Here is a 1,139,574-nt window from a genome sequence, read left to right as displayed (position 1 = left end):
TTATGGGGAAGAATAGAGCCCTCTTGTGTATACATGTATAGAGAGATGTATATGAGATCTGGGTAGCACTTTGCTGAATGTGGAATTGCCCTTATGATGTAAAGTACATACATATGAATGCAGCAGATCTAAATCTATATATAAATACATGAAATGTACATACAATCTCATACACACAATATGTTGTGTGTGTGTGTGTGTGTGAGAGAGAGAGAGATGCAGATATGTATAATATCCACAAAATGCGTGTTTAACAATTAAGCAACTGTGACAAATGAAGTTGTTATAGTTCCAGTGAGGAATTTGGATGGCATAAATTGCTATGACTTCAGTGTTGTAACTATTGATCTTGTTACCTGAACCCTCAAAATGGAATTTCCTGGTACAATTTTGCTTATGTTTATACTATATTAATGTTTTGTGAGGCCTCTTCCAATACCCACCTCTTATGCTGCTCTACACCATTACCTTCATCCTAACTAATCTCCACCCCAGCATTTCAAAATCTAACTTCCATCAGCAGTCCGCTTTAGAGCCTGATCCAGCTCTCATTGTACTCAATAGAAAGATTTTGATTGACTGCAGTGACAGCTGAATCTGGCCCTGTGCACGCACACACTGTTCTCCTGATTTCAGTGTGACTGTGGTCATTTTGTTTTGCAGTGTGAACTGAAATACTTTTTGAAAACGATATTCAAAGCTGTTCAGTGTCCCAGAATGTTGAGTCAGATGCATGTTGAGTTAAAAATTCAGAGTTGTACAACAAAATAGTGAAAAATCAAGGCTTCCTTTTACTTTCCTGACAAAAGGAGAGTTCCATGTTCTGAATCCACAGATGCTTAAAGCAATGCTGAGGATGCAGCTTTGTGCTCTGGTCTAGGTATTGGTGATTTCATCAAATGTCTCGAGAAACGCAGATCTCTAAATTCAACCTTAAAAAGACTTTAAAAAATAAATCAGAGTTACCCTTCAGGATATTTGAATTGAAATCTTCTGTCTACTCTTGTATTAAATGATTTGGCTTTTTCAAAGTTTTTTGTATTTCTTGTTTTAAAACAGTATTTTAGTTCACCTTTTTAAGCGAAATCTGGATTCAATAACCTTTTAACAGAAAGTGACAGTTAAAACTCTGCTCCTGGCTAACTAGTATTTTAGTTTTTCCAATTCTGTTTTCAAGTCTTATTGCTTTCAATATTTTTAATATTTATGTTGTCACCATTCAGCTATGGAATTTTGTCTTCCAGGCAATTCTGTAGGAAAATGTAACCTTATGGTAATGTTCCATCTGTACTTTCACATGAAGACTTCTGTAATACATATGTTGGGTCGTGTGTATGGGTATATCTGTGTGCTGAGTGTGTGTGTGTGTCTATTTGTATACGCACACATATTACACACAGTATTTCAATTTACATAAACGTGGAGAACACATTCATAGGTTCCTGATATATACTCATGCATATGTGTATTAAACATGTATATAGAGTGTAGATATACTACATATACACATGTGTATATGTGTGAATTTTGGTTGGCAATTTTTTACATTTAGCAAAATGCTGTCCCTTTATGGAATAATTTCACTGAAACTGCATTTATATAAGATGAACGGAAAATAATCATCAAAATTTTATTTGAAAAGGAGACTCTCTTAATTATCCAAAGCCATTTGAATAGTCTTTTAACTAGAAGGAGGTTGTTATAAAAAACTGCTGTTCATCATAAAGGCATCAGAAAGAAATTAAGACACTAGTTTCTATGTTTTTTGTTCTTTTTGGTTTTTCTGAAGCTGAGGCATATGGTAATCAGGGTTTTTTCCTTTCTGTTCAACTAAACTGCTAAAGACTCACATTTTCCTTAAACTGTTCCTCCTCCAGACTTTCTCTACACAAATATTTTTGCATTGTTTGCCTCATACATTCAATAATATTGATTTCACTAAGGAGGCTTTAATATTCTCCCACCTTTGCAGGAAAAATGTCAATTCATTATTATATCTAGTGTCATAGCCATATTGGTCCCAGGATATTAGAGAGACGAGATAGGTGAGGTAATATCCTTTATTGGATCAACTTCTGTTGGTGAGAGAAACAACTTTTGAGTTTATGCAGATCTCTTCTTCAGATCTAGGACACTTACTCGGAGTGTCACAGTGTATCCGATGAAGTGAGCTGTAGCTCACGAAAGCTTATGCTCAAATAAATTTGTTTAGTCTCTAAGGTGCCACAAGTACTCCTTTTCTTTTTACAGCTGAATATAAGGTGGAACAGATTGTGAGGCATAAGTAGTTACATATTTCAAGGGACCATTCAAGGTGAAGTGGCCTATTTAAACCCCTCCAGTCATGGGGGGAAGGAGCGGGAGGTTAGTGGTTTATATATTGTTGTAATGAGCCACAAATCTAATGCTCTATTCAGTCCATGATTTTTATTGTCTAGCAAAGTTATGTATTTAAGCTCCCAGGCTCGTCATTTGAAGGTGTTGTACAGGTTTAATTGGAGGATGAAGACTGAGAGATCAGATATAGAGTGAGTGCTTTGTGAAAAGTGTTCGCCCACAAGTGATACGGTGTTTTTGTCTTTTATCAGTTTTGTGTGTGAGTTCATTCAAGAGCGGAGTGATTATCTTGTTTCATTTAATGCCCCAATAACATCTATGTAGGTGAAATGAGACAATCACTATGCTCTTGGATGAACTCACACAGAAAAATAAAGACAAAAACATGGTGTTACCTGTGGGTGAACACTTTTCACAAAGTGATCACTGCATATCTGACCTCTCAGTACTCATCCTCAAACGAAACCTGCACAAGATGAGCCTGGGAGTTTAAATTCATAACTGTGCTAGACACTAAAAATCATGGACTGAATAGAGACATTGGAGTTATGGCATTTATGGATTTACAATAACCTATAATCAACTAACACCGCCCCGCAGCTTTCTCCCTCTCCATGATTGGAGAGGTGTTAACAGGCGACTTCACCTTGAATGGTCCCTTAGAATATGTGTTATCTACTTATGCTAAACAACCTGTTCCACCTTTTATTTAGCTGTGATACTCTGAGTAAATTTCCCAGACCTGAAGAAGAACTGTATGTAATCTCAAAAGCTTGTCCTCTCTCACCAACAGAAGTTGGTCACCTCACCCACCTTGTCAGTTCATTATTATTCTGTTACTCTTTTCATTCCATGTAGAGGGTGAATTTCTCATAAAGATGCCTGGAGTCAAGCTTTTAATTTATTTAATATGAAAGGCCTTCAGCAGGAAGGAATTATGTTTTTCAAAGAATTTCTGCAACTGTTCACCATCATGTAATTTTTCCCCCCCATCTCCAAACAGTATGTCTGTGTACAGGTAGAGGAGAAATGAAGGACACAAGTAAAATACTGTTTGTTTGGACAATTATCAGTAAATATCTTTATCTAGATTTACTGGAAAAGAAGACAGCAAATGAACAATACGAAATGTTGAAATGCTTCTGACTGTCCTAAAGAAGTTGGTGTTTGTGTCATTTTAAAAGGTCGCTTGATTGCAGCTTGATATCAGAAACAGCCTTGTGACAAAGAGCCTCATAGCAATTGTTTGGTCACTAAAGTTTAAAATGTAAACAAGTTGCAGTGGGAAGGCAAAGACGAGGCAGTGCATTTTGAAGCCAGTGAATCACAGCTTGTAAACATAACTGATTTTGAAATAACTGCATGGTAGCAAGGACTAGCAGTCTCTACACCCCTCTGATTGTTCATGCCCCCAACACACAAATGTGTTTAACATGCCATACATTGGGGGGGAAAAAATAACCTACAAATAAATACATTAACTGCTTAAAGGGAACATACAAACTTGCACTGCTGTATCCTCTATCGTATTAGCTAGAAGACTAGCTAATATGCAAAAAAAGCCCAGTCCCGTTTGCTTCTGCAGATACATTGCTTTTAAAGAATGTGGTGGATGGGGATGCTTGAGAAGAATAGTCATTTCACATACAGTCCCCAGCATCAATAGAAACTTACACTAATGCTTTTAAGTGCTGGAGCACTTGAGGACGGCATTCCAGGGGTGGGTAGCCACGTTGGTGTTTGTACTTTCCCTTTAAATAGGAAGAGTTAGCTCACATGTTCCTCATTCTTCTCAATGAATGTACTGTATTACCATTTAAAAAAAAATCAATGAAATGATAATAGATTGGTCTCCTTTTGTTATCTGGTCCTTGTTTAATTTGTTTAAGGGTTTTTGTATACAAAAGTTTACATTTTTATGTATATTTTTCTTGTGTAAAAACTGATGTAATATGTGTATAAAACACTGTATGTATTATCTGTATATAGTGTGACAAAATGATTTTCTTTCTTTCTTTTGGATGTATTAATAAATCTTGCTGTGAAGTAGCCTTGTTTACTATAGCAAAATCGCCTCCCAAGGTATTACTGGTGAATTCATGGAGACTATTCGTACTATTTTATTTTGCAGAATACAAGGTGTATGAATATTGCCCGGGTCATAAAAATCTTAAGTATAGATCAGTTTCCTATAGATGAATGACTGTTTCTATGTATTCTGTGTAGGTAGAGATCTATTGATTGTGCTCTCACTAGTTTTATGCTGATTTGTAATTCCATTGGCTTCAGTGGAGTTACTCTGAGTTCAAAAATGAGAATTGGGACTTTAGGATTTACTCCAGATTCCAGTTTCAGGATTGTCCAACTGAGCAGTGATCCCAGAAAATGGATTTTTTTTTCAAGATTCTTCTAAGTGAACCATAATTTGAAGTACAATCTGAGGATGGATAGAATAGAGCTAGCAAACTACAGGGCCTTCCATTATATATAATTTTAAACTTTTTGTATTACAGGAGGCTTAACCACACAAACTGGTTACTCATGATCTGAGGTAATTCTTCAGAAGTGCCACTCATGAGAAGGCTACTCATGATAGGGTTACTTTTGATTTCTACGAATAGGCGCTCGACAAGGCCATGCAAAGGGGTTCGTATTGTAATTACTTGAATCACTAATATACACTAATTGTCATTTTCTGCCACACTTGATGTGGAGAGCTCTGCAGTAGGATGAGGGCTGCTGGGTCCCACATTGTTTCAGAGATAGGTTGTTGAGCAGCCATCAGATGGTGTGAAACATAGTGGTGGACTACAAACAGAAGCTGCCCCCTCCTTTGTGACTGCCTGGCCCCCACTAACTCCCTAGAGCAGAATTAGGCCTCCTGTGAGAGCTTTTGTCCCAGCATGCCCTTCTGGGGTTGATCCTGAAATTTGGCAGAGCGGAGCTGCTGCAGCTATACAGTGGCTATTTCACTGCTAGTTGCTGTATCTCCCTCTCTGCTATCTGGTAAGTATTTTTATTCCTGTACTGTCTTTTCCTAGTCTTCCCTTTCTTATTCCTGAGCATATAGTACATTCTTCCTGCTGATATCAGTTATTGCTGACTGACTGGACTTGAATTTGTGACTTGCAGGTGAAAAGCACTAATGCCCTAAACCCTCTCATCTCCCATCTTCCATAAACTTTTTTATAGTAATATAGCACTGATGATCAGAATAATAACAGTAGAAATTCATGTCAGTGCTTTGACTTTTTTTAGTACACTGTGCCTGAAGCATTCTACAAAGCATAATTACAGCTGCTGTTTTTGGTGTCTGATTGTAATGCAATCCAGGAGTTAGCTTGATAAGTGATGAGTGATACAGCTTGTATGTTAACACTTGTGCGCTGTATTGTCATATTGCATAGTTGAGGAGGATACTGGTTCACACTTCAACATCTTGCCTTCCTGGAAGAAGGAGTAAACTACATATTAGTGTGGTGTGCAAATACCAGTCAAGATAGTGGTACAAAGGGATCTAGAAAGATCAGGCATGAAGGTAAAAACAAAAGGAGATTTAATTTGAAAAAAATGCTAACTAATACAGCTGGGCAAAATCCAAAACAACAGCTCATGTTGAGGAACCTGCTCAGCTGTAAATTATGAGAGACCTAATGAGGGTGAAGGTGACAGTGGGGAGTTTTGCTATGTGCCAAGGCCAGTGGAGTTCTGGGCTGCACACACAGACATGACCTTTTGGAGCTAGGTGGAATGGCTCTGGAATATCATGTGCCAATGTGGACACCCCACTGCTAGAAAGATGAGACTCGCGAGTCCCTTCAGAGAAGAACAACAAAAATGGTGAGGGGTTGAATGGATTGATTTATAAGGAAAGAAATATGGCTAGCTATGCCTTAAACAGTGCCAGTATTTGAAGGGTGTAAAAGACCAAGAAAACCAAGGAGAAGTTCAATATGGGATTTGGTTAGGAGTGAGAAGGTGGGAAATAAAACAAAGACTTAGACTGCATATCAGGTACATGCTGCTGGTAAGATTGGGCTGGGAAAAGGGGGAAGATTTGGATTTCTAAAATAATGACAAAACGCTAGAAAACAGAGGGAACTCTATGTTGACCCAGGGGGATGGAGTGAATGATCTAGTACAGTGGTTCTCAACCAGGTGTACATGTACCCCCTGCAAGACTTCTGTGTACCCCAGGGGTACATCAGCTCATCTAGATATTTGCTTAGTTTTACAACAGGCTACATAAAAAGCACTAGTGAAGTCACTACAACCTAAAATTTCATACGACTTGTTTATATTGCTTTACTATACACTGAAATAGAAGTACAATATATTCCAATTGATTTATTTTATAATTGTATGGTAAAAATGAGACAGCCATTTTTCAGTACTAGCGGGCTGTGACACTTTCATATTTTTATGTCTGATTTTGTAAGCAAAGAGTTTTTAAGTGAAGTGAAACTTGGGGTACGCAAGACAAATCAGACCCCTGAAAGGGGGAAAGGTTGAGAGCCGCTGATCTAGTAGGCTTCTTCCATCTCTAACTTCTGTGACCATCAAAGCTGTTACACTGCTTTTTAAAATTAATGACACATTTTGAGTCTTCAAAACAACCTGCTTTGAACCTACCATCTCTCTAGCTCTGTGTTTCAAAGACCAAACAGAGGAATCTTGTTGTAACTTCTTAGCAAGGCAGCAGCCCCAGCAGACTGTGTTGCCTACTTGTATGTATTGTGATGCTCCTCAAGGAGCTTCAAATCTTTTTAATAGGTGGCAATGGTTTTTATAGAAAAGCTGATTTAATTCTTTACCTGAAAAGCAGATGACTCCCTTTATTACTGTAGGGATACAATGACTGATGTGTATATGCTGAAGCATAAGGAAGCAATGGAATGGATGGAGTTTAGCTGTCTTTATAAACCATTGAGTTACCCAGTTGTGCAGGCTCGAGTCAGCTGTTCTTTCAGCTAGATTACCACGTTCCATTAGGAATCCTATACCCCAGCAATAACTCAAAAAGTATGGCCTTGCAGTGAGGAATTTATAATGAAATTATCTTCACAATACAGCAGACCCTGCCACACATGGGGAGACAGCACTTTGCAAATGTCCCATCTGAATTAAATGTTGTGTGATTATTGTTCCTTTTAGAAAAATATTAACTTGTAACCATCCCATTTCCTGGCATGAGGGCCACCCTGGAGATGTCTGGCTTGTTTTTAATTATTGGTGAGCTTGTGGAAGGTGCCAGCCAGAAAGCCAGGAGGGGGGGTGTGGGGTTTCTGAATTCCTCGGTTTGCTACCCTCCCCTCTGTAGACAATGCAAGCTTCCCACCAGTATGCCTGACACCTCTCTGAGCAGTCAGAGGGCTGTGTGGACTCTGCACCCATTCATTCTTTGCTTCTTGTTTGAGACTGCCAAGGTGCTGGTTGACGTGGCAATGGTTTTCATTATGCAGCCTGGTGCTATTATGCTCACGACTACTGGAGCCCTCTCAATTCATTTATTATTTGCAGGGCTGTCAAGCAATTAAAAAAATTAATCATGATTAATTGTGCTGTTAATAATAGAATACCATTTATTTAAATATTTTGGATGTTTTTTACATTTTCAAATATATTGCTTTCAATTACAACCCAGAACACAAAATGTAGAATGCTCACTTTACATTTATTTTTATTACAAATATTTGCACTGTACAAAACAAAAGAAATAGTAGAGTAAAAGGATGGGATTCTGCTGAAGACTCCTCGGATGACCTTGGCTTTGAAGTTCATAGTATTCCTTTATTTTTGGACTTTAATACCCCGGAAGGGGTGGGACTCAGCCGGAGGGCTAAAGCAATGTGGCACCAGACCCTGTGAGAGGCGGTAAGCGATTGTCAGAGACCCCATGGCTGGGTGAGTAGTGCCTGGTTGGGCCACAAGGGGGCACCACCAACCTGGGCCCTATCACCATAGCTCACTGGTGAAGCTGGGTGTAGAACTCACCTCTCCTGGCTCCTACTCCATTTCACATGGTTTTGGCTATTCCTGCTACAGATTTTTTTTCTCTCGCATGCTGGAAATATTTGTCCATATTTTTGACTTAAAAACTTGAGTGAGTATGAATAAATCCTGGTTTGCCAACGATGTACGTTTTTCTGTTGGTACTCCCCTCCAATTCTTGTTTGGCCTGCTGGAGCCAGCTCTCAGCTGCTGTCTTAACAAAATGTGGAAAGTTACATTCCCATGAAATAGTCAGTGCTGTAGGAGTTATCTGACTTGTGTTTTCCTGTTCACTGTCCTTACTTGGTGTTTTTCCTTCTTTATACTTGGACTGCATTGGAGCATTTTCAGGCTGCATATTTCTTCCATGTGTGGCTTTGTCAGCATAGATGTACATCAGAAAGCGGTGGTATGTATTAATGTATGTTTGGAGACAAATCCCAGCTAATGCAGGGGAAGTGATGTAACCCTCCCAAAGATCTGAACTGCTGTGGCCCCAGCTGGTTTAAATATGTCGATTCCCACCCGCTGAGGATCTGGCTCATACTCTGCAGAGGTTTAGTCTTAGGTCAATGAGTCTGATTCGCCTCTCCTTTATACTGTTGTCACTTCAGTAGACTTAATCCTGATTTACACCAGTGATCAGGGGATCAGGGAATAAGGGGATCAGAATTGGGCCCAATATGTGCCTCTATTTGGCCTGAAATCAGCCCTATGTGTCCCCTCATGTGTGCCTTCTTACTAAATATTTGAATAATTTGTACAAACATACCATTGGTTGGTCCACACAACTACATATTGACACGCAGACCATGACAATCTTCCAACCTCTGTCACACTGATCAGCTGGATATGCTAGAATCCAGGTAGCCAGTTTCTCCTGTAGGCTACTGGGCTGTTCTAAGCAATTTTGGGCAGGCCTAATAATAATAATACCAAGTTCTTATATAGCACTTCTCATCAGTAGGTTCTTTACAGAGGTCAGGATCTTTAGCCCCATATGAACATAAGAACGGCCATACTGGGTCAGACCAAAGGTCCACCAGCCCAGTATCTTGTCTACCAACAGTGGCCAATGCCAGGTGCCCCAGAGGGAATGAACCTAACAGGTAATGATCAAGTGATCTCTTTCCTGCCATACATCTCCACCCTCTGACAAACAGAGGCTAGGGACATCGTTCCTTACCCATCCTGGCTAATAGCCATTAATGGACTTAGCCTACATGAATTTATCCTGTTCTCTTTTAAACCCTGTTATAGTTCTAGCCTTCACAACCTCCTCAGGCAAGGAGTTCCACAGGTTGACTGTGCTCTGTGTGAAGAACAACTTCCTTTTATTTGTTTTAAACCTGGTGCCCATTAATTTCATTTGGTGGTCCTTAGTTCTTATGTTATGGGAACAAGTAAATAACTTTTTCTTATTCACTTTCTCCATACCACTCATGATTTTATATACCTCTATCATATCCCCCCTTAGTCACCTCTTTTCCAAGATGAAAAGTCCTAGTCTCTTTAATCTCTCCTCATATGGGACCTGTTCCAAACCCCTAATCATTTTAGTTGCCCTTTTCTAATGCCAATATATCTTTTTTGAGATGAGGGGACCACATCTGTACGCAGTATTCAAGATGTGGGGGTACCATGGATTTATATAAGGGAAATAAGATATTCTCCGTCTTATTCTCTATTCCTTTTTTAATGATTCCTAACATCCCGTTCGCCCTTTTTTTTTTTTTTTTAATGGGGAAAGTGAGTCACAGAGGGTTAAAATGACTTTCCTGAAGTCACCCAGAAAGCCAGTAGCAGAGCTGGGACTAGGCCATCTGGGTTTCTCCCCTTCCAGTCTCTTGCTGCAGAAGTTCAGATCAGCTGTTTGAGTCAATAGAATAACACATATTAACATTAGCCGAGTATCTCTTCCCAAATGCTTAGTCTCCTATAATTTTTCTACTAGCAATTTGCATATATTTGACATGACTGCTTTAGCAAAGAGCATTTTCTGTCTGGCTGACTGCTTGGAGTCAGGAAAGCCACTTGACTTAAATCTGTGAGAGCACTTGCTTCTTCCAATTTCTTGTTTCTTGATGTAATTAAACTGCTTAGGTGCAATAGATTTTCCTGTAGAAACCACTAATGACTAAGGCTTTGTCTACACTAACGCTCTGACCAACACAAGTTTTGCTGACAAGGGGTGTGAAAAAAATGCCCCCCTGCCTCAGAGTTTCACCGACCAAAGCGCTGGTGTGGACAGTGCTATGTTGGTGGGAGAAGCTCTCCCGCTGACATAGCTCCCGCTGCTCGTTGAGGGTAGTTTAATTAGGCCGGCGGGAGAGCTCTCTCCCATGGGCCTAGAGCGGCTACAGGGGAGAGTTTACAGCGTCGCAGCTGCAGCGGTAGAGCTGTGTCACTGTAAGGTCCGTAGTGTAGATGTGGCCTAACGTTCTCTTAATGGAGTCAACCATTTAGCTTCTTTATTGCTCTTGTGTTCTCCTGCCCTCCCCCTTTAAAATCCCCTGTCTCCCCCCCCCCCCCCACCTCCATTGTAGCATTCTTCTTTCTTTTCATGGTTGTCATTAACATCACAGGGGGGCTGACAGGCAAAATTAGAAGTGAAGAGACAAAATAGTTTTCCTTCTCCTCTCCTTAAATGTCTTGGGTTTTAACTCCATCAAGCCTGATTCTTCTCTTGCTCACACCAGTATTTACGTGGGCGTGCCATTTACTTCTGAGTGGAGTGACTTCTGAGTTACACAAGTGTGCAAACACACCGAGGCCAGGGCTACACTACACGGTTACTTCAGTATCACTTCGTCACTCAGGGGTGTGAAAAATCCACGCCCCTCAGCGACAGAGTTCTACCAACCTTAACCCGCTGTGTAGACAGCACTATGTCAGCGGGAGAGCTTCTCCTGCCAGCAGAGCTACCCCTCTCATGGAGGTGGAGTTATTAAGCCAGTGGGCGAGCTCTCTCCCGTCCGCTCAGAAGGAGCGGTGCAGCTGCACCAGAGCAAATAGATCTGCCCCAAGTCTCGCATTCCAAGTTACATTTTGCCCAGGGATTCTGACAGATTCCTTAGACCAGGGGTGACCAATCTGAGCCTGAGAAGAAGTCAGAATTTACCAATGTACATTGCCAGAGAGCCACAGTAATACGTCAGCAGCCCCCCATCAACTCCCACCCGCCCCGCTCCCAGCACCTCCCACCCACCTGCAGCCCCGCCAATCAGCGCCTCCCCCTCCCTCCCTCCCCACACCACCCAATCAGCTGGTTCGTGGCATGCAGGAGGCTGGGGGGCGGGGGGGGAGGGGAGGAGTGAGGGCATGGCAGGCTCGGGGAGGGGGCGGGAAGGGGTGGAGCAGGGGAAGGGGTGGAGCGGGGGCAGGGCCTGTGGCAGAGCCAGGGGTTGAGCAGTGAGCACCTCCCGGCACGTTGGAAAGTTGGTGCCTGTCGCTCCAGCCCCAGCGTTGATGCCTAGACAAGGCGCGTATTAACTTCTGAAGAGCCGCACGTGGCTCCGGAGCCCCAGGTTGGCCACCCCTGCAATAGAAAGCAAGGGAAATGTTTGTGCACTGCAAGCCATGAGCCAAATTCTGCTCTCAGATATAAATCCAGCCTTCGCTGGTGGTCAGTGGAATTCCTCCTGATTGACACTGGCGTAACTGAGAGAAGAATTTGTCTTTAGAGCTGCAGAATTATTCCATGAAGCAGCTGTTTTATATATCAAAAAGGGAGAGCCAGAATGTATATTAAAGCAGATCACTTTGGATCAGTTAGAGGGGAAAAAATGTTTATCAACATTATTTTCAATCTCTTCCGGACCTCCAGAGTGAAACCTAAGCAAATCTTCTACGGCATTATGCATGCCTTGCAAATCTGGCTACTAGTAGCAATCATCTATCATATAGTCATAATCTTTTTAGCACTCTATCAGATACTGCTTCCCATAAGATATTTTAAAAAGACAGCAGTCTTGTTAGTTCCTATTGTTCTGTTGTCTTCTATTATGTTGGTAATTGTCCTTTAGGCCCTGGACTGAGATGAGCAACTTATCTCATGTGGCCCAAGGTTTCACTTTGTTGCTATCAGTGATCCAAATGACTATTCTTAAATGGTACTATCTGGTTCATCCTCCAGCCATTCAGCCAACCCCATCAGCCTTCAATTTGCCCTGCTCTTGCTGTGAAGCTGCTGACCCTCCAGTTATATCTATCCCCCCAGGTCTAGATTTTATGTTCTAAAGGAACACAGTCATGCTCTTTCAATGCCATTTCACATTAATATTACTTTATGGTCCCGCAATTAGAATATGACGTGTGTTGCATAATTCTTAAATCAAGCAAAACCCATAAAAAAAAAAACCCATCCTCTATATTTTGCATATGCTTACCTCTGTTTATAAATCCTTCAGTGCCATAAAAATAAATGTATTCTTTCACATCATTCATAATTTAGTCTAGTTTCCCCTCTGCCTCTTGCTTTTCCCATCAGCTATTCATGGCGTGATTTGCAGTGGAATGTATTATTTGATGTAAGGACTATACACACCAAAACAAGCTACATCGATCTTCTGTACTTGGAATATTATGTTTTATGTCTCGTCCAGGTCTAGAAAACCAACACATCCGATTTTATTTTTAGTTTTGGACATTTTTCTTGGATTATTTTTCTTGTCATCTTTATACAGAGAAAAATGTTTTCACAGGCTTCAGTTTACTATGGGGAAATTACTTAAAAGAGATATTATTGTGTGATGCTTGCATTGTAAATTTATGGTTTTATGCCTGCAATTTCTTGTGAAAGGTGTCAGTTTGCCAATAGCGGAGAATGAGGTTCTCTCTTTTATTCCCAGAATGGGTTATCCATAATCTAAGGATCACATGGTCCTCATGCCCATAGTCTCTGAGAACCTCGCACTCATTAATGGATCTGATCGTCACAACTGCTATGTGAGGTAGGGAAGTATTGTCCCCATTTTACAGATGGGGAACTAAAGTAGATCTGGTGGCTTGTCCAAGGTCACACAGCCAGGCTGCTATAGAGCTGGGAAATGAATCTATGTTCCCTGGGGCTCAGTACAATGCCCTTTCCACTAGACCAGTGGTTCTCAACCAAGGGTACATGTACCCCTGGCGGTACGCAGTGGTCTTCCAGGGGGTACTTCAACTCATCTAGATATTTGCCTAGTTTTACAACAGGCTACATAAAAAGCATTAGCAAAGTCAGTACAACTAAAGTTTCATACAGACAATGACTTGTTTATACTGCTTTATATACTATACATTGAAATGTAAGTACAATACTTATATTCCAATTGATTTATTTTATAATTATTTGGCAAAAATGAGACAGGCAGCAATTTTTCAGTACTAATGCGCTGTGACACCTTTGTATTTCTGTCTGATTTTGTTAGCAAGTAGTTTTAAATGAGGTGAAACTTGGGGGTACGCAAGACAAATCAGACTCCTGAAAAAGGGTTAGAGTAGTCTAGAAAGGTTGAGAGCCTCTGCACTAGACCAAGTTTCTCCGTAATGGATGTGTAACCTATACACACACTTGAGGGACCACTCTTGGGCATGCCCCTCAACTGTTGGCCTTTCTGGTGAGTCGGCCAGTGGTGCATTAGGAACTGGACTGCCAACTCATTTCACAGACACTACCAAATGGAAATTATTTTCACCACAGACCTGGCGTGGATTTGAACCAACAATTGAGAGGTGAAATAATCCGTATCCCTTCACTAGTCCCCTGAGCCAGCAAGTCCCTCCAGAATATATTTTCACCTTTTAATTGCTTTGTTTGGACTTACGTTTCTCATTTATTCGTTTCCCAATCAACTTCCTTCTTAAAGATGATAAAGGAAATGTCAGTAATAATAGTCATTAATAATCCTACAGGAGACAAATGCATCCCTATGCCACCTACTCCACACAAGAAATCTGGTGTAAATTGATGTTGTGCTATTGACTTCAATGGAGTTGTGATGATTTGCATCATCTGAGGATCTGGCCTCAGCCAATTCATGAAGCGTACTTTCAGGGGCGCAACCTAAAACTAAAAAGGTATGTGCATAGTGTGTGTGATCCTGGTGGCAGGAGACAGCCCTAGATGTAGATTCAAAAGCGGCAAGGGTCTACCAATGTCATACCTTCTTGCCTTAGGCATACGCCATTTGCTGCAAACCTGAACCAGGATCTAAGCAATATTTTTGAATCATTTTAACTTTCCAACTCTTATTTGACTTGAGGATTTCAGAGAGCACCTTGGTGTGACGGCCACCTATCAAACTCACTGTCTGTCTGGATCTGAAAGCTTCAAATTAAATGACTCAGACTTTTTTTTGACTCCACTGAAGCTTTCTGGAAGAGTAACAAGCCTCTTGTATGCTGCCTTGTTTGTTTGTTCTTGTTTGAACTAAAAATGAGTCCAAGCTCTGAAATTCAGACCCACATCTGAATTCCCCCACAAGTCCATGTGCTGTGGCCCAGGACATATGAAAGAACCTCCGTCAGAAGCACAGTCATCAGCAAGCAAGTGTAAAGTGCTGAATGTGGCATCAGTCCATATATGAAGAACTGACCTTTTGGATGGAAAAAACAAAGGGCACAGAGCCAGGTTGTCATGCAGCTTTCTTGACTACAATGGAGCTGCACCGACTTCTACCTGCAGGATATATAGACAGAGCTGTGAACATCTATCAGCTTTGATTTTACATATCTCCTTGACTTGCCACCCTAGTCCCATTGCAAACACGAGCAGGTGTTTTAGAATACAGAGTGATAAAACTCTACCAGTAAAATTTTCTGTTGGCCTGAAATCTCTCACTTGCACCAGCTTTACCCTAGTGTAATTCCACTGCTCCACGGGAGTTACTCCTGATTTACACCTGCAGTAACTGGGTCCAGATCCTCAGCTGGTGATTTAAACAGAGCTATGCTGCTTTCCACCAGCAGAGGAGCTGGCCCATACATTTAGTTCTCATGATCCTTTGGCCTTTTCAGAAATAAAAATGACTTTGTGCATATATTCTAATTCATACAGAACTGGTGGTGGCCAGACAGATGAGATAAGGGAAGAGGAGCAGGGAAGTGGGATATCTTTATTACTTTTTAAAGGGAAGATTCTTGTTCACTTCTCATTTCCTTTTGTGTTTCCTTTTCTATATTTGTGTTTTTATGTTGGGTTGATTCTTGCTCGATACTGTTCAAGTGAAGGCTTACATATTTCGTCAGAGTTGTCTGTTATGTTTTCTGGGCTGCAAGTCCCAAATAATACTAAGCATTCACATGCACACACCTTTCATCCTCCCTTTCATCATTCCCCTTTATTCTTATTCACCATCATCACTTCATATCCTAAGGAGGATGCAATGCCTGAGTGACGTACGTCAAAATGTCTCAGTAGGACTCCTCGCTATGTGATAATTCCATATATCCTGTTTCCAGAGCCGAGGAAATACATTTCCGTCTCTTTGGCTCATTACTCTTTAGGAAATTGCTTTTCTTCAATTATCCTGACAACTCAGATTTTTGACAGCTCCAGACTCGCTGCGTAAAGCTTCTTCTAGCAGCCCTGCAAACGTTTTTCTCAAGACTTCTGCCATCCGTCTTCCATATGTTTGGATCCGTTTCCAAACCTTATGGTTTTGTTTTTACTTACGTCAATGAAGTTTTGCTCTCAACGGGGCATAATGTGACACTTGAACTCCAGTTGATCAAAAATGCCATTTGACTGGCCTATCTCAGAACAACATACCAATTATTTTTGAGGCACAAAGATCATTGTGATTATTTTGTCTTAAGGTCTGCTTTTGAGTATAATTTTTATGGACAACTTTTATAGAAGCTGTCACTGGAGTTGTTTAAGACAGGAAACTAGACAAAGCCTTAGAAAGATATACTACAGGGCAGTGTTTCTCAATCTTTCTGATACCAGGGACCGGCTTGCTGCCTTGCTAAACTGTGCCAGGGAGATCTCAAGGACTGGCGCCGGTCCACAGACCAGTTGTTGAGAAGCACTGCTATAGGGAACAAGCCTGCATTGGAAGGGGATGGACTGTATAACTGATGGGTGTATTTTCAGCCAGGCCCTCAACTATATTTACTTGATGGTGCTATGCTGATTTACACCCATTCAGGAATTGGCCCTTCTTCTGTCATTTATACGATGCTCTGGAGTTGTCTTTAGAAGCTTCAAGTTCTGAGGCAGGATGGTCTAGTGGATAGGGAGCAAGCCCTGAGCTTGGGATCAATTCCCTGCTCTGCCAAAGACTCCCTTAGGCCAAGTCACCCAGTATCTTCGTCCCTCGATTCCCCAATTGCACTTCCCTACCTCACAGGGTGTTGCGAGGAGGAAGATTGTGAGGTGCTCAGATTTCATGGTAATGTGGGTGACAGAAGTACCACAGATAAGATCGTATAAATCTTTCGCCCTTATTTTATTCTATGTGACTTTCAGCCCCAGAGGACTGAAGTCACCTCTGCATATGTATGCGGTAGCCCCACCTATCTAAAAGGCTGTTTTGTCATTCAAGTCATCTAATCGCTCTAGAAATCTCATGTTTTCAAGCATAATGAGCCTTTCTCCGCTCTGCTCTTCTCATTTTTGGTTTTGAGCAACTTTTAAATGGCAGCATGAAACTAAGCCCCATGCTCGCTTTTATAATAGAAAGCCTCAGTTCCATTCAGTTTTTCTTTCATCACGCCTCTCTAAAAGTTCTTACATGTTTTGTGGCAAAGTTAAAAAGACCCTTATTAGATACGAGCCCCATCAGGGGAGACTTGGCAATGCCCGTTTGTATGCTTGAGCCCTCCAAACATCTGTTGATGGTACTACCTTGCTATCTTGTGTTCTGATCATATATCTCATTTTCAGGTGTAATGAACCTCTCTAAGCTTCCTCTCATCTCATTTTCAGCTTTGAACATTTTTTGGCATTTCAAATGACAGTCTGATGGAAAAGGAAGCATTGTTATATGAGTGTACTGTTTTCAGGGTTTTTTTTTTCCCTTTTGTCATCAGAAACTCTTATTCTGTATTCAACACCAGAGCTTATATTTAGGAGGGGGGAAAAAATTTTGTGGAGGAAAGTGGTAGGATTTTCAGCATAAAAGGTTCTTGCACGAGAGTGTCTGATTCTCCTTTTGCACCATTTTTATACCTGCAACTCTACAATTCCAGTGGAACTGAACCTGATTTAAACAAGCATTTGTGAGCTCAGAATCAAGCCCATTGTGTCTGTCACTTGGAGCTTTTGTATATTTCATTAGTTACCTTATTTTGGTCCTGATTTTTAGCTGGGTCTCAAACCAGCCCCCAGAACTGCAGGTGTTCTTTTATGTCAGCAAATGTTTTGCCTGAAGCTAAATGCAGGCACCAAATTGTGGGTACAATTAATTGCACCTCTGAATTTCGCACATTTCAGTATCTAGCTACTTCATTTGCAAGTTGAGTCAGGTAGTTTGGAATCTAAGGGATTCCAATCCTGCAAACTTTGATGCATGTACATAACTTTAAGCATGTAAATATTCCCAGTGAGTTTAATTGGGTTGCTCATGTGCTTAGGCACATGCGTAAGTATGCCCAACATAAGGGCCAAACAGGGTCCACTTGTGGGCACAAAATTATACCTCCACTATTGGAAGCTATTTTTGAAAATTTTGATCTTTGTATGTTCCTCTCCTGTGAATATGATAGAGATGTTTTATTATCATAGACGTGGGAAGTAGGGGTGAAGAGGGAGCTGCGGCATCCCCAGGTTTTATTTGGGACCACTAGCCCCACTCCTCAGCTGCTGACTCCGAGCAAAAACCTGGGGGTGCTTCTTGCGCCTATGCCCGTGCTCCGCTCCCCAACCCCTCACCTCACCTGAGGCTCAGGTTCCGGCCGCTGGCCCTGCTCCCCAGCTGCTAACCCCGTGCCTGGCCCCACATCCTGATCCCAGGCCTCCACTCCCAGGGCCTGCCCCACGCCCCTTACCTCGGACTCTGCTCCTGGGGCCCCAGCTGCTGGCCCTGCTCCCCAGCAGTGCACCTGGGCCCCCGCTCCCAGGCTCCACTCCTGGGGTCCCGCACCTGGCCCCAAGGCCGGGGCTCTGCTCTTGGGTCTGCACATGGCATCCTGGCTGCCGCCCCTTGCCTGGGGCTCCGCTTCTGGCCCCATCCATGCCCGCCCGCAGCTGTGGCCTTGGTCCGCTTACCCCTGTCTGGTTCCCCCCATCCCAGAGACACAGCCCTGCTCCCAGCTTCAGGGGTGTGTGTGTGGACAGGCATAAGGGGGCTGGCTTTCAGCACCCTGTGGCGTTATTGACATAATCTGGGGCCGTATAGATCATTGTTGCAACCAAGGTCCTGTAGTGGCACCAAATCTTGTATAAAAGAAGATGTCTAAGACAAGGTTATGGTCTGCTGGTTATGATTATGCTGTTTATATGTGTGTATCATTTTTGTAGTTAAAGTTATGAATATTAGCTCTATATTGTCTGTATTTCAAACTTATGCTATGCTTCTGGGTGACACCCCAGACAAGCTGGTGTCAGCTCTGCCTAGCCTGCTTGATGGCCCATTAAGGACCATCAGCTATACAACTGACCCACTGAGAGAAGGTAGATACGCCTTGTGACTCAGCAAAGTATGCAGGGACTTGCCCATGTGACTCCAAACTCCATTTTGCTGTAATTTTCCACAGTAAGAACAAAGAGGTGTTCTTACACCTGGAAAAGACTATAAAAGGCTGATGCCTCATCTCCATCTGGTCTTCAATCCTGGTTCATACCTCTGGAGGAACTTTGCCACACTGAAGCTTTGAACCAAGGACTGAAAGACCCATCCTAGCTGTGGATGTACTCTAGAGACTTGATTTGAACCTGTAATTTATTCCATCACTGCTGCAAGCCTGAACCAAGAACTTTGTCATTACTGTATACAATTGATTCCATTTAACCAATTCTTGCTCTCATCTATATCTTTTTCCTTTTATGAATAAACCTTTAGATTTTAGATTCTAAAGGACTGGCAACAGTGTGATTTGTGGGTAAGATCTGGTTTGTATATTGACCTGGGTCTGGGGCTTGGTCCTTTGGGATCGAGAGAACCTTTTTTCTTTTACTAGGGTACTGGTTTTCATAACCATCTGTCCCCATAACGAGTGGCACTGGTGGGGATACTGGGAAACTGGCGTGTCTAAGGGAATTGCTTGTCTGACTTGTGGTTAGCCAGTGGGGTAACACCAAAGTCTTCTCGGTCTGGCTGGTTTGGTTTGCCTTGGTGTGCATAGAAACCCCAGCCTTGGGCGGTAACTGCCCTGCTTTAAGCACTTTGTCCTGAATTGGTGCTCTCAGTTGGGTCCCACCAGAACCAGCTTCGTTACACACCCCTACTACTAAAAATGTTCCAGTGCCACTGTTTGCTATATACTCCTTGGACATGTTTTATTATCAATAAATAAGCAGCATGTTTTAGTGCTTGGGGCTTGATTCTGATTTCACTCCAGGTTGATGCTAATATAACTCAGTTGACTTCAGTGGAGTTACACCTGGTGTGAATGAGGTCAGAATCAAATCCTTTAATTTACCGTGGTGCATAGCTGAGCCTAGCACAGCCTCAACTGGCCTCAGTAGGAACTACACCCACTTACACAAGGGCTGTGTTTGGTCCTTCTTGTCTAGAAGAGATCATGACAACAATCTGTGCTGCCTAGACTTTCCAAGAGAGAAAAGTTCTTCAATAGAATAATAATCTCATAAAATGTCCTCCATCTGGGAATGGTGAGGATTGTCCTGGAGGCAATAATAGAATTGGAGCAGTCATAATTTAAACCAACAAAGAACATTCAACAACTCAGATTTTCATATCAAGGACCAGCATTCCAAGTGTACTATGAAATCAGCCACCAGTATTTATAGGGCAGGAGACTGGACAGAATACTGCTAATCCAAAAGTCTCAACAGAAATTAGACAGACTGGATCTGACCAATATCCAGTCTCAAAAGAAAGTAGCACCAGCTGCTTCAGAGGAAGGCAGAAATAAAAAGAGGTAAGCAGGTTTGGGGTAATTTGCCCATCGGGAAGTTTTTCTTCATGGCTGACTTATGCCTTCAAGCAGGAGGGTTTGTGCCCCTTCTTAAAAATAAATCAATCCTTACCATTGTAACTCTGAATGTTCTGGTTCTCCATATAAATGTGTGATTCTTCCTGGAATTCTGCTCAGCCCTTGGCTTCAGTCTCGTATGGCAATGAGTTCCACAGGCTCATTGTGCTTTTTGTGAAAAAGAATTCCCTTTGTTCAATCTGAAATGTGCTTAGTTTAAAAACAAAAACAAAACTGGCCAAGACAAGAAAAACTTGCTACTGGCCTAATTGTAGTCTTTCCCCAGCTGGATTCCATACAGAGAACCAAGAGCTACCTGCTGAGGACTTTTGGCAGAGACTATTTACTCTCCGTCTTAGTCACCACTCAATTTTTCCCCCAAATATTTTATGGAATAGGAAATAAGTCAATTTGCACCATCATCAGAAAACTGATTGTCAGCATAAGGCACCGTGAAAAGTGCTCTTGGGAGTAAGGGGTCATTGCACAGCTAAAAAACAGCTGACTCAAGAAACGCAGGATTGAGCTCGAGCTCTGAGCGTTGGCTAGACTGTGAGGAAGGATGTAAAGCTGGTCTTTCTCTGTACTGCACCTCTCAGCGTGTGTTAAGCCACCTAGAGTGACTCTGGGAGACTCTTTCCCCCATTGGTTAGTCCAAGATGGAGGATCTAGAGAGAGACTCTGTTTCCTCTCTGATGTCAGGATTTGATGTTTGTTCTTTGGAGACAAAGAAAGGCCTGATGGTTCAGGATCTGGAATGGGACTTAAGAGGTTGTGGGTTCTACATAAAAGAATAAATGGACACAAATCAGAGGTCAAGAATTATAACATTCAAAAAGCAGTCGGAGAACACTTCAATCTTTCTGGTCACTCGATTAGAGACCTAAAAGTGGCAATTCTTCAATAAAAAAACCTTCAAAAACAGACTCCAACGAGAGACTGCTGAATTGGAATTAATTTGCAAACTGGACATCATTTAAATTAGGCTTGAATAAAGACAGGGAATGGATGTGTCATTCCACAAAGTAAAACTATTTCCCCATGTTTATTTTCCCCCAGTACTGTTCCTCACACGTTCTTGTCAACTGCTGGAAATGGCCCACCTTGATTATCACTACAATAGGTTTTTTTTCCCTCTCCTGCTGGTAATAGCTCACCTTACCTGATCACTCTTGTTATGTATGGCAACACCCCTTGTTTCATGTTCTCTGTATATAAAATCTCCCCACTGTATTTTCCACTGCATGCATCTGATGAAGTGAGCTGTAGCTCTCAAAAACTTATGCTCAAATAAATTTATTAGCTTCTAAGGTGCCACAAGCACTCCTCTTCTTTTTTGCGGCTACAGACTAACAGGGCTGCTACTCTGAAACCTGTCAAAATTACTCAAGATAGTTAAGTCCAAAGCAGACGGCGAGGAGTCACAAAGGGATCTCACAAAACTGGGTGACTGGGCAACACAATAGCAGAAGAAATTCAGTGCTGATAAATGCAAAGTAATGCACTTAGCTAAATATATTCTCAACTATACATACAAAATGATGGGGTCTAAATTAGCTGAACCCGTCAATAAAGAGATCTTGGAGTCATTTGTGGACAGTCCTCTGAAAACATCTGCTCAATGTGCAGTGGCAATTAAAAAAGCTAACAGAATGTTGGGAATCATTAGAACAGGGATAGATAATAAGAGAAATATCTCATATTGCTTCTATATACACCCACGGTACACCAACATATTGAATACTGCCTGCAGATTTGGTCGCCCCATCTCAAAAAAGATATATTGGATTTGGAAAAGGTACAGAGAAGGGCAACAGAAATCATCAGGGGTATAGAACACCTTCTGTGTGAGGAGACATTAAAAATTCTGGGACTTTTCAGCTTAGAAAAGAGATGACTAAAGGGGGGATATGTTAGAGGTCTATAAAACCATGAATGGTGTGGAAAAATTGAATAAGGAAATGTTTTTTATTCCTTCACATAACATAAGAACTAGGGGTCACCAAATGAAATTAATAGGCAGCAGATTTAAAACAAACAAACAAAAAAGTATTTCTTCACAGTCGATATGTGGGACTCTTTTTGCCAGGGGATGGTGTGAAGGCCAAAACTGTAACAGGGTTCCAATAGATAAGTTCATGGAGGATAGGTCCAGCAATGGCTATTAGCCAGTGTGGGCAGGGATCCAACATCATGTTCTGCACATCCCTCTCCTCTGTTTGCCAGAAGCTGGGAGTGGGCAACAGGGCAACTTAATGATTACCTGTTCTGTTCATTCCCCCTGGGGCACCTGGCATTGGCCACTGTCGGAAGACAGGATACTGGGCTAGATGGACCATTGGTCTTACCCAGTATGGCCATTCTGATGTCCTTATATAAAACCCAGATGTATCTGCTCCCCACTGTAACCCACTAGACCCCGTTCTCCTCCCAGAGCTGGGATAGAACCAAGGAGTCCTGACGGTCTTTCTTTCTCTCCACAGAGTTAGTAATAAAGTAAGAATATACATTAAACCTAACTAGTGTCCCTTAAGTGACTTGCCTCAAAATGTCAGAACATGTTGTTGTTAGAGCTGAATGTGTCTAATATTTATTTAATTTTCTTTCTTTTATAAAGGAATTAGATACAGGGCTCCTGTCAGCTAATTGCTAGGTTATCTGCCAAACCTCATGAAATTCACCTCTCCCTCAATGTGGAGAGGAATATACACAGCGTTCTGCCCCAGGTTATGACTCCCTCACACGCTGGTTTTAGACAAAGCAAAAACAAGTTTATTAACTACAAAAGATAGATTTTAAATGATTATAAGGGCTAGCAAACAGATCAAATCAGATTACCTCCCCAAAAAAACCCCCACACAAACTAAGCTTAATATACTAAAGAGATTGGATGTGTGTAGGAAGCTCTCACCCTAACTGATGATTCAAGCAGGCTGCAGAGAATCTTAAGGGGCCAGCTGCACTTGTTTACCATTTAAAAACCCCAGGTATTCCTTTCACAGGCTCAAAATCCCTTCAGCCTGGGTCTAGCACTTCCCTGAAGTTCAGTCTCTGTTCCTCAGGTGTTTCCAGGAATCTCTTTGGTTGGGGGGTCAGTGAAGAGCCATGATGATGTCACTCCCTTGCATTAAATAGCTTTTGCATATGGCAGGAACCCTTTGTCTCAAAGCTGGGTTCCCATGCCCCGGTCAGTGGAAAAACACTGGTATTCCAAGATGGAGTCCAGTACCAGGTGACCTGGTAGTGTCATAGCAGTCATGAGTCAGTGGTTGTTTGTAGTGTCCTCAGGAACCACCCTCTCCCTCCCAGGTCCTCAATAAGCTTCTTCCAAGGCCTTTTGTTCTCCCTAATGGTTCATTAACTTGAATGAGCCCTTCCCAACAAGCCATCTATACTGACAGTCTTTTGCCTAGTGGGCATTCCCCAGGTGTAAACACTTTTGTAATAAAGATCTATAGTCAACATTCCTAACTTCAGATACAAAGATAATACATGTACACAAATAAGATAATCATATTCAGTAAATCATAACCTTTCCAATGCCATCTCACATGACCTAGCTTGCATAAGCTACATTATGATTGTCCTATTCATATAATAATATCTCTATGAAGAATATGGGGTGCAGTGTCACATGGGTGTCACAAGCACCAATAATAGCTGGCACCCCACTTGGGAGACAAGACTGAATCGGCCTGATTCTGAAGACTCAGATACCCTCACAGCTACAGGTGATCTGTCCAGGTTTGATTGGTGTCCTTAGAGAGCCATGGTGGTCAGTGCTAGAAATGCTTACGATAGATCTGTATTGTGTCCAACCTACTAGCCTGCCTCAGTTTCCCCATATGTAAAATGGAGGCACTGGGCTTGATTTTTGCAGGTGCTGGGTATCCACCACTCCAACTGACTTCACTGGGAGCCCTGCACAGGGGTGTAGTGGGGATTGAGTCACTGTTGTTTGCTCAGTATTTTGAACATGTAAAGCAATATGTGCCCGAGTCCTAAATATCACTAACAACAGTAACAATTACTTTCTTAACAAGTATATGATGGTGCCGTAGGTAGCGCCACTAGCCTTTCATCCCTGGAGACTTGAATTGAAATCGTGCCTGTGGTTTGTAGTGAAACAGGTTGGAGGTCTCATCCTAGCTCCTTTAGAGAGGCAGTATGGCCTAGGAGTTCATGGACTGGGACTCAGGAGACTGGTTACTATGCCTGGCTTTGCTACTGCTTTGCTGGCTGACCATGTGCAAGTCACTTCCCCTGTCTGGGCCTCAGTTGCCCCATCTGTTTAATGGTGATGATACTGACCTCCTTTGTAAAGCTCTTTGAGAGCTACTGAGGAAAATGCTATCCAAGAGGTAGGCATTATTATTAATTTATGTGCACATCACCAAATTATTGCATGGGCAGGCCCACTTGGTAACTATTAGTTGTGAAAGCTCAAGACAGGACTAGCCAGGATATTTGTGTTCGCAAAGCTGTGGAAAGAAACTTGCATGTTGTCTGCAGGCTCCAGCCAGTGCTGCTACTCAGATCCTCAGAAATACAAAGTTGGAGCCCTTTGATTGGTTCCACTGGGGACTGGAGAGGGCCCTCCAGACGGGATTCTGATCTGACTTACATTGATTTTAGTCCAATGTAACTTCAGTGGACTTGGTAAATGAGATGATGTGGGACCTAGACTGGTATGTCTGTGTTAGGAATCTGTCCTACTGCACCATTCAGGAGGCTGTTACAGCTGAAAGTCAGGGTCGGTGAAAGTAGCAGTTATGGAAACACTCTTAGAAGTGACTAGACAGAGAGATACTTGGGATGCACAATTAATTAAGCCTTTCCCAGCTTCTGAATTCATTCTTTTTTCCATTCTCTCCAGTGGCAGAAAGTATCTCTGGCTAAATTGCTGACAGGAGACTAGGCCAGGCATCTGGGAGTCCTTAGTCAAATTGGTGCAGTGAAATCTGGTTGGCTAGCTAAATAAATAGATAATTTGAAATCATTAGACACCTGAGTGAGCCCTGATCAAACAGAGTGGAATTACCTGTAACGGAAAAATCAAAGAGTCTCGGGGAAAGCGGGAACACAAAGGAGATAAAGAGCTCAACATTAGCCTTCTCTGGGGAAGAAGCGCTAAGATATTAATAACTGGCTTGAGCTTTTGATTTTTTTGTGACTGTCTGTGAAATGAATGATTTGTTCACTGCTGGAGGAATATTTTGTTGCTGGTGTGGGGAAGGGGACGAGGGCATCAGTCCTAGTTCATCAGCTCACCCCAGATAAGCAACTGTTTGATATTGTGCCATTTCTGCCCCTAGAACAGGGATCTATTGACAGGGATATTCTGGAGGTACTTTTCATTGATTTAGCTGTGTACAGGTTTTATTTGAGAGGAAAGAGCTACTTCAGACTCTCCAGAGAGACCAGAACCCTAATTCCTGCCAAGTTTAGCTGAATTTCACACAGTGACCAAGCTGGTAAATAGGCACATTTACTCTCAGCCTTTGGATCCCAGGCATCTGGAATGTAGATGTTTTAAAGTATGAAGCAGAAGAAATGAAAGTGAAGATTCCATGCAGTGACAATTTGCATTGAACTAGCAGGCAGCAGGGAATGGCTAATCAAGAAAAACACTTGAGAGCGCATCTGGGACATAGTCAGAATAGCTATGCTTTCCGTGCCTGTCATCCATTCACAGCTTTGGCAGCACGAGTTATGATAACAAAGGGGGTGGGAGGTGTAATTCTATCTGAAAGAGCAATGGCTTCTAATAACTACATGTAATGCCATACCCCTGGGTGGGTCATCTACCAACATGAGCCTCTGTTACCTAAGCTAAAAGACCCAAGTTCATCACCCTCTGTATCCCAGCTACCACTAGAGGGCAACAGAGCACCACAGTGAAGTTGGCGTGGGTTACCTAGACAAGACATATACACACTCAGATGCTCAGTTACATGGTGGTGCCCATGTTGACTTCAGAGGGACTGCTCAAATGTAACTGAGCAAATTGTACTCTAGTGGGCATATGTAATGTTTAAATTTGATAACATAGATGTGAAAGCCGATGGCGTTACACCAGGGATGAATTCGGTTAGGTGTGTGCACAGGCGTGTCAATGTAAATCTGCAGCATCTGGGAAGGTAGTATGACAATACTAGTAATAAACAACTGCCACTTCTCAAAAAGCAGCCTGTCACAGAAATGTTTCCTCCTCCTCCTCTCAAATATGGACTTTCCTTTCTAGATTGCACCTACCCAGGGCCAGAATGGGCAAAATTCAGTCCAAGGACAATGCTAGATTTTTCTTCACATAACAATGGTGTGACTTTAAAGTACAAAATCTTGTGACCCCACAGGGGTAGAAAGGGCAATTTTATGTTCTTGGAAAGGGGAGTTTCAGATTCCCAATAGAACTCACCACTTGCCTCTAACATTGAAAGATCTGAGATAAAGGCATGGCCGGCCCTAGAGCAAATGGTGCCCTAGGCGAGGAGCATCTTCGGCACCCCCACTCCATTTGTTAAGCTTTTGAATACCTTATATTTTATTGCATTTGTAGCCCATTTCACAACTTTGATGCATGATTTGCATGCATGATTTATCGCTGTCACATAAGATAATAAATTTGCACGCTAGGATCTGTAAGTCTGTATTTATTCATGCCATATATAAGCAAATAAAAAAAATGTGTTTCCTCTAAGCTTATGCCCTCACAAACTGAAGCACAGTGTCAGAGATATCCAAAGCTTTGAGCAGGGGGTTGGACTAGATGACTTCCTGAGGTCCCTTCCAACCCTGATATTCTATGATTCTATGAAAGGCTGGCCAATGGCATTTTCAAAATAGCGATGTCAGTCTCTCATCGGCCATCATTGATTGAAGATACGTTTTAATGAGCCTGAGCTTTGAAAAGCTGCACTCACCACTCGAGGCTGTGACCGGCAGTGTGAGCAGAATCCTCAAAGCTATCCACACATTAGGAAAAGTGTCCTTCAGCTCTGCATCATGAATGAACTGGAGAACTTGAAGTGGAGAATGCTTCCCATGTTGCAAAATGTGATGGATATTGTCCAGTTAAACACAGAAGACTTTATCATTGACATCTGAACATTCCACATGTGTCAGTGTCTGGCGAATTGTTCAAGAGTGTTTTCCTGTCCACCAGCAGCTTACTAAGCTCATGCAATCCCCCTCTATGTCTTTTTGTGATGCCTCATTTGTCCAAACCTTACTTCAACGGACACTCGAGCAGTGTCAATGAACGAGCAAAAAAGCTCAGTCTTGAATTTTTCTTCTGAACATCCCATCACCTCATCTTTGTCCTCTTGACCACACTGTCTCTTCTTTCAATGAATACAAGTTTCCTTGAAGACAGACTCAACTCCTAAGTTTTCCGCCATTTCTTTGGCAGCAGTGAAGGCATCTTCAAATCCGTTGTCTCTGTCGGCCACAACAAAATCAAGTCAGCTTCTTATCAAAGTAGGAGTGGTTGTGATGTCCACTGACTGAATTTATAATGCTTTGCTTACAATGTTTACTTAAGAACATAAGAACGACCATACTGGGTCAGACTGAAGGTCCATCTAGCCCAGGATCCTGTCTTCCGACAGTGGCCAATGCCAGGTGCCCCAGAGGGAATGAACAGGTAATCATCAAATCATCAAATCCATTCCCAGCTTCTGGCAAATAGAGGTTAGGGACACCATCCCTGCCCATCCTGGCTAATAGCCATTTATGGATCTATCGTCCATGAATTTATCTAGTTCTTTTTTGAGCCCTGTTATAGTCTTGGCCTTCACAGCATCCTTTAGCAAAGAGTTCCACAGGTTGACTGTGCATTGTGTGAAGAAATACTTCCTTTTGTTTGTTTTAACAACTGCTGTCTATTAATTTCATTTGGTGACCCCTAGTTCTCGTGTTATGAGGAGTAAATAACACTTCCTTATTTACTTTCTCTACGCCAGTCATGATTTTATAGACCTCAAGCATATCCTCCCTTAGTCGTCTCTTTTCCAAGCTGAAAAGTATCAGTCTTACTAATCTCTCCTCATACAGAAGCCGTTCCATACCCCTAATAATTTTTCTTGCCCTTTTAGGAACCTTTTCCAATTCCAATATATCTTTTTTGAGATGGCGTGACCACATCTGCATCCAGTATTCAATATGTGGGCATACCATGGATTTATATAGAGGCAATATGATATTTTCTGTCTTATTATCTATCTCTTTCTTAATGATTCCCAACATTCTGTTCGCTTTGTTGAATGTCATGGCACATTGAGTGGATGTTCTCAGAGAACTATCCACAGTGACTCCAAGATCTCTTTCTTGAGTGGTAACAGCTAATTTAGACTCCATCATTTTATATGTGTGGTTGGGATTATGTTTTCCAATGTGCATTACTTTGCATTTATCAACATTGAATTTCATCTGCCATTTTGTTGCCCAGTTTTGAGAGATCTTTTTGTAGCTCTTCGCAGTCTGCCTGGGACTTAATTATCTTGAGTAATTTTGTATCATCTGCAAATTTTGCCACCCCACTGTTAACCACTTTTTCCAGATCATTTATGAACATGTTAAATAGGACTGGTCCCAGTACAGACCCTAGGGGACACCACTATTTACCTCTCTCCTTTCTGAAAACTGGCCATTTATTCCTACCCTTTGTTTCCTATCTTTTAACCAGTTACCGATCCATGAGAGGACCTTCCCTCTTATCCCATGAGAGCTTACTTTGCTTAAGAGCCTTTGGTGAGGGACCTTGCCAAAGGATTTCTGAAAATCTAAGTACACTATATCCACTGGATCCCCCTTGTCCACATGCTTTTTGACCTCAAAGAATTCTAGCAGCTTGGTGAGGTATGATTTCCCTTTACAAAAACCGTGTTGAGTCTTCCCTAATAAATTATGTTCATCTATGTGTCTGACAATTTTGTTCTTGACTATAGTTTCAACCAGTTTGCCCAGTACTGAAGTCAGGCTTACTGACCTGTAATTGCCGGGATCACCTCTGAGGCCCTTTTTAAAAATTGGTGTCACATTAGCTATCCTCCAGTCATTTGGTACAGAAGCTGATTTAAATGATAGGTTACAGATGACAGTTAGTAGTTCTGCAATTTCACATTTGAGTACCTTCAGAACTCTTGGGTGAATACCATCAGGTCCTGGTGACTTATTACTGTTTAGTATATCAATTTGCTCCAAAACCTCCTCTAATGTCACCTCAATCTGGGACAATTCCTCAGATTCCTTTTTGTCACCTAAAAAAACTGGCTCAGGTTTGGGAATCTCCCTCACATCCTCAGCCGTGAAGACCGATGCAAAGAATTCACTTAGTTTCTCCGCAATGGCCTTATCGTCCTTGAATGCTCCTTGAGCATCTGGATCGTCCAGTGGCCCCATTGGTTGTTTAGCAAGCTTCCTGCTTCTGATGTATTTAAAATTTTTTTTGATATTACTTTTTGAGTCTTTGGCTAGGTGTTCTTCAAATTCTGTTTTGGCCTTCCTAATTATATTTTTGCACTTAATTTGCCAGAGTTTATGCTCCTTTCTATTTTCCTCACTAGGATTTAACTTCCACTTTTTAAAGAATGCCTTTTTGCCTCTCACTGCTTCTTTTACTTTGTTGTTTAGCCACGGTGGCTTTTTTTGGATCTCTTACTATGTTTTTTAATTTGGGGTATACATTTATGTTGGAACTTGATATTGTGCCAAACCACAATTGAGACCAGAAATTTTAAGTCAGTGATCTGGTTTGCCAGGCTTTGTGCCTCATGTTTGAGTCCAGCCTCATGTCTGACTCCGCCGGTTTCATCAGGGCATTGTAAACCTCGGTCACTTGGCACCTCACTGGCCTTATGCTGTCAATGCAGCTCTCCCAGCGAGTGTCACTTAGTGGCTTCATGATCAGATTTATAACATTGTCCATGAGGATCTTCCACCTGATAGCTGATGCCGAAAACAGGATGTGTATCCTTTGCAGTACTCCGAAGAGAGATATTGAATCTAAAGAAGATGACACTGCATCTGACACAACCAGGTTGAGTGAATGGCAGCCACAAGGCACAAAGAAAGCTGTTGGTTTCAGTGCAAGGATCCTTGACCCAGATGCCATTGTTTCTTCCCTTCATGTTCATGCCATTGTCGGAGCCGTGGCCGCAGCACTCCTGACACTTTATTTTCTTCTCATTCAAAACGTTCATGAACAGTTCTGCTCGGCCTTTTCCAGTAGAGTCCTCCACAGATCGGAAACAGAGAAAGTGTTCCTCTGTTTGGATACAGCCATCCTTGTCGTCAACAAACCTTACTGTAAATGGCATCTTTTCACTGTGACTAATGTTGGGAGTACAGTCCATTATTACAGTGTAGTACTTTGATTTGCCAAGTCGCGTCAATATGTTATCAAGCACCTTCCTTGCCATAAGGTCAATCAATTAGTTTTGAATTGTTTTGCTGCAGTAATGGTCCATAGCTTCTTTCGGAACTACTCGATATAGGTACTCATGCATGACACAGCTGTATTTCCCAAGCAGCTCTACCAAACTGAGGAAATTACCTTTATGTTCAGTGAACAATTTATCCAATGAGCCCTGGAAAACCAAATTATTCTTTGCAAGGAAAAGGGTAATTGAGATCAGACGTTCGATCCCGTTCCTTCAATGCTGGGTTTCTACGTTAATAATGCCCCAATTCCGTTTCTCACCATTATCGAGCACTCATCTGCAGTTTGAGAAGTGTCCCTTCTGCTCGTTTACTGGAAACGTCATATCCTTGATTTTGCCTGGCCCGATCAATATCGGCAGAGTTTAGGATCGCCAGCCATAAAGCAGGATCTGATGTATCAATTTGTGGTGTGCAATTTTTCTCACTGCTCTTTCTGCCATCATGCAAGGCTGATTCTTCTTTACCATTTCTCTCCTTTTCATGTGAGCCCTATTCTTCTTTATCATCACTCTCCTCTATGCCACCAGGAAAACTGGATGATTCTACATCACTTTTCTCACATTTCCATTCCTTATCTTCAGCTAAATCTGCTAATTCCTTGGTGTTAGGACTTTCATCATTTACGCTTTGCTCCTCAATTTCTTCTGCACTGGGACAATTGCTACGGCCTGAAGTCCAGGCTATGTTGTTCTGTTTCAGATATTTTCCCATCAAATTTGCCCTTGCTGCAAATTAGATTGCAACTGCGCTTTTCACTTCCTATATTGAGCACCTGAAGGCTTCTTCGGGGCTATCTTTTATTGTCTACAGGGGAAAACAGACCACATTAGGGAGAGCAAAAGTATGTTCCGCAATCTTAGAAAGTCATCAAACATTATGTATTAAACATGGCAGAAGAAGTCACTATTTCCTTTATATTGTTGCATAGACAGGGGTTTGATAGATATATCTGGCGTCTCACCAAACATGTCCTTTATTAGTCACTGCTTACTCTCTTCAAGTCTTAAAACACAAATATACTTTCACAATTACACAATAAAACAAGGTTCACAGTATCGCAGCTTGGCTCTTACTTCAATTCACTACATTCTTATAACTCACTGACTGACTGGTGACACCCTGTCCCTTATATATCCGTAAGGGCATGGCTGATAACATTCTAGGAGGTTTGAGGAAAATGTAGTTCTCAGAAAGTCTGGAAGGTTCCATGAGGTTCTACAAAGGTCCAGAACATTCTAGGAGGTTAGTGAAAAATGAATCCGCATATGGAACTCCTGAAATATGTTACTTCAAACATTGTATTTTCCCTTTTGTTGCTAACAACAAAAACGGCACCCGGAGCCCAGCGGCCCCTGGGCCCAGCACCCCAGGTGGTTGCCTGAGTCACCTGCCCCTAAATATGACCCTGGATAAAGGACTTCAAAGTTGTGACATATTTAGGTCTAGAGTAGCTGTTGTAGGTCATTTGGCTTCCTCAGAACCCTACTCAGTTGGATTCAGGAGCTAGGATTTTCAAAGGAGCTTAAAGAAGTTAGGTAGCCAAATCCCACTGAAATTCACTGGGAGTTAGAGACCTGATTCCCTTCAGCCCCTTTAGAAACCCTATCCATGGTAACTAATTTTCTGATCTAGCATCCATGAAAAACAATGGAAAGTTTCCTGTTGACTTCAGCAAAACTGGATCAAGCTCAAAATACCTGGGCACTATAGGTGGAAGCATACATAATATAGCACCAATAAAAAACGTACACTCACTAAAATATTATTAAAAGAGTTTGTCTGTGGATATACCAAGTGGTAGTGTGGCAAAAGGTTTTACAGATACTCATTGGGATAGCAGCATTACTCCTGGCATATACATATATGCTAGGTAAATATATGTAATCTGTCAGAAATAGCCAGAGGCAATTTAAACTGGTTTCACAAGTGGGAGGAGCAGGTGGGAGTTGGCTAGAATCCTGAAATGCATGTGTGAAGATGTGGTGTTGGGAAACCGAAATAGCAATTCCCTCCAGTTAGCTGAAATGTCAGCTACATTTGTTTCAGTTTCAGGGACAGACAGTGAGTTAGCCAATCAGCTCTAAAATACAAGTCACGTTGTAGCTGTACAGCCGTCGGGAATTGCTGGACAACGTAGACAACATTTTGAAATCAGTGCTCCCTCCCCGCAGAATCTGCTAACGTTTAGTTCCTTACAAATGGCTTTTTATCAGGCCTATTGGAGAAGAGCCAGTGATGGCAGATTTCATCATTATTTTATTATTTGTAGTATTGTCACACCTAGGAGCCCTAGTCATGGACCGGGACCATTGGTGCTGGACAAACACAGAACAGAAAGACAGGCCCTGCCCCAAAAGCTTAACAATCTAAGCATAAGACAACAGACAACAGGTGGATACAGACAGATGGGGGAGCACAAGGAAACAATGAGACAATATTGGTCAGTATGACAGGTTATGCTCTCAACACACCACAGACTAATCATTGACAAGTTTTTTGTAGACATCAGGGTAAAGGACCCTGGGCTCTTGAATGCAAACCTTGGACTCCAGCCCCTACTCCTGAATTGGGTTTATCTCTCAAAAAAACACAGCAACACTGTGTTCCTCAGGCAATGGACATTCCCCTAGGTAATTATTACCCCGGTTAACCACTCGATTCTGGTGGTAGGGACATGCCTTTGTAATTCCACACAGGGATTCAACTGCAGAACAAGAGCTGTGCACTTTCCAGGGATGAGCACTGTTCAAGGAACTGTACCTGCGTGGGCAGCAGATCATAAGTAACCTATAAACACATGAAAAGCAACCACCAAATAGTCCATCCATGTTTTATTGAGAGAAAATGTTGAGGGAGGTGGCATTAGGGGTAGGTGGAGGGGAAGAGGCAAAGTGCAATTTACAAGATCCATAGTATAAATCCAACAACAATGACACCTGCTAAAAGCATTGGGATTTAGAAAGGAGGGGAAATCCATTCATTTGTCACCCCTTGGTAGCTGCCCCAGCCCCGAGCTCTTACCTCATTCACCTAATGTAACTTACACATCTCTGACTGCACGAACCATCTTGGCTTGAGTGCTTTTCTGCACAATGTTCTTTTCCAGGGTGCATGCATTCTCATTTCAGCACTTGCTTCAGTTCTGTTCTATAAGGCCTCTTTGGGACACTTGGCACGAAAGATGCTGTGGAAGATACTGTTTTGTTTGTTGTCATCTCTGGTACATTTCAGAAGTGATTAAATTTGATGTGTAGGAACATTCCATCATTGCCAACTCAAGTGAATCTCCCCAATCAAGCTTTTTTTCATTTCACTTTGTGCTAGTCCATACTGCGAGATCTATTTTTATGGTGTCTTTTTAAAGAGGAAAACACAAACTCTTGGCCTGATTCTGATCTCATTCTGATTCGCTTCACACCACTCTAACTCATTGACTCCATGCCATTTCTATGATTTACACCTGTGTCAGGAAGATCTGGATCAGGTCCAGTTGCTTCTATTGCCAGAACCTTCTGGCATTACTACATGAGATGCTCATGCACATGCCTGGAGCAGATGGGAATTGTGGAGCTGAACTCCTTTCTAGCTTTGATTGTGTTTTCTGCAGACTGCTGATATACGGTATATCAGGACCCATTTGTCATGGCATCTCCAGCTTTGAGCAGAAATGTTTAGGGGTTGGCATTTGTAATAATCTGCAACACATGCTCTGTCATATCCATTTTCTTGCTAGAAATTCACAAAATATGTCAGTCTCGTTGAACAGGGTAGGAACCATGCCCCTGGAAAGTCTCTGAGTTTGGCTGAACATTTTAGGAAGAGTTTTGCCAGGACTCAGAAGCATCTCGCAAAAGGGAACGCATCAGGACGCAGCAACTTTAATCCAGCGCCTAACACTTAAGAATGAAAAAAATTAATATTCTTGTTGTTCTTCAAAGACTCCACTAGATGGAGCTCTGAGTTCATGAACATGTGAAGGCTGAGTCCACTGGCCAGCTGCTTCTCTTGTTTCCTTTGCCATTGAACTGAAGGGAAGCACAGCCTCCAAAGAGCAGGTGATGGTGCTTCCATCCCCTGACTGACTACTCCCCCAGTCATGCTCATGCCTTTTGATACACGCCGGGTGAGGGGGAACTGGTCGTCATTGTTTTTCACTATCAGCTAGTCCTGAGAGCCTGGAGTGAATGAGCACTGGCGGAAGCTGGAGTGAAGCGTTGCAGCAGGTGTTGGGGACCTGGAGAAATGCTGTATGTGACTCGAAAGCTGATCTCTTCTCTCACCCACAGAAGTTTGTCCAGTAAAAGATATTGCCTCCCCCACCGTGTCTCTTTAACAGGTATTAGTGTTAATTCCAAATCCCAGAGAAGCAGTGATCTCCTGATCACTTCATTAGGCAGGAGGTTTAACAGTGAACAAAGAACATTTCCCAGCAGCTTATTACGGCAGCTAATCTGCATCCAGAGGCCAGATCTCCCAATTGTCCCGCTTTCCACCCCCAAGACTCCTGTCCCACTTGAAGCAAAACATTTCCCACGTTCATGGCTGCCCAGAGGAGGGGAAAGGAAAAAGGGTAATTTCCCAGGGCATATGATAGGGACCCCAAATTGAGGGGCATTGCGACCTGGTGCACAGGGTTGCATAGCCACTCAGGTTTGGCCCATTTGCCCCATCTCCATTTACAGATGGGCAATCAGGCCAAATTTGATTAGCATTTGAGTGTGCGTTAGGTCATGATGCCAGTCAAACTTGGCCTGTCCCAGCTTCTGTCTACCGAGGGGTAGACAAGCCAAACTGGAGTGGGGCTGCTCCCCGCTTAGCCACTTGAAGTGTTGGGAAGTATGCAGAGATGATCATGTACCTAAAAGCCATAGGGCTTGTCTTTCCTGCAGTGTTAGCTCACGCATCAGAAATCTCTAGCTTGAGTTAAATAGTGATTTAAACGAAAGTTAGATGGCCTATCAGAGGTGTGCATGGGGCTATGTGTGTAACTCGTCTGCTGCTGCTGCTGCTTGAGCTAGCAATGGAGTGGGGATGCAGCAGCTTGAATTACTACAACAACTCATGCACGTGCTCATCCAGTCACGCTGTGCTGCTAATCGCTCTGTGCAGAGTCCTGTCTCGCAGAGAGGTCGCTCTCGCTCCAGCTAGCGGAGTTGGTACTAATTTGAGCCAACTCTTGCAGTGAAGAGAAGCCACAGTAAAGCTGTGACTAGCTGCAAAGGCAGGGCCTAACCGTTCCTCCCAGGTGGTTTGGCCAGGGTGAAAGAACTGTGCCACTGACCTCACTAGGCCTGTCTGCAGCAGGTAGGTTTTCACACAACATGCTCTCCTTCACCTTTTGGAGAAATGTCATGAATTTAAAGAGAAAAGGTGGGTGAGATAATAGATAATATTTTTTATTGAACCAACTGCATTTGGTGAAAGAGACCCTACCCCACCCCACGGGGTCCCAGAACTCGGGCTCCAGCCCAAACCTGAACGTCTACACTGCAATTTTACAGCTCTGCGAGCCTGCGTTAGCTGACATGGCCAGCCGCAGATGTTTAATTGCTGTGTAGCGTCACAACTAAATACAAGGTGGAACAGATTATTTAGCATAAGTAGTTCAAACATACTCTAAGGGAGTCATTCAAGGTGCAATTGTCCAGAAACTCTCCTTCAAGTTGGCCCATGAAGAGGTTGGTCTATTGAGGAGCCATCCTAGTACCCATGGCTATACCCATGGCTTGGACAAAGTGTTTGTTGTTGAATGTAAAAATGCTATGGGTGAGGATTAAATGGATGAGTTTGGCACTGTGTTTGGGGTGGATATCTGAGGACTGTCCATTATCTTGTAAATATTTGAGGCAGGCAGCAATGCTGTCATTGTGAGGGATGTTGGTGTACAGGGAAGTGACATCCAAGGTGGCAAGGATGGTGTTCCGAGGGAAGTTGTTAATGTTGTGGAGTTTATGGAGGAAGTCAGTTGTGTCCTGGAGGAAACAGGTCCTTTGTGTGGTGAGTGGTTTGAGGATGGTTTCTATGAGTCCTGATATTCCTTCAGTCAGAGTGTTGTGGCCAGATATGATGGGTCTCTGCCTGGGTTCCCTTGTTTGTGTATCTTGGGAAGCATGCAGAAGGTCCCTGGAGTGGGTTTGTGAGGGATCAGGTTGTAGAGTTTCTCTTGGAGTTTTTTGGGAAAGGATTTGATGATATCCTTAAATTCCTGCATAAATTATTCCTGCGAGGTCTTCTTTGAATTCTTTAAAACAGGTGGTATAGGAGAATTGTTGGTTGGCCTCATTGACATAGTCATCACAGGGTTGTTTTGGTCATATGATTGCAGAGGTGTTAACAGGCAACTTCACCTTGAATGGTCCCTTAGAATAAGTGTTATCGATGTAAGCAGAGTCAGGATGAGCTCAACCCTGACATATGGTGGTGAGTTGTGGCAAGTTGTGGAAAAGAACTTCAGGGGCTGATCTCATTTGCATAGGCACACCCACCCCGCCTAGCATGAGCCCATAGCTGCCCAAATGGTCACTTTGGCGGCTGTGGGATCCCCAGTTTTTCTGTTATTGGGGCAGGAAGAATAAATTGTAATTATCCTGATTATGTGATTCAAGGACAGTAGTACTGTACTTGGTCTTTTGTTATGATGGAGGGACTCGCCATCAACTAAGTAGCACTCGCTAGGCAAGGGACATGGGTTCCAAATCTCAGTGAATTGACAGAGGCTGGGGATAGGTATTGATACCTGGTGGTGTGGGGCCCCTTGTGTGGGCCTTCCATGCTAAATGCACTTCCTTCTCTTTCTACTGTGGAATATCAGAGCTAATTTTGATTCTATTAGGAGTCTAGTTACAGTCTGCTGAGATGAATTCATTTTGGGCCCATGGTGTACCAGCACTGAGGCTCCCCTACTACAGGCTGAAATCACTGAGTGTTCTGTTAAGTAGTGAGGAAGCCTGAAGATATGTTGTGGAGCAGTTTGTGGGACAGCTGGCAGAGCAGAGCGGCTCATGGGACGGCTGGAGCGGCTCGTGGGACGGCTAGAGCGGCTGGTGGAGCGGAGCAGTTTGTGGGATGGCTGGAGCAGCTCATGGGGCGCGGCTGGCAGAGAGGAGCGATTTGTGGGATGGCTGGTGGAGTGGAGCGGAGCCCCATGGAGAGGTGGGGCAATCGGCTTTGGACCACGTAAGATGCCCCTTAACCCCCATCTCCACCCAGGTTGGGAGGTAAAACTCTGCAGATAAACTTTCGAGCTCTGGTGCTGCACTGACTAGGGACAGAGACTTTTGGGTTGTTGAACTTTTGGGACTTCGGGTGATTTTGGGTTGCTGGACTCAAGAACCAAAGGGAAAGGACACGCCCCAATTTGCTTGGGGTGGGTTTTTTGCTCATGGGTTGTGTTATGAATCCTGTTAGTGGTGTTTCCCCAACATAATGCCACATTGTTTCTCTCTGTTATTAAAAGGCTTTTGGCTACACTCAGACTCTCTGCTTGCGAGAGGGGAAGTATTGCCTCTTGGAGGCGCCCAGCGGGGGTGGTATAGATTTGTCCCAGGTCACTGGGTGGGGGCTCGAGCCGGTTTTGCATCATGTATTGGAATGGAACCCCTAGATACTGAACCCGGCCCTAGTTGCTGCCAACTCTGACGGGCAGAAGGGTTACATCTACTCATGCTAAACAATCTGTTCCACTTAGTATTTCACGGTGACGCTCTGATCCCAGCCCGGAAGAAGAGCTCTGTATAGCTTGAGAGCTTGTCTCTCACCAGCAGAAGCTGGTCCAATAAAAGATGTTACCTCACCCACCTTGTCTCGCTAATATCCCGGGCCTGACATGGCTATGACAACACTACAAATGAGTTTAAAGGCTAAGATTATCTTCCTTGCCACCTTCCCCAGTTTCTGCAGACTGACTTGCCCATGGGGCATATTGACCAGCTTGTGTCAGCAGCCATGGAGCAGGATATGGTAATGCTGATAAAAAAATGCATTATCTGGTGCAAACTGTTGTCATGATGACATTTTTCCAAGGAGGAGATATAAAAATATAGGAATCTCTGGCTAAATGGGAGAAACTTTATTGTAAGTGACGTTTTCTGTCTACTTCTGCCTTCCTTATTTTGCCTTGTTCACAGTATCTAATATATGTATTACAGTAGGGCCAACAGGCAACACCCATTGTGCTAGGCACTGTACACACAAAAAGACAGTCTCCTTGCCCTGAAGAGCCCACAATCTAATAGACAACAGGTAGCTGCGAGAGATGACGCAGCACAAGGAAACCACGAGATGATATTAGTCAATATGAAAAACAGTGCGTCAGCTGCCTGACCAATGCTGCGTGCTTTGTAGTCACCGCAGAGGAGAGTGTGAAGGAGGACGGTGAGGTGCTTTGTGAATATTTATGGGAGCTCCTTCCATGCATAAGCGGAGGCATAGGAGAAAGCACAAAGATTTTTGCTGGAACCTTTTCTTCAAAGCAAGGATAAAGGGACTCTTATCTACTTTCTTTGGCCCCAAAAGTATTATCTAGTTGGCAACAGGAAATTTTTATTGAAATCCATCAGTTGGTTGCCAAGGAAGCAGTGAACAAACAAAACCGACATTCAGAATTTTGGTGAACCACATATAAAAACCGTCCATGAGCTCTCCCTGCTGTTAACTAACAGATATTAGTACTTGAGCTGTCAACCTGCTGTCAGGCATCCTTAGGGAGACGAGGGTGCTCAGGCAGAGAATAAGACCAAGATCAGCTGCTCATGCTGGTGCCTCCAGCATTAGAAATGCAATGTTTGTTAAGTAGAGAACGAATGACATTTCCTTTCCATTGCCCCTCTTTCAGATGGATCGCTTAGTACATCCAGGTTGGAAGCCAATATATTCTTGTAAATAGCTTTGGGGAAAGCCTGGGAACAGGATAAGAACATGTCCTTACTTGCCTACCAGATAATTATAGTCTCAACTTCCTGTTTAATCTCAACATCTTTGATACCATTATTACCACTTTATGGCATTAGTGAGACCATTACTGCAACGCTGGGTCCAGTTCCCAGGCCCACACTGTTCAAAGGATATTGACAAATTGAAAAGGGCTCAGAAAAGAGCTGGGTGAATGTTTTGAGGTTTTGAAAACCTGCCTTACGGCGAGGAAGCTAAAGTTAATTTTAGCAGAAGAAAGAGAAGCTGAAAAAGTGGCTTGATCACCTTCTCTGGGTATGTCTACACTGCAATAAAAAGCCCATGGCACTGAGTCTGAGACCCTGGGTCAGCTGACTTGGGCTTGGGCTGCAGGGCTAGATATTGCAGTGTAGATCATAGAATCATAGAATATCAAGGTTGGAAGGGACCTCAGGAGGTCATCTAGTCCAACCCCCTGCTCAAAAGCAGGACCCATCCCCAATTAAATCATCCCAGCCAGGGCTTTGTCAAGCTTGACCTTAAAAACTTCTAAGGAAGGAGAACCTCCCTAGGCAACGCATTCCAGTGTTTCACCACCCTCCTGGTGAAAAAGTTTTTCCTAATATCCAATCTAAACCTCCCCCACTGCAACTTGAGACCATTACTCCTTGTCCTGTCCTCTTCCACCACTGAGAATAGTCTAGAACCATTCTCTCTGGAACCACCTCTCAGGTAGTTGAAAGCAGCTATCAAATCCCCCCTCATTCTTCTCTTTCGCAGACTAAACAATCCCAGTTCCCTCAGTCTCTCCTCATAACTCATGTGTTCCAGACCCCTAATCATTTTTGTTGCCCTTCGCTGGACTCTTTCCAATTTATCCACATCCTTCTTGTAGTGTGGGGCCCAAAACTGGACACAGTACTCCAGATGAGGCCTCACCAATGCCGAATAGAGGGGGACGATCACGTCCCTCGATCTGCTCGCTATGCCCCTACTTATACATCCCAAAATGCCATTGGCCTTCTTGGCAACAAGGGCACACTGCTGACTCATATCCAGCTTCTCATCCACTATCACCCCTAGGTCCTTTTCCGCAGAACTGCTGCCTAGCCATTCGGTCCCTAGTCTGTAGCTGTGCAGATGTTTGGGTCCAGGCTCTGAGGCCCTCCCCACTTCACGGGGTCTCGAAGCCTGGGCTCCAGGCAGAGCCTGAACATCTGCACTGCAATTGTATAGTCCCGCAGCCCGACCCCTGTGAACCCAAGTCAGCTGACTCAGGCTGTGCTGTGGGTCTCTTATCTCAGTGTAGCTCGACCAGGGGTGGGCAAACTTTTTGGCCTGAGGCCACATCTCGGTATGGAAATTGTATGGAGGGCCAGCTGGGGGAGGGGATTGGGGCACATGTGGGGGGATGAGGGCTGCAGCTGGGATGCAGACTCTGGGGTGGGGCTGGGGATGAGGGGTTTGGGGTGCAGGAGGGTGCTTCGGGCTAGGATCAAAGGGTTTGGAGGGCGATCAGGGCTGGGGCAGGGGGTTGAGGCGCGGGGAGTGGGGGGCTTAGGGGTGAAGGATCTGGGAGGCACTTACCTGAAGTGGCTACTGGAAACAGCGGCCTGTCCAGAGGCAGGGCTACTGCAGGCACTGCCCCCGCAGCTCCCATTGGCCATAGTTCCTGGCCAACGGGAGCTGCAGAGATGGCGCTTGGGGCAGGGGCTGCGTGCGGAGCCCCCTGGCTGCTCCTGTTTCCGGGAGCCTTGCAGAGCTGAGCAAGGCAAGCCCCTGACCTTGCTCCCCGGCTAGAGCACCAGAGCAGGGAAAGCTCCCAACCCTGCTCCCCAGCAGAAGCTCAAGGGCCAGATTAAAAGGTCCGAGGGGCTGGATGCGGCCCGCAGGCTGTAGTTTGCCCACCCCTGAGCTAGACCCTAAAAGTAACTACCTGGCATGGGCAGTGGGTATAATAGGCCAGGGGAGGCTAAGCCTCTCTTAAGCCAAGCCTTGGCTCCACCTATTCTCTGCCCTCTCCCCCAGTCCGGTGCCCAAGCTGGCAGGAGCTCAGCTCCACTGCTGGCCAGAGACTAGCGGGCTGGCACTGGGGACCACCTAGTGCTGATACCGGCCGGTGGCCTGGTGCTGGAGGCCGGTGCTGAGGCCAGCCTGGCACTGGAGGCTGGTGCAATGGCAGTCCGCACTGAGGGCCGGTGCTGGGACAGCCCAATGGCCCAGTGCTGGTGCTGGCTGGGGGCACTGGACAGTTTGGCCGGGGCTCCTCTGGCCTTGGGTGGGGGTTGCTCAGGGCTTTGGTGAACGGTGGGGGGAGGGCGCTAGGGGCTCCAGCAGATGGGGGGGGGTAGGGTTGGGGCCTTGGGTGCAAGGAGCGGGGCCACTCTGAAGGTGCAGCTCACACGCCACCCATGATACCTGGGGAAGATATTTCTGATAGCAGAGGGCTCTTTAATCTAGCTGATAAAGGCATAACATGATCCAGTGGTTGGAAGCTGAAGCTAGACAAATTCAGACTAGAACTAAGGTACAAATTTTTAATCGTGAACAATAGAACAATTTATCTAGGAACACGATGGATTCTCCATTCCCTGAAGACTTGAAATCAAGATTGGACATCTTCCGAAAAGACATGCTCTGGGCTTGAGATGCTGTGGCCTGTTACACAGGCAGTCAGTGTAATAGTCCCTTCTGGACGTGACATCTATGCATCTCCTCTTGATTTATTCTTGGTAGTGAACTGTAGCTGCCGAACTGCTCAATTTGGCTGGCAGTTTCTGATGACGATAATCCCAGATTCTGTTTTTTCTCCCACAATTCTTTCTTTCTCTGGAAACCAATCCTGTATGTCATGTCATTTGTTACACTGTACACGGGTAGTTTCCATTTGAACCCTCATTTTTCAGTGGCTCATACTTTCACGGACAGATTCCTTTGTAGAAGAAATTCTCCATGTTTGTTTTTTACCCAGAGATGAATTTTTTGTATGTGAAAATTTTGAGTCATGGAGCTTGAACAGACCACATAGGTCATGAGGGATGCAGCTGTCATGGATCAGGACTGTTAATTAAATGTGTGCCAGAAGCTAAACAGGTCCTACAGTATGGCTTGAGTTAATGGTGCATTTAGGGCTGGTCAAAATTTTCCTTTCAAAACTTTTTTGTTAGAAAATTGGGGTTTAGATTAAATGACAATTTTCATGGCAAGTGTCTGCATTCCTAGAAAATGTTCAATCTTTGTGTCAGAAAGACAAAAAGATGCAGTTTTCCACTGAATTTTTTGGGGTGCGGGGGAGGGGGGAGGAATTTGGTTGATGAAGTACAAATTTGACTTTTGTTTCTCAGACTCAAAGTCCAAGTTTACGTGGCAAAATCTCCCCATTTTTGGATCTCCCCTAGGTGCACTGGAAACCCTCAACTTGCTGAGTCCTTGATTTCACAACCTTAATGGTGTATTAACACTCACTTTTTCATTTGAGATGCTTTCCTTGGATAACTCTGCTCAGTTATTTATGCTCGGGGCTAACTCCTCAGCTGCTGTAAATGGGGGTAGCTCATTGACGTTGTTTTCCATACAGACACAAAAGTCACCTTTGGACAGATGCCAAGCATGGACAATGTCTGCCACCAAAGGCATCTGTCTGGGTGAGAGAAATTTGGAGATGGATGTCAACGGAGCGCTGTTGGTTTACTCCAACTGAGATCTTGCCCTGTATGTTTAGCCTTTGCTTTCACTAGCTCTCCGGGGTTCCATTTGTCACATTCTGGAGTCCTAACTCCTGCACATTATAATGAGCTACATCCAGGAAGACAAATTCCCTGCCCCCAACGTGTTTTACGGCCCACAGGCCAGATGGTGATACCCTTACTCATCCTGAATAATGCCTTCCTGTGCAGGTGACCCAACTGACGTCAGTGGGACTGCTCAGGGCGAAAGATGCCATTTGGTGTTGGTAACTGTACCACATTGTGTCCCTAAGAAGACAAGCATAATACATGACCATCCAGCACACAGACTGCCAGCTAAATATAGGGTGAGGGAAGCCATCCATTTTTGTGGCGGGTTTGGGAGCTTTCATACTAAATAAATACACATCAGCTATACCCACCTGCCCCTCACCCTGTCCACTAGCAGTGATCAAGATGTAGGCATCACACAAGAAAGGAGAGAGAGCTACATAACCCGTCTTAACCGACACACCATATGCCAGATCTACAACTGGGCCTGGCAGGGGAACGTCCTGCTGTGGGAGGTGCAAAATGGTGCAAGCTGCCCCAAGCCTTGCTCCACTGCAACTGGCCCGTGGTACCCATCAGGTGGCTGGTAAGAAGTGTTGATTCAGTCCGTCTCCTGCACACTGTCCAGGGCCCCAGCTCCAGTTTGAGGATAATACTCAGTTCCTGAAGTCGTGATCCAGCTTTCAGTGAAATCACTGAGCGTTGGATCAGGCCCATGTAGCACTCTTTGTCCATAGATCTCAATGTGCTTGACAAAGGAAGATCAATATCAGTGTCCCTGTTTTACGGATGGCAAAACTGGGGAACAGAGGTGAAGTGACTTGCCCGCGGTTGCCCAGCAGGGCAGTGGTAGAGTGGGAACAGAACCTAATTTAAAGTTATCCTCTGTGTACCACTGCCGACCCCCCTCCCTGGAGGTGAATCCTTGCTTGGGTTCACTCACTGTCCCTGGTAGGAGTAGGGAGTGCAAAATTGCACCCCCATCCAGCCTGCAGCCCTGGGGTGAATCAAAATGAACGTATTACGATAGAGTTTTTGCGGTTTTTTAGTGATTTCTGCAGCCTGCACTGGTGTTTGTTTTACAAGGGTGACATCAGTTTTCTATCTAATAGCTTGGCTTTATACCATATTCGGTGACTCTGTCTATTATTAACTCTTAGTACGCTGGCCATTTTTAGCCTACCAGTGAAATTGAATATACATAGGCCAACAATTTCCAAATGATGAGAAACTTTCTCAAATGATTTTTGACATTCTAAGTTGTAACCACATCCACGGATGCCTTTAGCTCTAAAAGTAAGTGAAATGACCCTGGAGGCCATGGTGCACTTTCTAAATGGAACTCTGCTCCTGTACATCACACAGCTCCTAAAGGCAGAGATCAGTCACTAATGGGACTAGAGCTGAAATTTCTAGCACTAGTGCTCTGCTATTGAGCAAGAAGAGCAGTCTAAAAGCTACCAGACCGTTATCCTAAATCAACCGTGGGTTCTTTTTTACACATCTTCCAGCTGTGCTGATACATTATCAGGCTGACCTGTTAAGTAGATCTATAGTCCTGGTAAGTGTTTTTACTTACACACTACTCTTTTTCTATTAGTGCTTCCTAGGCTGCAATATCAATCCATCACTATTGCCCATCACAGTTTGCAGTGAGAGAAGTAAGAAATTTCTACGGAGAAAGAAAACAAAGGGGAAGAACACAGCTGGAACCTTCTTCTGTGCTTCTCTTATGAGATCAAGGGCCAGCTTCTCAGCTGTAAATTGGCAGAACGCCATTGACTTAAATGAGGTTACACTAATTTACACCAGCTGAGGATCACACCCCGTCATGTCTAGGAAAACCTGATTAGGTCCAGTGGATTGCTGACTTTCTCTTATGAAGAAGCTGTACAAAGTTCATTTTTTCTGCTAGTGTGTCTCTCCAGGGACTTGTTGGGAGAGAGAGTGGAATCTCTCAGCAATAATACATATGAAAGTTATGATGCCGGAAGAAAAGAAACACAAGGATTTGCACTCAGTAATTTTTTTTATGACAGGCCAGAACACTAAAAATAAAAATAACTGAACTTGTGCAAATCTCAAGGCACAATGAGTTTTCCGAGCCTGCTGAAATTTGGATGGCTGCAAATGGAGTCAACTGCTTGTTTTTTATCATGTGATGAATGATACTCTTTGATATCTAGAGATTAGGCTATAGTAGACAGACAAAAACCCTCTCCTCAATATAGCTATATATTTTACAATTTGCATTGGGAGGCAGTGTGGTCCAGAGCTAGAGACCTGACCTAGACATTCGTTCTAGTCCCATTTCTGCTACAGAGCTGGGCAAATAAATCACTCTCTTGTCGATTTAGACTCTTTGGGACAGGGATTATCTTTCAGTCTTTGCATGGTGCCTAGGATAATGGGGCCCTGATCTTGGTGTGTGTTACTGTAATAAACATAATAATACTAATAGTCTGATGCTGGAAATGGCTAAATTGCCATTTATACTGGTTTAATCCTCCAAACAAATGATTTGCTGCATTATGGGATATGCAGAGTGCTGCAATATTGGTGGTTAATGTGGTCCAAAGCAAAGGCACAGGAAGTGATAAAGATTTACTCAGGCTAATGTGCAAGGGATTGATGCAGTCTTTATCAGGCCAGTAGATTACACTCTGTTGATGGGCAGAAGGGTTTGCCATGGTGTGGCAGCCTCACCTAAGGGAAGAAATATTTACAAACAATTTTTTAATGAAGGGCTCACTGTATTTCCAATTACGGAAGAAAAGATTCTTTACTGGTGCGGCACTTCTTTGAAATCTGTGAGGTTCAAGGGGCTGATTTTATTGAACACCGCATCAGCCCTTGTTGAGTGCTTAATCAGTGTGGCAAAGCCTGGGACAGGCTGTGGGAATGTCCACTGCTATGAAAAAGCCTGTTAACCCCAAATCACCAGTAAAGGAAAGTTGAGCATATTAGTTTGCGATGCACCCTCAGGAGATGAGTGGAGATAGGTGGGACTAGCTGGCTGTTCTGGCTTAGCAAGACTTTCTTGGTGGCTTTTTGGTTTCGCAAAGGGTAGTCTGGATCCAAAATTGGTGAGGAGCTGGTGATCCATTGGTACTGATTGAGATCCCAACTTAAATGGTAATAGATGCTGGTTCTGTTATTGTATGGTACAACTGAGCTGGTCACAACTAGTTGAGAATGAAGTCACTTATAAATAAAGTGGTCTGGGAGGAAAATGTGGAGGGAGAAATTACATGAAAGAACGCTACATCTGGCTGATTACTGCTTTGCTGCTTGAGATGGGATTTCATTTAGTCACATTGCCAGTGACATTATGTACTGAATTCTGTCCATTGCATCTTCTTTTGCGCTAAGAGAGTTATTTCGATCTAATGAATAAACACAAGACGTTTCAACCACTTCCCATGAAGGTAAGTGCATGCTTATCAATTGTACTGCCAAATGAATTTAAATGAGTGAGATTTCTCTTTGTCTAACAACGACCATGGAATGTAGCTATAATTCTTTGTGTCTTTACATCAGGGTAGTTTTCTTTCCAAATCAGACCCTGTATCTGCTCCCAATTTTGAATTTTTCCTTACGGCAGAGGTCTGTGACTCGCTCTGATATCTACCTACTTTGCTTTTGACTGCAAACCTTGCTGAAATACCCTAATCTGCCTTATTTCACACGGAATACACTTGCAGACCATTAAAATCAAGTTAAGAGGTTGGTCACTGGCTTAGTCATAGCATTCAACAGTGCCATACAGAAGACCCGGGTTCTCTATTGCTCATTACTCCAGTCCTCAACTGGTGAAACTCCATTGATTTTAATGAAACAACAGCAGCATAGAACTGTCATAATGCAGTAGAGCATCTGACTTCTCCATCTCCAGCATCTTACTCCCCAGACAGAGGATAGGGGTAGGGGGCTCTGTGACTGCAACACAGTGACATTCTGTACCTTGGGAAAATGTGCTGTGACCCCCATATTCCTCATTTTCACATAATCGTGATCTTACATATAAAGCATGCCTTGTAAGGTATCCGGGGAAAGGTTATGATCTGCTGAAAGTCAGATTGTGTGTTATGGTTGCCACTAAAACATGCTGTAAGTTGGGGAAATCAGCCAGATATTAGCTCCCCAGAGGCAACGGCAAGAAAAGTAACCAACACCCGGGCAAGGTGTCAAGCAATGCATCAACAGCCATTGTCCAGCAAGGGAGCTACAGTGCAAGGACTCACCTGCATGGGGCCACAGTAGGGGAATTGCTCAACCTTGCTTGGAGAGACTCAGTAGTGCTCACCTGACTCTGAAGTGGGGGCAGGGGGAAGCCAAGGGGAAGGAAAGGACATGATAAAAGGAAGAGACATTTGCCATGATCGTCCTCTCTCTTCCACCTACACTTACAGACACCATGCCAAGCGACTGAAGTGCTGATCAAAGGGGAGAGCCTGGACACTGCAAGACGGCGGTTCCTTGGGTTGTGTCTGGAACCAGAGATTTTGGCTAGTGTCATTCGGTTGCAAGTAGCTGGGAGCAGCTTACATGCCAGAGGCTGTGCGTGAACAGCCCAGGAATGGGGGTTCTCACAGCAGAGCAGGGTAAGGCTGGCTCCCAGAGTCAAGGATTGGAGTGACCTAGCAGATCACTGGTCTGGACAACACCAGAGGGGAATGTCACAAACACCTACAGCAGTTAGCAAGCCAGCCACTCCCACAGCTGATTAAGAAGCAGGAGTGATGCCAAGGATATTAAGAAGACACTGTGCAACCATGCAAACACCAGCTTTCATCCAGTCAGAAGTAAACATGCCTGATGAGCCAAAGTCCATAAAACTGCAGACTCCACAAGCCACTGGCAGAAGATCAACACCCACTCTTTCCCACTGCACTCACCCAACTTATAAATCCAGGATAAGGAACACTTGGAAGAGGAACATTTCAGCAGGTAGTGGGTTTATAGCTCTCCTGGTTTTATGAGCTCTCTGTTCTATGGGCACATGTCCTTTCTGGGCTGCCAGGCAAATGAAAATCGACATTTCCAAATGGCCTAGCACTGCACAGTTGGTCTCCAAAGGGACCCTTGTCCACTTGTCCTCTGTTAGGAGGAAGGAAGTCATAGTGTTGGCTGGGCCTTGGTAGAGAGACTTTTAAAGTGGGGAAAATGGGATGATGAGTGATTTGGAGGGACCCTGGGGCAAACATACAGAAGCAATTAAAGGTCAAATGAACCCCAGTAATGGGTAAGAATGCCATTAGGTCTTCCACTTACTACATTTGCCCATGTACTGCAGATCTTGGAATACATCTTGTATGATCCCATCTCTAGGCACTAGAGCTAATTAAGAAAAAACTAAATTTGAAGAGCCAGATCCTCAGCTGATGTAAATTGGAGAGTCTCCTTTACACCATCTGACACTCTGGCCCCAAGAACAAAGGATCATTTCTTCCTTCTGTTGAAGTCAGTGACCAAAACTTCCCTTGATGTTGTTGGGATCTGGAGTTGGTCCACAGGGATCGATGCCGAAATGGCATTTGCTCTATGTAATATCAGACCATGCTGGGAAGAAGGAGGTGCCAAGGGGCTGGGAATGGATACTGTGTTACTGGAGGGTGATATTCCCAGCTGCTTAGAAAATGTTCCTAAGTGATAAAAGACAATATGAAGGGCCAGATCCTGAGCTGGTGGAAACTGGCATAACTCCATTGAGGTAAATGGAGGTACTCCATTTTACCCTGACAGAAAATCCACTCCACCATACCAAAGTGGCAAAGATGAGGTGATGGCCGCAGTCCAAAATGGCAGAAGGTAAATGACCAGGAAAGTGCTGACTCGGGAAGAGGGTAGAATTCTCACAGCATATATGGCTTCATTTAGTGTTGTGTGCAAACTGACTCCCTCAACTGCTCGCACGCAGACTGCGCCTCGCCATGACATGCAAATTAGATCAGCATGATACAAAATATTTACTATCACGAGCAAATGTTTTCGGATGGGGAGTTGGTGCTTTGCTTTCTCAGGCTGGAGAGATTTGTAAGAATGATGGTTTTTGAAAGAAAAGTAGATTGTCTTCCAAATAAACTGTGAAACTTCAACTTCAGATCACAGTCACCTTTAAATTAAATTGCTGATGAAGTGTAAGAAGTGCTGCTGAGAAAAAGTGGAAAAGCCTTTAACAGATCTGTTTGCTTAAAGGGATGCTTTTTTGAAAATCAGGGTTTTTTCCCCTAGTTAATTCCTTAGTCAATAGGAAAAGCACTTAAATTAGCAAAACCAGGCTTCTGCTTTGTTTGCTCTGAGCAGTGTTGTTTTATGAACAGCTATGTATAATTGCATGGATATCTATAAATGGGAAAAATTGCAAAGATCAGAAATTACAAGTGTCTTACTCTGAAAATGTAACAAAGTATTAATTAAATAGAACAGAAACTGGGCACATACACTCAGACATCAAAACCTGCGAGGAGAAATCCTGGCCCCATTGAAGGCAATGGCAAATTGAAGTCAATGGCAAAATCCCCATGGACTTTAAAGGGGCCAGGAGTTTGTCCTAGGTCTCTACCATTTGAGCTACAAAGATGTAGCAAGCTGTTACAATGATTTGAACCAGCTACTAGAGGGACACATGACCATACACGCTAAGCCCATGTATTACAGAAACATCTCTGTGAAATAAGAACTGAGGGATTGCCATAGTGGACCTGGTCAGTGATCCATCTTCTCTTCCAAACCAAAATGCTTTATGGTCCCAGTTTGGTGTAGAATTAAGCATGTGCTTAAATTCCATTGCAGTCAGTGGGATGTAAGTGGGTGCTTAATGGGGTGTTGAGTGATCCCACAGTGCTTAAGGGGTTTGCAAGTGACCTCCTTTATTTTGTGTCTGATTCCAGCTGCCTGTGCGGAGCAACAAGAGTTTCACAGTGCCCCACTCAGAGTCTCAGTCTGGAAAGTTTAGCCCTTAAATGCAGAGTCCCCAATACCACACTTACGTGCTTTGATGAATTAGGACTCAGAGGAGCCATATAACATACACCTAATGTTAAATGCCCACATCCACTATAACCAAACTGCAATTAGTGTTACTGCACATATTCTGTTATAATCAAATGCATACGCCAACCCAGGATTCGATAATGAAACAGAAGCCGAAAATCAACCTCTATAACTGTTAACATTAGTACTGATATTATTATGCATAATATGGCCCAAATTCTCCCCAGACTAAGGCTACTTTCTACCAGGATACAGGGATAAAATGCCCCTAAAGCTGGTATAGCTGACCATGGGAGACCTACCCCAGGGAAGGGGCACCGTCTCGTGGTGTAGAGCTGGCGTAATGGCTCCTATGCTATCCTTCCTCCCTGCAGCTACCGTAGGGGGTGTGGCCAGGTCTTCCCTATACCCCAGTAATTCCTGAATGTCCTTTGAGGCCATTGGCAGCCAGTACAATCTAGGGCAGCCTTCAGGCTGCTCTAAATGACATTGAGGGACTGGTTTGATGCACAGAAGACCCAGGTTTCAGGATAGCATCCCTCCTCCTGAACTTCTGCATCATGGTGCTTGTTATTTATTTATTTACTATTTGCACTGTGGCCGCATCTAGAAGCCCCAAACACGGACCAGGACCCCATTGTTCTGTGTGTTGGACAAACACAGAACAAAAAGACAAGTCCTTGCCCCAAAGAGCTTACAATAGTTTTCCTTCTGAGGTGCTTTGGAGCCTCTTTGGCTGCAGCTTGGGCTCCGGACCAGCAAGTTCCTAGACGTTCACAGCACTACTGTGATTTCTCTCACAGCCCATGTGCAGAATGGGCTAGCCAACTGCTTCAAAACGGCCAGTTTGAAAAGTTTGATCTCTTAGCTTGGCCTGCAGGCAGGTTCTCAGTGAGGCTTTGAGCCCATCAGGGTCACTTTGGCTGGTTTTGAGTTATACGTGAACACCAACAAAAAAATCGTAACCCTTTCCCAGCCCAAAAGAGCCCATATTATTCACTTCCCCACAACTCGGAAATAGATTTTCTCAAACATTAAAAAAACAACCACCATGTTTGGACTTGGAGCCAAGCAGGGAACATTTGTGCCAGAAGCAATTTTTCAGCAAGTTACGACCATGTGAAAAGAGGAAGTAATTGAAGTCTCACCAAGCCTTAACTATAGGTTTAGCTGCAAGGGAAAGTCCTAATAAACTTGGTTAACAACTCTGCTGCCCAATTTATTGCTAACACAACATAAAATAGATTGGAATGTGGATGGGATTACCAGGCAAAACGATCTGTACGTGAGCATCTTGCAGGAGAGAATTTCCACACTGTTGCTATGTTCTGTAATTCAGTGCAGAGAAAAGGCTTGTAAGGCCGAGTTAAACTCCTTGGACATCGCAGGCGATGGATATTCAGCATCAGCATGGATGATGAACAATAGTTGTTTTTCTCTGCCGCAAAATAACCTGGTTGTGGTGTGGGTCTAAGGGTACCTAGGTGGTTATGATTCATTACATGTATTTCAGAAGTGCTTGGATGCCCTAGTTGGGATCGGAGGCCCATTGTGCTGGGTGCTAAACAAAAGACAGTCCCTGCCTCGGAGAACTTGCGAGACCAGAGACAACAGGTGGGTGTAACAAACAACTGGGGGCAATGGGGGCGGGAAAGTGAGGGAAACAGTAATCAGAACATGTGTGTATGTAGGCCAGCTATGGGCTCACCCTGCTTGCTCACACACGGGAGTAAGGATTCCCTTATCCCCCTGTACGAGCTACTTCCATCCTCCAGCCCCTGCACAAGGAGAGGGTAGCTTCCATTCCCACTGGCTCCGCCCACCCGCTGGTCCAGTGCAGAGGGGGAAGTAACTTCTGCCAGCAATAGAAATGACTCTGCTTACTCCCCTCAAGGAGCAAGGGGGATGCAGAGGCTGAATCTGGAGTCTGGGGGTATGTCTACATTGCAGTTAGATACCCGCAGTTGGCCGGTGCCAGCTGACTCAGCTCGCAGGGTTTGGACTAAGGGGCTGTTTAACTGGGGCTTGGGGCTGTTTAACTGGGGCTTGGGCGGGAGCCTGAGCTCTGGGTCCCTCCCACCTCACAGGGTCTTAGAGCCCGGGCTCCAGACCAAGCCTGAGCATCTGCACTGCACTGCAATAATCCCTTAGCCCGAGCCCCGCCGACCCAAGTGAGCTGGTCCGGGCCGGCTGCAGGTTTTTAATTGCAGCATAGACATACCCTAAGCAACGTTCCCTCTAATTTTTGACAGGCCATGTGTGCAAAAAATCTCTTCTGTGCAAACTGTTGTGCTTCTGTGCAAATGTTTGTGCACGCGGTGTTTCGCCGTGTGTGCCGGGTCTAGGGTCTGTGTGCGCACGCACCCAGCTTAGAGGGAACAGTGACCCTAAGGGTCAGTCTGCGCTGCTGTCAGGGGTACGATGGTGGCACACGTAGACTTACTGGAGCTGGCTTTGATCTAGCAATAGCAATGAAGGTGCAGCAGCTGCTGGAGTGCACACCCAGGGTCCTGGGTGGGCCTGAGCTGCCATCCGTGCGGCCAAGGCTTCACTGCTATTGGTCACTGAGCTAGCCAGCTCCAAGCTAGCACGGCGTGGCTGCGTATGCTGCAGCCACCCCTCTGCTTGCAGAGCAGACACCCCCTAAGTCACAATCTGGCCCTTGCCAGGCTCCTTCGCCAGGACAGTGCCAGGCAGCCCCGTGCTCAGGCTGGAGTGCAAAGTGCCAAACACACCTCTGGGATTGTCCACATGGGTTTGAAGCCGTTACATTTTACTTTCAAAAAAAAAAACAACCCAATTTTTTTTCTTTATCAACGATGAGCTATAAGTAAACACATCCGAGAAACAGCAGAAGTGCTGCCTAGCCGCCTACCTTGTCATTACTTTTAGTTGGTGGCAGGGGTGGGTGCTGCAGAGGGATTTGATAGGGCAGTGAGAGAAATTCAATAGCCATTTAACCATTTGTAAACAAACCATAAAATCATATTGACAAAAGGCCTATGAAGCACTCTTCGGTTTGGAGCAACTGCTGGAAAATATATTTCCCAAGTGGAGGCTTCAGCTTTAAAGAATCTCTTATTGAAGTCATCAAAGAGCATGGCAAACATCCTATCCGTAAACATGATATGTCAGACTGGATCTAGTTAATATGCTTATTTAACCTCTTTTGACACCAGCAGCCAGAAGCTTCTGCAACTAAGCACTCAGGCATTTAACGTCGGGGCTTACTGTCCTGAAATCCCAAATCCCAACAGCAAGGGGGTAAATGGTAGTTCCTCTGAGAACGGTGACCCTCAACTGCTTGGAAAACAATATTTAGAGGCCTGGGAATAGGGTGAGAGACTGTCAGTTCCTGTGCTCTGCAGAAAGTGAATTCCTAGCCGAAGATGTATAGGAGTGTGCTGGAAGCAGCGTGTGGGAAATGTGGCACCAGTTGAGCTATGAGAAAAGGAGGATTTTTTCCTGTATCTGAAGTGGAGGATACTAGCCACTGCTAAAGGACAGGCTGGAGCGGTCATCTGGTCCAGTGCGATAACTCTGTTCAGGGGACCCAGACCTATTGTACTATGAGTAGAAGCAGACCTGGCTTCATTCAATAGATACCGATTCAGATTCATCACTGATGCAACACCATGAACTTCAGTAAGGGATGATGTTGGCCCTGGCTGGGAGTTTCGACAGAGCCTAAAGTGCATTGAAATTCTGGGGGAGGTGGGCGGCTACCTACCTCTGGCCCTTTGGAAAGCACCATTCCCAGTGTTCTGACCTTGGCCTCATTGCCAGAGAGCATTTTTTCTAGGATATTAAGCGTGTTCTCTACGAATGCAACTTTTATACTGAGATGAATTTAAGACCAAATGAAGTTTTAAAAATGTAAATAGCATCAAAGCCCATCTTTTTTTTAAAAAAGCTCACCTTACTAACCCCACCCCCCCGCTCCAGATCGTCACAATCATCAAGCTGCTGAGACTGTTATCTGAATATGTAGGAGATGCTGAGAACTTCATTCAATGAGGAATTTCAGAAGGTTAAAAAGGGAAGCAAGCAAAGGCTGCTATATTCAGAAAATCCTAGCACCAGGGGATAAAAGGCAGAAATGTACAACTTGGTAAAGTGCTTGGATTGGGTGAATAGATGTAAGGGCTGAGTGGAAATGACACTGGTATAAGGGCTTTACATGATAAACAATAAGTTGAAACCTATAAGATCCCTATCCATCATATAGGAAAAATACATTCACAGTGCCCTTCCAGTGCTGTACTGTATCATTCCGGCTTTGCACTGCCAAAGTACATTCCCTGAAATGCATTACGAGACATGCAGCGGGTGCTAATGACAAATGCAAATACCGCCCATCTGCATAGAGCAGTGCAAGTATTACAAGTTATTGTCTTGAGTGGCTAATACTTGAGAAACCCCAACTCTGAATTGAGCATGGTGCAAGGCTACTGTTACTGTCGCCAGAACCAGTAGTAAGAGTTTACAGCCAGGAAAGGGGACTGGGATGGATACCTGGGTTGGGGGCAATGTTCCCTCTAATTTTTGGCAGGCCGTGTGTGCAAAAAATTTCTTCTGTGCAAATTTTTGAAGCAGAGTTCAAATTTGTGCGCCATGAGGCAAATGCTCCTAAGAGAGTAAAATGCTTATATATTTAAAAAGTTTTAATTTGCAATTTTGTGTCAATTTATATGGGTTTTCATATAGAGACATCATAAGTAAAAAAAGAAAAACAAAAGTTTGTGTTTTAAATTTAAAATTTTCCTAAAAAATATGAATAAATGATTATCTGCCAAGAATAAGATATGTAATTACAAATGCATTTTAATTTCCTTATTGTTGAAATGTCAAAGACTGCTAAACTAACCCTACTGCTTTTCCCTGCGATCTTTTTCATTTGCCCATTCAGTATAAACTCTGTCCAGATCTATGAGTCCTCCATTCAGCTGGTAACTCTTAACACACATCAGCATGTCCAAATGATCTACTTGTAAACAATTCAGTAGTTTGTTTTTTAGAGTGTTCATTAAGCTAACGCCATGCTCACAGTCTGCACTTGATGCTAGGAATGTTCCTCCAATATCCATCAACTCTGCAAGATCCTGAAACTGTTCGTTCTGGTGAGCAAATGTCACCATATCCGGGAAACTTAAAAGCAATTGGCTTTTGATTCTTTCGGCTACTGCAAACTTGAAGTCATTGTACTGACTGACTATAACAATCTCTTCAGCAAGAAAGTCTTTGTATTTTGAACATAGGGATTTGACCTGATGAATTCCAAAATTGACGTCACACTTAACTATTGCTGCACAATCAAAAGCGGACCACTCCTGGACTTCATCCTCTGGAAACCTGTCTGCCAAATGTGCACACAAGATGTTTATGAAAGTTATTATGGAAATGGTATCAATTTCATTATTTTCTTGAGAGCTCATATCTAAGAGAGCCTTAACTTTGTCACTCCATAAGACTGAATCGCCAAGGTGCTGTCTTCTGATCTTGTTCAGTTTATCTCGGGCAAGGTGAAATGCTTCAAGAGGTGTAAGGCCCCATTTCTGGAGCAGCGTGGATAGTGAAGCCAGCTCCGACAAAACATCATTCAAAACTTCTAATGTTATTCGGTATTCCATGGTATTCAGCTTTTTGTGGCAGTATTTAGAAACTGGATCAGTATCTTTGTCTTGCTCAGAATATTCCAGAAGAGGATTATAGATGCGAATAATTGCTCTAACTGCAAAGTGCCTAGATAACCAGCGCACTTTATTGTGTGGCCTGAAAGCCGCTGACTCACATTCAGAAGCATCCACTATTTCCTGAAATTTGCATTTTCTCCTGGATGACCGAAAGAACACCATGTAGACAGTTCTCATTAAGGTTTTGATGTCTCTTATCAGCTTGACCTCTTTCCATGCATCTGAAATCCCCAAGTCTTCCCAGTGTGCAACACAATGTTGCTGGACTAAGTGTGGAATATCACATTTTAGCTGAGCCACCGTGCCATTGAGTTTGCCCAACATCATGGAAGCACCATCAGATGTGAACATCACCATTTTCATTAGATCAAGTTGGTGGTTTTTTATAAAACTCTTTGATTGCAGACACTATTGAAACAGCATTACATTCTTGCAATCGTAATAGTCCACCAAATGAAGTTTTATAGTCTGCAGAATTTATGGATCTATATTTAAAGTAGAGTATCAAGTATCTGTTAATGGATATGTCAGTGCTTTCATCAACAGCTAGAGTATGAAACGTTGCCGATGCTATTTCACGCATGAGGTCATTTTGGACAATGCAGTTGATAATTTCAAGAAATTCAAAAGCATAATTTTTATTTCTCCAGCTTGCTGGTATGCGCACATATTTTTCCATATGGTCATTAATATCCTGAACAGAAAGCATTGAGCTGTTCATTTTAATAGCCAACAACACATTGTCAATAAGTACCTTGATTTCTTCTGGGTTTGAGCACTTGCGTTCAAGATTAATTTGCCTACTCTGCTTTTCAGCTGGAATTTCAAGTATCATGCTAAGCAATCCGCTCCGTAAGGAAGGGTTTTTGTTTCTAAGTCTTGTTACACCATCTATATGAGACTTATTTGACAGATGACGCTTTAAGAAATCCAACTTCCATACATCGTTCCACATTCTTCCTGTTGAAAATTCTCCTGGAACTCTGGCATCTCAACAATATACACAAACCACTCCTTTGTCTTCATCATATGTGAATATGTGAATATTTCACAAAGTTTAACAGGTATTACACTATCTGACTTGGGTGTAACCTTCTCTATTGTCTCATCCAGCCATCCAGATTTAAATGAAGTCACTGTTCTTTTATGCTTTAGACTTCTAGACAGTGACAGTGGGATTGATTTTTTACCAGATTGGTTTATTTAAAATTAATACTTTTATTATATGGCTACTATTTCAATGTGCTTAACAGCATGACTCAACAAAAGGGCAAACGGGAGATCATTCAGATCAGGATACCGGAAGTTTGTGCATAGCTCCAATCATGTCCATGTATCTGAGGCAAAAAAACATGGGAAAATGGTAAAACATCAAGAGTAGATGTATGAAGTCCAAAGCCTTTGAAAGATTTCAATCACGAAAACAACACTTACCTTTGTTCATTTCTGAGAAATCTTTGCAGTTCCTTAGCAACTACGGCCAGGCATTTTGACTTATTCACACGTACTTGAGTTTGTACACAGCCAAATGAACAGACTACAAGGAGATGTGTGGGTCCCCCGCTCCCAACTGTCCCGATGTGATCAATGTTCCACGTTCGAAATGCTGGCGGGGAGGGGTATGATTAATTGCCCTCCTTTCCCTTTCCCCCTCTTGCCAGCTAGTAAAATCTGGCTGTGTTGATAGATGGCGGGTGAACAATGTCAAAAGTCACCCGTAAATAGGGTGACCAGATTGCAAGAGTGAAATATCAGGACACATTGGGCGAGTCGGGGGCGGGGTGGGCGGGAGAAGAGAGCCACAAAGCTCCCCTGGCCTGCAACCCCTGAACCCACTATGCCCAGAGCCCCCCCACGACTCCCTACATTTGAAACAAATGCACAGTGCTGTGCACACCGCCAACCCTGCCCAGCGCCCCCCCACCCACAGCCCCACCACAGCTGCCCAGCACCCCAAACAGAACCCCCGACTCGCTAGTTTCCCAATATGCACAGATTTCTCCTCCCTCCCTCCCTCCCAGTGCCCTTCCCCACAGCCCCACCGCCACAACTAAACAATGCCCCACACAGATCCCCACTGCCCAGTGCCCTGACACACACAGATCTCCCCCACTGCCCAGCACCCCCCAACAGGCCCCTGCTGCCTAGCACCCCAAAACACAGAAACCTCCCCCACTTCCCAGCAACCCCCCACACCTCCCAGACGCTTACTCCACCACACCTTGCCCCATTCTCTGGCTGCACTCTCCAGCCCTTCTGGGAGGTCTCTGGCCCCTAGGGTCAGAGCGGCGAGGGGGGGGGCACTTTCCATGTGCTGAGCCCACCACAAGCACGAGCTCCGTGGCTCCCATTGGCCGGGAAAAGCGCCAATGGGAGCTGCCGGAGCCGCGGAGTGGGGCTTGCAGGCGTGGGTGGCAGGCAGAGACCCTAAGAGCCAGCAGGTCCCCCTGGCTCTTAGGGTAGGATCTGGTTGGGTCAGGGGGAAGGGCGGGGGGCACCTGCAAGCCCCGGCCCTGCAGCTCTGATTGGGCAGGAGGGAGCCGCCCGCACTACAGGCTCCTGCCGGCGGGCAGGCACGCCACCGGGAGCTGCCCCGGGAAGGGCTGCCACACCAGCCCCAGGACTTTGGCGGTGATGGTGAGCGGGCATCCTGACGGATGTGCAGTCAGGACGCGAGACAAATGTGCGTGTGGTGTTTCCCCATGTGCGCCGGGTTTAGAATCTGTGTGCGTGTGCACATGTGCACAGCTTAGAGGGAACAGCGGTTGCGGGGACCTAGGAGAGAGGATCAGGAGGTCTGGGCAGGAGCAGGGGCCAGGAACAAGTGCTGGGAGGGGAAGGAGTTCAGGAGAAGGATGACTACACAGTTACAGAGGGAAAGAAATGTGTTGTCCATTGCTGCTGATCCCAAGTGTTCAAACATCAAGAGTCAGGTCTCCAAAAGTCATGAAATTGGCTTAAAAATCATGAGATTTTTTAAAAAATAATAAATTTTGGGTGTTTTTGTTTGTCTTCTAGTTTCTGAGCCCTGAGGGGGGGGGGTCCCATCTTTGAAGTTTTCTCTGCAGCCAGGAGGGCTAGAGACTTCCTTTAAAAAAATATATGAAAGCTGAGATTCTTACATAATCACCAGACTCCAGGAGCTGGGGCTTTAAGAAAAAACTCCAAATATCACAAGACTCTCAGTGAGGTTGCAAGAGACGGCAACACTGATTGTGTCTCCTCCACTCCCCCATTTCCATTTTCTTGTTGGCTCTCTCTCCCCACAACCTACGGTTACTCTCGTGAATCTCTCTCTCTTATACACACACACACACACACAGTATCCTTGCTCCCTCCTACCCCCCTTTTTCTATCCTGTCTCTCTGCATGGGTAAGAACCTACCTCTGCATCCAGGGCACCACTTAAATCCTATTTTAAGGGTTTAAATGGGATTTAATTGGTGGCCCCTTGAGCAGGTTCTTGCAGAGAAGAGAATTTCACCGCAGTTTAGCAGCAATGTCAGTGAAATTGAATATAGTCTCCTTTTTTCAAGTGTTCTGCTCTACCACTGACATGCTGCTGTTAGGGCCTGGTCCAGAGCCCATTGAAGTCTAGGGAAAGACTCCTCTTGATTTCAGTAGGGTTTGGATCAGGCCTAGCGCACGCAAGGTCGAGAAAGGAAATAGAAGAGAAGGATGATGCAGGGACACACATTTCATACATTTACTGTCACGGAGCTGTCCCTGGATCACTCTTTACTTATGCGATTCACATGAATCGAAAGCCCAGACTGACTCTCGGGGGGTTGGGAATCTTAACCCAGTACTCCCAACACTAGATGTTTTTCTAAAATGTTGACCCTTGTGTTCTGAGGCCTGAAGTCACTCAAGATGGAGAGATGTAACAGCTTCTTCCAAAAATCTTTAACAGAATTTTAAAGAGCGAAAACAGCCACACTCCCACAATGACGACGTCCAGATCGCCAGCACATTGTGACATGGCCAGACATTCGTGCTGACGTCTCATTTCCAGGAGACTGGTGTAGAAGGGATTTTTCATTAATCACAAAGTCAATGTGAGCCAGCTCCTGTTCCTACTGAAGTCAACGGGAGTACTGCAATACCTCCGAGGCCCATTGAAGTCAGTGGAAAGATTCCCATTGACTTCTTTGTGATTTGTATCAGTCCTTGGTTGGGAACAGGCCCTTAAAAGTGCTTTTTATGCCAGTAAACACAGGAAGGTCAGAGAAGATTAGCTCGGCATAACCTATCCTTGACCTCAGAAATGATCAAGTCAAAAGGTAAGGAAGGAACACCATTGTGGCTGTCAGCCTGTCAACAGTCCAAGCATTGACAACGATTGCAGGACATGGTAAAACTGTAAAATGTTGCTGGGCCCTGTGATATGGTCTCATGTGGTGATATCATGTAGCAATGAGGTGGCGACAATATATGCCTCATGATGTGGTGATGTATCGCATGATGTCGTAGTGCAAACAGCTAGTCATGACAGGAAGGTTTTGTCTCAGAGAAACGGGCTTTAAACGTTCTCTCTCCTAATTGCAACTGGGAAAAGAAAAAGATATACATATAAAAAAGCTTAGGTGCCTAAAGTAGTCTCTTGTTTGAGGTCATGCAACTACCTCTCCCCATTGCCAAGATGCCAGAAGGAGCCCCGAGGAAGTCCAGAAAAAGTGGGCTGTGGAAGTAGAAAAACCTGATGATATTCATAATCTACGATCGTCCAGGAGCCTGAGCTTCAACATTCTGAAGCTTTGTGACTGCCAGCGAGTGACGCTCGAAAAATATGGCACCAGGGATCTTCGTCACTTTTGTAGCCTTGGAAAATGCATCTGCTTTGGGAATCAAGCCCAAGACAGTTATTCTCCCCTGTGCAGAATGAAACTTCTGCTGGGAGCTTTTATGAAGGCAATCATTCTTCACAAATACCGGTCTTTTTATCACCTGGCTATAATGACTGTTCTTGGGAACATACCAAGATATCATAGGAATGAAACTGAGAGAAAGCAACCCGTGTAGGTCTGGCCCCTTTGGAAAAACAGTGTTTACAATTTTCTGCCAAAGTTGTTGTTACCATTGTCAGGATGGTCACTGCCCACATAATAAAAAAAATTGCCAGTGGAATGTGACCTCCGGGAGGTTTCTTTCAATTGTTGCTTAGCAGAACAGCATAGCTCCCAACTGAAATGTTTGCCAAGTGACCATTTATAATGCACCATTTGTCATTTCTGTAATTGATTCTCATGCAGGACAGATACCCAGTGGGTATTCGCAAGGGACTCAACGAACTCTCCCAACAAGAACGACATCATTGCATGTGAAATGGGCCTGCTGCAGCCCAATTCCTGATAGATGGCTGTCTGTAAAAATGCAAAACACAGCTACCCCGCACTGACAATGGGATTACAGTGAGGAAACACAGCCACCGTGTTCCCAGCTCTGCATTTCCCACATGCATTAGAAAGCTGTGCCCATGTGATAATTCAGAATTAAACTATATTGAAATCCATATCACTTGTGCCAGTGGGAAGACTGTTACAGTGCACATATATTAACTTTCAGTTTTGGTCAGCGTCAAGATTTATTGTCTCTCCAGATACATATTGAGCGAGGTGAAACCTCAGTCGATTAAGTTTGTCTCAGTCAATAAATCTAGGTGTTGACTCCAGCAGAATTCAGTGTCTGTTTATTATTCTGTGACCAGCATTCATTGACACTAGAAGTGGGGTGTTTGGATGAGCTGACACCATTTACAACTACAAAGAATATGTCAAGCTGTGTCAAATGGAGATCATACATCCCTACACCACAGAGGTGTTGGGAGGGTAAAGTCACTTCAGGATTTTGAGGTACTCAGATTCTGTGGTGATGGGGGACATAAAAGGACCTAGAGAGATTGTGAACTTCATCTGAAACTGTTCGAAAGCCTGCTGAAAACTGCGGTTTTGTATTTGGATCCTCAGGGTCCTCATGCTATGAGTACATGGTTTTGGCAAAATGTTGATCATGATTTCAAAAAGGGTGTCTTAAAAATGTCAGGACAAATGGGTCCATTTCAGACATGTAAACAACTAGGACATGCTGAAATGTTCATGAACTTTGTTTTCCGGTTTTATGGGCTGTTCTAGAGGTACATGAGGTGTCCATAGCTATGAAACTGTGATGTCTTGTGGGGGTTTTTCTGTGTGTACTCTAAGTGTCTAAAAACTTTCCTGGTGGTCAGAGTTCAGCAGCCATTTTGTCTTCACAGTTAGTGCAGCTTGTCAGAGAGGAGATGCTATGCTGCCTCACTGAGCCTTGACCTCCTTGTTGTTTAATGTAATCAAAACGAAACGTTATTTCGATGGAAAGTACCTATGTCCCCATTCACCTCCTCAGTCACAAGATCGTCTCTGTGTAAATTTTAGTGGGTGGAGTATCTTCCGCTATCTGAACCTAAAGATTAAAGCATATGGGTCAGACCCTCAAAAACCAGCACAACTCCTTCGACTTCCATGGGCCTAGGCCAATTAACACCAGCTGCGGATCTGTCCCAAAGAGAAGGGCAGACGCGATGATAGGAAACCCAGGTGTTCCTGATTATCTGGCAGGAGACGCTCAAGAAGAGGAAACCAGGGAACAGTGGGCAGTTTAAGGACCAAATGTGACGAAGAAGAGCATGTGCAAACTGATCTGCAGTGCTTAGCCGAAGTCCAACACTAAAATGGTTTAGCAGAGGGTTTTCAACACAGCATTTTGAGTGAGACTGATTTAATTAAATGCTTCCCTCACAATCCTGACTCTTGGCTTTCCTGATTAACCAGGCATCACTTCTCTGAAACCCCTCTGTTCTCTGACCCAGGGTCCCGGCCTAAAGCTAAAGACTGACCCTGATGTGAGTAGCAGGGCGGGGTTCTGATAAGTGAGGTGCAGAGAAACAGGGCTATACAACACTGAAGATGGACCATAAGGTTAATCTTGATGCCGGGTATTTTCCTAAGTCGGGTGCAGACTCTTCAGCTCTTGCCAACTCTTGCTTCATAGAATGACCCTGTTCCGTTGCTCAGGGGGTGAGGGTCTGTGCATTGGCTGGGGGTACTGTGGATTGTTTGCACATTTCATCTGGAGCATAGTGCTTGCTGGAGTGCACTCAGGTTACTATGGCGACAGAGGGACGATGCTCCTCAGTATTTGCTACATCATACTTCAGAAGGAGGATTTAGAGAGGCAGAACAAAGCGTCGTAGGGAAGCATCAAACCTAATAAGTCCCTGGACTGAAAGAAAGCCTGACTTCTGTTTAGACACCACGGTGTTCATTCGTTTTGGGTCTGGGAACTGTTCCAGGTCTGAGCTAGGCATGTTCGTTATACCTCCTGTGCGGCGTTCAAAGAGGCCTCTACATTCAAATGACACTGTTTTCTCACCTGGCTGGAAAGGGAACCCACTGAGTGGAGAACAAGGAGAGAAAGCAGAGGATTTTTCTCATTCAAACAACATTCCTTTGTACTTGGTTTATAAAACATGAAGAAAACAGCATGAATATTGAGCAAGTTGCCAAAATGAACCACACACTATCCCGTGGCGTTTCTATGGAGCTGTGTGAATAGCAGCCTTAGATATGGTCTTGTTCAGCAAAGCAACAAGTGTTCAAAGGGCTCTTAGTCAAAAGATGCTGTTCAAGGTATTTTTCATAATATTTAAGTAATGATTTACGCCCTGTCGCTGTTGTTTTAATCCTCCCCCCCCCCCCGGATGTTGGAAGCTGACATCTGTTTCTTTTCCTTTTTTTAAAGCAGCGTTTTCAAAAAGGAGGTCACGAAACATGTTTGCTGCCCAACAACAAAGAGCAAACCAGCCTCTGACACGGAGCCCAGCAAAACCTGGAACTGATCAATCTCCAAGAAGTGATTTGAACTGCCACCTTGGCAATATGCTCACCTCTCATGGCAAGGAGGTTAGGAAAGGGTGGGGAAATTCAGTAGCATTGCTCTCTGTACTACAGAAGAGCCCCATGGGTTGCTAGCTCTGCACCCTGCTACTCTGACACCACCCCGTGTGTGTGTGGGGGGGACTCTTGCTGTCAGCACAATCATGGCCCTGATGGGGTGGTGCTGGCACTTGTCAGGGTGAGGGTGAGTTCTCCCTCGTTGGGAAAGGAGCCTTGAAGATGGAGAGTAGGGTTGGAGGAGTGTCGAGGCGCCAGCCTGCCTGAAGAGGAGTGCTGATAAATTGCTCTTGTGTGAGTGGCCCCTGCATTGCCTCCCCAACCAGGGGCAGGGCCATGACACACAGCGGGGGGGGGGGGGGCTTCGGGGCCTGCTGGGGTGCATGACCTCGCCCTGCGCGATGGAGCTGATTGCTAAGAATCCCTGGCATGGTTATTCAGGCAGGCGTGCGACGGGCTGTGTGGTAGGCGACGTGGCGATAACACCAGCTGTATTTTTTTCCTTCAGACTGTCTCTATAATTGTTACCTTAGACTCTGCTATCTAAAGGGAATGCCAGACTTTACATTATCCCTGTGAAGTGCTCTGACAGGCTGACAAGGAGCTTTTGGGTTTTTTCCCCTCGCTCTTCTCTGTTAACTCTTTCAGTGCACTGTGCAATGGCACTTCCAGGAGAGAAGCGCGTTCGGACCAGACGATGGGGAATATTTGATTTTGAATGACAGACTTTGTGCCTGTCTGGAAGCAAATCTACGGGGCCCCCTTGTCCTAGTCAGGGAACATGGCTGTGAGCTGCTTTTTGGCGCCCACGCAGCTTTGGGTGTTGGTCGTGGCTTCTGCGGAGGGGGTAATAGATTGTCAGGGTGGAAAGGTAGAGGTGGGGGGTGGGGTGGGGACATGCCCACGAGGAAGATGATGATGCTGCCAGAGGGCAATAGTGCTCAGAACTGCTCTCCAGTATAAACATCAAAGACATGATTACAGAGATTGTAAGCTCTTTGGGGCAGGCACCGGCTCCTTGCTCTGCGTGTGCACAGTGCCTGGCACAATGGGCTCCTGGTCCCGCCCTGAGGCTCCTGGACACTATGGTAATCCAGATAATATTATGAGAACGGAAGCTGCCGGGCTACACACAGTGTCTCAGTAGCTGGAATGATTAGCTCAGTCCTGAGATGATGCTCCTCACCTCCCTTTCTTAGCATTGTCTCTGCCCTTCCCATCTAGGTATCAACCCACCTCTCGCCATGGTTTTATTTACACCATGAAAACAGGTGATGTTTGACTGTGGCTGAACTGGAGTATAACATGGTTTGGTCCAGCTGCGTGGTGTATGGTTGGCTTTGTTCACACTAGATTTTGGGGGGGAATCTCCCACGAGTGCAGCTCCACCAGTAACAACAGTGAAGGTGCTCATGTAGACAAGGCTCAGTAGGCCACTTGTGTTGTGACTATTGTGTCATCTACAGCTGCTCCAAGAAGGGTTAGAGGACAAGGGGGTGAAGGTAGCAGTACCTGTCTCCCCTAGCACTACATTGCCGTCGCTGGTGGGTCTGCACTGATGGGAGACTGCCCAAAAAAGACGAGTGTAGACGCAGCCAAAGTAGCCAAGCCAGGGAGACAGCCTGGTAGGGGACTTAGGCTTGCCCCATTCACGCTGACTGGGCAAACTGGTTTATAACCCAATTCAGCCACAATCCGGCTAAATAGCCATTGTCGAACTTGGTTGGTTTGGTGTGTGGAGGAGGAGCAGGCAGCGCTGGCTCTCATCTCCAGTTCTCCTAGCTGGAGCCTCTTCATTTTCTCATACCCTCTGCATCACCGGCCCACCTGCAGTCAGCAGGGGTGACAGGCTGCAGAATGCTTTGAGTGCCGTTCCCAGTTGCCCTGTACATGAACGGAAGCAAAATGTCTGCAGGGTGTTAACACTATGGCTGGTAACCTGCCAGAGGGCAGGACACAACCAGGTTCAGGGCATGTAGGGACAACAGTGGTACTGCAAGCTGGAAGGTGGCACTCGAAAACAGAGACTGTGGAATTGCAGGAATAATGAGCCAGGTCCTCAGCTGGTCTGAACTGGTGTCACTCCATTGGCTTCAATAGAGATTTGCCAATTCACAAAAGCTAATGGTAACACCCAGCTCTTATACACTGCCTTTCATCAGTAGATCTTGCAATGCTTTACAAAGGAGATCAGTATCATAATCCCCATGCCACAGATGGGGAAATCAAGGCACAAATTGGGGAAGTGATTAACCTATGGTCAACCAACAGGCCAGCTGTAGTTCCAGGAATAGAACGCAGGTCCCCTAAGTCTGAGTCCAATGTTCTATCTGCTAGGCCAGTGGTCACCAACCGGTAGATCGTGATCGACTGGTCGATTGTGGTACCTCTGCCAGTTGATTGCAGTCTCCAGCCGCTAAAAGTCTGGCGATGCAGTGGGGCTAAGGCAGGCTTCCTACTGCCCTGGCTCTGAGCCGCTCCTGGAAGCGGCCAGCAGCATGTCCCTACGGCCCTTGGGTGGGGAGGGTGGTAGGGGGTTTCCGTACCCTGCTCCTGCCTGCAGGTACCACCCCTGCAGCTCCCATTGGCCGGCAATGGGGAACTGTGGTCAATGGGAGCTGCAGGGGTGGTGCCTGCAGGGAGGGGTAGCACGTGGAACCATGTGCACCCTGCCCAGGGACCACAGTTATGTGCTGCTGGCTGCTTCTGGGAGCAGTGTGGGGCTGGGGCAGGCAGGGAACCTGCCTAAGCCCTGCTGTGCTGCTGACCAAGGTAAGTGCTGCCCAGCGGGAGCCTGCACCCCTCACCCCCACCCCACACCCCAACCCCTGCCCCAGCCATTAGCCCCCCCCCAGAGCCAGCACCCTGATCCCCCTCCTGCACCCCGATCCCCCTCTTGCACCCCAACCCCCTGCCCCAGCCCAGAGCCCCCTCCTGGAGCCAGCACCCCATGCCCCCTCCTGCACCCCAATCCCCCTCCTTCACCCCAACCCCCAGCCCTGAGCCCCTTCCTGGAGCCAGCACCCCGATCCCCCTCCTGCGCCCTGAACACCCTCCTGCACCCCAACCCCCTGCTCCACCCCATACCCCCTCCTGGACTCTGAACACTCTCCTGGACCCAAACTCCCTGCCAGAGCTTGCACCCTTAGCCCCCTCCCGCACCCCAAACCCTGCCCCAGCCTGGTGAAAGTGAGTGAGCGTGGGGGAGAGTGAGCGATGGAGGGAGGGGGGATAGAGGGAGTAGGGTGGGGCCTTAAGGTGGGGGCAGGGCCTCAGGGAAGGGGTGGAGTAGATCCTGGGTTGCACTTAAATTCAAAAAGTTATCTTGTGCTTAAAAAGTTATCACTGTGCTAGGCCATACTGCTGAGGCTCTGGCCCACTGTATTTAAGTGGTGCAATCTAGGCACAACACAAACTCTGAGTAGAGCCATCTGCTCTCTTTGCTACGCTACCAATGATGCCACTGGTGGTGAGAGAGATGTGAGTTGTCTCTCGTAGTCCATTGGAAAGCTGATTGGAGTTGTAGCCGAGCTATTGATTTTAATGGATTGTGGTAGAATTGTGAATGGGTGTTCTTGCTGTGTTTTGTGCTCTCAGTGAAGAGGTAGCCTGGGGAAATACGAACTGGAAAGAAAATAACCCCAGCTGGGTGACATATGCATGATCTTTTCAAGACTGCAGGGCTGTTTTGAGAAGGAACAACAAGGCAACAGTTAAAGGAAAATAGTAGGTAGAGCTGGTTGGAACCCAGAATTCTTGTTCTATAGGAAATTCTGATACTTTAATTTTCCCCCCCATTCTGACTCTAAATGAAAATTCAAAATTTCTTGCAGAATGAAAATTCCAAAATTGTTTCAGAAACATCAAAATGACATTTGGTTTTGACTCTACTTTTACATGATAATATCATTTATGATTTAAAAGTTGAAATATTTTGACTGTTCTACGATAAAATATAATGTGACATAAAAGTCAAAAAGACACTGTGGAAATGCAATGTTTCGATAGTCAAAATGAAATAGCTTTATTTAAACTCATCCTTTGGATCATTTTCCTTTGAAAAGGGTGAGAAAGTCAATACATTTCCATAGCTCTAATGGTAACCAAAGAATGCAAAGTAAAGATAGTAACCTGGTGGGCCACCAGTGCTCGGTATCTCTTGGTACTAGGAGAGAAATTAATACACCACAGTTATACTTGGAAGGGGCATAACCCCTACTCCTCCAATCATTGCTACTAGCAGAGAGGCTGGGACCCTACTGTTGCTCCTTCTGACCAGTTGGTCTATGAAATATATCTGCGCCCGCTGCCCCAAAATGGCTGCTGCTACAATTGCCCATTAATTAATAATTCTGCCACGTTTGCATTGTTACACAGCTCCCGAGAATGAAAGCTCACTTGCTCACGCAGCACGCAACAGTCACAGGTTCTACACTCACAAATGCCGTCGTGTGGCCCCTGGTACCTCCAACCATCGAAGGTGGTGGGGATAAATATTCGGGGATGGGTGTTCAGTCTTGCATGTAAAATCTGTTCCGCTGTATGGGAGCTTTCTCCTGGGTAATCTGAGGCTGGTACAACAGCTGTGTGGAGGCAAATCCAAAATTCAGCAAATAAGCGGAAAAAAGAATATATCAGCGTCTGGCCTCCTGCTCTGTCTTGAAACCCGTCACAGATACCTTGTAACCTCTGCTGCTAATTTTTAATAGCCATCTGTGGTGACTTCCAAATGAGCAGGCCTCGAGGCAGACTCTCTTCCTGACTCATTAACATGCCTGACAGTGTTCATTAGACACAGGAGCCAAAACACAACAAATAAGTCTGTATGGACCTTTTGGGGTCAGAAGCTGCACCCTGTGACTTTCTGAGTAAAATTGGTAGATGACATGGTGGCTTGCTTCTGGCTCTGTCCTTAGGGGCTGGGGAAGAAAACAACCGTGGCTAGGTGGTGTCACTTACTCTGTAGCTGATAGTTGGACCAGAACCAGTGCAAATCATGAACACACTCTCCTCCTCTGGAAGACTTTTAGCAGCTCAGAGCATGATACTAACAGCTGGGATGGCAGAGTGGCCAAGAGACACCGGCACTCAAAAGCGAGGAAGATGTGGAACATATATTTATGTTATCTCTGGGATGGGATGTGAACCTGCATCCAGCTCATGGAGTGGGGGTGTGGATGAGTGTTTTAGAACAAGGCTATCCCATCAGTAGGGCTGCTGTGCATGACAGTTTGTTACTTGCCATCCAAATAGCCCGGGCCGTGGTTCTCAACTTTTTCCATACCACAGTTCCATAATGCAAAGGAAGAAAGCTTTGGGGCCTGCCTCCCCGCTAACCATAAAGGATCGAGGGTCATTGCCCTTCCATTCCTCAAAACCTGTTTGCAAGCCCCAGATTGAGAATCCCTGCAATGAAGTGAAGCGGGGGTGAGGCGAGTGGGTGCTGCAGAATGATGAAGATGAACTGGCGTCTGGGGAGGACACTGGGTGTACACCCAGCATGCACTGGGAAGCACTGAGCAGTTGGTGGTGAGAAACAAGGCTTTGTGGCCACAGGTCCTGGTATGTCTTGGGACAATGAACCTGGCTGCTGCACCTGCCATTTGCACTTGTGGCCCTGTGCCCAGGATAGCCCTGTCCACACCTTGTCTCCTACCCCACATTTCTCACCCTCCATCCCAGCAAGCCACCCTCCTCTCTGCTAACTGGTGCATATGGAGCTGGAGCGTTGCGATGCACGCTGCACGTCTCAAAGCCATGTGTTCAGGGCTAGTGCTCTGCCTTGCCACCCCGCCTTCATCAGCCCTTGGCATCCCATGGGATCAAGCCCTGGGAGGGGACAGTGTATGATTTTAAACCTTGCCAGCTCAGGTCCCCAGGATCTGAATGTGCATGGGGAAGAGGAAGAGGTTGACACAGCAGTGTGGGCCAGCGTTTGCTGGTTGGCTGGAGGGGTTTGAAAGCGGCTACTCTCTGGAGCTCGGCAAGCTGTCCTGCTGCTTTTGCTATTTAAGGTCAACCCTGGCCATACTGCAAACAGACTAAACAATAGGGCCGAGTCGCCCAGTCCTTTATTCCCCATCAAGAGAATTACCTTCTACTGGAATCCTGAACTTTCCCAACCACTCGGCACCACATCACATTGTCACATGCTTCCGTATGAAATAAAAGGCATCGTTCCTCCCTCGGCCCTAGAAGAGAAGGCGAACTTGCTGGCAGTTCAGAAGATGCCCTATTGGGCTGCAAATTACCGATGTTGAGACAAAAGGACTGTGATCCTGAAACAAGGACCTGAAGGCAAGGAAAAGGATGGATGACTCGGGGAGGACAGCCCAAAGGACGGATCCCCCACAAAAGAACAACAAGAAAGACAGGACAAAATGTGATGCCTATAGTTAAGTTCCTATAACCACATTAAGGGAGGATTTTCAGAAGTGCTCAGTGTTGATCTAACTCTGCTCCCCAGGGACATTTTATCACTGCATTCAGTGGGAACAATTTGTAACGCTTACTAGTCAAAAAGGTCGCTTCTGAGCCCTCTTGAAAATTGGTCAGGGTGCCAAGATGCTATTCCTGGCTCTAACACTGACTTGCAGGGTGACTTCGGTCAAGTCACGTCACGTCAACTGTGTCTCAGTTCCCCCATCTATAAAATGGGCATAAGGATACTGACCTTCCTTTGGCAAGTGCTTTGAGATCTTTGGATGAAAGTGCTATGTAAGAACAAAATATTATATATTTATTTATTACTATTCATGATTTATTACATAAAATAGCCTGGTTTTCACAAGTATTTGTCACCTATAGCTCTCATTGGCTTCAACAGAATTTGTCTGTGCTCAGCACTTCTAAAAATGAGGCCACCGATATTTAGATACTAAATATGGATACAGGAGCCTAACTCTATGTACACAGGTTTGAAAATGTGGCGTGAGCTTCTGTGATGCAGGATCTGCAGCTCAGGGGAGAGGGTGGAGAAGGTGTCTTTTTAAGTCACCTTTGCACCCTCCCAATCCTGGGCTGCTTCAGAGGCTGGGAAGGCTCTGGGCATAACATAGACATCCCTAGGAGCCTAAATCACTGCAGCATCCCTGGCGCTGCCCTATGTCCACAACACCGTCCGCAATCTTCAGTAGCTATGTGCCATGACCCTGTCCTGACACACCCCCTTCCCTTCCCCACCCCCAGGAGATCAGTGGAAGACAGCGTATGCTTGTCTCTGCAGTGTCTGACCCAGGGAATCCTCCCCTGGCTGGAGGATGGGCTTTGACGCCATGCCGGCCCTTTTATGTGACCGTAAAGGGCTGGAGTAATGTTGAGGATCTCACTGTTGGGTCTTGGTTCCCATAATCTAGCTAGAGTCTATATCCTGTATTGGACAGTTCGAGCTCCGGAAATAGGCAATTAACAGTGAGTTTCTCTGTGTAGAGGATAATAGTCAAAACATCTTGAAAACGATTCGTAATGAGAGGTTTGAGAGCCGCCGTTGCTACACACACACAGACAGTGAATACTGTCATTAAGAACTCTTTGAATGACAGTCTCAGCTGTTCATTATCCTGGATCGCTGCTGCTGGTGGAAAAAAAGCGGTGTGTGGGATTTTTTAATAATACTCTTTCAAAAGTCATTTTAATGGTAAAGCGGAACAAAATAAGGGCAAGGTCCTACCTCCCCTAGTGCCAGCCAAGGACTGAGCGTGTGACTCTCCCATAAAGCAAGCACCCACTCACAGATAAAGGAGCCTAATGTGTCATGACACAGGAACCAGCAATGCAGACCAGACCTAGGCCCCATTCTCGGCCTTGACACCACCAGTTTTGTGGTAAGGTTCCTCTGGGAGCAGAAATTCTCGGATGCTGGAGATCTGACACAGCTGGCCTCTCTGTACTGTGGGGTAAGGGGTGTGCCAGGGATCGGAGCAGCTGGGAAAGAGCACATGGCATTTGACCCATTCCCCAACTGGTACAGCACTCCACTGCAATAGGTGCAATTTCAAGCAGCCCCTCAAATGCTTTAAATCTCCCTGAGGCTATTCTGGTCACCTGTCGGCGTAGGATCAGGGGAGCAGAAAGGTGGTTTAGAGTCACCATCCTCCTTCTCTCACCTCAGCTGCACTGAGTGTAAATTTGGCCCAGCTCAGGTTCTAGTCTATAAAAGCCACCAGTTGGGACCAATGCAATTCCAGAAAAGGTGGGAGTGAGATGCCTACATACCTTGGAAGATCTGGGCTCGCCCGCCAAGTGTTTTAAAGCTGGTCTCCATCTGTGCCAGCAAACTGGTTGCATGGAATTGTCCCAAAACCTGGTTTGCAAGTGCAGTCAAGTCCGCAGAAGTCCAAGGGATGGTAGCTGCCCGCAGAGAATTGTGATGTGAGTGGAAGACTGCACCCACAGTTACTTGTACCTCTCCGTTGTGTGGGAGCAGAAAGGAAGGCCTAATTTGGTGCTAAAAGGGTAACAACAGGCTGGGGCAGTGGCAAATGAGTGTGGCTGCAATGCAAACATGGAAGGGCTCTCCAAGGAAGTTGCACAAAAGCCCCTGGCTCCCCCAAAACAAGAACGTGATGGTGGAGTGAGAATGAGTTATATCTTTCGGGACACTACTCACACAGCTAGTGTGAGGGGATGTGTAGGGCCACACTGCACTTCCCTTCTGCTTTGGGAATGGTTAGGTCTGTTTTCTGGAGAAATTCTTCTATTTGAATGTTTTGCCTTAAAACAATGTGGCACACAGGCCCTTCCAGTCCACTAGCTCTGCTGCCTGCCAGGCCACAGAGGCTTGTGTGCTCCCGCTGGTCTCGTGGGGGTCACACACTCGCTGTTCTCGTGTGCGTGGCGCGTGGTAGATACGCAGTGTGTGAGCGGGGGGATGAATATGAAACTGAAATCTGCTCCCTTGCAAACAAAGCACAATGTGCCACACCGGTGGCTGCGTGCCCCTGCGGCTTCCCCGTCCACACACTGTTAGCTGCTGTTAGCAGGTGATCGTTTTTGCTGTAACCGCTGAGCACTGCTCAGGATGCACTTACTTTTTCTCCTTCGTAGCGGAGTGCTTTTAAAGGGCTGCGGTTTCGAACCCTATTGTGGCACATGCCCTGCCCTGCTCCACTCAGGCAGCACAAAGGGAGCGGAGGTGGAGATTCTCCAGGCGCTGGGGAATGCATGCATCAGGGGCTGGAGTGCAATGTGCTCTGACAATCTCCAGCCAGTGGCTGGTCCTTTACAAGTCATTGCCAACTGGTGCAGCTCCCATGGCTGCTCTAAACTGCACTCAGGACCAGGGGCCAGGCAGCAAACGAGGGCTGTAACTGGCCCCGTGACAGCCCCCCATCTCCACCCAGCATAAATTGGATGCACAGAGAATCTGGTCCTGCTTATCTAATCCAAGGTGTCCTGCTCCACCTATAACCCACAGCCTCCCTCTTTCTCCCGCTTCCTGCCTGCCTCAGACCATCCTCCCAACTTCTCTTCACCATTGCTTAGGTCATGCTGGGTCTGCAGTTGCACTCTACGAAGGGATCTATTCTCTCTTCTCATGGGCAATGACCCCCATTAATTACTTTTGTGACATTCTGAGAATGCACCTGAGAAGTAAGGAAGGGGTTAATGCAGGCACTAGGAATTAAGACGTACCCCAGCTGTGCTGCTTATAGCTTCTTTAAAGGCTGGTCCTGTAAAAGAGAGAGTAGACAAATGGGTTTGGGATGATTTTTCAAAGCCACCCAGGGCCAGATTTTTCAAGGTATTGAGGTGCTGAACTCCCATTGAAATCAGTGAGAGTCAGGTTCCTAAATATCTTTAAAAATCTGGCCCTCAACTCCTATTGAAAGTCTGCTTTGTGCCTTCAAAACTCTCCCCTTAGTGCGTCTGAAAATGGGGCCTCTTTAATTTAGGGCCTCTTTAGGATCCTAGTTTTGGGAACCCAGCTTTGAAAATATCAGCCCAAACCCAACAGACCTTGACTTCAAAGGAAGTTGAGTTGAGGAAGGATTGATGAAACCGTGAGTGTGGACCTCCAGATTTGGCCCCTTATAGCAGCATGGTTTCTGACCATCAGAGGAGTGAAGTTCTGGAACAGTCTTCCAAGGGGAGCAGTGGGGGGCAAACACCTGACTGGCTTGAAGTCTGAGCTTGCTAAGTTTATGGAGGGGATGGTCTGATGAGATTGCCTACCATGGTATATACCTGATCTGCGACTGCTAGCAGCTAATATCTCCAACGGCTGGTGATGGGACACTAGATGGGGAGGGCTCTGAGTTACTACAGAGAATTCTTTCCCAGATAGGGTGACCAGACGTCTCGATTTTATAGGGACAGTCCCAATATTTGGGGCTTTTTCTTACATAGATGCCAATTACCTCCCCACCCCCACCCTGATTTTTCACACTTATTATCTGGTCACCCTATTCCCAGATTTCTGGCTGGTGGGTCTTGCTCACATGCTCAGGGTCTAACTGATCAACACATTTGGGGTCAGGAAGATATTTTCCCCTGGGTCAGACTGGCAGAGACCCTGGGGTTTTTCACTTTCCTCTGCAGCATGGGGCCTGGGTCATTCACAGATTTAAATGAGTGTAAATGGTGGATTCTCTGTAACTTGAAGTCTTTAAATCATAATTTGAGGACTTCAGTAACTCAGCCAGAGGTTAGTAGGGTGACCAGATGTCCCAACATTATAGGGACAGTCCCGATTTTTGGGTCTTTTTCTTATATAGGCTCCTATTACCCCCTACCCCCTGTCCCAATTTTTCACACTTGCTGTCTGGTCACCCTAGAGGTTAGGGGTCTATTTCAGGAATGGGTGGGCGAGGTTCTGTGGCCTGCAATGTGCAGGAGGTGAGACTAGATGATCATGATGGTCCTTTCTGGCCTTAAAGTCTATGGTGTTAGTGCTGAGATTACTTGGGAAAGGTAACCGATGAGAATAGGACAAGAAGATTGTTGTCCTGTATCGCTGTCCAGCAGCGGGTTTTCAGTTTGGTAGCAGATGGGGTAGCAAAGTGAGCGTGACAAATCAAAAAGCACATTCCGTGACAAGTTTAAAAAAAAAGAACAAGAACAAGCAAAACCGCCAAATTCTGGATTGTGAATCCAGGATATTTTAAAAACGTGTCATGGACCGTGCCTCACGATTTGTCATGCCCCTTTGATTGACTGGCACAGCCTGCTGGCAGAGTGCAAGATACTCACCAAATGCAGCCCCTTGATTCATTATTCACTGGCACATCCCAGTTGGCTTGCACGGAACTCTGGCAGAGCCCAGAAATGTCACATCTGCTTCACAATTAGTCATGTTCGCCGTGCCTGGTACGCATGGGGCACTGGCAGCGTCCAGCCTTTCATACCCCGTCACAGAATGTGTTTCAGGATTTGTCATGCACGCTGCCACTGGTTGACGTGTTAACATGGTGGAGGGGCCCAGAGGTTTGCTCAGATCACGGGATGTGTTTTCCTGATGGGTTATGCATGTTCTGATTGGCTGGCGCTGCACAACCAGCAGGGTCCCGAATCCTTTTCAACACTTGCTGATGTGTTTTCATGATTCCCGAATGCGCATTCCAATTGGTTTGTGCAACAAACTGGCAGAGTCCCGGATTTTGCATAATGTGGCTGCGATGGCTCACACCCACTTTGATCGCTTTGCACAGGGTGCTGGCAGAGTCCTGGATTTTGTACAGTGTCACAGACTGTACATAACCGCTTGACATATGGCACCTGGGAAGAGGCCAGATTTTTTTGTTCAGGTCACAGAATGTGTTTTCATTATTAATTATGCAAAACCTCCCTGGTTAGAAAGAAGGCACAGCTGGCAGAATGCCACATGTTGCTTTACATACTGTACAAAGGGAGAGACTTTGGCATGGGTCCGTGGCTCACAACTCTTCTTGTACGAATGCTTTTCCTCTCAATGTCACCAAAAATGTCATCTCTTGATTATGCTAACAAATCCCTATGCAAAACTCTAGCTTAGTCTCCACTACAGAGTTCGGCTGGCATAGTCGCCAAGGAGCGTGAAGAAACCACGCCCGCTAGCAGACATAGCTAGGCTGGCAACACCCCCTCTGTAGCTGGAACTTTTAGCTAGTGTCATTCGAGCAGGTGGTTTTTAACTATGCCATTGGAGCTCTCCCTCCTGTCAGCTCCCGCTGCGTGTCTGCTAGAGGGCTCTGGCAGTGCAGCCATACGAGCAAAGCATTTCTAGCGCAGACAAGCCTTCCCATAGACTTCAATGGCAAGTTTGCCTGTGACGATGGCCCTTGTATAAAGCTTTTCACCTGCAGATCGCAAAGCATTTCGCAAAGGAAGGTAAATATCTCAATCTCCATTATGCTGTCATCAGGATGTGTCCCAATGGTAGTAAAGGCAACTTGTCTCAGAAGAGCATCAGCATCATGACTCATCCAGTTCCTATCCACTCTTGTATTGAATTTCATTAATTAATATATTTGTTTCCATGTATTTTTTATTCGTGGGTGTGTTTTCTTCTTCTAAGAAACATAAACAGGGATTTTGCTTTTAAAAGCTTTTAATAACTCTTATTATTTTGTTAAGCCTCCACATTGACTTCAATGGACATTGGATCAAGGCCCAGAAGCCATCTCCTCCCATTAAGGAAAGCAAGCGGTCAAGCCCTGTGCACGTTGCTCAGAAATAGAGCCGGTGACGAATTTTTTGACAAACTGTATTTTTTTTTTTTTGGCTGAAAAATGCCAACTTGTTGAAACGGAACCTGTTTGCAAAGCAGCGTTGGTTTCGATGACTCTCCGAATTCAAAAACACTTTTTTGGGGGCGGGGGGGGAGGGGAGTGTTGAAATTTGTTCGAACATTGAGGTTGGACATTTTTCTAAATGAACGCTTTTGGGTTTTCGAGTTGAAATGACTTTTTGTTTTGAAATTTTAGTAAATCTCTAGACCAACCCCCCGCCCCCTCCAAACCCCTGAAAAGGAAAGCTAGAAATGAAATGCTTTGATGGAGTGGGACCACTTTTTTTTTCAGTTGTCACTTCATGAAAATTTTTAGAATTTCAGCTTTCCATCCTGATTTGGGCAGGATTCCCCACCCCCCCATTTTATGAGATTTTTGTGAGATGGGAAAACTGCAGTTTCCTGCCCACCCCTAGTCACAAAGCCGTGGGGAACAGAGTGCCGGCTGGTGTTGGAAACCCGGCCTATCCACTGGGGACAATGAGCCCGTTCGAGGCGGTTCAGTTCTCGTGACGTACGTAACTAGATTTTGGTGGCCATTGTTTCCACGCTTCCACCCCTACGTTAGTGCCTTCAGGAACATTTTCTTAGTCACTGAAAGCGCAGACAAGAATTGCTTGCTGACTTCGAGCCAGTCCGGTCTTGTTCTCTCTCCTGGTGTGTGAGCGGGGAGAGGGTAGAAGGCGACTAACCTTTGGGCTCCCTCCTTCTCCCCAGGAATCGAGTAGCCCTCGTGCCCCGCACCTTGCTGCCCTAGAAGCCTCACTTTTGTGCCTTCACCCTCATCCCCCTGCTCCCCAGCAGCCTAATACTTGTGTGTGCCCTTCCCCACCTGGGAGCACAGCTTCAGTCCTTGAGCTCAGAACTACATCTCTGGCAGCACTAGCTTCTCCGTCACCCCTCCTCCAGTGGCGCGGACTCTCCGTGCGCAGAGGATCTTGTGTCGCACTCCCCTCGAGGGTGGTCCAACAGGAGTGATCCCCAGGGCCTCCTGGAAACTCTGTGCCTCCTGCCGGGCTGCCTGAGGCAGAGCTCCTCTTGGGGCTCTGGGGTGGGGCATACAAACCCCACACTGGAGGCTGTGGGGTTAATGAGGCGCTCTGGCCCCACCCAGGTGGTCCCGTCCAGCAGTGTCTGCGTACGCTGGAGCGGGAGCTGACCAAGGGAAGCAGATGCAGCTCAGAGGCAGACAGCCAGTGGAAGGGAGAAGATCTGTGCGCTTGGGAAGGAGGCGCGGTTGTTGCCTGAGACCTGGCAATACTGAAGCAAGCCTGTGAAGGAGGGACTGGTGATGACTTTTGAAGGTCAGAAACTTCATTTCATGTTCCGTGCTCTAATTTTCCCCATGGGAAAAAGGCGACTCTGCTAGGAAGTGATCCAGGAGGGCAGCTGCTTAGTGCCCCAAGGTGCAGGACTTAGTTGCCCACCATAGGGCCCTAGCTTGGCACCCGGTGGAGAAGGTGGGCCCAGGCTCCCCTACCAAACCTGAAAGAGGGGACAATGATAGGAGCCAGTTTCCTAAGCAGGGAACCTAGCTGGGGAAGGCTCTGAATACGCAAAGGTCCAGGCTCCAAGTCCCTGACCTAAGGAAGAAGCCCTTGCAGGCAGCTGAAGACTTTCCCATTACTGGACTTTTGCCTGTGTGTGTGTGTAGGTACCCCAAAAGGGGTGGACTGGAACATTTGACCTGGCCAGAGGGCTGAGTCACAAACAAGAGGACAGACCACCACAGGGCGGAGCTATAGTGAGGGATGCCCAGGAGGAAGGCCATCTGCAGTACCCCTAGGCAGGCTCCCACAAGGATGGTGTCTGGCTACACTCACTCCAGTGCTGGATTGTGGTGCCCTTTGTCTGGTTCCCAATATGCCTGGAAGCAAACCTGTCTGCAAATGGTCAGTATAAGCTCCTGCATGGTGGGCCAGATCCTCCCTCAGCTGGTGGACATCAGCTTAGCTCCACTGAAATCAGCCAATTTACACCAGCTGAAGATCTGCTCCAAAGTATCTTATTCTAGTTAGGGGTCCATTTTATTCCTTTTTGGGGTATTGGTTAGTATAGTTTGGTGCTGGCTAGCACATCACTACCGCCGTGTAGAAAACTTCTGATTCACAGCTGTCAAATGAGCCCTTCTCTCTGGCGCTAAATTCAGTTGAAAAGGCTTGAAGAGTTCAGTCTAAACAGCCGAGGGCTATTCTCGACTATGCTTTAAAGAAGCTTAAAATGGAAGCTAAAAAACCCTGCCGCCCTTTTGCACAGAGCTTTCCTCTCACAGATGTTGCTGTTAGTCTCTTTCTTCTGAGCTGGCTGTAGATCTTTTCAAGGATCAAACTCTGTTGCAGGCAACCTCTCCCAGCAGATCAGTCAGCCAGACTTGTGCGGGGCTCACGTTTAGAGACGAGCGAACAATTCACAGTGAATAATTTATCAAATGAATTTAGCATCTTTTCCTGCTCGCAGAATATCCATGACCAGATTGCAGTTCCCTCAGAGGTAGTCTGCATTGGAAATTAAGGCTCAGCCCACTTTAGACAAAGTGGTTGCACTGATGTAACGATAATGGTGCAGTGAAAACCCCTCACATAGATGTGCCCACATCAATGCCCGGCAGGGTTTATTCTGTGTGGTTTACTCCAGAAAGTTACTGGATTAAGCTGCATCAGTATAAACCCCATTTTAGCACCAGTCCAGCACATCAGCATTAGGGGTTTGCACTGGTGAAAGTATGTCAGTGCACTGGTTCCAATATTTCTGATTTGGAAAGGCCCCAATTGTCACATATTTTAAGCTGTCTAGATTGACCTTGAATTTATTTTGAGCTGTATTGGCTAGTGGTGATTGGCCAGGTCTGTTACATGGTATTGTTAGTGTTTCCTGACTAACTGAGTGCACAAGCACTCCTGAGTGTGAATGCTAATTATTATACAAAACAACAAAGACAAAAATAAAGAAGAAGTAAATTAAACAAAGATAAAATATGAATGTTTAGGTTTAACAATTTTGGCACTGATTCAGCAAAGCACCTACCTAAATGCTATGCTGAATTGGGGAGGAGGGTCCTTAATTTCCACTTGCACTAATTAGAATTTACTATCCTTGAAGGGAATACAGACTATTTAAGAATCAGGAAGACAGGGTAAGTATTTATGAAATAATTAACCCATTACATGCCAAGTTCCATACTCACACCTAGTGGGATATTTGAGACTGAGGGCCACATTTTAAAAGATATTTAGGTGCCAAATTAACACTGTGAATTAGTCTACCGTAGCTCTGGAGAGCTTGTCCCAACTTGGGATAGTTTTCATATTCACATGTACAGTAAAGCGTGGGAGAAACCTGGCTCTGAGTACTGATCTAGCCAAAGCTTGCGTGTTCTGAATAAGTGAAGCATATGCCAGCATATTTGCTGTGTTGCCCTTGTAGATAGTATGTATGCTTAAGATAATTAATTATTTCAGATTTCCAGTTGTCAAACACGGGTTTTGCTTTAGACATCTGCAGTTGAGATCAGCTATCAGTGAAAACGTGTTGATAACATCAGTTTCACGCTCACGGACATTGTCCTTGGTGCTGACACCCAACAAGTGCAGAGCTGGAGTACAGTGAAGGTGTCTCCTCTATGTCTGTTGCACGAAATACCAGTAATGAGCTGGATCCGCTCGGTTATACAGTCCCTTAATTGTACAGACATGGGAACTTGTTTGTTTCTATAGTGGGCTGAAGAAGGTCAGAATATATTCTGGCAGGGTGGAGGTGCAGGGAAGTCATTAATTTAGCGTGACAATAGTGCTTGGAATGTTGTTTTCATCTCCAGGCTGATAAGTCTTATAATAAGTGTGGTAGTCATCAAATGGTATTTTATATTTAGGAGCCTCTTCACTTTTTTTTTTTTTTTTTTTTTTTTTGGGCCAGGATACAATTCTAATAAGATTGTGTTTTAGCTGTATTAGGTCATTCTGATTTTCGAAAGGAGGCTAAAGAACTCATTCTAACAGAAGAAATCGTATCCTGTTGAATCATTTGATGCTAGATTTGAAGTGTTGCCAGTAGTCATGATGCATAGTTACAGGGGTTTCCAGTTCAGAAGGGTGAGAACCCCCTATTTCCTTGGATAATGGTCACTGACTAATGCTAATCCTTTGCTTCTATTTGATAGCTTGATCCAAGGGTGGTTATTATAACTGGATTTAGAGTACACAAAGTAGAAACTGTAAGGGTTAAAGGAGGCTCAGTGATTATGTTCATTAATTAAATGATCACGGGCCCATAATGGAAGCAGGACGTCACTTTGTCAGGTCAGCCTGTGTTTTGTGAGTCAAAGGTGGAATGTTTGCTTTAAAGAGACTGGGCCAGGTACGCAGCTGATGTAGTCAATGGAGTAACAACACTTTACAGTGGAGTGTTCCCAGTCACAACAGCTGAAGGTCTGGCCCAATCCCTTGAGTTAATTTAAAAGCAACTGGCTTCCAAAAGTAAGGAGTGTACTTCATACCTGAGGTCCAAGGTGTGGGGAGATGTTAAATATAGTGGGTCAGATCCTCAGCTGGTGTAAATCAGTGTCACTCCATTGCAGTCATTTATGCTGATTTTGTATCAGCTGAGGATCTAGCTCATTAGTAGGGAAAGCTGGAACACAGAGGTGAGGCCTGCATTGGGATCTGATAGGTCAATGGTCAGATCAGCCTCACAAGATAGCTTCACTACTGCACGCCAATCTCTGAGAAACCGCTCAGTTTCCAGCTCTCACAAGCCTGGTTCCTGGAGAATGCAGCTGTCATGGAAGGAACTAGGGCCATGCAGGTAACTTGCTTGCAGCCTATGCAGAGTGTTGGTGATTAGTCTGTCCTGCTCAATAATGTTAATTTCAAAGCCTAATTGGAAACGCTAGCACCTACCTGAAGTGAACAGGAAGGGAGAAGTTTCAGAGTAACAGCCGTGTTAGTCTGTATTCGCAAAAAGAAAAGGAGTACTTGTGGCACCTTAGAGACTAACCAATTTATTTGAGCATGAGCTTTGTAATTCACAGCTGTGCTGCTCTTTGTCCGGACGTAGTTTCGGGGCAGGCCTGGGTTTGACAGGGGGCAGGAGTGTCGTGGTTTACAGCATGAACTGTGTTGGTTATCTCTGAAAAGTGCTAGAAATGATAGTATTTATTACATGTATTACAGCCAGGCCTAGGGAACTTGGGCCCCACCGCGGCAGGTGTTGTACAGACACATAGTAAGGGATAAGATTATGATTAGCCCTTTCTACAGGGAGGGAACTGAGGCACAGAGATTAAATGACTTGGTGAAAATCGCACAGGGGGACAGTGGCAGAGCGAGAACTGAACCCACGTCTCCTGAGGCCCCATCCAGTGCCTTAACCTCGGATCACCCTCTGTCTCTATGAAGGATTGAATGCTGCAAAAAACTATCAAAGTCCCGAACAGGCCTTACAGTCAGGGAAACCCCAGTTTTCTCTTGTTCCTGTCCAGGTCAGAGCAGCCCTCACAGGGCTGTAGGCATCAGGAAAACATGGATGGAGGCTCGTTTAAGTGGGTTAAAATATTTTATAGGCTGCCAAGTGGCAGAGGCAGCTGCAGTTGAGTTACTGTTTTCACACTGCTCACTCCACGCCATGCATTTTATCAGCATTATCTGCACTTCGCCTGAGTATCTGGGGGAATCATCAGAACTTATTCCAGAGTCAGAATACTGAATCTGCTCAATTTCGGCAACATCAGTTTCTCCTTGTCATTATCCAGGAGATGATAACCTGAGGCAGAGTTGTTCATTTCTTAAGTCATTGAGCAATGTCCTGTTTATCGTACTGTGTACCTCCAAAAATACCCCACACACATTCCAAGCTTTTTCTCCCTTAGAACCATCCGCAGAACTCTCTGCCATTTGGGCAGCATTATTATCATATCTGTTGCTTTATATCCTTTCCACCACATGCTCCAGCATATGTAGAAGGCAGCATCCTTCATGCATTAGGGCTCGCTGTTTTAATGTTTTTAACACGGCACCCAAAAGCTTTAAGGCAGATCTTTGCTGGGTATGACATTGGCATGTTTTAATGAGCTTTGTAGATTAGATCAATGATGTGGAATTGGTTTTTTTTTAAAGCGGTCAGTGAGGCTAATTAATCTGTTGTGTGTACAGAGTGTGTTGGCTGTTTGGTGCCCCTGCTGGATTATCACTGATAGCACTTTTTGGCTAGAGCCAAGATTTGAAATGATGTTAGAGAAGCGGGACTCTTTCCCTGAAATGTGGCTCCTTCTATAATGGTGCTGCGGCAGCTTGAGATCTCAAAGTCCACACGGCCTAGCTTTTAAAAAGCTTGTTTATGAAACTATGTTAGAGGGGTTGGGAACCCATAGCGAGGGTCTGTAAAAATCCATTTTAGAACACAGGTAGCCCTTGGATGCACAGAGATGGGCAACAGTGTTTAAACATGGTTCTTTAGCTATGTGCTAACACAGTTTCAAATCTCAGGGTTTAATGGGCCTAAGATGGCAACTAATGCAACAAATGGTCTTCATTTCATTTTTCTTTCTCCGTATCTCTTGTTCCCTTTTGTATCCATCTAGGCGTTTCTTTCTGCAAAGCATGACAAATTAATACTCGAACTATGCCTGGCTGTGGTATAAATGGCGGAAAGTATGTGGCGTTATTAGCAGCCGTAACATGGTGGGGTCAGATCCTCAAAGGCATTTAGGCACCTAAAATGGGAATTCGGCAAGTCTGAATACCTGTGAAGAAGCTGAGCCGTACTGCCTTTTGGTCTCAGCTGAGATCAGGGCCCCTTGTGCGGCAGCGAGGTCTCGTGTGTGGCTCAGATAGATATTTGTCATGGCTTCTGAGCAAGCAGGAAAGCTGTGGATTCCAGGAGAGGGAAAAACATGGATGAAAGCTTATGCCCGGTCTACACTGGAATTAGATTGCCCTAGCCACGCCGTTCAGGGCTGTGAAAAATTTAGTGCCCCGAGTGCTGTAATTCCATACCCCTGGTGTTGATGCAGCTAGGTCAACAGAAGACTTCGCCTGTCGACCTGGTTACCGCCTCTTGGAAAGATGGATTAACTACGTTGATGGGAAAACCCCTTCCACTAATGTAGGAAGTGTCCACAACGGCATAGCTGCAGCATGGTAGCTGTGTTGCGGTAGCAGCTGTGGTGGAGACATACCCTTCAATCTCTATTTGCAGTGGGGACAGCACGAGGAACAGAAAGCTGGCAGCTTGCACCTTGCGTGCTCTGGGTTGCAGGGAGCTCGTTCAGCCTCTGCAACAGACTAGGGCAAGCCCCCCCCCGGTTCCTCCACTGTCCTGGCCCAGGACTGGCCCATCTTGCTGTGCAGTGGCCCCTGCTCTGGGGTTCCATAGCCTGATCGATACACAATGTTGTAATCATTTAACAATTGCTGTAGGGGTTTTTTTTGTAATGGTTTAGGGCTGGTCTAAACACTAGGGGTTGTTTTTGTGCCAGTTATATTACAACTGTTTAGAAATGGCTGTAGCTGACTCAGTGTAACTCTTTGTGTGGGGTCAAAGTGATTTACATTTAAACCGGTCGTTTTCTCATCTAGACAAGCCCCTTGTGTCTGTGCCCGCTCCGGCTCCTGCAGAAGGTCTCGGGCATCAGGGATATTCCCCCCGGGTGTCGTAACTGCAGCCCCTTTGAGCTGGACAGCACAGGGCTGGATTCTCCTGAATGGAGTCACTCCAGATTGATATTGGCGTGACTTGTAGGTGGTTCATTCCATTTTTAGTTCTTCAGCAAATCTGTCGCCGTGTCATTCTGCTCTTGCTGTTTTTATCATTCCAGTTCTCTTTACAACCCTGTTCTTGGAGACTCCGGATGAGTGGCTGAATACATCTCCCCTACCTAGGCACTTCTAAATAAAGATCCTGCCACTGCTAAGTGACTTACTCAAAGTCACACAGGCAGCCTGTGGGAGAGCCAGACTTCCCGGGTCCCAGTGCCTTAACCCCAAAACCTTCCCTCCTGTTGGGTAAAGGGTGCATAAAATAGTCTCCTTCTGATGGAGGTAAAAGGAATCACTGGCTGGCCTTCAGTGACAGAATGATCCCCTTTACTGCCTAACAATAATGATATAAAACCACAATATTTATTAAGTTCCTCACCCTCCTATGAAGATCCCAAGGTACATTAACATACAGACTGGTGCCATTTGCAGTTCGAGAAGGGTTAATAGAATAGTAGACCTTTTCCTCTCCTTCTCCTTTCTCTTTGGACTTTTAATCATTTTCTCTTTGGCTTGTTTACTCAGCTCTTTTTAGCATGTGTTGCTATGCAAAGTTGGAAGGAGCTGTTTGGACAGAGGAGGTGTTTGTATATTTGAAGTTCAGAAAAATGAAGGTTTGACTTGCCAGCATTTCCTTTGCAGGAGGCTCAGCTGTCAAGGGTTGGTTTCTTTAAAAGAATGTTTTCACTGTCAATCCCTGCTAGGGGATCAGAAATAAAGGTAGGAAAACCCGTTACGGTATAGAGTGACCTGGACAAGTGGTTTAAAAATGGCTGTGTTATTCTGAAAGTGATGAGTCTGTTGTACTACTTTAGAAGAGGTGTCGAATCCAGTGGTTTATTTCTGTGATAATGATTTTTATTCGTATGATAGTAGCACCTAAGAGATCCCAGTGCGAGGTGCTGTACAGACACATAGTAGGAGACAGTTCCTACCCTAACTTTCTCAGTAGAGAAGACAGAAAAAGGGTGTGGGATGGACAGAGGTGAAGTGATTTGCTCCAAGTCACACTGCAGCTCAGTGGCAGATTAAGGAATGGACCCCCAGGTCCTTGGGTGCCAGCTGAGTGCCCTATCCCCCAGACCGTGCTGCTACAGACTCTGTAGCTATTTTGCTTTTTCATCTGGTGGTTTCCAATGATGGGTGAGTTTCATGAAGCACATTTTACAGATGAGGAAACTGAGGCACAGGGCGGTCAGGTGACTTGCTCAACCTCACGCAATGAGTCTGTGGCAGAATCAGGACGAGTCCAGTTCTCCTTGTCTCTTAGTCCCCTACATGTGCTGCTTCCCTGCCTGAAAGAAATCCCCGCCAGATGAACGTCTACTGCCGTTAGCCATGGACCAGTTTGGCAGAAGCAGTTGCCCTGGAAATGGTGCTTCCTTGGGAGGAGAAAAGCGGGAGAGGAGGCAGAGATTTCAAGGCCAGAAGGGGACCATCATGATCATCTAGTCTGATCTCCTGTATAACACAGGCCATAGGTGAAGATATGCGAACAAGTGATTCCTCATCCCCTCTTCAGAAACTGCTAAGATTGCTGATAGGAAACCGCCCTAAAGTATTTCTGCATGTTGTAGGTCATTTAATCTCCCAACAACAACAAAAGTCACAGGGTGAAATGTCATGGCAAGGAACCAACTTCCACCGAGCAAATTCATTTGCAGTTCTCGTTAATTTGGGCTGACCTTTATTCAAATGTCTACCATAAATGTATTCACAACAATTCAGACATTTGACTTTGTTTTGGTCGACGCTACTCTAATGTGGCTTTTTCTGCATAGCTCTCTCTTTTATGGTAATCAGATGTACTGCCAACTCTTCCCTTGCTATGTACACCAGTGAAGGGAACCAGATGCTTCTTGTTTTCCTCTGAAATATATCTGAATGTTGTTTTTGTTTAGTGTTTCAGAGGGTTTGGCTAAAAGACAATGTTTCATAAATCTGGCCTGCCCTGCACCCTGTTTCCCAACTTACTAATAGTTTTGGCTGCAGTTCCCATCTTGATTTGAAATCTCTCCTCATCCTCATGTAAATGAGCCCCCTGCAAAAGCAGGCCCATTTAATTCCGCTCATGTGTCCAACTTTAGTTTTCATTCCGAATCAGTCATTCCATGTGAAAGGGTAAGGGCAGCAAGACAGAGCTGGCTTGACAGCTTCGTTCTCAGGCACTTCGGCCAGGCGTTGGCCAATGAGGAAACTTCCTTGAAAGTCATTAATTTTGTGTCTAGCACTGACAATGAGGGGAGAAAGCCATAAAATTACAGCAGGAGTTGGCGTGCACATTGAGCCTGGACTGCTGCAAAATCCTTGTATCCAGCAGAGCTAATAAGCTGTGCAATTAGCCGAATGGCCTTGTGAAATCTTTTGTAATGTACTAAGGGCCAATTTATTTTCAAAGCCTAATACAAAGATGAGGCAAAAGGCATGCATGCCCCTAGCATCTGAGTACCCACATTAAGTATTGCACTTTTGAGCACCATTTTGCACATTCAGTTACTAGATTTGCACATGTGGGTGCTAGTTTGCACAATACAGGTTTTGCCTTGGGCTCAGTGGAAGTTGAGGGTGCTCAGCGTGGTGCAGGATTCAGTTCAATTTTCCCATCAGTCCAATGGGGATAGTTTTTACCTATCTTTGTGAAGCACTTTGGGCTGGACTCTGACTCTAGGCATAGCCTTGAGCAAGGGGTTGTGTGTAAGTACAGTTACCCCAGGAACAGCCCCAGGAGGCATTCAGCCTACAGACATCCACATCCTTGTCACAATCCCTCCCCTTCTTTTGCCTTGTCCCCAGGAGGTGGTGTTTTACTGCTGGCCATCCCAGTAGATTGTTGTCTTCCTTGCTCTGGCTCACCCTGGCCTGTGAGCAGAAGGAGGGAACCAAGACTCTGGTTTCAGGGAGGGAGTAAGTGGGTAAGCTGCCCCACTTAACCCTATGTGTGCAGAACCAAGAGCCAGGTAGTTCATGGAAGGATATAAAGGGAGTTCTTATCCCTTCTTACTTGGGTGCATAGTCAGAGTCTAGCCCTTGGGATTTATCAATGGAAAGCACTATCTATGAATTATGTATTAGTGTATTTCCATGTGTCGGAATGCTGCTTCCCAAGGTGAAAACCCCAGTAAACTATGAGTATTCGGTGATTAACAAGGAATACTAGGTAGGTTTATTCTCTCTGTATTTGCTCCCTGCTGATTCTATTTGATTCTGGGTCTCTCTAAGACGTACAGTAGCCTCAGGGTTTTTTTTTTTTTCTCCCATCCCAGTAGCAAATTCAAGTTGTCCTCCTGCCACGTGATGGTCCTGTGGTTAAGCACAAGAGGAAAACGAAGTTCAATTCCCAGATCTGCCACAGTCGCTCTGTGTGACCTTGAACAAGTCACTTAATTTCTCATGCCTCATTTCCTCATCTGTAAAATGGAGTTAATATTTTAACTGACTGTCTGGTCTATTTAAATTGCAACCTCTTTGTGGCAGGGACTGTGTCTATCCAGTGCCTAATTCATTTGGGGCCTCTACGCACTAGTGTAACAAAAATAATAAATAAGACATGTTGGGAAAATTTGTGAAAAGTGCCTATGTAATAGGAGCCTAATTCTCATTGATTTCTAATGCGATTTAGGTGCTGAAAACATTTAGGCACTCTTGACAATTTTACACACACGCCTTCCATAGCTGCTCCTATTTTTATCTCATCTCTGCTTTCACCTCTCTAGCTTCTTTTGCTCTCTCTCATTTTCCCTCTTATTTCCCCCCCAATGCCTTAAATTCTTTTTATGACCCCCCTTCTGATTTGGGGTCTGATTGGGCTGTATTTCTTCTCCTGTGCCAGATTTATGAGTTGTCAAGATCTCCTGCCATATGTGTCTGACTGCTGACAGATCCCCCGCCCCCCCCCACAATCAGAGTCATTGCTGTTCTTCGGGTCCTTTAACATTGTCATGCTGAGATTATAGCTTTTATTTCCTTTCAGCTTTGGTCCTTCTGTAGAACTTTCAGGTATTTGATAATATTTCCCCCCAGCCCCAACATACACTGAGGTCTGCAGCTGTTCTCATAAACTGTTTTGCAGTGGATTTGTTCATTGCATATGACTGGGAGAGAAAGAGAGAGTGGGGGCGGGGCGGGGGGGAAGCAAAGCATTACTGATGAATTTAGTTTTCCATAGGTTCAGACAATTCTTCAAAACTTGACAGGGATTGACGTTTTCCCCTTCAAAGCCATGATTTGCTGTGGAATTGTTGTGTTTTTTATTAACATACTAGCAGTGAGTGCTTAAAATGGTTGGCGTTGCAGATCCCTAACTTCTTTCTTTAATAAATGCATTTTAGGCTTTTATTTCCACCCCCCCCACCCCGCCCCCTCTGATGTGTTAGCAGCAGGGGAACTCTTTTTCCACCTCCGATATACATCTGCTTAAATCATCCTGATTTCTCTCTGAGGTAGCAAGACTTTGGCTTTTAGAAACTTGCCACACCAGAAGTTAATAAAGCTTCCCCATTGAAAAGGATAGAAGTGACATTGTGCTTGGGATTTCGTGGAACAATGCTGGATTATTGCCAAGGTATAAAGGGCTCCCCAGCTCCATTAAGCACATTGGATGTCTTCCTAAAACATGGTTTTGAAATTCATTTGGCAATTGCTGTCCTTGAAGGGTCCTAAAGGGCTCAACACCTCTGTCCCTTATTGCTCAACGATTGCGGTGGGCCATCTCCTGAATGCTTTCCCGGAGTCTAGGGGAACAAGGAGATGGGACTGAAGTCAGAATAATGAGCCCCAGCATGGGTTGTCAGCCGGAACTGAACCTGGGTCCTGGAGTGCTGGCTGTTACCACTAGAGTTAAAGGAGTATCTCCAGCCATTGGGACAGTGGACAAAAGCACAGGCCACTGGCTCTAAACAAAGACCCCCCACTAACTGATCGTAGTAGTAAGCTCTTATCCTTTATTTGCTAGACACGAGGCGGGCAGGGGAGATGACAAACATAGCCAGCACGTGACGTGTTCCATGTGCTCTTGCAAGAACAGGACAAGTGTAACTTTTCTCAATCATCTATAGGACGGTTCCAAAACACTGTAACATCACTACTGTGAGTTGTAGTGGTCTGGATCATAAATGTAGTAATAAAGTTTCTTCCCTCAGTTACACTATTATAACACCACTGAAGTCTGTAAGCAGAATCTGTAAGTAAGAGTGCATGGTACAATGTACTTAAGTGGCACTCTTCATCTGTAGACACCACAGTGCTGTATAAAGTAGGTCTCTACCGATGGGGGACCTTAGGCACAGAGAAATCACGTGACTTGTTCCAAGTCACCCTTCGGGTAAGTGGTAGCACCAGGAATAGAACGCTTGTGTCCTAACCTATGAACATTTAACTGTTGTTTTCACTGGGAACAGGAGAATGCTTGGAGGCTGACACGGGATGACCTATCGGCAGAATGTAGTTCTCTGGCCCAAAGCCAACTCTACACTACAAACCTTTGCCAGCCTGCGGTGTGAAGAGATGTGATCTGTGACTGACACAGCTGTGCCCACAAAAGCCCCAAGTATAGATGCAGTTATACTGGCCAAAGTGCACTTTTACCAGCCCAGTTTATTTCACTTTGGGGTGGGGGTGGAGAGGCGGAGGAGGCTGGCTGTAATAAGCTACACCAGCAAAAAACACAAGTTTGGGCCAGTATAAGCTACATCCACACTCGGTGCACTTCGCTGGCAGAGTATCCCAGTAGAGTTATTCCAGCAAAGCTTTCCAAGTGTAGGCCTGGCCTGAGTGTCCTTAAGTGACAGCGGGGGAAATTCACCTTGGTGAAGAGGGACACTAGGCCTATGCACCACTTATATCCCACTTACACATCAAAATGGGGCTTAAGATGGACGGACGTGATGCACAGATCTCCTGCTGGCCCTCTGCACAGGGGTGAATTTCATCTCTGTGCCTATGCGGCGTTACCTAATGGGCTCAGTTCACCTCTGGAGGAAATGGTTGAGACCCGACCCCTTTTGCTGGTGGTGAATTTGGCCTGGCCAATTTACTGTCTGCATCATGATACCCACCTACAACCGGGTAAGTTAATAATGAAGCAACAGCTCAGAGTTTTCAGCAAAGCACTGTCAAGGTCAGACGCTCAGTATTTTTTATGATCTAGTTCCTTGGTATTTTTATGACATTATTAAAAATGAAATTGAGCTTCCCATGGAAGACCTACTGCTGTTTGAAATGCCCATACATCTGTGCACGCTACTGAACATTTAGTGAACGGCAGCAGGGGCTGCATGGCCACTTAGTGCGTGGCCGGCTAGCATGCTGCACTCACACCAGCACTAAGTGTCTGGGTAGACAAGCCCTGACAAGAGCTTGATGTGAACAGCTTGTGTCTTGCGATGGGTGTTCACCTTTTCCAGGAGCCTTTCACTTGCCGCAGGTTCCGGAGGAAAGAAAACAGAGGACAATATTTGTGTCTCAGCACATTAAGGCCGAAATGATGTAGGTGCCCAAATGTTAAGCACCTATGTAAGTGGCTTGTTTGTTTGGTTTGTTTTTTAAAGGCGAGGCATCACAACCACCAGTGAAATCAATGGGAACGGTTTGTTGCAGCACCCACGACGGGTTATTTAGGGGCTTAAATGTGGCTTTCAGTGGCAGTTTTAGGCAGCTAAATGTGAACCTTTTGGCTAAAATTCATTCTGCAGTGATGTTTAGATTTGGCCTAAGAAAACATATCTCCTGTGTATCTCCTCCTCTTTGAATGTCTGCTTCCTTTTTCGTTGCCGCTGCTGCTTGGCTGTACTAATTGTAGGGGCTAAAATGGTTATTACAGAGATCAAGGAAAATAGAAACAAAAAACCTGGCAGATCAAGGGATGGCTGCACCCAAATGGGCAGCCTATAAAGAAGCCAGAACATTGTGGGGGAGAGGAGTATCAATTACAGTGAGGAGTGATAGGACGAGAGGCTGCTGGGGGTAAAGGAGGCTGCATTGTTCTTGGATGTTGTACAAGGCTTGTTTTCTTACACAGCCTGTTAAGCAATCAACAAGATCAGAGACTTATCCCAACCAGGCAGCATAAAGAAGAAATCCCACTCCTTGACGCATATGGGAGTGATTAGCCAGGTGGTAAAAGAAAACGCCAAAGATAGACCTGAAAGCTTCAGCAAACCCAGGGATTCATGCCTGCTTAAAAAAAAAGTTAAAAAAAAAAAAAGTGGTTGAAATTCCTATTAAATATCATAGCAAGTCACTTGGTTTTGCTATGCCCTAAGGCCTGGTCTACAGGGCGGGAACAGTAAAACTTTCCTGGTAGCTACAACTGCTGCAGGGCAACTATGTTGGGTGTGCTAGTGTGAACAGGAGTCCCAGTCATCAACAGTAGTTATTAATCTCGTGGTAGCCTCTAAAGACCTTGCCCTCAGCAGGTCCAACTGGATCCGCTACCTATGGTTCTTCCCTTTGGAAGCTGTAACCAGTAATGAATTCAGAGTCCAAAACAGCCTTCTTAAAACAAAGTATTCCTTATTCTTAACAATAGGAACAAGGCAAAGCATAAGTGAAGAGCTTTGTTTAAAAAAAAAACAAAAAAAAACTGCATGTCTATCTTACTACCCGACCTTGGGGTCTGGGTGCTGCTAGTCTGCTTCTCAACCGTCTCTGCCTCAGTCTTCCCTCCTGTCCCTCAGGGACGCCCTTTTTAAACCAGCCAATGGTCTTGGTTCTCTCCTGTGCCTGGTGATACCAGTTGAGTGATCGAGATACACTCCAAAGCCGAGGGCTCTGCATTGTGTCTTATCTCTTGAAAAGTTTGCCAGGAAGGGATGTGAATATCGGGACCCATCCTCACTTTCTGGGCGCAAATCCTGGCACATCAGCTAGTGAATGAACACCCACTATGCATACGGAGATCACAGTAATCCGTTCAAGATACTGTAGTTCTAAATTGTTACAGACACGGTAACAGCAGAGCCAGGTGAAGGCATAAATTAGCAGTTACAGTGGTCCGAGTCACCATTTTGAGAAGGTTTCAGAGTAGCAGCCGTGTTAGTCTGTATTCGCAGAAAGAAAAGGAGTACTTGTGGCACCTTAGAGACTAACCAATTTATTTGAGCATAAGCTTTCGTGAGCTACAGCTCACTTCAAGGAGTCCTTCCCAAACACAGGGATGGCGTGAGAGCACAAGCTGTGAGTGTGTGGGATAGCTGGGAATCGTGGGCAGCAGAGTGAACAGGGTATTACTGTGGCTATAAGACCCGTGATCTCAAAGGTAGGCCATGGCTAATTGGTGAAGAGCCTTGGAGGTCTTCCAAGCCCTCTGTGACATTCTAACCCCCTTCTTACAAGAGTCTGTCTACACTTGAGTTTAACTCCAATTAATGGAGTGCCAGTTAACTCAAGCTCCACGTTTGTGGTTTACTAGAGCACAATGTAGGCAGCTAGCGGCTATTATCTGGGGCTTTGTCTAGGGTCAGCCACAGATGTATGTGCCCAAGAATAAACATTTGTGGGCTGTCCAGACTAACCCACATATTAGCTAACTCAGTTTATCAGCAATCACTTAACTGGAGTTAAGGAACTTGATTGCAGACAAACCCTTAGATTATAGTGGGGTAAAAAAAAGCTCCGCCCACCTCCTCTGGTGTTCCTGTTGTTGGTCTCATAGGCAGGACTGTGACTTCACCGGTGGTGTTAATGGTAGGTATTTTCTGGCATAAAAGCCAGTATAGCCATAATGTATTTGTTTAATTCATTTGAATATTTGATAGACGAAGTGCCCGGGTGACAAGAAACTAATTAAAAATCAGAAAGACAAGATCTTAGGGGAGAGAAAGTGAATAAGCAGGGGAGAGCCACAGGCTGTGCGACCTGCTCCTGCCAGTAATTAATTAATTCTCCATTCATTCGTTCAGACCTGGAGTTGGGTCCCCGTCTCCTCACTGTCCCCCTCATTCCTTGGAGAACGTCTTTTATTTAACAATTCCTCACTGAAACAAAACTCCATGCGTTTTTGTTTTTTAAAAAAGAAAAATGCTTGTTAGATTGCAATCAGCTCTTGCATACGTTCTGGAGTGGCTGGAGCCCAGTCTCTGAGCAATCTGAAAATGGGGAAATCTATTGCATTAGATTGTTAGGCCTGTGATAACTCTTGTATCACAATAAAAGCTCCCCCCCCCCCCGCCCTTTCCTGTCATTTGCAGCTGGTGTCAGGATCAGGCAGTGGCATATTATCTTTGTTCTCCGGAGCGCAAACGCAACAGAAAAGGGGCATCACCCGGTTTCAGATCTCCATGGGAAAAAACAAAACCGTAACAACAACTACAAAAGGCTGAGCCTAGCTCCTGGTGAAAATGAGAGGATTTTGGTTTTATGGAGTGGATGTTTAATGCTCCCTGGAGGTTTGGCAGAGCTGTATCCCCAGCTATTATACTTTACATGCAACTGCTTTGCCTTCCATTTTTCTCTTACCTGTTTTTTGCTCTCCACTTTAGCAGCGGAGCCTCTTGAACAGCAGTGATTTACAGGCTGTGTTATGGCAGGACAGGTCTGACACTGATGGAGTTGCTTATCTCCCGTCTGTGTCCCGCTAGATGACAGCCTCTCCCTCAGGTATCAATCAGCACATCAGTTCTTTATGCCAAGGTGAGGGAAGAGCTGTCAGGGTTGCATTCTGACTGTCATCTTCATCTAAACTGCCAGCTGCCCTTCATTGCTTAAAGAGTGTCTTTTTACACCCAAAGGGCCAATGCTTTGAACATGGCAAAAGTCGAAACTTCTGCAAAATTTCATTTGCTTTGGAGGTGGCTGGGCCTGATTGGCTTTAATTTGTGAGGCCATCCATAAGTAAACAGGAATTTTCCTCCCCCGCTCAGCCCTGCTTTTCCCTGTCATCGTAATAGGGCTTAGATTGCAGCCAACTCGGTCATTGACAGGCTGATGCAGCTGAAACAATTGTGATGTCGTTACTGCCGTGAGATGCTGAAGATAGGCTAGACATGCAAATGTCTTGGAACAAACAGAGCCAGCAAGACGATTTAAAATGCCAGTAGGCAGCGGCCAGGACGTTCTCCCACTGTAAAGGGAGGGGAAGGAAGAATCTGCTCTCTACATGAGCCTGGCTTTCAGCTCAGTCCCAACTGCAATGACGTTTTCCTTTCACTGTACTGATAAATGAACAAGCTGACACTAACCCTGGATGGGCTCTAGACAATCTGCATATTGAAGAAGCTTCCATAGCACTGAAAAGGCAGTGCAAGGCTCTGGGGCGTTATCCTTCAAGAGCTACAATCGCCTTCCCACCAAGGAAAATTGCATGATGGAATGCTCAGGTCCAGCACGGGCATTTTGCTAGGTGGTTTGATAGCACATCACTGGACTGTGTGTAAGAGCCAGTCTGGGCTGCAGTGTTTAGTTTTAGGGACCAGTGTAGTGACCAAACAAGAATATGATGTAGTATTATCCACACAGGTTAGACCAAGCCACGTCCTATCACATGCGGGCCCCTCCTGTATTATGTGGGTGTGATTAAAGCCCAAGACTGGGACACAGTCACTTTGGGATTCAATTTCTTGAGCTGCCACAGACTCTGGGGAAGCCAGGATCTCAGGGTCCACTCTAAAATGGGAAAGGAATAATTCCTTTGTCACTCCTGTCTATTTAGACTGTAAGTTCCTTGTGGCATGGGAATGCGTTTTGCCCAGCATCTGGTGAAAAAGGGGCCTGGATCCCTCGCTGTTAGTTGGACTTTGGTCATACTATAAGGCAAGTAGTTCTAGTAACCACTTCTGTTCAGCCCCACCTTAGGCTGAAGTCTGGAACAGGAAGAGTCTAGGGGCTGCTTTGCAAAGGCGAGAGACAGCATGGCGGTTAGCAGAATCAGCGACAAGTACCAAGACTCTTGGAGAATGTACCAGTAAAAGTTCATCTGTCTCATGCTCTGACAAAACAAAGGTTGCCTTTGCGTTTGACTTTGACACCAGGTTTAGCTGTCAGCCCATGTACACACGAATGACATTTAGGGAAGCAGAGAAGGGGAGAAATCCCTTTTAAGGAATGACTCTTGCTCTATCCAGCTGCGGATTGTTGACTGACTCTTTGGTGACCTTCCACATAAGGCAAATGAGCCTTTAATATGGGAAGCAATAGTCAGTGGGGAATATTAATGAGTGGAATCTAATATTTGTACTATTAACATAATGGGAGCTTTGACATTAAAAACTATGGCATAAACTTGCCAGATCTAGGCAGGTGCTCTGATAGGGTGTAAGCATGGGAGTAATGTGTTACATTGAGAGCTGGCGTAAACAGGTAACTCAAGATGTTCTGCCAGGTGTCCCCAGATGGTGCTGTTGTAGTCTTAGCATGCCAGCAAATTCTTAGTCTTGTAAAGAAGTGTTGTCTTGTTGTGGTGTTAAACAGAAATCCTTGAGAGATGCTGTGGCAGATAGTTTAATCTCCTCCTTCTTTATATTTGGCAGCACATTGGGGACAGGGAATGTCCTCGGAAGCAGGTATTGGCGTGTGGGCTGGTATTCCTGGAAGAGGGGACTGCCTGTGTCTGTGACGGCCTCTGCTTCAGAACTGGGGTGCATGTAAGTTACTTTGACTGTATGCAACTTTTACGTCACTAATTTCTCTGCTGCTGGGAAGCCAACCTGCAAGGGCCCTAGTGCCTACTACCACTTGGCAAAGGTACATTAGTGTCAGAAGAAGGGGCAACAATTAATTTTTTTAACCATAGCATGGTTGATTAGGTAGCTAAAAATCCTTCAGTGTGCTACATTGAAACTCCCCTCACCCCATCTATCCCAGGTGCAAATGTAGTCCAGACATCCATCTGACCAGTTTTTGCTTACACAGCAGTCTGCCCCATTGTGTAAGGAGGAGGGGCAGAAGCCTGGCCAGTCTTGGTCAGTTTGGGGGCAGGGCTGGGGGCTTGGCTGGGCCCCTCCAGGCAAGTGGGTCCTCAGGGAGCCTGGCTGGGACAGGCCCTGGGCTCGCTGATCGCGCCACTCCCGAGGGGCTGGAGCTGTTCCCCAGCCCGGGACGAGCCCTGGCTGCATTGCCACCTCAGCCTGGCAGACACAGTTGCCTCCCAGCAGGGCCGGTGAGTGTGGCTGGACGGCAGGGCATGGGGGCTTGGCAGGGGGTGCTGGGCTGTGAGGGGGCGGGGAAGAACTGTGTGTGTTGGGGTACCAGGGAGCAGCGGTTCTGTGTGGGGTTCTGGGCAGTTGTGGTGGGGCTCTGGGCAGGGGGGCGCTGGGCAGGGCGCTGTGCATTTGTGGCAGGGTCTTGTTGGGGGTGCTGGGCACAGCGGGTCTGGGAGGGCTCTGGCCAGAGAGAATTGGGGAGAGGGGTGTTCCAGTATTGAGCAAGGGAGGGCTGTGTGGCGCGGCATGGACCCACCCCCCGAGGGGAAGGGGCATGCTGGTAGCACAGGGCCAGGCGGGCCACTGTGCGTCTGGCAAGTGCCAGTTTGTAAATAGTGTCCTCGCACTGGGCTGGGCGGAGCAGGGCCTCCCCTGCCATGCCATGCCATGCCCCTGACCGACACCCCCCGTGCCATGATCCATTGCCCCCAGGGGGGCCCACAAATGTTTGGCGCCGGGTCCACAAAAGGTTAATCCGGCCCTGATCCCAATCCAAACCACAAAAAACGGGCTCAGGGAATAATTGCTCTGAGCAGAGGTGAGCATGGAGGAAGACTTGAGCTTACCCCCTTCAAGAGTGTTCTTCCTTCTGTGCTGATAAACAGAGTTTGTCTACCCTCTTTTGGGAGGGGGGGGGGGCGGCAGCTGTAAAATGGTCCTACAGTTTTTGTTTTGATCCATCTTTCAGCCACATCAAAGACCCACAGTGTATGTGGTTGGGGGAGGCGGAAGAGGATTTCTAATGAAAGGGGGGAGGGGGATTAGTGTAGGCCTCCCTGGCAAGGGGCTGGTTGTAACAACCTCTGTCAAACACACAGATGGGAACAGCATAGCTGAGCATTCCACCCCAAGAACTAGGCATTTGTTCTGGCACCAGCTGAGATAACTGCATGAAATATGTGGGAATGGAAAGGCAAAGTGTCACTTTGATCACTTCATCACCATCCCCGCCACCAGTGCCCAGACTGGCCCCAGAATCCAGCTGGACCATGTTTTGGCCTAATCATGTCTGCACTGGGTCCAGTTTCAGACCTCTGCCATTCCTGAAGCTGGCTCAGCCTTCCACGCTCCGCCTGTGTCAACATCTTCAGCAGGACGCAGATAAGAAGGAAATGTTCTCTGTAAACAATGGAGTGCGGCATGCCAGCAGGCATTCTTAAAATTCAGTGGAAATGTCAAAGATCCTGCCTCAAGGACACCGAGCTGCAAAGAAAAATGCAAGAATTGTAACGTGTTTTCTTCCTCTGAACCTTATTTTTGTCCTCAAGATTAGCAATTAGGCCAACGGTCAAACAGCTTCCAGGCATGTGGAATTGTGTAAAAGGTGACTGCAGGCTCACAGTGGCACAGGGCTTGTGTCTATAACAGGATCACTAAGGAAATCAGGCTTCGCAGGTCTATCCATGGAATGGGCAGTTATGGCAACTGCATTGGATGCTGTCCTACAATGCCTCCCCACCATTCCTCCTCCCTGAGCTAGAGGGCTGAGAAGGCAGTCAAACCCTCCTGGCCGTTCAGGACTGGGTGTGACAATTAGAGTGGGATTAGTGCCAGCTGTGAAGATCATTGGTGCCATCTACAGCTGTTAACTGAGCTCAACAGCTCACTTCACCAACAACAAATCACACCATACTAGGAAGTTTTGGTTACTACTGACCTGGGGCAAATTAAACTAGCAATATCGAGGCAGAAGAGCCAATTTCCAGTCTCCCTTTAGACAAGCGATTTACCACTCCAGCATGAGTCCTGCAGCTTTGCCTTTGTTTCCCTGCTGCTGACAGTTTGCCCCAGGCATGTAGGTCAATGGGAAACTTTGGATCCTCTGTTGAAGACCCAAGAAGTTCCACTCCCACCCCCCGCCTCTTTCCAGAGTTTAAAGGAGAGTCCAATGGAAACACAAGCTGGATGTTCAGCCCACCTCAGCCTGAGGAATGCTTCACTCTGGTGAACCGTCTCAGCCTTACAGAGCAGCTTCACCCTCCCCAGAGCACATTAGTAATGATCTGACTTCTGTGAACTCAATCAATAGTTGTTTGTCCTTACCAGGCCTAAAAGATTCCTGCAGGACTGGATTTGAGAGGGCAGGAAAGCAGGATGTTCTTCCTCCTTGGGAAGCCTCCTGCCTGTAAATGAATGCTAGTTCCATCAGTGGGCCTCTAGCCCAGCTGTACTGTACTGCCTCAGGACTTTTCCTTCAACCCCCTCCTTAAAAGTCTTTCTCCTTCCTGCTCTAAGGACCCTCCCAAGCCCCATGCCTCAGGCCAGGTATCTGGCCCTGATGGAGATCTTGGTCTTACTGCTACCCAGACTTCACTAGACTGATCCATAGCCTTGCCTTGTATACATTCCCGAAAGCATGTGATTTCCATCTGGGGTTACATCACCCCTCAGCCCTGCCTCAAAACTACATTTCTCTGGGTTCCTTTGCCTTAACAGGCCAAGCCACCAACAACTGGGGCCTCACAACACACCCACATAAAGGCCTCAGCACACTCCCCACCCCTTACTTTTAAATTTTCCTTTTACAAAACGAAGTGGAACAGCCTCTCTACTGTAATGTTTATTAAATAGGCATTTTAAAGGGTTTTTATACAAATCATATAAACACAGTTTGATTTGTCTTTTTACACTGAAGAATCACAGTTAAAGAGCTGAAGCTCCTATGTCCTGGCTCAGCCAGTGAATGGTTGACTACCTTGCACTGCAAACCTTGGCAAAGTTCAGCTTCTGCATACAGTTTCTTAAGGTTAATTCCCATGCTCACCTCCCTGCAAAATGAAATCAGCAACATGACAAACACGCCTGTTAGTAATGATTACTTGACACTGGGAGGGTGTGGAGGTAACACACTTCAGCAAAGGTATTATTAACACTGTGTTAGTAGTATAGTTTGGAAAGGGCATTGCTTGAGAACATGGATTAACGAATCGTTCGTATTTGCAGATTAGACTGCACCAATTTTATTTTCCCTGTTAAAGTTACAAGCAAACACAGTTATCTGTATTAGAACAGTAAAGCACACAGCAGCAGTAAGTGAGGTATCAGCTATGCAGCATTATTGGCCTGTTTCTGCTCAGCAAGTGTGCACATTCAGGTCCCTGTACCAACCCACATGGACTAGAAATGCAGGCCTCTTATGGGGTGTGCTTTTCCATTACGCACAGCTTGGCTAGGGCCAACCCAAATTAGTGTCACAATCAGCAGTACTCTCCTGCCCCAGACCAGAGCTACAGTAACACTATTCAGTCTCACGTAATCATTCACGTACACAATCCATACAGAGAATTCATGTGTGCGTAAACACACATCGAGCTGACTCTATGTATATACGATCTCTCCCCCTCTAGCTGCCTACTAGACACTGTAACATTACCATTACTATATATTAGTGACTATTGTTTCTATAAGTTGACTTTTATAGGTAGGTGGCTATTGTCATTTCCCATTCACTCTTCCCCTTTTGTGTGATTTAGAAGAGGGATAAAGTTGATGAGTAGCAGCAATCCATCTCTGAAATGGTCTGATACATTTCACTATCACTGTGTGAATAGTTGGTTTTTGTTTGTTTTTTTGGTAGAGTAACAGGTAGTTTGTGTGTGGAGAACGACTAAGTTAAGGTGACCAATTTTTCAAAATCAAAAAACCGGGATGGTTTTGTGCCAATGTGTTTTTTTGTTTGTTTGTTTGTTTTTTAAGGGACATGAAATAGTCACATACTAGATAAGACTGCACTTTTCAAAGTGTGTGTGTTAAGTGTCACGCCTGCCAGCTTCCAACTCAACAAGGGTCCATGCTTATTTTTCAGGAGGATTTTTCCAAGTGAGCTCTTCATGAAACTCTCAACAAGAGCCATTAACATTCATGCATGCTACTTCTTTTCTCTTCACTCCAAATGCTGCTCATCACACTGAGCACTTGTCCTAGTGGCTGGCTTGTTCCTAGTACACAGAGCAAACGCTACTCGATGTAGCGTTATGCCCAGAAAACTTTGAGATATTATATATATAAAATTTTGATATCTGAAATGAAAAGCGAAGCCATGTCAGGTGTCTCACAGGAAGATCCTGGAAGACTATATGAAAACAACAGGGTACATGGGCACTTTAAAATTGCTGGCGTGGTTATTGGGTTCTTGCTTTCACATGGATAATCCATGTGCAATACTATGGAAACATTCATATAGATAACCCAGCTGTATTAAAACTGAAATAACATCATTGATGTGAAACCAGGGATTTTAAACCTTTTCATTCACTACATTACGGTCATAACACATCTCTTGTGTGGCATGATCACACAGACACAGAGAGAAAATATAGCCAGACCACTTGCAAGTACAAAGTCAAGACTCTTCCACTAGGCTCTACCCAGTAGAGTGCCAATGAAGAATATATTACAGAGAGGAAGAAGAGGGGAAGGATGAATGCCTTATCTGTAGTTTGATACATCACTGATCTCTAGACATAGAAACAATATGTTTTTCTAAGGCACTTGATTAAAACAAAACAAAACACCACATAATTTTGTTGTTGGTGTTGGCAACAGGTCAGAAGCAGAGCAGCTTCGCTCTGAAGGGATGAGAAGATGACCGCAGTTTGGTTTAAACTGTTTACTTGATATCCAAACTGGAGTCTTGCAGCTCATACCTGACTCCAGGGAAAGCAGAAGGAATTACCATAACCCCAAGGAGAAAGAATGGTTACCGCCTTAGTAGGCAGTCAGTTAATCTAAGCGTGTTGGGTCTCACCCCACACTGCATCCCACTCCACGGGATGGTGCATGATAATAGTTAATTTTTTCCTTCTTATTCTGAGTGGCCATCATAGTAGGAAAGAATTTAAATATATAGCTATATATATAGCAAGCCATTCTCTCAAAAAAGCCATCTCCAGAATCTTGGGAACTTTACAATTGTGTGTCTTTTGTTTGCTGCAATTTTCTATATATATATATACTTTAAAAAAGGATAAAAGAAATAAAAAGAGCCCTTCTGAGGAAGGTCACTGCTGTTTCAATCCAAGTTCTGGATTTAATAAATGGCTCTTATTCATAAATCACTTTAAGGCTCTTCAGCTTCTCTCTGAGGGGTGCGTCTACATGTAAGGTTTCTTTTCTATTTTGCTTCTTAATCTCTTAAGAAAGCACGGCTGTTTCCCTTGGACCCTAAAATTGGTGTAATTCTTTCCACCCCCTACGCCACCTGGATATGGAAAGTTAAAGGCAACAACCTGCTTTCATTTTAGGCGTAGAAACTGTAGCTCGCCAGGTTTGTATAATGTGCACCAAGAACAAATCCCTTAACTCAAAAGAATATCTGAAGGGGGAGAGAAGCGGGATGGGCTTTTGTGTGTGTGTTATTTCTAAAGACAGAATGGCTGAGGAATTTTCAGCCTCGTATTCGAGAAAGGAAGTGGGAAATAATGATCAACATTTTATTTCTCACATCCAAAAGGTAAACCATCATTTCCTTGGACACGTCTCAATCATTCACATAAAGGGGCAAGGGAGCATCTGAGCTCCTTTCCTTGTTCCAGCACAGTTCTCATAATTACAATAATTATTCAGATACTGTAGTCCTTGCAGATTGTGATCCATTTACTGGAGTCTACGACTGTGGTTTACGACAGAGACCTCATGCCCATGCCCCCTTCTGTATTCCAGATTGGTTTGAGATTATGGCAATCCATTCCCATAGAAAACAAGTAATCTTCACCAGCTACTCTCGCTGGAATGAAATGTCACACGTGATTCCGGTGCAATCAGTCATGCCTCAGAACAGCACTTCTGGTGGTTCATTTTGACTTTGTGCTTGATGCCATCGTACAGCTCAAAGTTGTAGTTCTCCAGCGTAGTGGAGCTTCGAGAGGACAGACCAGTATAGGAGCATGTACAGTAGAGCAATAACCCAGCGCAAATGGCCCCTAGGAGAACTCCAAGCGAACTCATAGCTATGATGGTAACTAGGATTGGATCCAGAGTGTAGAGCCAGCTCTTGTCTTTGTCCAGCTTTGGGGTTACTGGAGAGTTAGTAGAGAACAGTGTGGTTTTGTTATCCAGACCAAAATAATCTGCAATATAATTGACAGTTATTAGCCGGAGATCTTTATTCACCTTAAACTTATTTGTAAATAACAACATTTGTGATGGTCAGAGTTAGATCCTCAGCTGGCGTAAATCAGCAGAGCTTTAAGTCAATGGAGCTATAACAATTTACACCAGCTGAGAATCTGACTTTTCAAGTGCAGTTGTAGTCAGAAATCAGGTTCTCTGGGAATCACCTCTCAGGGTCTCTGTGGCCTGTCAAAGCTCCCATACCTAATTTGCACCATTTACAGGTCAAGATGCAATGTGAGCACCAATTAATGTTTGAACGTTCAGTTCTGTTGACGCCACCACAAAAACAGTTTGTTGACTTTGCCATGCTGATAGCAGTAAAAAAAAAAAAAAAATTATATTTTTTAGGAACTTAGATGCAACTTGAATGGCACATATACAGTAATAGGACAGCATACATTTAGTTACAAGGGGCCTGTTTTTATATAACCACTTTTTTTTTAACCATACCACATATTAAGTCCTTGAGAAATAAACAGAGATGGTGTTAAGCAGCATCACTATAAACTTTCCCATATTAAGTACACCTGACTTGACTGAAAGGACTCTTCATCTATAGAAAGCACTCTTCCCACAGGGCCTTATCCTGCACCACTGGAGTCAACAGGAGCTTTATTATGTATGTCAGTGGGCACAGGATTAGGCCCATATGTCCTATGCAATGTCACTGTTGGGTTTCACTGGAGGCAAGACTGTCACTTGTAACGACAATTGCAGTACATTTCTATCAGTGACTGAGACAATAATACTTACAGAGCACTCTGTGTTCAAAACCCTGTATGGACACACATTTGTTAATTCACACAACATTCCCTGTGATGCCGGGGGATAGGTATTATTATCCCAAGGCTGCCCAGTGAGGCCTTCCAGACTTCAAACCCTATGCTCAGGTGAACTTTAGTCATAGGCTCCACAAAGCCGTAAGGGGCAGATTCTCAGGGGCCGTGAGCTGGCTTCAGTGGAACTACGCTGATTCACCGGTTGAAGATCTGGCCCGTTATTTTGATAATCTTCCATACATTATAAACTCTGGAAACAGGGGAGGGTGGACTGGTTTGGGGGGAAAATGTCCAAACCTCATCCCAAATCCTGAAATGAATCCCTAATAATTTTTGAAGATTTGTAAAGTTCAATTATATTTAAGACCGAGCTCTCCCTGCCTGAAGGGGGGCCTCCTTCCTTTGCTGAAATCCACCAACAACCTCTCAGCAATTCCGCCAGTGTCTCTTAAACTGGGCCGGCTGCTGTCTTAATTGTAATACTCTGCAGATCTCAAAGTATTTTACTAAGGAGAGAAGAATATTATTACCCCCTACTTTGGAGAGGGGGAAACCGAAACACAGAGAGATTGATGACTGGCCCAAGGCCACACAAAGAGCCAGTAGCAGAGTTGAACTAAAACTCAGCTCTCCTGATGCCCAGTCCTTTGCTGTGACCACTACACCACACCGCTTCTTCAAATTTTGTAAGCAATGTACACTGCTCCTAGTTCAGAGCAGAGGTAATGCATTCTAAACAAGCTGTGATCTGGGGGAAGAGCTTGAGGATGTGAGATTTTAACAGACCAGCCATTCAGAACCCACCGATATACCAGTGGCTCTCAATCTTTCCAGATGACTGTATCCCTTTCAGGAGTCTGATTTGTCTTGTGTACCCCCAAGTTTCACAAAAGCACACTATTACTGAAAAATTGCTTACTTTCTCATTTTTAACCATATAATTATAAAATAAATCAATTGGAATCTAAATATTATACTTACATTTCAGTGTATAGTATATAGAGCAGTAAAAACAAATCATTGTAATAAATTTTAGTTTGTACTGACTTCATTAATGCTTTTTATGTAGCCTGTTGTAAAACTAGGCAAATATCTAGATGAGTTGATGTACCCCCTGGAAGACCTCTGCATACCCCCAGGGGTACGTGCACCCTTGGTTGAGAATCACTGTGAGAGACAGTGTCACACCTGACAGTCTATCCTCCCAATGATGGTTTATTACCAAATATAGAGAGTCGGTTTGGGATTGGGGGAAGGGAGTTGAGGGGTAAGATGTTTTCTTAAGGGCTGTTAGGATCAGGAAGGGGGAGCTGAGATGAATGGGTCCCTTGGGGATTGGAAGACATAATAATTAGAGATAGGCATGAACTGGAATCCCAGATTCCAAACATTCCCTATCTCTGGGATCTTTAATTGAGTTTTGCAGCTTGCCCTTATCTCTGTAGAGGTCCAAAGTATTGGATTCAAATACTCCTGTACTTGAGGAAAGTTCAGCTCCACATGCAAAAATTGTGGATTGTACCCTTCTCTAGTAATAGTAAACTGTGATAATACAACATACGTTTCCCCCTAAATTGTCTGCATGACATTTTATACTCACCGTCTTCATTGTCATCTCCAATGTCTTGCCCGGGGATTGCAAAGCCATCCTCTAACCTTGGGAAGTCCACTAGAATGACAAGACACAGTTTTGGAGTATTGAAAACAGTCACTTTGTTATGAGACCTGCCAGGTTTGAACTATTGCAAAATTTTCCACAGCTATGGCCAAAGCCAGTGAATAATCTTGCGTATACAACAGAACAGGTGCTTCATGGTACATCACATCACATTTTTTCCCCACTAAATGACCAGCTTTTAAGAAAACGAAACAGAGGAAAAAGAAAGAAGCCAGATAATCTGAATACCATTGAAATATTGTCATTACTGTCTTCATAATGGCCATAACTCATTATTAACATGGTCATGGGTATTCTACTTATAATTTTCAATAATATCTTAGTGCCCATCATTAGTTGCCATTAATAGTAGATCCATTTAACACACTCTACATTTCATCATCCCACATACATCTTAGTGGACACAAAGCCCCAATGACCCACTTTCTCTTTGGTTTCAGATAAATTCGCAGTAATTTAAGGAAGTCATGTATCATCATTACAAGTTTTAATGTAAAAGCTGGTTGAGACAGAGTGAGACAGGGAGATTTGTAACTGGGTGTCCATATTCAGGCATTTATGTTAACATATTTCTGATCCAAACGCCTTTTAGTGGTGATATTTCTTTTTATTGTTCAGCATAGATCAAACCCTACTAACCAAATGTGCTTGCCACAGTTGGAGTAGAGCTAAGTTACTTTGCCGTGCAATCTTTCCAGTATTAGCTCTATTCCAGGATAAATGCCTTTGCATTTAAACTTGCCTACATTTTTCAAAACTAGCTCTGATTTTTGGATGCCCACCTGGAGACACTTAAAGAAGATCAAGCTTGCTGAGGGCCCAGCTTTCTGAAAATCAGACTCCTACAAAGTGTCTCAAGTTGCACACTCCAAAAAGAGACACTTTTGAGAATATAAGCTACTGTTGTGTATCTCACATGAGTTGCAAAAGAAGAAAGAGATCAATGTAATTTAAAAAAATCACCTAAGACGACAAAGCCAAAGAAGTGTAGTGTGCCTAAAAAGCAACGTCTCACAGTTCTAAGGGCCTTTCCAAAAATTGCAAGCTACTGATTAAACCTAAATTAATGTGTTTGCCATGAGACTGTTACACAGGTGCCTCTGTTCAGAAATTTGTATCGGGGTCTACTGGTTTCAAGAACTCCAGCTTAATGCTATTCATTTAGTGAGTTAGGGCAATTTATATCACAGCATGGCTAAGCTTGACAAGAAGGGGAAAAAGACATACACACATCCATTGAGTAGTTTGAACTGTTACCCCATCAACACTTATCAAGAGGGAAAGAACTTCAGTGCCTTAGAAAACACAATCAATAGTCTATCCATCACTGCCTCCATGTGCATTAGCCTAGAAGCCTGGGTGTATATCAGCAGCACTGTCCCCCTCAAGAGCTCCTCCTCTCTGTCCCAAACCGACCCCTAGATTCCCACCATGCCATCAAAGCCCCACCATCGTTCTGGTTAAGGAGAGACTGGGTGCAGTTCTCCTTCCGAACACATCAATGTTGCTCCTACAGGGCCAAATGAGTAAGTGTTGAGATGCACAAGGTTGGGGTGCCTTAAAGAAGCCAGAATTACTGAGCACTCACCCTATGTAAAACAGCTTCTTTAAAGGCAATATGAGAAAAGGGAGCTCATTGGGCCATTAAACAGCATGAGGCATGCCTTCCTTCAAGGGCCTGGTGGGCCAAATTCACTGCGGGTGTAAGTAGTTTGTTCCACTGTCTCTCCTCATAGTTCCTGGCCTCTTCAGGAAACATGAATCCAGAAATGGGAACTTAACAGTGGGTGTTGACATAGGACAGCACCACCACCATCACTAGGCCACTGTGGCAATCCTGCCAAGAATGTTCAGTACCACCATCATTATCGTCAGTGCAATGAGCTCCACATCGAAATGGTATCATTTATTGGGCACCATGGCTTTAAATAGAAAGCTCCTGCCTGGAGAGATCACAGAATGCAGAGAGAAGGAGTATTTGTGGCACCTTAGAGACTAACCAATTTATTTGAGCATGCCACAAGTACGCCTTTTCTTTTTGCGAATACAGACTAACACGGCTGTTACTCTGAAACCTGTCAGAATGCAGAGAGGCACTTCGAGACGGTAATTCAGACGCTCTGTTTGAATTGGGCATAAAGGGAGTTTGAGAGACCTGGATGGAACAGAAGTATCTATGTCCCCCAGCCTTTGGGCCTGATCCCAGAACCTACTAAAGTCAATGGGAGTTTTTCATTGACTTCACCGGGCTTTGGATCAGGCACCTTATTAGCAGCAAACAATAACACAGACACTTTGAAAAGCCTGTGAGTTTGGGATTTAAATTTCATAGCATAAGGATATAGAATGGAATGGTTCACCTATTTACAGGTCTCTCACTCCAGACCTAGAGATAAGCCCAATATAAAACCTCAGGTCCAAATCACCTAAACTTTGGAGGAGATCAGATCTAATGTTTTGCAGCTGGAGTTGATGCAGGTTTGAGCTCTATATGCTCAGACTAGGCTGAACTTAGATCTTTGAGGTGGTGGCTCAGCAGTACTTCAGCTCCCAAGGACAGATTGGAGACTGATTGCAGTGTCCTTAACACTGGTGTTAATGCTATTATTTTCCCACATAGTCATTAGCACAGCATTTCCCTTCACCCTCATTATTCAAGTAGTTAAAAATGTTTCTTTTAATTTTCAAGTGAAGATGGGAATACGAACACAGAAGGAACCGCTTGTGTCCCTCATAATGATCAGTGATGAATGTAGAGAGAGAGAGAGAGAGAGACCCAATTAATTGAGCTGAGGCCCTGCTATCAGTAACTTTTCAAAAAAGAAGGAGCAAGTTCACCTGATTTCTGAGCACTTCTGGGACTTGACCCACCATATGGAAACCTTTTAGGATCTGAAGAACTGCCTGAGGGCCTCGTGCAAGTATTTGGAATTGTTCATGTACAAAAATCACTCAGAAAGTACTTAAAGGTAATCATCAAGCAGGAGACAAGAGGTCAAATTCTGCTGTCAGTTTCACCCATGCAACCATTTTGAAAACATAGATAGCATGAGCATAAATTAAGCTAGCATTTGGCCCAGGGCCTGGAAAGGGAATCGCTGGACTCCACTGAGGCAGCAGAGTAGATGCCTGTCTCAGGCTCTTCCAAAGGCTATTCATTTTGTCCAAAAACGCATTAGAAACTCAACTCTGTTTTAGTTTCTTCTCAACTAGTTTTGGTGAGCAGGACGGAACTAAAAGTGTATCGGGTAATCAACACTTTTGAAAGAACATCAATTTTCCAAGCCTTAAAGGGAGAACTGAGCACTAGGGAAAACTTGAATAAAGAGAACGTTTATACAAAAAGCTATTTACTCTGCTAGCAATTGTCTCTATTCCCTTTGCTAATATTGCTGATATTTGTGTTTGAAGAGCTTTCTCCCACACAATCCATTTCCTCTTTCAGCATAGTCCTGTAGCAGAGCCAGGATCCTCTATTTATCACACAGCATTCTATTGCCATCAACTTGTTTGTGATGTCATGTATCTGCTCCAATGCACTGTCTATGGACGAAACCAAAAAAACCCTTCTTTTTTCCATACCAAGTAATTAGCAAAATCAGCCTTGGCTGTTTGGTGGCCCGTGGCAGCTGAGACCACTAGACTCACATCCAGTTCCTACTAGCTATGTGCTCCCATCGCAGAAAACAGCCCTGCATTTGGCATTAATTAGCACCTTTGTTGACAAGTCTCAGCACAGATGTGAAGACCTGGGTGGGCCATAAAAACTGACCCCTTGGACGTACTCCCTCTGTCAGGTTCAAGGCACGTTGTCAGAACCATGACCTGCCCAAGTGTTGTGCCACGCCCGTCATGTGCATGAACAGGATTTAATTCACCTCTCCTGTGCATAAACAGAAGGCTTTCATTCTTCAAGGGCTATCCATCTGCTAGCTTTCACATGTACTCAATTTACTTGAAAATTTTAAATGAAAAAATCATTAAGGAAAGTTATGCAAGAAAGTTAAGTGAAACTCTATTTAAATATGATGCATTTGAAAGCTTTGCCCGGTGTGAAAGGCCCTTTTTAAGAAAAATGTGTTAAATTATGGCTACGAACCTCCAGCTATTCACGCTGAAAAGCAGTAAAGATGAAGCCAACGTAAGTGATGGCTTTCGAAATGGCCGGATGCCTAGCAGAGACGGTTATCTATTGTATCTGAGATCACTGCCAGCAAGCTAAAAGGCTAATTTATGAATCCTGAAAAAGGAAGATGAGGAGGTTTTAATCAATGTGGTTGAAACATCTTAAATAGAATGAACATACCAGCTCAAGACGTGGGGCTAGCAGGACAGAGGTTGGTATTTTCAGAGACATTAGGAGGCTAAATGTACATTGCTTTAAAAAAGTGACTGACCATAATGATTGCAGGGGATGTGACATAGGAGGTAATGTGCTGACCTTTTTTGCTGCTTTTGCTCAGATTGGGCTTACGTTGTAAGTGAAAACAGTATAGAGATGTCAGTGTAGTCTGGAGCCGATATGCATGTGTATGTCTCAGTCAGTGTGCTGGGTAAATGGCTTTAAGCCCACCCAACCAGCCCCGCTTTGGTCTATGAAGTTCGGTTTCAGTGCAGTGGCACTGTTGAGGGAATGACACTTGTTCACAACACCTGACATCTCAAAACCAGCATGCCTACCTACAACATAGGCCACAACAGAACCACGCTCAGTAAATTTTGCATCACACCCATACATTTCTCTCTAGGGGGCCTGTTTCTATGTTTAGAAGGCCAGTTTTCCAGACCTCAGATCATTCTTGTAGCTATTTTCTGAACTCTTTCCAATTTGTCAATGTCCTTTTTGAAGTGTGGACGCCAGAACTGGACACAGTGTTCCAGTAATGGTCTCACTAATGCCCTATACAGAGTTAATATTACCTATCTCCTCCCATTTGATATCCCTCTGCTCATGGATCCAATGTTTGCATTTGCTTTCTTAGCTACAACATTGCCTTGGGAGCTCACAATCAGTTAGACCTCAACTTGACAGGCTGCTTTCCCTGTGGAACCCTACTGGTGCTCTGAAGATGGGTTCCCAGAACATGGGCTCACAATGTAGCAGTGTCATGATGCAAACACTACTATTTCGCAAGGCAGGAAAGCTTCCAGGTTCACTGACCTTTGCATGTCGTCAGAACCTGAGCTGCTTTGGGTTTGTCTGCTCCCAAATACTACAGCTGCCATGTACATGACACACTTTACTTAGAAGAAACTTGTAGGGATTTTGTAGCCATCAGACTGAGGTGAGCTGCCAGAGCTCTGTGACGGTGATTCATATATAACTCCAGTTTTTCATTGCATTTCACTCATCAGTGATGTATGCAAAGGTCTATTTCTTTTCTTTTTTTTTTTAGAAAGTATCTGAATTACTCTAGTTTATTTTGCATTCTTGGTGTACTTTGAAATCTGATCGAATCCCAAAGTGATCGCCTAAAATAACAGCACATGATTTGCTGACACAGTGCACTGGGAATTTCCCCAAAGAAAGAAATCCACCTACATACGCATCACGTCCACTTACACACTTATCACTACCCCATCCGCTGGAGAGACAACATGTTGAGTGGGCAGCAGAGCATGAGAGCAATTGTAAATGAGTGATTATAATGCAGTGTTGGTGACCTGAGAGACTGAGTACCACCATGTGACCAAACAATAATGCACAGTACAGCTTGATATTTTAAACTCGTACATGCATGGACACTCAGGGTTAAAGTTGTCCTGCCCACCTGGGAACTTTTATTGCCTCAGCCATTTAAAACAGAGCCATTTCTTTTAAAAATATTTAGAGGAATGATCTGAAGCCCTACAGTTTACAAGTGTTTTGGGCCAATACTCTCTTGCCTTAGTAGGAGTGTGGATCAGTATTTTAAAAAAGGGAGAACTGGGCAATATAATGTGGGGACCAGCCTTGTGCTAGCAGAAAAATGGACTATCATAGGCTACTGTAATATTGTCATAAAGGAAAGGCTGGAAATGTACTGCAGAGAATAATCCTTGCATTGGCAGGAAATGCACTAACTGACCTACAACAACTATCTTTGGAATGTCAGTTGCCTTTGTGTTTTTGGTGTTTGCTAGGTCTGCGTTACGTTTACTAAGGAGGTAGTGTTGCCTAGTGGATAGAGTAGTGGCTTGGAACTCAGGAGACCTCTGTCTTAATCCCAGCTCTGCCACCATCCTATGAGGGATGCAAGTCACCTCCCTCCCTGGAAATGGAGATAATGATACTGACTTCCTTTGTAAGCACCTTGGGGTCTATGGATGCCCAGTGCTATGTATAAGCTAGGCATTAGTAGTAGTGGTATCGATTAAGGGCCTGATTCAGGAAAAGCAGCCCAGGTCAGCAAAGCTTAAAGTTAAATACACCCTTATGTGTTTTGCTGACTAGAGTTGGGGTAGAATGTGTGCTTAAGTATCTTCCTGACTCAGAACCAGCAGGAGGGAAGCTAACATAGAAGCTTTTAAAGGTCATCACTATCAGCACTCTTCTATCTGTCATTTCCATGAACCCATAAGCTCAGCTCCACTGTATCTACGCATTGCAACACCCTTGGTCCTCTGCTATGAATGTCGCACATTACTGGGTGATATCATATAATCTCTATGGTTCTTTACACATAGAGTGCAATACTAGTACAAGGCACACAAGGAGACTACACTGCAGAAATATGTCCCCCAAAGGCCTGTAACGTTGTGTAATGTTGGGTGGTCTAGATTCCATATAAAGCAGGGCACCAGTATTTGCATGCCATATCAAAAATGCTGTCGAGAAAACTAGAACTTCTCTGTCCATGAGGAATAAGAGCTCAACTTTTAACATCCTTTTAACAAGCCTTTTACTTCTTTCAGTTGTTTATTTTTTTAAATAGCGGAATAACAACTCAAATGTATGTTGTTTTGTTTTGTCGTCGTGAAGCAGCCTACCTTGTCATTACTTCATTTTGCTTCCCCACGGCAGTGTTGTCTCTATAGATGTGATCACCAGATGGTTGTGAGGTGGATAGGTCCCAATGTGAGCGAATGGAAAAACACTTCACAAACACATGCACCGCATGAAGGGTTACTATCTTATATGCTTAGTAGCTGTTTTTCGAAATGATATATCCTCATCATTTCCAAACAATTTTCCCCCCAAACACTAAACACACTTAATTTACACACAGACTAAATCCCTGCCCAATTTTAAAGGAGAGCTGTGTTTTGGATAGAGCTTAACATAAAAGGAAAAAAGCCCCTAGTATCAGTTTGACCATCTTGCTTGGTATTGTAACTCCTGTACTTTGTATTTAAACCACCTCCCAGGAAGCCCTGGTTTGGGACTAAGCTCAGAGCTCAGAAAGGGATCATAGAATCATAGAATAACAGAGTTGGAAGGGACCTCTGGAGGCCATCTGGTCCAACCCCCTGCCCAGAGCAGGACCAATCCCAACTAAATCATCCCAGTCAGGGCTTTGTCAAGCCTGACCTTAAAAACTTCTAAGGAAGGAGATTCTACCACCTCCCTAGGTAACGCATTCCAGTGTTTCACCACCCTCCTAGTGAAAAAGTTTTTCCTAATATCCAACCTAAACCTCCCCCACTGCAACTTGAGACCATTACTCCTTGTCCTGTCATCTGCTATCACTGAGAATAGTCTAGATCCATCCTCTTTGGATCCACCTTTCAGGTAGTTAAAAGCAGCTATCAAATCCCCCCTCATTCTTCTCTTCCGTAGACTAAACAATCCCAGTTCCCTCGGCCTCTCCTCATAACTCATGTGTTCCAGTCCCCTAATCATTTTTGTTGCCCTTCGCTGGACTCTCTCCAATTTCTCCACATCCTTCTTGTAGTGTGGGGCCCAAAACTGGACACAGTACTCCAGATGAGGCCTCACCAATGTCGAATAGAGGGGAGCGATCACATCCCTCGATCTGCTGGCAATGCCCCTACCTATACAGCCCAAAATGCCATTGGCCTTCTTGGCAACAAGGGCACACTGCTGACTCATATCCAGCTTCTCGTCCACTGTCACCCCTAGGTCCTTCTCTGCAGAACTGCTGCCGAGCCATTCGGTCCCTAGTCTGTAGCGGTGCATTAGATTCTTCCGTCCTAAGTGCAGGACTCTGCACTTGTCCTTGTTGGATGGGGTGCATGACAGTGTATGTCACAATGGACACACCTATACAGCAGCTGGAGGAGTATTTCCCGGCTTGGCTAGACGTGCACGCACTAGCTCTGCTCCAGTTAGCATGTTAAAAATAGCCATGTGGCCATGGTGGCACAGGGGGGAGCTTGGGCTAGCTGCCCAAGTATGTACATAGGATGTCAGATGGGGTGGTACTTGGGTGGCTAGCCCTCCCCATCACCTGTGCTGCTGCAGCTACGCTGCTGTTGTTTGCATGGTAGCTCGAGCAGAGCTAGCTTCGGTATGTCACCCAAGCTGGGAATTACACCCGTCAGCTGCTGTGCAGATGGATCAAGAGGGACATTCTCCTGCTCTTGCTGTGTGCTACATTCTGAATCCGTGTGAACCTCAGGGTCAGTTTGCGTTTTCAGTTAAATATAGAAAGAGGGATTTTCGCTAAAAAAGAAAAACTAAAGAATGGTGATTCAGAAAGAAAGGTGCAAGGATAAACAGGAGGGGACAAGAGCATGGGGGAAGTAGAGTCATATCCCTCTTTCTTCAGAAAGCTTCCTCCCCTACGGCCTCAGCCTGCTCCCATTGAAGTTAATCTCAAGAGTCCCGACCATTTCAATGGTATGGGATCAGGCCTCTAGACAGGGGGTTGGTCATACATTTTCCCTAACAGATGGGCATGGGAAGCAATAAGAACAAAGTGGATGTGAGAGATTCAGCAATGATGTCATGCCAGGGCTGACTTTAGCAGGTATGTGGCAAATGAAGGGCGCCCCCTCCCCATCATTAGAGTCTTAAGTGGTTCCACATAGGCTCCTGGAAGGCTTCTGATTTTTGCATATCACCAATGAAAGCTGCGGTGAAATGATGCAGATTGCAGATGTGTCTAATGATGAGCAGACGTACCAACATCTGTGCTATGCTACCCAGTGTTGGAATATCGCTTGACTGTCTCCTGCCCTGGTGTGCACACGCACAAATAGTATAATCAGAAACTGCCTGGTCTCCTGAGGCGACACGACCAGATGGCTAACAGATATTTTGCTCTCACTCCTTCTAATGTACAGAGTAAGCAACAGACTATGCTGCTTTTGTGCCCCTGGTTCCGCTTTGCTTAGCTATCTAGGCAGCTGGCTGAGCGAAGTGATTCCTAATGGAGCCCTTCACGTGCAGGTCACTGGTTCAACGCCATCCCAGGGCGGTGATCGGGAAAATTGTTTCCAATCTGATGTCCGTTGTGCAGTTAGTTGCCCACGTGACAAAACACAACTCTTTAAGTTGGTGCTGCCGGTTGTCATTTCCAACCGAGAGGCCGAAAGTGGAATGTGCGTGGAGACCGACCTATCATCTCACACTGACAGGTGCTCCCTGCAGAACAGGGCTGAGCCGCATTGGCAGGGCAGTCTGAAGATAGCTCGGCCACGTTTGGTGGCTAGAGCTGCCAAGCCACCACCTTTCATGAACACTAAAAACGGTGAGGAGAAAAGAAACGAGCTGCTCTGCTTCCTCTTGATCTTTTTATCTCCCTCCTTGTTGCCGTTGTTTTGGATAATGGGTATTGACGCTATCCCTCAAACTGGCAGTCACTTCTGGGATTGCTATCAGCGTCACCGAAGCCACTGACGGAAATGCTGTGGCCAAGAGCCAGGATGCTGTCTAGCTTCTGGTCCCTGCCTGGAGTCTTTGAGCCTGATTCTGCTGCCACTTACTCTGGTGTAAATCAGGAAAAGCTGTGCTGAAGTCTTGTAAGTCTGGCAGTGCAAAACCAGTGTCAAGGAGAGCTCAGGAAAAGCACATGTATCCTATCACATGAGAAACAAAATCCAATTATTGATGCTATCTGCTATATGCACTCCTGGGGGAGCTGCCCAGAAATCAGTGGTGTTCTCCCAGCAAGACATTTGGCCCAGTGTGTGTCCAGTCATGTTGCTGACTGACTAATTATTGCACCTTCTGGATCTTGTGCAAGTCTTCATCTAAGTCACACCCTCAATGTGAAGGGGTAGCCCAAGAAGGAAGAGCCCAGAACTTTCAACAGCACAGCCCACGATTTTTTTCTTCTTTAATGCTGTGATTTGTTGCTGCTTCTTTTGTCCTGTCCTACAATGAGTGGAATATTCAGGCAGATGCACACTTACTATGCATGGTGTCTGTGCCTATTGTCCTTAGCACAATGGAGCTTCAGCCTACAGGTGCTTCCATAATACAAATACAATCCTCAAACGCCTTGGCTTCACTTTGGTGTCCAGAGTCACCCGTAAAGGCTGATTACTGTGAACATACTTTTCTGGCATAAATATGATCCTTCACAATTAATCACAGAGCAATCAAAAGCTATTGTCAGAATTGCCATACAATGGCACTCTCAGCAAAGAGGCGAAGCACAGAAAACACCTGTGCAGTGATTCATTGGTGGCTAAACAGGCCATTTCAGCCTCCAAGATAGTTAATCTGGTCTGTTGCACAGGCAACAAATGCACCAAAGAAACTCACCCACCTTGTCCCTACAAATGGAACTATTTTAAATTAGAGGAAAAACTAAGTAAGTACTTACATATTGTATACACAGAAAGAGTCCCACCAGTATACTAGCATTTAAATGAACCTTTCTGGCCATATTTTTGAGTGACGTGTACAGACACTGGTTCTGCTTCTGATCCACTTACACTTGTCAGCTCCACTTAGCTTAGATTTAGACCAACATGGAAGCCTAGCACTTCAAAATTCTAATTGTCCTGCAGGGTGAATTCCATTGAATAACCTTGAGTTCCTGTAAAAGCAAGCAAACCAAAAAAACCTCCCTCCTGTCCTGAAGGACCAGAGGGATTTTAAGGACCAGATCTTCAGCTGGTATAACTTGGCTTAGCCAACAACCAATCAGACCCTGGTCCCTAAGTTAACTACCTAGTTGTTTTGTAGATAAGATAGCTTTATGTATTGGAACTAAACCACTTGCCTTAAATCACCTGTGTTCTTCGGTGCTACAGAAGAGTGAGTTGCTTTTCCTCAAGCATATATATGGTGCCTTGTGTGACCATCTGCTATACTACACATACTCCAGGACTGATACTGACGCTGAGAACTGAACTCCATGAACCTATTGCAGTTATTCTCCTAAGGCCAGGTCTACACTAGAGAACTAGGTTGGTTTAACTATGCTGGTTGGAGTTTAAAAAAATCCACCCCCTTGAGTGGCGTATTTAAGTGGACAGCGCTAGGTTGATGGAAGAATTAGTCTGGTGACCTAGCTACCTCCTCTGGGGGAGGTGGATTATCTGCGCTGATGGGAGTCGCCCCTTGGCATAGGTAGTGTCTACACTGAAGCACTACTGTAGTGTTTAAAGTGTAGGCAAAGCCCTGCGTCACTAACACAAGCCCCTTAAGTCTTCCTTCAATCATGCAATGACTGACTGTATTTCGTTATCTGTCAGCACACTCAGGGTATGTCTCCAGGAGTACAGCTCAAGGTTACATCCACAAAGGTGTGGTTATGATGACAAAGATACTCACAATCACTTTGTGTATATAACTGCGGAGGCTGCCTCTGGGCCTTCTGCACAATAGACATGAGCTGCTTCCATTCTTTGCTCTAAAAGAAGGGAATGCTGCATATTGGAACGCTGATCCTTCACTGTTCAGCTGGCCCTTCCCAGGAAAGCTCTACCGCAGAGGTAGTCAATTATTTTTTGTCAAGGGCCAAATTTCTTGGTCAAGGTATGGGCAATGTCTAGATTCCAGAGAAAATAATTAAAAAACCCTCCAACAATAACGATAAGTAAATAAAAAGATTGCAGAGTCCATTCAAAAGCGTCTGGTGGTCTGGATTTGGCCCGCAGTTTGCCTATTGACCACCCCTGCACTACCCTTTTGAGATTGCTTTTTAGGGATGAACTCAGTGCTTCATATTTACTGCTGAAGAGAGTTTACTGGAATTGCACGTACGCTTTGTTTTTTGCAATCGTGCTAATTTTGGCTGTTTGTGCATGACACGCTCCCCATCCAGCCTGTATGTGCTCCTGTTTCAAGCTTGGTCAACTTGTGTGTGAAGTATATAAGGCGTAATTAACCCCCAAACTACCCCTCCCTTTTCATTTGCTTACTTAAAGATTTTTGCTCATAGTGAGACCATCAACATTTTCTCTCCCGCTCTCTTTTTTGTGCATGTTTGTTTTGCATTTTGCTTGGATGGTCACTGAAGTGTAAGAAATGCAAATTATGAGTGTTGGCGTGCCAGTGATCTGCACAATTAAAGCAAAAAAAAAAAAAAGAAAAGGTCTACAGCTCTTCAGCTATGCTTATATTTGTACAGCCACAGCAAGAGGACAAAATTTGAACTCTGAATTCTTTGATTTTGGCCTGAAATCCAAGTAAATCCAGGAAGTGCCATTGCAAAGCTACATGAATGTCAGCCTGAAGCTTAATGCCGAAGGAAAATAAATATATACATAAATGTTCTCTTTAGAAAAAAATAGAGCTGGCTTCAAAATAGATTTTAAATCAGAGGCCTAGCTGCTGGCTCTTCTGAGACAGTGTAAGATGCACAGGCCAACATAAAGGCCAGGGAAAGGAGAAATACTACACCAGAGTCATCTGTATTAATCCTCGGGCTTTCTACAGTGCAGCTGGGCCCCTGCTTCCCCATGTGGGTAGACAGACACGCGGTCGCTCTGCTGGAGCCAGAGCGCTAACAACAGCAGAGTGGCTGCAGTGGCTCAGGCTAGTCACCCACGTACGTACCAAGGGTCTCCAGGCTTGGGTAGCTAGCCCAAGCTGCCCCGGTCTCGCTGCTATTTTTTAGCTGCTAGCTTAATCAGAGCGAGAGTATCTACGTCTACCTGAGCTGGAAATTCCGCCTCCCAGCTGCGGCATGGATGTACCCTAAACCCAAGGGCTGCTGAGCGCCTCTTCTTTTGTACTGGGGTGGCTCTCCTGAGCCATCACCCTACTACGCCGGCAACATTGCTATTTTTAGCAAGCTAGCTCGAGCAGAGGTACATCTCTGTGAGCTGAGAATCACCCCCCACCTTCCTGGGGCTCCAGTCAGCTGCACTGAAGGCAACTGCGCTGTGTTGACTGACACTAGCTGAAGCTCTGGCCCTCACTACCTATTTTAGCTTTGGTTTAAAACCGTTACATGATGGAGTCCTTTAACTACAAAACATTACCCCTCAGGACCAGAGCAATCTCTACAGTAGCCATCAGCCTCTTTGGGTGCTTTTGAGCACAAAATGCAGAGGGGGGTGGGGGGTGGTCAAGGTCCTCGGCTGGTGTAAACCGGCGCAATTCAACGGGTGTTAATGAAGTGGTGCCCACAGACCCCAGCAAGGGTCTGGCCCACGCTGCCTTGACCATTTAATTCTAAACACTGTGCCAGTCCACGTAACAAACTCCTGGCAATGGTGAACAAACCACTGCCACTTTTCTGTACAGCTGACATTCAGAGGGGCAGAAAGGTTTTTTAAAAACCTGTTGTGATTTTCTTTTAATGGTATAGTGTGTGTATCTTGTGTAGGGACTAAGTGCACAATTTAGCCAGCTTCCCCTAGGGCACTATGAAATTATAGGTCCCAGGCTTATTTAGCACTTAAGTAACTTTAGCAAAATCCCCAAACAATCATGTGTTGGCTCAGCTGCCCCAAACTCCTAACTAGGAATGGTACAAGAGAGTCTAAAAGCCACTGTTAAGGACCTGATCCTGAGCATAGGGGGGGTCAGATTCTCAGCCGATTATAATCTTGGCACACCTACACTGACTTCATGTACACCAGCTGGGGAGCTTGCCATGAGGTTTTTGTTAGTGACTTGAATGGAAGCATAATCAAGCTTTTAGTTGCTAAAGGAAAGAGCCCTACCACTCGGAAGGGAACGTGTAATGACACGTCAGTTTACCCAATGTCGTTTTCATAAACAAACAAAGAAACCCTCCCCAGATGTTTGTATAAAAATATCATCCTTTTATTACATTCCACACAATACATCTTTAAAGAGTTTCAAATTTCCACAAGATATTTTCACACACAGGCAACTGCGCAATGCTGGGGATGTCACAGTTCTAGGAAGGGGAGTATTGGGAGTAAAAATCTTTAAGTGATTTTTGTCGTCATCATCTTTGGTGATTTTTATTTTTAACACTGGCCCTCAAATGCTCCTCTCAGATACACCAAAGCACCCTCCCTCACGGCAGGCTTGCCTTGGTGTAGCCAAGAGGAGAATTTTACACAGGGATGTCGTACCAACTTCAGAAATATTACTAGAGGCTTCCCTACCCTATTGAAAACTGTAGGTTTGATCTGAAAACGCAGCAACAGTCTTTCAATATTTTATGTCCATTGTTATCTATGATAACTTAGCGTTGGGGATATCATAGCAGAAGTGATATGTTCGATCCTGCCAGTGCTACATAATGAAGATGCTCACTAATAAATGGCTTCCATGCTGGAAGAAGCTCTCCTAGGGCTCACGTGGTACTGAACGCATCCTGAGAGGTGATGGATGCCCCTGAGTGCCTCCTGACTGCAATGGGAGTTGAAGGCACTTAGTCCCCTGGCCCCCAGGCTTGCAATCCCAGATGTGTGTTAACTCTGCACATCTCTCTCTTTCTAGATGCATCCACTACCACACATGCTCAATGCGGAGAATCAGTTTTAGACGTTGTGCACTTTAAAAACTATCTCCCTACCAAAGCAGCACTGTGTGATGTTACCAACTACGCGGGCATCTCCAAAATTGGCAGAGTAAACTGCCGCACGCACTGAAGCATGCTACTGACTAAGGCTGGGAAAGAGAGAACAAGAGTGACAATCCCAAGAACGTGCGCCATTGGGGATTGGCTAAGACTCAAGCAGCCCTGGTCTCTGTCATGATATGTGCCAACCCTGCGTGCGTAGGTCACACTTTCATGATCTGACAGAATGAGCAAGACTGCAGACAGTTAGCAGAACTGTTATCTTTGTTTCTGGGGGCAGAGAGCAGAAAGGGTGGCTGGATGTCTTAATGGGGGGAATCTGATCACTTGCCACAACTGAACATGAAAAAGCCTGAACTGTGTTCCATGGAGGCGCATTCTGCACAAATAGAGCAGACTTAATGATTCAAACCACCTTTGCGTGTCATCGCTTGGTAATTTATATAAGGCATTTTCACTGCATTACTTCAGAGCCAATCAATAGGTGGAGGCGTATCTTGGTTTCCATTATTTCTCCTAAGTTAAAGATGCAGCAATATCTGGATTTCACCAGGCCTGTCTGCTAGTGTTCTGTTTGCTAGATGTTACTGATGCTCTAAGAAGCAGAACATTAGCAAATGCAAAACTAATTGACATTCTAGAAAGTCAATTAGCCATTTTATGATCCAGCAGCTACGAACTTGGGCAGAGAAAACAGAAGGTAAATTAGACTCGTCTTTTGTAAATTTCTAGTAAAATGACAAGGAAGAGGATTCCCACTTCCCCTGCAAAAAGATAAACATAAAAACATCAGCATCCGGAGTGAGGTTCCTTAAAAAATAAATAAACCTCAGATTCAAGAAACTACAGTATTTAACATCCACCTTAGATCTGCTTTAAGTCTACACATTACTCCAAGGCTGGGTTTAACAGATATAAACTAAACATTCTTTATGAGCTTCTCTGTTATAAGGCAACTTGAAATAGATTCACTTCTGGACAGGGGTGGGGTGGGAGGTGGTTTCTGCTACCAAACAATGGCTGTGTTATGCTGGCTGAAGAAATAATAAGACAGGTCTTAATTTTGAATGGCGATGAACCTCTCTGGATCCTTCCCACCATCCAAGGGGGTCTTTTGGACTGTCCAGCATGGCCTGTTCTTTTCATTATGCACCCGCTGACGTTATGATATGAAATATAAACCCAGCCAAAGCTAGATAAGGCAACAAAAAGCATTGTTCTCTTCCCCAAGTAAACAAATCAGTATATTTATCGCAAATGGTATCCCAGGCCTTCCACAGGGGATAACACATTCCCTGTGTAAGCAGAAGCAATACAAGCAAGTTAAAAAGGGGCCTCTTTTAAATATACATTCAGTCAGTCAGCCTCACACACTCCCATGCACACTTACATACATATATTTATATAGACACACACATATGCACGCACGCACACCAGCTTCTTGACTTGCCATCAAGTTTCCTTGCAGGTTGCCTACTGGGAGAATCAGTCTTTGAAAATAATAAAGAGGAGCATTCCCTTTCAAAGTGACATGGGCGGGCTCTCTCTTCTGGCGATCCAAGCTGCAGCATTAGTTTAGAGGTTGTAAAAGAACAGGAAAGGCTGGGAAAGGTAGGGGACAGGGACAGAGATGTCTAGAGTTCACACAGACGCTAGGTGAGGAGAAAAGTGCAAAAATCGAGGCAACGTATTTGAAGTCTTAAATTTTGTTTTTGTTTGTTTTGTTCTTGCTCCTGTTCGGCTCTCAGCAGTGCGAGCTGTGGTCTTGCTCTAGTTTTATTGTTAAGGTGGGCTCCACTGCCAAAGGGGCCCCGTTGGTATAGTGGGAGGTTTTGTAGGTGATGGCGTGATCACTCTTCTTGGCCGCATAGCGGAACCGGTGGTAGTGGAGCACAAGGGCCAGCGCGACGGAGACCAGCACCAGAACAGCACCTCCGGCGGCCATAACGTAATACCAGTAGGCTGGGATGGGCTGCACTGACACCGTGTCCACTGTGGGCTCGCTCCCTGGCAGAAGGGTGCCCCCTGGTGGAGAGACATAGAAGAGTGTTGCTAGGTGGGATGCATGCAGACTAATAAAAAGAAACACACATGCTTTCAAGAGTACAGCGCAGCATTAAGTCAGGTTATGTGACCCAGCTCCAGATACGAAACTTCCTCTTTGGGAGAAACACAATTTGGGTGTTTGAGGAGCAGACATATTAAAGCGGCTTATTAATTAGCCAACCTGGATTTAAACACAAATTCCAGCTTTTTTTGATATCCAGGGGGTTTTTTTGGGTTTTTTTGGAGGGCGGCCTTCCCCAAATCAGGTAGGTCTTGTCTCCACATGACAATTTCTGTCAGGCGAAGACAAAACGTTACAGTTTTAACTGGAGGTAGAGTTTCATAGCAAAGCAATAAGGAAGTCGCAATAGAATGCTAGGAAAGAAATCAGAGGGAGAAATATTCTTCATTCTTAAGGGAAAAACAGTGAAAAAGATCTCTCACCCAGGGTGCCCTAGACATCTATACAGAGATGGGACCATTACAATCATCTAGTTCGACTTCCTGCATAGTACAGGCTGTGGACTGTCACCCAACCATTCCTGCACCAAGACCACGATCTTCAAACTTTTAGCAAGCCAGGGATGCACAATCCATGCTGCTGAAAACTAAACTACTGTCAGCCACCTGTGTTGCTGAATTCAGTCTGGGGCACTCACTGGTCCTCCATGTTTAAGCCTTTTGGTGCCTGCACATCTCTCACACAAAAAAAGGAAGGGGTGGGGGAGGCATGTATCGTTTTGTGGCCGAGCTATTTGTTTTAAAGGTCATGTCTGGATAATACAGCATACATATGAATTCTGTTTTATTGCCAGCCCACGCACACATGCACACATACGTCCTCCAAGAGACTCAGAAGATGCTAAGTGGTATGTTTAGGCTAAAACCCACATATCTCACTAAAGCAGGGCGGCACTAATGCTCACGCAACTCTTACTCAGACCGCTCAAATGTTGCTTTTGGAGACAAGTCATATCTAACTGGGGATGCACTTTTGGAATTTATTGATTGTCTGGTCCATGGGCGAGAGTCTCTGAGGAAACTTTCCAGCTCACTTGTTCTGTTGTTGAACAAAGACATTTTAGTATTTCTCTGGAGGCAGCCTGACGCTCGTCTCTTTTTGCTATCGTTTCTGCAATAGAGGGACTCTTCCCATACAGACGGAGCTGCCAGGAGCATCTTAAAGTGGATAGTTTGTGGGCTTCTGTGAATTGGTGTCAACTTATTATTCAGCTCACTGATAATAACTGCTGCTTGGCAACCAACTCTGTGTCTGTTTTCAGTGCATGCGCAGAAGATTCCAAGGGGAAAACGAAATACTGAAGGATGAGTCCTGCTATGCAGCAAGGATGTTTCCCATAACAGTCCCCCCTCCCCCCAGGTGTCCTACGAGACGGAGGTGGTGATCTATGTGGTAGGTCTGCAGAATTTTGTTCTGCTCTAGCCTACATAGGAGATCAGTTGCTGCTTAGTCACAAAAAGTGATGGGAGTGAAAAACAGGGATCAAAACTACATCCAGAGCGCTTGGTAAAGACTGATAGGGAACATCCTGCTTCTTTGGTGCAGGAGATTGGAAACGACCCACACGTTTGTAATTCCAGGCAAGAAAGAGTCTCCTTTCTCAGAAGAAATGTACGTTCCCCTCCTGATACACACACACTGTCACAACCATCATTAACTGAGCCTCTGTCTCAGCAGAGAGGCCATTTACTGTATGGTAAAACTCTCCTTTCACCCTCTCCTAGAGGCAGTCGCTCCAGAACAGAGTGGAGGGACATGGGCGGGGCAGCATGGGCGAAGCCTGTACTGTGGCTGCCCGTGGTGCACCTGTTCTGGGCATAAGCAGAGATGCCAAGAAGGTCTGACCTACGTGAAGTTGGGCAAGTCATTGAATCTCTCTGTGCCTCAGTTCCCCATCTGTACAATGGGGATAACAGCACGGACCTAGCTCCCAGGTGAGAATAAATACATCACAGATTGTGAGGTGCTCAGAGGCTATGGTAGTGGGGCCATGAAAGACAAGGAAAGAAAAGCACAACACGGCTAGGAGCTACAATAATACTCATGCTAAATAATAAACACCATTTGACTATCATCCTCCTGTCCACTCTCCCTGAGCCAGTTCCTGCGGGGCGAGGGGTGGTGTTGGTACCAGTCTTGACGCTCCAAGACTCTTGGATGGGGTTGGCCAATCTGCCCCCTCCTCCCCACATACCTGGACCTAAGGGGCCCTGGGCACTGTTGTCACCTCACACCACTGCAGTGGCTCCTTGCTCCTCCCTATAGTTGCTACCATGGGGGAGCCCGGTTTGCTCCCTATCAAATATTTGGAGGAGGAGTCCTAAAATCCCCCCCCCCCGTTTTTTTTCTTTAAATAGACCCATATTGGGATATTCCTGACACAAAAAGGTAGGAGCACAGATGCTCTGCACACAACGGTAGTTAGCACAGGTCTGCGCCCCATGCGGGCACATGTGGCTATCCAATGGCAACGGGCTGTCGTTGGTAGGCAGTGTGCGAAGTGTGAGGGGCAGGGTAGGGGGAGATTACTGACTACACGGAGCTAAAAGGAAGTGCACACTCGTGCCTATGGAAAAAAATTCCAAATGAGAATGTTTATTTAATGTTCTTGTGGAAAAACTGCCTCATTTCAAGCTGGCTGGTGCACTGAGAAAGAGAGTTTACAAAGTGGTCATAAAACAATACCCAAGTAATAAACTGCTGATCTCTTTGGGGTGGGTGTAAAAGTACAAACTGTCCTGCAAAATGACAAATGATGCAAATATCTCCACAAGATCTCTGCTTGCCACCCAGGCAGCACAGAAATGGAAACATACAGATGTTTTAATTATGGCTGTTTAGCGCTAACTGGCACTTTGAGGCCCAGATTCTCAGCTGGTGTATACCAGCATAGCACTATCGAAGTGGGAGGAGTGAGGCCTAAGGATCTGGCCCCAAATACCTTAAATTCATGCTGGAAAAGAGAGTAGTGGTCTCTTCTCCGTTCCCAAAGCCTTGCTGCTTCCTTCTCCTTAAAATCAAGGATTGCACTTTCTTTAGGTGAAGGATGCAGAAGCATGTGAAAGAAACTTGCCTTCCCTCTGGCAAATGGACCCAAGCAGTTGTTTAATTTTAAATGATGGGGGCTTTGCCAGAGCTCTGTGAGGGTGTATAATATACCAGCGAGTCTCACAGATAACCAGTCACTGTTTCCAAAAGCAAATCCACTTAGCTGAGTCCTAACAAATTTACATATGTCTAATCACCATCTTTGCTTGCTCAGAAACACCTACTCTTAATCTGACAGCTAGATGGGTCTTGAGAAGTCGCAACGTAGCAGCTGCCTCTCAGACACTGAAGGCTCAATTCTGGGTGCAAAGGCCAGTAGAACATATCCTGGATAACAATATGGTGTGCTTACATAACACTTTCCATTGAAGAGAGTGTTACAAACAATTAACTTCACCTCACATAGCTACTCTGAGCTATGACCCCAGGTACATAATGGAATTTAACACCGAATTTGCTCCTGGCCTCAGAAATCATGCCCAGAATCTCAACGTTCATTCAAAAAAAGGTTTTGTCCCTTTATGCTTGCAGACATAATCTTAAAATGCGAATAGTGTAAACCAAGACGGCAATGCCTGCCTGAGTCTGCAGAGAGTCTGAAACAACAGTGTTGAGAGGTGTGAACTGAACCATTCACCTCAGTCAGGGCCCAGTGGACTCTGCAATTCAGTATCTGTGGAATCTGGCATTTTCCTAAGATCCCTTGAAGTTCAGCATTTTTGCTGGAGAATTTGTCATTTTGTTGCAGCCAAGCACCTGATTTTGAGTCTCTCTCCCCACCCTTCTGGAACCTGCCTCTTGCTCTCCAGATTTCTCCACAAGAGGGCATTGATTGGAATTCATGCTCTGCACTGTACCATGTAACTGGGCAGCAGGTGGGAAGCCAGAGCTGGAGGCCAGCTTACAGCCAGGCAAAGGGGAACCAGAGGTGTAGGCTGGCAAGCCAGGCGGCCTGGAGAACAAACAGTACAGCCGCCAGGACCTTGGGAGCCAGGGTAATGAGCTGCTGAAGATAGGTATAAGCTCCCCCTTCCCTGGCACGCATGAGGGGAAAAGGAGGTTCTGAGCCCGGCTGCCTGAAGAACACCGTGGGAGCTAAACCTCTCAGGAAAGTACAGAGAAAGAACCTATCCTTGAAAACTACTGTCCATGAATTTCACATCCTTGAGCACCTTCAGGTCTGGGCCATCGCACGTGTGGGGATTGAGGAGAGGGGAACAGAAGGATGATCAGTTAATGTCACAGTGGATTTTAGGGGTTGTGGCTACAGAGTCTGGTCTCTTTGTGCCATGGAGTCCAGGAGGCCCTGACTACCAGACATGAATTCATTAGAGAAGCACACTGAGGCAGAGAGGTTAACACCCAGGGCTGTACATCAGGTGGGGCCAGAAATGTGAAGAGAAACTAGAAGTCCTAACCCCAGAAGATGGTATAGGGCCTGTGCAGTCAACTCTATACCACCCCTTCCCAGCCCCACTGGTGCAGGTGGCATGGCTGGGAGGAGAGAGAGTGGGACTAGAGCACCGTTGGACTCCAAAGATACCCAGCTCCTTTGAGGCTAAGCCCCAGTGCAACTTAGACCAACCCTTACGCTATTCTAACTTGCTCCAGAAACTGAGCCAGGCCATGGCCAGCTCAGAACTGGGAGGGCATAAAGATGGCTTCAAGCCACCTCTGCTCCACCCCACTCAGGTCCAGTACGGAGTGCAGCTCAGCCCAGAACCAAGGATCTAGACCCAGATCTCTTGCTTTAATTACTACATCACATTGGCCCAAAGTAGACTGAGGAGATAGCAAAGGCCTGGGAAGTCAATTTAGGAACTCAACTAGTTAAGGAATCCCACTCATTTGTCTCCAAGCGTTAACAAAACCAACTTGTAGCATTAACAGTAGTTCTTCCTTATGCTGTCGACTGCTAAAAATAGCTGCAAGTCATTCAGTACATGCATAGAGTACACTGATGTTATCAGCTCTGTTTTTATTGGCCCTTTGTTTTCTGAACGTTTATTTTATATATAGATAAATGCTCTGCTAAGATGAAAAAAACCCATCCTCTTAACTCATCATTTTTCTGGTCTCCCTTATGTTCTCCCACACATCCCACGCTCTCTCCTTTCTTTCATTCATTAGAGCCCTAGATCTAAAAAACCCCTGCATTTCTGTTTCTGTCAGGTTTGTGTGCACTTTCTTTTATGCATGACTTGGGATGCATATCATTGTAAGTCTGATTCAGACCACAGGCTCTGGGACGTTTTGTGTGTGTGCAGCATGTGCTGATGTTCACCCTTGTGCTGTCTACCCACTACCACCCCACCCTGCCAGCCACACAGCAATTACAGCATTTAACATTAAACCAAAGATTTAGTTAGGTAAGAATAAAAATCATAAAGGACAAAAGTAGAAAATAATATGTCTAGAACCCCTAAAATGTGGTCTGTGGCCCTGTGCCACAACCATGTCACAGATACACGGTCCACTTAGAAATCACTGAAAAATATGCCAATATGGACTATTAACATGGCAGGGTTTTTTGTAGATTCCAAGGCCAGAAAGGGCCATTATGACTATCTAGTCTGACTTCCTGTATAACACAGGCCATAGTATTTCAACCAAATGACTCCTGCACCAAGCCCATACCTGCTGGTTGAACTAGAGCTAGACAGACATCCATTTTTAATGATGTAGAATAACTACACCATCTAACACCATCAGGTGATGGAGAATCTACCACGTCCCCAGGAAAGTTGTGGTAATGGTTAAAAACTTGCTCCTGAATTTCTCTAGCTTCATTCAGCTTCTAGACACTGGATCTTGTAATGCCTTTTTTGTCAGGGTCAGATGTTCCATATCTCAAATGGGGTCATAGTTTATGCACACTTGACTGGTCTTATCAAAGCCTGACCCACTTGCTGAGATGTACATTAGACCTACCACAGCCCACGCACACACACCAGGTCATTGTTAAACCATCTGGGTTTTTTAATCTGCCCCTTGAGCAAGCAATTTTGCTGGATATTAAAAGGACATTAATCTAGGGGAGCATGAACTTTGTCCTGCCAGGAGCCAAAGGGATGCACCTAATTAGCATAAGGACAGGTTGATTCCAGCCATCCTCCTCCTTGAAATAGAGATGAGAGCCGTGGAGACCACAGGTCCTACCATGTAACACTCCATCTTGATCGGTGTGCCCAGTCTCTGTATTGAGATGGAGCAGTGCATGATGGGACCTGTAGCAGTACCTCAGCAGTAAAGGAGATGGTGGCCCAGAGCACGTATGGAGTAATAACAATCGTAGCAATAGAACTCTCTTGGCAGCCTTCAGATTAGAAAGTGCTCTTTAGACACCTCTGCTTTAGCCTGAGACTCAGCCTTCCTTGACCACTTTCGCCATCTAGAAACCAAACACTGGGATTTGCTGTTAAGTCACAGTGAACAAACCAGTGCACGTGAACACAGGGTGGTGGGAGGGGAGAACTGCTGGTATTTCTATCACCTCTGGGACACAACAATCAGCCAGAAAACGGCTACTCTCCTCCCTGCAACACAGAAAGCTCTTGTTCCCACTCCCTCCTACTGCCGGCCTGGCCCATCTGCCTCTCCTTTCCCCCTCACCAGCCAGGCCCTGGGAGAGCTCACAGGTTGGAGGTATTTAGCTGGTGATAACCTCCTCCCTGAGTTTCGGCTACTGGGAAGGCTGTTCGTGGATGAGGGTCTCCAGCCAGTGCCACCCGCCTCCTACTTGTGCCTGCACATGGGCTGGGGGTTGTGTATGTTGAATGAAATCGCAGCACTATTGAAGTCAATGGAAGTTTGGCCACTGATTTCAACAGGGCCAGGATTTCACTCATTATTTTTAGTTCATGTCCCAGTCTCTCTCTGAATGCTCTGCAGAGTTTCTCCGCAAAGGGAACAGAGAGCCCAGTGGTGCCTGGGTGCCCTGAAACGCTATGCCAGTATGACACAGTCTCAAAGGCAGTTTGTAATAGGAAAGAGCCCAAGAGCACAGGCTGGTTAGCGCCTTTAGGAAAAGAAAGTACATTATATAGCAGCATATAGGAATGGTCTGTGTAATGGTTACAAGGCTTTAGATCATCGGGCTAAAAGACTGTACCAGCTTCTCACCAAGGCTGTGGGTCTCAGTGGAAGGATCTATAAACAAGCCAAATACCTAGAACGCTTACATTAAGAATATTACCATAACTATAACATTAGCTCACTGTTAACTCTGAGTGTGCCTCTTCTAATGCTAATAACTTACAGGCTGGTCCAAACCCCACTGAAGTCAATGGGAGATTCTCTGGCAACGTCAGTGGGCTTTGGATAATTTTCATCTGGAACCATAGATCCCAAAGCACTTTGCAAACTATTGACAAAGGAACGGCTTCACCAATCACTGAAAAGCAGCTACTTCTGGAGTGAAACCCAACACTTTTTAACAGTTCAACGCAACAGTTTAGGAGAGATGGTCAGGAGGGATATTATAACCTGCTGAAAATAAAGGGGCCATTTCTAAATAGGCAGAACTTTTTAAAACTAAGGATTCCTGCTTTTCCTTTCTTGGAGTTTGACAACCTACGCATTCGCTCCCGGAGAGGTAGCCAGCATCAGACACTGGGAAAGAGATGAAAAACCTTCCCGAGAAGAGGACAGCTCACATTTTTTCAGGGTAGAAGACAGCATCCCCGCTGAACCAGAAACATGTTTAATGAGCAGGCACTCTCTCTGAATTCCTCTTCCTTTTGTTTTACTCTGTAGGTTTTATCAAAGAGAAGAATCCCATTTGCTATTCTTTAGACTAGCATTACGCTATTAAATGCACCATTTCACCTTGTTTCCCTTTTATTGAATGTCAACTTCCAAACTCCTGGTGGCAGTTGTTCTTCCAATTCTACCTCCTAATTTCCTTCTCCTTGCAGGCAGGTCCGCAGCCTCTGTACCTCACTAATAGCTTTGGCATCTGTCCGCTGGAAAGCACCCATCTTCATGCTTCAAATAAATCTCTGCCACCCCTTTTACTCTTAACTCACTACCAATCTTTCCGGTTAAATCTGTCGGTGGTTTCTCTTTGCTCCTGGGTCCTACATTTAAGCTTTATTGCGCCTCACTGGGCATTGCAAAGCAGAGCATTTTATCTGGTCTTATTTGTCTCCATTATGGGTTTCCGAACTTTAATTCGACATGAGGTAGCAAAGCCTGCTCTGCTACCCCCGCCCCTGCTTCCAGGAAGAGTGCATAGACTAGTGCCATGTGCTGTTAGGAAGGCACATTGCCCATTTACCGTTTCTCTTGTCTCGTAACAGTGCACATTATTTTCATATGCACGCACGCTGATTAAAAAAATAAAAACCAAAAATGAAATCATGCCATCAGAGAAGTTATTCTAATAAGTGCCGTTTTACCTGGAATGTAGAAGTTCTCACCTGGGAAAGCTGTGATGGGTTCTGCAAAGGGAAAAAAATGTTCTGGTTTTAGAGAGGAGAATGTTTAAAACAAACAGAAGATCACGTCGGATGTGTGCCTAGTTACTTATCAGTGACATCTCCTCAGGCCCGACATCAGCATCTGTGACCCCTAGGACTAAATGGGGAGCCTTAATCCAGTGGTTCCCAAACTTTTTAGTAAGGCGACCCACCTATTGTATATAAGTTCCTGGGTGGGGCCCAAAATCATACACCAGCGTCCTTCTCCTCCTCCACTGCATTCTCCTGGCCTTGTGAGGAGGCACTCACCACCTGCAACAACACCTTCTGCCCTGGCACTGCAATCCTAATCCTGGCCTGGGGTCGAGGAGAGGTTCAGGGTGGGGTGGAGGAGGAAGGTTTGGAGAGCAAGCCCGCCCTGCACCCACTGGCAGTAGCAGCTCTTGTCTCCTGGGGTCGGGCCCAGCTCCCCCTACTGGATGTTGTGACCTGGCCTGTTGGGCCGCAGTGCCACTCAGTTTTGGCCTGGCTGCTGGAGCAGGACAGGAGCTGATGCTGTGGGGTGAGTGCGGGGTGGGCTTGTTCTCCAAACCTGCTCACCGAGGCCCCCTCCACACTGGGCCCACAAGCCACTGTCTGGGAACAGGGTTACCACCTGGCCAGAATTTAATCCGACTGGACAGTTTTTTTAATGGATTTGCCAGTTGCCAGAAAAATAATGTAATCTGCCGGGGTTTCTTTAGTGTGGGTCTAAAGATTTGCATGATATCACAATACACTGCGATAGCTGATGTTAAAAGTTTCTGTGTCCAGCTAAAGATGCTGCAGTGTTCCCACTTCTGCAGTTTAAGCGATAACAGATCAAACTTGTTGAAAATACAGCAACTGTCTGCCCGTGTATACGAGTGGGGGTTTGAGTCACGCAAAAGTCAGGACATGTGCGAGGCATGAAATAATAGACGATCAGGGAAATGGTGCGAGTGATCGTACTACATGCCCGGAAAAAAAAAAGTTTGAATCAGAAACTGCACATTCAGTGACAATGGGCTAAACGAAACAGACTACAAAGACTGGCTTGCAAAATATGCTGATAAAACAAATGCCCATTTGTTATCAATGAAGTTATTAATCATTACCTCTCTAGATACTATAAGTGGCTGTTGAAGGGGCTGTTGTGGAGTTACCTTGTTGTTGGGGTTGTGGTAGGCTTGCCTTGGGGACCCGGGAGGGTGCTGTTTTTTTCGTTTGTTTTTTTAATTTAAAAGGTGGTAACCATATCTAGAATACACTGCTCACAGGAGCCCCTCAGTGGAAGCAGGGGTGTGGATTTCACAATATTGCAGAAGCCCCTCTTTCATAGACTTACAGACTTTAAGGTCAGAAGGGACTATCGTGATCATCTAGTCTGACCTCCTTCATGTTGCTGGCCACAGAACCTCAGCCACTCACTCCTGTAATGACCCCTCCCTTCTGGCTGAGTTACTGAAGTCCTCAAATCATGGTTTAAAGACTTCAAGTTACAGAGAATTCACCATTTACACTAGTTTAAACCAGCAAATGTCTCGTGCCTCATGCTGCAGAGGAAAGCAAAAAAACCCCCCAGGGTCTCTGACAATCTGACCTCGAGGAAAATTCCTTCCCAACCCCAAATATGGTGATCAATTAGACCCTGAGCATGTGGGCAAGACCTACAAGGCTGATACCTGGGAGAGAATTATCTGTAGTAACTCTCCATCTAGTGTCCCATCTCTAGCCGTTGGTAATATTTGCTACTGGCAGTTACCAATGGGCCACATGCCATCATAGGCAGTCTGAGATTGGTCTGAACTAAAAAGTTGGATTTAGATCCAGACTTCAGGGTACAATATGCCCCAAGTTCAAAAGTGTTTGAATTCAGGGATTCAGTCATCATAGAAATAGGAGCCTGCTACCAAATTCCAATCTGAATCAGTGTTCAGATTCCAAAACACCCTAAAAGGTGGTGTTTGGATCTGGGGTCTGGGTTCCAGCCCATCTCTAGTTTCAATTTTCACAGGCCATATCACTTCTGGCTAGCCATGCACCCCTCTGTCTTACAGTTCCAATAAACAAAGGAGCGTGATTTTTCAAGTTACTTTGAAGAAGTGATCTGTTACAAATTACTGGATCTGAAAAGCAATAATCAGTGCTTATTAGTGATTATTTGTTCTCAAAAGTAATAGACTTCTGAGTATTTTTAGATTACTTCTGCATTACGCCTGTGAGTCATACAACCAGGCTGTGGCTGTATAGAGCATTGTGAAATCATCGCTCAAGTTCAGAACACGAGTGACAGGTTTTCCAAAGGAAAAAATTATTGAGAGTTATTAGAGTTCTTTTCAGGCTGAAAAGGAATCAGATTACTTCCCAGGATTACATTTTAAAAACAGTAGCCTGTTACCCTTGTCAGTTACTTTTATGGTGCTGACAAAGAGGGAATGTGGTATGCGCATATTGTTTCATATTGCTATGGTGGCTTTGGAAGTGACCTTACAGCCGAGATAGCATTACATTTTTCAGTTAAAACCATTTAAAAATCCCTTTGTCAGGCATGATCAAAACCAAAATATCACCATTTACTATTAGGTTCATAGGTCCAGATTTAAGTTCCTGAAAAGATACAAGTAAATCTATGTAGCAGTTTGAAGCAATTTTTAGAGCTAGTCTAACATTTTTTGGACCTTTATGACTTACAGAGGGCTTTGTTTTAACACTTAAAGTTTTACTTACATGTAGATAAAAACAAAATATTGGCTAATCAAGCAAGTTTGAGTATTTTATAGAAGATAGAAAAGAAAAAAGTTATTAACATTATTCATCATTCATGTTTCTTTTTTATGCTATGGACGCCATGCCATGTTTGTCAAATGCCAACACAGAATTTTTCACATGCAAAATTAGCTCTTTGGGCACAAGGGCAAACGGTCAGTAGAGTTAAAAGCTTCAAAGAAACTGGGACTCAAGGAGCTCAGAACCACTCCAGGACAAGCCGTTGACCTCTATTCTATTCTATTCTATTCTATTCTATTCAGGTTCTTGTACTGCCCTTATCACCGCAGTATCTGAGCCTTCCCGTGGTGCATTAAGCAAGGTGACTAACAACTGTCATATGTGGTTCATTTTCTCGCTCATCCTAGTGACCTATCTTGCTGAATTTAGGAGGCCCCTCGCAACCTGTGCAGAGACGTCTTGCTGATGTGAACCTTTTTAAGTCCACCTTGGGCCATGGCCAGCTCCAATGGAAAGACTCTGATTTCAGGCCAGTTGGGTGTGGCCCCTTAGGAGGTGTGTAACAGCCACGCACTTCTCCTGCCGCTGTACAGAATGGGAGGCCCATGGACATCTGCCAAAGCAGACCCTATTAATTAGATATTTTACGTAGTCCAACTCCACCCACCACTCCTCTAGGGCCAGACCCTGCGTGACATTGAAATCAATGGAAATGAACATCATGTCAGACTCTATCCCAGGTTCATTATCTGGGGACTGCCATTATCTAAATACAAAAGAGGGATGGGTAGGCTAGATGGATGAACGGTTAAATTACCATTCCAGTGGTAAACCCCTAATAAACATTTTTAAAGCTTATGTAGCTTTCATGTTTAATGAACCTGTCTACCTGACTTTTGCCCTGGATTGGGAAATGATGAATTCTAGCACAACCTTCTCTTTCGTTATTGTGTTAACACTGCTGTAAAACCCCTCTGCTATTTATCTCTCATTAGAAAAGGCTCCTATTGAACCCATCAGCCCCTCCAAGCATGTAATGCTGACTGGCAGCTGGTTTCCTGTGTCTAGCACTTTCCTTTTAAATTTTGTGCATGTCTTTTTTATACAGCATATTCTTTAATAACCCCACCTATTGTTTCAGCCTTCCTCTGTAGACATATATATTTCCCTTGATGCCTTTGACACCAGTACCTATGTTCCCTAGGGACTTATTTTTCCTGATTTCCTTCAGACGCAGAGTAGCTTTATTGAAATCCAGAAAATCACTATAGCTCAGGCAGGAGAAGAGTTACGGTCCCTTGGCAGAATCCTAGAAACAAAGGCCCTCATGAACTGGACTACTTTTGCTGCATGCAACAGTGATTCCTTGTCTAATTTTGTGCAGCCGAGAGGATACCAGAATCACCGGGTGTAATTCCATGAGCTGCGTTATGCTGGAGGTCAGACTAAATGTCACGAAGATCCATTCTAGCCCTAAAAATCTATAAGTCCGCGAGACAGATGTTTACGTACCCATGCAATTCTCTAGGGAGATATCGGAGCCAATCCGGATGTCATCGATGGCAATTTCTCCCGAATGTCCTTTGCGTATAACACCCTCAAACACAATCTACAAGCAAATCAGAACAGAAACGTCACCGTTAGGCTTCCACTCCCAAGCAGTGCAAGCAGTCCTTGTTCCCCTGGGGGAAAAAGCCGAAAATGTGCTCCCCACTTTTCAGTCACACTTGAGAAGCTAATGGCAAGGGGCCAAATGCTGGTGTCCTTACCCAGTTTTACCAGTCCTCACTGTGGAAAAACTTCCACTGGCAGTGAGAGTTCTGTCTGAGTAGGGACTCAGTAAAAACTCAGGGAGTTCATCATTTGGCCCATCAATTGACAGCTGGATTCCCAACTCGCAGTTTGTTTGAATAAAATGCATTTTTCAGGGACTACAAACCAGGACAACTGACGTGGGGTTTCACTGGTTATCATGGGCTCAGCAGGAGTTAATCGGCATAGTTCCAGTGATGTCAACGGAGCAACATGGATTTATACCAGCTGAGGAGCTGCCCCATTGAGTGAATACTGGACACAGGACATGATAAAAAAGAGGTTTACTACCTGGAGTAAGTTTAAAGTGATAATAGTTAGCTGTGAAAAATGCTGAGTGAAAATACCTGCATTATTTAAGTAATATTCAGTTAGTTAGTTAATGGCTGTACATCACTTTTAACATGCAAAGTACTACCTAAACGCCAAGTACCCTTATCTGTAAGCACATTGTGTGCACTGGTATTTTATTAAAAAGCCAAACGAACGCACACATACCAGCAATACCTCTCCAGGGATACTGGTACAAAGACCTTTGCTTCATGTTTGTAGCCATCGCTTCCTTTCCACTGATAACTTGAAGCCCAATCCCGCAGTCCTCACACAAGGAAACCTCTCCCTGACCTCAACTGGGAGTTTTGCAGTAGTCGAGACTGCAGGGTCAGACCCTAAGTTCCACGGGGTGGGGAACCATGTTTTCCATTCTGTTTTGGACAGTGCTGAGCACAGTGACTCGCTAATAAGTAAGAATAGGCAGCACATGTTCCCTGGCTAGCTGGCTGAGTTTTGGCTTGCCTTACCAGCCAGTCGTAGCTGCTCTTTGGTTGGAGAAGAGATTGATACACTGTTCTGCAAACCCTTTCATTAACTTCACAATGGGGTGCTGGCGGCGTTGGAAAGGTTTTGCAGGACTGGGCACGTGGGTCGTGTCTATGTGGGCCCAATCCTCTTCCCACTGACACAATGGAGGCAGGATCGGGCCCTTAAGTCCATATTATCTGCTTGCCTTGAATGCCTTCTGGTCTCAAGGTGTCACACAGACCTGATTTCACCCTCCCCCATCCCCAACATCCAGACTTGGAGCCAAGGTAAGGAAAGTGGTGTTTGCTTTTTTTTTCATTCTCTCCTTCAAAGTGGGCTCCCTCTCTCCTACCTTCCCACCTTTCTGCTGGCAGGATTTGTTTGTGTTTGCTCCTTAGGGCTTTGTGTCTCTTAGATTACCTGATAATCATCCAAAAGAAAAGGGAGGAAAATATTTGTAAAAGGGGAGATTTCAGAAATATAAAAGGCAACAGGATGAACAAAGACCTAAGTCTGTTTATAAAGACAGCCACATTCTGAATAACAAATAGTGTTATTTAGTTACTATAGCAACATAAGAAATACATTGAAAACAGCTCTGCTCGAGGAGGTTCCCTAATGATGAATGGGCACAGCCCTTTGAAATATTGACATATGTATCACTAAAATCCACTCGAAGCTCAGAGCAAATGGCCCTTTATCATCTTACTTGATAGTCCATATCGTAGCTTGGCAGAATGATCCGTCCCTCTTTCCACTCATCCCCTTGGTCTTCTGAGATGATCCACAACAGCTTATTCTCCTGGCTTGCTTCCCGCCACACCTGCAGCATTATCCCATTCCTGCCAGATGCGTGGTACTGGAACACCATGCAGACAGCACTCCTGGGCAAGTAGATCATAGGGCTGATGAGCCGGGTGCGCTGGTCCGCTCTCCTCCCACTGCTCTGCAGCCGCAAGTAGCTTTTACTCTCTGTTCAAGGAGAAAAGAAGTAGAACCTGATCCAGTCACCTGTTAGCATTTGTAATGAATGTTACACCTTCCAGTTCTCAGCAGGAGATGCTAGCAAGCACAGCTGATAACACTTCATAGTTCTCATCCAAAGGCGAAGTTCTCCCATAGGAACCCAAAGTTGTCCCACAGGGTTGATTACATTTCCACCTGTTAATTGGACCAATTTTCAAACCCAGGTTGTTAAGTTAGAGCACTTGGATCTATACCTGGATGCTCAAATGGGAACAAGAGCCCTAAATGGGCCTTTGGGTGCCCATGTTGATTTGAGTACCCACGGGCAAAGTTGGGTGCTCTAACTTAGGTTTGAAAATGAAGCCCACAATATATTCTTTGTGTGATGCTTCATCTCTTGGTTCTTCTAAAGGACGTCAGCTCATATTTTGCTTCATGGGGTATGCTGGTCCTTAGAACTTACACTGTGGACATTAAGGGGCACCCTTTTTGAGTATCATAAGTGGTTGAAACTCACACACAATTGTTTAGTGAGTCGTTTGCTGTATACAGCCAGGTGAACTTCATGTTCAGCTTCGAACAGATCCCCAAACTGGGATTTCCTTTCTATTCGGAACATGAATACTGGGCTTAATTTCTACTGATACTGAATCAAAAAATGGGAAGAAAGAATGAGTGAGTCAGTTCTTGCTGTACATCCAGCATGAACTAGCCCAGAACATAGTCTCAGAGGATTCACAACGCGGATTCCACCAAAATACCACGAGTAGCGCAATCCTGAGATGTTTCTCATTTTAAAAACAAACAAAAACACTACTGCACATTCATTCAGCACCATCTGATGGCGGGGAGATACACAGGGTGGTAGCTGTTGGGAGGGAGAGATTGGAATAACAAATAAACTGAAAACTTTGTTCCTGCTGTTGGGAAAACTGAGACATATGTCTGTGAAGTGAAAACCAATAGTGACAGAAAAATTCTAGAGAAAAGAATTCTGTGAAAAGATCAGGATTTTACAGGGACTGAGACAAAACTAGCCCTGCCAAGAATGTCCACATCGCAAACAATGCAGATAAATCAAGAGCTACTACTGGGAGTTAGAAATGCTGTGCTGTATCAAGCGTAAACTCTGTACTTCTGTGGAGTTTAGTGTCTGGAAGAGAAATACCCACTGTATAAATACAAAGCCTGAGCAGTAAGGGAGATGTCTTTTTCACCAGCAGCCATAGTGTGGTAGGATACCAATAATGACACTGGAAAGCATAAGCCAAAGATTGACATAATTAGGATACGTTTCAGTGCAGTTATAGTCCGAAAAAATGACTCTACAAGAATGACATTGTGGGGGGGGGGGAGGGGGGGTTATATTTATTCTGCCTGAAATTTGCTTAGTTTACAAGCTTGAAGTTGATTTTTCTAACCGCCAGCATTGCAAACACATCCTACTATCTGGATATCAAGCTTATCAAGCTGTGTTCTTTGTGATTCTTTTCATCACCAGTGGTAAGTACTTTGCTATCAAAACTGAGCTGACAATTTTGTTGATGATACATGAGGCAGAATAAACCCAGCTCTCAGTTTTTCCATGCTGTAGCTGGATTGGCCCTGAAGTGCAAATAAGGGATCAAACTTGTTTTTGTAAGCAAAATAAGCAAATATGACTCAGACAGTATTAAACTCCAGGAGCAGGTGTGTTGAGTACAGTAATGCTTTTTTAAAACGCACAAGTCACTTTTCAGACTATAACCATATATCAGTCCCTAGGGAGGGGGAACAGATAGCGGTACGTATAAAGGCCAACCACATCTGATCACACAGGCGAAGTCCACAGATGTAACTGGACTCGGAAATGCATGTAGCAGCAAAAGGCCTTCAGCACAGCACTTGGCTGGGTTTATCTAGACTACTCGATATCTTTATCTAACCCATGGCATTAAAATAAATTCCACAAAATAAATTCCACTCTAAGCGCTTCTCCTGTAATAGAATATGTGGAAACCCTGGAATTCTGAAATACATTGAATTTAGAAGGAAAGTGCTACTGCTGATATTTATTGTACTTTATGTGCCAGTTCTTCTGCCTATCCAATACAAAAATGAACACAGCTACTCTATGGCTGGTTTCAGAGTAACAGCCGTGTTAGTCTGTATTCGCAAAAAGAAAAGGAGTACTTGTGGCACCTTAGAGACTAACCAATTTATTTGAGCATGAGCTTTCGTGAGCTACAGCTCACTTCAACAGCCCTTTTCTCTTTTCCTTCACTCTGACACAGATACCACGACTTAGAGATGTGTAGTTTCCTCTCCCTACTGCACTCCTGCAGTCTTAGCTCCTTTGACCTTGATGGGTGGGATTTTGAAAAGCTCTTAATTGGCCTAAGTCTGCTCCCATTGAAGTTTTACCACCAACATCAACAAAAGAATTAGCTCAACACTGAGCAATTTGAAAATCACGCCAAATGCATCTCCAGAACTTCAAACAGAGACCTGTAGATTGACTGAGCTCAGGTTTCAAAACACCAGAAGGCAGATCCCTTCCCTCCTCCCCTGCAAAAAAAAAACAAAAAACCCATACAATCAATTTTGTGCTGCTGCTGCATCAGCTAAATGAAGTTAAAGTCAAATTTTGTCTGAACAAAATACTAAACTTTTGTGTACTCCCTGTACATATGATCAAAAAGTAACGGAGACACGTTCTTTCCTTGAGAAATTCCACTGACTTCACATGAATTTGTCCACTTTGTCCACTTTAATGCAAACATCAGCAGAGAAAAGATCAAAGAGTGTTTGCCAAATCCCAGCTGAATGAATATCATTTGAAAAAGTACCATGCTGTTTTCTAGTGGAGGAGGGGTCTAGTGATTCACTACAGAGTGGTAGTGGAGGAGGAGAAGATGCAAGAGATAAACAAGTGGAGGAAGCAAAAAGAACAAGCTGTACTTCACGCATAAGCAGTGATAAGATATAATCAGTGGCCAAGGTCTCCTGAATTCAAATTCTCTTTCTATAATTCACCACCAGCCTTTTCAAAGGAAAAACAAAAACAATCAACCCAAAAAAAAATACCCTCAAAAGAAAAAAACAAACAGCAACAGTATAATTATCTTGAAGCTAAAACTGCTTCCAAGGCAAGTCACCCAGTCATGAATAAAAACACCACTTGGATTTCTGAGTTTTTAGCACTTTCTGAAAATGGAGTATATTTGACTGTATCCTCATCCTCCATGTGTTGCTTGTCTTCTTAGATTTTGTCCTGCCATGAGATCCTTGTGTCCCTAGAGAGACCCAGTCAAGTCAACGGGGCTCTGTCTGGTACCAGGGGGCTGTCTGACTGGATCCAGTTGCAGAACTGGTGCCTTGAACTGTAAGCTGTTCGGGGTAGGGATGTGTTTGTACAGCATCTAGCACATCCAGTGTGTTTGTACAGCATCTAGCACAATGGGGCCTCAATCCTAAATGTGGCCTCTGCATACCAAGCTTCCCAAAGCTAGAGTCAACCCTCATTTAGACATCTAAATAAAAGTGACCTCATCGAGTGAGGTGCTGAGCAACCCTAGCTCCCACTGAAGGTCTTGAAGATGGTCAAAGGCTCTGAAAAACCAGGAGGCTGCACAAATTACATAGCTGCACCTTGCTTTGTGCACATGCACACATTGATCTGGCTCTGCATCACGCCACCACTGGGCCAGGAAAACAGCCTGAGCTAAACAGCCTGGTGAGAATACGTTGACTTCAGTGGAGTTGTGTCTACTTATATAGCAGGGCTGATTTGACCTGTTAACTCTTCCCATTTCCATCAGTTTGTGTAATCAAAGAATCTTCTGAAATATTGCCAAAAACAATCCAATATCGCTTCAACACAACCTCTTTCAGAGGCGTAGTAGCCTGCTGAAACTCTGTGTTCCCTGTGTTTATAAGGACTTTCAGCTGGTCTCTTTTTGGAGTGATAAAGTGCTGTCTTGACCTATTTGAATAATACCAAGTAGTATGAGCCACAGGTGTGCTCATTCTTTGGGCAATTCCACCAACTGCTTCCCTGCAGCTGACAGCGGGTTTTGTGGGGATGTGGTTTTGTGCTTTATAAGGCAGTTTAGAGAGAGACTAGTTGAGCAAAGGCAGACATTACTTGCTATGCCATTTGAACATGAAGCTAGTGGGTCATTCTAATGGCTGGAGGGACCTTAATGAAAAGCCTTGTGAACATGCTGAGACCAACTAAACAAGGCCACCACCGAGCTAATTGCTGACTCAGCATGTCTGAGCCTCGCTGTTCCAGTCGTTGATATTTCTGACAGTTAATGGAAGTCTTGCAGCGCAGAGAAGACACCTGAAAGAAAATCTCTTGTGTGGCTAAAACATGTGAAGAAAGACTGTACAGGAGATCTGATCAATCCTTTCAGGATCAAAAAATGCATTTCAGCCACTTCCCTAGATCTTTGCTTCAAAGCATCTGTTCTTGCTAATGACACAGTCAATAAGGCTCCCACAGAACTGGCATCGGAGGTTCAAGAGGCCAGCTCACAGGACAAATACGTTCAGGCATCTTAGCCTGCTGCTGTTTCTGCAAATGGTGCTTCTGTCATTTTCCATGGAGATTTATGGATGCATCTGGATTTAGTAGAGCAAGAGCAGCGTGAACATGCAACCATCACCGACCAGACCACAGCATAATCAATTGTATGTGTACCTTAGTGAGCCCCAGATCAATCACAAGACTGATCCTCCAAACAAACCATCTGGAAATCCAAACAAACCATCTGCCCAACACGCACTTCTTTGGATTAGCACCTTTCCCTCCTACTAGCCAGCCATCTGAGAGAGTATTAGGTGCAGCAGGGGATGAAGTCTCACAGTCCAGGTCATGCTTAAATCATGAGTTGATACAGCAGCTTATCTCACAAGGTCAATCTATCTGTACTTGGTTCCTGAATACACAACAATTGGCTCCCAAGAAAAACAGTTACAATGACAGGTCACAGCAGCACATCTGGAGGTGTTCCAACAGAACACGTTGGGTCGGATACAGACAGTCAATTACCACAATTCTCAGTCAAAGGCCATAGAGTTTCCTCTTCACTGGACATTGTTGACTTACAGTTGCTACTCTTACGCAGGATCTTTGCATTCACCTAGACCTCTTTCACAAGTCACTGCACTGACCATTATTGCAAAGCCAATTCCTCTGGGACTTTCAGTGAAAGCACCACACCACACCACACCAACACCTGCCTCCTATTGGCTAAAGTGAATACATTCTCCCGCTCTTTCAGGTCATCATGTCCTGCTGCTACCTGCACAGCTTTGCTGTCTGTGATTTCCATCACTACGTCATATTCACAACTACCACTTCCATCTGTATCTACGCATCTCTATCTAGCTCCTGCTCTTCCAAGCTTGCGGTAAATGGTCCAGTGGAGGGGGGACTGATCTGAGGTTTAATTCCCAGCTAGGCTACTGACCTGCTGTGTGACCCTGTACCTACCTCTTCATTCCGCAGGGGTGTTGGTAAGCTAAAAATTCATACTGACTGTGGGGTTCTCCAATATGGTGATGAGGGCCATACGAATTCTGGTTGTGGATGCTCAGTGCTTCAGATGCTCAAGTAGTAGTTAGAGCCAGGTGTTTATGATAAATGTTCTGCTCAATATTTGCATGAGGACCACTTACAAACCAATGGAAATGGCGCACTTTTGTATGAATCGGATGTGTGTGTACCCAGGCTCCCACACACTGATCTGTGTGTCTCCACACTTTTATGCATGCACAACGAAAGACATCAGCCCACAAATAAAGGTGTTACATGCACAATCTGGGCATCAGTTTTTGTTTACACATGTTGGGCACACACACTTTTCAAAACCTGCCCCTGGGAGTCACCAGCCAGTGAGCCATTTTCATGAATCCATGGGACGAGCCAGTCCACTACCTAACATTTTAAAAGATGTGCTTTCCAAAGAATACTCCCGCCCAGTTTTACAGGCAACATGTGGGCGTTTGTACGTGGCGCCAAACACCAGCAAAGGAATGCAAACATCCATGTATAAGCCACGAAAGGAAGACTGGCCTCTGTGTATAAGGCTAGGGCCAAGTACTGCTTTCACTGAAGTTAATGGGAGTTTTGCCAGTCCTTCAGGGACAAATTGTGACCCTAGCTGTGCTGCAGTGCAGGAGGGTAAGAGACATAAGAACTCCCTTTCTCCCCAGCTCAGGCTACCGGCATCGCAGGGGGAAGGGAGGGGACGAAGAACACCCATTGCAGGGCTGCTGCTCTCCCTCTTGTGCATGGGCATGGGGAGTGGCTTGAGCGGCTTAGCTGGTGCACTAGGTGAAGGGATCAGCACCAGGCATAGGGCTGGGAGCAAGGGAAGAATCAGCAATCACACTGTAATTCACTATGAGGTTCGGGGTCTGTTCTTGGGGCAGTGCAGCTACTCGCCTCCCCCTTAGTTGGGGTGTTGGCAAAGCTCGCAAGGATCAGGGTCTATTCACGCAAGTTAGGACTGGACGACTAACTTGGCTGCAACTCAATCAATGGCAAAACTCCCACTGACTTCAAAGTGATTGGGCTTGGCCTCAAAGGGTCAAACTGTGTCACCCTTACGAACACTGAGCAGGACATAACACTGCAAATACTCCCCCAAACCTCACTGGGACCCGTCAAGGTATCAGGCTCTATTCAGCACAAATAAGGGTATTACAGTCTGGCCCTATTTGCAGGACTGGCCCAATTCTACTCCATGGAAATTAACAGCAAAGCTTTTATTGATTCAGTGGAGCAGGACTGAGGTCAGAGTGCCTAAATTCTCATGGACTGCAATAAAAATTTAGCCCTTAAAAACCCCAGGGGAATAACACAAGGAGGGTAGAAGGATCACTGGCAGCTTAACTATGGCCCAATATTTGTGGGTTTTTTTTTTACAAAATGAGCTCTTGCAAAACCTCAGAGCAATGCAAACGTTTCCCCATTGGAAACATTTTTAAACAAATAAACCTTCCCCTGCTGGGTCTGCAACCAAAATATGGCAGCACTTCTGCCCCCCCAAAGTGAAGCAGGCTACAGACCAAAAACCACAGTGAAATTCTCTCCATTGATTTTCATGGCTCAATCTCAGAGAAAGTACAACAATGGGGAAAAGATACATTGTAAAAATCCTACCCATTAGTTTTGTAGAGTCACAGGTGTGGTTAGCAATGGTGGATTCATACAGGTGCTTATTTCCCATACGTAGGTCTGAACAGCCTTTGCTCACTTGGATAGATAGGAGTGCACATATAAGGGAGGGACGATGGAGCCCTAGGATTTCTAAACTGACAGTGTTCTTGTAACATCTTCTAATCATTTCCTTAACAACCGTAAAAATGTCCAAACATCCGTGGTCCAGATTCTCAGCTGGTGTATTCCGCTGATGGCAATGGAACAAGACCGATTTATACGAGCTGGAAATATGATGCCCGGTATCTTTTAGACTCCTGGCAGTCAATGAAGATGATGACTTTGGCAGGGCTCGTCAGCACCTACCCGTCTCAAGACACCCAGCTTAACAACTGGAATAAGTGGGTTTATCTTCAGGTCCCTCAAGGCCTGGATCCTACCCCACTGACAACAATGGGAGTTTTGCCATTGACTTCCGGGGAGCAGGATCAGAACCTCATTGAAACCTGATCATGTTGCAAATTGTGGTAAATTCCATCAAGGCAGCTAACAGGGGAAATCTGGGAAGCATGTGAAAATCCATAGAGAAAAAACTGCAATCCCTTTTCGGGGCACGACAGTGGAAGAAACTGGGTTCCTTTGCCCCACAAAAAGGCAAATAGCAGCTGGAGTAAGAACGGGCTTCTGCTGAGTTGAGCAGCTTGGCTCCACTTTCGCCAATAGGGGTAGCTGAATTTGTCACGGGAGGTTTTAAGGGATGACACGGAGACCATCCATGTCGCTAAAAGCACTAGGAACATGGTCCTGATAAAAGAAACGCCAAGGTGCCTGCGAGAGTATCTTGGAAATAAAACTAGTGGAATGAAAGCAGAGGGTGTCTTGGCAGTCTCAAGGAGCCATTACCCATGCCAAAGAAGAGAAATAATTGTGAGCACACACACAAAATGCAATGGGAAGATATCTAAGGAATCTGAGCTCGTCTTTCGACAGACTTTTCTAATCAAATGCCTTTCAGATGATATTTCGGCACAGCCACTTCCTCCTTCCCATGCTCACTCAGCCAGGGCCCCTCCTTTTAATTTAATTTTTTTGTTTTGCCATCTGATGAAGAAATAGAAACACATTCCACATACCTCTTAAAGGCACAGTGCATTTCTTTCTCTCAAGAGTTCTAGGTTAGCACGTTAAAAATTTAAGGATCTCCAACAACTTTGAACCCCCCATTAGCATGTGCCCTGCCCCTAAACTAAGCACAGCTGCTCTCCTTCACCCAACTGCTCACCCTTTGTAGGAGCAGGGGTTCAGAAGGAAAGACCACCCTGAACAGAAAGGACTTTTTATCCTTTCTTGCCTGGTGTCTGACGATGAGTTTTATAAGTAGAAGCAAAATGCCGGAGGGGGTGACTAGAAAACCATCAGAGGAATGAAGGAGTGTGAACTAACAATATAGGTATTCTGCTCCCAGTCAGCAGGCTACAAGAGGCTCTTTTTAACATTACAGGTCTCTTTTTAAAGCTGGAAAAAGCAAATAGTTGTTTCCCTTTGTGTTGTGTTTTCCTTCCTAATTTTTTAAAGCGGGAACAAAGTTAGACCCAATGGTCCTTTTTTGTATAAATCCCTTTATATTTCTTCAATGCAGTGAAAAGCCAGACATGCTCACAGCCAGGTGGCTCATATATGATCGTGTCTGACATTCTTCTCAAAACAACAGGGTGTAACTGATCAACGTGGCAGGGCCAGCTGTGATTCTAAAGCCACTAGCTCTTCTCACGGTCTCAGCGCTTCAGGTGAGAGTGTGGGCAGAGGGAGGAGAAGGGGCCAGCACCACTTTAGGGAGCCAGCTCGCCTTTCAGTAGCCTTTGTTGTCATGAAGCATTCCAGGCTCAAAAAGAGACCTAGGCTCTATTCACAGTTCTGCCACTGATCTTCTGTGTGATCTTGGGCAAATCACTTTCTCCCTCGATGCCTCTGTTTCCTCTCTGTCTGTCCTGTCTGTTCAGACTGTAAGCTCTTCAGGACACGGACTCTCGTCCTATGTGTCTGTACAGGATCTAGTACAATGGGGACTCTAGGTACTACTAAAGAAACATCACCCACCTTGCCTCTCTAATATCCTGGGACCAACAGGGCTACAGCTACACTCTAGCTGCCATTGTAATGCAAACAACAACTACTTAGAGAAATCGCTCTGTGGTGGCCAGCTGCAAAGCTCACTAAATCAAGGGAAAGACTCCCACCGGCTCCAATGGGCTGGGGAACAGGCGCTAAGGGCTAAAGGGACCTGCAATTCAGAAGTAGCACAGAGAAGGGGAGGCAGGGTAAGAAACTGAAGGACAGAGGAAGAAAACTCCACTAATGTTGCAGACACACAGGGAAGGCCGTATCCTCTGCAGGAGCATCACTCATCCCAGATTGTCCCTAAACAAACACACACGAGTCTTTTAAGAAAAAAAGGTCAATTAATTGTAGGAAGACTCGTGGGAGAGGAAATGAAATGAAAAATTGAGTCTGAGTTATAAAAATAAGTAATTTTTTTTCCTACTTGCAGGAGGCTTATTACATTAATTAAACATTATTACAGCGAATGAGATGGGGAGGGTTATTAAGCTTGGGACTGGCAGTAAGTGTTCTCTCCTGTTGCCTGAGGCCCCAGTGATCTTCAGATATTAATCTTCTCAAGCACTCAAAAGCTGAAGAGATAAACACTCAAAATATGAAAATATGTTTCTCCGTTTTTCACACTGTGACCTGTGTCAAGCCAAAGAATCTGTCAGATGTCCAGAGAGCCTATGCTTAATACAGCACTGACGGGGGTTGCAAGAGATCTGGATGCCTCATCGGTCAATGGGAAGAAGTGTGTGTGTGTATAAGTAAGAGTGTGTGTGTACGCATATGTGTGTTTAAGAGGGAGGTGTGTGTAGAGATGTAGAGGACTCTCATCATTCAATGTATTTCATATATATATGCATTCCTCTTTGGCTTTGCCTGCCAGGTGCTCCCTATGCTGCCTTCCAATTGGCTGTTAGAACTGTCAGTCTGGCCAGTGCCTCTGTTATGTGGCTGACAGGTTGAATGCTTTGGTTTCAACACTCAAATCTATTGGTAAGAGCCAATGGGAGAGGTCAACCTGATCCATCAAATCCTCATGCTCTTTAAATACAGGCATTAAAGTCCTTGTGCCTCCATGTGGCATCTGGAACGGAGATAATGCTGGGTGAAATATTCATCTGTACCTCAAGTTGACTCAATGGGACCCTTGATTTTCCTGCACAAAACTCAGTCCATGCTCATCAAAATTAAGTGAACATAGGTTGAAGTTATTTGGAAGCTGGTGAACCTGCTTTGTACCCCCAACAACACTCCTCCAACGTCATCTCAGGTAAGAAGATGGCACAGGTCCCAGGGCTGGTTCCAAGGTACAGGGATAAGGAACTTCTGCCTCCAAGAAAACTTGCAGGGGTTGTCTCACTTCCTATCTCTGCAAACAAATCTTAGCAAAACCCTTCTTCAGCTAAGCCCTGCAAGGCTCACTCAGCCCTAGTTAGAACACCAAATCCTCTGTTCCCACAACACAGGCCTATGCCGGAACAGATAAAGAGTAAAACTTAAGCAGAATTTTTTGTATCCTTAGGTCCTGGTGAGTTCTATCCCAACAAATGATTTAAGTCTATCCCATGCAACCACAGGGTGCAGAATAGCTGAAGTCAAGCTCTGTCCAGCCATGGAATTATTACGATGTGTGTGCACATAGCAAGAGGGGACGCACACTGTGGGGAGTATTGATGGGCCCACGCGAGGAAATCTGGATCAGGATTTTGATGCAAGTCCAAACATCCCTATATTGGGCGGGCAGGGGGGGCGAGATTCAGCACCAGGCTGCTTGGTTCAAGCCCATCTCTAGTGGAGAGTTAGTGCAATTCAGTGACATGGTTATCGGACCTGTAAATAAGAAAAGAGCCAACAAAGCAGAATATCCAAAGAATTAACAAAGGAAAACATCCACTTCTGCAGAATCTCTGCCACTGTTAAGTAGCGTTGCAATAACCTTTTCCATGGAGAAAATGCCATAGCCATTCCCCCCTTCCCCTTATAATGTATGAATTGGCTTACCAGGTAAGGACCCAGTGCTTGGTCCTGAATTGCTGAACCAGGTGCTTCTAGAATGGAAAGACCACATATAATCTGTTGCAGGGTCATTAGACCAACCACAAAGGTCTTCAGGGAGGTCAAAGTTGCAATTGAATCCTACAGGAAGCTGGGCATCTTATAAAAGGAACATAACAAAATAAAACTTGATTAGAGAACAACCTGCAATAGAGGGATGCTATTTAAAAACTAAAATAGCTGGCAAGTCATAAATACTGAAGAAAGCATGAAATCTCTCTCTCACGGATGCTTTCAACCTATCTCATGTTTCGTCAGCTCTGAGGATCAGCCTTAAGTTCTGCATCATCAAAATGCTCACATCAAGTCCTTCAGCTAATCCACCAAACTAAGCAAATATAAATGCAGGCACCAAATGCTTCCAGGCTCTAATCAGCACCTTCTCTTCATCCCCTGGAGTGGCCAAATATTAAATTCCTTCTTAAATGTCAGAGACGAATGTTTCCCAAGTGCCCTTGTGGTGCAGTGTTGTTCCACCCTGGCTCCAAAAAAAGAAGAATCTCAAGTGCCTCAAAAGCCCAGCTATCGAGTGACAGATCTAAGCATTTGTGCCAGAAGAGAACAGGATGTCTGGAATTATGAATGGTCACCCCTGGGTCAGCATCCACTAATGAAAATGTTACTTATGCAGCTATGGGGCAGCAGTGGTCTAGTGGAATAATCCAAGGGATGAGAGTCAAGAGAGCTAGGTTCTATTCCCAGCTCCACCACTGACTCACTCTGTGACCTTGAGCAAGTCACTTAACCTCTCTGTATCTCAGTTTTCCCATCTATAAAATGAGGACAATGCTTGCCTACCTTTGCACAGTGCTTTGAAATCTCTGGACAGATTTCATTCTCAGCTCATAGCATCATTATATGAAGTGAACAGAGCCCTTGGTAGCAGAACTTTGGACAGGGATAGCTCTTGGGCCACAGGAGGCTTGAAGCTCAGGCCATGTCTATGCTGTGAATTACTGCGCGGCAAGCTAGTGTGTGAGTCTACCGCATGCCAGCTTGCTGTGCAGTAACATCCGTATGGACACTGCTACAGGGCAATGAAAGTCCCGGAGGAGGCTTAGTCTCAGCAAGAGGAGGCTGCAATGCCATCTGAGCAGGGAAGTCACTGCATGAAGGCTAGAGAAGGGACCTACTCTGAGGGTCTGGTTCTAAAGCAGCACTCTGAGAATGTCAGAGGATACACTCCTGACTGGGAAGCACTGGGGGAGGGGCCAAATATAACAAAGGCTTGTTTGTAGCTTTCCTGAACAAAGAGAAAGTTTTACATCACCACGCCCCCAAAGTTAATGCCAAGAGCTCCGTGACCCACGCAATAGCCATCAGGTGAGCACTACTGTACAGTGGAAAGAGCCCTTCCCTACCGAGTCCCAGCTCGGAATAAAGCAGTGTGGACATGGCTCCTTTTATTACAACCTAATCTAGCTCCCCAGGAAGACGGACTCTTTCTGTTAAAGCTCCTGAATCTGATGGTCCAGAGAAATATGCCTCATTGCTTGTGAAGTCGAAGAATGAAAATCACAGCTAAATATGAAGGGAACATCCTGGATACTGGCTCTACACATTAAAATGTATCACCAGGTAGAAAGTACGTCTCACGCTGCACTGCACGGCACTCCTGATTTCTGTGCCTTTAATGAAAAATGGCATCCTGAATTCCAAAGTTACTCCACTGACGTCAGGGGAGTTCAACAGGTGTAACACGGGTGCACCAAGGATCAGGCCCTTTGTGCTGTGTCTGTGACTCACATTTCTAGAACTGAAACATTATGAACGGTGTGAAAGAGTTAACTTGTTTTCAAGATCTCATTAGGTTCCCCTTTTATGTTTCCATCCAGGCCTTAAAGCTGATGGGACAAAACACTGACAGAAATCTCACCTGGAAGCCTCTTCTAATGCAATTTCTAGTCAAAGTTTACCGATTCATGAGGTCTGAATAAATGTCCATGCTGTTGGGTACTTATCCAAACCCTCAACTCTGAGGGTCAAACTCTGCTTCCAATTACAATGGAGTAAACCCACTGAATTCAGAGGAGTCAGTCCCCTACATATTTATGGTACTTATGTGGTCCCTTTAACGTAGTATATGAGCATCCCACAACCTTTAATGCTTTTATCCTCTCAACACGTGTTTGAGGTAGGGCAGGGCTACTATCTCCATGTTACAGATGGGAAACTGAGACATGGAGAGACCACAGGGAATCTGTGGTAGAGCAGGGAATTGAACCCAGGTCTCCCAAGTCCCAGGCTAGTTTTCTTACCACTGTATTGTCCTTCCTTTCTCCCTCACTGTACTATCCTTTCCTGGTATAACAGATCAGACTTTGACCCTGATTCTTACTAATACTATCATTCTACAGGTTTCCAGGACTCAGTCCCACTGAGTAGGAGCCAATGGAAAGACAAGAGTGTTCACTTAACTGTTAACCTATCATTTACTGTGCTAAGGATACCTGCGTCTGGTACGTACCATCACCTTCTCCACAGCCATCACCACACTCTGTCGTCTCCTCATCAGTAGGGTACGGAGAGGTGGTCTCCTCACTCTTCAAGGTGGGCTTCAGTGTCTCTGAAGTGGGCTTTACAGCTGCATAAAGAAAATGAAGGAGAACAGGTGATAATGAGCCTCATTCTCAGAGAGCCCAGCAGAGGAAACCACACAGAACTCTTTCTTTCTGAATCTTATAACGAGAGGGCAAGAAAGCAGTAATAATTTCCAGCATGCAACGAATGTCAGCATGGCTTGAATCACTTGTGAGCCTTCTTTTCCTCCAAAAGTGGAAATAGGGAGTTCTCTGAGCTGTGGACCCTGCAGGATAAGGATCTCCTTTAAATCGACAGGCTGTTTTTTATGTATGCATATACTAGCTAGCAGGTTTGTTGTTACGCTGGATAACAGAGATCCCAGACAGCACATTATTTTCTTTCATAAAAACATAAAAACATATTCCCACCAGTTGTGCCAGTCTTATAAAAACAAGTCACTCAACACCACAAATGATGTAACCACAAACGGACCCAGAGAATCCCTAGCACGCTCTGGCTCAAAGCAGAAAGTGTCTGGTTTCATGCTCCACCTTCCTGACAATTTAAAGTGGCTCTGTACCATTTCCTTCTCTTCCATATAGACTCTGGGAACCTAGCTAAAAGCAGGTGGCAAGGAAATTTAAGCAAGAAGATATTAAGATCAACAGTACATGACATTAAGCTCCATCTTCCTCTCCATTTACATGGGGAACAGAGCAGTCAGCAGAGTCCACTGTTCTTCCCAGTTTTAAAAAGGTTTCTTTCCTTTATTACCTGTGATTAGGATTCTTTATCGGCACCCTTCAGGATATTACTTAATAAAGCCAGAAGCTGAAGGAAATGGCTAAATACATCGAATATTTTCCATACACTGCTTCCCAGCTTCTGTGATTGAACATATTGCATATAAACTCTTGGGTTCCTTTTTTGCTTTCAGCTGCCTTTTATTCACAGTAAAATACTGAACAACCTCAAAGCCTCCTAATATTAAAGTCCAAATTTGTTACTACCCCATAAAACTCCAAATGTTACCGAGAAGCAAATTGCAAGCAGCAAGGCCCAAAAACAGTCATTAAAAAAAACCCTTAAAAAACATCAGCTGAAGGCAACACGTCAAAAGCCGCAAGTTACTTCCACTCGGTATGTGTTTTTGTTGTTGCTGTTCTTGGGCTTTGAGATTTATAGTAGAAATGTGACAACGGGAAAGGACCTTGAAAGGCAAAGTACCATATGCAGTCCAGATGCTCGGCTGGTGTAAATTCGTATCGTTCCACTGCCCAGCACAGCACGTAGCAATGACTATGCAAGCATGACAAGATGGTGAGACGAGATAACGAAAATCGCAGGGCCAAAGTGGGGTGTGACTGGAAAGTGAGAAGGAGAAGGTCTCTCTTCCACCCGGCAGTGTCCGTGCGGCGAGAGGTACCTGCTGATCATGCTGCAGAGTTGTTGGGCAATTGAAACCAGATGTGTGGAACTTCAAAGGAGAGAAGAGAAGTCACAAGCTAATGTTCATCAATCTTCAATCTTCAGAGGAAAAATGTTAGCAGGTCTTTGATATGAGCCAGCTGTTGACCGGTCACTTCAACTTTTTTCTAGCTACCTGCCAACAACCCGTTTTTGAGCCTAGTTGCTATTAGTTACCTGTTTGAATTGATAGTCACTGGCCATTGATAGAAACAGTGGCAGTTGGGCAGGGTCCACGTTACAACTTGTAACCCTATTTGAAAACATTTTAAATCGTCGTGTTTTAACCACGCTCCTGACCTTGTTCCCAAGCAAGTGCTACAGCCTTGGGCTTCACAGACAGCCTTAAGCACACTTTGGTAATATGTTTGGGTCTCGCCTACAGAACAGAGCCATGTCTTAAGCCTCGGCTACACAAATGAGTAGATTGCAGCACGCTGGGGGGTGAATCTACCCCACGCTACCTTGTTGCAGACTAACTATGTGCACCCTGCTGACAGCTGTTAGAGCCCTTTGATCTAGTCCTCTTTGAAACAGGACTAGCTCCAAGGATCAGCGGCATGCACATGGATAGCCAGACCGAGGCAGGGTAGCACAGGGTGGAGTCACACCCCAGCTTCTCACACTGTAATTGTTTGTGTAGACAAGCCTTTATTTACACCAAGGGATTGCTACATTGTAACCCATTGGGTTTTGTAGTTTACATGAAACCACAGGTACTCTCCGCTCCCCAGATTGCTTGTTAACACAGTTGTAACAAGATTTGCCCCCACACTTCCAGAATTACAAACCATGCTACCATTACAGGGATGAATTCTTGTAAATAAATTAAGTTAAGCACATTTATGGCCAGCAGGTTTTCCTTTTAAAAGTTGCAAACTACAAATGACTAGACAGTCATGTTGGATGATGGTCAAGGACACTACTTGGAAAAACTGTGCTTGACGATCCCTTTTTAACATGGTTGTTGCTAGCACAAGTTCAAAGCTCGCTGTGGACAGAGCCATACAGGTGAACTTACACAAAAAGCATAAAGGATTGAGACAGCTGCACTGTAGAGTATGGCCTGGATTCTTTGCTGCAACAGAGTAAGCTGTGGTGGGAGGCGGGAGAGACATCATGGAGTCAATTCTCTGCCTGGCTTAGCACAAGTAAGAGTAGCCTGGGGGCTGCTCTAAGCTACACCAGCTGGCAATGGTCCCCAAGGGACTGTCTGTCATCTGGGGATAGCAGAAAGCTGCAGAGGGAAGGAGGCATAGGAGCTTGCTCTACTGACTCTACACCCGTTGGTGACTCCTCCATGCCAGAGAAGGTCTCAAGGGGGATAGCACCAGTTCCTGTTCCCTTGGCATGGTCAGAGCAGCATACAAGTGATGGAGCAGAGGAGAAAATCTGGCCCAGAATGAGTAAATCTTCAGCTAGTCTAAGGCCTGTTCTCTCTTTTCTAGGTGTAAATTGTGGCTGTCTGAGCCTGCTATCTTGGCAGACACACTAGGGATTGTAGCAGGGATCTCCCTAGTTAAAAGCAAGAGTCTCTACAGCTTGCCTCAAAGAGCCAGGCTCTAGCTGGGTGCTATAACAGACTCACATCTACTGTGGATCAGGCAAAGAGGGGGACATGCAACACATGCTGACCTGGGGGTTACACCTAAAAAATTTGCACACACAAAATGCATCACCAGAGCACATCTGAGTATGTGGATGTCTAACTACATAACAGACAAAGACAGAAGTACTCAGATCTGCCTCCAAAATTCAACTGAGGGTGCAATTTACACCTGCCAAAAGGGAGGGCACTCTGCTGAAAACCTGCCCCAGGCTGTGAATCAATGTTTTCAAAATATCATAGCTCTTAAGGCCAGAAGAGACCATTATGATCATGTGGTTTGACCACTGCATATCACAGGCCATAAAACTTCAGCATGAGGTGTCTGCATCAAGCCTGGAATTTCAGTTTGTCCTATAACGTATCTTTTAGAAAGACATCCCATCTTTATTTAAAGTTAAATAATGTAGGGTGAGATCCTGGTCCCGCTGAACTCAATGGGAACTTTTGCCATTGATTTCTATGGAGGCAAGATTTCACCCTTACTATTTTTTGTTTTATAATTTGCTGGTAAATGATTGTAACATATTTTGCATACATAATAGAAGAAAGGAGTAGTAAAAACCCAGTGAAAGGCTAGCAGTGGGCTATACATAATTTAAGCTTCTTGGAGCAGGAATTCTTACAAGAAAATGCCTTATACAGATGTTGTTTTACATAGAAACCATACCTCTTTATCACTGACATCTGGAGACCAGATCCAGATTTAAATAGATCATTGTACTATTTAGAAAAACCCAAAAAACACAGGAATATTCCTCTAGGCCAAAGGGACAGCATCAAGCTGAATTCGTTTTTGTTTGTTTGTTTTGTTTTGTTTTGTTTTTTGTATATTCAGATACAAACCAAGATGGACCATTTCACACTGCGACTCAGAGGACCAAATTTAGCTCTGGTGTAAATGGGCACAACTCCCCATGACCTCAGTGAATTTGTTCTGCAGTTTTCATGGGTCATACCTCTGTATTCAAGGCAAGAGCAGCTGTTCCAGTTATGAAAACAAGGTGGACAAACTTTTGGTTCCCTGGTCCTAGAAGTTCTAGTACTGTCTCAAGACACATCAGCATCAGGATTTCTGTGGTACTCCACGGCAGAGAAAATATTCCTTAGCAGAGATCTAGCAGACAGGACGCTGGGCTGGGAATCAAGTCACCATGGTTCTATTCCTGCCTCTGGCAATGACCTGCTCTGTGACTTGTATAGTCACTTCTGCACCTTGCTGTGCCTCTAATTCCCCCTCCTACCCTTTATCTTGTCTCTTCAGGAGAGAGACTGTTTCTTTCTACATGTTTGTACAATGACTAGCACAAAGTCTTGATCTTGGTTAGGGCCTCTAAACACCTGTGTAGTATAATTAGTAATATTAAAAATGGGAAATGATCCCCCTTTAGATAGTAAATGAGAATCAGAGATGGACCTGCCCCTAAACCCCACATTGGAATCCTGCAGAACTTTGGGAAAGCTTGGATCTGGGTCCAAACTTTGCAGCGAGATCTGGTCTCAAGCAGAGCACCAAATCTGACCACATTTTAGTATGGAAAAGTTTGGATTTGGCTCATGCTCTAAACTGTAGCTTCATAGCTCAGGTTTACCTCTGCTGAGGTTGCAGAATTAGAACACCACCTCCTGTGGGAATGTAGGGAGAGAGAAATAACTATATCCCACCTACTTTACCATTTCAAGAAATATCACCATGTCTTACTGACCAAGTATAGAAATGAAAGCAAGGTTCATACCTGTCCAATCACAGCCCAACACCTCCAAACGCATCCCAATCCCTGCTGGAGACCACCGTTCTGGGTGAACCCGGATGTACTGTGCAGGAACAGGGTCAAACCTTCGGACTTCAGGGATGTCATAATGCATGTTTCCTTCAAAAAGCTGCAAAGAGAGAGAGGCTAATCTATGCATCATGTATATTATCCATCAACAAACCTGGAACATGAAGCATTCTGACAAACCAATTACTCGTTCATGTTCATTAGAACCTTGTGTTCCACAGTCCAAAATCACTGTCTATTGTCATAAAGCAAAAGAACTTGAAGTACAGTAGATACAACAACGTATCTTTAGCAGTAAGATACAGAAGCATGAGGAGGATTTCCAGACTTGGCACCATCCTACAGTCCATGCATGTACAACAGATAAGGGACAAAAGTGTGAAAATGGGGAAGGAAGTGCAGGAAAACAAGAGGCTACGCTGAAGCAAACTCGCATTGGAAGGCAGCTCAGGTGCAGCCTAGATAGCGCAGATCTGGCAATCTCCTGTAGTACCTGAAACAGACAGTTTTGCTGTACTACTCTTGGTCTTATTTCTGATTTGCAGCTCTGTGAGTGAACATATGTTGTCCCCAACTCAGTCTCATGAGCACCACAGAGTCCGTTTCTAACGAAACCATACAACATGCCTCGGCCCAAACTTTATATCGCCCATGCCAGATTCCCATCCAAGCTACACACTGGTGCAAGGCTGGCGTTACTCCACTGGCTTCCAGCACGTATGACATCACATTTTGTCCCTGGCTTTATAGAGAGGCTATTGTCTGGGATCATTTGAATTCTCATTTTTCCCCAGTGTCTAAGCAGTGGTTACTGGCCAAGCATTGCAGACATCTCCCCTTTTGGTTGCCTGTGTACTGGGAACAAATTTAAGTCTATTGTCGTAGCTAGTCCCTCAAAACTCATTTGTGGGATTGGGATTGTTACCATGTTGCAAAAAGTTCAACTCTTTCAAGCCTTCAGGAGGAGAAACATCCACACACATGTGCACAAAGTTCATTAGAATCCAATGACTTAATTCCTTAGAGCGGGGGGGAGGGGGTCACAATCATCCTGCCTGTCCTGTATGTGCTACATAAGGGGGCAGTGGGTGTCCCACATAGATGGGAAAGGGAGGTTCCAGGATTGTCCCCATAGGCAAAAAGAGGTTTGTGGTACAGAAAAGGTGGAGAACATCATGTGTCCTACATCACCCTCTTGTCTCAGGGAGTAAGTAACACTTAGAAGGCATCTTTCTTTAAAAGGTGTATTTCGCCTCTCTGCAGGGATACCACGCCCTTTCCGATGGGTTCCTTCATCCTCCAACTTGTAGGAGCTGGGAGGATTGCTGGGGTAATGGTCACGCCTCCTGGAGGGGAAGGTTCCTCCTGATGTACCAGCAACTCTGCCTGCTTCTACCAGGCACTGGATGGGAGCTCCAGTAAGAGCTCTCCAGTCTCAGTGGCTGGTGCAGGAAATGAAGGCAATCAGACCTCCCCCAGGCAGGGCAGGTATGGCGTGGAACAAGATGGGGATAAAGTCATGAAAGCCTGGGGCTGATGGCCCAATCCGCACACCACCACAGCCCCTACATGCTGTGCTCTCTCTGAAGACTAACCAACCCCACTGTGAAGAAAGACAGGCAAGCGGGGACAGTGAGTGGGGCACAGGCTGGATGCGGAGCTATCCAACCCAATATCATTGTCCTCAAAGGTCCTATTCCGATAGACAGGCCCTACCTTGGGTTGCATGGTTTTGGTGTCCTGTATATACTCCCAGTCCTTTCCATTCATGCTGTAGGCCACTTTAAACTTCTTCACGAAGGATCGAGCCTCTACCATGGTGATGCTGTCTCCTCCTCGGGCCCCTTGGATGACCACTCCTTTCACATTCTTAGGGACTCCCAGGTCCACCTGCAGCCACTCTTCCCCTGGCTGGGCTTGGGGGATTCGTGGGAACCATCCAGAGCGGCTGCTGACCAGGCGGGCCATACTAGGGGACCAGTCGTACCCTCTGATTGAGGAGGCAGAGATCTGGGAGTCTAAGATAAGGCCGGAAAGCATCCCCAGCATGTTGGAGCAGGGTGAATCTGCATGGAGAGAAAAGGAGCAGGGGAGAGAGGGAAACCATACAATAACATGTTGAAGCGTGTCAGCATTATGCTAACAGGGCAATGTCGCACTGCACTTAACTGCTAGGTACTGAAATGTCAAAACACTTACACCAGCTGTAATTCCCTTTATTGCAGCCCTCAAAGGCTGCAGGAACCTCTCAACCCGACGTTCAGAACATCCTCGTTCTGTGCAAATCATCCCCTAACTCCAGTTGCTGGTTTCTCACCCACATCCACTTCTGAGTCTGTTAAAAACATCTCTTTCATTGCAGAGTCCTGGCTGCTGATCATACGGTCACACCTTCCTTTACAAAAAGTATGTCCTGTCAAAAAGCCTGGATGTGTCCTCCCTCTGCAGGGTCACGCCATCTGCACTGCCAGCTGCTGAGGAGGCTAAGGCAGGCAGAATTAGGGGCAGGGTGTGTATGTGTGACCTGATCTTAAGGAGGACTTCAGAATTAATGTCCTTTGCTCCGCTGTACATAGGAGAGGCTCACACAGACCAAGAGGAACAGGAGTGGGGAGGAAGAAGGGAAAGAACTGGAAATCTCCTAACCTGTGATGCGGCAGCCATAGAGCTCAAGTCTGAGAGCAATCCCATTGTGCCAGACTTGGGGACGGATCCGGACAAACCGAGTCAGCACTGGGGTGTGGATCTTGTTCAGGACCACTTCGGTGACATCAGTGTTAGCTTGAAATACCTGCAATGGGGAGAAAATATCAGGATGTCCTTGGCTAAGCAAAATAATCACCCAAAGCAAAAGGACAGGCAGGGGCTTTCTAAGATGGGCTAGTGCCCTAGCAGCAGGAAGCACTGAGGAGCAGTGCACAGGGAGTTGGACTGGCTAGAGTGGGCAGGGTGCGCGGCCACTGATTCATTGTGTGACCGTGGGGAAGTCGCTTAGGCCAAAAATGGCCTCTGATTTTGGGTGCCCAGTTGGGCCTCATTTCCCACTGGCTTCATCTGGAACAGTGGATGTTTGGCCCTAAAAATCTGAATAAATAAAATAAAAGGCCAATTTTGACCTTAACTTTTCTGTGCCTGAGTTTCCTCATTTATAAAGTGGGGATAATAGCCCTTTCCCATCTTTGTGACGTGTATGGAGATCTACAGAGAACATCGGTGTGCAAGTTTGAAGCATCATTATTTAGGACCACCTTGTGGCTGCCTCTTTATAATCAATGACCGCCCGTGCCTCTCACATAAAAGAAAGCTTTCAGGGGCAGTTTGTGATCCAGCATGGTACAAACAAGCATCTGTCTTACCAGATGGCCATAATCAATAACTACCATGTGGAGTTTTTTCTCTTTTGCTTGCTCTTCTATTATACGGTATACTTGTGGTTCTTGTCTTAGTTTTCAGTGCCATCAGGGGGGAACAAGTGAAAAAGGAAACATCCACCTTGAGTGGAGTTTTAAATGGTTCTCTGTGCCGTACAACTGCCCACCCTGGGGCGCTGAAGTCATTACTGGATGCTCTCCTCTCTGAGTACGCCAGGCTTTCAGGGTTAGTGCATCACCTGTTGCAAGCCAGGAACTGCATAGACACTGCAACGTTGGTTATGCTTTATGCTCTCTCCTACCCTGCATATGCTTTGCTAAGCACAAGAGCTTCCATGAAGTTTATCTGAGAGTAAAACAGGAGGGTAGAGAAAGAAAATGCCTGGCACTGGCTCACCTCTGTCAGAGGCAAGAGTTAAATAATTCAACCATAGATTCCTGCGATTTGGAGAAAAGCAAGTGAGGCTGTAACCTGGCCCATTGCCTTGAACAGGAGCAAGGCTCCCACTGAGATTTTTTTTTAAAGCCTGCAGACAGGACACATTAATGCAGCTCTCCTGGAACCCAGCACATTGGGGCATGGAGATTGTTACAGCAGGGAGAGAGTAATTCAGCACCAAACCCGTGACGGCTGCTGTCAGTGTTCACAGCGCCACAACCTGAACTGTGCTCTCCAGGCAAAGTGCTGGGATTCTGCCCCTCGGACATTACGGGATTAGTTATGGGGTGGTGAGGAGAGGGGGGGCTGTGCAAGGCTCTGTCTGCAAATCTGGTTGATAATTGGGATTTGGAGTAGATTTGAACAGAAATGCTAATCCAGAGACTATAGATCATGCTGGTACTGTTTAGCAACACAGCATGGTTTATGGGTTTTTAATATCCTATTTGATTCCTGTCCGACCCCCACTTCCCATCCTTGCCTTGCTCAGCAGTCACCAAACACCCTTTTTCCAGCGGGAGGGCTAGACAAATGGTGGCTGCTGTGAGTGAGTGTGTGACAGAGGGAGAGAGGGAGAAGGCCCACACTCTGGGTGAGAGGATATATTTCCACCCTAGACCAAAGGCTCCAGCTTTATGTCACCTGAAAAGCTGATGTGCAGCAAATCACCTAAGAACATAAGATAGGAGAACAGGAAATGTTTATCCGGCTCTAATGTAACCACCTTTTATTTGGTTTAATATAATCCCAGTTTCCTGCTTTTTCACCCTGTGAATCAATCCCTTCCTTCTCTAAACACATGTCTACATCTCTCTTTTAGATGTATATATCCTCCTCGTTTCAAGCACCTTTCCTGATAATTTATTCCATATGAGGATTACCCCCATTCTGACCCGTTTGCTGATTACTCCCATTCTGGCTTGTTTCCTAGTTTATGTTACCTAATTTTTGAACTCCCTTTGCAGTATGAAAAACGTGGGCCTAATTCTGAATTGACTTCGGTATAGGGTGCCATTGACTTCAGCCGAGTGACTCTGGATTTACACCCGTGAAATAAATTCCAGGGTTGGGCCTTACAACTTTATCCATCTCTTTTGTAATGCTGAAAACATTTCTTAGGTTGCCTGAAATCCTCCTCCTGTTTCTAAGGAGATGAGTCCTTTGACCTTACATTTTGCTTCAGAACTTAGGACCACGTTCCTTCCCCAGATAGAACCTGATTCAGTAAAGCACTTCAGAATGTGCTTCCAGTTAGGCACGCACGTCAGAACTGTGCTGGATCTGGGCCTTGGTTATGAGTTATGTGCAACTCCCGTCAATAGGCGCGGCTGGTAAGGATGCGTAGGCCTGAAATGACCCCAATTTTTTAAGGCCAGCTGGCATCTTTGTTGCCTTTGCTGCATCCTCCCTTTGGTACTGCTCAGAGTTTAATACTAAACAGAACAGACAGGAGGAATCACTTGTGGTATGTCTTTTAAGTGCTTTAATCAATAACAATACCGCCTCTGATACACTATAGGACCGAGGCCTGGTCTACACTTAACATCGAGGTCAACATAGCTATGGCACTCGGGGGTGACCTACCCCTGGGTGTAGAGGCAGCTTGGTTAACCTCCCTCTCATTGCTTAGGGAGGTGGTGTCCCTACAATGATGGAAAAATCCCTTCTATCGGTGTAGGCTGAGTCTGTGTTAAGGGGTTATGCCGGCACAGCGACCGCACCAGAGCTATGCTGCTATAGTCTCTGTAGTGTAGACCTGGCCCAAGCAATTCCTGCGCCTTTATTCCTGCACCTCTGCTCTGCGTTGACAGGTTTAATGGTTTTTCCACAATAAGTCCCAAATCCTTGCCCTGATCAGATCCTTTAACTTTGGCTACTTGCTCCAAGATTACTTACTTTGCATTACTCCAGTAGATGTTTTTTGCCAGTCCCCTAAACACTCAACCCCTTTTGAAGCTCGTTGTATTGCTGCACATTACTTCTAATCTTCCTGTCATTGGCATTGACAGGATCAGCCTCAGACCTGCGCATGGCCTGCGCATGAAAAGCAATGACTGATTTGGGGTGGTTTGGCGTCCAGCATGGCACACCTTTTAAGGGGCCAGATTTTCTGAGCACTTTAAGAAAATCAGGCCCCTTAAGTTGTCTCAGGTTGAATGCCTCCCTCCCCAAAGTGAGACACCCACCATCCCTGATCACTTCTGGAAACCTTGGCCCCCTTCCTTCTTTAGAGATGCTGGATGCTGACCTGTTGGTGAGAGAAACCTATTGTTGGTCGAATTTGTTTTAACTAAAAGTCTGATCCAAAGCCCCTTGAGATCCAGGGAAAGATTCTCATTGATTTCGGGAGGCTTGGAATCATGCCCTGAGTTAACTTTCATAGCACAGCAAGAACCAGCAGGAGCACTTGTGAAACCCAGAGCCCCAATGAAGCAGTAATGTTTTGTTACACAATGAGAACATCACATTGTCTCCCTACATCTGTACATTGCAAGCCACTCAACACACATGATGCACCAGATCCATAGCTGGTGTATATCAAGGTAGATCCATTGACTTATATGGATCTGCAATGATTTACACAATCTGAGGATCTGGCTGTGATAGATGAAAATACACACACAAGGGTGGCAGAGTTGGAAGACAAATGTAAAAACCATTAACAAATTAAAAGCATCTTCTAAGCAGCGGCCAAGGCAACCCACTTTCACTGCAGCATCAAAGACCTGCCTGTCCCCTCCCTACACTTTTATTTTTACTTCCATTTTAGTCCAGCCAACAGGTCCACACGTAAAATTAAATTGATAATCAATGAGAGTTGACTCGCTTAATTAATTTGCTGCAGAAACACAGGGAAGGGGGAGGATGCCGGGGCTGGAGGATGCCAGGGTGGGTTTTTCCACCTCCTGCCTCCACTTGTAAATCATACCCAGGACACTCTTCACTTTAAAACTTCCCCTTGTCGGCTAGGGGATTTTTTAAAGCTGCATTAGTTCCACCGGGTGTGGGAATCCTATCAGCTGCCAAGTCAGAAGTGAAGCAAAGGCGAGAAAAGCACCATTAAATCCAAAAAGCAGTTTATGGTTGGGGACAGTCTCTTGCCTTATTTATTTTTAGTGCTGTTTTTGTCATCATGCAATTTCTTGGGACATTCCAGGGAGAGGTTTTGTGTTTTCTAGGGTGGGGGCGGGGATAGCAGCCGCTCCTCCCCCAGCTGTGTGTGTGTCTGTCTTTGCATGGACTAGATTTACTGCAGGATTAGGTTACCCCATGGAGACAGAGGCCTGGAACAGAGCGCGTTAACAGGATTAGGGTTTCAGGATTTGAGACAGAGAAGCATGAAGGAGAAAAGTCAGGGAGATTATTTTTCTTGCCAGACTTGAAATGGGGAGCAGGGCAGCTTGGTGGCGTGAGGATCCTGGAGAAGAGGAGATGGATAGTTCTGCATTTATTAAATCCAGGAATAGCAGACTGGGGGTGTAAAAGAGAAATGATCCTGCAGCCAGACAGAAAGCAGTGCACCTCAGCCTCTACACCTCACTCCCATTGCCTGCCCTGGGAGTATTTCCTGAGGAATGCATGCAAGACTGGGCCCTGTGTACACTGGGCAGAGAACCATCACTGGGGCGGAATCTCTGCATCTGAGAGTGCCCTTTACCGGATCAAAAGTTATTCCCATTAAAGATATAATATAGGATCCTATATACCTAGACAAATCCTAGATCAGGGAGTCAGCTGGTATCCAAGAGCAATGGGATCTACTGGTATGCTTCAAGGGATGAATTGGGCCCCATAAACATAGGATTGCAACTATGCTAGGAAAACTGGGACCTGTAGTTCTCCACAGGTGCAGCTCCAGGGGTGAATTTTAGGTCCTAATTTTCCAAATATGGACAAATCTGAAGTGATCCTCGTTTCATCTACACAAACAGTGAAAGCAAGTCAGGATTTGGGAGATGGGTTAAACATCTGCAGTGCGGTACCTTAGTGCAGAGGAGAGTGTGGGCTGAGGGCTAGATCTTCCCTGCAGCTCTTTAGATAAAGAAGCCACAGGACTGAGCTTTCACCCAGAGCATTGAACATAGATGTCCAAAGTGAGAGTTCAAGTACTTTTTGTTACAGCTTACAAAAATGCCTGACAAGGGACTGATATAAATGGGCACTATACTGTGCTTGGAAATATGACCCATTGGGTCCACTGATTCTCTGGTTTGTGGTGTAGTTATAAACAGTGTGTGTGCATGGCAGAGAGGAAGTCCCCAACTCTGCTCCTTATCTCTGTTACAGAGATAAACCATGTATTTGGGAGCGCTGGAAATTTGCATCCATATTTTGCACCCTGGGCCCATGTCTCATACGTGTGTGTGTGTACGAGAGAGAGAGACTAATGGACTAATGTATAACAGGCACGTCTGTTCAACATTCATGTAAATGAATGTGGATGTATTGCCTATGTGTACAATTTTCTAGGCTAAATCTGGAGAGAAGCATGCCTGCAATGCCCCAGACGAAGCTATAATCACTTTCCTCAGCACAGCATAGCCTCCCTCACCTGTTGACTGGGAGCAGCTGGGCTGAGGAGGCAGGTTGGTGGACAGGAGTGGAAACAGAAAGACTCTGATTAGTCCTGATCTCATTCAGGCAGCATGTTTGCAATTTGGCTACCCTCCCTTCCCTCTCCCCCAAATATATTAGCACTCTGCAAGACAACAACAGTCGTCCCCCGCTGCCTTGAGCTCTCATTAATCTTGTTTTCCTCCACTTTATTCTCCTTTTTCCTGTTCCCTTGCCTTTGGTACACTGTATCAACGCTGAGAGCAGCCAGGGAATTGAAGTCTAGCCTTCAAATTCTGCAGTAAACACCACATCTACCCACCCTTTCCTCTTCCTTGGCACCATAAGCACTGGAGGGGAGGTCATACCTGCCCTCCACTTTCTGGAGAGAATATTATCTGCCATCCACCCCTCCTATGCTCAGTCCTTCTCCTCTTTTGTATCTCTCTCTCTCTCTCTCTGATGAAGATGTAGATGTTAGCCGACTCGCGGGAAGCGCCAGTTAAGCTTGGCTCCCTGCCCACCTTACACAGGCAAGAGGGAGATGGGCTTATCCATCTATACGTGTATACGCAGGAATACTGAGTCCTCCGCCCCTCCCCACTCCTCGTGGCATCAAATCAAACTGCGGCAGACTTGACAAATCTGTTTGGCACGGTTCACTCAACTATTTCACTGTGAACCGTGCGGAGAGCTGCACTGACGCACCAGGAATAGTGTGGAATCTGCACATTAAATACAGACATCTGGGAGGTTTCCTAATGAAAGAACAGCAGTGATTAACGTTAAACGGGAAGCGCGGCCAGCTCGCTGGTGCTCCATGCGCTGAGCCGCGCTCCGGGGCTGAGGGATGTACAGTCGAATCAGAAGGTTCTGCACTCATTCTGCTGCTGCTCAGCTGCTGAAGGCTGAACATTTAAAGGGGAGGGGAACAAACCAGTCACCCTGATTTCAGGCTAGGCAGGTCACCAAAAAGCAATTACTTCTCCACCAGCCTCAGGAGGTGTCTGCTAAATTGAGTCCAGCAAAAGGGAGAGGGAGAGAGACTGGGATGAACATAAAGGAGTAAAGAGGGAGAGATTTATATTGAAGGAGGTTGTGTAGCTGAGCTGTCTTTCTACATACAAAGGGGCCAGATCCTCAGCTGGTGTCAAGGAGCACAGCTCCACTGACTGCTGAGCAGCTACACTGAGTGACACCAGCTGAGGATCTGGGCCGAAGGGTCTCACGCTTTGTGGACTAGATCTCCATCTGGTGTAGAACAACTTATCTCCATTGAAGTCAACCCAGTTGCCCTGACTAACACCAGCCAAGGATCTGGTTTCATGTCTACAGAGTCCCCTGGCAGGGAAGGATAAAGTCAGAGGTGATAAAAATCTGCATCACACTGAAACTGACACTGACTTGCAAATTTCCTGCAAAGGGCAATTTAAACACCAGCCTGACCAACTTGGTTTTTCAGAGCACATCTTTCTAACCCCAGTTTTGCCCATTCCCTGTATGCTTTGCAAAAATGGTCCTAATGAAACTTCAAACTCCCCTGATTATATGTTTTGTTGCAGTCTAGAAACTCAGCCAATGTTCATCAAGAGGTCTGCTAAGGCCTAGGAGCTTTCTGAGACAACCTGGGCCCAGCTGGGAGGCAGCCACAGACTCCAGATAGTTTTGTACTGGAATGATGTGACATTTTAGAGATGGGCCCTACCTGCCACATGCAGCTCCAGATCCAATCTGCCCAAAGGTGTTTGGATTTGGGAGTTTGGGTCAGGCCAATCTTCAGGAAATTTGGAGTTTCATGATTTGAGTGTAAATCCAAGGGGTGCTAGTTGATTTGCAGTAAGCTTTGATATGAAGCGTGGGTCAATGGTTAGGGCATTATCATAGGACTCAGGAGCCCTGCATTCAGTTGCCTGCTCTGCCACAGACTTTGTGTGTGACCTGGGCAAGTCACTTAGCCTCTCTCTGCCTCAGTTCCCCCTCCGTACCTCACCAGGGGTGTTCTGGGGATAAATAGGTCAGTGTGAGGTGCTCTAATACAATGGTAATGGGGACCAAATAGGCACCTTAGTTAGTCTGAACCTGAGACACATGCTGAAAGACACTTGTGGGGTAGGTGAAACCATGCGGACACAGAGGAAAGAAAACGTTTGGATGAATGGCTGTGAAGTTGAGCCAGAGGGTTTCATGCCCTTTGCCAGTGGAGGGCTGAGAGCCTCACTCAGGAAAATGAAAAATAAATAAATAAAGTCATAGCAAAATCACTTCACCTTCATCTCCGTTTTGTGCCCCAACCCTCAGCAGTTAATGTACAGAACAGATTGTGCGGATGAAATTCTTGTTTGGGGGACAACTGCTGCTGTTCCCCACACTGTACAGTGCCTATGTACACGATCCACTAGGGGACGTCAACACCGCAGCCAACCACAACAGAGCTCTCAGGGGCATTTCAGAAGTTCCTTTAATTAAAGGGCACCTGTACAGCCCAGGCGAATTACAGTGCCGCACCTACCTGAAACCACTTCTGTTTTATATACAGCTGCACTCTGTGCAGCCAGCTGTTCCCCTACCCACCCTCAAAACCACAGCGCCTCACGAGCGTTCCCTTCATTGTGCATTCAGGGTGCATCGGAGGCTCAAAGATCTCCAAGGGTCAAACATCCATATTACACACAACCCACCTCCCCACCCCACTACACACCTCCAGGAGCTGCGGCTACAGCAGGCCCAAGCAGCACTGCCAACTGTGATTGCTACTGCAGATCCTGTATGCCTGACAAACTGAATTGCTCCTCATTATTTATTGTTTGTTTTATTCTCCGGGACACAGCGATCCCCTCTTAGGATTTGTGCCCTTTCATTTCCAGGCCTCAATAACTCCTGAATTGCAGTTTCATGTGGTTTTGTGATTGTTAACCCAGCATGGGGATGGGGCTCCAGCCATAAATGCTCAATGAATCTTGTATGGCAAAATACGGGCTGTGAAAAGCATTTTCTCCTTCATTTGCAGTCAAAGAACATACTGCAGGCTCTCTCCACTGAGCAAGACGCAACAGCAGCCAGGTTTTCTAAGGAACAGTGATTGCTCTATCGATGAGAAAGATCATTTCTGGGGAAGGCCTCCCCACACAGCCTGTCAGCCCTGACCAGCAGCGTCAGCAAAACACGCCTTACAAAATAAATCCCTAAATCCATAAAATGTATTCTCGCCTTTCCCCTCCCACTCCTCCACCGCTGGCAAGGCTCCCACAGGTGCAGCTGTTAAGGGACAATGCATTTACCTTATGGTTTTTACCATGCCGGTACATCATCCAGTCCTCACCGTTGGTGCTGACTTCCAGCTTGTAGGAGCGGACATAGTAGCCATTCTGCGTTTCTTTGGAGATGGCACCCTGGGTAGCAATGGCGGTCAACATGGTCAGGAAACGAAGGTCCACCTGATCGGGGGGGTGGGGGGCAGTGAGGAGAGAAGGGAAAGGAGGATGAGGAAGAAAATGGTGATTACCATCAGTCCCACGGTGGACTGGACCATCCCCTCATTTTTAAAAACTAAAAGTCAACTGCTCAGAGGGTGCAAACCAGCATGGCTCCAGCTGGTGCAGCGCGACTAGAGCTTTGTGGATTTATACCAGCGGAGGATCTAATATCCCATTTGCTTTCATCAGAGCATGTAGACACAGCTGTGGCTTTTACCACTGCCATTGCTTGAGTGTTCTGTGCAACAAGGGTCACACTGGTTTGGAAACTCAGCAGTACTGTTCCAGGGCTGATTTTCAGACCACTTAACTGAACATGCCACAGAGAACAAATGTTTCATGCTCTGCCGTTTTCATGCAATTTTATACTTTCAGGGGAAAGAGAGGGGAAAGTACGTTGCGGGTGTCTCTGTCTCTGTTTAAGTATGAAGCAGGCTAAGTAACTGTGTACGAAAGTGTGATTGATCACAAGGGGCAAAATCTTGATGCCCTTTCTCAGTTTGTACTCAGTCTTTAAGGAAACTCCCATTGATTTCAATGGGAAAAAAGCAGGGTTTGACCTCAGCAGGAATTCAGCTAGGGTGAGGACTGGGTGAAACTGATTAAGGACTTTGAAGTTTGGCCGTAAATGAAAGTACAAAGTCTCCCCTCAGACCAGACAACAGGATTGTCACTAAAATTAAACACTTGCTTCCTTTTAAATGGGACAGAAGCCACGGGACAGAGCTTTTCCATGTAAAATAAAGTCATGATGGCCAATTAGCAAGAGCAGCAGTTTTCAATGTTTTTAATGTTTATTTTAGTTATGTGGGTTAAAAAAGGTCACACGATCTGGCTTGGTAGCACTGCCACGAATGAAGATTTAGGGCTTGTCTACACTACCCACCGGATCGACAGGCAGTGATCGATCCAGCGGGGGTCGATTTATCGCGTCTAGATAGATGTGATAAATCGACCACTGAGCACTCTCCCGTCAACTCCGGTACTCCACCAGAACGAGGAGCGCAAGCGGCGTCGACAGGAGAACGTCAGCTGCCAACTTACTGCAGTGAAGACACTGCAGTAAGTAGATCTCAGTACGTCGACTTCAGCTATGCTATTCCCGTAGCTGAAGTTGCGTATCTTAGATCGACCCCACGTGGTAGTGTAGACAAGCCCTTGGACATCTGCTTCAGGCAATGACATTTCAGTACCTTCAGTTCTTAATGCCCATTAGCACGCACCATCTCACAGCGATAGAGCCACTCAGAAACACTTTGTGGAGAGACAATGAGTTTCTAACGAAGGGCCTAAAGAAAGACTTTGCTCTGAAATCCCGACCTGAATTTCACACTGACCATGCTCACTACATCTCCAGCACAGTCAGTATTATTCTAGCTGCACATTCCCAACATTTAGTTAAGACTCTGGCCATCAGGGTGGCTGCAGAGTAAATGGTCCTTGTAAGTAGCTAGAGACTGCTCTCTCTCTCTCAGCTCTCTAGAAAGTCCATGGAGGTTCAGGGGGCATAAGGTCAAGTCAGGACTTGTGCAGGAATGTTAATGGGCCAGCAGCAGGGCTGGCTCCTTTCACAAAGGCAGAGTCGTCCTGACTTCCCTAAACAGTAGCTCACCCACCGTGGACTCTCTGCATGTCACAAAGGCAATAAAATATTCCACAAGCCTTATTATGTTCAAGGGTCAGTTTAACAGCAGGACAGTCAATGTGGCTCAAAGTGCGGGAGGGAGGAAAGCTGAAGTTTTGGAGTGCAATGGTGGGGCTTTGCCAACGCTGGCTTTGCGTCCAGCAGAGATGCTTTCTCACAGTGTCGCTCTGCCAGTGCTGGCTACCAGGCCCGCACAGCAGTGCCTGCCAATGCCAGCGTGCCCTTTCAGCACTTGCTCAGAGGACAATGCTGGCTTGGCCTCTAGCGGACCATGCTTTTGACAAAAGTGATCTAGAGGTCAGTTCAATATTGCACACTGCAGCAGCTGCCTGGCAACACAAAACTGTTGCTAAGCCCAGTATTATAGCTGCAATTCCCCATCTCTACAGCACATTAATCATAGAATCATAGACATGTAGGGCTGAAAGGGACCTTGAGAGGTCATCTAGTCCAGCCCCCCCATGACGCAGTAGGACCAGGTAAAACCAAGTAAACCTAGACCATCCCAGCAAGATGTTTGTCTAACCTGTTCTTAAAAACCTCCAAGGGTGGAGATTTTACAACCTCGTTTGGTAACCTATTCTGGTACTTAATGATCCTTAGAGGTAAAATGTTTTTCCTAATATCTAACCTAAATCTCACTTACTGCAGATTAAGCTGATTACTTCTTGTCCTACCTTCTGCAGACATGGAAAACTATTGATGACAATCCTCTTTATAGCAGCCCTTAACATATTTGAAGACTCTTATCAGGGTCTCCTCTCAGTCTTCTTTTCTGAAGACTAAACAAATCCATTTTTTTAAACCTTTCCTCATAGGTCGGGTTTTCTAAACCTTTTATCGTTTTTGTTGCTCTCCTCTGGACTCTCTCCAGTTTGTCCACATCTTTCTTAAAGTGTGGAGCCCAAAACTGGACATAGTACTGCAGCTGAGTCCTCACCAGTGCTGAGTGGAGCAGGACTATTACCTCCCATATCCTCCATACAACACTCCAGTTAATACGCCACAGAAAGATGATAGACTTTTTCACAACCGTATCACATTGTTGGCTCATATTCAATTTATGATCCACTATAAACCCCAGATCCTTTTAAGCAATACCACTGCCTATCTAGTTATTCCCCATTTTGTAGTTGTGCATTTGATTTCGCCTTCCTAAGTGTAGTACTTTGCACTTGTCTTTATCGAGTTTCAGATTTCAGACCAATTCTCCAATTTATCAGGTAGTTTTAAATTCTAATCCTGTCCTCCAAAACACTTGCTATCCCTCCCAGAAAATTTTATAAGCATACTCTCCACTCCATGATCCAAGTCATTAATGAAAATGTTGACTAGTTCCGGACGCAGGACAGACCCTTGTGCATCCCCAGTAGATACATCCTCCCAGTTGGAGAGCAAACCATTGATAATTACTCTTTGAATACAATTCTTCAAGCACTTGTGCCCACCTTACGGTATTTTCATTTAGTCCACATTTCCCTAGTTTGCTTATGGGACTGTGTCAAATGCCTTAATAAAATCAAGATTTAATATTCATCCTCGATAATTTAGCACTCTATTTCCTCTTCCTGTCACGGGGACCTGTACGAACCTGGAGGAACTCCTTGTTGGAATCCAGGTTGGGGGTCCATCCATTGTCATCACTGTTGAGCCGGCTCTGCTGTGGGGTCCACCTTCCGTCCGAGTAGGTGGAGGAGGCACTGATCTGTTCATTGGAGATTCTGCCAGATTCCATCCCCAAAGGCATGTTGCACTGGAAGTCTGGAGCAGACACGCGCACGCAGACACACACAGAGACAAGTTTACAAATTCTGTATCTTTCACTCCCAACTGGAAGTAAGCCATGAACTACTCCCCAGCATCCTAGATCAAACCCATATGTCTGTCACCATGATCGGATTTACACAGAAATATCTGCATACACATGCAATGCAAAAAACTATTCAGCATTAAGCACAGGACTGGCCTTAGGTTTGCAAGACCCTCTGTAAATTAACACATGTGGGGGGCTCAGTCCAGATCCTTTCCCCTCTATAATAAGGTTCTTCCACCTTTGCGCACCCACAACCCTCCCCCTGGCCATACCCTGTTTACAACTCCCCCAATCCCTTTTCAAGATGTGCCAAGCCCTCGCACCTGATTGTGAAGCTCCTTGGCAACTTATAACCTCTTGAAGCCAAGAGGTGAATTCTAGCCAAAGCTGGGAAAGGCAGGAAAGGAATCACTGAGGAATGCACTCTCTGCCATATCCCACAGTTGCCAGAAACAGATGGGAACATACATGAGTGATCAAGAATGGCACTCAGATTTGAAAGATGTCTATGTGTGGGTATGCATTGCCCTTTGGGAAAGTGTGGGTCCATAGGTGGCTGCATGAGGTAGACTGGCTTAAAAGGTCACTACCATTAACGCTGAGAAATCTAGAACTCAACTTTTTGAATTTCCTCACTTTTAAGGCTTTTAAATCCACATTAACTCAGCCATGTGTCACATCATGTATATTTTACGGCATATGTTTCCTAACAAACAGTAAGATACATTTCACAAAGAAAACATCAGTAGCAAATACTACATGGGCCAGACCCTAAGCTGGTGTAAACTGATATAGCTCTACTAACGTCCCATATGTTGAACACGGCTGAGTTAACACTGCACTAGAAATTGGGCCAAATTATGCTCTAAGCGGTGCCATTAAAGTCTCAGTTTACACCAGTGTGAGTGAGAGCAGGATTTGATGCAAACATTTTTCATTTTCTGACTTTAGTCCCCTTGATTTTTCAAACTTGACCATTAGCGTGTACATTTAATGTCCTTGTTTTTTAAAGAAGAGAATAAAAAGGGGACAAAAATGGGGGGGGATAAATTTGAAAAACTGAAGTGCCTTTAACTGAGGCATCCTTAACTCATGCAACCCTAGCTGAGGCATTCCCAACTGAGACATAGCGAATGCAAGACTACTGCACAGAGGCAGCCATAATGCAAATATCCTTAGTACGGCAGCCCCTGACTGTGCATGTCCAATATTCTAAACTGCTCTAGGCCATGGGTTTTCAACTTGGGGACAATAGCCACCCTCCCTTTCTTTCTTTCTTGGGAGGGGAAGGGGGGAAAGCTTGAAACTTCTGAGAGAGGTGTCCTAAAACTATCTTCTGTTGTAACATGGCATCACAGTACAGAAAGGTTTTGACCATCATCTTAGGTGAAGGATGTCACAAAGAAAAATAAAATAAAAATTTCTAACATGTATGTGTTAACTTGCTGAGTTTAAATGTTCATAATTTTGAAAGAACAGAACTTATTTTTATCAAACCAAATACTTTCGCCTTCCTTAGCAGGGGCTATCAAAACAAAATTAAGTTTGAACTTTCTAGCTTCAGGCATTTTTGAATTAGACAAGTGCAAAATTCCAATTGGCAATTTGGGAAAGTATATTTTGGGAAAACTGTAGTTTTTCCCACTCTATCAATAATATGGCTGCACCAATTTTGCCCAAATTTTCCAAAAATCCTTTGGATCAAGACCAGACATGGAGAGTTTCAGTACAGAAGGAATATGAGAACATTAGGAACAAGTGAAAAGGTGAGACTAAGATGGAAACTGCAATTCATGTGACGTTTCACTCCATATTCTTTATGAAAATATGCAGAGCTGACTTCAGTCTGTGTCTACAGTGTGGTGTGGCCCTACCTTTGTGTGTGTGCTGCAAGAGGCCGGAGAGCCTAATTCAGCAAAGCAGGGAGAGGGAACTAATTGAGCAGGGAAGGCTCAGTGAAATCCCAGTACATCAGGTGGCATCCCAGAAGGAAGGGTCCAACTCATCACAATCAGTAACTATAGTTTCCACGCAGAAGCTAAAATATACATAGTTTCATTTCTCTCTGTACAGCTGTCTGAAACACTCTTGAAAACACTCATCCTGGCTCACTCACCCAAATGCTTGCATACACAGACATACTGAATGACGGAAACACTCCCAGAAATTCAATAAAAAGCCCACATGACTGCATGAGTCCCACAAACAGGCCTGACGGTAAAATTTCCAACTTACTTTCCGGGATCTCCTGCTCGACCAAGTAGTAGCGGGCAGAGAAGCCATCTTTAGCCACTGCCAGATCAGTATGGAAGGTAAGCGAGAGAATACCAGTAGCTGAGCGGATCTCAGAAGGTGTCTTAGTGCCGCAGTACCTGCCTATCAAAGGGCCAACTGCAAAAGAAAGAGCAGCAAAGTAGCTCCAGCCTTTTGGTTGGACTCTTTAGTCTTTATCTAACCTGACAAGTCAGCACTACTTTGCAAGAATACACTGGTAGTGGATAGCGAGTAATAATCCACCCTACAGAACCAGTCAGGATGAAATGAAGGCATTTTTGATTGTTTCGTTTCTATCACTTATATTTTTTACGAGAACAGAGGTAGATCAAGTGTAGTATCAGTTTGTCCACCTCTCCGCATTTCTAGTGCACATCTGTGTGTCCATCTACCTGCATTTCTGATGCATGTACTATAGAACACATCTGATACAGCCTCTGTGGGACAGACGTTATTCTGTACTTGCAAGGAGATGGACTCAGTGATCAATAGATCTTTTTCATCTCTAATGCAAATGATCCAATGATACAATTAGAAAATTAAAGGTGTAGGTTCATCAGTAATATGAAGTCTACGCTGACACTCCATGAGGACAAACCCAGTATTGGGAACAGATAGAATTTGCAACATCACCATATTTAACAGCTGAGAAAAGGCCAACAATATTTTGCATTTGTTAGTGCTGCAGAATACCAACGAGTCATGCCCTCTATGGAATTTTTCAGACTCCCTATTACTGCTGGTTAATGGGAGAATAGCCGGGCATAGAGAAAAGCCTTGGTGATACGTCACCCCGGTGCTTACCTTGAGGAATGCCATCCCAGATGTCCAGCCAATCATACTTGCAATCTCCCTCTCCAACCTGCAAGGGGTCATGCTCTAGGTCAAAGGTCAGAAACTGAAGGATGATTTCCATCTTTGGCTTGGCCATGATGGTGAAAGTGCAGTCCAAGTTGTGGGGATACTTATCAGGGAATCCGGGGGACTCAATAGTGCCATTGGGGCTGGTGAAGTTTCTAGAACAGTCTTCAGAGCCTGCAGGGGTAGAACAAGCGGACGTAACTAACAACAACAACAACATGGCTGACATTGACAGCTCTCGCCTCCTTGCGTGCTTGGCAGTGTTCGCTCCGTATCCAGAGCGTTGTCAGGATTTTTGCTGGAAACTTCTTGGGGCACAAGAGCTTTGCAAATTTCATAAAGACAGAGGGTGAGATTGTGAAATAATTCCGACAGGCTTTGGACTGAACATCTCAAGTTCACTGTAGACGTGTGTCTAGACTGCTTTGAAAACCTCACCAAGAATCGATAGCTAATCCCGCTGCAAATACTCTGAAAATGGTATTAAGGGAATGGGAAAGCCCAAAAAGTTAGAAGCCCAAGCTGCACTGCAAAGCAACGTGCCAGCACCTATCACAACACAATGTCATAATGTCAGCATGCCAGCAGTACAGAGGTTATGCTCTGGGGCATGGCCAGCAGTAGTGAGTCAGGCATGAGGAAGAGTTTGCTGTTCTTTTTCACCCCATTCCTACAGTCTACAGATGGGCTCTTGGCACACAGGGTCTTCTTAGCTGGCATTGTGACATGAAGAGTCCAAGATGCACCCATTCTTGTGACATACCATCACCAACAACGGACCTGGACTCACCATGTTCAGGGTCAGCTCAGCAGACTGCAACTGGGCTAATGTAAATAATATACCGGTTCCCCCAACATATTGTGGGGAGGCGGGGGGAGAAATGGGCCTAAGGGGTAAAACACATATATGGCCAGACTAAAGACCTAGCTCTCTTGGGCTATATTTGGGGAACTAATTGAGGGAATCATGACCCACAGTCAGGGAGGGTGACTGACCTAAGTGGGGCAGAGAAAGGTATGGAATCTGGCAGGGTCAAGGAATTGTCTAATTTTTAAAAGAGATCTCCCTGACCTACTGATTTTGTGTCTGTCTGCCTGTCTATCTTAGAACTTAACACTAGCACCCATCACTGCAGCATCTGAACTAAAATTTCTTCTTGAGAGTCATGAGATCTGGGTTATTTTCCCAGCTGTGGCACAGACTTCCTGCAAGGTCCTGGGCAAGTCACACAACCTTTCTGTGCCTCAGTTTCCCCATCAGCAAAATAAGGATACTAATGCTTACCTAGAAACAATGCTGTTGTGAGGCTTACTTCAGTCCTGCATGTAAAGCATTTCAAAACCCTCCCATGGGCAATTGCTAGCAAAGTGTAAATTATCAATGATTCATTATTGCTATTATGTATTTTATTTTCCATCGGAGCGGCAATTAGTAGAGCAACCTCTCTGCAGCATCATCCAAAGCCTAACACCTTAGCTGTAGAGTGTGCAAATGGCTGGTCCAGCCTACGTCTCCAGACTGTGGCTGTTGAAAGATTTCGGGGACAGGGAGGACTGGTGTGTGTGTGAGAGATTCTGTTGACAGGAGGAACAGAGCGCTCTTTCTCTCTTATTCAGCTGTCTGCACCAGAAATGTTAGTTATTTCTATTCTCGAGGAAGATTTTCTGATTGCCAACAGGGCAGACAATGTTGCCACTTATTTATTCCTGACCTTGACGCTGGCCTCCCTTGTACCACAGCCAGCTCAAGGTGCCTCAGGGTGGTGGGGGAGAAGAGAAGGTTGTGTCCTATTCATACCATGGCTGCTTTAAAACCACTGCTTTTTAGAGGCTGGACAATTGACAATAGAAATCTCCAGCCTGTGGGCCATCGGAGGGGCAAAGAGGGTGTTACAGAGGCCTTTATCACCATGACTGTAACACAGGATTAACATTCACTAAGGGTTCGACTTTTGTTTTCTAGGGATGTTGCGCTTCTCCTCTATAAACTCACTGCTCTCACTCACCCAGTTCATGCAAGTCTTCTTGGGACTAATTGGAGCCTTGTTATTAAGATCTGCACTAGCCTACGCAAGTTAGGAGAGCAACTTGAGACAACAGCTGGACCACTGTTACTGTAGTACCCCTAGGTGGAGGAACATTGAGAGGAACTTCTTAACGGACTATAGGAGAGCGGCCAGCTTCTCTGGTGTGATAATACAGAGGGAAATACAAGAGGCCAAGCACAAATTGCAAGACAACACAAAGAACAAGAATAAGAATGTATTTACTCCTGATCAAATAAAAAGGCAGCCAGATTTATGAAGAGACTAATACACACTCCAAGCCGAGGAGGAAAGCACAGAAATATTCAATAAACCAGATGTTGACTGTCAGGAAATGTCCTCTAGGGACTGTACAGAAATGTAACTGTGATACTGTTAGATAGCAACGATTTCCTCATTTAGGTTGCTTGCAGCGGTTAGTATCTTTGTCAATAGCTTGACTATAACCAGCAAACAATGACTGGCTTTAAAGGTAACCTGCAAATAATAAATGGAAATCATGTTTACTTCAGCAATATGTGCTAAATGCTCCCACTCACCAGGCTGAGAGAACAATTCAGCACATAAACAACGAAAAGGCAACCACTTAGGGCTTGTCTACACTGGCACTTTGCAGCGCTGCAACTTTCTCGGTCTGGGGTGTGAAAAAACACACACTGGAGCGACAAAAGTTTTAGTGCTGAAAAGCGTCAGTATAGACAGCGCTTTATCGCCAGGAGCCGCGCTCCCGGTAATAAAGCTACCACCCCTCCTTTGGGGTGGTTGTTTTTTCAGAGCAGTGTGGACATACCCTTAAAAACAGTTTGAGTCAAACTGCTCTCACTGTCACGCCCCAGAGGCAGGGATGGCCGGGGCCATAAAGTTCAGATCTATCTCTCCCAAAGTATTTGGTGAGAGGGTGTTGGTTTGGACCCATCTCTCCTGGAAGGCATCAATATCATGGCTATACATGAACTCCTGCATAAAGGGGAGTGGGTCGTTTTTCTTTTCTTGGAATGGTTTTCAAAGTGTGCTTAATTTATTCTTCTTCCATTTTTAATAATAAAAAGGAGCTTTGAAAACTCTACCAGGTAGTAAACATGAGATATACCTGTCAGCAGAGTTTCCTTGGTATGAGGGGGTGTCATGGGGCCAAACTTTTCAAAAGCGTAATGATTCTGGGGCCAACCTTGAGACACCCTTAATGAGGCCTGATTTTCACAGGACAGGTCTGCTCAGTATTTTCTGAAATGCAGGCCCTGTTAAGCTGCATCGCTTGCGTTGCGTGCTCAAATTCATTAGGCATGTTTGAAAATTGTGATGTCATCTTTTGGGGTGCCGCAGCAAAACTGACCAATACAACACCAGGGGACTTAACCATTAGGAAGCAGCTGTTTATATGCCCAGTGCGTCTCTTAATTGTGTGTGTGTGTGTGTGTGTGTGTGTGTGTGTGTGTGTGTGTGTGTGTGTGTCACTGACATGGAGTATCTCAATTGGATGCCCTTTAAAGCCAGTGAAGCTTCACCGGATAAGCACCAGTTCTGACTGAACTGTAGCTCTGATCCATGCCCTATCTGTTTGTCTACAAACAAAAGGCAGGATTTGTTTACCCCGCAGATCTGAGGCCAGAGACCCTCCTACCCCTGAAGATGGTTTCAGGGGACACTGTTCTCTCTAGGTGGGCTGTGTGCACTCTGAGATTGCGTAAACAACTGGCTTCAGTGCCTCCCACTCTCCAGGAACTGAAACCTTGCTTATGTTTTGAATTTTGTCTAGAGTGGTTTCAAGCCAAGAGCCCTCTTCAGGGAGGACAGTGAGCATTTTAACAGCACTCAGTACCAACAAGGAGGCCTGTACTTGATGAAGTCCCAGCCCGAGGCCTTCTACCTGAAGGGAAGTATATTTGTCTAGGGAATCCAAGCTGAGGGACAGGAATGAGAAGACTCAGCTCCTGCCTTCCTCTTGCTCCTTCTGCCTCTCTGACGCAGCCCCTACTTCCTCTCCCTCGAATGGTCTTTTCCCATGATGTTAGCCCTTTCCTGGTTCGTACTCAATGGACAGAGCGCTTCTCACTCCCTGCCAGCGGCCTCTCGGCACAGCACTACTGCCTGGTTCTGTCAGCTCAGCCTCATCCTGGCCACTGCTGCATACTGGACTACTCCCGGTCCTACTGCTTCATGACATAAAAGTCAGGGCATGGGACTGACAGCAAGGGCAAGTGGGACAAGGCACACAGGAAGGACTGGGATAGGACCAAGGGTTACGAGTAGGAAGAGGCAAGACAGCCCCGTTTGAGTCAACTATCTTCCCTCCTGAACAAAGACTCATCCTGATCCCTGCCTCAGCGTCCACTATTCCCTCAGCAAATCCCATGAAAACAGCCAGTCCTGATGGGTTAACTAACCCCTTCAGGATTAGTCAATGTTCTAACCATTACGTGAAACAACAATGTCATGACCTGGCTGCTGTGTATGTGCACCACTGCCCTCCACTGGATGGAAAAAGAACTGCTCAACTGTGTGCCAGAGGCTTTACATGGCCACCACCTCATAACGATTCTCCATTTTAACAAGTCACCCCAGGAACAGATAGATACACTGACGGATCTTTTTAATCCACCCCCCCCTTCTAAATTAAAGTTAGGAAGTCCTGTTTCATTTGTATTCCCATCCCCAGTCAGCCAGTCATCAGCACCCGAGTCTGTATGTCTCTGTGTATTTACAAGCATCTGTCTCTAAATAATATATAACTGTGCTCAAAACCACTAAATACTTATGTGGTGGTATGAAGATTCTGGAAAAGACACAAACAAAGCTGCGCCTATTTTTGATTCTCCAGTATATTCATGTATTTGTTTCATATTCTGCCGATGACGTGACAGTTGTGTGTTTTCTTCCAGTACTCTAGCAATGGAATGTGGGCACAGGGCCTGGTCCTATGACAGATAGCTTCGGGTATCCTTGTGCAAAACATACTTATGCCCCTCATGTGCACACAAGCTCTCTCGCTCTCTCTCAAGGCTACTGTACACTAGAAGCGCTACAGCGGTGCAGCTGCACCAACGCTTTATGCCGATGGGAGAGCGCTCTCCCGTCGACGTAATAAAGCCATCTCCGTGAGAGGCGGTAGCTATGTCCATGGGAGAAGCTCTCCCGCCGACTTAGTGCTGTCCACACAGGCGCTTAGGTCAGTGTAACTTACATCGCTCAGGGGAAGGTGGGGGGGAGATGTTATTCACACTCCTGAGTGACATATGTTATACCGACATAAGAGGAAGTACGTACAACCCCTCAATCTCTCCTCTCTCTCACACACACACGCGTGCACACACACAAACACAGAGTTTCATATTTTCTTGAGACAACGTGTTCTCATGCATACAGTTCTGACAAATATTTAGACAGAGATGATATAAAAAGGCCTTTTGAGTAGCTTTTACTTTCTTCCAGAATAGTTTTGTATAAAGCAGAATTATGAATAGTTCCTGTTATACTGAACTCAACAGCCGCCGGTCTGACTCCCTTGCTGACACTGCAGGCAGCAGCCCCTTTAAACGAGCAGTCCACCCGTTACAAAAACCCTTGCCTTCCAGAAAGAGAAAACAGAGCCATTGATCAGTGCTTAAGTTGTATATCCACAGGAACTTTAGAGAGTTCTAAAGGAGGGACAATCTTCACCTTAGCCTTGACTTAACAAGCGCTTACATGCCATGAAGAAAAGATAGAGAGTTTGTAGTTCTGGAATGCAAGAGAATTTAATGAGGGAACCTGCTTTTCATGCCAAGATACGAATCAAAAAGCACTATAACGCACCACTAAAATCTTTACCTTCTTGGAAATATGATGAAACAGACTTGCCAAAAAAATAAAACCCTTTGTACTGAGCACATGCTAAAAACCCTACTGAAAATGTGGCCCACAGGATTTGCTCTGTGATGATCCCAATGTCAACTGCTGGGAAGATAGGTGCTGTAGGACTGCCAGTCCAAAGTCTGCCTTTGACACTGACCTGTCTTGTAGATCTCATAGCGCAAAGAAAAGCCAGCGCCTTGCCGTGCATAATCAGAGGTGAACTTAATGTAGAGAGAGGAGCCTGAGGAGATGATGGTTGGAGGAGCGATGTTCCCACAGTGTTTGCCCAGCAGGTCTGCCGACTCGCTGTCGCCGTCCCGTATCTCGATAAAGTCATATCTGTCCGAGGGAGTGGGAAGGGAGACAGAAGAGACACATGACAAACAGGTTGATGTTACAGAATGTATGGCACAAACACAATGAGTCCTTCTTCCCACCTTATACGTGCCTACATTCTTCACAGAAGCATCTGCCTGGCTGTTTGCTTTGACCATGTCACATCTTGTTTGCATCTCTCCATTTCCACTGCAGTAAGCTCAAGCTACTTGTCTTCACCTTTCAGACCCTTTATGGCTTACACCTGTCCTACCTAGGATCTCTAATCCACTAGACAGATATAAACTCTCACCTCCACTCTGCCTACGTCACCCTTGATTGCCCATTTGCCAAATTTTCAGACAAGCGATCATCATGCAGTCTCCCATGCTACCACCTATGCAAAGGAGAAGCTCCCTATAAAAATCTTCCAGGACACTATCCTCCTTTACATCTCTTCTTAAAAGGCACTGTCCCACAATGCCTAAAAAACATTTGACAGTTCTTAGACAGCTGGTGTGCTGTGATCACTGCTTATTCCACTGTTCATAATGGCCTCACTGCTTCCTTGTGCTCTCCCATCAGTTTGCGGTATCCACTTGTTGTCTTTCATCTTAAATGTTGGGGCATGGGTCATCTCTTTGTTATAGTCTGTACAGCCCCCGGCACAATGGGGCTGGGGCCTCTAGGTGCTACCCACAATACAAATAATAAACAATATTAATTGTAACAAACACCTCCCTCTACTGAAACTTTGCTCCTAGACCTACCTCCCATTCCATAACTAGCTTGTGTGTTTCCTTTCCCTCAGTTCCTTCCCTTGATCTCTCTGGTAAGTTGTATTATTTGTTATTTATATTCAGCTCTCAGATATTGCTCTCTGTCCAAAGGATCATTCACTCTCCAAGCACTCCTGCACAATAGGTACGATACTATCATTATCCCCATTTCACACTTGCCAAAGAGGTAAAGATTGGATTTTCAAATGCACCTAAGTGATTTAGAAGCACAAATCCCGAGGGATTTAACAATCCCTCCCTAGATGACTTGCCCAAGGGCACACAGGAGGGCAGTGGCAGAGACGGGAATAAAACACTCTTAACCCCCCAGACCCATGCTCATTCCTCTAGACTACTTGGTAAGAGTTTCCATTCTAACACTCTCTATACACAGTTTTCCATACCTCTCACTTCGATTGACTTAAGTGGATTATCTCATTATCCATATGATCATCAAGTAGGGGTGGAGGTATCATATCTTGTGCCTAACCCTGAAGTCTTAACACACATCCCCTATTGGCTTCCAAGGAAGTTCATGTAACAATTTAAGGATTAGTTAACACACACACACCCCACCAGCTCAGTCCATGGAAGGCAGAGATGGACCCAAGACAAAACTCCAGATCCAAACACCCTCAGAACTTGGGCAATTCAGGTCCATTTCCGGAAGCAGATCCTCAACTGATGTCAACAGATCTATGTCCGTTTACACCAGCTTAGGATCTGACCCCCTAAATTTAGTAGTCGAAGGCCATCTATAACAACATAGATAACAATGGCTGAACAACACATCTTGTCATTGTATTCATCTTGTATCATCAGAAGGGACTTCCTGGTGCTCTCTCTTTGATTTCATTCAGAATGTTTACCTCCCTGTATTAATTAAACAGAATGTCCCAAGGCCACTGATTGAATAATATGCTACCTCTTTAAATTGATCCAAATAAAGGGTGGAATTTGGGTTATTTTTACCAGAGATTATTTCTTTCTTTAGGTTTTGATCAAATTAAATAGAAGCTCTAATTAACCAGTGATTGATTGAAGTAACTGGAAGGAAATATATATATATATGTATATGTTGATTTATTACTCACCCATCAAATAGCATGTGGCTGTGCATGTAGAAAAGGTAGACAAGCAGTAAATGCTCAAACAACATGGCCGTGTAACCAGTTAGTTCAACATATATATCATACCAAATGTGACATTATAACAAATAGAGGCAGGATGGCCTAGTGAACAGAGCTCTGCCCTAGAACTCGGGTTCTATTCATGGCTCTGCCTCTGGCCTGCCAGGTGATGTCACTGCCCTTTGCCTCAGTTTCCCCATCTGTAAATCCAGGATAATTATCTATCTTTGTAAAGCGCTTTGAGAACTATGGATGAAAAGTGCTAGATAAGGGCTGGGTATTTTTATTATTACTCTACCAACTCCTCCTAAAGCACTGGGTGAAACCCAAAATGCAAATACTGGGGAACCAATTGCAATTTTATGCCTAAATTAAGCACCTGCAGCCTATATTTTGGTGCTGTTTGGCTACAGATGCCCAAATTCCATTTGACATGCCTAACTGGACATTTGTAATCCCAGATGAGGCATTTGGACGCTCACTGTGGGTGCCAAAGTTTGGAAACCGCACTCTGTAATTCACATAATCATTATCAGGAGCACACACTGCTGAGAGAAGTGACATAAAAGTGACTGCTGATAACAAGGTCTAATTAATCACATACAGAACCTTGCTGTGATCAGCACTTGGGCAGACACCATGCAAAGTATCTCTCTCTATATATATAGAGAGAGAGAGAGAGAGAAATGAAACCCCCAAAGCTATTAGAGATGGGCCCAAGTCACAGAATTCAGATCTACCGACACATTTCAAATCATCCGAAGCTTAATGGTGTTGGATCCTTACCAGTGTGCCAAGACCACTCTGTCTATTATGCTGACCAATATAATCTTATTGTTTCTTTGCATTCCCCTGTCTGTATCCACCTGTCTTTCCTGTCTTACACTTACATTGTAAGCTTTTGGGGGCAAGGACTGTATCTCTGTTCAGTGTTTGTACAGAGCCTGGCACAATGGAGTCCTAGCCCATGACTAGGGCTCTTAGGCACTACAAATAAATAATAATTCTGGTTTTAGTTTGTCCCATTAGAGAGATAAAAGCCCACTGTGAAATTCCGATCTGAATCTAAAACTCCCAGTGAACCCTTTGGCGTGTTCATCTTGCCGCATGTCTAGTGGCAGGATAGTACTGGTATCTCTGTGTGGCAGATAAATAGTTTTTACATGAACATCATGCAATCTTTACACACTTTCTCTCTCCTTTCTGTGTTTAGTCTCTGACCAGCCTACCGTTATTTACAGAAAACTACCCATCTTTCTTTCTCTGTTTATTTGCTTAGCATCAACCTGTTAAAACAACATGCTAGGCATCTCCTCCTCCAAGGGGACAGGAAAGTGCAGAAATGTTACACACTGCCACGCTTCTTACTTTCCACTTCGTCACAAGATCCTCTATTTGGAAACTGAGAGTTGAAAGAAGTAGCTTGTTGGACACAGAAGGATTCTCATGTGACTCATTCCTGTCCTGCAAGACACACATACATCATTAAGCCACAACCCCAGAACTAAATGTGCTGCTCAGAAAGGAAGGCAGTCCGAATAGGCCAGGTCTCACTCCTTTCAAGGAGTTAATCAGGCTGGACTCCAACTGAAAAATGCCTGAAGCTAAAGTGCTATCTATACTGGGCCAGGCACTGAGTTAGCAGTAACTAGCCAGCCTATAATTTGGTGACAAACACAATTTGGCTGCCCAGCATGAAAGAAACCAAGTCACATTTAAAGCCTCCTTTTAAAAGAGTGATCTACCAAAGGAAGAGCATTCATGGGGCTAGATCCTCAGCTGGTGTATGGAGCTACGCTGATTTACACCAGCTGAGGATCTGGCCTCACATGGGATATCTAAAGCAGCCTCCATTAGTGCATTAAGCAACATGATTAAAATCTGTCACATGCGGTTTGTTCTCTCTCGCATCCTCTCCTCTGGGGAAAAATTGTGTGGGCAGAGCAGTGCTTTGTTTTGGTAGGGTTTTGTTTCTCTGTTTGTTTCACCCAGAGTTCAGCAAACAGAGGAGACCCTTTTTTTTTCTAGTGAATATCTACTCGAATTCAAAAGACTTTTTTTTTTCTAAAAAGAAAAGGAGTACTTGTGGCTCCTTAGAGACTAACCAATTTATTTGAGCATAAGCTTTCGTGAGCTACAGCTCACTTCTAAGGTGCCACAAGTACTCCTTTTCTTTTTGCGAATACAGACTAACACGGCTGTTACTCTGAAACCTTTTTTTTCTAACCACCTTTGCAGCCCTTTCACATTCAGTGAACATCCGTGTGCTCCCGAGTTAACGAGCATGAATTCTTGAATATTCATAAAAAGTGGATTTCAAATTGTACATTTGATTGTAAAATTTGCCATTGGTGCTGAATAGTTTAGTTTACATACCCGAAAGTCAAATCGCATTGTTTCCGTTCTCTTGTTTACATAACTCAACAGCACAGCAGGGATTTTGAGTTCATGCTGTCTCCATGACATAAATCAACCAATCAGTATCCAGAAGAAAAGATACATGACTTACAAAATCAACCAACACATTATGAAATGACAAGATCTATAACATCCTGTAGCCCAAGAATTAGTGAATAATTTCAAAAAACAAATAAAACTTGTGAATTTTGCAATCTGCTCAAAGACAATTTGCAAATAGGAAAAAAAGGCTAAATTCATCTAACGTGTTATTCATTGGGAAATAATTGCTCCTCTCTACATTAAAACATTTGGCCTCATCCAAGCACCTAAAGAGGAGTTTTCTCCTCATGAAACTAATCCTTAATAAATCAAATCTTACAACCAACTAAATAAGTCTGCAGGAGGTCGAGAGATCGTTTTTGCCAAATGTGGAATTAATATAAACACATAAGGGATTTTTGTTGTTGTTGTTAAAAATCTTGGCCCAAACCCTGCAGTCCTTACTCAGGCAAAATTCTCATTATGTTTTTACAGTACTGATAAACAGATCTGCAAAGTGGGACAGTATTCACACCAGGATATTACTTCTGCCAGAATGCACTATAAGAGCATTTGCTTTCTTTACTAGTTAAACTTCATGCTTGATTCCTTAAAAGTAAAAGAGCAAATATGTTCATTCCAAGAATTCACATCCTAAACTGAGACTCCAGGCTAACTTCCGCAGTGGAGACTGCTCATTTTCTTTCACACTTAGGTTCTGCCCACTCACTCGCCCAAGCTCAAGCTTGTTGTTAAATGTAGTTCTGTTATGGTGGGGTCACTGGCCAAACCATGTTAAAATCTGGTTTTGCTAGAACTTTGTTTATGTTGAGTTTAAACACAATTTCCAGACTTGGTTCCTTTTCCAGTGTGTTGGGGGCGGGGGCGGGGGGAACCCTTTGGATGTTTTCTGCACTTACAGTTTCATTTCCAGACGGTTATGGAACAGCTCATTGTTGGGTGGAGCAGCAAAATGGCATGATGGCATCTGAACTATCTCAGCCAATCACAAGTCAGCTGGTTTTCATTCATAGGCAATACTATAATTCCATTGGTTAAGTAAACATAGCCCAACACAAGGCACAGTTTTACTGGTTAGCTGAACTCCTAAGTCATATCTGAACAGAGGACACTACTGTCAAATACCATAGCCAATTCCTATTCCAAGCCCCAACAAGACAGCGATGCAAACGGTTGGCCCAGCAGTCAACACCCATTACAATAAAACGTGGTCAAGGGATTACATATGTTTTCTTACATGGATGCAGACCACAGTCTACACCAATGGAACAAATACTGGCAACAGCAGTTTCAGGAGGAAGGGGGGTTATTGGACTTGAAACAGTTTCAAACACAGGGTTGTGTTTATTCTCAGCATTGTACACACATCACTGGGTGTTTTGTGAAGCAGGGAGTGAAAGTCGAAGTGCTTCTGCCTACGTAGGCAATGGTGGGAGAGAGCAGAGAGAGGGGGGAATACACGCTTAGCTACTCTTCTTGAAATTGTTTAACAAAGTGAGCCAGAAAACATCTATCACTTATGGTGCTGCAATTTATTAAAGATTCTTTCTTAACAGAAAGTGACCTTGCTTTACCAGTGTTAAGAGAGTTTTTATAATTCAGTATGAGGCCTTTTAATGTCTCTACTACTCACTCTCCTTCTTTCTTTTTTCCTATTGCCAGCCCTGTCTATTGCTCAATATCTTGCTACTCTGTGTTTTCTCCAGTTTGCAAGCAGCTTTGGTGTTAGCCCTTAGAATGCTGAAGGCCCGGTTTGGTTTTGCAGGCATTAGTATTGTAGTATTGTAAGGTTACACTGGCAACCTTATACATCATACGTTGGAGTGAATCCAGCTTGCCTCACTCACAAGAGTAGTCTCAGTGGAATCAGTGTGTGACTATCACAAACCAACCAAGGTCCTGCTGCCGCAGTTTGCACCTCAGTTCTTTCTTGCAGCTTGGCCCCCAAATGGCACCCAGACAGGCGAAGAGCTATGCTTCTCCTCGGGACGTAGCTAAACCAGTGCTTCCTCCTCACAGTCGATCTGAGCCAACATATACCTCCACCCTTGCCTGGTCCCAGGAAGATACAAAGTCCAGAAACATCAATATACACCTAGCAAGAATGTAACCGGATACCTCTGGGCTCTCCAGCAGACTCACTCTGCAGCTACCCTGCTGAGCAACACACCCAAAAGTGCAGAGCCCAGATTCATTTTGCTCAGTGCAAGATCAGGGATCAACAAACCTACTGTTAACCACATCCTCCTAGCTGCGGAGGCCAGCCGTCATCCAAACCGTGATAAAATAACACTGCAGGGACATGTAAGCAAGTGGTAGCAGGAGGAGGAGGAGGGGATGCAGTCGGTGGGAATGGAAGGCAAAGCTTAAAGCAGGACAGAGAAAAACCTTCACGACTTTCCAGCAAAACCCCAGTGCCTACCATGAAAACCTGAAAATTAGCTAGTTTCCCAACTGCAATGGTCACATGCAAAACTTTAGCTCGGATGGTATTTTCCCTACATTTTTTCCTTTCACCTTTTTAAAAAGGAGAGATATTAGATAAAACCGACCCTATTTGCAGTCTATCTCATGAAGCCACGTTTGTGATCTAGAGATGGGAACTAGCTGTGCAGTTATAATCTCAACTTTCCTCACATTTTATTATTAGTTTTATTTATAGTAGAAGCATTTCCATGGTGCTCGTGACTGCAATATCTCAACACCTGGCAAACATTAATGAATGTATCCTCAGAAGACCCTGGGAGGTAGGAAAGTTGAGAGGATTGGTGACTTGCCCAAGGTCACACAGGAAGTTTGCAGTGGAGCCAGGAATAGGATCCAGACTTGATTAAACAGATTATATTATATTAGACTAGTCTAGGATACACAGACAGACCAACAGAAAGACAGACAAATAGATACTTAGATTAAATCCAAACATTCCCAAATTTGGGAATGGTCAATGCTGATTTGGGCCTCCCGACCCAGCACTCACTCCTTTGTCCTGTTTAGCACAGCATGTCCTACTGTAACTGCTCATAATAGGAAGAAATTGGAGGGGGTGTCTGTGTGAATCACTATTATATTGCAAATTCTCACCTGAAAGGGCTAATATACTGCCAGCTAGTGCAGGTATATTGGAAGACTGTTTAGCCAGAACTTTTGCCAACCAATCTAATTGGCTCTTTCACAATATCCCTTTTATAAAATCCTCCGAAAGTTGTGGGTGGTTTTTAAAGGTGCTTTAAGAATATCCTATTTCATGGTGATGATGTCACAGCTGAGAATCAATAGTTTTATTAAAGATGATTACGGAACAGCTCAGCATTAGGTGGGGAAAGAGGTAAGTGAACCACCAACTCAGTCTAACACTGATGTTTTGCGGCAGACACAATTAATGTCAACTGCATGCTCTGTCAGTTGCTCTGATTGTACTTTTCCATAAACCTCCTTCAAATCAAAAAGAGCATTTTGGAAGCGTGAGCAAAGTCCCCAGTGACTTTTATAGAATCTTAAGCAATAGTAGCATACAAATAACACAAGTCAAACTGTTGCAAAAGGTGCAGGAGATTTTTAAATGGCATATTTTATGGTCATAATGTCAGAGGCATGAAAGCAATCTTTCTGATGGCATCATAGCAAAGAACTTATATTTGCTGCCGGTGGGATTTTATCTGTAGCCATTAATTATAAATAGGGCAGATGGATTTGGCTTACATTGGTTTTACACGGGTGTAATTCATCAATTTATGTGGAGTCACTCCTAATTTACATGGGTCTGAGAGCAGAACCAGGCCTGATGTGTATTGGTATTTGTATCTATAAATGGGTGTGTAGACATAAAAGGTGTAATTCTAGTCTGCGGCTTGTATACTCATTCATGCAGTGCAAAATGGGCACAGAATGCTACTAATTCAGAATGGTAGTGTTTTGTGCCCACTTTGCTCTCATTGCAGGGCAGCGGAGTAGCAAAGCCCAAAGGGCCAGATCCTCATCTCATGTGCAAATCAGAAGTGACTTCACTGGAGTCAGTGAAGTTACAGTGGTTTAACACTGGTGTAAGTAAGAGGAGAATCAGGCCTCGCGTTGTGTGGCATGTATGTGGTCTTATGGGGCTTTATGAACAAACAATTCTTCCACTCTGTTTTGGGTTATTCTTTCAGCTCTTCCTAACCTACATGACCAGAACTTCTGAGAAGAGAGAAAAACTAGCCATCCAGTTCAGGCAGTAGGAAGAGAAAGAATAACCCAAAACAGATTGGAAGACTGCTTCCAAAATCCCTCAAAGACATAAATAAATAAACAAATAAATAAATGGAAGCCACAAATAACATCTATTTATCATCTTTGTCTTTTTCGCTGCCATGATAGCAGTGCCAATGTAGAGATTCTTCCAGCAGTTACTGTACATTACGTGAAAACCAACCAAATATATCTTGCAGAAAGGAGAATCAAAGATTTTTAAAACTGCTTCTTTGGCAAGTTTAGCCTCAGATGAGAATTTAGTTCCTGCCTCCCATTCACTGCCCCTCGCCAAAATGAACTCTGACTACTTCCCCCACATTTGTTACCATCCCTTCTTCAGGCTACATTCCTGTGGCAGATCTCAGCCGAGAGAAGTATTGGAGGAGAGAAGAGCTCGCATCTGGGACATATCTGGAAAACTGTTCATTATAGAAGAAAATAAGATGTGCTAATGTGCACGTTAGGGGTTTTCTGCAGGCTGTTATTCAGGAGTTACACGTGGCTGTTTAATTTTATTTCTGTCTCTAAAGCCATCTCTATAAATTCCTCACCTTGCTATCTTTAGCTTCGGGGCTCTTTTTGTTGCAAGAAGTCTTTAGTATTCCAAAAAAAAAAAAAGAAAATCAGAATGAAAACAGGAATAAAACAGATTAAATACTTCAAGGATCACCCCCAGCTTCCACACTGTTCTACTTTGTTAATACTGTAATAGAATTGAAACAACTCAAAGCCCATCCTGTCACACAGACACTTGAGAAACTCCATTTGCACCTCCCTGCTTCTGCTATAATCCATTTGTGGAGAAAATTGGACTTTGTTTTCTATTTCATTTTACTGTCACCACTCACTGGCGCTTGCTCACTAGCAGAAGAAATATAATAAATAAGAGATAATAGTAAGTAGCAGAAGGTTCACCGAAGAAAAGTACAAGGCAGAAACTCAGTGACAGACCAAGTTGGCGTCATATCACATCCACAGACCTGGGCCGGATTCCTCACCTAGGACCGATGGAATCGTTCACAGTCAGAGTCAGGTGGGAAGTTTGTAGCTCAGGCCCACTACTACCTAGAACCCATTCACACTTTGCTGCTTACTGCATGGGCTTTTGTTTGTTTCACTCTTGGAATAAATATAGCACCAGCCACATTAACCTAAAACTATGGGAACCCAAAAATGATCAGCCCACCCTAATCCTCCTAGCAGTTTGTTTCCCACCTTCCCCGTAATAGTCCTGTCCTTAATGATGGTATGGGAAGGTCTTCCAAAGGCTGATCTGCTAACCCAACTTCTTTTGCTCAGCAGTTTCTCACTCTTCTCTAGTTTACATTCTGGCTCCTTTTCTGTCAGATGAATTATGAAGACATTGCTCAGTTTAAAGGCAACCCTGTCACAGTAAGATCTATTCTTTCTTCCTCCTTCTTAGGGGCTGGACCGGTTGTGCAATTGACCATGTCTATACATTAGGAAAGCCACTTACTGTATTCCACCATACCCTAAAGCACCATCATGTATTTGATAATTTGCATATAAACCTGAACATCCCAGCCACTTAGGTACAGTGCAATGCAGGGACGGATCAAGCCAGGGTGACTCGGATGCTAAAAGCATCCTGACTTGTCTGGTAAATAGCCTGCAGTTTGGCCTGGCTAGAATACAATTTTCAAATGTTAATTCTGCACCCCAGCTAGAAATACAGGCCATTCACCAGAAAGCAGGTAAGAACACTGGGGATCTGTATCACTAGAGAAGAGGTTGGATGTGGATAGGATCGGCAGTGGGGAGAAAGCGTGTCCCTTCTCAAAAGTCCTACAGTAGAAAGTACATCTCCTGTGCCTGTTGAAATCCATCCTTAGCCGAGTGGCCGAAACTGCAGCTTCCTCAAAGGTTGTGTCTGCACTGGAAATGTTCTTGCCCATTCTTCCCAATGGTTATTGCTCCACAGACACTAGCACCAGGCCAAGAACGATGCAGACTAGAGAAAAGCATTTTTACTGCCGGGTCACATACCGCATGAGTACAGCATCTGCTGCTAGCATCGTGAAGCACGATGAGTGATAAAACAGTCTAATGGAAGCAAGGCCCGAGACTTGGGGAAAAGCAGAAGGAGCAGTGGGTGAGAATGTGAAGTGGATCGATATATTTCCTCTTATTGAGGGATGATTTGGAGGTAGGGTGATTATAATCTATCAATCCAGGCAACCAAAATCTCCCTGTTCCCCACACAAACAATGCCCTGCTACTTCTTTGTTCAGAGATATTTATTTCCTTTACTATTAAAACAATCCTTTGTTTCACTCTCTCACTCAGTCTCCCCCAGCATGTCTGTTTTGCCCTGACAACTCAGCCAGGGAGAGTTACACGCCTTTCTCACCCTCCAAGGCTTTCGTTCAGCTCCATTGACACTAAAGGCAAGAGAATTCTCTGTGTGTGTGTGAGGAATCAATTACTTCCTCTGACACTCTATTATGATAGCGCTCACATCTACAGATTCCAGATGAAAAGGGAGAAGAAGGAGGGGGCATCGCAGGTCCCGGGTATCCCAAGCTGCCATACTTAAGAGACAGAAAGATGTCTCACTCCTTGACTACCTGCCCGAAACCAGAAGGCGCATGGCAGGAAAATCAGAGAAAACAATGATCACAAAGGAAATCTTAAGAAATCAAATGGAGCAAAATAACTTTAAGCAAGCTACAGCAAACACAGGATACTGGTGGGTTCTTGTCCCTGTAATAATCATGTGACACAGAGGCGTGCTGATAAGGGACCAGTATTTATTTCCTGCTGATAGCCACCTGCCACAGGTCAAGATTACCAAAGATTAACACCCTTGTCAAATCTCAGGGCCAGTATCCCAACTCCTGGGGCTACTGTTATATCTTCCCCTTTTATTTTACTAAAAATGGAAATAAAACATTGCATTAGCATGCACAAATCAAACAGCAGTCCTAGGAAAGAAGTCAGGGCAGATGCCCTGAACTCCCTGACATTTTAGCTCTCATTGGATGTCTGTCAATAACTACTTGCTCTGAATCCCACTGAATTTCTGGTGCATTGGCCACTTCTTGTTCTCATGGAAGTTCCTTCTACAATGTCCTGTGTGAGCACTAAGGACGGTCTGTGAACGACCATCTGTGTTTGCTGCGGGTGGTGTTTCTCACTATCGATGCCTGTGCTCCTTGTGTTAGCAAAGGAGAATTCTGAATGTCCTCAAGAAAGAGTCACTCTCTTCCTTGGTTTTATTTTGGGATCTTCTGTTCCTCCTGTAGGACTGACCCTCAGTGGCAACTGTAGCATGTAATCCTGTCCCATTTGCAAGAGGGGTCACTCTCTGACATCCTTGATACAGGATCTTGTTCTGACACTACTTCAGGATTAATTGGCTTTGGCTCAAGAAGCTTATTAGATACTGGCAACCTTCATCTCTGAATTGTTTTTTCTATTAAAAAATAAAAGATCCGAGTTGCAATAGTCTAACAAAGCTCTGTGTGGATCCCATGAACCTCCCAGGGCTTCCCTCTTTAAAGAAAAAAAAATCAAGTTCTTTGCTATTTGTAATGATTTTTCTCCTAACCAGCATAGTGAGGGTCTGACACAGTGTGCTCGCACTGATATGTCAGTGTGGCTAAAATGAGCTAGTCATGAACTGTAGGCCATACCTGTTATTAGCCCATCTGAAATTGCATAGCAAACAAGCTGATTTACACTCAGTGTGTTATTACATTGCTACTTGATGTGTTGTGCAACAGCTGCATTTCAAATAAATTTTGAGTGCTAGTCTCCTAGTAAGAGATAATCTCTCTCATTTAATTCAAATAGATCAGTGCCAACCTTGGAGAATAAAAAAATCTCCTGTAGTTCCAATGACGCTTTTGCATTCTGCTGCCTCTGTTTATTGCAGATTTCACACTTGATGGTGAAACTCCTGTCTGGTCAGAAGAGGACTTCTTGGCCTCTGTTCTTAGATGAGCAGTGTGCCTGGTGCTTAGCATTCTGACCTGATGCTGTGTGTTATTATGACATGGTATCCTTTGTACAGAATTCCCTCATCTGCAGGAATTCCACCTCTCCTTATGCTTGGAGCAGGCTATGAGTTAAATATTGTCTCCTATTTTACAGGTGAGGAAACTGAAGCACCCTACATAATTTGCCCCAGGTCACACAGTAAGCCAAAGATGGAGGCAGCAGGCAGGAATAGAATCCAGATCTCCTAACTCCCAGTTCTGGATGTTAACTGCAGGCCCCTCCTTTCTCCCATACATAAATAAATGTCTGGATAACATGAATTAAGAAACTACATGCAGCAAAGGTAGTTGGAATCTCATTAAAGGACAGATCCAATGCCCCTAAAAGTCAGTGGAAAGGCTTATACTGATAGCTGGAGGCTTTGTATCAGGCCCTTAAAGAATAAATTTTTAAACAAATGGCACCTTTCATACAGCCTCAAAGTTCTCTACAAGTAATAATTCACTAATCCTCATAACAATCCTCTGACACGTGTAAGCATTATTATCCCCATTTTGTAAAAGGAGAAACTGATACAAAAAGAAGAGACAAGTGATATTCTCAAGGCTACACGGCAAGTCTGGAGCATTGCCATCAACAGAACCCAGGCACGCTGACTCACAGTCACTAGTATTTCACTTCTTGTGGTTATTGTCCATTTGTTTTAATGAGATTGCTTCATTACTTTTAAATTGGATTTTCATTAAGTGTGGTCAATACAGGATACAAGAGGAAATACAGAAGAAATACCGTCGGGCTAGAGCTAGTGTGACTTGAAGCACATGCCTGGGTCGGGCAGCAGGAATCCCCCTTATCGCTCCATTGGGCTGTCTGGATCTTGGGTCCAGGAGTAAGCAGGGCTATTCATTTGCCTACTCCCTCTCTGCAATAGGTGAACAGGGCCTTGGTTCTGTCCCCTTCCTCTGAGCCAGTGCAGGGTGAGTAGTAATTTATTGAGGAGATAGGCTAGCAGTAAATCACTACCCCCAGGTGCCAGGATGACACAGGAGAAGAGCGGTGACTCAGAAGTATGGCTGTGAGGCCCATAGGGGCAGTGTCTAAAGCCACAATCTGGCCCTTAATTTCTAACAATTCCAACAGGGATACAACATACAGAACCAAATCCTGACCTTTCTGTGCCCAGCAGGCTGGGTAAAACAGTGTGGTGGGATAAACCATAGCAACACTTCTTCTGCCTCATCAGTGTCTGAAGAATTCAAACTACCCTTTAAGAACACAAGCACAAACAGATTCAGAGCTGGCTGCATGCTTCTGTAGACAGTCAACAGGCCACAATAACTCAAAGAGTCAGGTTCCATTCAATTCAGTGGGTGTTAACTCTGAAGACTAATGCAATGTTTAGATGTCAACATGGTTGACTCATTTGCTGTTGATTGTTCTGGCAAATGCACCCACCTATCCAAGGATTATGACTGGGGATTGGGATGGTGACAGAGTTAGGTTACAGTATGCCCCAGTTTAACCACAGATTCCATTGCAGACAGTGCTGATGTCTGAACAGCTCCAGCTCAAAACACTGTTTCTGCCTGTCCAGCCCATAAACCTACAAGCAACCAAATGCCTTCACGAATGTTTCCTCTATGATTTCCCTTCCCTTCATGGTTAAAGTTGAACCCTTCTCATTGTTTCATTCACAGAAGATCCAGTGTGGTCGCTTACTACGTCCCCTCAAAACACATCTCTCTCTAACATTATTCATATATTTCTATTTTCTAGGATTTTCCCAATTCAGAAAGAAATGGCATTGTTTCTAAAATGTTTACTAATGAGATAATTTTGCTTATTTTTCAAAACATTTACTAATTAGTCACCTATAATTGCTGTCTTGTCTGCTCTTTAACCCCTGCTGATGGAAGGAAGCCTTCCTGCAGTGTTATATTCTTGTGTGAAGGGATCTGGTCAAGGGTGCTGAGCCTAAAATTATAGTTGCCAGCTGTGGTTTGGTATGTGGGCACTTACACCCACTTTGCATTGACTCTCTGCCCTGCTCTCTTCTTGTTAGTATGCAGGATATTAAAATCTACAGGACTCAGACTACTTGCTAAGAAAGCAGAATATTTGTGTTTGCTTATTTCAGTGCCCAGCTTGAGAGAGGCTCATGCAACCACAACAAGACCTTGCAGGCTAACTAGACTCTGGCTTGATGTGTCTAATGGGATCCCATCCCACATCATAACACCCATGGCTTCAATGGAACACACGGCAGCATGGTTGTTATCCCTAGTGTCTAGTAGCAAGGGAGATGTGTTTTGGTTGATCTAGGAGTCGTGAGCCCTGGGTTGTACTCTTGGCTCCCTGACTGACGAACTATATGACCCTGGGCAAGACACTTCACCCCTCTTTCCCCTCCCACCCTTTGTGTGTCTTGTCTATTTACAGCATCCACTCTTTGGGGGCGGGACTGTTTCCTCTTCTGTGTTGGCACAGTCTAGCACAATCGTGTCCCGATCTTGGTTGGGAACACTAGGTGCTACTGTAACACAAATAATTAATCAGCAGCAGAGAATTTGGCTATCAGTCAATGCTGCTTACCCTCCTTTGGGGAAACTGATATTTTCCAAGACCAGCAGAGCAGCTTTAAAACAAAATATGAGACGTGTAAGGTGAGTTAAATTATGGGCAGGTCAGCTCCAGACTGGGAGCACTGTCCCTTTAAGTTCTGTTCTCATATTAGGGTAAATGTGCATGAATTCCCCATAGTACTTTCTACCGTACCCTTCTTCTGAAACCAGTTTTCATTTGAGATGAGGCCACTCCTTTGGATCCAAATTCTGGGGAAGGTCCAAACTCGGTGGCTCAGGCTCATCTTTGGTTTTCATTCTGCCAGCTCTCTGAACAGCCACCTCTCTCACAAGGACCAAACTCTCTTGTCTTGTTTGTCATGATACCACCAGAGGGGGCTACAAGTACTCTTGTTGAAGCCAATACTGTATGTGAAATCATCACAGTCAGAGACAGCATGTCCACTGGGTTATTCATAATTCAACTGCATTTCATGTTCAGAAAAAGTCGACAGAAAAAACACGCCGGGCTGTTTTTTATGTATGTATATTTTTAGATAATGCTTTCCTGGTTAAGCCATCATGACTCAAATGAGAGGTTCTTTTGTCTGTCTTGGGAGCAAGACTGTTCCACTAGGATGTGAAATGAGTCTGCTTCCACCCTGTTTATACAGAAAAGACTTGGAATTCAAAGGCAGCTCTGCCCAGTCTAATCCTTCAGCACCATTAGTTCAGCAGAGCAGCTGATGGTAGATTTCAGGAGAGAATCTCTGGAAGGGGCTTTTAACAGTCCAGAGAGAAACGTAGCTGGGGAAGGGACTCGTGACTGGAAAAGGTGGCTATAGAATGCAGTGATTCACGCAACACTGAAGCTTCTGAGTTGGATTTTCCAAGCAAACAGCACAGACTGAACAGAGAAATGGCAATTACGAAGGATTGGGTAGAACAGCCACGTGACTGGGAATAATCTTCATTTCTCATCTACAGGAGGCTGGTTCAAGTCTCTCCTGAGATCAAAAATAAAACTTGGCATGTGCACGCAATGCAATGTGACAGAATGGCAACCTTTCACCAAAGCAGCCTGCTCTTTTCAAACTGGACACCGCTTCCCGGTTCAGATAGCAGATACCCAATCCCACTGCATGGGACTGAAACAGGAGGAAAACGGCAGCTGCACTCGCAGTGCTGAGAGGAAGAAATGGGGAGCAGACGGGCTATTACAATTATTTCCGAATAGTTTGGCCGGTCTTAACCAGAGCTTCTCTGTTTCTCTTTCTCCTTTTGCTCCCGGCTTTACTGCTGCATTATTGCGTCGGAAGGGCAGCACAGACAATGGCCTGTTTTTCCCAGGCTTTATTTTAGAAAGCGCCCACCCTACAAGCATTAAGATCCTGGCTGTGACTAACACACAGGAGAAGAAAATAACAGAAGACGGCCAATTTTCCTTGTTTTGAAGTGCTTTCCAAACTAAGGAGCTTCTTTGGAGCAGGGATGAAGCAGAGAAAGAGAAAGGCCTTCGAGGGCTTCAATTACACCAAATTATTCCTTTCATGATGGGGGAGGGAGAAGGCCCAGTTACTTCCTAATGTGGCTGGACACAGCTTAAAAAAAGAAAAAGAAATATGGGACTGAACAGATGTTGCCTCCAAAAAAAAAAAAAAAAAAGGGGCAAAAGAGAAAACAATTAAAATAATCAGCACTGTGGGAGAAACTTCTTTGCAGTGATCTCAGAAAGCTCACTGACTGAGCCTTACCCAGGAATTAACACGTATTTAGTGCCCATTCTGACACCAGCCTTGCACTCCTGTGGAACAGGAGCAGGCATCCAGGCCCTTGCAGCTCAGAGAAGGAGGAGGAGGAATCAGTGGCGTGGATATATTCCAAAAGTGTAATTTACATTATTTACACGCATGCACCAGTCCTAAAACAGAGATGCAGGCAATCCCCAACTTCAGCACTCTCAGCCCAGCACTGATACCTAGTTCCTAGGGAGCAACTCTGCCTCAAGAATTGTTTCTAACTAGAGACCACTGCAGAGAGCGAATTCTCGTGCTGCTCACAGAGCTCCCTCCACCTAGAGCCTTATGCAACCAAAAGTACCAACACCAACCTTTCTTCTAAGACTACAAAATTGCTCACACACTAAGAAAAAGAACTTGGAAAACTAGCTGTAATAGTGACAGCTGGTGGCGCTTGCCACAACTGCATTCTTATCCCCATTTTATAGATGGGAAAACAGGCAAAATGTGGGGCAACAGTTTCGGGGTCAGATTTTCAAGTGCTTAACACCTGCAGCTGGGGACAGCTTTTCAAAAAGAACTCAGCTCCCACATATACTGCTAAAGGGCCAGATCTCCAAAAGCATTCAGCTTCCAACATGCTCAGTTCTTCTGAAAGCTGGGGCTGCCTGTGGGTGTTAAGCACTTTAGAAATGCTGGCCCTGACTTGGCTAAGGCAACAGAACGAGTCAGTGTCAGGACCAGGACTCTTAACTCCTACTGCCATATCACACTCCCCTCTATATACTAAAAGCTAATATTACCAAGCTCTTAATAGGGTTTTCATCAGTAGATCTCAAAGTGCTTTGCAAGGGAGATCAGTACCCATTTTACAAAAGGGCAAACTGTCACCCAGAGAGGGGAAATGACTTGCCCAAGGTCACCCAATAGGCCAGTTGCTGAGGCAGAAATAGAATCCGAGTCTCCTGGGTCACAGTCCAGTGGAACTGTAACATTTTTATTACCATGGGTTTTGAGTGACTGCATTTAGCCACCAGTAAGTTATGCAGCTCTGCCGAAACGCACAACAATAAAACCATGATCACGTCCCTCACTATTTTGCTTAGATCACCTGTGTTCATTTATGTCCATGGTCAGAGTTCCTGCTCCCCCCTGCCTGCTACGGTACATGGCACTGATCCTGCAAAGTACTGAACTCCTTCAACACTCACCGACTTCAGCACTGGTTGGATCAGGGCCTATGTGATTAGAATGGGCCACATCCTCAACTGTGTAAAGCAATGTGCTTCCATTGAAACCAATGAAGCTATGCTGATTTACACCTGCTGAGGATCTGGCACCATAATTTTCAATCTTCAAAAAATTCACCTAAGATTGTGCTGATTGTTTTGTGTCAGTGGGCCTGATCCTAGAGTCTGATATGTGGATGCTATCATAAATCAAAGGGAACACTGTGTGTGGAAAGACTGCAGAATCAGCCCCATTTTAGGAGACTCTAAACTTTTCCACATTTCAGACATCCCAATAGTTGGTCACAGACTCCGGAGGGTACATACTGGATTATAAATCCACAGAGACCACATCATTAATTCAGCCTTTAATGGTGCCTATTGATGCTGTTAATTATTTACTAGCTGCTAATTGATTTTCCTGGGTAACCCGCTTCCTGGTCTCCCCTTCAAAATCAGAATTCACCAAGTGTAGCAGAATCAGCACCAGTGCAGGGAACAGAACCAACACCTCCTACGTGCCAAGGATCACTACCCGAGGCTGGGATTCAGACCCTTTCCCTTTGGGTGCGATGGAGTCACACGACAGCCTGCTACAAGGTAAGCCAGACTCTGAAGGAGGGTGACATAGCGAGGGATGCTCTGGAGACTGGGGCCACCACCCAGTTTCCTGTTTCTGGGAGTGCTTGGTCCTCGCCTTTCTAGTTAAGAGTGGAAGAGGAGGAGGAGCAGATTATCTCGTAAAGAAGAAGAGGAAGGCTCTTACTTGCAGTCATGTTTCTCAATTTCAAAATGAGGGTTGAAGTTGAGGATAATCTTCTGATTTGCTTCCGGGGCGTAAATGAGCCACTCGCAGTTCTGGTGGGAAGGGTAGTCCTGTGGGTATCCAGGTGAAGTGATGTAACCAGCATCCTTTGAATTCAAACGACCCCCACACGACTGAACTGCAAAAATAACCAAGAGAACAAGTGGCTGAAACTGGCTTATGAACTTCAAAACATTAACATTTATGCCTTTGGTTGTCTGATAAAGAATGTTTAACGGGCCTTTATGGCAGCGCGGTCTACAACTATCAAGCTAATCACTGGATGCTTACAGTGAAGGTGATTATTATATACCGCAATCCCCCGCTCCCTTCTACACACACACATATCACATTTTAGGCAGACCAGAAAAGGCCATAAGCGCTCCTGCCTATGCAATTATAGATGTATTAAAGAAGAGGCAGTGAGATATCAGATCATTTGGAGCTGCCTTTATTTTCTCCCCTGTACTGGCTCTTTTACAAGCTTTCTATGGCACTCTTCCATAGAAACCACAAAGGTCCTGTACAAACATTCCTGGATGAAAATGCACAATATATCCCTGCAACTTAGGGAAGTAGCATCATCCTGATGTTGCAGGTAAGGAAACTGAGGCACAGAGGGTTAAGTGACTTGTCCAAGTTCATACAGAAAGTATGTGACAGAGCCAGGAACAGATCCCCACTTGCCTGGTTCCCTGTCCCGTGCTTTAAACCACAAGACAGTCTTTCCACTCCCTTCTTCCTGCCCCTCTTCTAAGTACCTCTCCTCTCAGTTTTGTCTCTCTCCTCTTGAAACACTTCAAGCCAGCAGAGCAGTTAGAATTACAGACTCTGAGAATCAACAATGGTGGTTTTGTGGCCCAGAAATGGCCTGGTAACAATTACAAGTTGAGCAAAGGAAGCACTTTCAGCTTTGGGTTATAACAGGCCCTAGAGGGCGATTTCATCTTCAAAAAAACATTTAATCTTATGAACACCACAAATCTGATTTATTATTTCATTACTCGCTGGGAGGAAAATCTGCATCATAGAGTCAATTGATAACATACTAAGATTCCGAACAAGGTCTCTTTCTCCAATAGGCATCTATATTTTACATTCCTTGATTCCCCCAATCCCAACAGAGCAGCCATCCCTGCCACCACTGCGTGTCACAGCTGGCTCCATTCAGGCGATGGTGCTGCTCCATAGCAATCCAATGGGGGCTGCCAACCAGATGATGCTAAGCCAACAGGTCTCCCATGTTTAAGAAGGATGAATTCAAATTGGAACAGGTACAGAGAAGGGCTACTAGGATGATCCGAGGAATGGAAAACTTGTCTTATGAAAGGAGACTCAAGGAGCTTGGCTTGTTTAGCCTAACTAAAAGACGGTTGAGGAGAGATATGATTGCTCTCTCTAAATATATCAGAGGGATAAATACCGGAGAGGGAGAGGAATTATTTAAGCTCAGTACTAATGTGGACACAAGAACAAATGGATATAAACTGGTCATTGGGAAGTTTAGACTTGAAATTAGACGAAGGTTTCTAACCATCAGAGGAGTGAACTTTTGGAATAGCCTTCCAACGGAAGCAGTGGGGGCAAAAGATCTATCTGGCTTTAAGATTAAACTCGGTAAGTTTATGGAGGAGATGGTATGATGGGATAACATGATTTTGGCAATTAATTGATCTTTAAATATTCATGGTAAATAGGCCCAATGGCCTGTGATGGGATGTTAAATGGGGTGGGATCTGAGTTACTACAGAGAATTGTTTCCTGGGTATCTGGCTGATGAATCTTGCCCATATGCTCAGGGTTTAGCTGATCGCCATATTTGGGGTTGGGAAGGAATTTTCCTCCAGGGCAGATTGGAAGAGGCCCTGGAGGTTTTTCGCCTTCCTCTGTAGCATGGGGCACGGGTCACTTGCTGGAGGATTCTCTGCTCCTTGAAGTCTTTAAACCACGATTTGAGGACTTCAATAGCGCAGACATAGGTGAGAAGTTTTTCGCAGGAGTGGTGGGTGAAATTCTGTGGCCTGCGTTGTGCAGGAGGTCAGACTAGATGATCATAATGGTCCCTTCTGACCTAAATAGCTATAAGCTATGAAACAGCATCAAGTGGCTACGGAAAGTGCTTGTGTCACCTTCCCAGATGCGGACACTATTCAGACAACAAAGAGTTAAGTCACTCCTGTAGCCTGACCCCTGGTTCAAAGACAGGCTTCCTCCTCCCTACCACACCCAGCCCAGACTAGAACAATGAAATAGACACAGTGGAAGCAAGTGCATGTGTGTATCCACTCATTCCCAAGCTATAAACCAGCCCAAGTCCACTCTTGTTAAGGGACTGAGTGACCTCAATTGTCACTGAAGCCATATTTGGGAAGTGTACCACCCGCCACTGAAAATGTGGGATGTTTGTGAGTAAAGGCTGAAATTCCTCAGCACCAGGAGCACTTAGCCTTGGGAAGGTTTTAATTTAAGAGCCACAGCAAACCAGGAGGAAAGAATAAGACGGGGGGGGGGGCAGGAGGGGGGAGGAAATGCCTCTGAGATTTTGCGCTGCTGGCATCAGTCATGCTTCAATATCACCATCTGCATGAAGCAGCAAGGCCTTGTGAATTATAGATTACCTCTCAGCAGCCACCCAACAGGACTGGATCTTCTTCACTACAGGTGCAGTTCAGCCATTCCCCAGCCTGGCAATATTATTGTCTGCGCCATTTCCACCTTAGACAAACGAACAGCTTGTCAAGAGTGCAAATGCAGAGGGGAAAGAAAGGGCACACGTGTAGCACTGCAATAAAGCCGGACAGTGAGGCTTTAAAGCCAGGCTGCCTCCACTTGTTCCAGCTCTGATGTGCTAATCTGCATTAGATCACAAAACAGAGCCAGGCCGTTTCCTTTAAGGGGGATGCACAATCTTGTACTCACTGACAAAGCACAGGAGGGAGCGTGATCTCTAGCACAGATGAACAATTACACCAGGTCTGACACAAAGGCAGAGATAATTAGCCCATCACAAATGAGCCCACTTCTGAAAGTTACTCCTGTGCCTTTTTAAGCACACTAAATGACATTCCCTCTGGGTGCTCTGTGTACTGCATACACCGCAGGACAGCACTCAGACAGGGTTTGTAACAGCTTGCGACTGGAAATTTAGGCTTATCCTCTGGGAAGATTTAAGGCCAAGATCCTTAGCTGGTGCCAACCAGCCTAACTCCACTGATGCCAGGGAGTTAGATTGAGGGAGGGATAGCTTAGTGGGTTGAGCATTGGCCTGCTAAACCCAGGGTTTTGAGTTCAATCCTTGAGGGGGCCATTCTGTGTGACAGTTGTTTTTGGGGGGAGGGATAGCTCAGTGGTTTGAGCTTTGGCCTGCTAAACCCAGGGTTGTGAGTTCAATCCTTGAGGGGGCCATTTAGGGATATGGGGCAAAAATTGGATATTGGTCCTGCTTTGAGCAGGGGGTTGGACTAGATGAGCTCCTGAGGTCCCTTCCAACCCTGAGATTCTATGATTCTATGAACTACTCTGACATACGCCAGCTGAGGATCTGGCCTTAAAGGTGTCTGAATGTAGAGCAGCAGCTGCCCTATAGGCTGCAGAGGGTGTAATTTTCCAGTTTTTTTCCAGCTCTTGGCAGGAAAACCACAGCCCGGCAATCAACTTGCCCCGTGCCAGTCTTTCTGCAATGAGAACCGTGCACCCAGGTGGGACGGTTCTTAAGACATCACTTCAACTTAACCTGCTGCTTCCTCCCTGCAAATTCCCTGGAAAAAGAAAGGGCACGTGCTGCATACGGACCCAGCGGTGAACAATAGCGATAGGAAGCCTCCTCAAAGGAGGAGAGGTGCTCTGTCCTCCCCACAAGGGAGTAATCTCTTCCTTTGCCACAAAACAGGACTATTTTTATCCCCTCCTACTTGTTGATGTTCTAAACCATATTCCTCCTTAAAAATAGCTTTCTCCTCGGACCTCCAAGGGCATTGCTGCGACTTTCCCTTTCCCCAAATAAAATAAAATCCTAAAAAAAGCACGAGAAAACAGATAAGAGCTGAGGACTCATAAAAACATCTGGTTTTGTTCCACTGAGAGCTTGCTCAACACAAAAATATTTACAAATGCACATTCTTGCGCAGATCTCTTTCCCTCTCTTCTGAAGCACATGCACCTACATGTGGCTACGTGGATTTTAGACAGATAGGCAGACACATCGGCGTGCGCGCACACAACTGAGAGAATTCACCTATCTGTTGACACCGAGATATTTATGTGTGATTCACACTTCACTCATGTACACACTTCCACACCCTCCCATAAAAATCCGCACTTCATTTGCACACACGTACACCCTTCTAACGAAGATAAATATCAAGCTGCAGACTGTTTTTCTTGGAAAGGGTGAAGTCTTGAAGCAATGACAACAAATTCAATCCTTCCACTCCTCATCATCCTCTCTCCAGCTTTTTCAACATGCTTAGCCACTAGACTGGTGCCACCAACTAGTCACAGGATTCTAGCACCCTTACTCACGCTGAATAACAGAATGAATATTCCAGAGGAAGTCCCAATAAAGTCAATAAGACGACTCATGCATTAAGGAGATCCACCATGTGAACATGGGTATCAGAATCTGACCTTTCGTCTTTCATTGTTGGCTGATAAAATGAGGTGCAGAAATCTCCTACTTTCACCCCAAATCTTGGGTTCACACATTGCTGTGTAAACCCATACCAGGTAGACAGGGCAGGACTGACCGATCCCATGGGCTTGCTTCTTATCTTCCACAAGTTTAAACCCTGAGTATTTTCACTGACTTCAGTGGAGATACTCCTGATTTATACCGGGTAGGTGAGATCAGAATCAGGCCCGACTGTTTTATACCCAAATTCCATTTATGAATACAGTCTAAAAGACAAAATGTAATTGAACTGAATGAAACAAACAAACAGATGGGGCTGCATTTCTCACCTACATAGATACTAGGGAGATCGACAACTGTGTTTCTCTTTGTTCCTGTTAGAACACCACATCTGCAGGAACATGGCACCTGCTACTCTAACGGGGCCAGAGGCTGCCGTGGCATTCCTCCCTTAGCAGCCCCGTTGAAATAAACAGGGTTGCAAAGGGTATCCACCACAGCAGCAGCTGGTCCGTAATCAGCACTTAGATACTATGACGGTGGATATTACATCAGCTAGATGAGGCCTCATAAAGCAACCCTGCCTGACCAAATGATCTAATGGCTCCTTGGGGGCGGCTAGACAACTTGGCACTGGTGCCAGTCCAGCTCCCAGTGGACAAATGCCCTCACTACAAAAATGCACCATCAGAATGGTCACCCCTTGTTGGCAGCCCCAGCGGAGAGGCCAAGCACGGATGTGTGTGAAAACTGAAGGCTAGTTTACATACTGCATTGAAACAATGGTGTCATTTTAAGCCAGTTCAGCTTAACTGGTGCAAAAGGCTGTTCGCATTTCAGCAAAAATCAAGCTTGTTTCAATTTAGCTTAAGTCAGTTAAGTTGCCTGATCTTTAGATTATGTATTAATTATATTGATTACTTAAGAATCCCCAGCTATCACTTTGAGGGTTGACAGGTTCTTGCCCCAAGATCAGGCCCAGTATTATTCAAATGATTTTATAGTTGGGAACCCTGATGTGCACAGTTGCAACACTCACAGTATAGGAACTCTTTTATATTTACAAATATAGTTTATTAATACATTTAGCACAGTCACAAACACCCCAACTCAGTAAGGTAGATAGAGATACTACACAATGTACATCTGCACACCCATATACTCACATCATCCCTTGTAGAACAACCTGAAGTGTTAGCCATCATCTTCCTCATCATCATCACCTTCCCCCTCATCACCAATGGCCATCATTCTGGCACCTCCCAAGGACTACATCTCCTCCTTCTACTGCCCCTAGGCTGCGATGCCACTTTTATAGTATGTTACACTGCCGTTATGTTTGATGCATATTCAGTAGGGGATTTTCCCCCTTTTCCTTATTTGTATTTCCTCACCTCACTAATGGTGCAGTGTCTTTTTCCTAGAAGTTAGCATAGCAATGATCTCAACTTATTACCATACATGTCAATTCATTACCATGGCCCTTTTGTGAGTAGGTATCACATTTTTTATTTCTGTCCTAACTGTTTTTTTCGGTTCTTTCCAAGTTCCAGGCTGTGATGCACCATGAACTTAGGAAGCCCCCTGTGCATAGGCACCAACTCCATGGGTGCTCCAGGGCTGGGGCACCCACAGAGAAAAATTAGCCGGTGCATAGCACCCATTGGCAGCCAGCTCCCCTCTCTCCCTCCCACTCTCACCCACCAGTGGCCCCTGCCGATCAGCTCCTCTCCCTCTCTCCCAGCACCTCCTGAACGCTGCAGATCAGCCGTTTTGCAGCATGCAAGAGGCACTGGGAGGGAGGGGGAGGAGCAGGGTGCGCTTGGGGGAGGATACAGAAAGAGGCGGTGAAGAGGTGGGGCGGGGCTGGAGCGGGGGTGGGAAGAAGCAGAATATAATATAAACCTATAATAAAACAAACAATCAAACCCATAAGAAAATAAGAAACTTATAAGAAAAGATATATAGGCAAGCAAGCAGGCTAACCTTAGATGTATCTCTCTCATGTACCTGTTATGTACATCAGTTCATTGCCAGGAAACTTCTGTGGTTGACCTGGGGTCAGAACTTCCCCTTAAACCCTATTTTCAGCTCCCCAAATATTTTGGGTTTTCTGTTGGGCCGTTTATGTGTGCAAAATTTATCTGTTCAACGTTCAGAGGCCTCAAGACTTATGCTAACTTGCTGAAGCTAATGTCTTACAGGATACAGGCCTGTAGTTTTCTTATATTACTGCTGAATATAATGCAAAGCAATGAATATAATAAAGGCAAGCTAGCCCACTGGGCTAGACAGGCTTAAGCTAAACAGAAATAAGACACGCTTAAACCGAAATCACAGAATCCACTCAAGCTGGTTTAACTAAACGGGTGCAAATTTGTGTGTGGACAAGACCTGAGCCACCCTTCCAGCCCAGGTCAGGACTTGAGGCACGTAGGCTGGGCAGGGTGAAGGAAGCGGGCACTGCTGCCGTGCAAGCTGTGTGTGTTGTGTGGATTAAACAGAAGACGTCAGTCTTCAGCGTGCCCTGGCAGCTTTCACCAGCCTTAAATTCACTTAATAAAATTAAAATGAAATGTTAAATATTAGCCAGGTCTGCTAAGGGCCCAGTATGTTCCGCCACTCAATAGCTAAATGCGCTGTTTGGAAACCGCTCTCCCCTGCTCCCTCCCAGGCTTGCTGGAGGAGGGGAGCTAGATCTAGGGTTGTGGGTAAGCAGTGGAAGCAGCAGATCTCTGGCTTGCTCCTCCCCTGCCCTCAATCACAGGGAAACTTCTCTAAACCAACTCTACAGTGCTGCCATGGCTCTGGTAGGGGCAGGGACAGCTGCTCTCTTGGGCATCATCCTCCCTCAGGTCATTCCCCATGACCTTACACTGCTTCCCCTGCCACACTGGGAATGACCCCGTTGATGGGAAGGCCATGGTAATACAGCTCCCTGAGTACTGTGCAATGTAATGGTGGGGAACCAAAGGCCTGAGGCATCACATAAAGACATTGGAGACAGCACAAAGGCTCCAGCCCTCCAAAGGTGTCCTGAGAACTGCAAGGTTTCCCCACACAGCTGGGTTTGGAGAGCTGAGATCCTTGCCCACTCCGTGGTGCAGAACATATTTCCCCTCATCTACCCATGGGAAAATTAGGAGAAACCTCTCCTTGCTGAAATTCACTGGCCAAAATCAGCCCCTCACATGCACATGCACACTACTCCCTTTGAAGTTGGCATGGCAAGCATTACACATGTGGATCAAAGCAGATGGTTGGGCCCAGGGATCTGCCTAAGAGATTATATGAGAGCGCCCTGACGCCTTCGAATGCTATGAAATCTTGAGCGAGAGGGTGTTCTCCCACTGAGTGAGTTTTCTGCCAATTAAATCCCACCAGAGTTTGCTGACATCAGAAGAGCAGGGTTCAGTGCATCCTCTGATCTTGGATGCAAAAAGCAAAGGCCAACTCCATGTGTAACTTAAACTTACCCTAGCCAAAGAGGTGCATTTCAAAATAAACACATATGCTGCAGCCACTCAGAGTTGGTGGCTTCCAACAAGAAACCACCAATAAATCTTTTTGATTCACTAGGGTCATATTTGGTTACGATGCTGTTATAAATATAAAGGGAAGGGGTTAAGAAGCTTTGATACAGTACTATAGAATCATAAAAGCTGTTTAGGGCAAATTATGGCTTCTAACATCACTCTTGTTAAAGCAGATCTAGTCAAAGAGGAAGATTACTTCCCAAATCAGAGTGTGAATGTTGTAGTCCTCTATGAGTTTACTGTAAGAGTGCCTTTAGCCAGAATTCACCTTGAATGGAATGGTACTGAGCATGAAGTTATAGCTGGTATAAGGAAGTTATTGCCTGAGGATCTAAGGATTGGGGAAGATGTTAAAGCTTTGTTCAGTCCAGGTAACCAGTCACAGGAAAGAAATGGTCTTAAACCTGTGTCTATTATGGGCAATGATTTGTCTGTGGAGGGTTTCTCCAAATGTTTGTCTGTGCAAAAAAGCAGTTTGTCTGTGAATCAAGTTTCTGAATGTCTGTCTAATGTCTCAGAAGTGAATCTGGAATTAGATAAAGAGCAAAAAGAACTCATTGGTCAGGACAATGTTTCTCAGGAGCAGATCAAAGTGGCTGATGCACTCTCCTGTGAAAGTTTCCCAAAATCAACTGGTTAAAATCGTCCTTGAAATATAAAAAATATTGTTAGTCTTTATACAGTTAGTAGTATATCTACAGATGCATGTGTCTTAGTAATTCTGTTTTTTCCTAGAGCTCCAGGAAGAAATCAAGCCAGTGTTTCACACTATCTGTGATTTGGGGGGCATGTCATAAATATAAAGGGAAGGGGTTAAGAAGCTCTGATACAGTACTATTAAATCCTCTTACCTGTAAAGGGTTAAGAAGCTCAAGTAACCTGGCTGGCACCTGACCAAAATGACCAATAAGGGGACAAGATACTTTAAAATCTGGGGTTGGGGGAAGGCTTTGTCTGTCTGTGTGATGCCTCTGCCTAGGGACAGATCAAGAAAGCAAGCAATCTAATTCCTATAGAGTTAGTAAGTAGTCTAGCAAGAAAATGCATAAGATTTTCTTTCGTTTCTGGCTTGTGAAATTCGTTGTGCTGGAATGTGTATTCCTGTTTTTGTGTTTTTTTTGTAACTTAAGGTTTTGCCTAGAGGGATTCTCTATGTTTTGAATCTGACTGCCTGTGAGATTATCTTCCATTCTAATTTCACAGAGGTGCTTTTTTTACCTTTTTTCTTTCTAATAAAGTTCTGTTTCTTTTAAAAGCCTGACTGATTTCTCTATGATCCTAAGACCCAGGGGTTTGGGTCTGTGATCACTTTGTAACCAATTGGTTAGGATATTATTCTCAAGCCTCCCCAGGAAAGGGGGTGTAAGGCTTGGGGGAATATTTTGGGGGAATAGGAACTCCAAGTGGTCCTTTCCCTGATTCCTTGTTAAATCACTTGGTGGTGGTAGCGTACCCTCCAAGGGCAAAAAGTTTGTGCCTTGGGGAAGTTTTACCCTAAACTGGTAGAAATAAGCTTAGGGGGTCTTTCATGCGGGTCCCCACATCTGTACCCTAGAGTTCAGAGTGGGGAAGGAAGCCTGACAGATGCATTCATGCAAAAATAGCACATGACATAGGAGCAGCTCCTGCTCTTATACCCATTCAAGGAAGGTGACAGAGCTGAGACATTCCAGCACCAGGTAGTCAGGGGAGTTCTGCCTGCACGAAGAGTGAGGATCAGGCTAGGTAACATATTGTGGAGAGTCACAACCAGGACTTTAGAACCACCAAAGAGGAGGCTTCTGCCCAGAGAAGCCTTTGGCTGAGCCCAGTGCATGCTGGGACAGGACTTTGGGGGCATAACCAGAGCCATGTGAACACACACATACTGAGCAGACATGAATGATCTATGAAGTTTATGTACTTCCCTACCAAGTCCCAGTGCCTTGATTTAAGGAGCTCCCAATAGCTGGGCGACATGCAGGCCCTTTGAGTCTGTTTGTTGTATGCCAGAGTCCTAGGAGAGTGAGAGTCAAAGCTCCTTGCTGCCAAACTGGGAGCATCTGCAAAACAGCAGGGTTACCCAGGCACGGAGCCGTAGGCTCAGTTTCCGTGCTGCCCGTCCCTACAAACTGTGCCTGTCATCTGGCCCACAGAAAACAAATAAGCTTTATCTGGGTCAGGGCTATCGCTCAAGTACATCAGAGTTAGGAATAAATGAGACCAAAGAGCCAGTGTTCCCCGAAACCACAGCCAGGGAGAAAGAAGGATGCAAGAAGTGAGCTGTGAGATCTCTGTCTGAGGGCAAAGAGACAGGAGGGGAGGACGAGCGGTTGTTGCTTATTGGCGGTCAGGGCTCCATCCCCTCAAGCTGCATTCTTTATGTACTTTTTTTTAAATGCCATAAACACTGCCCGTGCTCCACTCCCTCCTCTCTCACAGGCCCAAAGATCTCTGCTCCTCGGAATTCAGCACAAAGGAGAGATGCCCTAAAGCAGTGTTTCTCAAATGCGTCCACCATGCAGCCACGACAGCCTCCTGGATGCTGACCGGGGACCCGTCCCTCCCTTCCTATTGCTCCTGGATGCACTGCCCTGCACCACCTCTGGAGACATGTGGGGCACAACGCTGCTGGAGCAAGGTGAATTCTCGACCCACCTTGGTGGCGCTCAGTGGTTAAGCGGCAGGCTCCAGCTGTGGGACTTTGGGAGCCTGGCTGCAGGGCTTTTCTGGCCATGTGGCCTCAGCTTAGGGCTCCAGCCCCTGGCTCTGGACGCTGGCTCCTGGCTCAGGTCCCAGGCTCCAGCCGTGTGGCAGCAGGAGTCAGCCCTGGGTGCTGACCCCTCTCTCCAGCCACGAGGCAGCAGGCTCCAACCCCCAGCTTCAACTGTGTGGACCCTGGCTCTGACCATGCAGCGGCAAGTGCTGACCCCAGCTCCAGCCATGCAGGCTCCCCACTATTGCCCCAGGCCCACGCTGCCTCCCCAGCCCCCCCATCCATTCCCCATTACCGTGGACCTCCGCTGCCTTCCTGGCCCCACAGCCATTCCCCCATCGCCCCTGGTCCCTGCTGCCTCCCCCTCAAACCCCCGATTTAGGGCTTAATTTGTCCTGGGGCTTGTTGAGAAAAAGTGTGCTGTGAAAAGTGACATTAATGAACATACAAATATCACTTCACAGAATTATTTTTATTATTGAGGCTACAACAAACCCCATATAAATAAATTACAATGATTTAGATGTGTATCCGTGTATATTTATTTGTTTTTCCTAAAGTTAATTATGTATTTTAGGAAAAAATGTCAGTGTGGCAACAAAAAACTTTGTTGTGAGAACCCCTGCCCTAAAGACTCCTTTTCATGACAGCACGTATCCACTTATAGCTCAGTAACAAAGGGATCCTGCAACTGAGCGCCCTCAGCTCCCAGTGACGTGAATGAGAGTTGAGGGTGCTCAGTGCCTCCCAGGATCAGACTCTGAGCACCAATTCAGCAAACCACCCCCAATCAGTAAAGCACTTAAGCACGTGCTTAAGTCCTTTGCCTAGGTAGGAAAAACTAGTGTTCCAACACCTTGGTGGATTCATTATTATTAACACCATCCACAGTGCTTTAGAAGTATCTGTACAGGTTTGTATGGGGTTCCACATCACAGTGCTATCTGAGCCCCTACCATATGATAAGATCCTTGTCCCAGGGAGCTTCCAATCTAGGAACACGAACAGGGATCAAACACCACAAATGTGATATCTCTGATTTAAACATTGCTTAATGATCTGTCAAGGAAAGACACGCAGCACAGGGGAAAGCTAATAAGGTTAGCTATTTTAGCCCAAAAGTGGAGGTCATATTTAACTGAGGTGTCACATTGGTTTGATTTCTGTTGTGGGATAAAGTTTCAAAGGCTTCCTGAACAACTTAATAGATACAGATATACACACACATGGAAATGCACTTATTTAGCTATACAGCGCCTTCTGTAAGATGATCACAAAGTAATTAAGCACACACACAAACTGTTCAGGACTTTATAAAACAGGAAGTTCCCCAGATGCCACCCCATCTCATCTGGGTCCCTACAAGCTGCACTCAGAGTTTAACTAAATTTCATGCTAGAGCCATAGCTAAGCCGATTGTAAGGGCACATCCGTGATCTGAACTAGGATTTTGTTTTATTCAGAGTGACTTCAGCCTGTCACGAGACAGTCTCATAAAAACTCTGTCTGGGCTTAAGCAAAAAAGAAACGAGCCAATCCATCAGGCTAGGAATGCAGCCGTTTGACCACTTCCTAAGGCAACTGGGAAGGGATACAAAATATTTACTTCCTAGCACTGGACAGCAGTGAACGGTGACCACCTGGTAACGGATCAAATGGAACTGTTCCCTGTGAACTTTTACAAGGAAAAATCATAGTAATTTTTTTAAAAAGTGACAAATTAAAAGATTTCCAATCTTTGTACCCTTCTTTGCTACCTTAATCCAGGGAGGAACTTGAAATAGAAACCTAATGCTGGGACAACTAGAAACTCTTCCCTGAAAATCACAGGGCCAGAACCTCAGCTGGTGTAAATCAAAGCAGCTAGATTGATTTACAGTAGCTGAGGATCTGACCCCTAGCCTTTAAAAACTCTCATTTCATTTTAAAAAAATGTTACTTTGATGAGATTTCACATCATAGCCATTTCACATAATGCCACCTGCACTAACCTCATTATTTGTCATCTGATATCATAAACAAATGCAATTCCAATAGGGCAACTGATCTAATAGTGTTAGTTTATATTTATGTCCACTCTTCTGCAGGCCTTACTGCAAATGCAATTCTGGAACCATTGGTGATAGGTCTGGAATTACAATTCATGGCTACTCCAATAGTCATTGGAGTGGAGGAACAAACCACATTAAAACTTTCAGGTCAACAAGGAACAGCGTCTGTTTCCACTTGCTTTTGTATTATAATTCCGAGCAACTGAAATTGCATAAAAGACTACTACTGTTTCATAGCGATATCTAGGGCCTGCAGAGTGCTTTTCATCTGTAGATCTCAAAGCACTTTGCACACGAGGTATCATAACCTCTGTTTTACAGATGGGGAAACTGAGGCACAGAGTAGTGAAATGACTTGCCCATGGTCACACCGCAGCACTGGGAGTAGAACTGGGCCACAGAACATAATAAGCAAAATACTGTGATCATCTTCCCCCTGCAAAAAGGCTGGTGTGGGGATGGTGGAAGAAGATTAAGAGGCAATTGACTTCCATGAATTAAAGAAGGGACCATGCATTCACCTAGGATACACGTGTAAAGAGCTTTGATCTCTTCTGATGACAGGTGTTATATAAAGCTGAAATTAATATTATTGTTATTACTACAATGCCAAGAAGGAGATTCTGCACCTTATCCCTCCACCACCACCCCCACCCCCACCTCCATAACACCTTCCAGGATCATGTCTTATTTCCTTCTGTATCCAACGCCTATTGTTGCAATCCCCATCCAGTCAACTACCATTCCCTTCCTCCCCTTCACGGGGCCAGGCTCTCCAAGGAGAAGGATCCTTATCAGAGGTCCTGTTGAAACTACTGAGCAAGTTAAACGGCTTTACACTGAGCATTCGGCACTATGCTGTCCAACATGTGTGTCAGTAGCATGCTAATATGCACTGGACACAATCCCCCCGCTGTCACCTTCCCCCATTCTTCTGGATTAGATAATAGTTCTTTTATGGAGACACAGGAGGAGATGGTATTATTTAAGTGCCTTGCTGGGCAAAAGCTATTTTGTCTTTTTGATGGCTCTCTCAAATGCAGCTACTGCTAAACCTTAATACCAGAGCAGAAGTTATTACACATTCTGGGAAATGCCTTAAATACATTGTTTCCTGCTGAGCAAACATTCAGTGGTCACGGAGGAAAGGAAGGGTGGGTGTGGCTTGCAAATGAACATGTTTCTTTACAGCTCTCTCTCCCTCTCCCCACTCTGGAAGAGAGAATTCCAGGGCAGGGCTAGGTTCTGAGGGATCCCTCTAAGAAACACAAGCGAAGTGAAAATGAATGTTATTGGCATGGAAGCCTATTGGCTTATTAGCCCTATCATTTGGAGGTGGCCAGAGAAGGCCCGGTTTTCAAAACCCAAACCAAGTGTGGTTCAGAGCCAGGTTCTGAATCACCAGAGCTCAGAGTGTCTGTATACAAGCTAAAAGAAAAGGAGGACTTGTGGCACCTTAGAGACTAACCAATTTATTTGAGCATAAGCTTTCGTGAGCTACAGCTCACTTCATCGGAGCTGTAGCTCACGAAAGCTTATGCTCAAATAAATTGGTTAGTCTCTAAGGTGCCACAAGTCCTCCTTTTCTTTCTGCGGATACAGACTAACACGGCTGCTACTCTGAAACCTGTATACAAGCTATCACTTTTGTCTTACCTAATACATAACATAATGGGCAAATCAGAAAAGACCCAAAACAGGGGTGGTTCAAGCTTTGGGTCCTATTTTTCTTGAATCATCAAGTCCGGAGGGAAAAGGGGTAATTCAGATAAAAGGTTCCAGTGCTGTCCACCCTCTTCTATTAATATGTGAGTTCACTTTGCATGCCAGCTAATGCAATCTTCATCATGATCCCTCCTCACGACACTTGGATCACTTCCTCTACATCCCTCTAAGGAAAAGGAACCACTCTAAGAGACCTTTTAAAAAAAACCTAAAGGCACAAAAGAAAATCCTTTCCCCCAAACAAAATTTGTAGATGAAGTCAAAATGACAGCAGGTCACCTGCAAATTTTTTTTTAAACACCAAGTCTTTGTTTAACAACCAGGATTGGGGCTCAGTCCTACAAGCCCTTAAGTAAGCAGTCCCATTGAATTCAGCTGGACTACTTGTGTGAATAAAGGCTTACTGGGATGAGTCCTTGTTTTGAGGGGAGACGAACAGGCTGAACAATCTGGACCAATTCCTGAAGTCCTCCTTCAGACAAATCTCCCACTGAAGTCAGTTCTTGTGTCTATCACTGCACAGGCATAAAGTATGGAGAACAACTTGGCCCTTTGAGACTTTGATGTGACCTTGACTTCTGGGAGATGACCCTTTGATTCTGACTGTGATTAAAACCATGCCACTGTAGCCCAAACCACTGCAAAACTGTGCTAGCAACAACCCTGATCTGTGTGGATGCCGCTACCACAGTTTCAGCAGAGTGTGTGAAGAAGGATTTTGAAAATAACCTAGTTATCCCTTTGCTACAATTAGAAATGGGTCAAAGGGCTCTTGTATGATGAGAGTAAAACTAGAGCTGTTCACGCCTCCCTCTCACTCCCCAGTGTGTACATTCTGTCATCTTTCCCTGCTTTCTGGATTAGAGACCCCAAGCGGGAGATCCCAAGATGTGAGACTTGCCTCTGCGACTTCACATCACAATGGAAGAGAGTTTAGCAGCTTGCAGTTTTCTCTCACACTGCTGCAAATGGCCCCCACCATCCCTGCTAAATGCTTGCTCCAATATTTCAACTTCAGATTGGATCACGGTGTTCAGATATATACGATGTATTTATACAGCACAGCTGGTCTGTCAGAGGTCACATAATTTGGCAGCCATCCCAGCGCTTAAAAATTAATTTTTCCTTATTAATACAACTGGGGGTCCCACAGGATAGGATCCCAGCCTTATCTGAACCTGACAGCTTCCTAAACCCTGTGAAGGATGCTTTCTCCTCTAAGGCTATCCGTGATACAAGGCCACTGTGTCCTGGAACCCAACTGCACTAGATCCGGTTAGGAAGCCAATCCAATGGCCCGTGCAAAGTGACATATTGTTGAAGTGGGGGAAAGCCACCTTCTTCAGCACAGCTTCCCAGAACGGAACTAGTTTGCTTTCTGATCTCAGCCCCTTTAGCCTGGCACAATGTACCTAAAGCATAGAGTAAATAATCGGAGGAGGGAAAGCCGGGAGATGGAGATGGAAAGTGTCTTCTAGAGCCCTCTGGGGAAAAGCATGTCTGCCTGCTACAGCAGACGCCACAAACAATGATAATTCTGTGCCAGAAAAAAGTTAGAAAAACAAATACTCCCTTGACATGGGTTATAGTCCCTCACTGAGCACATACTCATATGTTTTAATGAAGCTCCTGGCAATTGCCGGATTCCTAGTCTAAAAATCCTTTCTCTCCCAGTAAGTTTTCTGTTAACAGCATAACAGGATTTTAAAAGGCAAAGCAATGAGTGTTTGTGTGCCGCCCACGTATGTGTGCATGCAAGTGGGTTGTTGGTTCTGCTAGATTACAGAAGTCATTTCTAAAAATACCAGCTTTTAGGAAAATATTTGAAAGTCTTTACAAGTGAGCATTGCTCAGAGTTGCATAAACATCATCTGAATCACTCTGTTCTTGGGTCACTCAAAACCTTTACTTTCTTATTTGATTGCTTTTGTAACTAGCTGAGGGGAGATGAAAAACACAGACATCCAACCATTAGATTTATCTTTCCAGGGTCTCCAACCCACTCCCTACATAGTTATCTTAGTCTTTGCTTTACTACAAACAAATTGGCAGCTGCACTGTTTATCTCTTACAGTAAAAATGACTGCAAGAGGTTTTTTTCTGTGTGGATTATCATATTATTGTCTATTAAAAAATCTCTCCCCTCTCTATTTACATCCCTTGGGGGAGCTTAAAGAGGGACTTTCATAATGGGGGTAAGCTTTCAAATACACCAGACTTCCAATATAAATCCATCCACCTCTGACATGTTTTTCTTACCATGTTTGCTAATTACTAAAACTACTTGTATATAAATCAGCGTGTGTGCCCTGTCACAGTTTATTTTCTCTTATTGGATTACACAATGATGTCATATTCCAGTATTTGTGATATCACAACCATTTCCTTGACAACAAAAAGTCTGATGTCAAACAGGATGAGAACTTCATTGCAAATGCAAACAGCACCGGAGGCTGGATTGCGGGGAGGAGGAAGGCACTCACCCAAATATTTTTATTGAACTGCATGGCACTAGGGAATGGTAATGGGATACAGAGCCCTTCACCTCTAGGAACCTGATTCTGTATCTACTCAAGGACATGAGGGCACACAGCACCTAACAGAATCAGAGTTGTGTGTGTTGCCAATTCAGCTGTTTTCCAACGTCCCTGTAAATTCAAACACCCCTCTGATTTCAATTGTTTCATCGAACAAAGGCGTCCCCCACAACGTCCCCTTTCAGACTTTGACAAAACCCTTTTCCCACAGGTGCCTGCGCTGGCATGGGAGAGTAAAGTAGGTGTAGTTCCAGTAACATCGACTGAATCTCCCAGAGAGCAAAGCCTTCCCATTTTGTAATTTGAAGTGCAAGGCTTGTGGGGCAGAGGGTGGGATGAAGCAGGAGAACTTACAGGCTTGTATCTATGTGTCTCTGTGGCACAATGGGTCAGGGCGTTCAACTGATAAGCTCCCAGGGTGGGAGGGATAGCTCAGTGGTTTGAGTATTGGCCTGCTAAATCCAGGATTGTGAGTTCAATACTTGAGGGGGGCCCTTTAGGGATCTGGGGCAAAAATTGGGGATTGGTCCTGCTTTGAGCAGGGGGTTGGACTAGATGACTTCCTGAGGTCCCTTCCAACCCTGGTATTCTATGATCCTAACTTGCAGGAGAGGCCTGTGGATTTCTTCACAAGACCTTTTTTAAGAAAAACAACTGTCTTTTAGTGCCATCTGGTCCATAACAAAGGCAATAAATGTCTTCTTTAGGAGCATTGTTATGAAACTCCAGGGATAAATCTGCTCTGACAGAGATGTCCAGGAAAGGGATGAACTCAGTTAGGGGCAGACCTCTAAAATCCCCACCAGGGCATCATTTGAGCTTCTTTGTGGCATATATGGTATGAGTTAAATTGAGATTCTCAAACTGTGGGCTGGGACCCAATTTTAATGGGGTCACCAGGGTTGCCTTAGACTTGCTGGGGCCAGGAGCTAAAGCCCAAGCCCAAACACCTGGGACCGAAGCCCAAGTCCCGGGCCGTGGGGCTCAGGCTGCAGGCCCTCTGCTTGAGGCTGAAGCCTTCTGTCTTTGGTTTTGACCCCACCACCAGGGAAAGTGGGGCTCAAGCTTTGGCTTTGGACCCCCCCCCCCCACCTGGGGTGGTGGGTTTGGGTGGGCTCAGGCTTCAGTCCCCTCCCCTGCACCCACTTCCCCCCCGGGGTCATGTAGTAATTTTTGTTGTCAGAAGGGGGTCGCGATGCAATGAAGTTTGAGAACCCCGAGTGAGTTAGATGGTCCTATAGCTGGAGGAAGGGGGGCCCTCTAATAGGGAGGGTGTAAGTGTACATTTGCCCTCTAGTAGAGGCTGGGTGTGGTTTTTCCCTCTAACGGCTTGTCCTGAGACGGGGGGAAAAGAACCCACTACTTATAATCAGCTACGGCTTCCTTTCAGCGGACAAGCCTGTCGTTTTGGAGCTGAAGGGCAGTTTTCCGGCGCCACCGCTGCAAGTGTGCATGTCAGTACTTCTGCCCGCTCCCTGAGCCACATACACTCTTGACACTCAGCCTAGTTCCTCAGTGGACAGCTGCCCACGTCATCGCCCCGCTAAGGGGCAGGCCCTTCAGAAAGGCCAAGGGCTGTGAACTCCCACACACCAGTGTTCCGTCTGGCTCAGGCCCGGGCAGTGAAGGCCGGTGCCTACCTTTCAGGAGCACTAAATTCACGGGAAAAAAAAGATTCTTAAATAATAGCAAAACAAACCCCAACGGGACTGTTCTCGTCCAATCCCTTGGGGATAAATGATCTAGTTTCCTCTGCCAGGGCACTTCCCCTTAAGGGAGCAAGGCCTAGTGCACCCGCAGACCAGCCACGGCTCTGCTGCCCCCAAACCAGGCTCTGGCTCTTTGGTGCCGGTGCAGAACCGCAGTTCAGCCCAGCTCCGGCCAACGGGGGCTTTACTCACAGCTCTGATGTCCCCTATTACCTGACGCTGGTTTTAGGGAGGAATCCGGCCCCTGAAATGAAGCATTAGCCAGAATTTCCTCCTCACCTGGGAAAAGCAACAACCTCCCCAGGCTCATCTGCAACTAAAATCACCTGCGGCGGAGCGAATTCTCACTCTCTGACACCGGGGGGGGGGGGGGAGACATATGCAACCCCCCCCGATGCAGGCAGCCCCTCCAGAGAGCCCGGACCAGAACCGGCCGGTGGCAGGGCGCGGCGGAAGCCGGCAGAGACTCCCTCCAGTCAATGGGCGTCTCTGGCTGCGCGGTCTCGCCTCCGGCTTGGACTGGCACGGCCGGCCCCGCCTTTCTCTCTGCTCCCCCGGCCCAGGCAGATCGGTGCCGAGGCTGCCCGTGCACACGAGAGCAGCGGCGGCAGCGGCAGGGGGAGGGAGACGCTAGCACCAGGGACCAGAAAGTCCTGCCCCGCTGGAGGAATGGGGACGGGGGGTGCTGCTCCGTTGCTAAGCCGTCCCCCCTCCACTCCAACACTTGTCAGTCCCTATAGCCCCCCCCCCCCCCCCGCGCTCTGCACAACCGAGGCGGCATTGGAGAGGCTGGGGGGGGGGGGGGGGACGCGCTTTAGCCGGATCCCCCACCCCTCGGAGCTGGTTTGAGTGTAAACCCCATTACAAGGGTTTCACGTGAAAGTTTCTCCCCTGCTGCCTAGCGCGCTGGGTCTGTTCCTGCCACGCCGCTGGGCCCGGAGCCGGCAGGGAGAGGTGAAGGAGGAACATGGCAGCAGGCGGACCCTGGGCGCAGGAGGTGTCACCACCAACAGGTCTACAGGAGGCAGGCGCCCTCCGCTGCGGCCCCGATCCTGCTTCGCGGTGGATTGGCTGGCAGCAGGATCCGGCCCCAGCCGAGGGAGAGGCCCCCGGGCCCGCCCGGCTTTCGGTGCGCGGCCCCCCGGCCGGGGGAAGGCGCAGAAGGGTCTCCGAGCTGCCCTCGGTGCGTTTGTGTGACGTGCACCGCCCAGGGCACATTGCACGCTGCATTTCTGCCCGGCTGAGCTCCCTGACAGCCCAGGGGCAGGGCGGAGCGCTTCGGGGCACCCCGCCGCCCCCCAGCATGCAGCCCGAGCCCGGCTGCAATTCCACATCCAAACCCCTGGCACCATTTTTACCTTAGCCGGACTTTGGCACCCCCACAGAAGGTGCCAGGGTGTTTCCGGGCTTCCCAACGCCAGGCACTTGTTCTGAATGACAATCCCCCGGGGGGATCCGCAGTGACAGGACCCGCAGACTGGGGTGGCACGAATGAAATAATGATGTTCACTGACATATAGCGGGGAGGGGGGGGGTGATGCTAGCTTAGCCTCGGCTCACCCCGCCTCCCGGCTGTTAGCTAGTGGCTTCCAGGAGTTGCACATATTTTAATAACCACGATAAACAGTAGGCCATGTGAGGTTTGTGTATTTATTTTTGCGGTGGTTCCTCCCCTCCCTCCCGGCCTGATCTGTCTTATCAGGGTTTCACTCCCAGCCCAGCGGTTAATGAGCTGGAAAGGGCTCTGTCAGATCTCCGGCGGAGTCATGAAGCCGAGCGGGTTTAGTGTGCCCTTCACCAGGGAGGAGGGATTTCGCCAGCCACACTCCAGTCTCTCCAAGGCTGTTTTGCGCAACCCAAAATGTATTTACCGATTGTCAGAATTAAACAGTGGCTTGGAATTTGATCGGAGTCTCTTCGTTTCCCTTATCTCAACACAGTTTGTCCTCAACCCTCCACTCCTCTCCCCCCCCCCAATTGTTTTTCTCTTTTGGCAACTGCTTAGGACCGAATTCCATCAAGAAAAGTTTCTGACCACTTCAGAGGGCTCCTTAGACCCCTGAGGTCTGCACTGTTTGTTTTCTTAATAAAAATGTATATGGACTAGCTCCTCTTTCTCTGGAAACACAGACACTGAAAGGGGGTGGGGGGGAGAGAAACATCCCCAGTTGCTCCAGAGCGGGACATTTTATTAGACAGTAGGCACAAAATGACCTGCTAACAGCCATGTGGGTGGGGTTGTTGTTTTTTTTTGAAACCGCCACCCCGGCTTAAGAACACACAAACTTGGCTTTCCTGCCTTGCCCATTCAAACCTAATTTAATTAGACTTGGTAAATGTATCTCCAACCGAGTGGCTATAAATTATTTATGCCTTTCTAGCCGGGCTGGGGGGGGGGGAAGAGGGAACAAAAACCACCAGGGAGATATGTTCTGCTTCAAACCATTTTTTTAAAAAAAAATCTCTCCCGAAAACTGTAATGCAAAGGCTTTGTCGTGTTTGTTTGTTTGTTTTTTAAAAAAAACCTTTTGATTTATTCCATCTGTGACATCTGAACACAGCCAAAGCCTGTCTCCGTGTGAGTGTGTTTCAAAACATAGACACCCAGACCTCACCACACTGCATCCCGGGAGGGGAAAGTTGTGTTTCCCGCAAGGGGAGAGAGTCCTGGCTCTCGCGAAGCAAACCTGCCGTTGAATTGTGTACCAAGGGGAAGACCTCGCCGGCAGGCTTTCCAAGGCAAATGAGTAACGCGCGCAGCTGAGGAAATTAACTTTCGTGCGTCTTACCTGCTTCGCCCAGCACTCCGGATCCAGCCAAGCACAGAGCTAAAAATCCCCAAACGAGAGGCAATGTATCCATTTTTAGCGGGGTGGGTGGTGGTGGTGGTGGTGGTGGGAGGGGGGTGTTTCTCCCCCGCTGGCTTTGCTAGGGGCTTTCCTCGGGAACTGGAAGTCCCGCTGGTCTTCACCCCGCACCTTAGAATTCCCTCGGCAAATGTCTCGGGTTGTCTTTCGCTTCTCCTCCTCCTCCTCCTCCTCCTCCGTGCCTTGGCGTCCTGCCTTGCCCCCGCTCCGCTGCCGTGCACAGCCCCACTCGCAGGAGCAGAAGCCCGGGAACTCCTTCAGTGCCGGCGCGAGGGACGCCGGCCGCTGCTTCCCCTCCGCCCCCCAAAATCCAGTCTACCAACCGCGCGTGCCTGCAGCGCGCGTGTGGGGGTGCGCGCGTGTTTGCGCTCCACAGCCCCTCAGCGTGTCATTCCCGTGAAGGTACCATCGCCCCCCACGCTTCCCGAGAGCCGGCGGCAGGAACGACTCGCCCGGGGCATCGCCCCGCCCCGCCCCGGGGCTGGCGGCTCCCGCCGCGGCGTGGCGGTGGCCGGGGCGCCGGGCAGGGGCAGAGGCTGGCGGACACGCCGGACCGGGTGGTTCACGCGCGGCTGGCCGGGCCGCCGCGAGTCGTGGGCGCGCGTGTCCTCCTCCCCCCGTGCACACGCGCGCACACACACGGGGACACACACACACACACACACGCGCGCACCCCCCCTCCGCGTCTCTCCCTGGAGAGGTTGCGGCGCGCGGCGCGGGGAGCCTGCCTGTGCCTCCCGCCCGGCTCCTCGCAGCCTTTTCAGGCCGCCGCGCCCGCATGTCAGAGCCGGGAGGCAGAGCTATCCGATCACACGCTCGCCCAGGGCCCGCCCCTTCTGGGTGCCCCCCCCCGGAAAGCGGCCACCCGGCTGGCACCCAGCTCCCAGCCCGGCTCCAGCCGCCCCGCCCCAGGGCCACGCCAGCCGGGTCCCCCCTCTCGGCCCCCACGCCCCACTCAAGCAGGGGGTGCGCGTGTGTTGCCGACAGCTAACCAGGACCTGGCCCCTAGTGGACATCACAGCTTCCTCCAAACACCTAATCCAACCCCCTGGGCTCCCCGTGCGCCCCTCCCGCCCACGGGCAGCACCAGGCTGGGGCCATACTCGCTAGAAGATAAGAGCCCTGGCTCAGACCAAAGGTCCATCCAGCCCAGCATCCTGGCTCCCGCCAGTGGCCAGTGCCAGGTGCTTCAGAGGGAAGGACTCCAACAGGGCAGTTATCAAGCGATCCACCCCTGCCCTCCAGTCCCAGCCCCTGGCCCTCAGAGGCTTCGGGACAGCCAGAGCATGGGGTTGCATCCCTGACCATCAGGGCTAATAGCCATTGATGGACCTGTCCGCCACTCTTCAACCTTGCCAGCAAAATCAATACCTACAGAACCTCCAGGCTGAGACCGAGCTTGGCACATTTTAGCCCCCCAAAGGAGAATTCTTCACAAAGATGTGGGCAGATGTAGTGGCTGCTTTGATGTAACCTCAGCTATACCCAAGGTTAGCAGGCACCAATACAATCCTGCCGCAGATGACCAGGTCAACGTCCAAAGAAAGGAACTGTCAGCAGCCTTGAATTCATCGGACATTCTGATTCAAATCAAGCCAAAACACTCAGAAGTTCATTATACTTTTCCTTATGCCATGAAAGAAAAAAAAACGTTGCGTTGGCTGCTAAATAATCACAAAATTAAAATACTTATTTTTCATAATGATCAGGAAAGCATTAATTGATGGTTAGATTTTTTTAATAACTATGCATGCTGATGTGTAAATGTTATTTTGGAATTAAACATTTTTGTGGGAGTTTAGCTAGGTATAAAATGGTACTGTTCCTGCAAGGGGAAACAAAAACAAAAAACCAGAAAGAAGCCAGTTGGAAAAGAGGACAAACAAAGACCTGAAGAAACTTTTATCCTGATGATAGCAGAGTCACACATGTTCCAAGAAGCAGACAATTTATGCCAACTAACTATTTTTAAAGCAAGATGCAAAAAAAAAAAAAAAAAAAAAAAAATGTTTAAACAGAGCCCCCAGCTAATGGTTTTTGAAACACTTCAGCTGCACCTTTGTATTTTAGGATGAGCTTGTGGGTTCCAAGTTGTCTTACTTCAATAAACATTCATTATTGCATTATCACAAAGGCTGTAAATAGCCAAAATGAATAAAATAATGACACAACACCGGGGATAGCCTTGCTTTTGGTGTGACTCCATGCAAAAGTAGGACACAGAAAAAATGTCAGATGGGGAAGCATCAGGACAAGAATTTCTTATGCCCCTGGGCAATTCTGAGGGCAAATTGCTTCCTCTCTACATCTGCTGCTGGAGGGGGAAATCCAGTGCTTCCATAACATAAGAAACCAAGTGACTGCTTCCTTTGCCTATGCTTAAGGCCAGCCATACATAATACAAATTAAATAACACTGAGAAAATACAAACTCTCTTCCTCATCCCATATACATTATATCACATAGGTGGCAATGATAGCTACATGAAGAATCCCATTCATTCTACAGGTTTCAGAGCAGCAGCCACGTTAGTCTGTATTCTACAGTTGTTCAATTGCTGTTATTTCACACCTTTGACTGCTTCACCTGCATTCTGCTCCCTGATCTCCAGCAGGACTTTAATATTCCAAACTTCAGAGCAACTTTTAAAGTCATCTTTAGAAAAGAAAAAAAAAAAAAAAAAAAAGGATGCCACAAAAGTCAATTTCACTTCTGCCTCTTGAGGAGGTGGGGTACCTCCGCCTACAGAAGCAGCTCTGCTGTTGGCATAGGTAGTGTCTTCATTAAGTGCTACAGTGGCACAGCTGTACGGGTGCCCTTGCAATGCTGAAAGTGTAGACAAGCCCTGAGAGCTGGAATTTCAGGCTAAGAGTACAAAGTTAGAGTGAACCCAAAAGTCATGACCCCTGATATGCAGAAAAGCTATTTGTAGAGTCGTTTAAACAGTCTAGGCTATATTTGCTAACACTCAGAGGTTTGTATATGGTAATTTAAGGTAACCTCAGTTTACCTGAGGCAGATGGACTGAAAAATAGCAAAACGCTCCAATTATAAAAAAAGTTGGTCACTAAAAGGCAATAGAAACAAATACACAATGGAGGGGGGGTGGGTATAAAAGTTTCATCGGAATTTGTTTGGGGTGATGGGCATAATTTACTTGAGTTCCACCACTTAAAATTTATGTGTAATTTTATCAATTCATGCCAATAGAATCTTTACAACACAATGTGCACACACATACACAAATAGGGACTGGTTCCATTATCATGGAAATCAATGAGGCCCTGATCCTTAACGCCAGGTGCCTAACTCTCAGGTTTAGGCACCAAAGTCCCACTTATAGGCTCCATTGCCATGCACAAGACTCCTGCCAAACCCTATACATACCTAAACTGACTCAGTGCCTATGTTCCTGCAGTGAAAGTTCTCTCAGAGCCCAAGTTTCTGTTTCTGGGTTTGTGCACTGCTGCCTCTCGCTAGATGTTTGGACACCTATCTGCCACCTAAGCCCCAGAGCGATTCACAAACCCAGGGAAGACAGGTGTTCACTCACCTATCTTGTGGGGCCCAATCTGGGAGACATGCTCAAAGACCACCCACTCAGGGCTGGTCTACACTACTGCTTAAGTTGATGCAACTTTTGGCGCTCAGGGGTGTGAAAAAGACCCCCTGAGCGACATAAGTTACATTGGCTTAAGTGCTGTCCACACCGGCACTATGTTGACAGGAGATGCTCTCCCACAGCGGTGCAGTTGCACCAATGTAGCACTGTAGTGTAGACTTGCCCTCCGTCGGGTCCTCTTGGAAATCCAGCCAGAGGAGGAGCTGCTGTCACCACCCAGTGGGATGTAGGAGACTCACATTCAATGCCCCCCCTCTGCCTGTTCGGGAGAAGCAATTTGAATAGGGGCTCTCCCACCTCTCAGGAGGCTGCTCTAACCAATGAGCTAGAGGATAGTCTGATATGGGGCTCCCTCAATTGCTCCTGTTGAAGCTGTTCCACTGTGGATAAATAATGGAAAAGTAATTGAAGCAGGGGGACTAGACTTACAGTCTCCTACCTCCTGGAGGGGTGCCCTAACCACAGGCCTATATTGCCATTCTCTTGCTTTCTCTCTGGCCCAATGACTGCTCCTCTTTGGATAAATATTTAAATAGTTATTGGGCCTGAGAGAGATACCTAAGTCCCTTTGTGGGTCTAGGCATGAGAGTCTTTCCATTGACACCAATGGGTGCTGGACTGGGTCCACTTGGTACAGCATCTGTAATGAGTGTTATTCAGTGCTTGTTTCTTCTGTGTGTTTTGATGCCTCATTTTGAGTCTTCATCTGAGGCCTGATCAAATTCCCATTGAAGCCAATGAAAAGATTCCCATTTACTTTAGCGGGAGCAGAACTAGTTCCCATCCTTTTTGTATTTCCAGTTTGAAAATATGTGACTATTATTTACTACTTGCTAATGGTTAGATGACTAGCAAACTAGCAAAGTGTGATTTTAGTATATAAATAGTTCTCACAAACCACAACAAAGATATCAGAGTGTTACAAATATCCACAGAATGAATCATTCCTCTCTTGAGATGTGTATCAAAAGAGCATAGAAAAAGGAAAGGTTACCAAGCCTTCATCAGAGAGAAAGCTGACTTTGCTTTGGCCCTGATCTTGCAGAGTTACAGTATGTGAGCAAAATTCCCATTGATTTCATTGGGTGTTTTATCTGGCTAGGGTTTGTTGTCTGATTGGGTTCTTTACAGTCTAAGGGAAAGCTACATTTGTAAATGAGTTTTCGCTGTAGTAGCACTCTTCTGCCACTGAGTAAGAGAAGATGATAAACGTAAGTAAGAAAACATCAATCATCAAATCTGAAGTTACCTGCTGCTCCCTAGAGATTTCTCCCAACCACTTTTCAGTACCTCTACATGGACACTACACACCAGTGTCAAGGGTTTAATATCATCCCTGGAAGTATCCTCTCCAGAATGTGCTATTTCCACTAAAGGCAGAATTAGAATACCAATCAGCATTGTCCAATGTAGTAATTCCTTTAAACTCCACTTTCCGCTATGTGGAATACTGCGTGCAGATGTGGTTGCCTCATCTCAAAAAATTGGAATTGGAAAAGGTTCAGAAAAAGACAACAAAAATGATTAGGGGTAAGGAACGGCTTCCAGATGAGGAGAGATGAATAAGATGGGGGCTTTTCAGCTTAGAAAAAAGATGACTATGCTAAAGGTCTATAAAATCATGACTGGTGTGGAGAAAGTAAATAAGGAAGTGTTGTTTACTCCTTCTCAAAATACAAGAACTAGGGGGGTCACCAAATGAAATTAATAGGTAGCAGGTTTAAAACAAACAAAAGGAAGTATTTTTTCACACAATGCACAGTCAACCTGTGGAACTCCTTGCCAGAGGATGTTGTGAAGGCCAAGACTATAACAAGGTTCAAAAAAGAACTAGATAAATTCATGGATGATAGGTCTATCAATGGCTATTAGCCAGGTTGGGCAGGGATGGTGTCCCCAGCCTCTGTTTGCCAGAAGCTGGGAATGGGCAACAGGGGATGGATCACTTGATGATTACCTGTTCTGTTCATTCCCTCTGAGGCACCTGGCATCGGCCACTGTCTGAAGACAGGATACTGGGCTGGATGGACCTTTTGTCTGACCCAGTGTGGCCATTCTTATGTTCTTATGTGACTTCAGGAGATGAAGACAACCAAGTTGGTGGCATCTACCAGTTTGGAGTTAGGGCAGGGGTGGGTCAAATATTAGCTTTGGATCAAAACCACTGGGAGCTTTGCCATTGATTCCTGCACAATACGGGACCAGGCCCTTTGAAGGTACCTACTTTGAGATGAAGCTGTATAGTCCTAACATGGATTTAAAGATTAGAAGGGACCACAGACCATCTAGTCTGCCCTCCTGTGTATCACTTGCCAATAGTTATTCACAACAATGAGCATGACTCCGTGGAAGATTTAGGGCTGGATTTTGCAAGCTCTCCAACATGTAGAACCCCCTTTACTTCAACGGCAGCTCTGCTCATAGAAGGCTCTTAGCATCAGGCTCATTATGCCATTTCCCTGGAGTTTTAAGGCTCAGCAAGTATTCACCAGACGCAGTGGGCATAGCAACATTTTTCCCATATTTGTCCATAAGAAACATCCACAAAACCTCACTGAAAATGAGACAATATGTAATTTAATTGTACTTTAATATATCATTTATTGTACCATCTGCATTAGATTTGGTTGAAAGAATTTCACAGACGAAGTGTTGGTTACAGTTTAGATGTAATGGAATTCTCTCCCTCCCACTCCTCTGCAGCTGAGAACATTGGCTTCCTCAAATATTGACTCTTCCTCATTTTTTCTGCTCCTGGCCTACGGGCTAATATAGGCAGGATTTCCCTGGCACTCGTTAGCTTTGCCCTTTCCCCTAATTAGCCCATCTTTTCAAAGCAGCCATCCAATCACTTTTTTCTTTTTTTTGATTGGTGCCGCAGCTTTCTCCTTGACTGATGCCATGTCACTCCATGAACCGGCCAACAGGAGGTAAGATAGGAAATTTTCAGCCTTACCTTAACACTTCTCTTCACATTTATTAAAAAAATTAGTCGAAGGTGTGTCATGTATTTTTATACCACTCTCAGGGCCTCAGAGCAGTGGGACAAAACAGATTCTTTCCACTGTTCTACCAGGACGTATTTCCATCAGACACTTGACAATATTGCAACGCAAACAAACAAAATGGCAGGGCTGAAACACTGTTAGAATTGAGAATAAAGACTGATACCTGGGCCTGCATGAGAATATAAACAGAGATTGCGCCAATAGCAAGAGAGAGACGATTCAAAGGTTCTGGGGCCACATAGCCTAGCAGTTAGAGCACATGACGAGGTCAGGAGGCCTGCGTTCTCTTGCTGACTCACTGTGACGTTAGGCCTGGAACTTAAGCTGTCTGTGCCTCAATTCTCTCTCTCGAAAATAACGCTTCCCTACCTTTGTAAAGCACTTTGAGGTCCACAGATGAAAAGCGCTATACAAGTGCAAAATATTAAGTACTACTGTTAGTCTATCCGATCTATGACTATGTCTCAATTTATGGCCACAAATAATAATTAACCAAGTGACCTATGAGTATGAACTTAAATAGGGTCAAAATCTCATTTGGGACGTTGTACTCCTAGATATATAGAGACCAACTCCAATACAATTTGGGAACTAGTTTTTCTAAGTTAGCAATCTGGTTATTGTTTCATTGCCAGCGCAATTCGCTGCTAATTTGAGTCTGAAAATAGTGATTGAAAGGGTAGGGCTGGGGACGTTGACCTTTTGCTACTGAAGATGCTTCAGGGGGGGGTCAACTCGCACGCACTTTAGTCATTAGTTCTCAGTCTTCCTTCCAATATTTACTCCTACACAGTTTACTAAGATGCCAGTCAAACTTCAGACTTTGTGGCTGGGGTTGAGCCTCCTCCTCCCCTGCTCACTTTGTAATTAACAAAGTTACTTGTCTGGAGAGGATAGTCTTACTTTTTGCTTCCCTGCCTTTATTGTGTTTAAACTAAAATCGAATGCATGCATTTCCCACCCCTATTCACATTCATCATCATTACCCATATTAGGCATTGCTCTGTTTTTCCTTCTAGCATTGAGCTGTAATGTACCTGGGAACCATCAGGGGGCAGCTGTGACCAAAAAAGAACACAGCCAGAGAAAACAAAGGGGAAAGGAAAAGAAGAGACTAAGGAGGAAATTAAGGAAATACTGAGGCAAATCAGGAAAGACATGAAAGAGGAAAATAAGGAAAGAAAATATAAGGAGAGCAAAAAATGAAGAAAGCAGAAAAGGGAGCTGAAAAAAAAGAGAAACCCCAACAAGGGAATGGGAAAATGAACCAATAAAAAGAAATGTGAAAGAGAATAAAGAAAACGCACTAATAGAGTTAAAATACATAATCGGATTAGCAGAGGAAATGATTCATCCTTGCTCTAGGAGATGTATCTCTCTCTCTGAGAGAACTTTAAACCCCGAGGTTCTACTCTGAGCCCGGCTGTTCAAAGCCTGCTCTGAACTGGTGTGCATGGCAAGGGTTTGTGATACTAGAGGAAAAAAGCTGCATCTTCAGAGTTAATAAAAAAGCTTTCAGACTTCGGCAAGCTGACTACATTAGGCTGTGAATAGAAAGGTGCCATATTATTTCTCAATACGGCAGCACTGTGAAAGGAGGGAATGGATTTCTTTTGAAGCAGCTACAGTATAATCCAGGGCTTTCGGGTGTACTTCAGCCAAATGCACTCTCCTGGTTTCAGCAGGTTAACTTCATTAAAGGCTCCATCCACTGCTTTCTTGTTTGATGGGGTCCCCACTGGGTGGGTGCATTAGGCAGCAACAACCCCCAGTGGGATGATTGTAAGTTGATGGTTTGCAGGGGAAGTGGAATGAAGAGGGAACGCAGATGTAGGGGCTGGCTCCTCCGCTACCGTAATAGCGAGCAAGGACCTGGCGCTACACTGATGGTTAGAGCGGTCACGGAACCAAAACCCCAAAGGGAAGTTTGGGGCTGGATCTGAACTTTCCTGCTGCCCCCAATCTCTTTGTGATGAACAGTCAAAGTGGTTACAGCCTTTCTTTAGTTCCCCTTTCTCTGTATAGCAGCTGGTGCCAGGAAGCGATGTTTATCCCCCGGTGACTTTTTTCTGCAGATAATGGGACTGGGGTTTCCCTTCTGGATTCTGAATTCCCCAATTCCCTTAAAGAGGGGACATCTGAGTTTTCCCAACCAAGGGCTGCAGAGGCATCTTGCCAGGAGCCCAAGGACCACATTAAGGGCCTAATCCAAAGCCTACTGAGGTCAATGGCAAGGCTCCCAATAATGTCACCAGACTTTGGATTGGGCCCTTATTTGCAGGAAATGATGTATGTAGCAGAGATTTTCCTCAGTAATGGGGAAGGGTGACTTGCAGAGACTCGACTACTGATTCGACTCTGACTCACACCCAAGTAGTTCCATTGCCCGGTGTTGGTGGCCTTGACGTGGCCTTGACTTTCTTCCACCACTGTAACTCAGGTGTAGCTAACTAACTCCCTTGAAATCAGAATTACCCCAGCATGACAGAGGAGAATTGGGACCCACATATCCAGCCTTTAAGTGGATCCAAGATGGCGCATTGCCTGCATCTCCACAGACAGCACCTCTGTTTTAACAATGAGTAAGGTCACGACATACAACCTGCCTCAGAAAAATCCACCGTATGTTTTGGCCCAGAACAATCTCAAACCAAGATCTATTGACACAGTGCATCCAAGAGGATCTGAACACCGTCATTACCAGGAGGTGCTGGAGATGGATTGGTCATGTGCTTTGGATGGAAATTGATTCCATCACCAGAATAGCAATAAGATGGACACCTGAAGGCAAGGGAAAATGAGGCCGCCCGAAAACAACATGGCGAAGAGATGTGGAAGCCGAGCTGAAAAACCTGGGGCACAGCTGGGGAAACCATTGAAAGACTTGCCAGAAACAGACAGGAGTGGAGGAGCTTTGTCACTGCCCTAAACACCAGAGGCATCATGGGAACATGACGAAGTTCACTAGCCATGTTGCAGTGTTTGATGGGCCTCACCTTATCCCCTCCTGCCTGTGAACAACCAGAGACTGACTCTGCTCCTAGTAGTGTCAATGGCAAAACTTCCACATAGTGAATTGAACAGGAGCCAGATTGGGCACTCAGTCAGCTACAGTCACAAACTAAGGGCCTGATCCAAAGCCCATTGAAGTCAAGGGGGGTGGGGGGGGTGCCATCCATTGATGTCATTGAGATTTGGGGCAGACTCAAAGGGGTCAGACCTGCAAACACTACGAAGCATAGAGCTGGTCACTGTAAGCAAAGCTACCTCTTTAATCACCTCCAAATCCCTCCTCAAAACTCTCCCTTGCTCTGATGCCTACTCAAAACTTGATAATAGTTCAGCTGCTGGTGTGCCGAGCCCAGTGCTATCATGCTGACCAATATTGTCTCATTGTTCCTTGTGTTCCCTCATCTGCCTGGCTCCATCTGTCATCTCTTGTCTTGTACTTAGACTGTAAATCTCTTGGGGCTGGGACTGTCTTTTTGTTCCTTGTTTGTATAGAGCCTAGCACAATGGGGTCTGGGTCCATGACTGGGGCCTCTAGGTGCTACAATAATAGAAATAATAAATAAATCCTAATTATAAGCCACGCCATTGATTTCAGCGGGGCCGTTCACGGGTATAAGCACCATACATGGGTAGTAAGTGCTGGTGCAGAACTGGTCCCTAACTGTACAGTGTTACAGGGGGGCTTGCTAGCAATCCCATTCTCACACCTCTTTAAAACACATGCATTCCTAAACCACATTATCACAGGGTCACTTCAACTCCCTCCTGCCTGAAACTTGGCAAACAAATTCTCAGCCAGAAGCAATTTCTTCTTTCTTATAAACAAAATGTCATTACCATTATTTTGGCACTTGGTTTGATAGATCCTGGCAAGAAAATGCATGTGTATATTTAAAGATGTTTTTTTTTTCTTATCATGTTTTAGCTTTTGACCTCTCCTCTCCTCTAATATTCATGCCCATTCTGCAGTGTATTCTCTTTGAGATGCAGTCACATAGCTCTCACAGCCACAAATGGGATTATATACACCCCTCTAGAAGATAATGCCCTCTTCTGGACCATTAGGATAAGGGATCTTTTAGCTTTGGGTTTCTTTATATGATTTTTGAAAAAATATTTCATTTGCTCCCTATATTATTATTTGTATGACAGTAGCGCCTCAATAAAGGTTGGGATTGTGCTAGGCACTGTACCAACACCAAATAAAAGACAATCCCAAAGAGTTTACCATCTAAATAGACCAGATAGAAACTAATAGCCAGCCAAAACATATGTGACACGTATACTTATACTTGCAACGTTTACGTAGATTGCAAACTCCTGGGGCAGGGGCTGTCTTTCTGTTATGTGTGTGCAGTGCCGAGCACATATGGGGCCTTAATCTCAGCTGAGGCCACAATACAAACAACAAGAACAACAGGGGAAATGTATAGAATGTTATTTATTTATTGTGTCACAGGGTACGGCTACACAGGGGATAAAAAACCTGGGGCTGGCCTGGGTCAGCTGACTCGGGCTCGCAGAGGTCAGGCTCCAGGGCTGAAAAAAATTGCTGTGTAGAGAAGTCCGAGCCTGAACCTCTACACAGAAATTTTGCCGCGCCGGAACCTGAGCCCTGCAGCGCGAGTCAGCTGATCCGGGCCCAATGCATCTATGCTGTGGGTCTTTTATCCCTGTGTAGACGTACTAGGCACTTTCCAGCTACTCAAGGAGGGATGGCCCATGCCCTGAGAACCTCACAATCTAAGAACCGGTTAGTTTAGAGTCACAGGATGATCAGATTACCTAATCTGACCTCCTGTATATTCCAGGCCACTAAACACCCCCCAGCCACCCCCAGAGCAAACCCAACAACCAGAGTCAGAGCCAAGCATTACTGCCCTCAGTAGAGTCAGCTACTGTGTGCCACAGGCAGAGAACAGGAGGCCCCAAGGTGCAAACGGATTTGCTTTCCTTCCAGCCATGTTTTTTAATTTCTCTAAACTAACCCTTTCCCCTCTGTCTACATGCCGCATCCAGCCTGCAAATATCAGATTTAAGAGCTTTCCATCCACTGGACTGAATGCTGTGCTGTTTGGAGACAAGTTTTCATCCTTAGTGCTGCCACAGGTGGAAAAGGTACAAGGAAAGCAGTGACTCCCAAAGGAAGCTGTCCATATGCCAGCTGACATAAACCAGCAAACCAAAGCCCTGGTCTACACTAGGACTTTAGGTCGAATTTAGCAGCATTAAATTGATGTAAACCTGCACCCGTCCACATGATGAAGCCCTTTATTTCGACTTAAAGGGCTCTTAAAATCCATTTCCTTACTCCACCCCTGACAAGTGGATTAGCGCTTAAATCGGCCTTGCTGGCTCGAATTTGGGGTACTGTGGACACAATTCGACGGTATTGGCCTCCGGGAGATATCCCAGAGTGCTCCATTGTGACCGCTCTGGACAACACTCTCAACTCAGATGCACGATTGTTTGCCATTGCTCTGACGCAGGGAGGGGCGACTGAGGACACGGCTTACAGGGTTGGCTTCAGGGAGCTAAAATCAACAAAGGGGGTGGCTTTACATCAAGGAGTATTTCAGGCAGGACTTCACGGAGGGTTCCAATAAGAAATGGTGCACCTAAGTTATTGTTCTTATTGGAACAAGGAGGTTAGCCTGGCCTCTGATTGATACATGGCTAGATTTACCTCGCTGCACCTTCTCTGTGAGTGACTGCAGTGTGACCTAGAGGAATGAGTCCCCTAGACAGGGGAGGGGGGGAAAGCAAATGAGTACAAAACAAGTCTGGTCTATTTCTTGTTTTGATCCACTCCGTCTATCTTTTACATCTTTGGCTGGCAGCAGACGGTGCAGAAGGACTGCATGCCATCCACATCTCATGGCTGCTCGGCAGAAGATGGTACAGTACGACTGCTAGCAATCCGTATCGCCTGCCTGCTCACCATAAGATGGTTCAATAGGACTGACTGCAGGACTAAAGAGAATGACCTGGTCAAGTCACTCCAAATTTAGTCCCTGCGCCCATGTCTGCCCAGGCGCTCCCAGCCGACGTGGCCAGGAGCACCTCATACACGACGAGGACGGCTACCAGTCGTATTACACCATCTGCTGCCAGAAGGCAATGGGTTGCTGCTACTGTCTAGCAATGCCGTACCGCGTCTGCCCGCACCCAGGAGACATAGGATGACGGTTACCTGAGCGGGCTCCATGCTTGCCGTGGTATGGGGTCTGCACAGGTAATTCAGGAAAAAAGGCGCAAAACGATTGTCTGCCCTTCCTTTCACGGAGAGATGGAGGGAGGGAAGGGGAGCCTGACGATATGTACCCAGAACCACCCGCGGCAATGTTTTAGCCCCATCAGGCATTGGGATCTCAACCCAGAATTCCAATGGGCAGCGGAGACTGCGGGAACTGTGGGATAGCCACCCACAGTGCAATGCTCCGGAAGTCGACGCTTGCCTCGGTACTGTGGAAGCACTCCGCCGAGTTAATGCACTTAATGCACTTAGAGCATTTTCTGTGGGGACACACACACTCGAATATATAAAACCGATTTCTAAAAAAAACGACTTCTATAAATTCGACCTTATTCCGTAGTGTAGACAGACCCAAAGAAAGGCCCTTCACACCATTGGTAAAGGAGGGGTGGTGATGGGGAAGAGGGCAAATCAGCCAGGTTTCAAGTTATAGCTAGCATGGGCCTGAACCAAAACCTGAGCTCCAACCTTCTTCCTTCCCCCCAGCAGGTGTTGGGAAAGTTTGGTCCTACATTTGGGGCTGACCTCAGCAGCCTGAACCTGCATATTACACCGGTAATTGCATGTTACATCAACTCCATGCTGTGGTCTGACATGAGACAGCTCTGATGTATCACAGTAAAGGTTGCCCTCGTAAGAGTTTCTCTGACAAGTGCAAGCCCCTTCAATCAGGCCCCAAATATTATGCCCCACCCACACAAAGAGACTTCATCCCTGACCAGCCCCACATTTTGCCTGCTTTCCTGCTCCCCATCTCGGAGGCCCTGAGACCTCACCCCCCTTTGGTCAAGGTGGACGTTATGTGGCTCCCAGTCACTGCTGCTCTTTAATCACTGCTGAGTGGTTCCTTCACCCCCAGAAGTGAATGTGCACCGTCTCTTAACATGCCGAACCCTGGCCCATGTTATGCCATTGATTTTTCTGCAGAACTTCTCATTGAGGTTAATGGTGAAGCCTGTTTAACTCTCAATGGTGTGATATGGCTCCCAGGCACCAAGAGCTATGTCATACTGGACTTAATGCACAGTTCCCTGGGGCACTGGGATTGGGAACCACACCTGTCTATCTTTATAGCACAGAACAAGCAGGCTGCCCCTTGAATGTTATTTTATCATAGGCCCAATATTTTCCAACCCAAGTGCCTAAAGCTGACTCCAATGGGAACTGCAGGCATTCGGCCCATCTGAAATTCAGGCCACTTAAATAAGTGTCTTAATGTGGATTTAGGGGCCCAGTTTTTGGAACCTATGCTTTAAAATGTTGCCCGTGAGTGCTTGGAACTTGTAAACAAAAATAAAATAAAATTACAACTAAGGGAGAAAGGGCACATTGAGAGGAAGGAAGCTAAAGCACTGGGCTGGGAACCAGGAGAGCTGTGTTTAATGGCCAAGACTCCATGAGTGACTTGGGCATGTCACCGGGGGCCCAGCCCAATTGAAATCAATCAGCTTTGGATTGGTCCCTTAGTCTCTCAGTTCCCCATCTGTACACTAGGGGTAATAATACTTTCTCTCTCACCTGTTGTCTGTCTTTATTAGACGGGCAGCTCCTAATGTCAGGGACTGTCTCTTATTCTATTGCCTGTACAGCGCCTAGCTCAGGTGCTACCATAAGACAGATAATAGCAATTGTAGTGTCTTCTTCGTGCCTCATCTCTCCCTCTGAGATGTTCCATGAGTCAGCCACAGCTGTAATGCATTCAGAACTCGGTCGCTCTGACCGCATCTGGAGGGGGCGGTTCTGTGAACCTCGCTATCAAGGAGATACCGAGCAAAGTTAGTATGAAACTCAGTGTCTTGTGAGTGTGTGCAAGTTTGATGGTAACCGTGGGGATCATTATCATCAGAGAGACTGAGGAATGGCAGCTTTTAGTTAAACAAATGAAAAGTGGTATTTGGTCTCTTTTGCCACATTGCAATAGCAGTGAATAAAGGCTTTTAAATGTTTTTTACAACGGCCATTTCGTAGGTTTTCTGCCTCACAATAGTCTCTGCAGTTCTGACTGGGAAGTTGTTGCAAAAGCTCTTTGTTTTTAACTCTCCTATTGAAATAATGCACTTTAATTGCTTCATTCCTGACGTTTTTGTTGTGGTGGAAAATTTAGGAAGTGTGTTGAGGGGTGGATTGTAAAGCAGCAGCAGCTGGGAGGGACACCGGGGAGGGGGGTGTAGCGAGAGAAGAGCAGGGTGTCGTGGGTGAATAATGAAAGAGGGGACTTAGACGACACATTAGTTAACCAGTCAGGCGCAAGGGGAAGGAGGTATAGCAGGGAGCTGCAGCACAAGCGTTACGGCCGGAGTGGGCAGCCTGAGTAGCAGGGCAGAGGTTGGGAGGCCGGAGCAGGAAGAGCAAGGAGAGGAAGGCGGGGAGGGGGCGGGACGAAGGAGCTCCAGTGGAAAGGAGCTGACTGGGAGTACTGGCTCTGAGGAGGAAAAGTGGCTAAGGGTGGGGGAGGGGGACCTTCACCCTGGGGCAAACAAAAACCAATAACAGTACAAGGACATTAATTAATGATAGTGAGAAGGTCCATTGCACCTTTCATCTGCAGGGCTCAGAGTGGTTTAGGAGGGTGGGCCAGTCATAGTAATACTGCCATTTTAGAGATGGGGAAACTGAGGCACGGAATCCTTGTATGCACCATGCAGACAGTTATTAGCACTGTCTGGTCAGAACATAGGTCTCCTGACCTCCCTTTAGTAGACCACACTAATCCCTTTTCAAGTTAAAAGCATTTTTTTTCATGTGGTCCCTTTGAGTTTGAACGAGGGGCTTTCTCCCTTCAGAGGTCTTTGGCATTCTCAGGAGGAAGGCATCGCGTAAAGATGCCACGTTCTTATTTATTCTCCTCTGCTTGGTTCCACTATGCAGCCCCCGTTCCTCATCTGTGATACAATAGTGCTGTCACACCTATAGCCCGATGGCTGCACTGTGGAGTTAAACAGGAGGGGAGCGGTGAGAAGCCCCATATTGTAAGCACATGAAAGGTGAACAGACTGGAGTTCAAGCCTAGGACTGAAATATATCTGTGGACTGAATGCTTCCCACAGCAACAAAGTTCCAGTTTAAAATAAGTCCAAAAAATGACTTAAAACCCCAGCCTGCTTCCACTGAAGTCAATGGCAAAATCCCCACTGGCTTCAGTGGGAGCAGAACCAGCCCCTTGTGGATTGATTTATGACTAGCACATGCTGTACCACTTGAAAGCGTATGTGTTTCTTTTTATTTCCATGGATGTTTTAACAATAAAGCAAATGCCTATAGATTTGTGCCTATGAATTATTGTGCTCCTAATGAGAGGAAGAATTACCTGAGCAATGTTTAGATGGTCCTCTGTTGCCAGCACAAATGCAATTGCTTGGTCATTGACTGGCTGAATATTACTGTTTACCCCATTGGTATTTCCATTAAAAATATTGCTAAATGTAACTCAGCTTCTTTGGGGAAGGGGAACACAATCTGTTTCTGCAATTACAGTTGCTAAGGAATGGGAATTGAAGTCATCGTCATATTACTGTAACTCATTACAGCTACTAATTGGACACTCATCTGACAAGCACCTTATTGCTTAACTGGGGGAAAAAGACAATTAGGGACAAAGGAAAATTAAACAACTCTTTATGGCTACAGGTACCAGTGCATAATGTTTTGCATTGTTACCTACTTGGATATTATGAGGCATCAGCTAAGCCTAGCCTTGGGCATTAGCATCTACAGCTCGACTGTATGAGGGAGCTTGCAGAACAAACCCAGGACGAATTTTCAGAGGTCCTGTGGATTCCCAGCAATCACTGACTTCGTTGGGAGCCACTGGATCTCAGCCCCTCTGCAAGACAGGTCCCAGATTGTTTGTGGCTATTGAAAATGCTGTTACCCCTGCCCTCCCTGCCCCAGTAGGGGAGAAACAATCTGCTGTTTTTCTGTAATTGATCAAGCACGAATATCCAACTCTACAGTTTTACAACTAATCACTCTACTTCTAGGGCACGTGTTCTGAGCTGTGCGAGGCACAAGCAGCTGTCATTCCAATGGATATTAATTTATATTGTCTCTCATTCTAGTTCTCTGTACACCGATACACAAAGGGAATGGGATGCCAGCGGGAGCTTTGCATGAAGACATCTGGTTGAAAGGCAGACAGTATCCACACTGGAGAGATTGCACCTGGACTTTCACTTTAAAATCAGTGTAACCAGTTGCTTCCTGTATCTCTGCTTTGTTACATGTATATTTTAGATGCCTCCTCTATCAGTCATTTTGAAATGAGATTCCAGGAAGGAGGAACTTCTGTGCAACATGTAAATAGAAGTCAGAATTTCAGGGTATTGTGTATTTGATCCAAATCGGGGTACAGGGAGTGAGAGGGGGAAGGTGGGGGGAGTGGAGCTAGGAGAGGAGACAGAGGAGTCTGTTATTTGGAATCCAGTAGGGTCCAGAAAAGAAAAATGGCTCCTCAAAGGCATAGAAATGCTTCAGTATGCCTAGCTGCTGACTCATGACTCCAGAGAACTTTTGAGATAATAGAATCTTTTAAATGTAGGGCTGGAAGAGACTGCAAAAGATCATCTACAGAAAGGATGTGGACAAGTTGGCGAGAGTCCAGCGGAGGGCAATGAAAATGATCAGGGGGTTGGGGCACGTGACTTATGAGGAGAGGCTGAGGGAACTGGGCTTGTTTAGTCTGCAGAAGAGAAGAGTGAGGGGGGATTTGATAGCAGCCTTCAATTACCTGAAGGGGGGTTCCAAAGAGGATGGAGCTCGGCTGTTCTCAGTGGTGGCAGATGACAGAACAAGGAGCAATGGTCTCAAGTTGCAGTGGCAGAGGTCTATGTTGGATATTAGGAAACACTTTCACCAGGAGTGTGGCGAAGCACTGGAATGGGTTACCTAGGAAGGTGGTGGAATGTCCATTCTTATAGGTTTTTAACGCCCGGCTTGACAAAGCCCTGGCTGGGATGATTTAGTTGGTGTTGGTCCTGCTTTGAGCAGGGGGTTGGACTAGATGACCTTCTGAGGTCTCTTCAAATCCTAATCTTCTATGAGTCTATGATTCTATGATCTAGTCCAGTGGTTCTCAGACTTTTTTTTCCGTGGACCCTTTGAAAATTGCTAAGGGTCTTGGCGGACCACTTAATGACCTTTCCAAATGTTTTTTGTACGTTAGCTAACTATTGTAAAGCACTTTGGATAAAAGGGCTATATAAAAAAAAATAAATAATAATCAATATGTTTTTGCTCTACAAATAAAAGCACACAACTCATATTTTAATATCAGTAGTCTCTCCCCCACCATGGCAGCCACCGAGCTGGGCTGGGAAGGAGTGTGTTCTCTCCCCAGCAGCCGCAGCCCTGGAGAAAGTCGCCTCTTTCTCTGGCCGCCGCAGCCCTGGAGGAAGTCGCCTCTTTCTCTGGCCGCCGCAGCCCTGGAGGAAGTCGCCTCTTTCTCTGGCCACCGCAGCCCTGGAGAAAGTTGCCTCTTTCTCTGGCTGCCGCAGCCCTGGAGAAAGTTGCCTCTTTCTCTGGCTGCCGCAGCCCTGAATGTCCCAAATTCCCCCTACCCCCTCTTATCACCCCACTGCCCCCCCCACCTACTTCCTATTTCCCCCACCTCACTGCCCCCTCCCACCTATCCCCTATTCCCCATAGACCACCACCTCACCTTACATGTCCATCTTCTCCAGGGTCCAGGCACCTAATTAGTGGAGCCATGCCTGTGCAGCGTAAAAGGAACTATCTACGGACCACCTGAATGGAGCTCGTGGACCACTGGTGGTCTGCAGACCACAGTTTGAGAACCTCTGATCTAGTCCATCTGCCCATGCTGAGGCAGGACCAAATAAACCTAGACCATCCCTATTTGTCTAACTTGTATGTAAACACCTCCAAGGATGGAGTTTCTACAACCTCCCTTGGTAACCTCTTCTGGTACTTAACTATCCTTAGACATAAAACGTTTTTCTTAATATCTAACCTAAATCTCCCTTACTGCAGATTAAGCTGATTACTTCTTGTCCTACCTTCTGCAGACATGGAAAACTATTGATGACGATCCTCTTTATAGCAGCCCTTAACATATTTGAAGACTCCTATCAGGTCCCCCCTCAGTCTTCTTTTCTCAAAACTAAACATGCCCAGTTTTTTAACCTCTTCTCGTTGGTCGGGTTTTCTAAACCTTTTATCATTCTTGTTGCTCTCCTCTGGACTCTCTGCAGTTTGTCATCTGTTGTAAAGTAGGGCACCCAGAACTGACACAATACTTCAGCTGAGGCCTCCCCAGTGTTTAGTAGCTCAGGTCAATTACCTTCTGCAATTTAGGTACGACACCCCTGTTAAACACATCCTAGGATGATATTAGCCTTTTTAGCAACTACAGCACATCATTGACTCATGTTCAATTTGTGATCCACTATAACCTTCAGCTCCTTTTCGACAATACTAGAACCTAGCCAGTTATTCCCCATTTTATAGTTGTATTTGATTTTTCTTCCTAAGTGTAGTATTTTGCACTTGTCTTTATTGAATTTCATCTTGTTGATTTCAGACCAACTCTCCAGTTTGTCCAGGTTGTTTTGAATTCTAGTCCTCCTAAATGCTTGTCACCCCTCACAGCAAATTTTATAAACATGTTCTCCACTCCATGACCCAAGTCATTAACGAAAATGGTGGCTAGTATTGGACCCGGGACTGCTGCTGACTGACTGCTGAGGGACCCCACTAGGTATACCCTCACATTTTGACAGCAAACCATTGATAACTACTCTTTGAGTACGGTCTTTTAACCAGTTGTGCATCCACCTTTTAGTAATTTCATCTAGACTCTATTTCCCTAGTTTGCTCATGAGAATGCCATGTGGAACTGTGTCAAAAGTCTTAATAAAATCAAGATATATCACGTCTATTGCTTCCCCCCATCCACTAGGCCAGTAACCCTGCTAAAGAAAGAAATTAGGTTGGTCTGGTATGATTTGTTCTTGACAAATCCATATTGGCTATTACTTATCACCCTATTATCCTCTAGGTGCTTTCAGATTTAATCATTTGTTCCTGTATCTTTCCAGGTATTGAAGTTAGGCTGACAGGTCTATAATTCCACAGGTATTCTTTGTTCCCCTTTTTAAAGGCAAAGTACTACATATGCCCTTCTCCAGTCCTCTGGGACCTCACCCATCCTCCATGAGTTCTCAAAGATAATCACTAATGGTTCTGAGATTGCTTCAGCTAGTTCCTTAAGTACCCTAGGGTGAGTTTTGTCAGGCCCTGCCAACTTGAATACATCAACTTATCTAAATATTATTTAACCTGTTCCTTCCCTACTCTGGCTTGTGTTCCTTTCCCCTTGTTGTTTATATTAATTGTGTTAAGCATTTAGTCACAGTTTCTCTTTTCAGTGAAGACTGAAGCAAAATTTGCATTAAAAACCACTTCTGTTATTATCATAGAATCATAGAATATCAGGGTTGGAAGGGACCTCAGGAGGTCATCTAGTCCAACCCCCTGCTCAAAGCAGGACCAATCCCCAATTAAATCATCCCAGCCAGGGCTTTGTCAAGCCTGACCTTAAAAACTTCTAAGGAAGGAGATTCTACCACCTCCCTAGGTAACGCATTCCAGTGTTTCACCACCCTCCTAGTGAAAAAGTTTTTCCTAATATCCAACCTAAACCTCCCCCACTGCAACTTGAGACCATTACTCCTTGTCCTGTCCTCTTCTACCACTGAGAATAGTCTAGAACCATCCTCTCTGGAACCACCTCTCAGGTAGTTGAAAGCAGCTATCAAATCCCCTCTCATTCTTCTCTTCTGCAGACTAAACAATCCCAGTTCCCTCAGCCTCTCCTCATAAGTCATGTGTTCCAGACCCCTAATAATTTTTGTTGCCCTTCGCTGGACTCTCTCCAATTTATCCACATCCTTCTTGTAGTGTGGGGACCAAAACTGGACACAGTACTCCAGATGAGGCCTCACCAATGTCGAATAGAGGGGGACGATCATGTCCCTCGATCTGCTAGCTATGCCCCTACTTATACATCCCAAAATGCCATTGGCCGCCTTGGCAACAAGGGCACACTGCTGACTCATATCCAGCTTCTCGTCCACTGTCACCCCTAGGTCCTTTTCCGCAGAACTCCTGCCTAGCCATTCGGTCCCTAGTCTGTAGCTGTGCATTGGGTTCTTCCGTCCTAAGTGCAGGATCCTGCACTTATCTTTATTGAACCTCATCAGATTTCTTTTGGCCCAATCCTCCAATTTGTCTAGGTCCCTCTGTATCCTATCCCTGCCCTCCAGCGTATCTACCACTCCTCCCAGTTTAGTATCATCCGCAAATTTGCTGAGAGTGCAATCCACACCATCCTCCAGATCATTTATGAAGATATTGAACAAAACCGGCCCCAGGACCGACCCCTGGGGCACTCCACTTGACACCGGCTGCCAACTAGACATGGAGCCATTGATCACTACCCGTTGAGCCCGACAATCTAGCCAACTTTCTACCCACCTTATAGTGCATTCATCCAGCCCATACTTCTTTAACTTGCTGACAAGAATACTGTGGGAGACCATGTCAAAAGCTTTGCTAAAGTCAAGAAACAATACATCCACTGCTTTCCCTTCATCCACAGAACCAGTAATCTCATCATAGAAGGCGATTAGATTAGTCTCTTCTTCCCCACCAAGTAATTAACAGACACACTTTCCATCATCTTTCTTTAGCTCCTAATGTATTTATACAACCCCTTCTTACTGCCTTTTAACTAATTCGGTGCCTTATTCTTTCTTATTTTGTCCTATATGCTTGTGCTTGTCTTTTGTACTCCTCCATATTTCCCCTTTTTGTAGGATTCTTTTTTGGTTTTCAGATCATTAAAGAACTCCTGATACATCCATACTGGCCTTTACTATTCTTCCTCTCTTTCCTTCACATCTGAATAATTTACAGATGTGCCTTAAATATTGTCTCCGTGAGAAACTGCCAGCTCTCCTGAGCTCCATTATCCCTTAGATATTCTTCCCATGGGATCCTACCTACCACTTTTCTGAGTTGGTTCAAGTCTTTGCTTTTTTTTGAAGTCCTTATTCTGCTCCTCTCATGCCTTCCTCTCTATAGAATCGTGAGTCCTGGAACTAACTGCATACAAATCCATCCATTGCAATTTCCAGAGAGAAAAAGGAGAAGGAAAGACTCGTCCGTTGTCACTCTGTGAATTCCATGTCCACATCCCCCTACTCTGAGGAAAGGAACAGCCAAAGGCACAAGCTTGTGAGTCACTGATATCTTTTGCTTGTTATTCAACAAAAACAACATGAAGACCCAACACAGAAACAGCAGGTTCCCAAATAACCATGTTTACAAAATATGTACAAACATACAAGGCCTACCTACATACAGCTGGGACCAGTTTCTGGTGGCTTCTAAAACCTAGAACACAATGAGTGCCACTAGATGGCTCACAAATTATTTAAAGAGACATTAACTTTGTCCCATACTCTGTGGCCAGATTGCCTCTGTGTGACTTTAAGCAAGCCTCTCAGCTTTCCTTAGCTGGAAAAAAGGGGATAATGCTTATGCCCCTCACGGGGTGTTGTACTGAATGAATGCATTATGTTAGGGAGCTCTTGCTACTGAAAGTGTCATCTGTCCAATGAGACACACAATTAAGCTCCTGACTATTTGTGGTTCTAGTGTGTTCCCAGGGCACTTTTCATAAGAGCAGAGATGTTAGTTCCAGTGTGCTAGCCATATTCCAGCTTGGGTCATGTTACATTCTGTCTACCAGTTTTAAGTGGACTCTTTGCTTTTTCACTTCTTGTCATGAACTGTTGTATTGCGTTGCTGTGCACTGTTAAATATCTGCCATGTTTCATCCCAGAGGCCGCTGCACCTTATTATCATTTATTATTTGTACTGTGGAAGTACCTGGGCGTTCCAATCCAGGCTCAGAGCCCTAGTGTGCTAGGCACTGTATAAACATCTAACAAAGAGACAGTCCATGCCCCCGAAGATCTTACAATTTAAGTAAAGCAATGGAGTAAGCAATCCTTCGGTAGAGTTTTGTTAGTGTTGTTAAGTACTTTGAGATGAAATGCACTGACTGTATAAATGTAAGATGCTGCTATTCTGATTTTGCTGCCACAATTTTTCAGGACTCAAATTGGGGATACATTTTGCTGCTTTGAGACACAAACTTCTTACAATATCTGAGCTATCAGAGTTTCCTTTGCCAAATCTAAATCCCCTTCCTGCTTCCACATTATTTGCCTGGCTCCCCACTGCCTTGTATCGAGCGAAATCAGTTGGACTGTGCCAAGTGGATGTAAAGTGCTACTGCTGGGGGGAGTGGAGAATTTGGATGTGGTGGGTGTTTTTTTTGCTTGCTTTGCACTCATAGAAATGATAGCAGAGATGCAGGGCAGATGGGAGTTGGGCCCTCTACTCCTGGGGATCAACAACCATTCATTCTGTATTTCCTCTTTTCAGAGCTTACAGTTGCTTAGGAGGCGACAGAACACTCTCTTTCTTTTTAACTCCCTCTTCAATTTTTTCTGGTTCTTGGAGAATTCAGAGTGCAGATTTCCCAGGGCTGGTTGTTGGAGTTACACTATTATAAACAGTAAACAACCAACACAGGCCGCACAAGGGCCACGTGAAGTGGAAGCAATTCCCCCCCGATCTATTAGAAATATTGTAATTGGGGCATAAACCATGGTCTTAGTGCCTGGTCTGCCTCTGTGCAGCAGTCACTGCTGAGAATGGTTAAGGATTAATGGCTTCTGATGTTGCTGTTGCTAGACAATTCTGACTGACTAACCCTACTGAAAGTATATAATTCCTTGCATGTAACCTAGGAAAGCAATGCAGTGGGCTGGTCTAGGCCAAATGGGCATTGCTCTAGGCTTCCCCCACCACTTTTTTATGTACAGAGATGACGTTGAGCAGGGACAGGCTGTACCTAGAAGTCTTCTCTCTCTTTTTCCTTTTTGTGGCTAGATGCAGCTCCCCAGCTGGGAGTTCCTCCGGGATTGTCCACGGTTCAGAGTATCCTCTAACTAGGATCAGGCTAGAGAAATGATTTTCAGTCACACTATTAACCACAGACCTTTAGATCTCTGTCTGATTTAACAGCTCAAAGCCTAGACAGGAGAGCACCAAATCCCTCTGTTCCCCTATCATTAGGGCCCTACCAGATTCACAGCCATGAAGAATGCATCACGGACCGTGAAATCTGGTGTCCCACCATGAAATCTGGTCTTTTGTGTGCTTTTACCCTATACTATAATAAATTTCATGGGGGAGACCAGTGTTTCTCAAATTGGGGGTCCTGACCCAAAAGAGAGTTGCAGGGGGGTCACAAGGTTACTTTAGGGGGGTTACAGTATTGACACCCTTACTTTTGCTCTGCCTTCAGAGCTGTGTGGCTGGAGAGTGGTGGCTCTTGGCCAGCAGCACCCTGCCAGCAGCAGCGCCGACGTAAAGGGTGGCGATACCATACCATGCTGTCCTTGCTTCTGCATTGCTGCTGGCGACCGCTCTGCCTTCAGAGCTGGGCTCCCGGCCAGCAGCCGCCGCTCTCCAGCTGCCCAGCTCTGAAGGCAGAGCCGCCGCCCAGCAGCAGTGCAGATGTAAGGGAGCAGCACCACAACCCCCCCCTACAATAACCTTGTGAACTCCCTTCAACTCCTTTTTTGGGGTCAGGACCCCTACGATTACCCCACCGTGACATTTCAGATTTAAATAGATGAAATCATGAAATTTGCAATTTTTCAAATCCTATGACCGTGAAATTGACCAAAATGGACCATGAATTTGGTAGGGCCCTACCTATCATTCAATCTTTACCCAGGAAACCTGTTTTCACCAGGTCCCCTGTTCCATCACCTACCTCCTGGGGTACCCTCTCCCTCGGTTAAGAAATATCTTGAAAAGTCACGAGACCAAAGAGAATTTTAGGGTGTGAAGTCCTTGGGGCAGGGACACTCTTTATGCACTGCACAGTGCCAAGTACCGTATGAGTTATGAGCACCAGAGTTACAAACTGAGCAGTAAACCACAGACCACATCTGGAACCGGCAGTACGTAACCAGGCAGCAGCAGACACAACAACAACAAACAAATACAGCACAGGACTGTGTTAAACGTAAACTACTAAAAAAATAAAGGGAAAGCAGCATTTTTCTTCTGCACAGTAAAGTTTCAAAGCTGTATTACGTCAATGCTCAGTTGTAAACATTTGAAAGAACCACCATAATGTCTTGTTCAGAGTTACGAACATTTCAGAGTTATGAACAATCTCCATTCCTGAGGTGTGCGTAACTGAGGGTCTGCTGTACTCTGAAAACGGCCGCTAGGGCTTGGTCTACACTAGAAAATTAGGTCAGCTTAACTATGTCACTCAGGGGCATGAAAAATTCACCTCCCTGAATGACATAGTTAAGCCAACCTAAGTCTCTGTGTAGACAGTGCTAGGTTGATGGAAGTTTTCTTCCACTGACCTTGCTACCACCTCTTGGGGAGGTGGATTACCTACCTACCTGATGTGAGGCTCTGTTGTCCATTTGTCAGCACATGCAGCATCATCATTCCCCAGCACCTGAACGGTTCAGATTATTTCTGGCAGCCGGACAGGAGACCGAATACATCTACCTGTTCTCTTCCCTGCATGTGCGTCAGCAGGATAGCGCAAGTAGCAATGGCTGCAAATATTTACCGGCTCCTGTGCTCCTACCAGAGACTGGGAAATGAAACTGACAAAAAAACAATTGCAAACAAAAATGACATTGTAATGGCTTATTCTGCATCTCATCCAAGCCAAGAGCAAAAAGCTGCATTTTGGTTAACTTGTAGCTACTGCATCTGTTCTGCAATTTATCCTAGCTGAGAAAGCAAACACCCAGAATAGGAAGTGAAGACTGGAGTTGATTTTTAATGTATGTTTTCAGATTTAGTTATCTGAACTGTTAGACATAACCTAGACAAGACCTTCAGGTTTGTCTACATGGGAAAATTTACTGGCATTACTAGCTCAGTATAATTATACCACTATAACTCCCCATGTGAACCCTCTTATTCAGAAGAACAGTGACTTTTTTTGGTTTAGCTGACTTTGCCTTGGAGCGTCAGTGCATTTTTCCATGTCGTTTGCCCACTTGTATTCCACTTGCACTAATGTTTACTTGTCGTACAAGACTGTGAGAGGTTTAATTCATTAATTTACATTTGTAAAGTGCTTTGAGATCCTCAGATGAGCAGCACTTTAAGTGTCAAGCATTGTTATTACCTTCATATACTATGATGCCATGGGCCAAATACAGTTACATGAAGGGTCGCCTTTGCAGTTTATTGTAGTGCAGTCCAATGGAATAGATATGTGAGCCCTTATCCTGCAAACCTTTACGCACACGAGTAATCCCTTGGCACAAGATGGGACTACTCCCATGTGTAAAGTTACTCATGCATAGGTGTTACAGCAGGAAGGCTTTGGTTGTTAGCTGCTGCAGACCATTGAAAGATGCAAAATGCTATCAACAACAGCCAAATGATATCCTTTCCCAGTGAAGTGCTCACGCATGATAATTATTACCCTTCTATAAATGGAGAGGAGGGTGATACTAATCCATCAAAATGCAGGCACTGCAGCAGAGGCCTCTCCATAACTATTGGCAAGTCCGCCATGTGAGGTGAAGGAGCCGTTCAAAATGTCCCACTAAATAAATGATTCTCACCAGACTGAGCCGATATTATAGCCCTGCGGGGACCCCTTCTCTGGGACTCTTGTTTTTCTAATAGACACAATAACAGAGAGATCCAAAAAAGAAGGAAAACACCAGACTGCCTGTCACTGTGAACAGACGACTGAAGCGCCACAAGAGGTGGAATTGGAAGATGCTCTCATTACTTGCCCTTTGCCGCCTTTGCTCATCCGCAATCTGTTACCAAATTAGAATCAAACTTCGCCAGGCACTATGAAGTCTCTCTGTTTGACGGTCTGGTCTAAGGATAATGAGCGGATGAAAGGGCCTCTTTTGCTCGGGCTTGTTTGCAGGGAGACCCAGATGAGTACACTTCAGAAACACAAGGCACTCTGTGATGCCTTGTGCGTGCGGGGGGTGGGGGGGGAGAGGCAAAGAACAGAGTCCCACCCTGATGGCGTTTGCCTGCAGCAGCAGATTAGAAGGGAGACTGGCAAGGGGGCTGGAAGGAAGGAACTTCGCAGGGAAGCTGAATGGCCAGCTGCTGGAACCCCATGCCGGTGGCAGTGAGGGATTTCAAAGAAGCAGAGCGGAGAGGCTGGTAGGTGGGAGAGAGACACATTCCAACTCTCCCCAGTGGGACTCTTGTTGTTGCCATCAGTTTTCGGAGCCTGCATAATTAAGAGTGGCTGATCAAAGTTTCTAAGAGACAGTGCACTTCTCTTTCCTGCTCTGTCACAGCGGCCACTTCCCATTCAGAGGGCGCAGGAGCGAGTCTCCCTTTGTGTGCAAGGCCCTGCTCAAAGACCATGTTTTCCTGGTAATCAGATGTGTTTATTGTTGTGGAAATCTTGCTCTCCCTGAACTGGCTGAGTGGAATCAGCTTCCTGGCTTTGTCTGGGTTCAGCTGACTGGAACCCACCACTCCTTCAGCTGTACCTCCCATACATACCCGGACCTCCCCACCACCACACTGGCTTTTTGTACCTCTAGACAAGATCGGGGAACCTGGCATCAGTCATTCTCGATCAGCAGACGTGCTTTGCTTTAGCACATGCAGGGAGGATTTCACTGGGGATCAAGACTGGTTGAAAGAAGGGTCATCAGTAACAAGGTCCATATATCACCATCTTCCATGAGAAGGACAAACTGCAGAGTCCAAGCAGTGTTTAGTATTAGGTGGAGGTGATGTGCCTCTGGAATTGATACCAGATGAAGGAAAAGGACAAACTCACGCAAAAGAGTCCCTAGCATTGTCAGTTCTCCAGCAACTCCCATTCAACAGAAGCCCGACTGATGATCCACAAACCTGTCCAGCGACAGACTGGTGGTGGCTGCAGCTCAGGTGTTTGGTAATAAGCCGAGGGTTTGGGGGCATGATTCCCCAAAGTGCCACACTGGTGAGACTCCAATGCAACCCAGCAGGGAGGAATCAGACACTTGGGGTTTATCCAGAGCTCACTCATACTACCTTAGCCTCTTCGCAAAATCAATACTGGGCTGGAACCTCCCTGGGAACCGAGTCCCAGGGCTCCTTCCTTCCAACCAGGGCAGAAATACCATGAGTTTGGCTTCTCTCCCCCTCTGCCAGCACGGCCTCTCTGTAGGTCCATTCAGTATTCATAACCCAGTGGCAGGGTGCGAGGCTCTTCCTGCCACCACTTGCTCATCTCCCTCTGGAGGGCAGGATGTTTGTTGAGTTCCAGTCCTCAGAACCCACCACTCCTTCAGCTGTGTCTCCCATACATACCTGGACCTCCCCCACTACACTGGCTTTTTGTACCTCTTGTACCTTGCCAGAACAAGGAAGGCATGGTTTCCCATTGCCAGCTACTGGCTCTGATTTTAATAAACACCCTTTCTGCAAACTCTTCCTTGTTTTCCCTTATCCTACCTGCTGGGATTTAACAGGTCACTGGAGTGAGGGATGGGATAGTTTTTTCTTTTGGGCTGGGACAATCTGAGATTACGGACAAGGACCCACTCTACACTGGCAAACTTGCAGAAGTCTTCTCCCACCATCACCTGGTGCAGCTCTGCGAGGGATAGCAATGGTGAGAGCGCTGGCCAGGCTGTTGACATACTCACTGTGTCAGCTAACATGGTGCGGTAAGAACCCATCACCACAAGTAGCTGTGCACAATCAGTGCTGCCCCATAGTGGCTCTGAGTGCCAACAGCCTGGGCGAGGATGGGAGATTGTCAGAAACCTTAGACATGCATCGCTGTTTAGCCCCAGAAATGTTTACTTATCTGGGTTGGGTCAGCCACAGACCTACAGCTGCAAGGATCTGATGCCTCATGGTCTAGTTTCATTTCTCGGAACTCCAGTTTTCTGGAGTTTTATTTTCCAGCTAACCTTTCAAAAAAAAAAAAAAATCACAGAACAAGCACATATATTTTCTTGAGATCCCGTATCCTGCTTGGAAGAGAAATATCCTGGCTGCACAACACCAGCCTGAAATTTTGTGGGTGTCTTTTTGTCTTGTTCTTTTCATGTGTTTACACTCTCGCCGTGCAACATTAGTAATCCGATGATGAGGACAAGCTGAAACATCTTCCTTGGCGAGCGCTCCCTGAAGGGGTAGATGTGAACAGAGCTCACACCCGGCATGGCCATCAGATAGCACCGTCCTCTCAAATCCAGTCACAAACGTGCATGACACAAAACATGTGCAAGACTCACGTGCACTGAGACAAAGGCACACCCACTTTACATATGCTTGACTCACTCCATACGTACCCCCTCAGGATCAGAATCGCCAGCCAGGAAAATGCAGGAGGGCCTTAGCGCACAGACGGTTTTACACTCAGTAGAGGATTTAACATTTGGTAGCCTGTAGCTTAATTAACGTGTCAGGAATCTGTCTGCCTCCAAACGGATCCTAAAAATGTGACCGTCTGTGCTTGGCTTATACTGGGGCTATGTCACGTTTTCACCCGGCAATGCTTTCCATTTTGTGAGCCCAGACCTTGTAGCACTTGGCAATGGGAGATGCAGGGGAAGGGTGAGCTATAGGTCAAGCAAAGCACTGCTCGTGGGTGAGGTTGCTTTGGATGTATTTTTAAACAAAAGGGTTAAGAAATTAACGTGGCCAAGTAGGTTCCTTGGCAGCGAGAGGATTAACCTGAATGTCCTGGTTACACAAAGTGTTTCCAACTGTGGAATAATATCCAACAGGACTTGGAGAGTCCCCTACTCACATCCTCAGCCCCTGCCTCCCTCCCCCATCTCTCTGCAAAGCCCACATCCGTCCCTGTCAGAGCAGTGTCATTACGAGTCAGGGATAAACACCCCAGCCAAATACAGCAGGATTTCCCATTCTCTCCCTGCCGCCGGCTCAGCGCAGGGCACATTGTTGGCACGAAATTAATACTAACAATTAAAGGTCCGCAACGCTGCTGCATGACATAGGTTGGTCTCCTTTAAATAGACGTGCTTGATTTTTAATAGACGTGGCTCTGTTCTGAGGCAGAAGCCGGGATCCTCGTGGCCTCACACCAAAGGGATCCTCAGCTCTATTGTTGGCTTTGCCACTGACCAGGCTTGGTGCCGACGGGCAAGTCCCTCCAGCTTTCAAAGGGAGTCTCTGATGCTGAGTGCTCAGCCTGAGACACTCCGGGCCTGGTTTTGCAGCAGTGCTGAGTACCCACAACTCTGGCTGAAGTCTGCAGGGGCTCAGCACCTCTGATAAAACAGGCCCAAGTTGTTTCAGAGTAGGGCCCCCAGAATGGAGGCACTCCATATCAGAGTCCACTTTGGGAAATCTTGGTATTAATCTCTCAGCACCACCAATTTCCCTGTCTGTAAACTGGACACGGCATTTCCCTTCTCAAAGGGGTGTTCTGAGGCTTAAAAGCTTGATCCCCATTGAGGTGATGGCTGCCATTTTGGCAGACACCAGGAATTTCTAGAGCTAAACACGAGTTTCTACGGAAGCTGGGGCATCCCTGGGGACCGGGCACAGAGTGGGGCCATCGTGTAACACACTGGCCAGCGAGTCACACAAAGCCCACTGGAGTCAGTGGAAAGACTCCTATTGTCTTCCATGGGCTTTGGATCAGGGCCTAATTCATCAGCACTGTAAAGCCACTCAGATCCCAGAACTAAAGGTGCAGTGAAAACGCAAATCCTTCATTTTCTATTTGGACTTAGCAGGTCTGATTTACAAACAACAACAGAGAAGTACAGGAGCACTGTGAACAAAAGGCAGGTTTATTAACCAAGGAGCTTGGCACCTTGCAATCATTCCTCCTTGGAAGGCATAGGGCTGGATACTCCATTGCCCTGCACCTTGCATTGTCATTTATTCCAGTGCCGCTGGGTGTAAAATGGTACCAAATCAGAGTGGTGGAATTTCACACCCACTGTGCATGGACGTCAGTGACAGCATGAGATGCACAGCAAGGGGGATTGTGGCCCATGAGTTACGGGTATAGACAGGAGTCAACCTGAAAAGCACACAGGTTAACTGGCCTGTAGGATCTGGCTCCATGTCAAGCTGTCCATTATTCAGAGGCCTTCCTAATTATACTAATTAAAAATACAGCATGTCTATCAAGCCGGCCAGCTCAAAGCAGTAACAGTTTGGGGGCCCTATTACCCAGCCAAATGCCAGGTCTTCATTGAACAAGAAAATTGCGGCATCACTAGGCTACCATGGATTAATTAAAAAAAAATCACGTCACCACAGAAATTTACACAAATCCTTTAGCAAAGCCTACTCTATGAGTCTGGGATAGAACTAGAGATAAAATCAGTTCTTTTCCCTTGCCAATGTCACCCATTGCAAATACTCCAGCTCTTACTCCAAACTGCAAACCAGAGAGCTTCAAAAATTGGGAGAGCCATGCAATACACACAGTTGGCCAGCTATTCTCAAAAGAAACTTTTCTAGCTGACTTTAACTGGCCCACTCTCCCCTGGTACAAGTACATTCAAGTTAGACATTATGTTTCTCGACTTTCTAGAAAACCTGTTTTATACAGAAACCTAACTGAATAGAAGCAACGGCGTTTGGTCAATTAGAAAAAAAAAACAATTATAACTAATTTCTATCAATCTTTGCAGACAGCTTTTCTACCAAAAAAATGACCATCTATGACACGCCGGATAAACAATTTACCTCAGAGGAATGGGATTTGATCTGGAAAAGAGGACCAGCAACCTCAGTTTGTAGCATAATAAAAAAAAAATTTCTTTTAGATACTGTTTAATGGTACCTCACAACTGCCAGGTTGAAAAATATAGAGCGATTGAATGGGTATAAACGTTGCAAAAATCGTGTGAAAGAAACGTGCACGTATGGTGGACATGTCCAGTCATTCAAGAGTTTAGGGATAGAAATTGTAACCAAATATCACAAATTGTTGGATCTTTATTACCAAATGAGCCTTTAGTAATCGTCCTGGCACTTCCTAGTGGAAATGATCACACAAAAGGGAATGAAGAATTCATCTCTCATCTGCTAGTAGCCACTTGACTTTTGGTAGCCTCCCAGTGGAAAAAAGAAAAATAGCCCAACCATTGAGGAATGGTTCACAGAAATAGGGGAGGTTGTGGTTATGGAAAAATTAACACACCCATTATATACCCAGCAAAACTGATAGAGGACAGATAAATACTTAGATATTTGGTTACCTTTTATTCAGTACTCACACAAAGTATATTCACCTGCAAGAAAGCCAGCCCACCTGTCCAATTGTTTTGAATATTAATATTTGATAGACATACCTGGTCTGTTAAGCATGTGCCTACAGAGATTTCAATTTAATAAAATCACTAGAAACGACATATTATAGGTGTTGTAATGATGCTCACTCTGTAATATGGTGACACCCTGTTAAGCAGAAAGATCCGCTGACTGTATTCTTGTGTAATGTCTCTTTAAACAAAAGCTCACTGTTGTAATGATTGTTTTGTTTCTGATATTTACGTGGGAAGGATTTGTAAACTTGCTAAAACTTCCTAAATAACTAGTTAAAAAAAATGCAGCAGGTGACTGACTTCCCCCTCATCATCTTGTGTAATCAAATCGGCTGTGATCTCAGCGATTACGGCTTCATCTTCAGATCTAGCAGTGACCGCAGAGCGAGAGCGCACAAGCGCACAGCAACCGGCAGAACGAGAGGGCGCAAGCTCACAGCGACCCATTCTCTAATATTCTGCACCTTAGATACAAAACGGCAGCTGGATTAGCATGGAGTGAGGTCATGGTGATCTGTGCCTCCATTTAAAGGCCTGACACAGGTATAAAGCACCTTTATATGCCCTATCCAGGGCAGGCAGGGAACTGTTTAGCCCCCCCTGCTGTATAGTAGAGCAGCCTCAGGGCTGCACTGACTATAATAGCCCCACAGGGGCTATCTGCCAGGTGAGACTAGCTGGAGTGCACTGCCGTCCAGCCTTGCTCTCCTCCTCCTCATCCACGCTGCGCCTGGCAAGAGAGGCAAGCACAGAGCCATACTGGCAGTTGCCCTATGCTACCTGGGCAAGGTCCCCGAGCAGGGATGGTGATGAGATCTGTTGCCTGTGAGGCCCATTGACGTGACTCAAGCAGTGTACACGAGCCACCCCACAAGAGAGAATCAGCACGGGGAAAGTCTGGGACATGGGACGTGCGTGTCCCTTACCTCCATTTGGTGCTCAGTGGGAGTGCAGGGGACCGCACAGCACGGGGAAAGTCTGCTTCATCTTTACATCTTCCGGTTGGCTTTTGCTGCTAACCCCACCTCCCCCACCATGCACTGGGTGTGTAATCACACTCATTTGCACACCGCTCGATACCAAATCTGTGCACTGTGCACCATTTTGCCAGATCCCCAGACATGCATCTTACATCCCTGAACTGGGGTCATTGTGTCTTGGAGAAAATCACTGGGACAAGAAACTAGATTTGCGGGCAAATATGCAGAGAAACATATTTCCCCTTTTATTTTCAAGCCACCTTTTCAAACCTGCTGTTCTTTTGTCTGCACAGAAAAACACGGGCATACCCAGTCTCTTAAAACATGAGCTTGCTGGTTTTAAAATATAGGCTGCAATTTAGAGCAGTGTTTTGAGGGGTATTTTGTATGTTTTGTTTTACCCTGGATGCAAGGATGTGATGCATGAAAACCTTCAATTTAGCAGAGCCTCTCTTAGATTAAATCACACGACGTAGGTAAGGTTTGGCAGACTAGAAGACAGCTCATACTAATAGGACCAAGACTTCAGAGAAGAATGGGGTAGATTTTAATGTAAGTTTACGTTTCTTCTAATGAATTTTAATGGCAGCTTTCACTACTGCTTCTATTATTCATAAGAGAAAATTAAAATCCTACCTTGAAACTTATATGACAATGCAGTTAACATCTTGCAGTTTCTGGCATTATCTCTGAGAACCTTTCAGTCCCATTTCTATGGCGCATTGTTTTCCTCACAAAACATATTTTAAATATAAAACATTGACTGTTCATTGCTTCTTTAGAGCATTTTTATTCATTACCTGCTGGAGGCAAAGGGCATGGGTTTTATATAGAATTCTCAATTGAATGTCTTATTTTGCAGTTTTACTCCTCTGTACATGGTTCCCAAGATATTATTTTATTTTCCCAAGACGCAGATGTTCTTCTGGAAAAGTGATGCAAGGCAATTTCCACTTAGAGCCCCTCTGGGCTAGGTTTTCTGCTGTGAGCACTGCCAGCATTGACTTTTTGGGTGGATGGCTTGTCAAGTACCTTTTCAGGCCCATTCAAAAGTTGTTTCCCTCTTAAACACTGTGATCACATCATTGCTCCCAGGAGCTGCTTGGGGATATTTAGACAGGTCGGAGATGATGAAGCTTTGTCTTACCTTAAATCATATGGACTCATCTGTAAGAGAGAAGGATCTTATGAGATACCAATCAGCCGCTTGGTTCCAATTTGACCCACAACCAGCTGATACAAGTTATAATCAGCATTGTCTCTGTCTACAGTGACTACTAAAAAGAAAAGAAGGACTTGTGGCACCTTAGAGATGAACAAATTTATTTGAGCATAAGCTTTCGTGAGCTACAGCCCACTTCACAAAAGCTTATGCTCAAATAAATTTGCTCATCTCTAAGGTGCCACAAATCCTCCTTTTCTTTTTGCGGATACAGACTAACACGGCTCCTACTCTGAAAAGTGACTACTAAGTGACTGTCCAGGTTGTGTTAGTTAATACCATTCCTCGAGCGTATCCTGACTCAGCATAATTATGTGGTGAAGAGAAGCACTTAGTTTTGGTAGGAGGAACTATCCCTCCCAGCCAAATTCCTTTATGACCAATTGCTTAGCGCTAACTGGTAGTTAGCTTGGCTCTGCCACTCCATTTTATTCCCCTCTCCACCTTTTAAAGTGCCAATGGTTATTTTCAAAAAGAAAAGGAGGACTTGTGGCACCATAGAGACTAACAAATTTATCTGAGTATAAGCTTTCGTGAGCTACAGCTCACTTCATCGGATGCATTCAGTGGAAAATACAGTGGGGGGATTTTTTTATATACAGAGAACATGAAACAATGGGTGTTACCATACACACTGTAACGAGAGTGATCAGGTAAGGTGAGCAATTACCAGCAGGAGAGGAAAAAAACCCCTTTTGTAGTGATAATCAAGGGGGGCCATTTCCAGCAGTTGACAAGAATGTGTGAGGAACAGTAGGGGGGAAAAATAAACATGCGGAAATAGTTTTACTTCGTGTAATGACACATCCACTCCCAATCTTTATTCAAGCCTAATTTAATGGTGTCCAGTTTGCAAATTAATTCCAATTCAGCAGTCTCTCGTTGGAGTCTGTTTTTGAAGTTTTTTTGTTGTAATATTGCCACTTTTAGGTCTGTAATCAAGTGACCAGAGAGATTGACATGTTCTCCAATTGGTTTTTAACGTTATAATTCTTGACGTCTGATTTCGTCCATTTATTCTTTTACGTAGAGACTGTCTGGTTTGGCCAATGTACATGGCAGAGGGGCATTGCTGGCACATGATGGCATATATCACATTGGTAGATGTGCAGGTGAATGAGCCTCTGATAGTGTGGCTGATGTGAGTAGGCCCTATGATGGTGTCCCCTGAATAGATATGTGGACACAGTTGGCAACGGGCTTTGTTGCAAGGGTTATTTTGTACTTTGAAAAGGTACCTAACCTGAATGGCTCCAGGGGGCACTAGGCAACTTCTGAGGCAAAAGCAACAATTACCTGGGCAGCGCCATCAGATTACCCAGGAGCCCCCACCTTACTTCTTGTCTTTCCACAAGCAATTTGTGTTCAGATAAATCCATTCCACCACATTTGCCCTCTCTAGCAACTTTCCCCTCCCCCCAGCACTGTCCAATACATTCTTCCTGCCGCAGAATTCTCTCTTCTGTTATATCACAGCATTGCAAAGGAGCGTAAAGCACGTGCAACCTCAGTGCGAGGGCTCTGGAGCTGCTGCCTGTTGGATGAGACAGAAAGGAGAACTCCTGGCCATTTGTAATCATTCATGGTATCAACCCCAGGGTCCCTCGGTAAATTCCAGCTTAGCCAATTACACTTTGCTTCCTGAAAGTCTCCCAAGTTTCAGCTGAAGTTGTCCTTCCTATGCTGAACTATGTAATGCAGTGTTGCACCACACTGTTAGCCTGTTGTCACATTCCACCCTGGAGGTGACTGCATTTCAGTGCTGTGTGAGTAGTCCCCATGTCATCTTACACACACACACACACACACACCACCTTGAGATCCTCTACACTGAAAGGCATGACAGAAAATAATGTTATTAGGAATAGAATAAAGATCTATGCTAGGTTCTAGCTGCATGGCTTATTAAAATGGATGGGACTCACCTGGCTAAAACACCACCTAGCTCTTAATGCAAAGGGCAGCAGTGACTGGAAGACAGACACTCGGCTTGACACACCCTGGGAGCACAGTTCCCAGGTGATGAGAGTGCTGCAGTTGGGAAGCCTTGGAAAACAATTAGCTAGGGAAGCCAGATAACTATTTTGAAATCATGATTCCTGAGTTTTCGGCTCTTACTATGCCTTCTAACTATCTCTAGCTAGCTCTCTGGTTATCATCAGCAAAGGAGGAATTAAGACATCAAAACTTTATCTCCCCGTCCAGCTTTAGTGAAAGGTCCTGCTTCTTTGGCCGGATCCCTTTCAAAACTGGTGTCTGCATGGATTAGAATTGAACATGTGCTAAAACTGACTCAGTGTGACTTGAAGACTATGCTGGTGTAAAGGGGTTCACTCACCACAGGAACGTCTCCTTGTGCCCAGGTGAGGCATAGCAGCTCTCTCCCACTGCTGATGGTCACTCTGGTGCTGTGGTGGTCTGTGTCTCTTCCTGAAACTCGGCCCTCTTGCCAGCTCACAATTTAGTCAGTCACTTCCAGGATAACAGAAAGTCCAATATAAAACAGTCCAATGTCTTTACAAGAGGGTCTTTGGCTCCAAATCCAGGCCCCTGGTCCTCAAACTCCGGCCTCAGGGCTTTCCAATGTCCTTGTTCCCTTATCCGGACTCACGCCATCTTGCCACAGAGGAAGAGGAACCCAGGCCCTCCCACTATACTGGCTTCAAACCCAGGGATCCTATAACCAGCAGCCAAGGTCTGCGCACTCCCATTCCTTGCTGCTGTTTCCCTGGGCTCCTTCCTACTCAGCCTTGTCAGATCCCCTTATTCTGTCCCTCCACAGAACACCTCCCAGGACTCTGTCTCCCAAGCAGTCCAAATTATGCCCTTCTTTCAGGGCTCACCACCAGGGCCTGCTCCATCTCAGGGGCTTCTTTACACCTTCTCAGCTGTTTGTGAGTTAGGCTAGGATCCCAGGGCTTATTCTCCCCCTGCGCTTCCCTCTCACCACATCTATATCACCAGAGGGTGACTGCAGACACTGTCCTTGCAGCACCCGTCCTGCTACAAGCCTCCTCACTTTTCACTAGCCTGCTCCTGCCCAGCTGGGCTTCAGGATGGCTAAGCCTGACGCTCTCTCCAGGTGCAGCCAGATGACATAACTGGCCCCTCTGGCTTGTATTAACCCATTCAGGGCCTGAGTAGGGTGTTTACTCCATCCACTTGGATATACATGACAACATCTGCATTTATTTGTACTGAATTTTTCTTGAGCGTTGCACGTTTTTAATAAACAGTCACGACTTTTATTTTGTAAGCCCTTCGTTTCCCTTCTGTCTCATTGTCCTCTTTCTCCATTTACTATGCTTCTTAGAAGCAACACAGAGAACATTATTCATAGAAGTGCTACATCTTTAGTGGCTCCATGGCCTAGTGACTTTCTTCCAAACACTGAACAGCTTTATATTCGGTTTTGAGAATTTCATAATTACATCTGAACAGGTGCCAATGTACTATACGAATTATGGCCCTGATGCTGCCACGTTTGCATAAGTCTGAGCATGTAAGTAGTTTGCCATTGACTTTAATCGGACGACTCTCATACTTCAAGTTAAGTACCTGCATCAGAGTTTCAAGGGTTCTGAAATGCACGTAAAGGAAGCACTGCACCCATCTCATTGAAATGCAACCTCAGCTGGGGTGGAATGGGGTGGCTGTTACATAACACACAGCAACACTACGCTTCAGGTGAGAACAGGAAATGATGAATTCTGCTTTGAATTGAAATTGTGGAGGGAATTTAGGTTGGCCAAATTTTGCTGCTGGAATTTGGTCACAGCTATTACAGAGTTGACCACCTCTTATGAGCCCCCTTGTGGCCAGGGGACCCTGTAGACCCCTGCCTCAGTTTCCCTTCTTCAGGGCCCTTAAGAACTCCACACAGACTTTTTTATGGCTGACATCATCCCTGCTTGGGGCTGGCTGCCTCACAGGAACAGTTCAAAAACAAGACTCAAGGTTCCAAAACACAGTCTGTCTCCACACCTGTAAAGTTCATTCTCTGCTCTGGAGTCTTCTACCACATCCAGAGCTCTTGTCCTGTCCCAGCCATGTTCATGAAGCCACTCCTAGCCTTTCCTAGCTGGAGCTCAGCTTTCTAGGTCTGGCTTCCAGCCTCAAAACCCTTCCTCCAGTCAAGGGTCTCCTGCAGGCACCTCCTGGTTGCTGCAATTCTTCCACAGCCTCTGCTACAGCTTCCTTTACAAGGCTCAGGTGCCTTCTCTTAAGCCCAACCAGGCAGCAGGTAATCAGTCACGGGTGCACCGGACGCTGTTCCCTCTGAAAGGGGTCAGTCAGCAGGTGACAGAAGCTAACATCTCTCTGAAAAGTGCCATGGTTTTACAACTCATCTGGAACATGGAACACCCAATAGCAGAGCATCCCCTACCACAATGCTGGGGCACTGATTCAAAGCTGGCTCTGAGGGACTCAAAGTTAAGTGTAATGAGTTATTATCACCATTTTCTGCAGCAATGCAGGGTTTCCCTTGAAGTTCTCCCACTAATTCTGACCACGCCAGATCACAACCCAAGAAGACGATGCCTTCAGAAGTGCAAAGAAGTGATAGAATCAATATACAAATAGATGGTAGTCTGTAGTCTTAAAGCCTTTATTTTAATGCAAAATAAAACAGGTAAAATGTATATAGTTATATATAACAAAAAAATGCAAAATCATTTGTGGTACCAAAATTTTTTCTCAAATTTGGTGTTGAATCCTCCCCCCATGATGATTTCACTGTATTTTTTATTCAACACACACAACCATAGTCAGGTATCATAAAAAAGCCAAGAAATAATAGAAAAGTGACTTATAAACAAAACATCCTGGTTTATTATATATTGATAGCAACCGGCACTCTCCAGGGTGTGCACGTAAGGTTAGAATACTCTCGCAAACAACGGCAATCAAGACTGCCGGGTAGCGCCTCATCCTGGGAGGAGGCGAACAACTTCAATTCAGTGGGAAGCCTCAGGATCAGGCCCCAGAAGAGTAATGAGATGGGATTCACTCAGAACTCTCTCTCTGAAAATCAGATCTTTGATGATGCTTAGGAGGAGGAGGAGGAGGAGGAGGAGGTAGCACTTTCACTCTGTACAAAAATTAGGCAGCATATGAAGCTATTTCTAGTTTAGGACGTTTGTGTGAGCTGGTGTCCACGGCTACAGGCATTATTTAGGGATGGGTTTGCTTTTATTCTTGGGTCCCCTCCCTTTGTCACAAAAACATCTTTGCAGGAGTGCCCACAGAGCCTCCTTAGAATAGTAGTTATCACAGTGGTAATGTTTCCTCACAGGACAATGTCAGTGGATCACGAGTGCTTGGTCACTCAGCAAGTCACCGGTTTCTATTTGTGTCTCTAAATCCTTCACAGTCCAACTGCCCCTTTACATGAAACAGAAACCAGTGCTGCAACTCAGTGGCTTGGGGAGTCACAGCAGCCCTCCTGGCATGCAAGCAGGTTGCTCTTGTTTAATCTTGACTCATGCCACTGTGCAAACGTACAGTGTTCTGGCTCCTGCAGCAACCTGGGCTATCGTTGCAAACCCAGATCACGGCAGGAAGGTTTTTGCTGGATTGGCACATTTTTGATGAAGGAGTGTGAGGCAACTATGTGTCAAGAGCATTTCAGACACGTAACACTCCAAAACATATGGACATATGGGGAAAAGAGCAACCTGTTACTGAACGGCTCTTTTGGATTTTGCAAGTGGTGTATTTTCAACTGTCAGTTGTAGCACCTCGTGAAATTTGCACGGTACATATTTTCCACAATATGGTGCTAAAATCATACATTGCACAGAAGCAGACTATATATACAGTAGTTATATACCATGCTTTGCAAATACCGTACCTCTACAAGATATTCAACCAGCAAAATGCTGTTTTCTCCTGGACCAGCACCACAGATTACCGAGATGGTCTGTGATACCTTTTGCTCCTGTCCCCCAGCAAGGTCAGAAGTTTTCTCCTTCATAGCTTCCAGTCGTGTACGATGTGTCCATAGATTATACTAGTATTGCCTACATTTTTTTTTTTTTTAAAAGTCTCCTCTGTGTAACCTGTTGGGTAAGATTAACAACTCCGAAGGTGCTCGTTTGATCTGTCTGCCCTAACCAAGAGGTGCCATTGCAGTCAATGTGAGCTTTCACAGGAGGTTTCAGGTTATAGAGAGACAATTGAGCAAGCCCTTCAAAAGCCATAAATAACCCAGAAGCTGTTTCCATCCTGTTTTTATTTGGCCCTGGCTCATGAAACACTGGAAATGAGTTCTGTAAGCTGTGCTGCAGAGCATTTGAAGGGTTAGTAGGTAATGAATGATAAGGCAGTAGCTTATATTCAGAGCTGTTCTTAATTGTGGTCTGGCTTGATCAAGCCACTGTCACAAACATATTAGTTTCTTTACAGCTGGATCAAATGTATCTGGGGCTGTATTTCAAAAAAGGAAAGGAAAGTATTTTAATTTGTTTTCACTTCGCTTTAGGTGGATGTTCACGTCACTAGCAGCTACCCTGTGGCTACCAAATCTTTATTAACCGAGTATACCACCCAGTACAGAAAGCTCGTTCAAAGAAGTACAGGCTGTGTGTGGCATGTACCCTACACAGTGTTTACAGTGGAATGGGAATGCATCTAATGGTTGGAAGAGCCCCTTGGAATGCAGCTGTGCAAATCTGTGTGAGACTCAGATACACCCTGCCCCAGTCTCTAGAGATCGAATGAATCCTTACCAGTCCTGATAAAGGGATACGCACCAGATGAATGGACCCTTCGTGTGATCTATAACTGGGAGGTGACCTGTGCAATGAATCCTGACGCATTTGTTGAGGAGAGGGGCCCAAACTCCTTACAGGAGAGGGGCCCAAACTAGCTTCTGTTACTTCCAAAGGCAGAGCTTGAAGAATTACGGACACTCAGTAGCTACTTAAAATGTGTTCATAGTTACAGGCTCTGTGGTTCCCTAAGCAATGCTTAGCATGACAAATCATTGAGCAAAGCATCCAAGCATCTGAAGCCTGGTTAGATTGCGTAGCAAATGTCTGTGGAGTTGAGAAGTCGCATGGCTGGGAGGCACATTTCAAACTGCCGCAGAGCATCTTTTACCTCCTTAAGGCCACCCCCCAGTCCTGGAGACTGCAGAGCAGCCCTGAGCTAATGTCTGCAGCGAGCTCGGGGAATGAAGCTAGGTCCTTCTCCTACCTTCTCTCCCTCCCTCCCCACATGTCCTTCCCCTCGTCTTCTCTTTCTCCATCAACCTCAGCTTCTCTCCTCTCCTCACCTAATTGTTTCAAAAAGCCTTAATCGTTTAAGCCATTCTCCTGGTTCTTTTTCTCTTTGCCCCCAACGTTTCTAAAGCAATCTCTCCTCTGCTATCCTCATTCTCTTCCCCATCCCCTGTTGCTTTTAAAAGCCTCAAGCCTCCTTCCCCCTCCCCTTTTCCAGTTGCCTTGTGGAGCACTGCTGGGCGAATTGGCATTGTTTGGCACTTCACACAGAACCGGCACTGCCAGAGCCTGACCTTCCTTGCAATGATCAGCAGCGGGCCCTGCATTAACAGGTGACAATTTGAACGGCAGGAGCCATGCACAGTGACAGCAGAAGGATAGGATAGAAGCTTACAACTGCAGGCTCAGAATTCATTAACTGATATGCCAGCAGATGCCTTTATGCAAACCTGACTAGCGTGGGGCTAGCGTGGGGGCAAGTACGGGCTCTGCCCTCCCTGATCCATCTGAATACCTGATGAAGTAACAACTTTAATAGCACTTACTGTACTTCACGCCTAGGGCCAGATCCTCAGCAGGTATAAATAGGATTAGCTCCACTGAAGTCAAGGAAGCTACACTCATTGACAGCTGATGAGCATCTGGCCTCCAGGCGTTACATTTAAGAGCTGTGCTCTGCATAATATACATACACATGGGGACAGACAGACAGACAGACATTCTTCAGATGGTTGCCTTGTCCCCTAATGATCCTGTAGGACAGTTCTATGAATACTGTCCAAACTGCTCAAGTATGGCTGAGGAAGTTTAGTTCATTTTAGTCCAACTGTATTATTTGCAATATGAAAAGAGGATAAACTTGATGCAGAACTACAAAAAAGGGGGGCTACCGGATGCATGCTCCAGCAAAGAAGCAGAAAGAGGAAGATATAGGCAAGATTAAAAATCAATGACTACGGCATTCTCAAAATATAAAACTGCTGGTTCGAGTGGGAGTGGAACAGGACGGAAGTCAATTGTGAACTCACCACTGCACGTGCCACTAGATTACACAAGACTCTCTGCTCCCACGAAGAGCCTTGTAGCAAGGGATCACTGCACTGAATACATGTGTCAGGTCACTAGAAGGCTTCTGTGATATAATACTCCTGTGGTGTGGATCCAAAATGGACTCTTGTGACGCGCTGTGTGTCTGTGTGTGTGTGTAACCGGATGTGGTAAATAGCCCTGAGCTGTACTAACAGTTACACTTACTTTTCAGCCATCACTTTCTATTTTTAACTAGCGTTAAAAACATTTGAATGCCTGGTAACGCACGTACCTAAAAGACACTATCTTAATTTGATATGGCCCAAGATTCCTAGGAAAACGAACCAATCCTGAGGCAGGCTCAGTAAGAATGATTCCAGTTAAGGTGCCATTCCTACATGCAGTTAAGCTTGTTAGGACCAACTGTAAAAAAGGGAATGTCAGGAATCCTTCATCCCAGCCCATGTTGACAAAGTCCAGTTTCAGGCTATACAGCTGCAGTCATGGGATTCTTCTGCCTGGAATCCTGATGTCTATATTGGTATTGATCCGGGCTGCTCCCACGCTGTCCTGTTCGGCTCATTTCATTATAAGCTGGCACTCTGTGTGGTTGGGGAGGCGAAGGCGGGACATCCTGGCGGAGGGGTCCCTTATGCTGGGTGGTTAGTTGTTGGGCTGGGTAATACTGGGGGTACCGCAATTCTGCTGCCCTCATGTCTTGTGCACGAGAGTAGTTTCCTTTAGAGGAGTGGACAGCAGGCTGCCCTCCTTGGTAGTATGGAAGATCTCTCTCTTTGTATAGTACTCGTGGCCCTGTTAAATACTCCATTGGTTCTGCTGGTCCACACCTGGGAAGGAAGAAAATACATCTAGATAAATAAAGCAGTATTCCAAGCCAGCAACACACTGTAGTTAAAGTTCTACATGTAATGTGGGACAGGAAATGCCATCTCAGCAGTAACTCGACCTGGTGAGTCATAACAGAACTTGGTGCAATATTTCTAATACGCAGGACACTGGGCGCAAGGGTCCTGCGCACGTCACAGCCCACTGACAAAGGAAGAAGAGCTCTGCAGCACACAAAGCCAGCCTCCCTTGATCCATTTGCCATAATGGAAACAAAGATCCTTCAAACAATGGGTGTTTGACTGTGTCTTATCTAGCCTGAGGATAAACAGATGAGTTTGGGCTACAGCTTTGCAAATCCCATAAGCCTTATGTGCACAAATAATCACACCTCCCAGCCTTGGCCCACTTTTTTCTTCTAATATGTCAGACTGTAAAACTCCCAAAACACCATAGTTGGAAATCTTGGAACTCCTGGAAGAAACAAAAGGGATGTTAGGATACAGTGTCTGTGTTTAATGGGCTAGCCGCCAGCGAGGTTTCAAACCCCCCCCCCCCCCCCCCCCCCGGTGAGCTGGAGAGCCTGATGTTAGGTCTGTTCTGTAACTTGTCTGTATCCATAAGGGCTTGGCAAGCTCTGGTGCATGTGAAAAGCAACATGTGAACATGTAATCCCAGAGGATGGGCTATAAAGTCCCCTCTGTACCTTTCTGTGTCTTAAATTCCACGATTTACACTAATGAGGGATTGATATTTCTCCCTAGAATAGTTTAACATGTGATACTTCTAAATGGCAAAAATAATTGCTCTGCATAGATCCGCCACTGCAGCACCCACAACAGTTCAGCACGTTTCAGAGTTTTACTGTTGGGAGTGCAAATGTCCTTCTACTTCACTCGGGCAAAACCTCCCCTTGACTTCAGAGGAGTTTTTTGCCTGAAGACAAGCTGAAGGAACTGCAGGATTTTGACCCAAAGAAGACGGAAAATGTAAATTAGATACACCTGCCCTAAGGGCACAGGACTAAACTCATCAGCTATTGTTGAAATAAATGTTTGTGGATTTATTAAAAAAATCTCTATTGTAAAAGGTATCAGGTGTCAAATTTGCTGATGACTTTCACTTCCTCCACCAAACTCTCTCTTTTGTTCACACAGGGATTTTATAAGCATGCTTCTCATTTCTTAACCCGGGCTCCCCTCCCAGATGCCATCGAAAATTGTTTTGCATGAAGTGAAACACAACATGTGGTTTTCTGCTGCACTCGTTTAAGCCCATGGGGTAAATCACAGACATAGGCAATGAACAAACATTATCTGCCTTGAAATGAACCTACAACACTCCCCCTGGAATCGCTTAGTGCAAATGTTTCCTGTTTAAAATGGAAAGAGAGAAAGGAAGAATTCCAGGCCTTGGACTTTTAGGACCCTACGGTCCCCAGAGACGTTTTGCTTTAAAAACAGAACATTATAAAAGACAGGCCCTCCTGTTTTTTTCATGAGACAGTCCAGGCAAAGTGCTGAAGGGGTTGAAGCCACCCTCTGAGACACTAAAAGGACTCTTAACCCCCCATGTGTTCAGACAACTGGTATCTCTACCCTCACACGTAGGCCTTGCAACAAAGTCTAACTTCCGCAGCAAACCAAAGGGTTGCTCCGTGTGTTTCTACCAGAGGTGGTAGGAATGATGACAAGACTGGTTGATGAGCCATCCACACCATATCTTGCAACTGGAAGCTTGTGTTTATGTGCAAGAGAAATTAAAAGCGGAAGAAGTTGTGTGTCAAGAAATAAAAAAAAGGGAACAAATGTTAGTGTGTCATACTTGGCATTAGTTTCCTTTTTCAAGACTCAAGAGACAGACGAGCAATGCTTAAAAGGATCTTTGTCAAGATAATGGTCATATGTTTTCATGTAATTTTTCTTAGCTGTTATCATTAGACAGAACTTTTGCTAATCGTGTTTTTAAAAAAATCAAAATAATGCAAACATGCTTAGGACAGATGCAAAGCCCAGTGGGAGTCTGGGCAGCTTTGAATTGGGCCCTTAATGCAAAGCTGAATTTATGGTTTTAAAGTATTTCAAATGTAATTGGTGGAAAACAGATTCTGTTAAAGCTGCAATTAGAGTTGCTGTTGGAACAAGCTGCCATGCATCACCAGTTGCACCCTCAACACACCTTCACTCTTCAAGGGTCTGGGTGTGGCAAAGAAGGAGCATTACGTGTCCACACAGCTTGGAGGAGGGGCAGCTGTAGAGCATGGGTGCTGACTTCCTCTGTTTCCAGGGGGTGCTCTGCCCCCACTCCACCCCTTCCCCCAAGCCCCTGCCTCTGCTCAACCCCCGCCTCGTTCCACCCTTGCCCCTACTCCTCCTCCCCCCGCCCAGTGCCTCCTGCACCCCGCTGAATAGCTGATCAAGGCGGGCAGGAGGCACTGGGAGGGAGGGGTAGCAGCTGATTGGCAGGGCTGCTGGTGGGTGCTCCAGTTCCGGAGCACCCACGGAGTCGGCGCCTATGCTGTAGCGTACAGGGAATGGCTTCTTTTCAGGAGAGTTGAGTGTGCCGGGGGCGTAGAACCCTCCAGAGCAGAGGTGGGCAAACTACAGCCTGCGGGACCGTCCTGCCCGGCCCCTGAGCTCCCAGCCGGGGAGGCTCGCCCCCGGCCCCTCCTCGGCAGCCATTCTGCCACACAAGCAGCGTGGCTTGCACCTGCCCACCTCCCAGGCTTTCCAACAAGCCTGTCCTGCCGCTCAGAGCAGCATGGTAAGGGGGTGGGGGGAGGGAGGGGCAGGAGGTCCCAGGGGGCAGTCAGGGGACAGGGGGAGGTCGGATGGGGTGGAGGTTTGGGGAGGGGGGTGGTCAGGAGACAGGGAGCAGGGGGGCGGGAAGGTGGACAGGGGTCAGGGCAGCCAGAGGACGGGGGAGTAGGATAGGGGGTTGGGTCCTGGGGGAGCGGTTAAGGGTGCAGGGTCTACGGAGGGGGCAGTCAGGGGACAAGGCGCAGGGGGGCTTAGATAGGGGGTGGAGTCCCTGGGTGGTCGGGAACAAGGAGCAGGGGGGGTTGGATGGGTCGGGGGGGCAGTCAGGGGACAGGAGGGTTGGATAGGCATGGGAGTCCTGGGGGGCCTGTTGGGGGTCGGGGAGGTGGATAGGGGTTGGGGCAGTCAAGGGACGGGGGGGAGGGGGAGGATGGGGGTGGGGTCCCGGGGGAGCGGTTAAGGGTGCGGGGTCCAGGGATGGGGCGGTCAGGGGACAAGGAGTGGGTGTGTTGGATGGGGGGGGAGTTCTGAGGGGGGCAGTCAGGGGGTAGGAAGTGGGAGGGGGTGGCTAGGGGGTAGGGGCCAGGCTTTTTGGGGAGGCACAGCCTTCTCTACCCGGCCCTCAATACTATTTCGCAACCCCGATGTGGCCCTCGGGCCAAAAAGCTTGCTCTCCCGCGGTCCAGAGTAACATTGGGAAAGGAAGAAACCAGATTCCACGGTCAGAGTATTGGAATTAGGTTTGATGGCCAATTTTACCCATGCAGGGTGTTCCCTCTCCAGGCCCCTCTTCTGGGGGTGGAGTACAAATGGCTCAGCTATGCCTGTGGGGTCAGGCTTGGCAGCTGGAGGATGGTCAGGCTGGGGAAGGCGTGGGTAGAGCCAGGCACATGGGTCCACTTCACACAGACGCTTTGGAAAAGCCAGTGTGTTAATACTTCTGCACCCTTCGGATAAAAAGCCATGATCCGAACACTTCAACGGAGTCTCTGTGGGCAGGGAAGGCTGGGGGAGCCCTGGCAATTCTGCTCCGGCGACCCCAGGAGGGGAACGATCTGAGGACAACTCAACAAAGGGTCCTTGTGTATGTGTCAGCCCCCTTTACCCAGCTCACTTCCCCAGGGTATTTCTGAAAGGAGGGGAGGGAATGACCCAGGCCATTGTTCCCATTTATAATAAGCCCTGAATGTTGAAACTGAACTATTCCCTGGTGATTCATTCTAGATCATCTCATGATCCCTTCTGGCCTTAAGCTCTATGTTCCTATTACTCGCTCCCCTCCCCTCCCCCGCCTTCATGCTTGTTGGTTTAGTATGGGTGATTTCCTCCCAGCTCCAGGCCTGCTGGCATTAGTGACTTTAAAAGGGAGTCAGAGAACGGCTCGAAGCACTTTTTGGAGCCCCCACTCCCTACATCACATTAACCAGCAGCTAAGAATTTGTAAGACTAAGAAAAGGAGAGAGAGCTGGCGCCTGACCAACCCTGAATGTCCATTTTATTATTTTTTAAAGTGGACAGAAAGTCAGTATTTTTAAGGCATTTCCCCCCCCCCCCCCGACACAGATGCCAACCTGCAGCAGCAGAAATGTCGTCCCCAGGAAAAGCTGCACTCACACGAATAAAGGGAGATTCGGGGGCAATTTCTAATAATGGTGATTCCAGAGAGCTACTTTGAAGCACCTTCATTTTCATCTGACCTCATGCAGCCTGCTTGTGTATGTTATTACTTTCCTTTAAAAAACAAACAAACCCATAAGCCAAACCAAACACCTTTTCAATTGCAGCCCCTTGGACACAGTGTTCACTTCTGAGTAGAAGAAAACAACTCTGCATTTTCTCTCGGCAGAGGCCCTAATGAAATTCTCTCCCCCTCCCGCTCTGTTTTTGTTAGCTCCTGGTGGGTTCAGAGTTCAGAAGGCTGGTTCACACCTCCCCAGTGACCCACAGTTTGTGGGTCAGACCAACAACTAGAAGTGGAAAATCACTGACCCCTGGGACCCATCCAAACCCCACAAATTGGGTCAAACAGGTCCAGCCACTCCAAAGGGCTTGATAGGAGTGTGCCCTTTAAGAGGACTTGCTGAGCATGAGCTGCTCTGACCCTCAGCTGTTTGCTTTCTGGTCAGTTGTTTGACCTAGAGGGCCAGTGGGCTTAATGGCTGGCTGCAGATGGGGAACTTACACACAGGGATGTGCTGATCTTGTAGCTCAGCCTTTTACTGACTGGCTCACTTGGGCCTTTTCCAGTGAAGGAGTTGGGAGCAGAAGATGCAGGACCAGCTACGTTAATACACTTCTTGTTAAGGAAGGTCTGGGAAGAGAGAAGGCAGGAGCACTGACTTCAAGGAAGGAATCAAAGCCATTAGAGCCGCATGAAAACTCTCTCCCCTAACAGTGACATGATGTAGGCAAAGTGCCTTTCAAAAGCCTGTTTATTGAATTGTGATGATGGGAAATACGATTCCCCACCCCCACAGAGAAGGTATGGCACAGACAGAAGTAATGCAAACTTCCCCACGCTTCCTGCCAACTTGTTTCAACCTTAACCTACTGGTTCAGAGCTGTGCTGGTTGATCTTCAAATCACTGATCAGTTAGGAACTCTGATCCATTTCTGTAATTAGGAGCCCAATATAACCCTTGTTTTAAAGGTGACCTGCAAAGGAGGATTAAAATATTGTGCTTGTGCCCTTTTTTAGTTCTTGCTGATGGATAAAGAAGCCTTGAAAATTTTTTCTTTTCCTGCTTGTTTTTACCTTAGAAATATCAAGAATGTCAAGTCTGATATTCCCTGGTTTTGCTATGAATCTCAGAGAGCTTTCAGGGTTGTTTACAACCTAACTGAAAGGAGCAAATTCTTTAAGGAAGATCTTCCTCTTTCCAAAATGTTAATTAGTGATTGACGTTAAATGGCTGCCAATAAAAAAAGTTTCAAATGGACTACAAATCATTTCCCCTCCCCCCCTCCCGCTTGCTCAACTTCTGCTCTCTTGGATTCTTGTGATCCCCATTTCAGTAATTCTCATTTCAGTAATGAGAATTACTGAAAAAAAATTCTCCTACTCTGGCGGGAAGTACTAATTGAGATATACCTCAAGAAGTCACATACTTTGTACCCAACGGAAACCCATACTTGGCTGCAGCCTCTTTTGCATCTTCTTCCATGACTGTTTAGTCCGTGCAAGACTTAGAGAGATCCTGGGTGATGGCATGAGGCACCAAAGGTGGTGATTAGAGTGCCAAAGAGAACAGAGTCCTGTCTGTGTCCCAGGATGTCAGCAAAGCACTCTCTATATATGCATCACAATGGAATGCTGCCTGTTCTCTGTGATAAGGGCCCCAACTACATATAAAGGCTTAAAGAAGAAGACAAAAACCAAGAACAGATCTAGGAACTAAATGAGGCAAACAAACAAACATATGAAGTGTTTCTTCTGAGAGCGGACCTTATAAAACAGTTTCCGACTTATATTTTTAAAAATCCTGGCTCAATGGCTATGTAGTTTCGCTCTCTGATATTTAAAGTCATGACACATAACAGAGAAAGCAGTGCTGGTTCAATCTGAGCACCAAGAACTTCAGTAGCTTAATAGTCAGTGTGCAATACCTAAAAAGTCAATGCAGGTTTTAAAAAAAGTCACTGAAGTCTCTCATTTGCAGGCTGGTTACTCCTAAAACAAATTTTCTGTGTCATTTCAAACCAACATTTATCAATTAAGATCTTGTTTTTTGCATTTAAATGAATGAAACCAAATTTTGTATCCTAGCACGAGGAGGAAATTGCAGCACAAGGCATTGCTCTGTTGCTGCTGACAGTGAGATGGCTGTACCTCTCAGCAGAAGGCAGATGTCTAGCAATGTCATACTAACCTCAAACACACCACACACAGATTATTTATGGGCTGAGCTGGCGGAGGTGCTTTCTCCTCCTGTTCTTTTATCAACAATGCACGACTAAAAATCAGATAATGTAAACTAATACAATCCTAGTGTCTCATGTAGCACATGCCATGCAGAGAGAGCTGTTTTTAGTTGGAGGACTGTTGTTTGGAATTCCTTCAGTGTCAGGTTTCCAGTTACCAGACCCCTCATCGCTGGTGAAGGCACGAATGCGGTTGGACAGGATTAGCAGAACACTTTGCAATGCATAGCTTTGATTGATGCATATTACATAGCTTTGATTTCTATAGGCTTTGCAGACCCATAAAAATAATGATCATTTCATGACCTATATTAATGGGGGGGTGGGGGGGATGGAAAAACATCGACTTTTGCTACTTGCGTTTGCTTTGGATTGCAAGGAGGAGAGGTCCCTCACAGTTTGCTGGGAATTCAGGCAGGGATAAATTGCAGACACAAAGCAGATACCTAGGGCCTGATCCTCCGTTCACAGCAGTTTTACACTGTTGAAACTCCTCTAACTTCAACAGGTACCCCGACTGACCCTAGTGTAAGAGCTTGTCTGCACCGGTTTTGTGCTGCTGTAACAACAGAGCTAAAGTTTTGAATATAGTTTAGAAACCAGTATAAAGTAGTAAATTCCCACATATGTTTGCAGTTAGACCATATAAGGGTGCTTATATTGGTATAGTTATAGCAGGACAAAAACTGTGTGTAGACCAGCCTTAAGTGATTGGAAAATCAGGCCTTTTTCTATTTGAAAGCATATCATGGATAGCCTCTAACCAATAAAAAGTATTGGAGATGACTGGAACTCCAACAAATGCTAGTCAGAGATCTTATGAAAATATAGCTTATGTTTGCAGGGCACATTTTAAGGGGTTCAGCGGGTGATGCTTGTTTATGGGAACTGGAAAGGAAGCTTGATGGCAGAAGAACATAAGGCAGAAAAATAAGGTCTTGGATGGACAATGTGGTATCCTGGGTGGATTAAAAGGAGTATTCGTCCATAAAGAGATGAGCAGAGGACCACAGGGAATGGACTGCCCTGGTTGCAAACTTTCTGTAATGGTGATGCCACAGAAGCAGCAGCATCGGGACTCATTTCGAGAGGTGCTGGGCACCCAGAGCTCCCACTGAACTTATTAGGGGTTGAAGATATTTATCAGGTTCTCAGTGCCTCTCAAAAGTGGGACCAAAACAGAGAATTTAGCTACTGATGACAATTCTCCACATAGGCCAAAAGAGGTACAGGAATAATAATTAAAAAAAAAAAAAAAAGCAATTTAGTAACCTGAAAGAATGTTTTAAACTTCTACCACGAGATTACAACAACACATGATCTGAGGCTTTCCCTAGGGAGCTAATGATTCCTTTTGTACCTATGAGCACCACCATAACGGCAACTTACCGAGCCTCTTCTAGAAAATAGAAATAAACTGTGCTCTACTCTGGCCAGAATCAGAATTTAGGGAGGGATTTTCACAAAACACTCAGCACTGACTAAACTCTGCTCCTACTGAAAGTAAGTGTGAAACTCCAATTTATTTCAGTGGAAGGAATTAGGCCAACTTTTGAAAATCCCACCCTCTGTGCAAAATCCCACCCATAAAACCCAGCCTACAAATACCAGGAGCCATGATAATTAAGTAATTAGTTTAAAAACTAAAAAAAACCTCCAAGCACAGTGGTTGGTATTTTATAAGTACCTGATACGGATACAAGACAACTGCTCTGGTAATCTTCCCTAGGTCACTCCCTCTCATTTTGTTCATCTGCTCTCAAGCGTGGTACATCTCCTCTGGTGGGGTATATGGAATAAACAATTGGCTATTGAGCAAGACATTTCTGTTCTGTGATCTTTTCAAGCTCACAGGGGTCTTAAAGAGATCGGTAACTTAAGTGGTGAGCCGTTACCACATATGTCATTTCGAATGTTACTCATTATTAGACACTGCATAATGCCTTGTGAGTCATTAACCTCTTGGCATCAGCAACCCAGACTCAATACTAGGCAGTCATGTCTCTTGCACTAAGAACCTCCATGTGCTATCATGTGAAAGGCCTGGATTAGATTTTCACGTCCCCTTGGCCTTTTGTTTCCTAGATCAGCAAGCGCTGAAAGCTCACTATAGAGACAAAAGTTCTCAGCCTTTTGCAAGACTGTCTTGCATCATACTGCAATAAATTCTCTGACCAATCAAGGGAGTTATACACTAATGGGAATCCTATCCCACTTGTCTTGACTATTGTAACTCGGGGGTCTTACGACCTGTGGGCAGGTGTGAACCAAGGGAGATTTTGTGCCTGGCGTGGGGGTGAGGGGGAATCAAGTTACATTCTGAGTGTAGAAAAATCTATTAAATCAATGTTTACATGGGGAATCTTGTATTTTCAAACCTTAAACAAATGAAGCCTATGTAAGAGGGTTATTTTCAGTATTATCAGCTCAATACACTAAATGTCACTCAGTATTTAGAAGAAAAAATATCAACCTCACACATCTGAAGCTGGCAAAAGAAAAGAAAGCTCAGGACCCCACTGAATACTCCATTTAGATTTAGACTCATACCCAAGGATGACAAATACTGAACAGGTGCAACAGTGCCACTACTGTGAGCCAGGTTACACCGAAGTCTCTCTGGATGTTATTTGTATTACATGAGCCCCTAAAGGCTTCCAGTTAATATTGGGACCCCATTGTACTAGACACTGTAAGAGAGAGTCCCTGCCCCCAAAAGATTACAGTCTAACTAGACAAATCAGGCAAAGAGTAACAGGGAAAGAGAAGCAGAGAGGGGGTAAGGTGACTTGACCAAGGTCACCCAGCAAGTCAGTGGAAGAACCAAGAGTAGAACGCAGGTTAGTCCAGTGTCCTACCTAGTACTGCTGCTTTTCTGGGTGCTGCCACGGTGGAAATTAAAGGTCCCATGGTGTTTTTAAAAAGGTAATCCCAGTGCCCCATCCAAAATTTCTTCTCTTAAAAAAAGCACAGGTTGTATGTAATGTCCAGGGCCGCATGAGAGCTATTGCTGAACATATAACAGTTCCTCCTTTTGCCTGTACACTCGCTGAACTACCAGTATCCAACTCATTTCGCACAGCGCTTTGAAAGACACTAAAACCAAATCCAATTCCATTCGTCACATGAAATGAATTTAAAGCACAGTGATTATTTAGCTGTGTTGTTAAAATGATTTTCAACAAATAATCGAAGTCATTAAAAGAGTCTTTTGAAGTAACAACCCCCCAAGCTGAGGTCTTCACTATTCAGCCATTGGGATCTGAACAAACTGTCTGATCTTCAGCAGGCTAGTAAAAACCTGTACGAATGGGTTATTAATGTTATTACCAAGCTTTTTTTATTTTTTTAAATCATCCTTCATCTAAATTAAAGCATTTCTAGCAGTTTTCCCCCCACTGCCATGATGGAGCACGGCTGTCAGCTATACCTCCCATGGTACAAACTGGGTGGTAAAATCATGCTTCAATACATAAAGGAGATATACAGCTAGAATTAATGGTAGCTGGTTATTTTCCCCTTCATTTCTTTTTGTTTCTGGATCCAGTTAAACTCACTGAGACGTCCTGTTTTGTTTTTTCTTCCTCGCAGCAAAACCAAAGCTAAAAGTCCTAAGGAAGCTGACAGTTGCTTTTGCATAAAAGCTTTTGTTGTCTTTCTTTAGATGCTATTTCAACCCACATTGTTGATTTATTGATTTGTTCCTAAACAACTCAAAGAAACTGTAAATTCATCCTTTATTCCCTATTTGTATTTTGTTTGAATCTAGACATTTACTTCTACCAGCATATGTAAATGTGTATAGATAAGCGGTTCTCAATCTTCCTTGCGTCATGACCCTCTTCTGATAATAAAAATTTCTACACGACCCCAGAAGGGAGGACCAAAGCCTGCGCCCACTTGAGCCCCACTGCCCTGGGTGGCGTGGCCAAAGCCGAAGCCCAAGGGCTTCAGCTCCAGGCAGGGATCCTGTAGCCTGAGCCCCGCCATCCGGGCTGAAGCCCTTGGGTTTCGGACCCGGGCAGTGGAGCTCAGGCTTTAGCCTTGGACCCCAGCAAGTCTAACGCCAGCCCTGGTGACCCCAATATAACAAGGTAGCCACCCACTTTGGGGTCCTGACCCACAGTTTGAGAACTGCTGGTGTAGACTATAGATTTCTCAACATACTGCGCTCCATTAACACTTGACTAACTACCCCCTCTTCAGCCAGTCAGGAAACATCAGCTGCAATAATTTACATCTAAAGGTTTACAACAGGATAAGTGACTGAACATATAATTTTACAGCTGCAGTTAAGGAACTTACAAGGTGTGTAAATCTCCATATTTTTGAAGGCAAATCAGGTAATTATACCTGACAACTACTCAATTTGCAGCCACAAGCAAGGTTACAAACTTTGTGAGGCTCCTCAAGTTTGGCCCTAAATAACAGGGGCCAAATCCTGGAACCAGTGCACACCTGTGAACTGGGAATCTCCCAGGCAAAGAGGACAGGAATCCTCCGCACAATGCATACAGTAGCTGTAGTGTTTATGCCGGTTTTATTCTTAAGATCTCCCACTGTTACACTAGCATAAGTGCAGCTGAATCTGGGAAACAACTGTAGATTAGACACACTATTTAAAGGTTTTACACTGCCTACAGAATTACCATTTTTTATATTGCTGCCCAACACCGTAGTATCTGAGCATCTTCCACGTAAAGTCAATAGCAAAGTCCCCAGTGGACCTCAGGGAGTCTCTGCCATTTGTTCCTTTTCTGGCTCAAAACTGAGGCATGGGGGTTTTACCACCATTTTGCCTAATACAGATCAGACCAGGTGTAGCCCACTTTTTACACTAGAGACAGTGCAGTATGCAAGATGAGTTAAAGAAAAATTACAGTGTAAACACCACCACATTCTGTGGAAGGGAAATGGACAGTGGATCTGCCTCGTCATGGATCAATCCAAGCTCTTCCACATCTCAACCCTTCCCCATGCCTTTAGGGAAACAGGAAGCCTCCACAGAGCAGAGCTAGGAAGATCACTGAGGATGTAGACTACTTGAGCAGTCTCCCCAGTCCTGCCCCATTCCTTTCCACAGCACGACTGCAGTTGAAAGAAGAACAGGAGTACTTGTGGCACCTTAGAGACTAACAAATTTAGTAGAGCATAACCTTTTGTGGGCTACAGCCCACTTCATCGGATGCATAGAATGGAACATATAGCAAGAAGATATATATCTACATACAGAGAAGCTGGAAGTTGCCATACAAACTGTAAGAGGCTAATTAATTAAGATGAGCTATTATCAGCAGGAATAAAAAAACTTTTGTAGTGATAATCAAGATGGCCCATTTAGACAGTTAACAAGAATGTGTGAGTATACTTAACATAGGGAAACAGATTCAATATGTGTAATGGCTGACTGAGAACAACGCTTCCTTAGCTCTCATCCCCTAACGCCCGCTACATTGATGACACCATCATCTGGACCTATGGAAAAGAAGCCCTTGAGGAATTCCACCATGATTTCAACAATTTCCATCCCACCATCAACCTCAGTCTAGACCAATCCACACAAGCGGTCCATTTCCTGGACACTACTGTGCTAATAAGTGATGGTCACATAAACACCACCCTATACCAGAAACCTATGGACAGCTATACTCACCTACATGCCTCCAGCTTCCATCCAGGACACACCACACGATCCATTGTCTACAGCCAAGCTCTAAGATACAACCACATTTGCTCCAATCCCTCAGACAGAGACAAACACCTACAAGATCTCTATCAAGCATTCCTAAAACTACAATACCCACCTGCTGAAGTGAAAAAACAGATTGACAGAGCCAGAAGAGAAGTCACTACTTCAGGACAGGCCCAACAATGAAAATAACAGAACGCCACTAGCTGTCACCTTCAGCCCCCAACTAAAACCTCTCCAGTGCATCATCAAAGATTTACAATCTATCCTGAAAAATGATCCCTCACTCTCACAGATCTTGGGAGATAGACCAGTCCTCACTTACAGCCCCCCAACCTGAAGCAAATACTCTCCAGCAACCACACAACAAAAACACTAACCCAGGAACCTATCCTTGCAACAAAGCCCAATGCCAACTCTGTCCACATATTTATTCAAGTGACACCATCATAGGACCTAATCACATTAGCCACTCCATCAGGGGCTTGTTCACCTGCACATCTACCAATGTGATATGCCATCATGTGCCAGCAATGCCCCTCTGCCATGTACATTGGCCAAACCGGACCGTCTCTATGCAAAAGAATAAATGGACACAAATCTGACATCAGGAATCATAACATTCAAAAACCGGTAGGAGAACACTTCGACCTCTCTGGCCACTCAGTAAAAGATTTAAGGGTGGCAATTTTGCAACAGAAAAGCTTCAAAAACAGACTCCAACGAGAAACTGCTGAGCTTGAATTAATATGTAAACTAGATACCATTAACTTGGGTTTGAATAGAGACTGGGAGTGGCTGGGTCATTACACATATTGAATCTATTTCCACATGTTAAGTATCCTCACACCTTCTTGTCAACTGTCTAAATGGGCCATCTTGATTATCACTACAAACGTTTTTTTCTCCCGCTAATAGCAGCTCATCTTAATTAATTAGCCTCTTACAGTTTGTATGGCAACTTCCAGCTTCTCTGTATGTATATCTATCTTCTTACTATATGTTCCATTCTATGCATCCGATGAAGTGGGCTGTAGCCCACGAAAGCTTTTGCTCTAATAAATTTGTTAGTCTCTAAGGTGCCACAAGTATTCCTGTTCTTTTCGCGGATACAGACTAACATGGCTGCTACTCTGAAAACTGCAGTTTTCAGATATGGCCGCAGGCATTGTAAAATGTTAGCTAAGAGTAAATGTGTAATATGGACAGGATTCAGAACTAGAAGGCTGTAATCCTGTTTTAGTGATTATATGGCTACTAAGAGGTTAACCCATGGATCTGTGCAATGAGTGTTTGTGTCCCATCTCTGACTGAATTCTGGTCTCTTGCATGCATTTTATAGATACTGTATGTAATTAACTGTTATCAGGTTGTTATGCAGTGTGATGAAGTGTGAACTTACCATTCAATTGTTTTCCTTGTTTTCATTGTTTACAAAGTCCTTGCTATTCTCCAAAATGGCAGCCTGGGATGGTCTGCTTATTTGATTAGATTAAGAACATTTAATGAACCTAATTCTAGTACCAGAAAGCATACTGTAATGAAAAGTGAGAAATAGCTGTGAATCCATTTAATTCTTCAAATGCCACTTCAACACATACAATGTAATAGGGTGGGTGGGTGGGTGTGTGTGTGTGAGAGAGAGAGAAAGAGAGAGAGAAACATCAATGCAATGTTAGAGACTTTAACTGCACAAAATTCAGGAAATGCAAGATATAGTTCCCACAAGCAACTGTAACTCAGCCCTTTGTGCATATGTAGCATTTTTATTACTATACATGGTATTAACTTTAATACTTTTAGATATATATGAGCAATGTGGCCTGTTCACAGATGTGGAAACCATAATTGCTGACTTTTATGTGCTTAAAAATCTCCACATTAATGTTCTGGAAGTATTTTTTTCATTTTGTTGCATTTAATTTCCTTGTTTAAAAGAGTCAGATGCACACAAACAATTTAGTGCATGTTCCTAGGTATTAGGCTGCGTGCAGGGGATTTTCACAGGGTGGGTGTGTATGTGTGTGTGTCGGGGAATCTTCCCCTACAGAATGCAGAGCACCATGTCCACATAGTGCAATAGACAGTGAATATGTGTAGAAGTGAATGCACTGGTCCCAGACACATCCTCCAGTCCTTGCCCACCTTGGATAGCCTCACAGATCTATATTTCATGTATAAGATGTGCACCCCCTGAACCACTGCATAAGGGAACCTCCATGCCAAGAGGAGTGGTAGGATTTGCCCAGAAGTGAGGGAAATAGAAGAAACAGCACCTCCTTAGTGCAGCCTGTTAAGAATCTGGAAGATATTTCAGAGTGGTTTAAAGAAGGAATCTCTCAATTTGGCCAACTGCTATGTAAAGAATTAAATTCTAACACTGAAACAAATATTTTACATAATGAATCAATCAAAGAATTATCCTTGCTCCAGTGTATTTAAATCAAGGAAATCATCACTGACAATAAAGACCTATTAAAATAGCTCATTGAAAGCCACAGTTCCCCAGGCTGCTGATTCACTAATGAATAACAAAGGTCACTTCGATACAACACAGTGCAATGTATTTTTAGACCATATAGTGCAATGTATCTTTGTGCAGGATGTTCGTAAAAAGCATCAGGATGCTTCCCAGAGGGAGGTAGAGTAGAAAGAATGCTTTGCCATGGCTGAATACAACAGAGGCCGGAGGGAGAATAATGCAATGAAATGTGGAACATGGTGGCATAAAGTAATTGCAGTTTGATCCAAAGACTTCAATACATTTTGGATTAGGGCTTTATAAAGGGAAATTATATTAAGAATAGAAGAACCAAATAAATTCATGAAATAGCTGTATCCAGGAAGTCCCCAGCAAGTACTGTAGTTAAGGTTCAAAATCAACGACCTAATGGAGAAAGTGAATCCCCTGAAGTACTAGATTTGGATTGCTAAGAAAACCCCTTCTACACATTGAGAAGTTCTGTTACATTATTTTCTTTTAAGAAAAGAAAGACTGGAGTAAAATGATTTTCATACTTTCAAATAAATGTTCATTGTCCAGAGAGAACTCTGAATTCTGCATGGACTCATGAAAGAACAGGATATTGCACTGAATGGATCTTAACAATTACATTTTGTGGATGTTATCATCAGACCAGTGGGCTATCTATTTCAATATGTTATCTCTGACAGTGGCCAGAATCAAACCTTTCTGAGAAAGTTTCACAAAATTCCATTGTGGACAATTATGGCATAACCCACCAAATAAGGAAGCTTCTTCCCAGCCTCATCAGTTAGTTGTTGGCTTATGCCCCAAAGCATAAAGGAAATATTTTTAAAAACCCAAACAATTGTAAAAAATGAAACCACAGGTTCCAGGACACAATTCTGCAGTAAGAAGTAGCTCCAAAGCTGCAGAACAACAGAACACTTGGTGCCACGCCTCAACGGCAGAGTCTGTGCTATTGGAAGTTATCAAAACCCAGATTTTAAAGATTTTAAATGTAAGATCTTGAGATGAGCCAACAAGATACAGAGTAACAGCCGTGTTAGTCTGTATTCGCAAAAAGAAAAGGAGTACTTGTGGCACCTTAGAGACTAACCAAATCATGCTCAAATAAATTGGTTAGTCTCTAAGGTGCCACAAGTACTCCTTTTCTTTTTGCCAACAAGATAAAATTCAGATCTCGAATTGAGCATCCATCCCCGAAGTTCAAAGGTCTGAGTTTTGGGAACTGGCAAAGCTCATCACAGAAGTAAGTGCCAGCTGTGATGTTTACACCCAGGTCTGTACTTTTCCAAAGTTCAGGACTGTTCTGATCTGTGGTTTTGGCTCACACCCATCTATAGTACAAACATAGTAAGTGCTATTTCCAGTAGAAAAGTTTAAATGTTTGATGGTCCCTCTTTTTTTTTTTTTTTTTTGAGTTAAGCAAAGGATGAACACGTGGAGCATTCAACATAATATGAAACACTTGATAAACGCTTAAAAAGGATCTTCTTGCTGTTTTCTACATCGGAATGGTACAAGACAGCGTTCCTTTTCTAAGGATGCAAAATGGCTCTCTGCGTACCGAAGTAGGCGTCCTTTTAAACTTTTAACACTTCTGGTGCAAGCTGATGCAACTCAAATGAAATGTCTAAGAAGAAAAGATCAGGGTTAAGGGTTTTTTATTGATTCTCCCCCTCCCACCTCCACTTTGGGATTAAAGTGATTTCCATTGTGACCCAACACTAGATGTAATTATAATTTCCATTTATATTTGTAGACTGTGTACAAAGAAGTGTAATAACGGACAGTCGAACATTTTCCATTGTCCATTAAAAAAGAAGAAACATTTCTGATGAAATCTCTGTAAGACCAAGGAACCACTGGAGTAATCTCTCACTAACAGAGCTTTCCTTAGATGTTCGATAACAAAAGAGAAGGGAGAGCAGCCAGCTCGTCACACAAAAGAATTACGTTAAAATGACATTAGGGTTGATACTCACTCCAATAATATCAAAGAAATTCTGCGTTCAGAGTGCTAACAAGTGGCTGCAAAAAACAGTCGTAGAATTCAGCAAATAATTTGTTTCATTAGTATTTACAATGTTAAGTGGAAAATACTGCATTCATGCAATGTTAAGGATGCACAGTTCAAATTGCAAAAAAACTAGGAGATGCGAAAAATTAAGTTTCTGCAAGTAACATTGATTCAGCCACTTTGCACCTCCTGTGTGTTTTATAGTATGGACACAGGCCCTCCTTTTTTCAGTTTTTATTTTAACATTTCCTGGGAATGTATCAGTGTTTCTTACAAAAATTAAAAAATGGGCCAAAAAAAAAGGCAAAAAATTAACATCACAGTTGACTGTGTTAATATTGGGGGGGGGGTAGAAAAAAAAGCAACAAATAAAAAAAATAAGAGTATTGAAAGTAAAAGAAGTTCAGTACTGTGGTTTATTTCATGAACAGTACATTAACAATACATACAAATATGCATGTGTACACGTGTCTTCCTCTACGTTGCCTTACTTTAACAGATAGCCTCACATTTGCACTTAGACTAACTTATTATTAACATGAACACATCTACCTAATGTAATGTCTTGGATTTTCTTAACAAAATTAATATTTTCATGTATTTGAGTGTTCCAAATTTTGGGTGAAAATCAGTAAAAAGCAAATAATAGCGTTACAGAACCCAGGAATTTTTCAGTAAAAACTGAAAACGAAGGGCCTTAAGCGTGCATTTAGGCTGGGATTTTCAAAGGAGCCTAAGAGAGGTACGCACTCAGTTCCTATCAAATATCAAAGTTAAGCACATGCTTAATTACTTTGCTGGGCCTAAAAATCCTGGTTATTAGCCCTTGCTTAATTCCAATTGTAATTACATTCTACCTACTCAAAATTCCCTGTAGTTTCAATTGGATAAGCTCCACTGTTCTTCAGTTTCTGCCACAAACTGTTGGGTAGAATTAGTATGTACTGTTAAACTTTCACATTCCACTCCACAGGTGACTGCATTATAGCCACAGGTAAAGTGATCTCTGGATACAATTTTCAGAAATGCCTTAGTAATACAACTGATGATGGAGAGGGAAGGTGCGTTAAGTAATATCTTCTATTGGACCAACTTCTGTTGATGAAAGAGACAAGCTTTCGAGCTTACACAGAGCTCTTCTTCAGGTCTTGTCTCGCTAATATCTCGGACCAACACGGCTACCACAATACCACTAAGAAGCCATGCTGAACATTTTATTCTCTTTACATGCAGTTGTAAAGCGTGTTGACTGTTTTGGGATCGTTAGGTGAAAGGCACTGTGTAAATGTCAATTTTTCTTACATTAGAACGTTCTGGTGTTACTTTTGTACAGTTTTATTTTGGTTTTGCTGTAGCTGCAGTATGAATTATTACTTGCTGTTGGTTGTACAGCGCAACAGTACATTCGCTCCTGTGGGTTTTGTTTTTTTAACTGAGCCTCAGACCTGTAAAAGTGAGTGCACACACACCATTCTTTTTGTATATATTGCTTCTCTGTTTTTCAATACATGGAGTCAAAATTCACAATGAAAATGCCAAATCCGTCTCAACAACAGGGGTGAAATACTGTCATATGAACACAGTCTGCTGGTACCTTGGTCCATGCAAAAAGTCATTCTCATGCATTTTTAGATGTGAAATCCGGCTGAGACTGTTTTTGCTTGCCAGATTTTGTTGCGTCCTACAGTAGATTGCACTGCAAAGTACCTTTTTTGACCTCAACAACAAAGGCTATTTTTTTTCTTTAAATGAAAAAAAGCTTCTACTATTAAATATGTGAGGACCTCTCACTTTTTCACGGGGGCTTTTTACACAGGCTTGTGACTGCTAGTTCTTCTCTCTTCCACCAGGCATGGCTGCCAATTTCCAGAGCTCAGTTTGACAGAATCTAACACACATTCTCTTTGTCGAATTACATCTGAAGTGGAACCAAAATGGTTGGTAATTCACTTTCTATTAAAGTGTAACACCCGCCTTTCTCACTCCCTATGGCTGTTATGTAGTGGACATGTTTCCATGTTCTGCTTTGTTTTTTCAGCTGTTGCAAGAGTATGGGATATCAATTACTTTGTGCTCAGAGGATGCTGACCAGAGGAACAGCTCCTAGCTCACGTTACTTCTCACCTCTCTATCAATTGCTGTAACATCTAAATGAATGCCTATTGGAGTCTTCTTGAAGCAGAGCTCTCTCTCCCTTTTTCCATTAAATGGCTCATCAGAGTGGATCAACCCTTTAAAAAGTAATATTTACTAAAATGGGATACTTCCTGCTCAGCTTTTAAAAAACCAAAAAGGAGCACTATGCTAGCAAAGTGAGGCCCACATTAATATAGATTAAAATCAGCAGCAAGTATGAATTTTGTTAACACCTACTTAATCAGATACAGTTGTATTTTAAACCTTGCTCTGTGGCACATAAAGATGTTAAGTGCAACAAGATACTAACGCTGCTTAAAGACTCAGTTAAGCTTTTAATATCTTTACTGTTTCCAAAATGCAAAGTTATTTAAAATTCCAGTCTAATGGTATACGTATTATATATGCTCACATATATGCTCACATGGACACATGAATAAAGTTTTTATTGGCCTGGCCACATAACTTATTAATATTACTTGTGGTGCAGCCAGAAATGAGTTATGCAAATCCTCCCAAATTAGGGTCAATAAAACCTTTATGCCATTTTACACCATCTTGAATTTTATTTATCCCACATTTTGAAGAAAACCTACAGTAGAACATTTTGTACAGGCATCAAATGATAGAAGAATTAATCTGAATATATATATTGTTTCTTGAGTTTTTAATATATATATATATTTTAAAAACTAAAGAAACAATTTTTTTCCAGGGCTAGAAATGAATGTTGCATGTTACAGGTAATCAGGGATGTCAATTTTTCTAATGGTATAATGGGACACAACAGGTGTTACTGGCCCCTAGCTGCCAGGAGATACGGGACCTTAATATTAACCTTAACCAATACTGTTACTGCTCTGAAGATTACCAATCCTGGATAGGAGCTTGGACCACAATAATTTTCCAGTCCAGGTTTTACTTGATTCATATTTGGGGAGAAGATAGATAGAATGCTATGGAAGGTTCTTTTTTTTAAAAAAACAAAACAAAACAGTTGCTATCTGAAAGGTTGGAATGCTAGCAGTACTCCTGGGTTGGTGGGCAGAGAACAGATGACAAAACCAAATGTGTAAATCCTGTGTGTTACATGGCTCCAGAGTTTATCACATTGTTCTGGAATTTACCAGGTGGTTGAAGAAATGAAGGAATTTATTTCATGAGTTCCATGATTGCATTTAGGTCTGACCCAACACCTCCTGAAGTCAATGAGAATATTTCCAGTGATTTCAACTGCCATTGGTTCATGCCCACGTTGACTTGAATGTCACTTCTTGCTATTACTCAATGTGTGACAGAATCAGGTCCTTAGAAAATACCACACTTGGATACTACACTGATGGGTGCAATAAAAGACCCTTGGATGGATAAATGGAAGAAGAGAAAGATGGATGAAAAATTAAATTTAGAAAACTGTCTTGACATGTTTTTAGTAGGCCGATATCTAAACTGTTCAGAGAAATACACCCCTCACTCACGCAATGGAAGCAGTCTGGCTGCCACCTGCATGAGGTGTGTGGTAACAGCTGCACTACCAACTGCTTTTACTATTAACTTCTTTAGTGATCTCTCTCAATCCCAAATTAGGTACCTTTTAATCACTAATATTGTTAAACTCTCGCCCCACAAGGTGGCCAGGGCTTCACTGAGAACACTAGTGACCACTGACTTCAGTTTTGTTAAGAAGTCTGGCCCTTCTGCTTCTGTTTGGTTCAGTCTATCCCTCCTGGCATCCATTTTATTTTGCTTTCTTAGTGCATGGTATCATTTGTGCTTGTGGTATGTGTGCTGCATATTTGCTCATGAACCAGAACGATACTTCAGTTGCTGAGGTTTACATGGCCTGTAATTTTCGTAAGATGTCCAATTAAGATGGCCCACAAAAAAAGTACCTTTCTATTTTCTCATCATATTTTCTTCTTTCCTGTTCCATAATAGCATAGTTCCTAAGGGCGCTTTCTATGTTTGTTATGAGAGGCAGCATCTTGCTACTATGACAGCACAACTCTCTGATAACACCTTCTTTGCTGTAATTAAACCACCACATCTGTCCTGTAAAGATTGGATAAAAGGTAGGTGACGGGCTGAGGTTATAAAAACCAACAGCAGCCAGCCTTACTAGTGGACACCAATAGTACAATGGTTGAACAGCTATTCGTTTATTGGAGTCTAGCTGAATCTTGATAGACTGGGTGAGACTTTAATGGATTATGCTGTTAGAAGCTTGCTGAAGAATATTGATGGAGCAAGCTACGAAGTTGGACCTACTACGTTCTGTGTGTCCAAGGTATGTATTGATGGACTCTTTCCTTCCTCCTTTGCTGGTGGGATCTATCGGGTATTACTGCCACTTTTAATTGGCAAAGGCCTGTCTCTCAACCTCACCTCCAGGTCTATTTATCTAGAGAAAGTGAATCTCAAGAGCTTGGGCTGGAAGAGTTGTCTTTTCCTCAACTTATTTTAAGTGAACCTCAAGACAAAATAAAGTGCCATTTCCTCACTTTAAAAATCCAAGGTCTACACTTTTTCAGATTTAATTTATAATACATCTTAAGCAGCTATGTTTTCACCCTATATATAAAGAACTTCTATTTAGAAACCAGCCAGTTGAGTTTCCCGATCTGTTGGTCTCCTGGGCGATTTCAACAACAATGTTGATAATGCAGAGGATACATTTGCATTTCGTAGCACATCTCATTCCCCAGGTTTCACTCAGTATGTCACTCTGTTGATGTATTCTGTGGGACATACTCTTTGTTTTTTAATTTGAGCTCACTCTTTTTAATTTGCATTCACTTATCTTTTTTCCACAGATCCTTCATCTCAACCTAAAACGTTTTTACTGACACTTGTTTCTTTCATTAATGTTTTGTTGATGAAAATTTGTTTTGTTCTTGTACTCATTGGAGGGCTGGCTAATACTGCTTCTTTTTCTGTTAATGAGGCCACGTCTCCATAATTTCACAATGTGTAATGTAATATTAACTCAAATGCTTCTCTTTGGAGACAGCCTTTTCCTAGATCTCTAGTTTTATTTTTAAGCAGAATTTAGTACCTTTATATTTAGTGGCTTATGCCTTGACATACACTAAATTCTCTACAAGACTCATGCTTTTTGTACATGTGACACTTTAAAGAATATTTATTTATCCCAACTAATATCTACTTACAACCTAGGCCAGCTGTTTAGTTTCAAAAAATTAATTGACTTTTAAACCATTCCACATTGCATCAACTGGCTCTTCGCTGTGAGGAGTTGAGAGGCTTTATTAGAAAAACTGACAAAACCCACCTCTGTCAGCCCCCCTGTCCACTTCCAAAGTATTCTTCTGGGAGATCTGTTTTTTAGTTTTTGTTTTTTTGTAAGAAATATCCCTGCTGCTGTAGATATTTTCTTTGCTAAATTTTCTTTAGTTACTCCCATGGAAATTGCAGAGGTGGCCTGACAGCTGCACTTCGTGACTTGATGTCTTGACCCTTGACCTGCTTGACTTCTTAAAGAATGCCTTTCAGCATTAAAGACCTAATTTGGTTTAGATAGGAAGCATCTTGTTAATTTCAACTCATGTTCCACTCTATTTTTAAGGAAGCTGAAATTACTCCTAAAAACAAACCCTCTTCACTTTCAAATTCTACGATAAGATTTTTGTAACTATGATCCTGTTTGCAATCTTTAAAGCCTCCTTTTACACAAGAGTTTTGGAGAAGTCATGTTTGCTTAGCTGCAAGCCCATTTTGTGAGATATGTTTAAAATAAACACCAACCTTCCCACTTTGCTGCCTGCTTTTCTATGCCTGATTTGAAGACACTCATTATTTAAGATAATAAATACACTTGTTTATGATCTCTATGCACTTTTTGGGGATTGGAGTTTGACTCTGTGTTTCAAAATAAGACTGAAGCCATCAGTGTGATACTGGGTCATGATTTCACCATAAAATGCTGCATGTACCAATATGCAGAAATAAGAGAATCTCTACTTTTCTGCTTTGTATGGTTGGCCTGTATGGAACTATCACTGGTATGAGAAATTCCATTCAGGATTTAGACTCTGTCCTCCTCGAAGCATAATGACCTTCTTGATAGCTCTGGCTTTTAGGCAGTTTTTGTAGTAATCAGTTTTATTACTGGCAGTGGTAAGTACAGTAAGTCAGATAGTTAGACTCCACTGTGATTTTGGATTTAAGCTAATCTTTAAATGAGCACATCAGCTCAGTTCCCAAGCTAGTGCTCTATCAGGGAGGATCAATCTCTTTTTTCTCTGCATGTATTCCCTCTTGGCTGTTTTATGCAACTTTTTTCCTGGAGGTCCTTGAGTAGTCCAATATTCCCATTAAAACTGATTCAGAACGCACCTGTCAGGACTTTAAAACCAACTAAAACCCTACACATATTTCACTTATAATGAGATCATTGCAAGATATCAGATTTTAGGATTTTGCTGTATTTTCAATAGAAGGGCCACTGTTGAGATAAAAATCATATTTAAAATTATTACTCAAGTTACTAACATTACTTTAGATTATTAAAACTGAAAATAAACAAAATCAAATGGTCCATTATAAATGCTCCTTGTTTATTTCTGATATTTGATTTTGGTTGATTGATATTGGACAATTAAGTTAGGCTATTCACTTTTGTTTTTAGTTAGTCACCGTTACATTCAATTTCCGATGTTACACACTCTTGTGCTTGGGTTTGCAACACTGAAATTAAAACACGTAAAATAAAATTTCTATTCATAAGAAGTTTTGGAATCTCCTCCTCTCCATTCACCCCTTTTACACTTTATTTTTTTTAACAAGATCTAAATTCTGGGCCTAAATTAAGTTAACAGCGGGTCAGCATTGCACCTTACGGTCCTTGTTGCAGCCTTTGTTCTGCGGATGCTGGTTTGTTTTCTTTTCCTGGCTTTTCAAGACAATGGGTGGCTAAGTTTTGTAATTACCATGAACCACTAATCATTGGGCACTTTTTTTTTTTACCAAAGGCAGATTGACATTTTAAAATCTAAATTTAAGTGTTATTTTTGTAAACTCACATTTAATTAGCACAGTTAAGTATCCTTTCCTTGATTTGGAAAGCTTTTTAATTCTTACAAGAAGTTCCATCATCATCAGAATCTTTTTTTCCCTTTTGTATTGTAAAACAGCTATTTGATGCAGCAGAAAAGAAAAGTAACAGAGAAGGAGGTAGGCAGAATGGAGATCAGATAAGTATCACATTAGGATGACTTCATGAGCCCACCAAATAGAATACAAGCTCCCTGATTGAGAAACAATGGTGCCAAGATGAGGACAGAAGAGAGAAGTATGCAGAATGAGAGTGGCACATTGAGCAAAACATTTCAGCACAGTCAAGAAACTTAGCAGAACAATGATTCCCCCATCAAAAAGCAATAGGAGGCAGATGGAAGAGTGACAATAAAAAAGAAAAACATTGAGAGCTTGGAGAATAATATAAGAAATAAGGGAGATCTGCGGGACCAGTATAGGTTAATGTGGAGAGGGGACCAAGAAAGGGGCCAGAAGATCAAGGTTTACATGGTTTCAGTAGCTAGATTGCACACGTGGCATGGAGGAGCTGCAGCCCCACATCCTGGCCCCAACTGAGAATATTGGACTTGACCTTCTCAAACTGATTTCCCTGCGTGATTGTAGCATATACATCCCACAGCTTTGCCCAGTTATACCATTATTAGATCCCAGTGCACACTACAAACTTTAACCAAGTGTTGGACAATCATGTTGTAACCAGTCCTCTGACATTTCATAGAATATCAGGATTGGAAGGGACTCAGGAGGTCACCTAGTCCAACCCCCTGCTCAAAGCAGGACCAATTGCCAATTTTTGCCCCATATAACTAAATGGCCCCCTCACAGATTGAACTCACAACCCTGGGTTTAGTGGGCCAATGCTCAAACCACTGAGCTATCCCTTCCCCCAAAAGTCAGTGATATTCTCCCACACTGTTCTTTAGTAGATGGGAGTTACCCTATTGTAGAACAGGCTATGGGATTGTCCCACCATCTTAGAATCATAGCAGTTGGAAGGGACCTCAGGAGGTCAGCTAGTCCAACCCCCTGCTCAAAGCAGGACCAATCCCCAATTATTTGGCTCAGATCCCTAAATGGCCCCCTCAAGGATTGAACTCACAGCCCTGGGTTTAGCAGGCCAATGCACAAACCACTGAGCTATAGATGTTTCTGTAATGTAGGTAGTCCTTAGGAGTGAGGTGGAGTCAGAGATGTCATTCAGATAGGCAGGAGACACAATAGGGAGAGGCGCTTGGGACTATATTTTCTATCTGGGAAAACTGATTGAAAGGATGAGGGAGTTTAATCCTCCACTGTTCTTGAACTTCATTGATTTTTCAAGATTTGTCATGTGTGGAAGAAGAAGTTAAGATCTGAGGCAAGTTAACTAGTTTAGATACGTGTGTGACCACATAATCTGTGTGACAATCAACAGTTTACAGTGCAGTGACTTAAGGACAAGAATGGACATCAAAATACATTAGTACTATATCACTAAGCTAGATAAAGGATAGAGTGGTCAGTAATGGAAGAGGGAGTGGAAGAGGGAGGGATACAGATTAATTGTTGCTTATCCCAAGATGAGAAAGTTGCCTACCTCTCTACAGAATTTTGTGGGAAAAAATAAATGCAGCTAAAAAGGAGTTGTTTCAGCCTCCAGGTGAACATTTCAAATTCTATGATGACTGCAACAGGCAAGTATATTCTACTGAACATCAGAAGTTGACAGATTAGCTTTGTACAAATGCGTAAGATACACTCAGTAACACAGCCTCCATGACGGAACAGACCTTTGATAATTCTCAAGATCTGTCTGGACTTGGATTAATAAATTATTTCATTGCTAGTAAAAGTTTGGCGAGAGTGACACATTTATAAACATACAACATATGGGTTATTCTGTGCACTCTCCTTTGTCCCAGGTTATTGCTACTAAAGTTGCAGTGGCGCCCATGATCAGTACTGGCATTACTTGGAGTACACATCTGTTGAATGTAATATCATTGCCATCCTCTTGCACGTGCTAAAAACAATGCTGCAGTAAGCAAATGGAAATTCCAAGGCAGTGTATAATGCAGATATTAACTGAAGAGACAAACAAAGGAAAACAGAAGAGCAGATAAGTTTTAAGTGCTAGGAAAGGTGTCAGAAGATAACTAGGTAGAACATCACAGGAATGATATCATAGGAGACAGTGATGTTTTTTTGGTTAGCTGTGTACCAAAGGAGAGCAGTTTACAGTTTAAATGGGACATACAATACAAATCAAACAAACAATGCACTGGATGAGCCACATGGCCGTTCTAACCAAGAAGATAGCCATTTTTAATTAGCAGGTGACCTTTTTACTGAAGCAGCTTAATACTGATGCAGGTTTCAAAAAAGGAATTTTAAGGAATTATTCGCATGGAAAGAGGGTCGTTGCCTTGTACAATGGGAGTGAGAGGCAATTCCAGAAGATGAAGGCAGCCCAGAAGTGCAGATGAGATGAGAGTTGAAGGTTATGAAGGGAAAAGCGAGGTGGGGAGTTATTTGCAGTACCCAAGAGAAAAGCAATGGAGCTGTAAAATGAGAGCAGACTTGTCAGCAAAAACAGACTTCACCATCTTGAAATAATGGCAACTAGTGTGAACTTGATGAGGAAGCCAGTAGAGCTTGGTGAGGAACCTACGCTTCTTGTCTGTCTCTGTGAGGGCCTCCTTTATGAGGGCAGCTGTTACGGAAATTCTTCTTTTGCCCAGAATGGTGGGAAATGGCTTTTGCCTACATGACTGTCAATGCTGCCTCACAAACTGTCCTGCAGGGAAGGCTCCAACCCCTTTGGCGATGCTGTCTTCATGCCTTTAGTGAGAAATGGAAGCCGCTCAGCCTCTTTAATTTATCCACGAGAAGGTTAAAAGATGAGGTGATCACAGTGTACAAGCACCTACCTGAGCAGAGATTTCTGACAATAGGCAGCTCTTTAATCTAACCAAAAAAGGCACAAGATCCAATGACTGGAAGCTGAAGCTAGATAAATTTGGACTAGAAACAAGGTACAATTTTTTAATCCTGAGGGTGAATAACCTGTGTAACAACTTACCTAGAGAAGTGGTGGATTCTCCATCAGTGAAGTCTTAAAATCAAGACTAAATATCTTTGTATAAGACATTCCATAGCTCAGAGGCGGCCAAACTTACTGACCCTCTAAGCTGCATACGACAATCTTCAGAAGTTCCAGAGCTGGGGCACACCTGCCGGAGCTCGGGGGTTTAGCCCCACTCCTGCTGAAGCCCCAAGGCCTGGCTGGTGCGCTGTGGGGCTCAAGCCCCAAGGCCTCCTCCCCACTGGACAGAAGTGCCTACCCTACCACCCCACTGCAAGGCTGAAGTTCTGAACTCCCCCCACCCCAAGTCTGGTGGGTGGACAATGGGGTGGCTCAGCGAGCCGCACCATAACGGTAAAGAGCTGCACATGACTCATGATCCACAGTTTGGCCACCCATGCACAGCTCAAACAGAAGTTATGAGCTTGATGCAGAAACTACTGGGTAAGGCTCTAGGGGCCTGTGTTATTAAGCAGCTCAGACTAGATGATCACAATGGTCCTGTCTGCCCTTGGAATCTATGATACCCTTTTTATTTACTGACCTAGGAAGTGCGAGTTGCATAGCGGATCCTGAACATGAGTCTCCTGGCAAAGGCAATGCATTGCGCTGCCACTTCTTTAATTAATACATCAATAGATTTCCCATCTTTGGGGTACATATTATATTGAACATAAACACACTTGTGAAAGTGCCGTTCTGCTCAGCCCTCTTCTCCTTGGCCACGGAAATGATCAATACAATCTGAATTTATTTTTTAGTCTTTATGGTTATTTTTTAACGTTCTTTTTGCCTCAAATGCTTGTTCTTGAATCATATGAAGAACCTTGAGGAACTGAAACATTGACTTTTTGTGACATCAGCATTTCTTACTAGCAAGGGGGCTGAGATTTGTGGTATATATCACAGCATCACCAATCCCTGGGTCTGTTTTAGTGACTGACAGCTTAGTTACTAGTCAGAGCCTACTTCCGAATCCATTAGGAGAAAGGAATAACTCTTCATGCTTAGGACATAATATTTCTCCAATTGGGGCTGCCATGAGCAAAATTATAGCTTACATTATGACAGACCGCAATGAAATTGAAGTGCAAAAAAAACCCTGTGAGCAATTAAACCAGCTTCAAGTGCATATTTGTCCACTGGTTTAACCAAACAAATACTTCAAATGTGAAAGAGAGAGAGGTGGGTTACTGAAGACAAACAAACAAAAATATTTTTCTAGCTCCTCATACTATAACCATGCTCCTATTTCCCAAATAGTCCCCCGCGGAGCCGAAGAATCAAGTCCTTGAAGATTTAACATTGCTTAATAATACCATTCAGCACTACTCAGCCTTAGCCCTGGGGCATCGCATAGCTGCTGAGTGCCAAGAACTGTATCTTTCTTGCAAAGCTTTATGTTCTGCCTTTACCATTTTGCTTCCATCCGGAGATGTTATAGCACAGTGCAGTATGAGATGGGGACCTGCCACTAGCCTGCCATAGTAACACACCAATAACTCAGTAGATAACATTTGCGTCTCTCTAGATGTTTTCAAATAAAGCCTATAATCTGATACTAGCTTCGATAAAAACTTGACCACATAACTCAGTTGGCTACTGATTAAGCTAGCCACATATTAAAGCTTCTTTTAAGGCTGTTGCCTACTTTTCTTAACAGACAGAAGTATTTCAACTTTTAATTAAAAAATAACCTTACACACAACAGATCCTGCTCCCATCAAAGTCAGCAGGGTTTTTGTCACTGAGCTCAACAGGAAGAGGATTACCTCCATATATTTTAAATTCTTTGCTTCTTTTGTTGATAAGGCAAACACACTTACAGAACCGCATTTTCTCTAATTCTGCTCTAAAATAGAGGTCATGAGCCAGTGAAGCTACATTGATTTACACCAGCTAAGAATCTGATCCATTGTGCTTTGGTTAAACTTCTCAGCACCCAGAGGGAAGGGAGATGAAAACATAAGGCCACAGGGCAAAGTGCCACGGGTGTTTTAAAACTGGGATTTGAACTTTAATGAAAGATATAGCAGGAGAGCTTGGGTATGCTACCAATGACAATCATGCCTTCTTTGTAGGTAGCCTCGCACACCTTCAGAGTTGAATGGGTGCCCTGGGAACGTACGGCATATTTTTCAAAATAATGTGATGGTAACCCTAGTTCTCTCGTGTCCATTTCAGAGGGATGCCAAAGCTCTCTATTCATTCGTTCATTCCAATCTCTCATGCCCTCCAACATGGCTCCTGCTTGTTGCCAGGTAGCAGTAACAGTTTTATTGCAAGGGCATCTAATTATTCCAGCTATTGTGCTGATTTTTTTCCCAAGAGAAATCAGCCACAGCCCAAGCCCGGATGCTTTCCTTCCTCTTGCAGAAGTGTTCTCCCCTCTTCCCTGGAACTTTTGAAGCTTTACTTGTCTGCTTGGTGAATTTAGGTAAGTCCCACATGCTGGTGACAGAGACTTACTTTTATAAAACGATGTAAGATTAGAAATGTGCTTAATTTGTTAGGAAACGGTCTCTGCAACCCCATTCTGCCACCCCTTTCTAGCCCTAAAAGCCAGCTGTTTACACGCAATTACACCTTTTTTACACTGATTGGCTGATAAAAGGAAGGTGAGAAGGATTTTGATAATTTACTGTTAGATCAGACTGCCCACATTTTTTACAAATTTCCCAGAATGTTCAAGATGCCCAGTTTGATCACACTGCCCATGACAGGTTTCAAAGTAGCAGCCGTGTTAGTCTATATCCGCAAAAAGAAAAGGAGGACTTGTGGCACCTTAGAGACTAACCAATTTATTTGAGCATAAGCTTTCGTGAGCTACAGCTCACTTCATCGGATGCATTTTCCCATGACGAGCTTTGGGAAAACTCAAGACGATTGCATAATGCTAGGGACAGGCCAATCAGGCTGCAGTCAGTGATGGGCAGCTGAGCGAGAGCTCTAATAGAGAATAAGAACAGCACAGAATAAAATGCCAGCAGTGTGCAGATGACATTCAGCTATACATCACATCCAGATCAGACGGAAACAGCACCCTCCCACAGGTGTCCAATGGCTTGACTGAATTCAACACCTGGATGAGCAGCAGGTGAATAAAGCTGAGCCCTGGAAAAAAGGAGGGGATACTGGTGGGGAGAGGGAAATACATTGAAGAACATGCCACCTTGATAAGGACATCGATCTATCTTAAGGTTTTGTACTGCTGCCCATTCCTCCTCGTAGCTGAGTGCTTTCCATGTAAAATAGGTTATTAACGATCTGAAGGCAGATTTCCAGAGTTCTCGGCTTTGGTTTTCACCTGGACTCCTCTGTACTTCCGGATATTCAAACGGCCAGCTCTGCAAAATAATCCTCATTTCCATTAGTGGCTGCCAGAAAGACTGCAGCTTCTTCTGCTGGATTCAGACTTTGCCCAGTGACCCACTCATTTATGATCTCTGGCCTTGATTACTATGGTGTTTCAGAGAAGTAAACTTACAAGAGCTCTTTGCAATTGGTTCAGAACACAGCAGCCCGTCTGTTGAACAACACATGCAGTCGAGAGCACATCACTCCAATGCTCTGCTCTCTCCATGATGGAAGCATTATGGAGGCAAACTACTGATATTGCATGAACCCTGGCAGTGTGGGTGCTAAGACCATGAGGTACTGACACCCCTACTAAAATACAGTGTGACTCATGGTACAGCCTAATCTTCTTAGACAGGCACTGAGCAGAAGTGACCCCCTCTTTACACTGATCCCCAAAGGCCATAGAAAGTCTTGATAACTTCCTAAATTCCCCGTCCTATCCAGCTAAACCCTCAAACCCCTGTCGAGATTTAGGGTATGGAGTCCAGTTTCCACTAGCTAAAATTGAGGTTTTGAGAAGAACATGGGGAGATTAATGGGTTGAGTCAGATGGAAGTACTCAGGAAAAAACAATTGGGTGTCATTGTGAATAGCTCACAGGAATTGCCTACTAAGGATGTTGCTGCCCTCACAAAAGCAAACAAGACACAGGATGCAAAAAGAACAGGATGGAAAATAGCAGTGAAAACATTTAATGTCATATAAAAGAATGGTTTGCTCATATCTGGAACACTGTGATCAGTTCTGGTCATCCTAGCTCAAAAAAAGATAGAGCTGAAATAAGAGGGAATTCAGAGACAGGTAATTAAAGTGATTAGAGGCATAGGAAGACTACCATATTTACAGAGATTGAAAAGAATAGGATTGTTTAGTTTGGAGAGCAGATGAATAAGAGAGGACATGAAAGAGGAAGGCAAAACAATGAATGGGGCAGAGAAGGTATATTGGGCATTGCTGTTCAAGTTTTTCTTGTGATTCAAGAACAAGTGGCTGATCAATAAAATGAAAGGCAGTAAGATTTAAAACTGATAAAAAGGTGAATTTTTTTTAATACTCTACATATACTTAACCTGTGGAACTTGCTGCTAAAAGGTATAACTGAGGACAAGAACTTAGTAGGATTCAGAAAAAAGGGTTGGACATATATATGGATGAGAACAGAAAAAAATATAAAAACCATTGCTAAGAATCAAACAGCAGGCTATTAAGCAGTGTTGCTGCCACGGTGTTGGTCCCAGTATATGAGAGATAAGTGGGTGAGACTTCTATTAGAGCAGCTTCTGTTGACGAAAGAGAGACACTTTCAAGCTTCAGAGAACTTTTCTTCAGGTCCTTTGAGGCTTTGTGGAACTTGAAAGCATGTTCCTCCACCAACAGAAGTTGGTCCAATAAAAGATATTACCTCACCCACCTTATCTCGCTAATATCCCGGGACCAATGTCACTAGACCACCACTGCAAACAACCACCAACACAAATCAATAATAGGCAGTCATTGAACCACAGGTGCATTCTGTGGTTTAAACAACACAACACACATTAAAAAGTACTTACTTAAGTCCAACAATGCTGAAGTTTGTGAAACAGCTTTTCGAAAAGAGATCTAATTATTTTCAAGCATTGAGATATTCTCTATATTGTAGAGACTAACAAATTTACTTGAGCAAAAGCTTTCGTGAGCTACAGCTCACTTCATCGGATGCATTCGACGAAGTGAGCTGTAGCTCACAAAAGCTTATGCTCAAATAAATTGGTTAGTCTCTAAGGTGCCACAAGCACTCCTCTTCTTTTTGCGAATACAGACTAACACGGCTGCTACTCTGAAACCTCTATATTCTAGTTCATAGTGGTATGTCATATTACATTAAGCCTTTGCAACAACACATTTAGAAACAAACAGTCAAATGGAAAAAATAGAAGAAAAGATGTAGCTACAATGCACGCTCATTTATTTCCCACAGATACCAGCACTGATGTGCCATGCCCTTTGGGGTCCTCAGGAAACGTGGCACCAGTTGATTGTCTCACCCTCATTTAGGAAAACTTGCTCCTCCACATGTCCACTTAAGATCCACTTTCTTGCTTAGCATGCTTGGAGGGTAAATATTCTCTATTTTCATTTTCTCCCCACCGCTCTAACCTTTCTTCATTTCTTTTTCTAGCTTGCTAATTCTCACACTCTGCTATTAGAACTCTCACAGAACCTGGTTTGTAATCTTTGAAAGGTTTCCTCTTTGTCACGCCCTGCTGATTCCAGACTAAAGTTATTCATAAAAAGCCCCCAAAACCTCCAAGAATTCTCTCTCATTTCCAGTGGAGTTGAGTTACAGTATATAGTTACCATATTGGAACAGGATTGTTAGTCAAATTTTCCTTCCAGCAATGGTGGTGCTGTAGGAGCTGTCACGGCTGCAGTGCAGATGCCTCATAGCAATGCTCTGTCATTGCCAGTTATGATTTTAGCACTATAAACTTTGTCACAGTTATGCCCTGCTAAGACCTGCTATAACTCTAGCACACTAAGCTTCCTCATTGTCATGTTCTTTCCCTGTGGATCATGACTCTTGCTGACATGTTCAATGAGAACGACTTTATTTTTTTAAAAATCAACTGTCTAAATTATTAATACAGTTATAAAGATGGCACTAAATCATCAGCAGAAGGCAGCGAGACAAAACTGCAACATAATCTCTCATTTCAGAGCCAGACGGCTGTTCTATGCAGATAGAATCAGTGCACGAGGAAGCCTCAGTGATGTACCTGGGTAAGGATGCATATTGCCTTTCCATCCCTTCAAAGTGGAGATTGTGTGAACTCCCATCTGGACCTTTTCCAGACACCTGTGGAGAGAAGAGTAATTAGAGATGAAGATCAATTATACACACCAGTTACTGACAATGAATCTCAAAATGATAATCAGAGAACAAATGATGCTGCAGGGTGCCAAAATCAACAAAAGAAAGGCAAGGGCTCAGAGAATCCACAAATCCCATACTTAATCTTATCACTACTAACAAGAAAGGGTTCCATATCAAAGGACTGTTTAGAACAGGTCCTCAGTGCGGTTCCCTTGGCAGTAGGCCAGCAGGGATACTGTAAACTTTTTAGGTTAGTCTCCCACCTGTAATTCAGCAAAATCAGGAGATAAACCTGATTAAATAAAAGCATTTTAATATTGCCGAGTAATGCACACATTATTCAAAGGAAAGAATGAGTTTACATACTAGTTCCAGATCTGTTTATCATCTGTTGTCAATTTTTCTACAGTAAAAAATGCGATATAAACAACCTTTGCTTTCATTCATAACACAAATCCAGAAGCTTTCCCTAACACTGTTGTAAAGCTGAATATCCAACAGGGAGGTCAGTGCATTTATCATGTTCTAGTGTCGTTTCAGAAGTGAAGCATTAATGTGCTCAGGGAAAACATCAGCTCGCTACTTGGTTTGTTTTCAAGATGGCAGATGTGGTTGGCTGGATGTGAAATCCTATCAGGAAGACTCAAACTGAGGTAAGAATGCTGAACTTAGACGCTTTTAGCTTATAGGAGTTCTCTCAATTTCACTCTCTCAATGCCTGCTGATGGCCCAAGTGTTAAGAGCCTTGTTAAAATGGAGCTATTCGTCTTTTCCTCCATAAATGCAGAAGGCTCACTGACTGCACTCAGTGTTTCCTACATTAGTATGTAGTCCTATTCTGGCACTGCTAGAATCAGCAGTTTTATAAAGCAATATACCGTGAGGCCATTAAAAATCCCCTTCCCCCTTTACAGATTAATGGCAGAAGGGAAGATTTAATGCCTTTTCAAACACTTCTTAACAATTCATTAAGAAGAAAAGAATAAATCACACTCGGCTTTCTGTAAATGTCTGATTATAAAAAGAGGAAACACAAACTAAAAGTAACATGTTTTTCACATTCTACAGGTTAGAGAGCACCCTTCTGTCAATCTTGTCATTTATGCACAATACGTCAGTTTCACTAAAGAGATTTAAAACCTGTCGTGATGGAAAGTTTGTGCAGTGAGTTGTAATTAGGCTTATTCCCCTGTATATAATGTTTTCATGTACAATATCTCTTACAGAGATCCATAACAAAAAACAAGTCCAGTGTAAACAGATGTATTATCAGATTAAGTTGCTAGGCAGAGAGAGTTTCAGGAATTATTCTAGACTAGTAGCATTATGCTAAGTCTGCCTCCTAATATTCTGGAGCTAATATTAGTAATAATCCAGTCTTTTGCTAAGTGAACAACCTATTCTGGAGGGGCCCGTGGCTAATGCCTCTTGATTTGAATCAAAATGGTAAGGGGACCTTAAGGGGTTGATGAGTACCAGAAAATAATCATCTCTGATTTGAAATAAACCTACTTTAATAGTGCCTCACTTAGGGAAAAAAATATCACTGTCCTAGATTTCATAAGGAGAGTAGAAGGCCAAACAGATTATTTTGTTCATTTTTCCACCAGTAAAAGTGACACACGCTTTACACAGAAAGTAAGTACAAAAATTCACAGTCACTTCAGCTGTTCTCACACTTCTAATTTGAGCGTTTTGGTAATTTTCCTTAAATAGATGGGTACTCAGGTGATAGACAATCCCAGAACTTTTTGCTATTTTTTGCGGAAAAGCAAAGAAAAGAAAACAGATTTAAGCTTTTGTTTACTGAGCACAAAAATCATGTAAAACACGGTCTACCTGCGTGATGCATGATAGAGGATACAGGATAAATGATACACACAGGTAGTTAATTGCAAATTCTAAGCCAGAATGCAAATTTCCTGGTGATTACTTTTAAGCCTACTAAGGCCTGATCTACACTACGAGTTTATGTCAGATTTAGCAGTGTTAAATCGAATTAACCCTGCACCCGTCCACACAACGGAGCCATTTTTTCCGACATAAAGGGCTCTAAAAACTGATTTCTGTACTCCTCCGCAACGAGGGGATTAGCGCGGATATCAACATCGCCGTTTCGAATTAGGGTTAATGTGGACACAATTCGAAGGTATTGGCCTCCGGGAGCTATCCCACAGTGCACCACTGTGACCGCTCTGGACAGCCCTCTGAACTCGGATGCACTGGCCAGGTGTACAGGAAAAGCCCTGGGAACTTTTGAATCACATTGCCTGTTTGGCCAGCCGACCTCATCAGCACAGGTGACCATGCAGTCCCAGAATCGAAAAAGAGCTCCAACATGGACCGAACTGGAGGTACAGGATCTGATTGTTGTATGGGGAGAGGAATCCATGCTATCAGAACTACGTTCCAAAAGACGAAATGCCAAAACATTTCAAAAAATCTCCAAAGCCATGAGGGACAGAGGCTACATCAGGGACGCAACACAGTGCCGCATGAAACTTAAGGAGCTCAGACAAGCATACCAGAAAACCAAAGAATCAAACCGACGCTCCGGGACAGAGCCCCAGACATGCTGCTTCTACGCTGAGCTGCATGCAATTCTAGGGGGGGCTGCCACCACTACCACACTCCTGTCCGTGGACTCCGATGATGGGGTACTCTCCGCCGTGCCTGAGGATTTTGTGGACGGGGAAGATGAGGAGGAAGAGGACGAGCTTGAGAGCACACAGCACACCATTCTCCCCGACAGCCAGGATCGTTTTATCACCCTGACTGAAATACCCTCCCAATCCAATGAAGCCGCAGAAAGGACCCTTGGTGAGTGTACCTTTTTAAATACAATACATGTTATAAAAGCAAGCGTATTTTAATGATTAAGTAGCCCTGAGCACTTGGGATGCATTCGTGGCCAGTACAGCTACTGGAAAAGTCTGTAGCGGAAATCCTCCAGGGACATCTCCATGAAGCTCTCCTGGAGGTACTCGAAAAGCCTTTGCAGAAGGTTTCTGGGGAGAAAGCCTTATTCCGTCCTCCATGGTAGGACACTTTACCATGCCATGCTAGCAGCAAGTAATCTGGTATCATTGCATGACAAAACTGGCAGCGTATGGTTCTGGTGTTTGCTGGCATTCAAGCAACATCCGTTCTTTATCTCTCTGTGTTATTCTCAGGAGAGCGATATCGTTCGTGGTAACCTGGTTGAAATAGGGGAATTTAATTAAGGGGACATTCAGAGGTGGCCGTTCCTACTGGGCTGTTTGCCTGTGGCTGAAAAGAAATTCTCCCCGCAGTTAGCCACGCAGTGGGGTGTAGGGCGAGCAATGGCGCTGAGCTGTTCACATTTGGCTAGCAGGGATCTTCCCTGATACCAGCCATGTGGTGGGGGGAGGCGTAAAGTGATCATCCCAGAGAATTGGATGCGGGGGTGGTTAGTTTGGTTTCTGCTGCGGCACGTTAACAGGAAAACTGCAGCACTAAATGGCCAACTCAACGTGCTTTGCTTGGTATGGAAGAGAACAGCGCTGCTGTTATGAAGGTTGCAGAAGCTGAAAGACTATGGCAGAAGTGTCACACAGTACCCTGGCCAGTCATGAAACTGGTTTTCAAAGCTTCTCTGATGTGCAGTGCTTCCTGCTGTGCTCTTCTAACAGCCCTGGTGTCTGGCTGCACGTATTCAGCGGCCAGGCAATTTGCTTCATCCTCCCACCCCGCCATAAACATCCCCTTACAGAGACTGTGGAGCAAACAGCAAGCAGCAATAACAATGGGAATATTGGTTTCGCTGATGTCTGAGCGAGTCAGTAAAGTGCACCAGTGACCCTTTAAAGGTCCAAATGCACACTCTACCACCATTCTGCACTTGCTCAGCCTATAGTTGAACAGCTCCTTACTACTGTCCAGGGTGCCTGCGTAGGGCTTCATGAGCCAGGGCATTAAGGGGCAGGCTGGGTCCCCACGGATAACTATAGGCATTTCAACATCCCCAAGTTATTTTCTGATCTGGGAAGTAAATCCCTTCCTGCAGCCGTTTAAACACACCAGAGTTCCTGAAGACGTGAGCATCATGAACCTTTCCCAGCCATCCCACGTTGTTGTTGGTGAAACGTCCCTTGTGATCCACCAGTGCTTGCACCACCATTGAAAAGTACCCCTTGCGGTTTTAGAGAAATCTGTGTTCATGTCCTCATCACCGCACTTCCGTCGCCTCCTTGCCTGGTTTTTCAGGTGCTGGTTCTGCATAAACTGCATGATAATGCGTGAGGGGTTTACAATGGTCATAACTGCTGCGGTGAGCTGAATGGGCTCCAAGCTTGCTGTGCTATGGTGTCTGCTCGGGCAATCCAGGGAAAAGGGTGCAAAATGATTGTCTGCCATTGCTCTGATGGAGGGAGGGGCGACTGACAACACGGCTTACAGGGTTGGCTTACAGGGATTTTAAATCAACAAAGGGGGTGGCTTTGCATCAAGGAGAAAGAGAATGGCCCCCTCAAGGATAGAACTCAGAACCCTGGGTTTAGCACGCTGTTGATTTCACACAGGGAGGGAAGAAGGGAGGAGAAAATGAATACAAAACTAATGTGGTCTACTTCTTGTTTTGATCCACTTTATCTATCTTTATACATCTTGCTGGCAGCAGACGATGCAGTATGACTGCTGGCCATCATCATCTCCTGGGTGCTCGGCAGAAGACGGTGCAGTTGGACTGCCGGCAGGACTGAATCGCCATGAGACGAAACTTAAAAGGGAAATGACCTGGCTGAGTCACCCCCATGTTTGCCCAGGTGCCCCTGACCGACGTCACCGAGGTTGGCTAAAAGAGCACCCTGGTGTACGGTGACGATGGCTACCAGTAATACTGCACTGTCTGCTGCCAAAAGGCAATGAGCTGATGCCGTGTAGCAATGCAGTACCGCGTCTGCCAGCAACCACGAGACATACAGTGACGGTGAACTGAGCGGGCTCCATGCTCGCCATGGTATGGCATCTGCACGAGTAACCCAGGAAAAAAGGAATGAAACGATTGTCTGCCGTTGCTTTCATGGAGCGAGGGAGAGAAGGGGGGGGGCCTGATGATATGTACCCAGAACCACCCACGACAATGTTTTTGCCCCATCAGGCATTGGGATTTCTACCCAGAATTCAAATGGGCGGGCGGAGACTGTGGGAACTGTGGGATAGCTACCCACAGTGCAATGCTCCAGAAGTTGACGGCTGCACTGTGAGCATTTGTGTGGGGACACACAATCGACTGTATAAAAACGCTTTCTACAAAACCGACTTCTATAAATTCGATCTAATTTCGTAGTGTCGACATGGCCTTAGAGTGTAACAGCAGTCAATGTACAGCAAGAAGAAATGATGAAATTTACTGGGTGTTTACCAAGAAGAACTTATGTAGTCACTATCTAAGTAAGAAGTACTTACATGAGATGTGTGCATTGGAACAGCCTGAAACATCAATCTTCTGATTGTTTCTGAACAGAGAAAATGAAATCAGGTGCCTCCTGCCAGTTCTGTTTGTGTTTGTGCTCTGAGATACAGTTACCATAGAAACTAATTGTGGATATAATTTCACAAATTTGGCCCCACGTAGCGTATGAGTAGACCCCTGTGAAACCCTTTTTCATTTTATAGTTTTTCATTTCATTTGGGGGGAATTTTGTTTGACTTCGTTTTATCATGGGAGGCCCAGGTGGGGTGATCGGGAGGCCCTGCAGTTGCAGAATGAGCCTGCCTGACACTCACTGTGCAGTGGTGGCTCCTGTGCAGTGGTGCTGGGCCTGCCTCCCCGCTCTGGGCGGTGTGACCTGGTGCATGGGATCACTGTATTGTGCTCAGGTTTGGCCTGGCAACTCTTCCATCCTGGTGGGTGGCTGGCGCAACCCAGAGTGGCAGTGTGACCCCGTGTACCAGGTCACAACACCTGGAGCAGAGCCCAGCCCCACCACACAGGAGCTGCTGCTGTGAGGTTAGTTTTTTGTTTTATTTCATGTTCTTTCACATTTGTGAAAAACCTGGGGCTCTATGATGATTCTCTGCACCCCATGTAGAACTGTCCAATAAGCTCAAAGAGCAAACTCCGTGTCTTTAATTAAAGACTCAACCATCCCTTCTCATTTCCTTTTTCCCATTTGTCTACACATCAGTAAAGATGATATATTACTGAATCAAAAGTAAAACAGTTTCTGAAAGAAGATATTGACGTGATGAAAAGACAAAGGAAAAAGTTATTGCACTGGAAATGTCTGCCTCTTTAAATTGTTAGCTATGTTCTGGGAACAGTAACCATGGTTCTGTATCAGTCTCTATGCTCTTTGGGATTAGTTAGGCTAAAAATTTGTTTTAGAAGGACTAATTTATCAGATCAAGCACCAACTAGTAAGAACAAAGTTGATCTTCAAGTCCAAGCATTGGTACACAATAAGTTTTAAACACAGTATTTGTTTGCCTTAGTATTAACTATAAATAATTAACTGTATTAACTCAGAAAAAAGACCTAGCCATCACTGTGGAGAATTCACTATAGACCTCTGCTCAATTTATAAAAATGGTCAAAAAAAGCAAACAAAATATTAGAATGCAAAAGGAATAGGATAGAGAATTATGCAGAAACTTTTATAGTACAATTAAATAAATCAACGCTATGGCTTTAGCTGGAATACTGTGCTCACTTTCAATTATCCTATAGAATATAGTAGAAATGGTGAAAAATTACTGGAAGCATAGAATCATAGAAGATTAGGGTTGGAAGAGACCTCAGGAGGTCATCTAGTCCAACCCCCTGCTCAAAGCAGGACCAACACCAACTAAATCTTCCCAGTCAGGGCTTTGTCAAGCAGGGTCTTAAAAACCTCTAAGGATGGAGATTCCACCACATCCCTAGGTAACCCATTCCAGTGCTTCACCACCCTCCTAGTGAAATAGTGTTTTCTAATATCCAACCTAGACCTCTCCCACTGCAACTTGAGACCATTGCTTCTTGTTCTGTCATCTGCCACCACTGAGAACAGCTGAACTCCATCCTCTTTGGAACCCCCCTTCAGGTAGTTGAAGGTTGCTATCAAATCCCCCCTCACTCTTCTCTTCTGCAGACTAAACAAGCCCAGTTCCCTCAGCCTCTCCTCGTAAGTCATTTGCCCCAGCTGCCTAATCATTTTCGTTGCTCTCCACTGGACTCTCTCCAATTTGTCCACATCCCTCCTGTATTGGGGGGACCAAAACTGGACACAGTACTCCAGGTGTGGCCTCGCCAGTGCTGAATAGAGGGGAATAATCGCTTTCCTCAATCTGCTGGCAATGCTCCTATTAATACAGCCCAATATGTTGTTGGCCTTCTTGGCAACAAGGGAACACTGTTGACTCATATCCAGCTTCTTGGCCACTGTAATCCCCAGGTCCCTTTCTGCAGAACTGCTGCTTAGCCAGTCGGTCCCCAGCCTGTAGCAGTGCATGGGATTCTTCTGTCCTAAGTCCAGGACTCTGCACTTGTCCTTGTTGAACCTCATCAGATTTCTTTTGGCCCAATCCTCCAATTTGTCTAGGTCACTCGGGACTCTATCCCTACCCTCCAGTGTATCTACCCCTCCCTGCAGTTTAGTGTCATCTGCGAACTTGCTGAGGGTGCAATCCATCCCATCATCCAGATCATTAATGAAGATGTTGGAAAAAAAAGGCCCCGGGACCAACCCCTGGGGCACTCCACTTGATACCGGCTGCCAACTAGACCACAGTTGATCACTACCCGTTGAGCCCAACAATCTAGGCAGCTTTCTATCCACCTTATAGTCCATTCATCCAATCCCTACTTCTTTAATTTGCTGGCAAGACTACTGTGGGAGACCGTATCAAAAGCTTTGCTAAAGTCAAGATCGTCCACTGCTTTCCTCATATCCACAGAGCCAGTTATCTCATCATAGAAGGCAATCAGGTTAGTCAGGTATGACTTTCGCTTGGTGAATCCATGTTGCCTGTTCCTGATCACCTTCCTCTCCTCCAAGTGCTTCAAAATGGTTTCCTTGAGGACCTGCTCATGTTTTTCCCAGGGACTGAGGTGAGGCTGTAGTTCTCTGGGCTCTCCTCCTTCCCTTTTTTAAAGATGGGCACTATATTTGCCTTTTTCCAATCATCCAGGACCTCCCCTGATTGCCACGAGTTTTCAAAGATAATGGCCAGTGGCTCTGCAATCACATCAACCAATTCCCTCAGCACCCTCGGATGCATTAGATCTGGACCTATGGATTTGTGCATGTCCAGCTTTTTTAAATAGTCCTTAACCTGTTCTTTCACCACTGAGGGCTGCTCACCTCCTCCCCATACTGTGCTGCCCAGGACAGCAGCGTGGGAGCTGACCTTGTCTGTGAAGACTGAGGCAAAAAAAAGCATTGAGTACTTCAGCTTTTTACACATCATCTGTCACTAGGTTGCCTCCCCCATTCATTCAGGGTCCCACACTTTCCCTGACCACCTTCTTGTTGCTAACATACCTGTAGAAACCCTTCTTGTTACCCTTCACATCCCTTGCTAGCTGCAACTCCAATTGTGCTTTGGCCTTCCTGATTACACCCCTGCATGCTCGAGCAATATTTTTATACTCCTCCCTAGTCATCTGACCTAATTTCCACTGCTTGGAAGCTTCCTTTCTGTGTTTAAGCTCACTGAAGATTTCACTGTTAAGCCAAGCTGGTTGCCTGCCATATTTGCTAATCTTTCTGCACATTGGGATGGTTTGTTCCTGCGCCCTCAATAAGGCTTCTTTAAAATACAGCCTATGAAGAAGCCTATGAAGAAGAATTGAAAAGATCAAGACTGTTTAAATTTAGAGAGAAGATGAACATTTGAGAGGACAGGATAAACAATGAATTGTATACAGGGCTGTCAAGTGATTAAAAAATTAATCATGATTAATCACACTGTTAATAATAGAATACCATTTATTTAAATATTTTTGGATGTTTTCTACATTTTCAAATATATTGATTTCAGTTACAACACAGAATACAAAGTGTACTGTGCTCACCTTATATTTATTTTTTATTACAAGTATTTGCATTGTAAAAAAAACCAAAAGAAATTGTATTTTTCAATTCATCTAATACAAGTACTGTAGTGCAATCTCTTTATCATGAAAGTTGAACTTACAAATGTAGAATTATGTGCAAAAAACTACATTAAAAATAAAACAATGTAAAATTTTAGCGCCTGCATGTCCACTCAGTCCTATTTCTTATTCAGCCAATCACTCAGACAAACAAGTTTGTTTACATTTGAAGGCGATAATGCTGCCAGCTTCTTGTTTACAATGTCATCTGAAAGTGAGATCAGGCATTTGCATGGCATTGTTGTAGCTGGTGTTGCAAGATATTCACATGCCAGATGCGCTAAAGATTCATATGTCCCTTCATGCTTCAGCCACTATTCCAGGGGACGGGTGTCCATGCTGATGACGGGTTCTGCTCGATAACAATCCAAAGCAGTGTGGACCAACACACGTTCATTTTCATTATCTGAGTCAGATGCCACCAGCAGAAGGTTGATTTTCTTTTTTGGTGGTTCGGGTTCTGTAGTTTCTGCATCTGAGTGTCGCTCTTTTAAGACTTCTGAAAGCATGCTCCACACCTCGTCCCTCTCAGATTTTGGAAGGCACTTCAGATTCTTAAATCTTGGGTCAAGTGCTGTAGCTATCTTTAGAAATCTCACATTGGTACCTTCTTTGCGTTTGTCAAATCTGCGGTGAAAGTGTTGTTAAAATGAACAACATGTGCTGGGTCATCATCCGAGACTGCTATAACATGAACTATATGGCAGAATGAGGGTAAAACAGAGCAGGGGACATACAATTCTCCTCCAAAGGAGTTTAGTCACAAATTTAATGAATGCATTTTTTTTTTTTTTTAACACGAGCATCATCAGCATGGAAGCATATCCTCTGGAATGGTGGCTGAAGCATGAAGGGGCATACGAATGTTTAGCATATCTGGCACGTAAATACCTTGCAATGCCTGCTACAAAAGTGCCATGCAAATGCCCGTTCTCACTTTCTGGTGACATTCTAAATAAGAAGAGGGCAGCATTATCTCCTGTAAATGTAAACAAACTTGTTTCTCTTAGTGATTGGCTGAACAAAAAGTAGGACTGAGTGGACTTGTAGGCTCTGAAGTTTTACATTGTTTTGTTTTTGACCGCAGTTATGTAACAAAAAAATTTCTACATTTGTAAGTTACACTTTCACTACAAAGAGGTTGCACTACAGTACTTGTATGAAGTGAATTGAAAAAAACTACTTATTTTATCATTGTTACTGTGCAAATATTTATAATGAAAAATAATATACACTTTGATTTCAATTTCAATTTGATTACAACACAGAATACAATATATATGAAAATGTAGAAAAACATCCAAAATATTTAATACATTTCAATTGGTATTCTATTGTTTAACAGTGTAATTAAAACTGTGATTAATCGCTATTAATGTTTTTAATCACGATTAATATTTGAGTTAATTGCATAAGTTAACTGCGATTAATCGACAGCCCTAATTGTATACAATAGACAGATTAAGCATTTATTTATTCTCTCAAAATCCAAGAAGGGGCACTCAAGCACACTGACAGAGTAGCACATTTAAAACTGATACAAGGAAATACTTTTTTAAAACAATGAGCAATTAACCAGAGGTACTCATTGCCACAAAGGTTTAATTGAGGCCAATAATTTAGTAGATTTTTTTAAAAAAAGGATTGGAATTTGTATGGATAATGAAAACTTCTAGAGTTACAACAGTAAAGATAATAAAATCTCTAAAAGTCGGGAAAGGATATAAACCTTCATGCTTCCGGGCATCAGTCAATCTCTGAAGGGATTAGGAAGAAACCTCCCATATTAGTAGATTATACCATAATTTCTCACTTCAGAATTTCTTATACTTGTTTTTCTTAAGCATATGATAATTGCCACTGTTGGAGACAAGAAAACAGATTATATAGACCACTCCTCCGATCCTGTATAGCATCTCTACGTGTCTCTGCCATGTGCCAGGTAGACTTCTTTGCTGCATAATTAGTATTAATCTTGCTGTTCAAGCATTATTTCCCTCCATTAATAATTTCCAGTAGCAAACAGGGGTTTTGCTGTAAAAACAACTCAATTGCAGAAAAGGCATAGTGATTCCTCTGTACCTTTTAATATAAAAAAAAATGCCAACATACTAGAGGAAGAGATTAAAACACAAGATGGAGATACTTAGACTTTTTACGGTTTTAAATTCACAAACTTTAGCATGAGATGAATACAGATAGAATAAGATACTGCTTTAGTAGAGCACAGAATTTTCCTAATTTCCATGGGCAGGTGGAATCTGAATTTGATCTGATGAAGAAAACTGTGAAGAGATCCATATTACATGTGCTATAATTCAATCCACAATGAGGAAGTGAGTGTAATGAAAGAAAAAGATGTGTAAATGTAAGTGTGACCGAGGTCCTAGTGGGCAGCCAGCTGTGGTCACTCAATTAGGGTAAACTGTAAACAATGGGGCAGCCAAACCCCAAAAAGCTGGTGGCTATTCCAACACTTAGATTCACCAAGCCAGCATAAAACAGCTTCTTTATTACCTTGCTGGTTACTCAGAAGTCCAAACAACACAGTTCCCTTAAAGTGATCCTGCCTCAGGCCTCAATCCAGGTACCCACATCGAATATGATGAAAATTTCTGTAAATCTTATTTCATCATATAAAAGAAAAGGTTCTACCAATCCCAAAGGATCAGACACATTAACTCCCAGGTTAACGAATGGTTCAGATCTTACCCAAATACATGCAACAGCCAATTCTTATTAACTAAAATCTAAAGGTTTATTTATAGAAAGAAAAAGAAAAGTTAAAATTGGTTAAAGGAATCAATTACATATAGTAATGGCAAAGTTCTTGGCTCAGGCTTGTAGCAGTGATGGAATACTCTGGAGTACATCCACAGCTTGGATGGGTCATTCAGTCCATTGTTCACAGCTTCAGTATGTTGTAAAATTCCTCCAGAGGTAAGAAGCAGGACTGAAGACAAAATGGAAAAAATGCAGCTGCCTTTTATAGTCTCTTGCCATGCGGCCTGTGCTTCCTTTGTTTCAAACACAAACTGCCCAGCACATGGCTTGGAAGCCTTAGAGTTCTCTTCAGAGGCATTTCCCTGCATGCCTTGCTGAGTCATAAGGTGTATCTGCCTTCTCTCAATGGGTCAGTTGTGTAGCTGATGGTCCTTAATAGGCCATCAAACAGGTTAGGCTGTGCTGATGCCAAACTGTCTGGGGGTGTCACCCAGAAGCATGGCACAAGTTTGAAATATGGACATACATACATACATATCTATAACTCATAACACAAGGGTGATACAAACATATAAACAGATTATAATATCTGGCAAATTATGACATCTTTGCAGATATCTTACATGACATATCTGGTTCATTACTTCATGGGCGTTACCCCAGAAGCAAACATTTGAAATCCAGATATAAAGCCAATACGTATAACTTTAAATACAAAAATGATACATGCATACAGATAGCATAATCATAACCAGCAAATCATAATCTTTTCATAGACATCTTACTCTACAACCTTTGAACAATGTTTGCTGCAAATATATAACAGTGGTTGCAACAATGATCTATATGGTCATATTTTAATCAGATAACGTCACACCCCCAACGCAAAATTGGTGCAGGAAGTGGTGGTTCAGACACTGCTGAATGCATCACAGGAATTTCCCACTCTTGGTTCTGTATTGCCACAGCTTCTAACCCAATATTAGAAGTATCAGTATATAACCAAAATGGTGTATTAAAATCATGTTTAACTATATTGTTGAATCCCTTTACAAACCCAAGGTAAAACTTGGTTAGACCGATAGTGGATTGGATCTACTCATGAAGCATAATTCTTGTATGTTTCATGTGATCTTGCCAAGAGCTAAAGAAAACAGCTTATTTTTTTATACAAGCTTTGGCAAATGTTTGGAACCCAATTAGCAACAACTCAATGGAGGTATTAACATTCTTCATAGTGCAGGAATCTTGGTATTTAGCCATGAAAGCAATATGGTAGTGTGCCTCAGTTTCCCTTCTCATACAGCACATTAGGTTTGCAACATCTTTTCTTCTGCGTACAATTCCAGATTAATTACAGGCACTAACTGTAAAATATTAGTATCACAAGGTCTTTTAACATAAAGTGTGCTTTTATGTATTACTCTCAACATGTTCAAGGGTTTTTCCAAAAGATTAGGCACATTGTACATTTTTACAGTTCTTGGTATTAGCAACATATTAGTCAAAAAAGTTAATATTAGCATTAATATTAACATTAAATTAATTGCAGGGGTACATTTACATTTATTTTTGTCACGCCATGCCTTTGGCTCAATACCATTGTGGTTCTGGCATTTTAGGGTTAACCTGTGGCTTTCATTAGCATGATAAACTTTTTCCCTTTCTTCCTGTTCTGCAGCATCAAAATCTGAGCTCTTTTGCTTAACAGAATTCATTGGCCAGCTGGGTGTGTCCTTTTTGCTAACAGCTACAGGCAGGTCTTTCTCCCCTCAGTCAGTCAGGTTATTTGCATCAACACAGACACTAGTTTGGTTACTAGTTTTCAGATCCTTATCTGTTACCAATTCCAAGGCTGGACTCTGTCTTAAAGAGATACCATCCATTTTCACTAGCATGTTAGGCTCAAGGCTCTTTTGTCCTTCTATGACCAACCTCTGCTTCCACATGGAATCAGATGTCAAGTCCACAAAGAGACTACAAGACATATCCCAAGTGTCTAGAGATGAGAGTTTACTTGCTATCCCCTGTATTCTCGAGAGATTAACTGCACAACTGTCCTCCTGCTCTGCAGAGTCAGCTGTCCAGTCTTCCCTCTGAACCTGAGATACAGACTGTTTACTCAAGAATCAACATGGAGACAGTCCTGTTCCAACACCACTGTCTTCCCAACAAGCTGGTGAAGCTTACAGGGCTGTTTAAACTCCCTAACAATTTTTATTCCATCTGAAATCTCCTCAAAGCTATCCACACTGGGGGCTAGTCTACACTGGCAACGCTAAAGCGCTGCCGGGGCCTGTGTGGTCGCCGCGCAACAGAGGGAGAGAACTCTCCCAGCACTCTAAAAAAACCCACCTCCACAAGGGGCGTAGCTACCAGTGCTAGGGACTGTCTACATTGACGCTTTACAGCGCTGAAACTTGCTGCGCTCAGGGGTGTGTTTTTTCACACTCCTGAGTGAGAAAGTTGCAGTGCTGTAAATTGCCAGTGTAGACGAGCCCTGGGTCTTTCCAAAGCAAAGTCAGTGGATCTATACATCTCAGAAAGAGTCTGGCAGTTAGGAACTGAAACAAGCTTCTCAAACAAACTGTTGCTGTCTAAAACAAGAAAAGGAGGACTTGTGGCACCTTAGAGACTAACAAATTTGTTTGAGCATAAGCTTTCATGAGCCACAGCCCACTTCACTGGATGCATTCTAGTTTCTTTATACAGTACAGTGATTCACCCTGAGTTAATCAAATCACTTCCACACCCATCAGTTGCAGCAAACTGCTTGCAAAAACTACCCTGAAGATTTTTCTTTTCAGGAATCTTTCTAAGCAACAACCCATTTTTCACAGAAATTCAGCCCTTACCCTTTTCACCTAGGGCCTGCTCGAAAGGAACATTTTCCTGAGCAACAGCAGACACTTTCTGGGTTTTGCTTAAATCCAGAATCACCTCTGGCCCATCACGAAGCAAACTGATAGACTCACTGCACAAAAAGTCAGAAGCACTTTCTTTCCCTCTGCCACACACAAGCATAGGAATCGTTCCCTCCTTGTTACAAGTCTACACTGTTAGTAAATCACCTTCATGCTCTCCTTGTGCCCTGGCTATGATATCAACCTGGTTAAACACAGTTGTCATACCTTTACTCAGCAACACACTAGCAACAGGCAAAATAGAAGCACCAGAATTGCTTGGTCTCTGGGAGCTATTTATGACCTTAACTGGACGCAACCTAGTTACAATGTCACCATCCCTAGCAGACACAAATTTAGGAACACTTCCTTTCTGGGCTTAAGTTGTATCCAGGACTAGCTTTGGGTCAGCTGATAAATTTTCAACCATCATAGGCTGACAGGCTTCTTCTGTCTGCTCTGCAAACAGAAAAGAGCTGGAGAAACATTCCCCTTCAACAGACAAACAGCTTGGGATATCCTTTCCTTTCTCTCAGGACACAGGGCTGTTCACGGACAATTGCTCGGAGATTGGGTAGCTCCCCCCCCCCTTTTGTTTTTAAAGACTAAATAACTTTATTGCCTGGTCAAGCCTCCCCCACCTTACAGTCATTGTTAAACAGGGACAACGTGGGACCCGGGGGGCACACCCCAGCCAGAGCCACCCCTGGGAACAGGGGCTGCAGAGCCCCCCAGCTCTTCCCTCTCTCTTGTCCCTGATCCAGTATTAATAATAACTTAAAATAAATTACAGTGAGCAGCAGGTGCATGCAAGTCATTACCCCTAACAGACATAGGAACATTTCCTTCACTGTCACAATTCTCCACACTGGTAACAGATAAGGTATAGGGATACTCATGTTCCACTAACCTTGCCTTCCCAAACTGCTGATTAGACAAAGCCATCAGCTCAGAAGGCAGCCTAGGCTCATCTAAACGTTCTTTGCCTTCCCCTCCCTTACCAGATAAACTGCTGTTTTCCACAAATACTGTCTTATTACAAAAAGAAAAGGAGTACTTGTGGCACCTTAGAGACTAACCAATTTATATGCATCCGATGAAGTGAGCTGTAGCTCACGAAAGCTTATGCTCAAATAAATTGGTTAGTCTCTAAGGTGCCACAAGTACTCCTTTTCTTTTTGCGAATACAGACTAACACGGCTGCTACTCTGAAACCTGTCTTCTTACACTGAGCTACTTTAAGCACATCACTTTTACCTGGGTCAGGCTTACTTTCCCAAGCTTTACTAGCCAACAATGTATCACTCACCAAGAATGCACTCTTTCGTTCCTCAGTTAGGGCTTTAACCTGATCACAAATTTTAATTTGCTAGAGAAACATCTTCCTGAGCCTTATCTAATGCCAGATTCACTTCTGAGATACCAGACAGACACACAGAAATTTTTTCCACATACGCACTGCTTCTTTGCACGGACAAACAGTTATCTTCCTCAGACAAACATTTGGAGAAACCCTCCATAGGCAAATCCTTGCCCCTAATAGACACAGATTCAGGATTATTTCTTTCCTGTGACTGGTTTATGTCAACCTGACTGAACAAAGCTTTAATATCATCCCCAATCAAAAGATCCTTAGGCAATAACTTCCTTACACCAGCTATAACTTCATGTTTAACACCATTCCATTCAAGATGGATTATGGCTAAAAGTACACTTAAAGTAAACTCATAGAGGATTACAATATCCACACTCTGATTTGGTAAATAATCTTCTTCTTTGACAAGATCTGCTTTAACAAGAGTGATGTTAGAAGCTGTAATTTGCCCTAAACAGCTTTTACCATTGACTTTTACATTGTCTGCACATGTTATGGGGTTACCTTCACCTGAGCTCACAGTAAAAGCATTTACATAAAAGGTGGCAGTGTTGGGGTAAGTTTGGTTACACACAGACAACTGCTTAGAGTCAAACAACATACCAACATTGTTACAAACTGGATAGATTCTATCCCAATCTTTGTTGTTGAGAGAAACTGTTTTTTCAGTATGATACAGTTCCTGTTATTCCTTTATTCTCTTGAGTTGGAACTTAAGTCTGTTCACTTTTGCCTTAGTTTCTAGTTCCTGAAATCGAATATATGCCATTTTTGGTTCATGTTGAAAACACACGGGTTCTCTTTCAGCAGCTTCTCCTTCCATATCAGCAATTTTTTGCTTTTGTTCAAGTTCTAGGTGCTGGTCTCTACGGCAAGCATTTTTGATGGGTCTGCTTCCTTATCACTGGCAATTAACAGATTTTTCAGTTCCTGCTCTGGGGCCTTTTGCTTAAAATACAACTGTCTCTGTAAACACAATTCTTCCAGGCTTTTTCTGTCAGGATCTTGATCATGGGTCACTCACTGTAACTGATTTTTAACCCTTAAACCCTCCAATATCAAAATTAAATTTTGACAAGCATGTGGTTCTGATCCAAAAACCCAGTTAACCTGTGGTAATGTGTATCCTGCCGACTATGCCACTGTGACCGGGGTCCTAGTGGGGAGCCAGCTGTGGTCACTCAATTAGGGTAAACTGCAAAGAATGGGGCAGCCAAACCCCAAAAAGCTGGTGGATATTCCAATACTTAGATTCACCAAGCCAGCATAAAACAGCTTCTTTATTACCTTGCTGGTTATTCAGAAGTCCAAACAACACAGTTCCCTTAAAGTGATCCAGCCTCAGGCCTCCATCCAGGTACCCATGTTGAGTATAATGAAAATTTCTGTAAATCTTATTTCATCATATAAAAGAAAAGGTTCTACCAATCCCAAAGGATCGGACACATTACCTCCCAGGTTAACGAATGGTTCAGATTTTATTCAAATACACGCTACAGCCAATTCTTATTAACTAAAATCTAAAGGTTTATTTATAAAAAGAAAAGAAAAGAAAAGAAAAGAAAAGAAAAGAAAGAAGGAAAGGTGAGAGTTAAAATTGGCTAAAGGACTCAATTACATACAGAAATGGCAAAGTTCTTGGCTTAGTGATGGAATAAACTGCTGGCTTAGGTCAAGTCTCTAGAGTACATCCACAGCTTGGATGGGTCATTCAATCCATTGTTCACAGCTTCAGTTTGTAGCAAAGTTCCTCCAGAGGTAAGAAGCAGGATTGAAGACAAAATGGAGAAGATGCAGCTGCCGTTTATAGTCTCTTGCCATGCGGCCTGTGCTTCCTTTGTTTCAAACACAAACTGCCCAGCATATGGCTTGGAAGCCTTAGAGTTCTCTTCAGAGGCATTTCCCTGCATGCCTTGCTGAGTCATAAGGTGCATCTGCCTTCTCTCAATGGGTCAGTTGTATAGCTGATGGTCCTTAATAGGCCATCAAACAGGTTAGAGACTAGGGACCGAATGGCTCGGCAGCAGTTCTGCAGAAAAGGACCTAGGGGTTACAGTGGACGAGAAACTGGATATGAGTCAACAGTGTGCCCTTGTTGCCAAGGCGGCCAATGGCATTTTCGGATGTATACGTAGGTGCACTGCCAGCAGATCGAGGGACGTGATCGTTCCCCTCTATTCGACACTGGTGAGGCCTCATCTGGAGTACTGTGTCCAGTTTTGGGTCCCACACTACAAGGAGGATGAAAAATTGGAAAGAGTCCAACGGAGGGCAACAAAAATGATTAGGGGACTGGAACACATGAGTTATGAGGAGAGGCTGAGGGAACTGGGGATGTTTAGTCTGTGGAAGAGAAGAATGAGGGGGGATTTGATAGCTGCTTTCAACTACCTGAAAGGGGGTTCCAAAGAGGATGGCTCTAGACTGTTCTCAGTGGTAGCAGATGACAGAACAAGGAGTATGGTCTCAAGTTGCAGTGGGGGAGATTTAGGTTGGATATTAGGAAAAACTTTTTCACTAGGAGGGTGGTGAAACACTGGAATGCGTTACCTAGAGAGGTGGTGGAATCTCCTTCCTTAGAAGTTTTTAAGGTCAGGCTTGACAAAGCCCTGGCTGGGATGATTTAATTGGGGATTGGTCCTGCTTTGAGCAGGGGGTTGGACTAGATGACCTCCTGAGGTCTCTTCCAACCCTGGTATTCTAGGATTCTATGATTACTTCATGGGCGTTACCCCAGGAGCCAACATTTGAAATGCAGGTATAGAGCCAATACGTATAACTTTAAATACAAAGGTTTCAGAGTAGCAGCCGTGTTAGTCTGTATTCGCAGAAAGAAAAGGAGTACTTGTGGCACCTTAGAGACTAACCAATTTATTTGAGCATAAGCTTTCGTGAGCTACATGCATCCGATGAAGTGAGCTGCAGCTCACGAAAGCTTATGTTCAAATAAATTGGTTAGTCTCTAAATTGGTTAGTCTCTAATTGCCACTAGTACTCCTTTTCTTTTTACATACAAAAATGATACATGCATACAGATAGCATAACCATAACTAGCAAATCATAATCTTTTCATAGACATCTTACTCTACACCTTTGTACAATATTTGCTGCAAATATATAACAGTGGTTGCAACAATGATCTACATGGTCATATTTTAATCAGATAAAATCACAGTAAGCTATGGCTCTGTCAACTATGATAGCTGTATGGTACTTTACTGGAGACGTCTAAGAAGAAAAAATGATAGGCTGGTTGCAAATAATTTCCCAAACCTGCCAATTCTTCTGAAGAAAACTGCCCCCAAACCAAAAATTATGTGAATATGCACACATAGATTAAACCTGGTGAACAAATATCTTAGAACAGCAGAGGGTCTTGTGCTGGAATGACAAGGCCTGAGTTGTCACGTGCCAGCGAGTGTTGTCATGAACTGACTGTTAATTGGGTATTTGGAAATACTTTCTCGGATTTACCTACAAATAAGTGGTGGTACTAAAAAAGAGTATGGCCACAAGTAGACAAGTGGTTTCTTTCATGCTGAGAATGAGACTACTTTGCAAACGGTAGTCTCACTTCTTTTGCTCAGGAAGGGTTTCGTTTCATTCCTCCTTGTCCGCACTTGACTTGACTTACGGTCTGTTCTCTGAATCCAACATAAGTTTAGGGCTAAGAAATCTACTTAACCAGGAACTATTTGGGCTATGCCGTTCAATGTGGGGGGCAGCGAGCACTTCTGGCATTGGTTGGGTATTTTTTGTACACAAACCAACCTCTAAAAATCTATATATTGACATAGGGAATCCATTAAACTTCTCGGTGCAGGGACTGTCTATGTGTTTGTACATGGCCAAACATGAAGGGGTCCTGGGCTATGACTGGGGTCCCAAGGCCCTACCACAATATAAATAATAATAATTCTCTTCCCATAACTCCCATGGTCCTTTTTTGGGAGATCGCACTCTGGATGGCATTCTGCTTCTCTGTTGGGTTCTACCTTGCCTATTTGATAGGTCATGAATTCCCTGGTGAGCTACTGGAGCTCCCTGCTATGTCCTTTCAGCTTGTGGTTTGTTAGAATGGAGTTATAATCTAGTGTAACATAGCTTTGATGACGGAAAACTGCAGCTTCCACTGAACTACACCAGGGAGGGCAATGACACAAAGCCACTACCTGGGGTGGGGTAGGACAGGCACATGTAGGACACACAGGACAATAATAATAATTATACTCACCTCGCTCACAAGGGTGATGTGAGACTTAATGGGTGGGACCCAGTGCATGAGTCCTTAGACTTTCAATGAGACTTGTGATCCTAAGTCAGTTGGTGTTTTTTGAAAAGCCCACCCAATATCTACTCAGCACCCTGAGATCTCTGGACAGAAGGCTGAAAATAAGCATAGTGTGCTATATGCTTTGCTGCTTAGTACATTTCTTGTGATTATCTATTTAAGAGCTTGCTCCAGATGCTTGTCTGAGCTCCCTTCTCAAAGCTCTGCTTTTGTTTGTGAGCACTTCTAATCACATAGGGTTGCCATTTAGCATGCCAAAAGGAGCCAGGGTAAGAGGAATTTGCTCTTTGACCTGCAGGTCTCCCCTCTGCTGAGACACACTTGGTTTTTGTTTTCTATTAGATGAAAATTGAGAAAAACTGAAGGAGGTAAAAATGAATTTGTCCCCATCTCTCTTGATGTTTTGTGCACAGGTCAAAATTCAAAACTCACCACTTTTACCTTCAGCATTTTAACCATTCACACAGCTCTAGTGACTGGACATTTTGAAAAACAGCCATTTGACTTGATACATTTTTCTTTTCTAGTCAAAGTGGAAGAAAGGGTATTATACAGGGAGATGGATTTGCTGAACTCAGGGAGTTGGCCTGGTGGTCTAACAGGTCTTTTCCACCCCTGAATTCAATGATACCCTCATTATTATGTCTTTCAAGACCTTCATCCAGCTCTGTTTAATTTTTAAATCAAAAGGCAAACATTTAAATTTAAAAATTCTAACTGTGTCCCTAGTTCAAAAGAATATTTCTGATGTTTTCCTTACATACAGAAAAAGGGATGTATTTTGGTTTCCTGGTTTTGCAATGAAAGTTGAAACAGTGATTTTGCGTTATTATAACACTCATCATTTCTCCCTCTAATTTGGATGGTTTTTAATAAAGCTCCATTGATTTCACTGAAAGAAATCCCTCCTGGCAAAAGCAGAACACACACGCTGATTGCTAAATATGCGGCAATTATCATATTCAGCAGCACACTTTAATATCTTATTTATAGATGTATCTATCTATAATTTGCTTTAATTAAGTTGCATTGATTTTAATGACAGAAGCAGTCCTCAAAGAAGGGGTGAATGTTATATGATCCTATCAATACCGCTCTGCCATTGTTTGGACATAGGATAGCACCTTCAACACTTCTCCGTTGTATACTCTTTTCTTTTTCAAGTGGCTGTGACGACAAACCCAAATGACGTTCAATGGAAAACCTCAGAATTGCCTCTGTTTGACTGAGATCACTTTGACTTCCCTAGTATGTGCTAAACCTACATACAGGATCGATATGGAGAATGAAAAAGGAATCAATGTTTTCCATGTGCTCATGGAACCACACTATGGTTTCTGAAGAATTTCTTGCATTTGTTTCTATTTTAGATTAAATTTGGGGGGTGTAAGTTTATATTTGTGTCTTAAATTATTATATGATGCCCTAAATATCTTATGTTGTGTGGGGAGGCAACTAATTCTTATCCTTAGCATCTCCTTGAGAGCTCAGAATAATGAGCAAATATTTTAGGGACCTGATCCAACAAATGGCCGCATGTGTGCTGACCTCTGTGTCTGCACAGAGCCCCAGGTGCAGGGTCAAGGCCTCACTTATTTTTAAATTAATGCTCTGTGGACTCACGCTTATAAGGTGCTGAACATTCTGGACCTGATCCAGCAAAGTACTTAAGCACATGCTTAACTTTAAGCACATTTGTAGTCCCATTGATTTCAAGGGGACTACTCACATGCTTAAAGAATTAGGTGTGTGTTTCCATGCCGAATCCAGGCCAGAGTACTTAGCACTTTGCAGGATCAAAGACTACGAGCGGCTACTAAAAGCACAGTAATACCTTCTTTGCCTATTATTTTTTGACAATGTTTATCATAATTTTAATAGCATCAAATTCCCCTTGGCAGAATCCTGAGAACTGAGATACACCTGCAGCTCTCCTCAGGCTCACTTCCTTTTTTCAGTGAAAATATATAATTAAAGCAGGAACCATAGATGTTTTTGCACACACTTAACCACCGTTCTAACAGTGGAGAACCCTGTGTCCCTATGTCCAAATTAATTCACAGGGGCTATGCGGATTACCCCTGTTGATGATCTGTCTCAGACATTTTTAGGAAAGCCAGTAATATACTGGAATGTCTTTAAAACATTACCTCTCATGATCTTAATCTATCACCCACTCTTAGCGTGCATACATTTTTCACACAGAGTGAAAAATAAGCGCTAGTTTTCTAAATCACTGCATTTCAGAATACATCAACATTAAGTTTGTGAGCATGATCCATGGTAAAGAATTATCCATGTTAAAACGCAAGGGCATGATCTCAAAGGAAGAACTTCAAGGCAGCAACGCTAGCGCATTTTCAGTTTCTGGTCATCGTTTTTCATTCACTGATTACCGCTATAAGCGTTGATTAATAGTTGTGTTCATGCTGCTAGAATGCATTTCCCTTGGGTGAAGAAAACATTCTTGTCTAAAGAAGAAAAGATAATAATCACACCATCCTTCCTCTTTCCCACAAAAAAAAATGCACAGAGACAGGCACATCAGAGTTACTGATGATCTTGGTTTCCCTGGTTAGTGGTTTCGAACAGTTTTGCTTAAAAGATCAGCCAAAGTAGTCAGAATATTAATTTGACAATCAGCTTGCTAGACAATTAAGTGTTTCTTAATCTCATGAGCCTTCTTCTTTTGTAAAAACAAACAAACAAAAAGAGATAGAAACAATAGGGCTTAGATAGTAGTGTTGCTGATATACTATAATTTTGTTTGTCACTATCCCTCTTCCTTATCCCAAAACCATCAATGACAACTGTGCATCAAACTTGAAACTAGTAGGGCTGATTAACTTAGTATTTGTTTTTTCTCCTCAATAAGGCCCTAGCTCTTACTCATTGAGGTGAACTTGTGATTTAGATACAGAGAAAAATTCTTTATAAAGACAATAGACTGAGGGACTACAAATGCAGAGTGAACTTTAAAAGAGAAACAGGCTGATCCTATACGGTGGTTGTGTTTAAAAACATGGCAACTGCCGTAGCTAACTAGAAAACCTGATCTCACCATTTGCCATATCCCCTATAACTAAGTACAGAGAATTCAGCAAAAGGGGAGATGAAGTTATCTAAGGCAAAACTAAAAAAGGTTTTGAGCGTAGCCACTCTGAGTGGATATTCTGTTTTCCGAACCTCTGCTCAACGATCCCCTGGTCCCAGATCCTTAAGAGCTATCAGTTTCCTCTGCCCATGCTAAATTAGATCATTTCCTGGCCTGTGACTTTCTCCCTGGGTGGCTTTTCTTTCCATTAATCTTATAATGTGTTTTTGATAATTCCACCTCTTAATTGTCTTTAATGAACACCAGATTGGTGGCATCCTCACTCACAATACTTACTACTCACCGTTAAAACAGAGAAGCAGAGACCCTTCAACTAGTAACAGAAGAACTTTAACCCTTCCCTCCCTACCCCCAACCTCAGTAGAGAGGCGGATATCATATTCACATTGTTTCATCCCAAACCTCTGAGAAGGAGCAGCGATTTAACTTATGATTAACTTTTTTGTAGGGAGGATTGGGGGGAAGCAGCACAGGCCATCTCCCTTTTAAGTATGTTACAAAATGCTGTGAGCCAGTTCTTCCCATCTTTTCAAAAATCTACCTTAAATCCAACTCTTTGTGTTAGCCTAGGATTGAGTGGAAGCCCCTTTTGGCTCCTCCCCAGTCTCGCATTCTTTGCTTTTCCCCTCACTGTAATTAGTTTACAAGACTACTTATCCACATGATTACCGCTTTTAAATTACAGTCTTCTTTTCTTTTACTCCAGTTCATCATCTTACATCATTTTGACTGGCTATCTGTGTACCCAGTTCTATCAGGCATTTTCTCATTATGTTATCTCTTCATATAAAGCATTTTGAAATACAGTACTTTATATGAGACACACTGTATGGAGTAAATTAAATTGAATTTTTTTTTCTCAAAGTCAGGGGCTTGCAGCATCTTTCTTCAGCTAAGTCAGCAGAGTTCTCAGCACCCAATACCCGTATGCAATGGCTACTCTTTGCAGCACATGCTTTATGAGGGAAAATGGTACTGTAATGTCAGAACCTGGGGAGCAAACAGGAGAGCATCTCAAGATTTATATTCATTATGGTGATGGCAGGCTAAAGTCTCCAGTCCAGCTTTTGTAGTATTTAACGATCAGAATCTGACTCTGATATACTGCCATATCTGCCTGCATCTGGTGTTGATGCTGGGTGCGGGGGAGGTGTATGTGTGTTGGAGAGGGAGGGAAATAGCAGGGCATGGAACGAAATTGCAGAGCAAGTGGTGGAAATAGACAGCGAAAAGCTTCCTACAGTTAGGCAGACTCACAGGGGAGAGAAAGCCTTTCATTGTCTATAAAATCTTGCCTTGCTGGAGGTCCTCAAGAGTAGAAGGCGTAGCCTAGAGGCAGTAAATCTCTCACTTGTATTATTACATTCTAAACACTTAGCTACTATACCAACCAGTGCACTACCTCAGGGAAGAAAAAGGAGGTAGAGGGGGAAAAACAGAACAAAGAAAAAAAGCAAGCAAGCTAGCAGATAAAAGTGGAAAACAAACCCCCTCCACAATCCCGCCCCCCAAACAGCTCATGTTAAAGAAAACAGCAAACAGTTATCATCAAGTTGTTAAAATTTAACCCCAATTCCTTCTATTGTGATTTAACAGCACACTGGAACAACCTTCTTAGAATTTCAATGGTTAGTCTGCATCACCGGGTATTAAATCCACCTTAATCCTGTTAAACACCGATATGACTAAAGAGTCTCTCTCTCTTGCAATGGCATTATGACAAAAGCTCTCCACACTGCCAGTTCAATCTGTCTAAAAAAAAAAATCCCTGGATTAATACTGAGCAAACTGCATCAGCACGAGCAGGTTTCAAGAGCAGTTGCTTTCCATATGCTCTGGCATCAGGTTCTTTTGGATCCTGTGGTACCAGTCTGCAAATGCTACAGACATTGTTTCTCATGCTTGCAACTGCTGTTGGGTGGCGACCTTCCTTGCGTGCTGATACCAGCTGAGCAGTTGGTATAGTTTCTCTGTGATCTGGTACTGTCTGTTGTTTGCTGGTACCAGATGGATACCAGATGGGGTATTGTGGGCAATGCCTTCCCTGTGTTCCAGTCCCAAAATCACTGCCGAGAGGGTCAGTCTTGTCAGTTAGTGGACTCCTAAATGCCACTTCAAAGCAGAACTCTGAAAAATCTCAACATCTGTTCCTTACTCCTAATGACCTTAAAAAAATGTTATAGTCATACTTCCCTTTACCCAAGCAGTTACAATACATCTGCAGGAAAATACAACCTTCCAGCAGCTTGCAGACATCAAACTCACTCCTGGCTAATGGCAGCTCCAGAAGCTACCACCTCAAGTACTACGGTCAGGACTGAATGTGAAGTATAATCAATATATTCTTTTCCTGTGATAGTGCAGTTTCCACGGTATGCATCCGATGAAGTGAGCTGTAGCTCACGAAAGCTCATGCTCAAATAAATTGGTTAGTCTCTAAGGTGCCACAAGTACTCCTTCTCTTTTTGCCACAACACAGAAGTTCAGAGATACAGCAGGGCAGCTTTCAAACAGTATTTTTAGTGGCAAAATGGAACAACAAGAAAACAACAACTTTTAAGTGCCTCTGAACAGTATCAGGGATACCTTAATACTGAGCACAAAGCACGGAGAGAGAAGAAAAAAAAGAGAGAAAGCAGTGGAGGAGATCTGTTATAAGTATTAATTTTTGATTTGGGTCTTTCAAGATGTTGACCTGATTATCAAACTGGAGACAGAAGTAAAAAGGTCAGCTAGTGGTTCTGAATGCTGCATACCACAGTTACTTCCAATGCCATTTTGTAAGATTTTTTTCTAAGTTTACTTAAGAAAACACAGGCGCGCTTAGTTAAATTATCTATACACTCAGCACTAGAATGATGTCTGATGGAAAATATAGCATATCAGAAAATATAGAAAATCAGCACATCAAAGCATATTCCCCACCCCCCAATTTGCTTCATAGAGAAGTTATGATAAACAGGTTATGTGTTCCCTAAGGTTACCATGGAAACTCTTTCTTTTCAGGCCATCATTTACAAAGGTAAAATTTGCATTAAAATATGATGGAATTTGATTTTTTTTTGTTAGTCTCAAGTGGGGTCATGCTCCCATACAGTATAGCTATTATTTCAAACTTGGGAACATATGTTGAAGGGAGAGATCTATTAATCCCTGCAAGCACCTGGGTGACCAATTACAGTTTAATTGCTAACTTGACAGGTATCTCCCTGGCAAATTAACGGAAAATACTTTGAAAATTAGCTTCTAATGCAAATAGAAATGTTAATATGGATCTGCTAGTTGGTAGCCACCAAAAAGTACTTTATTAATTCCTGTGAAATCATTCCTCAGGAAAGGCGGAATTTAGATTGTCAAAATTTCTGTTTTGCTGACAGCAGGACAGAGACGTAGGGCACGGTCATGTACTTTGGATGATACATGTGTACGACTTTTTTTGGAAAATATGTTGTAAAATTACTGTGCATTAAATGTAATTCAAGTAGAGGTATACACATTGAATAGAAGCAATAGTGTCTGCAGGGGTCAGGCTCTGCTTAGCTTGTTTTTAATGACCTTGGGTGACATGGGACTTCTGACATTGACTTCACTGGGGTCAAGATTTCATCCTGATCTTCATCCGCTGCTGCTGTTCTTGGGAATAGCTTAATGTGTAAAACTTACTCACTCTGTTCTCAGATACCAAAGGCCTCCATGTCCCAAAGTAACTACGCTCACATTAATTGCAGATACTTTCAATAACCTACAAGGGGGTACATCTAATAGCCTGCTGAATATATGATTATATTGTTCACAATAATACGATGTATAATAATTATGACAATCACTACTTTTGGCACAGCAAATATAATGCTGAAACGTTTAAGAGTAGAACAAAGTTCTCATGATCAAAACTGGACTAAACAGAATGTCAGCAGAAATCCTGGAATATCCTCTCTTTCACACAGTCACACACACAACTAGCAGATACTGGTGGTATTAATACAGAATTTAATATGCTATTGGTAACACATTTGTGGTGACCTAGCACTTCAGGGTTAACAGATTATACACCACGATCACCTGGGCCTTAATGGAGGAGGTTATAGAACCCATAACCTTCTGCCCCAAAAAGCATTCAATCCTCTACCACTTGAGTTAAAGGAGAATTTCATTAGCTATTGCCAGTGTGGGACATAGGACATGAAATTCAGCAGCAATGTAGTGGCTGTGACACATATACACATTAGTTAGACCATTATTTACATCACAACAATAGAAAAAGGTAACAAAACATAAACTGCCGGCATTTGCCACACTAATTGCCCAATAAATAAATGGCTGATCAGCAAGTACCATAAACACACAAAAACCAGCTTAACATCAAAGTTGATCCCTCAGATCAGGTTACTTTGAACAAGTGTCTGTTATCATGACTCAGACAGAGTCCTTCTTTGTACTGGTAAATTCCTAAGCACAGAGACTTTACAAAAAAAAAATCCAATTTACTAAAGTATACATGCACATAAAAAAAAAAGATTTTAAAATTAGAAATGCAAACACAAAAAGAATTAACTAAGACTCTTTGCAGAGCTCCTTAACGCAGCACATTCACTAGATGAGGGAATGATTTTTAATTAGATGTTTGCAGTGTTGCGGTTGTTATGCTGGACTCAGGCTAGGAGAGACAAAGTGGGTCAGGTAATACCTTTTATTGGACTAACTTCTGCTGGTGAAAGAGACAAACTTTTGAGCTTCACAGAGCTCTGTGGAGCTTGAAAGTTTGTCCCTTTCATCAACAGAAGTTGGTCCAATAAAAGATCTTACTTCACCCACCTTCTCACTCTTTTCATTACATCACATTTTTAGCATTAAGGGGTCAGTGCTCCTTTTTCCAAGCTCCCATTGACAACTAGAGTTGGTCACAAACATGTGGACTGAAAATTGAAAAAGAGAATAGGTCTTGGACAAAAGAACCAAAGTCATGAAATGCATCAGCCTGACCTGGTAAATGGAGTTTTCTTCTCCCATTTTTTGTACTGTATTTCAATGCTGTCTTGTTATTAGATTAGCATCTGCACTTCAGACCTTACACTAGGAACTAATAAAGTTATCCACCCAATCTCTCGGTGTCTGAGTCACTGACTTTATTTTTCATTCTAAATAATTATAACAATGTCGCCTGTTTGTTGAGAAAAATCAAGCCTCTATATATTCATAGATAATTGCTTATACACAACATCCAGCGATACATTCTAATTACTTTTCACATCTTTGCTGTGAAGAAATCTTGAACTGTCTAGTGTTCTCAACTGCCTGACAACAACATACCCACGCTACTTTCAAAGCTCAGTGCTACTGGACTTGTGGCCATGATGTAATTTAACAAGCAGTTCTGCTAATGCATTTTGCAGTGAGCATTTCCTTCAGAGAAACTTTAAGGAAATACATCTTATAGCTTACACTGTAACATAACCCCCCCCCCCAAAATCCCAAACCACACCACAAAAACCAAAACAAAAAAACCCCACAACCTCCCAACTATATAGATGTATCATAAAAAGGTCAGTCCAAAAAATTAATGTTTTGAAAATATATTTTAAAATATCTTCAGTAGTCACATATTTAACTATAGCTATGTTATTTTACAAATGAGAGAGCTGTACTTTGGCACACTCTCAATGAAACTGTTGCTTTGCATGACCCATCTCATTTTTGGCCTCTGCTTTATTCCATGAGCTAGGCATAAACCACTGTGGGCTGCTGCACTTAAGTTATTCTGAAAGCTGCCTTCAATTACCTTAAATGGACAAAGTTTTGAAAGTCCTTACTCAAAACGCCTATTGATTTCAGGAAGTTTTCCTACGTAAGGACTGCAGGGATATGGAACAACATTTACCTTCTCATTCAAAGTAGCTAGGTAATTTTCTGGACCTTCTGTAAGATATTTTAGGGAACTTGACAGATCAGTATCACATAAAAATGAAGACATACAATATAGAGAGATTTGTATACAACACTGCAAGAGTTAGAAGCCAAAAATGTCAATTTATTTTTAAAATATAATAGATATTTAATATTAAAAGTGAAACCTTTTGCAACTCCCGACCATATGGGGATCTGACTGAGCCTTTATTTAGGTCTTTCAGACCCCAACCCAACAAAGTACCTGCATAGTCCCACTGATTTCAGGTGCTTAAAGTTAAGTGCTCTGCTGACCAAGTCCCCATTCCAGAAGTAAGAAAAAGTCCCTTAATAGTGGCCTGAGGAAGAGGGAGATCAGTTTTAAAAGGAAGTCTACTTTTTGTCCCCCTGTAGTCAGAGTTGTGAGCAGCTATATTTGATCCTATGGTATATGGGGCATTGACTTGCTGGAGGTCAGGAATTGAGCTGTCATCCAGGAATACATTTCTGCAAGGGAAAGGGAAGGTTCAAAGAAAGAAATGCTAGCTCTGACAACTTCTCATGAATGCTCAGTGTTAAAACCCTAATCCTCGTTCACTTTCCCTATGATTCACGCTCTCTCACATATGAGGCCAGCCTGAGAGCTGGCATATTTATGAGTGTGTGCACACACGTTCATGTGTGGAGTGATTCTTAAAAAAGCCAGCAGGTGGCTAGAAAGTTGGAAAAACTGGACTAGAGATGGTTTGCCAAAATAAAGGAAATAATTCTCAAAGAGCCAGCTACCTTACCACTCAGGTAAACCACATTGCCCCACTAGCAAATACAAACCCACAAATAAATACACGTAGGTTCAAGCTTTTAAAGGGCCTTTTTTGTATGCAGAAAACTATGCACCAAATTACATGCAAATACCTGTTTGAGCACACAACTGGCAGTAATTGCTCACACATCCCATGGCATAATCACTTATTCAGTAACTCCACTGATCATCTAAATCACCAATTAGATGTTTGTTTCTGATGTCCCTTAAACATTTCAGCTAAGTGGGTTAGTTTGTACTTAAAAATTATAAAATAAAACCTCTGGGTTTCTTTATAATACATCAACACATGCGGCAGCAGCTGTCATGTTTTTTGTGATACTGTGCTCAAATTCTCAGTTTGAGAGAGACGAGATGATCATTCACTAACTGCAAGAGACGTGACCACTGCAGCATGTGTTAATATATAAAGTTCTCCTGAGTGTGCTGGGAGCTCTTTAAAGATGACTTCATCCATATATACGAGAGGCACTGCTGATGTATCAAAGTAGTAGTCTTTTACAGCAGTAAGCAGAGGAAAGAAACAGGATATTATTTGCTTCTATTTAAATCATTTACTTGGCGACGTAACAGAGAAGCTTTAATATTTGCTCCCCTCAGACGCCAACTTCTACATTTAAATACTGTGAAAAGCAACATCTTGATTTTCAGAATAAGCGACACTACATATTATTGGAACTCAACATAATTTTTAAGGCATGTCGGCTACCCAGTGGAGTTGATTAAGATGCTATGTAAAAGTATTGCTTCCCTTGGTAAAGAGAACTTTGACAACGTTAGCTCAGAGACATCAGTATTTCAGATTCAGCTCTGGTTTAGATATTTTATGCCTAATTCAACCTTGGCATAACTAGGAGTGACTCCAAAGAAGTTTATGGAATCACTCACGCTTACCACTAATAACGGGTAGATTTGGGTCTCTTTGTGTGTCCTTTCAGGGGAACAGTTTATTTTTCACATGAGGTTTGGTTAAGATTTCACCACAACAATCCTCCCGCGTCCCCAGAAAATCAGAATCTCATTGCTTAGTCAGAGCAGATGACATTGTTTCAGAATTATCCCAATCCAAACTCTTCACAGGTCCGACAGAATAGAAGCATTGGCCAAAGGAGAGTTCTTGATTGGTAAAAACACATCTTAATAGGAGGTTTTAATCTTCATTAGTCATATGATGCTCTTGTAACAGCACAAATGTTTCTGAATGTTAGTTTTCAAAGTTGCTCTAGTCTAAATGAGTTTTCTTTTCCCTAAAAAGAATTAAATGTATTCAACTGAGTAGTAGTCAGCAACCTTTCAGAAAATCTGGAATTCATAGGAGCTCTCCTATGGTTTCCCATAGTACATAAAATTGTCATTTCTCCCATTGCACTAGAAGACAAGAATGTTATTATTCTAGAAGCTGGAATTTTGGTTTTTAACCATGATCCAACACAAACGTTTGTGGTTTTTGGGAACCTAACCTGCTCTAAACTCAACATCCTGAAGCTGGAATTAATTGCTCATTAAAACACAAAGAGCTCCCTTTTCACTCCAAAGTAAGTATAGAACCTTTTGACACATTATGGAAAAATAATGCAGTTCTCAACCTTCCTTCTCTGTTTGGTTTTTAGGTTTGGACCTTTGCCAGATGCACGATAAACTGCTTGGCCTTTAACACAAAAGGGTATGATTCTTCTTTTTGTTACCTTAATTGGGAACTGACAAAACTCACTACATTACAAATTTGCTTCAATCAAAACCTGTTGACAGATAATATATTAAGGCCTAGTGCACAGATCTGAGTGGAGATCAGATAGCTGAAGAAAGGATTTTTTTCCTTTCATTTTTGTCAACGTACAAATCTAATTTGCAAATGAGGAATAAAAAATTGTAAGATCTGCTGTATATAAGGTATCGTATAGGATATTGTCAGGCTGCTGCAGTTACCTACAGATGAAGAACCACGCTCAATTTGTAATGAATTATACGCAGTCCCTGGAAGAACATGAACAAAATAAGGCTGCAGGAAGAATTTAATGTCACAGTGAAGACAGGACTGAGGTTTTAAATAACAGGATTGGTATGAAATCTGTGAAACAATCCAAGTAAATCCACAAATAGGTTTTTTATTCTGAGTTTTTTAAACTCTCTCTCTCTCTCCCCCACACTCACTTCATTGCTTTGATTGAACATTCATTTCCCCCTCTCACATTTTTGTTTTTGTTTTCTTGTTTCAGTGAAGCAATGGGAAGGACAGCACCCATAAAATGTGCCTGCTGTAACTCCCTCCAATTCCTAAAGTGGCTGTCCTAAGTTCCTATGGCCCATCTCTATCAAAGTTTTCTTAGGATTTGATCAATAGCTCACTTTAAGTCAATGGGACTCTCTAATGGGCTTTGATCAGGCTCTTAAAGCAATATTTTCATGAAAACGTGCATTATTTAACTGGTGGGCTATTAAGACTTATACATACGTGCATGCACGCACTCACTGACAGGAGAGCCAGTCCATTCCAATTGTACATCCACACTGTTTCCAGTGGATTTCAGTTCTTTCAATGAAAATAAAACAGCCTCCATTTTTTTCTTGGAAAATATTTATACTTTATAGTCAACATCTCTCTTTCCTTAACTGGGCCTAGAGAAGCAAAGATGTTTCACTTTAAGCCATCTACCCCTTGTGAATCTGGCTTATCATTTTCCCCCCAGAATTATGAAGCTGGAGAGAGAGAGAGACACTAAAGAGTGCAAAACCAAACAACAACCCCAAAAAACAGAGTAACTGGAAATAATTTTGAAGTTTTATGCTAGATAGAACAAACCGTGCCATATAAATGTATCTCTTAGACATACTAAACTGAATTATTCACCTGTTCCTTAGAAAAAGAAAAATCAGTCTGAGAAAGAGGGAGAGCAGAAAAAAGAGCGAGGGAGCGACAGAGCAAAAATATATACAACAACAAATGAGAAGAACAGAGGAGAATTGAAAAAAACCTGGAGGTTGGGGGAGGAATGAAGAGAGACTAGCAAGCTTATTTAAAATGAATTTTTGACCTTATTTTTAAAACATTTATGGATCCCAATTGCCTGTCATGAGATTATGTTCCCTTACAATGCTGGCTTTTCAGCTGGCTCTGCACTTTAACTTGATTTATCCCATTTTTTAAAAAGTAGATTGTTAGAAATACCCTTTCCACCAGAAATTCTGTCCCATTATAGTGTCAGCTAAAGGCCACTTGTCAATGTCAGCTTTATAAGATAGAAATGTGTGGCGTGAGCTCTCAGACTTATTTTTTGGAGAACAAGCCCTGACGTCCATCTCTGAACCTCCTGCTTGGCTGTGGATAGTGTCTTCTTAAATTATCTTATGTTATTTTTCAATTTATCTGAATGTTTCATTAGATGGTGTACAGTGATTACAGCAGCTGCTGTACATTAGCAAGACATCTTAAAGGAAAGCTGGCTTAGGTATCATGCTGACTGACAAAAGCATAGTATTAAACTTATCTAGTATTAAAAATACATCAGGAGGCCTCTCCTCTTCTCCAGCTGTGAGAAGAAAAGCCCATAAAACCCATAACAGCAGGATTTCCTCCTGCTCAGCTGCCTGCTACCTCTTTAGGGGAGAGATCTGACAAAGTGGAGACTAAAGTAAGTTTTTATTTCTTTAAAGTGATGGAATTAGTCATCAGATTTCCTCAACCTCTGTTCACCAGTAAAGAGACAATCAGTTGTTGCTCAATCTGTGTTACCATAATGCTGCCAGGGGTCAGTGTTAAAACCAGCAGTGTAAGGGCCCTAAATCAGAGGGCTGCTCTTGAACTACCAACAAGTGTGAGGAGAAATGGCCACCATTTTTCCTGGACCAGAATATGGTGCAATACCAAACTGGGGATGGAGAGATTGTAGCAGGCAGGAGATTTCGCTCTCGTATCCTCCCAGTTGTTGGTACCTTTTAGAGAAGGTCAGGCACTCAAGGCCTTTGAAACTTTACAAGCGACTTCGACTGGTGGAACTATTTAGGTATTGCAACAAACTTCAGCCATGAAGGTAAAGTTAGAGTTTAGAGCAGACACTATATAGCAGGTCTTCCTCTCAACAAAAACAGTTAAAAATTCATGACTTAGAGAGAGGAACAGAAACTATCTTGATGCCTCTAATATTAATCAATCTAAGACCGAGAGCTTTAAAGCTCTCTTGGGTGCTTTGATTAAGGACATCTTGCCTCACAGGAAAAACGAAGCTTTGGAAAATCGGTAATCTTTGGGCATTACATTTAATAGAAAAGGCTTAAAAGGGATTACCTACAAGGGACCTTCGTGAATCTTTGGAAATTATATTGAACCATAAATCTGAACCTCTTCCGAGGGGTAATAAAGCCTTATCAGTTTCAGATAAGAAGTGGAAATCCTCAGTCTGCTTTAGGCGCATCATTGGCCAGGTCTGGAGTATCTGCCAAGACGCTGATTATTTCTTTAGCCTCTGTCTTGGATAGATAGATATATTTTATTTAGATTATAAATTTGTAAAAAGATTTTTTTAAAACCAAGAATGGAAATTTAACAGATTCCCAAATTTGGTTCACAACCTTCAAGCCCACAGAATAAAGTTAATTGCTCTAAGGGATATTGCTGGGGATGATATTTCTGAAATTAACTTAGAAAAATGATGGCTCTGTATAATTTCACGCATGCGTAATACACAATTGTGATTGCGATACAGCCATGTTTTGTTTTTTAGGAACACAAAGCACAGTAACTGAAGATTTCAATTTTTCATTCAAACTGATAGTCTGGCAAGTCTGGGGAATACTGGAGACATTGATGATGCTAGTACTTATAAAAATTCAGTTATACTTGGGTTTTAACAATTTTTAAATTGTTACGTTTGTTTTTTAAAATGAAGTTTGAGTTTAGTTTAAATTGCACCACGTAGTGCAGCATGCCAGAGATCTGCATGCCTGAACATTGATTGGCCTTATTTATTTTTAGAGACCGAGTGCAACCCTAAAATTCTTCTCCAGACAGAACTCGGAGAGCTGCAGGACCCCATAACGGTCTCCTATGATATTAAGACATTCTATATATTTAAGGCATCAGAGGAGTCAGGAGCATTGGAGTCTATTGCTGTCTCTGTCCCACACTGGCACGATATGCCCTTGGGACAGTCGCAGCACTTTGTTTCCCAGCATCCCTAGCTGTAATATGGGGACAACGGAATTTTCCTACTAGACAGTTGTGTTATAGACTGAATTTAATCCTATTGGTAAAGCACTTAGAGATCCGCTGAGTGAAGGCTCTATAAAAGGGAAAGATATTAATTTTTTCACTTAAAACATGAAACTAGGGGAGGCAGGGGAAGCGTTTGGCCCGGACTGTTAATGGCCCTGGCACGGCTGTGCAAGTGGAGGGTGTATGTAACCTTGCCCCCCCACACTTGCGTGTCCTCATTCCCATGCAGCAACCAGGCACAATTTGAGTCTGTGTTCTCCTAATCCCCTCGTCACCCCCAAAGAGAAACAGCAGGATGAGCAGAGGGACCATACTGCATCCTGCTAAGAGACCTAGTGTCACCTTGTGTGCCTGAATGTTTTGGGAGGAATCATGCTGGCTGGGACCACGTGCAGCGAGTTGCCCCGGGGATGGTGCAAATCTGGGCCGGTGCTTACGTCTAACAGTGGGTGGACATGACAGCATTGGAAATGACTCACTTTAGTAGAGTTTAAATTATATAAATTATTTGTTTGATGGGCTGGAAGTTACCCAAATATTCATGTTAAACTGATACAGAGACAAAGTATCTGGAAAACGAAAACAAAAACAAACCAGCCGGTGTCTTCTGCAAGCTTTTCCTTTGCTGGCTAGTATTTTGCTATGAACCTACCCAGTGCTGATCATAATCAGATGGCCATGTTCTCATCTCATCATCCTCGTAGAAAGGTAAACCGTCTCGCCTGGCTTGATGGTATTCCTTTCGTAACTTCTGGATACGGTCTGCATTCCCACCAGCTGGACAGCCACTGGAAAATAAAATTATAAATTACATATGTACAATCCCCACCCTCCGCATAATGCTGATACCAATGTGATAAACGTACCATGCAACTCTGACCCTCTGCACATTCATTCCTGTGAACAATGACAAATGGCTCCCATATTTAAACAAACAATAATAATAAAATAATAATCTGCCACAGAAATATTTACTTTTTACTCTAAATATGGAATTTCCCCTGAAATAGCATTTGCCTGAGGTAAGTAGCATTCAGACCTGGAGCAGTATAAGCTTTCTGGTCTGATATTTCATGAGCTATCAGGGCTAGGAACAAAAAAGTTCTATACCATAAAAAAGTCAGGAATCCACTCTCAATTACAAAAAGAACTAAGGTTCCAGCCTTGAGAAATGGGGGGATATGGGGAGACACGAGAGAGAGTCCAACTATAAAATGGTGATATTATTACATACAGAAGAGTAGCATCTGGTACTTTTAAATGTTTGTCAAATGTATTCGACCCTAATCCTGCAAAGACTTATACATGTGCTGAACTTTCTGTACTGAGAGTAGTCGCAATCAAGTCAATGGAGCGACTGACAACGCGTGAGTTCAGCACATGCACAAGTATTTGTAGGATTAGGGCTGAATACATTTGACAAACATTTAAAATGATCCGCTACTACTTTCCCATATATAATAATGTCACTATTTTATAGCTTGACTCCCCCCCCCCCCACTTCCCAGGGTTGGTACACTACAAGCACTGTCTACATACCTATTTTTAGAGCACTAGCACAAGCCCCACTAGTCCGAGTCTATGGAACTCTTCTAAAATAGTTTTTCTGTAACATTTTGTATATGGAAAATGCAGACTACATGGCAGAATAAAGGGTTTATTGGCATTTATTTGAGACATGTGCCTAATGGCTCTGCAGTATGGTGGACACCCCAAACTCCAGCTCATAGGAACAAAACCTTAATATTGAGGCACATAATCATACATTCTCTTATCCTGCAACCTTAACTCTTCCATTTTGTGTGTATGCAAAACAATACAGATGCTAATCACATAAGCACATGAACCAGGCATAGGTGTGCCAGGGCACGGTGCAGGGAATCTTCACCCCGATATATGTTAAAGACTGTATTTGGCACCTTCTCTTTAGCAAACCAAAGAGTCAACCCAAATTCACCTGCAGTTTGCAGCGATAAGATTCAACAGGCAAATATAAGCTAAAGATGCTTTAGAAAGAAAAGTTTCAGAGTAACAGCTGTGTTAGTCTGTATTCGCAAAAAGAAAAGGAGTACTTGTGGCACCTTAGAAACTAACCAATTTATCTGAGCATAAGGCTTATGCTCAAATAAATTGGTTAGTCTCTAAGGTGCCACAAGTACTCCTTTTTTAGAAAGAAAAGTTACTCATTTAATAAAGGCAGACCTCAGCAATGTGCCCTATTTTATCCATAACAAATAAACAATAAGCACAGCTTTTGAGGGGAAAAAATCCTGATTTTTCTATCAATACATTTAAAAAGATTCTTGCTTTTTAAGGCCCAAGTCCCCCCTTTATATTGGGAGAGAACTTAGAGCTGTGCTAGTGTAACATAAAACAGTCTCACTGACTCTGGAGTAATGTGAGATGAATATGATGCCTTCTCCAGTGCTCATGCAACAGTTCCGAATTTCAACTTGGCTCCTGACAATTATGTGAATATATGAACCACATTCAAACTCACCAGATGAATTCAATCAGTGCTGTGCAAATATCGCATACATAATCTATTAGTTTACCCCAAAGAAACTGAAGCATTGAATTCAGACAGAATGAAGTCATCAGTAATAAAAAAAAGAAACTGATAAGGCAATATTAAAAAAAATCCACAATTTTCCGACATTTGCGGGGAAGATCATATGTTGCCTGTAAACTATTCTCCCATCTGCCTATAAATACATAATTAAAAAATATGGGTTTGATCAGATAGCAGTTCTCAAGTAGGAGAACAGTGGAAGAATACCAATTCAAATGCTTAGGATGCATGTCTGCTTATGCTGAAAAGAAGCCTGACCTTACAGAAAAAATATAAAAACAATATCCCCATCAAAGTCAATTTATATTAAATAAACCCACTGGAACTGCTCATTTAGGCTTGTGAGTGAAGGAGACTGAACTATTGCAGGAGCCCAATCTACATTTTGATGGTCACCTCCTGAAAGAGCTAGAAATGACCACAGACTTCACCGCTTACACAGTTTAGTGCATAATTAATTTCATTCACTTAGCTTCTCACCCAATAAGCTCTTCACACTTAGAGTTATACAACACACCTGATCACACACATTCACACAAAAAATTTAAGAAGGCTGTGGAGCTGTCACCTGTCAAGAAAAGATTTCAAGTGAACTGCCTACTCCATACAAAGCCAGAAGACTTTGTAGCAGATTTCAGAATGATTTTCATTAATTTAGTGCAACTGAATCAGAAGTGGCTGAGGTTGGCGTGAATCACAGAATCACTGAAATGTAGGCCTAGAAGGAGTCCCCTACACTGAGGCAGAACCAACTAAGCTTAGGCCACCCCTGACAGGTGTTTGTCCAGCCTGTTCTTAAATACCTCCATTGATGGGGTTTCCACAACCTCTCTTGGAAGCTTATTCCAGACTTAACTGGTCCCATAGTTTGAAAGTTTTTCCTAATATCTAACCTAGATCTCCCTTGCCACAGATTAAGCCCATTACTTCTTGTCCTACTTTCAGTGGAAATGGAGAACAATTGATCTCCGTCCTCTTTATAACAGTTCTTAAAATTTTGAAGACTCCTATTAGCTCCCCCCCATAGTCTTCTGTTCTTAAGACTAAACATTCCCAGTTTAAACCTTTCCTCGTAGGTTAGGTTTTCTAAATCTTTGAACATTTGTACTGGTCTCCTCTGGACTCTCTCCAATTTGCCCACATCTTTTGTGAAGTATGATGCCCAAAATTGAATGCCCACGGTACTCCAGATGAAGCCTTCCCAGTGTTGAGGAGAGCAGGACAATCACCTCCAGTGTCTTACACACACATCCCAGGATGATATTAGCCTTTTTCACAACTGCATCACATTGCTGCCTCTCATTCAATTTCTGATCCACTCTAACCCCCAGATCCTTGTCCGCAGTACTACCACCTAGCCCGTTATTCCCCATCTTGTAGTTGTGCATTTGACTTTCCTCTCCTAGTACTTGGGTAACTTGGACTTTTGTTCCCCTGGAAGAGGACTGTGACAGTCACACAGCTGGAGGGTTGAGCCACATGACCCCCTGGGAGAGTCAGTAAACCCTGGCTGAAGCTCTTAAGGGAGGGTGCTAGACAGAGAATCTGCACCTCAAGAGTGTGTCTAGGGCACTTAAGAGATGGACAGTGCATGGACTCTGTTCAGATTCCAGAGGCCTAAGACACCTGGGGATTTAGTGGCTGGATCCCCTCACAGACGTCTGAGCGGCCAAGAGGGGGCGCTCCACTAGATTTGCGTCTCTGCACTTCTTTAAACACACTGCAAAATTACAAACAAATGTAGCATGTAAGGACTCCACTGAATCATTTAAAGACATATCCATATATTTCTGAAAGGCAATGAACATTTTGTTTCCAGTGGGTTTCCTAAATGCATTAATATTGCAAAGCTTTTCTTTTCAGCCACTTACCTCAGGATGTAATTTTACCCAGTTGACTGGCAGCTTATAAGCAACTTGTGGTTACATTTAAATTTTTTTTTCAACAATTATGAAAAATGAATACTTGCTGAAGCTTTCATTCACAAATGAATAAAATACAAAACTAATCTCATGTTGATTCAAAAGAATGGGCTGAATCTTCCATTCACTACCTATTATAACACAAAACTAATTATATCATAGCTACTGAAAAGAATTTACTGCCTTGAGCATACATATAGAATACAAAGAAACACAATACACCACACTGTAGATTAGTACTGTTCATCTATGGTACCTCTCATTTAAGAAGTCAAGACGAAAACATTTCAAAGGATACAATATGGTGCCAGCATTTATTTCCCTACGCTGAAATGTTAAGTTGTTTATCAAGGTGTTTTAGCAACCTCAATAAGAGGAGGGAAGAGAAAAAATGGTTGAAAAATGACAAAAAGAAAATCCATAGTCAGAACATAATTCTACAATATTTCAATGTCCATCTTTGTCAGCCAAGAGAAAGAGAGTTTAGGAAGCAACGAGCTTTTGTTATCAACATCTGCACTTGAGTAAATGAATGATATTCCAATAAAAAGCTTGTCAGAAAAATTCTCATTGACAATTCCAGAACCTGCAAGATAATAGAATATCTTCAAAGTTCATAGGGAGACAACTCAAGTTTTAGGAATATACGTCAGGCACTGACAACCAAATCTGGGAAATATAAATCTTTATGGAAATTCCATGAGCTTGATGGACTCGGCAGCACTTACTTTTCTGGTCTGAGCAGGAAGGTACCTTGTGTGTATGTACTTACAGACTTCACCAGTGGAAAAGCGGCCATGCAGGATGCTTCATTTGGCAACTGTGAAATGCTTGTCAGATCCTGGGAACAAAGTCTGTGATTCTGCCTAACCATTTGAATGGGGATATGTTAAGAGGTCTGTGTATAGACAGGTTGATAGACAAATAGCAGATAGATACAGGGAAGTACATATATCTCTCTATACCTAGAAACGTCCACAAATACATCTCAAGCTGCATGCATACACAGATAATTAGAGAAAAACCAAATTAGAGAGAACTTCATTTATAAAAAGAAAAGGAGGACTTGTGGCACCTTAGAGACTAACCAATTTATTTGAGCATAAGCTTTCGTGAGCTCACGAAAGCTTATGCTCAAATAAATTGGTTAGTCTCTAAGGTGCCACAAGTCCTCCTTTTCTTTTTGTGAATACAGACTAACACCGCTGCTACTCTGAAACCTTCATTTATAAGTTTAAGTCTACATACTAAAATTTCTGACGAGCATCCTTGAGTCATAATTTGCTCTACAATACCGAAAGAAAAAGTCATAAAAGTTCCTCAGCTGCACATACGTGGTCACCTTTCAACTCGGCAGGGTAACATAAAAGCACTACAACCACTTCTGTCCAAAAGGTCAAAGACTCCTCAAGCAGCACATGACCATCATTTGTCAGGATGTAAATTGAGCCCTGCTGACCTTATAACATTATTGCTGACCCTTTGACATTAGAAGCTTAGTGGATAGAAGGCAGATAATATTCTTAGGCTCCTGTGGATTAATTTTTTTTTTAAAGTTCTCTTTCTCTCCTATTCTTACCAGGGCAATTAGCTGTAGAATTAAGCTTTTCCTGCTCAAACCAGCTGACAATGTGTTCACAGGAACCTCGCAGAATTATTTGAAGACTAAGACTGATAGATAAGTTCTATCAAAACTGTTTATAAAATCTCTCTCTGTGACTGGACATGAAGCATCTATTTATTGTCCCCTCCTTTCTCGTGACATTCAGCACCTCTTCCTATTTGTGGTGGCTGATGGCCCAGCCACTCAGGCGAGGACCATCTCTTCATTCAGGGCCACATTTTGTCTCCATTCCTGTTCCTTTTACAACCTGTAGCTGGCTCTCACCGTGTCACATGAGAATGGGAAGTCAGCCTCCTTTTGCCTTAGAAAAACAAAGCTGGCATACCGTAGGGTTAACCTCATCATGGGCAGGTATAAATGAGAGAGACATATGTAATTCCAATTAAAACAGGTTATTTGTGATCAAATGGGAGGGAAAGACAATTTTTCAACATTTCTTGTGCATAACAAGCATGTATTCTTTGTGATGGAAAGTGATTGTTTTGTTCTGCTCAGCTGAATATGCCTGTTAGGGGAAAGCAATCACCAGATTTTAATTAATTAAAAAAAAAAAAAGGTGGCTTATAGCTCAGTCTAGCTAACGGTAATGCCTGAGTTTCTGGCATGTGAACAGTTTACTTCTGTCTTGTTGGTCTGAGATGTGAATGCGTCTCAGAAGGGTTAGGAAGAGCAGAAAGATTAGGGACTCGGGTGCTGACAACAACTGAACTCTCCATAAACAATACACAATGAAAATAATGAAAACCAGACTTTCCTGGTATTGTCAGTAGCCTCTAGACAATGCAAAAGTTTCTGGTTTCTTCAGTAAAGATGATATCAATTATGCGTTTTATCCATCATGATAAAGTCATGTGCTAGGCATAATTGAGGGCCTTCTCTCTGAGGTAATTTCTTTTGGATTTATAAGGCAAAGTACTTAAATTGCCTTTTTTGGCACTTTGTATTACAAGCTGGTTTTATTCTTTTATTTTACTGAAGAAAAGCAGCTGGCATATTTGCAATGTATAGGTCACACCAACACAGAGTGCACATTTTCAACCCTCCCACCCCATTTACAGCAGCTTTAACAATTCAACAAAGCAAATGCTGATTATTAAATCATTGCAAGGAAATACAGTTACATTTCTTAATGGTTATCACACCTGTACGGAACTGGAAACTAGTTTTTTTTTTTATTTGCACACTACTGCTTTTCTGCACTCGAGTTTATTAACCTTTTTTTAAAAAGGCAGAAAAATTCAATAAAACACCTTGAAGACTTCTAGGAAGAGGCCCCCTCGGAGGCCACTTACTACAAAAAACAAAAGCAGGAGGGACACTGGGTGACAATACACTGAAGCATTAATTTCTGAGCTCCCATGTGAAGTAAGAGATTGAGGATCAGAGAGCTCAAGCATAGTGAGCAATGCAATCCACACCCTAAAATATATTTTGATGAAAACAGCAAACTCAGGGCTGACTTTATCTATTATGTCAAAGAAAGCACCTCTCCAAGTTATTCACAAGGGACTACATTCTGCTCTGTTACACACATGCAAACCCATACCACTTGCAGAGTAGCAGGAACTAAGTCACTGTGTGGATTCTTTCTACAATACCTGGCCTAAGTAGAAAATATTGTACATTTAAAACGTCACCAGTGAAGTTCCCTAAATTTAAAATTACAATTCACTGAGTTTGTAACCCCGTCAAAGAAATAAGGTACTCCTCTCTTCTTTAAAAAAAAAAAAAAGTATTTATACCCTGCCCAAAATGTCGGGGGGCGGGGAGGGCTGAAGATAGATCATATGGTCAAAATGCATCATTATTATAAAGTGGGTTTTTTAATGGATGATCACTACTGGGATAACATTAATCTAGTATTAGGACTTTTACGGGAAAAAAAAATACAAATGTAATTCATCTCTTTAACTGTCAGCTGCATTTCTAGAGCTTTAAAGTCTGTAGCTTCCAGGGGCCTTTTGTCTTTCTGCCATAGCAGGAATATCTTGGACAGCTGTAAGAGCTTCGTAAGCTATCTTTCTCAAAATCCATTAGCTAATTCAAGGAACCTAATTAGAGCTGCCATTTTGATGGAGCATACTGAATGCTTAGTACAAACTAGTAACACCATCAATGTTTATTAAAAATCACAAGAACCAAAGCTCTCAGTTCCATATAAATATTATTAATGGACAAATACACAGTACTTATTAAAACACATATGGTGTTAAATATCTATACAAATATACCTACACTAAGACTACACACATGACCAGATGGAAAAAATATATTCATAAACACTGAAAAATGGAAGTAAAACCCAAGGATTATTTTATATAAAAACTGTTGAAAACTAAAGTTGCCTCCTTTGGTGACATCCGTATGTGCATTAAAGAAAGCAAAGCAGGCTAAGAATTATCTAGTTCTCATGTTTTTACTGAGCGGCATGCTGACAATTTGGAAGGAATTTTATGCTTCCCTCAAGAATGTTCTCCAGCTGGAGCCATTTTCTAGCTTCTCTTACATCAGCCACTCCAATTGCCATATTGTGCAGACATTTACACATATTCCAACACTGAACTGGTTAGGGCATCCAAAGATTTACAGGGAATTTGCACTGTTGAGCTGTAACTGAATTTTGCTGCTGACAGCAACAAAAATGGTCAAGGGAGCCAACAAATAAAGACATCTGCAGTAATGCTCTCCTACGCTTCACTGTATAACAAGCCCAATATAATGAAAGAACAAATCTGGACTATTGAGACAGTAGTGGATATACAGCCCATTCCTAAGAACATCAGAGATCTAACTAGGTTACGATGTACTCGGATATACCTGGCTGTGTAAATAAAGATGCTATTTGGAGAATTCATGGCCTTGTTTACAATTCAGAACCCTGACAATCTGAAATACAGAAGAGCTGATATTACTTGTTACTCTTTCCAATTTGATGTGCATCTTCACATACATCTAATTTTGTCTAGATTCTACTTTTCTGTACAACCAAACACATGTGAAAAGAGAAAACCACATTTTCTATAGAAAGACAATAAGCCACCAGCATGTGTAAGATGAAAAGTGCAAACCTTACAAGGAAGAATATAATATTCTAAGTACAAAACAAAGAGGAATAGTGTAAATAGCAAATGAAATAGCTTTTAATGTATTTCATTAGCTGTCAGTGCAATGTGTGGCAAGATAAAACCATACTATGTAGTATCCAAGCATGCTAGAACAGCCCTTATGAAACATGGGGCTTCTTATTGGAGATGCATATCATTTACGGGAAATCTTTGGAACATCCCAGGTCTAATATAATGATCCAAAATTCACTCATATTAAATAAATCACTGAAATGATACAAGAGGGTTTTAATATAGATGCAACATGGATGTTCAAAATTACACTTAATACGTAAGGTGGGCTTAAAAGAGTTACTTCCCTGGGGAAGCAGCAGTTCAAGGGACTAAAATCTCTATCGCACTACATTAGCTCTGCCATGGATGGTGCAGCAAGACAAATTCATTTTAGCTGTCAAAATGATACGGTCACATTTTCAAGCTATGGATCACATGTATGCATTTTCACAGGTGTGCACATGATAGACAAAGGGCTATGTCTGTAACTGAGGCACAAATAGATTTAAAACATGTAAGATCTAAACATTGTCTCTTGTGTGCCCAAAAGCTAGTCTGTAAAGTTGCACATGCACGTTTTCTAGAAGCATCTTAGTTCACATCAACAAGACTGACATATCTCAAGGTATAAAATGCACTTTATGGTAAATTTTGAAATTTAAAAAAAAGTTTGACTGGAACTGCATTTTGGCCAAATATTTCAAACCTGGAGGCCCTAATGTTTGACGTGCAAATCCATTATTAGGCAGCAAAATAAACAGCCTGACCTTCATGGGCACTGAAGGTTTGCAAATTTGGCTTCTACCCTTCCCCCTCATTTATGTAGAGGGCATGAACAAGGCTCTGCCATTCCTGGGCATTCCTGTCTGGGCTACTCTTTCCATTTCCTTTATGTTGTTAAGTCCCAAAAGTTTTCCCTCTCTCTAAGTACTGTTTGATGGAAGGAATCTTTCGGTTGGCCCCTTTTATGTGTTCCTCTACCTGCCCAATGGCACATCTGCCCTGGCATATGTTCTGGCTTCATTCTTATATATAGTTATTATGACAATGTTAAATTAAACCAGGCAGTCAAAAATGTGTAAACTACAACTGGACCCAAACACAGAGTTTGGCTCTGGATTCAGACCCCATTCCAAATTTCCCCAAAGTTAAAGGTGTTTGCATTGGTATAACCCACTGTAGAGAAAGGAACAAGCCAAACCTTTTGGCTTTGAGTTGGAACTTACTCCAAAGCAGTGGTGGGCAATCTGCGGCCCATTGGCTGCATGTGGCCCATCAGGGTAATCTGAATGCTGGCTGCGAGAAATTTTGTTTACATTGACCATCCACAGGCATGGCCCCCTGCAGCTCCCAGTCGCTGTGGTTTGCCGTTTCCAGCCAATGGGAGCTGTGGGAAGCGGCAGCCAGCACGTCCCTGTGGCCCGCTGCTTCCCGCAGCTCCCACTGGCTGAGAACGGCGAACCGCGGCCACGCCTGTGGTCGGTCAACATCAGTAAAATGTCTTGCAGCCCGCAATCAGATTACCCTGATGGGCTGCATGCGGCCTGTGGGCTGCAGGTTGCCCACCACTGCTCCAAAGGGTTGGATCCAGTGTTCTGCTTCAGGGCTATCTCTAATGAGTATCTTTCAATGGGTCTTCTTCCCCTCACCCACAGAGCTTTGTCCTTAACCCTCTCTCTTCTCCAGTTACATCTGATCACACTGTTTCAGCGACCATCCTTAGGGATATGACTTACAAATCTATCTTACCATACCTGACTTGTCTTTCTCCACTCCTTCTTGCACCTCTGCCTGTCTTTCTGACATCTCCTCCTGGATGCCTTGCAGGCTACGATGCCAGCCTCATCCACCCATTTTTTAGCTTCTCCCACCAACTCTTCTCCTTCCCCTAGGCTGGCCTTATGCATAAAGCCTTCTCTAGTGTGTGAAGTGACTACCTCTCTGCCTTCAAATCCACCCAGGAGACCCATCTCTCCAGAGATACTCATAAAGCAGTCAGTTGGTTAATAATGGCTAGATTGTGGGGCAGATGGGGATAGTAGACACATCCTTTATCTTTCTCAACAATTTTAAAATGCTAATGGCTATAGTGCATAGTTCAGTAACAACAACTTCATTAAAATATTAATACTGTCAAGTCAAACACTTAAAAGTTAGAAAAAGTTCTTCAAGATTTGAAGACGAGCTCTGTGTAAAGTTTCTCCCTTTCACCAACAAAAATTGGTCCAATAAAAGAGAAATTCTCCCCCTTCGCCCTTGTCTCTCTATCGAGTATGAGAGAACTGCAAACTTTCTAAGGTTTATAATTTGGCCAAACTGGGGTGGATTTTCCTGGGCAAAAGGCACATCACTGAGACTAGACTGACTTCCCTTCCAAATTCCAAGCCCCTATTCCAAAGCACAGAGGCACTACAGTTTACTCAATGAAACGAGATTTTTTTTTTTTTTAATATGGGAAAAACAATATATTTTCCCCTAATCTCCTTGTCAAAATAGTGACAAAAAGCTCAATCTGTTTAGTTTAACAAAGAGAAGGTTAAGGGGTGACTTGATTACAGTCTATAAGTATCTACATGGGAAACAAATATTTAATAATGGACTCTTCAATCTGGCAGATTCAATAGCTGGAAGTTGAAGCTAGACAAATTTAAACCGGAAATGAAATAGAAATTTTTGGTAGTAAGGGTAATTAACCATTGGAACAATTTACCAAGGATCGTGGTGGATTCTCCATCACTGACCATTTTTAAATCAAGATTGGATGCTTTTCTAAAAAGATACATTTTAGGAATTATTTTGGGGAACTTCTACGGCCTGTGTTATAAAGGAGGTCAGATTATATTATGAGCACGATGATTCCTTTTGGCCTTGGAATCAGCGAAAACAGATAAACTATTTTAGCTTTCCAAAAAAATTCAGCCTGAGGCAGACACCCAACACGGGAAAGTTTAATCTGAATGGTTAAAGTTCAGCGAAGTCATAAGCAAGTGAGAATAGGGGCTGATAATGGAAAGTGCCACAACCGGCTCTGCTTATAATAATAGTGGTATATATTTGACTGATACTTCTTCCACTCTTCACATGTGAGCTGTCTTTGGAGACTGTGAGGTTCTTGGACCAGAAACTCATCATACGTTTTCGTACAACATCTGGCACCGTGGAGACCCGATTCTGACCTTTGAGCACAACCACAATTTAAATATTACACAACAACAACAAACTGGAGGGCTGGCTAGGTGAGTAGACAGCATTGCTGCATGTGTTCCATTTGAAGCTGCAGTCAGCTTAATGAGATAGCTAATTGACGAGTGCTACTTCCTTCACGTGTCCATTAGGATAAGTACAGCACATGGATATCTCACCCATCAAAGACAAGAAAATGCATTAATTTTGGACTTCTTAGAGCTGCTAATAAATCTGACACTGTCTGGCAGTTTTCTTCATTTCCTACCATTTGACAGATACTGTGATCACAAGTTACAGAGAATGTATTTTCCTCTGTGAAATTATCGTTCCAGTAAAACTAGCCAGAAGGAAACATTATCAAGGTACAGAAGCAGGGTATCATTTTATTTTATTTTTAACTTTAGGAAGCTACTCTGCAAATGTCTGTTGGTGGGAGCACAATATAAATTCATAACCCTGCACTATGCTGTATATATGAATTTATTAGAACAAACAAACATACCAGGTGCTTGTTTCTGCAGCAAAGTTAGTATTCCTCTCACAAAGAGTCAGCCTGGGTTTAGACAGACCCCTTACTGTAAATCCCTGTGACTTTTTTTCTCTCTCTCTTAAACTGACATTTGTGTGGAATCAAGCAAAATCTTCCTCATAATTTTTCATTACTAATGGCTTCTTTTTGGTATGTGCATTTGAGAGGAGGGAAGGCAAAGGGCAGGAAAATCAGTTTTAAGTGCTCTGCAAATGATCTTCCTGAATCTGGGCCTCATAAATCCTATCAAATGTTATATTTCATCAATAGGCTGGAAAAGCTTTTTTCTCTGCAATGATGAAGCCCAGCTTTAAAATTTATGGTTTCATTTTAGAAATGGACTATAAAAAGAGGCTGAGTTAGCTGTCTATCAACTGAACGTGAGACTAGCAAGTAAGGTGTGGGCTTTCAAAGTGTTTATATATATAATTGTGTGTATATCTACTTATGTGTGTGTATGCATATATACACACCTTTTTAACAGAAACAGTTCTTAAAAATGCAAAAAGGTTTGATGGTGATGATGACAGATTGATGTTGTGTTGTCATAAGAATATCCATACTTGAGTTTAACATTCCTTTTTTCATTAACTGATAAGAGTATTATTCCTCCTAAAATCCTTCCATTCATAATACCGATAATACTGCTAAAGGAAATATCACATTAACAGTTTAACAAGCGATGGGTCACTGTGATTTGCTTTATGAATTTACATTTGGAGGGGTTCTCGCTATCTACATCCCAGCGTTGCTTGGTCAATCAGATACCACGATGATGGGGATGATATAAGAATCCAAGTGGAATAGAGAAAAAAAAAAAGTCTAGATTAATTCTTATGCAGGATTATCATCACACATTACCATGATCTTTGATGCTCAGCTCAACCTGAAATGTAAGTGTTGGTGGCAACACAAAGCCTATGAGTCTCATTGTTTATTATACCATGATGGAAATGTTAGCCTTTGGGAGCATAGCTGAAGCTGAATAGTGAATGTTAAAGAGGAGTTACAGTGTTGAAGTAACATTTATTCCAGGCAAAGAATCGGAAAACAAAGAAATCTCTTCTTCTCTTGTTGCTGAGCTGACATACATAAAATTAAATACTGATAACTAAATTTGGATAATGTTAAAGGTTATTGGGGACACGCACACCAAGGTAATTTCTGAAATAAGCACTTAAAACAAACAGCTGATATTATTCATTTATGAAAAAGCGGCAGAGAGTCCTATGGCACCTTATAGACTAACAGACATATTGGCGCATAAGCTTTCGTGGGTGAATACCCTCTTCGTCGGAGGCATGTAGAGGAAATTTCCAGAAGCAGGTATAGATATGCAAGCATTTATGGTCAGTAATGGGATATGCCACCAATGGCACTGGGCAATCACTTCTCCAGTGTTAGCAGGCAATGTAGCCTATACAGAGCCATATCATCCCCCAGCATTGTGAAGTCCCCTTATAGAGCCCTACCAAGTTCATGGTCCATTTTAGTCAATTTAACGGTCACAGGATTTTTAAAATTGTAAATTTCATGATTTCAGCTATTTAAATCTGAAATTTCACAGTGTTGTAATTGTAAGGGGTCCTGACCCCAAAAAAGAGTTGTGTGTGGGGGGAAAGGGGTGGTTATTGTAGGAGGGTTTGTGGTGCTGCTGGGCGGTGGCGCTGCCTTCAGAGCTGAGCAGCTGGAGAGCGGCGGCTGCTGCCCCGGAGCCCAGCTCTGAAGGCAGCGCCGCTGTCAGCAGCAGCGCAGGTAAGGACGGCCTGGTACGGGATCGCCACCCTGACTTCTGCGCTGCTGCCGGCAGAGCTGGGCCCTCAGTCAGCAGCCACCATTCTCTGACCACCCAGCTCTGAAGGCAGTGCAGAAGTAAGGGCGGCAATTCCACGACCTTCCTAAAATAACCTTGCAACTCCCCCAGCAACTCCCTTTTGGGTCAGGACCCCCAGTTTGAGAAATGCTGGTCTCCCCCATGGAATCGGTATAGTATAGGGTAAAAGCACACCCGGGGGCAGAGTGGGGAAGACCAGATTTCACGGTCCGTGACATGTTTTTCATGGCCGTGAATTTGGTAGGGCCCTACTTATAGAGCTTAATAAAGGGTTAAGGGCCAAATTGTGCCTCCATTTTATTGTGATGCAATTGACTGCAGTGGGGTTGCACGGAGTGTAGATCAGGGCAGAATGTAGTCCTTATACATTTAGACACACTTTGGGTTGGGTTAAGGATGCCATGCTGCCTTATTGTTGGGAATGTCCTTTATTTTATCATCGTATATGGACCTCAGCATGAAGTTTTGTATTTACATTTATATTTGTTTCAGTACTAAGTTTCTAGTGAAAGTAACTTGATATTGGGGAAAGGACTGTCTTTTCATTCTGTTTGTACAGCATCCAGCACAATGGGGTTCAGGTGTATGACTAGGGCTCCTGGGGTTACAGTGATACAAACAATAAATAATAATAATATGAAACACAGTATATTGAAATGCAATAGATGACACCATAACACAGGGGCAGGCAAACTTTTTGGCCTGAGGGCCGCATCAGGTTTCGGAAATTGTGTGGAGGGCCTGTTAGGGGAGACTGTGCCTCCCTAAACAGCCAGGCATGGCCCAGCTCCCGCCCCCTCCCCCGCTTTCTCGCCTCCTGACGCCCCCCCTCCCCGACTCCTGCCCCATCCAACCTGTTCCCTGATGGCCCCCCCGGGAACCCTGCCCCGTCCATCCCCCCTCGCTCCCTGTCCCCCGACTGCCCCCCGCTGCCCCATCCAACCCCCCTCCTCATTCCTGACTGCTCCCCCGGGACCCCTGCCCCATGCAACTACCCCTTCTCCCTGACCGCTCCCGGAACCCCTGCCCCTGACTGCCCCCCGGCATACCATCCAGCCCCCCCTGCTTCCTGACTGCCCCCCCCGGGACCCCTGCCTCATCCAACCACCCCTTCTACCTGTCCTCCCCCAGAACCCCTGCTCCATCCAACCCCCCTGCCGCCCCATCCAACCCCCCCTCCTTCCCGACTGCCCCCACTGGGCCCCCTACCCCCATTCAACCCCCCTGTTCCCCGCCTTGTGACCATCCCGACCCCTGTCCACTCCCCGCCCCCCCACGAACTTCCCTGCTCTCTAGCCAAACCCCCCCCCCCGCTCCCTGCCTCCTTACCGCGCTGCCTGGAGCACCAGTGGCTGGAGCCCAGCTGGAGCCAGCCAAGTACCACGCAGCACAGAGCACTGGGCCAGGCCGGGCTCTGCAGCTGCCCCAGGAGCTCACAGCCCAGCTGCCGAGAGCGTTGCACTGGCGGCGCAGTGAGCTGAGGCTGCGGGGAAGGGGGGACAGCAGGGGAGGGGCCGGGGGCTACCCTCCCCGGTCGGGAGCTCAGGGGCCGGGCAGGAGGGTCCTGTGGGCCGGATGTGGCCCATGGGCCATAGTTTGCCCACCTCTGCCCTAACATGTAGAAATGAATGATGCTGCAGCCGCTTCCATTTGAATGGGAGTTCTTGTTACTGGAAGACACCTTTAACAGGTGTTAACCAGAGGATTCTCACGGCATGTCTACTGAATGGTACATTTCTTACTGCAGTGACGGATATTGGCACTGTTCGATAAGCACAGAAGTTGCTGTGAAAATGCAGAGGCTGAAATATAATTATAACTTAAAAAAATATTTTCAGATGCCAACAGAGTGATCCAATTTAACATTAATATCCATGAACGTTTAAAAAACAATATTTAACCGTGTCTGAGGTAGCTACACTGTTATTAAAGGGCTCTGACAGGGAGGAGTAATAATTTTGGAAGTTCCAGAGATATACACCCACTTTCTCCCTCTTTCTCTCATAGTATTTTACCTTTGTTTCTGTTCCAAGATTTCACTTTAATCATGTAATTCAGGTCTCCCAGACTGCTCCTGCAATTTTCAATACCTGAATTAACTTTTCTTTAGGCTAAACTCCCTGTCTGTCAATGACAAGAAGTGCACCACACACATTTTCTCAATCATTTCATTCCTCTTTCTTCTCAATTTTTCTCCTGTTTTCTATCTTTGCTCCTGTTTTTCTACAATTTCTCTCAAACTTCACTGCCCCCTTCCATTCTCTTCCTCCCTTCCTTCACACCCATTCTCTCCAGCCCTAGCTTCTCTTTTCTCCTCCGGTTCTATTTGGTTTGATCAACTAAAACTAGCCCTTGTTTATGTTGGGAAATGTATAGTTCAAGGATAATAAGATATACATAACCTTTCCCCTCTTGGACACAAATCTGAATCTGGCTTTGATCAATTGTGACCAAAATTCATTACCATCAGGTGGTTTTTCAGTGTCATTTATGTGAAATGCATTGCTGGTCTTACTCCAGTTTCTAATGGATAGCATACTTGCCTAACCACAGGCTTTTGGAAATTTCTCTGGCCCATGAAGCCACTTACAAAATCTTAGGATTTTCAGTAGTACAAAACATAAAAGAGACTATTATTATTTGTATTGCAGTTGCGCCTAAGAGCACGAGTCATGGACAAAGCCCCATTGCAGCATGTGCCGTACAAACACAGAACAAAAAAGGCCATCCCTGCCCCAAAGAGTTTACAATCTAAGTATGACACAAGAAGCCTACAACAGCAGTTGCGGTTGCAGATGGATACAACAGGCAGATGGGGCGGGGTTGGTGCACAAGGTAGCAATGAATACTGGTGAGCAATGTGTGTGACAGTGATGCTGAATATATTAGAAGAGAAAGAGAGATGAGTCTTGCATAGGCAGGGCGCAAAGAAGACAGTTCATGAGCCTGAGACCCACTGTTGTCTGGATTCTCTTTAAAGTCTACCATATATTATTTTCCTGATTTTTTTTTTTAAAATAACTTGATATATTTTCTTGTCAAACTGGAAAAATCAACTTGGTGTAAGGGTCAGCCAACAGTAAAGTCTCAGGCATTTCAGTTTCCCAGGGTAGGTAGTAATGATGGACAGATGCCCATATCACAATTGGCAATTGCAGCAGAAAAATCAAGGACCAAATAAGCATACAAATAGATCAGAGCTTCCAACGCCAGAGAATCACCTATCAAGGATGTTCCTGCAGGATGCACTTTGGCAGATTGGATTGAGGGAATTTGCACTGCTGACCCGACTGTATCTACTCAGTGGACAGAGAATGTCATTATTTAGTACTGTCTATCCAGCATCCTTCACAACCACTAATTGTAGGGAAGAAATAAAGCTGGGTCATAAAAAACTGTACATCCAGACTGAAAAAAAACCCTGGATATCAAGTTTCCATCTGATGCATTTTGTAATGACCAGTGGTTTTAAGACCCAAAGGAGGTAGATTATTACTGTCTAAAGCACAATCACCTTAAAATTTCTCTTTTCCCTTGAAACCCATTTTTCGATAATCAAATGGATTTCTGATCTTATTAATATGCAAAATTACCCTTCCTTCTCTTTCCATCTGATACACTGCTCCCTATGGAATAGTCATTAAGGCTGTTCCATGAATTAGCTCCATTTACAGGCAAAAGCAAGAACAGAGATACATCCATACCATCTTACCCCTCTCCAATGGAGAGCCTGTGACATATTGAATATATGCTTCTTGAATATGCCCTGAATCTTCAGGCACTCAGTTTGGAAATCAATCTGATTTTGGTCCTGGATTTCCTGTTTAGCTGCAAAATGTGCTCTCCCTAATCCCTCAGGCTGCTCTGCACTGTCATTTTTGTTTTCTATTTCCAGATTTCTGCTGTATCTTTTCTATGGATATAGGAAACAAAACAAAACAACTGACATGAAGGAGACAGCCACAGAATTCACACCCATGAAGAAAACACAGGACCATATGTCCACATTTGCATTGCAATATTGTGACCACCTGTAAAATATTGACCTGATCCTGTGCCCACTAAAGACAATGGCAAAGGTTCCATTGACATCAGGCCCTATGAGATTTGTGCCAATTACAAGTTTACCACTCTGAACAGAACATTATGAATAGTTCAGTACTGCCTATGGTAGTCATGGAGACAATGATGAAGTGCCTATGGCTCACTCATCATGCTAACTAAATCCTCATCCCTAAATCCTAGGGCAGAATCAGCCAATTCTTTGTCCTGCAGAGAAAAATAAAGTAAAAGGTGCTATATTACTGCAGTTCAGCTGAGCATTCCAACAGCATATACTCATGTGGGTGCAATCTGGACCCGTGGGCAAATTTCCTTTAAGAAAACAGATCATATTCCAGTGCTTTGCAAGTGGTATAAAAATAGAATCCTCGCAGAATGGTATTTCAACTTTTCATTTAATTAAAAGGGAAATAATATCCCAAAGAATGTATTAGCTTACTCAGGTATTTCATAGCTGTGATGTTCCAGAGGATGGTGGTCTGCATCAGAATAGCAGTTTTGAAACTAGCTTCCTCGAGTTCTTATCTGCATCTCTTCATTGCTTCTTGGCTGGAATATATGCTTGGATGGTAGATTTTATAATTCAGATATGCGCTCAATGTGCTTTCTTAGGAATTCTTAAAAATCTGTAACAAGATTACTGGTCCTGTGGAAGTCAATGACAATGACAGAGTAGCTGAGCTCTAACAGCATTTCTAGCTTGAGCATCAGCAGCCCTTGAGCTTCAACCCCGACTCCCTGATGGGTCAGCTAGCTCGAGTTTAAAGCAACACTTGTGCGAGAGATTTTCATGCGTGTACAGGAGTCAGGTTAGGGGCAACACTTGAGATATACTTCAAGCTAACACTGCAGTGAAGACAAGCCCTAAGATTCACAATGAACTGTGTGTCTGGAATAGAACAAACCCAGTTCAACTCTTCCCTTGTTTCTTATGCTGTAGGTCATTTTCCAAAAGATCAGCAACAAGTTCTTGACTTGCAGGGAAGCTTACATAAAGAGATGAATTTCATAGCATGCTTAATATGCAGACTCATCCTGATCTCCAGTTGTGGGTACTTCCATAGCCAAGGAGGGCCTTTCGTCTAGAATGTTCTACTACCTGATTGGATAACTTGCTTGGAGACTGTCAGCTGCATAGTCTTGTTTAATCATAGCTGCCATGATGGGGCACACAGAGGGACAGAGGCAGACGGAAAAAGACACGCACACAGGTGGTCTCTGAGCAACATGGACCTAGCCCCTCAAGAGATTTAAAGATCAGGACTGACACTTTGAAAAAGATCCAGAAATGTATGGATAGCCAGTGTACGATACAGTGCATCAGTCAGATGTGCTTCCTTCACTTGGCTGTTGTCTAAAGCCCGTGATACACCATCACAATCCCTCAAATCCAGATTAATGCTGTGCACAGACCACACTCTTACTCCTATGAAACCGAGCATTTTCACCTAGAATATGAATTGCCTCAGAGATCAGTTTAGAGAAGGCAAAGCCCATGAATGATGGATTGGACCAGAAATCAGGAGACAGAAACATTATATTTACCTACCTCAAAAGCGAGTTGAGAGACTACTGTAACATTTGTTAATTGTGTTCAGATCCTAAAATGGCAGACTCTCTTTACAGAAGCACAAAGCACTATTCATTATTATTACATCTAATGAAAAGAAAACAATTGACAAAGAGGGATGCATACGAAATCAAACATACTCTGCTCAAGGAGGGTTTTGTTTGACTTTCTTATTTTTGATTAGTGCATTCCTCAAGCTGACATCCTCCAATGCATACTATACAATGTTCATACTGTAAATCACTGCCAAGGAAAAATATTTTAATGAATAAAGACCTACTAATCTATTCACACTTAACTAGATTTTCCTACTCTCCATCACTTTTGTAAAACACTTTGAAAAGCATTTGTCCCTAAAGAGTCGATGCGTGCGAGACCGGAGGATACTAGCATCTACAACAGTGAAGGAGAATCCAATACACACAGGTTTTTGTTTCACAGGACTGTGCAATCATTTCCCCTCTTACATGTAACTGTGCATATCAGTGTGTTAGTGATGCTTTTGCAAAGAGGGTTTGACAACAATAGAGAGTCCCCTGCCTGCTAAACAAGAAGTGACAACTCCATTTGAAAGCTGTCCCTGGATGTGTTTTATGTGCAGAAATTATCTGTGACAGTTCAGATCAAAATAGAGTTTTCATTTCACATAGGAGGTAAATGGACGATAGAACAGGTTACTTTAAATTCTGTAGTCTAGTCCAATTAATGTTGCAGACAATTTCTTATGAATTTTCTCTGCATTACTAGTTCTAAACTTTGAAAACAATGTAAAACTCATTTTCCCCCAATAGCATGACTTTAAAAGAACAGGTCAAAAGGTAAAAAAATACAGTTAACAAAAAACAGCCCTGCAGGAATATGGCAAAAAATGCTCAGGTTACAGTAATCTGGCTGTGAAACTAATGAGTATAAAATGGAAAAGAAAACATCACTTCATCATTCTTTACAGGGAGATCCCAGGGACTAGGGGTGAAAGCCTGATTCTTCCATCGTAATCAACAGGAGTTTTGTCATTTACTTCAATGAGGTCAGGATTATATTTTAGGATTCAGCCTTCATAACAGACAATATGAGTCCATAGGCAACAATTATTTTCATTTCAGGTTGCACAAAGGAAACCTACAACATCTGGATTAGATAAAAGTAACAAGGACATAATTTGCAATTTTTTCAAATGTCAGATCTAATGGATCATTTTTGCCTCTGATATTGGATACACATTTCTGTGTATTCTGGAAAATCATACCTGCTGATTTTCAAAGATACACATCCTTAAGCACCAGCATGCTATATTAGTCGAAATAAGAGAATAGAGAATGAAATCAATAATGATTTCACATGTTAGTGTATGCGGTTATGTAGTGTGGTAATTCCTTTTACCATACCTTATACCGCTGTGATTACATGTTTACTGTCTACAGTATTTATTAACTAAATTTATAAAGATGCCTACCTGCATTTTGACACTGGATTATCACATTTCTTCCCAGTATACATGTATTCATACATATTAAATTTAAATCAACAGGTTGATTTTCTGTCCATTTAAAAAAACTATTCTATTAAAGCAAATTATACCAGTCCAGATTCACAACTGCATTACTCCAGTTTTACACCAGTGCATATTGCTGAATCAGGCTCACTATTGTATTCTCACTTACCAGGCAGAGTTGGTGTGGGAATTAATGTTTTGTACATTGCTTTCAAGATGTGAAGTGCTACATAAACACTAAGTATTATTATCAAACAAGTGGTGAAACAATAAGTGAGTTAGGTCATCCCAAACAAGTGCCAAGAACCCTTATGTTATGTATTTTATGTCATGTCACACTTTACCGAAAATGTATTTGGAAATATTTTGAATAGAAGCATTTTTTCTTGGCATTATTTACATAATTTTGTATGTATAGCTGGGATTTTGTTTTCCAGTATTCTTTAGTTTGCATTTATCAATACTGAATTTCATCTGCCATTTTGTTGCCCACTCACCCAGTTTTGTGAGACCTCTGCAATTTTTTGCAGTCTGCTTTGGACTTAACTATCTTGACTAATTTTGTATTGTCTTCAAATTTTGCCACCTCACTGTTGATCCCTTTTTCGAGATCATTTATGAACATTATGAATGGCACTGGTCCCAGGACGGACCCCTAGGGGACACCACTATTTACCTCTTTCCACTCTGAAAACTGACCATTTATTCCTACCCTTTGTTTCCTATCTTTTAACCAGTCATTGATTCATGACCGCACCTTCCCTCTTATTTTGTTTAAGAGCCTTCCGTGAGGGATCTTGTCAAGAGCTCTCTGAAAGTCTAACACTATATCCTCTGGATCACCCTTATACACATGTTTGTTGACCTCCTCAAAGAATTCTAATAAATTGGTGAGGCATGGTTTCCCTTTACAAAAACCATGTTGACTGTTCCCCAACAAATCATGTTCATCTATGTGGGCACACCACAGATTTGTATAGTGCCATTATGATATTTTCTGTCTTATTTTCTATCCCTTTCCTAATAGCTGCTAATATTCGGTTAACCTTTTTGACTGCTGCTGTGCACTGAGCAGAATTTTTCAGAGAACTTAGTGATTCCCAGATCTCTTTCTTGGGTACTAACAAGCTTATTTAGAACCTATCATTGTATCTGGATAGTCAGGATTATTTTTTCCAGCGTGCATTACTTTGCACGTATCAATGTCGCATTTCATCTGCCATTTTGCTGCCTACTCACCCAAAAGCTGATTTCAGTGATAGGTTATATACTATAGGTTGCAGCTTTGCAATTTCATATTTGAGTTTCATCTGAACTCTTGGGTGAATACCATCTGCTTCTGGTGACTGATAACTGTTTAATTTATCAATTTGTTCTAAAACTTCTTCTACTGACACATCAATTTGGGACAGAACTTCAGATTTGTCACCCAAAAAGAATAGCTCTGATGGGGATATCTTCCCCACATCCTCTGCAGCGAAGACTAATGCAAAACAATTCATTTAGCTTCTCTACAATGACCACGTCTTCCTTGAGTGCTCCTTTAACACCTTTGTCGTCTAGTGGCCCCACTGTCTGATTGGCAGACTTCCTGCTTCTGATGTACTTAAAAAAAGTTATTGTTAGTTTTTGAGGCTTTGGCAAGCTGCTTCTCTGGGGGCTAATCTACACTGGCAACGCGGCAGTGCTTTAATGTGCCTTGTGTAGTCGCGGCTTTAAAAAACCCACCTCCACGAGGGGAACGGCTCCCAGCGCTGGGAGCTACAGCGCTGAAACTTGCTGCGCTGAGGGGGGTGTTTTTTCACATCCCTGAGCCAGAAAGTTGCAGCGCTGTGAATTGCCAGTGTAGACAAGCCCTAACTCTTTCTTTTCAATTTACTTGCCAGGTTTGCGCTCCTTCCTATTTTCCTCAATATTATCTGATTTCCAAATTTTAAAGGCTGCTTTTTTGCTTCTAATGACCTCCATTACTGTGCTGTTTAGCCACGGTGGTATTCGTTTGCTCCTCCTACTGTCTTTTTGATTTGGGGTATATATTTAGTCTGAGCCTCTATATTATAACTGAGACGATTTGTAGCAAGCAACATGACATAATAAATCTTTAGTACACAGGTGCGCAGAGGTTCAGACTAGAAACATCAGCGGCAGGGTGTTCACCGGGGTAATGGCATCAGCACATTCCCTTGAACTACCCAGGCACGCATAAAGGGGCTGCCTAGAAACCCTCTGTTTTCTCTTTATTGGTGCATGCACACTGGAATCCTTCCAGATTACACATCTATGTAAGCGCAGTAGTGAACATTTTCTTAAATGCCGTTCTCAATTTGGGTGCCCCAAAGATTTAGTAGGTGACATGCACTATGTAGGGAAAACTCAACAGACTGAGACAATTTTTTCCTGCGTAACATCAATAATTTGATCCCTAGCTCTGAGAAAAAAAATCCCCCAAACCCAACTCCAAATATTCTGAAAAATGGCTGTTTTTTCCATGGCATATATCTTTGCAACCTATACCTCAAATGACCCAAAATTTGGGTCACAAATCCTACTCTGCACTCTCCTGAGGTACACCAAATTTCAGAGTAATCCAACTAAGCATGTTGATTTGAGAGGACTTAGAAAGGTCAACCTTTAAACAGAACTTGACACAACTTTAACTACAGTGGTATTGCCATGTGCTATAATACATTATGGGAAAAAACAGGACTAGATTAAAATGCGTTGTCACTGCAAACACTCTCCAGTGGGAGAAAGAATTCAGAAGATATCCTCAATCCTTTCACTAGCCAAGAATTGAATACTGTTAGTCTGGATCCATGGGAGGGGATAGATTTTCACATCTAGGGAGAAAGGAAAATACATGTTTGTGTGAAGTTATTTTTTACAAAAATACAGCTGTTAGAAGCTGTACAGAGGTTTGCCATATAAGAAGTAGTCCTAGCAGAGATGAATTAGTGGGCAGAGTGCAGGTTAGATGATCAAAGACACAAAATAAATATTGCTTGTCACATGGACATGTGGGATAAATGGGAATATTTAGTCTTGATGAACTGGGTTTGGTGGCGATAGGTTGAGATACTGGGCGTCACTGGTAAAGAGCGGGCAAGGTGGCAGTGGGGCTCCGGAATGATCATTAGATGTCTGCCTGTTTAGCGGTGGAGTCAGAATGTGCCGGTAAGGCGCACAAGCCTTTTCAAGCTATGCAGCAAGGAGGTCAGAGCATCAGCATGGATATAGACAGTGGCATTTACAGAGAAAAGAAGGAAAAGATCAACCCACCCCCTTTATTCTCCCTTTTCTGAAGCAGCTGCATAAACACTGTATATAACATAAAGCAACTGTCTCTTGTATTTTTTCAAACCAGGGATAGCAGTAACTGAAAATTTCAAAGAAAGAAAACAACACTTTCTTCAGGTGAGGGACTGCAGACCATCTGCCTGTAATTTGTGTACTTAACAATCAATAACAATTAGGAACAGGCGCTTTGCTGATTTAATGCTGTTCCCCAAGCCTTCCTACACTAACCCATACCCCTGTCATATTATTAAGGAAGTAGCTGCTGATTTGTAAAGCAAGGACTTGCATTGCAACAAGCTTCCTCTATCATTACCTGAGAACAGAGCAGAAGCACTTCAGGTTCCCTGGTTTGCAGCACACTTACTGCATACAAGTGCTCAATTAAAGCAGCCCTTTCAGACTATTATTGAGCATTACAGCAACTCAGACATAGAAAATAGCCCTCAAAAATAGAATGTGCTTTCACCCCTCCATCAAAGCTGTACATTTTCTAGCTGGGCAATAACAAAGCTGCACGAGAATCACCAGGTTATTCTGTTTTCAAGATTTTCTTCAAACCCCTAAAGTTTATTTACACACTCACACTATACTTGTGTTCTAGACTAGTAAACTTCTAGACTGTCCTCAGACTCATTATTTGTTTTCCATGGATTTTATGTAGATACCATAATGATTATCCAAGGCTGATTCCCATTTATGAGGCAATAATGGGCTGAATACAACTCTAAGGCCCAAGGCAGACGTGTTTACGGTAGATAAACTCTGAGGCTGAAGGATGTACTTTAGTTAATACCACATTGATAGGAAACACCCTCAAGTTATGACGACACTGAACATTTTAATTTAAAATTGAAATTTTAAATGAACAAAGAACATCAACCATAAAAATGGGCTGTCAAATGAGTGTTTAAAAAGTTAAAACATTTGTTTGGCCCTTCCTTGCTTCCTTAGCCCTCCTCTCCTCATTATTCTCTTGCTCCCACTCCACACCTTCCCTACAAGTCAAGAAGAGACGTGCACCCTCCACACTGAACTGGGAGGGAAGAGCATGGATTCTTCCAATGCAAACAAACAACCGTGAACACAACGTCTGACTGCTATTCTGTGGAGAAGAGCTTGCCGGCCTGCGAGAAAAAGAAGAGATGATCAGGGAAGAGATGGGAGGTAAGAAGGAAATGAGCCAAAGACTGGATAAGCTTGTTTTTAAACAGTTGCATTCAAACCACTCCAGAAGTTTCTAAAGTTGGTTCGCTTTGCTTTTTTTTAAAAAAAATATTTTTTTCATATTAATTTGAGAGTTTTTCTCCTTTAGCTTGAAGGAGTGACAAACAGAGGCAGCCACCTGTTTTGTAGGTAACTGGACAGCACAAAATGTTTCATGTAAGTGTTCTCTGTTGGTCTCTAAAAATGGACTCCAGACATCTAGGATGTGTAGTGATATAAAGATACTTGCCACTGGGTAGCTGAAGGAATAGGACTTTCCCGTGTCCCTGGGTCCTCACAAGGGACCTTGCTTTCTTTGGGATACAATACAGAATATGGTTACAAACAAGTTATTTTTCTTTCTGTAGCAGTCCCAGTGTCAGTCTCTGTACAATGGTCAACATTCTATTGGACTACCAATGTCAACAACAAATCTGCTGCAGAATGTCACACCTGGTAGAGAATCTGTTAGTGAGTCGAGCCCCTCAGCAGCACTTACTTTGGTTGCCATATGGTGCCAGGCTTCCCTTTGTAGATGTAAGCAGTCAAACAGTTCAGTCTTTACCAGAGTAGCTGCTCATTTATCACTTCTAACAACAATAGTGTGCCTAAGCTGATGAAGAAATAAGAGAATGATACCACACTGCCTCTCAAAGTTTGCTGTGACCCTTTGGACCACTGGCTGTATAAATGACATCATGATCACTGGTAGAAAAATAACGTTTCTGAGTCGATCGTCAACTGCATGCACTGCACAACTGCCAGGCAGTATCACAATTTCTCTCTTTTTATAGTGAATCTTTCCTCTAACCAGTTCTTCCATATCTCTCCACTCATCCAAATATTTTTCTTAGTAACATATAGTAATGACTACATTTTTAAATCAAGATAGATTCTTGTTTTTTGTAATGACTACAGGATCCAATTTTTTGTTGCTGTCTGTATTTGCCATCAATACTACTGCAGTGTTACTCCGTCTTTGCTTGTCTTTCCATCAATGACATCTTGACACTATCAGGGTCCTGGACTCTGCTTAGGAATAATAAGGCTTTTCCATTGATCTCTCCTAATGTCACACACTTGACCCTGCATAAAGATGCAGTGTTATTTTTGTTGACTCACTCTGAGTTCTGATCAAGTGGATCCTATTAGTTCTAGCCCAAGATATAAAAGTATTTGACTGATTCTCTGAGACAGAGGAAACTCATTGGTCCTGCAGGGAAAATCCTAGAGAACAGCCAAGCTGGGGAGAAAACTTAGGCTGAAGTTTATGTTTTGCTATTATTTAAGTTAACAATAAATGCAAGCCCCAAGAAGGGGATAAGTTTTTACTACTGTAAATCCAGTATCTGTCTATTCTGCTCAGAATAGAGCAAGAACTCTACCTACTTATAGACACCTAGGGATATGCCTCCACTTCAGAGTTAACTCAGGTGATTGGCATTCAGGTCTGCACACCCAGGTTAGCGGCCACACTGCAAAGCCATCACTGTGTTCCACACTGGTGCTTTGCTCACTTGAATGTAGATTCCTTGGTTCTTCGTGCTGCAGTAAGGTGAGCTGCTCAATAATTCTTTCCCAATGAATCGTGGGAGAACTTGTCTGTTATTCTGGGCACACAGGGGGGAACTGTGGGAAAACATTGGAGCACTATCAACACTCGAGTTATTTAGCATGTGTCCTCACTACAAAGTGGGTGTCCTCACTCAAGTTTAAGCCTATACCCCCAGTCAAGCTAGCTAGCTCAGAATAAAAGCACCACTAAACATGGGTCAGAGATTTTGTGTGTGGACAGGAGAAGAGTTAGGAGTGAGACCCAAGTAAGAGTCTGAGTCAACTCTGAAAGTGAAAATATTATTGGCAGTCAATGTCCCATCCAGAACTGCATGGAGGTAAAACTTTTTTTTGTTTTTTTGTTTTGCTTTCAAGATGTAGTTTGATTATTGTGTTCTCTTTTCCTGGTACCTCAACTTTCTCTCATTCAAATCCATTCAATCCATGTCCACTGATGTCACTCTTCCTTGCCAAGTCTAGGAACCAGTTCTTCCTATTTATTGGCCTTGATCTTTGTGCTGTCTTAAACACAGCTAGAATTTTGGGGTGGGCCAGCAAAACAATTTTGTGTCTACTTCCCTTCTCCTCCACACCCCGAAAAAACGCATCAGGTAGCGAGAGTAACAGTTGTGGGCCCAGCCTTTAGAGGGAGCAGAGAGCCAGAGCTGCTTAGGCACATAACTGACTGGAGGGACAGATGTGGAAATTTTGTGTAAGGCATTCTCTACTGTGGTCAGGGAAACAGGACTTTGTGAGCAGTCTTTGTAAACAAACAGGATTGTACCAAAGAATATACATAACTTGTATCATCCATTTCTCTCCCTATTGGAAACAATCCTGTAAGTCCTGCAAATTGGCTAGCCCGCTGGGCCAATGAGGCAACAATTCCCATTGACTCCAAGAGGAGAAAAGGGGTGAGAATCCTTCCCAGTATTAGTTGAGAATAGAGATGACTGTGAATTTTCAATTCACTAAAATCAACATTTTTGCAGGAGTGCCTAAGTTTTGATTAAACTTTCATCAGAAAAGGTTTCTTAGGTTAAGGATGCAATTTCTGGACAAAACAAGAGTGAGAGAGAGAGAGAGACACCCCTCCTTCCCAGAACAGCCAACAGTCCAGTGGTTCAGGAACTCATATAATGTGGAAGAGCCAGGCTCAGCTCCCAACTGTGCCTGATTCAGACCAAGGATTTGAATCTTGATCTCCCACATCCCGAGAGAGTGCCCTACCCATCAGACTACTGACTGTTCTGGGTGGATAACATTCCTGTTGGAGTTTTTTAAAAAATAAATAATTAAATATACATTGGAACAGGGACTTAAATCTCAGTCTCCAACATCCCAGGTGAGTACGCAGACCACTGGGCTATAGAATCAGCCCCACTCTCTTTCTCTGGCCCAATGAATATTCAATTTTTTATACAAAGTGGAACAGCTCCAGCAAGAGAGAAACTGAAAGAGACCCATACTAGACTAGCCAATAGCCTGGTGGCTAAGGCACTCCCCTGGGCTGTAGGAAACCCCATTAAAGTTCTTGCTCCAAATCAGCCTGGAACTGAACCTTGGTCTTAAACATCCCAAGTGAGTGCCTGAACTATCGAGCTTGTATGGGGTGTATCTCATTTTCTCTTATTTTTCACAAAAAACTTCAAAAGGTCTCGATTTTGTCCTGATGTGGAACAGGAACATTTCTGAAATCTCTAACTGTCTTGTGGGACAGGAAAACCATTTTCCGCCCAGCTCTAGTTGAGAGCTACAGACCACTGGAAACTAGCTGGAAAATAAAATTACATGAGAGTTTTAATCATTTTCTCCACTTTTTAATTAGAATTAGATTTGGTATTTTTATTTAGGTTTACCAATATCCCAGAGATTATGCATTTCTCTGTTCATGTTCCCATTGTGCAGCTATTAATTATGAAAAAAAAAATGTAGAAAAAAAACTGTACTTCCTTGCTGCACATCTACTAAGGTAGATTTTCCTGTTCAAGAACTGTTTAGTTAAATAGCTAGCCTGCTAAATGGAAATACCACAGGCTATTAGAGGCTTGCACTTTCAATATGCAAGTGACTGGCCTATAAACAAGATTTTAACAGCTTCTCTTTTGAACAGCTCTGACTGTTTAATTAATCTTCAGCCATTAACCATTCATTTAAAATGCCACTTACGAAATCTTAATTTTGCACATTATCAGCTGGTTCACAAATAGCTATCCATAAGCAGTAGCGTAATGATCTCCCTCTCTCTTTCTTAGAGCCTACCAACCTTATAGTCAATTTTGGCTTCTTAATTAACCACATACATATTAGCATTTAAAATTAAATGGCAGTTTTTTTAAAGAGACTTAATGTGCAGAGAAAAGTTAATACTCAGATTATTCTGCTGCTTGTTAAAGGTAGAAAAAACAGCTTTTGGTCAAACAACCTCCTGTACAACACAGAAATTGGGGCCTTTTGCCCACAGCCAGAAAAATCAGCAATGGAAGAGAGACATGCAGGGCCATATAATACCATTCAAGCTGTATGGAAGTTCTCAAGTTTTGTTTTTATTTATACATTTAAGAAGCTGGAAACACCATCCTCCAATATAAGCGAGGGCAGATGCTCAGACACATACATGTGTTTTGCATGCGTGTCCAATGACTGCAACAAAAGGACGTGGGGTTAACAGTAAATAGGCAGAGTTATCACAGAATGATACCAGGCAGTATTATCACATAAGAAAGGGTGGATCTGGAGGAAAAAAATCTGATATACATGAATGCTCATCACATCTGCAATAACTGAGGCTCATCAGCATCTACAGCAGGGCAGTTCCTAGGGAGTTGCTGGATTACAGTATATAAGATTTTACACATCTGTCAATAAGTAAGATGATCCAAATGCAAACCTAGCACTCAGGATGTCCCTGGCCGGATTTGTGACCAGTCCCAGGAGATATTAGGTCTGCTAACCAGTAGGATGGCTTACAGTAAGAATTTATGTATTATTGTAAGCTCTTCCAGGCAGTGACCATCTTAGTACCTACCACAGAGGAACACTGGTTCTGACTATGGCTTTAGACTTTACTGCTATATAAATAAAATAGTTAATTTTAATCTGCAGCAGATGCAGCTTCAAAGTTATTCATGTTATGTAAAGGAAAACTGTACTCATTTTCCTCAGACTAGCACTTTGAAATTTCCAAAGATAAGTAGCATAAATAAAGAACTATATTTGGCAATGAATTTGGCATACTTTAAAATGCATACTGCTGGGCTGAGCAAACACATTGAGCGATTTGTTCTTCTTTAGCACCACTCCTGAGATACATCAAGTGTTTCATAAATCTTTTACATCACTATGTTTTAAAGGAAAAAGAGGAAATTGCTTTTTTAAAGTGTGAAATGGGGTTGCAGCATGCACCATGCATGTCATGTAAGGGATAGGAATGTCGTATATATCACTTTTTGACTATGGTGTGACACCTGATTAAAGTATGACCATGTATATCATTGTTGCTACCACTGTTATACAGTTGGAACAAAACTTGTACAAAGCGTGTTGTAAGGTGTCAATGGAAAAGTTATGGTTTGATGACTATTGTATGTGTATATCATTTTTGTATTTAAAGTTATGAATATTGATGATATACCTGTGTCTCAAATGTGTTTGTGCCTGTGGTAACACCCACAAGGTAGTTAGCTTACATCTAGTCTAGCCAGCACATTGTGATGGCCCATCAACAAACACAATGGGCCAAGGAAGAAGCTTATTCCCACTCGATGAGCCTTCCTGAATATGGGAATACTTCAGACAGAACATGTGTAATGGCTGCTCCCGACTCCTTGAAGCATGCAAGGACAGGTGACTTGCTCATGTGACCGTGAACTCCATCTTGTGCATGTACTTTTCCACAAACTAAGACTGAGAGTTTTCCCTCCACATGGGAGAAAGTACAGAAGGCCCTGGAAGCAACTCCATTTTGCCTCTTTCCAGCTCAGATCTCTGGATTATGGATTTACACTAACAGGAGTATTACAACCAATGGACTGAGTACCCATCTAATCTTTTGGATGTTACCTGAGACATTATAAGCCAGCAGTTTATTCCATCACTGCTACAAACCTGATCCAAGAACTTTGCCACGATTGTACGTATTTGATTCCTTTGACCATTTTAACTCTCTCCTCCTCCTTTTCTCTTTGGATATTAGATACTAAAGGATTGGCAACAGCGTGATTATTGAGTAAAATCTAAATTATATATTGACCTGGGTATGTGGATGATCCTTTGGGATCAGAAGAACCCTTTGGTTGATGAAATTGGTTTTAAATAACCACTCATCATTAAGTGTAGTGTCTGGACAGTGAAACAAAGGCTAGGATACCTAAGGATACTGACTTCTTGTTACCCAGTGTGGTGAGACAGAAGTTTACTTTTGTTACTGGTTTGGTATATCTTATGGAAGAATAACCACCAATTTACGGTGAGTCTACCCTATTTCTCAGCAGTTTGTCCTGAATCTGGAATCCTCACTGAGGCACAGTGACACCTAGGTTGTGCTGTGGAAGAAGTTAGCAATATTATGACATAGCCTAGATGACTAAGCACTGTAAAGAGATGTGTGACTCACTATTCCTTTCAGTAACATATGTACCACAAAATACTACAGCCACTATTGTATATTGAGACAATACGCATTTCTCTCAGGCACAGCCCCTCCTGAGTTCCCAAGCTGCACACGGTGGTGGAACAGGCTGCATCACCCTTTGCTATGATATAGCTTTCTCTTGGTAGGCTAAGGGTATTCCACAGGCTGGTAGGGTGATATGAGTGGCATGTGGACACAGTAAATGAGAAGACCTTGTGCTCCTCCCAATGCAATAAACATAACTGTGGCTGGTCCTTATATAGGGCATACCAGAGGGACTGAGGGAAGTTCTCTGCTCACTCTCCATGCCAACCTATACATGGTCCATACAAGCTATCCTATGGTATTGACAGGAAAGAGGCTTCCTTTCATTTTTGTATATACTGTTGACCCACATCTGTGATAAGTGGCATTTTTATCAGTACTGTCAGGGATAATCGATTGTTGACCTCTCTCTCAGAGTAGGTGTTGGGAACTTGGTCTATCAGAAGAAACATTTTGTTTTGTTATGGTGAAGACATGGATTTGAAGCAAAGAGAGTTTCTTCCTTTTCTTCAGAGAACTGCAGATCAGCTACATCACACATCATCAAACTTGGTTTAGGAGGAGGGGAACATGCGATGCTAGTTGCCTAGCTGTAGTGTACTTCTAAAAGTACAATGGGCAAAATTTTCTAAAATGCTTAAGTGACTTGGTCTTGACAGCCTAAGTCTCACTGAAAATCAGTGAGCGAGAGTGACCTGAGGCATCTCTGTACTCACACCCTATACACTACTGCAATGATATTTGTACAAAATATGCCTTGTGAGGTACATCTGAAAACTACCATCACAATGGTCAATAATATCATTGTGAAATGTGTGTGACAATGTTGTGTGTGGATTTATGGATACTCACTGATATTATGCTTCACAGTCTGTGACTAAAAATGTTTAAATTCCCCCTAGTATGTCAGGGGGTGTTGATAAACAGGCTCTCTCCAGACAAAGGAAAGAGGCTAACTCCTCTGAATTTAGCCATACCTGGTTAATGGGCTATTCATTTGTATCAGAAGTTGCAGAAAGAGATAATTTGTATTGTAAAAATTACCAACAGCAGAAAAGACAGCATGGAGTCTGTACCAGTGTGATGGGGTGTTCACCCCACACTTGCCTGGAAAGGGTTGATGTAGGCTAAGAAGGAGGCAATTAACCAGACAGGCCACAGCTGATAGGAATCAGGTGGCTTGAGTAATCCCTTGACTGAAGGAGGGAGCCCAGCTTAGGAAGAATGAGCTGTGCTGGATTTATAAAGCCAGGAAATTGGTTGTTGAAAGGGGCAGTAGGGAAGTATGCTGCAGTCACTCCCTGGCAGAAGAGAGGAGTGTTTGGAGGCTGCAGAGACATATAGCCTACAGCTACTCCCTGGGAGGAGGGAGTGGTGAATCCAGCAAACCCAGAGATGGCAGAGTGCCAGACGGTAAGGAAAGGGGCTCAGGGAAAGGACTAAAAGGAAATAGACCTTGACTGCTGTCTAGAGGCTGCCTGAGCTGGAACCCAGAGTAGAAGGTAGGCCCGGGTTCCCCTGCCAGCCACTGAGGGAATGGCACTGAGGCACTGAATGGGACAACTTCCTAGGACTGCTGAAGGGAGATTCTGATATCCCAGAAGAGGAAAACATGTATAGGGACCTGGCCGGAGGGCTGAGTCATGAAGAGGGAGCAGCCGCTCATGGAGAGAGAGCGGGGTTGCAGACCCAGAGAGAGAGAGGCAGAGAGACAGCATGCCACTGCGGAAAGGAGCATCGACCTCATGAGCTATTTTCCAGAGTGACCAGGAGGAGGTGCCAGCCTAGCGGTGAGTTGAGCACCCCATCACAACCAGACAGCATGGCATCCACACCCAGCAGGGAAAAGGAGCTTTATGTGGGGATACATTTCAGAAGAATACATTGCAAAGGTTTACTGGACTATAAGGAGGAGTGAACTTTCTAATGGCTAAAACATTTTCTCATCACGTAAAGGATAACTTAAGGGTTTGCCTCCTGGTCTCTGGTGATTTTTCCTATGGAGACAAACCCTTCAACACTTCTGAAAATTTTACACTACATGGTTGTGAATGGACTGTGTCCTCTGAAGAGACAACTATATGGCTTTTTGATACTGAGGTCCTACCCTCCTCTACCTTCTCACAGAAAGTTTGCACTATTAAAAGGCATAGCCCCGGATACATACAAGAGGTTGCATTACCGAAAATTGAGGGTGATTAGAAATAAACAGAAAAATGTTGATTGACAAAGAAATAAGTGTGATTTTTTTCAAGTTAATGTGTTCCTATTTTTAACTTATGTCAGTTCTTAGGATTCACACAGTACACTGATCATACTAATGCTTTGGCTACATTCATGAAGAAGAACCACTTAAATTTCTATAGCACCTCGTGTCCCAAAGATCTTGGCAAAATATGCATAGGATTACTTCACCTTCACTGCAATGCAGCCATCACTGAGAAGAAATGCACCAACTGTTTAACAGTGCACAGGAATGCTACCTCGCAGTTTAAAACAAGAAGAAAAGAAAACGATGCAAAACTGAAGTTACAGATGGAGTTTGAGGTAGAAGGGATGTAAGTATGCATGCTGGAATTTGGCCAGGACACAAGTGTTAACTTTTCAGTAAGTACAAGAGGAACCTGCCCTGGATGTGTGCATTTACATAGCAGGGGTTAATCATGTACTTCCTAATCACCTGAGTAATAATTTCAGCACATGTGTAGGGCACTGCTGGCTGCACTGTGCACTTTAGAGCAGTGGTTCCCAAACTTGGGAGGCTGCTTGTTCAGGGAAAGCCCCTGGCGGGCCGGGCCGGTTTGTTTACCTGCCGTGTCTGCAGGTTTGGCCGATCGCGGCTCCCACTGGCTGCGCTTTGCCGCTCCAGGCCAATGGGGGCTGTGGGAAGTGGCGGCTGGTACGTCCCTCGGCCGGCGGCCGGTATGTCCCTTGGCCCGCGCCGCTTCCCGCAGCCCCCATTGGCCTGCAGCAGCGAACTGAGGCCAGTGGGATCCGCGATCGGCCGAACCTGCGGACGTGCCAGGTAAACAAACTGGCCCGGCCTGGCCCACCAGGGGCTTTCCCTGCACAAGCGGCGTCTCAAGTTTGGGAAACACTGCTGTAGAGGGTTCCCAGGCTGGTATGGGACAACCCATGAGTGGGCCACTACAGTAAAAGAATAAATTGAGATCATGATGTGTTTTTTAGTGGGTGAAGGGAAAGGCGGTTAATTATATATCAGCTATTAGTAGCACTTATCTGGCCACAGAGATTCTCTCATTATAAGTGGCCTTATAATTTTATAAAAGTCATAAAAATGATAACACTTTTTTTTAAAAATCTGATTGCTTGATTCAACTGATGAGTTTTAATTCTCTCTGGCAATGACACATAACTGGAATTCCCAGACTAAAATGAGATCATCTATGCTCTGTTGAAACCAAAAAAGAAAGATTTTTTTTTAAACTCATTTACTTTAGTCACTACTCAAGCCCCCACACACTATATCATTAGCTGTGATTCAGAGGTGGGAGGGAAAAAACCCCACAGTATTCTGGAGAAAAATTAACAGCAAAAAATCATGACACACACACAGAGGGAAACCTAGCAAAACATGAACTATTCCATGACCAACCTGCTGATAAATGTTCACCCTCATAAAAGCAAAATAACTTTTGTTTGGCTAATAAGCATCCATTTTCCACTTCCCTATTGTTCTGAGGCAGACAAGGTTGTTTTCACACCTGACCTAAGATAGATTTGTTTGGTAATTAATGGAGATGTAGAAAGAAAAACTACATCTACTCTCAATAGCCCACACTGGCAGGATTTCCTTGCCTGCAGTTGTCAGAATTTTCAATAACTGTTGGTTTAGATGTCATAAGCCATTCTACAAATTCATATCCGTTTATTCACGTTTGGCACAACTCTAATGGTGAATACAAACTTTTGTCTTTGAGAGAGAGGAAAGATAGATTTAATACTGGCAAAGGCAGCCTAACAGGAATTCCAATTTCTCCAATATAGTCAAGCAGGCTCTAAAAACCCCAGAAATTCAACTAAGATTTTCCTGCTAGTAGGTTGGTAATGGACCAGCCCAGGGAGAACAGGCTCACCCAGAGCTACCTCTGCCTCATGCCTCATCTTACCATCAACTTCTTTTTTTTTAAGTTGGGGTTTTCCTGTTTAAGTTTTGGTTTTAGTTTTCCAGTAAATGTTGCTTGCGTGGCTCGGAATTAGACATGAGTTCATGCTAAAATCCCAGCTCCAAACACTGCAACCAGACCTGGATTTGGATCAGAGTTTGCAGCTCAATCTTATCACAATAGCAAACAAAGTCTCATTTAGTGGCAAGACACTCTCTCTCCAGCCAAATCCTAGATGTTCATGGGAGAGACCTGTACATTCCTTTTCACTTTCACAAAAAAGCAATACATACCACAACGTTCGTTTCAATGTGAATGGTACAAAATGGTCCTGTTAAAATGGAACTCTGTAACAGAACTTTAATCCTAATTAGGCCTAGTGCAGCTAGCACCACACCTAATAATGGGCCTAATCTAAGTACGTTTCAATGTGAGAAATTTCAGATTTGGATCTGGATTTCGAATCCTCTACATTTAGCATAGAGTTGACATAACTGGCTCCTATGCATGGGGTGTTGATGGTATGGAAGGGAAGATGTCAATTAGCTGTCTCTCCTTTGTATGGCAGCTATCTTCTTCTTGACTATCTGATTGAGAGCTTTCTCCAATACTGTATTCAGATGAATGAGAAAGAGAATTTGGCATATTCCCTGCTAAACACTTACATTTCTGTTCATGTCACAAGCTTCTGATGAGCTGTATCTCAATGACCTAAGACATATCCAAAGTATTGTATCTCTACAAACTCAAAACTCTCCCATGTCTGCGCTCACACAGCCTCTCACACACATCCAGCATAGAATGAGGCAATGAGGAACCACATTACAAGCCCCAGTACAAGATTCATTCACTAATATTTAAACTGCTTCCCCACCTCATATTCCCAATTCCGCTAATGGCCATTCACCCATCTTCCTTGCACAGTCACATACTGGACAGAAAAATCCCATGTACATTTATTAACACCATGACCACTAATGAAATCATATAGTTCTTATACCCCGAACTCCAGAAGTAACCAGCTTTAGAAACCTCACAGTGGTGGCTGCATCACAGGGTTTTCTTTTTAATTCAAAGAAAAACTTCACCATCTTTCTTTAATGCTATCAACCCGTAAGCTTGACAGTAAGGATTAAAGATTGCTCCTTCTTTCTCACTTGGTTATTGGAAAGGCTGTGAAAGGTAATCAGTCTTGTGAAGCTACACTTTACAGTCTGCATAAAATGCCATGATTCCCAGTTCTCTCCCCAACCTAATTGAAAGTGCATAATATTGCACAGCTGGGGAAATGTAAACTGTAAACATATGCAATATATCACACTATCACACAAAACCCTGTTACGAATGGGCACTGGGTGATCATCAGGACCAAAAGGGATCGAAAAACAGAGTTTTGCTGAAAAATAAGAACTTTTCCCATCTAAAAGAGAAAAACACACTTTCTCAGCAGCATAGGAATTGGATTGGAGGCGGTTCATTCATTCTGTTTGTGAAATATGTACCTTTCTATAATGATTTCTATTTGACTGCTGCTTTATCTAGACCCTTCAGGGGTACTGTTGGGGCAAAAGCTGTTCTTGGTTAAAATGATGGAAATCAAGAGTAAAACCATTTTTTTCTACTCAGTAAATACAAGTGCATGTGAAATTGAAAAATCAGGTGATCTGCAGCCATTGGGTAGTATTACCTGTCACCAGAAGTCTGTGGATGGTGCTGCTTGTTTATCTTTGCATACAGTCCTTCCAAACGCTCCCTCTCTCCTGGTATTGAAGGGATATCCCGTGGGTATCCAAAGGTTTCTGCTACAGGTGGAGACGATGGCCTGTAGACATTTGCTGCTGGGTAAGCCTCTCTGAAGTGATTCACTCTGGCATAATTTGGGTCCATCTCATCGTCGTCATCATCATCATCATCAGGTGGTGGACCTACAGGGCTAGTGGAGTAATCAGCAAGCCCTCTTGCCTGCTTTTGCCGTAACTCCTGATGTTTTGCACCGATCCTAATCGTTAGGAAGAAACAAAGAAACAAACAACACGTTTGGATTTACTCCGGCAATGACAGCAAACCAGTGATGCATCAAGCAAAATTTTAAAAACATCTCTCAGCTGTTATAAATGTAAACTAGCTGTATAATTCAGGACAGTAGAACTCCAATGCAAGCAGAAATCTCTAGGTTCTATTCCTTTGGCATGCAGCTTTGTAAACAAGGCATGTTGTCATTCTGCACTCTGACAACAGATTATTGCAGAGTAGGGTGCAATTTTTCACAAGTATTCCTGATAAGTGTTGTTTGTGTATGCGTGCACAAACACCGCTTTAATCATACACAGATCTAATATTTTAGAAATACATCTCTACCAAAGGTCTGTGTTAAAACCACAACGCAGGCTTAAATATCTAACCTAATCTTCAAACTTTTCATCTAAATTAGCCAAGAAAAATATTATTGCCTCTTTGGCCTCTTGACCCACACATATTCTTCTAAATAAATTAACTTGCGAAAAGCAGATTAAACGTGAAATAAATGCGAAGATGGCACAGTTGTTTGAAAAGCAGTAGCAAAAGTAATTTGCTTGAGATTTAAATAAATATATATGTATATATTTGTTCCATAAATGGAAGACCTCATGCCTCATTATATAGGGGCTAGGGACAGAGTAAAACAGGGAAGAAATTAATAGAAACCTGACAGAGATGGATTGGTACATATAAGTGAATTAAAGACTATTACTGGCAGTGCTCCACTGTGATAAAGCCTTAAGTGGTATTACAAAACGCTTCTGCTAATCAGTGCCATTATGTAATCTGTGGGGAATCAGAATGGTAAAACAGATTCAGGTAAATTTCAAACCCAAACTTCAATGATTCAACATTTACTCCTGAATCAAAAAATACAATAAAATTCCATGAATGTGCAACTTCTGTTAAATGTTCAGTTCCTCTTTAAGATGGCATAATTAAACACAAAGAGAAGAATGATAGCAGCATGCTGACCACAGTATGAAGAATACCATGGAGTAAATGGTACTGTACTTATGGAAGTGTGTGATGTAGGAAAAGATGCAAGGCAAAAGCATGCATCGCACCTGCACTGGCTGCCATTAAAAAGTCAACATTTGCCCACTGTCACTGTATCTGAAGTATAGTAGTATTTCCCCCTACTTGATAAATACAGTGACTCAGTCTATAGAAAGAACAGGAGGTAGGAAAATACTCAATGTGGTTAAACATTGGTGATGACTGTGGCCAAAAACACACAAACAGCGTGTGCAGGACAAATAGTCAAAAGCCTGGAGATGAGAAAAGAAGAGGTTTTGGAGAAAATTTGGAAAGGCCCTGAAAGATACGGAGCCCCGGAAATAAGTCGACTAAACCAAATTGGGATATTAATGCATTGCTGTACATCCAGGTGATCCATTCTTTCCAGATATGTGCCACCAACTGGAATATGTACCTGAGGATTTTTATTTCGAGTCATTAGAAAATATATCTCATTAGGAAAAACCAAGATGCATCTTGTCATGGGGTGGGATGATGCAGCAGACAGCTCTGATGGGTGTCAATGAGATACTGCGGTTTTGGCAGCTGGCAGGAGGGAGGGATGGAAAAGAGGAAAGTGTGTTCAATTTTTTCTCTCCCCCTTCCTTAGTCATGTAACACTCCTCTCCTAGGTCACCCTCCCTCTTTCAGAGTAAAACCTAACATGTACAGTCAGCAACAGGTGGATGAAAGAACAGTAGTTTTCTGTGTCCTCTCTACTGTTTTCTCCAAGTCCTCTAGCCCCGATCCATTTACTGCATTTTCTGTAATTTATCTGCAGATAAGTCTACATTTATTTATTTATTTTTTCTGACTCTTACCATATTTCATGTTTCCTTTTTTATTTCTTTGATCCTACTATGTTCCTCAAACCACTTGGGCTTTCTGTTCTGATACCTTCTATGGTTTGTTTTCTCTTTTGGCCTTCTCCTGTTTCTCTCCTCTATCCAGTCCTGTTCTCTCTGTACCCTTCAGCCTTCTCTGCTTTTCTACCCCCCTCATTCTCTCATTACACCACACACATTCTTTGCCTCTCATTCACATGCTGGCCCAGCCAGGTCAGTAGCCTTGTGTAGATGGTGGAGGTTGACCAGCCTGTAGGCTCACCACTCATAGCACTGCCAGGATTCAGAGTGAGTCTTTGATTCCCCACGGATCTGCTACTATGTGAATGGGAGATTTCACTGGGGGGTCTCATGGAGGGTATATCATGGTGTTGACATATAACAGAGCTGGTCAGTGAGGCACACATGCTCCCACCTAGTCTGTTGTCCATTTCATTGGCTCAGCTGGCTTACGGCTCCTTCAGAGGGTCAGAGTTTGATGGAGTTTACATAAAGTGGGGGAGAAGACTGTTTTTGTAAAACAGACAGGGACACTGGGACAGATATTGAGGAAAAGGAACATTGCTTTATTCAGGGACACATGGGTACTCTGGGGTGGAGAAAAAGGCAAGCATGGATATACAACTAAAGTCTGAAATTACTACAGATGAAAACAAACAATAATAAGCAGTGATTGGTGTTCCTTTCTATACTGTAGCGTCAAACCTCAGAACAGCCCTAGCATGAAGAATTAGTGAGTAGATGAAAATATGCAAAAGGCTTCATCCTCTGCGGGTTCCTGAATAACGATAAAAGAAAGACTGCACAGCAGGAGGGACCCAGCTTGCCCATGTCAGCGTCGCCAGAACAAACTCACCAAATTTTATGTTAAGTAATTTTGGAAAAAGTTCTACCCTGATCAATTCTTGCAACAAAACAATCTTTGCAGGGTGAGTGCAGTATGCATCCTATTGTCAGGGAGTGCTTACTGTACTATGATGACAGGGATGGATTTCCATTTGCAATACAGCTATGGACATCAATACAGCAGGGAATTTGTATCACTGGTTTCTGTCTTTTATCCATAAAGTGCCTTCACAAGAAATCATCTTGTAGAAAGATTAATATTTTACATGCCCCACATGGCGTTACGTTTAGAAATGTAAAGGTGAAAGGACTCTATTTGTTTACCCCCCGCCCCCAAAATACCTTATAGCTATTGGACCCAATACATTTATCAGTTCTATAGTCCCTGTCTCTGAAAGTTCTGCCTTTTGACCATTAAATGCTTTTATAGCAATTTAAGACTATTTCTGCCATTGGGCCAAACCCTGAGAGATGCTGAGCATTTGCAAATATATCCAGGAAACTGAAGACAGTAGACCAGATCCTCAACTGGTCGAAAATGACATAACTCCATTGACTTCAGTGGGGGTGCGCCTATTGACACCAGCTGAACATCTAGCCCAATACCTTTATGTTGCACATCAGGGAATTTCTACAGGTGGGATAACATACAGGTTTTCTACTAGTCTTAAGGATGGGATGTTGTATCTCCTTGGATGAGGGAGGGAGGGCAAAAGCAGCAGCACATAACATTCTCCAGAGGAGAAGACTTGGAGCAACTCATCGGAATTGAAATGGTGAACTGAAATGGACTCTGAACTGATACACACCATACCCCTTAGAGATCGCAGACTTGAAGGTAACAGAGTAGCATGACACAGTGGCATCATGTGTAACTTGCTTTCATGTTGGACAGTGAAAGTAATTTGTTCTGCCATCAATACTGGTACCTTCTGCACAACAAAAGCTGGAATTAGGTTAGCACAATTTTCTTTTGTTACTGTGAATAAGCCTAGCTTCTTCAAATTTTCCTTATGAATGCAGCCTACAATCACTTTCACTGCTATGATCTGTACCTGCTCAAGAACAATTACTCCCTTTCTATATTATGCTGACCAGTCAATGCCAGTTTATGTGAATTTCTTGCTGATCAATGTCTCATCTTTTCAAGACGGCTATTATAATTGTATTAATATTTCTTGTTTCTTTCTCACTCTTCCATGGAAATCTATAACTTCTGCTCAACGATCTCTCTTTTACTCTTTCTGTTTTTCATTTCAATCCAAGCTCTACCCGATGTGAGTATTGAACTACACGGCTGTACAATTTCAGTTTTGTATCTACCTATTTTACTAAACCTTCCTTTATTCCTCTTACCCTTGTCATTTCTATTTTCTAAAGTTTTTCCATTTTCCATTTTCTAAAGTTTTAAATATCCTGATTGCATAACATCACCATGTTCTGACCCAATCCTTAAGAACATTTGTTTTCTACAAAACATACCAAATGAGTGCCTAATAATCTTTTATCCTGCTTCACCCTATTACCTTCCTCTCCCATATCACATTCTGTCTTGCCTTCCAAACCTGCTGGCTGTTGCACATTTGTAGTGTTTCACCCTGTTCCCTTTCTCTTTGTTGCTTTTTCTTATAATTTAGACCAGTTCCATCTCTTACCCTCATCAAAAAATCTGTCCGATCAACAGAATTGTCACAGCAAACAGCCTTGAAACTACAATGAGAGTACTACAATTACAGAAGAGCCCAACATGTAACACAGGATGGGTCTGGTTAAACAAGTGGAAGCAAGAGATTACATGTCACTCACCACCCTGACACCAGCAGTGAAACTAAAGAGGAGAGGCACAGGTCACAATCTGAACAGTTTAGCCTAATACTAAGTTTATATAAACTTCCTGATGAGGGAATGGGAAATAAACCACATAGGATGGAAGGAAGCCAGTGACATTTCCCTTCTGTATCCCATATCAATTCTGCTCACTCTGTTCTGCCACCTGAAACCAAGCATCCAGTTAAATCACTGCCTGACAAATACATCAACTTCCGTTAGCTGTGCATCTGTGCAAACACAGCCCTCTCACCTAGGCAGCCAGAGCACAGGCATCTTAGAAATGCTGTAGCATGTCCTGCCCTCTTAACTTCCTGTGATCCCTCTCTCTTTTAATTGTCATCCAAAGCCAAACAGGTAGTTCCTGCCTAAAGATTTTCCGTAGCGTCCCATGGCCCAGAATCTATCATGCGTAACATTTCCTAGCCACAAATAAGCCAATAATTTTGGGCTGCAAAGGCCAAACGCTCACATTGCAGACCAAGGAAAAGAGAGTCCTTTCTTATATAACCCTGACAAGAATATGGTAAAGTTTTCAAAATAACTTAAGTACCATTTTCAAAAGTTGCTTAAGACACTGAAGGAGTCTAAATCTCATTGAAAGTCAATGGGCCTTAGGCTTCTAAATGCCTAGGTCAGTTCTGAAAAATGGAACGTACGTGCTTTTGAAACTTTTACCCCATATCTAAAGTACCGTGGGGCTGCTCAGCACAAGAATAATGATTTATGGTATACAAGTTCATTTATTCCTCAGACCTCCTTCCAACATGACTAGGGCCCTAGCAAATTCATGGTCCATTTTGGTCAATTTCATGGTCATAGGATTTTAAGAATCATAAATGTCAGTGATTTCAACGATTTAAATCTGAAATTTCAAAGTGTTGTAATTGTAGGGGTCCTGATCCAAAAGGGAGTTGCCAGAGGGGGCAAGGCTACTGTAGGGGGGTTGCAATACTGCTACCCTTACTTCTGCGCTGCCTTCAGAGCTGGGCAGCCGGAGAGCGGAGAGCTCCTGCCAGGAGCAGCAGCGCAGAAGTAAGGGTGGCAATATCATACCATGACATCCTTACTTCTGTGCTGCTGCCTTCAGATCTGGGCAGCTGGAGATTGCGGCTGCTGGCCAGGAGCCCACTTCTGAAGGCAGAGCCGCCGCCAGCAGCAGCGCATAAGTGAGGATGGCCTGGTATGGTATTGCCACTCTTACTTCTAGGCTGCTGCCTGCAGAGCTGGGCCCTCAGTCAGCAGCCACTACTCTCTAGCCGCCCAGCTCTGAAGGCAGCGCAGAAGTAAGGGTGGCAATATCGCGACACCCCTAAAATAACCTTGCAACCCCCTCCACCAACTCCCTTTTGGATCAGGACCCCCAATTTGAGAAATGCTGGTCTCACCCATGTAATCGGTTATAGTAGAGGGTAAAGGCACACAAAAGACTAGATTTCTCAGTGGGAGACCAGATTTCACTGTCTGTGACATGTTTTTAATGGCTGTGAATTTGGTAGGGCCCTAAATATGATCCATTAACACAAATTCCATAGCTGGCCCCTTTTTTGTGTACCACCAGTATGAACTCTCTAAGGAACTTCTATTCAATAATCACATCTTTTCTTAGTGGGAAGGAACAGAACATTCCAGCCTTCAAGTTCTTCTCTGCTGTGTATCTCAAGGGAGATGAACAACTGGTTAGCACAATGTGCAGCATGCAAACCAAATGTTGCCCGTTACCATCTGTAATGAAAACACGAACAAAAATTGCTAGCTACTGCAGAAAGGCTACAGTTAAAATTGTGGTTATGTAAACACAGCTCAAAGGCTCCTACTGACAGCACAGAAATTGCTTGAGGGATCCCAAAAGGCAGATAATGTACTATTTTCTTCTAGCCAGCATGAACAAACTTTCTGCTGAAAATGTACAACAAGTAGTACAACAATCTGTTTTATTATATGTCAAGTACAGATTGTGTGCCCAATGCTGTGTAAGGCACATGGAATGCCATGATCTACGCTCCAACGTGCCAAGCTAAGGAGACAATACAGTCAAACAGAAAATACACCTGGTGACCAAACAATGGTGGTGGGGAGGGGTTGTTTCATCTTTAATAGAGTACAGCAAAACATTTTGATACAAAGGATTAAAAATTGATAGGCTTTGCAGAAAATGTGTGTTTTAAGCAGCGATTTGACCAAGCATCAGTGCATAAGTGAAGGAAATTCCCAAAGGCAGAATAGGAGAAGGAACAATAACTAGCAAAGGTGAAGTATACAATAGGAATAGATAGGCAGGAGGCATAGGTCATTTACGATAATTAGTATTCGATTTGCAATTAATATAGTGAAAAGGGAGTGGCTGTGAAAGCGGCTTGAGATGTAGCTCCAATTTCACAAAAAGGCCCAATCCTGTGAGTCTTTTAACCAGGTTAATTGGTGTAATACACATTCTTCCATTCATTCGGTCTTTCCTTGTGTGCAGCCGAATAAAAGCCACTGCATTTTTCCACTCACGTGATGCTGCCTGAGATCTCCAAACTGCAATGATTACTTAATTTACATCTGATTTAGAGTCTTAATATCTCAGCTGTGATTTTACATAACATTTCTGCCTTTGTCTCTCATTTCCCTAATTCACACATAGATTGAGAAAAGTGTTGTCTAGGAGAAAATACCCTATTGCCCCAGGAGGTCAATAGGATTTCAGTTGGGTTTAAGGTTTTAATACTTTTTTCTATCTGGTAGCACAATATATTTCAGTGGTTAAAACATCATATTTTCATTCATCTACATAAAAGCGGACCAAAGAAATTCTGCCTTTAGACCTTCATATGCAACACTCACTAAAGTGAATTGAGTATTTCATGTGACTATCTGAGGGCAGCATCTGGCGAAATGCTTTAAACTTTTTATTTTATCATTATTAACATGCATGAACTTTTCATACAAGTATTAACAAATCTTATTAATAACTTGAATGTGTTACCCTTAAAAGTGTCATCTGCGTTTTGCCAATCTTTAATTCTCTGGTCAGCCCCAATATTTTAAAGTGGAAAGTTAAGTATTTCTCATAATTCAGTGCTTTAGTCTTCAACCCACCAAAAAGATGGGTAACTGAAGGTAACATCTGAAGGCAACTGGGTTGGACCAGTGTAAGTGTTCCTGCAGTATTGTTATTACTAGATATCAAGCATAAAAAGGAAAGAAACCAGCTTGACTACTAGGGCTTCTTTTCAATTGCCTTGCACAAGTGTAAAAGTCTACTATTCTAAGCTGGTATAGTACACCCAGGAGAAATTTAGGTAGGCAAAACATACTTACTAGAACATTTGCTACTTTTTGAACAGCAGTGTGAAGGCTATATAAGGTTTTCCATTAACGTAATTTCAGTTTTTTTCAGTGAATTTGTTTTGATCATGGTTTTATCCCATGTGTGTTTGTGTGTTTCTGTCAATTTAAAAGTGATCAACTTTTACTGGAGCAAACAGCCATAGAAAGAGAATTGCAAAAGGCAAGTATTTGCAGATGCAAATATTCTCTCCAAAGTCCTTGCAATTTAACCAATCAAGAAAAAGAAACAGAACAATCACAGCTCTACAACACAGCTCAAGGTTTGAATATCTATGATCTTTCCATAAAGTAAACATTTCATAAGTAAACAACCAGATAAGTTGAATGATGACTCAATGTGAGGAAACTGTAATATACTTGCACATTATTTGCTCAGCTCTAGTGAGTATCAGAGTTGGAATCTGGCAAAAACACTGAGGTTAATACCACTGTTCTAAAGAAAAATACCACGTGATCAGTACTGATCCCAGGATACAAAGATTTTGATTTTACACTGCATTCAAAAGACAGAGCCTGAAACTTCATGCTGCAACATTGGTTCAGGACCAACTCAGAGGGAAGACTGACATTTACTCAGTCACCAATACCATTTCCTGTAGCGCTAGGTGTTCTGGGAAAGTCTCCTGCCCAAACACTAACCTGTCACAACTTTTCTTAGGCTAGTGAGATCTTATGAGCTCACAGCACAAAGTACTGGAGTGCATATATTAGGTTATTTTTCTCCATCTGAAAGAAATTCTAAGAGTGGAAGATTCAAAACGATATTCCTGTGATATGATTTTCCCCTAAAAATGTCTTCATTATACATTATATTCAATTCATGTTTATAGACACATCTACAGAGTCTACCTACAAGAAAAAGAGACAAATTCACCTGAGTTTGGGAATGGAAGGTTGACTTTTTAATTAATAGTCCCTAATTTAAAACTAAGCTGAACACAGGACTTTTAAGTTTTCCAGTACTAAATCTGTTGTGGAGAACTAAACGTGTGCACTGCACACACAAACAAAAATTGCAACCATCTAGAAGATAATAAGGTGATAAGTAACAGTCAGCATGGATTTGTCAGGAACAAATCATGTTAAACCAACCTAATAGCTTTCTCTGACAGAGTAACATGCCTTGTGGATGGGGAGGAAGTGGCAGATGTGGTACAGCTTGACTTTAGTAAAGCTTTTGATACTGTCTTGCATGAACTTTTCAGAAATAAACTTGGGAAATACAACCTAGATGGAGCTACTGTAAGGTGGGTGCAAAACCGGTTGAAAAGCCGTTCCCAGAGAGTAGTTATCACTGGTTAACAGTCAAGCTGGAAAAGCATATCAAGTAGAGTCTCGCAGGTATCATTTCTGGATCTGGTTTTGTTCAGTATCTTCATCAATGATTTAGATAATGGCATAGAGGGTAAACTTATAAAGTTTGTGGATGATAACCAAGCTAGGAGAAGTCGCAAATGCTTTGGAAGATAGGATTAAAATTCAAAATGATCTGGACAAACCGGAGAAATGGTCTGAAGTAAATAGTTGAAATTTTACAAGGACAAATGCAAAGTACTCCACTTAGGAAGGAACTATCAGCTGGACACATACTCCCTAGGAAGGAGTACTGCAGAAAGGGATCTGGGGATCATAGTGGATCACAAGACTCAACAGTGTAACACTGTTGCAAAAAAAGCAAACATCATTCTGCGATGTATTAGCAGAAGCATTGTAAGCAAGACACAAGAAGTAATTCTTCCACTCTACTCTGTGCTAATTCAGCCTCAGCTGGAGTATTGTGTCTAGTTCTGGGTGCCACATTTCAGGAAAGATGTGGACATACTGAGAGAAAGTCCAGAGAACAACAACAAAAATGATGAAAGGTCTAGAAAACATGACCTATGAGGGAAGATTGAAAAAATTGGGTTTGTTTAGTCTGGAGAAGAGAAGACTGAGAGGGGACATGATAACAGTTTTCAAATACATAAAAGGTTGTTACAAGGAGGAGGGAGAAAAATTGTTCTCTTTATTCTCTGAGGATAGGACAAGAAGCAATGGGCTTAAATTGCAGCAAGGGCAGTTTAGGTTGGACATTACGAAAAACTTCCTGTCACGTTAAGCACTGGAATAAATTGCCCAGGGTGGTTGTGGAATCTGTTTCATTGGAGCTTTTTAAGAGCAGGTTAGACAGATACCTGTCAGGGATGGTCTAGAAAATACTGAGTCCTGCCGTGAATGCAGGGGACTGGACCAGACGACCACTCGAGTTCCCTTCCAGTTCAACGATCCTATGAAAAACTCCCTTGCTAACTGCCCATGCCTACAAACATGTGCCTTAGACTCTCTGGCAGAGAGGGGGAGAGAGACAAGGAAGTCTGTAGTTATGGTACTGCCCCAAGCACATGCTCACGCAAAGTGCTGATGTCATACAGATTTCTATCTACTGAGGGGGAAAGCAGGAGTGGGCTTTCCGAGCCATTTTTCTGCCTCCTCTGATCCTGGCATTGGCAAGAAGCCGAACGAGCTCTAATGGTAAATTAGAGCAGCCAGCAGACTCCTCTAGCTTACACCAGATGAAACAGTCTCCTAGGAACCATTCTGTGAGTCCAGAATCACTAGAAGAGTGACATGTGTGACACCCATCTTTGAATGTCCCGTGTGCAGCAGAATGTGTAGATCCAGCTTTACAGCACTTTACAGCTCTACTTCAAGACAGCTTGAAGTGCCCTTTGCATTGCTTGAGCAGTACCAAAGAGAATTACCCTTAGTGAAGGATCTCTCCCAATCTCTGTCTCTGCAACTAAGCTTTCCAGCAGCAATAACAAAACAACTTGATAGCTCTTAATAAATGTTACTTTTCCAAGTTCCATTTTAATTCCATGTTTCCTATGAAGTATTCCTTTGGCTTGTAAACAGTCAGTAATGCAATCAGTTATAATTCTCTTTTACAGCACCACTTTAAAGATGTATCTTCAATAAAAAAAAAAAAAAAAAGTGTCACAGCTTGGCATATTACTCCAGAGAGAGCCAGGCCATTACCAACAAAATGTTCTGACTCTTTAGGTGGCCAGAGAGCATAGTCCTTGAAGAAGAGCATCCGGATCATAGTGAAATTATTGTCTCAATGAAGGGGAAGCCAGTGAGACTATGCTACGGGAATGAAACACTGGGGTTCTTTAGAGGGCCAGGCTATGACGTATTGGAAAGTACCGACTGGACTGCGACATCTGGGAAAGAAACCTGGTGATTGGACAAAAGGACCATCTGTCAAATAATCCACACCATGCATCAGTCTGGCTCCCACGTCCAGTACAGTACTCAGCTCTAAGCCAGAACATTCTGGGTTCAACCCACAGACCAGTACTGTACTGGAGGTGTCCTTCTTTGTGGACTAGCAGTACGTAGCTTGCTGAGTCTGTCAGAGCAAATTCTGTTTTAGCAACAACATAAATTGGAAACAGAAGCTTAAAAACCACCACTTGGTTTAAATGCAATGTCATGCCCTACGAAAGGTGGGAGAGGATTCCTGACATCAATCAGTCATAGTCACATATCAGACCCTCACTGCTCAATGGTAGGCTTTTATTACACTTTCTGGTATGTATAGCAGCAGCAGATCTAAAATGAGAATCACTTAGAATCAATGGGATGGGATTCGTCTGTCCTCCTGTCCAGTGCAAGTGCTGCCACTGTAATAAACAGAAATCTGATAACTTCATACTGTCAGCACAAAATGAAGCGCTGACCTTGACCTGTGTAACTTCATCCAGTAATTTTTTCATAACTCCTACATACCATGCTACACTGCTATGATCTAATAAGAATCTACAAGTAATTAACTGGAATTTTTTTAAAACCGAAGCCTTAATCAAATATATATTCTTATCAGGGTTCCAAGGCAGCAATAAATTGGGACATTTAAAAAACTGGGATCTAATCCAATCTGTGATCTGATCAGGGTTCAATGGTTATAATAAATTGGGACTATTAAAACTGGGATCCCATCCAACACTTTATTTTGTCTAAACCACAGGACCTAGCTGTGCTGCAAAGTCAGGAATATTCAATGAACAGTAATGCCAGGTTGGATTAACCCTTAATAAATAGTGATGCAAAAAACATGGGAGTCCCAAACAGGTATGGTCTTCCCAGAATTGAGCTGTGATAGAAATAAATTACCAAGATTTTATCAGAGAATCAATATGACCATCTCCAGGTTTTTATTTTTATAATAATAATAATACTCCAAGACTTAGCAGACTACAGCACAAAAGCCACATGGGTTTGTTAGCTATCTGTGTGTGTAGGTTTTAAAATGTACTGGTTTTGAACACCACAAGCATGCACTTCTCATTCCAAACAATAGCTGGCCGTTTTATCAGATTGCAGCTCATGCGGCTATTCCGGTTTTCATTTTCATTTCCAGTAACACACAAATCCTCTGTAATTAAATAAAATGAAATAAATGCTGATAGAACAGGAATAGATTTTCACTCACTAGTATTCTCTCAAAATGTTTTCTCTCTGAATGTTTTTATTTCTGTAAGATGCATTTAGTTTCTAAAGGGATCGCGCAGCTGCAAAATTAAATTTCAGTTTGCCAAATATCAAAAACACATGTATTGATTTAAACTATGAGAATGGGCAACAAATGCAGCAGCCGATAAGACAAGGGAGAAGGTCGCACAGCTTTTGGAAGGAAAATTTAGAATCCTGAATGTAGAGATTGAATCCAATTAACTTTCTCCAAATTTGAGATTTGCTCTTACCTACCTTCAGTTCAGGCCAGTTTTTGAAAATAAGGGCCATTCCCTTTGCTTTTCTTCCTTTCTGCACAAAAACTTAAATGCTACTTTTTGAAATCTCCTCAATTAATTCCAGTGAGAAACACAAAACTAAGGTTTAATTAACAAAATAAAGTAGTGCCTCCCATAAGGAACCCAGTGCAGAGCATTGGTCTGTACCCAGTGTGTCTTTATACTCACTAAGTCATATGTTATTTATTAAAATCACCCCAGTGTCAATGAGGAGCTTCATTTAGGGAAATTTTATTCTAACGTCTGTAAGATGTTCGACTGCTGGAAAGGAGACTTTGGTCTCAGCAGGGATGCTCCAGTAAAATCATCCTAAACAAACAGGGAAAAATAGCTCTCTTTCAACTGATACTCACTTTATTTGCATTTGAAAAGAGAATAAATTACTACACGTAAAACTCAAGTACCTAATATATTTTTCTCGTTTGTTTTACAATAGTTTTCAAATGTTAAAAAATTAAAAGGCATCCAAACATGAGTTAGACAGGAAGGGAAGGGGAAAAGCCTGGGTTGAAAAAATTAAATAAATAAAATGACCACCTCTTCTGGTACTTGATAATTTACTAAAACAACAGCTTGTTTTTAAAATGTAAAAAATGACAATTTGGTAGTAACTGACTCTGAACACACTAAAAATATAAATTTGACTCAGATTAAAAAATAAATAAATCAGCCTTAGACATAGTATTTGCTTTTATTCCTTTTATGGACAAAGCCTCCGAAGCACGAACAAAATGATGAGTTTATTTAAAATAGGGCCTCAGTCCAATAAACCATTGACTTGCATTAGAAAGGCCAAACTACCAGCTCAGAGAATCAAATAGCCGGGTAAGGAAACCCCCCTAATACAATACAGCCATGAAGTTCTGACATTCTTCTGTGAGGCTTTAGTCATATGTGCTACTATGAGCAATGAAAGACTGAAGGAGAGTGGAAAAAAGGAATAAACTGTGAAATTTACAGGAGGTGCTGACTTCATATGCAATTAGATACAGCTATGGCTATTACTGAGAAAGTAAGACTCACATCCTAAATTCCCATGAACCATTTCAAGCCCATAGTAGCATCAATCATTGAATGTAATCCAGGTTTCAGAAAGAAAGGGTAGTAGTGGTTTTGGTTGGCGATAGATGGTGAATCAGGAAATGTGGGCGCAGATCCCAGCTCTGATAGAAACTTCCTTTTGTGAACCAGGACAAATTACTGAACTGGCATCTGTAAAATGAGAATAATGATGCTATTTTCTTTCTCGCACCCTTTGTCTTTTATATCTACCCTGTAAGCTCTTGGGGCAAGGTCTGAGACTTGGTATGTGTTTTTACAGCATCTAACACAACGAAGACCTGATCTTGGCTGGAACCTCTAATGACTACTTCTAATATAAACAATAAATAATTAGAGCTGGTCGAGTTTTTTTCAACGGAACATGACAATTTATCGAAACAAACTTTTTGCAGAAATTTATCATCTTCGTTGGGAAGGTTTTTCAGGTCCAGGAAGCAATTTCTAGCAAAAGCACAGAGAAACCCATCCCAAAATAGCCAATAGCCTGGTGGTTAGGGCTGGGCTATGGAAGATCCAGGTTTTAAGTCCCCGCTCAGCCTGAATTGGAGCAGGGACTTGAACCTGGAGCAGGGACTTGAACCTGGCTCCCCTACATTGCTGGTAAATGCCCCAACGACTAGGCTATGGAGTCAGCCTCTCTCTAGCCCAGTGAACATTTAATTAGTTCTCTCATGTTTTTTCATGAACAATTTTGAAAGCTCTTATTTTTGTTCTGATGTGGAATGAAAACAAATTTCAAAACCTCAAATTCTTTTTGCGGAATGGAATTCTTGCTTTCCAGCCAGCACTATAAATAATAACGATGTTTTACCTTCACATTTTAGCGTAGGTTGTGTTGGTGGTACAAAACTGGTACAGAGAAGCAAGGAAAGGAAACACAGAAAAGAAAGGACTAAAAAAGAAAGATGTGGAATGGAAATAAGATTTACATGAGTACAGCAACAACATTTCACCTTGTAAGTAAGGGTCATATGTGCAGCCTGATGCCCACTGGGTTTTATGAAATACCATGTTATTGGGTGGGGGGGATATTTGCACTTTGCAAAACTCCAAAAGAAATCCTACTCTTCCAAGTTGCGAATGCACTTCCTACTGGAAAACACACCCCACAGAGATCTTGTGCCTTTGGAGGCATGCCAAACGTGCAGTGCATGCAAAACCAACCTCCCAACATCATGCAAGGTCCACACAGCTGCTAGGATGCTGAAATGCCCTTGATCATTAATCCTACCCCACCCACCCCAAAAATCAACAACTCGGACGTCTGCCACTAACACCTGATATAGATAGCTCAGGGTCTTAAAAAAATGTGTCAGATCGATGTATACACACATGTGGTGAAGGGGTATTGGTTAGTGTGGCAGACCTTTGAAAAACCCAGGCAGTCAGCATTTAACTGACACACAACCTCAAGCAGCCAAACTAAGTTTGTTATTCTAGGGGATGGAATTGAGACTTCAGAATAAAAATTACTATGTAACTATTCATGGAAAGGTAAAATTAGATAGGTAATTAATATCACTTATGAAAGTCAAAATTAGAAAAGTAATTAATACTTTGCTCAAGGTTAGTTAGGAGATTGTTTTGTTTACAGTTCTGTAGTCTATCACGCTACAGTCAAGTACTTGTTAGTTTTGTCATAAATACATTTCACTCCAAACAAGAGTGCAGTTGAAAAGATGATGCCTACATTCTAGTAAATCTTTAGTGAAGCTTGGTTTGTTAAAGATGAGACAACGTATGCAGAATTGCAGTTAGTGAAGTCATAGTAGCAGTGAGATCTATGGTGTAGGCTCTCCACATGGTTTTCTTTGCCAATATGTGCATTAAAATCTTAGGCTTGAATTACATTATACATTATAGGATTACTGAATCTTGGGACACAGTTATAAAACTCATCTATACTGTCTTTATAAGCATAATCATTCGGTGAATAGTCAACAACAATATAAAGTACTCAATTTCATTTAAACTGGGTTACTTATCTTGAGGCTGATCTTAATCAACCCCTCATATCATTCTTGCACAGAAATGTGTTGTGAGAAAACCAGCTACAGTATGCACTTTTCCTTTATCATTGCTAAAATCTTTGCCACCCTGTGACTAGCAATACAAGACAGGGTTCAAGTCAACTAGTAGATAGTCTTGAACTACCAAACATAGAGAACTATGTTCTTGTTTTAGTTAGAGAAGCGTCATGACCTGCTTGTATATACAATATATGTTATACCACTTTTGGGATAATACGAGGAATTTTTTTATGTAAGCAGAATTACCTGAAGGAGAGAGGGTGATATTTCTATTCATTTGCAATGTGGAAGAAGAATCAAATAAGTGAGTTAAAAATATCAGCTAAGTTCATCAACTTCTCAACACACCTGCTGTTCTCCATTTCAGTTCAAACACTTCCAGGGCAGAAAGTTAAATCATTATTAGAGAAGAGAAAACAGAATGATGAAGACATTAGGCTGCTTGTTTCTAATACATCCTTACCAATTTACCGTCAGTCAGTGACTATGGATTTTTAAAAAGCAGTTAACACTTAAGAAATGTTAAGAACAATTATCTCATGTCCAATTGGAACATTAGCCCTTTAGACAGAAGGGCTCATTCCTTTCAGTCTGCCAACATTTTAGTAAATGACACTGGCCCTTTAACAGATGGGATACATACTTCTTTGCTTGCCAGTATCCTAATAAAAGACACTGGCTTCTTTAAAATGAAGGACAAATACCTCTCAAATTGCCAGCATCCAAATTGGGAATCAGCAGTTTAAAATAAAGGCGGCACTCCACTGCCTGGCAAAACCAGGGACATGCTACAGAAATTTTAAAGCAAATGGTATAAATCCTACCCTGATATTATTTAATTTAGATAAACTACCTATTAAAACATTGGGTAACTATATCCAATATCAGTACTGCAGTAACTGGATAGCCTTAGCAGACTCATTAACCTCTTACATGCACCATCTACTGGAGGGGAACAAAGACCCACCATGTGGGACTATGGTTGTACCCAGAAGGCTAGTCTTTACTGGGGAGGAGGAGGAGAAGAATTTGCTCACCTTCAGGGCAGCATTGCAATTTTTTCAGGCTTTTCAGGAGGGTGGGAGGCAGGAGAAGTAAAAGCTATTAGTTCTATTGGGCTGGAAAGGCAGCGAGGTTGTTGAGATTATGGATGGGACAGGCATATTTTATGAGAGAGGAAAAAAACCAACAGAAGTAAAATAAAACCCCCTTGGTTTACAATGGTTCTTCAGTCTCTCAGGACATTCCCTAACCTTTGGGTACTACTTTATTCCCATTGTCCTTAGGCATATTCAGCATTTGTGTACTTTATATTATTACAACATGAATCTAAGAGGTTAATTTCTTCTATAACCTTGAGTGAACAAAACACAAAAAAGGAGGAAACAACATAAAGATTAATATACCAAAGCTGCACTTAAAGCAGAAAACCTGTGGATTGGCACCATAGTCAGCAGAGGCCTGGAGTGCTGGAAACCACTATGAGGGTTGCAGGAAGAAAGGGAGCCTGGAGACCCATAAGAAGCTGCTCCTACTGCCTTATGGAGGAGAGGGGAAGCCCAGTGCACAGAGCTCCAGAAGTAGCAGCTCACATAGCATTGGGAGGGAGGGAGGGGAGAGAAATGAGGCGAGGCCTCAGGAGAAGGTCCTCTTACTGGCATTGGGTAGTGTGGGCCCTGAAGAGGAGCTGCTGCACCAGGCTGTGCAGAGAATGCATTAAGCACTATCATAGAAGTAAAGGAAGCAGAGTAGATGTTGTTATGCAGTAGCCCAGCATGGCAGCAGCCTCATGAAGGGAAAGCCAGAAGACTGGCCTAACAATGTTGCAGTGCAGAGACCGATAGGCGGAGGGCTGGGATGGCATATCACCGGTCCAGGCCTGGAACAACTGTCCTGGCTTTCCTTCCTACATAGGAGGTCCTTGCCTTCTGTTCTTCTAATCAGCATAGATGTTTACATGATTTACTCACCTTTCACGCTCATCTTTCATCTTTTCTAGTTCTTCTTCTCTCAGTGTGCCGTGTTTTGGATTTCCCTTCTGGTCAGCTTTCCCACCTTTCTCCTCTTTCCTCTTTCCAAATCTGATTAAGACATTAGGGAAGAGTCAGGGGAAGAGGAGAGAATTAGTAGAGGAAAAATGCAATATTTACTGAGTACACAACAAAGCTGGAGATTTACACAATCACAACGTAATGAGCGATTGCCTAGAGTAAGTGACCTATTGCAATAATAAAATAAATTACCAATAATTCTGACTAAGAACCATTTACACAGTATTTGATCACAATTGTATTTGAACCTTGAGTGCATTGTAGAAATTACCACCTCGCAAGACCTGAAACAAAAGCAGCTGCGATGCTAAGCTATTATTAGCATACATTTCGAAGTAGCTGAAGGTTCTTCTTACCAGAGAATAGGCTCTCTGAAAACAATCTTCAGAACAATCTTATGTGCCAACATACAGAGTTGGCCATATGTTCTACTCCTATTGGTAAAAATTGTCACTTGTTTGCATATGGCTTTAATTTAAAGGTATAGAGTTGATATTTGTTTTAAATCACAGGAAGGTGCAATCAGGATGAAAAATAAATCTTGCCCTATTGCAAGATGAGAGAGAGAGATACTTCACAAAAGTTCCCTCTTAAATGCTTTACTTTCTATCTAATAATATATTATTATTTAATATTTATATTATGAGAACGCTCCAGAGATCCCAGTCACTCCTGGGGTTCCATTGTATTAGGCACTGTACAAAGACATGCAAAATATATTCCTTTCTTCACAGCACTTGCAAGAGGTTATTAAGTGGCAGAGCTAGATTTCATTTCTCATTGAGTTAGATCTTGAGGTTGGATACACAAAGCATTATGGGCTAACCCCTCCCCCCACCCCCCAAATTTGAAATCCTGAAATTTATAGGTCACATATGATCAGTCATTTTTATCATATTGCAACCTTTCAAGTGCCTTTACATGCAAATTAAGGCTAACGATTTAGAAAAATTATTTCTTCACGGAGCTTGCTGTATTTTAACTTCATTAATATGCCTCACAACTTTTTGAATAGTTCTATGGAAGTCAGTAACATTTCCTTGGAGCTCTTTCCTTTATTCTTTTTTATTTTTCATTTCAGTCCAAACTGCCTTCAGTACGATAGCTGAAGTACACTACACAGACTTCAGTTGTAAATCACATAAGTCCTTTGATCAAAGCGGAATTACTGTGTCTGTCAGTCGGACGACGTCCACACTTGGAGCTAGAGGTGTGAGGCCCAGCTCAAGCAGACATGCTCACACTAGCTCTCATCGAGCTAGTGGACTAAAAACAGTAGCGTAGCCCTGGTGTCAGAGGCAGTCGGGAGTGGCGGCACAGACTAGCTACCCACAAGGTCCAGGGGGTTTGTACTTGGAGTGACTAGGATGTGCTGCTGCAGCTACATTGCTATTTTTGCCGCGATCACTTGATGAGAGTTAGTGTGAGTATGTCCGTGTGAGCTGGGAATCACACCCCTGGCTCCAAGTGTAAACGTACCTTCTGACTCCCAAAGTAATGATCCAGATTGCTCGTGAATTTAATCAATGGGCCTGAGCCTACAGAAAAATGAAGTCACTAGAAACTAAAGGACAAATCTTGCAGATAAAGACGGCATTTCCGTTATGACAGCAGCCATATTTACACAGGCTCGGGAAGTACGAGTGTGGGGGGTGATGCAGCACCCCCAGGTTTTATGTGGGACTGCTGGCCCTGTGCCCGGGACTCAACTCCCCAGGTTCAGGTCTTGGGGGCTGGCCCTGTGCCCCACTCCCCAATCTGTTGGCTCCATGGCCAGAACTCTGCTCCCTGCTTCCTTATGCCTGGGTTTCCACGCCCAGCCGAGCCCCGCCCCCCCCGCCCCGCTCCCAGGCCTCCATGCCTGGCCCCTTGCTCCCAGGGCTCCACTCCTGGCCCCATGGCTGGGGCTCTGCTCCTGGCCCCTCACGTGGGGTTCTGGCTGCCGGACCCTGCCTGGGGTTCCACTCCTGGCCCTACGCCTGCTCCCAGCTATGGCCACAGCCTCAGCCCCCTTACCCCTCTCCAGGTCCCCCCTCACAGCGACACAGCCCTGCTCCCAGCCTCAGCTCGGGGGAGGGGCATGGACAGGGGTCAGGGAGCTGGCTTTCAGCACCCCCCACTATTAAAAATGCTCCAGCACCACTGCATGTTGGTGGGTGAGTGAATGAGAGAAAAAGACACGGTGAGGGAGGAGGAGGAGGGGGGAAGCAGCAGAGGTGCCAGGCAAGAGGACTGGATCCTCCCTTGCACAGGGTACAGAAGAGCTCCAGGGTGGCTCTTTGCAATGGAATGAGGAGGGAGACTGGACATACTGGTGGTATGGTGGGTGTGTCTGTACAAACCTCATCTTACTCTTCCCCACATCTCTGCAGTAGCAGCCACAGCCCCAAGTCCTATTTAAAACAGTAATAGCCTGCTACTCCAGAAAATACATACCACTTTTTCAAACATACCAGCCATACTTGGTTCTCCTTCTGGAGTCCTATCTCACTACGGGGCCAGCGGAATCGTTACATTTCATAACTGCGCTCTTCAGGAGTGGAAAGTCTACACTCTGGCTCCATTATCAACTGTGGTCTCCAGAGACTGTGGAGCTGCACACAGTTGATGGGCAGTTTTCCACAATCTGAGGGGAGAATGTAGCAGCTAGGAAGAGACGGTTAAGGGTAGGCGTGTGGGTGTGTATATGTACAGGTGAGAGAGTGACAGAGAGCATGCGTGTGAGAAGGAGAAAGAGGGATGGACACAGAGACTGGTGAAAAGAAGAGCTAGATGGGACCTTGCAGATGTTTTTTCATATAGTAATGCAAGGAAAAACCAAACTAAACCCACGCACACACCTTAGTCCAACACCTGCAGGATGGATGGGAAAATAATCTGTTTTCCAGCACCTGCATATTCACTGAAGATCTTGCTTGGCAGTATCCTCAAGAGAGAATGTATTAGCTCTTGAGTCCTGGCCCTGATCTGACTCTGGCAGTTTGTTTATATTCTTCCTGCCTACAATTCCCCCATAGTATCAATTACGGCTTTGTGGAGTCTAGTATTTGTCTTGAGTATTTATAGATGTTGAAAACATTATTCTTGGGCATTTTGTGTTGCTGTAGGGAGGTAAAGTTAGATATGTAGCATACAAAAATGTTTTTTAAAAAAAATTGAACCCCTTTGAGTTTCAAGTCTGGGTATTATTTGTTGCTTACAAAAGGAAGTATTTTTTAAATAAAATGACAATTTTGTTTGTAATAAGTGCCAGTTTTAAATCTCTGCACAAACACTGCTGTTTGCTAGTATAGCGGCTGTTGCCACAAATTGGTAAGGTCAAATATAATTATAAACTAGCAATGGTGGATTGGTCTTGATGAAAACAAGTTTTTCTGCTATTTTTGACTTCACCCTAGAGCTGTGTGGGCTTACAATATTTACCTTCACACTAAATACACAGTATGTTGCCTAAGGCTGGGAAAATGTTCTGATTTTGGCCTCTTCTGTTCATTACTAAACTCTTAAAAATCTATTGCTTACTACTGTTTATTATTATCATGATGTTTTGCAGAACAGCAAAAATCCAGCATGGACATTAAGGGACAGAGAGAGAGAGAGAGAGAGAGAGAGAGACAGAGTGTGTGTGTGTGTGTAAAATATATATTTGCAAAAATCCAACACCAATTAAAAAAAACATATGTACTACATAAAACCACAAAATATCCAGCATCTTCTCTGACTGCATGAATACACCATGCCCTGAAATTTATGGTATTTGCAAAGGTCTGTGTTCTCTGATGTGTTCTAAATTACCACAGACATATGCTGATGAAATTAACTTCTACTTATTGTAATTTTGCATAATTTTGTGCATTCCAGGCTTAATATTTCTCTAGCGTTTAGGGGACAAAATTCTTTCCTTGCTAACCTCACATTGGGCCTGATTCTAAGCTCCCACTGAGCTTAATGTATGGGAACAAGGCTGTTGGAACAACTGAGTTATGGTATTAATCAAGTTAAGATGAAAATTTTGTGAAAAGTGAATGGCTTTTGGCCTCAAGGCTTACAAAATCTGCAGACAACAAATAACTGGATTACAGTAAAACCTGCCTTTTATATTAAAATGATTGATATAAGACTAAAACCATTAGTGAATAAATTTATTGCACACCAATCTTTAAAAGCTCTTTCTACTACACTGTATGTAGGGAAATTCTCTTAAGGTACTATCTGACACAATTGTTATTTATTCAAAAACTTACATAGCAAAGGGAGGAATATAATTAGAAGACCTGAAAAATGAACAGAGTGTGTGCATCTGCTTAGATTGTTTTGTGTGGAATGAAACCACTTAAAATAATAATAGAGGGGAAAAAAACATGTAGCAAAGTTATGCGTTTATGTGTCCTATGCAATATAGTGATTACCTGGTGTAATGCCTGTGAAGGAAGTTGTAGCCATAGAATCATTAGTATGCTTTTCACTATACAAGGACAATATTCCAAATGCTCTGAGCACACTACTCCTGCATGCAGAAGTAGAGAGGGATTTTCTTTATGTGATCTGCCCTCAGAACGATGAAAATGAGTGAGTCACCCTCATGTGAAAACCCATGTACTATTCTTGAAAACACGTTGTCCTACTCAGATGGATTTCCCTTTGCTAGTATTAGCTTTACCCATTGAAAGAAATCACCAACGTCCTGAGAATAATTAAGGTATTTTCCATTAGAAACACTGAGTGAATCAACTCCTTGAATACCAAATGTGTGATTTCTTACTGGAATATTTATGACTATATTATTGGTTCTGGTATATAAAGAGGGAATGTTTATATTTCTACAGTGAATGTCAAGAGATAGAGAAAAAAGGCTCCCGGACTGTTCATTCTGTCAATGTCTTCATCCCTTTTTACATTTCAAGATTTCAAGGACAAAAGCAAACCTCCTGTTCTACGGTCCTGCCCTGTTGTTCCGGGAAAAATGTCTTAAATGCAAGAACTAAAACTGTGGTCATGGCAACATTTCATTTCTGTGTTAAACAGTGAATTTCCAGATCTCAAATGTGTTGATATTTGCTTCATGGATTAACAAGCAGGGAAGTCTATAAAGTCCCCACACTTCTAAGCAGGAGAAACATCTGCTGGGTAGAGTCCCAAGCAGCTTGCTAGCTAAATTCAGCAATTGGGAATTCTTTAGTTAATTAGGTTCCCCCTATCGGTAGGTGTCACTGCAGCTAATAAAGAATGGAATTGCAAACATCTGTGGTGAAAGAAAAATAATTCAACTAGGCCAAGACATGAAAAAAACAAACATGCACATATCCCAACAATGCCATGGTATCTCCAGAAACGATTTGGGAAAAAACCTAGAGTGATTTGTAAAGTGTATATAACAGAAACACCCATTTCACAGCCAAAAACCCATGCTGAGATTATTAAAGCAGCTCCACTATGAAAGACTAGAAATATAAAAATAACCCTCAAAATTAAATCTGAATGCAAGTAAGATGGGTGAGCAAGAAAGATAAAGATACTAATAAGGTATGATTTTCAGGTCCACAGAGGGACTATAAAAAGCTTATTAACTGCCGCTACTGCCATGAGTTTTAAGTTATTTTATCACTCAGCTTTACAGCAGAAGAAATACTCTCTAGAAGCAATGCTGTGCTTTGATTAATTACTTTCATACATACACTTTTACAGGATATTAGACATTGCTGTAAAGATCTTTAGTGAGTCAGATTAACTGCTTGTGATTACTGCTCCAGACTCATTTTATGTTTATATTTTCTTAACAGCAATGTTAATTAAAAATTTGTTTTATATTTTTAGTGTTTTTCTAAATATCTAAAAGCAAGCCGTATAGTATTATTGGGAGAAAAGGTTTTACGGAAGCTCCTGTACTACAGAGAATATGTAGCAGGTCTCAGTAGAAGCAGCCCATGATTGGAGAACAAGTGCACACGACAACTATACAGTACAAGTCAGTCACAGTTTATAATAAAGCACTATAGAGAATAATTGCCCCTGTTCAGCAAACGCAGGTACCCGCCTTCCTTTTCTTTCATGACTGGCACCACCCTTTCCACAAACTAAGAAAAGGTTGCTATGAGGGAGCAATAGGATCTGTAAGCAGATTTGGTTTCTTTTGCCAGAAGGGAGTGGTTACATAGACATCTTGGGATTCTCACACCCATTTAACCTGCTTTGGATCACTTCAAAAGCTGCACTGAGCATAGAATTATTTGCAGATGGAAGTACTGTACTGTAGTTCTAAGCAATAAACACAATCGAACTCTGCATTCATAGGGCTGCTGAGACTATCTGTGGAAAGAGAAAACTGATCTGGCCACAGGCTAATGAATTTAGTCATGTGCGGTCCAGGTCAATTTATTAGATTTTCTGTAACTATAAATCTGAGGTGAATTTTTTAAATTAAGCTCTAAATTCAGCTACATTTTGGTACATCAAAGTATGCTCATGCTAACCATCTTCAAATCCATTTTGGAGAGAGTTCAATTGCAGCAATAAAACAATGGGGTTTAGCTGATAACAGGCAACAGGAAAAGGAAAGGTTTAGCAGAAAAAGTTGATATTCAGAAGATTTCTTTCTTTATTAAGGATGAAGCAGTCTCATTAAAGAAGCCTACATTATTAACACGAATATTGGTTGCTGCTTGTTTTTTATGCCAATTTTGAGAGAAACAAGGACATTTTTTATTATATTCAACTGTTGGGAACAAGACTAAAATGACTTTCAGCTTTCAGATTCAGTCTAATGGGAGTAAAACTTATCGTTTTAACAACTCTAATTAAAAACAAAAACCAAAAAAAACCCCACCCTCTACTTCTTTGATGCCCAAATTAGCATCTTTTCTCCAGCATGCTGAATTAATTAGTAGAGTGACAAAGGAATTAGTCCTGATAGGATCAAAGCTGAAACCATATTTACTGGAATTTAAAATTAAGAACATAGAGCATTAACCCTCCATATTCCATGTAACTTTCTACATCCCACACGACCCGCCTTCTGAATTCCCTGACAAAATAAACCAATAGTGAAATATTTTTCCTACTGAAGTTCTTCTAGAAAGAAAAAGACTCTTGCCTCAAAAGTTGCCACAGCAGAGAACTTTTCCATTAGAACATGCAAATCTTGAAGTGTTTATTTTTACATACTGCTCATTACGTAAATTCAGAGGCATCAACAGAATGAAACAAACAGAGTTCAGAGAGGATATTTAATAGCATTTATATAAATGCTTGGCTCCCAAAACTGTTACTACCTTTAAGGGTCAATCAAGAAACTCCTAGTATCAAATCTTCTAAGAAGTCTCTTTGCTGTTGTACTTGACAAATAAATATCTATATTAAACGCAGAGGATCAAATTCAGAAGCTAAATGCCAAATGCAAGACCTACATTACACAGTGAAGCTTAATACTGTAGCATCCATGTGAAAAACAATAAAAAATGGTCTTCTAGGATTAACTGTCTCCTGATTTTGGTGTTTTGGACACAATACAAGCTCCAATATCAGATAAACAAATATACCCCATCTAGTCTTCTGAGAGTCAGCTCTTTTCCATGGATGTTGCAGACTAAAGGTGGTCTAGACAGGTCCCTACAATTTTCTCTCCAGAATCATCATTATCCTTACCTCTATATGTCTCAAATCCCTCCTTTTAAATTTGAATTTGCCCTCAACTTAGACAGCAGCGAGCCCCATACCACATTCTGTGAATTGGCTGTAGGAAATGCGCATCTAGTAGGGCAGCTCTATCCCCCATCACCGAAAGGCGAGCAACACCTCTGCAATACAGTAGTTCCACCAGAGCCAGAAAGGAAGAGACATCTGAAAGCGCTCTCATACTCAGGTCTTCTGTGTTAGAAGAGGCCATCTGCAAAAGCACTGTGCCAATCTACTGAATCAGTTGCATGGAATAACTCTCATTAGCATCTCTAGCTATGTAATGCTAGGGACAAAGGGTGGTTATTAAGGATAACAACAGTTTAAGATATTTATTTTTCGAGCAACTGGCAAGTGATAATGAAGTCACATTGTATGGGGGTGGGGAGAGTGGGAATTGTGCCTTTACTAAGTGGTGTTTTCCTGTGATATTAACTAACTATAGGAAATCTGTGACATCAAATGGTGGCCTTGCTTCTATTTCCATGTTCAGCATACACTAGTGCTCAGATCTCTGAATTCAAGTTTTTTTCTCTTTCTTGCAAGGGGCACCCATTCCAAGCAGTGTATACCCCCACATCAAGCATATCAACAAGTAAAAGCCTACAGTACTGTGGCACAGCTATGATTTACAGCTTGACCAGAGGAATCAGAAATTGATTTATAGTCTGTCCAATCCACCAAGTTCTATTTGCTTGTCCACTAGACTGTGTAACTACCATTCTCCCATATATTCTTATATTTTCTTTTTTTCCCATACCAGTGCCTGATTTTTTCCCCCTTGGTTCAATAACACAGGCAAGTAAATACATCGAAAGTGAAAGCAAATACTGTTCTAGATATTAGCCTACATGGAGTTCGCAAATGTAATCCCTGTGGTAGCCCAGGAATACCATTTTCAAAGGCACCTAAGTCCCACAGTAAAAAATGACTTAGGAACTTAGGAGCCTAAGTTCCACTGATTTTCAATAACTCTTGGGCTCTTAAATGCCTAAAAGTCATTTTTGAAAAGGGATTTAGGCTCCTCAGTCACTTATGTTACTTTGAAAATGCTCCTTATTGTTTTTAAACTGTTTTGGTATTAAATTTAAGTGTCAGTTCCTAATAAGCATCATATAAAGAATCTGAAATCTGTGGTCAGAAAAACATATCAGCTGTGATACCTAGTACATTTTAGCAAGACTGTGGGCATGTTCATGGGGGTAGGCAGAGTCAGAATAGATACAGCTGACAACTAGGTTGCATAACAGGCATCATTAAAGCCCTCTACTTATTCACATCAGAAGGCCAACAGCAAGAGCTTCCTGAGAGATTTTGGTGCCAGGCCACTACAAAGCTAGGCAGATTTCACAGGAAGCCCTCCCTAATATTTTGGCGCTCTAGGAGCGCTTACCTTGCTGATGCCTAATATTGGGTCAGTGGCTGAGTGACAAAGTGAGTTAATATGCTGTTGTGTTTATTCCCCCCAGTCCCCCTTTTTGGACACCTAGGGTAAATCTGGATTAAGTCACAAACAGGAATGACGTTGGAGGTTTTAAATCTCACTGAACATTTACTTATACATCAACATTAACATAATCTGATACATTTAAACGCCACTGGTGACCTCTCCTCAGAACACTCAGAGATGGAATCACAAACTTCTTGTGGGTCAAGACTGAAACATGCCAGCAGAGTAAGAGGCATAAGGCTTGCAAAGCATCTGCTCATATGTACTTGGCCTCATTCAGTGCTGTCATTCCCTTATTTTTATGTGCACTAACATCCATCCCCCATAACAACTGTATTTATTTCTACTAAAATATTTATATCTAATTTTGCAGTAAAGTAATAGAACTTGAATTAATTTATTCTTAGTCAGTGGGATGGTCCAGTAAATGATGCTGCATATCAATGGTGGGCATCGAAGACCGGTGGAGGCTGTGCCTCCCCAAACAGCCCTGTGTGATCCTGCCCACACTCCACCCTCGAGGGCCTCTCCTGCTTCCCACTGGTGCTCTGCCGCTCTTCTGCCGTGGCCAGAGCCCAGGCTGGGGATAGGGTGGGCCTGTGGCCAGGGATTACAGGTGGCAGGAACCGGTGCTTGCTAGGGTGACCAGCTGTCCAGTTTTCGACCGGAACACCCATTCAAAAAGGGACCCTGGTGGCTCCAGTCAGCACTGCCCACTGGGCTGTTAAAAGTCCAGTTGGGGGTGCTGCAGGGCTAAAGCAGGCTAGTCCCTACCTGTCCTGGCACCTAACAGATCTAGCTTCTGGGGCTGGGAGAGGGGGTGAAAAGGGGCCATGGGGCTCTGCGCGCTGCCCCTGCCCCGAGCACCAGCTCTGCACTCCCATTGGCCGGGAACCCCACCCCAGAGCCCTCATCCCCTCCTGCACTCCAACCCCCTGCCTCAACCCACAGACCCTCTCCCACATTCCGAATCCCTCAGCCCCACCCCCCCACCTGGAGTCCCCTTCTGTACCCCAAACCCCTCATCCCCAGCCCCACCCCAGAGCCCAGACCCTAACCCAACTTCCTGCCCCAGCCTGGAGCCCCCTTCTATACCCTGAACCCCTCATTTCTGGCCCCACCCTGGAGCCTGCACCCCCCAGTTGGGGCCCTCACCCCTTCCTGCATTCAACCTCCTGCCCAGTGAAAGTGAGTGAGGGTGGGGGAGAGAAAGCCACAGAGGAAGGGGGAAGGCTCTTTCAAAGTACAGATGGTTAAGTTAGTTCTGATCAAAACAGAATAATAGCATTATAGAAATGTAGGGCTGGAAAGGACCTTGAGAGGTCTTAATCCAGCTCCCTGCACTGGGGCAGGACAAAGTAAACCTAACCATCCCTGACAGGTGTTTGTCCAACCTCTTCTTAAAAATTCTAATAATGGGGATTCCACAACCTCCACTGGAAGACAATTGCAGAACTTAACTATCCTTCTAGTTGGAAAGTTTTTCCTAAAATCTAAGCAAAATCTCCCCTGCTGCAGATTAAGTCCATTACTTCTTGTCCTGTCTTCAGTGGACAAGGAAAATAACTGATACCGTCCTCTTTATAAGAGCCCTTCACATATGTGAAGACTGTTATCAGGTCCCATAAAGAAAACTGTCTTTGGGTGAGCTCGAACCACTAATCTTTCAGTTAACAGCTAAATACACTAATGCACTGTGTCATAGAGGCAACTGCAAAACAGTAATAGCTCAGTTCACAAATTAAACAAGTTTTGGATTGAGTCCAATTTTAAACAGATCTTAGGAGTGGGGCCCAGCCCTTCCATTCTATTTGTACTGCACCCAGCACAATGGATTCCCAAGCCTGACAGGACGAGCTGGTAGCCAGGATGGCCTCCTACCTTTCTCCCTTCTGTGGAGTCTGGGGCCCTGTTTCATGAGGGGGCGGGGGAAAAAAATGAAGGTTCTGACTGGAGCCTGTCCTTCCTAGTGTTAGCTTTTGAGGGAGGCAAGGCTGAACCTAGAGGTAAACAGTGGGGAGGTGAACAGAGAGACTCACAGAGCAACCAATTGGTGCTTCAAGTTGAGGTGTCTCTCTGTCACTCCCCACTAAATCTGCTGCTCCCTCTGGGTGGGGCTGGGGATTCTGCTGAGTTGGTGTAACGCTTTGTAATCTTTATGTTGAAATGTTCCCAGTTAATATTAAGTTGTTAAAGATAAGGGTGCAATAAAACCCAACTTATTTTTCAGGTTCAAGCCTCTGGGTCAGTTACAGAAAATGTATTTAGTAGACGACCACTGGGTGACACTTTGAATGATAACACCAAACTTTACTCAGAAGAAAAATGATTAGTTAAGCAAACAAGTATGCAATCACCACTTACACAATAGTCCAATTACACTTACACTCAAAGATGAAATAGCTTATCAGTGGGAGATCAGTCCACTGACAACGGAGTGAAGCACAGCCTCATAGCCCTGGAACCTAACAGTACCATTCTGAGGTTAACGGGCACTCTCCCCAAATTAACAAAAACTACCCCTTTTATAATCCATTATAACACTAATTAACACTAAACCTCCCCATTACCATATTCACATTTCTGCTACCTCCTTACTGGCTCTTTAAATTACACGTTCTTTAAATTAACACCTGCACCAATGCCCTTCCAATACTATCAATATAGATACCATTTAAATACATTTCACAATTCTCCGAAGCACGCATTAAAAACCTTGCTCAAACTAGTTGTAACTGAAACTTTGCAGCAACATAACCTTGCTAACTTCCATTTTCCCCATTTTACTGTCTCCAACTTATCTCTAACTTCTACTCACACTAGAACTCAATTTTCCATACTTCTCTACTCTTAGGCTAATTTAGGACAAAGCCTAATTTCTACTTTACATAGGCTACACCAGGACACTGTTCCTTGATGTGCTCTGCTTCACGCCTCCACCCCCTAACAGTACAGGTCAGAGAAGTTTGGAGGGTGTGGAAAGGAAAAGAATCAGTTGTCATATGAAGGCTGCAATAAGACAGCCATTAGAGATCCAAACTATAAAACAATTAAAAAATCTACCACGTCTCCCTTGTTCCCCCCCCCCCCCCCTTCATTCCACTTCACTTTCTTTCTACTATTAGTAATGCTGCTCCTACTTAACATATGGGCTGACCAGAATTTCTAAGTAGAAAGCAGGGATACAGGTCACAGCAGGTACACTGTGGATAGTTTTGGTGGGAATCAGCGAGATGTACACAGGAGGGGATTTGCAGCTAAGGGAGACATTTCCTCTCCCAGTGTTGACAAGTCTCATGGTATTTCTTAAAGCTCCAGGTGCTAGAATCAAGAGACTGCACAAGAATCGCCACTCTGATTTGAAAGGAAAGTTAGTTTCTAGCCTTCATGGTTGTGGAGAACAGCCTGAAAATGTGAAGTGGGTGTACCTTAAAGGTTCAGAAACCAGACGACAAATTAAAAGACCCCAACATTTATTTTAAAAAATCTTAGTTTTAAAGCTAATCTCATCATTTTTTGAGGTTCCAGATTCACGATTTTTCCAATTCTTGGGGTTGGCAATACTGCCCTCCTCAGCCAAGGCATACGCTTCTCTCTCCTTCTCTGCCACCTTGTGGATTTGACTCGGGATGAGCCGGCTTGGGGGATTCTGTAGAATGGGGCTGCTCACTGGAAGCCCCCAGGGCCTGCTCACTGGAAGCCCCCAGGGCCTGCAGGGTTATAACAAAAACAGGACAAAACGGTGATTTTTTTTTTGTAAAAGTGACACGGATACTAAGGACATTCCCCTGTGTTCTCAGGGAGACACGTTCACCCTAATGTCCATAGCACTTCAAACCTTTCAAAAAGCTTCAGAAACAATCAATCCTCACAACATCCATTAGGCAGATTTTATTATACCCATTTTACAAATGAAGAAATTGAGATGGAGAGGTTAAGTGACTTGGCTAAGGTCACACAGAGATTTAATTGTATAGCCAGGAAAAGAATTGAAGAGATACTGGGCTCCCACTCCATGTTCCATCCAATAGATACGGCTATGTTTAGTTTGCATCGCTGCCTTCCTCATTTCTATCAGTTGAAGTGCCTCTTTCCCCTACTATTATTTTTTCCATTTTCTAAATCTCTTCTGCCTTTCATTTCCCCTTTCCCTCCTCTCTCTCTCCCCATGTTCCACTTCCTCCATTCCCCTTTCATGGTTAATTCTACAGTGCCCTGAAATGTGGCTGTGAAGGATGCTATTGAAATACAAGTTCTTGACATTTGGAAATTTCTGCTGGAGACACCACATAAAGGGATCATTCTTGGAAAGCAGGAAAAACAGAGCTCCTGGGTCTCCTTCCAGTGATTGGTCTGTAAGAGAGGGAAAGATAGATAGGAAGAGCAGGAAATGGAGGGAGTATAGGCAAAGAGAAGACGTTAGAAGATTCACAGTAGGATCCACAGTGAACTTTTATGGTTTAGCCATTACGAATTCCAACCCCACAGTCTCTTGTATATGTGACTTTTTAGTTGTAATGCAGAACAAAGCAAAAAACAACAACAAAAAAAGATTTGTTGTGTTATCATTTGAAAGATGTGTTTCAGTATAATAAATAATAGATGTTTTTGCATTTTTAACTGTCAAAATCAGGCTGCATGGTAAAAAAAATACCTTCCCTCCGTGGCCATAACCATGGAGCTATTGTACATTTCTAATTAGACATAGCAGAATGTGGTTAACATCATTTCCTAGAGATTTATTGTTCGTTTGTAGACTCTCTTCAGGAGAATTCTGTTAATGTTAAGGTCCACTGGAGGCCAATCACAAGAAGCCACTTGGAGGAGAAATCTATCTGCCTGTCAAAACAGTGGCTATCAATTATAACTATAAATACAATTCCTTTAAATATCTTGGTGGTAGTAGAGATTTCAAGTGATGCATGGGTCTGAGTGATTTTCTATTGAGCTAGAGGGGCCGTGGGAGAAACATCTGCCCACATGACACAAATGCACTATGATTTTTCAACCTAGAGTCCAGGAGAATCAGCGTCTAGTCTTCTCAAACTCCCTTTGAGATATTTTCCCCAGAAAGCCTTACACACAGCTTCCTGTTTTAAGGAGTTTAAATGGGACAACTTGACAAATATGGTTCTGGCTTATTTCTGTAGCTGACTTCTTAGCAAAACATTTAGACAGTTACAGTGTTACTAAGTAGGAGAGGAAATAATGGAATGGTTGAAAAATATAATACATAAAAAACAGCTAGCTGAAGGCTGCAATTACACTGTTCAATAGAAGAACCTAATTTAGGACAGAACTCTGGAGCAGAGTTAGCTATTTGCCCTTTGATCCAAGCACGTACATCTCATTAGTATTACTAAGAGTTATACAAACATATTGAGGAGAACATGCTCCCATGTACTGTATATTGCAGGAGATTAACTGCACCTCATTTTGGGGACTGAGGGAGGTACAGTCTGTCATTCTCAGGCAGCATCTCTGCTAGTTAATTAAACAAGAACCTCTATTGTCAATCTCAAGAGGGAGCTCTTGCCATGGTTGACACAAAGCCAATTGTCAAATGTCAAGAATGGTGAGAGCTCCCTGTTGAGAGGATGACATTAAGGGAAAAGCACAGCAGATAAATTTCAACGTCTCTTTGCCCTAACCCTTTGCTACTGAATTTATGTGGACTTTGAAAGTAGTTATTAGAAATCAAATTAGTTAGTTACAGCTGTTTAAGTTTTGGAAAGAATGACAAAGTGCCTTCAACGGAGGGACTCAGTTCATGGTAGCTTTGGATACTAGTTATTTCCTCTTGTGGATAATCTAAAACTGTGTGTATAAAAACAAGTCAGTACAACTTATAACCCTTTGGTCACTCTGCTGCTAATTTCATGACAGTAGAGTGACCAATCAATAAAGATAAAAGCTGAGGACTATACCATAATCACAAGACGTCTCTGGCATCTAAGTGATAGAGCTCAAGACACAGGAGGACTTGTCCATCTGTGATACACAATACATTCTCTCACCAAACTCTGAAGAAAGTAGGCCACACATACTAAACACTTTTCTTAGTGCCTGCTTTATGTACAAAAATAAATCTCAGAACAATGGGAAGCTGCAGTCACAGCTGAAAAGTTTATGACCACTGTTATATGAACTACCCAGTACTGCTATACAGTAGACACAATAATTTCACTATTATATTTCAGGTATTGCTTACCAAATACATATGGTTTCAATAAAACTTGATCATTTCTATTGCTTTAATATCAAAGAAGCCCTGCTTTTTGAGCTAACAGTCATATACATTCATTTTGATAGACAAGGGCATGGAGAATTTGTAGAACAGATCTTAAAAACATTAAGTACTTATGTATTGCCAACTACATACTAACAAGGTAGCTTAAAACAATATGAACATTCTAATTTTGGGTAGGCTTTGCTGGCTCCCAGAATCTCTTCTCTCCCTGCACTATCTTGTCCATCATGCTTTGGTTACTTGACACAGATCTGTTTTAACTCACTTTATTGCATTTATTAGCAAGTTTACAGTGACATCCTGCCATTATTTTCCATGAAACAATATACTAAAAACTCTAATTTCTCTCTGCTACTTTCTTATTTACGTATAGGGACATCATGCTTGCTACCAGGGTTTCCCTTTGATTTCTGTTCACAACTTTCCCCCTTGCATTATCTGAGATTTTATTCATTCATTCCATTTTATTCTCTGTGATACTCATACAGCGGTCAGAGAAGCATCCGTGAAGTGAGCCGTAGCTCACGAAAGCTTATGCTCTAATAAATTTGTTAGTCTCTAAGGTGCCACAAGTACTCCTTTTCTTCATACAGTGGTGTTAATCTTTATTTAGAGACCAGCCAGTATGAGCACATAAAAACCTCCCAACTATGCACACAATTACCCTCCACAAAAAAGTGGTGAGATCTCTAAAAACAGAGATTGCAACACACAGGACAGAGGAGTTCAGACAAATTTTTTACTGAGTTACATGGTATGTCAAAAACCATTATTACTGTAAGAATGACAAGGAAATTGTATTGATAACTACCAAAGCTGTGCAAACTATTTGTAAATAATGTAGTCAGTTCATTTAACAATTTTTTTGTCCCAAACTGTCCCAAATCAATCATGGTTCTCCTAAATTTGTTAGTTATCAGTGTTTGTTCATCAAATCATTTGTGCGAACACATTTTAGTTAACGGATTATCCATGAATTGCACATTAAGGTTATTCATCACACTGAACATTTTGGATGTTTGTTGTCTGTGATTGGTCACATAGTATTCTGCTCCCTGATTGGGTGATCTAATATTTAGAAACTATTACACTTCATTTCTTGATTGAATATATTTTGGTTATAGGCCCAAAATTTGCTGCATCAGAACAACTGTACGAACAAAGGTTCAACCATGCAAATGTTTGCGAACAGGCTTTTACACTATTTGACCAGCTGTAATGCATCCATTCACAGTTGATTAATTATATCTCACTGAAACTATCTGGGCTGGAGAATAAACTAGAGCCCTGATCCTGAAAAGACTTAAACACTTGCTTTCATTTTCGCTGGATGTCTCCTTGATTTTGTACTATGAAAAGGGTAAAAGCAGTTCCTGATTTACCTTCTCTATATCATTCATTCATTATTTGATCTCTCTCTATAATGTCCCCTCCTCTTTTTCTACTCTAAACTTAACAGTTCAGCCTTTTCAAACTTTCCTCATCTGGAAGTTTCCCCATTACTAATAATTTCCTTCATCCTATTGACCCCCTATATTTTTGCTATATCCTTTGAGTTAGTCTGTCCAGACATGAATTCCAGGTGAGGGGGTACTATTGATTTATACAATGGCATTATATAACTAAAGCACTCTGATCTCAATCTCCCCCTCCCCCCGCCCCCCTTGCTTGGGTCCAGGGGTTGGGAATGAAGTCACTGCTATTCTTTTCTCTCCAGTCACACAATTTCCTGTCACTTTCTGCTCCACTCTTTCAAAAGTAGCTGCTGAAGTGTACCACTGTGTCTCTTTCCCAGCTGCTTCTGGATGGGAGATTATCCTTAGAAACACATAGCCTAATAGTCTTTGGAGGAAAAGAGTAACAGCACACAGGAGTGTGAAGCAAAAAATCATGGTCAAATCCAAGGTCCTGAACTACAGTATCCGGAAAGTTGTATACCTGGAAAATAAAATCTGCTGAGTTCAGTTACAACAGCTGAATTCAACAAATGCCTCTTTTGTGCTGCCAGATATTCTTACAATAACAGATATCTTGCCTATTTCTCTAAAATAAAGATAATATTAAAATTGAATAACTTCTCCATCATTATTAGGGTTATTTCCAATCTTCAGCCAATTTCTAGAAATCTTTAGCCAAAGCCGATAACGAACACTTTATTTACCAGGTCAGTTGAAGCCTCTGTGAATTTTATGGAAAGACAGACTCACAGACTTTATGGCCAGAAGAGACCATCATAATCATCTAGTCTGACCTTTGGCTCATTGCAGGCCACAGAACCTTGCCCACCTACTAATAGACTCCAAACCTCTGGCTGAGTTACTGAAGTCCTCAAATCTTGATTTAAAGACTTCAAGTTACAGAGAATCCACCATTTATTCTCATTCAAAATAGCAAGTGGCCCATGCTGATTGCTGCAGAGGAATGCAAAAAACCTCAGGATCTCTACCAATCTGACCTGGGTGGAAATTCCTACCAGATCCCAAATATGGAGATCAGTTAGACCCTGAGCATGTGGGTGAGACCCACCAGTCAGGCACTTGGGAAAGAATTCTCTGTAGTAACTCAGAGTCCTACTCATCTAGTGTCCCATTTCTGGTCATTGGAGATATTTGCTAATAGCAGCTGTAGATGAACTATGTCCCAATGTAGGCAACCTCATCATACCATCCCCTCCATAAACTTATCAAGCCCAGTCTTGAAACAAGTTCGGTTTTTTGCCCCCACTGTTCTCCTGGGAAGGCTGTTCCACAACTCCACTCTTCTGATCATTAGAAACTTTAATCTAATTTCAAGCCTAAACCTGCTGATGGCCACTTTATATCCATTTGTTCTTGTCCCAACATTGGCCCTTATCTTAAATAACTCCTCTCCTCCTTTGTTGTTTATCTCTGTGATCTATCTATCAATCTATCTACAGAGCAGTCATGTCTCCCCTCACAGCCTTCATTTTGGTAGGCTAAACCAGTCCAACTCCTTAAGTTTCCTCCTTTAAGGTAGGTTCTCCATTTCTCTGATCATTCTAGTAGTCCTCCTCTGCACCTGTTCCAGTTTGAGTTTATCTTTCTTAAACAAAATTGCACACAGTATTCCAGAAGAGGTCTCACCAGTGTACAACGGTAATCACACTTCACTCTCTCTACTGGCAATACCTCACCTGATGCATTTTAGGATTGCATTAGCCTTTTTCACAGCCGCATCACATTGGTGACTCATAGTCATCCCGTCATCAATCAATACACCCCAGTCTTTCTCTTCATCTGTCATTTTCAACTGGTAAGTCCTCAGCTTATATCAAAAATTCTTGCTGTTAGTCCCTAAGTGCATGACCTTTCACTCTTCATTATTAAATTTTATCCCATTTCTATTACTCCAGTTCTCAAGGTTGTACAAATACTCTTGTATGGTATTCCAGTCCTCCTTCATGTGTGTCATCCACAAATCCACCCACTTTTGGTGCCAAGGTCACTAATGAAAATGTTAAATAAGATCGGTCCCAAGACCAATCCCTGAGGAACTCCACTAGTAACCGCCCTCCCGCTGGACAGTTCACCTTTCAGCACGACCTGTTGTAGCCTCTTCTTTAACCGGTTCTTTATCCACCTTTCAATTCTTGTATTAATCCCCATCTTCTCCATTTGCTAATAATTTCCCACGTGGAACTGTATCAAATGCTTTTCTGAAATCCAGGTAGACTAGATCTACTGCATTTCTTTTGTCTCAAAGAAAGAAATCAGGTTGGTATGGCAAGATCTACCTTTTGTAAAACCAGATTTTACTTTATCCCCATTATTGTTTACCTCTATATGTCCTTAACTACTCTCTCTTTCAAAATTTGTTCTAAGAACTTGCATACAATTGAGGTCAAACTAACGGGCCTGTACTTTCCCAGATCACTTCTTTCCCCTTTCTTAAATATAGGTACTGATTTTGCAATTCTCTAGTCAGAGGGCACCATCCCTGAGTTTAGGATTCATAAAAAATCCTTGCTATTGGGCTTGCAATTTCATGTACCAGTTCCTTTAATATTCTTGGGTGGAAATTATCTGGGCTGCCTGGTTTGGTCCCATTAAGCTGTTTGAGTTTGGCTTCCATCTTGGATGTGGTAATTTCTACTTCCATATCTTTGTTCCCAGTACCCACCCTGCCACTGTCTCCAAGCTCCTCATTACTCTCATTAAAAATTTAGGCAAAATATTCATTTAGCTGTTGGGCCATACCTAGATTATCTTTAAACACCACCCCATCCTTGGTGCTTCAGTGGTTCCACTTATTCTTTCCTTACTTTCTTTTTATTTATATGGCTAAAGAACCTTCCACAATTAGTTTAATTTCCTATGAAAAATCAGCTCTGCTTGACTTCTGGCAGATAAAACCTCACTTTAAGCATTGTACCTTCATATGAAATACATGACAATGAAAAATCATCCTTCGTGTAATATGATCAGTATTATTTAGAAACAGATTGACACTCAGAAGCCTCTGCAGTGGAGATAGTTGAATGCTCTTCTCTTCCTCAGAAATACCAAGGAGGCAGAATGGAAAGTTTGAGAGTTTAAATGCCTGGACAATTTAAGAAAGGAAGTAACCTAAGGATTTAACTGCATTGAAATGCAAAATATGCTTTTTGTCACCTGAACACAAAAGGACTCAGATGTAATTTCTAGGCTTAAACAATAACGGACAAAGAAAATAGTACACCATGGAGGAGCAAGTCTCTTATTTATGTCACTTCAATTTAAACAAAATACAAGAGGAGAAAATACTTAAATTGAACTATTCTCAAGGAAGCTGACACAGGAATCACCAACCCCTGACCCCCAGAATAGTGACTCTCAGAGTGAAGTCAGATTTATTTATATCTCACCATCAACTTTAAATTTTGTTATTTTCTAGGTAGTCTATATTAATTTATTTTTATCAATACAATTAAATAGAAAGAAATGAGTAATGAAGTCTGAACAATAAATTTGCTGGGAATTCCCTTCCCCATCCTCTAGTTCTAGTAGCTGCATTGTTTTGTGAGTGTGAGCATGCGCACATGTGTGTCTGTGTTAGCAAGTAGGCATTTAAGCCTTTTCCTGTCTATTTGGCTCCAGCCATGGTGTGTTCAGAGGAATTCCATTTCCCCGAGGCAGAGACAAATGACACAAAAAAGTCTCTCACTCTAGTGCATCTTTTTTCCCTAGTACAGCTAGAATTTACCATTTTACAAAACAGCTGCTCAGAACTAATTCAAATATTATGCTTGTCCTGCAGTTATCAAGTGATCATATCAGCAATACTCATTCTGTCTCTCCTGTCATCGAACTTAGATTTACCACACAGCCACATTACTTTCCCAGTATCTGACCAAGATAGGGATCTGGTTGAAAGAAACTGGCTGCAATTTAATCTCGACAAGTCAAAAGTGATGATTGTCTGCCAAGGAAAGTGTTGAGATGAATGGGGAAAGGCAGTGTTTGTTTCTCTGCAGTGGGGGGTTGTCTGCATTTTGTCAAGATGGTTCACAGCCTTATAGCACTAATGTATCCATTACTACTCTCTGATCGCCAAGGCACATTGGTGGCCCACAGTGCCATTGTACATTGTACTGAAATCTCTCCTCTCTAAGGCTATGTCTACACCATACACCTTTTAGCGACACAGCTCTGCTGCTACAGCTGTGCCGCTAAAAGGCGCGCAGTATAGCCACTCTTTGTCGGAAGGAGAGAGCTCTCCCGCCAACAAAACTAACCCACCCACAACAAGAGGCGGTAGCTTTGTCGGTGGGAGAACTGTCCTGCCAACAAAGTGCTGCTCGCACTAGTGCTTTTTGTTGGTAAAACCTTTGCTGTTCGGGTGTGTGCACGTTTTTTCAAGCCCCTGGACTACAAAAGTTTTACCGACAAAAGAGCAGCGTAGACAAAGCCTAATACAGGCCTCATAACTCATTCACACCTTTGTCATCTCCAGGCTAGTCTGCTTTAGGATCCTTGAAGAGGATAAGTTACGTCTACACTGCAATAAAAGACCCATGGCATGGCCGCACTTGACCTGAGTCAGCTGACTCGGGCTTGCAGGGCTATAAAATTCCAGTATAGACATTCAGGCTCCAGCTGACCCAGGCTTTGATGCTCTGTGCCACAGATTTTTTCATCTCAGTGTAGACGTACCCTAAGAAATCAGCTGGCATAGACTGCAGGGGTTTGGGTGGGGCCCGCTATGAGCACATAGCAAATCTGCTCCAGGCCCTGCAATGACTCACTGTTCGCTTCTGGGTGCCATTCAAGTGGTGTTAACAGTACTAGACAGATCAGGGCCATGGCTACCCAAGAAACTGCTTTTCACCTTAGATCTCACCACAGCAATTAAAACCAGATGGGCTGCTCTACTTTCGGTGCAGGGCTGGCTCCAGGCCCCAGCGTTCCAAGCAGGCGCTTGGGGCGGCAGTTCCTCCAGCCGCAGCGACAATTCGGCGGCAGCTTCTCCCCTTTGCATCCGCGGTGGCAAATCGGCCACAGCTTCTCCCCTTTTGCCATCCTTGGCTGCAGTTTTTTTCACTGCTTGGAGTGGCCAAAACTGTAGAGCCGGCCCTGTTTCTGAGACTGACTTTCTCGCTTGAGGACCCACATCTCTGGAATCTGCTGCTCTTTGCCAGGTCAAGAGTTAAGTGACCTTCAGAGCACAATATAAGGATGTCTTTCTTTTTTTAAAGGGAGGAGAGGGAAAAGCAAGAGAATGTGCCTTATCATTACAGTAGCAGTGCTTATGCTAATGATTATGGGCAGTTTTATATTTTATAGGTTTCTAATCTTTTATAAAAGCAAGTACATACCATAGTAAATGCTTTTAAGCATTACTAAATAAATAAGTGCAAGCAGCCTCCTCAGCTGCAGAGCCAGTCATCAAAGACTGACAGAGCGTGATGCAGACTGAACTTTTACTACAATGCCACCACTTTGAAAGTATTGCACCTATAGCTGCCATAAAATTCCCATCCTGGGAAAGAGCATGATCCCTCCACACACCATCTTGGGACTCTCATTTTCAATTCCTCTGAGTAAGACACTGTTTTTACTTTTCTTTACCTTTTACAGCTTTAAAGACTAAGTTAAACAAATTAAAAAATGAAACTTAAAAACTTTTTGCACATAGGCATGGAACATGCTCCACCCACCCAGCCCAATGCTAAATTTGGCTTTAATCATGTGATATTCAAAGGCCCAAAAAGGAGTTTGGTCTCCCTGAATTGGTGGAAGTTGAGGGTTCATTTCCTCTTTTTGCCATTGGAATTCATCCTCTTTAAGCTTTACAAACTGATGAGAGAATTTGCCCGTCCCGGGCAAAGGGTGACAAAATTTCATAGATCTCTTAGCATCCTAAAAAAGCCTGCACTTTGCCTCCTAAGGCAATGGCACTTTTGATTTGTTAGCATATATTAACCAATTCAGCTGCACTGAAGTAAAATTCACTAGTAAAGCCAAAGAGGAAAAGGAAGATGGATCCTAGATCCCCAAGGCACTTGCAAAATCTTTGCAATATCCTGTCCTAAACCTGGCAAACATGAACACATACTTGGCGTAATTTGAGTTGGTGAACTTCACCGCAAGCCTTTCACTTATTTACAAAATTTTACATACGATTTCAAGACACTATATACAGTTATTTAACAAGCTATCAGCTGTGCTGAATAACGTATTGAACAAGAAGCTGTACCAACAAGAATAAATATCAACTGGAACAATGGAAAACAAAATCAGAATAAAACTGGCTATTTTGTTCTGCCTTTAATTGTATAGTAGGGCTTCTGTTTCATACTGTGAGCAAATTGTGCATGCCAAGGTTGAAACCATGAAAATATTTAAATCTCCAACTACTGCTTTTACATTGCCAGCTACCTGTACGGTCATAAATCCTGGGGACTTTTCAGCTGAACTTTTCTATAAAATAATGCACACCGGACCCAGTCTATAGTTTAGCTGATTCCTGCAGATAGCAAGAGAGCTACCTGCAGATTTACTTAGATGCAACAGCACCACCTGTTGACTTCTACTGTCTCTCTCTTTGGTTTCCATGTTACCATGGTAGTTGCAATCAGGCATTGCTTAATGCTAGAATGACTGTCCTTGCACAAGAGCCTGACAGTCAGCCATGACAGCATGCTTGGACAATGGAGCTGGGCAAACATATCCAGAACACCCTCACATGCTTCCCTACTAATGGAACTATCACAGTGCTCTTCCTGCCCCTCCATGTTAAGTCTGTTGGAGGGGCAGAATTATCAGGTGCTCCATAGAACGAGCAGCAATCAGACAAATGTGAAGTAACAGTGGCCATTATTGGGAGTCCTTGCCCAAGCCCTGCCCTCAGGACTCAGTCATCTTTGTTGCCTTGGTTTCACAGAGCTTCCCAAGAACCACAATTCACAGGAGGGTCCCAGTGCTCAGATTCTCCTTTGCCACAATCCCCAACATCTCACATTTCATATCCTGGCAGTGGGACAACATCAACAGCTGGTTAAGTAACAGCAAGTGTGTGAAGTTTGCCTTAAGCAGAAACTGACATCCCAAATGACCTAGGCCGGCATGATGGAATGATTTTTATACAGGGGGTGCTGAGAGCCACTGAACCAAATTGTAAACCCTGTATATAATGGAAACCACTTCAAGCCAGGGGGTGCTGCAGCAGCCCTAGTTCCAGCACCTATGGATCTAGGTAAACCAGTTGAATGACAAATATTTAAATCTACTCCTGCAGAACTCCTGCTAATACAGAGCTAATGGAGGAGCAAGAGGAATACTGAAAGCACCAGTGCTTGTATTAAGATGCATACATTTGGGTAGGAAAAAAGGATTTTTTTTATTATTTAAATTAAATACATTTAAAAAAAAACTATTTGAAGTAGACAAGCAGGGCTAAGTACTAAACTTATTATAATATATTCAAATAATTTAAATTAAATACAAAAATACTATTAAGCAGTAAACATTTGCTGCCAAGTTTTAAAGAACTGGCTAAGCACCTGCAAGCAGAATTTGCTGAAGTGCCACATTGGCTTTTGACAGCAGTAGCCTCTTCTGCAGATGCAGAGAGAATATTTTCTTCATTTCAGTTTATTCAATTAGTTCAGTTCAATGACGAGTTCATTCAAAGTAAACAATTGGGAGTTGGAAAAGCAGGAAAGCTTGTTTTCCTCTTCCAATCCATAAATAAAAAGCAGGTTGAGAGGATGAGATCTACTAGTTTTAAATTTCTGAAGGATAGAGTGACCAAATAAATCGGTTCAATTCACTATTCAGATAATACTTCCTTTGTTTAATAAAGCAGTTAGTTTTAAATGCAAAACATGTTTTGATGTTTTTCTAATGTATCCTGCACATGTAAGGAACTTTTAGTTCATAAAAAATGCTCTTTCAGTGCATTTTTAATTGATTTTGAACTTCCATCCAAGTAGAGCTTGATACAAATCATAAGTAAAAATTTAATCATCAAGTAAGAAATGCATCACCGTTTTCTAAGATAGTAAAAAATGGAAAAGTTAAGAATCTGAACAAACATAAATAAAGCTACATAATTGCTTAAATAAATGTGTATAGATATAGCGTGTCCTCCTGGTTAGCAAAAAGAAGCACCAAATTAGCAAGTAGCATAGTACAAATGGAAAACACAATTCAAATTGGTGATTTAAATCAATCCACCCTCCAGGTGAGCTTATCGGAGGGCAAATAAGCATGTGTGCAGACTTGGTGAACTATTACCGCTAGTATTAGCAGTTGGTAGGGGATCAACCATGGAGCCTATGTAGGCATCCTAAGGCCAGTGATGAGCCTACAGTAGCTGTTGTGAATATAGTCACTTAAAAATAAATCTCCTTTCAGTTTTTTTTTTTTAAAAGTGTAAAAATGTGGTTTTCGGAAAATGTACAGAAAGTTGTAGCGTATATCATACAAAGAAGCAAACATAATGGGTACCTTTTAACTCATCTGCTTTATATCTCACGTACTTAGCCCTCCATACATTCAAGTACACAGTGGAAGAGGCTGGATTTATATATTAAAGAGTTATTCATTTCTGAATTCTTAATTGCCAGGTTCTGAGTCAGTTAGTGCCAACAGAAATTACAACCTCCAATGACAGTAGCAGATGCAGAAAACAACAGGCAGCAGAAGAAGCAGGTACTTGGAGATGAATAATGGCACTCTCCATGAGTGCAACTCACCCACTGGCTCTGAAAAGGCACAGAACACTTCTCCCCACCCACTTCAGGCAAGATTCCATTGCAGTGGTGGAGACAAGATACCACTTAGGACCATATCCCCCAGGCAGGGATGGAGGTGGCACACTGCTTGGGTATGTATGTAAATATTTGTTGTCTTCGCTATGAACATATTTGAATATACACATAATTATACTCATATGTACATAGCCACATTTTGCAATCCTCCCTTATTTAAATATGTGCATATTTAAATAGGAATCCCAAGCAGGAGACTAATTTCCCTCTCTCTAGCCTCAATACAGGCTTGATCCAGTTCTCACTGAAATGAGTAGACAGTTGCCCATTGACTTCAAAGGGTGTTAGATCGGGCCCTCTAAACCCACAATGCCACTCCCCGCCACTGCCAAAATCCTCCCAAAACTCAACTCTTCCTTCCTGGGTCACACATTACAAGACACAGTTTATGACACTTGGATTAGGATCGTAGGGACATTGAGGCCTTGTACAGCTGTGAAAAGGGAGATCTGGGGCTTAAAATGTGCATGTGTCTGTGGGGATCTCCCCCCCCCGTAAGCACACACATATTTCTAGATTAGATAAATACAAAAAACCATAACAATTCATTATGCAGTTGGTTAGTCTAGGTTACAGATGTATTTCTCCAGTGGTCCTAATTGTCAGCAATGGCTTCTAATTTTGGAGAGACAATTGGTAGCACTAATTAACTGTTTGGGCTGCTTATCAGCAGTTAGATGTTTAAGTGTTACCAATTAAGCCTACAAATTGCATGTATATTCTCAACCTATATATTCATCACCCAGTTCGCCATCTTAACATGATCAGAGATACCAATCACAGAATCATAGAAATGTATACCTGGAAGGGACCTTGCACTGAGGCAGGACAAAGTTAACCTAGACCATTTCCGACACATGTTTTTCCAACCTGTTCTTAAAACCCTGCAAGGATGGAGATTCCACAACAGTCCTTGGAAGTCTATTCCAGAACTTACTACCCTTATAGTTAGAAAATGTTTCCTAACATATAACCTGAATTCCCTTGCTGCAGATTTAGCCTATTACTTCTTGTCCTACCTTTACTGGACATGGAGAACAATTGATCACCATCTTCTTTAAATCAGCCCTAAACATATTTGAAGGCTCTTATCAGGTTCCCACTCAGTTTTCTTTGGTTAAGATTAAACATGCCTGTTTTTGTTAACCTTTCCTCAGAGGTCAGGTTTTCTAAATCTTTTATCATAGTTGTTGCTCTCTTCTGGACTCTCTCCAATTTATTCACATATTTCCTAAAGCGTGGTGTCCAGAATTGGACACAATATTTCAGCTGAAGCCTCACCAGTGCCAAGTAGAGTGGGACAATTACCTCTCATGTCTCACATACAACACTCCTGTTAATCCACCCCAGGATTATATTAGCCTTTTTCATAACTGCATCACACTGTTGACTGGTATTCAATTTGTAATCCACTATAACTCCCAGATCCTTTTCAGCAGTACTACTACCTAGCCAGTTATTCCCCATTTTGTTGTGCATTTGACTTTTCCCTCCTAATTGTAGTACTTTACATTTATCTTTATTGAATTTCATTTTGTTGATTTCAGACCAATTCTCTAATTTGTCAAGGTCATTTTGAATTCTAATCTTGTCCTCAAATGTACTTGAAATCCCTCCCAGTTTTGAGTCATAAACGAAAATATTGACTAGTACTGGAACCAGGAAAGACCCCTGTGTGTCTGCACTAAATGCGTGCTCCCAGTTTGATACCAAACCACCCATCTTACAGTAATTTTATCTAGACCACATTTCCCCAGTTTGCTTACAAGTATGTATTGTGGGACTGTGTCAAAAGTCTTACTAAAATCAGGATATATCACATCTACTGCTTCCCCCATCCACTAGGTCTGTCAAAGAAGGAAATTAGGTTGGTTTGGCATGAGTTGTTCTTGACAAATCCATGGAAGCTGTACCTTATAACCCAATTGCCCTCTCGGTGCTTGCAAATTGATTGTTTAACAATTTCTTCCAGTATCTTTACAGGAATCCAAGGTAGACTGACAGGTCTACAATTCTCTGGGTCCTCTCTGCTCCCCTTTTTAAAAATAGGTACTATGTTTGCCCATCTCCAATCCTTGGGGACCTCACTTATCCTTCATGATTTCTTGATGATAACTTAACGATTCTGAGATTGCATCAGCAAGTCTCTTAAGTATTCTAGGATAAATTTCATCAAGCCTTGAATTCATCTAACTTATCTAAATATTCTTTAACCTATTCTTTCCCAAGTTTGGCTTGCATTCCTTCTCCTTTGTTGTTAATATTAATTGCTTTGAATATCTGGTCACCATTAAACTTTTTAGTGAAGACCTGAAGCAAAACAGGCATTTAACACCTCAGCCTCCTTGATGTCATCAGTTACTAGCTCTCCATCCCCACTAGATACAGGTCCTACACTTTACTCTGTTTTTCTCTTGCTCCTAATGTATTTAATGAACCTCTTCTATGCCTTTTATGTACCTTGCTAGGTGTAACTCATTTTGTGCCTTACCTTTTCTGATTTTGTCCCGACATACTCGTGTTATTCTTTTGTACATCTCCTTAGAAATTCACCTGTTTCCACCTTTTGTAGGGTCCCTTTTTGGGTTTCAGGGCATTAAAGAAACTCCGGATGGAGCCATATTGGCCTCTTACTATTTTTCTGATCTTTCCTTTGCATTGGGATAGTTGGCAGTTGTGCCTTAAATACTGTCTCCTTGAGACACTACTAGCGTTGCTGAACTCCTTTATCCTTTCTTCTCATGAGACCTTGCCTACCAGTTCTCTGCATTTGTTAAAGTCTGGGGTGTTTTTTTTAAATCCACTATCCTTATTCTGCTGTTCTCACTCCTTCCTGTCCTTAAAATCATAAACATTATTGCTTCATGATCACTTTCACCCAAATTGCCTTCATCCTTCATATTAACCACCATTTCCTTCTTGTTAGTCAGTATCAAGTCTAAAATGGCTGTCCCCCTGGTTACTTGCTCCACTTCCTAAAACAAAAAGTTATCTCCAATTTATTCCAAGATGTCACTACCTTCCAACGCTCTCTGAACCAGGGGAAATGAGCTAGAGTCATATCAAAAGCTCATTTCAGAAAAGTATTGTAATACCTATGCATAAGGGGACAAAACTGTGTTTAGAGTATCAAGGGTTAGAAGGGTTTGCAGTCCATTTCTAGACAATTGATATGGATACGGAGTCTTATCGGTATCCAGCACATACTGGCACTTTCTTTATTCATTTGCTGATATTTTCATATTAAAAGTTAAAGTTTAGGATTTAAACTTTTTTTCTTAAGTACATAAATGTAACTTCTTATTATTACTACCAATTTTGCCCACTCATCCAAACATCTTTTCCCTTCTAATGTAATAACCTCTCTACACTGAATATTTTTTTAACCTAAGTGACACTGTTTAACTTCAAGTTCTTTTTTTCATCAGAGAAGGAGAAAAGAAATTAAGAGTCTTCATCCAAGAAAGAAGGATTTTTGCAAGTTCAGTGGCCCATGGAGATGCGAAAGGAGTTTCTAACTTCATGGAAGAGATTCAAGTTTCAAAGTGCATCCTTTTTAAAAAGCAGTAAGGGAACACTACTCACTTTCTTATGTAAGAATAACATCCATGTATCATATATCACTAGGGCTAAAATGGGTCTAACAACAATTGATGATTCATAGATTATAAACCAGAAGGGACCATTGTGATCATCTAATTCGAAGTCCTGTATAATACAGATCATCAGATTTTCCTGAATTACTTCCCATTTGAACTAGAGCATATTTTTTAGAAAAATATCTAATTTTAATTTAGAAAGTTTCATTGATGGAGAATGCATCACAAAAATTGTTCCAATAGTGAATTATCCTCACTGCTAAAAGTTTGTGCCTTATTTCCAGTCTGAATTTGTCTAGCTTCAACTTCCAGCCATTGGATCTTGGTGTACCTTTGCCTACTAGGCTGAAGAGCCCTTTATTATCAAATGTATGTTTCCCAAGTAGGTACTTATAGACTGATCAAGTCTCTCCTTACCCTTTTTTTTATGGAACTAAACAGACTGAGCTCCTTGCATCTCTTACTGTAAGGCAGGTTTTTCATTCCTTGAATCATTCTTGTAGCTCTTCTCTGAACTCTCTTCAATTTATCAACATCCTACTTGAATTGTGAACACCAATGTGGACACAGCATTCCAATAGTGGTTGCACCAGTGCCAAATACAAAAGTAATATAACATCCCTACTCCTACTGAATATTCCCGTTTTTACACTCCAGGCTAGCTTTAGCCCATTTGGTCACAACATTACACTATCCTTTACAGATTCACTGCTTCCCAGGATAGAGTCTCACAACCGGAGAGTATGGCCTATATTCTTTATTCCTAGAAGTATGGCTTTATATCTGACCATGTTAAAACACACATTTTTTGCCAGCATTCAGCTTACCAAACAATTCAGCTCACTCTGTATCAGTGGAGTATAATCATTATTTCCCACTCCCCCATTTTTGTATAATCTGCAAAATTTATTAGTAATAAATGTATGTTTTCTTTCAGATCATTGCTAAAATGTTAAAATAGCATAGGGCCAAGAACCAATCCCTTCAGGACACCATTAAAAAACACACCCCCATCAATGACAACTCCCCAATTACAATTACGTTTTGAGACCCATCAGTTAATTTTTAATCCATTTAATGTGTGCCATGTTGATTTTGTGTCCTTCTAATTTCTCAATCAAAATGTTGTGTGGCATCAAGTCAAATGTCTTACCAGAAGTATATTATATCAATGCTAATACCTTTAGTCAATATCTATATACACACACACATGCATAGCTTACTGCAATGGTGTTCCAAACTGCAAAATCTGGACTTTGCTCTTGCAAACTCAATCGAAAGAGAAATAAGGGCCATTTCACTCACACTATTTTCAGCTTCTGGATTGCCCTTCTAATAGTCAAATAATTTACACCAAAACCAGGGGAAAAGTATTCAAAAGAATCTATTTTATTTTAAGTTAAACTTTTAGGCCATTAACAAATGCTCAGATAAGTCATTCTCTGGGTAGAAAGGATCAAACTAAAACTATGAAAATAATTACCTTTAAAGAGAAACTTCTAGAGTCATGCATTAACCATATGAAACCTATTTACAGAACTCCCTGTAATCCAGGACACAAGAAACCACAAAGGTCTGCAATGAATTTCCAGCACAAAAGATAATCCATAACTGTACAATGCAAAGAAAAACTTTGCTGTGATTTTCTGTTACACACACAAAGTTTAAATATTCAGTCCTTGGTTTGTGCTTGCTGTTGCATTCTGCTATCATTATAAGGGAATCTATGATTTGCAGCCACTACAAAGTAGAGCTGGTCAGAAAATTTTTGATGAAACGCAGTTTCGTCTGAATTTGCTGATTTGGCAGCATGAAAACCTTTCCTGGAGATAGCCTGATTTTGCCAGTGTTCCAATGGAACTCAGACAGACGAAACACTGCCTGGTTTCTGGCCAGCTCACCGCCTCAGCAGCCTGCCTGGTCTGCAGTAGTCCACATGGGCTTTCAGGGGCAGCTCACCACGTGGACTGCCCTGGAGCTGTAGCTCTATTTCCTTTTGCCAACGATTTAAAACTGTGGAAGTTTGTTCCTAATCAGAACAAAACCAAATTCTGAAATATCAAAATCCTCTGCAAAATGGAATTATTTTTTTCCACCCAGCTCCACTACACAGAACACCGAGTTTAATTACAAATACCATCTTTTTATAACACACACACCAATCCAAGGATCTTAGGGATAACTTGGTAATGATAAACAGTGTTGCATGCAGCAGCTTTAAGACTTTTCACTGTAAATCTTTCTTCAGCTATTTCAGTGTTGTAGAAAGATATCTGCTGTATAAACAGTCTGTTTTCTCTCAGTTAACTACAGTTGTGCCTCCTGAACAACCACATACACATCTGGAATGCAGGCAGACTGACACAAAGCATTTGGAAATCTTTCCTACCTAGCTATGTATGCACAGTGGAAGCCATCACGAAATTCCCAAAACGAAGAACAAATTTAGAGCATGAGTAGGTTATTTTTTAGAAAGGGAAAAAAACAGGATTCAGAATGAAAAATATCTTGCAAGTTTAAATGTAAGGATGTGATCAGTGGCTCCATAGTACACACTAGTAAAATATCCGAGGAACATGTCTGAGAATAGAATCGTTATCTTCAGTTTCCAAGGTGAATGCCGGCACCTTTGACTAAAGGAGTAACAACTAACTTGGGTTAGCAGAAGCCTTGATTGAAACCATTATGTATCACTCACTCACTGTGGCTGATCATGCCTACGAGGACTTCCTTCGTTATACAGGAGTGTAGGAGATAAAAGGAATACAAATCTCCAGGACAGCCAGGTCAGAATACATGCACAGTAGTGACACATTTTCCTCTATGAAGACAGAAATTTCCAGACATGATAGCTGTGTTAAGTTCTCTTTTCAGGGGAAAAAAGTGCCGTTAGAGCTCTAGCTAACCTTTGTAGCAATTCTAAATTCACAGTACAAGTGTGGAATCTTGCCTGGGAAAAAGTTGATCTCTTGCCTTGAAGTTACTAGGTGCTTTAAGTATCATGATAAAACTTCTAAGAGGACAGAATGGATGAAACAACACAGAAGGAACTAAAGAAAATCAAATCAGAACAAAATATGGCAACACTTGTTTTGTTTTTTAAATCCAAACAAGTTTATAACACAGAACTATGTTGCTTCAGTGTAATCAAGTGCTTTAATAATGTGAAAAATCTTTCTTATGAGCAACAGAATACAGGAGAAGATTGCTTCTGAATGGCTATTCCAAAAAGTCTAATCAAAGACATTTGTCAGCCTTATCAAATGCAGATGCATAGACTTAGGGGCTGGAGAACATCTCTTGTAAAGAAAAAGATTGGCAATAAAATTAGGGTGGATTCAAGTACCTTAAAACCTAATTCAGCTTCTCATCATACAAAATCCTAAATATACCTGAGTGCTCTTAAAGTCCAGACACAGAATAATGTTCAACACATGTCTGTCTCTGATGTACTTTTAACTTAAACCCAAGTTTTTAATAAACCAAACCAGACCACTGCTCTCTACTACAACAGCAATGAGTACACAGTATTGAGAAGAGAAAAAACATTCAGAACCTGAAGAGGATCCAGCTGTATTCCACCTACACAGAAACAACCAACTTTCAGAGTTGACTGCTGGTACCTTGAGAATACTAGTTTTGTGTAATTACTCAGTATGTTTTAAAGGACTCAAAAGGCACCGTGTTTAACTCTTTATGAAGAAAAGCAGTCCTTTTACCTTTTCTTTTAAAAAGAAAAAAACCATGTTTTTTCCTGACTAAACCATATCGTAAGCAGCATTTAATTTGGAATTATTTGCAAAATGTCAGGCACAGCAATTTGGTGTACTTAATTTATCCAGAATTCTCATTGGGTAATTTAATCACATTTCTCCTTTTGTTTCCCTGAAAAAAAAAGAAAGAAAGATCCTAAATTAAAATCAAAATATTAATTTATCACACTGTAATGCACTCCCCATCAGTTGAAGGTATTTTGCAGCTGTTTTATATATATAATTTAAACGACACTGTCCCAAAGTAAAGGTTTTATTTAGAGCATTTTCTCAAAACTTATGAGAAACATATTTCTGAATGTTAAAATAAAATAAAAACTGTTTTTATAATTAGATCTAAACAGCCTTGCAGAGGCTTAGATATTGTGGCATTGTCCTAAAGCATAAGGAATAGGAAGTGAAATTGACTCATCTATTCTCAATGTCCCAGATGAGCGAAATGGAAAAAACGAAACACACGTCATAAAAGGTAAACAGCGGACAGGATTTTTAAAGTTCTTTCAGTGTTAATCTAAGGTATGTTTAGAAACCAAGATACATATATTTATTTTTTAAAACCTATTTTTTAAACATCAGTGCTACTTTTAAGAGATATGACAATAAAAAACTGTTTAACATTCTCCATCTAATTTCTGAAATTTGCTCATTATAACAGCACCATGACCACTGGATTAATATAATCTATGACTCAGCATATAGCCAGGAACTTTATGAGTTCTTAAATTGGTTGTGCTCTTAAGCCACTGCCTGAACTTTTGACAACTCACTTGACCTCTACTGGCCCTGCCTAACTTATTTATCAAACAGTGATAACAATAATTATTTACTGGTTGGGATCTTGTAATGATTAATTAATGCTTATAAAGCGCTATACAGTTGTAGTTTATTAATTTTTATTATTATTATAACAAGACCAAGATGGACAGGGTAAATCTTAGATCTGATTGAGAATTGATTTGAGAATTATTTGTTTTCTAGCCTGCTTTCAAATATCCACTAAGAGATCCATCTGCCCGATCCATAACACCCAAGTTCCCTAAATGAACACTTGGAGAAGCAAATGAAACAATGTAAAACAGCAGAGCTAAAGAGATTACCAATTTCTCTCTTATTTCCTACAGATCATTTCTCTGCTGAAAATTGCAGGCTTCATTATTAAAGATGGACAGAATACAAGTACATTCAGTAGAGGCCAGTTGTTCTGGAAATAACAATCATTTGGTAAATGGCATAATAAACACTTTAGGATCCTTGATGCAATGGGTAATGAGCCAGTGCAGTCACAAGAGTACAAAGTCAATGCCAATGTTAAGATTATACTATGTGTCACATTTTATATCTTTACATATATAGAGATATCCATAGTTATATAATATTTCTGCTATTACACTTACGTTCCTCTCGATAGCAATTTTTTACTCATTCCATGTATTCAACAAGTCCCTTTTAAAAATAACATCAACTAACATTTTAATTTTATTTTCCCCTAGTCCTCTTTCATTTTACCTCATCTACCTATATAAATTACATATCTTTGTTCATCAGTACAACTGACTGTACTATATTCTGAAGCATCAGAGATCCCAAAACTAAATGCAATTTCACAGCAAGTCATCAGAATGTATCTGGCTCATGTAGTGGAAGGCAATTTAAATCCCCAGTCTATTCTCCATGCCACCATGGAGAATAATGACAACCCATAACATATCCCATTCATACTACAGCTCAGGGGTAATGAATTACATAGACAATTCAGCTACTCAAGATTAAAAGATTACCCCAGTAAAAATGAAGGTTTTTGGAGGTAAATGATCATGTGTTGACATAATGTGAGCAATAAAGCTCATGGTATTACGGATATCCTGCTACATTATATGGGCTAGTTTGTGGCTAAATTCTCAGATTAACGTTTAAAGTTAGCTTGAATCACAATCCTATGTTATATTGTCTACTTCAAAAGCCACAAACATCCAGTTTTTACATGACTCACCAGACTTTCTTGCTCTTTTCTTTCTGAAAGCATAAGGCATTTATATCAGTATCCTAAAGGACAAAGATAGGTTCTGCTTCAGAACCTATGATTTTAAGCATCATTTCCCAGAAAAGCTATCTTCTGTTAAACCAGCGACAAACTTCCCCCTCATCAAAAGGACTAGGTTATGTTAAGAGAAACCTACACCATATTCTTTTAAGAATGAATGGGACTGAGCCTGTTCCTTATGCATTGTATGTAAATACACATTTCCACAAAAGACTACTCCATCTCCAGGCTCGGAGCACATCATCATCTAATATAAACAGACTTGTTAATATGGACCATCTGCAAACTCAGCACCATCTAAGTGTCTACCTAAGGTCAGTTAAAGAATACTTAAAAGTTGGATTCATATCCTTTCCCCTGCCCCACATATATTTCTGCTGTTCAGTGACAGGGATAGCAAGAAGGCCTGTAGGAAGAAATTAGACTGTCAAAAACCATCAATAGTCATAGAAAAAAATGAGTGTTAAGTAATGAAGGGCAATCACATTTTTAATGACTATTCTGTCCTTAATTTACCTAGAATTTTGTCTTCAATTATATTTATTTCACTTATTCATACGTATTATATTGGTGTTTTCTTCTAGACTTTTGTATTGACTAGCCATGGTTATGTTAAGAGGACTTTGCCATCCCCGCCCCTCCACCCCACAATGTATTATCTTGCCGTCCCTTATGTAAAGTGAAAAAGGCAGTGAAGATGACTTACACCTTTTCTCTAGCTAAACGTTTAAATATTTTTTAGAAGACTAACATGGGCACTTTACATTGGCTAACACAGCCAACTCTAAGCTTGTTTTCCCTTCATACAGTGAGGGATCAGTTATGCAAGTCCAATCTTGGGACTTGTGTCCATAACTGCATGGGAAGGAGGCAGCAAAAAGAAAGCAGATGCAAGGAGCTTTAATCCCCTTACACATGTGTGCAGGAACCAAGCCCACTGTGTTTGGTGCCATAGAGAAGGGGAATGGCAGAGCTCTGTGTCCTCCCTTCAGCAAAGCTCGCCCTATGCAGGGGGTTTGCTCATTGGACCTTCTCTAAGTGACAGAAAGATGAGACGTGTTACTGGGAAGCCCTCAAATCATCAGTTTATTTTCCTTTTCGGGAGGAAGGGGAAAAATAAGATCAAGATTACGCTCTTCCTGAATCAATCTTTTAATAAAGTGAGAGGAAGCAAAGAAGAAAAATAGATGAATCTGAGTTTCAAGCTTAGTAGTCTCTCCATACTCCGAGAACAGCTGTTATTCACCTTCCTTCACTTCCCCCCTGTATACTTTGTCTGCTCCCCCCACATCTTGCACACATTTTATTATTTTAAATCTTGGGTTCAACATTAAAACAGCTATTTTCCTAACATATTAATAATCCTCTGCTTTCCCAGCTAGTAAATTTTACTCTGAAAAGTAACACAAGAGTAGAGCTGGGTGGGCATTTTCAAATGAAATGTTTTTGATGGGAAATGTCAAGTCGTCAAAACAGAAACTGTTTGAGGGAAAAGTGTGGTTTCTAAGATGCTCCCAATTTGATTATTTTTTTATTCCCCTCTCCCCCCCCCCCAAAAAAAAATTATTGAAATGCCTTGTTTGGACATTTTCAAAACAAAAAGTTTCATTTTCAATTCAAAATGCCTTTTTGTTTTGAAATGTTACTTAACTTACCCTAAAAAAAGGGTAAAAAATTTTTAAAAGGTCAAAATGGAAAAAAAACATTCTGAATTATCAAAAACAAAATATTTAAATTTACCCAATCTGGAACCTTCCCGAGTACTGGTTTGTGAAAATTTTCGAGACTGACTTTTTGTCCCATTTCAAGATGGGAAAATTTTTGAAATCAATCTCAAACTCTTGTGGGGAGTGAAAACTGTTTCTTGCCCAGCTCTACAAAAGAGAAACGTTACCTTCTTACATAACCGACTGCTTCCCCCAAATTCAGTTATATCAGTTTACTTTAGAAATAAAACAAGTTTTTACTACTTTTTATTCGGTTAACCTAGCAGATCCAACACAGCTAAAAGAGGGAGAGCAGGATTTTATTCCCATATGTGAATTATCAACAGAATTGCAAACTCCATTCCAATTAACAGGCTAAATTCTGCTCTGAATTACACCTGTGAAATGCCACTAAAGAAAATGAGATTGCACAGATTTAACAAAGTGAATAACCATCTGGCCTCAAAAACCTTTGTATTTGGGTGATGATGACTGTGCAGGAAGAAATGTCTTGACTTTCACGTCCTAGGGAGAGTTTGCAGGGCTAGCAGTTAAAACTTACTTGTGAACTGAGAAAATCTGATATGGAGTTAATGAGAGAAACACAGAACTTGACTGTGCCACTTTTAGAGTCACTATTCAGGGAAGAAGTGCATGTAGAGAGTCCTCTATCTCAAGCTAAGCTCTTTCTAAGAAGTTTGAGAAAAGTTTCACTCTGAAGTCTTGGTAGAACTCCAAGTAAATTCCACTGTAACCTTGTAATCCAAAAGAAAATGCATTAGTCCTAAGCAACAGTTTTATATTGGTTCATTTGAATCACAAAGGCATAACCAATGGCAATGTTGGGGGCCTGATCCAATGCCCACTGAAGTGAACTGAGATACCCATTGACTTCAATGAGCTTTGAACCTGGCCCTTAATGATTTTGACACTATTTAAGGCAATGTCTTCTTGGTTTTATGGTTTCACACCAATACATATTAGCTTGACAAGTTTGCTAATTTCTTCTCTAACATCATCAGGATGCCCTCTGCTAGATTAGGGGTATTATTTAGCATCCAGCTTCCCAATGGCTTCCTTTAGCACCTTTTGCTTCATTCTGACCATTTTTCTCAGCTGCAGTTGACACTGCTGTTTTGGAGTTCTGTAGTCAAGCTGAATATGGGTATTTGTTCAGCTTAGCCCTATTCTTTCTATTTTTTCCCCCGACGCAATTAACTTATTTTATTGTCAGCCCCATCACTGGTGATATTAATTTGTTCCTTGTTTCTGGGATTTTTCCATCAGCATCTAACTGGGTATTGTTAGCCTCGGTTCTAAAGAAATCTAATATAAAACTGAATGTTGTCAGTAATTTTTGCCCAACTTCTTTGTTCTGTATCTCAAAATTGCACAAGTGTATTGACCAGAATCAAATTTTGCTGTTTCTTCAAAAGACCAACATGATTATTTAAAAACTGGATTTTAAGACTGAATAGATAGTGAACTGACACTGCCTTATTAAAGGTCTATAATGATCTTACTATTGCTCAGTTATGTGGATTGTCATCTGTGTTGATTCTATGCAACTTGTCTGCACCATTCAATACAATTGATCATAAGAGGTTTATACATTGTCATCTAAATTTGATATCCACTGGTTTTACACTCTTATGGTTTGAGTCCCTCCTCATGTAATGTCTTTTTCTGTGTAGTTTGTGGTAAATTTATTATTTTTCTTATCTTGCAGTTTTAAATTTCCTGTGGATATTCAGTGGGATTCTTTTCTGGGCCCACTGCTTTATTTGTAATAGCAATAGTCACTTGGTGCGGTTAATTAAATCTCATTGCTTCATTTATCTGTATGTAGATGATGTGTCAATTGACATTTCTTTCTAGGTGTTGGGTGTGTGTTTGTTTCATCCTGGGGGTCTTTTTCTGAAGGCTTCTACCTTAGAATGTTTCTCTCTTTAGCTGATCTTTGCAACTGAGTGCATGAGCTTCTTATTTGAGCAAGAATAAGAGGTAACGGAGTCTATACAAGTTTTCCAGTTTTCTACTTTTAGTCTTTTTGTTTTGAGAAAAACACTTCCTTCTGTTTAACTGGTTTGCAGTCTGTGACATTTGGGAGTATTTTTTAAAGTCTGACTTTTTAAACTCAAATTTCAAATAAATAATTGGAAACTTCAGATTGCATTCGCTAAATATTTCCAAAACTGGAGACTGACTGATAGATTCTGTTACTAAGCTCTTGAGTGTATCTCTGCTTTATCACAAGCATGATCTTCTTGCTAATCTTCACGAACATTCTTCTTTTGGTTTATAAATTGATATAACATTACACAGCCCATTGCATTTTCATTGTTCCCTTTTTCTTTTAAACTACTCATTTCAGGCACTGGTCGCTTCTAGATTTTAAAGATTAAGGTTTAGAATTCTCTCTGATATTTAAGGCACAGATCTCTGCTACACCTTTATATTTGCAAGGCTTGTTTTCTGCCTATATTCTGCCTCCCTACTTCATTAAGTTTAAACCTTTGAACTGTTTAAGTTATTTTCCCATTTAGTTTTACGGAAACTTATGAATGAAACTGATCTCAGCTCAACCAGAGATGACGGAATGTTTGCCCCTTCTAGGCATGGACCCACCTTTATAGAAGTGAGTGATCCAGTCTAAATCTGATCTGCAAAAAGAAGATAGAAAACTCCTCACAATGAATTTTTTTGACTGTTTCCAAATGATGAGAGCCCAAATTCACCAAGCTGCCCACCACCTGGAACAGCTGCACTGTATTTTAATTCCTGTATGCTTGGATACAACTATGGTAAGTGCTCTGCACGTGTCAAAAAACCCAAAACACTGCTGCCACAAAGAGCCTCACAGTGAGAGGACCATCATGAGTGATCTAATCTCTTCCTAATAAATTCTGACAGGTCATGCAGTCACCAAGGTGACTGATGAGATGACAATTTACAATAAATAAATATCTGAGAAGGACAATTAAGAATCACTGTAATAACAGCTACAATATCCCCCAAGGCCACTAATACAAAGATCCGCTAGCCATACAGCGTCTTCCCTTAGAGATGTCTTACAAGATTTGGGTCCATCAATTCCTGTGGGCAGACCAATGAAACACTTCACAATGAGTCTTCTCCACAAGATTATTCTTGGTTTCTTTATTCCTTAATTTTCTCTCTCTGTGATAGGCATTCTTCCCACACCAAAAAAACCCCACAAAAAATACTGACATCCCACAACTCAAATGTGCTATACTTGCTAACAAACGCTGATATGAAGGACGGCTGATAGTTAGGGCACTACCTAGGACTTGGGAGATCCTGGTTCAATTCCCTGCTCTTCCAAAGACTTTGTGTGGGATCTTGGGCAAGTCACTTAGCTTCTCTGTGCCTCAGTTACATATCTGTAAAATGGAGATAACAACATTTCCCTTTCTCACAAGGGTATGGTGAGAATAGACACATGAATGGTTGTTAGGCATTTTGAGATCAATTGATGCAAAGCATTATATAAGAGTTAAGAGACAGAATAATAATACCTAATTTTTCAGAAAAAGATGTGTAGTGTTCTTCTGAAAACTAAATTAATGACATTTCAGGTGACTCATATTGATCCACAAGGTCTCTGTGTGAATATAGCTAGGAATTTAAAACAATGTTATGGACCTTCACTATAAATTATACATTATATACTTACGCACATCTCAGAACAGGTGGGTAAATGCTCCAATTTTAGCTTTTACTATGTGTGTATGTACAGTGTTTTAATAAAAATCTAGACAAAAAAAGATAATGTATTGATAGTACAGTTGTATTTATTGCATATTCCGTTGCTCAGTGTTGGCCTGAGATATCTGTAAGTTAATAAACTGCAGAGGTAAGTCCTGAACGATTTAACTATCCAAACCTCACCCCACTGAGATTTTATTTTTTACTTTTGGTAGTTTAAAAAAAAAAAATCTTCCTCCAGTGAAAGATTAACTTGTCTGTGTACCCAACTGAAAATGGAGCAAGTGTGTGGACAGCAGTTTATGGTATGACATAAATTTTCCACAGTAGGCCCTAGTCTGTAGTGATTTTTTCCACTATGACAGATCATCCACTTACAATTTTTTTTTTAAACTCTGCGCTAAACCCAGAGAAGATTAAAACCCATTCCCTCCAGTTTGAGTACTTTCACAAGGTAAGAGGAAGCCAGTATTTCAACTAAAATAAATGTTAAGGATTATACAAACACACACACACACACACAGATCCATTGGAATATTTTTAGTGTATTTCAGACTGTCTAAAATGTTATGCACATCTAGCTGGGATGATAGATCACATATTACATCATAGCACGGCTTCCTCTCTCTCCCTGCCAAAAATCCAGAAAGGTCCTTCTAGAACACTGAAGTATGGGACTTTAGCAGGGACTAAAGCCAGTTATCCATTCAGAATTAAGAAGCGGCATGGCAAATCAGTTTTCACCAGTCACTGGGTACAACATACGTCACATGCAAATCAACAAATTAGGCAGTTTCACACAGAACCAGTCTGCAAGCATTACAATATTCGTAATGGGGAGATTTCACAAAACACCACAGGTGTTCATATTAAGGATGCCACGGATACAATTTCATCTATGGTTTGAAGGATTTTAAATGAATTCAGCCAATATTTACTATACAAGATGAAAGTGGTTAACACTAGTGCCTATAGACAGACACAGAGTACCATGCTTGAAAATTTCTCTTGTAACTTTTCAAACCATTTCCGTCCCAACCCTTTCTTAAGAAGCCTCAAGTGTTCCAGGTGAAGGGTGGCTTTATGAAGAGACAAATATCCACTAGGAAGCAGGAAAAGACTAAACAGGTAGACACAGAAAAATTGTGTCCAGGGGAGAAAGGCTAGTGAATTAATCTCTTGCTCTTAACTTTTTACGGGAAAGAAATAATTACTAATTTATTTTAGAGTAATTTAGGTCAAGCAGGTTACTTCCCGCCTCAAGGAAATATCACATTTCCTGGTTCTAGTAAAAATGATCTCCTTTTATGGAGCATGAATGATTGCTTTACAGAAATGCAATGGGAAGTACTGTACTGCAAAATCTCCACCTTTTGTCACAAAGCGCTCACATTTGGATGGTTATTTTATAGTGTCATCACATTAAAAAAATGAGTAGTGTTAACATGTATCACTAACAAGACTAAATACATTTTAACACAGTGAACTCTCACAGTCACCTTTTGTTGGTTGTCTGGGAGGCTGAGCGGCACTTTAAGGGACACACCCCTCCACAACAAGAGACTAAAGGAAAGTGGATTTCTTTGAATAGTTTACTTCATCAACCTAGTATTTAATTCAATGCAGAACATTAGTATGTCAGTTATATTAAACAACTCCAACAGCAAAAGCATCCAGGTTTCGAGACAAGGAAAAACAAAACAAAAAAACAACAAAACGTGGTTGTGGAGATGAAAGAATACAAAGTACAGCTTGCCTTTTACCTTGTTATTTTCTTACCAGAAAAAATACATCTCTATACAACTCTACCATCCACCTGTCACTAGAAAATAACTTTTACAACTCTATTTTCAATTTATTACCTATAAATCTGGTAATCCGGGGTTAGTGCAAGGCCAGGTGTCCACTACCTTCAAATACAGAACAATAAAGGGCACAAAACTACAGTATATTACTCAAACCTAACACTGAAGTTAAACAGTGAAGAGCTAGAGTACAGCCTCAGAACTTTGTATAGCAGATACTGTAGATAGACAGGCTACTATTCAACTTGTGAGTCAACTTTCAAGACTCAAAACACATTTTTTAAAGTTCCTACACAACTGCCAGTAGGCAGCAATATATATCTCACCACAAATTATACAGCAAGCTCATCATTTACCTAGAGTTCCACATAGCGATGGCTGCCAGATGTCTTATGTGACCTCGCCTTAATTTCTCTGTGCCTCAGTTTCCTCATTATAAATGCCTACTTACCTTCCTTACATTATCATGGCTAAATGAACATTTGTAAAGTGCTTTGGAGTGATGAGATTGAATGTGCTACCAAAGTGGAGGGCATTCCTATTACTTGTATGTTGTAGCAGATTAGTAAATGTTTATATTCGGAGAGTGCCCAGTATTGCAATCAATATTGCACTCCCATCGTGGTAGGTGCTCTACAATCATACATAGAGACAATCCCTGCCCAGTTTGCAATCTAAAAAGATACGAAAGAGATGAACAGGAGAGGGTGGGGATATAACAAATGAACACGGTGATGAACTGCACAGCTTTGTTAGTTACATATGCCAATTAAACATGTTGTTATTAATGAGGAGTAGAGACAGGAAGAAGGAATGGGGAAGTTGGGAGTGAAGGAATAACAGCTCGCAATCTGCCTAGCTATGATCAGCAGGCATAAGGGCTTTGGAAGAATAACAGCAGAGGTGAAGCTGAAGAAAAGGTGAGACTGAGGATAAAGGTAATAATGTGGTATCAAGCTGTTTTCCCCATGCATGCTGGGTTAGAAAGTGCAAAGCTGTTTAACAGACAAGACTGGGAATGCTGGTGGAGAAGAAAGTTAGTAGATTAGAATGGTGGGGCTAAATGGAGAAGGGCCTTAAAAGGTAAATGCAAGAAACTTGTATTTGAGGTGGAGGAAATTTATGAGGGGAAAGGGGCAGCAGAGGGATTCTTTGTAGTCAGAATGATGAGCCAAGACAATGATTTTAACAACAGATATTCAAATGGTCTTGAGGGGTGCTAGGCTGCAGAAGTCAAGGCCAGAAAGGAAAAGGTTGCAATAGTCAATATGTGAAATGATAAGATCTTGGACAAGAGTTTTAGCAGTGTGGTCAGAGAGGAAAGGCCAGGTCTTAGAGATGTTGTGTAGGAAGAATTGGCAAGATTTAAGCCACTACCTGAATGTGTCTGTCTATAAGAAGGGCTGAGTCAAAGATGATGCTCAGGTTATGGGCCTGAGTGAGTGAGAGGATGGTGCTGCTGTTCACAATGACAAACAAAGAGAGAGGGAGCTGGGAAGGCTTGTTGTTGGGGCAGATGAACAGCTAAATTTTGGCCATGTTGAGTTCTAGATGACAATTGAATGTCCATGAAAAGAAGTCAGAAAGCCAGGCTGCAATGTTGGATTGGTATAGAGGGAGCACTCATCAGCAGAGAGAGAGACTTGTGGGTACCACTGGCATAACAGTAATCAAATACATGCTTTTGCAGATCAGAGCATGTACAGATAGGGTGTAGAGGGAGAGGAAGGGACCACAAATGGAGCCTTGCTAGATACCCAGAGAAAGGGGAAAAAGTGAAGAGGACAATTAAGAAATAAGACTCTGCTGGAGCAATCAGAGCAATAGGAAAACCTGAGGGAAGAGAGAGTAGAAGCTAATGAAGAACAGAACTTAACAGTGCCAAAAGCTTCTGTCATGTCAAGGAGGATAAAAGAACACAGGCCCAGAGACTGGCTAAGAAGAAGTCATTAGAGACTCTGGCAAGAACATTTTCAGTGGACCGTAGAGGGTTGAAGCCAGATTAGGTAGGGTCAAGAAACTGCAAGAAAGGAGATTCAGACGATGGTTGTAGACAGTATGTTCAAGGAGGTGGAGACAAAGAGGAGGAGAAAGATAGGGTAATGGCTTGAGGGTGGGTCATTTTTTAAAATAGGGGAGTTGAAAGCATGCTAATACCTGGATAGAAAAGAACCTACTGAGAATGAGAAGTTGAGGAGAGAATTGAGAGGGGAGGTGAGAGTAGAGACGATGGAGGTAAAGAGATGAAAGCCTGGAAGAAAGCAGGCAGAAAGTCTCAGTGACAGGAGAAGAGGAGGAGAGTATACTAGGGAGCTGAAGGAAAAAGGGCTGGGAGCAGTCATGCCAGATCATTTTATATTTTTAAGAAAGAAAACGATCTTAAGTACTTATATGACATCTATTAATGTTATATCTGAGCACCTCACAATCTTTAATGTATTTATCCTCACAGCTACCTTGTGAGGTAGGGAAGTGATATTATCCCCACTGTACAAGTGGAGAACTGAGGCATCAAAATCAATGGGAGTTAGGTGTCTAAATACCTTTAAAAAAACTGGTCCTACGAGACTTTCCCAAGGTGCCACAGATAGTCAGGGAACTGAATCTAGGGTTCTCAAGTCCCATGCTAATATTGTATCCACTGGATTATTCTTCCTCTCTGGACTATCCTGTTCTAAAATCCTGCACTGAGAAAAAGGAGCAGGAGTGTGGGGAAGAGTGGCTCAAAGTGGTCTGGTATTCTTAAGCCACTGTAACTCCACATGCTCTAAAATTATGATTACCCAAAAGTCAGCTTTGCTCCCTTTTACATGTCAGCAAAACATAAGGTCAGCCTACTAAAATACTGGCAAGGCCTGACTTTCTTCTATTAACAGTGAGACATATCTTTTAAAGCAATAGTTAAATAAATGGCTGCATGTCTGTAATCATTGCGACTTAAAATGTCAATTGAATTTGAGATGCCATGTGCATTTAATCAAGGTCTCTGTATTATAAAATAAATATTAATTTAGTTTGACTGCTTTGTCTGGCATAAATCATAATTCCATGAGATAAGTACATTTCACTTTCTGTACAGATGGCTGTTAATGGCAATACCTGTTAAACTGGCACCTGCCAGAACTTTGTATTTAAGGAGTCTCATAGCATTCTCATTATATGTCCTTATTTCTATAAATTTGCTGTTAAGCATTTTTTCTTTATTTATGTAGCAAGAATGATTGAAGTACATGAGCCAAAGAAAAAATACTTGAATTTGTTCTTTAAAAGTAGAATTAATGTCTGGTACTTGTACCGTATTTATTTCTTGTTGATAAAGGTTGTTAAAATGAGTAATGGAAAAGTATATTGAATGAAGAATAAATACAACACTAAAGTGTACCCAATGAGGAAACACTTTCAAGGACTCATCTTGCAGTTTGTATTAGGCCACTTCCGCAGAGGAGTACTCTGGGAAACAAGGAGATTGGAACCTGAGGTCTGGTCTATATGGTGGGTTTATACGCTTCAAACCAGGGTGTAATGTGCAGCATACTAGCCTGCCATGCATTAACACAGTGGTCCCCAAACTGTGGGGCATGCCCAACAAGGGAAGCGTGGAGGATGGGGGGGAATGTGGTGGCATCTGGCCTAGCCCCCACGGGGAGTGGGGAGGGAGTGCCACCCAGCCCGGCTCTGTCCTCAGCCGCAACTCCACTACGCACCCTGCTCCGCCACCCATCCAGCTCCAGCCCTAGCCCCAGCTCCACTCTGCCCCCTGCTCCGCCCCCAGCCTAGCTCTGCCCTCATTCCCTCTTCACCCACAGGCCAGCTCCGTCTCTAGCCTCAGCTCCTTCCATCACCAGTTCAGCCCAAGCTTCTCTGCTGAGCCAACTGTGCAGTAATGGAGGGGGAACGCAGACAGATGCATTACTGTGAAGGGGATGGGCTTGACAGGAAGGTTTGGGCACCACTGCATTAACACATTGTGTGGACCTTGCTACTGCACACTAGTTCCATAACGAATGCAGCAGCAGGAGCAACACGGCGAGTTTGTGCACAGCAAGCTAGTGCCCTGTAGACTCAGTCATGCACTAACTCGAACATACAAGCCCAGAGAAGCCTGTGAGAAGCTTGTCATCCCCAGGAAAGTCTTGCTTGTTAAATTAGAGCACATATTTTAAGCAGCACTGGTGTTTCCATTTGTTTTAACACACACTACATACACAGACATGAAAATTAAGCCTTTGTGTGTGTATATTTAAGTAGATATCTCATGGAAATGAGTATGCAAATTGACCTTTAAAGATACAGCTCTCAATTGTATTCATTTAATTACAGCTTACATAATGGTATTTTAACTGAAGTAGAGATGCAGCTATTATATAGAAGTATACTTTGCTTCTCAAAATATAAGTTTATGATTTCTAGTCTTTAAAAGTAATCAAGCCGGACTTTGTGCTCTGATCTGTTAAGCAAATATCTCATTATCCAAGTGAAGTAATGAGAATAAGGGGTCTATTCTTCTTCAGTGCACTTGTATAAGTCTCATTAACATTAATGAGATTTATGCATGCATATTAAGAGGAGAACAGACCCCTAATTAAACAAATAAGTCTTTAGTAGGCAGTCTGCATGATCATTTTTAGTACAGAAAAATCCACTTGTCTCTGCTTTGGACAAACTATAAACATAACTAAGTAGTCATCAATAATATGGAGGAGGAGGAAGTACATGTCATACATCATTCAGGTTTTTTTTAAAAAATGATTTGACAAACCACAAATACATTTTTAAATTCATTAGCTGTAGCCACCCCCTCCTCCTTCTGTACACACTAAAACAAACAGTTTTATTTTACTGACATATTTGTACAGTAGATGTGCTTAACAGACGAAAGGAAATTAAGGTCACAGAATAGCTTAACGGCTTCCCAGAACACTGGCCACCTCAGCTGGTCCTCTCCACCAAATGCAAAAGGACACAATCTGTCTCCGATTTCTCTGTTAGTTGAGATACAAATGACTTTAAAATCACCTTAAATTAATCTGATTGTAATTTAATCTAGTTGTCTCTTTTTTGTTTACCCATGTCTACTTATTTATTTCCATCACTGTCTCCATACATATTAAATCTCTCTCTATGCAGCATATAGCTATTATTTGCCCTATCTGTCTACATTATATTGCTAACTTTTCTCACAAATGCTTAACTTTGCAGAGCAACACAGGCTAGAAAAAAATTATAAGATATCACACCACTACACTTAATGAAAGTCCATATCTAAATATTATGCAATCTACTCTGCAATACCATTACAGGATCAACACCACTGGTCATAAAAAGTATCATTCTGAGCACAAGGCCTTTTAATGGTAATAACGGGGGGAGGGAATAGAGGGAAGGAGGGTCATTTCTCTCTTCCAACTAAAATGAAAATTTAAAATCACCAGGGCACTTAGCTCAAAGGAAAATTGGCAAATTAAGAGTACAAAAAATAAAATATTCATGGCTCATATTGTGAAAAGGAAAGTAAATAATTTAAGATGAATTGTTGTGTGAGGAAAAGTAGCATTTCCAAAGAGGAAAAAAGTGACTGTAACTAATACTCTTTTCTATTTCTTGTTCTCAGCACTCAGAGATGGGCATGCACACAGAACCACTTATGTGAACGGCAGTGGCCGCTGATATGCAAATCTAGTGTTTTTTACTGATACCAATCCAGTAAAGCTAATCGTACAAATGGAGCTGTGTTACATTAAGACAAGAGTTCTTCTTTTCAGTGGGCTTCTGAACCCAGACTGAAAAGATAATGAGAAGCTTCTTCCCCGTGCGTGCCAGTTTGGCTGTCTTTTTGCTTCTGAATCATCATCAAGTACATAGTTGGTCTGGTACTACAGCAAAACATCATGACTGCAGCCTGTTGGCCTCTGCCTATAAGGAACTAGCTATTAAAATTTCACTGGCACGGCTGCAGTCCATTAGCTAACTTACCTTCTTACACATAAAGCTGAATGGCTACCCAGAAATTTTACAACCACTATGTGGAAAAGGTAATAACAGGGCCATAGACATGTTACATTTATTATATACTAGGCCCGTAGCAGCTGAGGTGGGATCAGGGTCAGAGTAGGACAGATGTCACATTCTCTTGGTGATTTAAAGGTTCAGTCTTTAACTTAATTTAAAAAATGAGTTAAAGCCCAGCTTTGTGGGGAAAATATATAATGACAGGCAGGACAATTAAATAACTATAGACCAAAAACTAAGAATCTAGAGTCCATCACCTAGCAAACTCTGGAAAAAGATATTTTCCTCAGATTAACTTCTCGGTTAGATCTGTCCAGAGCTCCCAATGCTAAGTGTTAATGCATTTTACATTAATGTTTAACATCAGGAAATTCCAATGCCCTGCACCAAGGGGTTAATTAACCCTTCAAAATAGCCAAAAGAGTAATTTAGAAAGGGCTCAGATGCAATTCTGAAACAATGAATGACACAATGGCCTTATTTAAAGCATAAAGTATGTCATTACAGCACACAGTTTCTCATGCAAATGAAGAATCCTTCAAGATGAAGAGAGTTGACTTGAGGAAGAGCACGCCTCCCAAACCTTGCCTTGGCCTGAAACAATGATTAGTGCAGGAAGAAAGGGCTGAACTGAGCACTTAATGGGATACTGTCTAGTCTCGCTGCTGTTACGGGTCTCTATGGAATATATAAAAGTTTAGAGTGTAACCGAACGAGAATATTTTGGTATAGTCAAAAAGAGTAACTGCTTAGTGCTAGACATTGGCTTTTCCTGATGTTATGGCATAAATTCAATCACAGCTCCATTAATGACAATATTTAATATACAGTAATTATTACCTGATATATAACATCGAATTACTTTCATTACGTTGTCCTATGTTGGGTTACTTTATAAGTCATTATGAGGCAATGTAACAGAGTATGGTAAAATACAAAATGATGCTATGTGAGCTAATGCTAAATGCAAACATTGTACTCAAATAGATTTCTGTTGTTCTTTGGATAGTACATATATGGGCTAATACCGAGGGAGGTCATAAATACATCACTACCCACAATACCTAGCCCTTACTACCAAGAGGTAGAACACCAAACATCGTACAATAAAGTGTCCTGCAACTAAACACTGTCAAACGTTATTACAGATTTTAAAAAACAGATAAACTGACAACCCGCTTCACCTATGTTTAAAAATCTCACACCTGGCCAAAAGGGGTAATCACAGAAAACGTGGAAGCTGACAATTCTTGTTTAACTGTGTAAAACACAACACTGAATTTTTAAACAGTGATTAGAACAATAAAAACATGCTTGCTTGATGGTCTCCCTGAATCATATCCACCTAAATAAAACTTCAATCCATGAGAAATTTAACAGGAAAGCAATTTTTTTTAATTAAAAAAAACTCTCACAATCCACAAGTAAATAGCAGCTGAGCAACAGATGAGGAACCAAATGAAATCTGTTAGCAACTGGTAACAGCTTTGATATTTTCTGTTGTTAAAGGGGGGGGGGGGGGGAGGGAGTGTTCAGCAGCGATTTCAGTATGTTCAGAAATCTCAGCTGAGAAAGGCTATAGCAGCAGTTACTTTTTTCGTACTAAAGACAAAGGTTAGGGGTGGTTTTAATACATTAAACTGCATTGCTAGTGACAAGAGAAACAAGCAAGCTCATATGGACATATTACAGATATGAAAAATATGCAATCGCTATATACAGCATAGTAAGTATACCTGTCGTGCATACAAATATCCTCCACAGTCTAGTGTAACTTTCCTAGTAGGTAGTGGATTAATTTGCGCCTTGAACAACTCTTCATTAACTCTCTCTTTGCAGTCTAGCTTCCTCCCATTCCACTGAAACTACTTGTGTCGTGGTTAACAATGATCTCTTCCTGACCAAATCTCAAGGCTGCTTCTCCATTGTTATTTTCCTAGATCTGGGATCTTCAATATGGCAGAACCTTCCTTCTTAAAGCCTATTCCTTCCTTGGTTTCAACAACTCTGCTTTGCCAGTTCTCTTATTACCTCTTCCAGTTGCTCCTTCAGTGTCTCCTCTGTTGGCGCTTCCTCCCTTCCTCTGTCAGTCTACCACAGGGTTATGTCCTTTGCCCTCACCCTCCTCTTACTCTACATTTTTTCTGGGCAACCTTGTAACTAGAACTAGAACAGACTCTCAGGTTTCCTTCTCCATCCAAACTTTCTCTCTTTCTTGTTTGCATTCATATTTCCGATAGCTCCTATGACATGTCCTGCTGCCAGCTGGAATTCAACATGTCAAAAACTGACTTCAACTTTCTTTATAAAAAAACAAACAAACTTCCCACCACTTCTTTCGCTATAAATATTAACTATTATCAGCCATCCTCCATGTAGCAGAGACTCACAACCTTTGTGTCATCGTCAGCTTCTCTCTCTCCCCCACAGATATTTTACCACTAAATCATGCCAGCTTCACCTCTGTAACGTCTTAAAAATCTGCCTCTTTCTTTACACTCCTGCTGCTAAAATCCTTGATCTTGTACCTTTATTACTTCAATCCCCTTCTTCTGACCCTCCTGATACTCTCCTCACTCTAATCAATCCAAACTCTGCTGTGAATATCACCTCTGATACCTAATGCGATCACAATACTCAATCTCTTTCTAAAATTCCTTCACTTGTGCCGCAAAGCTCCTTGTTCATGCTTCTAAGGCCATCCAAATTGGCTACCGTCCCCCCCGATACTAGTCTGCATTTGGCCTCCCCCATTTAGGTTTGATTTGAGAGTCAGTAAGACGTGTTCTGAGTCACTTAGGTTCTTTGCTAAGTCCTACTCTTATTTCCTCAAATGCCCTCTTTGCTCAGTCCAAATTGCTCATCTCCATTCCTTGTTTCATGCTCCCCTCTATGGCTGGGACACCCTTTCTGACCCCACCCATCATGCATCTACCTGCTCCTCCTCCAATTCCCTTCTCAAAATCCGCTCTTCAAGAAAGCTTTAAGTGATAGTCCCCTAACATTAAAACAGATATAAATTATAATCATGTTTTAAAAAACACAAAACAAAAGAAAAACAAAAAGAAAACCCTTAGTTACTCTTTAGAAGCATCTACAAACTTCCCAAGTGAGTACACAATTATACTGTCCTTGCCTGCAAACTTCCCTTCTTTTCCACCTAATCTTGTCTCCTCCATTTTCCATGTGTCTTAATTTAGACTGTAAACAATTTGGGGCAGGAATTCCATCTTTGTCCTGTCCTTCTGTGGTGCTTGATGGATAAATAATAATAACAGTAATAATGAAAAATATCAGTCAGTAAGACTCCCTATCAAAATTCAATCTAACTGTGGGAAAAGTTCAGATGAATAATATATGCATGTAGTCAAAATATGAAACATGCAGATTTCATGTTGTTTTCTCTCTCTAGAAAAACAGTATTTCTTTTGCTTGAAGTGAAGTTATACTCTAAAAAGTGAATCAGTAGTACTAGAGTCCTGTGGTTCCACGTTTCTTGTTAATCAATAACACTGCCAACTGAACAAACTCGATCTTGGATCTGAAATCAAGCATACATCTTCACCAGTAATAAAGATTTGGAATGTAGATCTTAGTCAATAGATTTGTTGGTGATGCATGAGCCAGAATAATTACAGTTTTGCCAAATTAGCGTGCAATCCAATTTCCATTCTCACAGCTTTATTAGCTCTACAGGGTTAACAAAAGCAGATATGAGACTAAAGATACACAAAAAGAAGAGCTATTGAAGAACTCACCATTCTAATTAATTTTAAAAAAAATGACAGCTTCATTATTTTAAGCCAGGTTTCTTTAAACTCGATGAACACAAATGTGTGTGCAAATTGCACACTTAGTATGTATAATTATACAAATAGTATGTATATCTGTGCATTTATGGACAGCTATCTTGTTCTCATTAACCATTGTGGTAATTGTATGTGCAAATTAAGCATACACTTGTGCACGTATAATTTGGACAATCATGCCCTGGCAGTCCGTAAACACCTGGAAAATGTCTAAATGGTGTGCACAGATTTAGTAGGTTTGTATTGACATTATGGGGAAGAAAAAGAGCTAAGTCCTTGCACATAACACTTCGGAAACAAACTCCTTATGCTGTGTGTCTAGGACATCAAGAGGAAACAAAAGCTCTAGTTTGAATGTCCAAATCTCTATATTATGAAAAGCATGATCTGTAGGGCATTTTTGTAGTAGAATTTCTGAGGTTACAGCAAAACACTTCTTCCATTTAAACTCTGCACCAAGGTTGTCTTCCATACTAGGTTGGCCTACAGGCCAGAATATACCAGTAGCCTCCAAAAGTTTAATGTAATACCTGGAAATAGCAACCATTGCCCCCAAATGCATTTTCCCTTGCATTTTCTTTATCCTCAAACCTCATACAGTTTTCCTGCCAAATGCACATGAATTTCAGGGGCCCAAATTTTTTTGCCTGCTAAAGTTCTTTTGCCTTAGCTAATGGTTTGGCATAAAAAAAAGATAGTGCTTTCTTTTTAACTGAAAAACATTTTTGGCTGACAAACATTTTTGGCTGCTTCATGAGATCATCAGTGATTTCACAGAATATTTTCATGAGCTTCTTCAGGAAAATCTGTGTGTGTGTCTGTATGCGCGTATGTTTTAAGCACAAGAACCATACCTCAACATGGCACCAAAACCCTTCTTCTTAGTTTTCTTCTCTGGATCTTCATTTTCTTCCTTCCTCTTCTTCTCTTTGACTTTAGCTTTGCTCTTTCCTTTTTTCTTCTCCTTCTCTTTATTTTTTTTGTCTTTCTTTGCCTTGGTTTCTACATCTTCTAGTTCAGGATTCCCTTGGGGGACTAATTCAAAGTTCTGAGTTTCTTGAGCAGAGAGAGAGCTCTTATCAGACAGACCATCTGCAGAGACAGAAAGAGAATCAGTAAAAAGAGTAAGGGGCCATTTATGATCAGGAAAATGCAAACGTGCAATATGGAATCAATGTAGAATAAAGTGCTGCAATAGTTCACAATGCACGTTCATTTAATCATATCATTTAAAAAGCAGACTAAACATATCTAGTTAATTCAAGCAGGGCTCTATTGTAAATTAAGCACAGAATTATTATCGCTACTTATTTTCTAGTTATTATTTCTGGAATGAAAATCTTGACATGTAGTAAAACATTCTTCTTTTTGAAGTCTGGCTTGTTAACCTCCATTAAGTCAAGAAAGCCCACAAGCTGGGACACAAACAGCGAGAGCTTATTTCAACAAGAGGTTCTAAGAACCTGCATATCCTAACTACTATACAAAACTAATGCAGTCACTCCTTGCTCTCAGGCTATTTCTGGTGTCTCTAAAAGGAACAGCAAGACAATTACTCTGACTGCTTAGGGGAGAGCGAGTGTAGTTTCACTTTAGGAACTCAAGAACTGAACGTAAAGATACAGTTCATGCTGTAAAGCAGGGGGTTCTCTGTCTGGGAATTGTGACCCCCATAGGTGTCATGAACAAGTGGGGTCAAGGTGTTGTGGCCGCTCTGTCCTTCCTGTATTGCTAAACAGGACTCCTGCTAGATGGAAGGGGGTTCCGATGTGGTCTCAGTATGGAAAAGGGAGCTGCAAAGGAAAAAGATGAGACTCTCTGCCATAAAACAAACAAAACAGCAGCAGAAGTTATTAAGTCCGATGCTACTTAAAACAAATTGAAAACAAAATAGTTCCACAAAACTTTGTGGATTCAAGGCGTGATCCACCCCACCACTGAAGTCAATCCAAGACTTCAGCGGAAGTTGGCTCAGGCCCTAGGACAGCATACAGAGTAATTTGGCCCTAATTCAGCAGAACATTTATGAACATGCTTAAATTCTAATGCCTTCAACTGGATTTCAGCACCTCCTTTAATGTTTTGCTTAATGGAGCCTTAGTCTGTACTAAGAGGTGGAAGTTTCACAAATAAGTACATGAAACAGCATACCCTGTTCTGCATCTTCAGGTCCATCATAAGATTTGTCAATGGCAGCTCTGAAGCTCTCGTTACAGCCCCGACCACGGACCATGTGAGGCCTGGGTCTGTGGAAAGGAAGCTCATTCTTCCTGACTTCAGCCACAGCCGTCTGTAAGCTCTCCAGGGAGCTGGACTTTTTTAAGCCTAGAGTGGGACCAAAATCTTTGCCAGGAGATTCTGGGGAAGGAAAAGTTAATGTTTACATTTAAAGTACATAGAGATAAAAATAATACAATTAGGGCTGTAAAGTTTTACACTGTTTTGCTTTTGAGTGCAGGTATATAACAGAAAAAAAATCTACATTTGTAAGTTACACTTTCGTTATAAAGAGATTGCACTACGGTATTTGTATGAGATAAATTGAAAAATACTATTTCTTTTGTCTATCATTTTTACAGTGCAAATATTTGTAATAAAAATAATAATATAAAGTGAGCACTGAACACTTTGTATTCTGTGCTGTAATTGAAGTCCATATATTTGAAAATGTAGAAAAACATCCAAAATATTTAATAAATTTCAATTGGGATTCTATTGTCTAATAGTGTGATTAAAACTACGATTAATCGTGATTAATTTTTTTGAGTGAATTGCGTGAGTTAACTGCAATTAATCGACAGCCCTAACAATGATATATGTTTAACTGTACATATCCATTACACTCAGTGGCTTTAAAATACAATGTAACCAATGTAATTAATTTTAACAACAACATCAAGATAAACAAAAACAGAGGGAGTACTTGTGGCACCTTAGAGACTAACAAATTTATTTGAGCATAAGCTTTCGTGAGCTACAGCTCACTTCATCAGATGCATTCAGTGGAAAATACAGTGGGGAGATTTATATACATAGAGAACATGAAACAATGGGTGTTACCATACACACTGTAACCAGAGTGATCACTTAAGGTGAGATATTACCAGCAGCTTATGTGCTCTAAGCCATACTAAAAAGCACAACAGATAAAACAGTGTCGATAGGTGATATATGCCATCATGTGCCAGCAATGCCCCTCTGCCATGTACATTGGTCAAACTGGACAGTCTCTACGTCAAAGAATAAATGGACACAAATCAGACATCAACAATTATAACGTTCAAAAACCAGTCAGAGAACACTTCAATCTCTTTGGTCACTCGATTACAGACCTAAAAGTTGCAATTCTTCAACAAAAAACCTTCAAAAACAGACTCCAACAAGAGACTGTTGAATTGGAATTAATTTGCAAACTGGATACAATTAACTTAGGCTTGAATAGAGACTGGGAGTGTATGGGTCATTACACAAAGTAAAACTATTTCCCCATGTTTATTCCACCCCCCACTGTTCCTCAGATGTTCTTGTCAACTGTTGGCAATGGCCCACCTTGATTATCACTACAAAAGGTCTCCCCCCCCCCCGCTGGTAATAGCTCACCTTAAGTGATCACTCTGCTTGCAGTGTGTATGGTAACACCCATTGTTTTATGTTCTCTATGTATATAAATCTCCCCACTGTATTTTCCACTGAATGCATCCGATGAAGTGAGCTGTAGCTCATGAAAGCTTATGCTCAAATAAATTTATTAGTCTCTAAGGTGCCACAAGTACTCCTTTTCTTTTTGCAAATACAGACTAACACGGCTGCTACTCTGAAACCTATCAAGATAAACAAAGTTCTATAGAGATTCCAGCTAAGATTTGGGGAAGAGACATTTTACCAGTGGTTTTCTGGAGCTCCCCTCTGACCAAACATAAGGTGAGGCTTGCAATGATTCCTGTACCTTTGACAGCAATCACCCCAACTCAGTACACTGCTGAAAGGTCCCTGTTAGAGATGACATATCCTTAGAGCTCACAAAAATACTTATGAAAAACAAATTTTTGGCTTTTGGAATGGCTCAGATTGCATGAACGGTAGATATTTGCAAACAAATTTCTTGTGAGAATATATCCCCAGATCTCCTACAAGGTCTTTATCCAAAGCCTTCACTTCAAGTCACGTAAGCTGAAGGCTATGCTATGCTATCAATTCACTCGGCATGTTTTTCAGGACCAAAGCATAAAAATTTCTAGCAAAACAAACAAAATACAAACTTATTTGCCCAGTGATGTGGCCTCTTTCCTTCTCAGGAGAAATCAACTAGATTCGTAGGAGACGTCTTCTGTCTATGAACACATCCAGCTCATGGCTGACAGAATTTTTTGGGGAGGTTACTGCTAATATAATAGCTGTGCCGCACTGCAATTTACCAAGATTTTTCACTTACAAAAACGGATTTCAAGAGGCGGGAAAGCTAAAAAGAAAGTGAGAGTTCCGAGATACACAAATCAGGAGGGCAACGTAGGAAATGCATAGATCTGACTCAATTTGAAATAGTATTTTGGTTTTCACTTAATTTGTATATGACAAGCCAGGAAATGGAACCAATAAAGGTAGAAAATAAAAGCAGCTTATGTGCTCTAAGCCATACTAAAAAGCACAACAGATAAAACAGTGTCGATAGGTGTTACCACCACAAGTAGCTGGATGACATCGGAACAAGAGACTTTCACCTACAATTTCACTGTCACTACTGAAGAGAGTCTAGGATCACGAGAAAAGCAGAAATACTGATATTATGCTGTTATTTCAGCAATTCTGGAATGAGTCTCCGTCATTTTAAATATCCATTTTTCTGTGTGAAAAGTAAGGGCTGAGAAATAAAAAAATAAATGAGTGAAATCTTAAAAGAAACGGGAAAAGCTAAGCATTGGCACCAAATGTCGAATCATCATAAGAGTCTACACAAAGCAATTTACACTGCCATTCCCTAGGGACTTTGACATGAGGTTAAAAAAAATGAAAAGACAGAAACCCAGTTTAAGGGAAACCTGGTTGCTAGGTCACGAAATGCAACCTTCTTTTGTTCATTAATTGCCATTCTGGAGACTGCCATTATTGCCAAATTAGTGAGTGCTAAAATGGATTTAGAGCATTGACTTGCATACATCATAAAGGTGCTTAAAATCACTCAAAACGTGTGCAACAGTAAAAGGCACTGTGGTGTCTGTCTCAGGCGGAGAGTGAGGAACAAGAGACAAGGGAAGCATAATCACTGCAAAAGAAAGGGCAAAGTGAAAACCTCTCTGATCAGCACAGAAAGAGCTTTTCAGTCAGAAAACAGCTCTGATTGCTAGGATTGGACAGGAAGCCACTACACAGCTCTCAATAACTTAGAGCATGGTACGCTGCATCAGCTAAACTAAATACAACTCTGGAACTGGACAAGGCCATGAAGCAGACCTAGAGTTAGGACTTCTGTTGGACAAATGTAGGCAAGATTATTACAGAGGTGATGCCTTTGATTTCCATGGGGAACAGCTACTGCCTGCATCACTGGCAAATAATTAATAGAACATCATTAACAGCGGGTTTGGAGAAGGTTACGCACAGAGTTCCCACCTCCACAAGGAAGAAGTAATACATAAAAAACTAGGTTTAAATACTCTTAAGAGGTTGTCTTAAACAGAAATAAGCAAGCAATTCAGGCTGGAAGACTTAACTGATCAGTGAAGTCCATATCAATCTCCAAATAAACAGGAAATTTTACACAGCATTTGCACTTATACTGAGGCACTGTGAGAGAGGTTAGAGAAAATGGAGAATTTAAAACTATATCACACTAAATATAACCATTCAGGGTGAATTTTCCTACATTGTGTGTCTGCCTCATGCTGGTTTTATTTTTGGAAAGTTTCAGCTAAAATGGTTCAGCTTTTTTTGAGAACAAGGTTAGGGAACCGTGGTTTTTTTGTCCATGTTAAAAATATTCTTACAGCTGTTTAGCTGAGATGCTCTAGTGCCTCCATGCTTTGGAGCAGGGACTTGAAATTTGGCAGGGGAACAGCTCTGCTGTCAGACTTGTGTTTTACCATGTTCATGAAAATTTGATCTAATTTGGTCAAGTTACAAGCCTCTGAAAAATCTTGGTTAGCCCATGCTCAATAAAGACTTGTTAAAGTCTGGCAGCTAAATTCTCTGAAGATTCCAATTGTATTGGGCATGTTCTAGCCTCTCACAACTCCTACATACTGAGTGGACGACACATATGCCATCTCCACAGGGCACGATACATCTCAGATCTTCAGAGATGAATCAGGATTTTTTCTGCAGTTGGTCCTCCCGTTACACAGGGCTGTCAGTGCTGGAACTGAGAGCAGAGTAACCATGTATCCTATGCTGTGAATGACCCCTATTGCTAGTGCCTGTTCTATTTCACTGATGGGCAGTCCCGTTTCAAGGTAAACTTTTTATTATGAATAGAACTACGTACACAAAGAGGCAAGAAACTTCCTAGTATTCTGTGTAGTTGCAGCCTTGTGCTGGTGTTCTTTGTTTCTGCCCCCAGCCGTGCAGTGTGTCTAAGAAAACAAAGACTGTATCTAGAGTGTACAGGAAGTGTGGCATCTGTACACTTTCTGGAAGATTTACTTCAAAACACTATCAAATTATTACAAATACAGTAACTCTGACTCAACTGTTCAGGTCACTTAAACACAACCCTAATATGTCTCATTCAATCTCTTAGGGCATTTCAGCAGTCTTCCCAATCTGCTGTATTGCAAACCCCCTTTTGTCAAATCCTTGTTTGTAACAGACTGGTCAGTCTCCTGGTCAATAACAGGGTCAGTTTATGAATTGCTTTAATCTTAAGTGAAGTGAGAGCAGACACACATCTGTGCCAAGTTGTCAGGTATCTTTGAGCAGACACTTGTGATTCCTTAGTAAGATTTTGCCTTCATCTGTGATCACTGAGTGATGGAAGAGTCACCTCACCCATACTTTAACTTTGACTGGCCAGTGCCCTTCTTGCCCATTTCTCACTGACTCTTTGTTTTCTTAACTGTGGAAGGTCTTGCTCTTTTATTGTAAAATTCTGTCTGTGCTTTCCCAGTCCTTTCCTCACTATCGACAGACTTCTTCAGCTATGGCTACACTAGAGAGCTCTCTAGTGGAACTGCTCTAAGCCAATGGGAGAGACCTCTGACGCTGACTTAATTCACCCCCAACGAGTGGCGAAATCAAGCTCTCCCGCTGATATCATCTGTCAACACCGGTGCTTAAACTGGCATAAGTTATATTGCTCGGGGGGGGGGGGTGACTAATTCATGCCCTGAGTGACATAACTTATGTCGACTTATGCTGTAACATAGCCATAGCCTTGGTCATCCTTTGTTTTTATCTGGCAACTGAGTATTTATACATCGGTTGTAGAGGAGTTCTGTACTTCTGACATGTTCCACAGCTGCTTGCCATCAATGTCACTATTCATCTGCGGCCAGAAAACAACTTCTCCAGCTCTCCTTTTTGATTTGGTTATTCCCAGGTATGCTTCCATGTATTCATTCCAATATTTTCCTTCTCATCCCTTGGAGAACCACGATCTGTGTTCCCTTCAAGAGCAATCCGGAGATCACTGAAACCTCCTTTTTACAGTAGGGGTATGCAGGAGGGAAGGGTTGATTTTTGACTCCTTTGGTTATTGCTTGTATCACTCCTTGCAGCATTTCATCTTTAACTGTTTCTGTATACAATTCATCCCATATACCTGCCACTTGTCACGTTCACGTGCGTGTTTACTGTCTATTCCAGGCTATGTATTGTCAGATGGAGCTTGTGCTCTTGGGAGAGTGTCTGGCTTTACTAATGTGGTATCCATAGGCGCCAACTCCGTGGGTGCTCCAGGGTTCCAGCACACATGGAAAATAATTAGTCGGTGCTTAGCACTCACTGGCAGCCAGCCCCTCCCCGCCCCCTCCTCAGCGCCTCCTGCCCACTGGTGGCCCCACTGATTAACTCCTTCCTCTCCCCACCCAGTGCCTCTCGCCCGCCACGATCAGATGTAGGAGGCACTAGCGGGGAAGGGGAGGAACGGGGGAGGGGGCGGAATTGGGCAGGAAAGGAAGAGGCAGGGCAGCATCTTGGGGGAAGGGGTGGAGCGCAGGTGGGGCCTGGGTCGGCGTCTAGGAGGAAGGGGTGGAGCGCAGGTGGGGCCTGGAGCTGAGCGGGGTCGGGCACCCGCAGGGAAAGGAAAAAGCTGACACCTGTGTTGGCAAACAACTGGCACTCCAGAGTTACGTCATACTTTTTCTTTTTCAAAAGCAGTTACTGTACCATTGGTGGTGCTTCTCCAAGCACCTTTCTGTGTAGTGCAGTCAGTGGCTTGTGAGAGCTTTTGCTTTGACACTCCGACTATAGGGAAAGTCATAAAAGTCATGTTCAGGTTTACTTGAATCTTTGATTGATCGGAAAGCTGCCCTCAGAAGTCAATCTCTCCCAAGTATGTAATTTCTGTTGTCTGAAATTGACATTTGGTCTTATTCAATTGGTTATTAGCTCTGACAATTTACTGTACTCTCCTCATTCCTGATGCTCAGTGACAGAACTGGCCCAAATTATTACATCATCACTGTACATTTTTATGCCTGCCAGACCCTCTAGCAAATGGCTCATTGTAGGGTGAAATACTTCTTGAGCCAAACATACGCCAACAAGCAGTCTTAGGAAGCAGTATCTGCCAAGTTCTGTTTTGAAAGTGCAGATCTTGGAGCTCTCAGTGTTCAAAAGATGATTTGCCAAAATCCCCTCGATACATCTAACTTGCTGAAGAATTTGGCTCCTGCCATTTCAGACAACAGTTCACATCCTTGTGGGCAACTGGGAGTATTCTCTTTTTATGTTTCTGTTCAGCTCCTTAGGGTCTCAACACAGCCATTTTTTCTCTACAATTATTAAAGAGCGAATCCAACCTGTTGACTCTTCTTTTCTCCAAATGATAGTATTTGATGTCATGTTTTGCAACTCCTCTTCTAGCCTCCCTTTTAAGGTTGGTGAGCTTTTCATGTAGCATGAACCACAGGTCCTGCATCTTCTCTTAACCGTATCTTGTATATTACTGGGAGACGTCCATTTCCTGGGAATACAGCTTTCTATAGCAATACTTGAATATCCAGTTCTATGTTTTCTTTCTGACTCTCTATAGTATACATCCTCTTAACAAGACCAAATATCTCTCATGTGTAGGCAAAAGTCTGGTTGCTTGTCTCTGTGCATTATCACAAACTCTTGTTTTATGTTTTCCCTTGTATTGAAGCATCAATCTGTACTAGCTCACGAAAGCTTATGCTCAAATAAATTTGGTAGTCTCTAAGGTGCCACAAGTACTCCTTTTCTCCCAGCACTGGAATTGTTCCTCCATTGTAGTCTTTCATGGACACTTTTCAAAATCCCATGTTCTTGTGCTCCTTGCATCTCAATTTCATTTTCTGTTATCACATTTACTTGTGCCCCAGTGAAGTGAGCTATAGCTCATGAAAGCTCATGCTCAAATAAATTGGTTAGTCTCTAAGGTGCCACAAGTACCCGTTTTCTTTTTGCAAATACAGACTAACACGGCTGCTACTCTGAAAAGTGTCTATCTTGTATCTCAGATTGGCTAATTAAAATGTGCACAAATGGTGCTAATCTTTTGAGTTTTCAGCCTCCTCCAATATTGGGCTTAAGAACAGCTTTCTCTCTTCACTTAAGGAATTCCTTTCTGCACCCAATACATGCACTTTCTCTGCACATTTTAGCACAATGGTTGGGTTTATTACAGTTTCTACATATTTGCCTGAATGCTGGGCATTTCCTATACATATGCTGGTTGCCTCATCGATGGCATTGCTTCTTGGTTTCCATGTGCCTGTCTTGGCCGATTTATTTTTTGTGAACTTTCCCTTGCTGGTTAAGTTCTGATACTCTCAGTTATGTGGTGTGTGTCTTTCTCCAGGCTTTGTTGTTGTTTGTTAAAATGCTTGGCATACACATATTGCTCTTCCTAGTGTCAAATCCATCTCCCTTAGTAACTGTTCATAGCCTTTGTTTTTGTTACACCCCAGAACAATGTGGTCTTTAAAGAGAGTCTTTTAATATTCCATATTCACAGGACTGACTTTTTAGTTTTAAGTCTGACAAACTCCTCTGTTGTCTCCCCTTCATTCTGTGGTCTCATCCTGGACATCTCTTTCATCAGTACATTTTTTCTACGAACAAAATGATGCTTAAACATTTTCATTTTTTCTGCCAAGCTTTTCTCTCCTTCCCCACCACCATCTGTATGGAACACAGTGTATACAGCTAAGGCTTCTGTGCCTGCCACTGTTAAGAGCAGATCAATCTTTTGCTCATCCTCCAGTTTATTTGCTCCAGTGGCTTTCATACACAGCTCATACTGCTGTTTGAATTGTTTCGAGGCATATTCAGCTTTTCTCATGGCTGGTGGAGGAGTCACTTGCAGCTGCACATGCTCTGTAATAGCCAGTTCATTGTTACCTCTCACTAGGTCTTCCAGCATGCTGTGCCCCATTCCCGGCACCACATTGTATCTCACTGCTGAGCAGAGTGGCATCAAGATACACTCTTTATTATGAACAGGAACTATGAACAGCAGAGAGGTAACAAACCCCTTACTGGTCTGTGTAGCTTCAACCTGCAACTGCTCCAACTTGGGCTGCCTAGTTTCTGCACCAGCAGGAAGTGTGCCAAGGAATCAAAGACTGCATGAAGAAGGTACAAGTGTGACATCTCTACACTCCCTGGAGGACTTACCCTACAGCACAGTGCCTAGGCACTAATGACGATGATAAGGAAACAGTCTGACTCAAATGCAGAGGGGTAAGGAATGGGATCTGGGAGGGGAAAAAGTAGAGGGTAGGATAACAGGCAGGAAATCGGTAGGGCAGTGTGTTAAAAAACAGGAGCAGATGGGGAACAGGAACAAGAGAAATGATAGAGGCAGAAGCTGGAGAAAGATAGGGTAGGAACCTGGAAGGAGGATAGGAACAAGAATAGGGCAAAGGGGATGCACAACAGAGGAGGGGAAAGAGGTAGGAAGGGCTGGGATGGAAGCAGAAGGGGACACAAGAAGATGACTCTGTAACCCCTTGAGAGCAATCCTTTACAGAATTTGGAATTGAACCCACTATTCTGGAGTCTCTACACTCCTTTACTGTGTAGCAAACAGCTGTGAAGCCAACCGGCAAAGTGTATGTCTCCATCCCTGTCCACACAGAAGGTAACAGCCTTCTACTGCTACCAGTTGCTCCATTAGCTCAAGTGATAGAAGACTGTTCTATGGATATAACATTGCAGCTCTACAGATGACCCATGTGGGGGGGGTGTCAATATAATTCCATATAAAGAAATGATGGTTATTTTTTAAATTTTAAGTTTTTTTTTTTTTTAAATGCAGTCACTTACGTAGAGAGAGAGCATTGTTCATGTTGCAAAGTCAAGCACTCAGAAGTTAGGAAATGCCAGAATTAAAGTTACTTGTACAACCATAATTTGTCCCGTCCCCAAACTTTTAACCCTGTCCCCTCATCTGCTTATGTTTCTATACCCCACCTTATGGAACTCCTGCCCATCACTCTACCCAATACCTCTTCCCCATCCCACCACCCCCCTCAGACAGTTTGTGTGCACATATTAAGATGCAGTCTTTCTTACATGATTCCATATTATCCAGTACAATCTGGGTTGTGAGAGAAGACTCTTTAATCTTCAACAATTGCATGGGAAACACAAAGTTATTGGCAAAGTATGCAACTTTTTGTATAAGCATTCTATATTTTGCCAGCTTGTCCTACCATGAAAGTCCCTCTGAGGAATTAATTTTAGCAATAACTAGGAACTTCCTGTTTTTTTTCCCAAGGAGAACACTTAGTCACTTTCATGTAATGATTTAGGTTTGCTGTTCAAAAAGAAAAAAAAGCCAGAACACTATTTATTTATCTAGTAAAGTCAGTCAAATGCTTCATTAAATAATTGAAATCGTTGCTAATATCCCTAAAATTAAAGCAAAAGTTCAATAGCTTTTGATCATTTCATGGCCTAATATTATAAAATATTGTGTTACCTTCAAAAGATGGGGTGAAATACTAAAGATTAACTACACTTCCCACTCACTAGAAATGAAAGTGAAATTTCATCTGTGAGCTCCCCATATTCTGTCATTTTAAAAGGTATCTTCATTTATTCAAAAGCTTATCAAGGTCCTTCTTGAACAGATTAATAGTTGAGCATTTAGTTGCCCTTTTCCTCAGGCTATAATCATTTTGTCTGAGATTTCAATGGCAACATTGGAACTTCCCACTCTAGCACTAAAATCTGCCAATGAAAGAATATCTGAATCCAGATGAACATTGATTAAATTTTTCATTATTGATGATGGTGCTATCAATTATTAAATTATTCCCTTATTAAAATGGGAACATTTAGTGAAGGTGTTTACTTTAAGAGAAGAGTTAGGTCTAACTCTCAGACAGTTTTACAGTTAACACCTTTTCCATTTCAGTTTTTATTTCCTTCATCTTTCTTCGTGAGGCTGTGACAATCATGCTAGTCAATCTACTTGTTAAGAGATGTAGGAACTGCCACAAATAGGCAGACCAATGACCCCTCTACTTTAGTATCCTTTCACAGAGAGTGGCCATTAGCAGATGCTTTAAGATGCACAAAAACCCATAATGAACAATTATGGAATAGACTGCTCTTTGTGGAAGTTTTCCCCTTACCCGCTCCCCCCCAGCAATTTATGATTGGCTTATATGCTGCAGCATGAGAATTTATATCCCTTGTACAAAATCCATCCTATGCAATAACTGTAGATATTCTTATTGTTCATGTAAATACCTATTTCTTTTCTGAGTAGCAGCCGTGTTAGTCTGTATTCGCAAAAAGAAAAGGAGGACTTGTGGCACCTTAGAGACTAACAAGTTTATTTGAGCATAAGCTTTCGTGAGCTACAGCTCACTTCATCGGATGCAGCATCCGATGAAGTGAGCTGTAGCTCACGAAAGCTTATGCTCAAATAAATTTGTTAGTCTCTAAGGTGCCACAAGTACTCCTTTTCTTATTTCTTTTCTGATTCCTATTAAGATTTGGGTCACAAATAGTGAAGCAATGAGTTCCACAGGTTAATTCACTGTGTACTAAATATTACCTATCATTAGTTTTAAATTTGTTGTGTTTTTATTTTATTGGATGTTCCCCTGTTCTGGTTGTATGATAAAGGGTAAATAGGAGCACCTGATTTACTTTCTGTAAACTGTTCATTATTTTATAATCCTTTACTTCTAAGATACATACATACATACATATTCCTAATTTTTAAAATCTCCTCTCCTTTGGACATATTTCCTTTCTTCTGAGAATTTTTGACCTTTCTCAGGTCCCCTTCTGTTGATGCCACAACCCTTTTGTGATAGACTGATCTGAACTTAACTGCAGTGTCCAAAAAGTGGGTGAACCCTTCTCTATTATCCTTTGTAGATCATCTTTACTCAGATTGTCATAGTCTATTATTAGATTTCTCTTACTGATGAATCGGTTCTCTTATATCCCTTGATAAATCTGTTTTGCTCCTAATACACTAAGTTTAAAAAACGTCTGTTAGTAGAGCTGTTTGAATATGGCATAAGCAGCATATGTGAAAAATCCTCTGAGTTATGAATGGCTGTTTGGTTTGACAATGTCCACGCTATTTATACAGTATTCATAAGCAGTTTTTTTTCCACAATGTTCTCTGGGTACTGGTTGTTCTTCTTATGAATACCTGAACTCACATGTAGGCCAGGATATTTGTGTTCAAACAAGTGGGTTCTTCATTCATTATTCTTCCAGAAACAATACCCTGGGACTTAGATGACCAATTAAACATCACAAACAGCAAATAATGAATGGTGTAGGTGAATCATTTGTGTAAAGTCGTAGGTCGAAAACTGCTAGTCTAGATGATGTAGTGAATACGTATGAACAAAATATATTAATAAAATCAGGAATAGCTTATAAACAGGACCAATTCAAAATGAATAATTCTGACAGTGTTTATGTGCAATATTCCAAGATCTAAATTTAGCTTAGGCTATACAGATCTTTCTTTCTTTCCATGATGGCTCGAATAATTACCTCCTAGGCTAACTTCCAAAGTATTAGAGGTCATGTGTTTCTGATCTCAGTGATTTCTTTCCTTGGAGACCAACATTTATTCTGGACCATATGTTAGATGGGCAATTTCCCTCTTACTGACCCTGGTCAAAGTGATTATCTTTAACAGGGAAATGGTGTCAGGTGTAGCTTTACTGTTTGCCTGATTCATTCTTTGACACCAATACCATTACTGACTGTTCTTCTTTGATATACAAGTAGATGACAAGTTTTCTTCCTGTTACTACCTTTCCATCTTTGTATGGGTCACACATTTCCATTCACATCCCATCTCTCTCTCTCCAACATGCAAACAAACCTACCCCTTAATCTCTTATGCTGGATGGGAACAGACCAGGTTCAAGCATGCTGCCCCTTGTCCAGCCACCTAAAAGACTGGTAAATAGGTAAATAATGCAACTATTATGGGGAGAAGTGGCCATCCAGAAAAGTGGGGGGAAGAGGGTTCAAGAAAGAGGGGGAATAGGAAGAGGTATCAACCTGTATTGGCCATGTTAATAAAAAAAGCCCCTAAAACACCCTGAACTTGTGTTTATCATTAATTTTATATAGTGATTCCTCATAATAACAAAAATGATAACAACATGCTTAAGAGAGAGTATTTAGAGCTATAATGTGGTTATGACCATTTTTGAGGAAAAACGGAAGGGAAAAGGGAATGGAGTAATTATTAAATACAATATTGTATTAGATTATGAATGGTCAGGAATTAGATTTACTGAAACCCTGAATATGTATTACTACTTTCTGCTGCATGGTGTATGGTGAGGATTTTTTTTTTTTTTATAGCTGAACAGGCAAAAAAGAATTTTTACCAAAGGAGAATGGATATCCTACCATTTACGCCTCTGGAAACTGGGACAATGTGAAAATTGTTAACAAAACCACTCCCAGCAGCTAGACTACTCAACTACAGAGTCATTGGGCAGAGAATAACCTGACCCAATCTTGACTTGCCATGACCTGACTTGGGCATATGACCTCGATCTTTTGTTTACATGCAAAGGAACTGATGGAATAGGTTGAATTTTGTATGACTGTGCTGCTGATACCCATGTGTGTGCTGATGTTAAACTAAAAATGTGTTTGGTCAACTGATTAATTTACACTAGTCAATAAGCAGACAATGCATTGCTATTCTTAACTTGACACAGCAGAGTTGAGGCTGGCAAACAGAAAGGAAAACAAAATTACAGAAGCACCGTAGCTCTCAGTCAAGGAGAGTAAGGCAGGCTTACAACTGTACAGAATCTTAAGGTATTGGTATCAAGCTCATAAAACAGTGCCTTCAGGCTTCCCAAAAATCACACAGAGAAGTATTCAAACTATAGTAAAGTATACAAGAACAACAGACTTGGTCAACTTAAGGTCAGGGGGAGGATTTCCAAAGGCAAAAGCGGAGGTAGGCAACCAGTGAAAATCCTCCTCTAAATAAACTGATGTATAAAAGAAAAAAAAGTATAAGTTTCCCTCTTAACAAGCACTAGGTCACAAGAAAAAGTAGTTGTCATTAACAACAACCTGGTGCGCTAGGCACCTCAGAAAGCAGAAAGATAGTCATGGTCCCTGCCCACAAGGGTCACATAAGATTATACAGTGACTCAGTTAATTCATGTTCACTTTTTTGCGAACAGTCTTAGTTTAATATGATTACATATATTTCTGGTAGGCATCACAATGTATACAGTTGAAAAGGACTTCTCTCTCTCTCTCTCTCTCTCTCTCTCTCTCAAACTTCCTGAAACGTCAACTGCTCAGACGCTCAGAATGATTTGGAAAGGAGGGATTTCAAAGTCATTGCACTGTTTAGTTTGTGCTTTTCAAGCGAGTAGCTATCAGAGGCTATTTCTGTAGAGAGACCTTAATGATGCTATGGCCCTTTCAACACTGGTTCATTTAGTAAGCATGGAAGACATTATGAAAGACTTGATAAAAGCAAGGAAAATGTGCTAAATTTCCTGCACTCACAAATAAGAGATAACATGCATCTTCTAGTTGGTTTATACTTCAAGCCAAGTATCCTAAATTAGAAGCAGAAATACCAAGTGCTGAATAATGTTACACCTGACAGATACATCTAAGAAAGAAAAATCAACACATCAGGGAATTTAACAAGTTCTCTGATCGAAAAAGTTTGCTACAGACTTAGATTTACTGACATTTCAATCTACTTTACTGTATATGATGATTGCAAATTAGTTCATACTTGTAAGATCTACAATTTCAACTATGAATAATGGCGGTTTACATCTTGAAGGCCAGGAAAGGATGCTGTTCATTAGCTGAGGAGGAAATGCACGGACTAATGAAGTCACTAGATATAAGTCAGAAATGCAGGACGATGCTGTGTTGGGAACGAACCCTGGTGTAGCCATTTTTGACAGTCTACCACTAACAGATACTGCAGTTGTGAGGCAATGTGTTAATATTTCAAGAAGAAAAACTGCCAGTCACTAAACATGAGTTTTTCTATACATCTCTGCAAAACGTTAATGAGCTTCACACAGTCACAGAAATAAGAGTATGAATTAAGAAGAAATTTAGTTTAAAGCAAAGACATGTTTAGCTTTGTGATGAACATTTTAGACAAAATACAAACTAAGTTAGTCTCGTCACAAAATTTGATGCCACCTATTAGAATAAGTAGCTTTCTTTATTTGATTGCACAGTTTAACCTCTGACACAACCTTTTACTTTATACCATAGCACTACAAGCGGCAAAATGTTTTCATAGGAATTTGAGTCTCTACCCCAAGATAACTTGTGTTTTTTTCCCATTTGGTGCAAATTGAGGGGCCTGTGGTCAGTGTGACTCTAGGAATAAATTAAGCTACTTTACCGTCTTCAAAACAGGAGATTTCTCCTAAGGATGATTTATGTCTATTAAATGCATTCTAGGATTTAGCTGTTACAACCTACGAGGGGAGAATGCATATGGGAAAGGCCGAACAGACTGGAAAATCTTCAGGTTTCAGAAAATATGATTCCGAGTTCAGGCTCTTTGTAAATTGATCAGTCCAAAACTGAAGAGAAGTAAGAATTCCAGTGTCCTGTTTACTTCAATTCTCCCCTCTCTGATAAAATCACAGATCTGTTCCACGCTACAGATGAGCAGGGAACGTGATGCTTTCGATAAATCGATCTAGATTACAAAGGCAGACATTTTAAAACAAGCTTTTTGATCCCAAACCAAAGCTGCACAACAAATGAGGGGCCCAATGCTAATATCCACGAAACTTCACTTCTGTAAGTATGTGAGAACATGGGGCTATCGAGAACGTTAAATTTTACTTCTGAGCACAGCAGGATGCTTCTTCATAGACTGTAGGAGGAAGGATGCTACAGGGGAAAATAAGGCAAATCAGTTAGATGACACATTTCTTTGAGAGAGACTTCTTTTTACTGAGAAATATGAAAAAAGTGGACATTTATACAAAATGCCATTTACTTTGCTAGTTTCAGTTTCCCTGTCTTTAGGTGCAAATATTTTCATTTGAGCCTTTTCACTCAGCTTCTGTTCTTGCTTGATACTGCAGTGAAGTAATAACCTTGTTTTTATTATATCAGTCTGTTGCTAAGGAAATGACAGATATCTCAAATCCACAATAATGACTTGTCTCAGAAACAAATTCAGACCCTGATTCTGCAATGCATTATGCACAGGAGGACCCCTGCATCTGCTTCAACATGGCTCCGTGTGGGCACAGGGAACTACCCATGTGAAACACAATAAGGGCTGATAGGCTAAGGAAGAAATCGCATGTTCAAACAATCATAGCTCTGATAATCAGCAAAATAGGCAGTTTTTCTTAAGAAAAGAAAAGAAAAATACAAGGTACATGGATTTGTTTTAAGACAGGCATATTTTCCCCAGTGTGACATTTCCTTGTTCCTTTAAATTTAGGCTATCTATACATTGGGGAACACTGCCCCTTTTGCAATGACTTCAATGTAAAAAGCTTGCCCTAATTTTCTGTATTAGATGTGGATTAATGCCAAAGAAAGAAAGAAAGTGGAACATCTTTTCAAAATGTTAATCATGGTAGAGCACAGTAGGTCCACAAATGGGGATATTTCAGTGTAGAACAAGACAGAGATCTGGTGAGTGACACAAAGCACGGTTGCCCCAGGGACTGGAAATATGGAGCCTGATATTATTTCATTAGAATCAAAGGTAAAAATCCCATTGACTTCAAGTCCATGGAAATTATACTTATAGCTTTGATTTGGTAAAGCACTCCAGCAAATGCTTAACTTTAGACACATATTTAAATCCATCTATATTTAGCCAAGTAATTAAGCATATGCTTTAAGTTAAGCCTATTCTTAAATTCCACTGACTTCAGTGGGATTTAAGCATGTATTTAAACTGTTTGTTGAATCAGGGCCAGAGTAACCACTTAAGCATCTTAGGCTACGATCTTGCAATCAGATTTTTTTAAAACATACCTTATAAAATATCTATATTGAAATTAAAAACAGAAAATAAAAAAAAATCTTATTATGAACTTCTAGCTTTTCAGTGTTTTCTAATTGAAGCTGTTTCTGAGTTATTTGCATGTGAATGCAAAAAAAATCCTTTTAAATTAGTCATCTTATTTACAATTGATTAAATTAAGAAGTGCCAAGCCAATTTTGTACAGTAAGTTTTAGTCTGGACACATTTTTAAAAACACACATACCGATATGGGGCTCTGCAGCTTAAAATTTTCAAGAATCGTTTTGGGGATTAATCAAGGGTATTATAGCAACATGGGAAGATTATTATTATTATAAAAGAAAAGCCAGGGTTAGGAGAGCGAAGAAAAACTTTACAATGTTACTGATGATTTAACCTGCAATTAAAAAAAAATCATTGCATAAAATAATCCCTTTTTCCCCCCTTCTTCTGCAGAAATTAGAAGACTAGCAGAAAACGAAATCTCTAACAAAATAAATGGGGGAAAGCCTTTGCTTATAAACTATTTCTTATGTACACCTGCCCGCTCCCTGATCAGTGAATCCCACACACTGAAGATGTTTATGAGTTCATTTTATTGCAGCTCCCCCCTTCTCCTGTAACTGCCCAACAGCCACTCTCATTTAAGAAGCTCTAAATATTGTTGCCATGGGTGACACAGGAACACGGAGCAAGGGAAAGCTCGGCTAATAAAAAGGCTTTCACAGCATTTCAGCCTTTGCTCAGAAGTAAAGTTAAAATTTATGGCTTTTAAAATACTGGATCTGGGAGAGGTCAGGTTAAATGGCTGCTAGTAATAAAAGGAATCAATATGCCACAGCATCTGAAGCAGCCAGCAAACTGAATAAACACTTAATCCAAATCCACTTGGACCTGAATTAAAAGAACATAAAATACTGTATTTCCTTTGTTTGTCCTCCATCAGTCAATAGTTTGCATTGCTGGGTCCCCTCGAATTCCACACAGGACAAAAAACAAACATTTGTTGGCCAAGTGGCAATTAAACCCTATGTCAAGACCCTGAGGAATTATGTGGGCATTAACCTTACCAGAAAACCACTTTTAGATTAGCAGACTACAAACACAAATGCACCTCCGTCTGTGAAGACCCTGCAACACTTATGCACAAAAGCTCCAGTGGACATTGAGATTTTCAGACTTAAGCGCTTACTCACAGTTGAACCTAGTACATTTCAGCCACCTACCCCCTTAACTGTAATCCCGGAGTGCAAACAAAATCACCGATAGCAATAATTAGTATGTCCAGTAGTACAGAAACTTCAACAGATTAATCTTCATTGCACTTTAAAACAAAACAGAATCAAAGAACAGAACTGATTTCAACTCCCTTAATCCTAAACCTAAATTCGGCTCAATTTGTGGCTAGATTTTCAAGAGTAATCATGCAAACCCATTTTTCTGTACTTATCTACATGTGTTTATGAGGAAATGTGCTGGTTAAGTTTCAGCCTGGGAAATTATCACACTTTTTGCCAGAAGATGCCTTTAAATTCCTGACATAAAAGATGCAGCTACATTTGAGGCCCATATACACAGGTTACGTCACAAAAACATTGATGCATTTGAAATTACAGTTTATAAGATTAAATAATTTTTTTCTTGGAAAAGTGTTAAAAAAGCCAGTGTACCTAAACTAAAGCAAAAATACAGCTCTCAAACTGGCAAATACAGAATTTTATCAGACCTATTATTAATCAAGAAAAGGGGCTCTCTGGTACTTCTCTCTCTCAAAAAGTCCAAAAGATTTGGGAAAGGATTATGTAGGTTTTCAACAAAAGTGCCCTCATCAAAAGAAGGTCCTTTTTATCCCCTTCTGTGTTCTAAAAAGATTATCTGAATTTTTAAAAAGTTTGATAAAAGCATTTTTATTATAGCTTTCTTAATACCTGGAGCTACAGCTGAAGTTACATTAGGACTTTCTTTATAATTCCTTTTTTTTTCTTTCTTTTTTTAAATGCTCAACAATTTCTTGAAATTATCCTGAAACTTTCCATGCATGGTCCCAGCCCAGAGATAAAGTCTTGTTGGTTTTTTTGTTTTGTTTTTGGTGGGGTTTTTTGGGGGGGGGAAATGGGAGGAAAAATAAATAAAACTCCCTTCAACGATATTTGAGTTACTGAGGAGTGGAAAAAAAAACATTTTTCCAGAAGCATAATACTCTTTCCCCGTTCACCAATAACCAGAAATGGCTGAAGAAAGTCTTCCAAACTTTGCATGTAAATAGCCTGAGAACTAGATTCCTTTCTAGGATTTGGGGAGAAGGGAAGTTTAATTTCCATGTCTGGTTTATTTCCTCTAACTTTATTTGGATCTGTGTAATTTTGGCAATAATCTTGTACCTATACAACATTTTCCACAGGCAAGAGAATATGCAGACATATTTCAGATTCATTGTTTGCAATACTTAGATGAGCAATTAACAAGCAATTATCTGTCCATCCGCCCACCCGCAGCTATAAAGGGATACTCTCAAATGCTCCTCAACCGACAAATTTGGTAAGATACAAGGGGTAAACTCTGGAAGGCAAAAGAGGTGTGGGGGAAAAATAAGTCAATTAAGAAAAACTTTAGTACTGAGCAGATTGATCTAATACGTCCTTAAAATATGAAAAACATTTTGTGGCTTTTTCCATGAAAGTGAATTGTTATAAAAACATGTCCAAATCAGGCAGAAAGTGAGCTGTAGCTCACGAAAGCTCATGCTCAAATAAATTCGTTAGTCTCTAAGGTGCCACAAGTACTCCTTTTCTTTCTGCGAATACAGACTAACACGGCTGTTACTCTGAAACCTGTCAAAAAAAAGAGAGAAGTTCTTCTAAGCAGCTACAACAGAAGGTCTTACAAAGTATTATACAATATGCAAAGACATGGACTAATATGACATTTGGCAGCTTTATTGGGATTATCTGGCATCCACAACTGGCTTACAAACCAAGCCTCAGCTAAAAATAAAACAAAAATACCTCCTTAGCTACCTTATTTTTATTAAGGTTGAGGCTTAATGCTATGATGTATTACTTTGTGTTTTACAGCTGTTTGGGTACATGGTACTATCCTTCTTAAGAGAGTTTTGTAGCTCCCCCATGGCATGTATTATGTCATGATGTGTTCCTTCAATAAAAAAGTTATTTTTAAAAAGAAATTGGCAAGAGAGAATGAGAGACCAAATAAAGCTAATTTCCTCAAATCTGTATTTTTGTAAAACCCACTCCACTCTGACACATTTACAAAATATGCTCTAACCCTAAATAATCATCTTGAAAGGCTAAGCCTTCCTAAATCTCTTCTTGTTAGTCTCCTCTGTCTCCATTACCATTACAGCCTTTTCCCAATATTATTATTCAGAGGATTTTTACGTTTGCCTTTTAAAACCGTTAAATAAGCCTTACCATACTAGTAATTACTTGTGTGTTTAAACAGTTGACAAATACATACACAGTTCTGTACTGCTAAGACTTGTTTTAACTGCAAATTATAACTATGTGGGTAGGACTGTTGCTCCAAAAGAGTGAATCTCCTTCTCCATCCCCTCCCTTTTTGCATAGTTCACACCTATGTACACGGTTTAAATACAGCGGGCAAGACTACTACTTCAAGCAAATGAATGTCTTCATGTAATATATGTAGTCACTTACCGTGATCTTCCACTGCACTTCACCTGTGCAAAGTTTAGAACATTTAGTTCTGTGTGTGTATGAGAGTGCTATGTTTCCATCCATCTGCCCAGTTAAAGGCCCCAAACTTAGGAAAGCATCCTCATTTGGTAAAACGTGCTTAAATACTGAAAAGGAATGGACTGAACCAGGCACTTAAAGTGTTTTCCTGACTCAGGGAAAAAGTTTGCAGGTGACACTAATATTGGTGGGATGATTAATAACCTTGAGGACAGGTCACAGTTACAACTAATCCAGGGATGTGATAAATTCTCCTTCAGTTGAAATTGTTAATTAAGGTTGGATATCTTTCTGAAAGGTATGCTATAGTTTAGCCACAAGTTGTTGGGATGCAAAAATGGGGGAATCACTGGATGCAATTTTAAGGTCAGTGCAATACAGAAAGCAAATCTAAATGATCATAATGATCCCTTCTGGTCTTAAAAAAAAAAAATCAGTTCACAGAAATGTTTGTTGCTCCCATTAAAGTGAGCTGATTCTTATGAAAGATAAATAGCAGAGAACACTGAAACGGTTGTTTAGTTCATGTACCTAAGGGTGGATGATGGCCGTTCTGCAAATATTATCCTAATAGACCTTCACCCAGACCATCAGGGACCATATTTAGGGCTGGAGACCAAGGGCCAGATCCTCAGTTGGTGTAAATCATCAGATATCCACATCCTGCAATGAAGTGACACCAATTTACACCAGCTGAGAATCTTACCCTAGTCTCTCTGCTTACATTTGGAATACAGGCACCAAATTTTGGTGTTACTTTTTGTCAGGAGACACCTGCCCACGAGAAGTCAGACAGAGTATAAAGCATTTCCCATTTCATATAAATTAGAGCACAAAGGTCAGATGTTAACAACTATAGCCTGCGTTGAATTCATATGAGTGACTTATGGTAGAACCTGAGAGTTATGAACACCTCGGGAATGGCGGTTGTTCATAACTCTGAAATGTTCATAACTCTGAACAAATGTTATGGTTGTTCTTTCAAAAGTTTACAAATGAACATTGACTTAATACAGCTTTGAAACTTTACTATGCAGAAGAAAAATGCTGCTTTTAACCGTCTGAATTTAAATGAAACAAGCACAGAAACAGTTTCCTTACCTTGCCAAATCTTTTTTTTAACCTTTCCATTTATATTTTTAGTAGTTTATGTTTAACAGTACTGTACTGTATTTGCTCCCCTGCCCCGCTGCTGCCTGATTGCGTATCTCCAGTACCAAATCAGGTGTATGGTTGACTGTCAGTTAGTAAGTCTGGTATTCGTAACTCTGAGGTTCTACTGTATATGTGAAAAGCTTTTCATTGCTTTAACAATCCACTAAGCCATCTATATTAGTTCCCCAGAAAAAATATTTTTAGTCAAGCTATGGTAATCCCCATAACCATGAAATCAAGGCTTTTCTTTTTCCAGTACCACAAAAATATTTTTACTGTTCTGTAAATTCTGTTTTCATTTATTCAAGAAATTCACACCATGAGGAAAGAAATAAGAACATAAAGATTTTTAAAAACTGTATAAAATTACCCCTTCTCAGATTATCAGTGGTTCATGAAATATTATTATCCTATACCTCAAAGTACATAACCACGTGCAACCATCATCTGTGAGAGCACTCCTGCAAACTACACTCCATGAGAGTAAGCTTGATTACTGCTTCCTCTATTCTCGTGAGGTCTAGCTATCTGACTTTGCCAAACTACTCATTTCTTTGAGTCTATTTGCAGCAAGTTCTTCTCTGCATATTCATTTCTTCTTCTAGTTTTCATTTTCTTTTAGCTATAAAGATATTTCCAATATGTATAAAAACAACAGTCATTTTGAATTTTTTTTAAAATGACTATTTTGGGGAAATATGTTTTTGATAAGAGCACCTTTTAAACAGCATATATGGGGTTCCCTACTCTTCAGCTGATGTCCAGATGGCTTTTTTTGGCCTGATAACATCTTCAACGTATTTTGGGTCACCCATTCTCAGTGCAAATGCCTATTTGTAGCCTCTTCAGTTTCCCTGCTGCTGTTCCCAGTGACCACCCTCTTGCTGAGCCTGAGGAAAAGTTGTGGACATGATCTCTCACCACAACACTTTTATGGGAGCAAAGTTATTGTTCTAATACTGATGGCAGGAATTAAGGGAGGACAAAAAATTTTCTCCTATCTCTTTCTGTTCTGGTAATTTTCGGTGTTAGTAAATATAAAATTTTGAGATACAAGTGTGATATTTTAGTTTACAATGTCCTTTATAAGATCCTCAAGCATTCTGAGAAATAAATGCTCCCCCTTCCAGTAATCTCTCTTTGTTACATTCTGGTTACTTAGTGCTCGCATGACAGCACAACATTCTCTATCAGTTAGCTTCCAGGTCTGACTCTAACTGCTGCCCTCCCACTCACCCACCCTCTCTACACATATGCACACATAATGTGTGAGAAGGTGGTCAATATTTTGTTTTTTCTTCGTTCAATTTGTGACCCACGGCCTTATTTAGTGCACACTGTTCAAACCCTGTTTTCAAGACAGAATAATTTCCTCCTGAGCTTTTCTATGGTGCTCATCACTATAGTATCCCAGTGGATTACAAACAATTAATTTATCTTCATAACATCCTTGAAATGAGAAGGTGATATTATCACTATTTTACAGGTGGGGAGCTGAGGCAGAGAGAGATAGATTAAGGCAGGGACTGGCAACCTTTGATACGCGGCCCGCCAGGATAAGCCCCTGGCAGGTCGGGCTGGTTCGTTTACCTGCCGCATCTGCAGGTTTGGCCGATCGCAGCTCCACTGGCTGCAGGGAGAAGTGGCGTGGGTTGGGCTTAGGATGGAGATTCCACCACCTCCCTAGGTAACCCATTCCAGTGCTTCACCACCCTCCTAGTGAAATAGTGTTTCCTAATATCCAACCTAGACCTCCCCCACTGCAACTTGAGACCATTGCTTCTTGTTCTGTCATTTATCACCACTGAGAACAGCCTAGCTTCAGCCTCTTTGGAACCCCCCTTCAGATAGTTGAAGGCTGCTATCAAATCCCCCATCTCTCTTCTCTTCTGCAGACTAAATAACCCCAGTTCCCTCAGCTTCTCCTCGTAAGTCATGTGCCCCAGCCCCCTAATCATTTTCGTTGCCCTCCGCTGGATTCTCTGTAGTGGGGGGACCGAAACTGGACGCAATACTCCAGGTGTGGCCTCACCAGTGCTGAATAGAGGGGAATAATCACTTCCCTTGATCTGCTGGCAATGCTCCTATGAATACAGCCCAATATTCCATTGGCATTCTTGGCAACAAGGGCACACTGCAGACTCATATCCAGCTTCTTGTCCACTGTCCTTTTCTGCAGGTCCTTTTCTGCAGAAATGCTGCTTAGCCAGCCGGTCCCCAGCCTGTAGCAGTGCATGGGATTCTTCCTTCCTAAGTGCAGGACTCTGCGTTTGTCCTTTTTAAACCTCATCAGATTTCTTTTGGCCCAATCCTTCAATTTGTGCAGGTCACTCTGGACCCTACTCCAATCCTCCAGTGTATCTACCTCTTCCCCAAGTTTAGTGTCATCTGCAAACTTGCTGAGGGTGCAACCCCATCATCCAGATCATTGATAAAGATGTTGAACAAAACCAGCCCCAGGACCGATCCCCTGTGGCACTCCGCTTGATACTGGCTGACAACTAGACATTGAGATGTTGATCACTACCCGTTGAGCTCGACAACCTAGCCAGCTTTCTATCCACCTTATAGTCCATTCATCCACTCCATACTACTTTAACTTGCTGGCAAGACTACTGTGGGAGACTATATCAAAAGCTTTGCTAAAGTCAGGATATATCACATCCACTGCTTTCCCCATATCTTCAAGCTCCTCAACATGTTCCTTTCCCCTGATAAAGCCTTTCCTTTCCAAACTCTTAACAGGCCTTTGCTAAAATATTTTCTGTTTTGTTTATCTGAATTATCTCCATCGTCACTTTTATTTACAACCTAAAAGTACAAACTTTCACTTCTTGTGGTAATATGCTGCCTCTTGGATGCATCAATTTTATTTCTAAATGTTAGAAGAGTCTGAAATACACATTAGATATCATTACTTGTGTTACTAGCTCTTTAACAGAGTCTTAAGACTAAATAATGACAATATCGCTAACATACCAGAGATTATAGCTTCTGCTTCCACTAAAGTTAACACCTCCCTCATAACCATTAAGAACAACGTACATTAGCATTTTGAACAATTGCAAAGATATTAAACAGCTCTGCTACACTTCTTTTCCAATGTCAGAACATCTTATTGTACCTTTTGTTACTGTGACTACTGCTACAATTTAAATTGCACTTTAAGTTGACCAAATGTGGAGGAAAATAGCTTCTCTAGAGCGTTCCCATGATCAGCTTAATCAAACCTTTTTGTAACCCATACAATTATATCAACTCTTATTTTATGCCTTTGTTTCTTCTGTAAGTATCTGAAGACTGAATACCTGAACCTGTATTCCATTATTTGGCGTGCATCCTATTTTTTTTTCTTTACCTGCCATCTCTCTCTATAGACCAATAAAATATATCATTTGCACTAGAAATAAGAGGATTCTTTTTTGCTAATCTATAGAAGTCATTCTATTCTAATTCTTTGGAAAGGTAATGAATAGCAACCTGGACTATGATTGGGGACTAACTCATGATCAATTACTTCAATATTTACAAAGTTTCCAAAACTTTATGATGGCATGGCTAACTGCTATTAATCAATAGCTTTTTCTCCTTATGCTTAACAAATTATTATTATGAACTACTGTGATTGTTTTGAATGAATGTGGTGAACACGAATTTTGTATGGCTTGGTATGTCTCCATTTGCTAGAGGATTCTGGGAGCAGGATTCTCTTAGCATCAGACAGGTGGTGTGGAAATTTACTAAGAGTGCTGAATTGTACTTAATGGTTAATTGAGGCTCTATCTGTGCATGTTTCAACATGAGACTTTGAAACATGTCAGCTGATTGACCAGCTCACAAAGAAAAGAAAACGCAAAAACACGTGATCAGTGGGCTTGGTACAGGTTGACCAAGGTCAAAATAACCACTTTTGGGTGACACTGCACGAGGAGCTCAAGTGAATGATTGATGAGAGGGTAAACGTCAACTGATCTTTGGTCTCTGTTTTGCAGTCTCTTTTAAAATATTAGAAAAACCAGTAATGAAATGCCCACAGGGCACATTTCTGGGACATGTGACTCCTTTGAGAACAAGAGGTATAAATGCTAAGCAGAGTAAGTTAGTTAGTAGTTCCCCAATTAACATCTGAAGAGGTCTGTGATGCTGTAAGACAGAGAGCCTCAGGGTAACCAAGACCCTGCTTTGGGGGACACTTGACAGACCAAGTACTTGAGAGGGGAAGAGAAGAGAAGAAAAGAAGTCCTCATCTAGGACTGGTAGCTATACCTGCTTTGTTTGCCCATCAGGATGCTGTGTAAGGCCAACATAGTTACTGAGGGTCTATGCTTGGGGAACTGAAGCTTATTAGGGAGACGTCTTATATAACCTTTTTATATAACACTGCTTGTGTGATTCTCTCTCAAATAAATTGCTGTGCACTGAGCAAATTGAATCCAAATTTCATTGGCACCGGTAACAATCTGCCCCACTGTGGGCCGTTAAAGATCCGTTTCAACAAGTATTCCGGTAACTCACAACTGATATGTATGCATATTAAGGAGTTTACCTCAGACCAGGAAGCTAAACTCAAATATTTGGAACATAAAGATTAATTGTGTGTGACACCACCAGTAGAACAACTGTACTATAGCACGCAGAATCATATCCCTGTCAAGAAAGCATGTGTGCATGCATGGTGGACATGGGATAAGAGGCAGGGCATGTCTCTCTAAAATAAAATAAAAGAACTTAATAGGCAAGACAAAAGTAGTCTCTCTTCCAAGTTACATGCCCATTGATCCATCACAAATGGGATGTGAAACATAACTGAGGCAAGTTAAAAATACTGGCACAAGAAGATTACAGAGATACCAAAGCATAAAGAAGCCAAATGATGCATTGGCTGAAGTTTGGAGATCCGGTATATAATTGTATATGAATGTGTGTAAGACGGACCAGGTTCACAGATTTCTTCGAATGATGAACAGGACTTCTCTGTCCAATAAGTCCCAAAGGATTTGGTTGAGTAAGCTCTAAGCCCCTTCAAAGCTACCATCCCATTAGCTCTCTAGGCTTATTTAATGTAGTTATAGATCAGGGTAGAGCTGAAGTCTTTATGCACATGGATCTTGACAGGAAAGCACCAGGCCACACCTAGACTCACTTTCTTCAAATTGAGGAGTTCCAGGTCAGCCTCAGGTGCCTGTGAGCAAGTGGAGACAGTTGGAACTATGTCTGGATAGTTTTCCATGCTGGGAAAAACAGAAAATCTCTTGGAAATCTACCGTCTTTAACATGCTGGCTGCCCAAGTTCCCCAAAGTCTGTGCTGTAGGGGAGAGCAAGTGAAAAAAAAATATGAAGCAATAGTTCAGATAATAAAGCAGCAGAAAGTCAGTCACTGAGGTCTTCCTGCAGGTTGGTAAGATGAGCGAATTGGAGCCACTACAGTTGGCTGCAGCTTCGCAGAGACAAAGACTTTTGACTGGAAGTTGGTTGTAGGGAACCCTTAATTCACTCACTTTGAGAGCTCTAGTTTCCTGCATCTCTAAAGTAAGGAGATGCAACCCAAATATGATGGAACAGTGGACATTCCACTCAGTAGTAACACTGAATATTTTTGCTCCAATTGTAGGGCCTGATATTTTCCCCTAGAAGTGCTGGCACAGTAAATCCAGTATTGCCTGGATAATTCCCGCTTGAAATAGAAATTTCAGTGAATAACCCAATTTCCCAGTGGGAGAGATTCTATAGAACAGACTGATTTCTCAATAAGGGGGTAAACCAGCAATCAAGGATATTCGTAAAAATAACCAATTATTCATTAATTTTTTCTCAACCTCGTTGCCTTCTATTATGATTTTATTGCTTCTTGGCTTGATGGAATAGTTTCTTGCTTTAACGTCTTCTGTGAAATTTCTGACTAAAATCAACCAGCAAAGGGGGCTGCTGTTTCTAACATCCCTTCACACTTTTCATTCGATTATATTATTATTATTTGTATTGCAGTAACGCCTTGGGCTAGGTGCTGTGAAAACACAGAACAAAAAAGGCGGTACTTCCCCAAAGCATTTACAGCCTAGAGTGTTTCATTGCCCTTTTGCAGCCCTGGCTAATTTCAATGCACAGTATTCCTTTTGAGTGGCTAGGCTGTAGACTCCTTGTCTTTGCAGTGTTATACTTTCCTTGCAGATGCTTGTTCAGCATTGTATGAGCTGCAAAAGTGTAGTATACAGTACCTTCCTCCTCTTTATGAGCATGTCACCTCTACATGCCCCTGTGTCTCTCTCTCTCCAGCCCACTCAGATATTTTCCACTTTAAGGTGAAAATAAGCAACTATTTTGATGTAAAATTAATTCTCTCAGATTTATGTTGAGATTGAACCTGAATTGTTGTTAAGTATAGTATTTCAGATGAATGTTGTGAGTGTCAGCCTGTAATTGAGTCAGTGTCAACTTCACAAGTGGTTCATCTCTTCTGAAAAATAATACAATCAACTTGGCTCCTGAAGTCAAGCACAGAATTTTCTGCTGTTGGTATGTAAACTGTTTTGGAGGTTTATATATTTAATATAATTTTGGAGAATCAATTATTCTGAGTCAGTGTTAATAGCTCTGCCCTTCCACTTTTACAAAAATGGGTAAATTTCCTAATACTGTACATTCTAATCAAAAGCCTGTAATCTACTTTAGCACTGACAGCCTAGTCATCAGTAGCTCACATTTTGGCACAGCATTAATACATTCGTATAGTTAACTATATAACTCTTCAATGTCAGCATTCTTGCCTGCTGTAGTAGGTTTGAATGATGTTCAAATTCAGTGGAGCGCACTGAAGAAATTGGAAGGATAGTATTTCGGCAGTTTAATCGAAAACAGCTAGTTTGATTAATAACCAACATTGATGTTGCTATATAATGTATGACTGCTGCATTTCAATCACTAGATTTTCTTATTCTGGTTTAGAAATTAAACTGGTTATCTTGAAAACTTCAGGCTATTCATTTATATAAAGACACTGAGAAATTCTATTTGAAATTAAAAATAATTCCCTATCAAAGAGAACACACACTTGGGACACACATTCAAAATTGTTAAAGCACATCTCAACATTAGTGATTCTAGTAATGTTCCTAATTTCAATGTTTACTGATTCTATCTACTCAAGAATCCACTCATGGTTTCCATTTTCTAAAAAACTCACAAAATGGGAGTGTCTTTCCTACTTATGTGAATTAGAGTGTAAGTGGAGTCACTCTGTATATTGTAAGTGTAAAGGGAAATCCTGCTTCTACATATCTGGCAATTTTACCACTGATGTTAGATACTAGGAGTTCCTTATTCCCCTAGTGAAAATAAGATATTAAACGTGTGAAAGGATGTCAGAATCTGGCTTTATCTTGAAATTCCAGTCAGAAGAAGGTATTAATCTTTTGGGAGTCTGCATACATGCTACTAGGAAGGTTGTTTCATAACTCTGAAGAATAGGAGTCACTTAAGAGTTCTTTTATTATTTTGTTTGGGCACTGAGCTCTGAAATGTGTGGGTAAATGCACTGGGCCTATCTAAATTTCCTCCGTTCCACAGGTGCCTTTGGAAAAATAGAGGCATAAAACAAAGTAGTATTTTCCTCTGGTGTGTTTAACTTCTTCAGTAGATAAATGCCCCGGTCAGGATTTTTAAAAGTGGCTCATGATTTTGGGTGCTTTAATTTGTTGGGTGCCCAACTTTAAACCCCTTAAATGGACAGGATTTTCAGAGTGCTCAATAGATGTGTGAAGAGGATGGAAGTTCTGTTTCACAGAGGACTTGAAATTTTGAAATTGCTTCATTCTGAACTGGAATAAAACTGAAAAATACTCCGACTGAAAATCCCCATTTTTGTTTTGTTCGGGTTGATCAATAAGTTTCATTTAGATTTTGACTACTTTGTATTACATTACACATTAAAATTTTAACAAATTCTAAAAAAAAAAAAAGTCATTTCAAAATAAAAATCAAAATGTTTTATTCCAAAAATGTCATAACAGGATTCTTCGACATTGGCAGAACTTTTTTCTCCAGTTTTCTTCCAAAACAAAATTCTGTGAAAATCAACCCAATTTCGATGGAACCACATATACCAATGGAATATGGTTCTGTCAAAATTTCTCCAATCTTGGTTGGAGAAACTGACATGAGATTGTAACCAAGAAAGTAAACCCAGCTGGAATTGTTTGAAGGATGGGAAACCTACTAGGGTCTCCATGTGGAAGACGGGTTGCTTAGGTAAGCTTAGCATGCATGTAGACTGTTTCTTTATAGCATTTTTATCCTAAAATCAATGTATGGCACTTTGTGAGAGGGTCACTGGTAACCCTGTCGTCATACCTGAGAAAAAGCAGAACCACAGGTACTGGACTAAGGTCAGACCTGCTGGGATAGTCACAGTGAATTGCAGGGAGACTGCAAACCTAAATCCCCGGTCTGAAGGGAGAGGAACATGGGTCCCCATCATAGAGAGGTGACAGCTGGAGGTCTGAGACCTAAAGGAGAACCCTTGAGGAGATCACAGAGAGAGCAGAAGTGCAGTTAACTGTGATACTGCCCTTTCAAAAACATGCACTTTAATGTGTCAAGTTGTACATCAAAAATCACTAGTCACGTCTGAAAACCATGGCCCTTGATTTTGTAATGATCTCACAAATTTATTTCAATGGCAAGAGGTACTCTACAATTATCTTCTGTTGCTCTACACTGTTCAAAAGCTGATGCATTTACCCTCATTGTTAGCTACCGTTCATTTCAGGAGCAGTGAATATTTTTTTAAACTAGATATTGTTTATAGACTGCACTAGGATCTTTCTACATTCTAATTTGTTTACCAACCTTGTAATACAGTATCTACCACATAAAAAATAAAATGTATTTGTATTTTCTCACTCATTTGCTAAAAGGGCTCATGAAATTTTAATGAGTAGTTAAAAAGAATTCACTAATATGTATATTAGACACCCTGTACTAATACTTTTTTTTAAGTTATGATAGGTTTGAGAACAGCGATTAACTAATATTTAATAAATTTAGTAGTTTGTCTTTATTGTCTAAAGGGTAGACAGAAAGACAAGAAATACTCTAATAAATAGCCTTATGCGTGATCTATTATTGGTATAGTCAATATTTAATGTAATTTGAAGGATTAGTCAAATGTAATTTGACTACTATTTGCATTTATTTTTATTGTGTTGTAGGTTTCAAAAATAAGCAGCAAGTTATTTTATATAATAAATGAAAACACCTAGCTCTACATGTAATTTTTTACTATTTTCTGTATTTGTACAACAAATAGGAAGTGTTTTGTTTTAAAATAATGTATCAGTTCCAGAGGGCTTCAGTCAAACAATTTTGCTATTTTGTTTTCAGAATTTAAACATTTGAGCAGATAATAAAGCAATGAAAATAGAGGCATCTGAATAGCCATATTTTACTTAATTTCTCTTTTATCTAAAACTAAAAAATAAGCCTTTTGTGAAATAGGAATCATGCCAATTGCACACAGGTAACAAATACTAAATTTTTTCTTTATCCTCCTGCACCATATATTCAGCATCCACCAGTTTCCACCATTTACTTCAGTCATGTCTGTTCAGGCTTCTGAGTGTCACATTAGAATCATAGAATCACAGAACTGGAAGGGACCTCGAGAGGTCACCTAGTCCAGTCCCCTGCACTCAAAGCAGGACTAAGTATTATCTAGACCATCCTTGACCGGTGTTTATCCAACCTGCTCTTAAAAATCGCCAATGATGAAAATTCCACAGCCTCCTTAGGCAATTTATTCCAGTGCTTAATCACTCTGACAGTTAGGAAGTTTTTCCTAATGTCCAGCCTAAACTGTCCTCGTTGTAATTTAAGTTCATTGCTTCTTGTCCTATCCTCAGAGGTGAAGAACAACAATTTTTCTCCCTCCTCCTTGTAACAACCTTTTATGTACCTGAAAACTGGTATCATGTACCCTCTCAGTCATCTCTCCTCCAGACTAAACAAACCCAATTTTTTCAATCTTCCCTCATAGGTCATATTTTCTACACCTTTAATAATTTTTGTTGCTTTTCTCTGGACTTTCTCCAATTTGTCCACATCTTTCCTAAAATGTGGTTCCCAGAACTGGACACAATACTCCAGTTGAGTCCTAATCAGCTCGGAGTAGAGCGGAAGAATTACTTCTTGCGTCTTGCTTACAATACTCCTGCTAATACATCCCACAATGATTTTTGCTCTTCTTGCAACAGGGTTACACTGTTGACTCATATTTAGCTTGTGATGCATGATGACCCCCAGATCCCTTTCCGCAGTACTCCTTCCTAGGCAGTCATTTCCCATTTTGTGTGTGCAGCTGACGGTTCCTTCTTAAGTGGAGTACACTGCATTTGTCTGTATTGAATTTCATCCTATTTACGTCAGACCGTTTCTCCAGTTTATCCAGATTATTTTGAATTTTAATCCTATCCTCCAAAGCATTTGCAACCCCTCCCAGCTTGGTATCATCTGCAAACTTTATAAATGTACTCTCTCTGTCATTATCTAAATCATTGATGAAGATATTGAACAGAACCGGACCCAGAACAGATCCCTGCGGGACCCCACTTGTTATGCTCTTCCAGCATGACTGTGAACCACTGACAACTACTCTCTGCGAACGATTTTCCAACCAGTTATGCACCCACCTTATTAGTAGCTCCATCTAGGCTGTACTTCCCTAGTCTGTTTATGAGAAGGTTATGTGAGACAGTATCAGAAGTCTTACTAAAGTCAAGATATACCACATCTACCACTTCCCCCCATGTATAAGGCTTGTTAGCCTGTTAAAGAAAGTTATCAGGTTGGTTTGACATGATTTGTTCTTGACAAATCCATGCTGACTGTTATTTATCACCTTATTATCTTCTAGGTGTTTGCAAATTGATTGCTTAATTATTTGCTCCATTATCTTTCTGGGTACAGAAGTTAAGCTGACTGGTCTGTAATTCCCTGGCATGTCCTTATTTTCCTTTTTATAGATGGGCACTATATTTGTCCTTTTCCAGTCTTCTGGAATGTCTCCCATCTTCCAGGACTTTTCAAAGATAATTGCTAACGGATCAGTCAGCTCCTTGAGTATTCTAGGATGCATTTGATCAGGCCCTGGTGAAGACATCTAACTTGTCTAAGTAATTTTTGACTTGTTCTTTCCCTATTTTAGACTCTGATCCTACCTCATTCTCACTGGCATTCACTATGTTAGAGGTCCAATCGCCACCAACCTTCTTGTTGAAAACCGAAACAAAGAAGTCCTTAAGCACCTCTGCCATTTTCTGTTATTGTCTCCCCCCCCACATTGAGTAATGGGCCTACTCTGTCCTTAGTCTTCCTCTTGCTTCTAATGTATTTGTAGAATGTTTTCTTGTTTCCTTTTATGTCCCTAGCTAGTTTGATCTCATTTTGTGCCTTGGCTTTTTTAATTTTGTCCCGACATATTTGTGTTATTTGTTTATATTCATCCTTTGTAATTTGACCAAGTTTCCATTTTTTGTAGGACTTTTTTTTTTGAGTTTTAGGTCACTGAAGATCTCCTGGTTAAGCCAGGGTGGTCCTTGGCCATACTGCCTATCTTTCCTACGCAGTGGCATAGTTTGCTCTTCTGCCCTTAATAATGTCTCTCTGAAAAAACTGCCAACTGTCTTCAATTATTTTTCCACTTAGACTTGCTTCCCATGGGATTTTACCTATCAACTCCCTGAGTTTGCTAAAGTCTGCCTTTTTGAAATCCATTGTCTTTATTGTGCTGTTCACCCTCCTACCATTCCTTAGAATCATGAGCTCTACCATTTCATGATCACATTGATGGATTCTTTCTCTATTGTTCTGTACATTGCATCTCTAGGACATCCTCTTTTTCTCTTTCCAGGTGGGGTCTATATACTTGCCGTAGAACTTGTGTTGGTGGCTCCTTAAAGTATGTCCTAAACATGTCCATTATTGTATTCTTATCCCTATTTGACACTTTAGATTGGTTTGCTTTACTTAGAATTTCTGAAGTTGCAAGAAACTCTTTCCAATGGACTCAGAAGATCTGCAGGCATTTATTTTGGAATGAATTGATCTTATCAATTTCTTGTGTAGGTTTCCTTGACTCTGCTCCAGAAAGGAGGACAGACATGATGACGGTATTAAAGATTCATGTTTTTTGTCAGTGCCAAACGTGCCACCTTTTCCAAATCTTTTTTATCTTCTTTTGATATTTGTTGCTTGATATCTAGCATATAATCACATATAATTACAAATACTGTAATTACATCAAAATCCAAAACAAATCCATGCTAGATGTTCAGTTCCTTTTCTGGCCCCTATGCACTACTCCCACAGTGCAAAGGAGCAGGAAAACTGCCCTAGCAGGTTACCTGGGGGTTTCCTTTTGCAATCCTCACTTGTGTAATGGCCCCTAAAGGGTTGCTATAAGAGTGTAGCCTGGCTGAAATGAAGGAACTGGCCCTCATGAAGGAAACCTTCATTGTGGCATCACAATTTTGGCCTTGTGCCTACAAGACATTGAGCAACCTCAACCCCCATGAAGTCAGTGGGTGATGAGGAAATTCAGTACTTTGCAGGATTAGGTTCTATGTCTCTGTAATAACTTCTCCTCTCAAGGTGCTTTGTCCCTAATGAGCCCTTCAAAAATGAACACAATATATCTCCCTCATATTCTCTGTCGAGTTTTCAAACTTAAAGTAACACACTTTATGCCTTTAGTACGAACGAGAACGCATGAGATCATGCACAGGAAGTCAATACAGTATTAATAGTGTCAATGAGAATTCTCTGCAAGCATCAGACCATAGTCAATAATCCCTGGGCCTAGCTGATGGCCCCTTGGGGCTGTGGGCAGCCTATACAGGAGCTGCATTGAAGTAGCATCAGGGAGTGGACTAGTACTAGAATGGCTACAGGGTGGCTAAATGCAAACCAAAGGTGGCTTAAAGCTGCCTTTTCACCCCTCATCCTTTAGGCCCAACCAAAGAATCTGGTTCCAATGATCTATTTTACAATTATGCATGCATTACCGTATGATGTTTTTATCTGTATACATACAGACATATGCACACAGACTCATTGTAACAGGGCACTGGGCCTGTTACATCCTAATACACCTTTTATAGCCCTTTAAAACTGAGCGTTGTCATTGTAGGTCACTTGCTTGCACTTAGTAAGGTGCCCTAAGGAAGGCTTCCTGCTCTGAGACATAAGAGCAGGTAGGGGGATATCCAGGTCAGGGAAAGACTAGAGAGAGGTTGATTCCACATCTGTAAGGCAAAGGCCATAAAAAGGAGATACTTGCAGGGAACGGGCACTGGCTATTGGGTAGGGCTGGGAAGCCCTGTAGATGTGAGCAAAGGTAAGACCCTGCAGGGCTGTGAGGCTGCTTTGGGATGCGAGGCTGCTTTGGGATGCATGGGTTTGTTTTGAACCTTGTGTTAATCATGAAAAACCCTGAAAAGAGAATTGGAGCTGTGCCTTCAGAGTGTGATTTCACCTTCCCTGGCTGGTGTTTTCTAATTTGTTTCTAGCCTATTTCTTGGTCTCTAACAGAATCAGATATCATCAAAACAACCTACAACTGGCTTTCTCCTTAACAGCATATTGCATGCACACACAGACTGTTCACTATTATAGTGAAACCAGAATTGATTGTTAACTGCAGTAACTGCTATTGGCTTCATCTTCAATTCTTCTGGTTAACTAACAACTGAACTGCTGGTGATAACTAAATTTAAGGGATTACTGCTTAATCCAGTCAGTGCCGCTCTTCATAATTAACGGTAAAGATCAAACAAATGCAAAGCAGAAACAGGAATACAGTTAAGACTGACTGTCCTTTGCATGCTGTCTATAGACAGTAAAAAGTATTTTAGTAACCTTTTGGAAGCGATTAGTATGAAAAATGCTAGGTATTATTATTATTATTGCAAGAACTGCTAAAAATGATTGATGCTGTTCCATGAGCAACTACACAATTCTTTCTTCAAAGTTTTTTTCCCCTGCATAATATTACTGTATACAGTTTTTACTATGCAAAGACACATATTAATAGTACTGGCAACCTATTTCTTACAATAAAACCTTATTTAAAATGTTATGAAAAGTAAATACTACATAAGACAACGTTTGAGAAATGAGCTGGAGTTGGAATATCAATTACCCGCTGCTACCCTTAAAAACCTCCATCTTAGCAAAGAAAGATGAGAGGATTTAAATAATAATAATAAAACATTCTCAACTCTGCTGGGGATTATAGATCCCTCCTCCCCCACAGACCCAAACCCCAGAAAGTAGAGCAAGATGCATACGGTAAGCAATGGAGTTAGAGCAGAAAAAAACAGGTAAATCTATGAGTTATTTCATTTTGTATTTTCCAGCGAGTCACCAATAACCCATTCTTGCTTCCCCCCAAGTTTGTTGCATAGCTAGAAAAAGGGGGTATACAGTTGTTCACTAATCCTCCTTCACTGCCTCATCCGCTGAACTGTAAATTAGAGGGGCAGATGTATCATCTGGGAAGTTTTCCAAATTCATTAACTCCTTGGCGCCAGTGATTTCAGTATGCCCATTGCCAGTACTGGCGGTTATGCCCATAAAAACCTAACTCCTGGAGGGAAAGGATTAAGAAATGAGGCACTCAACAGTGGCTGCAGGTTTCTTCAGTCACAATGAACGACTAAAAGAACGATAGTAAATACCAATGCTTTTCAGTCCCTAATACACTCAAGAGTTTTCCCAAACATCTGCAGACCGTTGTCATGAACAGGGCTTGAGAAATGTACACACACTAGCTGGGGGACTAAACATAGCAGTGAGAGGCAGATAAGAAAGACTGGTGATGAGGGTACACAGTAAGATCTGATAGGTTTCAGAGAAGTGAGCTGTAGCTCACGAAAGCTTATGCTCAAATAAATTGGTTAGTCTCTAAGGTGCCACAAGTACTCCTTTTCTTTTTGTAAGATCTGAATTTGTACATTTGTAAATATATAGCCCAATGGTTTTTAGAATCCCGTGAACAGTTTCTTCTCACTAATGGCTGGCACAGGCTCTCAAGCCACTCCCTGTGCTTTCCGCAATGGACTCCCTCTGCCTGCTATAATCAGTCACCACATCTGATCAACATCACTTCTTGAAGAGCCCTTTGCTTAGAAGGCCCTATAAATGCATGGAAACTGCCTGACCCATTTGCAGGATTCAACAGTTTTCTTTAGATCAGAGGATTTCCATGTAGAAACTGAAGTTTTATCAGCCAAATACAGGTCCTTGGAGCATTTTGCTTATGCTCAGATGAAACGATGCAACGAGCAGTTAAGCGATCCTTGATTTAGAGATTAACATAACGTCAAAATCCCCAAGATTCTAAATGTTAAATTCGCCTTATTGACTGCTCCCAAGGTGACGCTTAACTTTAAAGGGTCCTGAGCATCCACAGTTCCAACAGAAGTGAATGGGAGCTGGAAGACCTCAATACTTCTAAATATCAGGCCTTTTCTTCTGGCTACAGCTAATGCAGGCTCAGTTATATTTAAGATTTTACCATCACTGCTCATTCAGAAAAACTCTAGGTACTATTTTTTAATCTTATTGTGACAGGTTGCCCCCCTTAGGATGCCACCCGATGTGCTGAGATACCACTGAGCCTGACTGTTATGCCAGTTTGGGCAACCTTTTTACCTGTCTTGCTGAGCTAGGCTATTAAGCCTCTTCCAACACACACACAGGCAGGGCCACACCCAACTGCAGAACAAAACAGACACTGAGATCAGTTCTGGGAAGGCTCAGCTTAAGGGACTTGCCCCAGCACACAGGTGTCCACCTCCCTTGGAGTGCAGACCCACAGATATGTTATGAAATCTGCCTCCTCCCTCAACGTGAAGGGGTAGCAAATAGAACAAAGCAGATTACTAAGCAAATGAAACCAAACATGGAAACTAAGCTAGTTTCACTAAAGAAATTGGTTACAAATAGTATTTGTCACCCTAGATATTGTTGCAAGCAGATTACAGAAAGTCTTGAAAGGCAGTTAGCTGCACTGGTCTCCCTCTTGAGGCCTCAGGTATTATTACTCACAAGCTCGATGCCCTTCCAGCTTGGGCTCAACCCTTCTCCCCTCAGTTCAGTTTTTTGCTTCCAGGTGTTTTTCAGTGTCTCTTTGGATGGGGAGGCAGAGGAGAACCATGATGATGTCACTCCTCTGCCTTATATAGCTCTTGTGTAAGGCGGGAACTCTTTGTCTTCTCCTGGAAGATTACTGGCATTCCGAAAGAGGGTAAAGGGTATCCAGTACCAGGTGACTCGGATTCATGTCTCTGCATGGCTGTGGCAGCCATTGCTCGTAAGCTGTCTCCAGTGTTCACAGGAAGACTAAACCCTTTCACAGTCCATTGTCTCTGCTAATGGCCCATTAGTCCTGTCTGACTTTTCCATTGTTGTACCTGAAGGGCTGGTTGTGGGTGACACCCAAAGTAACACATTTGAAATACAGATATATAGTTAATATTCCTAACTTCATATACAGAAATGATACAGGCATACAAACTGGATAATCACATTCATTAAATCATAACCTTTCCAATGGTATCTCACATGAGCCATCTTGCATAAAGTATATGTCAGTTATGTCATATTCACATCATATATTTTCAGAAAGAATATGGAGTAAACGTCACACATTCACTCATAGCATTGCTGCTAGGAGTAGAGATTGAGTGGTTTGGAGTATCATAAAGAGCTGTATTAAGTACTTATGTATTCTATGCTGACTTAGATCCCATTATATCCCCTTTCTCGTGTGATTGCACCAGGCTTAAATCATTTTAGAATTTGGTTGCGTCTGTGTGTGTGTGTATTCCTGTAACTGTGCGTGCAATGTCAGCAATCTAATCTATATTTATTTTCATTTCATGTAGTTCCAACCAATGCCTTAGTTGCACATACTATGCACATGAAAACATATCAGTTTATGACTTATATTCAACAAACTGAGTCCTGAGTGTGCTCAAAACCTAATTCACAGCATGTGGGACACTGTCTCTGGCAGGCTATGGGGGCCATAAAGTATTAATTTCTGCAGAAGTTAAAAGTTTAATTTAAAAATAATTGTTTCTAGTCGTAATGGTTGCTACTAGGAACCTCTAGGGCAGAGGTGAAACTGACAAGAATCAAGCAGCAGCTTGATAAAGCTAGGGGTAGCAGCAAGTGGTGGGCCTGGAGATATTCACGGAGAAGGAAGATCCCAAAATTGAGGTGTTCTCTCTCTCCTCTCCCCTATTAACCAGTAGGCTCTAGTGAGGTGTGTATGGGTGGCATAGTAGTGCAGACCTCCCCACAGCTTTCACAGCATTCAGGAAGCTTTGAAGGCAGATCAGAAAGTTCCTTGTCCCTTTCACTTTGCAGAGGTAGGTGGAATATTACATCCCCAAGACAGTTTCGATGAACAGCTCTCTCTGAGAAATCTCTGACCTCTTCACATTGCCAGCAGACTGGGTGGCAGGCAGGTCAGACTCGGTTCTCATATATGTCAGTGCAAAGTGGGTATAAATGCGACCAAATCAGAATGGCAGCATTTTGCATCCACATGGCACAAGTATAAATTGCAACAACAAGGTGCAAGACAAATAAGGGAGAATCAGAGACACAGTGTTTAAGAGTTGTCCTGCCCTCAAGCCTGAACATGATAGACGAGCACTTGCAGCAGAAAGCTTGGACTCAAAGCAGAACTCTGCAGTGGGGACATGAAATGTGGCAGGCTAGGAACAAGTGCAGGTAGGCAATAAGAAAAAGGGCTGTGATTTTCAGCGGGAACATGCAAGCGGTGAGCACCCTACAATCACTCATACTGACATTGCACCATTCCCAGGATGAGTATTTCAGCCTGCAACAGACTGAGACCTTTATGTGTGTGCCTCCTTTTAGTCCACTGTAATCTGACAGCCAACACATTCAGTCTCAAAAGAGGGGGGTGTTCATTTTAAACACTAACAGACCATATGTGAAACAGAAATATTAATTACAGCTCTTAAAAATCTGAATGGTTTTATTGAATGTTACACTAATAAAACATTTTTCTGTTTTAATGCTCCTGTGGTATTTTGCCACTCCCCAATTGGATTGGCTTCACTGAATTACATACAGAACAACATCTAGTAATGCCTGGGAACAGGAAGAAATTCCAGCAACATAAAATATGGTTAGCAAAGTTTATGTAATGGGAAGATAAAAGAAAAACACTGCGATGAACCGGGGCTACGTCTGTACAACTTATGAATTGTGATTGATATTGTGAACTTGTATTATGAAACACTGCTGTATTATCAGTGCCTACACATGCGTGGATCCACCACCGCTGACAAGCCCTGTAGAAAGTGCACATCAGACAGATACAACCGAAAATGCAAACATCTGGAAAAGTGGGTGAGCTGCCTCCTTAGAAAACCACTTTAGCTGATTCCTCAACCAGGGAAAATAGGAACAATGGAAACTTACCAGGAGTAGAACAAGACACACCAGGTGAGCAGAAGGGGTTTAAATAAAGAAAAACACAGGAATAGAGGGGGCCAAACAGGAAGAGAAAGCATGGGGCAGGAGACAGCAAGGTCTTCAGCTGCTTTTTCTGCTCCAGGAACACATGGAAGCTATAAAGTTGGATTAACAGACTGGTGGAGGATTCCCTGAGTAGTGTAATACTGCTCTAGTGGCTCCAACACCTCTTACAAGCCCCCAGAATAGGGATGTATCTGGAGAAAGGGGACATTGCCCCAGTAATCCTTGGATGCCAGAACAACCCCTTTGCAGATTTATATAAATTGGAGCAGACCTGAAGCTTCTCCAATCTACATCAGAGACTAATCTGTAGAAGGAAGAAAGGTAAATAAAGGTGTTGTAAAGCTCCCTTTGTCTCCATTCTCTAGTTATGCTGAGCACAGTTCAAACACAGCCCAAGATCAGGGTTTATTCTGCTGAGGCTGGACTATCCTTATTGTCCTGCAATGCTCCCTATACCAGTTGATTCATAGGGGCAGGAGAAGAGCACTGTTAGTGGGACTCTTGACACACAAAAATCTTTTCAGGCACCTTGCTCTAGCAAACCAAAAAATGAGGAAACATATCTTTCTTGCTGAGGCTTGTCCACCATTTTGTCACCCCCTTTCCCTTCCTCTGGGAAGGTTGCTTACAGAGGGTGAAATACTGGCCCGTTGTGCTATTGACCTCAATGGGCAAACATTTCACGAAGAGTTCTCTCTCCATCTAAATGCCAAAACGTAAAAGGGGCTAAACTGATTACCATCTGGCAAGAAACAACTTTGCACTCTTGACAAGAAAAGCTAGAGGTGGGAAGGTGTTTTTAGGTTAAAAAAAAATGTCCTTCTAAGGATTGAACTGACTGCCTGTTCTCTTCCATGGTTGAAGATCACCCCGCCAAGCAACCCAGGAGTGCTGTGAACAGGGCAGGTCAATGGATCTCCTAGTAGCCTGAGTCCAGTCTCTGGCAGTGAGGCTCATCAGTGAAGCCTGCCAGCCATGCATTCAGAAAAGATTCTAAAGAAGTAGTTACTATTTACTCAAATTAAATGATACAGCAGATTTCGTTAACTCGAAGTTCTTGTCTAACAATTTGAGGCACAAGAACTAGTAAGTGTCTAGCCTGTCACCTCTTGAGTCAGTGAAAAATTTAAGTCAGCATGTAAGAGAATACACAGTTTAGTAGGGGGGAAATATTGCTGTATCAGTCCGAATTTTTGTATAGCATTATAATAATCAACATCTGGAATACCCAGTTCTGAGTTTCCCTTGCTAAATCAGGAAACATTAGAACTTGATAAGTTTAGTCCTTTTGTTTCCTAGCATCCTTCTATACACTTTCCTGGTCTCTAACAGAGCCAAACACCGTCCAAACAATATACAATCTGCTTACTCATTAACAGCTTATTGCATCAGTAAAATTTGAGTAGGAAGACATGTTTTTTCTATAACAAAAGTTTCAAACTTGATAGTCAGTACCTGTAGTACTAGGGCAAGTAAAGGATCATCTCATCCATATTCTTTCTTAAGACCTAATGAAAGTTAGAGGCCTCTCGAGCCTCCATTCTCTGATGAAATGTAACATTAGCCTGTATTAAGATACCATAAAGATTCTTACAGTTCAGCAGTTCAGTATTGCTCTGTTCCTGTCCCTTAGGCCTTGGTGTACACACAGTTTTTATACTAGTGTAACTATGTGGGTTAGGGGTGTGATTTTTTTTTTTTTTTGGTATCAGTGTAGTTATACTGTGAGGCAGGCAGAACAAGTCCCAGCTCATGCCAAGGCCCATAGGTCTCACTGAACACTGACAAATGCATAGATGGAAACCAGTCCGGCTCACCTGTGTGTTCGCATTGTTAACACAGATATTAGATTTATAAACATGTGTTGAGTGTTCAGATTTTATGCATTAATCTCATTTATAATGTCTGTATGCCATGCTATAGGGTAATATTTAAGTGTTTTCTTCGTGACTATAAAAGTGTTTTCTCTACTACTGTAAACCCTCATAGTCAGGAGAGAAGCATTACCAAGTGTGAAATACTAGTTTACCACAAGAGGTGTCATCTCCTCTCCAACAAAAGAAGGCCCATAGAGACCAGATAAGTCAATATGCAACATCAATGGACAAAAGACTTTGTTGATTGCTTCCCCCATAACCATGAAAAGGAGACTTGCACAAAGATTCATCCCAGCACAGCTCAAGCTCTGGGGGAAGGGACTCAAAATACCTGTCAAGAAGAAATTATCCCTATCCTCCAGATGTTAATTATCCTTCTAGTTAGAAAATTTTCCTAATATCTAAACTAAATCTCCCTTACTGCAGATTGAGCAGATTATTTCTCAACCTACCTATTGATTCTAATCCCACGGGAGACACAATCTACATGACTGGGAGGTAGAAAACCATAAAGCAAACTTCTGAAAGAGAGGCCTCACTCATGCCCTGCTACCCTTATTTCAGGTTTCCCAGTTGCATGTGATGGTGTGAATTTTCAGGTGACAACTTCTTCTTTGTGCCAATATGCCTAGAGAAGCCAACTTTAACAGAACTTAAAAAATGGATCAAAGAGGCAAATCTATCATGAGTAAAGCAAAAAATATCAAGATTATCTGCCAAAATCTGCACAATAATAAGTCATCCAACATTACACCACAGTCCAAAGATTCAAACCTTGAGAAAGCCAATCACACAAACAAGAATGAGACCCCCACCTGGACAACATCATCGAACGAACGAAAGAAAGAAAGCCCCCACAATTAAAAGAAAATGGCAGGACTTTATATTCTGCCCCCCTCCCGCCACATGGTGGTGAGGTCCTCTTTAGAGCAGGGCTTCCAATTGCAAGTGTCAAGTGGGTCAGCAGTGATAAAAACTATTTTCTTTGGCTGGCATTTTGGTATCTATCTCCCATTGAAATTCCATGGTAGCTGAGTGCCTAGTGCCCATAGGCCCCTTTGAAAATTCCAGCCACAATGATAACTGTGTCACAGATATCCCTTGCTTTGTAAAACACCAAGACCCTTTATGAGAAGACGACACTGCAGCTTCCCCATCCACCCATTCAACCTGATCTTTTGAGCTAGACTATTGAAAGTAAAACATAGATCATAAACTTGCTAACAAGTAGCTTTACCCTTTCACTCACTGGTGCTTTTATGGTGCCTTTCTGTTTTACATCTATACAGACGAGTGTTTTGGAAAATGAGACATTAAAACAGAAATAGGAAAGCTTTTTTAGCCCATTTTACTAATTAATATGTCAAAGCTCATAAAGAAGAACTCATCAGCTTTTCTCCAGTACTGCATCATCTTAAAGAGCTGTGTCAGCAAGGACTTCAGCAGACAGTCAATACATATTAAAAGAATTTCAAGCAGTAAATCAAAATAGAAAAAGAAAGTGGGGAAAAAAGGAAAATAAAATACAAATAGCTGTAAGCTACCAGTACATAATTTGGGTCTTTTTATAAAATCAAGGAAGGGCAGTATTTTTTCTACATCAACAGGATCTTGTAAATAATATCTTCCTCCTCCTCCTGTTATTGTTCTTCTAGTGAAAGAAAATGAAAAAGACAAGTTTAAGGAAGAGCTCATACAAAACTGAATTAATATTCTCTGGATTTTGACCTTTTGGATATTTTTGGGTCTTTCACATTTTTAAAGAGGCACTGCTTGTGTCGCTCTCCCTCTCAACTTTGTTATCACTGAGATTTAGAGAAGGAAAAAGTTTACTATGCTAAGCACAAGGGGAGGTGGAGATAAGGAAACACTCCTGCCTTCCTGAAGGAACTTTGAGGACACCCCAATGCACACACTTTGCAGATCCAGGTTCTTTCCAGGGCAAACTAAATGGGACATGTCAACACACTAGTTCAGGGATTCTTCTCTTTCCACTGCAACGAGCAGAAGTTTCTGCAGAAAACATCTGCAATTCTAAGAACTTAGATAGGTTTTGGAGTAGCTTCATTCTCAGACAGGCCAACGCGCACAGCGAAGGTGCACAATGCCACAATAACCAGAATGTATAGTCATACTCTTCTTGTTTGTGGAGCATGTGAGTGAAATAGAGGCACCTGCAGGGACATATCTTCCGATAGGAATGCTTCAGTCCTGGGGAAATCCAGGCATGTATCTAAAAGTACGTATTTTCATGAGAGAATTAAAAAAAGGCTATTCTTTGTGGGTGAAATATACCAGGAAATAGAAATAGGAGGCTATAGCCACACATGCTTCTAATGCCTTGCCTTGGGACGTAGCTCTGAGAAACCAGTTGCCTAGACGGAGGTAGACCTAGGAAACCAAAATGTGCTATCACTTCTACCCAGTAACGAGTAAATACCGTCCATATTGTAACTAGACCAAAGGGCAAGACTAAAGGATGGAAGCGTTTTCCATCCACTAGATACCAGAAGGCTTTTTCCTTCGAGAGAGTTATTGAACCACACATCTCATAGAACTAGTCATGCTGAAAAAGAGAAGGGATAATTGCATTGATTGTCAGTATGTGATAATTAATTCACTAGAGAAATATGTTTAATTTCCTGAAGTCTAGGATGACGTGGAATCTCTGCTTTTCGCAATCAGAAAATAACAGGCTGTTTGCTCCCTGCAGCAGAAATGGCTACAATTTCTTAACAGTTCCTCATAAAAGGGAAACCTAGGAAGGGTATGTGATGGAAGATGAAACAGGAAAGTATAGCCCTGGTCTTTCAACCTTTAAAACCCAATAGTCTGAAGTGACAGAATGTGTCAGGCAAACAGAAACAGTATGAAAATAACTCCATGATCTTGAGCAAATTTCAAATATGACTATTTGCATGGGACAATGCAGGAAGGTGCTTAAAAATCTGAAAGGAGGAGTTTGGTGCTTTTTGATTGGTTGGTTTTTTGAAGAGTGGTTTAGGCAATACTAGACGCTGGTATCCATGGGAAAAAGTGCTTTTCAATCCTCTGCTGACAGAGTTGCTTTCCATGTTGATGTCAGATAAATCCAAAGGATAGCAGTTGCTCTTGTCTCCCTAAAATTGGCCAAAATGTCTAAGACTCCCTCCTCCCCCGCAAACAATAAAAGATTTGGGACTGCTGCATCTTTCATTAGGTCATCTATAGAGAATCTGGAGAAGGGTGTGTAAAGAAAATTGGAAGTGCTGCTTAGGAACCTGATATTCTAGGTTATTAGCACCTTTTAGCAACTGATTGCCAACAAGTTATGATCTCAACAGGCTCCGTTCCAGTGTTCGGTGATAGGAAGACCCTCTGTTTATCCTTGGCAAACTGACTGATGTTGCAATATTTGTGAACCTTCTCCTGACTGGAGAAAAGGTTCACACCCAAAGACCTTTCAATCCGATGAGTCATTTTTAGAAGCTTTTTCATACACAAAAAAGAAGCAGCTGAAAGAAAATGTTCCCCCCTCAGCTGTAGGAACATGACATATGAGCTGATCCTCCAGTTTCAGAAAGAATATTTGAGGTACACAGACGAGAGGAGGAAGCCAAAGAATTTAAAGGGAGCTTACCCTAAATTAAGGAAATGGTCTTTAAGTATGGAATGCCTAAATCAGAGAGCTGTATAACAACAAAACTACAGCAGACATGTAAGACTGTATAGGCCAGGTACACCATAAACATGCAGAAATCTCATTATTAACTGGCCTTTAAATCCATTTTTTGGAGACAAACGTGGCTGTAAGGAAAGCTGCACAGTAACTCTTTGAGCACTGAATCAGGACATCAGTGGATGTTCCAGACAGAGAAAAGCATCTCATGAGAAAACCAGAAGACCTAAACAGAGAGAACAACTATCAGAAAGCAAAGCTGGAGCTCTCCACACATGTGAGAAGATACAGAACACGGGCACAGACATTTCTTGTGCCAGACCAGAGAGAGACAATCAGTGATAAACCAGGCTCATGACTCCATAGGGATTGTCACTGTACCTAATAAGTAGAGCAAATGCTGGTCTGTGATGGACATTTCATAAAAACATTCCCCCCCACCCCACCAAGCCTTGAATTTTCATTTGCTACTTTTCTCAGAGTTAGACGTTGAAAGAATTTTATTGACACTGAAGAAATTCTGATTAAAAAAAATTATTTTTTTTTTTTTTACTAGAACCACTGCTCTAATGGTCAAAAAATGATTAGATATACACTTGCACTAGGAAAACAACAGTCTTATGAAAAATTAAACTTCGTCAAATTAAGTAAAAAGGTGAACTTGTTTCAGATCTGACAAACTGATGTAAAAATATAGCATCAAAACATGTAATAAGGAACAGCACTGAATTTCTTGAGAGGTCTTCTAGCGCAGTCCCCTGCACTCATGGAAGGACTAAGTATTATCCTTTCTATACCATCCCTGACAGGTGTTTGTCCAACCTGCTCTTAAAAATCCCCAATGATGGAAATTCCACAGCCTCCTTAGGCAATTTATTCCAGTGCTAAATCACTCTGACAGTTAGGAAGTTTTTCCTAATGTCCAACCTAAGCTGCCCTTGCTGCAATTTAAGCCCATTGCTTCTTGTCCTATCCTCAAAGGTGAAAAACAATTTTTCTCCCTCTTCTTTGTAACAACATTTTATGTACTTGAAAACTGTTATCATGTCTCCTCTCAGTCTTCTCTTCTCCAGACTAAACAAACCCAATTTTTTCAATCTTTCCTCACAGATCATGTTTTCTAGGCCTTTACTCATTTTTGTTGTTCTTCTCTGGACTTTCTCCAATTTGTTCACATCTTTTCTGAAATGTGGCACCCAGAACGAGACACAATACTCCAGTTGAGGCCTAATCAGCACAGAGTAGAGCGGAAGATTTACTTCTTGTGTCTTGCTTACTACGTTCCTGTTAATACACCCCAGAATGTTTGCTTTTTTTGCAACAGAGTTACACTGTTGACTCATATTTAGCTTGTGATTCACTATGACCCCTCAGATCCCTTTCCGCAGTACTCCTTACAAGGCAGTCATTTCCCATTTTGTGTGTGCAGCTGACGGTTCCTTCTTAAGTGGAGTACACTGCATTTGTCCGTATTTAATGTCATCTATTTACTTCAGACTGTTTTTCCAGTTTGTCCAGATCATTCTGAATTTTAATCCTATACTACAAAGCACTTGCAACCCCTCCCAGCTTGGTATCATCCGCAAACTTTATAAGTGTACTCTCTATGCCATTATCTAAATCACTGATGAAGATACTGAAGAGAACTGGACCCAGAACTGATCCCTGTGGGGCCCCACTTGATATGCCCTTTCAGCTTGACTAGGAACCACTGATAACTACTCTCTGAGAATGGTTTTCCAACCAGTGTTGCACCCACCTTATAATAGTTCCATCTAGGTTGCATTTCCCTAGTTTGTTTATGAGAAGGTCATGCGAGACAGTACTAAAGTCAAGATATACCACGTCTACTGCTTCCCCCCTATCCACAAGGCTTGTTACTGTAATAAAGCAACTGCATCTTGTACAGTATTGCAACTTGTTTCACAGAATTGTTATTACAAGACTTTGTGGTAACACTGCTGGATATAAACCTTCATTGCTAACGAATATAGATCTTAAGCAGTTTAAGAAAAAGTGGATCCTTTCATTAGTATAGTCATACTGAAAGAACAACTTCTGTAGATGAATAAATGGGAATGAAAAAACAATAGTCAAAGCTTCAGTAGGGCTGTCTATCTTCAATATTTCAGACTGTGAGAGTGGAAAACTGAAATTCTTCCAGGAGGACAAAGAGAATGAGACATTTATATTGTTCACAATTTACACTGTTTAAGTGCCTACATTGGCACGTGAAAAGACTACAGGTTTTGTCCTTTACTTATTTTAACTTACACTGTACTCAGTGTTCAATAGATATATTTTTAAAGAAACCGTTATTACTTTTCCTGCAAGTGATCGCAGCCTATGTATGCAACTACATATACTGCCAAGCAATAAGTAAGCCTTAATTTATCACTGTGGAAGTGAAGTTATGCATTAATTTGCAAACCTTTCAGCCACCACAGTTGCTATAAGCAAGATCCATCTGTTGCTCAAAAATTGGCTGTTTTTTCAGGGAAGGGCAGGTGAAGTAAGGTGCAAGAAAGTTCTTACCTTGTTTGTGTCCAGCCAATGAACTAACCTGGCTTTCATCTGCCACTGGAGGAGACAAAGAGAGAGAGACACAGACAGAGATCAGAAATTCCTTTAAAACCAGTAGCCTTTGAAATAATTTCAAATAATTTCACACACATGATATACTAATTTTTGAGTTTGTAATGGTTTGCATAAAGGCTTTTTTTCTCTGATCCACCTGGGATACCTCAGAGACCTAGCACCTGATCCAAAGCCTGTTGAATTCAATGGAATGACTGCTTCGGGGTTTAGTGAGCCCTGGATCAGGCCCATAGCATTTCTACATTCGAAGTTCAGTTGTGGGCAGGGCAACTGATTTTGTAAATACCATATTTTGCCAGAAAAATCATAGGACTTTAGAGAATTGTAACATTTTCAGGTCAGAGGCTTAAATCCTGGAAAAGAATCCACAAGTGGGGATTCTCATATCTGCAGGAAGTCCCACTGAAGTCAATGGACTCTGTGCAGGCATCAGGTCTCCTGGAAGCAGATCCCTTTGTAGGATCTGTGCTTTTTTATGTTATGAAAAAAAACTGGTTTATAATTCATATCTTTACAGTCTACATCATCTTGCAAAGAATGGATCTATATAGTCATGTCAGTCTGCATACAGAATAAATAGCGGAGAACTATATCTAAACTTAACAAAAACTGTAATTTTGCATAGTAAGTATACTTCAGTTTATTATTCTATATCTCATGAAACTAATTAAAACATTCTCCCAGAAGCTTGTGTGGAAAAACCAATCACCTTTTCTTAAAAATAATTTTATGCAAAAGAACAAGTGCTAATGTAATGTTAAGGCTCTTGAATCAAGCAGAGAAATGAGCATTAAGGCTGACAGCTTATCCTTAATTCTACCTGCCTATCCACCTCTTTGGACTTATGCCTGGTCTCCCTTTACAGCATAAAAGATTGTCAAGTCATACAAAATATAATACAAACTGGTAGTTATTATACAACCTTCCCTGTTGCGACCACCATTAAAAACTCAGTGTTTACCCACAGTTGCAGGAAAGACCACAGTAAGACCTGTAATACAAAAGCAACTTCCTATTCTCTCTATGAAGAACAACTGTAGCATCTTAGACACCACTGTGTGGTAAATGACTAAACTGAATAGCAACTACTGTGCAATAAGTTGTAGTATTGTATGTAGCCGTCAGACCCGGATTGACGTTTAAGTCTCAATGGAGATCTAAAAGGAAGGTAAATATCATCCCAGTTTTATAAATGGGAAACAGAGGAACAGACTGGTAAAGTGTCTTGCCCAAAGTCAACCTGAAAGTCAGCGTCAGATTCAGCATTAGAATCCAGGTCGCCTGATGCACAGGGCCATGATCAAGTCACTAGACCACTATGTCCCCCACTCTCTCAACACACACCGCCCGCATTCCTCATCAGTAAAACAACAATTTAATTTGGACTACTTTCTGGGGAGAGACTCTAGTGTAGATATACTCCCAGTCATTTTTCACAACAGAGCTTACAGCGGCACATCTGTACCAATGCAGCTGTAAGATCGCTCATGATGTAACCCCTTTATGTGGACAGGCGAGAGCTCTCCCGTCGACATAATTTAACCACCCCAATGAGCAGCACTAGCCATGTCAGCGGGACAAGCTCTCCCACCAACAAAGTGCTGTACGCACCAGCGCTTTTGTCGGTATAACTTAGGTTGCTCAAGGGTGTGTTTTTTCACACCCCTGAGTGAGCAACATAAGTTTTGCTGAAATAAGTGGTAGTGTAGCCAGGGCCAAGTAATCTTTGTAAATTTCTGTGTAAGTGCAAAGTATTGTTGAGGCCAGGCCGAAGTGGGAATGGAACACAAAAAGAGGTCTGGGTTCCAGGGCCTATGCTCATTCTTTTAGGGCACATGGTCTCTGGAGGAGATGAGAGTCAGACACACATTTCATTACCCAGTTAAACAGCCCTCAGAACTCAAGAAGACTGGAAATGAGTTTCCTGCATGATATTTCAAACTTTGCCCCCCAAAATATCTACCTTCAAGCTGAAAGTAAGCATGGAAAACTTCAGTCCCAAAGGTTAATGTTTTGACAAGTTATGATTGTGTGAAAACAAGGGATTATAATGGAAACTGATTTGCAACCTTAATTATAGCAGTCACTAATGGCAACCGCTATAATATATGGTAATTACCTGAAGCAGGCTGTATTACAGTACATGGTAACTATAAAAAAAACCCAAGATACCAAGATTCATAGATTTTTTTAAAACTCTGTTGATGATTGGATTTGCTGGAGACAGGTTTATATTATTAAAAGGCACAAACCCATATAACTGAAGCATACCTTACGTACTGGCTTCACACATAAAAATTAGATTTTAATATTGGAGGGGAAAAGGAAGAGTGAAATGATTATAAACTGAAAAATCTTACAAAAATATACAATCAGCTTGCCCTTTGTCTTTGAGAAACTGGTTTAAACATTCTCCAGACTTAACTGGGAAACACACTTCAGTCATAATTTCAGCTTTTGTTCAGACCTTTACATATAATGTTGTAAACAAGCACTTTACCATGATATTACTAATCAGCAAGTTATGACTTTTCAAATGTCGTCTCACAAGGCACAGATTGTATAAAGATTATTACAATAGTGTGCAGGGTGTGAATAAAGGGGTGTATTCCATCATAATGCCTCACACCTAAGTAATATAAAAAAACATTAATCCACAGAGTATTGTACAATAATGGCAACATTCATTTTTCACTTTTGTTCTTTTTTCCTCAGCCAGGCCTAGCCACATAGAAAGTTTTATTTCTAAGCTTCAGCCACTGTTGGAATATCTCTGCAGAAAGGCATCCGATTTTTTTTTTAAAAGTTGGGGGAGGGAAACCCCTCTCTCCACATCACTACTAACTTAATAACGGCTGGATTATTTTTGAAGAAACATTTAGAGAAGAAATTACCTCTGAAATCATAACAAAGGCTAACCATGGAAAGTTTCAGCCCAAGAGGAAAATGCTTGAGAACGTTCTGAGCATCTCAAGACAGCAGTGAATACAGAAAACGTCACACAGTACAAAAATTCAACTATAATGTTCCCTAATGAGAATGCTATATAGACATATGTATGTTTTTAATGTAAGAAAGTTAAATGAACTACAAAAAATCTATTTATCTCTGGGACCAGGAAGTAAGGAATGGGGAGCAAACAAACAAATGGAAATGAGCAGTATAAAGATGTATTACTTCTGGGGGAATTCTGCACCACTGCGCAATGCAGAATTTTGCAGAAATTAACGTTGTGTGTGTGCAGAATTTCCTTTTCCCTACCAAAATGGGCTGCAGTTCTGCTGGCAGCCACTAGGGGCCTCTGGACCTGGGAGAGCCCAGCTCGCACTTGGAAGACACTGCCAGAGGGAGGGAGAGGGAAGTAGAGGGTTCCTGGCAGCTGCAGTTCCAAGTACTGCCCTGAGGGAAGGAGATGGGAGCGCACTGGAAACTCCACACAAGCCGGGGACCCAGAATCAGGCTTTTTCTCCCTCTAGATCCGTGGGCTCTGGGTGGGGAAGTGGGGGCAGGTGTCTGGGCTGGGGGGGGCGGGGATGTGGGTATCTGGGCAAGGGGGGTGCCGCGTCTGGGCTCTGAGGGGTAGGGGGTTTGGGTGTATTGACTGGGGCTGGGAGGGACCATAGCTGGACTCTTTGGGGGGAGGGATTCTGGGTGTCTGCCCCACCCCCCCAGCTGGGCTCTGGGGGGCAGGGAGGGGAGCAGAGAAACAGGGACTGGGTTGTCATAGGATTTTTTTTGTGTGTGTGTGTCTGTATTGTTACAGACATATTTGCTGACACGTATTTTGAAATAAATTATCAAATAATTGAAACTGGTGTGATTATGCAGTGTTATTTTGACCTTTAAAATTTGCAGAATTTTAAAATATTGTGAGCAGAGTTTTTATTTTTTGGTGCAGAATCCAGGAGTAAATGTATGCACATTAAAGATGATACTTTGTGTTGCTGAATTAAAAAAAAAAAAAAAAAAAAAGAGACAGACATTTGGATCACTGTAGGATACATCTATATAATGTAATGATTATTTTCATAATATGCTTTATTTGTTTGACAGTTATTTGCACAGCTCAAGAAATACATTATAACTAAGGCTAAGATTTTGTCACACATATTTTTAGTAAAAGTCACAGACAGGTCACGGAAAATAAAGAAAAATTTACAGAAGCCCATGATGCATGACGACCTGGGAAGCTACGGGGTCCCCACACCATTCCAGGGCCCCAGCTTGGAGCTGCAGGATCTCCCCACTGCCTGTGATTTCAAGCTCTGGGGCACCCCAGCTGCCCTTGAGCTCTGAGGCACTCCTGCCGCCTGGAGCGGATGGGAGCTGCCAGGGTCCCTTCTGCCGATGGGGGCTGGGAGCTCCCAGGGAACCCCCACCACCCGCAGCAGCTGGGAACTGCAGGGCACCCTGGCCACCTGCGGCTGCTCCAAGCTCCAGGGCACCCGTGCCGCCTGCGGTGGCTGGGAGCTCGGGGCCCCCACAGTTCCCAGCCACCATGGGTGGTGGGGGAACCCTGCAGCTTCCAGGCACTATGGGCTCAAGCCACAGAGGTCTCTGGAAGTCATGGATTCTGTGAAAAAATCGTAGCCCTAATTATAGTTGGTGAAACCAGCCACTTGTTTGCAGCCAGCACCTGCAATGCTCATTGAAATGTAAGTGACGAGTAAGGACTACAACCACTTAATAAAAATGTACAGATTTGGGGAGTTAGCAAGACCCACATGATCATCCTCTGATGACAGAAGATGGCATATTGCTAATAAGCAGAAATCTCTCCAGTTAAACACTCACAGCTCGCATTACTCTTTTTACAATGCCAACACTGTGTCAAGAGGTGGAAAAACTCTATAACATGAATATGCAATTATGGTATGATTTCCAATATTTCATGTTGAAATGCTTGAAGTAAAGCAGCACTCTAGAATATGATGTAATGCTTAGTATCAGTAGAAGTAGCCATGATGGTAAAAATGTTTGTGTACTGCCTTCTACTCAGCCTTTGACTGGCATCTCCATGCCATGCTCAAGGCAACCAAGTTATGTGTTTTACATCAATTTCTTTCTTTTCAATGGAGTAGCATGTAGTGCATATTCTAAATAGGGTCATAAGAGTTTTGCTTCTCTGGATACAATAACACTTTCCTTAATGGTCAGTAAATTAATTTCAAATAGTTATTTAGAAAATCAAAATCAATGCATCTGCCAATAGTGATAATCAATGTTCCTCCTTTTTTGCAGATCAGTTTCAGCACCATACCTTTCTTTTCTCAAACTAATATAAATCTGTTCTGTACAAAAAAATCAAGTTGCTCTTCTTTACCAAAGGCAGGGTATTACTATTTTAACTTACAGTGCTTCTTTAATTTACATCATGGTTTTTGCATACTGACCGATATCTATTTAAAAAAAACTTTCAAAATGTGTGAAGGCTATACTACCATACTTCTTGTGAACAAAATTACACGTGCTTTTGAAGACCAGTTCTGCATTTCTGATTACAAAAATAAAAAAAGGAAACCTAAACCAATAAAACATCAAGGAATTTCCTGGAAAACTAATTCCTCAAACAACGTTCTCTGTTTGAGAAAGCCTAACATAAAACTTTTTATAATAAGCAAATTCATTAGCATGGACCTTACTCCCTAGCTACATACACTAACACTGCTTACAAGCTTTTTAGAATCTAAATAAATCACTTTTTCTGATCTAAACATATTACAGTAAAACAAGGCAACAAATCGGTCACTGACTTTCCAGATGGATGTTATCCTTACACAGCCCTTTCAGCATAATAAAGACATAGCACTATCAATTAATTTTAGTCAATGATAGTGCCAATGACATGACTCTCTTGCAGCTTTTATTTTTTTGGTGCAGTGGCTCCCAATCTAGACGTGAGGGTAAATTACTCACAGGGATTGTGTCAAATTTTGGCTCCCAACCATCCCTTTGAATGTTTTGCTAGCTGTTCCATTTATTTGGAATCTCCCTACTACATTTTAGAAGTGCTGTGGACTTTCATCCCCTCTGTACTGGGGAGGATGGTTTACTGTTACATGGTAGGATACAAGCTGAAAACTCAGATCAGTTCCCTAATTGGTCGTATTTCATACCTCTTTTCCTCTAGAATTTACAGTTTCTAGTGATGCTCTAAAGCAGGCAAGGGCCATATTACATTTTAATTGTGATCATGGGCCAGGTCTACAAAGTGAGAGACATAAATTATCCACAGTTCATAACCACTTTCCCCTACTGATAACAGTGGCCTGATCCTGAGAGATGCTGAGCACTGGCTAGCTCTGCTCACTTTAATGGGAGTTACAGATACCCAACACCCCTCAGCATGAAGAATAATGAAAGGTTTGCACAAAGACTCAGGATAAAGTACGGCCTTTAAGTAATAACAAAGGGCAACATTTGCCAAAGTGCCTTAATATTTGGGTGCCCAACCTGAGCTACTTAGAGCCTGAAGCATCAAGGATCTGAAAGACTTCTCAGATTCTTTTTCACAGCTGTACTGCTTTGCTCTAAACTGTTCTTTTAAGAAAGACTGTAATTAATTTGACAGCTTAATTCAGTTATGTTCCAAGAGCTTCCCTTACATTGTAGATGCAATACATCCTATACTTTGGCACAAGCCTCTGCTTGCACCAACCATTACTACTAAAGAACCAACTATATACACTCAAGTGCTGAACAGTACACAAGGATCACATTTCTATTTTTAAATGAAAGCTTTTTATTTGGCAACATCATTGTACGATCACAGTCGCCAAATTCTTCCCTTTCTTTTAGTGGCACATCAACCCTTCATTCTTCAGTGTTACACTGCCAGTTGAACACTTCAATCTCTCTGGTCACTCAATTTCTGATCTCAAAGTGATTATCCTTCAACAAAAAAACTTTGAAAACAGACTCCAACGAGAGACTGCTGAATTGGAATTAATTTGCAAATTGGATACGATTAACTTAGGCTTGAATAGAGACTGGGAATGGTTGATTTATTATAAAAAGTAACCTATTTTCCCCTTGTTTATTCCTTCCCCCCCTCCCACTGTTCCTCAGACGTTCTTGTTAAATCCTGAATTTGTGCTGGAAATGGCCCACCTTGATTATCATACACATTGTAAGGAGAGTGATCACTTTAGATAAGCTATTACCAACAGGAGAGTGGGTTTGTGGGGAGTGGGGGCGTGGGGAGAAAACCTGGATTTGTGCTGGAAATGGCCCACCTTGATTATCATACACATTGTAAGGAGAGTGATCACTTTAGATAAGCTACTACCAGCAGGAGAGTAGGGTGGGGGGGGAGAGAAAACCTTTTGTAGTGCTAAACACCCATTTTTTCATGGTTTGTGTGTATAAAAACATCTTCTGTATTTTCCACAGTATGCACCCGATGAAGTGAGCTGTAGCTCACGAAAGCTTATGCTCAAATAAATTGGTTAGTCTTTAAGGTGCCACAAGTACTCCTTTCCTTTTTGTGAATACAGACTAAGGGTATGTCTACACTACGAAATTAGGTCGAATTTATAGAAGTCGGTTTTTTAGAAATCAGTTTTATATATTCGAGTGTGTGTGTCCCCACAGAAAATGCTCTAAGTGCATTAACTCGGCGGAGCGCTTCCACAGTACCGAGGCAAGCGTCGACTTCCGGAGCATTGCACTGTGGGTAGCTATCCCACAGTTCCCGCAGTCTCCGCTGCCCATTGGAATTCTGGGTTGAGATCCCAATGCCTGATGGGGCTAAAACGTTGTCGCGGGTGGTTCTGGGTACATATTGTCAGGCCCCCCTTCCCTCCCTCCCTCCGTGAAAGCAAGGGCAGACAATCGTTTCGCGCCTTTTTTCCTGAGTTACCTGTGCAGATGCCATACCATGGCAAGCATGGAGCCCGCTCAGCTCACTGTTACCGTATGTCTCCTGGGTGCTGGCAGACGCGGTACTGCATTGCTACACAGCAGCAGCAACCCACTGCCTTGTGGCAGCAGACGGTGCAATAGGACTGGTACCCGTCATCATCATGTCCGAGGTGCTCCTGGTCGCCTCTGTGAGGTCAATCAGGAGCACCTGGGCAGACATGGGCACAGGGACTAAATTTGGAGTGACTTGATCAGGTCATTCTCTTTAGTCCTGCAGTCAGTCCTATTGAACCATCTTATGGTGAGCAGGCAGGTGATACAGATTGCTAGCAGTCCTATTGCATCATCTTCTGTCGGGCAGGCAAGAGATGAGGATCACTAGCAGTCCTATTGTACCATCTTCTGCCGAGCAGCCCTGAGATGTGGATGGCATGCAGTCCTTCTGCATCGTCTGCTGCCAGCCAAAGATGTAAAATATAGATGGAGAGTATCAAAACAAGAAATAGACCAGATTTGTTTTGTACTCATTTGCAACCCCCCCACCCCCGCCCCAGGGGACTCATTCCTCTAGGTCACACTGCAGTCACTCACAGAGAAGGTGCAGTGAGGTAAATCTAGCCATGTATCAATCAGAGGCCAGACTAACCTCCTTGTTCCAATAAGAACAATAACTTAGGTGCACCATTTCTTATTGGAACCCTCCGTGAAGTCCTGCCTGAAATAATCCTTGATGTAAAGCCACCCCCTTTGTTGATTTTAACTCCCTGTAAGCTGTGTCGTCAGTCGCCCCTCCCTGCATCAGAGCAACGGCAAACAATCGTGCATCTGAGTTAAGAGTGCTGTCCAGAGCGGTCACAATGGAGCACTCTGGGATAGCTCCCGGAGGCCAATACCATCGAATTGTGTCCACAGTACCCCAAATTTGACCTGGCAAGGTCGATTTAAGTGCTAATCCACTTGTCAGGGGTGGAGTAAGGAAATCGATTTTAAGAGCCCTTTAAGTCAAAATAAAGGGCTTCATCGTGTGGACGGGTGCAGGTTTACATTGATTTAACGCTGCTAAATTCGACCTAAAGTCCTAGTGTAGACCAGGGCTAACATGGTTGTTACTCTGAAAACTGCCAGTTGAGGCCATCCCTCTTATTTCACACCTTTGTTATGCAGCTAAATACCTTATATAATCATTTAATTGTTTTCTATTGTTGGGGTTAATTCATATGTAATCAATGTGAGAGGAACAGATTTATGTTGTAGGTAATAGTGTAGGAATATGTAGGATAATATTATAGGGATATAGGATTGATAAGCATATATTATTGGTAAGAGTGTGTTAGGTATACAAGTACGGTAAGACTGTAAAGTGAGATGTGTCAAATTTCAGCTTAGCCATATCAGGCCTTAGGCCTGAAACAAGTTGACATGATTAGCTGACCCAAGGGTAACCCTGTACCAGTAAAGTTGCAAGATTATCATAAAAGATGTGTTAATGGGTGATGTTCAGGAAAATATGCGACCACGTGCTGGTCATTACTACAAGCTGCGCGATAGTAACATCATGGAAAATTCTGCAGTGACTGCAAGTTACCATGGGAACTTATTGATGTAAATGTTAACGATGATACAGAGAACTCAGAATATAGGCTACGGAAAGTGGGGGCTCCCCAACATTTATGGGGTGTCAAAGTCCTGATAAGGGAAAGGGGGTTATAACGATCTTGCATCTGCATAATGATTATGGGTGTGAGTGTAACACAGAATAAAAGGGTTCCCTCAGCATCAATAGGGAGGAAAAATCCATCAGGAGACCTGCCACAGATGACCATCTGATGAGAGATCTACCCATCTCAGTGGTACCATTGGGGATGTGAGTCTGAAAACAATGATGCTGGACATTTTATGGTAATCCTCCATCTTCATTTATGTATATAAAACATTGATTATCTGTGTATTAGGGTTTTTAATAAAGGGAAGATTGATAACTTGTGAATGTTTTTGTGGTCACTGCTATTGCTCCCCGTGTGCTCCTACAGTCTCCAATCCTAATGATATTTCTATTACCGGTTGTCACCCGCAAATTCAGATATCGCAGCTCTTAGGGAGCTTAAACCTTTGGCACAGGCTACTACAGTTTGACATACCATTGGCAATATCAAACCATCAACATTATAAAGGCTACAGTTGCCTTTTCTAATTCTCTCTAACCTCTACCAAAGCAGATGAATCTCTTTCTCATGAAACACATTACAACATTAATACTGATCTAGCTTGACGATAAACCTACACTATGTCATTATCACTTCTCCTAGGCTCCCAGAGTTAATCCAAAAGTTCATAATCAGATCTGTCATTTATAAGTTAGAGCCACTGGGTGGGGAATAAGGTTTATAATGTAATTATCTTGAAACTGATCTAAAATTTAAACTTGATTACCACCAGTCCCTTCATGTTCACAACATCAATACATACTGTGACAGGGTTGGGCCAGATGGCTACAGGAGAGTAATAGAAGGCAAATATATTAGCCCCAGGTTAAGTAGGTCCCTTTTCCCTGGGTAAGGTAACAGGGAAGGTTCCAGAACAATGCTAAATTAGGTAAATATTTGCCTCCTTGCAGAACATGCCAGACCCTGTGTTTTAGCACATAATTTAATAATTGCCCCTAAATACATAAATGGAGTTGGCTGGTGTCTCTACTAATCGTGCCACAAGGTTAAGAAAAAGACAGTTACCTTTTCCGTAATTAGTGTTCTTCGAGATGCGTTACTCATGTCTGTTCAACAACAGGTGTGTGAGCCACGTGCACCGGTGCTGGAAGTTTTTCCCCTAGCAGTACCCGTAGGAGGGAGCGCCCTCCCGCGACCCCTGGAGTGGCGCCTGCCTGGTGCGGTATAAGGGGAGCTTCGCGCTCCCCCCACCCTTGGTTCCTTCTTGCAAGACAACTCTGACAGAGGGGAAGGAGGGCAGGATGTGGAATAGACATGAGCAACAGATCACGAAGAATACCACTTATGGAAAAGGTAACTATCTTATCTTCTTCGAGTAATTGCTCATGCGTATTCCACAATAGGTGATTCCAAGCTATACCTGTTGGAGATGGGTAGGAGTTCACAAGTTCCCAGGACGGAGTACGGCCCTGCCGAACCCGGCATCCCTGGTTTGGGGGATGATCACATAGTGCGAGGTGAACGTGTGAACTGAAGACCATGTGGCGGCCCTACAAATGTCCTGGATGGGGACGTGGGCCACTAAGACAGCCGACAAGGCCTGAGCCCAAGTCGAGTGTGCCCTCACAATGGGCGGTGGGGGGACACTCGCCAGCTCATAACAGGAACTGATGCACGAAGTGATCCAATTGGAAAGTTGCTGAGTGGAAATCGGCTGGCCCCTCACGCACTCAGCCAAGGCGACGAACTGTTGCGAGGACTTTCTGAATGGCTAGGTCCGCTCAAGGTAGAAAGCCAGAGCCCACCTCACATTGAGTGTGCGGAGACGGCGCTCCTCACTGGATGCGTGAGGTTTGGGGCAGAGGACCAGTAGAAAAATGTCCTGACTCATGTGGTAGACATGCAGGGTGTGGGCTGAACTGGACCTTGTCTTTATGAAAGACCGTGTACGGCGGCTCAGAGGTCAGGACCCTGAGCTCTGAGACTCGCCTGGCCGACGCGATTGCAACCAGGAAGGCCACCTTCCACGAGAGGTGAGACCAGAAGTACGTGGCCAGTGGTTCAAATGGGTGCCCCGTGAGATGAGCCAAAACCAGGTTTAGGTCCCACTGCAGGACCAGGGGTCCAGAATACGGAAAAAGACGGTCCAAACCCTTAAGGAACCGGCCAGTCATAGCATGGGAAAATACCATGTGCCCTTGCACCGGCGGATGGAAGGCCAATATGGCTGCCAGGTGCACCTTGACTGACGAGGGCGCCAGGCCCTGGGCCCTCAGGTGGAGAAGGTAACCAAGGATAAGCTGGATCAGGATGGTCACTGGGGAGACACCCTGGTCCACCGCCCACCTAGAAAACTGGGAACACTTCGCCAAATAAGTGGAGTGAGAGGAGGACCGTCTACTTTCGAGGAGGATGTGCTGAACCTGCTCTGAGCACATCCTTTCCTCTCCACCTAACCACTGAGCAGCCATGCCGCGAGGTGAAGAGCCACCAGTCTGGGATGGAGGAGGAGGCGGCCCTGGTCCTGAGAGAGCAGGTCTGGGCAGAGCAGCAATGGCCATGGCGGAGCTACCGCCAGGCCCGTGAGGGACCTGTACCAATGCTGCCTGTTCCACGCCAGAGCAGTCAGGAGGGCCCGGGCCTTGTCTGTCTTTCTCTTCTCCAGGACCCTGCTGATTAGAGGGAACGGGGGAAAAGCATAGAGAAGCTGGCCTGACCAGGACAGGAGAAAGGCATTGGAGATAGCACCCATCCCCAGGCCCCCCTGGAGCAGAACCGGGGACATCACCGGTTCTGCCGAGTCGTGAACAGGTCCACCTGGGGAGTTCCCAACCTTCAGAAGAACCAGTGGGCCACTTCCGGATGGAGGGACCACTCATGTTGCGAGGAAAAGTCCTTGCTCAAGTGATCCACCCTCTCGTTCCGGGCGCCCAGTACGTGGAAGGCCTTCAGGTGGATGTCATGGGCTATACAGAAGTCCACAGCCTGAGGGCTTTGCGGCAGAGGATCGGGCCCCTCCCTGCCTATTGATATAGAACATTGAGGTCGTGTTGTCTGTGAGGACCCTGACCACCTTGCCCTCCAGATGCAAGCGGAAGGCCATACAGGCCAGCCACACTGCTCTGAGCTCCTTGACGTTTATATGGAAGGTCAGGTCTTGAGCCTCCTTGGAGCATGTTGTTTGGGGTGGACCACCATCGTAGGGAGGTGATCACAGAGTCCGGCACGATGAGGACCTTGTCCATCCTGTCCATGGCCTGGGAGAACTTTGAGGCCAACCAGAGCTGGAGGGGCCCTATCTTGAGTCTGGCATAACAGACCATGTACATGCACACCGACATGTGACCCAAGAGTTGTAGGCAAACCCTGGCTGTTGTCACCGGGAACCTTGTGACCGAGTTGATGAGACCTTTTAGGGTCTCGAATCTGTTTGGTGGGAGAGAGGCCCTGGCTGACACTGCGTCCAGGAGCGCCCCGATAAACTCTGCGTTGGACCAGGACTAATGTAGACTTGGCGTTGTTTACCAACAGACCCAAGATGGTGCACCTGGACAGGAGGAGCACCATGTGATCCCTCACCTGCGACCAAAAGGTGCCCTTGACAAGCCAATCGTCCAGATAGGGAAATATCTGGACCCCTTGCCGTCTGAGGTAGGCCGCTACCACTAACATGCATTTTGTAAACACCCTGGGGGCAGTGGACAGACCAAACAGGAGGACCGTGAATTGGTAATGATTCTGTCCCACCACGAAATGGAGGAAGAGCCTGTGCCCCTCAAATATGTGGATGTGGAAGTACGCTTCCTGTAGATCAAGGGCAGCGTACCAGTCCCCAGGATCCAGGGAGATGATGATGGATGCCAGGGAGACCATGAGGAACTTGAGCTTCACCATGTACTGGTTCAGACCTCGGAGTCCAGGATGGGCCTGAGCCCCCCTTTGGCCTTCAGGATAAGGCAATGACTGGAGTAATACCCCTTGCCCATGAACTCCTCGGGCACCGCCGCTATCGCTCCTAGACCTAGGAGCCGCCCCACCTCCTGCTCGAGCAGAACTTCGTGCGAGGGGTCCCCCAAGGGGGGCGGGGGCATGGTTGGGTGAGGAGGAAGTAAACTGGAGGGTGTAACCCTAGGAGATGGTGTTGAGGACCATAGGTCCAAGGTTAGCCGTGACCATTCCGGGAGAAAAGCACACAACCAGTTGGAGAAGGGAAGCTTCATTGGGGGTGGATCCCTGATGAGGACTGGTGGGGTGCCCCCGAGCGTCCTGTCAAAAACGCCTTTTCCCCACCTGCTTGCCCTTGGAGGACCCAGGCTGGGAGGCAGGCCGAGACTGCCTCCAAGCGCGTCTCTTATAGTCCCGCTACTTCTTATGGGCGGCCTCGTACTTCATGAGGGTGGCCTGGGCAGGAGTCTGCTGTGGCTTGAACTTAGGTCTTGCCGGAGCTGGGACATAGAGGCCCAGAGTCTGGAGGGTCATGCGGGAGTCTTTCATGCCATGCAGCCTTGTATCTGTTTCCTCCCCAAACAGAGCTTTCCCGTCAAACGGGAGATCCTGCATGGAAGACTGCGCCTCACTGGACGCCTGTCTCATGGACACTGCGGAGGCCACTGATCATACAGCCATGTCCGCAGCATCCGAGGCTGCCTGCAGGGACGCCCTAGCGGCTGCTGCCCCTTCCTCCACTCGCGCCTTGAACACCTTCCTATCGCGCTCCTGGAGGGAGTCCTCAGACTTGGGCAGGGAGCCCCATAGATTGAATTTGTACCAGCCCAGGAGAGCCTGATGGTTTGCCACTTGTAACTGGAAGCTCAAAGATGAATAAACTTTTCTTCCAAAAGAGTCCAGTCTCCGAGAGTTTTTGTTCTCTGGGGTCAGGGCTGGTTGACCCTGCCGTTTCCTGTGGTTGACCGACTTGACCACCAGGGAGTTGGGCACCGGGTGGGTATACAAGTACTCCTGTCCCTTAGCGGGTACAAAGTACTTGCGTTCCGCCTTTTTAGAGATGGGGGCCAACGAGGCCGGTGTTTGCCACAGGGCATTTGAAATCTTAGCCACCCCTTCATGGAGAGGCAAGGCTACCCTACCATTGGGGACAACACATTAAACAGGGAGTCTGAGGGCTCCTCCATCTCCTCTGCCTGGAGGTGGAGGCTTACTGCCACCCTCTAACAGTTCTTGGTGGGCCCTGAAGTCTTCCTGCAGGACGGAGGGGGGCGGGGCCGCAATTGCCTCCTCCGGGTGGGGTGAAGAGGCCAGTGCGGTGCTCTGGGTGTCGGCCAGCACCAGAGGGTCCACCACCTGGTCGGACTCCGGGCACGATGCCGAGGACGCATGTCCCAGCGCCTCCTTTTTCGGGGGTCTGGAGAGGGAGGCCAACAGTGCCTCCAATGCTCCAGCCACCGCGCAAGCTCCCACTGGGGGCTGCGCCGGAGGCCATGCCCACTGGTACCATTCGGCTGGCCACGACGCTTGGTGCTACTGCACCTGCTGTGGCACCGGCAGGGCTGGCTGTTTGGTTGGCTGGCCTGGCCCACCGAAGGACGGCTACGAATGGAGACCGGGCTGGCATAAGATCTTCTGCTGTCTCTGGACTGGGAGGAGCGGAAGTGCCAGGATCTACGATGGGCACGGGATCGCGATCTCAACGTGGAGGACCGGTACCGGCGGTAACAGCTGCTCCACGAACAGCCTTGACGGGCGGACCCACGACGGCAAAATGCCGGCGATAGATGCCCGGGGCTGCAATGTCATGACTGAGACTTGGAGCAGGGGTCCAAGCGGGAAGTACAGTACCCTCTCCGAGATGAGACAGATGGCGACACCCGTCGCGGTCCCACCAATATTCACTCCTTGAGGATGAGCAGTGCCATGAGTCTCGGCTGGAAGGAACCCAGCCAGCCAGTCTGGTCGGCATTGAGGGTGATCCACCTGGACTCTGTCCTGAGCGATTGCTGGGCGGTGATTGGCGTTGGGAACATTCCCTCGACCGAGACAGGTACCGGGCCAGAGGCAACTGCAGAGATCCCAGTGGTGGCTTGCCCTGGAATGTGGGGCCGACTTCGGCGGTGCTCTGGGCACCTGCATGGACATAATGTCCCAGGCCGACTGGAGGGCTTCAGGTGTAGATGGCATCCGGACATTTGGAGAGGTCTTTCCCAAGGGGCCAGGCTACGCCGCTCAACGTGAGTCGGAGCCTGGGGCCCGGTGGGGATCAAGGACTGCCCAACATGGGCCTAGCCTCTGTCCCAGACTTCCCTCGGTGTTGCTGCGAAGAGGGAGTCTTCCTGGCCCTCTTGGTGTGCCCCATGGAAGGGGAGCGGTGCCGACTGGTCGATGGCACTGGAGGGTCGCCGCATACTGATGCCGCGGTGCCGGGTACTGGTTCGGAGTGGCATGCTGGGGTCGGGGTCAGCACCAGTGCCGACTGCAACAGGATGGCCCGGAGCCTAATGTCCCTTTCTCTTTTGGTCCGAGGCTTAAACGACTTGCAAAGCTTGCACCTTTCGCGGATATGGGTTTCTCCCAAGCAGTGCAAACAGTCTGCGTGCAGGTCACTTCTTGGCACAGAACGCCTACAAGAGCCGCACGACTTAAACCCCGGGGCATGCCCCGGCCCAGGCTCACTGACTAACTAAACTAACTAAAAAGCTAACTGACTACAGGTACTAACGCTGAACGAACGAACAGTTCTGGGGATGAGCTACAGCAAAGCGCAGTTCCGACGCACCTTCACTGGCGGCAAGAAGGAACCGAGGGTGGGGGGGAAGTGCGCAGCTCCCCTTATACCGCGCCAGGCAGGCGCCACTCCAGGGGTCGCAGGGGGCGCTCCCCCTATGGGTACTGCTAGGGGAAACACTTCTGGCACCGGTGCACGTGGCGAGCACGCACACCTATTGTGGAATTCACATGAGCTATCACTCGAAGAACTCTATGAGCATGCCTAATGATGTTATAACAGCTAATTCTTCACCCACATTTAAAAATGGGTGAAAAACCTCTCTGTTTTTCCAGGCCATGCAGCCTAACCAGCTGAGGTCTGTGGGTTGTTGCTTCTTGTAGAAAGGTGTTCTGAGCAGCACCATAGGATACCGGTCATGGGTGTTGCATTGCACATAAAAATGAGATCTTTAAATATCGAGGCTACAGAGTATTTTGCTTGAACTGATATACAACAAAATTACTATACACTAATATCCTTCAATTTCATGTGGCTGCAGGTTAAAGCAAGGAGCACTTTCGTGTTTTGCATACAGTTCCCATGGACGTAGTTTTTACAGTATATTTATGCAAAGCTTAAGTTATTCCTATGTATAACAATTTATGGAAATCAAAGGGGTTTATAAGCAAATAATAAACCACTCCTTTTTCTTTTAAAGCACACTAATTTTCACCCTCCAGGTCAACAACAGCAACAAAAAACTCCATGTTGCCATATATTATTACTTTTGGAAAAAAATACAGTTGAGGGGGGGAAAAGCTAGTGTAAATGGATGTTGTTGAGTTATTATGGTAGTTATCTTCTATACAACTGTGTGGGGAAAATGTGCATGTATAGGAGGTGGTTAAAGGAGAGGGAAAAATCATTCTTTCAATGACTTGCAAAGAAATTATTGATTGCCTCCTCTCCTTTCTCATCTGCCATTATCTTTTGAGATAAGTGTCTGACTTATTTGTGAAGTGGTAGATCCAACACATTTTCATTTCTGCAGTTCCGAATTTGTTGTGCTAGGGTTTATAAAGGTACATAATGCACAGGTCTAAATTTGGCCAGTAATCTAAATCTAATTGTGCAAGCTTCCTGATCGGATTTTGGCTGGCTTTGCAGCGGTGTCTGCAAGCAAGGTGTAAGGAGCCCTCCTCCTCTTTGCACAACAGAGCAAGGGGCATCACTCATACCAAATGTGTGTGTACCTGCAGCACAAGGAGTGGCAGACTCCACAAAGGGGGAAAGGTCACGCTGTTACCCTCCTCCTGTACCAGCTGTTGGACTCAAATCAGAGTGGGGAGGGAAGGAAACATATATCACACCTTTCAAATGGTAGTGCTGCTCTCGTGTGAGGTATTCTGGCTCCTTTACCACAGAATCAGGCAAAATGTCACTAGGATCTGCTGGTGGCTTAGAACCATTCTGCATCCTGCCGCTATAGTGGTGGCAATAAAAGGTTTGAGAGATCCCCTGACTTTTACCCGACAATAATGGAGGCTAGGGCCGTGAGCCAGACACATAGCAGAACAATCTAGAAGTATCCTGACACGTGGATGTTGTGTACCAACACAGAAAAGGTACGCTTTCACTCACCTCCCTGAAAAACAGTGTCAGCTCACTTGTTATGTAGATTTTTCTCAGACTTCCAAGGATGTAAAATTTAGTTAGTATTTCCAACAATAAACACTTCAATCACTGCTAGTGTATTCCAGTGAAAACTAGGTATCCTACAAGTAACTGGGGACTTCTCCAAATATAAAGTCTCCATAGATCCTCATTTTTGAAGTCAAATGCTATACCATATGCACCTCAGTGTCAGACTACATGATTCATCACATGTGCATTACAAAGACTGCATCTACAAAAACAGGTACCAGGGCTCAACCCCCTTAGTTCCTGCTCGTGTGTATAATCAGTGATGGAGACAGAAATTAGGAGACAGCACTACAGTAAAAGATGAGTAGCTACTGGTAAGTAATCTCTAGCTTTACCTTCATATCTGCAGCTCCCTCAACTGTACAGAGTAGATTGAAAATGACAAAGTGATGCTGTATATTAAGTCCCCTATATTATTTGATCACTCCCTCTTATTTCCCGCTATTAAGTGTCAGTCACTAAAGGTATTAGTAATGATTTAACTTAATTTGTATAGCCACAATTGGAAAACAGACTGGTCTTCCACAAAGATTTTCAGACCTACAAAAAGAAAGTAGAAGTGAAGGGAAAATAACAATAATTTTACACATGATTCTTCTTGGAAAAGTGAGTATATAACAGCAGCATATTCTTACTCAACAGAATTGCTCCTGGTGTATGTATCGGTTCATTTTAGAGACAAAAAGGTTTTTACTATTTCATAAACTTGTTAGCTCCACAGTGCAAACCAGATAAGAGGTAGTGAGCTAGGCTCTGCTCTTTCATGTGTCACCAATAGAACTGTTTACTAATTTCCGATTACAGGTCTAATCAGTGACACCTGGGCAACCACAGTGAAGACTGTGTAGCTGTAACGGGCGAGTGAACAAACAACAAAAAACAGCTGACGTAGACTATTGTTGATATCTGGAAGATGTCTCCCTTGTGCAACTGAGATGCAGGTTTCTACATATAGCCTATCTTCCAGAGATACTTCTGTGTATGCAATAAAAGCTAACGGTGGGTACACAACATACTTTAATACAATGACTGCACAGAAATCCAAACTATTATTACTGATTTTCACATTTTAGTAAGTGTATGTAACTTTCTGTGGATGACTAATGTCAGTGTCCCAGTTTCTTTGGTATTTCAATTAAGCAGTATCTGGCTTTTGCTGTAAGTAAACTGCACAAAGAGAGCACTGGTACATAACAAGGATAAGATAAAGCATCATTTAAAAGCATATTCTAGTAAACTTTTGAAAGCATCAGAACATTTGCATCTAAGATGTCCAGCCTTGATGACTAGCGAGGTGTAAACTCTCAAAGGGAGACAGAGAAATAAACTTAATGATATTCCACAAGCAAGCATTTGACCTAACTTCTGCAGCTAAACAGCAATGATGTGTAGAACTGCACAAAACTCCCAGTAGCTGTGCTATCGTAACATTGGCAAAATGAGTCTTGAGAGCTTTTGTTGCTGTAACATGAGTCTCTTCACAGGAGGTGTCAGTTTACACAGCCTTAGGACAGAAACAGATTTCACTTTGGACTATGCCCCATATCCAAGAGAGAGAGTGTGATTTACCAAGGTCTGATTTTCTTGGGACATAAAAACTGAGTACCCACTTCAACTCCAACTTGTGTAAAAGGCCGCCCTGGGAGGGTCATGATTTAATAAATGGTAAGACTCCTCTTCTATCATGGTGACAAACCTGAGGGTCTGTCCTACTAGACTGATGGAGCATATCGTATTCCAGTTGGCTTTGAAGAATGCTATTTTGCCGACAGACCACACTAGCCACTACTAAAATTTTATAATAACCATATGTCCTTGACTTTTGATATTGTGGATCCTAAATGACCATTTGTTGGATCCGTAGCCATAGGCCACTATGATTTATTAATGATCTGCAACAAATGAAATGAGTGAGAAGATGGCTAGAATACCAATGGTGGAAATCCCATGATGAGCCTGACTGATAGTGACAAAGCATTTTTGAAGTCTTTGTCACTGCTGTACAGGAGGCAAAGAAGATTGTCTTTGTCTCTACCCCCATAGCGTCTGCAGACTCTCAGATAACACATCTTTTTGAGTGATGATTAGCCTGCACAATATTCACTATCAGAGCTGAATATTTTTCACTGAAAAATTTTCATTATACTTTGCAAACAAAATTAGTCAGATCACAACTGAGCTGCCTGCCTCTATGGAGATGAGGCAGGTTTTTTTGAGATTACAAATAGTGTTTCCCCTGCAGTTTCAGTCAGGGTTGCTCACCTTGATTCTGGGAGGTGCTCCAGATTACAACCTGTAATTTGGACCCTCACCCATCTTGGTGGCAAAGGAAGGCAAGTAGGGAAGTACTGGGCTCAGTACTGGCTAAGATTGTTCCCTATGGGATGAGGAAACATGGAAGAGGCAGTAGGGTGTGACTTATTTTTAACGTAGTTCTTGTAAGACAGGGAATTCAGAAAACTAATTATTGACAGGGACAGTCTTGACAGCTATTCATCTGGATCTAATCTCCCTTTTTGGTGGGAAACTATGATCCTTTTTCAATCAGGTTTCCTTGACTTCAAGTCACACAAGTTTCAGGCCTGGGTACAAGACTGAACATGGCCTGGCTGATGATCTGCTAACAATGGATAAAGATGAAGTATTCATGACAATTCTTCTGTTTGTCAGCAGTTTTTGATACCTCTGATCATCAGATATGGGCTCATCTGTGGTCCCCAACAGGACAAGCAGAACTGTTATTGTCTTTGTGAGATATCCCAATGGATAGTTTTGGACAACTGGTCTTGTGCTCTAAGGCAGGAGTGGACAAACTTTTTGGCCCGAGGGCCACATCTACATATGGAAATTGTATGGCGGGCCATGAATGCTCACAAAATTGGGGGTTGGGGTGTGTGAGGGGGTGAGGGCTTCGGCTGGGGGTGCAGGTTCTGGGGTGGGGCTGGGGATGAGAGGTTGGGGGTGCAGGAGGGTGCTCCAGGGGGATCAGGGCTGGGTTGGGGGACAGGAGGCACAGGGTTGGGGCACAGGAGGGGGTCAGGGGTGCAGGCTCCAGGCAGCGTTTACCTCAAGCAGCTCCCAGAAGCAGCAACAAGTTCCCCCCTCTGGCTCCTATGCGGAGGCTCAGACAGGCAGCTCTGCATGCTGCCCCGTCCACAGGCGCTGCCCCTGCAGCTCCCATTGGCCGCAGTTGCCAGCCAATGGGAGCTGCAGAAGCAGTGTGTGGAGCCCCCTGGCTGCCCCTACGCGTAGGAGCCAGAAGAGGGACATGCTGCTGCTTTTGCGAGCCACGCAGAGCCCCGGCATGCACGGAGCGGGGCAAGCCCCCAACCCTGCTCCCTAGCTGGAGCTTGAGGGCCGGATTAAAGCATCTGAAGGGCCAGATGCAGCCCCAGACCGTAGTTTGCCCATCCCTGCTCTAAGGGCTCTGTCATGCAGGATACCTCAGAAATATATTTTGTCACCCTCCCCATCAACACGTATGCAAGTTAGTTGAGAGGGACAGTGAAGGGACATGGGCAGTGGTGTGTCTGAACGATGGCAACATCCAACTCACTGTTCTCCATGCTTGACCTGGCTTGTGCAATGAAGCAAATAACCCAGTCTCTTCAGATATACAATGTTGGTGGGAAGGGAGAAGCAACTAGAAGAAGTGTTGAGGATAGTATTGGGACCCCGGATTTTGGGAGTGTGTCAGACAAGTTCACAGTTTGGGGTTGCTCCTGGATGCCAGATGGCAGGCAGGATGTGCCCAACATAGTTATGTCCTCTGTGCTGGGTGATCTTTCTGATGCAGACCTTGCTGCAGTTGTGTGCGCCTTTGTCATCTTGAGATTAGGCTATTGTAACGTATTGTACATTTGGCTACACCTAGTGACTTTTCAAACTGTTTCACCAGTGCTCCATGTTCTGTACTGCTTGTATATGGAATTTAAATGTTGACAGTGAAAGCCTTAAATAGTTTTGGACCTTGCAACTTAAGAGACTGGTTATCTCTACCATGTGATACTGCAGCAATTATATCCGTGTAGGGACTCAAATTGGAGTCCCCTGGTTTAAAAGGGAAAAAGCTGCATACAAGGCATGTTTGTAAAGGTTCCTCACAGACTTCAGTATGTCTAATCTTACTCCACAGTTCTATAGGGGATGCCACCTTTCTAAATGCTGGTAACCAGACCCCCGAGGCTCTGCCCTGTGCCCCACCTCTTCCCCCAAAGGCCCCACCCCCGCTCTACTTCTTCCCCTCAGGGCCCCCCCTCTCCAAGGCTCTGCCCCCTTTGCTCACTTCCTGCCACTATGAAAATGCACATATTTTCTGGATAAAAAAAATCAGAACACAAAATACTAAGACAAATCTGCACTGTTAGAAGGAAATACAGTGCGACCACCATTTAAGAAGTTTTAATATGTTGGGTGTGCGTTTCTGTGTGTGTATAAATAAACCATTCATGATATATTTAAGGCCCTCATCCAGAAGAGCACCTAAGCACGTGCTTAGCGCCACACCAGTGGAACTACTCAAAGTTATTGGATCAGGACCTAAATATGAAATACCCAGAAAAAGAGTGAGGGGTGCCACACTGAAGAAATATAAAAGGTTTTACTTGGCTCCTGATTCTTTGAGTTTTAAAAGGCTTGGAGACTTTTCTTCTTGCTACTGCTAAAATACAACTCAGTTTTCCCCATAGAAAAGTATTTGAGTAAAAACAAACAAACAAAAAAACAACAAAACCCCTTGCACAAATGGTTTGCTAATATTGTGAAAACAATTTTCTCTCAGTTTCAACCACATTGCAAAGTTTTCTGCACAGCTCTGATGGGTAGTGGACCATAACCTTACTCCTTTTCAAGTATCTCTGAAAACCTACTGTGATGTTTTGATTGTTCAACTTTGTTATTGTCAATGATCTTGTCGTAAGAAAGTCAACTGTTGTCTAATGCAGTTTTGCAATCTTCTAAATTCTATCAGAAAATAATATGTTTGTTGTTTTGCTATAGACTTAGACATGCATGCATTTTTTAAAGACATAACTCTGGCAATTCTTCTAACTTATTTTCACAAAAGCTCTCTTTTCTTCAGCTGAGATTTCAAGACAATGCAGGACCACAAAATGCTATTTTGGGAGAAAATATCCTTAATTCAACTTCAGTAAAAATGGTAATTGTGATTAGATGTGATAGGAGTCCCTACCACAGTAGCTCTGCTGAAGAATATGCTCGCTGATGTATTTGTTTAAATAACAAAAGCAGAAAATAAGGAGATACTGCAGATGTGCTATGGCTAAAACGATGACCTGATGACCCCTTCCCCCCTCCATCTTACCAAGATCCATGCTTTTGGAGGCTTTCAGATTAATTGATTCAGGCTGCTTGGCTGGTGTCAAAGATCTGAAGTTGATGTTCTGATCTGTTAAATATGCTGCTGAATCCACTACAGAGCTATGGAAAAAGCCATGCAAAACATTTAGGCACTAATGCAAAACCAAGTGAAGTAATTAAAACTTTCACAATATAAATGTATTTTCCCCTCCAGTTGTTTGCAATCATGCATCTAAAATCAATCTCTGATTGTCACGTTTCTTTTGTGAGATTTCGCACCTCTACTCACATGTATTTAATTATATATATTTAAATACAGATTCTTTGTGAAGATAACTGCTGTTTTTACACGCTTAATATTTAAATATGATTTTATTTAACAGAACAGAAGGGGAAATATCCAGTGCCAACAGTCTTGTTTTCTCTTCTGCTGAGCTCTATTTAACTACCTCCTGTCTGAATTGTTTACCAAATAGGTTGCACAAAATGCAGCCCCTGCACCTGGTTCACTCTCCCTGACATGTCAACAATCTATGTGAATGATGGCACCACTACCCATCACCGTTTCACAGAAGCTCCCCATAAATAAACCTGCATGGAGGAGCAAAGTTCTGTTTCACAAAGGACTGAGATTTGAAATTTGGTTCAGTTTAGAATTGGAATGAAACCTGAAAATTTCAAAATTCTCTATGAAGGGAAAATCTCTCTCCCCATGCCCCCCACCCGCAAAGTAATTTTGGCTCAATGAAAACTTTTCGTTTTCATTTTGGTTTTTGATTTTATATTAAAACATATCATTCAAAATTTAAGATTATTTTAAACAAAAGTCATTTCAAAATGAAAGACTGGAAAATTTCATTCAAAAAGTGTTAAAAAAGGATGTTTCAAGAATTTGATTTCCCCCCCGGCCCATTTTTTCCCCAAAGGGAATTTCAGCAAGACAGACACAGTTTTGCAAAGCATTTCAATTCAGTTACAACTGCATTTTCTGACAGAAAATGGTTCCAAGTTTTTCTGACCAGCTCTACTCATAGCCTCAATCATTATGTCAGATAAGCATATCTCAAATATTTAAAAAGAGAATGGCAAACCGCGGCCACTGGGAGCTGCGGGCAGCCATGCCTGTGGACAGTCACTGTAAAGAAACGGTCTCACGGCCTGCCAGCATATTACCCTGACGGTCCAAGTGCGGCCCGCAGGATGTCTACCACTGGTTTAAGGTTATAGAAAAAATTGTATGATATACCATTTTCTTAGAAAACTAGTACATGATTATGAAAATAATTTATTTTTTAAAAATCTGTGTACCAATGAGGACAGTTCACATATCACCAGTGACAAATGTGCCATCATTTGAAAACTACTGAAATAGACAAGATATTAAATTGCAAAAATAACCAACCATGATTTATATTGCAGAAATGTCAACTTGACCATAGCTATTGTGGTGCAGATTCCACTTCTATTTACATACACAACAACAGTGCTTTTAATCAATGAGAAAATAACATCACAATGATCAGTGAGAACTGAGCCATTCTAGCCATAAATAACAAAAATAACTGCAATAAAAAGTACATCCGAACCTATGATTATAATCTTCAGAAAGCAGCTCCTCACTGGGGTGTGGGGGCAGAGGAGGTGGAACTTCAGTCTCAGCATGACCACGATCAGACATAGTCAGCTCTGAACCTAAAAAGGGTTAAACAAAAGTAGTAGCAGCGATTACATGACACCAGTTCACTGATCCATACCTGGACAGGGAGGCCTGACGTGATCCACAAATTATACAAATACCTAAACTAAACAAGAATTAAAATCATAACAAGCAGAAAGTACATGCCTTGGGAATTCCAAAAGAGTTGATTTGCTGTTTTAAAGATGCATAATTAGTGAAACTCTGCTGATAGTGAAGTGCAGTGCAAGTCCTGAATGCATTTGAATGGATATTGACTTCCCTCATATAGTTTTAACGTAACTAATAGTAAGTTCAACTGGTTTAATTTTTTTGGTTTGCAACATTTATTACCTCCCAGATAGGGAGTAAGGCACCTTAACCTGCAGACATCGCCTCCTTTCCCATTCTTAATAGGAGAAAAGAAAAGTTGCTGCTGTCCCATGACAGGAGGGCTAACCAAGAAGCCCTGGATCACAGTCTAAATTCCTCCTATCATGCCATTCAAGGCAATCAATTTACACCAGGATGAGTTTGGCCCCGAAACATGTGTCAAAGTAGTCATCATGCTTGAATGAACCATTATTACAACAAATACATATTTAATAGAATTGTTGTGGATGTTAGAGTACATGATAATTGAGGCTGAGTCAATGTCTCCTTCATTTAGGAAGAAGTACTGCACAGTATACTCAACAGCAGCAAAGAGTGGAAGCCAGAGTGGTACCTTCAGAGTCTAAGGTCAAATCGCGGTTTTTCTTCTCCCCTTTCTACTCTTCAGTGGGACATCACCTCTCTCAAACATACTGCCTTCTCCCAGTTGCCAGCAACTTCATTTCATTGTGTCAATGGAAATGGTACACCTCCACTTCACCCCTGCCATCTCAACATTCACACTTTCACAATTACTCACAAGTTTTGTTCTGGTTCTTTTCCTCTTTTCTATCACCACTTCCTCTCCATCTCACACACTCTTTGCTACTAACAAATATCCTCTTCTCATCTTCACCTCAGTGTCTTTATCTCTTCCTTCCATTCTTCACACTCTTCCTCCTATACGTTCTCCCTCACTCATCAAGCTCTAACCCTGCCAGCCAAAAACTCTCTCCATCTAAGTCCCCATCTTCTCTCCTTCTATTTCCTTCTAGTCTCCCCTCCATGTTTCATGCTTGCCGAGATCTGTGACTATCCCCCAGGCCCTTGCACCTCCTCACACACACTGAAACCTAGCTTTCTCCTTGCAGCTCACCATGTATTGCTGCATCTCCTCCTATTGTAGCCCCGATCTCATGACTGCAGTATGCTCCAACCTTTCACCCTCCACCTCTCAATTCCATCCCTTCAACTTTCTACCCCTTTGCCTCTTCTGAGGTCCTTTTCATCTCCCGCAGAGAGGCTCACTTTCTTCATCTGATATCAGCCTCCAACTACTCTCAGCTCTTCACTCTATATTCATACCATGTTTCTTCAGTTTCTACACTGCCAGCACCTCTAATTCTACTGTTTCTGGATTATCTCATTAACTTCCTCATTCTTTCCAAGCTTCAATTTGACCCAATATGACAGAGGAGGAAGATGCTCATACTATTTTATTAATACTGCATGTATATCTATGTGTTTGATTGTTATTGTGTTTTTTGCTATGTGGGTTAATTTGCATCTAGATAGAAAAGTGGGCAAACTTCTGATAATGACCTGTTTACTGATAATTATAGGACAACGAATTGCTTGGAAGTCTATCCCTGACCCACCCAAGTGCGCTGCATAAACTAGTTTGACCAGCTTCAAGAGATACAGGCAGCACAGACAAGGGGACTGATAAAATGTCTGCTCCTGAAGATGGAGGGAGAGACACAGGGATTGCTGGGGTGCTGACCAATTCTGCCCTTCTTCCCTGAGCTCCCCGAGGCTGGGGTCTTTGGCATAAGCCAGGCCTGTCTAGCTTTCAGGTTAGACAGATCAGATACATGTGCAGACTGTTTGCTGTGTTACAACCTCTCTGCTCTTTGTTCCTTGAGATTAAACAATACTTTGTTTGGAAAGGCTGTTCTATGCCAATTCACACACCAGTCACCTACCAAAGGCAAATCTTGCAGGTAGCCAAATTCAGTTCGATCTGTTGAGTAATCATGGTTGGTATACATGGTGCTACACCCTGGGGACCTGGTCTAAGAGTGGGATAATTCAGAGGGTTCTAACACAAAATAGTTGAAGGCAAGAGGACGGTCACCTGAAGGGGTGCACTCAGAGATTTGAGAGGGCTGAAAGGTGCAGCTTGTCCTGAACCATGAAACCCAACTCATAACTTCAGTCACCATCCTAACTTGTCAAAAAAACACTGTTCTTCCCTCTCTCCTAAAGTCCCTGTCTACGACCATGAAGATGGACAAGCTCCTCTTCACCATCATTTCTTCCTTGTGCTCTGTACTTTCCTATCACTTACTCCCTTTGTGATCACCAGTCTATGAACATCTCTGACTTTTCTTTCTCCTGGCCTTCACCTTTTCTCCTTGTCATCACTAACTGCCATCAGCATCATGATTGCCACTTTCAACTCTGTCCCTCCCCCCGTAATTCCTCATTCCCTCTCACGCCATTCTGAATGCTCCCGTAAACCCCATCCGTGACCTTCCTATTCTGTGCTCCCTCCATTCCGGTCTCACATGACTGAGCATCTCTGGAGAAAAACTAGTGACTATACTGACTTCTTCTACTGCATGTTCTCACTCCCTCATCCTTCCAACCTGTCCTTTTTCCTTCCTAGCTAATCCACAACTTTGGTTCCCTCCCTAAAGGCCCTGATCCTGTGAGTTACCAAGTGCATTTTGCAATATAGTGAGTGCCCTTCAATTCCCACTGACTTTACTCCACTGAAATTCAATGGGAATGGTGCGTACTCAGTACATCTAAGGGTTGGTGTGGCTGATGCTGAGCTGCCATGTAATAATCTATTAATACTGATATAATATTCATAAAATTGATACATTTGAACTGGTCAATGAGGTGAAGTTACAGTATATTGGGCTATTAGACTTTCCTGAATTAATGTATTCATCTATAGTCATTTTCTATATCAATTAATCTTTTCATGAGCACATGCTACACTTCTAAATGTAGATACTTGTACATCCATGGAGATTCAGCATGCCACGCTATTGTAGAGTAGATACTTTATCTTTACAATATTTCTTAACCAGAGAGATGACAGCAATTCCCTTACAGCCCTGATCATTTTTTGGATGTAAAAGAGCTTCTGATGAGGCAGATTCCAGTAATCTTTCAGCACCAGAAATGTGAAGTTGCTGGCACTGAAGTATTGCTTCTTGAAGAGGTTGTTCTAAAACTGCTATTTCTGCACAACAGCTTGGCAAGAAAAAAAAGCAGGAACCTGTGGGTGGCAAGCATTATTCATGCAAAAAATAGACTGAACATTGGCATTTCAATATTGGCTTAAAAACCCTCCTTTATTGAAATATCCACAGGCAAGACAAAATGTAATGTTTTGGCTATAACAGCTTTTCCCCAGACATTACATTTGGTCTTGCTCATGTATAATAAAAAAGATCCTTTTTAAAAAAATATAGTATTAATAAGCCAATTATTTTTTTCAATCTATTTTTGTTGGGCTTCTAGAACAGTCTTATGTGTAGAGCAGTGACTAGCCTTAGGACTAACTTATTGGAAAACACTAACTGAGAGTATGACATTTTATTAAACATAATTCAACTTCTGCCACTAATTTTTTGCATTGGGCACAGTATTGTACTGACATCTCTGCTGTCTTTTATTACTGTTTACATTATGGTAGCACCCAAAGCTTCAGATCAGGACTGGAATCCCAATGGGCAAGACACCATGAAAACATATATCAAGAGACAATCCCTGTATCTGATATAAGACTGTAATCCTGCAACTTGTTCATTGTGGGAAGACACATAAGCACTTTTGGGTTCACTGGGGCCCTGTGCGGGTGCATGGTTTCACGTGTGCAGATACCATTGTAGGATCGGAGTCTATTATAAAAGAAAATGCAAAAAGTGTAACAAATGATATGGGGGTGGGGGTGGAGAAAAGGGTAACGCTGATAGGAATGTGGGTTAAAATAGGTTAAATGTTCAGAACTAAACAAATATTTTTACAGCAAAATACATGCTACATGTATGTGCACTGTATTATTTTAGGGACATATTCTTTGCTCACATGTACCTGAACGATTTCAGCTTTGCTATACAGAGCCCTCTACTAGGTCTTTTGCTGGGCAAATACATGTCCCATTCTTCCGCCTGCCCCACACAGCTGGCATTCTATTTGATTTCACTAAATAAGTCTTTTTTTAAACATAAGTCACAATACAAAGATACTTCACTTAGTTTCTCAGTAAAATTTAAAAATGTTTTTCCTTAGCCCTTTGACTGACACCACCCATATCTCCCCAGGCCTTGGTTTTTGTCTCTCTCTTTTTTCCCTCATAAAGGGGTCTCTCTCTCTCTCTCTGCCCTACATCTGTGGTGTCTTCTCAACATCTAACATCCATTCACCCCTCACACTGTGGTGGGTTGTCTCCTTCCTTTTGCCCCTCAAAAATGTAAAACAAAGAACGAGCAAAACAAAAAGACATACACTAGCAGCCTCTGCTGCTAGGATCCCTCAGAAAGTATAGCTCTTCCAAACAGGCCTTATTCTGATTCTTATCTAAGTACTTTAAAAAGTGCCTGATTAGGAACATGAGCAGTCCCACTGAATGGGTGACAACACTTAATGAGACTTCTCAAATGCTTAAAATTAGGCATGTGCTTAAATACCTGGTGGAATCAGGGCCATACATAGCAGCCAGTGGGATTTTTCTGCTGGTAAGGGGAGGAGGTAGGAAGATAAAGTGTCAGTGTTAAAGCTGGGTGTTTAGTCAGCTATTTACAGACTAAGAATATTATAGTTACTAAAAAAGTTTCAAAGTCTGGAATGGGGAATGTAAATATGATGTCCTAATTCTATTTACACTAAGGGTCTGTTTCTAACCTTAAAACATTTTAAGTCTCAGTAAACTAAAACAGCAAATCTTACGAATATTAGGGTATAGTGTAAATTCCTACTGGATTATAAAACAGGACACAAACTAGACAATTTGCTTTTTAAAATAATTACTGTACCCATCAAGGATGTATAGAAAATAAACATTTTGACAATATATATTTTGCAACCATCATTTGTTTTTTATCCAAACTTACGTGTTGGGCAGTGAGCTAGAAACTGTTACTTAAACTGGAACGTGTGCCAGGAATTTAATTCACAACTTCTGAGTCAGCTCTCCCACCCTCCCTGGATCTTCAAGCTTCAAAGTAACAGAGCCTGCACTTACTCTAATTAACTGTTTTTCTAGTTGATGTGGATTTCTGACAACAAAAAGAGCACTTTTTGGGGGGGAGGGGGCATGAAGAAGGATGTACAGTACATACCTTTTAGTCTTTCCTGAGGACTGTAAGTTACAAATTGCTGCAGGATAGCATCATTGCGCCTGGAGATAGTGGTAAAGGTCTGACTGCCCTCAAGTGCTGATTTTTGAAAAAACCCATGATCTGAGCGTTCCTAAGAAGAAACAGAATCATGTTTTAATTGAGAAAATAAATGTCCAACAAAGCCAAGGAACAGTAATAGCTAAATCACACTGGGGTTTGTGCATTATTTGTCAGGCTTTTATTGCACATTATTAACTCTGCAATGAGAAACATGAAAGATGTCCTCAGACCACTGCTGACCATGAAACAAGAGAGTACCCTTACATTAGAAATGATCATTAAGGATGATAAACAGAGAAAAGGACTTCTTTTTTCTGACCCACAACTGGCTTCATGTTATTCCTCCATCTGTGAGGGCAGCTTGTGGCATTGTCAACATAAGGGCACAGGCAATGCCAGTGATATTTCTTTGCCAGCCAGCTGGTTCCCTTCGCTCAGAGACTGAGTGCGTATGCTCTGATGATCATACACTAAAGCAGACTTGTAACCTCTAAACCCAGGTCTTCTGGCTGGCAGCTGAACAAACTTTTGCCACACCTCTAGTCTGTTTTTCTTTTGAGATATTTTCCCCTCCCCCCATATCCATATTGCAGCTCCTAATTTATTCTCCTGACAGTTGCTGTTAAAAAATGCACAATTTATCAAACTGAGACAAACCCCAAAAGGCACGTCTGTCGTCGTTGTACAGGGGAAATTATTAATATAGACAGTAAAATGCTTTGGCTAATTATTAAAAGGTAGAATGATATTCTTAACATTGTAGTTTCTTTGAAAAGCCAATACATAACAAGAAAGAAGCCTCCACTTGGCCTCCATTTTACAAAGCTGGCTTCACCCGGGCCAGTGGATTTCATATTACAGGTGTAGCACTTATAAATTTTAGAACACGTATGTTAGAATCTTTTAGTGTCACTGTAAGTTTTTGTAAGAAGTGGATGGAATGCCAAGGCTATATTTCCCTATACCCTGTCCCTTTAAGGCAAGGAACTGTGCTGAAAAGGTCAAAGGGAGTAGGGTGTGGTGACAGAAGAGTCTAGCACTCCTGGAAGACTATTGCAGTGGACTTTTGCAAGCTCTGTGTTTGCCTGATTCTGATTACAGTTTTAATAAAATGTTTCCGTTTTAAACAGCATGTCTGGTCCTGAGTGTGTAACACAGGCACCAACACTTATGCATCCCTTTTTAGGTACTATCACTTGTGCACACAGATGATGTGTTTATAACTTTTATCTTCTATGCGCACAACTGATAGTACTGAAAATTGCATGCATGTGAGCATGCCTGCAAAGTTATGCTCAAAGCAATAGAGACTATTGCCTTTGAAACGTTTCATCATCATCATCATCATCATGGGTGAGGCCTTTGAAACGTTTCATCATCATCATCATCATGCTCCTATTACACCTCTGGTGTTTAGGGCAGTGATGAAGCTCTTCCACTCCTGTCTGTTGTTTTTGGGTGGCCTCGTTTTTGCTTGCCTTCAGGTGTCCATCTTATTGCTACTCTGGTGACGGAATCAGTTTCCACCCGAAGCACATGACCGATCCATTTCCAACACCTCCTGGCAATGATGGTGCTCAGATCCTCTTCGCTGCACTGCGCCAATAGATCTTGGTTTGAGATTGTTCTGGACCAAAAGATATGGAGGATTTTTCTGAGACAGGTTGTATGGAATGAAGACAGTTTGGACATGTCAGACTTCCTCATTCCCCAGCATTCTGCACTATAAAGCAGTGTTGAAAGTACACAGCTCTGATAAATCTTGAGTTTGGTTTTGGTGTTGTATTTTGATGATTTCCAGACTGTATTTAAGCTCCTGAAGATGTTCCTGACTTTATTGATTTTGTTCCAGATGTCCTGGCTTGTTCCATCTTCCTGGCTGATGGTGCTGCCCAAGTATGTGAATGTTTCGACGTTGGTGAGAACATAATCCTCTATCCATACTGGTGATGGTGAGGCAACATTAAAGGTCATGATATCTGTCTTATCGCAGTTGATTTTCAGTCCAATTTGCTGGCTGAAAGTATTGAGTCGAGTTGTTTTTTTCTTGTATATGGTGTTGGGTATGTGATAGGAGAGCAACATCATCTGCGAAGTCCAGGTCTTCAAGGGATGAGAAGAGTGTCCATTTAATGACTCTTGGCATATCTTCTGTTGTATGCCGCATTACCCAGTCAATGGGTAATGCTGAAGAGGATTGCAGACATGACACACCCCTGACATACTCCTGTTTTGACTTCAAAACTGAGCTCACCGTGATTAACACTGCATGTAAAGTTGAAATAGAAGCTTTTGGTAACATTTATTATACAGAAAGGAATTCCATATGCCTGCAGAATGTGCCATAGGCTGGTCCTGTGAATGCTATCAAAAGCCTTCACAAAGTCTATGAAATTTATGTAGAGTTGCCGTTCTAAGCACTGTTCTATTATGTTTCATATATTGAAGATCTGGTCTGTGCATCCATGCCCTTTCCGAAAACCAGCTTGCCCTTTTCTCAGAATGCAATCAATTGCCTCCGATATACGATGGACTAAGATCTTACACAATACTTTGCTTGGCACAGATAATACTAGTGTGATACTACACCAGTTATTACAATTACTGAGAGTTTCTTTCTTTGGTATCTTCACTATAACCCCATTCATCTGGGGCTTTTTCCCTTTCCCAGACTGATGTAAATAGAGGGGTCAGGATAGATGTTGCTAATTTAGGATTTACCTTGAACAATTCTGCATTCAAGTTATCCTTGCCAGGAAATTTCCCATTTTTTAAGGATTTGATAGCTTGAATAATTTCTTCTTTAGTTGGGGTGTCTGTGTTGATCTCAAGATCTTCTTCTGCCTCCTGGATGTTTGCTTCCTCTTTAGGTGGCTCCCTGTTCAACAATTATTTGAAGTGCTCTGTCCAGCGCATTTCTTGTTCTTTTTCGGTTGTTAGTAAGTGTCCTTGTTTGTTCCTGATGAGAGTGTTTGTTGGTGTCTGCCTTTTATCACTGATAAGCCGCATCATTTTGTAGACAGTTCCTTGTTCACCACAAGCAGCTGCATCCTCTGCTTGTGTTGCCAGATTATCAATATAATGCCATTTGTCCGCTCTCACAAGGCATTTGACCTCCCGGTGTGCCTTGCATTATGCTTGTGGTATTTGTCCTTTAGTTTCTGGGATTTTGTGTCTAAAACTTTCTTCTTCAGGACTGGTCTGGTTTCTATGGTATTCCATGTGCTGGGTGTAATCCACTCCCTTCCTTCTCTTCTGCCTGTGGCCTAGACAGGCTTTACTGCTCTGTTTATAAATTGTTGTTCCTTTGTCTGACTCCTTGTTCATCTCGTCATCTGCATTCCCCTCCTCTTCATCAAGGTCTGCAAGCGCTTGAAACCTGTTCTTTAACTGCAGAATGAAGGTGTTCTGTATTTCAAGGGACTTTAGCTTGTCAATATCATAATGCTTATGTCCCTTGTTTGGTGGACCCACACCTCTCAGTTTTAGCTTGATTGAGGCTGTCACAAGGTTGTGGTCGCTGCCAACATCTGCACCCCTTCTCACTTTCACATCTGTAAGTGAGCTTCGCCATTTGCCATTGATCATTATATGGTTCTTCTTTTGCCTTATAAGACTAGTGATTTCCCAGAGAAAGACAGGCTGGCCATAAGGCCAGATTAACTAAGACCACTTCATCAATGGTGAGAGTCTACTGGTGACAACACAGAGATAGCTACAGACCTAGTCTCATAAGCTTCTTCTTTTCTTTCAGTAGCCCCTGACCAAATAACATGTTGACTGTTTTCCACTCCTCCTCATTTCAATGCTCTATTCACAGCCAGTTAAATAGTACATTCAGAGGCTCTTTATTATGGGGAAGACCCATTGTTAACAATTATATGTGCCTCTGGTGTACCAGAATTCTTCAAGTTACATTGGGAAGATTTACCACTTATTCCTTATGCCACGTGATCCACATCTATTACCTTTTGGAAGTATATTGTCGGCTAAATCAAGCCCTGCACTGATACAAACTACTACTACTAAATTAAAGATGGGGACCCACTGGGAGAGGCAGCCTTAAATTAACAACAACCACCAAAAAAAAATCTGCTTTTCCAGCTCTTTGATAAATGACACAATCAATATCCCAACAACTGATCAGTAACCAGCTTAATTAGAGTATTCAGCTTGTAAAACAGAGCTGTCATGGAAGGCCTCCATTACTGTCCTGGCCAATAAAACAAATAATGGATTTTAAAACATATTCTGCTTATACCAAGCTGGAACGTAGCAGGTAGGAAACGGTTTTGGGGAAGGGAAAGAATGGGTCATGGCTCATTTTCCTATAGTCTCCAGCCTCAAATGGAATTACAATTGAACCTCGAGCACATTCTATAAAAATTAATTTCTGTTTAAAATGAATTTGATTCAATCAAGAGCTCATTATGTATTCTTCACAGGGCATGTGTCAGAATTGTTTGTGTGTTTCATACATCTGGATAATGTATAAAACTATATACTTTGACGATGAAAAGCAGCTTCTTGTATTTTTATTACATCAATAATTCAGTTGTAGTATTTTTGCCAAAGTTGACTTTTTAAAAATAGAAGCTAGCAATGATAAGCTTTCTTTCTAGTTTTCGCTGTAGGTGAGTTATCATTCATACCTCATCAGAGCACAGAATAAATATAAATGCGTAATACTAGTTTTACATAAGGTACAGACCATGAAAGATAACAGCAGTTGAATCAATTTGCTTTCTTAAATTTAAGAATAATAACCCTAGAACATGCTTTCAACCTGTCTAGAGTGGTATCACCATTGATTGTCTAATTGTGGTAATAAGACTATAAAGGGTCTGTCTCCTACAGGAAAAGATTTGAAAATGTTAGCCAATAATCTTAGAAAATGCCCCAGGGAAACTACACACTTGCTTTCCATGTCTCCCTCTCTGCTATGTCACAGTGTAAAGCCTTTGTGAAAAGCAACTTCCCAGTGCAGTTACAGTATAAAATTTAGCAAGTTTGGGTTTTTTGTTTTTTTTGTTTTTTTTATGTCAGTCCAGGTGGGAGGTAAAGCAAGTTTAAATATAACTAGTGAAGTGGAATCTACCATATAGAGTTAACTATCCACAGCTTAAGGGAAGACAGCTTCCCTTCCCCAGAACAACCATTCTCTCTCATCTTTTAAGTATAAATACACACAAAAAATATTATTCTCAAACATTCACCCAGAGTACTATCATGTGATTTCTAAAGGCCCTTTTTTCTTTTTATTCTTAATCACAGTTGTAGCTGTTTCTTGTGAGCAGTATACATATTGAAAATCCAGTAAAAAATAGTTATTTAAAAGTGAAAGTAAAAATTAGTGTGATGGGTGGATACGCACCTCCAGAAGCCAAGGGCAGACAGCACATTTCTTTACAAGCAAGTAGAGTCACACAGACAGATCGCTTAACTCATTTCCTAGAGCCGAGTTCAAAAAATTCAAGAACTCAAAACTGTAGTAAATTTTTTAAAAAGTGGCTTTGTTTAATGCAATACTGAATCAGTGCAGGGACGTGCCATATTTATGGAGTCAGAACTATAATTTTAATGAGTTTTTTTAAGTGTTAGTTAAAGCCATATGGTGAGTGAAATTGTAACCCCATTGAAATCAATTAAGGGTTTTGCCACTGACTGCAATGAGGCCAGGATTTCACCCAGTATCTTTAACACACACTTAGAAATAGGAAGATATTTTCAAAATGGTGGTTGGAGAATTGCCCCAATAACTATTCTTAATGGAACTGTGAATACAATTCTTTGCTTACCACAAGGAGGTCTAACTCATGAATAAGTTTTTTGCATTACCTGCATTTGTCTATCTAGTCTCCTGAGAACCACTAACTGAATCATCCCGCGAATGTTCCCTTCCATAGACATGGAACGCCTCAGTGTCTCCATGGCTTCATGGTTGGATTTCGCCAGAAGAGACTCTCCATTCACTGCAATCAGCTGGTCATTTATTCGCAGGCGGCCATCCTAGAAGGCAACCAAAAATATTAAAGTAATACCATGTAGGGGCAACATATATAGGAGAGCAAGATACAGTCATGTGTTTCTTTCTTAGAAGCTACATACAATCCAGTTGTAAATATCACCAAGTCTACATAAAAAGTCTAGATCGCTCAAGCTGGCCAATTCCCAGTATTTGAGAAATATGGTTCACAAGACATTTACAAAAACAGGCACCTCTTCGTCCACACTGTACTTTGTACGAGTCCTAAAGAGGAGAAAATGGGAATATGGACTCTGGGTTAGAGAACATCCACCACACCTGTCAAGATCCGTTGTACAACCAAGAATGAACATTGCAGCACATTTTAAAATTCTGTGCTTCTGTTGTCAGAATCTGCTAAGAAACGATACAGCTCCACAAATGACTCTGTCCTACAGTGCTCATCATGCCATAGTGAATATGCCACCATATAAGGAAGTGTTCTCATACAGAAAGGTCACTAAGACGAAAGCATCCATATCATAACGAAAAGCTCTTCATGTATTTTAACAGCTAACCCTGCTGCCAATAACAAAATTGAAGTTGTGCCATCTAGAGCGGTTTGTGTTTTTGAAGAAATCCATTCACTTTCATTGCCAGGGTTTGCTGACAGCTGTAGGCATAATAAACGTATGGACACTTATTTTCTGCCTTTAGTAGGCATATTGTTGTTTTTATTAATATCTGTGAATGATTTTTTCGTTTCTGTATGCAGAGAACACAGGGAAATAAAAACACAGAGAAATTCCTCTGATCAAGAATTGAAGGTTTCTGTTAGGCCTTGTCTACACTGTCACTTTAAAGCGCTGACATTTTCTCGCTCAGGGGGGTGAAAAACACCAGCGCTGGTAGCCGTGCTCCCAGTGCTGGTGGCTACTCCCCTCGCGGAGGTGGGTTCTTTTACAGCGCTGGGAGCTCTCTCCCAGCACTGGTCCCGCGACTACACAGCCACATTAAAGAGCTGCCACAGCAGCGCTTTAACATTGGTAGTGAAGACATACCCATAGAGTTCACAACTATCAAGTTGGTGTCAGAACTCTGAAAGAAGGAAGAGAAAGGGGCTGAGACTGAAGAAATCTAGCATGAATGGGAAGAAGGGCTGAAAGAATAGCAGGAAAGGACTTGGGATCAAAAAACATTAGCTGGCTTTACATGAATTCAGTTCATTCATGAGCTCATGTGTCCTTCATAATGTCCTCGTCAGAACTGTTTATACATCTCATAGCTGTGTAATCCAAAATGTATATACTTTTCTCTTTTTATTTTTCTATCACACTGTTGTTCAATTAACTCTTGTAGCATTGCTGCCAAGTCTAACTAAATGATTTTTGTGTGAGTGACAGTAGCCATGTTAAACCCAGTTTTCTTAAGTATTATTTTTGCTGGAACAGGGAATCAATCCCTGTTATCAGAGCAGGGTACAATTAGAAAGCAGTGACATAGTACTAAAAGGAACAACAGAGGCCAGAAAAGGAAAATAAACAGGGAGGGAAAAGGAGGAAGGAGAGGACTGGAAGATGAGTGAAACAATGAGGGAGGGTGAAAGGACAGAAGAAAATAAGGAGGATTATGACCTTCGTAGAGAGGGACCAGGAAAGGAGCACAGGAAGCAGTAGTGTCATTTGGGAGGAATATAGTGGAAAACACTCCATTGTTTGTGTTTTATGCCAACATAAATTTACATATAGCCCCACCCTTCCACCACATACAAAAAATGGTGCCCGAGAATATGTGAAGGTGAAGGGAAAGAAAAGAGTTAACACTTTGGGACAGGGCCATTTTGTTACTTGCACATCAGTTTTAATTCCTTTGTGCCCTAATAAAATTCACTAAAATGAATGATTCCATTGATTTCAACGGGAGCATGAGGGAAAAAAGCCTTCTATTTGTAAGTCGCTAATGATTTTGATTTTTTTTTAAAAAAAAAATAGATTCATATTCTTCTCACACAATCCCATAGTCTCTTTCCTGTTCTGTGGATATATCTCCAAATAAACCCTTTTGCTTAAAAATCTGTCGAAGATGCTTGTACAAATACGTACAAGTATACAACAGACATTTTCAAATTTTAGCCTACATACAGGAATATACCAATAAATTATTTTAAATTAATCAGTATAGTCTTAGAAATGCCAGTACTTTCTTGGTTTTGCTTTGAAATCCTTTCATGTGAGATTTAGTATTGCTGTAAATGTTGGCTGTCTTTTATAAACTCAGTTCTTAAAAGCTTTTTTGACCTCTTTAAATGAGGCTTAAATGCAAAGCTCATGACATATCTGATGAACTGAACAAAAGCAAAGTAGTCCTACATGCTTTACAACACAGTACATTTATAAATACAGAACCATCCCACCAAAGGCAAACAGTTGGAAAGCAGATGAATACTGTTTTTGCAGGGGATCAGGAGAAAGTTATTTAGCACAGAGACTTTCTGTGATTTTGAAGCGTGGGGAAAATGTTTGAACAACCCTCAAACTCAGATTTTCACATTACTGGTGTTATGGTCTACTGTTAGTACACTGTACCGCAAGATAATCCGCTTGGCTCAAGACAGGCTACATATCTGTACTTTTCCTTTTATCTCTAAAGGTTTCTTTCTGCCTTTTGATTAGGAAAACAACTTTTAGAGTATGAACAAATTTGGTATTTTTTCATTCTATCTTTGAACCTGCAAGTGGGCCACAATCATTAAGAATGAAATTATTGTCCCCTGGCATAGTCTGAGTAAATGTGATTTACGTGGGGAATCAAAGTAAAAGGTAAATTTATGGCCACCTCTATTTGTAGGCAGGCCACAGGACACTTAGCATTTTGACTGTAATAGTGGCTATGGCACTGTATTCTCCTACACGGAGTTTGCCCTCTCAAAATCACACTCTGGCCACTACCTGGGACCCCCTTTGACCTCCTTCCCTCTGAGGAAACTGCTTCCTGGCATTCAGTGCAGCCATTCTGTTCCCTGACCCACCCCATACAATTAACTACTAATATTTCCATTACGATTGTACCTAGAGCCTCCAAAGAGACTTGGACTCCATTGTGCTGGGTGTGGTACAAACATATAGGAAGAAACAATCTCTGCCCTGAAAAAGCTTACAGTAGTCGTTCTACTGCATTTTAGCTACAGAGGAGGATGTGTGTAGGAGGAGTGGGATTTCATCCCAAGTGCACTGCCAACATGCTACAAGACATGTGAAATTGAAAACAATACAATTAAAGAGTAAGAGGATGCATCTAAACACATTCATCCCAATGGGCACTTTAGCATCTTGTCCTCAGATGAAAGGTGCTATATAACTGCAAATGTCATGAATATTAGTAATACCTCACTTATAGCTATTGAAGCCAAAGAGTACATTCTTTGCAAAAATCACAAAAGGATGTTGATGTGGGTCTTCAAGGAGCAATCATCAAGTATAATAGTGGTTTAATCTTGTACAGTTCTTTAAATTCATTAGTATTCTTATTAGGATTCTTAAAAAATAAATAAATAGTGCAATGGAAAAATGTAAGCTATTAACTGCCGAAGGAGTTAAGTTATCCAATGATCACTACGTATTCTGCTGGTTTTTGTGGGTAAACTGGAGGAGTTGCAATTCTCTAAAATCTACAACATACACTTCAATTTTCTACATAAAAATTAGCCTAAAGATTTCAATTTCCCCCTACATTTTTCACAACTTCTTTACTGGGTTTCTTCACTGCCTGCTAAAACAAGTGAGTTAAATCACTGTGTTAAAATTTCAGAAGTCACTGAAAAATGTTGGCCTGTCTTCAGACCTTCTGTCCAGACTGATAAGAGATAATACTAACTAAGCAATTGTTTGCATTTTGTAAAATTGTTTGCATTTTGTACATAACCTAATACATTCTTTTCATTCTGGAAAAGAGACATCGGTGAAAGAAGTCTTTCAAACTCTGACACATTAAAGACATTTGGACAGCATAAAAAGGCACTTTCCGTGAATAAATATCCAATTTGTAGCACTACATCTATTGCAATGCTGAGACAAATTCGTTGGTCTCTTGCTGGTATATGTGATCTGTAAAAGGGTAAGAAATAATCTGATGACTTCAAGCTGATCTGCAAATCTTGTATTCATGCTCTTCTGAAGACAAATTGTGATTTTGTGGGAGGAGGTTGTTTTTCAAAACTGTAACATCTAACAATATAACAAAGACCAGATTCATTTTTCCATTCCAGCCACAAAAGTGAGATACTGTGAGATCATCCTCATGCCTAAAGGGTTATGAACTTCTTGATTTTTCAGTAGTCACGATATCACAAAAGAACCTAGGTTCACTGAAAAGAAATACATGTGCTTAAATCCAAGTGTTTTTGGTTCTAGAATCTAGTACAATAAACTGCAGGGGCAAATGCTCAGAATAAGTGCAAATAAAAGCTTTGAATTTAAAATTCCCAATACACAAGGCTTTTAACATAAATGTTAGAAGTCCTGATTTACACACACACACACTTTAAATTGATGCAAGGAATTTTATAGTTGTTCACAGTTGGGTGACAACTGTGCTGTGCAAGATAGCCAACCACAGGAATACAGAGAATTGGAAACCCAGAAAGAGTAGGCTTTATTTACATAACACAATTCAGATTGGTGTGGTGACTTGGCTGTATTGTACTGAGCTACTTCGAAGACGATCCAGACTTGGGAATGACTGTGGGACTTGCTATCTGTGCCAGTAGAAGGCTGTTTTCATAGTACCTAGAAAGTTCCCACAGTCTTTGCTTTACACAGGAAAGAGGAGCTGTCCCCTTGGTAGTCAGAGAGCTTGGATTGTATGTCCAGCAGCAGCGTGTGTGTGTGTGTGTCTGAGGAAGTCCCTAGGCTTTATAGGAAAACCTGGCTTCTTTGTTCCTTATATTAACAGCTCTATAAGTTCTGATATCCTTTACATTATCTTACCACGTTTGCTTTGTCAAACTCATCTATCATTCCATTCCAAGCAGGTGTGGACAATGAGCAACCTCTTTTTGGACTGCCCCTTTCCATTGCGGCATGTTATTCCTCCTTGTGAAAGGACATTTTGTATCTGGTCTGTTTTTAAGGGCTGTACTGGCCCTAACGTAGCAACTTGTGAAATGGAACTTTTGTTAACAAGTCATTTGGGTGGTTCACTCCTAGAGCAATGTAAGCAGATTTTTCTCAATAGTTAATAGTGCACGCATATATAAGTACAGTGAGAGGAAGGATGGTCCAGTGATTGGCCTAGGATTTGGGAAACCTGGATTCCCTACACTTTGTGATCGTGGCCAAGTTACTGTGTCTCTCAGTGACCCATTTATAAAATGAGGAAAATAGCACCATAGTCAGGCTGCACTATCATAGATTAAAATCTATGAAAAATTTTTAACATACAATTTAGTACCACCTCCATAGATACATTTCTGATATAGCTATCTATCCCAAAGTATTGCACTCGCAACTATACAGATGGAAAAAGAAAGAAACAGTGACCCTAGAAATTATATGTATTCTTTCCCTTTTGTTCTTTATAATTTCACCCTCTACAAAGGGAAATGTACTGTGATAAACAACAGCAATGGAAAGAGTTGGGGAGATGGTTGGAGGAATTTGGCAGACATGTTAATTGTTAATATTTGAGTTTAAATCTGTTATGTATGTTTCTAACTATACATGGATTCTCAGTACTACAATAAACAGTTTAAAACCCTCACACAATTCTAGAACTGGAGAATAGGGGAAAATGCTCATCCTATTGTTGGTAAAATGGGAGTAGGTCATGTGGGTAAAATTTTGATGCTTAAAACCCCAGCAAAGAATAAAACAACAGTGAAATAAACTTTGTTTCTTGGTTAACCAACTTTCTTGCTGTCACAAAAACAACTCCCTTCCTTTTTTAGAAAGGTAAATAAAGACAACTAAGTATTAAACAGTCATATAAAGGCTAAAGCCTTGATTGATGCCATCTGGCATTTAACACCATCTGTAAATATGTGGTTGTGTAGTTTTTAATGTTGTGAATTGTCTTACTCAGTATGTTAGCGTCAGTAGAGGAAATTACACAGACTGAATTAAAGGTGTTTCTACAGAAAACAGAATTGTTAGGATCTGCTGAGATAACACAAAAGAAAATATTACATTATAGATCCAAAACAGCTAAATGTATTACATGACAAGATGATTAAGACTCTTGTTTTTAATTTCACTAAAGCTATCTCTATTCAAATTTTATTTGGTGAACTTGCTGCCAATAAATTTCGTAAACATTAGCAAGTTATTCAAGTGCTTTTTAATCAAAAAAGTGAACAAGTGTCCTTACTTCCATGAGAGAGATGAACAAGTCATAATGTTGTGATTTATCAGTTTGTGTTCAGCTCAGACATCAGTTCTGTGCAACTGTTGTTAACCTCAACTAAGGCACGCTTTGTCCATAATACTAACAATATTTTGATTGGCAAGTAAAAAGAATATGACAAACTAGGTTTCCATTGACAGTTCAGATTGAATACATTATTCTCCATCTCACAGGCTTGCTGAATTTTTATTCTTGTAAACGCTAAATGACTTTGTAATTTCATTGTCTTTACACTGCTTTATGGGTCCAGCTGTGTCACCCTTGGAACTCTGGACAGACTAAAAGCAGCCCAGAGAGAATGCTACATGCAATAAACTGGGGGCTGAACTGGAAATGGGGGAGGAGCTGGGGCTCGAGGCGGAGATGGCCTGGCAGTGGACAGGGGCAGAGCGGGGCTTCGGGGCAGCGATCCCCACTTCCCATAGGGGCTGGCCTAGGCCTCACCACTCCCCCGCCCCCCCCAAAAAACATTCCTCCATGCCCCCCTAGTGGGTCATGCACCACAGTTTGGGCATCATTACCCTAATGGTTCAGTAGTTAAGGCTATTTTGAGTTCTCCACTTAAAGCAAGGTATGAATCCTTTAATTAAAACTGGAAAATTCACAGAAATCATTCTCAAAAATGGGCTTTTGCAAGAACTGTAATCTATGGCACTTCACACTTTTAAGTGCCTTTGTGGTACAGTTCAAGGTGGTTTAAAAAACGCTTTTTTCAGGTTTCACCGATTTTTTTTTCCAGGGTCACATAACATCACAAACTCAAGTTACAAATGTACAATTTCACAAGGGTTTCAACTTACATTAAAGCCCAGCATGGAGCTATTTGTGAGGAAAAATAAAAATAAAAATGTGATTTGGCTTTTCTGTTATAACTTTTGTTTTAGTTTGTTTTCTTGCACCATGGAGCCTGGCAGAGCACTGAATGTTCACAGCCAGCTTTGGTTGCTTCTCAGGTCACGAGGAAGGCCACCTCCCCATCTGACAATGCTATCCAGGTTCTTACACTGCACCACTGCACTGTGGAGTCTCAACACCTTCCAGAGTGGCATTCATTCTGACAGACCTTGCTAGGTATGAGAGTTCAGGGCTTTCTGTCACAAACTCTAGCAAGTCTACAGAAAACTAAGGGGAATGGGTGATTTAGAGGATGACAGATAACAAGGAAGCCTCAGCTTCAGAGGGTACAGAGGCCACCTGTAGGGGTCAGGGACAGACATGGAATGAAAAGAAGGCATAGGAGGCACAGAAACAGAGAAACACCTTTCTCCATGTTAGACATTTTAAGCATGTAAAGTTTAGCACTTTCAGCTTGGAAAAAAGGCTTGCCCTTATTATCTTCCTTCCTTCACATTCCACAAAACTATAAATCCCGCCCCAATACACACACTCCGTACATAAAAATCTACAAGCAGAAGAGTCCCACTGCAGTAATCACCATTGCTATGGTGTACCTCATGGCATCTACCAGAGCTTAGTTTTCCTCCTTCAGTCCTTACTCACCAAGCCTACTTAAAACTTTTGTTGTTAAAAAAACCCCCACCACCACACCAAGGAAATTCTCACACCAAAGATGCCATTAACGTACAGTTAAAGTTGCTCAAGTGTATTTCCTATCAGCACAAATTAAAAATCAAGGAAATCACCAGTTTAGGCAAACACTAACATCCAAACCAACCTCAATTCACATCTCTTACCCCCACCAAATATAATCACAGACTCCTCAACTCTAAGACATAGGGTAGACTTTTAAAAAATGCCTATGTGATGAAGGAGGCCTAAGTCCCCTTCACTTAGGCGTTTTTGGAAATTCTACCCAAAGCCTTTTTCACTCCAAAATACTCTAAACCACAAAGCTCAGAGTCAATTCTGCAAAAGTTCACTCAAATGTACAGCCTTAACTCTGACATCACTTTAAAAAAAAGGAAAAAAGTATACATTTTTTTCAGTACAAGTATGCATCTTTGTAAGATCTCTTTATAGAATAAAGAAACACTTGAGCAATCTTAACTATGAGGTAAATATTGGTGTGTGAGCTAAATATATATATTTATATATGTTAATGTACATAGGATATTATTATGTGATGTGCTGGAATTAGCACAGTTTAGAAGAGCATTCCAGTAATTTTCTGGAAGTGAGAAGACAAGAACTCTCTCACGAAAAACTCCTAGAAGAGCATGTAAACATCTGAATACTACCAGACAAGAGCTAATACAGTTCTTCCATACCTTAAAAGCTGCACCTCCATGGATAATGGATTTGATGAAAATCCCAAGGTCAGCCCCGGTCTCCCGAGATTTGTTGCCTTTCAAGCTAACACCAAGTCCAGCAGAACCTGAATCATTCAGAGGTATCTCAAAGGTCAGCTGTTCTGTGGTCTCCAGTGAAAGAATACTGCAGTTGGGCTCTCCTTTCTGTTGGAGAAATTGAAAGATGAAAACAGTGGAGGAAAAAAAGAGAATATTACACACACAGTACATTCTAGGTTTCCCAGATCTAATTCTTTGGACAGGTTCATGTAACTAAAAATAGTTTTGACCATATCTTTCCTTTATCTAGTCAACAGCTTTTAGGCTATTGCCTATGATTTGGTCACATGATTCTGTGACCGAATATATATTATTAAAATATTTATAAATATGATTACATGGAATATGGAAACACTTTAGCACAAGGTACTACAAGTCTGATACTACAGTTTAAGGTGAAGGACTCTGCATTTCAAACTTATACAAACAGCTACATTAAAAACGTACTCTCATAATTCATACTGCCTTTACATGTACGCTCACTGATTTTAATAGAGTTGTGTGGTTCAATTCCATACCATTCTAAGCTAAATCCTTAAAAAATTATTGCACCCTTAGTGGATGAATTGGTGCATGCTTTGGATCTCTTTTAAAGTTTGGAGCAGCAGTGTAAGAAACAAAATTAATAGAAAAATGGTATATGCAGAAAAATACCATTTTAAAAAGCAGAACGTGAAGTTAGCATTTCTCAAAGGTGCTGGACTGAAGTCCTCTGTTAATCCACAGAATGGGCACCACACAGGAAGTGGCAGTGGAAACTTCTCAACACTGTCCTGCCAACATTCCTCAAACCTAACTTGGAGGTATAGTGGAACCTCAGAGTTACAAACACCAAAATTAGGAACTGACCAATCAACCATTTGGAACCGGAAGTACACAATCGGGCAGCAGCAGAGACCAAAAAAACAAATACAGCACAGTACTAAAAAAATAAAGGGAAAGTTTAAAAAATATATTTGGCAAAGTAAGGAAACTGTTTCCATGCTTGTTTCATTTAAATTAAGATGGCATCAAAGCAGCATTTTTCTTCTGCACAGTACAGTTTCAAAGTTGTATTAAGTCAATGTTCAACTGTAAACTTTTGAATGAACAACCATAATGTTTTGTTCAGAGTTACAAACCATTCCCGAGGGGTTTGTAACTCTGAGGTTCTCCTATACCACGTCCATGGGTACAAGGAAGTTCACGCCCCACATCCTTGCCGTCTCTGCTGAGATTGTCCACACAGCATCAACGTGTGCCAGTTGTGGGGCTGGCTTCTGGATAATCATAATGGTTCCTTAATGACCTTAAAGTTTATTATTCTGTCCAACTGGCAGTGGACTGAGACCACTATACAATACATTTAACACCCTACATGGGCAGCAAGAGGTGTGATCAAAACCAATAAGGGTAAAAACTAAATGTAAGTGAATGTCAATCATTGAAATAGTGTCAATTGAATACATGATTCACTTACATTTATCTAAGACGCCACTATTGCTGATGGAAAGTAACTACTGTCTGAGGGAGGGGTCACACTATTCAGTGAGCTAGAAGTATAAACCTTGATTCTAATATGTACCAAATACAAATATTTATTAAAAATTAATTGCATGGAAGTCAATTCATTTCATTTAATTGGAAAACACAAAAATGGCACGGTGTTGACACTGATAATTACTGTCTTGATGTCATTAGCTTATCTCCACTACTTTTGCTCCATTTCTGTGCACTTGCTTTTTTTCACCTGAAGTACACAACTTTCTATGACATTTTTTCCTTACATAAGTAATTAACAAAATTATAACATGGAGGCAACAGTCCTGTAAAAGTTCCCAAAGCCAATGAATTAAAATAAATAAGGGAAACTGAGCTAGAGTGGTTAGAGAATACGGTTGGATGTCTGGATTTGTATTGTCGCCTGTGACAATGACTCATCATAGGAGTTCGGTCAAGTCACTTAATCACATGGCCCACGAGCAGCACCACAGCCTCCCCTCTAGCTGAAGTTCATTAGACTCGATCTTACTGATTAATGATTTGTAGTTATGAAATATATTACCACAATGGGGCTGCTAGGAATCTACTGCTAAGGTATGTATCCCACAACATGGCTCAAAAGAGGGAATCCTTCATCTAAGATGTATCTTACCTAGCCATAAGAAATCTTAGATATGGAATGAACTGCAGCCCAGATCTGACAATCGCAGGATCAGTGTGAGGGAGGATGAGTTTTAGCATAAATTCTCAGATATTATGGAGATAGGGGCACTAAATAAATAAATAAATAAATGAGGGAGGGGGAGGGGGAGAAGACAGAGATTACCAGATCTTCTATTGATAGCATTTGAAATGGGGGGTGGGAAGGAGGGAAGGGAGGAGTGGCACTAAATTTTGGACCCAAAATAAAATACCAACCAAAAAATATGACTTCTCACTGAAATATATACCCCAACCACAGCAAACTTCTTAACTATCTCCTAATGCAACGATAGCACCCCAAACGCCTTATATAAATGGGATCACCTACATTTCTGCCTGCTACTTGCTTGCTGCACCAAATAGGAGCTTTATTTTCAACTAACAGCATAGGAAATGGACAGGTAATATCCATACCACCTCATATAATCACATCATTTCACATCATGAATATTGGGTGCACTTGCTGACATCATTCACTTATATATTCTCTGGGATTTTCTGTCAGTATCCTTTTGGATCACAAAATAAATGGTTGCTGAAATACCACAAAACATAAAACAACTCCCTATAATCATACCAAGCCAGTACAACTGAAACCTTTTTGCCCCCTCAGCACAGTGCAAGAAAGTCTGGCTGTAAGACAGATCTTTATAGTGAAGAAGTTGGAAAATTGCTCATGTCCTCAAATGATGACAGGAGAGACAGCATGGATAAAACAGACTGTTCATTCCTGAACTGCTCTGTCAAGTGTTTTTTCTTTTTTTGCCATGTCCCTACAAATGATAAAATATTTTATAACAGAAGCTACAAAATGATGTTAATTCTAGTGGACAACAATAACTAGACAATTATTGTACATTTATATACTATAAATAATAACTACAAACACATGCTTTATATCATTGTTTCTAAATATAAGTGAGTTCAGTTTTACACTAGATTCCCATACAAGTAGACTGCTAAAAACATGTGAAAAGCTAACCAAACTCTTCAAGTTTTGTGTAACATTTTTACTTTGATTTAATAAACGTATTCTTTGCATTAGTGCTTTTCACCAATCCATTGGGTTATCATCTGAGTGCCTAGACATGCTATCTGTAACAAATGAGATCTTAAAAATATGTTCAGTGAGATATAAATACTAATTTTTTTCAGTATTAGGTTTCTTTCAGCTCTCCTTCAATACCCAGTTTGGAATCCTTATAGTTTTCACAACCCTTTCACTGCAGCACTCTAAGAATCGAGTAATTTTATTATAAGAAAACCACAGTAAATTAAAGTTCAATGAAAACAACAGCTGCTTGTACCTATTACTCAAGGAACTCTCCAGACAATCCCCCCTAATACCTTTCACAACTGCTCCTTATCCAGTAGAACTAAATTGGTTGAAAAACTGCCCCTTCTTGGGTGCATATTTACATTCAGCTTTACCCTAAGATCCAGCCAATGAATGTTGACAATCTGGCCCTTTTGGCTGATAGCTAAAAGGAAGTGTTAAATATGGTATCAGAGTGGGCATCTGTGTTTGAAGGTAGATGCAAAGCCAACTGAAGTTATGCAAGTAACAAAGGTGGACAAAGAGCTGTTGATAGGAGTTTCAGGAGAGAAGCTGAATCAGAAGAAAGAATTTTGTATTGGGAAATACACTTACTGCCATCGGAGAGAAATCTGGAGAATTGAAAAGAAGAACCCAGCATGCATGGGCAGCAGTGAAAAAGGTGGCAGGAGTACTGTGGGACCAGCAATTAAGTAACAAATTGAAAGGAAAAATGTACAATGCATGTGTTTGTCCCTGCCTGCTCTACGGTTTGGAAAGGGTGGATCTGATAGAAAGGGAAGAAAAAAAAAAAACATACAGGTAGTGGAAAACAACATACTGAGGAGAATGGAAGACAAGCAGAGGTTAGAGGGCACATGGAAGAAATCAGTGGGGAGATTAACTTGGAACTCTTCGGGTATGTCTACACTGCAAATAAAAAACCCACAGCTGGCCCATGTCAGCTGACTTGTACTACGGGGCTGTTTAATTGCGGTGTAGATGTTTGGGCTTGGGCTTGGGCTGGAGAGTGAGCTCTGGGACCTCACGAAGGGGGAAGGTCTAGAGCCCAAGTCCAAATGTCTACACCACAATCAAACAGCTCCTTAGCCCAAGCCCCACGAGTCCGAGTCAGTTGACACAGGCCAGCCAGCCAGACAGGGTATGTCTAATTGCAGTGTAGACATACCCTTAGTGATGGAAAGCCTGGGGAGCACATGTTTGAGGTGCGCGGCACATGTGATAATGACCAGGAAAGAAAGCATGAGAGGAAGAAGACAGCAAAAAAGGACATGGAAGTCCAAGGATACGGTGGAAAGACTCTTAAGAGAAGTTTGAAGAGAAAAGGAATTGAACTCCAAGACCTACGAACCCATGCCATGGACTGGAAGGAGTGGCAAAGAATTTTGGGTACCTCTGATCCACTGTAAATTGGAAAAGAAGTCAAAAAATGAAGTGATGTTTACACTAAGATCCAGCTAAATGTGACTTAAAACCAAACTAAGTCTGGTTTGTTTTAACTGTAATGTCACACACTAGCTAGCCATGAAGTGAAACCCCACTGACCAGAACTCTTTACAGGATAGGTGAAAGGAAAGCTGCTTCAGATGTAAAAGTCAATTCCACAGCTCAGCATGAAACTACGGTAGCCCTGTCCTTATCTCTTAACTTAAGACATATCATTCCTTACCTATTCCATGGAATCTAACCACAAATGCTTGGATGCTCAACATAGCAAGTAGCAATTAATTCATCACAGACAACTACAGCAATGAAAAACCTACTGAAAATTTCTGTTGGCAGAGGAAGAAATACAAATACATTTCCTAAAAGTTTGGTTTCCTTCAATATACCAAAAAGAAAAGGAGTACTAGTGGCACCTTAGAGACTAACCGATTTATTTGAGCATAAGCTTTCGTGAGCTACAGCTCACTTCATCGGATGCATCCAATGAAGTGAGCTGTAGCTCACGAAAGCTTATGCTCAAATAAATCGGTTAGTCTCTAAGGTGCCACAAGTCCTCCTTTTCTTTTTGCGAATACAGACTAATACGGCTGCTACTCTGAACCTTTCAATATACCAGTAACTTTAAATTCTCATCCTCATACTCCTTCTGTTCTTCATAATAGATGTCCCTTCACTGGTGACCATAAACAGCTGCAACCTTCCTAAAAGTAAGGGAATTTGTCCAGCTAACTGCCTTTTTTGGGAAACCAGTCTCATACATCATGACTATTCATTGTTACTAACAACTTTCCCAAATCCTAAATTTCCCGTACATTGCTAGAATGCTATCCCAGTGCATCAATATTTTACAGCAGAGCAGTAATCCTTGACTGAAAGACTTATGGTCTGGTAAAGCAACTCCACCCTGATGCACTAAGTCTTCAATTCTATTAGAAATACCTTTGCTCTCAGTTCTTTACTTCAAAATTGGTATCATCCTATAATCCTAGTTCACTTGAGGATGGTGTGAATGAAATGAGCTGCCACACTAACAAGTTTCTGTTCCAGAAAGAGTACAGTGAGTGTCAAAAATGATACAAATGTGAGTTTCTGCTGGATCACCTTAGGGTTTCTCTGAACACAACCAATATTTTAGAATTACTCCAGGCAGTAATTAAGGTGACATTTCCTCCACAATCTATATAATATACATCCACATCTCTTAAAGTGTAGTGTTGTGTTGAAGTTGCATTCCACCACAGAGCCACGTAAGCAATTCAGTGGCACGGGGGGTGTCAGTTCTATGTTTAACTGCACCTCTGCTCCCTCCACAGTATCCTCAAGGGTGCCCTTTAGGTCTTAGGCCTCACCTCTCTATGGGAAAGGACCTGCGTGTCTCCCTCCAGATCTGGGATTTAGGTGCAGTCCCCTGCGATTCACTGCGACTATCCCAGCAGGTTTGACATCAGTCCAACATCTGCAGATTGTTCTCTCAGAAACAATGCCTGAGTTACCAGTGGCCAGCCAGCTTTCTCAAAATACAGTCTATTTTAGGACAAAAGTATTACAAAGAAAAAACAGTCCATATGAATGCTAAGCTTAATAAGGGTCACTCATCTTCCACATGGAGACGCTGGTAGGTTTCCAGTCCCTCAAACCCTTCCAGCAGGGTTTTTCCTTCTTGGTTACAATCCCATGTCATTTTTGGATCAAAATGAGGGCCCTTCTCAGCCAGTTCAGTCTGGCCCTTTATACCACAAGCTCTTTGTCGGTGGACCTCTTGAACACAGTCTGAACCAGTAAATGTAAGTCACCTCAAGAGGTGGTACTTCTCTGGAGTTGTTTCGCAGTCCTAGGGTCTGCAGTAATTATCCCCCACTGATTTTACTTCTTGGGGGAACTCAGTAACCCTCCCCAATAGAGTTAGTATATAATCCTTAGTTCACAAGGATATATATAACATTTATAGATACAAAAATGTATTACTACTCCCAATGCCTACGGTATTTGGCACATTTCAATATAATAATCTTTTGAAGTTTTCATGCTCCCGACATCATGCATCTGTCACAAGATGATCCCTAGTAACCCTTTATATATATATTAAATTACAAGTATGGGGAATCAAAAGGTGTTGAATTTTAATTCTGCCTAGATATATTCATGAACCTAAAGGAAACAAACTTACTTCAGGGATGTGCTTGAGTAAAGAATGGTTACTTAGCCTACAGTAATTGTGGTTCTTCGAGATGTGTTGTCCATAGATTTTCCTCTTCTGGTGCACATGTGCTCCATGATTATGAAACTGGAATCTTTTCAATAGTAGTATCTGTGGGGCCCTCTAGCACCCTGTAGCTGAGGGTACAAAGGAAAGGGCAACCACAACCGCTCTCCAGTTTCTTAACTAAAACAGAATCCAGATTGTCAATGACTCCATAGTAGCAGAGAAGGAATGGAGATTATGGAATACACTCTGACATCTTGAAGACAAAGATACTGTACTGTAAATTAACCAGCCTTTCTTTGAATGATTGTCCCCATGTATTCCACTTCTGGTGGCTGAAGCAGTAACTCACGTCCTGGAGATGGGTACTTAGAACCTACTGAAACAATGACTGTAGGGCAGCTTTGGCAGAGCAGGCATTGGATATGGAGCCCTTTACCAAGGAGTAATGCTGAGTAAAGGTATGAGTTGAACTACAGGTAGATGCTATATAAATCTCTGAGATTGGGATAATTTATAGAGGCAAACTGAGCCCTGATGAAACAGGTCCTAAGCTACTGAGGTGGGTCCACCGCGCTACTGTATAACATGTTCTGATACAGTCCATTTCAACACTCTTTGGGTGAAGACTGGTTGACCCTTCATTTTGTTGGTGAACACTAGAAATGGTATGGCAGAATTACTGAGACAGATCTGATAACATCTAAGGTGTGAAGTTTGGCCTCCCCACCTCCGAGTGGTATGAGATTTGGGGGAGAAAAGTGGTAGGTCAATCAACTCAATAGAGGTGAGAGTGGACTCTGCTATCTTGACTTTGAGGCCAAGAGCAGCAAAAAGATCCAGGACTGCCTGGCTGAGCTGCTCATGTGATGATTGACCCTCTGTGAGCCAGTCATCACTATGGTACTTGATTCCATTGCCTTCTTGGATGTGCAGCCAAGACTGCTAGCACTTGGTGAAGTCTCTTAGGGCTGTGGAGATGCCAAAGGGAACCACTGTGAATTAGTAATGAGACTTTCCCACAAGAAACTAGAAGTAGTTCCTGTGAGTGATATGAATTACAATATGGAACTAGGCATCTTGCAAGTCAGGAGCTGTGAACAGTCTTCAGGATCTCAGGTAGGAATTTGAATTTATCATCCATGAATTTGAAACAATGGATGAATTTGTTGAGTTGTCAGAGATCCAAAATGTGATTTCAATTTCTTTTCTTATTTAGGGCTAGGAAATAATGAGAACAACCCCCCTGCCCAGGACTTTCATGGGCATTCCTTCCATGGCTCTGAGTTGCGGAAGGGAGTCCACTTTGTTTCTGAGCAATATCTTGTGAGGCAGTCCCAGAAGAGGAAAGAAAAAGAGTAGGGAGGGGTTGGAATTGGATAAACAACTTTTGTTCACTATTTCCAGGACTCACTGGTCTGAGCTCATCTGGTTAAAGACTTCCCAATAAGAAAAAAATTGGGGGTGTGGGGACATAAGCATCTGAAAAGAGGGCCGTATCATGGAAAAGAACAGACATCCTTAATGCATGTCTCTCCATCTATAAATTCATCAATTTTTAATTTTTGGGCCATGTAAACGAAGAACTGAAAAGTGTCCCTGGGATCTCCAGTAAGATCTGATTGCAGCATCCTTTTCAAAAGTTTTCCAGTGGGGGTAGGCATTCACTGATATTCATACATAGATTGTTACGACAGCTGGTATTACTTGGCAACTACAGGATTTGAAATAAGTGAAAACAGTAATTTTCCAAAAATTAAACACTTGCTGTAATCAAATCTCTTAAATCTTATCGCAGACCTCTGAAAATTCAATATATATTGGATATGGGCAATCTGCAGCAATTTTATAATTTGTCTGATATGACTGAACAATAGAATCAATAGTCTCAAAATACAAATGACTTCACTGTTATATCAATAAAACCAAGGCTCTTGTTTGAGAAGTTTTGCTCCCAAACCTGGGATTGAAGACTGGAATTTGATAACACAGCAAAACAAAAACACCCCAAAGCCCTCTCTCCTGCAAACTCTTACTTATTAGTCAAATTAGTCAGAAAATGGCCAGCAAAGTTCATAAAGGACTGCACTTCAAAAACAGATGAGAGGACTGTGTAAACTTGTTAGACATAATAGCAGAAAAACTTATAACTATAGCAAACCAATGGTCAATGCAGTAGACGGAAAATCTTCAATTGAGAGTTTCGGGAGACTTAGTTAGCTAGCAGTGTTCTCAAGTAAGTGTTACCATTGGTTTTTACTTAGCTTTAAAGAGTGCATCTGTGTTACAGATCTCTGCATTGTTAATTAAAAAGCTATATGTAATCCTTCAAACAGTGTAATATCTATTTATATACGTCTAATATCTTTCCACACCTACAGGACACAGTCAAAATGCATCTTCAGTCTTCTCCACTGTCTACACTAGAAACTGTCTTTTATCTACAACAGAAACAGAACAGGAAGGTTTTAAAAATAAGCACTGTTCATTCTGTTATTTCTTCTCAATATGGTCCATGGTATCTACTAAACATTATGCTCAATCCCCCATCTCCCGAGATACCACTTTCAATTAAACCTCTTATTTAATCTAAGAACGCCTGTTCTCATTGACCACTGCACTTTTTATCTATGGATTCATGATAATCTAATGCACATCTCCCTGACTGGAAGGGCTGCCTTATTTATCTCAATTGTTCTTTTGCCAAAAGAAGCTTCCAAAAAAAAAAACAAACCCTAGTTCTCACTGAAGCCAGGAAGGAAACAGCATTTGTTTAACACAACAAGAGGCCTTTCACTACCTGACTGATGCCCTTGACCAGCACACTATCATGGCCTCTCAATGTGCTGGCTGCCCCTTGCCTGGCTGCTCAGTTCTGATAAGAGATGCCAACTCCCTTGAGTGCCATTCAGAGCTCACAGTTAGAGGCAATGTACCCATGAGGATTATTTTAAAAGGCTTATGAAGGAAATAAGACATTTACATGCTTTCACTACTATTTTCTGCAAGAAACCTTATAGGTTAAAGAGCACTCTCTGAACACTGACTATTATTTGACAGAAAGGTTTGAAAAAAACATGCCGTATTGTTTACACCATTCTTTACCTTCCTTCCAATAAGAACTTAGATACAGTTTAAAAACACATACACACACTTTTGGTGGCTGATTATTTAGTGAGTTACCATAAAAACCAACACTATATGTTGTGGCAGATATACTGTAATGTTTCTGAAAACAATGCTGCAAGGTAATGGTCTGATGTAATGTCACAATGTGGTAAATAACTGAAGTCACTGTTGCATGTATCCCTTACCACACTTTTACAGAAGCTTTTTATCTGCATTTATCTACCTACCATATTGTGATAAAAATAGTCACTAATGGTACCTCCTGTTAAAAGGCCAGAGGTGAATGTTATATTGTGCTTGGATATTTTGCACATTAATGTAGTGCACTGCAAGTTCATGTCATGTTGGATAGAAAGGCTTTAGTTTGAAATACCTAGATGCCTTGGAACCACAGCTTTGAATACTGACCAAATCAGATTCAGCACTTCAATCCTCCAAGGATGATGAATTGCATTTCACATTTTACCATGTGAGACTCCGTCAGAGGAGACTTCAAAAACAAGATTCTTCAACCTCTTTTGTGTACTTATTCAAAACCTCACGGTAATTGTTATGAGAGAAAATGGTCTCCCTTTGTGAAAGAGTTTTGTCATAAGTAATAACTCAGTACCTAACTGCACTCTTAACACCTAACTATCCAGCCTCACTTCCTTTTGATGAGACTCTGGGAAGTAGACTGGGAGGCACATTAACTAGTTAAGACTAAAGCCCCATTTCAGCCAGGCATTTGATCATGCAAGTAATCCCACTAACATCTAACATACTTGAAGGCAAGCATGTGGTTGAAGACCTTGTTGAATCAGGGCCTAAATTTGCACACTACCTTCAAGAAGAGTTTAGCAAAATGCTGAGATATTATCCAGGCTCTATGGGAATACTGTTATTAGATGGTCAGCCACATACGAATCTCATTAATTTTTCTAACGGACTTAATAGCTATAGTTTTAAAGTAGGGATGGTGAAGAGATAGTTTTGTCTACCCACTTCAAATCCCAGAGAGGTTCACAATAAGAAGTCATATCCTAGAACAGTGTTTTTCAAACTGTTGGTCACAAGCCCGTACTGGGTCTTGGAATGTAAGGCAGTGGGCCACAGCGGCTCTGGTCAGCACTGCGGACCGGGCCATTAAAAGTCCCGTTGGCAGTGCTGCCCGGCTAAGGCAGGCTAGTTCCTACCTGTTCTGACACCGTGCTGCGCCCCGGAAGCGGCCAGCAGTAGGTCTGGCTCCTAGGCGGGGGAGCCACAGGACTCCACGTGCTGCCCCCACCCCGAGACCCGGCTCCACACTCCCATTTGCTAGGAACCGACCAATGGGAGCTCGTGGGGGCAGGGCAGTGCCTGTGGGCAAGAGCTGTGCAGAGCCGCATCCCTGAGCTTCAACCCCCTGCCCCAGCCCTGAGCCCCGCCCCACACCTCAACCCCCTGCCCCAGCCCAAAGACCCCCCCTCCCATACTCTGCACCCCTCATTCCTGGCCCCACACCCCAAATCCCTCATCCCCAGCTCCATTGGGTCACAGGCATCAATAAATTTCTTCACCTGGATCGCCAGAAAAAACGTTGGAAAACCGCTGTGCTAGAAGAACTTTTTCATAGATACGTTCACAGATCTTTGGGCCAGAAGGAATTATTATCATCATTTCTGATGGGTAGATGAATCAGATCTGATGATGCTTTCAGATGGTAACCTCCTATAGCTGCCAAGTGGATTTAAGTAATGGCAAAGCAAATCTTGATTTTACAGCAAATAAATATTGTAGCCCAGATAGCTGGGAGTTGAGGCACACAAAGACTAAGTTTCTGTTGAGAACCATATGTTATAGTGTCCCCACTCCTATTCTTAAGTCTTTCTGGTTTCTAATTTCATGGATTCAAGTGTGATGCCAACTAAGACTTCTGAGCTCTCCAGTGTATATGATGCCAAATACACTGATCTTATCTGCAGATCTTCAAGGGTTTTTTCCATAAGTGTTTGGAAACAGACAGACTATCCTGATTCAAAGTTCAAGAGAGCCACCCTAAATCATCTTTAAAGGATTTGGGTCCAAAGCAATGCCAGTTTCCAAATGAAGTCAGTTCCCCTGCAGCTCTCAACAGAGATATTGCTGACCCTCCTTGAGAAAGATTGGGAACGAACTGAAATTCTTTGTTTTCATGGGAGCTAGACTGATACACAACAGCATTGCCAAAACCTCACTCTGCTACTGCAAAATGGTGCAAAAAACCCACCCGCTTGACAAAAAAAAATGTGTTAACAAAAAAACTCAACAACTCAAACAAATTATCCTAAGCTAAGGAGGAAAACAAAACAAAACAGAGGCAGCAGAAATAAACAGGTAGATGATACCAAGACCTACTCTCCATACTTCATGCTGTGATCCCCTGCATAAAAACAGGATAGTCATTTTAGATAATGAACAAGATAACTACATAACTTTGCCTCAGTACAATATTTCTTGTACTCTAGCGGTTACCTATAGTAAGGATAGCTAATACTGCAAATACTGAGGTAAGTGTATAAATTTAGTTCATGTAAACTCTAGAGTTTAAAGGTTGACTACTATACCCTTGTGCAAAACGTTCTAATGTACAAAGATGCATGTGCATGGTCCCCTCTGTCAATACTTTTTAGATTGTTCCAGCCTAGGGGAGACTCTCTGCACAAGAAATTCTTGAGGGAGATGTGATTTTGGTATGTATATAGTTTATAAAGCACCTTGGAATGAAAAGTTCTATATACATTTAAGATTTTTCTTCCCTGTATTTATATAAGGTCCAAAAATGTTTGTAAAGAATTGTATTATATATTCTTTAAAAGCATTAAAATTTGATGTGTATCATGGGCCAGATTTTCAAAAGCTAAATTTCATTTTAGAGAGAGAACAGTTAATTGCTGAGGTGACTAATTTATTTGAACCATAATTTAGTATACTTGTATATGAGAGGAGTTCCTAATTTAATGTACTAATCAGGGATTTTAAACATAAATTATTGAAATTGTGAGTACAACCAATTGGAGATACAATAAAGGTTAAATTTCAGAGTAGCAGCCGTGTTAGTCTGTATTCGCACTCCTTTTCTTTTTGCGAATAATGGTTAAGTCTGCATTGAAATTTGGTGCTGTCGTTCCTGCAGATTAACAGGTAAGAAACAATAAAGAAATCAAACTTAGAATACCTAAATTAAAAAGGACAACATTTCAGACAAGCAAGAAATCTTCCTTTAGGTGAAGAATTCCAGGGTAGTGCAAAGAATTAATTAGGAAAAAGCTAAAACGTAAAAGTTAATCACAACAGAGCAAGAGGAAGAAAAGGCATAACTGAACTTGCCTCTAACTGTGTTTCCTTCCACACTGTGTAGTAAATATGTAAAAAGAGAGAATTCTAGATTTAAAGATCAACAGTTAAATTACACAGGTTCTTCTCCGATAGGATTTGTTATAAAAACACCAGTGCGACTGTTTTTGTTGTGCTTTGTTTTTCCCCCCAAGGGATGAAGTAATGTGTGCAGTAACAAGACAAATAATGATCACAACTAGACCTGATTGTTCAAAACCATCTTTAAAATGACAGAGATGCAAAGCTTACAGTAATGTGCCTGCCAAGGCTTAAAATACATAAAAATACATATTAACCTTTTCAATGCTTTATTATTTGTGACAAGTTTGGTGGAAGGGCACTTCTCCACCTCTGTGCACACACATCCTGTAGCTTGAACACTCATTAAAAGTAACAAGAACACTTGTAAAAGCCACTGTCCCGGGAATGAACAGCGCCATGCCATAGAAGGGTTAAGTTTTAGCTGATTCTAATTTAAGTGGCTTTGTATTTTACCAACTTGGAGAAAAAGGAAAACGATCTTTAAATCATTTAAAAAAAGAGAGTGCCACCTTAAGATCACACATTTTTTCCTGGGGAAAATGAGAGAAGAGAGAGAGACAGATAAATACATGATCAAAACTGTGGGTATATTTTCAGAATAGGATGGAACAGTAGCCTTCATTTGATGTATGTTTTATTTATTTTGATAATAGCTGGAAAATCCAACCCTGATCAGTGAGTCATTTTTTCTCTAACCTTTAAACATGCTTTAGAAAATGTACACACTACTGCATAGCTTAAATCCAAACTGCACCCGTAGTATGCACTAATCACCGGCTAGTCTGTAGTCGGGGGTAATTAAGCAATTCAAGTTCATCCTGAGTTTGTAACCAGCTCCTTACTCAGCTATTACATTGTTAACAACTGGCAGGAATTCCTAGTACCTTTTGGCTAACTGGACAGTCTGTGGTTGGTCCAAATTCTACTCTCCTCATCTGCTTCAATAAGAAAATCTCATAAAAGCCCCTTATTCTCTTTTTGAGTAATGACAATAACTCAAAGAGCTTGCTTTCGGTTTTATTTAATGTTTCCAACGTACAAACAGTGTAACCATGCAGCTCTCAGATGTTAACTTTGACAGGGTTAGTATAACTAAATTCCAATCCTCTGCAATCCAATAATATCCCCTTTTCACAACATCCCCTTACGTATACAAGCAGCAAGAGACACTCAGGATAAAGGTTTACTACTCTCAATATCTAACTTTTATATTTGATAGCAAATTATCAGCATAAGATCAGAATGGCAAAACCCTCGAACAGTGCTCCTGTGCAATCTAATTCAGTTGAAATGTTACTGAAGGCAAGCTTTCATAAAAAGAGGCTTTGTTTTACCCTCCCTATTACTTACCTTACCTTATAACAAACTCTCCTACTGTTAGGGTGCAGGCACTTAACAGAATGTCACCCTGTGTTATTTTACTCACTTCTATTGGGATTAGTGCTGAAGCAGCCGATATGTTTATTTAAACAATGGAATAATAAACAAAATAAAGGTGTTTTGCACCAGGCCTTGGAGACTGTGAAAGACAGTCTGCCACGAGGACACAGAGTGTTTGAATTGGACCTTTCAACAGCAAGGTTGCCAAACCCTTCAGATCTTTTGAGATCACCAACAACATCTTGAACTGAACTCATATATTCAGAGCACTGCTCAAACGAAGAACAGGTTTGCTGTAGCAGCATTTACCCTACCCTACTGTTAAAATCACAACCACAACAAACTTTTGGGTCATATTCTACATGCAGTACATAGGGCCTCAGCCTGTAGCTAACATCATCCTTAGAAAATATTGGATTAACCATCTACTTTCCTCCTAAAAACAAACATTCTAAGCTATTTTGTTGGTTTGTGTTTTCTTCTCCTTTATCAAATATGTATTGTTGGTGGCAGAGGATTACTCTAATTCAATCTTAAAATTAAAAACAACAACAAAGGCACATCAGCTAGTTTTTGATTCCTTTCAAATCTCTGCTGAGACTATTTTCAGATGCCACATGACTTCCATCAAACATCACATTAATCTGAACATCTGGTAGCCTGGCAGTATTGTAAGCCATATTTCTATAGCAAGTTACCAAGTAGATATTACTGAAAGGACATGTTCCTTAAAAGAACATGAAGGACATGTTCCTTAAAAGCATCCAACACAAATTTCAGCTACTAAAATATGTTATATGGCAGGTCAATGGGTTTACAAGGCCTACGCTACTGTATTAGAATTCACATGTCATCGCTATTGCTCTGAGGGCCATATGAGCATCACTCTTTCACAGAGAAAGCAATTTAAGTGAAGGCCAAACCAGAAGGATAAATGTGGCTACCTTCTAGGTCTCAATCTTGCCAGTCAGGAGTAACTCGTGAAATATAGCTAATCCTTGCTATAGGGTCTAGAATTGAATAGCAAGCAAGCTTGGCAGATAGAAATTATAAATACATTAAAAATTTGGACAGCTTCTTTTACCCAAAAACGGTTGCTGTAATTTCCAGGATAATCTGGCATAAAACAGCAAAGCAGAAAACATAACGCTAGGTGGGAAAGACATCGACACAGAAATGGTTTAAAAAAAAAAAGTATGGCACACTTAAAAAAAAAAACATACACTTCTCAAGCAATGGTACTTTCTAACTTACATAACAAAACTGTTTGCTTTTTTCCCCTTTATTGTTTAAAAAAATTGGGGAGAGGAAGGAGAATTACGTTTGAGTTCCGATCCTAAATATGATGGACAGGTTTGTACATTTATGTAGAAACTCTCCCCTTCATGCCCATACATACAGTGAATTTAGAGCTCAGGATCTTTCTAAATAGGGCCTCACCAAGGTCAGCATGGTTGGCAGCTCTGGGAACCACTAATTAGCAATGTTATTATATCTTTAATAAACCTGGGATGGGTTTGATAGCATTCCATCACTAATTTTTCCCCTTACATAATTGCTCAAGCAAAAAGGAAAATTAAAACAAAAATAGAGTAGCTCAGCACACTTCATTTTGGCTCTGGATCAGTAGTACATGTACAGGAAGCAGTGGCAGAAAGACAGAGGGTCATATCACAGCAACTAACCTATTCCAGGGCTTCCGATAGGAGTGCAGGCAACACACACACTTTGCTCAACAAGGACTAAGTGATAACAAGGAAACAAGAGGAAAAGTATGAGAAAACATACCAAAGTGGATTGCAGAAGGAGATGGTGCTAACAGGGGGTAAAGCAAAAGGAAAAGCGAAGTCCTGACAAAAGGGAGAAAGCTCATTCTTCAAGTAAGAAAACAAGAAAGGCCATTTGTTTTCTTTAAAGAAAATAGAATGAGACAAAGGCAGGAAGTGCTGTCCTTCCTTTATCGTGCAGAGCTCTCACTGAAAAGACAAATATATGCATCAGTCAAGATAAGGGAAAAGAGATGGTCTTCTTTGAGAGGAAACAAGTATGTATCTCTACATTAATGGACTCCTCCTATGTATATTTAGGGTGGGAAGGAATATGATTTCACATTCAAGGTTTCCCAAAGCACTGCTTTATTATTAAATGAATGTGAAATCTGTTAAACAGTTTAAGAACAGTTCACACATATTAGAACTTTTTCTGTTAAAATCAAAGAATGTTTGCCAAGAAAGCAAGGTTCTCCCCTATTAGCCCTGAGAACTACTATGGAATTTTCCCTTCAGCTCATATAACCTCCACATAATTTGCCAGAATTGGTATTCCCAGTTTAGGAGATGCCCAGTACTGAACAATGCCTGTTTTAGAGGCATTGTCAGAATTGTGTAGGGAAGCTTCAGAGCCTGTCAGCAACCAGTGTCATTAGTCCATTACTTTCACAAGCAATGAAATTCACCATGTACACTTAAAACAAAACCCTAAGCCTAAAAAAAGAGTACTTTATTTTCAGGCATTCTCAATCTCATCATTACATAATTAATTTACAGTATTCCCTTGCAAATTATGCCTATGATGTCACTTCTGGGATGAAAATCAAATGTCAAAGAATTGTATTAAATAATGGGTAAAATGAAATATAAATACTTCTCCAAGACCAGCTTTAAATAATTGCCCTTCACTGGTTTCTCATCTAGCAACAGTTTACTTGTATTTCTTAGGTCAATTTTTAAACAGAGAACTAGTCTGATTCGGCATAGCGGAAAAAACATTACCAGCTCTCGAGGCAGAAAGGCTTCCTCTTGCCGAGCCACGATCAGAGAGACAGTCTCCCCTTGCTTAGTGCTTCTCAACATAGCCACTAGTTCTTCTTGGGTCCTGCCAGTGACATCTCTGCCATTCACCTAATCGATGTAATTAGGAAACAAACAAAATAACTCTGACTAACAAGTGCTGTCTTTGATTTTCTAAACTGGGAGAGGTGTGGTTCAGAGGTCTGAGAACCAAGAAAGGTTGAGTTTTAAGGGCGGTCTACATGGTCCTGTAGCACAGACCACGGGACCGTGAATTACAGCACACACTGAAGTGTTAAGCTGTGACTGCCCGTGTAGACCCTACTAGCTGGAACCACAAAGTACCTAGCTTGCATTGACGTAGTCTTCTGGGACTACGTTACTACAAATTAGATACCTGCTAGTTCATGTTAGCAAGGTTTACATGGGGCAGTTACAGAGCAACACCTCAGTGTGTGTTGGAATTCACACCCCCATAATCTGTGCTGCAGAGCCATGTACCCAAGCCCTTAATTTGGTTGCTACAGTGAGTTTTCTCTCAGGCTTGCACAAATCACTTATCCTCTTTGCTACTTTTCACCATCTGTTAATGGGGGTTTATAACACCTACCTGGCAGGGGTTTTGTGAAGATTAATCAGTTTGTAAAGCACTTTGAAAGTGAAAACCACTAAACAAGAGTTAATATTGTTTACATTAGAGCTCTTTGAGGTTAGCAAGTAAAAATAGCCCCATAGATAATGAGTTCGTAAGTCAGACAAATATGAACATTTAAAACCGAGAAAATACAATGCAACTGATTTAAAATGTGCATTAGAAAAACATTCACAGTGAAAACACAGATCCATGGATATTATTTCAGAGACTGGTTTTTTTCAATTGATGTATCTACTTTCAAAATCGGGCAGCCATTTTATCAGCTCTCCCTTGTTTGAATGCCTTGCAAGACTGTTTTCACAGGCACCTGATTCTGAACTGTGTATTTAAGTCAACAAGCAGTATGAAAGCACTGTGTTTAAAAAAAACAAAACCCCAACAACCTACAATATGGGGTTTAAATTAGAAACATGCTATGCTATTTTGGTCACTAGTAATTTCAGAAAATACAAATAAATATAAAATATAAATTTGAAAAGTCGATAAACAATATTTAGTGGTGAGAAAGGACAGGATGTTTGATATTCCCAGTTCTGCTAACCTCCAGTATTCGGTCGCCTGATTGCAAACGACCATCTTTGACTGCTGCCCCCTTTGGCAAAATATTCTTCACAAAAATAGGACCAGGGCCATGAACCGAAGAGTCTCTGGTAACCACAGTGAAACCAAGTCCTTCAGGACCTAGAGTGCAGACAGAGAAGGTTTATTGTAAATTTCAACAAGAAAATGATATTAATTAAAATAATGGAACAGTAAAATTTAAAAACATAAGTATCAAGAGCAAGCATTTAGATTAGCTCTCAATGAGAGCTGCTTCAGCCATTGAGCATGATTTCATGGAGGACCAGAAGAGTAAGTATTATGACACTGTCAGAAGAGATAGGTTCAGACCCTGCTGTTAATATGCATGAACTAAAATAGTTTTGAATTACCCATGCTCCAATCAGAAACTAAATGGAGGGCTCACTCTAAATATAATGCCTCTTTCCCAGGTAGTTTTGGGACTTCTTTAGATATTAATCCTTTAGAGTCAAATCATCTCATAAAATATTTGCATATAGTGGTGTAAAGCAAAGAAAATTATGGTAAAAAAATTAGGCAAAGCAGCACAGATACAGGAAGGGGGACTGACTGACACCATATTGTGTGCCTATAATCAATGGCATGATTGTTACCCAAAATATGCTCAAAATTAAGTTAAAGGAAGAAATATGGTGACAGTGATGAAGAGCACAGAAACTTTATACCATTCAAAGCATACGGAAAACGCCACTTAAGTCTTAGTAATGTGGAATGACTCAATATTATCTTAAGCAGAAATCTATGCACACACAGGTTTTCATCTGTCTGGCAAGGGTCTGGGAGATTGAGGTTATCAAAGCCAGCCGTGCACATTGGCATTAAAGACATTGCTTCACATGATATCTCACAAGTTACAGACAACTTCAGAGAACTTGGAAGAGTGCTGAAGGAGCTATGTTCAAGTGACTTTTCTTGAGATCCTTTCTGCCCCAAAAGTGAAGGAAGACGGAAAGAAGGAGATTCTGGTAGAGAACTGCTGACTAAGTAGCGTAAGGTAGCAGGTTTTTATTGTGAGGAACATTAACCTACCTCTTATGGGGAGAATGGTTGTATAGATTGGATAACCTCCATTTTAGCAGAAGGGGAACCAAGCTTCTAGGGGACAGCAGGATGTTTAACAACAAAAGGAACGAGTGAAGCGAGGGGAGGATGTACAAGTGAGCATTTATTTAGCACAAAATCAAGATGCCATGAACCAAATTAATCAAGGCACCAAGAGAAGAAGATTTTTAATTGCCTGTACACCAGTCCTAAGAGTGTGGGTAATAAACGAGCAATCAGAATTGCTCATTTATGAGCATAAATTCAACCTTGTTGACATTACTGAAACATGGTGGAAAAATGTGCATGATTGGAATGTCAACATCACTGGTTATAACCTATTTAAGGAAGGATCAAGTGGGCAAAAGGGGATGAGGAGTAGCACTGTGTGTCATGATGGCATTGCCTATTTCCAAGTAACTGACAACGTTGGAAGCAAACAATCTTGAATGCTTATGGATCAATGTTTTAACAGCTAAAGCACAAGATAGCTGCTAATGCATGTCTGCTCTAGACCACCAAATCAAGAGAGAAGACGACAACTGTCTCCTTAAGCACCCATCTGTAATGTACAGCGAAAACTCACGAGCGATTTCAATTTGGGTGACATATACTAGAGTTCTCATGCTGCCAGTACAACAACATCCTTGTAATTTCTAAAAGCCATATATGACTATTTCCTAACACAAAAAGTGTGACAGCTATAACAGGGGAATTCTATATTGAACCTCAGCTTGACAGCTAAAGAAGAATATATCACAGAACTAAAAATTAGCAGTTGTTTAGTACAAGTGATCATGACTTTCTTACATTTGTTATGTGTAAACAGAATTTAAAAGAGTCAATATTTCAAAGCTGAAAACAATTATGAACCAAATCAGCTTGGAGAAAAAAATTAAATAAAAATATAAATGATAATTGGGAACTGTTTAAGAACATTTTACTCAATGCCCACAAAGCCACAAATTGAGAAAGCAGGCTATGATAGTTTAAAAACAAACAAAAAATAAACCTCAGCCTGGTTCAAAAGAGAAGCAAAAAAGCAGCAACATAAACAGAACAAAAACAACCCCATATATAATAAATGGAAAAAAGGGACACTAATAACAATAAATAGAAGTCAGATGCTAGGAATTGTGGAAAATTGATAAGGGACGCAAAAGAACACAAGCAGAAATATATGGCCAGCAGAGACCGCACAATAAAAAAAGGGTTTTGTGTTTTTTTGAAAACGTCCCAAATAAAAGAAACCTTAACAATGATGTCAAGTATCAGGGTCCTTTACTCGATGGAAATGGTAGAATTGTCAGTAATAACAACAAAAAGACATAAGTGTTCAACAGATATTTCTGTTCTGTATTTAGGGAAAAGTCAGATGATGTATTCCCATCACACAATGATGGAATTCTTTCCATTCCAACAATAACTACACAGAATGTTAAATAGCAGCTAAAGTCACACATCTTTAAATCAGCAGAGTTTTAAAAGAGCTGACTGAGGAACTCTCTTGAGCGTTAACTGCTTCTGTTCAGTAAGACTTGGAACACTGGGGATGTTCTAGAGGACCAGAAAAAGATAACTTTTTACCAATATTTAAAAAGAGTAAATAGGATGACCTGAGTAACTATAGGCCTGCCAGCCTGACAGTAATCCCAGGTAAAATAATAGAATTGCTGATGCGGGACTTAATTAATAAAGAATTAATGTTTTATAATGCCAATTAGCACAGGTTTATGGAAAATAAATCTTGTCAAACTAAGTTAGTATCATTTTTTGATGAGATAATAGGTTTGGTTCATAAATACACTTAGACTTCTGGAAGGCATTTGGCTTGGTATCACATGACATTTTGATTAAAAAACTAGAATACTACAAAAAATAACATGGCACATATTAAATGGATTAAAAACTAGAGTACTGATAGCAAAATATAATTGTAAATAGGGAACCATCATCAAAAGGGTGTGTTTCCAGCAAGGTCCTGCAGGGATTGGTTCTTGTCTCTAAGCTATTTACTATTTTTGTCAATGCTCTGGAAGAAAACATAAAATCACTACTGATGAAGTTTGCAGAGGATACAGAGATTGTGGGAGTGGTAAATAATGAAGGTGATAGACGTGGATTGCTTAGCAAGGAGAGTGCAGGCAGATTTCAATATAGCCGAATATAAGGTCATACCATCTAGGAACAAAGAACGGAGGCCATACTTACAGGATGTGGGACACTATCCTGCGAAGCAGTGAAACTGAAAAGGACTTAGGGGGTCATGATATATAAACCGAGGAATATCAAGCAGGAATAGGGAAGTAATATTATCTCTATATTGGGCATTAGTGCAACCACGACTGGAACACTCTGTCCAGTTCCGGTATTCACATTTCAAGAAGGATGTTACATTGGAGGAAATGCAGAGAAAAGTCAAAAGAATGATTAAGGGACTCGAAAACATGCCTTAAAGTGAGAGACGCAAGCTTATCAAAGAGAAAGTTAAGAGGTAACCTGATCACAGCCCATAAGTATCTGCACGGGGAGAATAAAGAATTATTCGGTTAAACAAAGGTATAACAAGAGCCAATGGTTGGGAGATGGAGCTAGACAAATTCAGACTAGAAATAAGGGGCTGACTGTAACAGTGAGAGTAATTAAACATTGAAACAATTTATCAAGGGTTGTGGGAGATTCTCGATCACCAGAAATTTTAAAATCTAGACCGGATGTTTTTATAAAAGATGTGCTCTTGATCCATGCATTCATAACAGGAACTCCTCTGGCCTGTGTTACATATCAAGAATCACTTCTCAAGTCAGACCAAATGATCATAATGGTCTTTTCTGGCTTCAAAATCCATGAATTACAGGGAAGTTCCTGAAAGCTCCACTCCAATTAATTTGTGGGGCTGCACTGCGCATTCTCAAATTTAATTGCTACATCCCATGTACTTGCTCTACTTTATCATTCTTTTAAACTATCCCCCTTGCACACTCTACACAGCTTCTTCTTCAGTTCAGATTAGGTTGCCTCTGGATCTTCTAACGACAAAGCCATGGAAATTTTGGATTTGTTTTTCCTGTTCTGCTCATTTTTCCTTAAGTGCAGAATGCAACAGCATCACTTCATATGAACTTCCTCCCACAATGATGTCACACCAACATGTAAAAACAAAACAGGGCAGGAAAAACTTGGCAATAGTCCCCAGTGACATATTCAGAACATTTTGTTTATCTTTTAGTAAAGTATCAATAACTAAGTTGTTTAAACACTCAGCTGGCCCCATGTCACCAGTTCAGTTAAAAGTTAAGGTACCAATACAGAGAACATGTAGTTGTTACAGTGCATCACTGCTGATTGTTGAACCTTTACCTTTCTTAAGGTCTATCTTTATTCTCTTTGCATTTTTCTTGTTGCTGAAGCCCATCACAGGAGACAGGGATGGTGAAGATGGTTTCTTACCCAACCTTGGGAGATTGGGGCTCTTAGCATGTTGTAGCGTTGCCTGCAGATCTGTCTCCAGGCTGTTCATTCCAGAGAGATCTACCGTTTTCACAGCTGGTTTCATAAGAACAGGAGGTGGAACCTTTGTTTTTGGAACTCCATCATCATTATCGAGCAAACAAAGGGGAGCAATGGCAGACTTTTCATATTGTTCACGATTATATGGAGGAACCACTTCCAAGAAGACAGTTGGAGATTTCATTGCCTGACGGAAGATATCCTGAGCCCTTTGAAGAAAAAGCATGAAAACAAATACATAAAAAACCAGAAAATCTACGTGTTATGGGGTTCAGGGTGCAATGCAGACCAGTAAGGGGTTGAGTCACAGCCTGCCTGCAAGCCTGAGTGCCTTACCATGCTTTGCTGCTGCAGCTTCCAGCCTGGGCCACTCACAGCTAGCCTACCAGCATGCAAGTCACACTTAGTTCTGCAGCTCTGACCTTAGCTGCTTGTCTGCAGCCCCACATCGACTTCTACCGGAATCAGTTACTACTTGCAGGGTGACCCCAACACACTCCCAGTACTGAATTTTCCCAAAACCATGTGTTCTGCAATGTCCAGCCCTCTCCAGGACAGTTCAGAGAAACAATAGGTTTGTTGTTCCTCTAAAGACAAAAGCACATTGCAGCTTATTAACTTAACTAGGGTAAATACACTCTTCTCTACAAACACAGAACTGAGCTGGTTTATAGTGAAAATGAAACAAATTTATTAACAATTGGACATAGGTTAAGTGATACCAATTTAAAGGAATAAAGCTAGACAGGGCTACATACAAACAAAACACAAAACTAAAAGTCTAAAACTTAATATAGCAAGGTATACATTTTGTTCTAGATGGTTTCCTTCATCAGTCTTCCTTCTTTCCAACCATGGTTGACTTTCTCTCAGTCAGGAACAGCCACAGAAGACAAGGCACTGGCTTCCCTTTTCTTCCTAAGTGTCTCAACTATATTCAGTTTCCAGAAACTTCAATCCTTCCATAGTTGAAGGACTCATATTTCTCAGCTTGCAAGAGCTCTGGCCTCCAGTGTCCATCCAGTGAGGGATGACAAAGATGGCTTCTATTTTTGCTTATATCTTCCAAAGTTCAGTGCCTTTATTTCAAGAGGCATGATGACCTCATTCTGTTTTTCCCTTCCTTTGGATTTCCCATCCCCCTGTACATTAATGGGGCTTCCACTGTTTTCATTTCACCATGCTTAATATATATAGGAGACAGGTAAATAGCTGCCTTCTCTCCTGTCTGAGAGGGAACCAGTTTCTCCCTGTTTGGCCACAGACTTTAAAGCATAATATCATTAATTATCCATATTTCCTCATATAGTGTTAATCCATACATTTCACAATAATATTAACCCCCAGTGTGTTATTTCAGAAAAGACCTCACTCTGTATACTTTTATAATACAATAGTATTGTATAAATCAGTTGATTCAGTTGCTTGTCACCTTATGTTCAGTCCCTCTTCCCCAGTCCTCACAGACCAATAAAACTTTAAAATGGGTTCTTCTAAATGTTACCTACAATGTAAAGTTTATTCAAGCTGTGAGTAAGGTGACATGGAGTCTGGTGGTGAAGGAAGCTCTATACTCTCTTCCCCCTATTTGTTATCTTAACTCGATTTACCTAATGTGTAAAAATTGATATTCATTGTCTTTGCCTGAAACACAGGCTGGTCAGAGAATCAAATATACATTCCTTTGTCTAAAGCAGACCTGTTTACCCAGTCCCACTGAAACAGATCATAGAATTGCAGGACTAGAAGAGGCCTCAAGAGGTCATTCTGGGATGACCATTCTTAGTTCAGTCCCCTGCACTCAAGGCAGGGCTAAGCATTATCTAGACCATCCCTGACAGGTGTTTGTCTAACCTGCTCTTAAGAATCTCCAATGATGCAGATTCCACAACCTCCCAAGGCAATTTATTCCAGTGCTTAACCACCCTGACAGTTAGGAAGTTTTTGCTAATGTCCAAACTCAATCACCCTTGCTGCAATTTAAGACCATTGCTTCTTGTCCTATCCTCAGAGGTTAAAGAGAATAATTTCTCTCCCGCCTCCTTGTAGCAACCTTTTATGTACGAGGAAACAGTTATGTCCCCTCTTAGTCTTCTCTTCTCCAGACTTAACAAACCCAAATTTTCCATCTTCCCTCATAGGTCATGTTTTCTAGACCTTTCATAATTTTTGTTGCTCATTGGTGAACTTTCTCCAATTTGTCCACATCTTTCCTGAAATGTAGCACCCAGAACAGGACACAGTACTCCAGTTGAGGCCTAATCAGCGCAGAGTAGAGCAGAAGAATTAATTCTTGTGTCTTGCTTACAACACTGCTAATACATCCCAGAATGATGTTTGCTTTTTTTGCAACAATGTTACACTGTTAACTCATGTTTAGCTTATGAACCACTATGACGTTCAGATCCCTTTCTGCAGTACTCCTTCCTACACACAGTCATTTCCCATTTTGTGTGTGCAACTGACTGTTCCTTCCTAAGTGGAATATATTGCATTTGTCTTTATTGAATTTCATCCTATTTACTTCAAACTATTTCTCCAGTTTGTCCAGGTCTTTTTGAATTTTAATTTTATCCTCCAAAGCATTTGCAACTTCTCCCAGCTTGGTATTATCCTCTATGCCATTATCTAAATCATTGATGAAGACATTGAACAGAACCGGAACCAGAACTGATCCCTGTGGGACCCCACTTGATATGCCCTTCCAGCTCAATTGTGAACCACTGATAACTACCCTCTAGGAAAGGTTTTCCAATCAGTTATGCATCCACCTTATAGTAGTTCCATCTAGGTTGTATTTCCCTAATTTGTTTATCAGACGGTCATATAAGAGAGTATCAAAAGTCTTACTAAAGTCAAGATATACCATGTCTACTGCTTCCCCCCATCCATGAGGTTTGTTACTCTGTCAAAGAAAGCTATTAGGGTGGTTTGACACAATTTGTTACTTATCACCTTATTATCTTCTACATTTCTGCAAACTGATTGCTTAATTATTTGCTCCATTATCTTTCCTGGTACTGAACTTAAACTGACTGGTCTGTAACTTCCCTGGTTGTCCTTATTCCACTTTTTACAGATTGGCACTATATTTGCCCTTTTCCAGTCCTCTGGAATCTCATCCATCTTCCATGACTTTTAGAAGATAATCACTAATGGTTCAGATATCTCCTCAGTCAGCAACTTGAATATTCTAGAATATATTTCATCAGGCACCAGTGACTTGAAAACATCTAACTTGTCTAAGTAATTTTTAACTTGTTCTTTCTTTATTTTAGTTTAGGATACTACCTCATTTTCACTGGCATTCATTAAGGTAGATGTCCAATTGCTAATAAACCTTTTGGTGAAAACTGACACAAAAATATCATTTAGCACTTCTGCCATTTCCACATTTTCTGTTATTGTTTCCACGCCTCCTCCCACCCCTTTCACTGAGTAATGGGCGTACCCTGTCCTTGGTCTTCCCTCTTGCTGCTAATGTATTTGTAGAATGTTTTCTTTTTACCTTTTATGTCTCTAGCTAGTTTAATCTTGTTTTGTGCCCTGGGCTTTCTAATTCTGTCCCTACATACTTGTGTTGCCCAGTTTAAACACACTTTAATTGCAGTGTATATTCAAAACTCTTAATACACACTACGTGCATACACCACACAAGAATATTAATGATCAGAGAGTTATTAGTTTTCAAATGGTACCTCATAAGTCATATTTTGTACAAAGATTACTACAATAGTGTTTAAGGTCTGAATACAGGGGTGCTTAGGGTCACACTGTGCAATATTTCTACACGTCTTGCTGCATACTTAGAAACTGTTTACAGCTATGAATTTATTCTACCTACAGAAATAACTATACATTTCAAAATAAAGTGACGCTCTTTCAAAAGTCAACAGTAAACATGCAATAAGATTTGCTACATCACAATATTTTCCTATGCTTTGAATAGGAACTGGGATTTGTGAAGCTGGCAAGATCTCTGGGCTGCTATGAATGATGCCCACTTGCAAACTCCTAAGTTTGAGTCAATGCAGGGAAGACAGTTAACATAAACATGGGTGAGGAGGAGTAGGAAGCAAGGCTCTAAAGGAGAACACTGACTAAAACAGTTATCTCACAACCGGAGAGGAACTGTAGTGGGAAAGATGGTGGGGCGTAGCATTTTTACCACAGGGTTCTCCAGAGGACTGGAAGAGGAAAGTGCATAGCTGCTTCCAAAACAAATATTGAAGAGCAGAACCCTGTAGCAGCAGCACAAATCAGGGCATGGGCATGCAAGAAAAACTCAAATGGGCCCTGAGTAAAAGAAATGTCCTACTCTTGCTAAATGTAAAAGCAAGAAAAGAAGAGCAGACTATCTCATTAACAAAAACCTACTACTCCAAGCCAATGCTTGCAATTAGATAACAATCCTAGTATGAGGAAAAACTAATGATAGACAGTTGCCGATTTTAAACAGCATGGCCACAATTAGAAACTTGTCAATTTACTTAGATAATCTTATTTCAGTATTGATAATATATCCTATAATAATAAGAAAATAAAAAAAAACACTAAAGTCAAGTTTCAGAGGGGTAGCCGTGTTAGTCTTGATCTGTAAAAGAGGCAAAGAGTCCTGTGGCACCTTATAGACTGTGAAAGGCTCGCCAACTACAAAAGCAGTTTCTCCTCCCATTGTGTTCACACCTCAACTGCTAGAAGAGGGCCTCGCCCTCTCTGATTGAACTAACCCCGTTATCCCTAGCCTGATTCTTGCTTGCATATTTATACCTGCCTCTGGAAAATTCCACTTCATGCATCTGAAGAAGTGAGTATTCACCCACGAAAGCTTATGCTCCACTATGTCTGTTAGTCTATAAGGTGCTATAGGACTCTCTGCTGCTTTTAAAGTCAAGTTATTTAAGGAAAATTTGGAAAGTTTTTTAAGCACAACCACTGTATACTTTACATATTCAGTGAGAAAAATCCCTTCACAATTTTTCAAAGACATGTTGAATTGGATCTCTGAACCAAATTCTCTCTAGATTAATCTGGGCAGAAGAGTTTAAAAGTGCCCCAAGTCTATTATACACACAAGATAAAGCTCAAAAATGCTTTAAGTACAGTAGTGAAAGAACTATGCCCCTCAGTCCATATTCTCCACAGACATCAGCGTTGTAGGTTATGTCTGCTTCTGTATCGTACATTGTTTATTTCAAAACACACTTCTTTCTCATCCCTAAACCACCAGCTAATAGATATTTAAGAATGTAAAATCCTCACTTAATTTATCTCAGATCACTCCCCATTCTCATATAATTGCAAGCAGCCACTTGACAATACACTATATGGCGGCTTAAAAGCTCATTCTTAGGAGATGCATATTTTAAACATATCAGAGAGATAGAAATAGGAGATCTCTCACAAACTAAAAATAACAGTGAGAACACCAGTAAATCTGTAGGAAACCTAAAAGCAGTACCTGAGGGGGAAATAACTGCCAGGACAATTTTTTTAATAAAAGAAAAATGTAACGGGCAGTGAAAGTCAAATTCTTTGAGCCCCCAAATGTACACTTAAAGAAATAAAAGACAAAGACTCAACCAAAAGAAGTGCTCCAATCTCCAAAACACAGCAGAATATAACTGAATTTATTAACACTAAATGAAAAAGGAAACTCACAGTAGAGATGTATAAAAGCATTATGAACATGAAACAACAACAAATTGCCTTCTAGTGTTCCAGCTGAGGAAAAGCAACCTTTCAGAGCAGTATTCAAAAACTTCCATCTAAAACAGACAAACTGAAAAAACATGTAATCACTACAGTCTTGCTAACTATTAAAGGACCCTTTGCAATCAGCAGGAGGAACCATGACCTTACCACTAATACAGTCAAACTGATTACTCTTTCTGTATCAGTAGCCATTGGAACATGTGGCTATAAACCCCTGTCATTTGACAGAGGCATCAAAATTTGTACCCCCGATTCATTTCAGGTGATGGGGCCAGGAAGTAAAGACTATTATCTTACTCTTGTAGGTTACAGTGTCAGAAGAAAATTAAATCGTTGGCAAAAACTGAGCAAGTGAACTCTCCTGAATCTCTCAGTTTAAAAGGGAAACTGACAGAGAACTGGCAGTTACTGCAGTGCTTCCAAGTATTCCAGAAAGCAAGCAGTATTGCAGAGAAATCAGAGGGTGAAATTCTCCACATTGCTACAGGCCCAGAGGCATTCAAAATCTACAGTATGTTCCAGAGGAGACAGGAAGGGGACTACAAACTTCTACACCGTCATTCAAAATTTCAAAAAATAATTTGATAATCACTTGAGAAAGATGTATTTTATTTTCTTAACAAAACACTAGCTGCTAGGTGAAACCATTGGCCTTTATGTTACAACCCCATAACTTAAAATTCATTTGACAAGGGATCAAATTATTTTGTGGTATAATTGATAACTAAATAAGTAAAAGGGATTGATTTTGCAAAAACTAATCTGCAACAAATACCTACGTTATTTATATATAAAAGCTTTACATCAATTACTTATTGACTTATTACTAGCGTATAACAATACTGCACCAAATCCCAATATGTTTACCTGTGTACAACAATGCTGGACCACATTTACATTCATACTGCTACACATCTGTATACTTGCATTCTTACCTGTTTAATACCACACCAAACATATCTACCTATGCAGTAGGCTAAAAATATCCATATGAAAATACAAACAATATAGGTTGATGGGGTTTTATGTTTAAACTTACACATCACATTTAAATCTATTGTTTTTCTTGCCTAAATTTCATGTTTCTCAAAATTTCACTTTTCTGGCATGGATTAGAAATGCAGAAGGCATTCAAATGTAGCATTAAAACCTTTTTCGGCATTTCAGTTTTATGAGACAATGCCTTGATTTAGCAGTCCATAGCCATTCAGCAAAGTGCTTAAGAAGGTCCTTAAAATTAAGCACATGCCAAATCCCACTAACTACAGTAGCACGTGAGTACATACTTCTAGCTAAGCATGTGCTTAAACATGTTGAATAAGGATTTTTCTTAAGCATACACTTTGCTGATGTGAAGCTGAAGTAACCAGGTTTTCCTAGCGTCATCTGTGAACATTTGGCAGGTGGCAGCAGGGGATGCATGGGGCGAGAGAACTCCCTAGTGATCTCTGTTATAACGTGGAAACTATTTTCCACTGCAGGGGAGAAAAGATTGATAAGTGTCAGAACCTAAACAATCACCAAAATGAAAATGAAACTTTTTACCATGGAATAGGTTTATCTTCAGATATTTTGAACATGTTCGAAGTACAGCCAGGGAAAAAGGGGGACCCCCCCCCAAACACCTTAACCACTAAAGCATAAGATCAGCACTATTTTCATCAAACTACAGTAACTCCTCACTTAAAGTCGTACCACTTAATGTTTTTTCATTGTTACACTGCTGATCAATTAGGAAACATGCTCGTTTAAAGTTACGCAATGCTCCCTTATAACGTTGTTTGGCAGCTGCCTGCTTTGTCCACTGCTTGCAGGAAGAGCAGCCCGTTGAAGCTAGCTGGTGGGGCCTTGGAACCAGGGTGGACTGGCAGCCGCCCTATCAGCTCCCTGTGCGGCAGCAGCCCAGCAGGCTATCAATTGCCAGCAGTTCAGCTGTCCCTCCCCCCACTGCCACGTGCAGCTCCTGCCCTCTGCCTTGGAGCTGCTCCCATGAGCCTCCTGCTTGCTGTGCAAGGAGTGGGGGGGGAGGGGGAAGAGGAATGTTAATGTCAGGGTGTCCCCGTCCCCCCCACGCTACTTTACCCCATTTCTCTAGAGCTGGGGGAGGACACAACAGGGCTCAGGATGGAGCTTGCTGGCAGCAGCTGCTGTCCCAGCTTACTGATCTACTTAAAAAGGCAATGTACTTGGAGTGCGGTCAGTGTACTTGAAGGGGCAATGTGCATCTCTCTCCACAGTATGTGTCTCTGTCTCTCTCTGCTATGCTGTCTCCCCTCCCTCCATTCATGCTGTCTTGTAGAGTGTGAGGCTACATTAACAACATGTTAACCCCTGAGGGCTCAGCTGAGTGCTAGTTCATCATTTAGCAGTAAGGCATTCCTTGGGAAATATCCCACCCTCTGACTTCACCACCTCAACCAAACTTCACAATCATCATTGCTGTGTACAGTATTAAATTGTTTAAAACTGTGTGTGTGTATAGTCTTTTGACTCACAAAAAAAAAAAAAATTCCCTGGAACCTAACCCCCCCTATTTACATTAATACTTATGGGGAAATTGGATTCACCTAACATCGTTTTGCTTAAAGAAGCATTTTTCAGGAACATAACTACAACGTTAAGTGCAGAGTTACTGTACTGTAGATCTGCACATATTCATATGTAACACTGAAATTTTGCATTGAGCATAAACACTGAGCATTTGGCTTCTGGTTTAAAATGTTAAGCATCAACTCCCCTGAGCCCTCAATAGATTTTACTGTCTGATGAATATCACTCATGTCTTTTAATACAGGGATTAAAAATAAAAATAAATTACTGTTTAATTTTTAAGCAAGTATTTGTGACTATTCATTCCAGCAACAAAGTCTTCTTGAATGCACAGATTAGCCAAAGTATTCTCTGTTACATAAGCCAATTAGGGATGAATAATAACTTCAACAGATTTTAAGTCAAAACTACAAAATCTATTACCTTATGCTTTTAACCCAAAGTTAGCCTTGCAACTTAGTTCAACTGCTTTACACTTTGTGTTAGAAAACATTAATTGTTAACCATTTTTAGACACCTGAAAAGTTGTAGCACAAGAGATTCTCTCTTTCTTCTTAACTATTTACAGAAACATCATACTCAGAAGTTGTGGGCACCACCAAAACTACTATATGTTCAGTTTTGGATACCTTAATACTAGAAATATCTCAAAAAATTGGAAGGAAATAAAGATGAGAAAAAAAGTAAGTGGGAGTAAAGGGACTGACTTATTTTTAAAAGTTAGGCAAACTAAATCTGCACAGTATTGTTTGGCTAAACAATTACTAGTAGGTAATAATGTAAAGCCAATAACTTTATGAAGTGTAAACGCAAAGGAGGGAGAGGATTTATTTAGGATGTTCCAAAGGCATGCAATAAGGAGTAATGAAATACAATAGCACTGATGCAAGGAAAAATTTCCTAACACTGAATAGTATCTCATAGGAAGTAGTGTTCCATTGTTGGAATTCTTTAAAACTGGAGTGGACAAAACAATTTAGAATATATTGTAGGAAGTTCTACTTCACTGGCAGGTGAAGGTTTTTCCAATATTATAATTTCTATGATTTGCGTCTACGGTGGGAACTATATTACTGCATTTGGAAGTTTCAGAAAGAGAATTAGGATTCTTTAGTTATATACATATTTTATGGTATTTTACTCGCAACATGCTACATTAATCACCTCAATAAGTACAATATTATATAAAATTCTGGTGGTTAACAGAATCAATTAAGTAATTAAGTAGCACTCACTGTGCAAAAGTTTTATCTACGAGGTCCACACTGTTAATTTTCACAATACACTCATTTTCATGGAGAAGACCATCACGCCTAGATCTGCTGTTCTCCTCAATACCACGGATAAAGAGTCCTAGAATCCTGAAAAGCAATAAAGCTGATGATTATTCTGTATTAGATTTGCAAACAAGACATTTATAATAATTACAAATAGATATTGGTCTCTACTAAGGAAGGAACAAAGTTCTTCTTATTGTCTACTAATCACACCATATTAAGTCATTAGTCTAAAGGAGAGATTTCCAAAATCTATTTTCCATTAATGAACAAGAACTCCAAAAAGAATATGAAACCAGCCAGTATAATTTTAGTCTGCTGACACTGTTGGTAACCCTTCCTAACACTTCAGAAAGTGCTAACCATATTAATCAGGGGTTGGAGAAAGGGAGTGGGAAACCAGCCCCATCCTTTCAGACAAAATGTTAGGATAGAATTTATGCAGGATTGGTACATGTTAACAAATAAGATGGAATCAATTACAAGGAAAAGGTTAAAGTTAAGTGCAAAACAGTGGTTCTATTTATACTAAATCAAAATACAGAGGCATTGCTACAAGAAATTGGAAGCCCATTTCTGCTGAGGAAAGGATGACGTGCGCAAGGAACAATCTCTTTATAGTCAAGTCCAAAGAAACCAAGAAATTAGGCTAATCTTGCTTCTATTGCGGCCTAGGATTCCTTGAACCTCTGCAAACCACAGTGATCCAGGTGGAGGGGCAGTGTGCATTTTTGAAATTTTGAAAAGCCCTAGTCAGGATCTGGGTTATATTCCTGTGGACTTCCTACATATCGTTTCTTGAGTTAATTAAATCCCCACTGACCCACAGTTTCCTCATTTCCCTGACAAATGAGATCAATATTAATTTCCTACCTCACAGGGGTATTGTGAGGTTTACTACATTAATATCTGTAAAGTGCTTTCAGAAGCTCAAACAGAAAGTGTTGTAGAAGTGCAAAGTAAATTATATAAAGAAGAGTCAGACTTCTGCCTTAGAGAAGCTGATGTCCTTCTCATAGCATGCTAAGCATTAAATCAGCAAATGGGAAGGATTTCAGATAGAAAACTGTACTTGCAAGAGACTGGATTAAAAACCTGGGGTGTCACCAAGACTAGTCTAACATTCCATGTAACTGAAGACTTTGTGTATACACAAACCCCTTATAATCCTGTTTTTATGCATTAACCTACACCTGCCATATAAGCATAAAACATAGATGACATTGAGGATATGTCTTCACTGCAATGTAAGATCAGGGTTCGAACCAGGCTCAAGCCTACCTTTGTCCTCCATCTACACACAAAACTGTGCTAATCCAGGGCCTGGACTCAGGTCATAGGACCCCACAGGGGTGGTGGGTCCAAACCTGAGTCAAGCCAGACCCAGGGTCCAAGCCCTATTGCTCTGTAGTATATACGCAGCCTTAGTAGACTTGTGCACTGGAGATCACTAAATGGATCCCACAATCCCATGGAACAACTTTCGCTTCCTTTTGACAATCAAGTTTGGTTTCACTCAGTAAAGCACCAATATGTAATTTTCAACTTCACGGTTCGGCAAAAAGATGTGAGTTTTGTTTATCTATAAACCTATTTTTTTTTAAAGGGTGCATTTTCCATTAATGAGCATTACTAGATTGGAATTTTGCATTGTAATAAATTTGTCATGTAGAAGATCCCCTTATAACATTGTATTGTGATAAAGAAAGCTTTTTATTTGGGGACAGGCAAAAATTGACAATTTCCATGAATACCAATAGAAAAAGCCAATTAGCTGCAGCCAAGGAGTTAAATGTTACAATTTAATTTCAAATAATTACATTAAGATTCAATCTAGTAAAAATAATGAAATTAAAGAAATTGAAAATTAAGTCTGTTGCTGTGATTTTAACTAATCCCACTGTGCCCAGACTCTGCAGCCGCATCGAACTATATGATCACCGACTGGCCTGATATTCCCCATATGTGCTGCATTATCTGGACACGTGGGTTGAGTTAAATATGGTGTGACAACCTAACCTCATTACTTTTATTAAATACAGCTCACGAAAGCTTATGCTCAAATAAATTTGTTAGTCTCTAAGGTGCCACAAGTACTCCTTTTCTTTTTGCGAATACAGACTAACATGGCTGCTACTCTGAAACCTGTCATTACTTTTATTGTATGCAGTCTCAACTTTAACATTACGTTAATGTGATTTTTAAATTTAATTTCCTTTCTTTTATGGTAAGTCTAAGTGCAAAGAAAATGAAAGAAATTATTTCTACTAGTTATTGTTGTTCACTTGTATACTAAAGCCTAAGCACCAAGCATTTTGCTTAAACTGTTTCTGAAAAAACAAACAGAACAGGATTACAGTGAAAATGCCTAAACGTTATTCACTCAAGATGTATACCTGTATTAGTGTAATATTAATACTATTCTTATTAGAAAATACCAGTTTTCTACAAACTGTTACAACAAAAATACCAGTCATGGTGGATGGCCAATATGCTTGATAAAACCTGCCCTGTCATTAACAGAAACGGAAAACGCTTCTTCTGTTCTTTCTTGTGTTTTGATGAATTATAAAATGTATGCACTAGTCTCTGTTTGATTAAATAACAGGAACAAGTGGTTAAACCATTCTGATATTTTATAAAGACACCAGTATAATTCTGCTAAGTGTCATTAGAATTTCTCGAGACAACTGGGTAAACACTCAGCCTGTCTGTCAAAAAATAGCTTGCTGTAAGCCATGCTCCACAGCATTTGTAAACAAGAATATTAACATGCACAGAAAGTAGGCCAAAGAGCTCTGCTGGTTATTCAGTGAATTCTTTTAAAAATGAACCCTAAGCCGTTAGAATCCATTATCACATGTATTGCAGCAATATTAAATTACTGATAATATTTTCAGAAAGAAAAGGAGTACTTGTGGCACCTTAGAGACTAACGAATTTATTTGAGCATGAGCTTTCGTGAGCTACAGCTCACTTCATCAGATGCATACCGTGGAAACTGCAGCAGACTCTATATATACACAGAGAATATGAAACAATACCTCCTCCCACCCCACTGTCCTGCTGGTAATAGCTTATCTAAAAGCCATTTCCAGCACAAATCCAGGTTTTCTCACCCTCCACCCCACCACACAAATTCACTCTCCTGCTGGTGATAGCCCATCCAAAGTGACAACTCTTTACACAATGTGCATGATAATGAAGTTAGGCCATTTCCTGCACAAATCCAGGTTCTCTCACTCCCTCACCCCCCTCCAAAAACCCACCCCCATACACACACAAACTCACTCTCCTGCTGGTAATAGCTCATCCAAACTGGCCACTCTCCAAGTTTAAATCCAAGTTAAACCAGAACATCGGGGGGGGGGGGGGTAGGAAAAAACAAGAGGAAATAGGCTACCTTGCATAATGACTTAGCCACTCCCAGTCTCTATTTAAGCCTAAATTAATAGTATCCAATTTGCAAATGAATTCCAATTCAGCAGTTTCTCGCTGGAGTCTGGATTTGAAGTTTTTTTGTTTTAAGATAGCGACCTTCATGTCTGTGATTGCGTGACCAGAGAGATTGAAGTGTTCTCCGACTGGTTTATGAATGTTATAATTCTTGACATCTGATTTGTGTCCATTTATTCTTTTACGTAGAGACTGTCCAGTTTGACCAATGTACATGGCAGAGGGGCATTGCTGGCACATGATGGCATAAATCACATTGGTGGATGTGCAGGTGAACGAGCCTCTGATAGTGTGGCTGATGTTATTAGGCCCTGTGATGGTGTCCCCTGAATAGATATGTGGGCACAATTGGCAACGGGCTTTGTTGCAAGGATAAGTTCCTGGGTTAGTGGTTCTGTTGTGTGGTATGTGGTTGTTGGTGAGTATTTGCTTCAGGTTGCGGGGCTGTCTGTAGGCAAGGACTGGCCTGTCTCCCAAGATTTGTGAGAGTGTTGGGTCATCCTTTAGGATAGGTTGTAGATCCTTAATAATGCGTTGGAGGGGTTTTAGTTGGGGGCTGAAGGTGACGGCTAGTGGCGTTCTGTTATTTTCTTTGTTAGGCCTGTCCTGTAGTAGGTAACTTCTGGGAACTCTTCTGGCTCTATCAATCTGTTTCTTTACTTCCGCAGGTGGGTATTGTAGTTGTAAGAAAGCTTGACAGAGATCTTGTAGGTGTTTGTCTCTGTCTGAGGGGTTGGAGCAAATGCGGTTGTATCGCAGAGCTTGGCTGTAGACGATGGATCGTGTGGTGTGGTCAGGGTGAAAGCTGGAGGCATGCAGGTAGGAATAGCGGTCAGTAGGTTTCCGGTATAGGGTGGTGTTTATGTGACCATTGTTTATTAGCACTGTAGTGTCCAGGAAGTGTATCTCTTGTGTGGACTGGACCAGGCTGAGGTTGGTGGTGGGATGGAAATTGTTGAAATCATGGTGGAATTCCTCAAGGGCTTCTTTTCCATGGGTCCAGATGATGAAGATGTCATCAATATAGCGCAAGTAGAGTAGGGGCTTTAGGGGACGAGAGCTGAGGAAGCGTTGTTCTAAATCAGCCATAAAAATGTTGGCATACTGTGGGGCCATGCGGGTACCCATAGCAGTGCCGCTGATCTGAAGGTATACATTGTCCCCAAATGTGAAATAGTTATGGGTAAGGACAAAGTCACAAAGTTCAGCCACCAGGTTAGCCGTGACATTATCGGGGATAGTGTTCCTGACGGCTTGTAGTCCATCTTTGTGTGGAATGTTGGTGTAGAGGGCTTCTACATCCATAGTGGCCAGGATGGTGTTATCAGGAAGATCACCGATGGATTGAAGTTTCCTCAGGAAGTCAGTGGTGTCTCGAAGGTAGCTGGGAGTGCTGGTAGCGTAGGGCCTGAGGAGGGAGTCTACATAGCCAGACAATCCTGCTGTCAGGGTGCCAATGCCTGAGATGATGGGGCGCCCAGGAGTTCCAGGTTTATGGATCTTGGGTAGTAGATAGAATATCCCAGGTCGGGGTTCCAGGGGTGTGTCTGTGCGGATTTGATCCTGTGCTTTTTCAGGAAGTTTCTTGAGCAAATGCTGTAGTTGCTTGTGGTAACTCTCAGTGGGATCAGAGGGTAATGGCTTGTAGAAACTCGTGTTGGAGAGCTGCCGAGCAGCCTCTTGTTCATATTCCGACCTATTCATGATGACAACAGCACCTCCTTTGTCAGCCTTTTTGATTATGATGTCAGAGTTGTTTCTGAGGCTGTGGATGGCATTGCGTTCCGCATGGCTGAGATTATGGGGCAAGTGATGCTGCTTTTCCACAATTTCAGCCCGTGCACGTCGGCGGAAGCACTCTATGTAGAAGTCCAGTCTGCTGTTTCGACCTTCAGGAGGAGTCCACCTAGAATCCTTCTTTCTGTAGTGTTGGTAGGGAGACCTCTGTGGATTAGTATGTTGTTCAGAGGTATTTTGGAAATATTCCTTGAGTCGGAGACGTCGAAAATAGGATTCTAGGTCACCACAGAACTGTATCATGTTCGTAGGGGTGGAGGGGCAGAAGGAGAGGCCCCGGGATAGAACAGCTGCTTCTGCTGGGCTGAGAGTATAGTTGGATAGGTTAACAATATTGCTAGGTGGGTTGAGGGAACCATTGCTGTGGCCCCTTGTAGCATGTAGTAGTTTAGAAAGTTTAGTGTCCTTTTTCTTTTGTAGAGAAGCAAAGTGTGCGTTGTAAATGGCTTGTCTAGTTTTAGTAAAATCCAGCCACGAGGAAGTTTGTGTGGAAGGTTGGTTTTTTATGAGAGTATCCATTTTTGAGAGCTCATTCTTAATCTGTCCCTGTTTGCTGTAGAGGATGTTGATCAGGTGATTCCGCAGTTTCTTTGAGAGCGTGTGGCACAAGCTGTCAGCATAGTCTGTGTGGTATGTAGATTGTAATGGATTTTTTACCTTCAGTCCTTTTGGTACGATGTCCATCTGTTTGCATTTGGAAAGGAAGATGATGTCTGTCTGTATCTGTGCAAGTTTTTTCATGCAGTTGATAGATTTCCACTCCATACGGCTAAATGCAGTGCCTTGCATAATGACAGGTTTCAGAGTAACAGCCGTGTTAGTCTGTATTCGCAGAAAGAAAAGGAGTACTTGTGGCACCTTAGAGACTAACGAATTTATTTGAGCATGAGCTTTCGTGAGCTACAGCTCACTTCATCAGATGCATACCGTGGAAACTGCAGCAGACTCTATATATACACAGAGAATATGAAACAATACCTCCTCCCACCCCACTGTCCTGCTGGTAATAGCTTATCTAAAAGCCATTTCGAGACACCACTGACTTCCTGAGGAAACTTCAATCCATCGGTGATCTTCCTGATAACACCATCCTGGCCACTATGGATGTAGAAGCCCTCTACACCAACATTCCACACAAAGATGGACTACAAGCCGTCAGGAACACTATCCCCGATAATGTCACGGCTAACCTGGTGGCTGAACTTTGTGACTTTGTCCTTACCCATAACTATTTCACATTTGGGGACAATGTATACCTTCAGATCAGCGGCACTGCTATGGGTACCCGCATGGCCCCACAGTATGCCAACATTTTTATGGCTGATTTAGAACAACGCTTCCTCAGCTCTCGTCCCCTAAAGCCCCTACTCTACTTGCGCTATATTGATGACATCTTCATCATCTGGACCCATGGAAAAGAAGCCCTTGAGGAATTCCACCATGATTTCAACAATTTCCATCCCACCACCAACCTCAGCCTGGTCCAGTCCACACAAGAGATACACTTCCTGGACACTACAGTGCTAATAAACAATGGTCACATAAACACCACCCTATACCGGAAACCTACTGACCGCTATTCCTACCTGCATGCCTCCAGCTTTCACCCTGACCACACCACACGATCCATCGTCTACAGCCAAGCTCTGCGATACAACCGCATTTGCTCCAACCCCTCAGACAGAGACAAACACCTACAAGATCTCTGTCAAGCTTTCTTACAACTACAATACCCACCTGCGGAAGTAAAGAAACAGATTGATAGAGCCAGAAGAGTTCCCAGAAGTTACCTACTACAGGACAGGCCTAACAAAGAAAATAACAGAACGCCACTAGCCGTCACCTTCAGCCCCCAACTAAAACCCCTCCAACGCATTATTAAGGATCTACAACCTATCCTAAAGGATGACCCAACACTCTCACAAATCTTGGGAGACAGGCCAGTCCTTGCCTACAGACAGCCCCGCAACCTGAAGCAAATACTCACCAACAACCACATACCACACAACAGAACCACTAACCCAGGAACTTATCCTTGCAACAAAGCCCGTTGCCAATTGTGCCCACATATCTATTCAGGGGACACCATCACAGGGCCTAATAACATCAGCCACACTATCAGAGGCTCGTTCACCTGCACATCCACCAATGTGATTTATGCCATCATGTGCCAGCAATGCCCCTCTGCCATGTACATTGGTCAAACTGGACAGTCTCTACGTAAAAGAATAAATGGACACAAATCAGATGTCAAGAATTATAACATTCATAAACCAGTCGGAGAACACTTCAATCTCTCTGGTCACGCAATCACAGACATGAAGGTCGCTATCTTAAAACAAAAAAACTTCAAATCCAGACTCCAGCGAGAAACTGCTGAATTGGAATTCATTTGCAAATTGGATACTATTAATTTAGGCTTAAATAGAGACTGGGAGTGGCTAAGTCATTATGCAAGGTAGCCTATTTCCTCTTGTTTTTTCCTACCCCCCCCCCCCCCGATGTTCTGGTTTAACTTGGATTTAAACTTGGAGAGTGGCCAGTTTGGATGAGCTATTACCAGCAGGAGAGTGAGTTTGTGTGTGTATGGGGGTGGGTTTTTGGAGGGGGGTGAGGGAGTGAGAGAACCTGGATTTGTGCAGGAAATGGCCTAACTTCATTATCATGCACATTGTGTAAAGAGTTGTCACTTTGGATGGGCTATCACCAGCAGGAGAGTGAATTTGTGTGGTGGGGTGGAGGGTGAGAAAACCTGGATTTGTGCTGGAAATGGCTTTTAGATAAGCTATTACCAGCAGGACAGTGGGGTGGGAGGAGGTATTGTTTCATATTCTCTGTGTATATATAGAGTCTGCTGCAGTTTCCACGGTATGCATCTGATGAAGTGAGCTGTAGCTCACGAAAGCTCATGCTCAAATAAATTCGTTAGTCTCTAAGGTGCCACAAGTACTCCTTTTCTTTCTGCGAATACAGACTAACACGGCTGTTACTCTGAAACCTGATAATATTTTGCAATTTTATGGTGCCTTCCACCTCAGGGTCTCAAAGTACTTAAGAAGAATTAGCACATTAAGACTCAAGATGCCCCTATAACATAAGGAAGTATTGCCTATATTTTAGAGATGGGGGAACAGAGTGGCTTGCCCAAGGTAAAACAGGAAGTCTGAGACAGAGCCAATGATGGAACTCAGAACTCCTGACTGCCAACCCTTGCTCCTGAAATAAGGTGATGGCATTTTTTCAAGCAGTAGCAGATGGTCAACCTGCTTTTTGATCTGGCAACTAAAATACCCCAGTTTAATTTGAGTCCATCTGAAGTCTCAGATCCCGCTGAGAAAACATTCGCAAACAATATACTACCTGAAAAGAAAAAGAAAAAAGAAAAAAACACAAAACACTTTTCCTCCTCACTTCAACAGTCTGAAAATTGGTAAGTTAAGAAACATTTCTCTTCATGATTAGACTGTGACCTTTTTTAAAGTTTGTAATTATAATTGGCCTTATACTAGAAGCAGCCATTTTACTATAAAGTGATGCCATTTATGACACTAGCAATTTTCCATCCCTGTCACAGGGCTCTTATACTGCCAGCACTACAAATTAGTTCTTTGGCAGAGACCTCATCTGTTAAATTTCAGTCTAGAGAAAATTTTTACATCCGAGTTACATAACTTGGAAAATAGGGAGTTATAATGAAAATGCTGACATATACTCGACTACAGTACATCAATATGAAATTTCCACTATGGTAGTCTTTTGTGATCTCAATAAACTGTGTTAAATAATTGACAATTAAAATAATCTTACCATGCAAAAGAAAAGTCCACGGTATAGTGCACATTTTATAAATGCTAAAGAACCTAATTTGAAAGGTGACTTGAAAAAAAAAATTAAGCAAGCAAGTCATTTTGACTTTTCTATGTCTACTCTGCTATTTGGCAATAAGGGGTAGGGGAGAAAAATCCATCTGGACAAAAAAAAAACACCTTTCAAGAAGTACAATAATCTTAACTAAAGACCATGTTACCATGTTTTCATTCAGAAAAAAATTCAGAGATCCTTGAAAGTACAAACATTATGAACATATAACAGAAATGGGTTTTGTTCTCTGAATATACACACACAACAACATAGATGTCAGTGAAGGGATACGGTATACTGAGCTTGGTTATCCGCTGTTAAAAAAACAGTTTTAGTTCCCCCTCATGTTTTCACGGTAGAGATATTTTAAGATAAACAAACACATCGATGCCTTTTTCATTAACATGCTTCTCTAAAATATGGAAAACATCTTACCTTCCACTCAGAGATGAAAAGAAGGGTACTACATGTATCCCCAGAGGGCCACCTTCCCCAGAAATCTCTACTGTTCTTGTCACATCACTAAGAAAGAGGGAGCAAAAACACACATGAACCTGTACTAAGGAATACATGAGGAATATCTATAAAAAACACATTAAGACAGACAAGAAAGGCAGTCAAAGGAATTTAAGTGGAGAACTCAATAATGTACATAAGAGATGTTGCAACTGGAAATGGCTGACATATCTTTGGATGAGAATTTATATGTTTTGAATGAGAAAGGAAGACATTACATTAGTAGTCATTTACCCAAGAGCTTGTCTACATGGGGAAACTGACTGGAGCAGCTATTGTAGAATGAGCTATGCCTCCCCGTGTGAACACTCTATTCTGGAATAAAAGTTGTTTTATTGCAGGATAATTTTTGTTTCAAAATAAAGTGACTTATTTCAGAACAGGATATCCACACAGGGAACTAGTGCGGAATAGCTTTGACTGCAATAGCTATTTCAATCAATTTCCCTATGCACACCATATTTTAAGGATATCAAACCAATATCAAAAACAGTCAACATATAATTACAACAAAGTGGTCCATACACTGTGCCACCAATTAGATGCATGCAACCCTACTGAGTTAGAAAGGCACAATGAGCACCTCTGAAGACACAATTTGACCCACTTAAATGGGAAATATTTCCTTCCTGAAAATTTTTGAGATCCTCTATGATGGTTCAGACGTGGAATATAGTACCTCCCTGCTAGCTGCTGGAGATGATGCTAATATTTTTTTGCTGCTTGCTGGCTCAATGAGGGTCATATGAAACCTGCTTACAGAATATCTTGAAACACATGGCTTCTCTGTAGGCATTAAAATGTAAACTATACATCAGCAGTTGCTAATCTGAAAAAAGAAGACATCTGGATTGACGTAAAAATCTCAAGAAAAATAATCAGGTAGAAAAAAATTCCCACTCTCTTTGCCAGTCTGATTTCCATTTCCTTATGTCATTTAGGGTGTTGGAACCTCCAGAAACAGTGTTGAAAAGAGCAGAAGGGAAGGCTCGCCATCTAACAAAAGTCTGCTGGATGTTTCTTCAGCCGTAAGCAGATCCAAATTTAATCACACTACAAGAAGTTACATAAACCAATGGATGTTAATCCACTGTTTAGAGAAAGTGTGAAGCTAAAACAAGGGGGCCACTTCACATATTGCCAAGAGTTAGTCATCCACCCTCTTTGACCAGGAAGAGGACAATGATTGCAAGTGACCGTTGACAGATTTAGGCATTTCTTTTCCCTTAATGAAGTAAATTTCCTGGTTAAGATTCTTTATTCAATTGCATAATGATGACTTGGAAGCAACTTGATTTAGAAATTAGGCTGGTTTGCTAAAGATAATGCGGAAATGAAAAGCTAATTAATGTAGCCTTGTAACAATCTTTTGCAACTTTGTTTTTCAATATAGCTACTGCTAAAATATTTCTGTTTTAAAAAATGTATACTCTCTAAAAATAGAATGGAGAGCACTTAAAACAATCAGTCCCAAAAATAAATGTCTTCTATGAACTACTTTTATCTTATGCGAAATTTTATTCCTATAGCAGTCGCAAGCAATACACTTTCAAAATATCTGCTTTATTTTGCTACATATTTTCTCTCTTTTTCTTTACCTCACCTTCAAGATTTAGAGGGGGAGGGGTGGACTGGTAAAGTATTAGTATAAATTCATGTAGATTTCTAGGTAATTAATAGACTGAATTTAACTGATTAAATTGTTCAGAAAAATTAAGGTCTGATCAGAACTATTGTCAAAAACTCAGATAAAAATCTTGTGTGTGAAAAAGTTTGGTTAATTTTTTTCAGTTCCATTCAGACTTTCCTCCAATTCCTGCTTTCAGATAGAAGTGGAAACACCAGAATACAAGACGACTACTTTTTCTGATATTCTAGACTTGTTCAGAACCAAAGAATACCAAGAAATTAAGCTGCTAACTCCTACAGACCCAAAAAAGACAACCACAAGAAGTGACTTTGGTGTTTGATTTGTAGAGGGAAAATTAGCAAGAATTACAGCTTTCTCCAAGTAACTCCTATTTTGTTTAAGTTCTGTGGGCTAGGAGTTGTCTTCCTGTTCCTTCTATGTATTATAGAGGAACGCTGTGAGGGTAATCATGATAAATAGGTTCTCTGTCACCTTAAATTAATATATTTACCATTAAAAACTTAGGCTCAAGGCCAATGAAAACATACAAGTTTATTTTTAAGTCGAACATAAAAACAAATTAACAGAAATACAAGGTTTTTAAAACAGGAGATGGACAATTAATATATTAATGTCACCATTCTGCAAACACTTAAGCATGTGCTTAACAGTTACCCATGTGCTGAGTATTTGCAATATTGAGGCCTAAACCAGGAAGAGCACATTTCATATATGCACTAGGAAAAAATACTTTAAACCTATTTTAATCCAAAAAATGATCACTAGTCCTTATCTAAATCAATTTTTACCCCCAGATATACAGTTTGGTTAAGAGAAAGTTAAAGAGGAGAAGATATTACCCTTTAGAACAACATTAATAGACTATTAGTACCAAATTCTACTTTTCATTCAACCTATGAAAATGCTACAGTGCAAGAACAGAAAATAGTTCTTTATAGGTTTAAAAATCCTGAAGAGCAGACACTCAAGAAATTTGTAGTTAAACTTCCAACATCTTCCCTATATAAGTGTGCATCCTGTACGCACAGTCTGGAGTAGCTAGCTGTCACTTTAGTCTGTCCCTTAGAGCAGTGTTTTTTAAACTATGGGTCGCGACCCAGTACTGGGTCGCGGCATGTAAGGCACTGGGTCGCCTTGCTCTGGTCAGCACCGCCGACCGGGACATTAGAAGTCCCATGGGCAGTGCTACCCAGCTAATGCAGGCTAGTGCCTACCCGTTCTGATACTGTGCTGCACCCTGGAAGCGGCCAGCAATGGATCAGACTTCTACACAGAGGGGCCACGGGGCTCCGTGCGCTGCCCCTGCCCCAAGCACTGGCCAGTGGGAGCTATGGGAGGGCGGAGGGGGGGCGGTGCCTGCGGGCAAGTGTCACGCGAAACCGCTTACACTTCTCTGCCTAGGAGCCGGCCCTGTTGCTGGCCGTTTCCGGGGCACAGCGCGGGCCATTTTGCCAGGAGAGGCAGGAAGCCTGGCTCTGCACCCCGTTGTGCTGCTGACCGGGAGCCACCAGACGTAAGTCTGCACCCAATCCCACACTCCAATCCCCTGTCCCAGCCCTGAGCCCCACCCCCCAAACCTGGAACCCCTTCCTTCACACCAAACCCCTCATCCCTAGCCCCACCCAGAGCCTGCACCGCCACCCCAGAGCCCTGACCCCCTCCCACAGCCCAGAGCCCCCTCCAACACCCTGAACCCCTCATTCCAGTCCCACCCTGCAGCCCTCACCCCAACACTCTGCCCCAGCCCTGAGCCCCTCCCATACCCCAAACCCCTCATCTCCAGCTCTGCTGGGTTGTAGGATCAACAATTTTCTTCAACAGGGTCCCCAGAAAAAAGATTTGAAAACCACTGCCTTAGAGTATATGAATTACAACAGTTTACTCTTCTACACGTCCAGTCAGCCCACATTGGATAGAAGGGATCTTTGGTTACTTTAAAGACGGGTGCTTACAGCCTTCACATTCAGGCCCTTGATTGAAAAGGGATCACAGTTTTGTCAACAAGCAGTACACAAGCTGATACTGAGGAGGGAAAAAAAAGATGAAATAGGTGTATCTCTGCCCCTGCAGATTATGTCATATCACTGGTGAATAACCTGAGGGAAGGTAGAAAGCAATAGTTAGAAATTTTGCTGAAATAGCTTTTGGAGCTTATGATCACATGAATAAGCCCCAAATTTCAGGCCTCAGAAATTAATGAATTCCACAGGCACAGTTACATATAGTAGACCGTGGGGCTCACAGCAATTACAAGCTCTGCTGACAATGTGCTCACAGGCCTTATAAATTCTTGACAGCTGAAGTTTAAAAATTCAGAGAGAAAAAGTTTTCCCACAAAACAAGAACCCAGGAGTGGGACCTACAGGAGAGGCTCTTTATAGACTCTGTGCCACCCAGTGTATACAGAAGGGTGAAGGCTCGGAAAACAGGTAAGCAAGCACTTCCATCTCAGTGGAGCCACAGGGAACACACCCTCACAAAATGTTTGTGATGTTTGATTGTTTTGCCTTAACCATGTTTTAAACCCATCCTACATATCTTGAGCATTTTAATATATTTGTAATTGAAAGAGCAGGTCTGGCCCAGTAAGTCAGAACAGCAAGACACTGAGTCTGCCTTCCAGCTACAGATGGGAACTTTGGAGCATTTAGTCCCTACACAAATGATGCATGGAAGGTTCTTTCTAGGTTCCATAGCACCAGTTAGGCCTATTACAGTCCTTATCAGACTTTCAAAATAATTTCTACACAAAAAAGGACAGATTATTTTGCATCGTATGAGAATTTAACAAGCACTTTTTTAGATGTTTATTTGAATCAAAGTTGCCAGCCTTCCAAGGTTTGCCCCTGACTATTAAAATCATATTTAGGATAATTTAAGAATGTGCTTGTGTGTCTCTAAGTCTATTGTGCTAAATCTACTACGGTGGTCTATATTAAAAAGAGAATATCTCCCTGATGCTACCATATTGTGGTAGCTGAGACCACAGTCTGACCGACCATGGACCAAAGGTGCTATTATCATTTACTATTTAAATTCTTCATTGCTCTATATTTATTGATCTCTGCCAGATCCTTTACAGTCTATCACAAGGATGGGCTTCCAGGCACGTTGTTAAAAGTGCTGATGAGTATTGTTTTAAAAAAAATGTAGTAGCATGCATGCCCAATAGTTCATTTGAAACACCGAGGGCAAAATTTTCAAAGTTAAGGCCTAATGTTAGGTGCCTAAGTACATAGCCTGATCTTCAGAGTTGCTGTGCACCTTCAGTGCCTTTGTAGCCAGATACCTGAACCTTTCCGTCCGCCCACCCCCACCCCCCAAAATACTATATTAGGAATTAATGTTTTGTGAAATTTAAAATGGGAAAATTAATTTGATGCGTTCTTAAGCTAAGGCATTCTACACAAACTTTTCAGAAGAACACAGAGAACTGATCTGGAATGCTGTATGGGATTTGTTCGGAGACAACTAATGAAGCCTGTTCTTTTTGACTTTCATAAAGTTAATGTGAGGAACCGTGCCGTGATAGAATTCCATTTCTCCTGGGGAGTATGATGGATTGGACCCATATTGGACTGTTTGCCTCAGGACATGCTGGGGAAGTATCCCCAATCTCAGCTGGAAGAAGCTCCCCTCCAGACTGAGGACAGTAGAAAACCTCTCATTCAACCATATCTGAGATTGCGTGTAACCCAACAAGCAGCAACAAACCGAATAAATAAGGTAAAAGTCAAATACCTACCATGCTATTTACTTATTCCTTCAGTTTGCGTACTGTTACAGCCTTGTCCAGGCTGTGTGCCAAGTAATCCTTAGCACAGGCCGAACTTGGTGAGGCAGCATTTCTTGGGCTGATAACTGTAAATTCCATGAAAATTTGTAAGAGGAAAAAAATGCAGATTATGAAATTGCTGCCTCTGGAATGGAATGCTCCAGAACAAGTAGGAAAGCAGAGCTGCAATCCTGAGCATACCCGGTGGGGTCTACAGTGACCATAGACAAATGAGAAGCAAAGGAAATGTTTACTCCTAAAGACAGGGAGGTTAAATGTACTTACGGAACTGTGCTTTTCATCCCTTGTTTGCATTACACAAGCATATCCAGCCATATCAGCTGCTGTAAGCATTCGATAAGGGAAAACATCCACAAGGTAAAGCACCCACAAACACTGGCTGTGCTGTTTGTTTGGCATGTGCTGGGTTGTGCTTTTTCACGGGCAAAAAAAAATGCTCTGTGCCCAATTACTAATGGGAATTTCAGAGGAAGCATAAATATTTTATCCATATAGGGAATGTACATGGTTCTGACCCAATATTTTATTTACATATTATACTAATGTATTTGCATATGCTAATTCAATTTCTACACCAATCCTGGAATTTTTAAAAGCTGCCAGCTGAGACTCACTGGGTGAGAGAGTAAACTGCCCCCAGGATGGTCAGCATCTGCTTCTAGTAGTGGTTCCAACAGACTCAGTCGGAAGACAAACTGATTTTTTTTTAAAGCAAGGATGGTCAGAATCAAACCAAAATGACGTAGGACCCAAAAGGAGAGACTGTAGATGGCGATGCTAGATGGGATGAGTGCTGTGGAAGGTAAAGGGAAAGATCTTAACAACAGTAGAAAGTAGTGGAGAATACACTGTCGTGAGATGAAGAAGGCAGCTGAACATTCAGAGGATGTTGTGGGAGTTGCAGCCAGAGAGAGGACCACAGACTCTCCCTACAAAAGAGGAGAGAAGTGCTCCAGTCACCCCACCCTACAAATTAATTGCCTCCAAAAAAAGGAAAAATAAATAGATTAAATGTGAAAGAATTTAAGAAACCTCCAAAATCAGTTTTAATACCCTGTGCTTTGATACCCTGTGGACCTTATCCTGTAGGGTTCTGAAACTTTTGAGAATTGAAAGTGTTCAGCACCTTGCAGGAGGAGAACCTGTATTCTATTACTAACACTTGCTAGTTTTTCTGTTTGTTTGGGTGGCAGTGGGGTGTTTGGTTTTTTTTAACTTACACTATGAAGGGTAGAGTTTGTTACAATTCACTGTAGGTCTATTTTTTAAAAATAGTTTTAAAAAGAACCCTTACCTTCCCCACCTCATTTATGTAACTTAAATGTATTTATCTAGGAGACACTCAAAATACTGAGCACCAAAATCAAGAATCTGTCCACTAAAAACCTGTTTTTTGCTTAATTCACATTAGATCAACTACCTAAAAATGCAGAAATATATCATACAGCTTGAAGGCACCAGGTTTTAACAATGCTCCACCTCTGCTTTCCAGGCTGTCAGGATACAGCAAGACAAAGAAGAACATAAGCAAAGTGAACAGAGGAGGAGAAGGAAGGTGCTACAGATATGCTTTATTTATATATTCACTGCGTTTAAATCAAGTGGGTCAAGGAACTGTGACCCTCGCCTCTGCTGAAAAGAAGTGGAAGGCCAGAGGGAACAAGTGTAATTAAACACTTAATGAATTATCCATGTATGAAATATTCTCTGAATTCCAAGTAATCCAATGTTAATAAACTAAATATCTACTTTCAAATAGATTAGGTTTATTTTTTGTTAACAGGGTTATTTTTACTGTGGAAAAACTTTTTTAAATGAGGTCTGCAAAAACAACACTTCTGTTTCCACATGGTGTGCCAAGCGGGTGGAATTTCAGGGCTGGCGATAAATTCCTGCTGAACTACTGTAGAGTCCAGAGATCCTACTGTTAGCTGTAAACCGCTTCACTCAAGTAGATCCAGCCAGGAAAGAGGAATGGTAGTGAGGAAAAATACCATATTTCTTCTGCACAAATGTATTATTGTTCTTGTATAACAATCAATAAAATTGTGATCTGCATTCTAAGTAGAAAAATATGGATTTGATTTTAATAAGTGTTTCTTTTATTTTATACATGTTTATATGAGCATTTATTACTGAACAATGCAATTTGTTCCTTCCCCTTTGACCATTATTTTCCCCACCTTGTATACAAACAAAACACCCCCTTCTTTCCCTGGTAGCAGATCCAAAATAAAAATGACACCTTCAAAAATTGCAAAAAAATAGACCTACAGTGAATTGTAACAAACTCTACCCTTCATAGTGTAAGTTAAAAAAAACCAAACACCCCACTGCCACCCAAACAAACAGAAAAACTAGCAAGTGTTAGTAATAGAATACAGGTTCTCCTCCTGCAAGGTGCCGAACACTTTCAATTCTCAAAAGTTTCAGAACCCTACAGGATAAGGTCCACAGGGTATCAAAGCACCTTTACAGGGCAAGTGCTTGGACAGTCTAGGCAGATAATGCCTCATCCTATATGGTTCTTAGCACCACCTGAACGTGCTCAGCACCTTCTATTTCTATTTTCATGAGATGCCACATAAATGTTCATAGCTTTCAGTAAACGAACAGCTTTCCCTCAAATGGAATAGTTTTTCCTACCTCAATGAAGAGTATAAAACAAGTTGTCTGAAGCTTTTAACCTGATTGAGTTACAAAGTCATAAAATTTCAATCATAACATATGCATAAAGACTTTTATTTATTTATTTTTACATTTGCATGACTCAAAATCACAAACAATTTTGCCACAGTTGGAAAAAAAAAAAAAGCCATTTGCGAATATGGTGAACAGCATTCAACAAGGTTTGGGTTCTAGTGGCTTTGGCAACTGTTTGTGGGGTTTGTTTTGAACATGTTATTTCCAGATACATCATTCTCATCTGACAGGAACAATTTAGAGTCTTGAACATTTAGAAAGTCCTCAAGAAAAACATGAGATACATTTAGACAAGAGAAAAAAAGAGAAGACAGCAAAACATAAAAAGAAATAATACTTGCATATACAGGAAAATAATTGTTCCAGAAATAACAGTAAAATGATCTAATTTGAAACTTAATAAAAGACAAAACTATTTTGCTAATTTCTGCAAGAACTGTTATTATTACAAATATTGCTAATATTTTTAATATATTCAGCCAGTCAATTTGAGGTGGACAGTTTATCTTCAGTACTCTTCTCACTATTTTCTTTAGAAGTCAGTTGTTTAGAGAGCAAAGACTTAATTTTTTCAGGTAGTCTTCCCCTTCTTTACTAAGGTAAAGCATGTATGAAAACAAAGGAAAGCCCTTGAAATTTAAGAACTGAAATTTTGCTCAGAGTTTTTAATAGATTATAACCCACATCTGGCTGAATTCCACAGAAATTGCAGGGCACCTTTGTTTTTTCAGAATTAAATCTTTGTCTTGAATTTACTTTAAATCCACTAAAACTCAGGAAATTACCCCAGTACATATTTCCAAACTATGGGGAGAAGAGTTTGAGACTCCTCATTTTAATATTTTGGGGAAGGGGGAAAGTATTGTTTTTAAATACATGAAATCTCTTGCATTTAAACAAGTTTAAAATTGTGATATGCAAGAACAAGGTATTTTCTGCCAGAAGATTAATTTACTGCAGCATTTTATCTGATTAGGATCCCTTTCCTACTCCCCGCTTTCAAATCTGGCCACCATGATCCTTGAATTCGTCAGTCCCAGACTGGATATGGTAGCTCACTGTATGTGTGACTGTAGGAAGAAGCAACACAGAAAGAGTTTGTTACAAACATATCATCCCTTTGTTCTGGCCCCTCCATTGGCTCCTAATCTGCTTCCCCTGCCTGTTCAAGCTTTGATTTCAATGTTCAAAGCCCTCAACGGATCAAGACCCAACTACATCTCATATTGCATCTCTCCATCCATGAACTGCCAGAGAGTTTACAAAACTCAAGATGCATCATATAAGATCTGGAGATCAGCTATTCTCATTCAATGGCTGTGAAATGAGCTTCCAGACAAAGTCAGACTAATTCAGAGTTTGACCAGTTTATGGGCATGCTATAAGACCCTGCTATGTGTGAAAGTCTTCACACCACAGCCAGAATGGGGTGCAGGATACAGAGATTAAATGAAAACAAACAATATAGCCTCCTTTACTTGGGGGAAAGAGAAGTGGAGAAGACTCCATGAACTAGAGACCTCACCTTGTAAGTCTAATTTACTCAGGAAGCACCTCAATAATACAAAAAGAAAAGTGATTGATAGCTGGAGATGCAGACAATTATGAAGAACCCTGAGTAGAGGCAGGGTCTTGGTTATCTTGATAAACAACATGTTGTCAAATAAGAACAATATGACTCAGGGAAGAAGTGACATTATCAAAAACACACTGGGTACAAGCATAAGGACAAGAATAATCATGAATATATCGTGAGCAGGGCTTGATTAATCCCAATTACAAATCAATGGGATCAAGAGACATTAAAGAAACAAATGAATGCACAGATTTGGCGATGCATAATAATTACAGCAGGTGAAACAGGCTGTAGCAGCCTTTCATTAAATTTTATAAAAAACATTGGCAACCAAGCTGACTAGGTTCAATACATGTTTGATGAACGCAAAACAGCAAGCATATAGCTTGGAGACCTGGCAGGTGCATAGCAAGCTGGAAAAAAACTTTGATACCGCTTCACAACAACGTTACCATTCTACAAATAGACTGATGTCAGAAAGGATTTAAAAAGAAACTGGAAATTGCCATACCATCCAGGTGATGACCAGGGCCCCAAAGTGGGTGGCTAAACAAACAAACAAAACAAATCAGACAGATGGGTTAAAGACCATGGCCTTCCCCAATGTTCCTTGAAGAGGAGAAAGCCAGACACAACATGAAATGACAAAGACAGAGAAGCATCTGTATTGATAGGGAAAAAGAAATTGGTGATGTGCCCTAAAAGGAAAGATGACCTGATAGCCTGGCGCTTGTGAGACCTGGGTTCAATTCCCTGCCAGGCAACAGACTTCCTGTGTGATCTGGGCAAGTCCTTACTGTGTGATCTGTCTCAGTTCCCCACCTGTAAAATGGGGATAATAGTGCTTCCCTACTTCACATGGGAGTTGTAAGAACAACACCTTAAACCCTGCAATAGGCTCAGGTACTAGAGTGATGGGGACCATCTAAGCATGACAGATAAATTAGATAAGAAATCTTCATGACAATGCTGATTACAGTAAGGCAAATTTCAAGAGCTCAGAAATCATGAGTCAGACTCTAAGAAATCATGAGAGATTGGTGGCTATCTTACTAGCTTCAGCCCCATTGACAGTCATAGAAGATGGTGACCATTCTGAATAAGAGAAAATTTGTGAATTGGCAGCCTTTCATCATGTTTTCATGAGACAGGTTAAACAATACCCCGAAATTGCTAGACATGATAAAAATCAGAGAAGTTGGCAATACTGTGATTAGAAAACAGATTTCAAAACAAAGACTACTCAATAAGGAGGAAAAAGTATTCCATAAACAGGCTGTCATATGTCCAGAAGAGTCCTAAAAAGAGTGTGAAACAGTGGTTAAATATCCCTGTGGCATCCTGTGTCATTTACATGAATATACATCTACTCTGTAAGGAGGATAGTGATGGGGAAATCTTTATTTAGATTTAGAGCACCATAAGATGGTACAGAAGATGGTACAAAACAAACGTGGAGAAAAACAAGTTTACTGCTTCTAATAGCTTATTATCCAACTCTGCTAAAGTGTGAAACACAGGACAACAATTTAGTCACAAGAAGTTGGAGACAATTTCAGAGTGAATCAGTGTAATAAGCTTACATGAAAGAAGTAGATTTTAAGGAGGTATTTAAAAGTAGAAAATGGAAGGTGCTTAGTACACAGAAATAGTAGGTGATTCCAAGCATAGGTGCAGACTGAAGGAAGGCAAAGATGAATGAGATGGCACGGAGTGGAATGAGCAAGAGAGAGAAGAACAAAATGAAAGCAAAAATATATGTGGGGATAGAGTTTTACACATACTGCTCAGGGCTTTTAGTTCATACAGTTTTGACAACTGACTAGAAAATGCAAAATTATAGTAAAGGATTATTTGCCTTCACCAAAATTGAGTTGTTAGTTTGACTATGATATCTTAGCAGTCATGTTTAGTTTTCCAAAGTACATCTTTTAGTTCACAGTTAGGCAATGTACTGTCATAACTAGTTTTCTACAACAAAGAATATTAATGGACACCAGATTATTTCACATTCTAAAAAGTGACTTCACAGTACTGTGATTTATACAAATAACTTCTCAACTTCTCATTAAGATTTAACCTGTCATAAGGACAGGTGAACACTAGCATGGAATCATTTTGCTCTGAACTCACTAGGCTAAGTCCTTAATGAAATTCAGCCTGCCATCAGTTATATTAGTGGATGATCTGACCCACCTTGAAACTTGATGACTTTGGTTCAGTGGGTTTACACAAAGGTTATTTTTTGTTTTGGTTCACATTCTGAGTTTTGCTTAGAATTTCAGATTGGAAGAAACCCAGAAACTCAAAGTGAAACACCACCTACTTTCCCCAAGTTTCATACCAAATCTTGCATGGTTTCCAACCCAAATTGTAAATCATCTTTATTTCACTCAAAACTTGGCCTAAGTTCACCCTTTCAGCAGTCTTTCCCAAGCAGTCAGAAAAACTAACAGACAACTTAGATCACAACAACCGTGTTAGACTTCAGCACCAGCTATCTCCTGCCTACTATAACTGAAGGAAAGAGGAGTTACTCATCTGATTGTCCTAGAAGAACAGGTCTCACAAAAGGTGCCTATGCAAATTTGCCTATCCTGCACAATGGATGATCTAGATATAGCATTTTACCGGTTATAAAAGTGCATCTACAAATATAATAAAAGTCTAAAAAGCAACTGAAGAAATAACCTTAATAATAAAAACAGAGATGACAGTTTAACCAAGAAAATTATTTACTTTTTGTGGGACATTAAGGATCAGAGGAGTGCTTATTTGTTTAGACACATGCACTCCACTTATCTTAGTCTTTAAGCTGCTTGTGAAATTGATTAAAAAAGCAAAACACAAACATATAAAAGAGCAGCATATTTCTTCCTTCCCCCATAACCCATCATCAGTCAGAACATACAATACAGGTCAAAGTCACTAACATTCATCATCCAAGGTAAAAGATACAGTGGAGTGAATTTTCAGGGTGGAAAGGAAAAAAGGAGGAAGTCACTATGACGATGGGCACATGTACTTAAAATAAAAATGACATAGTCTTCTTGTCCTGTATGCTGGGAAACATATTCATGAATCTATATTAAACAGAAGGTTTAATACTCATACCTGAAAGTGAACTTGGCCTTCTGAGATGTCAGCTGTTCAGTGTGCCCAGTGAGATCCATTTCTCCATCTTCAAAAGATAACTGTGTTGCACCCTATTGAGAGAGTCACATTTTGAAATAAAATATATTTTGATGGGTTTGAAACAATAGTTGTATGATATTTGAATCTCCGCTTGAAATGGAAAACAAGAACAAGCAGAAGTATCTCAGCATTCCAGTTGGCAGTGGAAATGAGAGGTTCTGTTCTATATATAGAACGTAAGGCACTCTGCTGTTTCTCTAAGCACTTTGTATCTGAGGTGCTTTCCTTATTGAACAGAGTCCTTCGCGCTTACAATGACTTTCTGGTTTAATACTCTGGGAAGTCCATCATTATTTGCTTTCAGAACTCAAATGCTAACATACTGTACAGTAATCAAGGCCACATGTATTCTACAGTACATTAGGTCTTTATTATATAGCAGCAATCTCCCCTGCCCAAACTTATTTGGCTTGTTGAGGGATTTGGTGAGGTGCCTCCCCTTTCATCTTGTGGTTGTGCCCTAATTCTTCATTTTCTTCCCCTTCCCTGAGTGGCTCATTTCCTCCCCAAATTTACATGGTCCATTGGTGACTCAGATATGCTCAGTGCCTGCCAAGTCAGAATGGAAGGGGATCAGAGAGGAGGAAAACTGATTCTGTTGGTGCCCAACTCACTTGGCCATCTTGCCCCACAAGTCTAGATCTCCTCTACCCTCATTAGTCGGACAGAGGCATAACATACTCATGTGGCCCCCACAGCGCTCTCCAAGTTAAAGAGATAGTGCAGAAGCTGCAGACTAGAGCTTGCATACCCAAAAAGCTCCTTGGGAACAGAAAAAGCCTTCTGGCTTCCCCAATGCTATTTGCCAGAGGATGAGGGGGAATGGCTGGAGGGAAAGGGTTGTGAAGAATCACCAAAACTCTGCAAGAAAGAAAGTACTTGAAGCTGAATTTTTCTGGTGCTTCTGAGCTCCACAGAGGTACAGATCTGGCCTGAAACTCTCACTTTTTCTGATCCAGAGCCACCTCCTCAGCTAATGATCAGCTGGCTGGCTTTGAAGAAACCCAGTAGCTTTGGCTCTTCAGTATCTGCTTTTGCAATAGTGCTACAGCAGGGAGAATATTTATGTGGTAAAAGCAGTTTTTTGCAACAACCTCACAGAAAAGAATGTTACGCAGCCATTTGACCAGATACAAAATATGTTGCACACAGGGACCTGGCATTAACGCCAAAGCACTTTGGAAACTATCATTTAACTTTCTGTTCCAGAACCTCATCTTCTTTGTGTTTGCTTTCTTCTTTATTGGGAAGGGGAAGAGGTACCAAAGAGATAAGACCACTGTCAGCTTGTGATGTATTAGCTTTAATGTACTGTACTTCACTGTGACCCTCATGGCAATAATGTAAACAGAGCAAAATCCATAACAAAGACCTTCCTTGGAGAGGTCACTTCTGCCAGCTCTTGTAACAGGAATATAGCTGGAAGATATAAATCTTCAGATGTCAGCACACAAAGAGAATTCAATTCATTGTTTGATCTTAACCAGATAAAAACTAAAGTTAATTTTTTTCACCAATGGAACACATTCGTCCAGTGTATATTCTTACTGTTACCAAGTTGTCTTCAGATAACCAGAGTGGCAAGGTTGTATGCCAAATCTAAAAACAATAGCAGCTGGACTGGTTATTCTATTTCCTCAATAATAAGAGCTTACGGCCTAAGAAGAAACTATGTTATAACTTTCCATTTCTCTCAGAAATATGATTTTGTAAGACTGGTATTGTTGAGGTCTATATATATATATATATATATATATATATATATATATTATAGTGTCTTGATGATTTCTATGACAAGTTGTTCAGTTTATAAGTAACAAGGGAAAAAAAGATGGATTTTTCTTGCAAGCTAAGCTTGGAATTGGTAGATCAAACTGGGTTTTATCTTGTTCATGAACTATTCTTTAAGTGGAATCTAACATAGTGACAGAATTATTGCCCAATCTGAATAGAAGTCAGCTCACTCCAATGTAGAATAGCAAAACCAATACAGCTAATAAGAATAAAAGCTATTTTTTTGTAATTAAAGTAAGTAAATAAGACTGAGTACACAGAGGAGGCAGATATTTTGCAGTCATTTTCATAGTGGAACCACTCTTCAAGGGACAATTCTCTGATAAACTCTGAGAATTCCCTACTCTGTATTCAGGTTTCAGAGTAACAGCCGTGTTAGTCTGTATTCGCAAAAAGAAAAGGAGTACTTGTGGCACCTTAGAGACTAACCAATTTATTTGAGCATGAGCTTTCGTGAGCTACAGCTCACTTCATCAGATGCATACCGTGGAAACTGCAGCAGACTTTATATATACACAGAGAATACAGCAGGACAGTGGGGTGGGAGGAGGTATTGTTTCATATTCTCTGTGTATATATAAAGTCTGCTGCAGTTTCCACGGTATGCATCTGATGAAGTGAGCTGTAGCTCACGAAAGCTCATGCTCAAATAAATTGGTTAGTCTCTAAGGTGCCACAAGTACTCCTTTTCTTTCTACTCTGTATTATCTCATAAATCAACAAAGCAATCTCAAACAAAGGGTAAGTGATGCAAATCTGACGCACAGTCTCCAAGCGATGACTTCTACTTCCTAGCAAATCCAGCCTTGACGGCAATAAGGTCCACAAGCACACAAACTTAATTAACAGGAATGTATGAGATCTAGCAACTCACTAGTAAAGCAAACCCTATAACAACATGGTAATACTGGTGCTGAAGACGCTCTTGCCTTTGTATAGGGTTGGCAATAGTAACACAAATAGAAATATCAGAATTTGATCTCATACTGCACCTTTTACTCACAAGTATTCCTAGATTTGAAGACATAAAGGACCTTTTGGATCACCTGATCTCCAGCATAACAAAGACCTTAGAACCTCACCCTGTAATTTCTACATCAAACCCAGTACTTCTGTTTAAGCTGTACTCTCAACTCAAAGACATAAGGCACTCAATCACAACAGTCATCATTAGGAGCTGAAAAATAGTACAAACGCAGCCTTACATATTAAAACCTCTTATTGACAGAGGGAAGGTGGACCAGAACACTGAGTTTACAATCTGAGAAGTGGCATGGAATCTCTTGTTTCAGGGCGATAATCATCAGAAATGGGCAGAAGGGAATTCCACATAATACCTCAGCTAACCTGTAGAACTGTACTAGGTTTAATCCCATCACCTTCTGGCCCAAATGAGAGAATGCTAGCGCATGAGCTTATGGCAACATGAGAACCATTAAAAAATAATAAATAATCCCACAATAATGCTTCCAGAGCTGACTTTAGATTTTTCAACAGCAGCAGAAGTAATAACTGTGTCACCATATAATTTACTCAGAGTCAACTGACAGCATAATACAAAAGCACTACAGGTTTTATTTTGCAAATAAGGAGTATAACATGCTAAATCACGTGGTGAAAGGAAAGTCACGAAACTGCACATATCTAAAAACAGGGAAAATATTTTTACTTTCAATTTAAGAAATTTAAAGAAAATGCTGTTAAAAACCATGTCTTTCAAATTAGAACCAGAAGGGAGAAAACAAGACTTTTGTAATATAGTCAACTTTGAAACCTATCCTCTTGGCCAGTCCTGTACAAACACATATAACCCAAGTGCTTGAAAATTTCTTGTATTCCTTTTGCTACAGCTCTCAAATTGTGCATGACTGCATGTGCCTGAGAGAGAGAGTGTGTGCGTGTAAACCATTGACTGAGATATATCAGAAACCCTTATCTTTCCTTCTCAACAAAAAATACCATGTTTAGATTTGTTGTACATTACACACAATACTGAAAAGATGTTAGAGATAACCAGGCAAACAGGTGTAAAAATGTTCCATTACAGCGTTAGCATGATAAAATGGCTACTTACCTTTTATTGTGATTCTTCAACAGCATTGTGTCTGCATAGTCACACCAGAGAGGAATGTGTCCCCAACCCAGCAATGGTCAACTTCAGAAATATTCAGAGCTCAGGTTATAAAAGGACCCCCAACTATCTCAATTCCTCCTGGTAAACCAATAATGCTGTAAGATTAGTAGTTACAGGCAATGGGGAAGATGGGCAGACAGTGTGAAAATGCTCATACATCACTCTTGAAAAGCTACAGTTATGACAAGTAGCCATAATTTTCTTCTTGTGTTCCAGCAATGGCAGAGACACAGCGTGGTTTCCTACCTCCACAGGAGTTCTGCCACCATTGTTTTCAATATTAGCATTGAGTGGGTGATGGATAAGCTCAAGGAGGCAGCTGCCGATGCTGCTGAGCTGAGCATTATTCTGTTTTGCGATCTTGAATAAGCCAATGACATTTCTTGTTGGCTCAGTTTGGTGAATTGCTGCACGGACAGGTCAATCTTGACGGGCAAGAAGCAGTACGCATAGGTCTGGTTATTTATCAGGATAAAACAAAGACCTTGACCATCACTATCATGCAGCCTCCAGCTCCAGATTATAACCAGCTCAGTATTAACCTGTCCGGACAGGACATCGGGAAAGTGGTAACTGTTGAGGACTTGGGCAGCATCATAGACAGTACTGGAGGATGCTCAAGAGATGTAGACACCTGTATAGCAGCAGCTGCCACCATATTTTTGGCCTTTCGGCAACCTCTGTGGCAATGACACAACATCAAAGCTTGCTACAAAGTTGCAGATCAATAGAACGTTGGTTATACCAACTTTGTTGCATAGCAGCAAAACATGGCACTGACGAAGTCTGAAGAGCATTGGATTGACATTTTCAATTCTTGTTGTGTTTGCCAACTGCTCCACATTAAGTGTCAGGACGAGATCAGAAATGAGGATGTTCTAAGCCAAACACAGCAATTGCCTCCATCATCAGCACTGGGTCGGCTTAGGCAGCTTTCTTGGTATGGATATGTTATTAGAATGGAAGTCCAACTAATTCTGAAGCGTCTTTACCAAAGAATGCCGCTACACAGCTGGAGATCAGGTGGTCACCAAAAGCTTCAGAGGTGCGATAAGATTTCCAGGGATGGACAAACTGAATATCCAGCCAGACTACCGTAAGAAGCTATCTAGAGATCAATCTGGGAGCTGCTCAGTCTGCTAGGCAGCCACATTCCGTTGGGATTTGCCATGATGATGATGGTTCCAAAACAAGTCTCAGAATCAGATGCTGAGTTGAGAGAGTAGTGCTGTATAAATGTCTGAAGAAAACCCCAGGTGGCAGCCCTGCAGCAGGAACACCTTGCACCTAAAGCATAAGGTGTGCATTTAACATTATCTTTTATCAATCTGAAGAATGCAAATGAATATATGCATCAACTAGGGAAGTTTATGTACATATAGACAAAGCCCAAAGTGAAATATCTTGATTTGGAACGTAATTTTAATTGAAAGAGTTAAAAATGAAAATAGTTATTTGAAGTTCAAGCTTACAGTGCTGCATCCCTTGAGGACACAGGCTTTTATTAACAAAGGAAACGCAGTACCAGAAAATCCTAATCCTAAAAGTAAAAGGTCACAAAGCAGCAGCAGCAGGTTATAGCTCTTTATTTCCTTATTTGGCCAATAACAGCCCTCCTTTCAAGAAAGTTCAGCAGGAGTTCAGATCTTACCAACCTAACAAACAGAAACATGCAAGGAAATTTGTGGGCTTAAAGGGATACTTAGTTTACAAATGCAGGAAATGTATCATCTGTTGCTCTCACAGACAAGTTTAATTACCACATTTAAAAAGTGAACATTTTTAGCAACACTTTCAGGATCAGGAGAGCATTTCTGACAGCCAGAATGAGTTTAAACACCGCAGCACTATTTTTAGCTTTAAAAATAAACACTTTCATAAATATTCCCAAACCAATTAGCAGCAGCTAGAAAGTAAAGGTGTTTACATTTAGTTAGGACTAGACCCAACAATTTACAGACTGCACATAAGAAACAAAAGAGCACAAGCCCAATCTACTATCAAGGGGTGACTACAAATTTACCCTGTTTAATTTTAAAATATGTTAACTTAACCTTAATGTAAATCAGTTGAACCACAGAGACACACGTGCCACTGAGAACTGTTCAAAGACACCTGTTGTACAGCTTTTAAGATTTTGATAGTATGATTCCACGTCTTAATGCATTTCCTCAGAAAAATGTAACATTTTTTCACCGTGTGTGTGTGTGTGTGTGTGTGTGTGTGTATAAAAATCAAAGGAAGCACTCCTTGTTGAATTACAATAACCAGTGTCTTTTATTATTACATTACTACTACAGGTATCAGATCCAAAAACCCTAGAAATATTGGAAAGGGTTCAGAATCCAAACCTTACCTGTGTTGTCCTGCTGCACATTTAGTGTCCCTAATTCTACAATGGGCCTAATCTAAACCTTGGATGCCAACACTTCTCAGTTTTAGGGTGGGAAAGATAATTGGGAGGAGGTATTCAAACTCAGGACTCCAATCTAAATAACTGATCTCAGGCTCATTTCTAACTACTGCAGCATTATTACTACAAAACTTCTACTGGTATTTTAGCTTTATAGGTCCAGCCCTAATCCAGTAGCATTTAGGTAAATAGTTTAACAACATAAAAGTCTGTATGAAGTAGCTTACAGTTAAATATTACCAGTTGCCTAACTCCGAGTAAATTTTAACTGGTTATTAAGAAAGCACCACAGGTAAAGCTAATATCTATGAACATTAAACAGACATTTACTTTAAATTAAATTAACCATTAGCTATTTCTTCTTCTACAGAGTAAGGATATTTTAAAGCTAGACAATATATTGACTGATGATGTATTTTACAAAATAAGCAGTCAGTTATCAGCAATCTGTTCTTTGCCATCTCTGTAGAAGAAAGGATGGATCAACTAAAAAAAGAAGACATTTTTAAACAGCAAAGAAAAAACACAAGCCTGCTGTGTATTAAATACTTTTGGCGGACTACACAAAAGATTAAACTCATTTAGGTACCAGAAACAAAAACTATTGAAGTCAAGATCAGCATTTCATCTGTTCAGCAAATCTTTCAACATTAGGCTATCACAACCCTGTCTGTCTCTACCCACACAGTAACAAATAAAAGGAGAAAAAAGCTGTCTGAAATAGATGTTTGCAAGCAGAATGTTTAGTACTACATATGTAGAGCTAAAAGAGGCTTCAAGAGAACTCTGGCTTCATTTTAACACCTTGCTATTTATTTCTTCCACTAAATTCAAACATGAAACTAGACTCTTGAAAAACAGACAGTCAGAGAAAAATGTATTTCTGAGCATGCTCTTAATTGCAAAGTCCATCTTAAAGAGGAAGATGTTGACTGATGGACATCTAATCTGCCATATTTTAACTAATATTTTTAGAACTGTAAATATATATTTTTAAAAGAATGAAACATTCCTAATTGTACAACATCCATTCGTCTAGGAGCTCCATATCATAACTACCATCAAAACATCAACCAGACTCTTTTTTAAATTAGTCAAACTAATGTACATGCCAGTCAATAAAATACTGCTAAACCGAAGGAAAAGATGGCAATATTTTCTACTGGACTCTTCCAATCTTTCCAGAAGTGTGCTTAATGTAGATGATTCTGCCACCATAAAACGTGATATGTATTTTTAAACAGCCCGCAATACTTCCATTTCACTTACTGATTAAACTATATCATCCTCTTAACCATTCAGAATAAAATTAATTTGAAATGGATAACTGATGGAATTGTGCAGTGTCTACAAATGCAATTAATCACTTGATGAAGATGATTTTAGGGCAGGCATAGGCAACAAATATGAAAACATGAATCTTAAAGCTTCTTTCACTTTTGTCAATTGAAATGTATTCCACTGGACTACTTGATATGATTTGGGAATGAGGCCAGTTGGTAGATTGATTAAACAAAGGGCTCATTTTAAAAAAGAAGAAAAAATGTACTTCTTCAGATGTTCTTAACAGAAGTGATCTGATGTTTAGTAACTATGTTTAGGCCATATATATTTTGACTTCCAGCAACACGTGGTAAGTCGAGAAATGGTGACAGCAACATTTCCCCCCCACGACTACACAGGGATTTCCTGAATGTCTGCATGTGCCACTAGAGGCTCCAATTCAATAAGATAGTTCCTAAGCATCTGCTTAGGTAATCAGTGGGACTACTCATGTGCTTAAAGTTAAGCATGTGCTTAAGTACCTTGTTGAATTGGTGCCAGGATAAGAATTGGGAAAGGGAAGGAAAGAGGTAATGGTTAGGAACACCTGTTATGGTACCATCATCAAAATAACACTGGAAAACTTGACAAAAGGGGGCAAGGGGAGAGGAAACAAAAATTCAAATGAAAAAAAAACTTACTGGATGCAAAAAAACCGGAAAAAAATCCTGCCCTTATTTATTTTAAAATATCTTAATCTGAGTTTAGTTATCAGTTATTAGTTTGGGTTTGCACACGTTCTTTGTGAGTTTTCTCTATTATGAGTATTAATCACTATGGTCAGTAATTTTTAAATTCTAAATTAATAAAATTACACATATTGTGACAGGACAAGGCCAGATGGCTATAGAAAAGTAGCAGGAGATAGATATATTATCTCCAGGCTAAACAAATCCCTGGTACCAGGATAAATTAAATGGCAGCTGCTCCAAGTCAATTAAGACACCTGGGGCCAATTAAGAACTTTCCAGAAGGCAGGGAGAAGGCTAGGTTGATTGGGACACCTGAAGCCAATCAGGGGCTGACTGAAACTAGTTAAAAGCCTCCCAGTTAGTAAGGTGGGTGTGGATGTCAGGAGCTGTGGGAGGAAGTTGTGCTGTTGGAGAGACTGAGCAGTACACGCTATATCAAGCACAAGGAAGGAAGCCCTGAGGTAAGGGTGAAGTGGAGCCTGAGGAAGGGGGGGCTGCTGTGGGGAAGTAGCCCAGGGAATTGTACATGTCATGTTTCTAAAAGGTCAGCTACCATAGCTGATACTATTGTAGGGTCCCTGGACTGGGGCCCAGAGTAGAGGGTGGGCCTGGGCTCCCCTGTTCCCTCCGCCCCCCCCCCCACACAATTAGTCATGGAGACTGGGAGACAACAGAGACTGTGCAAGGAAGGATAGCTTCTCTCACCTCCCTTGCTGGTTTATGATGAAAATGGCTCAGTAGACTATGACCCTTGTCTCTAGACAGAGAAGAGTTACATGGGGAGGGTCACAGCGAGCCTCTGAGGCTAGTGAAATCTGCCAGGACATGTGGGACCCATGGACACAAGGACAGAGCTTTGTCACAATATACAGTATGTTAGATATCTTTTAAAATTAAACCATGCTGTCATTGGAAAGTTTCTGCTACAGTAAAATATGTACACAGCTATACTGCACAAGGGCCAATGTAAATATTTGAAAATTCAGGCATTGCATCATGACACTTGCAGAAATAATCATAACATGAAAAGCTGGATAGAGGCTGCCTTATATCTCACCCTAAAATACTGAAGGCCAGAGAAATACTGTTCTGTGTACATTTGAATGTAGTATAACAATGTGTATTTTAAAGATCTTTGTACAGAACTATACAAAATCTGAGATGGTGTAGAAATAATAATATTTGAGCTCCTTCAAAGGAAAGGGATTATGATGCAAGTGAAGAGTAAATTATGCATTTAAACAGATTTAAGTAGAGCAGGGATCATTTCAGGCCTGGAGAATTGTAACTAGTACACACAGCATTGGTCTGCCATCAAACTGTATAAAAGCTGCCAGGGCAATGAAACACAAGGCCTCAGCACCAAAATCAAAGGCCTCTTAACACTTAAGGTAAAGGAAATTCTCCATTAGCTGTAATAGTATTAGGGTTCACACCTTTTTTAGTCAGTTGCTTTCTGAGGGAGGCTAGGAAGAACAGACAGAGCAAATCCTAGTGTAATTAAGCGCAGGGCTCAAAGGAAGAGAAAAATCAATACTAATATTCTTGAACATCTTCAGAAATGTCGTCACATCACTCCTCTGTACATAAAACATGTCATGACTTAAGTACAGGGCTTAAGACTTGAGAGCTTCCAGGGCTACACATGAGCAGTCTCCAGGGTGGTATAAAAGCTGCCTTTTATAAGCCTTGCAAAGGATACAAGATATTGGGATTTGAAGCCATTACTGGTTTAAGGCCAGGTCTACACTAGAAAATTAGGTCAGCATAATTTAGGGTTGCCAGGCTTCTGGTTTTTGACCAGAACGCCTGGTCGAAAAGAAACCCTGGTGGCTCCGGCTGGCACTGCCAACCGTACCATTAAATGTCCGGTTAGCAGCACAGCGGGGGCCTGGCGCTAAGACAGGCTCCCTGCCTGCCCTATCTCCGCATGGTGGCCGGAAGCGGCCGCCAGGTCCCTGCAGCCCCTAGATGCAGGCGTGAGGGCAGCTCGTGGCACCTCCCTGGCTGCCCATGCATCTAGGGGCTGCAGGGACCTGGCGGCCGCTTCCGGGTACTACAGTAAGCGCCTCCGGGACCCCACACCTGCTCCCAGCTTCAAGTCCCCCCCGCATCCAAACGTCCTCCCAGAGCCCACACTCCCACCCCAATACCCTGTCCTCTCCTGCACCCCAAATCCCTCATCCCCCGCCCCAGAGCCCTGACCCCCCCTGCACCCGAACCCCCTGCCCCATCCCGAAGCCCTCTCCCACACCCTGAACCTCTCATTTCTGGCCCCACCTGGAATCTGCACCCCCAGCCCAGAGCCCATACCTCCCCCACACACATCCCAACCCCCCCCCCCCCCCGGCCTGGGATGAAGAAAAGGAAACATTGGAAAGAAAAGGAAACATGGAAAGAAAGGGTGAAGAAAAGGAAACACGGAAAGAAAAAAACATAGCGGCTGTTTGAAGTTGCTCAGGGATTTGGAAGATAGAATGGGCCAGTCATGTGATTATATGAATCTAAGGGTATGTCTACACTATGAAATTAGGTCGAATTTATAGAAGTCGGTTTTTTAGAAATCGTTTTTATATATTCGAGTGTGTGTGTCCCTACAGAAAATGCTCTAAGTGCATTAAGTGCATTAACTTGGCGGAGCGCTTCCACAGTACCGAGGCAAGCGTCGACTTCCAGAGTGTTGCACTGTGGGTAGCTATCCCACAGTTCCCACAATCTCCAGAAATGAGATTCAAAAGTTTGTGGTTCTTTTCCTGTCTACCTGGCCAGTGCATCTGAGTTGAGAGTGCTGTCCAGAGCAGTCACAATGGAGCACTCTGGGATAGCTCCCGGAGGCCAATACCGTCGACTTGTGTCCACAGTACCCCAAATTCGACCCGGCAAGGCTGATTTAAGCGCTAATCCACTTGTCAGGGGTGGTGTAAGGAAATCGATTTTAAGAGCCCTTTAAGTCGAAAAAAGGGCTTCATCGTGTGGATGGGTGCAGGTTTACATCGATTTAACGCTGCTAAATTCGACCTAAAGTCCTAGTGTAGACAAGGGCTAATAAGCAGAGATGTGTAATTAGACCTACAGAATTTTTTTAAATAAGACTATCTTTCCACAGTTAGAAGCCTGCACTATATCATATACTAGATCAGCAAACTAACTGCAGAAAGAATTGTTTTGTTTTTTTTTAAATGGGATGCATGCTAACAGAGAAAGTAGAAGAAAAATTAAGTAATTATTCAAAATGTATAAATCTATAATCAATCACTTACCTTAAGTGCTTCAAGAAAGAATAAAAATAAGACTTAAGGCAGAAGTCTTATGGATAATAAAAACTGCTCTATCTTTGAGCAACATAGATTTTACTTTGTAGATTTTCGAGCTTGTGTAAATAAAGCACTGAAAACACTGCTAAGAGCCAGATATCACATGGGCAGGCACTGTGGATGGTTCCAGCTGTGCAAATGTACTTTTTTAATTTTAATACCTTATTTACCTTTTGGTCTTTTAATTAATTTGAAGTGGATTTAGTAGAAATGTGCTAGATTAACAGCCCTGCAAATCCATGACTTAATTTAATTTATGGAAAATATGTACCAACACTAAACAGTGCAAGACAGTGAAGAACCAGGTATTATGAGTTTAAATTTACCGTTCCCACTGCTTCCCGCTTTTGGACATGAGAGGTTTGTATTCAAGTATGGTGCATAACCCTTGGACATTTGAGTTCCCACCAGAGTCGTTTTGGAGCATTCACATGGGAACAAAGATCATTCCGAAACTACGTTGGCTCCAAAAACACTTACCTCTTTCCCAGCTGGATGGGAATTCCCTTGGGGCAATAAATAAGTGCAAAAATTAGCATTAAAACTCACATATATTTCTGCCAGGAAATCCACCAATTGGTCTCAGAGCAAATGAACAAAACTTAATGTCATCGCCTTCCAGCCTGACATGCCACCTCCAGCCCCTCAAAATCCAGAGCCCCAAACACTGTTTACATGAAGGACTTTCCCGCTGAGTGCATGTTGGAGAAGAAACAGGAAATTATTCTGTCATGTTGCCCACTCTGCGCTTGTATTAGTTTTGGGTACTTTGTGCTCATTTTCCTTTGCTCCCCACTGTAATATAAAGCAGTGTCTTTGAATTTAAAGGCATAGAATGGAGCACGTTATTTGAGAAAAAACATATGTATAATACATCTAGAGACATATCAGTTAGAGAGGGTGGATAGTCTATTTCCAGTTTGTGACATCTGTCCATTAAACAACAGAACTAAACTTGGTAGTTTTTATCCTCCACTTTTGTTTATTATTATTTGCATCTTGGCACTAAGACAACCTTAGTTCATTTTCAGCATTTGCACAAACTGCAAATAAATTTGCTTGTAAGACTTTAGCAATGAAAATTAGTGGAAGGGTGCTCAGAATATTCACACTAGAAATCTATATTTTATCTATCTAGTATATTTACAACTAGTATATTTGCAATTGAATGGTTTACATTAACAATATGTATGCATACAACATGACTTACCAAAAAATAATAAGTTTATTTTATTTCCTGCACTTCAGATATACAGTAACTCCTTGTGGTATTTATGTTCCTGAAAAATGCAACTTTAAGCAAAACGATGTTAAGCGAATCCAATTTCCCCATAAGAATTAAATGTAAATAAGGAGGGGCGGGGGAAAGGTTCCAGGGAAACTTTTTTCACTGGACAAGAGACTATATATGTGTGTGTGTGTGTGTATATACACACAGTAAGTTTTAAACAAACAATTTAATACTGGTACACAGTGATGATGATTGTGAAGCTTGGTTGAGGTGGTGGAGTCAGAGGGTGGGATATTTCCCAGGGGATGCCTTACTGCTAAATGATGAACTAGCACTGGGGTGAGCCCTCAAGGGTTAACCCATTGTTGTTAATGTAGCCTCACACTCTACAAGGCAGCACGAATGGAGGAAGGGGAGCCAGCATGGCAGACAGAGACCCACTCCATGTGTGAGAGAGAGATGCGCATTGCCCCTTTAAGTACACTAACCCCACTCTAAGTACATTGCCTTTTTAAGTAAATCAGCAAGTTGAGACAGAAGCTGCTGCCAGGAAGCTTCCTCTGTCCTGAGCCCTGTCCTGTCCCCATCTGCTCTATGGAAATGGGGTAAGTGGGGTGCAGAAGCAGGGGGGAGAGGGACACCCTGACATTAGCCTCCCTCTTCCTCCTCCTCTCCCCCCTGTCCTGCACAGCAAGCAGAAGGCTCCAGGGAGCAGCTCCAAGGCAGAGGGCAGGAGCAGCACATGGCAGTGGGAGGAAGGATAGCTGAATTGCCGGCAATTGATAGCCTGCTGGGCGGCTGCCACACAGGGAACTTAGGGAAATGGGGAGCTGACAGGGGGGCTGCCAGTCCACCCTGGTTCCAAGCCCCCACCAGCTAGCTGCAATGGGCTGCTCTTCCTGCAAGCAGTGGACAAAGCAGGCGGCTGCCAAACGACATTATAAGGGAGCATTCCACAACTTTAAACGAGCACGTTCCTTAACTGATCAGCAACGTAATAACAAAACAACATTAACCAGGACGGCTTTACGTGAGGAGTTATTGTACTTTTTTCTTTGTATTTCTGCCACAAGCAGCAGAAAACACCACTAAATGGCACTATTTGGGAATGGTACTTTTCTTTGGCTCTATAGGATTTGGAGGGTGGGGGAAAGTTGATTCCTGGGCTATGTCTACACTACTGCTTATGTCAGTATAATTTATGTCACTCAGGGATATGAGTTACGCCAATATAAGCACCGGTGTAGACAGTGTTATGTTGGCAGGAGAAGCTACAGCCACGCACAGAGGTGGTTTTATGATGTTAACAGGAGAGCTCTCTCCCGTCGGCATGGAACATCTTTACCATACACCGTGCAGCTGCGCCATTATGTATAGACAAGATTTGAAAACAAGTCTACAGTTTGGTTTCTTTGTCAGTTGTGCAAAGAGTAATAGATCACATCCTTTTTAAAAATAAAAGGAGGACTTGTGGCACCTTAGAGACTAACCAATTTATTTGAGCATGAGCTTTCGTGAGCTACAGCTCACTTCATCGGATGCATACCGTGGAAACTGCAGCAGACTTTATATACACACAGAGATCATAAAACAATACCTCCTCCCTCCCTTGATCATCATGCACATTGTGTAGAGAGTTGTCACTTTGGATGGGCTATTACCAGCAGGAGAGTGAGTTTGTGTGTGGGGGGGTGGAGGGTGAGAAAACCTGGATTTGTGCTGGAAATGGCCCAACTTGATGATCACTTTAGATAAGCTATTACCAGCAGGACAGTGGGGTGGGAGGAGGTATTGTTTTATGATCTCTGTATGTATATAAAGTCTGCTACAGTTTCCACGGTATGCATCCGATGAAGTGAGCTGTAGCTCACGAAAGCTCATGCTCAAATAAATTGGTTAGTCTCTAAGGTGCCACAAGTACTCCTTTTCTTTTTGCGAATACAGACTAACACGGCTGTTACTCTGAAACCTTTTAAAAATAATCACTAAAAGCACTATACAAATCAAATCAGGATTATTTCTTTATGAAAATTTTATTTAATCTAGTTAATGTTCTAAATTGCATCTGTGCAATCATGCATGCTATTGCACATCTCCAATCACTGAAAAATTGAGTCCAAATTTTAGTACCACCATATGAGACTAAAGAAGGAATATTTTCAAAATTACATACAGTTACATGGAAAAATCTTTACAAATTTAGTTAGTAGTAACAAATTAAAATCTAAACCCTTTAACAGCAACCAATGTGCATTCACTGCAATCTGAAATGCCTGAAAGTACACTTATATTCTGAAAACTGATTGTACAAATGACAGCTTAGCGTTATATCTTTCTTCCCTTCCGTTAACCTATTATCAAATTTAGCTGAATTTCACAGTCAAACAAACAAATTCCTTTTTTCCCTTTTTTTTTTTTTTAAAAATGACACACTCACAAGCTTATTCTGGTATCTGAAAATCAATAGTGATGGTGCTAAAAGCATTTATCTGAAACCACCCCCTCACCATAAACTGCAGTGAACTTGGTTTTCAAATGTCAAAATCCAAACCAGCACCAGTTTTGCCCATTATTAAAATTTCAAGGTATGTATTTTTTTTCTTTGCACTTCACACCAATTATTTCAATTCTAAAATCAGACACAGCTTAACGCTTGTGACGCACAAAATAGCGTGGACCGCTTTTCTACTGTTCTGTTAGTTCTGCATTGCTGAGAAGAAGAATATCTCGTCTTTCAGGCACATCATGTCTTCAACACCTAATATCCTATAGCGAAGGAGGGCAAAAGTTAGGCCCTGACTACATGAGAAAATTGTGCTGATTTAGCTAAATTGGTTTAGAAGCTACGTTAGGCCAGGGCTACACAGGGGATGGGGGTTGGGTCCCAAACGAAGATATGCAACTTCAGCTATGCTATTCGCGTAGCTGAAGTTGAAGTATCTTAGCTAGACTTACCTGGCCATCCGCACAGCGGAGAGTCAACTGTGGCGGCTTCCCCATTGACTCTGCTTACTCCTCCTGCCAAGGTGGAGTACCGGCATCGATTCGGGGATTGATTTATCGCGTCTAGATGAGATGCGATAAATCGATCCCCGATCCAGCAGGTAGTGAAGATGTATCCTTAGTTAAATCAGCACAATCCCCTGGTTGGGGATGCCTTTACTTTGTTTTAAAAGTCCCTTATATTGTTTTAGGTTCAGTTGGTAAGGAAGTGACGTGGCCAACTGTCAATAAACTCAGCAGATAAAACTTGGAAATGATAAGAAGCAGACAGCATGGCTCTGATCTTCCAGTATAGAGAGGCTATTTTACGTTATATCGCCAGCAGATTATGGTCCTATACCTGGCCATGGAAGGATAAACTCAGTGTATAGGTTTATCTAACTCTGATGCCATAGCTCCTATACCATCTGTTCTTCCCCGTCACTAATGTAGGAATTGTGGCCTAGGGAACAAGGCACAGCCAATGTGTCCCTGTACACCACTGACCCCTGGCTGCAGTATCAGCCTCTCGGGTTAAGGTTGAGAATGGCTTTCTATTTAAAGGTCAGGTTTTCTAAGTCTCTAAAATTTGCATGCTTACTTGGATTGTCTTGAAATTTCCTGTGCCTCCTGGGGGTACTTCGTAGTGTTAGTGAGGAAAATTTTGAGTCATTGGAGCAACGAAAATCAACAGGTTTTCATAACTTCTTTTCAGAACACTTGAGGCTCAAACCATCGGTCTGACTGTCCCCCAATTAATGTCAGTCACTCAACATTTCTCTGAGCTAGTGTATGGCACCCACTCTCACTTTAGGGAAGCAATATTGAAAACATTACTAAAGGAAGAGTTTTGTGGACCCGAGCCTAAGTGAATTGCTCAGTGCCACACAGGAAGTCTGTCATGGAGCAGGGAATTGAATCCAAGGTCCCAACCACTGGATCATCCTTCCTCTCATGCCTACCTCATAAGTATTCACTTTGGGGGGGGAAGGAGGTAAGACTGCAAACTTATTTGCTCTTCAGTAGATTCAGGCACTGAGTTAATGAAAGATTTATCAACTCACTTCAACTCAAGTAGCTTATTTGTAACACATTAAACATGATCCCCACAGACATTTACAGTTTAGCCCTTACCTCCCAATTATAGAAGAGGCTTCAGTCTCACAAGAAATTAGAAAACTAGAGCTAAAAAAGCCCCCCGAAGTTATATCTGGACATAAGGACAAAAAAAAGCTTCACAACATTTCCCAGTACAGTACACAAATCCCCAGGGTCCCAAGCTTTTCTTTATTCTGCACCAGGATATGGGAAATGTAAAGCCAGCCAATACCTCCGTTAACTTTGTGGATGTACATTGCTTGTTAAAAAAAAGTATTTCCTGTTAAACGCTAATATATTGAACACGTTCATATTTGCAGAATCTATCCTCAAAGACACGTGAATCCTCAAAAAAGAAATTCACCAAATGTGATCTTCCTAGCCTAGTGTGCACACGGGTAACTGGGTATTGAGCAAAACTTGCAGGAGAACAGGACATAAACATAGGGATAAATTTTTGAAGTGGAAGGACACAATTCACTTTTAGCCTTACTGGGGCTAAATAAAGAAAACAACCAATAAAACATTTATTTAAGTCCAGAGCAGTGTTAAATAGCCTCCATATCAAATCACAAATTCAAGGTTAGCCCTCGTCAACCTAACCCACAGCATTCTGCCCATTTTATGAGATGGAATGTGGGTACATCAGTCTGCGAAAACTTATGCTCTTCCTCCAGTCTAATAGTGTCCACCAGTTGATCTCCTGGGTCTCACATTTAGCGCTGGGAGGTTTGAGCCTCTCACCCACATAGGACCCCAGCTATAAGCCGTGTTTTAATTATTAACTCACTTACAAACTTACAACATTTAAATCCTGTTCTTACTCTTTATTAACCTAAATCTGGGCCTCCAAAATGTGGCGAGGAAGGCAAAAAAGTCCACTGGACGGACATCTTGCCAATCCTGCACTGAGAGAAAACTTCCTTCCTGATCCCAAAAGCTGGCAGTCAGATCCGCAGCACCAGCTCAAGCTACTCCTCCACCATAAAAGTGTGAGGGTGGGGCAGCAACAAGCAACCGCAGCAGAATGCATGCTGCACGCCTTATGGACTTCATGTACAGGAAAGGGAAAGGTATGGGAGACAATCAGCTACCCCCAGCCTAAACAATGGCAGTGGAGAGAGGTAGAGAATACTCACCGCTTACCACCACTTAGGCAAGATATCCATCTATAGCTACTCAGGGAGAGAGAGAGAAGCCCTAGAGTAGACAGTCATGCCCCTCTTTTCAAGACTCCTGTGGGTCTCTCCCCCCTGCAAGTCCAATCAAACATTCTCCTTGGTTAGAGTGGAGGAAGGAGGGGAGTTTAAGACAGCCAACACAATACAGGTATAATAAGGGTTAAATGAAAGCCTGAATCCCTTTGAAGAATTAAGGATTGCCATTTATACATAAGAAAACATACTGCCCTAGACAGAGCTCTTGATCTTGATCCTAATCCTCAATGGGAACGAAGGCAACTTTGTATCATTTTAATTCTGTACAATTCAATTTTAGCATTTTAATTTTGTACAATTCTGTATACAAACGTGCAATATTCTAAACCTCATTTTAAGATCTGAAATTGCAGCTGTGGTGTTACACTACATTTAGGAGTGGATATTTATAATAAATCCATAGGAGTTGACTCACATGACAAAGACATTAATACCACTGGCTTATCTTAAATCCACAAGGTAATTTAAAACACAAAGAGCAATCACCTGAGAGAAAATTTCTAACAAATCCTTTTGACTTCATGAAGGTATTTTCAACCTCTCTCAGGATTTAAAAATACACTAGAAAATAAAACCAAAGGTATTTTACAAAAGGTTATGTTAATTATTAACTGCTTTTTGAAGTAACAACCTGGGTGAGTAAATAATTTGACAGCATGGTGGTATAAATTGCAATGGAAAAAGCAAAATAATTATTTTATGAAAAAAATGATTGAGAGAAGCTAAGGTGCATTGAAATTTTTTAAGCAAAGACAGATCATCAGATGGAAATTCACTGGGAACAAACCAGCACAGCAATAATAAAGCCACATAGATTAATTAGGGTTGAAATACTATAACAAGCAGAGTCTTGCATAATATCTCCTACTGGTAAACATTATAAATACAAAGGGACCAATCACAAGTACTGCAAGACCTGGTACTAATGCGCCTGATTTCTAATTAATTTTGGGAAAATAACAACATGATCCCCATCGCTAACTTCATTTTTATATCATACAGGTATGTTTATTGACTGAAATCACTTCTTTGGGATTATAGAAGGGTTTAATTGCATTATAGCTCTAAACTAATAGAGCTGCATCCTTAATTGCAAGAGCAAGGGTCAGGGAGTAGATAGTGGCTGCTTAGGTAAGCATGACAAGTGACATGAGCAAATGAGTACTATTCGATATGAGAGACAATAGAACAGGTTATTAGATCTCCTATTTCTTAAGTACCTCCCTACACAAACATGCAAAGTTCTATGGCGCACTGGTCTCCCATTGGTCAGACAGGGAAATAAGAGAGCTGTCAGGATAGTTAGTAATAAAATGGGCTTCCAGCAGCAGTATCTGTTTTTTAAGTAAATGTTACCACTTATAGTGGTGGTTTCCTGTAAAGAAGATATCCCCAGAAGCATGTTTAGTACAGACGTCTGTGATACAAAGTGAAAGACAACATCTAATCTATCTCCGCTAGTGCCATTAACTCGTTCCATCATCTCCCCACGCCTCTGTAGGAGATCTTCAAGCTGGTTTCAATTTCAATGGAAACACATCCACTGTGACAGAGTAACCCTCTTTTCTTTGCTTCCTTCAAATAAGGGATAGTCATATCTCAGAGACGCAATAAACTTCATAGTACAGCCTCCATTACCAACATTCTGGCTCCATATAACATCATCAAACCAAATTCCTAATATGAGGTTAGTAGGTGTTGACTAAATTGTCATTCTATCAACTTGGTCTTTCCACACTTAAATCTCAGTCGAAACAAATCACTTCATGACAGTCAGTCAAATTCCATGTTAGGATCACCTTAACTAATGCACTGAATGTATAATAAAAAAAATCCTTATATCTGAGTAGCATATAAGACTGCTGCTCGTGTTAACATGTTTGTGATTTTCTGTTCAGGTTTCCATGAAGTGCTATGACATTTTTTTAACTAGATGCAGGTAGCTATATTTTGGTCAGCTTCTTAGGCCACATCTGAGAAATTCCACTGACTGCCCACTAAATGTACCTAAGACGTTGGGCTGTGTTCAGCATAACGAATGCTGTAGTCCAGTGTAGGGTTGCCAGGCATCTGGTTTTCGACCGCAACACACAGTCGAAAAGGGACCCTGGCGGCTCTGGTCACCACTGCTGACCGGGTTGTTAAAAGTCCAGTCAGTGGCACAGCGGGGCTAAGGCAAGCTCCCTGCCTGCCCTGGCTCTGCGCAGCTCCTGGAAGCAGCCAGCATGTCTGGCCCCTAGGCACAGGGGCAATCAGGTAAGCTCTGCACACTGCCCCCACCCCGAACACCACCTTCACAGCTCCCATTGCATGGGAACAGTGACCAATGGAAGCTACGGGCGCGGGCAGCATGCATCACACAGAGCTACCTGGTCCCTCCGCCTAGGGGCCAGCAATGCCGGCCGCTTTTGGGAGCAGCGCGGAGTCAGGACAGGCAGGAAGCCTGCCTCAGCCCGCTGCGCCACCGACTGGGAGACGCCTGAGGTAAGCACCACCCAACTGGAGCCTGCACCCCAAACACTCCCTGCCCCAGGTCAGAACCCGCCTCCTACACCCTGAACCCCTCATTTCTGGCCCCACCCCAGAGCCCACACCCCCAGTTGGAGCTTACACCCCCACTGCCTGCCCCAGCCAGTAAAAATGAGTGGAGGTGAGGGAGAACTAGTGACGGTGGGAGGGAGGCGGGCTGGAGTGAGCAGGGGTGAGGCCTCAGAGAAGGGGCGAAGCAGTGGGCGGGTCAAGGGTGTTCAGTTTCGTGCAATTAGAAAGTTGGCAACCCTAGTCCAGTGACAATTTCATTTCCCTGCTGCAGACGAAAATCAAAGTGTTACTGAAGTGAATGGAAGAAGAGTATGCAAACTAGTGGATATTAATGGCAAACTACCTTGGTCTGAGGTGGGTTTTTTTATACTGTTTGTCTGCTTGTTTATATTTTTAAAATCAGTTCATTCCTGGCAATAGCAGAAGAGAGAAGAAAGCATGGCAGCTTAAAGTTCAAAGTAGCTCCTAGAACCTAAGTATGGTCACTTAGTGCAGGTGTGCCAGGGAAACCAGGGAAAGGTAGGGTTGACTGAAAGATTTGTTTTGCACAGAGGAAGTAATGACATGATATAACGAGCACATCTTCATACAGAAGTTAAAATCCATCCAAAAAACCCCACACTCCTCACTTTCAACATGCAACCCAAATGTAGTGCACACCCTTCCAGTTCCTCAAAATCTTACTGCTAAACTTTTACTTCAGAAGCCTGTAATCTAGTACCACCTTAAAAAGTTTCACAGTCAGAGTTTAAGTTTTGCCTGTGACTGAGTTGGAGGAATATGATGGGTGGATGTTGGAAGTGACAAGGAGTCTGAGACTGGGTACTTATGATGCTTAGAATGTGGATTGAAGTTCATCTTAACTATTAAAGTTGCCATAACTGGTGATTTCCTTGATTTGTAATGACTATTTTGATAGGAAATTAACTTATATTTAAGGTTGCTTAAGTTAAAGTTTGTGTGTGTGTGAATTATTTAGGTTTTAAAACTTCAGATTAATAAGCTTATACACAGCACATAGTGCAGTTTTGTTTATCACTTGATTATTTCAAATATTATTACTTACAGATAAACCAAACATGAATTATCCAGGTCTGATTATAATTAGAAATACTTCACAGGCAGAACTGCTGAAAGAACAACATGTCTATGCACCTATTGGAAAACAAGAATATCTATGCTAAACTAATTGAAACAAACACCTGGTAAAAATAAATTAGCTAGTAGAATGTTTTGTGCACTGAGGTCACACATTAAAGCTTCCCCACTTTGCCTCATGGAATTGTACGGCATTTCCCACAGATCTTTTTAATAGTATGAACAATTGATTTCGGGCTATTGTACTTTGCTTGCAGTTTTGCTTATAGTGAACACTATAGTTTCTATTTATCTGCATAAATAATAGCCTACAAAAGTCACTGTAGTACGTGAATGCCTTCCATGTATTTAAAAACTGTAAGTAAAAATATTATCTCTCATGCTTTCTTCCCAGTGTGTAGGAGAAACAACTTAAATACTTCGTATGTGTGTATTTAACACACACACCCCTTATTTAACAAAAGCCAAGACAAAGGATTTTGTTTTGCATTTTTACTTCTGAATGGGGCAAGGGATAGTAGTCACTCACTCCACAGTCCAGGTCCCTAGTCAAAGTTCTCTCTCTCTCAATCAAGGTTCGAGAGTGCAGGAGTTTCATATTTCTAGGGCAACGTAACATCCAGTGGAAGTCACAGTCACGGAGGGAAAGGCACTAATCTCAAGTAGTTGGGTATAATCCCACTGAATGCTTTGAAATTCAGCACAGAAACCTAGTATGGGACTCTGTATTCAATAGGGAATAGCTAATACAGAGAATTAAGGCAATGTGATCATGCTGACCTGTGTGGCTAAAGTAGACAGACTGCTGCATTTTGTACCAACTGGATCTTTTTGAGGGTATGTGGTTTCACTCCTAGATATAAATTGCAATAAACAAGCCTGGAGGTCATGAACGCATGGCTATGTCTGAGCCCCATATCAAGGGGCACAATCTTCTAGCAAATCAGACTTAAGTGGATCTTTGTGTCATCATGGCTATTCACACATCAACAGCAACAAGCAGTCCAATAAGACACCAATACAGCGGACCAACTTAAAAGTCTGAACACAGATGCTGTTGAAAGTGAGGGATAATAAAGAGGCAGCCAAATTCTTTAAGTTCTTCTCTCTGCTTGTAGCAACACCTCAATCTTGCCTGATTTTGTCTTGATAATGAGATAGTTGGGAGATAATGTTGCTTACATTGGACATAAAGATGTTGACCTCTGTCTCACCTGCAACTTCAGCCCAATAACCCAAAGTGGCAGAGGTCCTTCCCATCAAACTGAACCTAGAGATGCATTATGGACAACTGTTCCTCCACTTCCAAAGGCCTCACCAGCCCTTCCATTGGCTTCATACAGATGATGAATAATATAAAGGAGGAAAGAACACAGCCTTATGGGACTCTGCAGGTGAGGGCTTTAGAGGTGGAGGAACAGTTGCCCATAATACACCTCTAGGTTCAGTCTGATGGGAAAGACCTGAGCCACTGCAAGTTATTTCCTGTTCACCTTCCCAACCACTTGAAGGCAGGGCAGGAGTATTTGATAATCAATGGTACCACATGCCAGAGAACACAATGAGCATGAATGTCCCTCCCTCCTCTGTAGACAGGAGGTGGTCATCCATAAGAACAACACGGACTGTATCTGTACCATAGTCTTGTTGGAAGCCTGATTAAACAGGAGTCTGTATATTGACTGCTGGTGTTGAGAAGCTAGCAAAAACCAGTCTGCAATTAGCTTGCTCCTAAAATGGAGGCTGGTAGCAAGTAGTAGTTTGGGAAGTAATTAGTGCCAAGCAATTAATACTTTTCAGTCTATTGCACATTTTAGGGTGGTGATAGATCACCTTTGCCAAAGGAAGCATTGATTCTCTCAGCTAGTAAGATTATTTGCTTTTGCTATCTAAGATAAACAGGTGTCAAAGTCATCAGTGGAGAACCCAAATGCCATCACTGCTTCAAGACTACTATTTGTGAGAGTGAGCTGAATTCTTTAAAGAAGGACATGGTGCTTCTTGTCCTATGTTCAGCTTGTTCTTGGGTGGCCCATGAAGCCATCCTGGATCTGACAGATCTAATCTGTGCAGAATAAAATAATTCTTCACTCTAAGAAATGTGGAGTTCAGGGGCTGAGTGGAGGCAGTCCAGAAATTCTACTGCTTGCTCATTCCTCTGCCTCTAGAATGGGCAAAGTTTTGTAATTTAGGAGTCCTAGAGCTTGTCTACACTGCACCACAGTGTAGACTACATGAGTGCGAATTGCAGAGCGCATTAAATTGCTGTGCTCAAACTGCCCTGCGTGAACACCACTGATGCGAAATAAAACAGGACTACATTAATGCAAGTTAGGTATCTTTTAGTTTGTGCCAGCAGTGCCAACATGGGGCAGTCAGAGCAACTCTGGTGCACTCTGCAATTCATACTCGCATAGTCTGTAGACATAGCCCAAGACGTTTCAGGGGAAGAACACGGTGGTGATTTCTTCTTGTCTTGCAATGGGAGGAATTTCTATTTCCACCTGAAGGAGGAATTGGTCTAATCCGAAAGGGGAGGGAGGGGGAGAAGGAGACACAATTCTTGAGTTTCTTATGAACACATACAGGCCAGGGTAGAGATGGCAATGCATGAAGTCTGAAGTTTACCTATGAGCAGCTAAGGTGGATAGTTTGGAGATTTTAGGTGGATAGCTCTCCCGGTGATAAAAAATAACCACCTCGAATGATAAGCCTCTCCCGGCAATAAAGCACAGTCTCTAGTGGCTCTTTTCAGCGCCAAAACTTTTGTCGCTCTGGGGGTGTTTTTTCACACCTTAGGTTCAGAGTAGCAGGAGACTTAGCCTATGTCCCATGGTGGTGCTGATTCTCGCCTGAGCAGGAGAAGGTGCTCTGCTGCCTGCTGTGAAGGAGAAGTGCGAATTACTAATTTTAATGACACTATCAGACCCGGGAAGTGAAATTAGTTCCTGGTAGCATGGAGGTGACCCACTCCACTGTTTCTGGGAGGTCTGTGATGCTCAGTCTGGTGAGTACTTCTCATTGCTGGAGAGAGGTTATATATGGATAGCTAAGATTTTCTAAGATGTCTAAGGGATTTGGATCCCTAAATCCCATTAAGCTGAAAAATTTGTGTTATACATACAAATATACATATGTATACAAATATACATAAGAGTTGATGCTCAGACACCATTTGCTTATGCTAAACATGTTCTTTCCTGTGTTGGTTGCTGTGGAGGATGGAGGAGAAAAGCAAACCTGCACAACTGGCATAGGTGATTTTTACCTTTTTCCAGGCTACAGTTGCTTAATGTTTCCAGATCCCAGGGGTGGAGGGGTGGTGGTGGGGGTGTTCTCTTCCCCTTGTTAGTATACCATGAAGGAAGGAGCAGAGAAATCCAGTTGTTTATAAAAATGAGACTTGGGAAGACCAGGGTCATGGCTTCATTTCAAACTTAGCTATAGAAAGACCTTCCTCTTATCTACAGATGTCGCACTTGCAGCTATGACTTTATAATGGTTTCCTGTCCTAATAGCTAGTATAGATCTAGCACATGCTCTGCCTCCACCCATCTCTGAAAATAAACAAAACTAATCAGGTCTAAAAACTAGTTTATGTTGCACTGTTCAAAGTAAATAGAAAGAGTCTGGCACAGATAAACTAATTTCCACCTGTTTCTGCTTACTGCATATACACTAACTCAATTTAGATTGATCCGATAACGTCTGCAGACTTACTACAGTGGCACAAGGCTACTACATCCATTCAGATTAATTCAAAAAGCACTAAGATGAAAAGTTGTTTGTGTTCCTTTTAATTTTATTTTAGCTCTTTGTTTATCTCCCCACTTCAAAGCACTTCCAGTAGGAGGAACAGTTTCAGTATCTGACATCTTTGTAAAATTAAAACAGAAAAAATGTGCCAGCTTCTATCTGCTTTAAATTGCAAGGCACAACAGCCTTGAGTAAGAAAAGACTATTTACGAGAGCACACACTATAATGAACCCAGGAGTGCCATTTGCAGTGGGAAAAACATATTAGAGTAGAAGCTAAACACTTTCAGTACCATTTGTCTTATTTTGCAGGAGTCTTCTGTTCTCCTATGCCAGTTATATGTAGAATACAGCAAGCTTTTCACACTCTCATTCTGGTTAGAATTACCAACAGGGAGAGCTCAAAAAAGTTTAGTCCCAAATTTTAGTCCCCCTTGTTTACTGGAATTAACTGAAAACCCACCACAAAAAATTATTAAGGTCTCAATTCAGCAAGGTATTTAAGCATGTGCCAGTTAGACCACTAACATGCTCAAAGTTAGGCATATGCAAAAATACCTCGCTGCATCAGGGCCAAAGTGATTCCACATCACAAAAAGCCTTTACAGTTTTTAAATGGTCTTTGATGGTGTCTGGGTGGAGTTCAAAGTGTTGACTAGAACATAAAAGTCCTATATGGCCTGGGACAGGTCTGCCTGAGGGATTGCCTCTCGCACCATGACACACCTGCAGGTCAGCAGGGACACCTGAGCTGGATCCTCCTCACTATAAGAGAGAGGGCGGCTGTTCAATTGATCTCTGTGAGGGCTCTGGGACCCTGGAATTTGTCCCCCCCACCCTTGTCCCCAAATAGCCCATGTTTGGTGATCTTCAGGCACACTGCAAATGGCCCCAGTTTGAAACAGTGTTTGGAGAGGGCTGAGGGAATGCTTCCTAGATGAAGAAGGGGTGGGAAAGAGTTTTGGTTAGTGTCTGGCTGTCTGATTTCCTGCTGGAATGATCATTTCAATGCTGCTAGAAAACAATTATATTTTATAACTAATGAAGGCACTGGGATGCCTACAGCGTTGGTTACCATCTTCTAATATTTTTAAATCTAAATATATACATTTAGTCCACTCTTGTCAAACAAAATATGAGATAAGAAAATAACTGAATTTACAATATATCTCGGTAATACAATGTATTAGGTGAATGCACACTTGATAGATACAAGTCACAGGACAGCACCGCTTAGAATTGTTTTCCAGTGATGTAGCATGTCTTCACCAATAAACAGAGCTCTTAGTGTCTTCTTTTAATTTTTATTAGACTCTGATTTGTTTCCAGAATCCAATAAGTGCTAGGACTTGTATTCCTGGTTAATCTATATTATACCACTTAAAAATGTTCCTCTTGCAAACAATGTTTGAGATAGTTAATACACACCAGCCAAAAGCCAAAACTATTTAATCTTATTCAAAATGCAAAATAAATCAACAGTGAACTGTACATATCAAAACAACAAATATAGTTTCTGAGGTTTAATTTTCACTTACTAACCATGTGTCTTTGGGTATTATCCCTACACTTCCTCCAAGTTGCAAACTAGCCCCAAACATGGAGCCTTCTGGCTGAGCTCATAGCAAGAACAATCAGATTCAAACTCAGTATGAATAATTAATACATTAAAGAAATAATCAAAAAGTGTTTCCATGGTCGGGGTATAATGATGCCACCAACAAGGTATTAATAAAACAAACCATTTACATATAAAACCCTGTGTGTGAAACTTATATTTGGGAAACTCATAAAAATAGGTAAATGAGACCACTTGCGGCAGTAAGCGCTATATAGAGTAATAAGTGTTAGCAGGCCAGAGACCTATAATTTGATATTTTGTATATTTACCATCTTATTTTTAAGTACATATTATAGTCAGAGTAAAAGCTCAAAAATTGGAGTAATCTATGTACATGGCACCTCAGTAAAAACCAAAGGGAGCATTAAGCAACAGCACAATGGTTTTTGCTTGCAAAGGTTTATTAGTATTAGAAATGTCTCTTACTTTACTTGTCAATAACAAATGCCTGTTTGGTTTATCTTGTGGAATACTGCAGTAATTTGTCTTTCAAACTACTGGTTTTTTAAATGGCGATTCTTGAGAAAGGACTATTCTCAATAAGTGCCCAATCAAGAAACACTTAATTGACAATGGACTTTGGGAGATGCCAATCCACATCTGAGCTTTCCTGGGAACGTTCAAACTAACATGTAAACAACGGTGTTGACCTGCAAAAAGCTGAATCATTCATAGATATGTGACTTGCCCAGGTGGCTACAAACTCCGTCTTATTGCTGTGACTTTGTACAGAAGAACAAAGGGGTTTCCACCCACAAGAGAGAAAATATAAAAGGCCCTGGAAGCCTCTCCATTTTGTCTTCAGCTGGCTTAAGAGGTCTCTGGGGGTGAGATTTCATCTGTAATCAGTTTCTTAATGTATCCTAATAATGTATCCTTAGACTTGCGTGTTTTTGTTTTATTTTGCTTGGTAACTTACTTTGTTCTGTCTTATTACTTGGAACCACTTAAATCCTACTTTTTATATTTAATAAAATCACTTTTACTTACTATTGAACCCAGAGTTAGTGACTAATACTGGAGGAGCAAACAGCTGTGTCTCTCTCTGTATCAGTGTTATAGAGGATGGACAATTTACGAGTTTACCCTGTGTAAGCTTTATACAGAGTAAAACAGGTTTATTTGGGGTTTGGATCCCATTGGGAGCTGGGTGTCTGGGTGCTGGAGACAGGAGTACTTCTTAAGCTGTTTTCAGTTAAGTCTGAAGCTTGTGGGGGATGTGGTTCAGAGCTGGGTCTGTGTTGCAGCAGGCTAGCATGTCTGGCTCAACAAGGCAGGGTACTGAAGTCCCAAGCTGGCAGGAAAACGGGCTCAGAGGTAGTCTCAGCACATCAGGTGGCAGTCCCAAGGGAGCCTCTGTGACCCAATCCGCCACAAAGGGGAATATGAATTTTTGACAGACCACTATAATTACATTTGTTACTAAGAATACTGGCTGTTTGGCATCTTTCTTGCTGGCACATTCAAGTTTTGGGTCGACTTTCAGACCAAGTAGAAGGGAATAACATCATTTCTTTTACTGGTAAATGGAAATATTTCTCCTTCATGATTTTAGAAACTACTTAATCTTTGTCTTGTTCTTTGACCTTCCTCTTCCCCCAATGTCCTTGCAACTTTTCTAAAAAAATGTTTCATAAAATCCCCCTTGGAATACGCCTCTCCTGGGTCAGAAGCAAATAATTAAATGTTGGCTCCTGTGGAAAATGTCAAAAGATGAGGAAGATGGAGAACAGCTGGCCCTTGCTCAGCATTGCTGATCACAGAACCGCACTCACCCAAAGGCAGCATTTTCCATTTGATGTCTGTTCTGCTGTCTGAAGAACAGCAGATCTTGCAGTCTTCCCCTCCAACCCCCAACTCCAAACTGGAAGAGCAGTCATCGTATTTCCTAGATTTACATTAGGCCAGCAGAAATGGAGGACCTACCTTTCTTTCAGAAAAACTAACATGTATGCTATTTTCATGCCATTTTTATTTAATTTTTTAGTAATATACTAAAAAGCAGCAGAAGAGGAAAGAAAAGAGCCCAATTTACCTCTAAGAGTATTAAATGTAGAACTAGGGTGATTGTGTCAAATATGGGGTTATTTAGCCTTCGATGAGCTGTAGCAGACCTACCTTGTGCAGAGGCTCTTTTATTGTAGGTTACAGGGTCATGTTACCCTGTCTCAGCCAATTGCTTAATAGACAACAGTTTGGATGCCAACAATTATTGACTAGCCGGAAGAGTAATATGGAACTATTTTAGGTCTCCCGAAACTCCTTCAAATTCCCTTATGTTTTGCAATTTATGCATTTAAAACATTACTCACAAATGATTGTATGATCAATGACTAATTCAAGTAGGAAAACGATCCTACATATCTGTATGTTTTACTAATAAAAATCAGAGATGGGGATCGAGGTGTTTGGATTCAGATCTAGATTAACAGATTAAGTTGAGGTTTATGGGCTGAGTCAACACAATGTTTGGTACCACCAACATCTCATAGTTATTCCCAGTTGATTTTTCAACCAAAGTTGCAGAAATCTCCTGATTATATCAGCTGTTATGGCAAGATTCTCCTATTTTGGGCCAAAATTTGTATTCTCCTGTGACATTTTAACTGCAGTTAAACTGGAATTGGAAAATAGGCCCCTCCTTGTTTTGGATCTGACATGCAAGCAAAGCCATACATTTGGCTTTAAATCCTGATTGTTGATTCTTTCTCACCACCTGCCTTCCAAATTTAAAGGTGTCTAAGATTATTAATTCCAGCTTTGGTATGTCACTAGTATAAATGCAAGTGACATCAAAAGTATAAACGGTATGTAAAAACTGGAATCTTCAGAGGAATATTCCAATTTCAGTTTTTACTAAATTGCTCTATGAACTTACAGTAAGTTATGACTGCCAAGAATCAGGATTTTTCCAGTGCTCATGTATGTGTTGAACAGTGGCAGGCCAACACGATAATTTCAAGAGATGTAACTACAGGCTAGGGGAGACATTGGGTACCCATGATGACTGAACCTCAGACTTGAAAAATCTCTAAGGACAGGTCATTATGAATCCATTCTCACTCTCCCAAACACACACAGCTAATTGAGCCAAATTAAACACTGAGTATCTGTACACTTGTCAATTAGAGACTGAAAAAAGCCACTGAAACCATTTGCAATGGCATACAGAAATGACATAGAATCTGAGAGATAAGCATCATATTTCAGTAAACTAAGTTATGTTATATTAAAACGTTTGAGCTGTTTTTCTTAAATTCCATTTATTTCTTAGAGGTTACCAATGCATCACTCAGTAAGACCTCTGCCACTACTCTCAGAGTGGACTAGCAGATGGACAAGTATACATTTTATTAGGTCAGACTCATGTAAGATTCCACTTTATTTTAACAAAATGTTTCTAGAGCTTGTAGGCGAGAGTACTGCATGAGACATGTTGACTGTTCTCCACTTCAGTTTTTAAATTTTACTGTCAAGCTTGTCAGTGAAGTAACTTACTAAAGTTTTACTTTAACATCTGTGCAATAAGCCAGTGATGGTGCAGTTTATGAAACTCACTATTAACTAAGCTGCCTATAAAAACCTTTCCTAGATGGAATAATATCTGGTAGGACCTCTAAGATGTGGGGAGAGATGGAATGTGTAAACAGCATCGAAAGCCAGTCATGCTTTTGGTCAGCCAGGTCTCACCTCCCTCATCTGCTTTTTTATTCTTTTCTCTCCAAAACATGCTCTCTTCTTTTTTGCACGGAGCCTGATTCTCCACTGTCTTCTATTTGTACAATCAAACAACTGCACAAGGTAGAAGGTGGTAATAAATCAGGTCCTAGGACTCGGAAGGAAGAGCGAAGATCCAATGAGTATTTTACAACAGGAAAAAAAAAAAAAAAAAAAAACTAACAATAAGTACAGCTCCAGCACCAAGCAAACATCTATCTTTGAAAGCTTTTATGTATTACATATTTTTGTTCATACATGTTCTTAAAAACCAACTACGTTTCTCGCATTGGGAACTCTCAAACTATGGAAAGTAGCATGTTCGTGATGGATAATGCCCGTTGCTTCTACTGGATGTATACATTTAAAGTGTGAGTAAACATACACATTGCTTTTTTAGTAAAATTATTAAAGTAACTGTTAATTACTAGCTTTTATTAAATGTCACAAAAAGGTCTAGCTGCCCATTCCAAATAGGAAACATATGTAAATGTATTTATTTTTGCCTTTTTATCTCCACTAATCCCTAGTTGGTACTCAAAAGCATAGAAAAAACAGTAAAATCTGATGTTCAAATAGTGCAAGCAATCACAAAGAACTAAAAGCATCGCTCCGCCTACCCCCCGTCCCTAGCACAGGACACTTTCACCTCCTTTTTCAATTAATCAATTTGTTGTACTGAAATCTTGTTGAATATTTGAATATAATTTTTAAAATCTCCTAGCCTTTCTTCTGAAGTACATATGGTTTCCTTTTAGTACATATAGCATAGCACACTGCACAATAAAGCTAGAAGGAAAACTAGTACAGGATTGAGAAACAAGAGAAAAATCAGGAAGAAAGAGCAGCTTTTGTTAACTTGACAGTCCTCAGCTAGTTGCATGCTATGCTTTATCAAAGATTCTTTTAAAAGTAGCATTTTTTGTGGTTTAAAACTGCCAGACAGCTTTGGCTTCTGCAGTGCCTCACGCCAACAACTTCAAAACTAACTCACTCCAGATGTCCCTATGATCATCTAATCAGACATCAAACACAGTACACTGACAAGCTCTCACACTGATTATAAGTATTCTATATATGTTTCCACAGCATAAACACACACACATGCACACACAGTGTTGCTACTTTAAAAATGGAATTCATCTAAATCAGAATTCTATTTTAAAACACATGAGCAGTTTAGAGAAGAAATTCTCTACCTTCTGAGTAACAGAAAAATCTTTTAAACCTCCCCAAAATATTCTGTACACTGCAATGGCAAATGTTTCAAGAGTAGCAGTTAAATAGGAGAACTTGATACTGAAATTTTTTCATGTCTTATAAACTTCTAATAACCTTGCCATTCTCTGTGGAGAGGACTGGGTGCTGCAGTACTTCAGTGTACCAGAATCTTGCCTCCTCTATACTCATACCAACCTTACTGTCCTGCCTAAGAAAGAGTTCTACCATGCTTCTTGGGTACCTCGGAGGGTTTCTCTTGGAGGATTACAATACAGCAGGGGTTCTCAAACTATGAGGCACGGGAATGCACCGGGAAGTTTCAGTAGCCTGTCTTTTGGCCAGGGACATAGTGATGCTGGAGCATAACCAGAGCTCCACTCAGCATGGGGTAGGGGCAGAGGGAATCAGAGCTCCTCCTGGGGCAAGGAGCTGGGCCTCACGTGGTTCCTGCCCAAGTGATGTGCTGCTTCCCCCATAGCATAATGTACAGCTGGAGTCTAAGTAGAGCAGCTGGTCCCAGCTGGGGGTGACCTTGCCTCGACCTGGCCTCCCCCCACCCTGGAGGAGGTTGCACAACATTGTCATCAACTTCCTGCTGCACCAGGCTGACACAGACCTCAAAGTGCTGGTGGACTCATGAGTGCCTCACTCTGAACCCCCTGGTCTGCCGCCTGCCTGGGGGCTCCGCCTGCACTAGAGAGGCCCTGCTCCCTTCCTGTGAACCCAGCACCCATGAGCCCTGTTCTCTTCATCCTGGAGCCCATGCGAATTGGGAAGAGCAGGAGGTGTCACACAATCAGTGGGTATTAGGATTTCCTAAAATGTTTGTGCAGTGTTATTTTAGCTGCTACAATTGGTACTTTTTTTAATAGACCTGTACGATAACGTGAAAGGGTGCTTTATGAAATGAAATTAGTATTTATGACACTAATGGATGCTCAAGCATGGGGTTGGAAACACTAGCTTGCAGACCCAGGTCACACAGATCCAGGCTTTGTGTGTCAGATTGTCCCAATTCAATTGTTCCACTTAGTTTTTTGTTTGTTGTTGTACCAGGGAGGTGGGATCTAAGAAATAAGAAATGTTCCTGGCTGCATTTCTTTCATACGTAAGTATAAGCACCCCACTAGATTTCCTGGCAGAAAACAGACTGGCATTCAAAACACAGTTTACACAAAAAAGATATCCCCCACTTTTGCTTACTTTCCATCTATGTCTCTAATACTGTCATATCTGATCAGAAGGCAGATTGCAGGTGAAAAAACTTAGTGATATGCTTTCAAACTCTGTCCATGCAATAGGCTCAGCCTACAGGAGATGCCACTTAAAGTAGAATTTGCAGCAGTTGAAAATACAATTACACATGGTCTCTGAACTCCTTGGGTTTGGCACTCAGTGGGGTCTCCTGGGCTGCCTGTGCTTGGCTTTCCCCCACTGAGGCTCATATGCCCCACTGTCCTTTTTAACCTTAGTTTCCCTATTGGGGGTGCAAGGCAAAGGGAACCTCAGATACCCCATTGGGCCCTTCTAGGCTCCTTCTTGACCCAGGGAAGAACAGGGAAGTGGAAGGCATTATGTCCTTGTCCCATTTGTAATCGTAAAGTGAGGTGTCACTCATAGTTGATTGCACAAATCCTCAAAATATGATCCTCCCTCTCCCTTCTTTCATGAAATAAATCAAGTGGACGACCCTGCCAGCGTTGCCAACTCTTGCAATTTTATTACAAGACTCATGATATTTAGTGTCTTTCCTAAAGCCACAGCTCCTGGAGTCGTGGAAGAATTTCAGCTTTAAATTCTATCATGTATAAAGACACCAGAAATTAAAACTGCCTGAACGGACCAGCATGAGTAAATGTTTGGCCCCGCTAAACATATTGGACAGAGGTTTCATCTTTTAAAAACAAAGCTATATGAAAAAGCCTCATTGCAATGCAGGCTCCTAGCTCTAGTCTTATCAGAATCCAGCTTGAACTGCTGCATTTACAAAGTCTACAGTATTATTAAAATCATTGCATCAAAAAGACCTTTCCTGTCCTGCAGTGCTTGTAAATAATGAGATTAAACAACATAGTATTTGCCCATTTTTTCTTACAATATTTATGTCTTTTTATTTTGGAAAAAACTATTGATAAATCTTTACCTCAAATAAAAGCTTTGAATTGCAGCATTAATTTACATCTGTGTTTGCACATCTATATAGAAGTATATGTAAAGGGAACAAACAATTGAGTTGGGCTGGTGCACACACACACACACACACACAGGCTTTATGCTAATCTTCAGACACTTGATCACAAGGGCTGATAAAATCACAGTTAACAGTGGAAGAACTGGAGGAGGTTTTGACCCTTTTTAACAAGGGCTTGAAACATGAAAAGGTTCCGATTAAATATGAACCTTATCCAAAATGGCAAATTACATGTCCACAATATATAAAATGAAACCAGTTTTGACATGTTTAGCAAAAAATTGAGACTAGGTTGAGCCACGGGAGCAGCTCTTAAATTGATCTGACTCCTTAAACTTTAAAATATGGATTAAATGCAATTTAAGCAGCCCATTGATTAACTCAGAGGTCAGCTAAACGTCTTCTCAGGGACCAAGACAACATAAAGGAAGTCATAATGTGCCCCCAGATCAGGCCAGAGAGTTCACTGTGGGTGGAATCCTGGTGTCACTGAAGTCAATGGAAAAACTCCCATTAATTTCATTGGGGACAGGATTTCTCAAAGTGAACCTTGTTTGTGGGTTTATCAAACTATGATATCTTATGCCAGATACCATGGGGTTATGATTTTGGATTCAGACTTTGGTTGGAACAGTTCATCCATCAATATTTTTAGAATGATTTCAGATTCAGATTAGCCAGAACAGCAAACCCTAGCCACTGGGAGCTGTGGGCAATTATGCAAATGTAAACAAACTGTCTGGCAGCCTGCCAGCAGATTACCCTGACAGGCTGTGTGTGGACCATGGGCCGCAGGTTGGCCACCACTGCTGTAAAGCCTACTGGCTACACCAAATGTAATCCATACCCACATTGAGGCATTCTATTGCAAACTCACACGTATTCAGTATTCCTTTACTACCACTTCCAACAATTTATATTAACATATCTGTTGGCATCTCTTTGAAAGTTATGACACTTAACATCATTATAGCAGTGATATTTATGTGATATCACATAGAAGCTTCTGACCTGCAGCTTGTGAATTTCAAGAAAAATATATTTTAGATTAAGTTGTTGTAACCTGTGTGATTACTTCTTGCTTAAACATTAGTTGTAATATTCTTTCAGTTATCACATATTGTGATTTACTCATTTCTATATATGTGTTACAAACAACCATGTAATACAAATACTTCCATTTAGGTCCTGCGGGCAATATAAACAGCAAACATGGAGCTTGTCATGTGATTTGTCACAAGAACTCCAAGATAGAACTTCCTTTTATTAAACTACGGAATGTGTGTTAGTTTTAGGGCTGTCTAGCGATTAAAAAAATTAATCGCGATTAATCACAATGTTCAACAATAATACTGTAAAATACCTGTAAACATTTTTGAATGATTTCTACATTTTCACATATATTGTTTTCAATTACAAAACACTATACAAAGTGTACAATGCTCACTTTATATTTATTTTTACTACAAATATTTGCACTACAAAAAACAAAAGAAATAGTATTTTTCAATTCACCTAATACAAGTCCTCTGGAATGGTGGCTGAAGCACGAAGGGGCATATGAATGTTTAGCATATCGGCAGGTATATACCTTGCAATGCCTGCTATAAAAGTGCCATGCAAATGCCTGTTCTCACTTTCTGATGACATTGTAAATAAGAAGCAGACAGCATTATCTCCTGTAAATGTAAACAAACTTGTTTGTCTTAGGGATTGGCTGAACAAGAAGTAGGACTGAGTGGACTAGTAGGCTCTAAAGTTTTACATTATTTTGTTTTTGAGTGCAGTACGTAACAAAAAAACCCCTACATTTGTAAGTTGCACGTTCACAATAGATTGCACTACAGTACTTGTATGAGGTGAATGGAAAAATACTAATTTTGTTTATCATTTTTACACTGCAAAGATTTGTAATAAAAATAATATAAAGTGAGCACTGTACACTTTGTATTCTGTATTGTAATTTAAATCAATATATTTGAAAGAGTACAAAAACATCCAAAATATTTAATAAATTCCAATTAGTATTCTATTGTTTAACTGTGATTAAAACTGCAATCACAAAACTGTGATTGTGATTAAAACTGCAATTAATCGCAATTAATTTTTTTGAGTTAATCTTGTGAGTTAACTGCGATTAATTGACAACCTTAGTTATTTTATTTTCTTTAATATCCTCTCATATCTGTTTGTATCCTTTGTAAGCCAAATCAGCATTCACTTCCATTGGGACTCAGATGATAATACACCTCTCAAGTTCTGGAAATATATTTGTATGCCAATATAACAGTACTAACAGACAGAATGTTGTGTTAGGAAATACATATCCATATAACAAATGAATACAATTTTTTGAACTATATATTCTACACTAACTTTTATTTCTCTCTACTCTTAGTCCAAATGTCAGCATAAACCAAGCTAATTATAAAAGTCAACCACAATTATAAATGTAAAGCTTTAAGGAAAGTCAACTGCGCCATGAACATGTATACTTATTTGCATTACACACAGGTGTTCTAATTTGGCATCATCTATCTGCTAGGGATAACCAGATGTAACTTACCTTTGACTCTGCATTCATGAAGGTAATTTAAATTAAATTAATGTTACATGGGGGGAGAGATTATTTGGATTTCCAACAGCAGAAGACAGAACAATGTAATTTTTGTTAAAATAATTTTAAGCATACATTTGAAAGATCTTATAGATGTTCAAAGTAAGTTTTTGACACTGCATTTTTTAGTTTGCCATAGATTGTTTTTTTTCTCCCTGTGTTCTAAAACAATCTTTAGCTAATAACGATTTTTAATTCAATAACTTTTTTGACAAAGCATCTTCCTGTGCATCAGCACTATTAACTATGCAAGTTCTAGGAATGGGGTTTGTTCGTGCTGCTGCAACAAAAAGAGGCTGCACTAAGTACTATACCAGAACATTTTTTATATCACAAAACAGTTACCTTTATCCTGTCTGTCTTCTTGACACCAGAAGAGATTTTAAGCAATAATTAGATGATATTCAAAAATCTGATGCCCTTCCCCACTATTCTTAGGTGTTTGGTTTTTCTCATTGCACAATGGGAGTGATTGTCCTGTGTTTGGGGCACAGAGGCATCTTGTGTGACCTGATTCAAGTCACTTTACCATTCTGCCTCTCCCATCCATAGAAAGTTGGGAAGTAGGAGTCCATGTATTCTTTAATGCCATGAAATTCACATTTGCTGCAAAGCTTTACCCCAGAATCTCATCTTTAAGTTTTTAAAAAATTAACTTTCTAGCCCTCATGGTTGCAAAGAAAACCCTGACAATATGAACGGACAGAGGTATGGCTACATTACAAGCGCCACAGCAGCACAGCTCCAGCTATACCATGGGGGGGGGGGGGGGGGGCTCTGTCACTCCAGTAAATTCACCGAGAAGCAGTAGCTAAGTCAACAGAAGAATACTTCCACCTAGCTACATCTACAGTGGGAGTTAGATCAACCTAAGTACATACCAGAGATTTTTCACACCCCTGAGCGATATAGCGAGGTATGGTAGAGTTAAACCCTTTCTGAGTCTACAGAATAGTTGAGGGGTGTGAGCTGCTCCATTCACCTCAACTGGGTGTTGAATCTTCAACCCAAAAGATGATAATTTGAATCCTAACATTTTCAAATATTTCATTGATGGTCATTTTAACAGAAATATTCAAAAATGTGCTTACCTCACAATCTAAAATGGTCTCCCACGGCTCCGCATGTGCCAAAAGCGATGACTGCCCCTACTCAGCTGCCAGAACTACCAGCTTGCCCCTGACAACTATCTATAGTGCGGATTGTACTATGTATCACTGTACCTATTTTGCAGGCCACTCAAGGACTCAAACAAAACCAGGTGTTTTAAAGCACTGAGAATTCTTGTGTCACCTAAAGTTGACCCTTTTTAGTTCATTGTTGTTGGCAATGGGCATCTGACAAGGAAAATCTAACTCTCAGCTTAAAAAGAACTGACAACTGAATTAGGACATGGACCTAGAGTGTTGAATGAGATGTTATACACATGAGGCTCTCTGGCACACACTAACCATACTACTTTGCAAATAATCAGCACAACAATTCTATAAACTAGGATGCATATGAGAAAATAGGATGTAAAAAGAGTGAGTCATGAACAGGATCGATGGACAGCTAAATAATATCCAGGAAAAGAGATAATACAGTGTTATTCTGCAGCATTTGCCAAATTAAGACTAGTATACATAGCATTACTACATCTGTATTCTGACTCTCTACTCCATCATTTCAGTTATATAATGCTGTAACTCATTAGTTACACCAGCATATAAAGAAAGTAAAGGAGTGCCGAATCAGGCGCATTGAGCTTTTTGAGCAAAAACCAAGCCCACACTCTCTCTCTCTCTCCTGCATGATATGTTTATATGACCCATCTGACATTCAAATTCTGCAGAATCTAGTCTTAGTTTTTTACCTTACATTTGCAAATAAAACCTTCCAAAGGTGACCCAACTGTAACTGAACTGTGGTGCTTTCATGAAACTGCACACAGCCTGAAACAATGGTCCTGTGAGGTATAAACTCCCTCGCCATCTTATTTGTATGTTAGCACTAATGCCTAATGAGAACAGCCATATCAACATTAAAGTGATCAGCAATTAAATAGTCTGTAAAATCAGGAAGTGGGTGGAAGTGAAGGCCTCAGAGAATGGTGACTGGATGCTGCAGGAGGAAAGAAAGCGCAGAAAGAAAGGAGGATGAAGAAAAATAAACAAAGGATACAAACAGCGGTGGTCCTAAAAAAGAGAATTTTGCCACTGAGTGACGCTGAATTGGACTATATGGTATTGAACAAATAATGAATGAGGATAATTACTAAAAGTTCAGGTACTGCACAAAAGTTATAGTCTAGTCACACTCTTTACTTAAATCTTCCACTAATAAGAGAAGAGATTCACTGTGAATTAAGGATATTATATAATCCAAAAATTATACTCTATCTAACAGAGCGTAAATAGAATTCAGCCCTCTCCACAGAATGAGCTGGACACCCCTTTTTCAAGGACAAATTAATTTAGTTCACAAAGCAAAGCTATACGTGTGTGTGTGTGTGTGTGTGTGTGTGTGTGTGTGTGTGTGCGCGCGCCAGTTAAAACAATTTCACGCTTCTTAAAAATATAAATGACATGATACTTACAGCCACAACGGATTTCAGACTATTGTCGGTGGGGTGTGCAGCACCTGGGTGGAAGCCAGCAGGTGGGCCCAGCGCTGGGTCACTGCTCCTCCTCACTAGCAGCGGTGTGCCTAAAAGACAAAATAAAAGGTCAAGAGTCAAAAGAGCTTCACGGTAAAGCTCTGTGCAATCTAATTCAAAAGACGTACAGATTACTTTTTCACACAATCTAATTTTTTCAATAGGTGCCTGTAAATTATTAGATCTGATAGCATTCTGTCATTTATTATCCACTGACATGTAGACATGACAAAAGCTGTAGACCCAACTGCACAATCCTCCACAATGGCAATGCTAAATTGACCAAACATATGCTAAAATAAAAAAATGCTGGAAAGCAGGGGTAAGTGACATTCTTTCAAAGCCAATAAAATAACCACTGCAGAGCTTTAAGGCCATATGTATAACCACATTCCAATATGCAAACCATATGCCCACTTTAAGGAATAATCCCGTAGGGTACAAAGACTCTGCTAGTTTTGTTAGTTTCTAGTGATAAATAGTGGTTAGGTGTCCAGGCTGACATTTTCAGATGTACCAACAGCCTTTCATGTCTCAGGCCAGCTTTTATTTTATTGTTTTACTACAGTCACTAGCTTAGTAAAATGGGATCTCAGGATCACATTCCAGTAGTTCTCTCCTCTCATCAAAGGTATCCCAAAGCAGTATGGGCAATTACTCATCTGTCTCAAGCCTTTTATGCAATGCTCTGAAAGAATATAGTCCCCTATTCAACATGCACGTGAGGCCATTTGGGCTGCAATGCCACAAGCAGAGAAATAATTTACTTTTCTAAGTCTCTTTTCCACAAGACGTAAATGGCACATCTTTCTGCTTTCCCAGTGCCTGACTCAGGAGGGGCCTGAGGCTCACACAGTCCAGACAAAACAGAGGTGGTGGTGTTAGGCAGAAGCAAGCATCTACATCTATTGTAGTAGTAGCAGTATCTGTTCCACATTACTGAGCATGCCTAGTCCCTCTGTCAACAAGTTTCACAGCCTTGGCCGTTCTTCTTGATCCCTGTCTTGTGCCTGGATTCTAAGGTAGCATCTGTGGCCAAATGCAGTTTATTTATCTATCTATGCACGCACTTGGCTCACCTATCGCAGCCACTTCTCTCTGATTTGGATCTCACCAAAGTTATTCACGCCTTTATGACTGCCAGTGCACTCTATCTGGGGTTACCCCGGAAGACCAAGATGATATCAGTACACATATTTTTGTGACATTAAATTCCATCCGAACTGATGTTTATTCCAAACATCCTGTTCACATCTGTCCTGTAACTTTACCACTTTTCTTTAACCTGTCATATCTCAAATATATTCATAGATACTAAGGTTAGAAGGGACCATTATGATCATCTAGTCCGACCTCCTGCACAATGCAGGCCACAGAATCTCACCCGCCCACTCCTGCGAAAAACCTCTCAGTCCTCAAATCGTGGTTTAAAGACTTCAAGGAGCAGAGAATCCTCCAGCAAGTGACCCATGCCCCATGCTACAGAGGAAGGTGAAAAACGTCCAGGGCCTCTTCCAATCTGGAGGAAAATTCCCTGGAGGAAAATTCCTTCCCGACCCCAAATATGGCGATCAGCTAAACCCTGAGCATATGGGCAAGATTCACCAGCCAGATACCTAGTGCTTGAGACAGTAGGCTTTCCTCCTCTCTCTAGACACCTTTGACAGTAACATTCTGGACCAATTTCAGGTCTAACAATAGCACAGAATCTGCTTGATTCCACAAAATTAGTCACACACCTTTCTGCTTATAAAAGTTACTTTTCCTTCCTCATCTAACCTTGACCTAAGCATAGTTACTGCAATTGGCCAATTCAGTCCTTTTGGACAGACTCCATGTTTGTTTCTTTCCTGTGAAGGTTTAATTCCTACCTACCTTCAATGACAAGTCCACGTATGTTTCAAGACCCCTCTTCTATTGCACTGCATAAATTTCAGAACACTGCTCTATTTTATCCATAGGCACATTTACCTTTTTGGTCATCTGTCTTTATTTTTCCCCTTAACTCATATTTTAATACCAACGATATTACGTTTACAAATTTTGACCCCCAACTCTAATCCATCCACTTTCTCTGCCTGCCTTCAAACTACAAACTACATCTTCTACAAACTAAATCAAACTACATTTTCATCTCAACTTCCTTTAGCTAGATATCTCAAAATAAAAGAGCTTGTAGTGGGCATAAGAAACATCCTCAATCTTACATAAAAACTCTCATCTCCCTTGATTTTAACCTTCCATTTAACTGCACAGTCCGTAACCCTGGCATCATCCTGGACTCTGATAGTCTCTCAATCTCCCACATCTCTCATGTCTTAATTTCCTCTCACTTCAACTACTGCAGTACCTTTTCTGTGGCCTCTCCAAATGACAGCTAACCTGTATCATGTGCCAAATGCAATTGCCTGCCTCCTCCCATGTGCAGAGAAGTATATATGTCCACATCCCTCCCATCCTCAAACAACTTCACTGCCAAGTCAAACTGGCCCTCTTTTTTCAAAAAGCCCTCCATAGATACACTTCAGCTTCTCTCATTGACCCAGTCTCTCTTCATACCCTTTCTTGGTGACCCAGCATTAACCTCTTTGTCCCTTCATTCAGTCTCACCATCGTGAGCATACCGCGCTCTCCTCAAAAGCCTTGGATGTCGGGACTAGCCTTACTATGTCACTTTGCCCCACTGACTCAATTTATTTCAAATCTCAGCTGAAATTATCTTCCTCCTTTGCCTATGTCTCATTTTCTCTCTTACTCTCTCTACAAGTATTATTTGGCTGTGTAGCGGTAACTTTGTTGTCAGGCTATTCAAAGTGAAACTATTGTTAGCAAGCCCTGCCAGTCAACATTCTGGAATCCTGCAGGACATAAGGTCACTTATCTAGTCACTCATTGGGGCATTAACTCTCACTCAGTAAAATAGCGGATCTGGATTCAAAAATATATTAAACCTCAAGAACCACAACAATAGTTAACTAGATAATCATCTGAATGATAAAAATATGGTGGTTGATCATTTGTATATTGATAGTTTGTTAGATGACAGTGAAATATTAAACCTGAAACTTGGGATTCATAATGGAAATGCCAGCTGAAACCTAACTGTAGATTAACTAACGGTCTTGATAAAATTATGTGTGAAACATTTATTTTATAGACAAGCCAACAGCTTCAAAGCACTCAGACTTGAACAAACAAGCCACTTCTTGATTGCTCAGATATGCTACCTATTCTTTAAAAGAAAATTTTGCCTTGTAGGAACAGGCAGTTTCGAAAGAGCTGTCTACAATTTCCTTTTTCTCTTCTCTTCCGTAATGATTTCAAAACAACTCTTGAGACACTAAAATTGAATCAGTTGGTGTCTTATAATTGCCCATTCCCTTTTCATGTAATGCAAACACCATAGAAGAAAGATCTATATCTCTAAACTACCAAGGCTAGTGTCAGATTGGTATTTTTGTTAGTATCTTCCAAAACTCAGTGATTCTTACTCTAACTCCACCCAAAACACTTTTTAAAAGGAAAGCTAAAAACACAATTATACTTTAAAGGCCACTATCCCAACTTCATGACTCCCTCCTCTCAGGGTCACAAATCAAGATTTGCAGGGAGGGAAGAATTTACCCAACACCTATTAGTAGGGGAGAAAAACATCAGTCCCAGCCCCCTAGGTCACGCCCCCTTCCAAAACCACACCTCCTGCAATTTAAAAACGTTTCCCTTTTTTGTATTGGTTTCTGTGACTGCTTCGTCTTTTCCTTGTCATCCCATCATCTTCTCATATCTTTTCCTATATTGTATGCGCTTTCCTACCCCCATATTTTAACTGGCTGTTTTCTGTTATTACTTCTGTCTCTCGCTTTTCTGTTGGATTTCAGCCATCCCCTCCCACTTATCTAATCACATACAAGCCTTAGAAAGTTTATCTGAAAATTAATAGCTAGATGACCTATCAGCCAAAAGACATGCACAAAAGATGGGCTGGCCTACTGTCCAAAAACAATGCACACATAAAGGAGCCAACACCACCCCCTTTAAACCTAAGTGCTCCAAAAGTAGAAGGTGCTAGTGTCCCTACCAAGTTGCTGTAGCTGGACCCCTGCTCAGGGGCTCCATCTTCCATATCAGTCTCTGGATAGTAACTTACATATTTGAAGTTTCTACTCTCCCAAGACTGCTGGGAGAAGGGGCATTCTCTCTTTCATCCAAGAGCTTCTTGGCTAATAGGATGAATCAATGTGTGTTTGTTATTCTACCTTTCCCTTAACTTTTCGGCTGCTGCCAGGTGGTCTCCCCTACTCTACTCAAGCCACAGCTTCTGTTTTTGAGACCTCTTCCCATTAAAATACTTCAGAAATCTCAGCTCAGACACCAGTGCTAGGTTCTCCAGGAACAGCTCTGCCCCCAAGAATTGGTGATATTAAGGCAGAAGGCAAACTTTCCTGCTGCTTGCAACAGCTACCCCCAAAAAGAAACCCCATCAACAAAACTAACAATACAAAGGATTCCTTCAAAAGGTTGAGTGGTGCTCTCACGTGCTCCCATCTTAAATGAAAATACTTTGTAACAGTGCCATCTGGCGCATGACTCATGTCATAACAGTCTAATAGGCCCATTGCTCAAGAACTGGGAGGGAAATGGTTTTCCCATTCTGCAAAAATTTTCAAGATTTCAAACATTTTTCCAGTCCTGAATTGGGACAGAGTCAAAAAAATCTCAAAATTTTTCACAAACTGAGAATCCAAAAAAAATTTGGATTGTGTGAATTAAAACATTTTTGTTTTGATAATTCTGAAACATTTCATTTAATTTTGATCTTTTAAAAATGTTTACCTTCCTTGGCATGAAATTCCAAAACAAAAAAAAGTGATTTTGAACCAAAAAACAACACTTGGCTTCGAAAACATCAAAACGGGACATTTAAATGATTTTTTTTTTATGTCAAATTGGGAGATTTGTTAAAGCCAACCATTTCCTGCAAATAGTTTCAGTTTGACGAATCAGCATTTTCCAACTCTAGAGTTTTTTGGCAGAACATTCCCACCCAGCTCTACGACTATTCCATTACTACTGCAGTTACTACTTTGTTTTCTTCCTTTCATACACTAAGCATATCACCAATTTGCATCAACTCAACATTTAGCTTATATTTCTACTTACTTGGGCAAATTTCCCACTGAACTCTCATCAACCAGTCCCAACATTATAAAGGTTGGTGAACATCATCAACCTCAAACTGAATCCAACAAAATGAGAAAGGAAACTTGCAACAGAGAAATAAACCCAGTCAATTCTGTGGTTCCCACTCTCTCAAACTGCATTTTCTCATGGTTCACAAACCATACTTAAACTAGAGGAAGATACATCATTTATACTTTTGCTGCCTCTATGGCCTGGATCATTTGGTCCAGTAATAAGAATAGCTCCCATAAAAGTTTTCAGTTTTAACCTTGATTATGAACCTAAGAAAAAACAGTCAAAAACTGATTGCTGTACTGGCTGTGTTCCATTTTCTTCTTCATTTCACGGAATAAAAGGTTAAAGATCAAGCAAAGCTACAGTACACGTAAGTGGTAAAGAATCTGAAGCGTGTGTGTGTGTGTGTGAGAGAGAGATAACTATAGTCCTAACAGTTCAGTGCCACACACTGTCCGTGCATCATATGCCAGTGGTCCCCAATCTTTTGAGGGTTGCACCTCTCCTTACCCTGTCCATGCCCCCGCACCCCTCTGGAGCAAGGGCTGGGAGGGGCTGCAGCTGCGGGTGGGCCCGGGGCTGGAAACTGGGCCCGGGGCCAGGTGTGGTCTGCTCCCAGCCCCACCCCCAGCCTTGGCCCTGGGCCAGGAACAAGCTGGGGGCAGGAACGAGCTGCACCGAGGCTGGGGATGGGGACAGAGGCAGGGCTGGGGACGTGGCTGGGGGCAGGGCCAGGCCAGAGCAGAGCTGGGGGCGGGTAGGGGCTGGGTGGTGCTCCCATCCCACCTCCCGTGGGGGCTGGCCCAGGCCCCACTGCACCCCCTGGACATTCCTCTGCACCTCCCGAGAGGAGTGCGCCCCACAGTTTGGGGACCTCGGTCATATGCTAGGATCAGTTGTATCTGAAAAACTATTTCCCAGCTAAGTAGCATGCAAACAAAGCCACAGAAAGTAATCAGAACCCAGTGAGTGGCATTTATTTAAGCTTATCTTATTGCAATAAACTAAGCCAAGGCCATTTGTTTTCTGCAATTAAATGGCTAGCCAGGGGAAAACCAGATACTATTTTGGTATGTCATTTACTGTTTCAGGTATTTCATAAAAATACTTTCCTACTAAGTCACTGGCTACTACCCTGTGAAAGAGAAAATAGTGTGGAAATCAAGGGTCTACTGTCACTTTACATGATATACCTAAAAAATCCATTTGAGAAAGCTAACAAGAATTAAAGAACTGTAATAAGGACGTACATAGGCTTGGAAGAATTCAATGTTTTTTTATAATTTTGATGGATAAGATCCATGTTTATTTTAAAGCTATTTTTAGATTTTCATCCATTTAAATTTTCACAGTTCCCCAAACTTATGGGGGAAAGGTTAGACAATTATTTAATGACGGTAAATGCTGAGATTCAAAAAGTTAAAGCTTTATTACTGTTACAACAAATTTTTAACATATACAAAGTAAATATCTTTACATAAAATTTTTATAAATTCTCAAGCAGCATTTTTCTTACTTTGCCTATCTGTAAATTTTGATTATTACTGATGGAAATATGTTTTCATAGGTAGGGGTGTGTGTGTGTGTGGTGAAATCGATGTTTACCAACAGTTACCAATAAAAACTGAATCCTTCCAAACCTAGCTCTACAGTACACATAGATAATGGTACCTTGATAATACATTCAGTAAAAGCATGGCATGTGCCCATTACACATACCTATCTTGAATGTATTCACTACTATCCCCCCTGAGAACACGGATAATACATACTGAGCACCATCATTCTTTTTCCATACAGTGCAGAACTAGTTTAGATAATTGGACACTTTTTTTTTTTTTTAAATAAAGACAGGCAGTTCTATCATCTTTTTCCTTACCTCAATTAGGGAACAAAGTGATCTTGTTGGTTTATTGAGTCTTATTTAAGGGGGTGGAGAGTTCCTCCTCCTTACTCTCCTTTTATACCTTATGTTTCTATATTATTCTACTTATGCTGTGGCATTGGCTTTGAATATTTATTATAATAATCCATGTAAGATCAGATACACAATGCAGTTCTTTCTTTGAATGCCAAAACACAACATCCTTTTCTGGGCAGGTCAAGTAATCAGATTATCTTGATACACTATTGTTTGCAGGTAAAGTATTTGGTGGTATTGTAAACCCCCCAAACTTATGTTCAAGAACTGAAAGTATTATCTCATCTTCTGTGAGATTCACAAATTCCAGATGACAAATTCAAATGTACCTCTAAAATTGCAAATGCCCCCTTGTGACCATATTTTATAACCTCAATTAATGCAGGGATTTTCCGCCTACTCTATAGTTTTAATGTAGAACCAAAAATTCAGCATCCTATTGGACATTAAATGCTGTAATGTACACTTGGCTGTGTCAACATTATTATTATATATTTAAACTTTGACAAAGCTGATAAGAAAACACCCTGCAATCTTTCTCCCTTAAAGTAAACTGTGTATTATCTAGTTTCAACTAATGTAGATCCACCATATTCAATTTATCTAGCACCACATTGCCAAAGGATTAGTATCTACAGAGATTCACTGTTAACAATACATTTTCCACTAACCCTTATGTTTTGGAAAGAATATTTTTTTAAACTGAAATAATAGTTGAAACAAGCATATGTTATAAACCACAGCCCTTTTTACACGTAGATTTTAAATTAATTACATTATGGAAAATAGAGGAGAGTAGTTCTGCTATTTGAGCCCAATTAATAACTGAAACATTTGGATAAATACAATGTCAGAGGAAACATCTCCATACAGAATACACTGAAGCACTACTTTATTTTTATTTCAGAAAAAAGTTCATAAATGTTTTTATGAGATATGAATGCATACACTAAACAGGTTACTTTCCCCTCTGCTCTAAGACACAATTCACATGCTCTGTGTAGGCTCAAACTCAACACTTTTCTTGGTGTCTGACTTTAGAGAACATAAGTGAGCAATAACACAACAGTCTATTCCAAGCCTTCTCCTTCAACATTGTTATACACAGGTGAGCCACATAAGGGCCAGGGCGGAAGCCACAGGCTTGGAGAAGACCCTCCCTTGATTCTCTGCTCACCCTCAGCAGCAAGATATCTTCCATAATGAACAGAGCCTGTGGAAGATGTGGGGACAGTAATGACTATAAAGCCCCCCCTACAATGCTGGCTTTCCCCAAGAGCCACGTGCCCAGTGTACAGCATAGTCCTGGAACACTGATTTCCCCTGCCCCTGCGGTTACTCACCATTTTGGGGGTCTTGTGGCTCATGTGTGTTTGCCTGGGGTCAGCCAGTTAGTGACATGTATGTGAATAGTGGCTGTGTTTCAAATCACTGAATCAGTGGTCTGTGTGTTACAAACAATACTGCTTCCGTAAAATGTTGCATTTTGACTTCCCAGATATGACCATGGGAGCCCAGCCTCCTGCTTTGTTATTGCTGGCTGAACAGCTGCACAGAATTAGAAAGCAGCCACGAAGAACTAGAGAGGCCTTTCTGCGTGAGATCATGATGCATTCCGTGGCCGAAAACCAAGAATTGAAGGAGTGGCGGGACAGCGAGAAGAGGGACCGAAAGGAGAACATGGCACCCCAGAACAAAGCCCTGGAGTGCCACTGGGCCTTTAAATGGCCAAAAGCACAAACAGTCATTCTGCACTTGCTCAGCCTGTTGTTGAGCTGCTCCTTGCTGCTGTCAAGTTGCCCCATGTATGGCTTCATAAGCCACGGCATTAATGGGTTGGCAGGGTCTTCCAGGATCACAATGCATTTTGAATTCCCCTACGGTGATCTTCTGGTCCAGGAAGAAAGTCCCTGCTTGAAGCTTCCTGACCAGGCCAGTGTTCAGAAAGATGCGTGCGTCATGCACCTTTCCGGACCAACCTGGGTTAATGTCCGTGAAACACCCATGGTGATCCACAAGCGCCTGGAGAACCATTGAGAAATGCCCTTCTGATTAATGTACTCAGTGGCTAGGTGGTCTGGTGCCAGAATTGGAATATGCGTGCCATCTATCACCCTCTGCAGTTAGGGAAGCCCATTTGTGCAAAGCGATCCACAATGTCACGTACGTTGCCCAGAGTCTCAGTCTTTCAGAGCAGGATGCAATTAAGGCCCTGCACACTTCTGTCAACACAAGTCCAGTGGTCGACTTTCCCACTCCAAACTGGTTAGCGACCAATTGGTAGCAGTCTGGAGTGGCCAGCTTCCACTGTGAAATCACCACGCGCTTCTCCAATGGCAGGGCGGCTCTCATTCTCGTGTCCTTGAGCTGCAGGGCTGGGGCGAGCTCATCGCACAGTCCCAGGAATGTGGCTTTCCTTATCCAAAAGTTCTGCAGCCACTGCTTGTCATCCCAGACGTGCATCACGATGTGATCCCACCACTCAGTGCTTGTTTCCTGAGCCCAAAAGTGGCATTCCATTGTGGTCAGCTCCTCCGTGAATGCCACAAGCAATCTTGTGTCGTAGCTACTATGCGTGGAGAGATTAATGTCGAACTCCTCTTGCCTTCATAGTTTAAGGAATAACCCCTCTGCCACTCGTGGCATGCTAGTGAGAGCGAGCAGCATACTGGTCACCAGTGCGGGATCCATTCCTGCAGCTCGAAGAGGCAGAGCGCGCAGTACACAAACCGTTGAAAGATGGCGCCAAATGTGGACGAAAGTACAGGGATTGCTGGGATACAAAGCAATGCATCATGGGGCATTGGGACAGGACCCAGGATGCCCCACGACCCCCTCCGTCTTCCCACAACTCTTAGCAGCAGAAGAGGAAGAGGTGCTCAGTGGGATAGCTGCCCAGAGTGCACCGCTCCGAACACCGCTGCAAGTGCCGCAAGTGTGAACATGCTGTTGCGCAGGCAGCTGTCAGTGTGAACACACAACAGCGGTTTCCCTTCAGCACTCTCTGAGCAGTGCGGTAACTCTGCCAGTGTAGACATACCCTTAGAGTTCTTTGCTCTCGACTACTCAGCAGAATGTCTAGTTTCTCTCTGCATCAACTCTGAAATCCGATTCCTCCCTTTTTATTTCCTCTAGGCTTGGTGTTGCAGGTAGGTGTTGTGGGGCCTTGTCCCCAGAAGAGATCATTAGCCAGTTCCTGTATTGGTCCACTGTGGCATTTGTCCACCTCCACCACATAAACACAGTGCTGGATAGGTGAATATCAAATCACATATGGTGAATTTGAAAGTGAGTTTTGTCGTTGTTGGTTATTGTGAATACAACCAAGTGGCTACGCCGCTAGTTTGGGATGAAACAGCCCAGAGAAGTAATGTTAAATGTACAAAATACTAATACTATGGTTAAATCATGTTAGCAGGTCTTAACTCTCTAAAACATTGTGTCTTGGTTCATAGGCACAGACTTATTTTTCCCAGTGGGTGCTCCACCCCCACTGCTCCCTTTCCCCCAGATCCGTCTTCCCCCCCGCCCAATATCCCTGCCCTTGTTCCGCCTCTTCCCATCCCGCTCTGCCCCCTGCCCTGAAGCGCGCCCCTTCTTAGCCCCCCGCTCCCGCACAGCTCTCCGCCCTCCCACAAGCAGCTGATCAGCAGCCCTGCCAAACAGCTGTGGCTGGTGAGTGCTGAGCACCCCCTACTTGTTTTTGGTGCTGGCTTGAGCCCCAGAGCACCCATGGACTCGGCGCCTATGCCTTGGTTTGTTCAAATAAAAAGGAAAAATGTCTATAGAAGTAAGCATACATGCTTGGATTGAGTACCATAAACTGGATGAAAGGAGATTTGTAATAAACCATCTACAAAATTAAAGTCATAATTTCAAATTTTGTTCCTGCACACTAAAAGGCTGACTGTGATGGGAAAAAGCTGCCCATCAAGTGTGTATACAATTGTCAATTGGAGAGGTCATTCCAATGACAACTACTCTTTTGACTGGCTCTGCATTACATATTCTCCAGCAGGCAACAAAAATTCTCTCTCACACACACCCCTAGAAATTTTACAACTGCCTTTGCTCAAATCTCAAAACTTTTATCCAGTGTTGAATGTACACAAAAATACAAAACACCGTATAAGTCTGAAATTGCAGTCTCAGTGTAGTTGGATAATTATTGGCTGAAAAATATCTGGCGTACTAAACAGACAATAACAACCATTCAAACCGGGGCTGACACTGGCTTTTTAAACTGGTTTTATAATTAATCAATCTAGCCACTAAACGAAGCAAGCATTACAAAATAACATTTTCTTTTAATCCAGGAAAGCACATTACTACAACTTATATAATATCCTAAGAACCCGAGATACAATTAGAACTCCAGTTTGATTGTCTGTGACATATTATACCGTTAGTAGCCAGTAAATAGGTCTATTTTCCTTAGTTTTCTACAGAAATTTCATGTTACAACCAAAGAGATACTCCAGCCAGTCAGTGCATTTTAAGACAGCACATATTAACTAGGATGGTTAAATTCACTCAGCCTTCAGTCTCATTACTTAATATCACCTGAGGCAATGTGCATTTGTCCTAACATGTACTTAAAATGTAACTCTCAGTAGGCAGTCCATGCTAGCCTCATTACAAAGCTATGCCACTTTCTCTTATGTAATGCGCCTCTTCTTTTTAGGTTAAAGCCAATTTTAATTACTCATAATAGCAGCTATCTATATAATTTAAGATGTTTGACTATCTGTCCTAGGTATTTTTAGAGTGCCTATCACAGTGATGTTTAAATTCTCATGGGTACAAGAATTAGATTAACAGACTGGAACTAGACAAACAAACAATCAGGCAATTGACTCAATCCAATCCTCCAAATGGAAGTAAATCCTTTTCTGTAGTATGAACCCTTTTGTATGCTCCAGTTTGGATTAATTCATAAAGCAACCCTACCCCCATCAAGTGAAATAGTGGGGGGGGGGTTCATATTAGGAAAAAGCAAGTGCAAGTAAAATCTTAAAGAGGCTTTAACAAATGCTGCCTTTTATTTATATATTGTTTTAAGGATGCCCAAAGAAGCTTCAACAGCATGATCTTTTCCTGTCGCATACATTATAAAACACCTACTTATTTTCATTTATTACATTTTTTAAAACACAGTAATTGCACCTATGCTTTATATGTCCACAGCCAAACTGCTTTGGGGTTCTCACTGTTTAGAGTGGCACATCATAGAACTATTAAGGGATTGAAAGTTTTAAAATATAGCATCTTGGGTTCACACATTTACCTACTAGTACAAGAATCTTGGATGTTAAATTTTCAGTAGTACAGTTAATCCAGACCCTTAAACTTCAGAACTGAAATATCAGCATGTAAAGAAGTTAATGCCTCCTTATCTTATGGCATTACACATTTACAGAAGAATTACCAATAACTGTGCTGCTTGTAGACATTTTTCTCCCTAATGTATCATGCTTAAAAGAGATCTTATCTTCAGGACCAAAATTTGGAGTTTGAATAGATTCTGGTTTAAATCACTACATTTGCCAGATGCAGATTGATATCAAGGCCTATGATCACCTCTGTCAAAGTGGAGCAGCTGTTTTTAATGCTCCTCCGAGGAAGTGTATAGATTGAATTGAATTCCAGGTGCCTCTGAGGGACAATTCTTCTTCATTGAATCACTGCTGATCATAGGCAGTTGTCTAAACTTGAAACTTCTTGTTTGGTGTATCCATGTTATGTCATGTGATCTGCAACACCTGTTGCACAAGCAATGCATACACATCACATCATTTCGCAAGTAAAATATATTTGTCTCATATGATTGCAGCCACAAAGCACAGCGATGGTTCAAAATCAACACTTAGCATTCTGGTCAGACATCCCATAGTGCATTGCTCTGTCATTGTGCTTCATAAATGCTGGGACTTTTCTCTCTGCGCATTGTGGTATTCCTCCCAGAAGGCAATGGAACTCAGTGGCTTCAGCTCAAACTAAATAATTCCCCTGATTACTCTCCTTTCCTCCCATCATCCATCCGGAGTTTGCGAGCCAGCACCATTTTTAAAGCACTGTCAGGCAGCCTGGAGGAAACACTGGCAAGAGCTGCAAGCTTCATGGTGATCAAATATCAACAGGCTGTTGCAAGCATATCTGAAGTTGTGCAATGACATCAGAACCAGGGCAATGAGGGCACCTGAGGAAGAGGCTGAAGTTGAGCAGATGACACTTTTCCTACATCTTTTCCTGAAGCGGTTTCACTTGATGGACTGCTGTTTTGGGGCTTGACTAGTGGGATGGGATAATGATGAAAGCCTGGGATGACCAGCAGTGATGGCAGTTCTGCAAGGTATCAAAAGACACTTTCCTGGAAATCTATGCAGCGTTTGTCCGGGAGCTGCGGCAGCAGAACACCTATGAGAGAACTCTCCTCAACACGGAGAAGCAAATGTCCATCGTCATCTGGAAGCTTGCCACAGCTGAACACTACCAGTCAGTAGCTAACCAGTTCAGTGTTAGCAGATCAACCATCAAGGCTGTTGTCCAGGAAGAGTGCACTCTTGTCTACAAGGTGCTGTCCCATAAAGGTCATAAGGCTGGACAATGCACAGGAGTTTATGAATAGGTTGGCATTGTTGGGGTCCCCAAGTTGCACTGGGGTCATTGAGGGGGGGACACATGGCTATTCTTTGCCTGCCCCGCCCCCCCACACCACGCCTCAGAGTTCAGAATCAGAAACAGCTATTTCTCCATGATGCAGCAAGACCTGGTTGATCACTGCAGAAGGTTCAGCACTATTAATGCATGGTGATCTGGAAAGATACAGGATACCAGGACCTTTAGAAACTCTGGACTGTTTGTTGTCATTACAAGTCGGACTTCTTCTCCCATAGTCTCTATAGACATTCATGGCATTGCCATTCCCCTAGTCATTCTAAGAGCACTACAAAAATATTATTACACATACATAATGTGCAAATTGAAAAAAACAAAACCTTAAGAAGTCATAAAGAGTAGCGTGAAAACAATTTTGCACTTCTGAGGTCACAAATGTGTGCACACAGGGCACTTAAAACTGCTCTCTGCATCCTGGAATGGCAATAGAAGAGCTTCTCTCTTGTAGGTGAGAACGTCCATTGTCTCCTGTTTTCCTTTGTTGTTCTGTGGTGTAGAATGCCTCCAAAAGGCCCTTTTCCCGGGCACTGTTGCAGTGAATGGTGTGTCCTAGAATACGGAGATTTCAGAAGTAGAAGGCTACATGGAATGCCTCAGCTGCGGTGCAGCCCTTGATCAGAAAACAGCCCAGAGGAGCGTCTGCCTCAATACCATCCTCAGCAGATGCGCCTGTGAGGATCTAGCCATTTTCCTGTCCTTTTCTCTTTGTCTTGTTCCAGGAACCCCTGCCTCCACTCCTCTGTCTTTCTATCCCTCCCCTGGGATGCACACAAGAGTTCATAAAAATCTCAACCCTTGAACTTCTTTTTTATATATATAAACTATATATAATTTACAGCTCTCCCTATCATTATCCTTCACATTCTTATAACCCAGACTGAGCTTCTTTCCCTTACTGAGTGACACATTACCCAGGGTACAATCTGGACTGTGAAACAGCTGTCCCCCCTCAATTCTCCAGCAGGGGCTGACTTTTTACACTGCTTCGCTGTGAGAGCAACCACTCCTGGTCTGCCCACACACAGCCTCCAGCATGTAAATTACTCACAGCTATACTGCATGAGTGCTATAACCAGCCACTCATTAATTACACTGCAGGGCAACACCAGAAAACTCCCAGCCCCAGACTTTCCCCCAGAAATGTACATCTTGTACTCGCCAGCACCCTCCTGGACAATACAAGCTCATATGAAGTCTGTCATTTTATAATTGGGAAATGATATGCACAAATCTTGTTATCACAAATGAAGTTTCCCAAACGCTTTAATCCAAGCACACTGGTTTTGATAAAACAATAAAACAATTTATTATCTACAGAAAGATAGATTTTAAGTGACTACAGAAAATGATGCATAAAAGTCAGAATTGGTTACAAGAAAATCAAAGGTAAACGCAATTAATATCTAATGTAACAAGCTAAATGAATTCAAAGCAAAAGGTCTCTCACCTCATATTCTAGCAGTGTTACTAGCTGAATCTTTCAGACAGGATCCCTCGCCAGTCCCATGATGCTTCCTTTGTCCTTCAAGTGTTGTCGATGCCAAGAGTAGAGATGAAGGGAGAGCTATTTTGGGGTGTCTGTTCCCCATTCTTATAGTTCGCTTTCTTTGAAAATCATCTCCACCTGAGGTCACTTGACCAGGTGATAATCTATTTGATCTTGTTGACACTTGGCTGAGGTGTCGGTTTGCCTTTTGTTTCTGGTTTGTTGCTATTTTTGCAGACTTATATCATCTCTCACTAATGTCATACAGTAGAATCTTATAACTTTACATACAATGTTGCCACACATATCGTACCAGGACAATAATGATCAGCGAATTAGGAGTTTTCAAATAATACCTCACAAGGCATATTTTGTTTCCAAATACACTACCATTTTGTTAAAAAAGGTGATGATAGGAATACAGGCTGTCACACTGAGCCACTGGTTTGGGTCCCAGTTATTCCCCCTTTCCTTCATTTACTCAGACAGCTGCTTTATAGTTGTGCATTCCAGTGGCTATAATTTAGATGGGCCTGTACATGCTCCTCTTGCAAAGGGCAATGAAGTCCAGGACCTCTGCATCAGACCATGATGAAGCATGAGGCATCCTGATCAATAAATAGGAGTATAACACAGGTATCTAAACTCTCCACTTTCTGGAATTGCAAAGGGCAACACCTGGCTACACATAAGCATTTAAACGGAGAGGTGACATCTGGTCAGGATGACCCTGGAACAGTATAGCCCACACAGGTAAACAGACAGGCCAACCCAGGTAGCCAGAAACACTGTGTGGAACAACAGTGGGAGGTCTTGGCAGATGTGCAACAGTTGTTCCGGGGTAGGGGTACATCCACCTCTACTCTGCTGCAGATAAACTCATCCCACATCTCATAACCCCACTTTAATAACCCATATTAAAAAGCCAGATGATTTGTAACAAAAAAATGTGGTTGTGGAAATAAGGCACTTAAACATTACATAATTCAAGTTATCCTGCAACAAATTTCATGTGTAGGCAAGCAGTTATAGAACACCGATGGTTAATGAAGTGGCAAGGAAAGAGGCTAGAGTGCTAGTTGTGAAAAACCTCACTCCGAGTGCTATCAGTTGGGTATAGAAAATTTACACATTTCTGTGTGAGAGAAATGTTGAGAGAACGGAAATAATTTTTTGTCTGCATTTATGTCACCAACAAGTTGCCTTAACTTTATTAGAATATCAAGCTTCTTACTATAAGAAATTTGCCATGGATTTTTCTGAAAACACAGATTGCATCCAAGATTATTTGGATGAAACCATGAATGTCAGATCAAACAAACTGTTGTCTCCAGATGGGTTTCATCCTGTTTTGCTCCACATAGCTTGAATGAGACCCTTGCCTCCTTGTGGCTAAGGAGGTTCTGGGCCCATTATTGACAAGAATAACCACTTCCCTTTGTGAAGGCAGGGTACCAGTTATCCTTAATCAGGTCAAACACCTGCCCGAACCAATCTCATTTTTAACCTCACCTGTTGCTACACTTTGTCTAATCTCCCATTTCTCAGGGAAGGTTAAATTGGTATTGGAGCTGCTCTAATCAATTCACAATCTCATAGGCATACTTGAACCTTATGGACTGGCTTTAGGCATGGATGTAGTATGGCAATGATAACAGACCCAATAGCTTCAGAACTCCTCCTGGCAATACCAGTGGGCTTTGTGAAGGAGTGTGTGGGAAGGGATTTATTACTCCCTTTCAAACAAGTCTCAAAGGGTAATAAGAGCGCTTATGCTTTCCATCCAAATATTCTGTGTGGTTTCATCTTGTCACCGATCTCATTAAGCATATGCAGAGAGCTCCTTGGCATGAAAGAGAGACATCTTTGCCTGCAGTTGCATTCTTCATTTGCTTAATGTCTACTGAAAACAGAGTTCTCGGTACTAGGGTAACAGAGTTATGAAGAAAACAAAATAAAGGTCAGCTCACAGTGCATCTAGGGGAAACCGTGGACTGAATCAAGGAAAAGGAAAACCAAGTACTCCAAAATAGAATAAATTAAATGATTCTTTCTCCAGTTCTGGGTAAGCCGCTAAATGTCTGTCCTGAAAACCAACAAGATACGAAGGGATGCTTCTTCCAAAGACAATGGCTAACAAAAATTAAACACGTGAGGGTCTGAAAGTGCTAAAGTTACAGTGGGTGATAGAAAGTGAGTAAGGATTATATGGCAGTGGGCAAACTGTCTGAATCCCTTAATTGTATTTTATTTTGGTCAAACTGTACAATGGGTATGTTGATGTCTATAGCAAACAGACATAAGTTAATACAAATTAAATATATACATGAAAATTTATGAATCTGGATTCAGATTTAAAAAAGAAAAAAAGGGGGTTGCTACCATGAGGCCAGGATTATATTTTTTTGGCCTTATTTAGGGGTTTTTATTTTGCTAAGACAGTCTTAATTTGACTAGAACAGCAGAAAAATTATTAATCAATATTAAAATTAAAATTATTAATCTAAAATATAGCTTTTCTTCGTATTTAAAAAAAACAGTTGTCAATTTTCATAGCAAGAGATGCAATAATACTCATTAAAAGAGAGAATCAAGAAACACAATCTGTGTGAGGTTAAAATCCGCACAGAAAACGTACGTTTAAAAGGAGCCTAATACCCAGAAAATGCATTGTAGTTTCCACAGAAAAATAATCATATCTTTAAAAAAACCCTATAAGATCTGAAACCTGGACATTTCAGATATGGCACCACTTTTGGATAGGAGATAGAAGTCAGGACAGAAAGTCATATACTCCTTACTTAATGTTCCAGAAGACATACACATTACTTGTTCCTATGTCTCTTTATAAAAGCACTGCAATACTACTCCAGTTCTATCGAGAGGGTAAACTTCACCTGTGCTAGTACAAACTTTAACTCCATGATTCACGCTCAACCTTAAGTCACAAACTCAAAGTACATCATGCCTACACAATGACTGAAAAGAGAACTTATCGTCAAACCTTCAGATCTCCAGAAACAGGCACCATTTGTTTTAAAAAGCACTAGTAGGCTTTAATTGATCATCACAATTATTTAAAACCAAATTAAACAATCCTGCAGAGCAGAAGAGCTATCAAGCATGCTGTCATCCACATAAATCCTCTAAACAAACAATGCACAGGAATGATACCACTACTAAGAAGCTTCCAGAGGCAGAGAAAGTGATCGAAGTAATATTTTCTTAAAGAAAGAGTAAACAATGTTTCATGCTTTTGTAATACATTTGTATTAAAACCAACTAGCTTCTAAGAAAAGATTTGCATGTGCACATTTCCTTGAATCAGAAGAGGAGTCATTACTAAGTGCATATAAGAGACAGTACTCAGGCAGCAAGTAAAAATTGCAGAAAAAGATTGTTCCAAAGTAAAAGGTGAATACAACAGTTTTCCCTACATGCAAGATATTTCTTAGTCTATCTGAAACAATGTTCAAGCTGTACAGTAAACTGGGCAATGTGAGGGGCTGAGAGCCAGATGAACCCTGGGCTCTCGGCTCCCCACTCCCAGCCGGGCTTTCCACCTCCCTGAGCGGGGAGTGAGGAGCCTGGTGGGTGAAGCCTGGCTGGGAGCGGGGAACCAGGGGCAGCTGGGCTCTAGCTGCTTGGCTTTCTTCTCAATTTTAGGGCTCCAGCATGAAGGCCTGAAATTGACAAGACAACCAATAGCCAATGTAAGTAACACAGTGTCTACAGGGACACAGCATCACCCTAACTACACTGACATAATGACTCCACCTCCACAAGAGGTGTAGGACTTATGTCGGTAAAGGAGGGCACTTGCATTGGTGGGACAAGGCTGTAGTGTGTCTACTGACATAATTAGGTCGACGTAAAATGCCTTACATCAATCTAGCTGTGTAGTGTAGAACAGGCCTAAGAGTAAAAGAGTGCAATCAGCAGTCTCACTATTTCCCCCATCTATCTCACATACAGAATTAGTTGACAAAACAAATCTCTGTAGGACCTCGCAGGAGAATGCACACTGGTACAAATAAGTCAACAAAACTTCATGGGATCAAGAGCTGCTGATGCCTCATAAAAGATTAGTGTGGCTGCTTCATAGTCTAGATAATACTTAGTCCTGCCATGAGTGCAGGGGACTGGACAAGATTACCTCTCGAGGTGCCTTCCTGTCCTATGATTCATCTTTGTCTGGACTCTATTTTGCCAAATACTAATATTACTTATAAATGCGTACATTTAACAATATACTAAGAACTTATTGTAAGAGAAAACCCAACTTTATTTGTTTTCCAGCAAATCAGATAGCATGCGATTAATTGATTGTGGTACCTGTTTGGGTTTGATTAGAAAAAAAAGGGAGGAAGAGGAAAGAAGAATGGGAAAGGCCCATTTGTAGAAATCTCATGATGGCACCTAAGCACACATTACTTTATCTTCCCACCTCAGAATGCAGGCATGTCAAGTATTAGCTAGTTCTCTCTCAATTTGGGCAAAATCATGATTCTTAATGCAAAGGAGAAGCAAAGTAGAAAGGAAACAACTACATTCGTGCACAGTGGACCATCATCTATTAGATAAAGCAAATGAGAAAACCCTGAGCAAATCACGAAGGCATGTCTCACTCAAAGTGACATATCCATAAGATGGATCTTCCATAAATAATTATATTAGCGCTCTCTTTTCTGCCCAACTGGACTGAAAGGGAAAATAACCAATTGACATCAGAAAAAAACAAAAAGCTAAACTTTTTAACTCACCTTTTCAGCTCCAATATTCACGCTGCAGAAGAAAATACTAGCTGAGAATACTTAAATAAAAACTACAAGAGGAAACTGGGAGGGTGCTCATGATGACTTCATTTGTGGGTACATGTCTAATTACAAGGCAAGGTTATGGGATCAGAATAAATTACAAATGTTAGATCCTCAGACATATATGATATTCCTCTGCTTAAGAGTGGCTACATTGAGAAATAGAAATGCTAAACCTTACTATACTCTAAGTAATACGTAACAATATTTAGAAAGCAGAGGACAATTGCAAATATAGTGAAATGTTAGGTGCTGAGGGGTTTCTGGTAACACTATCAGTTTCCTGTGAACAGCAGGAAGCTTCACCTGGTGGATGAAGCTGATGATCACACTGAAAGTATTCCCCATACTTATAGCTGAGTGTTTAGCAAGCATATTTTCACTAGATATTAGATTAGCAACAACATGCAATAGAGATTTAAAAAATTCACGAACACTCTGTACTATTATGAGCACAGTATTGTATGTGATTGGCCTTTCTTTTGGAAGAGATTTGTAGAGAGTGACTCAATATGGGTCCAATACTGGTAAGCAGCTCAAAGAAAAAAAGAGTTGACAATATTTTTGTGGTACTGGAATCAATTGATATATAAGACATTAGACCCCTCTTTACTAATGAAAGCACATCTTCCCCCTCCTGTGTCAGTGGTTCATTTTTTTAATAGTCCTGAGATTAAGTGCTTATCTACTTTAACATCTCAATCTATTAGCATAAAAAATACTCTGATAGTACTGTAGATTATTTATTTTTAGTATCTATTACATTTATACAACCCCTTTCATCTTGAGCTATAGAAAAGCATTTAAGTAATGGATGAAATGCATGTATATAGTTTGCTAAGGGAACCTACCTCTAAGGTGAAACATGACAATACTAAGTGTCTAATACCACTACAACAATAGCTTAGAACAAGGATTGAAGAGTACCAGTCAATTAAATCTACAAAAGAAATTTAGTTCCTTTTCTATAAAGTCTTTGGAAAACCACCACTAGCCAAAAAGAAGCATCACTAAATGGAAAACTGAAAAATCAAACACTAACTCAATAAATAGAAAAAAAATTATGTAAAAATTCAGAGAGCTGATAAAACTCATAACTAATTCCACATTTACAATGCTTTGTACAGGTTGTTTCTGATTCCCGCTGTGTTTATCAATTCTGAATGTTTGTTAGTATGTTGGATACCTGGGAAGGAAACACACACACACCCCATTATACCTAACTACTGTTATTTTTAATCAGCCAAATAGAAATTTGGCCAGGACACCAAAATGAATACCTGTTGCGGAAAATGAGGGTAATGTCTGTATTATGTTTTGTAAATATAATGTGTACCTCAGTTTACCTTTTAACATTAAAGGAGGCTGTGAGAGGGAAACCAACAGCAATGGCAAAGATGAGGTACTATTTTAGGGGCCGTGGGGAAACAACAGGGTAGCTCCAACTTGGCTCCAATTAATCTGGCAAGGTTTATTCTTCCCATGCAGAATTTAGGATCCAAGGGGATACAAAAAAAAGATCCTAGACTAAGCAGGAAGGAGGATGATCAGCCATCAACTTGAGGTTAGTCTCTGAGAGAAACAGCATTCTACAGCAGCAGTCTGCTTCTCTAAATCCAGAGATGGAGGTAACTGAGCTGAATGGAACTTACCAAAATTTGCAAGAAAAGATCAGGGATCAAGTACGGGAAATATGGTTTTTATTGTTTTAACCATTCCCTCTGAATGCTATATACCTGTGAGTGGAAAAATAAAGAATGTTTTGAAGAAGTTGCTTTTGAGTCACTTTAATCAGCTTGCTGGTCCCTGGAGTGAAAGGGCTTACAGTTGCCAGACACAGTTAGGCCTGTTGTGTTAACATGGTTAAGAAACCAGATCTAGTCCAACAGTAATTGGTTCATGGGGTTTTACCCTTTGAGAGAGGTTAAAGAAGCTAAGCCTGTTACCCGATGGATGCACTCGAGGGGGACTAAAAGGGGTCAAAGCACAGCTCGCCCTGTAACTGACACCCACATTACTGAAAAATGTGTCATTTCGTCTAAAAGTTGGAGACATATTGTGCACAAGTGCATACATTTATTATAAATATATTCTAGCTTCAGAACCAATCAACACATTTTTCCCCCTGTGACTGACTGGCAAAAAAAAAAAAAAAAAAAAAAACTTGGCTGAAGTATAAAATAATAACGTCACAGGTTTCAAACAATCTTTTTTTCTTTTAAATCTTTGTTGCCTTTGTATGATATTTTTCAAATTGTGCTTCTCCTGCACCTGGCTACATAGAGCTGTTATATGGTAGTAACTTCATTTTAAAAGGACTTCTTTAGACAAGCATTTTGAGAGTGCTTTACAAACTTTCAGCAGTCTTTAGTAAAGATCTGTGAGAAAATGTTCATCTCTGGGAAAAGTGGGGGGGGGGGGGGGGGAGGGAGTTTCACAGACATTTTGTAGTTCTGCATCAATATTTTTTTCTTAGTTTTGAAGAGAAAAATAGTTTCTACAGGAAATGAAGTGCCCTTTCAAAACGAAAATGGTACTAATTTTAGTGGAATAAATTTGTTAAACCTGTTGAATTTGTCCAGGGTTTTACCAGTATTATTTTGTTAAAGACATTCTGCATTCAATGAATGAAATAGCATAACCTTCTTATGAAATATGGTATATGGAAGGCAACCATGAATGCTCCCAATTTGCTCACCTTTCTGGCTGACATGATGGCAACTAGGAAGGCAACCTTCATGGACAGGTGGGAAATTGGCCAGTGGTTCAAAGCATGGGCTGGTAAATAGAGTACAAGAATGAGGTCCAATTGCAATGTTCATTTCATCATGGTGGAAAGGTCCAAAGATGACCTTTCAGGAATGTGACTGTTGTGGGGTATTTAAAAATAAAATAGTCTTCAACCAGAGGATGGAAGGCACTGACTGCGGCTAGATAGGCATACAGGAAGCAAATGGAAAGCCCTGATACCTTGAGGTTGACGAAGTAATCTAAAATAGCAGGAGTACCCACTGTTTCTGGGGATAACTGGTTCTATTGCGTCCAGGTAGACAAATGCCTCCATTTAATGAGACAGCATTTTCCAGTGGAGTATTCTCTGCTTTGATTGAAAATAGATTGAATGGTGTCTGATTCTGAATGTTCTAGGTCTCATGCCCCTCCAAATACTAGACTGTGAGGTGGTGAGGGTCTGGGTTGAGATGCTTGATCTTGTCAATCTCTGAAATTAATAGATACAGGAAGGGACGAATTTTGATTGGAGAACAGGTTGACATTCATAAAACGTGAAAAAACCAAAACTGTCTGGGCCAGCTGGTGCAATGAGAATGGCCTAAGCTTTGTTGTGATGAATAATTTTCAGGATCTGTGGTAGCAGTGTCATTGGAGAAAAGGTGTATCTCAAGTGCTCTGTCCAGGATAACAGAAGGGCATTGCCCCTGGAGCCCCAACCAAGTGCTGCTCTGTGGGCAGTATAAGCTGAACTTCTTGTTCATCTGGGAATTGAAAAGGTCCCAGGTGGTGTTTCCCACTGTGTGTGGGGAGGGGAGGGAGGGAGGGGCTGATTTTTGTTTACAGTGGATTTGTGTATCTCCCACTGGCCTGTGGGAAAGTGACTGCTGAGACTGTCTGCTAGAGAGCTATGAATACCTGGTAGCTAAGTGTGTTGTGGTTTCTGATGCACCAGTTCCATAAATTGACTGCCTCTATATATAGAGAGAGGAAGAAATTTTGCCCCACCATGTTTGTTTATATAGAAGACGGTTGCCATGTTGTCTGACATTATCTGGATGCGACAGGACTCTAAGTGGGAGGAATGCATTGCAGACTATGCAGACTGCCCGTAACTCTAGGAGATTGACAAGAGAACATGTGTCTTGCACAGCATGACTACCCCGTGTGCTCCCCAGACTACAAGGGATACACCTCTGATTATGGTTGTGTCAGGTGTGGGTGGAAAGAAAGGGACTCCTGCACGCACTTGTTCTGGGTTCATCCACCATACAAGAGAAGCCATTACCTTGGCAGGAGTTGTTACCTTGGTATTCATGTTGTCTCTACCTCTAGAGTAAACAGACTAGAGCCAGGCCTGTAAGCAATGGAGGTGAAGCCTGCTGAACAGTGTTATGCAGGTACACGAGGACACGTGACCTAAAATGGGAGAAGCAGATCTTGACTGTGGTTGGAGGTCAGAGGATTACTTGTTTTATTAGGCTGCTCATGGCCTGGAATCTGTTCATGGGGAGGTAGACTTTTGCTGAGGTTGAGTCTAGGGCTGCTTCTATACAGTCTACAGTATTTGTGGGAGTCAAAGGAGGCTTTTTTTTTCTGTTTACACAGATTCCCAATGATGCTGGAAGATGGATAAAGGATAATGTTGCTGACTGAACTTCTTGGTTGGATCTGCCCATTGGGAGACAATCATCCAAGTTATAGGAAGACAGTCTAGCCTTTTGTCTCATCTGGGCCACCGTCATGGAGAGAACCTTCGAGAAGACCCCAGGTGCTGTTGCCAGCTTGAACAAGAAGTACACTAGAAGTATACTAGTAGTGGTCTTGTCCCACTATGAATCTGATGAACATTCTGCAGGATGGATGAATATGCACATGAAAGTAAGTATCTTTCATGTCAAGAGTCACGAACCATCTGTCCTTCTCCAGGGAAGGAATTATTGATGCCCATGTTAGCAAGTGAAATTTAGATTTGCAAATAAAGATTCAACTGGTGTAGATGAAGAATGGGTCTCCACCCTCCTCTTCTCTTTGAAACTATGAAATATGGGGAGAAAAAACCCTTTTCCCTTGATGCTGAGGTTGCACTTGCTCTAGAGCAGTAGTCCCCAAATGTTTTGGGGTCACACACACCCCTTTACTCCTGTCCGCCGCCCCCCCTCAGCTGGAGCCGGGAGACATGGACAGGAGTAAGGGAGGCTGAGGCTGGGGCCACACCTGGGATGAAGGGCAGGGTGGACAGCTGGGGTCAGGTCCAGGAGTGGAGCTGGATGGCGCATCTTCCCCACCCCCAGGTGGGGCTGGACTGGGCAACAACTTCCCTCCCTCAAAATGTTCCTCTGTGCCCAACAGTTTGGGGACCTCTGCTCTATAGCCCTCACTAGAGGGAAGGGTCCACCTCCTGATGGAGGATTTCCTCATGACAGCGGTCCCTGAAGAGGGGTCAGGAAGTGGGTTTGTGCGGGGAGGGAGGAGGAAGAGGAGGAGATAAAATTCTTCACTCTCCCACTCTCACCTCCTGAATAATAACTGGAAAATGGGTATGAAACTTATTTCTGAAAGTCTGATTTAAATTTACTTAACTTTTGACATTACCTTTGCAATTAATATTTTCAATATGAGTTTTAAAAGGCAGGTTTTGTTTTAGGGCAACTCAGTGTAGCCAGTGATTCTCGGCAGCCCTGATATTCTTATGAAGTATATTTGAGTTATGAATTGAAGGGGCAAGCGCCCTGCAGTATACTGGAGTGCTTTCCATTTCACAAAACAAAGAGAGGCAAGAAACAGGGAGAATGAATTCAGTCCCACCACAATTTTCCTGTTACAGTCCTATCCCCGCCCAACAGAATGGAAATAACATTGCTACTCTTCTTGAAGAAACAAGGAAATTGGTCACATGAAAGTATGTCAGATCTTCATACATCTGTATATAGATATAGATACATATGTATCTGTACCTGAATGAAAGAAAAGTACAAAGTTGCCATAGCTAATTACTAGATCATTCCTCTACTGCATGGATAAGACATTAGACTAAGAAAAAGGCCTCGTCCTCAGTGTTAATTGTTTGGTAATCAGGCCTAAAAAGAAACCAGTAAGATTAAAGCCTAGGACCAAATTATGACTTACGGATCTAACTGAAGCAAATGACTCCAGTTCCCTCAGTAAATTTCAGTCCTGAATTCCAAAGACTTCAGCAAAGCCCTTCTAGCAATAAGAAACCATTACAAACTTACTTGCTTTGTAGTCTGAATTCAGACACTGTCAGCAGCAATACCAGATACCCTGCTTCAGTTCTGCTGTGCGTGTGGTGCAAGTATGTTTGTCTAGGATCAGATGCCAATAGTTAACCTCATATTTTGGGCATGTCAGATACTTAGACGCTGTGGCCTAATTAAAGGCATCACATTCCCCTTCATTTTCTTAAAGGCAACACCAGAAGAGAGGTTTAGCTTTTTATAACAGTGCATGCAAATACTTCCATGTGTTTCTCTATGCAATAATTTTGATTTAACAGAAAAAGTTATTAAATTTGACAATAATCAAGTTATATAATTATCTGTAAACTGCTGAAAAGAGATAAGTGCTTAAATATTATGAAAACAATTAGATAAAAACCAAGGTCCAAATACTATTTTAAATTTTTTTGTTAACGCACATATGGAAAGAATATAGGGGTTGAGGTACTTTTAGCTTTAAAGTTAAATATAGGGTTGTTTTTGAAATAAGTATTGGATCATTTTCAAAAGTTCAAGTGACTTGCTAACAGAAAACCAAGAATAACTAACTTGGTAACGGGAAAACTAAAATCGTAGTATTAGTAGGACTGGTTAATATCTGGAATGCATCAACCACAAAGGATATGAAATAAGTAATTCTAAGATAAAGAGGAAAAATAACAAAAGAGATATATCTTGTAACATATCTAGTATAAAGACTGATCAGCCAACACTTACGATATAGTTTCTTAAATTTTATATGGATTCCCTTATGTTTGTAAAAGAAATAATTTAGTATCTTCTGTTTATTCAGCCCCATATGCTAGGTATTCTTCTGGGGACATCACTAAAAACACATCCATCATATGGACAATATGGTGGACCCAGACTTCTAAAGTATAGATTCTTCAATGAATTTTTAAAGCACACAATAACTATATATTTTGTCCATTTGAACCACATAGATATAACCCCTATTTAAGTAAATTCAGAGATCTTTTGTACATTCAGAGACTCTTTCAAAGTCTGAGAACTCTGGCACATGCTTAAAGTACACTCCTACCCTGAAAAGTGACTTACTCCAGGAATTTGCTCACTATGTATATTCAGAGTCATATCTTTCTTCAGTGAAAACACTTTACTACTTTTTGTTGCTGGTAGCCAATGCAGAATCAAGAGGATGCACCATATTCTAACCTGGCTCATACATCAATAGTATCGATAACTATGTTTTGTTTGCATTTTTAATTGAATTTGTCTTTGGATTTGGATCTAGTGTAACGGAGGACAGAAAACAATAGACTAGCAGAGATGATAATAAGGGCAAAATTAGCTTTGCAGAATTTTTGTCATTAATGAGATACAATAGCCAGAAAGAAAACAGGTGGACTTTCAGAACTCATATTGAGTTTTTAGAGCAGACAGTTAGAAAACCCTTCATTTAAATGAAACCAATTTGAAATGCAATCATTGAGACAAACATGGAATCCCAACATCCTCATTTTTACATATTCCATTTTTAGAGGAGATATTCACTTTTATTTCCAGAGAAACATGTGTATAGATTGGAAATTAACTGGGACCATAATTGGATGATCTTTTTACACTATCTTCATTCTCCTTAATACTCCAGAACATCCTAGCATCATTTCCGTTATGAAAATGAAACTGTCTGGTGAATGACATAGTGGTGACCTCCAGCACTGCTAAAATTAAAGGTCTACTGGCATTGCCATTATGAACAAAAATTCAATTTAGTTGTTTTACATAAGTTTGCATAAGGCTAAAATATGAAATATAATTCCGTCCTTCTCCCAAGATGTGACTACAATATTGAGATAAGACGAGGCATGTTTACTAGTCCATTAAAATATGTATCATGGTGATTATCTAAATAGCATTTATTTTTCAAAACATGTTAAGATATCTTTTACATTTCATGCTAGATCTTGTGTGTGTAACATAGAATATTAACTCATTCAATTAGAGGTCCTTCAGACAGATGAATCCTTTCCATACATATCAAGAATACAGTTCATAACATTCTTAAATATATGGAAGTTATAGCAAGAACACATCATTTCCCAAGACTACAGGCCGGAAGAAATCCTGCAGAAGGTTGAAATTACAAACACTCTAAATGACCTATTATAATGTAAACCTTAGTCTGGAAGGTTTCATTGACTTCAGTAAAATTGAATGCTTTCCCCGACAGGCACAAACTAGAACACTAAGAGTTCTGTTCACAGCATTAACTTTCTTTTCACTAAAATGTTGGTGGAATGTTTATTTATCAGTCTTTTCCTTTTTTAAAAGCGAAATTAAACCAAAGCAAACAGAATGCAAAACATGCAATTTCAAAAGTCATAAGTGGTCTAACTTTAAACCAACAAAGGCACAAACATTTCAGATCCAAGACTTAAATTCCATCCTTAACCCACCCACTTGTGCTCAGGAATTTTAATCACACACTGTTCTGAGACCCCTACAATACATAGTCACATTAGGGTAAAGTAAGGCAGGGTAGTAGCCTTACTTCTTACATTTTGTGTTCTAAGCCTCATACTTGGTTTATTAAGGAGACCTCTCTATTCAGAATGTTACTAGTGATCTCTAGTAGAAAACAGGAAAACATCCCTTACTGTCATTAATTTTCTGGATACCTGTCAGGCAGTGCTGCTGCTTTGAGGGCTCACCGGAATGGGAGTCACCTGTTTCTGAAAGATTCTGTGTGGCCTCACCACAGCATCATCACCAGTGAAGACATGCAACAAACACACACCAACAGGAAGGATGAAAATAAAGAGGCAAGACACCAGCAACGTAGAGAGGCTATGGCACATATCCCCTCCTAGATGATGATCAGTAATCATTTTAAAAATTGGAAGATAATGCGCACATACCCAATTTCAGTGCAGTAGGAGTCACCTCAATCTCACCACCAATTGGCTGAAAGGCAGCCAGCTGGGCAGCCACCTCCATCTCAAAAGGGTCTGGGCTGTGTGTGTCTGTCAAACTGCCACTGGTGCTGTCAATCTTATTGTGTAATTCTTGTTCATCGTACACAGCAATCAGCTGTAAAACAAAAGATATTACAGTTTATACTTAAAATATGGCTGACACTGATTTCCAGTACAAATATTGCCTTGACGGTAGGATAAAAGTATCGAACAGATTTGAAAATGACAGATGATAGAGGCACAGATTCAGGAAACTACTTAAACATGTGCTTAAATAAACTGACTTCAATGGGACTTAAGCGGCGACCTGAAAAGAGATGCTTTTCTGAATCAGGACCACAATGTGGTGTCATCATTAGCTAGCACCTTAGTGTAGCGGAAAATTTCTCTTAGGATTTTCATTAAAAACCTCCACTTAGAGAAATCCCTATTTCAGCCATAAAAAATAACTCTTAACTGAAGCACTGCTTCCATGCTCTTCTAGGCTAACTTTCAGAGACTAAAATTAGGGGGAAAAAAATCCAGTTGGCCAAAATTAAACACTGAAAAAAAAAAAAAAAAAAAAAAAAAAAGGATCCCAGAGTACAACACAAGTACATATAAATGAGGTATACATGACTTTTTATTGTTTTCGGTTTATCTTCTGGTAAATAAAAAAGGACAATAGATGAATATTGTGTTCTTACAATAACATAAGGTATTTATAAGACAGCATGTTCAAGAATACAAAATATCATTGAATAACCTCTTTTGTTTTTCCAGTTTTAAAATCCCAGTGTCATTTACATCAGAGAACTTTTGGGGATTAAATTTAAGGCACATGTGTCTTTTGATCCATTCTCAGAGTATCCACTGGCATCAAGGGTAGAGGATGAGACTGCAACAGTATTAACAACTTCATAATCAGTGTATTTCATTGAGGCAATTATTTCATCCTATGCTTTAAACTGACATGTTATCCACTGAATATCATCTGAAATGGTTTCTGCAGTTTAGGGTATACGCATTTTTCCATTAATACTTAGGATTTATTAAGAGATTCATTTAGTCTATGAATAAATTTGAAAAGGGCACAAATCACTTTCTAGATCATTCCAAAAACCAAGCATTAAGGTTGGGGTTATTTTTTAATTTTTATAATTATTACATATATAGTGCGTGTGTGTGCGCGTGTACATAGATATACCTTGAAGATTTGTGTCAAAAAGATACAAAGAGATAAGTAAAATATTGAAGCAAAGAGACAAACATTTAAAGACACTCATTTGCCTAAGGGAATAAAGAAGTATACAAGATAAAGGAATGAGACACAAAATAAAGGAGGGAATAAGAGGAGAAAAAGCTGAAGTGCTTCTAAGGAAGAAACTGACATTTTTAGGTCTCCCACTCATTTATAATTTGGTTGCTAGAAATGTGTCAGTTCATGTTTACCAATACGTATTCCAGCAACACACAAAAAACCCTGAATAATTAGGAAGAAAACTTGCTTTCTTTTTTAGACAAAGACTGTTTTCTTTCCATAACTACGCATATATTCTTACTACACAATTTGTTTTGTATTTAACCTAAACTTATTAGAAAATATTATTCTAGTAACAGATGACTTTTTTTGCAATGTAAATCATAGTAAAGTACAAGGAAACTCACCATCATAGTATCTGTGCACCTTACCAAATAGATGAATCCAAATGGGGGAACTAAAGCGAAACATGCACATCAAGACCAAGAGTATGGTTGCTTTTCTTGTTTGTTAAATAACTATTAACATTAATGTCATGGGAAAGCTCTGACAAAAATGTGTCACATTTTTTCATGAATGTTGTAAAGACTATATCATCCAAGTTCAAGAAAATTCACGGTTGTGAATTAGCTTCCCAGAAGGAAAAGGAGTACTTGTGGCACCTTAGAGACTAACCAATTTGAAGTGAGCTGTAGCTCACGAAAGCTCATACTCAAATAAATTGGTTAGTCTCTAAGGTGCCACAAGTACTCCTTTTCTTTTTGCGAATACAGACTAACACGGCTGTTACTCTGAAACTTCCCAGAAGGCTTAGTCTTCAGCTCTTACAAGTCTCACCTTTCCCATGATAACTTTCCTTCATTCCTGAGGATTGCAGCTGTTACTGAGGGAGAAGGAGAGCAAGACAGCACAGGTCCAACTCACTGAAAGCTTTGAAGATCAACACCAGGATTTGAAACTCATTTTGGTATTTGATAGGTAAATAGTGAAGTGAATGGAGCATGAGTGTGATGTGATGATCAACAGGCACACTGTTCTGTGTTGCATCAGGTGGAGTTTCTCTGTGGTTTCATTCCCTGGTGCATGACAATAGTATAATATATTTCAATACAACAGCACACATATTACCATAGATTTTTATACTACTACTACTATGTAATGGTATAGCACTTTTCATCTGTAGATTTTGAAGCATTTTACAGGAGGTGAGTAAAGCATTATCATCCCCAGCTTACACATCCGTAAAGTGAGAGACAAATTAAATGAAACATTAGCTGTAATCATAATAGTGTATTATTGCAATGTACTGAGAAATAAAACCACAGGTAGTGAAGAAATTCCACATGTATAACATGCAATACGTCACCCGCTGACCAATACAGGGTGACAAAACACATCGCTCCCAGGCTCCATTCACCTCACTGGCTACCCAACAATTATCAAATCATTTAAAGATACTAATCTTGATTGTTGAAGTTATCTACAAGCCAGGCCCTGGATGTCTTTAAAATGGCCTCTTCCCAGATACAGTCACACCGTTAGGCCTGGTCTACACTACGAGTTTGTGTCGGATTTAGCAGCGTTAAATCAAATTAACCCTGCACCCGTCCACACAACAAAGCCATTTTTTCGACATAAAGGGCTCGTAAAACCAATTTCTGTACTCCTCCCCAAAGAGGGGATTAGTGCTGAAATCGACATAGCTGTTTCGAATTAGGGTTACTGTGGTTGCAGAAGCCGAAAGACTAGGGCTTACCATGGCCGCCTGCAAGCTGAATTCTGCTGCCCGGCCCGGCGTGTGCGATCTCTCACACCAAAGCCGCAGGCACTCAATATAAGATTCAAAATGTGACCTTGTACCAAAAATCACATGTGCTATGTAAGGTGAATAGTGGTGTTCACCGTGAAAGAGTATAGCCATTGTTCTGTAAAATGTATCTCTTAAAATACTTCACTCCCTTTTATTTCCTCCAGCAGCTGCAAACATTTCAAGCCTCCCTCCTCCGTCCCAAAGGCTATCTCAGATAAGGCGGCGAAAAAAATGCACAAGCAATGAAATGTTCTCTGAGCTCATGCAGTCGTCCGGCACTGACAGAGCTCAGCAGAATGTGTGGAGGGACACAACAGCAGAGTACAGGACAGTGGCCAATGAACGTGAGGAGAGGTGGTGGCAGGAAGATCAGAGGAGGCATGAGGCAACACTGGGGCTACTGTGGGATCAAACGGACATGCTCCGGCGTCTGGTGGAGGTTCACGAACGGCAGAGGATCACAGACTGCCATGGCAGCCCCTGTTTAACTGTCCTCCCTCCTCCCCAAGTTCCACAGCCTCCTCACCCAGATGCCCAAGAACGCCGGGGGGCTCCAGGCACCCAACCACTCCACCCCAGTGGACAGCCCAAGCAACAGAAGGCTGTCATTCAACAAGTTTTGAAGTGGCCTTTTCCTTCCCTCCTACCCGTCATCAGGGCTACCTTGTGAGTTCTCCCTATTTTTATAATCAACTAATAAAGAATACATGTTTTTTAAACGATAGTGACTATTTCCTTTGCAAACAAGCTGTGATCAAAGGAGGGAGGGCTTACAGGGAATTTAGAGGCTACCGAGGGGGCAGGTTTTCATCAAGGAGAAACAAACAGAAGTGTCACACAGTACCCTGGCCAGTCATGACACTGGTTTTCAAAGCTTCTCTGATGCGCAGCGCTTCCTGCTGTGCTCTTCTAACAGCCCTGGTGTCTGGCTACGCGTATCCAGCGGCCAGGCCATTTGCCTCAACCTCCCACCCCGCCATAAACGTCTCCCCCTTACTCTCACAGAGATTGTGGAGCACACAGCAAGCAGCAATAACAATGGGAATATTGGTTTCGCTGAGGTCTGAGCGAGTCAGTAAACTTCGCCAGCAACCCTTTAAACATCCAAATGCACACTCTACAACTATTCTGCACTTGCTCAGCCTATAGTTGAACAGCTCCTTACTACTGTCCAGGGTGCCTGTGTACGGCTTCATGAGCCAGGGCATTAAGGGGTAGGCTGGGTCCCCAAGGATAACTATAGGCATTTCAACATACGCAACAGTTATTTTCTGGTCTGGGAAGTAAATCCCTTCCTGCAGCTGCTCAAACAGACCAGAGTTCCTGAAGATGCAAGTGTCATGAACCTTTCCCGGCCATCCCACGTTGATGTTGGTGAAACATCCCTTGTGATCCACCAGTGCTTGTAGCACCATTGAAAAGTACCACTTGCAGTTTATGTACTGGCTGCCCTGGTGGTCCGGTCCCAAGATAGGGATATGCATTCCATCTATAGCCCCACCGCAGTTAGGGAATCCCATTGCAGCAAAGCCATCTAGTATGACCTGCACGTTTCCCAGAGTCACTACCTTTGATAGCAGCAGCTCAACGATTGCACTGGCTACTTGCATCACAGTAACCCCCACAGTAGATTTGCCCACTCCAAATTGATCACCGACTGACTGGTAGCTGTCTGGTGTTGCAGACTTCCACAGGGCTATTGCCACTTGCTTGTGAACTGTGAGGGCTGCTCTCACCTTGGTATTCTTGCACTTCAGGGCAGGGGAAAGCAAGTCACGAAGTTCCATGGAAGTAACCTTACGCATGCGAAAGTTTCGGAGCCACTGGGAATCATCCCAAACCTGCAACACTATGCGGTCCCACCACTCTGTGCTTGTTTCCTGGGCCCAGAATCAGCGTTCCACAGCAGGAGCCTGCCCCAATAACACCATGATCTCCAAATTGCCGGGGATCGCGGTTTTAGAAGAATCTGTGTTCATGACCTCATCACCGCGCTGCCGTCGCCTCCTCGCCTGGTTTTTCAGGTGCTGGTTCTGCATAAACTGCACGATAATGCGCGAGGTGTTTACAATGGTCATAACTGCTGCGGTGAGCTGAACGGGCTCCGTGCTTGCCGTGCTATGGCATCTGCTCGGGCAATCCAAAGAAAAGGGCACAAAATGATTTTCTGCTGTTGCTTTCATGGAGGGAGGGAGGGTTGACTGACAATATTTACCCATAACCACCCGTGACAAATTTTTGGCCCCAACAGGCATTGGGAGCTAAGCCCAGAATTCCAATGGGCAGCAGGGACTGCGGGAACTGTGGGATAGCTACCCACACTGCACCACTCGGAACGTCGACGTTTGCCACGATACCATGGACGCACACCGCCGCCGAATTAATGTGCTTCGTATGGACGCATGTACTCGACTTTATACAATCTGTTCCCAAAAATTGACTTCTGTAAAATCGGAGTACTTTCCTAGTATAGACATGGCCTTAGTCAATGGAAAAGCTGTAAGGGGGAGCCAGGTTTTAAACTCACTAATCAGATGTGGAGATTACAGATGAGCGGATAATTTTGACCAAATCTATATGCAAAAGTGGACTGTAGTCCCCTACCCAGCCCAAATTAGTAAAAGTATTTTCTACTGCTGTCATTATTTGAGAAACCAGTAACATGAAGAGTCTAGAAGTCCTCTTAGCTGCGCATCTTTTTGTCAGATTCTTGTTATATTACAGTAATTATTTATAGGCATTTGTATAACAGTCACCACCAATTAAGTTATTTGATCTAGACTTAAACTCCCACCTTTTACACCATGTAAAAGAGGTGATATTTCATGTACTGAGGATACTAATAGGTAAAAAATTTAAGATCTTCCTTCACCAATGAAATAAAAACTGATTTATTTATTAAAAACATTTATTCAGAAGAGCTACTCAGGACTCCATTTACAACAGCACCTCGCTTGTAATCATATTAACATTACAGATGCATTACTAATCAATCAAAACATTATAAATATCAACTTCAGCCTTTCAAAAAGGAATGAATACAATTAAGGATATGCAAATTAGCTATTCAAAAATAATTTTAGTAATTGACTGCTCATTTCCAGTAGGAAAATTCTTTAATTGGAGAAGACTACTATCCTCTCACATCAGGAAAGAAATGATGGTCTCCAAGCAAGATTAAAAAAAAAATCCTACATTAACATATATTACCAAATATCCTCATGTTTTCAATTGGTCACTCTGTGTCAAGTTGCTCTTTAAATAGTTCAGTATATTAAAAAAATAAGCCATTATGTGGATCAACATACTAATTCTTTTAAATACATCAGTGTATCAAAAGATTATTCCATCAATATGTACAAATAATCTGCGAAATGTGATCCCATTATTCTATTGATAAAAATTGTCCACTTGGTATATTCGTTAAAAATATTCCATTTTTAAAAAGTGACTTGAGGAAAAAATATAAAAGTATTTGTCATCACTGAGTAGCTTTAAAAGGCATTTTTGTATAATTAGGACTTCAACTCCACACATCATTGTAATCTGTTTAAATCTAGCACCTTTTAATAATCTATCAGTCACCAAGACAAATAATAAATTTTCGAACCTGTGGCACTTACTTGTTATTTTATACATAAAGGATTTTAAGTAGGCAAAAACTCACCATAAGGTAGCAACACTGAACAGTGATACTTTATTACCACTACAGTTGCCAGGAAGTGTGGCAAGCTTATTGTAAAGCAAATTAGTAAACTCAAATTTTGAATTTATAAGGGTGTCCTATGATAAAGGCGTAAGATAGAGGTACTAAAACTATCAACATTTTATAATTATTCCAATTACATGATTTACAGAAAAATACAAAATTTGAGTACAAGTTTAGAGAATATATACCAAAACACAGAGCTACAAACATACAGTCAACAAATACAGATATAATCTCATATACAAGAAGAAGGGTAAACAACAATAGAAGGAAAATAATGCTATTGAATGAGAAGGACTGAATACAAAGCCGCAAAGTGTTGCACCTAAGGGAATCAGTGGCCCACTAGGATGCAGAAAATTGATGGACTGTTTCATTTAAGAGTCATCCAAAGATAAAATGTTCCCTCATCCCTGCTCCCCATAAGAAATGGCATGTTTCCCAAGGGCTATCAGTCTTTCCAAAACTGGTTACGTTCTACCCTAATAACCTTCAGCAACTGCATGTTCCCCCCCACTTCCAGAGTGTGCTTGCGTATATAAACATATACATACATATACTGCTACACCTACAGTATGCAAATTCTTTAATCATATACACTGTATTTATTAGCATGCAACAATATAAAAAGTAGTAAACTACATAATATGTTCCAAAGAAAAATCTGATTAGTTACAAGTTTTAACCAAGCACAATTAAATCTAAATAATGCTGTGAAGTTTCACAATTTCACAAGGAGAGAAAAACAAATTATCACCTTTGAATGAATGGTGGAACATTGCAGACTTATTTGAAAACATTTGTCTATCTGTACCTCAACAGCAACTGGCTTTTTTGTATACTCTTTTAAACAAAGACTTCATCATGATTTCTCTTTTTAAAAAAATGCTTTTGACAACTTGATTAGTGTTGTTAATCTTTTTTTTTTTTTAATAAGAGTCTGCATGGTACAAGAACAGGCATAAACATATGACTTCACTAATTTCAACCAACATAAGTGGAACTAAAGAGATACTTCTATTTCCTCTCCAACCCAAAACATTCTTCATATACATAGTGCCACTTTGGTGTAAACCTCAAAGGAAAATAACAAAACTTGCATGCAATTAAATTCATCAGCTTTCAAGTACTGACAGGTTAAAAATAATTTAAAAAGTAAATGTTTTTACCTATGTTAATAGCACATTAGAAGATTAAAAAGGAAGGATTTTTTAAGAAGCAGGGGAATACTTTTCAAAGACACAAATAGGAGTTAGGTGCCCAACTTCCACTAACTTTCAGTTGGAGATCGGTGACTAACTGTCCTTTGTGCCTTTGATGATAACCTGATCTCCCTCCATTTAGTTTTCACCAGTCATAGTTTGGTTGGGGTTTTTTAAATGCCCTTCACTCAATCTGGACTATGAATGCATACTAGAGAGGGTCCTGCTTTGTTTACGATCAGTTTTGTTTCAGTTCTGATGATACATGCTTGTGACTGCAAACACTGCAGGGAAAAAAGTTTTAAAAAAACCCTCATTTTTAAACAAACTATAAATGTTCAAGTCCTGAAGGAGCACTGTCAAGCAGGAACACTATTTCTCAACATCTTAAGCCTGATAATAAACACATTTCCTAATTCACCAAAGAATTTTCAATCAAGAATCACTCATGTTTCAACAAAAAATTGTGGGTACATAGTAAATGAATGGTTCAATGGGCTTGCCATGGAACTCTGTGACCTACACAGAAATGATGGAAGTAAAAGCTGAGGTTCAGTACAGTCTCATACAACTTTGTCACTTTCCTACTTCACAAAAATAAATGAAGGTTACTTAACTGTAACCAGACTTCAAGATGATGCTCTGCATATTACTACTTGTGAGATCAGGGCGCCTGCACTGTGAGCTTCCAAACATTCTGAAAAGCAGTGTCCATTGGAGCCACTTGCCCCTCCCTCCCACTTACATCCCGAAGTATTCCAAGGATATAATGGGCGGGGGGGGGGGGAAAATGGGGGAAAGGGTCTGAAGCCCACGCCCTGCAGCGGGAGGGTGGGCATCCAGTGGCTCAGTGGCTGACTGCTCTGTGGCCCTCACTGCCCATGGTGCCTCGGAGCTCCAGGACCCACCACTGCCCGCAGCAGCTGAGAGCTCCAGACCTCCCCCACCACCCTTGGCAGCTGACGGCTGTGGGGTCCCCCCGCTGCGGCTCAGAGCTCCTGGTTCCCCCTGCCGCCCACAGCAGCTTGGAACTCTGGGGCCCTCCACCGACTGATAGTTTTTTCCCTGTGCTGAAGCAGAAAATGTCATGGAGGTCTCTGAAAGTCACAGATTCTGTGATCTCCGTGACACAATCTTATCCTTAGACATCATTAAAGATTGATGATTCTGTCATTCAATATCCTGGGTAAGAGATTAACTTCCATAAATTTTTGCTTTCCAAACTGCTGGGTCTCCTGCCTTTGAAATGATCACGGAGGCCTATTTCAGGGGCAGGAGACCCAACAGACTACATTTGGCATCTCAATTCCAGATTTCTGGGATTCTTGATTCTGAGTGTTATTCTGAGGTCTAAAAGAGCTTATTAAAAAGGAGGTATCTTTGATCAGTCAAACTTATTCTGTGAATTGAAACAGATTTTTCATCTATGCAGCATCTGAGTGAGTGGATCTAATAAGGTCCTCCTTGACTGTTCTAGATTATTATACTTCGGATAGTTTAAAAACAAACAAACAAACAAACAAACCCACCCAAAAGAGACCAAAAAACCTACTTTTTTGGATTTCTGCCAAGAGACATTTAGTTATTTTTCTGTTACAACCACTGGTGCAGATAGAAAATCTTTCCTCATTTTGAAATAACCTTATCTATGACAGAGTTTCTCAGTATATACCTAAAGCTGCTTGGGGTAGTACTTCGCTGTGAGAACTGCAGAAATGTGGACTAAACTTGGCATTGTTATTCTTGGGATGTATTGCAAATATTGAAGAATAGGTTCATTTGTCTCATCCTCAGGGTGTCGTCCCCTTCTAGCATAAACTCTGGTATTGTAATTTTATTGCTTATACAACTAATAGTCTTCCATTTAAACAGTGGTCAGATTGTTCTCTGTACTATATTTCTATAAAGCCACTCTTGACTTTTTAGAGCGAAATTGCAATACAAGTTGCATTCTTACTAAACAGGTGATCCTGCCTGCATCTCCTTCCTAACTATGTAAGATACCTGGTATCTCCATCTCTTTCAGACTACAACGTCTGTTTGTCCCTTAGCCTCATTTACATTTAAGAAGGCAGGTATCATATTTTTCATAGTCAGAGAACTTTGTTATAATTAAGGATACGATTATGTCATTGAGGTCATGGAAGTCATGGATTCTGTGACATGTGTGATATTTTCTGCTTCAGCCCTGGTGCAGCAGGGGGACCTGGAGCTGTCAGCCACCACAGATAGTAGTAGGCCTCAGAGCTCCAAGGCAGCGCAGGTGGCAGAGGCCATGGAGCCGTCAGCCACTGCGGTCAGCAGGGATGCTGGAGGTCTGAGGCACCGCAAGGACCCTGGAGCAGTCAGCCGCTGCAGATTGTGGAGGCCTGACTTCTGAGACCCTGGAACTGTGGCAGGGGTGCCAGAGCTCTGAGCTGCTGGGGCTGCAACGGGTGCTAGATGCCTCCCTCCCCCACAACAAGGCTCGGGCTCTTTCTCCTCACCACTCCACCCTCCCCGCATCCCCGGCAGGCCTCTGGCTTCATCAGCCCCCCCGTCAAACCCGTCCCCCCATTATTTTTAGTAAAATTTACAGACAGATCACGGGCTTCCATGAATTTTTGTTTATTGTCCGTGACCTGTCCACGACTTTTACTGAAAATAACGATGGCAAAATCTTAACTTGATCAGTGAGGATACTGAATTTATTAATAAGAAATTTCTCGACTCAGCTGGCTAGAATGAACCCCTTTGGTGGTCTGTGTAGTGCATTCCTTCACAATTTACACAGATTTGGATTTTATGAAGAGGAGAAAGCCTTGCTGGTTAGATAAATAGCTCTTAGCTCCAGTACTTTTACAGGGCAGCCACATCTCCTACCAAGATCACAAAACTGGGAATGGATGGAGAAGAATGCTTTCTACCTTCTAGAACTACTAGTGCAGATGGCAGGAAGATGAAAAGGAAACTCCCTAGAGGACATGTTCTTCCCCATCTTATGAAATAATGCATCTGGGAAGTACTGAGACATTGTGGCTCAGGTGTGCCTAATGTCAAGAAAAGGTGATAGAGTCATAAATGGCTCTGCTGAGACTTTAGACACAGCCTGAAAGTCAAGCTAACATGTAACTGCACCAGTAAGAAATCTGTCCACTGCAAGAAAGTTTGCAGATCTAGAATATATCATGGCTTCAGTGACCACACAACGTTTTTATTTAATTTTAAAGTTTTCTGGATTTTTAATGTCTTTCTTCAGAGTGAAGGTATTTTTCCCTAAGTTATTGACATGTATTTGAATGTTAAACCTTATTTAATGATGTTTTGTTTTGGAATTTCTTTAGCTTTTTGTGAAAGCCGCCTAGGAAAAATACAAAAATGCATGCCATATGGAAGCACTCAGTCACATCCAAATATGTAAGCAGATTTACACCCTCCTTTAGGTGAAAGCCATGTTAATCATCATAATTTCTTTGCCTTCTTGTTACAGCTGCACCAAAGTATTTTCCAAGGGGCACCTCAAAATTTCTTAAATTCTGAATTCCATGCAGAACGTCTGTATCAGACTCTAAAGGCCTCAAGAGTTCTGTAGCGATTAGGATGCTCCATGTAGTGAATTTATGGTTTCCAATGCCTGCTATACCTTTGTGAGGTATAGCAGTTCTGCTGAAGTCTGATATGCATTTGTTTGGCCAAGTTGCCAATCCATCAGATCCTTTGCAAGTTTGAACATAATGTAAGAATGGCCACACAGGGTCAGACAAATGGTCTATCTAATACAGCATCCTGTCTTTCAACAGTGGCCAATACCAGATACTTCAGAGGAAGTGAAGAGAACAGGGAGATTTATTGAGTGATCCATCACCTGTCATCCAGTTCCAGCTTCTGGCACTCAGAAGTTCAGGAACACAGGACTGCATCCCTGACCATTTTGACAAATAGGTAAGTTAATGGAGGATAGCTCCATCAATGGCTAATTCTATTTTTAACCCTGTTATACTTTTGGCCTTCATTACATCCTCTGGCAACAAGTTCCGCAGGTTGACTGTGCATTGTGTGAAGGACTTCTTTATGTTTATTTTAAACCTATTAATTTCATTTAGCGAGTCCTGATTCAGGTGTTATTTAAAGGGGTAAATAATATTTCCTTATTCATTTTTTCCATACCATTCATGATGTTCAAGATTTCTCCCATATCCTTCTTTTGTCGTCTCTTGTCCAAGCTGGACAGTCCCAGTTTTTTTAAATCTCTCCTCACGTGGAAGCTGTTCCATACCTCTAATTATTTTTGTTCGCCTTCTCTGTACTTTTTCCAGTTCTAATATATCTTTTTTGAGATGGGGCAACCAGAACTGCAACGCGGTATTCAAGATTTAAACTCAGTACCAATGTGGACACAAGAACAAATGGATATAAACTGGCCATCAGGAAGTTTAGACTTGAAATTAGACGAAGGTTTCTAACCATCAGAGGAGTGAAGGTTCAGCTGATCGCCATATTTGGGGTCAGGAAGGAATTTTCCTCCAGGGTAGATTGGCAGAGACCCTGGGGTTTTTTCCGCCTTCCTCTGCAGCGTGGGGCACGGGTCACTTGCTGGAGGATTCTCTGCACCTTGAAGTCTTTAAAACATGATTTGAGGACTTCAATAGCTCAGACATAGGTGAGAGGTTTATTACAGGAGTGGGTGGGTGAGATTCTGTGGCCTGCTTTGTGCAGGAGGTCAGACTAGATGATCATAATGGTCCCTTCTGACCTTAAAGTCTATGAGGGCGTACCATGGATGTATACAGTGGCATTATGATATTTTCTGTCTTATCACTTTCCTAATGATTCCCAACATTCTACTAGCTTTTTTGACTGTCGCTACACATTGAGCAGATGTTTTCAGAGAACTATTCACAATGACTTAAAGATCCCTTTCTCGAATAGTAACAGCTAATTTAGACCCCATCATTTTGTATATATAGTGTGGATTATTTTTTCCCACTTTGCATTCACCAAAACTGAATTTCATCTGTCATTTTGTTGCCCAGTCACCCAGTTTTGTGAAATTCCTTTACGACTCTTTGCTGTCTGCTTTGGATTTAAATATCTTGACTAATTTTGTATCATCAGCAAACTTTGCCACCTCAGTGTTTACCCCTCTTTCCAGATCATTTATGAATATGTTGAACAGCACCGGTCCCAGTACAAATCCTTGGGAGGACACCCCCCCACACACACACACACAATTTACCTCTACACTGTGAAAACCGATCTTTTATGGCTACACTTTGTTTCCTATATTTCAGTCAGTCACTGATCCATGAGAGGACCTTCTCTCTTATCCCACAACTGCCTACTTTGCTTAAGAGCCTTTGGTGAGGAATCTTGTCAATGCCTTTCTGAAAGTCAAATTACAGTATATCCACTGGGTCACCATTGTCCTCATGTTTGTTGACATTCTGGTTACATACAGATCTGTGAATCTTTGGTGGGCTTCATGTATTGACAGTGAACTCGGACATTTATAATTCACCCCATTAACTTCCTAAATACATTCCACCATTTTTTTGAAAATGGCAAAGACAGCGTGTTGCGGAATCTTCAAATCTTCTCAACAAACCAAATTAAAAAATGTGTCACAATGTGATAAAGTGTTAATTTGCAAAACAGACAAAATACTCAATATTTCTAATTCTCATCTCTCAAATCATCTGAGACACTGCCTTTCAAAACTGGCCAAAGTTGGCATCTTCTGACCCATTGTATTTATGTGCCAGGTGTGCATATCTAACTGATTGATGAGACTGCATTTATTCATTTCAGTCCAATTTTGGCTTTGGTTAGCATGGTTGACAGTAGATTGAGTAGTTAAAACTGAGATTTGGGGCAAAATTTAGCTGATGAACTCTTCAGCTGTGATTGAGTTATAATTTTCTTAAACCACTTAGCAAGTATTTTAATACAGTTACGCAGATCTATAGTAACAATACAGCCATTCCTTTAAGGCTGACTGTAGGCTGCTTTCCTGACATACATAAATGCTCATGCTAAAATGTCAAGGATTTATAATTATGATGGCAGATGCATAGAATACATAAAGCAAGACTTATTAGTGTTGATTGAAGTAAATATCCTAAAGAACCTTTCTCCTTTTTTGTGTAAGAAAATTCACATTCAGTATTATTTGTAGGCTGTCATACTCATTATGTTTTCATGTGATACTGCTTCTGAGTTTTGCTCGATAAGAAATGCCCTTTGTTTTCATTTTTCATCTGTCCCAGTAAAAACAAACAGAAGAAACACTATTAAATTCAAGATGGATTGTTTGCTTTCTGATTTACCTTCAAACTGATTACTGTCACCTACAAGGACTTTATAGAAGACTGGCTGGTTTTGGAGAACACCTTTGAAAGTCACACTGAGATACACCATAAAAATCAGACTGTAAGGACTATATTAGCTATAATACGTATGATTGTCAAATGGTTGCCATAAACATGCAATTTTTATTGCATTATGATGTCTGAGATACATCACTATATCTTTATTAGGATTGCCAACTCTCCAGGATTGTCCTGGAGTCTTCAAGATTTAAAGATTAGTCTTTAATTAAAAATTATGTCATGTGATTAAACCTCCAGGAATACGTCCAGCCAAAACTGGTAACCATGAAAACACAGAAAAGTACAGAGATATCCTCAAATGCTGTGGTCTGGGTTAACTGTTGGCAAACATTAACTTCTTAAAAGTAGGTCACCGTAGAGCCTTATCAATCTCACAGGATTGTTCTGATGCTAAATTAAATGCGAGTCCAGTGTGAGGAGATCCTCCAAAGGAATGCACTAAAGAATTTCAAAAGTATTAGAAACACAAAAGTGCACATTCTAAAGGAAGTGGACTGAATGGTATTTGGAGAGAGCATAATTCCATTTAATACATATGAGAGAGAGAGAATATGAACTGTATGTACCTTTTACAGTATGTGTTCTGATTTTTCAAACCACAGCAAGCTAAGTGTAAGCACCTGGTTGCTCTCACTTATAGTAAATCTGCATAACAAATCCAAATTTGGCCTTATGTACAGTGCTAATTATTTTTCTGTAACTGAAATACCTGTTTGTTCTGTTTTTCATTTACATATGACCCTCTCTCCGTTATGGACACAAAATTAAAGAAAGCAAAGCCTTGGAAATAAGGATTGTTCCAACTAAGACACGTGAGAATTTTTCATTAGTATACATTAAGCAAGAGCTATAATAAAAGGACACTATATAATTTTTCAGTTAGTATAAACTTCAGTTATTTGCCTCCTCCAAGCCTCTGCAGGTTTTGCAAAGCTATTTACTTGGCCTTCCTAATTAATAAAATATTTATTACATAAAACAGCAAAAAATTGTCATGCTTCTCTGTAAACTAATCAATTAAGCTTTTATAATTTTACTGTTTTGTTTTCTTTATAGATTTCAATCCCATTTTTGTAAAAATCATCAAATGATTTTGTTGGTTATCTTCATAAAACCAGAGCAAAAATCTCTTTAAATAGAAGCTAGATGCTATTAAAATAAAGAGGGACGGATGTGGCCTGGGGGAACTTCTAGCAGTCTATTCTCCCCCCACACACATATGAATCTTCAAGTATACACCAGGTGTGACAATATGGTCTGTCCTTAAGCCACATTTGTCATCCTTGGTATGTAAGATAGATGTTATTTCAATCAACCCTGAAAATAAAATTAAGATTTTGGTGGCGGTGTTTTTCTGTCAGCTGATGCCAGGGTTTAGTGGGGAGGGGGGAGGAGGGGAAATGGAGATAAGGAAGCTTGAGGGACAGAAGGAAAAGAAATGCAAAGAATACTTAAACTGGCCAAGCCTAGGAGAAAATATAAAATCATCTGTAAAGCACAACACGCATGACAACTTTCATTAGTACATGCAGACTTGATAAATCTTGGGATGCTGCCAACACATCACAGAGCTCCAACACTATCCCTGTCCATGCAGAAAAACATTTGTTATTTACAGCGGCCATGACTATTAGTCTTACTGATGTTTGGTTTAGCAAGTCATAGAATCATAGAATATCAGGGTTGGAAGGGACCTCAGGAGGTCATCTAGTCAACCCCCTACTCAAAGCAGGACCAATCCCCAATTTTTGCCACAGATCCCTAAATGGCCCCCTCAAGGATTGAACTCACAAGCCTGGATTTAGCAGGCCAGTGCTCAAACTCTTGAGCTATCCTTCCCCCCCCCTCCAAAGTCTGTACCATTTACCCAGCCTCTGACAGTTTATACAGAACTGAGACTCATTATGATGTGGACAAGGCTGTATCCAATAGTAAGATGATGCTAGAAATCTTTGAGGGCCCTCCAACACCAGAAGATATTCTGGGGGGCTCCTGGTCTATTCTAAAAACTATAAACACTTTTGAAACAAGAAAAACACTTCCTCTTGTCTTATGTGCACTGTGAGTGACCTAGTCTCACACCAGGAATAACCCTAAAGTCTTATCCCTTATGAGTGCACTAAAAGTGACCTTGTCTCAGGCAGGTATGACTCTAAAGAAACCATCTAATAATTCCTTGAATACATTCTTCATGAAAGATAACAGTCATAAGAGGAAAAAAGTGAACAGGAATTGCACAGAAATCTTCAGAACTGGTTTAAAAAATTGGCCTGTTCGTAAGGTTCATATTACCACATAAATTAGTAATTGACTGCATATTCAATTACAGACCCACATAGCTGACTTATGTTTATATATAATCTATTTTCTTTCTAAATGCAAAGATTTAAAAAAAAAAAAAAAAAGATATCCATATGTCTAGAATGGGCAAAAAAGAAAATTTCTGTCAAGCTATGCTCCTCTTAGGAGAAGATCAATAAAATGCAAAATCATGTGACATTTAGAAACTTTATTTAGAAGAATTGTGATCCTAAACACTATATTTTTAGAAATATTAATTCTCAAACAAACTATCAAAAGGAGGGACTTGAAAAACTATTCTGACTCAACATCTTAATGCAGCGTTACTGTGAAAACAATGAAACTAAAAGTAACATTTCCAGAGATAAAGTCACAGCTCTAGCAATAACCAAAAGAAAAAACCCAAAACAAAACAAAAAATACCCACCACAACCCTTCAGTGACAATTACTCACTTCAGCAATCAATTCGTAGCAGACATCCTACTGCTGCTTTGCTTATTATTGTCCTTAAAAGAATGGTCTACATGCTGCAAATTGCAGTCAGTTTTCTTCCCTGGCATTAGCTTCCTACAGTATAATTTCATAGTTAAATTTCACAATTTCTTAGTAAACAACTAGAAAGTCGACATCACATCCAAAACTCATAACAATATTAAATACGATATTTTAAACTGATGTAATTCACTGTGAATTCAGAATACTATTGCTGATGGAGTACTCTATGTAAAGTTAGAGAGAGGTGTGCGTGTGCATACATATTGTATGTGCATATGCATACATACATGCTGTTAGATATTTGTGAATGAGCAGGGCTTCGAGAATGCACCACTTCCTCTGTTTACTGCAAGTGATATAGCACTTGCATTTCATATTCAGAGCATGCACATCTCCTTTCCAAACAGAATACGTATGATGAATAATGAATATTCAGAAGACAGCGGTATTAGGAATACTTTTATCCCAAATGAAATGCAGGATTCAAAACATAACACTATAGAATTTCTTTCTTAAATTGTGCTGTAATTGCCCTTCTCCCCTAGATTCTTAATTGCTCCTAAATACAAGGCTGTTTCACATTACCTTTACTGCAGGTGTTTTGTTGAATTCTTCAGACTTGTACCCATTTTTTGTTTGACTTAGTTATAAAAAGTAGGGCATTGTAATACTGTATATCTCCAGTATGAACAATGGTTTAAACTATTCTTACTGTAAATCTACATAAAAAAGTTAGAGAACATCTTCCTCAGTTAAAACTAGGAAGGCAACAAAACAAAGGGAAACAATCCTGTTGGATGCACACTTTTACCAATGAACTCAACATACGGAACATCTGCTAATTAAATCAAGCTAAAATGCCTAATATTTAGGCAAGAACATTGTTCAAAAGTACACTTGGCAAAAAAACTGTAATCCAAATTCCAGATTATTATTTGATAAAATATCAGTCTCACTGATCAGTAAGACCTCATATCATTGTAACACTTTTGCATGTTTAGGAAATAGTTTACTTTTCATCAAATTAGCTCAAGTTCTCTGCAAAACAAGGACACACCTTGGGAACAATCGCATTTGGCTGGTCAGTGGACACATAATAAATTTAAAATGGAGTTTTCTTCAAAGGATAATTGCTGGCCATTTGTTTTAAGAACTTATTCATAAAACATGGACAGAACTTTTAGCACTCCCATGCACAAAAATGAATTATGAACTAGACTCCAATATTCTATGGTTCCAAAGTTAAGCAAACTCTACCATGTTCCTCAAGGGCGATAAACATTTTTGGCCAAAGAAGAATTTTCCGGTTCCTGAAATTATATGTATTTGATAATATTTTAAAGTGTCACTATAACTTAAGAGTAGTGCTCCCACTTTCTAGTCTGTCTATATTCTTCATGTTGAGAAGCATTTACGCATGTAAATAGCTCTACTGTAAACCATTCAAGTCAACAGGTCTTCTCACGTAAGTGCCACTCTGAGTAGTGGTTGCACAATCAGATCCCTAGTTACTTCAACATATTACAAAATCTATTTCATTTAAGACAACAGATATCATATTCCCAAAAATAAATATTAATAATAGACAAGACAGGAGATTTCAGTGGTTGCAGATGTATTCATTATAGTTAAGCTTGCGAGTGTTTCATGGAGGTCATGGAAGTCACAGATTCCATGACTTTCCGAGACCTCTGTGACTTCCACAGCTGCAGCAGCTGACCCCAGGGCTGCCTGAGCAGCTGGGGGCGGCCCTGGGGCCAGCTGCTGCTCTGGCAGCTCTGGGGCCAGCTGCACCAGCCACTGCTCGGGATGCCCCAGGCAACTGATCCTGGGCGCTGCCCCGGGCCACTCCCCACCGCCCAGAGCAGCAGTGTCTGCCTCCCCCAGCACCTAAGATTTAGTTAGGGGTATTTTTAGTAAAAGTCATGGACAGGTCACTGGCCATGACTTTTTGTTTATTGCCCGTGACCTCTCCATGACTTTTACTAAAAATACTTGTGACTAAATCGTAGCCTTAATTATAGTACAAGAGGGCACCAATAAAAACCGATCTGCTACTTCACAGTGCATGGTACTAAATTACCTCCTATTCTAAGCATAGGAAGTTACTGGAGATACCTAGAGTGGTACGTTCACCTACTATAGTTCTGTCGGCAATACAGCACTTCTAGTGGATCGAAATATTACAGTGGTAGAGATTCAGCAATAAAACTAATGACGTTTTTAAAGGATAAAAGAACATATCTTAAAAATGATATTCAAGCACTTTATGTAGAAAGGCTTCAAATTATGAAATATAGACTATGGTTAACAAAATAGTGTATTAAGGGCACGTCTACAATACAAACTTTGGACGACACAAGTTACATCAGCATAAAGTCACCACAGTTAGGCTCATGCATATGCATACTTGGTGTCTTGCATCAGCAATGTGCATATTCATCAGGAGCGCTTGTTCCCATGCACAGTATGATACACCATGGTAGGTATCCCAGTGTGCAACTCATCACCATCCAGGCACAGTGTCTTTTTTGGAAATTTTGGCAAGGCATGGTGGGGCAGAAAAAGTCACACAGAGGTGACTGGGAACAAGGGCTCAAATTCCCATCATGCAACTTTCTCCACCCCACAATGCCATCTCTATAATTTGTGTACCTATTTGGAAAATCCCATGAACCTGCACAGAACTTGTCACTATTTGCCATCTGTGACAGAAGCACGGACCCTGCACAATTCTGCACTGTCGTCAAAAGCATTGAAAGCACAGGACATATGATACTCCAGTATTTGCAGAGCCACAAGAAGAGCTGCGGGGAAAATCACGATTTTGTAGAGGACAGAATGCCATGGGACACAGTGAAAACCAATTCAAAGTTGTTGTTGTCATTTATGAAGCAGCTGCAACTGATGAAGCGCCTCTCCTGGGACTGAGAAATGAGCACCGACTGTTAAGATAGAATCATAATGTAGGTTTGGGATGATTAGCAGTACCTGCAGAACTTTCAGATGTGCTAGGTCACATTCCTGGATCAGTGTGACGAGTTCACTCCAGCCCTCCAGTGCGTGGACACCAAAACGAGGACTGCTCTGATGGCAGAGAAGCGAGTGGTGATCATATTGTGGAAACTTGCAAAGCCAGATTGCTACCGGTAAGAAGAAAATCATTCTGGAGCTTGAAATTCCACAGTGAGAGCCACTGTTGTGCAAGTGTGCAGGGCCTTCAATCGTCTCCTGAACCACAAGACTGTGGGTCTGTCTACACTATGAAATTAGGTCGAATTTATAGAAGTCGGTTTTTTAGAAATCTGTTTTATATATTCGAGTGTGTGTGTCCCACAGAAAATGCTCTAAGTGCATTAAGTGAATTAACTCGGCGGAGCGCTTCCACAGTACCGAGGCTAGAGTCGACTTCCGGAGCGTTGCACTGTGGGTAACTATCCCACAGTTCCCGCAGTCTCCGCTGCCCATTGGAATTCTGGGTTGAGATCCCAATGCCTGATGGGGCTAAAACATTGTCGCGGGTGGTTCTGGGTACATATCGTCAGGCCCCCCTTCCCTCCCTCCCTCCGTGAAAGCAAGGGCAGACAATCGTTTCGCGCCTTTTTTCCTGAGTTACCTGTGCAGACGCCATACCACGGCAAGCATGGAGCCCGCTCAGCTCACTGTCACCGTATGTCTCCTGGGTGCTGGCAAACACAGTACTGCATTGTTACACAGTAGCAGCAACCCATTGCCTTGTGGCAGCAGATGGTGCAAGAGGACTGGTAGCCGTCATCATCATGTCCGAGGTGCTCCTGGTCGCCTCTGTGAGGTCGATCAGGAGCGCCTGGGCAGACATCGGCGCAGGGACTAAATTTGGAGTGACTTGATCAGGTCATTCTCTTTAGTCCTGCAGTCAGTCCTATTGAACCATCTTATGGTGAGCAGGCAGGCGATACGGATTGCTAGCAGTCCTATTGCATCATCTTCTGCCAGGCAGGCAAGAGATGAGGATGGCTAGCAGTCCTACTGCACCGTCTGCTGCCAGCCAAAGATGTAAAAGATAGATTGAGTGTATCAAAACAAGAAATAGACCAGATTTGTTTTGTACTCATTTGCTTCCCCCCCCCACCCCGCCTAGGGGACTCATTCCTCTAGGTCACACTGTAGTCACTCACAGAGAAGGTGCAGCGAGGTAAATCTAGCCATGTATCAATCAGAGGCCAGACCAACCTGCTTGTTCCAATAAGAACAATTACTTAGGTGCACCATTTCTTATTGGAACCCTCTGTGAAGTCCTGCCTGAAATACTCCTTGATGTAAAGCCACCCCCTTTGTTCATTTTAATTTCGTAACATGTGGTGTACTTTGCTCTACCTGCTCCTGCACTTTGAGCGGGGGGAGGGGGGAGGAGGAGAGAAGTTAGGAGTTGGGTGGTGCACATCTACGAATAAAAGTGACAGTGCACCTATTCCTATTGTGGTGCTTCTTGTACACTTACAATTATTACACTGTGTTTGTCTCTGATCCTATGAGTTGTGTTAAAGTGTCACAATTAAGAGGATGCTCTCAATAACACCTGCCATTCTGCAGCATATGTTGGGAACTATTAAAAGGAATTATTTTCCAAACAACAGAGTATTACTGAGTAACAAAAACACTCCAAACATTCTGTCAAGTTAAAAGCAAATACTTTAAAACCTTAATAAATATATGGAACAGAGCTTAAAGAAGGGGAAGGAACATTCATGTGCATTTTAGCTACACCTACAGCAGCTATGGCTCTCACACGTCAGTGTATGTGAAGCTGCGGTGGAGCGTAGGGACACAGTCCCTGATGCCACTTGTCGGGGGGAGGGGCGTAGGGACGTGCTATACTGTAATTCTGCAGGGACTGCATAGGGAGGTGAGTGATTTTTGAACCTGTAGGTACACAAGTCTGCAGCATCTGTTTTTGCTGCCGCAGAAACCCCATTATGTCCTGGTACATCTTCTCCAACTCCTTGGCCTCTCTCCTGTCTGCCCTTTCCTTCTCCATAAAATCTGTAATTTTCATCCTCCAGGCCCTCTATTCACGTTCTGATGCCGCACAGGCTTGCAGGATCTCACTGAACATGTCATTCTGAGTCATCTCCATTCTCATTCTTATCTGGCTCAGGTGTTCCATTGGCGGGGGTGGGGGGGGGAAGGAAATGGGAGGGGAGGAGAAACCCCTCAAGGCCACAACAGCAGCAGCTACAGATAACGAACATACAGAGGTACCATTGTCAGGACAGTCACAACAGAAAGCGAAAGTTAAGACTCAGAACTCCCTTCTCTTGCTTCCCTGAAGTTTCACAGGTGACACGTTGACACTTCTGCTCCAGAGTGCTTGTGCACAAAGCCACTCATGGCTCCAGCCATGGTGAATATAGCCCACCAGGATGAGGAGGGAATTGCTCAGTTGCAATAAACTATGAGTAGAGAGCAATGGCAGTGAATGCTGGCACCATTTTCAACAGGTGGTGGTGATTTTAGATGATATCTCAATCCTGAGGGTAACAAAGGCAGAGAGAGCACAGCTGCTGCAGGAGTCCCTAAGGCATCCCAGGCCCGTACGCTGCTGTTACTGCAATGGTACCTGCCCAGGTTTTCACAAACTGGTGTAGGAAAGCATCCTCCCATGGAGGAAGAAATAAGGCTGCCATTCCTAGAAACCTTCAGGAGAGGATTGCAGAGTACCTCCATGAAAGTTTCACTGAGATCTCTCAGAAGGATTCAAGAGATATCCCTGTGTACATAAACTACTCTGCATGCCCTCCCCGCCTCACTGAACACAGGAATGAAAAACAGATAACTCTGCCTCTCTTTGTTGTACTGCTCTCTCTTCTACTAGGAGTAAATCAATGAAAAGTCGATAGCTGTGTCCTGCTACATTGTGGGTGCCACCACCGGAATGAGAAATTTATACACTCACCCGAGGTTCCTGTTCCTGAATCAAGTTTGCCCATGCTCGCCTGCCAAGACTGACTGGACTGCAGCAGAGTCTCAAATGGGTCCTGGCTCATCGCACTGCTGCACCCCCCTTCTGCCCGGTCACATGTTCCTCGTGCTTCCTCGCTGTTCACACCAGGGGTCAGTGACTTGGGCTTCTCCGAGGTATCCACGGTGGTGTATGGGGTGGTGGTGGCGACGTCCCCGCCAAGTATGGCATACATCTCTTTGTAAAAGCAGAGGTCTGTGGCTCGGCACTGGATAGACTACTGGACTCCCTGGCCTTTTGGTATGCCTGCCGCAGTTCCTTTGCTTTCACGCGGCAGTGCTGCTGATCCCTCTCATCTTCTCCTGCATCCTCCATGCAATCTGCTTGGAGATGTTCATGTTTCTACAGTCGGTCCATAGCTATGCTTGCACAGCCTCTTCTCCCTACAGGCCCAGGAGATACAATATCTCCTGTCTACTCCAAGCCGGAGCACGGAGGGAGTGTGTAGACACAATGGCCAGCTGGGCAGTTGTGCACAACATTGGAGATCTCATAGGTGTGCTTGCCAAGCGGGACAATTAGAATAAAGGCACTTCAAAAATTCTCAGGATATTAAAGGGTGGGGAGGCCTTCCAGTCGCCATAATTCCTGGGCAGTGGAGTTCACAACTGTGACCAGAGCAGTCAGTGTCGGGAATCGTGGGACAGCTGCTGGAAGGGCTGACATAGGTAACAGTGTCTACATTCCCACTGCATCAACCATGGCTCATTGTTGCTTATGGAGGTGGTATGACTATGTCGGCATACTGGAGTGCTTACATCAGTGGGAGACAAATTTAAGTGTAGACACATGCACAACTCAGTTGATGCAAAACTGCTTACATTGATCTAACTTTGTAGAGTAGACCAGGCCTAAGAACCTGACTGTGACGCATAGCCAGAAAGGGTTAAGCATCCTGCAGGATAAATGACTCATATTCAACCCTTAAAGACGTGGTAGATAATGTTTGTGTTTTTGTGTATTTACATATCTATTGGTAGAGGTCAACAATGTAATCAGACAGTCCCAGTCTATGCTGTATTCTGTTAATTCCGAGACCAAAGGGACATCTTAACATTTAAATGAACTGTAAACATAGGATATGGACATTAGCAGAGGCAGACACAGGTGTTACTCAGTGAGGAGGGCACAGAAATAAAGGCTACAGGAATGGTGGAGAAACAGATCACTTTTCTCTCCCCTCCTTAGAGACGAGGGAAATGCTAGAATGGGAACTCATCTGTTCCTGGAGCAGCAAAGAGGCAGAGGAAAGTGTAAGTTCAAATTTATCACACATCCTACTAGCCATTTACAAAAGCTGCTGTCACAAACCACGGTCCTAGGACAGAATCCTAACAAATCTTAGCACCTTCCATCTTTGCAGTAAATAAGAGCATCAGGTGTGTGTATGTGTGTGCATGCAAGGTGAGAACGGAGGGGACCTGGGCTTCTCACAAAACTGTGGATCACTGACGGGATACCCACACATTTAATCTAGACAGAACTTCTCAAATGCCATTAAAACTAAAAAATTCTTGCCAACCCTTTTAGAATGCAAGCAGAAAGGGGTGGATAAAGCATGCATAATAGCATTAACATTCAAAGCCATTCTTCAGGCCCATCATCAGACATTAATTCTAATATTAACTCGTGTTTGCAAAAAAATGAAGAAGATATTGCAGACACTATGGCTAAGCAAACAGGTGACCTTTGCCATTTTGATTATGCAGCTGTCTCAGAAAGTTTTCCCTTACAAAAGCACCAGCAAAAACAGGATGAACTCATTGTCATGAATGTGATACCCAAGAATTTGCTAATGAAGGCACCAACACATTTGTACAAACAGTTTCTTCAACATCCCTGTTTGTATTTTCCCTCCAAAGAGGCTTTCATGACCATACCTCTAGAAAGTTTTCTTTAAGTTCTTTTTAAACCTGATCATGATATTCTTCCAAAACATTGGGTTGTTATACCAAATATCCTTCAGCACAAAATGGACTTTCTAGTTTTCCTTTAAAAGACTAAACATGACATTCTAAAGACTTATCTTCCGTTGAAAAAAAGAGGCTAAATCAACCAGTTACCATCAAACAATTTCACCAGTACTCACAACATGGAAGATTCCATCTAAAATTCCACTCTTTAGAATGGACAAATAGGAAATTGTGGGGGAGAACTAAACTTTACTTTTAGAGGAAGGTTGAACTTTTAGTAGATGAGTGGCTCTTTTCTGGTATCTGAACCCCTTTCAGTATTCATTACTTGTTCTCTCTCACACACAATCCTGCAAGTCCAAGATTCCCTAATCAGCACCGCATACACTGAATTCACCTACCTTCACAGTTCATATATGTATGCCAGTCTCATATTCTCTCTCCAGGGTTCTAGAGAAACATCATTGCATCTTAGATCTGTAGAGATCATCTTGCTTAGTCTACAACATTCCTTAAAACTGGATTCCCTCAGATATTATTAAATGAAACTAAATATAAATTAGCATTTCCTGAAATGTATGCATATATATCTGAACAACAGTTTGTAGCACAGTACCCTGCTAATCACCCTTCTACTAATAATTTTCTGACATTAAATAACACAAATATACATTATCTTTGAGCAGCAGGACCACGAGTAGGGCCAGGGGTATAACTGGCTCATGAATTTGTTAGTAGCTAAGGAGCCTTACCTAAGTCACTTGTCCAAACCTGGTTCACATTAGCAAGGATGTGAACTCTCTTTGACTGGTGATCGCCAAAATGAAAAATTTGGGAGTCTTAGTCCAATTTCTCATGGACAAGTATCCACATTACAAAATGTACCACTACTACTGGGAGTCTCAGCAGAAAGAACAAGTACTGAATGGATACTGAAGCATATTTTTATCTCTAAAAAGGGTTCCCAAACAGAAGACTGGTCTACAGGGATGTCAATCTTACACTTTCAGGATTATTAAATATAATAAATTATCCAAATATATAAAATAAAAAATACCACATAGATATCAGGATTATGGTTACCTTAAACAATGAAGGGGACAGAGTGTTAGCACTCAAATTTTGTAGCTCTATGTATTGTCCTATAAATCTGAGCTCACCGTATTAAACTCTACAAAAAGTATTTTTGGTTCTAATAATGCAATTCACAATTGAGCTTAAGTCTTTCTACTACTGAAATATGAGTGTGTTTGTACCTAAGTATCTACACTACTGATAACAGTCTAAAAAAAATGTAAATATAAATCACAAATAAATAACTAAATATTAAATTAACAGAAACAAAAATATTCCCGATTTTCCACTGAATGTAGGTTTCTAGTAGAACAAATAGTGTAAATTTTTATACAAACTATAACAAAAATAGTCTACCCGCAAAGTCATCTATATACTTTACTTTTTTAAGCCTGCAAAGAGAAGACAATCTACAGAAATTCCTCAAATTTTTCCCTTAATGGATCACATGTTTAATAAACCCACACTTCATTAGTTAAACCTCCTCTATTTCCATTTACCAATATTTCAAAACACCTACATTCTAGTTCCTTTAATTTAAAACCGCTCCGATAACACAGGGTCCCATCAATTAAAATCCACTGTACATTAATTGCGGCTCATGTAACTATGCAATCCAGTACTTCACTCATCTGCACTAGTTTCTTTGTAGGTTTTATTTATCTACAGCTAGGGATAATTTTACCCAAAGCAGATATGTGCACAGAGCCCTGTGTTTTTTATTAATTCTAATGATGAGAACAGTTATTGTTACAAAATGATTGCAAGTACATTACTTACTGAAATTTCAAAGAAAGCGTGTCTTCACACCAGAAATGTAAGATTTGAGATGGAGAACTCTTAAAAAGCTCTTACTGCCTGGAGTGCTTTGACCTTCCTCCCACTGGAATTGGGGCTTCAGCTAATCTAATGATCCATGACATTTTGCAACTAATTTGTATTAGCAAAAAAGCAGGACTTAAGTGTTGCAAAGGGCAAATACGAAACAACACAATGACAATACTGCACATGAATGTGAACATTTTATCTTCCTGAAGCTGGACCGAGCTTTTCAACTGACCCACACTTCACCAATACACTTAACATTATGGGCACCAATTAGTCTTTCCACACCTCAGCTTTTGTCTACCTTATTCACCTAGATACCAACACTCCCTTTCAGATTTTACAGTCTCAGTTTGGAACACACTCCCATGCCAAAAACAAACAAAGGATTATACTAAGAAATACATAGTTTTAAAAGGGGTCTCTTACAAGTAGGCAGAAACAGACTTAGGCAGAAGTCACACAGGAGTGATATCCAGACACAAGTGCCCACTACAGAAAAGGCTTGCTCACCTGCCAATCTGAGACACAATAGTGTGCTTCCTAAAACTTGTGAGCTGCTGGGAATAGATATGCAGGTCTTAGACTTGTAGTAGATTAAAAACGTACAGCAGCTCATATTAAATATGTTAGCAACAAACTGCAATGGTCACGCACCCTCAGTGGCTAGACGTCAGCAAAGTGGATATAAACACTACTGCTACAGATCACGATCAGACATTTTAATCCACATTCTTTAATTGTAACTTTACTGGTCTAGGATCCAAGCATTTTTGTTCCAGGTTTTGAAGGATAATTTCTGCACAAACTGAAGAAACATCAAATGGGATTAATTGAATATTTTCAACTGGTGAACCACCAGTTTTCATGAATAATGCTCCTGAGTTGCTATGAGACTTTCAGGGAATTTTTGCATGGGACTGAACTGTTGTGGAACTTCTAGCTGTGTAATCCCCTTACCACTTCATTAAAATACTCGGAACTTGAGATTTAGTTCATATTACTCTTCATGGATGACTGGGTTGTTCTCCATCAGGCACTATTTCAGCCTGGAATTTCTGAGCAAGGAGTCAACATGCACAGGAGATTTAAATGTGATGAACTATACTGTTGTCTAGTGAAGTACTCACTTTGGCATCAGTATAGATCCTCAAAGAAATAAATCCTCTCACTGAAGCTCATCATAGGATGGAAGACGGAAACAGACCAAATGTTAGAGGAAAACTTCTTAAATAAGCAACTAACTGCACAGATGACAAGTGCAAAACATTCTAAAAATATACGTATCTTTAAAAAGTCAATTTAGGTGACAGAGACACAAGCACACCAAAAAATTCCTCTTTCTCCAATTTTACCATTAAGAATATAGTTTTAGAAAGAAGAGAATATCTTCAGTAACCACACAAAGCAGCTATAACCTTATTGAGTTGCCCCATCATTTGGGGTCATTGCTGTTAAAAGGAAATATCATATTAGGCACAGTATTTCAGGTAAATATGTAAAATTATGCTGAAACTAAAGAAATTGCATAATTAAAATAATTTTACACTTTCATTAGTAGTTACCTAAATTTTTATATACCCCACAGGGAACCAAGTTTCAAAGGATTCTATTGCTTCACATCCCATAGGAATGTCCATTTCCTTTTGAAGTGTTAAAGACATTAAAAAATTACCCATAGAGCAAAAATGTAAATAGTATGCTGGAGAAAATATATAAAACATAGCTTTGGCTACGTGCTGCAAACTAACTTTGACAGGAATTCAACAGACTAAGAGCACCCACAGTACCTACCTCCGCCACCAGCTATTGCATGCTACTAATATTTATAGGTTTCAGAGTAACAGCCGTGTTAGTCTGTATTCGCAAAAAGAAAAGGAGTACTTGTGGCACCTTAGAGACTAACGAATTTATTTGAGCATGAGCTTTCGTGAGCTACAGCTCACTTCATCAGATGCATACCGTGGAAACTGCAGCAGACTTTATATATACACAGAGAATATGAAACAATACCTCCTCCCACCCCACTGTCCTGCTGGTAATAGCTTATCTAAAAGCCATTTCCAGCACAAATCCAGGTTTTCTCACCCTCCACCCCCCCACACAAATTCACTCTCCTGCTGGTGATAGCCCATCCAAAGTGACAACTCTTTACACAATGTGCATGATAATGAAGTTAGGCCATTTTCTGCACAAATCCAGGTTCTCTCACTCCCTCACCCCCCTCCAAAAACCCACCCCCATACACACACAAACTCACTCTCCTGCTGGTAATAGCTCATCCAAACTGGCCACTCTCCAAGTTTAGATCCAAGTTAAACCAGAACATCGGGGGGGGGGTAGGAAAAAACAAGAGGAAATAGGCTACCTTGCATAATGACTTAGCCACTCCCAGTCTCTATTTAAGCCTAAATTAATAGTATCCAATTTGCAAATGAATTCCAATTCAGCAGTTTCTCGCTGGAGTCTGGATTTGAAGTCTTTTTGTTTTAAGATAGCGACCTTCATGTCTGTGATTGCGTGACCAGAGAGATTGAAGTGTTCTCCGACTGGTTTATGAATGTTATAATTCTTGACATCTGATTTGTGTCCATTTATTCTTTTACGTAGAGACTGTCCAGTTTGACCAATGTACATGGCAGAGGGGCATTGCTGGCACATGATGGCATAAATCACATTGGTGGATGTGCAGGTGAACGAGCCTCTGATAGTGTGGCTGATGTTATTAGGCCCTGTGATGGTGTCCCCTGAATAGATATGTGGGCACAATTGGCAACGGGCTTTGTTGCAAGGATAAGTTCCTGGGTTAGTGGTTCTGTTGTGTGGTATGTGGTTGTTGGTGAGTATTTGCTTCAGGTTGCGGGGCTGTCTGTAGGCAAGGACTGGCCTGTCTCCCAAGATTTGTGAGAGTGTTGGGTCATCCTTTAGGATAGGTTGTAGATCCTTAATAATGCGTTGGAGGGGTTTTAGTTGGGGGCTGAAGGTGACGGCTAGTGGCGTTCTGTTATTTTCTTTGTTAGGCCTGTCCTGTAGTAGGTAACTTCTGGGAACTCTTCTGGCTCTATCAATCTGTTTCTTTACTTCCGCAGGTGGGTATTGTAGTTGTAAGAAAGCTTGACAGAGATCTTGTAGGTGTTTGTCTCTGTCTGAGGGGTTGGAGCAAATGCGGTTGTATCGCAGAGCTTGGCTGTAGACGATGGATCGTGTGGTGTGGTCAGGGTGAAAGCTGGAGGCATGCAGGTAGGAATAGCGGTCAGTAGGTTTCCGGTATAGGGTGGTGTTTATGTGACCATTGTTTATTAGCACTGTAGTGTCCAGGAAGTGGATCTCTTGTGTGGACTGGACCAGGCTGAGGTTGATGGTGGGATGGAAATTGTTGAAATCATGGTGGAATTCCTCAAGGGCTTCTTTTCCATGGGTCCAGATGATGAAGATGTCATCAATATAGCGCAAGTAGAGTAGGGGCTTTAGGGGACGAGAGCTGAGGAAGCGTTGTTCTAAATCAGCCATAAAAATGTTGGCATACTGTGGGGCCATGCGGGTACCCATAGCAGTGCCGCTGATCTGAAGGTATACATTGTCCCCAAATGTGAAATAGTTATGGGTAAGGACAAAGTCACAAAGTTCAGCCACCAGGTTAGCCGTGACATTATCGGGGATAGTGTTCCTGACGGCTTGTAGTCCATCTTTGTGTAGAATGTTGGTGTAGAGGGCTTCTACATCCATAGTGGCCAGGATGGTGTTATCAGGAAGATCACCGATGGATTGAAGTTTCCTCAGGAAGTCAGTGGTGTCTCGAAGGTAGCTGGGAGTGCTGGTAGCGTAGGGCCTGAGGAGGGAGTCTACATAGCCAGACAATCCTGCTGTCAGGGTGCCAATGCCTGAGATGATGGGGCGCCCAGGAGTTCCAGGTTTATGGATCTTGGGTAGTAGATAGAATATCCCAGGTCGGGGTTCCAGGGGTGTGTCTGTGCGGATTTGATCTTGTGCTTTTTCAGGAAGTTTCTTGAGCAAATGCTGTAGTTGCTTTTGGTAACTCTCAGTGGGATCATAGGGTAATGGCTTGTAGAAACTCGTGTTGGAGAGCTGCCGAGCAGCCTCTTGTTCATATTCCGACCTATTCATGATGACAACAGCACCTCCTTTGTCAGCCTTTTTGATTATGATGTCAGAGTTGTTTCTGAGGCTGTGGATGGCATTGCGTTCCGCATGGCTGAGGTTATGGGGCAAGTGATGCTGCTTTTCCACAATTTCAGCCCGTGCACGTCGACGGAAGCACTCTATGTAGAAGTCCAGTCTGCTGTTTCGACCTTCAGGAGGAGTCCACCTAGAATCCTTCTTTCTGTAGTGTTGGTAGGGAGACCTCTGTGGATTAGTATGTTGTTCAGAGGTATTTTGGAAATATAAAACTTATAAAACTTATTTATACTTATTTAAAACTTATTTATAAAACTTAAATATTTAAAGTATAGCAGTCACTTAAATACAACAGCTGTGAAGAGAAAACTGTAAAAAATGAAAGAACTAAGCTTAAAACTTGAAAGAAATAATTTTAAATGCAGGATACTGAATTTTAAAGTCAAAATTCATTTTCAACCCCAAAAAGCAAATAGCTAGTAGTGACTAGTTAGCAATCTAAAACATTTTGCCCTACATTTTAAAAATTCTATAGCCTGCTTAAAGGGGGAGGAATAAAAATTAATTATTTCAGACATTGACCACACAGAAGAAAATCTGTTATAAATTTTGTGGCTCTATTGAACCAGTACTGATTAGAGTCTCCATTTTGCAGAAAGGTATTCAAAACTGATAAATAAAATGCAACAGAGCTTGGTGAAGATCACCAGTTTAGCCTCACTTATCTATTGCACATCTGCCATTCCACATTATCTTACTACTCAAGCATCATTTTGCATTTCAATGTAGCAGCTCTATCAGATTAATGCCCAAGACATTTCAGCTTTGTGGCAAGTAAGTAAGTGGACATACAGGAATATTATGCATGGCCTGTAGCATTGACACTAAGCAAAGGAAATGTGATTAGCGCCAAATTGCATCTGACAGGGGAATCAGAAAGCTGTCAAACACAATGACATGGATTCAGTATTTAGAAGGTAAAAGGGGGAATAAAGGAGCTTGCCAGCCTGGCATGGAGACAGCAATAAAACACAACAGCTATGATAAATTAATTCATTTACTTATGAAAAATTAGAGGCTTCCACACACAACTCTCATTTATAATCTTGTCAATCTGGCTGTGTAAATATAAAGCCTATACAATACGCACACTGGAAAAAAGCAAGCAAGCTCATAAGAGGAGAAAAAAGATTTTTGCATTTAATCAAATCAAATAATGTCTTGCTTTAAACCACACTGGATTGAGCCTTTAGTAGGAGTGGCTAATGTAAGGATGCATTATAACTGTTCTTGTGATCACTAGACACACTCTGTTTTAGTATTCGAGCAACATTAAGGTTGTGAGATGAAGAACTCAAAAGCCAAATAAAGAAAACAGTAGATGCTATTAAAATGTCTATCTAAGGGGTGCCAAAGGGAGTTATTGGAGAGGACAAGAATGGAACTGTGTCCATAGGATTAAATCCTGACACAAGAGCAGGATCTGCATCAAGGACATGCTGATGAAGTGGCTGTCCTAAGTGTGCCTGATAATGGACTTGAGCATGGAAATCCCCTTCTGGGAGGGGAAAGTTTTCCTGCATCCTCTGCCCAGAGATGTCAGTTTTTTAAGCTTCCAAAGAACTCTATTCTTGGCCACTAGGAGACCATGGCCTGGAACATCAGGATTTATGTGGCAACTGCACTGTTTGCTTCTCTACGTGATTCTGCCCAAATGACAGTGTTTGAGCATGGGATCACACAGACTCTGTTCTTTTAGAGGGATTCTGCAATGACTAACAAGTCTGGTAACTGTGTATGGGGGGCAAGGGATGAGGTCAAATCAAAGAAGAAGAACCTGTACTTGCTGAAAGATAAAATATAACCTGACACATACCTAAGAAATCTGATGGGACTACACAATCAGGATGCAGAGACACACAATGGAAGCAAAGAAGTTCTTTTGTGAAAGGCTGTAAAGATCAGAAAGACTTGGTTTTCAGGCTTTGGTATTTCATGTGGTTCAGTGACATCAAATCCACCATGGTCCTCCCTTCCTAGATATCTTGTGGGCCATAAACATTTGGTGTTCACTTCTTTCACATATGATTCAGAGACACTGGAAGAATGGTTCCCACACTTAAAATCTGGCAGAATATTGTGTCATTATTACTATTATTATTAGATATTTGTATTAGAGTAAGCCCTAGAAGCGCCAGCCAAGATTCGGGACCAACCGTGCTAGGTACTTTATAAACACAAACACATACTAAGAAACAGATGCTGACCCAAAGACCTTCCATAAAAACATAAGAACAGCTATACTGGGTCAGACCTCAGCTCCATCTAGCCCAGTATCCTGTCTTCCAACAGTGACCAATACCAGGTGCTGCAGAAGGAATGAACAGAACACGTAATCATCAAGTGATCCAACCCGTGTTGCTCATTCCCAGCTTCTGGAAAACAGAGGTTAGGGACACCGTCCCTGCCCATTCCATTTAAGTCTCACTGGACAGACAAAGGATGGAGAAAGGATTATTATTATCCCCATTATACAGAAAAGGAACTGAGGTACAAGCAGATTAAGTGACGTGCTCAAAGCTGTACAGGAAGTCTTTGGCAAAGCCAGTCACTAAACCAGAGGTCCTGAGTCTCAGCCAGTGCATTAACTACAAAACCATTCTTCTCCAGATCTAGACAGCTAGCAATGGTGAGTCTGCCAGCACTTTGAGCTAATTTAACAGTTGATACATCTGTGCACATGAAACCACTGTTCTTCACAAACAGACAACCATGAAAAAAGGCCAAAGTAGAAAAAATTGTTGTTAAAAAGTTGCCTAAAAAGTATTACTGCGCTCATCTTTACTCAGGATTCTTGATAATTACAATACCTTCTGCCTCCTCTAAAAGGAGAAAAGACAGTGAAACATTTGTTAGTATCTCACCTGACATATACAGTTTTGTACTTCTGTTGCAGGGCTACATTGTTTCAAGTCACCAACATTATCTAACATTAAAATATTATATACAATAGTGAACTTTAATATTCTATTAAATTAAATATTAAAATTTTCATTATCCTCCAATCCTAAAAAGATCAGCTTTCGTCTGAGAAAATCTTGAGAAACACCTACACTTTTAAAGAAAAAAAGAAAAAAGATAAAAAAATGGAAAAAATTAATTGGCTGTTATCTCTTTACACCTTAAAATTTCTAGCAGAACTGGACTACAAGAATGTCACTGTCAATTTAAAGCACCCTAAATACATTTAAAAATAAAAAAATAATGTGAAATGAATCTTCTTGATACAGATTAACTAAAAAAAGTAATTTATGCATGATGCTAAACATTTCACAAATAAAAACATACTAAGTTAAAATATAATATCTTTACATGGCTATATCTATATGCACACTTATAGGTGTGCAAAAATAATAAATGTTGGCCAAGTTAGTTAAACAACTATGGCTAACTTGGTCCAGTCTTACCAATTCACTGCTCCTAAATTAAAGTTCCGTGCAACTCCAGAAACAAAGTACCTTGGATTGTAACATTTATAGATGCTATTTATGCTACAATTCTGCAACTGATAGCATGGAGGTGCGCTGCAGTATGCATATGGAGACCCACTGAATACATCATGATTTGGGAGATAGACTTTACTAGGTTTCCATGTGGGCATGGTAAGGTGACTGCTTGTGTCACAATGCAGGATTGAGGCCATAAACCATGAACTCTCTTTTAATCCAGCCATTTTTATCCTGTCACATAGTTTAATTATTCGTTATCTAACCAGGCTATCAAATATATTGACAAATAAAAATAGGCCTTGACAAATCCACTTGCCCATGGAGAAAGGCTAGCAGGGGTTTTACCCAGGAGTTTCTGTAGAACCTAAATTTTCCATCTCCCCAGGTTAAGCTTCTAGCCCTTACAGTTATGAAGATAATCTTCCTAATATGAAAGAATAGATCCTGCAAACAGCTAGCTAGAAACCAAGGGAAGGGAACTGCCCAAGGTCCAAATCCTAGCCCAAGTACAGCACCAGCAGCCAGATATGTACTGTTTCCCTTTGAGGGAAACAGTAGAAATACTGGACGACCTCCTTCTCCCTTGCTTCCCAGTGGCAGTGTAGCCTAGGGACCAACTGGATGATTAGGATATGTTACAACTTGCCAAAATATACTGCACAGGTGACTTACTTTTCACGAATAACTGTGTATTTTGCTTCTTCTAAATACATACATTAATAAGCAAAAATCCTGAAATATTTCTATATAGAGGAGAATCCTTCTCCGACGGCATATGCTATACAGTCTGTATTAAATGTCTTCTTAATCTCTTTTGTTGGAGTGTAACAGGTCTGTCCAAAAGTACAAAGAATAAAGTGTTAGTGGTAGATATTACCTGGGCTGTATCCCAGATTGGCAATCAAGTCTGGACCGCTTTTCGTTTTTTGAACGCCATCTCACTGAATGTATCTCAATATTTTGTTTAACTTTTTTGGATAACGAGAAAAGGGCACATCTTCATATGACACTTTAATATCAACAGTGAATGACCAACAGAGGGAAGAAGTGATATCCTTGGAAAGCAACAATTCAGTCTACTGAAGAACATTTATGAACTGATTCTCAACCTTTAATCAGTCAAAATAACAATCATAAACTTAAAATGATTTTTTAATTGTTTCATATTGGATTTTTACAATGCTTTGAAATGGGCAATTATGAAAGGCACTTCATTTGTCTATGTTAATATGCATCAGTGACAACAAAATCACAGAATATATCAGAATCTTTAAAAGATGACATCTACCAAAAATCTTAACGGTTAGTACCAAATTTTATCTGACCACTCCCTTGCATGAATGCAATATTTGTGCACACAATCATTTATATGCACCAACTGGTATTTGTTCGTATGGAAACATACCACAAGCACAAAATAGAACTCACTGAAAATGTGGCCAGTAAGAGTTAGAGGCAAATTCTTAATGTCTTGGTACAGAGATTTAGCTATACAGTTACTACCAGCAATGTTAAAGTTAAAATGATATTATTCCTCACAACTGCACCATCAAAATTTGCTCTAGGATAAAACATGCTGTACAATATCTTAACAGCACAATTTTGGTTATATTTTTTTAACTACACATATTATTATGGTAGTAAAGAAAACAGAACATTGATCTGATAACTGCTATTGCAACTCATAAGTTTTATATATTGTGAATAAAATATATATTTACGAGGGTTGTGGTTACACTTTTGAAAAGGTTAATTATTATTATACAGATAGCCCAATTAGCATTTCACAATTGGTCTGGATACAAAAACATGACCAGTTGGTACTGGCTTATTTGAAGACGTGATACTCATTTAAAAATTCTATATTTTAAAACATTTTCATAATACCTTTTCATCTCCACTACTGCGTGAGAGAAAGTCCTGTAACGTTACAGCACAGGGCTGAGCTGAGGAGTAGATCATAGGCAATGTGGTAATGCTGGAGCAAGCACTTAACAGATAAGACAAGACTTGAATTAACCATTCTTTATTCCTTTAATCTTCTATTTAATTCCGGTAGGTTTCTTGTTAAAAAAAAAACTTTTTATTCTCTTAAATTTTCAAGAGTGGCACTGGTATACAGATCTGCTGCAAAACAAGTGTTGAAGCTCTGTTTGGGGAAGAGCCTGCTCATTTTCAGCATTGATTTCTACACTAAAACAGTTGCTACAGTAAGTGAGTCCAAACATTTAAAAATCAAAACACACTTCACTACAGGTGAAGTGTCACCGTAACAAGAAAAGGGTCAGCAAAAGTAGGTTAAGGCATAGGCACTGCATGTCTGTGGTTCGGGCCACAGCTCCTGGAATCATGTGGTTAGACCAGAATCTCAACTTTCATTTAAAAGAAAAATTAGTTCTAGGCATCATGGTTGTGAACAAAAGGTTGAAAACAGCGTGGGAGATGTCGGGATATCTGAAACAGCAAAGAGCATGAAAGAAAAATAGCGTGTGCATGTGTTTTCATTTTCCCCAACACCACCCCAGGAAAAGAGTCTGTGCATGGTAGCAAGCCTGGCCCATTCATTCAAACAGCTACACCACCTAACCTGCTAAAGCAAATACCAGGGGCCCCTTCTGCAATCACACATCTCTGTCTAGAAAGGAGACCAGAACCCTTTTGCTACTCCAGGAAGGAAAGGGGGGAGCATATGCCAATACTCTTGCACCTCTGCCACCAACACTCCCAAGTGGGGTCAGGGATATGGCACAGAGATGGAGTTAAGAGAGGAGCCACAGGTAGCCCCATTAATGCTCCTAAGGCTCTGGATTTCCTCAATATGGGCCTGCCTAACGAAAGATTTCCTTACTACCCTTCACTCAGGAAACAGTGGCAAGGTCACTTAATTCCCTACAGCTACAGGGACCTGTGGCAGCAACAGATGCGAGGATGCTATGGAAGCCCTTATCGTTAACTCACCCAAACAAACACACCCACTGCAAGACCAGATCAGCCTGTCTTCACCAATGGCTGAGAATAGCAGGATCAAGACCAGGAGTCAGGAATTCATGTGATAAATGCAACTTCTTTTCTATCTCTCTCCTCTTCTACTATAGCTGAAGATAAACAGAAGGTGACAATCACCTTCAAATGCAGCATTTAATGTAGGAACACCTTAAAAATGTGACAGTCTAAAAGAAAATAGTGCTATAGTGTTCTATATAGATGAGTGGTTCTCAACCTATTTACCATTGTGAGCCGCATAGGCAGCTCTCTCTGTGTTATGTGGCCTGCATCCATACAATATATATATATATATATATATATATACACACACACACACACACACATACTGCATCCATACAATATATATATATACATATATATATATATATATATACACATATATATACATATACACACACATACACACACACTACCTGTATGGCCCTGAGGATGTGATATGGGCTGCGGCTATGTGCTGATTGGGCCGCAAGTGGCCCTGCGGGCCGTAGGTTGAAAAACACTGATACACAGTAGATGGTATCTCACTGATTTTATATTAAAATTATGAAGTTTGCAAGAAATTATACTGACACGTATACAAATTTGCAAACTCTGCAATTTCAATATTATATCAGTGATATATATTTTGATAGACCTGCAAATTCATCCTGGGTTTTTTCCAGCCTCATGCACCACCAGTACAGCCTTAGGAAGCCATGGCAAAATAGGCCCTCATCTACACCTTTAACAACCCTGTTGTCTTCTGATCCTTCCTTCAATGATTCAAGGCCCAATGAAATTGAAAAGCTGTCAATGAGGGCCCAATTTTGTCTGCAGAACCTGCATTACTGGGGATGATGACTAGAGATTAAAAGAATCCAGCTTCAGTGTCCGAGAATAAGGCAAGTTTGCAGGATAGTAACCACTTATTTATTTTAAACCTGAGCCAATTTCACGTGGAATCAGTTGAATACAATGACTATGGAGCTGAATATAATTTTTACAAAGAGACTTTTCAGAGCAGAATCACTCTGACACCTATCTGGCATGTGATCGTCGCTGAATTCCATGGAAATTAGTACAGTGGGACCTGCTGCTTCTAATAAGAATAGCAAATGGAAACTTCATGAATCTGAAGGAGTGGCTCCTCCACAGTATAGCTCTCAGAGAAGGCAGTCTGCCTATGCTCCACATAGACAAAACTGAATTATGTGTAGAGAACAATCGCACAAGCATGGTCATCAATCCATCCTCCCTCCCCAGAAACACAGTCCATGACAGCTGAGGATCAAAGTAGACAGCACATCCACAGTACCATTGGGGTAAGGAGGCTGTTTTTCCTCAGCAGAGTGAGAGCAGAGAAGAATGACCAGATCCAATAATTTACAGAATGTCCCTAGAATCCAAGACAGAGCTGTAATTTACGGATGAAAGATGGGGTTTGAATGGGCTGAAGGCAAAGCTGCCCCATCCCAAATCACCTGAGCTTTTCCAAAGCTGTATTATACATATTTTTTCCACACAGCAGGCCCTATTCCTTCTACCTTCCCTCAAAACTACACCAGGATGACTGCAGTAAATCCTTTACAAGAAGAGAGGGACAGATAGGCTGTGCAGAAAGTTGGTCACTGAGGAGACAGAAAGCTGTTTTAAAATGAGCCCCTTGTCTCACCACCACCAATTACTTCTTTCCTGTTTGTTAACTTTGTTCATCCGCCACCACTGGGCTCGTTTTAAGGGTTTCCCCAGTATAAACAGTCAGTCAATTTGTCCCTTATTGAAAAGGCCCTTAACATCTACAGGGGAACAGAAAGCCCTTACTATTGTGACGGGTTCCCCCCAGGTGCCATCTGGAACTGGGGTACCACTGAGATGTCTGACTCACCAGCCTGGGCTCCCTCTCAGCACTGTGCTGCTTTGAAAAGCTGTAAACCACTCCCAGTTCTGCACTTCCTCCAGCATTCACACAGGCAGGGACACGCCCAGCTGCAGTTACATGCAGGCAGACCTGCCACTGCATGAAACAATAGAGAGGCTACAGCCAAAATAACCCCCAGTCCCATAGCCTAGGACCCCAGAGCTGTACCGTCCTGCCCTGATCGAAACCCCAACCAGTATGAATTTATTACTCAGTTTGCCTCTCCCTCAATGTGGAGAAGAATTTGCGCAATACGCTTGTGTTAAACCAAGCTGAGATTTTCCTCAGACACTTCAGTCAAGGGCACGCTGGTTTAGATTAAAACAAAAAGTTTAAAAACTACAAAAAGATAGATTAAGTGATAATAAACAGATCCAAGCAGATTACCTAGTTAATAAACAAAATCCCAAACTAAGCCTAAGGTACTAGAACGACTGGATATTAATTAGCAATTTCTCACCCTCGCTGATGATACAAGCAGGCTTGCAGATTCTCAAGGCACAAGCTGCACTTGCTTTGCAGCTTGGGATCCCCACCCCCGTTCCAAGTCCTTCTCTTTCAGAGAAGTTTCAGAGTAGCAGCCGTGTTAGTCTGTATTCGCAAAAAGAAAAGGCGTACTTGTGGCACCTTAGAGACTAACCAATTTATTTGAGCATAAGCTTTCATGAGCTACAGCTCACTTCATCGGATGCATGAGAAGGTGCTCAGTTGTGGGGAAATGAACAGATAATGTCATTCCCTGCCTTATATAGCTTTAGCATACGGAGGGATGGAGTTTGTGGAAAAATACAGGTACCCAAAATGGAGTCCAGAGACATGTGGTCCGGTCATATGCCCTTGCACAGTCATAGCAGCCGTTACTTACAGGTTGTCTGGAGCTTTCTCAGCAAGGCTAAGCTATTCCACACCCCATGGTCTTTGTTGATGAGCCATTAGCACTGTCTGGCTTCTTCATTGTTGTACCCAAAAGGCTGGTGATGGGTGTTTTCCAGATCAGCGGGCAGTGATCGATCCAACAGGGATCAATTTATCACATAAAATCATAGAATCATAGAATATCAGGGTTGGAAGGGACCCCTGAAGGTCATCTAGTCCAACCCCCTGCTCGAAGCAGGACCAATTCCCAGTTAAATCATCCCAGCCAGGGCTTTGTCAAGCCTGACCTTAAAAACTTCTAAGGAAGGAGATTCCACCACCTCCCTAGGCAACGCATTCCAGTGTTTCACCACCCTCTTAGTGAAAAAGTTTTTCCTAATATCCAATCTAAACCTCCCCCACTGCAACTTGAGGCCATTACTCCTCGTTCTGTCATCTGCTACCATTGAGAACAGTCTAGAGCCATCCTCTTTGGAACCCCCTTTCAGGTAGTTGAAAGCAGCTATCAAATCCCCCCTCATTCTTCTCTTCTGCAGGCTAAACAATCCCAGCTCCCTCAGCCTCTCCTCATAAGTCATGTGTTCTAGACCCCTAATCATTTTTGTTGCCCTTCGCTGGACTCTCTCCAATTTATCCACATCCTTCTTGTAGTGTGGGGCCCAAAACTGGACACAGTACTCCAGATGAGGCCTCACCAATGTCGAATAGAGGGGGACGATCACGTCCCTCGATCTGCTCGCTATGCCCCTACGTATACATCCCAAAATGCCATTGGCCTTCTTGGCAACAAGGGCACACTGCTGACTCATATCCAGCTTCTCGTCCACTGTCACCCCTAGGTCCTTTTCCGCAGAACTGCTGCCTAGCCATTCGGTCCCTAGTCTGTAGCGGTGCATTGGATTCTTCCGTCCTAAGTGCAGGACCCTGCACTTATCCTTATTGAACCTCATCAGATTTCTTTTGGCCCAATCCTCCAATTTGTCTAGGTCCTTCTGTATCCTATCCCTGCCCTCCAGCGTATCTACCACTCCTCCCAGTTTAGTATCGTCCGCAAATTTGCTGAGAGTGCAATCCACACCATCCTCCAGATCATTTATGAAGATACTGAACAAAACCGGCCCCAGGACCGACCCCTGGGGCACTCCACTTGACACCGGCTGCCAACTAGACATGGAGCCATTGATCACTACCCGTTGAGCCCGACAATCTAGCCAGCTTTCTACCCACCCTATAGTGCATTCATCCAGCCCATACTTCCTTAACTGGCTGACAAGAATACTGTGGGAGACCGTGTCAAAAGCTTTGCTAAAGTCAAGAAACAATACATCCACTGCTTTCCCTTCATCCACAGAACCAGTAATCTCATGATAAAAGGCGATTAGATTAGTCAGGCATGACCTTCCCTTGGTGAATCCATGCTGACTGTTCCTGATCACTTTCCTCTCATGCAAGTACTTCAAGATTGATTCTTTGAGGACCTGCTCCATGATTTTTCCAGGGACTGAGGTGAGGCTGACTGGCCTGTAGTTCCCAGGATCCTCCTTCTTCCCTTTTTTAAAGATTGGCACTACATTAGCCTTTTTCCAGTCATCCGGGACTTCCCCGGTTCGCCACGAGTTTTCAAAGATAATGGCCAATGGCTCTGCAATCACAGCCGCCAATTCCTTCAGCACTCTCGGATGCAACTCGTCCGGCCCCATGGACTTGTGCACGTCCAGCTTTTCTAAATAGTCCCTAACCACCTCTATCTCCACAGAGGGCTGGCCATCTCTTCCCCATTTTGTGATGCCCAGCGTAGCAGTCTGGGAGCTGACCTTGTTAGTGAAAACAGAGGCAAAAAAAGCATTGAGTACATTAGCTTTTTCCACATCCTCTGTCACTAGGTTGCCTCCCTCATTCAGTAAGGGTCCCACACTTTCCTTGGCTTTCTTCTTGTTGCCAACATACCTGAAGAAACCCTTCTTGTTACTCTTGACATCTCTCGCTAATGCATCCGATGAAGTGAGCTGTAGCTCACGAAAGCTCATGCTCAAATAAATTGGTTAGTCTCTAAGGTGCCACAAGTACTCCTTTTCTTTTTGCATCTTTATCTAGTTTGTAAACATTTTCTTAAATTCTAATCTTCTTAGACAATAAATGGTATTAAGTTGATCTGGTTTAATACAAAGACTCTCATAGTTTTAGGAGTTTTTTTTCATTGAAAGCTTTACAAACAAAAATTTTACTCAGGAATATTTAATGAAGATATGATGTAAACAGACAAAAGCAAGGAAATTCCAAGTTAAGGCTAACTGTCCCATTATTGGCACCATTCATGAGGTACTGCATGGAACTTCAAGCAAAAAATGATGTTGCTGTGTATCATATATGCTAGGAGTCTAGACAAAATGTGTTGAATTAAGAACCAAGTGTCAGCCATACCTTTTAATTTCCTTGCATCTGTCATGTTGTGTCAAAACCTCAATGTTACTTAAACATATTTTGTGTGTGTTAATTGGCTACGTTTGTGCTTTCCAATCTCATTATATCATGGGAGAGCACCTTCCCTTGGTTTCTTCATGAGTCAAGAAGAAAATTTCTGTCTCCTGAGAAGCAATTAAAAGGACTGAAAATAACATTCTTCAATAGAGGGGTGAAGGGAGCAATGTTAGTTAAACCATCCCCATTATTAAAAAGCTATACATTTTTAGTACTCCAAAATCAGCATTAAACAAACAATATTACCGTATTTTCCAGAAAACAAAAAACCAAAAAATAAACAATCCCAAAGTTTTAGAGAAAGCAGAACTAATCATTGTTTCAACATCTGCTTGGAGGAATTGAGCACATAGGAAGAGAGGAAAAAAGTGGACAAAGTGTGTATGCCTTTCCATAAATCATATCAATCTAATCTCAAGTATTTATTTACCAACAATTTCATCAGCATAAATAAAAAATATATTAATATTTTCCACAAAATATTCAGTTGATAAAACTCAACTTTTAAAAATGGCCACAGCACTGAACAGTACATATTTTTAAAAAGCACTTTATATAGATATCACATAACGCAGCATGAAATACTTAGCACCACATAATAGTAAATTCACAAGCAGGGGCAGTTGCACTAAAAATGCCTCTTTCCTTAATGCACAGAACCCACTCCCACCCCAAAAAAAATACCATTACTCAACAAAGAAGAAGAGGGATCAACAGTTACCTTGGCCAGTAGTAACCAGAGATATATTAATGAATGAGCTGGGACTGATTATGTGAATTCCTCCGGGGAATTTTTTGCAGCACAAGGTCCCAGACACGTAGATGTGGCTTTAATCTGCAATTGGTTGTACCCAGTTCTACAAAGACTTCCCTGTAACCATGAGAGGAGGAGCGGATGGTGGTTCAAACAGGGATCATAAGACATGAAGAAGCCCCAAGCTTGTCTTTTTCTTATTTTGTTCTCTCTGTCCTTTGCAGCTGCTGGTCTCTTCTCCAGGTTTGAAAAATACAAACACCTCCAACACCTTCTAATGCAGCGGTCCCCACACCTCTATGGGGGGAACAGAGGAACATTTGGAGGGGTGCAGCAGGAAATGGGCCAGCCCTCACAAGGGGGAGGAAGGAAGCACCACCCAGTCTTGCTCTTCCCCCAGCCCAGCAATGGCCCCAACCACAGCTCCACTCTACCCCAAGCCCAGCTCCAGCACCAGACACAGCTCCACTCCGCCTCCTGCTCCATCCTCAACCCAGCTCTGTTCTCATTCCCTCTCCACCCGCAGGCCAGTTCCAGCTCTAGTCCCAGCTCCTCCCCCAGTATAACTTCCTAGTCAGCTAATTAACCATCCCTCGAGTCAGTTCTCTTTCTTTTTGTAAAGTTCAAATCCGCATTCTTTAGCAGTCTACTGGATCTTAACGTTTGTAGGTGGATGTCTGAAATATAGTACTCTCAGAGTTCATTGGGGAACCCCAGAGGAAATGTGGAAGAGTTTTAACAATTCTGGATGCCGACTGCTGTTTTCACAGAAACAAATGTGGGATCTGCAAAAATGAGGCAAGAGTCCTTAAAACATTTACCCTTTCAGGTGATTATTTTAAGTTATTCATTCTGGTTCTGCCAATCTGAGGTCAGTTGCCATGAAATCACGACCAGAAAGAATGTGGCCACCAATAGCAAAACTGTTACAAGTTCTTGTAGGGTGCCACTTGAGTTTCCTAAGTAAAAAAGCAGGCTCCAAAAGACTATAGTGTTTCAAATGTTAAACTGATGATAAAATAGTATATATTTTCATTTTATTTTATGTCTCCTTACACTGAAGCATTTTTTTTTTTTAAAAATCAACAATTTTAAAATATAACAAATTTTATTTGAGTAACAATATCTTGGTGAACTATTATACTAGATACACATCCGTCCTAGATTTGTCAAAAAGAGCAATAACTGCAGCCCAATTTCCAGGTGTGATCCAATGAAGTGTTAATTGTTCTTAATTCCCAGTAATAGCAATGGGAGTTAACTGTGATCTGCACTTCACAGGAGGCTTCTTGGAAGATCACAATAGAACATGAATCACTTCTGATTACAAAGCAAAATTATAATGAATAAAATCCATCACAGCCTTATATTCCAAAATGTAAACTACAACAAGTCCGAGAAGGAAATTACGGAAAACAATCCACCCTCACACTTTCCCTGGTTAAGAGCTTATGTTTGTACAGCTCTTCATGAATCAGCATATGACCGAACACTAGAACTGTTAGCCCTGGTCTACACTAGGACTTTAGGTTGAATTTAGGAGCGTTAAATCTATGTAAACCTGCACCCGTCCACACGATGAAGCCCTTTATTTCGACTTAAAAGGCTCTTAAAATCGATTTCCTTACTTCACCCCTGACAAGTGGATTGGCGCTTAAATCAGACTTACCGGGTCGAATTTGGGGTACTATGGACACAATTTCACGGTATTGGCCTCCGGGAGCTATCCCAGAGTGCTCCATTGTGACTGCTCTGGACAGCACTCTCAACTCAGATGCACTGGCCAGGTAGACAGGAAAAGAACCGCGAACTTTTGAATCTCATTTCCTGTTTGGCCAGCCTGGCAAGCTGCAGGTGACCATGCAGAGCTCATCAGCAGAGGTGACCATGATGGAGTCCCAGAATCGCAAAAGAGCTCCAGCATGGACCGAACGGGAGGTACGGGATCTGATCGCTGTATGGGGAGAGGAATCCATGCTATCAGAACTCCGTTCCAGTTTTCAAAATGCCAAAACCTTTGTCAAAATCTCCCAGGGCATGAAGGACAGAGGCCATAACAGGGACCCGAAGCAGTGCCGTGTGAAACTTAAGGAGCTGAGACAAGTCTACCAGAAAACCAGAGAGGCGAACGGCCGCTCCGGGTCAGAGCCCCAAACATGCCGCTTCTATGATGAGCTGCATGCCATTTTAGGGGGTTCAGCCACCACTACCCCAGCCGTCTTGTTTGACTCCTTCAATGGAGATGGAGGCAACACGGAAGCAGGTTTTGGGGACGAAGAAGATGATGCTGAGGTTGTAGATAGCTCACAGCAAGCAAGCGGAGAAACCGGTTTTCCCGACAGCCAGGAACTGTTTCTCACCCTGGACCTGCAGCCAATACCCCCTGAACCCACCCAAGGCTGCCTCCTGGACCCGGCAGGCGGAGAAGGGACCTCTGGTGAGTGTACCTTTTAAAATACTATACATGCTTTAAAAGCAAGCATGTGAAAGGATTAATTTGCCCTGGCATTTGCGGCTCTTCTGGATGTACTCCCAAAGCCTTTGCAAAAGGTTTCTGGGGAGGGCAGCCTTATTGCGTCCTCCATGGTAGGACACTTTACCACTCCAGGCCAGTAATACGTACTCGGGAATCATTGTACAACAAAGCATTGCAGTGTATGTTTGCTGGCGTTCAGACAACATCTGTTCTTTATCTCTCTGTGTTATCCTCAAGAGAGTGAGGAATCATTCATGGTCACCTGGTTGAAATAGGGTACTTTTCTTCAGGGGACACTCAGAGGAGCCCGATCCTGCTGGGCTGTTTGCCTGTGGCTGAACAGAATGTTCCCCGCTGTTAGCCACGCGGTGGGGGGAGGGTTGAGGGGGTAGCCACGCGGTGGGGGGAGGAAAATGTGACCTTGTAACGAAAGCACATGTGCTATGTATGTAAATGTTAACAGCAAGGTTTACCCTGAAAGAGAGTGTAGCCACTGTTTTATAAAAAGTGTCTTTTTAAATACTGCTGTCCCTTTTTTTTTCTCCACCAGCTGCATGTGTTTCAATGATCACAGGATCTTCTCCTTCCCAGAGGCTAGTGAAGATTAGAAAGAAAAAAAAAACACTCGTAATGAAATGTTCTCTGAGCTCATGCTGTCCTCTCACACTGACAGAGCACAGACGAATGCATGGAGGCAATTAATGTCAGAGTGCAGGAAAGCACAAAATGACCGGGAGGAGAGGGCTGAAGCTCAAATGTGGTGGCAGCGTGATGAGAGGAGGCAGGATTCAATGCCGAGGCTGCTGGAGGATCAAACCGGTATGCTCCAGTGTATGGTTGAGCTGCAGCAAAGGCAGCTGAGGCACAGACTGCCACTACAGCCCCCATGTAACCAACTGCTCTCCTCCCCAAGTTCCATAGCCTCCACACCCAGACACCCAAGAATGCGGTGGGGAGGCCTCCGGCCAACCAGCCACTCCACCACAGAGGATTGACTAAGAACAGAAGGCAGGCATTCAATAAATTTTAAAGTTGTAAACTTTTAAAGTGATGTGTGGCATTTTCCTTCCCTCCTCCACCACCCCTCCTGGGCTACCTTGGTAGTCATCCCCCTATTTGTGTGATGAATGAATAAAGAATGCATGAATGTGAAGCAACAATGACTTTATTGCCTCTGCAAGCGGTGATCGAAGGGAGAAGGGGAGGGTGGTTAGCTTACAGGGAAGTAAGTGAACCAACGGCGGGGGGTTTCATCAAGGAGAAACAAAGAACTTTCACACCGTAGCCTGGCCAGTCATGAAACTGGTTTTCAAAGCTTCTCTGATGCATACCGCGCTCTCCTGTGCTCTTCTAACCATCCTGGTGTCTGGCTGCGCGTAACCAGCAGCCAGGCGATTTGCCTCAACCTCCCACCCCACCATAAACGTCTCCCCCTTACTCTCACAGAGATTGTGGAGCGCACAGCAAGCAGTAATAACAGTGGGAATATTGGATTCGCTGAGGTCTAAGTGAGTCAGTAAACTGCGCCAGTGCGCCTTTAAACGTCCAAATGCACATTCTACCACCATTCTGCACTTGCTCAGCCTGTAGTTGGGCAGCCTGGACAGTCAGGAGCTGTTGTGTACGGCTTCATGAGCCATGGCATTAAGGGGTAGGTCCCCAAGGATAACTATAGGCATTTCAACATCCCCAACAGTTATTTTGTGGTCTGGGAATAAAGTCCCTTCCTGCAGCTTTTGAAACAGACCAGAGTTCCTGAAGATACGAGCGTCATGTACCTTTCCCGGCCATCCCACGTTGATGTTGGTGAAACGTCCCTTGTGATCCACCAGAGCTTGCAGCACTATTGAAAAGTACCCCTTGCAGTTTATGTACTCGCCGGCTTGGTGCTCCGGTGCCAAGATAGGGATATGGGTTCCGTCTATGGCCCCACCACAGTTAGGGAATCCCATTGCAGCAAAGCCATCCACTATGACCTGCACATATCCCAGGGTCACTACCCTTGATATCAACAGATCTTTGATTGTGTGGGCTACTTGCATCACAGCAGCCCCCAAAGTAGATTTGCCCAATCCAAATTGATTCCCAACTGACCGGTAGCTGTCTGGTGTTGCAAGCTTCCACAGGGCTATCGCCACTCGCTTCTCAACTGTGAGGGCTGCTCTCACCGTGGTATTCATGCACTTCAGGGCAGGGAAAAGCAAGTCACAAAGTTCCATCTAAGTGCACTTACGCATACTAAAGTTTCAAAGCCACTGGGAATCGTCCCAGATCTGCAACGCTATGCTGTCCCACCAGTCTGTGCTTGTTTCCCGAGCCCAGAATCGGCATTCCACAGCATGAACCTGCGCCATTAGCACCGTGATGCATGCATTGGCAGGGCCCATGCTTTCAGAGAAATCTGTGTCCGTGTCCTGATCACTCACGTGACCGCGCTGACCTTGCCTCCTCACCCGGTATCGCTCTGCCAGGTTCTGGTGCTGCATATACTGCTGGATAATGCGTGTGGTGTTTAATGTGCTCCTAATTGCCAAAGTGAGCTGAGCGGCCTCCATGCTTGCCTTGGTATGGCGTCCGCACAGAAAAAAGGCGCGGAACGATTGTCTGCCGTTGCTCTGACGGAGGGAGGGGCGACTGACGACACGGCTTACAGGGTTGGCTTCAGGGAGCTAAAATCAACAAAGGGGGTGGCTTTACATCAATGAGTATTTCAGACAGGACTTCACAGAGGGTTCCAATAAGAAATGGTGCACCTAAATTATTGTTCTTATTGGAACAAGCAGGTTGGTCTGGCCTCTGATTGATACATGGCTAGATTTACCTCGCTGCACCTTCTCTGTGAGTGACTGCAGTGTGACCTTGAGGAATGAGTCCCCTAGATGGGGGGGGGGGGTTTGGTGGGGAGGAAGCAAATGAGCACAAAACAAATCTGGTCTATTTTTTGTTTTGATACACTCCATCTATCTTTTACATCTTTGGCTGGCAGCAGACGGTGCAGAAGGACTGTATGTCATCCACATTTGAGGGCTGCTCGGCAGAAGATGGTACAATAGGACTGCTAGCCATCCTCATCTCTTGCCTGCCCGGCAGAAGATGATGCAATAGGACTGCTAGCAATCCATATCGCCTGCCTGCTCACCATAAGATGGTTCAATAGGACTGACTGCAGGACTAAAGAGAATGACTTGATCAAGTCACTCCAAATTTAGTCCCTGCGCCCATGTCTGCCCAGGCGCTCCTGATCGACCTCACAGAGGCGACCAGGAGCACCTCGGACATGATGATGACAGGTACCAGTCCTATTGCACCGTCTGCTGCCACAAGGCAATGGGTTGATGCTGCTGTGTAATAATGCAGTACCGTGTTTGCCAGCACCCAGGAGACATACGGTAACAGTGAGCTGAGCGGGCTCCATGCTTGCCATGGTATGGCATCTGCACAGGTAACTCAGGAAAAAAGGCGTGAAATGATTGTTTGCCCTTGCTTTCACGGAGGGAGGGAGGGAAGGGGGGCCTGACGATATGTACCCAGAACCACCCGCGACAATGTTTTAGCTCCATCAGGCATTGGGATCTCAACCCAGAATTCCAATGGGCAGAGGAGACTGCGGGAACTGTGGGATAGCTACCCACAGTGCAATGCTCAGGAAGTCGACTCTAGCCTCGGTACTGTGGAAGCACTCCGCCGAGTTAATGCACTTAATGCACTTAGAGCATTTTCTGTGGGGGGACACACACTTGAATATATAAAACTGATTTCTAAAAAACCGACTTCTATAAATTCGACCTAATTTCGTAGAGTAGACATACCCTTAGGAGAGAATTCATTAAACAACATTCCATCACACACCAAACATGCCTGAATCTTAACCACCTCTATTTAAGGCAACCCATAAAATTTTAAAACAATTCATCTACTTTGAAATTTAATGTAATTTAATAACTTCTGCTTAATAGCCTAACCAGGCTAAAGTGGAGTCCCACTGTTTCAGAACCATACAATGTGTTGTACCCATTCTCCCAAGTGAGCATAGCATACAGACAGCATTTTAAATTTTTAATCAGGAAGTCTTTGCCACAGGTATATGCTTCAGTAAGAGACAAGAAGGAGATATGCAGAAAGCTGGTAATTACAGTCACGGAGGGGGAAGGGAAAATTATCCAGGTTTCCACTTTTGAAATCTGATATATCAGACACTGTTCTCCAACAGGCTGGGTCTAAATCACCCAATCAGTCAAGTATCAAGACAGACTGGAAGGGACATGGTCTCCATTGTGAGATCTGTAATCTGCACCAAATAATGAACTGTATTTAAACTTTGGTGTTTCTGACTATTTCTCTGAACAGGGTTAAAACGGCTGTGGTGCAAAGATTTGCCTTAATCTCTATAGCTGAAACACTGCACTGCAGGGGGACAAAGATGTGTCACCAAAATGCTCTTCTTCATTTAGAGGGAAATTTCACATACAAATATTTAATTAAAATTCAACCACATATAGCCAATTATTTCACCTTAAATAAACTTCCAGCCCCATGCAACATTATTAAAAATGATTAAAAATAAACCAAGAAATAGGGGACTCCGTCCTCCACAGTGCTGAGCACTCTGCCTCCATTCCAACATAGCACTTACATGCATGCTCAATTTTAAACACATGAACAATCCCACTGAAGTCAGTGAGTCTATGCATATTCTTGAAGTTAAGCACTTGCTTAAGTACTTTACTGTTCTGAGGACAGAATAGCAGCCCCATTGCAGGATGCAGCTTATAATGGGCCTGTTCTATGGACTTCAGTTGTTGTAGACAATCTTAAGAACTATTTCATTTTACCGGTCATGGGCACATTTAAACTTAAATTTAAGATCGCTGACAATTTTATGAAAAGATCATGCCTCACTAATATTGGAATTATTTGAGGACACTACTGCCAGAATAAATCAGAAAAATTCTAGATATAGATTTGCAACAAAATGGTTGACGGAATTCCACATTGGGGAGGGAATCTTGAAACAAGCCGATACCAAACATTACTGAGGTAAGGAAACAAAGGTTTAAACATATATGGAACCATCCCAACTTAGAAAATGATTACTAATAAAAAGAATTAATGATGGATCTCCACATTCAATTACTATGTATGAGAATTAGAGAAAGATATTGAGACTTTTGCTCTCATATGAACTTATGGAACACTCAGTGAAGACAATGAGGATTGTGTACATGCATCTCAGGGCAGAAGAGGGACTTTTCATGTTTGCAAATTAAGCAACTGAAAGGATTTGTGAGAACGGCGCAGTCAATAGGTATTTTCACTCTGAAAAGATGCAGCTAAATTTAGAAAAAGTTTTAAAAGAAAGAATAAACATGGAGAATACTGTTAAATGGAAAGAAGCAGCATGCTGAGAATGAAGTAGCTTTGGGAGTTACTGACCTGAAGTCATGAGCTGAATGGCAGGCAGTTATTTTTGATTCATAGAATTACCTTTTATTCACACTTCAGCCTTCCAACAATATATCTCCACAGTATATTTGCTTTCTTTACTGCAACTGCATTTTGAAATGAATTCTTTGGGAAAATGTTACCATAATGGGATTGATTTATGAAAAAACTGAAGATAGGTACTCTTCAATTGCATAATATTAATAACAATGACATTCCCAATCATTTTTCTACAGCTACATTTTAAACAAGAAGTTCCAATGTCAACTTTTAATTTTCTATACTTTGAGTAAAATGTAACACCATAAATACCAAATTGTGACATGATCCACTAAAGCACTTGTTTTCTATAAATATCTATTTCTATACAAAATAATTTTTGATAAATTTACTCATTAACAGTATCATCATTTAGCACATGATAAAAGTTCCTAGCAATGTTACTCAAGATGGGTGACCAGAGACATTTGAAGATAGGCGTGAAACACTGAGTTATAGGATATGATGCTGACCATTACTGTGCAGCCAATTTAGATCTGGCTAATTCATGTTCCGGATTGCATCAGCTATCTGCACCTGCCTGGGAATTGGAGGGATAAACTGTACTTCTGAAGTTGCTCCTGAATATATTAATCCTTCTGAAGACATGAAAGGCTGAAATGTGAGTCAGGAAGGTCTTTGTATCTATAACATTTTATCCTTGTTTAAAATAACTACTTAAAGTTATTGAAAATATGTACACCAGGAACAACCCACCATACTTAGCAGCAATGAGAGCCGAAGAGAACCTCTGTGAAGGAATTTGCATCATCACTCACTTCCCAGAACATACTGCCGACTCTCATGCACGTCTGGAAATGGGACAAGAGTGACTGCAGCAACAGAGCATATATACAGGTACTCCAGCAGCAGCTCTCCTTATTCTACTTCCTCTCCTTCTGGGTTCACCATCTTTACCAGTGTGAAATGCATCTCTAAAGCTTTCAAATCTGCCAGTACATGACTAGCGTTCTAAGTGTGTGAGAAAGGAGCAAAATGTGTGTATTAAAACATTTTCCCACACAACTGTTTGCGGATTAAACGGCATTTATCCTTGAGACTTAAAACACATGCAAGCATGCACTAACACATCGCGCGCACAGTGAAGACATTTCAGTTTGAGCCTAAATAAGGCTGGTCAATCTGCCAGAGCAGCAAGAATCATGGAGAAAGGAGTCAAAAATCAGGGTTTGAGGGTCAGCAGGCCACAGATGCATATGGATGAGGGACTCCTGTGCATGAGACCAACAGCCAAGTAAGCACCTGAGTCACAGTGAGTTTCCAACATTCCTTGTTTTTCAGAATAGGGGAGCAGAGGGGTTCCTTGGTGCATCCCTACCCCCATTAAGGGACACTAATCACCTGATCTCAAGGATTTCAGGTGGTGGAGAGAAATCATCTCCGATACATAAATTTTAAGTAAATGACTGCCATAGTATCGTCTAATCTTAACTTAAAATCGATGCTGAAAACACTTTGTTGTAGGAACTGCTGAAAATATCACCATCACTCTAATAAGGTGAAATCAAGATATTTAACAGTAATTTTTAACATTAAAAAATATTACTTCTAATTGTTCTTGTTCTAGCTAGCACTCGTGTTCGTTCTCTCTCTCTCTCTAATATTCTACATAAACAGAAAGAATATAATGTGAAAATGAGTCCTATAGATGTTTTGCAGGAAGGATACAAAGATGGTGAGGCACCCCACTAAAAAATTTGTAAAGTGACAATTTCTGAAGTCTTGTTATTCTTTGTGTATGAACCTGAACCACATGGGGGGGGAGGATAGCTCAGTGGTTTGAGCATTGGCCTGCTAAACCCAGGGTTGTGAGTTAAATCCTTGAGGGGGCCATTTAGGGATCTGGGGCAAAAATTGGGGATTGGTCCTGCTTTGAGCAGGGGGTTGGACTAGATGATCTCCTGAGGTCCCTTCCAACCCTGATATTCTATGATTCTATGAAAGCAACACAGAAAATTCAAATATAATGTACATTCTAATTTCTATGTTTTATTTATCACCTCTTTTAAAAAAGATTTAAAAATGAAGGCTTAAACTATCCCATTAAAATGAACACTGCCAAATGAATACTACCATGTCCTTAACTATAGCATTGCTACCCCTCCACCAAAATTAGTATTTAAAAGATTTACTGTGCACAGTTTCTACAAGTTGAAGAAGGGACCCAAAAATGTCATGCCAAGGATGGCTATAAGAACCTGAAGGGTACTCTTTTCCCCTCAAATATAGTGATATGTTTATCTTCCTTAAATGGCAAAGGTACAATATTGGAAGCTGAATCCAGTATTAGGAATTGTATCCAATAATTTTTTTTAAAAAATGTAACCAGTCAGACCCCAAAATGTCTTGGATTATATTATTCCTTTCATCTAGGAAAAAAGCCACTGGAAAACAGCTATTTAAAAGAATCGTTTTCCTAAACAAGTCTCTCCTACATTTTATAGACCAAAACTTTACATTAACACACATGGATTTACTCCCTTCTTAGCCACACAAGTATTTGTATTCCATCTATCCTTAAATTCCTTTTGCTAAGGAATTCACGAAAGCTCTACCCAAAAAATTGTCAGTTCCTATCAATGGCTGAAAACCTCAGTCACTATTTTTGTTTGTAATTATACAAATAGAAAACATACACTGATCTGCAGCTGTTTCCAAACAATTTTGTAGCTGAATACAGATTATGACATATATTCAATGATATTAAGGCAACTGGGTAAATCAACCTTCTTTTCCCCCCTCAACTGAATTTGTAACCAGATGGCTGGTTCAGATTAGGTATTATCTGATCCAAAAAATTTCATTTTTTTTTAAAGCAAAGTTAGCAAGAGAACAGTTCAGTTATATAAATAAGAAACAGCTATAAAAATAGACAGGTAAGAAAAAGGCTTTCCATTTAAAATGGTCAAGCTAAACATGGTAATATAGGATCTGCAAGCAACACCTTTGAAATGTAAGCATTTTTTCTTCCACTATTTGCACATTCTTTGTTTATTAAAAATAAGAGATTTTACAGGGGTTGAAGTAACTACCAGGCAGCACTGGCTATGGCCCTTGAATGTAAAAGGAACAATACTGATCATTAGTAAGAAAAAATATTAAACGTCAAACAATTTTACATAGATGTAGACCTTAATAAAAGTTGGACCTGAAGTGTTGTTTTCATTTCCACTTCCACCTCCCACACAACTTCCCATTTTACAAACCAATCCTTTTTCTGGAGTCTGCAGCTTGGGAACTGCTCCCTTCTCCCCTGCTAGCAGGAAGATTTGAACTGCAGTAACATTTTAAGAATAATATTTTCATCTGGATTTTCTAGTTTAGAGTTTTCAGGAACCATGCCAAGACACTGTCAGAACTAAGGGGAAAAACACCCCTTGCAATTCCTCTCGAAGACCCAGCTTGATAGAAAAAAATTAGAAATTTTCAAGTGCAGAAAATACAAATGGCAGCATGGATACGTTATTTGTGTGTCTTTCTGTCATATAATGGGGGTGGGGGAGGGCTGAACTACAAGAGGAAGATGGCTTTTTGGAGTATGTCAGTTGCAGCATGCTCACGGCTCAAATTGAGCCAGCTTGTGGCAGCTCTGTGGATTTTTTCTTTTTTCTTTTTTTTAAGGATGCCACTTTGAACTTCAGAATTTCATCTTTCATTTAAAACAGTTTGCAAGTCTCTAGCCCTAATGGTTACAAAGAAACCCAGCCCACACACACTTTCCCCACTCTGACTCATGAAGGAGACAAGCCAGAAGGGATTGGCACAGCACAGAAGGGCATCTGAGCCCACCAAAGCAGAGCCAAGATCAAGCATCCCAACAGAGACCAGCAGGGCACCTCCACTGAGCCAAGTCCAAGGACAGCATCTGAGTGATTCTCCACTAACACAGAATGAAGCCTGAGTAGCCCAGCTGGGCATATTAGCTCTCCTAAAAAGTGCAAACTTTGAGGAGCCCAGCGGGACATATATTAACATAATCTTTGAACCTGCATTGTGAGAGGCATCTCATACTGTGTCTCAGGTGGTTAGAGATTGGTGTGAGAGAGAAGCTTGGAAGAGTACCACTGATTTCCCCACCCCCTCACTTTGAACCATAAGAATTATAATGTGCTATTAGCGGATACCAGTACACAATAGTTAAGGATGCTGTTTCTGTAATGCATTTGGACTACTCTACATTACTTACATTGTATCTCAGGTTTCTTTTTTAAAAAAAGAAAAGGAGTACTTGGGGCATCTTAGAGACTAATGAATTTATTTGAGCATAAGCTTTCATGAGCTACAGGAAGTGAGCTGTAGCTCACGAAAGCTTATGCTCAAATAAATTCGTTAGTCTCTAAGGTGCCATAAGTACTCCTTTTCTTTTTGCGAATACAGACTAACACAGCGGCTACTCTGAAACCTATCTTTTAAAATAATTATTCCAATGAAGTACTCGTAACTAAACAGAATATTGAATTAATCCTCCTCCTCTTCAAAGTAAATAAATATATCTGCTTCATTCCATAATTTTACCATATAGTTCTATTTCCACACCTCGTTAATTTCTATTTATTCATTGAGATCATTGTAAAATAGGCTACCATATATATTTTGTACTATTATTGGACCTCATCCTATTTATCTACATCTTATCTTCAATATTTCATTTTCTTACTAGTTTTTTTTTCCCCCGGGGTGGGGGCAGGGAGAGGAACAGAATAAGAAGGTGGGGCGGGAGGGAGGCAAGAATGTTTCCCCTCATGTGAAAAATGTTCTACAGATCAAGATTTAGAAGTGGAAATAGGAAATGGAAATATAATATGAAGATAACAAATAATGAAAAAGGGTATTTGTTTTCATGTAAATCTGTGTGCAATATTGAATACGGTGTTGCGATAAACTGTTAATAATATAAATAAATTTAAGTAGTGAAGATTACTATCTGCATTGTGAAAGTGTGTGCATATTTTGAGAACCAATTAAAAACATTTAGTGCAAGCTCATCTGGCCACCATATCCAACATAGCTGAGTCACATACTATTCAAGACCTACTGCGGAGTTTGGCAGAAAAACATCTGGCTCAAAAATCTGCTGTGGTTGCTTCTTCATTATAGAGCCCTTTCGTGCAGCATATAAAACGTCTATAATATTGACAGCACCTGGGTGCCTGTGCTATTAAACATCCATACAATCTGTGTTTATATCATCTCCATACTAATCAGATCGATTACTTCTGATACATTGCCTTGTCAGGCCATCGTAATACTAATCAAACAAATGGAGCTGCAGGAAGATGAATCGGATATATAGGTATTTAATAGCATACTGTTCCCAAAAAAAAAAAAAAAGCCACGGTGCAGCTGTATCACAGGAATTAACATGAGCTGCCAGCAAGTCATGGATGTTACAAGTGGTGCTGCAGCAATTTTGTCAGCAGCCACCAAGTAGGAATATAATCCCATTTGGTGTGATAAGACAGACATGAAAAGGAAATGTGGTTATTCATTCTGCTTCACTTGCAAGAGGCAGTTAGAATATAGCACCTGAGAATATCCCAACGCAATTACAGGGGGACGGCTTGACCCTGGATAATACTTCCTGCAGTGACCCATTATTTTTTAAACTATGCATCAAAAGGATAAACAACATTGATAATTGCAAAGTTTTATGTAAACACTGAATATTCAAATTTGTATAGACCAGAGCTCCCCCCCACACACTCTTAATTATCTATTGTACCACTTCATTGTTAAGAAATTTAACATTAAGTAGTCACTATCTTTGTGTTTCCTCTGAGCTGTAGCAGCAACTAAACCATTTCAGGAGCTCTCAATCTCATATCTGCTGGTATATAATGAAAACAACAAAACATTTTAGTGTATGCATACAAAATAAAGCTTTTAAAATAATTCCCATGCATTTATAGCGCCATTTAAAAAATAGAAAATAAGCAAAAATGTATCTTGTCTTAATATAAGCTAACAAAACTATTAGGGCAATTTATTTTCAATAGTTCCAAAATGGCCTATTACAACACAGGAAAATGTAAAAATTAACAGATAGAATTGTTTTAAAACTACTTTTAGACAATTCATTTAGGTTCACGAAAAATCATGTGGTACATTTGTTAAAAGAATTAAGATTTTACGTTAATTATAGGATGAATTTATACTAACACTTTATTCTTACACAGCACATTTCATCTCAACATCGCAGAGTACTTCACAAAATATTACAGTGAAACCTTTTAATGGCCAAAAAGAACTGCTCTTTGCAAATCGTTCTCCCTGTTTATTTTTAAATGAAAGGGAAAAGCTAGAAAATGTTAATATTTATTAAAATTAGCATTTATGTCAGGGGTCTCAAACTCAGTTTACCTTAGGGCCAGTGCCAGTCCTCAAATCCTCCCAGTGGGCCAATAATGTCACTGAAGATGGTGTTCAGAAAAGGAAACATTTATATTGTATTTTTTATTTCGAATTTCTTAGAAATAATAAAACTGTCATACAACTTTATACAATTCTTCGCCTGCCAGAGGGTTTTTAGTGTCAGTTTGTTGATGTTTGGCCTCAGTGACTGAGCAGTTGAAACCTTCAGGATCGCAGCAAGGTGTGCATGAGATAGTTGTGTTTGGTATTTTATATTCATTTGTGGAAAAAAATGACACTGACTCTGCCCAGCAACTAGTGATGGTAGCTCTGTCCCTCTCCCCCAGCCAATGGGAGCTGCGGGGGGGTAGCGCCTGCAGCAGACAGAGCCGGCAGGGTGGCTGTATGCGTCTCTCCCCCACGGGCCGCAGTGGGGATGTTCCCAGGCCGCAGATGGCCTGGGGGCTGGGACTTTGACCCAACATAAATCAGGGTTCTCAATTACATTTAGAAGAAATTTACACTTCATTAAGATAAAAGAGATGACAAGGGGTTAGAGTTTACATTTTTGCTACTGTCATAGGGTCCAATCCTGCAAACCATTACTCACATGAGTAAGAGTCGAGAGGATCAAGTCCATAACTTGACTAAAGACAATTTACTGCAAGGCAATGTAACAAGGCAGCAGATCTGTTTACAGTCAGATAGCTGTTCCTTGAAATGAAAAAAATGTAGAAAAAAATGGAAGCACACTGGTAGAACATTCTAGAACACAGCAAAAAATATGACACTACTCTACAATTTCAAAAATAGACATAGGAAGTGATAAGTACTGAAAGTGTTTTGCAATCTTTTAACTATACTGTTCACTTCTGAAAAAATGGAAGAACATGAGCTTCTAAAAATATATATTGCTGCCATTCCAATACTATCACTGTAGCCTTCAGAGTATGTACCTTCTCCCCCATCCAAAAATCTACTTTCCAGAAAGCTCTCTAAGCAGAGCGCCATTAAACTCACCACCCCCACCTTTGCTATTTTCTGCTATTGCACACCTTAAAAATAATCATGGGAAAAGATTACGAAACTGCAGTAACTAATCTATGTTTCTTTTTAAAAGTTACCTGGAAGAAATAACAGATGGTACTCCAAACAATAATAAAAAATAAACAACATAAAAATAAAAAACCCTCCAAACTGTGGAAGCAGTAGAACACAGCGGGTACTAATCTGAACCAAAGGACTGCAAAAATCTGCACTGAACACTCCGGTCCTCAGAAAGTATTAACACCAGATACAGTTTGGAAAAGGGGAAGGAGAGGAAAATATGCATGTGTGAATTAATAAACAAATAGTTTTAGTAAAGAGCAATGAAGAAACATTTGCACACTATCAAACATCTTTGTCATGGGTGGACTGGACAATTCCTAAAAAAATTCACCATAAAATACAGAACCCTGCTTATCTATGCATCTGTGTTCTGCACAAACAACTAGGGATTTTTGTGTTAAGGGGAGGCAGAGGCAACAGATTTAGGCACTGTCAAGGCAGCTGTTTTGTTCACTATTAAAAACCCACTATTAAAGACCCACTTTTTACATGGAAATTCTATTTACAGACAATTTTGTTTACCTTGATCACATTTTGTGTAAATCCTTCCCTGACTTTTCACATCCAGCCCACCACCTTTTTTAAAACTATATGAGTTACATCTGCATAACAGGCTATTTGCTGCTCTGGAGTTCATCTGCTTCTGCTGCTTATTCCTCACCTAAAATCCTAGCCTACAAAGACATCACAGTTAGTTGCTGTGGAGATGGATCACACTGATCAGAAATGGAATTATAGCAAGGGGTTTTCCTGTGAACCCCTCAAGTTTCTTTTTTATTTTTGCCTGGTTTCCACTTTGAACTATGACTTGAACCATACTTGCTTCAAACTCCTTGAACTGGGCCTGAGTTTCAGGTTAGTGAGAAAAATCAGGGGAGTTTCATCTAGTTCCATTATGAAAGTTGAACACTGATCTGATTATGTTGTCAAACTGAGGACTGTGAACTCTCAATAAACAGAGACCCTGTTTTCATGCAAATGCTACTTGTAATGAAAAGATAGGAAAGAAAATGTCAGTAGAATTGTTCCTGTAAGCAAAATGTTTTTCAAATGCTTTCATAAGGTGTCAGCAGCTCTAATTAGAACTGGATTGTAGAGTGAAGCAATACAGTAGCAGGAAGTCTTCAGTCAGAGCTGTTATGCTTGAGATTTATACAGAGGTGAACAGAAGACTGCGGACAATAGCCAGGCACATATGTACAAAGGACTTCATGCCATGATTTATATAATTCAGGACTCTGAGATGTCACTTGTGTGTGGCTGGATTTTTACCACCAAAAATATATTGTTCAATATTGTTTTATTAGCAGAATTCTAGCAGCCTGTTTCTCAATTAATTACAGTGGCCAGAAAGGGACACTCCACTGTATACCTCAAGAGTTCCAGGACTCAATGAGGAGCAATATACTTATAAATATAGGCAAGAGCATCACGAAAACCAATAAAAGAGCATGAAAACAGGAAACAAAAATTTGAGTACATCAGAAGCAGGAAGCCTGCTAAACAATCAGTGGGGCCAGGCCACTGCACGGTTGAGGTGCTAAAAGAATATTCCGCCATTGCGGAGAAACTACACGAATTCTTTACATCAGTCTTCACTGCAGATTCCCACACCTGACCCATTCTTTTTAAGTGACAAATCTGAGGAATTCCCCTAGGTTGAGGCGTCATTAGAGAAGTTTTTGGAACAAATTGATACATTAAACAGTAAAAAGTCACCAGGACCAGATGGTATTCACCCAAGTGTTCTGAAGGAGCGCAAATATGAAATTGCAGAACTACTGACTACTAACTGTAACCTATCATTTAAATCAGCTTCTGTACCAAATGACTAGAGGATAGCTAATGTGATGCCAATTTTTTTAAAAGGCCCAGAAGCGATCCCAGCAATTACAAGCCTAACTTCAGTACCAGGCAAATTGGTTGAACCTATAGTAAAGAACAGAATTATCAAACACATAGATGAACATGATTTGTTGGGAAACAGTCAACATGGCTTTTGTAAACGGAAATACCTCAACCATCTATTAGAATGGGGGGGGGGGTGTCAACAAACATGTGGACATAGGTGATCCCATGGATAGAGTGTATTTAGATTTTCAGAAAGCCTTTGAAGAGGTCCCTCACCAAAGGCTCTTAAACCAAGCAAACAGTCATGGGATAAGAGAGAAGGTCCTCTGATGGATCAGTAAGTGATTAAAAGATAGGAAACAAAGGGTAGGAATTTATGGTCTGTTTTCAGAATGGAGAGAGGTAAATAGTGGTGTCCCCCAGGGGTCTGAACTAGGACCAGTGCTGTTCAACATATTCACAAATGATCTGGAAAAATGGATAAACAGCGAGGTGGCAAAATTTGCAGACGATACAAAATTACTCAAGATAGTTAAATCCAAAGCAAACTGCAAAGAGTTTCAAAGGGATCTCACAAAACGGGCTGAGTGGGCAACAAAATGACTGATAGCTTTAGAGTAGCAGCCGAGTTAGTCTGTACCGCAAAAAGAACAGGAGTACGACTGATTAATTTCAGTGTTGATAATTGCAAAGTAATGCACATTGGAAAACATAATCCCAACTATAGACCCCATCGTCTTGTATGTAAATTAGCTGTTACCACTCAAGAAAAAGATCTTCGAGTCATTGTGGATAGTTCTTTGGAAACACCAACTCAATATGCAGCAGCAGTCAAGAAAGCTAACAGAATGTTGGGAACCATTAGGACAGGGAAATATAATAAGACAGAAAATACCATAATGGCTCTATATAAATCCACAGTACGCCCACATCTTAAATAGTGTGTGCACATCTGGTCACCCCATCTCAAAAAAGATATTGGAACTGGAAAAGGTACAGAGAAGGGCAATAAAAATGATTAGTGGTATGGAACTGCTTCCATATGAGGAGACATTAAAAAGACTGCGACTTTTCAGCTTGGAAAAGAGACGACTAAGGGGGGATATAATAAAAGTCTATAAAATCTTGACTGATGCAGAGAATATGAATAAGGAAATGTTATTGACCCCTTCACAGAACACAAGTAGTCGGGGTCACCCAATGAAATTAATAGGCAACAGGTTAAACGAAACAAAAGACGCATTTGCATACTCACAGAATGCACAGTCAACATATGGAACTCCTTGCCAGGGGATTTTGTGAAGGCCAAAACTATAACAAGGTTCAAAAAAGTAGTAGATAACCTCCTGGAGGGTAGGTCCATCAATGGCTATTAACCAGGATGGGCAGGGATGCAAAACCATGCTCTGAGTGTCTCTATCCTCTGTTTGCCAGAAGCTGGCACTGGACAACAGGGGATGCATCAGTTGATGACTGCCTGTTCTGTTCATTCCCTCTGGGGCACCTGGCACTGGCCACTGTCAGAAGACACAATACTGGGCTAGATGGACCATTAGTCTGACCTGGTATAGCTGTTCTATGTTCTTAAAAGAGATAAGGAATACTTTTGGGATACCCACACGCAAGAGTATAAATGCCACTGAAAATCATAATAAAGATATCGGTTTCAGCAGTGTTCAGTTGATATTTTTCAAATAAAGAAAAGCTCAGGAAGGGGTGACTCGGCATCCATAAGACATCTAAACACAAACAAAACAATCATGATCTTTAAAACATTTTGCTTTCTTTTGGTAATCTGTTGGCTCTAACACAGAAAGACAACACTACAGAATCTGATGCTATGATAATACAACAATCACTTTGATTTTACCCAGTGTCAATAAAAAATTATCCTAATTTAACAGAAGAATTTTTCTTAAAAAAAATCTCCAAAAAAGCAGCTCATTAAGTCAAACCCAGCAAATCTGTAAATCTCAGGGCTGCTGGCCTACTGTATAAAATGGCAGGAAGAGAGGCATTTACCAACTGCACAGGGGTGTTGTGACTATTAATTAACGTTTGTGAAGTGCACTGAAGCTGAAAATTACCATATACCACACTAAATATTAATTACTACTACTACACAGTACTGAAGTTGTCAGCATACTCTCATTATAGACTCCTCTTTGTCTAACAAGTCAAAAAAGTTCTAAACAAATAATGAACACTTACTACATATAGACACACACACCATGACCTAACAAGCATCATCATCATGGGTTATCTGTAGTTGTATATATTCTCAGTGCATCTCTCTTGTATAGATATAGATAGATTATATAGATATAAACACATACACACGGAGAGAGATAGAGAGTTCTAGATTCCCTGCTGGGTACGGGCACAGGTAAGGTTTTTGCATGCTAAGGAGCTGGCTGTGGCTCCTGAGATCATTTCTACACTGACACTAGCCATGCCCTCTAGCTATAGACCTGAAGCGCCAGTATACCACCTAAAAATAGTTGGAACAGTAGTATTCCAATCACACCCCACCCACAGAATTGTGGGCTGCAAGAGGAGCTGGAGGTGCTGGCCCCACACCAGCTGGGGACTCCCCAGAATCAGGGGGAATCCCCACTTTGGAAAATGTAGTGGCCTTTCCAGCCACTTCATGAGAAAGTTGTGCAAAGGGACAAGAACACAGAGGAGAAACTAATTCTTTTATATATATTATATTAATACAGCATACAGTAAATTAGACAATATTATATACAGATGCAATACATCAGACAATAAATCCCACTCTTCGAAAAATGTAAATGGTGAATAAAAAACTTGTGCATTATCCTGCAAGGTTCAGAGCGTCTTCAACTCACAATGACTTCAAAAGGCATCCATAGGAATTTCTACCATATTAGTGGAAACTGGGGAAAACCCAGCATCGCAGAGTAAATGCTCAAGAGTTTGTAGGGTCAGACCCTAACCTTGAAACAGTCATGTGACACTACACCCCATATTCTTCATAGAGATATTGTTAGGGCATGAATATGGCATAACTAAAATGGGTTTTATGCAAGATGGGTCTTGTGAGATATCATGGAAAGGTTGTGATTTGCTGAGTATGATTATCTTATTTGTATGCATGTATCATTTCTGTATCTGAAGTTAGGAATATTGACTATGTATCAATTACAAGTGGGTTTATACCTGGGAAATGCCCAGCACACAGAATGTAGTCAGTCTGGATGGGTCATTAGGGAGAACAATAGGTCTTTGAAGATGTTAATCTCCCACCTTCCTGGGATTCAAGGAATGGCCCTTGACTTATGGCTGTTTTGACACTGCAGGGTCATGTGATCATGTCACCTGGTACTGGACTCCATGATAGAATACCAGTACTTTTCCAGTGGGGGTCAGGGAGCGGAGGAGAACCACACTAGAAAACAAAGGGTTCCCACCGTATGTAAAACCTATTCAAGGCCCAGCAGTGACTTAATCAAGGTTCACTCTTCACTGAATCGCCACCCAGGATGGCTGCTGGAAACATCTAAGAAACAAAAACAAAAGTGGGGGAGAAGAGCTGAGCCCCAGCTGAAAAGGGGTCTGGCCTATGGAAGAAATGCCTAAAACATTGAGGGTAAGAAATTCCTACTTGTAACCAGTTTCTTCAGTATATTAAGCTTAGTTTGTGTGTGTTTTATTTGTTCAGTAATCTCTGCTTTGATCTGTTTGCTATCCCTTATAATCACTTAAAATCTAACTCATTTTTGTTTTCTATAAAACTAGTTTGTGAAATTGACAACTGGGGCAAAAAGCTGAGCATATGTTCTGCCACATTGAGGTAGGGGGAGAATTTCATGAGCTTACGCTGTACAGTTCTCTGTGCAACGCAAGACCATGCAATTTTGGGTTTGCACCCCAGAGGGGGTGTGCACTTGAGTCCTGGGCAATTCTCTAGCTGAGTCTTCCCATGCAGAGCTGATTTTAGTGTCTGTGTCTTTCTGCAGCTGGGTGTGTCCCTACCTGTGTACGTGCTGGAAGAGGCTTGAAAGGCCTGGCTCAGTAGGACAGTGTAAGGGAGTCCAGGCTGGTGGAATAGGTGGGCTTAGTGGTACCCCAGTACATCATGTGGCACGCCAGAGTGGGGTGTAACCCATCACAATTCTAAGCAAAATTTCCATCCAGTTCTATTCTGTCCTCATTCACAGACCTGATAGAACCTGTTTGGTCTCAGCTCAGCACAGAAATGTATGTATCAAGTGTTTTAAATGATATATGGAGTAAAATTCATTTATGCAAAGATGTCTCAGATTTGGCTCAAAGAATCATTTCCCATCCTTGCTACATATGGTAACTGCCCACTTCACTCCCCAGTCTCTATCACTGGATATTTTCCTTAGGAAAGATTATAAAACATTGATTCAAGAAGTCAAGAGAAGTACATCAATAAACAGAAACACTGTAGCATATTTTCTCTAAAATAATTGCAGGATGCTGGCTCTGCTCCTAAGTAATTATTGCATTAGTTAGCCCCTGTTCCCTATAGGGTTATGCAAATTTAAAAAAAAAAAAAAAAACTAGTTATCCTGTCCATGGGAAAGTAATTTGTGTGCAGCTACACATCAGCTATAAGTTTCTGTGAGATAACGAGGCTTTTTACACACTCCCCAGTATTTTCAAAATGCTGCGTGGAACATTCAGGCAACTAGCCAAAGGAGATGGAGATATAGAGGAGCTGATGACTTTGAAGGCATACAGTTACATTAAATCTTTAGCTCCTCCTCTAGGCTCTTTCCTTCGGAATGTCACCACCAGCTTTCATTTACATGCTTTCAGTCTCCCGTACCCTGTATTAAATAGCAAGAAATATTAAAACCAGGCAAACTCTTGTCTAGAAATGAGTGATTCAGAGCAGAAAAAGCCAGTTAGCAGCTAGCGGTTTGGTAAAGAGAGGTAATGGTCCACACCCTCTCTCTTTCCAGGAATACAATTTATCTCCAGCTGGGAATTTCTGTTGTACATAAGAAATGAAACTCATCCAACAGCAATACGATCACAATATTTTTTTCCTTTTAAGGCTAAGAAAACATTCCACAATCTCACCAATTATTTCAAACACATAGGCACGATGTCTCTCTTCTCCAAACTAACATTCCTGAAAGACATCAGTACATGTCCAGTTAAGCCTCTATAGTGTCTGGCCCCTGGATATATAGTTGGCAAACTCCCATCCAAAATTAATCTGGTACTAGCAACAAGAGTTCCAGCAAGATGATCAGCAGTCTGAGTTCCAAAATCACAACATGCATAGCACTCTACTGGCAGAATCACCAGATACAAATTTCTATTTAATCTTTTTAAAACTGTACTGGTTAAACCTCAGATTGCTCGGAACTTCTTAGGCATACAAAGGTTAAAACATGTGAAGTCTACCTAAACCTTAAATAAATCTGGCACCAACACAGCACTGGCATTCGCATTCCCCATACAGATTCTCTCCTTCCTGTTCACAGATCCAGAATCCCCTTCCCTCCCACCTTTCTTCCCCCCACCCCATCTTTCTCTGCCCTTCCCCATGCCCATCTGCATTCTCTAACAAGACCTCTTGGAGGACAACCCACATCCTCACTCAAGCAGAAGGCATTTTCTGGAAATATTCTGGAAGAGACACCTCCCCAAAAACACACAGTACAATTAAAATATATTTAAATAAATCTAAAAGCTAGAGACAATAGTTAAATGTTCAAATAATTTGAATAAGCAGGTTATGACGGATTGAGGTGGAAAAAGTTTAGTCACATGCCAATTTAGAGAATAACCACAAATCTATTAAGAGGCATGTGGTGTCAAAGCACAGATACCTAAAGGGCTCACTGGATTCAGAAGACTATAGCAAAAGAAGCCATAGTATACTGAAGAGCTGTTGCCACCAAAGAATCCTTCTAGTGTGCACGCGCACACACGCAACAGCCCAAGATGCAGTTCATTCTGACAATTCTCAACATTTTAACACAAATCTCATGATATTTGATGCTTTCCTTAAAGTCCTAGATACTGGAGGCCACAGGTGCCGACTTTCCAAAGTGCTGGGGTGTGCTCGACCCCTGGCTCTGCCCCAGGCCCCGCGCACACTCCACCCTTTCCCCCAAGGCCCCACCCGCACCCCACCTCTTCTTGCCCTGTTCCGCCCCCTCCCCCGTGCACACTGTGTCCTCGCTCCTTCCCCCTCCCTCCCGAGCCTCCTGCCTGCATGCCGCAAAACAGCTGATTGTAGCGAGCAGGAGGTGAGGGGAGGAATGGGGAGGTACTGATCCACAGGGCCCGCTGGTGGGAGGGAGAGGGTGGAGGGGGTGGAGGTGGTGATGGGGGGCTGCCGGTGGGTGCTCAGCATCAACCATTTTTTCCCTGGGGGTACTCCAGCCCAGAAGCATCCATGGAAGCCGTGCCTATGCTGGAATTGTATGACGTGATGAAAAAAGTAAGATTCACAAGGGGGACTTAGTTGCCGAAGTTCAACATTTAGGTGCCACTAGCATTCAAAAACCTCTCCTCAGCCGCCACTATCCCTGTAGGTGCCTAAAGTCCCTACGCACTTAAGTTTCCACACTTAAAGTCCCTGAGGTGCCCAAATTCCAGGGGCAGGGCATGCACACAGCCACTTAAGTAGCAGCCCAGCAGCTCAGCTCTGAACACATCTACGCTCCAGCAGGACCCACAAACTAGGCATTTCCCTGCCTATAATGCCTTTGGGGTCTGATCCACAGGCATGCTGAGAGTACAGCTAAATCCACACACAGACCAGGGTTCAAATCTCCCTTCTGCCCGAGTTGGAACAGCAATTTTAATTTCAGAACATAAGAATGGCCATAGTGGGTCAGACCAATGGTCCATCTAGCCCAGTATCCTGTCTCTGACAGTAGCATTGCCAGATGCTTCTGGCAGTTGGAGGTTTAGGGACACACAGAGCATGTGGTTGAGTCCCTGACAGCCACTGAAGGACCTATCCTCCATGAATCTTGTGGGTGCTCCATGAATCCCCCATGAATCTTGTGGGTCCCACTTCCTGCTCAGAGCGGGAACTAAAGAAAAGTAATGGAGGAAAGAAGATCGGGGGAGAGAATGGCAAATTGCATCAATTTTATCAAACTGCCATTTTCCTTCCCCTGTCCTTTATATAAAAACCTTTAAACAATAAAAAGATTACAATTGTGATTCTAAGAAAAAAATTTTAAATGACCAGACAGACACCCACTCCCCCATTGAGCAATAAGCGTGTCACAACTTCTACACAGTAGTTTCATTGCTGCCAACTCTAATGAAAAACTCTAAAACTGAAGTATCCGTACTATACCTTACTTTCTTTTAATAACATAATGATCAGGCCATACAGAAATGTGCTAATTTTGCAGTTTTTTTAAATTGAAAGGCCATCATTTTATTAGGCTACCATATACCATTTGCTTACCGCTTTTCCTGGCAACTAACTGAAAATGAAATGTTCTGCAGCAATGAAAATTATAGGAGTAGAACATTTATAGCAGCACTCTTGTAGGCTGATGTAGATGTGGCACAAATAACAGAGGGCAGCTACAGCACCCAACAATTACAACCTCCAGGTTAGCTTAGAATGCAGAATCTTCTTTTAAAAGAGTTATTCTTGTAATCCTAAACAAGTACTGCAGATGTACTGTGCGTGTATTATTGGTATTGCTATAATTTTCACTTTTTTTTTTTTAAAGCAAAAGACTAATTAGTTCAGTTTGTCAAGGTCCCCCCCTCCTCCCCCGGAACAATCCTACAAACAGAACACCATTACATCATGTTATAGGACTCCACCCAAGAAGAAAGAAAACACGATGCAAGCTATCAATCAGTTGCCCTATTTAAGGGCAACAGTCAACATTTTCAAACCTGAGTGGCTAACGGTAGCTACTTAAGTGTGCATGTAAACACCTGTGCGAGAGACCTGATTTATCCCATGGAGATGCCCGAAAATGGGACCTGTGGATGCTTATCATCTTTGAAAAGTCAGGCTACTTATTTAGCTGCTTAAATATAGATTCAGGTGCCCAAATTCTAGGAAACCAGGTTTGAAAGTTTTGGCAAAGTACCTACTTTTGTAAAGTGGAGCCACTTTTCTGAGTACTTCAAAACCAAAAACCATTTAAAACATTGTGAGCTAAACTACACAGAAGCTAGATATTAACATGCCTTCAGTTATAAATAAAATGGGGTAACAAAACCAGAATTTTCCTGATAAATCATAGAATCACAGGACTGTAACGGACCTCAGGAGGTCATCTAGTCCAGTCCCCTGCACGCATGGCAGGATGAAGCATTATCTAGACCACCCCTGACAGGTGTTTGTCTAACCTACTCTTAAAAATCTCCAATGATGGAGATTCCACAACCTCCCAAGGCAATTTATTCCATGCTTAATCACTTAATCAATTTTTCCTAATGTCCAACCTAAACCGCCCTTGCTGCAATTTAACCCATTGCTTCTTGTCCTAGCCTCTAAGGTTTAGGAGAACAATTTTTCTCCCTTCTTCTTGTAACAGCCTTTTATGTAATTGAAAGCTGTTATAATGTCCCCTCTCAGTCTTCTCTTCTCCAGATCAAACAAACCCAATTTTGAAAAAAATCTTTCCTCATAGGTCATGTTTTCCAGACCTTTAATAATCATTGTTGTTGTTCTTCTCTAGACTTTCTCCAATTTGTCCACATCTTTCCTGAAATGTGGCACCCAGAACAGGACACAGTACTCCAGCTGAGGCCTAATCAGTGTGGAGTAGAGCGGAAGAATTCTCTCTCATATCTTGCCTACAACTCTCCTGCTAAAATGTGTGTTCAATCTTTTGTTCCTGTAAGAACCATTGTAAACGTATTCTGACAAATGTATAGTCTATAAATAAGAGAAAGCGGAATCAGTTCAAGGTAGGCATCACAGTAGTTTTGTCCAGCAACAGAATTATGACAAATACTTAAATGGAGATGCTTCAGCCAATTTTAGCTATGCCTGCATATTTAGTTATCACATAAATAGGATATTCCAAAACAAACACACTGTGTCACATTCAAATATTTTACAGCCAAATAGCCTTTATCATATATTAACATACTATCAAAAACCCAAAAAGGTTTTACATGTGTTTGTTGAAAATTTAGTGTATTTATTAATTTGTAGTTGGGTGGTGGACCAGTAACAAGTATTTATGAACTAATAAGCAAGAGGAGACTTAAATTTATGAAAATGTTACAGGATTACTGTGAGAAACAAGATGTGTGAGATAATCTCTTTTACTAGACCAATTTCTGCTGGTGAAAGAGACAAGCTTTCAAGCTACACAATGCTCTTCTTCACATCTATGTAGCTCAAAAGCTTTATAGAACTGAAGAAGAGCATTGTGTAGCTTGAAAGCTTGTCTCTTTCACCAATAGATACTGGTCCAACAGAAGATATTACCTCACCCACCTTGTCTGTCTCATATCCTAGAACCAAGAGGGCTACACCACCACTTAAAATACTGCAGTATTCTACTGCTGTCATAAATATAAAGGGAAGGGAAAACACCTTTAAAATCCCTCCTGACCAGAGGAAAAACCCTTTCACCTGTGAAGGGTTAAAAAGCTAGCATAATCTCGCTGGCACCTGACCAAAATGACCAATGAGGAGACAAGATACTTTCAAAAGCTGGGGGGAGGGAGAAACAAAGCTCTCTCTTTCTGTCTGTATGATGCTTTTGCCGGGGACAGAACAGGAATGGAGTCTTAGAACTTAGTAAGTAATCTAGCTAGATATGCGCTAGATTTTGATTCCTTTAAATGGCTGAGAAAATATGCTGTGCTGAATGTAATGGATATTCCTGTTTTTGTGTCTTTTTGTAACTTAAGGTTTTGCCTAGAGGGATTCTCTATGTTTTGAATCTAATTACTCTATATGGTATTTACCATCCTGATTTTACAGAAGTGATTCTTTTTACTTTTTCTTCTATTAAAATTCTTCTTTTAAGAACCTGATTGCTTTTTCATTGTTCTTAAGATCCAAGGGTTCGGGTCTGTGTTCACCTATGCAAATTGGTGAGGATTTTTTATCAAGTCTTCCCCAGGAAAGGGGGTGTAAGGGTTGGGAGGATTTTTGGGGGGAAGACGTTTCCAAACAGGCTCTTTCCCAATTATATACTTGTTAGACGTTTGGTGGTGACAGCGATAAAGTCCAAGGCCAAAAGGTAAAATAGTTTGTACCTTGGGGAAATTTTAACCTCAGCTGGTAAAAGTAAGCTTAAGAGGTTTTCATGCAGGTCCCCACATCTGTACCCTAGAGTTCAGAGTGGGGAAGGAACCTTGACAACTGCAATTAAAACAAAGTGAAGCAACAGTAACGTTCTGAGCACTATTCTGTTCCTATACTATGTAATACAGTAATATTTGGATAACAGTTACGCAAACAAGGGAATTAGATGGATCAGGAGATGGGTAATGGGATTTGAAATCTTTTTCTAGGTTATCAGTTCAAATACAGCCCGAAATCAGAGTGACCAAAACTTGTCACCATCTAATGGTCAGCTGATGGCCTATGCTATGAAAAATTATGAGTAGCACAGAAAGGTTCATTTAGGACCATAAAGCAAAAAAGGACAATCAATGAAATTAAACTGTTAAAATAAAAATGATCAAATAAAACATTTTTTAAAACACAATACATAATGACCCTATGAAATTCACTACCATAAAATACCGAAATCAACAGCTTAACAGAATTTTAAAAAAGGATTAGCTGTCTATATGGATAATGAGAACATCCACAGTAACATTAGAAAGGATCAAAATGGATAAAGATATAAACCCATATACTTCAAGGCACAAGCCAGTCACTAACTGCAGGCGATTAGAAAGAAATTTTAACCATGGGCAAGCTATTTCATATTTGTTATTATATGGATTTTATACCTTTCATAGTAGCCATAGTCAGAGACAGGCTATCAGACTAGTTGGACCACTGACCCATTGCTGAAAAAGGAGAATGCTCTTATGGTTAAGGCACGAGGCTGGAATTCAGGAAAGTTATGTTTTGTTCCAGTGTCTGTTACGGACTGTGTGTGTAATATTAAGCAAGTGCCCAAGTACCCCATCTGTAAAACATAAATAATACTTCCCTAGCTCATGGGGAGACTTGTGGGAACAAATCCACTTGAAACACATACGGTAATCACATACTAAGATTGTAAGTGCCATCAAAAACCCTATAAGCAAATTAAAAATACAAAAATAAAAAGGATCTGATCCACAGTGGCAATTATTTTCCTACATAAAGAGAAGCCTCAGTCAAATACCCAGTGGACATGTGTGCACATCAGAAAACTAACACCAATATTGAAACACTTGTTGGCAATCCAGCAGAGGATTGGAGACTGGACTACACACTTACACTCAGAAGTGGCCCTTCCAGGGTTGAGGCACAATGGCATCTCTTTTATCTAGGGAACTTTGCACAGTCACTGTATGTTCTGTACATAGAGGACTTTAGTCACCATGGCTATCAGCATAGCAACATCAGAATCAAGTACATTACAACATCCAAACCACCACAATAATATTTCTGTAAAAATTCTATGCCCTTTTCCCTGCTACCTTGCAAATAATCTATAGTGGGGTGGGCAAACTTTTTGGCCCAAGGGCCACATCTGGGTATGGAAATTGTATGGCAGGCCATGAATGCTCACAAAATTGGGGTTGGGATGTAAGACGGGTGAAGGTGCTGGCTGGGGGTGTGGACTCCAGGGTGGGGCCAGAAATGAGGTGTTCAGGATGCGGGACGAGGCTCCGAGCTAGGGCAGGGGTTGGGATGCCAGAGGGGGTGAGTGCTCCAGCTGGGGGTGCAGGCTCTGGGGTGAGGCTAGGGATGAGGGGTTTGGAGTGCAGGAGAGTGCTCCAAGCTGGGACCGAGGCGTTTGGACAGTGGGAGGGGATCAGGGCTGGGGCAGGGGCACAGAACGGGATCAGGGGTGCAGGCTACAGGCAGCACTTAACTCAAGCAGCTCCCGGAAGCAGCGGCACATCCCCCCTCTGGTTCCTACGTGGAGGCCTCACCAGGTGGCTCTACTGTGCACTGCCCCACCTGCAGGCGCCACCCCTGCAGCTCCTATTGGCCACGGTTCTCGACCAACGGGAGCTCTGGGGGTAGCACTTGGGGAGGGGCAGCTGAGCCCCCTGGCTGCCCCTAGATGTAGAAGCCAGATTGGGGACATGTTGCTACTTCCAGGAGCCACATGGAGCAGCCTCTGACCTTGCTGCCCAGCTGGAGCGAGGCAAGCCCCAGACCCTGCTTCCTAGCGGGTGCTCAAGGACTGGATTAAAACAGCTGGCGGGGCGGATGCGGCCCATGGGCCTTTGTTTGCCCACCCCTGATCTATAACCTGGTATTGTTCACCTGTATCAACATTTAAAGAGCTAAAGCACACAATAAGAGATAATTTATTCCAATAGTGCTTGAAAAATTAACAAATTGCAGTAACTCACTAGCATGACTATTCAAATACATAAATAGTGTAAGGACATAACTAATCCAGTTACAGCATCCACCACAGTAATTTGTTACAATTTATCAGAGGAAGAAGGTGACCTTTAATAAACTACCATCTTAACAAATACACAGGAATCCTATTTAAGTAATAAGACAAAGTCGGTGCATCATGCTAAATGCTCACATGCCTCAGGTGCTTTCCGAGGCACAAGGCAAAATTATGGCTCTCTCAATGTAGGGAAGAGGATGAGCCTGAAAGCACTTGTTTACTAGAACAGTTCTGACAAATGACATTCTGCTACTACTCATCATGCCCCTACACTTATGAAGAATGGAGCAGTTAATTATCTATACCAACCAAATGCTTTTAGAAAAGAAAAAGCTGTTTATCAGCTTCTCCAAGTTGTCTGCAATTCCAGCATCCTCCACTCTCATACTTTTCAGACAGGCCCTATATATGCTACCATCACATTCACTCTCCTGTCAGTTTCAATAATGTCTGCATTCCTCAATGGAGCACATTTTTCAGATTAAAAAAATGCGAGTTAGACAATCTCTCTTCAGTTAGAGAACCTTTATTGGCTAGTGCATGTTTTTACTTTTCAGAAGCTTCTCACAGACAAATGATCCATAATGAAATTCAGAATCATATTCCTACTTGAACGATGCACCTGCAACTCTCATGAATCACTTTCTGACACCCTTTTTAGGAGAAAGGTGGCACGAAACCTCTTAAAATGGGAATTTTGGTAGGTGATACAAAAGAACTTGAAGAAAAGTCCCTGGCCTTGTATCTATCCACAAAAGATCTTATAGCTCCATCTAGCTCTGTACAACGGAACTCAGTGCAATAACTAAATACAGAAGCAGGAAATTTCAGCATCATTTGCACATAATAATGTAATATAAATACTGACTGTATAACTGGCATAGGTGTGAATTTACTTTTTTTAAATGAAACAATTGGTTCTAACCATTTCTTTTATGTATATGACTATTCTCCATTCTGATCTTTTTCCATTTAGGTAGCAGTCTTGATATACAAAAATTCATCCTTCATTTGCCAAAACAAAGGGAGTGAATTAGGACTCTCCTGCTTTTAACTTATAAATGCTCTGCAATACCACACTTGGTTTCACATGCATTGTACCTACAAGAAAACAAAGCATCAAACCCTTTCCAAAGTTAATGCTCTGTGACCTAGCAGCATTAGATGCACTGAGCTACAGGATGAGCACTGCTCAACCTGTCAATTGAGGCCTCAGAGAAATATACAGCCTGCAAAACACTATGAAAAGACTCCAAGTTCTCTTAAATACATGAGTTAGTTTCCAGTTAAACATGTTATTTCAAGGACACATTTTCCAATATTTAGCACGCAAGTTTATCGTAAGGGTTAAACATCATCAGCTAAGATTAGACTCTGTCATTAGTTATTAATTTTTAAAATGAAACATCTATCTTACTAGATTAGCCATTTTGCTGCCAGACTCATCCACTACTTCTATGTTGTATCTGAAAGTGGAAGTGTCAGTAAAAATGTATGCAAAACTTAAGCAGTTAAAGAGAACATTTAAAAAATATTCTTTATCAGTATTTTCCTCAATTTCTATTTTTGATGATACTCATTTAATTAGAAGTGTAAGCTGGACTCGAGAGAGTTTTGTCCGATAGATTCTCCAGTTAGTCAAAATCATGCGTTTTTACATCATATTTTCTTACAAAAGAAATGATTGAACTGTTATAGATTCAGATTCCTAATATAATTTCAGATAAAATAGTGAGACAGGATGAGCTCACTATGAACAGAGAAGTATTTCACTGATTTGTATGTACAACTAGGAGATGCTTTGTCGGTTACAGACTTTTGCAAACTATCCAATAAGCAAACAAACAATATTAAAAACCCTAGGGTTTTGCACTGTAGTACAAAATTTACTACATTACTTTATTTTGACACTTGTCATTTACAGTATTTTTAAATCATAGCATGCTGTATATATTTTGCATAAGTCAGTTTTAGTAACATAAGATCTGACTGCACCAGTTAGAGGATAGAAACTATGCTCTTTCTGATAGTTACTGTGGTTATTTAGAGATTAGCAAAGTGAGAATTTGGGAGGCTCTGTGGTATATCTTTACAAACACAAATTCATGTATCTAACCATAGAAATGCCAAAAGAAAACCAAATCCACTGCAGTTTATATAAAGTTTTCTTCAGCATGATAAAAAAAATTAAGTAAATACATAAAAAACTCCATTCTCACTCCAGTGGAAATCCCTACAGTCAGTCAGTTGCAGGGGATCTAGAAAGTCAAGAGGGTGACTTATTCCAAGTTGAATTTACCAATCCCTATCAGGAATGGTATGGGTTGTCTATATGGAAATAGGTTTTTATTACTATGGATCACTCAGGTCAGGTAGTAGATACCTACCTGTCCAACTGGTCTAGTCTATGCCTTTATTGGATAAAAAGAGAATCTAATCTTTGGTTTACATCCTTTAATTCCTATTTGGACACTTTCAGACTGCCACCCTCCAACTAAATTATGATCTAATTACAAAGATCCGCCAACAAAAGGTAAATTTGTCTAGACAAACATATTCTTTATACATTTCTGGTGCCTATTTTTTTCTCTTAATAATCGTTCCATTTTTTCCACTTGTAATAAGAGATAAAAGATAGAACAATCCTGTCAGTTACTCTCTCACATTAGGAATCTGTGTATCTGCCTTTCTTCTAAACTTCCACTAATTCTTCAGTTAGTTGAGGGTTTTTCAAAATTGTCCACAAGTTCATGTTTTAATTTCCCTTAACTTTAGCTAGCATAAATTCAGTGTTTTTTGCCCTCACTTTTAACTTGCAAGCCTGAACTAACCTGATATTCCTGTTTCATTGTTTAACCCCTTTTTCAAATTTTAGTACACTAAAAAACACACACACACACACACACACACACACACACACACACACACCAACAACCACTGATACATATTAAAAAGCAATCCATTGAAGCCAGACTGGCCAGACTCCCCACCCCATCTCCCGCAACAAAGAATTGTTGTCTACTGGGCCCAATCTACTTTTGGGGTTCTCCAGTCTTCTTCAGCACTGATTATTTGAATACTTTCTCCCTATTACTCCACCTTATTCAATAGCTTTCTTAATTCCTCAAAATTTGTTTCCTTGAACTATAATAGCAAAGTACTATGAACTCATTCTTTAATATGCTGAATTCAAGAAACTCATGGTCACTGAGTCCTAAACTCCCTATCGGTAAGTAGATGATACAGAATGACTTCTTCCCTAGCTGGAATCTTTATTTTTCCAAATCAAACTTCCCTTCGTTGTAACTTAGAAACTTCTTTGATGAAAACCATCAGACTGTTTGCTCTCTACCACATGTCCAATTGTTGAAATTCCCAATAAAATGGTGCTCTGTAACTTAGAGTACATTGACTGTAGGTCTGAGAATTCTTCCCTTTTTTTTTTCCTCCTTTCTGTCCTGGTAGTCTGTAGCAGATGCTCAGTCACTTCCTTATTTTCATTCTTTAAATTTTTCCTGAAATAATTTACTCACTGGCAGATTGCAGCTCAATAGCACTGTACATAATATTGATATCCTTCCTTTTCATCACTTAATCTCTTCTTTATAGCTCAGATTACTTACTCTATAGTGACATACTTGTTATGAGAATCCTCCCAACCAAATTTCTATTATGTTCTCTAGATCCTTCATCATTTTGTGTCGCTTCACTTCCAATTCTTCTTGCTTGACCCCAATGCTCCTCGTGTTTGAGTAGAGAAATTGTGCTCTAATTCTTCCTGTTTTGTTTCAACACACCTTCTATCTTGTCTTGCTTTATATACTAGAAGTACAGAATAGATCAATTGATAGGCATAAAAAAGACCTTCCCCTAGTTCCTTTTGTTAAATTAGATCCACCCAGCAAAGCATTCAGTTGATACAAAACAGTTTTGAATTTGAATACTCATACAGATGTGTAGACATCACAATTACTCATAAATTAGTACTTAATGAAATCTTTAAGTCACCATATACTTTCAGTAAGTAAAAAGAATGTGATGTAAAGTATGTGCAGATGCACTCCTTACTGAAAAAGATTAAGGCTTTAGAAGGGTTAGAAGCAAATTTTTAAGTAACTAGTTATGACTACATGTTAGCCACTCACTATGAGGGAGAACAAAAAAACCAAGAACTAATGACTTGTGGAAAGATTTAAACCACAATAGCATGATTTACTGGTACTAGTATTTTTCTTATTCTTTATTTCACCAATACAAATAAAATACGCATTTCTGGATTTGGACTAGGATTTTCAAAGAAGCCTAAAGGAGTTAGGCACTCAACTGCCATTGACTTGTAATGGTACTGAACACCTAACTCCCCTGGACTCCTTTGATAATCCCAGCGAAAGAGAGAGTGCTTGTGAACTATCCCACTTGTATGTTTAACGGTTTTAATATAGTATCCCCAAGAAATTAGCTGCCCAATTCGTAGGTATCAAAGAAATGTTTGATGCACTTCCTGGTAAATTTTAAACAGTACTTTGAAACGTTCTGTGTAAATTATTAATTTACTATTAGAATCAAATACATTATGCTTTTAGAGTAAGTTACATATATTTTGATCTCCCTCTTTCATACTTAAAATCATTAAAGTGAAAATGCCAAACAATTTATCATAAATACATACTGCTTTATTTTTCTTTAAGAAACATCCTTTAAGTGAAGGTCAAATATTTCCCTTAAACCAAAAAGAATAAAACTTCAGGAACTGATCTGCATAATTTTAAAGGAGCAAGTATGCTTATAATTAATAAGACAGCTGGACATTAACAACATTGTTATGCTAACTTTATGCTGTACCATGTTGTTCGTCATGTTAATCTATTTAAAATACCTCACTTTAAAGCATGAACAGCAAGGGCTGCATAATAGTCTTAAAACAAGGTTAAACCTGAGGAGTTCCATTAATATCTTCCCTAAGGCTACTAGGAAATTCCTTAAAGCAAGAGAGTTTTAGGTTTTGCTGTGGATTATACCCCGGGGTATTTCTTTCTAGGTCTGTTACTACAATGAGTTTATCTAATGTCTACATCAGTAGGGATTGTTTCAGGGATTGTTTTCTGAGATGCTCATCAGAAGTCCCAGAACAACACAGCAACAGTAAAATCTGGAAAATTGCAAAGTTGGCTCTCCCTGTCACAAAAATAAAGTTTCAACTCATTATCAGGCTCATTTGTGAGAAATGATGCAGTTCTATATCTACCTTTCAGATACTGTATTTAGAAGCAGAACTCAAGCCTTTAAAACAAGCTATAGTCTATCATAATGATCCATAGTTTAGGATCCACAATTAAGATAATGACTCAGTTTCCCAATTGTCGGAAAGGGGGCAAAAGGTGGTTTTGTGGGGGTTTTGTTTTGTTTTTTAAAAAACCACAGCCTTTCCCCTTTGTACCCATAATCACTGAACTTTCTTTCCTTATTTCCCAAAATTTCTTTTATAGGGTCAAAGCTCTTTAAAGTTTGAGGTTAATCAAAAAAACAAGGGACTTGATTTGCAAAAAAAGTTTGTTTTTTAGAAAATGTTTATAAAAGCATAAATCCAAAGTGACTTGATCTAGAATCAAACCTGCTTCACAAACTAGTCCAAAGGGCTATTTTTATTAAGGCTAAGTAGATTTCATTGAATTGTTAGAGGTCACATTTTGAACTTCTGAAATTTACTGTAGAAGGTCACCATGGAAAATTACATCTTCCATTAGAGTTACTGGCGATGTTAGGAATAACTCAAGAAATGCCTGCGTAGCTTGAAAATAAGACAAATACCTACAAATCTTTGTTTAAGGAGTCATTTCAGCCAGCACTGGACTGTAGAGACATTGTAGTGGGCATTTTGATAGCTATTGCAAGTTTCAACTAATGGAGCAAAAGAGGAATGGTGATAAAGAATGCCCTGGCCTGGTGCTGCTCTCCAAAGAGAAAGTCTGTCTGGAAGCAGCTCAAATTAAAGAATGGCCATGGAAAATTCTAGAACAGTATGATGGAGGACATAAATTGGATGTTTAAAATTAAATTTCTTCACTACTACAGAATGATAGTCCTTAAAAAATCCGATGGAATGTTTTCTCTGCATCTAATGATGGCAGAAGACCGTTTTAATCTACTCGTTTAATGTGATGAACGGTTCAGTGCTTGTTGAATATTAGGATTTGTGGCTTCCCATGGAATAAAACAAGATGGGTCTGTGTGAATTATAACAGTAGGGCAAGTGACAGCACATTTATTAAGACTTCTGATACATTTTATTGTCTAAATTAATTATATGGATTAATCTGATGTGTCTTTTTATAAAGGCATTTTCAGCCTTTTTTTAGAAGTACAGTTACACTGGCACTCTAAACTGGATTTGGGGCAATTTTCCTTGTTCAAAAGAAGTAATAAAATCTTTAAAATATTTGAAGTATTAAATTTCTGTAAGGATTTATAAACCTTCCTGCTAATGACCTACGGCCCTGCACATTAACTTTTTGGAAGGTCCTATGCTGAATTGAGAACTTCCTCTACATCTACTACATCTGGTTCAAAACTGTACTTTTTGTTTTTCAGTAATTAATAGTATTTTGCTATTTGGTAACCTGTTATTTTTAGAAAAAAGAAAAGGAGTACTTGTGGCACCTTAGAGACTAACCAGTTTATTTGAGCATGAGCTTTCGTGAGCTACAGCTCACTTCATCAGATACATACTGTGGAAACTGCAGCAGACTTTATATATACACAGAGAATATGAAACAATACCTCCTCCCACCCCACTGTCCTGCTGGTAATAGCTTATCTAAAGTAATCGTCAGGTTAGGCCATTTCCAGCACAAATCCAGGTTTTCTGGAAATGGCCTAACCTGACGATTACTTTAGATAAGCTATTACCAGCAGGACAGTGGGGTGGGAGGAGGTATTGTTTCATATTCTCTGTGTATATATAAAGTCTGCTGCAGTTTCCACGGTATGTATCTGATGAAGTGAGCTGTAGCTCACGAAAGCTCATGCTCAAATAAACTGGTTAGTCTCTAAGGTGCCACAAGTACTCCTTTTCTTTTTGCGAATACAGACTAACACGGCTGTTACTCTGAAACCTGTTATTTTTAGGTTCAACTCTCCCCCGCCACACACGTCACGCAAATACACAGACAACCCACACCCATCTTGGTGTTGCAGTAAGAGGTTCCAAGAATGAATGAAAAAATTTGTAGTGCTTAATTTTTTTAAATCATTTTTTGTTTTCTTCCATTACAACTGTGGGTTAGACATTTGGGTCATTAACATAATATTAAACCATACAGTATTTCCAATCTCTTATGGGCCATGCAAGAGAGTTTAAAATTGTAACTGAATTTCTTTGCCTTGAGTTTTTCTTAGGAAGCAGCAATGTTAAGTTACAATTTCCTTTCCAAGATCAACTGCTCTAGTAAAAGGGGCGTTCTGATTCGCATCATATATAATTTTTATTCCTATAATGTATTTCCTTAAATCTCTCCACAAAACCTACAGAATGACTGTAATTTAGTAGATAGCCCAGCACACGGTAGTTCCAATTTTTGACTGAAGGCCAGAAGAGGGTGATCAGGAAAGATTTATTTCAAAATGGGGTCCCATCAAGTGTGGGTTGTAGTTGTTTAATAATACCCCATATGGGTTCCAGTGTGGAGTGGTAGGTAACAACTAGGAGTGTGCAGTCGCAGGGGTTTTCATTTCTAAACTGAAGCAGGTTCTTTCACAATATTCAGGTGGCCCGTTCCATGATGTGATCTACTTATTTGGTGGAGTGTCCTTGTTTGGTGAAAATGGTTTTAAGTGGGTTAACAAGTGTATCCTGTTCTTTCTACTCAGAGCATATTCTGTGGTACTGAGTGCCTGGCTGTAGATAACAGATTTCCTGGTGCATTTGGGGTGGTTACTGGATTGATGAAGGTAGGTGTGGTGATCCATGGATTTCCTGTATATAGCTGTCTCTAGGGTTCTATTGGTGAAACTGATCATGGTGCCCAGAAAGTTGATGCTAGCGTGGGAGTGTTCCAGAGAGAGTTTAATGGTGGTTGTTGAACTTGTGGCCGAAATCTATGAGGGAGTTTAACCCTCTCTTCAGAGGATAAAAATATCATTGATGTATCTCAAGTATATAATTGGTTTCATGGTGTGTTTGTCCCATTGGCCAGGAACGGGGAACAGCGGCCAATGGGAGTTCGGGGGAGGTACCCACAGGCAAGAGCAGCATGTGGAGCTCTCTTCCTAGTTTTGTTTCACATTGGATCTAGTTTTGTTTCAATTTAGACTTTGTATACATTAGTTGTATATTTTTATTATATTATTGTTTTTATAGTATTTTATTTCATGAATATACAATGCAATGTCAGTTTGTAAACAAAAAGTCATTTTGAAATGAAAAAATGGAAGTGTTCTGTTCCAATAAAGTGCCTACCAAAATGCATTGTTTTGATTTCCCCTCCCAAAAAGATTTAATATAGAACAAAGGTCTAGTTATTATAGCTCTACCAAATTCATGGTTTATTTTGGTAAATTTCACAGTCATAGCATTTTTAAAAACCTTGAAATTCATGGTTTCAGATATTTAACCCTTAAATTTCATGATGCTGTAACCGTGGTTGCCCCAACCCAAATGACGATACAGTGGTAAAGGGGTCACAAGGTTATTGCGGGGGGGGGTGCGGGGGCCTTGCCAGCAGCCACTGCTCTCCATCCACCCAACTCCGAAAGCAGTGCAGAAGTAAGGGTGGCAATACCACAGCCGCCCTACAATAGCCAGATTTCACGGGGGAGACCAGATTTCACAATCTGGGAGGAGTGAGGATGCAACACGCTTCGGGGGAGGAGACGGAACTGGGTGGGAAGAGCCTGGGTTGAGCAACCCCAGCACTTTGGAAAGTCGGCGCCTGTGGTGCAGAGATATTTTGATTTCTGAAAACTTACGATCATTAGCCACAGACAGAGCTAGAGGCACTGAGAAAGTGAGCAGACAAGAATATGCACCAATACTACCTTTCTTAAAATCAAAAAAGCATTCCATAGAGCTAGGGAAAGCTAGTTCTGTGATTGAAATGGTTAGGGAACCAAAAATTATGGACTTGAAATGACTGTCTTAAAATAATTCCGCTGAGAGCTCTCATGAATGCACACACTGCCTTGATGCTATGTTGCATTACACAATCTCAGGACATTGTTCTGAAGAATGAAAAACAATGGATACTTTCCAAGTGAGAAATCCTAGACCAGCATTGCAGAAACAATTAACTTGCATAGCAACAACAAAGCTTAATAAATTATTATTATTATTCTCTCTACCAGACAGACAGTTCTTTTTTTTCATGAAGCTGCACCCTCATGCAATAGAACATGATGGCCCAAAATCTCTGCCCTTATTATTTTTAATTGCCTTTCTGTTCATTGAGTTACTTAAGGGTAGATGGAGTAAACAAAATACCACGAGATCATCAGAAACGGTGGCTTATTTCTTAAAAAAATATAGCAATAAAATAATACAAAGTATATTATAAATGGAACCTTTTATTGGAGGATTTCAAACCGTTTTACAAACATTAGTTAATTAAGTATCCTGCCATCCTTTCTAAGGTTCTGTAGGTAAAGCATTGTAATTAAGTGGAATTCATACCCTGCTCCACAAAGAGTATGTACACACTAAAAATGTGCTGAACGTAGCACCTTTCCCGGGATTTGAATTTATTGTTAACAAAAAGCCATCCTCGGCAGAGGTTTTCTCCTCAGGTTGGCTGTTCCTAGGGTTTGCCTCATGGGATCCCTCTCTGTCTGTGCCCCTAGTTTCCCTCTACCTCGGAGAGGCTCTGTCATAAATATAAAGGGAAGGGTAAACACCTTTAAAATCCCTCCTGGCCAGAGGAAATATCCTTTCACCTGTAAAGGGTTAAGGAGCTAGGATAACCTTGCTGGCACCTGACCAAAATGACCAATGAGGAGACAAGATACTTTCAAAAGCTGTGAGGAGGGAGAAAAACAAAGGGTCTGTGTCTGTCTGTGTGATGCTTTTGCCGAGGACAGAACAGGAATGGAGTCTTAGAACTCAGTAAGTAATCTAGCTAGATATGCGTTAGATTATGATTTCTTTAAATGGCTGAGAAAATAAGCTGTGCTGAATAGAATGGATATTCCTGTCTGTGCGTCTTTTTTGTAACTTAAGGTTTTGCCTACAGGGATTCTCTATGTTTTGAATCTGATTACCCTGTAAGGTATTTACCATCCTGATTTTACAGAGGTGATTCTTTTTACTGTTTCTTCTATTAAAATGTTTCTTTTCAAGAACTGAATGCTTTTTTCATTGTTCTAAGATCCAAGGGTTTGGGTCTGTGTTCACCTATGCAAATTGGTGAGGATTTTTACCAAACCTTCCCCAGGAAGTGGGGTTCAAGGGATGGGAGGATTTTGGGGGGAAAGATGTTTCCAAACAACGTTTTCCCAATAAACCCAGACAAACATTTGGTGGTGGCAGTGGAAGTCCAAGGGCAAAGGGTAAAATAGTTTGTACCTTGGGAAAGTTTTAATCTAAGCTGGTAAAAGTAAGCTTAGGAGGTTTTCATGCAGGTCCCCACATCTGTACCCTAGAGTTTAGAGTGGGGGAGGAACCTTGACAGGCTCCAACTCCTCTTCTACTTCTTGGATTTGAGATAACAAATCTCACTATCTGACCTGACATTTAAAAGTGAGTCCTGGACCCTATGTAATTTCCTGGCAACCTGTTAGTGGCATAATCAGGTTCACTTCACCTGCCACCATAAACACAGCTACCACTAGAACAGAACACAAAGTAGCTTTAACTGCACACAGCAATACTACAGACGAAGAAATGAAGATAACATGTACAGTAACTCCTTGCTTAATATTGTAGTTATGTTCCTGAAAAATGCGACTTTAAGCAAAATGATGTTAAGCGAATCCAATCTACCCATAAGAATTAATGTAAATAGAGGGGGTTAGGTTCCAGGGAAATTATTTTCGCCAGACAAAAGACTACACACACACACACACACACACACACAATGTTTTAAACACACAATTTAATACTGGTACACAACGATGATTGTGAAGCTTGATTGAGGTGGTGAAGTCAGAGGGTGGGATATTCCCCAGGGAATGCCTTACTGCTAAATGATGAAGTAGCAATCAGCTGAGCCCTCAAGGGTTAACCCATTGTTGTTAATGTAGCCTCATACGCTATAAGACAGCACAAATGGAGGGAGGAGAGACAGCATGAGAGAGAGAGAGAGAGAGAGAGAGAGAGAGAGAGAGAGAATGTGCATTGCCCCTTTAAGTATGCTGACACCACTCTATGTACATTGCCTTTTTAAGTAGATCAGCAGGTTGAGACAGAAACTGCTGCCAGGAAGCTCCCTCCATTCTGAGCCCTGTCATGTCCCCCCATTACCCCCCCCCCGGGGTAAGCGGGGGCCAGGAGCAGCAGGGAGGGGGACACCCTGACATTAGCCCCATTCTTTCCTCCTCCCCCCAACCCCTGCACGGCAAGCAGGAGGCTCCGGGGAGCAGCTCCAAGGCAGAGGGCAGGAGCAGCACAAGGTAGTGGGGAGAGGGACAGCTGAACTGCCGGCAACTGATAGCCTGCTGGGCGGCTGCCAAGCCCCCACCAGCTAGCTCCAACGGGCTGCTCTTCCTGCAAGCAGTGGACAAAATAGGCGGCTGCCAAACAACATTATAAGAGACTTTAAACAAGAATGTTCTAATTGATCAGCAATGTAACAACGTTAACCAGGATGAATTTAAGTGAGGAGTTACTGTACCCACCTGACACTGCAACGAGAAGCTACTGAAGTTGATCATCAAAGTAGCAACCCTATTACAAAAACAGGCCTTTGACTCTTCAATCATCACAATCAGTAAAAATGATTATAGGTTTCATCTAAACTATGTCAACTCCAGCAGTGTAATGTCCCCAAACACCATGCTAGAGCATTGTTTTCAAAGGAAAAGTGCCTTCAATGGTCCCTTACAGTACATGCTAACTACTTATTCTAAGCAATCTGTTCCACCTTGCATTTTACTGTGACCCTGGGAATACCTTTCCCAGACCTGAAGAAGAGCTCTGTGTGAATCAAAAGCTTCTCTCTCTCTCTAGATATTACCTCATCTACCTTTCAAAGTGGTAGCCGTGTTAGTTTGTATCAGCAAAAACAAACAACAAGGAGCCCTTGTGGCACCTTTCCACATATCTATTCAAGGGACACCATCATGGGACCTAACCACATCATCCACACCATCAGGGGCTCGTTCACCTGCACATCCACCAATGTGATATATGCCATCATGTGCCAGCAAAGCCCTTCTGCCGTGTACATTGGCCAAACTGGGCAATCTCTATGCAAAAGAATAAATGGACACAAATCTGACATCAGGAATTATAACATTCAAAAACCAGTAGGAGAACACTTCAGTCTCCCTGGTCACTCAATAACAGACCTAAAAGTGGCAATTCTTCAATAAAAAAAAACTTCAAAAACAGACTCCAACGAGAAATTGCAGTATTGGAATTAATCTGCAAACTGGACATCATCAAATTAGGCCTGAATAAAGACTGGGAGTGGTTGGGTCATTACAAAACCTAAACCTAATTTCCTCCATACTAATTTCCCCCTACTGTTACTCACATGTTCTTGTGAACTGTTTGAAATGGGCCACTCTCATTACCATTACAAAAGTGATTTTTCCTCCCTTGGTATCCTACCGTTAATTGAATTGTCTCATTAGACCGACCTCCCACTTGGTAAGGCAACTCCCATCCTTTCATGTGCTGTGTATTTATACCTGCTACTGTATTTTCCACTCCATGCATCTGATGAAGTGGGTTCTAGCCCATGAAAGCTTATGCCCAAATAAAATGGTTAGTCTCTAAGGTGCCACAAGGACTTCTCGTTGTTTTGCTCATCTACCTTGTCTCTCCTGGAACTATCACAGATACAGCTATGCTGCATGCTTACTGATTCAACGTAACTGCTTCCTAATGCATGCATCTAGCTCTAGCAGTTCCTTGCAATTTTCCAGTCCTAAATAGAAGTTTGGTCAGACTCTGCTTAACTAGGGAGAGTTGGTGGCATAATAGAAACAAGTGGTACAGATTTTGATAATTTAAAAGTCTTAGATTCTCTAAATAATATCCTTAATACAATCAATGAGGGTTCCTTTCATTACATAAAGTACGACTACTACTTTCTAAAATACCTTTAAGTCTATTTTCTAGAATCATCTTTTGTGAGCCTCGTTTGATTTACCTGGACTCATACAGGATGTTCACATTCCAATTAAGTTACATGCAGAAATTTAAATAAGTCAGCACTTAGAGTGGAATAATTAGAACTCTTATACAATTAAGACATAAGACACTCTAGGGCACTGCATTTCTGCAGATTTACTACTTGTCTAGTCTGGTATATTAAGGCACAAGCCAAAGGCAAATTTACTTAGCCTCTTGGGAAATACAATAATCCACAGAAATGCTCTGCTTAGGTCAAGTCAACTGCCCTTATTCTTGAATCTCTTATGCTTGAAAAGTACTTTTTTGTTTAATTACACCTGCACATATGCTTCTGCCATCCTTGTATTAAAGCATCAGGGCACAGGGGGGAATGACAAGCTAATTCTCTCATATTTATACACACACACAAAAATGAACATGAAGCAAGTACTACAGAAATTTGCTACAGTACCAGCAATTTTATATTAAAAATGGTTAGTAGTATTTTCCATGGTATAGCAGGTGAACTGCTTGGAACCAAGAAATCAAATAATAAAATGTAATCACCCAATTTTAGTGAAATTTAAGAAGAGAGCAACTGTAGATACAAAACTTTAGCTGCAATGATGTTAACTGAAAGAAGCCATTTCAATTAAACACAGTTGAGTTCAAAAATCTGTAAAAGAGTTTTGCTGTTTTCTACTCTCTGGCCTTATTTACCATTAGGTATATTAGCTTCATAACCAGACTGCCCCATGAACGGACATCAAAGGGACCACATCTCAGGATAAGGAAAAATAATTCAGGCTTCATGTCTAAATTCGGTACGTCTCTCTGCCAGGGCTGTCCAATATAATAGAAGAGGAGAATCAACATGTAAATATTTGTATAAGTGCAAGTGAACTGAAATTACTAAACACATTTCATAAATACACACTGAATTCAAGATTAATTGATTCAAATTGTGCTTTAATTAAATTGTGCATTTTACTGTTTGGTCTTTTAGAAACACCATGACTTCAAATGACTTATTGGGTAATTGTGCTGTTTATAGGAACCATTTGTATTTGATCAGTGATTGACCTTAACTGGTATTAGTAAATATGTGGAGATTTTTTCTTCATGACCTGAAGCTTTTGCATAAATAAGGTTTTTCCATCCTCAAGGTAATAAATGGTTTTAACTGGCAGAAGAAACTTTTGAGTTGAAACAGCAGACATGTTTCAAGTTTTAAGTTGAAACAGCAGACATGTACATTTTATGTTAAGATAAATAAGGAGACTAAAATTTACTATTTAATATATTTGAGGGGGTGATTTGGTCACAGCTTTTCCTTTTGTAATTAAAAGAATTTTGAACAAAATAAAAGGAACACCGTGAATCCTAAAATAAAGGGCTTTTATAACTTCTTTAAAGTATTTTAACACCACTTACAAACAAAAATTTGACAAACGTTTTCAAATTTAAGGTTTCTTTCCTGTTTTCTAGTTATGTAGGTGTGAATTTACCTCATGTTAAAAACATATTTTAGTCTTGCATGGTGAATATACCATCTCTAAAAGACTAAAAGTACTTAAAGCTGATAGGAAAAATTCTAACAAAACACTTCTTCATTAAAAATGGCTGGATTTCTCAAAATCAAAGTTTCACGGAGATGGTTCAATTTTCTCCTTGAAACAGGATACCTTTCTCTGCCCAACTCTATAATTAATATTTAACAGATACCATTTCAGAAGGTGCCTAGGAATACAAGACTCTCCTTGTATTCCAAATTATTAATTTATTTTATATATATTTATATACATATATAAATAAATAAAATGTTAAGGAGACCAGTTAAATCTTAAAATACTGAGCAGATTCTGACTTGATTTTAAAATTCCATCAGAAGCAGGTTATTCCTACTTCTTGTCTTTGAGATTTGTCTGTCAAATTAAGTATGTTAACACTGACTTAACTTCCTAGGTATATGAGCATCAATTATATTGGTCTACGATCTGTTATAAAAAGACTTCTAGATAACCAGGCTTCATTTGATCATAAATTTAATCTGAAATATGAGTTTTACATGTATCAAATATATGCATTTCTTCACACTTACAATATGAAGGCATCAGTATATTTATACTGTTCTAAAAAGCAAGCCAAAATAGAAAGACAGCATTGTCTAGCAGCCTAAATACAGCAATGGAAGCCAGGAACAAATGGGCTCTAACTGCACTTCACCCTCTGTCTCCATTGTTTGGACTTAGGCACGTCATTCAACCTCCCGGCCTCATTTTCCCCACCTGTAAAACAACAGGCATAATATTTATTCACCACTATGAAGTGCTTTGAAAGCTTCAGATGAAAGGTGCTCTGTGTTTTAATTATTTTATTTTCTGACATTATGGTTGTCGGGATGTGTTTTTTCCTAACTCCAGAACTACTTAGGCTACGTTTAGTAGCTTATATTCTTTTTATAATTCTAAAATTGAACGACATACCCACTAAATTCAATACTAAACCAAGAGTGATTTATTTATTATACTCATAAATAATCTTTATAAATTCCACCATCATATGTTCACATCATCATCCAATACACAACAATAAAAACAGTTAAATACAGAAAATAATGATTTTAGGAACCTGATGAACAGAAGACAATTTAACATATTCCACTCCCCTACTCACCATAAGTATTTATTTTCCAAAACTTCTTTGGGTGTTTTTTTGTTCGCTGGGTTTTGGGTTTGCTTTTAAATTTTCCTCTATTGTTAATCCATAGTATGATTTACCACTCTCCACACAAAATGTGAGTAAACTACTCACATCTCTTATTTCATTCTGTACATTTGAGAGAAGATTTACTTTCTTTTTTTACAAACAAGTTAACAACCTGGTCTACTTTTAATTCCACAGCACATAAACCCAATAGGATCCTTCAGTCATCTTTTATCTTCTGACATTGCTAACAGATTTAAAATTTAGTACCCGCCTGGGTGTTCTATGCCTCCTACTTTATGACACCAGAGACTGGCTTGATTAAAAAGAACATGAGAAAAATAAATGCAATAATTTACATTTCTGAATTTTCATGATGCCAAAGAATCCCTTAGAAACCATGAAAACATAATATTTCAAGTTATTTTCAGTCTTCAACACTAAATTATTCTGATAGTAAATTGTCTATGAAGTTAAGACCACTGAAAAAATACCAATTTAAGTTTTATTACCTCGCTTATTTGAATTCCACATACACCATTATGCTTCATACATTATCCCTACAACTTTTTACAATGTTAGGAAATTAATTTCTAAGATTATCCAGTTGTATTATTAACAGTTCTCCACTGAAACCAAACACATTTAAGTGAAAAGAAGTTTCTTTCTGCAACATCCCAACTCAGTATTTTTAGGGTCACATTAAGTTTGGTCCTTTTAATACAAATAACATCATCGTAACTACTTGAAAGTAAGAATCAGTATCCGAGTGCTACTGGGCATGAGTTTGAGAGGCGAGTGCAGATAACATCTCTGCATGATTGCAATACAGCAGTCAGGGACTATTCTCCAAAGCAGTGGTTCTCAAACTATGGGTCAGGACCCCAAAGTGGGTCACAACCAGTGTTCCCTCTAATTTTTTACATCCATGTGCAGAATGAATTTTGTTATGTGCCGTGTGGTGGGGCCGAGGGGTTTGGGAGGCAGGCTCAAGGCTGGGGCAGAGGGTTGGGTGCAAGGAGTGAGGGCTCTGGCTAAGGCTAAAGGCTCTGGGGTGGGGTCAGGGTTGAGGGGATAGGGTGGAGGAGGGGGCTCAGGGCTGGGGTGCAGCGAGTGTCTGCTCTGGGGCCAGTGGGCACCTTTCCTGGCCGCTGCAGCAGGTCCACTGGGGGGTTGGCGGGGAGGGGCGCCTCTCCCGGCCACTGCAGCAGGTCTGCACTGGGGGAAAGGCATCTCTCCCCACTGCAGTCCTGAGACCCTGCGCAGAACTTACTGGGAGCTGCGCAGCCTGTTTTAATGGGGTCACCAGGGCTGGCATTAGACTTGCTGGGGTGTTGGGCCGAAGCTGAAATCCGAGATCCATCGCCCATGGCCGAAGCCTCACTGCCTGGGACCAAAGCTCAAGGGCTTCAGCCCCTGGCAGCGGCGCTCAGGCTTCTACTTCAGCCCTGGGCAGCAGGGTTCAAGTTACAGGCCCCCTACTTGGCGCTGAAGCCCTTGGGCTTTGACTTTGCGCCCTCCCCCTGGTGGAAAGGCTAAGGTGGGCTCAAGCTTCAGTCCCCACTCCTGGGGTCATGTAATAGTAATTTTTGTTGTCAGAAGGGGGTCACGGTGCAATCAAGTTTGAGAAACCCCTCTACAGACACTAGCAGTAGTGCTAGTGTAACACCAACAGACCCAGTCGTCAGCAGGTGGGATTGAACCTGGGACCTATGAAGCTTAATGCAGGAGCTTCTACTGCAGGAGCTAAAAGCCACATGACCCTTAGCTAAGGCTGTAGCAGACTCATTAATTTCTAAGTGGTCTCAGTGCCACTACACAGGACAGTGCACCACACCCAGGAGGTGTGTGGGTTACATACTTCCCCTAGCTGAAGAAGTGCGTCCCGAGCTTCAGAGACTTTCCAGTTAATATCCCAGATGAGCCCTCACTTGTAACCCCGACAGACCCTGGCCGTCGGCGGGAGAGATCGAACCTGGGACCTCAGAAGCTTAATGCATGAGCCTCTACTGCATGAACTAAAAGCCACATGGCTCTTAGCTACAGCTGTGGCAGACTCATTAATCTCTAAAGTGCTCTCAGTGCCACTAGAAGGGGACAGAGCACCACACCGAGGTGCTGCGTGGGTTACACTAGTATCCCAGCCTCTTTGTCCACATTAGCTACAATGAAACAGCACAATAATTAAGGGCCTGGTTTTCTGAAGTGCAGAACACTTGCAGATCTCATAAATATCAGCTAACATTGTGAGGGCTCAGTATCTCTGAACAGCAGACCTTAAATGCCCTGCAAGTATTCCATACATGTAAATATCACAGTTGGCCTCCTGTGATTAGAGGAAGAGCAAGAAATTCACACCCCTTGTGCACAAAGTTAGTTGGACATATGAGGTGCCTTGATGCATGATTTGAGCTGTAATCTTGGTATCTACAGCACTCTGGCTCTGCGTTACCAAAACTCAGAGCTGATACTACGGTTGAGCGTTCAGGCACATGTGCAGTTGAACCATGATAGTACTTTTAAATATTGTACTACCATAAGGGGTATAGTAATATGTAATCTTCTTCATTTTCTGGAAAATAGTAGTGACACCAACTTTCAGAGTTATCAATACTAAAAATATTTATTTTCTTCTCTAATACTACTTTTTCCAAGTAACAAAGGGCGAAGCGCTGTCAGCAACTGAAGTGTCAAAGGAGGAAATGATAGAAGAAGGTTATCAGATAAAGAGCCATCAGAATTTTGTCCTCAGTAGTCTCAATGAAGTCAGTGTGGCTACTCACATGCTTAGTTGATTTCACTTATGCAAGTGCTTTCCTGGTTCAGGCCTTAAGAATGAAGTGTCTGGAGTTGCTAACTTAGTTATAATCAATACAGGTTTCTTGCTCTTACCCTTAAAGAGGTTCACAATTTAGCTTTGCTCTGGTTTTTTTTTTAATAAGTATTTGATCTCTAGCTGCAGCATTCTGAATTAACCTAAAAAAGAACAATACTGCTGCAGTCAAGACTGAGAGGAGCAGGTTGCAGTACTCAAGGCACATTCTGAAAGGCTCCTACCATCAGGCAGCTCATATTGATTGAGAGAAATGGCTTTCTGCCTTTGTAATTCTTGTTTAATACACAATCACAACATTTTCAGTCTGGTTTTCTTTTCTTTTTTTTTCCCCCTCCCTAAACTTAACAGATGTGAAATGAGTTCTAACCAAATGATATCAAATACAATCGTCTGTTCTTTTTTATATTGCAAGAAAACTCAGTACTCTGTTCAGCTGATGAGCACAGCACAGACCTAAAGCAGGAATCAAACCAGTTTGTCTGTGATTAAATTTTATTTACTCCCTTCACATAACACTAAAGGACTTACCCCCTAGCACTCCAATCCAATTGCCTTAGTTATCTGCAGCGCCACTGTACTGCTTTCTAAATCAATTTCATCACTGATTGAGTCTTAGACTCATGCTTTTGCACTGAGGCAGTTAATTCAATGCAAGTGCTAACTCTGATCTAAAAGGAAAAAAGAAATAGTATCAGTGGTGAAATGTCAAAATTATTTATTATTAAAAATAACACATAGAGAAGCCATTTGTTTACAGTACCAGAGAAGGTTTACTAATATTCTGCAAAGGTGTTTTCATCAACATGCTGTTACACACACACCCACACCATGAACACTACAAACCAGACAGGTTTGTAGATAGATCTAGTTGAACTGCATAGCTTCCTTCAATACCAAATTGACTGTTACTTTACAATTTTTTTCCTTGTCAGGTTCATTTTTCAGTTAATCTTATAAAACCTATTTTTGAGTCAATGTCATCACGGGGAACTTCATCTGAGATGACAATATACAAAATATGCACAGTAGAGAAACTGTACTCAACAATTAATATCCAGGATAATTTTAATGCAGCACTGACTTAAAATCAAATATAAAATATGCTATCTGGAATTCTTGAAGAATTAGTTGTAGGATTTCTTGAGAGGAGCCTTTTAAAAAGACACTAATTCTTCATTTATTGAATAAATTTGTCAGACACACAAAATCTGGCAACTGTGTACACAGATACTGACATTAGAAAAGAATGAGCTTTGACTGCTGAGCCATACTGTTGGCAATAGATAACTCACTATCGGGTCTTCAAGTTTCGGAAAGTTGTTAGTGGAAAGTGTTAGTTTACTTTGGATGCTACCAGACACACATGACATTAAAGGTCAGGAGACAAGACATTCATAAATATAAAATGATATAATTATTAATCAAACATTTCTTGTTAACTTTCTTTTAATGACTTGTCAGTTTTAGGAAAGAAAAAACAATGCTTAACAGCTAATAAGCTAAAAATGATAATCCATTTGGAAGCAGGTGGACAGGTTGTTAGATGCATTTTCTAGCTATTGTTCTGGCAAATCTTGGCTAAATAAAAGAGCTCGTACTCTTGCTAAATCATAAATATCCATGTGATATCAACAAGTAAGGATCTTTAATGTTTCGATCTTCAGAAAACATAAATAAATCAACAGTAGTTGGAAACAGGGCAAATCCAGTTGCCTCAAACTTTATGAATTTTGAAATAAAAACCTATTAAAATATTTAAAATCTATTAATTTAAAAAAAGTGTCATCAACCCAGTGATACCTGAATTTGTGATTTCTTCGTTTGTGTCCTATTTCCAACAATGGCTAGCACAGCAAATGTTATGGCTGTACAGGTGATGCATATAGCTGTGATTGTGATATATTACCATTAAAATAATGAACAATTTAGTTCTGTAGCATATTCTCAACACGCAGCTATATATAAATCTAATATTGTTAAGTAGCCATCAACTGCATAAACCACAGGAGCTGTCAATCAGCTCTGAACTGACTACATTCTATTTTTAATACCAATGAGGAAAATATTCCAGGGTCAAGTGGTTGAGAACTCTTATGCCTGTAAGTCACTGTGTTTCAGGGAGGCTTGTCTCCTCGAGTTTCCAGGTGCTGAGGGGAATCATGGATAAATGGGCAAATCTGTTCACTAGTCAAAGGCAGAATGGGCGGTGATACCCTATGAGGATCATTACTGCCAACAGTAGGTCTAGTCCCGTGCAGTTCTTTCCTCCAGGTGGCCCCTGCATGAGGAGTACAAAGAGTGTAGACTTGTGACAATCAGGGTGCAGACAATGAAAGTATATTTACATATAACAAACAAATCAAGCAACCTAACAAATGGCAGCTTTGTGAGCACACCGAGAGATAGAGTTTGCACCCCAGAAATCATTCCTGGCTGTTGAGGCAGAGAAAATGAATTTTGGGTAAAGTAAGGGGCGCAAACAGACATTATAGTTATCTATCACTGAGGGGACAATAGAGTACAGCACTCTTTGCACCTATGAAAGCCAGAATTGTAGGTCTGAAAGCCAAGTGCTTCTGGAAACGTGATGTGAGAGACCTACTTAGATAAAGACTGTAAGTTGCTGAAATAAAGTTTTAGTCGTTAGAGGGCATATTTTGTTTTGCTTGTAATCATACCCACCTCTTTTATTCTTACTTAGCATCACGAATCTTTAGTCTTTGTTAATAAACTGATTCTCGTTTTATTACAAAGCCATCTCAGTGCTGTGCATTAAAAAGAAAGGTGAATTTTCAGCTAACCTAGCAGGCTGACGTGTACTATGTCTCTTTGGAGGCAGCAAACTTAATTTCTGAGTGGGCAACGATAGGGCCTGGACACTGCACGTAGACACCTCTGGGGAACTCAAGAACTTGGATTCAGTGACTGTTATCTGCAAGGCAAGATTTAGACTGGCAGAGCCTTGGCAAGGCCGGTAGACTGGTACATCAGGGAACTGACAACTTGGCAGCAGCAAAGCTCTCATTCTTGCTAAGGCAGAGTGATAACACAATGGCTCACAGTTCTGGGTGTGCAAGCACCACATCACAGGGCTCCTTGCACCCTCCTCCACTTTTCCCAAAGCCATAAGTGGTTCTGATTGTCCTTAAGTGGCAGTGTTATGCACTGTCCTATGGAAGATGCAGGTTGATGAGAAGTTTGAGGACTCTTCTGAAGCTGGTACAAATCTTAGTAATGCTCCTAGCTGCCAAAACAGCACCATCTTACAGCGTCCTTTCCCAAACAATCAGTTACATTTGCAGCCACATAGCAACACTCAGTGAAGATACCAAATCCTCCAGTCTCAAGGTGAATGCAAATTTGCATTGAATATCTGGAGCTGAAATTGTACCCATATGTAAAAATATTATAGAATTTAACAGGGATAAAGTCAGAAAATCTGTGGAAATGACTCTACAAACTAATACTATTGTTTGTATTACGTGACAGACTAGGAGCCTCATACAAGGATCAGGATCATGCTAGGCCAGAGGTGGCCAACCTGAGCCTGAGAAGGAGCCATAATTTACCAATGTACATTGCCAAAGAGCCACAGTAATATGTCAGCAGCCTCCCCATCAGTTCCCCCTGCACCCCGCTCCCAGCACCTCCCACCCACCGGCAGACCCACCAATCAGCACCTCCCCATAAGCTGTTTTGCGGCATGCAAGAGGCTCGGGAGGGGGGGGGGAGGAGTGAGGGCATAGCAGGCTCAGGGGAGGGGGCGGGAAGAGGTGGAGTAGGGGGCAGAGCTAGGGGTTGAGTGAGCACCCCCCAGCACACTGGAAAATTGGCACCTGTAGCTCCAGCCCTGGAGTCTGTCTCTATACAAGGAGCCCCATATTAACTTCTGAAGAGCCGCATGTGGCTCCAGAGCCACAGGTTGGCCACTATGCTAAGCAGTGCACAGGCATGTAAAGAAGATGGTCCCTGCCCAGAGAGCTTAAAGTCAATACTATTTAATAGCTAATGTTAATTACTACATTAAATAAATGGTAAAAATATCTTACCGAAAAGCTATGTGAAAAGTTCTATAAGACTTTTCCATAAGGATTGTTTATGTTAATGAAGGCTGAAATGAATAGTTACCACACCTTTGTATCTGAGAAACTAAGAGTTGGAAACTAAGGATTGGAAATAACTTATTTCAGATGTGGGGTAACTTGATTTTTTAATGGTGACCTCAGTAAAAAAAGAAAGCTGCACAAGAACAAACCATTTCTGTGAACTAAGATACTGTAAACGGTGTCTGTAAACCCAACTACCGACTGAGCCTATTATCAAGCATGCCTGCATTAGAGAGCCTATAGCATTTTCGACATGAGCCAGGTGAGCCTGATGACTGATAACACACAAAAGAAAATATTTTGAAAAGAGAGCTGCAAACAAAAGATTTTTAAAAACTGACTTGATATACTAATTCCCCAGAGAACAGAAGGGTCCCTTCATCCACAAAAGACAAGATATCTCTTAGATCTATCTTAATAGCTGTGCATGTTAAAATAATGAATCCAGTGTAGTGAGAAGCCATGGTAATGTAGACTTACGTACAAATTGGCAATCAACACAGTTCTTTAAAGTTCCCCTCTAAAGATGAGTGAAAACATAATTTAACAAACAAATCTCTGATGAACAGGAGCTTCAAGTATTCTTCTTCTTGCAATCCTATACCATTTTGGATTTTCCAGTTAAGTTGTAAGCTGGTTATCATTTCATTATCTCAAACGTAATGCACTTTTAAAATATTTATGTGCATTTAATTATTGCTCTGAGTTAATTAAAAAGGGCAAATGAGGATGTTTTCAATGATATATATAACTATATGTTATGTATGGTGTATATTAACGTACTGATGTGAAGCTATACTGCTTCAAGAATTAAAAATATATACATATTTGTCTTAATCTCTGCCTGTTTGAAGTATCCCATTAACAACTTCAGATGTCAATTTAGTAAATTCAAGCAAAGCAAGAATAAATACACTTTTAAAATGTCAACAAATAGCTGAACAACAGTGTTGCTCAACTCCTCTAAATTGTGTTTTTAGCTCTTTTATAGTAGTGTGGTATTTTACTTCCTTCCTCTCAGAAAGAAATATTGGTTTTAACAGACTTTACCTGCAGTGCTAGGTGGGAGCAAGATAGCAAGGTGGAGAAAGCAAAGGGGGAATCAGTTGCCTTTGAATTTGCCAGCATCAGAACTCTGTGATGTCCCCACAGACAATTTTTTTGGAACCTTCTTAAAAATGGCTGAGACACACTGACAATGTAAGTATTCGATTAAAAAGGAAATTTTTTAAAGACTTTACTGGAAATCCCAAGTTTTCAAAATATAGTGAGGAGGACCACCATGGAACATTTAGCAATTAAGTTTTATAAAACTTTTCATAAAAAAGGAAGTTCCTCCCCTTTAGGAAGGCACGTTTTTCCCCCTATATACCAAGTGTTACAGCACATGGAAATAGCTGCCAAGGAAGAACCTGAGAAATCATTAACGAGGACTCAAATTAGGAGGTTCCAACAAATCTTATAAGAAACCTTGAATTTTCTTTTTCTCTCATCCTGAATGCTTGTTAATTAGGGTTAGTTTTACAAAGTGACAAGTTGTTTTGTGGTTTAAAAAAATGTTAACACTCCCAGATTTCAGAATCAACTCAAACTAAGAAAGTCGTCCCCTTTGTTTAGCAAAGGTTCTCTAGATCTTGAGGACATCCACCCATCTCCTTGTAAATATTTAAAACTATATATGAACACATTATACAGAGTAACTGGCAACTTTAATAGAAAGGGAAACAGTATAATAGAAACAGTGTTCATCCACTCCTAGTAGAGTTGATTGACAAAAATATTACCAAAACTAGACTCAAGATGCTAGTTTTCAATCTCTCCTTGCATACCTGTTGTGATACAGCATGGCCAGAGAGCAGCAGGAGAGTGTTAGAAGGGAGCCTTATTCCCTGTAGAGGGAAGAAGGTTTGCTATACATTAATTAAAGCACCTGAAGCCAATTAAAGCACCTGAAGCCAGTCACATGATAAAAACCCCCTGCTTCTATCAGACAAGAGGAGGAGTTGAAGCAGAGTGGATTGGTGTTGGAGCAGAGAGCAGTTTGGAGGAGTTGAAACAGAGTGGATTGGTGTTGGAGCAGAGAGCAGTTTGGAGGGAAGCGAAGGAGAGTTTGGAGAAATGCTGCAGTGGGCTAAGACGACCAAGACCTAGGTGAAGGGACACCTGGTTTGTGCAGAGGGAGGGCAGGAAGCCCCACAAGCTGAAGGGCAGGAGAGGGAAGTAGCCCAGGGGAAGGAACCGCTAGTTCTAGTGGTTTACTGCTATCCCTAGGACCCCTGGGCTGGGACCCGGAGTAGAAGGCGGGCTCGGGTCCCTCCCTCTCCACTCCCCTCCTCTAGGACACTAGTGGGGCAGTTAATACCCCAGTTCAGGGGCAAGAAACAGTGCCCTGAACCCCCACCCAAGAAGAGAAAGCGCAAGACCCATCGTAGTAGTGCCGGCAATTTGCCACACTCTGTACAAAAATTTAAAAAAAAAATATTCAGAACAATATTCTAAATAGTCCTATTAACTGAACAGTTAAATGTATTGTAATTAAACTGACAAGTTCTTACCAAAGCACTGTTTCTTATACTTTAATAATACAATATTGGACGATTCATTACATGAATGATTATGGACTTAGCTCTTCAGTGGTTACAATGTTTTAGGGATTTTGGAATTTTTTTTTAGAAATAGTGACTCTTGTCTCTCGATATTGTGGAAGTAGTATAATCAATAGTTCTGAATATGCAGTTATATGAAACCTTATAAGCATTTCCAGTTTTCTTATTCCTCTTCACATTGGAGGTGTTGGCAAGCCATATGCAGGAGGTCCAGCACAAGCTCCATCACTTATGGGGAGATTTTGTTAGGCACCACTACCCACTGATTTTTTATTAGAGTTGGGCACCAACTGCCCCTTCTTACTTTTACAAACTTCCACTTTTAACCCTAAATAAACCCTGTTTTGGGTGTTTTAGTGGGACATGAATGCAAAGGTATTGTGCCAGCCATCTACATCAGTATGAATTTCACTCTGAAAGTTTACATTGAGAAAGTGGATTTTCTTACATGGTATAATGAGCATGACCCTGAACGTGTCTCATCTCAAGCAAAACTGTCACTGAAGTTGTATTATTAATGTATTATATTTATAGTCTTTATAACAAATGCTGGTTATTGCTATTTTACTTGCAAAATGTATAAAATTTAAGTGTTAAGGTCTATTTAATGCTTAGGAGAAACCTGAAATAAATTTAATATATACCCTTTGGATTGTATTTTTGGCTAGCTCCTCATTTTTTAGCCCCGTACTCAAAAAGCTCTGTCAATCTCAAAAACTCATCCCTTCCAACAAGAGAAGTTAATTCAACAACAGATATTGTCTCACTCACACACACACTCTCTCTCTCATATTATGGGTAGAAATCTACCAGAATTATGAAATGTGAAACCATTTTTTAAAAATAGCCCAGAAACAAATCACATATTCTCTCCATGTCAGAAGCAGAGGCTCAGATGAAAGGAACCCAGCTATATTTATGGCTCATCCTGAAATCCTTACTTAGGAAACTCCCCAACGATCAGAGTTTTGTCTAAGAAAATCTCAGTAAGAACTTCAGAAAAGCCCTAATTATGAACAGTCCAAGAGCTTGTCTACGCAGTGATGCAATGTGCACTAGAGGGGTGTGATTTCTAAAGCGCACCAGTGTGTTGCACACTAACTGGCCCATGGGGTCCCTGCTGGCATGCACTAAAAATTCCCTAGTGTTGTTTACAGGATTATGTTAACATGCACTAGGGAACTTTTAGTGCCCACCAGCAGGGTCCCCAAAGGCCAGTTAGTGCACAATACACTGGTGCACTTTACAAATCACACCTCTGTAGCGTGCACTGCTGAACCACATAGACAAGCCTTGATGCTGAAATTATTAGGTAAACAATAATGCAATATCTTTAAAATGTTGCAGGGTTTACATTCCTCTTAATAGGCTGACTAACACTTTCTGGGGTACCCAGAGTTTTGAGGGAGCACCTGATAACCACCTGCCCCTGATGCGAAGAAGTCTTGTCTGTACCTGCTGTGGATCAAAACAGCCCAGATATCTACTAATCAAGAGATTGGCATTACAGGTTTTGGTTACTTTGCAGTTAACAACTGTATTATTTTCTTTCAAATTCACTGAAGTGTGGTAGGGACGAATGTCAACATTGCATTTTTCTTACCCCTACTTTTAGATAATGGGTGAATAGACTTACAAGTGTTGTAAGAGATGAAGTCTCAGTGGTATATTAAGTGAGATTCAGTGAACAGTTACAACACAACCATAAAAATCAAGCCAGGCAATTAGAACATTGCATTAACAGTCAGGACCAAATCTGTTCACATACACTAGAGTTAATCTAGAATATTCCAGTTTATTCTTCTTCATCTGCATCACAACAAATACCAAAGGGACATAGCACCCTTGTAGACAGAATGCAACCTGGACTGAGCTCTAGTTAGGTTCTTGTATATCCAGTCCACCTTATTCAGTTTATATGTCATCACTGGCCATTTTATTGAACCATCAAAGCTTTTGACAACCATATGATCACCAGCGATGTAGCAGCATTCCTTAATAAACGTGCTTCATAATTCATTGGTCTTCAGTCCTAATCATAGTAGTATAATTCAGAGTAGCAGCCATGTTAATCCTAATCATATGTCTGTACCAAGAAAGCCACTGAAACCAAACAAGAGCTGATGGAGGCAGCTGCTGGTTTCGACTATGAATGTCCTCATTTCTGATCTTGTCCTTCATAGGGAGAGCTGACAAAGAAAATGATAACTGAAAGTGTCAATCTGCTGCTCTTCAGACTTCCTCAGTGCCCTCGTTTCACTAAGATACAATAAAGTTGATAAAACCCTGATTCTATAGATCCACCACTTCGTAGCAAGCTTCAAACCACGACATCTCTAAAGAGACCACTAAAAGGCCCGAAACATGATAGCAGCTCTGCCTTACAAACACCCAAATCTTTCAAGACTCCTCCAGTACTGTCTATGAGCTGCCCAGGTATTTGACAGTTGCCACCAGCTTTATGTCCCAACCAGACAGGTTAACATTGAGCTGGTTTCAATCTGGAGCTGGAGGCTACTTGACGGTAATGGCCAGAAGCAGAACAGTATTCATATCAACACCCTCCAGGGTCAGTACATTCACACAGTGTGGGAATTTATGCTGAAGATGACCACCTGTAACAATCTGATCAATTGTCCTTGTAGCTGAAACAGCCAAGAGTTTCTCAGCTGCTAAGGCTCAAATGATCAATGGAACAGCCGTTCCAGTATCCTGCATGTTGGCAGCAAATGTAAATACTCCAGAATCACACTTTTATAATGGAAAGCAGAATTTGGCTTTCAGTGTCCAAACTCATTTTATAATTTGAATTAAAGCATTAGACCTTACTTCTGAATCTTACTGCAATAATCTCAAAGATTTTTTTTCAGGGGGGGGGGGGAAGCTATACATTCTCAAATCAATGGCGCATTAACAGTTGCCAGAAATTCCAAGAAAACAAGTTCATAGTTCACTACTTATTGAATAAAACTGAAATCTATTTTGAACAAATGTCAAATTGTCTTGGGGTTTTATATTAACTCACCCTCCATTCTGATTAAACTTTGAGTTTCATTCTTCAGTTCCAAGAGGTATGACTGTATAATTAAGGTGTTTACCATTACAGTATGTAACTGCTATTAAAAGCAGCTCAGGGATACATATGGACTTCACAAGAGAGACATTAGTTGTAAAAAGAAAAGGAGTACTTGTGGCACCTTAGAGACTAACCAATTTATTTGAGCATGAGCATCCGATGAAGTGAGCTGTAGCTCACGAAAGCTCATGCTCAAATAAATTGGTTAGTCTCTAAGGTGCCACAAGTACTCCTTTTCTTTTTGCGAATACAGACTAACACGGCTGTTACTCTGAAACCTGTCATTAGTTGCAAAGCTTTACATTACGTAGGTAGGGTTGCCAACTTTCTAATCACACAAAACTGAACACCCTTGCCCCGCCCCCTTCCTTGGCCCTTCCACAACGCTCTGCCCCGAAGCCCTATCCCACCCACTCCATCCCCCGTTCCTCTGTCGCTCGATCTCCCCCACCCTCACTCGTTCATTTTCACGGGCTGGAGTTGGCGTGTAGGAGGGGGTGAGGGCTCTGGCTGGCAGGGTGGGCTCCGGAAATGAGAAGTTATGGGTGCAGGAGGGGGCCTCCAGGCTGAGCTAAAGGGCGAGGTGCGGGCACTCGGGTGGGGCCAGGGATGAGGGCCTTGGTGCAGGAGGGGGCTCCGGGTTGGGGGGTGGAGCCGAGGAGTATGGAGTGTGGGAAGGGGCTCCAGGCTGATAGCAGGGGGTTGGGGTGTGGGAGAGAGTACAGGTACTGGGCGGGGTGTACAAGCTCTCAGGTGGTGCCAGAAATGAGGGGTTCAGGGTGAAGGAGGGGGCTCCAGGAGAGTGTTTGGGCGTGGGAGAGGACTCAGGAGGGGGTGCAGGTTCTGGGACGGAGTTTGGGTGCGGGAGTGGGTGAGGGGCTGGGGCAGGGGGTAAGGGGTACAGGCTCCGAGTGGCCCTTACCTCGAGGGGCTCGCCAGAAGCAGCAACGTGTTCCTAGGCGGAGGCGCAGCCAGGTGGCTCTGTGCTGTGCATGCTGCCTCTGCCCACAGGCGCCGCCCTGGCAGCTCCCATTGGCTGCAGCTCCCGGCCAATGGGAGCTGTGTAGCCAGCGCTAGGGCAGGGGCACTACATGGAGCTCTCTTAGCCGCACCTCTGCCTAGGAGCTGAGGGACATGTCACTGCTTCTGGGGAGCTACGTGGAGCCAGATAGGGAGCCCCACCAACAAGACTTTTAACGGCCCGTCAGCAGTGCTGACCGGAGTCGCCGGGGTCCCTTTTCGACCAGGCATTCCGGTCGAAAACTGGACACCTGGCAACCCTATAACGTAGGGAATGGTTTGTTTCCCAAAAATTACAACTCAATAGTCAATTCTCCCCAGCTTGTTTATTCTATATGGAACTCTGTATACATTTTTGAACGGATTCTGAAAGCACTGGAATTAGAATTTCATTACCACAAATGAACAGGTCTTCACTACCATTCCTGTTTCCTGTGCAACAGAGGATACATTTAGTAAATTCCCCTAGAGTACTCTGGGGTTTTCTGCCTATTCAATCAATGTGACAAAATCTGAAAAAAATGCAGCAAGACACAGCTAATGTTGGATTGCTTACATTAGTTCTACACACAATAATATTTCAACAACAGTGAGTATGGATCATTGCTTTATTCAAATTTCTGTACAAAGTACCACAGATTTTTTTTGCTTGTGTTTATTCCTAGGAAACAAACAAACACTTATTTCCAGTTACTAGAAAAGTTAATGATCCACACAAATACAACAGGAAAAACTGAAAAGTATGGGAATTGAAGTTTCATCCAAGCAAAGTGAAAATGAAATTAATTCTGTTAATTTTTACAGAAGTATTTACATATTTTCCAAGTAGCACTTGAAAGACAAGGTTATTCTTTCCATTATTCCTGAAACTTTTTTTTCCATTTGAGTGATAGATGACAGTCTCCTTACTAATGTCTCACTCAGTGCATCTTCCATTTATGTAAGATTTTAAATCGTTTGGTGTTAGAAATTATATGTTAAGTTCATAAACTTATTCTTCACATCTGTATGCCTGTGTTACTCTCAAGTCAAATCAAATGAGTTTGAAGTTCTCAAATCTAGTCCCCAGTGAACACCTGTCTACATTATAAAGCTTCCATAAAACATGGCACAGTCTGACATCTGACAGTCCAGGGGTTCTCAAACTGGGGGTCGTGACCCATCAAGTGGTCACGAGGTCGTGAGCTGTTAGCCTCTGCCCCCAAACCCCTCTTTGCCTCCAACATTTATAGTAGAGTTAAATATAAAAAAATGTTTTTAATTTATAAGGGAGTCGCACTCAGAGGCTTGCTGTCTGAAAGGGGTCACTAATACAAAAGTTTGAGAACCACTGGTCTATGATGAGGAGGTGAAAGACTGCATTAGCAGTATATCAGAAGTCAGAACTGAGGTCCACGTACACCAACTCTTGGATCAATACTAGCAAACTGACAAAAATATACAAACACACCAACAGCAAATGCAAAATGTATAAAATTCAATGTACCTTACTTCCGAGAGTCAAGGTCTGTTTAATGTTTCAGAGGAACTTGAGATAAATTTCACACAGCTATCTATGGTAGTTTACAAGCAGTGGTTGTACAATTTGGTTGTAATGAAGGCGAGGCCTATAACTCAGTTCTGCCTAACCTGTTTCAAGCCATAGTGTTTTCCCCCTCAATATGGATCAGGAAGCCAACGTATTGCAGCTGCACTGGCTTAGTCCCATCCTCCAAACTCCACTACATAATGCAGTGCAATTGTATTTAGCAATTGCCAAAAGCCAGCACTCCTAATAATAATGGTAGGAATTATGGACTGTGTGTATCAGGAATGCAGGGATACAACCTCAGTTGCAACAGATGATGCACGAGGATTCACCAATTCTGTCAAAAGCACATCTGCTGTGCAAATGTACTAAACTGTTACTCAGATAAGGAAGACTTTTAACCATTTTGCAAAAGTATTGTCCCTGGAATAGTTTTCTTGTATAGCATAGAAACACTTAAATTAACTTGCCATGATGCCAGCTTCAAAAAAAATAAAAGCAAGAACTCCTCATAAAAGCAGCAGTCTAAATCACACAATAGCAGTAATGGTAGGAGACAGTGAATCGCTTTCCTTACACAATATGGCTACTATCCATTCAGTCTGACTTTGAACAAGCAGGGGTGCCAAACTAAGGTTGTAATATTCAACCTTCACTTGATATTTATCTCCAGGGCAGAAAATAATTGGATGTCGCACCTATTAACTCAATGTCATTCTGCTAATTATTCTTCAGTAATATTCTCATTTTTTCCCCTCAGCACTGTATTTTAAACAGGATTAACGTATGCACTGGTAAAATTATTTTCAAGAATATCACATAATACAGTAATTACTCTCGAACTTCTCTTTAAATAGTATGTAAAAACAAATCTCAAGAGACTGATTTTTATTGAACTTAAACACCCCCGCCATTTTCTACCTTTTTACTTTAAAATAAAATTAAATTTTTTTTTTTTTTAAATCATCACCTCCTTTACTTTTTAGGAGATAAATTCTGCCATCACTGCCAAAACCTAATCAATGATAAATTTCAAATATTAGCAGTAACCAGAAACATGAGCCCACTTCAACTACACAACTACCTCCCATTTCTGTATTGCATCCACACAAAAGCTACAGAAACCCCCAAATATACTATATATAAATATAAATTTATACTTAAATTTGGCTCTCCAAGATACTTTAACTTTAAACACCTTAATCAGTGGAATCTGCCTTATTTTGTACTCCTTTTGTTTCTATTTTGATTGAGGGGAAAATCAATTTGCAATTAAACGTTTTCATGTTCTACATTAAATATACCTTTGTTTCAATTTTGTTAGAAAGAGCAAGGACATTACCACTTCATATCAGTAAACTAGATGACTTACAGTGATATTTGAGCCTAGGATCTGGTCATATAATAAAAACATTACCCACATCTTAGAAAATATGTTTCTATGCAAGCCTTTTGAGTCTATGCAATATATAGACTTGCTAAAATTATTTTTTTCTAATTTTGATGGATAATATTGAAATAACTTCAAAGAAAAACTAACCTGTGAATGTGAAATGAAGCAAGCTTTACCAGACACACAGTCACTAAAAAAATAGGTGATCAGACAGCCAAAATTGCTCAATTTATAAAATATTTGGAAAGAGTGCTACAGAAAATTAGACACTAGGGTTAGAGCAATGACCAAATTTGACATACACAAAGAATCAGGAAAACAAATACCATTGTGAACTCCAGTGCAACCCTCAGCCCCAAAAATGGTAAAGGGAATAGTAACAACAAGAAACAAATTATTAGACGCTGCAAAATACAAGTCGGAAAATCTAAAGGAACTGAATATTTTCTGCCAAATTACCAAAAGGAATCATTTGTAAAAGAACAACAAAGTAGTTCTGAGTATAATTGAGAAATAGGATCCATCTCCCACAACTCTACCTGAACTGGAAGAAATCATCACGAATCTCTCCAATAAGAAAATCCCCTCCCCCCCATCCAAAAAAAACCTCCTAGAACACTGTCCAAACATACTAAAGTATCTGTAAAATACAACATGAGGAGACTAAGAAATTACCAGTTACAGATCTTTAGTATTTCTACATACCATTATTTGACTGCTGGCTAGCTGATTTTTTAGACTTGACAGGATTAGCTTTTTTATTGGTATATGCACAAACCGATGAAAAAATATTTCCATTGAGAATAATCAAAATTTACACAAAAGCAAAATTAAAAAAAAATGCTGCTTGAACACTTAAGAGTTTGATTTAAGGATATTTACTTTGTGTATTTTGACATGTGATGTTGACAGCTTGTGTTTTAATGTTCTAAAGCTTTAACTTTTTGCATCTGAACGTCTACTGTCATTAAATAATTGTCTGATTTCCTCACCATCACCACCCCATTTCTCATAACTGTGGACATTTAAATAGATAAAAAATGAAAAGATGCTTAAAAACAAACATCCATATTATCTATCAAAATAAAATAAAAATTGAATGCTGCCAAGTCTATTTATTTTATTACAGGTGTCCAGGCTGGGCCTCAGCTTTAGAAAACCTATGCAGTTTTAATAAGTGTTAAATTACCCACATCTTAGAAAATATATTCCTATGCAAGACATTTGAGTTTATGCAATATATAGACTTGCTAAAATTAATTTTTTCTAATTTTGATGGATAATATTGATTTTTTTCCCTTTAATTTTTTACAGTTGCAGGAAATTATGAAGGGTCACACAATTATGTAATGACTCAACATTGAGATTATAATCACAAAATTGTCAACATCACATCAAAATACATAACGTAAATATCCTTAAACCAAACTCTAATAAGTTATCAAAATGATTTTTGGGGTCAGTTTGTGTATGTACAGTGAAATTGTTTATCTAGGTTTACTGATAAAAATCTAATCCTTCCAAGCTAAATCACACAAACATATAAGGTCAGAGAATCTTAAATTTTATGTATGTCTGTGTGTAAGCACACATACTAAATACACATTGTATATAAAGGTTTTATCTGCATGCACTTGTCATGGTCTCATTCTTCATAAGCAGCAAAGCCATAAGTGATGAACATCATGCCAATAATATATTTTTGAATATTGCACATGTTGCACAGAAATTTTATAATCTGTATACCTCAACCTAAAAAGCCAACTGCATAGGGATAGCCATAAAAGCCTCTTAAGAATTACCTAATATGGCTTTTATGTATATAAACATCCTTTTTCATTTTCAAACCTAAAAATCAAAATACTAGTGGTACTAAAGGCAGGGGCTCGTTTTCATTTTTTTTAAAAAAGGGAAGATCTACTCCATTCCAAAGGCATAAAATCCAACATAAGGGTCACAAAATATCAGACCTTGAATTGTAATTAACTTGGACCGCAGGCAGGTATATTTATGAGGGGGAAGTAAGAAATGCTTCTCTGAAACGGTGCTTACAAAAAACTGGTGGCTATTTGACAATTCTCAGTTGTTTGGAATGCTGAAATAAATTCCAGGGAAGAAGGTGGATAGATTATTCTGGGGAAGACAAGTGACGCATTCAAAGGTGCATCAGAAATACACACACACCCACCTGGATAACACCTGCAAATACAGAATATGCACACACACAGGTTATATATTTTTAAATACATAATTATATTACATGCATACATACACACATTATTTTTGATTGGACACACAAGAATGAAGTTAGGTTCTCTCACCACTGGTGACAGAGGGCAAAAGAGTCATTATTAAACTAGCTGTTGGTTGTGAACTGTTCCTACCCTAGAGAAGTATTGTATGTTATTCAGAGAGACTTTTTCACCTAGAGAGATGTAATTTTTTATGTTAGAGGGCAGCTCCTCTTCTGTGAGCCAATGGCATTCTGCCAGAAAAGCTCCTGTTAACATAAGAACAGCCACACTGGGTCAGATCAAAGGTCAATCTAGCCCAGTATCCTGTCTTCCAACAGCGGCCAATGCCAGGGGCCCCAGAGGGAATGAACAGAGAAGGTAATCATCAAGCAATCCATTTCCCTGTGCATAGAACAGCCCATGCTATAATAATAAACTATACTGTTAGGAAAAATAGAAACAAACAAAACAAAATGAAAAGAAACAAAAGAAAACCGGCCCTCCCCTGCACAATAGTATAGACAACTGTTTCTCTCTGATGAACATGTAATGCAGTATAGTGCACTCCTACTTATGATCTACTTAATCAATGCTTCTCCCACGGCCAGACTGAGAACCCTTACTCACACAAATAGTGCCACTGACTTCAATGGAACTACATGCGTAACAGGTCTCCAGTGTGGCGAAAGGAGTCACAATCTGGCTCGAACTGATTGAGTCAAAGGGCTCAGAGTGATAATTAACTAGAAGAAGATATAAGTAGTTTTACTGGAACTTAAATATTTGGATGCATCTCAAACACATGCTGGTTCTATGAATTTGATCCTCTAACAGCATCTTTTAATCTCCATATTCCCCACCACAGTGATAGATGCTGACTGTCTATGAAACGTTGTACTCATGGCTGCTAGCTTGTTCCTTCCATGCCAATTATTCATGCTTGGCATCTTGCAACTAACCCTCAGACTCAGTAGGCAGCCAATTCGGTCCTATCCCACTGCAGATAATGTTCTCTCTCAACTCCACAGGTCTGTCCTGTAACAGGATTTCCCTTCAGAATAATGGTTTCTGTTAAATTAGATTCCATATATTGGTGCAAAAAGTCATCTCCTGGGGCACATCAATAAATAACAATATCTTGTTCTTACACAGCATTTTTCATCAGTAGATCTCAAAGTGCTTTACAAAGGAGGTCAACTATCATTATCTACTCCTGGGGGAGTTCTGCGCCTGCATTTTTCTGCTCCCTGAGCAGAAAAATGCATTAAAAAAAATCTGCCGGGGTGACACGTGCCTTTTCCCCAGCAGCTTAGGCAGCGTGTCTGTTCTAGCATGCCTGGAACAACCTCAGAGACAGGGGCTGGACATGCATGCCTTCATGATCACCGTAGGGGGGAACCTATCAAATCCTCACCCTGACAAGCCCTGCCCCCCTAAACCTGGACCCCTCCAACGAGTCTCCCACACACAGACCCCCACCCCACTGAGCCCCAACCAGCTGCACCTGGACCCTCACCCAAACAAGCCCCACTCCCCCAGCACCCGGACCCCTTAAGCCCCCACACCTCCCCACCAAGCCCCATCTCCCCACACCCAGACCCCCCCCACTGAGCCCATCCACCATCACCTGGATCCCCTGCAGAGTCTCATTGCCCCTGCACCTGGAACCCCCCCGAGCCTCATCTCAGGAATTAAACCTGATCTCAAAATATCCATAGTGACCAGATTAAAACTACTTAAAGAGCCAATATTCAAAATAATGTGTAATTCTTGTTCTCTGAAGAAAGCAGCTACAATATATTCCCATTTCCTAACCCACACCACTGTACACAAATCTGGGTTAGAATGACCCTAGTTTAAAGCTTTTAACTGCAATAGCATCATTCAGGAATTACCATACTGTATCAGAACTGTGATCCATCTAGTCCAGTATCTTGTCTCCAACAATGGTCAGTACCACATGCAACAGGGGGATAATGTTTGTCCCCCCACATTAAGGTTCCTCCTAATCCCTAAACAATTGGAGATTCATGTAAAACATGAAGTATGATGTTTAATATTTCTTCCAAAATCATTAATTATTGTAACTTGCTTTCCATATCAACATCCAATCCCCCTTTTTCCCCCCAATCGTGTTCAATTTTACCAACATCCTGTGGCAACGAGTTCCAACGTTTAATTATATATTTATAGGCCATGTCCAAATCCTGAAATATCTCCCTCTTTCCCCTATAAGGAAACCATTTTTAGGTAAAAGCTACTCCATTACCTGCATTACAGGTATGACAGTCATCATGTAGAGAAAAAAATGCTTTGATTATCCATCAATTCATCCATTAATTAAACTCATAAGTAATTTAGTGATCAGATAAAATGTTCTCAAGTTCATAAGCAATGTGTAAATTCACTGCTGCACTCACTTTAAAAGGGGGAATTTCATTGACCTCAATGGTGTTATATTAGGTTTATAACAACGTAAATGAAATTCAGAATAAGGCACAAAGAAAGTTACAGCTACAGCATGCTACACAACAAGATTGTCAGATAATTAGGCTGATCACCATTCCAGCATCACATTGCATTCTACAAATTAAAATTTGAACACAAGCACTGTGTATTTGTAATATTTGTGATTTAAGTGAATTTTAAAAAGTTACCATACATCTAGTTATCTTAAATATCACTTATTACTGAAGAATTAAAAGAATTACAAGTTACTGTATAATGTAATGAAAATAGTTATTGCATGTAAGTAACAAAAAGCCCCCCAAAAAACTTTTATTGCATAGTGTATAGATATTCCTAAAAATACCAGTTTCTGATGTCCACAATCACAAAAATTTTGACTTGTTAAACAAAAGCTTGATTTTAGAAAACAAATATACTCAGTGTTTTTAGCATGGTGACTAGTGAGTTTCAGTTCACAGACATTCCTCTTACCTAAGGAAATTACTTTTTTTTGTAAATGTACATTTACACACAGGAAATAACTTCATATAGAAACCTACTACTCAACATATTTGCATTGCTATTAGTACTGCAGAACTACACTAGATTTATTTATTTTTTATATTATTATTATTATTATTATTATTAAAGGGAGCAAATTTCCATTCTGCCTCAATCGAATTGTCAGTGGGATTCTGATTCCAGAATCTTTATGACTAGTGATGATGCAATAGGCAGAAAGGACATGGCTTAATATCAAAGCCTGGCATTGGCAGTTGGGAAAAAAAAAGTTTTGGTTACCATCTGAACAAAATGTTTATATATCAAGATCACTGGAAAAGAATAACTGTAATTTACAGACAATTCCACATTGTTATTTCCAATCATTTTGACTATAACAATACCTTAAAATAAAAATTACATCAGTTCTCTTTTCTTTATCGTACCCCTATAGTAAGTATGTTACTATGGTTTCATTACAAGCAATTGGAATTAAAAGCCATGGGACTAGAATTAACAGCCATCCATAATCTAGTATTATGCTGTTGCACCTAGAACATAGAAGAATGCTCCACTTCTCCTCACTTCATGTTTCACCTGAATGTAAACGGACTTGCAAAAGGAAAGAAAAAGTAAAGAAAATATTTGGCTTAAGTTGCACATCAAATATAACAGTTTCTGGCGTATAAAGAACTAGTGAGACTCAATTACTGCAAAAATAAATTCCTGAAACCCAACGCCACCACTCACTGCTGAGGGAACACCAATACTGAAGCACCTATTTTCAGAAACATTTATGCTCTATGTAAACTAAGGTTACTCTATAGCTCCTTTCTTCTTGCCCCTCACCTGTCGTGGACTAGGTTCTTCCTTAGAGCTTTTGTTGGCAAGCAGGCCTGCTAGTAAAGAAACTCTTCTCCAGAGAATCTGATGACAGTGCTTCATAGGGAGAAAACTGACAATTAGGCCCCCCAGTTCCTGTTCTCCTCTTCGGACAGATGCAGTTTCAAGAGGCCAGGCCAGCTTCTCCCACAGCTTCCGATTTATTCTGGCGAGACACCTTTATATTCACTAGGAGAAGACAGTTGCTTGCAGCTTTTTACAAGGTTCCAGCCACCGTATTTACTACATTTTTTATACATTTTTTTAAAAGGTATTCTTCCTCCTATCCTATAAGTTTTAGAAACTTATAAAAGACTTACAGTTACTATTTGGGTAATTCCAGAAACTGTGAATCTGCTGCTGAGCCTGAAGCTTGTGCTGTTTGGTACCCCGCAACAGTTCACTCAAGTACTTTGTAACTCCTCAGAAAGACAAGAAGGGGAGACCTTATAAAGCTAAATCTATAAACTACAACAGAAATGTATCTCTTGATAACTTCACTGTTTAAAAAAGAAATGAGTCAGAATTATATAGTTTTTAGAAAGCTTTTCTTTGTTATTTCAGACTTGCAAATTTTTAGCCACAGACACTCACAGGCTGAAATGCTTTTAAATTCCATAATTTTAGCTAATAACTACTGTTGCTTAGGTTTCTATAGTTACTTATGAAAGGGTCATGACTATCTGAAATGCATACAGTCTCGCTCATAATTAACCACATCATGATAGACTGACAACATTTAATGATTAATTGGGCAAAGACCTCAAATTCTTAGCAGGAGGTAAAGCACTGAATCCCCCACTGCACAGAACACTTGTTGGAGTGGCAGAGAACACAAATAGAGCTAAATTTTTAAGCACAAGTCCTCAAATAAGCTAGTCAAATACAAATATAAAAGTGTATCTTTGGGTTCTGGCAACACAGGGAATTGAAAGTCTCTGCTTATGCAGAAGCCAACTAGAGTACGCAGCCGGCAGCCCCAGTACATCCTTTTCCCCCCCAACACAGCCCAACTAATTACCATAATCCTGTTCTGGAAAGGCATCTCAGTCCTGTCCTCTGTCCCTTTGCACCACTCCCCCACCCTCAAAACATCGCGTACAAGGATGTTTTCATCTCTGTGCCAAGCCATCTCTTCAAGGAACTTCCAAACAGCAAATAGCAAATGTGCTGAACACACAGCACTTTCTAACCAAAACCACCTGACTAATGGAAAATATAAAATGTAAGATCAGCTATACCCCCGATGTGAACATGAATCAAAGATTTTGGGGGTAAATGATAGTGTTTTATCCACATAGGATATATTAATTTTTAGCACTGATTGTTTTCTTTACTGAGACTTTAAAAATGTTGCATTTTATACCACATACTATTTAATTCAATGTCTTATTATTTTTATAGTCTACATTCAATATTTTCAACAAAATACACTCCATTTTGCACACATGCATATAATGTCACAGAAGGAAGCACAACACTTGAAAATGATTAATATTACTACATTCCTACATCAGCTGTGCGAGATAGTCGCCAAGGAGGGGAAAAAAAACAGCAACACGTGAAGTGAAAAGTAAGCAATGAAGCACTGGCATAAAGGAAAAAAAAATGGGTTGGGATTCTTAAGAGTTGTGGAACACATTTCAGAAATATCCGACAGCCTTGATCTGCCCAAACACGTCTTACACAGGCACACGATCTGCACCTTCCTAGGGCCCCCCCAAATGCCTTAAATTACTCATAACCTTCCTACCCTAATGCTACAATCAAAGGTTCTGGGTTCAGCCAGCGGTTCTTACCAGCAAAGAGAGCTCTTTTCTGAGGCTATCAATGCACCTCTAGGTGGATGCTCAAAAGGGACAGAAGAGACATCTCTTTCTCAGGGAGTTCTAAAAGTGCTTCAGAATGCACACAGCCTCTGGAAGAAACTCTTCAAAGTCCATGACAAGTATGGGGGCGGGGAGAGGCAAACGGAAGGGGAAAATAAGACTTTCAGTGAAAAAATGTTTGGTTGAAAATGTATCATTTTCATTATATTTAAGTTACTTTGACTTCAGCACTTTTTTTCCACTTTTAAAAGTGAAACCCCCTACCCTGCCATTTACCCATAAGACAGGTGTAGCAAAGCAATCCACCCTTTGGCTTCCAGTCAGACACCCAAGTCAAGTATGATGGCTTCTGTGCAACCAGTAACTGTAGAAGCTGTTTTGTTGCTAGTTTGGCGATCTAAGTATTAGAATAACCACCAGCTTTGGGGATTGTCTGCCCAATTCTTCGCAGTTTTTCGTAATTGAGCAACCCCAGTGTGCCCTCTCCTCCTCCCCCGAAGCTTACCCAGCTGCTCACTAATGTGCCTCACCCTTAAGTGGGACAGTGGATTGGCCTGGATGCATGTCAGTCCACCCTTGCCTCCTCTACAAATTTACCAAAACCAAAAAAAACTTTACAAGAAAAAAATATGCCAAATATTTGTTGTATGGAACCCTGTCTACAAGGAATCTATTTCACACAATGGCACCAACAGACGTCAAATGGTCACTACAGACCAGGTTTGGATTTGAACTAACGACTTAGAGATGAAAGGTTTCACAGTAGTAGCCATGTTAGTCTGTATCCGCAAAAAGAAAAGGAGTACTTGTGGCACCTTAGAGACTAACCAGTTTATTTGAGCATAAGCTTTCGTGAGCTCACGAAATTATATTAACAGAAATCTGCCTTAAGACCATTTTATATATTAGAAAATTATATTTAAGTTATATTAAAAGCAAGACAGACAGACAGACCGACCGACCGACCGACCACTTAAAAACCTTGCACATTAGGTAATGCTGCTCTGATATCCATACAACATTAAATGATAAAAAGCAATAAAGGATAATAGCAAAATCCATCTCTGTGAACAGGTTTGGGTTTTTTTTTTAAAAGGCATCTTAAAATAGGTCTTAAAATCAAAACAGCAATTTTAAATGGTCCCATGACAAACTATAATTAACCATTAAACCACAGTACTGTACATTAGAATTATTACCAAGTCTTTTTGACAGTAAAGCTGACAAAACTACCTCTCCAATCTCCACAAAACATTATAGTTCTTTACATACCACACCTAATTCACAATGGGTATAGATAATTCAAAGGCTACCCAACTGCTACCACAAAAACAGGAAATCAAGACAAAGAATGAGAAAAAATGGAACTCATTTTAAATTGGGGGGAAAAAAATCTATAAATTACTGTAATTATTTTAATAGCCATTTCAGAAAGGACACTAACAAAGGCTTGGTTTTCTCATGCATGCACATACGTCTCTGGTGATCCTTAACAGGGCTAAGGGCTATTCTTATCTACAATTCCTACCTAACTCTTGCAATTTGCTGAACAATAAAGCTAATTTATATCATTTCAATTCTTTTTTTGATTGCACTTTTTTCTTCCCCCAACAAAAACATTACAATCTGTGACTTTTGTTATCAAATGCAGGGCTCATGCTGTTTGCCAAAATTGTACAGCCGATTTTTTTTTTTTTTAAAGGAACTGTTTTTAAAAATAGCCTTGTGCAGAAAGTGGAAAATCATTACTGATGCTTTTCAATAGCAGATTAAGTGTGTTAATAGGAGACAAAACCATCATACAGATTCATGTAATAAAGAGACACAAAAGCCACACCACACCTCAGCAGGAGCGCTGCTCAGCAGGAGCGCTGTAAAATTTTTTATTTTTTTTTTAAATACTGTGCTTTGCCACCACAAATTTACCTACCATTTTCTAAAATTCTGGGGCATCTTACTAGAAGTTACATTAATATTTTATGGATATTAAAACAAACTTCCCAACAGAAAAATGAAGAGTTGAATTTAAACTAGGTTTCAGAGAATTCATATTTTAAATTTAGCCACTAGTTTTTCTTTATATATAAGCTGCTCTTCCATGTATACATAAAGAGAGGCAGCCAACTGGGACATAGCTGTTGCAACCCCTCTCTGGATTTCCTCACTGTTTGCCTCTTTGGTCTTCTGTGGCTAGATCTGCAGAGTGCATTCTGGGCACAGCAGAGGGGCAGCTTTAGTTCAAACCCGAAACCAATCTCTCACCCAGATTTCTTCTTGCCCTTTATAAAAATAATCTGCACATGGAACAAATGTATGCCCACTGTGCAAAGCAATCACTCTGTATCTGACCTATCTGTCCTTATCCTCAAAGAAACTTGCACAACACTTTCAAAAGATGAGCATAGGAGCTTAAATTCATTACTCTGCTAGACACCAAAAATCATGGATTGAAGTAGTGATACTGGATTTACGGTTTATTATAAACAATCTGTAATGCACTAACCCGCTCTTTCTCTCTTCTGACAGCAGAGGTGTTAATGGGCCACTCTGTCCCTTCCAGTACGTACTAACAACTTGGGCTAAACAATCTGTTCCACCTTGCATTTTGCTGTGACACAGCTGAGAGTTCCTTTCCCAGACCTGAAAACAAGCTCTGTGTGGTTCGAAAACTTCTCTCTCTCACCAAGAGCTGTTACCTCACCCACCTTGCCCATATCAATGTTGGGTTTGTATCATTAACATATACCTAACAGCATCTCAAAGCCTGCGAAGGCTGGAATTTGGCCACAGAAATGTATCAGTACCATTAGTCTTTGTTAGTTTGCAAAGCAAAATAAGGCAATGACAATGAAGTATAAATTATGAAACATGAAACAGAGGCTCTGAATCCTAGACACTAAGACGACATTTTATTGTCTGATTATATTAAGAACACATTACACACACAGATCTAGATAGTACTCTGTTTCTAATGTTAAGTTGCTCATTTTGTAGATAAGCCTGCCTGTTCCTTTATTATTGTCTACAGAAATATATAAAGAAAATATTAAGTATTCAAATGCTGTTCAATATAGTATTTCTATTTTGCGAGTCTAGAAGATATAAAATCTACAATTACTACCTAAAGTGATATGGAAAAAATTCTAAGATTCCAGTAATGTTTATTCTCACCATCTTTGTCTCTCCAATCTTATATCTGAACTGTTGGTCTTTTAAATTTGTCCGGGCTATACTAAAAATCCTTCTGAACAGACACTTTAAATCCTGAAGCATTCTACAAAGCTCTAGGTATATCTACAATACAGTATTCTATACATTATGTACCTTTCTATTTTTTGTATTTTAGATACAAGTTCACAGGTATGCAAATAATCACATCTTCCTAATTCATCATTTGTTGCTGACACAAACTATAACTATAGTAGCACCGTTCAGTCATCTCTAAATTGTTTAAATTACCACTGATTTCATCGGTCTTGCAAAACAGATACCACAATGGCCTGGTGAAACATAGTCTAACTAAAATGCCTATTGTGCAGCCACAGAGAGGTATTCATCCTTGACCAGGTTTTTATAGAGACAGAGCTATGTCTTCCATTATTAGTTCACTGCCCAAGAATGACTGCCAACACTGTTCCTTCCACCTCCCACTCCCTCTTGGACAAGTAAATACTACACATTGTTTCTTCAGGGCTATTTCTTTTATTTTCAACAGCAATGGGAGGCAAAAAGGAAAAGATCAATTGTCACTGCTGTAATTTTGAAATTACCAGTGTTTTGCAGCCCAACAGCTCAGAGGAAGTGGGGAGAAGAGAAAAGATTGCTTGCAGCTTGGCCTCCTGACTTCTCACTGATAGAAAAGATTCACTTGAGATGGGGAACCAGGAGGAGGCAGATATAAAGTCTCCCCCTCCCCTATTTTTCCTTTGTACAGATATTGTTCTCCAACACCCTACTAAATATACAACACTAGCACAAGTTTTCCAAGTGAAAGTTGAAATATCACTGGACAAAAAAAAATACATCTATTTTCACTTTCCACATAACTGGGGAATAATTATATATTAATTATTCCCCAGTTATATGTAAAGTTTTAGGAGAGTGAGAGCAAGAGAGCGAGCGAGTATATATATACACCCACCCACACAAATCAGCCCACTGCACAGACTGCCAATGAACTCAGTCTAAATACATCACAGGGTTTGATGATATTTAGCTACAAGGCAAGCCTTTTTCCTGGTTTAAGAATTCCTAAAATTGGTGCAAATATGGAAAATATTTCCAGGCTTCAGAGCCAGGAAGCTTTGCTTCTTTGAGCAAGCTCAATGGATTTTTAAACCAAAAACAAAGCAATCTCATTAGAAGATGGAAGACATATACAATATTATGAATAGTGCTATAAAACTAAACAAATGAACCTATTGAAATAAAATATTTATAAACGCTGGTTATGGAAATTCATTCTAGTTAACAACACTGCAAGAGGATTGGTACGGAACAAGTTCATACTCTGTTTTTCCTTTAGAAGTAGATGTGACAGATGAGAATATCCTGCAATATACTGGACAAATCTTACGGAATTTAGTGACACCTTACTAAATTAAGTATTTTAGAAGTGGACTGTGTTAAAATTACAAATGGTTATGTACTCTTGTAGAATTGTATCTATTTTTTCAGGTGGAAGACAGGATTAATGCAATCTCTGTATTAGTATTAGGAACTTCAGCAGACCTTTGGGGACAATACATGTGAAGTGGATTTCCCTAGGAAATCACTGGTGAGGGAATGCAAATGACACCTCCAAATCCATCCTTTTGAAGATGCCCCTTGAGCAGAAAACCATTGTCTGGATGATTACCTATTCAAGGTCTCTTCAACAGACCAAATAGGACAAATGGCTTTCAGGCCATGTCTACACTATCAATTTGTGTCAACAACAGTGATGTGGACCCAAAAATCAACAGAATAAAAATCGCAATTTTGTGTTCACACTTGCTCCCTCTGTCAACAGATCACGTCCACAGTGGGGGCACCATCAACAACAGTGTGAGCAGTGCACTGTGAGTACCTATCCCAGTCAGTCAGTCACTAGGTATTGTGGTTTCAGAGTAGCAGCCATGTTAGTCTGTATTTGCAAAAAGAAAAGGAGTACTTGTGGCACCTTAGAGACTAACCAATTTATTTGAGCATAAGCTTTCGTGAGCTACAGCTCACTTCATCGGATGCATTCAGTGGAAAATACAGTGAGGAGATTTATATACACACAGAACATGAACAAATGGGTGTTCTCACACACTGTAAGGAGAGTGATCACTTAAGATGAGCTATTACCAGCAGGAGAGCGGGGGGGGGGGGGTAGAAAACCACGCACACTGCATAGGAGCATTGCTGGCACACGATGGCATATATCACATTGGTAGATGTGCAGGTGAACAAGCCTCTGATAGTGTGGCTGATGTGATGTGCAATGCCCCTCTGCCGTGTACATTGGTCAAACTGGACAGTCTCTACGTAAAAGAATAAATGGACACAAAATCAGATGTCAAGAATTATAACATTCATAAACCAGTCGGAGAACACTTCAGTCTCTCTGGTCACTCGATCTCAGACCTAAAGGTCGCAATATTAAAACAAAGACTTCAAAAACAGACTCCAAAGAGAGACTGCTGAATTGGAATTAATTTGCAAACTGGATACAATTAACTTAGGCTTGAATAGAGACTGGGAATGGATGTGTCATTACACAAAGTAAAACTATTTCCCCCCCGCAACCCGCCTTATCGGATGTTCCTGTTAATTGCTGAAAATGGCCCACCTTGATCATCACTACAAAAGGTTTTCTCCCCCTCTCCCCCCCCCCCCCCCGCTCTCCTGCTGGTAATAGCTCATCTTAAGTGATCACTCTCCTTACAGTGTGTATGATAACACCCATTTTTTCATGTTGTGTGTGTATATAAATCTCCTCACTGTATTTTCCATTGAATGCATCCAATGAAGTGAGCTGTAGCTCATGAAAGCTTATGCTCAAATAAATTGGTTAGTCTCTAAGGTGCCACTAGTACTCTTTTTTTTTTTTTTTTTTTTTTTTTTTTTTTAGGTATTGTGGGACGACGGAACGGATGGCAGCGCATCTTGGAAAAGTGCTAAATGTCCCGTGATGCATTGCTTTCTGTCCCAGCACTCCATAGGCTTCTGGCTTTCATTCACAGCATTTTTTCAATAGCCCTTCTTTGCTGTGCACCCCGGCATCTTTGTGAAAAGGGATGGGTCCCACACTCCTCTCCTGTGCTCTGTTAACGGTCATGAAGACATTGCAGCTGGCAGTGCAGTTAATCGTGAAATTCTTAACTGAGGAAGACTTGCAGGTGCCCAACATTCTGAGTGATATGGATAGGAGCAACTTTAGATTGCTTTTGGCATTCACAGAGCAGGTGCATAGGGTAGACTGTTGTTTTGGGGCTCGTGAAACAAGCACTGAATGGTGGGATCGTATCGTCATACAGGTGTGGGATGACAAGCAGTGGCTACAGAACTTTCGGAAAGCCACCTTCCTGGAATCGTGCGCGGATCACGCCCCAGACCTGCGGCTCAAGGACACCAGAATGAGAGCTGCCCTCTTGGTAAAGAAGCGTGTGGAAATTGCTGTATGGAAGTTGGCAACTCCAGACTGCTACCAGTTGGTCACGAATCAATTGGGAGTGGGGAAGTTGACCGTTGAGGCTGCATTAATTTAAGTGTGCAGGGCAATAAATTACATCCTGCTACAAAGGACAGTGACTCTGGGAAATGTGCATGAATTAGTGGACGGCTTTGCAGAAATGGGTTTCCCTAACTGTAGAGGGGCAATAGATGGCACACATATTCCAATTTTGGAACCAGAACACCTTGCGACAGAGTACATCAATAGGAAGGGGTACTTCTCCATGGTGTTGCAGGTACTTGTGGATCACCATGGGTGTTGCACCTTCCCAGACCACCCCGCGTTGATATCCATGAATGACCCACACATCTTCAGGAACCCCAGCCTGTTACAGAAAGCTGCAAGCAGGGACTTTCTTTCCTAACCAGAAGATAACAGTGGGGGGTGTTGAAATGCCCATAGTGATCCTGAGGGACCCTGCGTACCCTTTACAGCCACGGCTCATGAAACCTTACACAGAACACCTGGACAGCAGTAAGGAGCAGTTCAACCACAGGCTCAGTAGGTGCCAGATGACAGCTGACTATGCCTTTGGCAGATTAAAGGCGCACTGGTGATGCCTTTATGGCAGGCTGGACTTCACTGGGGATAATATTGCTATGGTCATAGTCACGTATTGTACATTACTTAATTTCTGTGAAGCTGTCAGAGAGCCCAGAGGGGAACTATTCGAATCAGGGAGGCTTTGAGGCAGCACTTTGACAGTGACCACCAGTAACACACATCTCTGTCTGTCTGCTTTAATTTTACATTACATGTACTTTTCCTAGGAGGCAATGGTGACACTTGTGGCCTTCTATTCCTGTAATAAAGTGATAAAAATGCCTCTGCATGTATTGGCAGTGCCTGAAATCTCACCCTGTAGAAAAAAATAAAGATGATTTACCATTACAAAAGTTTGCTTTTATTGCACAAGAAACAGCACACACGAACACACACATGCTTGGCGGGAAAGGAGGAACCAGGGAAGGGCAGACTTTCACAGCTGTGTGTAGGTCCAGCTATCATTGTGAAAGCTGTCCAAGGGGGTGGAGTGAAGGGGAAGCCAAGAAGTCCTGAAAAGTGGAAAGGAATGTGCAGGTGGAGTTGTGGAGGAGGGGCATGGAAAAGAAATTCTGAATGTGCTGCAGTGGAGGTCAAGCACTGATCTGCTCAGTCTGCAGCATTATTAAAGACGTCAGCATCTACGTTCGCTCCTCCATTACTTTAATCATGCACTGAGTAACATCCTTAAACATAAAAAGAAAAGGAGTCCTTGTGGCACCTTAGAGACTAACCAATTTATTTGAGCATGAGCTTTCGTGAGCTACAGCTCACTTCATCAGATGCATACCGTGGAAACTGCAGCAGACTTTATATATACACAGAGAATATGAAACAATACCTCCTCCCACCCCACTGTCCTGCTGGTAATAGCTTATCTAAAGTGAGCATCAGGTTAGGCCATTTCCAGCACAAATCCAGGTTCTCTCACTCCAGAACCTGGATTTGTGCAGGAAATGGCCTAACTTCATTATCATGCACATTGTGTAAAGAGTTGTCACTTTGGATGGGCTATCACCAGCAGGAGAGTGAATTTGTGTGGGGGGGTGGAGGGTGAGAAAACCTGGATTTGTGCTGGAAATGGCCTAACCTGATGCTCACTTTAGATAAGCTATTACCAGCAGGACAGTGGGGTGGGAGGAGGTATTGTTTCATATTCTCTGTGTATATATAAAGTCTGCTGCAGTTTCCACGGTATGCATCTGATGAAGTGAGCTGTAGCTCACGAAAGCTCATGCTCAAATAAATTGGTTAGTCTCTAAGGTGCCACAAGGACTCCTTTTCTTTTTGCGAATACAGACTAACACGGCTGTTACTCTGAAACCTATCCTTAAACATGAGATTCTCTTTTCTGTACTGCCATTCGGCTTCCCAGCACTCCTTTCCTTCCTTTTTTTCTGCACTGGAGCACTGCAGGACCTCCCGGAATATGTCTTCTTCGCTGCATCTTGGGCACCTTTTTATCTGATGGAGACACTTGGCGGGGTGCATGGGGTGTTCCTGAAGGCCACATCTGGTGAAGGGAAGAAGGAGGGAAGAAGGAGGATCCTGGGAACTACAGGCCAGTCAGCCTCACCTCAGTCCCTGGAAAAATCATGGAGCAGGTCCTCAAAGAATCAATCCTGAAGCACTTGCATGAGAGAAAAGTGATCAGGAACAGCCAGCATGGATTCACCAAGGGAAGGTCATGCCTGACTAATCTAATCGCCTTTTATGATGAGATTACTGGTTCTGTGGATGAAGGGAAAGCAGTGGATGTATTGTTTCTTGACTTTAGCAAAGCTTTTGACACGGTCTCCCACACTATTCTTGTCAGCAAGTTAAGGAAGTATGGGCTGGATGAATGCACTATAAGGTGGGTAGAAAGCTGGCTAGATTGTCGGGCTCAACGGGTAGTGATCAATGGCTCCATGTCTAGTTGGCAGCCGGTATCAAGTGGAGTGCCCCAAGGGTCGGTCCTGGGGCCGGTTTTGTTCAATATCTTCATAAATGATCTGGAGGATGGTGTGGATTGCACTCTCAGAAAATTTGCGGATGATACTAAACTGGGAGGAGTAGTAGATACGCTGGAGGGGAGGGATAGGATACAGAAGGACCTAGACAAATTGGAGGATTGGGCCAAAAGAAATCTGATGAGGTTCAATAAGGATAAGTGCAGGGTCCTGCACTTAGGACGGAAGAATCCAATGCACTGCTACAGACTAGGGACCGAATGGCTAGGCAGCAGTTCTGCGGAAAAGAACCTAGGGGTGACAGTGGACGAGAAGCTGGATATGAGTCAGCAGTGTGCCCTTGTTGCCAAGAAGGCCAATGGCATTTTGGGATGTATAAGTAGGGGCATAGCGAGCAGATCGAGGGACATGATCGTTCCCCTCTATTCGACATTGGTGAGGCCTCATCTGGAGTACTGTGTCCAGTTTTGGGCCCCACACTACAAGAAGGATGTGGATAAATTGGAGAGAGTCCAGCAAAGGGCAACAAAAATGATTAGGGGTCTAGAACACATGACTTATGAGGAGAGGCTGAGGGAACTGGGATTGTTTAGCCTGCAGAATAGAAGAATGAGGGGGGATTTGATAGCTGCTTTCAACTACCTGAAAGGGGGTTCCAAAGAGGATGGCTCTAGACTGTTCTCAATGGTAGCAGATGACAGAACGAGGAGTAATGGCCTCAAGTTGCAGTGGGGGAGGTTTAGATTGGATATTAGGAAAAACTTTTTCACTAAGAGGGTGGTGAAACACTGGAATGCGTTGCCTAGGGAGGTGGTGGAATCTCCTTCCTTGGAAGTTTTCAAGGTCAGGCTTGACAAAGCCCTGGCTGGGATGATTTAACTGGGAATTGGTCCTGCTTCGAGCAGGGGGTTGGACTAGATGACCTTCAGGGGTCCCTTCCAACCCTGATATTCTATGAAGTACAGGAGACAATGCACAGAAACAGGATTGCTAAATTCACCCACAGCATTGAAACATTTCAGTTAAATACACCTTTCGCAACATTGCCATCACTTTCTCACTGACCCTAGCCAGGCACACATCTCTGCGAACACCCAAAGCATGGTGAGTGTTTGTGTGGGGGAGGGGAGAGGGAAAAGAGTACACTCTTTGCAAAGGTAGTGGGGCAGCATTCTAGGGAACAAATTCTAAAATTCTCCCACACTTGTCCACAGGCAGGGGTAATTCTAGCAGACATCTCACTGCTAAGGGTAAGCAGGGAAACAAGGGTACATCTACTCCATGCTTGTGGCTTCCCCCCTCCTCCCTATGCAGCTCGTCTGTGTGCCGCTTTGGTCCCAGCACAAGTGATTGCAGAATGGCGCAGGAAAGTTTCTTACAATGGGGGGAGGAACAAAGCTGCTCTGCCACAGAGCCTTCTCCAGAGGATTGCTGAGTACTCCCAGGAAGCTTTCCTGGAGATCTCTCTGAAGGATTCCCCTGAGATCTCAGCGAGCATCAACACCCTGTTCCGCCATATTGATTAGCTGCACAAGGAAACGTCCAGCTCACAGAAACATAGCCAGCCTCCCACATTTCTTTGCCCTGAACCCACCTCCACACTACACAAGCCACAGTCACTTACCAGGAGTCTCAGATCTCTTGCTTTTTGCTCACCGGAGAGCAACTGCTGAGACTGGCTAGACACCTCTGGAGTGGAGAAAAGTTCCTGGCTGCCTGCCCCACCAGGTGACCTCGCTGGGAGCTGCACACCCTCATCTAACTCCATCTCTTCATCAATAAACTTTGTCCTCCAGGTTAGGTCCTCTTTCCACTGCCTCCATGCCCTCTGAAGTATCCACGGGGCTCCTGGCGATGGAGTCGCCACCAAGGATAGCATCCAGCTCCTTATAGAACCAGCAGATCTTAGGTGAAGCACCTGAGCGACGGTTTGCCTCCCTTCCCTTATGGTACGCCTGCCTCAGCTCCTTAATCTACACTCTGCACAGCAGTATGTCCCGATCATAGCCCTTTTCGCACAAGCCTCGAGAAATCTGCCCATAAGTATCCCAATTCCTATAGCTCAAGCACAGTTGGGACTGCACAGCTTCCTCTCCCCTTATACTGAGCAGATCCAACAACTCTGCAGTGGTCCAAGCGGGAGAGTGTTTGCTGCAATAACCCACCATGGTCACCTGGAAAGATGCGATGAGACCTCTCTGCACCCAGCAAATAGGAAATGGAATTTCAAAAATTCCCGAGGCTTTTAAAGGGGAGGAGTGGATGGTTGTTTAGCTGGCTGCAGGACAGTGGAGGTCAAACTGCTGAACAGAGCGGTCAGGATGGGCATTGTGGGAAACCGCCTGGAAGCCAATTAAAGCGACGAAATGAAGCATGGTTTCTACACTTGCCACTTTGTCGACAAAAACGTAGAGGAAAAAGACATAAATCTCTCATGGTGGATGTATTTTGTCACCAAATCTGGGGATTTTCCCCAACAAAAGTCACCTCGCAGTGTGTATGCACTCATTATTTGGGTCAACAAACAGCAGTTTTGGCGACAAAACCTGGTAGTGTAGACAAGTCCTCAGTCACTGGCGTTGTTCTTCTGAGCAAAGGGTGTTATGGACTTGAAACTATAGGAAAACCCTGGGAGGGGTTTTGAAGGACTGCTCTTCACCTGCCAGTGCCCATCTTGGAGTTGGAGAAATCTCTGGAAAACTTATTACATGTGTTTATGTTCTTTTATTGATTTTAATATTTTTTCTGCAATGCTTTTTCCTTGAGAATAAAATAGTCTTTCTTAGAATGATCCACGTGGTAACTTACACTTGGGGCAATTACACAGTGTGTTGTCTCTGAAGAGAAGGCAAAGAAGCCTGCATTTGCAGCCTGTCTTTTGCCGAGGATGCCACAGTATAGTCAAGGTACTGTGCAGCCTGGGAAGGGAGAGAAACATATGGGGCACACACAAAGAGCAATTCATAGGCCAACTACTTTAGGGAGAGAAGGAAAAAAAGAGGACTTTCCTAAAGATATATGAAAGAGACACTTCAAAGACAGCTAAAACACCAAAATAATTTTGCACAAAATGCTAAGACAGACTTGAGACCAGAAGAAGGTTTAATGAGAAAACAACAAAACAAGATTTTTCCAAATTCTTTCTGCTTTGCTATTTAAAACAGTACTCTCCTGAACTATTTGATATTCATTGTGGATTTTCTTAAGGTCACAAAAGTAAATACAGAATACTTACAAACTGCTTCTGTGAACTGTAAATCATTATAGTACAAACTGGTGATTTATAAACTTACTGTTCTTTATATTTTACTATTGACACATGAATCAAATTAAACTGTAAAAATAAAAAAGCAAAATGAAATAGGATCTCATCGAGCTTTTATCCATCATTGGGCAAAAATTGCTTTTGAGGTTGAAAGCTAATTTGTTTATAATATAATTCAATATATGCTAAATAAGCTAAAGTTTGTTCTTTTTTGACTTATGAGTGTCTCAGAAAGCATGTGTGTAGATACCATGTCTAGTACACCAGAGAACTTCTTGCCTCATGGGGAGACCTGTGCGGAAGAGAGAGGAGCACAGCAATTCATTCAATAAAAGTAATAGCGAGGCATAGTAGGTAGACAACACCACGCAAGACTAAGAACTCATAATTCCTTTAAAGAGCTACCCAGCTGTTTGATCCAAAGTATCTGAAGATGTGGTATTGACCTCTATCACAAATCTACAGATAAAATCAAATCTCTATTAGGAGCAGTAATTCACAGACCTTCTCTTTTCAATTGGTAACTTCTAAAGATTAGATGAATTGGCTGGAAGGATGAAATTAGTTATGTGCAGATCAAATGTTATCAGTTGGCATTTGCACAGTTGGAATTATCTGGCTTTAGGTTTTTATGAAATACCTTTGGCTCCACTGCAGAGGAGGGAAATAAATTTCAAGCAGCTTCCAGCATTTCAGCATAATTACATTTTGGGCCAAAATACCAACCAGGGTCAGGAATTTTCTCTGAGACTTGAGACTAGAAAAGGCACTTCTAGTTAGTCCCATATTACAAAAGTTAACCAGGAAAACTGTGCAAACTGTTTGTGGAAACACAACGAAGCTTCCTATTCTGTGCAACCCAGAATTTAAAAATGCAAGAAGTCTCTTACATTTACTGTTAGAGAAAAGTTGTTCCTATTGACTTACATAGGGAAATGCTTAGGGTTTCTGCCATAAACAAACGTGTGCACCACTTAAAGAACATGTTTCAGAGGGTAGCCATGTTATCCTGTATCAGTAAAAACAACGAGGACTCCTTGTGGAACCTTAGAGGCTAACAATTTTATTTTGGCATAAGCTTTCGTGGGATATAACCCACTTCATCAGATGCATGTAGTGGGAAATACAGTAAGCAGGTATATATACAGGACATGAAAAGATGGGAGTTGCCTTACCAAGTGGGGGGGGGGTCAGTGCTAACAAGGACAATCCAATCAAAGTGGATGTGGTTCATTCCTAGCAGCTGACAAGAAGGCGTGAGTATCAGAGGTTTGGTTCCTGGGTAAGCAGGTTTCTGGTATAGGGTGGTGTTTATGTGACCATCACTTACTTGAACTGTATTGTCCAGGAAGTTGATCTCGTGTGGACTGATCCAGGTTCATGTTGATGGTGGGATGGAAATTGTTGAAATCCAGGTGGAATTCCTCAAGGGCCTCCTTCCCATGGGTCCAGATAACGAAGATATCATCAATGTAGCGCAAGTAGAGTAGGTGCACTAGGGGACAAGAGCTGAGGAAGCGTTGTTCTAAGTCAGCCATAAAAATGTTGGTATACTGTGGGGCCATCACAGAAACCTACTGACCGCTCTACTTACCTACATGCCTCCAGCTTTCATCCAGACCACATCACACGATCCATTGTCTACAGCCAAGTTCTACGATACAACCACATTTGCTCCAATCCCTCAGACAGAGACAAACACCTACAGGATCTCTATCAAGCATTCTTAAAACTACAGTACTCACCTGCTGAAGTGAAGAAACAGATTGACAGAGCCAGAAGAGTACCCAGAAGTCACCTACTACAGGACAGGCCCAACAAAGAAAGTAACAGAACGCCACTAACCATCATCTACAGCCCCCAACTAAAACCTCTCCAGCCCATCATCAAGGATCTACAACCTATCCTGAAGGATGATCCCTCACTCTCACAGACCTTGGGAGACAGGCGAGTCCTCACTTACAGACAGCCTCACAACCTGAAGCAAATATTCACCAGCAACTACACACCACACAATAGAAACACTGACCCAGGAACAAACCCCTGCAACAAACCCTGTTGCAAACTCTGTCCGCATAGTGACACCATCAAAGGACCTAACCACATCAGCCACACCATCAAGGGCTCGTCCACCTGCACATCTACAATGTGATATATGCCATCGTGCCCCAGCAATGCCCCTCTGCCATGTACATTGGCCAAACCGGACAGTCTCTACGCAAAAAAATAAATGGACACAGATCAGGCATCAAGAATTGTAACATTCAAAAACCAGTAGGATAGCACTTCAATCTCCCTGGACACTCAACAACAGACTTAGAAGTCACCATTCTTCAACCAAAAAAACTTCAAAAACAGACTTCAACGAGAAACTGCAGAACTGGAATTAATTTGCAAACTGGACACCATCAAATTAGGCCTGAATAACGACTGGGAGTGGATGGGTCTCTACAAAAATAATTTTCACTCTGCTGATACTCACACCTTCTTGTCAACTGCTGGGAATGGGCCACATCCACTTTGAATTGGCGTAGTTAGCACCACAAAAAATAATTTACCCTCTGTTTCAGAGTGGTAGCCATGTGAGTCTGTATCAGCAAAAACAACGACGAGTCCTTGTGGCACCTTAGAGACTAACAAATTTGTTAGTCTCTAAGGTGCCACAAGGACTCCTCGTTGTTATTCCTTCTGTTGATATTCACCCCTTCCTGTCAACTGTTGGGAATGGGCCACTTCTACCCTAACTGAATTGGCCTCGTTAGCACTGACCCCGCACTTGGTAAGGCAACTCCCATCTTTTCATGTGCTGTATATTTATACTTGCTACTGTATTTTCCACTCCATGCATCTGATGAAGTGGGTTATATAGCACGAAAGCTTATGCCCAAATAAATTTGTTAATTTTTAACAAATTTAACAAGGACTCCTTGTTGTTCTTAAATAACATGGTAATCAGAAGAACTGATGATATAGTCTAAAGCAGGGCTTTTTTCTTTTTAACCTGCCCCCCCCCCCGCCACCAACATGTTATAAAAATTCCATAACAGCTGTTTTTCTGTATATAAAAGCCAGGGCCGGCATGCTTGATGGACTCCTTGAAACCTGCTCTGGGCCCCTCAGGGGGCGCCAGACCCATGGCTGAGACTCACTGGTCTAAAGATTTCAACCACTGGTTTCATTATACTGCAATAACTCAACTACAACAATATTGTGATACACTGATTATTTTGTATCTATTCCTAACATTAGACATGTTATAGTATGGTTTATCATGTAAGTGGGGCATTCGTTGGTTATATTTGTTAGAGACAGGTTAAAGGACTGAAAAGGCTGGGGTAATACTGCTATAGACTGCTCTTTGCTATGCAATCAAAAAAATAGCAAAAACTAACCAAATCCAATATAAATGTATCTAACAATGTGATGTAACTTTCTGAAGATATGGGAAGGAAAATCTACTGTGATTGACATGCTGATTACAGAACCTGAATTTTTCCCTTCATTCCTGAAATGATGCAGTATTTGATCCTCAAATGAGACATGTCTAAGTTTTTCACATGAATGAAAGCTACAGCAATCTGGAAATAACAGGTTTTTACTCAAACGTATTCAACAGTTATTAATACAAAAGCTACTGTTCCTGTTAACAGAGAAGTTTTTTCAAACCATAGCTAATAACACCTGTATGTATACAGTAGTTAAGCTACTCTTTGAAAAATAGTTCCCTATCAAAGTTTTTTTCCCTTTCACACATTTCAACCCAATTAGAGACAAGAAAGATTAGTGTGAAAAAGACAGTTAATTTTAGAAAATTTATGCATAAAACCCAAATGTGTTTAATTACTTCAATATTTCCCACGTGTAAAAGAATTATTTTTAACTTGGCTGTAAAACGGTGTTTAAAAAAGTGAAATCAGAGACAGCAGCAGTCCAGTGTAGAGCTATCAACTGGAAATCAAATTAAAAGTTCACTTCTAATCCACTTTTATTCCAATTTTCATCAGTTTGTAAAGGCAACTACAAAAATCACAGGATTCTCAACATTGTTAGTTCACGTGGGTTTATTTCACAAACATAATTAAGTCCTGAAGGGTCTCTTACTTATTTTTAGCCAAAAGAGTGTGTTGGGCACTGTATAAGACACAAAATAAAGAGTTTCCCCACCGCACAAAAAATTCAAAATGGAATAGATAGAGAAAATACAAGGTACGGGGAAAGAACATTAAGAACCACCAACAAAAAGAAAAAACTTCAAGTTATCAGCAGTTCACAGCTTGCTTGGAGTGGATAGAAGCTTCACATACCAGAATGGGGAAGGATGTTCCACTCCATTTCCATTCAGTTCTTTAGGCATGGAAGAAGGTGACAGAAGGAGCATGAAGGCAGGTGTGAAGGGTGGGGATAAGCCATAAAAAGGTGAAGGGGGGGCGGGGGGGAGAAGAGATTTTTAGGACTGGTCCCTCCTCCCACTCCAGCATATAAATCTAAGTGGGCATAAAACAAGCCAAGAAGTATCACATTGTTAAAATTTTCAGACTTTTTGTTTTAGTCTGCTTTTCTCTCTATAATCTTTTGATAGCATCCGACTTTAGGATGTACAGCTAATTCACATTTACAAAATATATGACAAAGTAGGTAAGGGACACTTACAGCAACCAATATAAGATACAAATAATCAATAATAAACGTATTACCACAGCACCTAGAAGCCCTCATCATGTACTGTGATCAGGTACAAAGCTCAATTTTTTTTTTTTTTTTTTTTTAAGAAAGAAAAGTTAATACAGAACAAAAAGCCTGAAAAAAAATTAACTCTTTAAAAAAAGTACAACCCTCCAGGCTATTAGGTTACTGTTTTAGAACAGAAGTCCAAATTTCTCAGAGGAGCCAAATTTGTGCATACAGTTACGGGCACTATCTGCACAATTAACCCTTTTTCATAAGCAACCAGATGCATGAACAATGTTTGTAGGCACAGTTTGGAAGGCTCTTTGAAATTGGTCCAGTAGAACGGTACTTATTTTCCAATTAAATAAAACAAAACTGTGAAACATTTGTTTCAAACTCCTAAATTTGATATATTAGCAGTACCACTAGTAAACACATTTTTGGATTTCTGCTAGTCAGCCATTCAAGGTCAAGATAGTTGAAAGCACATCATTCTTGTACCAATGCCTCCCAGGCCCTTCCCCCCCACCCCCCCACAAAAAAAACCACCACACTATTCAGTTATAAAACAAAAGATATCTATCATACTTTAAAAACAACAGATTTTGTACTATTTCTTTCAACAGCATTTTGGACGTCAGAGTACAATATCCATTTCTGATGGTTATACTAGTAGGTCTTAAGACTGAAAATGGTCTTTCAAAAATAGCTGTATCTAAAAAAAGGTCTGTGCAAAAAAACAAACCAAAAAAGTGTATACAATGCACACTGCACAGCTGAACTAATTCTTCAAAACTAAATAATCCAGAGATTGGTCAAGACTAGGTCTGGTAACGATGTCCTATATCAGGCAGTGTTTATGATGCAATGTTTTACACTGTTTAAAGGGTATCATGTCTAGGGACCAGAAGTTTTAATCCTTCTAAACACCCTCTTTTAAAAAGAAAGACAAATTAGAGTAAAGAGTATTTGAAGGAAAGTTTTTATTTCCATTTAAAATACTTTCAATGATCCATTTATTTGAAAATTTAAAACATCCCTTGCTGTTGTTTATTATTAGTTCCATTCATAGTAGTTGTAGAAAATATTTAAACTGGATACATTATTTTGGAAGATACAGTATGTGAACAGAATTGAATAAGAATTCTATTGTAATCCACCAGGAATTAAAGGTCTACTTTTAAATTGCTATCAAACTTTTCCACGTAGATAAGCAACGAAATAGAGTATCATTTATTACAGAATATTTTTCCAGAGCTGTACTACATTTTAAAAAAAAAAACAAAACCAAAAACACACATCATACAAGCACGCTCTATGTTATTTATTTGGACACTTATCTAAATTCTGTCTCTTTGAAACCGAGCAAGTGTAGCAATAAAAAGAAGCCAAAATAAGTACAAATTAAGAATTTGGAAGAGCAGATTAAAATCTAATTGTATAAAAACTGCTTTTTCTACTAAATTAAATGAAGGTGTCTCACAGACCAGTTGCAAATGCCTTGTTCTTCCCAAATTTCTCCTCTACACAAAAAGGTCTCAGCATAGGCAGAGACTCACTAACATGGGTTTATCAACACCAGTGTACATCAAATAAAAGCAGCTCTCACACATGCAAAAATTATGTTGTAAACTAACATAAAATTTATATTTGCAACATGAGAAAATAAACTTAGTGTATCCATTGCTTTATTGCTTCCCTTACTAATGCAAAATTCAAATTCCAGGTCTCTTTTGTCTGGAATGTTTTCCTTCAGCATGCCATTGAAAAATATAGTGCACTATTTCTTCTGATTATTACTAAGAGGCATTCATAAAGCAGGCTCCTTGGTACAGTGTACTAACTTCTGAAGTTAAAATTTGCTGTTGGTTATTTTCTGGTCAAACTGATACATTTTAAAGATAATTAACTGTCGGCCTTCTAAGATTAGAAACATAAAAGAACACTAACCAAGAAATCTAACAATAATTTTGGGGAACAGGAGCTGGCGAAGTCCACAACAAATGAGTGTTCTGCAGCAGCTGTCAAACACTCTAGAATCATGTTGACAAAATCAGCAGTGTCAGTGCACACTGAAGTGGTCACTATTTGTAGCAGTAAAACGTTCACTTAATAGACAGCCACAGCACTATTGCCACATTTGTGTAAGCACAGAGTTGAGGAGCCAACAAATCTGGTTCTAAACTCTCTGTGATGATGGAGCAGGGAAGGAGCAACACTAGAAATCAAGATCAGATTGAGAAGTGTGGAGTGAAGTTGGAGCAGAAGGTGACACAACTATGGCTCAGCCTCTGTTCTTAAAGACAAGGAAACTGTTGGCCACAATTATACAGTCATGGGGCTGAAAAAGCTGAACCTCAGGAATGCTGCAAAACTGGGAGCTGAAGGCAAGGGAGGGCACTGAAGGGAAGACGGAAGGCTGTGTCTACACTGCCACTTTCAACATTAAAACTTTTTTTCACATCCCTGAGTGACAAAAGTTTTAGCGCTGAAAAGCACCAGTATAGACAGTGCAAAGCTACCACCCCTCACGCGGGGTGGTTATTTTATTTTATTTTTTTTAAAATCGCTGGGAGACCTCTCCCTGGCGATAAAGCGTGACGACAGCAGCCACGCTGTAACGTGGGCAGTGTAGACATACCTGAAGAGAGGAGAGATTTTATGATAAAGAACTCAAGATAGACAAAAGGAGAATAGAGAGTGTGAGCAACACTGAAAAAGACATAGAACATTGAAGAAAACTGGAATAAGGAAAAGAAAGAAAAGTGAGGAAAAAAAGAAAAGAAGCCACCTTCCAAATATATTCTCCTTGCTCTAAGCATTGGACATTTTACCATTTTCAATCCTCAACTGCCTATGCTAGTTTGGTTGTGACATTTTCAAACATTGTCTACTCCTTGCAATTCACCACATATAGTCTACTGCATAAACAGCAATTGATGTGGTTTAGTAAATCCACAGTTGTATGTGAAGTGCCAAAACATCCAACATTTAAGATGCCCCAAGGCACCTTAGTAACTGGCTAAACTACCAGGATACATATGTCACCCTTAAAAATTTGTCAGTGTTTTGCATTAGATAAGTAGTTTGTTCATAGCATTTCCTTGAACATACGTTCTCACACCTCTTAGTTTGGACTATATTTTAGCAGAGAAGTAGTTTGGGATTTACTGCCCTGTAATTTCCTATACTTACTATAGAAAACACAAAAGGAATTTTGCTTTATTAATATGCAGCAAATACTGAGATAACATTATGTATTTTTCTCAAGCCCTGAGTTTAATGTGAAATCACTATACATGGACTTAGCATGTCAACTAGCTGTGATACTGGTCAGCCATGCATCAACTCTGTAAGGAGGGTGCACAGTGATGACAGGCAAAAACTGAAGTAAAATTTGCCCCTAACATCTCTAGCCCCTGGGTCCTAGATCTCAGTCTTTTGAAGACAGCAGAACCAGGATACACAAGCAAAAGGTTTGCTCTCTTGGATGTGGTGCTGTTCTCACGTTTTTCAACATATACAGAATATTTCAAACAAAAAACATTTATGTACACATTTTCAAATTTCTACAGAAACAAACTCCTATTGTGTGTGCGTATTACGTATGCATGTTGAAGACGGAGAAAGAGGCCACAGAGTGTTAAGTGACATGCATGAAAACAGTGCATTTCTTCACAGTTAGTTACATACAGGACTAAGTGACCGGGGTGCTAACCCCAGATCTGATGCTCACGTGTTGCACGGCCTTGGACAAGTCAACCTTGTTGAGACTCACTTCCCCACCCCATATGCAAATCAGGAGTGATAAAATTTGCTACCTCACAGAAAGGCTGGAAGTCAGTTACAACTTGGTAAAGCATTTTGTGATTATTTGATGAAAGTTAATACAGAAGTACAAAATACAATGGCCACCCAAGAAAGGCAAAGCCACGTACATAATTCAGTCCCTTTCTCTCTCTCCCACCAAGCTTTAAAAAAAAAAAATAAATAAATAATTTATACCATTCCTCACTAAGACCAACTAAATAAACAAATTACTAGTTACATGAGCCATCACTGACAGTTTTTCACATCTTTGTGGCAGATTAAGACATACAGCTCTCTGTAAAAGGATAGGTTTCAGAGTAGCAGCCGTGTTAGTCTGTATTCGCAAAAAGAAAAGGAGTACTTATGGCACCTTAGAGACTAACCAATTTATGTGAGCATAAGCTTTCGTGAGCTAAAGTGAGCTGTAGCTCACGAAACCTTATGCTTAAATAAACTGGTTGGTCTCTAAGGTGCCACAAGTACTCCTTTTCTTTTTGTAAAAGGATAGTTTCTTTGTACTGTGGGGGCAAACATATGAAGAGTTTAATTTTACAGAACTTCATTTAATCTTCCACTTATTTTCTCTCTCTCTCACACACACACACACCCACCCCTCGATCACCTAAAACATACTTTCCACTTCTTATTTCAAACAGCTGTTAGTCAGTTAATTAGCAGAGCAACACTGCAAACGCGAAAACTGCCATGTTTAAATTATGCTGTAATTTTCTTAAAGTTTAAAAAACTGAGTTATTCAAATTGATGTCTGTTTTAAAATGCAGCAAAATCACTAGTGTAACAGTTTGAAAAGTGTTCCAGTCTTTGTTTTCTTGACATTTCCCAGGTTTTACAAATAGATTATAATTCCCTGTATATATTTGCACACTAAGTACTTGTTAACTTAAAATCAAAAATAGTTATTGTCTCAGTACATGAATGGCACATTCACCTTCCTTAATTACACTCTCAAATTGCCAAGTTATAAAGGAGAAGAGTTAAATGTACCTCAGGCTTCGTATTAACTGTTGGTCAGTCATTACTGATTTGTTTATTAACAGATGTGAAAGATATTTTGTTTTCAGTGAGTCCACAGAAGTGGTGCTCCTGGACTAGGGTGGACAGACTCGTATATGTGGGCTGTGACATAATACATTACACATGTAAACAGTTTAATTACAATGTACCGTAATTAAACTGGCGATGGAAAGAGTTAGGTTAAGTGATAACTGTTTTAAAATGTATTGGATTGATGGAATCCTTAAAGTAAATATTATCAAACCGGACAAGTGTTAGGCCTTAAAATTAATACATTTAACATTTATTGAAATAAATACTAACAAGTACTCATACTACACTAGCTTGAGACATTCCCATAAGCCTCAATGTGACTAGACTTAGTTTATCAGAACTCCTAAAGAAAAGTTTACTGTTTTAAATATGTGCGTATAACCAGCGATGTGCTAGGCACTTAACTTAGTCCGTATCTCTGGCTATAAACATGGAAACTAACCAAAAAGGGAACAATAAATTCCATAAAAAACACATTTTTATAGGCACTATATTTTAATGTGCCAGTGGGAATGGATGACGAGTTTGGGATTGAGGCGACACCGATTAGCTAATACAGTTTTAAATATTTTTCAATTACTAAAACGGAATTCAGACATAGTTGTACACTGAAATAGGGTTTTTTACATTCACTTTCTTCTTTTTATTTTTCAAAGTTCTTAATCACCAGATACAATAACCAGTACAGATGCATCCACAAACACCAAGCATTTATATGACTTTTTGTGCATAATACAAATGCACACAATTATACTTTAACAATAATAAACTATTTGGGGGACTAATGTAATTTCAAAGATAACGTAATAGGCAACCAAAAAATTTTGAGTTTAGTAATTTAGTTGTTAAAAAGTTCTTCATTAGCACACCAGTATCTTGTAACTTTGTTTAAAGTGCTGCATTCACTCACCCTGAGGGAATGTTTAGGTTTTTTATATTATATATATATATTAAGAACCTACTGTTAACAACCGTAGTAAGGTGAAAAGATACTTTGGAATATTCTACAGCAAAGTCCAAAAAACCTGACTGCATCCATATTGTAATCTGTACATTGAGGATTAGTTAATGTTAATAGTGCTCTGAAGGTGTAAAAAGATATAAAAACTGCTAAGTATTATAATTGTGTGGGAAAGATCTTCTCTTGGGAAGATGGTTAGTGTTGGGGAAAAAATGGGCACATACCAAGAATATCTTAGTTAAAGTTAATGCACAAAAGAAAAGGCTTTGAAAGAATAATAAATGATGGTTAGGTTACATGGAATAGCGTGACACAAAAACCATGCCCTTCTGAAAATTAGTGGACCACTACAAGGAGGCATGCCTATGTCCCAAATAAAGATGGCAAAGGACTATTAGAGGCATTTGTTAGTTTTCCATAGTGAAATATTTTTATTTTACCCTCCTCCTCCTGAACATTCAAAACAGACTGGAAATCAATAGTTCATTATCTTTAATAAATATTTTCATTTTCTCTATAGTAGAATGTAGTAAACAATTCCTACATTCCAGAGAATGGATACTTATTTTACACTATTTGAAACTGTACTGTATAAGAGGTTTACCAAGTGACTATGACTTGGTAACTTTAACATAGCATTCTCCTAATACAATCAAGTCAGTGTTCAGAATTTCTTTACGGTTGTTTTTTTTTAAAAAAATTGAAGCAAGGAGCACACTGGGGAAAATTCCAAGTATTATAATTCACAGTAACACCGACTGTTTAAATTCCTAAGATTTGACTGTACTGCAAATAAAATTTCATATTCTATTTTTGTGATATTTTCAATAACGTTACCTTTTATAACTAGAACAGATGTAAAGTTTGTTTATATTCTCAGCCATCCTCCACTGAGCAGCCACTGTTACTAATCAAATGGCTTGTAAACCGGGAACAGTGGGAAGTGTTTATTCACGTGTTATACGGACAGTTGGGACAGTTAAAAAAAAACAAAAAACAAAAACTGAATTCCATTTGGGGAAAAAAAGTAGAAGAAAATAGAAGAAGGATTTGTTGAAATTTTCAAGAGATCTTTATCACAGCAGACATCTAGAGCCATAATATTGCACAAATATGGGAGCGGATGGGAGAAAGATACTGGTTTCAAACTCACATGAACTTTCCTCATTCTGGGATTCTCTTGCTTTTTAGATGCTCAGATATTAGTTGATCAAGCAGGCAAGATGATTTTCAGAATCTGATTGTTTTCTTTCCATCCAGATCCTATAGTCTCTACTCCCAGGTATCTCTTATATTTTTAATAGGTTTTACTTTGTAATATTGTGGAATCATTTCTACTCCCATCAGTTGTTTTCAAGTAAGAATGCCAGGGTTCTAGATGGTTTGACTTTAGGCGCAAATTTTCTGTACATGGCCAACTGTTCAACGTCCTAAACTCTGCAGTGGAATGGCTCATTAGTTTTCGGTGAGTCCTTTTATGCTATGCCAGACAAGAGTATAAAACTTTCTTCTTTCCAGCCGTAGAGACATGAACTTTTTTTGCAATATCACTGCCCCATGTAGAGAAGGGTTTGCTAGCTAACAGGTTCCACTTAGGGTTTTTATTGCTGCTTCACCTATCAGAAAATCTCATAGCAGACTGTAACAAACCTGACTAGAAAGTAGGCTGGTGGAATCCGGAAGTGGGGGGAGGGGGCGGGGATTAAGCCAACAATTGGTGCTCGGATACTATGGTGAGAGTCAGCAGTATAAAACCTTTAGGTAGATATCTGGTGTGGTGCAGAATGACTCACAGAAACCTCATTTACAAATAATAACTACTCTTCTCTACCATTTTCCTTGCCAGCTCTGACAGTGGGACTCCTAAAGCAATACAAAGAAAGAATTACAGGTGAGTTCACCACAAAGTGGCATCCTGGGATACCTGCCATCCAAACTGCAGCCAAGGACGCTGCCACATCCAATCTAACATCACACGAAGTTATTGATCAAGGCACACATTTCTACTTAGCAGTACCCTGACAGAATCTGCCCTAATCTCTAAAGGGGAATTCTGACCTCATTTAGCCACATTATCTTATTATTGTCTGATTCAATTATACTCTTGCTTGGGTCCCATGGGGAAAATGAGTAGGTGACCTAACTTCTTAGCAACTAAGCTGAATCAGAGATAGACATATCATGTCCACTTCCAAGACCACCTTTGAATCAGAACATAATAGGTTAAAGTGAAGGCCCCTCCTTTAGAGATTAAGGCAGATTCTATCAGCATATTTCTGTTAGATATTTGTGTTTCTAACCCCTAGTCAAGGTAATCTCCTCTCCTTGTCATTGTTCAAATACAGACATCCATAGATGTTAAGGGATAGGAGGAAAGGGGAGTGGTTAAGTAAAGCAATGAGCAGGGCATATATGACCAGCATTTGATGTCTCAGACAAGCTCCCTCAAGAGCAGAATTAAAAAAAAAAAAAAAAAAAAAAAAAAAGTAGGGCAGGAGGGGAACAATACACTTAATCTTGTTGTTTTCCATTCTACATCATATAATATGTAGAAGCTCAATTCCCCATTCCCACCCCTTTCAGGTCACCTTTTCAATAATAAAATATGTCTACTAAAACTGACATTAAAATATTTGAAATTAAGCTTTTACTCCTCTCGTCAGCAGTACTATAAAGAGAGGGCATTAATCCTGAAATAGAGGAAATGTCTACACTTAAAATGCCACAGCAGCTGTGAGGGGTCCCAAAGTGTAACCTAGACCGTGGGACCACAGAGCCCTCCAAAATCTACGAGCCTGGGGTATCCTCCACACTGATGTCAGACTAGAAGCCTCTGATAGGCACTGCACTTACACAGACATCCACAGGCAGGGACATGCCCAATTGTTACATGAATGATCTCCCAGCCACTCATGAACCATCAATGGGGAGGCTCCAGCGAATTCCTTGCACCCCAGAACTGTACCATCTTGCACTGGTCAGAAGCCTGGCCAGTGTAAGTTCATTAGCTAGCTCGCCACTCTGACAAAAGTGTATTGGACAGGCAACAGCTCTTGTTAACCTTAGCTGACATTTTCCAAGCACTTCAACCAAAACACATTGGTTTATTAACTACAGAAAGATAGATTTTAAGTGATTATAAGTAGCAAGCACAAAATATCAAAGTTGGTTAGTTAACAAATAAACATAAATTTAAACTGAGCAGGATTTGAATCAAGCAGTTTCTCACCCTGACAGATGGTACAAGTAGGTTACAGTTCCTCAATACACAGGCTGGGACTACTTTCCAGCCTGGTACCACCATTCCCTAGTTCAAAGTCTTTGTCCTCCAGATGTTCTTCCAGGTGCTGAGTTGGGGGATGATAGAGGCCAAGTGATGATGTCTCTCTCTCTCTCTCTCCAATATTTTCTTTCAGCTTGCTGAAAAGATATTTACTGTGATGTACGTTAGTCCACCTGCATGGTGAACATGCCTCTTCCGAGAAGTTTCAAGGATAGCGGACTGTGTGTTGATGAGCCATTAACACCATCTGTCTATTGATGGCTACTTCTTTGTCGGAACTGAAAGGCTGGTTGTGGGTGTAAACAAACTATTTCAGTAACACATATAGCAATACTTCATAATTTAAAATACGATAGTACATACAATCCAATAGATTATTAATGTTCAACAGATCAAGACTTAAAAAGATACCTCACAAGATACATATCATAATAATATAACCAGGGTGGATATGGGGGATCGAGGGTGCTACTTTGAGGTATATAATGTCACAGCAGAACAGCTGAAGTGATCCTGGTATGCTGTTGTAATGCTTCAATGTAGACAGTACCTACACTGACAGGACGGGTTATCCTTCTGTCTTATTTCAGTGTATCCCAAGTAAAGGTTTCACTAGATAGAGAGAGGATGGAAGTGATCTAGAAATTTAAAAAAAAATTAAAAAAAACCATCAAACCATGCTGCTACTGAACCAAAAATCGAAGGGCCAAATTCGGTCCTTAAACGCGAGCAACTCTAATAGATTCCAGTGGAAATGGCATGTGGATAATTGAAGACCAAAGTCTTCCCTTCTGTAATTATTGGCCAATATATTAGCAATATAGCAGACCAGATCCTCATTTGGTACACATTTGCACAGTTCTGCTAATGTCCACAGAGCAAGGCCGAACTACACCAGACAAGGACCTGGCCTAACTGGTAACAGACTCAAGGCCACCAGATATCATAGAAACAACTCCGATGTAGACTTTTGGCACTAAATATCTTGCTGCATCAGGATCAAGTATGTGCCGAATTTCAGGCATAAGAGTAATCCCATTTAAATCAATCAGTCTGCTTAAACTCCTTGCTGAATAGGGACTAAAAGTTCCCATTTGCAACAGGACTGTTTGCTTAAAAATTCTTTGGCCAACGTGTAATAGTGACACCTTCTTACATTATAAAAACTGGTCAAGTATTTGAAATTATCCACAAGTTATATTGCATGCTTCGGTGCTAACTCATTAAGAAAAAGTGAGATTGTTCCTGCTATTGTTAAGTAACATGGTACAAAGCTAACACATCAGATTTAAAATATTCCAAGTGGTACCTTTTAAGAACACAAAATATAAAGGAGAGAGAGGGCACCCATTTTAAGCCACTGTCTGAAGTAATAAATAATCCCTTTATAATGCTCACCTTTCTACTAGGGAAACCATGAGATTAATGGTGTTACCTTCAACCATAAGAAACCACCGTGAATACGACTATGTCAACTACAAGATATATTACTGGAGTAAAGCTCTCATTATGAAAGTATTGGTTTAAAAACATAAGAACGGCCATACTGGGTCAGACCAAAGGTCCATCTAACCCAGTATCCCATCTTCTGACAGTGGCCAATGCCAGGAGCCCCAGAAGGAATGAACAGAACAGATAATCATCAAGTGACCCATCCCATGTCACCCATTCTCAACTTCTGGCAAACAGAGGTTAGGGACGCCATCCCTGCCCATCCTGGCTAATAGCCATTGATGGATATATCCTCCAGGAATTTATCTAGCTCTTTTTTGAACCCTGCTATAACCTTGGCCTTCACAACATCCTTCGTCAAGGACTTCCACAGGTTGACTGTGCGTTGTGTGAAAAAATACTTCCTTTTGTTTTAAACCTGCTGCCTGTTAATTTCATTTGGTGGCCCCTAGTTCTGGTGTTTATGAGGAGTAACTAATACTTCCTTATTTACTTTCTCTACACCAGTCATGATTTATAAACCTCTATCATACCCCAGCGTAGTCGTCTCTTTTCCAAGCTGAAAAGCCCCAGTCTTATAAACCGCTTCTCATACAGAAGCCGTTCCATACCCCTAATCATTTTTGTTGCCCTTTTCTGAACCTTTTCCAATTCCAGTACATCTTTTTTGAGATGGTATGACCAAATCTGTAGGCAGTATTCTAGATGTGAGCGTACCGTGGATTTATATAGAAACAATATGATATTTTCTGTCTTATTATCTATTCCTTTTTTAAGGATTCCCAACATTGTTAGCTTTTTTGACTGCTGCTGCACATTGAGTGGATGTTTTCAGAGAACTATCCACAATGACTCCAAGATCTCTTTCTGAGTGGTAACAGCTAATTTAGACCCCCATCATTTTATATGTATAGTTGGGATTATGTTTTCCCATGTGCACTACTTTTCATTTATCAACACTGAATTTCATCTGCCACTTTGTTGACCAGTCACCCAGTTTTGTGAGATCCTTTTGTAGCTTTTTGCAGTCTGCTTGGGACTTAATTATCTTGAGTAGTTTTGTATTATCTACAAATTTTGCTATCTCACTGTTTACCCATCTTTCCAGATCATTTATGAATATGTTGAATAGGACTGGGCCCAGCACATATCCTGGGGGACACCACAATTAACCACTCTCCATTCTGAAAACTGACCATTTATTCCTACCCTTTGTTTTCTATCTTTTAACCAGTTACCAATCCACAAGAGGACCTTCCCTCTTATCCCATGACAGCTTTCTTTGCTTAAGAGCCTTTGGTGAGGGACTTTGCCAAAGGCTTTCTGAAAATTTAAGTACACTGTATCCACTGGATCCCCCTTGTCCACATGCTTGTTGACCACCTCAAAGAATTCTAGCAGATTGGTGAGGCATGATTTCCCTTTACAAAAGCCATGTTGACTCTTCCCCTACAAGTTATGTTCATCTATGTGTCTGACAATTTTGTTCTTTACTATAGTTTCAACCAGTTTGCCCAGTATGATCATCTTATATTACAAGAAAGACTTAAGTGTTAAGATTTTTCAAACAACGCAGGTTTGATATGTAAAGGCACTGGCTAATCTACTATACCATATGAAGAGAGACTCAACTGCTCTCCAGCACAATTTTTTAAAAGTACCAAAGATAAATACTTATGAAAATTAAAAGGAAATGTTTTATATTTTCCTCTGCTTACTGGTAAAACACAGTGGCATAAATGTGCTATACCAATAGGATAATTTGCATGATGTATGGCAGTTTGTCACTAGCATTGCTCACAATATGCTGCATTCAGTGATAAAACCAGTTTGAGTAGATCATACTGCAGAGATCAGGACCAGGACCAGGACCAGGACCAAACAATTTGATATTTTTGGACTGGAAAGCTCCCCTTGTTATCCCCCCCATAACATTCGTCAAGTCTTCAATAGTATAAGTTCTTCAACTAATAAATATCTGTTTAAAGAAAAACAAAACAAAAAACTTGGTCACAAGATAGCTCAACTTTGTACCATTGGTAAATACATAATACTACACAGCTGAGAAAAATAGTATTAAAGCTACAGTACGTTCCTGGGGCAGAGGTACGGGCAATGGTGGCAAAAGGTCTATACACTGTCTCCAAATAATAATCACTCTTACCAAAATAAAAATTATACGAAGATAGGTTTTCATCTTAGATCCCTTTAGCCGAGAAAGGTACCTTCTATATTACTTGTGTCAATCAAAACAAAACAGATTGAGAAATAAGTTGTAGGGTCTCTAGGACAAGAAAGGTAAAACAGAAGCATGGCACTCATCTAAAAAAAAGGATTGCTTAGATCTATTCACTACTATCGCAATGACTGTAGTCAGTTTTGAAAGACCGAACTACATAAATTTACATAAGGGTTACGAGTAAAATCAAAAGGCCATTTTAATTTCATATAGATCTGATATCTTGAAACTCAGTGCCCTATACATGGTGATCAAAACTGTTCACATACTGTATTTTCTACCTATTCCAACAGGTTAACTTAAATTTCATAAAAGGCACAGCAATATATCTTAAGACACCTGGTCCCTGCTGCCTCACTGTTTGTTGATCCAATCATCATAATGCTATTTTAGGCTACAGGGACTTCCTGGCCATACAAGCCTTTCCATACTTACAGTGGTTGCCATGGAATAATATTTGATATAAATGGAAATTCTGGAAACATTCTTTAAAGGCTGAATGTAAATTCAAAAAAAAAAAAAAAAAAAAAGATACCAATCTAAAGAACACTTTCAAAAAGTTTAATACAAAATACATTTGCATCAAACAAAAGACTCCATAGATTTTAACATGTAAAACACTGAGATCAGGAAAATCTCAGGACTGTGAAATACTGTTTTTTGATTCCTTGACAATCACTAATCACTGTGTAGTCCCAGGAGGCCAAGCATTCATAACTTTAAAGAAGGACTGTCTATGACCTACTAATCCCAGCAGTTTCTTAAGTTTGTTCAGCATTGTACACCGTTTCTGTAACATTCAACATTTATCAAGTTTATGCATCAAAATAAAAAGTTCCACTACCAGCCTTACTTTTTAATAAAGATCAATGTGTAAAATAAACCACTTTTCATTCCTTTAAAAAAAAAGGCGCCGGGGACCTCAAATCAGTAGCAAATGAGGACAATTGCTTCTGCAAAAGATGATCAAGTCTTCACCTTCTGTAATGAAGTGTCTTCCAAGAAAGGGAGTATCAACTGGATTGCACCAATGGTCTACCTGAAAGAGCTTTATTATCCACTTGCAAGTTATAACTTAGTGATGCAAGGTATAAATAATGTACTAGAAAAAAATAGTAATTAGTGTTTTAAAAGAAAAATAAGTAATGTAACCTATTGAAATAGTTTTATGTAGAGAAGAGCTTTAGTTCAGCAGGTAATTTCCTCTTTCATGTCCCTTTTTAAGAGGGCCATCTCCTTTTAGAATACTGATTTTTTTATTTTATCAACACAAGCAAAAACAAACTATTTTCTAACAAAGCAGCATGAAGTCAAGTAAGCAACAATAGGAAAAATTATTTGTGTTTGCAAAGTAATGCATGGAAGTTAGCTGGCTTTACTTCAGTACTCTATTGTAGAAGAAGAGATTGTATAAAATGACATCTTCCTTCTCAACTGAATCCATCTGTGCATTTACAAATCATATCTCTTGCCTCTGACTAAAATAAACTTTGCTATTTTGTCTTAAGTTCGACTATAAACTCTTTGGGGCAGTAACAGCACCAGCACAATGAAGCTTCAAAACCTAGTTGGGGCTTTTAGGCCCTACAATAATAAATGAAATATGTAATTTTAGTTTAGAAACTACTCTTTATTATAAATTCTCTAAAGCAGCATTTTTCTGTTCTTTGTTTTACCAACTTTGGGTTCCCTTAAACTAAAGGTAGACACCATTTGCTATGTACATCTTTACAATACAGACTTAAGCATGGATATGAAACAAATGTAAATTCCAATTGTATGAAGAAAAACTATATTCTACAAAACACCCATAAATGACAACTCCTAATAAAATGCTAGAAGATTTGACAATAAAACTTAGAACAACAGGAACTTGTAAAATTAGAACTTTAAAATTTAGTGAAAATTAATGCAGAGAAGTGTTATCAACAGCAACAACTTTACCATATACTTGAACTACTCTGCACTGCTTACAAGTTAAAGTCTTGTGAATGACTGTAAGAGGTTCATAGATTCACTGATTTTAGGATTACGGTGGTCCCTTCTGGCCTTAGCACAGCCATAGGACCATCCTGTATTAATTTCTGCTTCAAGTCCAACAAGCTGTGCCTGAACTCGCACATGTTGTGTGCAATGTAGTTGTAGCTATGTCAGCCCCAGGTTATTAGAGAGACATGGTGCGGGAGGTACTCTCTTTTACTCTCTGGAGACCCCAGACCTGAGGAAGAGCTCTGTGGGGCTCGAAAGCGTGTCTCTCACCCACATAAGCTGGTCCAATAAAAGACAGTACCTCCCGCACCTTGTCTCTCTGAACTAGCATGTCTTTTTAGAAAAATATCCACTCTTGATTAAAAACTTTCCAGTAATGGAGAATCCACCCCAGTCCTTGGTAGGTTGTTCCAATGATTAATTACCTTCATAGTTAAGTTTCAGAGTAGCAGCCGTGTTAGTCTGTATTCGCAAAAAGAAAAGGAGTACTAGTGGCACCTTGGAGACTAACCAATTTATTTCATAGTTAAAAATGTGTACCTTGTTTCTATTCTGAATTTGTCTAGCTTCAATTTTCAGACACTGGATCTTGTTGTCTTTGTCTGATAGATTGAATAGCCCTCTCTCAAATTTCTGTTCCCCACATAGATACTTTAATTGTTCATGTTGAATATGGTATATTTGTTACAAACAAGTATACATATATATAGTGATGTTATGTATTAGCTACCCAACTGCTGTAACAGAAGTTGATCGGCACACCATGTTGCATCTTCCTCCCTTTAGTCCACCACACACACACGATAACCAGAAAAGGCAGCCTACCCCACTGCCAAACTGCTAATACATGTGATGGAACAAATTTAGCAGTAACACGTTTAAAAAACATGCTTCTTGTCTGACACATGGAGCATGCTCCAATGAAGTCTCTTTTCCTCTCTCTGATCTTCCTAGAATGTCACTGTCTCCTACCTACACCTGTTATAAGAGACTTTTCATACTTTTTGCCCTAACTTTTCCCTTGGGACAGAAAATCAAAATTATGGGTGGTGAGGAAGGCATCCAGGTGTCTTCCAACTTGGGGCTGGTCTATCCTTACAACACTGCAGTGGTACAGCTGCCCTAGTTGTGCTGCACCGCTGTAGCACTTAGTGAAGATGCTACCTATGCCGACAGAAGTCCTCCTATCGACGTAGTGCTGTCTACACGGGAAGTTGGGTTGATATAACTGCATCGCCCAATGGTGAGGATTTTCCACACTCAAGTGATGTAGTTATACTGACATAAGTTTGTAGTTTAGACAAAGGTTCAACTGAACAACCTGGAGATAGTCTCCAAGCCTAGCACTCCTCCATATCGGATGGCAGCAACAGGATAGCAACTCAGAAATAGCGGTCATTTCCTTGCTCCAGCAACGGCCTACTACACAGCACCTGTGTGCAATCTGCCAGCTCACCTTTATCCACATTCCCTGCAGACTTTACTCAGACAGCAGTTCCATTTAGAATTCTGCTTTCAATGTACATTCTAATACTACCACCTCCCAAACCAAACAAGTAATTGAAAGGCTTCTGCTACCAGGAAAAAGTGCCCAGACCATCAATCCACCCAGACAGCTACTGTGGCAGGTTGTTTCTGTCCCTAGTACAGACCCCCACACCTTCCATTCAGGCCAAGGATTTTCCCCTCACCTAGCCCATGGCCTCTTCAGACCCTTCAACATTTCCCCTTCCTCTCTTCCCATGTGGCCTCAGGCCCTGTAGTCTCAACATTTAATCTCCCTCCTCCCATCCACACCTCCTTTTAAAATTTGAGAGAATTATATTTATCTATCTTTTCATCCGAGATGCAGAAAATAACTGCAATCAGGGTCCCCCGAGCCCTATTTGCCAGACACAGGCCCCATCCCAATCAAGGAAAACCCTCTACCTCCCCTCTTATGAATCAGCCTTCCCATCCCAACCCCCGCACCTTAGATAACAGCACTCAGTGCCACAGTGTCACCCATTCTGGCTGCCTGCTGAAAAGGGGCTCTAAAACATTCCTGGGAGGGTCACAAGCCATTGAGAACTACTTTGAAACAGTCCTCGGCCAAGTGAGGGAGGCTCCACATGAGTAGAGGGGCGTCTGCAGTGCCCCAGGTGCAGTTCAGCCCTGGACCAATGGGAGCACAGGGAAAGAGGCTAGAGCATGCTTGTGCTTTAGCTCCTGCCAGTGTTGCTTCCAGGCTGATCAAGGTGAGACTTCTGGCCTGGAATCAACCTTTCTGACATACGGCAACACTCAGGGAAAGTGAAACTTTGTACAGAGACACAGACATAAGTGTTGGTATTAGATTCCACAGAGAAAGACACAGGTGTGTGGTAACATGAAGCCACCTTACAGTGAGTAAATGAGAACATCCATAGTTACACAGTATATCAGTTAAAAAAACCTGATGGATTAAAAAAAACAACGTGATAAAATAGATTTTTTTTTAATAAATAAATAAATAAACCAACCACACACCTTCCTCTCAAGGATCAGGGACTGGGTGTTGTCAGAGACTGGATAACAGACTAAATCAATCAACCAGTGGTCTGATGCAACAATTCCTATGTTCCTATCACAGCTGTTCCACTCATCATCTTGTTTACATGGTCTATTATTTTGCCTTGGCTGCAACCCCTACCTTTTTGGATAGCCTCTTGATTATCTGAATTTCGTCTGAGAGGGGAATAATAACTTCCTCTAAACCAGATTCTAATTCAACTGTCTGAAGGGGATATCTTTTTTATTTAAAAAAAAATGAATCAGAGTGCTAGCTATATTACATTGAGATTACACCCCAAGTACAGAGCTACATCAGAGAAACAAAACAGAAAAGATAGGAACAGGCCTAATCAAGGTTTCTTGAATTGTAATGCATGTGTTATGCTATTATGATGCCATGGAGTTATGAATGTTTTAACCTTTTTGATTTTGTTTTGCAGCTGAAGTGTTTTACTCTTGGATAGCAGATTACTTGTATGAAGAGAGATAACATTTTAAACGTAATAGAGATTTTTACTTCACTTTTTATAGATAATTAGTTGAACTTTGACAAGAGAAAAGAAGCATTAAACACTGGTCCTCAAAACAGCAATTATGTTCATTTGTTTGTTAATGGGAAACTCTAGCCATATTGTGGAGCTACTGTTGCAGTTGTACAGCAAGTGGGGGGGAGCAGAAGGGAATCAAAATGGAGAAAGACCTGAATTTTCAAATTATCTCAAGTTAATTTTTTTTCCTAATGCCTTTTTAGCAGAAAGTTAAAAATTAAAACGCGAAATAAAGTGTTTATACTGTGAAGAAATCATGTGTTGAAAGTATAAGCTACACAACAAGAAAGTTTAGGGTACAAGCTTAGTCACTTAATTGATCAAGTGCTGTCAACAGTGGCAATACCAATATTTTTTGTTCCTCAACAGTGGCAAGGGTAAGAAAACAGCATCTGCTTCAGAAAACATGTGACGTGAAACACAGGTAAAATCAAGACTTCAGTACAACTTTCTAGAAATGGAGGATTGAAAGGAAAACCAGTCCAGCAACCTAAAACTTGTTTCAGTTCAAGAAAAAAAAAGTAATTTCCTTTTTAATATGCAGCAGAATTCGCACAAAGTTAACCACTTCAAACAAGGCAAAAGATTTATATTAAAATTAAGGCCCTGTCTTTTACAACAGAAAAGCAAGGAAAAAAGGCTGAGGCTTTCTAGCCATTTTTGACCCATCCACTGTGCCTGGATACTATAACTCAGTGTCTGGCACAAAGATCATACGACACAAAAACAATTTAAAAGTATAGGTTAACTATGAATTACCTTATTTTTGTGTACACCAGGCCCTTCAGCTTATTCTCATTCAGGCTACACTGTATATAAATCTTCTGCAATATACCATTATGGATTGTTAAGAATCTAATTTTCAACACATTTCAGCCATTAGAAGCAACACAATTTAAGTTGTCTTGCATATTTTGAAAAAAACAAAAAACAAACAAACAAGGCTCATAATTCAATTTAGGATTTGAAGAGTGAAACCAATGCAAAACTATGGTCTCAACAAGCTATAGCTGTTCAATCTCATAGTACACTGCAGGCCAAAAAAAATTATTTTTTTGCCATAGCGCAAGTTAATCAATCATTTAACAAATTTAATGGCATCAGAGAGCGACATGGTGCGAGGGGAGAGCCATGGTGGGAGGAGAGAGCAAGAGCTATAGACAACCACTTGCTTTCTTCTGTACATTTTGAATATGCAGACAGCATAAAATACTAGTAATATTCTAGTTAATAAACTATTTTGCTTCAATCAATAAGTTTAATATTGAATTTCTAATTTTATATTTCCATTTGCAACTCAAACTACTATGTGAAATAAATAAGACACTTTGAGGAATATCCCAGGCTTTACCTACATTGGTCTCTTAACCATTACTGAATACTAACATTGAAAGAGTTTGTTACAAGAGGGAACAAGAAAAAAACCTATTGCAGGAGACTGAAGTTAGAGGATGAGGAGAAATTACATCTCCCCTGCAGGAGAAAGGGTTTCTAACCTCACAATGGATAAGCATGGCTAGCATCACCTGCCTTTCCACAGCTCAAGAGGCAATAGTGTCCTAAGCTGTCCCTTCTGCACAGTGGCCAAGCCTTCTGCCTTGGCAGGAACCACACTGTCAACAGGTCTCTTGCCATGTCTCCACAACTTCCTATCTCTGTCCCATTCCCAAGAGGGCTATGGAACTTTCCTTATGGAATTCCACCAGGTTGGTAGGAATGTACATGGTGAGAGAACTGCTCACTCTGCTCCAAATGCTTTTCACTGGGCCTCTGTGGGACAATCGTCAGCTATTTAAGAGTAGAAATACTGCCCCCTCATTTGTATTCACCAATTTAAGTTGAAGGGAGCGATCTGTAAGAATCAGTGTCACATAAGATATGGGAGTTACTATGAAAAAGATTATGAAAATATTATGAGAGAGAAGCGATGCTGCCTTAATCTACTTCACAACTTGACACAGTTTAAGTCCATTATTCTTTAAGTTTAAGTAGTCTCAGCCTGAACTCAAGCACTGATGTTCTTTGCTTTCTCTCATGAAGCATCTGCCTTGTAATAATGCTTACACATGAGCCCATTCGTAGTATACTTCCATTAAAAGGAGGAAAGTCACAAAGCAAATGTCCTTAACTCTTCACGCCTGCCGCAGTGTAAAAGTGATTTGTATTCCCACTTCAAATGCCGCATAAGATTCATTAGCACCATATTTGCTTACTACAAAAAGGCCCGTGGAAATTAATAGAGCAAATGTTCTATACATTTTTAGCCATATGAATGTCAAAACTAATACAAAATAGTGTAGGCAGTGAAACAGCTGCCCAAATCACATAATTATGTTTTAATTGCTTAAAACACAGAATACCTCCCTATATCTAACTAAGAATACTGCAGCAGTTGCTATGCCAAAGTATATTAGTCTTGTTATATTAAGTACCATTGCAAACACTAAAGCACAGACATAACTTAACACATGAGTATTCCCACTTAGATCACCACTGAAATCCACTCCCCAAAAGAAATATACTGTAGTAGTACACATTATAAATATTCAAAATGCATATAAGAAAGAATTTATTATATATTTGCAAAAATGTGTGTTTTACTATTGAATTTATTTAAAAAGTGAGAATTTGAAATCTAATCTTTCAAAAGTCTTTTCCCTCAGAATGAATGTATATATTTTCACAAACCACACCCCTATTTAAATGTTTGGAAAATACTTACTATCAAATGTGTATATTGTTTGACTTTAAGCATAATGTTTACAAATGAAGTGTTACATACCCCACAAGCAAAATTTTAGGTTCTGTTTCTATGGTACATTACTTTTCAATTGATCCCACTACTGGGGCTCAACACTGTTGTGCTCATGATGCATTTTTCTCCTCCCTTCCCCTCCCCCCCTTTCCTCACCCACTTTAATACATAAATAGTTGAAAAAACATTAAAACTGGGAAATGCTAATAAACACTAATACATGAAGACTTTCTCAAGCTCTCTGCAGTTCTTGGTGTTCCTGTCTTTAGGCTGAGGATTTTATCATGTTTTGACATTTAGAATTTTTCCAAGAATGAAATGACTTGGCCCCACAACCTTCTCCCTACTAAAAAAATTAAAAAATAAAATAAATTAAAAAAAAATCTTTGAGTCATCTATCAGTACTTTTGTTTATTTGTTTTAAAAATAAACTTAGTAAAGCATTATTTGAGGAAAATATTTTTATCTTCTCAGAGTCCATTAAGGTTTGTGTGTAATTTTAAATGGAAAGGATGCTAGATGTAAAATCCTATTCTTCACATTTAAAACAGGCAATGAAACTCCAATTATGTTAACTAATAAAACAGGCTGATATTAGATGGTTAGTGACAGTCAAAGATCCATGGTAGTCACATTTTTACCAGACATATTTACTGATCAAAGTTTTTAATTGTACAAATTGCTATTTATGAGCTTTGAAATATTTGCTACTATTTATTCAAGATACACGTTTGATCCTTCCCAGTCTGAACTGATCCTTTAAAAAAAAAAATTCACAGAAAATTTGGGATAAAAGATTTTTATGGTACAAAAATATTACATTAACTTTAGAAAAAAATTAAAAATGTTGGCATTCATAAGTGTCCTTTCTATCACACTTGCTTCTGATAGTTTAGTTGAAAGAACCAATTATTCTTTGCACCATGGGCCAAGAATATCTATTTTAACAAAATACCATGTCACCTGAACTTACAGCATTAAACCTAAAGACGTTTAAAGCTTCAATGGATGAAGAAGAGGTTAATTTACTCAAACAGTAATTGTAATATGGCTTTAAAATTTATAAAAGTGATTTTTCTTTAACATGCTAAGCAGTAATATATGACCAGTTGTACAGTTAAGTGGCCACAAACACTATGAAGCACATTATGAAACTTGAAGTTGATCACAAGAGTGCCCCCAGTATCCAAGAAGTATATGATACTGTAATTGCATACCTTGGAATTTAATACTACACTTATTTTAATGATTAGGCTAATGAGTTCTGAACTTCCAGCCTATGTGGATACAGTTTCATAATTACACAGCTTGAAATCCTCATCAGCAAATCCAACTGCTCCTGAAATCCAAATCATTTTATAACCTTGAATAATGCATGGCACCTCTGCAGCAAGAAATTAAAACAAATTTCATAAAAATGCAGAAATTCATAATCTATATTCTGCACCAAACAATGAGCCACTGAGCAACATTTAGTCCAGTAAGTACTCAATGTCGCTGAATTTTTCCCCTCTAGCACCCATCGGTCAGATCCCATCTCAGGCGAACTGACTAACTACATTTGAAATATAGTTATGTTCATGGCACAACCCTTTCACAGAGAGGCTAAACTAGACATTCTGTTCTCTAAATGTGCAGAAATGACCCCATAGCATCACCTCTTCCCTCCTGCCCAGTTAAAAATGGTGTGGTTTGGTGGGGGGGGGGTTAAATATAAAACAGGAACTAGAAGAATTTTTCAAGGCATAGTGTTATATCATTTTAAAAAACAACAACCTTCTGTCTTAGTTCAACAAAAAGGTAACAAACCAGGACCTAATGATTTTTTCACAAAATCCATGCAGAATTCAGTTTTTACATGAAAAAAGAAAAGGAGTACTTGTGGCACCTTAGAGACTAACCAATTTATTTGAGCATAAGCTTTTGTGAGCTACAGCTCACTTCATCGGATGCATTCAGTGGTTTCAATATAAAATCCAGTGGAAAAAAATCACTAGTTTTAGCAGAGTTTTACTTTGTGTTTTTAAAACAAATCCAAAAACTTAGAGACAAACTCAGAACGTCTAATCCAACACAAATCAAGATGAGAGAAAAAAGGTCCTCAGAGTCCCCGCAAGCCAAGAGTGTGGAGATTCACACAGCTCTATTTTTTTTTCCCCCAAGAAGTCAGAATCTTTTTCCAGATCAAATTTAAAGTCACTGATGAAATATTGGAAAGAGCTATTAGAACAGCTCCTGCAAATGTATTTCTGCTTTAAAACAAGAGTAGTGAGGGTTAATTTTTTTATTTTAAAATTATTTTCTTCCTTCCAATTCTCTTCCTTCTAAGTGAAAGATATCCCCAAGTGGCAGCTACATAGTAACTACATACTGTATAATATTTATTCCTACTGAAGGATATTTTGAACATAACTGCTACTTTTTAAAATATGCAAATGATTCTGAAAAACATTTTTATTTTTACATTTTGATTGCTGAGAATTAGTTAAGAACATGTAAATACAATTTATCAACACTTTCCTAATATGGGTAAAAGATTTTCAACCCAAGAAATTTAAATACATGGCAAAACATGAGGGAGTATTTAAACTCATGGGCAAACAACATTACAATGTCATCTTACATATGTTACATTATTAATACATCTTACATTATTGGTGTTAACTTAAGTATATCCTCACATACATTATATAGATACAAAATGGAGAACCACAGACAAATATACTGAATGATAGCTTTTAGAAGCTACACTCATATTACTAGGAATAATCACACACACAGTTTTTTATGTAGACTTTTGATTTTAAAGAAAAGCTGAAAAAAATGACATTTTTAGTTACCAATCTCTGCTACACGTATGTAGGGGGGAAAAGTACATCCTAACATTCATAAGATCGTTACTGAAGCAACACAAAATAGGAGTGCAAACTCCGAAGAACTGAGCAGCAGGGTGTCATTTTGGCTGATATCTAAGCATATTTTGGCAGGGATATTAACTGTTGCCTCAAAATGACACTTAAAACTGGTTTGAAAAATTTTATGGGTTCTTTTTATATATCTATTACATTCCCCCTTTTCCATCCTGAAAATCCCTGACTTTAGAACTGGCAATCCCTGCATCATCTCTTTAGCAACAAGAAACTTAAAATAGAAGAGCTGACTGCCCTTGGAAGAATAGTTTTCTGAAACAAGGCATTCAAACTTTCAAGACTACAACTAGGATACTGGCAGAAGCCCAAAGTAAACTGAAAAAATTTGACGCACATATCAGTTTTCTATGCATGCCTGCAGCAACAGATTTAATGTCCAGGGAAAGCAGATATGTTAAAATAATGTTTTTGCTATGGTATTAATTAATTGTAAGTCATAATAAGAGATTGTGTGTCAAAAATTCAGTCCAGAACAGGATTCCACACCTTATAAGGAAAAGCACTCATTTTCTTTATAAAAAATTAAAAACAATTTTTAAAAGAGTCTTGTTTGGTGTAAGTTTCATTAAAGTCAAAAGTTTGTTTTACAATACACTGGCCTGTATTATCATACATAAATTTCACAGTAAAAGATTTAGACCCACTTTATCAGTTACTATAACGTTTTTTAAAAATTATTATTAATAATAATAGTAATAAAATTATTTTATCTGTGTTGTGATGCTGGCAGACCTGATGCCAGCTCAGGCCAACGCCCCTACATGTCAACTAAACACTGACCCATGAACAGCTGGAAACCAGTGTGGCTCAACCATGTGTTAGCAGTGTTAAAATAGAGGTTATAAACGTAAAAATGTGTTTAGACTTTATCAAATGCTTGTAGGATGCTGCATGCATTAATCTCACTTATAACATCTATAACTCAATGTTACAAAAAAAAAAAGGAGTACTTGTGGCACCTTAGAGACTAACAAATTTATTTAAGCGTAAGCTTTTGTGAGCTACAGCTCACTAGGTGCCACAAGTACTCCTTTTCTTTTTGCAAATACAGACTAACAGGGCTGCTACTCTGAAACCTGTCAATGTTACAAAGTTATGAATGTTTGCATTGTAAACCTCTGTAACTCAGTAACAGGACAGAAGAATTAACCAATGTAAAATGCTGGCTTCCTACAGAAAGTGGTAGGTCTTGCCCACCAAGAAGGCCCACTGAAAACAAATGAGCCATTGTGAAACATCAAAGAACAAAGACTTTGTTAACTGCATTTGTCCCCACCCCCCATGAAGAGGAGACCTGTGTGTGAACTCATCCCATCAGCCTGAACTCTGGGAAGACTGGAATAGAAATCCCCAACAGGAAGAAACTGGAGGCTGCTTGGACTTTGAGAGAGCACGATTTCCAAGAGTAAGCAACAGAGCCCTCCAGCTGCTTAGCCGTAAAGGGCATACAGAGCTTGCATATTACAGAAGCTTCTACCACCTTTTGGAACCTAAGGCTAACTCATTTCTGAGAGCATGCGTACACCTGCTTTAACATTGTAAATTAACTAATTTCTTTTTCTCAGCTAATAAATCTTTAGTTAGTTTACTGTAGCATTGGCTAGAAGCATTGACTTTGGTGTAAGATCTGAAGTGCAATTGACCTGAGGTGAGACTTACTAGTTCTTTGGGTAACATTAAAAGAAAAGGAGTACTTGTGGCACCTTACAGACTAACAAATTTATTTAAGCATAAGCTGCTCCAGGCCAATGGGGGCTGCGGGAAGGGCAGCCAGCATGTCCCTTGGCCCTCACTCCTTCCCGCAGCCCCCATGGGCCTAGAGTGGCGAACCGCGGACAGTGGGAGCCACGATTGGCTTAACCTGCGGACACAGCAGGTAAACAAACCGGTCCGGCCTGCCAGGGGCTTTCCCTGAACAAGCGGTGGACCGGCTTTGAGAACCACTGCTTTACACCATCCCATCAGCGCCTTTCAGAGAGAGAAAGAAAAATGTTGTACCTTCCAAAGGAAAGATTTGGGTAACTTGAAAAAAATCTGATAAAACAGAATAAATAGAAAGTCTAGTTTACACCTCCATTGTTGAAAAAAAATTCATAGAATCACAAAAAATCCCTAAATATCTAATTTTAATATTTTAATAGACCTTTCAAAATGCATATGATTAGCACAATATAACTAAATAAATAAATAAATTTCTACCTGACTTAGTTATTAGAAGGGTTTACAAGGAACCCAGCACACACCCACAAAAAACTAGACTTTAAATCCCAAGTGGAAAGGTTTTACACACTTGTATGTATTATATATGAGCATAAGGTTCATTTCAGGCAAAAATTTCTGCCAAGTATAAACTGTAACATCATTATGTTCAGTGAATGTCATTAAACGCTTACCTTCTTTAAATGGAAGTTTCCATTTGAGAAAGAGAGAAAGCCTGAACAGTCTAAATGTCTGTCTCCCCAAGTGAATCATTTGAGTAAAATTGTTCTAAAATAGCAAAGTTAATATTTCATTTCATATTAAGAAAAAAGTTTCCTCAATTTCATCATACCTGTCCCACACCATTTTTATTGTTCAGATTACTCTTCTCTATTTGTCTTGTTATACTGATAGTATTAAAGTAGATCCTTGCCACACTTCAACTAGTCCAACACTAACATGCAGATTATCTATTTCTTCACCATCCATGGCCTCAGAAAGCCTTTAGCTACATTCCCTCTCTCACAAGAAATATTTTGAGGTCGGGGAACATCACATATGAATGGCCATACTGGGTCAGACCAAAGGTCCATCCAGCCCAGTATCCTGTCTATCGATAGCAGCCAATGCCAGGTGCCCCAAAGGGAGTGAACCTAACTGGTAATGACCAAGTCATCTCTCCCCTGCCATCCATCTGCACCCTCTGACAAACAGAGGCTAGGGACACCATCCTTACCCATCCTGGTTAATATCCATTAACAGACTTAACCTCCATGAATTTATCCAGTTCTCTTTTAAACCCTGTTATAGTCCTAGCCTTTCACAACCTGCTCAGCCAAGGAGTTCCACAGGCTGACTGTGAGCTGAGTGAAGAACTCCTTTTCTTTGTTTTAAACCTGTTACCCATTAATTTCATTTGGTGGTCCTTAGTTCTTATATTATGGGAACAAGTAAATAACTTTTCCTTATTCACTTTCTCCACACAACTCACGATTTTATATACATCTATCATATCCCCCCTTAGTCTCCTCTTTTCCAAGATGAAAAGTCCTAGCCTCTTTAATCTCTCCTCAAATGGGACCCGTTCTAAACCCCTAGTCATTTTAGTTGTCCTTTTCAGAACCTTTTCTTATGCCAGTATATCTTTTTTGAGATGAGGGGACCACATCTGTACGCAGTATACAAGATGTGGGCGTACCATGGATTTATATAAGGGCAATAAGAGAGTCTGTCTTATTCTCTATTCCATTTTTAATGATTCCTACCATCCCGTTTGCTTTTTTGACTGCCGCTGCACACTGGGTGGACGTCTTCAGAGAAGTATCCACGAGGACTCCAAGATATTTCTCCTGATTAGTTGTAGCTAAATTAGCCCCATCGTACTGTATGTATAGTTGGGGTTATTTTTTCCAATGTGCGTTACTTTACATTTATCCACATTAAATTTCATTTGCCATTTTGTTGCCCAATCACTTAGTTTTGTGAGATCTTTTTGGAGTTCTTCACAGTCTGCTTTGGTCTTAACTATCTTGAGCAGTTTGGTATCATCTGCAAACTTTCCACCTCACTGTTTACCCCTTTCTCCAGATCATTTATGAGTAAGTTGAATAGGATTGGTCCGAGGACTGACCCTTAGGAAACACCACCAGTTACCCCTCTCCATTCTGAAAATTTATCATTTATTCCTACCCTTTGTTCCCTGTCTTTTAACCAGTTCTCAATCCATGAAAGGATCTTCTCTCTTATCCCACGGCAACTTAATTTATGTAAGAGCCTTTGGTGAGGGACCTTGTCAAAGGCTTTTTGGAAATCTAAGTACACTATGTCCACTGGATCCCCCTTATCCACATGTTTGTTGACCCCTTCACAGAACTCTAACAGATTAGTAAGACAAAATCTCCCTTTACAGAAACCATGTTGATCTTTGCACAACAATTTATGTTTTTATGTGCCTGACAATTTTATTCTTTACTGTTGTTTCAACTAATTTGCCTGGTACTGACAATAGACTTACCAGTCTGTAATTGCCAGGATCACCTCTAGAGCCCTTCTTAAATATTGGCGTTACATTAGCTATCTTCCACTCATTGGGTACAGTAGATGATTTAAAAGGACAGGTTATGAACCATAGTTAATGGTTCCGCAATTTCACATTTGAGTTTTCAGAACTCTTGCGTGAATGCCATCTGGTCCCAGTGTTACTGTTAAGTTTCTCAATTAATTCCAAAACCTCCTCTCATGACACATCAAATCTATGACAATTCCTCAGATTTGTCACCTACAAAAGACAGCTCAGGTTTGGGAATCTCCCTAACATCCTCACCTGTGAAGACTGAAGGAAAGAATTCATTTAGTTTCTCTGCAATGACTATCATCTTTAAGTGCTCCCTTTTGTATCTCGATCATCCAGGGGCCCCACCGGTTGTTTAGCAGGCTTCCTGCTTCTGATGTACTTAAACAACCTTTTGTTATTACCGTTTGAGTTTTTGGCTAGCTGTTCTTCAAACTCCTTTTTGGCTTTTCTGATTACATTTTTATATTTAATTTGGCAGTGTTTATACTCCTTACTATTTACCTCACTAGGATTTGACTTCCACTGTTTAAAAGATGCCTTTTTATCTCTCACTGCTTCTTTTACATCGTTGTTAAGCAACAGTGGCTCTTTTTTAGTTCTTTTACTGTGTTTTTTAATTTGGGGTATACATTTAAGTCGAGCCTCTATTATGGTGTCTTTGAAAAGTGTCCATGCAGCTTGCAGGGATTTCACTCTAGTCACTGTACCTTTTAATTTCTGTTTAACTAATCTCATTTTTACATAGTTCCCCTTTCTGAAATTAAATGCCAGAGTGTTGGGCTGTTGAGGTGTTCTTCCCACCACAGGAATGTTAAATATTATATTATGGTCACTATTTCCAAGCGATCCTGTTATAGTTACCTCTTGGACCAGATCCTGCGATCCACTCAGGACTAGATCGAGAGTTGCCTCTCCCCTTGTGGGTTCCTGTACCAGCTGCTCCAAGAAGCAGTCATTTAAAGTATTGAGAAATTTTGTCTCTGCATTTCATCCTGAGGTGACATGTACCCAGTCAATATGGGGATAATTGAAATCCCCCACTATTATTTGGTTTTTTATTTTGATAGCCTCTCTAATCTCCCTAATGCACAACTGAATACAAGGAAGAACAATGGGGAAAAACTGGGCATTATTAGACAGTCTATATTAATAAATGTGGCACTACAATGCACAGACAATTGTGCTTGTCACTTTTATCTATGGCAGGGGTGCTCAACTCAGAAGAGAAAAAAGCAAATAGAGCTGTAGAGAACCACTGTACAATACCAGCACAACATCTTCCCAATCATTCCCAATGACTACTCCTAACTGTGAGTAATGGAAAGATTAGGGCATCTGCTAAAATAATAGGCATGCCTCAAGGCTATTTGAAGAGAAATGTCCCTGTGATGAGTAAAGAGTCTAATCAGCTAAGCAGAATACACAGTTTTCAGCCTGAGCCATACTGGGCTAAGGGGCTATTCAAAGACAATGTATACTGGATAGCAAAGACCTTTTTTTAACAAAGAGCCAGACAACAGAGCTTCTTTTACTATTGGCTTGGTCCTCATAGTTCTCTAACTATTCAGAACTTCAGCTTTCTCTGCATCAGGAGTTGCAGATGGGACTAAAGAGAACCCTAGTCCGATTACCATACCCAGATTATGGTCCATCAACCTGAGTTTCTCAGAGGGCACCACGTCTTCGTTTATATTCCATGTCAGGGAGCCCGTGAAGCTATGTAGTTAATAGTTTTATCCTTCAAAGTGAGCAGTAAGATAAAAATGCTGCTGACCTTGTCTGTCTGTCAAACTGCACGTTTGACATGGACACAGGGGCTCAGCATCAGGTCAGATGCACTCAGTCTTTTATGGTGGGCTTTTCTCATTGCTGAGTTGGGCTGAATAGTGCTCTGCAACCTCTTAAAAAGACCCTTTTTCATTTGGGTTGTGAGAGATCTGAGCAATCTCATGAGAATAAGCTGCACAGCAGTAGTTGTGTGTTCTCCAGGTATAAGCCCATAGTACACTTAAAGGTTGATAAGAATGCAACACCTCAGATGGCACATACGGTTATTAAGGTTTTTATGTCACAGAGATCTCTTATGGCTTATCTTCACTTGAATGTAGACAACTTGAGTTAACACTGAACTTACTTTCTCTCACATTACCCTAGCTCAAGTTCAAGAGGTCATACCGTAAAACAAACGTGCACTCCAACTACGCAAGCGAATGGATCAGCAGCCCAAAGTAGTTGCACCCCTAACCAAGTTACTAGTTCAAAACTCAAGCTTCAACCCATACCCCTTGACGGGCCAGCTAACTTGAATTTTGAGCACCACTTAGGTGAGCTAGAGTTTTGTGTGGACAGGAATTGGATTAGGAGCAATACTGTGGTGTAGACAAGCCCTAAGAGTCGAAGGCTGCTTTAAGAATACAAGAACCTTACATCACCCTAATAGAGGTTTTGGGTTTTGCTGTTTCGTATATTTAATGATTAATATATAAGCAGTTAAAATATTCATCTATTTGACATCCTTTGTACCACGCCCTGTTTATTGCATTCATCTGATCTACTCAGAGTAACCATCTTAATAGCTACTGCTCTTATGAGATTCTTTAAGGGTAACTCTATAAATTGTATGCTGTGACTCAATTTGAAAACATGTTGCTATTAAAATTAGAACTTAAAAGTGAAATTTTAAGTCAAATGTCAACTTAAATGTAAACAAAATAAAAAGCTAAGAGAGTATTAAGATCTTGGTTCTTGTGAATCAGTATGGTGACAATTATAATCATGCACCCTTTTCTTTCTACTTCTTAAAGAACTACATGTAATGCAGTTGCACTGTTGGTATATCTTCAGCAAAGTGAATGTACAATCAAGTAATGTTATTAAATAGACATGAATATTGCTAAGATGTTGCAAATCTGTACGTTTACACTCTTTTCATTTCAACTCAACATGCTTAACTTCTTCCCCAACATTCTTCTTCTCATTCACAGGGGAAGACTGCACCCCTTCTGCAACTGCTTTCTCCCACTCCTCATCCTAGCAGCTACCAAAAATCCTTTGCCATCTATGGACAAATCCCAGTCGCCACCTTCCATGCCACCTCCTAAGGAGATCCTGTGAAAATCCAAATACTGTCTTGTCAAACTCACATACACTAACACTCCTTCACACCCCATAATATGGGAGCTTGCCCATGGCAGTTCTGCCTGGAGAGCTCATCAGCTAGTCATACTCCTTTTCTCACCTCCATAAAAACTGGGAGACTGTTACACCAACCTTCTTTCTCCAGTGCAAATATTACATGTGGCTAACAGGTATGTACATAATCTTTTATGAAGGCTTTGGCTCAAACTCACCCAAGACAATTTTAAAAAATTATTATACCTCTCACATGCAGAGATATGAGGACTACATTAAAAGGTAGGTGGATGAGGAGAGAGAAAAAAACATACATACATGTTAGGAGGCAAGTGGGAGTGAGAAACAAGCTCCATGATGACAGAAAAGTGTGGGGCAAAGTAAGTTATAGATATTGGCACTTTTTAAAAATGTTGGTCAAGTTCGATGGCAAAAATGTACATCATTACTGTATAAGAAGGGATGGGTATAATGCTTATAGAAAAATATTCTTAGGTGCTCAACACAATTATATTTAATTTAAAAAGCAGTTTCTGTTACAATTTGACAAGAATTTACACTAATGTTTGTTAATGTTAAATCATTAATACTATAAGCTTTTTCTCAAAGTGCAATTCTGCTCTGAAATAGACAAAAAATAGTACTGGGGATCTATATTAATTATGTTAAAACTTTAAGTTGAAATATGCTTAGTTTACAAGATAATTTTTCTAACTACCAGCCTGCAAGCCCACCTTGGAATCTTCAAGTCAAGCCAGGTTCTTTCTGACTTGTGCATTATCAGTAGTAATAACTACAACCCAAATTCTGTCCACCAGTTTCACCTGTGCACTCTTAACCATTCTAATTTGGTCATACCTGAAAATTAAAAACCAATTCTGCTCGTATACAAGACAAACCGTGATTTTGCTCACTCTCTCAATTGCATGAGACTGCAATGAAAATGGGAGATGACGGGGAGGATTAAAAAACCTCTCTTTGAGGCATGACGACACGGTTTTAAACAAACACAGAAACCAGATCTACTGAATAAGGAGATGCCAATTTTAAATTTTCAGTGACTGCAAAATCATCACTTGTAAGTGTATAAATTGAGATTATATTTATATTTTCTTATCAGGAAACCCTAATGTAATTTTTCATTTTAAATTACACACTCTACCCGCACAGAGGAAAACCAAGCCATGTATACAACAGAAACACTGTAAATAACATTCAGACACCAGGGGGAAGGGGGATATCTTCATAAGATTAAACAGGTTTAACAGGAAGTTAGAAACATTTAAAAGGTGGAAACTGCAACTAAAAAAAAAATAAAAAATAAATTTGTGCATGACAGTCATTTGCATTTTAAAAACTCGTCACTGCATCTTGAGTGCCAGTTGCTCATGGAAATGATCACTTTGTGGAGCCATCAGATGAATGCTCATTTTTCTGGTGCAGCCCTTTGTTCCAGCTTTGGAACTTTAGACTTCTAAATAAAGTGAATAATTAAATGTTCAAGTATTCAACAAAAAATAACCCTCAAAGAAAAACCCTATTAAATCGGAGACAGTTCATAGGGGGAATTAAATGTTTGTTCCTAGATTTGTGTGCGTGCGGGGCCATTTTTAAAATCTGCAAGCATTTAGGCAATTCTAAATTTACAAAACAGAACATCATGAAGATAGGCTCTTGTGTTCCTTATTCTTATTCCTGCAATGTTAACAAATAACGTAACTTCAAAATTCCAAATAGAATGATGACATATTATGGACATTAAATACCCATTCCTATTTCCATTTAAGTTAATATGAGTTTTGCAATTGAGATAAATGGGAGCAGGATTGTATCTTCAGTATTTACACAGATTTATATTTTTTTAAAACGTGATGGAAATCTGGACAGTACATGCAAATGTCTACACAGTCAAAATATACACAGCCCTATGGGGAAAAAACGCATTTTCCCCCAGGTTTTTACTGCAGACAAATTTTCTACCCTTGAATGTGGCCCTCAATAAAGAAACTAAGTTATTTTTAAGCTATTTCTCCACAAGTAAAAGGAGAAAACCAGTGACTTAAGTGAGATTTTGCAAAATTAGCATGTGATAGAGATATCAGAATATTTCCAAAGACAAAATAAAAACCTTTGTTATGGTCTATTAAAGTTATGTACAATTCAAAACCAGAAAGACCTTACCATTAAAACAGTCACACAAAACCCCATCAGATACTATATAAACTAGCTTGAGATTCCAATAGCTTTTAAACAATTGACTCCAGTCTTGACAACTGTCATAAATATAGAGAAGGGTAAACCCCTTTGAAATCCCTCCTGCCCAGGGGAAAGCTCCTCTCACCTGTAAAGGGTTAAGAAGCTAAAGGTAACCTCGCTGGACCTGACCAAAATGACCAATGAGGAGACAAGATACTTTCAAAAGCTGGGAGGAGGGAGAGAAACAAAGGGTCTGTGTGTCTGTCTATATGCTGGTTTTTCTGCCGGGGATAGACCAGGAATGGAGTCTTAGAACTTTTAGTAAGTAATCTAGCTAGGCATGTGTTAGATTATGATTTCTTTAAATGGCTGAGAAAAGAATTGTGCTGAATAGAATAACTATTTCTGTCTGTGTATCTTTTTGTAACTTAAGGTTTTGCCTAGAGGGGTTCTCTATGTTTTTTAATCTAATTACCCTGTAAGATGTCTACCATCCTGATTTTACAGGGGGGATTTCTTTATTTCTATTTACTTCTATTTTTATTAAAAAAGTCTTCTTGTAAGAAAACTGAATGCTTTTTCATTGTTCTCAGATCCAAGGGTTTGGGTCTGTGGTCACCTATGCAAATTGGTGAGGCTTTTTATCCAACATTTCCCAGGAAAGGGGGGGTGCAAGTGTTGGGAGGATTGTTCATTGTTCTTAAGATCCAAGGGTCTGGGTCTGTAGTCACTAGGCAAATTGGTGAGGCTTTTTACCAAACCTTGTCCAGGAAGTGGGGTGCAAGGTTTTGGGAAGTATTTTGGGGGGAAAGACGCGTCCAAACAGCTCTTCCACAGTAACCAGTATTAGTCTGGTGGTGGTAGCGGCCAATCCAAGGACAACGGGTCGAATATTTTGTACCTTGGTGAAGTTTTGACCTAAGCTGGTAAAGATAAGCTTAGGAGGTTTTTCATGCAGGTCCCCACATCTGTACCCTAGAGTTCAGAGTGGGGGAAGAACCTTGACAACAACAAATTCATCGCTACAGACACTGAGAACAGAAAAATTCACATTGAGAAAATGTTTCATTGAGCCATCCACATGTGCATCTGGTTAATTTAGGGTCTTGCAATGTATCTGAGTAGTTCAAGTTATCGCTTCCAATGTGAATAACCTAATAGTTGTCAAAAATTAATTTCCATCTTATATTGTGCTGCTCATTCATTCAGCTAGCTTTTTTACGTACCTCAACATCCCTATAGCATTCTACAATCTTAACACAACCCAAATAATTTTGTGTCACTTCATTACTCAAAGCATTCTTAAATATACTAACCACCACCATTATACGCATTAGGAGTCCCACAGTCAACAGTCTGCAATTCTGAAAATTGATCATTTAATCCCATCTCTAAACAAATTTCGTTTTGTTTTCTGTCTCTAAACCAATTTCTGATCTATGACAGTACTTCGCCTCTCACCTCCAAGAGTACTTTGTCTCCTTAATAATCTATTGTGGAGGACTTTGATAAAGGATTTTTGAAAGTCCAAATAAGTTATATCTGCTGATTCTCTTATTTGCTATTTTGTTCACACACTACAAGACTTAATAGGTCAGTGATCATGTTTTCTTTTTCAGAAGCTGTGCTCATTTATTGCTATCATACGATGATCTAGGGGCATTTATTTTTTTTAAAATCATCACTTCAACTAGGCTACCTGTACTGAAGCAAAATTTACTGGTTGGTAATTCCAAGAATAACCATAATGTCTTTTCTAAAAGACAATCTCTGATACTCTGTAAAAGGACTGGAGTGTAATGATTTTAATGAGACTGCATTATTTTGCTAGGAGCTAAGGGCCAGATTTTAAAAAGGTATTTACATACCTAACTGCCATTGATTTACAAATCTGTTCCCCAGCCACCGCATTCTTAAATTCTTCAGAACACTTAAATGAATACCATAAAGCTCTGGTGGTCCACCTGTTCTTTAAATCTGGCAATTTGTTCCAGCATCTCCTCATATTTGTAACCAGAAAAGATTAGATCTGGTGTAACTCCTGAGTCATGAAAGACCCCTGCATCATGACTCTCTGTTATGGGAATCTTCCTCAGACAAATCATGAACTTTGGACACTGCCTCCACAAAGTATTTGAGGCCTTCAGTTGCCAGTGTTCTGGCTAAGATGACCAGGTGCCCTGCCCCAAGCAGCAGCTCCGCACTCCTACTGGCTAGGAACCACGGCCAATAGGAGCTGCAGGGGAGGTGTCTGCTGGTGAGAGCAGGGCGCAGAGCCGCCTGCCATGCCTCTGCCTAGAAGCTGGACCTGCTGGCTGCTTCCGGGGTGCAGCACGGTGCACAGTGCCAGGACAGACAGGAAGCCTGCCTTGCGCCCCCCCCCCCCACCACGCCACTGACCGGGAGCCGCAAGAGATAAGACTGTGCCCCAACCCCAAGCCCCAAACCCCTGCCCCAGCTTGAGGCCCCCCCAACCTGGAGCCCCCTCCTGCACCCCAAACCCATCATCCCTGGCCCCACCCCAGAGCCTGCACACCTCACCCCTCTTCCCCAACCCATAGCTCCCTCCCACACCCTGAACCCCTCTGCCCCACCCTCCAGCCTAGAGCTCCCACCTGAACCCCAAACCCCTCATACTTGGCCCCACCCTAGAGCCCTCACCCTCTCCCACACCCCAACCCCTTGCCCCAACCTGCAGCCCCCTCCCACATCCTGAACCCCTTATTTCTGGCCCAACCCCAGAGCCCTCACCCCCTCCCGCACCCCAATCCCCTGACCCAGCCCAGTGAAAGTGAGTGAGGGTGGGGGAGAGCGAGTCACCAAGGAAGGGGGAATGTAGTGAGCAGGGGGGCAGGACCCCAGGGAAGGGGCGGGTCTAGGGTGTTCGGTTTTGTGGGATTAGAAAGTTGGCAACCCTACCTCTGGCTTGCTCTCCCACTGGGCGTGTGGGAGGGGGGACTTCCCTCTTGGAAGACACAGGAGGGAAGATAGGAATCAAGGAACCGAGACGAGACCACCATACCCTTTCCCTTGTGGGAAGGTCCCATCCTGACTGGGACTCATGCACAAGGCCAGAGTGAAAGAATGGGGCCTATTCTACTTGTAGAATACCTTCTGGAGGAAATATAATTGCACCTTGTAATTCTTACAGCTCAACCCCTCAGTCCTGTAAGAAGCAGACCTTCCCCTCCGCCTGTAAGGGCTCTAGAAGTGTAGACTTAAAAGATCAACCTAAGTAAATATTGGGGTCTTCCTGTCATCCTCATTGACTGTGCCTTTCTTAAGGTCTCTGTCTCAGCATCTTCCTCACCAGAACAACCACCTGCCCAACACCTAATCAGAGAAAGGGAATGTGCATGTCTATTCTAGTCTCTCCTGCATCACAGCGAATGGTGATGGTCCCAAACAGCAGGCTGAAAAGGTCCTCCAAAAAAAGACTGGGGAGGCCAGCTCCTGAAGCACCCACTAGGAAAGCAATGCTACCACCATTAAGTGATCCATTTCACCAGGAGCTCCTTAGACAGCCACTAGGTAGCTGGAGAGGGACTGAGCTGTGTAAAGCAAAGGCTGCATTAGGAGTAAATTACTTGGCAACAGGTGGGGACAGAGATACCTGAACCCAAACCAAGAGGAACAGCATCCCAGCTCCCATAAAAGGATGCTCCCCACAGAAAGTTTGAAAAGAGAGTATTAAAGCTCTCTTTACTGGGACAGCAATTTTTCAAGGAGCAGCTAGGATAGGCTCCTGACTTGATGGGTCTACCCACAGGCCAGAGCCCAGCTCCAGACTTCACTTAGCCCCCCCCTCTATGTTCCTATTTTCCCAAATCCATACTCCTCCCTCTACCTTTCCCTGTTAGCTGCCAAAGGCAGCTGAGTCTCCTCAATCTCTGGGCCCTATCCCAGATCCCTTGGTAGTTCATAGAGGAGGAGGGGACACTGAACCCAAACTCCTGGCAGTTCCAGAAGACTGTCAAGCACTTAACATTTGAAAGAAAGTGCTATCGCTTAGTAAGTAAAATTTCCAACCTTGGGAAATAAGAGCTTGTATTTGAGGATTCAGTCCATTTTGGTATAGATTGTTAGCAACTTCTGGTTTAAAAAAAAATGAAACAAGAATTATGATGTACGAGCATGCCCCCCAAAAAACCCTGTCTGAATCTTGAAGTTCAGCAATATCTTCTACTTGGAAATTTTTTTTCCAAGTTTTAAAAAGGGTTAATTTTTAGTGCTTGCTTTTTTAAAACTTTTATTCTACACTTTTAAAAACCCACAATAATTCTCCCTTATATTAAGTTTGAAAAATGTGAAATATGACTTGTTAACCAAATGATTGTTGTACGTTGAAGAGCTCCTGTATCGGGACTTTTAGGCATCTTTTAAATTGGTTAAAAGCCGATTTTCCTTTTTTTCAGGGGATACTATGAAAAAAGAGCTTCCTTTGCTTTGATTATTTAACATACCACAATAGAACTTGCTCACAAAAAAAAAATCTGTCTACATGCTTAATACATGTAAACATTCATTTTCGGATTCCAGTGCTATGTCTCCCTAGATTCTAATTAAATGAGTTTTAAACAGCCTAAAAATATTCTGCAGTAAGTAAAGAAACGTGTCAGAAAGCAAATGAATCCATGCTAAGCACAGTCTCCTTGTCTGTAAGCACGTCCATATGAATCCCATTAGAGGTACACAGAGTACGCTTTTTTGGTAAACATTCATTGTTGGTACACTGGGATAGAGAAGCCTTTTCTTTGCAACTAGAGTTTTAACTTTGTAAACCACTTTCCATTTAATAGCTATATTAAAATCACTCTGTGCTCTTCAGCATGGAAAACCCTGGCATTACTCCATGCAATATAGCAAATTTTCCTTTTTATAAAATTATTACCTGAATACATGATTTTGCTTGTAGACAGAAATTATTTGATCTGAATTTACATGTATAACCTACATTTAGGTCTTCGTTTTTGAACTAAAATACATTTTCTCTCCTATACAAGCACTTAATTATCAAGCTCAGTAAAGTAGTAACTGGGTGAAATTTTTTGGCCTCTGTTATACAGGAGGTCAGACTAGATCTAATGGTCCCTTCTGACCCTAAAGACCTATGACTCTTAGGAAGAGAGGTGAACAAATAAAAAACGAATACCACATAGCGCAAGACAGACTTCAAGAACATTTTAGAACTATGTTTCTTATCCAATTAAAAAAAGTGATTTATCCTCTCAGAAACACATTAGATAGCCAGCTATGACACTAGTAATTGCCAGACACTAAAACTGAATTAGACAAACCAAAAGTTCTGGGACATGCCTGCATACATGTACTGCCTATTACTGCAAATCACAATTATGGCTGGGAACCTGGGATCCAAAGGCAGCAGTTCTACCAGTGAGTTGATACTAAGAGAAGGGCTATGTTAAGTTTATCACAAAAGGATGTTGCTCTTACCATTCCTCACAGCTCAAATAAGTCAAACACCATTTGTTAGTTGATCATTAAGCTCATCCAGACAAATAATTTCTCATTCCCTACCTCAAAATAAATACATAAATAAAAAAGACAAGTGTAGTGGGTGAAGAATGACTACACAATTATAAAGAGGAAACTTTTTTTGGTCATTAACAGATCCCATAAACTGGTCTCTAGTATCAGTCTTTTTTTTTTATTCACACCTCTCACCAGAGAGTTGTCAGCAAAAATCACATGCATCAATCCTTGGGGTTTTTTTGTTTTGTTTTTTTTATCCTAAAGAGCCCTGAAGTTGTTCTCTGCTTATTTATTGTACTACTGTAGCTCCAAGGAGCTCCACTCATGGGCCAGGACCCCATTGTGCTACTGTCTAGCACAATGGGGTCGTGGCCCATGAGTGGAGCTCCTTGGAGCTACAGTAGTACAATAAATAAATAAATTTATAGTCTAGCCTAATTTACCAGTAGTGTCCCCACCCCCACCCTGCCCATCATTCTGCTGCACAACCAGCACCCTGATCACCTTTTGTGGCAGCATCCAGGAGGGAGGGGCGGAAACACATGCCAGCCGTTTTCCTTTGTCACAGGTCACATTCCTCTACACAGCATCACCAATTCGGACAGTTTTCCCTTTCTTTCTGATGGTTGCCTTTTATTGCATTTTTGATCATTGGTTGGGCTACTGAACTCACTTGGACTCTCTGCCAAGCCACAATTCTGTTAAAGTCAGCACTCCTACTATAGATATGAAGATTAATTAGCTGCACACACATTTTCCCCCTGCTCTTCCAACATGTAACATGCTGGTTTTCTTGATTGTTTTCTTGATTCAACATGCCTTCATTTTTTCCCCCACATATTCTCCCTTTTGAAGGTCTCAATCTGCTTTGTCTCTCGTGATAATTGTTCCCTTTGGTCTCTCTCTGGTTTGTTTGCAAGACTTCAATTACCATTCAAGCCCTCCATATTCTCCTCCAGCATAGAAGCCACCTTATATTTTGTATACATTTCACCACCATGGTTGTCTTACATACACAGGAACACTGTACTTAATTCACACCAGCTTTCCCTCTACTGATTATTATTTCATCCTTTAGTACAGATATTGCATCTTGTATTAGGAAATCTCTGTGGTGGTGGCTATATCTGAACTTCTCATTGGAGAGAGAGTTTCCTTACATACTTTTCTCAGATAAATATTTCTGATTTTCTATCATTGAGGACATTCCCTGCCCTAGATATTACTCAAGAAGGAGACTTGCTCATGCAACCACAAATCAGTGCCACTTGCTCCATATTCCTTCACTCTTCCTGCCGCCGTTCAGATCTTCACTTGCTGAACTTCTGAAGCACTGCACCCTGATCCCAAAACATGGACTTCCAAAGTTGAAATTACATCAACTACTAGAAAACTTAATAAACTAACAATTCATAGAATCATAGAATATCAGGGTTGGAAGGGACCTCAGGAGGTCATCTAGTCCAACCCCCTGCTCAAAGCAGGACCAATCCCCAATTAAATCATCCCAGCCAGGGCTTTGTCAAGCCTGACCTTAAAAATATCTAAGGAAGGAGATTCCACCACCTCCCTAGGTAACACATTCCAGTGTTTCACCACCGTCCTAGTGAAAAAGTTTTTCCTAATATCCAACCTAAACCTACCCCACTGCAACTTGAGATCATTACTCCTTGTTCTGTCATCTGCTACCACTGAGAACAGTCCAGATCCATCTTCTTTGGAACCCCCTTTCAGATAGTTGAAAGCAGCTATCAAATCCCCCCTCATTCTTCTCTTCCGCAGACAAAACAATCCCAGTTCCCTCAGCCTCTCCTCATAAGTCATGCGTTCCAGTCCCCTAATCATTTTTGTTGCCCTCCGCTGGACTCTTTCCAATTTTTCCACATCCTTCTTGTAGTGTGGGGCCCAAAACTGGACACAGTACTCCAGATGAGGCCTCACCAATGTCGAATAGAGGGGAACAATCACGTCCCTCGATCTACTGGCAATGCCCCTACGTATACATCCCAAAATGCCATTGGCCTTCTTGGCAACAACAGCACCCTGTTGACTCATATCCAGCTTCTCGTCCACTGTAACCCCTAGGTCCTTTTCTGCACAACTGCTGCCTAGCCATTCGGTCCCTACTCTGTAGTGGTGCTTTGGATTCTTCCGTCTTAAGTGCAGGACTCTGCACTTGTCCTTGCTGAACCTCATCAGATTTCTTTTGGTCCAGTCCTCCAATTTGTGTAGGTCCCTCTGTATCCTATCCCTATCCTCCAGCGTATCTACCTCTCCTCCCAGTTTAGTGTCATCTGCAAACTTGCTGAGGGTGCAATCCACACCATCCTCCAGATCATTTATGAAGATATTGAACAAAACCGGCCACAGGACCGACCCTTGGGGCGCTCCTCTTGATACCGGCTGCCAACTAGACATGGAGCCATTGATCACTACCCGTTGAGCCCGACAATCTAGCCAACTTGCTATCCACCGTATAGTCCATTCATCCAGCCCATACTACTTTAACTTGCTGGCAAGAATACTGTGGGAGACCGTGTCAAAAGCTTTGCTAAAGTCAAGGAACAACATAACATGTCCACCGCTTTCCCCTCATCCACAGAGCCAGTTATCTCGTCATAGAAGGCAATTAGATTAGTCAAGCATGACTTGCCCTTGGTGAATCCATGCTGACTGTTCCTGATCACTTTCCTCTCCTCTAAGTGCTTCAGAATTGATTCCTTGAGGACCTGTTCCATGATTTTTCCAGGGACTGAGGTGAGGCTGACTGACCTGTAGGTCCCAGGATCCTTCTTCTCTTTTTTAAAGATGGGCACTATATTAGCCTTTTTCCAGTCGTCCAGGACTTCCCCGGATCGCCATGAGTTTTCAAAGATAATGGCCAATGGCTCTGCGATCACATCCGCCAACTCCTTTAGCACTCTCGGATGCAGCGCATCCGGCCCCATGGACTTGTGCTCGTCCAGCTTTTCTAAATAGTCCCGAACCACTTCTTTCTCCACAGAGGGCTGGTCACCTCCTCCCCATGCTGTGCTGCCCAGTGCAGTAGTCTGGGAGCTGACCTTGTTCGTGAAGACAGAGGCAAAAAAAGCATTGAGTACATTAGCTTTTTCCACATCCTCTGTCACTAGGTTGCCCCCCTCATTCAGTAAGGGGCCCACACTTTCCTTGACTTTCTTCTTGTTGCTAACGTACCTGAAGAAACCCTTCTTGTTACTCTTAACATCTCTTGCTAGTTGCAACTCCAGGTGGGATTTGGCCTTCCTGATTTCATTCCTGCATCCCCGAGCAATATTTTTATACTCTTCCCTGGTCATTTGTCCAATCTTCCACTTCTTGTAAGTTTCTTTTTTGCGTTCAAGATCAGCAAAGATTTCACTGTTAAGCCAAGCTGGTCGCCTGCCATATTTACTATTCTTTCTACACATCGGGATGGTTTGTCCCTGTAACCTCAATAAAGATTCTTTAAAATACAGCCAGCTCTCCTGGACACCTTTCCCCCTCATGTTATTCTCCCAGGGGATCCTGCCCATCAGTTCCCTGAGGGAGTCAAAGTCTGCTTTTCTGAAGTCCAGGGTCCGTATTCTGCTGCTCGCCTTTCTTCCGTGTCAGGATCCTGAACTCGACCATCTCATGGTCACTGCCTCCCAGGTTCCCATCCACTTTTGCTTCCCCCTACTAATTCTTCCTGGTTTGTGAGGAGCAGGTCAAGAAGAGCTCTGCCCCTAGTTGGTTCCTCCAAGACTTGCACCAGGAAATTGTCCCCTACACTTTCCAAAAACTTCCTGGATTGTCTGTGCACCGCTGTATTGCTCTCCCAGCAGATATTAGGGTGATTGAATTCTCCCATGAGAACCAGGGCCTGCAATCTAGTAACTTCTGTGAGTTGCCAGAAGAAAGCCTCATCCACTTCATCCTCCTGGTCCGGTGGTCTATAGCAGACTCCCACCACGACATCACCCTTGTTGCTCACAATTCTAAACTTAATCCAGAGACTCAGGTTTTTCTGCAGTTTCATACCGGAGCTCTGAGCAGTCATACTGCTCCCTTACATACAGTGCAACTCCCCCACCTTCTCTGCCCTGCCTGTCCTTCCTGAACAGTTTATATCCATCCATGACAGTACTCCAGTCATGTGAGTCATCCCACCAAGTCTCTGTTATTCCAATCACATCATAATTCCTTGACTGTGCCAGGACTTCCAGTTCTCCCTGCTTGTTTCCCAGGCTTCTTGCATTTCTGTATAGGCACTTGAGATAACTCGCTGATCGTCCCGCTTTCTCAGTAGGAGGCAGGAGCCCTGCCCTCTTGCGCACTCCTGATTCCTCCCGCTATCCCACTTCCCCACTTACCTGAGGGCTTTGGTCTCCTACCCCCAGTGAACCTAGTTTAAAGCCCTCCTCACTAGGTTAGCCAGCCTGCTTGCGAAGATGCTCTTCCCGCTCTTCGTTAGGTGGAGCCCATCTCTGCTTAGCACTCCTCCTTCTTGGAACACCATCCCATGATCAAAGAATCCAAAGCCTTCTCTCCGACACCACCTGCGTAGCCATTCGTTAACTTCCACGATTCGATGGTCTCTACCCAGGCCTTTTCCTACCACAGGAAGGCCACTTGCGCCTCAAACTCCTTTATCCTTCTTCCCAGAGCCTCGTAGTCCACAGTGATCCGCTCAAGGTCATTCTTGGCAGCATCATTGGTGCCCACGTGGAGAAGCAGGAAGGGGTAGCGATCCGAGGGCTTGATGAGTCTCGGCAGTCTCTCCATCACATCGTGACTCCTAGCTCCTGGCAAGCAGCAGACTTCTCCGTTTTCCCGGTTGAGGTGGCAGATAGATGACTCAGTCCCCCTGAGGAGAGAGTCCCCGACCACCACCACCCGCCTCCTTCTCTTAGGAGCGGTGGTCGTGGAACCCCCAACCCTAGGACAGTGCATCTCATGCCTTCCAATCGGCGGAGTCTTCTTCTGTTCCCTTCCCTCAGATGGATCATCTAGTCCACTCTCCACATTAGTACCTGTGGAGAGAACATGAAAACAGTTCCTTACCCGTATCTACGTTGCTGGTATATGGACGCTCCCCTTTGTTCTTCTGGAGGTCACATGCTGCCAAATTTCTTCACCGTCCTCCTGTCCCCGCTGCACAGCCTGCTCTGCATCTTCAGAACATTGTGCCCGTAGAAGCATATCCTGACATCTGTCCAGGAAATCTTCAGTTTCTCTTATGCAACGCAGGGTCGATACCTGTTGCTCCAGACCTTGAACCTTCTCTTCCAATATGGAGACTAGCTTGCACTTTGTACAGACAAAGTCGCTTCTGTCCTCTGGAAGAAAGACAAACCTGGCAAATCCAGTGCAGGTCACAACAGCTGAACACCACCCATTCCATATTACCTTCCTTCTACAAGCTCACTCAGGAGTTGTAGTAACTACTCAGAGAAGCTGGCCAGATGTAAGCCTCAGCAGGCTCTCCCCAGGCGAGCTCCCAGGCAAACTCCCTCTGTTAGCCGCTTTGCTGGTTCGCAACTTTTACTTTACAGAGAGAGTCTTCCCAGATCAATGAATGCCCTTCATTTTGAGAAAGTACAGTCCAGGGAACTAGTTTTCTCCCTCTTGTACATTTGTCTGGATATTATAGATAGGAAGTAGCTTCCAAACAATTCCTAGAAAGGGAAAAAACTTCACAACCTAAGCCACAAAACCCCATAGGAAATATAAAAATGGAAATTAGAATTAATGCTAATTTCCTTCCTTCCTTAATTTAAATTGAGGGAAGATGGAATGGCCAAATGCTGCATAACCCAAGGATAGAATGTCATTACTGTACTATTTGGTGAAGTAATTGCAAACTTCCAGTTGTCAAATGGCAAGTCTCCTTGTACGAAGCTCTAGATTTCACAGCCCAAGCCTTTGAGGAGCACCTTCTGAAATGCACTTTGATGTATCCATAAGCCTTACTAGATGTTCTACATGCTTGATATATATGAATTAGTCCATTCAGAGAGACTGAGCCCTTCAAGCATTTAAGATCCCCATGAACAAACAAGAAGATATCCAATTCTCTCCACTCAAGTGTAGAAAGACATCACAAGCTGATTCCAAATCCAAAGTGTGAAACTGTATGTTGGTTGTGTACCAGTTAGAACCTGGAACAAACTTCCCAAGGAAAAACTCAATATACGCTTCCTTAACAGACAGAACTCCCAACACTCTCCCCTTGTGACATCATTTCTATAAGGAAGGGAAGGGAACAAAAATATGACAAAGCACCCTCTTGAAGATTACAGAGATATTTTGAAGATCTGCAGAATCAGGATAAAGTGCAGGAGTCCCACTGGAAGTCTCAACTATGTAATAGCTCTGAAAAAAAGATGTGGGAAGAGTACAAAAAAATCTTGAATAATAAACCAGAGGGTAGAAAAACTGAACCTTTAGATAAGAGGAAGTTACTGATCTGCAACTGATGATTCTTCGAGATGTGTAGTCCCTATTTGTATTCCACTGTGGGCTACATGCATGCGCACTATACACCCAGAGTTGGAAAATTTGGAAGTAGGATCAATTGGTCCCCTTTAGGGTATGGGGGGACTCATCCATCTTTTGGCTGAATTGTTGCAATTCACCAGAGGAGAGGACCTCAATGGTATTCTGGGTCTCCCTAGGGAACCCTGATGCATGGAGCCATGACTCCGTGCACATAACAACAGCAGTAACCATAGCTCTAGAGGAGGTAACAGAGTTGTCAACCGCAGACTGGAGCATGGTCTTGGTTATCCCTCTGCCTTGATCTATCAGAGCTTAGAAAGGAGCTGTGTCCTGTTGCAGATGCCGGTCAGTAATCTTAGCAAACTTGGCATAGTTCAGGAAGTTGTATTTAGCTATAGTGCCTGGTAATTGGCTACCCTGAACTGGAGGCTAAATGACAAAACTTTCTCCCCAACAGGTCCAGACATTTGCCCTCCTTATCCACAGGAGTAGACTGGGGATGTTGCTGTCCAGCCCTTTCAAAAGTGGCCTGAACCAGTAGTAGAGTTGGGAGCAGGTGAGAAAACAAAAATTCTACTGGTGGGCCTGTGAGAGTAGACACTCCCACACCAGAGTTCAACTTCGCAGCAAGAGGCATTCTCCTTGCTGAATCAGGCAGATGTAGAGAGAGGGTTCCCTGGCCTGGGTCTGATTGAGGCTTCATGGCCTTTTCCATGAGGTGTTTCCAGAGACAAAGTTCCCACTCTTTTCAGGTACAGCTGGAGAATGATCAGCAGATACTGCACCTCATCGCCATGTGGGCTTCCCCAAGCCAGTACAGGCAGCACTGGTGGTCATCGCTGACTAAGAAGGATTGTGGGCAAGAAGCACAGAGTTTGAAGCCTGGAGTCCTGGGCATAGTCAGGTACCTGAATGTGATACAAGGGGATGGGTGGAGGGTGTCTCCCAAAGAGACAATCCAAACGCTAAACCAGGGGTCAGCAACCTTTCAGAAGTGGTGTGCCGAGTCTTCATTTATTCACTCTAATTTAAGGTTTCGTGTGCCAGTAATACATTAACATTTTTAGAAGGTCTCTTTCTACAAGTCTATAATATATAACTAAACTATTGTTGTATGTAAAAGTAAATAAGGTTTTTAAAATGTTTAAGCAGCTTCATTTAATATTAAATTAAAATATAGAGCCCCCCAGACCAGTGGCCAGGACTCGGGCAGTGTGAGTGCCACTGAAAATCGGCTCGTATGCTGCCTTTGGCACGCGTGCCATAGGTTGCCTATCCCTGCACTAAACTACATAAGTTGTTAAAACTATTTACAAAGCAAAATCTAAACCTTATCTTGTAGGATGAAGACAAAGCTACCGACACTGAAGGTTCCAACCTAGAACATGCAGCAGTGAGAAGTAACTGGAGAAATTGTCAGTTCACCCTGCCCTTTATCCCTCCAGCCAAAAGTATGAGGACAGCCAGGGCAAAGGCGCAGACAAACAAACTCTACTTTCAAATTCTCTTGCTCTGGGCACACGCATAAACCCACAGTGGGATACAAAAGGAACCATTACTCAATGAAGAACTGAGGTTTAATCCCTTAGGCCTCACATAAGAAACTGAATCTATGACAGGCCTCAGTCTACGTACTAGGTGACAAAGACCCCCACCCCGCAAATCCTTGTATGCTACAACTGTAGGAAATCTCTGAGATTTTGAAATAGGATAGTTAGTTAACAGGAGCATCCATGTAACACTCAAATGTTATGACATTTAAGGTGAATAAGGGGGTACTGATAAAAAGCTAGCTTTTGAAAAACTGGATGCTTCCTGGTTTTGCAGTTTCCATCTTTAAGAGCCTAGTGAATATTAGTCTGTGAAGTCAATATGCTGTAATTAGAATTACACATACTTTAGTCTTTTTTTCCAAGTCATTTCAGAGAATGTATATACCAGCACATACATAAAAAAAGTGAAGATGGACATCTTCTATGTTCATGTATTCCATTAATTGAGAGCAAAATACTAGCCTGCTGTTTTAAGTTACAAATGAGTCTAGATGAGCAAGAAAGCCACAAAGAGACAAACGATCAAACGCGTCCTATTTTAGCTTGCCACTTCCCTGCTGGTAGCATATAAAAATTAAGCCATTTGACCTTGACTCTTGTTTTGCCTGGCATCCATGTAAGCTGTGGTAGAGAGGTTCTGTTTCTCTAAGTATAAAAGGATTCCAGTGGCCCTGTGCTTCAGATTATTGCTGTGTCCTTCCTTGGCAATTTATGTATGCCACCATCATCCAGTTGTTGTTCCTGTTTTGATACAAAAATGTTCCTGGGAATTTTGTGAAGCAGGGCTCAATAGCACTGCTGGTTGCTTCTGAGCAATATCAGATGTAAAAATAAGTTTCCAATGATTATTCACAAAGACAAACTGAAGGATTTAGATGCTGCATTGTTCTTTGGATTTGTGTGAGTATAAAACCAGGACAAGTATGATACGCAAATGCTTGGAAACAATTATTTTAGCATATAATACAATAATTCTCCTGTCATTCTTTGAAGTGTCTTAAAAAAATCCTGAAACATTTTCTGTTCTGAATCTTATTTCTACCACAGATACAGAAAGAACAAAGTGACAAAGGTGAAGGGTCTAAATTCCAAAACCATTTCTTGAGTTATCCAAACTCCCACCATTATATCAAAATGAAACACTTTTGAATGTGAGCTATTGTTTTTTTGTTTTGTTTTAAAACAAGGTTTCATGGTAAGATGGCCCATCATGATCTCAGTGGCAACCTCATTAGATCTCACAACAAGCACAATTCAAGGGAGACCACTGCTAAATTATCTAAATGTATTACAAATGTCAACTTTATAACAAAATGTCAACAGGGGAACTGTTTTCTTGCATTTGTTAATTTAGTGAAATACAGCTAATGTGACATGAAATACTTGAAAGACCTTGCTACTGCCACTCTGTATACACTGAGCTTTAAAATTATGTAGTTCTAGTCTTCCTATGTTAAAGTATGTTTTGTAGTGTTACAAAGCAACCTACTGTTTTGAAGTCAGAATTATTCCAAGCAGCAAGTCATCTGTAACCGTCAAGCAGTTTTCTTTCAATAAGCACTACTCTCTCTCTCTCTCACACACACACACACTATATAAATTATCTTAGCAATCTATGAATCAATCTGTCATTATTATTGGTGCTTCTGATGTCAGGGAAAAGATGACCCTATGAGAACACAAGTCCTATTATTGAAAAGGTTTTTTCTGCAGGATAGGAAAACAAAATTTCACATTTTCAAAAGTATGTAAACAGAAAAGAGTTTTTTGCTTTAATATTTTTTTCTTGGCATCAATACTCTTATGGTTTAGATTTTAATTCAAATACAATAACGAAATGTTAATCGGATCTGAACTACACTCTTCAGACTATATACGGCAAGTAATTTATTGATGAATTCACTTACACTACACTAGTCTGCCAGGGTAATTAAGCAGCAATACTAGGTATTTTTAGGTGAGCTATTTCTATGTACATATAGGATACCTTGGGTCAGGAATTCCCAAGCTGGACACCCATGGTCTTTGGGAATACATATAAAAACACACACTAGAGTGAACTGGAGTGGGTGTGGCCTGCCTAGACTTTCAGTTCTGTTCTGAAGCAAATTGATTCTATGTGATTTACAAGACAGAATTGCTGCAGTTCCTCACATTAATCCATGACCTATCATGAGTGGTTCTCAAACTTTCCTCTAGAGAGATTTTTAAAAAGTTAGAAATATTACTGGCATAAAATTCAATATCCCATCCAACTCCACATCCTCTCCTCATCAAAAACCACCCTCGTTTCATAAAACTACAAGAGAACCATAAAACGTCCTGAATTAAAGGATTAAATTGTAAATCAAATACTAATCTTATGTGAATATATCAGCTGTTTTGATCATACATTTTCCTTTTGCAGTAGCGCTGAATGAAGAACATAGCTGCAACATGTCTAGGCAGATGTGTTTGATTTAAGGTTACTGAATACTGCACCACACTCTTGGTACCCAAGTACCAGGCAAATGGTTATGGAAGGGACACAGGAAACGCAAGTACAATATTGTAATTCAAACTCTGCAACCACCACCACCACCTCTCCCTTTTTAATCTACCTTATCTTTGTCCTCAACAACATCTGCCAGCACATCATCTGGGTCCAGGATCCCCCCATCTGTGTACTCGAGGTGGTGAATGTTCACCCAGTAAGCAGGGTCCTGCGGAACAACAATAAAAAAAACAAGGTATTTTGTCAAACCAAACTTCAGCTTTTTAGCTCTATCAAGTCAATAAGATTTTTGTATTCCATTTTTACGTCTCTCTCCTTTAGTAAACATCTTTACTAAATATTCCATTTTACACAGACTAGTTCTGGTTGAAGAGTTCAAAGAAACATCTACTGATAAAAATTCACACTATTTGTATGTCAGATTACTACCAGTGGAATAACGTCCAATATGTATATCTGCATTAATTTACTGTACATTTTAATTCTTTACCAAATGTAAATGAGATTAGATAGATTTTATACATTACAAGAAAGAAATGTAAAGAAACCATGATATATCACTGTAAACCACTGTAATTTAAAGAAAATGTGCTGACAACTTGGGGAAAAATTTATATAGTTTTGCAAAACACACACTCGTACCGTACCCCATCTCACCTACACCATCCACCAAGAATTTTCTGCTTACAAAAGACTCTCCCTCAGAGACAACTACTAATGGGATTCACTGAGGCAAAATTCAGAAGACAAGGTCTGTGAATGAGCAAGCTTACTCATGTAATTTGACATGGTGCAACAGGAACCAAGTTTCAGCCCTCTGAAGACAGCACCTTCCCCTCCACATCTTTAACAGAACACTACACAATGCTTCCCCTGAAGCCAATGGCACAATTATCAACTTGGGGGGAGGGATAGCTTAGTGGTTTGAGCATTGGCCTGCTAAACCCAGGGTTGTGAGCTCAATCCTTGAGGGTGCCATTTAGGGATCTGGGGCAAAAATTGGTGATTGGTCCTGCTTTGGGCAGGGGGTTGGACTAGATGACCTCCTGAGGTCCCTTCCAACCCCGATATTCTATGAACTTCAATGGAAGAAGGTTTGGAATTGCTTACTAAAGAATTTCAAGTGTCATTTCTGAGGTTAAGCACTGAACCAGAATTAATCATCAATAATGTTGGCAGACGTAGTGCGGGCCTGGAACTCCTCTCTGTAGCAAGCTAAAAAAAGGACAAACCTGCTTAGTTAAATTATGCCATTCTACCCTTAAGTTACCCCACTGAATTTGAATAAAGTAGTTCATAATTAAATCCACATCTTAGAAGACTGGGCAATTTTAAATCCATGGGGAAGTTAAAAGCAAAAGCAGCTCCTTTAAGGATGGAACCAGCACTGAGAGCTACCGTCTATCAATAAGGTGCTAAACAGTAAAAATCACAGGCTGAGAAAGAAGCAGTCCAGCCAGGGCTTCCCTTGTACCTCTATAACCTCTTGGATGTTGGTAACGTCAGACTGAGGCCTGATCTACAGTGAAAATTTTGAAATATTGTGGGGGGAAATGCAAGCATGTGCAAGTGTCGTAGCAATACGAACCTAACTCCCAGTATAGCTGCCGACAGGTGGACAGAAGAATGCTTCTGTTGTCATGGTTACCATAGCTCAGGGAGGTAGTATCCCTACACTGAAGTAAAACCCCTTCTGGCTTATGCCAGCATAGCTACGGTGCTCTAACTATTGTGGTTTAGTTCCTATAGTGTAGACACGGCCTGACTTCCCAACTCTGGTCATCAGCTGATTGCTCCAACTTCCTCCCAGCCCCTCAGGACCTATGTGCCCAACCTGACTCTTCTTGCCTTTCACATGCATCACCATTCTTCCTACCTTCTCTACTCCTTTCATTTTCCCCTTCTTTTTTGCTTCTATTAATTCTTCCCCTCCAGCCTTCCCTCTCCATCCCATTTCCTATACTCTTTAAATCTACCCCCGCCCCCGGCACGCACACACACACAAATCACAAAACTGACAAAAGCTACAGGAGGGAAAAAAGAACCGCACTGAACTAACCAGAGGTTTGTCACCCACCATCCTGATTCTTCTGCAATGTAACCATTTCTCCCACCCTCTTGTCTCTATTATGTCTATTTAGATTTTAAGTTCTTTGAAGCAGGGAACATCTCTATAAGTTTGTATAATATCTAGCACAATGAAAACTCAATTTTGGTTGGGGTGCTCTTATGATACTAGCAACAAAATAACACCCTGAAAATTAAGACTGTCCCTCACCATATTTATATAAAGTGATATTTTGTCACAGTTTTCATAAAAACCTGCATATTCTGGCCACCTGAAGAAACCCTACAGCAGATGAGCAAGACACCTTAATGACAGGTTGGTTGACTATATATGGACATTATGGACCAATTTTGACTAGGCCTGTTTTTATCATCTGTACCAAAGCCAAGAAGTGCTAAATGCCTCAAAAAAAATCAGAAGGGGGGTGGGGCATCCGTCCATTACATACTACCACATTGTTTGCACTGCGAAGTTTCCAAGTGAGTCCGTATTCTCTCACGCAGCAAGCATCTCAATTCCCAAAACCCATCCTGCACACAGGATGTCATACCAAAATTATCACTGCAATATAATTTGCACATGGGGACCCAATTTAGTCTGAAATTTGCATGCCAAAAAATAAACTGGGTACAACATGACCCAATGCCCAAAAGGGGAGAAGAGGGAAAATTAAACCCGTAAGTTTCAAACAGTCATAAAAGTGAAAAGAGGTCCCAACCCTGACTCTCTCTCTCTCTCTCTCTCTCACACACACACACACACACACTTACTTCAGAGCTTTAGCAAATAATCCTCCACAGAAACTCTCTGATAAAACCCAAACATCTACTGGGAAGCCAGCCAATTCCACCCTGCCATAGGTAACGTTTAAACAAGTCATTTTTCCCTAGCAACCTTGTCTATCTTCTCTTTACCTACAAGTTGTACACTGAGCTAATTTTATACTAACAAAAGGAAGTTTACAAACCAGTAAAAAGGGTTTCCATAAGAACACTTAATAGGCAAGTTTACTTCCCATTATAGTCTCAATAGCTAATTATCTTTACTACCACATGCCATTTTAAATGAAATTGAGTATTTGGTACAGCTCTCAAAGAGAATTTTCACATATGTTAATATCCGATTGCCTGAGCAAAAATTCATTTCACCTTTTTTCTGTACTTAAACCTCAATCTATACAATTTTCACGTATATTTGGCCCAATCTTAGTTCCAGGTTAATGCAGTCAATCTCCCATCTTCAGTTGCAGGGTAATATGATACAATACATTAGCATGCTCACTACGGTCAAGGTATCCTCTCTCTCAGTCCAGTGACTCCCACATGTTGACCACTAGCCATATACTCAATATTATGTCTTGTTCTTCCTTGATTAGGTGTTTGTAAGGTGCAGTGTGGCTTAACAAGCTAATAATTCAGTAAAAATATCTTTATTTGCAAAACTCCTGTATATTCTGGGAATTTGGCAGAGTTTTCATCCTCCAGTGTTGCATTGAAACCACTCTCCAAAATTGTTCATCTTAAATATCAAAACGCTTGAATGACAAAAATCTACTAAAAAATATAAATACTGGTTTTGTCTTTGCATAATGATGAAATTCAGTCTATTAATTACCTTAGTCTGAATTTCAGACCACTATTACACCTCAAAACATTACTTTTTAAAGCCAAGAATTCAACTGTTTTGAGCATTTTCAATGTGCCTACCAGATTCTGAGATTTAAAAAAAAAAAAAAAAAAAAAAAAAAAAGTCAAAGCAGAAACGATTTAGGAAGAAAAGCTGTGTGGTCCTAAAGAATGCAACATGCTGCCCAAAATACAAGACCAAAAAGCCACCCCCACATGCCATAATGGAAAGAGGAAAGTGATCAGGAACAGCCAGCATGGATTCACCAAGGGAAGGTCATGCCTGACTAATCTAATTGCCTTTTATCATGAGATTACTGGTTCTGTGGATGAAGGGAAAGCAGTGGATGTATTGTTTCTTGACTTTAGCAAAGCTTTTGACACGGTCTCCCACAGTATTCTTGACAGCAAGTTAAGGAAGTATGGGCTGGATGAATGCACTATAGGGTGGGTAGAAAGCTGGCTAGATTGTCGGGCTCAACGGGTAGTGATCAATGGCTCCATGTCTAGTTGGCAGCCGGTGTCAAGTGGAGTGCCCCAGGGGTCAGTCCTGGGGCCAGTTTTGTTCAATATCTTCATAAATGATCTGGAGGATGGTGTGGATTGCACTCTCAGCAAATTTGCGGACGATACTAAACTGGGAGGAGTGGTAGATACGCTGTAGGGGAGGGATAGGATACAGAAGGACCTAGACAAATTGGAGGATTGGGCCAAAAGAAATCTGATGAGGTTCAATAAGGATAAGTGCAGGGTCCTGCACTTAGGACGGAAGAATCCAATGCACCGCTACAGACTAGGGACCGAATGGCTAGGCAGCAGTTCTGCGGAAAAGGACCTAGGGGTGACAGTGGACGAGAAGCTGGATATGAGTCAGCAGTGTGCCCTTGTTGCCAAGAAGGCCAATGGCATTTTGGGATGTATAAGTAGGGGCACAGCGAGCAGATCGAGGGAGGTGATCGTTCCCCTCTATTCGACATTGGTGAGGCCTCATCTGGAGTACTGTGTCCAGTTTTGGGCCCCACACTACAAGAAGGATGTGGATAAATTGGAGAGAGTCCAGCGAAGGGCAACAAAAATGATTAGGGGTCTAGAACACATGACTTATGAGGAGAGGCTGAGGGAGCTGGGATTGTTTAGCCTGCAGAAGAGAAGAATGAGGGGGGATTTGATAGCTGCTTTCAACTACCTGAAAGGGGGTTCCAAAGAGGATGGCTCTAGACTGTTCTCAATGGTAGCAGATGACAGAACGAGGAATAATGGCCTCAACTTGCAGTGGGGGAGGTTTAGATTGGATATTAGGAAAAACTTTTTCACTAAGAGGGTGGTGAAACACTGGAATGCGTTGCCTAGGGAGGTGGTGGAATCTCCTTCCTTGGAAGTTTTCAAGGTCAGGCTTGACAAAGCCCTGGCTGGGATGATTTAACTGGGAATTGGTCCTGCTTCGAGCAGGGGGTTGGACTAGATGACCTTCAGGGGTCCCTTCCAACCCTGATATTCTATGATTCTATGATAATAAAGTCTTAACTTTTCTGTAACCTGGGACCACAAAAAAGAACCCAGTAACAGAACGCTTGTGTGGGTGGCCATAAGTAAGAGAAAGCAAAATCCTGCACGAGTTTGATGCATCAGAGTTTAATTTTCCCCACAAGCATCCTAAGACAAAACACTGCCAATATAAAATTTAGCTTCTCATTCTCATAAACAAGATATAAAAAAAAAAAATAAAGACATTCAAGAGTCACTTTAACAGACTCTTCTGTATTCACATGTGTGAGCATAAGGAATTGTTAAGATTTACACGAAAATAAAAAGATGAGCAACTAAACAACATTAGCAGAAAAAATAATAATTTTTTGATTATTGGGCCAACAGGCCGAAAGCCAGTTCCCCGAAGGTTCACAACTAGGTCTCAGTGGTAAGGTCATTCTGAGTTGGCATGGAAGAAGAGGCACATGCTATGGAACCGGCAGATGCCCCTCCTCTGAAATTATTGTACACCTGCATGAAAACAGTTTTGGATTTTGTAAAGGGGTTGAGTAATGGCTCGTCTACACTGCCCTCCAGTCTGAACCAAGAGATTTGTACTAAACTGCTGCACTGTAACCCCCGTGTGAACACTGCAAGCACGAACTAAAAGATTCCTTGTTTGCATTAACATCATAGGTGCTGGAACTAACGGTGTGGAGGGTGCTGCAGCACCACCTGTCTTGAAGTGGTTTCCATTATATACAGGGTTTACAGTTTGATTCCATAAGCAACGAGTTATATGGGCCTGTGGTGCCTGTGCTCCAACAATATTTAGGAACGTGGGCCCAGCTCCACCACTGTTCGGGCTTACTACGCTTCGGGGAGCCCCACTCTTCAGGGGGACACGGGGTCCTGGATGTCCTGGGAGGTTAGTGGGGGGCCTGGTGCCAGCAGTAGCAACCCCAGCCCTCTCCTGCTCCACCCCCTCCCCAACCCTATTCCATCCCTTCCCCCAAGCCTCCACCCCGCCTCTTTCCAGTTTCCGGTCGCCGAGCAACACTGCTGCCAGCACCAGGCCCCCTGCTAACCTCCCAGGCCACCTTGGACCACATGTTGTTGGATCATATTAAAGTAGTTCTGTATTAAAATCACAAATGAGTTTGATTCCCCATAATTAGTAATACCCTGGAATTTAAACTAAGAGGTCTCTTGCTTTTTGGTACTGTTTCTCTCCCTCTATGTGTGAAACTTGCAAGCTGCTAATTGTGTTAGTACATTCTAAGACAGAGTCTCTTCTCAAAGCAATTCTTTGTAATAACAACTACTCACACAGAGAGAGACTCAAAGCAATACTCTGTAAGAACAGAAACAGCACCCAGAGACTCCCCGCCCTTTTGGTGTATTCATCTCGCTTTGTTAACAATTGTGATTAAAATAGAGATAGAGGATGTATGTGGATGGATGCTTGGTGTGAATAACAACTGAATGATAAGGGAGGCGCCAGCCTAAGAATCCAGTGTCCATCGGCTGAAGAAGGCGTCAAGTGGAAATAACCAGAGGACCCCCGGAGGGCAGACTGGAATCCACCCAACAGCCTCAAGAATGGGAGAACCATAGCCTTAATCATTAGAGCAAAGAGATTTAGGGTAGGTGTAGATACGAGACCTTTTCCCAGAGGTAATTGTAAACAGGAGTGAAATGCTGTAGCAGATATGTGAGGGACCTGGCAGGCCTTTACAAGTTGAGCAAGCCATAGTATGTGTGAATTCAGAGGTGACTACATTCATACGCAAGCAGGGAGGTTTGGTGATTACCCACCAAAAAATATTTGGTGCCCAAGTTTGCAGAGAAGATGGGGAACACTTCTTTCATCAGGGAGTGGATATATATGTTGGCTGATATCAGAAATGGAGTTAACTATTTGCAAACTCAGAAGGAGGTGAAGGGCAAGCAGACAAGATAATTGCTGACACCTTCTGTTGTCAGGTGTACAAGGCAGTGGGGCTCCAATTCCTTGGTAAACCAGAATTAGAAGCTGTCAGGGTTCCTTCCCCACTCTGAACTCTAGGGTACAGATGTGAAGACCTGCATGAAAGACCCCCTAAGCTTATTCTTACCAGCTTAGGTTAGAAACTGCCCCAAGGTACAAACTTTGCCTGGTCCTTGAAGAGTATGCTGCCAGCACCAAGCATTTTAAACAAAGAACAGGGAAAGACCACTTGGAGACATCTTCCCCCAAAATATCCCCCCAAGTCCTACACACCCCCTTTCCTGGGGATGCTTGAAAATAATATCCTAACCAACTGGTTACAAAAATCAAAGACCCAAACCCCTGGATCTTGGAACAATGGAAAAATCAGTCAGGTTCTTAAAAGAAGGATTTTATTTAAAAAAAAAAAATGGTAAAAATCATCTCTGTAAAATCAGGATGGAAAATACTTTACAGGGTATTCAGATTCAAACACAGAGGATCCCCCTCTGGGCAAAACCTTAAAGTTACAGAAAACAGGAATAAACCTCCCTCTTAACACAGGGAAAATTCACATAAAACAAAAGAAACTAATCCGCCTTGCCTGGCTTACCTATACTGGTTGCAATATTGGAGACTTGGATTAGGATGGGTTGGAGAAGAGTGATTTCTGTCAGGCCTCTCTCAGTCCCAAGAGAGAACAACCATGTAAACAGAGCACAAAACAAAAGCCTTCACCACTCCCCAGCAAGATTTGAAAGTATCTTTTCCCCTTATTGGTCCTTTGGGTCAGATGCTAGCCAGTTTAGCTGAGCTTCTTAACCCTTTACAGGTAACAGGATGTTGCCTCTGGCCAGGAAGGATTTTATAGCACTGTATACAGAAAGGTGGTTACCCTTCCCTTTATATTTATGACAGAAGCTGAATTAGGTGAAGCCATTCCCTAAAGAAGCTGGTGGATGGGGCTCAGGCTACAGCAAGGACACAGCCCCCTTTTCCCCAACCCTTTCACCCACACCACAATGGGCTGCTAAGCAGCCCTTCTACAAGGTTGAACAGGTCAGTAAATGAAACAGGACCTTTTCATTGTTTGAGTTACTGACAGATCGTTCCAAACAAGTCGATGCAGTTGTGGCCTAGTTAATCCACATCCCTTGCCTCTTGTATTTCTGGCTGCATGTCCAGCACAATTGCCTTGTTTGGTTTTTTGGCTTTTTTTTTTTTTAAATGTACTAAATTGGAGTTTACAGAAGAGGTTGTTGTTGTTTGAAAGTGAAACTTCACGTGGGGATCCAAAGGTTCTGAATATTACCATTTTTTATATGCATTGTTGTAGCTGCGTTGGTCTGAGGAGATGAGAGACCAGGTGGGTGAGGTAATATGTAAACAGACCTCTCAGAGTAGAGTTATTGTGTTATAATTCGAAATACAGCCGTGGGTCACCCCATTCCAAAACCACTCACTAAGATTTAGTAATGGTCTGTCCCAGTGGTGATATAATTTACTTGGCGGGGGGAGGGGTGGTAGAACAGAAGTTTCACCAGGATAAAAGGTCATTTAATGGTAGCCAAGATACAACAACTGGTGTCCAAAAAACCCACAAAAACAAAAAAAGATTTCATTTAAATTGGAACAAATGGAACTGGATTCCACCTGGATTCATTAAATTGACGAAGAATATATATAATAAAAATTTAGAATTCAAATACACACACACACACACACACACACACAATAACTTACTGAAGGGTACTTAAATATAACCCTCTAAATAAAGAAATATCTATACCTCTGTATGCACAGGCTATTATATTATAGATTATTATAATTGTATTCTCTTTTCCCCAGATATCTTGCTGGGTACTGTCAAATGCTCAAGGCAGTCTTTGAGCTTTACTTGCCTCTTGTGACTTCCTGAAGTCACGGACTCAGGGCTGGCTCTAGGCACCAGCAAACCAAGAATGTGCTTGGGGCGGCACTATGGCCCCCCTCCTTTTTTTTTGCTTCAGCAGCACTCTGGCTTTTTTTTTTTTTTTTTTGGTGCTTGGGGCAGCAAAAAAAAACCTAGAGCCGGCCCTGCATGGACTCTACTCCAGTGGTCCTCGCCTGAGGGGGAGGACATTAGACCAGACCCACAGGATATAAAGTACCTTTGGTTCTCCTGTTCCGCATCTCCAGGAACACATGGATCAATTACAGCAGACGACCAGAACCAATGATCAAGAACAAAGAACGGATTCCCCCGTATCTGTTTACTCACAGACTATTTCTCTCTCTCACACCACACCCACACTTAGAGCAGGTCTACACTTAAAATGGTGCACTGGTGCAGCTGCGCTGCTGTAGCACGTCACCTCTGTGAAGGGCAGTAGCTAAACGAAAAGAATAGCTCTCCTCTCAACATAGTGCTGTTTACACTGGGGGTTAGGTCAGTGTAGTTATGTCACTTAGGGGTGTGGATTTTTCACACCCCTAAGCAACACAATTATAATGTGAGTTTATACTGTAGACCTGGCCTTGGGCTCCCTCCTGGCTGCCTCAGTCCCTCAACCATCTTCCCCTTCTCCAACTGTCGCTTCCCCTCCATTTGGGTGGAAGGACCACCTCCTCTCCATAGGAAAATGACAGTGCATTCCCCCTGAACACACCGTAAATAATATATCCCCATGCCAGATCAAGTCCCTTTACCATATTTACAAATATCTTTTCTTGGACCAACTTTTGTTGGTGAGAGACAAGCTTTTGAACTTACACAGAGCTCTTCTTCAGGTCTGGGAAATGTACCAATCAGAGTGCCACAGCTAAACACAAGGTGGAACAGACTGTTTAGCGTAAGTAGCTAAACGTATTTTAAGGGACCATTCAAGGTGAAGTGGCCCGTTAACACCCCTCCTGTCAGTCCTGGGGAGGGGGATATTGATTGTTGTAATTATCCATAAATCCAGTGTCTGTTCAGTCCATGATTTTTAGTGTCTAGCAAAATTATGAATTTAAGCTTTGAGGCTCATCTTCTGAAGGGGTTGTACAGGTTTCCTTTGAGGATGAGGACAGAAAGCATATAGAGAGAGTGATTGTTTGTGAAAAGGTTATAGGAACAAGCCAGGACATCCGGAACAAAATCAATAAAGCCAGGAACACCTTCAGGAGCTTAAATACAGTCTGGAAATCATCAAAACACCACACCAAAGCCAAACTCAAGATTTATCTGAGCTGCATACTTTCAATCGCGTACAGGTTGTAATTGTTAAATGGTATGAGTTCCAGTATTCAGTGCACGTTCCAGTATTCAGTGCACATACCAGCATCACTTCAATGAGTTTCATTGAAAACAAGTCAAACGAGGTCAACTTGTTTATTGGATACTGAATCAACTATAATTATAAATTTGTTATGAATTTATCTAGATTGATAGAGCTAGTTGGAAAATTTCAACTGTTCTAACACTGACAAAAGGATAAAAGTTTTTCCACTAAGTTAAAATGGAGGAAAAAGTTACTTGACCACTGCTAAGGCTACTCAGAAACATAAGCCATGATGGGGGAGGGGGGGAAATGTGGAAGGTTTTTTGTTGTTGTTTACTTCTCACAGCTATCTAACTATCTAAGGAAGATCTACTGCTAGAATGATTCCTTCTAAACCCTCCTGACAAGAAGTCTGCAAGTCCAAATATAGTTTCCTTTTTAAGTGGAGCAAGAAAACGAGTATCCTGAAAACATAAAAAACATTAATAGCTACAGAGAAACTGTTTCCAAGGGCTGAAGAATGCATACAGTATGCTTGTGTCACTCAGTGCACTCTTGTGTTAATGGGGTCATTTAAGAAAAACATTTGTAGCCGCCTCTTCTGAATAGCTCCTGAAATCCTAATTACATGAATGGGGGTGTATATCCCCTGGAACACTATATGTGTTATACAGTCTATCTATACCTTTACTCACGGCATTATCCTAAATTTAAAGAAAAAAATATTGAGACATTACCTGGTCTAATTCACCTCAGCATTTCTCAAATACACATGCACATTAATACAACTGTTCAATATTCATTCTGCCTTAGGGCTGCAAGCCATGTTTATGTTTAACATCAAACAGCTGTTTATTGTCTATTCCTTTATGCGAGGGAGAGCATTTTAGGAATTACTATGCAAATATTTACCAAATGATAAATTAGAGCCAGGTCACATGAATGCACAAACAACAAGGAGGCACAGAAATATCCTTGGCTTGAGTATAAGACCTTGCTTCACTCAGCCAATAAATTTAGGCTTTTGCTAAAATTAAAATATTCCTATATGGCAACAGCCAACTTCAACAGCAAAGATGTTGCACATAATCTTGTACTAGATTGTTACATTTCATTTATTTTGGTCAAAAGCAAATGTTTAAAGTGCCTGCATGTAGCGTAAGAGTACATGGTTTGTCTTTTTAATTAAAGTTGCACTGTGTGTACCAAGTTAGTTTACTCATTCATTGTAGGAGTTCTACAGCTTGAAATGCCTGGGACCTATTCATATACACTGTTTTGAACCAAATAAAAAAAGAGAAAAATCATGCCACACCCCCCGATCCTCATTTCTTCCAAACTTGCATAATATATTCAGACAGAAGTAGCTTATCACGTTTTTTAAATACTTGGCTACACTGCCACCTATAACATCACCCAAAAGTGAGCTATGTAGTAAGGACTATTAAGTTTAACATTATGAGCAAGGAGAACCTTACTAAATGTTAAATAGGTTTCAGAAACCAGTCCTCTTATACAATATCATGACCCCTGGATCTTGCATTATGTGAAGGAGTAAATAACATTTCCTTATTCACCTTCTCCATGCCCTTCATGATTTTGTGGGCCTCTATCATATCCCGCCCCCCTCCCCTTAATTGTTTCTTTTCCAAGCTAAACAGTCCCAGCCTTCTTACTCTCTCCTCAATTCAGAAGCTATTCCATGCCCCTAATCATTTTTGTTGTCCTTTTAGAATTGGAGAAAGTACAGAATAGATCTTTTTTGACATGAGGTGACGAGAACTGCTTGCAGTATTCAAGATATGGGCATACCATGAATTTATATAATGGAATTATGATATTTTCTATCTATCTATCCCTGTCCTAACGGTTCCTAACATTGTTAGTTTTTTTGACTGTCACTGCACATTGAGCAGATGTTTCCAGCGAACTATCCATGATAACTCCAAGATCTCTTTCTTGAGTGGTAACAGCTAATTTAGACCCCATAATTTTGTATGCATAGTTGAGATTATGTTTTCCAGTGTGAATTACGGATTCCATGACTTCCTGCAACCTCAGTGCCCAGTGTGGCTGACCCTAGATACACAGGCGGCCCTGGGGACAGCGACATATATCGCTGCTTGAGCGGCTCTGCAGCCAGCCACATCAGCCGCTGCTCTGGCTCCCCTGCAGCTGATGCCGCAGGCTCCCCTTGTGCCCCTCTCCCCTCCCCCACCCCAACCACACACACAGCTAGGCCTGCAGGCTTCCCCCCACAGCTCAAGATTCAATCAGGGATATTTATGGTAAGTCATGAACAGGTCATGGGCCATGATTTTTTGTTTCTTGCCCATGACTTTTACTAAATATACCTAAATCGTAGCCTTAATAATCACTATTCCATCAAGTTTCTGTGATGCTTATTATATCAATATCCTCATTCAACACCAGACACTCAAGTTCACCCATCACCTATTGTTCTATTCACAGTGGTTAGTTTAATGGCATTAAAGAGAATTTGAATGAAAATCATACCTGGTCATATAATATCAAGTGAAAAAGGAAGTACATTTTAGAAGTAACATGCATACAGGCGATGTTCAAAGGATACATATATAGACAGCCTAAAGTAATGTGGAAGAAACCCTACACTCAAATAGTTGGAGAAAAAAAAAAACAGGGAGGTGAACTGTGAATAGAAGTAACAAAACAACTGCATTTTTTACACACACGAGATAGCATTTTGATTCAACCATTACATCGTCCACAAACTACAAGCCCATTGATCTCCAAAAAACAGAGGGAAGGAAAAATCCACCTGTGACATGAACCAGAAAGGGTTAAGCAACTTGCAAGCTAAATGACCCAAATTCTATCTTTAAAGACATATTAGAAAAGTATGTAAATGGTAATTAGGGCTATATATAGCAAAGCCATGTTAAATAGACTAGACCATTGAAATGTAGACTTGTATTGTTAAAGAATTGGAAGAAGATATTGATTGTAGTCCTCTGTGTTTACTTTTACCTTCTTAGATGTTAATCAGATAAACAAACGGAGGGTTCCTATCTGTTACTATATGTATTGATTCAGAGATCAAAAGGGAATACTAACATTTAGATGAAAATTGGGTGTAAAAATTTCACTGTCTATATTTCTCTTTGAAGTTTGTAGTAAACCATCTATGAATTGCTTAATGGATAATTTACCTTATGCTGATGAATTAAACTAGTTACCTGTGTATAAATAGGAAATAGGTGATTCTACTTCAAAGCCACAATGCTTCTGTCATAAATATAAAGGGAAGGGTAACAACCTTCCTGTATGCAGTACTATAAAATCCCTCCTGGCCAGAGGCACAATATCCTTTTACCTGTAAAGGGTTAAGAAGCTCAGGTAACCTGGCTGACACCTGACCAAAAGGACCAATAAGGGGACAAGATACTTTCAAAACAGGGGGGGGGGGGGGAGAAATGCACTAGAATTAGTAAGTACTAACAAGGAAATGCGTTAGTTTACTTTTGTTTTAGCTTGCGATTTTCTCTGTGCTGAGAGGAAAGTGTGGTCCTGGTTTTCTTCTTGTAACTTTAAAGTTTTGCCCCGAGGGAAATCCTCTGTGTTTTAAATCTGATTGCCCTGTGAGATTAGCTTCCCTTCTAATTTTACAGAAGTGCTTCTTTTACCTTTTCTTTCTTTCTAATAAAGTTCTGTTTCTTTTAAGAGCCTGACTGATTTCTCTATGGTCCTAAGACCCAGGGGTTTGGGTCTGTGATCACTTTGTAACCAATTGGTTAGGACATTATTCTCAAGCCTCTCCAGGAAAGGGGGTATAGGAACTCCAAGTGGTCCTTTCCCTGATTCTTTGTTAAAATCACTTGGTGGTGGCAGCGTACCCTCCAAGGGCAAAGAGTTTGTGCCTTGGGGAAGTTTTACCCTAAGCTAGTAAAAATAAGCTTAGGGGGTCTTTCATGCGGGTCCCCACATCTGTACCCTAGAGTTCAGAGTGGGGAGGGAACCTTAACAGCTTCACCCAAGGAGTGCATGCTATCAACAGACTGCCAGAGAACTATACAAAGAACTCTTGGGCCCTATTCTCAGATCTACTTATACTTTGTCAGGGGAGGTTTGAGTGGCAAGACTGAGATCTCCAGCACCAGTCTGGATCCTCCTGATATTGGACACTGGACTATAACCTACGGAACCTATTCTGAAAGAACTTTTTGCAACTCTAAAACTCACCATCTCTACTATGAAACTAACCTAAAACCTTTATTCATATCTCTATGTATAATGATCTTTTAACCAATGCTCTTTTTTAATAAATCTTAGTTTAGTTAACAAGAATTTGCTGTAAGCATGTATTTGGGTAAGATCTGAGCTGGTGGGTAATGTGTCCGATCCTTTTGGATTGGTAGACCTTCTATATGATTAACAAGATTTTCAGTAATCCTCATTGTATATGACTTGGCTGTCTGGGTGGGAGCCCAAGGCTGGATTGTTTTAAAGAAACTGTTTTTGGCTTCTGGGTAACCAGTAAGGTGTTGTAAAAGCTGTTATGTTGCTGGACTGGTGAATCCAATTATTAGAAAGAACCTCCAATTTTGGGGATCGTCTTCCCCATTTTTGGGGGTTTGCCCTCATTGGGCAATTTCAATGTGGCCCTGGAAACCCCGTCACACAGCCATTTTTGCTGGGGTGTTTGTAGCTACAAAGATTACACTGGAAAACGTGATCTGCTCATGCCTACAGTACATAAGCTAGGTCTGGAATCAAATCTAGGAAATACGCAAAGTCATGGGATAGAAGACCTCTCAAGATAATGTGTGTGTGCTACTTGGTTTGCTGCCGAAATATGGCTACTGATTGTTAGAGAAACAATTAAATGGCTTCATTCATTCAGCAAGATGACAATCAGAAGATAGAAATCCCCACAATATCTAGTAGAGAAACTACATAAACAAATATGATTTGAAGCGAAAGTAAAATGGTACAATGCAATAGAAGGACAAGCATCCGTTTTTTTCTACCATTTTAGAAGATTAGTTTTCATAATATACTTGAGACATTTGAAGCAAGCAAAATACGTCTGAAACCCAGTTTTTCTACACCATGTACTTCATATAAGCCAAACTTTTATAGAATCACAGGCTTTACCATGACTACAAAATTGTCATGAAAAATTATCACCCCAAAACATTCTACCCACCTGATTTTTACCATGATAAAAAGACACAGAGGAGAGGAAATGGAGGGAAAAAAATCCCTCATTTATCAAAAATAAATAAAGCAGGCCTGGGAGAGTAGAATTTTTACAAGGCCACTTTAACATAGCCATTGAGTTAACGCAGCAGAACTCATTCTCAAGCTCAACAGAACACAAACTAGCAATGGGCGCTCTAGGAATTCATACAAGATTGACCGCATTGATCTCTTAAGAATACCAGTGAGTCACACATTTTTATTGTTTTTTAAATACAAAAAGGCCTTTACACTACAGTTGTCAGCAAACTCAAAAGTCAAAATGAAGGAGTAAAAGGAATAGCAGTCCTCTTGAAAGTTCCAACCATAGAACACTCTTCCTAATGGATATGCCAAAATGAGTCTTCAAAGAAGACTAAGATGAATGAGCAGATTTTAAAAATATTATCAGTTTGCTGTGATTTAGGGTTGACAAACTTGGTTCCAACACACTGGGGCTCTAAAGCGCCTGAGCTCTGCACCTCCCTTTTGTCTTGTTAGCTGCAGGGGTCAAATCGGAAAGAGCAAAAGATGTCTGCAGAATCATAACCTACAGTTTGTCCAAGGTCACACAGGAAAATCATGGCTGACTATACTCACGTCTCCTGAGTCCCAGTGTAGACAAGCCCTTTTACAGCACTGCAACTTTCTCACTCAGGAGTGCGAAAAAACCCTCCCCTGAGCACTGCAAGTTTCAGCGCTGTAAAAATGCCAATGTAGACACCGCAGCTCCCAGCCCTGGTAGCTATTCCCCTTCTGGAGGTGGTGGTGGGCCGTTTTTGGTTTTTGTTTTGGGGTTTGGGGTTTTTTTTTTGGAGGGGGGCGTTGTTTGTTTCTTTGTTTTAAAAATAGCGCTGGGACAGCTCTTCCCCAGCACTATGCTGCGACTACACAGCGGCTTTAACGTTGCTAGTCAAGACATGCCCTTAACCGCAAGACCATATTTCTTCACTAATGCTTCCAGGTTTTCCCTCTGAAATCAATGGGACTACTTCGGTGAATAAAGTCAAGTACACACCTAAATGTTTGCTGGACCAGAGTCTTGTCTACACTAGAAACTTACACTGATGCAGCTGCGCTGCTGTAACCCTTATGGTGAAGATGCTCTAAACCCATCAGATTAATAACTCCACCTCTGCAAGAGGCGGTAGCTATGTTGGCAGGAGAAGCTCTCTCGCCGAGATAGCACTCTGTCAGTATAACTATGTCACTCTAGGGCATGAATTATTCATGCCCTGAACAACATAGTTATACTGAAGTAATTCTGTAGTGTAGACCAGGGCTGTATCTCCAGTTGCATTGGCTTATGTGTGAAAATGGGGATAGCACTATGTCCCAACCTCAAATAGATGTTCGAGGAAAAATTCATTCAATGATTGAGAGACAGATGATGAAGATGAAGAGCATATAAGTACCTAGACAGAAAGGCAGAATTGGCTACTGATGCACAGCAGGAGGAAAGTGAAATAAGTAATACACTATGCAGAGCATTGCTTAAAATTTCCTTACTTCTGTCAGGAGCATTAAAGATGGACTCAGTCAGTGAAAGGAGCTATGTCTGTGGTGCTTTCCAAGGGGTGTCAGAATGCTCCTATTTATGTAACTCATCCAGAGATTAAAGGGAAAAGTTTAATACTTTTACAATGTCAATCCAATTCAAATGATTAATTTTTAACCGGTTTAAAAGGAAGTGGAAGGACAGTCCTATCTTCTCAGGCTCTAGAAGAGATCAAGGAAATTGTACCTCTTGAGAAATCAGAGCAATTCTACAGTTGGTCAGCAGAGGAGGGACTAAGCAACACTCACCAATTAACAGGTCTGACCTGCTCTCAATGTCTGCAAAGAGAAGGGATAACCCCAACACCTTGCTAGATACTCTAAATGTATAAGGAAGTCGCTAGACACAAACCTGGAACAATTATCAGAGGGGTAGCCATGTTAGTCTGGATCTGTAAAAGCGGCAAAGAGTCCTGTGGCACCTTATAGACTAACAGACGTATTGGAACATAAGCTTTCGTGAATACCCAATTCACCCAGGAAAGCTTATTCTCCAATAAGTCTGTTAGTCTATAAGGTGCCACAGGACTCTTTGCCACTTTTACAAACCTGGAACACTACATCTCAATGTTCTCTTTGATAATCTCTGCACTTCAATAAACACAGCATAATATGGTTCATTCTAATCAGGCCTCATATCTAATGATTTCTTGACCATTTAACATACTTTGTATTTATACGTGGTCAGGCAGATCCGGCCAAGTTTTCCGCCCAGTGCCAAAAGCCATAACTCCATTTCCTTTAAAAGGAGATAGAGACAAGAAGGAAAAGACAGAAGCAGGACACATAGTAGCAGCATCAGAAGGAAATGAACAGGGCAAAACAACAGGGATTAATAATTATTCCTGCCTTTCCCCACACCATTGTATGATATCAACACCTTTGCTTAAAAGATCCCAAACAAAACAAAACAAAAACAAAATAAGACTACCTACACGGTATTTCAGCTGAGAACAATTATTTTTTTCCTCCCCTTTCTCCTTTGCTGTTCCTTACCTCTTACTATAAAGCCTTCTTATGTGTCTCCACTCAATACATGGGGAGCTCTTTGGAAAAGAGACAGTGTACTCCTTTGGCAAGCCCCATGTAAAAAGATTGAGTCACCGCAGACTGTGCTTGCCCAAGGAACTGACCACTTGGTTGGGGTTAAAAGAATTAGGTCGCCAGGTAACTCTCCAACACAGGGTTTTTAAAAAGAGGTAAGTGGCCAAACTATGGATTTGTGGATCAATACGAGCCGCTTGCAAGTTGCTATTCAATCTGCAGCTTTGAGATCTTTCAGAAAGAAAGACAGATGCTCTACTAAATCATACAATAAATAAGCATATATCATGACATTGAGGAATAAAATGTAATCCTCTGTAGAGGATAAGCAATGGAGAAACACACTTTCCTGAGAGTAACTGACAAACAGTATCCTACTCCAAGTAATCATATAGCCAGTCTTTCTGCTCTTTTCCAAACACATGAGGTTTTAAAATAAAATCAAATATTTGAGAGAGATTGGCTATTCAAACACAGGTTCAGATAGACGTGGGCATGCAATTCTCACCATGGGAACACCAACTCCCTTTTAACAGGTTTTTTAAAAGGTTGAGCTGCATACCAGTTTTTGGTATTCATTTTACAGAAAGATATTTACAAGATGCTAACAACAAAAAACCCCCACCTTGCCGTATTTCAGAAAAAAAAAAAATCAGACCAGATGACCAAAATACATATCTAGTATTTAAGCTGAACTACATTACTGTATCATTAACATAAAGGCAAATATTCCAAAGATACACACATCTTACGTAACTGGAAAAATAAACGTTAACGTAGTCACAACTCCAAGAAAACTCCTTCTGCACGTTTCCAAAACATTTCAAATATTTTGTTGCTTTTGCATTCTAAGATTTGTATGCCAAATGAGTTTGGGTTTTGTTTTTGTTTTTTATATTCACTAATGGTACTGTGAACACTAAATTGGCCAACTTGTGAAGCAGCTAAAAATACCTTGGAAAAAATGGTTATTTATTAGTGTTTACAAGAATAAAAAAAATTTAAATCAGGCAATTCTACTGAAAAAGAGTTAGGACATAGTTCCAAAATTCCAAGTTAATATAATGACAATATCATATGGGACTGTAAACTTGATCTGTTCCTTAAATCTGCCAATACTTCATCACTTCACAGTATAGTAATTAAGAAAGTTACCACTTCCCAAACTCTATTGGGAAGGTTTTGAGTCAGCTGAAATTAAATATGATCAGCAAGTGTACAGTAATATCACCAGCCAATTTTAAAAATACTGTGCACCCAGACCGTCTAATCCCACTACACTTAATTAGAATGGAGGGCTAGTATTATCTCAGCTGGAGTGAATCTGTACAGCTCTACTCAAGTTAATAAAGCCATGCTGATTTACAACAACTGAGATACTGAAAAAGAAAAAAGGACACAGGGCTTCAAGTTTACAGTTCTGAAACAAAGAAAAGTCATGTTCTCAACGCCTCACTCCTGTATTCAGAAGCAGTTTGAGGTTATCTAGTTTACGACTCTTTGGGCTTGCCTTCAATCAGCACAACTGGATTTTCAAATATGCAACTGCAGTAGCTGATTCCATCCTCCTTTAAGATACAATTCAGATGCCACTGGGCCAATTAAAAAAAAAAAAAAATCAAAACTGGGACAATCTAAAGCTCTTTGGGATAATGATACTTACCTTCATTTGAAAAGTGACTCAGTATGTATGGATAAAAAGCTTATATGGAATATTAGCTTCACTATTTTCCTTAATACAGCTATTGCGTGCAGAGAACTTCTTTCCAGTCCACTGTTGTCCATCAGGGCCCAACATGGTCAAGGTTCTCCACATATTTCTACTCTCTAATTATATGTTCCCTACCCCATGTACAACGCACCTACTAAAGCTCTTCGTTTTATGCCGCAGATTGTTATATCCTCTTCCTACCTGTTCTGAACATTTCAACAATCAAAAACAATGATGCACCATTTTTCCCTCACGGAGAACAAACATTTGTTCCAGTCTCCCAGCAGGTTCTCAGCAGAATGAGGAGTCCCAAAGCATTTTATTTATAATACTCAAAGTTATTGCCTTCACTTTGGCCAGATAAACTTGGAGGGGGTGAGGAGAGAGCAGGCTGCACTGCGTTCATTAAATGACATGCTGCTTTCAGCAAGACAAAAATATTGGGAACTCCCATTCACATGCACAGGATCTAGTGTCTGATCTAGTTCTAGCAATTATGGAATCCAGATCTCAACTGGATTCACAAAAGCCATGTGCAGGTCTTCCAACACTCAAGCAAGCCTTACATCATGTTTGCTTCACTGAGTCCTCTCAACATTCTGTTCTTTATCTGATGTACGATAATGTACGATAATGCCAGCAGTCATTTCTTGAGCAGCATAAATCATTCTCTCGTGAATCGCTCAAGAAATCCTGGGCATTTTTTTTTTTTTTTATATTTTAACCCTGAACTACGGTAATAATTTAGTCATCACTTTTGGAATTAGTATTTTACACCGCCAATACCCACATTCTCCATTGCTGTCAAGGGGAAATCAAAAGAGAACAACATCTACAGTCTGGACAAAGCCCTCTTTAGGCTTTTGGGGTTCTCCCCACCCTCTTTTATACATAACATAAAAATAAAGTTACAAAGTCAAGCACTCAAAGCTTAGGAAGGTCCAGAATTAAGGTTGACTATACCATAATCAGGTTTGGCAGAATTAGATCTTTTAATTTGATCATTTCAACAGATATCAATGCTTTTTAAGCATTTTTCATTTAAAAATGGATTTTTACTTTATAAATTTTCAGAGTTGTGCAAAATTATGGGGTTTTACAAGTTAAATTTTCACAGTTGCAGGAAGTTACAAGAAGGGCAAACAATTATTTAATAACAGTAGACACAGATTCAAAAAGTTAAAGCTTTATAATTGTTAAAACACAAATTGTCAATAGCACGCCAAAATGTACAACAAATATTAAAATAAATTAATTTCTCAAACAGCATTTTTCTTACTTTAAGTTTAGATTCTTATCTATGGAAATATTTTTTTATCACTTTGTGCCTGTTCATATGCATATGCATATTTTATTGTAGAGATCAGTAAACTTTGACTTCACCACTTGCATGCCTATATACACATACACACACCTGACATGGACCAATAAAAATCTAATCTTTCCAAACTTAACCATAAGACATACATACGAAGGGAATATTTTTATAAAATAAGATGATACTTGTTTTTTTCATATGGAATTATATCAGCTCTCACATGATTAATGAGCAGGACTGGAACCTTCAGATCCAGAGTACATAACTCCATGACTTCAGCTATCAGAGTGACTGATAGCAGTAGTAGATGGGCCCATCCACAATGTCAGTCAGTCACAAGAAGGAGGTGAGGACACCGTTTACAAGTGGGATTGACAGCAGAGACTCAGGAATTTTTTGATTTATTCCAGATTCTGAGGTGAGTGTATTCAGCACACACTGCAAATACCCGTGACTTGATGTAGCAAACGTAAAATTAGTGTCCCATTGGTACGCGTACTTTGCTGGCGCCCTTGATTACCTATAACCACAAAATTCTTCTCTGCAGTGGTTTAGCAGTGTGGCTGACTGGGTTCAGTACAGCCCAAAGGACTCACAAGTGGGAGAAGGTAGTAAATCCCGCCACAGAGGGAGGGCCTCTCAATCCCTATTGGTTGCTGGGTGGACTCTGAGTCTGCCTTGGCTCCCCCTCCCTACCAGGGACAGTGTGCCTCTCCCTGAGCTGCCAGCAGACGGAGTCCCAGGAACTTCTGTAATCTCCTTGGAGGTTACAGAAGTATTCCCCTATATGCTCAAGCCTATCCTAAACTAAACTATAGTAGTGAGACACATGTAACGTGAATGTCAAAGAAGATAAATAGCTTTCATCTCCATGCTGGACCTTTCCCCACTCACATTTGTAGAAGTCATCTCCAGTCTTCTACGTGTGATATTTTAATAGAAAACTTTAATTTTAACTTTAACTTATGCATTGCCTTTTATACCCCTCATCTGTATAAAGTAGTCTGACAGAAAAATAAGTCTGAAAATAAGTTAATATTTAATGTTTTACATTCCCAAAGAGAAGAAGAACAAAAATCCATGACAACCAAGAGCTGGATTTTTGCATTTAAATCTCTGGAGGTGGGGGTAAGGGGAGAGGTAGAGTATGGGTATATGGAGTAAAAAAGTTGTATGAAAACTGACAGCCTCCTAGTGACATTAAAAGTTTTGAAGAAGCCACCACTGAACCAGAGAACATTTATGAACTGGTTCATGAAATAAAGTGAAGTGTATTCTGACATGGATGTTTGTGTAAGCAGAGTCAGGGTAGAGCTCATCCTGACATCTGGTGGCGAGTCATGGTGGGTTGTGGAGAAGAACTTCAGGGGCTGATCTCATTTGCATAGGCACACCCACCCTGCCTAGATGGTCACTTTGGCTGCTGTAAGGAGACCCAGTTTCTCTGTTATTGGGGCAAGAATAAGCTGTTATAACCTGATTATATGAATCAAGGACAGTGGAACTGTACTTGGCCTTTTGTTATGATGGAGGGACTCACCATCAACTAAGCAGCACTAGCTAGGCAAGGATCATGGGTTCCAAAACCCAGTGAATGGAGAGAGGCTGGGGACAGGTATTAATACTTGGTGGCATAGGCCCCCTGGTGAGGGCCTTACATGCTAGTTGCACTTCCTCCTCTCTCCACTGTGGAATATCAGAGCTAATTTTGATTCCTTTAGGAGTCTAATTACCGGCTGCTGAGCTGAATTCACTTTGGGCTAATGGTGCACCAGCACTGAGGCTCCCCTACTACAAGCTGAAATCACAAAAGAGCTAAACTTCCTAAGAGCTGAAATCACTGAGTGTTGTGTTAAGTAGTGGGGGAGCCTGAAGATATATGGCGGAGCAGTTTGTGGGACGGCTGGCAGAGCGGAGCAGAGCGGCTCTTGGAGCACAGCAGTTTGCAGGACGGCTGGAGCAGCTCATTGGGGCGGCTGGCAGAGCAGAGCCCCATGGAGAGGTGGGGCAATCAGCTCTGGACCACATAAGGTGCCCCTTAACCACCCCCACCCGCCCCATCTCCACCCAGGTTGGATAAACTCTGCAGATAAACTTTCGAACTCTGGGGCTGCCCTGACCAGGGACAGAGACTTTTGGGTCGTTGGACTTTTGGGACTTTGGGTGATTTTGGGTTGCTGGACTCAAGAACCAAAGGGAAAGGACACGTCCCAATTTGCTTGGGGTGGGTTTTTTGCTCATGGGTTGTGTTATGAATCCTGTTGGTGGTGTTTCCCCAACATAATGTCACAGTGTTTCTCTCTGTTATTAAAAGGCTTTTTGCTACATTCCAACTCTGTGCTTGCGAGCGGGGAAGTATTACCTCTTGGAGGCGCCCAGCAGGGGTGGTATATATTTGTCCCAGGTCACTGGGTGGGGGCTCGAGCCGGTTTTGCATTGTGTATTGGAATGGAACTAGATACTGAACCCGGCCCTTGTTGCTGCCAACTCCCACGGGCAGAAGGGTTATATTTGCATGGCAGGATATAAAGATTCCTACTTCGGGAAAAACTGTGGACAACAACTTTAGGGACCTTTTAATACAGACATGCAGCTATTTTCATGTACTTTTTAAAAAACAAAAACAAAAAAACCAAACAGGAAATCAGGATTTCAAGATGACCCTCTGACAAAAGCTGCTATATGCTCAAAACACAAAATTCTACTTTCTGATCCTATGACGATGTTTGAAGGTCAAGATCTGGCCCTGAAAGTTTAATAAGAAAAATGAGAATCAATTATGGAAGAGGTAAGTGAAATATTTGCATTCACTGGCTTTTTCCATGGATAACCCTGTAATCATGTACATATAAAAGCCGAGCCAGAAGGGATCTCTCAACAGTAAGGTTATTGTTGAGCAATATTATACTAATAGCAAACAGAATCATCACTAACCTTTGGAAACACAATATTAACATCAGATACCAAGTATTTCAAATTAACCAAAAAGCTAACACTACTTTGGAGAACTAGGTTTTTAATTATTTTTTTAAGTATAAGATGGAGCAATAATAATCTAATTCACAAGTTGGGTTTCTATATTTGAACAAAATTTCCACCTAGGTTGCTGCTTCACTTCTTTAAGTCTACTTGGATAGGTTATAATTGGGACAGTCATTAAGACAACAAGTTTTTGACCACATAAACCTTTCCAAAACATACATACATATAAAAATACTAAGAACTCGTTACTACAGACAGAATACAAGATGAGAGGCAATCAATATTGTGATGACATTTATAGTGATGTAAAAAACGTCATCTGCATGAACACCCATATATATCAAATAATTTGTGCAAAAATGCGTGTAAAGTAAGTCTTAAGAAGCTTGTCTTTTAAGGTGACTGCTGCCTCAGATGAAATTCAGTTTCCTGGCAGAGCACTTCCCCTATGGCCCCGTCATTCTCCCCCTGACAGGTAAACTCCACAAACAGCTTTTCTTGTTTAAGCTAGTGGTTTGCACTGGTACAGCTACACTGATGACTGAAACAGAGGCCAACAAGTGTAGAGAAGGCCTTAGTTTGTCACCCTGTTTCACGTGGCTATACATGTTCCTTTGCTTTAATCTCCTTGCACTGATTTTACCAAGAGCACCACACTTGCTAGAGTAGTGGTTCTCATCCAAGGGTACAAGTGCCCCTGGTAGTACACAGTGGTCTTCTAGGGATTACATCAACTCATCTAGATATATGCCTAGTTTTACAACATACTATATAAAAAGTACTAGTGAAGTCAGTATAAACCTAAAGTTTCACACACACGCATAAAAGAATCTCAAGCTTCATTCTAACATCAAACTTTCTATACTCTCTTTTCCCACGCACTGTTAACTAGAATCAATCACATTTTCACCCAGACAGGGCACTAGTATAATTTGTTGTTAAGCATGAGTTAACAACATCATGACTGAATATGGCAAAATTTTACAGGATGGCAGTGACGCACTACAACAGACAGTTTAAGAAAAACAATGATACAAACCAATCTCATGTCTCCAATAGAACTAACTTCCCAAACCTGAGAAGAGAGCTCCTAAGTTTCCTCACGAACCCCAACCTCTCAGCTAGCAGAATATTCTTCTGCTACAAACAACATCTAGTTGCTTCCTATTGTTCTAGTTTCCCTATTGATCAGCCAAACAGTTAATCTCTTAATACACAATGCATAAAAGGTTTCATTTCAACCCAGAAAAATGGAAGACACTTATAATCACCACAGCATTCACATCTGAATGACAGCTAAACATAAAGGAGCATCAAGCATGCAGCCATCTGGAAACAAATGTATTCTTTCGCATTATCTGTTCTCAAACCTTTAAGACAAAGGGACAGAGGCTGGCCCAAGACTCGCATTTAGTAAGATGCTCAATTTCAAATCCATTGTCATTAATAAACATTGTCAAACCTGCAATAAAAAGGATAATAAGCTATCAGATTCTTCTACCTTCTTTGAATTCTAAGGGACTTGCTTGTTTTAACGGAGAAAAATATCAGTAAATGAGAGATCCCTGAAGTTGAAGGATGTTGTCCCAAAAATTACATAGGAGAAAAACTTTGAAGTGGATTGCAATCAAATAAGCCTTTTGCCAGCTTTGTGTACCTATTATGGAATAATTTCCCCTGTCTATCAATAGGATATTTCCAGCAGAGTTCAAATTCTTCTAGAGCTTACAAGCACAGGTTCTGCTCTCATCTCTTGTTGCCTATTTAGCAAAGTTAGTGTTGGACAGAGTGGACAGTCCTGATAAGAAAAGCCAATTTTAAGTCAAAACTGGGGATAAAATTTTCAAAAATGTGACTGATTTTATTTCTGGGATATTTATGCAAAGGTTGGTTTCTGTCTGTGTCTAACACAACTATTAGCCTGCGGACCACAGGTTGAAAACCACTGCTCTATGTCTAAGATTTCTAAAGGGGTCTGGCACCTCCATTTAAAATTTTTTTTTTTTTAGGAGTCAACAAATGAAAAAAGGTTGAAAACCATTGATGCAGATGAACATTCTGTATCTCAAAGTAGCACCCTGAAACCCCCATATTCACCACTGTCATATGATATGCTTTTTACAATCCATGCCTTGTGAGTTATTTCAAAAGTTGAACCTTAATAGCCTCTTGAATTCTATGCACTATCTTTGTATGTGAAGTTATGAATTCTTTTGCTATACGTGTTACTAAAATATGTTGTGAGACTGGGAGATGCCCACAGCCGGCCTTTCAATAGCGACAAAGGAGCAACTATCACTGGCCAGACAGGCTTTGATGGCCCATCAAGAAGAATCCAATATCTCAGAGACTCCTTGGAGAGGGCACGTACGCAATGAGAGCTGCTTAGGACCCCATGTCACAGCCAGAATCTTTCTAGCAGTTGGTAGAAAGTATAAAAGAGGGGCAGTGACATCGTCACTTGGCCTCTCTCCTCCTCCATCTCAATACCTGGAAGACAAATACTTTGAACTAGGGAGTTCAGTCCCAGGCTGGGAAGGGAATTCAGCTTGCGTACTGAAAACCGTGAGCTGCCTGTCACGTGTATTGATGGCTTGCGACTTTTCTATTCTAGTTTCATAAAGCCTGCAACTCTTAGGAAATTTTCCTTTTGTATGTCAGAGATTTGAGCACATTCTGAGCAACTTCTCCAGAAACTTATTAGGACCAAGAAAAAAAAAATTAAATTGGCAGCAACTTGGACTTCTCAAAAGGCCATAATTAAATGGGAGTTGCACATCTCTCTCCTTTAGGCTACTTCAAGAAATCCCAGCCATTCTTTCTACCTTCACACGAGATAGAAGGAGACCAACGGAAAGTAACCTTTCAGAAAGGGACCATTTCCTGAAAGTAGCTTATCTGGTTTCCGATTTTCTGTGTTTTGGGTAGGACAGTAGGGGTAAAAAATTATTTAGGCTGATATTTAAGAAAGTCGCCGAATGTTTTACAATAGTCAGTGATAAGGTCCTCTTGCTTTCAAGAGACAATTATTGAGGGGGAAAAAAATTAGAATACCAGATGGACATACGAAGTATCTGCCTTTTGAAAAACATGCTGATGAGCATGTCAACCAGATATCAGAATATTGCTATATCTATCCCAAAAAACTACCAAAATTACCACCACTTTTGTGGTCATGCTCAGTTGGGTGACTAACCTAAAAGAAAAGGTTACCACAGGTCATGAGTCCTCAAGGCAAAATGTAAAGTGTTATTTGGTGGGTCGAATTTAAAAAAAAATAAAAAAAAACATTTTTATTTAAAATACTTTTTTTAAAAATAAATGTTTGTCATAAATTTGAGAAGCACTGAGCTAGAGGAATTAAATTTGAAATGAACACCTAAACTTACTGTAATATTTAAAACTGTTTAGGTAAATAAAAAAAACTGGCTTCATCAATGAGTCCTCCTCAAATTTCAGTAAGTTAAAGGGTCCTAATCTTTTTTTTTTTTTTTTAAATTACAGACAGAATCAGGGAGAAAAACATCTAACTTCTGAGGTCAACTCAACCTTTACAAATATGCCACACTGGCACGTACTTCATTAAGTCATTATTTTCACTTTACAAATAGTGGACATTCTGAATTGGTCAGTACACCCACCACTCTGAAGAGTTCCATTAGTCAACACCTCACATAGAAAAACAAATGATTTATTTCCCTCCATAAACAGCAGTGGCATAGCTACTCAAAAACAAACAAAGTCCTTTAGGCTGCAATCCAACAGACTTGGAGCAAGTATTCCACCACTGAAGTTCTGACTCACCTGCAGACAACCACAATCAGCCATTTAAAATCATAATAACCTGCAAAGACAACCTTTCATAAAGGGGCAAAGGAAGGAGAAACCTAGGTGTGAGTCTGTTGTTGCTTGTAAATATGATTTGCAGTCAAGCAGATTGCATTTTTTGGTCTTAAAAATTTGATGACATTTTACTTTATTAATTAAAAATAAAGGTCTATTCAGCAACAGCTGCTACCATTATCCTTGGGAAGCCAAAGAACAACTGGTTTAGACTTCAAAGCACAGGAGTATCACAGGGTGCAATATTAAGTGAGGGTTTTGTACGGTAGTGCCACCGCATGAACAGACATCACTTCTAATGCAAGTACTGATGATGGTGCAGAAATGATAGTTTTATCTTAGATAAGAGCAAAGATGGATCATAAGATCAGACTTTGCAGTAGTTTACCTGTCTAAGGCACAATCACCAGAGGTATCTAAGGAAAAATTATATACATTTATGGAAAAAAAAAGGTCTTACTTTTTGGGGGAAGGGGGGGCCCTAAAGAAGGATGCATGATGCAGAAGTCCCTTCGAATCCAATCACTGGTTTTTACTATTGTAAATTCTCCTTTCCTCACAGTTAAAGTAACTTTGTATGAAAAGTTAGCCACCGGCCTAGGTGCTGGAACTAGGGGTGCTCCTGCACCCCCCCTGGCTTGACGTTGTTTCCATCATAGAGGGTTTACAGTTCAGTTCAATGGCTCTCAGCACACACCCCACATACAAACTGTGCCAGCACCAGTGGCAAAAGGTTCCACAGAGAGCAACCAGAAAAGTGTGCATGCCCAAGAAGAGGAAAGAATGATACACGGACATGATACCTGGATAAGTAGTACTGTACAGACTGACTTTCAAAGACTCGCTCCCTGAAGGAATTTCCTTTCTTTAGTGAATTTATGGATCTGAGTGTTCACTAGCATTCAAAAATTTGTTTCTCATCAAGATGTTCAAGTCTAACCGTACTTGATTTTAAAAAGCTGTCTTGAAATAGGAAAAGGTTATTGAGCCTTTCTATTTATAAAGGCAGGAGTGTAAGTATGAAAACAGCTGAAAACAGCTTTTGCATTGTATCGATTGCTATAGCCCTTTGGCACCATTATTTTAAGGGTAAAAGACAGACATTTTAATTGATACTGGAGGATATTTTAGATAAGACAGGTGTTTATACCAAAACCTGCAGTTCTTATGGCATCAGACTGATTAGGAAAGCCTGAAGAATGCTGTGCTCCATGTGGAAGGACGTCTGTTGGTTTAACAGCAGGATGCAAGGCCCAGCACAGTATGGTGCAATTCAATTGCTGCACCATACAGAACAAATATGGGGGAAAGCATATTTCATAGAAAGTACAAACTATTATTGGCAAGTAACTTTAGCCACTTTTTCAAGAGTTGTTTGGCATTTTATGCAATATCAATAGGACACATACTGCCTGTCACTGTCAACTGCTTGTTAGAAATCATGTTAAACTGATATTCTATACAAGCAAAAACATTCCCCCTTTGTGGGAAATAAGTGTTTCGATCAATTTATTTCAATTCCATTCTTTGCCAGAAGCTTTTTTGAAGATGATAAAGCAAGTAATCAGTGGAGAGTGTGTGCACATTGATTTGGAAGAAGTGAATGGATAATAGAAATTTTGCCCGCTAATTGTCTCTCTGTATCTTCTGTAAATCAATTGAGACTAGATTGGTTTCTACTGCTGTTTACCCAAATGAAGGGTGAATTGCAACCTATCAGCATGTACTACTTTATGAAGCCCTCTAATAGATATTGAAAATGGAGTTCTAGAAGGAAGCTTAGTATTCTAGTCGAGCTCTCAAACACTTCAGACAACTCTTAACACTTTGAATTTGATAAACAAGATTTAATGTATAGATCCTAGAATTATCATGTATGTAGCATACACATTTATAGTATTTCCAGGGTGGGTCACTCTGAATGGACATACTGCATTTTAATCAATTTCATCCATCTCTACTTATTTGATAGATTACCTGATGCCTGTATGTTTTAAGCAAGGCACTCAATATTAACTTAAGCCAATAACCTGTTCTCTCTGTTTACTGATCAAACCTGAAAAATGGCAAGATCTTTTATTTTTTAAGTTAAAGTAAAGAAAACCCTACAGAACAACATCTTGTATGTTGTATGACAAGTTTGATTTTCAGCACAAAGGCAGTTTTTCTAGCCAACTTATAAACACCTATGATAGGCAGGTAAGGAACAGGAAAAAAGCCTTAACCGTATATCAGCATTAATGGGAGTGACGAAGGGCATCAGGAACCATTATTGCTATTCCATAAACTATGTTGCACAGAAAAAATGTTTAAGTTTTAGCTATAACTTTGCAAATTGACAGTTATCAGACTAATCAAAATGAAGACTTTATGCAAAATTGAGGACAGAATACCTCTGACATTAAATGGCTAAAATGTCTCCTCTGCCTCCCCCCAGCCCCCAAAAAATTATGCACTGGAATGATGTCCTAGAGCAATTAGAAACAATAGTTCTGGTAACATCTTATCAAAGAGATAACAAATTAAATTATGAGGAAATTAAAGGAATACACTAGGATATGGAAACAATTTTAAAATTGTATAAAAAAATATACTGTTAGCCTAGATCAAAAGCATCTTTGTTCCTATGAAACCATCATCTAAAGAAATTCCCACACAAATGTGTTGTTTAAATACCAAAGCCAGTGTTTTTAAACAGCCAAGAAAGATTTACTATCTTAACTATGATGCTAGTCTAAATACAAAGCATTGAAGAAGTTCCAGCAATTGTGCTTATCAATGGGTTCGTCTTTACCAGCACTCAAACAAAAAAATGAAGAATAAAACCATTGGTCACAGAAAAAGCTAATGTCAACATGAAATAATCTTCCAAATGGCTAATTTGTGCCTCAGTTCAACCAATCCTACATGCGTGTTAAAAAGATTCAAAAAAGGAGGCCACAGAAGGTTATATTCCCCACTATTACTGGCAATAGCCATACCATTGTCAAGTTACCCCTGTATGAACTCCTGTTTAATACTGAGGTTAGTGAAATAATATGTTTTTTTCTCCCCTTAATTATCTGGAAGAGGACTTCTCATCCTATACTTGTCAAGCAGTCACCCATAATAACATGAGAAATCTAATATATCAAATTATACTCCAGTTTATTAGTGCGCTATCATAATGAGCAAACTTGAATGCTGAACAGCTTAATTATGATTTTCACATACAAAAATATATATCAAAGTCCCAAAGACAAATTAGAAACTTGATAATGAACTGCAGTTAATAAGAGGACAAGAGAACGTTAATATGGATATGGCGATGAAAAATTTAAAAACAAAATCTGAGTGTTTAAAACCAGAGCTTGGAAATATGTAAATTATTCCTGATGTAGAAAGCAGATTGTGGATAAGTACAAATGGCATTAAAATGTAAAAAGAATGAACAATTTTAGGGCACATAATCTACCTGGTCATGGAAGAGCCCACAAAAGCTAAAACCTACTTCTGGAAGTGGAAACAAGCAGTACAAATACTATCATTAATATTCTGTCTCTATTATACATGTCACATAACCGCCTTCTACTTTGCTCATAAATTAAAAACAACACTTGAACAAACAGAAGAGTGGGCAAAACACCGTTTATTTTCTACGTTTTGACATCTTCCTCAGTATCTGTGGAAACCTGGACTGTTTTTGCAAGTCAGATACTGACTTTTGGTTCAAAATATTTTTTTTAAAGCTTCTGTTTTTAAAGAAACTGCAAAAGAACATTTAGTACTCCTTCTGCTGGCTGCTTAGCAGCAGCCACATACCGTTATGTTATGGGGCAGGCATGAGAACATAGGTTTATGAAGTTACAACAGAGAGAAATATTTTATTAGCAAAAAATTGAAGGTGACTTAGATAGTCAGCCTATAACATTAACCCTCTAAATACCTTTGAGCACAATGCTGACGATACACAAATAATTTAATAAACACTATTTCCTGTCCAATCAGAGATGTATGACCATTGTATTGCCTTCATATAGTGTCACTGATATCCAGTTTGGTAGTCAAGGAGTTTACCACTACTACTGTGGAACAAATTAGTGTTTTCGGTATAGTTTCTAATCAGTGGGGACCTATATCACAAAACCATAACTGACACTCTAGTAGGCTTTCCAAGGACGGAAGCCACGTATTCAGTTGGCACAGCAATTTAGTCACCCTCTGAAGTGGTCCCGCCAAGTGAACCATCCAATGGTTAAAAACTGATCCCAGATTTGAGAAGCGGATTATGGACACAGTCCATCTTTGTTTTGATGACAGAACATAAATGTTTCTATCTTGGAGGACTGATATGCATTCAAACAGAATATGATCATATCTACATGCAAGGCTCTTCCCTTTTGCATACTTGCCTGTTCTTTTATGAAAGTGAGAAAGTTTAAAGGAATGCTGTAAATTTTGTTTCAAAGGGAGATAAAGTAAATGTCACTTTATCTAGAAGAAGGGCTGTTGTATATTGCATTCTCCAGGCTCACTGCTGTTCCTTTCTGCTGAACATCCATGAGAACAAAAACTCATCATTTTTTAAGTTTTCAAAATACCATTGAAAGTCTGACTTAAAGTTAACAAGACAAAAACAATTTATAGTTAAAGTTTCAATGTCCAGCCTTAACTAACGGATTGCCTTCACCGCAAAATTAACTCAAGTCATAATTCAAGCATTGCCCCTAACTTCAATTCCTTCCTTCCCTCTAATTCAAGTGCACTGGGTTTTTAACTCAAGTAGGCTGGCACCAAAGTGGGAATTGGCTAAAACTCAAGTGAGCATAGCGCATCAGCTGCTAACGCCAACACTCTGCAGTCCAGACACAGGCTAACAGAACTCAAATGTTTGGAGTGCTTACGGTACCTTCCTAGAATTCCCCCTGTTGCCCTGAAAAGATAGACAAATTCTCCCCCAATTCATTGGGAAAGAATTCAGAAACTGACTTGGGTTACTGTTAGAGGTAGGCAAATAACAGATTTTCCATTTGCTGGCAATTCGGGGGTGGGGCGGCGGGGAAGAGATAATCATTTAGGGTCAAACTAAACATTTCATTTAGATTTTGACCATTTTAAGTGTTAGAGTAATTTTATCTGAAACGTGAATATCCTGAAACAAAAAATTCACTTTGCATCAGAATTAAAAACATTTTAATTTTAAAAAAGTGTCAAAACACATTTAGATTTTTTTTAAGGTGCTGTTTTTTGTCTGGGGTTTTTTTTGTTTGTTTGTTTTTTGTTATAAAGTAAAACACTTCAGCAAATTTGTCACAAATTTGCAAAATGTTTCAGTCAGATACATGCTTTGGCATGAAAAAAAAGTCCAAAAGAATTTCACTCAGTTTTACTTACCATGATATTTACCCTTAGAAGTCTTAGCACTGCAAACAAGCGCAAACAGCACCAGCATGGACACAGCAACTCAAGCGTTATTTTGCAGTGTGGCCTCTCTCACTGAAGCTTTACTAACTCAAGAGAGGTAACTCAACTTAGCTGTGCAATGAAGACATATCCTAAGATCGTAGAAATATCTAAACAAAGAGTAGCTAAGTAAGAGATGGTATAAACGCAGCAAGAAAGATTATGTGGAGCTATTAGTCCTACTGCGTATAACTACACATAGGAAACCTTAATTTACACACTACAAAACAATAACAAAAGCAGATAATGACTTTTACTGAAGATTTGTTTACTTGAGAGGTAAATATTGAGTGAGATGAAGCAAAAATAGACATTGTCTTCTCAGAACAATAAATCTTGATTCTCAAGAAAACGAGTACTAGAATTCTTATTCTCTCCCCTCCTCCCCCCCCTCCCCCCAATCTCTCACACACACTTTTTTTCCAAAAATATCTGGAATTCTCTCCTTCATGAACATAACATTCCTAAGTATAATAGCCTTTTTTAACTGATATTTTCATGGAGAGAATTTACCTCTATGTTTTATGCAGAATTTAATGTCCAGAAAAGTTCTTTTTAACCTCTGATGAGTCAATCGGGATGTAGAGCAAGAGGTTTGACCATTTAAAATTGCACCGATTTATTGGGAATTTGGTCCCAATAGTTGACCTTCATGCACAACAATGAAAAATTGTCTTATTGCATGACTTTTCAGCTGATAAATAAAATAATTCCGACTTAACAGTAACTGTTAATGAGCCTTTATGGTCAAATCTTGCCATGAGTCTGCCATGTGATTAGTCCAAGTTTGTTATAAAATGCAGCAAGCTATAGCAAGTAAAGTGCCTCCAAGATTTTCAGCTATTTTATTTGTAAAATCATTTTGAAGTGGAATAGCTATCCATTTACTGTATAATTTTGGCCCTATCACAAATATTATAAAACCATAGTTTAACAAGGAGCTGAATTCTTGAGACCATTATGAATTTGACTAATATTATACAAAATAAAAAGAATACTCCTCCCACACCCTCAGCTTTATCAAAGGCTAGAATTCCATCAACTGAATATGGCAAGATAAGAAACAAATGCAAAGTTCAAGTTCTCTGTTTAGATCAGTAGAACCCCCAAGATGGAATTAAAACCTTATGTACATATTATGAGTATTGTAACTATGGCATCACAGTACATTTATATAAATAAAATAGAAATAAAAATTCTTCTCTAAGTCTGTCCTATCCAACTCTCTTCCTTCCCAAACTTCTGAAACTTTGGTACATTCCCTTCCTGGGTCCACTTTCCTCCTCCCCCATCCCATCACTACATCCGGCCCTTTTCTCATCCCAATTTCCCAACTTGACATTATACATTTTAAACTATTTACACCCAGTAATCATATAAAAAGCAGTTTTCAAGTATTATCACTATTATTCTATACTCTAACTTCAGTCCAAATAAAGTCATCTAAACATTCTAAATACGTATTTTTTAAACTTAAGTCAGTAAACATCTTTAATAACAAACCTATTAGAAATTCATATGTATAATATACCCATACTTTACAGCAGATTTCAGGTAGTGACTAGTGGTACAGAGTCCCAGTATATATCCAGTTTTTACTAATGTTAATATCTGTAAGTGTATTAATTACTTTTTTTAAATTGGGAACAAAGTGATAACAGGCCTAATCCACCCATGTTAGACAATGAACAAACAAAAGCACAGGGCCACTAGAATTGTTAGTGAATTCAAGATACTGTATAATTAAACAAGCCAAAATACAACAGTAATGATTCTTTAGAATTCTTCTAATAGTACAACCTCCAATGACAGTTAGCTAAATAAACTGAAGTTACCTAATATTTTGCATTAAGGTCTAAGATAGCCAATAAGATTTGCCAGAAACCAGCTATTCAAAGAAGTGCATAGAAATTTTACTGTGCAACTCAAGGTGAACTAGAAAAGGCACACACCAAAATCTCAGCCACTGAATTAGAGATTTAAATCCAAATCTGCTCAGTATTTACTGTTTGAGCCTCTTATGTTGTTTTCTTTTGATTTTTCCATTATGTGTATTAACTGTAGTTTCAAATTACCAACATTAAAACTCACCAGAGTTTTAAAATAAACTGGGCTTATGCCCTTTTTGGTTTCCTTATGATGTATAAAGAGAGCCTGAAAAGTTTGAGAAGAGATGAGAAGTGTGAGAACAGATTCTGCTTCGTTTTCTCTTAGAAATATCAAGAATGCAATGTCTGGTTTTCCCCAAGACTGGCTGAAGAACCTACTGGATGTTTCAGAGGTATATAGTGTCAGTTCTCACACCTTAATATAAGGGGGTAAAGGTGTTGAATCGTTAACAAAAAAATTCCTTTTCTTGAAACATTACTTAACTATATACAGTGTTGTTATAGCCATGCTGGTCCCAGGATACTAGAGAGATAGAGTTCTGTGTAAGCTTGAAAGCTTGTCTCTCTCACCCCAACAGAAGTTGGTCCAATAAAAGATATCACCTCATCCACCTTGTCTCACTGGATTAACTAGTTAGGTATTAACAAACAAAAACAATGTGACAGTCTGGCTAAAAATTCCTTTCCACTCAGTTGTTCAGCCTTCATTCTGAACACTTGTTCCACTCAGTTGTTCAGCCTTCATTAATTCTCCAGCCACGTCAGCAAGACTTCTAGACTAGCCAGGATATGCAGTTCTAGAATAAGGTTTTTTCCCCGCTTGTTTCTTTTGGTCCTTCTTTACACACCTGCAAAATTTGGCTTGTGCTCTCTCTGCGGTCACCTTAAAGCTTTCCTCATTAGTTGTTCAGATGGCTCAGCACTTTAGTCCAAACTTCACTGCCATAAGGAGAGAGCTGAATTCAATATATTTTTTTTTTTTTAAAAGTTTACCAAGGCCAAAAGTCCTTTTGCTTCTTAGAAAACCTCAGCAAAGTGTATGCATATTTGGACAGTTTGAAGCATCCTGATGGCCCACAGCCTAAATAATATTTGCTAATTTCCATAATACTATTATGATAATATTTAATCCTCAGCTGATTCAGTTTACAGTAGTGATATACACACACAGAGACAGTGTACCAGTATGGAGAGAAAGAATATAGTACTGTTTTATACAGTATCTCACTTAGGAAAGTATTTTACATGATAGGCAAAGCACTACAGGCGCTTGTGTAGGGAAACATGGAAGTCACTGTAACTACCACAGTTAATACAGATTTGTACAATAAGAAAGTTAGCACTTCAGCAGACGTTTTCATACATTAATATTCAAAACACTCTTGTGAAGGGATGGTAAATATTATAATCCCATTTTTACACATGAGAAAAACAAAGGCAGAGAAGTCATATGATTTGCCCAAAGTCACAGAATGAGTCAGCAACAGAGATAATCAAGTCTCATGGGTTGCCCTTTAGCACTCAGATCTCCTTCACTCTCTGAAGATCCAATCCTGCAAGCCCTTACTCAGGTGAGCAGTCTCAATGAAGTAACAAACTATTCATCTGAATAAGTGTTTGCAAAATCAGGTCTTTGAACAGAAACTATTGATCAGTACCATACTGAACTGATTCACTGGCCAGTCCTACTATTTTTAATTGCAACCAGACCCAGGTAAAAGAAGCCTTGATCAACTTTCATCTGAAAAGTGGCACCTCTATTCATGCGGTGTCCCTAGGATCATAAGGTCTGAACCAAAGTCCGACCATACTATGTCAACTTTATTGTAGATAAATAAGTTATGTTTGTGGCACAGCATACAACCTAAAATACAAGAAACTTTACACATTTCGAGGAAGCCACTGTAGCAAAAGGGAACACATTTTTAGCTTGTCTATATCAACTGTTCATGCAACTTTTTGGCAGTGTTGTGAACAACACTAGTCCACCAAGCTCTGACTTCTAGTCCTTATTTATTACAATAACTACTGAACCCCAACTTCTATTTCAAAACTGAGTAGTTCTGTTCTTCAGTGACTGTGCTGCATCTCATTCTGGACCTGCAGATTCAGCATCCCACTGGTATCCACCTACTATTTCAGCTGTGAAATCACCAACTGCAAAATTCACACCTTAAAAAAAAACAGCCTTATACTTGGGGTACTAATAAGATATATACATTACAGGTACATAGAGGCGCCTCTATAAACAGACCGTCTGGTTTAAAAGTGCCCTGTTCCTAAGCGATCTTGGTGTGAAGTGGATATGGTGAGTTTTTATCTTCCTTACCTTTTCTTTGGTTTTGAGGAATCTCTGAAGAGCCTGCTGGGTCAAGTCTCTGACACGGAGCCGCCCATCCTTACAGGGGACCACAATCCCCGTCTTCCCAAACGAAACAGTCACTTTCATCTCAGCCACTCACCCCAACCGCTCATTAACACAAGGGTGACAAAGAGCAGGCCGAGGAGCAGGAGGTGGGAACTGCGTCCCTGAAACCGTGGGGCAGGAAGTCACAACACACCTCCAGACAAACCCAGCCCCCCCGGGCAAGGGCGCGAGTCCCGCTGTCAGGAGCAGGTGCCTGGCCCAGGCTCTGGGGGGTGAGGGCCCCACGGCGGCCCCGGGGGCAGGGCGAGGAGAGGGCCACTAACCACACCCCCGGCCTCCCTGGGGCGCTCAGGACAAGGGCACAGCGGGCACCGGGGAACCCAGCCGGAGGCCCCAGGCGCGAACGGGGGCCGGCCCCAGGCGCTGAGTCTCTCGCCGGGGGCTGGGAAGGGCCCTGGCAGGCGGCTCTCTCCGCGGGGGCAGGGGAAGCGGCTGCGGCGCGGCCCCCGCTTGGCTCTCAAGGGAAGCCCGGGCCGAGCTCGGGGATGCGGCGGCCGCGGCTCTTCCGCATGCCGGGGCGGCTCCTACCTGCGGCCCCCGGCCCCCGCGGGCCCTGGCTGCCCCCGCGCGCGCTCGGTGCCGCCGCCGCCCGGGCCGCCGCGCCCCGGAGCCGTGAGGGGAAAACTTTGTGCCGGCTCCTGCGCTCGCAGCCGGGCCTGGCCTGCGCGCCCGGCTCCGGCTCTTAAAGGGGCCGCAGCGACTGGCTGCAGGGCCTGCGGCACCACGGCAACCGGGTCCCCGGCGCGGGTCAGACACAGCACACCTCACCCCCCCGCCGCCCCCCCCCGCACAGCTACACCTCACACCCCCCGCACAGATCACACACAGCTACACCTCACACACACCCCCCCGCACAGATCACACACAGCTACACCTCACACACACCCCCCCGCACAGATCACACACAGCTACACCTCACACACACCCCCCCGCACAGATCACACACAGCTACACCTCACACACACCCCCCCGCACAGATCACACACAGCTACACCTCACATACCCCCCCCGCACAGATCACACACAGCTACACCTCACATACCCCCCCCCGCACAGATCACACACAGCTACACCTCACACACACCCCCCCGCACAGATCACACACAGCTACACCTCACATACCCCCCCGCACAGATCACACACAGCTACACCTCACACACACCCACCCCCGCACAGATCACACACAGCTACACCTCACACACACACCCCCGCACAGATCACACACAGCTACACCTCACATACCCCCCCCCGCACAGATCACACACAGCTACACCTCACATACCCCCCCCGCACAGATCACACACAGCTACACCTCACACACACCCCCCCGCACAGATCATACACAGCTACACCTCACACACACACCCCCGCACAGATCACACACAGCTACACCTCACATACCCCCCCCCCGCACAGATCACACACAGCTACACCTCACACACCCACCCCCGCACAGATCACACACAGCTACACCTCACATACCCCCCCCGCACAGATCACACACAGCTACACCTCACATACCCCCCCCGCACAGATCACACACAGCTACACCTCACACACACCCCCCCGCACAGATCACACACAGCTACACCTCACACCCCCCGCACAGATCACACACAGCTACACCTCACACACACCCCCCCGCACAGATCACACACAGCTACACCTCACACACACCCCCCCGCACAGATCACACACAGCTACACCTCACATACCCCCCCGCACAGATCACACACAGCTACACCTCACATACCCCCCCCGCACAGATCACACACAGCTACACCTCACACACACCCCCCCGCACAGATCACACACAGCTACACCTCACACACCCACCCCCGCACAGATCACACACAGCTACACCTCACACACACACCCCCGCACAGATCACACACAGCTACACCTCACATACCCCCCCCGCACAGATCACACACAGCTACACCTCACATACCCCCGCACAGATCACACACAGCTACACCTCACATACCCCCCCGCACAGATCACACACAGCTACACCTCACATACCCCCCCGCACAGATCACACACAGCTACACTCACATACCCCCCCCGCACAGATCACACACAGCTACACCTCACACCCCCGCACAGATCACACACAGCTACACCTCACATACCCCCCCCGCACAGATCACACACAGCTACACCTCACACCCCCGCACAGATCACACACAGCTACACCTCACACACCCCCGCACAGATCACACACAGCTACACCTCACATACCCCCCCGCACAGATCACACACAGCTACACTCACATACCCCCCCCGCACAGATCACACACAGCTACACCTCACACCCCCGCACAGATCACACACAGCTACACCTCACACCCCCGCACAGATCACACACAGCTACACCTCACATACCCCCCCCGCACAGATCACACACAGCTACACCTCACATACCCCCCCCGCACAGATCACACACAGCTACACCTCACATACCCCCCCCGCACAGATCACACACAGCTACACCTCACATACCCCCCCCCGCACAGATCACACACAGCTACACCTCACACACACACCCCCGCACAGATCACACACAGCTACACCTCACATACCCCCCCCGCACAGATCACACACAGCTACACCTCACATACCCCCCCCGCACAGATCATACACAGCTACACCTCACACACCCACCCCCGCACAGATCACACACAGCTACACCTCACACACACACCCCCGCACAGATCACACACAGCTACACCTCACATACCCCCCCCGCACAGATCACACACAGCTACACCTCACATACCCCCCCCGCACAGATCACACACAGCTACACCTCACATACCCCCGCACAGATCACACACAGCTACACCTCACACACCCCCGCACAGATCACACACAGCTACACCTCACATACCCCCCCGCACAGATCACACACAGCTACACTCACATACCCCCCCCGCACAGATCACACACAGCTACACCTCACACACACACCCCCGCACAGATCACACACAGCTACACCTCACATACCCCCCCCCCGCACAGATCACACACAGCTACACCTCACATACCCCCCCCGCACAGATCACACACAGCTACACCTCACATACCCCCCCCGCACAGATCACACACAGCTACACCTCACACCCCCGCACAGATCACACACAGCTACACCTCACATACCCCCCCCGCACAGATCACACACAGCTACACCTCACATACCCCCCCCGCACAGATCACACACAGCTACACCTCACATACCCCCCCCGCACAGATCACACACAGCTACACCTCACACACACACCCCCGCACAGATCACACACAGCTACACCTCACATACCCCCCCCGCACAGATCACACACAGCTACACCTCACATACCCCCCCCGCACAGATCATACACAGCTACACCTCACACACCCACCCCCGCACAGATCACACACAGCTACACCTCACACACACACCCCCGCACAGATCACACACAGCTACACCTCACATACCCCCCCCGCACAGATCACACACAGCTACACCTCACATACCCCCCCCGCACAGATCACACACAGCTACACCTCACACACCCCCGCACAGATCACACACAGCTACACCTCACATACCCCCCCGCACAGATCACACACAGCTACACCTCACATACCCCCCCCGCACAGATCACACACAGCTACACCTCACATACCCCCCCCGCACAGATCACACACAGCTACACCTCACACACACACCCCCGCACAGATCACACACAGCTACACCTCACACACACACCCCCGCACAGATCACACGCAGCTACACCTCACACACCCCCGCACAGATCACACACAGCTACACCTCACATACCCCCCCCGCACAGATCACACACAGCTACACCTCACACACACCCACCCCCGCACAGATCACACACAGCTACACCTCACATACCCCCCCCGCACAGATCACACACAGCTACACCTCACATACCCCCCCCGCACAGATCACACACAGCTACACCTCACACACACCCCCCCGCACAGATCACACACAGCTACACCTCACATACCCCCCCCGCACAGATCACACACAGCTACACCTCACATACCCCCCCGCACAGATCACACACAGCTACACTCTGCACAGATCACACACAGCTACACCTCACACACCCCCACACAGATCACACACAGCTACACCTCACATACCCCCCGCACAGATCACACACAGCTACACCTCACACACCCCCGCACAGATCACACACAGCTACACCTCACACACCCCCACACAGATCACACACAGCTACACCTCACACACCCCCCCCCGCACAGATCACACACAGCTACACCTCACATACCCCCCCCGCACAGATCACACACAGCTACACCTCACACACCCACCCCCGCACAGATCACACACAGCTACACCTCACACACCCACCCCCGCACAGATCACACACAGCTACACCTCACACACACACCCCCGCACAGATCACACACAGCTACACCTCACATACCCCCCCCGCACAGATCACACACGGCTACACCTCACATACCCCCCCCGCACAGATCACACACAGCTACACCTCACATACCCCCGCACAGATCACACACAGCTACACCTCACACACCCCCGCACAGATCACACACAGCTACACCTCACATACCCCCCCGCACAGATCACACACAGCTACACTCACATACCCCCCCCGCACAGATCACACACAGCTACACCTCACATACCCCCCCCGCACAGATCACACACAGCTACACCTCACATACCCCCCCCCGCACAGATCACACACAGCTACACCTCACACACACACCCCCGCACAGATCACACACAGCTACACCTCACATACCCCCCCCGCACAGATCACACACAGCTACACCTCACATACCCCCCCCGCACAGATCATACACAGCTACACCTCACACACCCACCCCCGCACAGATCACACACAGCTACACCTCACACACACACCCCCGCACAGATCACACACAGCTACACCTCACATACCCCCCCCGCACAGATCACACACAGCTACACCTCACATACCCCCCCCGCACAGATCACACACAGCTACACCTCACACACCCCCGCACAGATCACACACAGCTACACCTCACATACCCCCCCGCACAGATCACACACAGCTACACCTCACATACCCCCCCCGCACAGATCACACACAGCTACACCTCACATACCCCCCCCGCACAGATCACACACAGCTACACCTCACACACACACCCCCGCACAGATCACACACAGCTACACCTCACACACACCCCCCCGCACAGATCACACACAGCCACACCTCACATACCCCCCGCACAGATCACACACAGCTACACCTCACACACCCCCGCACAGATCACACACAGCTACACCTCACATACTCCCCCGCACAGATCACACACAGCTACACCTCACATACCCCCCCCGCACAGATCACACACAGCTACACCTCACATACCCCCCCGCACAGATCACACACAGCTACACTCTGCACAGATCACACACAGCTACACCTCACATACCCCCCCACACAGATCACACACAGCTACACCTCACACACCCCCACACAGATCACACACAGCTACACCTCACATACCCCCCGCACAGATCACACACAGCTACACCTCACACACCCCCGCACAGATCACACACAGCTACACCTCACACACCCCCACACAGATCACACACAGCTACACCTCACATACCCCCCCGCACAGATCACACACAGCTACACTCTGCACAGATCACACACAGCTACACCTCACATACCCCCCCGCACAGATCACACACAGCTACACCTCACACCCCCCCGCACAGATCACACACAGCTACACCTCACACCCCCCCGCACAGATCACACACAGCTACACCTCACATACCCCCCCCCGCACAGATCACACACAGCTACACTCTGCACAGATCACACAAAGCTACACCTCACACCCCCCCGCACAGATCACACACAGCTACACCTCACATACCCCCCCACACAGATCACACACAGCTACACCTCATATACCCCCCCGCACAGATCACACACAGCTACACCCTGCACAGATCACACACAGCTACACCTCACACACCCCCGCACAGATCACACACAGCTACACCTCACACACACACACCCAGCACAGATCACACACAGCTACACCCTGCACAGATCACACAAAGCTACACCTCACACACCCCCGCACAGATCACACACAGCTACACCTCACACACACCCCTGCACAGATCACACACAGCTACACCTCACATACCCCCCCGCACAGATCACACACAGCTACACCTCACATACCCCGCACAGATCACACACAGATCACACATAGCTACACCTCACACACACACCCCTGCACAGATCACACACAGGTACACCTCACACACCCACACACAGATCACACACAGTACACCTCACACAGCCCCTCACAGCTACATCTCCCCGCCTCCCCGCACAGATCACACACAGATCACACACAGCTACACCTCACACACCCCGCACAGCTATACCTCACCCACCGCCCCCCCACACAGATCACACACAGGTTTCAGAGTAGCAGTGGTGTTAGTCTGTATTGGCAAAAAGAAAAGGAGTACTTGTGGCACCGTAGAGACTAACAAATTTATAAAAAGAAAAGGAGTACTTATGGCACCTTAGAGACTAACCAATTTATTTGAACATAAGCTTTCAAGAGCTACAGCTCACTTCATCGGATGCATGCAGTTTAAAATACAGTGGGGAGATTTATATACATAGAGAACATGAAACAATGGGTGTTACCATACACACTGTAACCAGAGTGATCACTTAAGGTGAGCTATTAACAGCAGGAGACGGCGGGGGGGGGCGGGATGGGAGGGGGAATAAACATGGGGAAATAGTTTTGTGTAATGACCCATCCAGTCCCAGTCTCTATTCAAGCCTAAGTTAATTGTATCCAGTTTGCAAATTAATTCCAATTCAGCAGTCTCTCGTTGGCATCTGGTTTTGAAGTTTTTTTTGTTGAAGAATTGCCACTTTTAGGTCTGTAATCGAGTGACCAGAGAGATTGAAGTGTTCTCCAACTGGTTTTTGAATGTTATAATTCTTGATGTCTGATTTGTGTCCATTTATTCTTTTACGTAGAGACTGTCCAGTTTGGCCAATGTACATGGCAGAGGGGCATTGCTGGCACATGAGAGCATATATCACATTGGTGGATGTGCAGGTGAACGAGCCTCTGATAGTGTGGCTGATGTGATGAGGCCCTATGATGGTGTCCCCTGAATAGATATGTGGACACAGTTGGCAACAGGCTTTGTTGCAAGGATAGGTTCCTGGGTTAGTGATTTTGTTGTGTGGTGTGTGGTTGCTGGTAAGTATTTGCTTCAGGTTGGGGGGCTGCCTGTAAGCAAGGACTGGCCTGTCTCCCAAGATTTGTGAGAGTGATGAATCGTTCTTCAGGATAGGTTGTAGATCCTTGATGATGCATTGGAGAGGTTTTAGTTGGGGGCTGAAGGTGATGGCTAGTGGCGTTCTGTTATTTTCTTTGTTGGGCCTGTCCTGTAGTAGGTAACTTCTGGGTACTCTTCTGGGTCTGTCAATCACACACAGTACATCTCACACACACCCCCGCACAGCTACACCTCACACCCTGCACAGATCACACACAGCTATACCTCACACAGATCACACACAGCTACACCCCGCACAGATCACACACAGTACACCTCACACTCCGCTGCACAGATACACCTCACACCCCGCACAGAGCACACACAGCTACACCTCACACCCCGCCACACAGATCACACACAGTACACCTCACACACCCCCGCACAGCTACACCTCACACACACCCCTGCACAGATCACACACAGCTACACCTCATACCCCACCACACAGATCACACACAGGTACACCTCACACCCCGCCACACAGCTACACCTCACACACCCCTGCACAGATCACACACAGTACACCTCACACACCCCTGCACAGCTACACACCCCACCGCACAGATCACACACAGCTACACCTCACACCCCACCACACAGATCACACACAGCACATCTCACACACCCCCTCACAGCTACACCTCCCACACCCCTGCAGAGATCACGCACAGCTACACCCCACACAGATCACACACAGCTACACCCTGTACAGATCACACACAGTACACCCCGCCACACAGCTACACCTCACACACACCCCGCACAGATCACACACAGCTACACCTCACATCCCACCGCACAGATCACACACAGCTACACCCTGCACAGATCACACACAGCTACACCTCACACATCCCTGCACAGATCACACACAGTACACCTCACACACCCCTGCATAGCTACACCTCACACACACTCCACACAGATCACACACAGCTACACCCTGTACAGATCACACACAGTACACCTCACACACCCCTGCACAGCTACACCTCACCCCCCCGCACAGATAACACACAGCTACACCTCACACCCCGCCACACAGCTACACCTCACACACCCCTGCACAGATCACACACAGTACACCTCACACACACTCTCACAACTACACCTCACATACAGCTACACCCCGCACAGATCACACACAGCTACCCCTCACTCCCCGCACAGCTACACTTCAGACCGCACACAGATCACACACAGCTCCACCTCACACCCCACACAGCTACACCCTGCTGCACAGATCACACACAGCTACACCTCACACCCCATCGCACAGCTGTACCCCGCCAAACAGTTCACACACAGCTCCACCTCACACCCCGCCAAACAGATCACACACAGCTACACCTCACACCTTGCACAGCTACACCCTGCTGCACAGATCACACACAGCTACACCTCACACCCCACATAGATCACACACAAGTACACCTCACCACACAGCTACATCCTACCAAACAGATCACGCACAGCTACACCTCACACCCCGCACAGCTACACCCCACCACACAGATCACACACAGCTACACCTCACACCCCGCACAGCTACACCCCACCGCACAGATCACACACGGCTACACATCAAACCTACACTTCACACCCCGCACAGCTGCACCCCACCACAAAGATCACACACAGCTATACTCCACACAGCTACACTGCACAGATCGCACACAGCTACAACCCACAGCACAGATCACACACAGCTACACCCCACAAGGCTACACCTCACAGCACAGATCCCACACACAGCACCACTGTACCCACCACACACCACACTGCTACACACCACACACCACAGTACTACACCCTACAGCATAGGTCACACATCCCACACAGCTACACATCACAGCATAGACCACATACACCGCAGCATCTCACACAACACATGCCACAGCATACAAAACACACAAATCAGAATCTCACGCTTTAGCGCACACACCATAGCATACTCCATATAGCATCTCACACCACATCTGCCACAGCATACACCACACGGCATCTCACCACACAACATAGTATACACCACACACAGAGTTCACCACAGCACAGAAGACACCATGCTATTCACCATAGCATATTGCACACACTACACTCCATTCCACACACACTATTCAGCAAAGAATGTATATACATACCATACCACAGTGTAACAAACCATATGCCGCATCTTACACACCATCACACATCATCCAGCAGCATATCACACACCATAATACACCACAAGCCACATACAACACATTTTGTCTCTGGCTTTCAGCCCCGCATGGTGCTCACAGCTGGAGCCCCCCTCCCCAGGGATGACAGCGGAGATGAAATGTGAAATAATAGCAACCATAAAACTGACAAGAATGTCAATTTCACTGCTGGTAGGCTCCCTGCTGTAAAACTGAGCCCCAGACCAGGCTCACAGTTCAGGCTGTCAGCCCCAGGGCAGGGGGGTGCTCCCACTGTGAGCCACGCGCCAGGATAACAGCTTGGGCTCTTGGTGCCGGGGGGCCTCCAGCTGTGAGCCCAGTGCCCATCTGACAGCCAGAGGTGATGTAAAGTATCAGAGGGGTAGCTGCGTTAGTCTGGATCTGTAAAAGTGACAAAGAGTCCTGTGGCACCTTATAGGCTAACAGACATATTGGAGCATAAGCTTTCGTGGGTGAATACCCACTTCTGCAAGGACACTGCATCGCACTAACTACATCGACCTAAACACTATGCCTCTCATAGAGGTGGAGTTACTTAGGATATGTCTACACTACGTAGCTTTTAGCAACAGGGCTGTGTTCCTACAGATCGCTAAAAGGCATGCAGTGTAGCTGCTGTTTTTCTGCTCTCCTACGGAGAAAAAACTTCCACCCCCGACAAGCGGCGTTAGCATTGTTGGCAGGGAAGCACTCCTGCCGACAAAGAGCTGTTCACACTGGTGCTTGCCCTTGGCAAAACTTTTGTCTTTCCAGGGGTGTGTTTTTGTAACACCTCTGAAAGACAAAAGTTTTGTCGTTCAGTTGTAGACATAGCTTAAGTCAAGAGAGTGGGTGACTTACATCGGCGGGAGCACCATTGCAGTGGAGAAACTGACAGAGTTAGGTTGACTTAAGGCAGCTTATGTTGACCTGACTGGGTAGTGTAGACCAGGCATTATTGTTTTAATGGTTATAAATATTTAACTTTTTGAATCTTAGTGTCTACTGTCAAAAAATAATGATCCAACTCCCCCCCCAACATTTTCATAACTAAGAAAATTTAGCTCTCTAAAAAAATTAAAATGTTTAAAACCCATAATGTTGCATAACTGTGAAAATGTAAAACAATAAATCCTTAAAAATAAACAGATATTCTCCACTGACATTTTTTGCAAAAATGAATTCTGCCCGTCTAACTACATAGCATACACCAGAAACATCATACTAATTACAGCATACCATAACACACCACATAGCTTAGCAAACCATAACAAAGATACCAGAAAACACCACAACACATATACCGTAACACATAAAACATTGTACATACCACAGCACCAAAATATGAATCATACACATTAAACACACAATACAACACAAGGGAACTATAAGCACAGCTATGCAAAATGAAACCCCAATCAACTCAAATTACAGTCTCAAAATGCAGTCCATGTTCTCAGATTGCTCAAAATTTGTTTCATCTATCCTGAACCAAATTACAGTATCAGATGGAAATCACAATGAAACCAGGCCAAAACTATTTGATTTTGAGGTTCAAAGAAACTCAAAGTGAAACTTGGGGATGAGGTGATGGTGGTAAAGCCACATGAACTCAGGCAACGGACACAGAGCAAGGAGAGACAAAGTGGGTGAGGTAATATCTTTTATTGGACCAGCTTTTGTCTCTTTTCACCAACAGAAGTTGGTCCAATAAAATAAAGTACCTCACTCACCTTGTCCCTCTAATATCCTGGGACCAACACGACTACAACACTGCATATAACAAAGAAAAGAGTCACACAAATTCCTTGTGAACTGAAACTACCGGGTTTTGCACAACTGTCTATTAAATCTGGAGTGTCTACCACAAGACAGGGGCATTTTAGAACTTGAAAACAAAGACAAATCATTTAAAACCACCACTGAAAAAATAGAAGTACTGCAAGCTTTGTAAATGTGTGCGTATGATCAATCAGGCCCAATATTTACAGGAATGATAATTGTTATAGGAATGATCAAAGTCCTCTCACTGGGGAAATTGATTCCCTGGAAAAAGTTATTCATCCAAGCTGCACTTAAGGATTCCAAAGCATCCAGCACCTATGGATGAGATACACATTTGACACCCACAGCTTAAAAATCTGTAGAAGGGGAGTGGGTGGTAATTATGGGACAGGGAGTCAGTGTTAACCTTTTGCCGTTTGTTTAGGTTTTTTAAAAAGCTGAACTAGATGAAGTTTTCATTTAGGGTATGTTTACACTGGCAGAGTTACCGCGCCGCTCAGAGAGCACTGAAGGGAAACCACTGTTGTGTGTTCACACTGTCAGCTGCCTGCGCAATAGCATGTTCACACTTGTGACACTTGCAGCAGTATTCAGAGTGGTGCACTCTGGGCAGCTAGCCCACCGAGCACCTCTTTCTCTTCTGCTGCTATGAGTTGTGGGAAGGCGGAGGGGGTCATGGAGCATTCTGAGTCCTGTCCCAATGCCCCATGAGGCATTGCTTCGCATCCCAGCAATCCCTGTACTTCCGTCCACATTTGACGCCATCTTTCAACATTTGTGTACTGCACGCTATGCCTCTTCGGGCTGCAGGAATGGATCCCGCACCGTTGACCATATTCTGCTCACTCTCACTAACACGTCACAAGTGGCAGTGGAGTTATTCCTTAAACTACAAAGGCAAGAGCAGTTGGACATTAATCTCGCCACGCGTAGTAGCTACGACACGAGATTGCTTGTGGCATTCACGGAGGTGCTGACCACAATGGAACGCTGCTTTTGGGCTCAGGAAACACGTACTGAGTGGTGGGATCACATCGTCTATGCACATCTGAGGACGAGCAGTGGCTGCAGAACTTTTGGATGAGGAAAGCCACATTCATGAGACTGTGTCATGAGCTCGCCCCAGCCCTGCGGCACAAGGACATGAGAATGAGAGCTGCCCTGTCACTGGAGAAGTGCGTGGTGATTGCACTGTGGAAGCTGGCTACTCCAGACTGCTACCAATCTGTCGCTATCCAGTTCGGAGTGGGAAAGTCGACCATTGGACTCGTGTTGACGGAAGTGTGCAGGTACATTATTCGCATCCTGGTCTGAAAGACCATGACTCTGGGCAATGTGTGTGATACCGTGGATGGCTTTGCACACATGGGCTTGTCTAACTGTGGAGGGGCAAAAGATGGCATACATATTCCAGTGCTGGCACCAGACCACCTAGCCACAGAGTACGTTAATCGGAAGGGGTACTTCTCAATGGTTCTCCAGGCACTTGTGGATCACCGTGGACATTTCACGGACATTAACACAGGCCAGTCCGGAAAGGTGCATGATGCACGCATCTTTCAAAACACTGGCCTGTTCAGGAAGCTGCAAACAGGGACCTTCTTCCTGGACCAGAAGATCACCGTAGGGGAAGTCAAAATGCCCATTGTGATCCTGGGAGACCCTGCTTACCCTTTAATGCCATGGCTGAAGAAGCCATACACAGGGAACCTTTTCCACTGACTGTGTTCGTTATGGAAGATATCTTGCTGCTGAGGGTGAGCAGAGAATCAAGGGAGGGTCTTCTCTAAGACTGTGGTTTCCACCCTGGCCTGTACGCGACTCACCTGTGTCAGCAATGGCTCCGCCCCACTCACCCGCATGACAGCAGAGTGGCACGGGAAAGTTACCCTTAATGGGGCAAGAAACAAAGATCTGCCAAAGAACCTGCGGCAGCGGATTGCCCAGTATCTCCATGAGCGTTTCACTGAGATCTTTGAGGCAGATTCTCGTGAAGTGAGGGAGTTCATCAACACCCTGTTCTGCCGCTCAGACTAGGCATGTGGTGGTACGCGCATCATACAGACACAAACCTGCTTTCTGCAACCCTCCTGCCCCCAACAACTTGCTTCAGCGATTCCCAAAATCAAAGCCACTTACCAGGGGCCTCCTCTCCTGTTTGTGCTTCACCAAGCTGCGACTGCTGTGACTGGCAAGCCTCCTCTGGGGTAGAGACGAACTCCCGGCAGCATGCATTTCTGACCTCCATGTCGTCCTCTGCCTCTGGGTCCCCCTCCATAGCCTCATCCAAGATTTCCTTTTCCTGGCTCGGTCAACCCTTGACTGGCACACGAGCCATTGAAGTATCCACAGTGGCCTTTGCAGTGGAGGTGGGGTCACCACTGAGTATCGCGTCCAGCTCTTTGTAGAACCGGCAGCACGTGGGCGCAGCACCGGAGTAGCAGTTTGCCTCCCGCGCCTTGTGGTAGGCGTTCTGCAGCTCCTTCACTTTGACCTTGCACTGCAGTGTGTCCCAGTCATGGCCCTTTTCTGTCATGCATTGTGAAATCTGTCCGTAGGTATCACAATTCCTACGGCTGGAGCGCAGCTGGGACTGGACAGTCTCCTCTCCCCAAATGCTGATGAGGTCCAGCAGCTCGGCATTGCTCCAAGTGGGGGATCGCCTGGTCCATGGAGCAGGCATGGCCACCTGGAAAGATGCGCTGACACCACTGCACGCATCGCCGAGCAAACAGGACGAGGACTTTCAAAACTCCCAAGGAATTTAAGGGGTGGGGCTCACGGTTGGTCAGCTGAGGGCAGGGCAGTAGAGTTCAAACCGATGACCAGAGAGGCGAGACCAGGCATTGTGGGACACCTCCCGGAGACCAATCCCAGCGCTGTAATCGACCAGGGTGTCCACACTGGCACCGCGTTGCTGTAGCCCCAGCGGAGAAAGCTGTACGCCTCTCCTCGATGTGGTTTTTTTACAGCGCTGCAACTGAGCAGTTTCTGCGCACTAAGTGGCTTGGCAGTGTGTGCACCTCGGGAGTTACACCGCAGAAAGCTGCTTTACTGTGCAGAAACTTGCCAGTGTAGACAAGGCCTAAGTCATTAGGCTGGAATGGTTTCTCTTAGCTTGGACGACAAAAGTCAATGAAGTCAGTTTCACTTGCAGGTTCCCAGTGCCGCAATGTTTGCATTTTAACAAATAAACATTCTTCTGTGGTGTTTTTTGTTTTTGCAAAAGTGTTTCAGAGGAATTCAAAAATAATTGGGGAAACATTTCTGTTGTTGCTACATTTTATAAGGCTAATGTTTTACAAAATTTAAACTTGGAACAAAGTGGACAGGGTCCCTTTAAAATAATAATTTGCTATGTACTGGCAAAAAGCAAGTTAATAGTTGTGATACAATCCTTATAACAGTCGGGACCAAATTCTCTGCTGATCTAATTCCACTGATGTCAAGGGAATTAGGCCAGTAGAGAATCTAGCCTTTTATATCTAGATAGTTCAAGAACCTGAAAAATGTCTGTAATTGAAACATATAGTACTATATGTGGCAATAGCAAAGTAGAATAGTCTGAGCCAGACTAAGGTAATTCAGGACCCCAGGCTCTATGTAACACAGGGCTCCTCCATGGCCCTACCTCCTGCTCCGGGATGGTAGTGGAAGGGGGCCCCTGTCCCACTTCAGTGAGACAAAAGCAAAGGAACAGAGTTCCTTCTTTTGCCTTCCCTCACCTATCAGAAGCAGCACCCCTTTCCCTCAAGGTGGCAGCCAGGTGGCCCCCAATATTTTCGCCAGCATCCAAGGTTTTTCTGCTTAGGTGAGTGGGCTAAGCTCACATCGCTCTTCTCCTGCCACACATGCTGGAGTTGTGTTGGCAGAGCCTCCCAAAGCAGTGAGTATTTGAGTTAACACCCAGTGAGGTGCATGAGGCAGTTCAGACTTCTCAGAGCTGTTATTTCAGGCTCTCTGCAGACTCAGGCAGATATCACTGCATCAGTTATATCCAAGTCCTTGAGTCACATTTGGAAGTTTTTCTCCCCCAGCCATTGGGCGGGGGGGGGGGGGTGTTTTGTTTTTGTTTCTTAAATAAACACTGAGATTCTATTATAATCACATGACCTCAGAACCTGGGCCCTTGGGCACAGGCGTATGTCTTAATTCAGCCCTTGTTATAGATTAAAATTTGCCCCATTTTTGTCTTTTTTTGTCAGTGTTTTAATCTTATTCAACACAGACATTCAAATGATAAGGAATAAAATATAAATTCCCAACATTTTGTAATAATGGCAGCTATGTGTCATCCCAGGGGATCTCTCTCATCTCCATGTAGTTCAAGTGGAGTGCCCCAAGGGTTGGTCCTCGGGCCGGTTTTGTTCATGCATGCATGGATTGCACCCTCACCAAGTTTGCAGATGACACTAAACTGGGAGGAGAGGTAGATAGGCTGGAGGGTAGGGATAGGATACAGAGGACCCTAGACAAATTAGAGGATTGGGCCAAAGAAATCTGATGAGGTTCAACAAGGACAAATGCAGAGTCCTGCACTTAGGACGGAAGAATCCCATGCACCGCTACAGACTAGGGACTGAATGGCTTGGCAGCAGTTCTGCAGAAAAGGACTTAGGGGTTACAGTGGATGAGAAGCTGGATATGAGTCCACAGTGTGCTGTTGTTGCCAAGAAGGCCAATGGCATTTTGGGATGTATAAATAGGGGCATTGCCAGCAGATCGAGGGATGTGATCGTTCCCCTCTATACGACATTGGTGAGGCCTCATCTGGAGTACTGTGTCCAGTTTTGGGCCCCACACTACAAGAAGGAAGTGGAAGGCAACAAAAATGATTAGGGGACTGGAACACATGACTTATGAGGAGAGGCTGAGGGAACTGGGATTGTTTAGTCTGCGGAAGAGAAGAATGAGGGGGGATTTGATAGCTGCTTTCAACTACCTGAAAGGGGGTTCCAAAGAGGATGGATCTAGACTGTTCTCAGTGGTAGTGGATGACAGAACGAGGAGTAATGGTCTCAAGTTGCAGTGGGGGAGGTTTAGGTGGATATTAGGAAAAACTTTTTCACTAGGAGGTTGGTGAAACACTGAAATGCATTACCTAGGGAGGTGGTGGAATCTCCTTCCTTAGAAGTTTTTAAGGTCAGGCTTGACAAAGCCCTGGCTGGGATGATTTAGTTGGGGATTGGTCCTGCTTTGAGCAGGGGGTTGGACTAGATGACTTCCTGAGGTCCCTTCCAACCCTGATATTCTATGATTCAGTGTAACAGAGGCCAGCAGGAGGGATTATTTCCAAACAAGGTACAGAGTAAACTGATGATATACACCAGTATATATGCTGTACTGCCAACAGCACAAATTCGATCTGTGCCCTGTTGGAACGTTTGGCCAAAAATGTCAGCAGGTTATGTTGAAAGTATCCTATTCTGAGCCCAGAAACCTTGTTTCAGAATAGGGATTGCCAGTGCTGCTCTTTTCCATTCCCATTTAGCGAGGAGCTTAATGAAGAGGTAGGGAGTCAGGTTAGGATCTATCTTGGTGTGTCTCTCATTTCCGTGCTTGATATTGAAAGGAATCTGTTGAATGTAGAGTTAAAAAGTCCATGCATGGAGGAGAAGGGTTTCAGCTGCAAAATTTCCACAGGGATGCCTCTATGTCACATGACAGCTTTGCAACAGTCATGAGGCTGGACAAATGTAATTCTCCCTCAGTAGGGCTCTCAGCAGAGCTTGCAGCTGGTGCAGAATAGAGCGGTATATTTGTTCACTGATGTGAGCAACTGCAATATCACACCCACCCTCTGCTCTTTACAGCCTGGGGCTATTGCTGTGGTGGTGCGATTTATGCATCTCCCTAACCCCCTTGCTCAAAGCTGTGCCTAAAAGCACACTCTGTCCTTTTAAATGAAGGAAAGTGCTAGTTTTTAAAAGGCCACCCCTGTATTGTGCCTACTGGCTATATGTCATTTCCAGATTATATTTACTCACTAACAGTTTTCTAACACTGTTTTCCTTTGTTATTTCATACATTACATGTTTCATTAATTGTTCAGTTTACAGACATATTTTTGGCTGGTACCATCAACACTTATATTTGCTGTAACTTGGCCAGTGTATATCCGTGTACTTGTTTAAATGAATAATATTTATTTTTAAAGTGAAAGAGATGCCAAACACCATCATTGAAGGTGCACTTTTTGAATAGGCTTTTTTTATTTAGTCTTATTTCTTTATAAATAATTGTTTATTTGCCTTTGTCCCTTTTTCTCGTGGCTATATGACACCGTCTGATGATAAAATCTAGAGATGATAAAACAGTTTCATGCAGATGCATTTCTCAAGGGGGAAGGATTTGTACGGAGTGTGGAAGAAACGTAGGCTCCAAAACTAATGTTAGTGCAGGGGCTAAAGAGAGAGGAGGTTCTAGTACTGAAGACACAGACCCACCCCTCATCTATCAGCATCGCCTGAATGCAAACTACTTCAGTCTCTGCAGGGAGTGGAAAGTGCACAGTAGAAATGAAAGTTGCTCCTGCTTTTTCAGATGGGAATACCATCAGTGTCTCAAAGGAGCAACGTGAAATATAGCAATGATTCCCATTCCCTGACCCACAGAATCCTGGCTATGAAGGGTTGGTTAAAGGGGGCTTCTGAAAGGAAAAGAGTTAGCATGCTGCATTGCCTCCACTCCCCTCTTTTTTATAGTGGTTTGCTCACCCCCATGCCTCCCAATGGAAAAGAGCATAAGGCCCCTGATTATTTGTTCATTTCGCTTGCTCTACCCTGTTGCTCAGCCATTCCCAAAGGTTGTCTAGCTCAGCTCTCTTTTGCCTTCCCTTAAAATGTTTTCTTGTGTTTCATTTGTATTGATTTTTCCCTCTAGAATTTCAGACAAACATTACACTGTCCTTTGCAGTTTAAGACAGAATCTGCTACAACTCTTACCCTGATAAATCTGGCCCAATCCAACTCCAGCCGTTTAAGAAACCAAACCCAATCAACTACACCTTTAAAAAATATAGTTAAATGGGGGGTTTAAATGCAGCCTCCAGGAAGGGAAGTTTTGTAACATCACACAAGTTCAGCTCATTCCAGAATTCATACATACACTAAAAATGAAATTCGGATTTAAAGCATTCTGAGGAGCAGCACTGCCTATTAACAAAGCCATCTGGGACAGGCCAGCTAAACATTCTGCCTTTCCTTCATCCTTTTACCAGGTACACTCCCAAGCATTATCCTTTTCCCATATGGTCTCCATTTCTTGTACATATCCAAAATATTCCAACTATAATCTCTTGACCACCTGTGACAAACAATCTAGACCTGTCCTGTAACCTGGGTTCCTTGCAATGCCTATTGTTGTAGCTCCCAACATGGACCTCTTACAAACAGTTTGCCATCATGCAGGTCACTCCCAGATGTGTCTGTGTGTAACTGCAGCCTGCCAGTCACACCTGACTCTCACCAACCTGGATTGCACTGCAGGGAGATCCCAACATACTCCCAGTCCTGGATTTCCCCCCAGAAATATATGTCTGGTACTGCCCAGCCCTCTCCTGGACAGTACAAATATATTAAGTCAGTTATTCTTGTAAAGGAATAATATATACTACAGTTTATTACCTTAAATAGAGCTACCCAGGCACTGTAATTTAAACACACTGGATTAAATCAAACAAGTTTATTAACTATAAAGAGACAGATTTTAAGTGACTACAAATAATGAGGCATAAAAATCAGAAATGGTTACAAGAAAAATAAAGATAAAATGCTCTCCAGTGCCTAACTTAATCTATATTAGATTCAAGCAAAGTTTCCCACCACATGCTTCCAGCAGCATTACTGACCAAACTCTTCAGGTCAGGACCTCTTCCTCAGAGTCCAATGGGTGTTGGTTTGTTTGTTTGTTTTTTTGTCTTCTCAGGTGCAGAGAATGAGATGGGCAGAGAGAGAGAAGGGTTTTCTTGGGGTGTTTGCCCCTCCTTTTTATAGGTTTTTAGTCCTTTAAAAAACATTTACAGCTGAGAACCAGGAGACATGCAGTCTGTTGGGGGAAGCACTATGCTGTTTCTTGCTAAAATGCTGATCCCTTTGTCCCTGTCCCTCTTCCTTGCCAAAGACTCCCCACTTGATAGGTGATGGTCTGTTAGCTTTGTTGATAACTGGCTGGGGCATCAGCTTGCCATTTGTTGTTGAGAAACTGGTTTAACCACTCCCCAGACTTATCTGGGAAAAGTCAGTCATGCTTTCAGATTATTTTCATAACTTTACATATAATGTTGCTATATGCACTTTATCATGATATTACCATTCAGCAATTTACGAGTTTTCAAAAGATACCTCACAAGTCATACCTTGCACAAAAATTATTACAATAGTATGCAGTGGCAGATTAGCCACTGGGCCACTGGGGCCTGTGTTCAGGGGGGTCCTGGAAGAATGGGCACTCCTGTGCCCCAACCTGCTCTACCCACCCACCCACCGTTCCTGCCGGGAAGGGGGATCAGGGCACAGGGGCTTGCCCCCCCTCCACCCGCCCGGTGCTCCTACCAGGGAGTGGGGCAAGCACCCATGCCCAGACCTCACTCCCTGGCAAGAGTGCCGTGGGGGGACTGCAGGTGGAAGGAGTGCGGAGGGGCCCCAATTGCTCTGGTCCAGGGACCCACAAAACCATAATCCACCGCCGATAGTGTGCATAACATAGTGCAGTGATTTTCAACCTTTTTTCATTTGCAGACCCCTACAAAATTTCAAATGGAGGTGCAGACCCCTTTGGAAATCTTAGAAGACACAGTCTGTGGACCCCAAGGGGTCCGTGGACCACAGGTTGAAAACCACTGACATATGTATACAGTACATATTGTTCTGTTTCCATGACATTCTCAGTATTTCCTAATAACATTTCAAAAGCTTCCTTCTTTTCCATATACTGCCATCAGAATCCAGGTTTGACACCTGTGCAGTACGCTGTACCTTGATAGCCAATGGTGTATCAGTCTGACTTTTAGAGTAACCAATGCACGCTTTTCCTTTGAAGAGATAGTCATTCGCACAAACACTGAACATTTTTCTGGAATAATCCACAAATTCATATAGTGTGGAACCTGAACAACAGAAATACATTGTCTCAGCAGTTTCATAACCAGTTTGTATTGGTGAAATCTATGACTTCTCATGAGCTCTGCACCTTTGCCTTTTTTATGTCCATATTGTTACTCCTTTTAACCAGAGTGATTATACAATTTTGGGGGGTCTTTCAGGTTGTTAGGAGAAACTGATTATAACGGTCAGGTATTTTTTCAATGCAAACCTGTTTATTTACAAAGAATGTACACAATATTCTGGTTCACTGAACATGGTAGGAATCAAACAGGGAAGTTTCTGTACTCAGAGTGTCAAGCCTCTTTCCAACCAGCACTCTACCCAAAAAGCTTTCTCTCTCTAAGCTTTTTCCTCAGGGTTACACTACAAGTCCTCCTTTAAATGCTGCTGGGCTTTCCCCCTGCCTTCACTGATTCTGTGGTATTTCTGCTGCTTCTCTCTCACACTCACACACAAACAGCTGCAATCAAATCAGTCCTCCACCCTTGTGTTTATTGTCAGACCCCCTGGTGTTGATTCATATTAAAGAAGTTCTGTATTAAAATCACAAATGAGTTTGATTCCCCATAGCTTAAATTCCAGGGTATTACTAATTAAGAGGTCTCTTGGTTTTTGGTACTGTTTCTCTCCCTCTATGTGTGCAACTTGCAAGCTGCTAATTGCGTTAGTACATTCTAAGACAGAGTCTGTTCTCAAAGCAATTCACACAGAGAGAGACTCAAAGCAATACTCTGTAACAACAGAAACAGTACCCAGAGACTCCCAGCCCTTTTGTTGTATTAACAATTGTGATTAAAATAGAGATAGAGGATGTATGTGGATGGATGCTTGGTGTGGATAATAACTGAATGATCAGGGAGGTGCCAGCCTAAGAATCCAGTGTCCATCGGCTGAAGAAGGCGTCAAGTGGCAATAACCAGAGGACCCCCGGAGGGCAGACTGGAATCCACCCAACAGCCTCAAGAATGGGAGAACCAAAGAACAAGATAACATCTGGCAGCACGGAGCCATCAGGAATGTGCTATCTGCTGATTGATTCAGTAACAGCATGATGAAGCAATTCCCATAGACTGGCATAGGAAGAAATTCCTATAAAAATGGACTCTAGAAAGTGAGAACTTTGGGGGGCGGTCTGATTCTACAAACCAACTTCCAGGAGCATCAGATGGGCATCTGACAAGGCCCTGCTCCCTCCTCATGTCCAGGCCACCTGGCCAGTGGCTTGGCATGAGCAACTCTAAGGCTGGTAACTATGATAACAACCTTGCAGAACCTCTGTGTGTGTGTGTGTGTGTGAATAAATATGAGATTGAATGGAATGTTATAACTATAACTAACTGCTTACTGTGATTCTTTCTGTATTCACAATAAATGTGGTATTTTGCCTTTTCCTCTTTAATAAGATCCTGTTGGTTTTTATTTTATTGGTATAACACTGGAAACTCCTTGGACTGCATGGCCAAGCCATTGCTCGGACTTGCATGAGGTCTAGTCCTCAAGCAGTGGTTTTCCATTTTTTCTGGGACACTAAACATCCGATCATTGAATTGTCCCTTCAGTCAGCCTGAATGGAAGGTGACGACAGCCTCAGTGAAGTGGTGTGATTGCCCCACCCTCAGCATAACAACATGAAACTCATATTCCACACCCCACTTCAGATCATGTCATTACTGCATATTGAAAATCTTGCTCAGATTCAATAACAAGGATATTAGTATAATGGATTCATGGAATTTGCTCTTGCCAATTCAAACGTCACCACTGTCACCAGCAGTGGCATGCATTACTGTTTCAGTACAGATTGAATTTCTGATGATGTACCAGTCTTTGAGCACAGTGAGAACACAACAGGGCCTCTTGGTATCACTGTGAAAAATACAATCATAGCGTAGAAATATTTGGTATTCTGAGTGCTGTTTCTAGACACAGTTGAAACAGTACAGTCATTTAACAAATATGCAGGAAAGCCCATTTCCAACAGAGATGTCCAGGGCTTTGAATGACAAATTAAGTCTTAGAAGGCAAAATCCTCATCCCATTAAAGACAATGATAAAGTTCCATTATCCTTACTGTGGCCATTATTTGGTCTAGGTCACATAAACATGAATTCTGGTTGCTGAATGATTGTCTTGCCATTTCTGTAATGACTGTGAGAAAAGGTATTTGACTTTGTTTTTACCTTGTGGCACCACATCTAATTCTCCTTTTTTCTTAATTCACTCAAAGGTGGCCAGTAGCAATACTTTACTAATAAGTGTGTAATTGTTTAGTTATTGCACTCTCTTGTGATTGGATTGTTAGTAATCTCACATTATTGCACGTGAGTTGCTAGTAATTGCACAGGCTTTCAGATCTTTTCTCTTTGGTAACCGAATGAATAGCATCTTGCATCAACAGACATCAAAACGTACAAGAGTTTTCTTTGTTTTAAGTGTCTTTTCTATTGCAGCCCTCAGGGATGGAGGTTCTTTTTTAACAATAGCTAAACGCTTCACATTTGCCCTGCAGTGAAAAAATACATCAGACCTTAATAGAGTTTTACTCCCTTTACCACCTTGGTTTATTTTCATGTACTTCTATCAGGATTTTACTCTGATTTTATATCTGATGATATTTATTCATGCCGGGTATCCCATCACACACCCTGAAATCTTTTGGAAGCTTTCTGACAACAATTAACAAGCTACAAGAGTTTTGCGGATATTGCTGTCACTCAGGCCCTCCCTTTCTTTACTTCAATGGGGTTTCACAGGTGCAAGTGAGAGGAGAATTTGGCTTGTTTCTCATTCACATGTGCTTTCTGGTCACACCTAACCAGCCTTTGGGCTATATATGTCTGCTCAGTCATTTTATCACATCCTTGCAACTTCGGCATCTCTCCGTGTTCCCTGTTAATGTGGGAGGAGAACTCACAGGATGGGAGAATAAAGGTGCAGAAGTGATGGGAAAGAGAGGGCAGAGGGTGGGAGTGAGGTTTTGAGTGTTTGCAATAATAAAAGGGAGAAACGGCAGCAATAACTGGAGGACGAGGAAGCTTATGGCCCTTTGCATGAGGCAGCCGGTGCTGCAGGGGCACAGCTGTACTGATACAGCCGTATCTGGTGACGACTGACAGGAGAGAGCTCGCCGATCAGCCTCAAAACCACCCTCACGACGGGCAGAAGCTATGTTGGTGGGAAAAGCTCTCCTGCCAATGGAGCACTGTGCTCGCTAGCGCTTTGGTCGGTGTGACTTGTCACTCCCACCCTCTGCCCTCTCTTTCCCATTACTTCTGCACCTTTATTCTCCCATCCTGGGAGCTCTCCTCCCACATTCATACAATGCTAACAGCTGGTATGGGCTTTCTTCACAGCAGATCGCTGTGCAGATGAGAGGCAGACTCTCTCTTCATTTATGTCGTCTCCTGACTCTTCCTGTCTCACAGTGAGACAGTCTCAAAAGCTGGTCCAACATGCGAAGAAATGCAAATAGCCAGGCTGCTCAGCAGCACCAAAAACAATTGCGGAATTCTTGAAGTGAGGTACATGAGAGATTGCAACGAAAATCAGGGATCTCCCCTTCTCAGTGGGATATTTAACAGGCCGTGTGCAACACTGGGCTCGATCCCGACATGCAGCCTGGATGCAGGGAAACTATTGACTGGTTTACAAAATATTGCATGTAAAAATGCAAAGTAAAAAGTTCTGACCTGCACAGGGGAACTCACTCCTTCAGCAATACACTGCTGCTGTGCAGCCACCAACTTGCTCCTGCTTAGTAATAGGAGTTTGGCTTAAAACCCTGCTTCAAAAAACCATCCGTATTTAGCGACTCAGCACAGCGCTTAGACATGTGCTTCAGTTCCATTGACTTAAATTAAAGCACGTGCTTAACTGCTTTGCTGAAAAAGGTGTGGACTGAATCATGTTCTTTTCTGAACTGAGGCCTCAGAGGAGACTGCATAGCTAAACACCCCAGCCAAAACATTTTGAAAAATCAGAGAATAAAATTCTGAAGCCGTATTTAGGCACCTAAATAAGGGGCCTGATTTTCAAAAGTGTTGAGCCAGCTCCCTAGGACCTCGGAGACTGACATCCGCCCCTGAACACTCCAGGGCCTCCTTGGACAATGAGAGCACCAGAACTAGCAAAGTACATCCTACGCAAACTACATACCCCACAGCTGTAAGTAATTCTGTCCAAAACACTGAGGGCCCTAAGCCTAGCGAGGGCTGAGTTTGGAGGCTCCCATGATGGGAAAGGGCAAAAAGGACAGGACAGGTCAGGCCCCATGAGAATTTCAACCCCCATGGGATTTTCAGGATGGGCTGGGGGTCTTGTTGGACTTGGCATGAGATTTGGAGCCATGATAAGAGCCCTGTGCTCATGGCCATTTCCTGTTTGCTGGTTTCCAGAAGTCAATGAAGACCAGAGCCCATGGATCATAGGCAGCAGTCTGGCAATGACCAAAGCCTACTTGATTATGTAGGGTAAGCGGTTGGCTGGCTGCAGGGGGGGCCCAGGATCTGGTGGGGCAGCAGGTTGGGGTAACAGATCTGTTGCAGCCACTTGATGAAAGAGGCCATGTGTTACCTATTCCAGACCAGAAGGCAACCAGAAAGGTAAGGAAGGAGAGAAAAGAGCAAGCAGCGAGCAAGGGAACTGTGTCCTAAGTCGCCAGGGATAGGGAACTTATAGAGATGTTGTGGTCCATTTCAGATTGGCCTGGAGCCCTGGAAAACATGTGTCAAGTGCAACAGGAGTCACCTCAGTCCCTACAGGGTGAGTTCAGAAACAGTCAGGGCCCAGGGCAGGACCCGGTAGTCCAGACTCCTCGGTAGGTGTAGCTGCGGTTCAGCACACTCCCGCTAGTGGGCTGCATGGTCTCAGGTGGGCAGCGATGGGTGGGGCTCTGGTCAGGGTCAGGCCTGCGGGGGAGCACAAGGGCAACATGAATAAGGGGGTCACAGAACACACCAAGTGTCTGCAGGTATGGGATAGGGGGGACGTCATTGTTATACATCTAGGAGGGGAATGACCTTGGAATGTGTTTTGGGCTCCAGCTGATTTGGAAGGCTGATTGGACTGCTGGTGAGCACATTTCCTGGCATGGGGATAGTATGGTTGGAGATACTAACCTGCAGGCTTTGATGGACTGCAGTCCACCCACAAAAGGTGGATAGGACCGAAGGAAGACCAATCAGCAAGTATTGAAATGGCTGGAGTCCCACAGTGACTTGGTTGTCCAACATGGCCACATAACCAAGGGCGACTGAGCTTTATTAAGAGGATGGATTGCACTACTCTGAAACAGGTGCTGATTTGTTCCTGAATGAGCTCATTGTTGGGTTGGTGTAATGTTTTTTGCTCGTGGGGAGCATTGCCTAGTGGTCAGGGGCTTAGGCCCTTCAACATGTAGAGAAGGGGTTTGGTAGGGCAACCCAGGCCTTCCCATTCCAGCGGCTTCCAGCCAGGGTCCTGTGAGGGTGACAAAAGGGCCTGATGCTCAGGAGCGCCTTAAGGCTGCCATCCCTGGGCCACTGCCTATCACTCCGTTATTGTCCACAGTTCTCAGTCTGTAACAGGAAAGTGTGAAGGGGGGTAGCTCACTGCTTGGCAGCCCTTCACAGCTAGGCCTGGCATAGCAGCTCTCTCCCTCCTGGGGCGGCAGCTGCCTCCTCTTGTGCCTTGGCCCTCTGGCCAAGTCAGTCCCAAGTCTCTCTCTCCTTCAGGGATAGTCCATAAACAAAACACAGAAAATCAACACAAATAAACTGGGTTAGTATGTGAGAGGGGGAAATGCCTCCCACTCAGGGTCTATCAGAAGCAGGTCCTCCCTTCCATCAGGGAGGGACCTTCAGGCAACTGTTGATGGGAGAGATGGGAGAGATCCTGCCTTTCCAAGATCCTGGTCCTGGCCACAAGTGAGCCGTTCTGCTCTCTTTTAACTCCTCCTCCAGTTGGTGCATCTCTTGCAGGTGTCGCAGGGAAGGGCTGGATGAACCCAGAGCAGCTCCTTAATCCCTTCTTGCCCAGTGTGGCGTTTGTATACCCCATCACAGTTCGCCAAACTCCTCGGTAGCCCGGCAGGGGTGGGTTGGAGGCAGCTGATGCTGACACCTCCTTGTGGTGGATGCCCAGTGCAGGAACTCACTGATTTAGGCTCCAGATCCAAAAAGATAACAATTGTGGGCATACAGAGGGCATCTCCTTATAAGACGGACAAAACACATCTAACCCCCGGGAGCAAATGCAAACCATGGGTCAGGATGCTACTCTGGCCAGACCATCCCACCAATAAACTTAATGGTGATCCCTTCTCATGTCAACCCCTGAAAGGGCAGGTGGAGGTGCTGGGATAATTGGTTCCCCGTGTGGTGGGAGCAACCCCAAAATTGGCAGAGTATCAGTGCGAGTGACTGCACCGGGCTGTCCCCTGATGGGAACCTTGGGTGTAAATTGACCAATAAAGTTGTAGGCTGGTTAAAGGACATCCCTCATGTCCTTGCTTTCTTCCGTGTGCAGTGAACACACCAAAGAGTTTCTGACAATAGCTTCCCTCACGTCTCAATCTGCTCCAATGGCCAGTTCCTTTTGCCTTCACTAGGGGCCTGAACCCTTTCCCAGTGAAGTCGTTGACAACACTAGGTTTTGAACAGGGCCCTAAGGGATGTCATAGACTCTTCCAAAATCTTCTCTTCAGACCGTTGTGACATTGCTGACTCACTGTCAGTCCCCCCTAGAGCAATTTAGCGTCAGTGCCCTTAGCTTCTAAAACCTATGGCCTTAGAACACTAGACAATTTAAGGGTCCTTCACACGATATTGAGAGGAGGGACAACTGGGAAAAAAACAAAAACAAAACACCCCTTCACCTTCACCCTCCGCAAAAAAACACTGGCTATTTTACTGGACATTAGGGTCAAGGCAAAGGTGAATGTAACATCTGATATCATTGAAACAGACAGGATGAGAAGGTGAAATCTAGAATTGGGGGGGGGAAGTATAGGTCATGCTTCTCTATAAGAAAAACTAAAGGGATTTGCATAAAATAAGTCAAGACTATCTGTATAAACAGAAATGTTAAGCAGTTGCTAGAGTACCAAGTGCAGTCTATTAAGAGCAAAAAGTGCACAGGGTCGTAACCTTTAGTTTGTAAGTAAGACCAAACGTGAATTCCACAATATACAATAGTAATATTTTGTAATTGTAGTTCAGAGTCTCTTATCCCAAGACGCTAAAACATACTGCAGCAATTAACAGAGTTAGTCTTACAACACCCCAAGGTGGTAAATCAGTATTATTCCCATTTTAGAAATTGGTAAATTAAGGCACACACAGGTTAAAGCCAACATTTTTAGAAGTTATCCACCAATATCAAGTGCCTTAATTTCTGGATGCTCAATGTCAGACATTAAGGGCCTGATTTTCAGAAGTGCTGAGCCCTAGCAACTCTAAATGAAGTTTTGGTGCTCAACACCTCTGAAAACCAGCCTACAGGTATCTAAAGTTAGCCTCTCCTAAAGGGAAGCACCCCAAATTGTTGTAGACTCTTGGAAATGTGGCCCAAAGTGATTTGTCCACAGTCATACAGCACATCAGAAATAAAGCCATGAACAGAACCCAGAAGTTCACATTTCCTGTCCTCTGCTCGAATCACTAGACTTATTTTGTATCACAAAAAGGAAGTTTTCATGTTGGTTGCAAGAACAGATTGCCAACCTGTCCAGAACCTGCATTAAATGGATTTTAGAATGCTCCTTTCTCTCTCCATCAGCCTTACAGAGTGAAAAGCACCTGCTGACTACATGAGAAAAAACATTTTTTTGACTTGTTTTGCGGTTGTTTCATGTCACTTTCCTTATTTTAAAATACAGAATTTGAGTCTGTCATGCTAATTTTGTTTTTATTTGGATTCATTATTAAATAACTTTGAGCATTAAATAACTATTTTTTAAAAATATTATGAAGTAATTGTATTGGTGTTTTAGATGCTTTTCAATTAATTTGATGAAGTGTGAAATTTGCCCTTTTTATGATAACTAACCCATGAAATCTCTCTCTCTTTCCCCATGATTTACACAGTATGGATTTTCCATTGTAAGGTTAATAATTAGTTTTTCATCTGTTTCCACACAAATTATTGTGGTGTTATGGAGTGCAGAAGGTATAATTTATAGACTGAACTGAAGTTAATCTTATGGTCACTTAAGGGTGCATTGCTGCATGGCAAGGAATGCTTTCTACAAGGTACTGAGCACCATCAATGCCTCCTGACTCAGTACTTTGCAGGAGGACCAGGCCTTCATGGGTGTTTAAAGTTTTTATACAATATGTGTGGACGTGTTTAGATCTATTTTATTCTAATCCTAAATAGAAGCAAAGTAGTGTCAACAGGAGACTACAGGGTTGGTTTTCATTAGAAACTGACATGCTTTTTGCACTCCTCTTCCCTACACCTCCACACTTTCTACAAACTTCTCTTGTTGTGGGAGTGCTTCTGACAAAAGGATGTACTTTGGAATTACATCTGCTTATTTTAGGGGCCAAAAGGCATTTTTGCTGCCATCTATTCCTGTTAGCCTGGCAGCTCCAACATAGCTACGATGAAGTGAGCTGGATTCTGTTTCTTCTTGTTTATCATTACGCGAATTGTGTGCTAAGTCAAATCAGGTGCATCTGTGCGAATCTCATTCATGGCTCTAAGATTGCACAGGTGTCCCTGAAGGCATAATTTGATGATAATGGGGCTACACTGTTGCATGCATGGCTTCCCCTCTTCCCACCTCCCAAGGCCCAGTGATAATAAGTGAGATGGAAAGAGCTCAGCTTGACTGTCAGCTCCTAGGCAGAGTCTGCAGGACTGGCAGCTGGAAACAATATCTTTTTGGCTTCAAAACTGATCACCTTAGGGTGTAAATCGCTGAGAGAGAATAAACATGAAATTCCTATGTTGCCATTTTCACAGACACTTGAAGCACCATTCAGTCAATCCACCACCTTCCAACAAGATGCTGTACAATAAATACAGTTTATCTGGGGGGCGGAGGGGAGGGGGGGTTTGCAGTCATGTTAATGCAACATTAAGAATGCGGTGTTAAGATTTTAAGAAACCATATTGGGCAAAAGTGTGTTTTTTTCTTTATTCACCCCTGAAGAACTTTAAAAAGGATGCTTGTACTTTCTGTATTAAATAACAAACTAAATAAAAATCACCTTTGGACAGAGCTGAAATATAGAAAACTTCAACTCAGTTGGTGATTTTATTTTTAAAGTTATGCCTGTTTGAAAACGGAAACAGTTTTGCAACTTTGATTATAGCAGTTGCTACCAGGCAACCAACATAAACACAAACAGATTGAGCCAATGAAGTGAGCTGTAGCTCACGAAAGCTCATGCTCAAATAAATTGGTTAGTCTCTAAGGTGCCACAAGTACTCCTTTTCTTTGAGCCAAGAATGTAGATAGTTTTTTAAGTAGTTTTGTGCTCCAATACCATAGTCTTGAGCATAGTATAAAAAGATAGATAGTAAAGAAGAGGCCAGAAATAGGAGGGAGTTGAAAAGACAGAGCAGAGTGAAAATGACAGTTAATGGTACCAGTGAAAAAGTGAATATAAAAGTGGGAGGGGCTAAGATGGGAGACAGAGAAGGCAGGAGCCAGGAAAGAATAGGGTAGCTGCTCAGATTTTCTCAGAATGTGCTACTGCAAACATGGTTCTAGCAGAGCGGGGTTACATTTAACGTTCAGAGAGAATACTGGAATGCTGGAATACTGTGTTCACTTCTGGTGTCAAGATTTCAAAAAGGATGTTGAAAGATTGTAAAGGGTTTAGAAACGAGCTACAAGAATTATGCCTAAAACATGCCTTATAGCAAGAGACTAAAGAAGTCTGATCTCTTTAGTTTATCCAAGAGAACGTTAACAGGTGACTTGATCGTGACCTATTAGTACCTACATGGGGACAAGATTTCTGAAGTAGACAGTTCCTTAGCAAAAAAAGGCATAACAAGATCTGTGGCTGGAAGCATTATGCAACATTACCCAGTATAATAAAATAATGATTTCTCTATTAAACTTCAGCTCTGCTAATGGAGTACATTACAGTTAAGTCAGTTTTGTGTGAGAGACCCCGAGGTGTTGTAATGGGAGGTGTCTCAGGCAGTGCACCACAGTAGGGAGTATACTTCAGAGCCTGATGACATTATTTAATTATGCTGATGTATCACAGTGTTCTCTGTATTACCTGAATAGGGTATTAATACTCTGCATAGGTAGTTATGCATGAGAAACTGAACAGTACAGAACAGGAGGGTCTATTGCAAACAGACATATTTAGCAAGATTATAAAGAAGAGTGTTGATGAGCAGTGATTAAACACACAAGTGGGGAAAATGTAGTGATTAGAGATTTAGAAATGCTATAAAAAAAACAAGTGATATTTTACATTTAGGGAGTTGGAAAATGCCAGAGATGAAAGTTCCTCTGTGGTATTTATTTTAGTTTTGAATGCTTGCTACAGAAAATGAAACACCTAGGGGCTTTTTTTCCTTTCATGTTTATTTTTTTTCCACTTTGAGATCATTTAATCTAGATCCCCCACCCCCGCCTTTTTTTGTCATTAAGGTTCTTGCAGTAATTATGATGCCTACAAAATATATCCAGTGGGATTCATTTTTGTTTACATATCAATCCTCAGTTAACCAATCTTTACGTTCCCATTGTGGGTTTGAGAGCATAATGCCAACTTTTGAAATATTTATTAAAACAAACTATTTATAGATTGTGAATTGGATTGGTCTTGTTTGTATAGTATTCCCAGTATGACAGCTGGAACACTTTAAGAGGGAAGAGCCTATTAACAAAGCCCCAAACTTTTCCCCTTGGAGAGCTCAGCGTCCAGGGAAAATGGGTGCAACTAAGAAGCTGCCTTGGAATACATGGGCTGAGATCAATTTGAAGCATGCAAAGCGGTCACTTGCACTTGGATAAGCTTTTGAAAATCAGGCATAAGTGCTCAGAGAGCCTCAGGAATACACATGCAAAATTATTATTATATTTTATTTCTTAAGGAGAACCATACCAGGATTCTAGTATCTATTAACATTAAACCATATCAAGAACAGTAACCTCATTTCAAACTTTGAGGAAAATTTCCATTCTGACACATCAATTTCCATATCTGGGAATTCAGTGCTGTAATCTTCTGCCATATCTCTGCTCCCATTAGGTCTATTACAGCATTAGAGTCTTGTCTTCTTTTATTACTTCTTGCATTTCTGGTAAAGTTAAAGCTTATAAAACTGCAGGGGTAGCTATGAAGATGAAGTATTGTTCTGCTACCAACAGCGTATATAGTGTTATTGCACTAATGGGTACCTTGAAATATAGTCTGTTGGGTTATTTTCTTTCCCTGGACCATACAATTTTATAATAATAACTTATAGCTATTGCAAATCCTACATTTCAGTATGCACCGCGCAGACTTGCCAGCGCTCACAATTTTATTGACAGTCTCGTGTATTTGGTGTGTTTTATTTAAAATTCCAGGTCTTGGAGCCAAGAGATTACAAGAAAATCGCAGCTTTCATTTTTTAAAAAAAAAGCAGTTTCTGGCCCTTAGACTTGCTGAGAAAAGCTTGAAATTGTGACACAAATGCATAAATGCTCAAAACCCAGAAGGCAATTTTAAGAAATATTACGATCTCTGCGGGCCTGACTCATGATTTTTAACATTTGGAGCTGGCAGTACATAAAATTGTCAGAGATGCCCGGCGATCTATACGATTGTAAATGGAGGTTCATAAATAGACGTGATATCATTTTCATGCCTAGATGGCTCCTGGGTTGCAAAGTACTTTGTTAGATCTGCTTCCAGTGTATACATCCCACCAATGTACTTTCACCTGGCTTTGCTACATCAATATTTGGGATCAGCATGCACCTTTGTTAGGTCTGATATGTCATAATTCTTTTCTGGCTCTTCAACTGGGTTCACTATATAGAAGTTGGTGTGAAGCTCATCAGTGAAATTCGATATTTCCTCCCCGTGGTGCACTCCCAGTTTGAAGAAGCTGATATGCAACATGCCTTTCCTACGTAATGCCAACAGACACCAGTTGTTGTCATCGGGGATCAAACCAGGAACTTCTTGAGCTAAATACGTTAGCCTCAACCGCCTGAGCTAAAAGACACCTTCCTCTTAGCCATGGCGGTAGCAGGCTTACCAATCTCTAGCTGGCCTAGCCACCACTAGAGGGGGACAGAGTACCACACTGAGCAGGCATGGGTTACACCTACAAAGAAACATACTATGTCTACACTATCCCGCATTTTGGGCGACAGGAGCATGAACAGCAGTGCCCACCCAAGTGCTGCACTGTAACTCCTCCTTGTGGATGCTGGGGGCACAAACTAAAAGGTTCCAAGTTTCCAAACTAGGAACCTTTTAGTTTTCACCCACAGTATCCACTCACAGGAGTTACAGCGCAGTATTTTGATGAGTACTTGCTACTCACATCCCTGTTGTCCAAACTGCAGGGCAGTGTAAACGAGTCCTTTAAGTAGTGTTGTCTGTTTGCTTGATTCTCTTTTTTCAGTCCATTATTATTTGTTTTACAGCAGTGCCTAGAGGCCCCAGCTGAGATTAGGGCCCCATTGTACTAGATACTGTACACACATGCACGGTAAGAGATTGCCCTGAAGAGGTTACAGTCTAAATACCCACGACATACAAAGGAAATATCAATATTAAGTCTGTGGCAGAGCCAGAAACAAACCCCAGCCTTAAAAATCACAGTCTAGTGCCTTAACCACAAGGCCAGACTTCCTCAGCGCACAGCCTGGTTTCCCTCTTCTGCGTGCAAAACATGGCCACAGAACGTAGGTGATGCTTTCCTGGGTTCCCATTCTAAGCTGCTAGATGCTCAGATTACTCTGAAAGGGTGACAATTGTACTTCCTGAATTTTGCCAGAGATTAGAATTTCGTCACTGTGGTTAAGTGTGTTGGGAACATGTCGAATTACTTTTTTGATATTATCTTGAAAATTTTCAACAGCTGAGAATATTCCATAAATTCATTTTTTGTGCTGTCTCGAGACAATGCGGGCAGAAAATGCTTTTTCAAATAAAATGTTGGTACAAATTCAGACGGTCACTTTAAAAAATAAAAATAAAATCTAGCTTGTCAGAGACAGTTAGTTTACCCACTGCTTCAATGGCACCCTTTACAATAGTGAGATGCATCTTACAGTCCTTTGTCTATACCCTATTAAAACTCCTGTTGCAGGCAATAGAATTTTTAACTGAGGACTCAGTCGTGGTATTGCCATGAGTTCTGAGCAATGTGCTTCCCGTGGAGCGGACAGGAAGGCAGATGATGATTTTGAGAGTCACAGGCTAGCCTCCACGTTCCCCTTACTCCAAGGGGGACATACCCTGGGCTATGCGTACAGAGTGCCTGGCAATGTTAGCTGGCTTGGTCCCTGCCCACTCTCCCAGGGGGAAGGGAACACAGCAGTTCCACTGAGGCTGCTCTCCCTAAGTGCTGCTACCCATGATCCAGGGAGCTGGTGCAAAAGAGTAAGGGAGTGTTTTTCACAGATTCATAGATACTAAGCTCAGAAGGGACCATTATGATAATCTAATCTGACCTCCTGCACAACGCAGGCCACCGAATCTCACCCACCCACTCCTGCGAAAAACCTCTCACCTATGTCTGAGCTATTGAAGTCCTCAAATCATGGTTTAAAGACTTCAAGGAGCAGAGAATCCTCCAGCAAGTGACCCGTGCCCCATGCTATAGAGGAAGGCGAAAAATCTCCAGGGCCTCTTCCAATCTGCCTGGAGGATAATTCCTTCCCGACCCCAAATACGGAGATCAGCTAAACACTGAGCATATGGGCAAGATTCACCAGCCAGATACTACAGAAAATTCTTTCCTGGGTAACTCAGATCCCACCCCATCTAACATCCCATCACAGGCCATTCGGCCTATTTACCACGAATATTTAAAGATCAATTAATTACCAAAACCATGTTATCCCATCATACCATCTCCTCCGTAAACTTATCGAGTTTAATCTTAAAGCCAGATAGATCTTTTGCCCTCACTGCTTTCCTTGGAAGGCTATTCCAAAACTTCACTCCTCTGATGGTTAGAAACCTTCGTCTAATTTCAAGTCTAAACTTCCTGGTGGCCAGTTTATATCCATTTGTTCTTGTGTCCACATGGGTACTGAGCTTAAATAATTCCTCTCCCTCTCCAGTATTTATCCCTCTGATATATTTATAGAGAGCAATCATATCTCCCCTCAACCTTCTTCTAGTTAGGCTAAACAAGCCAAGCTCCTTGAGTCTCCTTTCATAAGACAAGTTTTCCAATCCTCGGATCATCTTAGTAGCCCTTCTCTGTACCTGTTCCAGTTTGAATTCATCCTTCTTAAACATGGGAGACCAGAACTGCACACAGTATTCCAGGTGAGGTCTCACCAGTGCCTTGTATAACGGTACTAAAACCTCCTTATCCTTACTGGAAATACCTCTCCTGATGCATCCCAAGACCGCATTAGCTTTTTTCACAGCCATATCGCATTGGCGGCTCATAGTCATCCTATGATCAAGCAATACTCCAAGGTCCTTCTCCTCCTCCATTACTTCTAATTGATGCGTCCCCAGCTTATAACTAAAATTCTTGTTATTAATCCCTAAATGCATGACCTTACACTCTCACTATTCAATTTCATCCTATTACTATTACTCCAGTTTACAAGGTCATCCAGATCCTCCTGTATGATATCCCGGTCCTTCTCTAAATAGGCAATAACTCCCAGTTGTCACGGTGTCCCCGGGCAATGCTCTGGAACTACTCCATATGAGGCCAGGCAGGACTCTAGGGGAGCCTCCTCTCTCTGAGCAGACTGTTGCCAGGGCAAGAAGCTTACAGAGCTTTGACCTTCCTGGGCCTGACCTCGGAGTATTCAGCATCCCCTTCCACACATCCGATGAAGTGAGCTGAAGCTCACGAAAGCTTATGCTCAAATAAATTTGTTAGTCTCTAAGGTGCCACAAGTACTCCCTTTCTTTTTGCGAATACAGACTAACATGGCTGCTACTCTGAAACCCTTCCACACCGTGCGCTTCCCGCAGTGAGTCTGCCCAGAGGGCCCTGTGCCCCAGCTCCGCAGTCAGACGTGACTCTCAGCCAGCCGGTAAAACAGAAGGTTTATTATTCGACAGGAACACAGCATAGAACAGAATTTGATAGCACAGAAATCAGTGACTTTCTGCCAAGTCCATTTTGGGGAGCCCTGGGCCAGATGCCCTGGATTCTCCCTCTTCCAGTGCCCCCAAGCAGACTGCCAGCTCCCAGAGATTCAACCTCAGACACCCTGTTGCTCCTCCTCCTTGTCTTTGTCTCACTTCCTGGGCAAAGAGTCATCTGGTCATCACCTGGTTGCATCCTCCTCCTGGGTCTCAGGTTACGAAGATCACCAGTCATAGCATATGTGCAGGCAGCTGGAGCAGCCTCACCTGCCCCAGAGGTCTCACCCAAAGTCACACACTCCTATTCCCACCACTGTGCAGCACACAGGGAAACTGAGGCACACACTGTATTCATGCAAAACAGTAAAACTCACATAGACTGAACAGTAAGACTCACATACAACATAACAAGGGAAAATCCCCACTTCGTCACATCAGAGTGTCATAGAGCTTCTTCCACAACCATGCGAAGTGGAGCACAACTTGAATACAGGATTTTGGCCATCCTTATTCTTCAGAGTTCAGTGTTCGTCATCCCCTTGTTTTCTTAGGTGAAATTTCTCTTGTATGGCTGTGCAATGGGATACTTTAATTAGGCTACATGTTAACACATTTGAAGGTTCCAAACTACAGCACCTTTTTACATAGCAACTTTCACATGAACGATCATAAAAACGCTTGACCGAGAAAGGCAGAAGAGAGGAATAACTCTTTACAAAAAGCACCTGATAGGTAAGAGCAACAGGGATAGAAGCAGGGCATGTAGGGGCATAGATGCAATCACTGAGGAATAGAATGTTAAAGCACTTTCATAGAATCACAAAATAATCAGGGTTGGAGGGAACCTCAGGAGGTCATCTAGTCCAACCCCCTGCTCAAAGCAGGACCAGTCCCCACTAAATCTAAATCTTTCAATTTTTTTAAAATTTGGGTGGGGCCAGGGGCACAAACTAGAACCTCATATCCAAACTCCTTCACATTTCTCCTGTCAGTTTCGTATCCCTGGATCCAAATTCTTCTAGACTGTTACAATTCAGGATCCAAATGGGTTGACTTGAGACTTTGGCACAAAAATCTATTGAGAGCAGTTGGCCTGTGAAGAACTCTTGTGAAAGCAGCACTGTGGTGGCACTGGTTGGATAAAATCTCATGAGAATGTCTCATAAGATTTTGACAGCATCGGATTCATACCCTAGTGCAGTTTCATCCACTTATCCAAACTCTGAACCTAATCTTTATCCAGACATTGCCTCCTTGGTAATTCTCTAAAACCAGGTAATGTTTAGAATCAATCTTAGGCTAAAGTGAACAGGTAGCTTTCAAGATGATATTTGAAGCGAGGAGGGTGAACCAAGGGGAGAAGGGGCATGTCAGATAAATGGATAGCACTCGTGAAAGAATGACCCCCACCTGTGGAGCATCTATCTACTGCCTCTCACATGCCAGATTTCAGAGTAGCAGCCGTGTTAGTCTGTATCCACAAAAAGAAAAGGAGTACTTGTGGCACCTTAGAGATTAACAAATTTATTTGAGCATAAGCTTTCGTGAGCTACAGCTCACTTCATGCATGCATCCGATGAAGTGAGCTGTAGCTCACGAAAGTTTATGCTCAAATAAATTTGCTAGTCTCACATGCCAGAGTGAGCATTGCTGTAGGAGGTTTTCATTTCTCACATCCAATGTTTGTGTGTGTTAATGTTTTAGCAGCTGAGTGACCCAGCCTGCATCCTCCATTGCCTTCAATTACAAAGAAAGTTGCAGAGTGGTTTTTTTGTGTCTCCCTATTAAGGAGTCAGACTGTCCTGGACACCTGGCACTTTCAAGGGTGATGTGGAATCATTTGGGTAAATTCCACTTTTGATGTACCTTTGATTTCATGTTTTCTTTAATGTGACTAACATTCAGCGTGGGCTTTGCATCACCAGTATAATAAGAACATTGGTATTCAGCATACGTGTTTCAGTGGCTGAACTTTTGATCTCTGAAGCCTTGGTTTAACTGATGATAGCTCTCTTTACATGACGATTTTTTTCTAAATGCTTCAGCGCATCACATTCTTTTTCATCTGGCTTATTCAAGGAGAAAACATCTGAGTGAAATGAGTTAGCACAAAGAGCAGCACAAAGTGACTGGGTTGGACCACTTATATGATGGTTGCCCTATAAAAGGTCACCTATCTGTGTGAGGAAGACATGCCTAGCCATACTTGTATTAGCGCATTTCTCACAGTGGGCTTTTTCTCTTTCCTTGAAGGCTTCACAACGGAATACTTGGGCCAAGGTTTGTTTTTGTTTTTAAATGGGAACCTAAAGTTAGTAGCCTAAGTATGGATGTAGGTACCTACATAATTGGCCAGATTTTCAAAAGGACAGAACACTCAGCATCTTGGCTCATTATTTCGCATTCTAAATTTGGGCTCCTATATTTTAAAATGTTGCCTTCTGTGCCGTATTCGATAGCTCCAGTTCAACCCATTCCTGGAATGGACCGAGAATCAGTAAAACATCCCTAATCAGGATGCTGAAGTTTAAGCAGATGCTTAAGGCCCACTGAAGTCAAAGGGCCTTAAGCTCATACTTAAAGTTAAGTCTGGGCTTAAGTGCTTTCTAGAGTTATGGCCACATTTAAGAGCTACTTTTCTGAATGAGGACAAATGACATCATGAAAATCTAGGTTTTATTTTCTTTGCATTTATTAGGTATTTGTGCATGCCACATATTTTTGGTCAGCAAGTTGTGAGTGCATCTATGGATTTTTTTTGGTGACTGTTTAGCCATCTGAAATTTACATATTCAATGTTTTCTTTCAGATTAAAACTCTCAGCAAGAGCAGGCTGTCATCCTTCAGAATCTTCAGTCACATTCTCAGAGAATGTCACACGATTATCATGCACCTCAACACCTGCATAATGGAGTGACAGCATGTTTTCTCCTTTCATGCCTATGTACTCCTTACAGTCATGAAGTTCTCAGATCCATATATCCCTTTTCTGCAATCACAGCATAGTAAAGGGTTGTCTAAACTAAGCATCAGATACAAACAAGTGGAAAACCCAATATTAACCATGTCACTTACGATAAATGCAAAATCAAGTCTGTACATTTTGCATTCTATTTACTCTTTCAGCTAAATTGCTCTGATTCTTATTTTCTGCCTCTTATTTCTGACAGCCTTCAACTTTAGAAGGGTGCATTATATTATTCGTGATATCACTGGATTCTAATTCTTCCCCGTCTGATTACATCTCACTTACACTTCCTTTATGGCCCTGTGCCAATTGTCATGTTAGTATTTAAAGGCTTGATGCTGATCTTCAATAGATGTCCAAAAGTGAAACAATGTGTGTGTGTGTGATGCGAGCTATTAAGAGCAGCCTCAGTATCACAATGTTGCTGCAGTTGTTGCTCATCTTCCAAAAGGTGCTTCAAGAGAAATAATTGTATGTAAATCCAAATGATAGTTGAGAAAACGAGTGTATTTTGATTAAAAAGCAACATGTATTAGCCATGGGCAGGTTGGGATGAAAGAATTACATTTTGAACACATTTTCTGAGCACAGTGTAATCCACAGGCTGTCTCCAAAGGCTAAAATTTTCAAACAAGGATGTGCAAATTTAGGCACCTAAATAAGTGCCCTGATTTTCACCTTGGCTACAGAGTCACCGAGCACCGACAACATCTTCTAAAATTTTGGGTCACATATTTTGGTGCCTGAATATGGATTTAAGTGCTTAACTTCAGGAACTCACGTTTGAAAATGTTGACCTGTAGGAATAAGCCATGCACATACACAGCCTCTTTGGATACATATTCAACAGGAAGCCATTTTCCTATATGCTATTCAGCAAACAGAGATGCAAATGCAATATCCAGAACGTTGGAACTAATGTGAAGCCACAATCAGGCCTCGGGAAATTTTGAATCCATAATCCAATGAGTTCCTTTTATCCATATATGCAGGGCTATTAAAATCCTTACTGATGCTTCATTTAATTAATTGTTACAAAACATTTTTCCCCGGCCCCCATTAGCTAACTGGAGAAAATGGTGTACACAAAGACTGAGAGGGGTCTGTAGAATGTTGTGAAGGGTGATATTACAACTCTTACTGTATAAGAGGCTCTGAAACAATGTTATATTGTCAGGGCCAGGTGTAGTGCTTCGAGCAGGAGTCAAGCCAAGGGACGGACCTGGAGTCAGAGTCAGGAGTTGAGCCAAGGGTTGGAACTGGAGTTAGAGACCAGAGGCAAGGAACAGAAACAAGGCAGGAACCAGGAACAGCCAGGAAAGCAGGAGCAAGGCAGGGAAACAGAGTCCAAAGTAGCATAGAAGCAGAGCCCAGTTGTGCAGACTACTTCCTGTGCCTCTCTTTGGGTTTAAAAAGAAAGCCCTGACCAGAGTTCCAGGTGTCCCTCAGATCAGGACCCAGGGAAGCCCTCCCTGATGTAGCTTCAGGTTTCACAGTCTCGCCATTCCGTTGGTTAGCTGTTGGTTGGGAGGTGGGTGGTGCTGTCAGTGGGGAACTCTGTGGACCCAGGTTCAGGACACACCGGGTTATTACATACAGAGTTCTTGACTGCAGCAAGCATCAGTGTAGCTGACACAGTTCGAAACAGAAACTCGCAAACTTAACAATCGAGTTGCTCCTGAGCAGCTGTGCCTCTGAAATCAGACTAGTTACACCAGCAGGACACTAACGTAAGCATGTGGAGAATGAACCCACTGCATCATTGGTGTAGGATTAGAGGAAGATATACAGACTCCACTCTCCTGAGATTTGGAAAGAATGATTAATTTATGGGTTGGGAATATTTTAATAATATTACTGATATTATTCACTTTCAAAGAGAGTGTAGGTAAAACAAAGCAGTAGGATTTTTTAAAAAGCCGAGCCATTTTTCTATAACGTACACGTATTTTCTCATTTTATCAAGGAAATTTGCGTTAATATCATTCCCAAATTGTAACACATAAATCAGGCTCCATTCCTGAAATTAAAGATCTAAAAGACTTATTAGTCTCCTTCCACCTGGAGGCATTCTTCCTAGAGTTAATAACATAAAAGCTAATGACTGTGTGGCCACGAAGAAAGGAGTGAAACTTTATAGTACATAAAAAATAGAAGGAAACCCTTAAAGGTGGGGGTGGCTGAAAAGGGGAATGGTCCAAATGAAAAGCTAACACGGTGTTGTGACACTTCACAGCTGGACTAAGGAGTAACGAAACAGAAAATCGTATTTTGTATTTTTATAGCAGCTTTCATCTGAGGAAATCAAAGTGCTTTGGAGACAGTTAATTGGTCACACTGTGAGATTGGGAAGTGTTACTATCCACAGGAGGCACAGAGAGATGAGGAGACTTGGCCAAAGTCACACAGGGAGCCTGGGGCAGGGCCGGCAATAAAATTCAGCTCCCATCCTCTCAATCGAGTGCCTCAACTGCAAATGAACCTTCTTCTCTCCTGGTCAGCAGTTTTGTGAAATTTGTAAAATCCACATGTTCAATGAAAATAAAAAAGTTGGGGTTGGATATATTTGTGTCAATGGTTGGGCTTTTGGTGCCACAATTTTGGTTATTAATAATAGCAGTACCTAGCGCTAACATAAAGAAAAGGAGTATTTGTGGCACCTTAGAGACTAACAAATTTATTTGAGCATAAGCTTTCGTGAGCTACAGCTCACTTCATCGGATGCTGACATAGTGATTTTTACCAGTAGATCTCAAAGCACAGAGGTGAAATAATTTGCCCCAGGTCACCCAACAGGCTAGTAGCAGAACTGGGAATAGAACCTAGGTCTTCTGAGTCCCAGTACATTTCTCAATACACTAAGATGACAAAATTCCATTTAAGTTCTGCTTTTTCTCCATGCCTAAGCAGGTTTGTTCCACCCAAGACCTATCCTTTCTTTTCAGCCCATGACTTACATGACAAGCCAAAAGAAGCCACCAAAGCAACTATTACTGGCCTCTGAGTTCTAGAATGATACATTCATTCTACTTCATGCTTCAAACATAGGATTAACAAAAATCCATTATAGGAACCAGTTTTTAAATAGAATATAATAATACCATAAAGAATCTCTACTGCATTAAAAGTGTGATGGCATTGGAGAGGAGATGAAATGACTTGTACAACTATCAATTAACCAATCCATCAACTATTGATTTTCATTTGGGAGGGGAGGTGGAACAACTGGAGAGATCTCCTTTACTCCTCTTCCCTCACCTTTGAGGTATGGTTTGTGGCAACCCTTCCTCGAGTCAAGGCGGGCTGGTTGTATCTCTCTCTGAAGCCCAGCAACACAGTTCTTCATTAGAGCTGCCCGAGAAATTGTCAACAAAATGTTTTTTCATAAAACTTTATATGGGAAAAGTTTGGTTTCAAGGAAACTTTCATCAGGAAGATTCATCAGGTCCAGGATGGAATGTCTGTTCAAAACCAGCAGGGATTTGGGTGAAGTAGGAGTGTAGAAACATATCCCCTCCCCCTGACTGTGTGTGTGTGAGGGAGAGAGAGAGGGAGAGAGAAACACACACAAACACTCTCTTAAACCTGGGTCTTTAATATACAGGTGAATGCTCTAATCACTGGGCTATTGGCTATTCTGGGGTGGGGTCTCTCTCCACAAAAAATTTCTAAAGGCCCCAGTTTCATTCCACTGTGACATGAGAAAATGCTTGAAATCTTGAAAAATTTAATGGGCTGGGAAAATCATTTCCCCGCATGCCCTACTCTCAGTGCCAGCCAGAGAGGGTTTTTCTAGAGCAAGATAAGGCAGACCCAGCCTCTGCCTAGTATACAGCCTGCCTTCATGGTTCTCCGAGATGTCCCTTCCCACACTTTTCACAGAGAGTTTTCCTTTGGTGAGAACTAACGGAAGGTAGCATGTGCCCCTTTGTTTACAAATGCCATACTTTACCCCTGCCTCCATTTCATTGTTATTGCTTTTCCATTTACAAGTAATTATAGACTGCGCTGAATTGCTCCCTTTTCAACCCTATCTCCAGCCGAAGCATGCTCTGCAAGGTTGCAGGGGCGGGTATCCCTGGGTCCAGTACTGTCCTTCAACCCCTCCAGGCCCAATGTGGAGTTTGTGCAGCCCATCACACTCCTCTAGTCCTTAATGGGAGCGTTGCCTGACTAGGTGTGGACTAACAAGGACTGGAAGATTTGAGGGACCATTATTTTGATTATTCCAGGTTAATATTACAGTGTAAGATTTAATATCCAGTGCATTGTGCTGATAGCGCTAAAATGATTTACCACATATAATGTTTTAACTAGCAGTTATAATATAATAACAGTCACCCCCTCACTTGGGAAGTCGATGGGAGCTGCGATTGAAGGTCAGGTCACACGTTTAGGGCCATTTTTTAAAACCTTGGCCTCACTTCTTTCAGAACGTGGGGTTTGTTTCTGCCCTGAAACAATCCAGGAAGAGCTGTAAAAATAATGAAGGTAAAAGATGTAGGCATATTTTATAATTCATTGAGCCATGAATGAGCAGTTTAAATTAGAGCAAAATAAGGGAATATAGAATGTTTATTCAGCCAAACCAATGTTTTCTCTGGGATCTAAAAAATACTTAATAATAAATGACAACTCCCATCCCACAGCAAAGCAATAATTTAAAAACTAAATTTACATTGTAATTAGCCTTTCAGAAATGTGAAGAACTTCAATATAGACGTCCACTAATAACCTCACGGCTGCTGGAAAGCCTGTTCCACCCACACGTGCTATTTAATTAAACTCCGCGTTCCTCATTCATACACACAGACAGTTATGAAGAGCAGGTGGTTCCTACTTTGAAGCTAATGGATAGATGGATCTTGATATAACGCAGTGAGATTATCTTGCTTGTACCCTTGACTTTTGTTTTTTTTTTTGTAAAGCTAGCTTTGCTTTTCTCATAAGGGCTACAAAATTTAGCATTTCTACCACAGACTCTACTGGACATTAGTTTTACTTAATGTTGCAGATTATTTTCCACAATGAAAAACTATTAAAAACCACTAATTTAGAGCGCCTCATTGGCAAAGGTGGAAAGTATCGCATTGCTGGAGTGGCCTTGGGACTACTACTTACTCGCAGAGCTGGTAGCGAGAAAGTTTACAGTGAAGCATGGGGGAATCCTGCCATTCAGGCTGTGGGGGCCAGAACCATTCAGGTTCAAGTTCCCCTACAACTGTCCTTTCATACCGCATCTTCCTTCTCCGCCTTACCCATTTTCCCGGGGACCTCAGGAGAGAAGGAAATGTTGGAGGGAGGGAAAGAGAGGCTGGGCAGCAGGAAGGGAGATTTTCCAGCTCTCCTGTGGTGTGAATAACCTCCTTCCATGTAGACTGGGCTTTTATGGGTTCTTAAACTCCTCAAATCTAAGGTGAGTATGTGGGGACTTGATGTTCTGTGGGTATTGCACGCAGCTGTGGTGATGGGTGAGTGGCACTCAGAGAATCACCTGCTGGCCTGTTCACAGCTTGACAGTAGCCTCAAAGGAGACTGTATTGGATTATGAGAGCTGCAGTGGTGGGCTGCAGGGAACAGGATGAAGGAATCATGAAAGAACGGTGATGACCACAGAACTAAACGTTACATATTACCTATGCTTGCTTGTCCAATATATATTTTTGCTACGTCGGGCATATGTAGTGTATTGCACTACTCTCTGAAAGCAGGAAGTATTCTTATTATATACCATCAATATGTGTGTACTCATTAGTGAAATATAGTGAGCCTACTGTGTGCTCGTATAGCAGTGTTCACTAGAGATTTCAAAACACTTCACAGGGCATCATTATCCTCAAAGTACTGAGAGGGAAACAGGCAGTGAGAAGTGCTGTGCCCGCTGCCACATACTGGGCAAGGGCAGAGAGTTGGGTTCAGAACTCGTCTCCTTACTCTCGGTCCCTTGCTCGAATTGCTAGATCATGTTGTTTCAGCAGTAGCATTTTGTATTATTTGAGAGTTTGGGGCCAGCTTCGGATGCACTTGGAAGCTCAATCAGCATATCTGGGGAATAAAAAAAAGGAGGTATCATAAACACGTTGGGTGGGGTTCCCCCGTCATCTGCTAGAGAAGTTGGGGGGGAAATCAACTCAAAAACCTCCATTTGAGACATGCTTCACACCTGCAGGGTGACAAAGGGCCTCCAGGGCAGAGGTAGGTGGTGCTCCATTAGACACTAGGTCCTTATAACCAGGCTGAGGGAACTCAGTAAGAAAAAGACTATAAAGGAGGTAGGACTATCCTGCAGTGCAGAAGAAGCAGCCAAAGGGGATAATAGAGGTGCAGTGCTGCCTCTTGAGGCAAACAGGTGCTATGTCTAGAGACAGTTATGCATGTTTAGCGAATGTGGAAACTCAGTTATAGGCTGTAAAAAGGAGGACGAGAAAGGCTGATGGATATAACACCAGGGCTTCACCAAGAAAGATGTCCCACTTTGCATTGCCGCTGCACTAACTAATTCAAACGATGAAGTATTTAAAGTCTTAGAGACTACTTAATCTAGAATAAAATGGGTCTTTTATACCCAATTCTAACAGCCATTTAAAGAGAAAATATAATCATAGGATAATCAATGGAGTGAGTAATATTACTGGTTGAATGATGAATGGCTCCTGGAAGAAAGGATATTTTTATGTATGACTTCTGACAGCTAAGGTAGCTCTAAGCTTCAGCCTGAAATAAATAGACATCTTATCCGTAGCAAGCTGAATGCTTCAAATAGTGCAGGCAAAGACATGATAACTCCCAACTCTAACGTTTTGGATTTTTCTTTTTGTTGCATTGTGTTTTGCCTCCCACTGTTGCTGGGTCAACTTCCATTTTTCAGGAGAAATTCTTTAAAAGGTGTTCTTGTGTAAAGAAAAATTTCTCAGAGAGTTAAACTTGATTTTTAGACTACATCCCCTTGAGCAGGGCACTTACATCTATTCAGTGTACCACTCACACTAGTGTTTTCCTGCACTAACACCTCAAGCATAAGAAAGAATAAGGTCAAAATATAATAGCTTATCCTGGTACAACAGATGTTGACGATTCAATAAAACCAGTTGAACTGTTATACTGAAGGAAAGAAACTGCTCTTAACTCCTTTTTCTGAAACTGGCTGTATGCAAATCAGATGATCTCTTCTGTCCTTGACCCCTTTGCTCCTACTCTCAGGGCCCTTTCCACCTGAACACCCCGTCTTGGTTCTCCCCTCCATCCCCCAAGTCTTTCCTTCTGTTTCTGCAGCTGCTGAGCGGAGTACTTTGGAGAAAGTTCCATGCTGAATTCCTCCTCTTTTATAGGTTATTCTCTCTTCTCTGCCCTCAGTTCTTGGTAACAGTGTGTCACAATAGCCTGTATTCCTCTATCATATGAAGGCTAACTGTGCACCAGCCCACAGCCCTGTTCAGCTGTTTGTGGATCTGCGATAGGTAAAAACTACTACTGATCTTCCTTTTTATGATCTTGTGAGGCATTTCACCCCCCAAAAATACGGACTCCAGGGAAAGTTAGTCAGCATTGTTCCCCTGAATACCAACAGTCAAATCCAAATCAGAGATGAAATTAAACGAGACACCCCCTCCTTATTTAAGAGAGAAAAAAATAGATAAATACAAGAATTAAAGAAAAGCATTTCTTGTTTCTCATCTAGGCAAGGACTCCAAGTGTCACTAAGTAATCTTCCTTTCATGAAGAAAAGGAGTACTTGTGGCACCTTAGAGACTAACAAATTTATTTGAGCATAAGCTTTCATGAGCTACAGCTCACTTCATCGGCTTATGCTCAAATAAATTAGTCTCTAAGGTGCCACAAGTACTCCTTTTCTTTTTGCGGATACAGACTAACATGGCCGCTACTCTGAAACCTTCCTCTCATGGAGTTTTAGTCCAACCATGTTTAACCCCATCCTTGTATCACTTCATTGGGATATGTCTCTGATTCCAAGTTTAAAGTCTGGTCCCTTTCCTCTTGTTCTTTCCCTGTATGCCTACCAATCCTCTCCTCACTTTTTTTCTTCTTTACCCATACTCATCTTCACATCTTTTTCTATGCTTCTACCTACAATCTATGACCCTGATTCACCAAGTCCCATTGACTTCCATGGGTCTTAAACACATGCTTAATTGCTAATCTTAACAGGGATGCTTTCTTGAATCAGGACCCATGTTTGGAACAGTCTCCCAGCTCCAACAGGCATCTTCTCTCCACTTCAGCTCCCTTTTTCATAGGATGCTTGTTTCATAAAGCCTTCTGACATCAAAGAGCAGACTGCTGTCCTTTCTGCACCCAGTCCTACATTTCAAGTACTGCCCTCTTTTTACTTTTGTATGAGTTAGAGCGTAAGCTCTTCTGGGTAAGCTTGCTGCCTAATTCTGCATTCCTTTATGGCACTACATGATTATGTATACAAATACAACGACCGGGGAAGGTGCAAGAGGCAGCTTAAGGATGAACCAGCACCTCTGAAGATGCCCAGAGCTTGCCACACAATAGAGACAATCTGAGAACTATTTATTTTCGGATGGTCTTTAAGCTATTTGGGAACTGGGGGGCAGGGAATGAATCTGGAGTTTCCAGAGGAATGGAATTGGATAGTCAGATTTCCCATGGGGATATGACATCCAGGGGAGAATCTGTGTTCACGAGAAGCAAAGAAAGATATTTTCCTGCGCCCCAAATTCCTGCAGGACCAGTTGGAGAGACAGATATGCAGCTCTCACCTTGTATTGTCAGGCTTTTCAATTTATAACTTTTAGAAAGCACAATTAGATTTACTATTTCCATATCATTTTGAAAAATGCCCTATTATTGGTTGGATTTTTTTCTTTTTATAGACTGTCCAGAAAAGGGAATATAGAAATTAATGGCAGGCTGACATATTAGTTTGTTCACAAAACCTCTTTGTAGCTGTTATTGTATGGACCCCCTGGCTGTAGAATAGAGTGTCAGTTTCTTAGAAAGATGGAAGAATGTGCCAATACATTCTTCTATCAAATGTTTCATTTGTTATTGAGTCTGTATGGAGGCTAACATCTCTCTTCTCTGCCAGCACCACACTGATGTAATCTCTTCTTCTGTATTTTGTTCCCTAGCTAGCCTTGCACTATTTTTATTCTAGGAAGCGGGATAGGTACTTAGAGAATGAGTGTAATTAGCTTGAAGATGTGGTGGCAGTATACTTAATTGTTATGTAGGATTTGCTGTCAAAGGACTCCCACACCTGGGGCTGGTGATAAATAAGCCTGAAGCAAGGTGATTGTTGGTCTCTTAGAACATTTTTGTTTGAACTTCACCTTGGTGATGACAGGTTTCAGAGTAGCAGACATGTTAGTCTGTATCCATAAAAAGAAAAGGAGGACTTGTGGCACCTTAGAGACTAACAAATTTATTAGAGCATGAGCTTTCGTGAGCTACAGCTCACTTCATCGGATGCATAAAAGTGGAAAATATAGTGGGGAGATTTTATATACACAGAGAACATGAAACAATGGGTGTTACCATACACACTGTAACAAGAGTGATCAGGTAAGGTGAGCTATTACGAGCAGGAGAGCAGAGGGTGGGGGACCTTTATAGTGATAATCAAGGTGGGCCATTTCCAGCAGTTTACAAAAACAGTAGGAGGGGAAATAAATATGGGGAAATAGTTTTACTTTGTGTAATGACACATCTACTCCCAGTCTTTATTCAAGCCTAAACTAATGGTGTCCAGTTTGCAAATTAATTCCAATTCAGCAGTCTCTCATTGGAGTCTGTTTTTGAAGTCTTTTTGTTGTAATATTGTGATCTTTAGGTCTGTAATTGAGTGACCAGAGAGATTGAAGTGTTCTCTAACTGGTTTTTGAATGTTATAATTCTTGACGTCTGATTTGTGTCTATTTATTCTTTTACGTAGAGACTGTCCAGTGTGGCCAATGTACATGGCAGAGGGGCATTGCTGGCACATGATGACATATATCACATTGGTAGATGCGCAGGTGAACGAGCCTCTAATAGTGTGGCTGATGTGATGAGGCCCTATGATGGTGTCCCCGAATAGATATGTGGACACAGTTGGCAACAGGCTTTGTTGCAAGGATAGGTTCCTGGGTTAGTGGTTCTGTTGTGTGGTGTGTGGTTGCTGGTGAGTATTTGCTTCAGGTTGGGGGGCTGTCTGTAAGCAAAGACTGGCCTCTCTCCCAAGATCTGTGAGAGTGATGGTTCGTTCTTCAGGATAGGTTGTAGATCCTTGATGATGCGTTGGAGAGGTGTTCGTTGGGGGATGAAGGTGATGGCTAGTGGCGTTCTGTTATTTTCTTTGTTAGGCCTGTCCTGTAGTAGGTAACTTCTGGGTACTCTTCTGGCTCTGTCAATCTGTTTCTTCACTTCAGCAGGTGGGTATTGTACTTGTAAGAACGCTTGATAGAGATCTTGTAGGTGTTTGTCTCCGTCTGAGGGGTTGGAGCAAATGCGGTTGTATCGTAGAGCTTGGCTGTAGACAATGGATTGTGTGATGTAGTCTGGATGAAAGCTGGAGGCATGTAGGTAAGTATAGCTGTCAGTAGGTTTCCGGTATAGGGTGATGTTTATGTGACCATTGCTTATTAGCACCGTAGTGTCCAGGAAGTGGATCTCTTGTGTTGACTGGTCCAGGCTGAGGTTGATGGTGGGGTGGAAATTGTTGAAATCATGGTGGAATTCCTCAAGGGCTTCTTTTCCATGGGTCCAGATGATGAAGATCTCATCATCTGGGAGTGGATGTGTCATTACTCAAAGTACAACTATTTCCCCTTGTTTATTTCCCCTCCTACTGTTCTTGTAAACTGCTGTAAATGGCCCACCTTGATTATCACTATAAAAGGTCCCGTCCCCCCCATCCCCCGCTCTCCTGATGGTATGCTTATGCTCTAATAAATTTGTTAGTCTCTAAGGTGCCACAAGTACTCCTTTTCTTTTTTTGGTGATGACAGTATTTCCAGAAAAAAACATTGGCTAACCAGCCCCTAGCTGCAGAGTGAGCATCAGACTTAAAGACAGCTTAAAGGGATTTCCTCTAAAAGAGATGTATGCATAAAAATAAGCATTAGATATTTAAAACATAGGAATAGTCACTTTTTTGATGTATGTAAAGGTTAGAGATGGATTCAAATGAAGGATATGGACCTGAACACACCCAGTTTCTGAGGAGTTGGCTCCAGATCTTGTATTTAGTAGGTCAAGCTTTTCTCTGTTAAAACACAAATCAACATATTTATCTGGGTCGTTATGGCTTATTTTCGTAATAAAACGAGTTTTGGTACTGAAGAATCAGGGATTTCTAACACAGAGAAACTGAGTGACAATAACTATTCCACTATACCTATTCTAATATAACTCCCCAGTGTGGATTTCCTATTCTGGAATAAAAGTGACATTCTGCTTACAGCTATGTTGGTCAATGTCTCCATGTAGATAAGCCCTCAGTAAAGGTATGGAAAAATGAGCTGGATTCTTTTCCGAATCATGCATAGTCAACTAAGTTATGATTGCTAGATCTTTGTTACAAGTGATATTGTAATAAACATAAAGAATACAGCTTAGAGTTTGAGATCCCAGTATGAATTTGCAGTGTTGACAGTAGAAAAATTTACTCTTGATTTATCATCTTAGCAAATTTGATACAGAAGTCACTGAGAGACGATAAATGTGTCATTTTTAGAGCCACTTAGACTATAACCCTACTTTAATTGCAGAAAATACAAAATAAGTGCCAAATGGAAGTATGAACAGCAATTTTTTCTCTTTATTACTGACACAAAGAAGCCATGAGCTTAGTCTTTCTTTCAAACTCTATAAATTCATACTACTAGAAATGTACAGAGTATTATTTCCCCAGAAAAAGAAGTAAAGTCTATCTACGGATTGTTACAGTTCTGAAGCAACAGACGGGAAAGACAGTATTGATTTAAGTAAGCCTGATAGTTTTACACTAAACAATTTGAAATGAGAAAATAAGACTTACAGTTTAAAGATTTCCCTTCCAGTAGTAGCTTGAATATTCTTAATCAGTATGGCCATAGTCCAGATTTTTATCAGGACATTCCTCACATATTATGGTCCTTCTTTTGCCCTGGAATAGTCCTGCCACTATATTCAGGTGGCCAAATACTCTATGCAGAATTCAAGTAAACACGGCAGTCCAATCGTTTTCTTATCCCTTAGGATCAAATGCACTGAAAACAACCAGAGTTAAAGAATTGTCTTTGGGGAAAAAAAAGTCAACTCAGGAAATATCCCCCTTCAGTCGAGCTTAGCAAAAGCTACAGCTTCCTCCTTCTGTGAAAAGTTAAGCCTTAGATACTGTATCTCTGCCAATAAGCTTTACAAGCAGAGACTTCTCCAGTTTTAGACTCTTTTTGGATTTAGAAAATTGGAAGGACAGGCTCTATTAAGAACCAATTAAAGTGACATTCCAGCATGAGAGGAGCGCTCAGAACACTGCTATAATCAGTTAAAATGTAATGGAATTTCTAACTCTCCCTCCCCACTGCATGGAAGTCTCAAGGGGGAAAATCCTGGCCCAACTGGAGTTTTGCCCTTGACTTCAATAAGGCCAGGATTCCACCCAAGTGTTTTGAAACAATACCACACCAACCTATATCATCATCATATCTCACAAGCTAAGCAGGGGAGGGTCAGGCTTGTCCAGGACTTTATTAGCAGACCTCCAAGGAGAAAACCTCAGGCTGCATTAGCTATTCAGTGTAACACGCTGGAGGTGCTGCCTTTGAAATGAAATGGAAAACCGAGTTATGAATGAATCAAATCAAAGCTATTCTTGGTGGTTGTGGACAGCTGCTATATATGTATTCATTTATTTATAAAAGGAGAACACTTTTTCAAATGACTAGGAACCATGAAGTTGCACAGTACCAAATCTATATAACTACCTATATCTATTTATCTAACTACACTTACCTTTGTCCGCCTCCCACCCCTTCTCTTCTACTGCTGGTCTCACATGATTTGTCGAGTCTTTTCTTAAACTAAGCCCTGATCCTGCAAAAACTTATGCACAGGCTTAACTTTGTGCACTGTGGGTAGGTCTCATTGAATGGGATAACGCCTGGTACTTTAAAAATGAAGTGTTTGCAGCACTGGGGACTCAGATTGTAGACCGTGCGGGACAGGGATCATAGCTTCTTGTGTGTGGGTATAGTGCCAAGCACAATGTACAGTAATAATGGGACCACTCATGCTCACTAATGATCCCATGACACTATTTTTGCAGGAGGGCGTTGGCAGAGGTGCTCTGATCAAGTTCCACTTTAGGTGCTCATCTCATTCTTATTTACCTAAATTCCCCCTGGAGTTACAACCCCCTAGAGTACAATAGTGTAATTCACTTCCTAGCCTAATATGGCATGTAGGGTAACTGTGTGCTCTCAAACATCTGCTGTAGTCCTTCCCAGAGCTGCACTTCGGCGTTGGATGATATGACTTTGGTATCTGTAGCTGGTAATGTCACGGGGGGAGGAGTTTGAAAGGTACTCTATTCATATAAAGGGTTTTAAAAAGAAATGAAGTAAGACGATAGCTTTTAAAGTGTGCTCCATGCAGCACTTTGGGGTGGCTCACTGAGAGCTGGCAGGTCACATGGTGCAGGCTCTGCTCCTTGTCTCCAGCTGCTAAATTGTATTATGACACTGTTAAATATACGTTAAATAACTTCCTAATATTACTTTCCTAAGTAAATGGCTTTCATTGCCTCAGGGATGTTCTGCAATTGCAAGCAGGAGGGGGCTGATCAACAAGACTCTCTCTCTCCTAAGATGTGGTCTATTCTCTGAAAAAGCTTGAGAATCCTTGAAATAAGATGCTAAAGAGACAGAAAGACATTACACTTTCAGAACACTTCTAAATCTTGTCCAGCATTCCTGGTTAGATGAAGTGTCTCAAATAATAAGCCCTAATAAAGACACCAATCGCACTAGCTGAGCCAAGATTTTCAAAAGTAACCTTTTTTGGGGGTGGGGGAATACTTCAGCATTTGGATGCCCAAATCATCAGTCACTTTTGAAAATCTTAGAAATGTCTGTGGGACTTCATGCAGGTTAAAGGTTCATTTGTGAGGACTGCCTTGCTGGACTGGAGCCAAAAGGTACAACAATGTACAGTGGAGAAGCGGAGGTCTTAGAACATTGTTAACTTTACATTCTCTGTTTATTGCACAAATCCCAGAATTTCCAGGTGCCACTTCTTGGAAGCATCACTGCACATCCCCTAGAACGTGCAGTGACTCTCACAAAAACAAATATTTGACTCTGCAATGCATCCTTGAGTAGCATTGCCAGGAGATTAATGATAAAGTAGGTAAAAAAGCCTTATCTACAATATCTGACCAATACAAACGCACACATCATTTGCATTAAGAGTAAATGTGCCCAGAAAATAAAGGATGCCTGAAAGACCTACTGCTAATGCCTAGGATATCTGCAAACCAGTTATTTCCCTTGCATACTGTACTCCAAACAAACAAAACAACCCAACTCAAACCGGTACTGGTACTGACTTCCCAAGTGAAAGCATCACAGATAGAAGACTAATTCAAATTGTCCACTACTCAATTACACAACCACATGCACACACAGCTAAAATGAAAGTGCCATGCATACAATCCAGTGGTCATGATTATACATTCCTCCCAGGTTTTTTTAAAATAGCCATGTCACTACCCATTTGTCTATTTTAGAATGTGAACATATGATAACACGGCTGACCAGGCTGGTTTGGGATTGGTACCTTTCCGAATGACAGAGGATTGTGTCCCCATTACAGTAGAAGGAGCACAGATCACAATCTAAAATCTGTAACAAGGATGTGAGAAGCCTGTACACTTCCATTCTCATTACAGTGTTTGTCAAAAAGACAAATTAACGTTGTGCCATTTTCGACTCTCATTACAATCTTTGTCATCAGATTAAATATTAGACTTTTAATGTCTCTGTGAATTATAGCAACATGCTCTACTATGCTGACCTTTTCGATATTCAGTATTTTGATTGGCTGGCATTTCCACTCCTCCCCTACCTGGAACCACCACACTGAACCTGTTGGAAGGGCTGGATGGGCAGCCAAAGAGAATGCAGAATAGTGAAAAGGTCACTATGGTACAGTCCTTCCCATCTTTCACAGAATTTATTGCATCATTAAAATTCTTATGGCAAGGTATGAGAAGACTGAGAATAGGTACCATCTAAAACCCCTCTCATTACTATGCTACAGGTGAATTGCAAGGTTTTACTAAAACAGCAAAAATGAAGAGCCAAAAATCCAAACTATGTTCAAACTACAAAATATCTGCCTACACTTAATGCCTCCCCCACCTCCACCCCAGGTTTGTTAAATAAATTTTGAAGGCAGCTCTGCTTGCACTCCCCTTCCTAAGCTGGGTTTGTCTACATGGTGGGGCAATGTACAGAGACATGATTTCTAAAGGACACTCATGTGTTGTCACAAGGACACTAATGAGTTGCACGCTAATGTGTAGCCCCTGCTGGTAGCCCCTCATTGTGAGGGAACAAGGGTCTACATTACCTGTACTTAACAGGCACAATCTGGCCCTGTATATGCATTGGGTTACATTTTGAGGATCCTGAACAGCTGATTTATAGTAAGCCTTGTAGTGTATCTTTAAGTAAACATCCTGGTTGCACTAGTGTAGTCAAACTTGTTATACAGTGTCCTGGTATCCCAAGAACTTCTGGGATGCCAGAAACATTCCCCCTCACTTTTTTTTTTTAGTTTAATCAAAATCAGTCTAGACAGGGCAAAACTGCTCTGGCCATTGAAGTGGTGTGATAGAGGGAGTGGGTGCTGCTACCTTTGACCCTCACTTCCTTTTTCTGTAGGGGTACCAGAGCCATGTGGACTTTGTGTGTAAACCGTGCATGGTTCCATGGTGAGATTTCATAAAGATCTGAAACCATATGCAATAATGAATGAAAAAAAAAATCACACTGCATCTCAAATCTTGAATTACACAGCCCTAAAAATGTTGCCACAAAAACATCCTGGCTTTTGATACTGGAAAATAGTCACCTTACCTTGAAGTCTTCTGTCATGGTTTCTCAGCAGCCGCAATTGAGCTCCAGGACCAGGCTACTCACTCCCTGAATGAGTGGACACACAATACTGCGTGCCTGTTTTTTGTTCACTGGTTTTCTTTCTCTTCCCCAGGGAATGTGATAGTAAAAGCATCAGCCCAGTTCACATTGCCACAGGCCCAGCTCTGCTTTGAGAATTTTGGCTAAAGCTGCTGTACGTGAGCCACTTCAGCCAGCCATGGTCTGTACTTCTCTGAAGAACCTGTACTGTCTCCCCCAGACTATACGACTGAGTCTTTCTTTCAAATCTTCCGAAAGCACAGGAAGAATCCTTTGTGTTTACAATTCAAATCACCTTGATCATGTGGCCTAGCACCACCCAAAACCAACTCAGTTAAGGAATCCCTGGATCTGGCAAGAAAGAAAGCACCCGTTCTTAATGACAATAGCTTTCAAGGGCTGCTTGGGAACACCCTGAGGATCACTTGCTAATGATGCTGGGATAGGTGTGGCTGCAGTTGCTATCCCTTTCATGTCCCAACTCCATTTACTTAACGTCCCTGTAACTGTGGGAATTTCTTCCTGACCTTTGCCACAACACTACAATCCTCTAGCCCTCCAAATGTTGTGTACAGAGATGCATTTAAAGGTGATATATGATATATATAGATGATATATGCATATATATATAAAGATGATATATGCTGTTGATCCCTTATGAAACAGTCTATTGTTAAGGGCTCACAGCCTGGAACATATGCAGTGTTGTTGTCACTGTGTTGGTCCCAGAGAGCCAAGATGGGTGAAAATATATCTTTTATTGGACCATCTTCTGTTGGTGAGAGAGAGAGAAGCTTTTGAGCTTATACAGTGATCTTCTTTGGGTCATGGAATGTAGGCATTTTAATGGCTACTGTGGGGGAATGGGATCACAGCAGTAGAATCTCAGAACAATGCATACCTCTAACTACAAGGGTTAGATACATACAGGGAAAGTTCCTCAGGCAACCAGAGAAGGCCCATCCAGACTGGCAGCAACTCGAGCATTGTGTGTGAAGTCACTCCTGCCTGTGGAGAGAAGGAGGGGGGAATGTGTGACTTTTCTTTTGTTCTGGGAGAGGAGGAGTAGGGGGAGAGAGGTGACTGAGGAAAACTAGCTCAGTTAACTAAAGGTGCAAATTTAAAGGGTATTAGCTAAAGTACATTAAATCCCTGTGTAGATGGTCTCTTCAAAAGTAAAATGGCCTCAGTTTGGTTATCTTAATTAGCATTAGTGAATTCACTAAGTGACTCAATTAACTGGGGGCTTGTCTACTTAAGCAATTAGACCACAGCAAGGTGAAGGGTGAATCTACCACACGCTAGCCTGCCTTGGTCTAACTGCCTATGAGGACCCTGCTGACGTGTGTTAATAGTTTGTTACTGCACTTTGAGATAGTCCAGTTTCAAAAGGGACTAGACCAAGAGTGTTTTAACAAATGTAATACACATCAGCAAGGTCTATGCAGACAGTTAGACCAGGGCAGGCTAGTGTGGATAGATTCACCCCTCACCTTGGGGTGGTCTAATTGTTTATGTAGACAAACCTTAAGGCTCCTTTACTTCTCCATTGGAACTTCCAAACAGGGGTTTAATGAATTTAAATTAACACAACTTAATTTGGCTTAATTTCCAATTATAGACAAGCCCTTAATCTCATTTCCCATGTTTGTCTCCAGAAGTAGGCCTAAGAAACCTGAACTCTCACCTATCAAGAAGGAGGCAAGGGAGAGGAGACAAGGTAGTCAGATCAGAAAGGTAAGTGTCTCTTTGAACCAGCCTTAGATTGGAACAGCCTAAGCCAGAGAAGGGACTAAAAGTTAGCAGGGAAAAAATAAAAAGCTAGCAGGCTAATGGGCATAGATGGACCTTCTGGACAAGTATCATATTTGGGGCCAGAACTAGCCTCCTATCATATCCTGGGTGCTGGGTACATTTACAGTACTCTGGAATTATCTCTAATAATATCTTAATGGGCGAAGGTGTAGGAAGAAGTGGGGACTAGACCACATTCCAGTCTGCTGAGTAATTAAGTGTCAATTTAAGCAGGGAGAAGACTAGTGCAGTTAGGTTGCAAAGAGAATGGAGTTAAGTAGTGAAGAGAAATGAAAGAGAAAATAGGATTTTTAAACCAAGGATGAAAAGGGGCTGTCAAAGATTAAAGATGAGATGGCAGCGAGGTATGCACAGAAGTAGTTGTCTACCCCCTTGTGGGAGGCCACAGTTACAGAATTTGCATGTCTCTAAGTGTGAAATCTGTGTAGGGCTTGTGCCCCACTCGTGCTAAACTCTTCAAAAATGAAGGGGAGGAAGTGAGACCATAACCCACCCATCCAGTGGAGCTGGCCAGCTGGACTGATCATTCATACTGGACCCTCTTAAAGGGATGTGGTTTAAGTACATGGGGCTGTGGTTTAAGTACACAAAGTGGTTTAAATTGAGAAGAGAGGTATCCAGGATTCTGTGCCTCAAGGCTAGCAAAAAGAAACTATGGCATGTTTATAGAAGACACCATAATATAGATTTATATATGGAATATAAATATAATCTTGTCATCCTGAAAGTTTTCACTTTTTATGGACTCTCCTTACTCTTCTACACTTAAATGTAGCCATCTTTGGTGCAGAATTCAATAGCTATTCTGTACCGCCATTGCTGTAAATCAGGGAGGAGGAGACTAACTTATACCCAGATTTTCCCACAATGCACTAGCACATCTCTTTGACCTGAGATAAGGAAACCTTGGCTCTTAGTTTTGCTTTAAAACCCTGTTTATTATTCTGTAGTGAATGCCATGCCCATGCAGGGTTTTGTGCCCGTTTGTATTACCTGGTTCTGGCCTGTTCATCAGCCTCTGTTCAGGGTGACCAAAAAGCATTTTAAAAAAAGAAAAATATATATTTGTGTTTGAAACTTGTGAGGCTCATACAAACATAGAAAAATTCAATCAAGCAGGAAAGTTAAATGGGCTGGAAAATGTATCTCTTAATTCCTGGCTAAGAGTCGCAACACCAAGAAGGAGGTGGGAATGTCATAACTTGAAAATATCATGAGGACAGTCACATGTCAAAGGGGTGTGGATTGGACAGCTGCAGGAGGCACAGGTCACTTTGGTACCGGGTAGCCCATCAAGTGATTCTGGACAGCACCAGCAAAGAGGTGGGATGAACTGAATTCCAAGAACAAGTTCAGGACAACGATGACTTGTGGCCCAACCAAAATTAGACCTTTCCAGATCTGGGTCCCTGCAATCAGCTTCGCAGCCCTCTCCAGTAGTAAGGGTACCTCCAGGAGCATGAGCAGCATCAATCGGACAGAAGAGAATGGGTTCCTCTTTAGATAAACTGAATCCAAAGTTTGATACCTTCCCTGAAAGCCATGTCTCTGATATGGAGGCTGAGACATCCCCAGGGGTTGGGTCAATGACCATTTCATACTTAAAACTAAAACCCTAGGGGTAGATATTTTAAATATAGTCTCTTAAGGTGAAAGCTCATGCGGCCTCTTGCTGCCAGCGAGGGTGGGTAACTCTTCTAGGCAGCAAACAGGTGATGCTGCCATGACACTAGATTATCATTTGAACATCTCTGGAGTGCAATTCACCCACCTCTGAGGCTAAGTAAATAGGATTTATGCAGGGGAACTATGCAAGGACTGACAGTAAGAGATTCCTCTGCCTTCCCCCAGCTTTCAGAAAGAGCTCAGGGTAGGAGCTTAGCACCTTCACACCAGCAACTCCAGCCACAGGGCTGCAGTAGGGCCTGTTGCCCCCAGTATAGAGATTGGGAAGGCCACTGAGCCCTTGTAAGCCCCTCTGTTCATGGGGGAAGGTGAAACGTGCAGAGTACCTGTCTTGTCAGCCCCCTTGGTGGGCACCCTACATTCAGCAGCCCCATGCACTGGGGTCTATTCTCCACCAGGCCTCAGTTGCCTGCTCAGATTGGAAAGAGACAATAGTTGCTCCCTACTGCAGGCTCTAACCATTCCTTTGGGATGCATTTGGTAAACAGTAATTCTTGTGTTTGGCACTATGTGGACAGGAGGAGACTTTCACTGTATCCTAAACCCCAAGAATATTCTCTTGATTTACAACCCTTCTCCAGGCTAACTTCTTCCAATCACTCCTTTCCACTGTAACTTCCTTTCCTCTCCTCTCTCCTAACATGGCCCCCTCAAACTAATCCCAGAATACCGGAACTGATTAATCCTTTTAAAAAGTATTAATCAGTTATTTAAAGCAGCACTGTATAAAACAATGGACACACTTCATGGGGGATTTGAACTGTGTTCTGAACCTCAGACCTGCTCTACAAACAGGATTTGAGGGGATGATTTATTTTAAATACAATAGTTACACCAGTACAACCCCAAGCATGAACACAGGTTGTGTCCCTTTTCAGGTGCCTGATACTGGTGTAGCTTATTTCCCCATCCCACAACTTGGATGTATGGACAAGGCTTCAGAAGACTTAAATGTTTTTTAACAAGCGGAGCTGGCCTTTTTGAGACATCCTGTGTAGCAATTTCTCCTTCCCTCCCCCTGCCCCAGCATGTCACTGACTCCTGTCCACTGTAATGGCACTGATATGTAGAGGGCCAGACTGAGGATTTGACTCCTGCTACCTCAAAATTGTGTCTAGGGGATCGTCCAGGCCTCCCCTGAAGGAGTGGAGCCCTATGCTTATTCCTTTGAGCCTAGCAATCAGTTTGCATCTATTTCCCAGGCTAAAGAAAAGGGCTAGGGACTTCCATGTGTGTGTGTGTTTTTTTATCTGAAAGCTGAGATCCTCCCCCACCGGGCCCCAGGTTTCTCAGTGCTAACAAGGAGCTCTCTCACATGAGCCCTGCAAGGCCCCTCCAGCTCAACAGTGACAATTGTGTGTTTAGATTTTAAATACATCTTTGTTCAGCACTAGCTGTGAAATAATTCTTCCCCCTAAAGGAAGCTCCTTCAGTGTTTTCCCTGTTTTTGTAGTAACAGACCCTGAGCATATAAACAACTTCACTGCGCGCTCCAGTTGAGTAAGAGCCTCCCCTCAGAGAAGACACTACAGAAAGGAATACATCTAATTCCAAATACTTGTAAGTGCTAGAGATATTTAAAGCATTAATCAGCAATTAATACAAATAAGAAACTCAATCTCTCTCATCATTAATACTAATTATGCTTTACCGTTGTATTTTCCAAGTAAAATGACAAGCAACATGCATATGGAGGAGGCTGGCTGGCAGAGGTGCAGAAATGGGGAAGCAGCTAAAATGAAGGAGAAAGAAAAGTGATAAGGGAACTTGAAAAATAAGTAGGATCACTCAAGCAGTAAGGTGCAATGATAAGGGTATCAAAGCTGGTCCGTAGATATTTCAGGCATTTAGGTCAGTGTTTTATAAAGCTGGCTTCTGATTCAGGGTGGCTGAATTGTTGTGAGTCCAACTTGACTATACCTTCGTCCTAAGTTTCGTACCTTCGTCTAAGTACCCACAGCTTCCAATAATTTGGTTCTGGGAACTTGGCACCTACGAAAATCAGGTCCCTGGTGTCTCAAGTTGGGTAATATTGGTGACTTAGAGGAGTGTTTATACAGATATTGTCCCAGAGCCTTAATTTGCCTCCTTTTCTGTGAGGAATTTCCTGCCCTGCAAGGTGAATTCCTTTGACTAACACGGAATGCCTCCCTGTGATGTTCTGGGGACTACCCAAACCAGTCAGGAGCTCAGTCGCTGCCTGCCCTGTAACCTGGGGTTAATCTTATGCTACTATCGGATCCCTGACACCAGTAGCCACCCCACAAGCATAAAAGGCTCATCCTGGCTTCCACCAATGTGCATCCTAAGCTAGTGGCGAAATCTACAAGATGAAACTAAAAGCAGGGAGTGTCCTGATCATGAATAATGACAAAGGATGGGACTGGTATATCTTGGGGAAGGTGTGGGGGCAAGAAACATACTGAGTCTTTCACCTGAGGGGCAAGATGGCACTGAGTACTTGTCATGAAAGGAGGCTGTAAAGCGCTGCAAGGATTTAGGTGAGCCATGGTCTACAAGACCCAAGTGTCTTCTGAATGAAGTCTAAGCTCTAGAATGTATGTTATGATGAAGTTTTATATCTGACCATTTGTTTCCACTACTTCTATTTGCTACTACTTGAATCCCCACACTTTTTAAAATAAACGTATACTGAATTTCACTATAACCAGTGCTGCGTGAGGTGGAGTGGTGTCCTGAGGTGGAACTGGTAAGCTGGGATGTACCGTTTTCTGTGGAAGCAGCAAATCTGTGACTACTACAAGTGTCCAGTGTACCAGGGGTTGGCAGCTCCAGGGAGATTCTCATAGGGCTTGCAGGTTGGGGTGAGGCTATTGCTAACCTGTAGAGTGACAGGGGATCTGTGAGGTCTTGGGCAACACAAGCATCCCCATGGCCAGAGCAGCTCGGGAGCAGACCCACAGCAGGCACAGAAAAGGCTTCTTCCTGCTAAGGGCAGATGGTCGTGAGGTGCCTCTCAACCCTGGGTACCACTGGGAAGCATCACAACATGAAGAACAGTGGATTGGACAGAGTACAGTGCAATTCAGTGTTGCATTAACACATTGCGGTTTGGCTCATAAGTTCCTCCTGAGTAATAGCAAGAGAGGTCCAAGAAGGGAATTCCTAGCTAAGCACCTCATTGGCATATTGGAAATTGCATTTATACCCATGTCCCTTCAGACATGACTCTTCTTCACCTACGTTCTGCCCCCATTAACTCTGCCCTGCTGAGAGCAAGGGGAGTGGGTGTGCAGGAGGTTTAAGATTTAGTTCTGCTCAGTGTGGAGGCTTAGGCTTGGTCTACACTCTAAAATTAGATTGGCCTTTCTATGTTGCTTTGGGCTGTGAAAAATTTTGCACCCTGAGTGCTGTAGTTAAGTCAGCCTAATCCCAGCTGTAGATGCAGCGAGGGAGGCGGAAGAATACTTCTGTCACCCAGCTCCCACCTCGTGGAGAGATGGATTAACAGCGCTGATGGGGAAATACTCCTCCTGTCCATTGTTGGAAGCAGCTACACTATAGTGCTACAACAGCACACCCTTACACCTAGTGCTTAAACTTACTGGTAGCTTCCACTCACTTTTGCTCTAAACTGGAGCACCGTACCCTTGGGCTACCTGTATGTAAGGACTCGTGGGACTGGGCCCTAAATCAATTCGTTCTCTCACTCCCAAGCATGCACACTCGCACCCCTGAATATTAGCCAAGCACTTGAAAGGCATAGGGACCCTCTTTTTATAACAAGTGCTTTGTATCTGGACTTCCTCTTGCTTCACTTGGCCCAGCCACAAAAGTGCGGGTTGGCTTGCTATATATGGGCCTTAGCTGAAAAGCAAATGGAAGGTGGAAAGTTCGTAAGAATAGTTGTCTCTGCCTTTGTATGATCTTCCAGGGCTGCAGAAGCGTCAGTTTGTATTCAGTGGGAAGCCAGCTTAGAGCTGAATTAGTGACGGCATAACACCTTACAAAGGTGCTGGAAATATTGCTCTAAGCAAGCATATTTCATTCTCATATGTGGTCTCTAGCCTACCTACGCTTAAAGGAGCTACAGCCTGTGCATAATGAATAAGTATACAGTCATTAGACCAATGTTTACCAACCAACAACACTCAGGGACTACGGCTATTCTATCGTCCTTGGAGTCTAGAGCAAAAGGTATCTCTGTGTAGCAATTGGTGGCAAAGGCTGAGTGTTTAATTTAGATGACTCTAATGCTTCAAATAAGATCTGTTCTGTAGCAAGGCCCCCTTCTGTGTGAAGGCCAGTGTTGTTTACCTGTCTACACATCCTGCTCAATACTGGAACAAGAATATCTGAACAGCAAAAGGCCAAAGCTGGGGCATTCATAGAAGCTCTCACTGATTATACTGACAAATTTATTTGAGCATAAGCTTTCGTGAGCTACAGCTCACTTCATTGGATGCATTCCACTGAATGCATCCAATGAAGTGAGCTGTAGCTCACGAAAGCTTATGCTCAAATAAATTGGTTAGTCTCTAAGGTGCCACAAGTCCTCCTTTTCTTTTTGCGGATACAGATTAACACGGCTGCTACTCTGAAAACTGATTATACTGCAGCTCATACCTTCAAACTCCATGATGACCACTCCTGTGTGGTGTGTGTAACAGGAGTAGCTCCTGCAGGCATTCTATGTTAAAGCAACATCTCTGCAGCTAGTGGCTCTGAAAACATGTAAGATTTAAAAATAAAGCTTGTGCACTGGCGTTAGGCAGAGGACGCTAGATTGGAGAGACGTTAATTGTATGAGAGCATGTACAGCCTAGTTGAAAGGATGCTATATTGGAACTCAGAAAACCTGGGCTGTGCTCCTGGCTCTGACACTGACCTGCTGTGTGACTTAGGGCAAGTCACTTTCCCTCTCTGTGCCTCAGTTTCCCCCCCCCACCAGTCCTGTCTACTTAACCGCTTTAGGATTGGGACTGTCTCTCACCGTGTGTATGCACAGTGCCCAGCACAATGGAGCCCTGCTCTCAGCTGGGACTTCCAGGCACCCCTGTAATACAATTAATAGCGATCGCTTATGTGGACTACAATGCCGCTTTACATGGAGCTATGCCCAAAAGGATACATGGGAGACCACTTTGCTCAGTCCTTGAATATATCTGCATTGCACAGTAAACATGTGGCATTATAAGAAGGCTCACTTTCATAGGAATAACCATGGCATGAAGAAAAGAGAACAACCTGTGATGATTGCACCCTCACAAAGGCCTGCTGGTGGACGTTATTATTTATACTGTGACAGTGCCCAAAATGTGCAAGGTGATGTACAGACACATAGGATGATCTAGGTCCAGATCCTCCTCTGGTGTAACGAGGCTTAGAACCATTGACATCGCTGGATTTCACAATGATTTACAGTTCTCAAGTTCTGACCTTATATAGTCCCTGTGCTAAAGAGCTCACTGTCCTAAAAGAGAAGCTGATGGGGAAGAGATTCAACAACTAAAGTCATAGAATCATAGAATATTAGGGTTGGAAGAGACCTCAGGAGGTCATCTAGTCCGACCCCCTGCTTAAAGCAGGACCAACGCCAACTAAATTATCCCAGCCAAGGCTTTGTGAAGCTGGGCCTTAAAAACTTCTAAGGATGGAGATTCCACCACCTCCCTAGGTAACCCATGTGATGGGTTGGATCACTGAAACCCCCTTGGGAGCTGTCACCTGATGTGCCAAGACAACTTCTGCTCCTACTTTCCTGCCTTGTCAGCTTAGGACTTCAGTGCCCTGCCTGGTTTGAGCCAGACCTGCTAGCCTGCTGCAAACCCAGATCCAGGTCTGAACCACATCCCTAACAGCTGTAGGCTTAACTGAAAGCAGCTTACAGAAGTGTTCCAGTCTTCAACACTCAGATGCCCAACTGCCAGTGGGGTCCAAACCCTAAATAAATCCGTTTTACTCTGTATAAAGCTTATACAGGGTAAACTCATAAATTGTGCGCCCCCTATAACACTGATAGAGAGAGATGCTCAGCTGTTTGCCCCCTTCCCCTCCCCCAGTATTAATACATACTCTGGGTTAATTAATAAGTAAAAAGTGATTTTATTAAATACAGAAAGTAGGATTTAAGTAGTTCTAAGTAGTAACAGACAGAACAAAGTGAATTACCAAGCAAAGTAAAATAAAACCTGCAAGTCTATGTCTAATAAAACTGAATACAGACAAAACCTCACCAGTTCCAATAATGACAGGTTTCAGAGTAACAGCCGTGTTAGTCTGTATTTGCAAAAAGAAAAGGAGTACTTGTGGCACCTTAGAGACTAACCAACAAATAAATTTTCAGTTCCAATAAGCTTCCTTTTACAGACTAATCTCCTTTTAGTCCGGGTCCAGGTCTCCCTCTGTAGTTACTGTCTTTTGTTCCAGTTTCTTTCAAGTATTCTTGGGGGTGGAGAGGCTATCTCCTTAGCCAGCTGAAGACCAAATGGAGGGGTCTCCCATGTGCTTAAATAGACTTTCTCTTGTGGGTGGAGACCCCCTCCTCTCTCCCATGCGAAGTCCAGCTCTTAGATGAAGTTCTGGAGTCACCTGGGCAAGTCACATGTCCATGCATGACTCACAGTTTCTTACCAGGTAGCAGCCAGGGGTCACATGCTACCTTGAACGTCCTCAAGTAGACTTAAAAATCAAGCCAGTACACAGCCAATATTCATAACTTTAAATACAAAAATGATGCATACAAATAGGATTAATAGATTCAGTAGATCATAACCTTTACAGAGAGATGTTACACGGCATATGTAGCATAAAATATATTCTAGTTAAGTCATTTATACATTCATAAGCATATCTCCCTAAAGCCTTATGGGGGGCACCGTCACAACCCATTCCAGTGCTTCACCACCCTCCTAGTGAAATAGAGTTTCCTAATATCCAACCTAGACCTCCCCCACTGCAACTTGAGACCATTGCTCCTTGTTCTGTCATCTGCCACCACTGAGAACAGCCTAGCTCCAGCCTTTTTGGAATCCCCCTTCAGGTAGTTGAAGGCTGCTATCAAATCCCCCCTCACTCTTCTCTTCTGCAGATTAAATAACTCCAGTTCCCTCAGCCTCTCCCCGTAATTCATGTGCCCCAGCCCCCTAATAATTTTCATTGTCCTCCACTGGACTCTCTCCCATTTGTCCACATCCCTTCTGTAGTGGGGGGGGACCAAAACTGGATATGTTACTCCAGATGCGGCCTCACCAGTGCCGAATAGAGGGGAATAATCACTTCCCTTGATCTGCTGGCAATGCTCCTACTAATGCAACCCAGTATGCTGTTAGCCTGCTTGGCATCAAGGGCACACTGCTGACTCATATCCAGCTTCTCATCCCCTGTAATCCCCAGGTCCTTTTCTGCAGAACTGCTGCTTAGCCAGTTGGTCCCCAGCCTGTAGCAGTGCATGGGATTCTTCCGTCCTAAGTGCAGGACTCTGCATTTTTCCTTGTTGAACCTCATCAGATTTCTTTTGGCCCAATCCTCCAATTTGTCTAGGTCACTCTGGACCCTATCCCTACCCTCCAGGGTATCTACCTCTCCCTGCAGCTTAGTGTCATCCGCAAACTTGCTGAGGGTGCAATTCATCCCATCATCCAGATCATTGATAAAGATGTTGAACAAAACTGGTCATCTTGTTGACCAATGCCATTGGTCTTGTTGGTTCCATATTGCTTTTTTTAAAATTTTTTCTAGACACACCATGTCCGCATGCCTCTTCCCAGTCATTATTAAAACCAACATCACTTACATGTTTGTCTGTAATGTTAATTAGCCTCTCCCTGTCCTTCTCCACATGGCAGTATCCTATGTCCCCTGCCTAAACTGCTCATTTAGGGCCTGATCAAAGGTCCATTGAAGGATCTCACTGACTTAAATGGGGTTTGGACCAGGGAGGTCTATGATATCTGTATGGGATTATTCCCGGTCAGCAGTCCCCTGGGAAAGCAAAACTTCCTTCTCTATTGCTTTATGCCCTCATGCAGGCTGTCAATAAACTTGGTGTTTTGCTACAACTCATTTTAAAAAAAAGAGTCAACAGAAACCTTGTGCTATCATATAGCAAGATATTCTGCGATGTTACCATTTAGCAAGACACGCTGCTTCCTGTTGTTCGATTGGTGAAGTGGCTTTCTCTTTCTGCTCTGACAGCCTGTGTCTTTGCAGCACTAGTGCAAGACTAAGGAAGAGATCTCTGAATAAGGGAGTAGTTTTATTTTCCTGTAACAGAAAGATATGCAAGGCTTTTCAACAGGAGCATAAAATACTGCCCTGCTTTGAATTCCCCTTTGTTTTTTTTCCTCTAAGTTTTACAACCTTACTTATCTGTAAATAAAAGAGTTATATGCATTTTTTTTCATACCGTGCTGCATAAATACATCCTCATGCATCCAGGAACCTGACAGCTGCCCTCAGAGATACAGTGTGACAGCTTAAAATCCAAGAATCAATCACTGAGATATAGTGACTATACACAGTTTCCAGTAGGATGTATCACAGAATCCAGGAGCTAGCTATTTGAGATATGCCATCATCCTTCTGATAGATTAAAGCACCACAGCCAGGAAACAATTGTGTAAGGAAAAAAATGGTATCATAGATCTGCCAGGTTACAGCGCATATTCCAGGAGCCAACCAGGGGCCGGCAGTGCTGTATCTCTGTTTCCAGAAACCTACAGAGAAGCCTTATGACAGTTCTGTTCTCAGACAGCCCCATTATGACCTAATTAGCATACATGAATTGCAGATTTAAGGCATTAAAGTGATGTACAAATCATTAATTTTTTGTCAAATCCGTGTCAGCCTTGTGTATGTCTTCCTATTTTAATGTTGCATGACAGTGAAAAGAAGCCTAATCCTCCATATATAAAGAGGAGAGATTTGGGGTAGCTGATATAATGAGATCTATTTAAGCACTGTGTATTTTCCAGCTTTGAATATATCTGCTTGGAAAAATGCTACATTTGTTTCATTAGGGTTAATTGTGAAAGTATGTAAATGTATTCAAAACCCTAGAGGATATTCTGCATGTTATCTGTATGAAATAGATGTAAAGCTGACTTCATACGAAAACCTCTTTTTAATTTTGAGGTAAATAAAAAAGATATATTTATTACACATGCAGGATGGGCCTGATTTTAGAAGGGCTGAGTGCCTATATTGCCACTTGAAGTCAGTGAGAGTTCTTGGTTTGTAACATCTCTGGAAAAAAATCAAGCCATATATATGTAAGCACACGCTCTGTGCAAAAAATTGACCCCGTTAGTGTGATACCAAAATAAACATAGAAAGTCCATGTCTATTCTACTAACTTCCAAATCAAATTTAGCACATCTAGGTACACCAGAGGAAATGAGGACAGCTTTAAAGAAGAAGTTTATGCTGTAGCGTATGCAAGAGTCTTCAATATTATACACCGCCTAGGGTTAGTTGCTCTTCCAGTTGCCCCACATGTGATTGTGTTTGATGTTCTTTCTGCTATATGTCCTGGGAATGCAAACCCACCCATTTTGGCAGCCTTTGGGTCAGAGATTGACGGCTTGCTGTCGCCTTTCAGATTTCCCTTGTGCTTGCCCTCCTTGGAGTGGGCTTTGAAAGAGCTCTCATGTCTTACGTTAAAAACAAAATGATAAAAGCACTATACCGTCCGAAGAAAAAAGTTTCTATTACAGCCCTCCGACCACCCCATTAGAGTGTCATCCTGGTCCCATTTCATTCAACTGATTATTCCTACAGAATACTTTACTTTAAACCTGCAGAATGAAGCCAAACCGTTCCACAAAGCAAGATGTTTATTTTTTACCTAGTGATGTCCAGATGCAGGAAGCATAGGGTGTATTACTTATTGACTGTTGGGTGCTGTCTTTCACCCATCTTGATCCATGTGTTCATTGGCTTCAGTGGGGCTGGATGGAGTTTAGATGATGGGAGATTTAGCCTACAGGCTACACCTAAGCCTGTCAAGAACAGCAACAAATAAACTATTCAATTCTGACAAGTCACATAAGCACAGACGCCGGCTGGGCTTTACAAAGGGTCTAACAAAGTTAGGCACCCATTTCCCAGTCCAGTGGGTGTTGGACTCCTAACTTCCTTAACATCCTTTGAAATTCCCAGCCTCCCTTCCCCCAAGGTCATAATCCCATGAAACAGCAGTGTCTTTGAAAAGCCTCAGACTTCCCCATGATCCCGAAGCAGTAGTTTTGAGCAAGGGGCCTTTGTTTCAGTTCTGCCAGTTTCAACAGTCAACAGCACTTTTGGGTGGATTATTTCTCCCCCAGTTCCTTAGAATGACTTGCTGGGCAATGAATAATCCGCAGTATAACAAATCTTTTCTGACAGCAGATGAGTGCAGAGATGACTCTCCTCTGGCCAGTGAAATAGGATACAGAGGAATGGAAGTACCTTTCAGAAATGTGTTTGGAAAGAGACAGCCCAAGCTGTTTTTATGGCTCGAGAGATCCCTGGCTTATACCCCAAAGTGCCCTCATCATGCCAACCCAGTGGATTTTCCAATAACCATGTATATTTTGGGTAGTAGGCATCAGAGCGTTTTCATTGTCCTATAGCACACCCTATCATCTGGAGCAATAAGGAACCAAGGCTGTGAATTAAATCCCTCTGCAGCTTTATTGGTTAAAATTTTGATCATTCTTTTGAGAGAATGCCATTGCAAGAGTAACACACCAGTATCTGCATGTTAATAATAGTCACCTTGGGATAGCCCAATTCAACTCAGTGTAGGGTGAGTATCCTTTTTGATCAGCATGGCGGAGGTAAGGAGCTAATGACTTGTGTCTATGTGAGAAAGAAGCTGGCAGAGAGGAAGGATGGTCTTGTGGTTGAGGTGTTGGACTTGGACTCAGGATATCTTCATTACACTAGGACTGGGTCTTACTATTTCCACCCCTTTCACTCCTGCTGTTGTGGGACTCTACCCAGCTAGGATGGAAATGCTGTTGACTGTGGGAGCCAACGAGAAGTACGGGTGACAATTATAGCAGTGCCTCTGGTGGGGAAGTTTGTCTGCTATCTGTAGCTAAGGTATGCACCTTGTGCATCTTGCTATGTCCCCAGCTGCTTGTGGGTACCCAGGTAGCAACAGCAGCCAAGAGTGCTTCTAACCATTCACGCCGGGCAAAAAAGTTGGGTCTTTTCCTGTTGAATGTAGCCTTTCACCACATTTGTCTGTGTCTTTGTCACCTTCAGAGAGAATTACTGCAAGGCACTCTACATAGGGCTATGCTTTCAGACCACTTTACGCAGGACACAATGAGGCAGCCTGTTTATTAAATAAAGTTTTATGTAGAGAGCATTTTACACCTGTGCTCTGCACTGGCTACTCGTTTTAAACACAAGAACGGCCATACGTGGTCAGACCAAAGATCCATCTAGCTCTGTATGCTGTCATCCAGCAGTGGCTGGTCCCAGATGCTTTAGAGGGAATGAACAGAACAGGGCAATTTATTGGGTGATCCGCCCCTGTCATCCAGTCCCAGCTTCTGGCAGTCAGGGGTTTAGGGACACCCAGCGCATGGGGTTGTGTCCCTGACCATCTTGACTAATAGCCATTGAAGGAGCTATCCTCCATGAACTCATCTAATTCTTTTTTTAACCTAATTGTACTTTTGGCCTTCACAACTTCCCCTGGCGACCAGGGGGATTTATATAGTGGCATTATGATACTTTTTTCCTTATTAGCTATCTAGTTCCTAATGTTTCCTAACATTCTGTTAGGTTTATTTTTTTGACAGCTGCTGCTGCTGCTGCACATTGAAAAGATGTTTTCAGAGAACTATCCACAATGACTCCAATATCTCTTTCTTGATGGGTAACAGCTAATTTAGAACCCATCATTTTTATGTGGTAGGGAGCCTGCCAACCCTCTCTCCCCCCCACAGGAGCAGCAGGGGTCCTGGGCTGAATCCCCCCACCCCGGCACCCCTTCCCCAAGATTTAGACCTGGGGTATATAGTACAACTCATGGACAGATCGGGGGGAGGGATAGCTCAGTGGTTTGAGCATTGGCCTGCTAAACCCAGGGTTGTGAGTTCAATCCTTGAGGGGGCCATTTAGGGATTTGTGGCATAAATTGGGGATTGGTCCTGCTTTGAGCAGGGGGTTGGACTAGATGACCTTCTGAGGTCCCTTCCAATCCTGATATTCTAAAAAAAAAAAAAGATCATGGGCCATGAATTTTTGTTTACTGTCCATGATCCGTCCATGACTTTTACTAAAAATATCTGTGACTAAAACATAGCCTTAATTATGTTTCCCAATGTGTATTACTTTGCATTTATCAGCATTGAATTTCATCCATCATTTTGTTGCCCAGTTTTGTGAGATCCCTTTGTATCTTTTTGCAGTCAGCTTTGGCCTTTACTATCTTGACTAATTTTGTGTCTGCAAATGTTGGTACCTCACTGTTTACCCCTCTTTCCAGATCATTTATGAATATGTTGAACAGCACTGGTCCTACTACAGATCCTTGGAGGATACTCTATTTACCCCTCTCTGCTGTGAAAACTGACCATTTATTCCTACCCTTTGTTTCCTGTCTTTTTACCAGTTATTGATCCATGAGAGAACCTTTCCTCTTATCCCATGACAGCTTACTTTGCTTAAGAGCCTTTGGTGAGGGACCTTGTCAAAGGCTTTCTGAAAGTCCAAGTACCCCATATCCGCTGGATCACTCTTGTCCACATTTCACTGATTATTGTTAATATTATGGTAACACCTGGAGGACTGAACTGAGAACAGGGCCACATTGTTCTAGACCAATGGTCTCCAACCTTTTTACACACAAAATCACTTTTTGAATTTAAGTGCAACCCAGGATCTACCCTGCCCCTTCCCCAAGGCCCTACCCCTACCCCAAAGCCCCACATTGCTTGCTTCATCCCCCCCGCCCTCTCTCACTCGCTGTCCCCCACCCTCACTCACTCTCACCATGCTGGGGTTGGGGTTTGGGAGGGGATGTGGGCTCTGGGCTGGGGCCGAGGGGTTTGGAGTGTGGGAGGGGGCTCTGGGCTGAGCCTGGGGCAGGGAGTTGGGGTGCAGGAGGGGGTGAGGGGTGCTGGCTCTGGGAGAGGGCTCAGGGCTGGTGGTTGGGATGCAGGCTCTTCCAAGTGGCATATACCTCAGGCAGCACAGCAAGGCTAAGGCGGGCCTGCCTTTGCCCCACGCTGCTCCCAGAAGGGACCAATGTGCAGCGGCCCCTGTGGGGGTGGCATATGGCTCTGCGCGCTGCCCCTCTCCACAGACACCGCCCCCGCAGCTCCCATTGGCCACAGTTCCCCATTCCTGGCCAATGGGAGCTGCAGGGGTGGTGTTGCAGGCAGGAGCAGCGCACAGAGACCTCTGCTCCCCCTCTCCCCTGGGGCCGCGAGGCTGCACTGGACGCTTCTGGGAGTGGCGTGGGGCCGGGGCAGGCAGGGAAGGGAGCCTGCCTTCATGGCAGTCCCGCTACACTGCCAGACCTTTAGCGGCCCAAGATCGCCATCAACTGGGAGAGTCTCCAGGATCGACCGGTCGGTGACCACTGCTCTAGACACAGTGCACACACCTAGCAAGAGAGAGTCCTTGTCCTAAGAACCTTGCAATGTAAATAGACAATATAAAGGAAAGGTGGGAAGGGCAAAAAGGCATAAAGAGTGGCAGTGATGTCCCAAAGCAGGTGGCTGCTAATCCAGGGCCCTATCCACCTGGCAATATTGACTCTAAATTGACTCCAAGATGAAGTTTAAGGGATTGGTTTTTGTCCTGTAAAGTCCTAAATGGCTTGGCTCCTGACTGTTGGAGCGATGCCTCTGTCTCCATGCGTTACCATGGCGGTTTTGATGTGTCATTGGAAGCGTTGGAGCTATGCTTGCCGGTTAAATGGGAGGAGGCTGGTGGCAGGGTGTTCTTGGTAGTCCTTGACTTTGGAATTCATGCCTCCCGCCCCCTGTTGTGTTCCACTACTGCCTGGACTTGATGACTATGATTCTAAGATTGGAAACCTACATACATACCTGAATACAGAGACAACAGTGTGAACAGAACCCAGCTATGGGTGCAGGTATCGTTACGCAATAGGCATAGCCAAACACTGAAATGCAGTAAGTCTCCATATCCCTGTGCGCCCAGGGTGAAATACATCTCTTTACAAAGGGCCTGCACAACAAGGTGTGTCAAAATCACTGAAGTCCTGTGTCAGCCCTCAGGGACTCCAGTGGCAAGCAGACCTCTTGCTGGCCCTCTGCACAGGGTAAATTTCATTCCCCTCCTTTACAGGCAGGAACACCTGCTAATAAAGTAGGGTGTGAGTCAAAAATGCACACGTCTGAAGAGACACCAGCATGCAAGTGAGTTCCTTAGCTGTGTATTTTCATCTCTGGCTTTCCTCCCACTGCTAAGGAAGAGTTACTTGACATCTGCACAGCAGTGGTTTCCTTAGCACAGGAGCTTGGTTCCCTGCATTCCCTGCCCTGCTCATCACCTTATAATTTGGATTTATATACACAACACTGTGCAGGATCAAGTCTAGTATCCTGACTGATCAGCTGCAGTGGATTTTGGTCATAGAATTCTTGGCCTGACCCCTTCAGTACTTTTGCCAAAATGTTAATGTCCAGACCACTTCTTGGGACCCCCTTAGCTTTCTTATGGACTAAAAAATATGGAAACAAGATTCATGGCGCACAGCTCCTCTCTTGAGTTCAGAATCCCAGGGAACCACTGAAGCAGGATCAGAACAAAGCCCACTAATTAAGCAGCAAAATCCTGGAGTATGCCAGCTGGCTCTGGGGATAAGTTTAATTTCATTAATTTGATAGCTGCTGCATCATCTCCTGCAGTAATTGGTGTATTGAGCCTGTCCCTGCGCTCTGATATGAGCGAGGAGAGCACGAAAACTCCATTTCATCCAAAAGTTCAGACAGTCTAGACCCAAATTGCACTTTATTAGCTATCTTCAAACGGCATTATTTATCAAGTAGTTTTCTGGGAAATTGTTCAATCCATGCCCATTACCCATGCAATTTCCCCATGTTGTGTTGGTTAAGCTAGTTGTTGCTATCATAACTGGACGGACAGCAACCTGTGGGCTTGTCTTCACATTCCAGATCTGTTTTTCTTTTTATTTAGCATGACAGGGCTAGGATTAGTCAATCCAAGGGATTTTGCACAACTATGGATAAAAGTTAGCCTGGACATTTGGCCTTTATATAAGAACCTATGTCAGCTTTGCCATTAAAATTCAACTGAAAACACCGATGAGAACCCAGTATTTATATCCGAATGCCAAGAATATCTCTGTGTTTTTCCACAATACAACTAATCCAAATACATCTTAAAACCCGAGTTCAAATAAAATGAAACCACAAGAGGTACGATTATCAAAAGAAGTAAAAGCCTAAAATACTTGGTCATGTTCATAACCCGGTTCATTTGAGTCCATCAAATCCCAGGCCTGTTCCAGGATTCATCCCATTGTTCCCTCTACCTTCTGTTGTCACAGTCATCAAGTTTGGCAAGGAGGAGCTTCAGTTTGAGCTGAGGAGTCAAGATCATTGGTCGGATTGGGCATATTGTTGATAAAGATACTGCATATGCTAGTCATCGGAAGTAGGATTTGCCATGCCAGCCCAGCCCATCTTGACTGGTAACCTGGCTTCATCAGTGGTCAGTTTTTGATGATTCTGGCTTCCTGGTCCAGTTATCTGATAAGTTTTTTGGCACTTCCTTCATTGAATACATCAACCCATTTGAGGTGTTCCTCACTGTGTGTAGTCCAACCCCAGTTATTTTAACTATGCTGCCATACTTGCCCACTCTGAGGTTAGGTTTGGGAAAGACTGCATTTACATTCTTCATCTTCTATCCATCAAAGTCTGTTGAGCCAGAAAGATTCCAGCTCCTGTTGTATTTTCTTAATTATACCAGCCAATCCTGGGATGACAACAGGGAGAGGGATTTTATAACTAATGGCTGCTACCTTTCCTGTAGGGATTATTGCCTTAAATTCTTGTAACAAAACCTTCTGAGTGCTACCCCGCTAAATAAGTCAATTTCTTAAAATGTTGGTAAATATCATGACTCCTCAGAGAACATAGTACTAACTTTTCTTTTGATTTGGAACACTGTACAAATGCAGCTACCCTGTAATGCACTAAAAGAAGGGAGATGGACAAATAGCATTGGCTTGATCAAAACATCGGACAATGGTTCCCAAACTGTGGGTCAGGCCCCCAAATGGGGTCATGCCATCAGCAGATGGGATCACGGTGATCTCTCTTGTGTGGAGGACACCATTTCGCTCCTCACAGCCTGACCTCCTGTGCAGCATGACCTCACCTGTGTGGAGGATGCCATTTTGCTCTTCAATATGGTGTCTTCCAGGCTGTCTGGGGTCCCAGCAGGAAATACTTCATTAAAATGGGGTCATGCTGGCAAAAAAATTTGGGAGCCCCTGCCATAGGATAAGAAAGCACTGAGTTAAGCTTTGTTACAGAGCTCTACTTATTCATTGTAATATTCCTGATAGTTCACACATGGGTGTTTCCTGGAGAGGCAGCTGTGGAGAAGATTTGTTTTGTCGTTTGTGGAAAAATGCCCCCTAGAATCTAAGATGAGTTCTCCTTTGTTATCTACCCAGAGTTCCATCTCAGGTCACCAAGGGTGAAAGTCTGGGGTAGGAACGCTCTATAGCACTCTGCCCTTATAAGAATGTTTTTATTCAACTGCAGTGGGGTTGCAGTGTTTAGAAGACATGGTAGTGACGAACCCGATAGAAAACCTTAGATAAAAAGTGTGACAGACCCAGGCCAGTGGGGTGCAGGAGTCTGGTCGAAGGCAAATATACTGGCCACTGGATGAATAGTTTTCTGTTCCCTGCATGACCAGAGCAGGGGCTGCCCTAGAGCAATCAAGAACCTGCTAGAATCAATTATGGCAGGCAGACTAATCAAGACACCTGGTTTAAAAAGGACCTCCCATCAGTTAGTGGGGGGTGTGCAAGGAGCAGAGAGTGAGAGGGTGTGCTGCTGGAGGACTGAGGAGTGCAAGCGTGATCAGGCTTCAGGAGGAAGATCCTGTGGTGAGGATAAAGAAGGTGCTGGGAAGGCCATGGGGAAGTAGCCCAGGGAATAGTAGCTGTAGCTGTCATGCTGTCATGTCAAAAACAAAACAATGCAAAACTTTAGAGCCTACAAGTCCACTCCATCCTACTTCTTGTTCAGCCAATCGCTAAGAAAAACAAGTTTGTTTACATTTACAGAAGATACCGCTGCCCGCTTCTTATTTACAATGTCACCAGAAAGTGAGAACAGGCGTTCGCATGGCACCTTTGTAGCCAGCATTGCAAGGTATTTACGTGCCAGATATGCTAAACATTCATATGCCCCTTCATGCTTCAACCGCCATTCCAGAGGACATGCTTCCATGTTGATGACACTCATTTAAAAAAAAGAATGCATTAAATAAGTTTGTGAGAGAACTCTTGGGGGGAGAATTGTATGTCTCCTGCTCTGTTTTACCTGCATTCTGCCATATCTTTCATGTTATAGCAGTTTCGGATGATAACTCAGCACATGTTGTTCATTTTAGAACGCTTTTGCTGCAGATTTGATAAAACGCAAAGAAGATACTAATGTGAGATTTCTAAAGATAGCTACAGCACTCAACCCAAGGGTTAAGTATCTGAAGTGCCTTCCAAAATCTGAGAGGGATGAGGTGTGGAGCATGCTTTCAGAAGTCTTAAAAGAGCAACACTCTGCTGCAGAAACTACAGAACCTGAACCACCAATAAAGAAAATCAACCTTCTGCTGGTGGCATCTGACTCAGATAATGAAAATGAACATGCGTCGGTCCGCACTGCTTTGGATTGTTATCGAGCAGAACCTGTCATCAGCCTGGACACATGTCCTCTGGAACGGTGGATGAAGCATGAAGAGACATATGAATCTTTAGCGCATCTGGCATGTAAATATCTTGCGATGACGGCTGCAACAGTGCCATGTGAACACCTGTTCTCAGTTTCAGGTAACATTGTGAACAAGAAGCAGCATTATCGCTTTCAAATGTAAACAAACTTGTTTGTCTGAGTGATTGGTTGAACAAGAAATAAGACTGAGTGGACTTGTAGGCACTAAAATTTTACATTGTTTTATTTTTGAATGCAGGTTTCAGAGTAACAGCCGTGTTAGTCTGTATTTACAAAAAGAAAAGGAGGACTTGTGGCACCTTAGAGACTAACCAATTTATCTGAGCATAAGCTTTCGTGAGCTACAGCTCACTTCATCGAATGCATGAGCTGTAGCTCACGAAAGCTTATGCTCAAATAAAATTGGTTAGTCTCTAAGGTGCCACAAGTCCTCCTTTTCTTTTTTTTGAATGCAGTTATTTTTTGTACATAATTCTACATTTGTAACTTCAACTTTCATGATAAAGAGATTGCACTACAGTACTTGTAATGGGGGAATTGAAAAATACTATTTGTTTTGTTTTTTACTGTGCAAATATTTGTAATAAAAATAATATAAAGTGAGCACTGTGCACTTTGTATTCTGTGTTGTAATGGACATAAATATATTTGAAAATGTAGAAAACACCCCAAAAATGTAAATAAATGGTATTCTATTATTGTTTAACAGTGTGATTAATCACACGATTAATCGCGATTAATTTTTTTAATCATTTGACATCCGTAATTTAAACCCACTCTGCTGGGGTGGACATGAAGGAAATAAGATATTGTTAAAAAAATGGGCAAATCTTTATCTTACAGGTATTTTCATCAATAACTAAAATTATGCAGCTGTCTTCAAATAGCTCAAACTCAGTAACAGTGCAGCTGTCAGAAGACTTGATGAAAATATATTCATTTGAAAATATAATTTCTGTGTAGTTGCTGGATTTTTTTCACCCCCAGACTGTCTGAACCACTGGGAGAGGTTACTGAGCTCGGAATGATTTTTTTTTTGTTTCAAATTACATGGGAAGTAGTTGGGGAGCTAATATGTTATGTATTCAAATGAAAGGCTTTTCAAAAACAGAGTTGAAGTGAACAACAAATTCAAAACACAAGCGCCTTGTTCTGCCCTTTGGCCTACCTGTCTGTGTCCTTATGAACACAGAGTGAAGGACTTCCAGCGGAGATATGTCCGTGAAAATAATCTTACCATTACTCACCCTACTGCCATGAACACGCTGTGCTGAATTGCAGCAGTCCCTGTGTGGATGAATTGGGTTCTGGCGCCCCTTCCCTACTGCCTTAGCACAACCCCATAGGAGGCAACTGGAATGCCGCTGATCCTGAATGCAATGCAAAGGTGGTTGTCCCATGGGGTGCTAGTGTAAACATTATTAAGGGTTGTGGGTATGTTGGAGGCCACACTTGAGATGAGGGGGAAGCCAGAAGATAAACATGAAAGTAAGGAATGTGGGAAGCTAGAGAAAGAAGTGGGGAAGCCCTGGGCTGCTAACTTCAACCATCCAAAAATCATGAGTGAGGCCCCCCAAAATCTTGGCTTAAAAAACAGGAGACATAACAATAATAAACGTGGGGTTATTTTTATTCAGCTTCTGGTTTTTGAGCCTTTAAGTCTTGTGTTTTCAAGCTTTTTCTCCACCACCCATGGTGGCTGGAAGGCTGGAAACACATATAATGAAAGCTGAGATCCTCATCAAATTGCTCCACTCCCGGAGCTTGGGTTTAAGAAAAACACCAAATATCGCAAGGCTCTCAATAAAATCACAAGAGTTGGCAGCTCTGTTTTACAAGGAGAACAAGGCCAGGTAGGATGGAGGGCAAATTCAAGTAAGGAGCCAAGTAACTGGGTTGGAAAGAGAAGGAAAACCTGAGGGGGGAAATGAAAAGTGTGACAGGGAGAGGGAGCAAAGAATTCAAGGACTGGGTTACATTAATGAGTTCATGTATATGTACTGAACATGCAGATTAGGGCACTATTTCATTTGCATGAGTTCTCTAATTTTCTAAACCTTGAAAAGTATGATGTGGTAACTTTTTAATAAAATGTTGTGTGTCTGGCCCAGATAAGATAGTGCTCACAGACCTCCAGAAATAAGTCATTTTTATGGGACCCCTGGAAATTTGACATTGGAGAAGGAGTAATGCTTTTGTGTGTTGAAAAGGAATTTGGAATTACAAGTATGACCTTAATTTGATGTGTCTACAGAACATCTTTAGTAGTTTTTTAAGGAGTAAAATATAGTCTATTTTAAAGGCCATCACAAATTCTGCACCTACCATAAGTCAGTGTGTGAAACAGGGTGAACTTCGCTGGTCGATTTATTTGAGCTGCTTCGCGCCACTCTGGTGACACAAACAGACTCAAGGTTTATGGCTGCTTTGCATTACCGGAGCCGTTTGAACAGCCGGAGCACGTGAGTCTGGCCCACAGTGCATACAAAATAATTCTTGGAAAGATAGTTTTATGAATGATAAACTATGTAAAACGATCTTCTTCCTGGCATGATTCATATCGGTATAGTTATCAGACTGCAAATAAGTCTGAACCAAATGCAACAGCAACTTTACGGAAATAGAGAGCATATATCCGTGTACATTTTGTATAATTGGTGCCATTTGAAATGATGAAGTACTACGAGCCGATCTTTATTAAATAATACTTTGCATCTATATAATGCCTTCCATCTGAGGTCTCAGAACACTTTGCAAACATTACCGAATTAACCTTCTCAATGCCCCTACAAGGTAGTGAACTATTACTTTACCTATTATACAGATGTGAAAGTTGAGACACAGAACGATTAAAGCCAAATGCCAAAATTTTCCAAGTTGTGTACCTTAAAGTTAAGCACCTAAATCCACATTTAAACACCAAACTTTTTTTAATTTTATGGGAGCTGTGGGTTCTCAACATCTTTGAAAATCATGCACATTATTTTCATGCTATTATGAATGCAGACGCCTAACTGGGCTTAAATGACTTGTCCAAAGTCACGTAGGCAGAGTGTAACAGAGTTGGCAAAACTCTGAATCTTGTGCTTTAACCAAAAGACCACTCTACTGAGGCCCCAGTTTGTTAACTTGTTTGCATTTTTGTGATGATTTTTTCCTCCCGTAACAAATAAGAGCCTCCAATTTATCAAAAAAAAGGGCTGAATGCACTTTAGCAGATTAATTTGAACGAAGTACCTATTTCAGCCAGAAATGGGCAGGGATCCAGATGTCACCTGAGTGTGAGGAAATTCTGATCTGAAATTAGGACCCAGCTTTGGGCCATCTCTAGTTTTAACTGTATTGAAAAAGTACTGATTTTTAGAAATAAACGTGTTTGAAATAAAGAAAAGAAAAGAAAAAAAAAAAGCCGAGATAAACTGTGGGTCTCATCACATCCTATTGATTTGCTGTTGTTTTAATGATGGTGCCTATCATAAACGTAAAGGTTTGGCCATGACGGAGATCCAGACTAGACTGAACATTTTGTCACTTCCATGTCCCTCCTTAGGCCTTGATCGTGCAAAGAGCTCAGCATGGACTGATCCTTGTACTCGCATGGAACTCCACTGACTTTAGTAAAACACAGGGTCAGCCTGTGCTGAGCTCCTTGCAGGATCAGAATCTAAGAGAGGAACAGGGATGGGGATGGAGGTACCATCTGGTAACAGAGGAGGGAGCAGAGAAGCCTTGGGAGCAGAATCTCTTCTCATTTGCACCCATTTTACAGTGGTGGTATTCCGCTGACTTAAGTAGAATGATTGCTGGCTTATACCCGGCGGAAGAGAATGCAGCCCTTAGACCGTTCATGTTCTCTGGACAGGTCTTGAAGGCTGGCAGAGGGGGATGAAGGTGGAATAAATACTGATAAGGTCTGAGAGGGAAAGTGTCAGATGGATCACTTGGAGAACAACAGGTGCCACTAATTCACATTGTGGCATTGGTGTCAGCCTCTGAAAAGAACGATCACCTCCCCGCCAGGGTAAAGATAAATGGTGCCATTCAAGAGAGAGCGTGTGTATTTATGTAGGGAATCGAGGAATCAAAACAATGAGAGAAAGTGGATTATAAAAAATTGTAGAAGAGTAATAGTACTTGGCAAATTCATTTCCACCATGAAATAAATACACAGTTAGCTACTACGTTTTTCACAGGGCCTAATGTCATCTGCATTGATCTGTGTTTAGTGTCTGATCAGTAAGCTAAGTCTGTGATTTCTCTCCCTCTTTTTTTTTTTTTTCCTCCCTCGCTCTCTTTCAAGACAATGCATTCTTTCCCTGGTATCTCAATTAATGGTTTGAAAGAAATATTTACCGAGCAAATGTGGAATGCGTCAGAGTGCTTTGCAGAGCTGCCAAGAGGTCAAAGGTCGAGAATAAAAATGATGTTGAAACAATAATTAATTAGCTGACATTCCCAAAGCAAATTTTCTAAGAGAGCACCATTGTAAATCATTGAGCACCCTGCCAAACTGACAGGAAAATAAGTAATGAGGGAAAGGGGTAGAGGAAGAAAGGAGAAAAGAAAATGCTAAAGAGCAGAGTTGTTTTATTTACACTTGGAAAATTATCTGATCTTTTTCAGCAAATGTTCTTGCCCCCAAACAACATTCTTCTTCAGTAAATAATTTCAAGCTGCTTTCAATGACTAAGCCACAAAACCTTCCATCCTGAGTAAATGTTATTGACTGCATGGGAAACTGATCAAAGTACTTACAATACATTTATAGGACTTCTGGTCTGGAGAGGCCAGCTGTTTTGGGGAACTCCCAGAACATGCAGTATCACATACACAGCAGAATTTCTTTGTGTAGGAACAGCTTTGAGAGCTCCACCAGACCCTTCATGCAGCTGTAGTGATAGTTTTAAGAGTTGCTTGGGTGAAAAGGATGAAGGGAGTCAGAGAGCAAATCAGCTGCCTCTGTCTAAGGGCCCTTCTTTCCTTTTTCATTCAACAATGTTGGAGTGATGATAAGATGAAGACAGAGGATATTATAACTGGTTGTGGCCTCATCAGTGTTATGGCTAATCCTTCATAAAAGTGATTGTTTCTTTAGGTGCTTTGCACCGCTTTGCTTGTTTAAGGACCATGTGCTCCTGTCAACTTCTGTGGCACAGAAGGAAGGAGCTGTGAGTAACTTAGGTGTTAACCCTCCGGTGTTAGGCAAATCAGGTTGGTCCATGCCGCACAGCTGAATTAGCCAGGCTGGGTTCATTACCCTATGAGTAAGCAGTTCTCACTTCTTTTTTTCCCCAAAGGGGGTGTTGGAATTAAAACAAAATAAATGAAAAAATCAATTCAGCTTTTATAGGTATGAAGGATGAGATTTTCAAAACTGCTGCAGGAATGGGGACATCAAGCTACTCTTCAAATTTATAATAGAAGATCTCAACCAAAGTCTCCATTTATTTCGATTAAGAGGGTGATCCTGCATGTTTTACTCAAACAAAAAACTCCGACTGAAGGCAATGGGAATTTTCCACAAGTGAGGAGTGCAGAGCAGGGCTGTAGCTAAGCTAGTTTTAGCCATATGCTTGTAAGTTTCACCATCCTCTTCATGGAAATCATAGCTGCCTACTCATTGTTATTCCCACTAAAAGCCTGTTTTCGCACTAGTAAATATTCTACTCCTGTACTCATTTTGACACATGAATGTTCCATTTTGTGTTATAGGGAAGCTGTGGTAGCAGTTCTCTGGGGATGCTGCTGTAATAGATTCACAAGGTTGACTTGTTTAAGTGGGATTTCACTGTATTACACAGAGGATTTTTTCCTAAGGATGTGATTATTCCAGGGCTGATCCTACTGCTGTGTTATGACCACTCTTGGCATTGTGTGTGTGTGGCATGGGATTAGTCTGCTGGTATTGTATAAAGTGACTTAGACATGTTGTCTTATTATCATGTGGTATTGTAGATCACTTTACAGGGGCAACAGCTGCAGCCATCGCTTCTCCAGATATATCATAATTTGGTATGTCAGACACATCTATAGGATGCAGGCTGCAGGGCACTGATTCTTCTCACTTGTCAATACATTTATTTCTCTCTCCTCCTTTTTTTAGTAGTAAAACCATCCTACCTTCCAAGCAAGTGGCTACCCCGGTGACTGGCTATAAAACATATGGGACCTCTGTAACATCATCAGTACTGTAGCTTTCTTCTAGCGGTTATGATAAATAATTAGATATTTAGCATTCATTGAGTACATTTAGAGTCTGATTTTCAGAGGCTTTGAGCCTTTGAAAATCCCACTGGCTTGATCCAGTGTTGTGGTTGCTCTGCATATTTGAAAATCAGGCCCCGTGTATCCGCTGCATGGGAGCATTGCTGTAGCTGCATGTCCAGTGCTTAGGAGAGAATGCCGGGGGTTGCTCAGTATTGACCGTCCTTGACTGATTAACCAAGGAGTGTCCCGGCCAGACACACCTATCCAACACATAGGCAAAGCGTATTCAAATTGCCACCAGATGTGTGCACTGGCATTGCTGGGGAGGGGGGCATTTCAGACAAAGGCTGCTGCATTCGGAGACTCCTGCAGAACATAACAGAAAAGTGGTGAAAGAGAGATGTTGCTGAGTCTCAAAAGGAGTCTTATCTCAGCGTGAGGGAAGGCGTGTAGTTAAGAATCTGGAACACTGACAAACTTTATCCGCTGGCCTGCCCATGGTAAATCTATTCTGCCCCAAGGTAGCTGATCAGCAACACCCACAATCCTGGCACACCCAGGCGAGGCAAGGTCTCCTCTTGGGGCTGGGGTGGGGTGGGGAAGGAGAATATTATTTCATCAGCACTAATTCCTAGATCAGATTCAAGACAGCCTATTTGTCCGTCCCTGGGAGGAGAATAAGGCTGTCGGGGGGAGGGGAATGTCTGACACATCCGATCCTGCCTTTTAGCGACATTTGCTACAGCAGAACAACCAGCACTGACTTTCTGGTGGGGAAAGGGGGTGTTTGGCTTCAGAGATCTACCAGAAAGCACAGGAGGAAGCTATGCAAGCTGGCATTTTACAACAGCTTCCTCCTCTCCCTTCCCCTCGCTTGTATTTGTTTGCTTTCAAGGAAGAACCAAGGAAGGGAGGGGGGAATCCAGCTTAACTGGCAGCAGCTGACATTTTTATTGTGTTTTTTAATTAAATAACCCCCAGCCACTCGAGCACACACAACCCCCCTCTCCCCCCAGCCACCGCCTCCTCTTCCTCATGAAGAGAGGGGATCCCCATTAAACCGGGAATCCAGGGTTGGCCCTTCTACTTTCAGGCTGTTGCCTGCATTTCTTTGTATGGACCAAGGACAGCACAGCGTAATGCAATCTGGATCACACCGTCTTCTCATTCTGTGGTCAAAGGGCAGTAACAGAGAAATCTAATATGGATCTTCCTTTTTGCTGCATTCGCTAGGCAGGAGTGAAAGCTGCTGTTTGTTCTTTCCTTAGGATCGACACGTGCATCTCATAGCAGTTTATCCATTCAGACACCCAGCCTGATTTGCTTTTAGATTTGACGGCAGCCCTTGATACCATCAACCACAAGGATTTGTTGACACTACTGGGAACCATAACAGAGACGAATGGGATCACATTTATGTAACTTTATTCCTTCCTTTCTAAGAGGTCCCTACATTGGACAATGGCTCATCCACCCAGAATACTCTCTCCTGTGATGGGCTCCATCCACTCCACTGTTCTGTGCAGTCCAGTCTAGTGAGGCAGTGTTGGCTGTCGTGCCCTGGGCAAGTGAAGGACGTTTAGATCAGTGTGTCTCTTCTTCACCCTAGGGCATTGTGATGACCCCCTATTCCTAGGTATCTGGCTGTGATAAGGACTTGTCTGAGAATGACCTTTCTGAGGCTCAGTCCCAATAGGAGGCAAGCGATGCTGGAGGTAACACTGAGAGAATGGGGCAAGGAGGGTGTTGGCTCCCACAACTTGCCCATCCTTTGTGAGCCAGGTATGGAATTCAGGTAGGGCCTTGGGCCTTCAATGCCAGGTGGTACCAGTAGCTAACAGTGCCTTTCTGTATGTGGTTGGTGCACTGACTGTGTTTTTCTCTCATTTGTGGCTCTTGCCTTGATCACCCAAGCCACCGTGATGTTCGGATTGGGTTATTTTAATGCACCTACACCCTAGCTTCCTCCAAGGAGTATCTAGAAGCTTCAGCTGATGTGACCTGCTTGCTCAGCAGGGCTGGCTGCCAGGACTGTGCTGCCAGGACTGTATTCCTAGACCAGGGATCAGAATGATCTGGGCTGGGGAACATCATGAGGGGCTCCTTTCAGAGTTTCCCTTCTGCTGCAGGGAACTGCTGTAGGAGGGGCCGATCCCGGTCATTGTCTCACTGCTGGGATTCACTCTCCCCTTTCAGAGTAGCAGCCGTGTTAGTCTGTATTCACAAAAAGAAAAGGAGGACTTGTGGCACCTTAGAGACTAACCAATTTATTTGAGCATGAATGCATCTGATGAAGTGAGTTGTAGCTCACGAAAGCTTATGCTCAAATAAATTGGTTAGTCTCTAAGGTGCCACTAGTCCTCCTTTTCTTTTTACTCTCACCTTTGATAGTGCTAGAGACCTAGCGTGAACAGATTGGTCATTTGCGTCGTTCCTCCTTGCAGTTCTGATAGTCCATGATACCCCTGGTGTCTGACGGCCCCACTCCTTCCCAACTGATAAATAACCTCCTTTTTTATTTCAGCCACCAAGAAATCTCTCAAGTCTCTTATTCCACACGTGAGGAGTTTGAAAAATGTGTTCATGCAGCCATTTTGGGGTGTTCATTCCTGGCATCCCACTTATCATATTTTGATTGTCTCTCAAAGAACAACAACATATTTTAACTCTTTGCAAATGAGCTGGCATCCTGTTGTTATGGTAACTAAAGTTCTAAAAATAATGCAAAGAAAAGACCACTTTTAATTGATATCACGAGAAGTTGTTATGGTAACCAGAATTTTAAAAGTAACTAAGTTAAACTATACTTTTTATCCAGAGCTTTGCATAAACAAATTCTGATTAAAATATCAGGTTTAATTTAATCAGTTAATTAATGTCACTAAATGTCATTTATCTTATAACTCTCATTTATATTCAGTGCAATATTACCTAACTTACTGAGTTCCAACTATTTTGCCATCAATCTGGTATTTTGGAAAGGAATGACTACATTTATTTTTGGGCATGGAGTAGCGGAAATGTAATGTGTTGCATTTCTACCTTGGGGGCCCGGTTCTAATCTTGCTGACACTAGTATAAACCACAGGTAGCTCCACTGAAGATAACTTAGTTACATCGGTGTAGCTCAGAATCAGATCTCATGTTGCTATGGTTCTACTGTCGCTTGAACACAAATTACACTCGGATCACTCTGCAGGCCTGATCCATCCCTCTGTCTCTGGGTGTGCCGACACTTTGAGCTGCGGGTGTGATTCCCAGCTTGAGAGGAAATACCTGTACTAGCTCTGATCAAGGTAGCACCCTACAAGTAGAGCATAGCCATGGCTGCGTGAGCAGTGGGAGGGGCTAGCTGCCTCAGATATGTTCCTAGGGTATCAGACATGTTCATGCAGGTAGCTAGCTCATGCTGCCAATGGGTCCCATCTTCCATGCCAGGCTCTGCATGCTAGTTTGATCAGGGCTAGCAGGAGTATATCTCCCCGAGCTGGAAATCACACTGCCACCTTGAAGTGTAGACGTACCCTCTGTGCCATCTCTTCCTGGATATCCCAGCCCCAGGTCAAAATTAACATGGCAAGAACTTCCACTCTTCCTCCCTTCTTTGTCATCAGTGGCAATCCCGCTATCCTCACTGTCCCTTATACAGGTGGTGACGTGTCCTCATAATGGGGATGTATTTTTCTCTTCCAAGATCTGTACATTTCTCTCTGCTCCTACTGCAAAGAGCACTTGTACAGGCCTTGGTTATTCCTTTGCCTCAACCACAGCCTCCTCCTTCTTTCTGGACCTCCTCGACTCTCACCTTGTCCCCTTAAATCTGTCCCACATGCTGCAACAAAACCAGTGTCCCTTGCTCCATCCAGCTCCTCTTCAAATCCCTTTCACTAGCTTCCTCTCACCTTCCGCATCTAATTTCAGCATCTTGTCCTTGCTTTCCAAGCCCTGCTCTATCCAGCTTCTCTTTGTCTCACTTCTCTCTTCAGTTTTCACAGATTCGTAGAGTTTAAGGCCAGAAGGGACCACTTGGATCGTCTAGTCTGACCTCTGCATAAAACAGACCATAGAATTTCTCCCAGGAATTTCTGCATAAAGCCCATAACTTCTGTTTGAGCGGTAACATTTCTTTTACAAAGACATCCAGTCCTGATTTAAAGACGTCAAGTGACAGAGAATCTACCTTGACCCAACGGTTAATTACCTTCACTCTTAAAAAAAAAATTGCATCTTATTTCTATTCTGAATTTGCTTAGCTCCAGCTTCCAGCCTTTGGCCCTCACTATGCTTTTCTTTGCTAGATTAACAAGCTCCCTATCGTCAGAAATCTTCTCCCCACATCAGTACTTACATATCATGATCAACTCAACTTTCTTTTCGATAAGCTAAATGGACTGAGCTTTTTAAGTCTCTCACTGCAAGGTAGGTTTTCCAGAACCTGAATCATTCTTCGAGATTTTTTCTGAGTCCCTCAAAGTTTTCAGCGTCCCTTTTGAAGTCTGGATGCAGTATTCCAGTAAGAGTCTCACTAATACAGTATACAGAGGTAATATGCCCTCACTATTCCTACTATATTCCTCTTATACATCCAAGGATTGCATTAGCTTTGTTAGTCACAGCATCATGCTGGGTGCTCATGTTCAGTTGGTTATCCACCATGACCCTCCAAGTCCTTTTCATAATCATTGCCTTCTAGAATTCAGCCTCTGCCTGGAAAAGGTGACCATTCTTGGTTTGTAGATGTATTAAAAGCACATGTTTTTCAGAAGAACCCAGCTTCCCCAGCAATCCAGATCACTCCGCAGAATTGATCGGTCATTATTATTTACCACTCCATCAATTTGAGTCATCTGCAAACTTTATCAGGAATGTTCCCTCCTTCACCCGGTCATGATTTTCCTTTCTCTTTTGCCTCCAAATCTTCTTCCGTGACTTCCCCCACTTTCTCCTGGCCCCCTTCCTAGTTCATGCTTCAACTCTTTTGTCCTCAAGGTCAAACATTCATTTCTTTCCTAAGGCAGCTAGTTTGTCCTGCCGAGAAGCGGTAAGTCCCATGACTGAAAATCCGTGTTTTTTAAAAAAATTCTTGCTAGCAAGGTGCATGCAAAACTTCCCCATTCAGGCATACTGCTTCTCAATTTATGCCATTCCCCAGCCCTCATTTGTGCCTGGCTCTGTTAGACTGGAAGTTCTTTGGGGGAAGGTACCTTATCTGTAAAGCGTCCAGCAAACTGTTCATACAATAAACAAATTGATAATCATCCTTACAATGACAAATGCACATAGAGTGTGTGTGTGTGAATATATAAGCACAGTCATTCACAGATATAGATCAACGAATCTATTTTCCTCTCTAGAGATATTGTACTCGATCCATAAACCAATTGTGGAAGGGAGTGTTTTTTTGTTGTAATGAAATGGAGTCTTCTCTGAGCACAAGTGGTTCCACTTCAACCGCTGCTTCACAAATTAAGCTTTTAATTCAATCTCTGGCTTTTTTTTAAAAAAACGGAGTTGTCAGCCAGAGAGCAGCAGCTTTTCATTTAGTTTATATGTTGTTGTTTTTTTTTTAAAAAACTTCCCTTTAGATGCTTGTTTGTGTTTCACGATTTGAATTGTTGTAATTGTCCATTTTAGCTCTTCCACTCAAACCGATATTTCATTCGCTGCAGCACAGGAACAGATTTCCCAACTTTTGGCAACATTCTCCTCTCCCTGTGGCAGAACTTAGCTCCGGTATTTTGCTTTTCCTACTTGTGCAATACTCGGTTGAAGTTAATGGGAGGTTCCCTGCCTGTATGGAGAGCAGAATATTACAGTCAACTTGATGAGATCAGCTGTGTGGCTCTCAGAGGAGAATTTTGCCCTCCGTGCTGAACATTTACTTGCCAACCTATTATTTACTGTGGTCACGGAGCTTATGTAATAGCCACATCTCCCGTGCCGCTCTTTCAAAAATATCAACAGCAAAATCTTTCGTTATTGGAGTTGTGGGGAAAAACATGTATCAAACTAGGGAAAATAGCCACAGACCATTATTATACAGAACTGAAATCCGTGTATAGCCGCCCGGGAAGATGCACAGCACCAGATACATACCCCCACTTGCTGTTGTTGGAGGATGTTTGTTTGGAAATCTGCTGCCATGTTTTCACATTTCACCGTCGAGGGGCAAACAGTACAGCAACTGAGGAGAACTTGCAAGCCATTGTCTGTAGTCACTGTCTTTAGTTGATAGGGTATCCTACTCGGGGCTTTGGTCATTCAATATAGTCATTAAAACTAGTTGTAAAATGGGGTTCTTTTCCTGAAGAAACTAGTGCCAAAACCAACAACCACCTTCCTGTTTTTATCCGGATGTTTGAGTAAAACAAAATATTTCAATTCTGAAATGCTCCACAGGGCCTCATGGGACATACAGTTCAGGTTCCTCATGCTCCCATTCTTCTTTCTACCCTGGACTCCTTGGTTGGACTGCATAGCCTCTGATGCACCACAGTCTCCCTCCTTTGGAGAGGAGAGGCGATATGTCGTGATAGTCCCCTGGCCATAGTGCACCATGGAAGATGCCGTTTGGCTGGGAATCCTGGGCCTCAGAAGAGGACAGCGGTCTGAAACTCATAGACTCCAACACCTATATGTTTTGTTTTTTCATTCATTTTTTGATGAAGAATCAAAATTTGCCATGGAAAGCAGATGTGCTTCAAAAAAAAATATTGTTTAACCAAAACCCTGATTTCTGACAAAAACCAGCATGCATGGAAAAATTTTGACCAGCCCTACCAATCATCATATCAGGCAGGAGATCTTGACCAATTCTTTTAGACTCTGAGTTCTTCGAGCAGGGACCCTCTGCTGCACACTATATGTTTGTGCAATGCCTACCACAATGGGGTCCTGGCCTGGTTGAGACCCTTACGTGCTACCACAATATAAATCACCATAATAAACCAGAATTCTTGAGCTTTAGAGATTGGACTGGTAGTAAATTGATCTATTTTCTTCCCCCTGTGGAGCACTATCCATGGAAGCATATGATCCTGTACGTAGGGAATGGACATGCTCTCATCTAGTGTGGGACTTCAGTGCTTCAGGGCTTTGCTGAATTGGGGCCTATTTCTTTCCCAGCATATCATTTCTTTTTCTGTGTTTCCTTGCTAAGGGATCTTCTAATTACAGATTAGTAAGTGATTGATCATGGGTGGATGGACAGATCATTATCAGCCAGCCTGTCCAATCCATGTGAGTAGAAGTGCGAATTCCTGGACTAGCCGGAGATTATTACACCGGACAAGTACTTAGAAGTATTGATCTGATCTGACTAAATAGCAGCTAGGCTGAGACCATGCACAGCTGCCAAATTACAGTGGGACACAACAGCTGGAGACAGTCATAGGAAGCCAGGAATTACTCAGCTGCCGCCCCTCCAAACCATGTCTGACATGCTGTTTATCTTGTGCCTCTGAAAGTCTCTCCTTCCAAGTAAGTGAGGGCTGGTATGAGATAGCTCTGGGGGGTGTTCTATTTTCTGTTGAATAAATAAATTTTGAATGAGCAGAATCAGAGAGTCTAAAATGGTACAAAAGCAACCCCTGTACTAGTTAGAAAATGTGAGAAATTAAATTAGGTCTAGGAAGATGCCCTTAGCGCCAGGAGCAGTATCAGGGATTAACTTAAGTTGTCTCAGAGAGAAAGAACTCCCTTCCCATTCAGCCCCAGCACACACTTTCACTACAGGTTGGCACTTCCCTCACCAGAAGCAAAACGGAGCTTTCATATTAGACATCTGGGGGCCCACTGCCTGCCACCTTCCTCTCTGGAGTGACTCTGTGCGGCTGCCACACCCAGTGGTAGTGCTCTGGAATATCCTGCCCCATGGAGCATCATGAATGCGTGTTGCTGAATGCTCCTTACGCCAACCTTAGAGTGGAGCCATGTGCTCTTTTTCCAGAGCCAGCTGCTCAACAGGAATGCAGGGGGAGGGCTGGTCATGCTCTCCCCGCAGCTGGCTACGCTACATTTCCTCTTGCGCCTTGTGGTGCACTCACTCTATGGCACAATAGCCGGTCACCTGAGGTGATGTGAGGTGTGAATTGTACCTATCTCCTGAGCACGTGTGCTGGGAGAAGACATCTGAAGTTACACTGAGGCGGGAGGTAGCTCGGGGGAACTAAGAATTACATCCTATGTCTGGACAGTGCATAGCACCAAAAGGGCCTGGTTTCTAGAAGCGTCTGTAATACAGAATGATGATTCTTTGATTCCACCTTTTTTGCAGTTCACATTATTCTAGGCAGCCTTTGAGTATTAGAAATGTAGGCTGGGATATCAACAACGGGCCTTACTCGGCTTCCAAGTTTCAGCGGGAGCAGTTAGGCCACTGATGAGGACTTCTGGGCAGCCCAGCTAGCGTTGGCTGGAGCAGCTAATTCTGTTTCATGGAGGGTTTTAATATGGTGAAACTTGGTTTTGTTCTGCTTAGGAATGAAAACCAAACAGCTCAAAACTCTCCAGAAAAGGGAATGGTGTTCTGGAGCCACCAGCTTCAGAAGCCCTGGGCTCCCCAATTCTGAGGCAGTCCCACCTGGTGGACTACCTCGGGGCCACGGCTCCTGGAATTCTTGGGTTCCCATCTCCAGGGCAGTCCACATGGCTGGCTGCCCCAGAGTCACAGACCTCAGAAGCTGTGGACCCTGGATTCTGTTGCAACCTCAGCAACATTGAATTGTCTCCATGGAACACTTCAATTTTGCCAAATCAGCAAATGTTGACAAAACAATATTTTTGTCTGAATTTTTCTGACCGTCTCGAATCCCAGCATTACTGTCTATGATGCCCTAATGAAAAATCTCTCTGTACTTACAGGGTGTGTCCAGAAAGCATGAATGAGAGAACCATGAAGCATTTTCATTTCTTATGATGAACTATGAACAAGACAAGCTACCCAACAAAAAAGGTGCCCTTGTCTTAATTTGTTATAAAGCATGAAGTAAGGCAATTTAAGGGAACTTAGAATTAATATAAAACATTTGTCTCCAACCTATTAAACAATAACATGGAACAGTACAACAGTCAATAAATACAGTGCTGTGAGATGAATTTAAATTAGGCTTCATGTAATACCATGCAATCGCCCTTTTAAAAGAAGAGATTTGATATCAGATATTTACATATTTTCTTATCACAGCACAGTTGCTAGATACCTAGCTGATAAGGGGCCTTATAAAATTATAAGCTGAAAGGTAGACCAACCAATACAATCACTTGCTTTCATTTGTTATGATGATTCATTATTTGTATTACTGTAGTGCCTAGGAGTTCTAGTCATGGACCAGGACCCCGTTGTGCTGGGCGCTGTACAAACAGAACAAAAAGACAGTTCCCGCCCCCAAAGATCTTATAATCCAAGCTCTCTGTTTTTTCTTTTCCCATGTATTGTTCTGTTCTAAGGAATGAGATCTGGATGGGAAGTAATTTTCTCCTGTGAAAAAGTGTCATTAAATTTTTTTATTTTTGTCAGCATTTTTGCTTATTCACCCAAAACTCTCTGGGCAGTCACCAGAAGCTGGATTCTGACTCTAAGCACGGCCCACAAGCTGGAACAACTCCTAGTGTGTAAGTGTCACGGAGAGGCCTTGTGACTCACAGACACACCCCTCTGAGTTACAATTCTTTCCCCCTTGCTTTGGTTTGTGATTTTCTGCTGTCCTACAAAATGACAATCAACGCACAGTGGTTCAGATGCATTTGATGGAGAGTGGAAGATGATGGAGCTAAGACTCTGATCATTTCTCACCCTTCCCGGCCCACATGCTCTAGGAGGGGTGAGTAAGCCAACACACAGCATGTACCTGGACCCAAGGTCTGAATGCAGACGTGTGATGGGGCTTTTATTCCCATGCACCAGTGTTTTGTCCAAATCCCAATCAGTCCTGGCAGTATTGGGTGCAAGATTGGGTCCAGCACCATTGAATCGCAGTCCATAATGTCTTGACTCTCATATTTGCTTGTCGTTGCCCCCCTTCGTCTCCCCTTCTGCCATCCTTGCTCGGATTGAGGAGACTCCTCAAATAGTCAGTCAGCACTGAGTCAGTGCTAATGAGAGTGGCAATATCTGTTGCAGGGTTAGCAGGACAGTCAGGAAATGAATTACCTTGGGTGGGCTTTAATCCATTGTCTACGTTGTCAGAGAAATAGCTGGCTGCCTAGGTAGTGATTGTCACGGACAGCATGCCAACAATATTTATGTATGAAAGGACAGCTCTCTCCATAAATATTATTGTTCATGGTCAAGTGGGTAAACGTTGGAAATAAAAAGGACTCTTGAAAGGACGAGTCAACATCATGACGTTCCAGATGTTCCTGACTGAGCATCAGGAACCAAACTTCACTGAGTGCTGGAGGCAACACAGATGTGCCTCTCCTGGGCATAGCGAGACAACAGAAGATCGGTAAATTAACATATAGATTTCATTTGAGACTCGTAAACAGATGCCATCAACAATTTGAAATGACAAGTGGGACGTGAGATGGAGGATATGCTAAACCATGTCACCGTTCCAGCAAGTCCCTTGTTTCCTCTAGCAGAGCCAATACCTGATGCTTCAGAAGGTGCAGCTCCCTTATAGTGCACTGGGCAAGGCCCCTGATTCAGCATGCCCTAAAACAGGGCCCGCATAAATAAATAAAGATGCAAGGGCCTAATCCAACTCCCAGGTCCACAGGTGACTTTTCATCAACTTCAGTGAGAGTTGGAATAGGGCTTAAGTGGGAAGCATCCCTGCAACGATCACCCCATATTCCCACTCTGTGAAAATATTCCCATGGCTCCAGGTGAGGTAGCATGTGGCTCATTGTCAGCATTCCCTGTCTTTCTTCACGAGGGCCTGGCTGTGAAAGCCGCTCACCCTTAGGGAGTCTCAGGCAAAGCCGTTTCTGTTCCCACTGCAGTCAGCTCTGTCACTGGAGCACCTGCAGCCTGCCCCATGGAGCTGCCAGCAGAGGTGCCCCCCACCGAAGTAGCCAGAACAACAGGCAAGCTTCAGTGAGCGGCAGGTTGGAGAGGGAGTGTGGAGCTGGGTGAATAATTGATTTTTCAGGTTGGTGGCCAAACCTGTAATCTGAAGGAAAAAAATTGGTTTGTTTCAAACCCAAACTGATTTTTTTGCCTATTTTTCTTGCTGAAACAACTGAGACAATTGCATGTGGGGTCCAATTACATGTTTTGAGTGTCATTTTGAAGTGGTATTTCAAAATGAAACTGATCCGCTCGAAGCAAAATGTCAAAGCAGTTCACTTTTAATTGATGTTGAAATGAACTGTTTTGACTCTTTTCAATTCTCCCCTCCTTGTTTTTATTCACTCCAAACTATTCACCGAATTGCACTCAAAGTGGCAAAATTTCAGTCATCCCAAAACTGCACTTTTTGCCAGCATTTGCCCAGCTCCAAAGGAGAGCCCCTAGGGGAGGAGCAGCAATGAAACACGGGAAGAAACTAAAGGAGAGTGTTAAAGGATTGGGGCGTACCTTCTACCTCGTGCTGAGCCACCTCCCAGCCAGGGCAATTCTGCCTGGAGCCCTCTCACAGACCCCGGGGAATGCAGTTTCCAGCAGGATTAGTCACTGTGGGTTGTTCTCTTTTATTTCAAGCCTCCTTAACAAAGCCAGATCAAAAGTTTCACAGATTCTGCCCTCCGAGTTTGTACAAGTGACGTAGTCCCTTCCCCTAAATCCATCAACTGAGGCTTTCCCGGCTCTTACCTCAGAGCCTTAGTGATAATAGGACTTCCCACAGACTCCCTTCTGGCCATTTGTGGCTCTCTCTGGCTGGCATTGCGGGCCTCCCCACCATTTCCAACTACCTTCTTTAACGAGGATCAGCCAATTAAGTTGCAGGTCCTTTTGCCAGGTGCAGCAAGTGGGGCCACAGGTGCTGACTTTTATTTTTCCCTGTGGGGGCTCCACCCCTGCTGTGCCCTGAGGCCCCTCCCTCACTCCGCCCTTCGCCCGAGGCCCCTCCATGACTCTGCCTCTTCCCACCCCTGCTCCGCCCCCTCCCTCTGAGGCCCCCCACTGCTCACCGCTCTCCACCCTCCACCCAAACAGCTCAGCGGCAGCTCCGCCAAACAACTCCAAACACCCCCTATTTTTTTCCTGTGGGTGCTTGAGCCCTGGAGCACCCACGGAGTCGGCACCTATGGGTGGGGCTAATCACCAGCCAGCTAGTGGCAGGCCTCTCACCTCAGGGGAATAAACAGGGTCGAGGCAAGGGGGGAAATGGATGGCGATGCAGAGCATAGCACGGAAGACAGAGTGCAGGGGATGGTGTCCAAGGGCTAAATGTTCCCTAGGGTTGTGTGGCCAGCAATGGTTGGGAATGACTGGTTTACAGCTGGCCGCATGAGAGCTAGTTACCCTTTGCACAATAACGCTACCAAATCAGATAATGCCCAAGAATAAAAACAACAGGGAAAGGAAGGAGAGGGCCAGTGCACTTGAAAAATGATGGGCTAGTAACCAGCTCCTCAAAAGCAGGGGCTGTTCCTGAAAACCCTCGCTCCTGTGATTAATACTCATGCAAGTAGCCCCGATGACACAGGTACTCCCACAGATGGAAGCAACCCCGTTACAGTCAATGGGCTACTCGCATGAGTAAGGGTCAACAGGATCAGGTTCCCAGCCACTAGCTACTGAGGCAATGCTTCTCCTTTACACTGGGCTGGTAAATGACCCTTTGAGGCTCCTTTACACTGCCAGAATTGTGCAAAAGGGCTTTCGTGTCAATGAGAATAAGGCCAGGTGTACACTACAAAGCTATGTTGGCACAGCTATGTCGGTCGGAGTGTGAAAAAAAACCTCCCCCCCGCCCGCACCCCAGGGCTGACATAGCAACGCAGGCAAAAGCCCCAGTGTAGATGCAGCTGTGGCGACAGAAGAACCCTTTTGCAAGCCTAGCGAACCTCATTGGGAGACATGGTGTTCCTGCACCAGCAGGACATCTTGTGTCGGAGTACGCCGTGCCCACACCAGGGGGCTGTGCTGGGCTAGGTCTACTGGCAAAGGGTTCATAGCGTAGAAAGACAAAACCTAAGTGCTTGTCTACACATGGAGTTGAGTTAATCCGCTTTAAAGTCACACCCTACGGCCACATCTACACTACCCGCTGGATCGGCGGGGAGTGATTGATCTATCGGGGATCGATTTATCTCGTCTAGTGTAGAGGCGATAAATCAATCCCCGGTCACTCTGCCGTTGACTCCGGAACTCCACCACAGCGAGAGGCGGAAGCGGAGTCGACGGGGAAACGGCGGCCGTCGATCCCGCGCCGCGAGGACACGAAGTAGGTGATTCTAAGTTGATCTAAGATACGTTGACTTCAACTACGCTATTCTCATAGCTGAAGTTGTGTATCTTAGATCGATTCCCTTCCCCCCCCCGCCCAGCCAGTGTAGACCAGGCCTATGTTGTTCTGGAAGAACTTCCAGGTAGCAGGTCTAGGCCAGGCCTAAGGCCCTGAGGGCAGCACTTTTAAAAAAGAAATCTGTACATTTTTTACATCTCTGACCTTCCTTCCGGTCATGTGCATTAGTGACCATCTGTGTTTTCCTTTCAGTCCCCATCATGTACCCTTCGATCAATGGCAGTTCAGGACAACAAGGCAATATAGGAGATTTGGTTTCAGCAAGACTACTTGCCCCTATAACTGCCATTTATAGTGAGTAAGTCCTGGAGAATCAGGCCCTCCATTTATACGGAAGGAGCAACTACATGCAGTATAGGACCACAGTACATGGTACACTGAGACTATTCACTGACCTAGACCAAGTACTGGTTATGCTTCGGGCTAACATCTGAGTGGAGGGGGTCAGCAAAGTAAGAGCACTTTTTATAAGCTCCATTTTCTCTCTGTGCACAAGTGTCTGTCTCCCGCTGTTACTCCAGGGACCTACACCCCAGTTACCTCCCATGCTCACAGCAAGTACAGAACAATTCTACTTATTGTTTTATATAGTGTCCCCGATAAATCCTTGAGAGTGACACTCAGTGTGTGTGTGTGTGAGTACACATGAGTGTGTGTCGTCTATTGCTCACGAAACACAACATAGTCTGGCTCCCAGTTCCCAGCTGGAAACCACTATGTATGTTTTCAGTGTTCACCATGTGGATGAAGGGAATGTCTTTGTCACTGTATGCAATTGTAAGAGAATAAAAAAGGGCCGCATTGCTAGACTTGTGACAGGGTGTACAAACCACTCACTGGAGAGCAAAGGGTTAAAGAGCAGGTCTGGGTTGAGGAGGCCCACCTCTCTGCCCTTGCTGAGCATGCTCCAATTGGAGGTGTGGTTTAAAAGGGAGCCAGCTGGCTCAGTTGGGGGTGGACAGGACAAGGAGAAGGACTTAGCTGGATCTAGAGTGGGAGAAGGAAAGTCAGTGAGCAGCAGTCCTTGTGGGCCAGAGCCCGGTAGGCAGCCCGCGAGATAGCACTTACAGGGACAAACTGCAGCATGCTGTAGGAAAGGGGGGATAGGAAGTGACCAGGAAGGCTTACTTGAGATGCCTGGGTGGAAGATGCAGGATGGGCCCTGGGTTTGGAACTTGGTGGACCGGATGAGCCCTGGTTCCCCAACCCCTCCTACTGCACCCACTTGGCCCAGTGACCACCAAGAACTGCATAGAGATCATTCCTACAATTACTAAGTGGTGGACCGTGGACCCATTCCGCTGGGGTACCTGCCTAAAGGTCTACAGGCTCCTCGGAGGTTTTCTGTGCTACTGTCAGGTGTAGGAGATGAGAGAGGTCATTGATTACTCATGGGAGCGTACCCTCCGATATCCCTGCAGTCTAGAGCTGTGATGTTGCCACACGGGCAAAGCTATCCCCCAGAGCCTCTATCAGGTGCTGCTTCTCCAGCCCTCAGCCCCTTGTGCACTAGGTGGGTGGCTCCTTCCCATCTGCTATGGCCCAGGTTTACAGACAAACCAAGTAGGAACAAAAAGAATGAGGAGTACTTGTGGCACCTTAGAGACTAACAAATTTATTTGAGCATAAGCTTTCATGGGCTAAAACCCACTTCATTGGATGCATGCAGTGGAAAATACAGTAGGAAGATATATACACACAGAGAACAAGAAAAAATGGGTGTTGCCATACACACTATAACGAGAGTGATCAATTAAGGTGAGTTATTAAGGTGAGCAGTAGGGACAGTCCATTTTGTGATGGAGTACCCGTGCCTTCTTACCACTCACTCACCAATCTGCAAGGTTCCGTAATTCTCACTCTTTAGTATGAAATAGCTGGGTTCTACTCTAACAGCTTTCTAGTACCCTTCAATTTCCCTTCTCGTGACTTATAATTGTGAAGTGAATAATACTCACACAGCGGAGGGTGGTAGCAGAGAATTGGGTCTAATCAGCATCCCGACACACGTCTAGTTAGCCTAGTCTAATTCTACATCAGGTAATATTTCTGTTTTGAGCCATCTAATTTCAGGCATCTATTCAGAGGCTGGCATGTACAGCCGAAGTGGTTGGAAAAATCGAGCATAATGTACTGGCTTTTCCCCTCTGCCAAATTGACAGTGAAGACCTTTTAAAGGATGCTTCATTTAGGCACTTGTATTATCAGAAATATTCCACAGGCTAGAATCAGGCCCTCAGTGCAGTTGCACTGCTGAGAGGACTCCCACGGTTGGATCAATGACTGGCAGGGTTCCACTGCAAAGACGCTTATAGCAGCATTGCAGGCCACTACTGTTAGCTAGGCCACTGCTCGTCCTCACTAGTTCACTGTGTGAGCTCAACCGAAGGAACCACAGAGGGAGGGGAAGAAGGGGTAAGATGAAGGAGCATTTTTCCTGGCCTCCCCTCTTATAACACTACTTGTATTAAAAGACATTTCAAAATGTCGGGGAAGAGAAAAAGGAAATGAACTGGAATTACGATACTGCCTGTCTCCTTTTATTTTCCTGCGTATGTAAGTGGTGGGGGAAGGAGAAACTCTGGTTTGGGACATCATTCTGGATGTGGTTTGTAATACATTTTTTTTAAAGAGAGAGGTTTTAAAAGGAGAACGCTAAGCAGACGGAGAAGTGACATGCCATTTATCCAGGTTTTGTAAAGTAATGAGCTAGATCCCTCGGTGATCAATCTCTCCCCTTCAATTAACTGCAATACATTTCTCATAAAATATTCTAAACAGTGCTGGACTTTCCTCATGCCTTACATTATTTATGGGCCATGTTTATTATACTTGTCCTTAAAGCAACTTTATATATTGTGTCTTATTTCTCAGCCAGGAAAACAAGTTGCAGAGTTATCTCAACTGAATGTTAGCTCTGCTACCTTTCTTGTAACACACACGCATACTGCCCCTTAGAGGTGACATCCTGCCATGACCACTGGAAAAATCAAAGCTATTAAGATATACTTTGATTACAATGTGTTCATGCCATTTTGACCATCTGGGTGGTTTATTAAAATAGGGTCTATTCTGTACTTCAGAGGGTCCATATTCTGATCTCAGAAACACCAGTGTAAATATGAGGTAACACTATTGATTTCAACAGAGGTACACCATGTTTACAGTCATGTAGCTGATGTGAGAATCTTGCCTTAGGTTTGTGTCCTGAAAACGCTGTCATGTAAAGATTTAAGAATCACAGCTAGAACTGCAACAGATTTCCAGGTGCCGCTGGACATCACCACGGTTGGAATACAAGAACTCCCATGACGACTTGAGTCGAATTGACATGTTGCCATCCTCTGTAACAAATGAGTATGGAAATGATGAGAAAGGAAACAGCAGGCTAACGCTATTACTTCATCAACTGCTATAACAACCAACAAGCCCATTACTACTCTGCTTTGCTGCTCACTGGGGACTCTGCCTCTGCAAAACGATGGGCATCCTCACAGAATGTAAGACAATGACAGCCCAGCCAGACATCGGTCACCCCAAGGGAGGTGATCTCATGTCAAGCTAGTCTCTGTCTCTTGCCCCGATGGAATATAACCCCTCCTTCCCCGTCTCATTGTCTTCATCAGCCAGCTGTCTCAGACCTCACCAGCTAGAAGCAGTAACAGACAGACAGAGGGAGAGAGTAATCGAGGACAAGAAAAAACTTTCCCCTATATGTCTGTCTTATTTGACAATTTCCCTGGATAAGGCTTTACATTAAACAAACCAATGTGCACATTTCCAAGTGGGGAGTGAGCAGGAAGTGGTATGAGAGGCAAAGCCATCATGTAAACACATAGCGAACTGAGTCATTTAATTTAGAGAGAGAAGAGCTAGGAGCACAGAGGAGCGCCTGGATTTGAATGAATTGTGAGCTGCTCACCTGTCTAGAACTAGTGTAACATTAAGTCACATGATAGACTCTGAGATCCCAGCTTGGCCTTTTGCTCTCATGCCAGCAGAGACTGGGAGTGCTGTAGAATAAGTGGATCTGAGGCCATAATTTGCAGTGCTTAAATTATTCAAACCCCCCCCTCTTTTCTGGCCCCAGTTCTCTTGAATCTATTAGTCATCCCAAATTATTGGCCAAATAATTTCTGTGAATAATGTGAAAATGTGAATTAATAGTGCAGAAACATTTCCATGCATATCTGCCCAGCTCTGCTCTGGGAGTAAGTGTAGACAGAGGGGAAGGAGGGGGCTGTTCCCACTGCAGCCTCCCTCTTGCCAATTCAGGAGCAGTGCTGCAAACTCCTCATGCCAGAAGGTGGCATAGGGTGAAGCCAATGGGCAGAAGTAGCATGAAGAAAAATGGGAGATCTTGCTGCTGGGAAAGCAACGATACCAGCAAATCATAGCCTGAAAGATAGGATCTAACAGCTTAGGGGCTACTAAATAATGTTGGCCCAGATCCCCAGCTCTGGCTGAGGAGAGTACAGTGCAACTTGGGGAGGGGTGCTGAATTTGCAGCCAAGGAACAGCTAGGTGCCGAGAAGTCCTAGCCATCTAATCTGCCAGCTACTGGCCAGTGTCAGGGTCTGGGGGTAACAGGCCCTGGGAGAAGTTAATGAAACATGAGGGGTGTTTGTAAAAGAAAGAGGGAGACTTAGTTGTAAAATGCTACGTATCCCTCAGGGATCCCATTATTTATTAGTTATTAGCTAAGATTCTAATTAGCAATAGGTTGTGGGAGACTGTAGCTCTTCTTGCCATTAACCCTTGAGAGCCACCGAGGTCAGCCTAGAGATCATCCCCACAAGGGGCCTGCTCCACTGAGGAAGGAATTTATACCGTGCAGGGAGCAGACTGCGGCATCCAGTTTTGCTCAGGGTTTCCTGAGGCTGGAGCACTGCAGGTCAGCTTTTTCCAGAACGACGCCCTCTGGATTGGTAGTGAAAGTCTCTGACAGCTATTTTTTTCCCACTTCCTCTGCCTTTTTTTTTTACTTGCTTTCTTCCTGTGAAGGGATTAATTGATAGCATTAGGAACTGTCGTCCCCACCCCCAATCTCACACACACACTTGCACATCCTTGCAGCCAGGATTTGAGTCATCCGATGGAGGTAAGTAGACTGATGTCATGTGAAACACCCCAGGCTTCCGCATTTTGAGTCTGAGAAATCGTTCCTCAAACTGGGCAGAGCAGTGGGGATGCTTCCTGTTTTATGCCCCTAGCTGCGCCTATGAACAGCACAGATCTTTTGGCTGGAGAACGGGTTATTTGCATCCAAGTGACCTCTCATCAAAGAGAACACCAGGCTCTCATTTGACATTATGGTTTGTGCCTGCGTGTGTGAGCCCTCCAATAAATAGATTGTAAGGTCTTCTAACAGTACTTTTACCTCAAAGGAAAGAGTCCCAGAGTGTTTCCCTCTGGACACAGTGTGTGTACGGATGCATTAACCACATTCATCCTCCACTAGCTAGAGCATGATCAAAGTATTTTAATTGTGGATATCTTTTCAGTTGCTCAGTTGCTGTGTATGATGTCCCAGTTATCTCACAGGGCCGTGTCTTGATCCAATGCCCTTTCATAGTGTTTGGCTAGTATCTGACTATCGCACCCTGGTCTGGAAGTGCTCTATACTGGTTCCTTCTTATCATTCTTCCAGTGAAGTCAAGGGGAGTTTCCTCAGCAGGAGAAGAATCAAGTGCTATCCTGATTCAATAGCGTCTTTCTCCCATCTTCAAGGCTGTCATGATTGGGAAGAGAGACACATTAGTGCTGTAATAAAGAGGAATATCAATCTTAGAAATGGGCTTGACTCAGCTCCCATATCCAACCACCAGAAAACTATGGAGGGATCTAAATCTGAACATGGATCCCAAACTGTGCCGTCTGAACTCATCTCTTAATCTAGGTGTCTGTAATTTTTGAGATCCTTAAATTGGGCTGGTGGCTTTGCCTGTATTTTATTCTCAGGGGGGTGATCCAGAGTTTTCCCTTTAGATGTACTTTCAGACAAAAGATGTGGCTGCCCATCACATTCAGGACATCAGAGAGGCTACTGGATGCACTGGTTCGCTAATCTCCTGTGAACATGCTAATCTTTGCTTTGTGAAGACCGTTTAGCTGGGGAAGAGTTAACACGTTCACCACTCAGTGAACATATTGCTTCATTCAGGAGTGAAAAAAAAAAACCCTCCCAGAAAATTGGATGTCAGTGGATTATCCCTTCTGAGACCCATAGATTAGTGGGCTTGGAGAGAGCATCCAAGTGGAAAAAAATGTAATATCACCGTATGTGAGGGGAGAGACTGCTCCTTCACTCCAGCTCAATTACAGGGCTCTCTTATCATAGGCATCAGATGATGCCTATCCCACTGCCTTCTTCACTTAAGCCTATTGCTGTATTTTTATTAAATATTTGAGGGCCTTCTGGAATTGTGATGCTTCTTGCCATGGATGGAGTGTTGGCTAAATCACGTTATCTCCTCAATTCTCTCCCCCACCTCACCTCTCTTTATTCACCTGAATACTGCAGTAATACTGTATCTGAACCCTAATTTTGCAGAATGTGTATGATCTCAGTGGGAATGAGAAGTCTACCCTCCCTTTCCTCCCCCTCCTCCCCTTACAATTTGAGACCAGAATCTCTTCTCAGATCCCCCAGTGTAAGTCTAGAGTAACTGCAATTGAGTTAAATACCAGAACATCCAAGGAAGTAACTCTGGATTTCCTCTGGTATGATGGAGAGCTTGGAGTGCAGACTGGGAAGGAGATATACTAGGCCCCAAGGTATTTGGGATGCAGCTTCCCAGAAATCTCAGTAAGGTCTCCATGGAAGACTTAATGCAACCTAAGGCCATGTCAGCGGTGAAAACGCTCATGATGTTATCCCAAGTCTTGTGATATTCTGTTTTTTCTCAGATCCCCAGCCCTGGAGATGACGAGATCTCCGCTCACTTAAAAAGGCCAGGGGGAACAAGAGTACATGTCTATCTAGGCCTCATGGCTGCAGACAAAAGCTCGAAAATATGAATGGAGAAAACCCTAAAAATTAAAAGAACCCCCAAATTATTATTTTCTTAGAAAATCTTATTTATTTTAGCAATTTGTGATTTTTCTGGGACCTGATTCATGACTTTTAAAGGGTTGGGGTTGCCAGTACTGTGATGGGTTCTCTGGACCTACAGAATCTCCACCCCTTCCTCCTGATTGGGCACTGAGGCGCACCGAGAGTCCTCTGCAGGGCCTGGAGGGGTGTCTGAGACAGAACTGTTCCCTTCCTTCTGTACAGAGTGGAGGAAAGCCATGTGTGAGGCTGGAGGGGGCATGATCTGAGCTGAAGTTTAGCAAATTCAGGGTGAGGTTAATATATATACTACAATACACAAAGTGTGAATATTTCTCTTTCTCTGTTGTTGTTTTTTTTGACCATTTAAAGAGCCACTGATGTGTTTCCGAAAAATTAAGCTGGAGATAGACCAGAACTGCAGAGTGTTTTGGTTCTAGAACTGTGTGACGGGGCGCTGGGACTGAGAGGGTTAACCCTTCCCTTCTAGCAGAGAAAGCCACGCCCCTGAGGCTCTGCTGGGCATGCTCCAACCAGAAGTCAGGTATAAATGCCTGCAGAGCTGCCTTAGTCAGGGCTGGCGGCCGAGGAGGAAGGATGCTCAGTGGAGGCGCCAGCCCAGGATCAGTTACAACCCTTACCAGGGAGAGTTGAGGAACCAGGAACTGGGGCCACTGGCTCGCAGCTATTGGAAGCCCAGGGACTGTTGGGTGCTGAGGAACCTGGAGGCCCTGATGCCACAGGTATTACTGCTGTTGGAAAACTGGTGGGAAGTGACCCAGGGAAAGTAAGGGAGTGGTACCTCACACCACTGTGAGGTCAGCGTGTTTTGGTAGGTTTCCCCACTGACCCTGTGGCGGATCACCTCCTCACTGGCAGGGCCCTGGGTCGGAGCCTGGTGAAAGCGGGTGGGCCCCAGGCTCCCTCACCGAGGGTCACTACCCCCCCCCCCCGCTTTTTTGATGGCATAGTCACTCGACCCCTCTCTTATCCCAAAGGAGACTGAGGGACTCTGGCCATTGGGCCACACTGCTGTAGGTGCAGAGTATATGGACTCTGGCTGCTAGGCTGTGCTATCCCACTAGCGGAAGAGGAGGTATATGGACTCTGGCCATTAGGCCACACAGTACTGACTATCGGAGGGGTAGTAGAACCAGCGTAGATGCAGAGGGGTGGGGTTACCCCTCGCTCCCCCCAAATCAAAGGGGTTGATGAGGTACAAAACCCGCCACAAACTGGATCTGAATTTGTGAAAAGTTCGATGGACATTTGAATCGAGGAGTTTGGCTGAGGCTCATCTCTGTTTTAAACACTTTCCATTTGGAAAAAAAAAGTCTGCTGATAGAAATCAGTCTCTGTATTTTCTCTTCCTTTATTCTCTACTTCTAGTGAAGTTTGCAGCAAACAGAGCTTGTATAAGAATGTCCATAGCATACATATTAATCAATATCATAATAAATGCAAACGTTGCACAAAAACTAAAGCTGTCTTCCCCTGGCTTCTTGACAAACATGTCAGAGGACAAAAACAAACTAGACAAAGACACCATCCATCTCCCATTGCATATTCCAAACAAGTTTTGTTGAGAAAAGTGCATAAACAGGGTGGTCTTATGGTTAAACTACAAGACTGAGAATCAGGAGATCTGGGTGCAAATTATTTCATCCTTCTGGGAGGAATTCATGCTCCCCTGCACCATTCAAGTCCCAAGGGGTATAGGCGGTACAAAAAGCATTGCACACTACACTGAATTTCTGCCTTTGTATCAATGTCCTTAGCTGTGAAATGGGGTTAATAGTATTTTCCTGCCATACAGGATGTTGTAAGACTATATTCATTAAAGTTTGTAAAACTCTTTGAGATCCCTGAGTGGAAGTCCATCCATAAGTGCAATGTATTATTCTTATATTCAGAAAAGGGAGTAAGAAGAAATATTATCTCTTGTTATAGAAAACCCAGGTTCACATAAAATGTCTTAGAATTATTAAATCCCACGTAATTGTATTTGATCATTTCCCCCCCCCACAGTATTGCCAATCCCACATGTCCAAAAATCATGAGATTTAAAAAAATAATGTTGGGGTTCTATTTATTTGCCATCCAGTTTTTGAGCCATTAGGATTCATGTTTTCAAACTTTTCTGCACAACCGTGAAGTCTTGAAATTACCTTTTTTGAAAAACAAACTGAAAGTGGAGAAACTCACCTCATCGCATGACTCGAGAAATGGGAGTCTTCAGAACAAAACCATCAGCCATTGCAAGACTCGTGACAAAATCATGAGCATTGGTAATACTGTTAATTCAAAAAGAAGGGAATTCGATCCATTGTGCAGATATATGGGCTTACATTTTCAAATGTCACTACTGATTCTGAGTGCTTCAATACTAGAGTACTCAATTTGAAACACCTTTAGAGGGTTTGATTTTCAGGAAGTGCTGAGCACTTGCTCTCTGAAAATCAGGCCGGTTTAGGACTTCTCAAATTGGGTACCCCAAATCACTAGTCACTTTTGAAAATGCAGGGCCTGCTACATTAGAAGATCTGATCTAGAGCGTGGGATATTGTTCCTTAAGGGAACATGGTTGATGTAATTCAAGAGTGAGGACCAGATTAATTCATCATACTCAGATTGTTGTCCATAGAAAAACAAGCCAATGCCGTTGGGATTATTTCTTAAATCTTCTCTCCACCATACTAGGAAAGGACAACATTTGTCCTTCCAAACTAGTGCTATATTGCACTTTGTTCATAGCAGAGTTGTGCACTCAATCATACAAGCAAGCTGGTCCTGCCCTACGAAACTCACCATCTTCCTCACCATAAATCCTGCTCCTGTTTGAGACATTGCAGTTGGCTATTGTAGAAATGATTAGGCTGTCACATACAGAAAATTATGGCTTCAGATGGAGACAGATGAACTCTTAAGAAACAAAGATCAGGTAATGAGTCACCTTCTATCCATGTGGTTATATTTAGTTACATTGCAAGCTCCTCGGGGAAGGGACTGTTTCTCAGTGTGTGCATTGTGCCAAGGATACCTTTGTTGATCACTAAATAAATGCACAATTAGAATAATAAGCAGAATTGTTTCTTAATAAAATATTTTACAAAGCTTTCCAAGACATACCATCTGATCTCTAAGGTACAGTGCCTGATTCCACAAAGACTCGCACATGTGTTTAATTTTGCACCCCTAGGGGATGACTCAAGTGCACAAAGTTAAGCGTGTGTACGTATTTGCAGGACTGGGGCTCCTAAATTTGTAATTTCTCAGCTGCAATATTTATTGTTCAAGGAAGTGCAAGCATGCTCTTTCGTAACATGTGCCAAGCACAGACCCTCAGGGATCAGCAGCAAAGCATTGTGGGCAGCTCATGACAACTCTTATTTTAATGCCCAGTTTTAATGAGGCTGTTTTCTTAATCTCAGTTCGCTGTAGAAGATTGGCATACTACCAGCACCCTGGCAGCTGAGAGACAGCAGAACAAATCTCACTCCTGTTCAGAGCTGAAAGTGAAAATAAGGTGCGAGGAATCTAAGGGAAGTTGTAGCATGCATGGCAGATGTTGTTACATTTTGTCTAGTAATCCCCTCCTGTGTCAGTCACATGGCTGATGACATTCCCAAGGGAGGTTAATGGGCACGGACGTTACTTGTTGGGATTTTTTTTTGTCAAGCGAGTATGAAAATAATGTTACAAGTGTACCAATAACAGCAGGATGGAAAAAAAAAAATAAATCCATAAAAATGAAGGGAGGGCAATATGAGAGTTAGTGACATATCAGTGACACATAACACATTAACAGCTGAGCTGAAGAGATGTAAAGCCCAAAGCACCGTTTTATGCGGCGGGGAGTCAAAACTGGTGTCCTAAGACAACCCATGCGCTTCGTCTCCATTTCCTTTTCTGGGAATGAGCTTTGACTGGCACACAAGCTTGCTCTGATGAGCTTTGCATGAGGAAGTGATACACGTTGGTATGAATCATGGATTTCTAGGGTTTCATTTCTAATGTGAGTTATGACTGAGCATGTGACTGGATACGGGAGATGATTTGTGTGGTTTTCATGTAGCTATTGGACTTTAATTTTTCACCTGATTATCAATAAAAAAGAAGTGAAGAGCAGCATAGAACGTTAACATGTCTGCAAGGCACACACAGCTGCTTGCATAAAACAAATTCAGACGTAGGGAAAAACATTCCCATTCTCTCTGTGACAATTATAAGAACAAATTCACAAACAGAATTTGCACATTCCTTTTCTTCCCCTCACCCCTTTCACAAACAAAATCTGCCAACCTGTTAATCAACTCCCTGATGGCAGACAAATGTTTCAGAGAAACATGTGCCAACTATCCATTGGTATTGGCTGAAATTCAATAGGATGGAATGAATTGATGCTGGCATTCCATTTGGTGCAATGCAATATCTGATCAATAGCAAGTAATTGGACATCACTCTGTGAAAGAGAGTATACTGAAGCTGTTACATCACTATGAGTTATGGATGATATTAGTCACTGCCAGACCGTTTCATCAGTATAATTTCTTTTCATCAACATGCTGTGGCATTTGAAATGTTGGACATAAAAACCTCTATACTTTATTAACTTGAAATTAAAAGCTGTGCATCCCAATGAATTGTAACATTTGTTACCATGTGTGAACGGTGCTATCACATCATTGTGCAAAGTTACAGAATTCGCACTTTTAATGAACAGAAAAAAATACAGAAAAGAGTCAAATAACAAGAGCTCATCTTGGTGGGGGGATATGCACTCAAATACGCTTTCCTTTCAGTTCCTCCTTTTTAATTGTAATCAACGCGGAACCAGCAGGGAGAGAAATCCATGTTTCCCTCCAGCTTATGCTAGTTCCCAGGTGTTTGCAACTTATGAAAGTACTGAATACATATTAGGAGGGTGGCTTTTGAAAAGAGAGAGGTTTTGTTCACCTCACTCTTTGTTTGCAGAGGAGGGAATTGAACTCATGTCCACCCTGGCCAGCACCCTCACCACTTCCTGGAGCTATGAGAATCTCAGCTTTTCATTTAACAAAAAAAAAATTTCTGTCCCTAGAGATTGTGGAGAGAAGCTTGAAAACCTGAACCCAAAAGGCTCAAGAAACCCAGAAGGAAAATAAAAGGAACCTTAAATTTGTATTTTTGGCTTAAAAATCAAGATTTTTTTTTTTTTTGAAATCTCATTATTTGTTGTGGCCTGACTAATGATTTTTGAACGTTTGGGGTTGGTAATGCTGGTGATGTTTGTAGTTTGGGTTGAGCTAAGCTCTCAAAAAAACTTTTCAGTCTTCTTGTGTCTGAAGAATTAGATTGCAGCTGATATAAGAGTAAGCTTTCTTGTGAGACTTCCTAATGTTTCCTGCTTCCAGCTGGGCTAACGTACCAAGGACACAATTCAGGAAAGCACTTAAGAACAGGCTTTTAAGTCCATTCCTGTTCAGGGAAATACTTAAGCCCATGCCTAAAATACTTAAGCACATACTTTAATGTAAGCATGTTTGTAAGGACAATTGTGACATACGTACATGCTTGAAGTTAAGCACATGTTCTAGCAGTTTCCTGAATAGGGATGCTTTACTGGCTTATGGGCAACAAAAATGGTATAACTACCCTTCTGCTTTCTGCTTTTCTGGGAACAGAGAACGCAGGCCATGCTTACTGGATGGGGGACTCTGTACTGGGAAGCAGTGACTCTGAAAAAAATTTGGAGGTCATGGAAGATAATCATTTGAACATGAGTTCTCAGTGCAATGCTGTGGCCAAAATGGCTAATTTGCTCTTGAGATGCATAAACAGGGGACTCTCAAGTAGAAGTAGAGAGGTTATTTCATCTTTGTATTTGGCTCTGGTGCAACCGCTGCTGGAATACTGTGTCCAGTTCTGGGGTCCACGATTCAATAAGGATGTGGATAAATTGGAGAGGGTTCAGAGAAGAGCCCTGAGAATAATTAAAGGATTAGAAAACCTGCCTTGCAGCGATAGACTCCAGGAGCTTAACAAAGAGAAGGTTAAGGGGTAACTTGATTACAGTCTATAAGTCCCTATCTGGGGAACAAATATTTAATAATGGGCTCTTCAATCTAGCAGAGAAAGGTACAACACAATTCAATGGCTGGAAGTTGAAGTGAGACAAATACAGACTGGCAATAAAGCATACATTTTTATTGGTGATAGTAATTAACTATTGGAACAATTTACTGAGAGTCATGGTAGATTCTCCATCACTGGCAAATCTTGAGTCAAGGTTGGATGTTTTACTGAAAGATTTGCTCTAGGAATTATTTTGGGGAAGGTTTGTGGCCTGTGCTATGCAGGAGGTCAGACTAGATTACAATGATCCCTTCTGGCCTTAGACTCTATGAATCCGTGAATGCTGGATGGACTGTGAAAGGAGTCCAGAAATGAAAAGTATCAACCAGATTTTTTTAAACCCCAAAGAGGTTGCAGTATTTACCAGCGGTTCAGAGAATTTATTGTACTTGATTTTTTTTTTCTGAACTGGTTTGCTGATCTGTAGAAAATATATAGAATGTTAATTTGTTTTTTTGCTGAGGCTGCTGGGAATTGGTCACCAAATAAAACTACATAATCAAATCTGATAATGTGCTTACACATTAAATAAAATGAGAAGCTAAAAATAAATCAAGGAGATTGGTCAACCCCCAGTGGGCTTGGGGCTGAACAGGGGTGGGGATTGAGGAGCAAGATCTTCGTACTGTTTGACTATAACTTCTTTGATGGTTTATAGCCCAGTGAGTCCCTCTCTTCTAAAAGGAAGGAAGCCATGATTACTGGCACAAGAAAATAGTTTCTCATGGCATATGCATGGGGTCTGTCCTGGGGCTGGCTTTGTTCAACATCTTTATTAATGATCTGGATGATGGGATGAATTGGACCCTCAGCAAGTTCGCAGATGACACTAAGCTGGGGGGAGAGGTAGATATGCTGGAGGGTAGGGAGAGGGTTCAGAGTGACCTAGAGAAATTGGAGGATTGGGTCAAAAGAAATCTGATGAGGTTCAACAAAGACAAGTGCAGAGTCCTGCGCTTAGGACGGAAGAATCCAATGCACTGCTACAGGCTGGGGACCAACTGGCTAAGCAGCAGTTCTGCAGAAAAGAACCTGCAGAAAAGGACAGTGGATGAGAAGCTGGATATGAGTCAGCAGTGTGCCTTGTTGCCAAGAAGGCCACTGGCATATTGGGCTGTATTAGTAGGAGCATTGCCAGCAGATCGAGGAAAGTGATTATTCCCCTTTATTCAGCACTGGTGAGGCCACATCTGGAATATTGCATCCAGTTTTGGTCCCCCCACTACAGAAGGGATGTGGACAAATTGGAGAGAGTCCAGCGGAGGGCAACAAAAATGATTAGGGACTAGGGCACATGACTTAAGAGGAGAGGCTGAGGGAACTGGGCTTGTTTAGTCTGCAGAAGAGAAGAGTGAGGGGGGAGTTGATAGCAGCCTTTAACTACCTGAAGGGGGGTTCCAAAGAGGATGGAGCTCGGCTGTTCTCAGTGGTGGCAGATGATAGAACAAGAAGCAATGGTCTCAAGTTGCAGTGGGGGAGGTCTAGGTTGGATATTAGGAAACACTATTTCACGAGGAGGGTAGTGAAGCACTGGAATGGGTTACCTAGAGAGGTGGGGGAATCTCCATCCTTAGAGGTTTTTAAGGCCCAGCTTGAGAAACCCTGGCTAGGATGTTTTAGTTGGTGTTGGTCCTGCTTTGAGCAGGGGGTTGGACTGGATGACCACCTGAGGTCTCTTCCAACTCTAATATTCTCTGATTCTATGCAGCTATGTGACTGTAAGGTTATTTTCTCTGTACTGTACCTTTAAGGCTGAGGTGATCCCTGTAGCCTGTCTACAGGGGGTGCTCCCTGTGAGCTGAGTCCCAAGGTTGGTGCTGTCACAGAGCAAGTAATACACATGACTCCAGTTTTATGCTGGTATATTTCCATTGACAAATCTTGCTCTTCATGTCCCCAAACAGACAACACAATCCACATGCGAGGACCCCTGCCTGTAGCCCCAATGAAGTCAGTGGGGCTCTCTATGCATGTGCACCTTCTGAGATCTGGTTGTAGGATTAAAGCCTTTTTATAGTTAAGTTTCTCTGTTTCATTTAGTCTAAACTAAGCAACCTAGGCGGAGCGTACATTTGGTCTTTTACTATGGACCACACCCCCCGCCAGCCCCAATAACATCTGTATGCAAGCATCGCTCAAATCATCAGCCAAATACTGCCCTAAATGACAGCTCCATAAAATGCACCTATTTTGTAGAGCTGTGTTTTGCTCCTGCATTTATATTAAGTACTTATTTTAGCAACTAATTATCTAACAGCCATGCAGAGAGTGGGCCAAAAATGTAAAGCAGCTTTCACAAGGGGAACCAAGGCACAAGCTCTGTGTGAGCAGGAGAGTCTACAGCTAAATGCATCGGTGATCAGCCACCGGGGTAACTTGCCTGAGAAGATCAAAATGCAATTATGAGGGGTGTAATGATTCTACTGTATCCCTTATGTGTTCATGTCAGGGGGCCTCCGGATCAGTTATATCGAAGGTACTCTAGTAGTGGCTTAGACATATTAAAACAGATGAGCTAGCAGCACTGTGAAGACCATAACAATGGAAGCGAATATGTGGCTCTATATAACATAAGAATGATGCTCAGTTATTCAGAGGAAGCAGCAAAGTGTTCTGGTCATGGCCGAGTTATGTTCCTGACTCTGTAGCAGAGTTACTGAGCGGCCATGAGCTTGTCACGTCTCTGTGCCTCGGTTTCCCCATTTGTAAAAGCAATTGATTCTATTTTTCCACCTTTGTAAAGTGCTTTAAGCTCAATGGTGGCGGAGGTGTGTGGGTGGGTGGGTGGAACCTCTATATAACTGCAGGGTGTTGTTGGTACTGTGTTTTAGTATTGTCTTTCACTTTGAGGAGTGTCTGGGATGAAGAATTACAGGTGAATAAATGGACTACATCTGGTTGTCTAGGTATGTATATTGCATTCATTACCACGGTATCTGAGCATCTTACAAAATTAAATATTAAATATTCCAGACAATCTTACGTTTTCCCCTCTCCTAGGACAAAGGCATGTTTTTTTAACCTGTACAGGCTTTAGAGAGCTCATAAACTCCAGTAATTATCACCGCATGGCCTCTGTCACCTATTGGTCACATTCATGAGCACAATTTACTCCTCCCCCCCTTGTATATAATAGTATTAATGATTAAAAAATAATTCATACAAAAATAAAAAACATCTAACAAAAGGGACAATGACATACTTCATGTGGAGCCTGCTTTACATGCTCTGTGATGTTGTCTCCTATTATAAAGCTCCAGAGGATTTAATAGGAAATAATAACCTTTCTATATATTTTTTGAAACAACCTATAGAAATGAGAGAATTAAAATCTTCGCTGTAGAACAGAATCCTGTGGGATGGTTCAGAAAGACGATAGAAAGGATACTATTCTCTATTTAAATTCAAGTGCAATTTCTATAGAACTCGGTTACTTTGTATAGAACCTACCAGTTCCATCCCTATTAAATGCCATTAGACTTTCCCCATAAGAAGGGGCTGGATATGTGAAGAGAAAAGGGGTGGGGGGGTGGGGGCATGAGGAAAAAATCACATTAAAGAGGGAAAATCATTTCTGACCTGAATTTAGCCCCAACTGCAGTCCCCTTTTCTGAGAACCCTGAGTATAGTGAGACCACTGCAGCTCCATTATACAGGGGTGCAAGTGAGTGGGGGGGAGGTGCATCTATCAACATCAGTGCAGAAGAAGGTTGGCAGGGGGCAAAGACAGGGGTGGAGCAGGAGAGTGGCCAGGATATGCACCCTTACATGGTGCTCACTTAACAATACTCCTGAGGGCATTCTGTGCCCAAAAAAAAAAAATTCTGCACCAAAAAATTAAAAATTCTGCAAATTTTATTTGTCAAATAAATGTAGAGGCTCCAGCATGGCATTGGGGAGCACAGGCCACTGGCTGCACAGAGGTGGGAGATCACTGGGCAGCTCCCACCTGGGACACAGACTCAGCAGTGAGGCTGCACCCAACCCTGACATAGAGCAAGAACCGGGCCTGCCCCAGAAACACCCCAGGGCCCTTCCCCTCCATGCCAGGTGCACCAGGTGTGGGCAGGCAGGTTCAGCAAGGCAGGATCCAAGAGTGGAGGGGCTTAGTGTGGGGGGATCCAGGTGTAGGTTGAGAGGATTCTGTGTGGAGCAATCTGAGTGTGGGTGGCTCAGTGGAAGATCCAGGTGTGGGGGATCTGGGTGCACAGGGGCTTGTTGGGGGTTCTGGGTGTAACTGTGATGGGACTCTGCAGGGAGTTCCAGATGAAGGAGGTTGGGGCTCAGCGGGGGAGAGGGAGGGTCTCAGTGTCGGGGGGATAGAGATTGAGGCTTGGTGTGGGGGGCTCAGTGGGGAGAGGTCCAGGTGCAGCTGGTTGGAGCTTAGTGAGGTGGGGATTCGGATGCGAGTGGCTTGATGGGGTGGTCCAGGTGTGGGGGCAGGGGAGTGGAAATCATCAGGGGGGATTCTGAGTGCAGGGGGTGAGGCTCAGCGGGAGAGTCTGGGTAAGAGGGGGTCTGGATGCATGGGGACTGGGAAGATGGGGGAGCAGCTCCCTGCACAGGGATCCCTCCCCCTGCTGCTGAGGAATGATGGTTGCAGGAAGTGTGTATGTGGGAGTTTGCAGAGTTTCCTGCAGCTGGGGGAGAAATCTGGAGGATGATGTGCAGGGGAAGAGGAAGTCCTGTCCACCCCAGCCTAGCTGGGACTAGCAGCTGAGCCCGGTGCAGGATAGGAGCACCCAGCCAAGTCTTACCCAGTCCTGCCCCACAATGATTTACCTCTCTGCCGGCTCCCCATGGCACTCGAAACAGACTGCTGGAGAGGGTCGCATGACCACACTTTTGGCTTCCCTTTGCTTCCATATCAAAGTTATTTTTCTGCAGGGAAGCAAAGAAATATGCAGGGACATAAATTCTGCGCATGCGCAGTGGTGCAGAATTCCCCCAGCACTATAACAAGCTGTTTTCTCCTCACTGTTCAGTGTGTAGCTCCATGGCTTATTCACTGCATGCTATTCAAACTCTGCTCTGAAGACAGAATTATTAATTTCCTCATAGGCTTCCCTCTGGTGCTCATCACTATAGTATCTGAGTGGTTCACAAACATTAATTTATTTTCAGCCAGTGAGGTGAGGTGATGCTATTATCCCCATTTTACAGAGAGCACAGAGAGATTAAGGTAAGAAGAAACTCACTAATTTTGAGTGCCCAATTTGAAGCATCTGGGATCTGATTTTTCAGAATGTGTAGCACCTCATATGATCAAAGCAGAGCTCCACTGACTTCAGTTGCAGCTGAGAGTGCTCAGTGTTTCTGCAAATCTGACCCCAAGGCCTCAAGTCAGGCACCCAGAAAATGAGGAACACACAATCAGTGACCACCTCTGGTTTGGTGTAAACGACTTGCCACAGAAATGCTGTGACAGAGGCAGCGATAGAATCTAGTTCTCCAGGGCAGCATTCAACTGCCTGAACCAGAAGACTGTCCTTTCCCTTCCTGCAATCTCTAGCCTCATTCATTACCCACCTTCCAACTTTTGCAACAAATGAAAGAAGGGGTCCTAGAGACCACCACCTCTTTCACTACACAATCCTGGGTCATCCCAAAGAAATCCATCCTGTGCACTGAATGAGGCAGGGGCCCTGTGGAAAACAATATGTCATCAAGAAATTAAAGACTGTAGCATAATGCATATGTGTAATGTAATGCAATCTAGTTTTTGTGTGTACGTAATTTCCTAATTTTTAAAAAACTAAAATGAAAAATTGACCAAAAATCCCAAGAGGTGGCATCATATTGGCATCCGCATGGCTCATCTGCAGGGTTGGAATCTTTAGCTCCACCTCAGAGACCTCTGTCACTTGAGATAACAGAGTAAACGATGGCAGGAGGAGGTTGTACTCCTCTGCGGACCAGCCCCAGAGGGGGATTGGACACTTTGTCAGAACGTTTCACAGATATTTGCTGATACCTTGGCATGGTGAGACTAAGGAATTTTATATTCCATCCAGACTCTGGAGAGGAGTCCACTGTAGTGGACACAGGCCCTTCTGCCTGTTGTCCCTCAAGCTTGAGCCTTTCTGCTCCATCCCCTCCATTCTGTCCCCGTCCCAGTCCTGTCTGTTCCACCCATCTCTTCATCTCCACCTCATTCTTACCTTGCCAGTCCCTGTGTCCACTCTTCCAGTTTCTCATCTCAGTTCTAGTCCTTGCCCAGCAGCCAGTCCCAGTCCCCTGGTCCTGGCTCCTCATCTGATCTGCCCCCCCCGCCACCAGCCTCCACTCTTCGTCTTCCCCGCAGAGGCTCTGTAATGCCTTGTAACCCAGACCAGTAAGGGGTTGCGTCACCACCTCCACTGTAACCCCAGGTACTTCTGTGATGGGCAGCTTTGTCTCAGAGCCCTGCCACCAGCAGCCTGCTCACAGCACAATGGCCTGACCCTGGCTTCCACCAGCTTGGTTACTCCTTGCAGGGTGACGCCAACAGCTCTGAGTCTCCCCAAAACCATCTCCACTGCAGCATCCGCTCCCTCTCACTAGACCCTCACAGAAGTTATCAGGTTTGCTGCCCCCAAAGAGAGAGAACACACACCAGCCTGTTAGTTTGGCTGAAGATTTTACTGTCCTAACATGTAGTACTGAGATGGTTTGTAATCAAACAAGAATAAGTTTATTAACAAAGATCAGAGAGTGAAGGGATAATAAGTAAGAACAGAAGACACAGATATGGTTATGTGGAAAACAAAACACACTTTCTAATGAATAAAACTTAACCTCAGCAAGTTACAATCTTTGTCTAACCAGGTTTCTGACCTATGGTCAATTCCCAGAGACTTCAACCCCCTTTGTTGAAGGATCCAACTTTCTCTGAACACAAGAGCTCTAGCCTCTTGTACCCATTAAGTGATGGATGACAAAAATGGCTTTTTGCCTCTGTTTATATCTTCCCAAACTTCATTGACTCTGTTTCCAGAGGCAGAAAGTTTGCAGCCTCCCTCCCCTATTGAGATAGTTAAGTGGTCATTGTCCCCTGCTTGCTCACCTGATGGCTTTGACTACCTTATTTGTATACGTGCTTTTCATTGTCTTTGGTCTCACCTTGCTTTATTTACACTGGAGACACAAGTCAAGCCATGAAAACTACATTCCTTTGTCTACGACCGGCTGGGCTCAGACACTGCCTGCCAAACACATTCTAGGAATATATTTCCAGCACACACCTACAGTTTTACATACATCACCCATACATACACCATGCAATAATAGTAACAACCAGCGTGTTCCCGGTTTTCCTAGGACACCTAACACAACACCTTTTAGATACAGACTAGGACAACAGTGAGTTGGGGCAATGAGTGTGCAAGGCCTGATGAGCATTATGGTCTGGGGTACCCTCTGCCAGTTGGGTCACAGGCTTCTTTTCCCAGTCTACTACTCCTGGCACGCCAGGTCCAGCTCTTGTCCCCTCTGTATTTGATTCCAGTGGCTTCCTCCCCCATGGATCAAGCCAGGGGATGGGAAATTGAGAGCACAGGAGAGACACCCCCCTGCTTTCAGCACCGGTGCCAGGATTTGGACCCAGCATGGTCTGCAATTGCAGGGACGTCCTGCTCAACCCCTGGGCTGGAGAATGTCAACGTGGCTGGAATCTCTGGTGAATTAAGCTGCGTTCAACCAAGTCTCTACTAAGCATGTGCAAACTGCAATTTTTCAGAGGCTTATAACGTGGAAAAATATCAGCAGATTTTCACAGGGACAGAGAAAGGTGCATCCCACATACAGAGACTTTCCCGCCAAATTTCAAGTCCCTGCTTCAAAGCATGGGAGCACTAGGGCAGTTCAAAGCAAAGGTCAACATATTATTGTAACTCACACAATACAACCTATTTTTCTCTGTCCTTGTTCTTGGAAACAGCTGAACCATATTGGCTGAAATAATAATAATAATAATCAGCCCGAGGCAGACACCTAGCATGAAAAATTTAAGCCCAAATAGTTAACGGCTGGCAAAGTAATAAGCAACTGAAAACAGAGTCTTCGAATGAGAAGTGTCAGGTGACCTTAATGATAGGTTGTGCTACTAGTCCCTCCAATAATATGCTTTTGTGCCAAAATGCTCAAAAATATAGACACCTATGTTATTCATGTCTAACTCTTCTTAAAATCCCACTATCTTCCTTGACTCAATAGTATCTTGTGGCAGTGGATTCTACCAGTTAATAATGCCTTGTGTTGTTACACTAGGAACGTGTGGAGTGTTCGATCAGTCGTGGGCTGCATTATCCTATACATTTAAATCTGAAACCTCTCCATTTTATTGTGTGACCCTCTCGTTCCAGCATTATCAGTAGCATAATGAGTAGCAGCACCTCATGGACTTTCTCTATAGCAATTATTATTCCCGTATACTTCCATCATGTCCCTTGCCATTCAGCTCCTTGCTTTGCTAAATAGTCCTGTTTTTGCTTTAATCTCTTCTGATATCATTTGCTTTGCCCTTCTGGGGGACCTTTTCTGTTTCAGAAATATCCTTTGAGAGAGGAAAAAAAAGTTGTTTGTTAATTTTAAAACCCAACAGGTTTTAGCAACACCTGTCACTGCTTCCATCTCTCCAATCAGGGAGCGGTGCTTGGGTCTGTCTCAGTGGGAGCTGACAGTTTGATGATACTTCATCAGCATGGCTCTCCTGCTGAGAAGTAGATTGAGACAAAGGAAATGGCTCTCGCTAGTGGAAAGGATGGGAAATCAGATTTTCTAAGTTATTGTTAGGTAAGTTCTATTATGTTATCTTTTAATAAAAGATTGGGGGGGGGGCAGGTCGGTTAATTTAACAGTGGACTCTTGCTTGACACTGTCCAATTCCCTTGACTGCTCTTGTTTGACACTGTCCAGTTCCCTTCATTTTCTGCAGGCTTTTCTCACGATGACTACTTTAGACTACTTTAGTCTGCGCCGTTTCCCACAGCTCCCACTGGCCGGGAACGGCGAACTGCGGCCACTGGGAGCTGTGGGCGGCCGTGCCTGTGGACGGTCAATGTAAACAAACTGTCTTGTGGCCCGCAGGTGGATTACCCTGATGGGCTGCGTGCGGCCCGCGAGCCGCAGGTTGCCCACCATTGCTTTAAAGTGAACGGGGAAGTTTATAATGTTCTTGACACTGTTGCTTCACTCTTGCCTGGCTGGAGACTTAACAAGAGAGGCATGCAGTGGTTTGGGTTTTCAGTGCTGGCTTCGCTTACAGCTGTTAGACACTATTTTTTTAAAATAAAAACTCTAGATTATGCAAAATGCAGGCTCTATCTCTGTAGTGCCCAATGGACTTTTGCAGAATACAAGCCCAAAGAGCTGGATCAAGGGTGAAATCCTGGTCCCATTGAAATCAATGGGAGTTTTCCCATGGACTTCAATGGGGCCAGGATTTCACCCCAGATTAAGTCAATGGGAATTGTTCCACTGTTGTTAGATGGGGCTGGATTGGGTCCTAAGGCTGGAATGTCTTCTGGATTTCTGTTAGTGCAGAGGATTATAATCCCTGTATTCAGGAGTCCTGGTACAGAGTGCATTAGTAGTTTGGAACTAGGCATCTAAATTCAGACCATTTAAAACATCAGACAGAACAGCTTGGATTTGTCAGTGGAAAAACAGGAGAGTAACATCAGTATAGCTTACCCACATGTGGTCAGACTGCACCTGGCCCCTCTGGGGTATGTGTTCGAGATGGCATTGGAGGGAAAGTACAAGAAACTTTCCCTGCCTGTGTGCTTCCCTCTCCCTCTATGCAGTCCCTTCATTCACCTGCTTGCAGGGACTGCTCTCTGCTAGCATCCCCTGTGGTGCAAACAACACCCCAGTGAGCGTGGGGAGGAGATGCCGTGTGCGCTGGCCAGATTGTCGGCGAAGAACGTGCTGCGTGCAGGGGATCACCTAGAGACATTGTGTCTCCCGCAGTTCCCTGCCGGGTGGTGCCTCTCTGGACGGCCGCAAATGCAGGCAGTAGCCCAATCAGTGGGACAATCTGACTTCGGGTGTCCAACACACTGTTACTCCGGGAAACAGGCTGATTATTTGTTTAATTTAGTGACAGCCATGCCTCCCCTAGCTGTTTGAAAAGCAAATCCTTCGGCAGGCTCCAGCTTGTGCTTGCTGAGCTCCAGGGATCCCAGTGAAACGCTTCTGCAGTTGTGCAGAACCAACACAACTTTCTTAATGTCTGTTAGTGCAACTTGCTGGCTTCAGGAAACCCATTCACTGAGCCGTTAAACAACTCCTTCCTTTGATGGCGCTCTCCGGGGCACCCTTATAACAGTGTGAACAGTAGATCTCGAAATGGGGACGGGGAGGGAACAATATATCAGCGGCAGTACCTAGGAACACTGGACTTAATAATGGAGTGAGGAAGCCTGCAGTGGTTCCCTGCCAGAGTCACACCACACTTCTTCTTCATTACCGAAAGTGAAATAGCAAGAGGGCTGGCTGTCGTGCAATTGTTCGCGTCGTGCCGCTGTGTGAGAAACCCGTCAGTTCCCAGGCCCAATCTCTTGTTCTCCAGGCGAACAGGGGCAAGAAATCCCTTGCAGCAACCCCTGCGCCTGACCTACAGACTATGGGCCTGATCCTCAGCTGGTATGAATCGGCACGGCTCTATTGATGTCTATGCAGACTGAGGCCAGCTGAGGATCCGGCCCAGTGCAGATAGGCTTTGTATGGCCTGATTGTGTTAGAAATTAAGTCAGTGTTCCCATTGACTTAAGTGGAAGCAGAAGAAGGCCTTTAATGACCAAGGAAGGTTTCAGAGATGCAGGGCCACCATGGCTGGCTGAGGGTAGAGTCTTCCAGTGAGGACCAAGATGAAAGTCTGCCATGTAAGACCCCTCCTATTTACCCCCCCTAAAAAAGTTAGTTAGATAATGTTACCGGAAATGTATATATCTAATTACGGAATCCACATTTCCTTCTTCCAATTTTTCATACTTCTATTAATTCTTCCTCTTCTGCAATACCAGGAGACACCCTGGCTGTTGGCTGGTACTGTATATCAATTGTGCATATGTACTACCTCTACTTTGAGGTTTACTGGGCTTGCAATCTAGTTTCCCCTAGCTGGGCCACGCACATTTGAAATGACAGGGTTTATGGCTATATGGTCGCATGAGTAACTGAGCATATCCAGACTATAGTCAAACGGGGGCTTTTATTCTCAGGATCCAGGCTACCGGCTCATATCAGAGGTGGGCTGTGCATAAAATAATGTTAGTTGGAATACGATGACTTGTAGCCACTGTCTTAAAAAGCTAAAGTAATAAGATTTGCATGTTGGATCAACACCAAACAGCTTGGTATCCTGCTTCCAGGAATGTCCAATATCCAAGACAACTGAGAACCAGGTGGAGAAGATGCTGGTAATGCATCAACCTGGCCAGTTGTCTAGTGCTGTACATGAAGGAAAAATATTTCCTCTCACCCTTGTATGTAGTCATTTCATACCATGAACCATGGGCTGTGAAGACCTTTAACACTGTATTATCCTTTTACAATGGTGATACAATGATCCGTCCCTTTCCTTTTTTGGAACTGTTTATTTAGGAAGTATAAGCAAGCCACATATGCATCAAAAATGCAACACTAATAGTTACACAAAGAAACATGTTGCTTTTTTTGGGCAGTGAACTATTACACAGCGATAAACAGAGACAAGTTGCAATGGGGGAGGTTTAGGCTGGATATTAGGAAAAACTTTTTCACTAGGAGGGTGGTGAAACACTGGAATGCATTACCTAGGGAGGTGGTAGAATCTCCTTCCTTGGAAGTTTTTAAGGTCAGGCTTGACAAAGCCCTGTCTGGGATGATTTAATTGGGGATTGGTCCTGCTTTGAGCGGGGGGCTGGACTAGATGACCTCCTGAGGTCCCTTCCAACCCTGATATTCTATGATTCTATGACAACCCTCTGTCAGTCAAGACTATTTCCACAAAAAGGGCCTTGAAATAGGGCTTACAAACCTCTTACCGAGCCCAGGCAGAAGGGAGAAGAAAGCTGCTCTGGCTTAAAGGCAAACTGCTTGATCACACCCCCACACAGCTGCTAGAACTGCCAATCCTGGGGTATGTCTACACGGAGATGAAAGCCTGCAGCAAGGCCGCAGCTGGCTCAGGCTGTGGGGCTAAGCTGGAGCCCGAGCCCGAATGTCCACACAGCAACTTTTTAGCCCCAGAGCCTGAGCCCCAGTCAGCTGACCCAAGCCAGCGGCTGGGTTTTATGCCCGGGGCAGTGGGTTGTATGGGCCTGTGGTGCCCGGGCTCCAGCAAATTCAGGGCCCGGGGGGCCTGGCTCCACCAATGTTAGAGGCTGGGTCTCTCCCTCAGCCCCATCCGCCATCCCGTGCGCCTCCTGCGGAGCATCCCCGGCCCCGCTGCTGCCCCGCGCGCCTCCCCTGAGCGTCCCTGCCTGCCCTGGGCAGTGGGTGGCTGCCCCTGCAGCTCTGTGCGGCGCTCCCTCGCCGCCTGCTGCCGGCTACAAGGGAGCAGTGTTGGGGGCAGGCTGAGGCAGCTGCTGCGCTTGAGGAGGCACATGGCGGCCCCCCGACCCCGTCAGGCAACTCCGAGTCGACTCCAAGAGGGGTGGCGGCGGGGGCGGGATCCTGGCTGGACATCCTGAGCAGCAGCCTCGGGGGGGGGCGGGCTTGGGCCCCTCCTCACCTGGAGCTCGCTGCTGCCGATGGGGAGAGGGCTTGGGGGAGTCCTCTTCTCTGGCCCCCTGTCCCAGCCCCGAGGCAGCCTGCCTGTTGCACCCCAAACTCCTCATCCCCGGCCCAGCCCCACACCCCTCCTGCACCCCAACCCTCTGTCCCAGCCCAGAGCCTGCACCCAGCACCCAAATTCAGCCTGCACCCAGCACCCAACTCTGACCCAGAGCCTGCACCCAGCACCAAAATTCTCTCCCAGAGCCTGCACCCCAAACCCCCTCCTGCACCCAAACTCCTTCCCTGAGCCCGCACCCCCCCACGCACCCCAACCCTCTGTCGCAGCCCAGAGCCTGCACCCAAACCCTCTCCTGCATCCAGTACCCCAAACCCCCTCCTGCACCCTAACCCCCTGTCCCAGCCCAGAGCCCGCACCCAGCACCTAAACTCCGTCCCAAAGCCCGCAGCCCTCCCCTACCCAAATTCTCTCCCAGAGCTTGCACCCGAACCCCCTGTCCCAGCCCAGAGCCTGCACCCAGCACCCAAACTCAGTCCCAGAGCCCGCCCCCCTTCCACACCCAAACTTCCTCCCAGAGCCTGCACCCCAAACCCCCTCCCGCACCCAAACTCCCTCCCAGAGCCTTAGGCGGGGGTGGGGGTGGTACTTCGACCCACTCTGGGCACCACCACAAATTATACAAACCTGCCGACCCTGTTTATTCCCATGTAGACATGCCCATGGAGACAGCTGCCCACAGCTGTGACCAACAGAGAAAACAAGACCCCTTACAGAGGGGAGAGAACAGTGTGGGAGAGGAAAACAGAAAGGCCAAAGATAGTAAAGGGGCTACAGCCCCGTATGAGGCTGCCTCTAAGAAAGCAACCACGAGACAGAAGGGGATTGCAAGCCCTACAGTTGAAGGGCTGACCGACTCAATTTAAAGTGAGAAGCTATGATCTGATCTAACTGGCCCTCCTCCGTCCGTTTGCAATCAGGAGAAGCTGAGACCCCAGAAAGACCACACCAAAAGTTGATCACAGGACCTCCTTCCAGAGGTGGCCACAAGCTGCAAGATATTCCTTCTGTGTGGGTGCCAGGTAAGAAATCAGGAACCACTGTAGTTTCAGTACAGGAGAGCGCTACAGTTTTGGTCATTATTTGATGACTTGCTATGCCCCCAGGACATAAAGCCCATGACTAGTACCTTAAGATATACTATATGGAGGGTCTGAGAGTAAACCTTTCCCAAACTGGTTTCTCTTATAGCCAACTGCTGTACAGGGAAAATACTTTGTCTGCAGCTGCTATAGGAACCTGCAGAAACCTGGTGTCTGCTTGGAATCCTGGACAAGGATCACTGAAAGCCCCACACAAGAACAAAAGGCTACAAATTATCTCTATAGTATAGTAAAGTTAAGAAATGAGGCTCTTAAAAAATCTTTTCTCAATTAAAAAGAGCTGTCTTGGAGTTACTCCTTCCTTTAAAAATCATGATCTACCTAGTTCCATAAATCGATGAAGGAATTTTGACCGTTAAACTTAATTGATACTGAATTAAAAGAAATGAACTTAAATCATTTTGCCATTTTCTTTGAAAATTAGTTTTTGGCATTGCATTTCTCTCCATCACTGTGCAAGGCAAAGTCACATATACTTAGGAAGCAAGATTAATGTGTACAAAAGATAAAGCACTCTGAGAAGGCGACATCTGTGGCAATGCAAAAGATGTTTCAAGGAAGCGTAAACAGGCAAGAGTAAAAAAGAAAATAAAAACTGACTTTTAAGTAAAATCAGCAACAACTTGGATTTATATAGCACTCCATATGTTCTACATGAATAATACCCCCAGGCACGTTAGAGTGAAATAAGGTAAGAAGAACGCCCAAAGCAATAAACTAAAAAAAAATAATTAAATTTCTTCAAGATGTTTCCAGCTCTGACTAGGTGCAACTCTTCCCTTGACGAGACTGTTGGTAATGGTGTTGAGGTGCTGTTTTACATAATTGACTCTGGACTGACGCCATGATGCAGCGATAGAACAAAGACCGCCTGTAGTTGCCTTGCTTGTTGGTTTGGCTTTTTAAATGTAATGTTGTGGCACAAGTTTGAGTGCTTAGAAAAATTTAAGTAGTCAAGGTGATAATATTCATCGGTTGGGCACTACCATTGAGCTGATTATAGGAGAAAGTGGGCCTTGGGTGAGGGGCAATGCAAAACATTGGGGGATTTGGTAGTTTGTTTGTTTCATTTTAAGGAGGAAGAAATCAAGAAAGCTGTTCTTCAAAGGGCTGTCTGGGTGGATTTGCCCAGCTCTTGTGCTAGTGAGAAATAAAAAAACAAAAACTCAGCATAAGATTTACAGTAACAAGTGCAAATAATTCTAACATGAAACCTCCCTGTTGTCTAACACTGTAAACATGAATCATGCCTAGTCTAAGGCACTCTTCAGCCTCATTATAGAACAAAGAATGTGTGACAGGATCCCCGGGGTGCAACCTGGGACTACTGGACTGCTGTGCCCCCTTTACTCACTATTTTGGGTGGTTTCTCACAATGCCTTACCAGTGGCAAGCAGCAAACCCCTCCAGGTGCTGTTACCACTCTGTACAACCACACGTGGAGCCCCACACCCAGCTAGAGTGCATGAATGCTCCCAGAGCCACTCACGAATCACAGAGAATCACCAACCAAATTTCCCCCAGCTCCCAGCCTTGTACCCTAGGAATATACCGTCTTGCACTGCTCAAGACCCTTTCTTAATTGGTTCACCACTTTTTCAATGGAAAGTGGATATACACCAGCCATTGTAAACCTTAGCAGATTTACCAAGCACTTCAGGGAATCTCACTGGTAAAGATAAACAATTAAAACAAGTTTATTGATTATAAAAGTTTGTTTTAAGTGATTGGCAAAAGGTCAGACAGTTACCAAAGAAAACAAAATAAGAGCACAATCTAAATCTTAAATCTGTAAAATACTAGGCACAATTTTCTCACCCCACTGGATGCTGCAGTTCATAATACACAGGTTTCACCCTTGAAACCTGGGCAACTCTCCTCTGTTGGAGTCTTCTGAGCATCCTTGTTGCTTGCAGTGTAGGTGGGGGAGGAGAAAAGGCAAAGCATGGGGCCATGATGTTCTGTTTTATACCCATAATCCATGTGGTTGGAGAACATAAATCCAGGCATGTCTTGTGGGCATTGTTGAGTCACCAGGCAAGATTGAACAATTCCCCTGGTGTGGCTTTGTGCAAGTGAGTCATTGAATTGTAACTCCCTTGCTGGACAATGGCTGTTGATTGTTGTTTGACACCCACCCAGGCATTGGTTAGCTCCCTTGTCCTTGTGTAACCCACACACCGCCTGGGTGTGGTGCTCTGTACCACGTAGTGGCACCGAAACCACTTAGAGATTAATGAGTCTGTTATAATCTTAGCTAAGAGGCATGTGGCTTTTAGCTCATGGAGTAGAGGCTCATGTATTTAGCTCTAGAGGTCCCAGGTTTGATCCTGCCCACCAATGACTGGGGTCTGCTGGAGTTACACTTGTCTCTGGGGATCTAATATCTGGGCGATTCCCTAACTGACAGCATATTTTAGTGACAACCATACAACACAATCTCATAACTTCATATGCATTAATGCTATACATATTTAGATGGAACAGTGGGTTTCAGCAGGTCATAGCCAGCAACTTGTCAGCAAGTTAAAGAAGTATGGCCTGGATGAATGCACTATAAGGTGGGTAGAAAGTTGGCTAGATTGTCGGGCTCAACAGGTAGTGATCAATGGCTCCATGTCTAGTTGGCAGCCAGTGTCAAGTGGAGTGCCCCAGGGGTCGGTCCTGGGGCCGGTTTTGTTCAATAGCTTCATAAATGATCTGGAGGATGGTGTGGATTGCACTCTCAGCAAATTTGCGGATGATACTTAACTGGGAGGAGTGGTAGATACGCTGGAGGGCAGGGATAGGATACAGAGGGACCTAGACAAATTGGAGGATTGGGCCAAAAGAAATCTGATGAGGTTCAATAAGGATAAGTGCAGGGTCCTGCACTTAGGACGGAAGAACCCAATGCACAGCTACAGACTAGGGACCGAATGGCTAGGCAGCAGTTCTGCGGAAAAGGACCTAGGGGTGGCAGTGGACGAGAAGCTGGATATGAGTCAGCAGTGTGCCCTTGTTGCCAAGAAGGCCAATGGCATTTTGGGATGTATAAGTAGGGGCATAGCGAGCAGATCGAGGGACGTGATCGTCCCCCTCTATTCGACATTGGTGAGGCCTCATCTGGAGTACTGTGTCCAGTTTTGGGCGCCACACTACAAGAAGGATGTGGATAAATTGGAGAGAGTCCAGCGAAGGGCAACAAAAATGATTAGGGGTCTGGAATACATGACTTATGAGGAGAGGCTGAGGGAACTGGGATTGTTTAGTCTGCGGAAGAGAAGAATGAGGGGGGATTTGATAGCTGCTTTCAACTACCTGAAAGGGGGTTCCAGAGAGGATGGTTCTAGACTATTCTCAGTGGTAGAAGAGGACAGGACAAGGAGTAATGGTCTCAAGTTGCAGTGGGGGAGGTTTAGGTTGGATATTAGGAAAAACTTTTTCACTAGGAGAGTGGTGAAACACTGGAATGCGTTACCTTGGGAGGTGGTAGAATCTCCTTCCTTAGAAGTTTTTAAGGTCAGGCTTGACAAAGCCCTGGCTGGGATGATTTAATTGGGGATTGGTCCTGCTTTGAGCAGGGGGTTGGACTAGATGACCTCCTGAGGTCCCTTCCAACCCTGATATTCTATGATTCTATGATTCTATGATAGCCTTTCCCAGGATACCTCACATGGCCCACTTTATATGAATTATCAGAACTATATACAAATGATGACTATGGGGGTTACAGGTAGCTCCTCCAGGGTGTAGAGTATCACAGAGGGATATTCCAGTTACAGTACACAATGGAGTCTTTCCATTCTTTCCCTTCCATTCATCAAGCCCACATCAGGTTAAGGTTCAATGAACAGTGACCTGCACATCCTTTCCCCAAATCCAGCTCTCCTGATGATAAAAACCGTGAGTGGTTGAGTTGTTCTCCCTCTTCCACCCTCATTTTACAGCTGTCATATGACAGCAGCTCAGCAAGTCAGGTGTCTGTTTGCTGAAAAATTGCAGGTGCTGGCTGAACAATTTTTTTTTCAGGCCATTCCTAGTCAAAAGCGGTCAGTCCCTGCCATTGGTGTGAGAGCTCTCCATGCTTTAGGACCTAAAATCCACATTCATCAGATGCTGAACCTCTCAGCTAGATGCCAGTAGGGGCTGAATTTTCAAACCTAGGCCTCTTACCTGGAGATCTAAATGCTCTGTTTGGGTGATCAGATCACGTATTTACACACACGGTACATGCCGTTGTATGTATTTAGCTGCCAACATGAATGTCCAAGTGGAAGAGTTGTACTTCTTATTAAGGCAATCACAACAATTAATCATCTTAATTGATTCATTATTGATATTTTTCAGAGTAACAGCCGTGTTAGTCTGTATTCGCAAAAAGAAAAGGAGTACTTGTGGCACCTTCATCCGATGAAGTGAGCTGTAGCTCACGAAAGCTTATGCTCAAATAAATTGGTTAGTCTCTAAGGTGCCACAAGTACTCCTTTTATTATTGATATTGTTGTGGTGCCCACAGACCCCAGTTAGGATTCCCACTGTACTAAGCATTGTAGAAATAGAGAGAAGAGACAGACCAGGCCTCAAAGCGCTAACAATTTATGCTTGAAAACAGAGACCAGACGATCAAGCACCCTCTCCGTCCCAGTCGGTGATCACTGATGCATTCAGCTTTGGCGAGTCAGAGCGATGAAAATCCAGCTGATTCAAAAACACTTCCTTCCAAACCCAAACAGAGGAAGAAATATTGCCAATGGTTAAGAAAAGGATCCTCTTACTTTTTAATTCTTCACAGTTTAGATGACACAAGGATTAGCCTCAAAAAGGGAACTTACAGCATACGTACGCACTGATGAAAGTGTGCTACTAAAATGATCTAGGCAGGGATTTTCAAAGCTGCCTAAGGGCATTAGTGACTCAGTTCCCACTGGTTTGACTCCCTCAGACCTCTGAAAAATCTCAGCCCAAATGTCCACCGGTTTCCTGTAGCAGGACTGAAGAGATGATGCGGGTGAATGTTGACACTGACTTAATTTTTCATGAAAGCTGGTTCACCCCTAGGGCTAGAGCCTTATTTTGACTGGCTACCTGAAGGACCCCCTCTCCGCCCCCGCCCACCATGTAGGATACCAGAGAGCCTTGGTGTAAAGGGCATAGTCAGGGAAATGGGACATGACCAAAGAATGCTGCAGTCCAATGTGTCCCCAATGCTGCAACAACCCCCTAGGCTGCTATGATTTGCACCAGATGCTGAATTGACTCAGGATTGGGGACTCACTAATGTGACTCAGCTACTTTTTGTCTTTGCCTCATCCCTGGTCTTGAGCCACAGTGTAGCTTGGCTAAATGAGAGGATCCAGCTTGTAATGTCCGTGAAGAATCTTTTCACCACCAATGGCTATTGGTCACAGAGGCTGAGGATAGGGATGGGCCATTAGACTTCTTGAATTTTTATTTCTCTCACACAACTATCATCAACAGAAGAAGAGCCTCTCTTTCAAAATAGGACTAGTTTTAGGCCAAGGAGGCAGTGTTTTATATGGATTAAGTTAATCCCAAATTTGGGGTTTAGGTTCAAGGCTGATCAGGGCTAAGGTTTGGGTGCAGATTTGATGGTATTGAAATCTCACACTGTTTGCCCCAGGGTGGCAGACTCTTAATACTTGGCACAGGTAATGGGACATGGCCAAAGAATGCTGCATTCTAGTTCTTCTCCTAAGACTACTTAGTTTTAGGTGTGAAAATCCTCCATTAAGATTTAGAGAAATTGCTGCTGGATCATTAGTTCCAATCAGGATGTAAATAAAGGGGATGGGATTGTTTCTTTGGGCCAGAGAAAATTAGGACACATGTGGTTCTGGAGAGAAAGCCTAACATCACCCAAACTCAGCCAGGAAGCTAAGGCGGTGGTTCATGCTGTGTTATTGATTCTGCATCACCAACAAAACCATGTCTCAAGATGGAGCTGAGTTTTGGATGCTGATGTCCTGATCCAGCTCCTAATGACTTGAACTGGAGCAGGTCCTAAATCAGGACCCGTTTTGCTCTGTAAAGGATACAGTAGGGATTCAGCTTCCCACTCCTTATTGCCACAAGATTCCTCTCTGAAAATCAAAGTTAGGAAAATGGAAACCTCACCATATTAGCTGTTGCTCTGATATTTTCATTCTCTTGGGCCAAGAGAACAGCTGGTCCCAGGCAATTTAAGCCCCACTCAAATTCACAAACAAAAAATACGCCCCTTCTGGTTTTAGAGTTAACCTGGAACCAAAACACATGGGACGAGGTATCAATCTGAGGGTTAAAATGGACTCCACCCCCCCCCAGAAATTCAGCTTGCAGATCAAGTTCTGATGCATCTATTTTGACTGTGCTAGGCAGGGAAATTTCATGAAAGAATCAGGGAAGGATTACATGAATGTTTCTTTTGTTTTAAAAAGTACAAGACAGCCCATATACAAACACTGTTACTACCCAAGTTTGATAATTAGCAGTACATAGAAGCATTTTAACTCAACGCCTGTCCGCCCAAGCCCTATTTCTTGCCTCTTCCAATGTTGCCTCTAGCAGATCCTAAATCTCTACTAAGAGAAGCTTCCCCTCACAGTATATTGTATAAACATGTCTGATTCCCAGGTCTCACAGCACTTCACAAAGGTGGGTGGGGTATCTTTCTGCCCATTTTACAGATGGGGGAAAAGGAGGCAATAAGAGGCGAAGTAATTTGTCCAACACCACATTGTAAATTAGCAGTAGAGAGCTGGGAACTGAACCAAAATGCTCCAATTCCCAACCACTTGTCCACGGACCGCACAGGCTCTTATAGGGGCCTGTCAGTGTATACATCCTGCTCCTAACAGAACTATGCTCTTCTAGAGTCATCTGTCTGGGTTATGATTTATTAATGAAAAGGCACTTCTAAAACAACACCATGTGAAAACCCAGCCTGGGCTTCGCCAGGCTAGTCTGTCCCTGGAGTTCCTGTATCTCGGCCTAAAGTTGCTCCCCCAGTTTAGCTGAATTTTATCATCTCTCAGAACTGGGACTCTCTAAATCCCCACTCACTCTCTGTGTGAACACTGCTCCCCCTTCCCTTATAGCCAGGTGGGGTAATGAGCCAGCTATGCCAGTGAGTTAGCAAAACCTGTGTAATGCTTTCCAGATTAATTATAATCTGCTAACAAGGTGAGGTTTTCAGGAAAATCCTGCTACCAGTAAATTGCTTATGATTCCATCACTCAATTAATTAAAATCTTCCTATTGCTTTAAAAAAAAAACCCAAACCTTCCAGCTAAATCACGCATACTGTGAATAGACCAGCTAACTCATCACCACACACTCCAATAACAAAGAACCAATAGCAAAATCAGATCATTGAAATATAAGTAACAATGACCTGTTTTCACAAAACAAAATGGCCACACAGTTATTAAACTACATTTCCCAAGAGGCATAGGGTTCCAGTCAAGGGTCACAACAGCTTCCCAGGTATAAGAAGCCCAACCTGCCGACTGCACAAGTTGCACAGAGGAAAAGTAACAGTATCTTATTTCGCTAAGCAGATCAATGATTTATGTGAAGGCAACTTTTTAAATACATAAAACATTTTTTGGTTCTATGATTAGGCCCCACTTCTCTTTAGATCAGAGGTGGGCAAACTATGGCCCGCAGGACCCTCCGGCCCAGCCCCTGAGCTCCTGGCCCAGCAGGCTAGCCCCCGCCGCCCCTCGCAGCCTCAGTGCACCGTGCCATCGGTGTAATGCTCTGGGCGGCGGGGCTGTGAGCTCCTGGGGCAGCTGCAGAGCCCGGCCTGACCCGGTGCTCTGTGCTGCGCGGTGCGTGGCTGGCTCCAGTGGGCGGCACAGTTGTAGCGTTACCAGCCACCAGTGCTCCAGGCAGCATGGTAAGGGGGCAGGGAGTGGGGGGGGGTTGGATAGAAGGCAGGGAAGTTCGAGGTGGTGTTGATAGGGGTCGGGGCGGCCAGAGGGTGGGGAACAGGGGGGTTGGATGGGGGGCAGGAGTCCTGGGGGGCAGTCAGGAAGGGCGGGGGGTTGGATGGGGCAGTGGGGGGGAGCAGTCAGGGGCAGGGGTTCTGGGGGCAGTCAGGGAGAAGGGGTGGTTGGATGGGGCAGGGGTTCTGGGGGGGCAGTCAGGAAGTAGAGGAGGGGGTGGAAGTTCCAGGGGCAGTCAGGGGACAGAGAGCGGGGGAGGGGATGGATGGGGCAGGGGTCCTGGGGGGGCCATCAGGGAACGGGAGGGGGGTTGGATGGGGCAGGAGTCCCGGGGGGGGGCCATCGGGGGTGAGAAGCATGTGTGTGTTTGGGGCGGTGGGTTATAGGGCGGGAGCCAGCCCACGCCTGGCTGTTTGGGGAGGCACCAGCCTCCGCTAACCTGCCCTCCATACAATTTCTGAAACCCAATGCGGCCCTCAGGCCAAAAATTTTGCCCACCCCTGCTTTAAATTGAATGGTATGGCAGTTTTATTTTTTAAGGCTATGGAGCATTTTAAACATCCCTTATACCCATATATGTCCTCCCCCACAACACAGTGGTCACACTTTTTAAAATCTTCTAGTTTTGCCTTAGATCAGGTTACCTACGTGACTGCAGTACTTTCTCTATTTGGTATCTCTGTATACAAAGAGCACAGTTAAAAGGTTTCCTTCTCTTGGACAGTTTGCACTAGTTCAGAAGAAAGCTCTCTCCCCCACATACTGCCTCTCAAAATGGAAGCTCTGAAGGTCCACTCATGATTACATTGGTTAACCCTCATCAATAACTTCCACTGCTTCAGGTCTCCACTCCCCTCCCACACCTCACCCCCAGCAGGTTTGGCTCCCTTCTTGGGTCCTCTCCTCCTGTCACTGGGGCTGGCAGTAAGCTAGGGTTTCTGGGTGAGCAGCAGAGGAGGGTTTCCTTACCCTGGAGCTGCTGCAGCCCTTCCCTCTTGCCAGGATCCTGCAGGCTGGGTGACTGGCGGCTCTTGCATCTCCCCTCTTATTATTCAGAATTTATGTGACCAAAAGACTTGGGAGAGGAGAGAGGTGGGAAGACCCTGGCAAACAACCTTCTCCCGGCTCTGCCCCTGCCAGACACATGAGCAGCAGAGCAGTTCTCTCCTCTTCCCAAAGAGATGGGGAGAGGTGTTTCGGGGAGAGGTGTTCTGTTGAGAGCGCACCCTGCTAGCAGATGGGGGATGAGGAGAGAGTTTTGGCAAGTTTCTGAAATTAGTCACTGAAATTTTCTTTAACGTGGGGCTTGGTGATGGGTGACTTATTCTTTGAGTAAATAAATTTTTTAGTCTCTAAGGTGCCACAAGGACTCGTCGTTGTTTTTGCTGATACAGACTAACATGGCTACCACACTGAAACCTGTTGAATGCTTGTGTGTGTTACATCCAGGGGCAGGGAGCTGATGTCTCTGGTCCCTGCTGAAGGAACAAACACTGCATGGTGCTGAGGGCAGGAGTGAAGGTTAGGATTCCCTGGTGGTCTCAAATTTCCTCCCAGTCACCAAGAGGTGAGATAATGGATATTTTAAAAAATCTTTCATGATTTGCATAAAAAGCTAAAATGGTGAACAAAGGAAAACACACATGGTCAGATTTCGCACCGCCAGTAACTGCTTGGCATTTGCCAGTACTTAAAGGTCATGTCTGAATGTGGCATTAAAGTCCTTTCCCCTTTCCCAAGTTATTGGACATCATACTGATAGGTAAAATTGAATGTGTTCTGAACAGCTCTTTTATTGACTTATAGGGTTTATTGACTGCCCGTATTTAGAGCGGCCTACTTTTATGCACACACGTGTCATGCTGGAATAATTATACCGGCTGTTTGTATTCCTGAAGCAAGGTGTGGTACATTGGGAAACCCCCTGGTTCTTGGGGTTCTTTCTTTTTTATTTTTGCAAAACATAACAGCTGTGGAAATAAGTGTCTGAGGATTTAATAACTGTGGTACTGCTCTACAGAGATCACCCACAACAGTGATCTGAACATGTTTTGGGACAAGTCCCTTTGAAGTGAAAGTTAGACTGCACCAATGTTAGCCCTAAGTCTGCGGCTGTTTATCATGTTGATAGCCTGTGTCACGGGGAAGATCTCAATGGGAAAAGGTGAGACTCTACGATATGCAGATGACATGTAATAAGGGATTCTCAAAAGAAGACTCAGCGGTATGACCAGCCAAACTGGTCCACTATTAGTAATAACTTGACCATCTCAATATTTATGTAAGAGATTCCTCTTGGTGAGAGCAAGGTAGGTAAATAACTATCCCCCCGACTTTACAATATATTTGGAAGCCTCGCCAGCATTTTTCATTTTTTTCCATTGCTTTCTCTATTTGCATTTACTTAGGAGCTACTAGAGCTTATCCACTTTTGAAGTAAGCTTAAATAAACGCTGTTAGTTGATTATCAATCCTACACAAGTGCTTGCATAAGAAGATAAGTTTTCTCAAAGCTGTTTGCTTGGGGATAGGCGGCTGTTTTAATGGCAAGTTTATTGAACACTGTGCTGTTTATGTGCTGTAATTATTTGTCCTTCAGGGCTGGTGATATTATATTAGTCTTTCTGGTTTTCATTAACACCTGCATCTCTCTTTGCAATTAGCAAAATGATACACTGCATCTGTCATTCCACCCCTTGCCCCTGCTAAAGAAAAGACTCTGAACAGAAAATGTGATCTTAACAGCAGTAAAAAGGAATAATGGTGACCTGTACCTGCTTACAGCTTTAATGGGAAGGGCTGAATTAGTCAAACAGAATGCTTTCTATGCAAACAACCTTCCCTAACATTAAAAAATAATTCATATCATGTATATGGTGTCAGGCAACTCTATTAATGCACCAACCTGACAAATGTTGTGAGAGGGGCTGCAAATGGGACATATCATTCAACTGTGTTGACTAAGAGCGTAACAAGAATGGGAAAGAGGACAAATGTAACTTACTCTGGATACAGTCCCAGAACTGTAATCTCATTGTTCTTCATGGTGAATTATATAGAAGTGCTGAAGATGAGAATATGATTTTAGCTGTGTTATGTATTTTAATCATTTTCTTTTGCCACTAAACGAATAACTCATTGTGAAATACTTACAAATGGGGAATATTAGTTTTTGAACTTTGAAATAAATGGGCAGAATGAGGCTGGAATGTAAGAATGTTCTGCTAGTTGCACCAAAACGGGAAGAGATCTCTATCATGGGGAACCAAACTCAGCTCTGGTTTAAGCAGAAGAAATTCCTGTTGACTTGCTAGGGAGTTGGTGGCTGCAGCCAGAGCTGAATTTGGCTGTCTATCTCTAAGGCACCCTAGGAATACATGTGGTAGGCCTCTTTGTCTGGAGCTGAATGGCTTGGAGAGAATTCTGGAGCTGGAAATCACAAAAGAAAAGTGGGTAATTAGTTGGAAGTCTAGAGTTGGGAGCCACATTGAAAGGGTTGTGGTTGCTAAGACATCAAACCAGTCTCTGCTGGCAGGAGTGGTTGCAAATCCACAGAAGACCGTACAGCTGAGCTTCTTAGGCCAATAGCAAAATTGGCCCATTTGTGTGGTGGCTGGTAAGAAGAGACAAAATTTGAAGGCTCCTAAACAGCTTAATCCAAGGTTGGAGTCCTTGGCTGATCCTTTCCAGTGTCAGAAGACGTAAGAGTCTAGAAGATGGAAACCCTCTAAAGTGCACACAGCTTTCCAGAGGCTGTCTCCTGGGTGAAGTGTGCCTCAGGGAGAGGCTACCATCGAGAAGTGGAGTAGGTATCAGGAAGGACTGGCCGGAGATTATGAAAGTTATTTCTAAAGTAACTGTCTCTTCAAAATGTGTTTGATTGTGTAAAATTCCCTAGGTTTCTTCTCCATCCTTAGCCTGGAGTTCTATGTCAGACCAAAGACAAAGCTAGTTTGACTAACCCTTTCCCAGCTTTGTGTCGTCTGCTTGTAACTCTATGGAATGGTAGGTGGAGAGAAGTCCAACGTGACTGCCTGTGAAACAGGTTGCTATGACAACACAAAGATCAGGGAGACAAGCCTGTGTGTTGAATTTATACAAACCGATTTTCTGGGGTACAGGTGGTTTGGGGGGTCTGCAGACAAATGGTCACTCATAAAAGTAAGTGAGAACTTCAGTGTGCACCCTGGCGGGGTTGCAGTAGTGGTGTGCATGGGTCTGTGTGAAAGGAGGTTGTGGTCCCTGGGTCAGCAGGGTCTGGGAGAGCTGTGGAAATGTGGGAAACAGTAGAGTGACACACATCCTCAGAACAATCCTATCTGAGCAATCAAGGAAGGGGATTGATGCACTCTGAAATGGGTTCTATCCAGTCCTTCGAAAGGGGCGTGGATGTGATGAAAGGCTTCGATGGAGTAGGTGTAAAGTAGGGGAATCACCAAGTTGCCTTGTTAAAGCCCTGGGACATGAAAAGCAGCATTGTCTAGGAGTCACTTAAATTAATATAAATGAGTTTTACTAGAGTCCCTAAGTTAAACTTACAATATTTCAGCTCAGAGGACTCTTAGGAGCTGACAGTATTACTGTAGCAAGGAATGGGGGAGAGGACTATATATTTTTTTTTACTCAAGTCTTGTAATGAAGGGTTAGAAAGCAAGCTGGGACAATGAAATCTCTTGGGATTGTGAGGGACCTCTCATATGGGATTCTATTCTGTTACCCTTTTTATTCAAAGTGTATGTGAGGCCATAAGAGGAGAGAGAGGAAAGACTGTATTACATAAAACCCTTTCTACAAGAATAGCTGGAGGTCTCAGACAATACTGTATTATGTTCCAATTCTGAGCTTTGAAACACCAGTGTAAACGTAAGAGTAAATCCAATGAAGTCAGTGGAGTTATTTTGGATTTACTACGGTACAAGTAAGACCAAAATGTATTAGCCTAGGATTTGAAATTCCTTTGACACCTTCCTGGCCTCAGGGATTTCAGCTTCCCTTCTCAGAGGAAAGAAATAAAATCAACAAAAATGATCCAATAATGAAATATTTGATTTCCCTTATTTAAAAAACACCACCACACTCTATAGTAATGGCTCCAAATACACCTTACAAGAGCCAATCTAGGCCCCAGCTGTGGCATGTTGCACAGCTAGGGATGGCTAAGTTGATTCTGAGGAGGAATACACCATTTCCGTGAAGCAAAACAATAAAACTTAATGCAGAGTCCATCCCCCCTCTGTACCTCCACCCTGCCTGACTATCCTGCAGGGAAGCTGAGCTCTGGGAATGACATCGTGAGCATGCCCAGTACCTGCCGGCTATCCCAACATGGTGAGGCCTCACCTCCCTGGCTAAATCCCAGAAAAGGGAGAGTCTGAGTCAGCTGTGTGGCCTGAAGGCATCTCCCAGGTTACAGCGAGATATCCACACCCAGCCAGGATGGGGATGGCTTGGGAAAAGTTTGCTCCTAAGGATACATGTATGTAAAGGGCCCAGTCCTGCTTATTTGCTTCTACTGGAGCTGTGCTGGGGATTCTGCAGCTTCCCCGATGTCCCAGCAGGTGAATGTCTTCTCTGGATGAGGACAGGCTGAACAAGCGGCCTATGCTAAAAATGTCATCTGATTGACAGCTCTGAACCCTCCCCTATTGAACTGAAGAACCACCCCCTCCCAAGCAGTTTAATGCCACGAACCACCACTACCAGACAATGGAAAAAACACGGCACCCCCTCCTTTCACTTTGCACATTGGTCCAGATAGTGTTGGACACGGATGGCGGGTATCATAGGCTGGGGAAGGCCGTGCCTTCCCAAACAGCCAGGCTTGGGCATGCCGCTTCCTGCTCTGGCCCACTCTTCCCAGTTCCCCTGTGCAGTGGCCCCGGCTCATGCTCAGACTGGGGCTTGCACTGGGGCCGTGCATGCCGCCCGCCCTCCTGGCACTCCGGGGCTGGGGCTGCGTCACCTGCCTGCCTGGCACTCTGGGGTTGGGGCAGGTGCCGGTGGCCGCGGTGGGCGGGCTCTGGGCTGCGGCAGGGTGGGAGGGGCATGGAAGGGGTGGGGCTGGTGGCTAGCCTCCTTCAGCCGGCGGTCCACGCGCCACCCATGGTGTTGGGCCTGGTCACGCTGGCACAGAGCCAGTTTACATGGCCGCATGGAGTCCTGACCTTTGGTTAAGGTCAGGATTCTGGCTCACAGTATTTTGCACTTTCACTGTAGAATTTTATCCTTCGAAGAGCTGTGAAGATGGTTCAGCACAGCTAAACTGGCAAGGTGCAGTTCACACGCTGTCCTGATTCCCCCCAGAAGATTTGGCTGAGAATGAGATTATGATCCAGTGATCTCATTCTGGACTTGATTTTAGCTGGTCTCAGCAGCCCAGGTGTAGTTCTCTGCGTTCCCAACCTTGCTGAGCTCCAGAGAGTGGCCGCTCAGCACAAGGTTGGCAATGCTTTCAGCCTTCCTGTTCCTCCCAAAACAAGCATCCTCAACAGGCTGTGCCAGAGAGTCCATATCTCTGGTGAACAGCTTGCCAGCACTCTAGCTGCTTTTTCTCCTCCATCCTTGGGTCAGTGGTGGATAGATGGGTCACGGAAGTGAAACGTACGAACATAGAGAAAGGGAAATTACACAGTGGTCTCTCAAGCCAGGATCGCTGCACAAGACCAGAAGGAGAAGGATTTCTGCATTCTTTATTGGGAAATGTTGATTTTTGCCCCCTTAAGCCTTTTATCTGATATATTTGGAGCCTAAACCGCCTTAAAGGTCCTTCCCTCCCATTGCTTTCTGTTCCAGTCTGCTTTTGGTCACTTTCATTCATCTGTCCATGGCTGGCTGCCTGGATAAATTTTGGACTGAATACATTTCCTTGCATTACCAACATATGTGACAAATAAGTAATCTTGACTAATCAGAATGCATTAGAGTGCAATGTTCCAGCTACTGAAGGACACTTCGAATTCAGCAAGTTGCATCTGTCATCCCCCAAACACTATAAATATATAAGTATACACATAGAAACGAACGCAAACTGCAGAAATACAAACTCTTGCAGATCTGTGCTTGCTTTCTCTTTTGGATCAAATACATTAACGGTAACGAAAATGACTTACACACTTTTTGCGGATTTAATTTACATTTTTTTCAAAGGCCCATTAAACATTTCCTTGAGATATTATCTTGTCTTGAAAATATTTCCAAGTTTTAAAGTGTACCATGTACCTTTGAAGAATTTCTCAAAACACTTCAGATGGACTCTGCAAATTTAGCCTAAACCTCTCCCCCCCTTCTAAAGAAGTGTTCATTCATTAGGGATACTAACAGTATTTGAAAGGATGCTAAAAATATACTCCTTTATCACAAGTCATTTGCACAAGCCAGATGTCAGGTATATCTTTCAATTAAGGAGAAAAGCCTAATTTAGTGAGAATTAGATCTAAATGGGATGCCAATCAAATTGCTCTGGCGCTGATCACAAAGTGTGACCCCTGCTGCATGACAAATAATAGCGCTTTATTGGGTGCAATGAGCATTGTGCAAAAGATGCAGGAGCCTCTGCACTGGAACCAGAGAGCCCTATTCTGTGAGAGCAGAGGACACTCAGCATCTCTCAGGACTAGACACATGGTCTTTGGGATGGTCAGGTCTATACGGTGGTGGCCAAGTTGCAGGCTTTGTTGAGGATATGTGAGCAGAGGAGCTCTGCAGCCTCTGGAATCCATGAAGGCATTCTGGTGACCCAGCAATAGTGTCTCTGTGGGGTGCCTGGCACACCCTTTAACACAATGCAGTGTGCACCATGCCATGCATTATCCTCCCAAGCCAGCCCAACTCCAGTAGCTGATGTGGAATTGGGGTGGGGGCCTCTTCTCCCATCCCTTTGTGCCTCTGCACAGGGTCAGTCACGATCAGATTCTAACCTTTTTCCATTACAAAATTCCCCATACAGTAAGCAGTCAACATTTTCTGTGGCATAGAAGCCATAGAAGGGCTCAGATTTGGCTTCCCACCTAAACGAGGCATTCAGCAAGAAAAACAGAAGAGACACAAACCCAATTAGCTGAGGTTCATGAGGGTTTCCCATGGAGATCTGCTTATACTTCTCCTATTCTTTGTGGAACCTGATTCACTGGAGCAAAACTCCACTTCCATATGACTCTGGAAGCGACTTCGGGGTTTACAAAGCCCAGCTGGTGCATGTATGACGTAATTTCTGTAGATGGGCAAGCTGGAGCCAGGCTGTCGTTTCAACATTTTTGGACAGGGATCCCACGCATAACACTTAAACTTTATCCAGATATTGGTATTCCGGCATACCATCTTTCCTGCTAATCTGTTAGGGTGGTACTGTTCCCACTCATAATGTGGCACAGTATGTCAATTGCAACCCAGCATAGATGCCAACCTAAATTGGATTGAGAATAGCCGGCAGCAGAGCCTCCTGCTGGTGGACAAAGTGCCAGATTAGACCACATGCTCTCTTACTAGAGATTGGTGTGCCTAAAGCTTTTTACATGTCAAGTAAAAGGATTTAAGGGGAGAAATCACTCTTCTAAAGAGACAAGTTGGGTGAGGGAATATCTTTTATTGAACCAACTTCTGATGGGGAGAGAGATGAGTTTTCAAGCTACACAGAGCTCTTCTTCCGGTCTGGGAAAGGAACTCACACTGTTTCAGCTAAATACACGGGGGACCAAATTGTTTTCTGTTCACCCTTGTATTTAACTGTGATGCTCTGAGTACCTTTCCCAGACCTGAAGAAGAGCTCTATGTAGCTTGAAGGCTTGTACCTTTCACCAACAGAAACTGGTCTAATAAAAAGTACTCCCTCACCCCTCTGGTTACTCTGATATCCTGGGAACAACCTGGCTTCATCAACACTGCAAATAAGCCCTTCTAATGCAGGGTACCTGAGCTGAGAGGCTCCCCTTCAATTCTTCAGAACTTTGTGTGTCATGTCTATGGCATGGTTTTAGTCTATCTCTTTTTCAATCTTCTTCCATGCTTCCAAGGAAAAGGAAAAGTTAGGTCCACGCAGAATATCCCCACAACCATGTCTCTCCTTGCTTTTGAAGTTCTTCTCCCTCATTTCACAACCTTGCATCCCTGTCTCAGGTGAATATTGGTTGTCCTCCAAGTACAGACCCCTGCCCTCCAAACCGCCATGGTTATATTGTTCCTGAACATATGTCATCTCTATGATTTGGTCTTTCTGGAATTACCAACATTGTCCAACACTGCAGTGTCATTCCAGGCAATATAGCTGTCAGAGACCTTTCTTATGCACATGATGATGTCCTCTAGTTTAGATGAAGGCTCCGGAGCTAAAATATCATACCTACAGAGCCAAATTTAGTCTTGGTGTAAGCAGATATAACTCCATTGACTTCAGCATAACATAGATATAATAGACTTGTACTGGGACAGAATTGGGCCTGTAGCAGGGCAGTCTGCCCCTTTAAGGGCCTGTGGAGCCAGGGAGGAGCAAGCCCCAGCCCAAGGAGAAGCCCAGCAGGCAGGTGTTGGGAGCCAGCTGATCCAGCTGAACAGCTGGACTGGCTCTGAGCTACAGCTGGAAAACAGAATAGGCCCCAGCTCTGTGAGATAGGAGCTGTATAAAGACAAATGCTTCCCTCAGCCCTGTAATCCCACAGAGGGGGTGGGGAGAGCAAGCAAGTGTGCACTATGACCATGGAGGGTCAGGTCAGGACTATTACTTTTCCATATGTTTTGGTTTTTGTGCAGCAGAAAACTGAAAGAGCCTATGTAGAAGGCTCAAACTGAGTTCTGTATGGCTGACTGTTTCCCCCCAAGCTGGTGGATAGGATCTGGGGCCCACTGTATCTGTGGCCCTCTGATTGCACCTGTCTTTCCAGCATTAGCGTTCAATGAACTTGTTTGTTTTCTTTCAGAATACATGGGTTGTTTTTTGTAGTAGAGGATGAGGAAGGAATGGTGCTGCCATATGAAAGGGTTGCCTTTCTGTACTCTCTTTAGCACCTCTTTAATCAGCACTGTCAAGTAGGGTGAGATGTCTCACATGTGAGAGTTAAGTTATCTGCCAGAGACCTGCCTTATGATAACCCCATAGACTACATGCTTTCTCAAATATCCGAATAAAAATATAACCAGTTTTCCCCATGGACGTGTAAGACACATGAATGGCATCTTGAAAATTCATGAAAACTTTGTCAAGATTTTTCCTATTTTATTTTGTAAACTTTAAATTTTGCTGCAATTTTGAAACTTGAATGATTTCAACCAGCTCTCCTATGAGAAAATACTCCCAAAGAGTACAGACTAAATGCTGTACACAACATACTATAGACAAAGTAGAGCTGACTCATAGTGAAAAACTTCTGGCATAGTTGGGCCACCTAAATTCACAATTAAGCTGTTTTTTGTAGCTGTCTCATCTGGTGAATTACCCTTGCAGGGCTGCGCTACAGGTTGAAAGGAAAATGAGTGAGTACATGCTGGTTGAGTAAAGTATTAAGATACAGACGTTAGAGAGAAGAGAAGCTATTCTATAAAAAGTTGATAATGAAGAGAGACGGCATCTTTGACAGTGAAATTAAGCTAAACAAAAAAGAAAATATTACAGAAATGCTACACATATATCAAAGGGAATGAAAAAATTATGACACCTGTTAGATAGTAAGGCTAGTTTGAGTCCTTTGAAAATATGGAGTCTCCTCATCTACAGGGACTCCTCAGCAGCCCATCCATAGAGTGAGACAAGGAAGTAGCATTTGTATTTGGGTGTGGATCCATATTTTCTGTGGTGTGGGGTCAAAGCCAAATCAGGGCTATGGTGTGGGTTTGCATCTGACAGCACCAAAGTCACATGAAGATTTCATGGAAATTTCATGATCTGCTAATTTCATGAGACTTCTGCCATCCTGAATGGTGGAAATCTTTATCTGAAATCTCCCATGAAAGTCTGTTAAAAGATTCTGGCTCTCTGTGTTGGGAACAGAAAACTAGATCCATTCCAGTCGTGTATCCAACCCAGATCCAAAATTGTATTCATATCCAGGGGCTCAAATCCAAACACATTCCCATCCCCCCCCTTAATCTTTTCTCCCTTCGTGACATTTAAAGGGGTTGGGATTTGTGGCTGTGCTGTTGGCCTGTCTGGATTCTAGATGTATTAGGGACAGTGAACCTATGCTGCCATTCTCTTGAAGCTCTGGATTGCATTCAGGCACAGGGTAAAACCATCTAAAGTACACTGCATTCTTCCTCCCCTGCCATCATATATTTATTTTTCTTCTGCTACAACAAAAGCAGGTGTTGCTTTTGTGCTTACGCTCCAAGTGAGATGGGCCTGCTAGTCACATGAATTTCAGGGTACTGGACTGGCTGCAGCTGTGGAAGAGGAAATAGATAAGATGAGTGGAATCTAGATGCTCTCATTTCAGTTTTACATCATCCCTGGAATCCTAAGCACTCATCTCCTTTCCTTCCATTATTACTCACTGGATCTGCCCCTTCCTTCTCCATTATCCTGACTTCCCTTTTCTTTCCCTCCCCTGAAACTAGATATTGTTCAACAGACTCAGGAAGGATCCTGTTTTGTTTCTGTGGCTTATAGCACAATTGGCTGTGCTAATGTTTCCTGTATAAGTTGAGGTCGGGCAGCTCTCCAAGACCATACGTTGTGCAGTCATAATCTTGAATCTTTTTGCAAGTCCCTACCAGAATCCCTTTTGCTTCCTTTGTGACAGGTCATCTTTAAAGGGCCCTCACGTTTTAGACTGCTGATATCTTCAAAGGAAAGTAAATCTGTAGACTGCCTGGCGATATCAAGGGGAGGCATGGTTGTTTCTGGCATCAGGCAACAGGTATTCTTTACAGTTCTGTTTGAAAGTATAAATATGCCCTTATTCACACGGGGTGAAATAGACAGCCAGCTTTTTCTGGTTCCAAGACAAACAGACCCTGTGGACTGCACTGGTTGAAAAGAAGCTAATACTCCAGAAGTGGAAATCCACATGGCTCCTGAGAATACAAGGGTCTGAGCTTCCTCGCCGCCAGACTAAAAGATTCTGAAAACCATTTGGTGTTTGTCGGCATGTAATCAATTTATTCCTGATTTATACTGGTAGCAGAGATTAAATCTGGCCTATACACATCTGACTACTAAGGTCTCCCTCTTCTCTCTTTTCCATCTATTATTACTTAATGTTTATATGTGTTTATATATACTGAATAAAAACCATAATGTACTTGGTAGTGAATGTATGAAAGAGTTTCTTTCAGTGACATTAGCCCATAGCAGCTGCAGCATGTGCTGAAGGGTTGTACAAGGGAAATCAGTTAGAAGAAGATGTGGCTGGGATATGCTCTGAAGCGGATAATAATCTATCCTCTTTCTATATAAAATGACTATTTACATCAACACAGCATGGTTCTCAATATGACTGGTGGTGTCTCACTGGGTCCTTCTGCCCTCTTGTCTGTCTGTCGCTGTCCACCTGTTGTCTCTCGTCTTATAAAGCCAAGAGGGCAGGGATCAGGTCTTTGCTATGTTTGTACAGTCCCTAGCACCCTGGGATTCTGGTGGGTGTGCTAGCTGTGATACAAATAAGAAATAAAGGAACAGTGGGTGGTTTGATCAATTTTTGTGGTTCCCGGAGGAAACTTAGCAACTTAACAATGTAATAACTTAACTTAATAACAACTTAAAAGTAAGTGACAGAATCAGATGTTTGAGAGACCAGCCCACAGGAAAGTGACAGCTGAGGTTGCCAAGGGACCTGAAACTTACAGGCAGCCTGGAAGAAATATTGTGAGTTTTGAAACAGCGTGAAGGTAAGGCATGGAGCCATACAATTTGAGGCCAGAAGGGACCACCAGATCATGTAGTCTGACTTCCTGTATATCACAGCCCATCAACACCACGCAGCAGTGCACGCTAAACCCAGTAAATGAAATGAGATCAAGTTATTACAGCCCACAGGAGACTAGACTGTTACGTGCCACAGTCAGAGAATAGCAGGGACCAAGGTGCACCAGGGCCCAAGGTTCACACAATGGCAGATTTTCTTCTAACACAAGCACTAAAGCTCTGCATTGAGATGGCATGGTTACGTTCTAGGCCAAGGGACACTGATGAGGAAAAGCAGCCCTTGTGGAAATAGTGGCTCTGTAACAGGGTTGTATCGAGATCATCAGTCTGGTGGGCTCACTGGAGCACGTGTGAACTGCAGCAGTGCCTCCTGCTGCCCCATTTGAAGGGGAGCAATGACTGGTAGATCTTCTGGCTCTGCCTTGTCACCTGGTCTGTGTGGCAATGTGTGCAGAGACCCCTTCATGGTGGGCAGGAGAAAGCACGCCTCTCCTGTGCAGGAAACCATCCGGCACCTGCCTTAGTCGAGGACCACAGCACTCAGGCAGCTGGGACAGGATTTGCTCACTTGTGCGGAGCCAGCCTATAGTCTTCCATCAGGTCCCTCTTTTCCCTTGACAGCCCTGATTCTTTGCTCATCCCCGATGTGTTGACATGTCAGAGGGGAGATTTCATCCCCTGTATTCAAAGGATGATCTGGGTGCCTCTCCCTCTCTGATATAGTCTTGCAGTTGACAAAAATCTCTAGATGTGTTCTAGAGAAGCTTCCTGTCATGCAGTCTAGGGTGGCTCCTGACCATGAGTACCGATCTCAGGGCAGACTGTCGGAAACAAGGCGGACACCCCAAACTGGTATGTTCTATAACTGGATTTCACCAACTCAGTAGCAAATGTGAAGCCCTGAATCGTTATAACAGTCTTACCGTGGAGTTACACACAGTCCCCATAGACTCTCCAGTCTATCTTGGCTCCTAGGCAAGCTGGACTTTGATAAATGGTCACTTACACCAAAAATCACACAATCTTCAGGTTGCTTCCTTGTCACTTATCCCAGGCCAGTTGGTTCCCTAGATCTTACACCAGACAGAGAGCCTGCTGCCAACCCTGTAACCAACGATGACGCTGCTTTAACTAGAGGAAATAAATCAGAGTTATTTATATGTTCAAGCAAGCGTGCACATACAAATGAGCGACAATCTAAACCCTAAAAGTGATGGAGTTGTCACGATCTGGCCATTCAAAATGTCTTTCAGGGCAAACCTGGTTGACGCTGAGGATCTCTGCTTTAGTTTAGTGTTTCTTGCCCTGGGAGAGTTTAAACAGCAAACAGATGATAAATATTCATGTCCACTATTTTTATTTCCCTCTCTAGCATTCAAACCAATGGGATGAGGTCTTCTGCCTGTACTTATCCCTGGGTGGATGGGGCAATTAACAAAGCTTTTGCCTTATGATTGCCCACTTCATTTTTGATAGTCCTCCTGGATGGGCAAGGGGGAGACAATTCCCGTGTCTGGGTTCACAAGTTCAGAGCAAACATATTTTCAAAGTTATAAAGTAAAACTTATAAGGACATGTGTAGCACAGAATACAGACATTACAAGCGAGATTAATGCATGCATCAACTTACAAGCATTCCATAGAGTCTAAACACTACATACATTCTTACAAGACTTAGTTTTGTTCAAAATAGGTAACATGTATGTGAGCTGGTTTGGTTTACGCTATGAGTTTGTCAGTTCTTAGCTAATGCCTTCCACCTTGGCCAGAGCTGGCACTTGGTTTACCAGTGTCACACTTCTATTTAAGCGTTAGTTGCTTACTCCGTGTGCTACAGCTAAGGCTTTTCAAATGCCTCCAGATCTTAAACCATGCGGCTTCCTGGTATGCAGAGTCAGTACTGAGGGGTGTTAGTGCCCATGATGGCACAAACATACCAATGGCTGTGATTCCTACTTTGGGTTCTGCCACTCCAGGTTTGTGTTTTTTCATAATGTACAGAAGATAGGAGGCAGGGTTCTGAACACGACTCAGAACCCTAATTTTAAGGCTCAGATTGTGCAGAGTGGAATTACAGCAAGGCCTGTGAGTGAAAGATACAACGGCAGAAGGCAAAGCTGGGAGTAATGGGAGCAGGTGTCTGGCACCTCTCAGAGTTGGAGCTAGTTCCCTGACATTTAGAAGGCATAATGGCTGCATGTTTCCATGCCAAGTATTGGAGTATGGGATTTATCTAGCATGTGCCCACCTACTTTATGCTTGTGGACATTTGTTCTCCCACCCACCTAATTAGGAAAATAGAGTGTAGAAAATTAAGGGGTGGATTTGCTGTTTTGTTGTGGCTGTTTGAAGGCAAAGTTTGCTGCAGAACATGACAATCCATAGAGGCATAGCATTATCTCTAAATCCAGCATTAGAGCTGGCTTTCCCCAGGAAGACTTCCAAGAGGAAAAATTATGGCACAAAACACCACTGTGGTGGGGGGGAATAAGCATCAGAATTACTGGACTGACCTTTGCACCCCAAAAATGAATGCTTGTGACAGCATCATAGTTAGATGGGCAAAGTTAAACTGTTGAAACTGTTATCTTGCCTCTTATCCAGACACTTTAACACACACTTCTTCCCAAAGCCAGAGGATCACTGGGTGGGACATGCTGCCTCTAACAAACCCAGGCTGAGCCTGGTATAAAATTTCAAACAGAACTTCTTTGAGGGAGTAGCTTGTGTTCCTTAAGTTTCCTCCAGCCCACCCAATAGTTACTTCCTGTGGTGGGGCTGCTCTGGTCTGAGCTTTAAAGGGGGGCCACTCGGCTCTGCTTGCTGCTGCTTCTGGCTAGATAGTGCCCATCTCTGACACTTACACAGCTAGCCTCCAAAATCAGTCTTGAACTTCTCGTTTCATTCACGCTTGGCTTGCTGCAGAGTTTGCTGTGGGCTTCTGATAAAGGTTAAAATATTGAGAAAAAGTGCTCAGGAGTCTAAAGCTTGTGGCCTTCCCCACTCATTTTGGTGTCCAGAGTAGCCACTCCAATTCACTTTCCTTATAGGTAGCTTTCAGTGTCACATCTCTGTTGGCCCTGTTGTTGTATTTATAGGTTTTTCCCTCTACCTTGCTCTTGGCCCTAGAGAGCTGATGTGAGCAGTGTTAGTAGGGTAGGTAAGGGTGGGAGCAGATAATGGAGATGAGGAAAGTTCAGACCCCTGACCAAGGCATGTTTGTGTTTCAGCTCAGTCAGCGTGAGAATATTATGAGGAGCCGGGGATTTTTTGTTTTCCTCGCTCAGACAGCTGAGAACTGACAAGCAGAGGAGTCAGGATGGGCAGTTGTCAGTCAGCTTTTGAGAGTCTACATATATCCAGGAATATGCAGCTCAGATATTAGCACACCCCCTACCAGAGCTACCTTCCAGGCTTGAGCATGTGGGTGGGAAGTGTCTTCATAAGCCATAGCACTTCACGGTACAGAAAAAGATCTGACTGAGGAGCAAAAGGGAATTTAGTGTTTCTCACCAGCGGTTCCTAGCTTGGAGAATCCTGCAGACTTTAATGGCCAACTCCTGCAGCAATTCAGGGCTTATCTTTCACGGGGACTGAGAACTCACTAGTCATTGAAGTCAATGGGAGCTGCAGGTTCTCTGGCTCAGAAATAAAGCCCTAAATCTCTGCTAAATAGGGCCCTTTTAGACAGATGACCAGAAGGGAGCTTAGTGCACTGACACTCAGGGGCGCTGGAACAATTTTTATAGTGGGGGTGCTCAGAGGCATTGACCCAAACTGTAAACCCTGTACCTAATGGAAACCACTTCAAGCCAGGGGGTGCTGCAGCACCTCCAGCACCTATGCTGACACTGGGCCTTGCTTGTGGCTTTGTGGTTTCTTAGCTGTGGGTTGGAACAGCAAGAGGCTTTTCCCCTGTTCATTCTCCAGACCTTTATGAAGTACAGTGTGTAGAAACTTTATTGGCAACAACTCCCTACTTAACAATAATCAGACCATGTTGGGACAAAGTATTTAAAATATGTAGCAATGTGGGACTTTTTAAAACATAAGCTTTAAAATATGCAGTGCAAAGCTGCAGGAGTCACCCTCCTAGAAAACCAATGCACATCTTGGAGCTGAGCGAAACCGCTTTTCTTGCTTATTGATGAGCCCTATGCTGCATTGGGGGGGGGGGGTTGCCAAAATGTATAAGCTTCACATCTTTTGAAGTGATATAGTGACATTTGTAGCTGTTGCATTAAGAGAATCATTAATAAATTGGGCTACAAACGCCTGGGTGAATGCAACGGACTCCAGCTGAAAATGTGCTGAAGAAGCTGGATGTAATACTTGGGTAATTGGCAAACAGGCTACCTGTTGGTTTACTTGTCAGCACTGAGAGCTGGTGTTGTGGCTACCTAGGGTGTAATTCTATTTGAAGAGAAAATGGGGTTCTTTTAATTAAAACAATTGGTGCAACATCATTTCACTTAGTCATCCAGGGCTTTTTAAAGAAGATTGAAATCAGTCCAAGCAGGACTGTCGTTTGAGCTCTCCAGGTAGAATGAGAGAAGTATGGGGTTAGTGGGAGCACTAAGTGGGGGTGAGGGCCCGAAAGTTGCTTTTTGTAGGTATTTCTACTGGTCGCTGAAGTCAGTGGCTGGCCAGGGGTGAGATTGGCCAGTCTACTGTATCTCCTTTAGAGAGGGCGGTGGGTGGGTCTGCTGGAGTTTCCTAAACAATACCTCAAAACGACAACATCCCAATAGCAGAAACTCTCTTGTTGTTAAAAGTGTCATGGGCCATGACTGCAGAAGGTGTTGATAAGAACTAGATCTCCTAGCAAAAAGCATATCTGCTTTTTGAGCAGGGGGTTGGACTAGATGACCTCCTGAGGTCCCTTCCAACCCTGATATTCTATGATTCTATGATCTTTCACAGAGCTAAAACTAAAGCATTGCATTGAGTCCACCTTACTAAACATACATGGAATTTAGTTTGTCTGCTGGCAGCCTTAAGGAGACAAGAATGATGTCATAGGCTTGTAAATTGCTTTGGAATTAATGCTGCTATACAAATGGCCTAAACAAAGGACACCCAGCACTGGAATGGGTCACCTAGGGAGGTGGTGGAATCTCCGTCCTTAGAAGTTTTAAGGCCCAGCTTGACAAAACCTTGGCTGGGATGATTTAGTTGGGGTTGGTCCTGCTTTGAGCAGGGGGTTGGACTAGGTGACCGCCTGAGGTCTCTTCCAACCGTAATCTTCTATGATTGAAATGCAACCACCTCTGCAGGGCAATGCTGCAGTTTTCTGACATCAACACAATTTGACACAGGAAATGAAGAACATTGCAAGCGAAGGATATAAGTAATTAGGATGCAATGACCACCATTTCTAATCCTTCGTTGAACTCTGCCAACCTGAATTCAGTGACTACGCAGTAGATGAAAGACTGAGGAATTTGAATATTGGATTAGCAGGGGCCAAATATACAACTGAGGCGATACACTCAAGCACTAGGGGAAGTAGGTGGGGAAATGACGACTCATAAACCTTCTAGTGGGTTTGTCTAAAATGAGCATTTGAAAATGCTCGGTAAAATGTTTTAATACACGTTTTAGCATCATTTAGCATCTAGTCTAACCAAAGACAAGAATGTTTAAATTAGGGCTGTCGATTAATCGCAGTTAACTCACATGATTAACTCAAAAAATTAATCATGATTAATTGTGCTGTTAAACAATAGAATACCAATTGAAATTTATTAAATATTTTGGATGTTTTTCTACATTTTCAAATATATTGATTTCTATTACAACACAGAATACAAAGTGTTCAGTGCTCACTTAATATTATTTTTATTACAAATATTTGCACTGTAAAATGATAAACAGAAATACAGTTTTTTCAATTCACCTCATACAAGTACTGAAATGCAATTTCTTTATCATGAAAGTAACAAAACAGTGTAAAACTTTAGAGTCTACAAGTCCACTCAGTCCTACTTCTTGTTCAGCCAATCGTAAGACAAACAAGTTTGTTTACATTTACAGGAGATACTGCTGCCTGCTTCTTATTTACAATGTCACCTGAAAGTCAGAACAGGCATTCACATGGCATTTATGTAGCTGGCGTTGCAAGGTATTTATGTGCCAGATATGCTAAACATTCGTATGCCCCATCATGCTTCAGCCACCATTCCAGAGGACATGCTTCCATGATGATGCTCGTTTACAAAAAAATGCATTAATTAAATTTGTGACTGAACCCCTTGGGAGAGAATTGTATGTCTACTGTTCTGTTTTACCTGCATTCTGCCATATCTTTCATGTTATAGCAGTCTTGGATGATGACTCTGCACATCTTGTTCATTTTAAGACCACTTCCACAGCAGATTTGACAAAACGCAAAGAAGGTACCAGTGTGAGATTTCTAAAAATATCTACAGCACTCGACCCAAGGTTTAAGAATCTGAAGTGCTGTCCAAAATCTGAGGGGGACGAGGTGTGGAGCATGCTTTCAGAAGTCTTAAAAGAGCAACACTCAGATGCAGAAACTACAGAACCGGAACCACCAAAAAATAAAATCAACCTTCTGCTTGTGGTATCTGACTCAGATGATGAAAATGAACATGCGTCAGTCCGCTTTGCTTTGGATTATTATTGAGCAGAACCCATCATCAGCATGGAAGCATGTCCTCTGGAACGGTGGTTGAAGCATAAAGGGACATATGAATCTTTAGTGCATCTGGCACGTAAATATCTTGATTGTGACACTTGTTTGGGTGATTGACTGAAGTAGGACTGAGTGGACGTGTAGGCTCTAAAGTTTTACATTGTTTTGTTTTTGAATGCAGTTATTTTTTTGTACATCGTTCTACATTTGTAAGTTCAACTTTCATGATAAAGCGATTGCACTACAGTACTTGTATTAGGTGAATTGAAAAATCCTATTTCTCTTTTTACAGTGCAAATATTGGTAATAAATAAACATAAAGTGAGCACGGTACGCTTTGTATTCTGTGTTGTAATTGAAATCAGTATATTTGAAAATGTAGAAAACATCCAAAATATTTAAATAAATGGGATTCTATTATTGTTTAACAGTGTGATTAATCACAATTAATTTTTTTTAATCGCTTGACAGCACTAGTTTAAATCTGTGTTAGCTGGTTGTGGTTAATCCCAGCTGCTAGTTCCAGGGTGTTCCTAGTTTGGAAACTTCCATTCAGAGCGGCACAGAGTCCTAGAAGATTCTCTCCACCATGAGATTATTGTAACATACCTGTGGGAGTTGCATAGGGAAGAGAAGTTGGAACGTGTGGAGGAAAACTGTTGGCTTGTAATGAAAAGATGCAGGAGACTCTCCCACAGGGGGCCTGATAACACCCGTCTGCCTCAAGATGGAAATGATTTTCTTTACGTTCTTCCTCTTGCCCATGTCTGTGAAGCAGGCTCAAGAGAGTTCTGGCTCTGGAGCAAGAACAAGAAGAAAAACTCTTCCTTTTGAAAAATGACATGGTTCGGTAGCTATGACGAGGGGTGCAGGAGAAAGGGAAGGGAGTGAAAGAGTAAGTATGAAGACAAGGGGACTAGTGATTTTTGAGAGGCCAAAGGAGATTGGAGAAAGAACAGTTGGGGAGCAGGCAAATAGTAGGCACCCATAACTCTTCTAGAAAAAGGAAAAGAAAAACAAATCAAATCCTCCCTTCTGCTGCCCCTTGTAATTTTACAGAAATCATCTGTAATTCTCCCTGGAGTCCCTTATTGACAGCTGGCAGATGTAGAATGAGAGAGGGTCCCCAGAATGACTAATCACTAAGTCACAGCTGGAATCTCGATGAAGACATTGATGCAGTGAGGAAAGGAACTTTTGCTGCCACATGGTGGCAGAAAGGAGAACTTGCCAATTTTTATGTTCTCCCTTGTCGTCCTTGGCCAAAGAAATTGCCTTGGTTTTTGTGCTTTCCAATAAAAATGTGCTAATTTTGAAAAATTAAAGCCAGGGGAAAGACACCAAGCAATCAAGTGATATGGAATTCATTTAGTGCACAACTTCCTCCTTTATAATCCAGATAAAATGCTCACGTGCCACAGGCTTATCAACAAGTGTTTTTGAACAGGTGCTTAAAAGCCTGTGTCTCAGAAGCAGTGTGTGAATGGTACCTCTTATTGCTATGGTTGCTATAGCAAGCTCTTGTTCTTAATTGAATACCACAGTAAATAATACTTTATAAGCTTGGGGGGAAGGGGGGAAGGGCTAGAACACCAGCCAGAAGTGCCCTGAGCCACTTTAAATGACTATATTTTTTTTTTTGCCAGAATTGTACATTTTGTGCTGTTCGGCATAGAATGAGAACACCTGTTTATTTTGTTATGATGCTGCTTTGTCTCTAAAAATGCCACAAGACGTGTAATGTGCATCTGAGCTCTTTGGTAAACAAGTAAAAGAATGATTCATTTCATTTAAAAAAAACCCTTGTTTTCATTTTAAACCCTTTGTGGGTTTTTAAACCGTATTTAGCAGGAAAATAGGACACACTGGACTGAAATGACCTCTACTGTAACACCACTACTCACACCAGTTGGTGACACCTGGGAGAAACTTAATCTTCTTCTTCTTCTTCTTTTTTTTTTTTTAGTGTGAACAGCCCTTGTAGCTTTATAATTCATAAACATTCCAATTAGAGAGCTCACTCATGCACCCGGCACCCCCAGAGTAGCATACGGACAATGCTGTCCTGGAGAGAATCGCAGAATGTGGGCAGAGGAGGCAGGGGGTACTCTACCTGATAAACAGCTGAGAGCAGCAGGGATTTCTTATTATCTGGAGAGAGGGAAGGGAAGGGGAGGAAACTGCTGGCCTGATGACAAACAGCTGTGAAGCAGGAGATTCAAAGACTCCTGCAGGGAAACCGAAGGAACAGTAAGGTTAATAGAACCAGGAGATTCTACCTGTTGTGCTATAGTATAGGAGTGAGACATTAAATGATACATGAGAGGCTGGGTTCTGAGCCACTAGCATGGGCTGAAGAATAGCCTTGTGGTTGAGGCACTGGACTGGCAATCAGGGGATCTAGGTCAATTTCCCAGCTCTGCTACCAATTCCCTTGGGCAGGTCACTTCATCTGCCTGTGCCTCCATTTCCTATCTGTAAAATGGGACTAATACGTCCCTATTTCACAGGGGTCTTGTAAAGGCAAATTGACGAATGCTCAGATGTTGTAGCAGTGGGGGTCCTGGCTGTGAGCACATCTTTTGTAAGCCATCTATCTCAGGAAATAAAGGGCCCAATTACTCCTCACTAACTGTTTCTCATAGATGCTGCCTCCTCATTAACAGGCTACATCTGTTTCTTACTATAATTAGCTCACAGTTCAATAGATAGCTCCAGTTTCTTACACCTGTACTACAATCAATGTGGAAATTACAGAAGTGCATGCTTCTCCCCCTTGAAAGCGGCTTCAGTTACACACATTGTTAAGCACCTAATAGAAAACAACTGCATGTTAGAACCCTCAGACGCAGGAATTAAAATGCCTTTTTTTGATGGCTGCCAGTGCACATTTCCAAACCTGCAGGGCGTGCCCAGGCTCCTCTGGATTCAAGAGAAATGGGAATATCCTCACCAACCAGCCATGGGTGAGGCCAGAAAGCTTTATTTCCAGCCACCTGTGCAATGGGAAGGGGAAGTGAAGCGGGAGTGCCAGGGGGAAGGGTGCACCAGCTGGCCCTGCTGCTGCAGCACTATAACTGAATTCTTTGGGGGTGGAAGGGTGTGAGGTCTGGGGTCACTTCCTGCCAGGTTTGTTCCGAATGGGAGGGGATATGTAATTGTACTGTCTCACTGTACCATTAGTGTCAGGACTCATTAGGAAGCCAATCCACTCAGTGGCAGTAGGCACACAAAGAAAGAACCAGCCAAAGTCTGCAGCCTGCAGGAGCAGTCGTTAGACAGAGGAGTTGGGGAGGGGGGAGCAATTGTAAAATTCCCTGTCTGGGTAATTAGAGTCAGCGGGGAATTGGATCAGCTCCGGCAGGGCTTTCATTTCTCTCCTTGCCATTTTAGCAGGATTGGCAGGTGCTGCTTTATTCCAGGGGTGAAGCGATGTGCCTCTGTCATAATTCACAATGAGAAATGATCATCCCTTTGCTGCCATGCTCCTGCAGTGGGCTGAGCAGGCAGACTGTGATTACTATTGTTATTAGTACCTTGTTAGCACGGAGGAGGGAGAGGACTGCTGGTGGCTGTCTCCGAGAGAGGGTGGGGGGGGTTGTACAAAAACACATTGCGGGCTGATTGGCAAACGCCAATTTAGAAAGTTGGTAAGGAGGGAAGTTTAATGTTTCGCTCTTCCTCAGTTGGGATCCATTTGTAATCTGTAGAAAAGAGGGAGTGCCCTGGAAGGCTTATTCGGTGTGCAAAAAGTGACAGCATACTAGTTTCCTTTAAAGAAAAATTGCAGCAACACAAGTTAACTGAGTCAAATATGCAGTAAACAAATGTGAAGCTTCTGACATTCTGCGTTTTGCTTATTATTGTTAGTTAAGAGGTTTGCTTAGGATCGTGGAGCTGGAGAAAGACCTAATCCATCTCTGTGCAGGGATGATATTTAGGTCCTGATTCAAATCTATAGCAAGACCACCCCAGTGACTTTGCTCAGCTTTGGCTCAGGCCTTTAGTCCCCTGGTAGACCTACAGGATCAGATATTCAGCTGATACCACATTTGGTCACAGTTGGAAGGCCAAGGAGTGAGTGAGAAGCCAAGAAAGAATATCAGAAATGCTTCTGTAAACAGGACCCTTCTTACTCCATAGATGTTTCCCCCCATGATGACTTCTGTATCAGATTGGCTCTCTGTGCAAGTCGCAATCAGAGTTTGGCAATAGTGCTGCTTAGCTGAATCCAGTATCTGAAAATCAAACTGTTCTTTCTGCTACATCCATCAACAGCAAAAGGAAATATTTAGGAATTAAAACTTAGCTGACTGGCAAATTTGTTGACTATGCATGAGGTGGAATAAAATACAGCTCACTCTTCTGGGATGCTGGCTCTGTAGACTTAATCATAAACCCATGGCTCTCCTTCACCCCCTACCCCAGTATATCAAGCATTCACACCTCCTTTTTTTTTTTTTAGCATGTTGGATCAGTGGCAAACTAACAAACCACAATCATCCCATCATCTCCAGCTTCCTCAGTGGAATCCAGTTCTCAGCTCTGAAGTGCCGAGACTCTCTGAGTACTGAAGATTAAATGATGGAGACAGAAGCAGTAATAGCTGCTGATTATAGCTACAGAAATGGTTTTCTCATAAGGCAAAGGCTGACACTATATACAGATGTATATGTTGTTGCATATTATTCCCAAGTGTGCCATGAGAGAGATGGGCCACACATGGAAACAGGAAAAACTCTGAGTTCAACTGAGCCTGTCTTGTTGAGAAACAAAGGAATTGTATGCTTGAGCCTTCTTAATACCCCCAGCCCCCACACTGAATTGACAGCTACTTTAGTCAGAACAGTCCCAGTCCCCTCTGCCCTCATCCTCAGTGGGTCCTCTGTCTGGATTGCTTTAAATCTGATTTGGGATTTGAGCGTTATTTGGATTAACTCATTAGTGGAGCAGCGTTCTGGCAAACCTGCTAATCTGTGGCAGTGGTGCATAGCACTGTGACAGTGTTACCCTGCAAATGAGAAATCTAATGAAATTAGGATTTCATGCATTCAGACAGGCCTTAGAATGGTCTGCTGGCACTTGGTCTGAATTGCTGTGGGCTGGGAAGGGGATGAGGTGACCAGACTGCAGCACTGCACCTGGGCAAAGAAGGGCAGACTGCTCTGCTGTGCAGGAGTATTAGCAGACTCCGAGGAGAAGGACAGCCCCTTTCCCATCTGCCTCCTTTGTGTCACAAACATGTACACATAGGATGGAAAGACTAACTTTTTTCCTTGGGGACGGAGGATGGCTGGCTGGGGGGTGCTCTGCCCTTAGGGCTGTGGGCTGATCCCTAACGGGAGCTTTGCTGTTGTTTTTTCAAGGGTAGAAGGACTCCTAACTCCCCGGTTGTTTTTGTGTTGCGGTAGGGGGACTCTGCGCAAGATGTGCCTGCCAATGTGTGTGCATAACTGTCTGTTCTGTTCTAAAATTACACACAAGATTAGCTGCGTGGAAATAGTCCATTCAGACTTTTTTTGGTTTTACTTTAATTTTAACCTCCCCCCCACCCCCCCCAAAAAAAAAAAATTAAAAGTGACCTGGCACCTCTCCTGTGTGCTGCCGTGGACCAGACCATGCATAATTTTTTTTTTTTAATGTTCCCTTGAGGCTGCAAGGTGACACCCAATGGCATCTTTCAGCTTGCCCTTCTGCCCCACCAAATCAGAGGGAAAGTCTAAAGTTTCCATGGTATTTGCTTGCTAGTAAATGGACAATTGTGAGATGAGGCAGGAGCAAGTTAGGAGCCTGGGATGCAAGTCACTTCTTGAACTGTACTCTCCTGCCACCCAGTGATGGCTTTTGGCACTCGCAGGTGCTAGTATGATGTATTTTGGCAGCTACTACTTGGCAATGCTGAATTTCCTGGAGCTTGTTGCAGTATTCCTTCCCTAATTACGGGAAAAAGGATTCAGACCCTGCCCAAAGTAAACATGTTTTAAAATGGGGTGTACTGGGGAAGAATGTCTCACTCTTTCTTTGCTATTTCTTTCTTGTTGGGCACTTTGGACTCCAGCAGGAAACCAGCTATTGAGTAGTCAGTACTGAAAATTCTGCACTGGCTTCTAGTTTTTGCATATCCTGAGCAAGCAAGGAAAGCTATTACTACTTGTCTGGTCTTGCTGGGACACCCCAGCAACAATCACACCTTCCCCAGTCTCGCAGCTGGAGGAACTTAGCAATGGATTCAAATCAAGGACAGTCACAAAGTGCTACTGAAATTGGCCACAGTTCTCAAATGAAAGAACTAGAGGATCTGAATGTCCTCCAATGAGAGATGCTTCAGAGGCCAGGCAGGGATGATGATAAACCTCAGACAACATGTTTGGGAGAAAACATCAGTCTTCCCTAGGAGCAGGAAGATATCAATGGAGCGATTTCAGAGCTCTTCCCCTCCTCCCCCTTGTGGCTACCAGTTATCACAAATATGCTTGGATCCAAAAGCTGAGAGGCAAGTAGGAGCATTTTGCTTGGGAAAGCAACTTTTGGAGTAGCGTGCCTGTGGGTTTCAGACATCCCTGGGAGCAGCAGGAATGTTTCAATGGCTCAGATAATGACTTTTCTTCCCAGAACCCCAGAGCTTCCATTTCCACAAAACCACCTTCCCTGCGACAAGATTAAAAGTGCCAAAGAGAACTTTGGGTTTTTTCAAACACAACTTAACTGTCATCTAACCAAAGATAAAAAGGGCTAATTGAGCAGTTCAACAGACAAACTAGAAATCCAGTTGTAGATGATCATTTTAATTAGGCAAACTAGGAAAAATTAGCATGCTCTTGAAAATCACATTAAGTCCTGACTTAATAAGCAATGGTCACTAGTTGGTAGCAACTGCACATAGGCTAAAGCTGCTGCACAAGTGTCTTGTTGGCTGGAGAATTTAATAGACCCGTAGCCTTTGTTACTGAGAGGCTTGACATTCAGCCTTGACAATAGCACCTGGATTTATCTAGGCAATCAGATATACTGAACTGTGGATCTTTAACAAGTGGGTAGGGAAAGAGATGGCTGGTTATTTTTCTTCATGTTGTGGAATAGGTTTTGTTCTTGCCTTCCAAAGATGAAGGAAAGGGGGTGGGGGAAGGGAAATATCGTGATCAGATGGCCGCCTTTAAAGTGTGAGGTAGCACTTTCCTGCACTGTTCCCACGTGACCCATCTAGGGTGAGGGTAGCAGGAAAACAAAAACCTATTTGCTCAAAAGGGCGCTTAAGTTCCATTAATACGTTCTGCATATCTTTAAATGTTCTGCTAGTCAAGTATTGTGTTAAGTGGAGGAAGAAACACTGCAGCTGATTTGCATTTTGTTATTAATTCAGAGAAATGAGGGAAAAAAGGGAAAATTGTCAGCGAGGTGCCTCAGTGAATCTTTTATACAATAGCAACAATTTATGTATGGGAAGCAAATACTTTAAAAAAAAATCAGTAAAAGGAAATGTAATTCAGAGCAGCTCCTGTACTTTATCTTCATATAACGATATGGCAAAGCCTGTATTCCAGCACTCTGCAGTGAATTATGGGGCAGGATACTGCTTGTAGGACTGCAGCAGCTTTGTGCAGAAATAAAACACTATGGGCTATGATGTCCCATTAGGAAAAAGTGCTATAAGGAGTTCTGTGATAGTCTAGAAATGGCACGTTTCATTCAGTAGGTTATTTACCCGTGCTTTAGATTCATGGTCTGCTGAAGAATATGAAAGCATCTTTGAAATCCATTTGTGGGATCTCATTTAAACGTTTTGCTGAATGTGTCTTTGTCCCACTATTTCAGATTGGCAAAGGCAGCGCACTTTAGTGGACAGAGTACAGGACTAGGAGTCAGAAAACCTGGTTCTGCTGTGTGAGGTTGAGCAAGTCTTTCTTCCCCAACTCTTGTCTAAGTTCTTTGGGGCAGGGATTGTCTCTAACTATACACGTACAGAACCCGGAAAAATGGGATCCTGATCTTAGTGGTGGCCTGTAGATGCTACAGTAACACAACTGTCTCTAATGGAGTCATTTCCTGATCTCTCTGCATGTTGTTCAGTAGTTTGCAAACAAGACCTATCGGGCTGATGGTCCTAGGCATAAGCAGACAAAGCAATTGCTTATGGCCCCAAGAGGCTCGGGGGGGGCCCACTTTAGTAATACCTCCCAACTACTAACAACCATATTTAACATGGGCTTTTTAACAAGGGAATAAGTATGTGTTGTGTTGGTGTATGTTTTATTTGTGGAAATAATGCAAGTATTATTTTAGGGGATGGGTGAGGGGTACAGAAGGGGGGCCAAAATATCCCTGTAAAGAGTTACCAATAAGCTAGCACCACCTTTGCATACGGGCATGTTTACAACTATTTTGTGGGAGAAAATTACCCTGTGGCTGCTAATTCTCCTTATAAATCTGGCCCAAGCAAGTGGGGGAGTGAATCTGATGCAGTGCAAGAGAGAGAACTTTTTAAAAAAGATAGTTTAATGTGTAGCTTTCTTAACATTTGAGGAAGCTTCACAGCTTTAAAAAATTTCAGCTGAAAATGAAACTGACTGTATTTATATATATATATATATACATACACACAAATCACCCCAGAATAGACCTTGTAATTTCTGTTACTGTCTGGTGTATCTGTCTCCACTAACAGATATCTGCCAGTGCATCTCAATGTGTCTGTAAATATTCAAGGTTTGGCTTTAATGAAAAATACTGTATCTATAGAGAGGAAAGGTAATGGTTTATATGCAAATGTTACAGTGCTATCTTTTAGTATCTCAGGGAAAAAAAATCAAGCCACAGCCTTCAATCTTATTTAAATAAAAATAATAAAAAAAATCACTTTGCCTCAAGAGATCCAAAAACCAGAATATATTTTCCTAGCTGATTGATGCTTTTCCATTTATTTTTAAATGTAATTTTCCCCGGGTAAGGAATTGTTCTCTTGAATGTCAAGGAGGAAATATTTTCCAAATCATATTCTCTGATTGGCTGGTTTGAGCCTAATCAGATAGCTCAGTTGTGAAGAGGGGATGCGGGAAGTAAAGAAGGGAGCGATTTGTCACGCTGGTTTTCCAGCCACTGCTAAAGAGCTGCTTTGTAATGCCAGCCTGCCAAATCTCCTGGCCCCAATCAAATTACTCCCCTCCCTCCTCCCCATATGTACACGCATACACACGCCCTAGCCCTTCAGATCGATCACTGACAGAATAGTTATTAAACAAAAACTCAGCCCAGGGAATTATTAATCGCAAAGATTCATTTCTTTATCAAATGTTGTGGCCTGGAGGGAGAGCTCTATAAGCTTTCAGAAAGACCATAGCACATTAATCACTGATGGAGGGGGTGTGGGCTTGGCATTTTTAATATTTGTCAGATCAGAAGCAGGAGATGCAGAGATCAAAGGAGCTGCTTACTGTTGGGAGGTTGAAGACCTACATTTTCTTCCCCCCCCCACCCCAAGGTTGTGGGTTCTCCTTAGGGTTTTAGCCCAACAAGCTTCTACAACTCCTAGATCTGTGCTGGTCCTGCCAGCTGCGTGTCAGAGTGCTGGAAGGATAAGAATGGGCATTTGGGTAGAGCATACACTAGACACTGTGTGCCAAATACTTTCGCAGGCGGTCACTGATTTCTAGATGCCCAGCTTGAGCCAGACTTTCACAGGGGCCATGCACTTGAAACTGCAGCTGACGTCAATCAGAGCTGCAGAGGCTCATCTCCGGTAACAATCAGACCCAAGTCTGTTTAAATCAAGTTAAACTGAGGCACCCAAAATCAGATGCCACTTGTGAAAACTTTGGCTTTTCTGGAAGGTTAGCCTTTGGTTCACATATATATAATTGTTAATTACTGTCACAATAACTGTGAGCTGTATCTTTGGCCAATTAAGATGGTGTTGTACAGTGTCTGAGGCTGGAAGCACTTGCCCTGTGATTAGTTAAATTGTTAATTAACACTGACCTTGTTCACTTTAATACTGTGACCTCTAACCCCTTTGTAGGTGGGGAGTTGGTTGCTCTAGTGGAGTTGAGATGCTTTGTGAGGTCTATAATGTAAGCTGGTATTTAGTTGACCCTCTATGAAAGGGTGGTATATCATGTCAAGCAAGAAGCCTTTATCATTACAGCTCCAGCAATCCTGCGGCTGAATTACTGATTCTCACGCTATCACTTTAGATCTGCTACCAAGCAATTTTTCAGACTGGTGAGGTTGAGTGGTGGGTTTGCATGCACAAATTCATATCACTTGCATGCACTTATTCATATCAATCTCTTCCTTAGAGAAGAAGGATGATCTTATGGTTAAGGCCCTAGAATGGAATACAGGAAACCAGAGTTCAGTTCCCAGCCTTGTCTCCGTCGTCTAGGGTGACCTGGGGCAAATCCACTTAAGGATTGAATGCTTAAGAAGGGATAAATACGCAGAGTTTCAGCTGCAATCCTTCTGAACTTCGGTACTCAGACCCTCTGAAAACTTCCTTCCTCAGTTTTTCCATCTGTAAAGTGGAGCTAATGCTTCCCTATCTCACAGGAGTGCTGGAGGGGAAATTCATTATCTTGATAGCATGTGCAAGCAACTGCTGTCAGCAGCCTCAGGCCACTGGGGGCAAGGACTCTATCTGAACGTATGCTTGTACTGTACATGGCGCAGAAGGCCCCAGTCTCATCTGGGACCTCTGGGTTCTACTGCAATATAAATACTCTAAAAATAATAGTGTCTCTTGCAGGCAGCAAATGTCGCTGCTGTGCAGTGTAATGCTGGTTTACAGCTCATATTTGTCCAAGTAGCTGAGAAGAGAGGAGAAACATCCGCCCTCTCATTCCTTCTGGGAGAGAATGTGGTTTGTATCCGGTCAAATGGATCCTCAGCACCTTAAAGCAAGCAATACAATATTTGGGTTTTGGTGTTGCCTCAACGTGTGAGACTGTCTCTCTGGGAGTCTAGTTCCCTGATGAAGTAGCTCCTAGCTCTGCCAGGTTGAGGGCTGCTGCTTTTGAAGTGAATCTTTTTGTAAGCAGTGTCCAGTTTCCCAGGGTCTCATAGCCAGTCTGGGTGGATTAAGAACTAAAGTGTAACTTTCAAGGTCATAACTGACCTAGTTATCCTATATGGAAACTGCCCTCCTTCCATCGAGTAGGTCCTCATAGATCAAAGAGTATATTGCAGAGCCACTTTGAATAACCATAAGGTGGCCTCCATTATGAGCAAAATAGCAAAGTTGAGCGACAGGCTACATACTATATAAAATGTATCTGGTTTGTCCACCAGAGAAGCCCTGAAATCCATATACTCGGGGAGGGCTTTCACACTGCAAAAGCCATGTTTGTTTTTTATTGCATCCAGCAATCCAGGAGTTGCTTCACATCCCCAAGTGTGACACCTTTGGTGGGACATGAAGCAAAATCTTGTATTGTGGGGCAGTTTTGCCAGCTTGCAGTTTGTTGGGGGGAAAAAGAACATTCACACATCCTAATCCACTAACCCCTGAAACACACTGTGTAAGTAGTTTTATCTTTCTTGTTTGAGTATATTACAGCCAGCACCTCCAGACTCAGAATTAATGGGATTTTGTTAGGACTATGCAGTAAGACTTGAATTATTAGAACAGAATCTTTGCATGGGGGATTGCACACTTCCTTTGTTCCATTAAAGCTGTTTTCTCACCTTTCAGCAAGAAGCTATGGCTGGGTCCATAAGTGGGGACTGTAATCAGGATCTACAATCCTCTTATTAACAGTTCAGAGGTATAATGGATCTTAGAAAGCTTTTGAGCTTAGATGCTTTTTTTCATTAACAACTTTTCTGCTGCTTTTCATACTAGCCTGCTTGGCATAGCATCCATGCACATCAGAGGTATTGGTGGTGGATACAGGCTTAGTCTGGTGTTAGCAGTTTTGAGGGAGGTTTTTCCTCTGCTACAATATCCCTACTAGTTGAATGTCTCTCCTGATATTAACCAGCTACTGGGGGAACAGGGCCTTCATTAGTATTGGAGACATGGCTGTATCAAATAGGGTAGGAGTTCAGGAAAGTCTGGTTTCTAGGCTTTGGTTTGGGGTTATTGCTGATATCCAAGGACCAAACCATTAATTCTAGGCTCTCTCTGTCTGGTTCACTGATGCAACTTTTCCTCTAGTGTCTGGGCTTGGACATTTTGTGGGGCGACCCAGCTGAAAAACTAGCAATGAATGTTCCCTAAAGCACGAGCCACTTTGTGGTAGGGAAGGTATACAATGGCTTTATTGCTGTAGTTCAAAGACAGTGTAGCTCTTCCACTTTTAAATAAGAATTACTACACAAACACGAATGACTCCGTGGTGCCTATTCTGTTGGTATCTATGAATTCAGTGTTAATACTTTATATTATCTATGAATTGTGTTACAGTAGCACCTAGAGGGCCAAGCCAAGATTGAGGCCTTATTATGCTAGGCCCTGAAGAGTTTACAATTTAGACAGACAGATGGACAAAGGGTATGGGAGAAGGAAACAAGCACAGGGGAGGGAAGCGAGTGGCCTGAGGTCACCCAGTAGAGTCAGAAATAGAACTCACTGTCCTATCCACTGGCTCATGCAGCCCTTTGCTGTAGTTTTAGACTAACATTGGCTTTCTACAAGAATGTTTCCTTTCCCATCGCTTATTAAGCGTGTCTCCCCGTGATTAATGATTAGACACAGTGGACGTAGCTATATTAGGATTTTTTTCCCTTAACATTTCCCATAGTTGCTGCCACTGGCTTTGCTTCCGCAGTAGTCGAAGTCCTGGTGCAGACAGGTCTTCAGACAAGGAATGGCATTTTAAGCACTGTATCATCCAGATCTACTCTGAGCGCGGTTAGATGACACAGCATCTAAACCTCCTGGAGCCCTATCTACACTAGAGATATATCCCTGTGTCACGACCAGGACGTGGGCAGTCTGACCTAGTGTTCAGAGCAGGAGTTGGGAGTCCAACGGGGTCAGATATCGGGAGGTCAGAATCCAAGACAGGCTAAAAGGTAAACCGAGAGTCGGGAGGCAGGCAGGGTAAGGTTCCCAGGAGATCAGCGGCAGGCAGTAGGAGCAGGTATTGCAGGGGAAGCAGCCCTGAACAGGGAGAACCCTGTTGCATGGACAATTTCCTGTTCCTGTGCTTTTTTAAGTAGAGGCTGAGGACTAAGCAGGACCCCCAGGGCTCCACAGTCATATCCCAGGACTAGAGTCTTCTGTTAGAGTTCAGTTGCTAGTCTAACAGCTGTTATCACATCAGTGGTTGGCAGCTTGGGACTGCCTAGCTCTTAAGAGCCCTGTGGACCAGGGTACAAGCCCTGTGGTCCCTGATATACACTGCTGGGGAACTTTAGGAGAAAAAAACTAGTATGGAGACATCCAGTGAAGTCAAGAACTGCAACAACAACAGCAAAAAAACCGGACAAAAAAGATGGCAAGGGACTCAAAGGACCTCCCAAAGCAAACAAATTGGGCAACATGATGGCAGATGAAATTCAGTGTTGAGAAATGCACTTTGGAAGGAACAGCTTAAATGACTCTCAGACGCTGATGGGTTTTGATGGAGTTGTAACTTTCCTGGAAAAAAGTTTCCAATGAAGATGTCAGCTCAGTGTGAAGCACTGGTGTGTTTGTTTAAAAAAAAAAAAGGCAACTAAAATGTTAGTCTGTATTAAAGAGTGGGACAGAGAAGAATGTGGCATATATTAAAATGGGATTACATCAACTGATGTTACAGCTTAAGTACTGAGTTCATTTCTGATTGCTTCATTTCTAAATGACCATCGCAGAGAGAGATCCAGAGAGGAGCAAACAAAATTATTAAAAGCATAGAGGGAGGGGGGGAAGGGAGAGATTCCATACTGGATAGGATTCCAAGGACTAGAATGGCTTGGACTGAAAGCAGCAAACTAATAGGGAAGACAGGAGATAACGAATTTCATCCTGTCCTAAAGTGAAAAGTAGTTCTTGATGAAACAGGAAGGCACAGACTTAAACCAGGTCAAAGGAAATACTTATTTTTTTTTTAATGCAATATATAGGGCAAGATAGCCTGTTCTGGCCTTTGGGTGCCTGGTGCAGTTTTGCCCTCCTTCGATACTGGGGCTGTCATTGCTGGGCTGCTACCCCAACATATTGCAATGCAGCTTACAGGTCAGTTCTGCTGTCAGGGTGCATCAGGATCTACAGAGGTATGATGGTTTGAGTGCTAGCCTGGGAATTGGGAGACCTAGGTTCAATTCTCTATTCTGCTACAGACTCCTTGGTAAATCACTGTAGTCCCTCTGTGCCTTGCGTTCCCCCTCCGTAGTGTGGTACTTGATCTCTCAGGGGTGTGGTGAAGATAAATACATTAAGACTTTGAAGGGCTTTAGATAATAGTGGCTCTATAAGTGCCATATGTAGATTATTCAACAGGGCCTTATGTGCTTAAAACTAAGTACTTGCTGGATGAAGCCCGAGTGCTCAGTGTCCTGCAGGACTGACCCTTTAATGAACAGCCTGGCGCTGCTCGGTGTGTATAGTTTGCTATTACAGAAGCGCTTTGTTCTTGATTCATTTCTGCCTAAAGAAAATCCTGCTTGGGAACATTACCCCTCTTCAGGCTCTCAATGTGCTCTCCTCTCCTTATGCATCTAGTACTCTCCAGTGCATTCACGTTAGGACTTGCCAGTCTCAGATGAGTAACCAGGTCTTTCAGGAGGAGAGCTTTCCTGTGATGGTCTTTAGACATCGGGGCAAACAAGACCTTTTTTTCACCGTTGTTTTTTTGTCTGTAAGCAGAAATATTGCTGAGGGTCACAATATCTAGAGTATCTTGGGAGCACATTATCCATAAAGAATCAAAGGAAAGGGGGACAGGAAAATATTCAGTTGTATCACTTATGAATTAAACAAGTCTGCCACACTGATGATACATAAAATGTTACATCTGACTGTTCAGCCTTGATTTATTCTAACAGGGCCGTCACCCCCCAAATGCCTCCCCTCCTTACTGCTTGGCTCCACCTCTCCCCAATCACTGAGTTTGAGGGGCTCACGTAGGCTAAATGACAACAATGTCACAAAGTGGAGACTAAAGTGTGCTCTCTATTGAAGTGGTGTAAATCCAGTTACCCCATGGACTCCACTGGGCGCTCACCTTCTGGATTTACACTGTTGTAAGAATTTGCCTTTGATTTGAAGCATTCTTGCCGTCAGTGAACTTTGGCTGGCTGGCTGGTTGGGAGTGTATTTATATAGCTACCTGATTGGGCTCAGGTTGTTAGGACTTAGAAGGGTCCTTGCCTGGGCTTGCTTAATTAGGGCTCCTGCTTGAAGGAGATCTGTAAGCACTCCCACATACTCAAGTGTTGAAGGAAAGAAGATTAGCAAGGCATTAATTCCCTGAACGCTGGTTTTTGTGTGGGCCTCTGTGCCATGCCAGAATCCACTCATAAATATCTTAGTGGTGGGAGGTCGATTGAGGGCATTTGTCCGAACTGCCTGCTGACAGAAGCAGACCGAGGCTGATCATTGCCTGTTTACTGCGGAGGTCCCTTCCGGTGACTGGGCCACAGTTGTGAGATGCAGCCAAACTGTGGTACCAAAGGGTTCTGTCGCTGTATGTGCTGATGGCTGGGTGTGGGACCAGCATGAGAGCTCATCTGGCGGATTGAATGCCAGGTGCTCATGAAGCATCCCTCATGAGCCATCTGGACAAAATCTAATCCGTGCAGGGAGGAGCCTGCTCTTGTGATCCACACCAATGAGGTAAAGAAATTTGAGACATTGTGGAAGCTACATTTAAATGAATGTAGGAAGAAGTTTTTAGTGAAGGCTCTAGATTCTCTTCCTCACAGAGGCCTGTTAAGGAAACTACTGGGTTCCAATATATGGTTGAGAAAATGGAGCAGAGAGGTGGTGTTTAAATATTTTTGGCACTAAGGGCTTGTACACAGTAGCACTTACTTCATTATAACTTAAGTCGCTCAAGGATGTGGAAAAGCCCTCTTTCCCCCCCTCCCCTAGCGACATAAGTTACACCGGCCTAAGCGCCAGTCTGGACAGTGCTATATCTGCAGGAGAAGCTCTCCCACTGACAAATCTGCCACGGCTCGGGGAGCTGGAGCAGTTATGCTGACAGGAGACCTCTCTCCTGGCAGCATAGAGCGTCCACACTAGCAGCGCTACAGTGGTACAGCTGTGCCGCTGTAGTGAGTCTAGCATAGACTAGCCCTAAGAAACCTACTGGAGAACACCGCATATTCCAAAGGGATGGTGTCCTCCTTGACCAAAGTAGAACCTGACCACTGGTAAAGAAGAATTCTTTTTTTTGTGGTGGTGCGGAGGACTATTTTAAAATGGAAGGTAAAGAAAATTCAGCAGGGTCTGAGGAGCCATCTCCTGAGACAGTGATATCTGCTAGAAGTGTCAGTAACGTAGGGTGACCACACAGCAAGTGTGAAAAATCGGGACGGCAGTGGGGGGTAATAGGAGCCTATATAAGAAAAAGACCCAAAAATCGAGACTGTCCCTATAAAATTGGGACATCTGGTCACCCTACAGCAACAAGACAGAGCAAAATAACTGTTAGGGGAATTCTGCATTGGAGGAAAGACTGGCTAAGTCATCAAGGTTCAATCCAAAAAGTCAGCAAGATTTCAGATAATAGAGTAACTTCAAATAGGCACCCTGCCAATAATGAAAACTCTACATGTCTATATTGCAATAGCAGAATGCTTAAGAGCAAAAATAGGCTAGCTGATAGTGAAAGAGGCCTGAGGCCAAATCGGGGTTATTGAAATACAGTGGAATGCAAGTAATAAATGGGATATGGTAAACACTGGGTGTAAATTATACAAACACAAATTAGGTTGTAGGTCTGTACGTGGCCTGTACAGAGCACAAATACATTATGTATATTTTTATATATTACACCATATGTGGGCCTGGTGATTTACAGGCAAGTAGGACACTCCCTGCCCTACGTAATTTAAAATCTGGGTTGAAAAAGAACTCAGCACCAAAAGGAAGTGGCCAGATTTTCAAATGTGCATGGCACCCAGCAAATGTGCATGGCGCCCACTTTTGTTGCTAGGAGTTGCTGGCTGCTCATTGGTCAATCTAGTGAGAGAATCCTAACACTCTGAGGAGAGATGCAGTCAGAACACAGAGTCTCAAAGCCCTTTTTAATACATAGCCATTTACAGATGGGTTAGATGTCTGCCACCCAGTTACACAGCAAGTTGCAATGGCAGAGCCGGGATTGGGAGCAAACAATTAATACACTCCGCTCACCCCTAGATCAAGCTCCCTCTTCACCCTTCAGCAAAGTGCAGCCTTCATTAGAAAACCTCTTTAAACAAACAGATGAAGTGCACATAATATTTTTACTCCTCAAAATCTGGCATACTATATGCCATTTACATTGAGTCATTTGAAATTGCTCCAAATGAAACATTATACTGTGTTGTGCCAATGCTTTAAGTCTCTGTACTAAGGTTGTAACAAGCACACTCTCACACACAAAACCCCCAGTCAAGATTTAATGTAGAAGGAATATAAATCTACTGTGATACATCATGTCTGCGAGTAGCTTTCTGTGGGGGAATACGTGATGTAGTGTTCATGCATGTAAGCAGCATTGATGGCTGGAACCTGAAGTCCACAAAGTTCAAAATGGAAATCAGAGGCAATTTTTTAAGTGAGGGTAATAAACCATGGGAACTTATTACCAAGGCTACGTCCTGTGGGTGTGATTTCCCCTGCTTGCATTCGCATACTCATGCTAGCGCTCATCAAGCTAGCAGGAGTATTCATAACAGTGTAGCTGCAGTAGCATGGGTCGTGGCAGCGGGAGTGCAGCTGTGCTGATTAGAAACCCACGCTTGGCGTGGCTGAGCCATGCCTCCACTGCTGCGACTGCTGAATCCACACGGCTGCTTATAGTGAGGTAGTGTGACCCTAGGAGCCCTTATAGCCACACCCCACACATTACTGCAATAATATTGGCACAAAATATGCCTCATGGGAGGGTATATGAAAGCTAATAAAACACAGATTATTAATCATTGGCAAGTGCATGTGTTAACATGAGATGTGAAGTGAGGAACTCTTTCTCTGTCTAATGTCACTAGAACATCTTCAAGACAAAGACAGCCTAGCCTAGGTAAAGGTGATGAACAGGTCTGTGCTAGACAAGAGAATGTAGGTTTACCTCAATTTACGTATTAGCCATAAACAAAGCTATCAAGCTAAACCAGCTCAGGTTATCTTGAGCTTGAACTTGAGAGACAGTGAATTAACATGACTCCTGCACCTTAGAAAGGAGACTGAATCCTGGGAGACCTTCTGGACTTGTAAGACAAAGACATCCCTTTGGGGGATATGCAGAACAAAAAGACCCCATCTTGATCCTTTACCTTATGGAGACAAGGAAACCAAGTGATTTGATCTCTGTGATGGGTCCTGGCCGATAAAGACCTGGGAAAAAACTGGGGATGAAATGAACCGTCTTGAACAAAGACTGTATCTTGCTGGATTAAATTTTAGACTTCTGTGTGTGGTTTTTTTTTTTTTTCACTTTTATTTGCTTTTAACCATCACTGCCTTTATCACCTTTCCCTTGGTATCACTTAATCGAGGCTCTTTTGTTAATAAACTTGTTTTGTTTTTACTGTAAACTAACTCAGTTCTGTGTTTGATGGGAAGGGTGTATTTACCCCAGGTGCAGAAGATGTGATGTACTGACTCTCTAACAGAGCAGTGAACATAATATCTTCTGTAGATGCACTCTGGTAGAGGCTGTGCATTGCAGAGAAACCTCTCTGAGTAGCTTGGGGGCTGAAGTTCACATTAGGCAAGGTATGGATCAGGGGAACCTTGAGGAGTTTGCTGGTGTGGTAATGAGCTGATGCAGTCTAGTGGCCAGCAGAGCTCGCTCTTACTGAGGCAGAGAGGCAACAATGGCTAATAATTCTGGGTATTCCCGGCAGCGTGTTACAGCTAGCTTAATGAGAGTTAACAAGAATCTGTATAGACAAGCAAGGGAATCGCACCCCAGCTCATGGTGTAGATGTAGCCAAAGGGGTGTGGTAAACTCATCAGCTGGAGTCTTTAAATTAGGATTGGACGTCATTCTAAAAGACGAGCTCTAGCTCACTGTAACTTGTTGGAAGAGATGCAGGAATCACTGGATAAAATTCTATGACCCTTGTTATGCAGGAGGTCAGATTAGTGGTCATAATGGTCCCCTCTGACCTTAAAATCTATTCTGTTAGCTTGCAAAACTATAATTTAACAGAACAATTACAGCTCACCGTGTGATTGTAAAAGTTTTGAAATACTGTTTTACATGATGCACACTGTAATGACTGATTTAATATTACTTAAAAGTGTGTGTGTGTGTAAGAGGGAGGAGGTATTGATGTGCTTTGTTATTGGACTAGATGCCTGTGATACCACGATAAGGAGTGCATAATAGAATGCTATCTCAGTACTAGAAAATATTACACATCAAACAACCATTCAGAGAGAATATTGTCTGCACCATCCTTGCATCCTCTGTAGGGTGTGCTAAGAAAACTTTTTTGATCCTTCTTGTCTTTTCTTCTCTCTTCAGACCAGTGTGTGTGTGTGTCTGTGTGCACAAAGTGTTGTAAAAGAAATGGTCTTGCTTCTCACTTGGAACACAGTGAGATGTGTCCTCATTCTGATGTCTGATGATGGCGGGGGGTCCACAGCTGCTGAGCCATTGAGAGCTTACTCCTTCGCTTCAATAAGTCTTACTCTTGGACTGTCAAGTCCATGACTGCTATGGTCAGGGAAGATGATCAGCAAGACACAGGCTGCCCATGACATAGCCAGGGCCCAGAGTATAACTTTCCAATAGAAACGTCACCCCTTATTTTGGATGTGAAATTTTCTTTTGCTAGAGTCTCAAGACTTTTCTACTCCCCGTTGTTGTAGCAACAATGAGGCCCAGTATCTCTGGTATCCATACTGCTAGGCCCTAAATATTGTACATCCTGAGCATGCAAGATGTAAGTCAAATTGTGCTTGCGGCCTAACTTTCAGAGGTGCTGAGCACCTGCAGCTTCCATTCACTTCAGTGGGACTTGTTGGTCTCCAGAAGTGCAGAGCATCAACAGCGAGGTGATCAGAGGCTCAGAGTCTAACCTGGAAACTTCCTAAGTTAAAGTGGGAGGACAAGGTGACAGAGAAGAGAGAGGAGAGTGGGCCCTATTCACAGGTTATTGGATGGTGGAAAGGAAGGAGGGACATGCTAGGACTGCTCCATCACCTTCTTTCTGGGTGATGAGGCAATATCCTTAAAGGAACGTGGTTGAAACATCAACAAATTTCATTTTGGGATTGGGGCGAATTTGAGGACAGCCTCACTTTAATGAAACTAATCCATCTGGCCTCACCTAGGAACAGAGATGCATTTAAGAGTATGCTGCCCCATTCAGCTAACCAACTCAGGAGAACAGTTAATTAGTTGATTCCAAGACTAAAATATAGTGGAAGGTGTTTGATATGTGTTTGCATTCAATAAGCCTTTTGCCTGAAAAGTAGAGTTGGTGTGGATTTATTTTTTCCAGTATGGAAAGTTTGGCTCCCATGTGTTTTGAGTTCTGCTTTCTGAGATCCAACATGAATGCTGCATCATACGCTTATTTCTATGCAGTGTCCAAAACCACTGTATGCCTGTATGTCTCCCCCTTTGGGATCTGCCCCTCCCCCCCGAGTTCTTCAGCTATTCCATCTTCCAGTCCAACCCAGTAGATGTGTTACATCAGTGAATCCGGTTGTTCCAGCTAATGTTATCTGCTACACGAGTTTATGCCAAAGTGCCTTCCTGCAATGGCTCAGGCTAGGATAAAAGTTTGACTTTTTTTGTTTTGCCTAGAATTGTAGTTCCACCCACTCTCCAGTTTACACCTCTTTGACAAGGTACCAACCTGACTGTTCATACAGATGACACACTGTGAACACTCCCATATGCCTCAATGTGGTGTTAAGCAGGGGCTGGGCTGCTGGAGATGTAAGTCGTACAACACAAGTCCAGAAGTCCATTTATGGTCATTAAAAATCCTGTTGCACTTTTTGCAAGTAACCAGAGTTTGTTTGAGTAAATTTCCACTTTGGGAAATCTATATTCTGTGTCCCCAATTTCCCCGGCATGTTGGCTTGGTTACAATATTCTTCACTTCCTGTCTTACCCTAATGTGTAGCGTTGCTGTACACATCTATGCAGCTGATGAGTTCTACCTTCAAAACTGCATTTGCAATTCCAGGCAAATGGAGCATTTTGTAAAATGCTATGGGATCTTTGAGGATGAAAAGTGATCCCACAGAATTTTACAAAATGATAAATGCAGTATAGTTACAGGACGAGACTTTCGGACACGACTGGCCATTCTGAGTGCCTCAGTTTTTTGAATGCCCAACTTTTGAGACACTTAACAAGGGCCTGATTTTCAGAGGGCAGGTGCTCAGCACTTTCTGAAAATCAGGGCCCTTGAAGGCATGTCAAGTGGAGCACCCAAAAACTGGGGCATCTCAAAATGACTATGCGCCCTTGAAAATCTTGTCCTTCGTATATTAGCAGTGTTGTTCTGTGCATATCTTCATTCTGTGATAGCTGGAAAACAATCTTGCATGTCTGAAACCCAGTGTTTAGTCATCCATTGGACATGTAATATCTAGCCCATAATATTGCCTAAATTAAATCAATTTGTCCTCCTCCTTCCCTAATTCTGTTCCTCCATATCCATTTGAATTACATTCTCTTCATACATCTTCTCCTCTGCTCTTCCAGTTGATAGTCCCTTGGTTTCATAACCACAAACATACTCAGCCACTCCGTATAGAACCAAGACTAAAGCTATGTATATAAATCGGGCTCCAAAACTGTGTTTTTTCCTATTATTGGATTTTAAATGCATTTCCTTACTAATGACTGAACAACAATAATTCATCATTTTTACTTTTTAGATCCCCACAGATTTTTGAATCTCTCACATATACATACACAAAACAAACCCATAACCAATCCTTTTCTATTAATCATACTTAAAACCAGAAAGCTAGATAGTATCTGTCAACAAATTTAGCTGCTGCTTCCTTCCAATGCATGGGAAACACATTTACCTTTAATATTGTGGTATTAGCAATTCTATAATATATCACTTTGCCAACAAGCTAACTTCCCTCTTTTGTGGTCTCTTGCTTAGCTATATAATTAATCCAGACGGTCCAATGCTACTTATAACTTGTCACTTATTTTCTGGATCCCACACATACAGTTGTATTCTACTCCACTGTGAATCCTGCTGATCTGTACTGGTACCTGGATATTTTTAGTTATATTTTTATTCATGTGATGCATAAATGTGCCAATGGATGTCCACCCAAGTGCTCTGGTCACCCTTGGCATGACAAAAATACGCGTGCAAGAATGGATGAAAACCCACCACAAATCCCCATCCCTGTTGAATAAAATCCCATCTCTGCAATAACAATTTTCTCCCTACCATGTTTTCAAATATCTGAGGGGGAAAGGTTCTGCTGTGCAATAAGCCCAGACGGTAGAGCTGGCAAGAAACCAGAATTTCCATTAGGTAGGAATTCCCAACATTTCAAATCCAAACGAAAAGCCAAAATTTTGAAATAGCCACGAAATGGAAAGTCTGAAAAATTTATCTTTGGAATTATCAAACCATTTTGATCATATAAAATGGTATTTAATAATGTATGGTATTACTATTTATATAATTGATACAATGTTATTTTAATTTAGTTCTGACTTGTATATTAATCAAAATAAGCAAGTTTTATTTCAATAAAGTTGAAATGAAACATTTTGATACTGAAATGAGTCAAAATTATTTGGAGGGTTTTTTCCTGTTGACATCTATGCCCTATCGTGAAATGTGTCGGTTTTGACAAAACCGCATTTTTCCGATGGAAAACTAGTCTGTGGAAACAATTTTGACTAGCTGTACCCACAGGTCATTGAATTTGAGCTATTTCAGACTAAGGGAGAGGAGTGAATTCCAGTGCCATGGGGCCCTCCTAGAGAACACTCTGCCGGCCAGAATTCCCCTCTCATTTATGCCAGTGGGGCTCCAGCCTGAGCACCTCTGCTGACCTCAGACTCGGCCCTGGGGGAAAGATGGTCTGTCAGGTAGGCCCTAACATTTATAGGGCTTTAAAGGCCAATGCCAACACGTTAAACTTCACCTAGAAATCCCCAGGGAGCTTGTGCAGATTGTGGAGCGTTAGGTTAGTATGCTTGTGGCACTGACAAATTACCCACGTAAGATCTGATCCTCTTCTCTCTCCAGTCACTGGGGCTTTGCCATTGGCTGTAACTGATGCAGCATCTTGCCTTGGGTATGACCATGGGATAAAGGGATGGGATAGTCCATCCTCTATTGCTGGGCCATGCCCTTCCCAGGGTCTGCTGCCATACTCCTTCCCCATTTATAGTCCTGTTTTCTCAATATGTACCTTGGTTTCTTTGGATTTCTTCTTGCCCACACTCCCCCCAAATCCTGTCCTTTCTCTAGACTGCAACTTTCATCTCACTCACTGAATTCTTCAGTCCGCAAAGCTCTCTCATTACCTACTTCATCCCTAATACAATACTTTCCGCTTATTAAAAGGAGTCACTTTATCACTTGTCCCACTTTCAAATGTATTCCACTGCACTCTCAGCACTACTCCATTCTGTCTGTTTACTGCCGCTGGCAAGCTGGGTCACACCTGCACCTCACCCTCACCAGATGGTGAACACACGACCCACAGACACACTAGATTCTGAGCACACCATCGGTCAGTTCCATTATGCCCATCTTCGTTTATCTGCAATAGAATTAGACCCCCAGCAAGCTGTTCCAGCCTCATACTCTCCATTTCTCACCTCTTTTAATTCAATATTTAAAAAGAGAAAATTCTCAAAGTCACATATGAAGAGATGTTCATCTCCACTTCCTCTAGCCCCATTTGGATTAAGGTTCCTATGCACTTAAAGCCCTTTTGAAAATGAGATTGGGGCTCCTAAATCAGTTAGGTGTTACAATGCTGAGCACAACAATGCCTACATACCTTTTTAATATCCTGGCCCAACTGCTTTAGTTGCTGATCACTTAAAGGATGAAATGGCTGGGAATTGGGACCTGCTGCAAGGAAGGAAGTGCAGGGTGAAAAAGCCAATACAAAATGGGCAAGAGGGAAAGAAACCGAGAAAGGAGGATGGGGAGGGAGGAGAAGCCCAGGTCAGAACAGGGCCAGACCACAGGGCAGTGGTCCTAAAGGATTATTTTCCGAATGAGGGAGGTTGAATGCAACAATAAGATACTGACTTACTGATAAATAACAATGCTTGGTTTTTACAGCAAGGCCGGATTCTACTCTTGACTGTGGTGCAAACCTCCCTTTGACATCAGTGGGAGAGCCAGGGTGAGTTCTGGGGGAGTGGACAGTCTTGAATTTCTACGCCGACCCAGGGACCATAATTAGAAATGGAATTCAAGCCACTGCACAGAATGTGTCTTGCACTCCTTCCCCTAATGAAGCTCCTTCTCAGGATCCTCCTTGGACAGCCTTCCGCACTCTCTCCAGTGTAACCTTTTCTGCGGGGGTGGCCTGGCATAGTCACTACTTTGCACTCTCCTACCTTAATTCCTGGATGCTTATTGTAGCTGGGTTGTTTCTCAGAATACTGTTAAGTCTGTGGAACAAAATGTTCTAAGAACCCAGAAAATTCAAATCTGTCACTCAGTTAACTCATGCTTGGTGTTGTAGGGGTTTCAGGTCACTGAACACACATTCAGTTTTGCAGTAAGCTGGTAGAGAGAGATGAGTGCACAGGACAAAGCTCTGCTCAGTTACGCTTTTGTTAGCCCCGTTGACTTCACTTGGGGTATAAATGACAGTCGAATTTGGCCAAGTGTGTTTAATGTTTCTGAAGCCCAGGCCACCTGGTCTCCAGCGCTCCTTTCATGTTTTATGTGCTCTAAGGGATATATTGTCAGCAAGCCCAACTTCTCCCTAGTTGTGAGTGTATTGCACTAGCCAAAGGGAGGCCACCCTCTCGAAACCTGTCAAGCTGTAGCTGGTTTCATAGGACTGGATCCCCTAGTCCAGCCAAGCTGGGTTTGTGTAAGACTGGCGTCCTGCTGGGGGCCAAAGGTGGCTTTAAGCAAGCTTCATGCTTCCCTGATCTTTTGGCCAGCTGGGGACTGGCACAAAGCCTGCTGCAAGTTAGAGCAGATTGATGGCTACTCTAATTTACACCCTAGCTGGAATTCATTTACTACTCTATGAAATGTAGGCCAAGTTTCACCTCAGTCTCAAGGTGAGAATGAGAGAGGCAGATCCTATGAACCTTTACTCTAATAAGTAATTCTTATTCGCACAACTAGCCCTATTGAAATCATTGGCTCTGTTATGCAACTCTGGGTTTGAACATGTTATATTACAGCTAACTGACTCTCCATTATAATAAACACCATCTGAATCAGAACAGAAAAATTCACTGGCTGCTATGATGAGGTCTAGTACTCAGTTCAGAGGCCCTGCCAATGATCACTTGGTTAGAAAATCATTTCAGGTTTAAAGAAGGAAACTAGCACCACTCATTATAATGGCAGCTCTGAACAGTGGCCGCATGACCCAGTGGTTAGGCTGTTGAACTATGAGTCCAGATACCTGGCTTCTAGTCCCAGCTCTGCTGTGCCCTTGGGCAAGCCACATCTTCTCTGTGCTTCTGGTTCCACTTCCACCCTTTGCCTGTAGGGCATGACCTGTCTCCAACTAGGTGCATATGCAGTGCCAGCACCCTGGGGCCTCTAGTCACTGCTATAATACTAATTATAAGTAGTATGTTATCAATAAACATTTCTAGTGTTTGAACTGGGGTTGGGAATAGAATGGATGGGAATACAATACCTCCACTGTACTGTCAATTGGAAAAAAGTGAAATATTTTAGGTAGAAGGGCAGTATGTTCTAATGCAGAGAGAGAGGGTAGTCCATTAGTTATAGTTAGGGTGACCTTACGTCCCATTTTGGGCTGGGACAGTCCTTTTTTTCCTGTATGCCGGCCGTTCCAATTTTTTTTGTTTGGTTGGGGTTTTTTTGTTTTGTTTTGTTTTTTTTTTTTTTTTTTTTGGAAAAATCAGTAAATGGGACAAATGCCCACTTTTGGGGGGCAGGGAGTGAGTGGCAAGGGCAGCCTCATGCTGGGGGCAGGCAGGGCTTGGGTGAGTGGCTCAGGCCAGCCCCGGGCATGGGGAGCAGGGCTCGGGCTAGCCCCACTCAGTGTCTTGTTTTCGGATTGGGAAATATGGTCACCCTATATAGTGCTAGTCTGGGATTTAGGAGAGATGAGTTCAATTCCCTGCTCAGCCACAGACTTCCTGTATGAACTTGGTCAAATCGCTTAGTAATCTGTAAAATGCACTTCCTTATATCACAGGGGTGTTGAGAGGATAAGTACATGAGGTGCTCCGCTACTGTGGTAATTGGGGCGTACTTGTACCCAGGATAGATAGGTCCACAGTGAGAACTAATGTTCAGCTTTGTTAATGTAATTTTGTGTCAGTTTTTCTTGGAGTATAGAGCCAGTCACACACACACGCTCATATGCGTGTTATAAAAAAGATCAGTGTTTGCAACTGTGGTATATATGGGCATTCAAAACTCACCCAAGAGAATTCCCCTCCCCCCTGTTTATTAAAGGCTTGGTACACTTGTGTGAGGTGTGTGCAAATACTAGGGAAAAGTAAGGCCAGTTAGCTCCTATATGAAATATGGATCTAGGTTTCACCTCAGTCTCAAAGTAGTGCACCGAAATAGGAGCCCCTTGGGAGAACAACTTGAAATGAGCATCTCGCTTTGTGACCTCTGTTCGACCAGAACTTTGTGCATGGAATAGGCAAAGTAGTCACTGCAAGAATCTCCCCTTAGTCCCTCAGTGCTATCTGAATGTGGGCTTAGGAAGGCAGGGGGCAGTAAGGAGGCTGGGTTTGGAGTTGGGTTTTTACACTGAGATGCACACAACTTGAATGTTGTGGGGTTTGTTTCCAGTTTTTTAATAACTGGACCCTTATATACTTCCCCTCCCCCCTGCCTTGGCAAGACCCCAACCTGCCCTCTCCTCCTCTGGGAGTTCCGTAATCTATGTATCAGTGGCAATCCTATAATCCCATATAATTGTATTAGTCTCAATAGCAGATTAGTTTTAAGTGCCCCTGCAGACAGGGAGCTGTCAGCTCTGCTATTGTTTTCTACTTAATGTGATTGGAGGCAGCAAGAAGAAAAGCAGCTGAGAGCCCTCTGTCTCACATTACAGCCCACAGTTTCTAAACCAATTAAGGAAACGGGATTTACAGTCAACTGGATTAGGGGCTTTGTTTATATTATCCCATATTATAAAAAGAAATACCTTCCATTTTCTATCTATCCTTGTAATCAACTATTCTTTCCTCTGCCTTTTGAAATGCCCATCTTCTTACCTATCCATTTACCAATACATCTCACATGTCTGATTTCCGCCATCTGTCTGGCTAATTTTACAAGATTGTTTTATTACATATTTGTTTTCAACGCATGCGGTGTAGAAAACCCGTTGTGTAACGCTGAGACAAAATCCAATGGCTGAGCTCTGATAGATTTCAAACAGACCTCACCAATATATGAATGTCTGTGCACAGGGTCAGGCAAATATTCCAGTTCCGTCAGTAAATGTATCCTGCTGGAATGTTTATCTAAGAGCCAAGGGAGTGGGAATTTGGATAGCAAGAGTGTTCTCCATCACTATCAAGCAGGGAAATGGTGCCAATAAAACCCCATAATGTTCACACATGGTGAAGGAGGTGAAATGAGACTCCCGTGGTAATGTGGTAAATGAGATCAAATACCTCACAGGTATGGTCCCAGATTGGGCCAGCTAATTCGCAGCTCAAGGACAGACCCTGATACGCTGATGTAGTACCTTCCTCTGCAATTAGTCATTAGAAATTTCAATAGGTAAGGTTGCAGACTAAGATCCTGCTCCTGCTGGGACAAGTATCAGAATCTGACGCCGAGTGCTAAGTGGTGATTTAGTTCTGTGTTTCAACAACAACAACAAAAGCAACTCATCTGATACCTGATACGTGCCCATAGTAGACACACAGAACAAGTAGTTACCACAGTCCATAGGGCCTGCAATGACTCAGCTATTGCCCTACAGGAGAAATAGCCTTGAATTCCTAATTCAGAGCTACTCCCCGCTGTGGGGCATTAACACGTTCATGTGACCATGATTTTAATGTTTCCCCTGCTGGTGTTAAACTAGCAAATACCTTCCTTTATGGTTTGTTCCTAAGGCAAAATTTGTTTGGAGGAGCATTTTTACTTTGAATGGAGATTTTTTTTTCTATTGAATTCCATTTCCTAAAAGCATTTTTTCCCTCCAATCAGTTCAATATTTAAACAGGTTTAAATTTTAAATCTTCTCCACTGTACAAACCCACTTAGAGTTTTAAATTACAGTAATTCTTCACCAGCTTTCATTTTTAAAGCAATGCAATATGTATAATCCATTCCATGAATCTTAGATAAGTTTGGTATTCTGATACTGTGCAATTTGCTGCCTTGCAATGAAGCTTTGCAGTGCAGGTGAGCTCTTCCACTCCAGGGCAGTAGCTTTATTACAAATAGGTTTGAAAGATATAAGAATGAAAAATGATAGATAAACCCTGCAGCTTGCAGCAGAATTCAACTAAGTGTCTCTCTTAAAACTTCTTGTTCCTATAGTGCTCATGACATTTAAGAATGGCCATATTGGATGAAACCAATGGTCCATCTAACCCAGTAGTCTCTCTTCTGACAGTGGTCAATGCCAGATGCTTCGGAGAGAAATGAACAGAACATGGCGATTACTGAGTGATCCATCCCCTGTTGTCCAGTCTCAACACCTGGCAGTCAGAAGCTTAGGCACATCCAGAGCATGGGGCTAAAGCCATTGATGGACCTATCCTCCATCAACTTATCTAATTCTTTTTTGAACCCAGTTATACTGTTGGCCTTGGCAACATCCTGTGGCAACAAGTTTCACCAACAAGATTGACTGTGTGTTTTTGTGAAGAAGTACTTTCTCTTGTTTTTGTTTTTTAAACCTACAGCCTATTAATTTCATGGGGTGATCCTGGGTTATTGTGCTATGTGAAGAGGTAAATAATGCTTTCCTATTCACTTTCTCCACACCATTCATGATTCCATAGACCTCTATAATATCCCCCCTTAGTTGTGTCTTATTTTCTAGATGAACAGTCAGTTTTTTTAATCTCTCCTCATATGGAGGCTTTTCATATCCTTGATCATTTTTGTTACCCTTCTCTGTACCTTTTCAAATTCTAATATATCTTTGAGATGTGGTGACCAGAACTGCATGGAGTATTCAAGGTGTGAGAGTACCATGGATTTATACAGTGGCTTTATGATATTTACTGTCTTATTTTCTATCTCTTTCCTATGGTTCCTCACATTCTGTTAGCTGTTTTTGACTGCAGCTGCACACTGAGTAGATGTTTTCAGAGAACTATCCACAATGACTCCGAGATCTTCCTTGAGTGGTAACAGCTAAATTAAACCCCATTATTTTGTATGGATAGTTGGATTGTTTTCTAACATGGCATTACTTTGTATTTATCAACCAACCACAGGTGATCAATACAACGCAAAATAGCCCTCCTGCTCTTCCAGGGATCCATTTTTAGTGCTTAGGGTTCTGGTCTTATCACCTCAATGCCACAAGGCTAACAGCTTTGGGGAGAGCTCAGAAGAGAGGGACATGACTGGAGATGTGAAAGATTAACAAATTAGTCCAAGATTTTCAAAAGTGACTTTTTTTTACCCCAGTGTGTCTATTTTTGGGTTGCCAACCTGAGACCCCTTAAAAGGGCCTGATTTTTGAGATGGTGGCTGTTGTGAATTTTGCTCTTGTCATAACAAAAATAATATGAAGAAACAACACCAGTACAGTTGGGTCTGAAATAACTGTTTACTAACTATGTACAAACATGCAAGGCCTAGCTGCATACATACTAGCCAGAGCAGCAGTATCTAGTGCAGGGGTGGGCAAGCGTTTTGGCCCAAGGGCCGCATCGGAGTGCAAAAATGTATGGAGGGCGGGGTAGGGAAGGCTGTGCCTCCCCAAACAGCCTGGCTCCCACCCCCTATCCACCCCCTCCCACTCCCCGCCCCCTGACTGCCGCCCTCAGAACACCTGACCTATCCAACCCCCCCGCCCCCACTCCTTGTCCCCTGACCTCCCCTCCCTGAATGCCCTGCCCCTAATCACCTCCTGGGGACCCCACCCCCTATCCAACCCCCTCTCTCTCTGTCCCCTGACTGCCCCGACCCCTATCCACATCCCCCACCCCCTGACAGGCTCCTCAGGACTCCCACGCTATCCAACGTCCCCTGTTCCCCATGCCCTGATTGCCCCTCGCCCCCCGAAAAGCCCTGACCCATCCAACGCCCCCTGCTCCCCGTCCCCTGACTGTCCCCTGGGATACTGCCCCCTGGGACATCCTGCCCCTTAACCAACCCCTGTTCCCCACCACCTTACCATGCCACTCAGAGGACTGGCTTATTGGAAAGCCTGGGAGGTGGGCGGGTGCAAGCGGTGGTCCCTGCCCGGCAGCGTGGCTGCGGGGGAGGGGAGACAGCAGGGGAGGGGCCGGGGGCTAGCCTCCCTAGCTGGGAGCTCAAGGGCCGGGCAGGACGGTCCCACAGACCGGATGTGGCCCATGGGCCGTAGTTTGCCCACCTCTGATCTAGTGGCTTTGAAATTCTAGAATTCAGTGTGCACCCCTAGAGGGCTCCCAAACTCCTTAAAGAGATACTACCCTTTGCTTGTACGCTGTAGCAGGTGCTCAGTTGAAAAATCAGGCTGCTTAAAGGTTTCTCACGTTGGGCACCAGCTATTGCTCATCACTTTACTCTTATCCTAATTTTTTCCATCTAAGCTATTTTGTGCCTGTTGTCCAGCAGTGGTGTAGCCCCACCAGTGCTAAGAGTGGTGTTGGCATTCACATGGACTGGCTCAGGCATTTCCAGCACCTCATCAGGCTTTCAAAGGCCTGGGCTTGGTCTACACTAGCAAGCATGCATATAAATATTATACATAAAATATAAATGTTGCTATCCCTGGTGCAGCGATGCACAAGATTTACTCATGTTGACACACTGAGTTGTGAGTACAGCTCTTTAAAGCTTTCAGAGTGTAGCAGTCGGGCAAAACTGACATTGATGAACAGTACAGGATTTTGTAATTTGAAGATGCTGCTGCCATGGTATATTTTGGTCAGCTTGCCCAGAATCAAACCTCGCCTTGATAACCACTGAGGGTAGGAACTTCCCACTCATCACTGGGGGAGTCCACTACACACATTCTCAGTTGGAAGAGAAGGGACAGATACCGGGGAGAATGATAAAGGAATACTCATTCATCTATTTTAACGGTGACCTACAACAGCAGAAGTTGTAAACCTGCCCCTCCACTTTATGGTCTGTAAGGAATGCCTGGTTTTGTACAAGTTGTCATTCAGTTATGTACATTAGAAGCATCAGGTCTCTTGCTGGGAGGCTTGTCTAAATAATTACGGTAGTGGGACTGTGACATCACAACCGACCAGACTAAAACTTTAACCCACTGGGAAGGATGTTTAGTCAGACACTTGAAAGGAGCCCTACAGAGGATTTTAAAAAGACTGGCTTGAGTTCTTCTTTGATGTATAAAAAGGTCTGAAAGGTTGGTTGTGTTTTAAGAGCGGGATATTTTTCTACTTTTTTTTTTTTTTTTTAACCTTAGGAATATCAGGAAGGGCAGTCTGGTCTTCTCTGGTTTTGGTGATGGACTTATTGGGGGTCTTGGAGCATGTTTATAGCTAACTGAAGGTATAGTCAATTTTTGACCAAAGCCTCCCTTCTCCAATGTGTTAACTGATCACTAATGTTAAGCGTGTTAACAAAAACAAACCCCAATAGTTTCGAACAGCCTAACAATAAGTCCCATCCCCCGTCAATTGAAATTTCACCCTCTTGACTCTTGTGACAACACCATTTCACTAGTTCTCCCATTACATATTTTTTTCCAGGAAAGACAGGACCTGAAATTCTAATGTGAAAAAACCAAACACAAAACCAACGCTTCTTCAGGTCATGTTTATACATCCCAAGAGAAGGACAAATCCCCATTTTTTCCCTTTCTATGTTCTCTTGTCTTTAGAGGAGGGTCCTCCCCACAAAACCAAATATGACAAAGGTTGATGTGCCTGATATTACAGATAGCAGAACATCCAACCCTTTAACAAACAATAAGACACCCTCTTTCGGGAATTCTTTACACTCATATGAAGCAAAGACAAACACCCCACCCATCCCCTTCCTTTTCAGGTCACAATTCAGCTCTAGAGACACAGTAAGAAACTAAATCTGTTAACTGTTTGCTACTTTTGGCACAGCAATGTTTTAAGTATTTCAAAAGCATTTCTGGACAGCATGGAGCACTTTGTAGTGAAGTAGCTTTATCTAAGGCTGTCTCTACACTAACACTTTTGTCAGTCAGGGGTATAGAGCAAAAAACACCCCCCGAGCAAAGGGTTTCACTGACAAAAGTATCAGTGTGGACAGGGCGATGTTGGCAGGAGAGCGTCTCCTGCCAACATAATCCCCACCGCTCATTGGGGGTGGTTTAATTATGTCAGCAGGAGAGCTCTCTCCCATCCACATAGAGTGGCTATGCAGGAGACCTTACCGTGGTGCAGCTACAGCGGTACAGTCTGTGTAGATTTCGCCTAACAGTGAGAACAAAGTGATGAATGAAGCAAATGAATGACAAATGCAGAAAGCAAATCGCCCTAAACACAGTGCACAAAACAGTCCTAAGACACATGTCACATTTCACAGGTAGTGACTGATGATTGATACCCTGAGGCCTGTTTTATCATGTGCTTCCTTATAGTTGCTATGTGTTCCCTTGACTACAAAAGTTCCTCATGATAGCTTTTAAAGTTCTCAAACATATAAAAATTAAGTTCCATACCTTGTATCTAATAGTTACTATAAAATCTAGAGGCAATTTTTAAAAAAGTGGAACTTTTTACTCTGATTGGTCATGAAGGAAAATCATAACTTCATCACAGTCTTTTATTGGTTGTGAAGCCCAGAGATTATATGGCATAGGAAAGCACAATGGACAGCACACAGCAGCAATCAAACACACATCACCAGAAATAATTTTTGAGTTAAACTATTTCCCATTAGCTCATGAATTCAGCAAATATTCACCTTGAACACAAGTCTGAGTAGTTATTAAAAAGGACAGTGTCAAATCCGGAGTTCGGCGGCGAGTGGGATTCAAAGAACAAAAAAGAATGGGGGAAGGGAGAATTCAAATCCTAACATGAACAGAATATTTGCATGGTTTATTTTTAATATCAGTGAAGATGGTTCTTATTAAAATTTAAATATTCCCCAAAAATGGGGAAACTGAATGCAACATTGCTGTTAGTGAATGAGAACAGGAAAGTACAACTGACTTTTAGTTAATAATGAAAACTAGCTGAGATCATTTCATAGTCCAAGATGTGTGAAATTGACCTCCTCAGGTCCCTTCCAACCCTGATATTCTATGAACAGCACAAATAGTGAAAGTAAACTAGATGTTTACAATTCTTTCTTTTAGTAATCTTACTGTAAGGTATTTATAGCAGCAGGGCTATTTAAAAAAACAAAACAAAAACCAATAGGCCAATTCTGTCCTCCATTACATTGATGTAAATCCAAAGGAACTTGAAATTCAGTGAAATCAATGGAGTCTCTCCTGCTTTTTCACCAGGGTAACTAACAGCATAGACTTGTCTATAGCTTTCATCCTTTTAACTTTCTTTTCTCATGCAGCTCTTCAATATAATAAACATCAAGCTCTGAGGCCAGGGTGTGTGGGTGTGTGCACATATATGAACTTATTGCTTGATTTGCCTTTAATAGTTTATTAACTAAAGGGGAATAGTTTTTATGATAACTTAAGCACAATGTTCTTGCCAAATGCTGCTGGTCTTTAATATTACACATCGGTTTTATATTTTTAAAGTAATACACTGAAAAGATAATCAGTGTTTGGCTTGAGCTGGCAGACGCCAGGGACTTTCAGTTCTGCTATTGCAGGTGTCGCAGTCTGCCCTCTGTCTGCAACTCAGTCTAGTGGAATAAGGCGAAGACATAGGGTCCGCTCCTGCAAACGCTGCTTTGTATAGTGCTTACTACTGCAAGTAGCAATAACCATTCTTTAATGGGACTTCTCACAGCTCTACCTTAGTATTAGACATACTAAATCATGCCCCTCGCAGATCCATGCTGTAAGAGCTCCCTCTGCACTAGGAGCTCTCCACTCTTGCGTGGAAGATGGGCTCAGCTAACCTCTGTGGTATCGTGTCCTGTCTCCTGGACTTGGTAGAGGCCTCTCCTCCAGTTCAGAGATTGGGGCGGAGGTGAGGGCCAGGGAGAGATTGGCAGAAACACACTGTCCACCCCCCTGCATTCTCTGGAGATTGCCAAGAAAGGGTGATGCAGCCTGGCTGCAATATCTACCCTGCAGAATCCCCCGTATTGTAAATTCCACCCTCCAACATTAGCTGCCTCCCACTGCACAGGGTCCAGAGACTGGAGCCAGAACTTCTCTGCATACAAAGTTGCTGAATGGCCCTGGCCTCTCTCAACCCCCCTGCCATGGCAGATCAATGACTGAGGTAGCTATTATCATATCTGTCTGCTGTGTTCCGCCTATTACATGAAAAAGCAAAGGTAATCTCTCCAGTGCCCTGAGTGTAATGAGGAGGCATCAGGGCTTGCAACAACCTATGCCTGGACACAGACATGCCATTGCACCTGAAGCTATTCCTTATGTATTGGCGTAGCCCTAAGACTTTCTGTCCAGCTTCGAGTTTTCTGTGGAGCCCATTATTAGACATGTGGTGGGCAGGGGAAAGGTGGACACTTCTGCAATTGTATCAAGCTACATTTTTCCTTTTGCAGACAATAATGGTGGTGATCTTCATAACCCAGGAAGCTCTCCCTCCCAACTTCCAAGCCTCTACAGCCATTTCCCATAGGTATATCTTACACTATCAACGCTTCACACAGAAGTCCTCATGGGACCTGATTCCTCCTCCCAACAAATCTGCTTGTCTGTGTTATGTTCACAATATACACGAGTAGAAGTTGGATAAAAAACCTAAATAAAATACTTTCTGCAAAGTTGCAATGCAATGCTGCTTTCTTTCTTAGAATCTAGAACCCTAAAGCAAAGTGAGACAAAGCAGGTTGTTCCCTAAGTTCCCGAGGGGAACGCTCAACCCACCTTTCTCTAGGCTGGCTCTTTGCAGACTGACTGAAGATCCAGATCATACAAGTCCCTACAGATTCTCCTGGCCTGCAAGTGAGACTGGGGGATCGTTTTAATACCGCTTTTAATATGCCACCATCTATAATCTCTGCTGCCTTCTGTGGATCTTTTCTGTACAGATGCAGAGCCACTGCCAGTGTCTCCCAGTGCACCTCCTCATCCCTCTGGTCCCAGCTCATGAAAGTGGCATTCCTCTCACTGGTTTCAGAGTGGTAGCCATGTTAGCCTGTATCAGCAAAAACAACAAGAAGTCCTTGTGGACCTTATAGACTAACACATTTATTTGTTAGTCTATAAGGTGCCAGAAGTACTCATTGTTATTCCTCTCACTATCCAACATGCTAGTCACTGCTGCATTACCAGAAGTCTCCTTGTCATCCCACATCACACTTAGCTGCATGGATGGGTAAGGACTGATATTGAAGATTCAACTCAGCACGTTGTAGAATGGGCAAGTTTCCATCTTGAATCAGATCTACCTATTATCTCAGGCCTTGCTTCATAGGACCTTATGCCACTTTCTCTTCCTGACCCTGCTTACTGCTCCCACTGGTACCCCATGTCGCAGGGACACATGGTGATAAATAGCAATGTTCTTTATGATTCCTGTCAGCTGGCCTTGGACCCATAGACGTAGTTTGACACTTATATTTGTGGGGACAGCTCCAGTCAGGCCAATGGGGCTCTGTGTGAGGGGGGAGGGGGAAACAAATTATGCACCTGCCTGAGGCTTGCAGTTTGGGGGCAATGCCCCCTGACCTTCCCCCAAACTACACCCGTGCTTGGACCTCCTCATCTCCCCAGATGGCCACCGGTGTCTGTATGTTGGCCTCAGACCATCTGGCAGCATGCTCATAGGAAGGTCACCAGCCATAGGAAGACATTCTAGTGACTGATGCAGAATGTATTTGCTGCTAAAGAAGTTGATCACTGGGAAAACAGCATGTAAAATGAACTCCATGGGATGTACAGTGCTGTTTTTTACAGGCAAGTAGCCTCTGGCAACACTGAATGCAGAAAGGAGATTAGAAAGGCCAACTAAGCGGTGTCACGGTGACTGTTGCACTATGGAATAGCAGAGCATGGACTATATAAAGAAAAAGCTTCACTCTACAGGGCAGTCAGTCTGGCATCTTTCATGAGTCCTAAATTCACACACACACATTTTTGTTTTGAAGAGGGGGAGAAAGCTGGTTTAAAGAAATAACATCTTTTACATAAACTGTGTCAAGAGACGGGAGTGTCTTTTTGCTCATTGATTTTTCTGGGGATTCAGATGGAAGGCTCCCTTTTTAATGTTGTTGTAAATCCTTCAGAAATTGTTGAGAGAAGAGACCCATTAAGTGTTGGCGCTGTTGCAATTTACCTAAAATAGAATGTTCACTATATAGTAAATGAAAAAACTCGAGTGGATGGTGTGATATGAGAAGTACGTCTGAAGTTAGGGATGACGTTTCATAGCATGATTTATGAGAAGTGGGTAAATTATTGAAAGGAATCCATTTGTTTCACCAACTTAGCCCCATTTTCTTTTTGCGAACTGTCCTTGACCCTACATAGATTTTAACAAATATATTTGAAATTAGTCACTGACTAATTTAATCAGTCTATGGATTTCTCATTAATTATTAGCTGCTACTTTCTACTTTGAATATTCACTGCTTTAATTTTCTATTTGTGCTGTGATTGATCACCTGAGTCACATTGCTGAACCCTGAATGGATTAATTCCAAGATGGCAGCATGAACACTTCTACAAAAATACTCATGTGGCTCAATATTTGCATGAGTATTTGCAACTTTCTCTCTCATGCTAAAAATGAATTATGAGTATTTGCATAAAGTGACTGAAAGAGAGCAACCATCCACTATCAAAACAAATCCATTCTTAGAACAGAGGAACAGCCATACCGCATCAGGCCAATGGTCCGTCTAGCCCAATAGCCTGTCTTCCAGAAGTGGCCAATGTGCTTCAGAAGGAAATGAACAGGACAGGCAATCATTAAGTGATCCATCCTCTGTCGGCCGCTCCCAACTTGAAGCAAACAATGGCTAGGAACATTCAGAGCATGGGGTTGCATCCCTGACCATCTTAGTTAATTTCATGGGGTATAGGTCCATCAATGGCTATTATCTAGTTCTTTTATGAACCCTGTTATAGTTTTGGCCTTCAGAACATCCTCTGGCAACAAGTTCCACGGGTTGACTGCATTGTGTGGAAAAAGTATCTCCTTTGATTTGTTTTTAAAGCTGCAGCCTATTAATTTCATTGGGTGACCCCTAGTTCTTGTGTTATGGGAAGGAGTAAATAGCACTTCCTTATTCACTTTCTCCACACCAGTCAAAATTGTGTAGACCTCTATCATATCCCCTCTTAGTTATCTGTTTTCCAAGCTGAAAAGGCTTTCTGAAAGTCCAAGTACATTATATCCACTGGATCACCCTTGTCCACATGCTTGTTGACCCCCTCAAAGAATTCTAATAGATTGAGACATGATTTCCCTTTACAAAAGCAGAGTTGACTCTTCCCCAACATATCAACATACAAGAACAAATCTGCACAGACACACCCCTGGAACCCCAACCTGGGGTATTCTATCTGCTACCCAAGATCCATAAACCTGGAAATCCTGGACGTCCCATCGTCTCAGGCATTGGCATCCTGACAGCAGGATTGTCTGGCTATGTAGACTCCCTCCTCAGGCCCTACGCTACCAGCACTCCCAGCTATCTTTGAGACACCATTGACTTCCTGAGGAAACTACAATCCATCGGTGATCTTCCTGAAAACACCATCCTGGCCACTATGGATGTAGAAGCCCTCTACACCAACATTCCACACAAAGATGGACTACGAGCTGTCAGGAACACTATCCCCGATAATGTCACGGCAAACCTGGTGGCTGAACTTTGTGACTTTGTCCTCATCAACAACTATTTCAGATTTGGGGACAATGTATACCTTCAAATCAGCGGCACTGCTATGGGTACTCGCATGGCCCCACAGTGTGCCAACATTTTTATGGCTGACTTAGAACAGCGCTTCCTCAGCTCTCATCCCCTAGCACCCCTGCTCTACTTGCACTACATTGATGGCATCTTCATCATCTGGACCCATGGGAAGAAGGCACTTGAGGAATTCCACCATGATTTCAACAATTTCCATCCCACCATCAACCTCAGCCTGGACCAGTCCACACAAGAGATCCACTTCCTTGACACTATTTTGCTAATAAGCGATGGTCACATAAACACCACCCTATATCAGAAACCTACTGACCGCTATTCCTACCTACATGCCTCCAGCTTTCATCCAGACCACACCACACGATCCATTGTCTACAGCCAAGCTCTACGATACAACCGCATTTGCTCCAACCCCTCAGACAGAGACAAACACCAACAAGATCTCTATCAAGCATTCTTACAATACCCACCTGCTGAAGTGAAGAAACAGATTGACAGAGCCAGAAGAGTACCCAGAAGTCACCTACTACAGGACAGGCCCAACAAAGAAAATAACAGAACGCCACTAGCCATCACCTTCAGCCCCAAACTAAAACCTCTCCAACGCATCATCAAGGATCTACAACCTATCCTGAAGAACGAACCATCACTCTCACAGATCTTGGGAGACAGGCCAGTCCTTGCTTACAGACAGCCCCCCAACCTGAAGCAAATATCACCAGCAACCACACACCACACAACAAAAACACTAACCCAGAAAACTATCCTTGCAACAAAGCCCGTTGCCAACTGTGTCCACATATCTGTTCAGGGGACACCATCATAGGGCCTAATCATATCAGCCACACTATCAGAGGCTCGTTCATCTGCACATCTACCAATGTGATATATGCCATCATGTGCCAGCAATGCCCCTCTGCCATATACATTGGTCAGACTGGACAGTCTCTACGTAAAAGAATAAATGGACACAAATCAGAGGTCAAGAATTATAACATAACATTCAAAAACCAGTCGGAGAACACTTCAATCTCTTTGGTCACTCGATTAGAGACCTAAAAGTTGCAATTCTTCAACAAAAAAACTTCAAAAACAGACTTCAACGAGAGATTGCTGAATTGGAATTTAATTTGCAAACTGGATACAATTAATTTAGGCTTGAATAAAGACTGGGAGTGGATGTGTCATTACACAAAGTAAAACTATTTCCCCATGTTTATTCCCTCCCACCCCCACCCCTCACTGTTCCTTAGACATTCTTGCCAACTGCTGGAAATGGCTCACCTTGATTATCACTACAAAAGATTCCTCCCCACCCCCAGCTCTCCTGCTGGTAATAACTCACCTTAAGTGATCACTCTTGTTACAGTGTGTATGGTAACACCCATTGTTTCATGTTCTCTATGTATATAAATCTCCACACTGTATTTTCCACTGAATGCATCTGATGAAGTGAGCTGTAGCTCACGAAAACTTATGCTCAAATAAATTGGTTAGTCTCTAAGGTGCCACAAGTACTCCTTTTATTTTTGCGAATACAGACTAACACGGCTGCTACTCTGTTGCTACCCAACATACTGTGTTCATGTGTGTCCGATCATTCTGTTCTTTACTGTAGTTTTAATCAGTTTGCCTGGTACTGAAGTTAGGCTTACTGGCCTGTAATTGCCAGGATCACCTGTGGAGACTTGTCACATTTAGCTATCCTCCAGTCATCTGGTACAGAAGCTGATATAAATGGTAGGTTACATATCATAATTAGTAGGGTTGAAGAAACTTAAATATGAAATTGCACAACTCTTGGGTGAATATCATCTGGTCCTAGTGACTTATTACTATTCAATTTATCAATTTGTTTCAAAACCTCCTCTATTTACACATTAGTCTGGGACAGTTCCTCAGATTTGTCACCTAAAAAGAATGGCTTGTGTGGGAATCTCCCTCACATCCTTTGCAGTGAAGACTGATGCAAAGAATTCATGTAGTTTCTCCGTGATGGCCTTATCTTTCTTGAGTGCTCCTTTAGCACCTTGATTGTCTAGTGGTCCCACTGATTGTTTGGTAGGCTTCCTGCTTCTGATGTACTTAAAATTTTTTGTGGTTAGTTTGAGTGTTTTGGCTAGTTGCTCCTCAAATTTTGTTGGCGCAAATCTCTTTTCGTGGCCCAAATCTACTTATGAAGTACAGGGACACAGCATGCATAACTAAAGAGTATAAGACGTTGGAAATTCTGATACTTGCCAAATATGATGTTCATGTAGTTAAAGTAAATATTAAACCCGACACTCATAGCAAAAGCATTCTGCTGTCTGTCAGACTAGTTTTCGCTAAAGAATGCCATGTAGTGACAATCTGTAGTTGACGAAAGCCCTAAAATGAGCCCATGGGAGCTGCCTTTTGCACTGCAACCTGAAAGTTCTTAAGTCTGACCTATGACTAGATTTCTCCATCAGCTAAGTAAAAACCATTCAGTGCCCTTCTCTTAAGTATAGCTCCCAGGATACTGAGAGATTTTTTCATACCTGCTTCCTTTCCCAAACACACTTTCTTTCAAAATTAAAAGCATATGAATCCAAACTGTATCTCAGAGCAGCAGCCAAAACTCAGGTCACAGGCTGGCTCATGAAGCAGAGCTGTATTACTCCTGGGTTCTTTGGGTTTTTTTTTTAATTTAACAGAGAACAATCTCATTAAGTGGCTTTGTATTTTCTGACTTCAAACAATGCTATTAAAACAGAGCAAAATTCTTAAGATTCCTGAGCAAGGCAAGGTTGCATCTCTTTCCTTCCCTTTAACTTCCCTCTTCAAAGTCCTGGAGACTACCGGGTGTTTTGTTTTACTGGTTGCTGTATAACAAGAAAAGGGGTTGAGTTCTAGGGGTTAAATATCACTTAAGAACTTCAAAGCAGCTCCTTTGAGAAGAGGGTCTTTGACTTTGCATCTGGTTGGGGGAGACACATGGAAAAGGTTACCATGAGAAACTGCCTTTCCCAGCTGCTGCCTGTCTGAAATTACTGCTGCTGCTGCAGCAGCCCCAATCACTTGCACATGCCAAACATTAGTTTTTTGGCTTATTTCAGTCTGCTCAATTTCTTGCAGGAATTCCCCCAAGGGTGGAAGGGATTTCCAGCTTGTTGCAGGTTCTTTTAAGCAATTTGGGATGACTCAGGTAGTTTCTGAAGCTCAGGGCAGGGCTCAAACATGGAGTCGCTCAGAGTCAACAGCTGCCTTACATGTGAAAGAGCGCGTCTGCACGGCTGGCTCCACGCATCAAGCAAGTCTGCTCTTTTTGTGAGAAGAGAGCCACTTTGCTCCGCTCATTCCATGCATCCTGTCTCTTGCATGGGATGCCTAGTTGCATTAAATAACGTGCAGCCATTGTTCAATGCCATTTGTGGACAACTGCCAATTACTGGATTAATTTCACCTCCCCAAACTTGCTACTTTTAGCAGCTCCGGTCATGTTGGGTTTTTTCCCCTACCTGTCTCTGAAGAGCCTTGCAGTGAAAGTGTGCTTTAATTATGGTTTAGCTAACACACAAAAGGTTTAGTCACTCAAACGTAATAGGGTGTAATGGCTTCTCACCCCACAGAGCGCTCCACTAGCCATGCGTCACCTAATCAGATGCAGAATCAGGGGTGGGCAGAGTGGGAGGAAAGGTGGCTAGAATAGTACAGAGAATAATTGTTAGCAGCCCTGGGCATCTCAGGGCATCTTTAACTACAATTAGACATCCGTGGCTGGACTGTGCCAGCTGGCTTGGGCTAAGGGGCTGTCTAATTGTGGTGTAGATGTCTGGGCTTGGGGTGCAGCCAGAGTTCTGGGACCCTCCCATCACACAGGGTCCTAGCATTTGGGCTCCAGCCCGAGACCAAATGTCTACACTGCAAATAAACAGCTCCTTAGCCCGAGCCCTGTGAGCCTGAGTCAGCTGGCACGGGACAGACCTGGGTTTCTAATTGCAGTGTAGATGTACCCTTTGACTTAATTTCCTAGTGTATAAGCAGAGCCCTGCAAGCTTCTGAAAACAAGGGATTCCCACACCAAATAATCACACCAGCACCCTACCTAAAATCTTCATTGCATTAGATCTCAGGACATCCATGACTCCACTTGATTTTTGCCTGGATTGGTATATAATTATTCTGTAAATGATGGTTCTGGTATTTCAGCTGAGCATCTAGTTGAACAGGACGTTACCTAGTTGTGTCCAAGGGGACTAAGAAACAGCAGAAATTACTGTTGGAAGGTACGATGCTGGAATTGCTGGTTGAGGGTCCATGGTCTGTTATGCAGGAGGTTATACCAGAGGCTCATAATGGTCTCTTCTGGGCTTAAAATCCATGAAAATTGTTGGGGAGGTGGTGAAAATGGGTTAAAATTAATCCAAAAATAGTCCAATTTTATTTTTGGCTAAGTAAACTCTTTTTTGATTATAGCAAATGCCTTCTTAAGAGATCAGAAAGAATGATTTTAAAGTATGTTGCTTGCTCACAACATTCATTATGGTAATGCTCCATCATACTTAGCCAAGCTGCTCTCTTTGATCAGCTACTGCGGCCTTTTGTCTGTTCCTTCAGTTCATCTACATTTTGTTTGTGCCAGAGTTTTTGCGCTGTTCTGCCTCTGGTTTGTTATCTATGGTACTAGCCCTGTGGAATTACAGAATCTACCATACAGGCTGATTTTTAAATCAAGGCTTTAAAAAATTCCTCCTTTATGAAAAAATAAAGAGCAGTTGATAAATTATTGATTAGCTGATTCACTCCATTTCTTTTTGTAATTCACCACTGTTATCCGTTGAACATTATTTCCTGTAATACAGTGCACCGTTCCTCTTCTTCAGCTGGGATTTATTTGTGTACCTTTAAAAGGGCTTGGTTTATTTTGATGGGGGGGGGGGCGCGTGTGGTGGTGATAATTTGTTCTTGTCAAACAGTTTGGGTCATGTTATACGACACATTCCTAATGAGTCACGTTTGATGAAAGCACCCATCTTTAATATCTTCAAATTAGAGCTTTTCAGTGTCAGATTCCTTTTGTTCCAATATTTTTTGTGTGGCTTTAGTGCTCGTGAATGGCAGTCAGATTGACAGCCCTAGAAACTCCTACCTAGTAGGGGGAGAGGACCTTGGTATAATAGGCATTACTGAAACATGGTAGAATGACAAAAATCAATAAGATACTGTAATTCTTGGCTACAAACTATGCCCATAAGACAACTTAGGTCACAGAGGTGGGAAAGTAGCAATACACCTGTTAGACTCCATAGACTCTAAAAAGGTAAAATTTAAGTAGAGAGGCTCACACAACGAAGTCTCTGTATGGATACAAATCCTAAATCATAAATATATCAGCAGGATTATGGTAACAGCTTTCTGTTCAGAAAAAGGATACAGTATGCACATTAAGGGAGGTCACAGGGAACTACAGAAGAACCTCCGATATGAACACCTCGGGAATGGAGGTTGTTTCTAACTCTGGAATGTTCATAGCTCTGAACAAAATGTCATGGTTGTTCTTTCAGAAGTTCACAACTGAATATTGACTTAATGCAGCTTTGAAACTTTACTGTGCAGAAACAAATGCTGCTTCTCCCCCCCCTTTTTTTTTTAGTATTTTAACACAGTACTGTACTGCTGTTACCTGATTGTGTACTTTCGGTACCAAATGAGGTGGGAGGGGTGTTGGCGGGGGGGGGGGGGTGTTAACTGGTCAGTTTGTAACTCTGGTGTTCATAACTCTGAGGTTCTACTATAAGTCCAATAAAATAGTAATAATAATGGGGGATTTCAAGTATTGCAAAGGAACATGGTCTAGAGCAGCAATTTCTCAACACATTAAATAATGCTTCTTGGAACAGCTGGTTCTAGCAGAGGTGTGGGAACTAGCGGTGCAGGGGGTGCTGCAGCACCCCCAGGTTTTACGTGGGGTCCTGGCTGCTGGCCCAGGGCCCCAGCTGCTGGCCCCCCTTACCCCTGCTGAAGACATGGCCCTGCTCCTGGCCCCAGCTCTGGGGAGTGGGGTGAGACGCAGACAGGGGTAAGGGGACTGGCTTTCAGCAGCCCCACTATTAAAAGTGTTCCAGCTCCACTGGGTTCTGGAGCACCCAGGTGGTGAAGTAACTCAAATGAATCCTAAGGAGCTGCAACAGGAGTTGGTTCAAATATAATGATACTTAAGCCATTCTGTAATAGTATCTCAATATAATTTCCATTCAGGTCCCGGGGGTACCAAAAACTAGCACAGTGACATTACATTTTAGAAAGGAGGACTGCCATGAAATGAGAAAACTAGACAAAAAGACCCTAAAGAGTTAGGGAAGGGCTTCATGAGACGTCATACGTGTTTAAGGCAGGTAAAAGAACCGTATGATGGCAGATGAATGTCAGTGCTGTCAAACACAAGGGAAAGCTCATGGGAAGGTGTGTGTATGTCCCAGGACTGGAACCCTCTATTTATGTGATCTCTCTTTGCGGTGGGGTAGTGAGAAATGAACAGTGTTCTGAATGGGAACATGCCAGTGATTTACATGGTGACACTAACGTTTTCAATATTTTCTATCCTAGGCATCATCTATTAATTGTGTTTGCTTCTTTGACTAGATGTTTTCCAGTGAGATCTCCTCAAGGATGACTGTCTTTCCCTTGTCGGTTATAGTTAATCTAGCTGCCAAAACCCAAATGTGATGATCAAAATGTGTATGAGTAGTTCAAATGATTCCTCCCATTGTGTAATGAACTTATTAAAAATAAGATTAACTTGGCTGATCGGAGACCAGGGCTAAAGCCAGTTTATCTCCCCTGTTTGGGACCATGCAAAGGGAATTACTCCTCCAGCCCTAAGGTATTTGTAACTCCTGTGGGTTGCTTGACCCAAGAAAGGGAAATCGCCATCATGAAAAGTATGATGGGAGAAGCAGAGCAGATGGTGAGGCTCCTATAAATGAGTCCTTCTCTTTCCAGCAGCTCTTCTACTCCAATAGACAGAGGTTTGGATTTCTTGGCTATTCTGGTAGGCCATGCTTACACATGGATCTGTCAGCCTAGGTCAAGCAGGTGGCATCTGTTGCCTTTCAAGGCATGTGCATCTTTAGAAGCCTATCCATGTTTTCAGCTGAAATGGGCCTTCAGAAATACCGTTTTGGGTGTTCATAACAAACCAGACTTATTGAACACCCCCCTACCCCACCCCCCCCGTGAGGTGGAGCATCAGTGCAAAGCCAAAGGTGTGTGTTTGCCTCTGGCTTGCTCAGCTCAGTGGGGCTGTCAGTCCACTCCTGGCATCCAGGAGTCTGGAAACCCTGTGTTCTCAGGTCTGTCAGGGGGTTGATAGGGGAACCCAGGCCTGCCTGCCTCCTCCACAGGGTTCCAGTTCAGGGCCCTCAAGCTAGACAAGGAGAGTCGGGGTTTGTTGATTCTGACCTTGCCCTGAGTTCCACTTTAGGCTCTTCAGTCTGCTGGCCTGTTTGCCCCTTTCTGGGGTGTTGTCTCTGGGCAGCCCTCGAGCAGTCTGCTGACAGGACTTTCTGCGGCCTGCTCACTACTGTGTTAGCCATCCTGCCCTTCTGCTTCCCAGTCCTTCTATCCTCCCAGCTGGCAGTGTCTATATTAACCCTTGGGTTGTTGGGCTAGTGTGGGATATGTACATGCCATCACCATGGCTCCCCACCCCCCAGTAAAGTCAAGTAAAGAGAGCAGAGAGGTGATGGGGAATGAATGAGCGGGTACAAATACACGTTTCTGTTCTGAACTCAAGCTGACTTTTCCCCCTGTAGGGCTGGGTTGGAGTAAACCTTAGAAGAAGCAGTGCTCTTTGGGGGCTGGTAAGAAGATAACACGTCTAAAATTGTGTGATGTTTGCAAAAAACCTGGTTGCTGAGAACTTATTTACACTTGTGCTCATTTGCATGTTGATGATCCCCAGAATACCCTATCAGCTCCCAGTTAGTGCACAGATCTATGCCATTGTTGGAGCGTTGGCAGGATTCTGAAGGGTCTGCTGCGGGGGCTTGGGTTGCAGAGTGTGACATAAGCACGCGCAGGGGGTTATGTAAATGAGAACATTTTGCTGTGAAGTCTTCCCCCCTGGTTTTCAGTAGACTTGTGGGTGCTTGCAAAACTAACCAGGGATGTTTGGGGAGAAAAATAGAGATCCATCTTTTAACTCAATTGAAACACATGGGACTAGGAGAGTCTTTGGGACAGGAAATTGAATGGGAACATGGTAAATATACTACTAAAGAAAGAGGTGCGCTCTACACATAGGCTGGGGGTGAAGCTTCCCTTGGGGAGGCTAGTTCCCTGCCCCGCCTCTTCCAACTGAGGCCCCACATCCGCTCACTGCTCTCTGCCCCACTGTGGCCCTGGCCAGGGGGTGTGTGGGGGGGGGGGCAGGACAGACCTGAGAGCTCAGTTGGGGCCACGTAGGTGGAAGGGGGTTGAGAGCTTGGCCCCAGCCAGGAACACAGCAGACCTCTGGGCCCTGGCCGGAGTCCTTCACCCGTTCTGTTCCTCCAGCCCTGGGGCTGTGGCAGGAGGAGATTTTTCTAGGGGCCCCAAATTGGCCAGGACCCCTTGGCATGGGCCAGTAATCTGCCACTGTGCCCTGCCCACTGGTGGCATGACGTTAGGGGAGGCTTAGCCTCCCCCAGCGTCCATTACACACCTCCCATATCTCTACATAAATATATGTGTGGGTTTTTTTTTTAAAGTACCTTTCTTCTGATTTTCACCTATGGCAAAGGAGATCCACTGGGGATTTAAATGTTATGTAGGGTTCCTCCACTTAACAACACCTTGAATATCCGATTCTGGGTGCTGCTTAGTCTGGTTTCCCATCTCAAGTCTAACCAGCCAGAAGCTGCAGGAGTTTGTCTGCTATTTGGTTCTCTGGCAAACAGCTGACTGCAAATGTATTGCAGAGGGCTGCACTGCTTCAGCTCTCTACTAGAAGGTGGGGGGATGGGAAAATTAGCAGTTTCAGCATGCGCGCCGCTGTCTCTAGAATTAGGAGCTGACCCTCTTTAATGTTACCAGTAAAATTAAACTGATGCGCCAGTCATCCCTGGCAGGCTTCCAGCTCTCTGCTCTTATGGGGGATTACCCTGTCCTTAGAGATAAGGAGGGCTGGGTGCTTTCTAGGAGAGAAGGAAAACCCGCATCAAGCTGCCTGGGGCTACAGCTGAACCTGCTTGCCTCTCAAGGAAGATGTTTACTATCGATGAAACAGCAGAGACTGGAGAAATAAATCAAAGGTAATAAGGGGGGAACATCCTTTCCACATCAAATATATTATTTCATCATCTATGATTCACAATAAAATGGCACTTATGGGTCTGCCATGCTTACTAATGTAGCTGCTGGCTCGTTTTTGTTAGAGCAGCAGGCCTGGTGCTTTTTTTGCTACTGGAATTCCAATTTTGTTACCAAGCAATCCAGTGCAGGGAGCATCCCGCACTGGAATGAATCTGTCAGTAGGGACATATTGGTGTAACAAGGGAGACTTCTGCTGCACCCAAGTCATAGCGCAACTGGGAAAGATATGACATCAGCTGGCCTCTTAAGTTCTGAGTAACGGAGCTGATGGCATCTCGTTCCTTTCCCAGGTGAAAGTCTGATTTTTAAATTAGCTGCCAGTTTAGCCAGTCAGCCCTCAGACTGATTCTTCCAGTAATCTGTTGCCCATAAATAGACAGCCAATTCAAGAGTTCTGGTGACATCACGTTCTCTTCAGTACATTTCGAGGAAGGAATGCTGGTCGTGTGGTAAAGGAACAAGGCGGGAGACCGGGTTCTATTCTCACTTCTGTTCCAGACTTGCTGTGTGACTTCAGGCAAGCTCATTTAACTTTTGCCTGCCTACGTTTCCTGTCCCGTACAGTAGGAGCGAGGACACGTCTCTATCTCCAACGGGGCTGAAATTAACTCACTTTAAAGCACATGAATATTCTTGGCTCCTCAGTGTAAGTTATTGTATCATGGTAGTGCCCAAAAGCCTTAATAATGATTAATGATTGTGCTAGGCACTGCACAAATATACAGGAAGCCATGGCCCCGGCCCTGAACAGTTTATAGTCTAAGTGTTTTATTTTAACAGGAAAACAAATCCTGAGGAGACAGCAGGTGGAAACTTCCCTCTGAACCCCACACCCCCCACGCCATCCCTCACCTTCCAATACAAAAGACCCAGATAAACCTTTGTGCACGTGAAATATAAAAGACCTGCAGAAATAAAAGGCCGTCGCCAGGTTTTTATCCCTAAAACCTCCAAGTGAGGAGCTGTGGACAATGAATGTGAAACTGTATCTCTAGCCTCTGGCCTCACTCCTTGCCTCCTAGATGTCTTCCTGCCTAAACAATGAATGCACTCTTGAGCGTAAATTGCCTACCGTTTCAACATCTGCACTTGTCACCAAGGCTGGCCTCCTCTGGTCATGTTTGGTCTTGATCATTCAGTGCTTCCTAAAGAAAGGAATGAGAGCTTCGTAAAGAGCCTCCTTTTTAATGTTGAGTGGTTATGTGAAAAGCAAAGGCAAGAGAAAAGCAGTTTTTTCCAGTGTTAAGTGGTGCTTCTGTATTTATATAGCTTCTCAAATAAGGCAGTCACTGCTGCTTGGTCATTTCTGGTCACCAGCTCCTGCTGGGAACATCTCATGGCAATTTTCAGTGTGCTGGAAATCTGACATTATAATTGAGACTGGGCACAGATCAATTCCCATTCCACCTGCAATGGAATTTGGGTTCTGAAGAACTTTATTACAGGTATGACAAAGCTTCAATGGGCTGTGCACCAGTAAAGCACCACTCTCCAGCAGGAGAGTTTACCAGCTACCAGTAACCTCTAGCACGGTTTATCAGCAAGAGCTGGGATGTGATGTTAGAAGGGACAGTGCACAAAAGGAACACAGTACAGAGAGAACAGCTGAAATCACGCCAGCATTGGAACTCTTCTTCACTCCTTTAATGTGATCTACAGGGTCATGACAAAGGGGCTTTTCTTGTCTCTGATCATGCTAAATCAGTCCCAGCAGAGCTGTGGTATTATTACCACACATTTTTATTACGAACAGGCAAAATTTTCCTTCTTCCTCAGCGATTTCACACGTGACACTTGCGCCGGCGTGGTCAACTCGGAACGGTCAAAGGCTGGTCTTAGTCTCCCGTGCATGCCACCTTCTAGGAGAATGCATGGATGATGCAGTGTGTAGGGAACAATTCGTCCCTCCATCCTTCCCATCTTGCACATCCCTACCCAGTTCTATGCTAGCTATTAAACTAAGGAAGGATGAGTCCAATGCTAGCCAATCTTGGGTACATCTGCATACAGTTGGGAGTGTAATTTCCTGTTCATATAGAGGTATACCTCCTAGCTCTACGAGAGTTCATGTATAACGTAAACGTAGCAGTATAGCCGCACCAGCGTGGACTAATCATCGAAGGACACTCCCGTCCAAGGCCCTAGGTAAGTACTCAGGTGACTAGACCACACCACACTGCTATTTTTAGCATGCTAGCTCAATCAAAACTAGCATTTGTCTGCCTGAGCTGGAAAGTACACCTCCCAGCTGCATTGTAAATGTATGTGGTGTTTGTTTTAGGGCAGTGTTTCCCTAATGTTTGAAAGTTGACCCTCACATCACAAAAATGAAAACATCCTGACCTCCCCTCCAGCCCCAGCATGTGATGTTAGTGGCTTACCCAAAATAAGTGGTGATTTAGAGTAGATTGTGTATATCTTCACAATATGATGCTTCCTCTCCTTTCTTACAAATTTTGAGCAGTGAACTGCTTTAAATGTTAACATTAACTGCACTATTGTGTCTCACAGAAAAATGATAAAGACCAAAACACCCTGTCATCTGTGGGCAAACACTTTTCATGAAGCGAACACCCCCATAGCTGACCTCTCAGTCCTCATCCTCAAAGGAAACCTGCACAAGACCTTCCAAAGACTAGACTGGGAAGTATCAGAGGGGTAGCCGTGTTACTCTGTATCCACAAAAACAATGAGGAGTCCGGTGGCACCTTAAAGACTAACAGATTTATTGGGGCATAAACTTTCGTGGGTTAAAAAAAACCCGCTTCTTCAGATGCAGGGGGTGAAAATTACAGATGAAGGCATAAATATACTGGCACATGAAGAGACGGGAGTTACCTTACAAGCAGAGAACCAGTGTTGACAGGGCCAATTCAGTCAGGGTGGATGTGGTCCACTCCCAATAATTGATGAGGAGGTTTCAATACCAAGAGAGGGAAAATTACTTTTTTAGTGAGCCAGCCTCTCCCAGTCCCTAGTCAAGTCCAAATTAATGGTGTTAAGTTTGCAAATGAATTGTAGCTCTGCAGTTTCTCTTTGAAGTCTGGTTTTGAAGTTTTTTTGTTGAAGGATGGCTACTTTTAAATCTGTTGTTGAATGTCCAGGGAGATTGACGTGTTATCCTACTGGCTTTTGTATGTTACCATTCCATGTCTGACTTGTGTCCATTTATTCTTTTGTGTAGAGACGGTCCGGTTTGGCCAATGTACATGGCAGAGGGGCATTGCTGGCACATGATGGCATATATCACATTAGTAGCTGTGCAGATGAATGAGCCCCTGATGGTGTGGGTAGTGGGAACTTAAATTCATACATTTGCTGGTCTTAATAAAGAAATTGTTTTTTGTCACTCATTGCAACAATCTATAACCGGCTAATCCTCCCCTCCCACTCCCCCTTTTTGGTCCTAGGACTGGAGAGGTGTTGATGAGACACTTCACCTTGAATGGTGTCTTGGGATATGTGTTAACTACTTATGCTAAACAATGGGTTCCACCTTGCATTTAGTTGTGCCACTCTGAGTACCTTTCCCAGCCCTGAAAAAGAGCAGTGGGCATCTTGAAAGCTTGTAACTATCATCACTGGCAGCTGAGTTAGCACCTATTGAAATGAATGGATAGTTCACATCTCTCAGCTGTTGTTTGACTTTCTGTTAAGCTCAGGCATATATTGCATGAGTTATGCTCAAGACACGCTTCAAAGTTCTCTTCACAATCAGGACAGCTAGAGGCTTACTTTAAAAAAATGGAAGCAGAAACTGGAGAATGTTTAACCATTAGTTCTTCATCTCCTGCCCCAGCAAATATGCCCACAATTTGGAAAATGCAGGTGTAGTGTTCTAGAGCCAATTTCTGATCCTAGGAGACCAATAAGAGTTTTTTCTCATTGATTTTAGTGAGACCATGATTTAGGGCTTCTTTTGTATTGGATAAAATACTGCTGCTTCCCCTGTAAAATGGTGACTTCAGTGCCTCATATTCAATATTAAGGATTTTATAGTTTGGTCAGTGCTGCCATTAAAATAAGAAAGGGAGCTAAATAGTGCATCAGCATCTTCCTCATGAAGCGGCAGTTTAAATTTCAGGAGCCACTGCACAGAGCACGGCGCGCCGAGCTTTTGCATCTGTATGTGCTGGGCATTGGTAGTTGCCAGTTGAAAGCAGTTGTTCCTATGTGGGAACGAGGTAGCAGTGAACAGCAACAGTTTTGTGCTGTTGAGATCAGGTGTGCTGTCCTGTTAATGGCTTGAATTTGCAACAGGCCGCTGCTGAAGGCCTTGCAGAAATGATTAGCGCATTGTCCCTAAAGAGCATTTGAGGGGGGGAAGGGAGCAGAATGTAAACAAACCACCTTGAGAGCAGGAGAAAACCAGACAACTGGAACAAACCTCCATGATTAAGACACTACAAACGGTATACTAAATAATGCAGGACAGGGCATTATCATCCAATGCTTGTCAATGTCAATAAAAGGGTGTGCTGCAGAGCAATAATATCCTAGAAAAGTCTACTCTTGTTAATTTCACCCAGCAGCCTCTACAAAGCAAGCTTCTATGCCACTGGATTTTTACCTCTCAGAAAAGGAAGTATTTGCCTTTAAAGTCAGCGTGAGCTTGCTTTCCACTGTGTGCAGCAAACCCTTTTGTAATACTTTTTTCACTAGAACCGTGAAGTTTTCCATCCAACCTGCCAGAGACAGTGTCTCACAATCCGCAGTAATTATCCTGACAAGGTCAATTAGTAAAAAGAAAAAAAAATGATACAGTAACTTGGCCACTAGTTTTCCTTTTACTGCTGTTTCTCTGCAGGGGCTCTTGGCACGGATTGACATGGAAACTGCATTGCACCAGAGAGAAACTATCTTGATGCCAGAGGGAAAGTAATCTGCAGGCAGAGATCACTCTCCTGCTTTGTAGGTGTTCAGAGAAGGGCTGCTACCTCCTGGAACACAGCCAGTAGTAGGACCACTGCTAACAGCAGTAGCATGAGCAGCCTTGTGTTTTCTGCAATCCAAATACCTGAGAGATCTGTGTGTGTGTGTGTGTTTGATTTCCGAGCTAAAGATGAAAATTCAGACCAGAAGAATAAGAAGAGGGAGAGACTTCCTTTACAGAAAAGGATTGAAATAAGAGAGCTGTGAATTCCCATAGATTAGATATATGATCAGTAATAGCCACACATCAAATGTATCAGGCTTTGTAAAGAAACCCTGTGGGCCTGTAGGTGAGTAGTGCATACTGTATATCTGCAGGGCTCATGCGAATGAGGAAGATCTTCAGGGAAAATGGTTCATCTGTTAGTTCATTCTTCTTACAAAGTTGACATTAACATGCATTATTACCAGATAAATACTTCAGCACATCATATCAGCAGTCAGCAAGAGTGGTACCAACTAGAGTCCTTAAGCTTTCTCCAGTTGGTGAATGCAACATAAGGAAGAAATTGGGTTCTCAAGGTGCCTTTCAAGACTGAGAGACTGACTTGACAAAGAATATCCTGAAATCTTGTTTTCTACCCTGCTCCTCTGCTGGCTCCTGGAATAACATGTAATTCAAACTTGGAAAGAATCCTATGCTGTTTCCTTCAGACTTATTCCTTCCACATGTGAAAGCTAGTAATTGAAACACCTCATCTCCTTTCATAACTGAAGCAGGGCAAAAATAGCCAAGGATTGTTGATTGAAACCATATTTCCCCAAACTTCCAGTAATTTTATTTTATTTTAAAATAAATGTAGTTAGAGTAATGAGTGATTTTTTTGCATACAGATGGCTTTAGCAAATCTAGTTTTATCTGGACTCCTAAATAAATCTTTATAAACCTACAGCTCTTGTTCCTGGTGTGATACTAGCCATGGTGTTACAAACTTGAGGCAGGTTTCAGAGTAGCAGCCGTGTTAGTCTGTATTCGCAAAAAGAAAAGGAGTACTTGTGGCACCTTAGAGACTAACAAATTTATTTGAGCATAAGCTTTAATGAGCTACAGCTCATTTCATCGGATGCATTCAGTGGGGAGATTTATATACATAGAGAACATGAAACAATGGGTGTTATCATACACACTGTAACCAGAGTGATCACTCCAGTTTGCAAATTAATTCCAATTCAGCAGTCTCTCGTTGGAGTCTGTTTTTGAAGTTTTTTTGTTGAAGAATTGCAACTTTTAGGTCTGTAATCGAGTGACCAGAGAGATTGAAGTGTTCTCCGACTGGTTTTGAATGTTATAATTCTTGACGTCTGATTTGTGTCCATTTATTCTTTTACGTAGAGACTGTCCAGTTTGGCCAATGTACATGGCAGAGGGGCATTGCTGGCACATGATGGCATATATCACATTGGTGGATGTGCAGGTGAACGAGCCTCTGAGAGTGTGGCTGATGTGATTGAGGCAGGTTTAGTTCTAAATGCTGATTCAGCTTCAGAGTACTGCGAGGGTGGGAAGCGGCTTGGAATGGGGGGGCGATGTATTCTGGCCTAAGCCTCAAGAAGTGTGCCAGATCAAGATTCAAAATAGCCTTCATCACCTGAGTACTCAGCGTTCAACAGGGATTGAGATACTCAGCACCTTATAGCAGCACCACCTTTTCCCCAATTTTTGAAAGCTGAGCTCCTCCCCCAATTCAGGAAAATCCTTCACATTGCTGCTTCAGCCCTGCCGTATGCAATTAAAGGCCTATCTGTATTTTAGATCTTCATAATACAACACCTCCTCTCCTCCCTCATGCTTCAGTGAGCTCTGAAAAGGTTAACAATTTTGGCTTGTAAAGTATCTGAGTTCCATTAAAATGAATGGCCAGCTCACACCTCAGAGCTCAGCCTCACATTGCATTGTTACATTCAGGGCAAGCTTTCAAAGTTCTTTCCACAAACATACCAGCTAGCGATTTACTTTAAAGAATGGAAACTGATGTTCTAGGGAGTGGTTAATCCTTCCTACCCCTCCAAAGGAGACATGCCCCGCACTTAGGAAAAGGCTGGTTTATTGTTTTACAGCCAATTACTGGTTCCCATTGAAGTCAATAGGAGTTTTCTCTCTGATTTCAGTGGGACCATGATTAACAGCATGGATACACTTGCAGATGTCGAGCGCTGGGAGTTAAACCAGCCTTCGGAGACCGCAACAAAGAAAATGCTACCAAGTGTTTACACTCTCAGCTGGAAGCACACTGGCATGGCCACATTAGCAGCTCTTGCAATGCCACAAAGAGCAGTGCATTGTGGTAGCTATCCCAGCATTCAAGTGGCTGCAACACGCTTTTCAAATGCAGGGGGGCGGGGGTGGGGTGGAGTGTGACAGGGAGTGTGTTGTGTGTATGTGGGGGGAGAGTGGGTTTTTGGGGGGCTGAGAGCATGTCAGCATGCTGTCTTGTAAATTCAGACAGCAGCAGACCCCCCTCCCTCCGCCTCTCAAGCAACATTCCACACTAATGGTTGCTTGGTCCTGGAGCAGATAAGCAGCCGGCTGTCAGAAACGGAGCTTTGATATCCGCATTCCTACAGCCGAGTTCAAAACAATGGCAAGAGTGACCACTTGACTTAAGGGGATTATGGGATGTTTCTGGAGGCCGATCAGAGTGCAGTAATGCAGCACCTCGTCCACACTGATGCCTGGGCGTTTCAGCTGAGGTGCATCAAACGTTATGCTTCTCATGGAGGTGGATTACCAGGAGCGCTCCAGCTACGGAGTCCAGGCACGCTAAGTGCCTTGCCAGTGTGGACGGGTGGTGAGTTAGGGCGCCCGGGGCTGCTTTAATGCACTCTAACTCGCAAGTGTAGCCAAGCCCTAAGAACCTCTTTTATATGGGATAACACACTACTGCTTCCCCTTTAAAGTAATGACCTCTGACTTCAGCAGCCCGTATTCAGTAAAGGGTTTTATAGTTGGAGAATGCTGCTACTAAAATAAGAGAAGGGAACTAAATTGTGCATCAGAGGTTTTCTTACGAAGCTGCAGTTTACCTTTCTGTACCCACCGCACAGAACCTTGTGTCTGCATGCCCCATACTCTTTGAAACCGGACGGGACTCTTATTCTAGGCACTGAAAATGAGAAGTCCATAACTGCAGCTGCATTGTAAAACACGACCATCTAACTCCAGAAAAGAAAATTCGACCTGAGGTCACTTACTGTGCAATTGGCTGGCATGCTGCTTGACAGTCAGCCTGTTCTGAGCTGTCAAGGCAGAGAACATGATGCTTTCTATTGGCTCAACTCGCACTTTTTGAATACAAACAAACATTCAGGCTCTCTTCTGGGGAGGGTAGTTCACACAAAAAGCATGTGTCTCGCCTGTGCTTGGAACTAATTTCCATCCAGGTTTTTTTAAACCCTCCCTGTCTTGTAACTCTGCTTTCTCTGACTGTATGCTGTTCAGGAAGGAATGTTACTGTAGAGTGTGAACACAGTACGGTTCTGCTCAGTAAAGCCCTTCTAAATATGTTAGCTCTGCCAAAATATATAGCCCTCTCTCAGTGTCCTTCCAGCCATTCTTGGCCAATGTGCAGCAAATAGCTCTAGCATAGGCCAATGCCATGCGGCAGGGCTCAGTGTCTGGCAGGATGGGAGACTTGCCGAAACTCAGAAAACAGGTAAGTAGCTGCGCGAACACCAGCGGCACCTGACCAAGTGGCCTCTTCGTAGGAGTGCTGTCCACTGCCCGCTGCTGTTTATTTTTAATGTCCACCAGGAGAACAAAAAGTAACCGATCGTGCTTTACCGTCCACGTGGGCAGAGCCTTGGGCCCCCATGCATATCCAGCTGCTGAACTGGGGCTTCTATAGGATCTGTCCACTAGTAGTGTAAACACTGCAACTTTTCAAGAGCATACAGCGACCTGCCCAGGGTGGAAGTGAAGAATAGAAGACAAAGTTGAGGGACATTCACAATAGGTAAGGTGGGCACAATGGACAGGTTGTTATTTTAAAAGCTATTCTGCAATCCAGGATGGGTTTCACCAAAGCGCTGAATATTGGAGTTTTACCACCGACTTCAATGGGAAGACAGCGAGGCCAATGCAGAATGCTTCTGTAGTCTGATCTCCATGTACAGCAGTGCTATCCCTTCTAGACTGCGTCAGTGCAAAGCACAGCAAGAGAACTGCCTATTAGAGAGAGGCTTCACAACCAGGGAAAAATACCATACTGTTTAAAGATTATTGGGGGTATGGGGCATAACCCCCTAGACACAATCCAACTTTCGAATGGGTAAAGACTTTTGTTGAAGGATCAGAAATCTCAGTGCTGCAGAGTCAAATCATTCTGAGGAGCTACTCCTCCACTGCAAAGTTCAGCCTATGTGATGTAATGTCAGATGGAGAGTCTGCTTAACTTTACATTAATTATGATCACAGATTGGGGACAGAAAATCAAACCCCAGTCCTGGTTGCGAAGGTATTAACGTGTGATACAATGCCATGATGTGTCATTTGGCCAGTGCCACAGACATGCTAAATGAGAGAGAGCTCTGCTTTGATCCTTTCCACAAGACAGACAAAGAAAATACATTCTAATAATAAAGTAAAAACATCCCTTTTATTAAAGCCTGACCATTCTGACCTTTATGCAATGCGTTATTGACAATTCCGTTAACATTTATTTAAATTTAATTTCCCAGACCAAGACATGACTGAAAGTAAAATACTTTCATTTCAATTGTAAACTTTAATGCATCTTTGAATTAATTGGGCACTGTCCTCATCAAATGAAATAAATGGGCTGGTAATTGATTAGAACCTCAGGGAACGATGGAATCTCATTGGCTAGAAAAAGAGAAGTGACCTATAAACGGTCAAGATTCTTTCAAATAATTTCTTCTTCAACATGCTTTTAAAAAAAAAATCTCTCTCCAGGGCTTAGATTAGATATTCTGATTTGATAAATAACTTCTGTCAAGGCAAGTATGGGCTGTGATGAAACTTAACTCTTTGCAAACTCTAGACTGTGCTGCAAAAGAGAAGTTTCTCTGAGCACCTGTTGTATAACTTTATTAGCATTCTCTACAGCCTGTCATGGGTTTTCTTGCCTTCCCTTTCCATCCTGTGCAGTGGGAGCAGTCAGCCAGGTCTCCCCTTCAGCAGGAACAAAGGCCCATGGTGGGGAGGAGGGTTGGCTATTTCTCTGCTTCTGTTATTATGCACTCCACACACTTCTTCTAACCTCTCTTCTTCTCCCCAGGCCAACTTTGCCTTTCGATAAGAGGGCAGAATAAGCAGGCTAGAAGGCTGCTGCTGCAGTTCAGCTGGCATTGCCACCCCAGTCAGGGGGCTGAGTGCTTCACCTTTGTGCCACAATCCTCCTCCTTCCACAGCTGGCATGCTCAGCCTGCTTTTGAAGCTGGCCCTCCTTCCCAGCCATGCGAAGCATCACCTCCTCCCCTCCTCCCTGTGTGGCTAGTCTGAATGCAGCAAAGTATATAATGACAATGATATATTTGTGAGCCCATCCTAAGTGCCGAAAGAGTTAGTTGAGCTTTACAAGTTTCCAGGACAGTGGGATGCATCTGGAAAGTCGTTCAGGGTTATGTTTGATCCTGAGCCCATACCCCACTATACCGCAGCTATTACTCCACCAGCTTTTTATGAGCTTAAAAATATTGCCGGAATGAGGTGTTCCCTTCACTCGCACGCTGCTGATTCTGCCACCCTTGTTCATGCAGTAATCGCAAGCAGGCTTGATTATTGCAGTGCTGTTTCTACAAATGCTCTGCCTCCCCATCAGCAGAACCAAAATGCATCAGCCAGACTTCCTACTGCGAGGATTAAATCAATTAGACGCCTGTACCGTGTTCCCTGGACTGACTCCCAATTCGTCAGTGCATCAATAATAAAATGCGGAGCTTTACCTGAGGAGCCCCCTTTCTCTGCTCGTTTAAGAAGCTCCTGAAAACCTACCTAGTCTGGGAAGCATTCCAGCTACAGTGACCACATAACCCTCTGCGAATGCCTATTTGGCACTTGTTTGTGTTGTAATGACTTGTATTGCAGTGTAGCTCTAGTGTTCCAGAAGCACTCAGGAGCCAGGTTTGTTAAGAGAGAAGGCACGGTGCTTTTAGTAACTGCACAAGCATTTGGCTCAGCCTGAGTCCACACAGGCTTTTCAAAACATCTAGTTCCAAAGAGACAAAACCGGGGGACTTAACCTAGTTATTCGCATAGCCATCCCATCGCAACACTGCGTGGCCCTATTTGCATAGTCCCTCCCATACAAGTAGCTTGATACCTATCTCCATCCACTTGTGGTGCTAGGCTTTGAGAGCTTCAGACTGTGTCTGTTTTATTGAGCCAGCAGAAAGTGCATGCTCCTTCTAAGTGTTCTGTTTGTGGTGGTGGTTCGTGGCAATAATAATAATCAGCTTGTAAAGAAGAGAAGGGCCCAAACTGGAACCTCAAACCCAAACAATCCTTAAGGTTGGAGATGCAGAAAATCCATCCATCTGAACCTGGATCTGAATGATGTGACTATTGCTTGTGAAGCCTTTGGCTACCTTGTTTATATAAATGACTTGTCTGCTAGTTTCTGGACTCTTAGGTCATATGGATCTTGACTGTTCTGGAGTTCCATCTTTGTTACTGTTACCTCTTTTGAGCTGAGCAACTAGCCAAAATTTGGAGTCTTGTGGACTGTTTCTGTTAGGAGGAGAAATTGATGGAGTCAGGTATTTCTTTGGTGCAATCACGTTCATTTAAAGCTTTTGTTTCCCTGATCACAGTAGGAATCAAACAGGAGAAGACAATTTCTTTGATCACGTTGCCAAGCCTCTTTCCCACTAGTACTCTACCAAGAAGAGCTCTTTCTTAGCTTTTTTCCCCTCAGGGTCCACACTACAAAGGCCTCCCTGGATGTCTTTTACGTGGGGCTTCTTTGCTGCCTTCTCTGCGTGCTCCTGTGGCATTTCTGAAGCCTCTCTTTATCTCACTCCCTCTCACACACACAGCTCAAATAGTGGCTGACCTTGAAAGATACACTATTGGTCACAAAGTGTATAAAACTTAAAAGGGACAGAAAGTACAGTCCTGATGCTCCCTTCTACCCTATGGACCAGGCTCTCTGGCAAAGACTGCATCTCCCATGGTGCACTCAGAGATGATTCCCATAATGCACTACACAGCTTGGTCAGGCAAGTTATCCATATTGCGTAATAGGAGTAGTCCTCCGGGGAGCCCAATCCAGAGAAGAGACTCACAACTCCCATAAAGCAATGTGCTGATAGGGGAATGCAGTTTGTTTTGTTTAATGTTTTGTTGAACTGATTTGATGCTAAACTTTTTGGGTCAGTTAAGCAAAATGAAATCTTCTGAATAAAAATGAAACCCAAATCAGATGTAAACCAAAATATTTATTTTAGATTTTCCAATGGAAAATCAAAATTGCAATTTTACCACAGAAATATTTGATTTTTTGCAGAAACTGTACTTTTTTTCAGGAAATCATTCTAACCAGCTCTAGTCAGGCATATATTTCTGAGGAAAAATGGCTTTGTTTCAGAGTGACCTGAGCTTCTGTCACCATGCTGAGAATTTGATTGAGTCTCCAGCTCTGCTTCCTGAAACCTCTGGGTATTCTTTTAAAGTCTGCTATCTAAGTACTAACCAAGCTCAACCCTACTTTACTCATAAGATCTGACAAGATCACATCTTGAGATGAAATGGCTCCCGGAAAAAAGCCAAGTGTACTGCTATGTAAGTCACACTTAGCAATCCTCTCATACATCACAGGTCAGGTTTCTAGCCTGTACCTATCAGTAGTGACTTAGAACCGCAGCTACACCAGAAGAATGTAAAAAGAGGATATGTAGGCAATCGTGTGGGAAAGGGAATGCAGTTTGACTGTACAGATGCGCACACCTCTCTCATGAGAAACACGAGCTAAACAGTAGTGGCTGAAGCAAAACTGAATGTTGCTTTTGTCATTTTAACTCTGGAATGACCCCAACCTTCATCTCTTGCTGTTCAATGCCTGGCTAAGCTGTATACAAGACTAAAGACTCTCCTGCCTTGTGTGGTTGTTTACACCTGGGCAAAGTGGATGTAAAATGCCAGCACACTCGAATGATCACATTGTACATCCACTTTGCTCTCACTTTCAAAAGGGGAGAAGGCTACACATTGTGCAAAGCTGAAGAACTCTCTCGTTCATTGTTTTATGGATTAGAAGGCATAAGCACACATGTCACTGAGAGCTGCCTGCATGATACAGCTGGTTCGGCTCTGGCCAGCGTTTGTCCAGTGTTCTGTTAAGCATGAGCTGAAGGGAGCCAGCTGTGCACTTGGCATTGGACCTCAAGGTCAGGAAGATTTCTCTCCCAAAGATCAAATCATCCAATATTTTAATCTTAGGATAAGAAGTGAGATGGGAATCTCTGTAGTTTACAGATCACTTTGCTTCTCCTGCAGGATTATTGCCTGACATATCTGAGATAGTGTTGGCCTTGGCAATGGGCTGCCTCCTCCAGACTCACTGGCCTGAAGAGCTTCACGCTTTATGCCAAAAATACACTGGCTCAGAATCTTATGGCAATCAGGGGATTATCCCAGGGATTTTCAGATTCAGCTCATTCAGAAAGGCACACTCTGGATCTTATCTTTGGAAGTAGTCTAGAGATTGAGGAGCTAAACAATATACCATTGCCCTGGGCAGCTCATTAACTCCACTGTGACAGCAGAACCTATCCCCACTCCTTTTGCAGAGATGGACCTGCTCTGATGATCCACCCTCACAGATTGACGGCCTACAAGGGATTCCAGATTGAGGAATTGTGTTACATAACCACTGGACTACTCGTTAATAGTTGAGTGAGATGAAATAACTCTTGTCCCCAAGCATCAGCAGACTGGCAGATGGAAGAGGCAGCAAGAAGAATGGAACAGAATAATGTCTGCACCTTCAGACGGTACAGCGTCCTTCTTTCCCAGTATGATTTTCAGTCCATATCCTCTTCCATGCTTTCTTGCTTCTAGATGTGCAGACAGTACCAGCAGCTCATAGTGCTTGTTTCTGTCCACAATTAACCAGCAGATGTGATCCCTCTGTCTTCTCCAGCCCGGCTTACTATCATGTAAACCTGGAGAAGACCGGGAAGCTTCAGCTGGTGAAAAAGCCAATGGTTGGTCTTGAATGGGGAGGAGTGATGTGAGCGCATAATACCTGTGCCTCCCTCTCCCGCTAAATGGGCTGACTCTTTAGCTTGTCAGGAAATTCAAAAAGTTAGCATAGCAACCAACAATATGGTATGGTGACAAGTTAAAAGACCGCATCCTTCCCTTTGCAGCAACCAGGTATTGTTACAGAAGTGCCCCATTCCGGGAACAGGACCCCATTCTGCTAGGCACTGTGTGCACATAAGACAGTCCCTGCCCCAAGGAGCTTACTGTCCACCCATACAATGAGACAACAGGTGGGTAAGACAAATTAATGGGGATGTCAAGGTACACCGTGAAACATAGCTTATTAACTTAACAGCTAGAAGTGTCAGCACACCCGCTGCCTGGCTGTTAACAAGTGGCATAGGCACTGACTTTCACTCTTACTTTTACTTTTTCCCGGGTGTGCTCCTCCCCCGCTGCCCAACCCTCCCCCAAGGCCCCAACCCATTTGCTGCTCTCAACCCTCTCCCAAGCCTCTCCCTGAGCCACTGTTTGGTGGCATCCCCAATCAAATGTGGGTGCTGAGCACCCACTTTTTTTTTTCCCAGAGGTGCTCTAGCCCTGGAATACCCACAGAGTCAGCGCCTATGTCAAGTGGTGTGTCAGTACCCTGGCAGAGGTGAGTTTTTAGGAGGGCTTTGAAAGAAGACAACATTGGGCTCTGCTGACTTTTACAGGGAACTCTTCCCAAGCAGAGGGGCCGCATGGGTGACCGCACACAGGCCTTTGAGGAAAAGTTGGACTAAAGGGTGATAAAGGCTGGCATTCTGGACAAAGTGGGCCCAGGAGTCTAAGGCTCAGTAAAATGAGTTGACAGGTAAGATGGGATAGGTCTCCTGCCATGGTCTCCTTCCCTTCACCACAGCCGAGGACTGCTGGGGAATTTTGGCTGTCAGTGCTATTGGCTGTCAGTTCAAGCAGGGCAGGGTTGCGGTACTTGGCATTTTTTTCTCTTTAGGGTTTGGTGTTCCTAGATGGACCTATGCCAGGCAGCTCGTGTGAAGGGCAAATGTACAGGAGTTCTCTTTTGGCAGTGCGTGAGCTCAGGACCATACAGCACTCCAATACAGCTGTTGTTGGCGGCTGGCACTACAGGATATGGTGATGAACACTGGGTCCCAGATCACTGTTTTGCAATCAGGAGGGTGGCAGCCAAAGTAAAGGGGCATTTGTCATGAGGGCAGGGAAGTTTGGCAGCTGGGGGAGCTATTTGGGATCACTGTCCCTGCGCTGTGTGGGAAGGTTTGGTGGCTGGGAGGGGCCATCAGAGGAGGGTGTTTGTTAGGAGACGAGATCAGATGGAAGCAGGGTTTGGAGTCTTTTGTATGGACTTTAATTATGGGCCAGCCACTCAACAGTTCAGAGGGACTGTGCCTTGCTGAAATGCAACCCTAATTCACCTGGTCCCCAAGTTCACCCTTGGAAATGGGGGACCACAATGGGGCAGAGCACGCAGAACCGCCAAGGGCCAAATAGCCCAGTCTTGTTCTCATCATGTGCCTGAGAATGAGACCTCACACTTGTAAATGACTATCGTAATGCTTGATTAAGTTGTGGCCTGTGGGGGTTTAAGTCTCTTACTCACAAGGCTCAGAATCCTCACCAGCCACTCAGGTTGCTCTCTTAATGCAAGCCCTTTTACAGCGGTAATGATAGCCTGGCATTGAGGAGCATTAACATTTCAGCTACCGCCTCAGCTCAGCGGTATTATTCTGTATCTCTGCCCCTTCACGCTGAGGGGCTTTTTACCATGTAAACGACCATTGCTGCATTTAACAGCTTCATTAATTCAATCACCACTTCTTGCTGTATAATATGAGAGAGAGAAGAATGCACCAGGCTGGGAGGCAGTCAAAGGTTTCATCCCACTGCCCGGACGGTTAGAAATCCCTATAGCCAACGTGTGCAGAGACCAGCAGAGCCAGCCGGCTGTGTTTGCCAGACTGCTGCTGAACTGTGCTGCAGGTGTTCGCCGTGACGACGACACATGTTTGAACCAGGCGCCCTGTGAAATCCGAAAATGTGCACTTCCTCTGCTTTGTCAGCACGGCTCCTCTTCGCCTGCAAGAGTTTCAAAAGCATGAGGGAAATGACTCACCCGGCCGAACGTGGGAATTATCCTGTTTAGCCGCTCTGCTTTATCCTGTCAGAAAGCCACGATGAAAAACCCGAGTCACAAGAGAGCAAAGGGGCTCCCACATGACTGACAGACACCAACTGTTTGAGAACTCTCAGATCCTGTTATCGAGAGGAGCCTGACCCTTGCGCTGCACCTCCATTTATCATCATTTTAATCCAGTTGGAAGTCTTTTCACAAGCCTCCATTTTCTTTCATCCCTTTCCTGCTCTCTTACCCTGAATGTTCTCATCTCCTTTTTTTTGTTTACTTACTTTTTTGGGGGGGGGACCCTAAAGTTTTCATTTGTTTAAGTAGAAAGGGATCACTTTTCAGAAGGTTATAGGCTAAATCCTCCTGGTTCAACCAGTAGAGCAATGGGATTACTCCCCAAAGTCAATGGAATAAGTCCAGCCCAGTTTTACTGAGCTGAATTCAGCCTGAGTTTTTTTTGTTTTTTTTTAATTGTTTAGTGATCATGAATGTTCTCAGACTAGCAGCATGGGAAAGAGTTTATCCATACATCAGGACCAAGCTTCTCCATACCCTTATTATTACAGTAGCACCTACCTTGGTCTCAGGTATTCTGCATTGTCACAACGAGACGGTCCCTGCCCCAAAGAGCTGACAGTCTAAGGTCCTCTTTCCTGAAGCACTTGAGTAACTTTTAAGCATGTGCAGAGTCTTTAGACTACTAACGTGCTTACTGTGAAATCCTAATCCAGTGTCTGAACTACAATACCATCATCCTTCTTTCCATGTAACATCTGTCCGGGACTGGAGGGACTACCTGTAGGCGTGATTCTGCCCTTCCAACCTGTGACCTCATTGACAATATGCTGACAAAGGTGCTGGTTATGTGGTGGCTTTTGTGACCTTTAGGAACAGGGCTAAGGCACTGATGTCTTCTGTGAATGTGTCAGGATAGTGATAGATTGGAACTGGAATGAGAGCATTGGTGGGGACAGTTGGGTTTGAATTTATTTGTTATGTTTATTAGCAAAAGCTCCAAATGCAAGTTGGTAAAGATGCTATGTGCTTATGTAATTACATGGAATGTATAAACCAAAACAGCAGGTTTCAACTTTGGATGCTGATAGAAAAATCATGTCTTCTGAAAACAAAGCAAAGAAGAACCAGGTTGCTCACATTTTTGCGTGCACACATTTGATTTGAATTCGCAGTATAACTGCTACCTGCACCAAAGATAAACAGATGACTAGTGGGCTTGTGGTATAAGACTGGGACGAGAAATCAGGAAGAGCAGTTGTCCAATTCTGGCTTTGGCACTGTGCTGTACTCTCCATGGGCACAAAGGGGACATAAGACTGGCTTGATTGGCTTCCCAAAGATCCTGTGCTATCACCCCTCATAGCCCTTCTGTAGGGGGGATGTAGCCAGAGCCCCAATATACATCAGCTATTTCCAGGTGCTGGAACAGCATCTTGGTGTGGTGCATAGCTAGGTACAATTTAAAGTAGCCCTGAGGCATAGTCTGTCTTTCTGTGGGCCCAGGATCAGGTGATGTAAAGGATGCAAGAGTCAGACCCCTGTGTAGTGAGACAAATGACTTCATTGCCTCAGTTTTCCCCTGTTTAAAACAGGGCTGTTGTGAGGATTAATTAGATAATAATAAAACGTGTTGTATATGTAAAGAACTGTATAAGTACGAAGCACAATGATGATAGATGAACCTCAAAGGTTTGGTTCCAGTAAAGCATTGCAAAACTCAGGGTGCTTATCCAAACCACGCCTGAACTATTTGAACCTCTGGGATCTGCAAAACTGCACCTGAAGCCTCATGGAAATGTGTTTTTTTTTGTGGGGGAGGAGCACTTTCTGTTCCAGAACGTGACAGAACCAGAAGCGCAGAGATGATCACAAACAAAACGCAGTGAGAAAATGTGAACCTCCAAAAGTTCAATTCAGATTGAGTCCAAAATCACGGTGAAAATTTGCAGTGAGGCTAAAGTAGGGGATATTTTTATTTGAGCTGCACTGTAATTCACTCAGCCCTAAACTCAGCAGTGTTTTCAAGTTTCCAATGGCTTCTAGTTTTGAGTGTCTCTTCATTCTGTGGCCTCCACTGCCATAAGCAATAAGTGTATGTAATTTAGGGTAATTCCAGTAAAAATTGTCACCTATACTGAATGAGGTGGTAGAAAAGCATACATGTCAGCATTTGGCTAAATAGTTAAAGGGATGGCACCAAATGAAGCTAGCCGGCACTCAAGTCAGGCGTGTTTATCCATTTTTAGCACTGATCCAGCAAATGTATGGAAGATGGTGAAAATATCTTTGCACACAAGTGCCTATGAGGCACACACTGAGACACAAGTGTTGAAACACACAAGTATTCAGTAGGAAAAAACGTGGGAACAAAGAGGTTTGGGTGGCCAAACTACTCCAAGCTAATAGTAAGAGAGGAATGTGTACAACCAGTACCATTCATGAATTCTGGAGGATTGCTTTAATTTTCTCTTCCAGTTCTTCCCTTCCCCCCCCCCCCCAATTCTTTTTAGCTGAAGTAAAACTCATAGAAATAATATAAGAACATAGACAGAGAGACCCCCTCATAGTACATGGAACAATAATCCAGTCTGCTTGTTCTGCTCTGCCCATTTCTTCTCTAAACAGTGTTACCAGGAAACCCTTGACCCAGTACAGTAACGGTTTTGAAAAGCCCACTATGCAATTGAGCTGTGGGAGGACTTCTTTATCCTCTAAAGAGTTTAGTATTGAATTCTGTTTCACCCACAGGTTTCTGATCCCTGTGTTAACTCCAGTACCTACTCATACCTATTTACTTATTTATTTTTCAATTTATACAATACACCTATAATAAAATTTTAGGTGCATGAACAATCAATATTGAACACAGATGACAAAATTGAATCTAAAACCTGCTAGTGCTAAGATTTGTCCCAATCAGTCTACCCTTTTAATAAAAACCTGGGTAAATAGATTTTACTAGCCACAAATTTGCATGGTATAAATTTCACCCTGTGGGGACATTAAAGTTGTCAGTTACTGAAGAAATTCTTAGTATGTCACAAATAAAATAAAACTTGAATTCTTTGATCTAGAAGTGTTTTAAATGATTCACAGGCAAACTTTTCTGAGTGAAGAATATATTGTCTTTTAATGAAATTAAATGTATAATTTAAAAGATCCTAAAACATGAAATTGATTAAACTTACCAGATGTCACATGAAACTTAAAATGTGGTCCTCCTCTGAAAAGTGTTTTAGTGAATCTGAAGCCTTGCTTAGTAGATTAGTTCCCTGTGTGTATCTGCTGTCTTTAGTGACAAAAACACATTTTACTGCTAAGTATCCCCGTCAGCAATGAGGAGCCAGAACAGTTATTGGAGAGTGAGTTGGATTCTGTTGCTGCTTCTGCATTGCCAACAAAATATTTTGTGAATTTTGAGTCATTTGCACTTGTACAAATCCAGTATCCAGCCACCCACGTTACTGAGACCATAATTTAGGCTGCAGAACCTTTATTACTTTTGATAGTGAACAGATCTCAGGTGAAATTTGCAAGGCTGGTAGTTAGGAACACAATAATCTCTCTACTTATCACTTGAACAGATTTGATTGCTTAAAAACAAAAACAAAAACAACACCAAACAAACACAGAACCTATGTGGCATTTTTTACAAACACTTTTCAGAGTCTCCCCTGATGAATACAATACCATTAGCATGCTTTTTTTGGTTGGGGGGAGAGAGAAGTAAATAGAGCTCAACAAATATTTTATTCAAATTTTGCCTTTTTTCTGATCAAAAATAATCTCACATTGATTCATTATTAAAATTACTTTTGAATTAGTTCATGGGATAATCGTTCGACTTCAGCTTGTTTGATCTCTGAATATTACAACTGCAATACACATTGTAAAGTAACTGATATAACTTAAGTAACACTTAACAAATCAACATCATGAAAAAGTTGAATTGCATGCTTCATTTTAATATTTGCATTCTGTGCAGTGGATATTAGTTTCATAAGTCACCCAGTCAGGGATCTGAGATATAACACCATGACTTATGTAACTCACAGCTATCATGTGGATTTTAACTGGGATGTTAAAGACCCAATTTAAACTATGCCAAACATACCTAGAGGCTATGATGACTGCCAGATAAATGCTTGTAATAACAATGTAAAATGGTGCTGGAATTTCTTGCATACCTCAGTTTTGGTAAAACATAAGAATCATAGAATCTCAGGGTTGGAAGGGACCTCAGGAGGTGATCTAGTCCAACCCCCTGCTCAAAGCAGGGCCAATCCCCAATTTTTGGCCCAGATCCCTAAGTGGCCCCCCTCAAGGATTGAACTCACAAACCCGGGGTTGAGGGGGCCAATGCTCAAACCACTGAGCTATCCCTCCCCCCTTAGTACCACATACAGTAATGGTTTCAAAGGAAAACAATTCTCAACCTCCGCTCTATCTTTATCATGTTTTTCAAACAGGAATTCATTAAACTTCCTGTTTGGTAGGGTGGTAATATTTGTTCATGCTCCTAACTCTTAAAAAATTGCAGAATTTATTTTGCTTGTATCCTTAGTAAGGGCATATTTCATCAGTGGTGCTGGAAGAGTTTATAACTTCCATGAAGTCTCAAATGTAGCTCTCAAAGAAACTGCGCACTCTCTTCAGTGTCAGCAGAATACCACCTGAGGCTTCAGTGAAGTTATGAGCACCACCAACATAAACTGTGGAGCTAACTGTGTTAAAACTCGCATTCCACTGCTCACTGTAGCCGTATAGTCCATCATTGTAGCCCAGTGGGCTCACAGCAGTTTGAAATTATCCTGGCATGGCCCTCCTGGAGATTAATTGTCCCCCAGGTAGCAGGATTTTAAAAAGACTCCGATTTCCCATGGTTCAGATAGACTAACAGCTGTGTCTGCACTATAGTGATTTGCACAGTATAAAAACCTAAATAGAACGATACTGAGAGCACCAGCAGAACGCGGTGAAGAAGCTCCTTTTTGACTCTTGTATGCAAAATACCGACAGCAATGAAGTTCATACCTGCTTTCAGCAGATCTGAATCTGACCCCATGCCTTTAGCAGCAGAGGCTAGGAAACCTGGAATCCCTGAGTCTGTTAGTTATGTACCTGCCCTCCTCTGCAAGGAAGAAGCGACATGGGGGCCCCAATGAGGTGATCATAACATGAGCCAGATGCTCCAGATGCTTTTGAATGGCCGCAATAATGTTCATTTACGGTAAATGGGTTACTCTGAAACGCAGCCATCTTCTCTAAAGCGCTGCTTGCCCAGCTTTGCCTAGTTGCTGAGGCCCTGGTGCCCCAAATGCTGAAACCAGGTGCAGGAGCTCTGCCAAAAAGCGACCGCTCCCACCGGTTTCCGACTCGCCCCGTGCGCCGTTCGAGAGAGACCCTTTCATTGTTGGTGGCTTCTCCACAAGCCAGCTGGAAGCCTGGTACGTTTCTCCTTGGCATTGGTTTAGCACATCGCTGACACGTTCGCGAAGCACAAGGCCGCGACGATGGAGCCAAGGGTTCTGCTAGGGAGGGGGTGGCAGGCTCTGGAGTCTGGGTTTAAAAGTCTTTAAAGCACACTGTTTTGTTCACCAAATGTGTTGGTGCGCCGCTGGCAGACCCACGTGGGTTCTGGATAGAAGTTACTTTTAATATCTGGCCCTCACTTTAGGATCTCTTTTACCAGCGTCCCTCTCAGCGCGGTTAGCCTGCACTCTACTCAGCTGTTGTTCAGAGCCCTGTAAAAGTATTGGCTGGCTTGCAGGCAGCCAATCAGAGGGCAGCACCATCGCTCAATCTACTCCAGAGCTGGCTTCATTCTAGCCTTCTCCTGCCTTCTTTCTTTCCCCCGTTTTTCTGGTTACCTAGCTGAGAAGGATGACATTTTGAAAGCCCATGGCCACCCCATCATCCAATTGAGCCTTATGGAACAGTCTAGCTGTAGTCAATAAGTGAGTATACCTTGGAAATGGTTAAATTGTATTGCTCCCCCTCCCACCCCTGCTCAGTGGCAGGGCCATGTCTCTGTCCAACGAGTACATGTTCCTGTCAAGGAAGAAATAACGTGGCTCAGCATGCTGATACCAGTGGCATAGCAGAGATAGATGTTGCGGCCTGAATCAAAGCAGAAGGCAGCCCTCTTTCCTTAGCTGCTGGTGCTACTCCTCTGTTGATCACCAGGGTTGCCTGCATTGCTTGTAAAGAAGCAGACCCCAAGCTTTGGGCTGGATCATGTGAGTGTCTCCTCATAGCTGTGCACTACCCAGAGTTACCCCCTTTCCCTTCAGGATGTGTGTGTGTATTGCAGTGAACAAACCCCACGAGAGAGATCATCCCAGGGCACGAGTGTGCCTCCTTCAGAGAAAGACTGCTGGCTCTGTGGAGACAGGGGAGGAGCTTGGTTTTGTGTGTGCACAGGAGGCAAGTAGAAGGAGACTGGGTGCTTGCTCCAGAACAACTTGAGGGAATTTCCCCATGTGGCTTAGGGTCCCTACTACACGTGCTACCACTGCTTCTGTTTGCCAGGCCAGTTGGTGGAGTTTCACAGTGTCACCAGTGTGTCACTCTCCACTCCCTCACTCCAAGACAATGGGCACCTGGATGCTGAGAGGCACCCCATCTTTGTCAGGTAGTAGCATGTTTATTGCTCTGAACAGAACTGGCTCAGAAACGGAGTTCTGCCTGCCTGCTCCCATGCCCCACAAAAAACTACTGCTAATAAATAACTGGCCGCCTTGGGGCATAAGCAGTGATTTCTCCCCCTTCCACAGGCTTTGCTGCCTGCTGTCCTTTAAGCAAAGTCTGTTCTGTCTCCTTTTATCATGCTTACTCTGCCCATATCTCTCAGATGAAAATGACAGTATCCCTATTTCCCATCTATGGCCCACCTACAGTATGAACAGACCCTAGCCCTAGATCACAGCTTTTGGCCAGGGTTAAAGTATCTCCATTAGAACAGGTTTCAGAGTAACAGCTGCGTTAGTCTGTATTCGCAAAAAGAAAAGGAGTACTTGTGGCACCTTAGAGACTAACCAATTTATTTGAGCTCAAATAAATTGGTTAGTCTCTAAGGTGCCACAAGTACTCCTTTTCCATTAGAACAGTTGCTTTGTCATCAGTGTGCACGTTTACAGTAGTTATGAAGCAGAGTTTCCAGCCTCGCTCTGAAATACTGGGGGGAAACGCTGGTCTTCTGGTATGTTCCTTGTAGGATTTTTGACTTCGCCAAAACGGTTAAGGATGCTCAAAAGTCTGGAGAGAGAGCTCATTCCCATGAGCTTTCAAGCTCCATTTGCAGCTGTGTGCACCTTTCAGCTTTCCATTTGCAGGCAGGGAAGAGACCCCTCTGAATTAGGCTGTAATAACCATGTTTCTCTCTCTGCAGTGGCAATAAAAATGGCAGTAAGCCACTGATGCCCCTAAGTTGGGTAAGGACACAAGTCTTGAAGTGTAAATAGAAATAGCATTATGGTTTCATCTTTCCCGCTTGCATAGATTGGGCCAAAGTCATTGGTGCACCAAGCATTGGAGGTGCTGCCGGGGCCAGTTTGGACCTGGTGCAGTCTGGAGCAGCCCTTGGGTTGCTCCAACTTGAACCTGAGTGCTCATGGGCCCTCTGGTCTGTTCCAGAACCCAGGAGTTGTCCCTGGCATGTCCCCAATTTTGCCTCTTGCACTGGTGCTCCTGTAAGGGTTAGCAAAGAGCTGGTTTTGCCAACTGTGTATAGACCCCCTATGTGTGGGGAATTCTCCAGGGAGTCCTTTGGCTGCTCCTTTGTTCAGATCTGGCCTAGGAGGGGCATGAGGCACCATGATTAGCCCAGCACCTCCAGTTGCAGGACCTCTGCTACCAAATCAAGTACAGTATTTCTCAGTCCTCCCTTTCTTGCCCAGAATAGAAAAGGAGCTTTGCCATGAATTTTCAAGCACTACGTGGGTCGAAAAATATCACAAGAAAAATATACCGAGGATGTTGTTTCGGCAGGTAACTGGGATTTGCTCTCACATGCTGGCCACAGAGCTGTAGCTGCCCACCCATGTGGGAAGGTGCCAAACCGCACAATGTGAGCAGAGGGTGGGTTTCCTGCTTCTCTCTCCTATTGCTCCTGCTGAGGTGCCATTAAAGGCCACTCTGCTCCTTTACTGGGGCTGCATAGGGTGGGAAATGAAAATCATGGGCCTGCTGACTCTCCTGCATTCACCTCTCCTCTAGTTTGCCTGTTCCCTAGTTGCTGCTGTTTGTAGCAGACCTCTTAGCATTTTACTCTGCATTGCTCTATTGACGGTGATGTCACATCAGATGAGATGAACAATTCTTATCTGCTGATGTCAGCACTGAAGGAAGAGAAGGAAATGGTCTTTTTGTCTAAACTATTGTAAATCAGCCCAGTAAACCAGACAATACATTATGCTTTTGTTACACTGAGAGTTAAATTACAAGGAAATGAAGGGTGCATAATAATTCCCTGTGTCACTGATTTCCCTGCTTCTCAGAAAAACGTTCTCTCCCACAAACAGGTTTCCAGTCCTGGCATTATCACTGTGGAAAAGGCGCTATCTAGTGGCTATGATCTGCAAAAGAACTGCTGGGTGGGGGGGAGGAACAGCTAGAAATGGATAGATGTAAATAGGAGTGGGGTATTATGAAGGGAAGACATGTTCAGATGGATCATATTACCTCAGTTCTAGACTTATTATTGTGTTAAAGGCAACATCATGTGCTCTGAAGACAACTCTGGGTCTGACTTTTCTGACACATCAGTTTTACACTGATGTTATACCAGGGCTGTCCCTAGACCAAACGGCGTCCTATTTCATGACTTTTCATGCACGATTTGCATGCATAATTTATCCTTGTCATATAAGATGATAAATTTACACACTAGAATCTGTAAATCTGTATTTATTCATGCCATATATAAGCAAAATGTAGTTCTCAGAAAGTCTGGAAGGTTCCACGAGATTCTACAAAGGACTAAAACATTCTAGGAGGTTAGCGAAAAATGAATCCACGTATGGAACACCTGAAACATGCTACTTCAGATTTTCTGTTTTCCCTTTTATCACTAAAAACAACAGCACCTCAAGTCCAGAGTCCCCCCAAACCCAGTACCCTAGGCCATTGCCTCGATCGCCTGCCCCTAAATCCAGCTGTGTGTAATACTATTGAGATCAATGAAGTTACTCCTGATTTACACTGATCTAAGTAATAGGAGACTCACATGCTAAATATCTCTCCTATTTATTTAATACATTATTAACCTTAAAATATGATCTGACGTTTGTGGTGTTTTCAGCTGTATTCCAGCTGGGATAAAGTACTAGCCAGAAATTCCATTTCTGAGGGGTAATGATACATTCATTTAATCTTCTGCTTGCATCAAGTGATTCAAATAAACATGTAGCAGCATCAGTTCTTTTAGAGCCCCATTTTCTTCAGCAGGGCTTGATGCTTTGAAGATTGCAGAATTAATTTGTGTAGCCAGTTGCCTACTGGATCTTTAACAGCTGAAATTGAATAATGAACTAAAACAAAGCACTGTAATACACTGCATGAAGTAAACCAGTAAACACGCTCTACATTCAAGCACCACATGTCCATGTCTCTGTTTGTATCAACATGTACACACACACACGCACACACCCATCGATTTAAGCAAACGTATCCTCTATGCCAGAATTTGTCAATGGACATGCCCATAATTCAGTGCAGATTTATGAGGATCTCTATCTGAATACTGATCCTTGGGGTTATCTAATAGTAAATGTCATGAAACAATATCTGAGCCCGGTGGGTGAGAGGAGGAAGAGATGCTCTGTGCATGGTTCTCCCTCCTCCAACACAACAAGAGTACTCAGCCAGGTTCGTGACAGCCAGTGTCTGGTCCAGTGTAGGCCTCACTTCAGGTCCAGAGCCTGTGCTAGGCAAGGAGAGGGAAACTGGCCTGCTGGAGGAAGGAGTGAGTAGATTGAGCAGAGCTACGGTGGGAGGATACATATTGCCCCCTTCTCACTTTACAGAGCTTAGTCCAAAGAGGCTGACTAGGGTCTGGGGATGTATTCTCTTTTTCTGTGGAAACCCCTCCTCACACATTGGTCCTGAAGGGCAGTGTGGCCAGGGGGGTGAGTCCCTGGCAGTACAGGGAGTTTCCCCCTGATCCCCTCACCCCCTTCCCCCGGCCACACTGCCCTTCAGGACCAATGTGTGTGGGGGGCGGGGGGAATGAGGAGCTTTGTTGGACAGAGCTGATGTAGAAGCACAAGGCCTTTACATGGATGGCCCTAGCATCCTGCAACTCGCCTAGGATCTGTCAGGCTTCAGGGTTGCTCCCATGGCCTCTTTGTGGGTGGGAAGAGACAACCCCATATGGGACTGTGTATTGTGATCTGGGCAAGAGGATCCCCCCAGATTTTGCTGCATGGAGGATGATCTGGTTTGCAGCACCTCCTCGATCTAGGGTGAAGTCCTTCGGCCCCACTGAAGTCAATTAGGTCACAATGCTTATACCGAAGAGCAGAATTTAGCCCTCTGCATGTGACAAGGGGATTCCTCAGAGGTCTATCATAGAAGATTACACTGCTAGGGGTGAAGCTGCTCAGGGCAGAATGGAAACACCTCGATCTCTCATGGATCCTTCCAGTGTCCCACCATTTTGAGGAGAGATCAAAGTTAGGCTGGTTGTTCCCTCTGTGCCATCTCATTGTAACTAAATGTGCCCTGTCACAAGGATCTGGTGAAACAATTTATATATGCAAGCTAAAAAAAAGTGGGAAACAATTTAAAATTTGGGAACACTATTTCAATAGGAAAACAAGAAACAATGTACATAAATTGGAAATAATAACCACTAGTATTCTAGGAAAATGTGGCTTCATTTTTACCCTTGTCTAAGTAACTGCTTGAGCAAAGAGATTAACTCTTCATTTTCTCCATACCATGTCAGCACTGAGCACTCACCCTCTCCCCTTCTCCAACTCTCCTTCTATCACATGGATGAATGCTAGAACTTCACTCTATCACTCCTTCCATGAGTTCTAAGCCCCAAAACACAATTCTACCTCCACCTTTTGAGCTGTAAGCACACACAATTGCTCTGGTTTGTCTTATCTCCATTGGACGCCCCATCATTTAAAACTCCTGCAGAACTTCAGACCAGTGGAACACTTGTGGTTACTTACCTACAGAAATCATAGGTCATCAGCAAGGTTTGAACCTAAAAAACTGGCTGTAAGAAACTGGCAATTAGAGCTGCAAGGCCCAACTACTAGAGAGTTACCTGATCCCAAGCATTAAACCAGTGGATTATACCTGCATCCTGGTGCTATATCTTAATAGCCCCATAATGTCAGTTTTCTAGAAAAGCCCTGCTTTGTAGATTTTTTTTAATTGCGAGCCAATAATAACAGCTCAGAAAAAATCAGCTGACCCATGGGGGAGTGCACAATGTCGCTTAGCATTCCTGTCTGAATAAAGCCTCTAAAATCTATAAGTTTCATTGTACAGAAATGTATACTTTGATAATAAACAAACCGGTAGGAGGAAATGAGAGGAGAAGAGATGCTGCTGTAGAAAGAACTGAATGTCCAAGCTTCAAAACACAGAGAGAGAGAGAGAGAGAGAGAGAGAGAGAGATGACTGTTCACTGGTAAACATTTTTTCCTCTTATAAACACTGCAAAAGATCATTTCATAATTACAAACTAATGTATGTGGCTTTTTTAACAACAAAAAAAAAGCTTTGTTTCTCAGCGGCACCATGTGTATCACATGCTGCAGTTGCTATGGTAATTACTCCTGTTTTATTGAATAGCACTGCAAGGGGTTATACAGAAATGAACTAAATGGCCCAAATGCTTGTTAGAATGAATATGCCCAGTTATTTATAAAAGGTGCCATGAAGCACTCAAAGAAAATAAGAGGAAGGGAGGGGAAGGAAGCACTTTTATAAAGCCAAGACTGCCATTGTTCAGCCATTTTCCCTTTATTGGAGGAGGCATTCTGTGACCCTTACAGTTAAAAGGAAAACTAGTATGTCAGTCTGGGGCTGGTAAAAGTGTTTATTTCATGTATTTGCTTTGCTGGACCATACCAGGTGGAGCCAATTATAAATATATGAATTGGAGAAGAGCCAAAATTAGGACCCTTAATCTCCCCCTTCAAATTTCAAGGGGTAGGTTAAAATCACCAGGTCTGAATATGCTCCTACCATTTGAGTTCCAAGCTGGATCAAAGAACAGAAGGGGCCTGTTTTCCTGTTCAAATCTGATTTTGGCCAGATCTCTCAAGCACAGCAATTTGCTTGAGATGGCAGAAATCTCGTTAGAGCAACTCACTTGTGAGATTGCAGCTCCCAGGATTTCTGTGCTGGCCAGTGCTGATTTGGCCTCAGATCCTGGCCTAAACATGATCTGCATCTGAACACTGCCTCCTTGGCACATTTTTGAAACAATTAGCAAAGCTATCCATCCAAGGAATGTTTCTATGCAGTGTAAATAAATTAACAGGAATTAATTAATTCAGCTAATTAATTTGATTGCGGCAAATTGATAAAATTTTACCAAATGCACAACATAAATTATTTGTCTGTATGTAATCTGTATGGAGATCATTAGTTCTTTATGATATCTAGGTCACAGATGAAATCCAAGACCTCACTATACTGTAAAATAAAGGGAAATATACTTTTCCAATGACCTATCACATGGTGACCTTCAACGCCAAATAGTTTAGGAGTTTATGTAGTTCAGCATTCAGAAAGACCAAACTGTATAGAGTGAGTATACTTCACTTAATTGGGACCTTTAATTAAGTTTGACACATTTGCTGAATGGGGCCAAATGAGATTCTATCCTGATTTGGCAGGCGGGGCCCCTTCAAAGTAAATGGAACTCAGCATGGGAAACAGGGTTTGCACGCCCATGGGATTCTATGTCAGATCTCTATTAATGATTTCTAGCATAGAAGAAGGTGTGTGTGTCTGTATAAAATAGTGTATAAAACTAAGGTTGCAACTGGGGATGGTTACTTTGCTTGTAAGCTCTTTGGATAAGGACCATCCTTTTGTTCTGTGTTTGTACAGCTCTGAGTACAATGGGATCCTGATCCACGACTAGAGATCTTAGGCTCTTCTGCAATACAAATAATAAGACCTTATTTTGTCTAATTGTGCACCCACTCAAACTTCCTAGATATGAAAGCTTGACTCAGACTCTGTTATTGGGTTTACTTTTCTCCAAGGTGAGATGCTGGCAAAAGAAGAGAGAAAAATTCATAGGTGAAAAATGGAGCTCTGAGAAGGGGAGAGAGAGACTCATTGAAAAATGGTGTGTGTATGCTGAATAGAGGGCACTATATTGGGCCACCTTAGCTCTTGAGGAATTATAAGGGCTTTCTTCTAACTAACAAGATGGAGGCGTTTTTAAATTAAATCTGACTGAAAAGAACCACACTGCTTAATGACAGATTATAAAATTGAACAAACTCCAGTTAGTTTAGCAAACTCTTTGTCTTGACTATTAGGCTAAGAGGTCCGCAAACACTCAAACACCACAAGGTCAACCCAGCCCTAGCTCTCATTTTGGTGTCTTGGCACCTCCCCGCTCCACGCATGGAGAGGCCCTTTGGTGCAGGGATCTCTCAGTCCTGTGCAGAAATAGCGGGGTCAGTTGCCCTTGTGTAACACCAACAGATGCTGGTGGGCAGGACCAAACTGGGGACCTCTGGAGCTTAGTGTATGAACCTCTATCGCATGACCTAAAAGCCAACTAGCTGTTATCACACTCATTTAACTCTAAGTGGTCTCGGTGCCACTAGATGGGACAGAACACCACACGCAGGAGGTGTGTGGGTTACACTTGCAGCACTACCGTGAACCCAGCTAAGGCCTCTCCTTGGCTGTGATGATCCACCTTAGTGAGGCAGGCAGCAGGCTGAGGAGAAATGGACAGGCTGAGTGGAGGGAACACAGCACCACAAAGCTGCCAAAGAAAAAAAGAATCCAGCCTAGGTCTATAACCTTTCTGCAAAGTTCTCTTTGGGAGGGAACCGAAGGAACATCTAGGGCAGGGGCAGGCAAACTTTTTGGCCTGAGGGCCGCAACGGGTTTCTGAAATTGTATGGAGGGCTGGTTAGGGGAGACTGTGCCTCCCCAAACAGCCAGGCATAGCCTGTCCCCCCGCCTCCAATCTGACGCCCCCTGCTTCTCCCCCCTGATGGCCCCCCGGGGACTCCTGCTCCATCCAACCCCCCTGTTCCCTGACCGCCTCCAGACCCCTGCTCCTAAATGCCCCCTGCTGCCCCATCCAACCCCCCCTCCTTCCTGACTGCCCCCCCGGAATCCCTGCCCCATCCAACCACCCCTTCTCCCTGATCGCTCCCGGACCCGTCGGCCCTAACTGCCCCTTGCCCCTAAATGCCCCCCACTTCCCCCATTCAACCCTCCCTCTCCTTCCTGACTGCCCCCCCGGGACCCCTGCCCCATCCACCCTCCCTATCCCCTGACCGCCCCCCGTCGCCCCATCCAACCTCTCCTCTCCTTCCTGATTGCCCCCCGGGACGCCGCCCCCATTCAACCCCCCCGTTCCCTGCCCTCTGACCACCCTGACCCCTATCCATGCCCCTGACCACCCCCTGAACTGCCCTGCCCTCTATCCAACGCCTCCGTGCCCCCTTACCACGCAGCATGGAGCACCAGGTTAGGCTGGGCTCTGCAGCCCCACCACCCAGAGCATTGCATCGCGCAGCACACTGAGGTGCAGGGAAGGGGGGACTAGCCTCCCGGGCGAGTTGCTCAGGGGCCACGCAGGACGGTCCCATGGGCTGGATGTGGCCCACGGGCCGTAGTTTGCCCAGCTCTGATCCAGGGGAATCTCAAGTAGCTTAGTTCCACTGGAAGGAGGTCTCTAGGGGCTAGATCCTCTGCAAAGGAATAAGAGCCTCCGAGGGGTTCCCTGTGATACTGTGGTGGTTCTAGGGAGGTTCTGTAGCCTGGTCTGCAGTGGGACAGACTCTAAACCCCTCTGGTGAAGTGATGGGTGGGAATCTCTGTGAGGAACCCCCCTGCTGTGGGTTTTCCCAGGAGAGAGAGAGATCCATCTCATGTGTTGGCTCCATCCACACGAGCTAGCCACACTGCATCAGAACTTGATCTGGTCACCACTGTGTTTAATATGCAGGGAAGCCCAGTTCACCAGGCTGCCTGCAAGGACTACAGAGATGGAACTTTATTGGGATGTCTCCCAGGGAACAGATTAAGCTCGATGACAGTGAACCAACTCTTCTCTTAATCAGCAAAGTTGCTTTAACGAGCTGTCCACGGGGGTGCCTCAATTAAGAGGGTTCTCCTGGATGAAGCATTTGTGCTCAGTTAGGTTTGATTTCACAGTGATTTCCTCCCCCTGTTTGTTAAGCACTTCCCTATTGTGCTATGGAAGACGTGTTTTGTCTGGTCTGGGGATTTGGTCTGCCACCTCGGAGTTACATCCTCCGACCAGATGGAAGCGGGACACTGTCTCCGGCCCCTGCAGTCAGAAACAGCGATGCTTTTTAGCTGGCAAGCAAGCAGCTTCTTTTGCATGGAAGGCTGTGTCCATCTCTCCACCAACTCACACTAATTATGTTAGCTTGGTTTTCACCCAACCTCCAGTTGCTTCTTTTTCTATGCCCACATCTGTGACTACCAATTAACACAGCAGTGAGTTGCTGCAGCACCCCCGAGCAGACCAGCCTAGCCTTAATGGTTTTCAAATACTGTTTTGACCTGAATGGATTCCCTTTGTTGGACAATTATAGCCTTATATAGGCTATAATTGCAATTGGAGGCTAGGCCTGTAGATACCAGGGAGCAGTGATGTATTGAGAACAAACAGTATTACAAGCCTGTCAATATGCCCAAATACTCTCATTTAGATCATTTTAAAATGTTTAAGAAATCATTAGAGCTCAAACCAAATGCACGAAGTGTGATTATCTACTCGCTGCTAACAGGAAAGCTTGTCACTTCTGTTATGCGAAGCAGACAGCACAGCAGCCGAATTTATTTTTAAGCAGCGTGTGACATAAATAGCAATCTTAAAGGGTTTTGCCATTAAAAACACCACCGGAGACTCAGCTGCAGTCCAAAGGACTTTGGGAAGCAATGTTTCGAGAAGAGATTGCAGTGGAACCCATAAAATATTTAGCTGAGGCTCTAAAGACATTGTGCTTGGCTTCCCAGAACGACACAAGGGCACCCGCCAATGCATTATTAACAACTTGAGAGCTGAGCCATGGGAGGGGAGTGCAGCGACAGGGAAGGATGCAACACGGATATGGGGCGACAACAGTTTGGAGAAATCACCCCAAGCATAGGGAACAATGTTTAGCCATTACCCTACCAGGGGAGAGTGCCTGGGTGTAGTTACTCATGTATGTTGAGAGCTGTCAAGACAAAAGGGTGCATGAGAGACAGCAAGTGGTTGAAGGAATTAGAAATAGGGAACATCACACCTCTTGTTGCAACCAAGTAATTACTACCACAAGAAGGCACTTTGGGGACTTATGGTGGGTTTGGTCCATTTCCTAACATCCACATCTGAAATATCATCAGCAGAGAGGCCAGAGACTAAGGGCTCGATTGGGCTAGAGGCTGGCCCCGATCCAGAAAAGCACTTAAGCACACGCTTAAACTTAAGCAGGTGTGTCGTCCCATCGACTTCAATGGAACGACTCACTTGCATAAAGCTAAACACATTTAAGTGCATTGCTAGACTGGGATCAGAATGCTCAGCATGTTGTAAGATCAAGCCCTGAACAGGGTTGGAGATGGAATTACCCGTGGCCCCCCAGGCGGTATAAGGTTTGAAGCATGAAGGAGACTTGCACAGCCACTTTGGATACCCCACCTATGCTGAGGGTGGAGGACATCTGTCTCCAGGGCTGTCAACCCAGCAGCTTTCGTGAACACTTAATGTACTTTTAAAGTTCAATGTGTATTATTATTTCCTAAGTCTCTGTCTGAATTAATTTCCCAGAAAGACTTTATGTGTTGGTATCATGTGAAAGCCATTGACCTGGAGACATGCAATATATTTTTGATGAAGTAAATGTGTGATCAGCTGACCTCCAAAATCAAAATGGCAAAAATACCTTCCCCATGCTTTTAAAGGGAAATGAAAATGTTTAATTGATTTAAAGTTCATCGAACATGTAAAGTTAACCTAGAGGCAAATCATTAACTTCCTCCTGAAAGAGCATAATTGCATGGGTACGTGTTCATGAAAGCAAAGTGCAGGATGGAGAGAAATCCTGCTTGTCATTGGATAGCCTATGTGCATGACATTTAGACAAGATGCAAAATTTGAATCCAGAATTCAAAGTTGTTTGAATGCAGGTTTTTGGCTGCGTCCACACTGCAAAATGAGGGTGGGATTTAGGCTCTGACCCACCTCCTGGGACCTGGGTCCAGAGTGATTACTGATGCAAATCAGACAGATTTGTATGTGCATGGGAGGGGGGCTTGGGCCTGAGCTTGGTGTGCAGTGTACGGATACACACAGTGAGCTCTGCGACAAAGATGATGCCCAAGTTACAGGCCTGACTGACAGGAAGTTCAGTCCACAGTGATCAAGAAAGGAGATAGCAGCGAGGTGTTGGAGGGGGAGATTAAGATTTGTGTTTTAGCCACATTGAGCTTGAGCTGGTGGGTAGATATCCGTGACTAGATGTCTGAAAGAAAGGCGGAGATTTTAGTCTGGGCAGCAGGTCTGTTGAGGTAGATCTGTGAGTCATGAACATAGAAAAGGTAGTTGAATTAGTGTTTGAGCATCAGATTGCCCAGAGATAAGGTGTAGAGGGAGAAGAGAAAGGGGCCAAGGACAGAGCCCTGTGGGAACCCCACAACAGAAAGTTGGAAGGGGGGAATGAGCAGGATCCGCCAAAGGACCCACTGAAGGAGCATTTAGAGAGGTAGGAGGAGAACCACAAGAGGACAGAGTGCTGGTTGCCAAGATTTCAAAAAGAAGAGTATGGTCGATGCTGTCAATAGCAGCTGACAGGTGAAGGAGGATGAGGATGAAGTACTGCTTCTGAGCTTTGGAAAGGGTCTAGGATGGAGTTGGAGGAGTGGAACTCCAGACAGCAGTTGTAACCAGCGGGTGTAATGAGTTTAGAGATGAGAGGGAGAAGGGAGATGGGGCAGCATTTGGAGAGGCAAGTGGGTTCAAGGGTGGATTTTTGTTAGGATGGAAGTGACTACACCATGTTTGTAATCGGATGGGGAAGAGCAAGAGGAGAATGAGAGGTTCAGCAGAAGACTACAGGAAGTGATAAGGGTGGGTCCCAGGGAGACAGGATGGGATGGGGTTACTGGGGAAAGTGGAGGGGTTAGAGGAGAAGAGAAGATGAGAAACTTCTGCACCTGTGATAGGGGAGAAGGAGGAGAGAGTTGTAGGAGTGAAAAGAGGCTAAGAGGAAGATGAAGCCCTTGTCTCCCAGAAGCCTTCCCCTTTCTTCTCATTGCTCCTATCCTCCCCCAAGTACCAGAAGTCACTTGTGCCCCTGTCCTTCCCCTTTCCAGAAATAACAACTTATTTGGTCCCTGAGAGGTTTCAGAATAGCAGCCTTATTTGTTACTCTCTAAGGTGCCACAAGTACTCCTTTTCTATTTGATCCCTGTTTTCCCTCTCGGCCTTCCTCCCACTGCACAAATCTCTGTCTTTGGCTTAAACATTTCCTGGTGCCGCTGTGCATCTACATTACACTTATCAATGAGTTCTTGTGTCTGGCGTCCCAATCTGCTCCAACTCTGTGGTGTGGGACCAGTAAGACAGTTTCTCAAGAGGTTTTTAAACTTTCCATCCAGCTGAATCTCTTCCCCTTTCAGATTTCAAGGCTTTATGATGGCAAACTCACCCTTGCTACCAGAGTCGTTTCTTTCTGCTGGCGCTTCTCTTCCTGGTGTTGTTTTAGTCAAACAACTCCTGCAATATGTATAATTTCAATTATCTTGAAGGTTTACACTGTTTCCAATGAACTGAGCTGTGCTTCCATCTTCTGCCCATTATATTCAGACAAAGAAGGGTAGGGGTATATGGATGGTGAATGGTGTGTGAGCCAGGGTTCAAAGGACAGGAGCTTATAAAATAGTTACTCAAAACTCCTTTCCCATAGTCTGTCTCTCTCCTATATATTTAAATGCAGTCTGCAATCATGGACTAGGAGATTTAGTTTTAGAAAAGGTTTCTTCTGAAAGTAATATGGGGAAATGTAAATCAGTTGCTTGTTTTTTGTTTTATGCTCCTGGACAGTAAGAACGTAGGCAATTGTTGTTCCAAGTATTTCACGGAATATATAAAATCTTTCTTTTCACAGAGGATTTATTTAACTAAAGATTATCTAGCTTGCAAAGAATTATTTTGTAGGAAATGAAATCTCTGTAGCTCTTTCAGTTCATGCCAATGCTTGCCAGCTGCCCAGCCCAGCTCCCTCTCCTTAGTCACAATGCCCATAAATATCTGGGAAACTGTCCATTATAACCAAAGTTTCCATCCAATACTTGAAACCGGAGGAAAAACACGTTTGCTGTGGGGAATCTGTTCATGTCCATTATCTCCGATGGTCCCTGATAAGTATGTGGTACCGTGCTAGCAGAAGCGTGCTGCACACAAAGGAAATATTGCCTGCTTTCAAAAATTACGATTCCCCAGATGGAGCCCTTTGAAAGTAATTTAGTATTGCCCAACTCCCTGCTTTCAACAGTGTGTACAATCTGGTACCATCTTGCCACTATGTCTGACTGGGAGCGAGGATCCCATTATAAATGCCGAACAAAAGGACCTCCCCGTCCTCGGTCTGTTTTTACTAAACTAATTACTTCATTTTTGAAAGGGGAAAAGGGTTCTCTCTGCATCCGTCAGCCCTCAACCCTCCACACTCCTTTGTTGGTTTGATCCTTAAGTCATGCTTCTATGGTGACCAAGAAGGTAATATTTTCCTTTTACTTCCCAGTTGTAATTTGAAGCTGGATTTTCAGAATGACCAAACATTTGCCCTTTGCCACCAGCGGCGAGTCAAATGGCAGTGGGTGAAAGTGAGAAAACTTTACCAAAAAAAAAAAAAAAAAATCAATGCAGCAATACTGTTTGAAGCACTGTTATAATCGGAGACTGGTAATGCCCACTACAGTAGATCTGGATATAGTCTCCTGTTTGGGAAGGCATCATATAATCATCTGATGCAACACTTAATCACCGCAATATTTGTGTCATTGTGCACTGTTATCATCCATGGATTTTGGACACCTCAATGCTCCTGACAGCTGGCACAGATTGTCCCCTCGCCACTGGGACTACCGTAAGGAAGCCTGCAGCCCAATACGGTTTTTTTCCCCCTTTAAAGAATAACAGTGTCTCTGATCTCATTGAGGCGTCTGCAGGTCTTCCTCGCACCACTGCCTGGCTTACTAATGACCTCATCTGGTGCAGGAGAGAGGCACATCATCTTACGTTGCTCCCAGAAGAGCTGCCTCTCTGAGACAATATTCTAGGGAATAAAACAACAGGAGCAGCAGCAGTCGACTCAGTGATGGCTTATGCACCAGTGTTGTTCCTGGAAAGCATTGCATCTTCTCTACCAATGTGTGTGTCCTTTGTGTATGGGATCCAGCCTGGCTTGAATTAAGGGAGAATTCAGGATAGAGGGTGTGGGGGAGAGGGCAATCCCCTTCATTTGAATAAAAACCTGAAAGCTTAGGTAACAAACAAATACAGTAAACCAAACCAAAGCAAACATTTTAATAACAATTCATATATTGGCCCAAACCTGAGGGAACTTGGGGTGTTCTTGGAGTCCAAACTCAGATCTGGATTTCGTGGCTTGTCCATTTCTTTAGAATGGGCTGAATCAAACCTCTAGACGCCAACACCCTGGACTTTGGGAGTTATGTTTTGAAAACCAGTTCACTTTTTGTTGTCACACCCTCTTTCTCATAACAAAGGGCTCTGTGTCTTTTAGACTTGCTTGAACAATCTGGATTACATTTACATCATGAGGCAGGTCTGTCATATAGAGGAACAGATGTTCAGGATGTATTATAAATGCACAAACTATGTCCCACCCATACTTTGTCATCATTTTACCCACAATGGTCTGATCTTGAGATTATTGTTATTTTTTAAACCTCTCACTGGATTCGGAGTTTTGAGCATTCAGTGACTGCAGGGTGAGGCCCCGAAATGTTGACTCTGCACATTCCCCTGTTACTGCTGCTTTTAAAACTGTGACAAAAGGTAGTATCCTTTGACACAGCATCCTTTGATGAACAAACAGCTACTTGATAATGCTCAGAAAATGTATTTACTGAGCTCCATTTTGCAGCCAAACATATATCCTTTATTGTTCCTTTCGGCATTCTGCCCACAATGTTGATCCATTCTCAGCCTTAACCCCGATAGACCGCTCCCCGTACCCAGCTCCACCCTTACTTTATATATTTCATCAACACAGCTGGATATCCATCTATCTACTATACCCTTTGCTGCCTTCTGTCTGCCCTTTCTTCCTTGGACCGCATAAACCCAGTCTGTCAGAAGCTCTAAAATTACTTGTTCTGTGAAGTTAAATCTTCAAAGTTCTTTGGAAATCTAGTGTTTGAAAACTCGTCCCTTTATCACATTTAGGATTAGCACAAAAAAATGGCAACACAGTTTCTGCAGTCCTAAGAAAATTGCTATTAACCTTCAGAATAAAAGCAGGGACTGTCATAATGGTTAACTTCCCCAAGGAAAGTGCCAGGAAGGTGGAAGCCAGGACAAAGCAGAGACCTCACCAACAAGTCTCAGAGAATCAATGGCCAAAAATAAATACATACATACATACATACATACACACATAAAATAAAAAAGAAAGCTGCCTCTGTATTTAGGAAGGAGAGTATTAAGGTTGGACCTGAAGCAGAATTCCAGATTCAAACATCTCCGCTGTAGCTCACGAAAGCTTATGCTCAAATAAATTTGTTAGTCTCTAAGGTGCCACAAGTTCTCCTTTTCTTTTTACGAATACAGACTGACACGGCTGCTACTCTGATCCCTATATTAGATGCATCATAATTCCAAAACTGGGTCTGTAATTTGCAAATGGCCCCTAACTTTATCATGGGCTAAACCAAAATTCCAGTTCTAGAGCTTCGGGGTTCACCATCTGCTTCCAAATCTTGTGGCTTAAATCCATGTCTAAGTGAGACAGATACTCATGGTCTGAAAAGTGACTGAAGCAGAGCCTATTGGGCCACATTGAAGCTTCAAGATGCTAGTGAGTAGCCTTTGGAATAAAAGTGTGTTGTAGGCCTTAACTTTGTTGTATTTATAAATCTCAGAACATGGTTGGGCTGCTTAGAAGTCTCAGGAGGCCAAAAGTAGATGGCAATAAAATAACAGAGATTGTTTGCGTAACAATAACATACCTTGTCTTTGTACTTTGCAAATCTCATGGGGGAGGCTCACATTGGAGGGAGGAAAACCCTTTGCCTTTCTAGAATTGAGTGACCATTCCCTGAGCTTCCTTACTCCCTGTACATAGACAATTCACCAGAAATAGTGAAAATAATAAATGTAATGTTTGTCCAAAATCACCCAACCGTTGTACATCACTGTGAGATTTATTTACCGCACCTTACACCTCTATAGCACTAATTAGTGAAAGCTGTGAGTGTGACTTATAACTTAGTGAAGGTTTTAGATTAGTTCACATTGACTCATGAAACATGAGTTCACGTATCAATGTCGTTCTTCTTTAAGCCCTTGCCAAACCTTTGAGCCATCCAGCCTCTTTTCCGACCAAGAGGCTGAAATCAGGCATCATTATAGGTCCCAGTCTTGCAACCCTTTGAAGTTACTTTACTCATGTGAACATTCTATGGGATTACTTACATGACTAAAGTTACTCATATGTTTTAAGTGTTTGCAAGATTGAGCACCTGGTCAGTTTATTTGGGCCCTTGTCCTGCTCCCATTGGAGACAATGGTAAAACTCCTATTGACTTTCCTGGTGCAGGATTTGAGCCCATGCTCCCCTTAGCTGATTAACATACAGTATGAGGCACGCTCGACAGACAGCTACATACTGCTCAACGTGCTGCTCGAATGTGGTATGTTCCCACCTTTCCATGGGGAAACACGCTACCAGAAGAGAGACACTCTCTCGAACGGCTGAGAAAGGGTGAAACCTTAGCAAAGCTGGAAGCAAATTAAATTTTTTCAATCATCCCTAATGGCTGTGTAAAATGCCGCTATCATGTTAGTAAATATGAAAACAGTGCCTCTCTTCCATTGCAATCTGTATCACCCTTTTCAGGGGATTCATTTAGTATGATTAGGCTGGAGACGCATTTTGTTTTGAGTCAATACAGGTCCACCCAGATGCACTTACATATTTATCAGCTTTCATTATCCTCGTTGCAGATTTTAAATGATATATTTGTATCCGTCTGCATGGGAACATGACACACATCCTAAGTTACACAGCCAAACTGCTCCCAATGCGCTGAGCCATACAGGAGAGTTTACTGTAGGTTTCTGCAGAAACTGTTATGTGCTGATCTGTGTACCTCCTGGCTGACTTCAGTTAAGCGACTTGACAGCTCGGGTGGAATGAAAACCATGGTCAGCGGGGGCCATGTTCCCTACACTCTGGTTTTCCAGCAGACCAAAGAATGACAAATGATTTTGTCAGTCCTGTTGATGAGGACATCACAAAAACTACCCACTGATGTGCATTTTTTCCAAGACGAGGGGGAGGAGAGAGTGTTTTGAAATCAGAGTGTTTCATGTCTCCCTTTGCTTTCATCTGTCCACAGCTGTCATTCACCACTTTAGAGGAAAGCAGAAATCAGTGCCATTCCTGAGCAGCTTGGGTATATGCGCACATGATAAGATCGTACGATACTTGCTACTGCGGCCTGGGCATGTTTTGCTTAACTAAGGGGCAGTCCCAAAGGGTATCCTGGGTTGTTAAAATGACAGCCCCTAAAATGTGTATTAACACCCACAATGAGTCCTCTTGGGAAGTAAACTGAATGCTGTCCTAACTCAACAGTCTATCTGTGTATCCCAAAAACACACACACAGAGGCAAGCTCTTGGTTGTACGTAGTCATAACACCTGCTGGGTCCCAAGAGGCCTTGGGGCAGCTAGCTGGTGGCCACGCTATCGAAATAATGTATCTAATCCTTCAATTCTCAACCAACCGCCCAGGTTGGTTGTGACCAGGTTTCAGGGGGTTTGACCCCTCCCTCCCCCATCTTTGTTTATGGTTAGAGAGGAGCGGGGTCCTGAAGCTTTGGTAACATGGGGTCACAGTATGGGAAAGGCTGAGAACAACTGATCCACTCTAGTCTATTTTGGTAAAAATATTTACATAGCCCTTAGCACCATAGCATCCAGCCAAGGCCAAACCCCCATTTTCCGGTCAGGTCTGCCAGGTTTGGAAGCAGACAGCAAGGGGTTAAGTGTCTGGGGAGTGGATGCAGCTGGAGTTTGTTAACCTATGAGGCCCAGCTGACATGTGTAAAAAGAGGAAGAGGAAAGGCATGGGCCTCTGGTGGAAAGGCTGTATGCAACGCAGGAAGGTACTTTGATGGCCTGCCGAGCAGTGAGAACTTTTATTCTGAAACCTGTTTATATCCCAGCAAGGCAGGACTCTTATTTGGACCCCAGGAAGGAAAGGAATTAGGTCCTTTTGTCTTTTATTCTGGGAGTGGGCTATTTCCATCATTGGAGAGGGGGAGTCCCTGCAGCCACAGTTTACTTTGATTCTTCCATATTGCTACAGGTTTCAGAGAGGTAGCAGTGTTAGTCTGTGTCAGCAAAAACCGCGAGGAGTCCTTGTGGCACCTTAGAGACTAACAAATTTATTTGGGCATAAGCTTTCATGGGCTAAAACCCACTTCATCAGATGCATGGAGTGAAAAATACAGTAAGCAGTATATATATGAAAAGATGGGAGTTGCCTTACCAAGTGTGGGGTCAGTGCTAACGAGGCCAATTCAATTAAGGTGGAAGTGGCCTATTCTCAACAGTTGACAAGAAGGGGTGAATATCAAGAGTGGGAAAATTACTTTTGTAGTGCTGACGAGGCCAATGCAATCAAGATGGACGTTGCCCATTTCCATCAGTTGACAAGAAGGTGTGAGTATCAGTAGAGCGAAAATTACTTTTGTAGTGACCCATCCACTCCCAGTCTTTATTCAGACCTAATTTGATGGTGTCCAGTTTGCAAATTAATTCCAGTTCTGCAGTTCCTCGTTGAAGTCTGTTTTTGAAGTTTTTTTGGTTGAAGAATTGCCACTTTTAAGATTGAAGTGCTCTCTTACTGGTTTTTGAATGTTACAATTCTTGATGTCTGATTTGTGTCCATTTATTCTTTTGTGTAGAGACTGTCTGGTTTGGCTAGTGTACATGGCAGAGGGGCATTGCTGGCACATGATGGCATATATCACATTGGTATATTGTATATATCACATTGGTATATTGGATGGCATATATCACAGCCCTGATGGTGTGGCTGATGTGGTTGGGTCCTCTGATGGTGTTCCTTGAATAGGTATGCGGACAGAGTTGGCAACGGGGTTGGTTGCAGGGATTGGTTCCTGGGTTAGTGTTTTTGTTGTGTGGTATGTAGTTGCTGGTGAGTATTTGCTTCAGGTTGGGGGGCTGCCTGTAAGTGAGGACTGGCCTGTCTCCCAAGATTTGTGAGAGTGAGGGATCGTCCTTCAGGATAGGTTGTAGATCTTTGATGATGCCCTGGAGAGGTTTTAGTTGGGAGCTGTAGGTGATGGCTAGTGGCGTTCTGCTATTTTCTTTGTTGGGCCTGTCCTGCAGTAGGTGACTTCTGGGTACTATTCTGGTTTTGTCAATCTCTTTCTTCACTTCAGCAGGTGGGTACTGTAGTTGTAAGAATGCTTGATAGAGATCCTGTAGATGTTTGTCTCTGTCTGAGGGATTGGAGCAAATGCGGTTGTATCTTAGAGCTTGGCTGTAGACAATGGATCGAGTGATGTGAGCTGGAGACATGTAGGTAAGTAGAGGATCAGTAGGTTTCCGGTATAGGGTGGTGTTTATGTGACCATTGCTTATTAGCACCGTAGTGTCCAGGAAGTGGATCTCTTGTGTGGATTGGTCTAGGCTGAGGTTGATAGTGGGGTGGAAATTGTTGAAATCATGGTGGAATTCCCCAAGTGCCTCCTTCCCATGGGTCCAGATGATGAAGATGCCACCAATGTAGTGCAAGTAGAGCAGGGGTGCTAGGGACGAGAACCGAGGAAGCGTTGTTCTAAGTCAGCCATAAAAATGTTCGCATAATGTGGGGCCATGAGGGTATCCATAGCAGTGCCGCTGAGTTGAAGGTATAAATTGTCCCCAACTCTGAAATAGTTGTTGGTGAGGACAAAGTCACAAAGTTCAGCCACCAGGTTTGCCGTGACATTATCGGGGATAATGTTCCTGACGGCTTGTAGTCCATCTTTGTGTGGAATGTTGGTGTAGAGGGTTTCTACATCCATAGTGGCCAGGATGGTGTTTCCTGGAAGATCACCAATGAATTGTAGTTTCCTCAGGAAGTCAGTGGTGTCTCAAAGATAGCTGGGAGTGCTGGCAGTGTAAGTAGGGTGACCAGATGTCTCTATTTTATAGGGACAGTCCCGATATTTGGGGCTTTTTCTTATATAGGCTCCTATTATCCCCCACCCCCTGTCCCAATTTTTCATACTTGCTGTCTGGTCACCCTAAGTGTAAGGCCTGAGGACAGAGTCAACATAGCCAGGCAATCCTGCTGTCAGGGTGCCAGTGCATGAGAAGATGGGGCGTCCAGGATCTCCAGGTTTATGGATCTTGGGTAGCAGATAGAATACCCCTAGTCGGGGCTCTAGGGGTGTGTCTGTGTAGATTTGTTCCTGTGCTTCTTCAGGGAGTTTCTTGAGCAGATGATGTATTTTCTTTTGATAACCCTCAGTGGGATCAGGGGGTAATGGCCTGTAGAATGTGGAGTCAGAGAGTTGTCTAGCAGCCTCTCCTTCATATTCCAACCTATTCATGATGACGACAGCACCTCCTTTGTCAGCCTTTTTGATTATGATGTCAGAGTTTTTGCTGAGGCTGTGGATGGCATTGTGTTCTGCACGGCTGAGGTTATGGGGCAAGTGATGCTGCTTTTCCACAATTTCAGCCTGTGCACATCGGCAGAAGCACTCTATGTAGAAGTCCAGTCTGTTGTTTTGACCTTCAGGAGGAGTCCACGCAGAATCCTTCTTTTTGTAGCATTGGTAGGAAGGTTTCTGTGTGTTATGTGCTGTTCAGAGGTGTGTTGAAAATATTCCTTGAGTCGGAGATGGCGAAAGTAGGATTTTAGGTCACCGCAGAACTGTATCATGTTCGTGGGAGTGGTGGGGCAGAAGGAGAGGTCCTGAGATAGGACAGACTCTTCTGCCGGGCTAAGAGTATATAGCTGGATAGATTAACAATATTGTTGGGTAAATTAAGGGAACCACTGCTGTGGCCTCTTGTGGCATGTAGGAGTTTAGATAGTTTGGTAGTCCTTTTTCCTCTGTAGAGAAGCAAAGTGTGTGTTGTACATGGCTATAGCAGCTTGTACCTTGCCCTGTGCAAGACCATAGTTGTGGGTAACATAGTTGTGCTCATAGTTGTGGGTAACATCTAGAACAGGGCATCTGTGATTTGCCACCCTACCCAGTTAAGTTAACACCTTCAAGTGGAGTATTGTAGAGGAAACTCTTGAATAAGATGAGTTCAGAGTCAACCTTCATGTACCTTGGAGGGTGCTGGAGAGACACCAGCCAAAAGAAGAATTTGTGCTGGCCACTCACTTGGAGTGTGATTGCCCAGACTCCATGTGGCAGACAGAACAAGGGGCTGGGGCTGCTGCTGCTAGGTAGTATACATGCAGTAAAGTATCCAGGGTCTCAAACCCTTCTTAGAAAGTACAGCTGCTCCCTTGTCTCATCACCTTTCTAAATCCTTGCACAAAATACCCTTGCTGCAGCATGTGCTGCCACCCTCTACCCTGTTGCAAGAACTCTCCCTTCTCTTCTCAGGGGAGGCTAGCAGCCCTTTCCTATCATGTAGATGTAGGTGACACAGTTCTCTCTCCCCTCTGGTTCTTGGCTTGGGGATAGACTATGTGATCTTCTCCACTGCCGGGAGAACCCAATACCTCCCCCTGTGAAGCCCTTCTGCTACACTTATCCACACATCAGCTGGAATTTTGGGGCTTCTCTTGAACTTTTGCTCCAGAAACAGCTAGGCTGGTAGGCAGCAGGGACTTCTGACACCGTGTCTCTTGTTTGTTTATATCTTGATATCAAAAAAAAATCTTCCAACCTGCAAACTGTGCACGGAGCCAGTCTGCATAACTACACCTTCCTGTCACTGTGACACTCATCCCCCCTCCCCTCTCTAGTTTGTTCCATCAATTTGTTGTTTTGGCTTAATTTAAATGGTAAGGTCTTTGGAGCAGGCTTGTCTCTCACTATGTGTGTGTACAGTGCCTAGCACATGGCTTCCTCATCTGGGTGCTCCTGTCATTGAAAAGAAATCAGTCCGAAAGTTTGCAGTGTGAGAACTAAAAGAGAGTCAGCCTGTCAGAAGCTGTCATGCCATCTGGTGCATAACTCTTAGGGAAGTTCCAGAGCGTAGCCACATTTGGGTAGAGATTCTGCAGCAATGCCTAGAGATTAGCAAGTCAGAGACCTGGGCTCAATTCCTGCCTGGGCCCCAGACTTCCTCTGTGACCCTGGGCAAGTCATTATATCGGTGCCTCTCTGTGTGAAATGGAGACAGTAATCTTTCCTTTCTCCCACCCCTTGTCTATTTTGCCTGGTAGCTCTTTGGGGCAGGAGGTGTCTCTTGTTTTATGCATGTACAGCACCTAGCACAATGGGGTCCCAGATGGGGTCTCTAGGTGTTAGCATAATACAAATAATAATAATAATTAGTAATGCAGGGGACTATTGCTGCTGGAGATGATAGGAGAATCAGTCCACCCCGCCTTCCCTTCCCTGCCCCCCAGAATAAGACCTGCCACTGGAACAGTGTGGGGCTGCCAATCTTCCTCTGAAAACAAGACCCCCAGGCAGAAGTTCGGTAAAAGAAAAGAAGGCAACCAGCAGGATCTGCCTGCTTCCCCTGGAGGTGAGCAAGTAGGTGAACCTGAAGATAGGCTCAGTGTGGGGATGGGTGAAGATCCAGGATGAGCCTTTTGCCAGAAATGGTTTGCCCATCCTCCTCCATGTCTCTGTGAATACTGTGGCAATAGATGGCTGAATACTGCTAAGAAGTGGTAGCGAATGTTCATCTGAACAACACTCAGTCAATTCACTGTGCAGGCTTTTGTGGCTCTTTTTATTCACTTTCCATGCATGCCTGGGCAAATTTTTGTTTGCAAGAATGTCCATGCAAAGAGGGGACGTCTTGAATATTTAGCCAAATATGTATTTACACAGGAAGTTCTTAGTGGCCAACATAGTGGATTTGGGAGTCAGCTAGTAAGGAAGAAATACCACATGAAATCAGTGACCAATCACACAGCATGAATAATGAATATTTTAAGCACTAGCTGTGGCAAACAATTTTCAGGCTAACACATGAGCTGAAATATGTTTGCCTAACCAATCTGGTAAATAATTTCAAACAAATTAATAAAGTCTAAATCTATGTAGTCATTCCCACATAAGAAAAGGGACTAAATTCATCAAATAAATTGCTTGCTGCAAGTACTTCACACAACATTAAAATTGTTGATTTTAAGCTGCTCATAAATTTAGCTACCAGTATGTTGATATCACTATTGTATACAGGCCAGTGTGTAGAAATCCACCTATAAGTGAACCAATCAAAGGGCTTAGAAATTGCAACCAAAAACGCGGAAGAGTTTTTAATACTTCAGTATTCTTCATCATACACAATTGTTGTGTTTGTTCGTTCCCGCTGAGACTTGGGGAAAGATGTGCAATTAAAGTAACACTTCCATATCTAGACCTGTAAGATCCGGAGTAAAAAGATCCCTGGGAATTCCTCTCCTTTGTTCCAGCCAGATATATTTGCTCAGGCCCGCCCTTCTGATCTGCTCCTCTCTTTCCATTCCAATGGGCTCACTTAAATATCTCCACCATTGGCAAATGCAGATTTATGGCCCTGATTCTCAGCTCCCTGCCAAGGAAAGCAGCTCACCTTTGCACTTGTCCCAATCCCAGATCTCAGCTCCTTGCTCCCCTGCACAGGATGCAGCAGGACTTGTGATTGAACCCTTGAGGAGTTATGAATTAAACTAATCTCTCATGGGGCCTATTCTGCCTCATTGCAATCAGCAGGAGTTTTGCCGTTAACTTCAGTGGCAGCAGTGTCTAGCAGTTTAGTATTTTATTATTTACCATGTCAGTTTTATCTCTGAATTACGTGCTGTTATGCTAATATTTTACTCTTTCCTTGAGTTCAGCATCTTGAGTTATAACATAATACAATTTTCTAATCCAAATATCGTACCTTCTGAAAAAGTATTTCCCCCAAATCACTGCAATTTGAAAATAATTTTGAAATTCTTTCTCCTGCCCCGGTCAATTGCTTTTTTCATGGCATTCGCTTCTTCTGGAAGGTTTTGTATTTTGTATTTATTTGTTTCTCTCTCTTGATCGCTTTTTTTGGCTTGCATTTCCCATTGTGATTATCCATGTACATTTCTAATTAGTTTTCAAGCGCTGTTTATATTTGTCTTGATCTGTAGATATCTGCTCATGCATGTTCATAGCATTGTCTTGGTTTGTGTAACTGGCAGCTTTTCCACCAGGCTTCTATTAGCAGTAGTCATCCTTGAATAGGAAAGATAAGTTCAACAGTTAAGGAAAGGTTTTTTGGATGGTTCTTGGAAGACATGCTCAGTATGTCTTTCAGCGTAGTTCTGTTTTTCTTTCTTTTGTTGCTTGCTTCTCTATAGACCTCTCCCTATGTAACCTTCTTTTTTCTTTTTCCAGGACACTTGTGCAAAACATTGTCTGATATTCCAGACACAGATCTGTGAATGGCTGCCAGCCACAGCCCAGGGTATTGACTTGGCTTCTCTGTGTGATCTGAAAAACAAATATGAAACTATTAACAGGAAAATAGGAAATGTTCTCACTACTTTCAGTATCCCAGAGGGGTTCTGTTTGGCATTTGGCTACCTCCCAGTGGTCCCTTTTTCTGGATTCTAATTTCCCTCTGTCCCACAAAGGCCTGTTTTTGCCACAACAACACTAATTTAACTCCAAAATCGAGATATACATTTTTAGAATTTACTTAAGGCAGAATTTGCCTCTTACACACTCCACACCTTCTTCCAACTCTCTTTTTCATAGTCACTGATCGGTGGCTCTATATTTGACTTGCAGGCAGAGTGGCCTAGCTGATAGCATCCGGTGCTCTTAGCTTCTATTCCCAGCTCTGCCATTGGCCTGTTGGTGACACATCATTTCAGTAATCGGTGCCTCAGTTTCTTGAGCTGCAAAATGGTAATGACATCCTTTGGAAGTCTCTCAGACAGCTCCTGATAAAAGCCTTATTGTAGCACTGTGAGGTAGTGTTATTATTTATTATAATCATTATGCTGAATGGGTTACAATCCAGTGACTGGAGAATTTTACACAAACTAGAAAGACCATTTTACATTGTTAATTTGTTTCTTAGTGACAGCTGGAAGGTTTTGTATTTTGTAGGGCTGGTTGAAAATTTTGGGCCATAAACTTTATCCATGACAAATTGGGTTTTCAACTAAATGACAGTTTTCAAGGAAAGTGGCTTCTTTGGTCAAAAATTTGTGACTTTTCCTCAGAAAACCAAAACCCCAAAACTTTCAGCAAGGCTAGTGGTCATGCTTACTTTGTCTGGCTCCAACCCCTTTGACATTATGTCTCCCACAATATCCTCACCACCTCCGTCGTCCCACACTGTCATTGTTCTGGTGGAACAATGCTGGTAGGGGAGGGTCATGATCATGAGAAGAGTCATTCTCTGCAGTAGCCAGGTCATATTCCATACAGGTCTTTGAAAATCAGGAACTCCCTGTGCTCAATAATACAGAGAGCAGTGAATAGGGAGTGACATGTTCCTAGTGACCTGTGTTACTGGGCTGCTGCATTCTGAACTATCTGGAGCCTTTTCAGGGCATGGGGCTTCATTTCTAGATATATATAGAGAATTGCAGTAGCCAAGCCTAGATTTTACAAATGCATGGACCTTTGTGACCAGATCTGAGTCCAACAGGTTTGAGTGCAATCTTCTAGCTAGCCACAGGTGGGAATGGACATTTTCTTTCTGCCACTAAAGCACACTTGTCAGCGTGCACTGCAGAGTCTGTTAAATTAGTCAGAAGCCTTTGGGTCCTCAGTCTGAGGGCAGGTCTTGCCAATAGATGGGGTTTTTAGGGAGGAGATTTCTTCAAAACACTTCCTTCTTCCTACCAGCGTCACTTCAGTCTTGTCCAGGTCCAGCTTCCTCAGGCACTGATCTCAGCTAGGCATGAGAGAAGCTGTGAAATGGTACTTCTATTGCAGGATGAAAACGAGATGTCTAGCTGAACATCACCTGCGTACTGCTGGCACTTCAGCCCTTGCTGTCTCACCAGAGCTTCCAACATCTCCATATAAACCTTGGGTGAGGAGGGGAGAGAACTGACCCTGTCAATGCAGGCATGGTTGTCCATATCACCTTTTTTGTTTCTGTCTGAGAAGAAGGAGTGGAGCCATTTCAAAGGCTTTTTTCCATTGGCCAAGTTTATTAGGTGTCAATTCAGTCTATAGTGGTGAATTGTTCATCAGCAGTTATTTGTGCTTTGCTGTGTGGATCAGATCTAAAACCGGCTGTATTTCTTCCTGGAACATCCCAAGGTAGTAAACAAGGAAAAGCAGGCCCAGGGCCTTTCCTGTGCAGCACCGGCTGCAGCGTCTGTGGTTTCTCACTTCTTCGTACATTCTTACCCTTGACCCCGGTGTGCTACCCAGTTCCCTCTGTGTCAGAGTCTCCTGACAGTTGTGATTTCCTCTCCTGACAGGCGGCAGGAAGAAGAGAAAGCTGTGGGGCAACCTTTGCTCTGAGAGGACTGGAGGGTTATTAACAAGGGCACGGCCTGACAGGCAGGGTTTGGGAAATGCAGATAAGATCAGGAAGAGGGAGGAAAGCAAATAAGCCAATAGCTCCAGGCATATGGACCATTTTGAAATTGGCCTAGACACACAGCTTTAAAAATTGCCCTTTCCCTCCATTGTCACGTGCACAAAATGGGCACTGGATCACATAATTTTCATTAGCAGCGGACATAGACCCCAAGCCCTTCAGTTCAGATTCAGATCTGAATTTGTCAAAGGTGTTTGGATTCAGGTTCTTGGTCCAGAAAATAATAATACCAAGCTCTTTCCAGCCACAGATTTCAAAGCATCTCCATTATTTCTATAGATGGGCAAACTGAAGCACAGAGTGGAGAAGTGACTTGCCACATATTATGCAATAGGTCAATAGCAAAGCCAGGAATGGGAACCCATACTACCCAATTCCCAGTCCAATGACCTATCCACCAGACCACGCTGCCTCCGGGCAGCCAGCTGGGGACCTTACTTTCCCCACAGCTCTGAGCTGTTCGCAGCTAGGATTTTGATGTGGGCTATTTCTCATTATCAGTGACTGGCAGATCCAGGACAAGATCGGGGGTTTTTTTTGTTTTGGTTTGGGGTTTTTTTGTTTTGTTTTTGTTTTCTTCTTCTTTCTTCCCATCACACCAGTTATCAGATCTAATTTCCAATGCATCCCCAAATCAAAATACCAAAGTGGAATGTCACAGATACATTTTCCTAGTGTCCTGATAAAATAACCCTCTTGCAATCTCTCTCTACTAAGAGTGAGGCTTTTCTCATCTTAATGTAACATGACAATGGCACCTCCGCAAGGCTTGGTGTTGAGATTATATCTCTTACATCCCTGCAGTAACTGTTGTTTAGTATGGCTTGTCAGGCTGTCAGATAAAGGCACACAGCTTTCTATAAGGAATTATTAATGAAGATTCAGCTAGTTTTTTTGCTGGAAACGGATCACTTCACTCTTCATCTCACCCACTTTTTACATTAGAAAACTAAAAATAGCCCTGGGTTAATACGGACAGACCTTCAATATCTGGCAGGTTTTGCTTTGCCTTCTAGTTGTCTGTTCAGTTTCTCGGGAGTGAGGCTAAGTACGCAAACCCTTTTTCTAACTGTAGACGGCTGAACATACCTGCACCATAAACATATATACAAGGTTATATCTCTGCATGCTGAGCACGTTCAATCCACCAACCCCTTCCTTCACCCAAAGGCACAAAACTCTTATAAGTCACATTTTTGAAAAATGGATGAAGCAAGTGAAGTGCTAATAACACCAGCTAGAAATAAGTTCACGGCTGCCGAGAGCTGTGCAAGTTTCTCTATTCTTCTTAGTTAAGGCCCCTCCGTCCATTTCTACAACAGGCCTGCTATTCCAGTGCTGGTCCTCTCCCGAGCGGAGGCTTGCAATGTAATGTATGGTGGGTGTTATAAAGTGGGCAGGTAAGGGTTTGTGAAGGGGACAATTGTCCACAAATTGCTAGGTTGAGGCTAACAAACTCAGCTTTGGTTTGGACTCAGGTTTTTAGAGATGAAAGCAGGCTTGGTTGAAAGTAGGAAAGGTGACTCCAGGCCTGAAGTCAGATGTGTGATCTGCCTCGGACCCCAGAAGTTCTGGGTTTCAGATTCTGAGAGATGTAGTCTGTGCAGTGTCTGGTGGTATCTTTTTGTCAGGACAGTGGCCAGCTACTCAGCTGGTGTCAATGAATGATCAAAGTCAGTGGAGTTATGACAATTTACACCATCTGAGGATCTGGCCTAGTATATTACTAATTCTAATGAGGCAGCTCAGTGAGTTTCCCCTTTCAACACACACATGTCATGTTCCCATTTCAGAGGCCATGTTTGACATGCTCAGATGCTTGTTCTGTGTGAGGCTTTTAACGTTTGTTAATGACATTTTGCCGAACTCATTTGCCCCTGGAGTATGTCATAAGATTTGTGTCCAGTGAGCACATGTCTCAGATGTGCTTCTGCATTGCTCTACCTGCGGCTTCACTGGAATAATGGTTGCTGCTCTAGAAACTCAAGAAAGGGAAAGTAGGCCAACCTCCAGTTCCTGCCAAAGAGCCTGAATGTGGTTCCACATGATTTAACAGAACTAACTGATTCTTTGGGTATGTCAGGGCTGCGCTTTACATTAAGTGCTTTCCAAAACCAAACCGAGACCACCGGTTTCTCTGCAGTATGAAGCAAAACAAAAACACACAAAAGTTCATGTGTTGTCACCAGACAAAAATTTGCTAAGAACCAGCAGAAATGAGGAGTTAATGGGTCCCATATGTGGCAGCTAACCTGGGTTTTATGAGGTTTTCCAAGAGATTTCTGAAAAGATTTCTGTAGCAGCAAATGAGATCAAAAACCCATTTTCCTGTCAAACAGGACAACTAACATTCCAGGACAACTAACGTTCAGGTCACATTTTCTCCTACATTTATGTCTGTAAAAACTGGAGAAAAACTTGGATATGATTCCCACTCTGTAAAGAGTAGATCTTAACATTTAGTGCCCCTCAGCAATAATCTATTTGAAGATTTAAACAGTTTCCTCTGAGGAAGATTAGGCCATGGCATTAGATACTACTTAAATTTGAGTGCATCTTAGAGAGAGGTCTAAATGTTAACTGTCTGGTGAGATATTTGTCTATTCCAGAAACATTGTGCCTTTCAAATAATCTCTCATACCTTGTTTCCAGCTCATCAATTGTTCAGATCAACTCAATTAACTTGACTGGTGATGCAGTCATCAGACATTCCAGTTTCACCACTGCACTAGGATTTCAGAATGGTTACTGGCAGTGGATACATGTGATATCTGACCATCTAACCACACACAGAGTGAAGAGAGCTGTTTTTTTCTTTATAACTGTGTTCTGAACACCAGAGACAAGAAACATCACTATTTTCATTTTCTGGCATTGCTTCTCTGAAAAAGGTCAAACCACTGGAATGTTAGTTAGCACTGCTGGAGAGAGTAAAAAAAACCAACCAAGGATGCATTTCATATGGATTCTCTGGGGTGCTGATGTGAAGGCAGGTTTTTCTAGCTTGGATAGAAAGGATTAGGGGCCCTTATCCTTGTGGGGGTAGTATTTAAAGAATTTGAGTTGGCTCTCATGTCACTGGACACGCAGTATAGAGGATTCAGTAGCATAGATTCAAGCTCTCTGAAGGACCACCTCTCTTTCAGAATCCACGAGGCAGCTACCACTACGGGAACTCAAGGGAGCTGGAGTACAGAGCCGTCTCATTAGAGTGTTATACCCACTAATGAGATCTCTGTCCCAAAGGAGATTAGGAAGGGTCCTGCCCTGTCCACCTTCAGACCTCATTGCAAAATTCACCTCTTCAATAAAACATTCCTTAAGAAAATCCAGCAGTGCACTCCAGTGTAGGACCCAACAATGAAATCAAAGAGCAGGACAGATAATTGCTCTCCTTTTGGGACAGATCCCACTGTCCTCTTTAAGCTTTTTGTGGCACCCAGATACTATAAGGGATAGGTACTTTGGAAATACTAACAGCTAATTTGTCACTTAGTCATACTAACTCAATTTCCCTTATCTTACAGGGATACTGGGAGGCTCAATTCATTGTTTATAATGCACTTTGTAATCTTCTGATGGAAGCGCTATAGAAGTGCAAAGTATCATTAATATTAAGGTAGAGAAGGACAACGGAGAGGATGGGAATCAGGTAAGAAGCAGAGGAAGGTGGGAGGACAAGCATTGCAGGTGCATATGTGGGGAAACAGAATGACACTGTCAAACCATTTATCTAGCCAATTACGCTGAAACGGACAAAATCTCTGTTTCCCTGTGTCACAGGGTGAGCTGTCCCTTTAAGAATGCTGGGGCTCAGCTGTGTCTGTGCCAGACTAAGGGGTTAGAACAGGTCGCAGGAAACTGAGGTGTGACTCTAACCCACACTCACGCCTGCTGCAGACTGTCTGCATGGACCCTGCTGATGCACTTTAACAGTTCGTCAATGTGCTTTGATCGAGTCCTCTTTAAAAGTGCATTCATGAAATCTTAAAGTGTGTCAGCAGGATCCACACAGACAGTTAATCCGAGGCAACTAGTGAGGGGTAGAGTTACACTGCAGCTGCCATGAACTAAATGCTGGTGTAGACAATGACTTAGCTTACCTCTCCAGGTGTAGGAAATGAGTGACAAAGGGACAGGTGACTAAGAGCAGGCTGCTGGAAGAATCAGAGCAGCCTGTAATTCAGTAAGGGGGAGATGAACAGGGACAGAGGAGTTCTAGGAGGAAGAGAAGACCTGGGAGACTGGTGGAAGACTTCAGGGAGAGGAGACCTGGGCAGCCAGGAGGGCTGGGAGTAACAAGGGCAGGGCTTCAGGGCTTCAGGACTGTGAACCAGTGAAGAAGGTGGGCATGGGATCCCTCTATATTGCCACATAGTCAGGGGGTGCAGCAAACCCTGCAGCTCTTCTGTGAAGGGGAGAACAGAGACTGTTTAGGCTGCTAGCTAGTGAAGTGATGCAGGAACCCCTGTGAAGAAGGGGAGGGTGAAAGCGCTGACAAGAGCCCAGAAGAGGGGCAGTCTTGGAAGAGTGTATTGTGGAAGAGCAGACAGACTCTTGGGAAAGAAAACTTGTCTTGTGTTTGTTTGGATTTGGTTTATACTCTAAAGGGTGGGGGGGAGGTTGACTTGGCCAGAGGACCAAGTCACCTCAGTGACCTAGGCCACTGGATGCCAATGACTGACTGGAGAGAGGGAAAGTGTGGTGTGATATAGAGAGGGAAACTGAGGCACTGGACAGGCCCAGAGCCACACTGGGTAGACGTGCTGCTCCCCAATAATTGGCCAACACACGAGGATCATCACTTCTAAGAGAATAGTGCCAGTAAACTGGGACATCTAGACCCCTAAAGGAGAGGCTACAACTGTCTATCTTTGACCCTTCTTTATTCTGCTTTTACTACATCATTATGCTCTTGCCAAATGTATTGCCTCCTCATTTACAGTAACTCTAAAATACATCCTTTCCTTCCTGATCCTGACTGCGGAAGCCCTGGTTCAAGGCTCGGTCAACTTACCCTTCATCCTTCTCCTATTGCTCCCTCCATCACCTCTGTAGATGTCTTGTCTTCGGTACTACACTTCAGTACTACCAGAAGGCCTCTCCTTTCTAGTCTATCCAAAATGCCATAGTTAATATCATCTTCCATCCTGGCTGAGTCTAACAATCTCTCCTGCTTCTCAAATGCCTTCACTGGGTCCTTCTGCATCAAATCCAAAATCTTCCTCCTCCTCCTCTTCAAGGCTCTTCACGCAACTCTGCCCCAGTCTACATCTCAGCTCAGTTAGCATGATGTTGAGCATGATATGAACACCTAGATACACCGATCAGTGGATTTCATTTTCAACTCCCTTGAGCGTGACCTACACTCGGAACTGTAGAATTATAGCTAATTTAAAAAGCCTCAATCCTTCAAGATGCCGAGGAGCCTCAACTCCCATTCAGTGCAATGGAAATTGAGGAAGGTCAGTGCTTTGAAGAAAGTGCTCGGCATCAAGCTAGGAATTAAGAATACAGGCAAAACCCCATTCAGTCAGAGCCATGAAGCCAATGGTGTTGCCTGTGTGTAACTGAGGGACTATTTACCAGTGGAGATGCTTGAGAAATGGAGAAAATCTGCTCTATTCAAAACAAAGCCCCATGTGCTCCCAGGCTGGCACACTGACAATGAATCAGTACCAGTCAAGCTCAAGTTCCGGAGCAGCCTGAGGCCAGCTGGGGAAGAGGTTGACATGGAGGATGTGTGAAGAGTCAGCATGATCCAAGGAAGTAATGGAGAGTTCCGTCTGACATCTGAAATGATGTAGCCAGGAAAAGATAAGGGTCTGGCTGGGAGGGGAGACAGTAATTGTTTTTAGCATGACAGATAAGAGATTAGGCCTCCCTTTTGCAATCTGCCACGCTGGAAACAGTAGCTTCCTGTGCCGATGCTAAATATTTAAATTGAAGAATGTAACTGTCCAGCCTCTCTCCTCCGTCCATCCCTCAGGGGAAGGCCTGAATTTCCTCTCAGCGTAATTTAATTTTGAAATTAGAGACGTAGACATTGACAATTTTGCCTTCTTCATCTGATCATTTCTATATAGAGTGGCCAAGAACAACAACACCCCCCCATATGGAGTATTCAGCAGTGAACGCCTGTGGAAAGCTCACTCATTTGCCCTCCTTGGGGGTTCATCGTTGCACTGTAAGGCATGCCTGGTGGGCTCTTCTTAATCCTCCCGCACACTGGGGCAGACACAAGAGGGAGACAGGAGGGCCGATTACAGAGTTTCCTCTCTCTGGGAGACCAGCTTTGCTGTTGATTTGTTTATCTCCCCGGAAGCGCTATGACCAAGCAGGGGTTCAGAAGCACTGTTTGGCTCCCATTAAAGTTCTATTTGCAGTGTGGAACGAGAGCGGTTGTAGGTATTAAATGAAAGCGTTTTTTTTCCAGGGGAAGCAAAATACCAGGCCTTTAGAGTATCTTTACATCCACCTGAGGAGTGACCTGCACAGACCTGATGCCCTGGAACATATTAACCTCCCCCCAGGCTCTTCGACGTCCCCCATCCCTCAAAACAGCAAACACACCAACATGTACACCAGCATCAATACTCAAATGAGGCACAGAATTGGGTTATCTTCTCTATGCGAGGTGGATTTATTTCGTTTCCCCAGCTCCCCACAAGCTTCCGCACCACTTTCCCACACACCCCTCTCTACAGGCACCTAACACTTATACACTGGAAAAACAGTAGTAACTAACATTTGTGCTTTTGGCAATAAAACCACAGGCCTCACAAACCCCAAATGGCAAAAAGACATTTCCATTCCAATCCCAGCTTTAAATTAAACTGTAATGAAAAATCAGCAGTGGCAGCTGGGACCAGAGACACTGATTGTGTCTAGGAACAAAAAGGAGGGAAAGGGAGAGAGACTGCGAGGGAAGCTCAGTCTGGTAATAAAGCAGCTGGTAAACCTTCAAGTAAAAAGAAATTACAAAAACAAATCCAGTAGAGAGACAAGCAAAGATGCCTGCTCTTCCTCACAATCACAGAAAGGCCACAAATCAGCTTCTACTTTACGAATGGGTGCTGGGGGGAGGGGAAGATATTATATAGTCCTGTGCTGACATCTGGAGGAGAGAGATGGGACTATGGGGCTAAATCCGTCTCTGATGTAACTCCACTGACTTCAGCAGAGTTACACTGAGGATGGGTTTTGCCTGCTGGGATTTCCCCCCCTCTTTCTGCTGTGTTAGTGTTTGAATTTTACTCATTCACAGTGGAAGTAGCTTCCCTAGAATTCTGGAAGGGGGAGATGAGGGAAATATTGATCCCACCCCTGACCTTATCCTGCTGGCACATTCAGTCTGGCCAACAAACACAGGCAGAGGTAAGCAGGGGAGCTGGTCAGAAATCTGACTTTTTTTTCCATTGAAAAACTGAACATTTTCAACTAGAAACGAGTCTTTTGTCGTTTGGCAGAAAAGTTTCTCGGCTTCCGTTTTTGGACAAGAAGTCCACGTTTTCAATGGAAAGCTGGCCCTTTTTTGCAGAAAAAATGTTTTGGACAAATGTTTTTGCTCCAGTAGGAAGTAACGAAAAAAGACGGCACATCTTTGAAAAATGAGGGGTCGGGGTCTAACATGAATCTGTTTTTGTTTGTTTTTATTTCTACACCAATTCGGTAAAAAAGAAGCACCTTTCCTTTGCTGTAGCCCTTCCGTGGGACACTTTAAAAATACAATTATGTAAACGAACTGCTCCAGTTAATCCTCTTTACATTAATTATTGGTCATCCAACAACCCAGCCCCATAAACCATATTTAAATCTTTATTTTCTCCCACCATAGTATTATTTAGTTTTATTACAAAAGCACCTAACTGATATTGGGTTACCATTGTGCTAGGTAATTACTACAAGAGAATTCCTGCCCTGAGGAGTTTATAATGTAACTAGACAAGACACACAGAGGGAGGAGGCAAAACATTACAGAGAGAAAGTGACTTGCCTTACACTACCCAGCAGATAAGGGGCAGATCCAGATGCCAGAACCCCACTCTCTCAAGTCCTAGTCCAATGCCTTACCTACAGGATCGCACAGATTCTCCCTGGCCTTAGCTGCCAGGAAGAACAAATGGACCTTGCAGTGTTGGGTCATGTATGGTGACATTTTTAAGGTGTCTGTGTGTCATCGCATGTACGCAAGTAACTGAGTAGCTAATTCACCTTAACAGCCATGATTGTACATGCAAACAGCAACAAAGTCTCATTTGCATGTGCAGTTTCCCAGTGTGCAGCACAAATGCGGCAGTCGTGCATTCATTTTAGAGGTGGAAATGCACAACTGCATGCACACATTTTAGTAAATCAAGCCCACTTCGTAATAGACTGAATGTAGTCTTGGCCACAAAATACAGTTGTCAACAATAATTAGTGGTTCTTTGAGATGAAAATCATAAAAGTATTATTATTTACATGCAATTTCCGATTTAAACAAATTTGCTATTTTTGTTTGCCCTGTGTTTTTATTTAGCTTTCAGTGGTATCAAAGAGAGGAATGAGTTGTAGCAGTTTGCTGAATGCTCACTTTGGATTGCTTATAAATTGCGTGAACAAAAAGGATGCTTAAATTTAGGAGCTGTGTCCGTATTTAAACACCTAAACAGCTGGCCTGAGTTTGAAACTGCCCAGAACAGTTTACTTTGAAGTCTGGCAAATTCTCCTTCCTCAGCATATTTGAAAACTAGGCCAATTATTTAGGAGTTTAAATATGAATTTAGAAGCTTATGTTTGGGCACCCACATCTGAAAATCTCAGCCTATATCTATGTCTCAAGTTATAAGGTTTTTGGTTTGGGTTTCAGTACATTTTTATAAAAACCCCACACATTCAAAATCTATTTGGCTACTGTATATAACTGTATGACTGTATATAAATGTTTTGTTTAGTTACACATCTAAAATATTTTTACCTTTTGTGATTTGTTGCTCTGGGAAAAGCTCCTGTGCATACTTGATTTGTCAAACCAGGCAAGGGAGTTAGGTGTCCAACTTCCATTGAATTTCAATGCAACTAACTTCCTTAAACTCATTTGAAAATCCCAGCCAAAAAAGAGACAGGGGAATTTTCATAAGTGCCCAAGTGTCAAGTCAATGGGACTAGTCACTTAGATGCTTTTGAAAATTTCACTCATATATCTACACTTGATACCTTGCCCTGCATTCTAGATTTTAAGGAAGCTTCACACACAGAAAACCTCTGCTCTTCTCTTCCATCTCCTTCAGTTCTCCCTCTCTCACCCACCACACATTCGTGCATACAGTAGTTTAATGGTTCCAAAAAAAATGTCCATAAATGACGCCCTGAGCACCAATCGTCTTTCTGTTTGGTTGACAGGTTTATAACAGATGTTTTAGTTAGTCATGGTTGAACCCCTAAAGGTTGAGTGATTCAGGTTGGATGAGCACCCAGTAGTTCAGATGCTTATCTGAACTTTATCCAAATGATCCAACCCCCATGCTCTGGCAAAACTGGGTAGCACGCTCTCAAGAGCAGGCTTTCTCGCTGGATTTCTAGGGTGGGTACTTGCTATTTCCGAATCTCAGAGGAAGTTTTGACTCTGGTTGCTTCTTACTTTATCCAAGCCCATTGTGCCTTCCCTAATTTTATTGTCACTGAGTCTAGAGATCAGGTTTTTTTAAAGATTCAGCCAAGAGCAGAGCAATATTCCACAGCTGGGTTTCCCTCCCCCCGTTTTTGTTTTTTTGATAAGGCATGTTGGGATATTTGCATGACAATGTGCTTTATAAGTTGCTGCTGGATTGCATTGGGTTCTTTTCTTTGTACAGTTATTTGTTGCCTTTCACACTTGTCTACTGGCTAAGGGCCAAATTCTGCCATCTATTGTGTGCCAGCAGCTTCCATTGATTTCAAGACAATACTAGGAGCCAATGGGAGTTTCTTATGGCTTTGTGCATCTGGGGACAGATCATAAACCTCAATCAGTGACTCGCTAATTCTATACAAAGCTTCAAGCAATGTGCTTTCAGAAATCAAAATAAACTCATGCAAGCATTTCAGACTGATACAATCTGCACTGTGAACCTTTACTTTTCAAACCGAGTTATTTGCATGGGTTAGGTTTAAAACGACTCGGGGAGACCACAACTAGTTCTTTATAATTATTTTTGATTGTGTAATCTTTTGTTGAATATACAACTCTCTGTGCAATGTTTGTGGAGGGTTTACCGACTCTGAACCATAGCAAAGAAGTTTCTCGGTTTGGCTTACTGAGTTATTTAAATTATAGGAGGACATGTCTGTGTACATTACTTAAAAGATGTAGAGGGCAAAGTCTTTTATGCTGTAGAAACAACTCAGCGCACACACACACATTCCCACAGCTTTTGATCTGCATGCACCGTTCAGACAGCGGGGCTGCTGTGAACTAGGAGTATGTGGAATATTAATATAACAGGGTCTGATCCTGTTTCCATTGAAGTCAATGGCAAAAGTCCCACAGACTTCATTGAAAGCAGGTTCAGGTTCCAAAGGAATACCCCATATATCCTGCTTTGCTTCACATTTCTCATGTTCTGTGCTGTTGAGGAAGGGTGGTTCACTGGACTATGACTTGGAAGATCTGGGTCCAGTACCTGGCTCTGCCAAAGACTCCCTGCACGAGCTTGGGCGAATCATTTAATCTCTCAGTGCCTCAGTTTCCCACCTGTAAAATGAGGCTTATTGTACTTCCCTTCTTCCATCACCTTTTACCCATTTAGACTGTAAGCTCTTTGGGACAGGAACTCTCTGTCACTGTGTGGGTGTGCAGTGCCTAAAACAGTGGGGGCTCAGCTTTGGTTTGGGCTTGTCAGTGCTACTGTAGTACACAACAATACTGTAACAAATAGCTTTTAAAACTGAAGCAAGGAATATTTGCATATTTGACCAATTCTTAGCCCTTACTTTTCACCTTCAAAGCACTTTACAGACAGTAACTGTTTGATCCTCACAATACTGCTGTGAGATAGGTAAGCGTTATATCTACCAAGGCCATGGGCGGCAGGATGGGGTCAGTATTAGAAGTGAGATTTGATAACAGAGTTCCTAAATCCCTGGACTGCACCCAGATTAAATGGACTATGTCTCTCAAGACACTTTAGATTTCCCTGGCACAGGGGAATTCTTTATGTGGTATGGAGCTGGGCACCCAGCTCCTATGCCACAAACAAGTCCAGCACTGGAGTGTATCCATTGTATAGCCAAAGCACTGTTGCATGCCAGTCATCCCCAGCCTCCAGACAAGCCTTTTAGGGCCATAGACATCTGGTGTAAGTTTAGAGCAACCCTGAGGCTTCTGTTAAAAAGCAAACAAAAAACAACAACACTGGGACCAGTCCAGCCGATCAGAATTTTTTCCTCTCCATGGAAAAACAAAAGCCCCCCAAACCAAACATTTAACTCTCAAAAACTCGAGCTGAAATTTGGCCAAAACTTTTAGGTTTTCAGGTTTTTGAATTTTCTGATTGAAAAATAGATATTTTTTGTTGTTTTTGAGACAAGCCGACAATTTCCACAAAAATGTTAGTTTAATTGAAAACCCAACTTTCCACACACACAAAAAGGACAATGTTCACCCAGCCCGAGAGCTCAATGCCGGCATAGGACTGGCCCCAGGATCAAGGAGCCTCAACCAACTCTTTGTGGCTACTGACCCCACCTAGCTGTGCTCAGTGCTTATTGGATGCAGTGGAGAACTGAGCCAATTACCTCAGAAGCAGGTGCAGCACTAAGGTAATGATTTAGGAGCTTGGCAATAACTGCACACTCTTGCAAATCTGTTAGACAAAGGACTCCAGCTTGCCCAGTGCAATTCAAACACTTCTGGCTCTGGGTTCATGAAGAGGAGAATTTGAAAGTCTAAAACGCTACTTATGAAACCCACTAAAACCTTTGTTGCTGTTCTGTTTCCTTAACTCGTTTAATATCACAAGTTAGTAGACCAGAAGTAGGTGGTATATCATTGGAGAGAGGGAGCTGTTACTGGTAGATTAAGGAACTGGCAGTCAGGACTCCTAGATTCTGTTACCAGCTCTCTGTCTTTCATACTCTTATTGCCGAGCAGCTATCACTTCAGTAGACCCATTGAACTAAATGGCCTACTTGTGAATAATCAGAAAGAGTAAGAGGTTCAGAATTATGCCCCTGAGACAATTTGGACCTAGTTGATCAGACAATGCAATGGGGATAATAAAACTTACCCATCTCTCATGTAGTTATGAGAATTCATTGATTCCTGAATGTGTACACAATGCTTTGAGACCTTTGAATAAAAGATATTTATGGGGGTTGAAAATGTTAATAGTTTAGTTAATCTCCTGCAGCAAGTTCCTTATAAGATAAAATTTGTATTCATTCTATAAAAACAAATCTTCTTTCCGTCTCAAAACTTACAATAGGTTAAAATCTTTTGCATTCTTCCTTACTTCTCAAGAAATTCAGCCCCATGTTTCTAAAGCAACATAAAGGTAACAACAACAAAAAACACCATTTTCTGGCTTTCTCTGCTTTTAGCAGGTACTGTTCTTGATCCTCTACTTCACAAGTCATTTCAAGTTCATTTTGAAAACTGACCCACTAGTGGGGTTTTTTAAGCTATAATTACAATGCGTCTGTTTCATTCCCATTGGACTGAGTGGCTATCATTTA

At 42.5% G+C, this 1,139,574-nt stretch overlaps 2 protein-coding genes across 6 annotated transcripts; both read right to left on the bottom strand.

Moving 5' to 3' along the window:
• Positions 1 to 102,107: 102,107 nt before the first annotated feature.
• NRP2 (neuropilin 2) lies at positions 102,108 to 220,939 on the bottom strand. 3 transcript variants are annotated; one of them, XM_077830146.1, is made up of 17 exons: positions 220,850 to 220,939; positions 199,139 to 199,316; positions 180,127 to 180,308; positions 174,037 to 174,267; positions 173,194 to 173,349; positions 170,737 to 170,906; positions 167,306 to 167,461; positions 158,310 to 158,454; positions 157,380 to 157,729; positions 155,619 to 155,763; positions 150,754 to 150,870; positions 148,233 to 148,385; positions 136,713 to 136,975; positions 134,903 to 134,999; positions 130,643 to 130,663; positions 105,183 to 105,251; positions 102,108 to 102,757 (listed from the first exon to the last, which is right to left on the bottom strand). In XM_077830146.1, exons 1-17 carry the CDS (start codon positions 220,920 to 220,922, stop codon positions 102,453 to 102,455), a joined length of 2,811 nt encoding a protein of 936 aa, XP_077686272.1. In that variant the 5' UTR covers positions 220,923 to 220,939; the 3' UTR covers positions 102,108 to 102,452. The 3 variants fall into 3 exon arrangements, with proteins under 3 accessions (XP_077686272.1, XP_077686273.1, XP_077686274.1); XM_077830147.1 differs by lacking the exons at positions 102,108 to 102,757; positions 105,183 to 105,251 and adding an exon at positions 119,376 to 122,131 and having other exon boundaries at positions 130,622 to 130,663; XM_077830148.1 differs by lacking the exons at positions 102,108 to 102,757; positions 105,183 to 105,251 and adding an exon at positions 119,376 to 122,131.
• Positions 220,940 to 264,006: 43,067 nt separating this feature from the next.
• On the bottom strand, positions 264,007 to 879,920 carry PARD3B (par-3 family cell polarity regulator beta). 3 transcript variants are annotated; one of them, XM_077830252.1, is made up of 24 exons: positions 879,861 to 879,920; positions 879,234 to 879,433; positions 841,634 to 841,735; positions 661,286 to 661,457; positions 632,277 to 632,386; positions 592,658 to 592,749; positions 579,737 to 579,823; positions 570,146 to 570,271; positions 560,496 to 560,854; positions 556,054 to 556,193; positions 554,840 to 554,968; positions 537,211 to 537,396; positions 528,457 to 528,627; positions 522,559 to 522,688; positions 517,017 to 517,122; positions 515,435 to 515,550; positions 492,157 to 492,201; positions 444,159 to 444,365; positions 442,862 to 443,099; positions 389,812 to 389,922; positions 371,748 to 372,059; positions 333,944 to 334,079; positions 297,771 to 297,850; positions 264,007 to 264,518 (listed from the first exon to the last, which is right to left on the bottom strand). In XM_077830252.1, the coding sequence occupies exons 2-24, from the start codon at positions 879,351 to 879,353 to the stop codon at positions 264,158 to 264,160; spliced, it is 3,636 nt and encodes a 1,211-aa protein (XP_077686378.1). In that variant the 5' UTR covers positions 879,354 to 879,433; positions 879,861 to 879,920; the 3' UTR covers positions 264,007 to 264,157. The 3 variants fall into 3 exon arrangements, with proteins under 3 accessions (XP_077686378.1, XP_077686377.1, XP_077686379.1); XM_077830251.1 differs by lacking the exon at positions 879,861 to 879,920 and having other exon boundaries at positions 879,234 to 879,848; XM_077830253.1 differs by lacking the exons at positions 264,007 to 264,518; positions 879,861 to 879,920 and adding an exon at positions 294,643 to 294,765 and having other exon boundaries at positions 879,234 to 879,848.
• Between the last annotated feature and the right edge of the window lie 259,654 nt (positions 879,921 to 1,139,574).

Source organism: Eretmochelys imbricata, chromosome 11, assembly GCF_965152235.1.
Source record: "Eretmochelys imbricata isolate rEreImb1 chromosome 11, rEreImb1.hap1, whole genome shotgun sequence".
In the NCBI taxonomy this organism is placed as follows: domain Eukaryota; kingdom Metazoa; phylum Chordata; order Testudines; family Cheloniidae; genus Eretmochelys; species Eretmochelys imbricata.
Note: the sequence above shows the minus strand (reverse complement) of the source record. Positions and strands in the feature narration are given on the sequence as shown.

Coding starts and splice junctions, on each gene's coding strand:
- NRP2 (XM_077830146.1), bottom strand. CDS start 220,922: ATGGATACATTGCCTCTCGTTTGGGGATTTTTAGCTCTGTGCTTGGCT. Junction 170,907..173,193: donor CGAGCAGGAGATCCCGGAAA/GTAAGTTGGAAA, acceptor TGTCTGCTCCAG/ACTTCCAGTGCAACATGCCT. Junction 105,252..130,642: donor ACCCATCACAGCTTTCCCAG/GTGAGAACTTCT, acceptor TTGTCATTCTAG/TGGACTTCCCAAGGTTAGAG.
- PARD3B (XM_077830252.1), bottom strand. CDS start 879,353: ATGAAAGTGACTGTTTCGTTTGGGAAGACGGGGATTGTGGTCCCCTGT. Junction 579,824..592,657: donor AAGGCCAAGTTCACTTTCAG/GTATGAGTATTA, acceptor CCTCTTTCTTAG/TGATGTGACAAGAACAGTAG. Junction 556,194..560,495: donor AAAGATAGACCTTAAGAAAG/GTAAAGGTTCAA, acceptor TCTGCACTCTAG/GTCCTGAAGGACTTGGTTTC.